Source organism: Hemiscyllium ocellatum, chromosome 8 (genome assembly GCF_020745735.1).
Source record: "Hemiscyllium ocellatum isolate sHemOce1 chromosome 8, sHemOce1.pat.X.cur, whole genome shotgun sequence".
Classification (NCBI taxonomy): domain Eukaryota; kingdom Metazoa; phylum Chordata; class Chondrichthyes; order Orectolobiformes; family Hemiscylliidae; genus Hemiscyllium; species Hemiscyllium ocellatum.
Genome location: NC_083408.1, coordinates 82328898 through 83482330, shown reverse-complemented (window position 1 = coordinate 83482330; position 1153433 = coordinate 82328898). Strand labels below are relative to the sequence as shown.

The window sequence follows — 1153433 nt, the reverse complement described above, 5'->3', positions numbered from 1 at the left end:
TTAGGAACAGGCAGCAGCCAGTCTGATCAAACAAATCGGATTAAAGGATCCTTACAGAAAGTTAAGCAGGAATATACTAAACACAAAATGGAAATTACCATTAAATCATTACACAAATTAAATAAATTCTAAAGTGTTTTGCATTCATATCTCACTTTTCCTGAAAGCCTGTGGTGAGGGGGACGGTGAGCCTGGATGGCAGTTGGCAGAGAGATGGCAGCGTGGAAGCATGAGCATCTAGAGATCAAGCCCAGCACAGGACAGAAATCAAGTCCTCGTGAGGGAAGCACAGCATGGATCAACTGAGGGCCATAGCTAAAGAAGAACTGTAATGTTGAACTTCTGGCTTACTTCTTTATTTTTCTAGTTTTTACCTAAGATTTTGTACCAACGTAATTTGTATCTAAGATGACTTCATGAATAACATTGTGTAATTTTCATTTTACTCCTGTATCGCTGAACTTGAGTACACATGATAGTAAAACCTAGTTCAAATGTTGTTTCGGGGCAATTTACAGCCAATAAAGTTTAGTTTTTGTATAGATTGGAAACATTGTAAACATTACACACAGTAAATTTGCACAAACAGCAATGTGATAAAATCTAGATAGTCCATTTATGATGTTGACTGAGCAATAGATTTCGGTTGGGACACGTGGATAGAATCCCTACAGTGTGCCAACAGGGCCACACCAACCCTCCAAAGTGTATTCCACCCAGACCTTTTCCCTAACCCTACTAGTCTATATTTCCCCTGAATGATGCACCTGCCTATACATCCCTGAAAGCTATGGACAATTTAGCATAGCCAATTCACCTAACATGCACATCTTTGAACTTTGGATAATTCCCCAGTTTTTCTTGTTACCACACTGGGTAAATGCTCCTGCTTAATTTAAACCAGCAACACAGAAAAGATTTATTCCGTGCAATAATCATAAAAATCCAAGAGGCCAAGAACTATTTTAAGTAAAAATTAGCAACTTTATTTTTTAACGTACAACAGAGAATAATTAACTAACAACTATTTACGAAGTCGTCCTCTAACCTATCTTTTATTGTCCCTTCTATAATACTAGTCCAATGAAACCCTCAAGTAAGATTTACCAAAGATTCAAATTTCAAAACCAGCCAGCTGTAGTATTTTCCTCTGTAGAGTCGCTGTCTAGGTTGGTACTGATGTTTTGCTCTGTGCAAATTCCTTCTCTAAACAGGTCCATCCCAGAGAGTTCTGACTAGGAACCTACGTCTGTTGGTCTTCTGGTAACTTGCTCCCAACTGTTCAATTTTTCCTGGTCTTACAGCCCCAAAGCATTGGATTGTGTCATTGTCTTTTAAGATTGTCAATATATTCAATTCAAACTTGATTGGAGTCTGTTTTTTTTTGGTTGTATAATTTAAACCGATTGGCCCAATTCAAATTTGTTTGTGTTTCTAGGCAAGTAGCTACCTTACTGCTGGACAAAAACATTATATCTTATTCAGAACACTTGATGCTGTCAAGTAGTTCTGTTAGCTTTTAACTCCCTTAAAAGTACAGTAAAGTACTTAGTATTTATAGCACCTCCCCCCTTAAAAAAATAAAAAGAACCATCATTTTGAAAAGATGGCTTCATTTCTTTTCTATTCTTTAAACACAATTCCCTAATATACCAATAGCTTTAATCTAAATTCATCTTAACTTCTTCCCATATGGCTCTATTTATGTATTTAACATTAAATAAATACAAATCTCATCTAAACTTTATCAGTTAAATCTGCGATAACGTATCTGCAATTACATTCTTATGACCCGCAACATGTATGAATTTTAAATTAAAATACCAAACTCAATAGTCTTTTTTTGATTGTGGAGTATTTCCTCTGGTGGATGTTGATCTTCTTGGAACTTGTAGTTCAATCCCATCCTTATCTTCCTGTAGAAATACAACTCCCACTCCTATATCACGAGCATCGATGGTGACTTTAGAAGGTGTTTAAAAGTTTGGTGCAGCTAAAACTGGTTTGGTGGTTAATATCGATTTCAAATGGTCGATGGACTCCTGGCATGGTTCTGTCCACTGAAACTTTGTGTTCTTCTTCAGCAAATTGGTCAATGGTGCCACTACACTGCTGAAGTTTGGAACAAACGTCTGATAGAATCTGCTGAATCCTAAGAATCGAAGCACCTCTTTCTTCAAGGTTGGTTGTGGAAATTCCTCGATGGCCTTCGTCTTTGCATTCTGTGGGATTGACCTTTCATGACCAATGTTATGACCTAAGAATGTCACTTCTGCTTTCACGAATTCAGTTTTATTTAAGTTTATTACAAGTTTTGCTTCTTGTAGTCGTTCAAAGAGCTCTTCCAACTTTATCATGTGACCTTTCCAGGACTTACTAAAGGTCATTACATTGTCCAATTAGACTGCACAGTTTGTTAACCCAGCCACAACTCTGTTCATGAGTCTTTGGAATGTGGCAGGTGTGATTTTCATTCCAAAAGGCATCACTTTAAACTGATATAGCCCATTTGGGGTGGCAAATGCAGAAATGCAGTCCTTCAATCTAGGAATTGGCTATGAGTCCAATTTTGTAATGGCATTGACCTTCCGATAATCCATGCAAATCATCGAGTCCCGTCCTGTTTGGGAACTAAGCTGATCAGCGAACTCCACTCACTCTGGGTTGGTTCGACGATGTATTGGTCAAATGTGCCCTCCACCTCCATCTGGACCTGCCTGGATTTGAAAGGATTAAGCCGATAGGGGTGTTGTCTTATCAGAGCAGTATTCCCTGTGTCTACTTCATGGAGCATTAGTCCTCCCCGTCTGATTTTTTCTATGCTCCTGAGACAGATAGTTGACTAATCTATCCCACTCCTCATTTTTTAATCTATATTGAGGCACATCAAAATCCAGATCATCTGGGTTTGGTTCCTCGCACTGCAGGGCAGTAACTAACACCTGTTTGTCTGGTTCTTTCTCTTTCGTTAAGACAGTTTCAATATGTTCACATGATATATCTGATAGTTTTTTCTTCTATCTGGCATCTTTACTAAATAGTTCACTTGACTCAACTTTTTCTCAATTTGAGAGGGTTCACTAAACCTGGCTTTGAAGTGATCTATCACTGGTAACAGTGGTAACACGTCATCCCCTTGGGAAAACATTTGAGTCTCAGAGCTTCATTCTATGCTGTGCCCTTTGTATGTGCTATTCAGCTAACTCACCTACATGATTTATCTCTCCTTCACTTCCGATACATAATCTAAGTATGAGATCTCTGACTTAGGTCCTGTCAATTTTTATTTAATTAATTTCAAAGGGCCTCTCACTTCATGCCTGAATTTTAACTTGAAGGGCATGAACTGAATAGATTCATTTGGGGAATCTCAAATGGCAAACAATACGCATGAGACACCTTTATTCCAATCAGTCGAGTAATCCTGACAGTATGCTCTTCATGAACTTCAAGGTCTGATGCCATCTTTCGAAGATCCCTGGGATTCAGGATGAGATGCACTTGACTTGAAGTGCATAACCTCCTTAAATAGCCGAACAGTAAATTGGACCCTTGGTCTGACTGAATCTCTCTGGGTAGCCCATACTATGTGAAGAAAGCTACTAACTCCTCTACCACCATTTTTGCCTTGATACTTCATAATGGAATTGCCTCCAGAAATCTGGTAGACACATTCATTATGGTTAACAAGTATTAGTTCGCACTTTTAGTTCTCAGGAGGGAACCTACACAATCAATTATAACCCACATGAAAAGTTCTTCAAATGCAGGAATTAGCAACAAAGGTACTGGTTTTATTACCGCTCTTGGCTTACCTCCCATTTAGCATGCACATAGAACATAGAACATAGGACAATACAGCACAGAACAGGCCCTTCGGCCCTCAATGTTGCGCCGACCTGTGAACTATTCTCAGCTCGTCCCCCTACACTATCCCAAAATCATCCATGTGCTTATCTAAGGATTGGTTAAATCTCCCTAATGCGGCTGAGTTGACTACATTAGCAGGCAGGGCATTCCATGCCCTTACCACCCTGTATGACAATTTCGGCAAAAGTTAACCAAGTCTTTGTGCATTCCAGGCCAACAAAAATATTTTTGTACCTTAGCCTGAGTTTTTCATACCCCTAGGTGACCCCCTGCAGGTAGTTCAAATACTGCTTGTAACACTCCTGTCTGTGTTGCCGGTAGCATACAATCTGGTGCTCTTCAGCCCATTTCTCCTCTGTTGTGATCTCCATTTCTGATTCTATTTTTTCAGATGATAACCCTCTGAAATATTCTTTGCCTCTTTTTCAGAGCATGCATCCTCATACATATCTTTTATCATCATGTCTTGCTATTGCAAGTCTCTTGACCTTTCAGGTAAAAAATGAGGTCTGCAGATGCTGGAGATCACAGCTGAAAATGTCTTGACCTTTCAGGGCTAAACACCTCTGCCTGTCCAGGGTTTTCCTGCACCATGTGGGCAGCACGGTGGCACAGTGGTTAGCACTGCTGTCTCACAGCACCTGAGACCCGGGTTCAATTCCCAACTCAGGCGACTGACTGTGTGGAGTTTGCACACTCTGCGTGGGTTTCCTCCGGGTGTTCCGGTTTCCTCCCACAGTCCAAAGATGTGCGGGTCAGGTGAATTGGCCATGCTAAATTGTCCGTAGTGTTAGGGCAGGGGTAAATATGTAGGGGTATGGGTGGGTTGCGCTTCGGCGGGTTGGTGTGGACTTGTTGGGCCGAAGGACCTGTTTCCACACTGTAAGTAATCTAATCTAAAAAAAATTACATCAAACAGGGTATCCACTAACTGTACCTCAACTCCTTCATCTTTTTCTTTACTTTTCGCTTCATGCTGTTACTTATGATAGTGGGATCTGGTTACCACACAGTCTGGGAAAATATCAGGATACTTCTGTTTTATCGTCAGTTTCTTGGTCTTCCTTGGGCTTCTCCACAACAAGAGGTGTCACTCCCTCCTTGGATCCTGCTAAAGCATTCCCAAGATTCCTGAAACTGACAGTCTGTCAATCACTCCCTTTGTAACTTTCCCAGTCTTGAGTTGGCACTCCAACCTGATCTTACATCGGGGAATGCTAAATTTCTGTCCACCTACCCCACAAATTACCACACTGTTAGGTTACAGATAGAAAGAGTGTATTTTTGCTCATCCCTTACTATCAGCGACTGGTTAGATCCTGTCTCTCTCAAAATTACAGCTTCTTGTCCTCCTCCCCCTGTTTTTTCTGAGTAAACTTTACTCACAAAGGTGGATTATTTGTAGAGCTCAGGTACTAACTTCATACCCCTGTCAAGGCTGTGTACTCTCCTGCAGCTGCTTAGCTCTTCTTAGCTCTACCTTCACTAATATCACTGGCTTAGCTTCTTTTATGACCTCTTTTCCCACTGTGCCTTTCTTTAATGACCAGCACTATGACTTTACGTGTCCCACCTTCTGGCAGTGAGAACACCTTTTCCCAGTGCCTTGCTGAAACCACCGGCAGTGTAATTTTGTGTCCCATGCCATTACAGTGAAAACACCTGAGGCCTTTCACCTTCTGTCCACCGCCGTGGGCTTCTTTAACTCGGAGTAAATTCTTACCAGTGCTTTTTACTCTTGGTTTTGTAATGTAGAATCTCCCCTTTTCCCAACTTCTATCCCTCACAGGGATGAGGTTCTGGGTGGAAGCCTGTTTTATGCACAATCTGCTAATTCTGCTGCTCTTTTCACTTTCTGAACTTTCTGTTCATCCACATTAATTCTTATCATCTTTGGAAGTGAGTTTTTAGACTCCTCCAGCAGAATCATCTCTCTTATAGCCTCATTGGTCTTAACTATTTTCAAAGCACATACCCATTTATCAAAATGTTTATCAAATTGTTTTTCTGAACCACTGTCTGGTACCAATTCATAAGCACTTAAAATAGCCTGTTTAACCTCTTCATAATGTCTGACAGCATGGCAAATACCTCACTAACTCTGCCTACCAGTTTAGTCTGAACTAGCATTACCCATAAATCCTTGGACCACTCCATCTACCTAGCCAATTTTCCAAATGAAATAAAGAAGGCTTCGACATCTTTTCCAGAGTTTGGACATATTCATATATATCACTACCTTCTCTTTTAATCTCCATCCTGTTAATTTGACTTTGCTGACTAAGTGACAAATTCTCAAGTTCAAATTCTTTCTTTTTACTCAGCTAAGAACTTTCTCTCTCTTCTGTTTTCCTCTTTCTCTTTCTTTGTCTTCTAACTCCATTTTCCTCAATTGTACTTTAAGTTTTTTGACCTCTACTGCACTTGTCTGTTTCTCCGATATACCCAAGTGTTTGAATAATTCCCTTACAATTTCAGCTTTACTTTTGTCCTTGGCTACACTTACATCTGAATTATTGGCTAATACTAAAAGTATCGAGTAAAAAATGAGGTCTGCAGATGCTGGAGATCACAGCTGCAAATGTGTTGCTGGTCAAAGCACAGCAGGCCAGGCAGCATCTCAGGAATAGAATTCCTGAGATGCTGCCTGGCCTGCTGTGCTTTGACCAGCAACACATTTGCAGCTGTAATACTAAAAGTATGGCCTTTTTCTTTCTTCTAAACTTTCTTGGCATATTTGAGAATTATCTTCAAATCCCAGGACCTCTTTAGCAATTTTAAGTGCTATTTCTCTCACTTTTAATTTAATCAACCACAAATCATTGAAATTAAACAAATTGCCTTACCTAAATTTTACTTAAAGATCTAGGACTCTAATCTGCAAGTGTTTAAACCTGCTGGGATTTTTCATACACCCAAATCTGTTCAAATCTGTCTAACCAGTTTAAATGACAAATTCCAAGCGCAAATCATTCAAATCCCAGCGACGAATCACCAACTGTTACAAGATGGCGTAGACCCTTCTGCTGAATTTAAATCGGCAACACAGAAAAGATTTTGCCCATGCAATGATCTGTGAAAATTCGCGAACTGCAGTTCCAAAGAACGGTCACTAAACCCAAACCGTTGAGTCTGTTTTGTCTCCACATACGCTGCCAGAACTGCAGAATTAGATTAGATTACTTACAGTGTGGAAACAGGCCCTTCGGCCCAACAAGTCCACACCGACCCACCGAAGTGCAACCCACCCATACCCCTACATTTACCCCTTACCTAACACTACGGGCAATTTAGCATGGCCAATTCACCTGACCCGCACATCTTTGGACTGTGGGAGGAAACCAGAGCACCCGGAGGAAACCCACGCAGACACGGGGAGAACGTGCAAACTCCACACAGTCAGTCGCCTGAGTCGGGAATTGAACCCGGGTCTCAGGCGCTGTGAGGCAGCAGTGCTAACCACTGTGCCACTGTGCCGCCGGTGTTTCGAGCAACTTCTGATTTTGTTTCTGTGTTTTGTTTGATGTGAGGATTGTCTCAATTTCCAAAGCAATGTCCAGCATTTTGTTACATATGTAAGCTATGTTTTGCAAGAGGATATTGGGCTAAAATGTGCAGCCAGTTCACGTGCAACAGAATTCTCCACAGGAGCATGTTCAGAAGAGCTTACCAAGAAACAATGGGAAAGATGCTTCCAAACTCTCATCTATGACACACAGCCATATCAGTCAAGTCCAAGAGAAGATTACAACACTACAACTTATAGACTTCAGTCAGACAGTTCAAGTGATAAAATTGACAACACATGGGCACAATTGGAAAGGCTGAAGCCTTTACCATCAGTCATATGATATTCCTGAAAAAGGATGGACAACATGAACTGTATGCCAAGTCTGACACTGGTGCCAGTGAAAATATCATCCCTTTATACATCTTACATGAGATGTACTTTGGAAGCGGGCATGATGGTGCAGTTCACACACGATAACCTAACTACAGGCCAAACCTCCAATCCGTTGGTATTGATTGTTTTTAATGTCAATATGATTTCTCAGCATGGGTAACTGAGGTCTTTTGTAATGTTGATCACAGAAATTCTACCATGCAGGAGGTCATTCGACCCGTTATGCCTACACTACCTCTTCAATTGAGCATTATTACCTCACTCCATTGTCTTCCATATCATTCTCAACCTTCTGCCTTTCTATCAGGGCCTCTTGTCATTGGTCTACCACCATTTAGATTTCTAAATCATCATGATTCACAAGGTAATCAACACATTGGCACAAACACCAAAGATTCTAGACTGCAACACCAAGTCCATCCGTAACTTGACAAACCTCTACCCAGACCAGTTTGATTTTATTGCTTACTTTATAGTGATGTAATATTAGATAGGAAAGAGATACCCAATGTAGTTTAACCCAACAATAAGTATTGAGGAGAAACTCAAACTTGGATTGGATTCCATGGAACAAAACCACATCATTTGAAGTGTTGATCATTAAACTGATCAGTGCAGATCCATTAATTCCATTTTGAAAAAAACTATGCCTTCTACATATATGCTTGGCTGCAAGGTGACTGGGCAATACATAGAAAAATGTCCATAAAAGAGTCCTATTCTTGAAGAACTTAATCTCGTGTTTTCATGTGCAAAGCATTTTTCCAAGTTTGATATTAAGAATGGACATTGGTTTATAATCTTACCTCAGAGTTACAGGAACGGACAACTTATATAACTCCTTTCTATAGATAAGACATTCTCAGATTACATTTGAATTATCCATCTGAGAGGATACATTATAACAACATATAGATCATTTTATTAAGAATCTAGCAGGCAGTCTATCACAAATGTCAGTGCGATTCTTGGGAAAAGTAAGCAGGAAAACAAACTTTTGAATTATAGAATCCCTACAATGTGGAAAAAGACCCTTCAGCCCAACAAGTCCACACTGACCCTCTGAAGAGTAACCCACCCAGACCGTTCCCCTACCCTATATTTACCCCTGACTAATGCACCTAACCTACACATCCCTGAACAGTAATGGGCAATTTAGCATGGCCAACGCACCTCACCTGCACATCTTGTACTGGTGATCTTGCATCATTCAGGACTTAATATTAAATTTAAAAATGTTAGAGCTTGAACATCTATGCCATTTTTGCACATGTATTTCCCAGGGTCTGTCAGGATTTGGGCTTCTTTCAGCAAAGACAACCCATTTTTACTAATTTAGAGACCCCATTAACAGCTTTTCTTTCTCTTTGCCTCACCAATATTCATCCCTTTGTCAAACCATCTTGCCCTCCCTCTGGGCTCCATCTCCACCTATTGTTTACACTATGCCCACCCCATCCCTCTTCATGTCTCCATCATATATACCACCCTTTCCTAGCTGCTACTAACTCTGTAAAAGTGTCACTGGACCTTAAACTTCAACACTGTTTTCTCTCTATAGAGGCTTCCAGATCTGCTGAGCTTCTTCAGCAATTTTTTTTCAGATTTCTAGCATTGAGAGGTCTTTGTTTTATTTTAGACTACATCCTGGTGACTGGCTATTTCACTAAATTCCCTTGTGTGATGTAAGTCAAAAATATCACCAGGGCAACAGTTGTTGACGTATTAATTGTCATATTCAATATGTTTGATGTTCCTGAGTCCAATGATGTCCAACATTGGTCTGCAGTACACTAGACTACCTTTCCATGACATTTGCAGGAAGAGGGTATTATCTTCACCTTTTTGCCCCACTTTTCTCAACCGGCGGCACGGTGGCATAGTGGTTAGCACTGCTGTCTCACAGCGCCTGAGACCTGGGTTCAATTCCCGACTCAGGCGACTGACTGTGTGGAGTTTGCACGTTCTCTCCGTGTCTGTGTGGGTTTCCTCCGGGTGCTCCGGTTTCCTCCCACAGTCCAAAGATGTGTGGGTCAGGTGAATTGGCCATGCTAAATTGCCCATAGTGTTAGGTAAGGGGTAAATGCAGGGGTATGGGTGGGTTGTGCTTCGGCGGGTCGGTGTGGACTTGTTGGGCCCAAGGGCCTATTTCCACACTGTAACTAATCTAATCTAATCTAATGGTCTCGCAGAATTTACTATTCAGATATTAACGTCCACAATCATTAAATGTGAAGCGACTTGCAAGATGTAACAATGACTCTGTGAAATCACTGAACTGTGCCTCAAAGCAAAGGTTAGCTCTCATGTTTGGAAGACAAAGGCATACAGTTCTTCTTTCACACACTATTACCATCCAAACTCATGTGTGCAACCTCTTGTTGGAAAGAAGGGTATGATTGAACAAGAGCAGGATCGATGAGCATGCAGGCAGTTATCCCAACTTAAATCGGAACAAAGTGAGAGTTTGAAATCATCTTATTAATGCAGATGTCTGTATCAATATGCTACAACATTTTGTGGAGTAGCCATACATGGTCACAATCAATCATCAAATCCAACCGACGACACATCCAAGTGTACCTGATCAATTTATGAGATGATAATTCTGATACTGGAAGTATTATGACAGACTACTATTACATATAATACACATTTATCCATGATGACAGATGACACACCTCTGAATGAAGATTTACAGCTATGATGTGATAATTACACAAGAACTAGATCTGGCCAAGTAGCTCAAGTCCTCCAAACCTGAAAATATCCATGTGAATCTATTCTGAACCATATCAAGCTTCACAACATCTTTCTTATAGCAGGGAGATCAGAATCAAACGCAGCATTTCAATAGTGGCCTAACCAACATCCTGCAGTGTAACAATATGACCTTCCAACTCCTATGGTCAATGTATTGACCAATGAAGGCAAGCATACCAAATGCTTTCTTCACCATTCTGTCTACCTTTGGCTCTGCTTTCAAGATAGAACGAATCTGCACTTCAAGGTTTCTTTGTTCAGCATCACTCCCCAGGACCAAAAGGCAAAGTCGGAAAATGGATTATCTCACATATAATTCTCCAATCCAGGAGGAAAGAACGTCAAAAGACAATTCTGAGAGAAAACTCAGAAAGAGAGTGTAGCAGCCAGGAGAGATCCACTGCCTTCCAACACTGCTGAGACCTCAGCAACAACTGCCAAAATCTAACTGAAAATCTATACCTGTGAGAGTTGGACCACACCCACTCAGAATGTTACGGTAACCCCCAAGGCCTCACAAGTTGGTAATCTTCGCATAGACTGCTCGATACCTGCCCTCCAATCTCTCTCTCGAAAAGAAATCAGGACAAAACACATCTTTGTCACAGCATTATCACAAACTTAATCTACAAAATCAGTTGCATTAATGCACAGATCTCAAAAAGGCACTATAGCTTTCCATCAGCGAGATGACTTTACAACATGTGACTTTCTTATCAACATGATTTTCAACTTATTTTCTGTTTAGTTGGCATACAGGTATCAGTAAGTCTCCGAGTGAGATTGTTAGTCAGCCTGCCAACTATATATGCAATGCAATAGTAATCTAATTAAGCATATAACCCAGTATGTATTTGTAAGAGTGAGATGTCAGGTTAGTGTACATTGTAAATTGTTAATAATCTTCCAACTGACTCAATAAGAACTCAACTATCTGTGGTTTTTCTTATGTATAACATATAGATAAACAATAGAAGCTCATGACAGATTAAGACAGAAATTTACATAGAAAACTATAACATGAAAAATATATCTTTTCATTTTTATTATTATTTAAGATCCGAATCAATTTTATTTTGAAAAAATTAGACTCCATGTTTGGTTTTCTGAGCCAGAGTGGTTTTGAGCAGTAATTATTATTTATTGAGACTTTAAAGATTCATTTACAATGATTGCAAAATATTAAGCTTTTGTTTCAGGATTAATAGGAGAGTATTGGATAATAAGTCTGGAAGGTTAACTCCTTAGTATGAGTTATTCCATTGATAATGACAGAAACTACACAGCCAATGGAGGAAAGAAGTATCACTGGCAGCCCATATGATGGCTGCATTTAATTGGGCACATATCAATGTGAGATGTTGCTGTCAGCTTTACCTATTAACAGAAGCAAGTGCCAGCAATCTTAACATTATTATTGAACCTAAACTTAAATCATGTGTTTTTACTAACATTGGAGTTAACCCTTAAACCTGTTCCACCTTGTGGCTAGATCAAGGCTGCTTTCCGGCATTATTCCTCTATCCCTTGGTGTCATTTGTAACTGGAAGCCTATCAATTTCAATCTTGAACATTCTCAATGACTGAGTTAGGAAAGAATTCCAAATATTCACTACACTCTGAATTCCTTCTCATCCCATTCTTAATGGCTTGTCCCTTCTTCTGAAGCTATGTGCCTGTTCTGGATACTCTAGCCATGGAAAGCATCCTTTCTACAACCACCCTCTCTAGAGTTTATTTATTCTGTAAGTTTCGATAAGATCACCTCTCATTCTTTCAAACTATGGAGAATACACATCCAGTCTCCTCAATCTCTCTTCATAGAGCAGCACTACCATCGTAGCAATTAGCCTAGTGAATCCTTGCTGCTTTCTCTTTGTGGAAAGTCTAAGCTTCCTTAGGTAAATGGATCAAGGCTGCATATAATATTTTAGGAATGGTTAATCCCATTTTTACTCCTATGCTCAAATCCTCTTCCGTGTATCTTCCTACTTGTTTATTGCATCAGTATGTTAGCTTCCAGTGATCCAGAAGGCCACTCTTTGAGTGAATTAGAAACTGGAGATCAACTTGAAAGTTTCACTGCCTTCCTCTAATTGCCCTTAACAAGGTTCTTCAAGAGTATAATATGCGAACCATCTCATGGGGTCAAGCAGCTAACCCTAAAAGCCCACGTCTACCTTGGCAGAAATGACCAGCAATAGAGTCAGGTTTGGGAAACCAGCACCTTCCACACATTGGTATTTGTCTGCCATGTCCACCTCTATTCCTGACCTCAGTGGGGCTGGAAATTCAATCCATGGAGTAACACTTAAAATAGGGGACAGAGTTCAAATTTAGAATATAAATGTCAGTTTGTATTTTCACAGAATCTCTGTAAACAGGCCATTCAGACCAACAAGTCCATACTGACTCTCCACAGAGCAACTCATTCCTTCCTCTATCCCTGTAACCTTCCATTTCTCATGAGGTGGCACAGTGGCTCAGTGGTTAGCACTGCTGCCTCACAGCGCCAGAACCTGGGTTCAATTCCCACCTCAAATGTCTGTGTGGAGTTTGCACATTTGCCCCGTGTCTGTGTGGGTTTCCTCCAGGTGCTCCGGTTTCCTCCCACAGTCCAAAGATAAGCAGGTTAGGTGAATTGGCCATGCTAAATTGCCCATAGTGTTAGGTGAAGGGGTAAATGTAGGGGAATAGGTCTGGGTGGGTTGCTCTTCGGAGGGTCAGTGTGGACTTATTGGGCCGAAGGGTCTGTTTCCACACTGTAGGGAATCTAATCTAATCCACCTAACCTACACATCCCTGAACACTATGGGCAATTTAACATGACCAGTCCATCTGACTTGCACATCTTTGGGCAGCAGGAGGAAATCTGTGCACTTAGAGGAAACCCAAACAGCCATGGGGAGAATGTGCAAACTCCACACAGTCACCCAAGGCTGGAATTGAACATTGGTCCCTTGCACTGTGAGGCAGCAGTGCTAATCACTGAGCTAGCATGCTGTCCATTTAGTGTAATGCAATTCACATCAGGATTTAGGTAGGAAGCAAAAAAGCACAATGTAGTTTGATAAGATGAATCAGGGCAGGATCGGAGTGAAATAGTTGACTAAACACTTGAAAGTGCTATTTCAGAATATGACGCAAGTAAAATGCTTCAATTCAAAAAGAAATCATTAGGAACCAGGAAAGTGGTTAATTGGAAGGAAATATATGTATTGCTATTCTAGTAGTCATTACTTCATTTTAAAAAGAAAGTTATTGGAAAAGACTCATTAAAAAGATCGGTCATGTTTGTGATTATTGATTTTTTCTTAATGGAAAGAGTTTGAAATTGAAAACAAAATAAATTCCCATTGGTTTAAAAATGCAAAGCCAGAATCTATAAGCAATCTGTTGGCTTGTATAATGCAAGTCAACAGCGTCATACCAAGTCTTTATTCATTTTGGCAATGATAGGTTATGTCTCCTTTAAGCCCAGCAAGAGTGGGGAAGTGACAGGAAATAAGGATAGGGGTCCGTATTAGAGTCTGTCCAGAAACACAGGACAAGAGGATATCATAACCCAGAATATTTTAAAGCAAGGTCAGAAGTCACATGACACCAGGTTGTAGTTCAACAGGTTTATTTGAAATCAAAAGTTTTGAAGAGCTACTCATTTGTCAGGTGAAGTATTTTAAAACTAGACACTGTCAGGATCAGTCTTGATACTCAGACCCAGATTTGAAATTACAAGATATCAATGTTTTCATTCATACAACAGTTAAAATAAAAGCAACAGCAAAAAAAATTCTGTGATTTTTCAAACATTGATGGGAGATTGGATGAAGTAGTTAAAAGTTTTGACTGTAAGTCAACTTGTCTGAGAAATAAAGCAAAAGCAATTCATATCTGACCTCATCTCATGAAATGCTTCACTCCACATTCAACAGAATTGGAAAGCAATTGAGCAGAGATTCCAAGCACACATACAAAATAAAGAGTATTCGGGTCTGCTCTGCCTTTAAATATTGTTAGAGACAGAGAATCAAACAGAGGAGTGACAGAATTTAAGGAAATTGAGCTTGACAAATTATTACAGCTCATTTGGAAGTGATTTGTATAGACAGCTTCCAATTGTGACCACTGCAGATGGATAAACAGAAGAGCAAGAGCACTTGAAGCACCTGAAAGATTTGTTGAAAGATTTCATGCTGAGGAAACTAGGCGAGGTGTTTTCACATGATTACGATGCCTTTACTTGAACATTCTACACAGAAGGGACAAGTCTAGCCAATGAAATGTGTTTTAAAGAGAAATAAAAATTAAAGCTATCAAATCAGAAACTTGCCAGATGATAATCATGTTTATGATTAAATAAGCTCAGGCAATGCTCTCTAATCTTTAACCAATTAATGATCTGAATATGCCAGTTAATGAAAATAGAATGGCCTGTTTCTGTGCTTTAGAATTGAGTTAATCATTAGCCCATACAACTTAGAATAACTTACAATTCCTTAGCAAACCAAAATCTAGTGAATTTTTCAAAATGAATACTAATACATCTATTACTTCAGCCATCCTTTTTAAGCCATAGTTCCATCAATTTGATTGGTGCTATTTCCCTGGTGATTGTAATTCACCAAATGCTTCCCTTAGAGTCATAGAGATGCACAGCATGGAAACAGACCCTTCGGTCCAACCCGTCCATGCTGACTAGATATCCCAACCCAATCTAGTCCCACCGGCCAGCACCCAGCCCATATCCCTCCAAACCCTTCCTATTCATATACCCATCCAAATGCCTTTTAAATGTTGCAATTGTACCAGCCTCCACCACTTCCTCTGGCAGCTCCATCCATACACGTACCATCCTCTGTGTGAAAACGTTGCCCCTTAGGACTCTTTTATATTTTTCCCCCTCACCCTAAACCTATGCCCTCTAGTTCTGGACTCCCCAACCCCAGGGAAAAGACATTGTCTATTTATCCTATCTGTGCCCTTCATGATGTAAACCTCTATAAGGTCACCCCTCAACCTCTGATGGTCCAGGGAAGACAACCCCAGCCTATTCAGCCTCTCCCTATAGCTCAAATCCCCAACCCTGGCAACATCCTTGTAAATCTTTTCTGAACCCTTTCAAGTTTCATAACATCTTTCTGATAGGAAGGAGACCAGAATTGCATGCAATATTCCAAAAATGGCCTAACCAATGTCCTCTACAGCAGCAACATGACCTCCCAACTCCTGTATTCAATACTCTGACCAATGAAAGAAAGTATACCAAACGCCTTCTTCACTATCCTATCTACCTGTGATTCCACTTTCAGTGAGTAATGAACCTGCACACCAAGGTCCCTTTGATCAGCAACACTCCCTAGGACCTTACCATTAAGTGTATAAGTCCTGCTAAGATTTGCTTTCCCAAAATGCAGCACCTCGCATTTATCTGAATTAAACTCCATATACCACTTCTCAGCCCATTGGCCCATCTGGTCAAGATCCTGTTGTAATCTGAGGTAACCTTTTTCACTGTCCACTACACTTCCAATTTTGGTGTCATCTGCAAACTTCCTAACTGTACCTCATATGCTCACATCGAAATCAATTGTGTAAGTGACAAAAAGTAGAGGGCTAAGCACTGATCCTTGTGGCACTCCACTGGTCACAGGCCTCCAGTCTGAAAAACAACCCTCCACCACCACCCTCTGTTTTCTACCTTTGAGCCAGTTCTGTATCAAAATGGCTAGTTCTCCCTGTATTCCATGAGATCTAACCTTGCTATTCAGTCTCCCATGGGAAACCTTCTGAACCTGGCACCACCCCCCACCTTTTCCTCCGCTCATCTTCCGCAACTACACTGGCACCACCCCCCACCTTTTCCTCCGCTACATCGATGACTGTATCGGCGCTGCCTCGTGCTCCCACGAGGAGGTTGAACAGTTCATCAACTTTACTAACACCTTCCATCCCGACCTCAAATTCACCTGGACTGTCTCAGACTCCTCCCTCCCCTTCCTAGACCTTTCCATTTCTATCTCGGGCGACCGACTCAACACAGACATCTATTATAAACCGACTGACTCCCACAGCTACCTGGACTACACCTCCTCCCACCCTGCCCCCTGTAAAAACGCCATCCCATATTCCCAATTCCTTCGTCTCCGCCGCATCTGCTCCCAGGAGGACCAATTTCAACACCGCACAGCCCAGATGGCCTCCTTCTTCAAGGACCGCAGATTCCCCCCAGACGTGATCGACGATGCCCTCCACCGCATCTCCTCCACTTCTCGCTCCTCCGCCCTTGAGCCCCGCTCCTCCAACCGCCACCAAGACAGAACCCCACTGGTTCTCACCTACCACCCCACCAACCTGCGCATACAACGTATTATCCGCCGCCATTTCCGCCACCTCCAAACGGACCCCACCACCAAGGATATATTTCCCTCCCCTCCCCTATCAGCGTTCCACAAGGACCACTCCCTTCGTGACTCCCTTGTCAGATCCACACCCCCCACCAACCCAACCTCCACCCCCGGCACCTTCCCCTGCAACCGCAGGAAATGTAAAACTTGCGCCCACACCTCCACACTCACTTCCCTCCAAGGCCCCAAGGGATCCTTCCATATCCGCCACAAGTTCACCTGTACCTCCACACACACATCATCTATTGCATCCGCTGCACCCGATGTGGCCTCCTCTATATTGGTGAGACAGGCCGCTTACTTGCGGAACGCTTCAGAGAACACCTCTGGGCCGCCCGAACCAACCAACCCAATCACCCCGTGGCTCAACACTTTAACTCCCCCTCCCACTCCACCGAGGACATGCAGGTCCTTGGACTCCTCCACCGGCAGAACACAACTACACGACGGCTGGAGGAGGAGCGCCTCATCTTCCGCCTGGGAACCCTCCAACCACAAGGTATGAATTCAGATTTCTCCAGCTTCCTCATTTCCCCTCCCCCCACCTTGTCTCAGTCGGTTCCCTCAACTCAGCACCGCCCTCCTAACCTGCAATCCTCTTCCTGACCTCTCCGCCCCCACCCCACTCCGGCCTATCACCCTCACCTTGACCTCCTTCCACCTATCCCACCTCCATCGCCCCTCCCCCTAGTCCCTCCTCCCTACCTTTTATCTCAGCCTGCTTGGCTCTCTCTCTTATTCCTGATGAAGGGCTTATGCTCGAAACGTCGAATTCTCTATTCCTGAGATGCTGCCTAACCTGCTGTGCTTTGACCAGCAACACATTTGCAGCATGGGAAACCTTATCAAATGCCTTATTGAAGTCCATATAGATCACATCTACCGCTCTGCCTTCATCAATATTCTTTGTTCCTTCTTCTTACCTTTTTCTCGTTCATTCATGAGATGAGGGCATCACTGGCAAGGGAAGCATTTACTGACTATCCCTAATTGACCAGAGGGCAGGTAAGAGTCAACCACATTGCGATGGGTTTGGAGTCACATGTAGGCCAAAGCAGGTAAGGATGGCAGTTTCCTTCCCTGAAGGGGATTAGTGAAACAGATGGATTTTTCCCAACAATCTACAATGGATTCATGGTTATCATTCAACCCTTCATTCCAGATTTATTTGTTGAATTCAAGTTCCACCATCTGCCAATGGTAGGATTCAAAGCTGGATCCCCAGAACATGACCTGGGCCTCTGGATTAACAGTCCGTGTTAATATCACTAGGCCATCACCTTCCCAAATGCACCTCCTGATTTACAGTTAGATATAGGATTAATAGCAAAACTGAAATTTCATAATTGACTTAGTTATAAATCACACAACTTGAGCATATTCATTGATCAATCTAATATTATTTTATTCTGCTTAAGTATCACTAAAATAGACGTTGATAATATAATATCATTTGATTCTGCTTGGCTTCATTTGACAAAGAAATACACTGTCGGATTGCGAACAGAGTGAAGACAATAACCTAATGTGTGAGATTTACAGCTATTAGACTGAAGCCCTGTTCAGTTTGTGTGTAGTTAGGAGATAGACTTTCAAACTAGAATCAGATGAGGTTGTATAATCACCGATCATTATTCCTCATGAAATCGTAACCCCAGCTGTCTCCTTATATTGGTATATCTTACTTTGATTATTAGAGTTAACTTTGAGATAATGTGGTTATGTTTATAATTGTGTAATTCTTTAGATTTTAATATACCTTGTATAATAATTTGTAGAGATTAATATACTTTCTGATCATCTATTAGTTTTGCTTTTAAAGCAAAATAGGCAATTTCAAAGCATTCAAACACGGCACAATCCCAACCAAAAAAAAAGGTCAGTGATAAGTAAGTGCCTGATTTAATGGGAGCTTTCCAAATAACTGAGAATTGAGCGATGAGCTCAAAGAAATCAATCTGTGGATGCTGGTGGCAAATGCCTCCCTAACTCTGTATTAGCAAGGTAAAGGACATTACAAATAATCATTTAGTTTAGTGAAAATAATAAAGTGACAATATCAGAAATTAATGATGAGGTTGGACCCATGGATAATTGGCAAATTAAGGAACTATTTAAGAGATAGTGAGAGGTGACATCACTCAATGTCCATCACCCTTAAGAGCCAAGTAGACATTGATTTGAAATCCCTTAATCAATGAGCAATAAGCCTTACCTAGTCGAGGCCGATCAGAATGTGCTTATGTAATGATGTGGGTTGAGCTTGGAAAGAGGTAATAGGTAACAGCTTTCAGTGACCAATGTGTGCAATAGTTGTGAAGTTATCCTACTTCCAATTGGAATGGAAAAGCCCTCAAAAGATAGGAGACTGAGACACAGATCCATAACATAACTGCAAAGTTGCTGTCCAGCTTTGATAGGTATCATTTAAAACGTAACTATTTTTTTCTGAGTTATAGTACTGCTGTGAGTCTCAAATAAACAAATTTATGTTAATATTTGAGTTTGAATAGTGTGACCCCTAAAACTTACACTGGAATGCGCTTGTACCTTTTGCGATGAAAACAGAAGCAAAATATTTGATTTGTTTTATCCAGCATTTCCTTATTATCTGCTATAACTCCCCATTCTCACTATTCAGTGTATCAACATTCACTTTACTTCCTTGTTTCCCTTCTAATGTGGAACCTCTTGCCATCCATCTTTTACATTTCTAGCTAGCTTCTTCACGTACTCTGATTTCTTCTGTTTTTATTTGCTCATTCTCTGACTTTCTGAGTTTTCTGTTCAATTATCTGACATGCCCCTCAACTTTGTGTAAATAAATTTTTTTCCTTTCAATTTGGTGCTTTCTTTAACTCCTTTAGGTAACTAGAGAATGTGGTCCTCCAATTAGAGTTTATCTTTATAATAGGAGTACATTTATTTTGAATATTGTGAGCTATCCCCTTAAAGTTAAAAATCACACAACACCAGACGGGTGTGTGAAGGAGCAGTGCTCAGAAAGCTAATACTTCCAAATAAACCTGTTGGACTATAACCTGGTGTTGTGTGATTTTTAACTTTGTACACCCCAGTCCAACACCGGCATCTCCAAATCATATCCCCTTAAACACCTGTAACAGTTTCTCTGTTGATCTATCTCCTTGACTCATATGCCAGTTCACTTCAACTACCTCAGCTTTCTTATTCACAAGCTGGCCTTATTTAAATATAATATACTAGTTAGTTGCTTAATTGTCCACCATTATTCACAACTCAGTGAGGTAAGACTGCAAAGTGTGAATCTGATCCATTGGTTGTGGGATCACTTAACCCTGCCCAGAGCATGTCACTGCCACTATTTGCTGAGCAAGTTGTCCTGTATCGTAGCAACACCAGGTTGACACTGCGCTTTTAGAAATGCTCAGCATTGCTCCTCCATTGTTCATCAAATCAGGGCTGATCTTCTGGCTTGATGGTAATGGTGGAATGGGGAAGCTGCTGGGCCATGAGGTTGCAGATTGTATTTGAATACAGTTCTGTTATCGCTGATTGCTGACAGTACCACAACTCAGTCTTGAGTTGCTAGATCTGTTAAAAATCTGTCCCACTTAAAATCGTGATAGTGCCACATATCAAAAATGGAGGGAATCCTCGATGTAAAGATAGGACTTGGTCTTCACAGGGATTATGTGGTGATCACTGCCAACTAATACGTCCTGGACAGATGCAAGTGCAAGAGGCAGATGGAGGACAAAGCCATGGAAGCTATATCCTTTCTCACTCGGCTGTCTTGATCAGTAGTGGCACTAAAAGGTGACTCTTGTTACTGCACATTGACGTTTCCTAACCGCATACATTCTGTTTCTTTGTCACCATCAGTTATGGTCAGTCATGGTATACAGCTAAATCAATCCAAGCTTTGCTGGTCAGTCAGAAGGGGAAATCCATGGAATGGGATGTGGTGAGTTGTGGGGGAGGGAGCAGGAGTGTCGTGTCTAAACTGAGGAGTTTCTAGGGTCTGTCCATGGTATTGTTGAAACTGTGACAGCTTAAGTCTGGGTAGTGGCCTGACTGTATTAGCTGACTGAGGGAATTGTTAGAGCCACAAAGGACAGAGGGTTGCAATCTGGTCCAGGTAGGGGAGGAGACTGGACAGTCTAAAAGGGCCAGGGGCACTGATATTGTCCAATTCTGGATCTGAGACTCCAAGTTCATGTCCCAGCTGCTGCAGAGGTGTGTTGTCATGTATTTAAACAGGTTGATTGAAGGAAAATACTTTTTGTTTCAGCTCAATGCATCCAGAGCCTGTTCATGCCCAAACCATGATTGATGCTATCCATAGCCTCAAAACCATGGCACTCAGTCCTGACAGTTCTCATTTTGTTAAGGTCGCTTAAGAGTGCAGTGGACTACCAACTGAACTGACCCCATCTCAGATGGAATTGCCCGCTGGCCCTCCCTAGGGAACCACTGCCCCACAAGTTGAGTCATCATGCAAAAATACCCTCTGTTCTGTTTTGCTTGGTGCCATGTTTTGAGGGGGCTGCTGTTGAAATTTTATTTGCCTTTAGCCCCATATTCCTCATCTTTGGCCAGCTGGTGCAGAGGCAGTCAGACAGATCAGAAGATTTCCTTATGAGTCTGCTCCTGGGCTTGGCCAAGGCAGCTGTAAACATGTCAAACAGCAGCCAGTGAAGGAGGTCTTTCAGCAAGATGCCTGTCCATCTTTCACTATTGTATCTTTTGAGAAGGAGCATGCAGTGTGAATTGGTATACTTGAAGCATTCCTTGGGTACTGCGGGGTTAGACTGCAGCAGTAACCCGAAAATCAGTTTCATTTGAATTTGTAAATTTAATTTGCAATTTTTCCCTGGTTAATGTGTTTAATTTGATTTAATTTGCATTATTTGTTTCTAAAACAGTAGCTCCCACCATCCAATTCTGCCCCTGACCTTATGATACACTGAGTGAAAGGACATTATTATCTGATTGACATCTCAGGATCTCTTAATTCTACAAAAGTCAATGGAACAAGACATATTCACTTTAAACTTCATCTTCCCCATTGACAATGGCACACATTCATAGAGTAGCATTGTTTCATCAACGAAGGGACATGTGGTATGTAGAATTCAGCACGATGTTCCATTTTCTATTTTTGACCTGATTCTATGACAATTCATGGGGTCTGGCATCAATGTTAATGACTCTCAAGACAAGGCTCTCCTGACTGTTGGACTACTGAACCTCCAATTCTACCGGGTTTGCTGTATTGTTAGGACAAGTTATTAATAGGGATAGTGATAGTCGTGTCTAGGACATTATAAAGTATGATTTGGTGAGTTTGATGATCTCAGGCCATTATTTGATTAGTCTGATGGAGACCTCTCCCAACTTTTGCATAAATGTTAGACCCAGATTTTGGGAAGGAGGACTTTGCAGTGTTGACAGGCCTGGGTATGCAGTAGTTATTTTCAGTAGTTAAGTTAATGGCTGGTGGTCTGTCCAGGACATTAGCCTGGGATTCTGGACCATTACTTCAGTGAGACTATGACAATGCCACCCATGCCTTCAGCAAGATGTAGAATACATTCTGCTGAATTCTGCATCATTGTCTTCCCAGCACTACCACAATAATAGTAGTATTCATTAGGCAGTGGACTCATTGATATCGCTCACGTGTCTTTGGTGCAAGGACAACTTTAGCTCTTTTTTTAGTCCTCTCCTTCCTTCTGTTTCTTCAGCAGTCCCTTAAAACTGAGGGTGACTTTCTTCCACACTGAAGTTATGAATCCTGAAGTGACAAGATAGTCTGATCCTGAATCCATACATCCTTCCCGCCTGTGGAACAAGTCGTGTTTTAGTAAGTGGGTGAGATACTCAGTTTCTACATGCTCTTTCCACTGATTGCACTGAGCCTCCAGCTGGGGTGGGGGACGGTGTGTGTGGGGTGGTTGGTCTATTGAAGATGTACCTTCACACATACCTTTTTCTCCAGTTTATTTGGTGAGTGGGGCTTTCAGAACATCCTTAATGTTCCTCTGCCCTCTCTTTAGCCTTTTGTTGTGATGTAGCACAGAATAGAGAACTTGCTTTGGGAGTGTGGTGTAAGGCTTGTAGATGATGTGCCCCTTGTTGATTGACTGTAACCAGTGCCTTGATACTGGGGCTGTTTACCTAGAGAGGATTTGCAAAGTTTTGAAGAGGAGTCACCGGTGGTATTTCTCAAGGGATTCTCTGTAACACCATTACTTAAGAGATAATGTTGGTCCAACGCAAGGTTTGCGCACCATTTTAGGTTTCAGAGAGCGAGGAGGTTGGTTGAAAGGACAACAGTCAATATTTTGTTGCAAAATTAAAACAAATAGAAAATCAACATATTCCTTGAGGAATGTGAAATACGGAGAACAGAGGAGGAAGAGCCAACTATGTCAATGTAACCATAACATAAACAAAACTTCCTATACCCAGCTCTGGCCTTGCTGGCATTTCCCTCATCTCTCAGCAAGCCTCCTCAGATTGACTGAGGACCTTTGAAAGAAGGTAGAAGCTGTATGTGCCGCAGTGTCTTGACAGCTCCCTAGATATTTAGTGCAGATATGCATTATTTGGCTGTACTAGTGACAAAGGATTTGAACATTAGGGAGGGGAATCCTTTTCCAGTGACGAAGACTACTGGCTGATGATAGGTTGCTCTGATTGCTATGTGAGTACAATTAATCTCACCCTGAACTTATGTGAAACGAATGATGGCTGAGTTTTCATGTCTCGAATACCTGCCTCAAGGGAGAGCAAGGTGAAGAGCTGGGCTCTTGCAAAGAGAGCACCAGAGACATCTGAGATGCAGTTTTGAGGGGTGGGTGGGGGGGGGGGGGGGTCTGTGAAATGTGACAGAAGTGCCCAGTAGTTACCTGAAGTGACCAAACTGGCAAAGAAATTAAGGGCAAGCTGTTACCATTGGGGATATCAAGATGGATTGCCATCCAGTCCAGCAGTTCCTCAGCCAGTGATTGACATGATGGCTCAGGATATTCTGAAATGATTAACACTGACTAGAGATAACTGCATGAAGGCCTGTTGATCTTGTTTTATGCTGAAACTCTCCTTCTACATATGGCTCTTATCCTGCTGCTTCTCCTTCTGCACGGCTGCACTGCAGCCAGTGAGAGTTACTGTTGTTAACTTACTGGGCTTTAGTGCGGGTTTAATTCATATTTTTCTTGCACTCCTACATCTGCCAGGTTGATTTGTGTTTATGCCATTTGGCTTCTAGGAGATCAGTAAGAGCAGCAAATGAAAGCACTACCTGAGGAGAGGGAGGCTTTGCCACAGACATGTTTATCCATGAAGCTCCAAGTCCTGCCCTCACCTCCTAAATTGTCTTGACAGGATACACGTGGAGAGGATATTTCCTCACATGAGAGAAACTTGTCATTGTTTAAAAATTAATTACCCATTTAAAACAGAATTGAAGTGCATGTTTTTCTTATGGATGTTGTTTGGAACTCTCTTCCTCAAAAGGCAGTGAAAAGAGAGTTTTTGAATATTCTTAAAGCCAAGGTAGATTCTTGCTAAGCGAGCAAGTGAGAGATTATTGGGTAGGCAGGAATGTAGATTTGTGGTTACAATATAATTAGCCGACATTCTTATTAAATGATGGGACAGGCTTGAAGGGCTGAACAATCTCCTCATTCTCCTTGTTCATCTGTTCGCATTTCATACCTGGCCCAGTCTCCAAGCAGCATGTGCTGCATGTGATTTTGAATTGCTCTTTGGTTTCTGAGGACACCTCTTTGTTCTTGTCTTCACAGGCACTTGGAAGCACCCATAGCTGCTGGATGACCCTGTGGCTCAACAATACATGCACAAATCTCATCCTGACCCCATCTAACTGGCCCAATCAAATGCTGGTAGGAGGTCTCACACTAATTGATAGCCACCCTCTCCAAACTGTTTGTAATGTAACAACTTACAGTTCTAATGAGTTTGTGGCATTGCCAATGGGGAAGATAGGGTTTAAAGTGAATGGGTCTTGCTCCATTGACTTTTGCAGACCTAAGAGATCCTGAGATGCCAATCAGACCATAACGTCCTTTCCTTCAGTATATCATGAGGTCAGGGCAGAATTGGATGGTGGGAACTACTCCTTTAGAAACAAATTAACCACATTGACAGCCTTTGAGCGAGAACTGTAACCAAGGAGAAATTGCAAATAAAACTTACATCTTCAAATGAAACTCTGATTTTCGGGGCTCCTGCTGCAGTCTAGCCCCGCAGTACCCAAGGAATGCTTCGAGTATACCAATTCACACTGCATGCTTCTTCTCCAAAGGTATAATAGTGAAAAGATGGACCAGTGTCTGGCTGAAAGACCTCCTTCACTGGCTGCTGTTTGACGTGTTTACAGCTGCCTTGGCCAAGCCCAGGAACAGACTCACAAGGAAATCTTCTGATCTGTCTGACTGCCTCTGCACCAGCTGGCCAAAGATGAGGAATAACGGGGCTGAAGGCAAATAAAATTTCAACAGTAGCCCCCTCAAAACATGGCACCAAGTGAAACAGAACAGAGGGTATTTCTGCGAGATGACTCAACTTGTGGGGCAGTGGTTCCCTAGGGAGGGCCAACCATCATGAAATCCTATTCATGATTTGGACATGAACAGGAACATGACAGGAATCGTTGTTTGAGCAATGAGCTAAAACAAAAAGTATTTTCCTTCAATCAACATGTTTAAATGCATGACAACACACTTCTGCAGCAGGTGGGACATGAACCTAGAGTCTCTGATCCAGAATTGGACAATATCAGTGTCTCTGGCCCTTTTAGACTGTCCAGTCCCCTCCCCTAACTGGACCAGATTGCAACCCTCTGTCCCCTGTGGATCTAACAATTCCCTCAGTCAGATAATACAATCAGGCCACTGCCCAGACTTGAGCTGCCCACATTTCAATAATACCATGGATATACCTTAGAAACTCCTCAGTTTAGAGACAACACCCCTGCTCCCTCCCCCATAACTCACCGTGTCCATGGAATGAATCTACACGATTTCCTTGATTGACCGGCCAGCCAAGCTTGGACTGATTTTGCTGGATACCATGACTGACTATGACCCAAATGCCACATGGAAATAACACCGATCCCTCAACTTTAATTAGATCAACTGCCTGAATGTGATCAACTCCTGGGACTGACTGCGGTAGCACACCTGACTGAGGGGTGTCCATCCTTATCCCAATTACCATGCCTTCCCTGTCTCATTCACATATTGCTAGCTTTATATACACATGTATTGTTCTTGTCACCCATATTGAGGGTATGTTCATCACTTCTGATGTTGTAGCACAGTGCCCTTTACCAACAACATGGAGCCCTCCTTCTTGTTGATGATTCATTGTTACCTGCAGCCACAAGCTCCCTCCTGGCCTTTTGCACGAAAATACCTTTCTGAGACAGACGTTGTTGGCAGACTGTGCTCTAAGCTATCAATATGAAGCAGAAGCTGGTATGTTGCTGTCTTCAGGGTGGGGTTCTAAGATGGGCTAAGGACAAATTTCCTGAATCCCTTAGATATGGCTACTGCAGTAAAGATCAATAGATCATAAGAAATAGGAACATTAGTAGGCCATTTGGCCCCTTGAGCCCATTCTGTCGTTTGATAGGATCATGGCTGATCCAGCATTCCTCATATCCACTTTCCTGCTTTTTCCCCATAACCCATCATTCTCAGCCTTAAAAACCGTTCTCTGTTGTAAGGAGTTTCAAAGACTCAAAACTCTCTGAGAGGAAAAAAACATCGTCCCTATCTCAGTCTTAAATTGGCACCCTTTTAGTCTGAGACTATGCCCTCTGGTCCTCGACTCTTCCATGAGGGGAAACATTCTCTCAGCAGTACCCCAGCAAGCCCCTTAAGAATCCTATATGTAAACATAGCAACAAGTAAAGGTAAAGAACATTGAGGAGGTTTCACTGACACACAAAACTCCATGCACACCCAAACTGGATGCTGAAGAACAAGTTAACAAGTGCACACTTGCTGTATGTGGTGGAGTTTTTGAAGCAGAGCATCTTGACTAGACAAAAGTTAATGATAAGGCAAAGTTAATTCCAGAAGGGCATGAAATTAATGAAGGATAAATGCACACAGATCAGCGTTTGCCACCTGATGGCAAGCAATGACTTTATTTAAATGGAAGGACTTAATTGCTGAAGTTTATCTTGAAAGAGAGAATCTGATTTTTGGACTGTCATCTGATTAACACATCACATTCAACATTATCCTTGTCACCCCTGACAATGGAATATCACACGCTATGTTGGAAATTGACGCAACAACCTTGTGGCTCAGAAATGAGAGTACCATCACTGAGCCACAGCATTTACTGCTTGACAGCCATGGAGAGGTATTCATTCTGAGAGGGATAGTCACAGAGGCTGGCTGCACTGCTATATATTCAGCAGTCATTCCTTGAGCATACTCATACACGTCTGAGTAAATTGTTGTTGGGGTTCTATGCAGTCATGATTCCTTTTTAACTGCTCTGAATCATTGAGTCATAGAATCATAGAGGTCCACAGCACAGACAGCCCTTTGGATCATTGAGACTGTGCTGGTCAAAACCAAGCACTTAACTATTCTAATCCATGTTCCAGCATTTGGTCCATGGCCTTGCATGCTTTGGCATTGTAAATGCACATCTAAATATTTCTTACATGTAATGGGGTTTTCTGCCTTTCCCACCCTTGAAGCCAGTGAGTTCCAGATTCCCCACTACCCTCTGAGTTGACATTTTCTTCCTCGCATCCCATCTCAATCTTCTTACCCTGGCCTTAAATCTGTGCCCCCAGTCATTAATCTCTCCACCACAATTAAATGTTTCTTCCTGTTTATTAATCTAATCATTTCTACATCTCAGTCATGTCCTCCCCTCAATCTCATTTGCTCCAAGACAAACAACCCCAGTCTATCCAACCTCTCTTTGCAAGTAAAACTCTCTGGCCCAGGCAACCTCCAGTAAATCCCTTTTGCACCATCTCCAGTGCGATCACATTCCTTCAGTAATGTGGATTCCAGAACTTTATGCAATATTCTCACTGTGGTATAACCAATGTTTTATACAATTCCAGCAACACCTCCCTGCTGTTAAACTCTATGCCTTGTTTAATAAATGCAAGGCTTTATGTTGAGAAATATAAGCAGCATTGACCGAGTCCTCAGCAGTGAACTGTGCAGTATTTCTTTCATTTTATACCAAAACTCAGGTACTTAACGCTGAAAGAAAAGAACAAACAGACCCTATTGGGCTTAACAATGATCAAGGAACCAAATAGTAAGTCTTTGAAGCAGAAAACAAATGTTAATTCCTACTACAGTGACAATTTCCATTAGTACTTTTGATATTAACAACTAGATTAAATGGCTATCAGAGTCAAGTACTGAATCAAAAACTCAGCCAAGGAATTATTGTCAGGTGTCCAAATTAGGTTTGCTCTTCCCCAATTGAAAAGCAAAGGAATTCCAGTTGCATTCCAGCACAGTTCAAGCAGGGGCATAGAATCCAAGAGCTAGAATGTAATATTCAACTTGACTAAGATACTTGTTAGACGTCATCTGGAGCATTGCTTACGATTGCAGGCACCACATTGTCAGAAAAATGTGAGTGCATTGGAAAGAGTTCAGAATCAATTGACAAGGATGGTTCCATGAATGATAACCTGACATACAAAAAAAGTTGAGAGTGTTCTTTTTGAAGAAAAGAAGATTGAAAGGAAATTTGATAGAGGTTCTCAAAATCACATGGATAGGGTAGATAGGGGAGAGCTCTTTCGGTTTCTAAAAGGAAAAAAAAACACCAGAGAACATATATTTATAGTGCTGAACAAACAAAACAAGAGTGATGCATGATCAAAAATTTTTTTCACAGAACAAGTAGCTAGGGTATGGAATGCACAGCCTGGAAATGTAGTAGAGGCAGGTTTGAACTGACGCATTCAAAAGTGCATTAGATTAACATTTGGCTAGAAATGATGTTCAGGGAATTGGGGAAACATTAGGAGATAGAGACTGTGTGCTAGAACCAGAGTAGCACAATGGACCAAATGGCTTCCAATTGCACCATAACAATTCTGTCATCTTCAGATGACATAGCAATAGAGTACAACTACAGGCAATTATAATAATTGTAGCTGTCGAACAAATTGATCCTAGTAGTGTTTGAGGACACTAAAGTGGCCATGGCACCAATAGAAAAGCCCAAAACTTCCACACAACATAATTGAGACTTTCGTTTAACCTTTTAAATTGAAGGATATGGGAGCAATGATGCAGAGCACTGTTCATTCAGCACAAATACTGGTCTTTTCTTCTAGTGAAGAGATTCCCATTAGATACATTGAAAAGGGATGACAAGATTTATTTGTAGCTATTTAAAATAATAAAACCTGTCAAAGTTGCTTCTGGTGAGTAATTCAGTTAATGTTAGTGAAATGAATAGAAACAGAACTATAGATTCATCAGCGAAGGAACAGTCCTTTCCTCATAAACCAATATTAATTTTGCTTCAAAAATGCATCCATTTTTGTATTAAAATATACAATGCCATCTTCCTCGATTACTTTTTTGGCTAAACATTCCATGTTCCAATAATCTTCTCCATAAATCGATTCCTCCACAGCTTTATCCTCAATCACTTGGTAGCAATTTTAAATTGACAACTGACCAACTGAGGAATTGGGCTTCACATATTCTTTCTATCAAGATGTTTCAGCAAGTTGACAGTTACACAAGAGGATAGGACCCTGGAGCAACATTGTAATGTTGTCATGAAGCTGCATACCACCATGTATAAATACCACAGGAGATGAATTAGAATGTTCTGGAAGAAACCAGACTAGAAGGATCTCACAGGAAAACATGATTGAATGCGACTCACTAAAGAAAGTCAATAAACTTAAAACACTTGAAGAAGATAGGTCAATCAATGCTTAATGTAACTATTTCATATTAATGTGTAATAATTAGAGGTCACAACCTGAAGATCGCTTTGTCTTCTCTACAACGAGTCTGTAAAGAACCTAAAATCACAGGACTGAATTTTCTTTTTTCTTTTTGGCTAAATTCAAATTGCGTCAAATTTTATGAAGGTATTTTGGTCATTGGTCAAGCATGTTTTAGAGTCATAGAGATGTACAGCATGGAAACAAACCCTTTGGTCCAACTTACCTATGCCGACCAGATATCCTAAATAAATCTCATCCCATCTGCCAGCATTTGACCCATGTAAAATCTTCCTTTCCCACTCTCTCTCTCAATCACCCCCACTCTCTCTCTCCCCCTCCCCACACACTCTCTCTCGCCCCCACTCTCTTTCTTACCCGCTCCCTGCCACTCTCTCCCTCTAAACCCTTCCCATTCATATATCTATCCAGATGCCTTTTCAATGTTGTAATTGTTCCAGCCTCCACCACTTCCTCTGGCAGCTCATTCTATACATGCACCACCCTCTGCGTGGAAAAGTTGCCCCTTAGGTCCCTTTTAAATTTTTCCTGTCTCAACTTAAACCAATACCCTGTAATTTTGGACTCCCCCAACTCAGGGAGTAAACCTTGTCTATTTACCCTATCCATGCCACTCATGGTTTTATAAACCTCAATAAGATCACCTCACAGCCTCCAACTCTTCAGGGAAAACAGCCCTAGTCTATGCAGCCTCTCCTGAAAGCTTAAAACCTCCAGTCCTGAAAACATCCTTGCATATCTTTTCTGAACCCTTTCAAGTTTCTCAATATCCTACCTATAGCAGGGAGACCAGAATTGCTTGCAATGTTCCAGTAATGGTCTAACCAATGCCCTGTACAGATGCAACACGTCTTCCCAACTCCTATACTCAATGCACTGACCAATAAAGGCAAGCATGCCAAACACCTTTTTCACTATCTTATCGACTTGTGACTCCACTTTCAAGGAACTATGTACCTACACGCCAGGTCTCTTTGTTCACCAACACTATCATTAAGTATCTAAGTCCTGCCCTTATTTGCCCTTACAAAATGAAGCACCTTACATTTATCTAAATTAAACTCATCTGCCACCCCTCTGCCCACTGGTCCATCTGATGACGATCTCATTGTAATCTGAGTTAGCCTTCTTTCCTATCCACTTCACCTCCAATTTTGGTGTATTTATAAACTTATTAACCATATCTCCTATATTCATATCTAAATCATTTATATAATTGATGAAAAGCAGTGAACCCAGCATCAATCCATGTGGCATACTGGTGGTCAAAGGTCTCCAGTCTGAAAAGCAACCCTTCACCACCACCCTCTGTCTTCTATCTTTGAGCCAGTTCTGTATCCAAATGGCTAGTTCTCTCTATATTCTGTGCAATCTAACCTTGCTAACCAGTCTATCATGAGGAACCATGTTGAACATCTTCTTGATGTCCACATAAATCACCCACCACTCTGCCCTCATCAATCCTTTTCATTATGTCTTCAGCAAACCGAATGAAGTCTGTGAGACACGATTATCTGTGCACAAAGCCATGTTGATTAAATCTAATCAGTCCTTGCCTTTCCAAATACATGTAAATCCTGTCCCTCAGGATTTCCTCCAATAACTTGACCACCACCAATGTCAGGCTCACTGGTCTATAGTTCCCTGGATTTTCATGACCACCTTTCTTAAATAGTGGCACCATGTTAGCCAACTTCCAGTTTTCCAGCAACTCACCTGTGCCTATCAATAGTACAGATATCTTTCTATATGTTACCAAATTTACCTTATTAACTTGCCTTTCTGGCACCCATCGTGTCCAATTTACAACCCAATCTTACCAATGCTGTTCCCAGAACAACTTACCATCAGCAGATATTTGTAATTCCCTTATATCCACACAATTTTAAAACCCATTATGCAACTGTCAATCTAAATCTTGCCTCCCTGTCAGGAGCAAATGTCAGGAACCCCATGACAGACAGAGCTAAATCATTGCCTATCATACACCTATTTTGTAGGTATTGAACTGGTGCTCCTACTGGATGGGGTGGGATTTTTTTTCCTCCAAGACCAGCAATGGAGTCCGCAACACCAAACTATGCCAACCTTGTCTAAGGGTTGCCAGCCAGGTAACAGTAGTGCCAGTCATTAAGACGAATGCACAAGAAGAGGGTCAATTACTTTTTCCATTCCACTGGCATAAGTGCTGCCATCTTCCTGAAGAAGGGCTCATGCCCGAAACGTCGATTCTCCTGCTCTTTGGATGCTGCCTGACCTGCTGCACTTTTCCAGCAACACATTTTTCAGCTGCTGCCATCTTCTCCCCAATATAAGATCCTAAAAATTCCTTTACTTTTCTACAGTATTTTCTGACTAGTTTCCTGACACATATTCAAAGACTGCATAGAACGCATTTTATTTCCATTAATTCTGACCAATTTATTTATCACCTCATTTGTTCATTAAATTGATCAGCTCTTTCTCCAGTCCTCCTCTTTAGTATGTATTATGAAATCTGCACTGCTGTATTCATGATGAATGTTGTGGTCTGTCCCCCTGAACTATCTATGATGCCTTAAATAGGTTTGTTGCCATCAATCCTTCTCATTAATATTAGACTAAGATATTTACATCATAATGGGGCAGGATACCCCCACAAATTCTTCAATAGAAGATAGGTTCAGTCTTAATAAACAAATAGGTTTGTTATATAAAGCTTAAGAACTAGTTGCATTTTATTGGGGTTATATGATAATCTTTTGTGTGACCACCTAGTATGGATTTGTACACCAAATCCTTGTAATCCAAGGGGGAATAGGAGCATGGATAGCAGATACTCCAGATAATGCTCCAGTGTAACTCTTATCTAGGGGCTGCATAATGGTTCAGTGGGCCCACAGCACCAGGGACTTGAATTTGATTCTAGCTATGGCGACTGTCTGTGTGAAGTTTGCACATTCTCTCCGTATCAGTGTAGGTTTCCTCCCATGCTCCAAAAATTGCAGATTAGGCGGATTGGCCGTACTATATGCACATAGTGTCCAGGGATGTGCAAATTAGTGGATTAACCCTGGGGAATGCAGGATTACAGGGATAGGGTAGGATGATGATTATGGTTGGGATGCACTTCAGAAGGTCGATGTGGACTCAATGGGCCAAATGGACTGCTTCCACATTGTAGGGACTAGTGATCAGACCAGAAGAGGTTATGAGAGAAGAAAAGGGATCTGTGCCCAACCCATGAGTGCACAGTTCTGTGGGTTGTGAACCTGTGGGTAATGAGGGGTGTACACATTATTGTTACTATGCAATGTGGAAGCATTGGATCCTACTATGATTAGTTCTTTATATCATAATATCATTGAATCCCTATACTGCCATTTGGCCTATCAAGTCTGCATCAACCCTCTGAAGAGCAACCCATTCAGATCCACTGTAGGACACTTCATGAGCCAGATAAAAGCTGAAGTTCCACGATGATGTAATAATAGGAGGTCCCAGGATTTTATCTTAGAAAGAATGAATAGAAGGCAGTATGTGTCCAAACCAGGAAACAATGCACAGCGATTAGATGGGAATTTCAAGCTAATCATGTTTCCATGATTGTAGCACAGTCAAACACTCTCATAGTTCCTTCTCTGTTATATCTTTAGTTTTATGCCGAAGCATAAGTCACCTAAAGAATTAGATATATTCTATTACTCACAAATTAGCAAGGAAAGAATACTCTTCAATGAGTACAAAGTTTAGCTTTTTAAATAATGAGATGACATGTTAAAGGGCTCAAACCAGTTACCAATGTTTTGGTACATGTAAAATGTAATGATCTGCTTAAGAACAAATTATTGAAAATTGGATTTTGGGCAATTAAGAAACTCTGCAAAATACCTTGAATTAATATTGCTGTCATATTCAATTCATATTTGCTCCATTGGATTTCTGACAATTATCAGGGACTTGATGAAAAGCCTTGTGAACTAGACAAAGGAATATTCCATATCTTTGACGAGGAGGTTGAACAGTTCATCAACTTTACTAACACCTTCCATCCCGACCTGAAATTCACCTGGACTGTCACAGACTCCTCCCTCCCCTTCCTAGACCTTTCCATTTCTATCTCGGGCGACCGACTCAACACAGACATCTATTATAAACCGACTGACTCCCACAGCTACCTGGACTACACCTCCTCCCACCCTGCCCCCTGTAAAAACGCCATCCCATATTCCCAATTCCTTCGTCTCCGCCGCATCTGCTCCCAGGAGAACCAATTCCAACACCGCACAGCCCAGATGGCCTCCTTCTTCAAGGACCGCAGATTCCCCCCAGACGTGATCGACGATGCCCTCCACCGCATCTCCTCCACTTCCCGCTCCTCCGCCCTTGAGCCCCGCTCCTCCAACCGCCACCAAGACAGAACCCCACTGGTTCTCACCTACCACCCCACCAACCTGCGCATACAACGTATTATCCGCCGCCATTTCCGCCACCTCCAAACGGACCCCACCACCAAGGATATATTTCCCTCCCCTCCCCTATCAGCGTTCCGCAAGGACCACTCCCTTCGTGACTCCCTTGTCAGATCCACACCCCCCACCAACCCAACCTCCACCCCCGGCACCTTCCCCTGCAACCGCAGGAAATGTAAAACTTGCGCCCACACCTCCACACTCACTTCCCTCCAAGGCCCCAAGGGATCCTTCCATATCCGCCACAAGTTCACCTGTACCTCCACACACATCATCTATTGCATCCGCTGCACCCGATGTGGCCTCCTCTATATTGGTGAGACAGGCCGCTTACTTGCGGAACGCTTCAGAGAACACCTCTGGGCCGCCCGAACCAACCAACCCAATCACCCCGTGGCTCAACACTTTAACTCCCCCTCCCACTCCACCGAGGACATGCAGGTCCTTGGACTCCTCCACCGGCAGAACACAACTACACGACGGCTGGAGGAGGAGCGCCTCATCTTCCGCCTGGGAACCCTCCAACCACAAGGTATGAATTCAGATTTCTCCAGCTTCCTCATTTCCCCTCCCCCCACCTTGTCTCAGTCGGTTCCCTCAACTCAGCACCGCCCTCCTAACCTGCAATCCTCTTCCTGACCTCTCCGCCCCCACCCCACTCCGGCCTATCACCCTCACCTTGACCTCCTTCCACCTATCCCACCTCCATCGCCCCTCCCCCTAGTCCCTCCTCCCTACCTTTTATCTCAGCCTGCTTGGCTCTCTCTCTTATTCCTGATGAAGGGCTTATGCTCGAAACGTCGAATTCTCTATTCCTGAGATGCTGCCTAACCTGCTGTGCTTTGACCAGCAACACATTTGCATTTACTAAATATAACCATCTTAGGCAAGTGACGAAAGGGGTGCTATCTCTTTACAGTCATTTATTGATTCACTCTGTGCAGTTGTTGTTATTAAATGCAGCCTGCACACTTCCTTTTTTTTCTGTAACCTCTGCAATTACAATACCATTTCAAAGCAGAAATGAAGGTCAGACTATCAAATGACTTACACAACACACAACGTGAGTTGAATTGCATCTTCCTTTTTCATGTAAATAGTGGCAATATCAGCTATCGTATTTTAAAACATGTGCAGCAACAGTTTGGCATGTTTATGTGACTCTCATTTCTTTCCCTGACTTCTAGAGAACAATAGAGCTCTTTGGATCTTCTACCTATTTACTAAAAAATGTGCATGTTCATAGCTACATGGCAGGGATGACAAATGAGCTGCCTTGCTGTATCACTGAAACTATAAATAAGGAGTGATTATTTGAGGAATGCAGTAAAGAGCTAAGCTAAAAAGCTGACAGTAGTCTCTGTCCAAATTGTCAGTGTAACAAATAGAAAATGTCATAAAGATGAGCCTGAAAAGACCTTTGAATTGAGCATTTTCACAATAAAGGAAATATAACAAAACCATTCCTGTATCCAAGGGAAAATATTTATAGAATTTGAAATTGAATCCTAAGGTAGAATCATTACTTTAAGAATGTGTAATAAAAAATGATGCACGGTTTAATTCAAATAATGTTCCTATGGCACCCTGCCTCCAAATTCAAGAAGCTCAAAGGCAATATTACAAAGGATGTGGGAATATTTGTGGTTCATTTAGCCCGAATTGCAGTAGTTATAAGTGTTTAGTGTTTAAATATTCCCTGAAGGGCTGTGGATTCTCCTGATCAACCACAACACATTCACAACCTGTAGAAAGGGCTGAAAGGAAATCATAAAGACCATTTAAATAGTTCAGGCTGATTTTCAAAGGAGCGGCAATCACAGTCAGATTGCAACGCTGCTCCTTAAAACCAACCATACGCTGGAGCTCCATGTTTCTGGTGTGAATTTCCTGCCTCAGCAGACATGTGGAGCATTCCTGTTCTGGCAGCTTTCCACAGCAGGATCAGCATTGAAGGCCAAACCATGACCCCTTTTCAGTGCAGTAACTGTCCTCTGGTAGAGTTCAAAGGTTCAAAACCTCTTTGACAAGTAAGGAAATATGTGTGTAAGCTAAGAGGGAGTGTATGTGTGTGTGTGTGGTGGGGGCGGTGCCAAAAGGGTGGATGACAAGGTGAGGTGGAAGATGGATAAGCGCATATCAATGAACTGAACCATGAGGCTATGCAAGAGGGTAAGGTGGTAGGTGAGCAAGAAGTTAGAGTGCCCGGTGAATGAGAGAGTGTAGATGGCAGCTACGTGGTTGAGAGGGTACTGTGATTGTGTGTCAGACGGTGTAGGCTTTCAGGGTGTTAGTTTTGGGTAAGTGTTGTGGGGGAAGCGTCACATGTTGGGAAGGGTCAGTGAAGGTACTGAATTATTGATAGCTTTAAACCACCTAATGCTTCCTAGATACGTTTTAATTTATGTAAGTCCGAGCCCACCAAGTTCTCTACCTCTGGGTTTTGAAGGTTTTCAGTTGCTGAGTAATCAGAAGTTCAAACTTACAGGCATTTATTGCAGAAAGATGGTGTCAGGATTTCCAAAGGACCCAACATTCAACTGTCAGGTATGGTTGCTCTCACTAGCTGTGGACTAGGAGTTCTGGACCATTGTTGGGGATTCTATAGCTTAGTCTTTCAGTTCCTAGTTTGGGTGTGTAGAGGCTGGAGGATGCCCCAGAATTTAAAAGTTGCCAACTGCACTTCCATTGTGGGTCTGGGTTGGATAAGTTGGATTGGGAGATGGGCTAAGTGTTGTGATGAGGGATGGGGCTGTTATTTCCCAAGGCAAGCTGGGTAGATAATCTAGGACAAGTACTGAGAATGATGGAGAAACTCAGCAGATCTGGCAGCATTTGATATTGAGAAAGCAGAGTTAATGTTTCGGCTCTGGTATGACTCCTCAGTCTGTAATCATACCCCAGTCTCAACCGTCTGGAGGAATGCCTGGCACTGTAGGAAGAAGGTCATTGCCCTTCTCCATTTTGCCAGTGTAAGTGCCATCATTTTCTCTCCAATGTCTCCCACTTACTGTGTCTCTGCTACTGTATCCACCTTCTACCAAGGCACATGCTCTATCACTCTCACTATTGCCTGTGATATATTCTCTTAGTCACACAAGTCTCCAACATGACTAACCCGACTCTACCGAGGACATGCAGGTCCTTGGACTCCTCCACCGGCAAAACATAACAACACGACGGTTGGAGGAAGAGCGCCTCATCTTCCGCCTGGGAAGCCTCCAACCACAAGGGATGAACTCAGATTTCTCCAGTTTCCTCATTTCCCCTCCCCTCACCTTGTCTCAGTCGGTTCCCTCAACTCAGCACCGCCCTCCTAACCTGCAATCTTCTTCCTAACCTCTCCGCCCCCACCCCACTCCGGCCTATCACCCTCACCTTGACCTCCTTCCACCTATCACATCTCCATCGCCCCTCCCCCAAGTCCCTCCTCCCTACCTTTTATCTTAGCCTGCCTGGCACCCTCTCGTCATTCCTGATGAAGGGCTTATGCCCGAAACGTCGAATTTCCTGTTCCTTGGATGCTGCCTGACCTGCTGTGCTTTAACCAGCAACACATTTTCAGCTTTCGTCCTCTGAATTGGCCAATGCACTCACTCAGGACATCTCCCACCTGCACCAACAATAACGGTTATGCCGCCCACTTTCCTTTCATGTATTATCTGCCTCTCTCTCATTCCTGGAGGAAATCAGCTCATTATAAAGCAGTAAAGGACAAGACGGGTGGTGGGTTACCTGTAATTTGGCTCCTCACTCTTTAAGAAGGAATCCTTACTCTGGTGACCCTGGCAGATTCTGGATTCATAAACAGAGACTGCCCTTGGACTACTGAACTGGGAACCCCTGAGCGAAGGCTATTTCTCTTGACTTGACTGAGGCATGCTGACAACAACAAGCTTCCTGACTTTCTGCCTGTCCTAAATGACAATGGAAGACAACAATAGTATAAGCTCTGGATAAAGGGGGAAAGCACTAAAAGGCAGGGATTATGTGAATATCTGTAGGCTCAGAGAGAGTAAGCACTAACAGTGAATGAAGAGCTCGGAGCTGCAACTTGGTCCTGGGCACAATGTCCTTGCTGCATCATTACAATGAGAGTTAGTGCAACCTGAAGTACAGCATTGAAGTATGGAAGTGACCTGTAAGTGAATCAGGGAAATGCAAAGAGGGTTTTTAGAGGCTGGCACATGTTGGATGGATGCCAGTAGGTGTGAACACATCATGCATGTAGTGGTGAACATGGACCCTGTCCTGAGATACTGGTGTCTGAAGTCATTCATAATGAGTGGCAAGCTGAATCCACCAGATGCTTGTTGAGTTCTCTTGACATCCACTGTGCTTGGTGAGTTTGATAAAACTAAGGTGTGGATATTAATTATAATGTTCACAAGACTTTCCTAAGTGTTAATTCCCCTCAGCTAATAATTCACCTCTGCATAGTGAGAATTTTACCATTTAACTTGTGAAAACTATAAATGGTGGAATGAGATGAACATGGTGTGATTTGCTGCACTTGTTTCTCCACTTCTACCATAGCTCATGCCACTCAGACCCTGAAAAGATTCTGTCCTATAACATCCCTCCAAATTTCAACCCCTCATTCTTAAAACTTTAACCATGTCAGCTCATGTTTTATAATAGGTAAAAACAATGACTGCAGATGCTGGAAACCAGATTGTGGATCAGTGGTGCTGGAAGAGCACAGCAGTTCAGGCAGCATCCAACGAGCAGCGAAATCGACGTTTCAGGCAAAAGCCCTTCATCAGGAAAAAAAGGCAGTGAGCTGGAAGCATGGAGAGATAAGCTAGAGGAGGGTGGGGTGGGGAGAGAGTAGCATAGAGTACAATGGGTGAGTGGGGGAGGAGAGGAAAGTGATAGGTCAGAAAAGAAGATAGGCAGGTTGAACCAGTCCGGACAAGTCATGGTGACAGTGCTGAGCTGGAAGTTTGAAACTAGGGTGAGGTGGGGGAAGGGGAAATGAGGAAGCTGTTGAAGTCCACATTGATGCCCTGGGGTTGAAGTGTTCCGAGGCGGAAGATGAGGCCTTCTTCCTCCAGGCGTCTGGTGGTGAGGGAGCGGCGGTGAAGGAGGCCCAGGACCTCCATGTCCTCGGCAGAGTGGGAGGGGGAGTTGAAATGTTGGGCCATGGGGCGGTGTGGTTGATTGGTGCGGGTATCTCGCAGATGTTTCCTAAAGCGCTCTGCTAGGAGGCGCCCAGTTTCCCCAATGTAGAGGAGACCGCATCGGGAGCAACGGATACAATAAATGATATTAGTGGCTGTGCAGGTAAAACTTTGATGGATGTGGAAGGCTCCTTTAGGGCCTTGGATAGAGGTGAGGGAAGAGGTATGGGCATAGGTTTTACAGTTCCTGCGGTGGCAGGAGAAAGTGCCAGGATGGGAGGGTGGGTTAGGGGGGCATGGACCTGACCAGGTAGTCACGGAGGGAACGGTCTTTGCAGAAGGTGGAAAGGGGTGGGGAGGGAAATATATCCCTGGTGGTCGGGTCTTTTTGGAGTTGGCCGAAATGTTGGCAGATGATTTGGTTTATGTGAAGGTTGGTAGGGTGGAAGGTGAGCACCAGGGGCGTTCTGTCCTTGTTACAGTTGGAGGGATGTGGTCTGAGGGCGGAGGTGCGGGATGTGGACGAGATGCGTTGGAGGGCATCTTTAACCACGTGGGAAGGGAAATTGCGGTCTCTAAAGAAGGAGGCCATCTGGTGTGTTCTATTTCCACTCCACCCTCTCCTCCCCCACGCTCTCCATGCTTCCAGCTCACTGCCTTTATTCCTGATGAAGGGCTTTTGCCTGAAACATTGATTTCGCTGCTCGTTGGATGCTGCCTGAACTGCTGTGCTCTTCCAGCACCACTGATCCAGAATCATGTTTTATAATGCCCTGTGACTGCCCTCATGAACCCACAGCATTCTTACCAACTTAGGGTTATCTACCCATCCTTCATAGCCTCTTAAACCTTCATGGCCCAATTCATATTATAGCTCTTATCCTAACTCACCAATTCATCACCCTAAGCTCCAACCTTTGCCATCCCCTCTTCATGCCAATTTAACTAATATCCACCAAAAACATACCTCAGGATGTTAACAGAAAATAAATTGATTTGCTAATTAATGACACTATTTAATAAACACTCTTGTTACAAAAAATATTCAGTACATTAGACTAATATATTCAACTGATCCCTTATGCAAACAAACATTTAGGTTGTTAATTTCTAATTTAAAAAAAACACTTCCATTCTATAGACAATTGGAGCAATCCATCAAATTGCTCACTGTTGGCTCACATATTAAAATGTTCCATTATACTCTTGACTTGTGCCTTGTAGATGGTGGATGGTGTTTCGGTTATCAGGTGATGAGTTACTTACCACAGTATTCCTAATTTGCTGTTGTAGCAACTATGGGACTCTCGTTGAGCATCTCGTTAATGGTAATTCCTAGGATGTTCATGGTCGCTGGAGGTGGGGTGGGGTTGGGGGGTGGTTTCGGTCATGGTTAGATTGTCTCTTCACCTTGGTGGTGGACATTGCAATTCCCCATCCAGAGTCGATTTTGTGCCCTTTCATTGTCAGTGCTTCTTCTAGGGGTTAAGCAGCAATGGGTACTGCAGATGCTGGAGATTAGAGTCAAGATTAGAGTGGTGCTGGAAAAGCACAGCAGGTCAGGGAGCATCCAAGGAGCAGGAAAATTAACGTTTTGGGCAAAAGTCCTTCATCAGGAATTCCTGATGAAGTCCTTCATCAGGAATTCCTGATGAAGGACTATTGCCCAAAATGTCGATTTTGCTACTCACTTGGATGCTGCCTGACCTTCTTCTAGGGGTTGTCCAACATGAAGGAGTACTGATTAATCGGAAAGAGAGCAGTACATGTTAATCAGCAGTTGGTTTCCTTGCCCATATTTAACCTGAAACCTTGTGACTTTAAAGTGTTTGGAGTCAATGTTGAGGACTCCAAAGCAACTTCCTGCAGACTCCATAGCACTGTGCTGCCACTTCTGCTGGGTCTGTCCTGCCACTGTAGGATATATTAGGGATGATGATGGTGGTGTCTGGGACATTGTGAGGTATGAGTCTGTGAGTATGACTATGTCAGATTGTTGCTTGACTAACCTGAGAGATAGCTCTCCCAATTTTGGCAATAGCACCCAGGTGTTGGTAAGGAGGACTTTGCAGGGTCGACAGGGCTGTTTGTACTGTTGTCCTTTCTGATGCCTAGGTGGATACCAAGTAGTTCTGTCCAGTTTCATTCCTTTGTTGAGACTTTGTAGTAATTGATACAACTGAGCAGCTTGCTAGGCCTTTTTAGACGGCAGTTGAAAGTCAAGTACATTGCTGTGGGTTTAGAGTCTCATGTAGGCTAGACCTGGTGAAGATGGAAGATTTCCTTCCCTGAAAAGCATGAGTGAGCTAGATGGGTTTTTCTGACAATTGGCAATGGCTATCAGCAGATTCTTAATTCCGGATTTTTAAAATTGAATTCTGCCGTGATGGAATATGAACCCAGGTGTCCAGACTATTATCTGAGTTCCAGCATTAATAATAAACAAGGCCATTGCCTCTCTTATTCTGAGTACTGCACACCAGTTAACAGTAACAGGATAAAGGAATCTCAACAAACAAGAAAAACAGAAGCTCAGAAATGACCATTCAACTACCAGCCACAACGCTATCAATAACCTCCACTCCAAAAGCCGCAATACTCAACTATCTGCTCTTCACTAACAATCAGAGATGGTACCATAACGTATTCAAACTTCTTTCCTTTTGGATTCACCTCTTATCACTGATCTGCATGTATCAGTGTTGCATTAATTCTTCTTCCATTTAGTTATTAATAAACACACTGTTTCTCATAAGGTGTAAAAGCCTGGTTAAATTAGCTCATTTTAAATCATAAACCTTTCTGGACCTGGGGGAATGGTCCTCAGTCACCAAATAATCTCAGACCCTTTCCCTACCTCATCTCTACTCTTGTGCATTTGTTCCTTCCAGACCAAAGAACAATCACCTGGTCAGAATTAGTGCAGGAGTGTGAAGCACAAGAGAAACAAAAGATAATAATGAAGAAAGCTGCTACTCAGTCCCCCTTGTGCAGCCAGAATGACAGGCACAGACACTGTATATACTTTAAGAGGAGAGCATAGAGGTGGGAACTGAGTGGCTTGCTAGGCCATTTCGGAGGGCAATTGAGATTCAACCACATTGCTGTGGTCAAGGCAGGAGGAAAGGGTATTACAGGATCAAAAATCCTGAAAAGGATTCCCTCTGTTCTCAAATTGCCAAGTAAAACTGATAGCTTTTCAGAATTTGAGGAGACTTGGGATCCTAATATCCCTTAACTAAATCCGTCAACTCTCAAAAGGTTTTCACGTATGGCTGTAATAACTGAAAAAAGCTGTCAGGAAAATTACCTATGCTTTTCATCTGTCCTAATGTCATTTGCCAAGAAATAAAAATGCATTCTTTCCACATACTAGGTTGAGCCTTCAATGGCTGGATCAAACAAGTCAACTTTCCCTGCCAGAAATACTTACCCCAACTCAAAGACAATAGTTGTGTGTGAATTTCTTCAGCAGCATGCTTTTCTCTTGTAATGCCTCCACAGAGGCTGATATCCCATCAGCAAGTCACCCTTTATTTACACATGGAGAGTCATAGAGTCAGACAATTGTACAGTATGTAAACGGATCCTTCAGTCCAACGTGTTCATGTCAAACAGATATCCTACATTCATCCAGTTCAATTTGCCAGCTTTTAGCCCATAACCCTCCAAACCCTTCCTATTCATATACTCATTCAGGTGCCTTTTAAATGTTGCAATTATTCCAGCCTCCACTATTTCCTCTGGCACCACCCTCTGTGAAAACATTGCCCCATAGGTCTCTTTTCTATCTTTCCCCTCTCACCTTAAACCTATGCCCTCTAGATTTTGACTCCCCTACCCTGGGGACCTTGACACTGATCGAACTTCCTCACAGCCAGCTCTCGGAGTGAACAGAACCTCTGACACTCCTGTTAACATCTATCAGCCAGAGCGAACTGATTAAAGTAATTAACAGCCCCAATCAGGAAACTCATATCTATGTGGTTGATCTGGTTGATCTTGTTAAATCACTACAAAGGGATTAGAATAGTTAGGTGATTGTTTTTGACTGGTGCAGACTCAATGGGCTGAGGGCCTTTTTTCTGTACTGTAGACCTCTATGACTCTATGATAATTTTCTTTATTGTGGAAAATCTATTGTCTTTCCTTGGCCTGACCTACATAGAACATAGAACAATACAGCGCAGAACAGGCACTTCGGTCCTCGATGTTGCGCCGATCTGTGAACTATTCTCAACTCGTCCCCCTACACTATCCCAAAATCATCCATGTGCTTATCTAAGGATTGTTTAAATCTCCCTAATGTGGCTGAGTTGACTACATTAGCAGGTAGGGCATTCCATACCCTTACCATTCTCTGCGGAAAGGACCTGTCTCTGACATCTGTCTTAAATCTATCACCCCTCAATTTGTAGTTATGCCCCCTCGTTCACGCTGATGTCATCATCCTAGAAAAATGACACTCATTGTTTACACTATCTAATCCCCTGATCATCTTTATGTCTCAATCAAATCCCCTCTTAAACTTCTTCTTGCCAATGAGAACAGGTTCAAGTCTCTCAGCCTTTCCTCATAGGACCTTCCTTCCAGACCAGGCAACATCCAGGTAAATCTCCTCTGCACCTTTTCCAATGTTTCCACATCCTTCCTGAAATATGGGGACCAAAACTGTACACAATATTCCAAGTGTGGCCGTACCAGTGTTTTGTATAGTTGCAGCATGATATTGCGGCTCCGAAACTCAATCCTTCTATGAATTAAACCAAACACACCGAATGCCTTCTTCACAGCACTACCCATCTGGGTGGCAACTTTCAGGGATCTATGTACATGGACTCCAAGATCCCTCCGCACATCCACACTACCAAGAATCTTTCCATTGACCCATTACTCTGCCTTCCTGTTATTCTTCCCAAAGTGCATCACCTCACATTTAGCTGCATTGAACTCCATTTGCCACCTCTCAGCCCAATTCTGCAGTTTATCCAAGTCTCTCTGCAACCTGTAACATTCTTCCACACTGTCCACTACTCCATTGACTTTAGTGTCATTTGCAAATTTACTAATCCATCCATCTATGCCTGTGCCTAAGTCATTTATAAAAATGACAAACAGCAGTAGTCCCAAAACAGATCCTTGTGGCACACCACTAGTAACTGGACTCCAGGTTGAATATTTTCCATCAACCACCACTCGCTGCCTTCTTTCAGAAAGCCAGTTTCTAATCCAAACTGCTAAATCACCCTCAATCCCATGCCTCTGCATTTTCTCCAACAGCCTACCATGTGGAACCTTATCAAAGGCTTTACTGAAGTTCATGTATTCCATGTCAACTGCCCTACCCTCATCTACATGCTTGATCACCTTCTCAGAAAATTCAATTAGGTTTGTGAGATATGACCTGCCCTTGACAAAACAATGTTGACTATCTGAAATCAAATTGTTGTTTGCTAGATGATTATAAATCTTATCTCTTATAATCCTTTACAAAACCTTTCCTACAACAGAAGTAAGGCTCATTGATCTATAATTATCTGGGTCACCTCTACTACCCTTCTTGAACAAGGGCACAACATTTGCAATCCTCCAGTCCTCTGGTACCCAACCTGTAGACAATGACGACTCAAATATCAAAGCCAAAGGCTCTGCTATATCCTCCCGAGCTTCCCAGAGAATCCTCAGATAAATCCCATCTGGCCCAGGGGACTTGTCTACTTTCACTCCTTCTAGAATTGGTTACACCTGTTTGTAACTAACCTCAATCCTTTCTAGTCTAATATCTCATACCCCATTCTTCTCCTCTGTAATATTCTCATTTCCCTGAGTGAAAACTGATGAGAAATATTCGTTTAGCACCTCTTCGATCTCTACAGGGTCTACCCTCAACTTCCCACTTCTGTCTTTGATTGACCCTATTTCTACCCTAATCATCCTTTTACTCCTCATATACCAATAGAAAACTTTAGGGTGCTCCTTTATTCTATTTGCTAAAGACTGTTTGTGTCCTCTCTTTGCTCTTCTTAGCTCTCTCTTTAAATCCTTCCTAGCTGATCTGTAACTATCCATCGCCTCATCTGATCCATCTTGCCTCATCAACACATAAGCTTCCTCCTTCTTTGTAACAAGAGATGCAATTTCTGTCATAAACTGTGGTTCCTTTACCTCATCACTTCCTCCCTGCCTGATAGGGACATACCTATCGACATACATATAGAACATAGTACAGCACGGCATAGGCCCTTTGGCCCTCAATGTTGTGCCAGCCTTTTATCCTACTCTAAGATCAGACTAACCTATATACCCTTCATTGTATTAACTTATATATGACTCCAGATGCACAGAAATGTGGATAACTCTAAAATAATTTAGCAAGCTAACTAGTTGTATCAAATTGCTACAGAAAAGTCAATAAGGAGTGAAAATGGACAGGCCATTTGTGATCACTTAGGCATTGTATCCACACCCATAGGCTGCAGTGGTTCAAAAAAGTGGCTCACTACCAACTTGTCAAAAGGAATTAAGATACACAATAAATGCTGGTCTAATAATTGAGACCCACATTCCATTAAAAATGCTTAATTTTTTAAAAATATTTATGCTGAGAGTCCTTGCAAACGGCACTGCTCAGCCATTAACTGGTTCATTATGATGTTGACCTGCACTTTCAGGAGTGAATAAAATGTTAGGTCAGAGTGCCATTGAATTGATGACTGAAATTCAGGACTCTATGGGATTACTTTCTACTCCTTTAGTGATGGGTATGTTCACGGGCTGTAATCAGACTCTACTGTAGGTAATATATTTCTGCAAAAATAGATTTAAAATATCCTTGGACTGAAATTCAGCATTTTTTTAGTTTTAATATTGTTTACAGGTTGGGACAAGGTAAAATAATCCTCAGTGATTAATTTCTGTAGATAGAAATACATCATCAATGCTGACCAACATTTTGTAAAATATATATTATACCAGCAAGTAAGATGAACTCTTCCCACTCAATAATGTTGTTTGATTATTCTTTCCGTTTCTGTTGATAACACATCATGTGATGATAATAATTCTTTAGTTGCTCTGCTCTCTTCCTATCTTTTGCTTTTTCTTTAATTACTGGGATGTAGTTATTATCATTTTTTTGGAAATCAGTGAAGAATTGCCTATTATGCCCTGTTTCAGGTCTCCATGCTCAGCCCAGATGTAATTATTATTGTCATAGTAATACAGTAACATTCTCAAAGGTTTTGAAATTCTTCTTTGAACTCATTGAGAATTGTTCCACCCTGTCAATACTCACAACATAAAGAATGTTTCTCAATTATTTCTGAAGAAGCATATCTTTCCAGCACTCCAGGGAGCCAGAGAGTTTCTAGAGGTTAGGACAGCCAATGCTTCATTACTATCTTGCAAGCTGTTGACTCTTAAATTAGTTAAAATGTGTAAACAGAAGTATAATTTAAATTTCCCATTACAGCTTTGCTTTGTGTTGGGGCTGTCATCAGCCATTTTTGCAATCATGGCATCCCCATGACAGTACAGAAAAAAATGGCCAACGACAACCCCAACAATTTGAAAGAAACGTATGTCCATTACACACTTTGTCTGATCAATTGAAATAAAATTCATAACTTTATAATCAATTGTATTCATTTATTTTTCTTGAAGATTGATAATCAAAGGTCACAAAGAATCAAATTCCAAGAGTACTGCATATTTATGTCAATAGATCAACAAGTCAAGGATATGGATCGCATGGAGATTCTTTCAGAACTGAAGCCTCACTGAAATCTTTTTTTCCCAAACCATTCTATGTTGGAGATAAGTGACCTTACATTTGTATAGCTATTAGTTACGCTCCTTTAATTGTGTAAATGAGTTTTTCTGACTTTCAATATGTCCTCAGTTGCGTTTCCTATTAGTAACCTCTACTGTCATATTTGTAGGAGGTCAATATTAGTCAGACTCACTCGGATGGAATCCAGCTGAATTCAAATCGGGTTTAGCATTCTGTCTATGTTAGTTCCTTGTTTAAAAGCAAAGTACTGGGAATGGTGGAGATGGAGAATAAAAACAGAAAATGCTGGAGAAATTGAGTGGGTTTAGCCACATCTAGTTTCAAACTTCCAGCTCAGCACTGTCCCTATGACTTGTCCGGACTTGTCCTACCTGCCTATCTCCTTTTCCACCTATCCACTCCACCCTCTCCTCCCTGACCTACCACCTTCATCCCCTCCCCCACTCACCTATTGTACTCTATGCTACTTTCTCCCTACCCCCACCCTCCCCTAGCTTATCTCTCCACGCTTCAGGCTCTCTGTCTTTATTCCTGATGAAGGGTTTTTGCCCGAAGCGTCGATTTCGCTGCTCCTTGGATGCTGCCTGAACTACTGTGCTCTTCCAGCACTACTGATCCAAAATCTGGTTTCCAGCATCTGCAGTCATTGTTTTTACCCCTTAGCCACATCTTTGGCAACTGAAACAAAATTAACACTGATTCCAATATGACCCTTCTTTGGAACACTTCCAAATCATTTGAAGAAGAGTCATATTGGGTTGGGGCGGGGAGAGAGGACATGATAATTGGCGGCACGGTGGCACAGTGGTTAGCACTGCTGCCTCACAGCGCCAGGGACCTGGGTTCAATTCCCGCCTCAGGCGACTGACTGTGTGGAGTTTGCACGTTCTCCCCGTGTCTGCGTGGGTTTCCTCCGGGTGCTCCGGTTTCCTCCCACAGTCCAAAGATGTGCGGGTCAGGTGAATTGGCCATGCTAAATTGCCCGCAGTGTTAGGTAAGGGGTATATGTAGGGGTATGGGTGGGTTGCGCTTCGGCGGGTCGGTGTGGACTTGTTGGGCCGAAGGGCCTGTTTCCACACTGTAAGTAATCTAATAAAAAAATAATTAAATGTAACAAGCTAACAGAAAGGGAAGAAATGCTTCACAATTTGAAGGTGTTGAACTCAATATTAGTTTCAGAAGGCTGTAAAGTGCCTAGTTGATGATGAGATGTTGTTCCTCCAGTTTGCACTGTGATTCACTGGAACACTGCAGATGCCAAGTATGGATTAGGTTACTTGCAGTGTGAAAACAGGCCCTTCAGCCCAACAAGCCCACACCCACCCGTCGAAGCACAACCCATCCAGACCCATTCCCCTACATTTACCCCTTCACCTAACACTACAGGCAATTTTACATGGCCAATTCACCTAACCTGCACATCTTTGGACTGTGGGAGGAAGCCAGAGCACCCAGAGGAAACCCACGCAGACACAGTGAGAACGTGCAAACTCCACACAGTCAGTCGCCTGAGGCGGGAATTGAACCCGGCGCTGTGAGGCAGCAGTGCTAACCAGTGTGCCACCGTGCCGCCCACTACGGCAGTGGGCATACGAGCAGGATGCTGTGTTAAAGCATGAACTTTGCTACTCCTGTCACAAAAGCTGTCAGATTTGTTACGTTATTAGTCTTCTGTTTTTTTTGTACCAATTCTGCACCTTCTGAGCCAATACATGAATTTTCTAGTTCAAAATTATCCACTAATAGATTGTGGCATCCAACTGCAGTTATCACATCCAACAAACTTTGTGGTGTCTGTGTAACTGTGGGTGGATTCTCTGCTCGCCTGCCCCTCCCAACTGACAGTTGATAGGGAGACTGCCCAATGAAAGGTGGTGGTCCTGCAGCCACGTTGTACTAGAAGCAGTGTTCAGTTACTAAGACCGAGACTTCCACTCCATTTGCAAAAGAAGACCTGCCTTCCAGAACTGCCAGCCAGTCTAATTGAGCAGCAGCTCCGGAACAATTACATTCAAATGCTGACCATTGCTGGGATCACAGACAAAACTCAACTAAGTGGAGGTTACCTTCAAAGCAAGAGTCGAGAGTGTGGTGCTGGAAAAGCACAGCAGGTCAGGGCAGCATTGAGGAGCAGGAGATTCAACGCTTTGGGCATAAGCCCTTCATCAGGAATCCAATGCAAGTTGGGGCTGGCAGTGTGGCTTGGCTGACCCAAAGACTAGAACCAGCCCGATACAAGACGGTTAGCCCAATGGTTGACTACAGATTCTGAAACACGAGCAAACCCTCAAAGACTGAGGAACATTCTGTATAACTTTTATTGAACAGACATTATCAGTACTTGCAGACAAAAGGTTCTGCTGCAGTGGTAGGACCTGTGGATAGGTAACAAATCTTCAAAAGCATGTGTCAAAAGCAGATAGGCTCAAATCTATAATACCTGTGTACTTAGAGCTATAAGGCTGTCTACTGAAAAGTCCTATGAAAGGGATGGTAGAGTTTGATGCAGTCTAACTAAAGCACAATGGTAGAGTCTGATAAATATTACATTGCCTTGTGTTCAATAAGGTTATGTTGGAAATTCCCCTGACTCTTGTCCCCTTTGTCTTTCTCACTGCATAACAAGCCTAAGTTAGAAAGGGTTACTGCGAACAGGTCAGACAGCATTCATGGAGAGAAAGCAACTTTATGTTTCACATCTAGATGACTCTTCATCAGAACGGAAGGGGAGTGTGGAGGGGCACAGCATTTATACGGTAATTTGGTGGGAGAGGTTGTCGGGGTTTGGTGTCGGGGTCGAATGCTGGTGGAAAAAAGATTAGATTAGATTAGATTAGATTACTTACAGTGTGGAACCAGGCCCTTCGGCCCAACAAGTCCACACCGACCCGCCGAAGCGCAACCCACCCATACCCCTTACCTAACACTACGGGCAATTTAGCATGGTCAGTTCACCTGACCCGCACATCTTTGGACTGTGGGAGGAAACCGGAGCACCCGGAGGAAACCCACGCAGACACGGGAAGAATGTGCAAACTCCACACAGTCAGTCGCCTGAGGCGGGAATTGAACCCAGGTCCCTGGCGCTGTGAGGCAGCAGTGCTAACCACTGTGCCACCGTGCCGTGATAGTTCAGATTAAGTGATCGGAATGGGAGAATCCTGACAACCACCTGGTGAAGGAGCGGCGCTCTGAAAGCTAGTGCTTCCAATTAAACCTGTTGGACTATAAACTGGTGGTGCATAATTTTTAAGTTTGTACACCCCAGTCCAACACCAGCATCTCCAACTTGTGTCTCCTGCCAGACTTAGAAAGGACAGACAGTCCCACTGGGGAGGGGGAGAGAACATGATAACAGAATGTAACAAGCTAAAAGAAAGGGAAGAAATGATTCACAATTTGAAGGTGTTGAACTCAATATTAAGTTCAGAAAGGTGCAAAGTACCTAGTTTGAAGATGAGATGTTGTTCTTCCAGTTTGCATTGTGATTCACTGGAATACAGCAGCATGCCGGACTTATGGGTACGCAAGCAGGACAGTGTTAAAATGACCAGCTGTGGGAAGGTTAGGGTCCTGCTAATGCACAGAGCAGAGGTGTTCCTCAAAGCGGTCATTCAGTCTCCAATGTACAGTAGGCCACATTGGGTGTCAGTGGATACAATACACAAGTTTGGAGGAGGTACGGGTGAACTGCTGCTTCACCTGGAAAGGTCCTTGGATGGTGAGCAGGGAGGAATTGAAGGTGCAGTTTTGCACCTTCTGCTGTTTCATGGAAAGGTGCAGTGGAGAATGAGGCACAGTTTTGGTGTCTGTGGAATGGACCAGGGTGTCCCAGATGGAATGAGTCCTGTGAAATACAGATAAGGGGAATGAAGGGAAGATGTGTTTGGTAGTGGCATTCTGCATCCAAGGGTCAACTTTATTAACTTGATTGAATCTGTCCAGATCTGTTCAAATTCATTCAGCTCCCATATTCTGGAATTTTTTGAGAATGTAACTCTGAAGATGGACAAGGGAGATTCAGTGGATGTAGTATACCTGGACTTTCAGAAAGCCTTTGATAAAATCCCACATAGGAGGTTAGTGAGCAAAATTAGGGCACATAGTATTAGGGGCAAAATACTGACATGGATTGAAAAATTGGTTGGCTGGCAAGAAAGTGATAAACGACTCCCTTTCAGAATGGCAGGCGGTGACCAGTTGTGTGCCGCAGGGATCAGTGCTGGGACCGCAGCTTTTTACAATGTACATTAATGATATAGATGAAGGTATTAAAAGTAATATTAGCACATTTGCTGATGACACAAAGCTGGGTGGCAGGGTGAAATGTGAGGAGGATGTTAGGAGAATACAAGGTGACCTGGACAGGCTAGGTGAGTGGACGGATGCATGGCAGATGCAGTTTAATTTGGCTAAAGGTATGGTTATCCACTTTTGGTGGCAAGAACAGAAAAGCAGGTTACTACCTAAATGGAGTCAAGTGAGGTAAAGGGGCAGTACAATGAGATCTAGGTGTTCTTGTATATCAGTCAATGAAAACAAGCATGCAGATACAGCAGGCAGTGAAGAAAGCTAATAGCATGCTGGTCTTCATAACAAGAGGAATTGAGTATAGAAGCAGAGGTCCTTCTGCAGCTGTACAGGGCACTGGTGAGACTGCATCTGGAATACTGTGTGCAGATTTGTTCTTCAAATTTGAGGAAAGACATTCTGGCTATTGAGGGAGTGCAGCGTAGGTTCACGAGGTCAATTCCCCGAATGGTGGGACTATCTTGTGCTGAAAGATTGGAGCGACTGGGCTTGTATACGCTTGAGTTTAGAAGCTGAGAGGGGATCTGACTGAGGCGTATAAGATTATTAAAGGATTGGACACTCTGGAGGCAGGAAGCATGTTTCCGCTGATGAGTGAGTCCCGAACCAGAGGACACAGTTTAAAAATAAGGGGTAGGCCACTTAGAACAGAGTTGAGGAGAAACTTCTTCACCCAGAGAGTGGAGGGTGTATGGAATGCTCTGCCCCAGAGGGCAGTGGAGGCCAAGTCTCTGGATACTTCCAAGAAAGAGTTGGATAGAGCTCTTAAGGATAGTGGAATCAAGGATTATGGGGATAAGGCAGGAACAGGATACTGATTGATGATCAGCCATGATCATAATGAATGGTGGTGTTGGTTCAAAAGGCAGAATGGCTTACTCCTGCACATATTGCCTATTGTCTATTGTCTATGTACGAACCATTCAGATGCCAGACCTCTGCCCCCAGTCTGTTACAAAGTTGAGTTAAAGATGCTATGTACCGGTCACTAATATTTCACACGTACTGTTCATTGATGTAATGTCCACTTGGAGTTCAAAGCATATCTTCAAACATTTTAAAATTCCTGCTGTATATCTTTCTGCTTTTCAGAGAGATCTAGGATGGAATATGCTTTGTAAAACAGATTCTATCTAACAGTAATAAAGATATTGTGACTTCTAGTTGTTATGGTGTGCTCAGCAAAGCTGTTTTATAATTTTGCCAGTCCAGGCTTGGAGTCATAGAGATGTACAGTATGGAAACAGATCCTTCGGTCCACCTTGTTCATGCCGACCAGATATCTCAATCCAATCTAGTCTCACCTCCAGCACCTGGCCCTTATCTTTCCAAACCCTTCCTATTCATATACCATATGCCTTTCAAATGCTGCAATTGTACCAGCCTACACAACTTCCTCTGGCAGCTCATTCCATACACATACCACATTCTGTGAAAAAGTTGCCCTTTAAGTCTCTTTTATATCTTTCCCCTCTCACCCTAAACCTGTGCCCTGTTGTTCTGGACTCTCCCATCCCAGGGAATAGACCTTACCTATTTATCCTATCTATGTCCCTCATGATTTTATAGATCTCCACAAGGTCACCCCTCAGCCTCCAACGCTCCAGGGAAAACAGCCCCAGCCTATTCAACCTCTCCCTATAGCTCAAATCCTCCAACCCTGGCAACATCCTTGTAAATCTTTTCTGAACCCATTCAAGTTTCACATCATCTTTATGATAGAAAGGAGACCAAAATTGCATGCAATATTCCAACAGTGGATTCTGGATTAGTGGTGCTAGAAGAGCACAGCAGTTCAGGCAGCATCCAAGAAGCAGCGAAATCGATGTTTTGGGCCTAACCAATGTCCTGTACAGCTGCAACATGACCTCTCAACTCCCGTACTCAATACTCTGATCAATAAAGGAAAGCATACCAAATGTCTTCTTCACTGACCTATCTATCTGCAACTCCACTTTCAAAGAGTTATGAACCTACACTCCAAGGTCTCTTTGTTCAGCAAATTCCCTCGGACCTTACCATTAAGTGTATAAGTCCTGCTAAGATTTGATTTACCAAAATGCAGCACCTCACATTTATCTAAATTAAACTCTATCTGCCAGTTCTCAGCCTATTAGCCATCTGATTAAGATCCCATTGTAACCTTCCTCGCTGTCCATTACACCTCCAATTCTGATATCACCTGCAAACTTACTAACTATACCTCACATCCTTGTTTTATAACCCTTATCATATTGCATAACTCAACTCACAGAAACCTTTGAATTTACAAAATTATAAGATGAGTTAATCAAAAATATAATTGTCTTAGGCAAATGAGACCATTTTGTGCCAATATAATTTTGAAAGGAAGGAGCTCTGACCCCCAAAGAAGTTTACAAACAAATGCAGATGCATCAGCACAAGCATGGAAGAACAGCAGTGTTTGTCCACAAGTAGCTCAGAGCTATGCACTGTGTTCTTCCCATCCAAGATGGCGGCAGAGTAGGACTCGAGTGTTGGAGTTCATCTTCAGCAACTGCTTTTCTTTTTCTTTTTTGCTCCCATCTCTTTTTCTTCACTTACTCACATTGTCCTGAGCTTGGAAGGCATCAACAGTGAGAGCCCAGTACTTGGACTTCATGTGGGCCCAACACAGAGTGAGTCAGCCTCTACTTATTTTTCCAGAGTAAGAATAGGACCTGGGAATTGGCAGCTGCTGCATTGTCAGAAGCAACAACAGCGAGATAGACCCAGCCGCAAAAGATGGACCTGAGGAATGATGACTTTGTTGTTGGTTGGGCCCAGTGCTGGTGGTGGTGGAAAGACAGCATGCTAACATCGATGAGGTGGGCCCACTGGTGAGAGACACGACTGGTGTAGGTTGGTCCAGCGCAGAAGGCGGTGAGGCATTGGCGGAGGATGGCAGCACAGGTGTCGTTGATTGTAATGAGCTGGTTCAGGATTGATGGACTCTCTCAAGCTAAACCTTTTTTTTCCTTATTCTGACATCATTAAAAACAGAACTATTTCAGGGTGATAAATTAAAGCGTTTCATTTTGTTTTATTATATTCGTACTATAAAATACAAATGATAATAAAATCAAAATCGAAATGAAAAAATACCATTTGTACAGAAATTGACAGGGGAGCCATTTTCTCTTAGTCAGTGCTATAACTGTGGCTTGTTTCTTTGTTCTTTTATTATTTTAGTTTGATTTAGTGACCTCTAACCTCAGCTTCATTTCTGACACCACAATGTGAGTGTACAACATGACAGTGTATTTGATGTGAGGTCTTAAATGAACTGAGTCTTAATCTGTCTGCAGTGTGTACTCTTGGTGGTAAAGATAATGTGACTACAGCAGATCAGTAATGGCATTAATGCATGATTGCATTTCAATCCAAACTATGCTTTTATTTATAACACCCAGGATGCCTTTTTAATCACTTTATTCTACAAATATTCTATGATTCATGTGGATATGCCCCAGGTCTCTTCACTCCACTGCTCCTTCTTGAATTATATCCTTTATATTGTAATGCCCTTCCCAGTTCTTCCTAACAAAATGTATCAAGCAATTCTTTAAACTGTGCCCTGCACTCTCAAGTCAAGGTCATTAATATATATCCAAAAAAGCAGTGGCGCTGGAATGGACCCCTGTGAACCCCAGCATATACTTTCCTTCAGTCAGAAGAGTGAAGAATTACCATACTCTCTGTTCCCTGTCATTCAGCCAACTTTGCATCCATGCTATTGTCCATGGTCAATTGGATATATTCTCACAATGTACTGCACAGGTCCACAACACAATGAGGTTCCTAAGAGGGGAAGTGCCGGCCTGATGCGTATTGTTGCTGGACTGTTAATCCAGGGACTTAGTTAATGTCCTGGGAATGAAGGTTTGAATCCTGCCACGGGGAGTGGTGGAATTTGAATTCAATAAAAATTTGGAATCACGAGTCTAACGATGACCCCAAATCCATTGCCAATTGTCAGGAAAAACCCATCTGGTTCACTAACGTCCTTTAGGAAAGGAAACTGTCATCTCACATGTAACTCATAGCAATGTGGCTGACTCTTAAGTGCCTGCTGAGCAACAAATACTGAGCCAGCTGGTGATACTTTAATTCTGTAAATAAATTTTTAAAAATCTGGGCTCATGGGCTGTGTGTGGTCCTAGCGAATCTTCCAGGTTTGGTCCAGTCTCTAAAGGGCTGTGATAATGTGGCTATATTTTTGTGCAAGGTCACTTTAGGATCTTCACCGTGTTTTCTTTATAGTTCTGATTGAGAGATCAAGGGTTAAATCCTTCCTGCAGTACAGAGATAATTGCTAAAGCACTGTAATGTTGGCTCTCACTTGTAGCACAGTTCCTACTAACAGAGCAGGATTGCCAAACTTAAAAAAAAGCTATATTTCATTAACAAAGTATAAAATAGAGATCAGAAACAGAATTCTCTGTTAGTCCTGGTAGGGGTGATTGATATGGAAATGAGTCAGGATGTTGGATCTTGGTTCTCAATGCTTATTAAATTGTACATGGTCAATGCATTAACAGTGCCTCAGGAACTCGATGGCCCCCGAGTACTGGGTCAGTAATATTTTAAGCAATAGTTTGCATAATTTTATTTTTAATTATGGATGATTGACAGTTATAATTCTGGTTGCTTTTGACCTGTTTAAATATTGAGCAATTTATTTTCATAAGATCAGAATTTTAACCAGAACTGAGCCTATTACAAACCCTCCTTTGTACTGAATTTTCTGTATCTCCCCTTATTTCCTCCAGCCCAGAATCAGCCTATTGGATTGGACCTATTATGTATACATGAAAGCACCTGCCAGAATTTCCACTCTCGTGTTGGATATGACCAGTGCACAGGAAATGTGACATGGCAACATAAAGGGTCAGAATCAACTCAATGATTGGATATGTGTTGCGGCTGCAGGGCTCAGCCATGACCAACCTTTTGCCATGTACAGTCCTGGGGACGAGTGTTCCATTGAACAACCAAGGGATTAGACCCAAGGCTGGTAAGAGTGGAGATGTTGGCTACTGAGAGCCAACCCCTGCCCTTGCTTTCAACCTGCTGTCTTTCTTCTCCTCCAACCATAACCCCAGAGCACCTTTACTCTGACCCAGCCCCCAAGAAGCATTTACCGGATCTTGTCATCTTAGTTGGCAGTCCGGAAGTAACCAAGGCCTTCTGGGTAGTTTCACATTGGGAAAAGTAGAAACGATGCAATGAGATACTCTCAATGCAGTCAAAGGCTTCACCAGAGTTCTCATCCAATTCTGCCTCAAATCTCATCCATGTCACACAGACCCCTTTAAGGTTCCACCTAATGAATCACTTCTGCTAAAGCAGAAAACCTACTAAACAATGTCAGCTTATTTATTAATTATTGTGGCTATCACAGTGCTTATGCTTATCCCTGTTTTAGTCTGAGAGAAACAATACTAATTTACCTCTAATTTTTAGTTGGTTACAAAATTTAAACAAAAAATTAGACTTTAGAGACTGACCAACCCTTAAAATCCTTTCACTCACCCAAATCGTGTCCCATACAATGCATGAGTAATGTTCTTCATACGAAAATTGCCTTTCTGATATGAGCACAATATTGGAGAACATTCCCAAACTGAGAGATTTCTTCTTATGTCAAATATGAAAATGTATGCTCAAAATTTCCTTGGATCAGTTCCCATTCGACAAACTGGACTTCTCCAGAAGTGGGGCTAACAGAAAATCCATTTATTTATACAACGTATTCTCATGCTTCAGTGTTTCAAGATATATCACTTTCATTTTGGAGGACATTGATCCACACAAGGATCTAAAGAATAAACACTTCATCAGAAATATGAGTTTTAAGGAGCAGCCTAAGGGAAACACAATAGAGAGGAGAAATGATTTAAGGATGTTAGAGAATTTAACACCAGTGCAGCAGAATGCACAGCTGTCAGTGGTAGAACAATGGAGGTTGTCATGATACGAGGTCAGAACTGGAGCAGCAGAAGCAACTACTATTTACACACATGAGATTAAAAAATTAGATCACGTGGCTTGGTGCATATGCTTTCGGGTAATCAGTACAGGAAACCACTCAGAACACCGGATGATTTGTTTTAAGAAATCCATGTTAGGTAGCATCCAGTTCTGTTCCAGAAATTTGATTCAGTTTTTTTTTAAAAAATGAGTTTCATCTGCAAAGTAACTTTTGGAAGGTAACCTTTGAAAGTACATATAATGGGCAATGGGAAATTGTAAACATTATTTTATGAATAGATTGAGGCATAAATAGGAAATTAAAGAATCTTACTCCAAGCATAGTTTTTTTTTAGAAAGAACAATTTCACTACTAGTTTGTATCGATGCCAGCTTGTATAGTTGTTTGTACCTTAATCTATGACATGGATATTAATATGAAACAAGAATCTTTTTTAAAAATAGTGACAATGTGCATTAATGCATGAATTGAATTTTGTCAGCTGAATAAAGCTGTGATTGTGGAGCCACAATTCAATTAAAATGAAAATTGGGAATTCAAGCCCTACATGAGCTAATGATGGACAAGTCTCCTAGCCCTGATGGAATGCATCCCGGGTACTAACAGAGATGGTGGGAGAAACAGCGAATGCACTTGCAGTAATTTTCCAAAATTTGCTAGATTCTGGGGTAGGTCCAGCAGATTGGAAAACAGCAAATGTGTCGCCACTGTTTAAAAAAGAGGTAGACAAAAGATAGGGAATTGTAGATCAGTTAGTTTAACTTCTGTAGTGGGGAAGATGTTGAGTTTATTATCAAGGAAGAAATAGCAAGACATCGAGATAGAAATTGTCCCATTGGGCAGATGCAGCATGGGTTCATGAAGGGCAGACCATGTTTAACTAATCTTTTGGAATTCTACAAAGACATTACGAGTACAGTGGACAACCAATAGATGTGGTAGGTTGAGGCATAAATAGGAAATTTAAAAAATCATACTCCAAGCATAATTTTGTTCAGAAAGAACAATGTCACTTCTACTTGGCATTGTTCCAAAAGGCCTTCAACAAGATGCCGCACAAGAGGCTGCTGTGTTTGATAAAGATGCATGGCATTATGGGTTAAGTATTATCTTTGAGGAGAAAGTGAGGTCTGCAGATACTGGAGATCAGAGCTGAAAATGTGTTGATGGAAAAGCGCAGCAAGTCAGGCATCCTGATGAAGGGCTTATGCCTGAAACATTGAATTTCCTGTTCCTTGGATGCTGCCTGACCTGCTGCGCTTTTCCAGCAACACATTTTCAGCTCTGGGTTAAGTATTAGTATGGTTGGCTAACAGGAAGCAAAGAATGGGGATAAATGAGTGCTATTCTGTTTGGCGATCGGTAACTAGGGTGTGTCTCAGGGATCAGTGATGGGACTGCAATTATTCACAATTTACATAGAAGTTTTGGAGTTGGGGACCACATGTAGTGTGTCAAAGTTTGCAGATGATATTAAGATGAGTGGCAGAGCAAAGTGTGCAGAGGATTGTGAAACTTTGCAAAGGGACATAGATACTTTAAGTGATTGGGCAAAGGTCTTGTTGGTGGAGTACAATGTTAATAAATGTGATGTCATCCATTTTGGTAGGAGTAACAGTAAAAAGGATTTTTACTTGAATGATAGAAAGTTGCAACATGCTGCTACGCTGAGGGACCTTGTGCATGAATCACAGAAAGTTGGTCTGCAGGTGCAACAGGTACTTAGGAAGGCAAATGGAATTTTGTCCTTCATTTTCAAAGGGATTGAGATTAAAAGCAGGGAGGTTATGTTGCAGCTGCATAGGATACTGGTGAGGCCACACCTGGAGTACTGTGTGCAGTTTTGGCCTCCTTACTTGAGAAAGGATATATTGGCATTGGAGGGGTGCAGAGACAATAGACAATAGGTGCAGGAGTAGGCCATTCAGCCCTTCGAGCTTGCACCACCATTCAAAATGATCATGGCTGATCATTCCCAATCAGTATCCGCTTCCTGCCTTATCTCCATAACAGGGGGGTTCACTAGGTTGATTCCGGAGTTGAAGGGTTGCCTTAAAAGGCGAGACTGAGTAGACTAGGATTATATTCATTGGAATTCAGAATAATGAGGTGGGATCTTATGGAAGCATATAAAATTATGGAGGGATTGGATAAGACAGATATAGAATGGATGTTTCCACTGGCGAGTGAAACTAGAATAAAAGGGCATAGCCTCAGAATTAGGGGGAGCAGATTTAGGACTGAATTGAAAAGGAACTTCTTCACCCAGAGGGTTGTGAATCTATGGAATTCCCTGCCCAGTGACGTGGTTGACGCCACTTCAGTAAATGGTTTTCAAGGTAAGATAGTTTTTTTAATATATAAATGAAGGAGTTCAGGGTTACATTGAGAGGAGTAAGTGGAGCTGAGGCCACAAAAAAGATGAGCTTGTTGAACAGCAGAGCAGGCTTGAGGAGTCAGAGGGTCAACTGCTCCTGTTTCTTATGATCTTACAGGAGGATATTAAACCACCCCTCACTAGCTTGAAAGCCAGTGTTCCTTTAGATAGGAGTCAAAATGAGGAAGTATCTACCATACTTTCAGGGACTTTTTAATGAATTAATATTGTTTTCAACAATAGATATAAAGCAGAATTGTATGTTTTTCAGAAATAACTATTTTTCAGCATTATCTGACCTTTGAATGCAAAAACCAAACTTACGAAAGAATAGATGATCTATGCTGTTCTAACTGCATCTCTGCAGAAACATTTTCTCACACACAGATCCAAACCAAGTGAGTGATGATGAAGCCCATTGCACAATTATATTGGCACTTTCTTCCCTTTTCCTAGACTTCAGCAAACATGTGGACTTTTCCCTTCTGTGCAGCTTTGCTGTGATCTTTCTAATCTACCTCTCCCAGCAAGTCAAATTGCTCAGAAAGAAATATGTGCTCACCACTCTTACCAAATTGCTTTTCAAATTGACTATATAACATATTAAACTGCCTCTGCAAGATCTCTCCTGTACCTCATTCCATATTCATCTTGGTTTGATACTTTGCTGCTTGACATAAACATTACAATCGTAAAAAGGATCGGTGGAACAATAATATGGATTCTTCTTTTGAAGTCAAGGCTATATATCGATAAAACGCTTTGGGAATAAAATGTGACACATCTGATTTCTACTCTCATGCTTACTGAAACACTACAAGTCATGCAATTAATAAATCATATCACATGAAACGTGAAATGATTCACGGTAGTATAAGATACAAGGAACACATGTCATCATATCACAGCACCTTCCTTATTTTCAAACTAGAGGTTTACTTTTAAGGAATCAAACTATTTAATAAACTCCAAGGAAAATAACATTGCCTCTGAATAAACTATTAACACACAGCAATAAGTTTACAAGGCTCTGAAAAGTAAAGGTAGCACAGTCATGGTAATTTTTGTGGTAGGCTGATGTGTACTTTCAGAATGCCAGCTTAGCTCACTTTGTGGGTCATGCTAGTCTGCAAATACCAGATCCTGTCTGATCTCAGAAACTAAGCAGATTCAGGAGTGGTTAGTATTGGATGGGAGACTGCCTTAGAATACAAGGTGAAGTAGGCTAAGTGCCCTCTTGTGGCGCAATGGTAATGTCCTTACATCTAGACTGAGAGGCCCAGGTTCAAATCACACCTACTCCTGATGCGTGCAGTAACATGACTGACTAGGAACAATATGTTAACTTAAAAGCAAAACAAAACTTCCCCATCTCTGAGCCTTGGTTTGAGTCCCACCTACTCTGGAGGTGTATAATAATATCTGTGAATGGGCTGATTAGAAATTTAGTTTAGGTTTAGCCTTGTTTATGTTGTATTTCAGGCCATGTTCTTGTAATATAATGGTAACACTACTTTTTGTCTGCCTTGTTACATTGCCATGCTGTTCAGCGTGCGTACTTGCTATGATTTTGGTTCCGGACATAAGCTGACGATTTCTCATGCGTTCCAGGGACCATCACTTGTGTTTTTTCACTCAAACTCCAATGTTCAGGTCAGGTAATTTTGTAACATAGATAATGACAGTGTGGACATGTTCATTTTCCCTTGTTTTACAAGTGGTGCATTACATATGACACCTGAGAAGGCTGATCCAAACTGGTCTGCCAAATGATAATTCTATTTTTTTTTCACAAAACAATGTTTGCTCGGTAGAATTGGGTATGTTGCTTCAGTTCCAACAGCATCATGTAGTCGGATGGTTGATGATCTGCACTTCAGCATTAAGTGATTCATTCTTAGTTTAATCACAGGATTATCTCCGGTCTGCATGATTTACTTCGCAATACCATATGCACGGACCACGGACAGGATGTTATAGATTGGTAAGCCTAAGATCACCACAACTGAGATATCCACACTATAAAACTTCTTGGGTGACTAGTGAGCATTGGTGTGACCCTTGATTAATCTAGGTCTCTAGAATGGAATCTCAAGGTCTCTGCATATAATGAGTTGGCAATATTGGCCGAACTATCACTTGCCTCTTCTCTGAGCTGATACATTTCAGTTTCTGACATTTGCAGTGGAATACAGTGGGCATCTTCAGGGTACATTCTGGATATCAGACTCCCTGACCTGCATACCTTCCTAAGCTTAATTCTATTAGCCATCATGCCAAAGGGAAATAGATCATGCATAGTTTAGACTCTAGCAATGCCTTTGTACTTAGGTCATTTTTTCAAACTGCATCATTTAGGTTATTCCAAGATGTCTTTTTGGAAACATGGAAACACATAAAATAGGAGCAGGGGTAGGCCATTCTGCCCATTAAGTCTGCTTCATTATTCAATATGGCCATGGCTGATCATCTCACTCAGTCCCCTGTTTCTGTTTTCTCCCTGACTCATTAAAACCTTTAGTCTCAATAACGATATCTAACTCCTTCTTGAAAACTTTCAATATTTTGGTCACAGTTTCTTCCTGTGGCAGAAAATTCCAGAGGCTCACCACTCTCCAGGTGAAACAATATTCGCCTCCTCTCAGTCCCAAATGGCTTATTCTGTATCCTTAAACTGCGACTGTTGGTTATGGAATCCTCAGTTATCAGGACATTGTTCCTGTGTATATCCTGTCTAATTCTGTTATCAATAAGTTTCGATGAGATTCACCCATGTTTTTTAAAATCTAGTGAATATTGTCCTAACCAATCTAATCTCTCTCCATGCAACAGTCCTGCCATCCCAGGAATCAGTGTTATGCATTCACCCTAGCTAGAACAGTCATTCCTAGGCAAGGACACCAAGAATGAACATAATAATGTCTCACTGAGGCCTAGTGTAATTAGAGCAACATATTTCAGTTTGCTGTTCTCCAATTCTCTCATTATGAAGGCCAGCACACCATTTGTCTTCTTCATTGCTTATTGCTTACTTTCAGCAACTGGTGTGAATGGACGCCCATGTCTCATTGTACCTCCCCCTTTCCTAATACATCACCATTCAGATAATAATCTGCTTTTCTCTTTTGCTAACCTCATATTTATCCACTTTATACTTCATCAACTGTGCATTTGCCCACTCATTCAACTTGTTCAAATCACAGTGAATCATCTCTGCAATCTTCTCACAGTTCATCTGTGTTGGAGCAAAACCGCTGACTGAGAACAAAGACTTGCGAAGCAGGCATAATTCAGGCACATGGCAGATTTTATTCAAGCAGTCACCAAATCATGCCTGGAGAGGGCCAGAGACTAGCCATGAATTTGGCATCGATGTGAGGACTCAATTATATCCTTAATCTTTGGTTCAGATAAGAAGAGAGGTCAATAATGCTCTGATTTTCCCAGTGGGATACAGTATTTTTATACATTTCATGTTACAATAATCACATACAATGTGGTCACAGTGCCTCCCTCATTATTCTGTATGTCCAATCCAGTGAAATAACTAATCAATGATGGATACTCCTATGGACAGCCCTAGGCTCCCCATGATCTCATGATGTTTTAACAGACATAATAATCATTGGGTCTTTAGATCTTTCAATGCATCTTATTAATTTGCATTCCAAAGTTACTGGCTACACTCTTTAGACATGACCCAGACTTGCTTATCTCTAAGTACCACTTGTATTCTGCTATTCATTGTATTCATTGCTCTGAAAATGTATTGCTGGAAAAGCGCAGCAGGACAGGCAGCATCGATCTCCAGCATCTGCACTTCTCACTTTCCCCTATTCATTGCTCTATCAAATTCTGTTATTCATCTTATATTTCCCACAGTCTGAATTATAAAAGATACAAAAGGTTTTTTTGTAACTTTGTATTTACTAACTGCTATAAGATTCATAATTTTAGTTCTATTATAAGGTTAGTAATGTTTTATATGTACCTCTACAGTTAGCATTCTTTAACTAATGTGTTGTGAACAATTTGTTTCTCACTGTGTATACCAGGCACCCCAATCTTTATCTTCATGTGTCTCAGGCTACATACCACTGTCTGTTAGTCTTCTGTGTCTTCGGTTCATTTCTTCCCTTGAATGATAAGTGAGCTGGTTTACTGTCTGAGACTGGTTAACATTCATATTTTCATTTAATTTTTTTCCTCTAATGTTTTGAGAGATTTTTATATTTTGTACATATGTATATCTGTAAGTACTATAATCTATCGCTGTGATTATCTCATGTCTTTAACCAGAACCTAATTACAGTGACATGTCTTTATCTGTTGTTTTCACAGCTGCATCTATGCTGATCACATACGGTCTTCTGGGATGAGATTTACTGTCCATGTCCTGACTAACTCTTTTCACCTAATGGAACCATCTCTTTTTCATTGATAAGACTAAAACTCAATCACTTTCACAACTTGCTGAACTTGTTTGATCTTCTCATTTTTTATGACCCACAATCCCATTAGTTCACCTGTGTTTGTTATTGTGGGAGTTTGCTTTTCCCTTCAATGTTTGTTACAAATTTTCAAGCTGTCTGTCCTTGGACATTTCTTATCAAACTGTCTCTAATGGACCTTTTGCAGCTGCTGTTTGTGCAGAACTCCCATTTACCTTTGAATAACTTCTGCTTAAAGGTACCATTTTGTCAACTCTAGATCTCACTTAAATGCTGGCTCAGACTTTTAATTCTTTTTAAGTCATTTTGTGTCTCTGAGTTATGGACAGTCCTAACGTAGCCATTTTGTGTCTGTGTCCACTTATATTTGTGCCATTTGCACATGTAGAGATATTCCACTTTGTTCCCTCATCTAAATTAGATTAGATTAAATTACTTACAGTGTGGAAACAGGCCCTTCGGCCCAACATGTCCACACTGACCCTCCGAAGAGCAACCCACCCAGACCCATTCCCCTACATTTACCCCTTCACCTAACATTAGGGCAATTTCACATGGCCAATTCACCTAACCTGCACATTTTTGGACTGTGGAAGGAAACCGGAGCACCCGGAGGAAACCCACGCAGACACAGGGAGAACGTACAAACTCCATACAGACAGTTGCCTGAGGTGGGAACTGAACCCAGGTCTCTGCCACTGTGAGGCAGCAGTGCTAACCACTGTGCCACCATGCCACTCCTTTAATATATATATTGTGATTAATAAGCACAGATCTCTGCAGTCACTGCCTGTCACTCAGAACAAGACCAGCCTACACTTACTATTTGTTTCCTGTCTAACAACCTATTCGTTATTCATGCCAGTTCATGACTGCCAATGCAAAATTAGTTTTGCATGCTAATCTCTTCCATCAGACCATATCAAAAGCCTTCTGAAGGTCTAAGTAAGCCTCATCCACTGGCTCTCCCTTATCTTGAAGAATTCCAGTAGGTTTACCAAGCATGATTTCCCCTTTATAATGCCATGCTGACTCTGTCTGGTCCTGACAGGCTTGCTTTGGGCTAGATGGTATCATGAGCTCAATTATTCTTGCAGCTAGCTCTGTTTCCCTAAAGTCACAATCATTACCATGTCTCTACATTGACTCATGAACTTATCAATCATTCCTGTCAGTTGTTGCCTGAGAGCCTTGAATTCCAGATGATGTATTCTGAAGTAAAACTTCTTTTGTAATTGATCTTTATGTGCTGGTCATATATTTTCTGGATTTTTAAATTGATAACAGTCTATGGAGGCCTTCGCTGCCTGCGGCAATTTTCTTTCTAATAGCTTGACTATCTGATATATAAATATTGAGTTGATACAATACAGAACACCACAATAGTTAAATTCAGACAGTTGCTCCATGGCCTTCCAGTTGAGTGTTAAAAGTATTGTTGTCATCGTTTTGCTTTTGGCAAGAATTGTAATGCATTTGGACAATTATTTAAGTTTCCTTAAATTCTGTTAAAGTTAACTTAAATCTAAGACACAGCACATTGAATAGCCACTACCTTTAGCTGGTCATAGGTCACTGCAATGGCCACTCTGTTGAGCTCTTCACAATTATTTTGAGTTTCAGCTCTAATCTGACTCAGTGATTTTATTGGGAAAAGTAACTGTAGCCTTTGAATATAAAAAAGCAAATAGTGGAAAAAGCTTTTTTTTAAACATGATCTTATTTCCTGCTCCGAGCTTTACTAGATAGATTCTTCCTCTCAATCCAATCTGTAGTATTTCACTTCAGCACTTATTGATTCTTCTGTTCCTGAATAATGATTAAAACACCTCTACTTTGAAGTCTACTGTTTAATATCTGTCCCTGTTAGACCTTGCAGCAAGTAGCTGCAGAAAGCTACAACACAGAATGTTTGGGATTCATAAAATATTAGTCTGCAGTTTGAGTAGGTACGGGGGAAGCCAAATGGAATGTTGGCCTTTTCAAAGAGAATGGAATAGAAACACAAGAAAGGTCTTGCTAAAGCAAATACCAGTCAGATCACAGCTTAAATACTTTAAACAGTTTTGGGCACCTTTTCTAAGGAAAGACAATACTAGCACTTGAGGCAGTCCGTAGAATGTTCAGTATGTTGATCCTAGATCTGGAAGTGGAGAGGTCTTATGAGGAGCAGTTGAGTAAGTCGGGCATGTACCCATTGGAGTTTAGAAGAATGAGAGGTGACCTTACTGAAACATACAAGATTCTTCGTGAATTGGACAGGGTAGATGCAGTTGTTTCCCTTTGTGGGAGAGTCTGGCATCAAAGGGCATAATCACGTGCTTACGACAGTGATGAGAAGGAATTCTACAGACTCGCTACTTTCTCAGAGAAGAAATTCCTTCCTTTTTTGTCTTAAAAGGGTGACCCCTTATTCTGAGAGTATGAACACCCTGGTACTAGACTCTATCACAAGGGGAATTAACTTTGGCTGAACATTTACGTTCTGTCCATAAAAATGACCCTGGACTTTCAGTTGCCTATCGATTCAACATATTGTTCCCATGCTAACATTTGTCTCAGGCCTACTGCAGAGCTTCAGCAACACTCAATGTAAGCTGGAGAAACAACACTTTATCTTCCACTTGGACCCTTTCTACCTTTAGGATGCAACATTGAATTTAACCCTCTTTCTTGTCTATTACTAATGCCCACACCCCAGGATGTATCACAAAATGGTTTGCTTTCAGATTAGCCAACCCATTTTCAATTACTCATGACTCCCACCTATCTAGATTGTCTTCTTCCCTGTCTTACTATCAACAATCCCTTTGTCTGCCTCCCTTTTTTCTGATGTTATCTCTGGGCTCCCTCTCCACCTATATGCTCACTCCTTCCCCCTTTAATCCCCATTATTTCTCAGTTGTTATCAATTCTGAAGAAGAGACACTGGGCCAAAACATTAACTATGTTTGCCCTCCACAGATGTTACCAAACGTGCTGAATTTTTCCAACAATTGAGAACTTTTGTTTGTTTAGATCTCCAGCATCCACAGCTTCCATTCATTTGATGGAAGAAGTGATAAGATGCGAAAATTACTTTAGTGTTACTTTAGGAGCTGGATATGCAAATGAACAAGGGCCAAGGTGCATATTTGGGAAAAATGGGCCACGTGGAATGGATTCACTTACAGAAATAAGAATGAAATTTGAATGGGGGAGAGTTAGAGCTCAAATTCTTCACAGTTCATGAAACACAGTTTCAAAAATAAGGTGAGGAAAACAATCTTGCAGATTATGCACCTACTAATTTGACAACCTTTAGTTCAAAAAGAGATGAAACTTAAAGTTATCTATCTGAAGTAAAGGCAATGAAGTAAAATTCAAAGACAATGTGTCAGAATTTTATTCTGAATTCAACGACTGTGAATGATGGAAATACAACAGCCAGCCTTTGAATGATGTCAGCTAAAGCTCTTACATAGTCAGGTGTGAGACTTGGCATTATACATGTTCAGTTAATTTTCTATAATTGTCCAAAGTGCCCTTTATCCCCATGATAGTGATAGTGAAATTCATATTTTTAGATTTTGAGTATCTTATGTCACGTAGTACAATGTTTCTTCCTCTTAGGCAACCCCTCAAAACTGAAGATGATTTCCTTCTACTGTGGAGTTGTCGATTCTGAGCTGACGAACCTGTCCAATGTTGGGTCTGAACACACAGCCACAGGTGCTGAGGGTGGCATTTGAAGAACTGGGTGACAGAGAGCAGGTATTTGCTTGGATTTTTCAATGCTTCTCCCACTGTTTGCTCTTGGCTTCCACCTGAACCTGTTGGAGACACTCAATATGGTTTGCCATTCTTAGGTGTTTCTTTTCTGGGTGTGTGCGCTTGGGCAAAATGTTCCCATGAGTTGGTGGAAGCATTGCATTTTTTAAGGGGCTTTGGGGATTGCTTTGAGGTGTTTTCTCTGCCTTCCTGGTAACCATTTGCTGTGATGGGGCTCAGTTCAGAGACCTTATTTTGGAAGTCTTGTATCAGGCATGAAGACAATGTGGCCCATTCAAAGCTGGTAACAAAGAATAAACAATGCCTCAATACTGGCAATAATAGCCTGAGAGAGGACACATTTTGGAGTATCTACTTTGACATTGGATTTGCATGATTGTAGGAAAGCTGTTGTTAAAGAATTAATGGAATCTTACATAAAATATTGCATTATTGCTCAAAACGTAGCACTCACAATGACGATCCTCAAAAGCATTGGCATAATAAGACATAGCAGTAGAAGTTGGCCATTCAGCCCATCGAGTCTCTGTACCATTTAATGAGATCATGGCTAGTCAATGAGATGATAATCATCAATTTCACGTTCCTGCCTGTCTCCCCATACCTTAATTCCCTTCAAAATTAAAAATCTGTCTCAATCTTGAATGTACTTAATAACCCAGACTCGACAGCCCTCTCCAGGAAAGGATCCCACTGATTCACTACCATGTGAGAGAAAAAAGTTCCTCGCCATCTCTATCTTAGCTGGGCGACCCCATTCTTCCAACTCTGAGACTGTACCCTTTGGTCCTAGGCTCTTCCACAGAGAGAAACAGCCTCAACGCATCAGAGCTAACCATTTGTGTTAGTGGATTGCCTTAGCTTCCTGTGACGTTTGACTTTTAGGGAAGGAAATCAGCCATCTCCACATGGTCTGGCCAACATATGACTCTAGTCCCATAGCAATATGATTGACTCTTAACTACTCTTGCAGTCACTGAGTTCAAAGATAATTTGGCAAAAAAATGGCCTTGATTGTGACACCCATAACCCATGAAACAAAATGTGCAATTATGGTAATTAAATGTAAACAATTAAATAAACATACAGATGCTGATGGCTAGAGGAAATCTGAAACCTGAAAAAAACTTGATAAATCATCTTCTTGAGTACAAATAGAAACCAAATCAATGCAGGCTCGAGTGGAGTATAGAAATTGCATGGGGATATCTTAAGAAAGCAACTAGAAGCATAAAGACAGGGAATGAAAACGTACTGGTGGGTAAGATTAGGGAGAATCCCAAGATATTCTACAAATATATCAAGGGGAAGAAGATAGGTAGAGCAAGAGCATTAGTCACCAAAGAAGCAATCCTTCAGGGAGCCAGTGGATACTGGTAGGGTGTTAAATGAGTACTTTACTTCTGTTCACCCTCGGGAGAAAGAGGATGTTGGTACAGAATCTGGGGATGTGATGTTCTTTAGCAGATTGGCTTAAGAAATGAAGAGGTTTTGGTGGGCTTAGAAGTCACCAAATCAGTATGTAAGTTAGCTCGCTGAGTTGGAGGGTTTGTTTTCAGATGTTTCGTCACCATCTGAGTAGCGCTGAGCCAGGCAATAATAGAGCAGTAAATCTCACATTAGTGGCAGGGAATCTATTGGATAAAATTTCAAAGAGGAGAATTTTCACTTGAAACATCAAGGTTTAATCAAGGATACTTAGCATGGTTTGTCAAAGGGAGATCACACGGAAAAAAATTGTTTTGAGTTTTTTGAGAAAGAGATTTGGTCTATAGATGAGGGTAGTGCTGTTGGTGTAGTTTATATAGATTTCAGTAAAGGCTTTGACAGGTTCCCACATGGGATGGTGAAAGACACCAGCAGCATATCAGAACCTCAAGAGAGTTGGGGACAGAGTTTAGTGTAGTGGCCATCATGAAGGAGAAGGTGCTGGGGAAGCTGAAAGGTCTGAAGTTGCATACATTACCCAGATTAGATTAACTACACCCCAGGGTTCTGAAGGAGATAGCAAAGGAATTTGTGGAGATATTGTTGGTGATCTTTCAGGAATCACTTGAGACAGAGAGGATTCTGACTCATGCAAAACATTAATGAAACACCACCTTTTTAAGAAGGAAGGGGGGCAGAAGACAGGAAACTATAGATTGGTTAGCTTGGCCTCCATTGTAATGGATAAGATTGCAGTGTACTTGGAAATGTATGGTAATATAGAGCTGAGTCAGCACAGCAGAGATAACTAGTTTTAATTAGTAAGGGGATCAAGGGTTACAGGTAGAAGGCAGGAGAATGGGGTTGAGAAACATATCATGCTATGATTAAATGGTGGAGCAGACCTAATGGGCTGAATGACCTCTTTCTGCTCCAATACCAAATGGTTTGATGGTCAAAGGAGACTGCTGAAGAAGCTAAAGGCAGATGGAATCTAGGATGATTTGGCAAGTTGAATCCAACATTGACTTCATGGTAAGAGTCAGAGAATGGTGGTAAAAGGCTGTTTGTGTGACAGGAGGCTGATGTCCCTTGGTGTATCATAGGAATCAGTGCTGGGTCCCTTACTGTTTGTGATATATATGAAGGAAATAGAAGAAACTCTGAGGTGGGATGAGTAGGTTTGATACCAGGTAGTTGGCAGAGAGGAAGAAAGTCTTAGGCTACAAGAGAGTATGGACAGATTGGTCAGATGGGTGGATCAGTGGGAGATGGAATTTAACCCCAACAAGTATGAAGTGATGCACTTTGTAAGAAAAACAAGGCAAGGGAGTATTCAATGGATGGCAGGTAGCAAGGAAGCTCGAGGGATCTTAGGCTTGAGCATGATCCCTGTAAGCAGCAAGACGTAGATTATAAGACCTTGGAGATTGTGTTAGAGCTGTACAGGACTTTGGTTATGCCACAGCTGGATTACTGTGTGCAGGTTTTGACACACCACTTTAGAAAGGATGCAATGGAACTGGAGAGAGAATGTGAAGGAGTTTCACCAGGATATTGCCTGGGATGTCTTACTTGAAGGGTGAATAACAAGGGGGCAGAAGTTTAAGGGGAAAAGCAGGAAGTTTAGAGGGAATTTTAGGAAAAATGTGTTGAACCAGATGTGGTGGGTATCTGAAATATGTTGGTGCCTAGATTAGAGTGGTGCTGGAAAAACACAGCTGGTCAGGCAGTATCCGAAGTGCAGGAAAATCGACGTCTCATGCAAACGTCGATTTTCCTGCTCCTCGGATGCTGCCTGACCTGCTGTGCCTTTCTAGCATCACTCTAATCTAGACTCTGATTTCCAGCATCTGCAGTCCTCACTTTTGCCTGTCTGAAATATTTTGCCTGGGAGAGTATTCAAGGCTGGAAACCTCACAACCTTTAAAAATTATTTGGGTGAGCATTTGAAATGTGATATCATTCAAGGCAAGAGACCAAGTGCTGGAAAGTGAAACTAACGTAGATTTAGAATAGTTTTTGTCAGTCTCATCTGCACTGTATGATAATCAAGCAGCTGGTAAATTGAATTTAACCAATTAGTTAAAATAAAAATCTAACATAGTCTTGGATTAGCAAAATTTCCATTAAGCTACCAGATTGTTACATATAAAATTCAAACTACCAGTTTCATTGATTTCTTATGGCGTTCAATTATTGTTCCATCTTCTGGTTTATACGAAACTCCAAGCCTACAGCAGTCAGTTTGATTATTCTTAACTGTCCTCTGAAATAACCAATCAAGTCATTTTCTACTCAAGTAGTTGATTCACCATTACCTTCTTGGCTATTAGAAGTGAGCAATAAATTAGGCAATTAGCTCGAGATGCCTACAACCTGTGACTGAGAAATAAAAATTGTGTTCTCCAAAGGATTCTGTAAATGTTTTGCTGTAAGACGAAATATTTTGTCAAACCTTTTCATCTTACATTAATGTTAGATGCAGGTAAGTCCAACACAGCATCCATTATTAGATGTGTTCTTTGCAGACATAAAACATGTGCAAATACACAGCAACTGTTTAAACACAACAAAATAAACAACAGCCATTCAGTCATTGGTTCGTTTCTCAAGTGATGACCTGATCAACCTGCCTGATTTAAAATTAAACCAAACCTGTCTGTCAACTGTCCATCAGCATTAATGATGCATTCTCCATGAAAACACCTTTACCAATCAGAGTTCACTTGCCAACCAATCAGCGCTTCACGTATAATATAAATATTGAGTTGCCCCTTAAATTGGTATTCTTGCGAATTATTCTGATGAGTGCAAGACATAAAGCTTCAACAAAACCTTTTCAGCAATACTCAAGTTCTGTGCTACTAAGTGACTATTTGATTCTGTAAGAAAGAAAGAACCTTTATACATCACGTTTATACCTCAGGACTTTCCAACAGTTAATCAAGCATTAATATATCAAAGCCACTGTTCTAATGTAGGGAGTATGTAAGCCATTTCCACAATAAATTTCCAATAAAATGCATCAAGATAAATGATCGGACAATCACATAAAAGATGTTTATTGGAGAATAAATGATGGCCAGGAGACTATTGTTCATTGACTTAGTGCTATTGGATATTTTAGCCGAGTCACTAGGGTAGATGGGAACTTAGTTTAAAGTCTTATCCAAAAAATGGCAGCTATGACAATAGAGTATTCCCTCAGTACTGCAGAAATACAACAGAATCATATATGGGAGGAGAATAAAAGATGGGAAAACCAGTTGGCCTCTTGGTCTTATCATTTTCTCCATCATTAACACTGTTATGGAACAAACTGTCACTGATCTTGATCATTGAGAGGAATTGGGTAGTAATTAGATCCTCCATTGGCTGAATCCAAGCTGTCAAAGGAGCCCAGTCACAAAGAAAGGAAAATCTAGTACCTTTGGAGGTAGTATGGGCTGAAGTCAGAAGTAGGAAAGGAGCAGTCACCTTGTTGGGTGTTTACTATAGGCACCCCAATAGCAGCAGAGATGTGGAGAAACAGATTGGGAAACAGATTTTGGAAAGGTGCAAAAGCCACAGGGTAGTAGTCATGGGCGATTTCAACTTCCCAAATATTGATTGGAAGCTCTTTAGATCAAGTAGATTGGACGGGGCGGTGTTTGTGCAGAGTGTCCAGGAAGCTTTTATAACTCAGTATGTAGATTGTCCGACCAGAGGGGAGGCCATATTGGATTTGGTACTTGGTAACGAACTGGGACAAGTGATGGCTTGTTAGTGGGTGAGCATTTTGGTGATGGCGACCACAATTCCATGACTTTCACCTTGGTTATGGGGAGAGATAGGTGCGTGCAACAGGGTAGGTTTCACAATTGGGGGAAGGGTAAATACGATGCTGCAAGACAGGATCTGAGGAGCATAAATTGGGAGCGTAGGCTGTTAGGGAAGGATGTCGTTAAAATGTGGAACTTTTTCGAAGAACAGATACGACGTATCCTTGATACGTATGTACCTGTCAGGCAGGAAAGAGATGGTCATGTGAGGGAACCTTGGTTGATGAGGGAGGTTGAATGTCTTGTAAGGAGGAAGAAGGAGGCTTACATAAGGTTGAGGAATCAAGGTTTACACAGAGCGTTGGAGGGATACAGGATAGCCAGGAGGGAGCTGAAGAAAGGGATTAGGAGAGCAAAGAGAGGGCATGAAAAATCTTTGGCGGGTAGGATCAAGGGTAACCCCAAGGCCTTTTATGCGTATGTGAGAAACATGAGAATAATGAGAATGAGGGTAGGTCCGATCAAGGACAGTAGTGGGAGAATGTGTATTGAGTCGGAAGAGATAGGAGAGGTCTTGAATGAGTACTTTTCTTCAGTATTTACAAATGAGAGGGACCGTATTGTTGAAGAGGAGAGTATGAAATGGACTGGTAAGCTAGCGGAGATACTTGTTAAGAAGAAAGATGTGTTGGGCGTTTTGAAAAACTTGAGGATAGACAAGTCCCCCGGGCCTGACGGGATATATCCTAGGATTATGTGAGAAGCAAGAGAGGAAATTGCAAAACTGTTGGCAATGATCTTTTCATCTTTACTGTCAATGGGGGTGGTGCCAGGGGACTGGAGAGTGGCGAATGTTGTGCCCCTGTTCAAAAAAAAGGGAATAGGGATAATCCCGGGAATTACAGGCCAATTAGTCTTACTTCGGTGGTAGGCAAAGTATTGGAAAGGGCACTGAGGGATAGGATTTATGAGAATCTGGAAAGACACTGCATGATTAGGGATAGCCAGCACGGATTTGTAAGGGGTAGATCTTGCCTTACAAGTCTTATTGAATTCTTTGAGGAGATGACCAAGCATGTGGATGAGGGTAGAGCAGTGGATGTAGTGTACATGGAATTTAGTAAGGCATTTGATAAGGTTCCCCATGGTAGTCTTATGCGGAAAGTCAGGAGGCATGGGATAGTGGGAAGTTTGGCCAGTTGGATAGAGAACTGGCTAACTGGTTGAAGTCAGAGAGCGGTGATAGATGGTAAATATTCAGTCTGGAGCCCAGATACAAGTGGAGTTCCGCAGGGATCAGTTCTGGGTCCTCTGCTGTTTGTAATTTTTATTAATGACTTTGAAGAGGGAGTCGAAGGGTGGGTCAGTAAATTTGTAGACAATACGAAGATTAGTAGAGTTGTGAATAGTGAGGAGGGCTGTTGTTGGCTGCAAAGGGACTTAGATATGATACAGAGCTGGGCTGAGGAGTGGCAGATGGAGTTCAACCCTGTCAAGTGTGAGGTTGTCCATTTTGGAAGGACAAATAAGAATGCGGAATACAGTGTTAATGGTAGGGTTCTTAGTAAGGTGGAGGAGCAGAGAGATCTTGGGGTCTATGTTCATAGGTCTTTGAAAGTTGTCACTCAGGTGGATAGAGCTTGTAAGAAGGCCTATGGTGTATTAGCGTTCATTAGCAGAGGGATTGAATTCAAGACTCGTGAGGTGATGTTGCAGCTGTACAGGACCTTGGTAAGGCCACATTTGGAGTACTGTGTGCAGTTCTGGTCACCTCATTTTAGGAAAGATGTGGAAGCTTTGAAGAGGTTGCAGAGGAGATTTACCAGGATGTTGCCTGGAATGGAGAATAGGTCGTATGAGGATAGGTTGAGAGTACTAGACTTTTTCTCATTGGAATGGCGAAGGATGAGGGGTGACTTGATAGAGGTTTATAAGATGATCAGGGTAGTAGATAGAGTAGACAGTCAGAGACTTTTTCCCCGGGTGCAACATAGTGTTACAAGGGGACATAAATTTAAGGTGAAGGGTGGAAGGTATAGGGGGGATGTCAGGGGTAGGTTCTTTACCCAGAGAGTGGTGGGGGCATGGAATGCACTGCCTGTGGGAGTGGCAGAGTCAGAATAATTGGTGACCTTTAAGCGACAATTGGATAGGTACATGGATAGGTGCTTAAGCTAGGACAAATGTTTGGCACAACATCGTGGGCCGAAGGGCCTGTTCTGTGCTGTGTTGTTCTATGTTCTATGTTCTATGTTCTAGCAGTTTACTTCTTAAGTCTCTATTATTAACACCAGTGGAATTTCTTTGAATCCTTAGTTTTTGAATCCATTAGATAACCATCAGCATGACAAAACATTAAAGCATTTATTTAATTTGTTAAGACTAATTTTGGAATACAACTTGCTGAGTTTCCAAAAAGAGACTATTTATTGCAACACGCTATTTTTAAGAGATATGAAAAGTGTGACTAAATCTTGTCACTATTTGCCAATGCAGTTTATCTGGAATGAATCTAGTGCAGAATCCCTGCTGTGTTTGCTAAATTTTCATGTTACACTGAATTCATACTTACAGCTGACAGCAGTAACAATTTGACATATCCCTGGGGTCCCTGACAGAGGGAAAGCTGAGCATTAGTCAACACATTTTAAACACTTTTCTGCATTCTCTGACTTTCCATGTGTTGTCCACTAGTTCAACTGGTATTGGTCATAGAACAGAATTTTTGACACTGAGTTATTTGAATGCTCATGATAAATCATAACTGCACACTGGTTTACATTTACAGATATAATGTAAATTAAATATAGACACAGTTAGTGTTTGAATTCTGACTGAGAGAAATTGTATCATGACCAGAACCAAATTACCGAATGTTTTGTGCAGTAGATGACAAATATTAATTAAGCAGAAGTGATTACTTCAGGTAAATTCATACAGTACAGGGCTTAGATATTTGATTATCCACTATTCACAGCTAAATCTCAAGTACAGCAGGCAGGAAACATAAACTGATTAAAGACCAGAAATGTTGGCCTGCATTAAACTATAGAAGTTCAGGGTCAGGCACCTATTGCAGTCTCTGGCGCAAAATGAGGTTGCTATTTGAGAAAGCAATGTCTGCACTTAGCCTAGCATCTGACATCAAGGCCACATTTGACTGGGTGTGACATCAAGGAGCCTTAGCCATATTGCAATTAATAGGAATCAGGGAGATGATGGTTCTGTTTGCTTGAGGTCAGTCATCTCAGCTCCAGAACATCTCTTCAAATGTTCCTCAGGGTAGTGTCCTAGGCCCAACAATCATCAGCTGCTTCATCAATGACCTTCCCGCTATCATAAGATCAGATCATAAGTTTGCTGATGATTGTGCACCCTTCATAGTTGCTCAGAGATTGAAACAGTCCGTGACCAAATGCAATAAGACCCGGACAATATCCAGATTTGGACTGAAAAGTGACAAGTTACATTTGAGCCACAGAAATGCTAAATAATGACCATTGCCAACAAAAGAGAATTGGGACCACTTCTTGACATTCAGTGCTGTTATCATCTTGGGGTTACCATTCACCAGTAATTGAATTGGACTCACCATATGATTGCTGTAGCTAAAAGAGCAGGTCAACATTTAGGAATCCTGCAATGAGTAACTCAGCTCCTGACTCCCCAAAGCCCATCCACCATCTACAAGGCACAAGTCAGTAGTGTGGTGGAATACTCCAAACTTTCCTAAATGGGTGCAGCTCTAGCAGCATTCAAGAAGCTTGACATCATCAAGGACAAAATAGCATGCTTGATTGGCACCAAATTCACAAGCATCCACTCCCTCCAGCACTGATACACAACAATAGCAATGTGCATTATCGATAGGATTTGCTGCAGAAATTCACCAAAGATCCTTAGACAACACCCTACAAACCCACAACCACTACCATCTTGAAGGACAAAGACAGCAAATACATTGGAACACCACAACCTTCAAACTCCTCTGACAGCCAACTGTCCTGACTTGGAAATATATTACCATTCCTTCCCAGTCACTGGATCAAAATCATGGAATTTCTTCCTTAATGCTATTGTGTGCTTATCTACATCAAATATGTGCAGTGGTTCAAGGAGGCAGCTCAATGATTGGCCACAAGGATGGGCAATAAATGCTAGCCAAGATAGTGATGGCCACACCTCATGAGTTATTTTAAAAATGCCTATGTGAAAACAACAGTGAAAGTGGTTTCAAACACTTTGTGATTGAAGTGTTGTGTGGAGCAGGGGTGCGCATCTTTGCTCACCATTCAAATTAGAAGCCATAGTTGCCTAACAATCACACTGCATCATTGCTGCTTCCAAACCCCCTCAATAAGCTTCCTTCTGTCAGTCACTCTGATCACCAGAGATCCATGACAAAGAGAGCAGAATAATCATAGAATTGTTATAGTGTAGAGCAGGCCATACACTCCAGATGTGAAAATGTGTTGCTGGTTAAAGCGCAGCAGGTCGGGCAACATCCAAGGAACAGGAAATTTGACGTTTCGGGTACAAGCCCTTCATCAGGAATGAGGAGAGTGTGCCAGGCAGGCTAAGATAAAAGGTGGGGAGGAGGGACTTGGGGGAGGGGTGATGGAGATGTGATAGGTGGAAGGAGATCAAGGTGAGGGTGGTAGGCCGGAGTGGGGTGGGGGCGGAGAGGTCAGGAAGAAAATTGCAGGTTAGGAAGGCGGTGCTGAGTTTGAGGGAATCGACTGAGACAAGGTGGGGGGAGGGGAAATGAGGAAACTGGAGAAATCTGAGTTCATCCCTTGTGGTTAGAGGGTTCCCAGGCGGAAGATGAGGCGCTCTTCCTCCAACTGTCGTGTTGTTATGTTCTGGCGATGGAGGAGTCCAAGGACCTGCATGTCCTTGGTGAAGTGGGAGGGAGAGTTAAAGTGTTTAACCATGGGGTGGTTGGGTTGGTTGGTCCGGGCGTCCCAGAGATGTTCCCTGAAGCGTTCAGCAAGTAGGCGGCCCGTCTCCCCAATATAGAGGAGGCCACATCGGGTGCAGCGGATGCAATAGATGATGTGTGTGGAGGTGCAGGTGTATTTGTGGCGGATATGGAAGGATCCCTTGGGGCCTTGGAGAGAAGTAAGGGAGGAGGTGTGGGCGCAAGTTTTGCATTTCCTGCGGTTGCAGGGGAAGGTGCCGGGAGTGGAGGTTGGGTTGGTGGGGGGTGTGGACCTGACGAGGGAGTCACGAAGGGAGTGGTCTTTGCGGAACACTGATAGGGGAGGGGAGGGAAATATATCCCTGGTGGTGGGGTGCGTTTGAGAACCCCACTGGTTCTCACCTACCACCCCACCAACCTCCGTATAACAGCGTATCATCCACCGTCATTTCCAAACCACCTCCAAACGAACCCCATTCAAGTAATTATCCAATACCCTCTTGAATGCCTGTTGAATGAGGAGAAAGTGAGGACTGCAGATGGTGGAGATCAGAGTCGAGAGTGTGGTGCTGGAAAAGTACAGCCGGTCAAGGCATCATCCGAGGAGTGGGAGAATCGACGTTTTGGGCATAAGCCCTTCATCAGGAATGAAGCTTGTGCATGGGGGCTGAGAGATAAAAGAATGAGGGAGTGGGGTTGGGAGGATGTAGCTGTGAAAGCGATAAATGGATGAAGGTAAGGGAGAAGGAGATAGGTCAGAGGGGGTGGTGATGGATGGGTCCGGAGGGCAGTGAAAATTGGAGGCTTGGGACGGGGATAATGTGGGGGAAGGGGAAATCATGAAGCTAATGAAATCCGCATCTGTCCTGCGTGGTTGCAGGATCACAAAGCAGAATATGAGTCCTTCCTTTTCCAGGTGTCAGATGGTAATGGTTTGGTGGTGGAGGAGGCCCAGGATTTGCATGTCCTTGACAGAGTGGGAGGGGGAGTTGAGTCACGGGGCAGTGGGGTTGGTGGATGTGGGTGTCCCAAAGATGCTCTCTGAAACAAACTGTAAAAAGGCGCCCTATCTCCCCAATGTAGTAATTAACCATTCTCAGACTGACCAATTTGACAATCATGGTCTTACGTTATAATGGGTTTCAATTGATTATGGGTCACTAGTGTGTTCAATTTGTTAATTACTGCAGCAGAGAAGAAGGCAACTATAAAGCTCTGATTCACAGTTGGTCAGAAGTCTAATGTATCGAGGGCAGATCAATTGACTATAAATTGGCATTTATTATAATTGAAAGTTATTACAACAGCGGAAAGAGAAACATACCAGGAGTAATTGAAGAGACTTCTGCACACTGGGTGCAATGGATGCAGTAGATGGCATTGGTAGAGGTACAGGTAAACTGAATAAGAACATGTATTCACTTCAATTGTGCACATTTTGAAGTGAGTTGTTAAATTGGTAAAATACTGGTTTAAATATAATCCAACATCACTAAAAGAGAGAACATTTAGATCTAATGCAACAAGGATTGAAAGTTACCTCAGCTTTTTGGAAAAATCCAGAAACATCTTTATTAAGTCATGAATAGAATAACAAAGATCATGTTAGATGAGGATATGAAGTTCCTAATTCATGGCATTTTTAAGTGCAAACAGAGATTCCGTATAGATTTGATCCATCTACAACTCTGTTGAATAAAGAATCTGCCCAGTTCATATTAAAAATCATTAACTGGAAGTGCTTGTCAGAAATGTATTTTATGCTAATAAATCTAAATTTGAAGAGGTTGCTTGAGTTATTTTTAGTTATAATTATAAGACAGCTCAAACACTTCACAGAACCCCAAAGATCAATGCCCATCAGGTCTGATTGTCTAAAGCTAAGTGTTTAACATCAAAGTTCAGTGAGATTATTTAGCAAACTGCTGAACTGATATGAACAGCAAAGTAATGCAGGTAACCAACGGGATTTAACGTATTTTTAAAAAATACATGTTATTTATAAAATTTGTGAGCACATTAGATAACCATTCAAAGTTAACAGTACGTGAAGTGCAAACCAAATTGGTTTCCTGATATATGTCACTCAATACAATTGCAGTTACACTTCATATTTATTACAATCATTTGATATCCAGTTACAGTTTGAGAGAGGTCTTGTAATTTCCAGATGCTCGATATACTTGGCTGAACTGCCTTAGACAGTGGCCTTTCTTCGCTGCACTGTTGCAGCAGCAATCTCAAATTGTGGTTTGTGCCTCAGCACTCAGACCTGGGCCTTAGAACGTGCCAGTCTGAAACATTGGACAACTTTTTGCACTGAAAGAGTGATAGATTTCAGGGAGACTAAAGAGCATCTCTGATGGTGCTGTACTCCAACTGCGGCTAATGTTTTGTAGAGTGCATGGGTTGGGCAAAAGCATATCTGGGAAAATAATAACGCATTACAAATGCTACATAACATGTACATTTTTAAAAAAAAACTTGTAATCAATGGAAAACTAAATTCTATCTAACATTCCCACAACTTTTGTGACAAGAATCCCACATTTTGGAATATTGTGAATGTCAGCACAACCAAAGTGCAAATGGCATTTTGAAAAAAGAGCTTTGTTTTTTCCAAAAAATAACTCTATGTTCTTTTTCATTTTGACCTTACATTGCACTTTTCACTCACATCATGTTGGAAGAGATTATGTAGAATATGTGCCATTACATGAACAAATATCTGGGTTTTGAAATGAAGGTCATAAATAAGTTTCCTCATAAGCTTATTAGCTTGAACCCAAATATAAAATTAACAATGAATCATTACAATCAATTTCATAATTGAACTTAATGGATCTGGGGCCAGAATAGGGTCTACTTCAACATCACTCACAAATGGATTGTCAGGAATTTAACCATTCTCAGACTGACCACTTTGACAATCATGGTCTTACGTTATAATGGGTTTCAATTGATTACAGGTCACTAGTGTGTTCAATTTGTTAATTACTGCAGCAGAGAAGAACGTAACTATAAAGCTCTGATTCACTGTTGGTCAGAAGTCTAATGTATTGAGGGCAGATCAATTGACTATAAATTGACATTTATTATAATTGGAAGTTATTGCAACAGCGGAAAGAGAAACATACCAGGAGTAATTGAAGGGACTTCTGCATACTGCAGATCTGCTGACTAATCCAGTATTAATGTGATCAAAAGTGCCAGTGTGCCCAAGAATCTGGGTAAAAAATAATGAATCATTTCTGTATTGTTAGGCTGAAAGTAGATGAAGATTTTTTAAGGTCTGACCAAAATGTTTACAAGAAGGCATGTGGGCTTTCTGGTAAAGCAAATGTCTTGACTTAAGACTCACAGCACCTGTAGACCCGGGTTCAATTCCCGACTCAGGCGACTGACTGTGTGGAGTTTGCACATTCTCCCCGTGTCTGCGTGGGTTTCCTCCGGGTGCTCCGGTTTCCTCCCACAGCCCAAAGATGTGCGGGTCAGGTGAATTGGCCATGCTAAATTGCCTGTAGTGTTAGGCAAGGGGTAATGTAGGGGTATGGGTGGGTTGCGCTTCGGCGGGTCGGTGTGGACTTGTTGGGCCGAAGGGCCTGTTTCCACACTGTAAGTAATCTAATCTAATCTAATTTATACATACTGCTATATCGCGTGTTTCTTCAACACAAATTGTCTTTAATGTGATTGAAAATGTTAGACCATTTTTTGTAGGATACAAGCCTTCCTTATCTGTATTGGCAATAACACGATTCTGGTCCCATTACTTTAAATGGTGCAGCGATTGTACGATTTTCTTACAATATTTACAATTATCACACAAGAATGGAACTATCGCGTTATATCAGAACCTACTACATACAAACCTATGAGAGAACCTATTAACTTAAACTACATAATATAATTTATTAAGGATATATGCAGATGACTGAGTGAATTAAATAATGGCTGGTTTGGAGAACTTGGAGTTCCTTGCTCCGTTCGTGATTCCTGTCTGAGCTGAAGTCCACTGAGTGGGACAAAGTCCCTGATATTAGTATTATTCCGAATCTAAGATTACATGCTGTATCACCATTTCGTAGTCCTTTCCCAGGCATTGCATTATACAGAAAACATCATCCAGGCAGCTCCATGTTGTCTACATAAAAGAATGGTTCCCACAGACAAATCAGTGTCACATGGTAACCTTTCACTCAAAACATGCTGTTACAGCATTAGGTCTGTTTTCATGTTCTTTTCCACTTTATTTCAATTGATCATGGTCATGTCCAACTAACCCTTTATAATTAACCCTGAATGGTCTGGTTTGAAGACAGTTTTTTTCCTGTCTACCTGTGACTCCGCTCTCCAAACTCTATCTTTTATCTTTTTTCCTAAAACTTTATTAACATTGCCCATACTGTGTAATTTATGCCATGGGAAGTTGTTACATAAAAAAAATTGCAAGATTATTCCAGTGTGCTAAAGCGCTTAAAAGAACACATTCATTTTTCATCTGACACCTTTAGAAAATAAAGGACCCTGCACTTGCTTTTAATTCACAGATGGAGTTTAATTTAGATAAATGTGAAGTGTTGCATTTTGGTGGGGCAAATCAGGGCAGGACTTATGCACTTAATGGTAATGTTCTAGGGGTGGTTCTGAACAAAGAGACCTTGGAGTGCAGATTCATAGTACCTTGAAAGCAATGCTCGAGGTAGATAGGATAGTGAGGAAGGTGTTTGGTATGCTTGCCTTCATTGGTCAGTGCATTGACCATAGGAGTTGGGAGATCATGTTATTATGGTACAGGAAACTGGTTAACTCACTTTTTGAATACTGCATTCAATTCTGGTCTTCCTGCTATCGGAAAGATGTTGTGAAAGTTGAAAGTGTTCAGGAAAGATCTACGAGGATGTTGCCAGTGTTGGAAGGTTTGAGCTATAGGGAGAGGTTGGGGTTGTTTTCCCTGGAGCGTCAGAGGCTGAGGGGTGACCTTATAGCGGTTGATAACATCATGCGGGACATGGATAGGGTGAATAACCAAAGTCTTTTTTCCAGGGTAGGTGAATCCAGAACTAGAGGCATAGGTTTAAGTTGAGAGGAGACAGATTTAATGAGGACCTAAAGGGCAACTATTTCACACAGAGTGTAGTACGTGTATGGAATGAGCTGCCAGAGGAAGTGGTGGAGGCTGGTACAATTACAACATTTACAATGCATCTGGATGGGATATGAATAGGTAGGGTTTAGCTCGATATGGGCCAAATGCTGGCAAATGGGAGTAGATTAATTTCGGATATCTGGTTGAAATGGACACGTTGAACTGAAGGTTCGGTTTCCATGCTGTACAACTCTATGACTCTACAAAAACCTTCAGTCCATAACCTTCCACCAACATTTTGCTGCGACTAGTGCCAGACCAAACCAATGTTGAAACTGCTGTTCCTCAGGGACCACCTTTCAACTGTAGGCATACCTCACTGACATCGCCTCTGCCGATGTAGCAGCTAATGTTGGGTCCCATGCTCATCCCTTTGCCAACCGCCTTCTTGCTGCTGAATGCCAGTGCCTCGCACTGGGCTCACCAGCCACCACCACACTCCAGACCTTGACAAAGTTGTTTTCCTGTCACCTTTCTCATCAATGTCATCGCTGTGATGCTGCCACAACTGAGCTCTCTCCAAAAGGTAAGTAGAAACAAAAACTAATAAAAAGAGAAAAGAAGAACAGGAAAGAAAAACAAAAAAAGGAAAAGCAGACAGAGTGTCTCTCCACCAGCAGAAATGCCACCACCTTCTTTCCAATACCTCACATTCACAGAATCATAGAGTCTCAGAGATGTACAGCACAAAAACAGATCCTTCAGTCCCACTAGTTTATGCCAACCAGGTATCCTAAATTAATCTAGTCCCATTAGCCACCACTTGTCCCATATCCCTCAAAACACTTTCTATGCATATATTCATCCAGATGCCTTTTAAATGTTGTAATTGTACCAGCTTCCACCATTTCCTCTGGCAGCTCATTCCATACACACACCACTGTCTGTATGAAAAAGTTGCCCCTTCGGGCCCTTTTAATATTTTTCCCGTCTCACCCTAAACCTATGCCCTCTAGTTCTGGACTCTCATTCTCACTCTTTCTCTGCTACTGTATCCATGTCCCACCAAGACACATTCTTTACCACTCTTACTATTGCCTGCTATATCTTCTCTCAGCTGCTATCACCCACCCAAATCCTCAAACACACCAAGTCTGCATTCACGCTGCTTAGGCAGCTCACTTACTTAGCACACTTGCCCACCTGTACCAAGCAAAATCATCAGTAATACCTGCCTCTCCCACCATGAAGAAAGAAGCATCCAGCAGGAAACTCACAGTGAAGACGAATGGTGGCCTACATGATATTCAGCTCTATACCTCATACATCCTGACTCGGAGCACCTGGGTGACTGACTGACTGTGACCTTGAACTGGTATTGAAAACTGGCCTTATCTTTCTCTGCTGGGACAGTGAAGGTTATCCCTCTCGATTTGACTGAGGCCTGCTAACAACCCTCTGCTTTTGTGTCTGTGGTAAACAGCAAGGTAACACAGAAGTAATTTGATCCTGGTATCTCTGCCAGAGGGAGCAAAGCACTAAAAGTCAGGAAAAGTGTGTGCATCCAGGTATGATTCGAATGAGTGAGGGCTTTGTCAGTGACCCAAGACTGGACCAGCTTGTATCTCTGGGCTCTATGAGCTGGGTATATGTTGCTGAGCACAGTGTCCTTGCTGTGGCATTACAATGGTAGAAGGCGCAATTACTGAAGTGCAGAAATGTCCTGCAAGGACTGGAGATGAGCTGTGAGAGTTTGTAGAGGCAAGATGACTTATTTCCACAGGATGACTAAGAGACTTAGTGTTCAATGTGAGAACAGAGTGGGAGTGGGATAGGATGGCCTGAAAAGTTTACCCTACAAAATCGACCCGAGGGCCTCACAGCAGTGCAACAACAAGTCGACAACATGACCTCACCTCTGTGATCAAGATCATGAAATTACAGTCATGTGACAGCTCCAACTTATTGGCCCCAGTCACTCACCAATAGTTCTCCCATGCACTCAGGACTCCAATCAGATGTTTGACCATCACCTGCCTTCAAATGTCTGCACCATTCAGCCATGACAGGAATATCACACAAACACAAACATTAGCCCTCTCTTCTACAGGACAAGTTGGTATAAAACAAAGGGAAGAAGAGCATAACTGATGAGTGATAATGATGTCTGTACCTCCTGAGCCCTTTGGAGGAGATGAATGATATTCACATCACTGTGCTCATCAAATGAAGGCAGTCCACTTCTTACTTCCCTACATCCATGACTCATGGTTTAGAGCAATTTATAATTGAGGTTATTAAAGTTTAGGAAGAAGGTTCATCTGGATGTAAATTTGCTCGCTGAGCTGGAAGGTTCATTTTCAGACGTTTCAACACCACACTAGGCTCTTTAGTGAGCCCCCAGACGAAGCATTGCTGATGATTCCTGCTTTCTATTTATATGTTTGCGTTTCTTTGGATTGGTGATGTCATTTCCTGTGATGATGTCATTTCCTATGGTGATGGTGTAATTTCATCATTGGAAATTACATCACTAACGGAAATGACATCGCCAACTCAAAGAAACCCAAACATATAAATAGAAAGCAGGAATCATCAGCAATGCTTCGTCCGGAGGCTCACTGAAAATGTTACTTGGTATGGTGATGAAACATCTGAAAATGAACTTTCCAGCTCAACGAGCAAACCTACATCCAGAACCTCAACCTGAGCTGCAAATCTTCTCAAAACACGCTAAGAAGTTTCATCACTGGCAAAAAGTCAATGTGTTTCATTTTTTAAAACTTCTCCCCTTACTCAAAAAGACTTTCCTCTCAGTGGGAAACTTTTCAAATCCCATTCTCTCTGCTGAGTGACAACTGGATTCAGATCTAAAGGAAAAACTCACATAGGAGTCAACAGTTTTATTAATGATTAAGATTTGTCACTAATTTATATGATTTCATTATACAGTCATACAGCACTGAAGAGGCTTTTCAGCCCATCAATTCTGCAGAAACCTATCAACGCCAATCCCACGTTTCAGCATTTGACCCACAGCCTTGAATGTTATGACATTTCATATGCTCATTCACATAAAGACTTCCTGCTGTGACTACCTTTCCAAATAGTGTATTACAGATTTCCACCTCCCCAGAGTGAATTTATTTCCTCAAATCTCCTCGAGTTCTCTTGCCTTTTACTTTAAAACTGTGCCCCATAATTATTGATTAAATAATTAGGGACCAGCTACTTTCTGTCCACCCTGCCCATGCCCCTCATAAGGTTATGTACCTCAGTTAGGTTCTCTTTAGCTTTATCAACTCTAAAGGAAACAATCTGAACTTTATTAGATTAGATTACCTACAAGTCCCTGCCAAACTCCGAAAAGTAATCCACCCAGACCCATTTCCCTCTGACGAATGCACCTAACACTATGGGCAATTTAGCATTGCCAATTTACCTGACCTGCACATCTTTGGACTGTGGGAAGAAACCGGAGCACCCAGAGGAAACCCACGCAGACACGGGGATGGGAATGTGCAAACTCCACATAGACAGTCACCCCGAGGCTGGAATCTAACCTGGGACATTGGCACTGTGAGACAGCAGTGCTAACCACTGAGCCACTGAGCTCCTTTACCGAGTTATCGAGTTTCCCTTTATAGTTGAAATGCTCCATTTACAGCAACATCCTGGTGAATCTGCTCTGCACCCTCATCCAGTTCAATTTTGTCCTTCCTATAGTTTAGATTAGATTACTTACAGTGTGGAAACAGGCCCTTCGGCCCAACAAGTCCACACCGACCCGCCGAAGCGCGACCCACCCATACCCCTACATTTACCCCTTACCTAACACTATGGGCAATTTAGCATGGCCAATTCACCTGACCCGCACATCTTTGGACTGTGCGAGGAAACCGGAGTACCCGGAGGAAACCCACGCAGACGCGGGGAGAACGTGCAAACTCCACACAGTCAGTCGCCTGAGGCAGGAATAGAACCCGGGTCTCTGGCACTGTGAGGCAGCAGTACTAACAACTGTGCCACCGTGCTGCCCACGTGTAGTGACTAGAAACTGCATGCAGTAATCCAGCTATCGCGTAGCCAAAGTTTTATACAGCTCCAACATTATCATCCTGTTCTTATAATCTGTGCCAAGACTGGTAAACATAAATGTGCTGTGTGCCTTCTTAAACATCCTCTTAAACTGTCCAGTTGCTTTCAGGGAAATGTGGACAAGCCCCCCAAGATCTGTCTTTCTCTGCGCTTCCTGTATCCTCCCATTTATTGCCTTGTTATTTCTTCCAAAGTGCATCACCTCGCACTATTCCATCTTTCACCGATTTGCTCATCTGTCCAATGCAATTGTATCCTCCTATAAACTAGGACCTTCTTTTTTACTATTAAACAACTGTGCAATCCTCATGTCATCCAGAACCCTACTTATCATCCCCCCTCCTCAATATTCTCATCTGTTTCATTTATGTATGTACCATGAACAATCAGGGACCGACACTGGACACTGGTCTCCAATCACACAAACAACCTTTCAGCAGCACATTCTGTTTCCTAGCACTGAACCAATTTTGGATCCATCTTGTGAAGTTACTCTGGATCCCGTATGTTTTACCTTCTTTATCAGTCTCCCATGTGGGACCTTGTGAAAACTTTTGCTGAAATCCACATAAACTATGTCAACAGTACTACCCTCACCTGCACGCCTCATCACCTCTTCAAAAACTTAAATCAAATGTGTAAGGCATGACCTTCCTCTGACACAGCCATGTTGACTATCCCTGATCAAATCTTCCCCCTCAAATTAATTCTCTTCCTCAGACCTTTTCTACTACTAAGATTCACTGGTCTCTCATTCCTTGGTTTATCTCCAGCACCTTTCTTGAAAAGTGGAATCACATTTGCCATCCTCCAGTCCTCTGGTACCTCTCCTGTGTCTAGAGAGGAATTAAAAAATTGTGACAGAGTCCCTGTAATTTTCTGCCTGGATTTCTACAGCAGCATGGGATACAACTCATCCAGACCTGGGAATTTGTTGACTTTTAAGCCCACAAAAATCTCCTCACTCCCTAAGCCAATCGGTTCAAGAACATCACATCCAAAGTCTCAAATTCTGTATGTATATCTTCTTTCTCTCGAGTGAAGATGGGAGTCAAGTAGTCATTTAAGGCTCTACCTCCAGCTCCACACTCAGGTTGTCCTTAATAAGCCATACTCTTTCCCTGGTTATCCTCTTGCCCTTGATATACTTATAGAATATCCTTGGATTCTCCCCAATTTTACCCACCAGTGTTTTCTTATACCGGCTTGTTGCAGTCCTGATTGCTTTCTTAAGATCCTCCCTATACTCCACTATACTTTTAATTACCTCCTTTTAAACTTGCCTTTAAACCTTCTTATCCAGTCCTGAATATTTCTAAACATTTGAGGTTTTCTGGGTTTGTTGCTCTGACATTTCTCCCTAAAGAGTGAACGTTGGGCCTGTACTCTCACCAATTCCATTTGGAACCACCCCCAACTGTTCTGCTGTCGATCTTCCCCCAAATAACTGTACCCAGTTGACTTTGGCCAAATCCTGCCTCATTTTAATGAAAGATTACCTCTTTCCCTAGTGCAAAATCCTTTTTTACACATGCTTTATCCACAAGGTTATGTTTTGATTACATCACACAGAATTACAACTTTAAAGGGCAATCAGGTGACTGTGTGGAGTTTGTACATTCTCCCCGTGTCTGCATGGGTTTCCTCCAGGTGCTCCGGTTTCCTCCCACAGTCCAAACATGTGCAGGTTAGGTGAATTGGCCATGCTAAATTGCCCGTAGTGTTAGGTGAAGGGGGTAAATGTATGGGAATGGGTCTGGGTGGGTTGCGCTTCGGCGGGTCGGTGTGGACTTGTTGGGCCAAAGGGCCTGTTTCCACACTGTAACTAATCTACATCTATCTGCATCTTAATTCAATCATTGTTGTCAGCAATCTGAGCAACAATGTACATTTGAGAGATATAGGTTAGGGTTGGGCAAAATACAGTAAAACACCAAACCTGTGCATTTGTCTTTTCTGAGGAAATGACAAAGTAAGGTTTTTTCAATGAGAGAGGTGAATGTGTTTGTACATATATTGAGAATAATTTCAGCTTCTGTAATTTTTTTATATTAAAAATGTATGGCTCTTCAGCCTAATTTTACTCAGCCCAGTGATTAAGCACTTCACTGGCTCACTTTAATAGCTGTGCCGTGGAGCAATAAGGCATTTGCCATAAAACAGTATGTTTAAACATCACTTCATCAGATTGTTTCAGAAATCTTTTCATTTTGTGTTTTTACTAACAATGACTGTGGAAAGGCACCCAGAGAAAAGGCAAATTGTAACACACAGTTCAAGATACAAATTCGTTTGCTAATTTTTTTACGGTAAAGTTTTTCTTCATAGAGCTAGTGCGCAGTACTCTATTTGGTGAATTAAAACTCAGGAATATCACTTTATACCAATGGATACAATTGTCTTAAAACCCTTTATGAAGGAAATGGGAAAACTAGAAAACATTTGTTTACATTGCCATAGCAATTTAATTTCAATGACTGCAATTTGTTACAGCCATCTTTTGAAGGAGAGAGTCTTTTGGCTGCAGTGAGCATTGAGCATTCAGTAGTGTGAAAACTTTTCTGTTCACAGATATTGCAAGATGTTTATTTCAATGGCTATTTAATGGACTTATAATCAGTGTTCTCACAGCTTACATAAGCATTATCCTTTGATTGTCTTGGTACATGTTTAAACATTAAATGTGCGTTCCTGAATAACTAGTTTACTTTTGACAATTTAAAGCAAGCTATGATTATTTTTCCCTCTAGTAGATCTTTTAAGAATTCCATTCTGACACAACATTATTGGGACAAAACATTAGCCAATTGCTTCATTACAGGCACTCCTTGAATTGCTGAGTATTCCCAGCAACGTCTCTTCTTCTTGTTCTATATTATTCAAAATGTGTGCCTCACAAGATGAAGGTTATCATGAGCAAATGATTGTCAGTAAAACGTGTGTGTAATCTCAGATACAGTTAAGCATGATTAAACGCTGATAATTAGGCTAAGAAGCAAAGCAAAAAAAATCGTGGATCTGAAATTGCCGACAATTTCAATCAACAAAATGGCTTAGCAAAAATGAACTGGGCTTCAGGGAGTCATGGTCAGAACACTCAGCCTTGTAGAGTACAGAACTCCTCTTTTTGTTCCCACAGGCTCTGGTAAATATTGTATTTTATAAAACCTTGGGCTGAATTTTCTAAATCAAGCCACTTTGCTCCATTTCTCTTTCCTGTCCCAGAACTCAGTATGTCTGCAATTAAATGCAGGTCTGTCCAATGATGCTGACATTCTAGGAATTAATTGTTTAAAAACTAGGTGAGGGTTTTGGGTGAAAGACAAGCAAGAGGAATAGGTAGGGTGTGTGGTTAGCTGGGTGAGAGACAGATAGTTGGTAAGTAGGCCAGGGGTAGAGTCATGGGATGTACTGTAGGGTTAGGGGGATGCCAGTTCAGTGGAGGTGGCAGAGGTCTATTGGATTGGGTTGAGGACAGAGTAAGCTGGATGTCTTTTGGGAGTGATGGGAATGGTACTTAGGGGTGTCGATTTTATAATTAAAGGGAGTTGAATTTGGCTTTAATCTCACTATTGTTTCCTGGGTTCCTCTTCAGGTAAGGAGGGACCATCTGAAGTTTACGATTCTAACTTAGAGGCCGAGTTTTATAGGCATGTGAGTGACGAGGATTATGGGGAGATTTATGATGAGAACTCTGGCAAGACCTATCTAGATGATGGGATAATCTCACTGCACCTTTTATCCATATGATGAGCAGCATGCTGAGTTTCTCACTAGGCAGCAGTGAGTAGCCAATTACAGAGATTATAACTTGTTAACATTTCACCTGACAAAGGAACTGCATTCTGAAAGCTTGTGATTTTAGACAAACTTGTTTGACTATAATCTGGTGTCATGTGACTTCCAACTTTGTCTACTTCCATCCAACACCGGCATCTCCACATCACGCCTCAAGAATGTTCAACTTACCATCTTACCAAACAAGCTGACGTCAAGAAATCTCAAAATGGAAATCAGAATAGATACCTGGCAGCAGCTGGTTGCTTCATAGAACTTGCTCCAAAGGACCTCCATGTTAGATACCAGGCACTAGCATCTCAGGACATCACCCATGGGCACGTCACACATACCCATGTCTACAGACGTTGGCATTTGATATGTGTCACCCTCTAAGAATCCTCATGACAGATCTCTGATCTACATACAGGATACTTCTGCATTTCAATACTGTGCCTTAGACTATACCAACAACTAGCATTGTAATGCTGCAGCAAGGATAGGCAACAACACCCAGCTCATGAACTGGACCAGGTGACACCTCTGGATTCTTTGCTCACTGTCATAGAGCTCACTCACTCTGAGCGGGCCTAGATGCTTACAACATCCCTGCCTTGCGTTGCTTTGTCAATTTTTTTAATGCTTTGCTCTCTCATCCAGTGCTACCAGGCTCATATCGTTTTTGGACTTACCATGCCTTTCCTTGGAGATACAAAACCCTAGACACTTGTCATGTATGTTAGCAGACCTCAGTTACTTTAAGGGAGACAGTCTTTCCTCAGGGGATCCCAACTCCGTAAGTCAGGGGCAGTCTCTGCTACCAGCCCTGGGCCTGGCATATGGTTAGTCAGCTGTTCAGACAGGCCACAGTCAGGATACTATCATAAAGAGCTGAATGACAGACAGCCCACAATGTGACTCTTTCTGTGCTATTATGGATTGTTTTCCTCCTGGAATGAGAGAAGGACAGGTATTAAAGGAGATGCAAGTGCACTGTACAGATGTTATTTTTGATGCAAATGGGTACGAGTTCCAAATGAGTGAGTTAGGAAGTGCTGAGGGCATGCAGGGTAAGTTGTCAAGGGTTGGGATGGGTGAGCATGAGTGGGGAAGATGTTGCTGGCAATAGCAAGGGTTATGATGTAGAGATGCCAATGTTGGACTGGGGTGGATAAGGTTACAAGTCACGAAACACTAGATTATAGTCCAACAGGCTTCTTTGAAACCATAAGCTTTCGGAGCACTGCTCCTTCATCAGGTGGAGTGAAGAGAAGCATACGGGCACATAATATATAGGCAGAGAGATCAAAAGGTTGTACAAATGGTGAGAGTGGAGTGTCGACAAGCTGATTATTAAATATCTGCAGGTGCTTAGAAGTGTCAGACAGTGAGTAAAGTGTCAATAGTAAAGTAAATTGAAGGGGATGACCTATCATCCAATTAATTGAGATAGATAGATAGATAATTACAAAAAAAATTAAAAATAAGGTGGTGCTGGAAACAAACCAAATGGCCAGTAGAAGAGTTGCATGCCGTGGGTCTAACCAAAGTTACATGTAGCCTAAAACTATACAAACTAATTAAGGTACAGAGATCATAACAAGTTATCAAAATGATCATGTCAAACAGGGCAGTAAGGAAGATTTTCCAGATACAGAACAGTGTGGTGGAGTTACATGTAGCGTGACATAAACCTAAGATGATGAGTCTGACTACAGAAGGGAGATAGAGGGCTTGGTGACGTGGTGCAATGAGAACAATCTCTCTCTCAACATCGGCAAAACTAAAGTACAAGTGATGGGTGCGGTAGCAGAGACAGAGTAGGTGGGAGGTATTGGAGAACAGTTGATAGCACTTATCATGGCTGCGTGTAAGACTTTGACCATTCTCCTACAGTACTGGCCATTCCCCAGATGGCTGAAACTGCATTGATCCTTTTCGTAATATCAAGCCAGACTGACGTGGTCTGGGTTCACAACCTCCACTGCTGATCCTGGGGGAAGAGGAAGTCCAGCATGTATATTGTGTAAAGACCATATCTTTTTATGTTTTTCTGTTTCTTTGATTGTGGACTAAAAGGGAAAAAGGATTGTTTTACTCACCAATCTGTGTGCAAAAGATTCCTCCACTTTTTAAAAGCAAGTTATCTGCACATCTTCTAAATATTGTATGCTGTTACTTGTTTAATCAGTGGTGAAGGTATTATTGAACTGGCTTTAGGAGTGTGTCCACAATAAGATTTGCTTCGGGAACAAGGAGTGGAGCGGTGATCAGTTGTCAATGACAAAAACCTCAGTCCCTGCCAACAACTACAGGATTGAATCCTAAATAGCTGAATAGTTTGTGGGTAAGAATAGTATAGCCAGAAGCCTTTAGCCCTCTGAAATGGATGGTGCTGTCTCTCTCTGCAGTGAAAAATATATCTGAGGCCTGAAGAGAGCCAATTTATTTTCCATCATCAGTTACTGTAAGCTGTGGTGATTAACCAGTAACTAAGAGATTTGCAATTTGTGAACTAGTCACCCTGTGCCTTCTGAAAGAAAGTGAAAAGTACATGGAGGAGAGCAAAGCAGACCAACAATTTCCCCCTACATGCCATATCTGGGTTAAATATCAGACACCGTGTTTGGCAGATTCACATTAACCCTGTCTGTCTGTGTTCACAGATGACTTTGGCACGGATGGGAGGTCTCCTTGTCTTTTGGCAGAGATCCATTAAGTGGTGAGTTGTTCTGGGAACAGCACGGGGTAAGATGAGACCTCAATTTGACAAGTGGGAAAGCTTAGGAGAAGTGTAAACTTCCCAGACAATTCCCGGGTGGTTGCTGCATAGTACTTTGGAGAAGTCTCAAAATGCAGCTTTTGAAGTACATTGTTCCGATGACTAGCTTCCAAATGGAAGATCTTGGCCCAAATTGTACAAGAGAAGGACTTGCATTTGTAACGGTCATTAAGCATCTCTCAGAAACATGCTTTGCACGTTTAGCAGAGTAAGCTAGAAAACCTACTACTGTTTAAAGAATAACCAACAGTGATCACAATGCGATTCATTATTTAATTTTATCTCTATCTAATGACCACATAATCACCTTTCAGTCCTACTGGTCAATTCAATTACAGCTTAATGTAGTTATATATTAAAGTCTATGCTCAAACTGGCAAGTGGTTAACTTATATAACAGTCAATTTGAGACTCTGAAATGATCGGGTTTTTCCTTAATTATCCACATGCAAATTTGGTTTAAGTAATAATTGCTTATCCAATTGAATTAAACACAAATGAGAATCACTTCCAATTATAAATTGAAATTATGAAACTTTTTAAAGAGGTTGCTGGAAAAGTCAAGCAGCGCAATGATTGAAGTAACTCTCTCATAAAGGCTTGTATATCTCTGGAGCCCTAAAGCTGAATTGATCTGGAGAGAGGAAGTGAAATTCACTCATACTGATACCTGGAATATGCTGACTCTCTTGATCCAGTGGGTATTTCTTGTCAAGGCAGGTCTTAAGCTGACTTAACCATTTTGACTTAGATACTTAAGGTGACTGTGGAGAACGGGGTATCACTTTCAATGTTGCAAAGGACAAAATGAGTAGCTATTGCATAGCGTTTGGGGCACCTTCTCCAAAAGATAATAGGTAACTTCTTGTATTGTTGTTGCAATTTCCAGTGGCTGGCCTTTGATTCAAAACACCATTAAATGGAGATTAAAAAGGCTGTTGGAGAAGTTTGAAATGACTTGTACAAAAAATCCTGTAAAGGGGTATTGCTGGCATTGCTTCTGACTCCAGTATGTTCTTGGGTTTTTTTTACATCATTGTCTAAAAAAGAAAAGTCTTTATGAATTATTTTAACATGGATACAATCGCTGAGGTGATGGAATTTCTGGACAGTATCTATAGTTGAGACAGAACAGTTCTGTTTAGACTATGCCTGCCCAATGTGTGGGGTGTCAGGAAGTAAGCTGCAAAAACAATTCACAAGATGAAATGGAAAATCCAAGCCCTCGTTGATAATAGAACACAGTGGGATCAAATACGAAGCAACCAATGCAATGTAAACTTTTGATGCATCCGTCAGATCTTTTCTGAAACAGTGATGCAAAATTAGGTTTAATGATTTGAATAATTATCTGATTCTCAGAGTAAGAGCGGAACCTGGACTGTGTGCCTGGAGTGATGGTGGCTATGGGCCCGGAGCGGTGTCAGTTGTGGGCCCGGTACGGTGGTGGTTATGGGCCCGGAGCAGTGTCTGTTGTGGGTCCGGAGCAGTGTCGGCTATGGGCTTGGAGCGGTGGTGGCTATGGGCCTGGAGCAGTGGTGGCTGTGGGCCCGGGGCGGTGGCAGCCGTGTCCTGGAGCGGCGATGGCTGTGGGCCTGGAATGGTATCGGCTGTGGGCCCGGAGTGATGTCGGCTGTGAGCCCAGAGCAGTGTCGGCTATGGGCCCGGAGCGGTGGTGGCAGTGGAGCCAGAGCGATTTTGGCTGTGGGCCCGGGGTGGTGATGGCTGTGGACCTGGAGGAGTGATAACTGTGGACTCGGGGTGGTGTCAGTCGTGACCCGGAGCGGTGGTGGCTATGGGCCCAGAGCAGTGTTGGCTGTGGGCTCAGAGCAGTGTCGGCTATGGGCCCGGAGTGGTGGTGGCCGTGGGCACGGAGCGGTGGTGGCTATGGGCCCAGAGCAGTGTCGGCTGTGGGCCCAGAGCGGTGGTGGCTGTGGGCCTGGAGCCGTGTCGGCTGTGGACCCGGGGCGGTAGTGACTATGGGCCTGGAGCGGTGATGGCTGTGGGCCCGGAGCGGTAGTGGCTGTGGGCCCAGACCAGTGTCGGGTGTTGGCTGTGGGCCCACAACGGTGTCGGCTGTGGGCCCACAATGGTGTCAGCTGTGGGCCCGGAGCGGTGGTGGCTGTGGGCCACGAGTGGTGGTGGCTGTGGGCCCTGGGCGGTGATCTCTGTGGACCCAGGATGATGGCAACTGTGGCCCAGAACAGTGGTGGCTATGGGCCCAGAGTGCTGGTGGCTGTGGAGCCAGAGCAGTGTCGGCTATGGAGCCAGAGCAGTGTTGGCTGTGGGCCCGGACTGGTGGTGGCTGTGGGCCCGGAGTGGTGGTGGCTGTGGATCCAGAGTGGTGGTGGCTATGGGCCCAGAGTGGTGTCGGCTGTGGACCCAGAGCGTGTCGGCTGTGGGTGTGAAGCGGTGTTGGCTGTGGACCCAGAGCGGTTGTGTCCGTGAGCCCCTAGCGGTGTCGGTCTTGGGCCCAGAGCGGTAGTGGCTGTGGGCCTGGAGCTGTGTAGGCCATGTGCCCGGAGCAGTGTTGGCTGTGGGCCCGGAGCGGTGTCGGCCGTGGGCCCGGAGCGGTGTCGGCCGTGGGCCCGGAGCGGTGTCGGTCGTGGGCCCGGAGCAGTGGCGGCCGTGGGCCCAGAGCAGTGGCGGCCGTGGGCCCGGAGCGGAGGTGGCCGTGGGTCCGGAGTGGAGGTGGCCGTGGGCCCGGAGCGGTGGTGGCCATGGGCCCTGAGCAGTGGCGGCCATGGACCCGGAGCGGAGGTGGCCATGGGTCCGGAGCGGAGGTGGCCGTGGGCCCGGAGCGGTGTTGGCCGTGGGCTCGGAGCGGTGGTAGCGGTGGGTCTGGAGCGGTGGTAGCGGTGGGCCTGGAGCAGTGGTGGCCGTGGGCTCGGAGCGGTGGTGGCTGTGGGTCCGGAGCGGTGGGCCTGGAGCGGTGGTGGCCATGGGCTCGGAGCGGTGTCGGCCGTGGGCTCGGAGCGGTGTCGGCCGTGGGTCTGGAGCGGTGGTGGCCGTGGGCCCGGAGCGGTGTCATCTGTGGGCCCGGAGTTGTGTAGGCCGTGGGCCCGGAGCAGTGTCGGCCGTGTGCCTGGAGCGGTACCGGCTCTGGGCTCGGAGCAGTGGTGGCCGTGGACCCAGAGCAGTGGTGGTCATGGGCCTGGATCGGTGGTGGCCGTGGGCTCGGAGTGGTGTTGGCCATGGGCACGGAGCGGTGTCAGCCGTGGACCGGGAGCGGTGTCGTCCGTGGGCCCAGAGCAATGTCGGCTGTGGGCCCAGAGCGGTGTCGGCCGTGGGCCCAGAGCGGTGTCGGCCGTGGGCCCAGAGCGGTGTCGGCTGTGGGCCCAGAGCGGTGTCGGCTGTGGGCCCAGAGCGGTGTCGGCTGTGGGCCCAGAGCGGTGTCGGCTGTGGGCCCAGAGCGGTGTCGGCCGTGGGCCCGGAGCAGTATCGGCCGTGGGCCCGGGGCAGCGGTGGCCGTGGGCCAGGGGCGGTGTCGGCCGTGGGCCCGGAGCGGTGTCGGCCGTGGGCCAGGGGCGGTATCAGCTGTGGGCCCGGAGCAGTATCGGCCATGGGCCTGGGGCAGTGGTGGCCGTGGGCCCAGAGCAGAGTGTTGGCTGTGGGTCCAGTGCGTAGAAGCGGCTGTGGTACTGAGCTCAAGAAGTTTAGAGTGAGTCCGAAGTGTTGGTGAGGGAAGTCCCCCGATGTCTGAAAAGTCAACAGCAGAAAGCCTAAGGTTTCCCAGAGAGTGAGTCAAAGTGGGGGAAACCATTCCCTGCCAGGAAGTGCAGTTAATAAAGACTGTTGAACTTTGACCTTTATTCCTTTATTTTTCCATTTAATACTAGGACGAACTGTCGTGTTAGCTTTTCACTTTATTTCTTTATTTTTCTACTTATACCGATGCATGACTTTTAACTTTACTTCTCTATGTTACTGCTTGTACCTATGTTTTGTACCTAGCTATTTTTGTACTCAAGGTGGCAGTGTATGTGTGGTGTCATTGTACGCTTTTCAATGTATTCTTGTACTTCTGTACTTGAGTACATGAGATAATAAAGCTTAAATAAATCAAACTAAATTAATACACTATTCTCATTAGGGCAGCAATTTCCGAGGACAGGGAACAGCAAATGATTCTCGGTTGCTCACTCAGCTCAGGGAGGATTCCCCAGTATTGGGGACAGGGAACTGTTACAGTTACATGGAGGTAAGAATGTCGGTAAGAGGTTTGAGTTGCTGTCATCATTGATCTTGCTGTTTCCTAGATAGATTACTTGGGCTTTAGCAATCTTGCTGTTTGTGAGATTGACCACTAGGTCAGTTGACTGTACTTTCTGGACGAAGGCTCCTTTTGCGCTGGGTCCATTTCCCAGGTGTTGCTGCCTTTGATCAAAGTTCTGATCTTAATCACCTTGGTGTAGTCTTTTAACTTTTCACATGATAGAACTTTAAATCTTCAAAAATGACTTCCCATAATTCTACTTGGATTGTGCTGGCTTTAAAAACAGCAAACCTAAGAAAGTCCTTTGCAGGTTTGGTTTTCTCAAATTGCTTTCAAAGCAACAATTTACCCAATTACATTTGTACATTCTGTCGGGGGTTTTAAATTGATTTCCCAGTTTGATTCCAGCAGTCCCTAGGCTGTGTCCCCCAATTTCACATGATTGCAGGGAGGATGCCTTACAAACCCCTGGGTAAGGAGTGATGAGCTGACACTCCTTTCTTTGATCGCCCACCTCTTTGATTAGTTGCAAAAAGGCTCATTTGAAAAGTGTTCTCCCTTTATGGATACTTTTTTTTCCCAGACCTTATAAATTTACTTTAAATTAGAAGCTTTCTTTAGTTGACAAAGCACTGTTTTTATTAGTGACTGAATGTGAGAAGAATCAATAAGACAGCACCCATAGGAGCAGCACGGTGGCACAGTGGTTAGCACTGCTGCCTCACAGCGCCAGGGACCCGGGTTCAATTCCTGCCTAGGGCAACTGTCTGGAGTTTGCACGTTCTCCTTGTGTCTGTGTGGGTTTCCACCGGTTTCCTCTCACAATCCAAAGATGTGAATTGGCCATGCCAAATTGCCCGTAGTGTTAGGTGCATTAGTCAGAGGTAAATGTAGGGGAATGGTTCTGGGTAGGTTGCTCTTCAGAGAGTCAGTGTGAACTTGTTGGGCCAAAGGGCCTGTTTCCACACTGTAGGGAATCTAGTCTAATAACAAGTGAGACTAAACAAGATAAAAGTTTAAAAAAAAATACAGACCAGTCTTTTATGTCAATTGTGCAGAGCAAATAGTACAATGTTGCAAATGTTACAATGTACAGTATTTGTGGCATTGATGCTGCTGGATTGGACAGCCAATTTAAAGATCCTTGGCTTTACATATTGCTTCCTTTTCCAAGTAGTTAGCTGGAGGGTTCAAAATAAGTTGGACAGTTTTCCTTTCTTTACTTGCAGTGTGAGAGGTAGTTAATGACTGTTTCCAAATCTGTGAGCATCAATGTACGTTTGTCCATACATGAGTACATCAAGCCATTAACACACAGACCAGGAACTGAGATGCTTTTGAACTCCTTTTTTTTAGATCCCTTGGAAGGAAAAATAATAAACTTGTTTGCAGGAGCTGACTTCCTGCTGAGAGGGGGTTGAGTTGTCAGCGTTTTGTTGTCTTTTCTCTTGGTAATCTTCTTGCTCGATATCACCCTGACTCTGTACAGATGTGAAATTTCATGGGTCCACACAGAATTCTGAAGACAAAATGAATCTAGATCCACAATCATCTTTTTAGCTGTAGCAGTCCTCTTTAAGAAAGAAATATGTGGCATTAAAATTTGGATATGTCAATAAGTCCTCAGGGTACTGTCCGATCCATTGCCATGATACAGCCGATTTACAAAATCGCCTAAGCAGGATCAGATAATGTTCTTATACAAGGAACATCAAAAGGATACATTGATCGAAGAAAAATAGCTGCCTTTCATATAAGAGCTTTTCAGAATTCTGAAATCGCTGTGTATGAATGGATCAGAAAATTTTCTATCACATGTTTTTCACTCACACATCATTGGCTAAACCAGCTTCATTCCTTGTCCCTAATTGCCCAGTGTGACCATACTATGGCTTCAAGAGGTGTACTTTGCTCTGGTCTTTTTTTTTATGAAGAGAAGTTGTGACAGAGGTAATGAGCAATCTACTCAAAGCCGATAAAGTAGACAGCTTTTTTTTAAAGTTGGAACAATAGAAGTTTCCTGAATGGATGCGGTCAAGCTCCCACAGATCTATGGTTTTTAGTTAAGCTTTCAGAAGCAGTTACTGGAGTCTTGAAATGGGATATAGAAACACTTACCCTTACCTCTGTTACAGCTAAAATCTGTGGTTCTCTTCCTGCTGCTAGAATTGCAAGTAAGTCAATCTATTTTACTGAATTTGCCTTTGCCAAGGGTGTGTTAATGGGATGATACTATGCTGGAATGGTTGATGAGTAGTTTATTATTTTAAGTATTTTAATAGAGTTACAATAAAGCCAATTATTTTCTTTTATTTTTTATTTTGTCTATATTTTAACTTTAGTGTATGAAAAAGGTCTGTAGCATTCAAGCCTGGCAGTTTGACCAATCAAATTGCATTTGAAACACAACAATCATAGAGTCATAAAGTCATATAGCACAGAAAAAGTCCAACCAGTCCTTGCCAAACATAATCCCAAACTAAGCTACTCCCACCTGCCTGCTCCTGGTCCATATTCTTCCCAGCCTTTCCTAGTCAACGTAACTATCTTCTTTAAATCATTCTCCTCTCACCTTAAAAATGTGATCCCTGGTCTTGAATTCCCCCATCCTCAGGAAAGGACAATTGCCATTAGCTCTATCAATGCTCCTCATTATTTTATAAAAATGGGACCTGTATAAGTTTGTCTGTCAACCTCCTGCACTCCAGTGAAAAACGTCCCAGCCTAACCAGCCTTTCTTTATACTTCAAACCCGCCATTCCCAGCTACATCCTGGTAAATCTCTTCTGAACCCTCTCCAGCTTAATAATATCCTTCCAATAAGTGGGTGAGTAGAACTGGGCACAGTACTCCAGAAGAGGCCTCACCAATATCCTGTACAATCTCAACATGACTTCCCAACTCCTGTACTCAAAGGCCTGAGCAATGAAGGCAATTGTGCCAAATGGTCACCTGGCACTTGCTTTTAAAAGAAGGAAAAGATAGGGTCCAGGCTGTCTCCTTGATATGTTTTAAGGGGGATTTCAGCTGGTCCATAAAACTAGAGAGCAATTAAAAGTCAGTCACTTTACTGTGTGTCTGGAGTCACATGTGGGCCAGACCCATAGAGTATCTCTATGGTTATATCGATAATAACAAAAGCGCTGCAAATGTAGTTGATTGTATAAGCCTTCTGGTGCTTTAAACTGCAAACAGTTCTCTGCTGCCTAGACCTGCACTAGATACCAGAACTGCACGAGCAATCCTGTACAAAATAAAAATCAATTGACATATTCCTAAATTTTTGTGGGCAATTATACTACAGCCTATCCCATATCTCCAACTTGGCTATTGGCTAGATTTTGGTTTTGAAATAGCTAGCTTGATTTAGATATTTCCTAACCTGGAGGGTGTACCTCAATATAAAGTATCCCCAAGTGTGTGATTTTCTCTCTGGTGGGTGAGTGTGGGCTAGAGTTGGGCCTGCCAACCCTGGAAGCACATCTTAGGCAGGGGTGAGTGAATACCAAAGTGAATAGCTACAAGGCCCACCTCTGTTTGACTCAATCCCTTTGGCCCTCACACCTCATTTCCATGGGTGTCCATACCCTTCGTGCCATTTCCCGAGCCACTCTCATGCGTAGGCCTCAGGAGGAACGTAGAGGTGATAACAATCTAACACAGCTCTTGCTCCTACACATTCGATGGTAATAGAAATTCCCACTCTTAAAATACTTTCAGTGAATTTTATATCTCCTGAACAGGTTAATCACCCATACAAACAAACACACACCTGGATTTTACAGTCCACTGTGTTCATCGCACTCCCTGACTGAAATGTTGGGTTGGAGCCTGACTATGAGAACATCTGGCTGTCCTGCTGCCATTTTACACTCATGTGGATGGCAGCTTTTTAGCACCAGCAGCTCCAGATTCAAGATGTTGCCTTGGCTGGGATTACGGCCTGTCTCTGAAGAAAGGGAGGCTATGGAGGAGGTACATGTCATAGTTACTAAGATTATCTTGGAGTTTCAACTTCAAGTGGTGGAAAATATTGACCACATTTTGATATTCTATCCCCAAAGCAATTAACCTGCATTTCAATGATAGATCTGAACCCCAGAGTATTTATAGACACGTGTTACCTTTAATTCCAAAATCTTTAAAAGGCAACTACAGAAAGAAAGCTGCAGCTATAAATTTCAAAAACGCCATATGTAAAACAATTGTTAAGCACCATGGAAACTTCGAACAGAAAGGAACTTACCATGAAGGGCCTTCTATTACAAACCATGCCTGTTTACTCCTCAAGGAATATACAAAGAAGTGTTAAACACTGACTGCAACATTAGTCTCTGTGTTATTGGATGTCTTAGCGTGTGGACCAGGATAGTGAGGGCTGCAGTTTTACGAATAGCCATTTTAAACACTCTGGTGATGCTGGTAAAACAGAAGCTACAGACTCTCTCACTCTGAAATTTGTTCACTGTCAAAAGGAATCAAAACAATGGAATATTTGCGAACCTTTAAAACAAAAATCTCAAAATTGCTCTTAACTGTTCACATCAATGCTAGTGGTTCTACCCAACAATGGCTGCAACATTGTCACTTGTATTTTCCTGAACAATTCAGAGGCTGATCCATGTATTTCTATTTTTGCTTCTTTCTTTTTTTATCTTTTTGGACTATCTTTCATTCTACTGTGTATATGTACGTTGCATTATTATTCTTTCTTGCATTGAATAATTAATAAAAAGAGACAGTTTATTACTTGAAGAAAACCTAATCAAATTGATACCTTTTAAAACATAAGCTAATTTGGAACTGAGAGAAATGTATCAACAAGGAAAGGGCTGCATTTTTAATTAATCTTGTTGCAGCCCAACTGAGAAAGTGGATGATTAACCAGTTGGAATCCCTACAGTACAGAAAGATACTATTTAGTTCATCAAGTTGCGCTGACCCTCTGAAGAGCAACCCACCAGCCAAGCCCCCACCCTATCCCCAGAACCCCACATTAACTATGGCTACTCCACCTTGGCTGCACATTCCTGGACACCACCGGACCAATTCACCCAACCTGCCCATCTTTGGACTGTGGGAGGTAACTGGACCATATAATGGAAACCCATGCAGCCACAGGGAGTAAGTGCAAACTCCACACAGACAGTCACCCAATTGACCCTGGATTCCTGGCACTGTGAGGCAGCAGTGATAACTACTAAAGCACCATGCCATCCTTGATATGGTGAATTCATCCCACCTCACCCAGGAACTTAACAGTGTAGGATATTCCAGCTGGAACCGTAGCACATTTTTGTCTAGAGTCTATTCCTAACACCTAACACAGCCTTTGTTAAATTGATAATATGCCCTTTTTAATAGGAAAATTAAATGGATGGTTGTGCAATGTGGGGTTACCTGTGAGAATCGTGTTTACGCAAGTGATAATAATTGCTATGTCTTCAAGTAGATGAAAATAGTAGGTCCCCAATCACTATTAATGAGACTAGTTACTGTACTGAAAACTGTCCTGAAATTGTTTCCTGAGAGAAATGGAATAGGAACCATTTGTAATAATGGCAAACCAGTGAGATCATTTTTGTTTTATTGTGCTAACACTTTGGTTCAAATGATAAAAATAAAAAGTAATATTGGCAGGTGCTGTCCAGCTGTACATGGCAGGAAAATGTATCTTGAGCTATTGAGTAATTTTATTAGATAGTACATCTTAAGGTTCACAGTCTTGTCAAGTTGCCCAATGTTTCCTCTCATAGTTTATTATTACATCTGAATTCTTTAGTATAATATGTTTTTTGTGGACATTTTAAAAAGCCTGCTCTCATATTCATTATATGACTAGGATTTCCCAGGGTTTATTTCAGTGAGGAAGGGCAGCCAACAAATGGGGAAAATAATTATTTTAACAGGTTGATCTTATTTCAAATGCAGGTGCCAGAGATGAAAGGGCAGCGTTTGCATTTGGCAGACCTGAAAATTATCAGAAAGTTTGCTTCCAATGAATTTTCTTTGGGCCAGGAAAATAATAGTGGGAATGACAATAGGTTATGGTTTTTGTTCATGTTATATTGATTTCATTTTTTGTCACAATACCTTTTACAACCTCGTCACAACAAATATTTAATCCTCCAGGACTTCCATCAATCATAAATTCTAACAGTTTCTTTCCTCACTGGACCCTGTCATATTTTTGAGATGCTCTGATAGCTTTCTGAGAGACAGAGGCTTTGTCAGGTTTCCAAACCTCTTGTGGCATCTATCATTGGTGACAGACTTCATATGCTTCTTTCACATTCCCTTCTTCCATTATTTGATTATCATTGTTAACTGTTTATTCTCCTTTTCATATTGAGCTCATCAGAAGATGTTGAAATGCCTAAGCAAAGAAAAGAATTGCTTTCACAATTCCAGCATTTTTTTTTTGCAAATCTTATACAAATTGCCTGAAGTAGAATCTCAACAATCACAGAAGAAAGTCTGCTTGACTTCATGGTCACCTTACATGTAACTGTGAATAATGTATTTGTGAATTGCAGATTGACTGAGCAAAGTTTTCATTTTCTCAGGAAATATTTCAAAGAACAACATAGGGCTGATGTAAGAATTTGAAATAGCTTAATTACAATTAATGTGATTACTTCAGTCCACATGCTCCATATCTTTGGTTGTTGTCATTAAACTTTAAGTTTCCTATTTTGAATCACAGCTGCTTTCATGGTTTTCATCAAGGAAGTAATGACAACTGATTAAAAATTTGGAAAATTTCTGACCTTTCATCCCAAGAGAATAACAAGCTGAAGAATGGGCTGAATCAAACATGTTCTTTCCTCAAACTTCTCCAGAATATGTGGCATTCTCAACTTCAAAGGAGCAGCCTTAGTATGTTTCTTACGGTTGTGGTCATTAATTCAAGTTTTGAATTATTGCAGAAATGCAAACCAAATTGCATTCTTTCATTTCAGTTTCTTCAGGAATTTAATAGAGAAAATTTTCATGATGTCATATTCATTGAGGTGAGGAGGCATATTCTCATGTAACGGAGTGAATGACAGTGATTTCTTTCTCCTGTGAGAAGCAGGGGATGCTAAATCAATTAAAACTATAAAACTGATATAGAATTTTTGCTGATCAAGAGTATGGAAAGATATAGTACCTAGGTGGTATAGAATAAAGCATTAATTATAGCTTTAGTCTCAGAAGAGTTACTGAGCATGTGCGAAGCAATCTATGTGGACAGATACTAGGTAACATGGAAATGGAGATTGACCACATAGGTCCCAGAAAATACTCTCCATTACCATGCCTTGTTGTTAGTTATGTTTAATAAAGTTCGTAAATGTTCACTTACATGAGTATAGACCTCATTTCACTACATAGCAGCAACAGTGACCAGGCCAACAGAGCTACAGGCAAGTGCCAAGAGCCTTGAAATGAAACTCAGCACAAGTACATCGCTGGGGTGAAGAACACTGCCTGTCCAGTGATTCAATGCTAGAAATGAGGGAAATGCCTGAAGAGAAGCTCATCACCGACAGAAAGAAGTAAGCAACAAACTTCAAGCCCTCTGTGCAAAAGATGAAATGCCTCAGCATTATTCGAAAATATTATTCAGCCAAAGTGAGTAAAACAGTATTGTCACTCAAAGAACTCATAGGCATAGGGAAGAAATTTTTTTTAAAAAAAGCAAAGAAACTAGGTGTTGTGGATATCATTAAGGAACCCGTAATCAGGGACTCAGCCAGCTTTACAGAGGGTCTTGAGTACCAAGAAAATAGCTTCACCACCAGCACTGAAAATGAAACACAGCCCACAGCAGTCTGCAGGTGTTCCAGTAGTACAGGACATGGTAGAGCAGGATAAATTCTTCCTGTCACATCTGTCAAGCCAGATGAAAGATCTGCAAGGCAAACATTTTCTTTTGATTTCATGGGCATTGCTGGTTAGGCAAGTATTTATTGTCCATTCCTTGTCAACACTGAGGTGGTGAGCTGTCTTCTTGAACCACTGCAGTCAATTTGTTGGAGGTATATCCACAATGCCATTAGAGAAGGAATTCCAAAGGAGCTCCTTGACCCCCCAAAAAATATATTTCTAAACAAGAACAGAATGTGCCTTGGAGAGGACTTTACAGATGTTCCCATGTATCTGTTGCACTTGTTTTTCCTGATCGTAGCAGTTGAGTTCAGAACATGTTGTCTAGAGAATCGTGGTGAACTTCTGCAGTACATTGTGTAGATGGTACACACTGCAACTGAGTGTTGGTGGTGGAGGGAATGGGGTGTTTGTGGTCTCAATCAAGCAGGCTGCTTTGCCATGGGTGCGTAGATGTGTGCTTTTGGAGCTGTGTTCATCCAGGCTAGTGGGGAGTATTACATCACAGCAGGTCAGGCAATATCTGGGGAGCAGGAAAATCGACAATTCAGGCCGGAGCCCTTCATCAGGAGTCCTGTGCTTTCCCAGCAACGCACTCTCAATGCTGATCTCCAACTCACTGTCTCCTAGTATTACAGAAGAACCTCGATTAACCGAATACCAATTATCCAAAATTTGGATTATCCGAAGGAGATCTCGAGGTCCTGGTGGAAACATTACATCAAAGACGTGTTTCCAACAGTGATCGTGTCTTTTGTTTACACTGATTAAACAGGCACCGTCTCCAAATGGCTGACCTCCCACCCTCTCTCTCTCCATACACTTTCCCTGAAGTTCTACAGAGGGATGTACTCTAACCACTCCATTCCCCAGATGATCTCTCCAACATTGTCCTGCGAAGGGCAAATGTGGAAACTGTCAAAAAATGTGTGTGTGTGTGTGTGTGTGTGTGTGTGTGGTGTGGTGTGTGTGTGTGTGTTGTGTGTTGTGTGTGTGTGTGTGTGTTGTGTGTGTGTGTGTGTGTGTATGTGTATATGTGTGTGTGTGTATGTGTATATGTTGTGTGTGTGTTGTGTGTGTGTTGTGTGTATGTGTATATGTGTGTGTGTATACGTGTGTGTGTATGTGTATATGTGTGTGTGTATATGTGTGTGTGTGTGTATACGTGTGTGTGTGTATGTGTATGTGTATATGTGTGTGTGTATATGTGTGTGTGTGTGTGTGTGTATATGTATATGTGTGTGTGTGTATATGTGTGTGTATATGTGTGTGTATATGTGTGTGTGTATATGTGTGTGTGCCTGTGCTCTATATTGTGATATACCCCACAAAGGCAGCAGCAGCAGCTTCGTTGTTGGTATCCAGTCTGGCTACCCTGGAGAGGGCACGGTGGAGGGGAGGGGGGGTGTGGGAGGACCGCAGTGTTGGATGGATTTGGGGGGCGTGGGCGGGGAGCAGTATTGGATGGTTAGGGAGCGGGCGGGGCAGTGTTGGATAGGGTCAGGCAGGGAGCATTGTTGGATGGGGTTGGGGGGGTTGGGTGGGGGGTTGGGGATTGGGCAGAGGGCATTGTTGGACAGGGTTTGCGGGGTCGGATGGGGGGCAGTGTTGGATGGGGTTGGGGGGTCAGACAGGGGTTGGAGGGTTGGGCAGGGGCACTGTTGGACAGGACGTTGGGTGTTGGGCAGGGGGCAGTGTTGGACGGGGTTAGGGGGGTCAGACGGGGGTTGGGGGCTTGGGCAGGGGGCAGTGTTGGACGGGTTTGGGGTGTCGAGCGGAGGTTGGGGGGTTGGGCAGGGGGTAATGTTGGACTGGAGGTGGGGGTTGGGCAGGGGACAGTGTTGGACGGGGTTGGGGGTCGTGCAGGGGGCAGTTTTGGATGGGGCTTGGGGCGGGCATGGGGCAGTGTTGGATGGGGGGTTGTTGGGGCGGGCGAGCGGCGGTGTTGGATGGGGGTTGGGAGTGGGCGGGTGACGGTGTTGGACAGGTTTGGGGGTGCAGGCGGAAGGTGATGTTGGATGGTGTTGAGTGACGAGCGGGGGCAGTGCTGGATGGGTTTGGGGGCGGGCGGGGTGCATGGTGTTACTTGGGGTTGGAGGGCGTGTGTTGGATGGGTTTGGTGGGTGGTGTTGGATGGGGGTTGGGGGTGGTGTTGGGGGGTGGGCGGAGGTTGTGTTGGAGTAGAGTTGGGGGTGGGCGGGGGTGGTGTTGGATGGGGGTTGGGGTGGGCAGGGAGTGGTGTTGGACGAAGATTGAGGGGTGTGTGGGGATGATGTTGGATGTGGGTTGGGGGCGGGCAGGTCATGGTGTTGAACGGAGGTTGGGGGGAACGGCGGGAGACGGTGTTGGATGAGGGTTTGGGGGGCAGAGGGTCGTGTTGGATGGAGGGTTGGGACAGGAAGGGCGCATTGTTGGATGGGGTTTGAGGGGTGGGAGGGAGACAGTGCTGAATGGGGTAGGAGGTGGGCGGGAGATGGTGTATAATGGGAGTTTGGGAGCGGGTGGGGGATGGTGATGGATGGGGGTTGGGGGTGGGCGGGGTTGGTGTTGGATGGGGTTTGGGGCACGGGTGGGGGGTGGTGTTGGACGGTGGTTTGGGGTGGGCGGGAGGTGGTGTTGAACGGGGATTTGGGAGCAGGCGGGGAGTGGTGCTGGATGGGGGTTGGGGCGTGGCGAGGGTGGTGTTAGATGCGGCGTTGGGGGGAGGGCAGGAGGCGGTGTAGGATGGGGGTTTGGGAGCGGGTGGGGTAGTGTTAGACGAGGGTTGGGTAGGTGGGTGGGTGGTGTTGGATGGGGGTTTGGGCGTGAGCGGGGGGTGGTGTTGGACACGGTTGAGGTGTGGGCAGGAGACGGTGTTGAATGGGGGGTTGGAAGCGGGCGGTGGGTGGCTTTGGACGGGTTGGTGCGTCGGCAGGAGACGGTGTTGGATGGGGTTTTGGGGCAGGCGGGAGTCGGTGTTGGATGGGATTTTGGGGTGGGCGGGAGATGGTGTTGGATGGAGGTTTGGGAGCGGGCGGGGGTGATGTTGGACGGAGGTTGGCGGGGGGTGAGAGACGGTGTTAGGCTGGGGTTGGGGGCGGGCGGGAGACAGTGTTGAATGGCGGTTGGGGACGGGTGGGAGACGGTGTTGGACAGGGGTTGGGGGCGGTTGGGGGGTGGTGTTAGATGATGGTTGGGGTGGGCGGGCGTTGTATTGGATGGAGGTTTGGGGACGGGCGGGAGACGGTGTTGGACGGGGATTGGGCGGTGGGCGGGGGGTGGTGTTGGACTGGGGTTGGGGGAGGATGGGGGTGGAATTGGATGGGGGTTTGGGGCAGGCGGGAGATGATGTTGGACGAGGGTTGGGGGGTGGGCGGGAGACGGTGTTGGATGGGGGTAGGGGCGGGCGGGGGGTGGTGTTGGATGGGGCTTGGAGGCCGGCGGGGGGTGGTGTTGGATGGGGATTTGGGCAGGCGGGAAACGGTGTTGGATGGGGGTTGGGGGGTGGTCAGGAGACGGTGTTGGTCGGGTGTTCGGGGCAGGCAGGGGGTGGTGTTGGACGGGTTTGGGGACGGGCAGGAGGAGTTGTTGGATGGTGGTTGGGGGCGGGAGGGAGACACTGGTGGACGGGGGTTGGGTGGTGTGAGGGAGACGGTGTTGGACAGGTATTTGGGAGAGGGCGGGGGTGGTGTTGGATGGGGGTTGGGGTGTGGGCGGGAGACAGTGTTGGATAAGGGTTTGGGAGTGGGAAGTGGGTGGTGTCGGACGGGGGTGGGGGTTGGACGGGGTTAGAGGGGAGGGTGGGAGATGGTGTAGTACGGGGGTTGTGGCATGGGCGGGGGGGTGGTGTTTGATGGAGTTGGGGGAGGGCGGGAGACGGTGTTGGACGAGGGTTTGGGAGCAGGCGGGGGGTAGTGTTGGATGGGGTTTGGGGGTGGCCGAGGGGGTGGTGTTGGACGGAGTTGGGGGAGAGTGGGAGACGGTGTTGGACAGGGGTTGGGGGGGGGAGTGGGAGAAGATGTAGGATGGAGGTTGGGGGTGAGTGGGAGAGGGTGTAGGATGGGGGTTGGGGTGAGTGGGAGACGGTGTTGGATGGGGGTTGGGGTGAGTGGGAGACGGTGTTGGATGGGGGTTGGGGGTGGGTGGGAGACGGTGTTGGACGGGGGTTGGGGGCTTGGTAGGAGATGGTGTAGGACGGGGGTTTGGGAGCTGGCTGGGGGTGGTGCTTGACAGGGGTTGTGGGGTAGGCGGGGGGTGCTGTTGGACGGGGGGTTGAGGCATGGGTGGGGATGGATTTGGATGGGGGTTGGAGGATGGGCGGGAGATTGTGTTGAACGGAGGCTTCTGAGTGGGCGGGGGGTGGTGTTGGACGGGGGTTGGGGGTGTGCGGAGACGGCGTTGGATGGGGGTTGGGGGCAGGCAGGAAACGGTGTTGGACGGGGTTTGGGAAACAGCGGGAGACGGTGTTGGACAGGGGTTGGGAGTGGGTGGGGTTTGGGAGCGGGCAGGGAGGTAGTGTTGGATGGGGGTTGTGGGGAGGGCGGGAGATGGTGTTGGATGGATGTAGAGGGGTGGGCGGGAGATGGTGTATGACGGGGGGTTGGGGAGCGGGCGGGGGGGTGGTGTTGGACGGTGGTTGGGGGTGGGCGGGAGATGGTGTTGGATGGGGGATGGGAGCAGACAGGAGACGGTGTTGGACAGGGGTTGGGAGTGGGCAGGGGGGTGGTGTTGGATGGGGGTTGGGGGTTGGGGTGGGCGGGAGACGGTGTTGAACGGATGTTTGGGTGTGGGCAGGGTTGGTGTTGGACGGAGATTGGGGGGTGGGCGGGAGACGGTGTAGGAAAAGGGTTGGGGGGTGGATGAGAGACGGTGTAGGATGGGGGTTTGGGAGCGGTTGGGGTGGTTTTAGACGAGGGTTGGGGAGATGGGCGGGCGGTGGTGTTGGATGGGGGTTTGGGCGTGGGCGGGGGGTGGTGTTGGACGGGGTTGGGGCGTTGGTGGGAGATGGTGTTGGACAGGGTTTTGGGCAGGTGGGAGATGGTGTTGGACGGGGGTTGGGGCGGGCGGTTGACGGTGTTGGATGGGGGTTTGGGGGCGGGTGGGAGACGGTGTTGGACGGGGGTTGAGGTTGGGCAGGTGGTGGTGTTGGACGGGGATTGGGGGCAGGCAGGACGGGGGTTGGGGCAGGACAGGGGTGGTGTTGGTTGGGGGTCTGGGGGCAGGCGGGAGACAGTGTTGGTTGGGGGTCTGGGGGCAGGCGGGAGACAGTGTTGGATGGGGGTTGGGAGCGGGCGGGGGTTGGTGTTGCATGTGGGTTGGGGAGGGCGGTGAGTGGTGTTGGATGCGGGTTGGGGACGGGCGGGAGACGGTGGTGGACGGTGGTTGGTTGGTGGGAGGGAGATGGTGTTGGACGGGGGTTTGGGGGTGTGTGGGGGGTTGGTGTTGGAAGGAGGTGGGGGAAGGGCGGGAGACGGTGTTGGATGGGATTGGGGGGAGGGTGGGAGATGGTGTAGGACGGGGGTTTGGGAGCGGGCGGGGGGTGGTGTTGGATGGGGTTGGGGTGTGGGCGGGAGTCAGTGTTGGATGAGGGTTTGGGAGCGGGCAAGGGGTGGTGTTGGATGGGGGTTGGGCGTTATGCAGGGGTTGGTGTTGGACCGGGTTTGGGGTGGGGGTTGGTATTGGACGGGATTGGGGGAGGGTGGGAGACAGTGTTGGAAGGGGGTTGGGAGGTGGGTGGGAGACGGTGTAGGACGGGGGTTTGGGAGCTGGCTGGGGGTGGTGTTTGACAGGAGTTGGGGGTTGGGCTGGGGGTGCTGTTGGACGGGGTTGAGGCATGGGCGGGGGGTGGTTTTAGATGAGGGTTGGGATATGGGCAGGAGACGGTGTTGAACGGTGCTTGGGAGTGGGCAGGGGTGGTGTTGGATGGGGGTTGGGGATGTCCTGGAGACCGTGTTGGATGGGGGTTGGGGCAGGCAGGAGACGGTGTTGGGTGGGTTTTGGGGGCAGGCGGGAGACGGTGTTGGACAGGGTTTGGGGGACAGTGGGAGACGGTGTTGGACAGGGGTTGAGAGTGGGCGGGAGACGGTGTTGGATGGGGTTTTGTGAGCGGATGGGGTGTGGTGTTGGATGGGGTTGGGGGTGCGCAGGAGACGGTGTTTGACGGACGTTTGGAGCGGACGGGAGATGGTGTAGGATGGAGGTTTGGGAGTGGGCGGGGGGTGGTGTTGGACAGAGGTTAGGGGTGGGCGGGAGATTGTGTTGGACGGGGGATGGTGTCAGGCGGGAGTCGGTGTTGGACGGGGTTTGGGGGGGTGGGCCAGAGACGGTGTTGGACGGGGGTGTGGGAGCGGGCGGGGGGTGGTGCTGGATGGGGGTTGGGGGTGGGCGTGAGACCTAGTTGGACGGAGGTTGGGGGGTGGGGGGGAGACGGTGTTGGACGGGGGGGACAGGGGTTCGGGGGTGGGGAGGTGATGGTGTTGGACGGGGATTGGGGGCGGGCGGGATACGGTGTTGGACGGGGGATGGGGACAGGCAGGAGAAGGTGTTGGATGGGGTTTGGGGATGGGCAGGGTCCTGGTGTTGGACGGAGGTTTGGGGGCGAGCTGGGGGTGGTATTGGATGGGGGTTGGGGGTGGGCGGGAGACGGTGTTGGATGAGGGTTGGGGCTGGGTGGGAGACGGTGTAGGACAGGGGTTGGGGACGGACAGGGGGCGGTGTTGCATGGGGGTTGGGGAGAGCGGGAGATGGTGTTGGACGGGCGTTGGGGTTCGGTGGGAGATGGTGTTGGATGAGGGTTGAGATGGGCGGGGGTGGTGTTGGATGGGGATTGGGGGAAGGGCGGATGACGGTGTTGGATTGGCATTGGGGACGGGCAGGGGGCAGTGTAGCACGGGGGTTGGGGGGAGGGCGGGAGACGGTGTTGTACGGGGTTTGGGAGCGAGTGGGGGGTGGTGTTGGACGGGGTTGGGGGAAGGCATTGGTGGTGCTGGATGGGGTATTGGGGTGGGCGGGGGTGGTGTTGGACGGGGGTTGGTGGGAGGGTGGGAGAGTGTGTTGGATGGGTGTTGGGGGCGGGCTGGAGATGGTGTTGGACGGGCGTTTGGGGTTTGGTGGGAGATGGTGTTGGACGGGGGTTGGGGATGGGCAGGGGGCAGTGTTGGACAGGGGTTGGTGTGAGGGTGGGAGACGGTGTTGGATGGGGGTTTGGGAGCAGGTGGGAGACGATGTTGGACTGGGGTTGGGGGTGGGCAGGTGGTGGTGTTGGATGGGGATTGGGGGCAGGCAGGACGGGGGTTGGGGGAGGACGAGGTGGTGTTGGATGGGGATCTGGGGGCAGGCGGGAGACGGTGTTGGACGGGGGTTGGTGACTGGCGGGGGTGTGGTGTTGGATGCGGGTTGGGGGCGGGCGAGGGGTGGTGTTGCATATGGGTTGGGGGAGGGCAGGGAGTGGTGTTGGATGCGGGTTGGGGACTGGCGGGTGACGGTGGTGGACGGGGGTTGGTTGGTGGGAGGGAAACGGCATTGGACGGGGGTTTGGGTGTGTGCGGGGGGTTGGTGTTGGAAGGAGTTGGGGGAAGGGTGGGAGACGGTGTTGGACGGGGTTGGGGGGAGGGTGGGAGATGGTGTAGGATGGGGGTTTGGGAGCGGGCGGGGGGTGGTGTTGGACGGGGTTGGGGTGTGGGCGGGAGTCAGTGTTGGACGAGGGTTTGGGAGCAGTCGAGGGGTGGTGTTAGACTGGGGTTGGGGATGGCAGGGTTGGGTATTGGACAGGGGTTGAGGCGTGTGCAGGGAGGTGGTTTTGGACAGAGTTGGGGGAGGTTGGGAAACGATGTTGGACGGGGATTGGGGGTGGGTGGGAAAGGTGTAGAACGGGGGTTGGGGTGAGTGGGAGATGGTGTTGGATGGGGGTTGGGGGTGAGTGGGTGACAGTGTTGGACGGGGGTTGGGGGTGGGTGGGAGGCGGTGTTGGACGGGGGTTGGGGTGGGTGGGAGACGTGTAGGAATGGGGGTTTGGCAGTGGGTGGGGGGTGGTGTTGGAAGGGTGTTGGGTGTGGGCGGGAGACGGTGTTGGACGAGGGTTTGGGAGCGGGCAAGGGGTGGTGTTGGATGGGGGTTGGGGGCTATGCAGGGGGTGCTGTTGGACGGGGTTTGGGGTGGGGTTGGTGTTGGACGAGATTGGGGGGACGGCGGGAGACAGTGTTGGACGGGGGTTGGGACGTGGGTGGGAGACGGTGTAGGACGGGAGTTTGTGAGCTGGCTGGGGGTGGTGTTGGATGGGGTTGGGGCGGGCATTGGTGGTATTGGGCGGGGTATTGGGGTGGGCGGGGTGGTGATGGAGGGGGGTTGGTGGGAGGGTGGGAGATTGTGTTGAATGGGCGTTGGGGGCGGGCTGGAGATGGTATTGGATGGGCGTTGGGGCGTTGGTGGGAGATGGTGTTGGACGGGGGTTGGGGACGGGCGGGAGGGTGGTGTTGGATGCGGGTTGGGGGCGGGCGGGGGTTGGTGTTGCATGTGGGTTGGGGGAGGGCGGGGTGTGGTGTTAGATGCGGGTTGGGGACGGGCAGGGGGCGTTGTTGGATGGGGTTTGGAGGCGGGCGGGAGACGGTGCTGGACGGGGGTTTGGGAGTGTGCGAGGGGTTGGTGTTGGAAGGAGGTGGGGGAAGGGCGGGAGACGGTGTTGGACGGGGTTAGGGGGGAGGGTGGGAGATGGTGTAGGACTGGGGTTTGGGAGCGGGCGGGGGGTGGTGTTGGATGGGGTTGGGGTGTGGGCGGGAGTCAGTGTTGGATGAGGGTTTGGGAGCAGGCGAGGGGTGGTGTTGGACGGGGGTTGGGGATGGCGGGGTTGGGTATTGGACAGGGGTTGGGGCATGTGCAGGGAGGTGGTTTTGGACAGAGTTGGTGGGAGGGTGGCAGACGGTGTTGGACGGGGATTGGGGGTGGGTGGGAGAGGTGTAGAACGGGGGTTGTGATGAGTGGGAGACGGTGTTGGATTGGGGTTGGGGGTGGGTGGGAGACGGTGTAGGATGGGGGTTGGGGGTGAGTGGGAGACGGTGTTGGACAGGGTTGGGGGTGGGTGGGAGGCGGTATTGGACGGGGTTGGGGGTGGGTGGGAGACGTGTAGGACGGGGGGTTGGCAGCGGGCGGGGGGTCGTGTTGGAAGGGGGTTGGGGTGTGGGCGGGAGAGAGTGTTGGACGAGGGTTTGGGAGCAGGCAAGGGGTGGTGTTGGATGGGGGTTGGGGGCTATGCAGGGGGTGGTGTTGGATGGGGTTTGGGGTGGGGGTTGGTGTTGGATGGGATTGGGGGGAGGGCGGGAGACAGTGTTGGAAGGGGGTTGGGAGCTGGGTGAGAGACGGTGTAGGACGGGTGTTTGGGAGCTGGCTGGGGGTGGTGTTTGACAGGGGTTGGCGGGTGGGCGGGGTGCTGTTGGACGGGTTTGAGTCATGGGCGGGGAGTGGTTTTAGATGGGGTTGGGGTATGGGTAGGAGACAGTGTTGAACGGGGGCTTGGGAGTGGGCGGGGGTGGTGTTGGATGGGGGTTGGGGCAGGCAGGAGACGGTGTTGGGCGGGTTTTGGGAGCAGGCGGGAGATGGTGTTGGACAGGGGTTGGGAGTGGGCAGGAGACGGTGTTGGATGGGGTTTTGTGAGCGGGCAGTGTGTGGCGTTGGATGGGGGTTGGGGGCATGCGGGAGACGATGTTGGATGGAGGTTGGGGGCAGGCGGGAGATGGTGTTGGATGGGGGTTGAGGTGCGGGTAGGAGACGGTGTTGGAATGGGGTTTGGGAGCGGGCATGGGGTGGTGTTGGACGGGGTTGGGGGGAGGGCGGGAGATGATATTGGTTGGGGGTTTGGGAGCGGGTGGAGGGTGGTGTTGGACGGAGGTTGGGGGCGGGCATTGGTGGTGTTGGATGGGGTATTGGGGGAAGGCGGGAGTGGTGTTGAAAGGGGGTTAAGGGTGGGCACGAGACTGTGTTGGACGGGGCTTGGGGTGGGTGGGAGATGGTGTTGGATGGGGGTTTGGGGGGCATGTGGGAGATAATGTTGGATGGAGGTTGGGGGTGGGCAGGAGACGGTGTTGGATGGGGCTTTGGAAGCGGTGGTGTTGGACGGGGGTTGGGGAGTGGGAGGTGACGGTGTAGAACAGAGGTTTGGGAGCGGGCGGTGGGAGGTGTTGGACGGGGTTGGGGGTGGGCGGGAGACGGTGTTGAATGGGGGTTTGGGAGCAGGTGAGGGGTGGTGTTGGACGGGGTTTGGGAGGAGGGCAGTAGACTGTGTTGATTTGTGGTTTGGGAGCGGGCACGAGACGGTGTTGGATGGGGGTTTGGGATCAGGCGTATAGGGCGGGAGACGGTGTTAGACGGGGGTTGGGGATGGGCAGGGAGCGGTGTCGCACAGGGGTTGGGGGGTGGGCGGGAGACGGTGTTGGATGGGGGTTTGGGGGCGTGCGGGAGACGGTGTTGGATGGGGTTTGGTGGGCGGGGGGGTGGTGTTGGACAGATTGGGGCGGGCAGGTGGTGGTGATAGGCGGGGGGGGCGGTTTCGGGGGAGTGGTCTTGCACGCTGTGTGCTGCTGCAGTCTCCTGAACAGGGAGCGGACTTTAAAAACTCCAAGCCCCAGAGAAAAGGCATTTAATCGATTATCGAATTATTGATTATCTGAATGAAAGAGTGCCCGCCCATAATCGAGGTTCCTCTATACATCACACTCTTGGCTTGTGTCTTGTATAGGCTGGAAAAGCTTGGAGTAGTCAACGGTTGCTTTACTTACTGCAGTATTCACAGTCTCTGACTTACTTCTGTAAATTCAGTATTTATATAACTTGTCTAATTTAGCTTCTGGATTTAAGTGGTGCTGGAAAAGCACATCAGATTAGGCAGCATCCGAGGAGCAGGAAAATCAAAATGAAGTTCAGTCCTGATGAAGGGCTTTTGCTCGAAATGTTGATTTTCCTGCTCCTCGGATGCTGCCTGACTTGCTGTGCTTTTCCAGCACCACACTTAGCTAGACTCTGATCCCCAGCATCTGCAGTCCTTGCTTTTGTCTAATTTAGCTTCTGGTCTGTGGTAGCCCCAGGATAATGATTTCTGATACACACATAACACGATTAATGACAAGAAATTTAATTTTCATTTGGCTACAGGAGATTTGTTTCAATATTTTAATGCTATACCAAGGTTGAGGTAAAAATATCTCAGACTATTCACTATTTAACTTTGGGCATAGGTGGCAGTAAAATTGGAAATGTAAGGTAGATGATTGCTAAAGTTCACGCAATAGAAGTTACAGAATGTCTAGATTTCATTCCGAAACTCTATAGTTCTTCATTAAATGGACTAAATAGGGCATGGAGTAGGTAGGAAATGATTATTTAGCTGGAAATGTCCCATCACATGAACAAATAAAAAAAATGTGCGTTGATACTTTGAACATTTTTCATGCTGAAGACGCTGAAGTTGATTTGTTGAGTCCTGAAGCAGGCTGCACGAGAGAACCCCCAAAACTAGGAGCATTGGAGGATAGTACAGATCTCACATTTCTCCCAAAGCTGAGGCTTCAGGGCAGGATAAAAAAAGAAGCTGAAACATGACCATCCACCTGAGGACAATCCAAACCCTATTTTATTCTCCTAGGCCCAACTGGCAAAACTGAAGCTGCCTGCCCTGATGTTAATTTTTTCAAGAAGTAGAGATTTTTGATCTTCCTATATGCTGTATATAGTTCAGAGTTTGCAAGTCCTCTGCTGTCACTTGCGCAGAGAATTATCACTTTGTTGAAGACAGTAACCAAGAAATAAAATTCAATACTTGTCCCAATGTCCCCACTAAAGATCAGTACCAGTACAAGCAACCACTATTCCTTTCTGTAACAAAGGACACAGCAATGCAAAAGAACAGAAATGCAATTGTATTCTAAAATCCCAGCTGCTTTCAGTTAAACTTGTTAGATATAGCCAAAATATTGGCAGAGTCCAGGAATCGTGTAAAGGTAAACTATCTGCCAGTTTTGTAAGTTAAATACATTGAACAACCAGAGGATCTTGGAAGCACTAACACTTAATAGATTAATAGCTCAAGAAGAGTTACAACCACAAATAAAATCGAACATTCAATGATTGTTAATCTACAAAACAGCCAGTTGAAATCTGCAACTGATCTCATCAGCACACAAAATTCCTTTTGCAAACCAAGCAGAAGCCCAAACTCTGTCTTTTAGAACTGCAGAGCACCTTAGACAACCTTAAAATTGAGCAGACAAAGGAGTTCAAGCATTTTTTTTAGATTACTTACAGTGTAGAAACAGGCCCTTCAGCCCAACAAGTCCACATCGACCCGCCGAAGCGCAACCCACCCAGACCTATTCCCCTACACTTATCCCTTCACCTAACACTACGGGCAATTTAGCATGGCCAATTCACCTAACCTGCACATTTTTGGACTGTGGGAGGAAACCGGAGCACCCGGAGGAAACCCATGCAGACACAGCGAGAATGTGCAAACTCCACAAGTGCATATCCAAGTTGAATCAACGTCGCGTAATCAATCTCAAAGAGATTGCTGACCTAAAAGCTCTTAACAGTGACACCGATAGACGCAAACCTTGGAGACTGAAAAAGAAGAGACTATAGAAGATGTCAAAAAACCTTACAACTAATGTTCTTATGCAGTTGACGCATTTATGGCTAAAGAATCTTTTCCACAGAAATAGTCAGAGGTTGAGGATCACTGTGAATGATTACCCAAGGAAAGCTTTCTGCTACAATTAATGAGAGGTGATTAACAGGTTTGAAAAATATGCTCTTGCAAAAAAGAACAAAAATCTTTTCTTCAGTTTTCAGAAGACTGTCAGGAAGAAACAAGTCCTTGTTAATGATAATGGACACCTGCAGAATCAGGATGGCATTTTAAAAAACTCTTAATTAAGACAATTTGCCACCCAGCTTGCAGGCAACACTGCTAAACAGGAGCTTCGAAAATATCATGCTCCATGTTACTTCCTCAATGATGATGCATTTCTACTTTCTGATGAGGTCCAGAAACATTCTCGTTTTCAATAATGCTTCCATTTCATTCCACATTTATTTTCATCCTCACAGCTACTGCTAAGTGAGCTTGAACCTTTCATCTGTCTTGGAGAGCTGAGATTATTGTTGGAAATTAATGCCTCAAATTAAAGTAACTTGTAAGGGATGGTAGGGAGTGGGAGCAAAGAGTTAAAAGTTCAGAATACTGATTTAAAGGGTGACTTCAGAGCATTTGATGGGAGATGGAGTGTAAGGAGTTAATTATAACTTCTGTTTAAGAATAGCTACTGACTCTGCACGAAAGCAGCTACGTTATTTGGATATTAGATCACATTGAAATCGGGCATAAGTCTTTGGGTTCCAGGAAATACCCTTTCCTACATGCCTTGCACATATTTATATTTAAGAAAGTTTATAAATTTGCATGTCCAAGAGTACAGACCTTGTCTTACTACAGATGGGTGGATGGAGTTAGGACACAGATTAGCCATCTCATTGAATAATGAAACAGGTTTGTGGGACTGAATGGTCTACTTTGGTTCCTGCTTTCGTGTGCAACAAACTGCTGACTACGACAGGTCTAGCAGATTTAGTTAAAAAAAATTCAAAATGAAAATGCAGCATCTCCCTACTCAGCCTGAAGTAGAGGATTAGAGATTCTCACACTCCTTAAACTTATAAGTCGATCCAATAAAATGTAATGCATTTCTCTGAATTGATATGGGTGCCTTGAAATGATTAAATTGTAATATACACTGACCTGGCCACTCAAACACAGACGTTTTGGTACAGCACTGTTTATTTTGAAGGTTTGGTGTGGTCCCTCACAAATGTGCAGCAAAAGAAAACTAGCAGGTGGAAAACCTACTATGTATTCATGTGGTAGAATTGCTTTCAACTTGCTGAAGACATCTGCAAAGCAATGGGGCAGTTTTTCAGTTTCCTTACATGTCATGTGCTTGTTGATGTAAACTTTGCAAGTTGTGCTGAAATACTGTTCTGAAAATGTGTTGCTGGAAAAGCGCAGCAGGTCAGGCAGCATCCAAGGAACAGGAGATTCGACGTTTCGGGCATAAGCCCTTCTTCAGGAATCCTGAAGAAGGGCTTATGCCCGAAACGTCAAATCTCCTGTTCCTTGGATGCTGCCTGACCTGCTGCGCTTTTCCAGCAACACATTTTCAGCTCTGATCTCCAGCATCTGCAGACCTCACTTTCTCCTGAAATACTGTTCCTCTTAAATTGCTACAACTGCTTGACAAAGCAAGTATCCAAGTGATTTGATGCATGATGTGAACATGCACAACAGAATGTGTGCAGAATGCCCATTTGGGCATTACTGTTTCAAACCTTCAACATCTGACCTTCAACATCAAACCTTCCCACATCTGATGTGGGACACATTTGTTCATAACAGCCCAGAATAATGGTGGATCAGCAGTGGGCACCCCAGTGTTCACTCCAGAATTGCTGTGCTCAAACATGCAGTTGGCCGGAAATTTTCTTTCTGATGCTTCTTTCTTATTCAAGAATGGAACTAAAGAAGATTTCACTCGCAAAATGTGTTGATAGTCACATGATCATTTTATGGAGCAACATGATAGTGTAATGAAATGTAAATTAGATTGGGGTTTACATCACTGGGCTTCATGCCAAATGGATCAAGGTTTCTGCCTGCTGCCACCTACTCCGCGTTGGAACTTACCAAGGAAATTCCTAAAAATCAAACAACACCAGGTTATAGTTCAACTAACTGGTTCTTCCAAGTAAACCTGGTGTTGTATGATTTTTAATTTTGTCCACCCCAGTCGAACACCCACTCCTTCAAATTAAGGAAATAGTCACTGTCTCCACTCCTTCCTCAGGTACTCTTCCTCTGTCTTTAACTCACATCACATAAAATTCTGGAAAATGTTAAGCACCAAAGCAGACCATTGACACAACTATTTTGGTTCAATGTACATACTCCCCTCAAGTATCTTCCTGTTCTATCTGCTTCAAGTCAGTTGTGGATCATTTATTTTGTTACCTTCTTTAGTGAGAAAATGAATTCCTTAATGCATCTACAAGTTATTTGCCATTATATGTGAGTTTATTTTGCTTATCTCTTATTGACCACATCCATGCTTTAATTTTCCTTTTGCTGTTTGTGTGTTGATAGAACACTTCATTCTTTCATTTTATTTTCCTATATTTTGTAATTCCACTTTGCTTTCCTGATAAACTTGTAATTTTTCTCCCGGGTTCCTCACATTCCCTTTATCCTACTCACCTTTACTACTTGTTATATTTCCTTTCTCTTTAGATTCAATTTTCTCTTTTATTCTTCATTCGTCTATGATGCCTCATAATTAGCTTATTTAATTTCGGTTTTTAGTTCAAAACATTTCTTGAGGCCTACCTCTCTAATGTATGTGACCTATCATCGTTTTTCAGGATTTTGTCCAAGCTTCCTTTCATTCAGTCCTTGTTTTCGCTTCACTAGAGCATTTCTAATCAATTACTTTAGACTTTATTCTATTTAGACCATTTCCATTTCTAATGTCGAATATTACTGTATCAAAATCATAACTAATAAGATGCCCAAAAATTTTTCCTTCCAGTATCACTTTTGATTTGTTGCTGTTTGCAAGATCCAACTATGATTCACTTCTTGTATTCTATAAACTGATGGCCAAGAATGTTCTATATGCCCAAAAAAAACCCCTCAATTTCTCTTTCCGGTTTTGTTTTTTCTTCCTGCTGGTTTATAATTGTGTCTTCCCTAATTTTCCATAATTATTATTTCACATTATTGTTGTGATCTTTATTATTACAGGTATTTTAGTCCTAAACTTTCATTCCCTTCAGGCATCCAGTTCCTTGATACGAAACTCTTTCTTGTCTGGATCCTAGACAAAGTCTTGAATACTCCATACCGTTGCACTAACAGTTTAAATTGCTTTCATTTATTGATTCACTCTCTTTGTTTTTCAGTCATTCTATTACTGTTATATTCTATGACTTTATCCAACCTCTGACAATCATTCTTATTCCTTCTTTCAGTTTGGTTTTTACTCATTTTACCAGGTCTTTTATTGGTGTCACCTTAATTCTCTTATTTCTAACAATTCTCCCAGCCTACCTTTTGTGTCTCTCCATGTCATTAGTTTAATGTCTTCTTTACAGTCCTGGCTATCCTTTCTCATTGAATCTTGTTACCAGCCCAGTTCAGATATGACCCATCCTAGTGAGACAGATCCTTCCTATCCCAGTGCTGGCATCAGAGTTATATGAAATAGCAACTCTCTTTCCCATACCAATCTTTCCAACATATGTTTCATCTTCACTCCTGGTTCATGATAAAATTCTTCAAATAAGATTTTTCAACATTCTATCTGGGATTAACCAGTGACAGAGAAAACTAAAAGATGAATTACTAAAATTAAAGAAAAAAGGTAGGCCTTAAAAAAAAGAAGCAACATGGATCCAAAACATGGTTTTGAGAAGTATGTCCCAGGTCCAGACAATAATAGAATATTAAAGTGCTTTCTCAGCAGCAACCACTTCATACAAACTGACAAAGCTGTCATTGTTACGATGTTGGAAAAGCTGGCAGAATGTTGCTGACAGCAATTATTATTAATGGTATAATTTTAGGAACTTAAAACAGCATCATATATTTTCTGTGAGAACAGACTCGGCCATTCAAATTCTCTGCTGGATTATTGAGCTCATTAGCAAATGGATGTGAAACTTCCTCAGTCAATTTCTCAATACTCATGTGACTGTTCTACATTGACAGAATGGATCTGAAAGCTTGGCTTAACTCTGCAAGTGTTAGCAACGTCAGAGACTGAACATTAGTTGGGAGATATGTGTCAGGACCTTCAGAAGTCTTGACGCACTGGATTGACATTGTTCAGAAGACTTACACTTGCTATTCCACTACCTGGGACCCTCCCCAAATATCTCCAACCCTGAGCTCAGTATTAGAATTGTAAGACTCATCTGGATGCAGACCCTAGAAACGTTAGAATCATAGAACGCTACAGTGTGGAAGCAGGTCATTCGGCCCATGAAATGTAGACTGACCGTCCAAAGAACATCTCACCCAGATTCACCCCCTTCCCTTGACCCAGCATTTCCCATTGCTAATCCACCTAGCTTGCACATCTTTGCACTGTGGGATGAGATCAGAGCATCTGGAGAAAACCTTTTTAGAAACGGGAGGCACACAGTCACCCAAGGTTGGAATCGAACCCAAATCCCTAATGCTGTGAGGCAACAGTGATCCACTGTACCACCACATTATGATGATTAATCCGACTCGTGATAAACCATAGTAACGGATCTGTACACCAGAACAGAACATCCCTTTAACTAAAACTTTTCTCTGACTTATATATCCCAACTACCTTCCCCACTCTATCATTCCACATCATTACTTCGGTCACTCACCCACCTCAGATACTCACCCACTCATTGAAAAAACATTCCCAGGATGTGGGCATCACTGGCTAAGCCACCGTTTACTGCCTTAATTGCTCAGAGGGTAGTTAGGTTTCAGCCACATTGCTTTGATCTGACGTCACATGTGGTCAGACCAGGTAAGATTTCCTTCCTCAAAAGACATTAGTGAAGCAGATTTTCTTATGACACATGCTTGAAGTTTACATGCTGCCTTTAGACTAGCTTTTAATTCCAGATTTTCTTTGAAAGAAAAATTCTAATGTCATCACAGTGGGATTCAAGCCCATGTTACCAGAATATTAGCAAGGCTTTCTGGACCATCATGCCGTTGCCTCCTCTTACTGAAAAGACTTGGGCTTTTAATATTTAACTGAAGGTGACAGCTGCTACCATAATGGGGAAGGGTGGCCTGTATTCATCCATCTTTTCTTGTGCCTCACCGTCTTCCCCACAGCTGTTTGCACTGGTCCTTTGATGCTGCAACCAAGATTGTTAATCCCAGCTGAAAAATCGTGAAAGGATCAATTTGAAATCTGGGATTGAGAGTCTAATGATGACAATGAAACTATTGCCAATTGTCAGAAAGACCCATCTGGTTTACTAATGTCATTTAGGAAAGGAAACTGTCATCCTGACCTGGTCTAGCCTGTATATGACTTCAGATCCACTGATCTGCTCTGAACGATTAGGGATTAAATAAATGCTGTTTAGGCCAGAGACACTGTCACCCTGTGAATTAAAAGAATTAAAAATTGCAGAAATCCTCATGGGCTGTGTGGATGCATCCAACATCATTTTAGTACTGGAGATCTGGACCAATCACATAGAGTCATAGAGATGTACACCATGGAAACAGACCCTTCAGTCCAACTCGTCCATGCCAACCAGATATCCTAACCTAATGTAGTCCCATTTGCCAGCACTTGGTCCACAACCCTCTAAACTCTCCCTATTCATATACCCATCCAGAGGCCTTTAAGTGCTGTAATTGTACCAGCCTCCACCACTTCCTCTGGCAGCTCATTCCATACACACATCACTCTCTGCATGAAAATGTTGCCCCTTAGGTACCTTTTCGATCTTTCCCCTCCCACCCTAAACTTATGCCTTCTAGTTCGGGACACCCCCACCTCCCACTTGTCTATTTATAGTATCCATGCCCCTCATGATTTTAGAAACCTCTATAAGGTCATCCTTCAGCCTCCGATGCTCAGGGAAAACATCCCCAGCATATTCAGCCTCTTCCTATAGGTCAAACACTCCAACTCTGGCAACATGCTTGTAAATCGTTTCTGAACCCTTTCAAGTTTCACAACATCCTTTCTATAGGAGGGAGACCAAAATTGCATGCAATATACCAAAAGTGGCTGAACCAATGTCATGTACAGCTGCAACATAACCTCCCAACTCCTTATTCAGTACTCTGACCAATAAAGGAAAGCATACCAAATGCTTTCTTCACTATTCTATCTACCTACGACTCTACTTTGAAGGAGCTATGAACCTAAAACTCCAAGGTCTCTTTGTTCTGCAACATACCTCAAGACTTTCCCATTAAGAGTATAAGCCTTGCCCAGATTTATCTTTCTAAAATGCAGCATCATCCATCTGGGTGCTACAGCCCTCTCATTGAAGTCACTTTCTCATTTGAGCACTAACTTTCAATAGCTTTCATACTGAAGCTACTTCATTCATTTCCCAACCAATTATTTTCTTATTCATGTTCTCTTTCACTTCCCCTAATTTTGGAACCATTTCCTTCACAGTTGCCAGCATTTTTGAACTTCCATCACTTAAAACGCAATTCAATGTGAAAGATAACCACTCCTTATCCATCCTGAAGTTTTTTTTAAAAACGTTCCATTGAAATCAAGCTGCTTTGTACTAAAATGCCTCATATTACCAAGCATGTGCATTTCTGTTCCTCTCTTTCCTTTGGTCAATCATAATTGACTTCACATTCTAGTCCCAATAAAGGATTTTTTACCACAAATACTGAGCTACATCTTTTTCTTTCCAAATCACACTTCAGTCAATGTATGTTTGATTTCCAAATTCAATGCCTAGCTAAGGTTGAAAGGCAATGCAATAAGTTGTACAAGAACAGGAGATTATATAGAACAAATGAAACAGATTAAGATTCTCTCATTTAATCTTGCTTAAAAGATAAATATTATTTCCAAGAATGGCAGAATCTTACGGCTTTATTCAGTCCATCGTGCCTCTGTTGGTACTGGAGAAGAGCTATGCAATTAACTTCCCTGTTCCTTCCTATGAGTCTATTTTTTTCTCTTTTCAAGTTTATATCCCCTTTGGATTTGACACTGAACCAGCCTGCACAATCTGTTTTAGTGTGAGCCTACTCAACCTGCTGCAGAGCAATGTTTCGTCTCAATTTTTGCCCAATTTTCTGAAATCCATGACCTCCAGCTAACTCTGTTTTCATTTCCTTTTGCTGGTTAAATCTAAGCCAAGTCTCAGAGAACAAACACATTAAAACTTCCATTGTGACCTAACTCACATGATCTACATGGTGTGACTTGCAGAGGTTGTTGCCAATTTGCCATTTTGATATTAAAATTAGGCTTTTGCATGAATACAGCTAAAGTTGCATTTAGAGATGTTAATTAACGCAGTGGGATGCATTGGTATTCAAGTAATAAATCACCATCTAAGTCAGTAATTAAAGGCGGTCGACACTAATATTTTGCATCACCTTTACGAGGGCTTAACATATGTTCCATTAAAGAACAGATGAAGTAGGTCTGAAGCTTTTCTCCAGGTGAGAAATGGGTCATCAGGATTCTGCAGAACATGCATCTGATTTTAATTTAAACAGTAAGTGGGAAGAAGTGGGAGTGGAGCCCACAATGTAGCTAACTTGAATACTGAACTTCAGTGGTCAAACAGGTACCATCTGTTTAGTTCCATTGCTGAAAGTTAAGAAATTGAGTAAAACCAACAGCTGAGATGGAAAGAGAAAAGACTTTCTCTCCTTATAGTATTGCTATTGAGCTTCAGTTGACAATTGTCATCATACTATAGCACTGGGACAATGAAATATTGGCTGCTCTCAGCAGAGCCATCTGGCGACAGCGAGGATCCTTGAGGGCTGGGCACTTTTGGATGTGACCTTTGCACATTTAAGGATCTACCACAAGAGACAATTGGCTGTTTGGCTGAGCAGTCTCACCCACTTTGCAGGATGTTGTCCATTAGATTAGGAGGAGCAGGAAGATGTTGATAAATTATTCCTGCAACTTTTAGGAAATTATCCCCATGGAAATGTTAAATCTGGCCCAAATTAATGAAGGTACTTTAAGTTTTCCACTTTTACTCCTGTCTCCTACAGGTCAGTCAACGGCAAGTTAGAGGTTGAGGGGACTCAGATAGAAGAGAAGGAGGGTGGCTTTTGACAGCTACCAAATGCCAATGCCAGGTCGCTTGAAGGGAGTAGGGTGCCAGAGAGATAGGAATTACTCACTGAATGTCCACAGACAAATCTTGGGAACCAGAAAAACCACAGTGACACGAAGGTGGACCTACCAATAATTAGCTTTGCAAGGTTTGTTTGCAAGCTTAGTTGGCATCCATTGCCAGCAGGCAGTACTTGTGTCGCAGGACATTCACGTACCTACTGTGGGTGGACGGGCTACTTAAAATGATGGAGTTATGATGGATTTGTGAAAAATAGACAATAAATGAGGCATTCTTTGAAATTGAGACAACCCTTGACCAAAGTGACTTAAACATGCTGCAGAATACAGACAGATTGCAGCTACAGACGGACAGTATGTAATTGACCCAGCAGCTGCAGATCATATAAAACAGAGGAAACTCCATTATCCAGCATTTGATTACGCAAATATCAGGTTATCCAGCAAAATTGCAATGTCCCGATGCTCAGCTAAACTATATCAGTCGGCATTCAATTATCCGAAATTCGATTAACCAAACTAAATACTGCCCACCCATGTCCTTCGGATAATCAAGGTTACTCTGCATACACTTGAATTTGAACAGAATAGAATCAACCTGAATGCCATCCCCAGGACAATTGGAACCTTGAGTTGTTTACCAGACAGGGGCACCTCACACCCTTATTTGGAGAGGGCTACCTGACCTATGTGCACCTAACACCTCCAGGAATGGATGCCCAAGGACCTCCCTGCCATTGATTCGTCAAAGCCTCCTTGGGTCTGATCAATAGGGGTGATTGAGCCCTGATGGATCTACTGGAAGACACTAAAGACCCTCTCAAAAGGGTTGGAACAACTACTAAATATAAGAATCACTGCAATACCATCCTCAGGGCAGTAACTTGAGGTCAACCACTGTGAAGAGAAGACACTCCTGGGACCACCGGGTAAAGACGATTATCACCACATGGATCAAGGCCATGATGTAGTGTGATGGTATACGATCATCCACAGTTAAGTTAAAGCACAAGATAGTTGATTAGATTTATAGTATAAATTATTAGTTTATCGTGTATGTTGTTGTTATAGTATTAATGGTGATAAATAAATAAATACTGTTGTTTACTATTATTAAGAGTTGACTGGCACTGTCTTTGCTAGATTTTATTTTGCGTATTTTTTCCCCCATATCCATGTAGTTTCTTTGCTCGATATAAGAGTTAAAACACATTGTGTGGCAGGTGCAACTAATCTACCCACATCAAAGCAGATGCAGTTGCTTTGTTGCGAATTAGAAGCAGATATTCCTGCTTGGTTTTCCAAATCACCCGTTACCATGCCCACTCTGAAGGATTCCATTAGTTCCCAACCCTCTGGTCAATATTTTTAATCCTGTTCTGGAGTAAACTGGGACTTGAACCCTCCTGGCTTCAAGGTGAGGACACTACCACTTGCATCACAAGCACCCAAGTCCTCATCAAGTATGAAGAAAGTGAGCTTTGCATGACTTGGAACTTGAACCTGCTAATGAATTGTCACCCTGCAACTGGATTAGACCAATACAAATTTAATAAATAAGTCAGTGACAAATGATCGAAACCTGAATGGAACCAAACTACAGGAGGAACTGATGATTGCTGTTTATTAAGAGCAACCATAAGTAAAGATTACACCCACTAATTCATTTAATAGTAAATTAATTTCAGTACACTGTAAAGTAATTTGGAATTTTACAAACAAAATCATTGAAATATATATCAAGGTTTCAAATTCAAATATATCGACCTTGAATTATATTTGAAGATGTGTAGAAAACTAAACCAACATCTATATTTGTTGGGCATTTAAATATTAGATATATTATTTGCTCGATGTGATTGATGCATCCCGTTATTCTGATCCACTACTCAGTTTGGAAAGAAAAAACACACAATGAATTATCATTATAACAGGTAACTTAGTATTAAATATTCTAATCCACAAGGAATAACAATCCATGTCAAAACGTTCTCACCAATTAACCTCTTATTTGTACAATGACTCTAACCCATCTTGGATTTATCTCTCTGCAGAGAGCGAGTTCTGACTATGGGACAACATTTCCTTGTTCATGATTCTCAATGAGAAAGAAAACAGTATGAAGATCACTTATATCTTTGCTATTCAAGTGTTGAACTGAGGGGGGGGGGGATGATCACCCCATTTTATGGCTGCCCTCATTATCATTTCTCGATCAGGTAAGTTGAATAATGGTCCAGTTACCAGCTCTGCCAGTTACCAACCCAAGGAAGGAAGGTGAAAATTACCCCGAAAGGAAAGTCAATGCTGACAATGTGGCACTGAGGAGCCCTAGGGAAATTGAGGCTAATCATTTCATGTTTGGCACTGCTCTGAACATTCATACATCTCATCATACAAGTCAAAAACACGAAAGTGATCAGAACAAAAATAAATCCAGTCCTTCCTAACTCCAAAGTCATGCCTGGAATTAATGAGGATAATACAAACAGGGTTGTGATTGCTGTGAAAACATGAAAGCCAGACAGCACTCCATAATTACGCAACTGCTGATCATGACCTAATCCTCTGGTATTGTTGCCCCATCAAAACTGTGACCTTGGCTTTTTGTTCTAGACATGTTGTCTGAGCTGAAAATGCTGCAAACTATTCATCTCTGATGCCTTCTCTGCTCCTGGGCCATATTCTATTCATCTTCCATCATTGTATGTCCAAGAATGTGCAATACATCATGCGATTGGTCCAAACACCAAGAATACCATTCATTTCACATCACTACATTATGTATGTCAGCATTTACAGCTCCTCTTTCAATTGAAATTCAGCTCCCATTGAGCATCTGACATGGGGTGCAGACTGAAATTATCTCGTTGGCCAGCTGAGTGGAAGCTTTTACAGCGGAGTGCAAGAACAATTTCTGTGAGGTCAGGACTGCATACTGATTAATTAATCTTCACCAAATAGGATCAATGAGGAGCCTCCACAAACTCACTCTGTGTGGCAAGCTTGCTGTGTCAGTGATGAGGCCCGATAATTAAAATGGACATGGCTGTTCACGAGACCTTCCAAACAATTCCATGGATTCTACCAGCGGAACAGTTCTCTTTCTGGCAATTACATTGTCCTGTATAAATGGTATCTATGTAATGGATGAGGCTTTGGTACCACCAAAGTTATAACCACAGCACTCTTGCACACCCTTAACAAACTCTTAACTCTTACTTCTCTGGAACAGCAATAAGAGTGGGATGCTTCCACCTCTTCTCCCTCATCCACCGCCCGGACACGCCCTGGTGTGCCCATTTGCCACCGGGCGGTGGGGATCCCCAGTGGAGGGCCCTCTATGCTGGAGTCCTCCCCCTTTCTCTCGGGGATCTGGTGTGGAGGGTGCTGCACGCAGCAGTCCCCTGCAACCGCAGATTGCGGTGGTTCACGGACTCCCAGCCCAACTGTTTGTTCTGTGGTGCTGTGGAGTCCGTGGACCATGTGTATATTGGGTGTGGGTGTTTGCACTCCCTTTTTGATTTTCTGAAAAATCTCCTCCTCTACTTTTGGTTGCGCTTCAGTCCCACGCTCCTGATCCTCGGGCACCCGGTACGGAGGAGGGAGGGCAGGTCTGAAGACCTCCTCGTGGGTCTGCTCCTGGGCCTGGCCAAACTGGCCATAAACAGGTCCAGGCAGCGGGCCATGGAGGGGGTCGTTAGGGCAGACTGCTTGCCCCTCTTCCGCGGTTACGTTAGGGCCCGGGTGTCCTTGGAGAAGGAGCACACGGTGTCCACCAACACCCTGGAGTTGTTCAGGGAGAGGTGGGTGCCGCAGGGAGTGGAGTGCATCATTTCCCCCTCCAACGCTATTTTGATTTAGTCCTTGCCCTCTCCTTCACTGTTTTGATCACACAGCATTGCCCTTTGATGTGAAGGGCACTGCTTGTCACAGGCCACTCGGGTGTTTTCCTACTTTTCCTGGTGGTGGAAATTGAATAAAGATTTGTACACCTTGTGTCTCTCACCTGCACACACACAAAAAAAAGAAACAAGAAAAAAAAAAGAGTGGGATGCTAGTGGAGTGTAATATTCCCCCCTCCAACTCTATTTTGACTTAATCCCTCCCTTCCCCTTCATTGCTTGATCATGCAGCATTGCCCTTTGAGAAGGGCACTGCTTGCCCCTGCCACTTGGGTGTTTCCTTTCTTCCTGGTGGTGGAACATAAATAATGATTTACACACTTGTTGTTCTTCACCGTTTCTGACACCTGCACACACACGCACCAAAAAAATCAACAGAAAGAAGAGTGGGATGCTCATCAGAATATCTGTTGAGCAGAATGTCATAGAGGCCTGAGAGACCTGAGCTATGTCGAGATTTGTGATAGGCTTTGAAAAGAGGTCCAGCAGGAGCATTGTGTGGCATTTTACATTATTTTACCAAATAACGATTCAGAATTCTCGCTAGACAGTATGAGTTGCCAAATAACAGGGATTATAGCTTGCTAAGTGCCTTATTAATGGCACAAGTCACCTCAGTAATATTCAGCCTCCCTTCTTATGAAACAAACCAAAAAGGCTGGAAATTAAGGGGGGTAGCTGGTGACATCAGCTCACTGCTGGCTGCAGGAAGCCTCGTTGGTGCTCAGGGCATCAGCCATGGGCACCAGCTGCATGTGTCCCTCTTATCAATGGCAGTGGCATCTGACATTAGCCAACCTCTTGCAACCATCATGGCATCTCTCTGATATACGTGTATGACACTTAGGAATCACAGACTTGCATCTCAGAATGCACCAGCAATTAGCATTGGGAGGTTACAGAAAGAGCATCTTGTGACCAGGGATAGGCCCCAAGCTCATTGGCTGGACCGGGATGCTCACTTGTTCTCTGAGAACTCAGTTGCTCAGCACGTATCTGCGTGCTCACAGTGTCCATGCCTTCCCTCACCGTTCCCATCAGCACAGTTATTCAACCCAGCAGCATACTCTGCTGGTCAGCAGTCCTCAGTGAAACAGGTGTATATCTTACATGCAACAATATGCGACGTCAATCTCACACCTTTAGGTCAGTTATAGGCCCCGAGTTTCCTGATGAAGGGCTTATGCTCGAAACGTCGAATTCTCTATTCCTGAGATGCTGCCTGGCCTGCTGTGCTTTGACCAGCAACACATTTGCAGCTGTGATCTCCAGCATCTGCAAACCTAATTTTTTACTCATGTCCATGAGTTGACTGAGGACCTGAGAAGATGTGAAGTCTATGGTTTTCACAGGAAGGGGAGCCAAGAAGGGGCAAATATTGTGAGCACACTGAGCAGATGGTGTGTATGCCTCCACTGGTGAAGGAAGGAGCTGTAAGACTCCCTGATATGAGGTCCTTAAAATGGCAAAAACATTACACACAGACCCATGCACTGTTCAGACCCTCACTGTTCAGGTGACAAAGCTGAAGAGTCCTTCATCCTGGAGATCTTATGCATTGGATCTCTGTTTGCCATGTATCTTCTTGCTTTAGGCATTGCTGAGCACCTCATTCACACCAACATTTTAAAACTTAGCTGTCTGCTATTCCTGTTCCTCTTTGTGCTGTGGACACACTCCCTGATTGCTAACAGCACATGGTCCCCCTCCTGCTTGAAGTTGATCAGGTTCCTGATCTCCGGCAGTCCTCTGTGTGCCAGTAATGTGAGGAATTCCTTCAGTTCGGCCAGTAGTGGAACTGTCATAATGAGATATTCACCAGCGCAGGCTCCCTAACATTCGGAGGCTCTTGTTCCCATAGCAACGTCAGTATCTGGGCTGGTGGAGGTGCAAAAGATGGCCTTGTCGATGTTTTGTCTAAGTGTCTTGGTACTGTCGGTCCTTAAAGATCGAGTATGTGGCTTCTAGGGGATCTGGGCATTTCACCATGGAGGTGGTGGAGATACTGGCATCACCTGCAAGGCAAAAGAGTGAGAAGGTGTTGAATCTAGTGGTTAGACATAGTGTGCCATAGATGAGATTGACAGTAGGGTTCCTGTGAGAGTTGCAGTTAAATGGAGTGCGATACTGAGTTAATTGGCATGACATGGATGCCATGGCATTCCCACAGAAGCAATCCCAATCTCACCATAATAACTGAGGAGTCAAACATTGGGTAACCCTCCATCTGGACTGGCTTTTTTTGTGCTATTGTTGGCTGTCTCCTCCTGGAATGAGAAAAAGGGAGAGATTAAGAATGGTGAAAGTGGATGGCACAGCTATTAGTGCCAGTGCAGGTGCTCACAAGATGATAACGTACCCCAGAAATGGGAGTAGTGCAGGGGCCATGCAGAATTAGTGGTTTTGGCAGGTATGTGCAAGTGAGGGAAGATGCTTCTGGCAATAGTGAGAACTGATAGAGCACTGAGAGTTAGATGCATTAGCAGAGATGGTGTGAGGTAGCAGAGAGAAGAGTGTGACACATAACTTGCCCAAATGAAGAAAGTCATTGACATTCTTCCTATACTACTGACAATTTCTCCAAAGAGAGAGAGAGAGAGAGAGAGAGAGAGATGGCACTGATATTGTCAGGACCTGGTGAAAACAACAAATGCCGGAGATCACAGAAGGTCTTTGTTGTTTTCAGTACAGAGTCCAGCACCTGCAGTAACTTGTCCCTCCCAGAACCTTGTGTCATGGATTCCTCTCTTGTCCTCTGGAAGGTGAACTCCTCTCCTATACAACGCCCATTTAACCAGGACTTTCAGGTTCCTGTCAGAGAATCATGGCACCATTTTCTCCTCCTTCAACATATTCAACTTCTGTCTGCGACAGAACAAGCTAGCTTTGGAATGCCAGTGCTGACCCAGGTGCACAACAGTTTATTAAATGGAACGCGGCACAAGGGATGCTGGTGTCTCACCAGGTACCTGATGTATTCTGAGTTGTTTTGGAAATGGTGCATGGTTAAGTGGGGATGGAATCAGATGTGAGGGAGCTGTAGAGGTGGTAGAAGTACTTTGTGAAGCAAGTTTGGTAACATAATGTGAGAAATCTCTCTAGACCACACAGAAAAATCCATCCATTGGGAAGTGATGGTCTAGTAATATTATCGCTAGATTATTAACCCAAAGCCCAGGTAATATTCTGGGTTCGACTCCTGCCAAGGCAGATGATGGAATTTGAATTCAATAAACAAAAAGGAAATCTGGAATTAGGAGGCTGATGATGATGGTGAAACTGCAGCTGATTGTCAAGGAAAAAAAAGCCTGTCAGGTTCACTAATGTCCTTGAGACCAGGAAAGTGACAACCTCACCTGATCTGGCCTATAGCTCACTCCAGCCCACAGCAATGTGATTGAATTTTAACTGCCTCTGGGCAATTAGGGATGGGCAATGAATGTTGGTCTAGCTGGTGATGCCTGCATCGTTAGAATGAATAAAAAATCCGAGATGCAACTTGCACTTAACCAATAAAATGTAAGATTCATCCCATAGGCTGTATTGACAGAATGCACTGTTCATACCTTTGAAGATCTGAATTCCTTTAGTATTGAATTTAAAACACTCAACTTCCAAGCAGTCAAATCAATGGGTTAAAATATAGCCACTTGGACAATGAGCAAACAATCTCCATTTCAAGAAAAATAACACAATATGATTGAATAAGCTACAGAGAAGCATCCATTTTTTATGAGGTCTGTATCTGCGGAGCAGCTTAGGTACTGTAAACATATTATGCAGCCATTAGATAATTTTCATGTTTTTGAGGATTCTTAATGAGCCTTGAACACATATTGCTGATGCTCTGAGTGCTTTCACAGTAATTATCACTCAGTGAGAAAAGTGAAATATTTTGTCTAGCTTTGGTGGAGTGGTTGACACTTTAACTCCAGCCAAAATACATAAACCACGTAACACAAAGTGGTTACTATTCCGATTCCTAGACCTGATTGCCTGGTATTTCTGTGGCAAAATTTTACTTATCACTTTCAGATCAAGCTTGAGATGTTGCCCAGGTTGTGCTTCAGATTGACATGGACTGCTTCAGTGTTTGATGTTTTCAGAATGGTGCAAGTCTTTAGCAGACATCCCTAATTCTGACCTTATGATGAGGAAGGGTCACTGATGAAGATGGTTAGGCCTAGAACACTACCAAGCCTTCCGTTTCCCGTCTGACACAGTCCCAACCAGTATCCTTTTACAGACACCCTCATCTGCCTGGCTGAACTGATCCTCATCCTCAACAACTTCTCCTTCCAATTCTCTCACCTCCTCCAAATCAAAGGGGTAGCCATGGGCACTCACATGGGCCCCAGCTGCGCCTGTCTCTTTGTCGGGTATATGGAACCGTCCGTCTTCCACAGTTACACTGGCACCGACCCCACCTTTTCCTCCGTTACATCGATGACTGTATCATTGCCACCTCATGTTCCCAATGAGGAGATCAAACAGTTCATTAACTTCACTAACACCTTTAACCCTGACCTTAAATACACCTGGACCGTCTCAGACACCTCCCTCCCCTTCCTGGACCTCTCCATCTCCATCTCTGGTGACCGATTAACCATGGACATCTACTACAAACGCACGGACTCCCACAGCTACCTAGACTACACCTCCTCTCACCCTACCTCCTGTAAAAATACCATCCCTTATTCCCGATTCCTCTGCCTCTGCCACCTCTGTTCCCAAGAGGATCAAATCCAACATAGAAAATCCCAGATGGCCTTCCTCTTCAAAAACTGCAATTTCCCTTCCCACATGGTCGACAATGCCCTCCAGTTCAACTTCTCCACTCCCTGCACCTCCGCCCTTGAACTCACCCCTCCCAATGCAACAAGGACAGAACCCCCCCCCCCGGTTCTCACCTTCCACCCCACCAACCTCATATACATCACATCATCATGCACCACATCCACCAACTACAAACAGACCTCACTCCTTGGAATATATTTCCCTTCCCACCCTTACCAGCATTCCGGAGAGACCATTCCCTCCTCGACTCCCTTGTCAGATCCACACCCCCCCACCAACCCTCACCCCACTCTCGGCACCTTCCCCTGCAACAGCAGGAAATGCAAAACCTGTGCCTACACCTGCCCCTTCACCTCCATCCAAGGCCACAAAGAATCCTTCCGCATCCAACAGAAATTTACCTGTACCTCCACAAATGTCATCTACTGTATCCATTGCGCCCAATGTGGTTTCCTCTAAATCAGGGAGAGAGGGCGCTAACTTGCAGGTCATTTCAGAAAACATCTCTGGAACAACCACATTAACCAACCCCACCTTCCTGTGTCTGAACACTTCAATTCCCTCTCCCACTCCATGAAGGACATGCAGGTCCTGGGCCTCCTGTATCGCCACTTGACCCCTGGAGGAAGAATGCCTCATCTTCTGCCTTGGGACCCTGCCATCACATGGGATTAATGTGAATTTTACCAGTGTCCTCATTTCCCCTCCCCCTACCTTATCCCAGTCCCAAGCCTCCAACATGGCACCACCTTCTTGACCTGTCCATCATCTTTCCCATCTATCCACTCCACCCTCCTCTCCAACCTATCACCTTCTCCCCCATCTTCATCAATCTATTGCATTCTCAGCTACCTTCCCTCTTGCCCCACTCCCCTTCCATTTATCTTTCAGCCCTCTGGCCCAGAAACCTCATTCCTGTGGAAGGGCTTATGCCAAAACGTCGATTCTCCTGCTCCTTGGATGCTGCCTGACATGCTGCGCTTTTCCAGCACTACACTTTATCTCCTCTGATTCTCTAGCATCTGCAGTCCTCACTTTCTCCAATACATTGGTCAGGCCACTTTGGAGTGTTATGTGCAATTCTGGTCTCTCTCCTATAGGAAGGATGTTGTGAAACTTGTAACAGTTCAGAAAAGATTGACAAGGATGTTGCCAGGGTTGGAGGATTTGAGCTACAAAGAGAGGCTGAATAGGCTGGGGCTGTTTTCCCTGGAGCTGAGGGGTGACCTTGTAGAAGTTCAAAAAATAATGAGGGACGTGGATAGGATAAGTAGACAAAGTCTCTTCCCTGGGATGGGGGAGTCCAGAACTAGAGGGCATAGGTTTAGGGTGAGAGGGGGAAAATTTAAAAGGGTCGTAAGGGGAAACTTTTTTAAGCAGAGGATATAGTGTGCATAGAATGAACTGCCAGACGTGGTGGCGTAGACTGGTACAATTACAACATTTAAAAGCATCTGGATGGGTATATGAATAGGAAGTGTTTAGAGGGAAATGGTCCAAATGCTGGCAAATAGGTCTAGATTTATCTAGGATACCTGGTCAGCATGGACGAGTTGAACTGAAGGGTCTGTTTTCATGCTGAATGTCTCTATGACTCTATGACGCTGTAACTGAGTGGCTTGGCTAGACCACTTTCAAGGGTATTTGAGTGTTAACCACAACGTTATAGGTCTGGATCGCACAAAGGCAAAACCAGGGAATAATAGCAGATTTTCTTCCCTAAGTATATCAGTGAACCAGGTTTGTTTTCACAACAATTGACAATGATTTCATGTTCATCAATATACTTTTAATTTCAGATTTGTTTTGTCATTGAAGTAAAATTCTACGATCTAACATGGAGGGATTTGAATGCAGGTCACTGGAACATTTCCTGTGTCTCTGATTTACTTGTCAAGTAATAGTGTTATTATGCTATTACTTCCCATAATCTCTGAAGGGATAGGATGCTACATTTACAAACCTCAATTTTTAATGCTGGAGAAGCTGCTTGGCAATAATTCTGAAATATTAAATTACTAAAAATTCATTATTGACTGAAAGCACCATCCCTAAATGTTTCTGCTGAGTTTTATGGGTAACGAGTGGATGATTGCAGGGAATTCTTGTCCACATGTGGATTTCAATGTCAAACCTATATTTGAGTTACTGGTGTGGCATGATGCACAGTGGAGCAGGATTTGGTGAACAGTAGCATCTGGAATTCTGCATTGCTGTGTAATATTTAAACAGTATTTACTAGATCCAACTGCACAGAGTGTGTGATGTTATTCAATGATTTCTGTTTGGCTTATGATGAACATCAGAGTAGCTCCAAAAGCAGGTATTATCATATTCAAAAACTTGCAATCTATTTCAAGCAGGTACCCTGGATGGTTGCAATAGAGTCAGAGAGATATACAGCATGGAAGCAGACCCTTCAGTCCAACTTGTCCTTGCTGACCAGATATCCTAAATTAACCTAGTCCCATTTTCCAGTATTTGGCTCATATCCCTCCAAGCTCTTCCTATTCAAATACCCATATAGATACATTTTAATTTTGTAATTGTACTAGCCTTCACTACTTCCTCTGGCAGTTCATTCCATATACGCACCATCCTCTGAGTGAAAAAGTTGTCCTTTAGTTCCCTTTTAAATCTTTCCCTTCTCAACCTAAACCTATGCCCTCGAGTTCTGGATTCGCCCACCCCAGGGTAAAGACTGTGTTTATTTATCCTATCTATGCCCGTCATGATTTTATAAACCTCTACAAGGCCACCCCTCAGCCTCCGACGCTCCAGGGAAAACAGTCCCAGCCTATTCAGCCTCTCCCTATAGCTCAAATCCTCCAACCCTGGCAACATCCTTGTAAATCTTTTCTGAACCCTTTCAAGTTTCACAACATGCTTCCTACAGGACAGAGAGCAGAATTGTACGCAATATTCCAAAAGCGGCCTGACCAATGTCTTGTACAGCCGCAACATGACCTCCCAACTCCTATACTCAATGCTCTGTTCAATAATGGAAAGCATACCTTCTTCCAGATTCTAACTTAGCAAAATGTGCATTTTGAGATGGAGACTGAACATGAGACAGTGTGTCTGGAAATTGGTTCAGAAATGTTTTCTCTCTCTGTCCGTCACATCCTTCTTAAGGTAAAAATTGATTGATCTTACCAAGCTCTTCAATTATTGTAAATGGACAACATCATCCCATTGTTACCTTTGGGTAAAAAAGAATATTTTTAACAATCCAATAAAAACCTTGAAATCTTATTGGTGCATTCCATTAAAAAATATATTTCAGGAGCCTCCAGCCCTGGATAAATAATTAGAAATTAGTACATGCTGTTTTAACTTGTAAGAAATTAAACTGTTCAGTATTCTAATGCAATAGCATATCATTTGCAGAGGTCAAAATCCATGTTGTACTGGATGCTAATATTAAATAACTAACATTAATAAGTGGCTTGCATTTTTTTAATGTAAACTGCCACAAAAATGAATCTGAAATGAGAAACATTTTTGTTTTCAGAGCCAAATGTCAAGAGACATCTTCTGCAGAATTGATATTCAGGCTTGAAACTTTGCTCTGGCAGCTTCAAACACATTATTTAATTAAATTGCAACCAGCACCCAATATATCCCATCTTTAATAGCCTGCATTTTAACAAACAAAGAACTTTGCTCCAAATCTCCCTTAACAAATACACACAGCCAGACTAACCCTGTTAACTGGTGTTGTTTACTTTGCCAAAAGGAATTGGCAAGGATTCAAGCACATCAGCCTTTAGAGCAAGTTTCTGCCACAAAGTTTTCTTTTTCACTATATTCTAATCCTATCCCTAAATGAAATCATTAGAGAAGGAAGTATTTTACAGACTTGATTGCTCTATTGAACGGTAATTTGACTTAGCAAAGAATAAATAACTAACTGAGCAGTGTTACTACAGCAATCATCAGTTCTGGTTTCATCTGAAAAAAAACAAGCTGATCAATATGAATAGGTTTCTTATAATCAATCATCTCTCTCTGTGGTAAAGAACTCCAAAATGCATGGTGCTTGTCAGAAATTACTGCTAAAGGTCCTAGACTTCTAAATTTCTCAACATAATAATTTTGTTAATAACATGATGTGAAGAAACAGGAGTTTCTTCAGTATGGAATAGAAGCTATATTCATTAAGCTTCAGGGGCAATCAAAGCTTGCGAGCTGTTTGCTGCTCAGAGTACTGCATGAAAAAGATGTGTAAAATCGTATCAGGTGATAAGGTTTTCCTAAGACTGTGAAAGACATTATTGAGATTAGAGAGCCAATTATTGCTGATTATTGCATGTTAACATAGAACATTACAGCGCAGTACAGGCCCTTCGACCCTCAATGTTGCACCGACTTATCATACCAATCTGAAGCCCATCTAACCTACACTATTCCATGTACGTCCATATGCTTGCCCAATGACGACTTAAATGTACTTAAAGTTGGCGAATCTACTACCGTTGCAGGCAAAGCATTCCATAGCCTTACTACTCTCTGAGTAAAGAAACTATCTCTGACATTTGTCCTATATCTATCACCCCTCAATTTAAAGCTATGCCCCCTCATGCTCGCCGTCACCATTCTTGGAAAAAGGCTCTCCCTGTCAACCCTATCTAACCCTCTGATTATCTTATATGTCTCTATTATGCCACCTCTCAACCTTCTTCTCTCGAATGAAAACAGCTTCAAGTCCCTCAGCCTTTCTTCGTAAGACCTGCCCTCCATATCAGGCAACATCCTAGTAAATCTCCTCTGCACCCTTTCCAAAGCTTCCACATCCTTCTTACAATGCGGTGACCAGAACTGTACACAATACTCCAAGTGCAGCCGCACTAGTGTTTTGTACAGCTGTAGCATAACCTCATGGTTTCGGAACTCAATCCCTCTATTAGTAAAAGCTAAAACACTGTATGCCTTCTTAACAACCCTGTCAACCTGGGTGGCAATTTTCAATGATCTGTGTACCTGGACACTGATATCTCTCTGCTCATCTACACTACCAAGAATCTTACCATTAGCCCAGTAATTTGCATTCTGGTTACTCCGACCAAAGTGAATCACCTCACACTTTCCACATTAAACTCCATTTGCCACCTCTCAGCCCAGCTCTGTAGTTTATCTATGTCTCTCTGTAACCTACAACATCCTTCGTCACTATCCACAACTCCACTGACCTCAGTATCGACTGCAAATTTACTAACCCACCCTTCTATGCCCTCATCCAGGTCGTTTATAAAAATGACGAACAGCAGTGGACCCAACACTGACCTTTGTGGTACACCACTGGTAACTGCACTCTAGGATGAACATTTCCCATCAACCACCACCATCTGTCTTCTTTCAGCAAGCCAATTACTGATCCAATTACTATATCTTCCACAATCCCATTCCTCCGCATTTTGTACAATAGCCTACTGTGGGGAACCTTATCAAACACCTTGCTGAAATCCATATACACCACATCAACCAGTTTACTCTCATCTACCTGTCTGGTCACCTTCTCAAAGGACTCAATAAGGTTTGTGAGGCACGACCTACCCTTCACAAAACCGTGCTGACTATCCCTAATCAAATTATTCTTTTCTAGATGATTGTAAATCCTATCTCTTATAACCTTTTTCAACACTTTACCAACAACTCAAGTAAGGTTCACTGGTCTATAATTACCAGGGTTGGCTCTACTCCCCTTCTTGAACAGGCAAACCACCTTTGCTATCCTCCAGTCTTCAGGCACTATTCCTGTAGACAATGACGATTTAAAGATCAATGCCAAAGGCTTGGCAATCTCCTCCCTGGCTTCCCAAAGGATCCTAGGATATCCCATTCAGCTTAGGTGACTTATCTATTTTCACACTCTGCAAGATTTCTAATAGCTCTTCCTTGTGAACCTCAATCCCACCTAGTCTAGTGGCCTGTATCTCAGTAACCTCCTCGACAACATTGTCGTTTTCTAGAGTGAATACTATTGAAAAATATTCATTAAGTGCTTCCCCTATCTTCTTTGACTCTATACACAACTTCCCACTACTATCCTTGATTGGCCCTAATCTTACTCTTGTCATTCTTTTATTCCTTAAATACCTATAGAAAGCCTTAGGGTTTACCCTGATCCTATCCACCAACAACTTCTCAAGTCTCCTCCTGGCTCTTCTAAGCTCTCTCTTTAGGTCTTTCTTGGCTACCTTGTAACCCTCACGTTGGGGTTTATCATTGCACTACAGCATGTGAGAAAAGGAAAAGAGCGAAAGTATTGGAATTTTGTTTTTGTAAAACAGGGAGGTGGTGAGACTACCTGGGCTCATTCCAGCATCAGACTACACAACGTCCCCATTCCAGACACCAGCAGTTCTGCTGTTACCCAGACACACTTTCCTATATTCCCCCACCACAGTCAGGTTGAAGCAGTCTTGCTAAAGCATGAGTTCTCTCTGTTTTGTTCATTTGAAACTCTCTTCAGTTGGAAAACCACAAAGCCACAACATCAGCTGGTGCTGTTGTGTAGTCTGATGCACTGACCTTGCTGAGGCTTAACGCCAACTCTTGGATACCTCTTCCCACTAACCATGGACCATGATCCCACATCTGAACATCAATCCATTGTTACCAGGACAGTCACTGACCTCATTACCTACAGAGATCTTCCCCCCACTGCCTCCAAACTTGTAGTCTCCCAACCTCAGAGAGCCCGCTTCTACTTCTTTCTCAAAATCCACAAACCAGACTACCCCGATAGACCATCATATCAGTCTGTTCCTGCCCCACTGAGGTACTTCCTCCTACCCTGACTCCATTCTCTCTCCACTTGAGCAGACCCTGCCCACCTGTATCCATGATTCCTTTGATGCCCTCCACCATATTGACAGTTTCCAGTTCCCTGGCTCTTACTGCCTCCTGTTCACCATGGATGGCCATTCCCCACCAGGATGGTCAGACTGCTCTCGGCTTCATCCTCAATCAGAGGCCTGAACAATCCTCATCCCCCTACTGCTCTCCCCCGCCTGGCTGAACTTGTTCTCTAACTTTCACATCATGCATTTTTGACACTTTCCTTCCCTTCCATGATCTCTCTGCCTCCGTTCTGGGGAATAACCTGTCCACTGCCATTTACTACAAAGTCACTGACTCCCATAGCTACTATCACTACAGCTCAACAGGCCCCATATCCTGCAAGACTCCAACCCATTCTCCCAGTTCTTTCACCTACGTCAAACCTGTTTGGCTGATGCCACATTCGAAAACAGCGCTGCTGACATGTTTTGCATCTTCCATGATCGCATGCTCACATGTCTAGCTTCAGCATGCTGCAGTGTTGCAGTGAATCACAGCACCAACTGAAGGAAAAATGTCTCATCTTCAGACTAGGCACTTTACAGCCTTCAGGACTTGATAATGAGTTCAACACCTTTAAATCGTGTGTCATTTCTTCCCTTTGTTTTAGCTTGTTATCATGTCCTCCCCTCCCCCCATTCCACTTACTGTCCTTTCAAATCTGGCAGGAGACAGACCATTGTTCTCCCAAACTCACATTCCAATTACTTAATCTGAACTATCAACATCTTTTCTCTGCCAGCACCTGAAACCCACGACCCTGACCACCACCACCCCCCCGCCCCATACACACACACGCACACCACCTAAAACTATAGTGTAAATGGTTTACACTCCACACTTTACCTCAGCTCTGATGGAGTTATCTGGACTCAAAATGTTGGCTTGCTTTCTCTCTGTGGATGCTGTCTGACAGGCTGGGATCTCTAGCATTCATCATTTACATTACAGATTCCAGCATCTGCAGTACTGTAGAACCTTGATTATCTGAATGAGATGGGTACGGAGTATTTTGTTGGGACAATTGATCATTCGGATAACTGAAAACAAACAGTAATTTATGAATGACAGTTATGAGCATGTCAAACAGTCAGGGCAGGCGGGGACAAGGTAGGACTAATAAATTAAGCTGCATTTATTTCAATGCTAGGGACCTAACAGAGAGGCCAGATGAACTCAGGGCATGGTTAGAAACATGGGACTGGGATATCATAGCAATTACGGAAACATGGCTCAGGGATGGGCAGGACTGGCAGCTGAATGTTCCAGGATACAAATGCTACAGGAAGGATAGAAAGGGAGGCAAAAGAGGAGGGGGAGTGGCATTTTTGATAAGGGACAGCACTACAGCTGTGCTAAGGGAGGATATTCCCAAAAATACATTCAGGGAAGTTATTTGGTTGGAACTGAGAAATAAGAAAGAGATGATCACCTTATTGGGATTGTATTGGCCCCCCAATAGTCAGAGGGAAATTGAGAAACAAACTTGTAAGGAGATCTCAGCTATCTGTAAGAATAATAGGGTGGTTATGGTAGGGGATTTTAACTTTCCAAACATTGATTGGGACTGCCATAGTGTTAAAGGTTTAGATGGAGAGGAATTTCGTAAGCGTGTACAAGACAATTTTCTGATTCAGTGTGTGGATGTACCTACGAGAGAAGGTGCAAAACCTGACCTAGTCTTGGGAAATAAGGCAGAGCAGGTGACTGAGGTGTCAGTGGGGGAGCACTTTGGGGCCAGCGACCATAATTCTGTTTGGTTTAAAATAGTGCTGGAAAAGGATAGACCAGACCTAAAAGTTGAAGTTCTAAATTGGAGAAAGGCCACTTTGACAGTATTAGGCAAGAACTTTCAAAAGCTGATTGGAGGCAGATGTTCACAGGTAAAGGGACGGCTGGAAAATGGGAAGCCTTCAGAAATGAGATAACAAGAATCCAGAGAAAGTATATTCCTGTCAGGATGAAAGGGAAGACTGGTAGCTATAGGGAATGCTGGATGACTAAGGAAAGTGAGGGTTTGGTTAAGAAAAAGAAGGAAGCATATGTCAGGTATAGACAGGATAGATCGAGTGAATCCTTAGAAGAGTATAAAGAAAGTAGGAGTATGCTTAAAAGGGTAATCAGGAGGCAAAACGGGGACATGAGATAGCTTTGGCAAATAGAATTAAGGAGAATCCAAAGGGGTTTTACAAATATATTAATGACAAAAGGGTAACTGGGGAGAGAATAGGGCCCCTCAAAGATCAGCAAGGCAGCCTTTGTGTGGAGCCACAGAAAATGGGGGGAATACTAAATGAATATTTTGCATCAGTATTTACTGTGGAAAAGGATATGGAAGATATAGACTGAAGGGAAATAGATGGTGACATTTTGCAAAATGTCCATATTACAGAGGAGGAAGTGCTGGATGTCTTGAAACGGTTAAAGGTGGATAAATCCCCAGGACCTGATCAGGTGTGCCCGAGAACTCTGTGGGAAGCTAGAGAATTGATTGGTGGGCCTCTTGCTGAGATATTTGTATCATCGATAGTCATAGGTGAGGTGCCGGAAGACTGGAGGTTTGCAAACGTGGTGACACTGTTTAAGAAGGGTGGTAAGGACAAGCCAGGAAACTATAGACCGGTGAGCCTGACCTCGGTGGTGGGCAAGTTGTTGGAGGGAATCCTGAGGGACAGGATGTACATGTATTTGGAAAGGCAAGGACTGATTTGGGATAGTCAACATGGCTTTGTTCATGGGAAATCGTGTCTCACAAACTTGATTGAATTTTTTGATGAAGTAACAAAGAAGATTGATGAGGGCAGAGCAGTAGATGTGATCTATATGGACTTCAGTAAGGTGTTCGACAAGGTTCCCCTTGGCAGACTGATTAGCAAGGTTAGATCTCATGGAATACAGGGAGAACTAGCCATTTGGATACAGAACTGGCTCAAAGGTAGAAGGCAGAGGGTGGTGGAGGGTTGTTTTTCAGACTGGAGGCCTGTGACCAGTGGAGTGCCACAAGGATCGGTGCTGGCCCCTCTACATAAATGTCATTTACATAAATGATTTGGATGTGAGCATAAGAGGTACAGTTCCTAAGTTTGCAGATGACACCAAAATTGGAGGTGTAGTGGACAGCGAAGAGGGTTACCTCAGATTACAACAGGATCTTGACCAGATGGGCCAATGGGCTGAGAAATGGCAGATGGAGTTTAATTCAGATAAATGTGAGGTGCTACATTTTGGGAAAGCAAATCTTAGCAGGACTTATACACTTAATGGTAGGGTCCTAGGGAGTGTTGCTGAACAAAGAGACTTGGAGTGCAGGTCCATAGCTCCTTGAAAGTGGAGTCACAGGTAGATAGGATAGTGAAGAAGGCATTTGGTATGCTTTCCTTTTTTGGTCAGAGTATTGAGTACAGGAATTGGGAGGTCATGTTGTGGCTGTACAGGACATTGGTTAGGCCACTGTTGGAATATTGCGTGCAATTCTGGTCTTTTGCCTATCAGAAAGATATTGTGAAACTTGAAAGGGTTCAGAAAAGATTTACAATGATGTTGCCAGGGTTGGAGGATCTGAGCTACAGGGAGAGATTGAACAGGCTGGGGTTGTTTTCCCTGTTGCATCGGAGGCTGAGGTGTGACCTTATAGAGGTTTACAAAGTTATGAAGGGCAAGGATAGGATAAACAGGCAAAGTCTTTTCCCTGGGGTTGGGGAGTCCAGAACTAGAGGGCATAGGTTTAGGGTGAGAGGGGAAAGATATAAAAAAGACCTAAGGGGCAATGTTTTCATGGAATGAGCTGCCAGAGGATGTGGTGGAGGCTGGTACAATTGCAACATTTAAGAGGCATTTGGATGGGTATATGAATAGGAAGGGTTTGGAGGGATATGGGCCGGGTGCTGGCAGGTGTGACTGGATTGGGTTGGGATATCTGGTCGGCATGGACGGGTTGGACTGAAGGGTCTGTTTCCATGCTGTACATCTCTATGACTCTATGACTCTATGTCTCAGTTATCTGGCATTGCGCTCCATAATTCCGTTTAACTGAATGCTGAGTTGACTAATGCCATTTTTACGGGACCTTGAGATCTTGTTCAGATACTCTGAAATTCGGATAATCGAGTTTCTACTGTAATTTGTTCCTACAAAATGGTATGCTTGGTCTTGTTGTCAATTGTCCTACAAATGTATCCAACATCCTGTTCATTCCGGCTCTCACCTTCCTGCATTGCTAATGAACTTCTTGAGAATTCTGTTACTAAATGCTAACCTTTGCCTCTTGTTTTAATTCTTTACCTGAAAGTTGGATGGACATCCAGCACTCATCCTGCTCATGTGGAGACTATTACACATGCACGTCATTTGCCAACTTTCAGTCTAATTTCCTGGTTCACCGAGATTTGCCTGAAGTAGTTAACCATCACCTACATTTCAGACACTTGCACAGAGCTTCCTTTCATCTGTTAATATGCAGATAGCACTCTCAATGCTCACCTCTAAACATTTAAAAATAATAATAAGCAATGGTCATTAAACTGGGTAACACAATTAGTGAATGGTGTCCAACCATATTCAAATCTGTGAATAATTATTTATGTTTATGACATTTTCAGTTATGATCCAGTTCATTGTGTCATTGCAAGTAGCCAAGACTTTGAGATATAGAGAAGCTTCTTACAAGATACCTGGCAAAAGTATTTTGGAATTATAAGTAGACAATTTCTGTTGAGCTTCATCATCTGCCATTGTGAATTCTTTGGATATAATCAAATTTGTGAAGCTGTAATCAAAAGTTGAAGAAAGGCTGAATGATTGAGACCCTTAAAATATTCAACACTGTGTGGATAATATCAGTGAAATGTCATTTGCTGTTTATCAATTCAAGAAGTGTCTGAGAATTGGAATAGTTGTAACATTCTCCTCCCTTAATAGAAAAAACGTCATCAATCGATAATCCATATGTTTCAGTGATTATTAATGTTATGAAAGGCATTAGCCCAGGTCTGATCCTTTACAATTCCATTGCTTCGATCTATCATATTTAAATTATTACCTTCCAGAATTACTCTTGAACATAGTATTAATCAGATGAAGAATCTAACTTACAATTTCTCTTTTAAGTATCATGATCTGACATGAAATCCCCATTAACCATTGACATCACATGAGGGCCGCTAATAAATGCCTTTTGAAAATCAAGGTGTGATACTGACCACCATATTATCAAACAGAAAACTTTATTCAGCCTCACAATGTTGCAAGAGATTTCTTAGGGAAGACCTATTTACTTGGTTTACCATCATCTGAACTGGATATATTGCAAAAATTCCAGCATTTGAGCAATAGTATTGTTTAGGTAAGACTGCAAATTCCTAAGCATCTTTAACTTTTTGTTGCTATCCCAATTGTGAATCAAGTTAGTTTATCTATGTTGTTACTGGAACTAATCCCTATTTTGATCAATTTCACAATTTTGTGACAGCTCCTTTATTTTAGATTTTAATGTTACTTTCATATGGTCTACTGCAGTTCTTCAATCAAGAACAATAGTAGTTTCTGAATGACTATTTGATTTCAAACATAGTTGGGCATATTCTTCTTTTTATTCCTTGCTATGGTTTTTTATAGTGGTGTTAGATATCTGCTTTAATTATCATCAGCAGTGTGAAAATCTATTTATATCCTTGTAAAAATTCTAGCCTCACTTTTTTTAAAAAATCTCTTTTTGGTTTTTAAAAAGTCTGACTTTATTATTTCACTCCCCCCACAGTAGCTCAGTGGTTTGAGAAAATTTGTTTGTAAAAGACACAATTTTAAAGAATGAATTCACATATCTTTGCAGCATGCACTGTACAATAACATATTTCAAAATCTTTCATAAAGCAATAAATATTCATAATTATTAATATATGATTGTTAACAGTTGTGTCAATCAGTATGACAATGAATGAGATTTCATATGTGCCTGTGGAGCACAGTTTATACCAGAATTAACAGGACAACTGTGACTTTGCATTATTTTGAATTTTATTGTTCTGTCATACGAATTTATTCCATAAATTTCCCTTATCAGTGCTGTCAGTTTTATTACTGGAACCACACCTTTGCTGTCTTATGCACCTTGCATAAGTGCATAAGAATCGTCCCTGGTGTTGTCAGCTAATTTCATATAATCTTGGCAGACTCAATTATTTTGATCTCAGGATGCCAGAAAGGAATACTGTGCTGTGGAGCACATGCAGAGTGGAACTCTATTCATCTTGGTCCATTTCAAATTTCTATAGCATCTTCAAACTATTATAAAATAGCCCTAGTGTTCTTTACAAAGACAATGCACTGAATTTTCTTATTATTGTTAGCAGAGTGTCTGCTCAAGTGAGACTGATTGTGCCCACATTGCCATTATCCATGTCAATTTTTCTCATTCATTCTTCAGCTCCTTAATTATACAGCCAGCTTTACGTCACCCACACCATAAAATCATGTGACAGGAGAGGTGGAAATGCTTGTTATTGCTGGGACTTTGTTACGTTCACTGGAACCATATTTAACCATCAGGTCCAGGCCACTTCACATGCTGCAAGCCAGGAAGTGCCTGTTACACTGCAGTCCTGCAGCAGTATTCCCAAGAAAATAGCCCAAAAAGGGCTGCTCACACCTCATTTGTGTACAGGTTTCTGGAGGTGTGAGTGGACACAGTGGCGAGAAAGAGCACTATCCATTTTCCAGCTGATCAACCAAGGGGGTCACACCACCAGACTCAGCCAACCCAACTGGACAGAGTGGCCCCTGAGTCATTGCAATGTCCTGGGAGAAACCTATGGCTCCAGGAAATTGAAAGGAGGGATTAACCTAAGACTTCTTCACAGTGAGTTCTTTATACAGATAAGCTATAGATTGATGAAGTGGGAGCGTTTTTTTAGTTGACAAGCTTTGCAAATTGGTAATGGGTGCTCTCAAAGCAATGTGGGTTCAGCTAGGTGATGGGGTGCCCGCAAAATATGTGGTGCAGCCCAGAGCACCCGGGAAAACCAGCAATGTTGGGAAATCCCATGCCCTGACCTACTTGAATCCCCTCATTGTGCGAGAAAGATATAAATCGACATAATCTGGAGAAAACGGAATTAGCGGCAATGCAGAAGCACTTGTAGACTGAGGATTAGAAGATGCAGCACAGGTTCCCACTGTTCCTCCCAACCAGCCACTGACCTAACGACTTAGGCAGATGTCACTGTGGAAAACACTAGGATGGGGTGGCCTGAGAAATCTGTAGTTTCTGCCTGCACTGGTTTCTGAGAGCTGTTGGAAATATAACAAGGCCTTTCATCCTTCTTCATGATCTTCATGTGATGCTTTTCCTTTGATGACTGTGTGGAGCTACTGGAGATTGCTGTTCTTTCTGGGTTTGCTAATGATATTGTAATTGCTCTCGCCTTTGATGCTGTTGCCAAAATTGTATGACGGCCTTGGGAAATCCTAAAACTGTGAGGGTCCACCTGAGAAACATGAGCCTATAATCCGTGAGGAATGTCTGAAAATTATATCAGCAGATCAGTAATGGTAAGCCCTCACATCAATGACTACGACATGCCATGTTATGCTGTAACAAAATGTGCTACAGAGGTTTAGAAAGGGGACTGATTTCATGCCTTAATATGTAACCTTATACAAATGCTTGTTGCAGAACCAAAGTGTTAATGGTGGCACTTATCCATCAAGATAGTGAACCTTCACAAAAAAAGCCACCCTTCAATACGACGGCCGATCTGCTTGAACATTCACAGTTTGATGTGTGAACCTGATAGCTCTGAAGCATATTTTCTATCCCCTGACTTGAACTTTCCACTTTTCCAACAGTTCTTCTGAGAGGAATGTTAACACCCAAATCCTCAGATTAGTTTATGAGGTCAGTTCCAACTGAGAAAGGCACAGATCCTGGACTGATGTCTTCACAGCACCCTATCTGATATAGCTGTAATCTCCTGATTAGTTGTCTTTTATTTGTGGGACTGATTGTGGCCCAATTCCCTGACTATGAGGCCGAGAAAACCCAATGCCTGGTAGGATCAAATGCCTGACTGACTGTGGCCAGTCCCCTGGACTGAGATTGATCAAGGCCCTTTACTGAATATGGTAACATTGCCTGACCATCTACTATCCACCTTGATCCCTCTAGGGACTAGTTCGCTTTCACTTTCATATATTGTCACTTGGTTTAGAGACATACAGTGAATTTTCTAAATAAGGTCCTGACACATGTTATTGATATGACATTAATGTAGCATGATGCTGGGCAGCAATACATCCACTTCCTGGAACACATTGATCATCAAAACAAATGCAAAGTCGGTGACTATTAAGAAAGTAAGCTAACAGAGATAAAATGCATCTTGTGCAAATGCATGAAATGCATGTGTGGTTGTGTGTGCAGAGTAAAGAATGCAAAACATAAAACCCTGAGCTCCAAAGTGAAGTCATTAAAGACTGCAGTGATGTATAAGGTGATCTAAAAGTAGCCATGTCTATATGACGAGGCTGATGGTTTTTCTGCTGCCCACATGCGCTGATGAAAGGAGGATGTTGCCCATGTACCATACATGGATGATGTGGTGAAGACAGAGTTATCTGAAGACCTAGAGAAGTATGCAGTGAGTTGCGAGCAACAGATACCAGCACTGGCTGTCATATTGGCAAATGGTGGTCTCTAATTTCTCCAAGAAGGAAAGAAGTGAGAGCCAACTAGAAATTAGGCCAGATGAGCTGATAACAAGATGCAACTGCCTGGAAACAGAAGCGGCTACTGCTCCTTAGTGTGGTTCAGAACTTGCTATTGTAAACCAAAAGGGGAAAATCAAAAATCATTTTCTCCAAGTTGAGAATCTTAATTTTCATTTTCACTGTATTCCCTTGCCGTTGCTCATTGCTCAAAGACACCAAAAAATTCCACTCATTGACCTGTGTCCTAATTTTAAGAACGTAGTGTACTGGGGTTAATGAGAAATTTAAAAAGTTAAAAAAATCTCAAACCCAATACGAACCCACTAAGCTACTTATGGGCTTAGTGGAGGTTGGCTGAGGAAGAACCAATAAATATGCTCCTATGAGGTAGTTTGGTGAATTGTTTTAATGAGGCTGACAAATTCTTGATCTGCTCTACAGATTTAACAATAGACAATCAGGACTCTGAGCATTTACACAAACACAACAGTTGAATCGAAGCAAGGGCAATTTTAGGGAGAAGGTAAGCGCTGTTCCCTAGAACCCCAAGCAGTTCACAGACCCACTCTCCCTTAAAACCATCCTCGCCATTAGGCATCCATCAAATATCCATGCCTGTAGGAGTCTCTATCTGTGAATGGGATAAAAGACCTCAATCCCATCTTCCTAGTAATAGCGGCACATGATGTTTGCAAGCCAATTTACATATACTTCTGGCATACAAGATTATTTTCCTTTCAAGTTGCTAGGAAGAAATATTGTGCTCTGTCCTTGCCAAAACCAAATGATATGGGGTAAAAAAAATTCTATAACCAGTGGGGAGACTTGAATTAGAGTCTAGATTAGAGTGGTGCTGGAAAAGCACATTAGGTCAGGCAGAATCTGAGAAGCAGGAAAATCGACATTTCGGGCAAAAGCCCTTCATCAGTCCTGAAACAGACTTGAATTACCCTATTTCCCAACAGAAAGTTATGCTCTGCTGGCTCCATGGCCAAGCTCTGACAGAGTTCAACCTGTGACAGTGCGGTTATTTTGAAAAGGTTATTTTGTTTTGGGGTTTTTCTCAGAGAGGTTGTAAAGGCAGGGGTAATGAACTGCCTACTGTAAAATGGCTTAAGTAGATAACTTAGGAGGCCTTTAGATTTTTTTTTAACAGTTGCAGCAATGGAAGGGAAGTGGCCAGTGCTCACAGACCATGCTTTATGGTTTTTTAGCTGTAGCAGTCAGAAGCTGTTTGGGGGGGGTTCCAGACGAGTTGGAGCTTCTGTGAATGACTTCTAGCTGCTACTTTCTCTGGAATCTCTTTTGATGTTGTTTCCTCCTAAGCTGGAGAATGACACGTAAGAATCTGTGCCTGAATTTACCTTTTTGCCAAGAGGTGTATTTGTGGGATGTTATTATATTGGAGCAGTTAATTAGTAATAAGTACTGTATCTGTTGTTCGGTTAAGTTTTCCAATAGTTACGTTATTCCAAATTCCTCTCTCTTTTGGTTGTATTTTAATTACGGTGTTTAAATAAATTGTGATTTGCTTAGCATCGTAGTTTGAAAAGTCACATTATATCAGGAACACACGCTTTACATCTACCTTTAAAGTAAGAAAATGTCAGGGTCTACGTTCCCCTCTTAAAATATTTTGTATGGATCTGGTCCGATCTATAACAATATTTGTTCCATGCTGTTCCCACATTTCCTTAGCTTACAGTAACATATTTCATTCATTATAACGCAAACACATTGTTTTCTCATCAATATCTCATGGTAGCTATTGTAAGTGAAAGGGCTGAAAGAATTGAAATGCTATTTAGACTTCCCCTGTTGTTACGTTGGTGAATATCAATCAACGGAAAACAAACTGAAAAATATGTCACAGCTTTCTTTCCCCCCCTGAATTATTATTCCTTTTATATAGAATTTGTCATCTGTGTAAACTGCTACCATGCCAGAATAAAAAAATCATCTCTTATAAATAGGTTTCATTCTGCTGCGTGGAGCTCAGGGCAATAATATCTAGATAAATTCAGCTGTATACTTTGGATAATGTCAAATTTGAAGAGTTTGTTCAATAGAGTCCTTTTTATAAGATGTGTTTTTAAGAGAAGTAAGAAATTGAAATGCAGAGAGTTTAGGTGCTACAATATTTTTAAAGATGTGACTACTCGAGTGATTTATTTTCACTACTGGTCAAGGTGAAAGATGCCAGTGCTGGCAAATATAAGGCAGAGGGCCAAATCTTGACAACAGAGGTGGGCAGCTTCTGACTAAACAGGCTAAAAAGCATTAAAACCTTGAAATCACCTTGATCCTGGGTGATAAAAACATCTGATCATTACCCATAAACCTTTAATAGCTTCTTTAAAGTGTCAATCAAACTGTGAGCTCAGAATTCCCTGCCATGATAACAGTGGCTTTAAAAACTCAGCCATGCATTTATAACAAATAGCCCTCAGGAAAGCTGCAACAAAATGTCTATTGAAATTTCACAGATAGGTTAGCTGGTGTAGCAGTTACGCTCAAAACCAGTTCAGGAGAATTTTATTTTTAACAATTACTGACAACCATAGCCAATTTTGATAAAGATGAAAGCTTAAGTTGTTTAAATAAAAATCTTCAGTCCATGACATTTAAACAGAATTTGCCACCTTTAAGTGTTTATATTAACTCCACAATGGGGGCTGTGCTAGCTCAGTTGGCTAAAATGGCTGAGATGCAGAGTGACATCAAAGCATGGACTCAGTTCATGTACTAGTGGAGGCCTCCTTGAAGGCCTCAATCGTCACTTCTTGACTAAGGCGAGGTCACCCTCTGGTTCAGCCACCACCAGTCATCTCTCTCTGAGAGAGCGGGATATCTTTCACCAGTAGACTCATAGAATCACAGAGACGGACAGCACGGAAACAGACCCTTCGGTCTAACACATCCGTGCTGACCAGATATCCCAACCCAATCTAATCTGACCTGCCAGCACCCGGCCCATATCCCTCCAAACCCTTCCTATTCATATTCCCATCCAGATGCTTTTTAAATGTTGCAATTGTATTAGCCTCCATCACTTCCTCTGGCAGCTCATTCCATACACGTACCACCCTGTCAGTGAAAACGTTGCACCTTAGGTCTCTTTTATATTTTTCCCCTCTCACCGTAAACCTATGCCCTCTAATTCTGGACTCCCCGACCCCAGGAAAAAGATTTTGTCTATTTATCTTATCCATGCTCCTCATGATTTTATAAGCCTCTATAAGGTTATCCCCCAGCCTCCAACGCTCTAGGGAAAATAGCCCTACCCTATTCAACCTCAAATTCTCCAACCCTGGCAACATCCTTGTAAATCTTTTCTGAACTCTTTCAATTTTCACAACATCTTTCCAATAGAAAGGAGACCAGAATTGCACTCAATATTCCAACAGTGGTCTAACCAATGTCTTGTACAGCCACAACATGACCTCACAACTCCTGTACTCAGTACTCTGACCAATAAAGGAAAGCATGCCACTATCCTTCTTCACTATCCTATTTACCTGTGACTCCACTTTCAAGGAGGTATGAACCTGCACTTCAAGGTTTCTTTGTTCAGCAACACTCCCTTGGACCTTACCATTAAATGTATAAATCCTGCTAAGATTTGCTTTCACGAAATGCAGCACTTCACTTATCTCAATTAAACTGCCACTTCTCAGCCCATTGGCCCATCTGATCAAGATCCCATTGTAATCTGAGGTAACCTTTTTCACTGTCCACTACACATCCAATTTTGGTGTCATCAGCAAACTTAGTAACTAGGCCTGTTATGTTCACATCCAAAACATTTACCTAAATGACAAAAAGTAGTGAACCCAGCACCGATCCTTGTGGCACTCCACTGGTCACAGGCCTCCAGTCTGAAAAACAACCCTCCACCACCACCCTCTGTCTTCGATCTTTGAGCCAGTTCTGTATCCAAATGGTGAGTTCTCCCTACATTCCATGAATTCTAACCTGGCTCACCAGTCTCCCATGGGAACCTTGTCGAACGCCTTACTGAAGTCCATATAGATCACATCTAGTACTCTGCCCTCATCAATCTTCTTTATTACTGCTTCAAAAAACTCAATCAAATTTGTGAGACATGATTTCCCACACATAAAGCCATGTTGACTATCCCTAATCAGTCCTTGCCTTTCCAGATACATGTATATCCTGTCCCTCAGTATTCCCTCCAACAACTTGCCCACCTCTGATGTCGGGCTCACTGGTCTATAGTTCCCTGGCTTGTCCTTACCGCCCTTCTTAAACAGTGGCACCATGTTAGCCAACCGCCAGTCTTCCGACACCTCATCTGTGACTATCGATGATACAAATATCTCAGCAAGAGGCACAGCAATCATTTCCCTAGCTTCCCAACGATGGCAAATTTATCTTATCTTTTACTCCATAACTTTGTGACTCCCACGCTATAGGTTTAGGTTCTAGGTCCAACCAATATGCTGTCTGTTTCACCGCAGTACTGGATTGAATTAGCTTTGTTGAGTTTGTGTTTCCCACTTGTGTAAGTCACGCTCTGTCTCCTTACCCCTACTATATCAAAAATCAGGTAGGGTTCTATCTCAACGTCCTGCCCACTATTTTTAAAGCCTGTAGTCTTCTTATTCAATGGACATCCAGCACTGGAATGAATAGTAATTTGAGATGGTAAATGGTGATTAATTTGGATAGATATGAGGTATTGTATATTGGTGAAACAAACGAGGGCCTGATTTATATAATTAATGGTAGGGTCCTGGGTAGTGTTGCAGAGCAAAGGGACCTAGAGGTTCAGGTATATAATTCTTTGAAACTTGTGTCATAGGTGGACGGGCGGCTAAGAAGGTGTTTAACGCACTTGCCTTAATTGCTTAAATGTTTGAGAATAGGAGTTGGGATGTTGCATAGGATGTTGGTGAGGCATTTTCTGGAGTACTGTGTACAGTTCTAGTTGCCCTGCAATAACAAAGATTTACTAAATTGGAGAGGGTTCAGAAAAGATTTCTCCAGATGTTGCTGGGACTGTCGGTTTGAGTTAGAAAAATAGGCTGGGTAGGCTGGGCCTTTTTTCACTGAAGGACAGGATGTTGAGGACTGACCTTATAGAAGTTTATAAAATCATGAGGTGCATAGATAAGGTAAATAGCAAGGGTCTTTTCCACAGGATTGTGGAGTTCAAAACCAGGGGGCATATTTTAAGGTGAGAGAAGAAAGTTTTAGAAAAGACATAAGCAGCAACATTTTTGCAGAGAGCATGGTTCTGTGTGGAATGCACTGCCAAAGGAAGTTGTGGATGCAGGTGCAGTTACAGCATATAAAAGACATTTGGATAAGTACATGAATAGGAAAGATTTGGAGGGATATGGGCCAAATGAAGGCAAGTGGGACAAGTTTAGTTTGGGAACATGATCAACACGGACTATTAGGAGCGAAGGATCTGTTTCTATGCTTATGATTCCATGACTCTATGAGCAAAGGGCAGTGGATTGTGCCACTTCACAGCAATGAGACACATTCCTCTCCAATGAGACCCATTGAGAATGAAGGTACATGTTGACTTACAGCATCCAGAGGCATTGGCACAATATTGATACCATGAGGTAGCTTATTGGTTGTCAGGTTGGAGATTGTTGCACTGGTACACAGAGCTGGCTGGCAGTCAGATGGTATAAAATTGTAAATGTTCCCTGAAATTGTTTTTTCAAAATTCAATCATGAGTAATTCCTAGAGAATCTTTCGAGAATCAAGTAAATTCATATTATGACACCTATCCGTGAGTAATCTCATTTTTATGTTGACAGCAATAAGTATTCATGACACAATCTCCCACGATGGTGATGGCAGTATCAGCTCATGCCAGGCAACAGGTTGTCAGCTAATCATAGAAAATGACACAGCCACAGGTGTCAGGTGAATAAAACACCAGGACAACAGTGCCAACATTTTATATCTCACTAATCCAGTTCAATAGTTCATTATTTTGATAGAAATTCATGTTGAGTTACATAATGGCATCCTATGTGACATTTGATCCATATTAAATGTGAATTAAATTCCTGAAATGAAAACCAACTACTCTCAATTGTTGAAGCAAAAAGTGCGTAAAGAATTGTTCATCTGGGAGAAATACAGTATGGGACAAAGTCAAGCCCTTTAAACCAAGTGTTGCACCAGGATAATTGGTTCATGTCAATTTACTATTTGATTTGATTTATTATTGTCAGATGTATTGGGATATATATATACAGTGAAAAGTATTGTATTGTGCGCTAACCAGTCAAATCATACCTTACATAAGTACATCCAAGTAACAGAACAGACTGCAGAATATTGTGTTACAGCTACAGAGAAGGTTCAGAGAAAAATCAACTGTATATGAGAGGTCTGTTCATAAGTCTGCGCACAGCAGGGAGGAAGCTATTCTTGAATTTGTTGATGCAGGTTTTCAAACTTTTGTACCTTCTGCCCAATGGATGAGGGTAGAAGAGAGGATAACCACAGTGAGAGGGATTTTTGATTATGTTGGCTGCTTTCCCGAGGCAGCAGGAAGTGTAGATAGAGTCAATAGAAGGAAGGTGCTTTTCGTGATGGACTGGGCTACGTTCACAACTCTCTGTAATTTCTTGTGGTCTTGGGCAGAATAGTTGCCATACCAAACTGTGATTCTGAATTTCCTTCTGAGAAAGTACAAGCTTGATGTGCTTTCTTAAGTGTAGAGTCAACGTGAGTGGACTAGGATAGATTGTTGGTGCTATTTACTCTTAGGAACTTGAAGCTCCCGAACACCTCCACCTCAGCACCATTGATACAGACAGTGGCATGTCCTCCACTCTGCTTTCTGAAGTCAATGACCAGCTCCTTCATTTTGCTGACATTGATGGAGAGATTGTTGTCTTTACACCATATCACTAAGCTGTCTATCATCGTTTGAGATCTGACACACTATGGTGGTGTCATCAGCAAATTTGTAAATGGAGTTAGAGCTGAATTTGCCCATGCAATTGTGAGTGTATAAAGAATTTAGTAAGGAGTTGAGTGGTTAGCACTGCAGCCGCACAGCGCCAGGGACCCAGTTTCAATTCCATCCTCAGGTGACTGTATGCTGTTTGCACATTTTTTTTCTTGTGTCTGAGTACATGGGATTAAGCAAAAGTCACCATTATCCAAAATACTGGACAAGACTGTGGCCTTTTCTAATATTGAAAATAATAGACAAAATCTTGGGCTCAGGCTGCACCAAAAACACAATAGAACCAGAATGCTTGCTGTCTGGGACTATTGTTCAGCCTGGATTTCCAATTTACACCTCCACTTTAAGAGAACAATCAACCAAATTGAACACTCTAGACCGAAACTGATTTTTATACCTCAGGCTACCCTGCACAGACAGTATGGGGTCTACAGAGATACCAAACATTAAATTTCAATCAAAATCCATTCACACGTATTCTTAACTATCAAGAAACCAATTGACTTCAACAGTAAGACAGTGGAAATTGCAGATTTAGCGTGATGATGGGGGGTCTACAATTACTATAATTGCAGGCCCTGACCTTACCTGAGGGAGCTATCCCCATAAGCATTCCAAAGAATAATTCCAGAAGGAGAATTCCAACAGCTAATTCCAGGGGCTATTTCCAAGAGTTATCTCCGGAAGCGGGATGCCAGCAGCAGTTCCGAGAGCTCCTGACACAGTGGACCCAATGGCAACTGAGCATAACTAGCAGATCCAAGAGCTGATTAAAACTCCCAATCCGCCTGACACCACCAGGTCTCAGACACATTCCGGCCAGCAAAACCAACAGAAACTAAGGAAAACCAAGTACTTATTGATAAATCCAAAAAATCTAATAAGAGCATCAGCAAAACAGAAAGGCCTATGTAATTTAAAGTCTTCATCCGGGCACTGGGTAAGGCAAGTGGGAACACCCAACTGTACTTCAAAATCATATTTTTCCCAACAGTAAGCTGAAATTCCAGAGACCCCAAAGTTCTGACCTCACTTGCAAGGAGGGAAAGGTGGGTGGTGATTCTGCATTGGGATCCCAGTGTTGGAATTCTGATTGACTTGGTGTTTTCTGGTGGGATGCACTACAGAGCGTCAGTGTGGACTTGATGGGCTGAATGGCCTCCTTCCACACCATAGGGATTCTATGATTCTATGTGTGTTTGCTTCTCACTCCACAGGTTAGGTTAATATCATTCCTGAAGAAGGGCTCATGCCCGAAACGTCGATTCTCCTGCTCCTTGGATGCTGCCTGACCTGCTGTGCTTTTCCAGCAACACATTTTCAGCTCTGATCTCCAGCATCTGTAGTCCTCACTTTCTCCTAGGTTAATATCATTATCAGGAAACTTGCAATATTGAAAGCCCTAATTGAACCTGAGATTTATTGAAATTAGAGGTAATTTCATTGTTACAGGTCAAGGAGACTAATAAAATTAATATGAGAAAGTTTCATCAAAGCACTAGCAATCATAACCTCAGTATTTCAATTTTGGTACTTGCTGATCTCTTGAAATAGCCACTTTGCTATTAAATGCCTTATAAGGATGAGCATGCTTTATGTTAGGTTTCTGTACTTAACAAGAATTACTATTTATTACAAATTAATATATTCTAGCTACAGATAAATAATTATATTCTATCAACACATAACTTATCTAGTTAAAACTCTAACTCACTTATAAAATTTCCTTTGCACACAAATAAACAGTTACAATAAAAATGGATGTTATGAGAAGGATCAACTGGGGAAGCAGTTCTGTTCACAGGATTCACTGAAATGAATATTTTTCTTGTCATGCCTGCTGTTCTGCAATCTTCCATCTTCAGGTATTTTCACTTATTTGCATGAGGTACAGGGTGACTAGTTTAATATTACAAAGTCTCTAACTTCCTGCTTAAAAGCCACTGATGAGGGGGAATGAATTAGCTTTATTCATGGGTTGAATGGTTTTACTGCAGAGCTCCGAAGGCTTCTAACAAAATATTCACACCTGCAAGTTGATCAACCCACCTGGGTGCCAACTGCGTAGTTGGTGGCAGGCAAAAAGCCTTTGCCAACAACAACTGGTGACCAGTCCACAGATCAATCTTCTTGCTGGCTGAATCTCTCTTCATTCCCAGTTTCTTGTTTCAGTTTGTCTGTAGTCAGTTTCCTTATTGCTTGAACAAACAACACTGACAATGAGAGCCAGGTAACTTACTTTTAAAAAGTGCAGTAATCCTTTCCATAACACTTGGTTTTAAAAACTGTCCATCTCCCATTACAGTCAATAGTAAAAAACACAGAAAACATAAAGTTTTTATACAATACTGAAAAGATTATTTTTCCATTTCCCGTTTTCCATGCCAGTTACTTAGTCAATTGATCAAAAGCGCTCAAACTTATTAAACTGGGGAATTAAACTTATTCTGTCAGTCTTAATTGAGCTCAAAGTTTATTCTTCAATTTGAAAGCTCTGTGTACTGAACACAGCCTTTCACCTGTAATGTTCTATTCATTTTTCATACATAATTCTTTAGTAATTTATGAGTTGAAGGTCCTCTCACTTTCTACAGGGAAACATTGTACGTTATACCATCTTTTGTAAACTCTAATGTCGGATCAGTTTGGTGTACACTTTTGGAAGACAACATAAGGAATGAGTTCACTAATTGAATCGAATGGATAATATCTTAAAACGAAAAGTGAACATATCTGTAATGTAACATACTGCACATATGTAAAAGTGGAATTTTTTGACTATTTTTTAAGGTTAAACTTATGGGGTTGACTATTACATGGCTCCTACTTTTGAGGGGCTGAAATTTATACGATAGGGATCCTGAGCTCTGCTGAACTCCACACAAAGGGAGGTTGTCACCTGACTCTGAGCTGATGTGTCTGAAACCTTTGCGCCAAATTCTTCTATTTTCCTCTGTTTTCTCTCATCTGCTGTTATTGTAGTTTTTATTTCTAATGAAAAAAAGTTATCAGACATTTGACTCTCATACAGTCTCACGGATCGTTGTAGCCATGGGAAATTGTCAACAGTTGCACATTAATTATAGTGAAGTAAATGCATATAGGCCTATCCTAGACAGGAAATGATGCTGTGATCAACTTTGTATCACACTAATTATACTAATTATTGTGTTCATTCGATAATGAACTTAAGAAATCCGTAGGAGAAAGTGAGGACTGCAGATGCTGGAGATCAGAGCTGAAAATGTGTTGCTGGAAAAGCGCAGCAGGTCAGGCAGCACCCAAGGAGCAGGAGAATCGATGTTTCGGGCGTGAGCCCTTCTTCAGGAATCCTGAAGAAGGGCTCATGCCCGAAACGTTGATTCTCCTGCTTCTTGGATGCTGCCTGACCTGCTGCACTTTTCCAGCAACACATTTTCAGTTAAGAAATCTGTAGTCTAACATTGCTGTGAATTTTAGATCAAAACACATATTAGCATGAAAAATAAATTCAATTTCTCATTGTAACATTTATGTACAGGATAATGCCTTGACTCACAAATGTTGATTTGAAGAACTAGGGTCAAATTTTACATGAGATCCACTTTTACTTGCGTGTATTTGGTGTTTGTAACAGAAAAGTTGTTCAATATAATCTTAGGAATAAGGCTTTTTTTCTTAAGAACTCGAGGAACAAAGAATTGTAGAACCATCAGATTAAAACAAAAGAATGTTTTATGCATTTTAAGCTATGAATATGTTAGATTGCTCTATTATAGCTCCTGTGTAAAGGGCAGGGAGCATTGCACATGCATTATGCATCCTACTCAACTGAACAGTAAATCAAACTGTCTCCAAAATGGAGAAAACATCCCTGTACACTCAATCTTCCTTTTCTAATCAGATTTATTTAATATTGACATTTGTACTTAAGCACAGTGACATGTGGATAATGTCACCACGTTCTGGCGCCATCTTAGATTACAGAATAAGTGACTGAATAAACTGTAAAAATGGGGGAAAAATGGGATAAATTAATATTAAATTACATTTTACATTAGATTCCTACAGGGTGGAAACAGGCCTTTCAGTCCACATCGACCCTCCGAAGAGTAACACACCCAGACACATTTCCCTCTGACTAATGTACCTAACACTATGGGCAATTTAGCATGATCAATTCATGTAACCTGCATATCTTTGGACTGTGGGAGGAAACTGGAGCACCCGGAGGAAACCCACACAGACACGAGGAGAATGTCTGTGTGGAGTTTGCACAGTCTCCTGAGGCTGGAATCGAGCCTGGGAACCTTGCGTTGTGAGGCAGCAGTGCTTCAAAAGATCATCACTCCCTCTCCATAGACCTCACTCACTTGGTGTGAAGTGGCACAATCCACCAGTCATCACCACCCAACATTACCCCCAGGATGCCACTTCCATGGCTGCCACCTCCGTGCTGAAGACAGTCACGCTGCATGGGTCCCACAACTCCTCTGACACTAGGACATTAAATGATCGGGCCTGTCTTCCAACACCACCAGCCAAGATGAAGTAGGGATGAAGATACACAGGGCACCAGCCTCCTGCTGGAGGACATCAGGAGGCTCCCCCAGGGCAAGCAAGACCAAAAAGAAACATTACTGATCTAGAAAGACAATGTTGAACCTGCATAGATGTGGCTGGACCTGCCTTATGAGCCCAAGAGTGGCCAAGACCCATGCTCAGAAGCCAAACGCTACCATCCGGACTGCCACTGTCTTAGATGTGCCGTGGTGATCTGCTCTGGCATTCACTTACCTTTCATTCGAGGATAGATTACTGAATTTCTGAGAGATCCTTTAAGCCATTTTGCATTCTGGTATCTACGCAATGTTGGCAGTAGTTGAGTTTGCATGTCCTCACCCTGGGATTTGACTGCAGCACTCAAACTTTGCAAGGCTGTCCTCCAAAACAATACTGAGATTTTTTGAGGTAAAGCCTTGGGGAACTGGTGGAGCTGCATTTGTTCCCTCTCAGCTTGAAAACGCCCATGCTCCCATTGATGCATCAATGCCCTTATCAGCCCCTATCATCCATAGAAGTTGGACTGCGTCCCCTTATGCTAAACTTCAGGAACCATCATTATACAACAGTGAATGATGAGAAGTAGAACTTGGCCGATTATTCTCTATTCCAGCTTGGAAGGAAGCAAATACATTCCATTTCACAGCCACTTTCAGTCTCTGGCAATGCTATCTGAGGTGGCAGCTTCTTGGTGGAGCAGAGATGTCCAACATGTTGGATAGAATTTGGGCAAGAATGTTGGGTGGAATTTTCCCAGTCTCTGAATGGCATGGGCAATGGCGAGAAAGTTGGGAAAATATGGTGAGAGTGGAAAAATGAGATTCTAGATGTCAAAAGAAAGTCGGCCTATGGCTTTAATTGGGAGATGAGGATCTCACTAGTGAGGGGCTAATTTGCAAACAATAACAGCTCACTGTGATCTAATCTCACTGGTTACTATGCAGGTTGCTTTTCTCGCAGGTAGCCAAGGGAAACTAGACATTAATACATGACATGCAAGTCAGAGGAGTTACTTGGCGGTTACCCAGCACGTGACGACCTGTACCCTCCTTCCATGGAAGGTTCCATCAGTACACCAGCTTGACACATCTCACACTCACTTAAAACATAGTTCACCACTTCAAATCTGCACTTTAAAGTTCACATATATTTTTATTTCAATCATTGCAAAGCTGCTGCCAGGCTGCTTTGAGTGCAGGAACAAGGTCCGATCTCATGCATGATAAAGTGTGCATTTCAGAGCTATTAGCTTGTCTTCTCAGCACTCACTTAATTGTACTTACTTAGACTCATGCAGCAACTCTGACTTGCCTTTTATCACATTGCCACTTCATTCCGAACTTACAGGCTCCCAGTAGTTCTGTCTTGCCTTATCAGAGACAGAAAGCTTGGCAGCTTGTCATGTTTGCCACCAGTAAAAGTCAAGGGAATGGGCATGTTGCTGTATTGCACTGTACAATATCAAAGTCACAATTACACCACATCACACCAATCTGCAGTAAACCCAAAGTATCTGCTTCAAACAAAATGCCACATTGGAAGTTTAAGGGGAGTAATCCTTTGTTCAGTCAAGGGGGACAGTTGTCAGTCAGGAGTTTCCATTACAGTCAATCAAGGGCTGCATCCGGTCTTAGTGCAGAGGCTTGGTCACAATCAATTAGCTGTTTGGAATAATCTCTGTCCAGGGAATGGGCCACAGACAGTCCTGCATTCTTGATTGCACTCTTAGATTCTAGATAAAAGACAGTTGTGTTGACTAGAATGTTGTTGCCGAATGAAGATTGCTTGGGGTACCTTTACAGAGTGTGTTATCTGCTGGAGTATATCAGACAGAGGGCAATGTAGACACATTGAATTCCATGTCAGTGCAGCTGACTTATGTAATAGAAAAGGGTTCCTTCAATCAATGTTCTGGTCATATGTGATAACTATCACCAACATCTTCAAATTCTGCACCAGATAACCTAGAAGCTTCCAATGTACCTATATCTTCAATAATTCTTAGGTTCCTGCATTATTTTGAAGGGTAGATGCCTTACACAGGATGGCTGTTGTAACACACTGGTCAGCACCACATGATGACAGAAATCATAATTTGCCTAGACTGCACAGTCCTGCTGCATGTTCCTTGTACCTACACTGACACCTTGACCAAAATGGTGCCCAGCTCAGAAAGCTGCATTTGCATATTTCCTTTGGAACCTGTAGGTTTTGAAATCCAGGTGCTACACAATCGACTTGAGAATTGCTTATCCCTGTCACATTAAAGCATGGAGCAATTATACAAAGAAAGCCTGCTGGAAAATTCTATTGGCTAATGTCTTCTGAAAACAAAAGGGGTGGCATGGTGGCACAGTGGTTAGCATTACTGCCTCACAGCGCCAGAGACTTGGGTTCAATTCTCGCCTCAGGTGACTCTCTGTGTGAAGTTTGCATATTCTCCCCGTGTCTGCGTGGGTTTCCTCCCACAGTCCAAAAATATGCAGGTTAGGTGAATTGGCCATGTGAAATTGCCTGTAGTGTTAAGTGTAGCAGAATGGGTCTGGGTGGGTTGGTCTTCGAAGGGTCAGTGTGGACTTGTTGGGCCGAAGGGCCTGTTTCCACACTGTGTAATCTAAACTGCTTTAAGCAGGAGACTAAATTATACTTTACAGAGCTGAAGCACTGGCAAACATCCAAATAGGATTAATAAGATTTTCTTAGCTGAAAAATGTTGAAGTTTTTGAATTGTTCAAAAGAGGCAAGCTGATCAAGTTGATATGGTCTAACTGCACTGTTGACTTCAGCCCAACTATTCAGATCTGATTTTAAGGTTGTTGGGCTGGGTCAGTTTGGGTTGGACTAACTTTAATATCTCAAATAAGGCTCATTCATTCATCTGGATAACATAGAGTTCAATGCTGAAGCACATCACAGTCATGAAATGACGCACAAAGAAATATGGTTTTCTCTCTCTTACAAGTGTAGGAAAATCATAAATAGACTTAAAAACAACACACCCAACGTGCGAAAAATGCCATGTCCAACAGTAGGATGGTGCTGAGTGGGTAACTCGCTGAATTCGATTGCTTTCTGAATGATCTCAGAGCACAACAAGAGCCACAGGAAATAAAGACTTTGAAAAGACATGGAATAATTGTATTAAAGAACTGTAATAGAAAAATCAATAAAATGTATAACAGAATGTAAATAAAAGAATTATGATGCAGCATTCCTAAAGGAATAGGAAAGATCTAGTGACCTAGTATAGTGAACTACCTTGACTATACCAAGTCTCTCAATGCTGTCCAAGTGGGAGGAAATGACACTAAGGTTCAATCTCACTCATTCCAGTGGAGGTGCTGAAGCCTGATTTGCCACATTAGAGCAGTTCAAAATGCATTTCTAGTAAATTGACCATCCGTCACTTTGAAACATATTACTGGTCACCTGTTTCACATATTCCTTGAACAGGTCAGTCAATAGTAACTGACAAAGGAAGTTCAGGATTGCGGAAGATTAAGAGAAAAAGCTTATCAAGTTGCCAGAAATACAGTAATCTGAGGTTTTTAAAATACTGCAGAGAGGATCAAGAACCTGATGAAGAAAGGGATGATAGAATATCAATGCAATCAAGCAAAAAATATAAAAATGCATTGTAAAAGCTCTGCAGGTTGTAAAACCTAAACACTTAACTAAACCAAATATGAATCTATTACAGGGAGAGAGTCAAGAGAATTTTTGAGATAATAGAGAAATGGTAGGAAGTCTGTTTACACTGAGGAAAACATAAGAAATCTTGCAGACTTAGACATTCAAGGGGCTAGGGAGATGAGGAGTTGGAGGAAATTAGTATAAGTAAGAACATAGTATTGGAGAAATTATTGAGTCTGAAAGTTAATAAATCTTCACGTTCTGATAACTTACATTCCAGCATGTTGATGGAGGTGTCCATAGAGATAACTGATAATCTTTCAGAATTCTATCGATCCTGGAATGATTGCTGTTGGAAGCTAGCAAATGTTACCCCAATATTTAAGAAAGGAAAGGAGAAGGATGAGAAAATACAGACCTGATAGCCTTCCATGAGTAGTGGGGAAATGTTAGTATCAATTATAAAGACCTCAAGACCATGAGACATTGGAGCAGAAATTAGGTCATTCAGCCCATCGCATCTGCTCTGCTATTCAATCATGGCCAATAAGTTTCTCAACTCCATTCTCCTGCTTTCTCTCATTAATCCTCAATCCCCTTGACAATCAAGAACTTGTCCTTCTCTGTCTTAAATATACTCAATGACCTGGCCTCCACAGCTTTCTGTGGCAGTGAATTCTATAGATTCTCCACTTTCCAACTGAAGACATTTCTCCTTATCTCTGTTCTAAAAGGTCTTCCCTTTACTCTAAAGATGTACCCTTGGGTCTTTGCCTCTCCTACCAATGAAAACATCTTCCCAAAATCCACTCTATCAAGGCTATTCAGTACTCTATATGTTTCAATTAGATCCCACTCATCCTTCTAAACTCCATTGTGTTCAGCTTTTCATTCCTGGACCATTCTTGTGAACTTCTTCTGAATACACTCCAGGGCCAGTATATCCTTCCAGAGATAAAGGGCCCAAAACTGCACACAATACTCCAAATGTGGTCTGACCAGACCCTTATGGAGCTTTATATTCTAGTCCTCTCAAAATAAATGCCAACATTGCATTTGCCTTCCTATCTACTGACTCAACCTGTAAGTTTATTTTGAGAAAATCCTGGACTAGAACTCCCAAGTTTCTTTGTACTTCAGACTTCTGCATTTTCTTCCCATTTAGAAAATAGCCAATGTCTCTATTCTTCCTAGCAAAGTGCATGACCTCACACTTTCCCAAGTTGTACTCTATCTGCCATTTCTTTGCTCACTCTGCTAATCTGTTCAAATTATTCTGCAGCTTTCCCACCTCCTCAATGCTCCCTGTCTCTCTATCTATCTTGGTATCATCTGCAAACTTAGCCAGAATGCCCTCCGTTCCTTCATCTAGATCATTAATATATAAGGTGAAAAGTTGTGTTCCACTGACCCTTGTGGAACATTACTTGTCACCAGCTGCCATTCTGAGGGGGACCCTTTTATTCCCCACTCTCTGCTTTCTGCCAGACAGCCAATCTTCTATCCATGCTAGCACCTAGCTTCTAGCACTACGGGCCCTTATCTTACTCAGTAGCCTCCTGTGTGGCACTTCATCAAAAGTCTTCTTGAAGATCACGTAGACAACATCCATTGGCTGTCCTTGGTCTAACCTGCTCATTACTTCCCCAAAGAATTTTAGCAGATTTCTCAGGCATGACCTCCCCTTGATGAAACCAAGAATGTAAAGGATGGAATAAATAGACACCTGGCTGAAATTGATCAGATTGAGTCTGGTTAGTATGGATTTGCAAATGGAAAATTGTGTTTGACAACCTTGCTAGAGGCTTTTGAAGATATTGCTAACAAAATTTATAAAGGAGAGGTAATATAAGTGTTATATTTATATTTGAGAAGACTTTTAATAAAGTCCTTAAAAAAGGCTGGTTAGTAAAATTAAAGCACATGGGAGAGGAGAGAATGTACAAGAATGAATTAATGATTAGTCAACAGACATAAAACAACAATCAAAAGGTCATTTTTCATTGGCAGACTGTAACTAGTGGGTACTGCAAGGATCCATTCTTGGGCCCCAATCATTTACAATATATTTCAATAAAATGCAAAGTTAAATGACAATCTGTGTTGTGAGAGATATGCAATGTGGTTTCAGATGGATTTGGGCAGGCTTAGTAAATGGGCAAGAATATGGCAAAAGGAATATAATGTGAGGTTATCCATTTTGATAGAAGAAACAGATATGCAAAGCATTCTTAAAAGGTAAGAGGTTAGAATGTGTAGATGAACAAAAAGAACTAGATGTCCTTATCGATAAGTGACTGAGGCCAACATTCAGGTGCAGAAAAGAATTCAGGAGGATGTTGAATTGCAAGAGGATTTGAGTAGCAAAGTGTTGCTTCAGTTGTATAGTAGAATGGTGTGACTCACCTGGTGTACTGTATGCAGGTTTGGTCTCCTTACTATAGCACAGAGACGAATGCCATCGGAGGAGGGCAGTGCACATTCACCAGACCTGTTCTTGTGAAGGGACATTGGGCAAAATGCATTCACTAATGTTTCAAAGAATGAGAAGTGATCTAATTGAAACGTGCAAAGTACTTCAAGGGATAGGCTGCATAAATTCTTAGGTTTCCCCTAATTGTAGCATCCAAAACCAAGGTGACAATTTAAAAATAAGGCATTGGGTTTGAGGTGATGAGAAATCTCTTGACTTAGAAGGTTATAAACTGATGGAATTTGCTATCCCAGGCAGCTTTGGAAGCTTTGACTAAGTTGAATGTAGACATTTTTAGGATTGAGCAAAAATCCCCATCATCTAAATTACTGAAGATGACCCTGGGCTTTTCCACTATTGAAAATACTGGGCAAAACCTTAGCCTCAAGGTGCAGTGAATCCACAACAGAGCCTGCAGACTTATAAAAGAACAATCAACTAAAATTAACAGATTCTAACCAGAGAAAGCCTTTACACCTCAGGTTATGCAAAACTGACAGGATGGGGCTTACAGAGATACTAGATATTCAACTTCAATTGAAATCTATTCACGCATACTTTTAATGATCAGGAAACTAGTTAACTTCAGAAGGAATAACAAAAACACAGTGGAAAGCACAGTTTTACTGTGAAGATAAGGGGCCCACAGTCAATATAATAGCAGTCCCCGATCTCACCTGACAGAGTAATCCCAACAGCAATTCCAAAGCATTCCAAGAGCTAATTCCAGCGACTATTTCCAAGAACATTTTCTGAAAGCAGTTCCAAGAACAGTTTTGAGATCAGTCCGAACACTTCAAGAACATACTGGGATTTCCTGAGCAAGAGCTAGCAGACCAGGGGAACCAACCACAACAACCACAACATCCAAGAACTGGCAAACTCCAAAAACCATTCAACTTGATCAACCACCACCAGGCCTCAGATCATCATAGATTCCCTTTATGGGGAAACAGGCCATTCGGCCCAACAAATCCACACCGACCCTCCGGGGAGTAACCCACTCAGACTCATTCCTCTACTTTTATCCCTGACATGAACCTAACTAACACACCCTTGAACACTATGGGCAATTTAGCATGGCCAATTCACCTGACCTGCACATTTTTGGATTGTAGGAGGAAACCAGAGCATACTTCCTGGGCTGAAAACCGGGCCAGCAAAACCAGCTGAAAGGAAAGAAATACTTACCTGATAGATCCACTACACACCTTACTGCATCAGTGGACTCAACACAAACTCAAAAGCTGACGCAGTCCGAAGTCTTTGCTCAGGCTCCAGACATTGTAAGCAGGAACAGTCAGACATATCTCAAAATGACGTTTTCCCCGGTGGTGAGTTGAAACTCCCAAGACCCCAAAGTTGTGAGCTAGCTAGCAGGGAGGGGGAGGTGGGTGGTGAAAGTGCAGTGGTAGGAATTCTGATTAAAAATTCTGTAATTAAACCTGTTGTTTTTAGGTTCAGTTGTGTCTAATAGATTATTTATAGTATTGCTGTCCTCTGTATAGCTGATTGTATCAATTTCCCAATTTATTGCATTTACATATATTTCTTGTATTATAGTTAACTTTTGTATTTAAATAAATGCAGAGATTCTTTTGCACTGAAACATCTGCCTACTGCCTTCTTCATTTCACATTCCCTAAATAAGCTCAGAGCCTAGAACCAGTGATGTGGGGGTGGTTTGAACAACTTAAAAATCAGAAATCTACTGATTGCAAACCCAAACCCTACGCATTGATAGATTTCTAATTACAAATAGCACAAAGGCTAACACAGATGAGGTAGATAAAAGGCATTGAAGTGTTCAATGTTGAAAGGTGTGTAGACTCAATGGCCTGAAAGGACTACTCCTGTTCCTATGTTCTTATGTAGCAAGGACGCTATTAGAAAAGAAAAAAACACACAAGCTTTAATGAATTGAAAAGAAACCATGTCAGCACCATATGGAGCATACAGTCCTGACCCCCTGGAGAAAGTGTTAAGGGTCTTTAAATTTGACAAAGCAGTAGGGCGTAATAAATTGCACTAGAATTTGAAACATCTTGACTCTGGTGTTCGGTCCTGGCTGAGCTAGTGTTATATTAGAAGCATCAGCTCAAACTCATTCCCAAATGTATGTGTGGAATAGAGTAAAAATTATAGCTTTTTCAAAACTTAAAGGTGATCTCACGCTTAGCAGCCAACTACTGACCAATTTCACTGCTTTCTGTTTGCTTTAAGATTGTTGAATGTCTTATACTCCAAGGAAGGAGAGGCCATGTTTAAAGTGGACCAAACTAGTTTCCTTCCAGATGCAACTCATGTGATCAAGTTCTGGCATACACCACCCACAATGAAATAGATTTTAAAAGAATCTGAAGATAGGCAGAGAGCTACTGGACCTCACAGCTGCTGATGATACAGTGAGGCTCATTGGCCTGCTCCTAAAACGAGGCAGAAGTGGGTACTGCAGATGCTGGAGATTAGAGTCAAGATTAGAGTGGTGCTGGAAAAGCACAGAAGGGCAGGCGGCATCCGAGGAGCAGGAAAATTGATGTTTCAGGCAAAAGCCCTTCATCAGGAATGAGGCTGAGAGCCTTGGGGGTGGACAGATAGATAGGAGGGGGATGGGGCTGGGGAGAAGGCAGCTGAGAGTGCAATAGGTGTATGGACTTGGGGCAACAGTGATAGGTCAGAGAAGAGAGTGGAGCAGATAAGTGGGAATTTATCTCTCCACCCCGCAAGGTTCCCAGCCTCATTCGTGATGAAGGGCCTTTGCCCGAAACGTTGATTTTCTGGCTCCTCAGATGCTGGTGGACATGCTGTGCTTTTCCAGCACCACTCTAATCCTGCTCCTAAAGCTGCCCCAGAGTACTTCCACCCCAAGTAGGGACAGGTATTGAAACATTCCTTCACAACAGACAATTTAGTGTACAAATGGACAAGGGGAAAATGAATAAAGAAATCTGACTAATGGACCACCTAATTTCATTAATGTCATTGCGTATCACATTCAAACTCTAACATTCTGCATCCTGGACAAAGTTACAAAGTTGATGGATTACTTCAGCATGTGATGTCTCAAACTGAATCCCTCTACAATCACACCCAGTGTATCCCACTACAATGCCAGTGCCACAAAAGCATTGCATATCTACATGGACGTTAAGTGATTAAAGTACAATCCCAAACCAACATACTCTAGAGGAACTCTAAATAGAACTTTGTTCCAGGAATAGCTGAAGAAAAAGCAGCTAAGGTCAAAAAGCAAACAACAAACAACCTATCAACCAAATGTGCTTGATCTTCAGGTGTGTTGCTGCTACAATATGCTGGCTCTCATTATTTGCCCTATAACACTCTGCAGCAGACAACTGTCTACCTGTCTGGCGTAGGTTATCACTGATGCACATCGTGCTGGCACTCAATTGAATCTGACAGTGACTTCATTAACTACGAGCCTCCACCAAAACTTCCTGATCCTTGCAAACATCACTTCTTCTTTCCAGCAAAAACTTGCAAGCTGGTTGAAACCATTCTTGCTGTACTTCAATGCTGAAACTATGATGATCTGTTTTAATTTGCTTACTTCCTACCTTCCATCTCCGTGCTTCACATGAGCAGCCTTTCTGAGCAAGATCCACTAGCAGACATTCTAGGAATGTGAATATCAGAAGTCATCAACAAGTTCCTTGTGACAAACCTCACCTGTAAAAAAGCAAGCTTTGAACTATCACAGAGAGAGGAGTTCTTGCTGAACAGATTCAGGGAATGGCAGGATCTCTGCACAGCCATCCTCTACTGTTAGGCCTCAATACAAATCCATCTGTATCTGTGGAAAGACACAGACAATGCACATAACCAAGACGTATCTCTTCAATAGGCTAAGTGGACTAATCACCTTAAACTTTGTAAAAGAGGATCTGATCACATTATGGAAACAGGCCATTTGCTCCAACAAATCCACACCGACCCTCTGAAGAGTAACTCACCCAGATTCATTCCCCTCTGACTAATGTACCTAATGCTATGGGCAATTTAGCACGGCCAATTCACCCAACCTGCACAGCTTTTTGCATTGTGGAAGGAAACCGGAGCAAACCCACACAGACATGGGGAGAATGTGCAAACTCCACACAGACAGTCGCCCGAGGCTGGAATTGAACCTGAGGCCCTGGTGCTGTGCCACCGTGCCACATGGCTCCCAGACTTTGCATTCTTTAAATAAAATAACAAACTAGAAGAGTTTATTGGAACCCAAGACTGTCAGGTGAAAGTCACTTTAAGGTAAGGCAAAGGCAGAGCTGCTGCAGCTTATAGGGAGAGTATAATATAAGCAAACTGCCTCCCAACATTGCATGACCAAAGCCCTCCACCTGTGCCATATGGCAGACAGAATGCATGAGCACAGACTAACAAACTGTTGAATCCAAATGGCAGCTCAAATCACGGTGTCAGCTCAATCCACAAATGATTTAAATTTGCTTCCACTCCCATTAATCTTAGTCCCACATGAACATATGGGAAAGAAATGGGAACAGGAGTAGATACAAAGTCCCTCAAACCAATTCTGACACCATTCTGTAGATTTCATCTTAAATACCTAACTTGTACTTTACCAATTGTCTCAGTTCTCCTACAGTTCAAGTGTCTTTTGGTTTCAGCTTTGAAAGATCATTAAAAACTAAGGAAGATGATGTGAAATCCTAGGCTCAGATACATTAGATTAGATTACTTACAGTGTGGAAACAGGCCCTTCGGCCCAACAAGTCCACACCGACCCGCCGAAGCGCAACCCACCCATACCCCTACATTTACCCATTACCTAACACTATGGGCAATTTAGCATGGCCAATTCACCTGACCCGCACATCTTTGGACTGTGGGAGGAAACCGGAGCAGCCGGAGGAAACCCACGCAGACACGGGGAGAACGTGCAAACTCCACACAGTCAGTCGCCTGAGTCGGGAATTGAATCCGGGTCTCAGGCGCTGTGAGGCAGCAGTGCTAACCACTGTGCCACCGTGCCACCCATTAGTCAGAGAGAAAGTAATATGCACCAAGTCAAAAACAACACAAATAAAAAGAACTCAGAAATAAAACACTGGAAGAAGAGAAAACAAAAGATAGACATAAAAGGGAGACAACTCAAAAACTGGGAAAAGCAATAGTGTGAATGGAATTAAAATTACATATCAAATAACTGCTAATTAATTAACAAGCAATATTAATGCAATCATGCTGCATTGTGGTGATGCTTACTTCAACACCATGATGAATTGAACATTTATAAGTTCAACCAGCCAAGTGAGAGAGTCATTGCTTTGACCTAGTAACAATCTAATGATACAATTGTTTTGCTGTGGAGCCTTTTAATAGTTTATTTTTTAATTAATCAAATGGCTAATCCATTCCATTTTAAAGATGAGAGATATCATCCATCAAAAAAATCACATCACAATTCTCTGATGCTTTTTCAGACATGCCCACTATTTGATATGGTGCTAAACCTGACATAATAGTAGGACCTAGGCTGAAGTCCCAATTCTGCTAGATTTGATCAGAGCAAACTGGATTATCACAATTCATAATCTAGGTTAGGGAGAAAAGTGTATCTGCCACCCAAGGATGGAGAGAAGGAAAACTGCTAAAAAAGACAAGCGCCGTATAACAAATTCTACTTGATATTAATATTCTGCATTTGCAACAAACCCGTGTAATTTGATATTCCAAATGTTAGAAGCTTTAATTTGTTGATACAGTTGTTTTATACAGCGGAGCCTCCACTGGGAAAGGTTTTTGATGGGCAGTTTGAATGTACATTAATTACCATACAAATTCCATTCAGTGAACAATGTGTGATTTGATTAGAGCATGATCCACCTAGTCTATTCTGTCTGTAGAGCAGAAACATTGCGTAGCCATTCCATGTATTTCTGCTGTGTGTGCATGTGTCATTGCACAGAGGTTAATCTGCTGCAGCAGATCCCTGAGTGTGGAACTACAAATAGATAAGAAGGTCAATTATCAACCTTATGTTTACTTTTAAAGCCCACTAAGAGAATTATGGTGGGGACAGACCTTTACTAGGAGATGCCATTATTTCAAAATCAACCCTGTTATGAACACAAATTTATCTTTCACGTGAGAAGCAAGCACCCTAGTGTAAGATAGGAAGTCAACTGTAATAATATTGAGGAGAATAATTTTCTATTCCCTTTTTTGACTTTTTATATAGTTTACTGTGGACTGATAAATGTGGTATGTCGGAGAGATTAAAAGAACACAACAAAAATGATCAACATCCCTAACCACTCATTGAAGAATTTGAAAAACATAAAGAGAACTCATGTAAGTCATAGGGAAACTTTTAAAAATGTGTGGATTGGTCTGTGACTTCTGTGTGAGAAGGCTGTGGGTTCCTGGTCCACTTCAAAAACTGAAGGAGTGTTCAACTATCAAATAAGACATTAAGCTGAAGCACTGTCTCTGCCTAAGTTGTTCGCCTTGCTATTATTATCAATACAAAATCTGGTCCAAAACTGCTGATGTTCCAGCACGGAATTTAGAAATAGACTTTTCAGTTGAGGTTTACCTTTTTATCATATTGACTGTTCCATTTGGTAAGTCAATTAATCTTGAGGGAATAAAACAGTTGCTGCATTTTATTTTTGGCAACAAAGAATAACAATTTTGTAATCTTTAAGTAATAACATGCAGAAAATAAAGCTAAGATTCTGAATTTCATCAAAAAGGTAATGCACCAAATCTGTGCAATTAGTCCCGGAATTGCTGCAAAAACATTTTGTCCAATTAGTGGTAGCTATGATTTACTAGCTTACATTAGCTTTAGTGATTTTTTGCTGGAAGAATTACATTACACACACAGTTTAAAAGGACAGCTAATGATTACTGCAGAGGTTTAATGGGTTGACTCCTTTAGCAAGTTTTTTTCCCCTAATCAGGCTAGGGATACAATGCTTTCTGCCTGTTGTCTGTTATCAGCATTTCCAGTCCCAACAACATTGTCACTGAGTCAGCAAGTAATTTAAGCATTTGGATATATCTGATACAACACCTGGTGTAAGTTACATGGCAACAAGTCATTCACTTTCTGCAACAGCAATGGAGCAAGACTAGCATTTACATAATGCCCTTCACAAACTCAGGATGTCTCAAGACACTGTGCAAATGATACGTTTTTGAAGTGTTGTCATTGTTATTGCTTGTGCTTAATGACAAAAATGTCACCCAGTTTTTCCTTTTGAAAGCTGTTTACTTTGAAAACCTGTGGACAACTGAGATGAAGTCATTGCGCTTTTAGTTTTGAAATTCTGAGGCAGCGGGCAGCAAGAGGAGATGGAAACAATATTGAAATTTTGCTGGTGTGCACCTGTTGCAATCATTCAGGGATTAAAACCGTTTAAAATGTGTTGGGATAAAGTCGATGGTCTGGTCGGAACTCAAGAAACTTGTAAAGGTGGTGTGCAGAAAATCTGGCAATCGCAAGATTACATCAAGTTGACAGTAAAAGGTTGGCTTGGCACAGCACATAGCAACCTGTACCACAGTGCCCACAATCCACAGTAGGTCATGAAAGCAGGGTATGCGTTACGGTTCCTGCTGTCCCCACAGAAATTCCCTCCCCTAATGTGTTGCAGAACACTTAGAGAGCAGCCTCCAACTAGTTTCTTTGAAAACTCTTGATGTGATTGCTCACCTTCTGCAAGCTCCACCTACTGTGTCTATTGAGTGGCTCAATTCTTCAAGATTTTATGTGGCTCAATTGTTGAGGAGCTAATTTCAATTTTTTCTCTAAAATGCTTTATATTGCTTGCAAATAAAATGCAAAGGGTTCAATATTTAGGGCTGAATCACTTTGTGCACCCTTTAATTAATGTATCCTCACAATGATGACTCCTTTTAAAAGTATAGAGAAAAGCACAAACCATATAGGTTGCATAAGTCAAGATTTTTGCCTTCTGTAGCCACAAATGCATCATGGAACCTGGATAGTCAATACTGAGAAAAATCAATATTCCCATTAATTTTCTTTATTTATTTCTCAAGTTGCTGATTCAAGCATTTTTTTAATAGCTTGATGTAGGATATAGCTATGATTAACACAACAGTTTCAAAACACTAAATATCCAAGCCTGCTATATTCAGGCATGGACTAACCAGTAAGCAACAACTAATGGGAGTGAGTTACCTGGGTATCATTGGATAGATCCAGGCTTAGTCAAGACTTTAGCCTAGATAGGCCTAGTGCAGATTATTTTAGAAACAATAATCCTGAGAAGAAAACTTGACATTGCAGATTGTTTGTTGTTCAGAATTGCTGGCACAGATTCAAACATGTAAAGAAACATTTGCAAAAAACATTACTTTGGTGGCTTCAGTACAAATTCAATTGGAACAACCTGGTTTTACTGAAAATAACTGCTTTATCAAAAGTTAGGTAGACCAGCATCTGCAACAATTTCACCAAATTGACTTTCTACTGTGCAAAAAATCATTGAATGGGATCTGTTTTTAATGCATCACTGTTGGTTCTCTTAAAGGCACTGTGAAACAAGTGCAAATGGCTCACGTTACTTCCAACTTTTCCTGCTTTTCAATACTATCATTCTACATAGTCAGACAACATCCTCAATTAGTGCAATAGAACTGACAACTATTATGTTTAGTAATGAAAACTGCACAAGTAACCTGAATATTTACATCACCATGCCTTCATTCCTTACAGGGGTAACACATTGGAAATCAAGCTCCACTATTACTGGAGTTGTCATTAAAGCTACAGACTTTCACATAGTTACATTTAATCCCCAATTTACCTGAATTTCAGACAAAGGTTAATAGACATATGGACCAAGTTTATGTACTAAACAGAAATTATTATTTATTGGAAGCAATTAGATTCTACCGACAGATAAAATAGTTATAAATCACTTGCACACAATGCTACAAAATAAAACTCTAAACACCTTAAAATCTCCCCCATACATGCATATAAACAAACTGCCAGGAAAAATAGCTGTGGGCAAAGGAGAACTGGGAGGGAGTACAATAGTTCCTATTCATGAGTTGCTGAGATGATTCTTATGGTTCTTATGATGATCCGAATGTTGCTTCTCTGTTGCTCTTCTCCAGATGCTTGACCTGCTTTTCAAGAGACAGTAAGTATCTGGTTCATTTACAATGGTATCAGTTAAAAGTCACAGCTTGTAACAACTGTTGAAGGAAGGATGAACCAGTATTTTTAAAGATTACGTTGATTTTGACCACATAGAACAGAAAATCAGTTTTCGTCCATGTGGAGTGCAAAACACTCTCAATTTTCTTTTCCAGCCCCAAGTTGTTTGGTTACCTGAAAAATAATCATCCTGCTGTTGAGAGGCTCCCATGGACTCTTGTCATCTATAAGTGATCACTAGTCCATAGACCAATGAATATCTTGTTGCCAAATAGATGCTTCTGTACATAACTCTTTGGCCCCAGTTCACCTGCAACCCCAAACTTCAATATTGCTTGTATGAATATCTATTTATGTGATACTTGCCATGAGTGAAAGATTGCTTGTTTTTCAAAACATGCAGCAATCCTTTAAAACACAGATTTTAAAACAGTTCTTCCCCATTTCACTCTACGACTTTCAAAACAGAAAAAAGAAAAGACACAGTCTTTGCAATATATTAGAAAAACTCTACTCATGAGCAAACTTGTCATTGGGTTAGGAGTATCATCCTCCTATTTTTCTATGTCTCTCATAATCTATAAATAATAAATAAATACTTTCTTGCTTCTACTAAAAATTGAATTAAAGAACACTAATGGTAGGGGAAAAAAAACATTATGATTGTTGTGCTGAAGATGGTTTGGCATTTTTCCCCCCGAACAGGAACTTCTGAAAGGATACTCAAGCTTTCATCTAAATATCACCTCTAGATGTTTTTAATCAAACTGTTCAGAAATGATATGGCACATATTTGGGGTTGGACCCAGATTTTATGTTTCAGAGGTAAAGACAATAACTCTACACCACAATAATTGCTTCTATATTAATCCTCAAAGCAAAGATGTTCCAAGCTATTTTAATATGTTTCTATGACTACTTGCTCATTGTTCTTCCCTTTATCATTGCCGTTTGGATTTTGCACTTCTTCCTGAATTATTAGGATATTTTTGCAGAGTAAAATGATGTGCATGATAAACATTTTGAAGGTTCTCCAGGGATTTTATTGTTTTGTTACATTTGGATAACTGAAGCACTGCTTCAAGGTATCAAATAATGATCCTTAGAGTTGAACAGGCCAAACAGTACTGCTGCCTAAGGCTAATGTAATGGTATTAATATTTGTAGAAAACAAACAGTGTTGATGAACTTTGTGCAGACCTCTCACATCATTGATTTTACTGCTCAGTAGTGAGTGCTGTGAGAGTCTGAACCTCTGGAATAAGCTATCCATCATCTCCTTGATGTGTGTGGGCAGCAAGCTGTGCAACTTTATAGATATTCCAGTGTGACTTTTAAGGAGCCAGAAGCTTAAAAATTGAAGGTCTGAGATTACTTTGATGGTAACTGACATTACTGCTTGGATTGTTTGAAGGTCTACCTTGAAGAGAGGGCTAAAGTGGTGAACAGTCTTTCTGCATAACTGTGGCTTCCTAAGTCATTGCACCTCATCAAATATGGTAAGCAGTATACCTGATGGGCAGCATAATAATTATCTGGCCAGTAATCCTTTGATGTAAGGTTACATATCCAGCAGTTTATCTCTGTTTGTGTGTCTCAACTAAGTCCAGTGAAAGGGAGGCATCAAACATAAATTTTATAGTATAGCACAAGCTTGTGTCAAAATAAGATGATTCCTCTGGATTCCAGTCTACAATGGACACTGGCTCACCTCCAATTCCCAGACTGTATTGGTGAAAATAATGGCATGCAAGTACATTGCAAAAGCTTGGCAAAATTATTTAATCTTTATCCCTTTGCTTAAAGCAGCAATTATCTTTGTCTGAAGCCATATTTTGGTTGCAATTATACGCCTTATTACATAAAATAAATATTCTGCTGTTAGAAATATATTTGTGATCAGTGAATAGAAATTATATTTGCATAAAAAATGTCAGTGACCAAAGGTGGCTCCATTTGTGATTGGTTTGGGGTCAGCATAATTGGTAGAACTATGCTGAATTCTTTTATTTCATTTGTTCCTGCAAAGGGAACATACTTAGAAGATTGGGATTTGTTGTCCATCACCAATAGTCCTTGAGAAGATGGTGGTGAGCTGCTCGTTTGAACCACTGAAGTCCATATGGAGCAGGAACATTCACAGTGCTGTAAGGAAGGACTTCACTCCAGTGGCAAAGAAGGCACAACAATATAGTTACAAGTCAGGATGGTGTGTGACCTGGAGGGGAATTTGCAAGTAGTGGTGTTCCCATGTACCTGGTGCTTTTGTTCTAACAGATTGTGGAGGTTGCAGGAGTGAAAGGTGCTGGTGAAGGAAGGTCAGTGAATTGCTACAGTGTTCTGGTGGTGGAGGGAATTAATGTTAGTGGAGGGAGCAAATGGTGGTAGAGGGTTGAGAATCGAGCAAAATGCTTTGTCTTGGCTGTTATTGAGATTCTTGAAGTAATGAGCTGCAAATGGTACAGGCAAATGGGGATCGTCCTATTTCAATCCTGATCCAAGTCTTTTTGATAGCACAGAATTCCCATTTTGTGTAGTCACTGTATCTTTATGACTGGTGCAAGAGGGGGTGGGGGTGATCGAGTTGCTGCACTGTTAATCCAGAGACCCAAATAATGTCCTGGGGACCTGTGTTTGAATTCTGCTACAGCAGATGGTGGAATTTGAATTCAATTAAAAAAATTGAAATTATATGTCTAATTGGGTCCTTAACTAGTCTGGTCTATATATGACTCCAGACCCACAGCAATGTGATTGATTCTTAACTGCCCTCAAGACAATTAGGGATGGGCAATAAATGCTGACCTAGCCAGTGACACACTCATCCCATGAATGAGTTTTTTTTAATGTTAATTCCAAGAATATTTATGGTGAGGGATTCTGTTCTGGTGCTTTTGAAAATTTCAATGGAAGATGGTTAAACCTTCTATGCTAGAGATATTCATCACCAGACATCGGCACTTGCAGTTATGGAATAATTCAGTATCTGAGGGGTCATGAATGGTGCTGAACATTGTTAGATCACTTCTCACCTTGTGGTGGAGGGGAGGTCATTGGTAAAGCAGCTGAAGATGTTTGGCATAAGAAACTATCCTGAGAATCTCCTGAGAAGCTGAAATGATTGACCTCCAGCAAGAACAGTCAACTTATTTTGTGATTGGAAGACAATGGATATTCTTCATCTTTGCTCCTTCGGAGCGTAATTTTGTCAAGACTCTGTGATGCCGCATATGTGGTTTTGATGTTGAAAGAAGTCATCTCCACCTCACGTCTGGAACTCAGTTAGTTTTTCTCATTTGAATCAAGACTATAATGAGGTCAAAAGCTGAGTGGCCCTGGTGGAACCCAAACTGAGTGTGAGTGAGGAGTTTTTGTTGTGTAAGTGCCACTTGATAGCATTATCAACAACACTTTCCATCATTTTAATGATTGACGGTAGGCTAAAAGCATGGAAATTGGTTACACTGGATTTGTCCTACTTTCTGTGGACAAGAAATAAGTGGACAATTTTCTACTTTATCATGTAGATGATAGTGTTGTAGATGTATTGGAACAGCTTAGCTGATAGCTTGGCTAGTTCTGGAATACAAATATTCAGCACAACAGCCTGGACGTTGTCAGAGTCGACAGTCTTTGCAGTATCCAGTGCTTTCAGCCATTTCTTGATATCACATAGACTGAACGACACAGGCTGAAGACTGGCAACTGTGATGCTGCAGAGTTAAAGAGGAGACTGAGATAACTCAACCGTTTGTCAGTTATCACTGACAATTTTTGCAAATGCCTGCAACCTTGACTTTTGCACTGATGAGCTGGGCTCACCCATCATTGAGAATAGGGTATTTGTGGAATATTCACCTCCCGTTAGATGCTAAATTGCACTTCCGCTCACAACAGAGGAATTTGACAGGACTGCAGAGCTTAGATCTGATGCATTGATTATTTGAAACTAGCTTTGTCTATTGCATGCTGCATTTTTTGTTTAGCACGTATGTAGGTCTTTGTCATAACTTGAATGCAGTGTGTAAGGTTCACACATATAGGTATTATAAATTCAGGTCTGCTCCAGAAATCTGCGCAAGGTCAATATTGGCAGTGGCTCTCTTCAGCAATCTGCCAGGCAAATACAGACACACACATGGACCACAGTGGGCAACTTAACAAAATATACCCCTTGCTGTTGGTTCTCTAGCTTTTCTTCAAACAATTCTGAAAACTTCCAAATAGTTTTTCTCAGAGAATGATAGGAAAAAAAACACAATCATTGTGATAACAGATACCTTTGATGCAATCTTGAAAATGGCACATTTTGTCATGGACTTCACGTAAAAACTTTAATCAAAGTTGTACTAAAAGACATGTTAAAACAAATGAAATACATGATGAGGCAATGTCCAGGTCCACCTGGAGATTATAGAAGGTTGGCCTAGAGGCTTAATTGGTTGTGAAACAAAACTTTCATTTCCTGACAGAGGGTTTGACCAGTAAGTTCTTGGAAGCTCTCAGGCTGTTGACTTTCCTGACCTTGATGTTCAGAACCTTTTCTGCTTTAAGCAGCATGCCATGAATACTCATTTATACTTCAAGCTGCAGGCACAGTTTTGATAGGTAAAGACAGGTAACATGAGCTTTCTCAAGCCTGATCATTCATATGAAGTGAGTATATAATGGGAAAGACATCTTCCTCCAATTTCTTATGATTTCAAACTTATCCAGTGACTAGGATGCTTCATAAGCAAACAGCTCCTTTGTGAAAATGTTTATAATTTCAGAGGTGAAGTCTCACTGTGATAACCAGCTCATGGCAATTCTCAGTGATATACAACAATGCTTGTAGCTTTTAAATGCTTATAGTGTCAGGGGTGAAGATCAATCAGCCCTTGAGAAGTCTTAGTCATAGGCCATTTTACTTGTAGTTCTTATGTATGTACAAGGAGAAAGTGAGGATTGCAGATGCTGGAAATCAGACTGGAGAGTGTGGTGATGGAAAAGCACAGCAGGTCAGGCAGCATCCGAGGAGCAGGAGAATCCATGTTTTGGGCAGAAGCCCTTCATCAGGAATTTATGTACAATCCAAGGACACAGAAAATAGAACACAGAACAATACAGCGCAGAACAGGCCCTTCGGCCCTCAATGTTGCGCTGACCTGTGAACTAATCTAAGCCCATTCCCCTACACTATCCCATCATCATCCATGTGCTTATCCAAGGATTGTTTAAATGCCCCTAATGTAGCTGAGTTAACTACATTGGCAGACAGGGCATTCCAAGCCCTTACCACTCTCTGAGTAAAGAACCTGCCTCTGACATCTATCTTAAATCTATCACCCCTCAATTTGCAGCAATGTCCCCTTGTACAAGCCGACATCAGCATCCTAGGAAAATGAGTCTCATTGTCCACCCTATCTAATTCTCTGGATCATCTTGTATGTCTCTATTACATCTACATTTAGCCTTCTTCTTTCCAATGAGAACAGACCCAAGTCTCTCAGCCTTTCCTCATAAGACCTTCCCTCCAGACCAGGCAACAACCTAGTAAATCTCCTCTGCACCTTTTCCAATGCTTCCATATTGGAAACAGGAGGAGAGCCTCACTGGTTCAACCAGAAGTCTCATTCACTTATGGTCTTGCTTATAGTTCTTCAATATTTACAGTGTAAGAGGTGAAGCCTCATCCCATCAACAAGCTTGTCCAAATGAGGCAGCAGTACTGACTGACACCAGCGAACCATACTCAGGTACACAATTCAAGATGGACTTAATACAAAAAAGGCGATCATCTTAGAAGGTTCAGGTAAAGCAGGCTGAGAAAAAAAGGAGCAGTAGGGATTGAGAATTAAAGGAGGTGCTTGTGAAGGGCAGTGGTGAATGGAGGGAACAAAATGGGATGAAGAGAAGAGAATTATAGTAAAAGGGGAGGGGGTCAAGGAAGGGTAAAAACTTCACATTTAAGGTGGGAACACATTGGGGTACACCGGGAAGGGTGAAAGAGCAGACAATTTGAATAAGGGCTGCAGTTCGGTGAAAGCTGGGCATGGGGATCCGAATAGAGTGGGACAGGGAAAAAGCAGGAACAACCAAGGTGACAGTGAAAGATGCAGTAGTTACAGGAAGAGAGTGAAGAAGGTAAGGAGAAGGCGATCTACAGTGATAGAAGGGGTGAAGGAGTATAGAGGAGGAGAGAAAGTGAATGAATGAAATGAAAAGTACAATCACTATATGGCTCATTAATCATCTTATAAAAGGTTTTGTGCAGAATGCAGAGTATACATGAGATGGGTCTGAGATCTGTTCAGGACACGGGAATGAAACTGTCATGTAAACTGGACATTCTAAGGTTAAAGGACTGTATCACAGAAGCTAACAAAACCCAAACCACTAATGGAAAGCAATGTAAAGATCAAGGCTGCAAATATCTGCTTCATGGCAGAGTGAAGATGAGGAAAATCAGTCATGAGAATGCCCCTCACCGTGTAGAGGTGGCTGGAGGACAGGCTTTCAGTCAACACATGAATAACCTAATAAGCTCCCAAAGGGTAGGGTATAGCTTAACTATGTGAAGATCTCAAATGAAACACATATATGTCACTTGTGATATATCTTCACAGATCAGTATTTTCATTCCAGATGTTTGACCAACCATACCCAGCAGCTGTATGAGCATTCCCAAGATTAGGAAGAAGAAGGAAATGGAACAGAATAAGGAACATAAGGTTCAGGGCACTGTAGCTGTGGATGAAAAGGCAGCACCTGACAAGTGAAACCAGGGTCCTCAGCTCTGTCCAGCACTGTACAAAGTCATAATCTACTGAAGGAGTTTGCAGCAAGCTACAAATAAGTGAAAGACAGTATTGGAGAGGTGTTTGAGGGCTAAACATATTGTTTGCTACACCTTTCACCTCCTTCAGGTGAACTTACAGCCAGGCACCTTGACAGGATGGGCCATGCCTCTGGTATTGGGATAAGGAGCAACATTGAACGTTCTAGTCATTGGCTGCTATGAAATCTCAATGGTGGACATATGCGGTATCTCCCATTCAGCAACCAAGAAGAGCATTCATGAACTCACCTGATGTCATTTATACAAAAAGCTACAGGTTATCCAGTGGACCTAGAGAAACAAGGTACCTGAGCCATCAGATCCGCCAACATCGTTTGTTTCCCTCAAGTCCAAAGGCCCACCAATTTAACTAAAGTGGAGGAAAGATGGATTTTAGTTTCCGATTTCTGTGAAGACATGACTTATCTTTGCTTAAAGGACAGAAGTCATTTTGAACATTGAATTCAAACCAGCATTTACAAGGCATTACATGATAGCAGCTTAAAATGATCATCAAGCCTCCTAGGGAGATAATTGCTGAGGTGTTTGCTGATTTGAGTTTTATGACCACTGCAGAAAAAAAGATTGAGCCAGAAACAGGTTCATGCAGGAAGAAGAGACCCATAACGGCAAAGGTGCTCTGTAGCAACTGCTAAGTGCTCAGCACTAGGAAGTATCCTGAGGTGTTTAGAGATCAGTGGGAAGAAAGCACCAATCAGTGGGAAAGGAGAGGCCTGTTAGGGTGTTGGAGAGGAAGGTATTCTACAAGGTTTATGAAAACATGACCTTAGGGAAACCATGTTCAGTAATAGTGAGCTGTGTTTGCAGTTTGCTTTAAATGTCTTAGTGAGAGCCAGGAAAGTAGCACCTAATGAATGCCGAAACATTTGCAGAAAGGAAGTTAAAAACAGTCATACCAGCTGAGCAAGACATTTTATCCCTGAGGTTTAAGTGCAATGATATTACTTGGACAAATTAGCTGAACCCTTCTTTTTAATGTTTGTAATGAAATCAACCTAATAGTCCTTGTCTAGTGTAATATGTAATAAACATTTTTTTTGTTAAAAATACATTGTCAGCATATTGTAAGTTGGAGCAGTGTTTGGTGACTCAAAGGACATTCATCTGTTAGAAATGTAAAGGGGCTAAACTATACTGTTTAACCCCTGAAATGCAAACACCCGTCCTATGTTCCCACTTTCCCCGAGAAGATGTTCTTCCCTGAAAGCAGCAACGAATGACAGTCTCAGCAATCTTTGCACTTCCCCTCATGATGCAAATGCGTCTGCAAACAGTGATCAGTGTCCTTCAGTCAGAAGCCTTAAAAAATCAAAAGGGACCACAAGACTGTTGTATAATATGCTACACTTGCCAAATGGGTGGAGCTCCGGAATGGAAGGACATAATCACTTTAATGGGATTGCACTACAAATCTCATAACAGCCAGCAGGAGAAAGAGGAACGGATTCGTGGACAGATTATGGGAAAAAATGTTAAAACAAAAGGGTTGTTGATTTTAACATGCCTTCTGTTGCTCTATGCATCTCCTTTAATGTCAGATGCTTAGATGGGGGAATTTGTTAGATGCATCCAACAGGGTTGCTTGAAGCAATATGCAAATCGTCCAACTCAGGAACAGGCCAAACTAAACTTGTGGGCGGCACGGTGGCACAGTGGTTAGCACTGCTGCCTCACAGCGCCTGAGACCCGGGTTCAATTCCCGACTCTGGCGACTGACTGTGTGGAGTTTGCACATTCTCCCCGTGTCTGCTTGGGTTTCCTCCGGGTGCTCCGGTTTCCTCCCACAGTCCAAAGATGTGCGGGTCAGGTGAATTGGCCATGCTAAATTGCCCGTAGTGTTAGGTAAGGGTAAATGTAGGGGTATGGGTGGGTTGCGCTTCGGCGGGTCGGTGTGGACTTGTTGGGCCGAAGGGCCTGTTTCCACACTGTAAGTCTAATCTAATCTAAACCTGCTATGGAATGAACTCAGTGAGGTGATCACAGTTTTGGTAACATTGACCATAATTCCTTAAGTTTTAATTTACTTATAAAAAAGGATAAGATTAGACCTCAGATGAAAGTACTACATTGAGGGAAGGCTAACTACCACAATATTTGGCAGGAATGGGAATGGGCACATTTGGAAAAATATGGGCTTATTAATGACAAGCAGCATGACTTTGTACAGGGAGAGGTTCTGACTCACAAACTTGATAAACCTTTTTTAGGAACTAACAAAGGTGATTGATAAGGTCAGGATGATGGAGGTTATCTACATGGACTTTAACAAAGTTTTTGACAAGGTCCTTCATGGCAGGCTGATACAGAAGGAGAAATCACATGGGATTTGCAGTGAGCTGGTAAGATGGTTACAGGTTAGGTGGATTGGCCATGCTAAATTGTCCACAGTGTCCAGGGATGTGCAGGCTACAATGAAGGGGTACAGGAAGAGCTTAAGAGGTTGAGTCTGGATGGGATGCTTGTCAGAGGGTTGGTGTGGACTCAATGGATCAAGCGGCCTCCTTCTGTATGGTAGGGATTCTATGATTAATTTGCTTGGTCATACAGAATAGCCAAGGAAGGATGTTTTTCTGACTGGAGTTCTGTGACAAGTGGTGTTCTGCAAGGAGCAATGTTGGGACCCCATCCATATACCGCAGGGCCCTGCTTTGGGGCAGCATGGTGGCTCAGTGGTTAGCACTGCTGCCTCACAATGCCAAGGCCCTAGATTCAAATCAAGCCTTTAGTGAGTGCCTGCGTGAAGTTTGTTTGTTCTCCCTGTATCTATGTGGGTTTCGTCTGGGTGCTCTAATTTCCTCCCACAGTGCAACGATGTGCAGATTAAGTGGTTTGGCCATGCTAAGTTGCCCTGTAGTATGCAGGCTAGGTGTATTGGCCATGCTAAACTGCCCTGTAGTGTGCAAGCTAGGTGTATTGACCATGCTAAATTGCCCTGTAGTGTACAGATTAAGTGGTTTGGCCATGCTAAATTGCCCTGCAGTGTGCAGATTAAGTGGTTTAGCCATGCTAAATTTCCCTGCAGTGTGCAGATTAAGTGGTTTGCCATGCTAAATTGCCCTGCAGTGTGCAGGATAGGTGCATTGGCCATGCTAAATTGCCCTGTAGTGTGCAGGCTAGGTGGATTAGTCACGATAAATGTGGAGAGAGGGTGAGACTAGATCGGGTGATCTTTGGAGAGTTGTCATAGACACAAATCCCTTTTTGTTTTGCTCTGTAGGGATTACAGGATATAGATAGACTGAAGAAATGGTAAATGGAATTTAATCTGAACAAATCCATAGTGATGCATTTTGGAAAGTCTAATGCGGGCAGGAAGTAGACATTAAATGGAGGAACCATTAGAAACATTAAAACACAGATGGATCTAGGCATACAGGTTCACAACTCCCTGAAGGTGGCAATGCAAGTGGATAAGATGGTCAAGAAAGCATATGGTATGCTTGCCTTCATTATTTGGGGCATAGAATATAAAAATTGGCAAGTCAAGTGGCTGTAGTATTGTACTTTAGTTAGGCCACATTTGGAATATTGTGTGCAGTTCTGGTCACCACATTACCAGAAGGATGTGGACGCTTTGGAGAGAATACAGAAAAGGTTTACCAGGACGTTGCTTGGCTTGGAGAGTTTTAGCTCTGAGGAGACATTCCACAAACTTGGTTTGTTTTCACCTGAATGTTGGAAGCTGAAGGTTGACCCGATTGAGGTTTACAACATTATGAGACACATAGACAGAATGGATAATCAGAGTCTTTTTCACAAAGTAGAAATGTAAATTATGAGGGGACTTGGTTTAGAGTAAAAAGGGGAAAGTTTAAAGGAGATGTAAGAGGCATGTTTGTTTACACAGAGGGTGATAAGTGCCTGGAATTTGCTGCCACAGGGAGTTAGATGCAGATACAGCAGCAAAATTCAAGAGGCATCATGACAGATACATGAATAGGCAGGAAATAGATGGCTAATGATTGTGTAGAGGCAAAAGTTTAGAAAGGTGACATGGGGGTGCAATCATGGTGGGTCAAAGGGCCTGTTCCAGTGCTGTACTGTTCTTTGTTATTTATTTGTGACAAGTGTCTGACCGTACAGAAAATTTTCACAATTAGAGCCAAAAAGATCTCAATGTTGTTTGATTTTTCTTTCCCCACCATTACATCTTGGTGTCACCTGAGCTTGAGGAAGCCTGTTTTTCTGATTTTGGCAGGTATTCACTGGCTATCTGGGATGTAGAATCCCCAGCATAGCTGGAAGCATTACCTGCTGAGCTGAGCTGAGCTGAGCTGATTGAAACATTTTGGGCCTTGGCAGTGGGGAGGTGGTGTGAGAAGGCTCGTCTGGAGTGGGAGACCATTAAGAAACATGGCTGATCCTCCTCCTCTGTTTCTTTAACATCCAGTGAAGGGAAGGGGACACCCGGAAAGATGACAGATCTCTCAGTCCTTTCCTGTCTAGCCCATGAATGAATGCTTTGAGTGATGGAATGAAGGTTCCTGCAGATATTCAGCAGGTCCAGATGGTTCTGCTGGTCCTGGTACATGGAGGCAGCCTTGCATTTGTCAGCTAGAATCAGGGTATCAGACAGAACATGGACAGACTGCTCAACTCTTCACTTCAGACTCTGGCATCTTTGCCAGACCTTATCCTGTTTGCTATACATCTCCAACAGCTCATTAATGATCAAGTCCATACTGTACTGGGTCAGCAAGAGCCTATTCGCTGGCAGTCCCCTGAGTGTCAGAGATCTTGGCCATTTCCTCCTGCTGTCTCTGATCGCCCTTCCAGTGCTGACCCCATGCCTACTCTAGATAGATGACCAAGAGAGGTGAACATCTCTGCACTGGACAAACAAGGGAGATAGGCCTTGATGGTGGTACCTTTGAGGTTTACTCTTGCTCCTCCTCAGAAATGTGCTTCAAGAGGCCGATAGAGGTGGACCTGGTGTCAGGGATACTCTTTTGTCCTGGTTTGCAAGAGAGAAATAGAGGACCATAGAGAAACATAATGATTTGTTAATGAAGCTGTTGGTGCTTCATTTGAGGCTGAGATTAGCAGATTGGAGGCAGTCTCACTTGATGTTTTTTGAATTTAATCCTATGGTTGGCACATTCACAACCCCCTTAATCTCTTGCCAGAATGCCAGCCTATACCTCAGAGAAAGCTAGGAGCCTTCTGTCAGCCATTCCCCATGTGTCCCTCAAAGCCCCCAGTCAGGACATCCTTGTGATTATTGTGCATGTTCTGCTGCAGAACAGGAAAAGCAATAAGTGTCATTCAGACATGAGCACCACTGATGTGTAGATTAAGTTCCTGTCCACAGACTTCCCCCACAGACCTTCTCATTCAGAACTGTTCAGGCACTCACCCATTTAATTCCATCTGTCGTCACTTTTATGGCTGTCAGATAGTTGAAAATTCTGTCAAATGGTCTGAAAACTATATTAGAACTTCGTGCATTTATGTTGTTTTGATTACCAGAAACCTCAGTTGAAAAGAAAAAAGAGCAAATGAAAATCTTTTGTGCAATTTGACTGCATTGTAAACAAGACGAGTTGGCACCATTTTGTTTTGCATTATAAAATGTCACTTGTTGACATTTCGATTTTAGAAATCATAATTGTGAGACAAGAAGTAGAGTTAATGAAAACACTCAGTGCCTGCTAGATACATATAAATTATGCAGCAATGCTGCTTTTATTTTCGCATCTGCCTCTTATACACTGCATGCTCTGTCCTTGCCAGAACTTAACAAATCGAAGTAAAAGAAAACTGTGTGAAAAGAACACGTGTGGTATGTTGTCAAGGTGTCTGCTACTCTGTACATTTGACTAAAAATATTTATATTAACTTTGTGTTTATGTTGCTAAAACATAATAAAACAATAGGATGACATCTTGAAAAATTGTTAAGTTACTAACTGGATCCCTGCGGTTAAAGTAAGAATTGCAGCGTTAGTTTAAAATTAACTGCTGATGGAATGGCTTCTGAAATATTGCAAGGCATGATTTTATTTTTATTATGCCATAAATGGCAAATTGTTAATTGCAAAATATTCTGCACTTGAGTATAGTCAATCATATAATAGCTTTTTTGTTCCAGCAAGTAGAATATTTCAGGATTATTTATAATGTTTTGTCAGTACTTACTCTACTCTGTCAACCTCCATAAAATGTTTTTGTTAACAACAGTCCCTGGATTACAACTTGGATTGCATTTCTTTTCATGCGGGGGTCACAATTCCTTAACTGTCCACAGCAGGCCCAATGGGGATAAGCAGTGAGCACATTTCTCATTCCCACTTCATTTATGATTGTGGTGTGCAGCCCATTGTGATCCATGACTGCTGGCTCCCTGCTCACACAAGAGATCTAAGAGCACGTGAACCTTGCATATGCTGTAGCTAGACTCCAGCTCATTAAAGCAGTGTGCTCCTCTTAAAGTTGTACTGGGAAACTAAAGATTGCGAATAACTGACATTGCAATGGTCAAAGGGAAGGAAAATGAAATACTAGGTAATGGCTTCAAGATTTTAAGACACTTCCTGGAGGCATTAATGTCGGACATAAGCCCATAAGAAATAGAACAGGAGTAGGCTGTTTCAGCCACAAGCCTACTCTGTAATTCAATAAGATCATGGCTGATCTGACCTTCCTCATGTCCACTTTCCTGCATTTTCCCTGTAAATAAGACAAATGTAAGACCTCAAAAAGAAAGGTGGCAGCTTTCTAGGAGGCAGGATACTTTGACCTGATGAAGAGCTTATGTTCGAAATGTTGATTCTGCTCCTCCTCAGATGCTGTGCTTTTCCAGCACCATGCTCTTCTACTCTGACCCAAGGCTATGCACAGAGAGTAGGAACAGGCAGGGGAGTGCCAGAGCATAGCTCTGAGGCCTGGGCAGCAATGTCAGATGATGTTTAATGACCAGATATGGATTGTCAAATTTAGTTAATGCATCGAGATATCATATCTGACACCCACCGAATTATCAACCTCTGATGCTGCTCAATGCATTGAATTGGATCCGATGTATGGGCTTCACCCATTGTCATATCTGACTGACTGTACCCACTACATGATTTTCTCAAAAATGGGGTTAGCTGTAAAACAGCATTGAGACCATACTATTTTTAGCACCAACTTAGATTGATATCGAACTTTCAATATGCTTTTTATGTGATGAATTGGTTTTGGGAAATCAGGAAATGAGTTACCAAAAAATTCCTAGCCTCTGATCTGCTCATGTGACTGCAGTATTTAGACAGCTAGTACAGTTCAGCTTTTGGTCAATGGTAACACCAGGTTATGATATTTGAAAATTCAATGATTGCCATTGAAATTCAAGGGGAGATGGTTAGGTCCTTTCTTGCTGGAGGTGGTCACTGTCTAGTACTTGAGTGGTGTGAATATTAGGAGAAAGTGAGGACTGCAGATGCTGGAGATCAGAGCTGAAAAATGTGTGGCTGGAAAAGCGCAGCAGGGTCAGGCAGCATCAAAGGAACAGGAGAGTCGCCGTTTTGGGCATGAGCCCTTCTTCAGGAATGGGGAGGTTGTGCCAAGCAGGCTAAGATTAAAGGTAGGGAGGAGGGACTTGGGGGACTGGCCTTGGGAATGCGATAGGTGGAAGGATGTTAAGGTGAGGGTGATAGGCCGGAGAGGGGGTGGGGGCGGAGAGGTCAGGAAGAAGATTGCAGGTCAAGAGGCGGTGCTGAGTCCGAGGGTTGGGATTGAGATGAGGTGGGGGGAGGGGAAATGAGGAAGCTGGAGAAATCTGCATTCATCCCTTGTGGTTAGAGGGTTCCTACGCGGAAGATGAGGCGCACTTCCTCCGGGCGTCATGTTGCCATGGTCTGGCGATGGAGGAGACCAAGGACCTGCATGTCCTTGGCGGAGTGAGAGGGGGAGTTGAAGTGTTCAGCCACGAGGCGATTGGGTTGCTTGGTGCGGGTGTCCCAGAGGTATTCTCTGAAACGTTCCGCAAGTAGGCGGCCTGTCTCCCCAATGTAGAGGAGGCCACATCGGGTGCAGCGGATGCAGTAAATGATGTGTGTGGAGGTGTAGATGAATTTGTGATGGATATGGAAGGATCCCTTGGGGCCTTGGAGGGAAGTGAGGGGGGAGGTGTGGGCACAAGTTTTGTATTTCTTGCAGTTGCAGGGCAAGGTGCCGGGAGTGGAGGTTGTGTTAGTGGGGGGTGTAGACCTGATGAGGGAGTCGCAGAGGGAATGGTCTTTCCAGAATGCTGATAGGGGAGGGGAGGAAAATATATCCTTGGTGGTGGGGTCTGTTTGGAGGTGGCAGAAACGACAAAGGGTGATACGATGTATCTGGAGGTTGGTGGGATGGTAGGTGAGGACCAGTGGGGTTCTGTCCTGGTGGCGATTGGATGGGGCGAGGTTCAAGGGCGGAGGAACGGGAAGTGGAGGAGATGCGGTGGAGAGCATCGTCAACCACGTCTGAGGGGAAATTGCAGTCTTTGAAGAAGGAGGCCATCTGGGTTGTTTGGTATTGGAATTGGTCCTCCTGGGAGCAGATATGGCGGAGGCAAAGGAAATGGGAATATGGGATGGTGTCCGAACTACGTTCAGACCAACAAAATTTGGATCCAACCAGGACAACCAGTACCTACAGCAAATCCAAAGCCTCCAGCAACAGACCTCCCTCCTTCACGCTTCACGCTTGCAGACATGCGCCGCTACCCACATTCCCTGCAATTAACCCTACCCCAGCTCAGGACAACACTCTCACAGACCTGCAAAGGACCTCTACTGTTCTTCATCCACAGAAGAATCCATACACTAAACAAACAGTTCTTCCTAGCCATATCAGAAATTAAAGACAGTAAGCACCAAAAACTTTCATGTACTTACCCCCACACTCCGGGTTGCTCAACCATTCCAGTATCTTCCATCGGCCTCCGGAACCGCTCAGGCACCATTAACCACGCGACTGCTGCAGCAACTGCTGCCGCGAACTATGATGTCACTTCTGCCCCCACCAACCATGTAGTCTTCGCAATCACCGCCCAAACAACCGCCTCCACGATCGCAAGGAAGACCATCGCTGACAGATTTGCGACCTCCACGCGGTCCACAGCCACCGGGAACAACGTTTCTGCCATCGCCGCAGCCACTTACGCCGCCAGAGTTGCCATCACCGCATCTACTTCCGCCCCCAGTGACGTAATTCACCTGCACAACGACCACGCCGCATGCGTCCCCACCCCCACATTGATCTCCGCCCCCGCCGATCTCTGCCCCCACGCCGATCTTCGCTCCCACGCCTATCTCCGTCCCCACGCCCAACCCCGCCCCCACTCCTAACCCCACCCCCACTCCCAGTTCCCCCCGCACACCAGATCCTAGCTCCCAGCCCTGCCATATTTTCACCAAGCCTCCAGACCTCCCCCTCTCTGAGGATGAAAGATCAGTCCTCAGCAGAGGCCTCACCTTCATTCCCCAAAGCTTCCGGATGAATGAGTTCAACACGCGGCGAGACATCGAACAATTCTTCTGCCGCCTTTGCCTCCATGCCTACTTCTTCAACCAGGATTCTTGCCCACCCTCTGACTACCCCTTCTCCCGCCTCCAACACACACCATCCACCTGGACACCCCGTGCTGGCCTCTTACCCACCCTTGATCTTTTCATAGCCAACTGTCGCTACGACATTAACAGCCTCAACCTGTTCACCCCTCTCACCCACTTCAAGCACTCACCCTCACAATGTGCAGCTTCCATTCCAACCCCAATCTCACTACCAAACCGGCAGACAAGGGAGTAGCGGTAGCAGTTTGTCACACCAATCTTTACGCTGCTGAGGCTAAACGCCAGCTAGCGGACACTTCCTCCTACTGCCCCCTTGACCATGACCCCACCTCCCACCACCAAACCATCATCTCCCAGACCATCCATAACCTCATCACCTCAGGGGATCTCCCATCCACAGCCTCCAACCTCATAGTCCCACAATCCTGCACCGCCCATTTCTACCTTCTGCCCAAAATCCACAAACCTGACTGCCCCGGCCAACCCATTGTCTCAGCCTGCTCCTACCCCACTGAATTCATCTCTGCATACCTCGACACATTCCTGTCCCCCTTCGTCCAAGAGCTCCCCACCTACGTTTGGGACACCACCCATGCCCTCCACCTCCTCCATGATTTTTGCTTCCCAGGCCCCCAACGCCTTATCTTCACCATGGACATCCAGTCCCTGTAAACCTCCATCTCCCATCACGAAGGACTCAAAGCCCTCCGCTTCTTCCTTTCCCACCGAACCAACCAGTCCCCTTCCACTGACACCCTCCTTCGACTGACTGAACTGGTCCTCACTCTGAACAACTTCTCTTTCCAATCCTCCCACTTCCTCCAAACCGCATGGGCCCTAGCTAAGCCTGCCTCTTCGTCGGATATGTGGAACAGTCCATCTTCCGTAGCTACACACCCCACCTTTTCCTCCGCTACATCGATGATTGTATTGGCGCTACCTCGTGCTCCCACAAGGAGGTTGAACAGTTTATCCACTTTACTAACACCATCCACCCCGACCTCAAATTTACCTGGACAGTCTCAGACTCCTCCCTCCCCTTCCTAGACCTCTCCATTTCTATCTCGGGCGACCGACTCAACACTGACACTTACTATAAACCGACCGACTCCCACAGCTATCTAGATTACACCTCCGCCCACACTGTCCCCTGTAAAAACGTCATCCCATATTCCCAATTCCTTCGCCTCCACCGCATCTGCTCCCAGGAGGACCAATTCCAATACCGAACACCAGATGGCCTCCTTCTTCAAAGACTGCAATTTCCCCTCAGACGTGGTTAACGATGCTCTCCACCGCATCTCCTCCACTTCCCGCTCCGCCCTTGAACCCTTCCCCTCCAATCGCCACCAGGACAGAACCCCACTGGTCCTCACCTACCACCCAACCAACCTCCAGATACATCGTATGATCCTTCGTCATTTCCGCCACCTCCAAACAGACCCCACCACCAAGGATAAATTTCTCTCCCCTCCCCTATCACATCCGGAAAGACCATTCCCTCTGCGACTCCCTCATCAGGTCCACACCCCCCACCAACCCAACCTCCACTCCTGGTACCTTCCCCTACCTGCAAGAAATACAAATCTTGCGCCCACACCTCTCCCCTCACTTCCCTCCAAGGCCCCAAGGGATCCTTCTGTATCCGTCACAAATTCATCTACACCTCCACACACATCATTTACTGCATCCACTGCACCCGATGTGGCCTCCTCTACATTGGGGAGAGAGGTCGCCTACTTGCGGAACGTTTTAGAGAACACTTCTGGGACATCTGGACCAACCAACCCAACCACCCCGTGGCTCAACACTTCAACTCCCCCTCCCACTCCACCAAGGACATGCAGGTCCTTGGCCTCCTCCATCGCCAGACCATGGCAACACGACGCCTGGAGGAAGAGCACCTCATCTTCCGCCTAGGAACCCTCCAACCACAAGGGATGAATGCAGATTTCTCCAGCTTCCTCATTTTCCCTCCCCCCACCCTATCTCAATCCCAATGCTCGGACTCAGCACCACCTTCTTGACCTGCAATCTTCTTCCCGACCTCTTCGCCCCCGCCCCCTCTCTGGCCTATCACCCTCATTTAACCTCCTTCCACCTATCGCATTCCCATCGCCCCTCCCCCAAGTCCCTCCTCCCTACCTTTTATCTTAGCCTCTTGGCACACCCTCCTCATTCCTGAAGAAGGGCTTATGTCTGAAACTTCGAATCTCCTGGTCCTTGGATAATGCCTGACCTGCTGCGCTTTTCCAGCAACACATTTTTCAGCGCTGGTGTGAATATTAGCCCAAGCCTGAATGTTGTCCAGGTTTTGCTGCAAAATGTAAAGACTGTACATCTGTACTTTTTCTGAACTGAAAGAGGGAAAGAGCTGTACTAAATGGCAAAGATTGTCGAAGGAAGGCTGAACATTATAAAAGCAAGTTACCTGATAATTATTGTCAGTGTTGTTTATACAGCTGTTAGTTCAGGCAGTGAGGAAAGTCTAGTTGTGGACAAGTTAGAGCCAGGGGGTGGTGCACAAATAGAAACTTGGCCAGCAATAGGTAGCTGCTGGGTCTGTGAAGTGGTGACCAGTTACTGATGGCAAAGGTCTCTTGCCTGGCAAAAACTATGTGCTGGCTGAACAGCCTGGGGAGTGAATGTTCAGGTCAGAAACCATTTGACCTCCAAAACAGAAAGATCAATTGTTTCTCTGCAGGAACAGGCAACTCCTGTTTGAAGAGAACCAATTCATTCTCCTCATCAGTTGCTGTAAGCTGTCACTTGTAACTAATCAGTCAGGAATCTTTATAAATGCAATCCAGGTACCCTGTATCTTCTGCAAACAAGTGAAAATACCTGAAGAAGGAAGATTGAGAGGTAGAATTCTGATCAATGAAGATTCACCTCAGCAAAGTCTGTGTACATGAGCCACTGTACTACCTCCCCAGTCTTTCCATCTGCTCATAATATCCATTTTTGTGTTTGTTTCTGTCTGTAAGTGTGCATAGAGGGGGTGCTTTATAAGTGGGTTGGAGTTTTAGCTGGTAGAGTTATCTTTGATGGTTGAATATTGATTAACCACAGTTACAGTCTATTTGTTTGTAATAAATAGCAATTCTTGTTTAGAATAGAAACCTGGTCTGTGCTGTCTGTCAATGTGGATCTAAAATGTAGATAAATTAGAGAATTCTGTACACTCAGTAAAGTATTTTACTTTATTGATGACTCTGAGAATAGAAGGGCTTGGTTTTCAGTAACAATGAGAACATGGACTGCATCACTATCTGAGGTGTTGCAGTTGATGCTGAATGTTTTACTATCATTGGGAAACAGTCCCCACTTATATTGAAGGGAAAGTTGTTGATGAAGCTACAACAGATGATTGGTTCCAGGACACTATCATAGTGAGCTCCCTCAACAATGTCCAGGGATGATTGCCTTCCAATGACCATATCCATCTTCCTTTGCAGACTTCCAAGGTGTGACTCCTGTCAACAGAGAGTTTCCCCTTGATTTCCATTGAATCCAGTTTTGCTGTAGCTCCTGGATGCCATATTTGATCAAATGCTGCCTTGATGTCAATAGGTAATCACTCATCTCTTGAGTTCAGGTCTTACTTTAATCTTTGACTTAAGGCTAGGATGCAGTGTGGAGCTGAATGGCCCTGGTGGAACGCAAACAGAGCATCAGTGAGCAAGTTGTAACTGAGCTGCTGCTGCTTCAAAGCACTGTTGATGATCACTTCCATAATTTTTTGATGATGTTTGAAAGGAAAGTGATGGAGCAGTAATTAGCTGGATTGGATTCATCCTGCTTTTTGCATTTAGGACATGCCTAGGCCATTTTACACTGAGCAGATGTTCGTGTCCTTGCTGTATCGGAACAGCTTGATGAGAAAATGTGACTAGTTCAGGAACACATCTTCAGTAATATTGCCAGAATGTCATCAGGGACTACAACCTTTGCAGTATCCAGTTACATCTGCTGTTTCTTATGACAGGTGGAGTGAGTTGAATTGACTGAAGACCGATATCCATGATACTAGGTAAGCTCAGGAGGGTTAAAAATATACCATCTGTTTAGCACTTCTGGCTGAAGATGGCTACAAATGTTTCAGCCTTGTCTTTTACACTGATGTGTGGGATTCCTCCTCCACCTCCAGTGAGTTGCTTAATTGTCCATGATCATTCACAACTAGATGTGGCAGAACTGCAGAACTTATATCTGATCCATTGGTCATAGGATTTCTTAAGCAGTTTTTTTTACATGCTGCTTATGCTGTTTAGCATACGAGACATCCTGTAACTTCACTGGGTTGACATCCCCATTTTGTGTACGCCTGGTGCTGTCCCTGATGTTCTCCTGTCTCTTCAGAGAAGTAGCATTGATCTCATTAACTTGATGGTAATGGTAGCTTGGGGTATTGTCAGGGCAATGAGTTTATAGTTTGAGTTTTTCCCTAACTCTGCTGCTGATAGCCGATAGCACCTAATGGATGGCCAACTTTGAGTTGGTTGATCTGTTTGAAATCTATCCATTCAGTATAGTGGTAGTGCCACCCAACACACTGGAAGTATCTTTGATGTGAAGGCAGAGGTTAGCCTACCATGACTGTCATAGACAGATACATCCACAACAAGTAGATCTGGAAGGACAAGGTCAATTAGTCTTTTCTTTCTTGTTGGTTCCCTCAGCATCTGCTGAAAATCCAATCTAGCAGCTTTGTCCTTTTGGACTCAGCCAGCTTGGTCAGTGATAGTATAACTGGTGAAAAACATTGAAGGCCACCCATCCACTGTACGTTCTGTGCCCTTTCCACCAACAGTGCTTCCTCGAATTAGTTTTCAAGAGACAGCAGCACTGATTGAGTGAGTGGGTTTGAGTGTGAGTAGGAACGGTGTTGGTGGATCAGTGATAGGAGGCAATAATGAGTAAGAAGTTTTTTTGTTCATAAATGACCTCATGGATTTTGAGGACTTCAAGTACAATGTTCAAATGATTTTGTACCTGTGACAAAGCTGCTCCTTTAACAAGGTTATGTTATCCTTGGTTATTTACTCAGAGAAGTCGGAAAAGACACAGGCTCCAAAAAGTCTAAGTCGAAGGGTTTTTGAGCCAGTTTGATTATAACAAACAAGCCTCAGGCAAGAGGCTTCCAAGATTTTGAAAAAAAAAACTTGCACAATGAAAGGGGCCTGGCCAGTTCTCCCAGCTCGGCTTTACTCTGGTTTGGTTTGGATTTTAGTAGGAGTGTGAAAAAGCTGCTGGACCCCAAAAAAGCAGCTCCAGACTGGTACTCTCTCTCTCTCTGACCTGTCTCCTGTTAGACCCTGTGTTTGATTTTACCTTTTGTGCCAAGTGGTATTTATGGGGATTGCTGCAAGCATCATTAAGTTGGGATAGTCTGTAGGGTTTTTGGATCGACTACATTATTCAGTATTCTGTTCTCTTTTGTTTGTGTTAATTCGGTAATCATAAAAATGGTATTTTTAAATAAATACCATTTTGTTTCAAACTATGTGGTTTGACCAACTGCATCATTCCTGGAATATCCGTGTTGGGTATCCTGGCAATGTTGGTAAGGCAGCAGCAGAGGAGCCGGGAAGTTCTTAGGCATAGGTTGGACCCGGAACAGGAACAAACTGTGAGCCGGAGACCAGAACACCTTCCAGAATCCCCAGAAACTGCAAGAAAACCTGGAACCGTGCTTGACAGAAAAGACTCAAAGTTGAATATTATTTCTTATGTTTCTGCCTTTGTATTTTTCTGTCAATTGAACAGAAGATGAAGCTCTATTTGAGTAATTTATTTTTATTCATTTTGTAATCTAAAATGGTGCCGGATTGTGGCAACAAAGCATTTTTCATCGTATTTTCCCAAATACATGTGACAATAAAACTCATTAATTCAGAATCATTCAGCTTGCCTGGTGGGATTTGAACCTGAAGCTTTAGCATAAACCTTTGGATCAATAGTCGAATGACATCATCATTGTGCAACTGCATCGCACTTGCCTCCAGATCTTTGGGATCCAGGCAACTGAAGGCACAGTCATCAATGGTGGAGCAATTAAAGTAAGGAATGCTGAAGAGGCCAGCATGAGAAGCATAGATATATTGGAAGCTTGTAGGACTGGAAAAGATTATAGAGATAGAGGAAAGACCATGGAAGGATGTGAAAACAAGATGGAAACTTTAAAATCAGTATATTGTTTGATCAGGAGCCAATGTAGGTCAGTGAATGTAGGGGTACCAACAAACATAGGAGGAAAGGACAACAGTACGATGTTCTGCCCCTTGACACTGATCTGCCATGCAATAAGATTATGCCTGATCAGATTGTAATCTCAAATCCGCATTCCTGCCTACCCTGGTAACATTTCACCCCCTTGCTGTTCACTATTGACTTCTGGTATTTAAGGAGATAGTCTCACACTATCACACAGATGCACACAGATTTTGTTTTAACCATACAACAGATTCATTAAGCATAAGGAAGTGAAGATAAAATGGAGAAAAACAATTTACGTATTACTTACATTCAAAGAGTTTTAAACAATTAATAAATCATTAACCCCAAAACACTTCTTACAAATTTAAGATAAAACCTTGAGTAGTGCACAGCTGTGACTTTTGTACAGTACCAACATCTGAATCCTTTTCTCTAACACTTCAATAGGTTTAAGGTAATCTGTCTTTAACCTGGAACCTCTAATAACTTATTCCTTGAGCTTTCTTTAAACAAACTCACCTTCAAGTCCTTTTTTCAGAATTTATCACCACACATCCAGTCTGGATTATCACTAAAACCTTGCTCTAAAATAATTTACTTGCTACCCACCTCTTTCTTTCAGACAAATCTCGCCCTTCTGATTTTATAGTTTCAGAGAGATTTTCAAATCTTGTTGTCTGCCTCGGTGCAGCACACCCAGGAAGACATTAGCAGTTTCCAATTGATGGGGAATCACCACTTGATCTGATGCTTGCAGCCAGTAGCTGTGATGTTGGCATAGAGTTTGGATCTGCATGCATTGAATAAAATGGAAATAAAAAAAGCAAAGCCAAGGAGGAGAAGATTGTTTGTCTGCCAGTTCAACAGAGCATAAGGTTGCAGACAGGAAATCCTGCCAAGGACTTAGATGACAGTCATGATGGGACAGCACACTGGAAACTGTTGATAAGCATGCACACTAAGATCCTGGGTATATTGACAGGAACCCAGCCCCAAACTGATAGAGCACACCATGTAGAGCTTGCCCTTGCTGCAGTCCCCACAATGATCAACTTCCTCTGGCCTTGCACCATTTGCAACCTATGTGTGGGCTGGTTTCCTGATCCTCAACTCTCCCCGACAGATGCAGAAATAGTCACTTCAAAGAATCTCCAAGGACCTGATCTAGTGTATCCCAGGACATTGTGGAAAATTGGGGAGGAAATTGTGGGGCTCCTTGCAGAAATATTTGCATCATCTAAAATTACAGGTGATGTGCTGGAGGACTGGAGAGTGGCTAATGTTGGGATGTAAGGAGAAGCCTGGGAACTATTGACCTGTGAGTCTGACTTTGGTGGTAGGTAAGTCGTTGAAGATGGTTTTGAACGAGAGGATTGATGTACATTTGGAGAGGCAAAGACTGATTAGGGATAGTCGGCATGGTTTTGTATGAGGCAAATCATGTCTCACAAACTTGATTGAGTTTTTTGAGGAAGTAATAAGAAGATTGATGAGGCAGAGCAGTAGATATTGTTTACTTGGACTTTAGTAAAGTCTTTGACAAGGTTCCGCATGTAGACTAATCAGTAAAGCTAGATCACATGGGAGTCAGGAAAAGCTTGCCAATTGGATACAAAATTGGTTCAAAGGCAGGAGATAGAGAGTGATGGGGAGGGTTGTGTTTTTGGACTGGAGTCCTGTTACCACTGGTGTTCCATAGGAATCGATGCTGGGTCTACTTTTGCTTGTCATTTATATAAATGATTTAGATGTGAATATGGAAGACATGGTTAGTAAGCTTGTGGATGATGGCAAAATTGATGGTACAGTGGATGGTAAAGAAAGTTATCTCAGATTACAAAGAGATCCTTACCAATTATATCAAAGGGCTAGGAGAAAATGAGGACTACAGATGCTGGAGATCAGAGTCAAAACGTGTGGTGCTAGGAAAGCACAGCAGATCAGGCAGCATCTGCGGAGCAGGAGAGTTGATGTTTCAAACATAAGCCCTTCATCAGGAATGTGGGGGTGGGGGTGGGGAAGAGATAAAAAGGTGGAGGTTAGGGTAGAGGTGGAGGTAGCTGGGAAGGAGATAGATAGATGCATGTCAGGGGTGATTGTGATAGGTTTGTGGGGAGGTCAAAGGGCTGAAAAGTGACAAATCAAATTTAATTTGGAGAAATGCAAGTCTCGTAATTTCAGGTTAAACATGGCAAGGAAACCTCCTGCTGGTTACCACGTCCTGCTGTTCCTCCGCTGTGATTCAGTATTCCTCCATGTTGAAACACATTTGGAGGAAGCACTGAGGGTGGCAAGGGCACAAAATGTACTCTCTGTGAGTGATTTCAATGACCATTGGCAGCACATTACTGATCAAGGTGGTTGGGTCTTAAAGGACGTAACTGTTAGACTTTGGCTGCAGCAGGTAGTGAGGGAACCAGCAAAAAGGAAAAACATACTTGACCTCATCCTTACCAATCTGCCAGCTGTAGACGCATCTGTCCATGACATTAACAGTAAGAGTGACCACTGCACAGTTCTTGTGGAGACAAAGACCCACTTTCACACTGAGAATACCCTTCAGCATTTTGTATGGCACTATCACTGCAGTAAATGGGAATGAATTCAAACACCACAAGACCGGGTGTCTTATGAAGCACAGTCAGTCATCAGCAACAGCAGAACTGTATCCCAGCACAATCTGTAACCTTACAGCCCCCAGTATATCCCCCACTTAACCATTACTATCAAGCCAGGGGAACAACCCTGGTTCATTGGAGAGTGCAGAAGGGCATGCCAAGAACAGCAGTAGGCATATCTAAAAATCAGGTACAAACATGTTGAAGCTACCAATAAGCATAATCAGGAAGTGACAGACAAGGCTTAGTGATCCCATAATCAACAGACCAGTTCTAAGCTCTGCCACCTTGCCATATCCAATTGGTGAATGATGGTGAACAATTAACCAGCTTACTGGAGGAGTTGAATGGAAATATTCCAATCCTCAATGATTGAAGAGCCCAGCATATCAGGGCAAAAGATAAGCCTAAAGCTCTTGCAACAATCTTCAGCCAGAAGTGCCATCCTGATCTCTTCCAGTGGTCCTTAGTATTACATAAACCATTCTTCAGCCAATTTGATTCACTCCATGAGATAACAAGACATGATTGGAGGAACTGGATACTGCAAAGTCTATGGGCCCTGACAACATTCCAGCAAAAGTACAGCAGACTTGTGCTCCAGAACTTGCTGCTCCACTAGTCAAGCTCTTCTAGTAAATTGTAGCACTGGCATCAACACTAGCAGCTCCCGACCTAATTACAGCCTTGGTTCAAATACGAATAAAACAATTGAATTCCCGAGGTGAGCTGAAATGACAGCCTTTTATATCAATACTGCATCTGATCGAGTGTGACATCAAGTCGACTTAGCAAAACTGGAATCAATGGCTATTAAGAGTCAAAGTGTCCAGTGGTTGGAGTCATACCTAGCATATACAAAGATGGATGTCATTGTTGGAGGTCTGTCATCTCAGTGCAGGACATTCAGCAGGAGTTCCTCAGAATGGTGTCTGTAGGTTAACCATCTCCAACTGTTTCATCAATTACCTTCTTTTCACCAAAGGTCAGAAGTGAGGATGTTTACCAATGGTTCAGTACCACTTGCAATGCTCCAGACACTGCTCAAATTCAACAGGATTTGGACAATATCCAGGCTGGGGTTGACAAGTGGCAAGTAATATTTGCACCGCACAAATGCCAGACATTACCATCTATGAAAAGAAACAATCTAATCATTGTGCCTTGATAGTCAATGGCAGTCCCATCACTGAATCACTCACTATCAACATCCAGGGGGTTACCAATTACCAAAAACTCAGCTGGACTCACCACATAAAGACAGTGGCTACAAAAGCAGATCAAAGGCTAGGAATGATATGGTGAGTATGCCACATCCTGACTCCTCAAAACCTGTCCACCATCTTCAAGGCACAAGTCTGTGTAATTGAAGAAGTGTGATGAAATACTCCCCACTTGCCTGGATAGCTGCAGTTCAAACAACATTTAAAAAGCTTGACACCATCCAGACAAAGCAGCCCGCTGGATTGGCACCACATCCACAAACATCCACTTCCTCCAGCACTGATGCTCAGTAGTAGCAATCTGTACTATTTGCAAGGTGCACTGCAGAAACTCACCCAAGATCCTTAGACAGCACCTTTTAAACACTAACCACTTCCACCCTGAAGGACAAGGCCAGCAGATATATGAGAACACCATCACCTCCAAGTTCCCCTCCTAGCGACTCAGCATCCTGACTTGAGATATATTGCTATTCCTTTACTATTGCTGGGTCAAAATCCCTCCCCAAGGGCATTGTGGATCTACCATGAGGACTGCAATGATTCAAGAAAGCAGTTCACCACCACCTTCCCAAGGATAATTAGGGACAGGCAATAAAGGCTGGCCAACCAGTGACACCCATGAGCCATGAATGAATAAAAAAAATCCATTTGTGTTGTTTACATAAATGCTGGGTTATTTCTGACTTAACATACCTACCATATATTTGGACCAGTGGATAACTATTAAACATTTTTTGATCAATCTAATTTTGAAAACCAATTAGCAATAATTCTAATTAACATTAAAAAGTACACAGTTAAAACTTTAAGTGTTATTGACTTGAGGAAGATAGCTAAGCTGGAAATGTCATGAAGTGGAAGTAATATCTGCAGAGGCACAGTTATTACCTTGAGATGTTTCAATTATCTTATTTTAATGAGGTATATAAATTCATTTTCTGTGCACTGCACATTGGGGCCAATGACAGTAATGTCTTCACATTCTGTTGTTATTTCACTGGATGTCGAGCAGAGATATCTCTTGACCCGTGAGACTTAAGGTTACAGCAGCAAATAGGAGAAGCTCCAAGGAATGTTCCAGCAATATCTCTTGCAAGCTTGTTCCTTGAGATTTCATCAAGCTTCATTGCACAATGAGCCTGAAACAAAACAGAGCTGAGCCATGCTCTGCATTCACTCACCATCATTTCGTCTTTTGGAATCAGTTTGACTTCAGCTTTGACTAATGGATTGGATCCCAGACTCCTTTACTTCATAGCTTTAAGAGTTTCTTGCCAAATCGGCTTGGGGTCATTTCATCCGATTAGTCGATAGTAAAACATACCCAAAGAACAGAGAGCCTTGCTCTGAGAGGCTGTCATCTGATACAAGAAACTGAAAAGTTCTGTATGGACTTTTGGCTCTAGTCTGTTTGTTAGATAGCAAAGGGAGTGTAATCCTGCTTATAGCCAATGCTATACCTGAACTGAGAGCAGTAGATGTGGAAATTGGGTTTCAAAATCTGAATTATTGCACTTCCTGTCACAGATTTTACTTGTCTTGTAAATTAAGTAGCCATTAAGAAGCATATGGAATGAGCCAGCAGAGAAACAATACTAAAATATATAAAAATAAATTATAATTCTTCACAACTGCTTAATATTAATTGTGTCATGTTAGTGAGCTGTTATTTTCTAAATTTACGTGAAGCAAAGGCGATTTTCAAAGGTAATAGAAACTGTTCCATTCATGCTGAAAAAAAAGTTTAAATCCACTATCTGTTAATAGTCAATCTTCATTTTCATGCAAGGATAATAATTATATGACAAATGCTTTTTAATAATATAAATCACAATTGTTCTTCCCTGTTTATGTGATCCACAAAGCAAAGGAGCTAATTGAGAACTTGTCTACACTCTACTTCTAACACTTCAATGCTAGGCTTCCCAAACTCGAGCTTACAGCTTCCAGTTCAAAGCCCCTTTAAATCCCTTTGCCCCACCTCAATCTCATACCTTCCTAAGTTCCAAGTCCCAGAGCCCTCATTGTGAGGTCCTGGCTATTTTAAAACCTTGGAATGAATTCACAGTGGAAAATGTTTGGGAAGTGCTACTTTTTCAATGTGCCTTTTCCAGTCATCAATTCTATATAATGCAAAATACATCAAATAGAAACAGGTGGTCAGATGTGTGTCTTTATAAATACAGCCAAGCACTGGATGTGGTGAATTTTAAGACAGTATTAGAAAATATCAGAATTACTTGCATGACTGATGATGAAAATGACAGCTACTTTACAAATATCCTCTTCTCTGAAAGGTGTGCACTAATCGTGAGTAAAGTTAAACACATAATTACACAGAAATGTGCAGCTAAGACTGATCACTGGTACATTTGATTATATAAGTAGCCATTCATTTCCAAATGCACTTCAGCAAAGCTGGCTAAAAACAAATGCTTGCAACACCATATCACCATTCGTATGTGAGTCCAAATGTTGAAATGAGTTGTTCATGGCTCACAAACATAAAATAGATCCCAGAGCCATTGTATTTACTTCACAGCTGTCTACCTTTAGAGCATATGGATGAGGTTAGCAGTCTGTGCTCTTCGTCACAGCTCACCATTCAGTAAAAGCCACAAGGATTAACAAAAATACCACACACTTGCCATTGTTAATATCTTGGTAATTAAATGAAATTGAAGTGATTACTGTAAAGATTAGGTTTGGAATACCTTGAGACACATTTTGAACTAAATGACACAAGTTATTAGTCTACACATACCTTTACCATGTTATATTTTTTCATGACGCTGAGATAAAATGCTGTTAGATTGTGCTCACACTAATTCTGAGAGGCAAAAATTGCCACATACTAAAATAAGTAAAAATATACATTTTTCAGCAGCAATAGTAACTGTTACATTCCAGTAGTTCTCACTGTGAAAACAATGAAAGCAGCAGTTATTAACTTTTGGAAGCACTTTTGTTAAAAATGGAGAATGATAATCCTTAGAAGCCTTCACAAATATTGAGTATGTTTGTATGAGCTGTAGTGGCTCTTATAACTTTAATGTATACATCTAAATTCATCTTTGTTGAATTTGTCAACATAGGAAAAAGCGATTCAGTGCAAAATGCTGAAATATACATGCCCCATCCTTAATATAATGCAGCAACTTGAGATTTTCCCATCTAAGTTGAGAACTCTGCATTTTTTTATTAGAAATTCACAACAGTTGTGCTTGGGTTTTTCAATGAAGGGATTTAAAACTCCCACAATATATTGAGGTGTTAGTAAAACTAAATGAAATCTATCAAAAGATAATTTCACTGCAAAAATACTGTTTTTATCTTCAAGTGGTCAAAATGGGCTTTCCACTTTCATATCTTCTTCCTTAAGCTTACACCTTTCACAACAGTATTGGGATGACATAAAGATGTGTTTTTTTGGTGAACAACAAGGCTGCAGGGAACAGCAAGCTTTATCATTTTGGGGTTTAACGTAAGCACGTTTTGCAGCCCAAACCACTCTGGAAAAATGACGATGACGATGACGATGACGAGACAGAGGAGATCCTCACTTGTGGATGTGATCTGGTTCGAAACCTTCAAAAGGTGCAGTGCATTCTGGTCTAATTTTTATAATTGCCCACTCTCATCCTCCACTTTAGAAAACATAGTACCTGCAACATTGCAGCATCTCTTTCAAGTAGGAACACTTCGAGTTTACATTGATCAATCACAAGTGAATAAGGCTGTTTTCTTTCCTCAATGCAGTTCGCTGGCTTTAAACTTCAAATCAAATTGCTATGACATTGGGAGAAATCATTCAAAAATTCAAACAAGAGACAATACGCTTGTAAAGTTTTACAGTTTTTAATACAGGTGTATAAATGGCCTGAGAAAAGTGATAACTGCAACTTCAATGTTACTACTTGCAGTGGTCCACACCAACTGGAAATCAAATGAAAAACTGTACAAAAAAAAACATGGTATTGTATTTGTATCAGTTATCATTTTTGTCATCAGCTGCTGCTGCTTGAAATTTGTAAGTCTCTTGTGGCTAATTCTAAATCGAGAACAGAAAAAAGATTTATTTTTCCATTAGAAAAGCAGACAGAAAAATATTTGAAGTGAGCCAGATCTATAACACAAAGATAACAGGAAATTTTCTTTCCCTAAAAATATTAGCCTATTTAAACAAGGAGGCCAGTGATGATTATTGCAATTGCTCAATAAAAATACTATTACTTCAGCTCAATTTGTGAATTTGGTAAACTAAACAATGTTTTTAGTCAAAAAACAGCAAATGGGAATGATAGATGAGAGTCAAGTGAACAGTTGGATTCAGGGCAATAAGAAACTTGCCATTTCACAATGAATCAGGCTGTGATATAAAGAAAAAAATTGAAATTAAATAACACAAGAATAGATTTTGAGAAAGGATTGAGAGAAATCCACATCAAATGCAACATATCAGAGCTGAGGATGGCTGTGGGAATGAACAAATGAATTCAAGCAGAAAGAATATAACTTTGCAAGTTTAAGGGCGTAGTAGAATCTCATTAGATCTCCCTTTTAATTAAAATCTCTCATTCGAGCAATCAGACATGCAATAAGTCACACCATACCTGAAAAGAGGTTTATTGAACATGAATGAAAAATCATCTTGGCAGCCATATTGTCTTGAATATGGACACATTTTCTATGGAATTTAAAATAAAAGTTCAAGCCTCATCATCATCTATTACATCTTGTGCTTTTTATATCAATGCTCTGGATCACACAAATTCTCCAATGCAGTTTTGTTTATAATTCTAATCCAAATTCTTGCATATAGTTTTTTTTGTCAATGCTTGGGATTTCAGAGTGTATAATTATGCAATCTTTAGACTAAAAAGTATTTTTTGAATTAATTTAAAAGATCAAATAATTTAAACAAAAAGGATCACAGAATTTTAAAACCAGCAATTTGAGAGTAGTCAAGAACAATTTGAGACCACGTGGCTAAGGTCTGAAGTGTTTCATGTGACTTGATTGTGACCTTGTCCTTTTCTTCTTGAGTTCCAAAGGCAACATTACATTTTTCACCCCTGTTAAAGTAGGAAAATAAGATGTAACAATCGGCACAGATTTGGATAATGGGGCAGAGGCATGTTGCCTTCTTGTAGTCTTCAGTTAAGACTTCAATCCCAAAGAAAACTCCATGCTTGCAAGCCTAAAAATCACAGGTGATTCAGCACAGTTTGTCTTGTCACTAAAGCGCTTTCACACAGACTGCCTATTTTTCAATCTGAATGGAGATTACTGTAAATAAGTTCAATCCATCATCTGTTTGCTACTTCTGCACTGTGCACATTTCCAGAAACCTTTGCTCTGGTGATCGCATTTGCACTCAATAACTGTACAAAGTGATGCTCCCAATATTCTACAGGATCCCAGGTTGCAAGCCACTTTGATGGCTTTAACTAAATGCCTTGTCCAAGGGCTTTGATTGTAACTCGAGTTTCTCTTGGAGGAACAATACAGTGGTTGTTTGCTTTCCTTGCCTGTTAATTGTAGGAATCAGCTGCAACATATATACAAAATGTTCCACACACTCCATTGTTAGCAGTGCAAAGTGTTTTGTATTGAAATGATTCAGGCAATTCTTCTATATATTTTTTTCCAAATTGAAGGCACTTGGTTTTATGGCATGTCGTGAACAGTGGGTGATTTAGGTTCCTCACTTCAGACAGATGACCAGTTGCGTTATCGTGGCCACAAGCAACTCTTATATAGCCCAGTACTATTTGAGCCCAGTTCACATACAGTGGGCAGAAATGCATGCAGAGACACCAAACATATAATAAAGCACAGCAAAGTTAACAGTGAAGAGGTGGGAAAGGAATAAAACGTTTGCTACAGATGGTTGAGAGATCAGGTATTCACAGCATAATAGACAGCCACAGTTATCGAATGCTTTGCTGAAAACTCTGAAGGCAAGTAATTGTCAGCACTTCTTTTACCCTGTTTCCAGTAGGAAATTTCTTTGTTGGCCAACCATTATGTCTCCTGGCGACAAGCATCTCCGTCCAACTGTAATAAAACTAGCTAGATCTTTGTGCTTTGACAAAATTTCTGTAGCTCTTTCAGAGTCCATCTTGATGGAGTTGTACTTTCAAATCCCTCTAAAGCAACATGGAAAGCTCTTCTCTTTCTTGGGTTCACCACTTTACACATATACAGTTTTTTTGTTTGTTTTTGTTTAAATCTGGCATCCTTTCTGATCCCCTTGATGCCTTCCACCATCACATGTACAGTTTGAGTCTGCAATCAGCTGATGAATCTTTGGTAATTATTCACGAAGGTCCATAGATAAAGATTCATTCTTTGTGCAATGCCTGATGAATCTTTTCACAGCCTCTGCCATAATAAGGTCACCTTCGATGGCTTAACATGGCAATAAGAAGAGTGACTGGAAACAGCCATAAATGTATTAATACGGAGGCTTCACCACCAGTTTTTAAATCTATTTTGAGAAAAAGTGGATATTAGTAAATTTCTTTAAAGGAGTTTATGAAAAATGTTATTTTCATTAATCACATTAATAATAAAGATTTCAATGAAAAAAAATTGTTAAATGTTATAAACTACGATTGCTGAATGTACAAGCTTCATCTAGCGGTGAAAGATTTTTATCTTGCCCTTTTGGTTAGAGAGGACTATCTGGCTGGAGGTTACTTGTCTGAGAGGAATCATGATCCTATAACACAGCTCTCCAGTTTTGCTTCTACCCTGTAGCTATTTGTGTTTGTGTTGCAAAAACAAAATTTTACTTCACTTTGTCTCACTATCGGTTGGCCTTTGCTGATAATAAAAAGGAAGAAATAAATCGCAACTGGGACCAATCATGATTATTTTATCAGTGATTTCTTTTCTTTGCTATTAATCATTAAGACTTACAAAGGTAACATCTATTCTTTCTAGAGAGAAGAGAAGAAAGGAAGGAGGGAAACTGGGAAGTTGGGGTAGGAAGTGAAGACCACTTGATCCTTTGAACCTGCTGCACCACTCAATATGATTATGGTGTGGTCCAGGCAAAACACCTCCGCCCTCAAACCCCACCCCTCCAACCGTTACAAGGACAGAACCTCCCTGGTCTTCACTTTCCAACCTACCAACCTGGTGTGGTCTTCACTTCATTTTCTTGCTAGAAACTCATTAGGCTCAAATTCCTTGTCTATCAAAAATCTAAATTCATTCAAGGCCAAATTAGATAAAGGTATTACCTTAACTACCTTCTGTGAAATACAATTAATTATAGTAATGATCCTTTGACAGAGAAAAATATTCTCCTCCTGTACCTTAAAAAGGAAACCTTATTACTCAATTCCTCTAGTTCTAGTCTCTTCCACAAGAGGGTACATCCTCTGGCTATCTACCACGTCCAATCTGCTCAACATCTTATAATGGGAAAAAGAAGTTAGTACAGGGCTCGGGAGGAATGAAGCAGAGAAAGAAAAAAGAAAGTTGAAAGAAGCAAAAGAAGGAAGGAATGAATGAAAGAATAAGAGAAGGAAGAAGGTAAGGAAGAACAATAGTAAAAGGAATATGCATGCATAATTCTTGCATTCAGGAGTTGTCAAAGCAGCTTTTACTTTTCACAGTTATGCTTTAGGAAATACAGTAGCCAATCCTTGCACAAGAAGGCCTCGCAAACATCAAGAACTTAAAAGACCGTATTTTCAGATTTTTTCCACACGATTAGCTCATACATGAAGATGGAAAATTGACTTTTCATGAGATGAAACTATTACAGAGACAGTTGCAATCCCTGTAAAAGAAATTGATTTAGACTATCTTTCAATCTGTTCCCTCAAGGTTCTGGTAATGACTGTAGTGAGAAAAATATTTGAATTTTGATCTACCCCTCAGATACTTGAGTGAACTATGAGGAAAAATGCAATTAAAATGAAGGGCCAATTTCCATTTTCTTAAGTATATGTTTCATTGTGGAGTGGTTAAGTCACGTGAAAGGCTTGAAAACAGGCCTTTGAGCATGATGCAGCAGTGTTGCCTCTGTTCTGTGAATTTCAATAATTGAACGTTTGTCCCCAGGAGGCTGACCAAAATGGCTCTTATTCTTAGAAAGGGGCAATTCTCACATGGTGACAAAACTATTGTGAATGAAACAAGAAATGTTCTGCAAAATGTTCAACTCTTTTGTTACGCTCCTTGTATAAAGCTAGCTTTCTCAATTTGTTTCTTTGTCAGGAGGCATGTTTCTTGAATATAACCTTTGGAAAACTTATGAAGCAGAAAATTAGGCAAACATAAATTATGAAGCAAACATAGTTGTATTCAGCAACATCAGAAAAAAAACTAATTGTTCAGGTTACAGAAACACAAATCCTGGCAATATACTCTTCTCTCTCAAGCTTTAAATCACTGAACAAACATGAGCCCGGTTCTCAGTTTAGTTTCTGATGCCCTCAGTTGTGTGGCTGGCCTGCAATATCTTATCACTCACTAGTTCCTCTATGTGGAAGGAATATTGTTGAAATGTCATTATCATGTCTGACATATTCCTTAAAAGAATTTGGCTCACTCCAGTAATCATAGAAACATAGAAGAACATAAGAACATAAAAAAAAGGAGCCTGCTCCACCACTCAAGGAGATCATGGCTCATCTTCTACCTTAGCACCATATGCCCACACTATCCTCATACCCCTTGGTGTCTTTAATATGTAGGAATTTATTGATATCAGTCTTGAACATACTCAATGACTTAGCTTCCACAGTCATCTGGGACTGTTAGTAAAAAAAAAGTTTCCTCTTTCTATTTCTAAATGACTTACACTTGTTCTAGGCATGCCAGCCAGGGGAAACATCTTTCATAAATTAATCCTGTTAATTCCTGTAAAAAGTTTGGATGTTTGAATGAGAGCGTTTTTCATTCTTCTAGGTCTAGTCTACAGTCGTTTTTGATACAAGTAGACAACCCTTTATCCGAAATCCCCAAATCCGAAAGGCTCCGAAATCCAAAGGTGTCATTGTGAAGTTTTTTTCTCATTAACAAGGTTGCTTGGCGTGTAAGCAGTTAAACCAACTCCACAGCCACTCAATGCACGTCATTCAAATGTGACATGGGTGGGTGTGGCCCAGCACTGGCAGGCTTCAATTCTGTCTCAGAGCCCATAATACTCAGTGAGTTTGATGTTTGGTAAGATTTTAAAATATTTCACTGTCAAACTGTCACTTATTCCAAAATTCGTAAGATTCCGAATTCCAAAAACCGATTGGTCCCGAGCGTTTCAGATAAAGGATTGTGTACCTGTATAATGCAATAGTTCCATTCTTGTGCAATCTCATTTTATAAGAAAATCACGCAATGGCAGTGACATTTAAACTAACAAGACTGGAATTGCATTATAGCCAATACAGGTAAGGAAAGGTCGGGTTCTACAAATAATGGTATAAATTCTTCAATTGCATTAAAGCCAATTAGCGAAGAAGAAACACGCATTATAGCAGAACTGATTGTATTTAATCTTTCCCCATAGGATAATCCTCCCATCCCAGGAATTAGCAAGTGGACTTTGATTGCACTTCCTTTATGGCAAGCATCTCTTTCCTTTGGTAATAGGATTAAAAACTACTGTACTCCAGGTGCAATTTCACCAAAGTTCCATATAATTGCAGTAAATCACCTTTACTATTATATTTGAAACATCTTTATAATAAGGCTGACATACCATTTGTCTTCTTAAATGCTTGCTATAACTACCAGTTCGGTTTCAGTGACTCATTCACAAATACAGAAAGTCTCTTTGAAGTGCAATACTTGCCAACCTTTCACCATTCAAGCAATAATCTGCATTTCTGTTTTCCAATGTGCATGACTTCACGTTTCTCCATAATGTCTTCCATCTGCCAAATTTATGCTTACTCATTTAGTCTCTCCAGATGTCCTTTAAATGTCTTCACATCCTCCTCACAACTCCCACTCCCACCCAGTTTAGTGGTCATCTACAAACTTAAAAATATTGCGTTTAATCCTCATATCTAGCTCATTGATATTGTGAACAACTGTGGACCAATCACTAACCTTTGTGGTTTCCCAATAGTAGCTGCCTGCCAACCTGAAAATGACCCATTTACTTCTACTCTCTGTGTCTGTTAACTGGTTCTCAATCCACGATAGTACATTCTCTCAGTTCTTTGAACACTAATTTTGTTTACTAACACCTTGTATGGGACCTCATCAAAAGCTTTCTGAAAATTTAAACATACCACATTCAACAATAACCCCTTGTCTATTCTGATAGATATGTCATCAGATCCATGTTGACTTTGCTCAGTTCTATAATTATTTTTAAAGTGTTCCTGTTGTCATGTCCTTTAGCAATAGATTTCGGCATTTTCCCTACACCTAATATTAGGCTAACAGACCTATAGTCACCCATTTTTCTCTCTTCTTGGCAGTAAGGTGGCTCAGTGGTTAGCACTGCTACCTCACAGTGCCAGGGACCTGGGTTCGATTCCCGCCTCGGGCAACTGTCTGTGTGGAGTTTGCACATTCCCCCTGTTTCTACATGGGTTTCCTCTGGGTGCTCCGGTTTCCTCCCACAGGTGCAGGTTAGGTGAATTGGCCATGCTAAATTGCCCAGAGTATTAGGTGGATTAGCCAGGGGTAAATAAAGGGGAATAGGTCTGGGGGTGAATTGCTTTTCGGAGGGTCGGTGTGGACTTGTTGGGCCGAAGGGCCTGTTTCCACACTGTAGGTAATCTAATCTAAACGGTGCGGTTACATTTGCCAGCTTCATGCAAGGACCATTCCAGAATCTGTAGAATTTTGAAAGATAACCACCAATGCTTCTATTATTTCAATAGTCACCTTTTTCAATGTTCTGGGATAGGAATAATCTGTTCTAGGGGATTTACCTACTTTGAATCTAATTCACTTCTTTAGTTCTACTTTTTCACGAATATTAATATCTTACTGTTCCTCATTTCCAGAATTCCCTAGTTTCCCCATTTACTCTGGGAAGTTTGTCATATCCCCTCTTGAATACAAATAAAATATTTGTTTAGCTGCTTTGCCATATTCTTACTTTCCATTACAACTTCTTCTGACTCCACTTGTAATGGACCGAATTTGTTTTCATTGATCCTTTCCTTCTTACATATCAATGGAAGCCTTTGTTGCCAATTTTTGTGTTTCTCGTTAGTTTATTCTTACATTGTTTTTCCCTTTATCATGTCCTCGACCCTTATATAAAGAATTCTAAAATGCTCCCAATCCTCACATTTACCATTGTCTTCACAGCTTTATAGATCTCTTGCTTTGATCTAATAAAATCCTTGATTTCCTTTGCCATAGTTAGAACACTTCCTTTGCAGCTCATTTGAGCATAAACGAACATATTTTGTTTGTCACTTGAAGCCTGTGACCAGCAGTGTGCTGCAAGAATCAATGCTGGGTCCACTGGTTTTTGTCATTTATATAAATGATGAGGATGTGAACACAAGAGGTATGGTTAGTAAGTTTGCAGATGACACTAAAATTGAAGATGTTATGGACAGCAAAGACGTTTAACTGAGAGTACAATGGGATCTTGATCAGATGGGCCAATGGACCGAGAAGTGGCAAGATGGAGTTTAATTTAGATAAATGTGAGGTGCTGCATTTTGGAAAAGTAAATCAGGGCAGGACTTATACACTTCTTGGTAAGGTCATGGGGACTGTTGCTGACCAAAGAGACCTTGGAGTGCAGGTTCATAGTTCCTTGAAAGTGGACTTGTAGGTAGATAAGATAGTGAAGGAGGTGTTTGGTAAGCTTTCCTTTCTTGGTCAGAGTATTGAGTATAGGAGTTGGGACGTAATGTTGTGGCTGTACAGGACATTGGTTAGGCCACTGTTGGAATATTGCATACAATTCTGGTCTCCCTCCAATAGGAAGGGTGTTGTGAAACTTGAAAGGGTTCCAAAAAGATACACAAAGATGTTGCCGAGATTGGAGAGTTTCAGCGATAGTGAGAGGCTAAATAGGCTCGGGCTATTTTCCCTAGCGTGTTGGAGGCTGAGGGGTGATCTTACAGAGTTCTATAAAATCATTTGGGTGCGGATAGGGTAAATGGACAAGGTATTTTTCCTGAGGTAGGGGTCCAAAACTAGAGGGCATAGGTTTAAGGTGATAGGGGAAAAATATAAAAGAGATTGAAAGGGAACCTTTTCTACGTAGACAGTGGTGTTTTTGTATGGAATAAGCAGCCAAAGGAAGTGGTGGAGGCTGGTACAATTATGACATTTATAGAGTCATAGAGATGTACAGTATGGAAATAGACCCTTCGGTCCAACCCATCCATGCTGACCAGATATCCCAACCCAATCTAGTCCCACCTGCCAGCACCCGGCCCATGTCTCTCCAAATCCTTCCTATTCATATACCCATCCAAATGCCTCTTAAATGTTGCAATTGTACCAGCCTCCACCACATCCTCTGGCAGCTCATTCCATACACGTACCACCCTCTGCGTGATAAAGTTGCCCCTTAGGTCTCTTTTATATCTTTCCCCTCTCACCCTAAACCTATGCCCTCTTGTTCTGGACTCCCCGACCCTAGGGCCGTGTGGGCAGCACGGCGGCACAGTGGTTAGCACTGCTGCCTCACAGCGCCTGAGACCCGGGTTCAATTCCCGACTCAGGCGACTGACTGTGTGGAGTTTGCATGTCCTCCCCGTGTCTGCGTGGGTTTCCTCTGGCTGCTCTGGTTTCCTCCCACAGTCCAAAGATGTGCGGGTCAGGTGAATTGGCCATGCTAAATTGCCCGTAGTGTTAGGTAAGGGGTAAATGTAGGGGTATGGGTGGGTTGCGCTTCGGCGAGTCGGTGTGGACTTGTTGGGCCGAAGGGCCTGTTTCCACACTGTAAGTAATCTAATCTAATTGCTTTGTCTATTTATCCTACCCATTTCCCTCATAATTTTGTAAACCTCTATAAGGGCTGCACGGTGGCACAGTGGCACAGTGGTTAGCACTGCTGCCTCACAGCGCCAGAGACCTGGGTTCAATTCCCGCCTCAGGCGACTGACTGTGTGGAGTTTGCACATTCTCCCCGTGTCTGCGTGGGTTTCCTCCGGGTGCTCCGGTTTCCTCCCACAGTCCAAAGATGTGCAGATTAGGTGAATTGGCCATGCTAAATTGCCCATAGTGTTAGATGAAGGGGTAAGTGTAGGAGTATGGGTGGGTTGTGCTTCGGCAGGTCAGTGTGGACGTGTTTCCACACTGTAGGTAATCTAATTTAATCTAAATAAAGGTCACCCCCTCAGCCTCCCATGCTCCAGGGAAAACAGCCCCAGCCTGTTCAGCCTCTCCCTATAGCTCAAATCCTCCAACCCTGGCAGAACGCTTTAGCTCCGATGGATTGAGAAACTAAGTTAAAAGATGTGGTAGAAAGGCAATAGATACAGTCATAGAATTATCAAAGTATCCAATACAAAAAACAGATCCTTCAGTCCCACTCGTCTGTGCCAAACATCTGGATGACTGTATGAATAGGAAGGGCTTTGAGGGATATGAGCCAAATGCTGGCAAACGGGATTAGATTTATATCAGATATCTGGTTGGCACGGACGAGTTGGACTATACACCTTGATGATTCTATCACTGTATTTCTGCCTTTCTACCATATCTTTTAACATAATTTCTCAATCCATCGGAGCTAAAGTGTTCTGATCATTTCATAGTTTCTTTGATTTAGATTTAATCCCCTACTTCAACTACTTCAACTACATCACTTTCAAACTTAATACAAAATTCTATCATATGGTCATAACACTTCTTGAAACAAGACTATTAACTAGTCCATGTTCATCGCACATTCCTGGATTTAAAAAATCTGCTCCCTCATTGGTTCCTCATTGGTTCCTCAATGTACTGTTTGAGCACACCACCTCGCAAACTTTCCAAGAAATCATCTTACTCAACATTAGTATTAATTAGGACGACCCAGCCTATATGCAGATTGAAATCTCCAATGATTACTGTACTACCCTTGTTGTAAACACCTATTTATTGATTTATACCATGATTTACATTGTCACTGATATTTGGTACTTCACACCAAAGTTTTGTGTTCTTTGCTCGTTCTTGCTATGACATCTTGAACTTTGAAACTAAGTATTGCACGACAGTATCAATGCCTACTTTAACTGACAGAGCCACCCTACCACCTTTTCTCTCCTCTCTATGGTTCATGAATGTGATACCCTGTGAATTCATGTCCTGGCTTTGGTTTACTTATTTCCACATCTTTGTAATGGCTTTTGAATCAAACATTCTACTTGAGCTAACAATTCATCTGTTCTATTGTGAATGCTGAAGGCATTCTGATACAGAGCCTTTAGTCCAACACTTTTAATGTGTTTGCAAACTTTGGCCTGAGTTGCTGGAACACTCTTAAATGTGTCATCACTGTCCCTTGTTCCTTGATCTCATAATTGATTATCACTACCGTTATTGCTATTCAGGTGAATCCATTCCAATAGTAGAGCTCCGACTTTCTCCAAAGCGAGTACCAGTGCCCCACACACTGGAACCTACTGCTCCCACAGCAGATTTTTACTTTTATTTACCCCTTTCCTAAAACTTAAGTGGTTAGACCATGATAGGAGGATATTCAGCCAGTCATGTGCTATAATGTGATCAGTACATAGAACTTGAATAACAGAATTATCCACCTAACATCTCAACGGCAGTCAGTAAACTTTCACATTTAAAATTCGGCTAGAACTGTCCTCAACGCCATTCCATTATTTTCAGATCCATGAAGTACTCAAAATAATAAAGTCACTTGTATCTGAATATAAGAGCCAGGTTAATTAAAAACATTAATTCCTCTATAAAATTAAATAATCCTTGAAGGAGAATTCATTTTTAATACACCACATGAATATTCTCCACAATCTCCATCAAGTATTTGATGTTACATATTGGCAGCTATGCTGAAAAATAAATCCCAGCTTCTGACTGGGAGAGAGGATGTGGAGCAAAGCACAGCATCTTTCCTCTTTACGCAGGCCGCTCTAGCTCATAATCCAAAGTGACACCACAGGTCCATGTTGTTTGTTGTTTTCCTTTTGTAGACTTCTAAAAATATATAGCTCACAAAGGAAATGCTGGCATCAAAGTCAGCCTGGTACAGAGTTCACTGAATGCCTCGCAGCTAATGACCAGCTGGCTATGAAGTGTTGGCATTCAATAATGATGGCAGTCAGACGTTATAACTTAATTTAACAAGGCAATAAAATTTTAACATTGCTAAATTAACAGTGGCAATTATGTCAATTATTGGGAGATGGATGTAATTAATTTTAACTAGGCTGCAATCCATGAACTTTTTGATTTTTAATTTTTTTCCCCTGAGCATACTGAGACCAGGGTTAAACATAACATGGTCAATGCAATGAAAACATTAATATGTGCTTTAAAACAGTGATAGCTCCTTGGAATCAGTGTAGCAGGGTTACTTGTCTCCAAAACCCATAGGGGGCTCATTTTATTGGGAAACAAGAGGGTGGCATGGTGGCTCAGTGATTAGCTCCGCAGCCTCACAGTGCCAGGGAGCTGGGTTTGATTCCAGCCTCGAGCAACTGTCTGTGTGGAGTCTGCACTATTCTCCCTGTGTCTGCATGGGTTTCCTCTGGGTGCTCTGGTTTCCTCCACAATCCAAAGGATGTGCAGGTCAGATGGATTGGCCATGCTAAATTGCCCCTAGTGTTAGGTGCATTAGTCAGAGGGAAATGGGTCTGGATGGGTTATCTTTGGAGGTTCAATGTGCACTTGCTGGGCCGATGGGCCTGTTTCCACACTGTAGGGAATCTAATCTAAGAACGTGCATGATTATGGAGTGTCTCAAGCACTTCCGATCAATTTATGACTTTTGAAGTATAGATTGCCTTTGTCTTGTAACAAAATGTTGAAATCAGTTTGTGTAAAGTCCCAAGGATAGAAAATTAGGAAAAAAATGTGTTTGGGGAATGAATGCTAGCCAGAACACAAACATCTTTGTTCTTCTTTAAAGGTCACAATAAAATGTTTTTAACTTCAAAACGAACAAATAAGCTGCTGTCAGTTCAGTATTTCATCTGAAATACAGCACCATGACAATGCAGGACTTCAGGTGAACTGTACAAAGATCGTAACTTTGGTTAGAGGAGACTGCACTGTACCAAAGAGGGAGTACCACCTATCCATTCCATCCTCCTCACTGATCCCCACCTCCATCCACCTATTGTACTCTTGGCTACCTTCTCCCCAGCCCCACTCCTTCCCATTTATCTCTCCACCCCAGAGGCTCCCTGCGTCACTCCTGAGGAAGGCCTTTTGCCCGAAACATCAATTTTCCTGCTCCTCGGATGCTGCCTGACTTGCTGTGCTTTTCCAGCACCATTCTAATCTGCACTGTAACAAAGTCAAGGGACCAGACTTAGAAATGTATGGGCTCCATTCACCTAGTGAGACTAGGCAAAACCCACTATGAAAATTCTGCATATCCAATTTGCAATTTATTGACAGCAGGTAATTTTATTGAGCAATGTAGGGCTCCTTATTATGGTCACGGCAATATCCTGTCTCCATGAGAGGGAAGCTACTCAGAGGCCATCAACTTCACTCAGCTTTGACAAAGGGTCAGTTAGACTCGAAACGTCAGCTCTTTTCTCTCCTTACAGATGCTGCCAGACTTGCTGAGATTTTCCAGCATTTTCTCTTTTGGTTTCAGATTCCAGCATCCGCAGTAATTTGCTTTCAACCCCACTGTACTGGCAGCCCTCGGCCTTCTCTACAGCAGGAGGCTGAGGGTGTAGGATCATTGCTGCGCTGAAGGTTGGGAAGATGGTTTTGCCGCAGAATGCCGGTGGGTTCTTGTTTATGGGAGGTGCCTGTCATTACACGGTGGCCAAGCCCCTGATGATTCCTACTGTTGGGCACAAGCTGCACCAAGGAGAAGGGATGCCCCTCATGAGACCATTGGCAAAGCCAGCTGGCTTGTGCACATGGTGTAGCCCTCACTTACCATACATTATGTACCAACGAAGCTGGCAAAGAAACTTTGAAGAACCTCAGCTTCTGAGTGGGAAAGCTGTCCTCAACTCTTCCCACCCCAAAGTTGGTTGAGGGAGCCATGGGGAACACTCCTTATTTACCCCAATTAAATGAGAGCCTCTGCCATTTCCACCACTTACAGTTAGACCCCATCAGGACAGATGTATTTCCCTCACCACCCTTACCAGCCTTCCACAGAGACCATTCCCTCCTCAACTCCCTCCCTCGTTAGGTCCACACCCTCCACTTCCGTCCCCTTTCCTTGCCACCGCAAGAGGTATAAAACCTGCATCCACACCTCCCCTCTGTCCAAGGCCCCAAATGATCCTTCCACATCCAGCAGAGATTTTCCTGCACATCCAAACACCTCAACTACTGTGTCTGTTGCTCTCAATGTGGTCTCCTCTACATTGGGGAGATAGGACACCAAGTTGCAGAATGTTTCAGGGAACATCTTTGGGACACACACACACCAAATAAACCCATCGCCCTGTGGGAAACCACTTCAACACACACACACACACACACACACACACACACACACACACACACACACACACACACACACACACACACAACCCTCCACCCCCACTTCACCAATGGCTTCTGCCTTGGGACCTTCCAACCACATGATATCAATGTCAATTTCACCAGTTTCCTCATCTCCCCTTCCCCCACCTTATCCCAGATCCTACCCTCCAACTTGACACCACCCTCTTGAACTGTTTCACCTATCCATCTCCCTTCCCACTTATTCACTCGACCCTCTGCTCCGATCTATCATAATCACTCCCCCATCTGCATCCACCTATCGCCTTCCTGGCCACCTCTCTCCCACCCCCACCCTCCTATTTATCTCTCAGCCCCCTCCTCTCCCCTCATTTCTGATGAAGGGCTCTTGCTTGAAACATCGATTCTCCTGCTCCTTCAATGTTGCCTGACTGGGTGTGCTTTTCCAAGGCCACACTTTTCGACTCTGATCTCCAGCATCTGCAGACCTCAATTTCTTCTCGGGGTTAAAGTATTGCCAATTCTCAGAAAAGAGAGGGAATTAATTTCCACACAAGATTATACAGCCAAATCTCAAAAGAAAATTGTTTCTCAGTTATATTCTTACTTTGCAGTGCATTATGACATTGCATGAGACTGAGAGCATATGAATCACTGAGACTACAGAATCACAGAAATGTTATGGTGTATCAGAAGGCCATTTAGCCTGATAGATTTACGCTGGCAGTCTGAGTATTTTAATTCTGTGCCACTCTCCTCCTTTTTCCCTTGCTTTCTCCTTTGTTTCAATTTGAACCATCATTTAATGGCTTCTTGAATGCCTTCATTCATCCCAACTTCAGCACACCTACGTGATGTGCATTCCAGATGCATATTCCTCACCATGTGAAATGATTTTTCTCAGATCCCATCTGCTTCTTTTGTCAAACATTTTAAGACAGTACCCTATGGTTCTTGATATGGTTTATGAGTTTTCTTAAAATTTTGAAAACTTCTATCAAATCTCCTGTTAGCATTCTTCTCTCTGAGTAAAACTGTCGCAGCGTATTCATTCCTCCCTCAAGGAATCATTCTCTTCTGCAGTCTTTCCAATGGATTCACACCCTCTCTATAGTGTGTCACCCAGAAATGTACACAATACTCCAGCTGAGGTCTAACCAGTGTCTTACGTATCTTCATCATAAACTCCCTGCTCTTGTATTCTACATCCCTTCTTTATGATGCCTAGAATTTTGCATGCTTTATTAAAAACTCTCTTTTCTTGCCCATCAGTATTAATGATTTACATGCATGTACACCCAGGTATCTCTGCTCCTGTACACCCTGAAGTATAGACCTACATATTGTCTCACAATGTTCTTTGTATCAAAGTGTATCATCTTACACCTCCTTGCAAGGGCTCTTGTGGTACAATGGTCCCTTCCTCTGGTTCAGAAAGTCCGGGTTTGAGTCTCCAGACATGTGTCAAAATATAGGCAAAAGTGAGGACTGCTACAAATGCTGGAGATTAGAGTTGAGAGTGTGGTGCTGGAAAAGCATAGCAGGTCAGGCAGCATCTGAGGAGCAGGGGAATTGACGTTTCAGGCAAAAGCCCTTCATCAGGACTGTGTCAAAATATGCCTGAGCAGGTTGATTAAAAATATCAACATTTCTCTGCATTGAATTTCTATCTGCGATCTACCTTCTCACTCAAACAATGTAATAAGGACCAGGCCAGACCCCGTCAAAATATTTCAAGAAGGTAGCTTAGATCTAACTTTTTTTTATTATAAAGGCAGGTGTGAAGTGGATATTCCAGGTGTGATGCAGCCTTAAGCAAAACAGAATTTTTTTTAAACACTCCAGTTGAAACACAAACAAAAGAAAACAGAATTTAAAATAACTTAACTACTTGAAAATTCAGGGAGAAAGTGAGGTCTGCAGATGCTGGAGATCAGAGCTGAAAATGTGTTGCTGGAAAAGTGCAGCAGGTCAGGCAGCATCCAAGGAACAGGAAATACGATGTTTCAGATGTTTCCTGATGAAGGGCTTATGCCCGAAACGTCACATTTCCTGTTCCTTGGATGCTGCCTGACCTGCTGCGCTTTTTCAGCAACACATTTTCAGTACTTGAAAATTCAACCAACTCGACACTGCAACATAACTAAGGAGCTGTTCCAATTTCTGTAACATCCCATAAACACACTCCTTGGCAAAACGTAAATCCAAACCCAGGTTTTTATAGGCAGGAAAGCTTTTCAGAGAGAAAAGTCAGCCAGGGATCATCTGCTAATGCATGAAATATTTTCTCTGCTGCAGCTTTTGTGCCTGCTACCAATAGCTTCTGTGCTGCAACGAAACCAAACTGGAAAAAAAATGAACTGGGAGAACTGGCCATTTCCATGCTATTGTTAAACTAGGCTCTTTCTGAGACAATTCAGCACTTCTGCTATTCCAACCTATCTTAAAAAAAACCCAAGGGGAAAATAATTTTGTTCAAGGGACAACATTATCACAATGCGTCAAAGCCTTTTTGAAAGTTCTACACTGTCCTCCGCATAATTTACAATTGCTCAGTTTTGTGTCATCTGCAAACGTTGAAATTGACTTCTTCACACTAAGTTGTAGATCAATTATATTTGTTTGACCTCTGGGAAACTCCATCTCAAACTTTCTTCAAGCCCAGAAAATTACAAACCAACCATTGCTCTCTATTGCCTATCCCTCAACTAATTTTGTATCCATGTCACTAATGTCCCTTTTGCTTCATGACTTATAATCCTCCTTACAAATCTGTTGTGTGACACTCATGTGCACCACTTCAATAGCCCTACCTTCAGTGTTGACCATTTTATGTTTAATCTGATTTTGTATCTTTAAAGGAAGTAGAAATTGAGGGAGTGGTAAATGGTTTAATAATTACTAACTCTAGTATTATGCCCCTCTAAAATTGAATTCGATTCCCTGTGTGTTACTTGGTGAACCCTGAGAAAAAGAAGAATCAAATATAGACAATTGAAGAAGAGGAAAATGAGTCGGAAGCTAGTTCTTTTACTTACTGTTGACAGGCTGGTCAACTTTCCTGCATTCACCTTCTGTTACAGTTACATCATCGATTGCAATGTCCCCTTCTATACTGGGCCCCCGAATGCCTTCAAATATCAGCTGCACAATAACAAACAGAAAGTTTAGTATTGCAATGGGTACACATGAAATAATAGAATGCTCTAGTGAACAGGTTGTAAGGAAAACTGTCGAACATTCATGGCAATGATCAACAATGTCACATTCAATGTGCAAGGGTTCTTTGAAAATTCAAAGTATCTTCAGAAATCACTGCCCTCTACTTTCTAATTCCTGGCATTGTGTGTGATCTGCTTTTGGTGTAAAGAATGATTTTGTAATCATAACCAAGTGAGAAGCTGCCTTTAGGTGAGCCGTTCTCTGTAAATAGTAATAAAATTTATACTCTAATTCACCGAAATGCAGGTCTGTAAGCACAGTTCTCTGTTGTGAGCAGAGGACTCTTGATGCACATCATGTAGATCTTCCTTAAAGTGAGGAATGATAACAATAAGGAACAGTATATGATCCCTTCCAGAGTCTGGTAACACCAAAGTTTTCCAAACTGGGTACTTTTTCTGATATACGGTTCATTCTACCTTACGTGAATACCAAAATGTCCACCTCTGTACAACATGCATAAGTAAACCACATTGATTCTTTTATTGACTTGTACTCTTGTCAAATTTCAGAACATTGAAGCTGAGTCCTACCCATAGTTAGATAGATTTAAATTACACAAAGTAATTTAGAATAATGAGAATCCAGAGAAAGTATATTCCTGTCAGGGTGAAAGGAAAGGCTGGTAGGTATAGGGAATGCTGGATGACAAAAGAAATTGAGGGTTTGGTTAAGAAAAAGAAGGAAGCCTATGTCAGGTATAGACAGAATAGATCGAGTGATTCCTGAGGAGAGTATAAAGGCTGTAGGAGTTTACTTAAGAGGGAAATCAGGAGGAAAAAAAGGGGACATGAGATAGCTTTGGCAAATAGAATTAAGGAGAATCCAAAGAGTTTTTACAAATAGATTAAGGACAAAAAGGCAACTAGGGAGAGAATAGGGCCCCTCAAAGATCAGCAAGGTGGCCTTTGTGTGGAGCCACAGAAAATGGGGGAGATACTAAATGAATATTTTGCATCAGCATTTACTGTGGAAAAGGATATGGAAGATATAGACTGTAGGGAAATAGATGGTGACATCTTGCAAAATGTCCATATTACAGAGGAGGAAGTGCTGGATATCTTGAAACGGATAAAGATGGATAAATCTCCAGGACCTGATCAGGTGTACCCTGGAACTTTGGAAAGGCAAGGACTGATTTGGAATAGTCGACATGGCTTTGTGCATGGGAAATCATGTCTCACAAACTTGATGGAGTTATTTGAAGAAGTAACAAAGAGGAAGAAGTAACGCCTTCAGTAAGGCGTTTGACAAGGTTCCCCAAAGGAGACTGCTTCACAAGGTTAGATCTCACGGAATACAAGGAGAACCAGCCATTTGGATACAGAACTGGCTCAGAGGGTGGTGGTGGAAGGTTGTTTTTCAGACTGGAGGCTTGTGATCAGTGGAGTGCCTCAAGGATCAGTGCTGGATCCTCTACTTTTTGTCATTTACATAAATGATTTGGATGTGAGCATAAGAGGTACAGTTAGTAAGTTTGCAGATGACACCAAAATTGGAGGTGTAGTGGACAGCAAAGAAGATTGCCTCAGATTACAACAAGATCTGGACCAGATGTGCCAATGGGCTGAGAAGTGGCAGGTGGAGTTTAATTCAGATAAATGAGAGGTGCTGCATTTTGGGAAAGCAAATCTTAGCAGGACTTATACACTTAATGGTAAGGTCCTTGGGAGTGTTGCTGAACAAAGAGACCTTGGAGTGCAGGTTCATAGCTTCTTGAAAGTGGAGTCGCAAGTAGATAGGATAATGAAGAAGGCATTTGGTATGCTTTCCTTTATTAGTCAGAGTATTGAATACAGGAGTTGGGAGATCATGTTGTGGCTGTACAGGACATTGATGAGGCCACTGTCGGAATATTACATGCAATTCTGGTTTCCTTCCTATCAGAAAGATGTTGTGAAACTTGAAAGGGTTCAGAAAAGATTTACAAGGATGTTGCCAGGGTTGGAGGATTTGAGGTATAGGGAGAGATTGAACAGGCTGGGGCTGTTTTCCCTGGAGCGTCAGAGGCTGAAGAGTGACCTTATAGAGGTTTACAAAATTATGAGGGGCATGGATGGGTTAAATAGACAAAGGCTTTTTCCTGGGGTTGGGGAGTCCAGAACTAGAGGGCATAGGTTTAGGTGAGACGGGAAAGATTTAAAAGAGACCTATGGAGCAACGTTTTCACACAGAGGGTGGTACGTGTATGGAATGAGCTGCCAGAGGAAGTGGTGGAAGCTGGTACAATTGCAACATTTAAGAGGCATTTGGATGGGTATATAAATAGGAAGGGTTTGGAGGGATACGGGCCAGGTGCTCTTAGGTGGGACTAGGTTGGGTTGAGATATCTGATTAGCATGGACGGGTTGGACTGAAGGGTCTGTTTCTCTGCTGTACATCTCTATGACTCTATCTGAATTTCTCATTTGTCAGGAACGTAGAGTCATAGAATCCTGACATTGTGAAAGTAGGCGACTTGGCCATCACGTCCATACCAACTTTCTGAAGAGCATCCCAACTAAACCCACCCCCTCCCTATTTTATAGCACTACATTTCACATAGCTAATTCTCCTGAACTACACATCGTGGACACCATGAGTAATTTAGCATGGCTAATCTACCCGACTTTCACATCATTGTGACTGCGGGAGTAAATCAGAGTACCCCCCCCAGACACAGGGAGAACGGGCTAACTCCACACAGACAGTTGCCTGAGGATGGAATCGAATCCAGGTCCTTGATATTATGGGGAAGTACTGTAAACTGTCCTGAGCCACTGTGTGTTTAAACACTGTTTCAGAAATTACTTCCCAAGGAAATAATTTCAGTGTACCTGAAAGCAGTTGTGTTTTAATAAACCTTACTGATAAAATCGCCCCTGTTCAGTTTAGAATTAAATGCAAGTCACCTGCCCCAGGTTGGCTTGTATTGTGCAATACACTTGCATTTGACTTTGAAGTTGTGGTTGGCTAAGTAAAGAGAGATGAAGGAACAATATTTATGTAGTCAGAAACAAAAACAGAAATTACTGGGAAACTTGACAGGGTCTGGCAGCGTCTATGGAGGGAGTACAGAGCTAATGTTTTGCATTCGGTTTGTGTTTTCTTCAGAATTGACTATAACCAGGAAAAGATTGGTATCTATGTTAAAAATGGGGTGGGCTGGAGGGAGGGTGGGGGAGGAGGAGCAAACAATAGGTGGAGATGGAGCCCAGAAAGAGAGGACAACAGGTGGGCAGCAAAAGGAATGGGCAAAGGTCAGCCTGGGAGAGCAGCGGCTGAGTATGGACAAACCCGGAAGACTACAGTTAAGGTAAGACAGTTTGTTTTAAAATTACTTACCGGTAGTGGGCAGCGGTGTTTTTTTTCTCTCTCTCTTCACAGCAAGAGCGGGAGAAGTAGGGGGAAGTGACGACGACCAGAGGGGCAGCCGGGAAGGAAAGCAGTGAGTATATAAATCAGAAAGGCGGCTTAACCCATGACTCTACAACTGTAGTGTCTCCCACCCGCCCTCCTCCTCTAACCTCCTTAAGTACTCTGGTTTTTCAAGGTAAGGATTTTCTATTTCTTTACCAGTGACTGGTTAAAAATTTACTTTTTTTGTATATCTATTAATTCTTTTTTAGGAAAAGACTATAGCAGAGAGGTATCAGAAAGTATTTTAACTCAAACCTGTACAAAGTAACAAAGTAACTAACTAAGCAGAGATGGCGGGGCAGGTGATGTGCTGTAGCTGTATGATGTGGGAGCTAGCTGATCCCATTGTGAATGGCAGTGACCACATCTACAGCAAATGTTGGTTGCTGGAAGAACTCCGGATCAGAGTTGATGATCTGGAATCTGAGCTTCAAACACTGTGGCACATCCGGGAGGGGGAAGAGTTACCTGGACGCTTTGTTTCAGGAGGTAGTCACACCTGGGAGATTAAGTAATTCACATTCAGCTAGTGATCAGGGACATCAGAATGTGACTGTAAGTGAGGCAGGAAGGGGGAACCTGAGTTCAGGCGTGGAGGAGCCTCAGCCCTTGACCTTGTCCAACAGGTATGAGATTCTTGCTCCCTGTACAGATGAGGAAAATGGCTCTGGACAGGATGAGCCAGCTGACCACGGCACCAGGGTGCAGAAGGCCATTCAAGAGGGGGGAGCTAATAGATAAGTAGTGGTTATAGGGGATTCTATAATTAGGGGGACAGATAGTATCCTTTGCAAGCCAGATCGGGAGTCTCGCATGGTATGTAGCCTGCCCGGTGCCAGGGTGCGGGACATCTCCGACTGGCTTGAAAGGATATTGGAGTGGGAGAGATAGGATCCAGTTGTTGTGGTCCACGTTGGTACTAACAACATCGGCAAAACTAGGGTGGAAGACCTGTTTGGGGATTGTGAAGCACTAGGAAGGAAATTGAAGTACAGGTCCTCAAGGGTCATAATCTCCGGATTACTGCCCGAGCCATGTGCCAATTAGCAGAGGGATAAGAAAATTAGGGAAGTAAACATGTGGCTAAGGGATTGGTGTGGGAAAGAGGGATCCCACTTCATGGGGCATTGGCATCAGTTTTGGAACCGGGGTGATCTGTACCGGTGGGATGGTCTCCACCTGAACCGATCAGGTACCAATGTTCTAGCGAAGAGGATAAATAGGGTGGTCAGTAGGACTTTAGACTTCTGAGTTGGCGGGGGGGGTGGGGGGGGAAGGGAAAGTGAAAGCAACAGGGAGTATGGAGTTAAATGGAAAGATAAGCAGCAGGATACCATATGTGCAGGTGGATTTAAACTCAAGGCAGACTGGGAATGCAGCAAAAAGGAAGGATTACTTAGGACATCTTATGACTTCCAATATCTCTAATGATAAAGTTAGCATTAAGGCACTTTACCTGAATGCTCGTAGCATTCATAACAAAACAGATGAACTGATGGCACAGATCATCGTGAATGATTATGATGTGGTAGGCATCACAGAGACGTGGTTGCAGGGGGGTCAGGACTGGCAGTTAAACCTCCAAGGATTTTCACCTTATCAAAAAGACAGAGAGGTGGGCAGAGGGGGTGGGGTTGCCTTGTTAGTTAAGAACAAAATTAAATCTATGGCACTGAATGACAGAGCGTCAGATGCTGTGGAGTCTGTGTGGGTGGAATTGAGGAACCACAAAGGCAAAAAAACCATAATGGGAGTTATGTACAGACCTCCTAACAGTGGTCAGGACCAAGGGTGCAACATGTACCGGAAAATAGAGAAGGCATGTCAGAAAGGCAAGGTCACGGTGATCATGGGAGACTTCAATATGCAGGTGGACTGGGTAAATAATGTTGCCAGTGGATCCAAAGAAAGGGAATTCATGGAATGCCTACAGGATGGCTTTTTGGAACAGCTTGTCATGGAGCCCACAAGGGAGCAGGCTATTCTGGACCTAGTGCTTTGTAATGAACCAGACTTTATAAAAGTTCTTAAAGTAAGGGAACACTTAAGAAGCAGCGATCATAATATGGTAGAGTTCAGTCTGTAGTTTGAAAGAGAGAAAGCAAAATCGGATGTAATGGTGTAACAATTAAATAAAGATAATTATGAGGGCATGAGAGAGGAACTGACAAAAATAGACTGGAAGCAGAGCCTAGCAGGGAAGACAGTAGAGCAAAAATGGCAGGAGTTTGTGGGTATAATTGAGGACACTGTACAGAGGTTCATTCCCAAGAAAAGAAAGATTATCCGGGGAGGGATTAGACAGCCATGGCTGACAAAGGAAATCAGGAAATGTATTAAAGAAAAAGAGAGAATCTATAAAGTGGCCAAAAGCAGTGGGAAATCAGAAGATTGGGAAGGCTACAAAAACAAACAGAGGATAACAAAGAGAGAAATAAGGAAGGAGAGGATCAAATATGAAGGTAGGCTAGCCAGTAATATTAGAAATGATAGTAAAAGTTTCTTTCAATACATAAGAAACAAACTGCAGGCAAAAGTGGACATTGGGCCATTTCAAACTGATGCTGGAAGCCTAGTGATGGGAGATAAGGAAATAGCAGAACTTAACAAGTACTTGCATCAGTCTTCATAGTGGAAGACATGAGTAATATCCCAACAATTAAAGGGAGTTAGGGGGCTGAGTTGAGTATGGTTGCCATTACAAAAGAGAAAGTGCTAGAAAAGCTAAAAGGTCTTAAAATTGATAAATCTCCTGGCCCCGATGGGATACACCCTAGAGTTCTGAGAGAGGTGGCTGAGGAAATAGCGGAGGCGTTGGTTGAGATCTTTCAAAAGTCACTGGAGTCAGGGAAAGTCCCAGATGATTGGAAGATGGCTGTTGTAACCCTCTTGTTCAAGAAAGGGTCAAGACAAAAGATGGAAAATTATAGGCCAATTAGCCTAACCTCGGTTGTTGGTAAAATTCTAGAATCCATCGTTAAGGAAGAGGTTTCTAAATTCTTGGAAGAGCAGAGTCTGATTAGCTGCAAATGTGTTGCTGGTCAAAGCACAGCAGGTTAGGCAGCATCTCAGGAATAGAGAATTCGACGTTTCGAGCATAAGCCCTTCATCAGGAATAGGAGAGAGAGAGCCAAGCAGGCTAAGATAAAAGGTAGGGAGGAGGGACTAGGGGGAGGGGCGATGGAGGTGGGATAGGTGGAAGGAGGTCAAGGTGAGGGTGATAGGCCGGAGTGGGGTGGGGGCGGAGAGGTCAGGAAGAGGATTGCAGGTTAGGAGGGCGGTGCTGAGTTGAGGGAACCGACTGAGACAAGGTGGGGGGAGGGGAAATGAGGAAACTGGAGAAATCTGAATTCATACCTTGTGGTTGGAGGGTTCCCAGGCGGAAGATGAGGCCTCCTCCTCCAGCCGTCGTGTAGTTGTGTTCTGCCGGTGGAGGAGTCCAAGGACCTGCATGTCCTCGGTGGAGTGGGAGGGGGAGTTAAAGTGTTGAGCCACGGGGTGATTGGGTTGGTTGGTTCGGGCGGCCCGGAGGTGTTCTCTGAAGCGTTCCGCAAGTAAGCGGCCTGTCTCACCAATATAGAGGAGGCCACATCGGGTGCAGCGGATGCAATAGATGATGTGTGTGGAGGTACAGGTGAACTTGTGGCGGATATGGAAGGATCCCTTGGGGCCTTGGAGGGAAGTGAGTGTGGAGGTGTGGGCGCAAGTTTTACATTTCCTGCGGTTGCAGGGGAAGGTGCCGGGGGTGGAGGTTGGGTTGGTGGGGGGTGTGGATCTGACGAGGGAGTCACGAAGGGAGTGGTCCTTGCGGAACGCTGATAGGGGAGGGGAGGGAAATATATCCTTGGTGGTGGGGTCCGTTTGGAGGTGGCGGAAATGGCGGCGGATGATACGTTGTATGCGGAGGTTGGTGGGGTGGTAGGTGAGAACCAGTGGGGTTCTGTCTTGGTGGCGGTTGGAGGAGCGGGGCTCAAGGGCGGAGGAGCGGGAAGTGGAGGAGATGCGGTGGAGGGCATCGTCGATCACGTCTGGGGGGAATCTGCGGTCCTTGAAGAAGGAGGCCATCTGGGCTGTGCGGTGTTGGAATTGGTCCTCCTGGGAGCAGATGCGGCGGAGACGAAGGAATTGGGAATATGGGATGGCGTTTTTACAGGGGGCAGGGTCGGAGGAGGTGTAGTCCAGGTAGCTGTGGGAGTCAGTCGGTTTATAATAGATGTCTGTGTTGAGTCGGTCGCCCGAGATAGAAATGGAAAGGTCTAGGAAGGGGAGGGAGGAGTCTGAGACAGTCCAGGTGAATTTCAGGTCGGGATGGAAGGTGTTAGTAAAGTTGATGAACTGTTCAACCTCCTCGTGGGAGCACGAGGCAGCGCCAATACAGTCATCGATGTAGCGGAGGAAAAGGTGGGGGGTGGTGCCAGTGTAGTTGCGGAAGATGGACTGTTCCACATATCCTACGAAGAGGCAGGCATAGCTGGGGCCCATGCGGGTGCCCATGGCAACTCCTTTAGTTTGGAGGAAGTGGGAGGATTGAAAAGAGAAGTTATTCAGGGTGAGGACCAGTTCAGTCAGTCGAAGGAGGGTGTCAGTGGAAGGGTACTGGTTGGTGCGGCGGGAAAGGAAGAAGCAGAGGGCTTTGAGTCCTTCGTGATGGGGGATGGAGGTGTACAGGGACTGGATGTCCATAGTGAAAATAAGGCGTTGGGAACCGGGGAAGCGAAAAACCTGGAGGAGGTGGAGGGCGTGGGTGGTGTCCCGAACGTAGGTGGGGAGTTCTTGGACTAAAGGGGACAGGACCGTGTCGAGGTATTGGGAGATGAGTTCGGTGGGGCAGGAGCAGGCTGAGACAATGGGTCGGCCGGGGCAGGCAGGTTTGTGGATTTTGGGCAGGAGGTAGAAACGGGCGGTGCGGGGTTGTGGGACTATGAGGTTGGAGGCGGTGGATGGGAGATCCCCTGAGGTGATGAGGTCATGGATGGTCTGGGAGACGATGGTTTGGTGGTGGGAGGTGGGGTCGTGGTCAAGGGGGCGATAAGAGGAGGCGTCCGCGAGCTGGCGTTTGGCTTCAGCGGTGTACAGGTCAGTGCGCCAAACTACCACCGCGCCTCCCTTGTCTGCGGGTTTGATGGTGAGGTTGGGATTGGAGCGGAGGGAGTGGAGGGCTGCACGTTCTGAGGGTGAGAGGTTGGAGTGGGTGAGAGGGGTGGACAGGTTGAGTCGGTTGATGTCACGGCGGCAGTTGGCTATAAAGAGGTCGAGGGCGGGTAGGAGGCCAGCACGGGGTGTCCAGGTGGATGGGGTGTGTTGGAGGTGGGAGAAGGGGTCGTCAGAGGGTGGGCGGGAGTCTTGGTTGTGAAAGTAGGCACGGAGGCGAAGGCGGCGGAAGAATTGTTCAATATCTCGCCGCGTGTTGAACTCATTAATCCGAGTCTGATTAGAACAAGTCAACATGGATTTAGTAAGGAGAGGTCGTGTCTGACAAACCTGTTGGAATTCTTTGAAGAGGTGACAAGTAGGTTAGACCAGGGAAACCCAGTGGATTTGGTCTATCTAGACTTCCAAAAGGCCTGTGATAAGGTGCCACTCGGGAGGCTGCTGAGCAAGGTGAGGGCCCATGGTGTTTGAGGTGAGCTACTGGTATGGACTGAGGATTGGCTGTCTGATAGAAGGCAGAGAGTTGGGATAAAAGGTTCTTTTTCGGAATGGCAGCCGGTGACCCGCAGAGTTCAGTGTTGGGGCCGCAGCTGTTCATATTATATATTAATGATCTGGATGAAGGGACTGGGGACATTCTAATGATGTTTGCCGATGATATGAAGTTAGGTGGACAGGCAGGTGGGGAAGCTTGACAGTTTCTACACAGTTTGGGAGAGTGGTCCAGGAAATGGCTGATGGAATTCAACGTGAGCAAATATGAGGTCTTGCACTTTGGAAAAAGGAATAAAAGCATAGACTACTTTCTAAACAGTGAGAATATTCGTAAAGCCAAAGTACAAAGGGATCTGGGAGTGCTAGTCAAGGATTCTCTAAAGGTAAACATACAGATTGAGTCCGTGATTAAGAAAGCGAATGCAATGTTGTCATTTATCTCAAGAGGGTTGGAATATAAAAGCACCGTTGTGCTACTGAGACTTTATAAAGCTCTGGTTAGGCCTCATTTGGAGTACTGTGTCCAGTTTTGGTCCCCACACCTCAGGAAGGACATATTGGCACTGGAACGTGTCCAGCGGAGATTCACACGGATGATCCCTGTTGGTCTAACATACGAGGAATGGCTGAGGATCCTGGGATTGTATTCATTGGAGTTTAGAAGATTAAGGGGAGACTTAATAGAAACTTACAAGATAATACATGGTTTGGAAAGGGTAGACGCTAGGAAATTGTTTCCGTTAGGCGAGGAGACTAGGACCCATGGACACAGCCTTAAAGTTAGAGAGGGTCAATTCAGAACAGAAATGCGGAGACATTTCTTCAGCCAGAGAGTGGTGGGCCTGTGGAATTCATTGCCGCAGAGTGCAGTGGAGGCCGGGACGCTAAATGTCTTCAAGGTGAAGATTGATAGATTCTTGATGTCACGAGGAATTAAGGGCTATGGGGAGAATGCTGGTAAGTGTAGTTGAAATGCCCATCAGCCATGATTGAATGACAGAGTGGACTCGATGGGCCGAATGGCCTTACTTCCACTCCTATGTCTAATGGTCTTAATAGCTGCTAATGGGGAACATTAGTGGTTGACAATGGATTGTTTATGGTAGTTGCCCAAATAATGATAAGGGCTGGTATGTGGGGTTTGGGGGAAGGACATGGAAGAAAATGCTCAGGCTCCACCTATCATTTACTCACCCTCTCCCTTCCCCCAACGCATCATCAGCAAATATACCAACTGTTTTCCTCTCTCCAATCAGTTCTGAAGAAGGGTCACTGGACCTGAAACATTAACTCTGCTTTCTCCACACAGGATGCTGCTAGACTTGCTGAGGTTTTCCAGCAATTTCTGTTTCTGCTTCTGATTTCCAGTATCTGCAGTTCTCTTTTCTTTTACATTAAGTCGTGCCATTCCCTTCCACAATAAGCCGTGACATGTTTCACATCCAAGTATTTCCTTCTAAGTTTGAATTAGTGCCATTTTCTGAGAAAATACTTCAGCCAGTTTGCACACATAGTCAAACTCACAAAGGTCAAAGAAATGAATGACCCATTTCACGTGCTTTATGGCAATGATTTTTCTCTCAAGAAAAGCTCCCCGTTTCTTTGATTGTGCTAACCTGAACGGATAGACAGTCTCTCTGTTTATTGCCTAATGAAAGAGAGCATCTTCGACTGTGCAGTATTCTGTCAGTATTGCACTTGAGTGTCAACATAGCAAAGGTGATCTAAGTCCTACAATTGAGTTCACTCTCAATCTGCAATCTTTGTTGGAAATAAGAATGACAGCTTACCGTCACGTTAATTGGTTGGTCGAGAGCCATAATCCTGAGTATTGATTGTGTAGTAGCCATTTTTACAAATGTAGCGACCTGATGATTTCTGTTTGTTAAAAAAAAATGCCTCTATCCCTGATTCTCTTTTTTTTCCCTCCTCTAAGAATAGTTTAGAGATCAGAATTTCTGGCCCAAGATCAGCAGACAGGTATTAGCAAAACAGCAAGAGTATGGTGGTCACTGGGGAGAGTCAGATTGGCCATATTAATTGAATAGAATTCTGGAACATAGCCATTAAGAAGAACATATTTATAGTCTTTCGAGAGACCAGGAAACAGGAAGACAGCATTTTTGTTATCCTGTAATTAATGGCATGGTTGTCACAGGCAGTAAAGTTCAGTTTGCTGCATTCTTGCAAATCGGAACTCCTGTGAGAATTGTGTGAAATACACAATATGTGAATGAATCACAACCTCTGAAGCAATTAGCAAATGCTGTTCATCCTGCTTAGGAATGCTGTTAGCACAACAACAAAAACTCAGGTCATGAAACAGGCTAGTATCAGACAAGGAAACCTAACCTCCACTTTTATGTCATCAAGAATTCATTCAGTGTTAAATTAGTCTTGCAAAGATTACCCACCAAGACTGATAATTATCCTACATTTATTGAAATGTGTTCAGTCATTCAATATGAACATTACATTAACTGCTCTGGTAAGTATATCAGAAGGAAAAACATAAGAGCAGGAAAAAGCCGTTAAATGCATTGAACCTACCTTGCCATTCAACATGCCCAGGACTGGAAAATGGAATCAATGTAGATAGATTGGTGCAGTCCCAACAGGCTGAAGGACCTCTTCAGTGCTATATGACTCTGACTCTATGGTAATTTTCTGCCTCGAGTTCATCTTCTCACCCGTATCCCATAATTCCCTGAGAGACTGAAAATCTGACTGTCGCAGTTTTAATTTATTCAATGAATTCCAAAGATTTACACTCATTGTGTGAAGAAAATTCTCCTCATTTTATTCCTAAATAATAAATTCCTGATTCTGAAAATATCTCTTCTTGTTCTAATTTCTCCATTCAGGGAAATCAACTTCTCAGTATGTACCATAATCTTCATAAGCTTAAATATTTCAATGAGATCATATCTCATTTTTCTAAATTCCAGGGAATATAAACTAAATTTGCTCATTCTCTCATTGGAGGACCAACCTTGTTAATCTTCACTGTACTGTCTCCAAGGTGAGTAAATCTTGTAAATATTGAGTCCAAAACCACTGGCAGTATTCAAGGCACAAGTTCACCAAAACTCTACGCAATTGTAGCAAGGCTTGCTTCTTCTCATTCTCTAAGTCCAACAACAAAGCCCAACATGGTATGTGCTTTCCTAATTTCCTGCTATACCTGCATGCTAAACCTTTTCTTCCTTTGTGCTCATGTATCTAACTCTCTTTGGACATTAACAAGGTTCATGCCTTTTAACTGATATTCTGCTGAATAACATTACACTTCTTTACATAATCCTTCCTCTGCCCATGATTACACAATCATGACATTGTTAATGCTGCAGGGGGATGGGAACCTGAATTGTAGTTCCGGTGTACAGGAGGTTGAGGGTAGTGACGTCAGGGATAGATTTACAAAGTCGTAAGAGGGCACCGACAATCAGGGTGTTTGTTTGAAATGTGTGTACTTCAATTCCAGGAGCATCTGGAATAAGGTGGTTGAACTTGCAGCATGGGTTGGTACTTGGGATTACGATGTTGTGGGCATTCAGAGACATGGCTGGAGGAGGGACAGGAATGGTTGTTGCAGATTCTGGGATTTAGGTATTTTAGTTAGAACAGAGAGGATGGTAAAAAGGGGGGAATGTGGCACTGTTAATCATGGGTGGTATGATAGCAGCTGAGATAACATGTGAGGACTCATCCACTGAGGTAGTTCGGACTGAGCTTAGAAACAGGAAAGGTGATGTCACCCTGCTGGGACTTTTCTATAGGTCTCCGAATTGTTCCAGGAATGTAGAGGAAAGGATAGCAAAGATGATTCACGATAGGAGTGAAAGTAACAGGGTAGTTTTTATGGAGGTCTTTAACTTCCCCAACATTGATTGGGAATACAATAGTTTAAGTGCTTTAGATGGATACATTTTTGTTCAAAGTGTGCAGGAGGGTTTTCTGACACAGTATGTAGACAGCCAGCAAGGGGTGATGCCATATTAGATTTGGTACTGCGGCCAGGTGTTAGACTTGGAGGTAGGTGAGCACTTTGGCAGCAGTGGCCTCAATTCAGTTACGTTTACAATAGCATTGAGCAGGGATAGGTATAACGGGGCGATTAGGCAAGATTGAGGAGGCATAGGATGGGGAAGGAAACTCCCAGGGATGGATACTCTTGAATCTGGAGCTTATTCAAGGAACAGCTACTGTGGGATAACTATCTTTTCTATCCTTTCCTCTACATCCCTGGAACAAGTATATACCTATCAGGCAGGGAGGTAGTTGTCGAGAGAGGGACCCATAGTATACTAAAGAAGTTGAAGCTCTTGTCAAGAGGAAGAAGAAGGCTTATGTGAGGATAAGGCATGAAGGCTCAGTTAGGGGGCTTGAGAGTTATACGTTAACCAGAAAAGATCTAAAGAGAGAGCTAAGAAGAGCCAGGAGAGGACATGAGAAGTTGTTGGCTGATAGAATCAAGGAAAATCCTAAGGCCTTCAATAGGTATATCAGGAATAAAAGAATGATTAGAGTAAGATTAGGGCCAATCAAAGATAGTGGTGGAATGTTGTGTGTAGAATCTGAAGATATAGGAGAAGTGTTTAATGAATACTTTTCATCAGTAGTCATGTTGGAAAAGGGCAATGTTAGTGAGAATACGGAGAATCAGGGTACGAGATTAGATCGGATTGAGATTGACAAAGAGGAGTTTTCAGAAATTTTGGAAGATCTGAAAATAGGTAAGACCCTTGGGCAGGATGGGATTTATTCTCGGATTCTCTGGGAAACCAGGGAGGAAACTGTAGGGCTTTTGGCTTCAATCTTTATGTTACCATTGTCAACAGGAGTAGTGCCAGAAGACTGGAGGATGGCAAATGTTATTCCTTTGTTTAAGAAGGGGAGTCCCTAGTAATTACAGACCAATGAGCCTTACTTCAGTTGTGGGTACGGTATTGTTAAAGGTTATAAGAGATAAGATTTATAATCATCTGGAAAGGAATAATATGATTAGAGATTGGGTGAAGAGAGGTCATGCCTCACTAACCTTACTGAATTCTTTGAGAAGGTGACAAAGGTAAAGTGGTTGATGTGGTCTATTTGGACTTCAGTAGGGCATTTGATAAGGTTCCACACAGTAGGCTATTGCACAAAATACAGAATTTCGGGATTGAAGGTGTTTTAGCTGAAAAAAAGACAGAGGGTGATGATTTATGTGAAATGTTCATCCTGGAGCTCAGTTACCAGTGGAGTGCCGCAAGAATCTGCTTTGGGGCCACTGCTGTTTGTCATTTTTATAAATGATCTGGATGTGGGTGTAGAAGGATGGGTTAGTAAATTTACAAATAACAGTAAGGAAGACAGAGTTGTAGATAGTGCCAAAGGATGCTGTGGGTTACAGGGGGACATAGATAAGATGCAGAGCTTAAGGGAATCTGTATTTGCCAGGATTTGGTGTTGGAGAGACTGTTAGGTCTAAAGGTTGATAAGTCCCCGGGGCCTGATGGTCTACATCCCAGGGTACTGAAGGAGGTGGCTCGAGAAATCGTGGATGCGTTGGTGATGATTTTCCAGAATTCGATAGATTCGGGATCGGTACCTGAGGATTGGAGGGTGGCTAATATTATACCACTTTTTAAGAAAAGTGGGAGAGAGAAAGCAGGAAATTATAGACCAGTTAGTCTGCCCTCAGTGGTGGGAAAGATGCTGGAGTCTATTATAAAGGATGAGATTACGGCACATCTGGATAGTAGTAACAGGATAGGACAGAGTCAGCATGGATTTATGAAGGGAAGGTCGTGCTTGACTAATCTTCTGGAGTTTTTTGAGGATGTAACTCTGAAGATGGACGAGGGAGATCCAGTAGATGTAGTGTACCTGGACTACAGAAAGCTTTTGATAAAGTTCCACATAGGTGGTTAGTGAGTAAACTTAGGGTGCATGAATTGGGGGCAAAGTACTAGATTGCATTGAAAATTGGTTGGCTGATAGGAAACAAAGGGTAGTGATAAACGGCTCCATTTCGGAATGGCAGGCAGTGACCAGTGGGGTACCGCAAGGATCCGTGCTGGGACCGCAGCTTTTTACAATATATGTTAATGATATAGAAGATGGTAACAGCAATAACATTAGCAAATTTGCTGATGATACAAAGCTGGGTGGCAGGGTGAAATGTGATGAGGATGTTAGGAGATTACAGGGTAACCTGGACAAGTTAGGTGAGTGGGCAGATGCATGACAGATGCAGTTTAATGTGTATAAATGTATGGTTATCCACTTTGGTGGCAAGAACAGGAAGGCAGATTACTACCTCAATGGAATTAATTTAGGTAAAGGGGCAGTACAGAGAGATCTGGGTGTTCTTGTACACCAGTCAATGAAGGCAAGCATGCAGGTACAGCAGGTAGTGAAGAAGGCTAATAGCATGCTGGCCTTCATAACAAGAGGGATTGAGTATAGAAACTAAGAGGTGCTTCTGCAGCTGTACAGGACACTGGTGAGACCACACCTGGAGTACTGTGTGCAGTTCTGGTCGCCAAATTTGAGGAAAGACTTTCTGGCTATTGAGGGAGTGCAGCTTGGGTTTACGAGGTCAATTCCTGGAATGGAGGGATTACCTTACACTGAAAGACTGAAGCGACTGGGCTTGTATACCCTTGAGTTTAGAAGACTGAGAGGGGATCTGATTGAGACGTATAAGATTATGAAAGGATTGGACACTCTGGCAGTAGGAAACATGTTTCCGCTGATGGGTGAGTGCCGAACCAGAGGACACAGCTTAAAAATACGGGGTGGACCATTTAGGACAGAGATGAGGATAAATTCTTCACCCAGAGAGTGGTGGCTGTGTGGAATGCTCTGCCCCAGAGGACAGTGAAGGCCCAGTCTCTGGATTCATTTAAGAAAGAGTTGGATAGAGCTCTCAAAGATAGTGGAATCAAGGGTTATGGAGATAAGGCAGGGAGCGGATACTGACTAGGAATGATCAGCCATGATCATATTGAATGGCGGTGCAGGCTCAAAGGGCTGAATGGCCTACTCCTGCACCTATTGTCCATTGTCTATTGAGCTGTACTGAGAAGTGGCAAATGGAGTTTAATGTAGAAATAGTGAGGCAGTGTACATTGGAAGAAATAACAGAAATGCAGAGTAATGGGCTAATGGTAAATTCCATGGCAGTGGAGATGAACAGAGAGACCTCGGTGTCCAGTTGCCACTCCTGGAATGCGTACACTTCTAGTCACTGTATTACAGGAAGGATGTGAAAGCTTTGGAAAGAGTTTGGAGGATATTTATGAGGATGTTGCTTGGTATGGAAGGAAGGTCTTACAAGGAAAGGCTGAGGGAACTGAGGCTGTTTTTGTTGGAGAGAAGAATGTTGAGAGGTGTCTTAATTAAAACATATCAGATAACCAGGGGTTAGATAGGGTGGAGCTGAAAATGTGTTGCTGGTTAGATAGGGTGGACAGTGACAGGCTTTTTCATCAGATACTGAAGGCTAACATGAGGGGACATAGCTTTAAATTGAGGGGTGATAGATTTAGGACAGATATTAGGGGTAGTTTCTTTGCTCAGAGAGTAGTAGGGCCATGAAACAGCCTGCCTGCAAAACTAGTAGATTGATTAAGGACATTTAAATGGGCATTGGACATACATATGCTGAAAATGTGTTGCTGGTTAAAGCACAGCAGGTTAGGCAGCATCCAAGGAATAGGAAATTCGATGTTTCGGGCCAGAGCCCTTCATCACGTTGGACATACATATGTATAATAATGGAACGGTGTGAATTAGATGGGCTTCAGATTAATTTCACAGGTTGGCACAAGGGCATGTACTGCGCTGTAATGTTTGATGTTCTATATTCTATGTTCCATACAGAGGAACCTCGATTATCTAAAGGGCAAAGGTGGGGAGTATTTAGTTGGGTTAATCGAATGCCGGATACTCGAGTGCCGGTAACATTATTTAGCCAAACAACAGGACCTTGTAATCTTGCTGGATAATCTGATATTTGGATAATAGAATGCCGAATAATCTTCTGTCTATCTTTGCTAACCTAAAAATGAATCAAAACATAGGAATGCAGATCTGGTCAGAACTTCTGGTGCAAATGAGGCTCCTCTCTGCTCATTCAATGATCATTGTAATCTTGCAATAATGGGTAGAAAGAACCGCTGCTCCAATATCTAATTAAAAGGCATGTGGAGCTTCACTCAATCTCTGCACATCATTCCCACCCATCCCTGGAAATGTCAGAGATCAGGCAAAAAATGGCACTACATTTTAACAATGCCACCTTCAAAATTCTCCTGAAGGCTATCTGGGAGAGAAGGGAGATTCTTCTTGCTATGATGCAACAAGAGGCCATTCTGATTTGGTGACCCCAAAGAAAATGAAAAAATTGGTAAAATTGGTGACTCAGACATACTGGTCTGACTTGTGTACCTCACAGTGGAGCTACAGCATAGCCGGTGCTTCCATTTTCAATTATTTACAACTGCTAGTGAAAACGCATCAAATCTGCTTCTCCTTATTTCACAGCAATCAGCAACATGTCTTCATGAAATCTTGGGTAACTAACAAATCTTTGTGTTTTCTCTGCAGAGTTTGGATGCCACTCTTAAAATAGGACAAACAAAAGCAGAATGCCAGGCCTTAGAGCCCATCTACACCAGCCACTTGAGTTATGCCTCTTAGAAGGAATACTTGCGAGTCTCAAAGGATGGGCCTTCAAAGCCTATTAGGTGAAAAGGAGGACTGCAGTTGTTGGAGATCAGAGTCAAGATTAGAGTGGTACTGGAAAAGCATAGCAGGTCAGGCAGCATCTGAGGAGCAGGAAAATCGACATTTCGGGCAAAAGTCCTTCAACAGGATTCACTTTGCTGTTCTTCAAAGCCTATTGCCCACCCTCCAGCAGGACAAGTCATTCACCTTGCTGAATAACCTATCTGGAGTAGATTCAGAGTCACGGTCTGGTGAGCCCCACACTTGTAGCTAGAGCAGGAAGAAATGGCCTAAGTTTCTGACATGAAGGAATGCTGGGGAACAGGCCTCTGCTAGGGCTAGTATGGGTAATGAGCCTCCAGATGACATAAACAGACGGAGATGAAGAGACAAGCAGAGGAATGTCTGTCAGAGGTATAAATGAACATGTACAGACTGGAGTGAAGAGCAGAGGGGACAATTCTGACTGATGGTGTGGTTCAGGTATGCATTCTCAAGGTTGCCTGCATGAAACAGGTGGTGGCCACCAGCAACAGCCAGGAGCAGAGAACTATCAGTTTACATCAGCTCTGTTAAAGGACCTTTACCCCACCATTTGAGCCAGTTCAGAGAGGACTAAGGCACCATGACCTCCCTTCAGGTGACTCCATCCCCTCAGCAAGGGAAGGCGGTGTCACTGCACACTGATAGGCAGGAGGAGAATCAGAGAGTCACCAAGGGAGTGTCATCCCAGGACACCCCAGTGGTGCTCTACTGCACTCACTCCCTTCTAACATTGAGCCAAATGCCTCGCCAAATGCTTCCACTAGGTCAGGCCAATGACATTTCGCCTGCATATGAAGAACCTTGGCAGGCCTGAAGCCACAGGCCTTGGGCTTTAGAGACTACATACCAAAGTCATCCAAGACAAGGCCTAAAGTAGTACGCCTTATGGCTTTGTCTGCATAAACTCTTTCTCCCTTTCCTACCTATGCTGGTGGTATCAACATAAACCACACAATGAATCCATTTTCTATCTAGGATTGATGGAAATGTCATTCACATTGACACTGGAATGGCAACATTATGGTGGGTGTTGGACTTCAGCTGCAGAAAACAATATCTATTCCCCTAACCCTTACCACAACTACATTCCACTTCTCCCACTTCAATGGCTCCGTGCACCAATGTGCCACAATCATTTCGCTCCTTCAGGAATGTGAACTTCCTTGAAGTGAGTGAATTTGACTCATTTCATCTGACAATCCTTAAACCACAGATCCTTATTTTAGCCACTTACAGCAAGTTACATTCTGCTTCACCCTCACACCACAGCTGAAAATAATACATTTACGTAAAGTACATCTCCACAGATATGTCACTTACTTGACAAACATGTGCTTCCTCATTCAGGAAAGTAAAATATAACCAAGTGCGATCAAATTTGCTTCAGCAAATAGTTTGAAGTTATATTGCACAACTATACAAATAGACTAAATATTAAAGAACAAGTGAAGCTAATTCCCTCCAGATGGTACACAAAAAAAATAATATTGTGCAGAACCGAGCAGAAGTCCTCTCTCTCTGAAGTTTAACCATTTTGCACCACTTTCACTGGCCAATTGTCTGAACAGTTCGGTTTCTATGTGGTACAGTGGTATTTGGTGCTTGCATTTGCTTTTATTCCCAGAATCTCGCTATACAATACCAGATTTTATCAAAATTGGCAACTTACCATCCCAGTGATGAGTATTCAATGTAGCATAACCCCAACTGAATTTAAATTAATTTATTTGGAATTAGACGGAAGTTGCTCAAATATCGAGTTATCGTTCCATGTTGCCAGGATTTCAGACACCCAATCAAAGATGCAACAGATACCTGTTAACATTCATATCCTTCAAATGCAGAGCTGAATCTTAATTTTCTTTGGCAAAGTGCCAGCTGTGTGGAGTTTTTTTGGAGGGCTTTTCACTGCAAGGCTGATTGAATTTTCTCACTGCAACTTCCCAATCTCACCTTATTAATTATCTCACCCACCCCAAGGCATCCCTTACATCAAATACAAGCCCCTTTTAATTAAATGTCATTCCTGGAACAACACATCACTGCTGGGATATCCCAGGATCCCTAGCATTATTGCCATTGTGCTAAAGACCATTGTGCACCTGGACCAGCACTGTCAGTCTGGAATTGCTCTGAACGGTTTCTGATATTTGTCCAGACATGGCAGGCAGGGGAAAGCTGTTCCCCAGTTTGTGTGCAGGGGCTTTATGGTCCTGCTGGATGGGATGGTACCGATGTGGGATTTACTCTTCCCTCAAGAACAGAAGAGGAAGCCACTCAGATCACTGTTGGAATGCCCAGTGGTGTAGGAAAAACATCAATGACCCTTCTCCTCGCTGTCAGTATTAGTGTCATAATCTTCCCTCCAATACCTCACATGCACTGTACCTCTTTTGCTGCACTCCATCTCTCATCAAGGCTCATGTTCTAACACAATCACCATTATTTATAACAACTTGCCTCCCTTAATTTCACCCATCATAGCCCCCACCGTCACTAACCCTGCGTGCCCTCTGTGCTGCCTACTCTATCACCCAGGACCAGCACTAGCCATCCACTTAAAACTCCGTTCATACTTGCCTGCCCTCTCATTCCAAGAGAAAAAAACAGCCCACAGCTGGACAGAAAGAAGCAATACTGATAGTGGGCTTTCTGATAGTCAGCTCATGAGGGGAAGGTCCTGACTCTGACCACCCAATTGATGACTGATGTGTCCAAGCTCCTGAACTAGTATCAGAAGCTGCCCTAGACTTATTTTGCCCCTACCCCACCGAGAGAAGGCTCACTCTCCCTTGACTGAGGCCGGACAAGCTTTGTGTTAGTGTTAAATGGCATGGCGCTGGGAAACAAAAACCAAAATTGCAAGCGAAATGGAAGTCAGAACAGTACCTGGTGACTGCATTTTGCCACTTGCTCCAAAGAATGGTAATGTTTGACATTGAGCACCAATGTCATCTCAAGTGCCAAGGATAATCCATGTCCACTTCAAGGTATCCAAAATGTGCCAACTTCTAAGGATGCATGAAGTATTTATCCACTTACAGATTGCTTCTATACTTATAGAGTCATAGAGTCATAGAGATGTACAGCACAGAAACAGACCCTTCAGTCCAACTTGTCCATGCGAACCAGATATCCCAACCCAATCTAGTCCCACCTGCCAGCACCTGGCCCATATCCCTCCAAACCCTTCCTATTCATATACCCATCCAGATGCCTTTTAAATGTTGCAATTGTACCAGCCTCCACCATGTTCTCTGGCAGCTCATTCCATACATGTACCAACCTCTGCTTGAAAAAAATGCCCCTTGGATGTCTTTAATATCTTTCCCCTCTCACCCTAAATCTGATTTGTATTACCTTGCCTTGACATGTAGCGGGCTAGCGTGAATACCATGTTTTTCCCAGCTACAATCATTTCTGTTGAAGAGTTACTGGACTCAAAATATAAACTCTGCTTTTTCTCCAAAGATGCTGCTAGACCTGATGAGTTTCACCAACAATTTCTGCTTTTGTTTCAGATCTCCAGCATCCACAGTTGCTTATTTTAGTACAGCAGTAATGTGAGCCTGGTATCTTGGGCTGAGGGGGCAAACTGCAAAGTGTCTGTTCTGACGTCCATGTCCAGAACTGGTGACAATGACTTAGTTGGTGCATTTGTTGAAATAGGAAGCTGTATTAATGGCGTTAATAAAGCATTTAAAAGCAATGATTCCCCTTAACTGGCAACTCACACTTGCCTAGTGAGAATCCAAAGCACTCAGCCATTGCATAAAAAAAGGGGGAGCTGCTCTTGACATTGAGAGAGGCCTTGTTGGATTTCTCGCCAAATCTGCCACAACTGTTGCAAAAAGATTCTGCTCATAACTTTTTCATTGAAAGTGCTAATTAAACAAATTTTAAATATGTCCTGTTGAAAGCACTATTCAAGCATTCAATTGTCCTTTTGGCTCCACAAAGCTCATACATATACAATCACAAAGCTCTGTGATCACTGCCTTTTTGTTTCCCACTGCATATCTCCTTCAGGGACCCCCTTGATGCAACATTTACCATATTACCATACAATGTCAGCAATGCCTCAGATGACAATACTCAATCATGAAAGCAGCAAATACCATCCATCTTCTTCTGACATATGAAGAACGAAGTGAAAGTTATTCAGCAAGTTCATTACATTTTAAACATTTATCCCTAACAATGTGTTATATAATTCCAAACCCCAATGTGAAAGTTTACAATCGTTTTGCAAGATAAATTGAAAAAAGTAAGAACTCCTTCTTATGGGATGGCATGGTGGCTCAGTGGTTAGCATTGTTGCCTCATAGCACCAGAGACACAGGTTCAATTGCAAGCTCGGGTAACTGTCTGTGTGGAGTTTGCACATTCTCCCTGTGTCTGCATGGGTTTCCTCTGGGTGTTTTGGTTTCCTCCTCCAATCCAAAGATGTGCAGATGAGGTGAATTGGTCATGCTAAAACTGTCCATAGTGTTAGGTGCATTAGGTCAGGAGTAAATATAAGGGAGGGGAATGGCTCTGGGTGGGTTACTCTTGAACAAGTGTGGACTTGTTGGGCCGAATGGCCTGTTTCCACATTGTAGGGATTCTGTTCTAACTTGCATTGATAAAGCACTTTTTATGACGACCATAAATCTTCAATCACTTCATAGCCAATTACATATTTTTTAAAATGTGATAACTATTGCAATGTAGGGAAAAGTGACAATCAGTAAGTTTATACACATTTTTTAAAAACTCATTTGTGAGATGTGGGTATTGCCAGCGTTTATTGCCTGTCCCTAGTTTCCATTTAGAAGATAGTGGTGAATTACCTTCTTGGAATGCTACAGCCCACATGCTGTTGGACCATTAGGGAGGGAATTCCATGATTTTGATCCAGTGACAGTGAAGGAATGGCAATATATTTCCAAGTCAGGATGGTGAGTGTTCCCATATATCTGATGCCCTACCCCTCCAAATGGAAGTTGCTGTGAGTTTGGACGGTGCTGTCTGAGGATCTTTGGTGAATTTTGGCAGTGCATCTTGTAGATAGTACACACTGCTGCTACGGAGTGTCAGTGGCTGAGGGAGTGGGTGCTTGTGGATGTGATGCCAATCAAGTGAGCTGTTTTGTCTTGGATATTGTCAAGCTTCTTAGTGTTGTTACTTTATTGATTGTTGAATTGTTGTTTTTAGTAGCTTTGGTATAATTGTCAATGCTTGGCAAGGTACCCATTGGCAGAAATTTCTTGCTCTTCTTCAACCAGTGCAATGAGATCTTCGACATCATCCTCTGCATGGGTGGGATTTTGCTTTAAAATTTCTTTTGAAAGACGACACCTCCAACACTGCAGCACTCCCTCAGTCTAGGCTACCATCTCAATGGAATACTATGTGCTTCAGCCTGTGGAGTGGGATTTCAGCTCAGAGTCATCTGATTTAGTGCTCTCAGAATATTGAGAGGAATGGGGGCAGTGTAAGAGCTTGGATGACATGTGGACAGGTCCCTGGAGATCGTAAAGCTAAGGTGGTAAAACAAATCCATGAAATGCTTTCCTTTACTGGAGAAGGTTGCAGCTGGAATTTTACATACAGTTCCTGTCACTGCATTATGAGGGTACAGTTGCTGTAGAGAGAGTATAGAGGAGATAGTGCCACAGCTGGAAAGTTGCAACTATAAGGAAAGATTGGATTGCTAAATGGATGTCCGTTCAGTTATCAGGCTCTCTGGTCCCTAGCTTGGTTCAAGTAAGAGGTGCCTTTAGTTTGTTTGGAGAGAGCCAATCTCCAATGTTTGTTTCCTTGTTATGCCACTGTACAGACCCAAACTGCATTGGTGACTACGTTTTTTACTGAATAAATTATATTTTGAAATAAATAAAAAAAAGATTAGGGTTGTTTCCTTAGTGCACAGGAGGCTGTGGAGTGATTTAATGGAGTTGTACAAAATTATAAGGTGCTTGAATTGAATAGTCAGGAAAAACATATTTTCATAGATTGAAGGTGTTTGGTAAAAAGGAGTAGACAGTACAGGGGAAGAAAAGAACAGCTCCTGCAGAGGAGGGAAGGTGGTGTCTGGAATTCATCATCCAGCATAATTTTGGATGCAGAAACCTTCAACTTTTTAAAAATGGTAAAATCTTCAAATCTCGAAACAAGGTGCTGGAAGGTGGGATCAGATTCAGATCAGATGGGCTGAATGGCTTCTTTCTGTACTGTATTTTTTCTATGGTGCTATGGAATACAGACCCAGGCTGACAGAAAGTATCAAATGCTATGAAGTTCAATTGCTTCCATCCAGTAACCCATACAAATTGTTTCAAACACTGGCTATCACTGAATTAGTCTCATCATTTAAGTGCTTTTCTCCTTTTTGTTAATGGATGTAAGATGTGATTTATGTGACAGAATCTATTTCAGTCATATGCTGAATATGTCTCGTATTGTCTGTGGTTCTTTGAATATTTATGTGTTTGAGTACTCTTGTTGCACAGCATCGAATTGAATGATTACATTAGGATTGGGGATGAAAGCAGTCACTCCATTCACACTACTCAAAGAGTTACATGGATGATCAGTAAATGAAGATTAAACATTTGGAAATTATTGGACAAAGCAGAGCACCTTGAAGACTTATGAATTGAATTGTACCAGTTTAATATATAGTGCTGCAGTATGTTTCTGTTATTGCCTCGCAATGGCTTTTCTCTTCTGTGGGCATAGGGGATGGTGATGATGGTGCAATGGGCCTGCAAGCTGGGGAACATGGTGGGACATAGATCTGTGATGGCCAAGAGTGTTGGGGTATGGGGGTGGGCAAGGGCAGGAGATTAGTTTGTAGCAGAGTTGGTTGCATTGGCAGGGTAATCCTGAGGTGGGTGGGGGATGTACCTGTGACCAGGCAGGAGGATTAGTCTGTGATGGGGAAAGGTGATAGGCCTATATTGTGGTCAACCCTAGTGGCAGTGGGAAGATGAGGACATGATGGGCAGGGGGTTAGTTTATGACACATAGAAATGGGGCAGGCCAGTTTTGCATGTAACATAGATATGCATTAGACAGCTGATGAATAAGACTTGTTACCTCATGGCTTAAATTTGTTTTTTGAAGGTTGGGATAAATGTTTTCATCAATTCTGGCAGTCTGCAGCAGTGAGCACTCTGCCCTTGGCTCTGGATTAATCTTTGTTCTTGCGAATCTCAGGGCACTGAAGGCAAGTGTGACTTGCCTAATCTTTGGACCAACTTTGTGCTGCATTAATATTGGTAAGATTATTTGATTCTATCTTTGATAAAGTGGTGAATGCTGCTTTAAGGGTTCTGGCAATCCAACTCTATATTGACAGCCAATGTCAGCAGGCTGTTGCTCATATAATTCCTGCAGTGCAGAAGCAGTTCATTCAGTCCACACTGACCATCCAATGGGCATCCCACTCAGACACAAACCCCTTACATTTCCCATGGCTACTCCACTTAGCCGACACATTCCTAGACATTATGACAAATTTAACATGCCAGTCCACCGCACCAGAGGAAACCCACGCAGATACAGGGAGAATGTGCAAACTCCACACAGTCACCTGAGGCTAGAATTGAACCTGGGTCCCTGGTGCTGTGAGGTAGCAATGCTAACCACTGAGCCACCGTGCTGCCTGGAGTGGTGGAGGGGGCAGGCCAGGCATTTGTCAAGGGACGTGACTGACCTTAGTCTAATTCTGCCCTCACTTGTTATCAACAAAATATACTTTCCAAGCAAATTGATCTGGAACATGAATCATGGTTCATTTTCATTTGCATCTTTAGCCAGGACACGGAGACTAACTTGAAATCTTCACTGGTATTCTAACTGAGATCAGCATATAATGCAAAACAGAACAAGGTCTCAGTACCAGATTACAATATACTTACCCAACAAACTATCAGATGATCTAGAAAGATTATTTTAACTTACGTCAATCCATGTTTGACCCCAAGGTAAATTCCTGACATATACCATGAAAAAAATACAAACACTCAAATAATTTAAGTTATCTGATGTGATATAAGTAGTTAAATAATAAACATTAATTATAGCTTCATCTTAGAAACAGGCACATGAAAATTACTGTGCTTTGAATGATTCCCAGAAACGATTCCACAGAATGTTCTATGAAGTGACTGCCTTGGGTCTGGAACCAGTACAACATAATGGACGAGAATGAAGCAAGCAATGCTAAAGGTCACCACTAAATTTTGTTCGAGCAGATTTAGTTGAAACCCAGTGGGCTGTATGTTGAAAACACATGACAGTTTAATTTACTAGTCTAGACTCTAAAAGACCTGAGTTACTCTCGAGAATGAAAACCGGCTTTTAGACAGGAAGCTAATTTTCTAAGGAAACAAATGACAGTGCAAAGCCAGAGTGATGTTAGGATGACAATTAATAATACAAAATTGCAATACAATGGAAAACATTTCATCCTGCCTTGATGAAACAAATCCATCTACTTACATGCAATTGTTTTTTGAGGATATTTTTCATGGCATTAGCAGATTTCAGGTTGAGGTGGCATTGTAACCAGTCTATAGTCACTTTACATAACACAGAGACACAAAGAGCCAGTTCTGCCATCAGGAATCCAGTGAAGTGAAACTTTCAGTCACAGATTGTTAAGGATATCAACCTTTTATCAAACTCCAGCATATGGCCCCTTCTAGTAAACATTGTGGGTGACTGTAGGGTCACCTGGCTGGATGGAATTCCAGAAATACTCAGATTGACACCTTGCAACTCTGATTGAGCAAGCTAAAGGCTCTTTTTAGGCAAATAATAATGAATTTATTTTTTCCCTGATTCACATTTTTTTTTACTCTTTACACTTATGGCGACTGTGTGTATGGGATAAAACGGGACACAGTTTGGAGGATCAGTGCAGAACTGATGCGCCAAATGGCCTCTATCTGCACTCTGGGGATTCTATGATCATTTCCACAAGATTTAGTAAATTAATTAACCCATCATGTGCTTCTATACTTCAATATAAATCAATGCTTTAGACTTACACATATATCTTTCATAAAACTATGTGCAATTTTAACTTAGCATTTTTCTTGCATTACAAAGTGGCTGGCATTTAAAAAAACTGAATTCTACATGTAGTTTAATATCCATATGATCTGCAATATTGTAGAAATACTTGTCTCTCTCTATGTTCATCTTATTTTCACATTCTCACCTGGAAAGTTCCACTTGGATTGATGTTGATATTTGCATGCATCCATTGTTCCCCTTGGTTTCCAGACATAGTCCAGATGAGATTTTCAGTCACAGTTGATCCTTTGAATCCTTTGAATCGCAAAAACACATTCAAAGTACCTGGAAAACAACATGTTACAAAACAATTTCAATGTTGAACTGCCCTTAGAAACAGCCCAAGACTTTTCTGACAGGGATAATTTAGTGGAGATAGGTGAGACGCTTTGTTATTGCTCATCAAACTTGAATTCTGAAAAATGGCATGTAACTAAAAATATCGGTATTAGGAAAAGATGACAAGGACAAAAGTTGTTTCAGCTCCCCAGAGAATCAAGGCCCTTTGAATTGCTTCTGCTACCACAAATTGATTTTGGATCTGATCCAAGATTAGCATTGACTATATCCAATCTTATATCCAAACTAAGGACACAGCCTCACAGAGTAGCTTCATAACAGGTGTATAGTCTACCTGGAAGGGTAAGGTATCTTAAAAGTTAGAGCAATAGGTGAAGTTAGTTGTTTCACACTGGTAACATGTAACAATGCAAGTGGAGTTTGCCACAAACTAAATGTCATCAAGCCAAAAAAAAGTTTTAACTATCACACAAATATTTAATGTGCTGTATGAATTTCCATGCTGGCATGATGTTAGATATATAGGCTGTATGTCCTAAAGACTGGTGGACTGGTGGATTGTATCAATACCACTTCCCTTCAGTTTTTTCCCACAAGTGACCATACATAACCAGCCCAGGGTGCAAAACACATTGTCCAGTGAGGTCAGTATTGGGACCGCTGCTTTTCATAATTTGTATTACTGACTTTGGTGTGCAGGTGCTTCTTCAAACTAGCAAACATTGAATTGTGTGAAGGGTAGTGATAGAGTTCCAGAGGATACTGGGCAAGCTGGTGGATTAGGCAGAAAGGTGACAAATGTAATGGAGAGAAGTGTGAAGTCATGTATTTTGTTAGGGAGGCAATATAAACAAAGGAAACAATTCTAAAGTGGATGCAGAAGTAGAGGGGCCTTGGGTTAGATGTACACAAAACACTGAAAGTGACACAATAAGTTAAGAAATTAGTGAGCAAAGTTGACAGGCTTCTAGGCTTTTAAGAAGTAATACAATAGTTTGAAGAATTAATTAGCACAATCACAGTTCCCAGGCTTTTTAAGAAGAAGCACACACATAGAACAAAAATAACAAGTTATGGTGAACTTATGTTCAGTTTTGGGCACCACAATTTAGCAGGCATTGATTTTTGAGAATGGTTACAGGGAGGAGGGACATATACACACGGGAATAGATTGGAGAATATGGAATTATTCTCCTTAGAGAATGCATGATTGAGAGGAGATTTGAAGTAAGTGTTCAAAATTATGAGGGGTCCAGGTACAGTATACAGAGCGTAACTGCTCCTGTTGGTGGAAGGATCAAGAACCAGACAACTAGACCAAATGACAAAAGAACCAATAATATAAGGCAAAGCATTTTCCATGCAACAAGCATTTAAGATCTGGAATGCAATGCTGAAGTGTATGGTGGAGCCAGGCTCCTCCTGACTTTCCAAAAGATAATTGAATAATTATCTGAGTGGAGAAAATGTACAGGACTACAGGAGAGATGTGACAGTCAGAGTGGCTGACATGTTCTTTCAGAGAGTCCACATGGACATATCAGTCAAATGGGCTCCTCATATCCTGCTGCAATTCTATGATTCTGCAATTAATAGACAATGTGAACTTCATATAGACAAACCATCAAACCAAACTGTGAAATGATCAAACAGATTGCCAATGATCTGTCACAAAATATTAATGTATTCTATTAAAGAATTTCAGTTTGTTTTTGCTTATTTCTATTCAGCAAGTCATTTTCTGTTGTAAAATCTATCTCAAATACAGCACTTCACTGCCTTCAAATATTTTAACAGATTGTTTTAATCAGACAGCCAATCACAGTGCAATAGTAAATATTCATGCAATAAACAAACAACTTGTGATCCTTGCATTGAATGCGGTTCAGATAAGGTTCACTAGCTTTATCCCACAGATGAGGGGTTGATCTCATTTGGAAAAATTGAGTAGTTTGGAACCAGACTCATTGAAGTTTAGATGATTTTATTGAAATATGCTTGAGGGGCTGAATAGCTTATTTCTACTGCTATCTGTCAAATTCTCATGAACAGGTGGACTTATAAGTCAGTTCAATACACTTCATTGTAGATGTTCTTTTCCCATGCTTTAACCTAGGGAAATACAACCAGGGCAGGAGATCTGGATTTAACAGCTTACTGAGGAAAGCTGCTGGCAATTCTTCTCTCAGAAATCACTTCATACCTTTATCGAGGAGGCTACTTCACTTGTTCAACAGTAAAAATAAATGAACTAGTAAGTTAAGAAGTTACATTATGATTTAAATACAGGATTGTTAGTATCCTCCTTCTTTTATGCAGACCAGTAAGATAGATGTATTTATCTTTTTTTCGTGATCATTTGTGGCTCCTTCCCCATTGATACATGGCAGCTCTTTGATGTCTGCTTGACCAAATTCAGTACAAAATGGTTTGTCTTTGTTCTCAGGGTTAAAAGTTAATATAAAGGGTTTAAACCACAGCCTAACTTTTTGGAAATACTTGTCTTGAACCAGGTGTGTTTATGTACTTGCTTCAAAAGACATTTAACCAGAACAGACTGCCTTCAGCAACTGTATTGTACACGTGGTCCTAGAAGAATAGGGATGATGGGTCCATCAGCCAGGATTCGCAGCTTTGTGAGGCTGAAACTTATAACAAAGGGCATTCAGCAGCAGCTGGGAGTCAGCCTGATCATTTATGGATCGCTAAATGTCTACTGCTGGACAAAAAGATTCCTGGACCCTGCCTGCTTCCTGCTAAACTCAATTATTTCCTGGAGATAAATGAGCTCAAACAGTCATTGGATATGTTACTCAACAGATGACTTTTGACCTAAAGAAAACCAAAACTCCAAGTGTGATGAGCAGCATTTTTAAGGATTTTCAAGCTCAAATATTTCAAACCTTTGCCATAGGTTTAATAGTTGTGAGTGGGACAGACATAAAGCACAATTTGTTGGCAGCTTTTAGTTCAGTTTCACGGATTTTTAAAAAACATAACTTGCTATCCTTCAAAGCAATGTCAGCAGAAAACTTTCATTTCCATGCCCTCCTGAATTTTTCCTTCTCTTCTGGTGTTATTTTAGAGGGATGTTGATCATTACAAAGGTTAGTGCATTGTTTTATTCACTGTGGGGGAAGGGTTCAAAGAGGCTATGCTTCATTTTGATAGAGTGCCATACACAAATGACAGTGAGGTGATTCTCAGGAAGGTAGTGACCCTTTAAATAGAAACTACTTGAGCGATATCACTTCTCAATAATATAGATTGAAATAAAACCTAATTCGGGGCTGTTCAAAATATTAAGCAATAACTCTTCCATTCTAAAGGTATTAGCCATGGTTAGGGACATACCATTCCTTGCTCTCTGTAAATTAGTTTTACTGCCAAAAAGCAAAATAAAGAAAAGCCAAATCATTCCCAAATGAGTCTGTACATTATTGAAAAATAAAACAAGATCGATTATGTTTTACGGATCTAGAGCAGCTTGCCCTATGCCCTCACACTTTATAAAGCCAATCTCTATCTTTATGTACAACCTATGCATTGAATTTTGGTCGGGAAATTGACTGGGTTCAGATGCAGCTGAAGTGGTTCTGAATTAAAAGTTTGAATATACTGATTGTGGGTTATGGCACACAAATCAAAACAGTTGTAGTTGTTGCCTCTGCTCTTAATTCTGATTCAAGACATGGTGGTCCTGAATGTATTACTGCTCTCAAACTTCAGATGCAGCTTTCCCAAAGTCTCTGGTTAGTCAGTTGCATAGAAACATACAAATCAAGAGCAGGAGTAGGCCTTCACCCCCTCAAGCCTACTCTGTCATTCAATAAGCTCATGGTTCATCAGAACGTAGCCCTAAATCCACAGTCCTGCCTAGCTTGATAACCTTTCAACTTCTTAACAAGAAAAACAAGAGTCAGTGATCTTTGCAAAATAATGTACATCCCGAAATAAATATCAGTTAACTTCTTTTGTGATTGCAACTAGGATCTGTTTAGAGTTGACTATGCCATCTTTTCACTCTGCAAATTTCCCATTAACTGATGTCCTCTAGGGAAGGAAACTGCCATCCTTACTTGGTCTGCCCTACATGTGACTCCCAACCCACAGCAAGGTGATTGATTCTTAATTGCCCTCTGGAGAATGGGCAATAAATGCTGCCTAGCCAACGATGCCCTCATCCCGTGAATGAATAAAGAAAATTTGTTGGATTGGTCTACCAAGGTGCCTGGGTCAGAGGTGCAGGGTGGCCTGACATGGATTTGTGGGTGAAGAGTCAATCTGCAGACGGGTTCAGGGCTGCAGAGGGACTGGAGCCATCTTGCTACCTGGGTTCACTAAAGAAAGTACTTGACTCACTTTTGAAGGCATCCATTACTTTCAAGAGATGACATGGAGTCCCTCTCAGAATGGAAAAAAGTTGCTACTAGAGTGCTCTCAATTTGGACGCATTCTGATTAGTATTTCAAATTGCTGCTAGAGCAATGTTTTATTAATTAATATTTTTTATTCTACAGTAATTTGTACACCACTACACCTATTGTCTTGACATGTCAGCAATTGCTGTGCTGACTTGCATGATTTGCATTTCATATGCACTTTATGCCGCTGTATGATTGTGTGGTTTGTGCTGTCCGTGTAGCACTTTGGTCCTGGAGGAACACTGTCTTGTTTTTACTGTATCAGTTGTATATGGTTGAAATGACAAATAAAGCTACTCTTGACTTGATTCTGGATTCGTGGTGCTGGAAGAGCACAGCAGTTCAGGCAGCATCCGAGGAGCAGTAAAATCGACGTTTCGGGCAAAAGCCTCTTGACTTGACCTGACTTGAAAATCTCCTGCCTTATTCACTAACCAAAACCAGCATCAATAAACAGTCAGGATCAATGCAGGTCACTCTAACTAAATATAAACTCTGTTCCTGGGGAAAGAATTAGGATGTTAACCAAATTAGCCCTTAACGTCAGTAAAGAGGAAGGATTGGCGGAAGCAGTCTCACCAAACTAATATCCAATAATGGTTGGTTCTACAGCACATACAACTTGATTGTCAGTGATGGGCATTAATCAACTGAACACAAGGAAAGAACAATGAAGCAGAACCAACATCTGAGGATTAAATCTTCATTTTAGACCTGGTAAAGAGCGCAGGAAAAGCAATGTATTCTAGAAGTTAAAAAAACACAGTCACACTTGGCAAGAACAAGGTGCTTCAAGAAGAGAGATCTGTGAGGGTTGTCCTGATGTGAAGTTCGATTGGAACTAACCATTTCAGAGCTACAAGAGTAAAGCAAAAAATCTTGTTTGTTAAATGAAAGAATCTAAATTTATGAGAAAAGGGCCAGACTGGGAAAGATTTAAATTAGGGAAGGGCTACTTACTATTCACAACAAGTGTCACTGTCACTGCAAACACATATCATTAGGCACAAGTGATAGGACAAAGTCAAGGATCTTGGAGTTAATTTAAACTGCGGCTGCTGTGGAGCAGAATTAATGTAACGAAAGGTCAAATTAAAAGTTAGAGAAGATAGAGTCTAATAGAGCAAGATAGCTAAAAGACTGTTAAGACTGTGAGAATAGTAGGTGATCAATAACTAAAACCATAATTTTGGTGGGATGATTTATTAAAGCAATAGCCATGAAGCTTTCTTGGTAAATCATGGAAGGGAACGTTAATTGTGTTTTAGGGTGTGGAAACGTGGGAAAGTGTCTATTTTACCTACTCCAAAGGGAAAACCTTCATCTTGGCTACAGAAGGCAGGAAATCTTACATTTTACCAGCAGAGGGTGGGGAACCACCAATCTTACTGTGAAACTATGTGAAGTCACCCCCTAGTAAGCAGTACAGAGCAACAACGTTGCCTTTTAATTGAATTTAAAGTTTTAAAAGGAGTAAAATAACAGCATTGCTATGACATAGAATAGGAAACTTTATTAGAAGAAAATAAAGCAACCTTGCTAAACCAAACATTTTAAAAGCTTGTAGAAGCAAATCATTGCAGATACTGCAATTTGTACTGAAAGCAAAAAAATGCTGGCAGTCACAGCAGGTCAGACATCATCCATGGAGAGATAGCAAGCTAACGTTTCAGTTCTGGATGAAGAGTCATCTCGACTCAAAATGTTAGCTTGCTCTTTCTCCATGGACATTGCCTGACCCACTGTGATTTCCAGCATTTTTTTGTTATCAATTCAAAAGCTTGGAAAACAAAGAGAATATAAACAACATCATTATTTATGCAAGCAAAACTCATCCAAGGATTAAACAGCCTTTAGATACTGTAGAATTTAAAACAGCATGAAAGGAAGATGAATAAATAATCACAATAAGAAGACATGGAAATAGAAATAACAAGACTGCAGAGATTAAAAGAAAGATGAGTCAAACACAACAAAAAATTGATGATGATGATTTATTGTTGCTTGTATTTTACAGTAATTAATGCAGTAAAATATAGTTAAAAGCTTCAACAATGACACAATCCAATGCCATTTAAAATTGCTTAAGAATAAAAAGGATAAAAGTTAAAACTGAGAGTCCTGAACCCTGACCTAACTCACTAGTGACACCTGCACTGCCAGGCCTCCTCCTTCTGCCTCGCCATCACCTGTGCCGGCCCCACCAATGTAGGAGTCGCCACTCTTTAGGCACCATTTCTTCACCACTGGGCCCACCTCACCACTGCTAATGCTGAGTCCCAAGCTGTACCCACATTCGCCCCACAACCAGGAGTCTCAGCTCCAGTCATACAGTGCTGCCAACTGAGTCTACTGGAACCAGGAGTTCCTGGCTCTGCTGCCAGACCAGGGTGCTGGTGCTGCCTCACTGAAAGCCACGCCATTCTCTGAGGTGTCAACTTGCTGGCACCGCTATCTTGAAAGGTCACATGCCACTGCCACTGCCTCTGCTCACTGGAGGGACTTTGCTGTTGCTACAGCCGCGGCCGCCATCAGGCCCAAAGACTGGGAGAACGTCCCTGCTGCCACTGCCGCTGCTGCTGCTGCCATCACTGTCTCCAGTCGCCATGAGGAGTTACTACCTCTGACCACTGGGAAAAGCTGCCATCCCAGGCCCTACCTGCTCAAGCAGCCATGCCAATTTGACCAACTAACCCCCAGCATAAAATGCTCCAAAAAAAGAGAAAAAAATGAAGGAGAAAAGATCAGAAGTATAAAGAGAAAAACAAGCAAGGTACCTGGGCAACAGCCCACACGCAGCTCTGCTACACTGTCACCATCTTGAATCAGACATCGGACACCTTGGAGAAAATAGTACTTAAAGGACACAATTACTTTAAAATTAAATAAGAAATCTCAAGCCGAATAAGTAAATATACCACTGCAGTCAATAGTAAATATGACAAATGAGTTATAAATCATAAAAACGTGAAATAAGGCATATATAATTTGAAAAACGTGTTTAAGCTTTTGGTAATAAGTTTAATTTTATGAAAAGAAATCAAAGTTTTTAGATTAGACTTACAGTGTGGAAACAGGCCCTTCGGCCCAACAAGCCCACACCGACCCGCCGAAGCGCAACCCACCCATACCCCTACATTTACCCCTTACCTAACACTACAGGCAATTTAGCTTGGCCAATTCACCTGACCCGCACATCTTTGTGACTGTGGGAGGAAACCGGAGCACCCGGAGGAAACCCACGCAGACACGGGGAGAATGTGCAAACTCCACACAGTCAGTCACCTGAGTCGGGAATTGAACCCGGGTCTACAGGCGCTGTGAGGCAGCAGTGCTAACCACTGTGCCACCGTGCCGCCCACCAAGTTCTTGAAAAGCAAGACACAACAGAAGATTATTTCAGTTGGATAAATCCATTGATAACTTCATGAATGATTTCTCCTGATTAGTAGAAAATTTCGATTATGAAACTTTGCAATTAGAATTTTTAACTGAACTAATTGTTGGTTGATTGACTGATGAAACACCCTAATATTTACTACAGTCCAAAGAAGATTTGAATTTGAAGAGAGCTATTCAAAGTGCATTAAAAGCAGAAATCTGGAAAACTCTTTGATAAATCCTGAGAGGACAATGACAACATTATTTCATGAAATAGCAGAGTCCATCATTATGTAAGGTACAATTATTTCACAGACACACATAACAAGCCAACCCAAACATAGACCAGACAGCAGATAGTCAGTGTCAATGCTATGGACCAAAACAGCCTTACAGGTACAAGCAATGTCAGCTATGACAAAAGAATGCCACATACGTAAAACTACAGGGCACTTCCAAATTATGTGTAGAAGTAGGATGTGGTGTCAGAGCAGCAAAAATGCTAACTCATATAAAGTTGCCAATGTGACAAAATTGTCACAATTATGATAGATCTACTTATGACAATGGACATCTCAATAACTTCATGACTTAGTTTTACGTTTTTAATTATGGGGTTGTCCTACCAGATCAAATACTGCGGCTAAAGAAACAAATGTTATAGATAACAATACGAAGTTACATAGTCCAGGTGGAATAATTCTTAACATTAAAGATATGTTAGAAGCAACTCTGTAAGGGAGTTGAAAACGTATGCATAATGCCTAGTCAACGTTTCTTACTTTTGAGCTTCCACACAAATCTTGACCTCAACATCCTTGAGGGAACAGAAGATGTTCAACCAGTTTCAAGGGAAAGCTAACCCAACAATAAATTGTTGGTGATCAAACAGGCAAGGCAAAATCAGTAGAAGAATTCAATGGACTTTCTAGACTCATGGCCAAATTCAAAAAGAACAAAATAATCCATTGATGTTACCTACAATGGCATAAAGAAGTGTTTCACATGGCCAGAAGTGCCAATGGCTAGCAAGACAAAAGAATCTCAAATAAATTCAATAAGAAGGAAAGAATGATGAAGAGTGTGCTACTATTTTCTAGTGTTGCATTGAAGGATGGCCAAACCAAAAGTTCAATGTATTGACCGAGAACACACAGTTAGCACTCTCAGTATTTCAAACATATAAAGCATTTACTAGTTTATGACCAAAGACCAGTTATTTCAGCTTCCTCTCATTAAGATGTCTTGAAAAGGATATATCAGGGAACACTTAGGCATTGTCAGATGATGGCATGAACACATTTCAATCCTTTGTCTTCTAAACATTGTTGTTATTACCAGTGACAAGGATAACACTAAGTCATTAGCAATCCTCCCCCATTATGACTGAGATTGCAAAAATACTTTGTTTGCCAGATGATATCTGCAGAGGGTGAACAAAGATATACAACCAACTTAAAAAGTTGAAGTCAAGTTCTTACATTCTTCAATACAATTGAGAATAAAAATTTGTTTGAACAAAATGAAGTTGAGCTGCTTTTGACTCCATGAAAGCTAGATCAACTTTCACATATTCAGAAAATATTTAAGGAAAAAATGATGTGGCTCAGAAATCCAGGACATTTCAAAAAAGTATATTGTCATCGAGCAGCCACCATATATAGTAACAATTCATGAAATTATATGATCCCCAGATGATGATATGGACAGGTCAGGAGATAAAGGGTCCTTCAGATAATGTAACAGACAAAACATTAGGTTTAGAAGGAACAATATCCACCACAAAGTACATCCATGAGATAAACGAGCCTCCAGGAGAGAAATGATTTACAGAACAATCAAGGTCAGTGTTCTGAAGCCCATCAGAAAATTCAGCTGTGAAACCAAAGAGCAAGCTTAAAGCAGTGAAAGCTGATAAAGGTGCTCAGATACTGCTTATAAATCACTCTTGAGATTTCATAGACACACATATCCAGCTGCCAAATTAGTTCCACGATTTCCTCACAGAACACACATATAAATTATATACCTCTTTATGACAACATGTGCCCAAGGATTCCTCAGAGAGGAGTACTTAGCTCTGTGCTGAGCTAATTTTCATCTTCATTAATAATTTGGTGGCTATTATTCCAAAAAGCAATATTGTTGATGACACTACCTTCTGCTGAGTAATTAATCTGTCATGTAAAAGACGAGTCGTAACCAAATTATTGCACACAAATACATGCAAAACTGCACAGTGGGTGGATAAGTTTCATGTTAGCTTCACTTCAGGAGGCCAGTCATTCTGTCAAAAACCTTGACTCATATATCAATTTCTACAATACATAGCATATAATCAATTTCTACAATCAAAAAAACTTTTGCTAAGTCAAAAAATGCCTCCTGAGCTTTGTGCAGATGTTCAATTATGTGAGTACGTGCTAGAGGTGGCTTGAAATGTGGGCATTAAAAGGCAATATTTTTTGCACTAAAAAGCACACAAAAGTACAATTCGTTTCCTTGATTTTTGAGTGTGAAGATAGTGATTTGCAGTTTGTGTCTGGTTTTATTGAGGTGACTTTTAACAATTCTCCAACTGCAACCCACGTTGCTGGCTTGGCTGAACACTTATCAGGAACTGAACAGTGTGCTTGGTTCGCATGTGTTTTTGGTTAGCCATGAAACATGGCGATCTAGCACCATGGATGAAGGCCTGGGGGCCATATTGATGTACATGGGTTGGGTGCAGTGGAAAGGAAACACCCAGGGAGCAAGCTCAGCTCATTCTACACTGATTCTTCCTAAGAACCAGTTCAGTCTGAGATTCAGAGCTAAACAGACCCATTATCCTGAAAGATCAGGGAAGTTTAATTACTAGGCCTTTGTCCGAGGAACAAATGGTTTTATGTCAGAAAGATATCACTGGGAGGTGGAGGTGGGGAACAAGACTCAATAGCAACTGGGTGTGGCCTGACAGTCTATGGAGAGGGAGGGAAGAATCAAATTGAAACCTGAATGCAGATACTGAATGATCTGCATGAGAACCAGATGTGACTGCTGAATGGGAACAGGAAGAATTGGACAATATCAGCCTTGGGATATATTCAACAAGATAAATGTAACTATAGTCCTTTGATTTTAAATGATATTGCCATCACTGAATCCACCACTGGGCTCTGGGCTAGCAATGAAAGGACACTGAACTGGACTAGCCATTTGAATATTGTGGATTCAAGAGAAGGTCAGAGGATAGGAATACTGAAGTATGTAAGTCACCTCCTGACTCCCAAAGTCTGTCCACAGGTCAGGAGTATGATGAAATATTCCCCACTTGTCTGGAGAAGTGCAGCTTCAATAATATTCAAAAAGCTTGACATCATCTAGAACAAAGCAATCAACTCTATTGGGCGGGTGATGTGTTGAAGTGGCATGCAGCTGGAAGCTCAGGGTCTTTTTTGCAGACAGAACTTAGGTGTTCTGGACAGTGGTCACCAATGCAGAGAAGTCCACATTGTGGGCAAGGAATGCAGTAGACTAGATTGAGCAAAGTGCAAGTGAAGCACTGTTTCATCTGGAAGATGTGTATGGGCCCTTGGAAACTGAGAAGGGAGGAAGTAAAGGGCCAGATGTCAACAGTTGCAACGGAATGTGTTGTGTGGCTAAGGGGGGATATTGGGAGTGAAGGAAGAGGAGATCAGAGTGTCAGAGAGGGCATTGTCCTGCTAAAGGCTGACAAAGGAAGGGAGGGCCAAGGGAAGAAGGGACCAGTAAACTGGAATTTGACCTAGGTCAGAATCATTGAATGGTTACAGCATAGAAGGAAACAATGGAGCTGGTCAGCACCACAACTGCTCTTTGCAAAGCAAAACTAGCCAGACTAACTCTTGCCCTTTGCACGTCACTCTTCATATTTTCTACATGTTAATGTTTATCCAGTTCCCCTTTGAAAATCATAATCAAATACTCAACATGCTCTCAGACAGCACATTCCAGATCAGAACTACTCACAGCATAAGAAAGAATCCTTCTTATGTCACCTTTGGCTCCTTTGCTAAACGACTTATAATGTATTCTCTGTTCTCAAGCTTCCTACCAATAGCTACAGTTTTGATCTACATTGTCCAGACCTCTCATGATTTTGGATCACCTTGATCGCATCTCCTTTCCATTATACATTTTCAAAGGAGAACAAACAACTTTTTCTATTGTTCCATAAAACTGAAGTCTGTCATACCTGGAAATATCTTTGTAAGTCTTTTCTATGCATTCTCTAAACTCTTCACATTCTTTAAAAAGTATGGTGCCCAAAATTGGAATCAGTTCCATCATTGAGGCTGAAACATGCTTTGGACAAGTTCATTATAACCTATATGGCCCTGTATTCTGCACATCTATTTACAGAGCCCAGGAGTCTGTGTGCATTTTGTGCCCGTATAAGCTCATGATTCTTTGCCCCTGCACCTCTTTAGAAAACCCTTGATTTTGTATTACATTTTTGTACTCTTCTTCCCAAAATGTGTGACATTAGATTTATCTGCAGGAAGTTTCAGCTGTGATGTGTCTGCTCACTCCCCAACCTCCCAAAAGCTATTGCTTTCCTCCTCATAGCTGTCTATATTTCCCAATTTTGTATCACAGCCTCCAAGTTCCAAGAGTGAGGCCATGTTAGCTGATTCAGCCAAAAAAAACCTTGTGAAAAGTGACAGAAAGAAAATCAAGATGACATTTGGCCCTTGCTCTAGGATGCGGGCTGTGATGGAAGCAGAAAGGAATAGAAAAATAGATTGGGACAGTTGGGGGACTGCATCTGAGTGGGGTCATCAAAGGCAGAAAGAGACTGGAGAACCAAGAGTCAGTGCAGGAGTTAGAGTCATAGCAGCCCAGACTCAGAAAAAAAGACTTCTTTGCCCAAGCAGTCTGCAACCGCCAACAGCAACCACCTAACAGTCTAATCCCACTTTTCAGCTGTTGACCCATAGCCTTGTGTGTATTGGCATTGCAAATGCACATCCAAAATCTATTTAAATGTTATGAGGCTTTCTGCCTCTACCACTCTTACAGGCAGAAGAGTGTAAGAGTGTAAAACTCTCACCCCTCTGGGTGTAAAGAAATTCCTCATACCTCCTCTAAGTCTCCTGTCCCTTACCTTAAATCTATGCCCCATAGTCACTGATCCCTCCACCAAAGGAAAAAGCTCCTTCCTGTGTATCTCATCTCTGTCCCTCATAACTTTATACATTTCAATCATGTCCCCTCCCAGTCTCCCCTTCTCCAAGGAAACCAGCTCCTGACTAGCTCCTCATAACTTCCCGACAGCTCAGGCAACATCCTAGGAAATCTTTTCTGCGCCTTCTCAAATGTTATCACATCCCTCCTAAAATATGGATTATGGAACTGCATACAATACACTAGCTGTGGCCTAACCAACATTTTATACAGTTTCCACCTAACTTTTCTGCTCTTGAAATTATGCCTCAGCTCATAAAGAATCCCATACACCTTCTTAATCACAGGGGGATAGATGTCCCAACGCCGTAAGGGTTTGAAATACATGCACACCAAGGTTCCTGACCCTTGGTGCTTCCCAGGATCCTACTGCTCACCACTCTTTGCCTTGTTTGTCTTGCCCAAGCGAATCACCTCACACTTATCCACTTTTCCAAAAATAAAGGAGAAGCTGCTGATCTCAGGTAGCAGCCAAGGAAAGACAACAATTGCAGCTGAACTGAGTTAAAGAAAAGAAAAAAAAGGAACAAAATGATATTCAAAACTAAAAGAAAAGGAGTTAATTCACTTAAAAGGCAATTCAAGTTAAAAACAAAATGACTGATGAAAGTTGGAAGGAGAGTCATAAAACTTATGACATAGTCTTTTATTGTGAATGAAATGTGCAACTCGAGAGCAACAAAATAGATTGTATTGTAACCGTTTACATGCAATGTTTCAATGTTAACAGCACCAACAATGCTAAAATGATGAAAATGTTCAGATCGCACATCTGTGTATAAGCAATAACTAATGTGTCATAGCACACAGTCCAAAGGAACTATCAACATTTACAGAGAAATTGGATTCTGAAAGAATGATCCTGTATGATCCACAGCTTAAACAAATATCTAAGAATCAAACAAAACAAATGCTACTAACTAAGCATTACCTTAGGTTATCAATTTACAATACAATAAAAAGAAGCAAAATCACTCATATTTTAAAACCAAAATCTTCAAATGAACCTTTCTCTTTTAACTTTATTTTCCTCACACAAAGTCTTTGTCTACTTATCAGACTCTTGAAAGTACTTTCAGTTCCAGGGGCCAAACTATAGTGCAACACAGCAATATATGTTGATTATGCTCAGAGTTCCTGCTAATGTTTGAGTTATGAGCTTTCTTTGTTTCCTTCCATAACCTTTCAGCCAAGTGACTGCCCACCAATTTTAAAGGATGTCACAATTGTGGAAGCTCCAGCTCAATCATAAGCTTCATTCAACTTCAAGATTTGATGACTCTACATTTGAAATGCTCTTGATTTCTCATTTCCCCATTGCTTCTGGTCTGAAGTTGCTTTACGTATCTCTCTCTCTACCTGTTGCAAAGCTGAACTGCGTTTTCTCACGATGGAAGTTACTGTGGATTTTTTTCCCCCTGTCCCTTCATGTCTCTTTCATGCATTATACCTCCAAACTGATCTTGAACTCCCACCTGCATTCTGCATGACGAGGAATAATGTTAATGTTGTATCTGTGTAAGATGTAGATCTGGCTAACATTAATCAATTTTGCTCTCACAACCCGGTGACCTGCATTGTACAGAAGTAAACTGTAACTTCCAATGTCTGCTGGCTTTGTTGACAGAAATATATCAATAATTTAAACAAAAAAAACCTCCCTAAATCCACAGTCCATCTCCATGGCACCATGGCATCGCTGGAATGTTCCAAATGGAAATGTAAATAAACTATTACTTTCCTTCTAAACATCTTTTTTGATTTGAAGCCTAGAATGAATAATTTATATATCTGATGGCTGGCTCTACCAAGAAACTCCTTTGGCTACAAGTTGCTTTTAATTTATTTTTGTCTAGGAACCAGATAATTTAAATCTTTGCTCAGATAATTTTAGACCCTCTGGTTCCACCACAAGATGAGAGATGGGTCATCCATTGTTTGGGTTTTCTCCATTCTAATGTGAACTTCATTAAATAATTACCCAGATCTGTTTGAATTACTCATGTTGTAGGGTTATTTATCATCTTCTCAACCCGATACTTCTATTTGTCTTATAATTAACACATTAATGTTTAATCTACAGATTATATTCACAAACGTAGAAGTTGTGTCTTCAAAATGCATGAAATGCATCAGATATTCAAAACAAGTTGATGTCCTGTGTCACTGCATTGCACAAAGGACCAAGACTAAGAAGGTCCATTAGAGAGCAGTTAAGAATGTTCAGATGTAATTCAGTCACCACAAAGTCATACATTCTTTTCAGAGAGATACTGTCGATTGAAAGATAATTTGAGATCACCTGTAATGTGACTATTTTTGTTAAACTAACCACACCAACTTTGTGTAAATCTGCTAACTGACAGGAAGCCACATACAAATTAGCAACCTGCTTGTGAATTATTGCCTTTATTCCATGCCAACTGTTAGACATGCAGTTCTATAAACTCAAATTAGTCTTCAACTGATTTGAAAATGAAAGACAGCAATGAAATAATGTAAAATAGGATTAAGATATTATAAACAGCAAGCTAACTCAAATTAATCTTCAATTGATTTGAAAATGAAAGACAGCAATGAAATAATGTAAAGTACAATTAAGATATTATAAACAGCAAGCCTTACTGTTGTGTATCATGAACAATTTTGAACTGTATTAAAATTGTGTCTTTTATGGATTGTAAATTCTGTATTTTTAAAATAAAGAATATTAGTTCAATTGTACTGAAGCATTCCTCAAAAGAGTATAATCTTACAGCTCCAGGGTACCATATTCCAATTCATGTGAAGAAATCTCAATCTGAAACACTGGACTCAATTGTACTCTGCATGTCAGGAATCCCAAAATCAGGATAATAGGTGTTCAAAGACTGTGCTTGCAAACAGTAGGATTGGTTTGCTGATTTTCCAAAAAAACGGCCTTTAAATTGGCTGAATTAGAGCCCACATCCATGAGGCATAAACTAGGACCTCACGTTATGAGAGGTCTCTAAACATGAATAAAAAGACTAAATTTCACATTTACATATTTGATTAAGAAATTAAAAAAGCAGGGAGATAAGACTCCTTAAAGCGAACATTTGTGCCTTGATGTGACAAAATCATGACACAATTATTACATAAGACAGTCCTGCTTAGATATTGAACACAATCAGAAAGCTTTGATTTACTCCCATCCTCCATTTATAAAGTGCAGTACTCAGATCTTGGCCTTCTGTGACACACACTGATCATTTGCAGCCACCTCTCTCCTTCGACTAACAGTCACATTTAGATGCTTTGTTCAATAACTAAATGTTCTCTGGGGGGCTTTTAAAAGGCAATATTAAAGATAAAGTACAAATATACATTTAAGCTTTAAAACAAAGCATACATTTATTTTCTAGAAAATAATAAACAACAAAAATGCTTCTTCCCTTGACACCACATAAATATAAGTATTATTGAAATGCACATATTGCATTTTTACTTCTACTTTACTTGAAAATGCATTTAAAGACGTGTGTAAGAGGCATCCCAAGGCTGTGGGAGCAGGAGCAAGCTGCAGGCAGCCCAGATCTCTGGTTCAGGTGAGGTCCACCCCTTGAGAGGATTGCAAGCCCAGAATGGCTTGGTGTTTATGGGACTGTGGTGTTGAACTATTACCTGAGTTTCATTGTTTTTCTATTTTTCAGTAAGTGGGTCTGTAATTTTTAACTTTTAAACTTTGTTTTCTTTATTTTTCGACTTTGTACCAAGATTCTGTACCTTGATAACTCTGTGCTGAGGATGGCACATGGCCTGAGTATATGTGACTATAAACCTAAATCAGCTCAGTTCAGTTCAACATTATTGTGTCAGAAATCATGCAGAGAAGGTGCACCAGAAGGGACTATCTGGATTGACGGTGGTGGGGGCACTTTACAGGCTCACCTTACATTTGCTGGAGTTTAGAATAGTCAGAATTAACTTGATGGAAACGTCTAAGTTTCTGTCAGGAATTTACAGGGTGGATGTGGAGATGAAGTACCCTCTTATGGAATAATTTAGAACCAGTGGTTACAGTTTAAAAATAAAAGTTGCCCACTAAGAACAGAGATTAGGCAAATGTGCTCTTCTTAATGAGTCACGAGTCATTGGAACTCTCTTCTTGAAAATATAACAATAACTACATATGTTTTAATATTTTTAAGACAGATGTGGATAGATTCCTGAGGACTACAGATGCTGGAAATCAGTCAAAAAGTGTGATGCTGGAAGAGCACAGCAGGTTAGGCAGCATCCAAGGAGCAGGAGAGTCGACGCTGATAAAGGGCTTATGCCCGAAACGTTGACTCTCCTGCTTCTTGAATGCTGCTGAACCTGCTGTGGATAGATTCCTGGTGAGCAAGGAAATGAAAGGTTATCAGAGATAAGCAGAAATGTGGAGCTAATGTTACAATTATTATTAAATGCTGGAGTAGAATTGTGGAGCAAAATGGCCTAATCCTGCTCCTTTCTTGTATGTTAGAAAACATTGAGTTGAATAAGTATTAATAAGAATTGCTTTCAAAAAAATGTCTAGCGTTGATTTCAGTGATTATTTTCGAGGTGCCTGTTAAAAACCATCACAAGGATTTTTGGAAAGGGAGAGAAAGAAACAGCAATGTCTGCGAGTTGACAGTTAATGCATTGCAATAAAGGAGGAACATCATACTCAAGAGTCTTACAGCTACATGGGAACCACAAGCATTCAGCTCCTTCACTTGGACAAATGATACAGTAATGAAAGTGACTACTACACCTGAGAATGTCACAGAGCCTGAAATCCATCTGAAGGAAATAGATGCATAGAGTCCAATGATCTTGGTCTCTGTGGTGGCTTGACTAAGGATGATATCTCATTCTGGATGAAGAAAGATTCCTCATATTGTCAAGATTTTAATGACACATTTGAGAAATCAATGCAGTCATTCAGAAACCAAGTTAAATTTCATTCAAAAAAATTCCTTTCAGATCCCCCCCAAACCAATCTCCATCTTGACTTGAAAATATATCACTGTTCCTTAACTGTCGCTGAGCCAAAATCCTGCAATTCCCTCCCTAATGACATTATGGGTCAACCCATAGCAGGCGGTTCAAGAAGGCAGCTCACCACCACCTTCTCAAGGGCAACTAGGGATGGGCTGTAAATACTGGCCAGCCAGTGATGCTCACATCCTACAAATGAGTTAAAACATTAACAATGAAAAATACAATCAGACTGCCTAATTTGTTATACTCACTGTTTTGTCTGAAAATTCTTCTCAACCTCATTGACTGCACTGGCTAATGGCGGGTTTAATGACTGGTGAAACCCTGTTGTAAGTCACTCATTGAGTAGGCCATCACTATCATAAAGAGTAATGATCCCAAGGAGATGGTGCATGGGAATGACTGAGTCTCATCTATAAAGGGGACGGCATGCTGAATAGTATGTGGATGAGTGTGGGGTGCTATTAGAAGCATAAAACAGCTGTTAAGGTATTCTGACCCCTTTTGTTCAGTCGCAGAAGGCAAGTGTATACGCAGTCAAGCAGAGCTCTGTTGAATTACCCTTTGGCTGATAGAGGGTGGGAATGTCATAGACCTTGCAAAGCACCTGTGGCATCTTGTTGTTGAAGTTGCACCCTTGTTCACCATTAATCTGACATGGAACACCAAATGGTCATATCAATTACACACCATCATATTGGTCACAGTTGAGGCCTTTTTGGTCACAGATGGCAATGGCCACTTTTTAGATAATTACTTGAGAACATCCTCCAAAGATCAAGAAACACGTGCTGTAAATTTTATGCCTTCTTGTGTTGTTGTTTCTTTTGGGTAAATACTGATTTATGACATTGCTTTTCTGTTGCTCCAGATTAAAAGTTTGGATATAAGCTAATTTTTAAAAAATCATAAAGTATTTTCATTTGTAAGCACTTCCTATTTTAAATAGGTTTATTGCAAGATAGATGTTTTAAATATATATTTTCTGTTGTTTATTTGCCTGTGTGCCAATGCAAAGTTTTGATATTTCTATTTTTATTGTTTTTACTATTAGAATAATACACTTCTTTTGACAACATTATATGTCCTCTCAAGCTTGACATAGCTTAACCAAATTAACAATAAATGTTTCGGGGTGAGAAGGTCTAAAGAAAATCCCTTTCGAGGAAACTATTGTGGTTGCATAGGCTGCCATTGTTACTTGTATTGGCTCCAATGTCCATGTCGAAAAGTGTGGCGCTGCAAAAGCACAGCAGGTCAGGTAGTATCTGAGGAGCAAGAGAATCGAAGTTTCAGGCATAGGCCCTTGTTTCCTGATGAAGGGCTTATGTCCAAAATATTGATTCTCCTGCTTCTCAGATGCTGCCTGACCTGCATGCTTTTCCAGTGCAACACATTTTGATTCTGATCTGCAGTCCTCACTTTCTCCAATGTCCATATCCTTCTCTGCACATCCTGCCATAAAGAGACTATTTGGGCCTTAACGAAGCAAGACTCCTGCCAGCCCACAGTTAATTCAAACCAAAGCCTGCTTCCTATTTACTACTGAGTAACTTCATCTGTGGTCAGGGTGGAGATGGTCAATGATACTATTTCTAGACAATTAACCTAGAGACCCAGGTAATGTTCTGTGGACCCAGGTTTGAATGCTGGCAAATGGTGGAATTTGAATTCAATAAATATCTGGAATGAGAAGTCGAATGATGACCATTTTGCATCAGCAAAACCCATCAGATTCATTAATGTTCTTTAGGGAAGGAACTTGCCGTCCTTGACTTGGTCTGGCGTACACATGACTCCAGACCTGCAGCAATGTGGTTGACACTTAACTGCCATCTGGGTAATTAGGGATGGGTAATAAATGCTGTCCTATCCAACATTGCCCACAGCGTATGAGGGAATAAAAAGAAATGAATAGCATCAGGGAGCCCCACGAACCCAATTCAACTCGGCTATTTTACCAATTCCTCCTTCTGTTTTTCTGACATCTGGTGGCCAGAAACGTTCAGTCCATTTAATCCCAATTCTCTTTCTACACATATTGCAAAGTATTTCCAGCATTTTCTGTTTTGTTTGCAGATTTCCAGCGTCTGCAACATTCGGCACCATGGACCAATAGAGAGGTTGAGTGATTTGTTGGTTGTAAATAGGATCCTAATTCATTTGGAACACTGTGCCGATTATCAACATTTCCATACCAACTTGAGAGTTCCTGCTGACTGTTCTCCAAAAAGTCAGAGCACTTTGCTAAATTGCATCTGATGCAACACAGTATGCCTTTATGCAAATCAGAGAATGGTGACATTCTACCAGAAGTGTCACCACTGCAGCATCAATCTGAAATTTTCATTGGTTCTGCTTGGGGCAACTTACTATGTATCAAAACTTTGCAGCTTGTCACAATCCCCAGCTAAAAGAATGCTTTGAAAAGTAAAAAGTTCTTAGAGTATAATGGTGCTTAATCAACAAAAAGGTAGCCCCTCAGATCCCTTTTCAATCTTTCTCCTCTCACTTTAAAAATATGTCCCCCAGATTTGAACTCACCTACTCTTTGCTATTCACCTTATTTATGCCCCTCATGATTTTATAAACGTTTATAAGGTCATCCCTCAACCTCCTACACTCTAGAGAAAAACACCCCGACCTATCCAGCCTCTCCTTGTAACTCAAACCTTCCAGAAATATTTGCTGAATCCTCTCCAACTTAGTAATATCCTTCCTGTAACAGGGTGAGCAGAACTGTACCCAGTACTCCAAAACTGGCCTCACCAATGTTCTATACAAGTTCAATATGACATCCCAACTCCTATACTCAATGGTCTGAGCAATGAAGGCAAGTGTGATCAATGCCTTCTTAACCATTCTGTTTACCTGTTATACAACTTTCAAAGAACTGTGTATCTGAGCCCTCAGGTCTCTATGTTCGACAACATTACCCAGGGCCTTATCATTACCTGGATAAGTCCTGATCTTGCTTGTTTTACCAAAATGTAATATCTCGCATTTATACAAAATTAAACTCTATCTGCCGCTGCTCAGCCCATTGATCCAATTGATCAATGTTCCTTTGTAACCTTAGATAACCTTTCTCACTGTCAACTATAGCACCAATTTTGGTGTCATCCACAGACTTACTAACAATGCTCCTAACTTCTCATCAAAATTATTTATATAAATGACAAACAAAAGTAGACCCATCACTGATCCCTTTGGAATACAGCTGGTCACAGGCTTCCATTCCGAAAGCATCTCACTTTCCATTCCGAAAACCAACACTTCAACAACATCCTGTCTCCTACCGTCAAGCTAATTTTGTATCCAATTGGCAAATTCTTCCTGAATTCCATGTGATCTAATTAGTCTACCCTGTAGATGCTTGTCAAAGATTTTACTAAAGTCCATACAGACAACGTCTACCACTCTACCCTCACCATATGTAGAAATGCAGGAGATGGAGGAGATACTAAATGAGCATTTCACATCAGCATTTACTGTGAAGAAGGATATGGAAGCTAGAGAACTTGGAGAAATAAATAGTGATATCTGGAAAAAGGTCCGTATTACAGAGGAGGAAGTGTTGGACATCTTAAAATGCATAAAAGTGGATAAATTCCCGAGACCTGATCACGTGTATCCTAGAACTTTGTGGGAAGCTGGGAAAGTGATTGCTCAGCTCTTTATTGAGATATTTGTTTCATTGATAGCCACTGGTGAGGTGCCAGAAGACTGGAGGATGGCTAATATAGAGCCATTATTAAAGAGAGACAGTACGAGTCCCAGGGAACAGAGCAGGGTGCAGGTTCATAGCTCATTGAAGGTGGAGATGCAGGTAGACAGAGTAGTGAAGAAGCATTTGGTACACTTGCCTTTATTGATCAGTGCATTGAGTATTGGAGTTGGGATGTCAAGTTGTGCTGTACAGGATATTAGTTATGGCACCATTGGAAAACTGCAAGTAATCTTAGTCTCCCTGCTATAGAAAAGATTTTGTTAAACTTGAAAGGGTCCAGAAAAGATTTACCAGGATATTGTCAGGGTTAGAGGGTTTGGGTTATAGGGAGAGGCTGAATAGCCTGGGGCTTTTTCCCCTGGAGTGTCAGAGGCTGAGGAGTGACCTTATAGAGGTCTATAAAATTGCGAGCAGCATAGATAGGTGAATAGCCAAAGTCTTTTTTCCCAGGGTAGAGGAGTCCAAAACTACAGGACATAGTTTTAAGTTGAGATTTAAAAGTGATTTAAGGGTAAAGTTTTTCATGCAGAGAATGGTGCATATATGGAACGAGCTGCCAGAGTAAGTGGTGAGGCTGATACAATTGCAATATTTAAAAGGCATCTGCATGGGTACATGAATAGCAAGAATTTAGAGGGATATGGGCCAAATGCAGGCAAATGACACCAGCCTTATTTAGGACAACTGGTTAGCTTGGATTAGTTGGACTGAAGTGTTTGTTTCCGTGCTGTACATTTCTATGACTCTATGGCTCTGTATTCCTTCTCAAGTGGATACACCTACATATTGATAAAGAACATTTTCTTGAACATATTTAACAAATTCCTCAACATCCAAGCGCTTAACACCATTGTAGCCCCAGTTTATGTTTGGAAAGTTAAAATCCCCTAATGTTACAACTATATTATTCTGACATACATCTGAGATCTTTCTACACATTTTTTTCCTCAATTTCCCTCTTACTATTGGGGGGCCTATAGTACAATCCCTTCAAGGTAATCATCCCCTCCTTTTTTCTGACTTCCACCCATATAGCTTCACTGGATGATCCCTTAGAAATATCCCCTCTAAGTATAACAGTAATGTTTGCCTTTATCAAAAATGCCACTCCCCCTCCTCTCTTGCCTCACTTTCTATGCTTCCTAAAGCATCTACAACCCAGAACATTGAACTGCCAGTCTTGTCCATCTCTCAGCCAAGTTTCAATAATAGCTATCGTGTCCCAGCCCCATGATCCTATACATTCCCTGAGTTCATCTTCATTACCTGTAAGACTTCTTGCTTTGAAATAAATGCAGTTTAATTCTTCAGAATTACTTTGTTCACTGACTTACTTTTGCCTGCTTTTTCTAACCAACATGCTCTTTTTAACTTCAGAACCATCCTCATTACTATTCTCACAACTAATGAGAATCCTCCCATCCCTATCTCTACTAGTTTAAAGGCTCCCAAATAGCACTAACAAATCTCCAGGATGTTGGTGCCCTCCAGTTCTGATGAAACCATTTTCCTCTATTCTGTTCATCACTCCTTCCTCTGTTTTGTTTCTTAATCTCTTTCTCCCACATTCCAAGCCTCTGTCCCTCATTTCGTCACTTTACGCATTCTTTCTCAAATCTCATCTACCTGCCTCGACTCCATCCCTCCACATTTCACCATCTGCAGATCATTCGTTCTGATCCCAAAGACTTCCAATTCTTTTTCTCAAGCCTGTTGCCCACTAATTCTCCTCCTTTGGTTCACTATGGCCTTCCCTTCCCTACTCCCTCCTCTCTCTCTCTCTCTGCTTCCTCAATCTCTCACCAGCCTACCTGTACCATTCCACTCTCACATTACCCTCCATCCTACTCATATCCCAATCCTCGCAGTGCTGCTTCAGCCTTGAATCAATTGCTAGCCCTCCCTGAATTGAAGACATCACTGTCCTAACTCTCTAGGCCCAAACCCTAGAGAGACTGACAAATTATACATTATACAATAATATAAAATGTTGCTTTCCAAATTTTGCATACAAAATATTTTAAAAAGACAATTTAGATCAGATAAACAGATATATTTATCAATTTTTCTTATCATTTACTGATACTACCACACTTCATGGTAATATTCCTGTGTCCAAAATGTATTGTAAGTGAATACTTCCTATTGGATTCAATGTAAATAGTACAAGAATACACATTATTATCCTGCTACATTTAATATTATCTTTTGTGTAATTTATGTCAATGGTTTCCTGTTAGCCATATTATTTTGATCACTTTTCTTCTGCACTCTATTGATCCTTTACCAAAGAGGTAAATGTTAAACTGAAGATGCTGTTAAACATGTTTTAATTCAAACAGATGAACAAATTTCTTTTGCTCACACATACCTATGTGCTTTCCATACATGTTATAGTAGAAGCTGACGCAGTAAGCACTGTTAATGGAACCATATGGATTTTTAGGTAGTGTGCTGAAAATAGGACTGAGGAGTCGAGCCTTTTCACCTTCTGTTCGAGGGCGGGAAGTCTCTATATACATGTAGAAACCTGTAAACATTAAAAAAAAGTAATTTAGCTAAATTTGTACAACAAACATTCAAGTGTCTCCAAATCACTTCAAATTATATTTACATAAAACTATATAAAGCGTCAATCAGAACAATGCTTGAACTTAAACATGGAACATACAACAGTACAGCAGAAAAAAAAAGCCCTTTGGCCCTGTATTCCTGATGAAGGGCTTTTGCCAGAAATATCGATTTTACTGCTCCTTGCATGCTGCCTGAACTGCCGTGCTTTTCCAGCACCACTCTAATCTTGACCCCACCATGTCTGTGCCAACCATGAGGCCATTCTAAACTAATCCGAATTGCCTGGATATGGTGCTTATCACTCCAGTCCTTACCTTATTCATGTGTCTGTCTAAATGCTTCTGAAACATTGATATCATATCTGTTTCTAACACCTCCTCAGGCAGCACATTCCAGGCATTTACCACACTATGTGTAAAGAAATTGCCTCATATATCTTTTTTAACCTTTCCCCTTTCACCTTAAACCGAAGCCCCCTACAATTTGCCATTTCCACCCTGGGAAAAAGACTCCAACTATCCACACAATCCATGGTTCTCATCAATTTTATATACTATTATCAGGTCACTCCCACAGTCTTCAATGCTCAAACAAAAATAATCCAAGTTTATTCAACTTCTCCTTATTAATAATACACTCCAAAACAGACAACATCCTGGTAAAACTCTTTTGCACCCTCTTCAAAGTTTCCATATCCTTTCTATAGTGTGTTAACCAGAACTGCACTCTTCAAATATAACCTAACTAAAGTTTTATATAGCTGCAACATGACTTGCCAACTTTCACACTCAATGCCCTGACTGACGAAGGTAAGCATGCCACACACTTTCTTTATAACCATATCCATTTGTATGATCACTTTTAGGGAGATATGGGCTTGCACCCAAGGTCTCTCTGCATACCAATGCTCATAGAGTACTGCCTTTTACTGTATAGTTTTCACTTGCTTTCAACCTCCCAAAATGCAGCATCTAATACTTGCCTGGATTAAACTCCATTTGCCATTTCCCCAACCAACTTTCCAACTGATCTCTGTTATATGGTATTCTTTGACAATCTTTCTCATTATTCACAACTCCACCATTTTTTGTGTCATCTGCAAATTACTGAGAAGACCACCTACACTACAAACAACAAAGGTCCCAGCACTGATCCTTGTGGAATACCTCTGGTCACAGACTGCCAGTGAGAAAAACACCTCTTCACAACAACCCACTTGCAGTCACAGAAACACTCATTTGTGAATAGAGTCCCCTGTCATTATCACTGAACTACACTTTGACCCTCCCTACTGTACAACAGTGCCAATTGCGGTACCATCAGCTAATTGATTCCTTCTCAAGGAAGTTGGTCTCTTAGAGCTAATGTCACTGGATTAGTAATCCAGGCTAGCGCTCTGGGGACGTAAATTTACATCCCTCCAAAGCAGTTGGTAGAATATAAATTAAATTCATACATCTGAAATTGAAAGCTAGCCTAATGATGACCATGAATCATTAAAGCTCATCTGATAAATTAACATCCTATAGGAAAGGAAATCCAGCCCACATTTGATTCTAGACCCACCCATGAACAAAGAGAAGCATTGCATGTGGCGAGGATTCAGAATATATTCTGGGTGGGGTGGTGAGGACCTTCACTGCTCACCTTCAAGAGCACCTTGGTAACACCACCACTTGCTATGATTCTGTAATTTTCTACATATGTCAGTCCACAAAACATATACTATGACGGCAGGGTTCTGTTGAGTCAGATACCATGAAATTTATTTACAAAATGCACTGATGACAAGGCTGTTATCTCACAGATGTAGATGCAAAGTCAGTTTTAATGTCCATAACTGACTACTACATGCACAGAGTGATTGAAGGCAAGGCAGTTTTTTTTAAATATTAGAACATCACACATTGTGATGGCATGTGACTATCTTAAATGTATAGGCCTGTCTGGTCTAGAATCTGTGTCATCGTAAAATATCCCCTGTTTTTCCTTTAAAGAAAGGAATCCTTGCTCTGATAAACAGGTACAAAGATTACACCCAGATATATTTTCTCTGTAAATTCAGATAACACTTTGTGGACATTTAGCACAATCAGATTTAGTTCTTATACAGTTGTTATGACTTGTTAGTGATGCTTTAATACTCTGTGCTTTGCTGTCATCACAGATGGATGTGTGTCATTTATCATAGGTGTATGGTTGTTGTCTGGCATGATATCTTCAGTATCAGAGTTTCATTCTGTGTGATGGATAGTTAGTGATGTGCAGTCCAGATATTTCTTTACAGGACCTGCTTACTGTCATTGTAGGTATATTGGACTCAACAATGTTGTACTTTGCCATGGTGATGCTTTGACATGGTTGAAGTTGGGATTGCTGCCTGTTTGCTCATTGATCAAAGATCATTACTGGAATGTTTATTGTTTGTAATATATGTATACGTGATTTGGATGAAAATGTATGTGGTCAGATTAGTAAGTTTGCAGATGACACAAAAATTAGTGGAGTTGTGGGTCCTGGGGATCTGAAACAAACAAAAACCAAAATTGCTGAAGAAACTCAGCAGGTCTGGCAACTTCTTTCCAACAATTGGGCAGTAAGAATACTAGAGGGAAGTACTATGTGGATCTAAAAATACCAAAAGAACTGCGGATGCTGGGAATTAGAAACAAAGATAGAAATTGCTGGAAAAGCTCAACAGGTCTGGCAGCATCTGTGCAGACAAATCTTCCATTCTGAAGAAGGGTCACAGGACCTGAAACTTTAACTCTGATTTCTCTCCAAAGATGCTGCCAGACCTGCTGAACTTTTCTAGCAATTTCTGCTTTTGTACTATTAGATCAGTCTTCCAAACATGCGAGTTGCCAGTGAGGGTTGACGATAGGCTAAAGGAGTATCATAGAGATCTAACATAGCTTTTTAAAAATCTTGGCAAATCACTTCATGTTTAATGATCATGGATTTTTCACTATGAATAGTGTATTCTGCAAGACTACTTGCTTAGGAAATGAGGTAATGTGTTGAACATCACATTTAGAATCATTGAGTCATAGAGCTGTACAGCACAGAAGCAGACCCTTTAGTCTAACTCATCTGTGCCAACCAGATATCCTATAAATATGTAGTCCCATTTGCCAGCATTTGGCCCATATTCCTCGAAACCTGTTCTACTCATGCACGCATCTAAGTGCCTTTTAAATGTTATAATTGTGCCAGTCTGCACCACTTCCTCTGGCAGCTCATTCCATACATGCACTACCCTCTGCGTGAAAAAGTTACACCTCAGGTCCCTTTTAAATCTTTTCCCTTTCACCTTTAATCTATGTCCTCTATTTTTGGATGCCCCTACTCTGCAAAAAAGAACTTGTCTATTCACCCTATGCATGCCCCTCATGATTTTAGAAACCTCTTTTACGTCATCCCCATAAGGCCTCTGACGTTCTAGGGAAAAAAAAAATCCCAGTCTATTCAGCTTCTCTGTCTAATTCAAACCCTCCAATCCTGGCAACATCTTTGTAAATCTTTTCTGAACACTTACAAGTTCAACACCATCTTTCCTATAGCACGGAGATCAGAATTGAATGAAATATTCTAAATGTGGCCTCACCAATGTTTTTTGCAGAAATCTTGGAAGAATGGATTAATGTACAGTTGACCATTGTGAGAAATTATTTGTCAAGGTACCACTGAGCAAACTGAATATGGTGGTCAATGCTCCAATACATGAATGCACTCATGTCTTACATGATCTTATGTGATGTCTTACAATTTTATACTCCACAACTACCTGGTGAAGGAGTAGCGCTCCAAAAGCTAGTACTTCCAAATATAAACCTGTTGGACTATAACCTGGTGTTGTGAGATTTTTAACTTGATGCATACATGGTATCTTTGAAGTGTTGCAACACAAGAAAACTTGGCGAAATAGTGAGCCACCAGAACTTAATGAAATTCTGGGCATAGATAATACCAGTCAGGCATAAGTGAGGACTGCAGATGCTGGAGATCAGAGCCTAGATTAGAGTGGTACTGGAAAAGCACAGCAGGTCAGGCAGCATCCGAGGAGCAGGAAAAGTGACGATCAGGAATGAAGAAAAAGGGTAGAAAATACCAGTGGCAATCTTCCATCACAAATCAGAAGGAATCTTGTGTGGGAGGATATGTTCCTTCAGTTGTTGAGGTATGGAATTGACATGTTTTCATACGTTTATATAAGTTAAAAGTGTGTGTGTGTCTCTCTCTCTCTCTCTCTCCATACATGCTGCCAGCAATTCCATCAATTTTGGATTTTGCTTGTTTCAAATCCCTAGCATCTGTCGTTCTTAGTTTTATTTTTGCTGACTCAGGGGCTTGTTGGATGTTTTCAGGCTTTTGGACCTGTTGTCCCTGGTCATCGTTTGATGCAGCTTGCTGAATCTGCTCTGCTTGGCTGTGACTAAATGTACAAGATCAATGCTGCAGTCTGCAGCACCGGTGTTGCAAATACCAAGTTTGTTACCTCATGGATTCTAACACTGTATAGATCTGTGCAAAGATTGCCCAGCAATAGGCGATCCATCTATTTTAATGATGTAGAATATTTATGGCATCGAGCCCATCGAACTGAATTGGTATTGAAAGTGGTTATTGTCAGAGGTAGGGGAGTGATCTGGACATTTCCTTTTCTTTTGGCTGTTTCTTTTATTTCCGTTTCTGTTTTTAATCCTGTCCTTTGTACACTAAGAGGGTGCTGGAGGATGGCGACTTGATAGTTTTTTCACCGTCTTCCACTATGCCTGAAATTGAGGCTGGCACATATCAGATGCCAATTATGGAGGCCATTGCCCACTGTGTGTGCCCTGAGAAGTTGCCCAGTGCTGTCCAGTATGATGTCTGGTGGAACAAGGGGCATACTGAAGTTGCCAGGCACCTGCTCTGATTTAAGAGTAAAAAATGAGGTCTGCAGATGCTGGAGATCACAGTTGAAAATGTGTTGCTGGTTAAAGCACAGCAGGTCAGGCAGCATCCAAGGAATAGGAAATTCGACGTTTCGGGCATAAGCCCTTCATCCTGATGAAGGGCTTATGCCCGAAACGTCGAATTTCCTATTCCTTGGATGCTGCCTGACCTGCTGTGCTTTAACCAGCAACACATTTTCAACCTGCTCTGATTTCCATGTCACATTTTCTTGACATATAGCTTACTTGGTGCATTTAGTAAGATGACAAGTGGAATAATAATGAGGCAAGCTGTGCTATCAATAAGGCATTTTGTTAACTATAATCCTCCTAATTGGCAACACTCCAACCGAGAAACTTGGTTGAAACCCAGCAAAAGCATAAAAGATGCAGCTAGATCCTCTCCAGCTAGATCTGACTGGATCTCTCATCTTATTCTGCCACAAATCCCACCATAGCCCACACCAGTCAGAAAACAACAAGGTTCCTCCTTTTGTGTTTGCCCTGTTATACTAACATTGCTATTTCAATGATTAGCAGCTTCATCACTTTGATTCACAGAACTGTCACAGCACCAAAGGAAGCCAGTTTGTTGGTTATAGCTGCAACAAATCTCCAAAGGAGCAATGCACCCAGTGCCACGCTCCTGCCTTGCCCTTGTAGTCGGGCTTTGTTCCTTTCCAGATAACAATCTATTCCCTCTGGAGTGTAATGATTGAACCTGCATCCATCACTCTCTGAGGCAGCACATTTTAAACGTTAACAACTTGCTGTGTGAGAAGTTTCTCCTTATGTCAACATTGATTTTTTTGAGAACCATTTTAAATCTTTGCCCTCATACTCTCGATTCTTCTACAAGTAGAAACATTTTTTCGCTCTCTTCTCTGTCCTTGATTTTGAATACTTCTGTCAAACCTCCTCTCCAAAGAAACATTTCTTACTTCTCCAAGCTGATATGTAACAGAATGGACAATTCTTGTGCATCTTTTCTGCACTCTCCCCAATGTCTTCACATCTTTCTTAAAAGGTGGTGTCCAGACCTGGATGCAATTCTCCAGGTGAAGCTGATCTATTGCTTTATGTAAGGTTAAGAGAATCTCCTTGTTCTTTTACTATCTGCTGCTATTAATAAAGCCTATGGTATTGTTTACTTTATTAACCACGCTCTCAGTCTGCACTGTGACCTTTAATGATATATGCACACATGCAGCCAGGTCCGTCTTGCTCCTGTAACCCGTTAAATAGGAGTCTTTGCTTTGTAGTGTCTCTCCATGTTCTTTCTACTGAATAAATCACTTTATATATTTCAGTCTATTTACTTTTACCTGCACTTATCTGCCCATTCTTTTGAAGTTCTACACTACCGTCTTCACAGTTCACACTGTTTTCAAGTTTCATATTACTTGCATGTTTGAAATTCTACACTATAAACCAAGATCTAGGTCATGAATATATGGACGCAAAGATCCTAACACTGACTCCTGGCAAACTCTTCCACAGACTTTCTGTTTCACTTTTTTTTCGAAAGAAGCTATTGATTTCTGCTCAAACCTTTCCTCAGCAGTACGATACAATGGAAACTAATGGAAAATTTACATCATCCAGCCATACCTAAATTCCACCCATAACAAGTTGGCTGGCAGACTGTTGTTTGTTTCTGTTCATTATTTCATTTCTATAGCCATAATAGCATTCACTGTTCCACATAATCTCAGGAAACCTGTTCGATATAGACTAGTGGAAAAAGGACAATATGACCTCCTCACTCATCAACAAAATAGTGGCAAGTGTGGGGCAGTAAAGATGGAGCCGATAGCTTATTGGTCTGCTCAGAAGGACCCAAATGGTAGACATCAGCGTGATCCATCTTTAAAAACACAACTAGTTCAATTCCAGTCCCAATTTGCAAACATAGCCCAAAGCCTGAGTGCCTTCCCTGTCAAGAAAAGGGTTTAGGTCGTAAAAATAACTCAAAGAGATAAACTGGAAAAAGCATTTTTTTTATGATTTGCAGATGCTGGTGTTGGACTGGGGTGTACAAAGTTAAAAAATCACACAACACCAGCTTACAGTCCAACGGGTTTAATTGGAAGCACAAGCTTTCAGGGCGCCAAAGGAGCGGCACTCCAAAAGCTAGTGATTCCCATTAAACCTGTTGGACTGTAACCTGGTGTTTTGTGATTCTTAGCTTTTTTTTTAGGTTTTCTTGCTTGTCAAATGGAACTGCAGAGTGTCTCTCTCTCTGCCCAACAAAGAAAATTTGGGCTTACCCTACCCAGAGTATCCCATATACACTCCAAACCATGATCCCCAATTGAACCTTGCCCCACCTGCCTGACCACTTCATTTAGTCCGAGGGACCATTGTTCCAGGACCAGACTGGAAATAATGTTGATTGGACGGGAGGCCAAGCATTGAGATAGCAACAAAACCAGGGCGTTAAAATCTGTTGAGGTCTCTTGTGGCATGTAATCCGAAAGCTCTTCATGGCCCAGACATCCACTGAACCCACTCACTTCATAAAAAGAGAGACAGGATCCCTTAGAAGGTATAAGTACAGATAAGAGGCTGAGAAGGCCCTTTCAAGTAAATGCTGATATTGTCCCAACATTTACCATGTGCCCAGGTAATTGGTGCATGAATGGTATTCTGCCACTAATGTGGACTTTCATGTTCTCGGCATCATAGTGCAATTGAACCTGCTAATCTTGCAACAGCTTAGCAAATGGTCAGTAAATGCTATATATTTTGTTGGGATGACCAGTTTCAAGCAAGAAGTTGTGTTTCTGGAATGTCCAGCAGCAGGTGATGATGGTGAGGGAGGAGGGCAGGAGCAGTCAAATAGGGCCTGTCTGGAAAAGGGGTGCCTGTAAGTGAAGGAGAGTTCATCAGATGAAGCAGGCAAGACAAAGGATTCCTGAACCCAATCTAAATCACAGGCTTGATTCTATGTAAGTATTTTCATCTTTAATCTTATTTCCTTTCAATTTGTAATGACCTGATGATAGTGGATTAAAGTATCCCTGCTTCATGATATCTTTGCCTTCTCTGTGTTCAATCACTCGTTACACTCTCTTTGCAGGAGAAAAAAAGGCAGATAGCCTGGCAGGAAGGAGGTCCATTTGAAGCCCATTGGCCATGTGTGCCCACTTGTTTTCATCAGAATGCAATATTGAGCCTGAATACTGCAGATATCAGCAATAGGAGCTGCTGAAAATCCCTGTCCCACTCCCCTCCCCCAAAATACCCAGGATTCTGGTGCTCAGACTTGCTAAGACTGCTGCTCCTCAGTCTGTAGATCCTGAGTTGGGGAACTCACTTCCTGCAAGCTCGATCTGTGCCATTACTCTTTGTCCTGTGGATCAGCAAGTGCCTGAGGAAATGCTACTGGTGTTGGTGTTCTTGCTGCTGCCATTTCTGTTGCTCATCAGAAGTCAAGATAGAGCTGCCTCTATGCTGCAGCAAAAGCTGACAGCAAAAGAATGCAGATCGAAGTGAATGGAGACCAAGAACGATTTGGATCCAAACTTAGGAGGCATGGTTAGGAAGTTTGTGGATGACACAAAATTGGTGATATAATTGACAGTGAGGAAGACTTTCTAAAATTATAAAGGGATCTTGATCAATTGGGTCAATTGGCTGAAGAGTGACTGATGGAGTTTAATTTGGATAAGTGCGAGGTATAGCATTTTGGTAAAACAAACAAGGGCAGGACTTCGAGTCATAGAGTTGTACAGTATGGAAACAGACCCTTCGGTCCAACTTGTTCATGCTGACCAGATATTCTAAATAAATCTAGTCCCATTTGCCAGAATTTGCCCATATCCTTCTAAACCCTTCCTGTTCATATACCCATCCAGATGCCTTTTAGATGTTGTAATTGTACCTGCCTCCACCTCTTCCTCTGGCAGCTCATGGCATATTCACACCAGCTTCTGCATGAAAATGTTGCCCCTTAGGTCCCTTTTAAATATTTCCCCTCTCATGTCATATCTATGCCCTTTACTTTTGGACTCCCCAACCCTGGGAAAAAGACCTTGCAATTCAACCTATCCATGCTCCTCATGATTTATAAACTTTTATAACATCACCCCTCGGCCTCTGACACTTCTGGATAGCCCCAACCTATTCAGCCTCTCCCTTTAGCTCAAACACTCCAACCCTGGCAACTTCCTTGAAAATCTTTTCTGAACCCTTCATAGTTATGGTAGGGCCTTGGGTAATACTATTGTACAAAGAGATCTAGGGGTTCAGATGCATAGGACTTTGGGTCACAGGTAGATAGGATATTTAAGAATGCATTTAGCATGCTTGTCTTCATTGCTCAGACCATTGAGTACAGGAGTTGGAACGTCATACTGGGTTTGAACAGGACATTGATGAGGCCACTTTTGGAGTACTGGGTACAATTATGGATGCCCTGCTATAGGAAGGATATTATTAAATTGGAGAGGGTTCAGAAATGTTTTCCAAGGATGTTACCAGGACTGGACGGCTTGAGAGTCTGGATAAGCTACACCGTTTCTCACTGCAGCGCAGGGGTGATCTTATAAAAGTTTATAAAATCATGAGGTACATAGATAAGATGAATAACAAAGGTATCTTCCATAGAATAGAGGAGTCTAAAGCTAAGGAGCATATTTTTCAGGGAAGAGGAGACAGATTTAAAAGGGTGTTGAGGGGCAACCTTTTCATAAGAGAGGGTTTGTAGGTGGAATGAACTGCCAGAGGAAGTGGAAGATGCAGGAACAGTTATATTTAAAAGACATTTGGACAAGTACATGAATAGGAAAGGCTTAGAGGCATATAGGCCAAACACAGGAAAGTGGGACTGGTTTAGGTTGGGAAACTTGGTTGTCATGGATGAGTTGAACCAATGGGCCTGTTTCCATGCTGTATGCTTCTGTGACTCTATTAATAGTCCCTATGAAGTTGGAAAACATCCATGATGCAGTAGAATAACACTCTCAGAACTGATATTGCCAATACCAGCCTTTCATCTCAAGGAATGGCTGCAGCTATTCAGCTTTATTCTTTGATGGCTTCCCAGTCTGCCACTGTACTCTCACCTGACTGACCCTGGTGAGTCCTACGTAGTTCAGGGAGCTTTTAAAGCCAAAATGCTGAGTCAAATTGTGAGTTGAATCATGGGGGAGGGGAGGGGAGTGTTTATATACTTTGATCACTTATGAGTTCCATGGTGATTTCTTTTTTCACCTGCCCTGCAAATCCACACAGGTTAAAATTGGTAAGATATCGGGATTCCATTGTGATCTAAACCACACAATCGGAAGCGTTTGCCGTGCTCATTAATTTTACCAGTTCACCTGACCAACCTTGTTCAAAGGATTTATCCAGACCAAGATCTAATATGCATCTTTCTCTCTTACCTGCTCTCATGACCTCTCCAAGTTTAATTTATCCATGGGATCCACCTCCTAATACCTTAAATCTATTCTGACTGAACTGCTGATTACTCATTTCCTTTCCTGTGACCATGTTAATCAATATTGTTAATGGTTCTCTCACTTCAAATGCTGCCCCATTCTCCTTTGAAACTGCCATCATCACGTCTCTCCTGAAAAAAGTCCCACAGCCTCACCATCCATACAAATTACCAGTCACTCTTGAACTACCCTTATCCCTCCAAAGTCTTTGGATGGATTGTCTCTTCCCAAATCCATTCCAATTTTCCCAGTAGTTTTCTTCCCCGTCTCAGGACCAAAACAGTTCTTAGCAAAGGCACAGTTGAAGTCCTATACAAATGTAATACATGTCAACATTTCCTCATTGTCCGTTTTGACCTGTCTTCAGTCTTTGACATGGTTAAGCACATCGTCCTCTCAATGTCTCTCTGCTCCCACCTAATTCATTCACAACCGTCCAATCATAGCCAGGGAATCAATTGCAATTTTTCTCTTCCTGCTTTCATACCGTGTTACCTAGTGTCCTTCAAGGATCAGGAGAAAGTGAGGACTGCAGATGCTGGAGATCAGAGCTGAAAAATGTGTTGCTGGAAAAGCGCAGCAGGTCAGGCAGCTTCATAGGAGCAGGAGAATCAACTTTTCGGGCATAAGCTTTTTTTCAGGAATGAGGAAGATGTGCCAAGCAGGTTAAGATAAAAGTAGGGAGGAGTACTTGGGGGAGGGGCGTTGGAATGCGATTAGGTGGAAGGAGGTTAAGGTGAGGGTGATAGGCCGGAGTGGGGGTGGGGGCGGAGAGGTCAGGGAGAAAATTGCAGGTCAAGAAGGTGGTACTGAGTCCGAGGGTTGGGACTGAGACAAGGTGGGTGAAGGGGAATAAAGGAAGCTGGAAAAATCTGCATTCATCCCTTGTGGTTGGAGGGTTCCTATGCGGAAGATGAGGCACTCTTCCTCCAGGCGTCATGTTGCCATGGTCTGGCGATGGAGGAAGCCAAGGACCTGCATGTCCTTGGCAGAGTGGGAGGGGGAGTTAAAGTGTTCAACCACAGGGTGGTAGGGTTGGTTGATGCAGGTGTCCCAGAGGTGTTCTCTGAAACATTCCGCAAGCGGGCAGCCTGTCTCCCCAATGTAGAGGAGGCCACACCGGGTGCAGCGGATGCAGTAAATGATATGTGTGGAAGTGCAGGTGAATTTGTGACAGATATGGAAGGATCCCTTGGGGCCTTGGAGGGAAGTGAGGGGGGGGGGGGGGGTGTGGGCGCAAGTTTTGCATTTCTTGCAGTTTCAGGGGAAGGTGCCGGGAGTGGAGGTTGGGTTGGTGGGGGGTGTGGACCTGACGAGGGAGTTGTGGAGGGAGTGGTCTTTCTGGAACGCTGGTAGGGGAGGGGAGGGAAATATACCCTTGGTGGTGGGGTCTGTTTGGAGGTGGCGGAAATGACGAAGGATGATACGATGTATCTGGAGGTTGGTGGGGTGGTAGGTGAGGACCAGTGGGGTTCTGTCCTGGTGGCCATTGAAGGGGCAGGGTTCAAGGGTGGAGGAGCAGGAAGTGGAGAAGATGCAGTGGAGAGCATCGTCAACCATGTCTGAGGGGAAATTGCGGTCTTTGAAGAAGGAGACCATCTGGGTTGTTCAGTATTGGAATTGGTCCTCCTGGGAGCAGATGCGCTAGAGGTGAAGGAATTGGGAATATGGGATGGTGTTTTTACAGGGGGCAGGGTGGGAGGAGGTGTAGTCCAGGTAGCTGTGGGAGTCAGTCGGTTTATAGTAGATGTCCGTGTTGAGTTGGTTGCCCGAGATAGAAATGGAGAGGTCTAGGAAGGGGCGGGAGGAGTCTGAGACGGTCAAGGTAAATTTGAGGTCGGGGTGGAAGGTGCTAATAAAGTGGATGAACTGTTCAACCTCCTCGTGGGAGCACGAGGTAGTGCTGATACAGTCATCGATGTAGCGAAGGAAAAGGTGGGGGTTGATGCCAGTGTAGCTGCGGAAGATGGACTGTTCCACATATCTGATGAAGAGGCAGGCATAGCTGGGGCCAATGCAGGTGCCCATGGCTACTCCTTTGGTTTGAAGGATTGGAAAGAGAAGCTGTTCACCCCCTCTCCGGCCTATCACCCTCATGATAACCTCCTTCCACCTAGCGCATTCCCAACGCCCCTCCCCCAAGTCTCTCCTCCCTACCTTTTATCTTAGGCTGCTTGGCACACCTTCCTCATTCCTGAAGAAGGGCTTATGCCTGAAACGTCGATTCTCCTGCTCCTTGGATGCTGCCTGACCTGCTGTGCTTTTCCAGCAACACATTTTTCAGCTTCTTCAAGGATCACTCTGACACAGATAATACCCAACTCTATCTCATCACCACCTCTGTCCTTGGCTGTTGATTTATCCAGCATCGAGCAAGAGAGAAACAGACATTTCCTTAATTTAAATATTGGGAAAGCTGAAACCTCTGTTCTCTTTTCTCTAACTACTGATTCTGTCTGTTTCCCTGGAAACTACTTTCATGATTAAGTAACATCTTTCGGTGGCCACATCTCTCCATTCATCTGTAATGTCCTCCTGGCACACAATGCTCTGAGATATTTATGTTCATCGAATTCTGGCCTCTGAGCATCCCCAAATTTATTTGCTCCACAATTGGTCACTGTGCATTTAGTACCCAAACTCTGGAATTCACTCTCTATCTCTCAATTTGTTTGTATATCTATAGATGTCACTTTCAACACTACTCAATACTTCTTGAGTCAAACTTTTAGTCATCCGACTGAATGTCTGACCTTGTGATGTTTTAGTATGTAAATAGTACTGCATAATTGGAAGTTCTTACTGTTGCTGTTTAACTGCCAGCTCACACCCAAACCCCCTCCCCCCAATTAGAAGTTAAAATCCTGTCCAATGAATGTAGTTGTTTTACCATTTACTGCTGCATTATTCGATGCTCTGAGAGCAATCTGAAACTAAAGCGTCTTCTGATTCCACTTGAAAAGAGAAAGAGTGAAGTCTTTATTCTCTTCAGGCACTGTTAATATGCTTAATTATCTGGTTGCTGTTAGGCTGCAGAAGAAGGTACTGATTATAGTCATTTGGTAGCTGCTTTTTGGTTTTAACATATAAAACGATAAGGCAGATTAAGCCAGTCTCAATTTTAAGACTCATCAACTATTCAAGTCTGATCTGTCAACTTTGAAAAATTCACTTTCAAACCCAATCTTCAGTGAGAAAGCATTCAAGAGAAAGAACATGATGAATAGCCATGCAAGTATGTTCTGAGGTACAAAGATTAGCAATGATAAAGTACAAACAGGACAGAGTCAGCGGAAATGAACATGGGAGAGCAGAGAGCCGACGTAATGTATTTTCAAGTTTTAGTTTGAATTGAGATTTTACTGATTGTTTATAATAATTTGCATTTGATAGCAACTACTATTAGTGTTTCAGTGTCTCAATACATAAGGTAAAATCAAAACTTCATGTGATCAGAAAGTGATATATGAAGTACAGTGGTAACATGCATGAAAAAGATGAAATATTCCCATCAAATATGAATTATTATTGTAGGCTAAAAAGTATTCTTCAACAGAGGAGCCATTAACTGTGTGACAAAGGATAATTGGACTCAAAATATCTTCTGTCTCCAGACCTACTGAGTTTCTCCACCATTTCCTATTTCTGAGCCAACCATTGTAATCAACACTAATTTATAAAGTATGTTTGGATCAACTGGAATCTTCATACAGGTAGTGGGAATATGAAGCATTCCTATTCATTAATGATGTAATTTCAGGAATTCTTGTCATGAAAGCTTTGATTGTGTGAAGGACTAAAACAGAGATGTCCATGCGATATTACACGTTACCATGTTTCGATTATTCCAGGTAACAGTTCTTTCAAACATAGAAGGAGATGTTGTCTCTCCACTGAAGTAAAAAACAGTAGCTAAAGCCACAAGGGGAAGCAGTGATGTATTAGTAACATCACTAGGTGAGTAATTCAGAGCTTAGTTTAATATTCACGGAATATTCAGGGTTCAAATCCCACCATAGCACATGGACACATTTGAATTCAATAAGAATTAATGTTGAATTAAAATCTAGCCCAATGTAAACACTGTTGTAAAACCCCATATGATTCACTGATGCCTTTTAGTGAAGGAAACATGCTGACCCCAGACCCACAGCCATGTGTTTGACTCTTAATGTCAATTAGGGAAATAAATGCTGGTCCAGCCAGTGATGCTTGACTGAGTTCCGAAAAGGTCTCTACGTCCATACTTTACAATCAATGATTATTCTGCAACTGAAGTATACCCAGTTCTTATAAATAAGTTTAATTTACATATTTTGTACGTGCCGAGTGGCATTTTCTCCCCCCAGTTGTTCTTGTGAGCTTGGTGGTTGTTGGTTTGGAGACCTGTTTGTCTACATGCACTTTTAATGAGGTTTTACATCCTTGAAAGTGAAGAGAGGTGGTTTTGTAGTTTAGTGCAGTAAAAGAAGTGGTGAAAAAAATTCTGCTGTTGCCTAAACATTGGGATCCAAAGGTGCAGAGAGACACACACAAAAATCTAGGAGGGAGGGAGTCCGTCAGTCAATCACAGTATGGGTATGCCAGATACTATCCAGCAAAAAATCCTACACGTAAGTTGGAAATGGAATTTAGGAAATTCATATGGTTGCTTTGAAGTTAAAAGATTTGAAATTGTGTTTGCTTTAGATGTCTCAGGAATAAATAGTAGCTGAAGAAAAGAATTATTGAGTGAATGAGCAGAAATTCACCAGAAGGAAACCAGTTACAGCTATGCCAGCCAAAGCAAAAGCTTTCTTGTGGAGTTAGTCATAAACCTTTGCTGGATTTTGATGTTTGTAAATATATTGTTGGGATAAAATAGATAGACTGAATTTGAATTCTTTTCTGCCATTTGTAGTGAAGTCTTTCCGAACTTTCAACTTATGTAACATAAATTGTGCTCTTTTTGTTTATGGAACACGTTTTGTTTTAAAAGTATACTGTATGGCTCTCTGAATTTATTCATAATTGGCCTCCATGGTTGAAAAGAAGTCACAAAGTTTATGTTTATCAAGTCAGGTGTCAATTTGGGAATTGACTTTTCCTGTATTAGCATCAGCTGGGATTATAAAAGATTCAAAAATCAATAGAATCAGACTCACATGTTCAATATATTGTACACAGCTGATTAAATGCTCGTGATCAGTGAAGCAATCATTCCTCTCTACAATGGTGCTCAACATTGAGTAACGTGACTAACTTCAAAATTGACACACAGGAAATGTAGTGGAGAGCGTCGCCCATGCTCCCTAACTCCTCTCTCAGTCAGATAATGTCTGGAAATATTAGAGACCATGTCTTTCTGACATAATGATTTGTTTATATCTCAAAAGATGATAGCTGCAGCTTTCATTCAGAAGAAAGATACAATGAGGTGAATTTATTACTGCCTCATTTTGACAAAATGAATTGAAATATGAGTTGTACCTAAGAGATTCAATACTCCCCTGCACTTCTTTTATAGTGGATAGAATATTGCAGTATTGTTTTCTCATAGATAATATGCTGTTATAAAAACACTGCTACACGTTTGAGAAGTAATTGTGTTTCAGGAATTCTGCACGGGGCAGATCTGTGATTTGAATCATACAGCATAATTGTTGCCAACTACAAAAAAATTCTATGATATTTAATATTGATTATTAAATTAGTTGAATGCATGTCAGAAGACGTAACCAAACTGTAGAGTGCTCTGTTCTGACCATGTGTTGAGTGTTGTGTCTTGTTCTGCTGGTCGAAGTAAGGCTGCTTTCATCTATAGAGACAACGCAAAGAATGAGATTGAACTTAAGATCACAGTGTTCACCCAAAATGGTTTGGGTCAGGCAGCAATTTATAATTTAAAAATCTGAAACAGGAGTACAATCTATTCAAACCTGCATCATTTTTGATTTCAATGGAGACGGGAGCAACCAAATGCTCTTCGGCTGCTGGTCAGTTGTTGAACACTGTTATGTGGCTGTTTGCCTTCATTCTAACAGAATTTCTGCTTGAGTTTTCTAGTCCTCCAAAAACTAGCAGATAAACAACGCTATCGAAGGACTGGATACATCAGGTAAATGAAATGCTGGCATTTGGAAAGTTATGCCCCAAAATATATAGACTCTATCAGTGCCTTTAAAAGAGAATTGGAAAATTATCTGAAGACAAAATAATTTGTGAGACTACAGAGAAAAGGTTGTGGATTATGATCATGGGGTTGTTATTGCAGAAAGACGATACATACATAACAGGCAAAATGGCTGCCTCCAGTTGCTGTAACCCATCTATATTTCCAAATGGTTTCATGGACCTGTCTATAAATCATATCACTTCATCAACTGCAATAGGTTCCTAATCCAACTTCAATCCACCAGTGATTGCTAACACTGCATCTTTGTTATAAATTCTATGTCTTACGATCTTATATCTGATGAAGGAGCAACACTCCGAAAGCTCGTCCTTTCGAATAAAGCTATTGGACTATAACCTGGTGTTGTATGATTTTTAATGACATCTTTGGATCGTGTCAAATTTTGACTTGATGCTTTAATCTCTGGCTTTTCCTTGACCCCCTATCTCTCCCATTCCAGGCTCTCCTTTATGCTCAGGGATTTTTGAGAGCATTCTGCCCACCTCCCTGTCCCCATGAAGTGATAAACCTGAACCCCTCAGCCAAGGTCTACCCTCTTTCCCCGAAACCCCACCCATCCCACATTATCACTACTGCTTCCCCTCCCAATGTCACCCCAAGAAGATCCCTTTTTGAGGCCTGGCATATCCAACCAATTTGGGTTAAAGTCAGAAATGCTGCTAAAGTAAAAGCAAGTAGCCCAAATAACAGTGTTCAACAACTGACCAACAGCCTACGAGTAATTGGTTGCTCATGCAGCCTCTGTTAAAATTAGAAATTAATATTATTATATCCTGAATTGCTTCCTTGTAAATAAGAACATTAGAACATAATAAATAGGAGCAGAGTGGACTAGACAGTTCGTCGGGCCTGCTTGTTCAAACGATATGTCTGTGGCTCAACATTTACATGATTCTCATTTTCTTGACCCATTTTGGTTGATTCCCTTAATATCCACAAGTCAATTCTTATTACTCTTCAGAATGGTTATTAACTAACATCCACAATCCTCTGGGCTAGCGGATTCCAAAGAGTCATAGCCTGAATGAAGAAATTTTCCTCAAAATGGCAGACCCCTAATCCTGAGACAAGGATCCTGAGCTTTCACTGTCTCTGTTATTTTATTACATAGATCTCAGGAAGACAGTGTTATCTTTAAGAGTGCTGGATGATACCCCTGGATGATGGGATATTCCTGTATAAAGGTTCTCACTTTACCATCAGTAGACACAAAGAATGGAATCAATGTTCTGTGTCGTCAATTTGTCAGCCATGTGTTGTATTGCAGCTGTGTGTGGGGTTTAGCTCAGTTGGCTGGACAGCTGGTTTCTGATGCAGAAATGATGCAGAAGTCATCTCAAAGATTACACCTTCAAAACCCTTGCCTAAATGTGGTTACTGCTGAAAATGTGTTGCTGGAAAAGCGCAGCAGAACAGGCAGCATCCAAGGAGCAGGAAAATCGACATTTCGGGCATGAACCCTTCTTCAGGAATGAGGAAAGTGTGCCAAGCAGGCTAAGATAAAAGGTAGGGAGGAGGGACTTGGGAGAGGGGTGTTGGAAATGTGATAGGTCAGAGGGGATGACCTGGGGTATGCAGTGAGAGAGGGACTCACTGAAATCCTTGTAGAGGGAGGAAGAGAGCTTCTTCAAAGAAGGCATCCTTGTAAGAGGATTCACAGTAGGTTAAAATCAACTAGGAGAAAGTGAGGACTGCAGATGCTGGAGATCAGAACTGAAAATGTGTTGCTGGAAAAGCACAGCAGGTCAGGCAGCATCCAAGGAGCAGGAGAATCAATGGTTCGGGCATGAGCCCTTCTTCAGGAATGAGGAAAGTGTGCCAAGCAGGCTAAGATAAAAGGTAGGGAGAAGGGACTTGGGGGAGCTTTCATTTTACTTTTGTCTGACTGGGGAATAACTGACTTCCAACATTTATCACATCAAGCCCTCCTAAGAATTGTACATGTTTCAATGAAATCACCTATTATTATTGTAAACTCTGGAGAGTACAGGCTTACTCTACCTAATGCCTCCTCATAGTGCACTCTTATCATCTCAGGAATCAGTCTAGAGAACTCTCTCTAAAGTGAGAATATATTTCTTTTAGGTAAAATGAAAATTTTACACAATGCTCCGGGTGTGGTCTCACTAAGACCCAGTATATACTCTTATACTCCAGTCCCACTTGAAATAATAGCTAGCATTTCATATCCGAAAAACTAACAGAAGATCAGGGTCAGGGTCTAAATAAAATTATCGCAAGTAAATCATTAATGATGGGGAAGTTAATGGAACAGAAGAGTGACATTGATGTTGGTTTCTTTCCAAGTGTGTTAAAAGAAGTAGGAGCACATATTGCAGATACCCTCACCATAATCTTTTACAATTCCCTGGATTTAGGAGTACCACTGGATTGGAAATTTATTCAAGACCCTCTGCTGTTTAAGAAGGGTAAAAGAGGGAAAGTAGGGAATTACTGACCAGTTAGCCTGGCATCTATTGTGGGGAAATTGTTGGAGTCTATAGTCAAGAATATGTAATTGATCACCCTGAAAAATTTCAGTGAATCAGAGAAAGTCAGTATGGATTCATGAAAGGTAGGTCAGACCTGACAAATGTCATAGTTCCTTGAAGAGATGACAAACGTGGTCGACATAACTAAGTCCATGAATGTTGTTTATATGGACTTCCAGCAGGCTATTGGTAAAGTCCACAGAAGAGATTGTTTTATAAGGTGGATGCCCACGAATTTAGGGCAAATTACTGACATGGACAAGAAATTGGTTGAGTGGTTGGAAACAGAGAGTTGGAATCATAAGTACTCAAATTGGCAAGATGTGACTAATGAGTGTCCAGCACAGATCTGTGTTGCGGGCCCAGTTGTTCATAATATTCCTTACTGACTTAGATAATGGCACAAAATTGGGCAGCATTAGAGATAGTGTTGATAGCAACATAAAATTACAACAGTATATTGATAGATTAGGTGAATGGGCAAAGCTGTGACAGATGGATTGTAATATAGGCAAGTGTGATGTTGTCCATTTTGAACCAAGAAAGGAGACATCAGGGTGCTTTACAGTGGATGTCCAACAAGATTTGGGGGTTCAAGTACACTGCTCTTTAAAATACTACAATCAGGTGCAGAAAATAGTGAAGAAAACCAATAGAATGCTGGCTTTCATATCCAAAGGGCTTGAGTAGATGTAGACATTGTGTTGCAGTTATTCAAAACTCTAGCTAAACCCCACTTAAAGTAGTGAGAGCAGATCTGGACACCACATTTTAGGAAGGATGTTTTGGCCCTGGAGGGAGTTCAATGCAGGTTTACAAGGATGATACTTGGACCAGGTGTTCAGTTATGAGGAGAGATTAGACAAAATAGGCCTATATCATTTAGAATGTAGAAGGTTAAGGAGTGATCTAATTGAGGTTTTCTGGATGTTACCAGGGAATGACTGGAAGATAAGGATAAACTATTTCCACTGGTTGAAGGTTCTTGAACCGGGGTCATAGTCTAAAAGTTAAGGCCAGGTCAAAGTTGGTGAGAAGATTTGTAGGTTGGGTGCTCGTTGTTGTGGTTCTGTTCGCCAAGCTGGGAATTTGTGTTGCAGACGTTTCGTCCCCTGTCTAGGTGACATCCTCAGTGCTTGGGAGCCTCCTGTGAAGCGCTTCTGTGATGTTTCCTCCAGCATTAATAGTGGTTTGTCTCTGCAGCTTCCGGTTATCAGTTCCAGCTGTCCGCTGCAGTTGCCGATATATTGGGTCCAGGTCGATGTGCTTATTGATAGAATCTGTGGATGAGTGCCGTGCCTCTAGGGAATTCCCTGGCTGTTCTCTGTTTGGCTTGTCCTATAATAGTAGTATTATAGGACAAGCCAAACAGAGAACATCCGGGAATTCCTAGAGGCGTGACACTCATCCACAGATTCTATCAACAAACAAATCAACCTGGACCCAATATACCAGACACTGCAGCAGACAGCTGGAACTGACAACCGGAAGCGGCAGAGACAAACCACTATAAATGCCAGAGGAAACATCACAGAAGCGCTTCACAGGAGGCTCCCAAGCACTGAGGATATCACCTAGACAGGGGACGAAACGTCTGCAACACAAATTCCCAGCTCGGCGAACAGAACCACAACAATAAGGCCAGGCCATTTAGGAGAGATGTTCTAAAGCAAAGAGTAGTGGAGGTTTGGAAATCTTTTCCTCAAATGGTGGCCAATGTTAATTCAATTGCTAAATTTAAGTCTGAGGTGGACAAATTTTTATTAAGCAAAGGGACCAAGGGATATGAGCCCAAGGCAGGCAAATGGAGTTAGGCCACAAATCAGCCCTGATCTTATTAAACAGTGGAACAGGCTCAAAGAGCTGAATGGCCTACTCCTCTTCCTATGTTCGTATTTATCTCTTGAAATGCATGTTAACATTCTGCATATAAATATTCACTATCATAAAAGTGCTTTGTTTTTCAACTCTCCCCACCAGTTTCAAACATTACATTGCACTGACCCTCTTTTTGCCCTATCACTGATTTGGGGTTTGACAGGACAAACACTGTAAGGTTGTTTATCTCTCACTTGGGGGATACTCTTGGCTTAATGCCTGGACCATTTAAAACTGAGTTAAGAAGAAATGTCTTCACTCAAGGATTTATAAATAAGTGAAATTTTCTGCAGCAAAGAATTGTGGATGATTCACTGGCAAATCTGTTTAAGGCAGGAGCATGCAGATTCTTGATCTCTCAGGGAATGACGGATTCTGGGGAGCAGACAGGAAATTGACGATGACGTCCAAAGTCAGTCCTGATCATGTTGAACGACAAGGTTAATTCAACAGGCCAAATGATCTATTCTTGGTCTGTATCTTAATGCAGCCTCTTTATATTCTTCTTACTTCCAATTTAGCTTTGTATCATCAAAAAGCTTCAATCCATGACACACCATTCCTTCATCTAAACCATTGACATATCATATAATGTACACAGAATAGATTGTTGAGGGCTCAAGCACTGATCCTTGCAGTTTCTCATGAATTATCGCCTGCTATCTTGAAAATGTCTTGTTTACTTCTACCTTCTATCTGTTAATCAATTCTCATACAATGCTAGCATATTAAAAGCCATAAGCAGTGCAAAAATTTTTGGTGTGACGCTTTGTTAAATGCCTTCTGAATATATTACATCCATTATTTTTCCCAAATTTGTCCTATCATTTAGACCTCAATACACTTTAAAAGATAGTCAAATACGAACATCCTTTGGTAAAATCACATGGACTCTCAGTATTCATTTGGTGATTTTGCAAATGCATTGATGCCATTTCCTAAGTCATGGATTTCAACAATTTCCGTATGACTGATGCTCTGCTAATTAGCCATTATTTCCCGGCTTTCACTCTCTCTCTCTTTTCTTTAACAGTGGTGTCCAATTGACTCAGAATTTTCTACAAGTTGGGAAAGTCTGAAAGATCAAGACCAAACTATTCTGTCGACCCATTTAAAACTCAAGGGCATAGGTTATCAGGCCCATCAGATTATTAGCTTTAAATTATATTAACTTCTCTAATAATCAATATTAAGAATATTAACTTCTCACTATCAATAGCTTCTTAGATCCCCAGTATTTCTAATATATTCCTTGTGGCTTCCAATGTAGAGAAATGAAGCATACTTGGTTAGCATATCTGCTATTTCTTCATTTTTCCTCATTATCAATTCCCTGTCTCATCTCGTAAAGGACCAACTGTGGTTTTTTTAAATAATCTCCACCTTTTCACGACAATCATTTCTTAAAAATTCTTCTTTGTTGCTTCCATATTCTATTTTCTCCCATTTTATCAAGTTCTTAGACGTTCTTTATTAGTTTAAAATCATCAATATCCCGAGGCTTCCCATTTATTATAGCAATCTGGTCAGTCTTTTCTTTGAATCTTAATAGTACCCTTAACTTCAGTATGCAGCCATGGCTGTTCTTCTTTTCCAGCAGTTTTTATTCTTCGTGGGCATGTGTATTCGTTAAAAATCCTGATTTGTTTAATTTTAGGTATTTCGTTGATTAACTACTATCACTTATTTTAATCCAGGTTCCTAAACTATGTTGGCCAAGTTGACTTTGCACCTGTAATTGATGTAATTTAAAATCTGAGTTTTAGCTTTAACCTGCTACTCTCAAAGTCAATATAAACTTTTATAATGATTCTTTAATATGAGATTATATTTAATCTGTTGCGCTATGCAATATTGGGTCAAAAATAGACTGTTCACCATTTGCTTTTTTGATATGTTACTTTAGAAAACTGTCTCTAATGGATTCCATGAACCTATCCTACAAGCAACTTTTGTAAATGTGGTTAGACAATAGAGTTTTCTAGAGTTTTCTGCTCTTTGCTGTTTCTTAATTCTATTAATTCTGATCCTGCATCTATTCTCCTAGGCTCAGATTTATTCTCACTATTGTTTTTATCTCATCCTTTACTATCAGAGCAACTCTACTTCCTTTTCCATTTTCGCCTTATCTTTTCAGAAAGTCAAGTATCAGGACTTTCTGGATTTCTATCCTCGGGCACCATGCCACCACATTTTAGTAAGGCTGCTTTATCAAGCATATTCATCTACAATTATGTCTAATTTATGTATCTTGTGCAAACAGTTATAGAAAGCAACATTCATATTATCATCTTAATACCTGTCTTTGAAGTGGCCTTGTGCTAAGCTTTATTACAATGGTCCAACGCTTTGCTCTCTTATCACACGTGCCAAGTTCTTTCTCTGCTTGATAGCTTTGATTTTTCTCTTTAGATATAAAGGACAGTAATTCACTGGTGCTAGATGGTGGAGTAGATAATTAAGTTGGTGGAGAGTCAAGTTGAGACAGACACTATAGATGCCAGCACAACGGTAAGTTTCCCAGCAGTATGGCAGGATGGTTGCCTATCCTAAAGAGAAATTTTAACGGACCTATGAATAGCCACTTATGGGGGCTGCCAGCATTTTGCCTATAGTGGGGTGACTCCATGCTTCACTGCTGAGAGGAAGTAGTCTCCCTGTAGTAGCCAGCAGAAGGTCATTAGAACTGCAGGTGCCATGGTGAAAACAGGAGACTGCAGGAAATGGAGGATTAAAGGATCCAGAGGTCCATCCTTCCTCTCCCAACGTTGGAGAGATTTCACCTCAGAGTCTCAGTTGCACTGAACATTTTTCTTACTTGTGAAAGCCCCTGAGATGTCTTATGTGCCTCATCAGTGCTCACCTATCCTGGTGGTGCTGCTAACAGAAGTGGCCAATCCTCGGATTGGGCTAGTGAGATTAAGAGCCCACATGATATCCTTATCGCAATAGAATACTCGCAGACTGCCAGCAAAGCAGCTGCCTCTAAACACAACCAATCCCACTGCTAGTGAGTATAGGATCAGGACTCACTTTCTGCACTGGAGCCCAAGCATGTGGTAAATTTCAACCCATAAATATGCCCTTATCTGAACCTTATTATCCTGTTAATTAAAAGCCCTATCCACCTTTCTGGAGTGTACCCACCCAACAGGGAGTCAGCAAAAATGAGAATATGTCAGAAGCAGTAAAACTGAAATAAAAACAGAAAATACTGGAAAAACTCAGCAGTTCAGGCAGCATATATTCTGAAATAACATTTCATTTTAATGATCCATTTCCACTCTGTATCTGATTTCAACTCGTTAACCTGAAAAGTTCACTCTGTTTCTATTCAAAGGTGCCACCCAACAGGATGTAGGCTTCACTGGCTCGGCCAGCATTTATTGCCCATCCCTAATTGTCCAGAGGGCGGTTAAGAGTCAATCACACTGCTATGCGTCTGAAGTCACATGTTGGTCAGATCAGGTAAGGATGGCAGTTGCTTCCCTAAAAGAACATTAGTAAACCAGATGGTTTTTTCCAACAATGGTTTCATGACCATTATTAGACTCTTAATTCCAGATATTTTCATGTAATTGAGTTCAAATGTCCCCATCTGTTATGGCAGAATTTAACTCCAGGTCCCCAGAATGCTACCTGGGTCTTTGGATTAAGAGTTTATTAGGCGATTGCCTCCCTCGATGAGTGTTTTTGGTTTGAGCAATCAGACTATTTGCTGGATTGGAAATCTGCTCGGAAAAATAAATATTCGTGTATTCAACATGAAGATCAATTTCATTTTTCAGTTAAGATTTAAATTCCAACCTTCCCTACTGCAGACTGCCTGAACAATCGCCATCCCACCACTCTGTGATTCCGATATATTGGAGACTCAGTGTCAAAATCCTGATTGATAAATCATTATGAAAGAAATGTAGGTTTTTCTTCCTGGAAAGGAAAGGTGTGAAGTGACCTTAAAAAATTTTTCAAATATACATCAGGACAATTCCTAGAACCAAAATTAGAGAGTCAAGGGCACTTTGCAATTGTTGGATAATGAAGCCATGAAAAGCACTACGTAAGTACAAGTTCATTCTTTATATTATTCATTCATTCAGGATATAAATATCCAGCAAGGCCAGAAATTACCATCCCTAGTTGTCTAACTTTGAAACAACTGAATGGTTTACTAGACCAGTTCAGAGTCAAGTACATCGATGTGAAATATATAGGTCAGACAATGTATGGCCAAAAGACATTTTTCTGCAATGCACAATAGTGAGCCATTTGATGTTTTATAATAATATGACAGCTTTTCTTTTAACAAAACCAATCATTTTTATTAATTTCTGACATACACATATATATGCATATAAATCTAAGTTTTAAAACAGAATTCAAACTTCCAAACACTCACTGTGATGAGAATGAGATTATTGGTCCATGTGTATAGTTGTAAACAAACCACCAGTGCAGTAATCTACCCATTTCCCAACACTAGTGAACGAATAAAAACAATGCTGAAAAGAGATAGCAGCTTTTAAGATGTATGAAAAACAAAAGTCTGTGGTAAGCAGAGGGTTAAATGACAAAAGGAACGATGATAAATTCTGAAGGGGTTGGTAATAAAGCAAGTGTAGACTGGGATGGAAAGCTCCCCCCATGCCTGGATGGGTGCACTTCCAACAACACTCAAGAACCTTCATTCCATCCAGGACAAAGCAGCCCGCTTGATTGGCAGCATAACCTCAAATATCCACTCTCTCCACCACTGATGCTCAGTAACAGCAGTGTATACTGTGCAAAAGATGCACTGCAAATATCCTTAGATGTCATCTTCCAAATCCACAAAACCATATAGAAAGACAAAGGCAGCAGAGAAATGGAATCAATACCACTGTCCAAACCACTGATCATCCTAACTTGAAAATATTTTACCATTCTTTCAGTGTTATTGAGTCAAAATCCTGGAATTCCACCCTTCATAGCATTGGGGGTGTTCTCACACCAAAGGGTCTGCGGTTCAAGAGGAATCTCATCACTACCTTCTCAAGGGCAACTAGGAATAGGCAATAAATATAGGCTCAGTCATCAGTGCCTAGTTGCGTGAAGGAATTGTTTAAAAAGTTTTTTTAAATTGATATTGAAAAAAAGTGTCAATTACTTCAAAAAAATGGAGGGAAAGATGAAAACTGTGGCCGAGGATAATGGACCAAACACCACATCAGGGCAGTGGACAACTTAACCAACTAGTGCAGCAGGTCAGGCAGCATCCAAGGAGCAGGAGAATCGATGTTTCGAGCATGAGCCCTTCTTCAGCCCTTCCTGAAGAAGGGCTCATGCCTGAAACGTTGATTCTCCTGCTCCTTGGATGCTGTCTGACCTGCTGCGCTTTTCCAGCAACACATTTCAGCTCTGAACTCCAGCATCTGCAGTCCTCACTTTCTCCAACTTAACCAACTAGTCATGATAAGGGATTCCACCCCAAGCACTAATCCATAACTCCCTTACTCCCGGTGGTGTGAAGCAGCACCCTTCACTGCTAATGCCTGTTATTTGCGATTAAACCTTCTGAATGTATTGTTAAAGCCAGAGAGCTGGTCTAGCAGAATGATCAGGTGCTGTTCATGGGCTTCATTGGAAAAGTGAAGGAGCCCAAAAACAGAGCATTTACGATTTCAATTTCATTTTCCCAGAATTTGCAGTCTTTTATCTTTACTTCACCAGGGAAGAAAATTAGGTTTTACTCTGGTTTTACTTACAAATTTCATTTAAGTACTTTTAAGATCATATATTTTCAGCGATGGTTCAAGAGGAACCATTTGAATGCAGGTTTGCAATTAAACCAGTTGCATATACAGAGCAGTACCAGAATAAACCATGGTCAGCAGCTTTACATATTGCTCTTTCCCAGCATGTGTTCACTTTGAATACTAACCTGTAGCAACCAGTAATGTTGTTGGTGAAGAAAATTTACATTTTCCCACTGACAGTTACCAGCAAAGCCATAAACAAGAAGTGTATCATCTGAATGAAAGCTGATATTATGAATGAATCTCATAGCTTACAGTATAATATTTTTCCAACAGCTGCACTTCTTCAATATTACATTTTCTGAATCTTGAAGCTTATTCCAGGAGCTAAACTTTAATTCCCAAAGATTAATTCTGTATATTGGAATGCATCAATGGATTAACCAGCAATGATATATATTTACTGCAAAGATGTATATCCACACTGCAATTGCTAGATCAATAAAGATGAGGCATTAAAAACAACAGGGAGCATTTTATTATCTAATAATGTCACATTGAGGGTCTCATGTTGGGTAATTGATAATGATGAGACTTATACAATAAAACGTTGTGATTCAAAAACAATAAATACTGCATCCGGCAGACCAGGTAATAGCAAAGATTATCACTGTATGAACAATTCTATCTAAATTTTTCCCAATAAACTCTTTACACAAAGTTCTTTGCCACAGTATAATTTATAGAAAAAAGTTGGTCTATTCAATTATTAATAAATTGATGCACTTCAATACTTGTATCAATCATGCTTACAATCTCATTACGTGACATATCCTGCCAACTTACATGGCCTCTCTATCCCATAAATTAAGGCCAGAACAATTCCTTATAAGAATTCCTCATATCCTGCTCTTCCCTCCAAAACTCAACTTTTGTGTCTGCATTCTCAAATAATCAACTGTCCTATGTATGCCTTTTTGTTCGCCATGACTTTCTACAGTTACGATTCTTCTAAAGTAAGTTCCCACCTATATCTTCAATGCTTTAGATCCCATTAAAACCATTCCTTTATCTCACCTTGACCATACCCTAAGTGTGGTCCACTCCTATGCTCCCTTAATTCAAGGGATGTGAACTTGGAACAATATGGTGGATGTAAAGGTAAAGCCCAGATTCTTTACTTTAAACTATTAGTTAAAACCTCTTTCCACTATATCTTCCACCCTCACCTGAAGCAGCCATGTTTGAATGGTGCAGCAGACTTGATAGGTCGAATGGTCTAGTTCTGCTTCCTCCTCAGAAAAACAATGTTTTACACCTCTGGTCCTTTGAAATAGCTTTGATAGTGCTATCACCTTCAAATGCGTGCCCCTGTACCCTGACACTCCATGTTTGAATCACGCCAACAAGGTATTTACTCCTCCTATAGGAATGATATGCTGTGTAACTGGTACAAATATATAAAGCCCTCTTTGTACTTCTTGCACTGTCAGCAGCCTTTGACACACTTGATCATACCATCCACCTCCAAAGATTCACCATTGCCATCAAGCTGGACAAGAGTACACTAACTTTGTTTCCTTCTTATCTATCTAATTGCAGTTCCAGAACAGTTGTTAATGCCTTCTCTTCCCATTCCTACATCTTTGTCATTGGTGGCTTCCAAAGATCTATCCTCAGCCCCATGCTGTACTCAGTGACACTCAAATCAGTTTCCTTCTGTTGGCAGATGACATGCAGCTCTACTTCATCATCACATGACCCGATCTTGTCACTAGGTTGTCAAAACTGTTTGACCAATATTCTGCACAGTATAAGCACAAACTCCCACTTAATAAATATTGGGAAACCAAAGCATTGTCTTCAGGCCCTTCCAGAAACTCCATTAGCTCACCATCAGCTCCAGACTTTTAGATTTTAGATTTAATTGTCACTTGCACTCAAGTACAGACGTATAGTCAAAAGTGTATAATGTTACCAGATATGGTCCCATTTTAGGTTCCAAGGGACCTAGGTACAAAAGTAGCTTAGGTACAAAGTAATAAGAGACATGACTGAGTAGAAAAATAAAGAACTAGGTAAAAGTTTACATTAAAATTTTTCATAATTTAAACTCGGAAAATAAAGGAATAAGTTAAAAGTTCATCAGTCTTTGATGAGTCCTCCTCTAATCTTGCTCAGCTGTCTGTTCTTGATACCACTGTCACAGATATCTTCACTGCTGCTGGAACTGCCACCTCCTGATCACCCCTGTTGCCCTAGCAACATACTCGGATAAGATCCATTCACATGTTGAGCTGAGACACTGTCTTGACCACTAAGAGACCAACTGTCACACCGCCCAGAGACCGGGAGCTACCGTGATTGACCGAGAGACTGGGCTGAGAGCCATCGTGATTCACCAAGACACAGAGCCAAGAGCTGCCGTGATTCACCGAGAGACCGGGCCGAGAGCTGCCGTGATTCACCAAGAGACTGGGCTGAGAGACACCGTGATTGACCGAGAGACTGGGCTGAGAGCCATCGTGATTCACCGGGAGACTGGGCTGAGAGCCACCGTGATTCACCGAGAGACTGGGCTGAGAGCCACCGGGTTCACCGAGAGATTGGGCTGAGAGCCACCGTGATTTACTGAGAGACTGGACTGTGAGTTGCCGTGATTCACCGAGAGACCGGGCTGTGAGCCACCTTGATTCACCGAGAGACTGGGCTGAGAGCCACCGTGATTCACCGAGAGACTGGACTGTGAGCTGCCGAGATTCACCGAGAGACTGGACTGTGAGTTGCCGTGATTCACCGAGAGACCGGGCTGAGAGCTGCCGTGATTCACCGAGACACCAGGCTGAGAGCCACCACAATTCACCGAGAGACCGGGCTGAGAGCTGCCGTGATTCACCAAGAGACCGGGCTAAGAGCTGCCGTGAGTCATCGAGAGACTGGGCTGTGAGCCACCGTGATTCACTGAGAGACCAGGCAGAGAACCGCCGTGATTCACTGAGAGACCGGGCTGAGAGCAGCCGTGATTCACTGAGAGACCAGGCAGAGAGCCGCCGTGATTCACCGAGAGACCAGGCTGTGAGCCGCCGTGATTCACCGAGAGACCGGGCTGAGAGCAGCCGTGATTCACTGAGAGACCAGGCAGAGAGCCGCCGTGATTCACCGAGAGACCGGGCTGAGAGCTGCCGTGATTCACCGAGAGGTTGGGCTGAGAGATACTGTGATTCACCGAGAGACCGGGCTGAGGGCTGCCGTGATTCACCAAGAGACCAGGCTGAGAGCAGCCGTGATTTACCGAGAGACTGGGCTGTGAGCCGCCGTGATTCACCGAGAGACCGGGCTGAGAGCCGTCGTGATTCACTGAGAGACTGGACTGAGAGACACTGTCATTCACCGAAAGACCGGGCTGAGAGCTGCCGTGATTCACCAAGAGACCGGGCTGAGAGCTGCCGTGATTCACCGAGAGACTGGGCTGAGAGCAGCCGTGATTCACCGAGAGACCAGGCTGTGAGCCGTCGTGATTCACTGAGAGACTGGGCTGAGAGCAGCCGTGATTCACCGAGAGACTGGGCTGAGAGCTGCCGTGATTCACCGAGAGACTGGGCTGTGAGCCATCGTGATTCACTGAGAGACTGGGCTGAGAGCAGCCGTGATTCACCGAGAGACCAGGCTGTGAGCCGTCGTGATTCACTGAGAGACTGGGCTGAGAGCTGCCGTGATTCACCGAGAGACTGGGCTGAGAGCTGCCGTGATTCACCGAGAGACCAGGCTGTGAGCCGTCGTGATTCACTGAGAGACTGGGCTGAGAGCAGCCGTGATTCACCGAGAGACCAGGCTGTGAGCCGTCGTGATTCACTGAGAGACCGGGCTGAGAGCTGCCGTGATTCACCAAGAGACCGGGCAGAGAGCTGCTGTGATTCACCAAGAGACCGGGCTGAGAGCTGCCGTGATTCACCGAGAAACTGGGCTGTGAGTTACCGTGATTCACCGAGAGACTGGACTGAGAGCTGCCGTGATTCACCAAGAGACCAGGCTGAGAGCTGCCGTGATTCACCGAGAGACCAGGCTGACAGCTGCCATGATTCACCAAGTGACCGGGCTGTGAGTTACCGTGATTCACCGAGAGACCGGGCTGTGAGCTGTCATGATTCACCGAGAGACCGGGCTGTGAGTTACCGTGATTCACCGAGAGATAGGGCTGTGAGTTACCGTCATTCACTGAGAGACTGGGCTGTGAGTTACCGTGATTCACTGAGAGACTGGGCTATGACCTGCTGTAAGTCACCGAGAGACCGGGATGAGAGCTGGCGTGATTCATTGAGAGACCGGGATGAGAGCTGGCGTGATTCACCGAGAGACCGGGCTGTGAGCTGGCGTGATTCACCGAGAGACCGGACCGAGAACCACCGAGAGACCAAAGGGGAACAAAAACAAAAGAAGGAAACAGAAGGAATGAAGGAGCTTTGTTTGGAGAATCTAACTCCACTGCCATCTTGACCACTCCTTGGCAACTATTTGAAGCAGAACCAGACTGTTTGTAACTTCAGTGTCATAGGTGATCCCAAGGTGAACTTCCAATCACATATTCACACCATCACGAGGCCTTCATAACAATTGCCCATCCCCACCCCAATCTCAGAATTTCTGCTGTATACACATTAACGATTCATTTGTTGTACACAGTCTTTTCTAATGCACTTCCAGCTGCCCTTGGACATAATACTCTTTAAAGATGTCAGGTCATGAAAACTCTGCTGGTCCTGTCCCAACTCAGGCTGGATGCCATTCATCTGCTATGCCTGTACTCACTGACCTACACTATTTTCACTTTTCAAGTTTTCACCCTGGTTTCAAAACCTTTGCATTTCCTCGACCCAAACTCTCTATAATCTAACTCCTGTCAGTGCTCACCTATTTCTAGATCTGGTGGGTGTGGCTTCAGTGACTGCGCCCTCAGTTCTGGAATACCCACTCGACAGTTCACAAGACTAATTCCTTGGATAGCCAAATGCCTCGTGAGGACCAATTGGGGACCATGCCCTGTATTCTCTCAAGTTTTGATGATTGAGAAGTGATTCCATTCAGTGTTTTGATTTTTAATTGTGACAGGGCGGATGTAGAAAGGATGTTTTGCCTGGCTGGGGGGGGTCCAGACTCAGGAAACACAATCTCAGAATAAAAGGCAATCTGTTTGCCACCAAGGTGAGGGGTAATTTCTTCACTCAGACACTAATAATTGTTGGGAATTCTATGTAGAAGGTTAGTCATTGACTGTTCAAGCCCGGGATCGATAGATTAATGGATATGAATGACACCAAATCGACATAGTGATCCACAGGAAAATGGCATTGAACAATATCGAGTCAGAGAGTCATAGAGATGTACAGCATGGAAACAGATCTTTAATCCAACGTGTCCATGCTGACCAGATATCCCAACCCAATCTAAACCTACCTGCCAACACCTGGCCCATATCCCTCCAAACCCTTCCTATTCATATACCCATCCAAATGTCTTTTAAATGTTCCAATTGTACCAGCCTCCACCACTTCCTCTGGCAGCTCACTCCATGCACACTCCACCCTCTGCATGAAAAAGTTGCCCCTTAGGTTTATTTTCTATCTTTCCAATCTCACCCTAAACCTGTGCTCTCTTGTTCTGGACTCCCCAACCCCAGGGAAAAAAACTTTGCCTATTTATTCTATCCATGACACTCATGATATTATAAACCTCTATCAGGTCACCCCTCAGCCTCTGACACTCCAGGGAAAACAGCTCTAGCCTATTTAGCTTCCCCCATAGCTGAAATCCTCCAACCCTGGCAACATCCTTGTAAATCTTTTCTGAACCCTTTCAAGTTTTACAACATCTTTTCCATAAGAAGGAGACCAGATTTGCACGCAATATTCCAAAAGTGGCCTCACCAATGTCCTGTACAGCCGCAACATGACCTCCCAACTCCTGTACTCAATACGCTGACCAACAAAGGAAAGCATACCAAACGCCTTCTACACTATCCTATCTACCTGCGACTCCACTTTCAAGGAGCTATGAACCTGCACTCCAAGGTCTCTTTGTTCAGCAACACTCCCTTGGACCTTACCATTAAGTGTATAAGTCCTGCTAAGATTTGCTTTCCCAAAATGCAGCACCTTGCATGAATTAAACTCCATCTGCCACTTCTCAGCCCATTGGCCCACCTGATCAAGATCCTGTTGTAATGTAAGATAACCTTCTTTGCTGTGCACTCCACTTCCAATTTTGGTGTCATCTGCAAACTGACAAGCTGTACCTCTTAAACTCACATCCAAATCATTTATACAAATGGCAAAAAGTAATGGAGCCAGTATTAATCCTTGTGGCACTCCACTGGTTACAGGCCTCTAGTCTGAAAAACAATCCTCCACCCTCTGTCTTCTACCTTTGAGCCAGTTCTGTATCAAATGGCGAATTCTTCCTGTATTCCATGAGATCTAACCTTGCAAATCAGTCTCCCATGGGGAATCTTGTTGAACGCCTTACTGAAGTCCATATAGATCACAGCTATCACTCTGCCCTCATCAATCCTCTTTGTTACTTCTTCAAATAACTCAATCAAGTTTGTGAGACATGATTTCCCATGCACAAAGCCATATTGACTATCCCTAATCAGTCCTTGCCTTTCCAAATACATGTACATCCTGTCCCTCAGGATTCCCTCTAACAACTTGCCCACCACTGACGTCAGGCTCACCGGTCTATAATTCCCTGGCTTGTCCTTACCACCCTTCTTAAACAGTGGCACCAGGTTTGCCAACTTCCAGTCTTCCGGCACCTCACCTGTGACTATTGATGATACAAATATCTCAGCAAGAGGCCCAGCAATTACTTCTCTAGCTTCCCACAGAGTTCTAGGGTACACCTGATCAGGTCCTGGGGATTTATCCACCTTTACCCGTTTCAAGGCATCCAGCACTTCCTCCTTTGTAAAATGGACATTTTGCAAGATGTCACCATCTATTTCCCTACAGTCTATATCTTCCATATCCTTTTCCACAGTAATTACTGATGCAAAATACTCATTTAGTATCTCTCCCATTTTCTGCAGCTCCACACAAAGGCCGCCTTGCTGATCTTTGAGGGGCCCTATTCTCTCCCTCGTTACCCTTTTGTCCTTAATGTATTTGTAAAAACTCTTTGGATTCTCTTTAATTCTATTTGTCATGTCTCTGTTTTGCCCTCCTGCTTTCCCTCTTAAGTATACTCTACTTCCTTTATACTCTTGTAAGGATTCACTCAATCTATCCTGTCAATACCTTACATATGCTTCCTTCTTTTTCTTAACCAAACCTTCAATTTCTTTGGTCATCCAGCATTCCCTATACCTACCAGCCTTTCCCTTCACGCTAACAGGAATATACTTTCTCTGGATTCTCGTTATCTCAGTTCTGAAGGCATCCCATTTACCTGCGTATATCTGCTCCCAATCAGCTTTCGAAGGTTCTTGCCTAATACCGTCAAAATTGGCCTTTCTCCAACTTAGAACTTCAACTTTTAGATCTGGTCTATCCTGTTCCATCACTATTTTAAATCTATTAGAATTATGGTCGCTAGCCCCAAAGTGCTCCCCACTGACAGCTCAGTCACCTGCCCTGCCTTATTTCTCAAAAGTTGGTCAAGTTTTGCACCTGCTCTAGTCGGTACATCCACATCCAGAAAATTGTTTTGGACACACTTAATAAATTCCTCTCCATCTAAACCCTTAACACTATGGCAGTCCCAGTCTATGTTTGGAAAGTTAAAATCCCCTACCGTTACTACACTATTATTCTTACAGATAGCTGAGATCTCCTTACAAGTTTGTTTCTCAATTTCCCTCTGACTATTGGGGGGTCTATAATACAATCCCAATAAGTTTGTCATTCCTTTCTTATTTCTCAGTTCCACCCAAATAACTTTATTGGATGTATTTCCGGGAATATTCTCCCTCAGCACAGCTGTAATGCTATCCCTTATCAAAAATGCCACCCCCCTCCTCTCTTGCCTCCCTTTCTATCCTTCCTGTAGCATTTGTATTCTGAAACATTAAGCTGCCAGTCCTGCCCATCCCTGAGCCATGTTTCCGTAATTGCTATGATATCCCAGTCCCATGTACCTAACCATGCCCTGGGTTCATCTGCCTTCCCTGTTAGGCCCCTTACATTGAAATAAATGCAGTTTAATTTATTAGTCCTACCTTGTCCCTGCTTGCCCTGACAGTTTGACTCACTTCTGTTCTCAACTGTACCAGTCTCAGAATGATCTCTTTCCTCACTATCTCCCTGGGTCCCCACCCCACACCTTACTAGTGTAAATCCTCCCAAGCAGCTCTAGCAAATTTCCCTCACAGTATATTAGTCCCCTTCCAATTTAGGTGCAATCCGTCCTTCTTGTACAGGTCACTTCTACCCCAAAAAAGATTCCAATCATCTAAAAACATGAATCCTTCTCCCATACACCAGCCCCTCAGCCATGCATTCATCTGCTTTATCCTCTTATTCCTGCCCTCACTAGCTCATAGCTCTGGGAGCAATCCAGTTATTACTACTCTCGAGGACCTCCTTTTACAATTTCTGCCTAACTCCCTGAAAATCTCCCTTCAGAATCTCAAACCTTTCCCTTCCTATGTCATTGGTTCCAATGCAGGTAATGACCTCTTGCTGGCTCCTCTCCCCTGTGAGAACATTGTGCATCCTCTCTGAGACATCCTTGATCCTGGCACCAGGGAAGCAACACACCATTCTGCTTTTTCACTGCTGGCCACAGAAACGTCTGTCTGTACCTCGGACTAGAGAATCCCCCAACACAATTGTCTTAGAACCCAACGTACCCCTCATTGCATTAGGACCAGGCTCAATACCAGAAATTTGGCTGTTCATGCTACATTCCCTGAGAATCCATCACCTCCTACATTTTCCAAAACAGCATACCTGTTTGAAATGGGTATATCCACAAAAGGCTCCTGCACTAGCTGCCTACCTCTCTTACCTTTCCTGGAGTTAACCCATCTATGTGACTGCATCTGAGAGCTTCCCCCCTTCCTATAACTGCCATCCATCACATACTGTTGCTGTTGCAAATTCCTCATTGCTTCTCTTTGTCTCTCCAACCAATCCATTCGATCTGATAAGATTTGCAGCCAACAGCATTTATGGCAGATGTAATCTGCAGTAACCCTTAAATTCTCTTTAAACTCCCACATCTGACAAGAAGTACATATCACTCTATTAAAGGCCATTTTTGCTGATTCACAATCTACAGATCCAGAAAATAACACTGTCTTATTCCTCTACAAACACTGTCCCAGATTAAATTAATAGTTATGGCTTATATTTTAAATTTAATCAAGAGACTTATCTCCAAAAACATATAATCAAGAAAGAACCCATTCTTGTCACTACTGCAGATTCTCTGTAGGCCACACTTAAAAACAATACAATACGCTTATCTGCTTCTGTGCTGTGAACTTCGCTGAACAGTTCCTCCAAGAATTGTTGTGAATTTCACTGTTTGTTAATTTTCTCAGATGCACTCCGATGTCCAACGATACATGAATTCAAACAGCAAAGGCAGTAACTGTGCAGGTTTTCTCTCTCTCCTGAAATAACCTCACCATGTGCTTCCTTTGTCTGTTCTCCTCCTTTTTAAAACTGCTGTTGTTTTGACTTTTTTTCCAAGGTTCCAAAGCAATGCAACAGGATATGAAACAGTAATTGCCGTTCCTGGAATTCGAGGAAATCACCTCCAGCATCTAAAATACCTCAAAAAAGGAGCAGAAAGTTTTCCAGTCCTCCATCTTGAATTACCCAGAATTCTCAGACCTCCTTCAACATTTTATGATAAATGTCATTGAGTCTAGGGTAGTTGTCAGCTGTAAAACCTGTTAATTTCTTCAAACCTAAATTTTTCAAATGCCACTTTCGTTCAGGTTAACATTCTCACCAAACCCTTGGATCTTAATTATTTCAATGAGATTTCTTTTGTCTTCCTCTGAGAAAACATTCATAAAATGTTTGTTCTGTTTTTCAGCTATTTCTCTGTTTCCTATTAGAAATTCTCCTGTCTCTGGCTGTAATGAACTCACATTTATCTTCATTAATCTTTATCTTTATACACACCTACTGAATCTTGACATGTTATTTTTATGTCTCTTTCTGTTTTATATTCAGATTATATTCTCTCTGTTAATAATTCATTGGTTCTTCCTTGCTGAATCCTGAAATTCTCCTATCATCAGACTTACATTTATTAATCTTTTCCTTTGAACTTAGACTTTGCTCAACTTTCTTCGTTAGCCATGGTTCGCTCAATTCCTCTGTTGGCTATTTTGCCTTAAAGGAATTTATACCTTTCATTTGAAAACCAACCATTAAATCTTTCAATACGATCCATTTTCTATCTAATGTCAAACCTTCTAATGTGTTTTTCTAATTGGCCACAGGCAAGTTTCTCCCCATAATTTCATAATTGCCCTTATTTAGATTTAATTCAGATTGAACTACATCATTGCTGTCTAAGATGAAATCTAAAATAAGCTATGCTCTGTTTGGTTCCTCAACATATTACTTGACCTGCTATTTCCAGGATTCAGTCTTTTTATTTCATTAAGAGCTTTCACCTTCTTCTCAGGACAACAATCCTGAAGCCATCCTTTGAGCTTGAGCAATCAAACCATGTTTGCTTATTCTCAGGCAAACTTCAGAACACCTTACATGACCGCCTCCATTTACCTTAAATTACAGATGCAGTCACAACCTATAAATTGTAATAATTACATAAGTAAGCTTTTCGGAACATAATTAAGTAAATTGAAAAATATATTTTATGCCTCATATCTATGCTTACCTACAACTTAGTATCATTCTGAATAAGTCTGAAATTATGACAAAGATAGTTACATCTCACACCATCTTGTTCTCCTGTAAGTGAATTAGCCATCGAGTCTTTAGAGTCAGACAGCACACAGTCTAACCAGTCCCTGTCGACAAGAATCCAAACATAAACTAGTCCCACCTCTCTGCACTTAGCTTACATCCTTCCAAATATTTCTTATTCAAGAACTTATCCAAACATCTTTAAAACGTTGTCACATCCATCGCTTCATCTGGCAGTTCATTCTACACCTGAACTACTCTCTTTGCAAAAAGGTTGCCCCTCATGTCTTTTTAAATCTTTCTCCTCTCAGTCCTGAAATACCCCCAGTCTTGAAATCCCTAACCATAAAGAAAAGACACCTGCTGTTCACCTTATCTGTATCCCTCAAGATATTATATTTTGGGCGGCACGGTGACACAGTGGTTAGCACTGCTGCCTCACAGCGCCTGAGACCCGGGTTCAATTCCCGACTCAGGCGACTGACTGTGTGGAGTTTGCACGTTCTCCCCGTGTCTGCGTGGGTTTCCTCCGGGTGCTCCGGTTTCCTCCCACAGTCCAAAGATGTGCGGGTCAGGTGAATCGGCCATGCTAAATTGCCCGTAGTGTTAGGTAAGGGGTAAATGTAGGGGTATGGGTGGGTTTCGCTTCGGCGGGTCGGTGTGGACTTGTTGGGCCGTAGGGCCTGTTTCCACACTGTAAATCTAATCTAATCTAATCTAATCTCTACAAGGTTACCCCTCAACCTCCTAAGTTAGAGTGAAAAAAAAGTCTTAGTCTATCTAGCCTATTTTTATACCTCAAACCCTTTATTCCTGGCAACATCCTGGTAAATCTGACCCCTCCCTGATTTAATAACATCCTTCCTATAACAGGACGACCAGAACAGCACACAGTATTTCAGAAGAGGCCTCACCAATGTCCTATACAACCTCATGACATCTGGCCCTTGTTGCAGGTGCTACAGGGTCGAAGAATGAGAACACCGTCAAAATAATTGTGAATAATTTGACATTCTTACGATGAAAATCCCTCCCTCTTGAAGAATATTTAACCTTCAAGATACAGAATATAGGCATATCTTTAATAATAAGAAATTTACCTTTGGATGTCACCAAGAGATTCTTACTGTATTTTGTACATAATCATGCTGGGCTCTTGAACCAGTCAAACTTTGTAATATGTTTTGGAAATAAAAACAGAAAATTCTGGAAAAACCTAACAGGTCATGTAGAACCTGCGAAGTGATGAAAAGGCATCAACTTGAAGTATTTCTCTCTCCATAGATGCTGCCAGATCTGCTGAGTAATTGCAGCAATTTCTCTTTCTATTTTAATTATCCAGCCTCCACAATCTTTTGTTTTCTGCATTATTACAGGTCACTTATAAGTGAATTAAAATGAATTAAAAAAAAACACTCATTACACAACTTCCTGCAATTTTTCAGGGTTGTTTTATTTAAGAAAAAAATCTTAGATATACAGTAGTCATCGTCTCCAACCATTTTCATGCGTAATGAGGAATTGGCAAGTGACTCAGGTGCCAGATTTTGATTTATTAGAATTAGACTTAGCTTTATTGTCACATTTACTCAAATTAGAGAAAAGTTTACAACTCACCAGTTACAGTACCATCTTACGTATTTAGATACTTAGGTGCAGCTTCTACAGCACATTTTTTTAGGGGAAAAAAATTAAAATAATAAAGAAATAAAAGTTCAGAATAACAATCCTTCCAACCTAGCGCATCCCAGCACCTAGCCTCCAGTCTGGGGTTCATTTTGAAGCTGCAAGTCCAGGCTAAGGCCACACCACACCTGGAGACTGCCATGCTGGGCTGAAAGACCACCATGCCAGACTGAGAGACCATCACGCTTGGCAGAGAGGCCACCACACCGGGCTGAGAGACGACTATGCTGGGCTGCGAGACCACCATGCCGGGCGAAGAGACTGCCATGCTGGGCCAATAGACCGCTACACCAGGCAGATAGACCACCACACCGGGTCAAGAGACCGCCACACTGGGCTGACAGACCACCTTGCCAGGCTGAGATACAACCATGCTGGACTGAGAAACCATCGTATACTGAGCTGACAGACCACCACATCTGCCTGTGAGACCACTAGCTGGGCTGAGAGATTACCATGTTGGACCGAGAGACAGCCATGCCAGGATGAAAGACCACAATGCCGTACTGAGTGATTGCAATGCCAAGAGACCACAATGCTAGGCTGACAGACCACCACGCTGGGCTGATAGACCACCACGCTGGGCCAGTTGACCGCCACACTGGGCTGAGAGACAACCACACCAGGTCGACAAACAACACGCCAGGCTGAAAGACCATCACGCTGGGCTGAGAGACCACCATGCCGGGCCGATAGGCCACCACGCCGGGCCAAGAGACTGCCATGCTGTGTCGACAGACTGCCACACGAGGCCAAGAGACTGCCATGCTAGGCCAAGAGATTGCCGTGCTGAGCCGATAGACTGCCACACTGAGTCGAGAGACCACCACACCGGACCAAGAGACCAACACACCTGGCCGAGAGACTACCACACCGAGCCAAGAGTCCATCACAATGAACTGGGAGATTGCCACACCGGTCGAGGGGCCGTCATGTGAGGCCAAGAGACCGCCACACTAGTCAAAGAGACTGCCAAGCCAAGCTGAGGGACTGCCATGCCGGGCCGAGAGACCACCACACTGGGCCGAGAGAATGCCATGTCAAGAGACTGCAATGCTGGCTCAATAGACAGCCACACCCGGCCAAGAGACTGCCACGCTGGGCTGAGAGATCATTATTCTGGGCCTATAGACTGCCACACCAAGGCCACCTCACCAGGCTGAGCGACTACCAGACTGAGCCAAGAGTCCTTCACACTGAGCTGAGTGACCACCATGCTGAGCCAAAGGACCATCATGCCAAGCAGAGAGACCGCCACGTTGGGCCAAGAGACCACCGCGCCAAGCTGAGAGAATGCCACACTGGGTCAACAGACCACCATGTTGGGCCAAGACACCACCATACTGGGCCGATAGACTGTCACACTGGTCAGGTAGACTGCCATGCCAGGCCAAGAGACTGCCACGCTTTCTGACAGACAGCCACACCGAGCCAAGAGACTGCAACACTGGGCCGAGAGACCGCCACTTTAAGACACCTCCATGCTTGGCAGAGAGACCAGCACGCCAGGGTGATAGACCGCCACGCTGAACCAAGAGACTATCACGTTGGGCTGAGAGACCACAACGCCAGACTGAGAGACCACCACCCTGGGCAGAGAGACTCCCACGCCAAGCCAACAGAATGCCACACTGGGCCAATAGGCAACTACACTGGACCAATAGACCACCATGCCAAGCCGAGAGACTATCACGCCAAGAATCTGTCATGGTGGGACGAGAGACAGTTCCGCTGGGCCGAGAGACAGCCATGCCGAGAGACTGCCATGGTGGGACGAGGGACAGCTCCGCTGGGCAGAGAGATTGCCATGCTGAGATGAGAGACTGCTACACTGGGCCAAGAGACTGCCACGCCGGGCTGAGAGACTCACATGCTGGGCCGATAGACTGCTACACTGGACCGAGATACTGTCACGTTAGGCTGAGAGACCACCATGCCGAGAGATAGCCATGCTGCACCGGAAAGCTGCAATTCCAGTCCAAGAGATTCCCATGCTGTGCCGAGAGACTGCCATACCGGGACACCTCTAAGGCCAGGAGTTCAGCACATTGTTGAGAGGAAGGAAGGGGAATAAAGTCACAAAAGAGAAGAAAGAGAGAAAGGAAGAAAAGAAATGGACAACAGGGGTGTTCCCTGGCTGGAGATTCCTACTTTGATTACAGAATCTTTTTTGATGAAGTTATTGAGCAGTAATTATATAATTGTGATACTTGACATGAATCCATGACTTCACCGCTTTGGTCTGAAAGGAAAGGAGCTTGCCAGGAGATTTCAGAGGTGTGGGAATTGTGATCATCTTCAAGAAAGGAGACAGGTCTGACTGTGGAAATTACAGAGATATTTCCCAACTATTTACTCTGGAAAAAGCCATCACGAGAATGTTCCTCAACCACCTCTACACAGTGGCTGAAGCATCTCAATGTGGCTTTCACCCATCAAGAGGCACAATGGATATGACTTTCAGCGCACAATGAATCCAAGGAAAGTACAGGAACAGCACAAACCTCTGTATGTGGCCTTCTTCAATCTGACAAAGACTTTTGACTCTGCCAGCCATGACAGACTATGGAATATCCTTCCTCAAAGGGCATTCTATGTTTCATAGGTAGACCCCACAATGCTGTTAAGGAGGGAATTTCAGGCTTGGAACGGCAATGTAATCCCAGGATGGCAACTGGCTTGGACGGAAACTTGCAGCTCGTGGTATATCTTCTGTCCTCCTCCTTCTGGCTAGAAGTGACTCTGTGGGTTTAAAATGTGCTCTCAAGGGAATTAGTTTTGGAATTAGGAATTTATTTTGATATACATGTCAGGAGACTCATGTCATAAATTCTTGTTACTGCCTTGAACATATATCAGGCATCACTTTGATGGAAAAGGACAAAAATATTTCATTTAATAGTTGAACCAGCCTTTGTATTATGGATGTGAAAAATAAATTGATGTGATATCTCTGATTTGAGTTTTACTTAAATAGAAGAGAAAGGACATCAATTTTCCATCTGCTGTGAGGTTGTAATGATTTTCGTATTGTCAATATTTAATGAATTTCACCACAAAGTCTAACCAGAAATTATTCTGAGATTGCTTCATGCAACTTGAATACAGGATAGATTATGATAAAATTTTAAAACCATAAGATATAGGAGCAGAATTAGTCCATTTGGCCCATCAAATCTACACCATCATGCCATTATGGTTTCTCAATTCCATTCTCCTGATTTCTCACTGTAACCTTGATCCTGTTAATAATCAAGAATCCATCTATCTCTGTCATAAATACATTCAATGACTTTCTACAGCCTTCGGTTTAACCATCCTCTGACTGAAAAATTCCCTCCTTATCTCAGATCTAAAGGGTCATGCTTATACTCTGAAGCTGTGCCTATTAGTGGAAACATCTTATCCATATCTACTGTATCTTGGCCTCTAAATATTCTGAAAATTTCAATGATATTCTTGCTAATCCTTCTAAACTCCATTGAGTGCAGACCCAGAACCCTCAATTGCTCCTCATTTGAAAAGCCTTTCATTTCCAGGATCATTCTTCTAAATCTCCCATGGAATCCCTCCAAGGTCAGCACATCCTTCCTAGATATGGGATCCAAAACTACTTCACAACATTCCAAATGCTGCCTAACCAGAGCTTGTACACCTCAGCAGTGCATCTTTTCTCTTGGATTGTAACCTTCTTGGAAATGCTAACATTACATTTGGCCTTTTTAACTGCCAGCTGAACCTGCACGTCAACCTTAAGAGAATCCTGAACAAGGACTCCCAAGTGCCATGGTGCTTCAGATTTCTGAAGCCTTTCCCCACTCAGTTTGACAATTGGCTCATTTTCAGGAAGGAATGTTGCTGTTGTACTCCACTCACCTGCTGTTTCACTTAATGTATGAAGCCATGCTAATTGATTGTTTTGTGTAATGAAGTAAATTCTCCCTCTGAATTCCAATCTTCATCAGGACTCTTGAGTATAATACTGCTTGGATAATCCAGTGGCTCAGACAAACACTCTGGTGTCACAGGTACAAACCTCGCTAAGGCAGCTGATGAAACTTGAATTCAATGAACAAATAAGGTATTAAAATCTCATCTTAGTATTGGTAACCTTGAAATTATTTACATTAGCTGGGAAGGAAATCTTCTCTTATACAATCTAGCCTTGATATCATTTCAAACTCACAGCAAAGAAATTAAATGTTCTCAGAAATGCACTACCAAGTTCTCCACTACTTAAAAATGCTACAAAGATTAAAATGAATAAAATCAGAAGTTAACCCGGCATTGATCTAACCACTGGAAATGATAATGGCAAATACTATCTTATGAATATAAAGGGGCTGATGTCAAAATTGGAAGAGCTATACCTCAAACTAATTAAGCAACAGTCTGAAATTGCCATGTTTACTGAATTGTAGCTTACAGACAATGTCCCAGACACCACCATCACCAAACCTGCATTTGCTTTGTCCCAGAGCTAAGACAGCTCCAGCAGACGTGGACAAACGTTGGTGTACATTGGGATAGATTTGCCCAGAATTTCCTGAAAGTTGACCCCTGATCCCATGAAGAATTGTTATGGAGCAGAAGGTGGTTGTTTTGCCCATCATGCTTTACCAGCTCATTAAGTGAGCATCATTATGTTGTGCCAATCCGCTGCTGTTCCCATACCCTTGCACATTGTTTTTATCCAAATATTCATCCAGTGCCCTCTTGACTGCCTTAACTGCACCTGCCTCTACCACACCTACAAGGTAGAAACGCAGGAGGTTGGAAGAACACAGCAGGCCAGGCAGCATCAGGAGGTGGAGAAGTCAATGTTTCAGGTGTAACCCTTGTGGAGGTCTTCCAGCCTCCCGCTTGTCTACCTTGGATTCCAGCATCTTCAAGTCTTTATTTGTCTCTCCCACACCTACAGGCATTGTGTTCTATACCCTAACTACTCTCTGAGTGAAACAAAATTTCCTCACTTCACCATTGCAGGTCACTTTAAATCTATGCGCTCTTTTTTTAATTCCTTTTAGAAGCATGTCAGTTTCGCCTATCCAGGCTGCTTACGATTTTAAAAACCTCTAACAGATCTCCTCTTAGCCATCTACTCTTCAAGGAGAACATTCTCAACTTCTTCTATCTAACTTTATTATTGAAACTCATCAACCCTAGAACCACAGTTACAAACTGCTTTGGCGGCACGGTGGCTCAGTGGTCAGCACTGCTGCCTCACAGTGACAGGGACCAGAGTTCGATTCCCAGCTTGGGCGAGGGTCTGTGTGGAGTTTGCACATTTTCTGCGAGTCTCCCTGTGCACCTGAGTGCTCCGGTCCACCCACAATACAAAGATGTGCTGGTCAGGTGAATTAGGTAAAAACAAGGACTGCAGATGCTAGAAACCAACGTCTAGATTAGAGTGGTGCTGGAAAAGCACAGCAGGTCAGGCAGCATTCAAGGAGCAGGAAAATCAACATTTCGGGCAAAAGCTCTTCATCAGGAATAAAGGTTAGGTGAATTGCCCATGGTGCTAGATGAATTAGTTAGTGGAATGGGTATGAGTGGGTTACTCTTTGGAGGGTCGGTGTAGACTTGTTAGGCCGAAGGGCCTGTTTTCATACTGTAGAGAATTTAATCTAATCTCTGTCCTGTATTGCCTCCAAGGCTTGTTTGTCCTTCCTAGTCTGGTAGTCCAGGTGGGAATAAACTAATATTTCATAGTGGTTTAGCCTAACTTCTCTACTTTCTCCAATGTGTTCTTATCCCTCCTATAATATGGCCGCCAGAACTGTACACAGTACAACGGCTGAGGTCAACAAGTATCTTATACAAGTTCAACATCATCTTCTTGCTCTTGAATTCCGCGCCCCATTTAGCAGTGAATTCTAGAAACCACAACTCTCCAAGTATTTGTTTTCCCTCAAATCCCCTCTAAACCTTTTGCTCCTTACATTTAAACTGTACCCTGTGGCTATTGAATGCTCTGCTAAGGGGAGACAATTCATCCTTATTTGCTGTGCCCCTCAGAACTTTGTATATCTCAATCAGATCCCACCACAACCTTCTCTGCTCTAGGAAAACAATTCCAACCTATCTAGTCTCTCTTCATAGCTGAGTCGTTCCAGTCCATGCAACATCCTGGTGAATCTCTTCCATGTGCTCTCCAATGCAATCTCCTCCTTCCAATAAAGTGGCAACCAGAAATACACATTGTACTCCAGCTATGACCTAACTAACAGTATGTACAGCTCCAACATAACCTCCTTGTTCTTGTATTCAATACCTTGACTCATAAAGGTTAACATTTTTGTGATTCCCAGATGCTCACTGCAAAATTTGCCATTGTAATAATGAATTATTTTTCTTTCCTTCCTGCCAACATGGGCAAGTTCACCTTATTCCACAAAATGTTCCATCTGCCAGACTTTGTCAGTTATTTAACTTCTTTAACTCCCTCCTTTGACACTTTCAAAGAGTATGATATGCTGACCATGATCTCACACCATCTGTACATTGATTGAACGGTAACCTTTATTGCGGTGTCATTTTCTGCAGCAGCTGATGGTACTCCACACCAATGAGGAAGCCTGGCGTTCTGGCAAAGCTGAGTGTATGCTTCATCTGCTTCATCTCGTTGTTGAGAGAAGACTCAATAAGTTCCTTTTTTCTGCTAATAAAGAGTTCATAATCTTTTTTTTTGCAGTGAACATTGATGTTAGAGATTTCCCTTACTACAAATGGAAGCATCCCGGTGTGAAGAAATTCAGGGCTATGGTCAGCCTCGGTGTATTATGCACAGTATTCTGGCCCTGCTCTGAGAATACAGCTCCGTGTGCAAGAGATGGAAGATTTCCATGAGCACATTCCTTATAAAATGGATATTATGCATACACTATTCAAGACTTAGCTTGCCATGTTTCTAAAATACCCAAAACCTTTTCCTTCTGTTCTTAATCTCTTAAAATAATTCAGGTAGGAGGTACTTCCTGAATTCATGTTCAGCTGTGTGTGTTTAAGAAGGAACATTAACTGTGGAATCAGGAAGGTTGCTACGCTGAAAGGTGGTGATGCAGACTGATATCCCGATCTCCCTAATCAGCATATCTCCAATTTGTGCCCCAACTGACTCAAAATAGCTTCCAGTGTGGGTTGTGTGTATGGCATTGATGCCATTTTGGAACCAAAATAATATCTATAGCATGAAACCCATGGGAATTTTACTAGTTGCATTTTTTCATAACATCTAAAAAGCTTTAAGAAATGCTGTTTAACCCTTCTATCACAGTATAGTGTTATTGATCCCTGGCAAAGCTGAGTATACGCGTTGCATGTGAGTTGTCATTTGACTTTGCGCTATTGGTTTAGGTGCAACATATATGGTGCTTAGAACAGGGATAAATTGGATTGAAGAGAATTAATCACAATACAAAAATTCAAAGATGATGTTGGCATCATTTATAACAAACTTGCATTGTTGTAACACTGCTGCATCTATTTATTTAGAAGCAATAAGTGATGTATAACTTGCACTAGCTTAAAGGCTTAATTGGCAATTGCATTGCACAACGTAGAACATAAGCCTAAAAGATTCACAAAGTTTCATCCTTGGCTCATATCTTTGTACTGCAGGTTAATCAGAGTGGCAGCAGGCACACTGCATTTGGTTCCACTTATCAAACACCAAACCAGGTTGCTACTGGTTGAATAACTGACTTTGAAGAAGTGCATGTGTGGAGGTAAGGTCAGAATCAGCTGTGTTGGTTGCCAGTTACCGTGCCCATTCATGAAAAACAGCCATTGTAGCAAAGATTTGTAACAAGGTCAGCCAGGTAGACCTCATGGAATATGAGTTCCCTGATTGGTCCAGAAAAACAGTCCCAATCAGGGAACTCTGACTGACAGATATAAACAGAAAGGTCAGAGGTTCTGCTCACTGTGAGATCTGGCTCTGAGGGAGCTGGATCAATGGCAAGGACTCTCCACATGTAAATAATGGATGATGTGGTGACAGGATACCAGCCTCTGTAGAGTTATTCCTGTTTGTAAAGACATCTAGGGTGCCAGCCCAGTCAGCCAGGGCTCTCAAGTTAAGAAGGGAGGGAAATTTGAGGAAAAAAATATAGAAGCTGAAAGTTCCTGACAACAGCTGTGACCCAATTCCGACTGGGATTATCAACTATGACCAGGAATTGTAGGCCTTGTTGTTTCTAATTAAGCATAGTTTTATTATCTAATCCATAAATAGCTGTGTTATTTATGGCAATGTCTATTTAACATCATTGCACTTGTCAATCAGCAGACAGAACCAAATGCTTATCCGCTCACAAAAGACTATTTAGGGAGTTCATAATTTGCTCTTACTTTTACTGTAGAAAGCATTAAATGTACAGAATCATGATTACTTCTACCAAGATGCTTGTAAGTTATTATGTCTCTGGTTATAATGCTACCCATGTCCATTTGCAAACATATCATTTACAACAAGCAATTTTCTTCAAATGCAATTTCTGGTATTCATTAGCTCTGAAAGCTTGCATAACGAATAACGTGTGGGTAATAGGCATAACAGAGGCACCAACCCTTTCTTATTAAACATTCTACATGATCCCTTGCTGTGTTCAACGACTAAAGTGGTTTTAAAGAGTGATTCATGAGACTGGATTAGGTCAGCTCTTGTGCAGACTGACTTATTATTTAAAATTAAAGGTCAGACTAGTGGGAATTTAAACTCCTTCAATCAGTCCGTGTTCTTTCCCATCATGGCAACAAATGTATGAGTGTAGCTGTATAACACTGCTATTTTCATTTCTATGATCATAATTGCTACGTACTTGCATTTTTGACAAGTAGTTTTCGTAAACTATACCTTTTTTTCTGATGCCTCAAATAGATTAATACACCAGATGTGATGAGATTCACAGCAGACTATTGATGTAACAAATATTTCTTTCCTTCTCTGCTTCAGACATGAACTTAATTTCATACGGCGCAGAAAGTCCAGAATAAATATTTATCAATTTCAAATAACATGGTTCCAATCTAACCTTCAAACAGCATTAGGGAGGTAAACAACGTGACACACTAATTATCCTCAGCAGTATGCGTGCAGGTATGAATTCTATTTATACTTTGTTGAGAGTTCCATACTTTGTTGAGAGTTCCATAAGAAATAATGTGACAGCATGGTTGCCTTTTTTGTACAGATTAAGATGCAAGATTACTTGACTGCCACTAATCCCTGAGTGACACAGTTTCTAATTCCACCACTCACTCTGAATGCAGTTTTGATAAACCTGTAGCTTCCCAAAAATCTCTGATCACCCCCGCTACGATCTGACTTGTTGCTGCCCTTACCACACACCGCTATAGCCTTCAAAATTGCACCCCTCCTCCCCAACTATTTGTCGTGGGCTTACACAGTCTTGGAGTCTTCACTGACTATCTCCCTGGTCGACTGGAAGCTTGTCAATCAGTTAATTTTGGCTTTTAGTCAGTTATCTGATCAGTATAAGTTCAGTTAAAGTTGTGTCGAGTGAGGTAAACCTGCTTTCCAGGTTCCCCATTGTACTGTGGAAAAGGATATGGAAGATATAGACTGTAGGGAAATAGATGGTGACGTCTTGCAAAATGTCCAGATTACAGAGGAGGGAGTGCTGGATGTCTTGAAACGGTTAAAAGTGGATAAATCCCCAGGACCTGATCAGGTGTACCCGCGAACTCTGTGGGAAGCTAGAGAAGTGATTGCTGGGTCTCTTGCAGAGATATTTGTATCATCGATAGTCACAGGTGAGGTGCCGGAAGACTGGAGGTTGGCAAACCTGGTGCCACTGTTTAAGAAGGGTGGTAAAGACAAGCCAGGGAACTATAGACCGGTGAGCCTGACATCGGTGGTAGGCAAGTTGTTGGAGGGAATCCTGAGGGACAGGATGTCCATGTATTTGGAAAGGCAAGGACTGATTAGGGATAGTCAACTTGGCTTTGTGCGTGGGAAATCATGTCTCACAAACTTGATTGAGTTTTTTGACGAAGTAACAAAGAAGATTGATGAGGCAGAGCAGTAGATGTGATCTACATGGAATTCAGTAAGGTGTTCGACAAGGTTCCCCTTGGCAGACTGATTAGCAAGGTTAGATCTCATGGAATACAGGGAGAACTAGCCATTTGGATACAGAACTGGCTCAAAGGTAGAAGACAGAGGGTGGTGATGGAGGGTTGTTTTTCAGACTGGAGGCCTGTGACCAGTGGAGTGCCACAAGGATCGGTGCAGGGCCCTCTACTTTTTGTCATTTACATAAATGATTTGGATGTGAGCATAAGAGTTACAGTTAGTAAGTTTATAGATGACACCAAAATTGGAGGTGTAGTAGACCTCAGATTACAACAGGATCTGGACCAGATGGGCCAATGGGCTAAGAAGTGGCAGATGGAGTTTAATTCAGATAAATGCGAGGTGCTACATTTTGGGAAAGCAAATCTCTTAGCAGGACTTATACAATTAATGATAATGTCCTCGGGAGTGTTGCTGAACAAAGAGACCTTGAAGTGCAGGTTCATAGCTCCTTGAAAGTGGAGTCGCAGACAGATAGGATAGTGAAGAAGGCATTTGGTGTGCTTTCCTTCATTGGTCAGAGTACTGAGTACAGGAGTTAGGAGGTCATCTTGCGTCAGTACAGGACATTGGTTAGGCCACTGTTGGAATATTGCGTGCAATTCTGATCTCTTTCCTATCGGAAAGATGTTGTGAAACTTGAAAGGGTTCAGAAAAGATTTACAAGGATGTTGCCAGGGTTGGAGGATCTGAGCTACAGGGAGAGGCTGAACAGGCTGGGGCTATTTTCCCTGGAACGTCGGAGGCTGAAGCGTGACCTTTTAGAGGTTACAAAATTATGAGGGGCATGGATAGGATAAATAGACAAAGTCTTTTCCCTGGGGTCGGGGAGTCCAGAACTAGAGGGCATAGGTTTAGGGTACGAGGGGAAAGATATAAAAGGGTCCTAAGGGGCAATGTTTTCACACAGAGGGTGGTACGTGAATGGAATGAGCTGCCAGAGGATGTAGTGGAGGCTGGTACAATTGCAACATTTAAGAGGCATTTGGATGGGTATATGAATAGGAACGGTTTGGAGGGATATGGGCCGGGTGCTGGCAGGTGGGGCTAGATTGGGTTAGGATATCTGGTCGGCATGGACGGGTTGGACCGAAGGGTCTGTTTCCATGCTGTACATCTCTATGACTCTATCTGCTCCAGGAAGGAATAATGATGCAGTCCAGTGAATTTGCAGCATTAATTCATTACAGCAAGACACCCATCAGGTGGGGAACGAGATGAAGGAGCAAAGCACAGACTGGAGGGAATACATTAGTCATGTGAATTTGGTCAAAGCAGTTCAGTGAGTTGGAGAGCGGAAAAGGAAAGGCAAAGGAAGATAAAAAGACATTGAATCAGAATTAGGGAAGAGTTAATGTATGTGACCAAATATTTGTACAAAAGAGCAATTAGCTGTGAGGAGCAGGTGGATAAGCCCAGATTGTTCTTTCCTTTGGAGCAGAAAAAGTTGAGCGGGGACCTGGTTGGAGTATGGGGCGGCACGGTGGCTCAGTGGTTGGCACTGCTGCCTCACAGCACCAGACACCCGGATTTGATTCCCACCTCGGGCAACTGTCTGTTTGGAGTTTGCACATTCTCCCCGTGTCAGCGCGGGTTTCCTCTGGGTGCTCCGGTTTCCTCTCACAATCTAAAGATGTGCAGGTCAGGCGAATTGACCATGCTAAATTGCCCATAGTGTCAGGGGTAAATATCAGGTAGGGGAATGGGTATGGGTGGGTTACTCTTCAGAGTGGACTTGTTGGGCTGACGGGCATGTTTCCACACTGTAGGGAATCTGATCGCTAGTCTCATGAGTGGAAAGGGTGGTTTGAAAGCAGCTAGTCTCCTTAGCTGAAGAGTCAATAATGAGTGGCATAATGTTAAGGTGAAAGGCTGAACATTTAGAGGTGATTGAAGAAAAATCTTTTCACCCAGACAGTGGTGGGTGGTGAGGCAGGTAATCTCACAATACTTAAAAAGCACTGAGATAAGTACTTGAAGTGTCACACCTTCCAATGTTGTAGGTCTGGTGCTGGAAGATGGGACTGGTGTACATTAAGTGCAGCTTTGGTTGTACAGACATGATAAGTCAAAGGGCCTCTTCTGTACTGTTGAGTCTATGGTTCAATGAGCAGTTTTGAGGAGGATATTACAAGTAGGTACCACAAAGAGTTCAGGAAAGAATTGTGATGCATCAGGAATGTAATGCTTTAAAGTTCTAATGCTGATTGCCATCAGTGGACTCGAGGAGTTGTAATAGACAAAATGCAGAATAAAACTCCAACTCCAACCCAACCCCAATATTATAAAACTGAAAGAAAAATGGCAAAGAGCTGCATTGTGGTGGTCCAAAGAGACACCTGCCATATTGAACATGAAACACAAATCGAAGAATTAAACATCAAATAAGCTAGTGTTTGCATGTTATTATATTTGTGTAGAGTTCTTGTGAAAATTTCTGTAACTTTACAGCTTCATTTTCTTCTCTCGTGCTGCTCACATCTGCCTAGAAAAATAATGCTTCCCTATTTGAAATGGTGTTTATGGATGTTCATTGTTCATATGCAAATTTGAACCCGAACACACAATTTGCTTTTCAGTTGTCTGGATCTGCTGAATTAATGACAAGTTATTCCATTTTTGTTCACCACTTTCCTGAGCCAATGAAATGTGATAGAAACGGTTCATAATTGCCTTGCAAATTTTTTAGAAGCATAATCAAAGTTCATTACAATGTACTAACTCTGTTGTTTTCTTTTTATGCTTTATGTTACCATGTCAACAAGAAAAGTATTATATTTGCTGCTAAAATAACCACAAAGTTCATGGCACTTATAAATTATTGTAAATGCCACAGCACCTTTAGACATGCACAAATGCACAGTTAAGTTTGTAAATCCAAAAGTTCCTGTCCATGACGCAAAACCCTTTCGTTAAGGCTGGATTTCACTGTTTCATGAAGGTCATGAGGTTACTATATTAGTGTGGTAGGTGTGGGCTAAACTAACAATGAAAAGTAAAGTCTTATCCATTTAAGTATAAGTAATGTGAATTAACTGCTGTCAGACAATAGAAAATTCATTCATGCAAATTATCACCCACTTAAATTTATGTTTCCTCCTCAACTTCAGAACTGTTTATTTCACAATCTTTGGGGTGATTCATTAAAAAGGTTATACAGTAATTTGGACTGTTCACTCATGCTCCCCAATACCCTGTCTGATTCCTAGCTTGCTTTGTTCACAAATTGTGATGTAAAACATTTCTAAAATCCAAATATGAGAGAAAGCCTAACACACAGCATGGGTCCTGTGATTGGAAATTATAGCTATTCCTGTTTTTTTCCAATTAAATTAGATTCCGAAATTTTAAAGGACAGTTTATAAGTAAATGTAAAATGCATGGAATTGTTTGAATGGGTCCTGATTTTATTTTATAATGTGTAGGCCATGTGAAAACAAAATGCATTTGTTTTTTTAAAAAAAATCAAGATATGAAAGATTGGATTTTACTCCAGTGGAGTTCATCGTGTCTGCTAGAAACAGCATGGTTCTCTGGAGGAGCTCAGAGTTCATTTAATTTGAGGTGTAACTACAATAATACATTTTATCCAAGCAATTAGTTTTACCCTATATTATGTATCCACAGTTAATGATTCTCCCAGCTCCAACTTGATGTTATATCAACCAAATAAAATATCACATGAGGTAAAACTTGACAATGAAAAGAAACAGGATTATATTATACACTTTTCTTTTAGAATTGTGAATATATTTCTGTTTAGACAAGGCTTTTGTGGGAAATGGAAATTGCTCCCTTACCTTGCTTGGATCCACTTCGGTCAGCACTGGGTCCTGTATTTGGAGTGTATTTTGGATTCCTGGTTGAAGCACTTTGTCTCGTCCAGTCAAAGTTATCAAGTCGATCTTGTGTGAATCCACAGATCTTCTCATTTTCAAATGCACAGTTGAATTCGCCTGTTAACAAATACATGCAACTTCGAATCATTTTATTACAGCTGTATTTATCATTATATATTTTGAATATATGATAGTCCAGTAACAGCTTAAATGTACTAGTAACTGGACCATAAAAGTTTGATGCAATAATGTTTATTACAATCCTGTTATAGCTGCAGATCCAGATTGATTAGCTTGGTAGATCTTATTTTATTTCAGTTTGGTTTTAATACTGTGGTATCTTGCTGAAACATAAGGACACAATGCTGTAGATTTTGGCTTGACAATAAATAAGAAGTTTATTAACAGAATAAATGTAGATAAAATAGAATAAATCAAACCATCTTTTAAGCAAACAGTAAAAGTATAATCCCATCATTCCCAAAACACACTGTCATAAATGCAAAGAAAAATGACAGCCTATGCACAGCACACAACAATTCATGCATTATTCAAACAAGAGTCTCTGTCTCTAACAGTCCCTTGCGAGTTTAACTTACGAATTGGAACTGAAGGGCTCTTGTGTGCAATGGTAGTGTTCCTAGCTCTGAACCAAGAGGTCCAGGTTCACGTTGCACCTGCTCCACAGGTCTGTAATATGATCTCTGAACAGGTTGATTAGAAAACTAGCTTACAGTAAATAGGAAATGAAGGGCTCTTGCAGTGCAGTGGTAGTGTTTCCACCTGTGGATAAGGAGGGTTGAGTTCAAGTCTCACCCACTCCAGAACTGGGCAATAACTTTTCTGAAGTGGTTGATTAGAAAAGTTGGATAAAACATACTTAGATTAGATTTCCTACAGTGTGGAAACAGGCCCTTTGGCCTAACCTGTCCACAGTGACCCTCCGAAGAGTAACCCATCCAGACCCATTTCCCCAATACTATGGGCAATTTAGCATGGCCAATTCACCAGACCTGCACATTTTTGGACTGTGGGAGGAAACCCCCGCAGACATGCAGAGAATGTACAAATTCCACATAGACAGCCACCTGAGGCTGGAATTGAACCTGGGACCCTGGTGCTGTGAGGCAGCAGTGCTAGCCACTGTACATAAAGAATTAGCACAGAAGAACTCTTGTGGTGCAGTGGTAATGTCCCTACCTCAGTATCAGAAGGCCTGCGTTCAAATTTTACCTGACCTGAGAGGTGTGTAACAACACCTTTGCAAAGGTTGGTTAGGAAAGAAAAACTATCAAGTTGAACTGCATGCAACGTCTTCCAGCAGCTACTGTTCATATTGTAATCAATGACATCATAAATTGAACAACATTTCAAGGAAAATAGATACTTTGACATACAAGACTGCGTTTGGTAAGTGCATTCAACAAACAGGAGTACAAAAAGATAATAAAACTGAATTGGTTCCATTAATCTTCGTCTACCGTTTGATTATACAATTTCATTTGCTACACTCTCCAAAAGGTAAACTGAGTAACATGGGAGGTAAAAGAAAAGAAAACCAGTGATTAATTTGAAAAAAGAATTCAGAAAAATTCCTCCTTGCCTGGATAAGGTCCTCATGGAAACACCAAAAGATCCATTTTTATCTATGACTCATCATTAGACATATTGAAATCACCGAATTTACTCTCATTGTCATTGCCAAACTGTGCTCATCTCTTTGAGAATATGTGGCTATAGAGAACCAACTATTGATCAAGCTTACTTAATAACAAAACAACTACTTCTAAACGTCTAAGCGTCCTTATTCTTATCATTTTTACTTTGTAAAGTAACCTGCGCAGTGGCACTCTATCACACTCTTCATCTGAACAAATTAAATCCGATACATCAAAATATTCTGCTGGATCCATCAAACAAAACGTATTACATGTCAACCCATACAGACCATTTATGTTGCAGTCACAGTTCATATTTTTGGTGACTCTGCGGATTCCTAGCATGTGTAGTCGCATGCACCAAATAAATCAGATTCACAAAACTACCAGAAACTTTGTTATCACTAAGCATGGACAGCCTTAATGAATCCTGCAAGTTTGTTTTGGGAATTTCCATTACTTGTCAGAATTTTCCAAGTATTGTGAACCAACAGCATTAGTATGCATGTCAGACAATATAAAAGCAGTTTTCGTAAATGTGGGAGGGATTGCCACTGCTGGGACTTCGAGACACTTGCACAGGTTTGTAGCTCAGGTTGAGGTTTAGTGTGTAGGTTTGCTCGCTGAGCTGTAGGTTTGATATCCAGACGTTTCATTACCTGGCTAGGTAACATCATCAGTGGTGACCTCCAAGTGAAGCGAAGCTGTTGTCTCCTGCTTTCTAGTTATATCTTTCTCCTGGATGGGGTTCCTGGAGTTTGTGGTGATGTCATTTCCTGTTCGTTTTCTGAGGGGTTGATAGATAGCATCTAGATCTATGTGTTTGTTTATGGCGTTATGGTTGGAGTGCCGGGCCTCTAGGAATTCTCTGGCATGTCTTTGCTTAGTCTGTCCCAGGATTGATGTATGCTCCCCATCGAAATGGTGGTTTTTTTCATCCGTGTGTAGGGCTATGAGGGAGAGGGTGTAGTATCTTTTTGTGGCTAGCTTGTGTTCATGTATCCTGGCTAACTTTCTTCCTGTTTGTCCTCGGGATCTCAGTAGCCTCGGAATCCTAGTAACACACAAACCCACCAACACTCTCAAACAAAAACTAACAAACTTAAAAGACCCAGTTCAACCCATGGACAAAACCAACATCATTTATAAAATTCCATGCAAGCATTGCCACAAACACACGACACCCTCTCCCTCATAGCCCTACACGCAGATGAAAAGAAACCCACCATTTTGACTGGGACAACACATCTATCCTGGGACAGGCTAAGCAAAGACATGCCAGAGAATTCCTAGAGGCCCGGCACTCCAACCACAACACCATAAACAAGCACATAGATCTAGATGCCATCTATCAACCCCTCAGAAAATGAACAGGAAATGACATCACCACAAACCCCAGGAAACCCATCCAGGAGAAAGATATAACTAGAAAGCAAGAGACAACAACTTCCCTTCACTTGGAGGTTGTCACTGATGATGTTACCTAGCCAGGTAATGAAACGTCTAGATATCAAACCTACAGCTTAGCGAGCAAACCTACACCCTACACTTGCACACCTGGGATCAAATTTAAACCCCAGCTCCACAATACTTTAGATGTTATAAGCCAAGAACTGCCCTTTACCCTGTCATCCCACAGCATTACACCAAAGAAATGATTGAGAAGGGCAAGTTAGTTCCTCAGTTCACTGACAGAGACATGAAACCTTTGGTAGAAAGGAGGACAGTGCGGTATCCAGCTGACCAGCAGAAGAGGCCATACCCCCAGACTGGATCAGCCACCATCTAGACAGCAGCCCACACCGTGCAGAAGCCCTAGTAACAAAGCCATGCCTGGTCTTCTGCATTCCACAAGGATGAGTGTCACCAACTTCTCTGCTACCTCACACTCACAGGACCACCACTCACTTTAAGAAGAATGAGATGCAACCTCATTGAAACATATAAGATTTGGAGAGAACTTGACAGGGTTTATAGGAAAAGTTGTTTCCACTTGTGGGAGAGTTAAGGACCAATGGCATAATCTCAGAAAAAGTGGTTGCACTTTTTAAGATAGAGATGACAAGTAATTCTATCTTTCAGATGATGTAAATCTGTGAATTCTTTATGCCTGGGGAATTAAATACATTGAAAGCTGAGAGAGAGAGAGACAGCTATCTTAAGTGAACCAAGGATTGTGGGGAAAAGACAGGAATGTGGAGTTGAGGATTATCGGGTCAGTCATTATCTCATTAAATTTCAGAACAGACTTGATGGGCTGAATAGCCTACTTCTACTTCTCCTACGTCTTATGATGCTGCCACTCACACTCGTGAACCACAACTTTCAGTACTGCAAGTAATATATACACTCAACACTACATCTCATCCTCACAAGCTCCCATACCTTTCTGCCCTCTGCACTTCGTACTCACTCACTGGGGACACTTTATAACCTCTCCTGGTCCTACATCAGCATGTACTGCTCTTCCATTCATTGTCATCATAGTCAGTGCCTCCTTATGACTCATTATAGAAAAGTTGGTGCACCCTCAAGACCCATGTCACCACCCTACCCAGACTGTCAGTCCTGTAATCCTCACAATCTCCAGATTACACAGACATGGATCCTTGAATCAAGCACCTGCCATACCCTGGGGCAGGAACCTGAGCCAAAAACGTACACTATTTATTAAGATCTTCCAGCTCACTGAGGATTCAGGCAATCTTATAATCTGCTGTGAAAGCTCTGCTTATATTTTAGCAGTTTTTCAACACCTCAGTTGAACCAATCCACAGCATTCTGAAACAATCACCAATATTCCAAATGAAACAACCCATAATATTAAAAACATTAATTTGCCCTATCTCACAATGTTTCGTGGATATTTTATTTAAAAGGTTCCAATATTCAGATCCACATCTTAGTTAAACATTAATCAACTCTTCTTTTGACCATACTTTGGATACCAATTTGCATTGGAATCAGTACGTTAGTTTTTGAGATTACTGTTTACAAATAGATAAACAAGGATGAAAACATTATCTCTCTCACCTTCAGTACTGGAGGTAATGAATTATATAAATGCATCTTTAATCGGTGCATGCCACATTTTAAATCAACATCTATTATTTTTAAAGTTATGTCCTCTTTAATTTCAAATGAAGTTTGTATTATTATGTGCACTAAGATTCTAAATTTGTGTGGGTTTATAATCCTGCAAATTAGGTTATAATGAAACTTTGCATACATGATGCAATTTATTTGAGAGTTCAGTTCTACGTATCTTTGACTTACACATCAGTAGAGCGTCTGTCAAACACAAAATGGGCAAATAAATCAAGGTTATTACCTTGTCTTCTTGATCATTATTGCAAGTAAATTGGTTCCCCATGTTAGTACAAAATAGCATATCGACACCTAATGCTACTTTCATTCTTGTGAAATCTTTGGGATACAATATGGGAAATGTGCAAAGCTATTCCAGGGCTGGATTTTCAGAGCAGGGTAAAGAATCCAAAACCCAGATAAATTCTGGTTTAAGACTCTGCAACATGATTTTGGGACATAAATGTTCTAATTGGGAACACAATTAATGGTGCCATATAAATTCAGGAGGTGGGAGGCATTTGTATGGTGCCAGCTGCAAAAGTAGGTGGCAGCTATGATGAGGGCTATCACTCTTTGGCAGCTCCTTCGAAGATGCCAGCAGTGTTGACCCAGGACAAAGTGGCCGTGAAGGTAAAATGCAGGTACATCAGTTGACATGGCACAAGCTGGCCCATGAAACAAATAAAATAAAATTACAAAAGAAAACTTTTAGATGTCCCATCAAGGGAACCTGACAGCTATCAATGTGTATCAAACTATTTGGGTTTGCTGATTTGCCCTTTGAAAATTCGAATGTCAATATTTGAAAGGAGGCCACCAGGCTGAATGGGTTCCTGGCTCCCCTAGTCCACCACCAGCAGTTTGAATATTGAAGACTATCCTTGATGTGTCAACATTTAGAGGCAAACTCCAAGACTCTAAAATTACACCCAGAGTGAGCCCCAGCCTTGAAGATATTTGAAACTCAGGTTTTAAGTGCAGGTATACTTATACAGTTAGTGGGACTCTCTCAGGTTGTCTGGAGGAACACTGGTGCTCTACCCCAACCCTATTTTGCCACTTGGAGGCAACTTGGAGTTTTTTGAGGAAGTAACAAAGAGGATTGATAAGGGCAGAGCAGTAGATGTGATCTACATGGACTTCAGTAAGGTGTTCAACAAGGTTCCCAAAGGGAGACTGATTAGCAAGGTTAGATCACATGGAATACAGGGAGAACTAGCCATTTGGATACAGAACTGGCTCAAAGGTAGAAGACAGAGGGTGGTGGTGGAGGGTTGATTTTCAGACTAGAGGCCTGTGACCAGTGGAGTACCACATGGACCAGTGCTGGGTCCACTACTTTTTGTCATTTACATAAATGATTTGGATGCGAGCATAAAGAGGTACAGTTAGTAAGTTTGCAGATGACACCAAAATTGGAGGTGTAGTGGACAGCGAAGAGGGTTACCTCAGATTACAAAATGATCTGGACCAGATGAGTGAATGGGTTAAAAAGTGGCAGGTGGAGGTTAATTCAGATAAATGCGAGGTGCTGCATTTTGGGAAAGCAAATCTTAGCAGGACTTATACACTTAATGGTAAGGTCCTAGGGAGTGTTGCTGAACAAAGAGACTTTGGAGTGCAGGTTCATAGCTCCTTGAAAGTGGAGTCACAGGTAGATAGAATAGTGAAGAAGGCATTTGGCATGCTTTCCTTTTTTGGTCAGAGTACTGAGTACAGGAGTTGGGAGGTCATGTTGCGGCTGTACAGGACATTGGTTAGGCCACTGTTGGAGTATTGCATGCAATTCTGGTCTCCTTCCTATCGGAAAGATATTGTGAAACTTGAAAGGGTTTAGCAAAGATTTACAAGGATGTTGCCAGGATTGAAGTATTTGAGCTATAGGGAGAGGCTGAACAGGCTGGGGCTGTTTTCCCTAGAGCATCGGAGGCTGAGGGTGACCTTATAGAGGTTTACAAAATTATGAGGGGCATAGTAAATAGGGTAAATAGGCAAAGTCTTTTTCCTGGGCTGGGGGAGTCCAGGACTAGATTAGATTAGGTTACTTACAGTGTGGAAACAGGCCCTTCGGCCCAACAAGTCCACACCGCCCCGCTGAAGCGCAACCCACCCATACCCCTACATTTACCCCTTACCTAACACTACGGGCAATTTAGCATGGCCAATTCACCTGACCCGCACATCTTTGGACTGTGGGAGGAAACCGGAGCACCCGGAGGAAACCCACGCAGACACGGGGAGAACGTGCAAACTCCACACAGTCAGTCGCCTGAGGCGGGAATTGAACCCAGGTCCCTGGCGCTGTGAGGCAGCAGTGCTAACCACTGTGCCACCGTGCCGCCCTACGGGACTAGAGGGCATAGGTTTAGGGTGAGAAGGGAAAGATATAAAAGAGACCTAACAGGCAACTTTTTCACACAGAGTGTGGTACGTGTATGGAATGAGCTGCCAGAGGAAGTGGTGGAGGCTGGTACAATTGTAATATTTAAGAGGCATTTGGATGGGTATGTGAATAGGAAGGGCTTGTAGGGATATGGGCCAGGTGCTGACAGGTGGGACGAGATTGGGTTGGGATATCTGGTCGGTACGGACGGGTTGGACTAAAGCGTCTGTTTCCAAGTTGTACATCTCTATGACTCTATAACTTCAGGCAATGGTGCCCAATGCCTCCAAGGACTTGGAGACTGACTGGACAATTCGAGTTGGCTTTCAACAATAGACCTCATTATACCATCATTGAGGAGAATTGGCTTATGGTCACTTACAGGAGAAACTGAGGTGTGCAGATGCTGGAGATCAGAGTCGAGAATGTGTTCCTTGAAAAGCACAGCAGGTCAGGCAGCATCCGAGGAGCAGGAAAATCGGCGTTTCAGGCCAGAGCACTTTGGCTCGAAACACTGATTCTCCTGCTCCTCGGATGCTGCCTGACCTGCTGTGCTTTTCCAGTAAGAAAATCTCGACTCATGGCAACTTACAGGTGCGTGACTCTACTGACTCCTCCCACACAATCCTACCTCCAGGACAATGGTTTGGACTGGTGGGCATTAAGGTTGATAGAGGAAACTGACAGGTCAGCTTGCAGTAAGATACTCTGCATCTACCGACTTCTGCGTTGGCTCTATCAGGGCCAAATAAATTCAACCCGTACATTCAGTTTCCAAAGGTATACTGGTGACATCCAACTCTACCTCTCATCCATCCATCACCTACATGCAGTTGAATTACTTCACTGACATGCAGGCTTAGGGGTTCCAGTTTCCTGTATTTCAACACCTGGTGTAAGCATATGCGAGCATAAGAGGTATAGTTAGTGAGCTTGCAGATGACACCAAAATTGGAGGTGTAGTGTACAGTGAAGAAGGTTACTGCAGATTACAACAGGATCTTGACCAATGGCCCTATTGAAAGGATGTTGTGAAACTTGAAAGGGTTCAGAAAAGATTTACAACAATATTGCCAGGGTTGGAGGATTTGAGCTATAGGGAGAGGCTGAATAGGTTCGGGCTGTTTTCCGTGAAGCTTTGGAGGTTGAGGTGTGATCTTATAGAGGTTTATAAAATTATGAGGGGCATGGAAATGAAAAATAGACAAAATCTTTTCCCTGGGGTCAGCGAGTCTAGAACTAGAAAGCATAGGTTTAGGGTGAGAGGGGAAAGATATAAAGGAGTTCTAAGGTGCAACCTTTTCACACAGAGGGTGGTACCTTAATGGAATGAGCTGCCAGAGGATGTGGTGGAGGCTGGTACAATTACAACATTGAAAAGGCATCTGGATAGGTATATGAATAGGAAGAGTTTGGATGGATATGGGCTGCATACTGGAAGGTGGGACTATTAAGTTGGGATATCTGGTGGGCATGGATGAGTTGGACCGAAGGGTCTGTTACCGTGCTATACATCTCTATGACTCTATGTAACTGTATTTAGATCCTAACAGAATCTCCATAAGTTTTCTGTTATTTCCTTTGATCCATGAACCCATGTTCTTCATTTTCTTGCAAAGAGGATGTTCATTAATTTCCTTAACATATCTTGTGGGCAGCCCCAGAACAGTCCATCCACTGCTAAAGAAAACTTATGCAGGTCCAAGGTTAGAAAGCCCATGATGAGTAACTCACCTCCTGTCTCCTTTCAACCAGTTCTGCTGAACAAAGTAGAGGGTGATGGAATATCCCCATTTGCCTGGATGACTGCAGCTCCAATAGCATAAGAAACTTGACACCATCTGGGATAAAGCAGCCCACTTCATTGGCACCCAATCTGACATAATAAACACTCATGGTCCTTCACCACAGAAGTACACTGGCAGTAGTACATATCATCTAAAAAATACACAGCAGCTACTCATCAAGGCTCTTTGCTGAACCTTCTAAACCTGAGACCTCTACCACCTAGAAGTACAAGGGCTGCAGGTATACTGGAGTGACAAACCTGCAAGTTCCCCTCAAAACCACATCCAATCCTAATGCTGAATTATGGTCTTAGCTTATTTTGAGAAGATTTGTAACCAAGGTTGAGGTTTTGGATGGTGTCATGGTGTTGCGCTTTTACTATTGCTAGGACAAAATCATAGAACTCCCCTTCTCACAACATTGTGTTTGTACCTCCACCATGTGGGCTGCACCAGTTCAAGAAAGTGGTCCAGGGCAATTAAGGATGGACAATAAATGCTGGTAAAACCACATCCCATGAATGAATTAGAAAAATCATACAAGGACTGAAAAGTTCATTGTTATGATGTAAGACATCATTTATGAAGCTCTTTACAGATCCAGTATTCACAAATAATATTGGCCTGGCTAGTCTTAATATTTCAAAGCCATTTTTCTCATTAGAATACTACAACACATTATCTTAAGTTGCATTAATAATGCTATCATTGTGCCGAAATAACTTTGCAGTCACACTGATAACTGTAGAACTCTGCCAATATCTGTTTAATTACATTTTAATTTAAGATGATTGAACAGATTATTACTGCATTTATTTGTTCACTGTGAATATTAGACTTTGTCCGCATTAAATTGTTGATTTATAATATGCTTTGTTCTCACACCATGTTTTTAATGCATCAATACACAAAGAAATTAAGTGGATATTTTAAAACAAAAACAAAATACTGCAGACACCGGAAATATGTAATAAAAAGAAAGTACTGGACAAATACTATAGTTCCAGCAGCATCTGTGGAGAAGGAAGCAGAGTTAATGTCTCAAGCTTCATGTGACCTTTCTTTGGAAGAAGATTTATACAGGCTCAAAATATTAATTCTGTTTCTCTTTCCACAGATGCTGTCAGACCTACTGAGTTTCTCTAGCACTTACTATTTTTATTTGTGCATTTTCAATGCTTTGGAAGCATAGAATTGAACTGCTCCCATGTTTAACAGAGATATATTCAATTACAACAATATCTTAACATACTGATAGATCAGCTATTGAATGTCTCGTGTTTCTAATTACTAATGATTTGGAGATGCCAGTGTTGGACTGGGGTTTTAGATTAGATTAGATTACTTACAGTGTGGAAACAGGCCCTTCGGCCCAACAAGTCCACACCGACCCGCCGAAGCGCAACCCACCCATACCCCTACATATACCCCTTACCTAACACTATGGGCAATTTAGCATGGCCAATTCACCTGACCCGCACATCTTTGGACTGTGGGAGGAAACCAGAGCACCCGGAGGAAACCCACGCAGACACGGAGAGAATGTGCAAACTCCACACAGTCAGTCGCCTGAGGCGGGAATTGAACCCAGGTCCCTGGCGCTGTGAGGCAGCAGTGCTAACCACTGTGCCACCGTGCTGCCCTAAGCACGGTGTACAAAGTTAGATATCACACAAACCAGGTTAGAGTCCAACAGGATTAATTGGAAGCATACTAGCTTTTAGAGCACCGCTCCTTCATCAGGTGGTAGATGAAGGAGCGATGCTCCAAAAGCTAGTGTGCTTCCAATTAAACCTGTTGGACCATAACCTGGTGTTGTGTGATTTTTAACTAATTACTAATAACAGTGTCAGAGAAATAGGAAGCATAAGCCCTCAGGCCTTTTGCTCTGCCAATCAAAAGAATCATGACTGAACTTCTCTCTTAGCTACACCTTCTTACATTATCCATATAGCTTTAGATTCCTCTCGTATCCAAATAATTTATTAATCTCTTGACTTGAAATTACTCAATTCCTCAGACACTCTGGAGCTCTCAGGAGATAGACAATTCGGTAGATGGACAATGCTTTGAGTGAAGAGATTCCTCCTCAATTCAGTGTTAAATGACCAGCTTCAAATTTCTAGATTCTCCACCAGATCAATCTTCCTCTCAGCTTTTATGCTACCAAGCTATCTAAAGATTAAATTATCTTTCATTCTTCCAAGCTGTGTGGAACACAAATCTATCCTGCTCAATTTCTTATGATAAGACAATTACTTTTCCCCAGGAATCAGCCTGTTGAACCTTCATCGTACTCGTCTTAAGGCAAGAAATCCCTCCTTTGCTTAGGACATAAGATGTGCACATAATACTGAAGATGTGATCTCATCATGGCACATAATGATTTCATTAAGACTTATTCATTCGATTATTCTCTCATTCCTTTGCATAAAATACAATAAATCATTTGTTTTTAAATGTTTGTTACATCTGCATGTTAACTTTCTGTGATTTATGCACAAGGGCACACAATTTCTCCAGTTTATCATCAATTAAAAAATAATCTGTTTCTTGGTGTTTCCTATGAAAATGCACACATCTCCACATTATATTCCATCTGCTACTTTCCTCAAAATGCACTTCACCTGACAAATTCAAGGATATGTCATTCTTTCTCTCTTCATCATCTTGAAATTTTTGAATTCCAACATTTTATTTCTGCACAAATAGCAAATGGGCCACTCAAGTTAAAATAAATGCTTTGCTGTTAAATTTGCACTATCTTAAATTCCAGTTCACTTAAATTCTGTTTGATTTTCTTTATTGTATCCAAGTAGTGTTCAAACATCCCTTAAAAATGACTTCCCTGATAGAATGCTAAGGATGCCGAGTCCTAGATCAAACCCACATTTCATTGCAAGATGCTGTACAAAAACCCTTAGTTGGAATAAAGCTTAATTTCTGTAATAAATCTGTTTAATATCAGACCAAATTTGGCCCTTCTCTGTTATTAATAATGAATTATCATTGGGAGGAAAACTAACATTTGGAATTTCCAGTGCTCATTTATTACAGGGGTTAATGTCCATAGCAATTGTTAAACTCATCAATATGTTGAACAATACAAGAATTTGCAGAGTACGCAGGACATTAAAAATATTTTACTTTCTGAATAAATTTATTGTGCCTCTGCTTTCTGTGAACTATTCCATTTTTGACAATTAGTGATAAATAACCGAATTTTTCAGACTACCACAAATTTGGAATATTAAAAATAACAGTCGATCATGCTGTTGAATACATACTGCCAGTATAAAACCTGCAGCTTTCTCTACACCTGTTAATTATACCTGCATGAATTATATTTGCTAACTTTCAACATTTGCCACTGTTCTTAATTTCACAATTCCCACTTCAAGTTTTTCTCAATTAAAGAGCTTCATCCACCATTAAATCCACTTCCTCAAAAACACGGACAGTTAGTAATGATAAAAATATGTTTGAATTAGCGACAAATGCAGGAGGTGATGTCAGAGAAAGGCGATTTCTTTTGACTTTGTCAATTTATACAGAAGAATCCATTATCTTTCAAAGCCAGAATAGGGTCTCTCTGGCCAGAACTCCCAAATATTGCGATGGCAATGTCAGATGGCAATATCTGCAGGCCCCAGATATTTGTACTTATAGAGTTAGGCACTTCACATGATTGTTCATTGAGTGTTTAGAGCTAGTTCCTCAGATCTGCTTATTTCACCCCATGTTTCACAACTAAACAGATACACAGAAGCAGCTTTACGTCAGTGCCCCAGTCCTGCTACAACTGTGACTTACCCAAATTTACATGGAGGTCATTGCATTCCTTTCTAAAAGTGTACACCAGTACACTCACTCACCCTCAGTCAATATGGATCTAGATTTCACATCGAAGTTTGGTAGCAGATTACAGTATAAATCAGGGAGACAGTTGCATGAAACTTTTACATTGGAACGATACTGTCTCAGATGCATATCATGATGTGCACAGCTATAAAATTAATGCTTGGGCTTTGAATGGGGAAAGTGAACACCAGCAGTTTTATTTCATCCAATCTGTTCAGTGTTCCTTATAGTCTGTTGTGTGCTGCGGGCCCAAATGCACATGAAACTGGCTGGAGATTTTTTGAACTCAATTCACTGAGACACCTTCCAGCCAGGAGACAGAACAAACAAACAAACTTTCATCAAATTAGATCAGACGAGTTTTGATGTCAGGACCTTGAGGCAAAAGCAGAATATACTGAGATACTGTGTCATCCTGTCCTTCCCTGTTGCCTGGTGAAGGTTGTTATAAAACATCTTTTATCGCACTTAAATTTTATGTCAATAGACGGTAAGAAGTACACACTGTGCAAAGGGAAGGTTTGGACAGACTTAGTGATCAACGAGAAATGTTGCAACATTTTCCTTAATTTCATATCTTCTCCACTCAGCCAACTGTCTAAATATCTGGTCATGCCGAAGCAGCCACCTCATTGAAATGGGGATTTTGATGTCAAATGAATATTGCATTGAACTTTCTTGTTTGATCATTTCCAAATTTTGATGAAAAGTCATTTGCTGGAATGAAAGAACGTTGAAATAACCTCATGGTTCTACACACAGAGGTGCACCATGTCCACTATCAGCAGCATAGAACAATGACAGGAATCTTATTGGGATCTGAACAATGTGGGCTGTGGAGAAATTTGTGGCAGAATTAGACTAGAATTCCATAGAGGGCAATCTTGACATCAGGAGTATCTCGCTGCATCTTTTGGGGTGGATTGCCAATTAAGAGGGATTGCTGCTTGTTAAATGCAGTGTTGATGATCCAACACCCTTCATTAATATTCAGATGTTGTGCCAAATTTGCCAAACAAGCTAGATACTGAGAAAACATGACATGGAAATCAGAACCTGGTGGATTCAGCTCCCCACTTGTCACCAAAGGACCTCCATGTTGGACATCAAGCAGCAATATTTTAGGTCACATGCAGGGATATGGACCACATGCACTGCACGTCCATGAACATTGGTATCTGAAATGTGCCGGTCTGTAAGAATGCTGATGGCAGATTTCCAATGCATTTACTAGTACTCCTTTACTTCAATGCTGCATGGGTAACTATCATTGTAAAGCTGTAACAAGGATAGTGTGTGTCAAGGACTTACATTCATTTCCATGGACTCAACTATGGTGTATCTCTGGGATCTTGACTTACTGTCATAGTTCTCACTCACTTTCAGCTTACCTGAATGTCTCGCCTTGTCTAACCTTTGTGTACTTTGCTCTCTCAGCCAGAGATATCAGGCTCATATTACTGCTGTGTTGCCTTGCCTGGTTTTACGCAGTTAAAATCTCATAACACCAGGTTATGGCTCAACAGGTACACTTGGAAGTACAAGCTTTCAGAGCATTGCTCCTTCATTAGGTAACTATTTATGATTTTTAACTTTGTCCACCCCAGTCCAACACTGACACCTCCACATCGTGATATTACACTGTCACAAAGCCAAGAAGTTTTTCATGGTTGTGAGCTAGCTTCAGTAAAGCCAAGGGAGATAATCTTTGCTCAGGGACCCCAGCACAATAAGTCAAGATCAGCCTCTGATGCCAGTCCTGGAGCTTGACAACAGTCAGTCAGTCACTTGGGGTGATGAGAGTCAGGATGGTCTCCACATGATGAATGAGGAGCTAAACATCAGACAGTCCAGCACCCAACTTGAGGTTTACTGTACTGCTGGGGGGAGCTACTTTACTCCTGGAATGAGAAAGAGATGCATATTAAGGGCGATGAAAGTGCGTGGCACAGTGGTTATTATTTGTGCAGGTCGAGAGGTGTCCCAAGTGAGTAAGTAGGCAGCACAGGGTTAGTGATTTTGGGGATTGGGCTGTGTGACAGTGAGTGAGGGAAGATGTTACAGCCAATAGTGGAAGTGGTACAGTGGTACAGGAGCAGAGGTGGAATAGGTGGGAGGTATCGGATGGTGGCAATTACAATGGTGGAAAGATGAAGGTCATTGACCATCCTTCATCCTGTACATTTCTGCAAATGGATGTGAATGGTTTAACGCAGATGGCAACCTTGGACCTCCATTGGTGGGCCTTAGCGAAGAGGAGATCCTGCCTCTGCATCACCCATCCCAGCAGGAGCTCCAGGCTCCTTCCTGCACAGTAGGTTACTGATTTCCCATTGGCTGCCATGTGCGAGGCAATTGTCAGGAACTGTGCAGAGCAGCTCTGGACTAACGGTGCTTACCCAGGTGCATGATACACTTTTAAGCATGGTACAGGCAAAGGATGCCAGTGAAAACCAGGATAACTGCGGAATAATAAATGGCCTGGGTATGACATTGTAAACTCGGGTTGCAACTGGATGTAATGGATGTCGAGTAAGTAGTTAAGGAAGTGAGTGTGTTAAGATACAGTGAGAAAACTTGCTGTGCTCCACAACAGAAACTGCTGCAGAACTTTGACCCGGCTCAGACTTAGCTAAACAAACATAAGATACAGCCTTATGTTTTAGGTGCCCTATTTTGTGTTGGTCTTATTCACAATATATCATCACAGTCTACAGGATGTCAGTAGAACTTAGTCTTTGGAAGCTCGTGGTTGGGTTTGATAAATATTATTTTTTAAACAAGATTATAGTTTTAAAAATCTCTGTTGCTTAGAGAGTGAAGACATAACTGCAGACTCACTATACACCCAGTGTATTCTGTTGACATTCGTAAAATTAATTGTTGTGACTCCCAGTGCTCCTATGTTTTAGGAGCACTGGAAAACAGACTCCCATGTTTTCTTGGCTACTTCTGAAGAAAGCTGAAATTGTGTTGCTGGAAAAGCACAGCAGGTCAGGATGCTGTCTGACCTGCAGCGCTTTCCCAGCAACACATTTTCAGCTCTGATCTCCAGCATCTGCAGTCCTCATTTTCTCCTACTTCTGAAGAAAGGTCACTGAACCTGAAACACTAGGTCTGCTTCTTCTCCACGGTTGCCAGACTTGCTGAATTTCTCCAGCGATTTCAGTTTTTGTTTTCCCTACACATTAGTACAAATCTTTAAATAATCCATAACATGTGGACTGTCCCCTCAGTTAGTTCACCCAGATCACTAACACAGATATTATTGACTAATAATCCTCATAGAAATTCCTGCAGGACTCAGCTTTATCAAGTTCCATGCAAGAGGACGACTATTAATAACAATCTTCCGATTGCTAACATGCAACCAATTTTTTTATTTATCTTGTAGTCCTAAATTATCAATATGATGTTAATGGCATTCCGTCTAGGTAACGATCATTTTCAAGTGACAAACAAATCAACTGCTTCAGAATAGTTAATTGAGAGAGCTTAAAAAGTTTGAAATGAAAGTCAAATGAAGAAATCAGACATCATTTGGGAAGTACACATTTTCAAGGTATTTCTTCAAAAGATTAAAAAAAAGGTCTTTTTTAATGCTACCTAATATGAAAATTTCCACAGGATGCTGGAGTTGGCACACATGAAAGTGAAGACATCTTTGTTTGAAAAATTGTGCTTTGTAAATACATGGTGGCAGACCCCAATTCAAAATTTGACAAATCATGTAATTATGGTCACAATCCTCCAGCCAGAAAAAGAACTAAATAGTACAAATAGATTGGTGACTCCATAGAAGGAAAGAAAATGCACTTACCTAAATGTGGATTCGTCATGGGAGCTATAAATAAAACAAAAAGGAATTTTGAGCCCTTTGCACATAATTACACTATTTCCACATCTCTACATATTTCTGTTCATTCCAGTTTGTCATGTGTCACTTAAAACCAAAACAAGCCAAATATATTTTATCATATTAATTCATTCACACTTATCTGGCCTTGAGATCAGTGCTACCATAGTCCCATTCAGCCAATATTTTAATTCAAACATTTCTTTTGAAACGGAGAACCAAAGGTTAGAGATTAGTTTAAGTGATGACAGTTAGCTACAGCACATCATTAATTGCATAACATAAAAGCAGTGTTAATTCTTGAAACACTTTTTCAGTTCCTTTTCTTTAACATTACAATACTTTTTGCTTCAACCTGTTCATATACTATCACAAGTGACAGCTCTCTGTGAATTTAAGCTTGTTCTTCATCTGCTCAGATATTCTTCCAATGCGTCCTGGGAATGCAGAGAAAACCGTTCACTTTGTTATTATATACTTTTTAATTCTGTCTCATGTTTTCACATAATCATTGTTTCTGGACGGCAGCAGAATAATGATGCACTGGGTTACAAGACTGATAATTCTTTTTGTACTGTCGCTCCTATCAATGAAGAACATTGTGTGGGCCATGTGTGTACAAGTGGCATCACTATCTGCCCTAGGGAAATTACTGTAATTCTGCACAGCACCAGTAGAAATGAGATGCTACACAAAACAATTTCTCCCCCCATATATTTAGCAATCAGATGAAGCTATTAAACACTAATGAACAGATAGATGATCATGTTTATGCATATTACAAAAGTTTTAAACTTAACAAACTTCCTTGTGAACTGGAAAGCAACTATACGAGAAGTGAGTGGGAAAAAAGGGGAAAGAATTGATTTAATTTGGGTATTTATTGAGAAAATTAGTTGATAATAGGAGTCAAGGTTTAAGGAAACAGGCATTGCTCAGACTGGAGGAAGGTTGGAAGTGATGTGACAGAAAGTACAAATTTCTAACTTTGGTTCTTGTTGTTTTTAGAGATTGGGATTAACAACACAATATGTTTGGTAAAGAAAAGAATATGATTGTGCTTTGATGTGGAAAATATGAAAAGTTTGTCTGAACAGAGGAATATAGAAGTACAAAGATGGAAACCTCTGAAAGTATGGATTCAGGTCGAGAAATCCAGAAGACCAATAGCATGTTGAATTTTACACAGAGGAATATTGTGAAACAAGTGTGAAAAAGCAAGCATATGGTATGCTGAAATGTCGATTTCCTGCTCGTCGGATGCTGCCTGACCTGCTGTGCTTTTCCAGCACCACACTCTAGTAAAAAAAACAAGTGACTGTTGAAAAACCATGTTTAGCATACCCAATGAAAGAAAAGCCACTTCAGCCAAATACTGTGCTCAACAGATTGACCCAGACGTTGCCAGAGATAGGAACAGTAATTAGGAGAAGAACTACGAGGTACTGGCAATATTTCTATTGGAACAGATGAGACTAATGGAGGTTGAATTGAATACATCTATTAAATTACAACGAACTTTGTGAAGAATTATTTAACTGGCATCTGGAGGAAGCAGCAAGTGACCCTCAGTCGTTTTTTGAATGAGAGATTGTGGAAGTTTGCCTTCTTAAAGGATTTCACATTTCCAAGATGAGCTTCTGGCTACATAGCAATAAATTCAGGAAGATCGCCTTTCTACTAAGCTATCATTTCTCGACCGTATCCTGTTCTCAGCTATTCTATTACTGAAATAATCACCCATACTTTTCTTATCTCTGGACTCATTTATGCCAGTGTACCACTGGCTGGTTTCCACATCATATCCTTTGTAAGCTTGAACTCACCAAACATTCTGCCTTCCCGGTCCTGAAATGCATCAAATCATATGTAACCCCTGCGCTTGCTAACCTATAATAGTTACTGGGTAAACATCATCTTGGTTTAAAATTCTATCCTTTTTTTCACATTCTTCCGAGACTCAAGCTTCATTATCACTGTAATCTCCTCCAGCTCTACATCCCTCTGACATATCTTTGTTTATCTAAATTTAGCCTCTCTAATATACTTGAATTTTGATCCATCATTAGAGGCCACACCTGGTCCTAAGATCTGGAATTCCTTCTTCACATGTGTCTGACTCTTTACCTCTCTTTCTTCCTCAAATATTTCCATTAAAACCTACTGCTTTGATAAAGCTTTTGGCTGTTTATTCTCATTATCATCTATGTGGCTTAGTGCCTAACTTGCTATGTAATGCTTCTGCAAAAGCCTGGGAACATTTTCTCATGTTAAAAGTGCTATATAAATATATGACTTTATTGAAAGAAAGTGTTTGAGGCAAAAATGATTGAATCTTTCCAGAAAGAAATCAATAAGTATTTGAAACAAAGGAAGATACAGGGCTACAGGAAGAGAACACGGCCATAAGGAATAAAGCAAATGGGTTCTGTTTTAATTGCTCTCATAAGGAATTGTGACACAAGATGAATTGACAGGCCTCTATGTTATCAATTGCTGTAGTATGTTTCACAATGTCTCAAAAACATTTTGCTGCACTTGCTTGAAGTATAGGGAATGTGTTACTGGCAATTCAACAGCCAATAACAATCAACCGCTCAATTAATGGACAAATCATGCAGCACAATTCATATTTCTATATGGAAAAGGATATGCAAGAGTTTACTGGCTGATATCAAAGTGTAATCCTTCTTGCATGACTTTGCACAACAAGTCAGTGAAATGAGTAACAGGAAACAAAAACGTTTTTGATACAATTCTAAAGAAAGACTTTCAACTGAATATGTAATGGAATGAACTTTTTTTTCAAAAAAAAACAAATCAAAGCTCGCTAGGATTCTGCAAAGTATCAAAACCAAAACCAAACAGTGCTATTAATCAAACAGACATGGTATAGTCAAAATAAAAGGTCTATGCAAAATGATGTTCCACATAGATTTCACACTTTGCTATAAAGCCTCATCAGGAGGTATCTCAGCTAGGCATGTGTGATTTCATTTAATCAGCCATTCAACTGTTAATGTAGTTTTTGAGACCGGAATTTATAAAAAGGAAGTCTGCTGATGTGCAATGTCATGCGGTTTTAACTTTAAGACTGAAACAAAATGTGATCTATCACTGGTTATCTTGATCCAAGGCTGTCATTGATAGGCCAGTGAGGCCTTGGCGATGTAACATCATGTTCAGCATTGAAAGGAACTAGATGTAAAAGAAGCTGGTAACCTTGTGGCTGCAGGCACACTGATCAATCACAGAAGGAGAGCTACAGCCAAGAGAAGAATAGCAGCCAAAAGAGGAGCGTGACTCATTTGCAGAACAAATCATCTGTTTTCAGCTCAGGACTGGTTATTTAAGGGCAACAGAACCTCATCTTCAGTGGAATATTTAAGAAAGCCTAAAACCCTTGTTGGGTGGATGTTTAAGGGATGAAAAATGTGTTGCTGGAAAAGTGCAGCAGGTCAGGCAGCATCAAAGGAGCAGGAGAATCAACATTTCGGGCATAAGCTTTTCTTCAGGAATGAGGACGGTGTGCTAAGCAGGCTAAGATAAAAGGTAGGGAGGAGGGACTTGGGGGAGAGGCGTTGGATATCTATTGTATTCCCAACGCCCCTCCCCCAAATCCCTCCTCCCTACCTTTTATCTTAGCCTGCTTGGCACACCCCCCTCATTCCTGAAGAAGGGCTTATGCCCGAAATATCGATTCTCCTGCTCCATGGATGCTGCCTGACCTGCTGCGCGTTTCCAGCAACACATCTTTCAGCTCTGATCTCCTGCATCTGCAGTCCTCACTTTCTCCTGGATGTTTAAGGGAGTCCAACTCATTGTTGCAAAAATATCTACGGAGTCTGGCGCATCATCAGAAAAATTGTGGGAGCCTGACCCATCATCAAAAAAAAAGTCTGCAATAAAAAGGAGTTTATGACTCATGCAACAATATAACAATTTAATAAGCTGAGTACTGCATTGTTAAATCATCTTTATTCATAGGCTAAGGAGAGCTAATTTCTGGTTGAAAGATATAATTTTGTGTGCATTTGCTTTGTATGAGCTCTGTGGTTTGTTTTTCTTCATATTCTGTTTTGAGCCTTTATTCTGTGTGCATTCGCATAAAGCTTAATATTTAATGTTAGTATGTGCATATTGTAGTTGGGTATGCACTGCCCCTTTAAGAGAGTGGGACACATGAACAGGAGGTGGGAGTTAGAGGAGCAGCCTAAAATCCAAGGATGGAACTGAGAAACCTACAATAAAATATTCCTTGTTCAAGTTTACTCTCCTTCTGCTTTGTGTTCTATTTATAGTTCTAGTGAGCCACGAATATAATAACTGGTGACAAGAGTGAGATCCAGCCCACAAACTGTGCAAATTCCATTTTTTTGTTGGGTGGAAGGATGTAGCCCAGACTTTGAAAAAGATGTGGGATTGTGGAGATAACATTGAGGGAAGTGGTCATGAGAGGACTCGAGTCATGGGTGATGTCAAGGAAGAGTGGCACACTAGCCTAGCTGGTAAGGGAGAGGTTGGCACAGACAGCATTCACTGAGGGGATTCAGGCTGCAATGGTGACTAGACTTGAATGGGAGAAAAAATCCTGCCAGCGGGAAAACAAAATGGTGGGTCAATTTGGAATGATGGTACTGTTTACCGAAGAGACAGAAAGTTGGATTCTATACCGAACGTTTTAATGTGTACTTAAAGGTGAATAAGGTGGCTGAAGACATTATGGTACAGGTTTTCTTCAGCGCCATTGAGAGGAAGATCTTTGTGATTCTAATGTATCTGGTACCATCAGAGAAACCCAGACATATCATGATCTAAGTAATATGTTGGGGAGTTATCTTGCACTAAAGCTACTGATTTAAGTTTTTATAAACATGTATAACGTGAAGGAAAGTCCATCACCCAATTTTTGGCTGCCTTAAAGAGATTAGCAGAACATTGCCAATTCGAAGGGTTCCACCAAGATGTCTTGTGGGATCATATGATTTGTGGCTTCCAACACAAAGCCATCCAACAGAAGTTACGAACAAGGGGAGATCTGGATTTCAAGACACCTTTCCAAATCATTACCTCAACGAAGTTGGCTGCCAACACAGGTGACTGATGACGCCTAGGTGCACAGAGTCATAGCTGAGTGTAATATCAATCATAGAATGCTGCCGATGTGGCAAGAGTGGCTGCAAGGAGTCAATGTATTGAACTCGAGAAGCTAATGCTGTAGGTGTAACCGAGTGGGTCATATTGACTGAAATCATTGGGTACAAAAGAAGGACATCATTCAGAGAGTATGCCATCAGGTCCATTCTGTCAGCCAGTAAGTAGACTGAAAGTCAGCTGGGTCTGCGGGAGAAGAAGGCCCAGAGTCAGCAGAGTTTCAGTTGAACATCCTGTTGGTATGGGGTGAAGCTGATTGTTCCTGGGTCCTTCCAGAGCAGAAGACAGTAAAGATTGAAGTGCATATGGCTGCAGCAGTGTATCTAATTTCTGATAAAGGGACTGGCCGAGAGAAAGAAATTCTCAAAATGAATCTGCCGCAGGCCTGCTTACATCTGGGGCCATGGAGGAGTGTCAATTGCTGCTGACAATAGTAGCCACAGGGGACTGTCCTGCATGAAGCGACTTCCCTTTGGCATCATGTCAGTGCTGGCACAATTCCAAAGGGTCATCATCCAATTTGTGAATGGATTGCCAGGGGTCCAGTGTTATCTGGATGATGTTTTTATTACTGGATCCTCCGAAAAGGAGCATTTGAAAAGCCTAGAAAAAAAATCCTAAGAAGATTGCAGGAACACAGCCTGCGAGTAAAAAGAGAGAAATGTGAGTTTTTGTAAAGAATTCATAGAGTAGTTGGGTCATGTGATCAATGGCAAGGGATTACACAAGGCACCCAAGGAGATGGAGGCTATCATGAAGATCCCTAGATTAGAGAATGTGCCTCAACTGAGACTGTTCTGCTGTACATTTCTATGATTCTATGACTATAAGTTCATATCTGATCTGGAAACTGTACTGAAACCTCTGCATTGGTGGCTGGGCAAAGGGCAGCTGTGAAAATGGACCTAAGAATGTGAGGAAGCTCACCAGGTGAAGCAAGCCCTAAAACGATTGAAAGGTTGACTCATTTGCACTTGGGGGTGTGAGGCCTCGTCTTATGCGGTTGGGGCTGCACTGTCACACATCCTGCTGAATGGAGAGGAAAGGCCCACTGTGTTCACATTGAGGTCACTAATAAAGATGGAGGAGAAGTATGCTCAAGTGGAAAAGGAACAATTGAACATTGGATTCAGTGTTGAGAAGTTCACCCAGTTCCTTGACAGCAGGCACTTTGTGCTGCTGACTGACCACAGGCCATTTTTGGCCACAGAAAGGAATTGAATTGAATGATTTATTGTCACTTGTATTTTACAGTAAATAACACAGTAAAATACAGTGAAAAAATTTAACTGTCACCACAATCCACTGTCATTTTGAATAATTTAAGAATTAAAAGATAGAACAGAAAGAAAGTCAATCGTCATCCCATTGCCATGAGTCTTGAACCCACCAATATAGGAGTCACCACTCTTTAGGCGCCATTTCCTTGCCACTGTGCCCACCTAACGGACACCATTACTGATACAGAATCAAGTGCTGGATCCCCACACACATTGCAACAAGGAGTTCCCTAGCTCTGGGCCTACCACAAAGAGGAGCTGCCACTACTGCCTCATAGATAACCAGAACTCCCCGCTCTGGACCTGCCCTGACTGTAAGCAGGACCTTCCACTGCAGCATCAATAATACCAGGAGTCCCAGCTCAGGGCATACAATGCTGCAGCCTCTGCCTCGCCAATGCCTGGAGTCCCTCCTCAGGATCTACTGCAACTAGAAGTCCCTGGCTCTGCTGCCAGGCCAGGCCACTGCCTTGAGTAAAAAGTGAGGTCTGCAGATGCTGGAGATCAGAGCTGAAAATGTGTTGCTGGTTAAAGCATAGCAGGTCAGGCAGCAGCCAAGGAACAGGAAATTCGACGTTTTGGGCCAAAGCCCTTCATCAGGCCACTGCCTTGCAAATTGTCCCACTCTGCTGGTACTCTGGGATGTTGCCATGCCAGCGCCCACCATCTTGAAAGGTCTGTTGCAGCCGCCATCTCCAATCACCAGAAGGAGCTGTATCCACCACCTCCACCTCCTCCAACTTCTGGGCAGCTGCTACTATTCCGCTCTCGCTACCAGGCCGATGCCACTGATTAATCCCCTACAAAAGGCTTAAAAAAAATTAAAAAACAAAAGAAAAAAAGAAAAAGAGCAGAAGTGAAAAGGAACAAAAAAGAAGGCAAGGAGATGGGAGTGAAAGAGCCCTGGGGTCAAGAACCAGCACGCAGCCCTGCTACTCAGCTATCATCTTGTTCAGTGCCAGTAATATACCCTGGCCTGCTGAGATGGGTATTGGCTCTGTCAGCCTAGTCTAATGAAATCAGATACCAACAGGCAGAGAAACACAGCAATACACACAATGCTTTGTCACCAAATAAGAATGTTCCTGACTGGAACGTGAAAATGATGTACCTTTTCCAGGATGACAAGGTGCCAGTGTGAGTGAGTTAGACACAGAGCGTTACCAGAATGATCCAGTGTTGAGCTGAATGATGAATGTTAGGTGAATTGGCTGTGCTAAATTGCCCACTGTGTTCAGGGATGTGTAGATTAGGTGCATTAGTCAAGGGTATGTGTAGAGTAATAGGTTAGGGAAATGGATCTGGGTGGGTTACTCTTCAGAGGGTCGGTGTGGAGTTATTGGGCCAAGTGGCCTGTCTCCACATTGTAGGGATTCTATGATTCTACAAGGCTATGGAAATAAAGCAGAGGCATATTATGTATGCAGTTGGATGTGTGCTGCCCCTTTTAGAGACCATGTCAGGTGACCTGGTACAGGAGCTAGGGAACGTAGTTAAACATTGACTGTGGAGCTGAGAAACCTACAATAAAGTATTCCCCATTCAAATTTACACTCCATCTGCCTCGGGTTCGATTCATGGTTCTTGTGAAATGCAAACATAACGGGTATGTTCTTATTATTTCTCATAATCCTTGTGTCCCAACTGTGGAGAAACCTATCAACAATTAGAAGGTCCAGTCCCGAGTTAGCCAAATGAATAATCAGTTGTGCATATAGTATTTTCTGAGACAAAGAACATCCATCATTATTTAGGTTTTCATTAGGTTTTCTTTAATTAATTTGCACATTTACATCATTATTCGCGATCCAAATTTAAAATTAACAAACATAACAAACCAAAGTGAAGTAACAAATATGTCAGCAAACAGAAGATCAACTTTTGGTCTCTCTTAGAATTAATAGTCAGGAACTGGAATAGAAATCTCATGTGAATGAAGACTTGAGGATAAGATCAGCGTAGTGCTCAGCTGAGTAATTTGCTGACATTCATATTTAAGGTTCAGATGAGATGAATTATGTCTTTGGCAATATATTTGGATTTCCAGATGGCCTTTGGTGCCACACAGGAGGCTGCTAAATAAGATAAGAGCTCCCGATGTTAGGAGTAAGGTTCTGGCATGGATAGAGGATTGGCTGACTGGCAGATGACAACCATGATGTGGAGGTGCCAGTGTTGGACAGGGGAAGACAAAGTTAAGAATCACACAACATCAGCATTATTTGGAAGTGCAAGCTTTTGGAGTGCTCCGTAGCTACCTGATGAAGGAGCAGTGCTCCAAAAGCTTGTACTTCCAAATAAACCTGCTGGACTATAACCTGGTGTTGTGTGATTTGTAACTTTGGCAGAAGGTAGACAGTGAGGAGAATGGGGTCAATTCAGGATGGCAGCCAATGTCTAGTGGAGTTCCACAGGGCTCTGATTTGAGACCACAGCTATTAATGTTATACATTAGCTATCTGGATGAAGGAACTGAGGGCATTGTTGCTACATTTGCTGATGATACAAAGGTAAGTAAAAGGACAGGTATTGTTGACAAAATGGGAAGGCTGCAGAAGAACTTGTATAGGCTAGGCGAGTGGGCAAAGAAGTGGCAGATGGAATGCAGCATTGAAAAGTAAGAGGTTACACACATTAGTGGGAAGAATAGAGGCATAGACTATTTTCTAAACAGGAAATGGCTTCAGAAATTTGAAACACAAAGGAACTTAAGAGCACTAGTTCAGGATTCTCTTAAGGTTAGCAGTCAGGTTCAGTTGGCCATTAGAAAGGCAAATGTAATGTTAGTATTTGCTTCAAGTGGGCAAGAATTCAAGACCAGAGCGGTAGTGTTGAGGCTGCAGAAGGCTTTGGAATATTCTGAGCCATTTTGGGCCCTGTATCTCAGAAAATATCAAGTGGGGTTGAAGCGCTAAATTGCCTACTCCAGCTCTTGATTCCGATGAAGGATATGTTGGCCTTGGAAGAGGTCCAGAGAAAGTTTGAAGAATAACTCCAGGGATGAATAGCTTGTCATATGTGGAGTGGTTGAGGACAGTTGGATGGATGTTAAAAGGATGAGGTGGTATTTCATTGAAGCTTCCAGAATACTGATAGACTGAATCGACTGGAAGTGGAGAAGATGTTTCCACTAGTAGGAGAGACTGGGACCCGGGGCACAGCCTCAGAGTGAAGGAATTGGCCCTTTAGAACTGAGACAAGGTGGAATTTCTTCAGCCAGAGGGGGTTAATCTGTGGATCTGACTGTAGCAGAAGCCTGTGGAGGTCAAGTCTTTGAGTGCATTTATGACAGAGATAGATAGGTTCTCGATTAGTAAGAACATCTTGGGTTATGGGGAAAAGGCAGGAGAATGGAGTTGAGAAACTTATCAGTCATAACTGAATGATGCAGCAGATTTGATGGATCAAATTGGCTAATTCTGCCCCGACATCTTACTCTTACGATTTGGCAAGGTATCATAGAACTAGAACAGAGCATTATAGTCCTGCAAAGAGTGGTCATCTTCAAGACAGACAGTAGGGGTGGGGATGAGACAAACAAAAAAAATGAAGGGATCCCGACCCTCTCAAAACATTCTACAAAGAGGAATTGTTAACTATTGTTTCTTACTGTCTACGTCAAAACTTTAAATTGCACCATAGGCAGCACTTGATGCTTGCCACTGGTTTGAAACAGACAATTTTCTCACACCTAATACTATACTGCAATGTGTGTTGAATTTTCTTTGCTAAGGCTCCAGTGAAGCACCTCAGGATATTTTGTAATGCTAAAAATGCTACAGAAACACAAATAGTTGTTGTATAATTCCAATACAGCTCACACACCAGGCTGGCGATGCCAGTGGTTCTCAGGCTGTGGGAGATAGCCATTCTGTAGATAAACAAGAAAACATTGCCTTTAAACCTGAATCATTTATTTGTATAGAATTGATAGGCTACAATGAACTCTTTTGTTTCCACAGTAATGATATAAAATAAGTATAAGTCAGTGCTTGAGTTTAAAAACAAACGATGTGGGGAAACTTGACAATTCCATAGAAAATGTTTTGCATAGAACTAGCTGCATTCCAAGTTCTTAAAAGGTAGGTAGTCAGCTTCCCATTGTTCTGATGCACATTTCATTGTTGCACATATTTACTTCTGAATTATTACTATGGATCTGACTGGGGATAAAGGGAGACAGATAGAACTCTAGACAAACAGATGAATTGAGAAACCTGAAGAAAGAAAATAAACATAAAAAGAATCAGTAAGAGATGAAAGGGCTAGACAGGCACAGACGAGAGGGAGTGAGAACACACAGAAATATAAAAACAAAGATTCAAATCAATGGGCAATAAAATAGAGAAAACACACACACACACACACACACACACCTCGGAAAATTCTGTAGGACTGTGATAGCATTTCCTAAGTCCTATTGGGTATTAGCTTTTTGAATAGCTCACTGAAACTTTAAAAGCAATTTAATATATATTCTGTTGCCATGCCAACATTCCCCCTATGTTCAAGTCTGCCTTCACCAGCAGATTGTCATTCCAAAAAGACGTTTACCCTTTAGTAACCAATAGGCTGGTGAATTCAGACATTTCTAAAGACTTTGGATACTGATTTCACAATAATTAGTACCAAAGACCCACTTAGAGTCACAGAGGTGTACATCTTTTTCATCAAACTCATCTCTGCCAATCAGATATTCTAAATTAATCTAGTTCTATTTACCAGCATTTTGGCTGATATCCCTCTAAACCCTTACTGAAGACAATAAATGCTGAAGATCAAGTGGGCCAGACAGCATGTTTCAAGTCTAGATGACTCTTCATCAGAGCTGAAGTAAAGTGTGGAGGGGACAGCATTTATTTGATAGTTTGGGAGGACGGTGGGCACTAGTGGTAGTGGGTGTAGGGTGTCAGTGAATAAAAGATGTTGATAGTGCAGATTAAGTGATCGGAATGTGAGAATGGCAAAACGATGGTGTGTCTCCTGCCACACTTGGTAAGATAGTAAGTGGGATGGGGGGAGAGGAGAGAGAACATGATGACAAGCTAAAAGAGAAGGAAGAAATAGCTCACAATTTGAAGGTGTGGAACAGTCCAGAAGGCTGTAAAGTGCCTAGTCTGAAGATGAGATGTTGTTCCTCCAGTTTGCTCCGTGATTCACTGGAACACTGCAGCAGGCCGAGGACAGACACACCAGAGTAGGCCACGCTGGAGAAACCAAATGCAGACTGGGTGACCGCTTTGCAGAACATCTCCAGTCTGTGCACAAGCAGGACCCTGACCTTCCTGCAGTTGGTCATTTTAACACAACGTCCTGCTTGCCTGCCCACGTGGCTGTTCTCGGCATACTGCAATGTTCCAGTGAATCACAGTGCAAGCTGGAGGAACAACATCTCATCTTCAGACTAGGCACATTCCAACCTTCTGGATGTAATATTGAGTTCAACACCTTCAAATTGTGAATCATTCCTTCCCTTTTTTTTAACTTGTCATGCTCTCCCCTCTCCCATTCCAGTGTGTGCCCTTTCAAGTCTGGCAGTGGACACACCGGTATTCCGCCATTCTCACATATTGATCACTTAATCTGAACTAAAAACATATTTTTTCCACCAGCACCCTGCATTCAGTACCTCTGCTTCCCACCCCCCACCCCCACCCCACCCCCCCACACCTCACCTTTGCTCTGATGAAGAGTCATCTGAATTCAAAACATTAGCTTCCTTTTTCTCCATGGATGCTGTCTGACCTGCTGTGACCTCCAACATTTGTTGTCTTCAGTACAGATTCCAGCATCTGTAGTAATTTGTTCCTCCCTTGAAACCCTTCCTATTATTGTACCTATTCAGATGCCTTTTAAATATTGTAATTGTATCAGTTTGGCATAACATTATTTATAACATGGATTATTTACATTCGTAGTAAAGTGTTAGTCCTGTAGTCTTTATTTGCTAAGCAACATTTTCTAATTCCAATTATTGTACATGAACATTTATCTAATTTATCCAAGCACTAACAGAATAGTGTCAATACTTTTTTAAGAAGGCCTACAATGTGCTGTCTTTCATTAACAGTGGGATAGAGTTTAAAAGCCGCAAGGCATGGTGCAGCTCTATAAAGTTGTGGTGAGACCACTCTTGGAATATTCTGTTCAGTTCTGGTTGCCTCATTATTGGAAGGATGTGAAAGCTTTAGAGAGGGTGCAAAGGTGATTTATCAGGATGTTGCCTGGACTGGAGGGCAGGTCTTATGAAGAAAGGTTGCGGGAGCTAGGGCTGTTCTATTGGAGTGAAGAAAGGTGACAGGTGACTTGATGGAGGTGTACAAGAGGATGAGAAGCATGGATATAGTGGATAGCCAGAGACGTTTTCCCATGGCGGAAATGGCTATCATGAGTGGGACATAATTCTAAGGTGATTGAAGGAAGGTTTAGGGGAGATATAGGAGAGAGTTCTTTACACAGAGAGAGGTGGATGCATGGAATGCACTGCTGGCGGTGTAGTAGAGTTAGATACATTCAACCTTAGATACATTAGGATCATTTAAGCGACTCTTGGATAGACACTTGGATGATAGTAAAATGAAATGTTATGTAGGTTAGTTTGATCTCAGATAGGTTAAAAGGTCGGCACAAAATCAAGGGCTGAAGGGCCTGTACTGTTCTGTGTACCAGCTCAAACATTGGCAATTTTAATTACTTAGATATTTCAAAATGAAATCAGAGTACAGAATGTTGCATTTAGACAAAGGCAGATAAGTGCCTTTATCTTAAAGTTATCTTAATAAAATTTCTTGCAGTTTGATTATTTATAATTTTACAACTAGTATCACAGTTGTCACAAATGCAAATGTTAATCTGCTAATTACTTCACTACATTCTTTCGATGTAACACCAAGTTCTTCAGTTTCATAAAATTATCATAAATACAAATAATAGTTACGTTTTATCCACAAAGGGTAAAAGAAGCTAATGAGAAAACTGTTATATAAATAAACTGCATAATCATGCTGGAATAGCAACACCAAAATCCAAAATGTATCTTTTTCTTACTGCCAAATGAATGGGACTAGGTCTTTTTGCCCCTCAGACCTTTCCCGTCATTCAATGAACTCTTGGTTAATCTGCGACCGAACTTCTTGGGCCAATATCCCTCAGCACCTTTGGACGTAAATAAACTCCAATCTCAGATCTAAAATTAGCATCTATCTATTGCTGGTACAGAGGTGTTCCTTAATTCTACCACTTTTTTGTGTAGACTTTTCAAATTGTCATTTTGACTCGCTGGCTTTAAGTTTTGTACAGTGCATATGGCCCTATGCACCCCAGTGCTGAACTCTCTAACTCATAGACCAAGGGTAAATAGAGAGAAAATGGTTCCCATTAATGCCGTGACAATTTTAATCACATCACACCATACAATCTAAATTCCACAGAATAAACACAAATTTGTATGGTCTACTTTAGTTGAACCTTTGGAGTCCAGGTATCATTTGATAAACTATGCTGTAGTCTCTAAATTCCTACATACCCTTTGTAGGATATAGAGCCCAAAACTGTTGCCATTACTCTGAGTGTGATCAAATAATGGCTTTGTATAACCTCTACCCCATTGTACCCTCGTCCTTTAGCACTGAAGGTTTGTATTTAATTGGCCTTGTCTGTTATTTTCAGGAGATTTGTTTATGTCATTTTAAGTGATCTCTGTGCTGGCACCCCAAAGTCTCTGTGGATTTCTAGTAATTCTGGCTTTTCACCATTTAGATAGCATTCTCAAGTATCTTTTTGAGGTCCAATTTGAAGTATTTCTACACTGAAATCCATCTGCCACAGTTTTGCCCATTCAAGTAATCTCTCTGTGATTTTATGCTTCCATTTTACATGACTTACAATGCTACCTTTCTTTGTGGCATCAGTAAGTTTGGATATGTGCCTTTCTATCCCACTGTCTAAATGGTTAATAAATAGTGATTAGTTGAGTTCCAGCAAAGAACCATTAACTCTCTGCAAAAGGTGCTTCATTTTCACAAATGGCAAGTTCAATAAAACAACATGAAATAAGGAAGCGTAGAAAAGAAACATTACACATTTCAAATGAATAAAAAGCCTCAGGAGAATTTGTTAAACAAGTCCTCAGTTTGGAGATTATTCGAAAGACAATGAACTCAGCCTTTGGTTTCAGGGCTTCAGCCTGATATGAATTAGTTTGATACAGGAACTATTTTTTGCTGCACAAAACACAAACCCGTCTTTATCTCAAGTAAAGTAGCCTTCTGAATATAATCTTTAAATATTATAAGCTAAGATCATGCCATATTGACTCTAACAATCCACTGTGGCCTTATTGTAATGAAAACTGAATTTCTTTAATATTTGTTTTGCCTATAAATCATATATTCAATAAATCATACATTCAATGAACACATAATATCTTTAAATTATTTCCTTTGTCATGAATGGCACAAAATTAAAACAGAAAAGACTTCAAAATGGTCAAACAAGGTAACCTCTTTCCAATGTTTCTATGACATTAAAAGCACTATTGCAGATAAAGTCGACTATCAAACTTGAAACCTGCAGCTCAAGATGAAACTTATGGCTGAGGCCTGATCACTAGTTAAAAGATTTGAAATAATTATTCAGACATATGGAGCAGTTGCTACAGAATGTAGTTATGGCTCAATGGTAGCACTTTCACTTCTAGGGTGTAGATGAATGAGAGTCACCCTCATTGAAACACAGAGATGTTTGTCCTGGCTGGTGAGGCTAGAATCAGTGGACACAGTCTCAGAACGAGAGGGATGCAATTTAGGAATGAGATATAGAGTAATTTCTTCCCTCCGAAGGCATTTAGGGATGTAACAATAATGCAGGAGTTTGATGCTGAAGTACAAGATCAGTTATGATGTAGATGAGTGGCAACTTAAAAAGAGCAAATGGCTTTTGCTGTTTCTATTTCTTGTGCTCCTGCAACTGAATGCAGAGCATAGATTCACTTATACTGTTCTTTTGGGTGACTAGAGTTTTGTTCCCTTGAAATATCAGGAGATAAGCTGGTGGAATGAAATAGACCTGGATAGTGATAGTAGAGGAGTTAAGCAGCCAATTGTTCCACATACTCGGCTATGGAGCCTTAAGGTGGTCAATGGCCTGATGTGTCCAGGCAAAGTGAATGCAGCATATAATATTAAGCTGACCTAATATGAAGTTAAATGTGACTCAAAGTAAATATGATTTTGGAGCAGTGACTGTCCACCTGGTCAAACAGCAGCATTGGCTCTAGGTTACAGCAAGGTAAAGATGGATTACCAGAGAAATTAGGAATAACATTAGATTCCAATAGGAGACACAAAAAAATTGCAAGAAAAAGCACTAAGCCTGAGGATTGGGAAAGGATTAAAACCCTTCAAAAGATGACAATAGGATTGCTCAAGAGGGGGAAAATAGAGTACAAGAGGAAACTTGCAAGAAACATAAAAACTGTCTGTGAAAGCTTCTATAAGTATGCAAACACACAAAAAAATAGTGAAGACAATTATCTGTTACAGTCACAAAAGTTGGAAGTTACAGTGACGGACAAAGAAATGGCGAAAGAATTGAACATGCATTTTTTGCTGTGTCTTCACAAAAGAGGGTGCAAGTAATTTCTCTGAAATGTTCGGGAATCAAGTGTCCAGTGAGAGGGAGAATTGAAGAAAGTCAGTATTATTAAAAAAAAGGAAAACTGCAGAAATTAATGGGGTTTAAGTCTAACAAATTGCCAGTGCCTAACAATCTGTATTGCAGGATACTACAGGAAGTGGCCCTGGAAATATTGATGCAATAGCAGTCATCTAAAATTCTGGAGACTCTGGAACAGCTCTGGGGGAGTGGCAAATGTAACCCCTATATTGAACAAAGGAGGGAGGGGAAGAACAGACAATTATGGACCAGTTAACATCAGTAGGTGGAAAAATTCTGGAACCTATTATAAAAGATGCGATAACAGAACACTTGAAATGTGTTAATGATATTAGATAAAGTCAGCATGAGTTTATGAAAGGCAAGTCCTGCTTAACTAATTCTCTGGAGGTTTTTTGGCAATATGGCCAATAGAATGGTTAAGGGAGAACCTGTGGATGTGATGTATTTGGATTCTGAAAAAGTCTTTTGATAAGTTCCCACCGAAGAGTTAATGGAAATAATAAATCATGCAAGATTGTGGTAATATCCTGTCATAGATTGAGAACTGGTTGACAGGTTGAAATTAGACAGTGGTAATAAATGGATCTTTTTCTATGTAGCAGGCATAGAAGTGTACTGCAGGAATCAGTGCTTGGCCCTCAACTATTCACAATATAGATTTACAACTTGCATAAGGGAATGAAATGCAATATTTCCAAGTTTGTGGATGACACAAAACTGGTCAGGGTTGTGGGTTGTGAGTAGTAAGGAGGATGCAAAGAGCTTCAGGGTGATTGAGACAAGTTGGGTATCTGGGTAAGCATGTGGCAGATGCAGTATAAAGTGGATAAATGTGAAGTCATACACGTCGGTGTCATAGAGTCAAAGAGATGTACAACATGGCAACAGACTCTTCAGTCGAATTTATCCATGCCAATCAGATATCCTAAATTAATCTAGTCCCATTTGCTAGCACTCCATACCCTTCCTATTCATGTACCCATCCAGATGCCTTTTAAATGTTTTAATTGTACCAGCCTCCACCACATCCTCTGGCAGCACATTCCATATATGCACTACTCTTTGTGTTAAAAAGTTATCCGTTAGGTCCCTTTTAAGTCTGTCCCCTCTTACCCTAAATCTATGCCTTCCCAAACCAGCAAAAAAACGTTGTCTATTTACCCTAGTCATGCCGCTTATAATTTTATAATCTGTCAGGTCACCCCTCAGCCTCTGACGCTCCAGGGAGAATATCCCCAGCCTACTCAGCCTCTCCCTGTAGCTCAAACCGTCCAACCCTGGCAACATCCTTGTAAATCGTTTCTGAACCCTTTCAAGTTGCACAACAATCTTTCTCTGGGAGGGAGACCAGGATTGCACACTATATTCCAAATGTAACCTAACCAATGTCTTGTACAGCCGCAACATGACCTCACAACTCCCATACTCAATGCTCAGACCAATAAAGGAAAGCATAATAAACTATCTTCTTCACTATCCTATTTATTTCAGACTTCACTTTCAAGGGACAATGAACTTGCACTCCAAGAGGTATGGGGAACAAGCAGAAATATTATAGTGAAATGGAGGATCAGCCACAATCATGATGAAAGGTGGAGCATGTTCTTAGGCTCACATGTGCTCCTGGTTTCTACAATACAGTTCTGTGTCAGGCAGCATTAACTTCTGCACTGTCTGTTTTGAATGGCTGTATGAAGAAGTCACCTCTGTCACACCACACACAGTTAGACTCTCACTTCTATAGCTGTAGTCTGTGCTCTTGATGGACAAATAAAATGGAAATTTCTAATTACAAAAGAAAAGTGATTAAAATGTTTGAGAAAGATCAAGAACTGGAAGATTGAATCTCCTGAATCTCCTCACAGCTGTAGAAAATGAGGCACTGGAGCTGGGAGGCATAAAGACAAGGCATAAAAAGTTGGTACCAGACAGTGAGTGCCCAGATCGATCCAAAAACATGTTCCAGGTTATGAGTAGTCAGAGGTCTGGAGTCTCAAGGCCCCAGACAACCAGAAGATGACTGCCAATGCCAGTGAAGAGCATGGAGCAGAAAATTAGCCTTTCACTTTTATGTCAGCTAACACTACATTCACAAGTAGTTGAGAAAATATTTGGATTTTATAGGGTTAAATTATATGTTCACCTTGCTGCTTAATTGCTTATAATGAATTTTAACGCACAGCATCACAGAGAGATTCCTTCAGAAATGGCTGGTTCAGCTGTAGGTTAATGGGTGCAGTGAGAAAGAACACACTCAATGACATCAATGCATTTCCCAAGCCTGAGACTCACATACTAACAGCTTCTGATCTGTGACATTTTAAGAGTTTTTAAGAAAAGTACAACAGGCTACAGAAGCTGTAAGATTCACACAGGGGTGTGAGGAATGTTTGGGAGAAATTTTTCTATTTAGCAGTAGAATTGGCTTTATTGTCACATATACTCAGATGAAAAGTGTATAAGTCACTTGTGAGTCATGAGCCTATCTCACATGTATCATATTGTCTTTTGCCAGTGCTCCTTTGAAGTTCTCACTGTACGATGCCTTGTCACCATTCTCCTCCATATCCTTACCCTTGAAGGAGATATCATGCTCCTAGTTGTCTTCATTGTTCAACACTTCTCTGTATTTTAGCACCAGGTTTTGCAGTGAACAGCTGATAACAAAGATATGCAACAGCTTTGCTGGGACACATTGAAAGGCTGAGGGAGATAAAGGCTCTGTGAGTCATATCTTTGCAAGCTATGTTTTGCATGATGGTCACTTGAGTTGTCCTATGGCAACTATTGCATGTCTCCTCTGCATTTGCACTTCATCTTCGACAGACATACAGAGCCAAAGGAGCACCTGAAAAAGCCAGGTATGTTGGATTACTGAAATATGACAGCATCATGACAGTTTCCCAGGAACCTTGCACAAACCTGACAGATCATTTTGCAATGCTCTCATATGCACACACGCACACTTCGAGCAAGAGAATGTTGTTGCAGTTAATAGAGGCTGCTGTCTACTCTCTTCAGGGCCATATGTATGCAGTCGATAATGGTCCTGATTCCTATAGAACTCTCAGTTTAAATATCCAGTGCATACATTGACCCTTCCCCTTTAATAGATCATTAATGACCATCTTGATGTGGCGATGAGCTATAGAATATGAGATCTCATAGATATCTGTAATGGATCCTGGGAATGATCCTGAGGTGCAGAGATTCAGCACAACAGAATCCTTCACTACAGCAACAGGAGTATGCCACTTCCCCTTGGTCTCGGATTCTCGTCTGTCACTTTGTACAGTCTCCCTGGAGAGACTCAATCTTTGGTGACACTGCTGCTCTTGCATTTGTGGAAAGCAGGGCCTCAGAGGTCACACCTCTCTGGTGGGTAGTGTGATTTGTGCAAGAGGCTGGTAGTTCACCAGCCCGTGCTTTCCTTGTCCTTCTAGCCTTCTAATCCTGATGCCAGAGTGATGCTGCACCCTCCTTTTCTGATGTTCCTAAATGAGATCTCAAGATCTGACTGAATGAGGCACATTGAAAATTATTGCATTCAATTCTCAGGACCTTGAACCTCAAACTCCATGCATACAACTACCAAGTTAGACAGCACAATCCATTGTGTCAGATAGATTTGGATAGACTCCAGATTGGGATTGTCACTGCCTACTCTTTCGCACCCTCCCGACTGCTATCACTTACAATGGCTGCTGACTATAGTAACAATGTATCTTCAACTGAACATCCACTTCCTTAGAGTTAGCGAAGATGAATTCTTGCTTTCTCATGCATCAAAATATAAAATCTCTGGTAAAATAGCTTTTCATGACCTAACTGTTTAGCACATATAATTACCTTCCCATTACCTTCAAGCATAACTTCTACCTACCAGAATGGCCTCCTGTGGGAATGGCTTGTGCTCGAAACGTCGAATTCTCTATTCCTGAGATGCTGCCTAACCTGCTGTGCTTTGACCAGCAACACATTTGCTCCTGTGGGAACTACCAAGTAGCATGAACACATTGTACTTCCCTTCTGAAGCCATTTTGATCTCATTCTGCTGCTCTTTATTTCTCTCAAAACCCCAGTCTAAATCGCAATATGTCATGGCACCGTGAACCACTGAGAGAATGCACAAAATTGATGACAGAACTATGAATCAGTCCTTAAAAAAAATCAGTGTAATACTTTTTCCACTTCATTTTGTTTTATAGGCCATTGGTGTGCTTATGACCTATAGTTGAATGTCTTTTTGACAAGATTCTCAAGTGTCATACATCAATGCATGTCTTACAATTAGTCAAGGTTAAGGGACTAACTAAACTGTCTGGTAATTTTAGTTCATGGGCCTAATCTGAATAATTATATTGAATCAAAGAGCTTTTCCACCACATAAAGAGCAAGATATGAAATGGCTGCATCAGTGTTATATGATTTCCTTTCTAAAAACTGTAAATGATGCTCTGTATGATGAAAGGATACGTTCATATATTACATATTTTAAAATTTTAAACAAGCTGACATATTGCTGGATTTATCTCAAGCAATTTTATCTTCAGAGTTTTTTATATGAATTATCAGAATCTGAAATATCTCTAAGTATAATTCTTACCATCAGTGTACTTAATGACTCGAATGGTGGAATCACCTTCTCCAAATCGTGTAATCGGTGTCAGACGAACTTCATAGGCCTCAGGCTTCAGTAGTTCAGTCAGGTTGTGTGTGATTAATTCTCCAGATTGGATCATAGAATTCATTGAAATTTCTTGTTCCCACCAACGCTGTTGGCCAGTCTGAAAATAAAATTAACAATAACACTGATCAAGAAACTGGGAATCACTTCAACAGACTTGCCATTATCCATGTTACTCAGCAAACTGACAAGAGCAGAAAGAAACTTGAACCTGACTGCTGTTTGACAACTTAATGAATGTTAAAATCTTCCATTTCACTAAGACTCAGAATCAAGAACAAGATGAAAGTGAGCCAGATTTCTATCTGTGCTGTTGATTTGAGTTGCAAAATTAACGGCTTAAATTTATCTGGAAGGCTGATTTTTCAAATCTTGATACAGAGCCAGTGGAACATGCATCTGGGAGGTGCTGTAAGAGACACAGTCTACAGTGGTGAAGTCACAGGAATACAGACTAAGAAGACTATAGAAGGTGGGATGGAAGCCTGGAGGCAATTGCACAGGTTGTCCATGCCTGTATTACTTCCAGACCTGACTACTGAAATGGAAGTACAAAATTGTGGATGCTGGATATCTGAAACCAACACAAAACATGCTTGAGAAATGCAGATCTGGCAGCATCTAATGGAGAGAGAAAAACAAAGATAATGTTCCTAGTCGAGTACGACTCTTCCTCAGGACTGATCACCAAGACCATTTCTTCTTCTGATTATTGTAATGTACTCCTAGTTTTCATCCTGAGTTCTAAATTTGAAGTCGTTCAAAATTCTGTTTTGGTTCTAACGTGCTTGAAATTTTGTTCCCTCATGATTCTATGCTCACTGATCTAGTTACAATGATTAGATTCTCTACAGTATTGAAACATGAACATTGGCCCAACAAGTGCACACTGATCCACATGAGAGTAACCCACTCAGACCCATTCACCTGCATTTTTACCCCTGACTAATGTACCTAACCTATGGGCAATTTAGCCTGGCCAATTCACCTGACATGCACATCTTTGGATTATGGTAAGAAACCGGACAATCTGGAGGAAACCCACACAGACAGGGGGAGGATATGCAAACTCCACACAGACAGCTGCCCGAGGCTGGAATTGAACATAAGTCCCTGGCATTATGAGGCAGCAGTGCTAACCACTGAGCCACTGTGCCACTCAAAATGCATCCCACTTAGACAGTGCCTCAATTATGAAAGTCTCATTGAATCCATCTCCTCGCCTCCAATTCGCTAGTCTTAAGAGTCCCTGGTTTTAATTCCTCCAATGTTGGTGACTGTGCTTTTAGCTACCTGGGCCTAACCTATGGAGTTCCTCTCCAGGCCTCTGTGTGTCTCCACTTCACTTTTCTTCTTTAAGACACTGTTTTAAACTCACCTCTTTAATCAAGCCTTTGGTCATTGGTTCTGATATGGTATTAAATTTTGCCTCATTTTGTCTGTGAAGCTCACAGGGATGTTTTGTTCTGTAAAAGGTGCTAGATGTATGCAAAATTGTTGGAGCAAAGAGTGAAAAGACAGAGAATTTGCAAATTAATTTTGAATTAATTTACTGGAAGACAGGAAGCTCATGGAAACCAGCAACACAAGGAGTGAGGATGCAGAACTTTGGTTGAATGGGAGTACGTACTGAAGAACATCAGGAAAACAATTGAGAGGACTGTTAATAAATTTGAGTCTTGAGATAAAATAAGGTTTCAACAATGTAAGAGGTGACTGACAATCACCACGTTAAGGGAATGTTGCAGAATTGAAAGTATGTTGTCCTTTTGATGAATGGGATATAGAGTCAATGGGTCAGCTGTGGTCCAAATTGGATGCTGAGACAGTGTCTGGCTTTACCTTGCAGAGCAGAGAAGGAAAGGAAGGAAGAGTTGAGATCTTAGCAGGAATTGAATTACATGAATTTTATGCACTTACTCTTAGAGTTAAAGATTCAGACAGTGTGGAAACAGACACTTTGGTCCAAGTGGTCCGGTTCAACCATATTCCAAAACAAAACTAGACCCACTTGCCTGCATTTGGACTATATCTCTCCAAAACTTGCCTTTTCATGTACTTACCTAACATTTTCTAAACATTGTAACTGTACTGGTATCTACCACATCCTCTGGAAGGTCATTCCACACACGAACCACTCTCTGTGTAAAATGATTGCCCCTCATGTCCTTTTTAAAACTTTCTCCTCTCACTTTAAAAATTTGCTCCCGGTTTTGAACTCTTTGATCTTAGGGAGAAGACTCCTGCTAGTCACCCTATCCATGCCGGCTCATGATTTTATAAACCTCTGTAAGGTTCCCCCTCAACCTCCTACATTTAACAGAAGGTATGGACTATATAACAGTGGGGCCAGGAAAGTGGGGATGCCCAAGTCTAGAATTGGAGGAGCACAACAAATGATGCAGAGATTGGAGACATTTATTCAGATCCCCAAAATGAGTGAGAGAATGAGCTGTAATCAACAAGTGGCCATTCGATCAGGAATTAAACAGTGAGGTGAACCTGCAATACATTTAATAGTACAGAGAGAGGTTTAACAAGTCTGGCCCTTCCTCAGAAGTTCTGGGGAGGGGCTACTCGACCTGAGATGTTGGCTCTGGTTTTTCTCCCCAGTTGCTACTGGACCTGTTGAGCTTTTCCAGCAATTCCTGGTTTTGTTTCGGATTTACAGCATCCACAGTTCTTTCAGTTTTTATTTTCCTAGATACCATCAGTTCTGAGGAAAGGCTACTCGACCTGAAACAATAACTCTCACTTCTCTCTGCAGATGCTGCCAGACTTGCAGAGCTTTTCCAGCAGTTTCTGCTTTTGTTACAAATTTACAGCATCTGCAGTTCTTTTGGTTTTAAACAAGTCTGGAGTGTGATGGAATGCTCTTCACATGTCTGGATGGTTATAATTCCAGACTCATTCAAAAAGATCTGCACATTCAGGATGAAGGAGCTTAGTTGATTGACATCCTATTTATCGTCAGAAAAAAATCACTCCTTCTCCCAGTGGAGTACTATGGCAGCTGTATGTACCATTTACCAGATGCAGTGCAGCAACGTATCGAGGTTTCTGCAGCATGACCTTCTAAACCCATGACCTCTACCAACCAGACACACACAACGCTACCACTTTTAAGTTGCACACCTTTGTGACTTGAACATACATCGCTTCATCGTTGCTGAATCAAATTCCAGAACTCTATACTTAACAACACAATGGTAACACCTTCAGCACAAGCACTGAGGCAGTTAGTAAAGTTAAAAATCACACAACACCAAGTTATAGTCCAACAGGTTTAATTGGAATACTAGCTTTCGGAGTGCAGCTCCTTCATCAGGTGGTTGTCCCATCCGAAAGCTATTGCTTCCAATTAAACCTGTTGGACTATAACCTGGTGTTATGTGATTTTTAACTTCGTACACCCCAGTCCAACACCGGCATCTCCAAATCATGGCAGTTAGAAAAGGCAGCATTCCCATCCCCTTCATAACTGCAATGTGGGATGGACAAATGTTGGTCTTGCCAGTGACATTCACATTCTGGAATGAATTGTAAAAAAACAATATTAAGGCCAATGTCTCAGAATACTGGTTTTAAAGTCACATTAACATTTTAAATTGATTACAATTTGTACTGCAATGATACGTAGCTCTAAGACCAACTCCTTGCCAAGGATACAATGTCACAGTGAAGCTGGTTTTCTTCTCAATCTCCAACCCATATTTGCTCGAGATCATTTCAATTCTATAGAATTCATACCAAGAATATAAATGTCAAAGCCATTTGGAAATTATAAGGCTGGAATTCCAGTCTTCAAACACACATTGACTTGGAGTTAGAAACAAAATTGTGGTTTAATCCTTCACAGATGAAAGTATGAGAAAGAAGAGTCATGTGGTTCAATGCACAAATAATGAAAAGCTAATAATTCATAAATATTGGCATTTACAAAGTCATGAAGTCATACAGCATAGAAACAGGCTCTTTGGTCAAACCAGCCCATAATCCAAACCAAACTAGTCCTACTTGCTTGCACTTTCCTATAATCTCTCATAATATTTCTTATTTGCGCACTTATCCAAACGTCTCTTTTAAACATTGTTACTGTACTCACTTCCACAACTTCCTCTGGAAGTTCATTCAACATACAAACCATTCTGTGTAAAAGAAAATGCTCCTCATGCCTTTATAAAACCTTTCTCCTCTCATCTTAAAATATGCCTTCAGGCTTGAAATCCCCCACCCTAAGGAAAATAAAACACCCACCATTCATCCTATCTATACCCCTAATGAATTTATAAATCTCTATTAGATCGACTCTCAACCTCCTAAGCTCCAGTGAAAAATGCCCCAGCCTGTCCAGCATTTCCTTATAACACAAACCCTCCTATCCTGGCAACTTCCTGTCAAATCTCTTCTGAACCCTCTCCAATTTAATAATGTTCCTCAAATAACAGGAAGACCAGAACCGGACACAGCACTCCAGAAAAGGCCTCACCAATGTCCTATACAACCTCAATGTGATGTCTCAACTCCTTCATTCATAAGTCTGAGCATTGAAGGCAAGCATGATATATACCGCCTTAATCACCCAGTCTACCTTGATGCAAATTTCAAACAATTATGCACCTGAACCCCAAGGTCTCTGTATTCTAGGTGATGGCTTAATGGTATTATTGCTGGACTGTTAATCCAGAAACCCAGATGAAGTTCTGGGGTCCTGGGTTTAAATCCCACCATGGTAGATGGTGGAATTTGAATTCAATAAAAAGTCTAGAATTATGAGTCTAACGATGACCATGAAAAGCCTATTTGGTTCACTAATGTCCTATGGGAAAAGAAACTGCTATCATTATCTGGTCCATTCCACCTTTGATTCCAAAGCCACAGCAATGTGGCTGACTATTAACTGCCCCCTGGGCAATTAGGGCTGGGCAAGAAATGCTGGCCTAGCTGGAGATTCCCTCATCCTGTGAATGAATGAAAAAAACTGAAAGCCCTACTTTTAATTGTTTGTTTTTACCAAAATGCAAGACTTCGCACTTATCCAAATTAAACTCCATCTGCAACTCTTCAGTCCTTTGTCACTACTGATCAAGATTTCTTTGTAATCTTAGATAACCTTCTTTATGTCCACTATATGACTGATCTTGGTGTCATCTTCAAAATTACTAACCGTGTTTTCTATCTTCTCATCTAAATTGTTCATATAAATGACAAACCAAAGTGAACCCAGTGCCGATCCCTGTGGAATACTGATGGCCACAGGTCTTCAGTCTGAAAAACAACCCACCATCACTCTCTGACTCCTGCCATTAAGCTAATCTTGTATCCAATTGGCAAGCTTACCCTGAATCCCACGTGATCTAACTTTACAAATTAGTCTATCATGCGGAACCTTGTCAAAGGCTTTACTAAAGTCCGTGTAAATAAATTCTACCCCTCTGCCCTCATCAATCTTCTTGGTTACTTATTCAAAAGGCTCAATCAAGCTTGTGAGACATGATTTCCCTGTGGTTAGGATGCTGCCAAAGCATTCCCACAAGCAATGGTGACAGGATTGCTTCACAAGTGTACACTGTATAGCCACTTAAAAAGTGTCACAATGTTCATTTTCACATGAAACACGAGAGATTTTACATGTTTGATAACTCTGGAGTAAGGTTGAGGGAATGTATAAATGTCAGCTTCCTAGTTGAAGTAGCTTGCATATCTGACTTCTAAAGAAGCTCAGACTTTCACTTGGGACAAGTAAAATCTGTTTGTGTAAACTAAGTGAGAAAATAGATTCTGTAAACCACTGGGGAATCTGCAATCAACACACTTTGTGTTTAAAGCTCCCCTGCAGTCAGTAAAGCAACTTTCAGCTCAGAATTCAATCATTTGTTTATTGTTTCTTCAAATATTATAATGGGTATGTGCTTCCCTGTCAAAAGACAAAGCAGTCTGTGAATGCAGTAAAACTTCATGCATCATGGGAATTGAACACGAAAACTTTTATCAACAATTGTTTGATAGAAAAAGAAAACTCAAATCTCAATTAATTTGAATGACCGGACATTATGAATCTGCATAAAAGGTTAGAGTGCAGTTCATCTTTATTAATGCACAAAAATGTGATGAGTTAAATAATAAATATTAGAGTTGCATTTTGCTACTTAATTTTGTGTAAGTTCAGCAAAAATCATGAAATGCATAACACAATGGCAAACTATGCCAGTTTGCAATGTTGTAACCATAATGCCATGTTATTAATTACAATGAGCAGATCTGAATGGTAAGTAACAAAATTAAAAGAAAAATACAGTCTGTCGCCCGAAGTTAATGATATGGTCATAAGCTACTGTCAAGCACAAAAGAAAATCAATGTCAATGATTATGAGAGTAAGTATGAAAGCATAAATCCTGGTTCCTGCAGGATTTATATACAGCAAAAGTAGTCATGATGTAAAATTCATAAAGCATATTTGGGATAGTTTCTTAAAACGTTTCTTAAAAATGTTGTGGATCAAAATCAAGGATTAACCTGTTTTGGATTCGGTGTTGTCTAATGAGGCATGTTTAATTTTTTAAAAAGTCAGAGTAAAAGATCCCCAGGAAATAGTGACAGCAACATGTAGAATTTAGCAGTCAGCTTGAGAGAGAGAAATTTGAATTCAAAACAACTGTGCTAAGCTGAAATAAGCATAACTAAGGAATTGAATGTTGAGTTAAGAACAATGGGAGATGTTTAGGAAAATAGTTCATGGTTCACAACAATTGTATATATATATCCCATTGAGAAAGAAGAATTCTAGGAAGGGGATAACCAGCTGGGGAATTTTCAGAAGTTAATGGTAGCATGAAATCAAAAGACAAAAGCATTAAAGAATAATGTAAGACAGAGGGTTATGAAAGTTTCTAAAAACAAATATAGATAACCAAATAAAAATAAAGCAAGCAAAAATAAACTATGAAGGGAAATTAGAAAGTAACATAAAAGCAAATAGCTAGACCTTCGTTAAATAAAAAGGAAAAGAGAGGCCAAAGTTAACAATTGGAGCATGAGGCTGGATAAATAGTAATTGAGAACCAGGGAATGGCAGACGAGTTGAATAAGTGCTTTTCCTCCATCACTAATAGCATTCTAACAATAATAAATACTCACAGGGCAAAAGAAGGGAATGAAATGAACACATTAATTATTATTGAGAAAAAGTTCAAGATTTGTGCAAAGATTTGTAGCTCGGGTATTGGTTGCTGTGGTTGTGGGTGTGTTCGCTGAGCTGGGAATTTGGTTTACAGATGTTTTGTCCCCTGTCTAGGTGCGATCCTCAGGGCTGTGGAGCTTTCTGTAAAGTGCTGCTGTACTGTGTTAGTTGGAATTTATTTGCTTTTGTTCCCGCTGCTTCTGGTTGCTTGTTGCGGTGTTCATTACAGTGGTCGGTATATTGGTTTGAGGTCAAAGTGTTTATTGATGGAGACCGTGAATGAGAGCCATGCTTCTAGGAATTCTCTGGCTGTCCTCTGTTTAGCTTGTCCTGTTATTGTTGTGTTGTCCCGGTTGAATTTGTAGTCCTTGTCTGTATGTATTGATACGAGGGCCAGCTGGTCACAGCATCGAGTGGCTAGTTGACGTTCATGAATGCAGATTGCTAGCTGTCTGCCTGTTTGTCCTATACAGCATTTCATGCAGTCTCTGCATGGAGTCTTGTACACCACACTTATCCTGCATATGATGGGCATTGGGTCTTTTGTTCTGGTGAGTTGTTATCGAGCATGTCTGTCAGTTTATGTACCGTCATAAGTCCAAGTGGCCGGAGGAGTCTGGCTGTCAGTTCCAAGATGTCAGAGGACAACCAGAGAATTCCTAGAAGCTTGGCACTTATCCATGGACCTTTGATAAAGTACACTTTAATCTATTTAATAAGACAGGACCTCATGGTTTTGAAGATTGCATATTAGCATGTACAGAGGATTGGTTAACTAATAGAAAGTTGGGATGGGTGGGATGCTTCCTCAGCATGGCAACTTGAAGTAATGGAGTTTCACGTGGATTACTGCTGGGGCCAGAATTACTTAAAGTATATATTAATGACTGGGATGAGGAAGTCCTGTAACAAAGACAGAGAGACCGATGAGTTCAGGTTCGTAACTCTTTGAAATTTGCATCACAGATAGACAGGGTGTTTAAAAAGGCATTTTGAATGCTTGCCTTTATTGTGCAGACCTTTGAGGAAAGGAACTGGAACATTATGTTGGGACTGTACAAGACATTGGTGAGGCCTCTTCTGGAGTATTGGATGCAGTTCAGGATGTCCCATTATTGGAAGGATATTGTTAAACTGGAGAGTGTTCAGAAAAGATTTACCAGGATGTTGGCGGGAATGGAAGGTTTGAGTTGTAAGGATAGGCCGGGACTTTTTTCACTGGAATGTAGGAGGTTGAGGGGTGACCTTATGGAGGTTTATAAAAACATAAGGGACATAGATAAGATGAATAGCAGGGGGTATATTTTTACAGTGAGAGAAGAAAGATTTAAAGACGACATGTTTTTGCACAGAGAGACCTTAGTATGTAGAATGAACTTCCAGAGGATGTGGTGGATGCAGATATACTTAAAAGACATTTAGATGAGTGCATAAATAGGAAAGGTTTGGAGGGATATGGGCCAAATGCAGGCAGATGGGGACTAGTTTAGTTTGTGAAAATGGCCGGCATGAATTCGTTGGACCTGTTTCCATCCTGTACGACTCTATGACACAAAAGTAGGTGAGAGATCAAGCGATGCAAATGACACAAGGAGTCTAGAGAGAGTTCTGTACAGCTTCAGCGAGTGAGCAAAAACTTGTCAGATGGAATATTATGTGGAAAAGTGTCAGCCTTGGCAGGAATCGAGGGTTTGAATTTTATTTAAATGAAGGAATACTGCAGAAAGCTGCAGCACAGAGGGATTTGGGGATTCATTTGCATAAATTGGCTCAGTGGTTAGCACTGCTGTCTCACAGTGCCAGGGATCCCGGTTCGTTTCCAGCCTCGGGTAACTGTCTGTGTGGAGTTTGCACATTCTCCCTGTGTCTGCATGGGTGCTCCAGTTTCTTCCCACAATCCAAAGATGTGTGGGTCAGGTGAATTGGCCATACTAAATTGCCCATAGTGTTCAGAGGTGTGTAGGTTAGGTGCATGAGTCAGGGGAAACATAGAATAATAGGGTATGGGAATGTTTCTGGGTGGGATACTCTTCAGAGAATCGGTGCAGACTTGTTGGGCCAAATGGGCTGTTTCCACATGATATGGATTTTATGATTCAAAATTACAAACAGCTAGTAAACAAGCTCAGTAGGTAATTGGGAAAGCAAATTGATTGTTGGACTTTATTTTGAAGGAATTAGAGCATAAAAATAGAGAGGTCTTCCTAAGACTATTCTAAAAAAGGTAAAGTCGTCATAGTCCTACAGGAGCATAAGGCTGCTCTCTCATTTGAAAGGGGTGATTGGTGTGGTTTAACCTGTGAGTCACCATGCTTCAGGTGGGGCAAGGGCTATGAAAGTGTGTTCTTTATGTTAACATCAAGGTGTAGGAATTGAACCCACACTATTTGTATCACTGTGCATTGCAAACCAGCCATCTAGCCAACTGTGCTAACTGACTCTCTAAAAGTGTACAAGACATGAGCCAGATCACACTTGGAATACTGTGGACAGTTTTAGATAACTAGGGAAAGATATATTGTCATTGCAGTTAGTCCAAAAGAGAGCTCATGAGGTTGATAACTGGTATGAATGGATTGTCTTAAAAGGATGGATTGAGTAAATTGAGCTTGTACCTATTGGAGCACAGAAGAATGAGAGGTGACCTTATTGAAACAAACAAATATCTCAGTAGACTCGACAGTCTCGATGCAGAAACATTGTTTTCCTGTGTGGGATAGTCTGGGACCAGAGATCATAATCTCAGAGGAAAGGGTTATCCACTTACAATAAAGATAAGGAGGAATTTCATCTCTCAGACGGTGGTGAATCTATGGAATTCTTTACTGCGGAAGGCTGCAGAAGCTGTGTCATTAAGTATATTCAAGACTGAAACAGACAGATTTTAATCAAGAAGGGAATTAAGTGTTATGGAGAAAGAGCAGGAAATTGCAGATGAGGATTATTAGTTCAACCATGATGTCATATAATGGCAGAGCACATTCAATGAAACCAATGGCCTACTTTGTCTTATGGCTCTCCACTGAACTGAAATCTCATTTTGAACCCATCCTGTACTTAATCTATTCAACCACCTCTCCCCAATCTGACAACTGAGCAGAAATACAGCCATAGCACTCCATCCATTGAGCAGATCCTATCACAAAATTCTCTCCCCAGGAAATGAGAAATGAGTTCCCAGCCTCTCCCAACACTGAAAAGAAATCAGTACACAGTACCCTCCCAAACTGAATAAAAACCTGCTATGAATACCTTAGTTCTCCCAAATCAGTGTATAATACAAACACTTAAATGCAAATTGAAGGAGCCAATTTTGCAAAGTAATAAGTATTTATGGAATCAGAGAGTCATACAGCACGGACACAGATTATACGGCCTAACTTGTCCAGATATCCAAAATTAATCTAGTCCCATTTGCCAGCATTTGGCCCATATCTCTCTAAACCTTTCCTATTCATATGCCCATCCAGATGCCTTTTAAATGTTGTAATTGAAATAGTGTCCACCACTGCCTCTAGCAACTCATTTCATATATGCACCACCCTTTGCGTGGAAAAGTTCCCCTTCGGTCCCAGTTACATCTTTCTCATCGCACCATAAACCTATGTCCTCTACTTTTCGACTCCTACCCTGGAAAAAAGAGCTTGGCTGTTCATCTTACCCATGCCCCTCATGATTTAATAAACCTCTATCAGGTTGCTCCATGGAGCAACTTCCGTTGCTCCATGGAAAATAGCCCCAGCTAATTCAGCCTTACCCTACAATTCAAACCCTCCACCCTGTGCAAAATTCTTGTAAATCTTTTGACTAGAAACAGCTAATAATACCTTTCGAAACCATTAAAATCAAATCACTGGCAGCTATCCATCGTGAGGGGTCACAATAGGGTTAAGCGGTGTGTGCTGAAATGAAAATAATAGTGATCCTGACAACATTATCTGCCTTATGACATTTTTCTAGTGGAGTGCTGACAATTTCCAATGACGGTCACCTGGAAATTGAAATGGACAGCTAATCAACAGTAACCTTGCTTCTGTTCACTTAAACAACACTTATGAACTTAGGTCTAAATGATTTTCAGAATCTGTGATTTCTCTGTTTAATTTAACATATTCAGCAACTATAAATCAATAAGCCAGATGTGTTACCATGGTATAAGAGTCCTGATGTTACAAGACAGCATATTTCCCTGACTGACTGTGAACTGTGAATGAACTGAAAATGTGTTGCTGGAAAAGCGCAGCAGGTCAGGCAGCATCCAAGGAGCAGGAGAATCGACGTTTTGGGCACAAGCCCTTCTTTAGGATTCCTGAAGAAGGGCTCATGCCCGAAACATCGATTCTCCTGCTCCTTGGATGCTGCCTGACCTGCTGCGCTTTTCCAGCAACATATTTTCAGCTCTGATCTCCAGCATCTGCGGTCCTCACTTTCTCCTGTGAACTGTGAATGCTCTAAACATTGTACATATGGTCTACACTTCTAGTCCATCACACTTCAGATTTATCTTATCATCTAATCTGAATTTCCATCATAGACACAATTTACACATTTATTCCAGTATTTCCTTGGTACAGCAACATAAGCCACCCTTGTAATTGAGAATTGTGCCTCTTAAGGACCAGAGTGACTGATACTTTAGAAAATGTTAACAAGATCCAAGATAACTCAGAGAACTGTAACTTGACACTCCAACTCCTGGAATTACAGGCATCACTTACAAACATGCCTCAATGTAATTCATCTTTCATCAAAATGGATTAAGATGTACTCTTTGTTACTGAGCTTCAGCCTTTTGCTTTGTTTTTCTCTGTAAATGTTTCTAATAAAATTAGGAGCATACTGTATAATACTATCTACTATTGCAATATAGAGTACCTTGAAATATACGAGCAATGTAAACTTATGTGGCATGCACTTCTTAAAAACATATAAATAAATCTATATTGATACACGATATAATAAATTTGCCCTTTAAACTGAGATGACAAACTGAGCATTATGGTTTCATCTGGCATAACTCTCTTCCTCGGCTGAATCAACATTTTAAAAACACACAGCTATTAATTTGTTGGCTGCAAATGTGAAACTAACTACAGACTGCCCTCCAGGTAAAACAAGCTTGCCATAGAAATATAAGCCAATCTGGTTTGAAACGAAACAGGAACAAAGGATGTTGACATCTCTTAATAACTCCAGGTGAACTGTTATTCCGAGATAAGGTTGTCAATCCCCTGGTTTGGCCTTGTAGTTCTCTGGAATAAAAGAATGATTTTCCAGGATGCTGCTGTGAGCAGAATGGGAGAACATTTGGAGGAACATTACAAAAAAATGTGATTTCAAAAAACAAATTCTAGGAAGACTTTTATTTTTGTGGTTATAATAACAGCTGACATGGGAAAATGTTTGACTGACATCCAAGAATCAATTAATTGCTTTAATGAAGTCCATTTTCTTCTTCATTTAGTGTGAGAAGGTAGTGCACTTAGAGAAAAGACGTATTAACACCCGATGGTAAGGGCATGGTTGGGGCAATGGGCAACAAGAAAATAGCCAAGTGATAAAACCAGGAATTGGTCCTGCCAGAGTTGGTAACTTTAAACATTTTTTTGGAATATTTGCCCAACCGAATGGAAAGTAAATAAGGAATGGAAACAAATTCCAGCCTGATTGTCTGTTTGACTTAAGCTCTCAAAGTGGATTAACTGAATAGAATGATTGTAAGCATCTAAGCACCATACAGTGCTCCTGAAGTCAATTGTCTGGTATGCCTATCTGTACAAACAGGATGTGGCAAACAATGCAGATATTTAAATTCTACTGCATCAAAGCATCCGAATTGGTGCAGTCCTCATTCATCTGGTGGTGCCTGTTACAATTGAGATGTCACACTTCAAAGTATAAGAGAATATCATGAGAAAGAAAGAATGCTCAGAATTGGAATTATCATGTGCACTTGAGTGAATGAAGTGAAAAGTTTGCAATGTCACCACTTGTGGTGTCGTCTTAGGTAAAAGATACCTCGGTACAGATACTTAAGAATTTGGTGCAAAATTGAAAGCATAATAAATAAAAGTCCATAAAAGAATGAAAAGAAAAAATAAGTGATTGAATTACAGTCCATTCACCCCAGTCTGTGCCAGCATGAGCCTCCAGACTGCAATGGGCCAAGTCTCCAGACCACGTTGGGTCTCAAACCTCGAGGCCTTGCCTCCAGTCTGGAAGGGCCTCTCCTCCCCGTGCCAACCTCCTGTCTGGGACTCGTCTCCCCGAGACGGCCTCTGGTCCAGGACTCACGTCCAGGATTCATCTTCAGGGCTTGTCTCCTGTGCCAGCCTGGTCTGGAACTCGCTTGTGATGGCCTCTGGTCTCGGAGTCACCTCCTCCATTTCCCTCCGAGTAAATTTAAAGTTAAAAGTTTGAAAATAAAAGAGAAAAATGAAAAGAAAAGAACAGGTGGAACTGAAAAGCTCTGAATGGAGTGTCCTGATCTGCCGCCATCAGTTATGTCATGATTAACTGTTTGTGTGACATCTTATTGTAAGCCTTTTTGAAATCAAGCTATGATACTCCTGTTAGTTTCCCACTATCTTTCCTGCAAGTTAGATCATTAAGGACACTTGTCAGAAAGATTTCCTTTTTGGAAAACCACAAAGATGCATTCTCACTTACTTTATGACTGGTGTTAAGCTAACATCTTCTCGATGAACGGTTTCTCCGTCCGTCCGCTCTTGAAAAGTTGTGAAACATTTGCTGCCTGCCAATTTAATGGGGCTGGTTCCAAATCTAATGAATTTTCAGAAATGGCCTCCAGTCTGAAAAACCATCCTCCACCACCATCCTTCTACCTTTGAGCCAGTTCTGTATCCAAATGGCTAGTTCTCCCTGTATTCTGTGAAATCTAACCTTGATAATCAATCTCCCATGGGGTACCTTGTTGAACGCCTTACTGAAATCCATATAGATCACATCTACTGCTCTGCCCTCATCAATCCTCTTTGTTACTTCCTCAAAATACTCAATCAAGTTTGCGAGACATGATTTCCCATGCACAAAGCCATGTTGACTATCCCTAATCAGTCCTTGCCTTTCCAAATGCATGTACATCCTGTCCCTCAGGATACCCTCCAACAACTTGCCCCACCACCGACGTCAGGCTCACTGGTCTATAGTTGACTGGCTTGTCTTTACGACCTTTCTTAAACAGTGGCACCACGTTAGCCAACCTCCAGTCTTCCGGCACCTCACCTGTGACTATCGATGATACAAATATCTCAGCAATCAACATATAAGAGGCATTGGATGGGTATATGAATGGGAGGGGTTTGGAGAGATTTGGGCCAGGTGCTGGCAGGTGGGACTAGATTGGGTTGGGATATCTGGTTGGCATGGATGGGTTGGACCAAAGGGTCTATTTCCATGCTATACATATCTATGACTCTATGATTTGACATACTCTGCTCCCTCCAACAACATTCAATAGCATTGTCTCTCCCCAGAGTTAAAAGGTGTGGATTTATAAGAAACTGAATTTATTGAAACATTCTACAAAAAGCAGCCTCTAATTGACTTCTTGAGATATTTATTTAAAGTATCCCTCCACAAACACTATCTGGGCATTCAGGTTAAAGGAGAGGCACGTGTGAAACCTTCCTGCACAAATGACTCTCCACATCCAAAAAAAGACCAGATCTGTGAACGATGAAGTAATTCATTTACTTGCTTAATTGTCTTCTCACTGACTCTAACAGCCCTTGGAAACACATTAGTTTTAGACACTCACTGTCCCATCTGAGTTTGCTGACAAAGTAACTAGAAGTGGGAAATTAGTCCTTGCACTTCTAATCCCTCAAACCTCAATGTCATATCAAGTCTGTCTCTTTCAAAGGTTAATGATGTGTGCACAGGAAACCTGACAATGCCTTTATAATTCCTATGCCATTTCAAAGCTTCTCAAATATTTAGACTATTAAAAGTCATTTTGATTATCACTGCACCATCATCTGACATCATGCATTTCCATTTTTACATTATCTGCACTAACCCTCAAAAGCAGTTCTAACATTCAGCATGTCAACATCACAGACATCCACGGAGTATTTCTTAAATCATATTTAATGAACGTATTTATTGTCTCAACTTACTTTATCTTCGGTAGATTCCTATATGTGTATGCACATGTTCAATAATGTTTAACAATATTCTATTATTAACTCATTCTGTTGCCAAGCAAACATAGGCAGCCAGAATGTACTAAAAAGTGAATTTGCATCATTAAAAAAAATAACGATGGTATTTACATGGGGTCTCAATGTTCCCTTGACGACAACACGTTTCTATTTATTATAAATGAACAACACACTAAATATAATCAAGTTTTTGTATTCAACAACAAACTAGTGACTGCAATTTAAGAAAAAGTACTTCATTGGGCATTGAGCATGCTAGGATATCTTAAGAGATTGAAAAGTGCTATTTAAATGCAAGCCCTTGTTGTGTTGTAGCTCTTAAGGCAGTAATGCTCTACGCAAGGCAATAGGTGATAAAATTACACTTAAATCTAGATAGATCCAACTGGGCCAAAGAAAAAAGTTATAAATGCAGAGTAAGCGTAAGGCTGGATTTTTGCAGAGTCACAAACGCTTAAAAATGATGGGCAAGACCTGGATTTGGAAGTCTCACTGCTCTTTCTGAGAGATACAACTTTTGCTGGCAGGGGAAGGAGGTGGAGAATAGTTTTCATTGGCAGGAAATTTAAACTCAGCAGGACCATTTGAAGTTATTGCTAAGTTCAAACAAACATGCTCTGACTGTGGCAAGGACATTACCTGAAGTGTAGGAGGCACACATTAATGAAATAAATTAAAAATGGTCTCCTGAGGGGCAGATAAAGGCTTTTTAAATGTCATAATCTGTAGCTTCTTTTTAAATCCTCTACTCTTTAAACATGAATGAAATAGACAGAAGCTGTCAGCAACAGAGAAAAGAAACCCTCTGCAGACTTCATTGATTGATAAACTAGCTTTAGTAACATATATGAAAATAATTTGTTTGTACAGTTTCAACAGAGGTTTTAGCCAATGTTTTTTCTCACATCATTATTAAAATTTAGTTGAGTTTCAAATGCTATCATAATGTCAGCATGCGTTTCTGAGTTTACAATGTAATTAACAGTTTAAAGAAGCTATTAAATAATTATCTTTCTTTGATATTGTTTTTTTTCATTTATGAAACTAAACATTTGAGATTTGAAAGTTTTGAATTGGTTTCACGAATTTGTTATCTTTCACTATCGAATGTGCACAAATGATCACTCTTTGACTTCCTAGAATTAGAATCTAATGGGTGCTTCATTCAGGGACAATTCTGCCATCCTGAGAAATTTCCTGACTTGAACTATTTGTCTCAGTAGTGAAACTCCAGTTCGTAATCTTTCATTTAAGTAACTTAACTGTATTTTCAGAAAACCTGCAATATGATCTTCCGAAAGGATTAGTGCTGGATCCATTTCCCTTCACAACTCATACTACCAAATTGGACTTTAAAATAAACAAATAATTGCATTTTTGGATGGCACCACATTGGGAGTGTGGGGTCAGGTAGAGACAATGAAGAGGTGTACTGCAAAACGTTACAGGAGGTCATCAATAAATTTACAGTCTGGGCATATAAATGACAAATGATATTCACCACACATAAATGTGGGCTTGTATATTTAGATAGTAAGAATATGAAGGTGACATATTATTTGGAAGATGATAAGTCTAAGTGGAGTAAAAGGACAAAGAGCACAATGTCCATTGTTAAAAATTGTTTAACTTGATAGTAAGGTTATGTAAAATGCAAACAATAGGCATTATTTCTTGAGGGATGTAATTGAAAATTAGAGAAACTATGCTATACCTGTACTGAACTTTCTTTTGAACACTCTTGGCTTACTGTGTGCAGTTCTGGTTGCCATATTATAAAAACCATATTGCGGAATTACAGAGGATGTGAGAAAGTGTGCAAGGATAATCACCGAAATATGTAGGTATATGAGGAAAGATGAAAGAAAGTTTGAGAGGTACATAGAGACAAGCATGAATTGGTTGGGTTGAATGGTCTGTCTCTGTACTGTAACCCAATATAAAGATAATTGAAGTTTTCAATGGTACTGTTGCTCATTTTATTTTTAAATGTATGATTAATACTACCAGGTGAAATACTTTAATTACATTTATATTTTAATACAATTACAGATTAGTGCGAAACAGAAAATGGAAATTCATTAGTCTGCACAGGCTAAACACTATAATCTAATTATGATTTAAAGTAAGAGCAAAGAGTATAAAATTACAGGTGAAGTGGATAAAAATCATTGACATGTTCTAATTTTATATTTATTACATCAAGATTAAAAGAAAATCAAATTAATATTCAGCCTGGCATTTTGTGTTTCACTGTTAAGCAGTATTAAAAATATATTTAGTTTGAGTGATTATTTTCTTCATCATTCAGGTATGAGTACTTGGGTGATGACTTTCTTGAAAATAGCAAGGGAAATCACATGAGAAGAGTCTTCAAGAGTATATGATAATTAAGACAAAAGTTTGAACATGAAGGAATATGCCCATTCATGGACTTTGCTGTAACATGGATTTTGATTTCACTTGCACACACTAAACAATAAGATCAACTTCCATTAACGCTATACTAAATTAACAAAGGGCCTTCATAAATGCATTTTAAATAAAGAAGCTTGATAACATTCAGGACAAAGCAGCCTGCTTGATTGGCACTTAATTCACAAACACCTCTTCTCTACACCACCAATATTCAGGACCAGCAGTGTGCATTATCTACAAAATGCACAGCAGAAATTCACCAAAGATCCTCAGACAGTACCTTCCAAACCTACAATCACTTCTATCTCAAAGGACAAAGGCAGCAGCACATGGGAACATGATCACCTGCAACTTCCCCTCCAAGCCCCTCACCATCCTGACTTAGAAATATATCGCCATTGCTTCACTGTCGCTGGGTCAAAAACCTGGAATTCTCTCCCTAAGGACATTGTGGGTCAACTCACAGCAGGTGAAATGCAACGATTTTAAGAAGGCAGTTGACCATCATCTTTTCAAGAGCAATTAAGGAGGGGCAATAAATGCTGGCCAACCAGCAATGCCCACATCCCACAATTGAATACAAAAAAAGGAAAGTATTTACCAAAGGTGCCTTATATTATCAAAATTAATCAGAATATCAAAAAGTGGATTCATAGAAGTTTAAAGTGAGACTGGCAGAATTTCAACTTTACGCTATTATATTGCAACTGTCAGTCGAATAAAGAGGCAGATAAGCATTTAACTTCACCTACTCACTTGTCCATTACTCACATGCCTGAACTAATTGACTTTATTTAGTAACAACATGGCTATTAGAACAAAGAGCAGGAACAAGGAACAGTACTGGACAGGAACAGGCTCTTTAGCCATCCACACCTGCATCAACACGTGATGCCCTTCCCCACCAAAACTGTCTTCACTCACAGGATCTGTAACCCTCTCTGCCTTTCCAGGTGCTTCTTGAATGCTGCAATTGTGTCTGCTTCCATCACCTCCTCTGACATGTGTTCCAGGCTCTCACCACAGTTTGTGTGAAAAACCTGCCTTGCACATCTGTTTTAAACATTCCCCCTGCACCTTAAAAAACCCAAGTCCCCTAGTAATTGACCCCTCCACCCTGGGAAAATGCCTCACACTTTCCAATACTGTCTATGGCATTCACAATCTTATAAACTTCTACTCAGGTCACCCCCTCAATCTCCTGCATTCCAGTGAAAACAAACCCAGTCTTTCCAAATTTCTTCATAATTAAAATCCTCCTTATCAGGCAAGATCCTGGTCACTCTCTTCTGTATTCTTTCCAAAGCATCCACATCCTTTGGTGACTGGAATTGCACACAATATTCCAAGTGTGGCCTAATTAAAGTTCTTTAAGCAGCATTTTAAATATCCTGATGTTTTTTCAAGATGATGTCTAAAATATTTTCAGTCAGTAATCACAGACTGAAGAAGTACCTGTGATATGGTCTGGCTCTAAAATTGTTTCCATTTGACTCGATAATTTTGCATCAAATACTTTAACGTTTTGTTTAGTTTTCATCTTTTTTGTTGTGGTTCTGTTCGCCGAGCTGGGAATTTGTGTTGCGGACGTTTCGTCCCCTGTCTAGGTGACATCCTCAGGGGGCCTCCTGTGAAGCACTTCTGTGATGTTTCCTCCGGCATTTATAGTGATTTGTATCTGTCGCTTCTGGTTGTCAGCTCCAGCTGTCCGCTGCAGTGGCCGGTATATTGGGTCCAGGTCGATGTGCATATTGATTGAATCTGTGGATGAGTGCCATGCCTTTAGGAATTCTCTATCAACAAAACCCTAGCCAGAGAAACAATAGCCAACCTGCTGGACATACAGAACAGACAACAGGACATTGAACCTATCAACAAAGACGGAATACTCAAACTACTGGACCTGTGCCACACAACACACTTCACATTCAACAACCAAATATATGAACAAATCAATGGCACACCCATGGGCTCACCCATCTCTAGACTCATAGCAGAAGCGGTAATGCAAAGAATAGAACAAACAGTGTTACTGCAAATTCAACCCAAGCTCTGGGTCAGATATGTGGATGATAACTTTGTCATCATTAAAAACACAGAAATAGAGAACACAAACCGGATCATCAACGCCACACTCACAGGAATCCGATTCACTAGAGAGGAAGAAAAGGACAACCAACTCTCATTCCTAGACGTGATGGTACAGAGAACACTGAATGGAGATTTCAGCACAAAGGTATACAGGAAAGCCACACACACAGACCAAATCCTGAACTACAAAAGCAACCACCCCAACACACACAAAAGAATTTGCATCAAGACACTGTTCAAAAGGGTCACAACACACTGCAATATCCCAGAACTGCAAAAAGAGGAAGAAGAACACCTATATAATGTATTTGCCAAAAACGGATACCCGCGCAATTTCATTAACAGATGCTTAAGGGAAAGACAATGGAATGAGGACATACCACAACCCAAAGGACTTGCCACACTACCATACATCAAAAACATTTCTGAACTGACAGCCAGACTACTGCGACCACTAGGACTCATAACAACACACAAACCAACAGCCACTCATTAGATTAGATTAGATTACTTACAGTGTGGGAACAGGCCCTTCGGCCCAACAAGTCCACACCGACCCGCCGAAGCGCAACCCACCCATACCCCTAACCTAACACTAGGGGCAATTTAGCATGGCCAATTCACCTGACCCGCACATCTTTGGACTGTGGGAGGAAACCGGAGCACCCGGAGGAAACCCACGCAGACACGGGGAGAATGTGCAAACTCCACACAGTCAGTCGCCTGAGGCTGGAATTGAACCCAGGTCCCTGGCGCTGTGAGGCAGCAGTGCTAACCACTGTGCCACCGTGCTGCCCACTCTCAGACATCAACTCACCAGGATGAAGGACTCAATACCCAGCATGAGCAAAACCAATGTAGTGTACAAAATCCCATGCAAGAACTGCACAAAAGATTATATAGGACAAACAGGAAGACAGCTAACGATCCGCATCCATGAACACCAACTAGCCACGAAATGACACGACCAGCTATCCTTAGTAGCCACACACTCAGATGACAAGCAACATGAGTCGACTGGGATAACACTACTATTATAGGACAAGCCAAACAGAGAATGGCCAGGGAATTCCTAGAGGCATGGCACTCATCCACAGATTCAATCAATAAGCACATCGACCTGGACCCAATATACCGGCCACTGCAGCGAACAGCTGGAACTGACAACTGGAAACGGCAGATACAAATCACTATAAATGCGAGAGGAAACATCACAGAAGCGCTTCACAGGAGACTCCTAAGCACTGAGGATATCACCTAGACAGGGGACGAAACGTCTGCAACACAAATTCCCATCTCGGCGAACAGAACCACAACAACGAGCATCCGAGCTACAAATCTTCTCCCAAACTTTCATCTTTATTGTTGGAATGAAAATATCAGCTCTTATCCATTGTGAAATTATAAAATGCAGATCAAGGCATCCAGATTCTTGGAGAACCAAATTTCCCTTGCTGAGGATTTTTCCTGGTTTTTTTTAAATCCATTTACAAACAAGGACAGGAGAGAAATAAAAGCAATCTTACAAAAATGTTTCTTGCAGAAACCTTGAGCCAAGTTCTCAAATCCATCAAGCTTGATTCTTCAAGTACATTCTGATTATCTGATTGTTCCTTTTGAATGGGTGACATTACGTACCACTGAAACATAAAGTTTTTGAATCATAGAGTTTACAGCACGGGAGAAGGCTCTGATGCCCATCATGTGTGTGCTGGCTTAAAGCACCTATCTACTCACGTCTAAATTTCCAGCACTAGGCTTGTATTCTTCTATGCATGTCACTTCATCTAAATATTTCTTTAAAATTGTGACAGTTCCCATTTCTCCATCCTTTCAGATAATCAGCGCTGAGTGAACAAATGATTTCTTAAATTCACTCTAAATCTACCTTTTACCTTAAATCAATGTCCCTTGGTTATTGATTCCTTCACTGAGGGGAAAGGTTTACTCCTATCTACCCTATTACAGATTCAAAATGGTGGTGGTGGAGTAGGCAGCATCCAGGTTCCTGAGCGGAGGGTCCAGCCACTATATCTGTTGGCTTATTTTTTTCTTATTTCTTTCTTTTTCTCTTATTTTGATTTTGCCTCTACTTGTCTTCTGGGGAAAGCACGGTTGTGGTGGCATTGATGGCAACAGCTTTGACAACGAAGACGGAAGGCAGTTTCATTGGGGTCCAGCATGTGGTGGCAGTTGGTGAGCCCGAAGCAGAACTCTGGCACACATAGGCGAAGATACGGCTGGTGGCGGGGTGAGCACAGGGCGAGCATCAGCTGTTACATTAGTGGAGGCAATTTTGGCAAGATAGCCCTAGTGGTGAAAGATGGGCCCTGAGGATCAGCGATTTCAACATTGTGGATGGTGTTGCTGCCCTTGCTGTGTGCCCTGAGTTGTTGGTGTCTGGTATCCAAGGTGGAAGTCTGCAGGATCAAGCAGTGAGCTGGAGCTGCCACATAACTGCTTTGACTGAAGGGTCTAGCATTGGCGGTAGCGAAGTGTGGTGGAAGGGTCATGGACTCTCTTTGAGCTCTATTTTTCTTTTTGTGATTCTTAAACTATTCAAAATGGCACTGGATCAGAGTGATGGTGCAAGCTTTTCACTGTATTTTATTATATTTTTCACTGGAAAATACATGTGACAATAAAATCATTCAAATCATTCATCCATCCTATATATTCCCCCAAATGTTGTATAGCTCAATCTGGTCCGACTCAGCCCTCTCTGCTCTAAGGAAAGTGACACCTGTCTACTTTAGCTCTCTCCATCGCTAAAATGTTCCATCAGTCATGTCAGTACATCAGTCATAGACCACACACTCATAAAAAATACAATTAAACAGAGATGTGCAATTTACAAGTATTGAACCAAAGGATTAATTGACAGTTCCTATTTTCAGAGTCTACTGAAGAAGAAAACCTTTCCCATTCTTGACTTGAATTTTAAATACGTTCAAATAGTTGGGGTCAGATACCTGGATAAACAGCAGATTTCCTTTGCAGAGAAGGCTGTTCAGCATGTTACGCAGACCCGCACTTGTAGCTGTTGTATCAGAAGCTCCAATTTCTTCAGAAGTAACCTTGCAGTTTGGAATCAGGTTGGGAGGGTTTTTATAAGAGATATGTATGCCTCTTGGTTTCTTGAATGGCAACTCTGTTGTTGATCTTTTGATGTTATTCCACAGATTGCTGTGGTCTCTTCTCAGATTTGGGATACAATAGAAGTCAGATGGAGTCTCCATATCAGGGAACCAGTTTCAGTAACATGTTTAACAGCCACTGATTTTAACACAAGGTAGTCTTTCACAATTAACATGTGAATAAGTAGCCTCGCTAGCTTCCCCTTGATATATTGCAAACCATGAGACAGAGAAACTGAGTGCAGTGTCAATTTTTAAATATATAAAGACAATTACAGAAACTTAAGTACAAGCATGGTCCATGTTAAAATTGCAACTATGAAATGACACGTCCCCTTTTGAAACACCTGGGACCTTTACATATTAAAATAACATCTGCAATTGTTGCACATCACTATTTCCAACCCTTTGCCAAGTGATTGTGTGACTTTCAGATTTCAGCTCCTTAATTTATGGAATTTCAACTCTAAACCTCTCTGTCTTTCCATTTCTCTTTCCTCTTTTAGAACTGTCTTTCAAATCTACTTCTCTCGTTATATCTCCTCAAGCGGCTCAACATCAAAGTGCACTCACTAAAAACCAAAAGAACTATAGATGCTGGAAATCAGAAACAACACCTGCTGGAAAAGCTCAGCAGGTCTGGCAGCATCTGAAGGGTTACTGGACCCAAAATGTTAATTCTGATTTCTCTCCACAGATGCAGCCTGGTCTACTCCATGAGATAGGGACCTACCCATCAGCACTAAGTGTCTTGGCAGCAGCATTACAATGAACTGTACCAGTACACGTTAAGCTTGCAGCATTATGTGGGGTACCATACCATAAGTAGTGCCATGATGATACAGTGAGGCTCATTTGTTTTGAATGCCAATGTCTATAGATGGGGTTGCTATCTTTGGAGTGTCCCCTGAGCTATTAGTGCCTGGTCTCCAAGGTGGAGGTCTGCAGGATCAAGTGGTGAGATGAAAGTTGCCACATAACTGCTTTGAATGAGAATGGAAACTACGAGGCAAGATTAACGAAGAATGAGATATGCACGTGTGGTCATGCTTATAGTCCTCTTGCTTCTCACTAGTGAGAATCTCATTGTGCCACTCCACACTTTGTGAGAAAATGGGACTTTTCGCTGTTGACATTGAGAAGTTCCCCACTGGCCATCTCAGGTGATTCTATGAAATTTCTCATAATGGCTCTCACCATTCAATGCCTGAGAATGTTGTGGCCTGTATTTTGAAAACAATTATTTGGTTGACCATCAATTTGGGCATCCTGAAATCATAAAAGACGATATATACAGGCTAGTTACTCTGGCACAATTGTTCATGGTTTGCTGAAAATACTGTTAGCAAATTGCCATTTGCATGCATTGAAATGTTTATTATTAATACTGCATAGCAGTACTTCAACAGTATTTTACTTTAACACAGTACAATTTTTACCTCTCTGCTGTTTTACAGCTGCAAGTACATGGCATTCATCCAAAAGTTTCTATTGAAATCATTAGAGAAACAACTCCAGTGTAAATACTGGCAGACATTCTATAATGTCAGAAACTGTCTTTGTGTTTTAAAAGAGTGCTGTTTGTCTGTCTACAGTTATAAAATTGGCATATTTTATTAAAAGTTGCTGCAGTAATATTACCATGCATTCTAAAGCATTCTTTTGTCTTTTGCATAATCTTCCATTGAGTAATGAGTTTCACCAAAGAAGGAGCTGGAATTTTAGTCATACCTATCTGGTTGCTTCCCACCCTAAAAGATGGTTAGATTTCACAACATTCAATTTCAGTTTCCATTTACACAATGCAGCAAAGGCACCCCTTGAAGCCAGTGCAGCCATCTTCAATGCAACTTAACCAGAGTTGAGTCAGGCCAGTCAGACCGTTATAGAATTTAAAACTGACCAAGTGCTCCACAGCATCCTTGCGCTTTGTAAGTCAGAAAAGGGTCACGGCATGAATAGATTCTGAAAACCAATGTTTCTAAAGATCCTATCTGGAAAGTTTAAGCTTCCTTTGCTATGAACTTTACCCCATCCTCCATTTGTCCACACACATCTGAATGCCACTGAGCAACCAAGATCTTTTGCAAATCCTGCAGTTACATCCTGTCCATTCCAGGAAGTGGATCAGCAGCACAATAGTGAAACCCAGCAGCTTTAATGTCACCATAGCTTTACTCGCCTGTCGGTATGAAACTGAGAGACTCTTCCCTTCCTTCTTCTTGAAATCTTATACATAGCCAAGACATTTATGCACAAAAGGTGCCCTTCATTAATGTGACTTTTTGCCACAATGGAGAGATAATATGACCATAAGACACTGGAGCACAGTTAGGCCATTTGCTCCATTGAGTCTGCCCTGCCATTCAATCATGGCTGATCCGCAAAGACCACTCCCTTCGTGACTCCCTTGTCAGGTCCACACCCCCCACCAACCCAACCTCCACTCCCGGCATGTTCCCCTGCAACTGCAGGAAATGTAAAACTTGTGCCCACACCTCCTCCCTCACTTCCCTCCAAGGCCCCAAGGGATCCTTCCATATCCACCACAAGTTCACCTGTACCTCCACACACATCATCTTTTGCGTCCGCTGCATCCAATGTGGCCTCCTCTACACTGGGGAGATGGGTCGCCTACTTGCGGAACGCTTCAGAGAACACCTCTGGGACGCCCGGACCAACCAACCCAACCACCCCGTGTCTCAACACTTTAACTCTCCCTCCCACTCCACCGAGGACATGCAGGTCCTTGGACTCCTCCATCGGCAGAACATAACAACACGACGGCTGGAGGAGGAGCGCCTCATCTTCCGCCTGGGAACCCTCCAACCACAAGGAATGAACTCGGATTTCTCCAGTTTCCTCATTTCCCCTCCCCCCACCTTGTCTCAGTCGGTTTCCTCAACTCAGCACCGCCCTCCTAACCTGCAATCTTCTTCCTGACCTCTCCGCCCCCACCCCACTCCAACCTATCACCCTCACCTTGACCTCCTTCCACCTATCACATCTCCATCGCCCTTCCCCCAAGTCCCTCCTCCCTACCTTTTATCTTAGCCTGCCTGGCACATTCTCCTCATTCCTGATGAAAGGCTTATGCCCGAAACATCGAATTTCCTGTTCCTTGGATGCTGCCTAACCTGCTGTGCTTTAACCAGCAACACATTTTCAGCGCTGATATGTATCTCAACCCCATTCTCCTGTCTTCTTCCTGTAACTTTTCATCCTCTTATTAATCAAAAAACTATGTCTTAAATACACTCAATGACTTGACCTCCACCCTTTGTGACACAATGAGTTCTACAAATTCACCATACATGAGCTGAAGAAATTTCTCCTCATCTCAGATCTGAAGGGTTGCCTCGTCACATTGAGGCTGTGTCTTCAGGTCCTGGCCTCTCCTACAAGTGGAAACGTCTTCTCCATGTTTACTTTACCCAGGCCGCTCAGTATTCTGTAAGTTTCAAAGAGATCCCTCATCCTTCTAAGTTTCAAGTACAGGGGCAGACTCTTCAACTGCTACTCATATGACAAGCCCTTCATCACTGGGATCATACTTGTATACTTCCTCTGAACGGCCTCCAAGGACAGCACATCCTTCCTCAAATATGGGGCATAAAGTTGCTCACAATATCCAAATGCGATCTGACCAGAGCTTTATACAGCCTCAGCAATATGTCCCTGCTCTAGCCAGCTTGAAATGAATGTTAATTTTGTTTTTGCTTTCCTAACTGCTAACTGAACCTGCATGTTAACCTTAAGAGAATCACTGAACTGGAGCTTCTAAGTCAATTTGTGCTTCAGATTTCCAAACTCTTTCCTCTTAGAAAATAGTCTACACCTCGAGCATTCCTAAAAAAGTGCAGAAGCTCACACTTTCCCACATTATATTCTATTCACCATTCCTTTTTTACCCAGTCTCCTAGCCTATTCGAGTCCTTCTGCAACCTCCCTGCTTCTTCAACACTATCTGTCTTTCCACGGTTCTCTGTGTTGTTCTGCAAATTTAGCAACACTACCCTCAGTTCTTTCATCCAGGCAGTTAATGTATAATGTGAATAGTTGAGGTCCAAAAACTCCTGCAGAATTCCACTTGTAACCACTGCCATCCTAAAAAAATACTTCTTTATCCCCACTCTGTTATCTGTCAGTCAGCCAACCCTCTATCCATGCCAGTACCTTGCCCCCTAACACATCCATGGGCTCTTATCTTATTTAGCAACCTCCAGTGCAGCCCCTTGTCAAAGGATTTTTGGAAATCCAAATAGATCATGTCCACTGGTTCTCCTTTGTTTATGAGCCTTTCCTTTGTTTCAAAATTAAAAGGAACAGCCAAAAATCAGAAGTGTCAGCACAGGATCTGTCAGTTTTGGGGAGCTAACAGTGGGGTCAGGTCATGTTTCAGACATTTACATTTTGTGCAAGCAGCTGTCTCCACTCCTGTGTGATATTAGAGCCTGACACACCAGCTACAAATATTCGGCTTCCAGGAGCAAGTCTGAATCTTTGGATTTCCTTGGATAGCCAGCATATCCTCTTGGAGATTGCTCCCAGGACAATCTTGGAAGAGGTAAGCTGCCTTTTGGGAAAGATTTTAGTTTAGGAGAAGATGTGAACATGCATTAAAAAATACATAATCTGATTAACCCATTGGAACTGTCTAACTCATTAGAGCGGTCAACAGAACTGTCAAAAGCAACTGTCAAGAGGTCCTGTCAAAAAATGTGAAGAGGATGTGTCAAAATCTACTGCTCTTTAAATGTTTAAAAATAAGTGTCACGAATAGAAAGAAAAATCTTGCTTTTTCACTCTGATGCTTAACATAAGTCATCATGGGTCCACAATAACTTTGCACTAAGTTAGCATATGGTGTATAAAGAGCCATGGGAGGTAAACATAAGGGCACTGGTAGGTGTGAAAGATATGTGGGGTGGGTAAAGTGGCTAGTTTGGTATGGAGTGTTTAAGAGATTATGGGGGTGGATTCATAGCATAGAGGTGGCATGGAAAGTATATCGGGGTTTAAGGAGTGTAAGGAGCAATGGCTGGAGGGATAGCTTATTGTTTGTTTTTTAACTTCGGACACTGTGCTGGTGCTCTGGGGCAGGCCGTGATGCCAGGCCCAGCTCCAACAGTCTCCTATTTTTGGGTCAACCACTTCAACATCTAACTTAGCCCAATGCACCCCATCCCTGAACCAGAACCTGATGTTTAAAAGTCAGCCAGAAATGGTGTTCCCATTTAAACAATGATACAAAAACTGCAAATAAACAAGTCAGTCAGAACAATAAAATATGATATTTTGTATTTTCTTGTTAAAATATTGTGAAAAATAATGCAACATTAGATTGGAAATGGATCTTAAGGGTATGCCACTTTTATCAACAGAAATATGAAACTGGTGAGCCAGGACCCACAGGGAAGGGAATGGCATTTTCTAGATTAATCTTTACATCTACAACCTTAAGCTCAAGCGTTCAGTTTTTAATACTTTGTCAGTGCATAATAATGGATCAGCACACAATTATAGTCCCAAATCAATAAGGTTATGAGGCAAAGTCCCAGAATATTATTCTCTCCACATATCTGAGTCAATTCTGGCTGAAGACCTACAAAAGCAACAATTTTTCATGAGCACTAGGACCAATAAGTCCCAAGAGTATACATCATGGTAATATGCATTTTTCTAATATCTTCCAACATTAGCCAAAATCAAACATTAATCTACCGCCCTTTCCAAATCTCCACATCCGTTGACAGCTAACTCCCTTTATATCCAAATTCATATCTGATTGAGAAGTATTGGCAAATTAATCTAATGATCCATGTTATTGCTTCTGCATCACTTTCATTTCCTTCATGCTACATTCTGAATGTATACCTGCATTCTCCCAATATTGTTGGCTTGAACATATCTGATTGTAATTGTTTCAACACTGATGGTTGTGGCCTCAGCTATCTAGGCCCAGAATTCTGGAAGTCCCCCCTCTAAATCTCTCTGCTGCTCTACATCTCTTTCCCTTCTTAAAATGCATCTTAAAACTACACCTTTGGTCAAAATTTGTCTTAAATTCTCAAGCAGCATTTTGTCAAATTTTGTTCAATAATCTTCCTGTAAAGTAACTTGGGCCAGTTTACTACTTTAGAATTCCTATATAATCATAAGCTGATTTTTGTTATTCTATAAGCTGGCCAGACTGCCTTGAACATGTCTTTAAACCTTGCAGCCTGTTGTCCTTTCATTTATATACACTTCAATTTACTTTGTTTTAAAGCACTAACCATAAAGGATAACTCAGTGCAGAAAACTTGCCTATGAAGGAAAAGAAATGATCAAAACTCTCAAACTGTGGCTTGGTTTGCAGTGTCTTGCACTAAAATGTGTGAATCTGTGGATGTTAACTAAGGGCTACGCTATAATATCCACCTTGATGTGAATGCAAAATTCATTCAGGCTGATCATTGGGAGCAGGGGTTTCAATTTGCAGTGTGCCTACATCCAGAGGACATGTATGAGCAGGTCCTGTGTAACTTGGAGTTTCCATTTCATCATAATTGCCCTTTCCACATTCCAGAGGACTGAATCAGATTCTAAAGAAACTGTTGGCAGTCTTTCCTTCTTAAAGGGACAACGTGTATAAAAGGGAAAACTGCAACCAGGAACAGTAAGCTGCTGGACAATTTACCTTTTTGTATTCAGGAAGATGTAAAGGCACAAGAGAAAGAACGGTCTCTCAGATTTTGTGACACCAGCCTGGACTCTCTCTGTTGAGAGGTCTCGGCCAGGCAAGACGACCGGTTTCCAGAGAAGGCAGGAAGCAAAGCAGACTAACTCTGTGAAGGGAGTGCAGACAGGGAATATGGATGGTTAATGCCCACAACGTTTTATTAAAGATTTGGCAGATGTGCCACAAAATGCTAACTCATCTCATGTAGATCATCTGAGTGGGTGAATCAAATTCAACATGACCTACTTCCCCAGCTTTTTCCACAGTTTGAAAGATTATTTTCTTTTCAGCTAATTTTCAATCCCCTTTATCTAGCTATTATGGAAATGATCTCCATGTAACATTCTACATCCTATACACTCACTGCAAAAATGCATATATCTTCCCACCACCTTTGGTTTTTATGCCACACAGCACAAATCAGTGTCCTCTGATTTTCCACTCTTCTGCTGATTGAAGCATCTTCGCCCATTTTGTGTGTCTGGAACCTTGTGATCTTGAACAACACAATCAAATCTCCAATCTCTACGGAGAATGGATCTTCTCCAATTTATCCATGAGGTCTCCTCATCCCCGGAACCTTTCCTGGAATCTTTTCTGCAGCAGCTTAAAGTCTTCATATTCCTCCTGATGTGAGACCAAACCAATGTTTATAAATGTTCACCTTAACTTCCCTGTTTTGTACTTCATTTATAAATTCCAGAATTCAGCGGCATCTTATTAATTGCTTTCTCAAACTGCCATTTCCAATTATTTGTTCACAAATATCCCCAATTCACTGTGCACCTGCACCCCCTTCAGAATTGCATCCTTAATTTTATTTCATCTCTCCTCATCTGCCTTATCAAAATGTATAATTGTGTATTTTCCTAAATTAAATTGCATCTGTCGCATGACTGTAAATTCCACTAGCTGTCAATGTAATCTTGAAATCTATCATTATCCTCCCCATAGTTCAAGATATTTCCAAACTTTGTGTCATCAGCAAATATCAAAGCTGTGTTAAAGTTAAGGTCATTTACAAATATCATGAAAATCAGTGGTTTAATATCAATCCTGAAAAGTTTCGCTATTTCTCTCTCTCCAGCCTGAAAAACAACCCTTCACTACTACTCTGTTGCCAGTCTCCCAGCCAACTTCATATTCATACCATCACTATCCCTGTTTAATCCATGAGCTGTGAGTTTTCTGACAAGCCTGCAATGTGTCACTTTATTAAATGTCTTTTGGAAGCCCATATAAAACAAAATGGTGGCACAGTGGTTAGCACTGCTGCCTCACAGTGCCAGAGACCCGGGTTCAATTCCCGCCTCAGACAACTGTCTGTGTGGAGTTTGCTCATTCTCCTCATGACTGTGTGGGTTTCCTCTGGGTGCTCTGGTTTCCTCCCACAGTCCAAAAATGTGCAGGTTAGGTGAATTGGCCATGCTAAATTGCCCGTAGTGTTAGGTGAAGGGCTAAATGTAGGGGAAAGGGGCTGGGTAGTTTGCTCTTCGGAGGGTCGGTGTGGACTTGTTGGGCCGAAGAGCCTCTTCACACTGTAAGCAATCTAATCTAAAACACTTTCAACTCCATTATCCTCATCAACCCTCTCTGAAATTGCTTCAGAAACTCAATCATGTCAGTTTTCCTTCACAAAGCTATACGAGCTCTCCCTAATTAATCCACAATTGTATCCAAGGATGTATAACAAATTAGCATGGCCCTTTCAAGCATACTCACAGAAATGCTAATTGCAAGCCAGCCATTATTCATTTCCCCCCAGTTTTCATTAAATGTCAGCCTGTGTCCTTTGTAAGGTTTTATTCTTGAAATCATATGCTGCATTTGTGCCCATGGTTGTTACTGTTTTGTTCATTTAACAGCTCCCTGTCACTGCTCAACTGAGGAAAGAGATAGGTTAACAAGAAAGCAGAGGTGCTGGTATTTGAATACAAGTTATTTTCTCAGAAATGAAATGTCAATATTAATGTCAGGCATAGTTTAATTCTTAAGCAGGACAAATCTAAAGGATGTTTCCTTGCTGTTAGCTGTAATGACTTTGTACTTTCTGGACATGAACATACATTCCCTTTCAGCAGTTCTTTCAATCCATCTAACAGAAGTGACTTCATATGACTTTTAAGCTTATTTTGGTGAAAAATCAGCTATGAATGGCACATGGTCCCAAAAAGGTTTCAACTGCAACATTGCGAGAATGTACAAAAGGAACCACTCGGGGAAATTTCAACTGTGCATATTGGAAAAGAAAGGCTGGTTATGACCAGCTGATAACTGAAGGAGTTTGATAAATGGAAGGGCTGAGTGTATATTAAAAGTGAAGCTAGTTAGATAATCTGCAAGCTACATGAGCTTGGGATTGGAAGGCAATAGTCTAGCCTTTGAAAGGAAAGCAGGGAAGAGCCAGAGCGAAATGGCTGGAGAGGAAGAGGGTGGAGGGAGTGTGGTGGGATGGGGACATGCAAGCTAAGGAGACTATAGATGCATTGTCAGAATACAAGACATTTCAGAGATCTCCTTGCAATTGCATTTTGCAAGGAAAATTAATGTCAGCCCCAAAAATATTTATCATGTTGCTCCAGGCTCTAATGATTTACTTTCATTAACTGTATTTTATTTCTAGTTACCTCAATGACATTATGCTTGAGGGCAATTCTTGAGAAACTATGACATTGTGCAACAGCCTACATTGTAAGACTTAATGTTTTCAGGGTGCTCATTCACGTACAAAGTGATCCAGACTCTGCCTTGCTTCATATTGCTGTACATGATGGGTGATTCTTCCTTGAACAGCAGTTTGACAAGGGAGAGAGGTGGTTTTGTTTGGATGGCCTGCCAAGTGCTCTTCAGTGGCAAGATTAGAGTGGTGCTGATATTGCAACTGAAGTGCACCCAGGCGAAAGTGAGGACTGCAGAGTCAAGATTAGAGTAGGGTTAGAAAGACACAGCAGGTCAGCCAGCATCCGAGGAGCAGGAAAATCGACGTTTCGGACAAAAGCCCTTCATTAGATTGTCCGAAACGTCGACTTTCCTGCCCCTCAGATGCTGGCTGACCTGCTGTGTATCTGCAGTCCTCACTTTTGCCTAGGTGCTCTTCAGTTGCAACATCAGCACACTGAATTTTCCTGGTAGCTGTGCTATTTGCATTCTCTGTTATTAAAGACATCATACAATCATTCCTTATTAGAGGATGACAGGCTCATGATCATTAAGCAGTCAAGGCAAAAGAACATGGGCAGAATATTCTCAGCACATCAATGAGATGGCTGATGGTGAGAAGTTTGGAAAAGGTACGGCGCAATGTTGGGATGTACAATGTCCCATTATCAACACCAAAAAGTTGCAGTTACCAAATAAGTCTTGGATGTTGACATAAGATTTTCACTGGCGAGTGCCAAGAGGTCTATTAAGTGATTTTCATTCATTATAATGTCATTACAAACTCATTTCACTAGATTAATATGCAGGCTCCTATTCTCCCACCTGTTGACTGAAAACAAAATGACAAGAATGCATGGACATTGGGGTCCTCCATTTCATCATCATGGCACATCTCATATTTACTTACAGTGCTCTTCTGCACTTCCTGCTGGAGCACACCAGGACCTTTCATTACAATTCTGCTGTAAGAACACTTTACACACAGTGAACAGACTGGGACAGGCTCCAGTTCAGGGCTGCTCCCTCTGCTCCCTCGTCACACACTCCTTTTGCAACTCCCTGAACACTCACAGCATTCTTGCCTTTTTGTTCTTTGCCTGCTCAGCCAGAGCTTAAAGGCTCATAGTACTTCTGTCTTGCATTGCTGTTCAAGACAAGCTGATTGTTACCTTGAAGAATCATCGAGACTCTCTATTTCTCTCGCTGTCTCTCCATGGTTGCTGTCTGACCCATTGTGATTTCCAGCATTTGTTGTTCTTGGTACAGTTTCCAGCATAAGCAATAATTTGCTCTTGATTGTCATGGTTGTCAACAGTGATCAATCAAAGGAGGTGGACTGTTTGGAGGTACCCAGATAACACACTGCATATGAATCAACCAAATAGCCAAGTCTCAAAGTCAAAGGGGAGTGGTCCTCAGTGAAGTAAAGTTGGCAGTGGGAGGGGCGGAAATGGTTGGAAGTTATAGCTTTGTCTAATATCATTCCAGGTGCGTGGTTACTCACAGCAGGATCCCCTCCTCACAGGGTTGATGAGAAGCTACTGTGGGATGTTTTCTCCTGGTATGAGGAAAGGGAGGGATTGAGCGGGATGAATATGGCTGGCGCATCTAATAAAGGTCATGCTGGTGGGGTCATGACACATTGTAGATAGGGCATAAGCCCTTCGTCAGGAATGAGGAAAGTGTGTCCAGCAGGCTAAGATAAAAGGTAGGGAGGAGGGACTTGGGGGAGGGGCGATGGAGATGTGATAGGTGGAAGGAGGTCAAGGTGAGGGTGATAGGCCGGAGTGGGGTGGGGTGGAGGTTGGTGGGGTGGTAGGTAGATTCAGCTCTGATCTCCAGCATCTGCAGACCTCCCTTTCTCCTCCTATACAACAGTCTTTTAAAGATGGCACTGGCATCAGGAATCCCAGCATGTCCTAGCTGCATTGAGTTGGAGAATCAGACTAATAACATGAGAGGGGTACCAAAGCAACGAGTTAAGACTTGTTTGGTCTTGCAGAGAGAAGCCCTTCATGAAACTTGACAAAACTGACACTTTCTGCTAAGATTCAGCCCCCAAGTTTCTTCAGATAGAGGTCAATTCTAAAACTGAATCCCTTTAGCCTTTCCCCCTTCCCATTGCCAATCTCTAAACCATGAAATTGATGTTTCATTTAGTTTTTTTAAGCCACTGAAAATAATTATCAGTTTAGTAGTTTTTAAGAATTAACTTCCAGTTTCACACTATTCTGCCTGAATGCTGTGTTCAGCAAACAGCTCATTTTGGAGATGGCAGCCTCCCCATACAATTGCAACACCAGGTCCTGTTATATCATGAGCCACAGATTAGATTGACTCTTCGCAATGTTGCGAAATTTGCTCATTCTCAATCGTGTGCACACACAGCACGAAATAATGACACCAGGAAAGTTCAGACAGGATACAAGCTGACTAGAATGTCCACTGATTTTAATACTATTTTTGGGAGATCCTTTCTGTTATCACCAATGTAACTGAGAAATAAAGTCGCTCAATTTTTGTTTCTGTTTTCGTCAGATTTAGGAAGCTTTAATCGTGTGGCATGTACTTTCTTGTCTGATATTTCCATTCCACAATCCTTTTTTTGGCTGTCCTTGGGCTGTTAGTATCAGCTGTGAGTGACTTTGCCTTTTATAGCTCATTGTGAGCATATGCTATCTGGATATTTAAACAGGCAAGGTGCAAACATGATAGTCAATGAGTTCCTATTGCATTTACACCTCAACTTTTACAACTCGGTTTTCAGGAAGTCGAAACTGAAGACATGCAAACAAGCTCTTCATTTGCAGAGTATACTATCAAGGGAATCAATGGGCAATAGAAGTCACATCACCAAAGTCAACATAGTTTAAAGGAGATGTCACCAAGATTATGTGGATTTGCTGCTCTGCAGTTTTATTATTGGAATGGAAGGGAGAAGAAAATAAATGACTGCTCTTCAGAATTGTAATTTTTAAAGAACACATTTTTCATGACTTACAGTGAAGTGCAAGTGAAATAACCTCAGAGACCTCATTTCAATTTTACAAATTATAATCAGAAGGCTAATTTGAATATTAGAACTCTGGTGCAAAGTGCATAGTCACCTCTCAGTACATCTGAATCTACAGCATATTCTGCATGCACATGAATGTCAACTAAATTCAGAAGCAAATGCTCGACTTTTTTCAGAAGCTAATATAGGAGATGCGTATTTTAAGATGCTGCAAAATGTAATTGTTCACACAGAAGAATAGGGGAGGAAGAGAGTTCTTAAATTCTGGATTTAACTTTTATTGTTCAAAACAATACTTGCATTCTAGTGATGTTCATCAACCTGAAATCTTAATTGTTTCTGTCTCCCCAGATACTGCCAGATCTTCTCAGTATTTCTATTTTTATTACAGAGGGCTACCTTGATACGTACTATTACGAGTGTAAAGAACCATGTCATCATTGGAGAAATGCATTTATTTTTACAAGTGCCAATTGTTACAGCTTGAGTTCTATTAATTTGTTGGGCACCAAATAAGATTATATCACTCAGATTCTGCAATGTAATGTCTCACAAATGCTGCTCAGCATAAATACAGCACCTTTCAATACTGCACTCTGCTAATGTTGGAGCTGTGGAGTGTGAAGAAGGTAAATTTTATCTTTACTCTCAGTGATTATCCAACATGTAATAAAGGAGATACCATAGAATTGGAATCTGTGCCTGTAGGATTCCAGAGATGTTTTTTTCTCGCCAACCCTTGTGTGCAGTTATCTTCAATAAAGCCAGCTAATATTTACTCACTCTGGACCACCACTAGCTTAACATCAAGCCTGAAGAAAATTAGTTTACCTTTTGCTCAGCAATTGCTATAAGCTGTGATTTTAAATCCATAAATCAGAGATCATTTATAAATGAACCTGCCACCCTGTGCCTCTTGTAAACCAATGAAAGCATCTGGAGAAGGACAACTAAGAATTAGAGTTCTAACCAGTACAAGAGTCATAAGAATAGTCTCATTAACCCTTGTGAACAGAAACACTGAACTGCTTTCTCAGTTTTTCCATCTGTCCATAACCATGTTAGATTACAACAAAATCTTGACCAGATGGGCCAATGGGCTGAGAAGTGGCAGATGGAGTTTAATTCGGATAAATGCAAGATGCTGCATTTTGAGAAACCAAATTTTATCAGGACTTATATTCTTAATGGGAAGGACCTAGGGAGTGTTGCTGAACAAAGAGACTTTGGAGTGCAGGTTCATAGCTCCTTGAAAGTTGAGTCGCAGGTAGATAGGATAGTGAAGAAGGCAGTTGGCATGCTTTCTTTTATTGGTCAGAGTATTGAGTACAGGAGTTGGGAGGTCATGTGGTGGCTGTACAGGACATTGGTTAGGCCACTGTTGGAATATTGCGTGCAGTTCTGGTCTCCTTCCTATCAGAAAGATGTTGTGAAACTTGAAAGGGTTCAGGAAAGATTTACAAGGATGGTGCCAGGGTTGGAGGATTTTAGCTATAGAGAGAGGCTGAACAGGCTGAGGCTGTTTTCCCTGGAGCGTCGGAGGCTGAGGGGTGACCTTATAAAGGTTTACAAAATTATGAGGGGCATGGATAGGGTAAATAGGTAAAGCCTTTTCCCTGGGTTGGGGGAGTCCAGAACTAGATGGCATAGGTTTAGGGAGAAAGGGAAAAGATATAAAAGAGTCCTAAGGGGCAACTTTTTCACACAGAGGGTGGTATGTATATGGACTGAGCTGCCAGAGGAAGTGGTGGAGGCTGGTACAATTGCAACATTTAAAAGGCATTTAGATGGGTATATGAATAGGAAGGGTTTGGAGGGATATGGGCCGGTTGCTGGCAGGAGGGAGTAGATTGGGTTGGAATATCTGGTCAGCATTGACAGCAGGGTCTGTTTCCATGCTGTACACCTCTATGACTCTATGTTTTCTTTTAAATCCTGTCTGTGTCATTCTTAGTGTGTATGTGAATGGGAGTTTCTGAGGGTATCAGAGATTTAATTTGTAGAGCAGGAGGCCAATGGTTTGTATCTGTTTATCTGTACCTAGAGTTCAATTACTACCTGCAGAAATCATGTAATAAGAATGTATGCATTCTATCAAACTAGGTGTGAAAGTTTTGTAAATTGGGATACGGCATACTTTATATAATCTTTAACTTTTGTGACAAATCTGGGCTTAATTTCTACCATTCTCCCCAGTGTAGCATGACATGTTATAAATAACACGTAGCAAAGCTTGAGTCTTAAACAAGATAAAGGACAATTTAATTTATTTCAGAACTATTGCTGTTAAATTAATCACGTAAATGCCTTAAAATGATTGGCTAGCAAATGACTGAATGTTACATTTTAGTTTATAGATTAGATTACTTACAGTGAGGAAACAGGCCCTTCAGCCCAACAAGTCCACACCGACCCGCCGAAGCGCAACCCACCCATACCCCTACATATACCCCTTAGCTAACACTACAGGCAATTTAGCATGGCCAATTCACCTGACCCGCACATCTTTGGACTGTGGGAGGAAACCCACGCAGACTCAGGGAGAACGTGCAAACTCCACACAGTCAGTCGCCTGAGGTGGGAATTGAACCCGGGTCCCCGGCGCTTTGAGGCAGCAGTGCTAACCACTGTGCCACCGTGCCACTTATTGGCTAAGTGCAAGTTACATTGAGGGTTTGGGAGGTATTCCCATCACCACCTCCAGTAAGATTTCACACCAAATGAACCTCATTAAATATCTACCCAACACCAGTGGTGTCCCTTGTGCCCAGTCCCATCATCACCTGACCATGCACCATTCCTGGAACAGCTCACTACTCAGCGGATATCCACCGCAAGACTGGCTTCCCTGGCATCCATTCCATTTTTATGAAGTCATTGTGTACCAGAACGAGCACTGGTATTTAGACGCTGCCTTGCTCAGTTTAGGACAGAACTTGAACACGTCAGAGCAGCAGAAGATGGCAGCCTGATTGTCTGACAAAGACCTTGATGTCCTGACAAAGGACTATGCAAAGGAGAGGCATCCTCCTCCTAGAGAGCCCGCAGAAGAAGATGCAGCACCAGGTACTAGAAGCTTGGTTTGAGGTCACCACCTGGGTCAGTGCCATCTTAACAATGCAGAGAAGTGACATTACTGCCATTAGAAGGTCAATGACTTTCACTGCCAGAGTAAGTGCCTCACTCTTCTCTCTTCTACCTCATACTCATTTTGCTTCTGTGACTATACCTATGACCATGAAGACTCATGCCTACACCATCTTCCCTCACTTGCTCTTTTTAACTCCCCAACCCCCCACTTCACAAACTTTGTATGTTCTCTGTGCTGCCCACTTATTAAATATGAACACCTCTCTACCTTTCACCTATCTACATCAGGACTAATGTCTTTTCTACCCATTCAAGTGCACCCCTTGCTCTTATTGCAGGAGAGGGGTAGTCCACAATAAGGTAGAAAGTGCACAGAAAAATGCTCTGCATTTGATTTCTCAGACTCCTTGAGGAGAGAATTTTATTCCTCACAGGAGAAAACTGGGACTGCTCCCACGAGGATGTCAAGATGTCCATATCTTGTCAACGGAGCACGAACTACTCCTGTTCCATTGTAACTCTATCAGTAACTCTGCTGGCAATCTCATTCATGACACCCAATTTCTAGTCACTACCTGAGATGCCATCTCTCTTTTGTTTGGCAGGTACTGCCAGCATCTCTGTAACCTCCATCGCGAAATGCTGGAGTTCCCCAGAACCTCTGAGGACATGAATACTTAGGTCTCATTGGTAAAGCTGCCTCCTGCAACACCCTCCTCCCCCACTCCCCAATCATTCACAGAGAGGGAATGGAGCAATTGACTGGAATATGCTCCCTGCACAGAAGCAGCGCCAAGTCATGGCTGGATCCATGGACATGTTGGTGTCTGCCATGGAGATCCAGCCCCAACATCTCATGTGAATGAGTTCTGATGAAGGGCTTTTGCCTGCAGTGTCGATTTTCCTGCTCCTCGGATGCTGCCTGACCTGCTGTGCTTTTCCAGCACCGCTCTAATCTTGACTCTAATCTCCAGTGTCTGTATTACCCACTTTTGCCTAATAAATGTTGGCCAGCCTGCAACGACCACATCCCACAAAATGAATAAAATCAAAAATCTGCAATGTAAATTAGTGTCAATATTTTGCAAGTTCCTGCAAATAATCTATTGGCACAGGCTAGTACCATATTCATAGCAAAATACAAAATTAACAGCTTGATTTGAATTCACCTATTCAACTAGAGCAGACAATACTTGCAATAATTGTATGCAATTTTTTTTTCTCAAGGCAAGATAATGTATTCATTAAACAATACAGAAGTCCCGAAAGAAATTAGTTATTAAAAAAAATTAATTACATTTGCAATAATACGCATTTCTCTCATTAACTTATACTGTTATCAAAATAGAATACACAAAAAGTCATTTTTTTAAAAAAATTAACTACAAATTAAAATTATTTTATTCTTATGTATGATTTTAAGCAAATCTATTTACAGTATTATGTCTGCTTGGCCTGGACAAGTTGAATATCATTTAATACACATTGTACTGAGCATGGCTTTCTATAAACTACATCTTTGATAAGATCCATTCACTGCCTTTGAGTGTGGTCCAGATTGTGTTATTATCTCAGGCCCAAGTGACAGCTCCAATTGCCTAATTCATTTCATTTGTGAACAATGATGTGTTCAGGCTTCACTAATAAGACAGCATCATTATTAAGAGATGTTAACAGGCAGACAGGTCAAAAGTGTCTTTAGAATGAACAATTTTTGATTCCAGAAACTAAGAAGAACTCATCTCCAATGGTGTGAAAGAATTTATTTCTTCACTATATTAATTCTTCAATGGGATTATTTTATTTTTGCTTATTTATCTGATTATTAATGTTATTTGGGGTTTTCATTACAGTGAGGAATATTAAGCCATAGACTATTGCCCAATTCAAGGACATCATGCAGTCCACACCGCTCTTAGTGGAGTTCGAGCAAAGAAACATAGAAACAAAAACAGAAGTTGCTAGAGAAACTCAACAAGTCTGCTAGCATCTTTGGAGAGAGGACAGAACTAACATTTCAAGTCCAGTGACCAATCTGAAGGGTCCACTTTCTCCTCATTCCTTGATGTCTTTAATATCGAAACATTTATTTATTCCTTCCTTGAATACATTCAATGACATGGCCTCCACAGCCTACTTTGGGAGAAAATTCCACTGCTTCGTTACTCTTTGAGTGAAGGACTTTTTCCTCATCTCAGTTCAAAATGGTCCACCCCTGAGAATGTATGGCAGGCTCGAAACTCCCTAATCATTTAAACATCGATCCTGTATCTACTCTGTTCAGTTTGATAGACTTCTATATGTTTCAATCAGATCCCCTCTCATTCTTCAAAACTCTAGTCAATACACACCCTGTTGAATCAATCTCTCCTAACATGACAATCCTGCCATCCCTGGTATCAGCCGAATGAACTGCTACTTCTCCTTTGTCCCAATGACAAGCCTCAGTCCCAATCTCAAAATTAATCTCCCTAAACTCCATTACTGTGACATTTATGTTTAATTTGCACCAGGTACATTATGGGGATTCTGTTTGACTGAAATTGCCAATTTATTTCAACTTGGCAGGTTTGCACACTCAATTTAAAAGCAATAATAAAATAGAGAGGACAATCCTTTGATAAATTCATAGTTTGAAAGTTTATATTTAACAAGAGCAATGTATTTTTATCTTAGAACAGCGGTGAGTTAGAGGGAATGTAAATCAGTAATGTAAAACGATGAAGGCATTGTAGATGTATCGAAGTGGTTCATATTATCCAAGTTAAGCACCAGAAAACCATGGGATCAACCATAAGTCATAGATAAAACTAACATTAGTGTCTAGGTTAGATGGGAAGAGGCAGTAGAGAACTCATGATAGAAGGGACAATGCGTGTGAAGATTTTAAATTCAATGCAACAATTCATCAGCTGGATTTTTCTCCAGGAATGAAAGATATATTAAGTTTTTCATGTGGTATTGCAAGGAGCAATACCTTGAGCCCAGATGTTCATAATATATATCTATGATTTAAAATGCAAGATCAAATGCAATATTTTCAAATTTACAGATGATGCAAAATGGAGTGGGAATGTGTAGTGTCAGGAAGATGTGCAAAGCAGCTTCATTAAGATTTGGACAAGCTGACTGATTGGACAAGAGTATGGCAAGTGAAATATAGATTCATACAGTCATAGAGATGAACAGCAGGGAAACAGAACCTTCAGTCCAACCCCTCCACGTCGACCAGATATCCCAATTCAATCTAGTCCCTTGCCAGTAACTGGATCATATCCCTCCAAACCCTTCCTATTCATATACCCATCCAAACGTCATTTAAATGTTGCAATTGTACCAGCCTCCACCACTTCCTCTGGCAGCTCATTCCATACACGTACCACCTTCTGTGTGAAAAAGTTGCCCCTTAGGTCTCTTTTATATCTTTCCCCTCTCAACCTAAACCTATGCCCTCTAGGTCTGGACTCCCAGACCCCAGGGAAAAGACTTTGCCTATTTATCCTATCTATACCCCTCATGATGTTGTAGACGTCTCTAAGGTCACCCCTCAGCCTCCGACGCTCCAGGGAAAACAGCCCCAGCCTGTTCAGCCTCTCCCTGTAGCTCAGATCCTCCAACCCTGGCAACATCCTTGTAAATCTTTTCTGAACCCTTTCAAGTTTCACAACATCTTTCTGATAGGAAGGAGACCAGAATTACACACAATATTCCAACAGTGGCCTAACCAATGTCCTGTACAACCACAACATGACCTGTACTCAATACTCTGACCAATAAAAGAAAACATACCAAATGCCTTCTTCACTAGCCTATCTACCTGCAACTCCACTTTCAAGGAGCTATGAACCTGCAATGCAAGGTCTCTTCGTTCAGCAACCCTCCTTAGGACCTTCCCATTAACGTATAAGTCCTGCTAAGATTTGCTTTCCCAAAATGCAGCACCTCGCATTTATCTGAATTAAACTCCATTTGCCACTTCTCAGCCCATTGGCCCATCTGATCAAGATCCTGTTGTAATCTGAGTTAATCCACTTCACTCTCCACTACTCCTCCTATTTTGGTGTCATCTGCAAACTTACTAATTGTACCTCTTATACTCGCATCCAAATCATTTATGTAAATGACAAAAAGCAGAGGATCCAGTACTGATCCTTGTGGCACTCCACTGGTCACAGGTCTCCAGTCTGAAAAACAACCCTCCACCACTACCCTCCATCTTCTACCTTTGAGCCAGTTCTGCATCCAAATGTGGCTAGTTCTCCCTGTATTCTGTGAGATCTAACCTTGCTAATGAGTCTTCCATGGGGAACCTTGTTGAACGCCTCACGAGGAGAAAGTGAGGTCTGCAGATGCTCCATATAGATCACATCTACTGCTCTGCCCTCATCAATCCTCTTTATTACTTCTTCAAAAAACTCAATCAAGTTTGTGAGACATGATTTCCCACACACAAAGCCATGTTGACTATCCCTAGTCAGTCCTTGCCTTTCCAAATACATGTACATCCTGTCCCTCAGGATTCCCTCCAACAACTTGCACACCACCAAGGTCAGGCTCACCGGTCTATAGTTTCCTGGCATGTCCTTACCACCCTTCTTGAAAAGTGGCACCACGTTAGCCAACCTGCAGTCTTCCGGCACCTCACCTGTGACTATTGATGATACAAATATATCAGCAAGAGGCCCAGCAATCACTTCTCTAGCTTCCCACAGAGTTCTAGGGTACACCCGATCAGGTCCTGGAGATTTATCCATCTTCATGCATTTCAAGACATCAAGCACTTCCTCCTCTGTAATATCTACAGTTTGCAAAGTGTCACCATCTAGCTCCCTGCAGTCTATATTTTCCATATCCTTTTCCACAGTAAATACTGATGCAAAATACTCATTTAGTATCTCCCTCATTTTCTGTGGCTCCACACAAAGGCAGCTTTGTTGATCTTTGAGGGGCCCTATTCTCTCCCTAGTTATCCTTTTACCATTAACGTATTTGTAAAAACCCTTTGGATTCTCCTTAATTCTATTTGCCTAATCTTTTTCATGTCCCCTTTTTGCCCTCCTGATTTCCGTCTTAAGTATACTCCTACAGCCTTTATACTCTTCTAAGGATTCACTTGATCTATCCTGTCTATACCTAACTTATGCTTCCTTCTTTTTCTTAACCAAACCCTCAATTTCTTTAATCATCCAGCATTCCATACACCTACCAGCCTTTCCTTTCACCCTCACAGGAATATACTTTCTCTGGATTCTCATTATCTCATTTCTGAAAGGTTCCCATTTTCCAGCCGTCCCTCAATTCTTCCAACCAAAGTTCATGACCTCACATATTCCCACTTCTTTGCCAAATCTGCCAAATCCTTCTACAGCCTCCCTGCCTCCTCAATGTTACCAGTGCCTCTACTTATCTTTGTATCATCTGCAAACGTAGCCTGAATGCCCTCAGTTCCTTTAACTAGATCATACATGTATAAAGTGAAATTGAGCCTTTGGAATACCACTTGTCACCAGCTGCCATCTTGAGACAGAGCCTTTTATCCTCACTCTCTGCTTTCTGCCAGACAGCCAAGCTTCTATCCATGCTAGCACCTTGCCTCTGACACCATGGTCCCTTATCTTACTTAGTAGCCTCCTGTGTGGCACCTTGTAAAAGGCCTTCTTGACGTCCAGGTAGATGACATCCATTAGCCTCCTTGGTCTAACCTGTTTGTTACTTCCTTGAAGAATTCTAGCAGATTTGTCAGGCAGGACCTCCCCTTGATGAAACCATGCTGACTTTGCCCTATTTTACCATACAGTTCCAAATATTCGGAAATTTCATCCTTCAAAATGGATGCCAGGATCTTATCCATGACCAAGGTTATGCTAATCAGTCTGTAATTTTCTGCCTTTTGCCTTACTCCCACTTTAAACAGGGGTGTCACGTTAACTATTTTCCAGTCCGTTAGGACCCTCCCTGATTCTAGCATTTCCTGAAAGGTCATCACTAACGTCTCTGCTATCTCTTCAGCTATCTCCCTTGGAACTCTGGGGTGTAGTCCATCTGGTTCAGGTGATTTATCCACCTTCAAGCCATTCAGTTTTTCTAACACAGTTTCCTTGGTGATGATCACCATACTCAGCTCTCCCCCCTCACTCACTTGAAGTTTTGGAATTTTACTCATGACTTCCTCCATGAAGACTGATGCTAAGTAATTATTCAGTTCCTCAGCCATTTCCTTGGTAGTTCCTACTACCTCTCCAGCGTCACTTTCCCAGTAGCCCAATGTCTACTTCTGCTTTTCTTCTGTCCTTTATATATCTGAAGAAACTCTTACAGTTTTCCTTTATATTATTAGCTAGCTTACCCTCATACTTTATCTTCTCTCTCCTTATTTCTTTTTATTGTTACTCTCTGCTGGTCTTTGTAAGCTTTCCAATCCTCTGGCTTCCCACTACCTTTTGCCACATTTTATGCTTTCTCTTTTGCGTTTATGCTATCCCTGACTTCCCTCATCAGCAATGGTTCTCTCATCCTCCCTTAGCTCTGCTTCTATTTCCTCAGGATGAATCTCTGCTGTGTCTCCTGTATCACTCCCAGAAACCCCTGCCATTATTGTTTCACTATCTTTCCTGCTTGCCTCCTCTCCCAGTCAATTCTACCCAGCTCCTCCATCATGCCTCTGTAGTTGCCTTTATTCAGCTATAACACTATTACCTCAGGTTCTATCTTCTTCCTCTCAAATTTACTTTGGTAGAAGAGACAAATATTGAGACATTGGGCAGTATAGATGTCCCTTGTCAATAACTTGCGAACGTGCAGGAGCAGCAAGCCATTAGGAAAACCAATGAAATGTTATCCTTTATTGCAAGAGGATTTAAGCACACGAGTAGTGGAGCCTTGTTTCAGTTGTTTAAAAGCTTATTTAGAACATACCTGGAGTACTATGTCCAATTTAGGTCACCCTATCTCAGAAAAGATATCATTGCCACAGATGATGGCAGCATCTTATGAAAAGAGATTTGAAATGGAGTCTGTATTCACTAGAGTTTCAAAGAATGAGTGATGATCTCACTGAAATGGAGAGCATCATTAGAAAGATAGACTGGATGGATGTAGGTCAGATATTTCCACTGGTTTGGAAGTTGATAACCAGGGGAGACATTTAAAAATAAGGCAGGTGACACTTAGAACCAGGCTAAGGAGAAATTTATTTACTCAGACAGTCGTGAATCTTTAGAACCCTCTACCTTATTGAGTTTTGCAAGCTCAGGTTTTGAGTATATTTGTAGTAGAGGTTAATACATTTTTGATTACCAATAGCGTAAAAGGTAGTGGAGACAGGGTGGATAAAAGGTGTTGAACTGCGTAATCAGTCATAAACAGATTAAATGACAGAGCGGGATCAATGGGTTAATGGCTATATTTACTTGTGGGAGTGGGCTTTACTGGCCAGCATTTACTGCCCACCCACAGCTGCCCTTGAACAGAGTTGAGAGTTAGTGAGCAGTTGAAAGTCAACCACATTGCTGTGGATCAGGAGTCACATGTAGGCCAGATTATGTAAAGATGGCGGACTTCCTTCCCTGAAGGGCAGTAGTGAACCAGTCAGGTTTTTTCTAACAATCATTTCATGGACATCAGTAGTTACTTAATTCCAGAATTTAATTCAAATTCCACCGTCTACTGTGGTGGGATTTGAATTTGATCCAGAGAACATTAGCTGAGTTTTTGGATTAATTGTCTCGCGATAATACCTCTAGACCATAACCTCCTCTTTCTCATATATCCTGATGCTGTAGTGACACCAGTCACTAGGCTTGTTTGATTGAAGAGGAATCAGTCTTGATTCAAAGCTCCCCCTATTTTTTGTAATTATGTGTAATGGGGTGAATGCAGAGAGAATGTTTCCTCTTGTGGGGAAGTGCATAACTAAGAGGCCATTAATATGAAATCACCACCAAGAAATCCAAAAGGGAATTCAGAAGGAAATCCTGCTCCTGAAGATTGATGAGAATGTAGAACTTGCTACCATAGTGAATAGCTGAAACAAACGGTGTAGACATATTCAAGAAGTAAGACTAGCATATGAAGGAGACATAGATAGATATACTGTTAGATTTAACTGAAGGAGGATAGGAGAAAGGCTCGAATTAAAATCATTATAATCATCTGTATGGCTGTATGTCTTATGTAACTCGAGATCACATACAATATAGATCTAAACTTACATGGAGCTCTGACAGTTATCTGATAGACAAGAAATAAAAATCAAATAAACCCCTTCTACTATACCATGCATTATGATGTGATTGAATGGTGCATGGTAATGGGGTTCTGAAATCATAAGGAATTACAGAGAAAAGGCAATCCAGTTCTTTTCCTTAGATTGCAATGAGACCCTAGTTTTTGCCACATATTTTTGCCATCCACTAGCTCTTTAGCATAAAGTATTTTTACACAAGATTTTGGAAGGTTTGGATAGCATTTTTATGACATAGATCAGTCAGAACAGTAGAAATTTTCAAGGGCTATCAAATGGAAGTGTATTTCCATGGAAGCATTATACAATGAAAATTAATTTACCTTAACACATCCATCTGCCCCAACAGCATGTAGAATAATCTATAACATAATAGATTTACAGATTAGCAAAGTAAAAAAAAATCATGGGATTGTAGGCACGGACAGCTATGGTAAAGAATAAATGTTGAATCTATTGATACATTGGAAACAAGATTGGCTGAAAAATTTAGAATATCTAGTGAGACATAATGAAAAACAACTAAATTATGTGGCATTGCTATACTAATGTATTTTTTGTGATGGAAGTAAAGATATGGTTTCGATTAGGTCATTAGGATTCTTCAAGCTTTGGTTAAGTGAGCAAGATATGCTAGTGAATTTAGAATGATCAAGGGATTTCTGTAAGCATAGATAGCTCATTTGGAGACAATGGCCTAAAGTTTCTTCACATCAAAAGCCTCTTAGTTGTTGCAAAAATGGCAAATGTGGTTGAACATCAGAATTCCCACCTCAAACAAGGTTCTTCTAAGTTTTGCTGAGGTAGGAATGGGGTTGGATCCAGATTCCTTTGGGCGTGTTTGACAGAAGCGGCCTCCTGTCAATATCAGTAGCCACCTTCTTTAACTTTGATAGCCCAGGAATGAGAAACCCAATGTATGCAGACTAGAGCTGCTAAGAGTAGGTTGGATAGCCAATGAGCCCTTTTAGAGGATAGTCTACTCCACCAGGGACACTTGAGAAATATACTCTTTGGGAGAGCTTCAGAACTGATAAAAGTTGGCATGAATGTGTATGAAAAGTGCTTAAAATTCATTAACAATGTGCTCATTGGAATTGTTAATGAACCTATCAAAACTGGCAAAATGGTCAATGGAGTATGTGTGTCACTGAGTGGACAAAGATGTGTTATGTCAAGACCCATAATAAGGTCCAAGCAATAGGAAATGGGTTATTCTCTCTGAATAGTTTTGTTCTAGTAAATCATTGCAGTAAATTCACAGTGAATTTTCAACCGAATTGCCTCTATTGACCTAACTATTCAGCAATGCTGGTCCTTAATTGGGCTAATGTGTTTCTGATTAACTGAATAACAAATGGCAAACTTTAGAGAGTTTATATAATTCAGTTGGTGTTTTTGCCTTTTCAGAGGAAATTAATTGTGTCTGACAACTGACCTCAGATTTGTTCACGTGAGTTTTCAAATCTTGAGTGAGAGTGGTGATTTCTTACTGACAGCAGCTCCTCCACTCAAAACAATATCAGAAAAATAGGTAACAAGTGTATAATGATGTAAGGAATGGCTACATGGTGCGAAGGGGAAAATATAGACAGATGCAGTTGCAGATCTTAAGGTTCCCTTGGGTTGCAAGAAAGAACAGTCCTGAGTTCAACTGTTTAGCTGCTGTCTTAGCTATAGATCTCCTGGAAAATGGGTCTAAAACTGTTCTCAGCCATGAGCTATGAAGGGGATGTTAAGAAGGGTACAGTTATCCATCTTACTGCATCATTCCATCTGATCAAGTACCTCCTGCCTGTTAGATCACTTTCAGGGAGCGAGAGAGAATAAAATGCTGCCTGAAGCAGATGAACTACAGTGTCAAGCAAGCTTATTATCCCATTGGAATATAGTCCCAATCTACGGTTGTCCATTTTCAGGCAAGCACACACAGTGACCTGCAATCACTTTAATAGCTAAAAAGGCAAAAGTTGCCCTCTCGCAGTTAACCTAAATTGTACACCATGTTTGAGAACACTCAGTCCAAAGCAACCAGCTCTGTTTGCTGATGAGTTTGAAATCCCAACAGTATGAACACACAAAGCACAGTCCAATTTCTGAGTCGGACTTTTGGCAAAACATGCATTAAGCAAGAATAAAAAGAAAAGAACTCATTAAACTAAATAAAGAACTAATTAAACTGCAATAAAAAGTTACCAGGGTTGTTACAGAGTAATATTTCTACTTGACTGAGAGAAAAGCAAGAAACTGAAAATTATTAGTCAAATAAAATGCACACATATCAAGGCAATTCCATAATTAGCGTCATAGCTTCAAAATTTGCTCAAGTGTAATTACATGAGGGAAAGAAACAACTATCCTGTGGCAAAAAAAATCTCATCAGACTAGCATTTGAACAGAATATTCTAAAGCTAGAAGAAACATCTTTACCAACGCTGTAATCAAATTCAACTTCTCTTATGAGCTCAACGAATTTAAACAACTGAAACTGTTTCTCTAGGTATTATACGAATGAACATCCACTGGTTGATTTGACTGAATATAAATGATTAAGTTTTTCCTTTGGCACAGCAAATCTCAACTCCCTGCCCAATAATTATGAAACATGGAATGATTATTTTGTCAGGGTCTGAAGCCTATTTCTCTTCTTGAACGTGTTTGCACCTCCCAAATCCTTGCTTATTTCCCTGAAGCTGCATATCTGAATTAAATTTCTGTCCCTGCTACAGCACTGAAACAGCTCTTACCAAAGCCATAAATGGCATCCTTTGTGATTGTGACCAAGCTCCATCTTTATCATTGTTACTGGGCTGGATTTCTAATGTATATACATCCAGACCCCAGCTCTTCATGACAAGCTTTAGATATAGCCACTCTCATTTTCAATCCTCCAGATAGCTAAAGGCCTGGGATCTCATTCCCCAACCAATCAGTGACAGCAGCCACAAAGTCTCCTGGTGACAGAAGGCCAATCAGAATGAGCCTAATAAGGTCTGATCCCTACACTGACTGATGTAACGCAGCAACGTGGGCAGCTTATGTCCAGGACATTTCTAAGTTCAGGGTGAAAATGTGTGGCTGATGATGAGGAGGGCAAGTATGGACTGGGATTGCGGTGGTTTACTGCAAGGTAAAATGAGAGAACCCCCTTCTACTGCCTGACCCATAACACAAGCTGGGCCACAGCCACAGACAATAGCTGACTCCTCCATCTCCCTCTACAACCCCACCTTGCCAGAGGAGTTAGCTCTCCCACAGTCTTCTCTAGGCATGCAAACTGAGGAGGAGAGGTCAAGTTCTTTTTAACCTTCTAAGATGCCAAAATAGCCGATTAGCTATAACACCTATTGCTGGCTTACACTGGCTCTTGGACAAGCATTGTCTTGTTTTCAAAATGCTTATTCTGTGCTTTCAATTCCCTCCACAGACAAGATCTCCCTACTTCTGTAATCTCCTCCAGTCCCCAAACCATCTGAGGTTCATGTGCTCCTCTCATTCTGGCATTTTGTGCCAAACTATAATTATTCTGCCATTGATGCCATTGTCTTTGGTTGTCTGCAGGATAGCCTCCCTCTAGCTCTCTGCCTCTCTACCCCAGTTTCCTCATTTAAAACACTCCTTAAAAACCTGCTTCTTTAACTGAATCCTTGTTCTCTGAATCAAAATCCCCATGTCATTTGTTTTCATATTTTGATCTTTATGCCCTCTGAATTTTTTTTGGGTGTTTCAGTATATTAAATGTTGTGTATAAATATAGCTTACTGTTGTTACAGTATTGGCAACTTAAACATTTAAAATGTTGACAACTATTTCTACATTATTTGAATTCCGAATTGTAAGGTGTCAATTACCATAATGATTAGATTAGATTAGATTCCCTACAGTGTGGAAACAGACCCTTCAACCCAGCAAGTCCACACTGATCCTCCGAAGAGTAACCCACCCAGACCCATTTCCCCCTCACTAATGACCTAACACTATGGGCAATTTAGCATGGCCAATTCACTTGACCTGCATATCTTTGGACTGTGGGAGGAAACAGGACCACCCGGAGGAAACCCACGCAGACACGGGGAGAATTTTCAAATTCCACACAGCCAGTCGCCCGAGGCTGGAATTAAACCTTGGGCCCAGTGCTGTCAGGCAGCAGTGCTAACCACTGAGCCACCGTGCCACCCATAATCCTGAGGATTCTTTTCTATTCTCACCACAATTCTAGCTATTTTCTGTTTGGCGTGGATTTATACTTCATATCAGTCTTTTGTCACAAGTTTATCAGTCTCCGGTTGAATACAGGCTCACATTTGAGGATAGTCTATTTTTTCATTTATTCAGTTATGCTCTGTACATCCATTGTTATTGAGAATAAATTACGGACTAGAAAATGATGCACTTATTCTCTATGTCCAGTGATCAGAATATCAGGCAGAATCTTCCCAGCATGCTACAACATGAGCCCATCGTGGGAAACATGGGAATATCGGGTGAAGTGTCCAGCAAGAACCTTCTCAGAATTGAGAACAAAATGTTGCATTTTTCAAGAAAGTTTTGAACAAGGAGACCAGCTTCTAACTAAGTTAAAAATTACCAGGTTACAGTCCAACAGGTTTATTTGGAAGCACTAGCTTTCGGAGCACTGCTCCTTCATCAGGTGGTTGTGCAGATTAAGATTGTAAGACACTGAATTTAGAGCAAAGGTTTACAAAGAGCAAAAGTGTGATGTAACTGAAATTAGATATTGAAAAAGATCTGGATTATCCATTAGGTCTCTCATCTTTTTGAATGACCATGTTGGTTTCAGTTCTTTCATATTTAAATCGCAAAACATTTTTTTAAAAGTTACACTCTCAAGTGGACTTTAACAATTGGTGTCATGTTTTTGCCCAGATAATGTATTGAAGGTGTGAGCTTCCCTGTGTGAGGCTGTCTGTGCCACAATGGTCAGACTGATTTTAATTTTAAAAACAGATTTACAGATCTTACATGGATTCATGCAGTTTTGAGCAAAGTAAAATGTAATTCGGCAAGTACAAATTCACCCCACAAACTTATATATGCATGTGTGTGGTGGGGTGAGGGGTGGTTATGAGTGTCTGGAAAAAGTGTGTGTGAGTGAGAGTGTAAAGAGGTATAAGTCTGTGAGAGGATATATGTGGGATTGTTTGTGTGAGTGTTTGCATGAGTGTGTGCGTGTATATAGTGCAATGGGGTCACCTGTGGTGTGACATGAACCCAAGGTCCTGATTGAGGCCATCCTCATGGGTACTGAACCTGGCTATCAGCCTCTGCTTGGTCACTTTTCATTGTTGACCTCACCTTGACCTCCTTCCACCTATCCCACCTCCATCGCCCCTCCCCCTAGTCCCTCCTCCCTACCTTTTATCTTAGCCTGCTTGGCTCTCTCTCTCTTATTCCTGATGAAGGGCTTATGCTCGAAACGTCGAATTCTCTATTCCTGAGATGCTGCCTGGCCTGCTGTGCTTTGACCAGCAACACATTTGCAGCTGTGATCTCCAGCATCTGCAGACCTCATTTTTTACTCGAACACTTTTCATTGTTGCCTGTCTTGAAGTCCATGTTCGAGAATGGTCACCCAAAGGTCCGAGGTTCAACGTCCTAGACTGTTGAACTAACTGGGAGGGAACACTCCTGTCAGATGATTGTTGTGCTGTGTCCATTCATCTATTGCTATAGGCTCAGCTTGGTCTTGCCTCAGGGCATCCTTGCCTGCAGCGTAGGAGATAGACAACATTGGCTGAATCACATAAACACCTGCCACATACATGGTGGGAGGTGTCCCCACATGTAATAGTGTTGTCCATGTTGACACACTGAAACATCTTGTAGCGTCTACTGTGACAAGGTTGTATGCTATCGTAATGAAAGCCGGGCACTTTGGTACGAACAATGATCTGTTTGAGGTTTGGGGTTTGTTTAAAGGCGAGAATGGAGGCATGGAGAAGATCTTGGCAAAGTGCTCACTCTCATTGGTAATGTGTTGCAGGCTGGGCAGAACATGGTGCAGTTTTTCGAATCCTGGAAATACTGTACAATGATAGGTACCCTGTCAGTTGTAGCTCATGTCTGTCTCCTGAGAAGGTTTCTCGCTGTGGCATGTTGGAACTGGAGGTCAATGAGTTGAGCATTGTACCCCATTCTTATGATGGCACACATGAACATTTCCAAGTGTCATGTTCCTCCTCATTTGAACAGATCATGTGTATGCATAGGGCTTGTCCACAGGGGATGGGTGTTTTAATATGCTTCAGGTGGAAGCTGGAGAAGTGTAGCATTATGAGGTTATCCATGGGTTTGCGGTAGGGTAAGGTGCTGAGGTGCCCATCCTTGATGGAGACGATGTGTCCAAGAATGAGACAGATAGTAAAGAATAGTCCATGGTGAGTTTGATGGTAGGATGAAACTTGTTGAGTCCACTCCGTGGGTCCAGTGGAAGAAAATGTCATCAATGTACCTGGTGTATAGTGTTAGTTGGAGATCCTGCATAGAGAAGAAGTCTTGTTTATACCGTGCATGAAAATGTTGACATAGTTGGGCGCATGTTTGGTCCCCATGGTTGTTCCATGTGTCTGATGAAGACGTTGTAATCAAGGATAAAGTGGATGGGTTGTAGGATGGTGTTTGGAGATTGGCAGTTGTTGGTGTTGAGTACTGAGGCTATTGCCGTGATGCCATCATTGTGGAGGATGCTGGTGTAGAGTGCAGAAACATCCATTGTGACGAGGAATGTTTCCGGTTCAACTAGTCCGTGAGTGCTGAGTTTCTGTAAGAAATCTGTAGTGTTGCGACAGAAGCTGGGGTTCTAGGAGTGACCAGAGGCCTAGTAGCATGGATTATTATTCATCATCACCCTTATTACTTAAGCTCACCTCATGAATATGCAGTTTCTCGTTTTCCCACCTACTGAATAGAAAAGAGTTTTCAATGTGGAAGTCAGAGCAAGTATCTGGTGACTCCACATTATGGCTTGCTTCCCTGGAGCTCCACCAGAATCTCAGGACACACTCTTTTATCCAGTGACCTGAGACAGCCTCCATCCACAAACCTTGATATTTGACATGTGCCAGCATTGCCGTATTATCATGCACCATCTCCAATCCACTGCCAGTGCACTTTCTGAAGCTCAGTGTTGCTCTCTGGAGTGCTCCAGCACCTTTCATTCCCATGCAAATGACAGAAAATTTTGCAGACAGACACAAGCACCCGCATCATTGACTGGACCAGGCTGCATCTCAGAGCTTTTCACTTGTTCTCTCATTTATTTTGAGTCTTTCTGAATACTCACAGTATCTCTATTTTATTTTACCATCCTGTTTTGCACTTTGCCCTGTTGGCTTGAGCTTAAAAGACTCACATTGCTTCTGTCTTGTCTTACATTTTAGCACAGCCACAAAGCTAGTCAACCTAGCATGGTTGTCAGCAATGATCAGTCAATGGAGAGGACATGTTACATTACAGCACAGTTCTATGTCAATCTTAAAACTGCATCATGTGCCTCCAATGTACACAGTGATCACACTGCATTTCAAATGACCATGTCTCAAAGTCTGTGGGGAATAGCCCTTAGTAAAGTTAAGGGAGACATCCTTCAGGCAGGAGATTGCAATACCATAGTAGCATCCAATACAGGTCAGGAGCTTGGGCATGATTAGTCAGCTGCTCAGGGCAGGCATAGTCAGCAACATCTCATCGTCTCATAGTAAGTGGGGACTCAAACGTCAGATACGCGACCACCTGTCTTAGTGCTTTCTGCTTTATTATGAGGCATTTTCTCTTGCAATTAGACACATTTATATGGGTAACCCCTTATTCTGAGCTCATGTCCTCTGGTTCTAAGCTTTCCCAAAAGGGAAACAACCATTCCATATCTACTCTGTCAAATCCCTGAAAAACGTTGTATGCTTCAATATGATTACCTCTCATTCTTCTAAACTTTGATGATTGGAACCTAACCTTACTCAATCTCCCTTCAGAAGACAATCTTTCAATGCCACAGATCAACTGACTGAACCTTCTCTGGACTACCTCCAATACCAGTTTGTCTTTTCTTTGACAAAGGGTCAAATTTGGTTCACAGCATTCACAGTATTGTGGGCGGCACGGTGGCAAGCACTGCTGCCTCACAGCGCCTGAGACCCGGGTTCAATTCCCGACTCAGGTGACTGACTGTGTGGAGTTTGCACGTTCTCCCCGTGTCTGCCTGGGTTTCCTCCGGGTGTTCCGGTTTCCTCCCACAGTCCAAAGATGTGCAGGGTCAGGTGAATTGGCCATGCTAAATTGCCCGTAGTGTTAGGTAAGGGTAAATGTAGGGGCATGGGCGGGTTGCGCTTCGGCGGGTCGGTGTGGACTTGTTGGGCCGAAGGGCCTGTTTCCACACTGTAAGTAATCTAATCTAATCTATTCCAAGTGAAGTTTAACTAGCGCATTGTGTATTTTTTAACAAACTTTCCCTATTTTTACACTCCATTCCACATATTTTTTTTTAGACTTACAGTGTGGAAACAGGCCCTTCGGCCCAACAAGTCCACACCGACCCGCCGAAGCGCAACCCACCCCTACATTTACCCCTTACCTAACACAACGGGCAATTTAGCATGGCCAATTCACCTGACCCGCACATCTTTGTGACTGTGGGAGGAAACCGGAGCACCCGGAGGAAACCCACGCAGACACGGGGAGAACGTGCAAACTCCACACAGTCAGTCGCCTGAGTCGGGAATCGAACCCGGATCTACAGGCGCTGTGAGGCAGCAGTGCTAACCACTGTGCCACCGTGCCGCCCACTATCTATGTTAGCTTCTTGTGATTTAAGCGTGATCACACTCAAAGCCTACTGTCCTGTAGCTTTCTGTAGCTTTTTTCCCATTTAAATAATATTCATCTCCTCTACTCATCCTGCCAAAATGCGTAACTCAAGCTTTTCCACATTATCATCTATCTGTCCATTCACTTAACCTGATTATATCTCTCTACAGACTCTTTGTGTTATCCATACATCTTCCCATTTATTTTTGTGTGATCACAAACTTAGTACATTGATTTTCCTCATTTCAGTCATTACATATATTGTAAATAATTGTGGCCCCAGTACTGATCTCTGTGGCATTTCACAAGTCACAAGTTGTCATCCTAAAAAAAAGTCCTCATCCCAACTCACTGATTTCCATTAATTAGCTAATCCCTGATCCATGCTAATTTAATATCCCCCAAACCATGGGCTCTTATCTGATTAAGTAGCCTAACATATGGTGCCTTATCACATGCTTTCTGAAAAGCCAAATAAATTACATCCATTTTTCTCTTTATCTATTCTGCTTATCACTGCCTCCTCTAATAGATTTGTCAGGCATGGTTTCCTCTTCATTAATATCGACTCTACTTGATCATATTGTGTATTTTTCTAAATGTTGTGCTATTATGTTCTTTATAATAAACTCTAGAATGTTCCCAATAATTGATATAAGCTTACTAGCCTGTAGTTTGCTTTTTTTTTCTTCTATCCTTTAAAATAAGATGTTAAATTGACAATTTTCCAACCATCTTAAATTACTGCAGAATGTAAGGATTCTTGGAAGATTGCAACAGCGCAACCATTATCTACATAGCTATTTCTTCTCATATTGTATGTATCCATCAGATCCAGGTGACCAATTAGTCTTTAACCCCAATATTTTCTCTTGCACTTTTCTCTACTGATAGTTATTGCATTTATTTTCTCTCGTCCATTTCCTCTTTGATTATTTAGTATTTGTGAACTGCTATTGGCGTCTTCTACTCTGAAGAGTGATGAAAAATATTTATTCAGCTCCGGTGCCATTTCCAGATTGGCTGTTATTATTTTCCCATCCTCATTCTTGGGGTCTTTTTTTAATGTTAAAAAAAAGTTTTGCTGTCCATCATTGTTACTTGTAAGCTTACCTTAAAGTTCTTCCTCCTTTCGATTACTTTTTTGGTGTTCTGTTGTTGTTTTGTAAAACTTTCCCTATCCTCTAACTTGTCAATTTTTGCTTTGCCACATCATGTGATTTTCTTTCAAGTTGAATGCATCCTTAACTTCGCTGGTTGACCATCATTTGCTTATCGCCTTCTTAACCGCCTTTCATCTCATTGGGGTACACATTCACTGTAAGATATTAACTATTTTCTTAAACATCTGCCATTTTACCTCAACTGTCCTTGTTACTAAACTCCTTTTGCAGTCCAGTCCAGTCTAGCTCACCCTTATTCCTTTGTAATTGCCCTTATTTAGGCTTAGCACATTTACTTCCCAACCCACATTCCTCCCTCTCAAATTGAATGCCAACTTGCACCATGTTATGATTAGATTAGATTCTCTACAGTATGGTAACAGGCTCTTAGGCCCAGCGAGTCCACACCGCCCCTCCGAACAGTAACTCACCCAGACCCATTCCCCAACCCCATTTTTACCCGACTAATGCACCTAACACTACAGGCAATTTAGCATGGCCAATTCACCCAACCTGCACATTTTTGAATTGTGGGAGGAAACCGGAGCACCCAGAAGAAACCCACGCAGACACGGGGAGAATGTGCAAACTCCACACAGAGAGTTGCCCAAGACAGGAATCGAACCCAGTGCTAATCACTGAGCCACCGTTCCACTGTATGGTCACTGTTTCCTAGGGGATCATTTATTCTTACATCATTCAGTAAACCTTTCTCATCATAAGTCACAAAATCTAAAATAGCTTGATCGCTGGCTGGATCTGCAACATTTTCTTTGAGGAAACTGTCTTAAGTACACTCTATGAATTCCTACTCTGTCAGTCAGACTATCCCAATTGACGTAAAGATTAAAAATCATCTATGATTAAGATACTGCCATTTTTACATGCCCCCATTCCTCCTGATTTATTCTCTGTCACATTGTATAGCTACTGCTAAGGAGCCTATAAACTATTTCTACCAATAATTTTGCCAAGTTTTGCAATTCAATGTTCTGTAAGAACATGAATTTATTAGCATACAGAGTATAACTCTGGGTCAAAAACTCTACACTTGCAAATTATTGCTCTGGATACTGGGGAAAGTTTTGTGATTTATTTTGGCAATTTTGATTAGCAGAATTGCCATGGGAATTACAACCTATTGAATTAAGTAGGACAGCCACCTGCCCACGTTTCAAATTTGCATATAACACTTTTGGTAAGCCCAGTTAGGTAGTGAAATCTTCTCATTATAAATAGTTTGCTGCAAATCATGACGATTTGTTCTGCTCTAACAGTGCTCCATAAACAAATGTTATGGTTGCTGGTCTCAAGTTGTTTGATGTCTCATTTTCTCCATCTAGCACCAAATTGCTGCTCAGTGATTTGCTGTAGCGAAAGCATTTATACACATTTGCTAACAAAGCATGCAAGAAGTTTGGTTGCTGTATCCATTGATGCATGCAACCAGCCTATTAGCATTTTTAGGCCATTACTGGAACCATTACTGTATAAATAGTTTGAATTTGTCAGTTAGATTCAGCTTAATTGTACTATTGGAATTGTCAAATAGTTTTAACTCTGCATCACATTTCCAGATAGTTATGTACAGAAAATTGTATTTGTGTCAATTGCAAATAAGTGGCACAAAGCACAATCGAAAGCCACAGGAAGAAAATGTGCCTGAAAGTGTCTCATCTATTAAGCAAGACTCTTTGTTGAACAGTTTGCAATTAAGAGCACAGGTAAGCAGAAAAACATTAAAATGTAAGACAAGTATTTTATTGCTATCACTTTTAACACTTTCTAATTAACAGCAGTGGCAAATTGCACTTAAATGTAGGATCTTTAGCATAGTAAAACTTCCCAGGAGCATGATTAGGCAAAACCTGACACTGAGTCACACATAGGCATTAAGACAGGTGATCCAAAAGCTTTGTCAGAGACGCAGGTTTAAAGGAATGACTTCAACAATCAGATAGAGATGAAAAGGTGAAGAGAGAAAATTCCAGGTTTAAATGCTTGGACAACTCATCCAAGCCCTTATCCCCTTCTCATTGTGCCTTTGATGTCAAAGACCTATAGCGACAGCAATAAAATGCAAGTCCATGCACAAATCTGCAGACTCTGATATCCCGCTGGATGTTTTGTGTCTCTAAGGTGATCACCAACCAATCACAGAGCCAGCCAGATGCATACAATCCAGAACCAGCATGGTGCAAATACCATTGGTGTGCTCCTCCATCCTTCAATCCTGTTTAACAATGGCTTCTGACAAAATATCCTGATATTCTTGAGCCTGTCTGTACATGTCAGCAAAGCCATTAATGGCCTACAACATGGGATCATCTTCTGCCTGAAGCTTAGTAGGTACATCAACTCCCGTAGTCCTTGGAGGGTCAGAGAAGTGGGCATTCTTCCTCAACCAGTTGTGGAAACATGGCAGGGATATTCTCAGCAGATTATGTTCCTGAATCTAGTCTAGAAAACACACCCATCAAGGTGAAAGCCTCTGAGCTGGTGGATGGTCTATGTGAAAGCCTTGACATTGTATCTCGGAGGATTCAGTTGCTTCCTCAGAGGAGGAGGAGGTGGAGCTGAGGGTCTCCGGTGCTGGTCCCTTCCTGCCGGACCTTCATTAGGTGTCACTAGTGCTGGCATGGGTAAAGCAAGAGAATTAGTTGTCTAAGTGGGATAAACCTTGTGTAGGTAAAGAACGAGTTAACCTGGATGAGAATGGGAGAGTACCACAACTCAACAGCATGAAGCTTAACTGGTTGGCTGCCTTTGAGGTCTCCACATCCTCATGTGAGCACCCATCCCCTTCTTCAACCAACCTTCCTCATAACACATGTGCATCATGAGGTCTACTATTCCTCCATTGGTTTCGAACCTGTTGGCCTGGATACTGGCCAAGCTTTCCTGTCAGAAGACAAAGATAGAGTTTGAGCTTTGGAAATCAAAGGAAGAGCAGTTAATAGTGACACAGGAATAGGGAGGTGATAAAATGCTCCCAGTCAGTGAGTAGCAAGCATAGAGGGCAGGTAGGGTTAGTACTTTGGAAGCATAAAGTGGGGAAGAACTATTGAGTGGATATGCTGTGTGCAATATGAAAGTGTAGTCTGTGAGCCCTGGTGAGAAACATGTGCAGTGGCAGAGATAGTGTGAGTGGTACTCCTAGGAGTGTGAGGTTGCAGAAAAAAAGATGGTGACACTTACTTTTGTGAAGTACAGAAGATCACTGACCCTTCTCCTCCACTGCCATGTGATCTGTTTAACTGGTGATTTGTCGTCCTTTGTCAGTCAGCAGGATAAAGTGCTGCTCACATTGTCCACGAGCACTTCCATGTCTTAGTGGGTAAGGTGAGGAAATACCTTGTCTTTCTGGGCAAGGTGCTCATTGAGAATGGTGGAGACAGGCCCTGCCTGCCAGTGTGCAGATGGGCTTCAAACATGGTACCAGCACCTTGAGTGAAGCAAGGTCCTTGCAGTGGCCAGTACTTTCTGCCAAGAAAAAGGCGATGTGGCATCCAGACGCATAACTTTCAAGGTGACAGGCAGAGACTGCATGAGAAAAGTCACTCCAAGCCATGGTGGATTGGGTACCATGAACTTTATTTGATGAAACATTTTAACATAAGATGGGGGAAAGTAACAGTTCATAGTATCTTTCACTTCCCAAGATCATCAAAGCATTTTATAACGAATCTATTCCTCATAAGACACCATTATAATAACATAGCAAACATGGGTGCCAATTTGTGCACAATCAGCTCCTATTCCCAGTTATAATGTAAGTGACCAGATGAGTTGGTTTTAGTAACTTTGGGTCAGGTATAAACATTAGGCCAAATTCCTTGGGTCTTCTTCAATTAATGCCCTGGGTCTGACAACGACCCTAGAGCCTCAGCTTAAAATCTCAAATAAACCATCTCTGAAAGTGTAACAATTCTTAGATACTGCAAGTATCAGTCATGATACTCAAAGTTGTAGAATGAGTCTGGAATCAGTGATCCTTTGGCTTAGGGGTGAGTATACTGCCATTCAGCACATGATAACATAGCTGAACATCTTGATGCATATGATCACAATGAGAGAAAATGTTTATCTGTCAGTCAACAAGTCTTTAATATGTCTGGCTGGACTCTGTGAATCTCTGTCTAAATAGTATTCTCTCAAATGCAACTCTGTTCTCTGTCTGTACTATCGAGACAAAATAGCATCAAGTCCACCCACAAAAGAGTTAGTTTGTCATACTCAGTCGAGACATGTTAAAGCAATCTGTTATTATAAACCTCTGGAGCAGGAGGGACCCGAAACTGGCCTCCTACCACAGAGGTAGGGAAAAGTGCCCCTGTGCTGCATTCTCTTTCAATATTTCTTCTTCTTCTATTTTCTTTATATCCAGTATTGTTTTCATGCAAAACTGGAGATTTTTTTTCCATCACTAAATTATCAGTGCTTTTTTTTGATTTATCCTCCGCCATCAAATCACCTCTGTTTTCCAGTTAAAACAACAATTAACGGATACAGCTCATCAGAAGTATTGCAATAACATCAAAGTTGAGGGACAAAGGAAATAATGTGGGGATCAATTCAAAATGGAATTGGAGGGGGAAAGAAAGGCACTCCATCCCCTGAGGTGCCCACTCTCGAATAACATCGAGAATAATGGGCACACATGTACAAATACAGCCATGACAGAAGAAGGGTAGTTGGGACATTGCCTCGACCTGTTGACAGACATGTCCAGGAGCAGAATCATAAGAACCATTCTCACTCAGATATTTTTAACCAATCTGTTTAGCAATATTATGACACATCTCTGAGGTGATGGGATTCGAACTTGGGCCTCCTGTCACTAGCAATATACCACAAGAGTGGGTTCAAATACATGGTCAAACCCACATTATAAATTGGTATTAAGACATTTTTAGATATTAAGACATTATCAAGGTGTTGAACCTGAGTGTTCTAGACCAAAGGTAGGGACAGTACCAGAGTACCACAAGAGCTCCACAATTCTCATACTAGGTATTTTTTAATCAACCTACTCTGAGATAACACACATCTCTGAAGCAGGCGGGACCTGAGCCGGGTTCTTTTGATCTAGAGGTAGGACTTTACTACCACTGCATGACCAAAAGATTATCCTCCATTCTCACTCTTTACTCCTACATTAGGTCATTGTGAAGCACTTTTGTATTGTCAGCTTCTGTTCACAGGAGAACTGGATTAACATCATCTAAATGCATTTCACAGCAAACATTTAACTAGCTGAGAGAAGAACTTGCTCATTTATTGTTTAATATTTATGGTGTTGGGACTTGAAGGCAAGCCAAAAGGTTGAAGACCTTTACACTATGAAATTCTGTGACAAAATTAAACTCACATACCAGTCTACCTTTGAATGAATCTACTAATTTTCTATAAAATTACATTATCGCAATTTTCATTAGAATAGGATCCATTCATCTGTGTTTTATGCCAAACTTTCATCTTTTTTCAAAGAGCTTGCATTTTGGCTAATATTTCTCAAGATGACGGAAAATCACTGTTAATGACAGCAAATTTCGTCCAGTGACTGAATCATGCAAAGCGACAATACAAATGGCTATGGGCAAACATCTTTTGAATGTATTTACATATCTTTATTGCTTGACATAGGCTTCAGAAGCTATTTAAAGAAACTTGCCAGGAGCACAATCAAGACAATTATAAGAAGCGCTCACTTGTTTGAACCTATTCTTCGGTGAGTTAAAACAAAGTCAATGTATTATCCTGTGACTAGTTGCTGCCAACATGGTAATTATTTTATAGTGACAATGATTTTATTTACCATTGTATGAATAAAAAGTCATATTCTTTCTTTGACAAAGTCTGCAATGTACTGAAATAATGAATCATGTGGAGACACTGCATCTTTCAACTGACTCATCAAATCACTGTCACAGCACAACTAGTCAAATTAGTGCCCATTATAACCAAATGATGGTTCATTGTGCCTTCAAGTGATAATCATTGAAGAACAGCCAAACTATTTCTCTGGGAGGGAGAGATGGAGGTGATTAAATTTCCATACCTGCCTGATCCCCAAACGATATGCAAGGATACGGTCAACAGCATTTGGATTCATCTGAGTCCACTGCAACATGTAGGAGTACACGCGTGCTCGGTTTTGCCAGAGTGGGTTTGGTGTATCATAATAGAATTCAGGAGGGTAAGCTTTACCTGGAACAAGAAAAAATATGAGCTACTGAACCACGAAGTGCACGGAGCATTAAAATAGAATGATCTGTTCATAATGTACTTTCCCCATGATAAGCAATGCTGACACTCCATGAACAATAATGGAATACATAAGAGGATACATTACAAGCAGCTTCAGAAATCAGTAATTCAAATGAGTGCAAGGTGACATTAACAATGCATTGAAATCCATGAGACTCATTATGAATGATACAATTTTTTTCCACTAGGAAGGCAGTTTTGTTTCTTGAGGTCACATAATCTCAAGATTATGAGAAACAGAACATTCAGAACATGTAACTGAACTCAAACTTAACAAAGCATGATTTCATTTATAGAAATAGATCATTAAGGACCATTTAAAACAAAAGGGTTTTGTGCAATAATCTTAGGATATCAAAATACTGAATAAACAAATCAAAATTTCACAGAAAATGGATTCTGAAATGATGGTTTCTTTCGAAGTTTAAATTGTGGAATTTAGCGCATCGAGCCCTTATTTAAAGTTACCTTGCTTAATGTTGATTTACTTTACCTTTGGTAAATTAATGGAGTTTACAAACTCATTAAGTATCGCTGAGAATTGTTTGAACATAACCTGATTGGTGCCTCTCCTATTCCCTAACCTCTTGCTTTTCTCCAACCTCAAGATGAAGCTTCTTTGGCACTCCAGACCTCCATGTTCTGATCTCTCCACACTCCTGATGTTCAAATTGTGAACTCTCCTTCTCTCTGTCATTTAACTTGATGCCTCTCCCTATTCTCCATCTTCTGAATTCCAGCATTTTACCACTTCCTGACCTCTTTGTTGGGACCTCTGTTTCCTCAGCTCACCCAGAAGCAGCTTTCCTCAAGTGCTCTTGAGTTTACGGTCAAGATCCAGATTCAGTCGAAAGCTGAAGTTCTGATATTATGGAGATGATAGCCCTGGGGGTTCAGAAGTGCTCAGTCTTTGATAATTCATGTATTTTTAAAATAACTTTCAAAGCTGTTTCTGCCCTCGTTGCCTTTCTCCCGTGGGTTCAGGAGAGGGAGGCCAAGAGTGGGAACATTTAGAAACAGCAAGGATTGGCAAAGCCCCAGCAGTTCTGAATCATTACATCAGCACTTCTACATCAGAGTGGATTGAATCTGGGTTTTGAACAGAAATGAAAGACCAGAAGAAGGAAGTGATGAGAGGGTGGAATGGAAGGGGGAGGGAGAGAGACCGCACAGGGAGCAGGGGACTAGAGAAGCAGGATTACTATTGGGAATGAGATATGGTAGGTAGCAAGATACATTTCGCTTTTTAAACATTTTAGTTTAAAGGTTACTTCATTCATGAATAGGTGAATTTAGAACATAAAATATTTCAATAGAGTAATCTGATTTTCTTTTCAATCATCTACACTGAAGAAACATTGGGCAGGCTGACGTATGGGAACATTATCCTCCAGTCTCATTCTCCTCACAGTACTCAATCCAGGATGTTTTAGGTACAGATAGTGAAGACCAAATTTTATTTGTACTAGTTTCAAGGGATTATTCCCACCATTCGTCACTTGGGCAATGACCTGATTGAGCAGATAGAGCACCCTTTATAAGAACATCTGTAAAAAACTGGTGATACATCCCACCAAGTGACTGCCCAGATAATTAAACTGAAAATTATCACTACCCATAACACAACAAACTGTAAGGTAAGAAACAATTATAATAAAACTGCAGCGAGATTGAACATAAGTTGACTGTACAAATAAAAACAATTTCAGTGTTTAGGAAGATTGAAAATATTTATTTCAACATCCAGATGGACTTAAAGTGATGGGTAGAATGTGTTCTGATGTCCTATATTATCAAATCTCCTGACCTGAACACTCTACTCTTCATATTGCATTTAGTATCTCAAAGAATAACCAGTTAACATCCAAATCAGTTAGGATGGCTGCTTTTATGATTGATTTTAAAAATTTGCATGAACACAATTTGCAGGTTACTCACCAAAATTCAAAGAATTGGTCTAATTCATATAATTAAAGGAATGTCTAGACAAGTGAAATACAGCCACATAGAGAAATATAAGTGCTGTGTGTGACATGCTGAACAGAAGAATGATTCCCAAAATGTTAAGTTGCTGCACTGAATGTTGATATGAAGGTGATGAGAATGAAGGTGCGGCATTATTAATAATTTAGTTTAGGATTTCTTTTGACACTTACTAATCCTTGACATTTTTTATAAGGGATATCTTTGTTTTAACATTAAGGAATTAAAATTAAATAAGGAAAATGTCATGAAAAGACATTACCAAATTTCATAGAATTAATTAAAATAGCAATTCACTAGAACCGTTAATGACGTTTCACTGACTGATAATACAAGTGACCCTTTCTCCACAAGATCCTGTTGGGTAGAGCTTGTGCATGGTTAGTTCTCCACTAGTTCTAAAGCAAGATCTTGAAACCTGCCCTGAAGTGATATGGACATTATATCCATAAAACAAGAAGCAGAACTTGTCTGTCTTAATGATGACTCAAGTTTGTGGATTATAAAGTGGCCAACTCTCAGGGAAGATTAGATAACTGTTATTCGTGGCTATTATTGAGACTATCATTAACACCTGATTTGCTAAATTCCTCCACTATACATCAACATGACAGACACATCTCCAGTTGTATTTTGGACAGTCTTGTAATGTGACAAATTCTGGCAACAATACTGACTATCCCCAACCGTTCAAGGTTTGGAATATTCTGGCTGCTTTCACAACGAAGTCTGCAAAGTTCAAAGACATGTTGACTGCCAAAAGTACCTTACTGCTGATATAGGTCAAATGAATTACAGACAGAAATGAGCAATAAACAGCTTGGTCCATTTCCTACATGATCACTAATTGGCTGAGTTGTCAAGTCAAATCACAATGTTTTAAACCAGAGATGCCACTTAGCTGCAGTCAACATCAAAATGTCATGGTTCCTGTTGTATTACAAGACAGCAGCATAAATCTTGGAATATCACAAGAGAGGTCCCTCCTATGGGTGCTGATCATTATATTGTTTATAAGATCATTTTGACAACCTCTGCACAAATTGCACTCTATTTGCTAGTTAGAAAAGAATAATTTTCCAGTGGATTGCCACCTCCTATCATCCTAAATGCTTGGATAGGTCATCACTAAACACTCACAGAAGTGTTATCAATGCAGAACAAATCCTCTGCATTAGAGTTTCCTTCACAAATTAGTCACAATTCTGAGGCATGTAAATAAATGCAGCAAGTTACATGCTTCACACAGGCCACAAGAGGCAAACTGTCTGGGCTTTAATTTGAGTCTGCTACCTTGACACTCTAGCTGTTTTGAACCATTAATGTGCTTTAGACTCAATTCCCTCTTTTCATAGCTGTGGCTGGACCTACTGCTGCCCAAATATCAATCCAAAATCAACTGCCAGTCTCAGATAGACAAACATGTGCATTAACTGCTAAAAGAAATAGTTGGTGAATGCAGGGGAAATATTGGAGCTCCACTTTGAGCTGTACTAGACAAGTTAGATAGTATGTACAATTCACAAGTGCTATTAATTGCTCCTTCTGGAGCAAGAATTTAAAGTTAAAACCAAATTCTGGTGGATCTAATGCAATTAGTTTTTATTGCTATCCATCTGCAGCCATTCCTGATAATTTAAAGTCAATTCTGCACTTAAGAAGTTAAATCACACCATCATTCAAATTAACCAAAAAACATTGCACAGCATAACAATAATTTACTAATATATTTATTTCACAACTTAAATGAAGTGATTGAATAAATGGAATCCATATTTATTCATCTGTCCAGCTTAATTTTGCTTTATCATAAACAATAAAATAAGATGGATGTAAGGATTTAAGCACAGTTGCAGCTAGTTTGTGTTGATTCCAATGTACCCATCTAAAAAGTAAATACCAATTAGTTCACATTTCAAGACAATCAAAAATATTTATTACACTGTTTTGAGCCATATCCCTCACAAAGCTTTGTCAAAATCCTTTCAGATTTTGTTCTGAGACTCTTAACATTTCCAACCGGGAGAAGTGCCAGAAATGGGTCATTATAACAGCATGCAAGATACTAAATCATATGAAAAGGTAAATTGGGCAAATTACTTCTAAACTAGATTGAAAGTATGACAAGGTGACTGATATTCATGTTAGCAAAAGGGAAATTAAGGGCAGATATCAGCAAGTCATTTTAACATCCAAACCTAATTTTCTTGTACTCTTTCTTTTATTCATTGATAGGATGAGGGTGTCACTGACTAGGTCAGCATTTACTGCCCATCCCTAATTGCCCAGTAGGCAGTTGAGAACAACCACATTGCTGTGGGTCTGGAGTCACATGTAGGTGAGATCAGGTAAGAATGGTAGTTTCCTTCCCTAAATGGCATTAGGGAACCAGATGGATTTTTTTTTCAATAATTGACAATGAATTTTGGTCATCAGAAGACTCTCCAATCCAGGTTTTCTATTTTTCATGGATTTCAAATTCCACTGTCTGCCATGGTTGGATTCAAACCAGGTTCCCAGAACATTATCTGGATCTCCGAATTTAAAAAGTCCAACGATAATACCACTAGGCCACCCATGTTCTCATAATCTTCCTTTCCTACTTACTTCCAAGATTTCTTTTGATTGAGATAGTGGCAACACAATTTGATGTTGCATCCAATGCCACCCAGTCCTCCATGGAGGGTCAATGTTTGAAAGTTGAGAACATCCAAACCAATTTGATTCCTTCCACCTAACAACCTTATTTAGAACTTGTAATACCAGCTGTTCCTACTTCTTGGGATTAATTGTAATTCTAAACTCCAGAGGCTATTTCATAGCGAAAATGAGAACGTGGTCCCCCATTGGACAGCAGCTGAGTGTGCTAAGAATTACACTAACAAGGTAGGATCATGGGCCAAGTTCACAATTTGGCTCACATACACATGTTAGAAGTCATGTTTGTTCATATGCAGGGGCCTGTTCTCTGCATAAACGAGGAGTATATCTCAGCATTGTGCCCTGTTTGAAATAAACAAAAGCACAGAGGACAACTGGAGCGAAAGACTATTAAATATTAAAGACCAGAGAGATTTGGGTGTCCTCCTACACAAACAAGTTGGCAGGCAGGTAGGAAGGCAAATGACATTTTATTGCAAAGACTAGATTAAATCATCTGCATGTACAACATTAGAAATGATAGCAAAGATTATCACAGCAAACTATTGTTACTATATTTTTGTTGGTGCATGAAAGCAACTGGATTCACTTTGAATGGGACATAACAATTATTTTTTCTGCCGTAGTGTTTTTAAGTGATATTAAGTTATTCAATTCAATAGGTTCCTTGCAGCATACGTACTAGTTATTTTCAAAAACTGTCTGCCACCATTGTAATATACTTTTATTGCCCTTTAGTGAGGTACCTACTTTCGCAAAGGTCTTTCTGCATGCTCCACCTCGAAGAAGAAGCTAGAACCCTGTAGAAACCTCAGGGGTCACACAACATTAGAATGCTAATACCCAACTCACTTTATTGCTATCCAGCTACAATGAAACAAGGGAAAAAGGGAATAAACTTCAGACAAGCTTGGCTCTGATTCCGAATTAACTAACTGGATTTAGTGAGAAACATTAACCAAGGAAGAGATGTATGACACTATCCAAAATGGTCCTTACCCTGCTACTGTCAGAAATAAATATAACCAGTCTATATTTGCCCATTATCAATAGCTTGTTTCAATGCTTCCTTCCAGGTGCTTCCTCAATCTAGTTCCATTGTTCCTATAGATCATTACTTTGGGCTCAATATTAAATGTTTCAATCTAGTGAGAAGTCTCAGAGATCTGTTAAAGACAAAAAAAAACAGGAATTGGTCAAGCCGTTTAATCCCATTTCCATTCTGAGATGTTCCCATTGTAACTTGCTCCTCTGAGCTGGGAATAAAGGAAGAAAGCAGGGATCCCATTTTGTTAGGTCTATGTCATCTAATCTCCAAACTCAACCTGAGGCCTGACCAGTAAAGATTGTAGAGCAGGAGGGGATGAGAATTCTGCTCCGACCAATATGAAACCTGCCAACAGGTTCATGCTGGGACAGAATTGGCTCAGCAAGGAAGTTTGAAATGTATTTTTTAAGTTTCCTTGCAGGTCAGAAACATCCTTCCAGGTCTCACTGAGAATCCTTTAGTCTCCTTTGAACCAAACTATCACACTCGCTCCCAGACATGGGAAACCACAAACACCAGCTGCACAGCTGTTGTTTACATCATCTAAATAAGGACTTAGTCACATGTTGCACACTGAAGGAAACTTTAATATTAAAGAATATAGGACAGAATCTTAAAGAGTTGGAGTGACATGGGCTAAGACGAGATAAATTGCAGAATTGGCTGAGAAACATTGTGAGGCCCAAAATGATGTTGAGATAATATTGCTTTTCACAAGTTGTATGGTGAAATGCTCACCAGGCAGATGCAGCGTGCCAACTGACAATGATTAGCATTTATTAAGGTCTTTATTATCAGCACAATTCACATTCTGATTGCAATCTTATCAAGTACGCCCAACAAACTAGATGTTGGAAAAGAGTCGATATGGAAACTAGAGCAGGTGTTTGGTTGCTCCTACCCCACCCACTCTCATTGACCCCTCATATCCTCCATACCAAACCGTGACATGTCCATCCCTATTTGACAGTTATAACTCTCCGGAGAATGAATGAATCTTATAATGATAATAGAATATACAATAAAAGACCTTTTTATTAAATCTCATTTGTCTGTTTCTGTGCTGTTTGCTTCTATGAGTCCAGAATCATCCAGGCTTTTTATATTATCAAGAGTAAACATAGTAAGTATTTAAAATGTATTTATTTTGTATAAATAAACATTGTGCAACACACAGTTGAAATCAAAGGGCCAGAGCTGTCAAGCAAAACAAGTTTGCCCTGAGGTTCAGCTGTTTCACCACTCTAATGGGTGTCTGGTGATCTCATCTCACCACTTGCTCCAGAGACTTTTGTGTTGGATACTAGAGGCCAACATTTCAGGGCAGACTTGAATGGATATTCGAGTGATTGTAACAAAGTGGGCTTCATAGAATATGAGTTCCCTGATTGGGATTGATAATCTGGTTCAGTAAGGGACAACTGGCTGACAGATATAAACAGGAGTGTCAGACATCCCTGCTCTCTCTGACAGCTGGCTCTGCTATACCTGGTTCAGTGTCCAGGACTCCCTAATTTTAAATATAAGTTAATTAGCGATGGGATACCAGTCTCTGTGGAGTTTTTTTCAGGTACTTGTCACACTCAACCCATGTCCAAATGTATTGACATCAGATGTGTGCCAGCATCTATGAACCCCCATGACACATCACCCTACTTCCACTTACAGGCTGTGTTTCCAGTTCAATGCTACACCCTGGGGTGCAACAGTAACTGCCATTTTAAGGCTGCTACAAGGGATAATGCTGTGCTCAGGGATACATACCCAGCTCATGGATGGGACCAAACCAGATCTCTAGGCTTTTCACTCACTACCATAATGCTCATGAGCTCATTTTAACTGACCTGGATGGTCACAGCATCCTTGCCTTTCATTGCCTTTTTGTGCCTTTTGTCCTCAGCTAGAGATACCAGGTTCACATGACTGCTGCACCGACCATTTGTTAATGCAGACACAAAGGCAGCATGCATGTCGTGGTTGGCTGCAGTCTTCATGCAAGTCAAGGAAGAGCACTTTAGTCAGGGGCTTCCAGTACAGTAACGCAAGGGTAGCCTCCCAACCAGGGTCTTTAGCATAATTAATCATGTGTTCAGGGCAGTCACAAAAAAAGATAATCTACTCATAAAGGGTGAAGAGATGAAAGTTGGTAGCCAACTAGCTGTCTTGCCTCTTGTTTCACTCCTGGAATGAGGGAGGAGCAAGTATGAAGGAAGATGAAAGTGGACAACGCAACTATAATTTTTGGTACAGATGGGGAGTTGTCCCAAGCCAGTGATTTGGCAGTGCAGAGGGTATGCAGAGTTAGTGCTATCAACGTTTGGGGTAGTGACAGCGAATGTGAAAGATATTCCCAGCAATAGTGAGAGTATTAGCATGAGTCTTGATGGGATATTGACACAGTAGCAGAGATATCAGAGAGAAGTGTTATGGACCAGACCACTCAAAACATTCTTAAGCAGGCAGCCCAGACCATAACTTTGTAATTTGTTTTGGTAAATGTACAATAAAAATTACCTGGAGTAAGTTAGCAAGGTTGACTATTAGGTTTTAAAACAGACAAAAATTTATTCACAAAATTACACAATGAAACACGAAAAACAGAATAAAGAACCCCTACAGATCTCAATCAATCCAAATTAGACTTAATTATGCTATTCCAAATAAACACAACAATCCTGATAAACAACCCCCCCCCCAAAAAAAAGTAAAAATGGAGTAAATATTTCCAGGTTGAAGTTAGAAGTGCAAAAGGAGAGAGAGGGACTAGATTGGGTTAGGGTATCTGGTCAGCATGGATGAGTTGGACTGAAGGCTCTGTTTCCATGTTGTACATTTTTAAGACTCTTTGACTCTATGACCACTTTGGCCTGAAGTCTTATCTGTTTACATATAAACAAAAGGCCTCTCAAAACCCTTCAATCTCTGTACCAAACCAGTCTAATCACGAAGGACTCAAAGCCCTCCGCTTCTTCCTTTCCCGCCGCACCAACCAGTACCCTTCCACTGACACCCTCCTTCGACTGACTGAACTGGTCGTCACCCTGAATAACTTCTCTTTTCAATCCTCCCACTTCCTCCAAACTAAAGGAGTTGCCATGGGCACCCGCATGGGCCCCAGCTATGCCTGCCTCTTCGTAGGATATGTGGAACAGTCCATCTTCCGCAACTACACTGGCACCACCCCCCACCTTTTCCTCCGCTACATCGATGACTGTATCGGCGCTGCCTCGTGCTCCCACGAGGAGGTTGAACAGTTCATCAACTTTACTAACACCTTCCATCCCGACCTGAAATTCACCTGGACCATCTCAGACTCCTCCCTCCCCTTCCTAGACCTCTCCATTTCTATCTCGGGCGACCGACTCAACACAGACATCTATTATAAACCGACTGACTCCCACAGCTACCTGGACTACACCTCCTCCCACCCTGCCCCCTGTAAAAATGCCATCCCATATTCCCAATTCCTTCGTCTCCGCCGCATCTGCTCCCAGGAGGACCAATTCCAACACCGCACAGCCCAGATGGCCTCCTTCTTCAAGGACCGCAGATTCCCCCCAGACGTGATCGACGATGCCCTCCACCGCATCTCCTCCACTTCCCGCTCCTCCGCCCTTGAGCCCCGCTCCTCCAACCGCCACCAAGACAGAACCCCACTGGTTCTCACCTACCACCCCACCAACCTCCGCATACAACGTATCATCCGCCACCTCCAAACGGACCCCACCACCAAGGATATATTTCCCTCCCCTCCCCTATCAGCGTTCCGCAAGGACCACTCCCTTCGTGACTCCCTCGTCAGATCCACACCCCCCACCAACCCAACCTCCACCCCCGGCACCTTCCCCTGCAACCGCAGGAAATGTAAAACTTGCGCCCACACCTCCACACTCACTTCCCTCCAAGGCCCCAAGGGATCCTTCCATATCCGCCACAAGTTCACCTGTACCTCCACACACATCATCTATTGCATCCGCTGCACCCGATGTGGCCTCCTCTATATTGGTGAAACAGGCCGCTTACTTGCGGAACGCTTCAGAGAACACCTCTGGGCCGCCCGAACCAACCAACCCAATCACCCCGTGGCTTAACACTTTAACTCTCCCTCCCACTCCACTGAGGACATGCAGGTCCTTGGACTCCTCCACCGGCAGAACACAACTACACGACGGCTGGAGGAGGAGCGCCTCATCTTCCGCCTGGGAACCCTCCAACCACAAGGTATGAATTCAGATTTCTCCAGTTTCCTCATTTCCCCTCCCCCCACCTTGTCTCAGTCGGTTCCCTCAACTCAGCACTGCCCTCCTAACCTGCAATCCTCTTCCTGACCTCTCCGCCCCCACCCCACTCCGGCCTATCACCCTCACCTTGACCTCCTTCCACCTATCCCACCTCCATCGCCCCTCCCCCTAGTCCCTCCTCCCTACCCTTTATCTTAGCCTGCTTGGCTCTCTCTCTCTCTCTTATTCCTGATGAAAGGCTTATGCTCGAAACGTCGAATTCTCTATTCCTGAGATGCTGCCTGGCCTGCTGTGCTTTGACCAGCAACACATTTGCAGCACTAATCAGAACTGGGAGCTGATTTATGACCTGTCGTGGAAATTAAATCGACTTGACTCAACTGTAAGCAAGAGCAAAGAAAGGAACTTTATTTAAATTCTGCAGAATTGACCCAGCTAGATGCCTCAATGTAAATGGTACCTGAGCATCGTTCAGATACTTGCCTTATACTGTTTCTTATCACGCTCTCAAGGGCAAAGACTGGGAAGACTCAAATTATTATTCTCTCATCCCCTGGACATAACAGTTCTTCAGCTTTCGCTGAGTTTGACTATCGCAAGGTTGGGTTGAACGTTTACAAAATTCAAACAGAGACAAGCTGACTGCAAACCTCATCAAAGTATTGTTTACAAAGCTCAGCACAGCATTACATTTTAGAAACGCATTCTCTTTCAAATTTCACAGTAAATGTAATATTTGTTATAAATGTAAAATTTCTTAATTTTCCATTACAGGTCTCTCTGAAAAAACCCAAGGACACAGTATCCTTCAGAAAAGGATCAGCTTTTAGAAAAAAGGGACCAGTTTTGTGACAGAAGATGTCAGAACTTACACCAGTGCTATTAACCTTCCTACATTGTTGTGAATTCTTCCAGATGACTGAGACTGCTTTAACCAGAATGGCAACTGTGGACCAGGCTGGCATGGTCTGAGGTCTTGTTATCTACTTCTCATCCTGGACAAAGAGGAAGTCCCACCTGTGCAGCATTCCATCCGGGCTTATGCTCGAAAATTCCTGATGAAGGGCTTATGCTCGAAACGTCGAATTCTCTATTCCTGAGATGCTGCCTAACCTGCTGTGCTTTGACCAGCAACACATTTGCAGCTGTGATCTCCAGCATCTGCAGACCTCATTTTTTACTCGAGCATTCCATCCAGCAAGACATCCCTGCTTGCATCTCATAACAACAATTCCTCCTTGTCTGCCATGACCAGAGCAAATATCTTGAATTGTGCGGGGCAGCTACAGTCAGACAGTGGTTGCACAGATGCAAAATGAGCTTCTAAAGATGACATGGCAGCTCGGGATGGTGGTCTTTTGGCAGATTTCTAACGAGTGATGTGTTTTTTTGGGAAGAATCCATGGAAAGACAGGGAAAGTAGTGAATGTGGGGGGCACCATTGGGCTGAGGACAATAGTTAATGAGGCATATTTTGTAGGATACAGTGCAAAACCTCTCAGCAAGAAACCCGCCAAAAAACTGCATGCAACTCGCAGTTTGTCAATAAAGTGGAAGATTCAGGGCCACAACTTGGATGAAGTAGCACTGATCAAAGCAGGAACTTACAAACATGTTATAAACAGATTATAAATGCAAAACTGTTGCAAATGAAGTTCAATGCAGCTAAGGTTGTAGTAATCTACTTTGAGTCTTAGACGGATTTTAGTGTGTTCTAATTGTGAGAAACGCATGGACACATTCTGAAAATTTGGAGAGATGCAAAACCAATCAAAGAGTTAGTAAAATGTCTTGAGTGCTTCACTCAGATTTGGGTGTTACACTTGAGAAAGATGACATGGCCATTATTGGTGTGGGGTGTGTGGAGAGAAGGATACTGGGGTTAAAATTTGATATTAAAAGGGTGAATTACATGGTGTTGGCTTATTTTATTTGAGTTTAGAAGATGGAAGACAAATATAATAATGAAATGGTTCAACAGGATGGATCCAAACAATCTATTTGCTCTTGTGAAGAAATCTGGAACTGAGGGACTGGGGGTAATGGGAGGATATTTAAATTAGAACTAGGATGTTTGGGAGAGTAGTCAGGAACACATCCACAGACAATGGTAGCAGAAACCTGGAACTCAAGAAAGCTTGTGGATGAAGGAAGAATTAAAACTTTTGAGAATGAGATAGAAAGATTAGCTAATGGCATGTGGAGTAATCGTGGTTAGATGAGATTGAGGTAGAATTCAGCCATGATGAAATTGAATTGTGGACCAGGACGCTGGGGCTAAATGCTGCTGTCTATTTCTTTTATTACGAAACATAGAGGGAGTAGATAAAAAGAAATGAGAGACAAATTTGTACCATTGCTGAAATAGTGAGAATCACAGACAAGACCCAAATACATATTTGCGAATCAAACTTGCTCTAAAGTATTTTAAAGCAGTGATGAAGACAAAATAAATAGATTCCGGCAACAACTAATCATAATATTTTTATAGCAACAGAGAATAAATTATTGCTTTCACCAAGTTGGGAGCAATGCACTGTCTTTCTCCATTCCCACTATTCCCTATATATTTACAGACTACATGTAATTGTTTTCCCCAGTTCCAATTCCAAAATGACCAATTATGTGCTTATCCTATATTAGACTTAAAATGTTTCAACATCAAGTTTCTTTAACAAACACAAAATTAGTGATACACGATTAAGAGAGCTTATTCAATGATTATACAAACAAACATGGTCAACGCACTTAAGGTTTCTTTGATCGAAATAAAAATATTTCTCCCTCTAATTAAATTGAAATGTACACAAACACAGAAACATGCACAGCAGGTAAAGAAGGAGAAAAAGAAATACCCTCTGCAGAAATTCACCTTGAAAAAGAACCACCTTTGGCCAATATATCTTACTTTTTGAAGGCAAAAAAAGGATAACGTGTGAAATGTTCAGACAGTTGTTGGTCTGATGTTCTGTCACACAAAGATGGACATCACCAAAAGTGAGCTGAAGCCTCTGTGATGTTTGCCACAGAGTTTGCCCAGGAAACATAATACTGAGGATTCTTCTGAATACGTTTTAGGAGGACAATCAGTGTTCAGACTTGACCTAGACTCCAGTTACTCATGTGGACTCATGACAAATGTTTTCTCAGAGATAGGAGAGCTGGGCTGCAATGCTATTTTCATTCCCTGAAGAAAAAAATCCAAAGAATCTCCAAAGCAGAATCTGCAACCAGACAGTCATAAATTCAGACAGGGACTCTACAGTAAACAGACATGTGACTTTTATACAAAGAATTCTTCTGATGCAGGAGGAGGCCATTTCACCATCTTGTCTGCATCGACTTACAAGAAATGTTTTGTTTTAAAAAGGTCCCTTTGTTCTTTAATTGGCCTCTTAAAAAATCCAGATATCCACAACACTTCAAACTCAAATCTGCAAAATTTATTAAGATAAAACCACTATAATAATTTGTTATTGTCATGTTTGTAAATGGAAAATTGCAAGGGATTCCCTGTTGTTCCCATATAGATACACCCAGCTCTTCATTTCTATCATATGATTTTGAGAATTTTAATCTTTGTTTTCATAACAAGCCTCACCAGAAGCTGACACTCAGTCAAATTATTTCTTCTTCTGATTTTGTTGACTAAATCTCTGTGAAACCTGAGTGACTAATTTCAGATCTCCTTGGATCGATTTATTCATTCAAAATAAGTTCACTGCCGATGCCATTGATTAGTGCAGCTTCACATCTTGTAGAGTTGATTTGAATAATACTGTCAGTCCAAAATCTCAGCTATCAATTATCTACAATTGAACTCAATTTATCATGCAAGCACACATCAACCTTTTTAGAATTATGCAAGTCTGAATGATTTAAGTGTGTTGATATTATGAAGTCTGATCTTTGAGTCATTCCTTCAATTCCTTCCCATCTATTTTGCAACATTTTCTCATTCTTTCAGTCTTACTTTTAAACAATATACAGCAGACTCCATGTGTGCTATGTGTCAGGATAGTGCACACAGTTTATCAGCTTATACTGCTGAGGGGGAAGAAGGCTGTGAGGCTACTCAGAAATGTGACAGGTGACTTCCACCTAGCACCTTCAGAGTTTAAAAAGGAGAATGGATAAAGTTGCAGGGAAAATGCAGAAGTATTCTGACCTCTATAATAAAAACCTCCTTATTCTTGATTTGATTGTGGTAGTGCACTTTCAACCATCCGGTTGAAGTCCAAAATAGGCTCAATCAAGTTCAAAGTGATAAAATGAAGCAAGTCTTAATGTTCAAGCTTTTGCAATTCCAGTAATTACCCACACTCACTTGTTAGTGTTGACCCTACAGCATAATGTGTAGGTACAATATCAGGTCTGAGGATGGTCAAAACTGTTTTATCCATACCATAGGACTCTGAATTGTATATTACAATTAGCACCTGAAGCAGAATGATAAATAGCTGCAAAAATGGCTCTGGACAGAATATTAACATTGACAAGGAGGTGAATCTACAAACCCAACTCTGTTCAATTAATGGTGAGTTCAACAAGTGAAAAATAATGGGCTGTCTATCTGTACCACATTACCTTTCTGAGAGAGCAGTACTAAAACTAACTGCTTCATATCATGAAATATGCAGTTGCTGAACCTGCATCTATAGAGAGAAAAATAGAATTAATGTTCTCATCAATGACCAACATCATTACTGTTCATGGATTTGAAAATTCTTTAATTTGAACAGATGCAGTTTAACACACTGAGTATTTCCAGGAGTTACTATGCTTACTTCATATTTCCAGCATCTGCAGAACTTTCTTGTGTTGATGGATAGGGAAGGAAACTGCCCTCCTGACCTGCTCTGGCCTACATGTGACTCCAGACCCACAGCAATGTGGTTGACTCTTAACAGCCCTCTGGGCAATTAACAATGGATAATAAACACTGCCTAGTCAGTGATGCTCTCGTCCCTTGAATGAATAAAAAGTAATTTAATACCAAGCCGAGGGTATTACAATTACATTAGCTTACTTTTACATGTAAGTATTTACGATATAAATGTCATTATGAATGGCTGAGATGAGGAAAGTGCATGTATGAGAGCCAAGTATTCAGATGATTTAAAATAACTGGACAGCAAGTGATAAGAATGACCCGAAGACTCAATACACACTTGGCAGATGCAGTACAATGCGGGAAATTTGAGGTTATGCACTTTGGCGGGAGGAATAGGTTGGCTGAATAGTATTTAAAGAATGAAAGACTGCACAAAGCTATGGGATAGAGGGATTTGGGAGTACTTATCCAGGAATCACAAAAATCTAGCTTCCAAGTTCTGGGGTAAGAGGCAAAGTAAATAGAATGATGGCCTTTATTTCAAAGGGAGTGGAATAAAACCATTGACGGGTTTTGTTCAAACTGTGCAAGGCATTAGTAAGACAACAGCTGGAATACTGTGAACAGTTTTTGGCGTCAGAAATAGCTCAACCGAGGCCTGTATCCCATCACCAAGTTACCCTTATTTACAGGTGGAGAGTCCTTAACACTGATCCAACTTCCTCAGAGCAACTCTCAGACTGAACAGATGACACTCCTGTTCTTTCTTTTTTTGTGTGTGTGTGCGGGTGAACACTCCTGTTTATTTATTTATTTTTAAATTAACCCCCACACTACCGCCTAACTGCGGTATGGGTTATTTTTTCCCCAGCACCCATGGTGTGTGTGCAAGTGTGAGATGCACTGAGAGACACAAAGTGCATAAATCTTTATTTAATTTCCACCACCAGGAAGAAAGGAAACACCCAAGTGGCCTATGACAAGCAGTGCCCTTCACATCAAAGGGCAATGCTGTGTGATCAAACACTCCTGTTCTTATCTGTCAGCCAGGGCTCCCTGATTGGACCAGATTAACAGCCCCAATCCAGGAACTCATACACTATGAGAGCTACCTGGCTGACCTCTTTACAATCACTACATCCCTCCCACGAGTCTGATGTCATAAGTTGGTTCTCTTTTTCTTAACTCCTATTGGGGCATTTTAGCACAGGGTCTGGTTCCTTCAACTTCGATGATGATACGGGCAGTGTGTAATGCACACCAGCTCGCCTCTTGAGCCCAGAACATCTCGGAAGAAATTCATTCTCTTCGTCAGGCGGCAAAGGTGTCAACATGGCAAGATCTGCTGTGTCCTTTTCAGATTCCAAGGTATCTTCAATGCTTAACGGTGAGAGAGAACTCACTTGTTCTAGCGCAATGTGAAAGGCTATCGGGGAACTGGGCAAGCTTTGCTCCTGCACTGTTAATGAGTTTGCAGTTTTCATATGGTCCACATGCTTGTCTAGCACCAACATACCACACCTGAACTTTATCGGTCACTGGACCTGAACTCACTTCAACCATGCCTCCTACCCATGCAGGGCCATTCCTGTGGTTCATTTACCAAATTTCATCCCCTGAAGTAAACTGTCTCTCTCCTTATTGGGGTCTTGTGTCCACATCAGTGATCTTGATGCCATTTCACCCTTCACCCAGGTTTGGGAAGGTCAGAATTATCCTGGTGCAGATTCTTCTCCCCAGTAGCAACACTGCTGGAGCTATTCCTGTAGTGGCAAGAGGGGGGATACTATAGTTAAATAGGAACTGGGACAGTTTGGTATCTAGTGAAGCTGTAGGCTGCTTATTTAAGGCTCACTTCAAAGTTTGGAGTGCTCTTTTTGTCAGACCATTGGATGATGGATGGTATGGAGCTTCCTTATAGATTGAATACCATTCAACTTTAGGAAATATTCAACTTTTCTGCTGGTAAACACTGCCCCGATATCTGTGAGTCTTGGGAGTTTACGTATTACAAAAGATGCATATTGCCAGCCCTGTGTTTGATGAATGAACTTTATGCATGTCCGACCACTTAGTTGGCATACACAATGATTGAGAACATTGAGCCCATGAAAGGATCTGCATTGCCAATGTGTAACCACATCCAGGGTTGACCTAGCTGTTGCCACACATGCATGGGAGCTTCTGGCGGTAATTGTTGTCTTTGTAGGCACTCTGGGTGCTTCCCCACCAATACAACTATTCCTGCATTCAATCCTGGCCACCAGACATAATATTTTGCCAACATCTTCATCTTAGAAACCCTTGAATGACTCTGGTGGTGTTCAGCATGTATCTGGCAGCGACGTTTGCTCATGACAATCACTCTCATATCCCGTAATAATATGCCACCCTCTACTCTGATCTGGTCTCTCCAGGTCCAAAAAGGTTTTACTTTTGCTTGTGACAGCCCTTTGGACGTCTCCCATCACCACTAGCTGTTTCAGTTTTGCCAGGAGCAGATCTTTTTGCATCCAAAGTCCAGTATTGCCAGCTGTGAGTGCAAGTGAGTCCAGAAAATTTAAAGGCATTACAGATGCTTCCAGTGTCAATACCACTGGCGGTGTATCTGCCAGCAGGAGACAGCTCAATACATCTGCACTTGCTATTTGGCCTGCTGGACAATGTTCCAACTTGTCATTGTACGCACACAGTATTAGATCCCCTTGCTGAGTTTGGCCTGAAGCTATGGGTGGCACAGTCTTGTACTCTTTAAGTAGACCTAGCTAGGGTTTGTGGTCCATTATTATTCCAAATTTAAATCCGTAAAGGTATTGGTGGAACCTCCTAACTCCAAATATGTCCACCAAACCTTCCTTCTCTATCTGGGTGTATTTACTCTCTGTATTAGCCAAAGTCCTGGATGCTTTTGCACTTGGGCCTTGTTCTCCATTGGGCCAGCTATCAGCTAACTTTACCCTGATGCTGTATGGAGAGGGATTGCACGTCAATACCAGATCTCACTTGAGATCATAGTTTCCCAACACTCTAGAGGGTGACAGCAGTTTCACATCCTTGAAGGCTACAGCTTGGCTATGTAACCATTTCCAAGGATGACCTTTATTAAGAGTTGAAGCATAGGTACCAGGATGAAGGCCAGGCTATGTAAGAACTTTCCAAAATAATTCACTGATCAAGGAAAGGCTTAAACTCTGATACAGATATGGTAGCCGGGTCACTTTTGATCGCCCTCACTTTACCTTCCAGCAAGTGTAACCCAATCTTGTTAACTCTGTAGCCCAAGTAGGTCACATGGGGTGCCTCAGACACACATTGGAGAAACATCTAAGGACTATGTCCAAGTTCTCTCAATGATCCTTATTGGTCTTCCCTGTTTTTTGCCACTCATCTGGATAAATGGTGACCCAGGATAAAGCTTGTAAAATGTTCTCTATCATATGCTGAAAAATTGCACAAGCTGACAATACTCCAAATGGCAATCTTGTGTATTAGTGCAAACCCTCATGGATATTAATTGTAGCGTATCACTGGGAATACTCATGGAAACACAATTGTAAATATGCATGACTCAGGTCCAGCTTTGTGAAGGACGATCCCCCCACCAACTTTAGGTGTAAGCCCTTTGTGCAAGGGAATGAATATTTGTCCAGCTGCAAGAAATGCATTACCGTTAGTTTAAAATCCCCACAAAGATGAACCTAGTGGTTGGGCTTTACCATCGATACAACGGGTGCTGCCATTCTGCAAACTGGACTACTTTGATGTTCCCATCACTTTCCAGCCTCCTGAATTCTGTCTCTAGCTTTGCATGGAATGGAAATGGCACTGGGCAGGCCTTGCAGAATTGTTTCCTGGTCAACATGCAAGGCAGCCTCAGCTCCTTTAATAGTCCCTAGACTAACATGAAAAACATCCAGGAATTTAGTTAAGAGTTCATTGAGGGATGAGGAGTAATGAGGGGAGAGAATCTGTGGAATTCTTTGGATGGAGGGTTGCTGTGGCAGGGTTGTTAAGAATATTCAAGGCTAAGCTAGAATTTTAATCAGTAAGGAAATCAAGGTATGTGGGAAAAAAGCAGGAAAGTGGAGTTGACGATATTAGATCAGCACAGGCTCAATCAGCTGAAAGGCTGACATTTATTCCAGTGACTTGTGCCCTCATTCTTCTTTACTAGAAAAAATACCAATCGTAACTTTAGGGATTCAAGTACTTTGATACTGTATCTTGCCATTCCATTAATCACCTACAGCTGTTGCAGAATGTATCGCGAAATTGTATTTGCAACTTACTTTACAGGTTTTCAGAATTATTAAAATACTGTGGAATGATACATCCTTCATCGAATAGATCGATTGGAGAGACAGTTAGAAGCGATGAGGAATTTGCAACAGCAACAGTATGTGATGGATAGCAGATATAGGGAGGGGGTAATGCCTCAGATACAGTCACATAGATGGGTTAACTCCAGGAAGGGTAAGAGAGGTAGGCAGCCAGTGCTGGAGTCTTTGTGGATATACCCATTTCAAACAGGTATGCTGTTTTGGAAAATGTAGGGGGTGATGGATTCTCAGGGGAACGTAGCATGAACAGCCAGGTTTCGGATATTGAGACTGGCTCTAATGCAATGAGGGGTACATCAGGGTCCAAGGGATCAATTTTGTTAGGGGATTCTGTAGTCCGAGGTACAGACAGACATTTCTGTGGCCAGCAGCGAAAAAGCAGAATGGTGTGTTGCTTCCCTGGGCCAGGATCAAGGATGTTTCAGAGAGGGTGCAGAATGTTCTCACGGGGGAGAGGGGCCAGCAAGACATCATTGTCCACATTGGAACCAACGACATTGGAAGGGAAAAGGTTGAGATTCTGAATGGAGATTACAGAGAGTTAGGCAGAAATTTAAAAAGGAGGTCCTCGAGAGTAGTAATATCTGGATAACTCCCAGTGCTATGAGCTAGTGAGGGCAGGAATAGGAGGATAGAGCAGATGAATGCATGGCTGGTATATGGGAGAAGAATTCACATTTTTTGATCATTGGAATCTTTTTTGGGGTAGAAGTGACCTGTACAAGAAGGACAGATTGCACCTAAATTGGAAGGGGACTAATATACTGGTAGGGAAATTTGCTAGAACTGCTTGGGAGGATTTAAACGAGTAAGGTGGGGGTGGAGTGGGACCCAGGGAGAAAGTGAGGAAAGAGATCGATCTGAGACTGGTACAGTTGAGAACAGAAGTGAGTCAAACAGTCAGGGCAGGCAGAGACAAGATAGGACTAATAAATTGAACTGCATTTATTTCAATGCAAGGGGCCTAACAGGAAAGGCAGATGAACTCAGGGCATGGTTAGGAACATGGGACTGGGATATCATAGCAATTACAGAAACATGGCTCAGGGATGGGCAAGACTGGCAGCTTAATGTTCCAGGATACAAATGCTACAGGAAGGATAGAAAGGGAGGCAAGAGAGGAGGCGGAGTAGCATTTTTGATAAGGGATAGCATTACAGCTGTGCTGAGGGAAGATATTCCTGGAAGTACATCCAGGGAAGTTATTTGGGTGGAACTGAGAAATAAGAAAGGGATGATCACCTTACTGGGATTGTATTATAGACTCCCTTACAGTCAGAGGGAAATTGAGAAACAAACTTGTAAGGAGATCTCAGCTATCTGCAAGAATAATAGGGTGCTTCTGGAAGGGATTTTAACTTTTCAAACATAGACTGGGACTGCCATAGAATTAAGGGTTTAGATGGAGAGGAATTCATTAAGTGTGTACAAGACAATTTTCTGATTCAGTATGTGGATGTACCTACCAGAGAAGGTGCAAAACTTGACCTACTCTTGGGAAATAAGGCAGGGCAGGTGACTCAGGTGTCAGTGGGGGAGGACTTTGGGGCCAGCGACCATAATTCTATTAGATTTAAAATAATGATGGAAAAGGATAGACCAGATCTAAAAGTTGAAGTTCTAAATTGGAGAAAAGCCAATTTTGACGGTATTAGGCAAGAACTTTCGAAAGCTGATTGCAGGCAGATGTTGGCAGGTAAAGGAACGGCTGGAAAATGGGAAGTCTTCAGAAATGAGATAACAAGAATTCAGAGAAAGTATATTCCTGTCAGGGTGAAAAGGAAGGCTGATAGGTATAGGGAATGCTGGATGACTGAAGAAATTGAGGGTTTAGTGAAGAAAAAGAAGGAAGCCTATGTAAGGTATAGACAGGATAGATCGATGAATCCTTAGAAGAGTATAAAGGAAATAGGAGTATACTTAAGAGAGAAATCAGGAGGGCAAAAAGGAGACATGAGATAGCTTTGGCAAATAGAATTAAGTAGAATCCAAAGCATTTTTACAAATACATTAAGGACAAAAACGTAACAAGGGAGAGAATAGGGCCCCTCAAAGATCAGCAAGGTGACCTTTGTGTGGAGCCGCAGAAAAAGGAGGGAGATACTAAATGAGTATTTTTCATCAGTATTTACTGTGGAAAAAGATATGGAAGATATAGACTGTAGGAAAATAGATGGTGACATCTTGAAAAATGTCCATATTACAGAGAAGGAAGTGCTGGATGTCTTGAAATAGGTAAAGGTGGATAAATCCCCACGACCTGATCAGGTATACCCTGGAACTCTGTGGGAAGCTACAGAAATGATTGCTGGGCCTCTTGCTGAGATATTTGTATCATCGAAAGTCACAAGTGAGGTGCCAGAAACTGGAGGTTGGTTGGCTAATGTGATGCCCCACTGTTTAAGAAGGGTGGTAAGGACAAGCCAGGGAACTATAGACCAGTGAGCCTGACATTGGTGGTGTGCAAGTTGTTGGAGGGAATCCTGAGGGACAGGATATAGATGTATTGGAAAGACAAGGACTGATTAGGGATAGTCAACATGGTTTTGTGCCTGGGAAATCATGTCTCACAAACTTGATTAGAGTTTTTTGAGGAAGTAACAAAGAGAATTGATGATGACAGAGTGGTAGATGTGATCTATATGGACTTCAGTAAGGTGTTCAACAAGGTTCCCCATGGGAGACTGATTAGCAAGGTTAGATGTCACGGAATACAAGGAGAACTAACTATTTGGATATAAGACTGACTCAAAGGTAGAATACAGAGGGTGGTGGTGGAGAGTTGTTTTTCAGACTGGAGGCCTGTGATCAGTGGACTGCCACAAGGATCGGTGCTTGCTACTTTTTTGTCATTTATATAAATGATTTGGATGCCAGCATAAGAGGTACAGTTAGTAAGTTTACAGATGACACCAAAATTGGAGGTGTAGTGGACAGTGAAGAGAGTTACCTCAGATTACAACAGGATCTTGATCAGATGGGCCAATGGGCTGAGAAGTGGCAGATGGAGTTTAATTCAGATAAATGCGAGGTGCTCCATTTGGGAAAGTAAACCTTAGCAGGACTTATATACTAATGGTAAGGTCCTTGGGAGTATTGATGAACAAAGAGACCTTGGAGTGCAGGTTCATAGCTCCTTGAAAGTGGAATTGCAGGTAGATAGGATAGTGAAGAAGACGTTTGGTATGCTTTCCTTTATTGGTCAGAGTGTTGAGGACAGGAGTTGGGAGGCCGTGTTGTGGCTGTACAGGACATTGGTTAGGCCACTGTTGGAATATTGCATGCAATTCTGGTCTGCTTCCTATCAGAAAGATGTTGTGAAACTTGAAAGGGTTCAGAAAAGGTTTACAAGGATGTTGCCAGGGTTGGAGGATTAGACCTATATGGAGAGGGTGAACAGACTGGGGCTGTTTTCCCTGGAGTGTCAGAGGCTGAGAGGTGACCTTATATAGAGCATGGATAGGTTAAATAGGCAAAGTCTTTTGTCTGGGGTCAGGGAGTCCAGAAATAGAGGACATAGGTTTAGAGTGAGAGGGGAAAGATATCAAAGAGACCTAAGGGGCAACTCTTTCACACAGAGGCTGATACATGTATGGAATGAGCTGCCAGAGGAAGCGGTGGAGGCTCGTACAATTGCAACATTGAAGAGGAATATGATGGGAAGGGTTTGGAGGCAATATGAATAGGAAGGGTTTGGAGGGATATGGGCCGGGTGCTGGCAGGAGGAACTAGATTGGGTTGGGATATCTGGTCGGCATGGACAGATTGGACTGAAGGGTCTGTTTCCGTGCTGTACATCTCTATGACTCTACGACTCTATGATTCTAAATTACACGGGAGTGACACATCACTCAGCCAGCGTTTTTAAATTACACTGGAGTAATACATCTCTTTGCCAGCATTATTACATTTCACTGGAGTGACACATTCCTCAGCCGTCATTATTAAATTAAACTGGAGTGATATATCCCGCAGCCAACATTATTAAATTACACAGGAGTGATACATACCACAGACAGCATTGTTAAATTGCACTGGAGTAATGCATACCCCAGACAGCATTATTAAATTACATTGAAGTGATAAATCCTTCAGCCAGCATAATCAAATTACACTGGAGTGACACATCCCTGAGTCAACATTATTAAATTACACTGGAGAAATACATCTTTCAGCAAGTGTTATTAAATTACGTTGGAGTAACATATCCCTCAGCCAGAATTATTCAATTACACTGGAGTGATGCATCCCCCAGACAGCATTATTGAATAAACCGGAGTGAGACATCCCTCAGACAGCATTACTACATTATACTGGAGTGATATATTCCTCAGACAACGTTACTAAATTACACTGGAGTGATACATCCCTCAGCCAGCATTATTAAATTACAAATGAGTGATGCATCCCTCAGTCGCCAATATAAAATTACACCAGAGTGACACATCCGTCAGCCAGTGTTATTAAATTACACTGGAAAGACACATCCCTCAATCAGCGATATTAAATTACACTGGACAGATGCATCCCGCAACCAGAGTTAATAAATTACACTGGTTTGACACATACCTCAGCCAACATTATTAAATTACACTCTCAAGTGTACAACCCTCAGCCAGCATTATTAAATTATAGCGCAGTGACACATCCCTCAGTCAACATTATTAAAATACACGAGAGGAACACATTGCTCAGATAGCAGTATTAAAGTGAACTGGAGTGACACATCTTTAGGTCAGCTTTAGTAAATTACAGTGCAGTGATACATCACTCAGCCAGATTTATGAAATTACAGTGGAGAGACACATCCCTCAGCCGGCACAATAAAATTACACGGGTGTTATATAAAAACAGCAAACATTAATAAAATACACTGGAGAGATACATACCATGGCCAGCGTTATTATATTACACTGGAGTGATATATCCCTCAGCTAGCATTATTAAATTACACTGGATTGATGCATCCTACAGGCAGTATTACTAAAATACACCGGAGTGATATATCCCTTAACCAGTGTTGTTAAAATACACTGCAGTGAGTGATACATCCGTCAGTCAGCGGTTTTAAATTACTCTGGAGGGACACATCCTGCAGCCAGAATTATTAACTTGCACTGGAGTGACACGTCTCTCACCCAGGTTTATTAAATTACACTGGAGTGATAAATACCTCAGCCAGTGTTATTAAATTACACTGGAATTATTAATCCCACAGCCAGCATTATTAAATTACACTGGAGGACCACAATCCCTCATCCGGAGTTATTGAAACACACTAGAGTGATACATCCCTCAGCCAGCGTTATTAAATTACACTGGAGTGACCCATCCCGCAGCTAGCATTATTAAATTACACTGGATAGATGCATCCTACAGGCAGTATTACTAAAATACACCGGAGTGATATATCCCTTAACCAGTGTTGTTCAAATACATCGCAGTGAGTGATACATCCGTCAGCCAGCGGTTTTAAATTACTCTGGAGGGACACATCCTGCAGTTAGAATTATTAACTTGCACTGGAGTGACACGTCTCTCACCCAGATTTATTAAATTATACTGGAGTGATAAATACCTCAGCCAGTGTTATTAAATTACACTGGAATTATTCATCCCACAGCCAGCATTATTAAATTACACTGGAGAGAAACATCCCTCAGCCAGCATTATTAAACGCCACTGGAGTGAAACATCAGCTGGCCAGCATTTTTAATTTGCACTGGAGTGATACATTCCTCAGGCAGCACTTATAAATTATGCTACACTGACACATCTCTCAGCCAGCATTATTAAATTAAACTGGAGTGATACATCCCTCAGCCAGCAGTATTAATTTGCACTGGAGTAATACATCCCTCAGCCAGCAGTATTAATTTGCACTGGAGTAATACATCCCTCAGCCAGCATTATTAAATTACACTGGAGTGAAACAACTCTCAGGCACTATTATTAGATTAGATTACTTACAGTGTGGAAACAGGCCCTTCGGCCCAACAAGTCCACACTGACCCGCCGAAGCGAAACCCACCCATATCCCTACATTTGCCCCTTATCTAACACTACAGGCAATTTAGCACAGCCAATTCACCTGACCCGCACATCTTTGGACTGTAGGAGGAAACCGGAGCACCCGGAGGAAACCCACGCAGACACGGGGAGAATGTGCAAACTCCACACAGTCAGTCGCCTGAGTCGGGAATTGAACCCGGGTCTCTGGCGCTGTGAGGCAGCAGTGCTAACCACTGTACCACCGTGCTGCCCACTTCAATGGGATCAGACACCACTTTTATTAATTTGCACTGGAGTGATACATCTCCCAGGAGAAAGTGAGGACTGCAGATGCTGGAGATCAGAGCATGGGCCCCAGCTATGCCTGCCTCTTCGTAAGATATGTGGAACAGTCCATCTTCCACAGCTACACTGGCAGCACCCCCCCACCCCCCACCTTTTCCTCCGCTACATCGATGACTGTATCGGCGCTGCCTTGTGCTCCCACGAGGAGGTTGAACAGTTCATCCACTTTACCAACACCTTCCACCCCGACTTCAACTTTACCTGGACCGACTCAGAATCCTCCCTCCCCTTCCTAGACCTCTCCATTTCTATCTCGGGCGACCGAATCAACACGGACATTTATTATAAACCGACCGATTCCCACAGCTACCTAGATTACACCTCCTCCCACCCTGCCCCCTGTAAAAATACCATCCCATATTCCCAATTCCTTTGTCTCTGCCTCATCTGCTCCCAGGAGGACCAGTTCCAATACCGAACAACACAGATGGCTTCCTTCTTCAAAGACTGCAATTTCCCCCCAGACGTGATCGATGATGCTCTCCACCACATCTCCTCCACTTCCCGCTCCTCCGCCCTTGAGACACTCCAATCGCCAACAGGATAGAATCCAACTGGTCCTCACCTACCACCCCACCAACCTCCATATACATCACATCATCCGTCGTCATTTCCGCCACCTCCAAACGGACCCTACCACCAGGGATATATTTCCCTCCCCTCACCTATCAGCGTTCCGAAAAGGCCACTCCCTCCATGACTCCCTCGTCAGGTCCACACCCCCCACCAACCCAACCTCCACTCCCGGCACCTTCGCTTGCAACCGCAAGAAATGCAAAATTTGCGCCCACACCTCCCCCCTTATTTCCCTCCAAGGCCCCAAGGGATCCTTCCATATCGGCCACAAATTCATCTGCACCTCCACACACATCATTTACTGCATCCGCTGCACCCGATGTGGCCTCCTCTATTTTGGGGAGACAGGTCGCCGACTTGCGGAACGTTTCAGAGAACACCTCTGGGACACCCGGACCAATCAATCCCAACCACCCGTGGCTCAACACTTCAACTCTCCCTCCCACTCCACCAAGGACATGCAGGTCCTTGGACTCCACCATCACCAGACCATAGCAACACGATGGCTGGAGGAAGAGCGCCTCATCTACTGCCTTGGAACCCTCCAACCACAAGGGATGAACTCAGATTTCTCCAGTTTCCTCATTTCCCCTCCCCCCACCTTGTCTCAGTCCCAACCCTCGAACTCAGCACTGCCTTCCTAACCTGCAATCTTCTTCCTGACCTCTCCACCCCCACCCCCACTCCAGCCTATCACCCTCACCTTAACCTCCTTCCATGGGCGGCACGGTGGCACAGTGGTTAGCACTGCTGCCTCACAGCGCCTGAGACCCAGGTTCAGTTCCCGACTCAGGCGACTGACTGTGTGGAATTTGCACGTTCTCCCCGTGTCTGCGTGGGTTTCATCCGGGTGCTCCGGTTTCCTCCCACAGTCCAAAGATGTGCGGGTCAGGTGAATTGGCCATGCTAAATTGCCCATAGTGTTAGGTAAGGGGTAAATGTAGGGGTATGGGTGGGTTGCGCTTCGGCGGGTCGGTGTGGACTTGTTGGGCCGAAGGGCCTGTTTCCACACTGTAAGTAATCTAATCTAATCTAATCTAGCGCATTTCCAACACCCCTCCCCCAAGTCCCTGCTCCCTAACTTTTATCTTCGCCTGCTTGGCACACTCTCCTCATTCCTGAAGAAGGGCTTATGCCCGAAATGTCGATTCTCCTGCTCCTTGGATGCTGCCTGACCTGCTGCGCTTTTCCAGCAACACATTTTCAGCTCTGATACATCTCCTAGCCAATGTTATTGAGTTGCACTGAAGTGACAAATCTCACAGCCAGCATTACTAACTTGCACTGGCATGACACATCCCTCAGCCAGGATGATTAAATTAATCTGAAATGACACATCCTGCAGCCAGGAGTATTATCTTACACTGGAGTGAGACATCTCTCACCCGGCGTTATTAAATTATACTGGAGTGAGACATCTGTCAGCCAGCGTTATTAAATTACACTGGAATGATATATCCTTCAGCCAGCGTTATTAAATTACAGTGGAGTGACACATCCCTCACCCAGCATTACTAACTTACACTGGAGTTACACATTCCTCAGCCAGCATAATTAAATTACACTGCAGAAATACATCCCTCAGCCAGCAGTAATAAATTACTCTGGAGTGACACATCCTGCATCCAGAATTATTAACTTACACTGGAGTGACACATCGCTCACCCAGATCTATTAAATTACACTGGAGCGACACATCCCTCAAACAGCATTATCACATTATACTGGAGTGATATATCTCTCAGCAAACATTATTAAATTACACTGGAGTGATACATCCCACAGCCAGCATTATTATATTACACTGGAGTGATATATCCCTCAGCCAGCATTATTAAATTACACTGGAGTGATACATCCCACAACCAGCATTATTAAATTACACTGGAATGATACATCCCTCAGCCAGCATTAATAAATTATACTGGAGTAATATAGCCCTCAGCCAGTATTATTCAATTACATTGGAATGATATATCTCTCAGCCAGCATTATTAATTACACTGGAGGGACACATTGCTCCACCATGTATAATTAAGTTACACCAGAGTGATACATCCCTCAGCCAGCATTATTAAATTACACTAGAGAGATGCAACTTGCAGCCAGCATTATTAAAATACTCTGGAGTGATATATCCCTCAGCAAGGATTAATAAGTTACACATGGTATGACAAAACCCTCAGCCAGCATTATTAAATTACAGTGGTGTGATACATCCCTCAGCCAGTGTTATTAAATTATGGTGGAGTGACCCAACTCTCAGCCAGTCTTATTAAATTGAACTGGAGTGATACGTCTCTCAGCTAGCGTGATTAAATTGCACTGGAGAGACAACCAGCATTACTAACTTAACACTTGAGTGACACATACCTCAGCCAGCATGATTAAATTTCTTTTGAATGACACACCCCACAGCCAGAATTATTAACTTACACTGGAGTGACACATCTCTCACCCAGATTTATTAAATTACACTGGAGTGACACATCCCTCAGCCAGAATTACTAAATTACACTGGAGTGATACAACCAACAACCAGCATTATTACATTACATTGGAGTGAGTGATACTTTGCTCAGCTAATGTTATTAAATTGGACTGGAGTGAAACATCCCTCAGACAGCACTATTAAATTACACTGGAGTGATACATTCCTCAGCCAGAATTATTAAATTACACAGAGTGATACATCCCTCAGACAGATTTATTAAATTTCACGGGAGTGATTAATCCCACAGCCAGGATTATTAAATTACTCTGGAGTGATACATCCTGCAGCCAGAATTATTGACTTGCACTGGAGTAACACATCGCTCACCCAGATTTATTAAATTTCACGGGAGTGATACATTGGAGTGATACATCCCTCAACCAGCATTATTAAATTACACAGGATATATCCCTCAAGTGGCGTTATTAAATTACATTGGAGTGATACATCCCTCAGCCAGCATTATTAAATTACACAGGAGTGATACATCCCTCAGCCAGCATTATTAAATTACATTTGAGGAATATATCCCTGAAGTGGCATTATTAAATTACACAGGAGTGATACATCCCTCAGCCAGCATTATTAAATTACACTGGAGTGATATATCTCTCAGTCTGCATTATTAAATTCCTCTGGACTGACACATCCCTCAACCACCATTAATAAACAACACTGGAGTGATACATCTCTCAGCCAGCATTATTAAATTACACTGGAGTGATACATCCCTCAGCCAGCATTATTAAATTACACAGGATATATCCCTCAAGTGGCGTTATTAAATTACATTGGAGTGATACATCCCTCAGCCAGCATTATTAAATTACACTGGAGTGATACATCCCTCAGCCAGCATTATTAAATTACACTGGAGTGATATATCTCTCAGTCTGCATTATTAAATTCCTCTGGACTGACACATCCCTCAACCACCATTAATAAACAACACTGGAGTGATACATCTCTCAGCCAGCATTATTAAATTCCAATGGAGTGACACATTTCCCAGCCTGCATTATTAAATTCTACCGGAGTGACACATCTCCCAGCTAGCATTATTAAATTTCAGTTGAGTGATGCATCCCCCAGTCAGCATTATTAATTAACACTTGAGTAATACATCGCTCAGCCAGCATAATGAATCTACACTGGAGTGACACATCCCTCAAACAGCATTATCACATTACACTGGAGTGATATATCTCTCAGGAGAAAGTGAGGTCTGCAGATGCTGGAGATCAGAGCTGAAAATGTGTTGCAGGAAAAGCGCAGCAGGTCAGGCAGCATCCAAGGAACAGGAGATTCGACGTTTCGGGCATATGCCCGAAACGTCGAATCTCCTGTTCCTTGGATGCTGCCTGACCTGCTGCGCTTTTCCAGCAAAACATTTTCAGCTCTGACATATCTCTCAGCAAACATTATTAATTTACACTGGAATGAACATCTCTCAGCCAGCATTATTAATTGACACTGGAGTGATACATCCCTCAAGATTAGAGAGGTGCTGTAAATGCACAGCAGGTCATGCAGAATCGGAGGAGCAGTAAAATCGATGCGTCGGGCAAGAGCCCAGACACACCCCTCAACCAGTATTAAAAAATGACACTGGAGTGATAAATTCCTCAGCCAGAATTACTAAATTACACTGGCTTGGTACATTCCTCAGCCGACATTATTAAATTACACTGGAGTGATGCATCCCTCAGCCAGCATTATTAAATTGCACTGGAGCAATACACCCCATGGCCAGTATTATTAAATTGCACTGCAGTGATTCATCCCTCAGCCAGCATTCTTAAACTGCACTGGCTTGATTCACCCTTCAGCCTGCATTACTAAGTTACACTGGACTGACACATCCCTCAGACAGGATTATTAAATTACACTCAAGCAACACATCCCTCAGCCAGCATTATCACGTTACACTGGAGTGGTATATCTCTCAGCCAACATTATTAATTTACACTGGAGTGAAACATCCCTCAGCCAGCATTATTAAATTACACTGGAGTGATATATCCCTCAGCCAGCATTATCACATTACACTGGAGTGGTATATCTCTCAGCCAACATTATTAAATTACACTGGAGTGAAATATCCCTGAGCCAGCATTATTAAATTACACTGGAGTGATGCATCCCTCAGCCAGCATTATTAAATTGCACTGGAGCAATACACCCCCTGCCCAGTATTATTAGATTGCACTACAGTGATTCATCCCTCAGCCAGCATTCTTAAACTGCACTGGCTTGATTCACCCTTCAGCCTGCATTACTAAGTTACACTGGACTGACACATCCCTCAGACAGGATTATTAAATTACACTCAAGTGATATATCCCTCAGCCAGCATTATCACATTACACTGGAGTGGTATATCTCTCAGCCAGCATTATTAAACTACACTGGAGTGATATATCCCTCAGCCAGCATTATTAAATTACACTGGAGTGATATATCCCTCAGCCAGCATTATTAAATTACACTGGAGTGATATATCCCTCAGCCAGCATTATTAAACTACACTGGAGTGATATATCCCTCAGCCAGCATTATTAAACTACACTGAGTGGTACATCCCTCAGCTAGCTTTTCAACATGAAAACATTTTCAATACATTCCTCTTGTTTGCAGATACAGTGTGAAGTTCATGTAACATTGTAAAGGAAGCACTGGAGCTTTACACGAAAAACTTGTCAATAAAACAAAGCCTGTACAATCAACATCTCCCTCTCATTTTTAAACAGTTGCGTGTATTTTAAGGAATGTTGCAGGCTTCCTCTGGGAGTTTGTAGCTTTTCTTTCGATAAACAGCTTGCTCTGCTGGGAGTTGCAGGGACCATGATGGATAGATTATCCCTCTACTCAGCTTTGCAAAATCTTATACTAGTCGATCCCTGAGGGAAAGCACTCGTGTACGGATTGTTTACAGCAGGTTTTCATCAGATTTGAGCTAAATGTATATCACGTTAACATTCAGCACGGGCTAAAATCAGAGTTGCTACAACAGTTCATCCCTGCAGTTCAATGACAAAATGAAAACTCCATTATCATCAAGTCTCTTGTTGGCCTCACATTCAGAAATGGAACTAGGATAGTAACCAAAAGGAACTCCTTCAGCTTGTGTCAAATCTGATATTTGGCTCTGATCTAAGTGTTTCAGCCAAGTCAGCATTGAAGCTTAGTGTAATTTGTTTTTGTATGTTTCACCATGTTCATTTTAAAACCTATTTTTAGATACTTTTTTATTATTTTTATTTGAATGTGGGAGATGGGCATCGATGGCTGGCCAGCGTTTATTGCCCATCCCTAGTTGCCCTTGAGGGTACGGTGGTGAGCTGCGCTCTTGAACCGCTGCAGTCCACCTGCTGCAGGTTGACCCACAATGCTATTAGGGAAGGAATCCCAGGATTCTGACCCAGTGACAGTGAAGGAATGGCAATATATTTTCAAGTCAGGATGATGAGTGGTTTGGAGGAAAATCTACAGTGGTTCTATTCCCATATATCTGCTCCCCTTGTCCTTCCAAATGGAAGTGGTAATAGCTTTGGAGGGTGCTGTCTGAGGATCTTTGGTGAATTTGTAGAGTGCATTTTGTAGATAGTACAGACTGCAGCTACTGAGCCTCAATGGTGGAGAGAGTGGGTACTCCTGGACGTGGTGCAATCAAGCGGGCTGCTTTGTCCTGGATGGTGCCAAGCTTCATGAGTCAAGCTGCACTCATCCAGGGAAGTGAGGATTATCCCATCATACCCCTGACTTGTGTCTTGTCAATGATAGACAGACTTTAGGGAGGCAGGAGGTGAGTTACTCATCACAGCATTTCTAACCTGAGTCCTGTCTTTGTAGCCACTGCATTTATGTGGTGAATCCAGTTGAGTTTCTGGTCAACGATAGTCAGGATTTTGGTAATGATAAGGCCATTGAATATCAAGGAGCAGTGGTTGGATTGTATCTTATTGGTGATGGTCATAGCCTGGCATCTGTGTGGCACAATTGGTACTTACCAGTTGTCAGACCAAGCCTGGATATTGTCCAGATCTTGTTGAATTTGAACATGGACTGCTTCATTGTCTGTGGAGTCACAAATGGTGTTAACATTTTGCAATTATTGGTGGAAATCCTCGCTACTGACCTTATGATGGCAGGGTGGGGGGTGGAATGTCATTGATGAAATAGCTGATGATGTTTGGGCCAAGGACACTACCCTGAGGAACTCCTGCAGAGATGTCCTGGAGCTGAGGTGACTGATCTCCAACAATCACAACTGTCTTCCTATGTTCCAATGGAGAATCTGTCTCCGATACACACTGATTTTGCTGGGGCTCATTGATACCACAATCAGTTGACAGGGGCCTTAATATCAAGGACTGTCAATCTCTCTCCATCTTTAGAATTCAGCTCTTTCATCTAGATTTGAAACAGGGCTGTAGTGATGTCAGGAGCTGAGTGGCCCTGGTAGATCCCAAACTGGACATCACTGAGCAGGTTATTGCTGAGCAGCTGCTGCTCGATAGCACTGTCGATGACACCTTCCATCACTTTATCGATGAGCCGGAATAGACTGATGGGATGGTAATTGCCCGGGTTGGATTTGTCCTGCTTTTAATGTAGAGGACACACCTGGGCAATTTTCTGCATTGTTGTATAAATGGCAATGTTTTAACTCTACTGGAACAGCTTGGCTAAGGGAACGGAAAGGTCTGGAGCACAAGTCTTCAGTACTATTGTTGGAATGTTATTAGGGCCCATAGTCTCTGCGGCCGTCCATTGCCTCTGTGGCCCTCCATTGCCTCCAGCTGTTTCTTAATATCACAGAGTGAATTGAATTGGCTGAAGCCTGGTATTTGCAATGCTGAGAAGACTTTATTTTATTCCAGTCTATTAATATGCATGCTTGCCTTTCATTTTGAAATTCAGAAAGATTTTCCCCAAATACATTTTATCTCCACTGATGCCAATAACCTGATTGTCCATCTTTCTATCCATTTATAATGATCTTCCCATTAGAAATTACAGTCAATGAACTGGATGTATTGTTAATGATGTTGCTAAACTCACTGTCACATAATAAGAGATGACCAAGGGTCATGAATACTGCATGCATTTCAATTGCATATTGCTAACGAATTTAGTTTGCAAAGGAATTAAAACTAATGGGTAAAAAATATTTTTAATGTTCATTAGATATGAATTTTATTTATAGTTAATGTTAGCTTGTTATCATATAATTTGGAACAAGATTTTTTTGTACACCTTATTCAAAAATCTAGAAACTCATTAATTTTTGAATCTAATACAATACATTATTTCACTTTAGAGTTCATTTGACTTATTCCAGAAATTCATTTTTCTCAATTTCCTTAAATGATAATAGGAGTAAAGAAATCTTTCTGCAGTTATTCATGTCCTTGGTGAGGCCACAACCTGAGTATTGTGTGCAGTTGTGGTCTTCTAATCTGAGGAAGGACAACCTTCCTATCGAGAGAATCCAGCGAAGGTTCACCAGACTGATTCTCAGGATGACAGGATCAACTGGGCACGTACTTGCTGGAATTTAGAAGAATGAGGGGGAATCTCATAGAAACATATAAAATCCTGATGAGACTGAAGAGCTAGATATGGGAAGAATGTTCCCAATGTTGGGGAAGTCCAGAACTAGGGATTACAGTTCAAAGTTTGTGAGAAGATTTGTAGCTCGGGTGCTCGTTGTTGTGGTTCTATTCGCCGAGCTGTGAGTTTTTGTTGCAAACGTTTCGTCCCCTTTCTAGGTGACATCTTCAGTGCTTGGGAGCCTCCTGTGAAGTGCTTCTGTGCTGATTCCTCCGGCATTTATACTGGTTTGAATCTGCCGCTTCCGGTTGTCAGTTGCTGTCCGCTGCAGTGGCCGGTATATAGGGTCTAGGTCAATGCGTCTGTTGATAGAATTTGTGGATGAGTGCCATGCCTCTAAGAATTCCCCGGCTGTTCTCTGTTTGGCCTGCCCTATGATAGTGGTGTTGTCCCAATCGAATTCATGTTGTTTGTTATCTGAGTGTATGGCTACTGGGATAGCTAGGGATAGGAATTCCTATCCAAGTATGAAGGTGCTTGACAGGTTGGTCTTGAAAACAACTAATGTATGGAACCAATAGCCCTGGGATGAACTAAGACCAATTTCCCATCAGGTCCTATTGAATTTAGCAGCAGGGCTTCACTGGAACTTTCTGCCTCTATTTCCCAACCAAAACCAAGCAAAGTGAGGGACCACTGGCTATCAAACAAACAAACCTGGTGCTTTGGGCCAGAGTTGAGGAGTAGAAGGCAGGGAGGGAGAGATCAAGCACTGGGGAAGACATCAGTGGTGTATCCAGTCAGATCAGTAACTGGGACAATGATGATGGAGAAGATTACATAGTGATGTTGGGAAGGATAAAATGTGGTGGTTGAGATGGAGAGGAGCAAGTGTTAAGGAGTCTAGTCATTGGGGGGGTTAAGAAGTGAGTGTGTTAGAAGGCTTTTTATAGGTTGTGCTACAGAGGCACTTTATTGTTCCAAACAGCTTTCCTCACCACCTCAAGGAAAAACCTTAAAGTGGAAGTAGGAAGAATAAACTCAGGCTTCATTTTAATATTCAAATGAAGTATGTGCCTGAGAGAAGGTTGATCTCTCATGCTTGTATTCCTCCTCTCTTAAAAGCAGAAGTGCATTGGTTCAAGGTATGTAGTGTCTGGCTTCGATACTGTTTCCCTTCTTATCTTCCTGCCAAATGCAAGTCTACAAATTGCCAATAATATTTCAGTGAGCAAGTGAACAACCTGGTGATCACACTCAAAGTGAAAAAACAATTAGTACTAATTCATTTAAATTAAAATTAGATTGTATTCAATTCAGTAAATTCTTTTGGAATGTGGTCTATGGGTGATTTGAGATCTTGTATTTGAGAACTGGCTTGGAAGGAACAGGTAACCTTGGCTTTTTGTGTCCCAAAGCTTTCAATCACTGGTGTTTACCTCATGTCACGTGGTGATGGTGAGTGTTTGCTGGAATTAGTGAACAATTCCAGAAACATTGCATCATGAAACAGCCAGGTTTTAAAGTCAAACAAAATGGCTCTCAGCCTTTCTTCAGTTAGTAATTCTTATGTAAATGCTCTTACCAGGTGGGAGCTTTCTGTCAAGATTAGAGAGGTGCTGGAAAAGCACAGCAGGTCAGGTAGAATCCGAGGAGCGGGAAAGTCGACATTTCGGGCAAAAGCCCTTCATCAGGAATCTTGACTCTAATCTTGACTCTAATCTTCAGCATCTGCAGTACCCACTTCTGCCTAGGTGGGAGTTTTCTGTCCATTCCATGAAAATACATGTCAAGAACAAAACAGGTGGAAACCTAGTGTTCCAGATTTTGCTCCTGTTTTTATTTATCTTATTGTCACTAAACCTGATACATAATGGACATTGGGAGGAGAAACACTGACCACATCAAACAAAACACCACTTTATCACAATTGTGCCTCCAATCACTTGGCAATTGATTATGCAGAAGCTGTTATTGAGAAAGAGGAATGAAAAACACAACCAGTCAGTTATTTTGGAATCATGTCCTTTCATGTTCAGTGCAGTTGACTTTGCTGGAAAATATGTGCAGAATAATGCAGAGAAATGAGTTATCTAGTGAGATGATCGCATTCATACAATTTTGTTTCACGGGTTTTGGAACTGATGTATCAATGCCTTTACAGTAGGTGAGGAATATTTTATGTTTGATCAGTGCTGCAATGCAGAAATACAATGTGTGTATCATACTGGGGAAAAACAGAGATTCTGCTTTAATGTCACAATAGTAAACTCAATGACTTATCACAAAAGACAATCCCTGTCATCCTCCAGTGATTTTTAAAAAAAATAACAGACGTACATGCAGTGATTCATCAATAAGTATCAGCTTCCCACTTAATTTTGCACCCACTCAGGAGCACTTTCATAGCACAGATGTAATAATATATGTGCTGCTTCAAGACTGTAGGGAATTCTTTTGCTACAATGGTTCCTGCATGGAGCAGTCAGATTGCTGTCATAAATCCCATCAAGCAAAGTGAGTGAATCTGTATTCTCTTTTAGAGACGCAAAATGCCATTAGCCTCAACTACACGTTATTTTTCTCTTGTAAAAATAGGACAAACATACATTATAAATTGGCATTTTTTTGACTCATTATTGTCGTCAAGGGATCACTTGAGGTTTAGCAGCACCTAATAAAACTAGGTCAGTGTTGGCTGAGATAAAGCAAATTTTTCTGTCTATGATGTATCATGTTTCTTTCTGTTTCTCTACATATGGAGTGATAGGCCTCAATCAGCCATTGAGAACTGCTTAATTTGTTTTGAAATAGCCCAGATCTGATATTAGACCCAAATCAGGTATCAGTAAATACTTTCTAACTTATTTCTTTATTTTTCTACTTTTGTATCTAAAATTTTGTATCTAAGATGGTGCTGGGAATAGCAGTTTTGTGTGCTTTTCACTCTACTCCTGTACCCCATACTTGAGTACACGTGACAATAAAGCCTAATTTTAATTCCTGTTCTAATTCTAGTCATAGACATTCATTTCAGAGAAAAAAGATCCTGTTTGACATACATAATTGGCAGCTTTATCCAAGTTTAAGAAGTTCATATTTCAATTTATTTGGTCATGTTCAAGTTTTGAAGAGTACGTTAGAGATTGTCTTTTTTTCCAATTGAGCTATTCATCTGAGTCCATCACAGAAAAAATAACAGGCTAGCGAGAATCAGCCGGTGGTCAGAAACTAACCTGTCAACCATGTAAAGGTTAATATTCAAGGATTGTGTGTCTGGTTCAGTGCACAATGCAGAACATCAAAGTGAGCAGCTATGACGTATCTACAGTGTATCATTATCCGTTCAATTATCCGTTAATTCAATAATAACTACTCATCAAAGAAGGGAACGCAAAGTTGATGTTTTAAATCCCTCCAGCTCAGAGTCATTGAACTGGAACATGAAATAGAGTCACTTTGACAAATGAGGAGGAATATCCAGATAATTTACTGGAAAACACGGTCATACCACACTGAGATATACAAGTATAGCAAGAGTATGATTGTCAGAAATGAACCTAGTGGAGGCAACAGAGGAGGAGCTGGAGAAAACAGTCTCTGTTTAATTTTATACTCACTATACAGAAGCAGAGGTAAAGAGAAGATGTATAGCAGGAGGCAATTCAAGGAATAATTCAAGAAGATGAAGTAGAAATATGGCTGTAAAGTGGAAAGATACCATCTTTTACAAGTGATTTTAGAAGAATGCATTGTGCAACTGCTCCCAAGGAAAGCATTCATGAACCTGGGAAGAAACTTGTTAGAGGAAGATGTATATTAATAAAAGATGGAGAAAACTGCAGACTAATTGGAAATAGAACAAGAAATGATATCTCATGACTGACGCTGCCCGATGAGAAAAGTAATGATAAATGGTTCAGATGACTGACATTAATAGGACTTATCACTTTGATCTTCCTTGATGATTATTGGCATAAAATAAGTTTCTTTTCTGGGCTTAGTAACAATATAATAAAGGAGTTTTGATTTGTTCTGGATTCTTTCCCCTTTTAAATCCAAAAATCAATAACAAATGGAGAGTGATGGCTGAATCTGATCAATATTGTCTGTAACAAGTGCAGCTTTTTATTTCGTGCCCATCCACCAATTTGATGAGAAAATAATGGTATGAGACACAGCGAAAACAAAAAAATGCATCAGGAAATGCCAATTATACTGTAGCAAAAAGACTGCAAAATGCTATTAGAACCCAGAGAATAAAAGAAAACCTATTCACCAGCCAACCAGATATGAATAGATAAAAAAAGAACAAGTGAAATCAAATACAATGCATTGATTATAAAAAGGATTAGTTGCAGGTCAAAGTTAATGGATTCATGGGAACAGTTCATGGGAGCAATTACACTAATGACCACTTTTTCAGACTTAATTATAGCTGTGAGGAAGCAAGTTGGTACTTATATGATGGTGCCAATAAATATCAATTCATTGCTGTAACCTGGAGAAGGAAACCGCAAGTTGTTTGTAGTGGGGCCAGCTTGGCAGGGTTCCGTTCCAGGACAAGTTATAACAATAAAAAATGGCAATATAATGACTGCATATTGTCCAGATTATAGGCCGAAATTGTTTAGGAATTTGTTTGGAGTTTTCAAATTCTCTGTTAAAATTAATTAGGCAATTAGATAGCGTAAGAGCCCTGACTGGATTTGCACAATTCTTTTCTTTTCTGGCAGAGTTATATACATTTAATTTATACAGCTGAAATAAAAGTTAATTACCTTCTGGGCAACTTGACTTGATAATTAATTAACAAACCACTACAAAAGGAAAGCAATGCTATATTATCCCACAGAACAAATCAATTGTGTACCTTATCCTGTAGATGGTGTGCCAGTCTACCCAACCTGCCAGTATTGAAGGATATTTCATGCATACTGCCCTTGAGGGGAACATATACACTCTGACAAATGGCTACAGGAATCCCACTGTCAGACATTCAATTGTAAATGCAAGTGAGCAGGTACACTATCACTCGATTCCTAGGAAAATCAGATACCACTAACAAAAAAAGAACAGACCTGCATACTCCAGCACTACCACATGTATTTGTATAGCATCTGTATTGAAAGTCACTTCAAAGAATTGTATGGAAAAATAAAATGATGCCAAGCCAAAGAGAGATATTTTCAGGAATATCGACAAGTAGATGAAAGATGTTCATCATGGTTTTAAAGGAGTGGCTGATGGACTAAAATTGACATATTGTTTCAGAACATGAGGCCATTTAGTTGAAGATGTAGTTGCTAACATTGGTGTGAAGGCAAGAAGCTCTATAAAAAGAGACAAGCCTAAGGGAATATAGAGTCATCGAGGCTGAGAAGCTGGTGGAGTTGGAGGGTAGTAAGAAATTGGAGATAGGAAGGATACACAATCTTGATATGATTTAAAGAGAAAGATGAATGCTAGTTTGTGCAGAGCTTCCTGTGAGATAAGATATAGAAATCAGAGCTTTGAATGAGTTGAAAGAAATGGATGATGGAGGATTGGAGGCTGTCCAGGAGGATATTGAAATGATTGAGTCTGACACAGCCATGGCTGAAGATTGCAACAACAACCTTGGTAGGAAGAGTGTATAGACAATTATCGCTGGAGGCAGATAGTCATGGAAACAGAAGCTGAACCCAGAGCTAAACAAAGCATTGAACTTGCAAGTGTTAAGTTTGCTGCAAGGAACTGAGTCTTTGGGAAGGGGCTGAGCTTGAGTTTGGGGAAGAAGATGATGAATTTAATCTTCATAGCACAGCTTCGTCACAGTTTGATGCCAGGCAAGCAGTCTAATATTACAGACACAATAGAGGTGTCAAGAAAGTTAATATTAAGGTCACATTAGGTGTGGAAGTTGACCATTTGAGTGTTGATAATGGCACAAAGGCATAAATTAAACAAGGAAGAGAAAATAACCAAGGATCAATCTACCTGTAGCCTGTAAGCTCATGGTGGAAAAGCTAATGCTAGAGAGATTCTGTCTGCAATTGGATAGATAAGAGTGGGACTGTGTGAGGTTCTTATTTAAAGGCTGAATGGCCAGTTCTGCTCCTGTATCTTATGGGCTTATTAATAAGGCGTGCAAGGATTATGGAGAGAAGGCAGGAGAATGGGGTTGAGGAACATATCAGCCATGATTGAATGGCATAACAGACTCAATGGGCTGAATGGCCTAATTCTAATCCTATATCTTCTGGTCTCCACACAACTTCAGATCAATGATGTGGGAGGGGTGAAAATGTAATTTAAGGGAAACAAACTTGGATTTCTGTGGAAGATTGGAACGGGAAGATGAATGGGAACACCACCATCTGCAAGTTCCCCTCCAAGCCACTCACCATCCTGACTAGGAAATGCATTGCCATTTCATCAGAGTCATTGGGTCAAAATCCTGGAATTACCTTGCCAACAACATTATGGATCCACCTAAAGTACATGAACTGCTGTGGTTCAAGATGGCATGGTGAAGGGTTCAAGAAGAAAATATCACAGTTCATTGAATAATTATTGTGTTTAATATTAAAATGTCTAAGGACACGATGGCATAATTAAGCTGAACACATCAGAGAATATTAGATGATTGGAAGATATGGAAACAGTAAGATTTCCCAGAATCATAGGCATTTACTTCATCCTTAAAATGGAAATGACTTATTAAATATGGAAAACAGGTAATCTTTTTCTTTCCTGCATAACATACTGAATGATAACTTTCAACCAACAAATGCTAGTTCCTTGCTATTTCAAATCTGCATCTCACTCTGATCGCTCTGTCCTCGACCACTAACATGTTCCAAACCTTGGTTTGGCTTTAGCTGGAATATTTTGTCCAGTTCTTTCAGTGTGAAAGCTTTACAAACAATGCACAAAAGATTTATGAGGATGAATCCAACTGATGATGGATGGACTGGAGAAGCTGAAGTTGATCTTCTTAAAGAAGAGCAGGTTGACATAAGATTTAATGGGCATGTTCAAGGTCGTGAGGGATTTGAGCAGTGTAGATAGAGAGAAACCAATCCCAGTAGCAGATGGGCTGAGAGCCATTGCACAGAAATTTAAAGCAATTAGCAAAAGAGGTAAAGGCAGCATGAGGAAAGCATATTTTAATGCAGTAAGTGGTTACAATCTGAAATGCACTGCTTGAAAGGGTAATAGATCACTGGCATTGGTTCAAGCAGAATTTCAAACCTAGGCAAACTGTTTGTGGCCAGCCGATAAGGAAATTCAGATCCAGGGTTTGTAAAAGGGTGTTCTTTGGGACCTGATCTATTTTTGGCTGCTATAGTTGTGCTTTAATGTTTTTTTTTATGATGGCCACAAAGTTTTCCTTTGCTTCAATGTGAACTGATTATAATCTGGAAGATGTTTATCTTCAAGCAAATGAAAAGGATAGGGCAGAATGAGCAGTGTCCATCTTAGTCAACACCACTTTGTGATACTGATTGGTGAGGTTTGATCATTTTTCTCTTGCATTATTTGTCAGTTCCTCATTGTTGTGTCTGCTGTCCCTGATGCACTTTGAATTTCCTGCCCTGGCATGTTTAATTTATATCTTTCATTTCCATCCACCTGAAGCACACCTAAAAACTGTCAGAATCTCCTTCCAGCTGGAATATGTACTCTGTTTGTTTCTGTTTTAGCCGGTCGTTTCTTGAAGATTTCAGATCCAAAATTTGTAAATACTCTATGTATATTCATAATCCAAACGTAATGGTGCCCAACAAATGCTTTCAAATATATTCTAATGAAGGTGAGTTCTTCTCACCACCTAGATTTTTATAAAATTCAAATCTAGTCCTCATTTCCAAGCTATTAACAGTTTATTGTTTGACATTGCCTTTTCATTCAAATTAAGAATGAGAAACAAAACTTCCTGCAGAGGGTGAATTTAACATTAGTATCAAGAACATTCTAGAATATTTCATTAGAGACATAGGAAACAAGCACATGGAAAAGTATAAGCTGTTTAGGGAGAATTGATTTGGTTTTTGAAAGGAAAATCATGTCCAAATATTCTAATTGAATATTTTACATAGTCGCATTTTATTAGCTGATCATGAAATGTGTCACTGATGGTTGCATCGGTAGCACTGGAGCAAGGGGCCCTGGTTTTTTAAATACACTGCGCTTAGAAACAGAGGGAACTGTATTCAAATTTTCAGTTAATAATGAACTAGGAGGCCTCTTGAACTTGAGTGAAGCTGGTTATAAGTGAGTTCAGGAGAAACTTCCTGATGTAAGAACTTGTGAAATTATGTATCACAAGCCATAGAGGGCCATCAAAGGGGAGGCAATGAAACGCTTTAAAAGATATGGAAAAGGGCAGCGAATTGAAACTGAAGGTGGTATCAAAGTCATGGCTTACTTGTACGAATAGACATGATGAGCTGAATGACCCACTGATGGTCTCATGAAATTAACTGACATAAATTGCTATGCTGACAAGCAAATAATTATTCACCTGGAACAGTAACTCTGTTTCTTTCACTTTAGTTGCAGCATTTTCTGTACATATTCAATGTTTCTCACCTAAAGTGAGAAGGAAGGTCATCAATCTTGTTGAGTAACTGCGACAACTTTGAATAAGATTATCAGCTATGCATTTCATGATCATCTAACAAAATATTGTTGGTCTTTTCTATTTCTCTTACTATATTTTACAAGGTAACAATGAAAAAATATTTATCACCAAAGAATAAATGTTTCACAATTGAATTACATTATAATATTTAGCATCTTAAATGAAAGCTCATGTCTCATTGGAATTTCTTATCAGCTTGTCTGCAGAATTCACTGGATCAGACATTAGAATAAACTTTGCAGTCAATGGAGAATAAATGGTGGGGACCACTTGTTGCACTTCCTTGAACCTTTGTACTGTAACCTGTGGTAACGAGACAGTCAAACAGAATGGTGCCTACCACAAACAGTCTTGGGTTTATGTGAAATAACAATAAAAGTGTGTCTCTTCAAGCTAAACCTAAATACAGCCTCAACTCAAAGTGCAAGCTGGAAAATTTAATTCAATGCCAAAACTTTTACAGAACAAAGAACATAAAACATAGAACAGTACAGCATAGTACAGGCCCTTCGGCCCATGATGTTGGGTCGAGCATTTATCTTATCTAAGATCAACCTAATCTACACAGCCCTCAATTTACTGCTGTCCATGTGCTTGTCCAGCAGTCGTTTAAATGTCCCTAATGTCTCTGACTCTACTACCACCGCTGGCAGTGCATTCCGCACACTCACCACTCTCTGTGTAAACAACCTACCTCTAACTTCTCCTATATACTTCCTCCAATCACCTTAAAATTACAATCTTTTATGACAGCCATTTCTGGCCTGGGGAAAAAGTGTCTGGCTATCTACTCTATCCATGCCTCTCATTACATTGTCCACCTCTATCAGGTCACCTCTCTTCCTTCTTCTCTCCACTGTGAACAGCCAAAGCTCACTCAACCTCTCTTCATAAGACAAGCCCTCTAATCCAGGCAGCATGCTGGTAAATCTTCTCTGCACCCTCTCTAAAGCATCTACAACCTTCCTATAATGACATGACCAGAACTGGACACAATATTTCAAGTGTGGTCTAACCAGGGTATTATAGAACTGCAGCAAAGCCTCACAGCTCTTAAATATAATCCCCCTGTTAATTAAAGCTAAAACAACATAAGTCTTACTTTGAGGGGTCTATGTATATGGACACCAAGATCCCACTCTTCCTCCACCCTACCGAGAATCCTGTCTTTAACCCTGTACTCAGCATTCAAATTCAACCTTCCAAAATGAATCAAAATTATCCAGGTTGAACCCAATCTGCCACTTCTCAGCACAGCTCTGCATCCTTGTCTTGTTGTAGCCTGCAACAGCCCTCAACACTATCTACACCACCACCAACATTTGTGTCATCAGCAAACTTACTAGCCCACCTTTCCACTTTTCATCCAAGTTATTAATAAAAACTACAAAGAGCAGAGGCCCAAGAGCAGATCCCTTCGGGACACCACTGGTCACCGACATCCAGGCGGAATACTTTCCATCCACTACCACTCTGTCTTCTTTCTGCCAGCCAATTCTGTATCCAGGCAGCCATGTTTCCCTGTGTTCCATACTACCTAACTTTCTGAATGAGCTTACCATGAGGAACCTTATCAAATGCCTTACTGAAATCCATAGCCATTCCATTCACTGCTTCACTTTTGTCAACTTGTCTTGTCACATCCTCAAATAACTCAATAAGGCTTGTGAGCCATGACCTGCCTCTCACAAAGCCATCCGGATTATCTTTAATCAAACGATGTTTTTCCAAATAGTTATAACTCTTATCTCTCAGAGTTCTTTCCAGTATCTTGCTTACCACAGATGTAAGACTGACTGGTCTATAATTCACAGGGATTTCACTATTCCCTTTCTTGAACAGAGGAACATTCACTTCCCTCGAATCATCTGCTATTACTCCCATGGCGAGTGAGGATGCAAGGATCATCGCCAGATGCTCAGCAACCTCATTCCTCACTTCCCACAGTAGCCTTGGACATATCTAGTCTGGCCCTGATGACTCATCTATCTTGATGCTTCCCAGAAATTCCAGCACATCCACTTCCTTAATATCAATCTGTTCAAGCTGATTAACCCGGTCAATGGTGTTCTCACTATTAACAAGGTCCCCTTCTCTAGTGAATACTGAAGCAAAAAATTCATTTACAGCTTCCCCCTACCTCTTCAAACTCCAGGCACAAGTTCTCTCCACTATCAGTCCTACCCTCTCTCTGATTATTCCCTTATTCCTCATGTAAGTGCAGAATGCCTTTGGGTTTTCCCTAATCCTTCCCGCCAAGACTTTTTTGTGACCCCTCCTTGCTCTTCTCAGTCCATTTTTGAGTTCTTTCCTGTCAGCTTCTAAAGCTGTGCCAGATCCTTGCTTCCTCAACCTTAAGTAAGCTGTCTTCTTCCTCTTGATGAGAAGCTCCTCTGTTCTTGTCATCCAAGGCTCCTTCACCTTATCATTCCTTGCTTGTCTCAGTGGGACAAAAGTTATCCAAAACTCGTAATAAGTGGTCCTTAAACAGCTTCCACATTTCTGTTGTAATAAGTGAAATCAAGTGAATGAAAGACAGATTGGGTAAAATGATAAAGAGAAAACAAAAACAAAATTAATTAAACTTTTAAAATATCCAACAATAATTAAACTCTGAAGGACATATTTAAAATTAACTTTCCAGGGCTGAAGTGGTTATTTCCCTTTCTTCCTCCCATATTAGCTTTTCTTAATAGTTGTCTTTCCTCTTTCCTGGCATTACTGCCCACCTTACTACCTCTCTTTCCTCTGTTAAGACACACTTTAAGAACAACGTTTTTGACGAGGCTATTGGTCATCTGCCCAAATATCCCCCAATGTGGCTCGGTGTCATTTCTTTATCTGGCAATGCTCTTGGGAAGCTGTCTGGGCTGTTTTACTATTTTAAAGGCTGTATATAAATTTAAGTATTGGTGTTGATTTAGAATTCACTTAAATTAGATTGGATGTCTCCTAATGACTTTGGTATATTTAGGAGCATTGGTTTATATCTTGACATGTTTGAATGTCATATCTTTCAGTGAGGTAGCAATATTGCCCAACTCCTGGATGTGAAGGGCACTCAGACAGCAATTTGCTGATTTCCACATTTAACTATGCATGTTCAGACACAAGAACTGCTGTCTGATTTACTCCTAAATAGCAGTGAGTGTGATAGTTCAGCAATTCTTTGTTTAAAATCCAAGTTATTATGTTGGAATAATTTTTATACTGTTTTGCAATACCTACAAAAAACCAGCAGGGGGAGATTGACAAGAACATCCACCATCATGGAAAGATTTGCTTCTTGACAAACCCCAGTATTTTTCACACTTCCATGTAACAAAGCTACACAGTTCTGGCCCATATTTTTTTTAAACTTCTTTCCTGGTGTCTTGATGGTAACTTTATTCTCTAGAGATTCAGAAAAGCACCTACGCCTTCTCTGCCCTCTGGGATCTTTTCAGTATTCTGGCACTTTCTTAACTTACATTTTCAAACATCACTGAATACATAGATTTTTCAGAATACAAATGAAACAGAGACAGATTTATTTCCATTAGCCCTAGGACATGAGCAACAATTCACAATTCTGATCTTATGATAACAGCACAATATCTCTGTCTCTCAACAGTATGCTAGTAAGTAAGTAAGTCCTGTAACATCATTGCACAAGTTACTTGGTTTTCAATAAAATTGGCAGCTTGGGTTGCCAAAGGTCATTCTAAGCTATAGGGCACATTGGTCACTGAAAGTTTTGTAGTCACTTGTCATGAATTAAAATGTTTATTGGCCAAATTTCCTAACCACATTGGTGGAAGTCTTCCAAGATGTGCAGCAACCAGAGTCTACAAAAACTGGACAGATGCCAGGTTGAAGTATGTCATCAAGCTATTAATGTCGCCAGTGTAAGGAGGATTTTACTTTAAAACACAAGGCTTATTGGGATCGGATGGGTTCCAATTCCAAGTTCAATCCGAGTTCAAACTGCAGCAACATTTCTTTTCCAATTTGTAACTGAAAAGTGACATCTATAAATATGTAGTAACATAAATTAAGTTTGATTTATATGATGCAAAGGCATCTGCTGATAAATGGCTAAAGGCAGTTGCTGGGAAGTCAGTGAAGTAACACAAAGAGCAAAATCTGACCAGGATCGCACATCACCTCTTATTTCAGCTAAATAAAATATATTTGCTCTGTGGCACAAAGTCATCAAGGTAAAGAAACTTCACCACAGATTAAAGGAGGTTGGAGTATCCAGATGGTTTACCCCCGGACCAGAGTTTTACCACATCGAGGTACTTCATAACTGAAATGTGTGATTGACAATCTGCAGAGGTAGGAGAAACTCAAAGAGGTAGAGAACGAAGGCGGTAAAATATGAACTTGTCCACCTGGGACAATATGTGTGCTATTTGTGTGGGTAAAGAAATAGGCTCCAGGAGAGATAGACAAAGATCTGAATGTTGGAAATCCAAAATGAAAACAGCAAATGGAGTAAACGTAAACTTGATCAATTAACATCTGTGAAAGAAACAGAAATGTTGATGCTTCAAAATGGGACTTTATATCACCAATAAGGAGGAACGGTAAGGATATAGCCTTTTATAGAACTAGCCAAATTAAAATAAGGTCAATAAACATCACTGCAAATGCTTTAATAACACAAGAAGATTATTAATTCCTGTTTCCAAGATTTATGACGACTCGATTGGAGCACTACAGTATCACAAGACTATAAAACTTTGAGAATCACAGATCTAGAATAGCTTAATGACAGAGAAGTCATGGTTATACTGTACTTAAAGGCAAAATGAAATTGTCTTTTAAATACAACGGGGCATAGCATTTTACACTGGGCCATCTACTTCCATCTTTACCTTTTCTAAAATCAACCTTTATTCAATCTTCATTCACTCATCACAGCTGCCATCAGCTAATCTTCCTCAGATGCTTCTCTCTTCAACTGCAAGAGATGCATTACCTGGTCATTTGCTTCCTTCTACACCATTGTTTGGAGTTTGGAAAATATTGGTCATTCTCTCAATTTACACTCACTAATGCTCACGAATGTATTTTCCTGTACAACCTATGTTGACATGCAACAAAGCCTACACAACATGAGAACTGCCAAGCAACATTGATACCACTTGGATCAGGCAACAACCACCTCCAACAAGAGAAATCTAACCATCTGCTCTTGGCATTCAATAACATTAGAACAATTAGAGCTTAAGGCAACAATGTTCTGTGGTTTACTATTGACTACAGAAAGTGAACTGGACCAACCAAGTAAAAACTATGGCAACCAGGGTAGGTCGGTGGCTGGGAACTCTGCATTGAGTAACTTAGTCCCCATCTCCCCAAAGATTTACAGAATACAAGTTAGGTATGTAATGCATTGTCTCCACTTATATGAAGTGAAGTCCTGATAATTATTAGAATCTCAATATCATCCAAGACAGAGCAGCACACTTGCTCGCTTACCTTGAATTCTACCATTCACAGTATAATGCCTTGTATTACCATCCCTCTTCAAGGCCATTACCTCACACTTTTCTAAGTTGAAATCTGTTTGCCACTGCTCTGCACAGCTGACCAATTCATTGGCAAATCCTACTATTTACAGCCATTACCCTCATTTTTCACCACCCTCTCAATCCGGCATGTCATTTGCAAGTGGTGTTGATGATGCCCCCAAGATTTAATATAGACCACACACTGTAAGAGCTCTGACACCAAAGTGTGCAAAACCCCATGGAAACAGATTTCCAGGCACAGAATGTCCTTCGACCATCTGCCTCTCAGCCAATGTTAGATTCTATGTGTCACGTTGCTTTGCATCCCAGGCTTCTTACTTTCTTGATAGTCCACTATGCAGGACCTTATCAAAAGCTTTGTAAAAGGCTATGTAAACCAGATCAAATGCCTTAGCTTCATCAATATTTCTGGTTGCCACTCCAAATATTTGTTCAGGTCTGTGAAACACGACCTTGTCTTAATAAGTTCAGTCTGAACATCCCTGAGTAATCAATGTCTCTCCAGGTTCTGTCACTAAAATTCTTTCTTACAAAATTTCCCATCACCAAGGTTAGACAAATTGGCTTGTAATTTCCTGGCCTATCCTTTCTTCCCATTTTTTAAATACTGTGACAATGTTACCATCATTCAGCCCTCTGGAGATCATCACACCTGTGGCCAGAGAATATTTGTAAATTACTGATATGTCCTTCTTTGTCTCCCTCAACATTTGGGGGATTCCTGATGAAGGGCTTATGCCTGAAATGTCAGCTCTCTTACTCATCGGATGCTGCCTGACCAGCTATGCTTTTCCAGCAGCACACCTTTTGACTCGGATTCACATCTGAGCCGGCAAATCTATCCACAAATAACTCCTTTCTCTCTAATTTAATGTCTCCTAATATTTCACAGTTCTCTGCTCTGATGACCATGCCGGAGATGTCCTTTTCCATTGTGAACAGCAATACAACACGTTAATTGAGGATTATGCTTATGTCTTCCAAGTCCACCCACAGATTACCTGTATGGTCACTAATAGGCCCCAATTGTTCCTTGGCTTTTTCCCTTGCTGTTTACATAATTAACAAAATTGTGTGCAGTTCTGGTCACTGCACAATAGGAAAGATGTGATTGCATTGGAGGGGAAGCAGAGGAAATTCCTCAAGATGTGACCTGGGATAGAACACTTTAGTGATGAAGAAAGGCTGGATAACTTATGGTTGTTTTCTTTTAAGCAGAGAAAGCTGAGAGGGAACTTGATTGAGGTTTATGAGATATTGAGAGGTTTATGAGATAATGAGAGGTGTGGACAGGAGGGACAGGTTATCCTTAGTTAGAGGGTCAATACAAGGGGGCATAATTTTTAGATGAAAGGCAGAACATTTCGAGGGGATTTGAGGAAAGCTTTTTTCATCCAGTGAGTGGTGGGAATCTGGAATACACTGCCTGGGAAGGTAGTTGAGGTGGGAAAGCTCACAACCTTTACAAAAGTACTTGGATCAATTAGCAAACTGTTATAATATTCAAGACTATAGACCTAGTGCAGGAAAGTAGGACCAGATTTAGAATGGTTTTTAAAGTGCAAATTTGATGGGCTGATAGGCCTCTTCTGTACTATATGTTTATTTGATTCCCTCATATTTGTCTAGTTAAAATCCCAGACTAGTCATGCCTTACTATTGTTCCACTTGTCCAAAATTTGATTTCATACTTGCCCCTCTAGGTCTCCCTGATCATTTGGAGGCTTACATGCACACTCTGTGTGTGTGTGCCTCTTTTGTCTTTTCTTACTTTTACCCGCATGGCCCAGTTTGATGGCTCTTCCAAGATATCATCCCTCCTCACTGCTATAATTGGTCAATATTGCAACACCCATCCTCCTTCTTCTCCTCTCTCTACATTATCTGAAAACCCTATAATCAGGAATGTTGAGTTGCCAATCTTGCCCATCTTTCACCCAAACCTCAGTTATTGATATGATGCCATACTCTCATGGACCTATCTGTGCTCTCAGTTCATCTGTCATCTTCTTCAGGATTATTGCATTAAAATCGATTCCAGAAAGCCTTGCTTTATTACATGGCTTATATTTTCTCTGCCTTCCAGGCTTGCTCATTCATGTTGTAAATTCCAAATCCATCTCTGCTTCTTTCCCCTCTGAATCACTTAACAGGACCCCATCTTTCCGTCAAGCTAATATAAATCCCTCCAACAACATTCATCTACTCTGTATTTCTATTCCACACTCAATACTGTCTGGAACTGAGAGCAATCCAAAAACTCCTACCTTTGAAATCTGTTTTTCAAATATCTGCTTAAGTGTCTAAATTCTGTTGCAGGACTTCCTTTCTCTTTTTCCCTAAGATGTGTAGATATCTGTGTTGGATGGTGTGAACAAAGTCAGAATTCACATGGCTCTAGGTTATTGTTCAAAAGGTTTATTAAAAATCACAAGCTTTCGGAACACTGCTCCGTCTTCAAGTGAAGTGGAGAGTAGTGTACAGGCACAGAATATATAGGTGAAGGGATTATGGTAAGATAATTTCAGGTAATTAGATGTTCAGATAAGTACAAACAGTGTGAGTACAGTGTTGACAGGCTGAATAACCAGTCTTTCCAGGCTTTAACAGCTTAATGCAAACAGTGTGAATAAAGTGTCAACAGCCAAATAACAAAGTTAAAAATGACACTACCTGATGAAGGAGCAGCACTCCAAAAGCTTGTACTTTCCAATTAACCTGTTGTACTATAACCTGGTGTCATATGATTTTTTAACTTTGTCCACCCAATCCAACACCAGCACCTCCTCATCATAGCTGAATAACAAATGAAGAGAAGACCAATGAGCTGTGTTTTCTGAGCTTACCTGTTAACACTCTTTATTAACTGGAATTACCTTGCCATTATCTCTGTCTGTATATTCTGTGTCTGTATATCTCCCTCCACTTTATCTGATGAAGTAGCAGCACTCCTAAAGCTTGTGATTCTAAATAAACCTGTTGGATTATAACTTGGCGCCGTGTGACTTCTGATTTTCTTTCTATGCTATTGGGCCCAGCATATACCATGACCTCTGGCTGTTCACCCTCCCCTTTTGGAATGTCTTTCAGCTGTTCCCTAACATCTTTGACCCTGACACCTGGGAGGAAATCTATCATCCTCAACTCACACCTACAGCTGAAATACTTGTCTACTCTCCTCATTAATGTATCCCCTATCAATCTTGTCTTCTTCCTTCTTTCTCCTACACTGAGCAACTTGACCATCCATCGTACCTTGGCCTTGACTCTGGCTGGCCTCCACAGAGAAACTATCATCCTCACCAAAGCTGTGAAAGGATTTGCAAGCGAGATGTTCTCAGGGAATCCTTCGCTACCTGCCTGGTTTCCTTCTTCTGTCTGGTGGTCAGCAATTCTCACTGCCTGCACTTTTCTCAATATCCCTCAAGCTCCAAAAACACAGGGCTTGAGTTGCTGCAGCTGGGGGTACCTCCTGGATATAGGGTCATGCAGACTGCCAGGAGCAACTGGGAATTCCCACATTGTACACGGTGTGCACATCACAGGCCTGAGCTCCCCAGATATACCACAGCCAAAGAGCATATAGCTCCTTGCTCTTACTTTACCATTACTCTGCTCAAGTATAGATCACAAGTATCTTTTTCTCAAATGTTTCCTGAATCAGGTCCAAAAGGGATCTTTCTGCTTCTTTACAAGGGTCTTCTGTTCCTCTCAGTGAAAATGACTGCCACAAGGTCTTCACTTTACTCAGTCCTCTTGGTGATGGTAAAAACAATGAATGCAGATGCTGGAAACCAGATTCTGCATCAGTGGTGCTAGAGGAGCACAGCAGTTCAGGCAGCATCCAACGAGCAGCGAAATCAACGTTTCAGGCAACAGCCCTTCATCAGGAATAAAGGCAGTGAGCCTGAAGCATGGAGAGATAAGCTTGGGGAGGGTGGGGGTGGGGAGAGCGTAGCATAGAGTAAAATGGGTGAGTGGGGGAGGAGATGAAGGTGATAGGTCAGGGAGGAGAGGGTGGAGTGGATAGCTGGAAAAAGAGCTAGGCAGGTCGGACAAGTCCGGACAAGTCATGGGGACAGTGCTGAGTTGGAAGTTTGGAACTCGGGTGAGGTGGGGGAAGGAGAAATGAGGAAACTGTTGAAGTCCACATTGATGCCCTGGGGTTGAAATGTTCCAAGGGGGAAGATGAAATGTTCTTCCTCCAGGCGTCTGGTGGTGAGGGAGCGGCGGTGAAGAAGGCCCAGGAACTCCATGTCCTCGGCAGAGTGGGAGGGGGAGTTGAAATGTTGGGCCACGGGGCGGTGTGGTTGATTGGTGCGGGTGTCTCGGAGATGTTCCCTAAAGTGTTCTGCTAGGAGGTGCCCTGTCTCCCCAATGTAGAGGAGACCTCATCGGAAGCAACGGATACAATAAATTATATTAGTGGATGTGCAGGTAAAACTTTGATGGATGTGGAAGGCGCCTTTAGGGCCTTGGATAGGGGTGAGGGAGGAGGTGTGGTCACAGGTTTTACAGTTCCTGCGGTGGCAGGGGAAAGTGCCAGGATGGGAGGGTGGGTTATAGGGGGGCATGGACCTGACCAGGTAGTCATGGAGGGAACGGTCTTTGCGGAAGGCGGAAAGGGGTGGGGAGGGAAATATATCCCTGGTGGTGGGGTCTTTTTGGAGGTGGCGGAAATGTCGGTGGATGATTTGGTTTATGCGAAGGTTGGTAGGGTGGAAGGTGAGCACCAGGGGCATTCTGTCCCTGTTACGGTTGGAGGGGTAGGGTCTGAGGGCGGAAGTGCAGGATGTGGACGAGATGCATTGGAGGGCATCTTTAACCACTGGGGAAGGGAAATTGTGGTCTCTAAAGAAGGAGGCCATCTGGTGTGTTCTATGGTGGAACTGGTCCTCCTGGGAGCAGATACGGCGGAAGCGGAGGAATTGAGAATACAGGATGGCATTTTTGCAAGAGATAGGGTGGGAGGAGGTGTAATCCAGGTAGCTGTGGGAGTCGGTGGGTTTGCAAAAAATGTCAGTGTCAAGTCGGTCATCATTAATGGAGGTGGAGAGGTCCAGGAAGGGGAGGGAAGTGTCAGAGATGATCCAGGTAAATTTAAGGTCAGGGTGGAACGTGATGCTGACTTCATGTTACAGGGTCCTCACTTTGCCTGCTTCTGTCATCATTTACATCCACACTGCATTGGAACCAAAAGTAATAATCTTGCAAATGGCAAGTACTATGCCTTTTACTTCTGCTCTCTTCTTTGCTGTTCCACTTTCTGCCCCTTCACCACTGGTTGAACCCTGGCTGCTCTCTTGTCATTGGCTCCCTGCTCCTTAACCCCTCGCTGCTCTCCCCTCACTGTCCTGCTGGCCACTCCTATCGCTTCTCGTCTCACCGTGCTGTCCAGATCGGCACTTCCCTCAGGGAGCAGGGTAAAGTGCAGTGATGAGTGGCACGCTGAGTGCTCTTCCTGTGTACTCTTCTGGGTCAACAGTTTTATTTCAAGGGCACTGGGCTGCTGTACAAAGAGATGTTAAGTACGAAGCCATGATACAATTTCTATGGCATCACTGGCAGCAACGTCACAGGGGTTGTGTTGCAGGAGCTGTGAGAGTGCCCCAAAGAATAGGAGCAGCAAACCCAAGCTAACGAAAAAAAAGTTTCTTTCCGAACTTGTCAGTTCTGAAGTAAAGTCATAATCAGACTTTCCTTCTTCAAAGATACTGCCAGACCTACCGAGTGTATCCACCATTCCCTCTGTTTGTTTCAGATTTCCAGCATCTGCCTTTTTCACCTTTTTAAATCCAGTTCAATTTTTTTTTCTTTAATCATTTCCAAACTTCATTTATTTCCTTCATGTTAGTTCCTGTTTTGATCAATTCTACAAGAATTCAACTGCCATTTCTTTCTAATTGTCCAAAGTTAGAAGTCAACAATATTATCCTGACTTTTCTCAGTACAGATATAGACGGGTACATTGTGTTGTTCCAGCTGTCTGTGCTTTTATTTCCATGACTCTACAGCTGCTATACTCAGCCAAGGTCCCAGAGTACTAGCACGTAATTGAGTTTGAACTCTGTTGCAAGAATGATGTGCATGAGGTAAGTGGTAATGTACCAGAAGAACTGGTCTTTGAGAATCTAACAAACCATGTTATTGATGAAAGAATGATGGTAAATAGATTTTGGAAAAAACAACTCAGCTCTTCCTTGTGGTATGTTTCCAGACAGGATAGAGTTTCCATGTAATAAATGCTCAAAACAGAACTTTCACAGAATGTACTGTGCACTTAATAGATGCATAAGCTACATAGGAGCAAATCTTAAACAATTGTGAACTTTTGCAGTGCCTAACGTACATGTCCAGGAATTGGCCAAATCACATCAATACCCGTCCTGAACAGTATTTTACCCTTCATCCAACAATGATAAAAACAGACTGACTGGTCATTGTCTGATTGCTGTTTATGGGACCTCACTCTGTCCAATTCGGTTGTTAAGATGCCCACAAAGGGTTGCAGTTAATGAACAGCTGAATGACATTGAAATACAGTAATTACATTAATTAAAGTCATAAATAAAGGCAAAGAAACTTAAGCATAGGCATGTGTGAGATAGTATATTTTAATAGGAAGAGTTAGGAGAGAACATTCCATTTGGAAAATTCCACCTAACAAAGGCAAAGGAAATGTTACATCTGGGGATACATAGGCACACAATACTAAAAGTAATATTTTTTCTGAGGACAGGTGACTGGACCCAAAACATTCACTCTGATTTCTCTCCATAGATACTGCCAGACCTGCTGAACTCTTCCTGCAATTTCTGTTTCTGTTGCTAAAAGTGGTGAGACAGTTTAATAACGACGATAAAAACAAAGCACTGGGTTTCTTTGTGTTAAATAAAATTGAAAGGCAGAGATGTTGGGCCAGATTGTCTGCTGTCTGGATGGTTAGAGATCAGACAGATCTGAGACAATGTCTCAAAAGTCCCAACATACATAGGCACTAGGAATTGACTGGGAAGTTTGAATTTCAGATGATCAATTTCCTACCTGCAAGATACTGTGCAAAAGTATCCAATGACAGTTCTGCAGACCTCCCCATAATTATACAGGAGATGCTACTCTGCCCATTCACACTAATCTCTCATTAATCTTGACCCAACTCCCCTTCAAGCCAACCATCCACCTCCCATATCTGACCAATCGACCCATTTGCACCCTATCCTCTTATCCGTTTACTTATTATTAATCCGTCCCACCTTATTATTCACCTTAGCTACTTACCTCACTTACTCCACTTACCCATGCCAAGCTATTATTTTACCCACTGTATTGATTGTAACAAGGTCAGCCAAATGGACCTCATAGAATGTGAGTTCCCTGATTGGGGCTGTTAATCTGCTCCAATCAGGGAGCCCTGGCTGACAGATCAGAACAGAATTGTCAGTGGTTTTGTTCACTCTGACAGGTAGCTTTGAGGGAGCTGGATCAGTGTCAAAGACTCTCTACATGTAAACAAAGTGTGACCCAGTGACAGGACACTGGCTTCTATGGAGTTATTTCACTCACCCTACCCTCTGCACACTTACTTTCTGTCAGTAGTCTTTCAAAGAAGCCTTGGGACATTTAAACTGTGCACTTACCGAAGGAGGCATGTCCTGTGTATGAATTCCCAGCACTGACTTCTGTGGGACGTGCTGCACTGAGTTGGTTCTGGTTGATGCTTCATCAGAAAAGCACATTGAACAGAAAAGTAAAAGCAAGGGAATTGTAAACTTTTGTTTTGCCTGGTAAGGGTTAGAAATATGGTTTCTGATCTTAATCAGAAGATCTGCACCATTACAGTTAATGTACATAGAATCTTGGTTGGATCATATTTGGGATAGTGTGAACAGTGTCCATATTATAAAAATGGTATAGAACCACACAGAAGGTGCAGTAAAGCTTTCCTAGAATAAGGCCATTTTGTAGCCTAGGTGTGTGAACAGGCATGTTGTGTGGTGACAGACTCTCTGGCCCTCCAATCAGCTTGTTAAAAGCTGACTGACAAGCTGCTCAGCAAATCACAGGCCCAAACATTGACGACCCACATTGCCAATGCTGCCATTCAATTAGAGAGCTTTGGATTTGAAACACAAGGGATCATGTTTGGAAGTCCAGTCTCCAGAAAATCCAATGACATGAAAGTCAATCATTTTCTGTTGACTCTCACAGCGAGTTAGGGATCCAGGTGTTGGAGCCAATGTTGGGAGTGACCTGACAGATCCCAGATTCATGATATATTGAAATCATGAAAAGCATTTTTAAAAAATTTCTCGCTAATCAATCTATCAATAAATGCAAATAAATTGAAGAACATTTTTTCAACATGTTTTGCATTACTCCTATGCTCTTGTGGTTACTATTTTACAGTCACCTCAATCTGAGTTACTTTGGATAATTTTACTATAATTTACTGTCATTCAGACTGAACCAAGATTTCAAGATGTGCTCTTTAACACAGTCGATACTGAAAGCCAAAATGCCACATCTTAACAACTTCAGAAAAATTATGTTGGTGTCATATCTGTGTGCAAATTCAAAAAATCTGGAACTGAAACCAAATGTACCTCATCAAAGTTTGGTGAAGATAAGTTGAGGGCAAGTTATGAATGTCAATGTTATAACAAGGCTGCCTGCCTTTATTTTAGCAGTCATTCTATTTTTAACCATAAATTGCCAGGTTTCTCAGGCCTTGGGTTACTCAGCTGAAAATGTGCTGCTGGAAAAGCGCAGCAGGTCAGGCAGCATCCAAGGAACAGGAGAATCGATGTTTTGGGCATAAGCCCTTCTTCAGGAATTTCGGGCATAAGCCCTGAAGAAGGGCTTATGCCTGAAACGTCGATTCTCCTGTTCCTTGGATGCTGCCTGACCTGCTGCGCTTTTCCAGCAACACATTTTCAGCTCTGATCTCCAGTATCTGCAGTCCTCACTTTCTCCTTGGGATACTCAGCAAATTAAAAAAGTCAAGAATGATGGATACTATGGGGCAGGTGCCTTTAACAGCAAAACATATGCACCTAGAAGTGCTGGAGTGTTCCTTCTACATCTAACAAGTCATTTGGTCCACAAGTGCTCCTCCAAAATCTGTCTAAACTCCCAAAACACCACCAGACATTCATTCTTTTGATGGGGATCTCTTGAATGACTACTAGACACATGCTTTCTAACCCAGACCCCAGATGAACACCACACTCCACACTCCAGCTCTCCTGCAAACTCCCATAATCCAGAACTCAACTGCAACTTCGCACTATCCTCTCCCCATCTACCATCCACAGATCCACTACAGTGTCTGACCCTCACATTCTCATAATCCCCCATACACCCCCAGCTACTGAAGGGTTATAGGGTTAAGAACCAGGTCCTGACAGAGGTCCCATGTGTCAGGCAGGTTGCATGTCAACGAAACCCTATTGAAAAAGAAGTATAAAACAGGCCCTGCAGTTAGATTCTGCAGGGCATTTGGAAAACCGGAATCTCCCAGTTTTCCCAATCTCATAACAGCCTCTCCTGCAATCCACTCATCACACTCCAGATCCAAATATATCATCTAGCCTCAACTGGCTACAGTTTAGGTAAATAGAACAGAAAGTAAGTAAAATTGATATATTACCTCAGCGTCATGCAAAAGGCAACTGTAGTAATACCTGCACAAACATGACCATATTGTGGAATAAAAATAAAGCCAATTGGGATATTACTAAAGCTGACTGAGACAAGTTATCAAACCAATCTTAAGACTCTCAAAAAATTCCCTAAACAGCTAAAATGTTGATGCTCAGCAAAGTTTGCTCCATGCATTATTCATGTTACACCTGTGACAGAGAATCTGATTTGACTGTGAGAAATAGTGCACAAATCTAAAATAATTTCTTGGCCATTAGTGAAAGCAGAATACCACATTTAAATTCAAACTTTGTCTTAACAACTTACAGAATCATAAAATGTTGGAACATAGGACCAGGCCATTTAATTCATTTAATCTGAAATGGTATTTTTCTTCATTTGAGACATCAACTCTCATGGAACACTGCTGATTACATCCCATAACTTTGTGTATGATTTTTTAAGGAACTAATTCACTATTAAAACAACTTAAGGGCCTCACTGTATGACAGATGCCCAGTTAATTCATCAATTTCCCTCCTATTACTTTCTAAGACTTGTTATAAGACAGGCAAAGACCCAGTATATGCTCACGTCTATTATAATTTAAATGGAATATTAAACTGAGTAGATATGCATCTGCATTACCTCCGGTTTTATGGAATTTACAGCAAGGATGGCGATTCAACTCAGTGAGATACTAGCTCTTCCACTCAGGTGACTAATTCCGTTCACTTATACTTCAAGTGCTTATCAAACTGTCTTTTTAACTGCTGGAATCTTTGTCTCAGTATCGATTTGTGATCATAATTCCATATTCTCATGACCTTGAGGTGAAAATAGCTTCAAACTTTCCCCTTCATCTATCTCTTGATAATTCTCTGGTTACTGATTCACTAATCATTGGAGATGATCTATTATAGTTTATCTTTTCAAACCCTTAATAATTTTGGAGCCAACATTTGGATAATTGTTTGATCAAAAGGGCCACAGTTAGTTTCCTAAGATATCTTCCTTTAAAACTATCAGCTTTAATCTACTTGTGACCTATTAATATCATTTCAAATTTAACAAGAGTTGCTTCTTTATATATGTGATCCCACTGTGTTTTCTGATACAAAATCCACTTTAAGGCCTTTCACTACTTATGCTCCCAGCTTTAAAGTTCTACATAGGTCTCTCAGCAACTCCACACTTAAACTTGTCATTAGGAAAGTACTTTGTTATTATTTCTTTCTGCAGCATTAGCTCCATTTTTTTCCAACCCCGTTTCCTGACTCAATACTTTCCATTTCTTCACATAATAACCAAATATATTATTACTCACTGTTTAAAATAGCAACTAAACTGATACGACAAATAACTTTCCCACCAATCCTGGTGTACTTTATGTCAAATTATTGATGCAAATGGAACCCAAAAATAGCTCAGATTCCTGGGATCCATCACTCAGCACATAAAATAAAAAAAATCTATTTCCCTATTTTCTTTAATTGTACCATATCTTCTAACTAGTTGTGTGGCTCTATTTACTCTATTTTTCTTAATAAGTGTCTTGAATAATATTGGTGATTTACCCTAGGGGAAGCTCTCTGTTCATTTCTACATGCTTCATGATCCTGTGTTTTCCTCTGATACTGCTCATAACAGTTGACCATTTTTAATCTCAATTTGACTAATATTACCATTATCTTCCATTCGCTTGGTCCAGATCTCTCTTTTCTTCCTTCAATCACTTCCTTCATGTCTAATAATATGGGCAATCCAACGTTGTTGACTTTTTTTGATATTCAGTGATGATGTGTCTTCCTTCGCCATTCTAAGAACCTTGTGTTGCTCTTATGTCCTTTCCAAGTGACTTGTTTCATTCTGCTCCACAATCATGTTTCATAACTTACCATTCTTTAGATATCTTCAGGTACATGTTTCAGCCCAGATCAGAAAATACTCCAATCATAACCTTGATTTTATTTTGTAAAATCTCTATTCATTCCAATTTCTAAGAATGCATAGTTTGTTAAAAATCTCAAGAAAATCCACATCTACAACAATTATTCTATTATCTACACACTCTTTTATTTCTCTAAAAGATTTCAATTAAATCAGACAAATTCTCCTCTAGCACTCATGCTGACAATCTCCATCTAGCCCAGACCTTCACTAGTTTCAATCCATGTTATGAACTCCAGGACTCTGAACTAGAAGATATAATGCGGCAGAAGGGGAATGAAGGGTGCTGGACAAGCAGTCAGGAGAGGGGGGAACGGGAGATGTAGAGGGATTAAAGGGGGAGGGGCCAAACTGCAACCAGGAGGAAGGAAGAATAAATTCACATCCACACACCAAGCTTGAGAAACCCAACCTGCAAACATTAAATTTATATCAGACTCTCTTCTATACTGTGATTCTCTGACTTAAATATTATGATGATGCTCTTGGTCTATTAAGGGGAATGACAGGTGTGGAATAAAGTCTGTTAAGATAAAAATGTGTGCAAGTAGATTAGCAATTGTTTGAGATCTGGAGGAAGAACACTACATTTTTAATATTCTTTCTCCACACACTCTCCTGTCCATTGTGAGGTCTTATAAATGTCTATGCACAATGTGGTAAGAACAATTAATCAATGATTAATCAATGATCAATCAATAAATCAATGATCAATGAGTGGGCTGCACGGTGGCACTGTGGTTAGCACTGCTGCCTCACAGCGCCAGAGACCCGGGTTCAATTCCCACCTCAGGTGACTGGAGTTTGCACATTCTCCCCGTGTCGGCATGGGTTTCCTCTGGGTGCTCCAGTTTCCTCCCACTGTCACAAAGATGTGCGGGTCAGGTGAATCAGCCATGCTAAATTGCCCGTAGTGTTAGATTAGGGGTATGGGTGGGTTGCGCTTTGGCAGGTCGGTGTGGACTTGTTGGGCCACACTGTAAGTAATCTAATCTAAGATTTACTATTCTTCCCCTCTATGTAAAGGCTGGAACATTCATTAGTGTATTTTGAGATAACTTAATCTTAGCCAAATCTTTGGAACGTGCTTCTCCATATTAACACCTCCGCCAGAGCAGACTGAACAACCAATCAATCGTCCAGTGCTATAAATAGCTGGTCCTCTAGAAATTTGGTATTCTTGCACCTGACCTGAGCAAGGCAAAACAAACCAGTACTGAAAGCCTAATATTGTTACTGTCCCTTCCACCTTTCTGTTCTGAATTCGTGAATTTGTGTTTCATCGGTCTTCTGAATCTTAATCCAATTTCTTAAAAATACAATTGTGATTGAATGCTTAACTCCAGTAGTGATTCTCCTAGGTTTTCTGTAGATCTCATTGTTAAAGTGTCCATCCTTCCCTCAGTCCTAAGTATGGGATGCATCTGCTTATCTCTGACAGGTTCCAACTCTTTTTTCACTGTATTTTACTTCAGTGCTAATAAAAGAAGTGTTCTTGTCCTGATTCAATCACCTAGAACCAGATTCAATGTGACGTCTATCCTTGATGGATCTGTGCTCATCAGGAAACTAATTTTGGATGCATTGTAAGAATCTTTCACCATTTTTCAAACTTTTGCCTTATTACAATATTTAGATGTTGAAGTGTTCAGGCCAAGTGTTCAGGATATAGGCCATGTGTAGGCAGATGGGATTAGTTTAAAATGGCATTGTCGTTAGTGCAGACTTGGTGAGCTGAAGGGCCTGTTGCTGTACTGTTCTCTGTTTGAATTGCAACAATTCATATTTGTACAGTGCCTTTAACATAACAAAACAATCAAAAAGACTTTATGGAAGCACCCAAAGCAAGAAAGACTGACATTGAGACACACAAGGAAATGTGAGGTCAATCACCAAATGTTTGGTCAAAGCTTTAGATTCTAATGAGGAGAACACAATAGAGAGAAACGAGCACCAATACCTCTGAGGTTTCTGGGGCTGAAGGACTGTGCATATATAGAGAGGGATGTGGCAACAAAGGGATTTGTAAACAACTTTTGAAAATGTTAAATCCCAGATGCTGTTTGACTGGGAGCCAATGTTGGTCAGTCATGTTGGATGAACAGAACTTGATGGAAATTGCAACATAGACAGCAGAGTTTTGGAAGGCCTCACATTTAAGGAAGGTACAATGTGGGAGTCCAGCCAAATGTGTGCTAGAGTGGTCAAGTCTAAAGATAGCAAACATTTATATGAAGGTTCCAGGAGTTGATAAGCTCAGGGAGACTGAAGCCAGGGAATGTTTGATGTTCAGAATCCCAGCTCATCCTAGGATCAAATGTAATATCAAGGTTGCAAACAGACTGGTGAAGTCTCAGTCCAATTGTCCACACTGACAACAATGAACAGTTTGAAGTTGAGACAATGGCTTCACTCCTGTAATTGAAGGAAATCTTTGCACATCTGGGTATTGGAAAAACAATCTGATTACTTATTGACAGCAGAAGTGATGTGAAGCTGGTGGTGAAGGAGAACTGGGTGTCATGAGAATACAAATGAAAGCTGATGCTGTGCTTTCAGATGTTGTCACCGAGTGGCAGCATGTACATAAGGAATAGAAGATCGTGGATACGTTGTTGGAAGATTAGCTACTGGAAGTGAAACTTTGGATAAAATTATGTAGATAGGAGTGAAACCAAGTGAGAGCAGTGGCACTCAGTTGGATGATAGTGGAAAGACATTGAAGAAAGATTGTGTGGCTAACCGTATCAAAGGCTGCAGACAGATTGAGGAAGATGAGGAAGGGAAATTTACTCTTGTCACCGACGCAAAGGATGTGATTTGCAACTCCCTTCCTTGTGCAAACCTCTCTCAATCACCAATCAATATTATCCTTGAAAATGTTTTTCATAATTTCCTCATAGGGCAGCTGTTTTTCGATATTGGATTTGTTGTCCTGTTCTGCACTGTCTTTAATTGCTGCACAATTATTTCCTTTTCTTCACTCGTGGGACATATATGTCACTGGCTGGATCATTAATTGGTCGAGATGTCCTTGAGAAGGTAGTGGTGAGCTGCTTTCTTGAACCACTGCATGTGGGAGTGCAATAATCAGGGCAATATACATTACTTTAGCTGTGGCCACTTTAGTATCTTGCAGAGTCACATCTCACCTGAGATGGTAACATATGTGTCACCGAGTCAGAAGATTATAGTTTCAAGTCATTACAGAGAATTGAACACAAAGTCAAGAGTTACAATGCATCAATGACAGTGTTGCAAAGTTATTTGTGTTGCTTTTTGGATCACATGTTAAACCAAGTCCTCATAACAATGTAAAAGATTCCACTGTACACTTTTTAAATAAAAAGCAGCCAGGTTTTCTTCAGTATGTTAGCCAATATAGTATCCCTCAGCTAAATATATGGTCATTATTATTTTGTTTTTTGGTAGGTGGTCCTCACCCTGAATAACTTCTCTTTTCAATCCTCCCACTTCCTCCAAACTAAAGGAGTTGCCATGGGCACCCGCATGGGCCCCAGCTATGCCTGCCTCTTCGTAGGATATGTGGAACAGTCCATCTTCCGCAACTACACTGGCACCACCCCCCACCTTTTCCTCCGCTACATCGATGACTGTATCGGCGCTGCCTCGTGCTCCCACGAGGAGGTTGAACAGTTCATCAACTTTACTAACACCTTCCATCCCGACCTGAAATTCACCTGGACTGTCTCAGACTCCTCCCTCCCCTTCCTAGACCTTTCCATTTCTATCTCGGGCGACCGACTCAACACAGACATCTATTATAAACCGACTGACTCCCACAGCTACCTGGACTACACCTCCTCCCACCCTGCCCCCTGTAAAAACGCCATCCCATATTCCCAATTCCTTCGTCTCCGCCGCATCTGCTCCCAGGAGGACCAATTCCAACACCGCACAGCCCAGATGGCCTCCTTCTTCAAGGACCGCAGATTCCCCCCAGACGTGATCGACGATGCCCTCCACCGCATCTCCTCCACTTCCCGCTCCTCCGCCCTTGAGCCCCGCTCCTCCAACCGCCACCAAGACAGAACCCCACTGGTTCTCACCTACCACCCCACCAACCTGCGCATACAACGTATTATCCGCCGCCATTTCCGCCACCTCCAAACGGACCCCACCACCAAGGATATATTTCCCTCCCCTCCCCTATCAGCGTTCCGCAAGGACCACTCCCTTCGTGACTCCCTTGTCAGATCCACACCCCCCACCAACCCAACCTCCACCCCCGGCACCTTCCCCTGCAACTGCAGGAAATGTAAAACTTGCGCCCACACCTCCACACTCACTTCCCTCCAAGGCCCCAAGGGATCCTTCCATATCCGTCACAAGTTCACCTGTACCTCCACACACATCATCTATTGCATCCGCTGCACCCGATGTGGCCTCCTCTATATTGGTGAGACAGGCCGCTTACTTGCGGAACGCTTCAGAGAACACCTCTGGGCCGCCCGAACCAACCAACCCAATCACCCCGTGGCTCAACACTTTAACTCCCCCTCCCACTCCACCGAGGACATGCAGGTCCTTGGACTCCTCCACCGGCAGAACACAACTACACGACGGCTGGAGGAGGAGCGCCTCATCTTCCGCCTGGGAACCCTCCAACCACAAGGTATGAATTCAGATTTCTCCAGCTTCCTCATTTCCCCTCCCCCCACCTTGTCTCAGTCGGTTCCCTCAACTCAGCACCGCCCTCCTAACCTGCAATCCTCTTCCTGACCTCTCCGCCCCCACCCCACTCCGGCCTATCACCCTCACCTTGACCTCCTTCCACCTATCCCACCTCCATCGCCCCTCCCCCTAGTCCCTCCTCCCTACCTTTTATCTCAGCCTGCTTGGCTCTCTCTCTCTTATTCCTGATGAAGGGCTTATGCTTGAAACGTCGAATTCTCTATTCCTGAGATGCTGCCTAACCTGCTGTGCTTTGACCAGCAACACATTTGCAGCTGTGATCTCCAGCATCTGCAGATCTCATTTTTTACTTTTGGTAGGAGAGCATTGCACATAAATTGGCTGCTGTGTTTCATATTAACCACACTTCACAAAGTTTGTAGTTGACAGAACAGCACTTTGGGCCATCCTAAAGTTGGGAAAAGTGAATTTAAATGCAATGTCTTTTTAAAAAAAACATATGAAGTCTATGCACTTGGCTCGACACCACACAATCCGGGTTGGTTTATTTGTTTATTAGTTTTAACCAAACGTACTTAGCACTGAGAGTGTGGCGCTGGAAAAGCACAGCAGGTCAGGCAGCTTCCATGGAAAGGGAGAATTGACATTTCGGGCATAAGCCCTTCATCAGGAATGACTCCTCAGATGCTGCCTGACCTGCTGTGCTTTTCCAGCACCCCACTCTCAACTCTGATCTCCAGCATCTGCAGTCCTCAATAGCACCACAAGAGAATTAAAATAGAAAACTGCTCTGAATGTTTAATTCTTTTGATTAAACAGCTTGCTCCTCAATTTTTCTTTTAAGCTTTCTGGAAAGGTTATAGACAAGAATACACAATTTTGATTCTTGCTCTGCCTGAACTGAACTTGCTATTAAGGCTATCATATCATGATCTTCCATTGAAATTTGCAGCATTAGTTCCCTAACTTTACTTCTAATGCTTTGCACATTTATACAAAGTCAAGCATATTAATATCAGGCAGTATCTTTTCCTTTTTAATGTTTTCCAATTTTTCTTCTTTGTCTTCCTTCTCCTACATCCAAAAAGTCACTGTATTCGGAACACTTTACCATAAAATCTTGAGAGACATGGCGTAAATGCAAGCCTTCCTTTTTGGGACCTTTTTGAAGTTGGGAAATGTGCTGTGAAACTATAGATCACTAAGTAAATTGTCAACATCAGCCAAAATCTATCAGTTAAATCAGTTGGGGGTGGCACAGTGGGGTGGCACGGTGGCTCAGTGGGGCAGCACGGTGGCTCAGTTGGGGCAACATGGTGGATTAGTGATTAGCACTGCTGCCTCACAGTGCCAGGGACTCAGGTTCAATTCCAGCCTCGGTGTGGAATTTGCACATTCTCCCCGTGTCTGCGTGAGTTTCCTCTGTGTGCTCCGGTTTCCTTCCATAGTCCAAAGATGTGCAGGCCAGGTGAATTGGCCATGCTAAATTGCCCAGAGTGTTAGATGCATTAGTCAGAGAGAAATGGGTCTGGGTGGGTTACTCTTCGAAGGATCAGTGTGGACTTGCTGGGCCGAAGGGCCTATTTCCACACTGTAGTGAATCTAATCTAAATCAACAGCCACACAAACTCACTCTGTTATAAGTAAAAACAGCCAAATTCATAACCTATCCACTATCTAAAATAGTCTCCATGATTTTGTCACAGTTTAATAATGTTCTCTTTATAGGCTTCACTATGGAACACTCAAATTTCAATCTACCTATCATTAACATTTTCAGTCTGTTTTTCTGTCATACCCTTCCCTGTTCCACTGATGTCACTAATACTGCTCCATGGAAATGGAAAGCTGAATCATTTCCAATCCTGCTCTGATACACTTGTAAAGAGCTGTTAGGAAGGCTGAACCAATGATAACTCTTCACATTAGATTAGATTATTTACACTATGGAAACAGGACCTTCAGCCCAACAAGTCTACACCAACTCTCCGAACAGCAACCCACCCAGATACATTCCCCTACCTTTACCCCTTCACCTAATACTACGGGCAATTTAGCATGGCCAATTCACCTAACCTGCATATTTTTGGACAGTGGGAGGAAACCAGAGCACCTGGAGGAAACGGGGAGAATGTGCAAACTCCACACAGACAGCTGCCTGAGAACCTGGGTCTCTGGCGCTGTGAGGCAGCAGTGCTAACCATTGTGCCACCGTGCCGCCCTCCTTGCTTCATCTCCCTGCACCAGTTACCATGGCACCTACTCAGTCCTTTCCTCAGGTGTTGCAGCAGCAAATAGGAACTGCATCAAGTGCAGGGGGGAGGTGGATTACAAGCCTAAGTCTCATCACTTCACAATGTTTGTGTTCTAGCCTGCTGCTGCTGCAACTCAATGAAGTTGTTCAGCAGACATCTGAAGGACAAGCCACACAGACGAGATTATAATTCTGTCCATGATCCACAATTCTGAATGCTGTTAGGAGTTTGAGAATTCTAGGGTTCAGTACAATTATAATCAGAACTGTCCAGTTACAACAATGGTTTAGTCTGCTGATCACACACAAACTGCCATTTGTGAAGGACCCCTTGTCAGAAGTGACTGATTAAAGAGCCCATTCTTCATTACAATCAGCTCAGTGAATAAAGTCCAGTTTACCTACTAGCTAATTTAAAGTACAGAACAAGTGACCTCTTAGTCAAGCACACTGAATTACTGAGTGTCAGCACAGTAGCCAATGTGCATAGTGTTAACGTTCAATACATGGTATTGAACTAAGAACAGATAAGCATTGTGTCCTGTGAGGAAAAGCAGCACCACAGCCAAAGGAAAGCGGCTTTAGTAGAATCTGACATTTATTATAATTTGACGTTGCTTTCATACTGCACTTTTGGCATCATTGCAGCATGCTCTTGGGCACTGCATAAATGACGAAAACACAGCTCAAATCACACAAATTTACATTGCAGCAATGTTGCTGGGACCATCTGGGAAAGGTGTAAGCAGGTGGGGGGTGGTGGACACAGCAGATGACTTTAACTTTAATATAGAATCATCTCTCGGTCTGTATTATAGTGAATTAATAATGATTCAACAGATTCTGGTCATGCACACTTGTGCAGAGCTGTAAAAGGATGAAAAGAGCAGTTGCACTGTAAATCTTGGAATTCCCTCTTCAACACTCCTGAATACACTGAAACAGCGTGCCAAGAAATTTCACAATGTGGCCCCTTTTCAGTGGTTGAAAAATCACAACTGAGAATGGGAAATCACTTGGTATTCATGTTGTAGGATATTGAGGCAAGACATCCAGACCAGATTTTTAAAAAAAATCACTGTCACATCAGCCTTTTACCGTTAGCCAAACCATTTCTCCCTTTTTGCTGTTGCACTCGTAGTCTACGTCTACATCATACAGATGCTCTTCACTAATAGCCTTTTGGGTGATCTCTCTGCCTCAACCCAGTTATGCCCTCAAACGACAGGATCTCACCTGCCAGCAGGAGAACCAGGTAAGAGCCTTGTATTATTTCAGAAAGCAGTGCCAAAGTAAATGCTAATTAAATTCCGAACTGGGCACAGACAGACCTTTCTGAGGAAAAAGGAACTCAGATGGGGGCAGGGAGGGGGTGTTGAATCCCAATGTCTGAAACCTCTCAAACATTGGAGGGAAGTGGTGGCAATCCGCCCATCAGCCATGGCAGGGTTTGTGAATGAGGTGTGGTACAAGGCTTGGAAAAGCATAGCCGGTTAGGCATCATCCAAGGGTCAGGAGAGTCAAAGTTTCTGGCATAAGCCCTTCATCAGGAATAACTCCTCAGATGCTGTCTGACCTGCTGTGATTTTCCAGCACCACACTCTTGACTCTGATCTCCAGCATCTGCAGTCCTCACTTTCTCCTATTGGTACAAGGGTAGGCAGCAAGGAGAGGTCACTTTCAGCTGGTTCCCTTTCCTGATGTTGGGCTGATCAATCAGTCACTGAATGTCTCTGAATTGGGGAACCCTCAATTGGGAACCTGCAAATGATCCTGACAAAGTAAGTTCCACAGGCTTTCTCATGGCCAATTTCGCACTGCCATGAGGCCCCCCGGTGGACCTTCATGGCTCATTTACAGGCTTTTATTGCAGGTAGGCTGGCAGTGAACCATACCACCATTGACTTAACCTGGGCAGAGGCTGGAAGGGGTCTCACCACTCCCACCCCCCTAACCCCCAGCATTAAACTCACCTCAGGAAGGCATTAAGTTCCGCCCTAAGTTCCATACTTCCAGAACGCTCGTCTTTTAAACTGCACTGACTCCCTTTGCTCTAATATATTGATTTCAAAATTCTCACAATTAATCATGATTTTTTTCAATGATTTCAGCTCTACCCTAACGACATAAACATTCCCTAATTTAGACTTCCAATAAGTCATCAGATTCTTGGATTCTTTTTAACCCTCTATTCCAACATCCTCAGCAACTCATTCACCGGGATCCTGCTCTTTGAAAGTCTATTTCCCATCTCCCTGACTTTTGAAGCCTCTTCCTTGCTTGTACTTTAGCTTCTAGATACATTCAGTATCCATGCTCCAGACAGCATCCTGTGGAATGCACTGAAATATCAATGTATAGATGAGGAGCAATATAAAAATATTAAATTTCAAGTTTGCAAGACTGATTGCAGTTTCACAGTGTCACATTTTGGTGATTACTGAAGTCCTGATTTGTTTTTTAAGGCATTCAGTCACGGGATGTGAGCATTACTTGCTGGGCCAGAAGTTATTGCCTCTCTGTCGTTGCGCTTAAGAAGGTGGCGGTGAGCTGGCTTCTTGAACTGCTGCAGTGTAATTGATGTAGATGGACCTACAATGGCATTCTGGAGGGTGTCCCTGGATTTTGACCCAGCAACACTGAAGGAATAATAATATATTTTCACGTCAGGATGGTGAATGGCTCGAAAGAGAAATTGCAGTCGATGACTTTCCCTTGTATCTGCTGTCCTTGTCTTTCTAGATGGTAGTGGTTTTGAAGATGCTGCCTTGATGAATTTCTGCAGTGCATCTTGTAGATGGTGCACACTGCTTCTGCCGCTGCTGAGGGTCAATGGGGGAGGAATAGAATGCTTGCAGATGTGGTGCCCTTCACATCGGCTGCTTCTCCTAAATGGTCCTAAACTTCTCGAGTGTTGTTGGAGTACACTCATTAAGGAAAGTGAAAACTATTCCATCACAAGTTTTGGTTTGTGACTTGTAGATGATGGACAGGTAATGGGAGTGAAAGCTGAGTTCGTAACTGCAAGATTTCTGGCATCTGACTTGTTGTTGTACCCACCATACTTATATGACTTGCCCAGTTTAGTTGCTTGTTAATGCTAAGTCCCCATTCTCAGGGGGCAATGGTGAGATTTTCTCTTGTCAGAAATGGTCATCATCTGGCATTGACGTGGTGTGAATATTACTTGCCATTGGTCAGCCTAAGCCTGAATATAACTGAGACTTATTTTATCATTTGCATATGGACTACTTCAACATCTGGGGAGTTGCAAGTAGTATTAAAAATAGTGCTAACAATAGAGCAGTCTTCAGTGAACATTCCCACTTCTGACGTTATGATGGAGGGAAGGTCATTGAATAAGCAGCTGGTGATGGGCCTAGGACACTACCCTGTGAAACTTCCAGAGATGCCCTGCAAACGACTGACCTCCAACCACAACCTTTGTTCGAGGTATGACTCCAAATGAACATTTAGCTAAAGTATAAACTATTCATTCATTTTTACCTCTGAGAAGAATGAAAACATATTGGACCTGATTGCAACTAATTGGGTTTTGAACTGACCTTTGCCAAGACTAGGCGAAAGTGGGGACTGCAGATGCTGGAGCTTAGAGTCAGGAATGTGGTGCTGAAAAAGCACAGGTCAGCCAACATCTGAGGAGCAAGAAAATCGATGTTTTGGGCAAAAGCCCTTCATCAGGAATGAGGCTGGGAGCCTTGGGGGTGGAGAGCTAAATGAGAAGGAGGTGGGTCTTGGGGGAAAGGTAGCTGAGAGTGCAATAGGTGGAGGAGGTGGCGGTAAAGTTGATAGATCGGAGAGGAGGATGCAGCGGATAGATGTGAAGGTAGATGGACAGATGGGACAGGTCATGAGGACAGTATTGAGCTGGAAGGTTGGAACTGGGATAAGGCAGGGAGAGGAGAATTAAGGGAACTGGTGAAATCCACATTGATGTCCTGCGGTTGGAGGGTCCTAAGATGGAAGATTAGGCATTCTTCCTCCAGGTGTCGGGTGATAAGGGAGTGGCAGTGGAGGAGTGCCAGGACCTGCAAGGCCTCAGCAGCGTGGGAGGAGGAGTTGAAGTGTTTAGCCACGGGATGGTGGGATTGATTTGTGCATGTGTTCCGGAGGTGTTCTCTGAAGTGCTCTGCAAGTACGCGTCCGGTCTCCCCAGTGTAGAGGAGACTGCATTGTTAAGACTGCCTACATTCAGCTTTTTCATACCCACACCTCAGTCCCTCGGCTTATCTTTATCCATGTTTCCATTATCTCTAGATTCAACTCTCATGGTTGGCATTTTATAACCATCTCAACCTTGAAGACAACTAAAACTCAACTGCCCTAATATCCTAAGTTTCATCAAGTCTTGTTCAATCATCAACTCTGTACTTGTTGACACAACGTAACCTTTGCTCCAGCAGCACCCGAACTTTAAGATTATCATCTTTCTGCTGGAATCACTTTGTGTTTTTACCCATCCTACCTCCAAATCCACCTTTCACCCAATTGCTCTTCAAATCCTGTAACTGCTCTCTTGCTCATTTGTACTTCCATTGCACCACCACTGGCAACCATGCCTTCAGCTGCCTCGTGCCTCCCTGTTTTCCTTTAGTCATTCCTTAAAAGCTACTGTCAGAGTATCTCAAATGATTTGGCATCAGATTTTGTCTGGTAACACTTGGGTGACAGGACTTGGGACATCTCACTATGTTAAGAGTGTTATGTACAAATGCAACACTTACAGATGATATTTCTGACAGATGCTGTTTGAACTTTCTGCATAGGGAAAGCAGCACAATCAGCACCATTTTCATACAGTTGGGAATCTTTGACAATTACTGAAAGAAGAGGTAAGGGAAAATTTGAGATATTATGTAAATCAATAATTTGCATATGTTAAGAATTTGCACATTGCAAGTTGGATTTTGGTTTCATCAAGATGTGGCTGGTTAGTAGCAAGGAAAATGACTTAGAATTATTTTCTGTAGCCTTAATCAGCATCACCTATTTACAAATTGCATTTAGCTTATGCTCCATTCTCTTTGCATTTTCCAAAGAACATGCTTCACACTCCGACTTAGAATATTCCTTACTGCAACACAGTTACATTTCCCTTGCAGCTTTTCTGAGTGCCTGGGTAAATATACAGCTTCACCACTTTACAGGTGGCATGACATTGATGATACTCAGATTAATGTAAGCCATTCTAACATTTTATGCAAATCCTTCGCGTACCAGCTGATGTCGAAGACAAGCTCTGAATGTGAAAGAAGGGTATGTTAATATAATTCACCATCCAAATCCTGTGCCACCACAAGAATAAACTTAATTTTACAACTAAGCCCTAGATTACATTCACAAGAAGAAAATCACAAGTTCAACAAGTTCACTCTGGTTCCTAGTGCACTGCGAAATGATTCAAGTGACTCCTCACTTGCACGTATCAAATGAATCATGTTTGGTTCCAGAGTTACTGATTTTACAATGAGACTCAGATTTCAGCAAGGCAGCTGTGCTGTGTGCAATGTGACAGCACAGAACAGAGTTACTGAGCTACGGGTAGTGTTTTTTGTTACACTTCCTTTCATAATCTTAAGAAAGAAAGGAAACATCAGTGAGACTCAGGGTGACCACAAGACATAGGAGTGGAAGTAAGGCCATTCGGCCCATCAAGTCCACTCCGCCATTTGATCATGACTGATGGGCATTTCAACTCCACTTACCCATATTCTCCCCGTAGCCCTTAATTCCATGTGACATCAAGAATTTATCAATCTCTGCCTTGAAGACATTTAGCGTCCCGGCCTCTACTGCACTCCATGGCAATGAATTCCACAGGCCCACCAATCTCTGGCTGAAGAACTGTCTCCGCATTTCTGTTCTGAATTGACCTCCTCTAATTTTAAGGCTGTGCCCACGGGTCCTAGTCTCCTCACCTAACAGAAACAATTAGCGTCCACTCTTTCCAAGCCATGTATTATCTTGTAAGTTTCTATTAGATCTCCCCTTAACCTTCTAAACTCCAATGAGTACAATCCCAGTATCCTCAGCCGTTCCTCGTATGTTAGACCTATCATTGCAGGGATCATCCGTGTGAATCTCCGCTGGACACGCTCCAGTGCCAGTATGTTCCTCCTGAGGTGTGGGACCCAAAACTGGACACAGTACTCCAAATGGGGTCTAACCAGAGCTTTATAAAGTCTCAGTAGCACATCGCTGCTTTTATATTTCACCTCTCTTGAGTTAAATGACAACATTGCATTCGCTTTTTTAATCACGGATTCAACCTGTAAGTTTACCTTTAGAGAATCCTCGACTAGCACTCCCAGATCCCTTTGTACTTTGGCTTTATGAATTTTCTCACCGTTTAGAAAGTAGTCCATGCTTGTATTCTTTTTTCCAAAGTGCAGGACCTCACATTTGCTCACATTGAACTTCATCTGCCATTTCCTGGACCATCCTCCCAAACTGTTTAGATCTTCTGCAGCCTCCCCACTTCCTCAGTACTACCTGCCTGTCCACCTATCTTCGTATCATCGGCAAACTTCGCTAGAATGTCCCCAGTCCCTTCATCCAGATCATTAATATATAAGGTGAACAGCTGCGACTCCAACACTGAACCTTGTCACCAGCTGCCATTCCGAAAAAGAACCTCTTATCCCAACTCTCTGCCTTCTGTCAGACAGCCAATCCTCAATCCATGACAGTATCTCACCTCGAACATCATGGGCCATCACCTTACTCAGCAGCCTCCCATGTGGCACCTTATCAAAGGCCTTTTGGAATTTTAGATAGACCACATCCACTGGGTTTCCCTGGTCTAACCTACTTGTCACCTCGTCAAAGAATTCTAACAGGTTTGTCAGGCACAACCTCCCCTTACTAAATCCATGTTGACTTGTTTTAATCTGACCCTGCTCTTCCAAGAATTTAGAATCCTCATCCTTAACGATGGATTATAGAATTTTACCAACAACCGAGGTTAGGCTAATTGGCCTATAATTTTCCATCTTTTGTCTTGACCCTTTCTTGAACAAGAGGGTTACAACAGAGATTTTCCAATCATCCGGGACTTTCCCTGACTCCAGTGACTTTTGAAAGATCTCAACCAACGCCTCCGCTCTTTCCTCAGCCACCTCGCTCAGAACTCTAGGATGTAGCCCATCGGGGCCAGGAGATTTGTCAATTTTAAGACCTTTTAGCTTTTCTAGCACTATCTCTTTTGTAATGGCAACCATACTCAACTCAGCCCCCTGACTCCCTTTAATTGTTGGGAGATTACGCATGTCTTCCACTATGAAGACTAATGCAAAGTACTTATTAAGTTCTCCAGCTATTTCCTTATCTCCCATTATTAGCCTTCCAGCATCAGTTTGAAGTGGCCCAATGTTGAGTTTTGTCTGTCGTTTGTTTCCTATGCGTTGAACGAAACTTTTACTATGATTTTTAATATTACTGGCTAGCCTTCCTTCATATTTGATCCTCTCCTTCCTTATTTCTCTCTTTGTTATCCTCTGTTTATTTTTGTAGCCTTCCCAATCTTCTGATTTTTTTGTAGCCTTCCCAATCTTCTGATTACAAATGCAGTGCAACGAAACCTGGCCTGGAGTCTACTGTGGGCATCAGTGATTTCTCACAATATGCAACAAAACATGTGAATTATCGAGACAGTGAGGGATCACCTTAGATTTCTGTGACCAGCTGTAATAAGTAGAAATGGTTACAGGATTCAGAATCTTGATATGTTGTGTGGAGCTGGCCAGTGTTAAAGAGGCACACTAAGAATGGAAAAGTTAGATGTAAGCACAGACTTCCGTTCCAGATCCAAGCTGAATGTGCAAGGCTGCTGACTGTAAATTGTGCAAGGTGATTAAAATAAGCTGATCAGACAGCTGGTAAGGGCACAGTCAGTGTTGCTTAATGCTACTTGAACTGCTAATTTATTGGAAGAGGGTGCAGACGTTAGACTGTATGCCAGTTTGTTAGATGACATCACTAACACAGACATCTGACAACAAAGCAAACATCACTAAAAAGGGATGCCAAGAAGATCTGTCAGCATGAAGAGTTTGCCAAAAAAAAATTGCCAGGCCTTTGAGTGGACAGAACATTTGACATATATTTGCCAAGCAACATTGTGTAACCTAGGAATAATGCTGGTAATGTCATAATACAGGGTTTAATGAGACCTTTAGAACCAAGAGGTATACAGTTACAAAGTTAACTGTTTCATATTGAACAATGTGTGTGTACTGTGCAATAGAATGATTCATATCACAAAATAATGAAACAGGTCTTATTTCCAATCCTACACACAATTCTCCCTGGTGCATTTCTTTGAGCTATTTCCTCTATCTCACTGATTCTCAGTTGTAATTCCTCATCTGTCAGGACTGTGAGACCTTAACCAGTCAACATTTTTTTAATGCTGCATTGTAATTCTAGTATGTGAGAAGAAAGATAATAAAGAAATTTACTTTGATGCTAGCAATTTGCTGAGGGCAGGGAGTCACTGAATCAGAAATCAATCCACAAGCCAAGTTTGGAAAGTATTTAAAAATGTGTTTCAAGAAACTGCTGAGTATGGAAGATTCTGGAGATATTGCAGATGAAATAATTAAATAAACAGGTGCAATATTGAGAATGTGCTATGGATAAGAATCCATTTAAAACAAATGTGCTGAATATAGGATTCCTTCTGCACAGAAAAAAAGACTAAATGAAGAGGTCTCTTTTCTTTGTGCACAGTAATAGGGCAAACATTCTCAAAGACACTTGCAGCTTCTTTCCCACAAACAATCTGCAGAGATGGTGTCAACTACAAACTAAATATAGACGATTTTTGAAAAGTTGACTGCTCAAAAGCACAAGTATACAAAAATGACAGTTCTAAAAGACTGTTATACAGGACTCAGAACATTAGCTGTTTCTGTCTCCACAGATGCTGCCGGACCTGTTAAGTTTGTCCAGCACTTCTATATGCCAAATAAGACAGTGAGGGACACTAGCTGGCTCACTAAGTGTGCCCCATGGAGTTGTGATGATTGATAAATAGTGGGACAGACTCTACCCGAGCTAGAACCTTGTAATCTACTGAGAGAAGTGGGAAAAGAAAACAGATAAAAGCCTAAACTTTCAATAACGGAGGGAAAATACGGATAATTCCACCTTTGGGCAATCAAAACTAACGTTAGATAGCACAGAAACTAGATTGATATTACAATTTTGTAATATTTCGTTCAGTTAAAGCCCCAGCTAGAGATAGATCCAGCTCATTCTTGAAGAAACATAATGAAGTAGGATTCACAGTCCTGGCACCTTTGAGGAAAATAACCACCTAACATTCAATCTAGTTTTATGCTTATATAACTTGTAAATGTGACCTCTGGTGCTACCTAACCTATCGAGTTGAATTAATTGAATCTTGTAAACACAATCTTGGTCCCATCATTGTTTTATGAGCCGAGATCAAATCACCTCTGAGGTTTTTTTTGAAATATAGTTTATTCTTTAATATTGAAGTATGGGTTTATTTGCTAAGGTGCCACAATATCGCTTACTTATGAACACATCACAAATCAACAGATGCTTCATTAAGTTCTTCTACAAAAACATGAAGGTTTATTTGTTTTATCGTGTATTGCCCTGTGAATACAATGTAAATCCATGCTTGCTTTAGTTATGATTTGGAGATGCTGGTGTTGGACTGGGGTGTACAAAGTTAAAAATCACACAACACCAGGTTATAGTCCAACAGGTTTAATTGGAAGCGTCGCTCCGAAAGCTAGTGTGTTTCCAATTAAACCTGTTGGACTATAACCTGGTGTTGTGTGATTTTTAACTTTGCTTTAGCTAAGCCTCATGTCTCTGGTCATGAACTTTTTGAGTGTGATGCTCTATAATTCTTTTGCAACAAACATTAGCACTGTTCCCTGTAGGCTGTGTGCATACTTAGTATTCAACTAGCCTCCAAGCACGACTCAAGTTTACAAAATGACCAAATCTATCCTTCCAAAATAAGATATATGCACTTAGCAGTTGAGCATCCTCTACAGTGCTAACTCTCACATTTACTTCTGTATCAACCTCAATCCCACAGATCATTTCCACAGTAGCTACATCTAGGTCATTAATGAAAATAATAAAGAGTAAAGACCATAGGATGAAACACTGAAGGTTACCATGGTAACTGGTCTCCAAGCAGATCTAAATCTATTTAAAACATTCTGTTTACAGCATTCAGCCAGTTCTCAATTCACCAGAACTGCTATTGGATTCCTCAAATTTCTGGAGAGATGCCACTTGAGAGGTATCTTATTAAAATCTTTTTGAAGCTTCAGGTCGAAAATGTTCATAGTGTTACCCCCATTTACTTAACCTATTGAGTTTACAGAACACTCCATAAGAAGTGACTTTGTTTTCAGGTATTTGAATGGATGCTCCTGGAAATAATTTCCTTATCAGAGTGGCTGTGTTGGGCGTCAATACGGTTAACTTTGAGTCACTCACTACTGAAGACATCTGATAAGCCTATAGTTACCTGGTTAAGTCTCATCACTTGAGTTAAAATGTGGAATGATGTGAGCATCCATCCATCTAAGTGCATAGTCCCCAGCTCCAGTGTGCAATTCAAGGTTTGAGCAAGGAGACCACCTAATACCTGTCCCATTTTATTGATATTATCACAGCATTTGACTAAGTGAGCAGGAAAGGTCTACTGGAGAAAATTGGCAGCTTGCTGATGCTTCTCAATAAAGTCTCCTCTTTGCATGATAACCTGACGGCTAGGGTCAGCTATAACAGAACAGTGCCAAACATTTCAAGATTCACAGCATGGTCATTGTGCCCTGGCACTGACACTCTTTGGCACATTCTTCTGTTGTTACATGTATTGAGGCCATCCAAAGAGGGATGTTTATTTATGAACCAGAATGGACAGAAAACTGTTTAGCCTTGCTCTCCTGACAATCATAACATGGGTTTGCTATATCTTCATCCAAGAAATACTCCAGCTGATAATATTTCAGTCAAATTCCACAAAGAACACCTTTAGCGGAAAAGGACAGATTATCTCCAACCTGTAAAATGTTAGTTTTGACCATTAGCATTTGGAAGATAAAGCTAATGGTCCTGGATATTATTGTATCACTAGATCTCACTGTTGACTATGTGATGCTGATGATTGTTGATAGCTGCACATATCTTAGCTCCACAATCACCAGAAATTAGTCACTTGATGCTAAAATTTACATGTGCATCACAAAAACTGAATCTGTTCTGACAAAGATGATGAATGGAACAATAATAACCCGAATGATAGCATCAATCTGTGATTCTACCAAGTCTGAACCCTCAGTGCATTCCTCTAAACTGGCGAGATTGGGACACCATATGCTAGGCAGGAGAAAAAGTTGAACAGTTTTAACCTTTACCATCTCCAACTTATCGAACTTGCAGGAGGCATATAGGTATTGCCATTGGAATAATGCAGTAATAATCTGGGCACCTGACTTTGAATGCCATCATTGCAGATGGTTGGAATTAGACTTTTTTAAGAATCTGGAAGGAAAAGTCCAATGACAACCATGAAACTATTGTTACAATACTCCACCTGGCTGACTAATTTCCTTTGGCAAAGGAAATCTGGCCGACATGTGACTCCAGACCCACATGTTTGATTGTTAACTGCCCTAGAAATTGCAAAAACTACTCCAAGTATCTGTTCATCTATATTTAGGCTTAGAGAGTGGTAGAACCTCTTGTGTATGATAAGGTTGAGAAATCCCCTGAATAGACTTTGACACAATTTGCGTTCACAGATGGGGTCTTCCCACTTTCAGAAATATATGTTCCAGTTGTGTGGTTCCTGTCTGAAAACACTCAAGATTTGCTGAATTCCTGATTTCGAAGTTGAAAGCTGTGGCACAATGGAGGAAGGTCTCTTGGCTCCTTCACAGCAGCCATCGTGGTGGTGGCCTGCAGTGGCTCAGTAGTTAGCACTGCTGCCTCAAAGTGACAGGAGCCACAGGTTTGATTCCATCCTGGGTGACAACCTGTGTGGAGTTTGCATATTCTTGACGTGTCTTTGTGGCTTCCCAACGGGTGCTCCAGTTTCCTCCCACAGTCTAAAGATGTATAGATTAGGTAGATTGACCATGCTAAATTGCCCATAGCATCCAGAGATGTATAGGTTAGGTGGATTAACCATGGGAAATGCAAGGTTATGGGTCTGGGTAGGATGACCTTCAAAGGGTTTTTGTGGACTCAATAAGGCAACTGGCCTGCTTCTACACTTTAGGTATTCTATAAAATAGTCTCGCAATATTAAACCACAAAGAAATAAAACCATTTATGCCAGTGACATTGACTTGGGCAGTGGAAATGGCAATGACAAACTCAGCTCTGTTGACACTGAAATCCTCCTTACTGGGGTTACCACCAAAAATTGGGAAAACTGTCTCACAGATTAGTCAAGCAGCAACCTGAAACAGTCAAAGTCATGAAATTGTACCATACAATGCCTCAAGAACCACTATCAACATCCCTGAATGTGTTCAGGAAGACAAAACCAGCTGAAATGGCAGCATGTTGGTATTCTGGTCAAGAGGGATATGCCCCAAGACTCCTCAACATTGACTCCAGACCCTGTAAACTGTGGCATGAGGTCAAATTAGCAAGAAGTCTTTTTGCTGTTTGTAGCTACCATTTCCCAACTTTCCTCAGGATGTGAATCAGCACTACTCCATTTTGAAGAAATAATTTTCGATGACAGAATGTATATGGATGAAGGACTTCAATGTCCATCACAAAGAGTAGCTCAGCAGCATCACTACTGACTGATCTAGTTGAGCAATAAAGCATACAGATGTCTGACTGGCTCAAGTTACATCAAGTTACCCTCCATCGTACTCTGTGGCACTGCCATTATGCAAAATAAGATAGATTTCAAAGCCTAGCAAATCATAAGGTGTTTAGGATAAGTAGCACAGTATAATTGTATTCAAACACAATTTGCAACCTCATAACCCATCATCTCCCTCACTGTACCCTTTCCATCAAGCCAGCAGATCAACCCTGGTTCAATGAAAAGTGAAAAAGGGCATGCTAGGAGTTGCAAGAGACACACCAAAAAGAAAATGTGGAGGCAACCCAGGTGCAGCTAAAATACAGGGATACTTACATGTCAAACAGCATAAGTAGTAACTGATAACAGAGCTAAGCCACGGCCAATGGCTTCCATCTGTTTTAATCTGCACTTAAAACAAGCCATTTTAAAATAATTCCACAGTGGATGATTTCCAGTTACCAAGCCACTCTTTCTTTACACATGAACAGTCCTTGACTAGTATTGCTTCTTACAGAGTCAAACACCAGAGTGACAGTATCTCTGACATTCAACCTTTATATGTCAGCCAGAGCTCCCTCACTGGACCAGGTTAACAGCCCAATCAGGAAACTCATATTCTCTGAGATCCACCTGACTGACTTCATGACAATCACCCTCCGAGTCTGAGGACATAGGCTGGTCCTTCCTCTCGGAGATCCTCCTGGGGTGTTTTAGCACTCGGTAAAATTCCTCTGATGTGGCATCCAATATGGGCAGCGTGTATTGCTCGGGAGCTTGCCTCTTACACCAGGATTTCTTTGGTAGAATTTCACTCTATCCTTCCGGTGGCAAAGCTATCATGTCCATCTCCGATTCTGAGGACACGTTAACACTTGGAGAGGGTGAAGCCATGGGCTCTGACAGCTTTCTGACAGTTCTGAAGGATGGGACTTGGTTTTGTTCCTGCACCATTCATGAATTTGTGACTCTCTTATGATCCACATGCTTGTTCAGGACCATCACACCAATCCAAATATTTTAGGCTCAAATTACTGCAGATGCTGGAATCTGTACTGAAAACAACAAATACTGGAGATTACAGCAGGTCAGGCAGCATCCATGGAGAGAGAACAAGCTAATATTGAGTCTTTCTGCCTCACCGGTCCTGACCTTGTGCCAACCATGTCTCTTACCCGTGCAGAGTCATTTCCATGACTTTTACACTAAACTTCATCCCCTGTATCAAACTCTCTCTCTCATTTGGCGAAGTCTTGAGTTCAGCACTGGAATTCCTGGTACCGTTCCAGCCTCCCCTCCCCCACCCGGTCTGGGAAGATCAGACTTAACCTGGTGCGGAGTCTTCTACCCATTAGCAACTCTGCTGGAGCTATCCCTATAGTTGCATGTGGAGTTTTCCTTTAATCAATTAAGATATGTTGCAGCTTGTAATCTCGCAAGGATGTAGGCTGCAAGGATGTAGGCCATTGGATGATGGATGGTGTGGAACTGACTTATGTATTGAATACCATTTGACTTTAAGAAATAATCAAACTCTCTGCTGGTAAACAGTGGCCTGTCAGCTGTGACCAATACTTCTGGGACTCCGTGTATTGCAAAACATGCGCACAAATTTTCTATCTTCATCCCAGTGTTTGACAAATGGACCTATACACGTCCAACCACTTTGAGGCTGCATAGAATAAGTGAGAACATTGAGCCAATGAAAGGACCCTGATAGTCGATTTGCAACTGAGTCCAACATTTACCCAACTATTCCCATGTTGATACTCTGGGCAATGCCCCACCAATTTTCCAGACCTGGCCACCAGGCATAACTCCTCACCAACATCTTCATTTCAGAGAGGCCTGGATAGGCAGGGTGGAGTTCAGCTAGTATTTGACAGTGACCTTTGCTTGGGACAGTCACTCTTGATCCTCATAACAATATGTTGTCCTCTACCATGAGTTAGTCTCTCTGGGCCCAAAAAGGTTTAAATCCTCAATCTTTAGTTTCCCACATTAATACTAGCAGTTTCAGTTCAGAAATTACTGGATCTTTCTGTGTCCAAAGTCTGATATTGTCAGCCGTGACTGGAAATGTGTCCAGAAAATCCAATATTGTTGGAGACTCTTCCATTGTGTTATATACCCTTTGCTCCACCATGTCGATGCTGACCAACAAACATCAAACTACAAATATAGTACTGACACTTGGTTCATTGCCTACTACATCCTGGCATTTTAAGTGTTCAATCAGATGCTTCTTAAATGTTGCTGGAGTAGTGTCCTCTGCCACCCTGTCAAGCAGCATGTTCCATTTATCATTCCCATTTAGGCAGGAAACCAAATTTGCTTGAATGAGGGAGTACAGAGGAGAATATTAGGAACAGTTCTGAAGAAGAATCACATTCAGCTCATAATATTAACTCTGTTTCTCTTCCCATAGGTGTTGTCAGACCTGCTGAGATATGAAGACCAACACCAGACATACCTCAAAAATGAGTTGCCAATTTGATGAAGCCAACACAGGACTACATCATGAAGAAACAGCTGAAGCATTTGAAATCGCCTTCAGTCTGGGATTAAATTTAAGACTAGGGTCCACATCACTACAAATGCTAATCATCAGCCATTCTAGTTCATCCCACATGATATCAATATACAACTGAACTCACTGGATACAGCAAAGGCTACAAACTCCAACAACATCCCAGCCGTACTACTGAAGAGTTGAGCTGGGGAACAAGCTGTGCCTCTAGCCAAGCTGCTCCAGTACAGTCACAACACTGGCATCTACCCGTAATGTGGAAAATTGGAAAGTGGAAAATTATGTCTTGTCAGGTCAAATCCAATTTGGCTAATTACAACCCTCTGAGCACACTCTCAATCATCAGCAAACTGATGGAAGTTGCTGTTGATACTATTAGAAAGCAGCACTTATTTACCAAGAACTCTCTCACTGACATTTACTTTGGGTTCTACTAGGACGAGCTGGCTCCACATACCATTGTAGTGCTGGTCCAAACATGGAAAAATAAATTGAATCCAAGCGGTGAGATGAAAGTGACTGCCATTAATATCAGGGCAGCATTTAATCAAATGTGATCCCAAGAGCCTTAGTAAAACTGAAGCCAGTGTCAATCAGGAGGAAATCTCTTTAACCAGCTTGAGTTGTACTGAACACAAAGGACAGTATTTATTTTTGTTAGAGGTCCAACACCCCCAGCTCAAGTTATTGTTATGGGATATCCTTGGGGAAATGTACACATCTAACCACATGTACACATCTAATGACTTTTTAAGCCAGAAGTAGTGATATTCACTACCATGGTACAGTATTGAGTTACACAAGTAACTCCTCAGAAATGAAGCCAGTCTTGCCTGCATGCAGCAAGACCTGAGCAATATTCAAGCTGGTGTTGATTAAGTGGTAAATAATATTCACACCATCTGAGTGCCAGGCAACTACTGACCGCAAGTGCCAGGTAATCAAAATGATTTCCTTTGACATCCAACAGAATTAACAGAGTTGAATCTCCCACCATAAACATCTTAGGGTTTACCCACTGTCACAAAGATAAATGTATTCACTGTAATTTATTGCTCATTCCTAAATGCCCTGGTGATGGTAGTAATTGTACTGGGTTACAACAGCAGGTCAGTGGTCAGTAACTCCACAGTGAATAATCTGTCTTCTGACTCCCCAGTGTCCACCATCTACAAGGCACAAACTAGGAGTCTGAATAAATACGCTCAATTTGTGTAGGATAATGGAGCTTAAAAAACACTCAAGAAACTGAACACCATTCAAAACCTGGTAGGTACTCCAACCATTGCTTTAATATTTCTCCTCCCACCACTAGCAGTAGTGTATAACAATAACAAGCTGCACTGCAGCAATTCACCACGGATCCTTCATCAGCACCTTGTGAACCCAGGGGTTCCATTATCTAGATAAACAAGGGCAGTAGATGCATTGCAACATCCACACATGCAAGTTCCCCTCAAATCAGAAAGCATCCTGACTTGAAACTGTATTATTGTTCCTTCATCATTGCTGGGTTGAAATCTGGAACATCTTTCTAAGAACATAAAACTAGGAGCAGAAGTAAACAATTCAGCTCCCAGTGCCCGATCTGTTATTGGATATGATCATAGCTGATCTCTTCTCGACCTCAACTCCACTTTCCTGCCTGCTCTCCTTAAGCCTTCAAACCATTAGTACTGAAAAATGTGTCTATCTCATTCTTAAATTTACTTAACTTCCCACACTCTGGAGTAGTGAATTCCATAGATTCACAACACTTTAGAGAAGTAATTTCTCCTCGTCTCTGTTTTGAATCTGCTACCCCTTATCCTAAAAATATGGTTTCACGATCTAGATTGTTCCATATGCGAAATTCACTTCTATGTCTGCTTTGACAATCCTGTTTAGCATCTGATGTACCTTAGCAGGAAATCCTCTGATCCTTCTAAATGCCAGAGAGGCCTAAACTGTTCAATCTCTCTTCATAACATAAACCCTTTTTTGGTACCAATCTAGTGAACTTCCTCTGAATTGCCTCCAATACAACTACATCCCTCCTCATGTAAGGGCTCCCCTAAATTGCGCACAAGTCTCATTGCAGTATTATGCATACACTTACATTAAGTGGCCTGCAGCAGTTCAAAATGGGAGCTCAGCACCACTGTCTTACATCAATGCTCACATCCCACTAGATTATATTAGATTAGATTACTTAGATTAGATTACTTACAGTGTGGAAACAGGCCCTTCGGCTCAACAAGTCCACACCGACCCGCCGAAGCGCAACCCACCCATACCCCTACATTTAACCCTTACCTAACACTACGGGCAATTTAGCATGGCCAATTCACCTGGCCCGCATCTTTGGACTGTGGGAGGAAACCGGAGCACCCGGAGGAAACCCACGCAGACACGGGGAGAACGTGCAAACTCCACACAGTCGATTGCCTGAGGTGAGAATTGAACCCGGGTCTCAGGCGCTGTGAGGCAGCAGTGCTAACCACTGTGCCACCGTGCCGCCTACTACAGATGAAATAAAATACTTAATTAATTTATCTGAGACCCTGACTGTAGAACACAAGCAGTTTAAAGACAACTATATGTGTTGATGCTGTTTGTAGATTTTTCAAAATGGATAGGCTATCATAGACCAGATGCTCTGCCTCATGCATATTAAGTGGATAGTGCATAAACTTTCCTTGATGTTTGGTGGAGCAGCACATGCAACATTTTTTGTGCAGGAGAAAAAAACGTTCAAATGAAAAGCTATTTTGTTCAATGCGCAACAGAATGACAGCATGGTCTGTCCACCAAAGACTGAACTGTGCTATTAAAAGATGAAGGAATGGTTAGAAAGGACTCTTTCATTTTACACCCATGGTATTGACCACATAATGATCTAAGGAATCATTAACAAGTTCCACTGCAGAGGTTCCAGTGCTACTCTACAGCAGGAAACACCTGTTCATAAGAATAAGCTGGCACTATTTCAGTGGGAGGTCAAATTTAAGCAGCTTTAAATTGAAATCCCAGGACGTATTCTTCTGTAACCTCACTGATTGCCATGATGACAGGAAAGAAATCATTAACAAAGCCAGCGTCAAGCTGCTAATAAAGCTTTATGAACTGAGACAGCTTGTGGACTATAGCGCCATACTGCATTCAACTATGCTGGGAGTTCAATATATCCTTCTGTCTTTATTGTCCAATATTTCAAACATTTGTATTCTCGGAATGGAGGAAGTGTAAATTCTTCGTTGGAGTAATGCTGACTCAACTGGAATCTTTTATTGTGAGCTGAATTTTCTGATCGCATTCAGATTCTCACTCCGCCCCTTCCTTTTCCACGAAACCAGACAGCTTCGCATTTCAGACAGGAGATTGTGATCAGGGGTCCTTCAGATATACAAACCATAACTGCATTCTAATAATTACCTCAACTGCGGAACTGTCAAGGGAAAGCAAACCATCTCCCTTTTTCACAGCAGTGAGCTACTGTATTCTGAAATCCAGAATTGCAGGGAGCCACTGACAATTGCTGTCAAACAATGAGTATGTAAGGTTAGTGGAATGTTGGAATAGGGTCATTAGGTCAGGGTGGGGGAATGATGTAAGTGGTTTAGAGGAGGTTTAGTTAAGAGTCTGTGAGTTTAGTATCAGTGTCAGTTAAATAGTTAGTTGTGAGTAGCCTAACTTCTCCTGAGTAGTTATTTACTTAATTTGGAATTTTAGAATAGAATTAGATTATGTTTCAAAATGAGACAGTCTAATTTGAGACAGGGATAATAAGTTTGAATAAGGGAAACTATGAAGGTGTCAAGGCACAAATTGACAGAGGTGGACTGGAAAGTTAGATTAAAAGTTATGACTGTACATAGGCATTGGATGGTCTTTAAAGAACTATTACATACCTTACATTAACTGTATATTCTTTCAAAGTGCAAAAACTCCCTGGACGTTCAGTCAATTTTGGTTAACAAAAGAAGTTCAGAATTATACAAGATTTAAAGAAAAAGCCTATGAAATTGTCAGAATTGGCAATAATTCTAAGGATTGGGAGGTTTATGAGATACAATAAAAAGAAGGACCAAGAAATCGATATGCAAAAGGAAAATCACAAATGAATGCAACCTCGCGAAAAAAAAAGACACAAAAATGGAAGATAGAAGCTTCTACGTATTCGTAAAAAGGACCAGTTGAATACCAGATTGGCTTGCAGGTAGGAGACAGAAGATGGTGGTGGAGGGTTACTTTTCAGACTGGAGGCCTTTGAACAGCAATATGCCACAAGGAGCGGTGCTGGGTCCACTGCTTTTACATAAATGATTTGCATGTGAAAATAGGAGGTATGGTTAATAAGTTTATAGATGAGTCCAAAATGGGTGGTGTAGTGGACAGAGAAGAAGGTTATCTCAGAGTACAGCAGTACCTTGATCAAGTGGACCAGTGGGCTGAGGAGTGGCAGATGGGAGTTTAATTTACATAAATATGAGATATTACATTTTGGTAAGGCAAATCAGGCAAGACTTATACAGTTAATTGTAGCACCCTGGGGATATTGCCAAACAAAGAGACCTAGAAGTGCAGGTGCAAAGTTCCTTGAAAGTGAAGTCGCAGGTAGATAAGGTGGTGAAGAAGGTATTTGACATGCTTGCCTTCATTGGTCAGTGCTTTGAGTACAGAAGTTGGGAGGTCATGTCATGGTTGTTGATTAGTCCACTTTTGGAATACTGCATTCAAATTTAGTTTCCCTGCTACAGGAAGGATGATGTTAAACTTGAGAGATTGACAAAGATGTTGCTGGCATGGGAGGATGTGAGCTATAGGGAGAGGCTGAATAGACAGGGGCTGTTTTCCCTGGAGTGTCAGAGGCTGAGAGGTGACCTTGTAGAGGTTTATAAAATCACGAGGGGCATGGATAGGGTGAACAGCGAAGGTCTTTTTCCCAGGGTAAGGGAGTCCAAATTTAGATGGCATAGGTTTAAGGTGAGAGCAAAGTGATTTAAAAGAGATCTAAGGGGAAACCTTTTTCAAGTAGAGAATGGTTCATGTTTGGAATGAACTACCAGAGGCAGTGGTGGAGGCGAGTACCATTGAAACATTTCAAAAGCATCTGGATGGGTATATGAATAGGAAAGGTTTAGAGGGAAATGGGCCAAATTCTGGCAAATTGGACGATGTTAGATTGGGATGTCTGGTCGGAATGGTTGAGTTGGCCTGTTTCTATGCTGTACAGCTCTATAACTCCATAATGACTGTGAGTCGATTACAGGCGAGTCAGGTGAATTTATAACAGTGAATAGTGAAATGGCAGAGACCCTAACTTATTACTTCCTGTCTGTTTTCACTGACAAAATACAGGAAATCTTTCAGAATCAGAGATCATAGTGATGAGAGAGAGTGTGGTGTTGACGGAAATTAGTACCATTAATAAGATTGGCCTGGAGAAATTAATAGCCTTAAAGATAATAAATCCCCAACACCTGATGGTTTACATCCCAGAGTGAAGGAGATGGTGATAGCGATAGTCAATGCACTGGTGATTATCTTCCAAAATTCTATACATTCTGGAATGATGCCTTTGGATTGGACGCATGATGTGGAGGAGCTGGTGTTGGACTGGGGTGGTCAACGTTAAAAATCACACAACACCAGGTTATCATCCAACAGGTTTATTTTGAAGCACTAGCTTTCAAAGTGCTGCTCCTTTTTCAGGTGGTTGTGGAGCAGAATCATAGGACACAGACTTTAACCCGCCAGGATTGCAGTGTCATGGCATGAAATATTAAACAAATTTAGCTTAAGTCTTTCATCTTTTAGATTGACCATGTTAGCTTTGGTTCCTTCATATGTAAATCCCAGAACCTTTTTAAAGTTACATTATCAAGATAGCTTTTGGCAATAAGTGTCACCTTAGCTCAGATAATGCATTGGACGTGTGAAGTTAAAGTCTGTCTGTGTCCCAGTGTTAGGTCAGATTGATTCTATTTCTAAAGTGGGAGTTACAGAATCTTACATGGATTTATGCAGTTTTGAATAAAAACAAAATGTAATTATGCAAGTACAAATTCACCCCACAAACTGATAGGTGTGTGTGTGAGTGTGTACATGTGGGTGGGTGTGTGTGTGGGGGGGTTGGGGGGGATGTGACAGTCTGTGAGAGACTGTGTGTCTGTGTATGAGTGTAAAGGGGTATAGGTCTGTGAGAGAGTGTGTGTGTGGATTTGGGATGTGTGTGTGTGAGCATACGAGAGTGTGTGTGTGTGTGTGTGTGTGTGTGTGTGTGTGTGTGTGTGTGTGTGTGTGTGTGTGTGTGTGTGTGTGTGTGTGTGTGTGTGTGAAGTGTGGTGGTGTCACCTGTAATGTGACACGAACCCAAGGTCCCAGTTGCGGCCATCCCCATGGGTACTGAACTTTGCTATCAGCCTCTGCTTGACCACTTTTTGTTGTTGCCTGCCCCAAAGTCCACCTTGGAGGATGGTCACCCAAAGGTCCGATGCTGAATATCCTGGACCACTGAAATGTTCTCCAACTGGGAGGGACCACTCCTCTCTGTTGACTGTTGTGTGGTGTCTATTCATCTGTTGTTGTAGTCTCTGCTTGGGCTCGCCAATGTATCATGCCTCAGGGCACCCTTGCCTGCAGCATATGAGATAGACATCATTGGTTGAGTCACATGAGTACCTGACACATACATGGTTGGTGGTATCCCCACGTGTAATGGTGGTATCTGAGTCAACACTCTGACAGGTCTTGCAGCGTCTGCCATGACAGGGTTGTATGGTGATGATCTGTTTAAGGTTTGACAGTTGTTTAAAAGCAAGAGGTGGAGGCATAGGAAAGGTCTTGGCGAGGTGCTCATCTTCATCGATAATGTGTTGTAGGCCACGAAGAACATGGCATAGGTTTTTCAGCTCCTGGGAAGTACTGGACAACGAAGGGTACCTTATTGGTTGCAGCCAGTGACTGTCTCCTGAGGAGGTCATTACGGTTTCTTGCTGTGGCATGTCAGAAATGGCGGTCGATGAGTTGAGCATCGTATCCCGTTCTTATGAGAGCATGTATGAGTACTTCTAAGTGTCCATCACATTCCTCCTCATCTGAACAGATCCTTTGTATGCATAGGGCTTGTCCATAGTCGATGGCTATTTTAATATGTTTCAGGAGGCAGCTAGAGAAGTGTAGCATGGGGAGGTTATCCGTGGGTTTGTGGTAGAGTGAGGTGCTGAGGTGTCCATTTTTGATGGAGATGCATGTGTCCAAGAATGAGACAGATATTAAAGAGTAGTCCATGGTGAGTTTGACGGTGGGATGAAACTCGTTGATATCACTGTGTAGTTGTTTCAGTGACTGCTTACCATGAGGAAGAAAATATCATCAATATACCTGATGTATAGTGTTGGTTGGAGGTCCTGTGCATTGACTGCCAGTTCCGACATGTCACAGCAAAAAACCGTAATGGCCTCCTCAGGAGACAGACATGAGCCGCAATTCATTGTTCAGTACTTTCCGGGAGCCGACAAACTACGCCATGTTTTTCTTGGCTGCCAACACATTATCGATGAGGATGAGCACCTTGCCAAAACCTACCCAACACCTCTCCTTCTCACCTTTAAATAACCGTCAAACCTGAAACAGATCATTGTTTGCAGCAAACTGCCTGGCCTTCAGGCCAACACCATGCAACCCTGTCACGGCAGATGCTGCAAGACAGATACCACCATTACACATGGGAACACCACCCACTATGTATGCAGCAGGTACTCATGTGACTCAGCCAATGTTGTCTATCTCTTACACTGAGGGCAAGGATGCCCTGAGGCATGTTACATTGGTGAGACCAAGCAGAAGCTATGGCAACGGATGAATGGACACTGCACAACAATCACCAGAACAGGGTTCTCCAACCTCGTTGGAGAACACTTCAGTGGTCTGGGACATTCGACCTCGAACCTTCAGGTGACCATCCACCAAGGCGGATTTCGGGACAGGCAACAACGAAAAGTGGTTAAGCAGAGGCTGATAGCCAAGTTCAGTACCCATGGGGATGGCCGCAACTAGAACCTTGGGTTCATGTCACACTACAGGTGACCCCACTACACTATACACACTCTCACAATCGCACGTGTGTACACACACACACACACACACACACACACTAACACACACACACACACACTCAGACACAAGTTCTCTCCCATATGCTCATAACACTCCCCACACCCACACACTTGCCCTCTCACAGATTTATACCCCTTTACACTCTCACAGACACACTCTCTCACAGACACTAACACCACTATGCCCCCCACCCCCACCTCACGTACACTCACATGCACACACTCGTTCGGTCTCCCCTGCACACACCCACACCCACACATACACATATAAGTTTGTGGGGTGAATTTGTATTTGCAGAATTATACTTTGTTTTACTCAAAAACTGCATAAATCCATGTAAGATTCTATTACTCCCATTTTAGAAATAAAATCAGTGTGACCTAACATTGGGACACGGACAGACTTTAACTTCACACCTTTAATGCATTATCTGAGCTGACGTGACACCCATTGTCAAAAACTATCTTGGAGATTAAAAATCACACAACACCAGGTTATAGTCCAACAGGTTTAATTGGGAACATTAGCTTCATTAGTTGGTTGGACCATAACCTGGTGTTGTGTGATTTTTAATTTTGTACACTCCAGTCCAACGCCGGCAACTCTCAATTATATCTTGAAAATGTAATTTTAAAAACTTGTGGGATTTACATATGAAGGAACCGAAGCTAACATGGTCATTCCAAAAGATAAAGACATAAGCTAAATTTGTTCAATATTACAATCCATGACACTGCAAACCTGTTGCTTTCTCATCTGTGTCTTATGATTCTGCTCCATAACTACCCGATGAAGAAGCAGCCCTCCGAAAGCTAGTGCTTCCAAATAAACTTGTTGGACTATTAACTGGTGATGTGTGATTTTTAACTTTGTGGATTTGATGCCAGCAAATGTCAGCCTGCTATTTAAGAAGGAACTAAGAGGGAAAAATGCAAACCTGCAAGCCTTACATCAATAGTGGAGAAAGCAGTATAATCTCTTAGAAAGGATTGGTTAAATAGAATGATAATGACCTGATTGGCCATAGCATGGATTTCTGATTGGGAAAGAGTGTTTGCCAAACTTGGCACATCAAATAGGAGAAAAGATAATGGCATGGATTAATGTTGGCTAACAGACAGAATATAGAGAATAGTTATAACTGGATCATTCTCATCTTGGCAGGTTGTGACTGACAGCTAGAACTCTGATTGGTTGAATTCACATTGCTTTCCACCCCTAGTATTTTGGTCCTGACCCCAGACTTTTAATGGATAAATATTCATGGATAAGAAAAGTTTGGAGGGATGTGGGCCAGTGCAGGCACATGAGACAAATTTCGTTTGGGATTATGGTCAGCATGGACTAGTTAGATGACAGGTTTATTTCTGTGCTGTATGATTCTGATCTATGACAAGCATTTTTGGAGCTATAGAACTTAGTGCGACCCATTCCTTGGATTGTAGAGTAACTGACTCCTGAGCAAGAATATGCCAACCAGTGCTTGACCATGGCCAATCTCTGGACTGGAATCAGAGGCTGACTTTCAGTGTTGTGATCCCATGACTGACAAATGCCTCTTTTGACTACAGTGTAGACTACTCCCTGAATACCTTGAAACATGGTAGGTTCTTGTTGCACATGTAATGTGTTTTCTGAATAAGATGGAGGCAGATGGGTCAGGTGTGAGATTGATGTAGTTCATGAGCATACAACAAGTTGTGTAACCCCTTCAATGAAGACTATTGACCATCAAGGCAAGATTCTTGGTTGTCTGACCAGCCTTATTGGGTGTCTTGAAAAACATTAAGTAGGTAAGTTCCCATGTTGAGATTTATCCCAGGATACTGAAGAGAGGAGATTGTTTGGGCCTTGGCAGAAATCTTTGTTTCTGCTTCATCCACAGGCAAGATCCTAGAAGCCTGGAAAATAACCAATGCTGTGTCTTTGTTTAAGAAAGGAAACATGGATAATCTCGGAAATTATTGACTGGTGAGCCTCACATCAGTTGTAGGAAAGTTACTGGATAAAATTCTTCAGGAGAAGATTTACTTGCATTTGCAAAGTACTTGACTTATTTGGGACAGTCAGCATGGCTTCATGCAGGAGAGGTGTTGTTTCACAATTTTCAATGATTGTTTTAAGCAACAGCCAAGGTTCTGGTATTGAGACTGGCTCTAATGAAATGAGGGGTACGTCGGGTTCCAAGAGCTCAATTGTGTTAGGGGATTCTCTAGTCCGAGGTACAGACAGACATTTCTGTGGCCAGCAGCGAAAAAGCAGAATGGTGTGTTGCTTCCCTGGTGTCAGGATCAAGGATGTCTCAGAAAGGGTGCAGAATGTTCTCAAGGGGCAGAAGAGTCAGCAAGAGATCATTGGAACCAACGACATAGGAAGGGAAAAGTTTGAGATTCCAAAGGGAGATTACAGAGAGTTAGGCAGGAATTTAAAAAGGAGGTCCTTGAGAGTAGTAATATCCGGATTACTCTTGGTGCTACGGGCTAGTGAGGGCAGGAATAGGAGGAGAGAGCAGATGAATGCATGGTTGAGGAGCTGGTGTATGGGAGAAGGATTCACATTTTTTGATCATTGGAATCTTTTTTGGAGTAGAAGTGACCTGTACAAGAAGGACGGTTTGCCCCTATATTGGAAGGGTACTAATATACTGGCTAGATTTGCTAGAGCTGCTTAGGAGGATTTAAACTAGTAAGGTGGGATCCAGGGAGATAGTGAGAAAAGAGATCAATCTGAGACTGGTACAGTTGAGAACAGAAGTGAATCAAACAGTCAGGGCAGGCAGGGACAAGGTAGGACTAATAAATTAAACTGCATTTATTTCAATGCAAGGGGCCTAACTGGGAAGGCAGATGAACTCAGGGCATGGTTAGGAACATGGGACTGGGATATTATAGCAATTACAGAAACATGGCTCAGGGATGGGCGAGACTGGCAGCTGAATGTTCCAGGATACAAATGCTACAGGAAGGATAGAAAGGGAGGTAAGAGAGGAGGGGGAGTGGCATTTTTGATAAGGGATAGCATTACAGCTGTGCTGAGGGAGGATATTCCCGGAAATACATCCAATAAAGTTATTTGGGTGGAACTGAGAAATATGAAAGGGATGATCACCTTATTGGGATTGTATTATAGACCTCCTAATAGTCAGAGGGAAATTGAGAAACAAATTTGTAAGGAGATCTCAGGTATCTGTAAGAATTATAGGGTGGTTATGGTAGGGGATTTTAACTTTCCAAACATAGACTGGGACTGCCATAGTGTTAAGGGTTTAGATGGAGAGGAATTTGTTAAGTGTATACAAGAAAAAATTCTCATTCAGTATATGGATGAACCTACTACAGAAGGTGCAAAACTTGACTTACACTTGGGAAATAAGGCAGGGCATGTGACTGAGGTATCAGTGGAGGAGCACTTTGGGGCCAGTCACCATAATTCTATTAGATTTAAAATAGTGATGGAAAGTAATAGATCAGACCTAAAAGTTGAAGTTCTAAGTTGGAGAAAAGCCAATTTTGATGGTATTAGGCAAGAACTTTCAAAAGCTGATTGGGGACAGATGTTTGCAGGTAAAGGGACGGCTGGAAAGTGGGAAACGTTCAGAAATGAGTACCGGGAATCCAGGGTGGATGAAAGGAAAGGCGAGTGGATTTAGTGAATGCTGGATGACTAAAGAAATTGAGAGTTTGGTTCAGAAAAAGAAGGAAGCATGTGTCAGGTGTAGACAGGATAGATCGAGTGAATCCTTAGAAGAGTATAAAGGCAGTAGGAGTATACTTAAGAGGGAGATCAGGAGGGAAAAAAGGGGACATGAGATAGCTTTGGCAAATAGAATTAAGGAGGATCCAAAGGGTTTTAACAAATACATTAAGGGCAAAAGGGTAACTAGGGAGAGAATAGGGCCCCTCAAAGATCAGTAAGACTGCCTTTGTGTGGAGTCGCAGAAAATGGGGGAGATACTAAACAAGTACTTTGCATCAGCATTTACTGTGGAAAAGGATATGGAAGATAAAGACTGTAGAGAAATAGATGGTGATACCTTACAAACTATCCATATTACAGAGGAGGAAGTGCTGGATGTCTTGAAATGCATAAAGGTGAATAAATCCCCAGGACCTGATCAGCTGTACCCTAGAACTCTGTGGGAAGCTACAGAAGTGATTGCTGGGCCTCTTGCTGAGATATTTGTATCATCGATAGTCACAGGTGAGGTACTGGAAGACTAGAGGTTGGCTAATGTAGTGCCACGATTTAAGAAGAGTGGTAAGGACAAGCCAGGGAACTATAAACAAGTGAGCCTGACGTTGGTGGTGGGCAAGTTGTTGGAGGGAATCCAGAGGGACAGGATGTACATGTATTTGGAAAGGCAAGGACTGATTAGGGATCGTCAACATGGCTTTATGGGTGGGAAAGCTTGTCTCACAAACTTGATTTAGTTTTTTGAAGAAGTAACAAAAGAGGATTGATGAGTGCAGAGTGGTAGATGTGATCTATATGGACTTCAGTAAGGCGTTCTACAAGGTTCCCCATGGGAGACTGATTAGCAAGGTTAGATCTCATGGAATACAGGGAGAACTAACCACTTGGATATGGAACTGGCTCAAAGGTAGAAGACAGAGAGTGGTAGTGGAGAGTTGTTTTTCAGACCGGTGGCCTGTGACCAGTGGAGTGTCACAAGGATCGGTGCTGGGCCCTCTACTTTTTGTCATTTACATAAATGATTTGGATGTGAGCATCAGAGGTATAGTTAGTAAATTTGCAGATGACACCAAAATTGGAGGTGCAGTGGAAAGTGAAGAAGGATACCTCAGACTACAATAGGATCTTGACCAAATGGGCCAATAGGCTGAGAAGTGGCAGATGGAGTTTAATTTAGATAAATGCGAGGTGCTGCATTTTGGGAAAGCAAATCTTAGCAGGATTTATACACTTAATGGTAAGGTCCTAGGGAGTGTTGCTGAACAAAGAGACCTTGGAGTGCAGGTTCATAGGTCCTTGAAAGTGGAGTCGCAGGTTGACAGGATAGTGAAGAAGGTGTTTGGTATGCTGTTTTTTATTGGTCAGAGTATTGAGTACAGGAGTTGGGAGGTCATGTTGCAGCTGTACAGGACATTGGTTAAGCCACTGTTAGAATATTGCATGCAATTCTGGTCTCCTTCCTATTGGAAAGATGTTATGAAACTTGAAAGGGTTCAGAAAGATTTATAAGGATGTTGCCAGGGTTAGAGAATTTGAGCAATAGGGAGAGGCTGAGCAGGGGCTGTTTTCCCTGGAGCATCGGAGGCTGAGGGGTGACCTTATAGAGGTTAACAAAATTATGAGGGGCATGGATAGGATAAATAGACAGTCTTTTCCCTGGGGTCAGAACAAGAGGGCATAGATTTAGGGTGAGAGGGGAGAGACATCAGAGGGTGGTACGTGCATGGAATTAGCTGCCAGAGGAAGTGGTAGAGGCTGATACAATTACAACATTTAAGAGGATGGGTATATGAATAGAAAGGGTTTGGAGGGATATGGGCCGGGTGCTGGCAGGTTGGACTAGATTGGGTTGGGATATCTGGTCGGCATGGACGGGTTGGACCGAAAGGTCTGTTTCCATGCTGTACATCTCTATGACTCTATGTCTAAGTTACAAACATAATTGATGAGGGTAGGGCAGAGGATATTGTCTACCCAGGCTTTATTAAAGAGTTTGACAAATTCCTTCATGATCGTCTGGTCTAGGAGATTAAGTTGCTTGGTATCCATGGTGAGTTGCTATGTTAGATACAAAATTTGCTTGGTCATAGAATACTGTGGATAATTGTGTAGGGGCTTTATTCTGACAGAGGGTCTGTGACCAATGGTGTTTTGCAGGGATTAGTTTGGGACCTTTGAGTTTGCAATGTATATTAATAATCTGGATAAAAATTAACTGGTCTGATTAATAAGTTTGCAGATGACATGAAAATTAGATTACTTACAGTGTGGAAACAGGCCCTTCAGCCCAACGAGTCCACACTAACCCACCCCGACCCATTCCCCTACAGCTAACACTACGGGCAATTTAGCATGGCCAATTCACCTAACCTGCACATTTTTGGAAACCAGAGCACCCTGAGAAAATCTACACAGACACGGGGAGAATGTGCAAACTCAGTCAGTCGCCTGAGGTGGGAATTGAACTTAGGTCTCTAGCGCTGTGAGGTAGCAGTGCTAACCACTGTGCCACCGTGCCGCCCATTATTAGAGCTGTGGCTCATAAGGAAGGTTATCAAAGCATACAGCACAATATAGATCTGTTGGAAAGCTGGATTGAGAAATCGTGTTTAATCCAGACAAGTGTAGTGATACATTTTATGAGATCAATTGCAAGAGGAGTATTGGCGTACAGGGGGGCACAGTGGTGCAAGTCCAACACTTCCTGGAAGTTGGAGGCTGAGGGGTGACCTGATAGAGATATATAAAATTATGAGAGACACGAATAATCAGAGTCTTTTTCCCAGGACGGAAATGTCAAATACTCGGGGGCATAGGTTTAAGGTATGAGATAAATAGTTTAAAGGAATGTGTGAGATAACTTTTTTTACATAAAGGGCGTTAAGTGCCTGGAATGCACCTCCAGGGGAGATGGTAAAAGCACATGATAGCAACATTTAAGAGGTATTTAGAATGATGCATAAAAAGGCAGGGAATGGAGTGATATGGACTGGGATTACAGAAGTCACTGTTTGTTGACCCCTATCTGTACTTTGTGCCCGAGCTACCAACACTGCCTCTCTTCCTCCCACCTAGCTGAGAGTGAAACAGACTGTTGGCAACCACGGTCTCTTATATAACTCTGGGACAAGTTCACAACCATATGCTCATTCAACAACTAGGTTAGCATATTCCCATCTACATAATATTCCTCAACTTGGCCCCTGTATCAACTCATCGACTGCCAAAACCTTCTTTCATGCTGTCATTACCTCTAAAATTGACCACTCCAACTCACTCCTAGGTGGCTTTTCATATTCTACCCATGGTAAACGCAGTTATCCGAAACTCTGCTGCCTGTGTCCTGACTCACACCACATTCCTTTTCCCCATAATCTCTATACTCGCCGAGTAATGTTGATTCCCACTCGGCAGCATCATGATTTTAAAATTTTCATCTTTTTTTAAATCATCAACGCCTCACTCTTTAGCTTCCAACCACGCAACTCTTCATAACATCTGCAATGCCTATTTCTGGCCACTTAAGCAACTTTGATTGTAATTGTTCCACTCTTGGTGGCATTTCTCCACTTGCCTAGATTTCAAACAAAAGCAAATTGCTGGAAGGGCTCAGCAGGTCTGGCAGCATCTGTGCAGAGAAATCAGAGTTAATGTTTCGGGTCCAGTGACCATTCTTCGGATTTAGGCCTGGATCTCAAACTTTGGAACTCCCTCCGTAATCTTCTCCACCTCACTTCCTTCTATAAGGCATTTGTTAAAATCAAAACCCTAAGTCACCTGACCCTCCTCACAGGGCTCAGTGAGGTAATTTTGAGATGAGAGTGCGAAGTATTTGACACTTTTCCTTGAGTCCACCTGAGGTGAATTATTATGTTATGGTGCTTTCGAAATATAAGTTATTATTGATGTTGAACTCCCTCATTTAGCCAGGAAGTAGAGTCTATAATGGGTTCAACAGTATTGATTTCAAAATATGAGACATTTAAATTTTTTTTAATCTGGACACAATGACAAGCACTTCAACGTCATCTTTGGCACAGATGTTAATGACACAAAAATCTTTAACAAAAGCTAAAACTCAGTTACAGCCAATAACCTTCACCCTACTGCTTGACATTTATACAATAATGCTTGAATATGTGGAGACTCTGTTGCCAAATTAAGGTTATGTTGAATAATTAAAATCACAGATAGAAAGCGATGATTGTCTCCTTAATCTGGTCTCTCACCAATGCAAAACTGCACACTGCACTATTAATGTTGTCTAAGATGATTGCACCAATGCCACAGACATCTGTTCTTCAGTAAATGATGTCTTGACATCAATATCTCACTACACAACGCGCTATTTGTTGATGCTTGATGTTGAGACATCCTGAAGGATAACATCAGTGTATTTTACTGTGTTTCTAGGTTAGTACAAATAGAACCTGGATCTTTCTTAGATCTGATGATCCAGCAATGTGCTCTCCAGCATTTTATAACAGACTGTGAACTCTGATATTACACAAGTTGGCTCACCTCACCTCAATATTGTCTTCAATGTTAGCAGTCTTTAACTTTTTTTGCTTTTCTACAGCTCGTGAAGTCATTTTGGTTTCATAAGTGATGCTCAAAAATAACTCATTCCCAAATCATTTATATGAAGGAAAAAACAGACCAACGTCTTAACACATTATAACCATCAACCTTGAAAAGGTTTATAAATGCCATGTCCACCGTGAGACTAAAATCTTTCTCTTTCACTTGCTACTATTTGTTCCTTCTAATTGCTAAGTAGTTCCAATAATTCATTTTAATAATGGTTATTAATGTAATTTGTTTTAATTCCGGATATATACTTCAGTCTTCAGACAGGGGAAAGTACCTTTACTCTGCTGATGCTATATGTTATAATGGCAATAAGGTGAAAATTATGCTAATGGCAATCAGAAAGGGAACTGAAACTATGGGCTGGATTTTATGAAACAGACAATCCTGGCCCACATGACCTTAAAGGTTAGGAACAATCTACACTCACTCTCAATGGCTTCCCTGCAGCAATTTAACACTGGGAGCAGCATTAACTGTTTCAAAGCAAGACATCGTGTTCTACCTCTGCAGGACACCCCAGCGTATAAAGTGATTCATGATTCGATAGCTTTGTAGTCCCACCAATATCAATGGGTCTCACCATGCGAGGGATTTCAAAGAAGTCTGAAGTTGGGTGCCTCACAGAAGATGACAGGGGTGAAACATAGGCCACTCAACTCCTCAAATCTGTTCCTCTACCGAGCTCAATATTCTCACCCCAATACTCCCCACTTCAGCTACGACAGCAATATCTACCTCCTTGTTGGAAACACAAAATGTATTGACCTCAACTGCTTTCTGTGGCAATGAATTCCACAGGCATACCAGCTACAGGGTTAAGAAGTTTCTCTTCAACTCAGTCCTAAAATGTTTATCCCTTATCCTTAAACTACGATCCCTTGGCGAGGGGTTTGAAATATGATTCAAGAGACCAGGTGGGGGACTGTTGATCCTGAGGTAATACATAGGGCACAGTGCCCTGTAAAAGAGGCTCCTTGCAGCAATCAGGCAGATCACTTGGGGAGTCAAAAGCTTCTCATGGGATGTTCCCCCCATTCCATCCTCATCCCACCACCACCACGACATGGATGAAATATCAATGCAGATAAAGCCCACAAGTGGCCATGAATTGACCATTTCAGGTTCTCAATAGGTCCAAAGGAAATGTAAAATCCAGCCGTTTATTTGCTGGACACTAAACTCATGGCAGCAAACTCTCTGCAAAATGATTCTGCCAGGTGAATCGGACAAATGCAGGAAAACAAACATTTTTACCATGCTATGTTAAGACAACAGGGGAATAAAATACAATCTGTAATATAAATATATCGCATTAATGACATTTCAAATGAGTACCTGTCACAAGGAAACTACACGTGCCAGCACCAGCCTCATTGATTATGCTGCAGTTGTAAACTCCATAGCTGTCTTTGGAAAGATTGTCCACTCTGATCTGTGTATAATCCTGTGATTCAAATCGCCCTGTTAGTAAAATCTTATTGCCCAGCTTCCATTCAAAGGTCAGCACACGAGTTGGGTAGGCTTTCAGTACTCTGCAGGTCATGGTAATGCTCCTGCCTTGACCCTGTCGAATCTCCAGAAATGTAGGCTCCACACTTGGTGGGTCTGCAAAATGGAAAGACAGGCTTGAGTCAATGTGTTCATTTTGTGATAAGGTTTCTTAATGGCAAACAGAAAACTTGTACAAAGTAACTATTTTTTTAAAAAATCAAAGCAGTATCTTGTGAAGTAATTGATGGAGATGGACAATTAGCAACGCAGCCAATTAAGACTTGTATCGGTAATGATACCCTTTAAATAATAAAACTGATTGAAAAGGAAGAAAACTTGCATTTTAGTAGCACCTTATCAGAATTGTTTACAAATATTTTAGAAACACTGGCCAGAATTTGTTGAAAAAAATGCCTTTAATCAATATACACTGTCATAAAACTGGATGTTGACCAGGACATAATGTTGAGGAAGAGATACCATATCAAGTTTTAGCAAGTTAAGCTAGACACATAGAGGGAGTCACAACAGGAAAACATTTTTGTCACAATGATCATAATTCAGTTAGCTTTAAGGAAGTTATGGAACAGAACAAAACTGAACAGGAGTTAGAATTCTACAACAACAAAAACAGAAATTACAGGAAAAGCTCAGTAGGTCTGACAGCATCTGTGAAGAGAAATCAGAGTTAACGTTTCAGGTCCGGTGTCTCTTTGTCAGAACTGATGGTAGCTAGGAAAATGCCAGTTTAAACAGAAGATAGGGTGGGGGAATAGGGTTAGAAGTAAATGATTGGTGGGGATAGAGCCCAAAGAGAGAGAAGAACAATTGGACAGACAAAAAAGTGGATAACGATCTGGCTGGGAGGGTGAATAGCTGTTCATCGAGTCTGTTAGTGGCTCAAAATAGGTTGTGTGTAATGGCAGACAAGGCCTGGTGTGTGGGGTTTGGGGCTAGGACAGGGGAAAGTTCAGGCCCTAAAATTATTGAACTCAACATTGAGTCTGGAAGGCTGCAGGGTCCCCAAGCAGAAAATAAGGTATTGTTCTTCCAGCTTGTGCTGAGCTTCACTGGAACACCGCAGCAAGCCTGAGACAGAGATTTTGGCCAGGGAACAGGGTGATGTGTTAAAGTGACATGCAACAGAAAACTCAGGGCCTTTTTGTGGGCGGAACTTAAATGTTCTGTGAAGCAGTCACCCAGTCTCTGCTTCAATTCCCAATGTAAAGAAGACCACATTGTTAGCAGTGATTGCAGGAGACCAGGTTGTCTGAAGTGTAGGAAAAGTATTGCTTCACCTGGAAGGTGTGTTTGGGCCCTTGGATACCAAGGAGGGAGAAGATGTATGGGCAGGTGTCTTACCTTCAGCAGTTGCAGGGGAAGATGCAATGGGGCTGTGGTGGGCTGCTGTGAGTGAAGGAAGAGTAGACCAGGGCGTCCCAAGGGAACAGTCTTGCAGTTTTTAGAATTCTACGTTGGACCAAGGCCAATTTTCTAAGCATAGATTGAAGAAAAGTGGACTGGAAACAGCTACTTGTAGGTGAATCAGAGGAGTGGGAGGCAGTCAAAGGGGAAATCAAAGGATTCAGAATAAATAGGCTGTCACAATAAAACAACATGAGACATACAAATTTAGGGCCCTCTGGGATGTTAAGCAGTGTACAGGATAAATCAGAAAAAGGAAGCTTATATGTGACATCAAGAACCGAATACAAGAGAAAGCAGGAATGAGTATAGATAATTTAGGGCTGAAACCAATAAAAAAAATCAGGAAAGCAACAAGGGAGCAAGAAAGAATATTGACAATCAAAATCAATATGAATACAAAGATGTTTTATTAATACTTTAAAAGTGAGAATATAATTGAGGAAAGAGTTAGGCTAGCAAAAGACTAATATGAAATCCATGTAGAGGCAGGGGACATAGAAATAAAAACAAAGAATTGTGCTTTATGTGTTTTTATTGTCACTGATGTGGGTTTAAGGCTTAAGGATATTTTGTGTCTGTCTTCACAAATAATGCGGACGATGCAGTTAATGTTTTTAAGGAGGAAGTGAGAGAATGAGTGGATGTGATTAATATTGGGCAAGAACACGTATTAATTGGATTAGCATAATCTGGTGCTGGATTAAATGTACACCCATCAATTAAAAGAAGTTCGGGAGGAAGTCTCAGAAAGTCTGACCATCATTTTCTCTTTTGTTTTGTTTTAAATCACCTGTGGTTAATTCCATTCTTTTTCTCAGTGAGACAGCAAATGAAAACAGCTTTGTGAACAGATTTTATTTTTATTTTAATTTCCACCACCAGGAAAACACGCCTGTGGCCAATTGATATTTGCAAGCAAAGCCTGTAAGAGCTATGATTCAGACAATATGAAAACAAACCCTTTGGTCCAACTAGTGTGCACCAATCATGTTCCCAACCAAACTGGTTCCACTTGTCTGCATTCGGTTCATTTCCTTCCAAGCCTTTCATATTCATGCATTTATCCTAAAATCTTTTATATGTCATAACTGCACCTGTATCCATCACTCCTCTGGCAATTCATTCCACATACTAACCACTCTCTGTGTAAAAAAGTTGCCGCTCATGACTTTTTAAAATTTTTGTCCTCTCACTTTAAAATTATTCCCCTTAGTTTTAAAGTCCCTTACCTGAGGGAAAAGATACTTGCTATTTACCTTATCTATGCTTCTCCTGATTTTAATAACCTCAAGAGTACCCCTCAACCCCCTACACTCCAGTGAAAAACTTACCAGCCTATAAAGCTTATATCTATTACTCAAAACTTCCATTTTCAGAAACATCCAAGTAAATCTTTTCTGAACCCTTTGCAATGTATAATATCCTTCCATAGCAGGATGATCAGAACTGTAAACAATACTCCAGATGAGACCAGATCAACATCCTGTACAACTCAACATATAATCTATAGTTAAAGGTCTGAGCAAAGAAGGCAAATATGCTAAATGCCTTCTTAACCACCCTGAATATCTGTGACACAAATTCCAAACAATTATATACCTGAACCCCTATGACTCTCTGTTCTATAATAACACCCAGGGCCCGATCATTAATTGTATTAGTCCTGCCCTGTTTGTTTCACCAAAATGCAATACCTTACATTTATCCAAATTGAACACCAACTGCCACTCTTTAGTCCACTGACTTAGATGATCAAGATCTCTGTAATTTTGGATAGCCCTCTTCACTGCCCAGCTTTAGACTAGTGCAGACATAATGTTCCAGTGGGCTTTGTCAACTTTCTATGATTCTATGAATTGCAAATTATCATAAGTCACCAGATCTAGAAACATAGAAAACTTTCTTCTTCAGAATCCCTACAGTGGAGAAACAAGCTGTTCGACCCAACAGGTCTACACTGATTCTCCGAAGACCAAGCCCCTCAGACTCACCCCCTACCCTGTATTTCCCACGGCTAATCCACCTAGCCTACACCTCCCTGGACACTATGCGCAATTTTGCATGGCCAATCCACTTTACCTGCACATTGTTGGACTGTGGGACGAAACTGGAGCACCTGAAGAAAACCCATGCAGACACAGGGAGAATGTGCAAACTCCACGCAGCAAGTTACCCGAGGCTGGAATTGAACCCGGGTCCCTGGCGCTGTGAGGCAGCAGTGCTAACTACTGAGCCACTGTGCCACCATTGGCATGAACAAATATAGGCCATTGGTCCTTTGAGACTGCTTTAATATTTAATATGATCATGGCTGATCATCCAACTCAGTAACCTTTTTTCACTTTCAACCCAGACCTTTTGATCCCTGAGAACGATATCTAATCCCTTCATGAAAACATAGATGTTTTGGTCACAACCATTTTCTGTGGCAGAAAACTCCACAGGCTCACCACTCTTTTGATGAAGAAATTTCTCATATCTCAATCCTAAGTGACTTACCTCCTACACTTAGACTGTGACCCCAGTACTGGACTTCCCATTCATCAGGGACATCCTTCTTGCATTGACCCTCTATTCTTTCGGGTTTTCTATAAGATTCTTCTCAACTCCAGTGAATATTAGTCCTAACCGATCCAATCTCCCTTCATCTGTCCATTCTTTGCTCACAAGAATCAGTCTGGTGAAACTTTGTGGCACTCCTTCTTGAGGCAAGATCCCTGAGATAAGGAGACCAAATTGCACACAGATGTGGTTGCACCAAGATCCTGTACAATTGCATTCCTGCTCCAGTACACGAATCCTCTCACCATGAGGCCAACATACTATTTGCCTTCCTCACCACCTGCTGCATCTGCCTGCTTACTTTCATAGTGACAAGGACATCAAAATCTTTTTCAAGTCTCCCCTTTCCCAATCTATGGCCGTTCAAATAATACTCTGCCTCCTTATTTTTGCTACCAAAGTGGATAACCTTAGACTTATCTTACAGATTTGATTTGATTTGATTTACCGAAGAACAGTGAAAAGCTTTATTTATGAGCTGTACAGGCAGATCATAGTAAAAGGGTACCAATCAAAGGTTGTAAAAAAAATCTAGACAGAGGCATATAGGCTATGTTGTGTGTGCTAGGTGAGATCAACGTGAACAGATTAGCATTTTTTGAGGTTAGAGAGTCTATTCTTGAACATCTACCGAGCATTTGCTCACTCACTCAACTTGTCCAAATCACATTAAAGCATCTCAATATCCTCATCATAGGTCACCCTCTCCCCCCACTTTGTGCCACCTGTAAACTTGGAAAGACACATGCACCATTTCAGTGTTAACGTTACAAACATGGCACGCCATATCAACTTCTCTGAATTTCACACAAATGGAATTTCACATTAATGACCTATTCGAGAGTTATGTCTAATGGTGAACAGAATGAATACTCTTTTTAAAATGTATTAAATGTTTCTGATTTTCATTCATGTTTGGGCTGAGAAAGCAAACAATGTAAAGTTTGGTGTCTCATCTTTTTCAGCAACAAATCATTGGAAATTTTTACAACGTCAAAGCTCAAATTGGATATTTTTTCCTACTTTTCTTTCAATCTCTTGTTTTTTTTTCTTGTCTAAAACAATCTCTTTTCTTAACTTTTACTTGTCTTTTTGAACCTAATTTAACAACAAATACATTTCCTTTAATTCACTCTCCTCCCGTTTTATTTCTCAACGTTTACATTTCATTGATTATAGTGATATGTCATTGGTTCCATTGCACACCAACTGTTCCAGATTCTCTGCTTCCTACATTCACCATCATCAGCTTACAATGTAAGCAAGATAAATGGCAAATAAAATTGAGATTGAAAGGTGCAGGGAAGTCTACCTAACTCAGCATATCCCAAGATGACACACACTATCAAATTCCAGCCAGTGAGGTAGTCAGTTACTGTGCTGTAAGTAAATAAATACAACAATTTTAGGCAAAACAAAATTTTCAAAACAGAAATGAAGCTGGGTGAGAATTGATGACCAGAATGCTGACAGTTTAATTTTTGTAATATTTAAAATGGAGTCAAGTCCCAGATCAGACTTGCATCAGCATTCATTTGAAGGACAGTACTTTTGACATACACTGGACTGCTCAAAAATTAGATCATGCCTTCAGATCTTGGTATGAGGCTTGAATTCAATCCTCAAACGCAAAGGTGTGTGCCTAATGGTGGTTCCAAACTTTTGCATCGACACACTTCAATGAGACAAGTAATTCCACAGCACACCCACATGTTTCAGCTGTACTGATTGCTCATAAACATTACATTTTCTTGTATTCATTATGGTTACACCCACTTGTTTCAGTATTGAGCAATTTACACAATGGTCCATAGACGATTGTCTGTAAGATCTGGGATGAGGAGGGATAGAAACACACACTGAGAAGCCAGACCCTCAGTGAAGATTTGCAGCAAAACTCACAACAGAAGACCATGCTGTAAGTCAATGAGAGTCAGAGAAAATCCATCCTGACCTGAGAGACATATCTTTGTTGAAGAGAGCTAGCTTTCCATCAGAAAGGAAATGATTCCAGCTTAAACACATTGATAATTGTGGGTAATATCCTTCCTCGAATAGATAGAGCTAGATAAAAGGTAAATGCCGTGAGAATTAGGGAAATGCTCATTTGGTATTCAATTAATGAATACTTTGTTCATACAAGTTGAACCACAAGCTGAATTTTGTACCCTATGGTCCATCCCGCCAACAAAAGCACTCAGAGTCATAGAGATATACAGCATGGAAACAGATCCTTCAGTCCAATCTGTCCATGCTGACCAGATATCCCAACCCAATCTAGTCCCACTGGCCAGCACCCGATCCGTATCCCTCCAAACCTTTCCTATTCATATACCCATCCAGATGCCTTTTAAATGTTGTAATTGTACTAGCTTCTACCAGTTCCTCTGGCAGCTCATTCTACACATGCACCACCCTGTGCATGAAAAAGTTGCCCCTTAGGTCTCTTTTATATCTTTCCTGTCTCACCCTAAACCTCCGCCCTCTAGTTCTGGACTCCCCGACCCCATGAAAATACCTTGTCTATTTACCCTGTCCATGTCCCTCATGATTTTATAAACCTCTATAAGGTCACCCCTCAGCCTCCAACGCTCCAGGGAATACAGCCCCAGCCTGTTCAGCCTTTCCCTTTTGCTCAGATCCTCCTACCCTGGCAACATCCTTGTAAATCTTTTCTGAACCCTTTCAAGTTTCACAACTTCCTTCCAATAGGAAGGAAACCAGATTTGTACGCAATATTCCAACAGTGGCCTAACCAATGTCCCGTAAAGCTGCAACATGACCTCCCAACTCCTGTACTCAATACTGCCCAATAAAGGAAAGCATACCAAACGCCTTCTTCACTATCCTATCTACCTGTAACTCCACTTTCAAGGAGCTATGAACCTGCACTCCAAGATCTCTTTGTTCAGCAACATTGCCTAGGACCTTACCATTAAGTGTATTAGTCCTGCTAAGAATTGCTGACCCAAAATGCAGCACCTCACATTTATCTGAATTAAACTCCATCTGCCACTTCTCAGCTCATTGGCCCATCTGATCAAGATCCGATTGTACTCTGAGGTAACCTTCTTCACTGTCCACTGCACCTCCAATTTTGGTGTCATCTGCAAATTTACTAACTATACTTCTTAAGCTCACATCCAAAATGATGAAAAGTAGAGGACCCAGCACCGATTCTTGTGGCACTCCACTGGTCACAGGCCTCCAAGCTGAAAAACAACCCTCCACCGCCACCCTCCGTCTTCTACGTTCAAGCTAGTTCTGTATCCAAATGGCAAGTTCTCCATCTATTCCATGAGATCTAACCTTGCTAAACGGTCTCCCATGAGGAACCTCGTCAAATGCCTTACTGTAGTCCATGTAGATCACGTCTACTGCTCTGCTCTCAACAATCCTCTTTGTTAAAAAAAACTCAATCAAGTTTGTGAGATATGATTTCCCTCACACAAAGCCATGCTGACTATTCCTAATCCTTGCCTTTTCAAATATATGTACATCCTTGTCCCTCAGCGTTCCCTCCAATAACTTGCCCACCACTGACATCAGGCTCACTGGTCTATAGTTCCCACCACTGTGTCTTAACAACAACAATTTCAATTGTGTTTCAGGAAAGAGGCATGTCGTGCATGATACTTAAACAAAACTTTGTGCTGAGTTTACAATACAACATTGCTATTTTCCATTATATCTCATTTTCATATGTCAACCTGTCAGTAATAAGAATGGTTAAATCTTCCACAATGACTCACTTCCATGATCAAGAATATTTTCATAGAATGGAATAGAATCATAGAATTGTGACGATGCTGTGGCTTTAAGAGGTTACATTGTCAGTTTTTTTTGAAGAAAGGTTGGAAGGCAGTAGGGAAAAGCAGTCTACCGACACCACTGGAGCAAACAGCTCATGAGGCAAATGTGAGGACTGTAGATGCTGTAAATCAGAGTTTCGATTAGAGAGGAGCAGGAAAATCGACATTTCGGGCAAAAGCCCTTAATCAAGAATGAGGCAGGCAGCCTCTGGGGTGGAGCGATTTTTATCTCTTCACCCTGGAGGCTCCCTGCCTCATTCCTGATGAAGGGCTTTTGCTCGAAACGTCAATTTTCCTGCTCCTTGGAGGCTGCTTGACCTGCTGTGCTTTTCCAGCACCACTCAAATTGAAACAACTCATGAGGCCTTGGGTTTGTTTTAAAGGTGGAACAATGGAGGCAGCCTAGCTGGGTGTGGCCATCTCTCACAGACCAGGCTTTCTCGGCTTTTTGTAGATTTTAGATTTAGCTTTAAGCTGTTGCTGTTGTGGATTTGAAAAGTAGAAGCTATCTTTTTCCTCTCTCGGTTACAGCTAGGAGCTGTGGTTTCTATCTGCTGCGGGTTACCTGTGAGACAGATCTATTTTGTTGAATTTTCCTTTTTGCCAAGGGGTAGTTTATGGGATCTAACTATATTGGAACAGTTAATTAGTAATAGTTACTATATCTATTATTCTGTTAAGTTTTCCAATAGAGTTGTTATTCTAAGTTCCTCTTTCTTTGATTGCATTTTAACTAGAGTGTTTAAATAAGTTGTTTTGCTTCATGTTAGTAGTTTGACAAGTTGATTGCATCTGGAACATGACATTTCACATTTGACTTTAACATAAATAATAGTTAGGGTTCAGGATACCTTCTTAAAATATTCTAATGGGGTCTTGTTTGGTCCATAACAGAATACCTGTATTGCAGGTACAGGCCAGTCAGCCCAACGAGTCTGCACTGACTCTTCAAAGTGCATCTAACCCAGGCACATCCCTATCCTTGTAATCCCATATTTACAGTGGCTAACCCACCTAGCCTGCACTTCCCTGAAAATACTAAGCTAATGTGCACATCTTTGGACTGTGGGAGGAAACCAGAGTAAAGCAATGTTAACCGATTCTACATTTTGCGGGTGCTTTACATCTGCTGTGATTTTAAATTGACTCTGTTATGTAACTGCTTGTCATGGTCTAGACTTTTCAATGGCTAGACAGTCATTTCTAAAGTATAGATGCAGTTGTCACTGTAGACCCTGCAGAATCACGAATAGCAGGCTCCGAAGGAATTGCATGGGAAATTGGAGATTCCACTGGGCAATTCTTCCGCAACTAGAATCCTCTGCAAGTATCCATTGGAGAATTTGGGGCCCTCTGCTACAGTAAAATGAATAGTTCTAATGGTTAAATGACACGCAAATTCGTGAAGCGTTCCATTTTTTTTTTTGGCGGCACGGTGGCACAGTGGTTAGCACTGCTGCCTCACAGCGCCTGAGACCCGGGTTCAATTCCCGACTCAGGCGACTGACTGTGTGGAGTTTGCACGTTCTCCCCGTGTCTGTGTGGGTTTCCTCCGGGTGCTCCGGTTTCCTCCCACAGTCCAAAGATGTGCAGGTCAGGTGAATTGGCCATGCTAAATTGCCCGTAGTGTTAGGTAATGGGTAAATGTAGGGGTATGGGTGGGTTGCGCTTCAGCGGGTCAGTGTGGACTTGTTGGGCCGAAGGGCCTGTTTCCACATGTAAGTAATCTAATCTAAACTATTAAATAATTGGTCTAACTCCTGAGTAACTATTAAATTGACATGCCAAACTTCTGACACACCTCTCCAAGACCTTGACATGTCACACCCCTCCTGTACTCCCAGGACCTGATACTGGAAGTCAACACGATGACTTAGTGACTGACTGTGCATGTGCAGACTTGATATGGTAAAATAATTTCAAATTCAGCACACATGCATGTGTGCATGCAGAGATGTGAGTGGTGTCAGCAAATCTTGGCTTATTCCCCTGGATATTTTGCCCATTATTTTAGATCTATATCTTCTGGGAATCAACTCTCCCACCAGTGCAAACAACTTCTTTCCATGTGGAAAAGAAGAGACAGATAATAATTTCAAAAGTAGATTGGATGGTCACTTAAGAGAAATAAACTTGCACAATTATAGGGATAGAGCCCAGGAAGGGGACTGACTGCTTCCCTGAGAGTCACCATGGATTCAATGCCTGATTGTGCCATAGTTGACACCATCACATACCTTCCTCAGATCAAATGCCTCTTTTAAATCTTTGCTTCAATTTAATCTGCTCTGACAACAATCTGGCCATTCCGCTTTCTGCATGATACATGCATACAAGAACTTGTTTTTCTTCACCAGAGTGCTGAATTTGAAGTCAGTCATGTTAATTAGCTTTACAATTTTATTCTGTCAGCTACATGGAAACATGACAACAATAAAATAATTTCCATTTATATGACTTTTAATGTATTAAAATAGTCCAAAGCAATTACAAAGATGAAAAAGGAAAGATTTGCATCTATATAATGCCTTTCACTGACTTAAAACATCTCAAAGTACTTTACAACTAATTAAATGTTTTCAAAGTGTTGTCACTGCTGTAAGGTAGGGAATACGGCAGCCAAATTGCACATGGCTAGCTCCCACAAGAGCAATGCGATAATGACCAAATAATTTATTTTACTGGTGTTGTTTAACGGATAAACATTAGCCACAATATCAATGTTAACTCCCTTACAATAACAACAAATGTTGTTGGAGAAACTCAACAGGTTTGGCAGCATCTGTGAAGGGAGAAACAGAGTTAACATTTCAAGTCCAATATTTCTTCTTCAGAACCACAGATGCCACTAGACCTACAGAGTATCTCCAGCACTTTCTGTTTTATTTCAGATCTCTGGCAACTGTAGTATTTGCTTTTACTTGAAGGACAAATCCCTTGTTCTTTTTCAAAACATGTAACTTGTAGGTGCTTACACGCGCCAGACAGAGCAGACAAGTTTACAATTTAATTTCGCATCAAAAGACATCATCTCTGACAATGCACCAACCCCTCTGTACTGCACAGGAAAGATGAAGCTAATGAGAAATTGAAAATCACAAAATTATTACAACGCATGCCATTCAATATATCATGTCTGTGCCTGACCTCCGAATGAGCAATGAATCTTGTACCATTCTGTTGCCTTCTCCCCGTAACCCAGCACATGCTTTCTTTTGAAATAAAAATCCAATATCCTGTCGAATACCCCAATTGAATGTGACTCTATCAACTCTCAGGCAACTCATTCTCAACTTTAACAGTCTGATGAATGTAAAAGTTTCTCATGCTTTTTCCATTCCTTTTTATCGACTTATCTCAAGTCTGTGCCCTGTCATTCCCAAATCCTTCCACCAATAGGAGCAATTATTCTTTATATACTTTGTTAATACCTATTCGGATTAATAATATTGTTTTTAGTTGATAAGCTATTTAGTGCCACACCACATATTTATGAACTATGTTGTGGTTTGAAATAAATGGATTGTAACAATATGGATATAAAATTGGCTGGGAGATGAAGAGCTGAGAATATGGCTAATGTATGTTTCAAACTGGAAGAAGGTTTGTAGTGGAGTTCTCTGTGTAATTGGGATCCTCAATCTCCTGATTTACATTAATGAGATAGAGACCTCAGTGTACACAGGAAAGTTTCAAAATTTGTGGATCATGCTAAATTTGGAAGCATTGTGAATCGTCAGAAAGATACTAGAGAACTTCAAAATATAGGCATCTTGGTGATATGGGCGGAAAGTTGATAAATGAAGTTCAATTAAAAAAGATTGTACAAAATGATGAATATTGGTAGAGAGATAAACCTCTATAAAATTCACATGAATTCCAAAAATTCCCCACCTCTAAGTGAAGATACTCCTCCATATCTCAGTCGTAACTCACCTAATTCTTATTCAGAGACTATTACCCATTGGACTTCCTTTGAATTTTGACTTTATGTGCTTCAATGAAATTATTCGTCATTTTTCTAAACTCGAGATAAAAAATGGACCAGCCTCCTCTTGTTTTTCTCACAGGGCAATTCTGCCATCCCAGTGATCAGTCTGGCAAAACTTCATTGCACTCTCACTGGCAAAGGGAAATTAAAACGCTGCTAAATACTGCAGACATAGTCTTACCAAGTTTCTAAATAATTGCAGCAAAATTTCTTTACTCCATTACACAAATCTCTTTGTAATAAAGGCTGATGTACCACTCGCCTTCCTAATTGCTTGCCACAGCATGTTTAATGGCTCATAAGCAAGGAAATCAAGGTTCCTTTGAGTATCAATATTTTTCAATACCTCACTGTTACATAACCTGTATTTCTACTATTTGATAAATTTCCTGTCCATAAATTAATGTTGGTTCTGCACAACCTGATCATTATTTTCTAAAAGTCCAGTTATCACTGATATTAGGCTAGCATGTTTCATGTTTTCTCTCTTGCCCTTTCTATAATAATGGGATTAAAATTACTGCAGTAGATTTTGAAACTATAGAAATTTGGAAAATGATCACCAATAAATCCAATATCCCTACAGCCACCTCTTTCAACATTCTGGCATGTCAATCAGCTGGTACATAAGAACTATTATCTTTAAGTTACATTAACTTTTCCAGTACTACTTTCCTTTCACTAATACTAATTTCTTTTGGATCCTTATTCTTGCTAGTCTCTTGGTTCCCTAATATTCCCCTTTTTTTGTTTCATTTTCCTTAATGTAGACAAGCATAGATGACGAGTTTACTTTTTCCTGTCATTTCCTGATTCACTGTTATAAACTCTCTTGTCACTACCAAGACTGGGTTCAAATATTTCTTTGCTAATCTTTTCCTTTTTACACACCCATTAAAAATTTTACAATCTATTTTAAGTGTCTCATTAGTTTACTTTCATATTTTTTTTAAATCTCAGTTTCTTATTTATCTTTTCCTGAATTCTAAATTGCCCTACCCCTCAAGCTTACTACTTTTTTATGAAACTTTGTAAGCTTCAAATACAATCTTCAGCTTTAGTGGGGATTGGATGAAGCGTCATTGTACCTGAAACATTAACTCTGCTTTCTGTCCACAGATACCCTGCCAGACCTGCTGAATCTCTCCAGCAATTTTTGTTTTTATTGGCAGTTGCTCGTTTATAATTGTTAAATTACATTTTGAAAACTAACTTCTCCACTGGAAATACCATGGAATTTCTGATAATTCTTTCAAGAATAATTTATTTTTCAAATTATAATTAAAATTGTTTTAGCCATTGTGCTATGAATACAAATCATATTATTGCTTGTTTCAGTGTTGAGCAATTTGCATATTGTTCAAATTTGTACTGATTTGGAATTGATCATTGAAGGTGAGTAATGATTAATTACTTTTTCTACTCAAAGGAATATAAATTTGTTGCAAACCACATATTTACTATTTAAATGCTAGCCATTGCCTGTCGACCATCTTATCTTTCAAAGCAGTTTCGTGATCTACTACAGCTAACCTGTCCCCCTCCTGCCTTCATGGTTTTCTTTGTTCAGATTTAAGACCTTGGTCTCGATTCAACTACATGTTCAAACTTGATGTACCGTTCTATCATATTATGGTCACTTTTCCCTCGACACTCCTTTACATTTACATTATTAATTAGCCCATTCTCATGGCAAATATTGGATCTCAAGACAGTCACTTTCTATTTGGTTCCTTAACATACTTTCCTAGAAAACCATCTTGTTTACATCTTTTTTACATCTTGTTTACATACCAGGAATTCATTCTCCACAGCATGTCCTAATTTAGGCCATACCCAACAATTCCATTACTATTTCGGACCTATAAATAACTATTGCCAATGTTTTCTGTCTTTTACTCTTCCTTAGCAGCACCCAAACTGATTCTTTATCTTATCTGTCTTACTAATTTATTGCTCTAATCCTTTATTAACAGCAATACAGAGCTCCATTTTTCTTTTTGTCTATCCTTCTGAAACGATTAATATCCTTAAACATTCAGTTCCCAGCCTTGGTCACTGGGTGTCTTTTTGAAAACCTGTGAAGCATGTGGAGAAAACCAACTAAGAAGCAACATTCTGACCAAATTAATTTAATCAAATTGTGAATAGGAAGCATTGAACTGCCTCCTAGTCTTGGTCTGCCAACAGCCGATTTTTTTCTGTATTTTTGTTTGTGCACATGCAATTGAGGGAGTGAGAGTGAGTGAGTGATGTGGGAGAGTTTATAAAGAGTTTACATTTTTAACTTACAATGTTAAATGCCAATGGTTTACAACACAATGGTTTAGTTAAACTCTAATTACAATAAATTGTAATTCTTGTTAAATGCAGAAACCTGGCTCATATTTTTGATCACATTTGCTCTGAACATCAGGTAAATTGGGGAATTTTGTGTACTTATTTTCTTTGTGTATTTTTATCTTTAATATTTTTGATGACTCCAACAAAGCAAAGCTTGCTTTCCAGTCCATTGCCTCAGTGAGATGTGACAACATATTCCATACAATCCGTTGTTCCATTAAATTTGTCATTGGTTCATTCATTATTGACTGCAAATGTCTGCCTGTGCAGCAATTTCAAACACCGAACTGCAGATTATCAGTGCACCCCTGCTCAGTGCATTAGTCAAATACTAATCCTTCAGTGAGGACATTCTCGCACATCAGCTACAGAAGCCTTGATCAATGACTACACAGTAATACTGCAATATCAATTTTAAAATAAAAACACGGAAATTATTGCATTATTTTGGAGGCTATAAACCCATTATACAAAACATTTGTAGGCTGCAAACTCATTTGGAATTCATTGGGGCCCATTATTCTCAGCTCCAAGTTTAAACGTTCAGTGTTTCTGCTTTATCTCCCTGATTGTCATTCATCATTTCCTTGGATGGGTTTGCAATACTTTTATTTGTTTATTAACTTTTGCATTCATGTCCATTCAAATTTATCCTAATATCTGTAAAAAGTGGATACTGGGTGAATACCTATCAAGGATGTCTGGGGAGAGTGGAGGAGGCATTGGGAGCCTGAAAGAGCCTGAGAGATATTATACACAACGTTATGATAGGGCAATTGGGGCTGGTGACAGAGTGAGGTGTGAGAGTTTGAGGGGCTGATGTTCACAATTAGAATGGGACTGATGTCCCAGTAAATAGAGGCAGGTGATCCAGATTATGGGCCTATCCCATCCACCACAGCCCATTAACACTTCAACCCTACCTCCAGAGGCAGTGAGCCTCACTCCACCCAATCCGTAAGCCCTCAAAAGAAAACAAAAATGGCAGGCAACAGCCTTTTTAATGGAGATAGGTATGTCAAGTCAGGAAGTTGACTAACTTGACTTTCCCATCTCCTTCACTTTAAGGATATGGAGTATGTTAGTTTAGACTGAGTTGAGGAGAAATTTCTTCACCGAGAGAGTGGTAATTCTGTGGAACTCTCTGCCATAGAAAGAGATTGGGGACAAAACATCGAACGTTTTCAAGAGGGAGTTAGACATACTTCTTCGGGCTGAAGGAATCTAAAGGTATGAGGTGAAAGCAGGAACAGGATACAGAGTTGGATGATCAGTCATAATCATATTGAATAGTGTAGCAGGTTCAAAAGGCCAAATGGCCTACTCCTGTTCCTGTTCTCCATATTTCTATGTTAAGAGAATCAGCATGACATAAGAATAAGCTTTTGCTGCACATTGTCTGTGGTTCTTCTCCTTAAATAAAGATGTTTAAAGTTATAGACTTAATTCTTTGATTTGTTTTGGGAAAGCTGCAGTCGCTGATTTTTATTTGCCTCAGTGAGGAGAAAATGATTTTGTGAGGTGGCAAATAAAGAGCAGCTCTCCAGTTCTTGTAAATTATAGCAGAACTTTCAATCGTGCAAACGTGACATCAGTCAAAGCTGCTGCAGGCCTGGATAAGTTATGAAGCTCTTCCACACAAGTGGAAGAAGGCCTTGACCTTATCATCAAGGTTAGATATTCTGTTTATTCTATGGTTGAGGGATTCTTAGCTAAAACATAAACACAGGTTTAAATGATTTGTGGAACGCTGCCCATCTCCACCAAGATTTGATTGTAATTTCACAGAGATAAATAGCTCTTTTTCATTTCCCATGCTTTAAATTAAATATTGATCGAGTGAACAGTAAATTATAGTATGTTTATAGAATAACCATAAATTTCACATGGGTCAGCTCAAAGGGTATCTACCAATGGAGTCAGTTTTAAATATGATACAATAGTGAATTTGTCTGTCTCTGGGAGTTAGACAGTTCATCCAATGCCTGACTGTGTGATAGTCATGGAGCTAAAAATAGAAAGCTCCTGTAGTCCCTGATGGGCAAGGACATCTTCCTGTAGTGGCTTCAAAAAATCATTTCTAGGATGCAGGTGTTGCTGGCTAGCCCAGTATTATTGGCCATCGCTGACTGTCCTGGATACTGGATAAGATGGTGTTGAACTGCCATTTGGAATCACTGTGGATCTTAGGGAGCAGAGGAGCTGTTAGGAGGGGAGTTCCAGGACTCTGATCCAGGGACAGTGAGGGCATAAAGATACAGTTCCAAGTCAGGATAATGTGTGGCTTGTAAAAAACTAACACATTCCCAAACATCTGCTGCCCTTGCCTTTCTACTGGTTGAGGTTATGCATTTTAAAGGTGCTGTCAAAAAGCCTTGTGAGTTCCTATAATGCATCTTCTAGATGGTACATGAGGGTCACTGTGCATCAGTGTTAAAATATCTGAATGTTGAATGTATTAGTTGAGGTGTCAATCAAGTGGGATGCTAAGGCTTGGATGGTGTCAAGATTCTTGACTTGTTGGATCTGTGCTTGTTCAGTAGGTTTCAGTAATCTGATTCCTGATACCCTTTCAATAAAGAATTGACCCCACATTTATGACAAATCCAGTCAAAATATTAGAAGATAGCCTTGACTAAGGGATATGTTTGTTTGGTTCCTGGTGTGCATTTTTAAAATAATAGCAAATCCACACAGTAATCTTTATTTGGATGAAACTTTTTACAGATTGCACACTGACACCATATTCAAACAATGAACGTCGTTACAGTCACTGAACATTATTACCAATATGTAGCTTACCTAGGACTAATGGATTCTTGGCATTTGGTTACTCACTATCTTTGTTTTATATGAAAATTGCACCAAGTAAAGACATCATTCATCACAACATGTCCTTTTTTTTTCTCCTTCATATGAACAGTAATCCTGTGTCCAATATTTTTACTTTTGCCAATAGAAATTGATCATTTTATTCCTATCCCTTATTAAGTACTCGATCCTGAATCCATACTGTTATAGCAACCCCAATCCCTAAATTTTATTTTATGTTGTGCCCTTGTGAGTAGTGAAATAACTCCATAGAGGCCAGTATCCTGTCACCAAGTCACCATTTATTTACACATGCATAGTACTTGACAGTGGTCTAGTTTCTTCAGAGCCAGCTCTCAGAGGGAACAGAGCCTCTGAACTCCTGTTTATATCTATCAGCCAGGGCTCCCAAATTGGACCAGATTAACAGTCCCAATCAGGGAACTCATTTTCTATGAAGTCCATCTGGCTGATCTCATTATTATCACTATATCCCTTCTCCTCTAAGTCCAGGGACATTAGCTTATTCTGTTTGTTGTAACATCTCCTTGGCAGTTTTCACACTGGGTCCAATTCCTCCGACTTAACCTTAGATACGGATGGTGTATCGCAAGCTGTAGCCTGTTTTGTGCCCAGAACGTCTCAGAAGAAATTCATCCTCTCCTTTGGGTAGTAAAAGCATTGAGGCTGCGATATCTGCCATGTCTATCTCAGATTCCAAAGTTTCTTCAATGCTAGGTGGAGGGGGAGGACCCAAGGGTTCTGACAGCCTTTCCTGCTATTTTAAGGGCTGCATATATTTTGTTTCTACCCCATTTGCAAGTTTGCCGCTTTCATGTGGTTTAGAGGCTTGTTCCTGACCACCTCACCTACCTGAACTTTATACGTCACTGGACCTGACTTCACATTGACCATGCCTCTTACCTATGCAAGGTCCTTCCCATGGTTACTCCACCAAACCTTGTCCCCTGAAGTAATCTGTCTCTCTTGTTTAAAGGAGTCTAGTGTCTGGCATTGGCATTCCAGATGCTGTTTTGAACCTACCTTCCAGAGCCAGGAAGGTCAGATTTAACCTGATGTGAAGCCTTCTCCCCATCAGCAGTCCTGCTGGAGCTACCCCTGTAGTTGCGATCGTGGAGGGGGGGGGGGGGGGGTATGTGTGTAATGTCTAATAATCAACTAAGAACCAGGATTGCTTGGTATCGAGTGAACCTTAGTCTGTTTCCTTAAGCGTGCCTTCAAAGTTTGTACTGCAGTTTCTGCCAGACTATCGGATGAAAAAGGGTATAGAGCTGTCCTTATAAACAGAAGGCAATTTGAGTTTAGGAGGTATTCGAATTCCCTGTTGATGAATGGTAGCATGTTATCTGTGACCAACATTTTTGCAAGTCTGAGTATTTAAAACAATATGCACAGTTTTTCTATCATTCCCCGTGTTTGATGAATGAACTCTATGCACAGCCAGCCACTTTGAGTGGGCATCCACAATGACTAAGATTTTTGAAGCATAACCAAGTCTAGGGTTTACTTAGCTATTCCCATGAACATGGATGAGCTGCTGGTGGTAATTTTTGTTCTGGTTGGCATTCTGGCCAATGCCCCACCAATGTAACTATGCCTGCACTGAATCCTGGCCACCAGACATAACTGCCTACTAGCATCTTCATTTTGGACACCCCTGGATGACTCCAGTGGAGTTCAGCCAGTATTTAGTGACAACCTTTGCTTGGATAATAAAATGCCATCCTCTACGGTGATCTGGTCTTGCCAGTCCAGAAAGGTTTCAATTTTGGTTGTGATGACCCTTTTCTTTTCCCCATCACTACTGTTTTAGTTTTGCCAGGACTGGACCTTTTGGCATCCACAGTCTGATGTTGTGACTGGAAAAGTGTCGAGAAAGTTCGAAACCATGATGGACTCCTCCATTAACGGAACAAATGGTCAAGTTTCCGCCAGCAGGAGGTAGCTCAAGGCATCTGCATTTTCTGGTTAGCCCTCCCCTCCCACATGGTGTTCCAACTTATAATTACACACTCTGAGAATAAGGGGCCATGGCTGAATTTGATCTGAGGTTATAGGCAGCACAGTCTTCTTTGAGTAGATGTAGTAGGAGTTTTTGGGCCGTTACTTTTACAAATTTGCATCCAAGACATTATTGGTGGAACTTTCTCACCTCAAAGATGACCGCCAAATCTTTCTTCTCTATCGGGACATATTTTCACTCTGCATCAGCCAAAATACAGGAAGTAAACACTATTGAGTGTTCCCCTCTATTGGGCCATCTGTAAGCGAACACCATCCTAAAACCATATGGACAGCATGTTAGCACCAGATCTTGCTTAGGATCATGGTATGCCAACACCTTAGATGATGATACCTGCTTCTTCATTTGCCTAAAGGCAATGTCTTGGCAATGAGACCATTTCAAAGGCCGACCCTTTTTCAATAATAGATTTAAGGGTGTCAGGATGGATGCCAGGTATAATAATCAGTACGACCAGTGCTGCCTATTCCTCAAAGTGTTCTAGTTTGATGATTACTTCACTTCCTGGCCTCCTGATTTCTGCCTCTACCTTTTGCCCATAAGGCAAATGGCACTGTGCGGGCCTTGCAGAATCATGGAATTACTTCCTGGTCAACATGCAAGGTGGCCTTGACTGCTTTGATAGTCCAGAGACTTTCCTGAAAAACTTCCATGTGTTTAATTAGGACTTCACTCAGGCAGCTATTTTCTAATCGAAAAATGTTGAGCCAAACAAGTCAAATTGTCCTCAACCAATTTCACACCATCAGGCTTTAGCATGAGCTTTTTACAACAGTGGTAACTGAATCAGCTCTTAATGAGACCAAAAACCAAGTTGTACCCTTAATTTGTAAATTTACCCTGGTATTGGTTCTCAGACTAACTGAGGTCTTACACAAACTTAAGGGTTGGAGTCCAGAGTGAATTTTGCAAAAGACAGGTTCTGCAATCATTGAAACAGCTACACTGGTATTGACCTCCATTAGATCTGGGTAACATTTAGCCAGATGTTTATTTTGATTCTTTCTGATGTGGGTGTTACTAAGCAGTTTATCTGTTCCAAATCAGTTGGAGGTGGACTTTCCTGAATACTGGCCTATGTGTTCCCTTACTCGATTCAGGACTGGTAGAACACTTCTGCTATCTTGAGTCCAAATTCTGGCAGCAATTATAATGGCTTGCTATCCAGGACGCTGACAAAAATGCTTGGCTGAGGCTTAGCTTCGTTTTGGAGTTTTGCTGTGGGCTGACCTAGAGTCCCTCTGTTCAGGATATGTCCTGAGTGATGCTATGCAATTGCCTTCACTCAAGTGGTGTTCCCCAAGCTCATTCAGACTGGCGAGGGTGTCCACTTCTATTGGCATATCCTACAACTCATATACTCCACTTGTCATATTTTTGAACAACAAAGCCAGGTGTAGAGCCTGATTGAAGTCTGGGTTTCAGCTAGTAGGTGCTTCTGCATGGTTACATCAATAATCCCACATACCACAGTCTGTAGGCATCTCATTAAGATTTAAACCAAAGTCACATTCCCCTGCCAGTCATCTTGGCCTTGTCAAAGATCTCGACGTAGATCCTCCTGGTCTCAAACTGTTGAGTAAAAGCGAGAGCAACTTAGAATTAGAGGCAGTTTCGGGTCGTAATATTGCTTAACCAAATCTGTCAGCCAGGGCTTCCTGATTAGACCACATTAACGGTTCCAATCAGGAACTCAAATCCTATGACGTCCACATGGTTGACTGTAAGCAGCACTAGCCAAATGCTTTTCAAAAATTAAAGTAAATTTGGATGTATTTCTAAGGTTGCACAACATCAAGGGCCAAAGGGCCTGTACTGAACTATAATGTTCTACATTCTATGGTCTATGTTGGTTTGCTTGCTGAGCTGGAAGGTTAGGTTTCAGATGTTTCATCACCATACTAAGTAACATCATCAGTCAGCCTCCGGTGAAGTACTGGTGTTATGTCCTGCTTTCTATTTATGTGTTTAGGTTTTCTTGGGTTGGTAATGACATTTCTGGTGTAAGTTATGTCATTCCGTAGGCTGGTGATGTCATTTCCTGTTCTTTTCCTCAGGGGGTGGTAGATGGGGGTCCAAATTGATGTGTTTGTTGATAGTTCCAGTTGGAATGCTATACTTCTAGGAATTCTTGTGCATGTCTCTGTTTGACTTGTTCTAGGATGGATGTGTTGTACCAGGCAAGGTGGTGTCCTCCCTCATCTGTATGTAAGGATTCTTATGATTACATGAGTGGGTCATGTCATTTTGTGGCTAGTTGATGTTCATGTATCTTGGTGGCTAGTTTTTTTACCTGTTTGTGCAATGTAGTGTTTGTTATAGTTCTTGCAAGGTATTGTCTATGTGACATTTGTTTCACTTGTTGTCTGTATAGTGTCTTTCAAGTTCATTAGCTCCTGTTTCAGTGCATTGGGTTTGTGGGCTACTATGGTGCCAAGAGGTCTGAGTAGTCTGGCAGTCAGTTCTGAGGTAGATGTAGGGGAGAGTGGCTAGAGTTTCTGGATGCATTTTGTGTGCTTGTTTAGGCTTGTTGCTGAGAAATTGATGGACTGTGTTCAGTGGATACCTGTTCTTTATGAATAACTGTACAGGTGATTTTTCTCTGCTCTTTGTAGTTCCTCTGTGCTGCAGCATGTGGAGGCTCATTGAAATAATGTTCTAATGTAGCTTTGTTTGTGGGCGTTGACTTGATTGCTTCTGTAGTTCAGTATTTGGTCAGTATGTGTTGGTTTTCTGGGTTGAATTTCCCCATTGACTGTTTACTCTACTGTGACATCTAGGAATGGCAGTTTGTTGTTGCTTTCCTCCTCTTTTGTGAAGTTTATGCCAATAAAATCTGATTGAAGATTTGTAGCTCGGGTATCCGTTGTTGTGGTTCTGCTCGCCGAGCTGTAAGTTTTTGCTACAAACGTTTCGTTCCCTGGCTAGGGAACATCATCAGTGCGGTGGGAGCCTCGTGTGAAGCGCTGCTTTGATGTTTCTTCCGGTATTTATATTGGTTTGTTCTTGCCGCTTCCGGGTGTCAGTTTCAGCTGCAGTGATTTGTATCTGGGGTCCAGGTCGATGTGTCTGTTGATGGATGTTCTTGCCGTTTCCGGGTGTCAGTTTCAGCTGTAGTGGTTTGTATATGGTGTCCAGGTCAATGTGTCTATTGATGGAGTTTGGGGATGAATGCCATGCTTCTAGGAATTCTCTGGCTGTTCTCTGTCTGGCTTGTCCTATGATAGTGGTGTTTTCCCAGTCAAATTCATGTTGCTGGTTGTCTGAGTGTATGGCTACTAGAGATAGCTGGTCGTGTCGTTTTGTGGCTAGCTGATGTTCGTGGATGCGGATTTGTTCCTAGCCAGGGAACGAAACGTTTGCAGCAAAAACTTACAGCTCGGCGAGCAGAACCACAATTATGCCAATAAGGATATTATTGTTGGTCTTGAAGGTTTCCTCTAACTTGTATCATTTAGTGATGACAAAAGTGTCATCCATGTCGTGGACCCAAAGTTTGGGTTGGATGGTCGGCAGAGCAATTTGTTCAAGCTCTGCATACACTGCAGCAAATGATATCACCAACCCAAGGAAACCTAAATACACAAATAGAAAGTGGGACATAACACCACCGTTTCACTGGAGGCTCACTGATGATGTTAACTAATATGGTGACGAAACATCTAAAACTGAATCTTGCAGCTCAGCGAGCAAAGCTACATCCAGAATCTCAATCTGAGCTGCAAATTTTCTCAAAATTCAGTAAAATACATTTACGTTTGCTGGTTCCCCCTTATCTATTATGAATATTCTTCAAAAACTCAAACAAAGTTTTCACTTCCCTTTCAATGTTTTAGTTCTATTTCGTCTGTTCCCTATCATGGATAAACACTTGTTTCTATTTCCACAGCACAATCTTAGTTTTGAATACCACATCACATCACTACAATACTTTCCTGTTCTAACTGAAAGAATCCAACTTTTGCAAGGCTTTCTTTGTATCTATCGTTCCCATATTTGGCAGCGTTGTCCTGAAACTGCATTGTAACATCTTTATTACTTCAATATTTCTGGTTTTCAAAACTGCACAACTGCATACAGCTCTGTTCAGGTTTATATAAATTTAACAGTCCATCTAAACTTTTATTTTTTACACCACTTTCCAGAGAATCAAGTGTTGATTGAGATTTTCTCGATAGTCTGTTGTCACAGTAGTTTTGGGATTAAGTACAAACCTGTCTGAACGTGTGTTGGAATTACTGTTAAATCTGAAGCAGCTGCACAATGGAACAGCATTTGACAGGGTTTGGAAGCAATGGTGTAAGATCATTAATATCTGGGTCTAATATGGAGGAGGATGAGTAAAACTGAATTGCTAGTTTTCCCATTCCACACAATGTGAAACCATTCAAAAATTATATCATGGGCCTTGACTTGTTGAAGTGCAAAGGCAAAAAACTCAGGATCCAAACAGTTCAAAATATTTTGTCCAAACAGGGTCCATCTCTATTCAACAGTAAATGCTAAAAATAATTCCACAGCTACCCTTTCACATTCAACAGTTTCTCCAAATCTGACAAATTGACTAATTGTGTTTTAGAAAAGAAGATAAATGCAGGCACTGAAGCAAACTCCCATCACGACGGGCTCTATTCCAAACCATTAGCAATCAATTGCATGCACTTGTCACTTGGCTCATTTACCAATAACTGTAAATCAGTTACAAAGTTGCAGAGGGAGGAGAAAAATACAAAGGAAAGTTCTCATGTATAGAGTAACGATTACTACCTTTGCAATATCCTAAACTCTGGATGAATGGCAGTAAATGCAACAGATTTGCCCCATTTGGATTCATTGCACTGCTACCAAATCACTTATTAAGACGCTGGCAGTTCAGGAAGATGAGGACGTGCAAGGAGTAATATATTGTCTGATGTTGACTACTGGAAAAACATGAGCTTGTACACAGAATTGATCTCCTCAGAGATCCAATCCAGTATGATCCACTATACCAAGTTCAAGAAATAACAACACCTGTGTTTTGTGTACGAGAACCTGCTGTTAATACAGTAGAACATTTTTCAGTCAGCTTCTCTCACTATGACATTAGCCCAATGGTGCGCATCACGCAACCTGTGGAGCTAATGTCAATCATTAAGGCCTCTGGAGGCGTTGGGACTCAGTAGGTATCACTGCTGTCAGGAATCTCTAAGTTCAAATCTCACTCCAGGATACTTTTGCAAGAGTGTTCATGTTGCAGTTCAACAGTTGATAAACAACCCACTAAGAAATCCAACATATCCACATTACTAACTAAAGGGGAAAAGTGGTGTAAAAAAGTCAAACAAATAAATAATTAATTAGCTTTCCTAAGTCTCACTGCCGGAAACAATAGAATTTTACAGCACATTCATCCCATTTGTCTGTGTCAGTCCTTTGAAACAGACATCCAGCTTGTCCCAGGCCTCTGTTCTTTATGTTTAGCCCCACAAATTCACCTCTACTTTGAGTTTTTACCCAAACCCCTTTTGAAAATTATATTTTAATTTCCTTCACCATACATCAAATTAGGTGGTAAAGTGGACAGTGAAGAAGTTTATTTAAGATTACAAAGGGATCTTGATCAACTGGATCAATGGGCTGAGGAGTGGCAGATGGAACCTAATTTGGATAAATGCAATGAATTGCATTTTGATAAAACAAACAAGGGGCAGGTCTTATACAACTAATGTCAGGCCCCTGGGTGTGTTGTAGAACAGGAAGACATAGGGGTTCAGGTACATAGTTCTTTGAAATTTGCATCGCAGGTAGATCGAGTAGTTAAGAAGGTGTTAAGCATGCTTGCCTTTATTGCTCAGATCTTTGAGTATAGGTGCTGGGAAGTCACGTTGAGATTATACAGGACATTGGTGTAGTCACTTCTGAGGGGCTGTGTGCAGTTCTGGTCGCCCTGTTATAGGAAGGATATTATGAAACTGGAAGAGGTTCAGAAATGTTGCGAGGAATGGAAGGCTTGAGTTAATCAGATAGACGGGATAGACTGGGACCTTTTTCATTGGAGGGTAGGAGGTTCAGGGGTGACCTTATAGAGGTTATTTAAATAATGAGGGGCATATATAAGGTCAGGACCAAAGATCTCTTCTCTAGGGTGGGAGAGTTCAAAACTAGGGCCATATTTTTAAAGGTGAGAGGAGAAAGATTTAAAAAGGACATGAGGGGTAACTCTTTTACACAGGGAGTGGTTAGTCTGTGGAATGAACTGCCAGAGGGAGTAGTGGATCCACGTACAGTTATGACGTTTATAAGACATTTGGACAGGTACATGAATAGGAAAGGTTTACAGGGATATGGGCCAAATGCAGGTAGGTGGGATTAGTTTAGTTTGGGAACATGGTCAACAAGGACAACTTGAGCCAAAGGGTCTGTTTCCATGCTGTACGACTCTATGGCTCTGTGACTCTATCAGACCTAATCAGCAAGATCCAAATTTAATTCAAACTTGTAACATAAATAGAACTGCTTATCACACCTGTAACTGACTTCTCAATCTCTTTCTTAATACCAACAGCTGTTGCTGTTTTAACATCAGGATTCTTTTTAAGTATCAGTTTTATTTTAGCAAAGCATTTTAATGGACAGTCAAAAAACTCATTTACTTAAATTCAGAGAGAAACAAAGCTGCAGGGTGATCATCATTTCAATGGGGGGGAAGAAAAACGGTTATCATTTCAGCTCTGACTTGTCATTGTCATTGTCACAGCTTTGGTAAAGAGGTACAAAAAAAATTTATTCAGCTCACTTTCAGTCGCTGATTAATCCAGCGAGGATTTTCAGCTATTCATATTTTTTATTTTGGATATTTAATATTCACCATTTTCTTTTATTGCTACATACATTAGAGAGATCACAAGTATTTTTATTATATATGTATGTTAGCATATACTTGTGGGAATATTGAACAAGGGAGTGAAGAATAATGTTTGAATAATATGTTGCTTCAAAGTAAGGCTGTGATCCTTTTCATGCAAGGTATTCTGATTATCTCTCCAAAGGATTCTGGAGAAAGCAATAAAAGTTCAAGCATAGGTTGTGTCAATTTCTGAAATGTTACTGACACCCCATTACATTCAGATACGGCCTTTTTGACAATATCTTACTTTTAAAACACATTCCTCTGTTCTTGTGTTGTCAAGGTGTCTGGGAGTTGAGCAAGTGCTGCTGATGTCAAATTTCCTGCTCAACAGCACAGGTTCATTTCTGTATTCTTTCACAGTGCTCAAAAATTTTATTATATACCTGGTGTATCCTGAAAGTGCCTTCCTTGTATTTTATGCTCAACTCCATCCATCAATCAGTCGATATTGGAGTTCAAATCACTAAATCTAGAAAAATGCTTATCCACAAAAGTATTCTTTGTATTTTGGGCTTCTTTCATTTCAAACCTTCCAAACTCACCAGGCTGTTAGAACTGTCTCTTTAATGGACATTTCTGTCACTGTTCAGTTTCTGAGGTGGAGCTGTGCAATGTGAAGCTAATTACTTCTCACACCTTTATCAAGGTCACACAGGCAGAAACTCTCCTTCATTTATCAAAATGTTTATTTCTGCATCACAGCAGATTACAATCATACATTATTGTACAATGTCACTCACACAAACAAAGGATAAAACATGACTTGTTACCTAAATCTGTCTGGACAACAACCAGTGGGTGGAATTTAAGCATTGAATAATGTGCTCAATGTTTATCCACGTAGCATAAAACCAATTTGTAACAGTTGAGTGTAAACTTTGAATAAGATGAGGAATTTTAATCCCACATGCCTGGTAAATTTCAGGGTGCATGTATCGTACTACATCTTGAACATTAAAATTGAAATTATTCTGTCAGCTGCTCTCACCTTCATCTACTTTCTGTCTGGCAAGCCAATCTCTTCCATCGTTTCCACCTTGCTTGGCCCTGGAAATTGTACCATTTCCTCTAATCTCCCCAACACCTTACACTTGATATGTTCTAATCAATCTGTTTAGAGTTATCATTTCACACCTCTGGAGCAAGTGAAGCTTCAACCCAGGCCTCCTGGGTTCAAAGGTGTGGCTATTACCACCCCACCACAAGAACCCTCAAACAGCCCAATCCATCCTGTTTATTTTCTAATTAACTTGTTCTGAGACTTTTTTTTTGAAAAACTGGGACTTGAACTCAGAACATCTGACTCATTATTAGCTTATGACACAAGCTAGTAGCTCACACTGAGCTTATCTCCTGTATTAGAATAACTTGTTTCGGTGATTCAGTTAAAATGTTGGTCATTTGTCCTGGCTCCCTTATCAGCTATCATCATAATCAGCTTTCTTTCATTAAGCACTGTTCCTGCCTGATTATTGATAGATCTACTTTGAAGATCAGAGGAAACAAATATGTAGAAGATAGACAGAGAAGCATAGCGATGAGTAGGAAGTTTATCATAGTGAAAGGAGACACAGTCCTCTCAAGCTCATAACCAGCCAGGGTCAGAGAACTAACCAGGAATAACTAACTAAGCTCATAAAGGCAGTATGATGTATTTAACTAATCTTTGTTTTCAACAAATGGGCAGCACGGTGGCTCAGTGGTCAGCACTGCTGCCTCACAGCGCCAGGGACCCGGGTTCAATTCCTGCCTCGGGTAACTGTCAGTGCGGAGTTTGCACAGGCGTCTGTGTGGGTTTCCTCCGGGTGATCCAGTTTCCTTCCACAGTCCAAAGATGTGCAGGTTAGGTGAATTGGCTGTGTTAAATAAACCATAGTTTTAGGTGCATTAGTTAGGGGTAAATATAGAGTAAGGGTGTGGGTGGGTTACTCTTCAGAGGGTTGGTGTGGATTTATTGGGCTGTAGGGCCTGTTTCTATATGGTAGGGAATCTAATCTAATCTACAAAAAAAAGAGGGACATAAAGTTATTTGGATTATGTTACACCTTGATTGCAACTTAATCTGCATGAGTGTCTCTCTGAAGTACTTCAGTCCACTGATTAAAGAAGGGAGATACAGGCCTGAGGTATTGCCATTGGGTTTTGGGGACTTAGCCAATAATGTAACCAAGTTGCTGGTGCCAGTCAGGCCTGAATAGACAACTCATTTAGTTCAGTCAGCTGATTTTGGACAGCGCGCCTCTTAAATAAGTGTAAGAGGTTCAAGTGAGCAGCGTGTTGGGAAATGAGTCAAAACTAGGAAATTAAACAGTCATGGCTTCAACTAACAGAAGTGCTGAGGTGTTGGAAGGGCATTTCTGCTGCTCCCAGATTCACATGACTTTTAAACAAAAGTGACATTAAGGATTTGAAAGCTAAAACTGTTCCATTGTGGGTATCCCAATTTCAGGAAGGTGATCTAAAATAAACATGAAATTATAAAAGGAGCCCAATGCCTGAGAACCATTCAGGACCAAAAAAGCAGCCAATGTTTTTTTCTGGAAATATTAGGGGAGCATGAGGGGCTTGGATAGAAAAGAAGGGCCTGTACTACTCCTAGCCTGGACTCCTGGCTGTACCCTGGGCAGAGTAGGCTGTGCCCCTGACCAGCTGCGTTTAAACTAAATAGCGGTGGGGAGAGGACAAACTGGAAGTTGAAGAAGGAAGTTAAAGGGGAAGTCAGCACAAGAGAAGTCAAGAAAGGCAAAGGAATCAATGGAGCAGAACACTCAAAAAAGGATGATGCCATAAGGTCAAGTGAAATAGAAATTGATAGGAAGGGTGAGGGGAGTAACAAATTAAAAATATTATATATGAATGCACGAAACATTAGAAATAAGGTGGATGAGCTGGTGGCTCATTTGGAAATTGGTGGTTACGATGTTGTGCGGATAACAGACATGGCTTCAAGTGGACAGGACACGTATATTCAAGGCTATATGTGCTATTGTAAGGACAGGCTGACTGGCAGAGGGGGTAGTTGGCCCTGTTGGTAAGGAATGATATTCAGTCCCTAGCACGGGAGGGATCTAGAATCAGGGGATGCAGAATCAGTATGGAAAGAGCTGAGAAATTCTAAGGGTAGAAAGACCCTCTTGGGAGTTATCTACAGGCCCCCAAACAGTAGCCTGGACGTAGTGTGTAAGTTGAATAAGGAGCTGAAATTGGCCTGTCACAAAGATATTACTACAGTTGTTATGGAGGATTTCAACATGCAGGTAGACTGGGAGAATCAGGATGGCACTAGACCCCAAGAAAGGGAGTTTGTGGAGTGTCTCTGAGACAGATTCTTAGAACAGCTTGTGCTGGACCCTACCAGGGAGAAAGCAAATCTGGATCTGGTGTTGTGCAATGAACCAGATTTGATCAGGGACCTCAAAGTGAAGGAGCCATTAGGAGGTGGTGATCACAATACAATAAGCTTTAATCTGCAGTTTGAAAGGGAGAGGGTAGAATCAGAAGTGACAATATTTCAGTTGAATAAGGGGAACTATGGAATTATGAGGGAGGAGCTGGCCAAAGTTCAATGGTGCAATACCCTAGCAGGGATGGCAGTGGAACAACAATGGCAGGTATTTCTGGGCATAATGCAGAAGATGCAGGATCAGTTCATTCCAAAAAGGAAGAAAGATCCTAAAGGGAAGCAGGGGTGGTTGTGGCTGATGAGGGAAGTTAAGGACCATATAAAGACAAAAGTGAAAAAATATAACATAGCAAAGATGAGTGGGAAATTGGAGGACTGGGAAGCTTTTAAAGAACAACAGAGGATAACTAAAAATACACAAAGAAAGAATAAGGCGCGAAGGTAAACTGGCCAAAAATATAAAGGAGGATAGTAAAGGCTTTTTTAGGTATGTGAAAAGAAAAAAATGGTTAAAACTAAAATTGAACCCTTGAAGACAGAAACAGGTGAATTTTATTACGGGGAACAAAGAAATGGCTGAAGAGCTGAAGAGAAGAAATGGGGAAGACACGAGCAATCTCCCAGATGTAATAGTGGCTGAAGGACCTGAACTGAAGGGAATTTATATTAGGCAGGAAATGGTGTTGGACAGACTGTTAGGTCTGAAGGCTGATAAGTCCCTGGGACCTGATGGTCTGCATCCCAGGGTACTGAAGGAGGTGGCTCTAGAAATCGTGAATGAATTGGTGATCATTTTCCAATGTTCTATAGATTCAGGATCAGTTCCTGCGGATTGAAGGGTGGCTAATGTTGTCCCACTTTTTAAGAAAGGAGGGAGAGAGAAAACAGAGAATTATAGACCAGTTAGTCTGATCTCAGTGGTGGCAGTAATGCTGGAGTCAATTATAAAGGACGAAATTACGACACATATGGATAGCAGTAACAGGATAGGTCAGAGTCAGCATGGATTTATGAAGGGGAAATCATGCTTGACTAATCTTCTGGAATTTTTTTGAGGATGTAACTCTGAAGGTGGACAAGGGAGATCCAGTGGATGTAGTATACCTGGACTTTCAGAAAGCCTTTGATAAAGTCCCAAATAGGAGGTTAGTGACCAAAATTAGGGTACATGGTATTAGGGACAAAATGTTGATATGGTTTGAAAATTAGTTGGCTGACAGGAAACAAAGAATAGTGATAAATGGCTCCCTTTTGGAATGGCAGGCGGTGACTTGTGGTGTGCCACAGGGACCAGTGCTGGGACCACAGCTTTTTACAATGTACATTAATGATATAGAAAAAGGTATTAAAAGTAATATTATCAAATTTGCTGATGACACAAAGCTGGGTGGCAGGGTAAATGTGCGAAGGATGTTAGGAGAATACAGGGTGACCTGGACAGGCTAGGTGAGTGGACGGATGCATGGCAGATGCAGTTTAATGTGGATAAATGTGTGGTTAGCCACGTTGGTGGCAAGAACAGGAAAGCAGGTTACTACCTAAATGGAGTCAAGTTAGGTAAAGGGGCAGTACAACAAGATCTAGGTGTTCTTGTATATCAGTCAATGAAAGCCAGCATGCAGGTACAGCAGGCAGTGAAGAAAGCTAATAGTATGCTGGCCTTCATAACAAGAGGAATTGAGTATGGAAGCAAAAAGGTCATTCTGCAGCTGTACAGGGCCCTGGTGAGACCACACCTGGAATATTGTGCGCAGTTTGGTCTCCAAATTTGAGGAAAGACATTTTGGCTATTGAGGGAGTGCAGCGTAGGTTCACGAGGTCAATTCCCGGAATGGTGGGTCTACCTTATGCTGAAAGATTGGAGTGACTGGGCTTTTATACACTTGAGTTTAGAAGGCTGAGAGGGGACCTGATTGAGACATACAAGATTATTAAAGGATTGGACACTCTGGAGGCAGGAAGCATGTTTCTGCTGATAGGTGAGTCCTGAACCAGAGGACACAGTTTAAAAATAAGTGGTAGGCCACTTAAAAGAGAGTTGAGGAGAAACTTCTTCACCCAGAGAGTGGTGGGTGCATGGAATGCTCTGCCCCAGAAAGCTGTGGAGGCCAAGTCTCTGGATACTTTCAAGAAAGAGTTGGATAGAGCTCTTAAGGAAAGTGGAGTCAAGGGTTATGGGGATAAGGTAGGAACAAGATACTGATTGAGGATGACCTGCCCTGATCATAATGAATGGCGGTGCTGGCTCGAAGGGCAGAATGACCTACTCCTGCACCTATTGTCTATTGTCCATTGTCTATTGTCAAACCTCCTGGAGCCTTGGGAACCACTATTGGGCCATAAAATCAGAATATCTCCACTGCTCCTCACCCCAACCACCACCATTATTCTAGGGCCTGGGTGCAGTTGACACTTGAAGATAAAGTTCCCTATTTCACTTGAGGCAAAATGATGACAACGTCAATCCCATAATACCCCATTGAGATTATAAATGGCTCATTTTGTGACAACATACACATTGGTATTCCTTTCGGCCAAAGTGCAAAGAAATTTGTAATGCATAATCATTCAAACTATCAGGGGCTTAGCTGAGGGTGGGTGTTGTGTGTAAAACAGACCTCAATGGAAGAAAGATTCAAACCTAAGGAAATGTTGGATTTGAGTTTAAATTACAATTTTTGAGAGTGTCAATTAGGAGGGTTCCATAAAAACAATCTACTGTGGATACTGAGAGCCTGAAATTAAAAAAACTGAAAATGCTGGAGAAACTCGACAAGTCTGGCAGCATATATGGAGAGAAAAACAAAGTTTCGAGTGCAACTTTTCAGAACCGGAGAACTCTAAAGGAGAATTTCATTAAGGATTGAGGGAAGACTGTTAAGTTTAAATAGTGTCCATATCACAAAGTAACAATGCCTAAGAGTACTTATAACCAGTTGACCTTGTGTGACTTGTACTTGGGAATTGAATTCAAATGTTATCTTTCAGTGAAGCAAGGGCAGGTGCCGAAGTAATTTAACTCCATGTTTAAGATTTGATTTTTTGTTTTAACTCATTATAAACTTGGTATCAGAATAGCGTGTACACACAGAATACCGAGAAGATTTGGATCGGCTTTTTGGATGAGATGTGAATTGAGAGTGCAGGTGCGATCTTAGTTTAAATATAAAAGCTCCACTGACACGATGCAAAAAGGGCAATATGGCATTCTTTCCAATGTTATGGCCAGTAATTATCTAGTCCCTAACAAGTGTCTGCAAATGGTACCCTGTTTCGTGAAACTGACTGTGACACTTTCAACTGTACAATTGTTACTACACTAGAAAAGGTATCTAATTGATTGCAAAATGCTTTGAGTTATTCTATGATCAAAGAAGACAATCTATAAATGCCAGTCTTTCTTTCTTACAATGTGATCAGTTTGCTCAGGTAACATCTAATATAAATGAGGATAATAGAAAAATTCTCTTTTATGATCAGATATTTGTCAACCTCCTGAAGCATGGTGGATCGCAACTTAACACCTACAAATGTAGACATGGAGTGAAATCAGATTAAAGACAAGAGAATAATTAGGCCAAAATGTTCACATCAGGTTCCCAGCTTCAAGTTCTAAATTCTGTTTTGATTTTTACACTTCTATTGTAAATTCTTCCACAAATATTTATAATGGAAACTCCCGACGTACACTTCTCATCAGATTATATCATCGTCTGTCTCCCAATGCTTTCTTCATCATGCCTTCTCCAGTTTTCCATCTTCTCTCTTTATTTCTCTCAAGTCCCCTTTCTATCTTATTCGCCTCAAACTTCCAATCTCCTTTCCACCTTTCTCTCAGATGATTTGATTGTTCTCAAAATTCAGATTTTTTTAATAAGGCAAATTATCAAATTTCAATGTAGGAAACAAAAGAAGAACCAATTTATAGGGTATTCTACCGAGGTGGCTTTTACACTGGCTGACCTCATCTCACTAAGTAATGCTTTCAATAAGAATCACTTATACAAAGGTGGATGTTTTTGTTGATGTTTCTTGAATTTTTTAAAGGATACTCTAAATCCAAGTGTAGTCATTAGGTGTTCCATGTAGTTAAACTTCAGCATGAATAAAAAAATTCCGATTTATTTCTCAGCCTTTCAATCCATTACTACTTTTCCATATTTGAAGTTAATGCAACACAAAAGATTTCAAGTGTGAAGGCAGGAACCTCTCCATTATTCTTAAAAAAAATAAGTGTGAAATTCACCATTCTAAAATTCAGTGACTAGCTTTTCTTCGAATAAACTTAACAGAAGTTTTGAGCTGAAACCATAGTAGAAGTTAAAGAATAATATCAATAAATATAGCTGACACATCCTGGAAAATGTATTACTCTGCAACTGCCTGAACTGTACAATCCTGAGAGAAAAGATCAAGAGATCCTGGGCTGGCTTTTGTACTGGGAAATGTGGCTACAGTGTTTCTGCTGTCAATATAAACATCAGTGATGCACCTACATGGCACTCAGTGACCCTCAGGCCTTTGAATGGTCAGCACCTTATCAAAGAGCAAGTCTGGCCTTTGAATATGATCCATGTAGGTATCATCTACATAGGTAGAAAGCGGGATAGAAATGTAAGGCAGGATTTCAGGGAGCTAGGGTGGAAGCTGAGAGCTAGAATAAACAGAGTTGTTATCTCTGGTTTGTTACCTGTGCCATGTGATAGCGAGGCAAGGAATAGGCAGCAATATCAACTGAACACATGACTGAAGGGATGGTTCAGGAGGGAGGGTTTCAGGCGCATGGATGAGTGAGGCTTATTCTGGGGGGAACCTCTACAAACATGACGGTCTTCACTTGAACCAGAAGGGTACCAATATCCTGGGTGGGAAATTTGCTGGTGCTATTCAGGTGGGTTTAAAAAAGCTCAGTAGGGGGATAGTTCCAGTGCACAGGAGAATGAGAATAGGGAGGGCATGGACAGGATTTCACAGCCACAGGAATGTTCTGGCAGACAGAAGCTGGTTTGAAGTTTGTCTGCTTCAACACCAGAAGTATCTGAAATAAGGGATGTGAGCTTGCAGCATGCATAGGTACCTGGGACTTCGATGTTGTGGCCATTTCAGAGTCATGGATAAAGCAGGGTCAAGAATGGATGTTGTAGGATCCAAGGTTTAGATCTTGCATTAAGAAAGGGAAGTAAGTAAAAGAGGGGGAGGTGTAGTCTTGTTAGTCAAGGACAATATAACGGTGGCTGAAAGAACATTTGACTTGGACTTGTCTACTGAGGTGGTATGGGTTGAGGTTAGAAACAAGAGAGGAGCGGTCACATTGTTGGGAGTTTTTTATTGGCCTCTGCAGAGTTCCAGGGATGTGGAGGAGAGGATCAGCAAATTGATTCTGGGTAGGAGTGAAAATAACAGGGTGGTCATTATGGGGACTTTAACTTACCCAACATTGACTGGAAATGCTATAAATTTAATATGTCGGATGGATCAGTTTTTATCCAATGTGAATAGGAGGGTTTCCTGACACAGTATGTCAAAGGGCCAACAAGAGGGAAGGCCACACTGGATCTGATGCTTGGTAATGAAGCAGGCCAGGTGTTTGATTTAGTGGTGGGTGAGTACTTTTGAAAGAATGATCATAATTCAGTTATGTTTATATTAGCGATGGAAAGGAATAGGTACATGCCACAGGGCAAGAGTTATAGATGGAGGAAGAGCAATTATAATGCAGTTAGGCAAGACTTCGGATGCATAGAATGGGGTAGCAAAATGCTGGGGATGGGGAAAATTGAAATGTGGAGCTAGTTTAAGGAACAGATATTGCATGTCCTTGATAGGTATGTCCCTGTCAGGCAGGGAGGATGTGATAAGGTAAGGGAACCGTGGTTTATGAAAGAAATTGCATCTCTTGTTAAGAGGAAGAAGGAGGCTTATGTGATGATGAGACAAGATGGTTCAGATGAGATGATGGAGAGATACAGATTAGCGCGGAAGGATTTAAAGAGAGAGTTAAGAAGAGCAAAGAGAGGACATGAGCAGTCTTTAGCAAATAGAATAAAGGAGAACACTAAAGCTTTCTATAGGTATGTGAGGAATAAAAGGATGACTAGGGTAGGAATAGGGCCAGTCAAAGGCAGATGTGGGAAGTTGGGTGTGGACCCTGTGGAGATTGGAGACGTGCTAAACAAAAAGGAGAATATTATAGAGGAGAAGAATGAGGTACGGGATCTTAGACTAGAAAGGATCGAGGTTAGTTACGAAGAGGTGTTATCAATTCTGGAAGGAGTGAAAGTAGACAAATCCCTGGGCCAGATGGGATTTATCTGAGGATTCTCTGGGAAGCTAGGTAGGAGATATTGGAGCCTTTGGCCTTGATATTTGAGTTGTCATTGTCTACGGGTTTAGTACCAGAGGACTGGAGGATTGCAAATGTGTGCGTTTGTTCAAAAAGGGCAGTAGAGATGACCCAGGAAATTATAGACCAGTGGGCCTTACATCTGTTGTAGGAAAAGTTTTGGAAAGGATTATAAGAGTTAGGATTTATAATCATCCAGGAAACAAGTTGATTACAGATAGTCAATATGGTTTTGTAATGTGCAGGTCCTGTCTCACAAATCTCTAAGTTTTTTGAGAAGGTGACCAAGTCTGTAGATGAGGGTAGAGCAGTTGACGTGGTATACATAGGCTTCAGTAAAGCCTTTGATAAGGTTCCACATGGAAGGCTGTTGGAGAAAATGCAGAGGGATGGGATTTAGGGTGATTTAGCAGTTTAGATTAGGAACTGGCTTTTTGTAAGAAGGCAGCGAGTGGTGATTAATGGAAAATATTCAGCCTGCAGTCCAGTTACTGGTGGTGTGCCACAAGGATCTGTTTTGGGACTACTGCTGCTAATTATTTTTATAAATGACTGAGGCACAGGCATAGGTGGATGGATTAGTAAGTTTGCAGATGATACTAAAGTTGGTGGAGTAGTGGACAGTGTGGAAGAATGTTGCAGGTTGCAGGGAGTCTTGGACAAACTGCAGGATTGGGCTGAGAGATGGCAAATGGAGTTCAATGCAGATAAATGTGAGGTGCCCACATTGATAGTGCTGTTAAGAAGGCACACGATGTGTTAGGTTTTATTGGTAAAGAGATTGCGTTCCAGAGCTGTAATGTCATGCTGCAATTATAAAAAATGCTTGTGCAGCTGCACTTGGAATATTATGTACAGTTCTGGTCGCCCCATCACAGGAAGGATGTGGAAGCATCGGAAAAGGTGCAGAGGAGATTTACCAGAATGTTGCCTTGTCTGGAGGGAAGGTCTTACGAGGAAAGGCTGAGAGCTTTGGGTCTGTTCTCATTGGAAGGAAGAAGGCTAAGAGAGAATTTGATAGAGACATAAAAGATGATCAAGTGATTAGATAGAGTAGAAAGTGAAAGGATGATGATGTCAGCTTGTACGAGAGGGCATTACTACAAATTAAGGGTGATAGATGTATGATAGATTTCAGAGGCAGATTCTTTACACAGAGAGTGAAAAGGGTGTGGAATGCCCTACATGCCAATGTAGTTAACTCAGCCACATTAGGTACATTTAACCAATCCTTGGAAAAGCACATGGGTGATGATGGGATAGTGTAGGGGGATGAGCTTAGGTTGATTCACAGGTTGGTGCAATGTTGAGGGCCGAAGGGCTGTTTTACGCTATTCTGTTCTATGTTCCACCAACTAGTCCCAGCAATGCTATTTGGAATTATGGCCAATTCTGAAATTGCACCTTGTTACAAAAAGACATTGATGACAGAGCCTCGATTCTCTGTCCGTCTGGGGTCTTGCCTGGGTCAAGTTGGCAAGTCTCAGAAACAGATTTTTTTTTTAAAATGGGGATGCTGAGGCTACACTTGACAAGTCTTGGAGGAAAGGAAACCTCATATCATGGAGAGGGAATACCTTGAAAGTGTCCTCTATTGTGTATTTGGGAACACAAATCTCTGCTCCCATCAGAATCATCTGGCATCCTAAATACTTAATGTGAACCTCCCAATTATGGGAAAATCCCAAAGGTGGTAGGAGGAGTGCCTTATATGACCACATACCTAAGAGCCTCAACTGAACCATAGGTGAGCATCTGATGCCTGTTTGTCATGGATAAAAGCCCTATGAAGGCGATGAAGTGACAGTGCTATAGCAGTTTTACAACCCTTCCTCTCTGTCATCCCAGCCTCAGGGAAAGTGTAAAGCTTAGAAAATCATCTCAGCTGAGAATTAACACTAAGTGAAGCCCATACCTTCAGTAAAGACTGAGCATTTCAGGTATAAGCAATCTTAATTTTAATCAAAAAAATGAAATTACTTAAAAGCAGTTCAATGAACAAATCTAATTCCTGCTATTGTGAATAAAATGCAGTTTTTAAAAAGTGTTAAATTTATTTAAAGCCTTAATTATTGAAATCACTAGTGCTTAAAAGGGGGGGAAGCTCTTAAAAATTAAAAAAGAGAACATTTAAGAGTTGTGAAAAATTTGTGAATGTACAACAGAATCAGAATTATGATTTTATCCAAGCGTTTTCTGATAAATGTGCAAAATATTGGAAATGATAATGACAAAAGCTGATGTGACATGTCTGTCAGAAACATAACAATAGTAAGACAAGTGAGAAAAACAGAAAGGCATGTCTGCACAGACATTACGAATTTAAAGTTATTATGGACAGACTGTTAATTACACTAATAGATTAGCATAACAACAAATGAATTAATCAATACTATTTTAAACAATGGTTTGTGCTAATTCATCAAAATACAGGATGACTCCAATTTTCCAAAGGCATTAGAATGAATATAACCTGGATTTTCACTCAAGTCAGGAGCACAAACGTCAAGAAAATTTCTGACTCCACAAACCCAACCAGGGAGGAAATGGTTGGAACATCTATCAAATGTTCTTAAAAGAAGTAGATGCAAAACATAAAGGGGCATTGGTCAAAATGTTCCAGAAAATACTGGATTCTGGGAGCATTCCAGCACACTGGAAAATCATTAATGTGGTGTCCCTGTTCAAGAAGAGAGGGAGATAGAAAGCAGGAAACCTTTGTCTTCCACTCTCCCAAGGAGTCCCTGCACCTAGTCAAAGGACACCCTATATATCCAACTAGGCCCCAGACTTATCCAAATGGGCCCTTTGCCTCTCCAAGAAACTTCAATACATTTAGACACATTGAAAAGTATAAAGGAGAGTGGAAGAATTAAGTGCCCTCTGGGATTATTAAGAACAGACATGGATAAACTCATTGAAACTGTAATGTTCATGATAACTGTCAAAGGTTTCAATCTCCTGCCCTTTAATTTAAAAAAAAAGTCATGTCTTAGAATATCATTAATGCAAATTGTATCTACTGGAAGGCAGCTGCCTCTGTATAAAACATGTCCAAAATACGATCTGCCTTCAATCTCCTCAATGTCATGGTAGATGCTGGATACAGAAGCTGAAAATGTGTTGCTGGTCAAAGCACAGCAGGCCAGGCAGCATCTCAGGAATAGAGAATTTGACGTTTCGAGCATAAGCCCTTCATCAGGAATGAGAGAGAGTAGCCAGGCAGGCTAAGATAAAAGGTAGGGAGGAGGGACTTGGGGGAGGGGCGATGGAGGTGGGATAGGTGGAAGGAGGTCAAGGTGAGGGTGATAGGCCGGAGTGGGGTGGGGGTGGAGAGGTCAGGAAGAAGATTGCAGGTTAGGAGGGCGGTGCTGAGTTGAGGGAACCGACTGAGACAAGGTGGGGGGAGGGGAAATGAGGAAACTGGAGAAATCTGAATTCATACCTTGTGGTTGGAGGGTTCCCAGGCGGAAGATGAGGCGCTCCTCCTCCAGCCGTCGTGTTGTTATGTTCTGCCGGGGGAGGAGTCCAAGGACCTGCATGTCCTCAGTGGAGTGGGAGGGAGAGTTAAAGTGTTGAGCCACGGGGTGGTTGGGTTGGTTGGTCCGGGCGTCCCTGAGGTGTTCTCTGAAGCGTTCCGCAAGTAAGCGGCCTGTCTCACCAATATAGAGGAGGCCACATCGGGTGCAGCGGATGCAATAGATGATGTGTGTGGAGGTACAGGTGAACTTGTGGCGGATATGGAAGGATCCCTTGGGGCCTTGGAGGGAAGTGAGTGTGGAGGTGTGGGCGCAAGTTTTACATTTCCTGCGGTTGCAGGGGAAGGTGCCGGGGGTGGAGGTTGGGTTGGTGGGGGGTGTGGATCTGACGAGGGAGTCACAAAGGGAGTGGTCCTTGCGGAACGCTGATAGGGGAGGGGAGGGAAATATATCCTTGGTGGTGGGGTCCGTTTGGAGGTGGCGGAAATGACGGCGGATGATACGTTGTATGCGGAGGTTGGTGGGGTGGTAGGTGAGAACCAGTGGGGTTCTGTCTTGGTGGCGGTTGGAGGAGCGGGGCTCAAGGGCGGAGGAGCGGGAAGTGGAGGAGATGCGGTGGAGGGCATCGTCGATCACGTCTGGGGGGAATCTGCGGTCCTTGAAGAAGGAGGCCATCTGGGCTGTGCGGTGTTGGAACTGGTCCTCCTGGGAGCAGATGCGGCGGAGACGAAGGAATTGGGAATATGGGATGGCGTTTTTGCAGGGGGCAGGGTGGGAGGAGGTGTAGTCCAGGTAGCTGTGGGAGTCAGTCGGTTTATAATAGATGTCTGTGTTGAGTCGGTCGCCCGAGTTAGAAATGGAGAGGTCTAGGAAGGGGAGGGAGGAGTCTGAGACAGTCCAGGTGAATTTCAGGTCGGGATGGAAGGTGTTAGTAAAGTTGATGAACTGTTCAACCTCCTCGTGGGAGCACGGGGCAGCGCCGATGCAGTCATCGATGTAGCGGAGGAAAAGGTGGGGGGTGGTGCCAGTGTAGTTGCGGAAGATGGACTGTTCCACATATCCTACGAAGAGGCAGGCATAGCTGGGGCCCATGCGGGTGCCCATGGCAACTCCTTTAGTTTGGAGGAAGTGGGAGGATTGAAAAGAGAAGTTATTCAGGGTGAGGACCAGTTCAGTCAGTCGAAGGAGGGTGTCAGTGGAAGGGTACTGGTTGGTGCGGCGGGAAAGGAAGAAGCGGAGGGCTTTGAGTCCTTCGTGATGGGGGATGGAGGTGTACAGGGACTGGATGTCCATAGTGAAAATAAGTCGTTGGGGACCGGGGAAGCGAAAATCCTGGAGGAGGTGGAGGGCGTGGGTGGTGTCCCGAACGTAGGTGGGGAGTTCTTGGACTAAAGGGGACAGGACCGTGTCGAGGTATTGGAAGATGAGTTCGGTGGGGCAGGAGCAGGGTGAGACAATGGGTCGGCTGGGGCAGGCAGGTTTGTGGATTTTGGGCAGGAGGTAGAAACGGGCGGTGCGGGGTTGTGGGACTGAGGTTGGAGGCGGTGGATGGGAGATCCCCTGAGGTGGTGAGGTCATGGATGGTCTGGGAGATGATGGTTTGGTGGTGGGAGGTGGGGTCGTGGTCAAGGGGGCAATAAGAGGAGGCGTCCGCGAGCTGGCGTTTGGCTTCAGCCGTATAAAGGTCAGTGCGCCAAACTACCACCGCGCGAGCCCCGCTCCTCCAACCGCCACCAAGACAGAACCCCACTGGTTCTCACCCACCACCCCACCAACCTCCGCATACAACGTATCATCCGCCGTCATTTCCGCCACCTCCAAACGGACCCCACCACCAAGGATATATTTCCCTCCCCTCCCCTATCAGCGTTCCGCAAGGACCACTCCCTTTGTGACTCCCTCGTCAGATCCACACCCCCCACCAACCCAACCTCCACCCCCGGCACCTTCCCCTGCAACCGCAGGAAATGTAAAACTTGCGCCCACACCTCCACACTCACTTCCCTCCAAGGCCCCAAGGGATCCTTCCATATCCGCCACAAGTTCACCTGTACCTCCACACACATCATCTATTGCATCCGCTGCACCCGATGTGGCCTCCTCTATATTGGTGAGACAGGCCGCTTACTTGCGGAACGCTTCAGAGAACACCTCAGGGACGCCCGGACCAACCAACCCAACCACCCCGTGGCTCAACACTTTAACTCTCCCTCCCACTCCACTGAGGACATGCAGGTCCTTGGACTCCTCCCCCGGCAGAACATAACAACACGACGGCTGGAGGAGGAGCGCCTCATCTTCCGCCTGGGAACCCTCCAACCACAAGGTATGAATTCAGATTTCTCCAGTTTCCTCGTTTCCCCTCCCCCCACCTTGTCTCAGTCGATTCCCTCAACTCAGCACCGCCCTCCTAACCTGCAATCTTCTTCCTGACCTCTCCACCCCCACCCCACTCCGGCCTATCACCCTCACCTTGACCTCCTTCCACCTATCCCACCTCCATCGCCCCTCCCCCAAGTCCCTCCTCCCTACCTTTTATCTTAGCCTGCTTGGCTACTCTCTCTCATTCCTGATGAAGGGCTTATGCTCGAAACGTCAAATTCTCTATTCCTGAGATGCTGCCTGGCCTGCTGTGCTTTGACCAGCAACACATTTTCAGCTGTGATCTCCAGCATCTGCAGACCTCATTTTTTACTCGCTGGATACAGAAGCACTATTTTGGCCATATCAGAAGTCTCCTCCCTGTGAAAATTCAGGTTTATGTTTTATACCCTCTTTTTGTATTTTTGAAAATGTTTGTTGCTTCATTAGATTAGATTAGACTTACAGTGTGGAAACAGGCCCTTCGGCCCAACAAGTCCACACCGACCCGCCGAAGCGCAACCCACCCATTCCCCTACATTTACCCCTTGCCTAACACTACGGGCAATTTAGCATGGCCAATTCACCTGACCCGCACATCTTTGTGACTGTGGGAGGAAACCGGAGCACCCGGAGGAAACCCACGCAGACACGGGGAGAACGTGCAAACTCCACACAGTCAGTCGCCTGAGTCGGGAATTGAACCCGGGTCTACAGGCGCTGTGAGGCAGCAGTGCTAACCACTGTGCCACCGTGCCGCCCAAATTTTCTGGTTAGAGACAGATAATGAAGTGAGTCTAGATTAGACCTGCACATCCACCAATGTAATTGATTGTATCCGTTGCTTCCAATGTGGTATCCTTTACATTGAGAAGGCTAGACGCCTTCTTGCAGAGCGCTTTAGGGAACATCTCCGAGACACCCGCACCAATTAACCCAACTGCCCAACATTTCAACTGTCTCTCCCACTCTGCCAAGGACATGCAGGTCATGGGCCTCCTCCACTGTCACTACCTCACCACACGATGCCTGGAGGAAGAACGCCTCATCTTCTGCCTTGGAACCCTTCAGTCACAGGGCATCAATGTGGACTTCACCAGTTTCCTCATTTCCCCTCCCCCCACCTTACCCCAGTTCCAACCTTCCAGTTCAGCACCATCCTCATGACCTGTCCTACCTGCCAATCTTCCTTCCCACCTATCCACTCCAACCTCCTCTCTGATCTATTACCTTCATCCCCACCTCAATCCATCTATTGTACTCTTGGCTACCTTCTGCCCAGCCTCACCCCGCTCCCGTTTATCTCTCCACCATGGAGGCTCCCTGCCTTCATTCCTGATGAAGGGCTTTTGCCCAAAACGTAGATTTTCCTGTTCGTCGGATGCTGCCTGACCTGCTGTGCTTTTCCAGCACCACTCTAATCTAGACTCTGATGTTCAGCATCTGCAGTCCTCACTTTTGCCACAGATAATGAGGATACCATAAGTTTATTTTATAATACAAATAGAAACTATGTTGGATCTTCAACATGGTAACATTATGTTAAGTATATGTCTTGTATCAACACAGAAGTTTAGCAACAAGAGCCTGTAGAATGAAGACTGTAGTCACATATATTAGAAATGCAGCAAATAGTTTTTTTTCAATCTGAGGCAATGTCTCAACAAATTATCAAGACACACCCTTCTACATTATAGGATGTTGTGTGTAACTTCCATGCCAATTATACAATTGGTAGGAGGGTAAAAAGCATGAGTGTGGAATTTTACAAATGCTGAATTGTAGATTGGAGTCCCTGCAAGTTAAATGTGATGATTCAGCCTCTTTGCAGTTGATGAAGTGCCTGCCACCAAGCAATACCTGACAAGGCAATATGGAGAAATCAAAGGGAAAACTGTACAAGTTTGCCTTCATCTGGTCCTGGTACTACTTTGTGAAAAAATTAGTAATCTAAAGAAGATTTGCACAGCTCATTCAGTCATTTCCACGCTTTAATCTAGAGGAATATGTGCAGAGCTAATAATGTTTCTGAGTTACAATATTCATTAACGATTGTTCAAAATGTTCTATTTAATGGAATCTATTGAACACCATACAAAACAGACTTTCAGCCACAACACTAAAAGGTTTTGTCATAAAATTGGGAAGTAAAAATAACAGGGATTGATTCAGGCAAATCATCTAACAAAACAGAGTGTATCCTTCTGAGAACGAGCTCCAACTGGTATGTCAATGTCATGTTGCAACTTTCACTGCAACTGAGCCCGTGACATCTGATGCAGGAACACTAGCACAGCATGAAAGAAAATGTTTTATTTTCCCACTCAGTCTTCATCACCATCAAAAATACACAGAAGCGACATATATTAATTGCACAACCTACAGCAATATGCCACAGAAAGACTGCAAATTCTATTGAGCGAAGGGAAACCCAAAGTAAAAATAGTTCTGGATGTTGATAACTGATGATCAGCCTTAAGTATTGCAATCTGATTAATTAAACTGACAAAAACTTTATCTAGATCACATCAGTAGACTTAGGACAATCTAAATCAACAGCAATCACTTGCATTATATTAACTGCTGTGCTTGCAGCTCATTGGTATATACATTTTAGATTAAGATTAAATCATTGGGTATAAATTGCAAGACAAAAATGCAAGAAGAAATCTCACAGCACTTCAAGCAAATTTGTGAAAAATATAATTTCCCTTTGTGTCTCTTCTGATGTGTTACCCTACAATCATCAAAGGGCACAGGCTATCCACAGAAAAATTCTTAATTTGACAGATAGTTCCTAACTGTGTTGAGCAAACTGCTATATTATGAACACTGAATTCAAATTTTCAAATTATCGACTGGGATTTGAACTCATGGTCTCTGTCTTATTAGTCCATAGGTCATACAGCTGATAACATAACATACCGTGCCTAAAAGTTTGGGTGTTTTATTGCTGCCCAGGAAGGTGGGGGGGCCTACAGGAATATGACAAGGTTGAGGAGCAGGAGGCAGTGGAGTGGGAGATCAGCAGAGAATGGACCCCGGGATAAAGGGAGTCAGTAAGGTTGGAGAGATGACAAGTGCAGAGGTGGCAGCAGAAAAGGAAGTAAGAGTAGCGACAGCAAACAAAGGAGGGAAATGATTTAGAGAAAGAGACTAAGGCATCCATGCTAGCTCATTTTTAACCAAGGACACATTTTTCAACTCTCACTGTAGTGACCATCAGCAGAGGTAACCACAACAAAGAAGACTTTAAAATATTTATAAAGTCTACATTGAATTAACATTTGCTGCATTTTAAACTATATTAAAGTAATTCATTGTAGGTAGCCTTGTTTATTAACTAATATGCTATTTTACATTTTACAGTAAAAATGAGATATAGCAATATCTGAACTAGTAAGGTTCTGAACTCGTAATCTAAAGGCCCGGAATAAGCATCTCAAGATGTTGAAATCTATATTCTCCTAGTACAGGTTCACAATCCTTTATCCATAATTCTGAAATCCAAAAAACAACTGGGCTCAAGGATTTCGGATAAAGAATTGTGTACATGTATCTGCTTGTGATATGCTCTGCGTTGGCTTTCACGTGCCTCTTTATAATGTTTGTATGTTACAAAGTAACTGGATCTGTTGCTCTCTTGGGATAGGGTTATTTTTCTTCTCTCAGAATCTGAGTACCTTTCTGGTTTTTGTTTCAGGCACAATTTGAATGGATTTCTCCAAAATTAAATCTTGTTTGTGTATTAAATAAAACTGACAAAGACTCATCAATAATCTCCATTGTGACAGTTTTCTGGTTACCTTCTTGCAGGGAGAAATGAGTCCCGGTGTAGCGCAACTTATCTTGGTGCAGCTGAATGCTAGTGAAGAATGGACTAAAGGATTGGAGTGAAGTGGAACAATTGTTGGACTGGGGCCTGGCCCAGGCGGTCAGACTATGTGCTGAGATGTTACTATTTGAAATTCTTTACTGGACTGTAATATCAATCCTTTTACTATGTTATAACTATTTTGTTTCTAACGTCTTTTTTAAACACTGCAAGTAATGCTGGTACTTTTCCTTTTATTCCTCTTTTGTATCCAAGATTTGAATCTAAGATGGTGCCATTAAAGGCAGCCATTGTAAAAACTTTTCACTGTACTGCTGTACTTCTATACTGGAGTCCATGTGACAATAAAGGATATTCTATTCTATTTATAGTGAGAATTAATGAAATTGAAATTCCTCTGAATGGCAAAATCTTCTGTTAAATTTGAATTGATTTGCCACATGTACCTAGGTACAGTGAAAAGTTTTGTTTTGTGGCAGTACAGGCAGCTCACACCACACAAAGATAACAGGGTGATTCTACAGAGTGAGAAATAAAATGTTACTCCTCCAAAAAAGGTGCACAAAAAGCAAAATTAATATTTGATTTGAAAATTGAAACACTCTTGACCATCTCCACCTCAGCACCATTGATGTTGCTCATTGAAGAAATATATGTGGTCTCAGACTGAAGTAATTATCAAATGCTTTGAAATCTTTATCACAAAACTTTATCTTAAATATATATTTATTTTTATATTCTGGCATCACCTAAGGACCTGTCCAACTAAAAATGATAGAGGATAAACCACTATAGAGTTTTAAGAAGAGACACTTGTCCTACATAACAAGGTGCAGTTAATTTCATAAAGCTATAGGTATAATTAACATCAACCAGTTATGCATTATACAATTGTCAGGAGTTAAATATGTTACATATGTTTTATTCAAGACATAGTACAAAATGAACTGTTCCTCTACGAAATGGCAATGCAACATAATCAGATCAGATGGTGTTCATTATAGCTTAGCACTAATTCTCTCACATCCATTAACTTTAGCAACAAAGAAGAAAGATAAATAGAAGGATATGTTGATAGGGTTAGAGAGGAATTACCTATTTCTGAACTGTGACTTATACATATTTATATGCAGCTGTATAAGGAATACTTGTTTTATGACAAATTCCAAGACTTAACACTGAATTTAATTCTGTGGGTAAAAACATGACTGCAGATGCTGGAAACCAGAGTCTAGATTAGAGTAGTGCTGGAAAAGCACAGCAGTTCAGGCAGCTTCCAAGGAGCAGTAAAATCGATGTTTCAGGCAAAAGCCCTTCATCAGGGATAAAGGCAGAGACCCTGAAGGAGAGATAATTGAGAGGAGGGTGGGGTGGGGAGAAAGTAGCATAGAGTACAATAGGTGAGTGGGGGTGGGGATGAAGGTGGAGGGGGAGGATGGAATGGATAGGTGGAAAAGAAGATAGGCAGGTAGGACAAGTCATGGGGACAGTGCTGAGCTGGAAGTTTGGAACTGGAGTGAGGTGGGGGAAGGGGAAATGAAGTCCACATTGATGCCCTGGGGTTGAAGTGTTCCGAGGCGGAAGATGAGGCGTTCTTCTTCCAGGCGTCCGGTGGTGAGGGAGTGGTGGTGAAGGAGGTGCAGGACCTCCATGTCCTCGGCAGAGTGGGAGGGGGAGTTGAAATGTTTGGCCACTGGGCAGTGTGGTTGATTGGTACGGGTGTCCCAGAGATGTTCCCTAAAGCACTCTGCTAGGAGGAGTCCAGTCTCCCCAATGTAGAGGAGACCGTATTGGGAGCAATGGATACAATAAATGATATTGGTGGATGTGCAGGTAAAACTTTGAGGGATGTGGAAGGCTCCTTTCGGGCCTTGGATGAGGTGAGGGAAGAGGTGTGGGCTCAGGTTTTGCAATTCCTGCGGTGGCAGGGGAAGGTACCAGGATGGGAGGGTGGGTTGTAGGGGAGCGTGGGCCTGACCAGGTAGTCACAGAGGGAACGGTCTTTGCAGAAGGCGGAAAGGGGTGGGGAGGAAAATATATCCCTGGTGGTGGAGACCGTTTGGAGGTGGGGGAAATGTCAGTGGATAATTTGGTTTATGCAAAGGGTGGTAGGATAGAAGGTGAGCACCAGGAGCATTCTGTCCTTGTTACAGTTGGAGGGATGGGGTCTGAGGGCGGAGGTGCAGGATGTGGACGAAGCACATTGGAGGGCATCTTTAACCACGGGGGAAGAGAAATTGCGGTCTTTAAAGAAGGTGGCCATCTGGTGTGTTCTGTGGAGGAACTGGTCCTCCTGAGAGCAGATATGGCGGAGGCGGAGGAATTTGGAATATGGGATGGCATTTTTGCAGGAGGTAGGATGGGAAGAGGTGTAATCCAGGTATTTGTGGGAGTCGGTGGGTTTGTAAAATATATCAGTGTCAAGTCGGTCGTCATTAATGGAGATGGAGAGGTCCAGGAAGGGGAGGGAGGTGTCAGAGATGGTCCAGGTAAACTTAAGGTCAGGGTGGAATGTGTTGGTGAAGTTGATGAATTGGTCAACCTCCTCGCGAGAGCATGAGGTGCCGCCAATGCAGTCATCAATGTAGCGGAGGAAGAGGTGGGAGTGGTGCCGGTGTAATTACGGAAGACGGACTGTTCCAATTATCTATTTTTCTATCAGTCAGGGCATCTGACTCAGGAAATATATTGCTAGCTGTAAGCTTTGAACATGAATGTGATAGAAGATGAATTAACAAGGTGTGCAGAGAATAAACTTTAATTGTTTTAGATCTTAAACACTGAGGCAAAATTAATATTCAAAAACACAACTGATAATTGAACGTTGATTTTACTGCTCCTCGGATGCTGCCTGAACCACTGGATTTAATTCCAACAATTCTTCCCAGCTCATCCTTGGCTCCTCCAGTTCAGAAGTGAGGAAATATGGTCCCTCAAGGTAATCCAGTTAATTCCACAAAATTATATCTGGCTACTGTCAGAATTGCAGGTCAGATGTAGTTGAAAACTTACACGATCCATGCTCAGCTTTTCCAAAACAAAAAAACACTTTCATATTTTGCCCTTTTCTCTAACTTAAAATTAGCAGGAGACACACATAATCAAATAATTATTCATATAATCAATCATTTATCTCCTCTGATCCTGGTATTGAAGGGGGCAACATTGCTTATTATTCAATATATATGTTAATATCTTGCTTTTCTGTTCAGTCAAATCCACATGGAGCAGGGTGTTCCAAATGCCTGAAGATGGTGTCACTTAGAGAAAACTTCTGTACTAAAACTTATGTCTTATTTTATTTTTTTACTCCAGTTGTATCAAAGCATATTCCTTCAGTATCTTTTTGTTTGCTTCTACCAAACTTTCAGTTTCTGCCGAGCATTGAGTTTTTGATATTCATTTTGCCTCAATGTTTAAAATCTAAAACAATTAAAGTTTATTCTTTGCGCACCTTGTTAATTCAACTTTGATTGCGTTCATGTTCAAAGCTTACAGCTAGCAATATATTTCCTGAGTCAGATGCCCTGACTGATAGAAAAATAGATAATTGGAACCAGTTAAATTACCATTTTAGAAATATAACGAAGTTGAACAATCGCTAAAAGTGCAGTTATCTCTGCCCTGTTACTTTGCTTCTTAATGTAAATTTTGATCTATTTTATTTTTGTTTTCAAAAATTCCAAAAAGATACTAGATCACAAATATTTCCAAGCATTTGCTTCCTCAACACTATTGCTACCAGGGACAAGGTTGTAGTGTCGCCAAGACTCTCCAACCAAAAGCAAAGGGAACTTATTCTCCTGGCAATTTAAAGTTGAAAGTGCCCTTGCACTATTTCCCTGACTACAGATCCAAATGATTAGTTTGAATTATATACCTAGTAATTGTTACTAATGCTGGCATGATGCTGCCAAAATACTCTTAAAGGCATTTCGATTGGTAGACAATCTGTGTTAGTTTGCTGCAGGAACTGTAGCAGAGGGAATGGAAGCTAGGGTGGTTGTATGCTCTTCATGCAGGATATCGGAGGTAAAGGTCACCACTCGTGCCCCTGCTGACATCACCAGTGATAAGTGCACCCAACTCCAGCTCCTCACATACTATGTTAGGGAACTGGAGGTAGATGAACTTTGGATCATTCAGGAGACTGAGGGGGTGGTAGAGTGGAGTTATAGGGAGGTAGTCACACCTAAGTTACAGGATAAAGATGGCTGGGTGACCATCAGGAGAATGAAAGGGAATCAACAGACAGTGCAGGGAACGCCTGTGGCTGTTCCCCTCAAGAATAAGTGTATTGTTTTGGATACTCGTAGGGTGAGGGATGGGGGTACTTATCAGAGGAAAGCCAGAGTGGCCAGATCTCTTGCACTGAGCCTGGCTCTGTAGCTCAGAAGGGAAGAGGGGAGAGTAGGAGAACAATACTGATAGTAGGTTCAATGGTGAGAGGAGCAGATAGAGGATTGTGTGGACGCGAACAAGACTCCTGGATGGTATATTGCCTCCTGGGTGCCAGGGTCAGGGGTGTTATGGACTGAGTCTAAGGATTCATAAAGGGGAGGGGGAGCAACCAAAAGTTGTGGTACATATCAGTACCAATGGCATAGCTAGAAAAAGGGATGAGGACCTGAAAAGTGAATATAGGGAGTTAGATTAGCAGAGTAGTAATCTCAGAATTGCTACTGGTACCATAGGCTAGTGAGGCAAGGAACAGAGAGCGAGTGCAGCTGAATGCATGACTGCAGAGATGGTGTATCAGGGAAACCTGCAAATATGTGGATATTTGGGATACTTTCTGGGAAAGGTGAGACCTGTACAAGAAGGATGGGTTTCACCTGAAGTGGAGGTTTGCAGGTGCTATTTGGGAGGGTTTAAACTAGATTGTCAGGGATGGGAATGGGAGCTGTGGATTAGATGATTGAGTAGGCAATGAAAAGCTAGATACAGTGTGCAGAGAGTCTGTGAGGAGAAATAGACAGTTGATATGGCAAACTTGCACTCAGTATGATAGGTTGTTTCTATTTTAATGCAAAGTTAAAAATCACATAAGTACTAGTCTTCGGAGTGCTGTTCCTTCACCATGTAGTTCTGACATCAGGTAGCTCCTATGACTCCAGGCCTAAGTTCCCTGCACAATCTCAGATTGGCCCTAGCCTCACTCTGGCCATCCTCTTGTTCCTACAGAAGTGTAGGATTAGATTACCTACAGTATGGAAACCGGCCCCTCGGCCCAACAAATCTACACCGACTCTCCAAAGAGCAACCCACCCAGACTCATTCTCCTACATTTACCCCCGACTAATGTACCTAACACTATGGGTGATTTTAGCATGGCCAATTCACCAGTCTGCACAGTTTTGGACTGTGGGAGGAAACCCACGCAGACACAGGGAGAATGTGCAAACTCCACACAGTTGCCTGAGGCAAGAATTGAACCCAGGTCTCTGGTGCCGTGAGGTAGCAGTGCTAACCACTGTGCCACCTGAATGTCTTAGCGTTTTCCTGAATCTTACCTGTTCAAGCTTTCTCATGCCCCATTCCAGCTCTCCTAAACCCATTCTTCAGTTTCCTTCTTCCTCTTGACTATATGTTCCACACCCCTTGTCACCCAAGTTTCTTTCAACTTACCATTCCTTCCTTGCTTCAGTGGGACAACCTATCCAGCACTCACAAGTGCTCCCTAAACAACTTCACATTTCTATTTTGCATTCCCTGAGAATATCTGTTCCCAATTTAGGTGCCCCAGTTCCTGCCTAACAGCATTGTAGTTCCCCACCCCCCCCATTTAAATGCTTTCCCATATTCTAGATTTGAGGGGTGCTGTCAGGCAGCATCCGAGGAGCAGGAAAATCCGATGTTTCAGGCAAAATCCCTTCATCAGGAATTCCTACTCCTCGGATGCTGCCTGACCTGCTGTGCTTTTCCAGACTTTGGTTTCCAGCATCTGCAGTCCTCATTTTTGCCTACTTTCCCATACTGCCTGCACTTATCCTTCTCCATGAGTACAGTAAAGGTCAAGGAATTGTGATCACTATCATCAAAATGCTCTCCCACCAAGCAATCTGACACCTGGTGTGGTTTGTTGTCAAGCACCAAATCCAATATGGCCTTCCCTCTAGTCGGCCTATCTACATACTGCCTGAACACACCTGACAAAAACTTCTCCATCCAAACTATTTGAACAAAGGAGGTTTCAATCAAGATTAGGGAAGTTAAAGTCACCCTGATAACAACCCTGTTACTTCCGCATATCTCCAAAATCTGTCTCCCAATCTGATCCTTCGTGTCTCTGTTGCTATGGGGGGGCCTGTAGAAAACTCAAAATAATGTGTCTGCTCCTTTCCTGTTTCTGACTTCCACCCATACTGACTCTGTAAGCAAACCGTTCTCAATGACCTCCCTGTTCTATTATCCTTGATTAGCTTTGCCACTCCTTCACCTCTTTTACCTCCCTCCTTATTCCTTTTGAAACATCTAAACCTTGGAACATCCAGCAACCATTCCTGCCTATGTGATATCCAAGTCTCTGCAATGGCTAAGAACTGATCCATGCTCTGAGTCTGTCACCTTTTTTTTCCTGATACTTCTTGCATTAAAATAGACAACTCAACTTATCACATTGACTGCCCCATCAAGTGCCTATCCCTCCTCACAGACTCTCACAGACTTAGGCCGGTTGATTTAATTTTTGGCTCTTTGTGGGGTGTTTTAGCACCAGATCAGATGCCTCAAACTCTGCCTGTGATGCGGGTGAAGTGTCAGACACATTAGCTCTCCTCTTGTGCCAAGAGCATCTCGTAAGAAATTCATTTTCCTCTTCAAGCATCAAGACAGCCACATCCGTCACGTCTATCCCAGATTCCAAAGTATCTTCAATGATTGATGGAGAGAGAGAACCCACGGGTTCCAGAAAGACTGTCAAGGAACTCGGCACATTTTGATTGGAGTATTTGCAAAATTGTGGCTATCGTATGGTCCATGTGTTTGTTCAGGACCAATGGACCCACCCAAACTTTATAGTTCACTAGACCTGACCTTCAATTGACCATGCCTCTTGCCCATGCTGGGTCGTTCTTATGGTTCCTACCAAACGTCATTTACTTCATGAAATGACTCTGTTAATCAGCAGTCTTGTGTCCAGCATTGGCATTCCTGATGCTGCTTCATCACCACATCCACCCACCAAGTCTGGGAAGATCGGCTTTAACACAGATCAAAGTCTCCTCCTCATTAGCAACTCTGCTGGAGCTATGCATGTCACTGTAGGAGGGGTGGTCCTATAATCAAATAGGAACTGGGACAGTTTTGTATCTCATGAAGCTGTAGGCTGTTTCTTTAAGCCTGCCTTTAAAGTTTGGACCTCTCTTTCTGCCAGACCATTGGATGACGAATGGTATGGAGCTGTCCTTATGGATCACAAACCATTTGATTTCAGGTAATACTCAACTTCCCTGTTAGTAAATGATGGCCCATTATCTGCGTCCAATTCTTCAGGAGTCTGAGTACTATAAAAGGTGCACATAGTTTTTTCCATTGTTTGACGAATGAACTCCATGCCCATCTAGTCACATTGAGCGGGCACCCACAATGACCGAGAACATTATGCCCATGAACTGACCTACAGAATCAACATGTAATGGAGTCCAGGGTTTAACTGGCCATTCCTATGGATATGGGAAAGCTGCTGGCAGGAGTTTTTGTCCTTGTTGGCTCTCTGAGCATGCCCCCACCAATTCAATGTCTGCATCCAATCTTGACCAAAGATATTAATTCATTTTGGAAACTCCTGAATGACCCAGATAAAATTCAGTCAGTAACTGGAGGTGACCTTTCCTGTGGACAATTACTCTTGCACCCCCCATGGTAATATATGCCATCCTGAAATGAAATCTGGTCTCTCCAGATCCAAAAAACATTTGTTTCACTTTGGTTAGGACCAGATCCTTTTGCATCCAAAGTCTGATATTGGCAGCTCTGACTAGAAGCATGTCCAGAAAATGTAAAACTATCATGGACTTGTCCAGTGGCGGTACCACCAGTGATGTCTCTGCCATTGGGGAATGGCTCAATGATTCGGCATTTGCTGCTTGGCCTCCTGGACAGTGCTCCAACTTGTAATTAGACACATATAGCATGAGACCCCATGGCTGAATTCAGTTCGAAGCTATGCGTAACACTGCCGTCTTCTCTTTAAGTAAACCGAGCAGGGCCCTTTGGTCCATTATTATTATAACTTGATTTTTGTAAAAGTACCTGTGGAACTTCATGGGTCCAAATATGACCGCCAAACCATCCTTCGCTATCTGGACATATTTGCACACAGCATTAGCCAAAATCTAGCATGCATTCGCTATTGTACATTCCTCTCCATTGGACCACCTAGAGGATAATACCACCTGGCACCATATGGGGAGGCATTACACATCAATACCAGATCTCACATAGGATCATAGCATGCCAACAACACCTTCAAGGATGATAGCTGTTTCTTCACGTCCTTATGAACTATGTCTGCAACCATTTCCAAGGTTGACCCTTCTTTAAGAGTTGATACAGAGGAGCCAGGATGGAGGCCAGGTTATGGATGAACTTTCAATAATAATTCACCAATCCAAGGGAAGACCTAAGCTCTGGTACAGACTGGGGAGCTGGAATGAGGCTTGTGGGCAGGGGCTTGAGAGATAAATGGGAGGGGGTGGGCTCGGGGGAAGGTCTCTCTGGGACACCCGCACCAACCAACCCCACCGACCCATGGCTGAACACTTCAACTCACCCTCCCATTCCACCAAGGACATGCAGGTCCTGAGCTTCTTCCATTGCCAACTTTAACCACCCGATGTCTGGAGGAAGAACCCTGCAACCACATGGGATTTCACCAGTTTCCTCATTTCCCCTCCCCCCACCTTCTCCCAGTCCCAAGCTTCCAACTTGGCACTGGCCTCTTGACCTGTCAATCGTCATTCCCACCTATCTGCCCCACCCTCCTCTCCGACCTATTATCTGCTCACCCCATCTTCATCTCCCTCTTGCATTCTCAGCTATCCTTCCCCTATCTCCAAATCCCTCCCATTTATCTCTCAGCGCCCCGGCCCACAAGCCTCATTCCTGATGAAGGGTTTATGCCTGAAACGTCGATTCTTCTGCTTCTCGGATGCTGCCTCACCAGTTGCACTTTTCCAGCACCACACTCTTGACAACAGATGTAACTTAGTCTTGTTGACTCTGTAGCCCAAGTATGTCACTGGGGGTATCTGGAGCACATGTTTTTCCCTTTTAAAGAATATGCCAACCTGGGAGACATAACTAAGGACTATGTCCAAGGCTCTCTAATTGCTCCTTTTTGGTCTTCCCAGTTATTCACATATCATCTAGATAAATGGCAAAATGGACTTTATAAAATATTTTCTACTGCCTGCTGAAAGATTGCACAGGCTAATGATATACTAAATGGCAATTTCATATATTAGTACAAATCCTTATGGGTATTAATCATAATGTCTTTTTGGGCATCCTCATCTAACCACAACTGTCAAGGTTACATGGCTCATGTCCAGCTTTGTGAAGGACAGCCTCCCAAGATGCCTAACACTCTGCTTATATCTGTCAGTCAGGATTGTACCAGATTAACAGCCCCATTTAGGGAACTCATAATCATGAGGTCCAGCTGAGTGGCCTCATTACAATCACTACAGTCCCAGAATCCACTGCACTGTGTGATTGTGAATTTACATGCTCTTCTTTAAAATACTGTCATAGGATCATTTACACCCACTTGAAAAGCCAGAAAGGACCTTGGTTTAACACCTCATCTAAAAGATTGCACTTCTCACAATGCTGTACTCCTTAATATTACGCTGGAATGCTAACTGTGGTTTTTTTAAATGTACTGCAGGCCAGATCACAGGAGCAACGGTCTGTACCCTGAAGAGTGAGTGAGTGTGTGTGTGTGTGTGTGTGTGTGTGTACACTGTTGAAATAGGCTGTCATGGCTCACTCTTTGACCCATGTAGACTTGAGTGAGATTTCTGTCATTAAGCTGAGCTTACAGATATTTATATCGAATGTTGAGCTTCAAATCATGAGCTTTGAATTCATGAGCCATCTTCATATGCTGTCAATCGCGTAAACATTTCTCGGTCAAAGGAAATGTAGTTGTAATGGATAAAATATAACATAAGCATCATTTTAAAGAGGAAACTTAAATCTTCCATATTTATCATCTGCATGATGGGCAAATGAACACGGAGATGAAGATAAGCATCATTTTTATCTGTTGTATGGACTTCTGAAAAATACTTATTTAGACAACACATAATGTAATATCAGTTATTGTATTAATGTGGACATTTTGACACAATAATATAACCAAAAATGTCATAGTTTTAGAGTGTCAGATCAGGGTCCATCTGATTATCATTGAGGTCCATAGTGCCCCATTCCTCAGATAATAAACACTAGATAGCGTAAGTAGAAAGTGAGGGACCAATACAATGTGCTAGTTATCAAGGCAGCATCCTGTGCAACATAGGAACCTTCTGCAATTTTGCTAAAAGCTTCAACAGCACACCATTCACTCAGCAGTCATTTGGAATAAATAGCAATGGTGAGGTTACATAGGTTCTTGTCATTCTTTTTCAAGATGGTTCATTTCTGTCAAATGGTCCACATCTATTTGAACTTCAAAGGCCAATGCTATGAGTCATAAAAGGTTGGTAGTAAGCAGGGAACCAACAGTCCTTCTTTCATGCATTTTACGCCTGTTGTGCGTCAAGTGGGATTAACAAGAAATGACACTAAAATATTTAAAAGTGAACTTTACTGTACAATTCTCATGATAGACAAGCACAGTTATCAAAAAAAAGTCAACAGCAGGGAAATAGTAACATTGAACAGAGAACAATACAGCACAAAACACTTCAGCTCACCATGTCTGTGTCAACACATTGCCATTCTAAACTAATCCCGTCTGCCTGTATGTGGTCCATATCACATATTTCCCTGCCTGTTCATGTGTATATATAAGTGCTTTTAAAACATTGCTATCATACCTTGCTTCTTCCACATCTCCCAGCAGCATGTTTCAGGCACCTACCATATCTGTGTAAAAAGCTTGCCTCGCAAATCCCTTTCAAACTTCTCCTTCTCCTTACTATCTAAGCCCCTTCCTATTTGACATTTCCGTTTTGGGAAAAAAGACTCCAATTATCCACCTATCCATGCCTTTTTTACATGCTTCTCTTGGGTTGCAACTTAGACTCCAAAACTCTAGCAAAGGTTTGTCCACCTCTCTTTATAACAAATACACTCCAAACCAGGCAACATCCTGGTAAACCTCTTCCATACCTTCTCCAAAGTCTTCCTATAGTGTGGCGATCAGAACTGCACACAATACTCCAATGTGGTCTAACTGAAGACTTATATAGCTGCAATATGACTTGCTAACTTTTATACTTAATGTCCCGACTGATAATAAAGGCAAGCATTCCGTATGCCTTCTTTATCACCTTGTCCACTTGCGCTATCACTTTGAGGGACAGAAGTCACACAACACCAGATTATACTCCAACAGGTTTATTTGCAATCACAAGCTTTCAGCTGACAAAGGAGCAGTGCTTCAAATTAAATCTATTGGACTACAGTCTGGGGTCATGTGACTTCTGACTTTGTCCACCGCAGTCCAATACTGCCATTTCCACTTCCAGGGAGCTACGGACTTGCGCTCCAAGGTCCACCTGTATATCAGTGCTCCTAAGGATCCCACCATTTACTATATTTTCTTCTTGCATTTGACTAGCTAAGATGTATCACCTTACACTTATCTGGATTAAACTTGATCTGCCATTTCTCCATCCATCTAATCTATACCTTGCTGTCCTTTAACATCCTTCCTCACTATCAACAATTCCACCAATATTCATGTCAGCTGCAAACTTACTAATCAGGCCACTGACACTTTCATCCAAGTCATTTATATATATATTACAAGCAACAGAAGTCCCACCAGTGGTCACAGATATTCAGTCAGAAAAACACCTGTCCATAACAATCCTCAGTCTTCTATAACCAAGCCAGTTTTGTATTTAACTTGCCAATTCACCATGAATTCCAAACGACTTAATCATCTGGATCAGTCCATCATCATGGACCTTGACAAATGCTTTAGTAAAGTCCATGTAGACAACATCCACTGCACTGCCCTCATTAATCATCTTTGTTTCTTGCTCAAAAAACTCACATTTGTGATAGAAGACTTCTCCCACATAAAGCCACGTTTACTATCTCTAATAAGCCCATTATTTTCCAAATGCAAATAAATCCTGATCTTAAGAATCTTCTCCAATAATTTCCCTACTTTTGATTTCAGGTTCACTGGCCGATAATTTCTGGATTAAACCCTCCTGAGTGGCTCTCGCAAACCTCCCTGCCACAATATTAGTGCCCCTCCAATTTAGATGCAACCCGTCCTCCTTCTACACGTCCTTCCTGCCCTAGAAGAGAGTCTAATGATGCACATATCTGAATCCCTCCATCCTATACCAGCTCTTAAGCCATACATTCAATTGTATTAGCTTCCTATTTCTATCCTCACAGGCACATGTGTACAGGGAGTAATCCTAAGATTATAAGGTGAGAGTCCTGTTTTTCAATATCCTACCTAACTCCCTAAATCTCCATGGCATGACCTTATCTCTGTTTCTGCCTTTGTTGTTAGTAACAATAGGGACCACAATCTCTGGCTGTTCACCTTTCACTTTCAGAATATCCTGTGCCCGTTCAGAGACATCCTTGCCCCTGGCACCAGGGAGACAGCGCATCATCCTGTAACATTATGGCTACCTCTTTTGACTGATTTACCAGAGACCTGGAATAATTCTCTTCGAAGTCTTTTGATCCTTTATCTCATACCTGACCACTCAGAAAACAAAAGAAGAAAAACAAATCTCCCTCAAAATTCCTGGAGGCAATGATGTGTAAATAACAAGCAAGTGTCTTTCATGAACCAGTGGAAGTCTTATATCTGTTAAAGAAACATTTAGTGAAAGGAGAAACATAGTGATAAAATGTTCCCATTTGTGAAAGGATTGAAAATGAAAGGGCACAAATCTAAAGGAATCAAAGAATCGAAAGTGATACAAAGACAAACGTTTTCAGATAATGAATGGTTAGGGTCTGTAATGCACTGCCTGACAGTATGTTGGAATCAGGATCTATCAACGTATTTATAAGGGAATCAGGTGGTTATTTGAAAAGGAAGGAAGCACAGAGTTATGGAGGAAGGCAGGAGAATGAGACTACATGTGAAGCACATTGAAAAAGCTGGCACAGATGTGATGAGGCATTGCAACTTCGATGACCCAGTGAAAAAGTTTTCTCACTTTCAATTCCCTATCAGGTGCTCTATTATATAGTAAGTGTGATTCAATAGAGGGACCTGTCTTTTTAATGGTAAGTTGACCTAACATTAACCAGCCTTCTGTGATTGCAGCACACATTACTCTGCTTTTCCAATGGTTAGCACTGCTGCCTTACAGTGTCAAGGACCTGGGTTCAATTCTAGCCTTGGGTCACTGTCTATGTGGAGTTTACGCATTCTCCCCATGTCTGCGTGGGTTTCCTCCGGGTGCTCTGGTTTCCTACCACAGTCCAAAGATGTGCAGGTCAGATGAATTGGCCATGCTAAATTACCAATAGTGTTAGCTGCATTAATCAGAGGGAATGGTTCTGTGTGGGTTACTCTTCGGAGGGTCGGTGTGGACTTGTTGGGCCGAACGGCCTGTTTCCACATTGTATGGAATCTAATTTAATGAAAGCATCATGATGCAATGAACATGGTAAAAAGTATGCTATCTGCTGCCATGTTTTTGTGCCCATATTTAAATTGACCACTATATCTGGCAGTAAGAAAATAATCTGCTTCTGAAGCTGGAAAAATGGGTTGCAGCTGTCCTGCCATCAACTGACTGACAGGCACTCCACTTTAAAATGGAAATAGATACCCTGTTCAACAGTGGAACCGAAAGGCTTTATCATGACCTTTGCTGCATTATGAGTGCTTGGCTGAGTTTCAAAAGATCCAGTTCTACAAGTGGTTTTTTACAGAACAGAATTTTTATTATGTGTAAAGAGAAAGTGAGGACTGCAGAAGCTGGAGATCAGAGTTGAGAGTGTGGTGCTGGAAAAGCACAGCAGGTCAGGCAGCATCAAAGGAACAGGAAAATCGATGTTTCAAGCATTCTCTTGCTCCTCGGATGCTGCCTGACTTGCTATGTTTTTCCAGCACCACTCTCTTGATTGTGCATAAAGAGTCTATTTGTCTGAATTGTCATTCTCAGTACAGAAATAACCTGAAGTATCTGAACGAGATGGGGGGGTGTATTTTGTTCCAATAACTTGGGCAAAGTCTTAGAGAGAATTGTAAGGGATAGGATTTATGAACATCTGGATAGGAATAATGTGATCAAGGATAGTCAGCATGGTTTTGTGAAGGGCAGGTCGTGCCTCACAAACCTTATTGAATTCTTTGAGAAGGTGACTAAGGAGGTGGACTAAGTGGTAGATGTGGTGTATATGGATTTTAGTAAGGCGTTTGATAAGGTTCCCCATGGTAGGCTACTGCAAAAAATATGGAGGTATGGCATTGAGGGTGAGTTGGAGGTTTGGATTAGGAATTGGCTAGCTGGAAGAAGACAGAGGGTAGTAGTTGATGGTAAAGGTTCATCTTGGAGTGCAGTTACTAGCGGTGTTCCGCAAGGATCTGTTTTGGGACCATTGCTGTTTGTCATTTTTATAAATGACCTGGAGGAGGGGCTAGAAGGTTGGGTGAGCAAGTTTGCGGATGATACAAAAGTCGGTGGAGTTATTGACAGTGAAGAAGGATGTGGCAGGTTACAGCGGGATATAGATAAGCTGCAGAGCTGGACAGAAAGGTGGCAAATGGAGTTCAATGGAAGTAAGTGTGATGTGATTCACTTTGGTAAGAGTAACAAGAAGATGGGGTACTGGGCTAATGGTCGGATACTTGGTAGCGTGGATGAGCAGAGGGATCTTGGTGTCCATGTACACAGATCTCTGAAAGTTGCCACCCAGGTAAATAGTGCTGTGAAGAAGGCATATGGTGTACTGGCTTTAATTGGTAGAGGAATTGAGTTCCGGAGTCCTGAGGTCATGTTGCAGTTGTATAAGACTCTGGTGCGGCCGAATCTGGAGTATTGTGTGCAGTTTTGGTCGCCATACTATAGGAAGGATGTGGAGACACTGGAACGGGTGCAGAGAAGGTTTACCAGGATGTTGCCTGGTATGGTAGGAAGATCGTATGAGGAAAGGCTGAGGCACTTGGGGCTGTTTTCATTGGAGAAAAGAAGGTTTAGGGGTGACTTGATAGAGGTGTACAAGATGATTAGGGGTTTAGATAGGGTTGACCATGAGAACCTTTTTCCACATATGGAGTCAGCTATTATGAGGGGGCATAGCTTTAAATTAAGGGGTGGTAGGTATAGGACAGATGTTAGGAGTAGATTCTTTACTCAACAAGTCGTGAGTTCATGGAATGCCCTGCCAGTAGCAGTGGTGGACTCTCCCTCTTTATGGGCATTTAAACGGGCATTGGATAGACATATGGAGGATAGTGGGCTCGTGTAGGTTAGGTGGGCTTGGATCGGCGCAACATCGCAGGCCGAAGGGCCTGTACTGCGCTGTATTTTTCTATGTTCTATGTTCTATTAAAAAAGCATGCTTCCAGAGTTCTTACTTCATTTTATTGATAAAATGTGTACATACACTGGACATTGCTTAAAGATTCATGATATTTCACAAATAAAATCACTTTTTGGCTAGAATTTGACTAAATTCTGTGAAATTTTTCATTGACAGTTTCCTCAGTTTTAACCCGTCCTTGACAGCAGCTGGCATTTTTCTGTTCGGTGTCTGCCCGCCATCCAAAAAGCAACGGAAATGAAAATTGCAAGTGCATTTTTTGACTTAAATCTCTGGAGAATGAGCTGAGGACAAAAATTGTTGGGTTTGCAAAACGGAGTGAGTCAATGTTGAGAGGGAACCTTGCTGTTCGGGTGCACAGCTCGGGCTTGTACATATGTTGTTCTTGTATGTTCACAGTCACAAACCTTTGTCCTTGGGGGGAGTAAGTATTGGAGATTCTTTTAATAAAAAGTGTAAGACTTAACTCTAAAGTCATGTCTTGAATATATATTTGAAGTTAATTATTTATTAAAGCATACTTGCATCTATATTCCTGTTCAAATTTACAAAATGATGTATTAAATGGATGAGGAATAGAATTTTCCTACTTCATTGAAATGAATTTACAGGGACCTTGAGATCTTGTTCGGATCATCTGAAATTCGGATAATTGATGTTCGAATAACTGAGGTTGTTCTGTATTACGATTTAGTGCCAATATCCTGTATTTTCATCATAATCCTGCACATTCAAATAATCATCACACAGTCTTGCATGTTCTGATTGAACCTGCCTCCTCCACACTTAGCAGTATACACCCAGCCAATACTTTCCAAACCCTCACTACTCACTGTGTGAAAAAAGTCTTCTCGCCTTCTTTATTTCGTTTGCAAAATACTTCATAATTGCGGCCTTTGTTTCAGAGTCCTTTCATGAGCTGAACATTTTCTCCCTACTAACTCTGTCCAGATCACTGATTTGGAAAACTTTATCAAATCTCCTCTTAGCCTGCTCCTCTCCAGAGGGAATAGGTTCCAACTCCTCCAATCCAACCTCATCACTGAAGTTTCTCATCTTTGGAACAATTCTCATAAATTTCTTTTGTGCTGTTATTCATTCAATAACATCCTTCCTAAAATTTGGTATGCAGAATTGGACACAATATTCCAGCTGAGGTCTAACCAATGCCCTGCATAAAATGAGCAAAACTTACCTACTCTTGTATTCTATGTCCCTATTAATGAAGTTTCAAAAACTATAAGCATTATAAACAATTCTCGCTACCTGTCCTGCCAATTTCACTGACTCATGCATCAATACTCCCATATCTCTGACCTCTATCTTGTATAGTTTCAGCAGAATCTCCCTATTTTTATATTCCATTTCTTTTAAAACAAAGGTCAACATTGCATTTTGCTTCAATATTAACCCAGTTGAAAATGGACGCGAGCTTTTTGAAATTCATGGCCAAAGACCCCAAATCCCAATATTCTGTAGCTTTCTGTCATCTTTTCCTATTAAACAATACTTAGCTCCTCTATTTTTCCTGCCATAGCCTCACATTTCCGCACATGGTAAATACTATTCAGTGTTATATCTGCCAACTTTTTGCCTGCTCATTTAATATGTCTGTAGTCTTCTGCAGACCCGCTGTGCTATCCTCTGTGTCTGTCTGACTTTGTGTCAGAATAAGGGTTAGAATCAAGGAAGATTGGATTTAAATCATTAACATTAATTTTAGCTGTAGGTAGAGGCTGGACAAACCTGGATTGATTTTGCTTGATGTTTGGAGACTGAGGAAGTATATAAAGTACCTGACAGAAGTATATTAAATTATGAGAAGCATGGATAGGGTGGACAGTCAGAGTCTCTTTTCTTGGTTGGAAGTGTCAAATATAAGGGGACACAGGTTTAAGGTGAGACAGGGTGTGTTTAAAAGAGATGTGTGAGAAAACATTTTTATACAGATGGTGGCCCATGCCTGGAATGCATTGCCAGGGAGGTGATTGAAACAAATATGAACATTTATGAAACATTTAAACAGATACACAAACAGGCAGGGAATAAAGGGATATGGACCATATGCAGACTGACGGGATTAGTTTAGAATGGCATCATGGTGTTGCAGACATGATTGGCTAAAGGGCCTGTTCCTGTGCTGTACTGCTCAATATTCTATCTGCCAACTTTTTGCTTGTCTACTTAACATGTCTATATTCTTCTGCAGACATGTTGTGCAATCCTCACCACTTGCCTTTCCCATATTTTGGTGTTATTCACAAACTTGGTTACAGTACATTTACTTTCCTTATCCAGGCTATTAATATACATTGTCAACAATTATGGCCCTAGCATTTATCCCTGGGGCACATCACTAGTTACTGATTCTATCCAGAAAATGCTCCCCACCCCCTACCTCTCCCTCTATCCAGACTCTGTCTGCTGTTAGTTAGTTAATCATCTAAACATGCTAATATACCACCTCCAATACAATGGGCTTTTAAATACCATATGCGTAGGACCTGATCAAACAACTTGTGCTGAATTACTCTATTTAAGTCAATGTATCATTTAAATTCATTTTTAGTAGAGGTATTTAGGTTATTTGTTGAACTATTCAATCCCTTTATTTTACATGGAATAACAAAGGGCTGACTTGTGTCAGAGTCATAGATTCATAGAGATGTACAGCATGGAAACAGACCCTTCAGTTCGAAAAGGAGACATCCTAATTATGTATAAAATGCATCCATTCAACATCCAGAACCTGCAGAAGGAATATTCTGAGTAAGATTTTGGGTAGTCTTGCAACAAGTGTTGGAGGTTTACACCTTCATGTTGAATACACTGGCATCTTCAGCAAAGACATCAAACTAGTCAATAATACATCATTATATGTTTGACAGGCTCACCACTTCCAAAGTCTGGTTTTCCATATGTCCTACGGATTAGGTTCATTAGAAAATATTCAAAGAGGATCAAATGCATGAAGTTTTACATTACATTACACATTTTGTTGAGCCCAAATATCATTTTGGTGCAGCTCGCTCTTCTGTTTATCATACAACGATCCTCAGATCAAGGCTTTACCTGTCTCAGTGCAACAACTGGAGCTTATTTGCTAAGTCATTTTGGACTAGCAACATCCTCGCCACCTTTATAAATATCTTCAAAACTTCAATTTTCAACAGATCTATTATTCTTTATTTGATGATTGCTCAATCTATTTTCTCCAACAAATTTTGTGACATTAACAACGCTACATTTGCTATTTGTAGAATACTGAAACTACAGATGGTGACACTAGGAGACTAGCTTCCTTGAGATTCCCACCTTTCTTGTATGCCTTGAAAATATTTTCACCAGTTGCTTCCCTCAATGTAGGTCAAATATTATTACTGAGCTAATAAGCTGACTTCTTTCAATAGAAGAGATTTTACAACTTATCCTAAACTGCTATAACCTATATCACAGACAGTGGAGTTAGTCATTGAGGTTAAATGAAAAGGAAGAATGCAAATGTTAAAACTCTGAAATGCAAAGAGACTGGATAGAAATAGATGATCACCAATTGTGAAGTGAAAAAGCATGTTAAAATTTTGAGGAAAGAAGATTCTAGAAAAGGGTTAAATGAGTGATGGTTATTCAGGGAATCATTGGTCATAGAATCCCTAGAGCACATGAAGAGGTCATTCAGCCCTTCGGGTCTATACTGACTCTCTAAAAAGCATCCCACCCTATCCCCATAACCTTGCATTTACCGTAACTAACCCACCTAGCCTGCATCCCTGGATACCATAGGCAATGTAGCGTGGTTAATCCAACTGAAAGTCACATCTTTGGACCATCGGCAGAAACCAGAACACATCGTGGAAACTCACGCAAGCACAGGGAGAACATGCAAACCTCACCCAGTCACCAGAGGCTGCAATCAAATCCAAGTCCCTAGTGCTGTGAGGCAGCAGTGCTAACCACTGAGCCACCGTGCCACCCCTGAAATCGAGGATATTACCAAGTTGAAAGAAATGAAACACATACAAAATGGCAAAAATTATGTGTTGAGGGTGATAATAAAGGTGGAGTTAAGGGTGGAAATGATATTGTAAAGATTAGTAGTAAGATTGAGAAAGTTTGAAAAAGCAACAAAAGATGACTAAACAAAAGAACGTAAACTTTAAAAGGTAAATTGGCATGTTATATGAGAAAGGAAAGCAAGAATAAAAGCAAAATATTTGCTTGTTTGATCCAAGGCATGGAGGGATTTTCTGGTAAGTTTTGCATAGGTTAGAAGAACGCGAGATGATCTTATTAAAATACGTAAGATGCTTAGAGAATGTGGCAAGATGGTTTCTATGAGATTATATCCCTTTTGGGACTATCTTGGACCAGAGAATGTAATCTCAGAGCAAGGGGTACCCATACAAACCAGAGATGATGAAGGAATTTCTTTTCTCAAAGGGTAGTGAACCTAAAAAGAATTATTCCAGATTGCCATCAAAACTGAGCTGTTTAGTATATTCTAGGCTGAGATAAACAGATTCTTAATCAGTAAGGGAATCGAGGGGAAAAGGCAGGAAAGTGGAATTGAAGATGATAAAATCACCCACAATCTCGGTGAACAGTAAATCCTCGAATCCCTACAGTGTGGAAAGAGTCCATGCAGCCCATTGAGTCCACACTGACCCGCCAAAGAGCATCTCATGCAAACCCTCCACCATCATTGTAATCCCACACTTTTTTAGCATGGCCAAACTTTCTAACATGCATATCTTTGGACTGAGAGCAAACTGGAGCACCCAGCAGAAATCCACACAGAAATGAGAAGAATGTGTAAACTCCACACAGATAGTCACCCAAGACTGGATTTGAACCTAGGTCACAGGTGCTAAGCAAGCAGGGTTAATCACTGAGCTACTGTGCCACCATCATTGTCCATGGTGAAGCAGACTTGATTGGCTGAATGGCCTACTTCAGCTCCAATGTCTTATGGTCTTAGTGTTTGAGGTGTGACCATTCAATGGAAACCCTGTTGACAAAGATTTCTGACTGACACCAACACTGATTAATTTGGCATATTCAGTGTTTAAGAAAGCTAACCTTGGGGTACCCGCATAATTCTGCCAATGATTGGTTATTGCTCATCAATCAAATAGAGAATTTGTGACTCCATAGCAAAGTGAATCCCCAATGAAACCTGCATTTGCTGACAGTTGGAGATGGGGAACAGAGCATCAATTCTGGTGTACAATTCTGGTCGCCCCATTACAGGAAGAATGTGGAGGCATTGGAAAAGGTGCAGAGGCAATTTACCAAGATGTTGTCTAGTCTGGAGGGAAGGTCTTATGAGGAAAGGTTGAGAAACTTGGGTATGTTCTCATTGGAAAGAAGAAGGCTAAAAGGGGATTTGATAGAGACATACAAGATGATCAGAGGATTAGATAGGGTAGACAGTGGAAGTCTTTTTCCTAGGATGATGACTTTAGCATGTACGAGGGGGCATAACTACAAATTGAGGGGTGATAGATTTAAGACAGATGTCAAAGGCAGGTTCTTTACTCAGAGAGCAGTAAGGGCGTGGAATGCCCTACCTGTTAATATAGTTAACTCAGCCACATTAGGGAGATTTAAACAATCCTTGGATAAACACATGGATGATGATGGGGTAGTGTGGGGGGTTGGGCTCAAATGAGTTCATAGATCAGGGCAACATCAAGGGCCAAAGGGCCTGTTCTAAACATAGAACAATACAGTGTAATGAAAAGCAAAAGGTCTTCTCCAAGAATTCCACATGAGTGGAGCAGACTGCTGGTGAGTGAGAGACACATTTGTAAGGAGATGAAATTTAGCATTACCATGAAACTTGAACAACTATTCCTGCAGTGGTATTTTCAATCTTTTGGAGATTGCAGTGCTGAGAGACTATAATGCATTATTATATTTCCTCTGTCTCTATGCCTTTGTGTTTCTCTATTGCACTATTTTGTAATTTAATGCTCCAGGAGTTTCTGGAACAGCATAACAAGCAACAGCAGCTGGAGTACAGCAAAGCACATCTGAATTGCTGGTGCACCCCACAACCACATCAGCTTCCATGCTTTGTAAATGGGTCCGGTCACCAGTTTGGAGTGAAGAGGTGACAATCAGTGCTCACCCGGAAAAGAACACTGAATGAGGGGGAACTGGGTGTGAGAGGAATGTGACAAAGGGCACTGTTTGCACGACCTGTATCTGTGAATCTTGGCTTGAATTCCTTAGAGACAATGTCCCAGATGCCACCATCATCATCCCTAAATATATCCTGTCTCACTTCCACCTCAAAGGTAGCAGGTATATGGGAACACCACCACCTGCACGTTCCTTCCAAGTCAGAACCATCCTGGCTAGGAAATATGTCACCTTTCCTTCACTGTCGCTGGGTCAAAATCCTGGAACTCCCTCCCTCGGGTCATTGTGGGCTAACCTACAGGATGTGGACTACAGCAGTTCAAGAAGGCAGCTCACCACCACCTTCTCAAGGACAACTAGGGATGGGCAATAAACACTGGCCAGGCAGCAATGCCCACATCAAACATATGAATAAACAAATGAAAAAAGCTGCTGTGAAAAGGAGCTGGAAGTTTATTGGAGGAAGCTTGTGGCTGAAATTACTACCAAATATAATCCTATTTAAATTTTCCAAGAGCTCCATTAGGTCTATCATTGGTGTTTCTTCTATTCAATGCATATTTTCTATTTCACATTAACCACTATTTGACTTTCAATTCATGTTTATCAATGAAGCCAAAATCAACATAAATTCAAATGAAGCTGAAATCTTGCCCATTGATTTCCTAGTCTGGTCTGTTCTTTTGGTTTATTGGTCTCCAGACAGTCATGACAATACTAAAATGCACAGATACTACTAGGACTGTGTCCTGATCCCTATTTTGATAGCTACTTTCTTCTCCATGAACCTGAGCTTTATGTTCCTATTGAATAATAAATTTCTTTACTATCTCAATGAAATTCTTGTAAGTCATTTTGTGGTGATTATTATTGAAGATTATTGTTATATTTGTATTTTTGAATCGATGTCAAAGATCTATATAAAAACTTAGCAGGCATTACATTGGGCCTTTACCATTGCTTCTATGTCAGTTATGAAATTCATAATAATTGTGTTAAATGTCAAAGCTTGGGCAGAACCTGAGATGGTGCAAGAATCTATTTTTCAATGTAAGAAAATTGAACTAATTTGGGAACATTTAATCTCTCAAATCATAATGTTTGATACTTCTGATGTCCAATGTAACATTGTAAAAACAGCAATATCCTCTGAAAAGCTACATATACATTTTGAAGACTCATCGGTAAATCATTAGTAATTGTTTCACACTGGAGATCTGATTGTTTCATACTACCCAACAAAAGGAACATCAATTGTTGTTTTTACAACTTTACATTGGACATCAGGAGAATCAAACATTTTGCTACCAAAAACTGTTTGCAAGTACATGATGGATTTTTTATCTTTTGTATAAACACCCTCATCAATTTCCCAATTGTGCCCTATTATTGCATTTACCCACAAGAATAAAAGGTGATTGTTGGCTATGATGTGTCTTGGAAGGTCATGAAGGATGTGAAATACACCATATAAGTGCACAGTTTATTTTTAGTTAATGTTTTATTACCTTGAACAGAGAAATAGCACTCCTATACCATAAAGTAACATAGAGAAAAGTTAAAATACAAATTTGTGCAATGAATTAAGAGACATATGTTAATTTTATCCTTATCTCTCACATTTATCATCAGAATTCAAGGAAAACCATTCTTATATGTTTCTGTTTTAACGACATGAGCTGCAAATTTAGAAAGCAAGGGGAAGTTTGTTTTTTTTAGTCTTGTTTACAAGACCATTTCATTCTGTTTATCATGTGTCACTTTGATAGTGTAACTTGAAGTAAGACTGTGAAGGATTCACTACATAAAGGTTACTGCTCCTTTTCTGCTGTGATTGCATATTGAAGAAAAGCGTTTGCCTTAAAGCTATAGTCTCAGTGCCAGTTATGCTTGCATTAAGGTTTGTCTTTGTCAGAGTAAGATGGTCCTGTTGCTTCCTCAAGAGATGTCACAACAGGCCTTAATTAGAAACAGTTGCAAAAGGGCAACAGGCACATCAAAGTTGTGATCTGTTCGAGCACTACTCTTCTGAGATCTTTAACTCAAAGATGTAAATGGCTTCTGGCATTTCAGAAGTGAGAGCAATTAAAATAGACAGCAAACCACCACAGTGCTGACAGAAGAGATCACACAGTGAAGACTGCAAACTTCAGGGTAGATAATGGACCATAGAATTTTGGTGAAAAATGCAGAGTAGGGAGAAAGTAGCAGAGTTTGAAAACTGTACCAAATATCCAGAGAAATGAATAACCTTTTAATTTTATTGATTAAAAAGCACAGAAATAAAATACTTACATTATGATATTTGTCTGACTTCCAACTTTGCCTGTGCCAACCACAGGAGCATTAGCTGTTTGTACTGTCCTTTGCATTTGAATGGAATTTGAGTTTCAGATTGCTTTCTGGTAGGGATGAGTACTAACACATTGGTTCTGCCCTCAGAAGGTTACTAACATTGCACCGAGAACACCAATGAATATAATGCTTCAGTTTCATAGGACACCCAAGTATGAAGAATGAATCATTGTCTGAATTTCAGCAGATCCCGAAAAGTAGAAAGTAAAGCAATCTTGGCACCCAGAAGTTTTCAGCGAAGAGGTTAAATAAAATCAACATGATAAACACCCAAAAATGAACTATATGAAGTTTTTCACACAAGTGCTTTAGCAAATCTCACATTATTTATTGGTCTCCAACCAGAGCACTGAATAATAATTTATGTAAAAACAGTCATGTGAAAACTGTTGCCATAGGGATAAAACAGCTCTGCTAACCTGCACATGTTGGTATTTAGAACACTCTTAAAATAGATAAGTTTGAAGCACTGGCAGAAGAGCCAGTTCTCCGGTGCATTGCTTGGAATACAGATCGCTCATTTTGGAAGTGACTTACTCATGTAATCTCTCCTCTTAATCCTGCACACAGGTGAAAACAATGTTAATTAGGGGCTCTCAAGCAGTAATTCGTCATGAACTGTTCAACCTGAAAGTAATAGTCATCCTGTCATTCCACACAAAGGAGAAGTTTATCATTTGAATTGCAAAGCAGTGAAGTGCAGTGAGAGTGCAAGAATCATCTGCAGTTGAACACAAGTCAAGTTGTCAAACACAGAAATGCTTTGAGAGGCAAATTTTACAGTGCTAGCCTGGCTGCTTTTACCCTACTACCCTCTATTATCTTAAACAAGCAAATAATCTCATTTGAGAGAGAGCGTGCTGCTTCAGTATTCAAAGGCTGACCTTCAGTTTGACCTGACCTATAAGGAAATTACATCCAACTTTACTCATTGCATGGCTTTACCTATCTTGCTGTAATCCTAGGGAAATGAAAGGGAATATTATGGTTTTGGACACAATTTCCATTTAAAACGTTAACACAATGTTCCATAATCCATAGTATATAAGGGTTTCATGGCAAGCATTCATATTTTCCTCACTTTGCTGGAACCACAGGAATCTATTTGCATGACTTCAATCTGTTGTTTTAGTGACAGTTCTTCAATTCAGTGGATCTCACTCCCCTAATCCCTTTCAATAGCCCCTGTATTAGCATTTAACCAAATTTCTCTTAAAAAATCTCTGCCTGAACCATTTATGTGTAAAAACATTGCACATTGCAATTATCTCTATTCTCAGTCCCTATTCTCAGTCTTTGGCTGATCATTTTAAATTGATTCCTCATGTAAACATAATCAGTTTTCTCCATGGAAACCTTTCATGAATTGAAAAGCTGTATTCACTTTCTTTTTAGCTTTCTTTGTTCAGTGAGGGTAGTTTCAGCATCCTGGGTCTTTCTTTCGAATTATTATGTCACATGCTTGGCATTATCATCCCCTACAGTTTTAACATTGTTATAATTGATGTTAAAGCACCTCACGTACTCGTCGTTGTGACGTAACCAGCACTTTATATAAATACAATATTGCTTTAGTTTTTGAGCTCTATACGATATCTATTAAACTAAAAATGTATTGCCTGTCCACTTTCAAAGGATTTTATATTTAAGCCTTAAGTCTATTTGTTTATTCATACTATTTAGTAACTTTTCACTTAGTGCATTCTTATAATCTTTGTGTTTTGCCAAAAATACGTTGCCTAAAATTTATCTAAGTGAAATGGAATTTGATTTTAGTCTTCGATTTCAATGAATCTGCCTTTTTTTTGTAGTGTCATTGTTTGCTAAAGTTTCTACTTTCTTGTCAATAGCAGATGTTGAGATAGTGGTCTGTATGTTAATCCACATAGGTTTGGGTATTTACTGGCTTTTTGGCAGAAATCCAATTTCACCCTCCATTTTCAACTCTGCATTTTTCCTCAGTCCTTTTGCAAGTCAGTTGTTCCAATATGTAAAATACAGACACACACACATACAGACACACACCCTCTGCTGAGGCTGGGATCGCTGTTTTCAATCAAGGAGGAAAAGTGAGGCGGCACAGTGGTTAGTGCTGCTGCCTCACAGCACCAGGGACTTGGGTTTGATTCCTGCCTCAGGCAAGTGTCTGTGTGGGTTTTCTCCAGGAGCTCCGGTTTCCTCCCACAATCTGAGAGGAGCAGGTCAGGTGAATTGGCCATGCTAAATTGTCCATAGTGTTAAGTGAATTAGTCAGAGGAGTTACTCTTCGGAGGGTTGGTGTGGACTTCTTGGGCCAAAGGACCTGTTTCCACATTGTTGGGAATCTAATCTAAAAAAAATTAAATCTCCACTCGTGTACCAATTTTGTTTCATTGCTTAAGGTTTTGGAAACCTATTGAAACATTCCATTTTTTGAGAGTCAGTGAAGAAAATGGAAAGCCTGCTGAGCAGTCAGGAGCATTCTGGAAGGTAAGTGTGAAGTTCAAAGTTTAGGAGAAGATTTGTAGCTCGGGTGCTCATTATTGTGCTTCTGTTCGCCGAGCTGGGAATTTGTGTTGCAGACGTTTCATCCCCTGTCTAGGTGACATCCTCAGTGCTTGGGAGCCTCCTTTGATCTTCCTCCGGCATTTGTAGTGGTTTGAATCTTCCGCTTCCGATGGTCAGTTCCAGCTGTCCGCTGCAGTGGTCGGTATATTGGGTCCAGGTCAATGTGCTTATTGATTGAATCTGTGGATGTGCAATCAATAAGCACATCGACCTGGACCCAATATACCGATCACTGCAGCGGACAGCTGGAACTGACAACCGGAAGCGGCAGATTCAAACCACTACAAATGCCGGAGGAAAGATCACAGAAGTGCTTCACAGGAGGCTCCCAAGCACTGAGGATGTCACCTAGACAGGGGATGAAATGTCTGCAACACAAATTCCCAACTTGGTGTACAGAACCACAACAATAAGTGTGAAGTGCTTTCAAATCTTCAAATGTCATTATTTGCTGCAAAATCACAAAGTAAATGTGCTTTTCCAGCTGAGGTTCATAATGGACATTTGACCTTTGAAGGCAAGTGCATCCTTACATTGAGCAACCCTGTGTATTTGTTCTCATGCATCATATTACAATTCTGATGGAGAAAACACCATAATGTGTGAAAAGTGTTACTTGTGAACATATGAATTAGAAGCATGAGGCCATTCAGCCTTCTAAGCATGTTCTGCCACTCAAAGGCTTCATGGCTAATTGTATCAAATCTCAATTTTGCCTACCCCTCACAACCTTTCATGATCTACCTTGTAAAAAGAACTTATTGACCTATGCCTTAAAAATATTGAAAAACTTTATTTCCACTGGCTTTTGAGGAAAAAGTTCCGACCCTCTGCAAGAAAAATTCTCCCCATCTCTATCATAATTGGGCAACTCCTTAATTTAAAACAGTGGCCACTGGTTCTCGAGATTCTCGTGAGAGAGAGCATCCTTTCCACATCCTCTCTGTCAAGACCCTTCAGAATCTTATATGTTCCAATCAAATCACCTCCAAAACGTAGTGAATGAGAACCTTGCTCATCATTCCACATAAGACAATACACCCATTCTTGGTCTAGTAAACTTTTTCTGAACATTTATATCATTCTAGTGCATTTATATCATTCCACAACTAAAGAGAATACTACTGTACACAATATCCAAAGGGGATCTCACCGATGTCTTGTTTAATTGAAGCACAAGCTTTCCACCTTTGTATTCCATTCCCCTCACAATAAACAAAACATTCTATTCATATTCCTAATTACTTAATGTACTTGTAGACTAAGCTTTCGTTATTCATGCACTGGGACACCCAGATCATTCTGTAACACAGAGCTTTGTACTTCTCACCATGTCGCTAAAATGTTTTTTTCTTTTCATTCCTATTGAAATTGGCATTTGTACCATATCTCATGTTATACTCCATGTGCCAAATTGTTGTCCATTCATTTAACCTTCACTTCTTTGAATCCAGGTGAAGCATCCTTTCGTCCCCTCTTCAATTTACATTCCTGTTTATTTTTGTGTCATCAACAAATTTAGCCACCATATCTTCAGTCCCTTCATCAAAGCCACTTGTAAAAATTATAAAATGTTGAGGTCCCAGCACTAATTCTTGTGGCATCATTACATTTTGCCAACCAGAACATGACTCATTATTGCCAATCTTTTCCTGTTAACCAGCCAGTCTTCTATCCATGCTAGTATATTACCTCAAACTTGTAGTCACTGCAACAACTTTTTGATGCGGAACTTCATCAAAAGTTTTCTGAAAATCGAAGTACTGCACTTGCACTAATTCTCCTTTATCCACAACACACATTACTTCCTCAAAGAACTCTAATAAATGCTTAAATGTGATATTCCTTTCGAAAGAAAACAGAATCATTCCTCCATTTTCCCTGGCTTCCTGACTTTCCAAATTATCAAGTACACCTCAATGTTCAGATCTCAATCTACGTCATTCAGTAGCCACATGTCATTGTGGCTAGTTGATTATACTTATTCATTTTTATTTTCATTACCAATTCAATGTTTTATATCAAATGCTGCATTTGTTCAGAGACACAGCCTTTGGTTTGGTCAATTTATTGTTTTTGTAATCTCCAAGGTGTATCTGTTGATTTACACTGACTGATTACTTTAAGCCTTTCTGAGGCCCCTGCTGTAACTTCTGTAATCACAATGTCTCCAATCTGGCATACAACAATATTTAAGCTAACTGACCTGTGGTTTCCTGCTCTGTTTTCCTTTTAAAATAAAGGACTAACACTCACTATATTCCAACCTAATGGAGCTTTCCAGAATCTAAGATATTTTGGAAATTTAAAACCAACATCTCAATTTTCTCAATAGCCACTTGCTTTAAGACCCTCAGATGAAGTCTAACATGACCTCAAGAGACTTGTCAGCCTGTAGCTACAATCATTTGCTTAGAAATACTTCCCTGAAAATTGTAATGTTGAGGTCCTGCCCTCTTTCATTTGCTGATTCAAACTATTGCTGAGATATTTCCTGTGTCACCTGCAGTGAAAACTGATGCAAAATGCTGATTCAATCCATCTGCCATCTGCTTATTTTCCATTATTAATTCCCCAGATATACTTGCTATAGGAATAGCAAGGTCTTTGTAAACTCTTTTCATTTTCAAATATATATTACCTGTTTTTCATTTTTCCAGATAGTGTTCTCACATATCGACGTTTTTCCTCCTTTTAGTCACTTTTGCTGTTTTATGTTGTGTCCAAACTTCTGACTTGTCACACATCTTTGTGTAATTATTTTCTTTTTAATTAAGCTTGAGATTATCTTTAATTCTTTTATTTAACACAGAGTCCACCTTTGGAATTTTTCTTTCTCTTTGGAATTATCTATCATGTGTATTCTGTATGGTCTCCCGAAATGTCAGACATCGCTGGTGATATATCCCTTAAGCTAAAAAAAATGAAAGAATTGCAGTTGCTGCAAATTGGAAATAAAAAGAGAAATTGCTGTAGGAACTCAACAGGTCTGGCAGCATCTGTGCAGAGAAAACAGGGTTAATGTGACCTTTCTTCCTAACTGATTGTAGCTAGGAAAAGGAAAAGATATACGTTGAAGATGAAGTGGGATGTGCGGGGCTGACTGAATGAAAGGTAGACATGGAGCCCAGAGAGAGAAAACAGAAATTGGGCAGACAAAGACATTGTTAAAGGTCGACATGGGAGAATCAATAGCTGCTATTGGCTGACCTTTACCCATTCCTTGTCTCTCCCATCTATCATAATTTAAGTTATACTTGGCCATTCTGTATTTGCTACCAAATTGGATAACTTCGCAATTCAATGTTATCCTGAATCTGGCATGTATTTGCCAATTCATTCAACTTGTATGAATTACTTTGAACCCTTTTTACATCCTCTTGACCACTCTCAATTCCTCCTGGGTTTGTGTCGTCAGTAAACTTTAAAATAGTACATTTGATTCCCTCATTCAAATCATTGATATAAATTGTGAAATTGCTGTGAATGTAAATTTCTACCGTATTATGATCACTGTTAGCTAGCTAATCATATAAGCACTGTAACCTTTGCTTTGAGATAATTAGTTAATACCAAATGAAGTGCAGTCTGTTCTCTGGTTCGCTCCAGAACATGCTGTTCTTAGGAAGTAACCCAGAAATAGGGTATGAACTCCTCATTTAGGCCACCGTTGCCCATCTAATTTTTCAGGTTATATACAAATTAAAATATTCCATGATTGTCACCATGTTTATCCGGCAAACTCACATTGTTCCTTATTTATGCTCCAACATACCATATGGTTACCATGAAATGGGTGGGGGTATTGCGAGAGGGGTTTGGGTGTTGGTTATAAATACGTTTTACAAGTTAGCTCATTTTATTTTATCAATTCTCATCTCTGTCCAAACCACTTGTACATTATTTCTTAGTTCACTCCTTGTTATTGTGCTGGTACCATGATTAGTTAACAGAATCATTCCTCCATTTTCCCTGGCTTCCTGACTTTCCAAATTATCAAGTACACCTCAATGTTCAGATCTCAATCTACGTCATTCAGTAGCCACATGTCATTGTGGCTAGTTGATTATACTTATTCATTTTTATTTTCATTAACAATTCAATGTTTTGTATCAAATGCTGCATTTGTTCAGAGACACAGCCTTTGGTTTGGTCAATTTATTGTTTTTGTAATCTCCAAGGTGTATCTGTTGATTTACACTTACACCCATTCTCTCTCTATTTCTTCCAGCCACAATTTGTTTATCATTTCCCAGATTTATTGCATTCTCCTTTAATTTGTCTCTACTCTTTGATTTACCACATCTTTCTAAATTTAATTCCTTACCCCATGACTTGGTTTAAAATCTTTTCCACTTCCCTCATTGTGTGACTTGCTAGAACATGGTATGGTTCAGGAGTCGATTAACCCAATGATATCACCCTTACCTTGCCCAGTACTGACACCAGTGCTTCAGAAATTGAAATAATTTTGACCACATCAGTCTTTGAGTCTAATCTTATTGTCCAGGGACACAAAATGTCCTGAAAGTCTCTGCTGTTAGTTTTCTCTGCAGTTTATGTAAATGGCTTTGATACTTGACACAATCTTACTGCCTGTTTTCTTATAATGATTTGCAAGCACTCTGCTTTGAAGTTGAAATAAACACCTTCTGTCCTCCCTTCCCAGGGAGAAGACTATTGTTTGGACAGCTGTGGCTATTCTGAATGCTGTTGAGTTTCAAGTGCATGTGGGTTTCAGCACAGTAGGTGTCCCATTCATCCAAGAATAAATAACTATTTCACAAAGGTCTTGTCCATCTGTTGCCTTTATTCATCTAGACAGGAAAGGTTATAGATTTTAATATGTGGTTGAAGACGCCTTCATGAATTGGAATCACCAACATTTACAGTACAGAAGGAAGCCAATTGATCCATCATGTCTGTACTGGCTCCCGAAAGAGCTACCCAGGTAGTCCCTCCATGCATCCCTACCTCCATAGTCCTCTAATTTTATCAATTTAAAATGCAGATCTAGCTCCCTTTTGAAACCTCCAGTGAAATCTGCCTCCATCCATTCTCCTAGGCAGTACATTCTGAATCCTAACAACTCTCTGAGTAAAGATGTTCTCCTCATCTCAATCCTAGCTCTCTTGCTGACAATCTTGAAAGTGTGACCCCTAGTTACTGACACAACAATTAGTGGAAACAGAATATCCTTCTTTATCCTGTCAAAATTGTTCTTAATTTTTAACATCTCAATAAGGTCACCCTCCCTGATCCAAGGAGAATACATCCTATTTCTCTAAACTTTCCTGGTATCTAAAATCCTTCATTCCTGGTGTCATTTTAGTAAATCTTGTCTGAACTCTCTCCAGTTGCTACATTGCATTTGGTAGATGGTACACACAATACGCTACTAGTGAAGGAAGTGAATGTTGAATGTGGGTGGAGCACTAATCAAGTGGGCTGTTTCATCCTAATTGTTTTGAGCTTCCTGAGTGTTGCTGTAGTGGAGACCATCCCATCACACTTTTGACTTGGACCTTGTAGTTAGTGAATAGGCTTTGGAGAACCTGGAGATAAGTTCCTCATTGCCAAATATCTAGGCTCTGGCCTCCTCTTATAGTTATATTCTATGTCGGTTGTCTAGTAAAGTTAGCTTTGCAATCAATGAAGTACTTTTTATAGTCAAAGTCATAATGTAGAAAACAGCACCTATTTTGCACACAACTGGGTCCCATGAACAGCAACATCTGTTTTCCTGATTAGATGCTCAATTGGCTTCACCGCGTTAATTGGACATAATTTCAAACAATGTTGAGAGATGGATACCTGTTAACAAAAAGTTTTTTTATTATAACATCACTTTTAACTTGATCTGCTTCTACCTTGACAACCTGAATCTCCGGACAGCCAACTAAATGTCCCACTTTACCATATCTACTTAACTCTATATTTCGATGAATGAAGTGCATTATAGGGGTCTAACAAACTTTGCATGAGTTAGGCTGGCCAAGACATTTAGGCCAGTGTGCCTGAGCAGAATATTGAAGCCAAGTTGGATAATACATCATCACTATTAGGAATACTATGTGATAACCTCACGCTGTCACCACAGGAACAGACTCTGCAAGCAGAGCCAATCAATGAAAGTCGATAAAATAAAATGTATTTTTTGTTGTACATTTAAACTAAAATATCCACCGGCTTTACGTCAATGTCAAAAACAAAATGGCCAAAGAGAAAGACAAAATCAACTGTAAAACAGAGCAGCCACAATACATACCATTAGTCTTTAAGTGATTTGAATAATACATTATGGTTTATTTCAACTGAATGAAATCCAGTAGCTAAAAATTTGTTGTTAGAACATCTTGAAGGGCAGTTAGAAAGTGTGCAATGAAATCTGCAGGAGTTTAAGTAGTTTATTATTTTTTAATTCCATAATGTTTTAAAATTCCACTGGTACAACATTTCCTCTTGTGAGAGAGAGAAGGGGAAGTATTGACCTGGGGATATTATCACTGGACAGTTAATCCAGAGACTCAGGTAATGTCCTGGGAATCTGGGTTTGAGTGCTGCCATGGCAGATGGTAGAATTTGAATCCAATAGAAGTCTGAAATTAAGAGTCTAATGTTGACCACGAATCGATTGTCAGGAAAATCCCATCTGGTTCACTAATGCCTTTTAGGGAAGGAATTTGCCATCCTTGCCTGGTCTGACCTATGTGTGACTCCAGACCCACAGCAATGTGGTTGACTCTTAACTGCCCTCTGGGCAATTCAATATGGGCAATTAATGCTGGCCTAACCAGCGACACTCTCATATAGTGAATGAACAAAGTTGTACAATAGCAGTGCTGGCAACACTAGACAAAGCTACCCAGACTTATCTTTGCAACAGCCTTGGTTCCAAAGAGCTTTCTCATCAGTGAGTCAAGAGGATGTGAACTGAGTCAGATTCCGTAAATGAGCATAGGATCTCGGCTTATCATTCGACACAGCAGTAAAGGTAGACTGTGTTATCAGAAATGTTAAACTGGGGCATAAAACTGGCCCCTCAGGTCGACAAAAAATGGATTCTAACAGCTCTATTCTGAGAAGACCTAGAGAGTTCTCCCAAAATGTCCTGGCCAACATTTATTCCCCAATCAAGTTGATCACTGCAGGTTATTGGTGGTTGATCTCCATGCCTTTTGTGGGTCAATGCTGTAAAAACTGGCTGCTGAATTTGGCTACATTTCAATACTGATGACACTTCAAAAGTGTTAAATTAGCTGGAAAGTGAGAGTTGGGAAATCATGACTCTGTGAAAAGCATGACATAATTACATGTTCTTTCTTTGTCTGACATTTTTAACAGTCACCTATATATATGAGGTGTTCTGCACTGAAAGTATGCTTCTAGCTGAATGCAGCAAGCTGTAACTATCATATTATTTACCAACAACTGGGAACCATTTTCTTCTTTTACTAATTTTTGCTATCACTTTTTCTTTCTTTCCTTTGCCTACAACAGAAGCCACATAATAAATGCATTTTTTAAAAATTAATTCTTCTTGGCAGTGAGAGCAACACTGGGAAAGCCAGCAATTGTTACCCATCCCAAACCACCTTTAACTGAATGGTTTGTTAGACCCACTGCAGAGTGCAGTTAAGAGTCAACATCATCAATGTAGTTCTGGAATCACATATAAAGCTGACTGGAATAAGGACAGCAGATCCACTTCCCTAAAATACAGTAGTAAATATTTACAGCAAGCGATGACTGATCACCATCACTTATAATTCCAGATTTATTAACTAAATTCAAATTTTACCATTTGTCACATTGGGATTTAAAACCATGAATGAAATCTTCCCATCTCCTGAAAACTATGGGCTGCAATGAGGAAGTTGGGAAAATCACTAGAGGTCGATGAGGAGCTTTCATGATGTCATGAGCAAAATCTTCAAATTTCCAACCAAGATTTGAACAGTGAGATGAGATTCTTACCACTGAGCTACTTGGATGCAATTGCAGGCATTCACATATCATTATAATTTAATGTTACCTCATTAATATGCAGTTTCCCATTCTCCTCCTGTAGGATAGGAACTGGACACTGACAATTCCTGATGTGAAAGTCAGAATAGGTCCCTGGCAACTCTAACATGCCACATCCTTCAGCTTGGACAGCAAAATCTCAGGGCATGCTCCAAGGGCAGCAACCACATGCAACTTCCATCCATGGACGATGTCATCTGACATGTACCGGCCTCATTGCATCATGACAATCTCTGATCCACTTACAGTATAGATATGCCCTTTAATACTGCACTTGAAAGCACACTATCACATTTCATTGGAATGCTGCTACCAGAAGAACAGTTTGCAATGAGGGATAGGCACTCAAATCATGGATTGCATCATGCTGCATCTCAAAGCTGCTCACTCACTCTCTCTGCACTTGGTGTTTACTTCAATACTCACAGCAATTTTGCCATGACTTTTGACATCTTGCCCCTTTATCTGGAAGTTAAAGCCATATGACCCTTCAGTCTTGCCTTTCTGTTCTGTGCAGATACAAAGTCAGGCAGCTTGTCATGGCTACCAGCCACCAAGAGGGCGGGCATATTGTGATAAAACACCATGCTATGTCAATCTCTCACCTACAGCATGTGATAGTAGCTTAAACAACAAATACATTGCAGGTGCATCAACTAAATGGTCACGTCTCAAAGTCTAAGAGGAGTAGTCCTCAACCAGTTGTACTTTATTCATTCATGGGATGTGGGCATCACTAGTCAGACCAACATTCATTACCCATACCTAATTGTCCGGGGTAGTTAGAAATGCTGTGAGGCTGGAGGGTCACATGTAAACTAGACAGAGTTAATTTCTTTCCTTAAAGGATATTAATGAATCAGATGAGTTTTAATGACAATTGACAGTGATTACATGGGCACCTTTAGGCTTGCCTTTTGTTCCAGAGTCTTATTGAATTCACCATCTGCCATGATGGGAGGATTCCTGATGAAGGGCTTATGCTCGAAACGTCGAATTCCCTATTCCTGAGATGCTGCCTAACCTGCTGTGCTTTAACCAGCAACACATTTTCAGTTGAAACTCATGTCCCAGAACATTAACTTGTGTTTCTGGATTACCAACCTCGCAACAATAACACCAGCCACCACCGCCCCTTATTCAAACAGGGCTTCCATCATTCACGGGGTCTTGATACAATAAGTCATGGGCATTATTCAACTTTAGTCAGGGGCTTGGAGATGATCAGTTGACCACTTCAGGTAAACATGATCAGGCAGTGAATATTACTTTGATCCAGAGAGTTGGCTTCAGTCAGCCTTCAGGATCCATTGCAATCAATCAGAAGATTTTTAATAGGTCAGTGAGGGTGCAACACCAAGATCAGTTGGAGTCTGGTCAGTTATCAAAGTCTTGTAACAAGTCATGTTGAACAATACAGACAATCTGGAAATTGTTGAACACTGGAAAGTGTTTTGGATGTAGGTTTGCTCGCTGAGCTGGACAATTCATTTCCAGATGTTTTGTTACCCTACTAGGTAACATCTTCAGTGTGCCTCAGGCAAAGCAATGCTGAAAATTCCTGCTTTCTATTTATATGTTTGGGTTTCTTTGGGTTGGCGATGTCATTTCCGGTGGTGAAGTCACTTCCTGTTCCTTTTCTCAGGGGGTGGTAGGTAGGGTCTAACTTGATATGTGACATCACCAACCCAAAGAAACCCAAACATATAAATAGAAAGCAGGAATTTTCAGCATTGCTTCACCTGAGGCCCACTGAAGACGTTACCTAGTAGGGTAACAAAACATCTGGAAATGAACCTTCCTGTTCAGTGAGCAAACCTACATCCAAAACCTCAACCTGAGCTACAAAACTTCTCAAAACACACTGGAAAGAGTACCAGTAACTTGGGGAGGGCTGTATAGTGGGATGAGGCTAAGGACAAATATGTTGTGGTGGCTTGGATCCTAAACAGCAATAGATGTGAAACTGTGCATTTATATGTGTCAGCCCTGCCTCCTATGTGCGCTAAGAAGCATTGGTTTGTGGTTGTTCTTTCACTGAAGAGCAGCTCTGGACTGCCAACACTTGGCTGGGTTCATGGCTGGGCTTCAAATATATTTCTGCTTCCAAGTCTTATAGTTCTATGGTCTGCTCCTACAGCCATAGTATTTCTATGTCTGGCCCAATTCCTTTTTTCATCAATGATATCATCCCTCGATGTTGACAGTGAAAGATTGAGAGATAGCCATGCTATTGAATGCCAAGGGGGAAGATTGAATTTCTTCTGTTTGAGCTAGTCAATATTTCACAAATGTTGTATGAATGCTACTTGTTACTTAACTGCCTAAGCTTGGATATTGTCCAAATCTTGCATGTAGACATGGACTGCTTCAATGTCTTAGGTGTTGATAATAGTGCTGAACATTATGCAATCAGGCCTAGGACATCTTGTACACGACAGTCCCATTAAATAGAGCTGTGCTGTTGATCTAGATAGATAGAGTGAAGTTTGTTATGATTAAGAATTCAAGTACAGAAAGGGCATAGATCAGCAATATTTGACTGTTTTATGGCTCTGAATCAGTCTTATAGTTAGTCCCATAGATTGAAGAAGTGAAGGCAGATATTTTACTTTTGTAAAAACAAGAATCAATCAAGCAACAGATCGGATTTGCTGTCTTTATACATTTAAGTCATTCACCAGCTATAAATCTCATGCATTAAAGTATTTTGAAAGGGCTTGACTTCTGAGAGTTTGGATCTTACATTCAGGTATATGAATTTTTGAATGGTAATTGGTAGTGCTTTCTCTGGCGGTTCTCAGAGCATGACAAAATATTATGGGGGAGGGATCTATTCAGCTCATTCTAATTTATTTATCCAGAAAGCTCTGAATTATGAAATGCAATTTGTTTTTCAAATTATTTCAAGGATTTAGCCTTAGTTGTCTATGGAGAAAGCTGTTCCACCTTCAGTCATTGAATGAAGAAGAATTTCTTGATATTCATCACAAAATTACTAGTTTGAAATTGCACTGGTGGTCCTCCTTGTTTAAATTTAATTTAAAGACATATTCCATGTTTACTTTCTCCATGCACTAAACAATTTGTAAAATGTATAAGATCAACTTTCAAACATTTTGTTCTGGGTTTGAAAGGTAAAGGGAAAAGTATTGACTTTGGCTGCTTCGTATAAATGAAGCCACCATTCCAATTAAAATAGAAAGAAATTTATATTGAGAAGATAAAGAAAGAGTTGGTAGGAGAAAGGGTGGAATAAAGTAGAGAATGGGAATAGAAGATTAAATCAGAGTTTGGGATTACTCTCAAGATTTATTTGGACATTATCAACACCACTTCCAGCTTTGTTTGACAGGAATTAGTTAAAGAGTTCAAACTTCCAAAATCATAATGTGGGAACAATCATCAAATGAATTCATAAAAGCTGGGACTATGGCAATGTTAGGACTGTGTCTTTTTGTTTTGTTTTAATACTATGGACTGAAATGAGAAAGCTGTTTTAAAATCAGCATTTAAAAGGGTGGCTGTATGTTTTGAAAGTAAGTAACCTGACACCCATGCCAAATATCATGTAAATAACTCTGTGAACAAGCAGTCACCAAAGTTTTAGTTACAGGCAAGTTAAAGCTATTGGGGTGTACAGACACAGCTCTGGTTGGCAACAAGATGTTGGTCCATGGACTAATGACCAGCTATTGATGACACAAACTTTTGCCTGTCAACAACAATATAATCTCAGGTAACTGAACAGTGTGGAGCTGGGAACAAGTTAGAGAGAGAGTGAGAACTAATCAGTTCTTACCAAGCTCAGGAGTGATATCTCAGTTTTCTACAGTTAAAATGAATTTTAAATCTGAAGAAAACCAGTTCATATTTACTGCAAGTGTTGTTGTTAGCTGTGACCTTTAACTGAGAAGTCAGGGAACCAGTGACATTGTATCTCTTTCCAACTAATGGAAGCATCCAGCGAAAGACCTCTAAAGCCATGTGCTCACTAGGAGAAGAATCACAAGGATCATCTTAACAACAGAACCTGGGAACAAAGGAGACTGAACTATCTTTCCTGTTTTTACTCTCTGTTCATAACTTTATATTTCTTAGTCTGTTTGTCTGTCTGTAAGTTACAAAGGAGATGTTTCTAATTAATAGCACTAGATGGCAACAGTTTAAACTATTTACCTGTAACTAGAGTCTAATAAATCATAATTCTTGCTCAACCCAAAACCTGGTTCATGCTTTCTGTCAACCTAAGTCTTAGTTAATTAGATTAGATTAGATTAGACTTACAGTGTGGAAACAGGCCCTTCGGCCCAACAAGTCCACACCGACCCGCCGAAGCGCAACCCACCCATACCTCTACATATTACCCCTTACCTAACACTACGGGCAATTTAGCTTGGCCAATTCACCTGACCCGCACATCTTTGGACTGTGGGAGGAAACCGGAGCACCCGGAGGAAACCCACGCAGACACAGGGAGAACATGTGTCAGGTAAACTGGGGATCTGTGTGTACTTTATAAAATCTTCAGTTTTTATGGTAACACCAGGAATAGTGAGGCATGATTCCCAGTGCACTACCCTAGTGAGGTGTATTTGATAATAAATTATATAAATTACAATAACTTACCTCCTATGTTTTTCTTTTCAAATAGTGTTTAATAAGTATCTTCTAGCTGCCTAGAAGATCCTATTTCTGCTTCGCATGGATTTTAATGCAGGGTCCATTATAGTGTTGATTCAGAATAAGTACTTTTCATATTAGCTGCAGGTACGCTTAAATGTAATTTTATGCTCACATTTCTTACAGCAAGGAAAGATTATACCCAGAAGCATGCCACAACATTCTAACACTCCATAATATCTATGGACAAATTGGTGACAAATTGCAAAGTAAAAAATAAAATATTTTGTCAGCTAATTCTATAGTGTGTAGTATTTAAGGCTTTAAGTTGACCAAACACTTCATGCTGATAGTACAATCTGCCCTCAGTTCCACAATACAATAATACTATCAAATCTCAATAGCCTTTGAGTGGAAAACAACATTTTCAGAGAAGTTGTAGTCTCCACAAAGTGAAATCTATCCTTGAGAAATAGAAGTGAATATTCTGCAATACTGTCAGCTTTTTAATTATAGCAAGTGGAAATCCATGGAGAATTAATTAGAAAGTACACCAAATCTCATTCTACTGCCTACATAATTTGAGTTTCATCTTTTGAACTCTTGTTCTCTGCTCACACACAAAGATGAGAATGAATTTTGCATTGTGGAAAGAGGCTAAAGAGAATGCAAAACCTATATTGTGTTTTCCTCATGTCATCGGCAGGGGTCAACAACTCCAGTAATATTGGAGAAAATTGAAACGTATTTAGAATTTAGATAGTTAACACCAGAAATGGTCTTCTGAGAAGAGTGCAAAAATGAAAGAGTTGAATGGCCTGATGGTGTGTTTCATAGTATCCACAGAATGACACTTTTGGCAAAATGACTCACTGATTTGTATTATCTTTTTTTAAAAAAAAGATAAATGACTTTGAATCTATTATAAACATTTGCCTTTACAAAGCATTGTACCCCATTTTTTTGTGTCATCCTATCAATATCCATTGAAACAAATGGATAATTTGTTGTCTGAATTTTATCAGTCTCAGCCTATAACTTGGGAACACATTTGTCTCAGATACATTCAAATCATTCAGATGTACATACTGTTCTCAGTGCACTATCATACACTACAGTCACCTATTTCTCCAAATATTCCCTTCTCTCAATGTGAGGGAAATTACATGAGAGCTGAAAATGTGCTGCAGGAAAAGCGCAGCATATCAAGCAGCATCCAAGGAGCAGGAGTATCGACGTTTCGGCATGAGCTGTTCTTCAGGAATCAATTACATGAGAGCCAGTTTCTCATAGCAGTTCCAACCAAAATAGTTGCTGTGAAATGAATTGCTTTCACATTGGCATGATTTTGAGTTGGGCACTCAGTTCTTTGTAATAATATTGCTATGTCAACCCAATATTTTCAAGTAATTAAAAGTTTGAAGGTACACCATGAAAAATGGCTTCTACCAGTTAGCAAATTAATGAAAAGAGGGCATTGATTACCACTCTAAAGACAAAGGAGAGAATTAGAAGAATCTATTCACGGAGAGACATGACAAAATGATACTTCTTTTGTACAAATGGCTATTTAGGCTGAGAATGTAAAATATGCTGTTGGTGAAAAGGAAATTGCGTATGTATTTCACAGGGAGAAAAGAAAAAGAAGATAATACAATATAAGGGAAAATCACAGAAATAAGATTAAAACAGCAAAATCTTGTTTCAAGAACAATCACTTGGATCAACGTAAGAAATTCTGGAAAATGTCAGCAGGTATGACAGCATCCATGGAGATAAAACAGAGTTAACATTTTGGGCCCAGTGACCCTTCTTCAGGAAAAAGGTGTTTTTAATGTAGAAGATAGAGTGGGAGATGGGGGTGGGGTGTGAGGTGGAAATGGTTGGTAGAGATACAACCCAAAGAGAGAGAAGGACAATTGGACAGACAAAGGAGTGGATAATGATCAGCCTTGGAGAATGAATAGCTACTTACAGGGACTATTTATGGCTAACAATAGGTTGTGTGTTTTAGCAGACCACATCATAACAAGGCCTGGCATATGGGGGTTGGGGAAAGGACATGAGGGAAGGTGCCTCAAGATCTAAAATTGTTGAACTCGATATTGGGTCCTAAAGGCTGTAGAGTTCCCAAGTGGTAAATGAGATGCTGTTCTTCCAGCTTGTTCTTCCTTGAACACTGCTGCAAGACAGATGGAGATATTGGTCAGGGAACACAGTAGTGTTTGAAATGGCAGGAAATTGGAAGCTCAGCATCTTTTTTGCGGGCAGAACACAGGTGGTGCAAAGTGGTAACCCAGTCTATGCTTCATTTTCCCAATGTAGAGGAGACCACGGTACAGTCGACTAGAATGAGTGAAGTGCAGGTAAAATGTTGCTTCACCTGGAAGGTGCCTTTGAACCCTTGGATACTGAGGGGGGGAGGAAGTAAACAGGCATGTAATACATTCCTGCAGTTGCAAGGGATGGTGCTGTTGGGCTACAGGAGGGAGAGTGTTGGGAGTGAGGGAGGAGTAGACGGACAGTCTAGAGGAAATAGCGGTCCAAACATTGAAAGCAGGTTTAAAGAAGCAGTCTACTGTATCAATTGAGACCAAACTGTCCTAGTTCCTATTTGATTGTAGGACCATCACACAGGCAACAACAGGAATAGCTCCAGCAGAGTTGCTGATGGGGGGGAAGGCACCTCACCACGTTAAACATGATATTCCAGACCTGGAGAGGTGGGTGAAATGGCAGCAGGAACGTTAATCCCAGTCACATACTGCCTCTAAGCAAGAAGGACAATTTAAATCAGGGGATGCAGTTTGTGCCAGGACAATGGAAATGGCCTAGTGTGTGTACAAGGCAAGGTGAATGCGAGGTCAGGTCCCATACCTTACAAAGTTTGGGTAGAGGATGCAGTTTGGAACAAACACATTGATCACCTGAAAGCTATTACTTCACAAACAGGGCAGGAGCAAAACATACCTGGCCTCTCAGAACAGCCAGAAACCCTGCCTGAAAGCACAGCCGTACCCCCTCCACCTAGTGTTGAGGAAATCTCAGAGTCCGAAATGGATCCAGCTTCGATACCATTATCACTGGAAGAAGAGGAGAAAACCCCTGAGATGCTCTGGACGCAAGAGGTGGGCTACTGTCCATACACATTGCCCTTCTCAGAGTCTGAATCAGTGGTACTGGACTTGGGGCAAAACCATTGCAGGAAAAGCTACAAGACTAGGCCTACATCCCCGGAAATTGTTGAGGTGGGGGGGTGGGGGGGGGGGGGGGCAGTGGGAGGAGAGTGTTGCGTTTGGAGCCAGGATGAGAGTGTAGTGCTGGAAAAGCACAGCAGGTCAGGCAGCATCCCAAAGAGCAGGAGAATCGACATTTTGGACATAAACCCTTCATCAGGAATGACTGATGAGGGGCTTATGCCTGAAAATTTGCTTCTCCTGCTCCTTGGATGCTGTCTGACCTGCTGTGCTTTTCCAGCACCACACTCTCGATTCTGATCTCCAGCATCTGCAGTCCTCACTTTCTCCTTTGGAGCCAGGTCGACCTTGTTGAGTACAAGGTCAGTGAATGGAGTTGTCAACCTGGGCCAATCAGGCCCTGGCTGACCAACATAACCAGGAGATAGGTTTTCAGAGAGAAGTGGGCACCGCAGGGTGTGAAGTGTTTTATTTTCCCTTCTGATTTTATTTTGATTTGATCTCTGCCCTCCTCTTCACCTTTTTAGGTCACTCAGGCAGTGCCCTGTGTTCAGAAGGGTACTACTGGTCATTGGCCACTCAGGTGTTTCTTTTCTTCCTGGTGGTGGAATATGAATAATGATTTCTGCACTCAATGTTTCTTCACTATTTCCTACAACTGCACACACTCAGCAGGGGAGAAATAAGCACTACTGCTGTTTGCTGGTGGTGTGAGACTTTACAAAAAGAAAAAAATATACAGATGAGAATCTCCTCAGCTCAGGCAACTGACTCTGAGATGTGAGCTGCTCACAGCCAGTGTCCTGTGCACAAGTAAACAAAGGGTGACTGGGTGATAGGACACCAGCCTCTGTGCAGTCCTTTCAATGCCTTGTCTCATCAATCATATTTTGTTACTATTTGCTGAATCTAGAATTTGAAGGCAAATGTTACACAGATTTTTCACTGTTGCTACTTTCAAGTCAGTCAGATTCAATAATCACATTAACCTTAACTTTCTAGCTCTGTATTACAAGCTTGTGTCTTCCTTCCAATGCAGTCAGTGATATGTGTTGGCAAATGACAACAAATCATTCAAATTCAAATTCAAACATCTCCCAACACATCTACCATTGGAAATTATCCATTTGTCTTCTCTATGAAGATGTTTCAAGACTCAGTTTGACTCAGGCAGTAGCACGTTCGTGCCACAATCTGAACATTTGGGTTCAACTAGCTCCACATAGATATTTGTAAATGTAATTACACCAGATATTTCTAGGCAGAAAAATGTATTGAATCATTGTTAAAAGGGCTATGTTTCATATAAAACATCAAACTGATGGCCTGTTTGTTGGTAAAGATGGGCTTACATCAGTCAGCTTTTTGCAACATGGAGATTGGAATTCTAACATTGTCCTAGCTAACTTTCAGACCTCAGCCAAGAAACTACATTTTTATTTCATTATACTTGAGCCTTTGAGGTGTACAAGTTAATTGCCACGTTCACCTACAAAATAACAGTGATCACACTTCAAATATATTTAATTGGTTCTGAAGCACTTTTTAATATTCTGAAACTGTCAAGTGTGCAGTTTGATTTTAAGTTGTAAAGTTAAACTGCTCCAGTTAGAAATGTTAGAAATTGTAAGAGTTTGAGACAACTGAATCATTTTGTGCAACAAAACATCATTCCCAATTCTTACTTGTACAGTCCCCAAAACTGTAACTATTGGGCTGAGAAGTGGCAGATGGAGTTTAATTCAAATAAATGTGAGGTGTTGTATTTTGGGAAAGCAAATTTTAGCAGGATGTATACACTTAATGGTAAAATCCTAGAGTGTGTCCTGAATAAAGAGACCTTGGAGTGCAGGTTCAAAGCTCCTTGAAAGTGGAGTCGCAGGTTGACAGGATAATGAAGAAGGCGTTTGATATGCTTTCTTTTTATTGGTCAGAGTATTGAGTACAGGAGTTGGGAGGTCATGTTGCAGCTGTACAGGACATTGGTTAGGCCACTGTTAGAATATTGCATGCAGTTCTGGTCTCCTTCCTATTGGAAAGATGTTGTGAAACTTGAAAGGGTTCAGAAAAGATTTACAAGGATGTTGGAGGATTTAAGCTATCGGGAGAGGCTGAACAGGCTGGGGCTGTTTTCCCTAGAGCGTTGGACCTAAAAGAGGTTGACAAAATTATGAGGAGCATGGATAGGGTAAATAGGCAAAAGTCTTTTTCCTGGGGTCAGGGAGTCCTGAACTAGTGGGCATAGGTTTAAGGTGAGAGGGGAAAGATATAAAAGAGATCTAAGGGGCAACTTTTTCACACAGAGGGTGGTACGGATATGGAATATGCTGCCAGAGGAAGTGGTGGAAGCTGGTACAATTGCAATATTTAAGAGGCATTTGGATGGGTATATGAATAGGAAGGGTTTGGAGGGTGCTGGCAGGTGGGACTAGATTGGGTTGGGATATTTGGTCAGCATGGACGGGTTGGACCGAAGGGTCTGTTTCCATGCTGTACATCTCTTGACTCTATATACATTGACTGTTAACTGTTTCAAAGCTTGAACCTGAACCCCACTCACTCTTCTCTAACTTGGTTTTACCAAAAACTTTAAAAATAAACATTTGGTATTCTCTGCACATTTACTGAACCATTAAAATCTCATTTGAATTACGACAAACATTCTTGTATTGCTGTACTGTATGACTGAACAATATTCTTGGATTTATAGGCCATTCCAGAACAATATTTGATTTGCTTCATTAAGTATCCACTTGCATTAATGAAACTTTGCAATGTTTAATCTTATAATTACTGCCAAATAGAAAGTCATTGTATGCATTTAAACAACAAGTTATCATTATCCTCAGGATATCCTCATTATGTTTTTGAGTCATCAAATTGTTTTGAAGAACATCAAAACAAGTTAAGATATGAACTTCCACATACACCACCAACTTCAGGTTCCTCTTCAAGGCCACTCATCATCCTGCCTTGGAAATATATCATCGTTCCTTCACTGTCACTGGGTCAAATTCTGGAATTCCCTCCCTAATGGCATTGTGGGCCAACCCACAGCAGATAGACTGCAGCAGTTCAAGAAGGTAGCTCGCCTAAACCTTCTCAAGGGCAACTAGGGACAGGCAATAAATGCATCCCACAAATGAACAAATAAAACAAAAACACTGCTCACACATCTCCAGTCAGAAAAACATCCTTCTATTGGTATTCTCTGTTTTCTATGATTGTGCCAGTTTTTTTTAAATCCATCTTATCAGCTCAATGTTACTTTACCTTCTGTATCAGCCTACCATGAGTGATCGTGTCAAAGGCCTTGTTAAAGTCCACACAGACAACATCTACCACTCTGCCCTCAGCAATCATGTTTCTCACTTCCTCAAAAAACTCAATCAAGTTTCTGAGTTATGACCTTCCACCCCACAAAGTCATATGGCCTATTACCAATAAGTCCATATTTTTCGAAGTGTAAGTAAATCCTGTTCCTAAGAATCTTCTCCAATAATTTTCCTGCCACTGTTATGAGGCCCACCAACCTGTAATTTTCCAGATTATCATTTCTTAAACAAAGGAACAATGTTGGCTATTCTCCAGTCCTCTGGGACCTCTCCTGTGACTAAAGAGGTACAAAGGCCCAGCGATTTCTTCTCTCACCTCCCTCAGTTTTCTGGGATGGATTCCATCAGATTCTGACGACTTGTCTACTTTGAAGCTTTTTAAAACACCCAACACCTCCTGCTATTTATATCAACATTCCCCTCTCTCAACTCACTATCCATCAAGTCCTTCTTCTGGGTGAACACTGATGCAAAGTATTTATTAAGGACCTCACATACTTCCTTTGGCTCCACATGTAAATTTCCTCCCTTCTCCTTGAGTGGATCTATCTTTTCCCAAGCTACCCCTTGCTCCTTATGTACATATAAAATGCCTTCGGATTTTATGAGTTCCTTTTTGTCAAGTATATTTCATGGCACTTTTAACCTTCCCAACACCTTGTTTAAGTTTTTTCTGGCTTTCATGATACCTTTCAAGGGCTCTGAGATTTTTTTTTGTTTTCCAAAACCTTATGCATGCCTCCTTTTTCTTTCTGATGATGCTTACAATTTCTTGTCATCCAAGGTTTCAGAATCTTGTTATCCTTATCCTTTATCTTCACATAAACATGTTGGCCCTGAATTTTAATCAGCTAGCTTTTAAAATATTCCCATGTGACAGATGTGATTTGAAAACTTACCTTGAGTGCTGGGGCCCTCCATGTTTGTTTCAGCAGCAGGAAGGGCGGGAGTGTCGACTGGGGGCTGATGGGAAGGTGAATCACTGACTTTAAAACTTGCTGTGCGAATAGTGCAAGCTGGGCAGGAGTGGATATGGGACTGCTGAGTAAGTGAAGTAATATATTTAGGTTGTTGCATTACCCAAAACACTACTTAGTTAGTGTCTCCCACCCATCCTCCTCCTCTAACCAAAAAAAGGGTTCAGTGCACCAGATTGATAAGGTAACTTTTTTTTATTTTTTATTTTTCCACAGTCTCTTTGGGAATTTAGAATAGTGGAAGTGGAAGTTAGGGCAGTTTTAAGTTCCTCTTGCAGAATTGGGAGGTAAGGGTCATCAGTAGTGTCCCTGCTGACTGCAGCTATGGGAAGTGCACCCAACTCCAGCTCCTTGAAAACCACATTAGGAACTGTTGCTGGAACTGATTGAATTTTGGATCATTCGTAAGGTGGTGGGGGTTATTGAGAGGAGATACGGGGAGATAGTCGTACCTCAGGTGCAAGAAAGAGACAGATGGGTTACTGTCAGGGGTAGAAAAGGATCCGGCAGACAGTGCAGTGATCCCCTGTGGTCGTTCCCCTCAATGTGTACCATTTTGGATTCTGCTGGGGGGGAATGATCGACCAGGGTTAAGCAATGGGGTACAGGTCTCTGGCACAGAGTCAGTCCCTGTTCCTCAGAAGGGAAGGGGGAGGAAGTGAGCAGGTGATTAGACATTGGGGATGCCATAATTAGGGGAACAGATAGGAGTTTCTGTGGGGATGAGAGAGACTTATGGTTGGTATGCTGCCTGCCAGGTGTGAGAGTTCGTGATGTCTTGGATCATGTTTTCGCGATCCTTGATGGGGAGAGGGAGTAGTTCCAAGTCATGGTCCACATAAGTACCAACAACATAGGTAGGAAAAGGGATGGCAATTTAAGACAGAAATTCAGAGAGCTTGGGTGGAAGCTTAGTGCTGGAACAAACAGAGTTGTTATCTCTGGTTTGTTGCCTGTGCCATGTGCTATTAAGGAATAGGGAGAGAGAGAGAAGTTGAACACGTGGCTACAAGGATGGTGTAGGAGGGAAGGATTCAAATACCTGGATAATTGGGGCTCTTTCTGGATGGGTGGGACCTCTACAAACAGGATAGTCTTTAACTGAACCAAAAGGGTACCAATATCCTGGAGGGAGTTGGGGGGAATTTAGTAATGTTCTTTGGGAGGGTTTAAACTAATTCAGAAGGCAGATGGGAACCTAATTTGTAGTTCCAGTCATGCAACAGCTGTACGAAACTCTGGTGCAGCTGCACTTGGAGTATTGTGTACAGTTCTGGTTACCGCATTACAGGAAGGATGTGGAAGTGTTGGAAAGGGTTCAGAGGAGATTTACTAGGATGTTGCCTTGTATGGAGGAAAGGTCTTATGAGGAAAGTCTGAGGGACATGAGGCTGTTTTCATTAGAGAGAAGAAAGATGAGAGGTATAAGATAATCAGAGGATTAGATAGGCTGGACAGTGAGAGCCTTTTTCCTCAGATGGCTAGCACGAGGGTACATAGCTTTAAATTGAGGGATGATAGATGTAGGACAGATATCAGAGATAGTTTCTTTACTCAGAGAGTAGTTGGAGTGTGGAAAGCACTGCCTGCAACAGTAGTACACTGGCATTTAAATGATCATTGGATAAGTATGGATGAGAATGGAATAATGTAGGATAGATAGGCTCAGTGTGGTCAGTGCAACATCGAAGGCTGAATGGCCTGTACTGTGCTGTAATGTTCTATGTTCTGTGTGGATTTACCCTCAAACAGCCAATCCCAATCTACTTTTCCCAGTTCCTGCCTAATAATGTCATAGTTAGTCTTCCCTCACTTACCTGCTTTACCAGCCGTCATATTCCTCACATTAAAACAAATGCACTTCAGACTGCCAGTCCCTGTATTCAGTAACTACTCTCTGTTCTTCCTCTTACCCTTACTGGCCTTAGTCCTGAACTCCTCTCTTGTCATTTCACTTGCTGACCTACTGCTTTGGTTCCCACCTCTCTACCAAATGAGCTAGAATAATACAGCAGCTTGTGCACAGAGGTAATGGGCCAGGCCTGTGAGGTGCTGTTGTAGGTAATACAGTGCAACCTGCGTGGTATGTCCTGCAGCTTCTTTCAGCAGCAAGAACAAGTGAACTCCTTTGACCTTAACATTGTCAAACTTCTTGAGCGTTGTTGCTGATGCAGATGAAGGGTGAATATTTCACTTTGCTTCTGATTTGAATCTCATAAATAGATTCATAGAGTCATAGAGATGAACAACACAGAAACAGAAACAGGCACTTCAGTACAACTCATTCATGCTGACTAGATATCCTAAATTAATCGATTAGTTGGCCCATATCCCTTTCCTATTCATATATCCATCCAAATGCCTTTTAAATGTTCCAATTGTACTAGCATCCACCACTTCCACTGGCAGTTCATCCCATACACATATCATTCTCTGCATGAAAAGGTTGCCTCTTAGCTCCCTTCTAAATCTTTCACCACTCACCTTAAACCTTTGCCTTCTAGTTTTGGACTCACCCACCACAGGGAAAAGACCTTGCCTATTTACCCTATCCATACACCTTATAAATCTCTATAAGATCATCCCTCAGCCTGTGATACTCCAGGGAAAATAGCTCCAACCTAGAGAGATTGAGGAATTGTTCAGTCAGCACCTATCAATTCAATGCCCTCTATCATGTCATTGAGGAGGAAAAGGGCAGGAGATGCATGTGAATACCACCCCTTGCAAGTCCCTCTCCATATCTCACGCAACCTTGGCTTTTGTGCTCTCCTCCAGTGTCACTAGGTCAAATGTCAGAACTTGTCTCCTAACAGTAATGTGGGTGTCACCGCATAGCGAGAAAGCAGCTGATGATGACCTGTACTGGTTAATTAATGCTAACATTGCTATTCATGAATGAATAAAAGAAAAGAATCTCATTTTAGCCTGATGATAATACTTATGGCGCGACTCTATTCCTTTCTAAAAATTAGAAATGCATGAGTTACATTTCAACAGTTGAGCCTCTCTCAGAAGAGTTTTCTGAAGGCAGTCCACTTTCTCCTTCACTTTCATCAAAATTCCCAAATGCTTCTATTCATTTTGAGGTATCTAATGTCTGCTGTCAAAGCATTAACCTTCTCAATAATACTTCCACAAATGTCTGTCATCTTTATGTGCTCCCTTGGTGGCCCAGCTGTCCAATTTGCAGGAGCAGTCATGATTCCATAGTCCTCTCTTCTAATAGAAAATGAAAGTAAAAAGCCTCCTTCTCTGTGACTAAATTAGCATATTTGTCCACGTACATCAACTGGTTATTTAATCGTAAGAACTCTGGAAACATAATTTTTAAAAAATCTTTATCCTCGATAGAAATGTGGCATTTATATCTTGGCCTAAATTTAGGCTTTGTTTTTAAAAAGATATTCTCAATCCTCTACTCACCTCAAGTAAATCTGACTATCTTCCATTTATACTTCTATCCACCTATTCCCATCTTATACTCCAAAATGTAAAACACATAATTAACTTTGTGTAAATTAAAATAAGTGGCCACATTTTAGAGCTTATAGTCAGTTATGTCAGCAGTTAAGTCTTTGAATAAAGCACAGTTGATTTCTGGAACCAATTAACAAGATGACATATTTAAAGAAAAATAATGAAAAGAATTAAGATTGGTTAAACACAAGAATATTTGAGAATTAAAACTTAAAAAGGCAGGACATGGTCAAGTATGCCTTTCATTTGCCTGCGTTTTAAATGCAAAGATTTCCAATTTGATATCATTGGCTGCTAACTCAAAATTAATTTTCTTAATTAATGTATTAATAATTCCAGTTGATTATTGCCAAAGTAACACATCATTTATGGATGACATTATTTGCTTTCTCTCAATATAATCTAAGTTTTAAATATACATCCATCTTAAAAGTGTTCAGAATCAATAGGCTTGAGCCTTTAAATTACAAGTACTTGCATCTTCTGCCTGAATAAAAACAGTACTTGTATTTAAATCACATAAAGAAAGGTCTTAAAGGAAGGTCAGCAACTAAACATGGTATGTTTCACTGCCCAGTGGGAGATTTACCAGTAATTTCATTAAAGAGAACAAGAGAATTGCCATGGAATCTTGTCTTAAACAGATTAGCTTTCATGTTTAAAATAAAAATATGAACAGAACAGCACACTACACTACACATGATACTCGTTTGTCATTTTATAGTACATGAGCATTGCTGAAAAGAGACACATTTTGTCCAAGTGTTTCATCTTGTAGTCATCAAGATGGTTTGAAAACATTTCAATTAAGGGAAAATCCAAAATTTATACTGTCTGAGGTGACTGGCTGACAAGTAAAGTCTGAATAGTAGAGGCATTGCCATGGCAAATGTATCAATTAATGATGACTAAAGGTCAAAGTCAACTGCAATGTACTGTTTAAATTCTGATTGGTAAAGGCTTTGCACTGAGAAATGAACCAGTGAATGAGTATTGCCTACTTTGTTAAATTGAAACAGGTGTGGTGCGAGTTCATGGTGTTTGCAAAGAACAGAGCCCTAAGTTTTAATATATGCAACTTGTAATACACGCAATAGCATGACACTGTGAGCCCAACTGACAATCCTCAATCCCTTCACATGCTTGGGATTACCCAGCAAATATTGTTCAATTGTGGGATCACATTTAATGTTGGATGTTTGGCAAGCCTGGGTTGGTTGGGTGTAGTCAGTACCTTGCTTGTTGCAAACAGCCAAATACATATATTGTTTGATACATCATCCACGTTAGGATATACGGTTCTCATGACATGACATCAACACCGAAGCAATATGTGCAAAATCCTCTTTTTTACAGACAGGAAAAACATATACATATATTGTGTCTGCTTCAACTACACAAAATTTGGCGTTGGCTATTTGTTGGCTCATTTTTCAGGGCATTGCCTTGACCAGAGTCAACCTGCCTGGTTTAAATTTTAATAGAAGCCTGATAATTAACAGTTAGTCATCATTACATGATGAGTTTATGTGGCATTAAATAAATCACTATCCAATTGCCAACTAATCAATTATCTTCTCTCATACAGTATAAATATTGGTTTTCCCTTAAATTAGTATTCTTGTGAATGGTCCTAATGTGTACAAAAGGATGAACTTGAATAAAGGGTGGCACAGTGGTTAGCATTGCTGCCTCACAGCACCAGGGTCTCAAGTTTGATTCCAGCCTCGGGCGACTATCTGTGTGGAGTTTGCACATTCTCTCTGTGTCTACATGGGTTTCCTCCAGGTACTCTGGTTTCCACCCACAGTCCAAAGATGTGCAGGTCAGGTGAATTGGCCATGCTAAATTGCCCATAGTGATAGGTGTATTAGTCAGAGGAAAATGGGTCTGGGTGGGTTACTCTTCGGAGGGTCGGTGTGGACTGGTTGGGCCAAAGGGCCTGTTTCCACACTGTAGGGAATTTAATCTCTAAAATTTGTCATTTTTCAACAATACCAATTTGTATGCAAAGAGTGCCATGAGAAGGTGTTGATTTCTATAAAAATATAATGCATGAAAAATTCCTCACCACAGACAGTGGAGGAAATGAAACTAAGCAAAAAATGAGCTCATTGTGCTCTCTAGTACTTCCTTCCAGTTGCGGCCCTCATCTTAATTGGTTGCACTCTTACTGCAAGGTCAGAAGATCATCGGTTCAAATTCACACTCTCGAGGCTTGAACCATTGATGTTAACGCTCCATTGGAAAGGCTGGGAGTTTTTCAGTAGAGAGTGGGAGATTGAGAGGTGACCATGTAAATGTTTATAAAATCATAAGGGGGCATAAAGAAGGTAAATAGTAGATGTCTTTTCCCTAGGGTTGGGAATTTCAAGACAAAGGGCGCATATTTAAAGTGAGAAGAGAAAGATTAAAAAAAACATGAGGGGCAACGTTTTTACACAGAGTGGTTTTTGTGTGGAATGAACTGCCAGAAGAACTGGTGGATGCAGCGACAGTTACATATGACACTAATTGAAGAAGAAATAATGATTTTCTGTTTGGTGACATAGCAAATATATATTCTTCAACCAATATAACAAAGCAGATGTATCTGATCATTGTCACATGACTCGGAATTTCTTGTGTCCAGTTTGACCGACATATTCCCAACATGAAAACAGATACTGCCATTCAAAAGGCTGGAAGTTGTCAATGACACTGTTTAAAAGCAGGGCATCATTCCATTCACAGAACCGTGTGCAAGCATCATTAGAAGCCCAAGGTATTTTCGAATAGAACTGAAAGACTCCAGTTAGATATTCTAAAAACCTAATTTTATATTTACTTTTTAACAATACTGTTTGAACAATTATTTGGGTACTCTAAAGAAGACAGTAACAATGTGTCACAGTAAAAAAATTGATAAAATAACTAAAAATACTAATCATAATTTTACCCACTATTCAGAATCTTCCTTTGGTGCCCTGCTAAAGGGATGACATCAATACACTTCACTTTTAAAAACAAAATACATAAATGTTTAGAAAATAGGAACAGGGTTAGGCCATCTGGTCCTTTGAACTTGGAGAAAGTGAGGACTGCAGATGCTGGATATCAGGGTCAAAAAGTGTGGTGCTAGTAAAGCACAGCCGGTCAGGCAGTATCCAAAGAGCAGGAGTTGACGTTTCAAGCATTAGCCCTTCATCAGGATATAATCTTGGCTGATCATCCAATTCTCTGTTCCTTCTTACTCCCATATCCTTTGATTACATTAGCCCTAAGAACAATGTCTATCTCCTCCCTGAATAGTTGGAGGAAAGTTGGAACACAAGGTTAGCATGAAAATTCTCGAGATCTGACTGTAACTTTTACAAGATTCCATTCTTGACATAAGGCTTTGTTTGGTGGGAATGTGGATTTGAGCAGGAGGCAGAGAGGTCAGTATACCCTGATGCTGGTAAATTAATTTATTTGGGCATAGTGACCCCTCCACTTAATTTGTTAGTTCACACTTCTGTCCCCTGAATCTCAGAACTTTTTTTCACATTCACAATAGCTGCAATCTTGAGATTACCCAACATCTTTTGTAGTCCTGGTCACCAAAAGTGCAACATTCTATGTATTTTTAAATCCAATGACTGAACAAAACTAGTGCAGCTCACATCTTTAAGAATGAATGCTATTTCTCTCATGAAAAAAATGAACATAACATTTTAGTTGACAAAAATGGTGCCACTTTACTCTGAAAGCAATGGAAATTTTAAGACGATCATCAGTGATGAATATTTTACTTATCAACAAACTTTTAAACTATCAATGGCAAATGGAATTATGTAAGACAATAGATTAGTTATAACCTCAACAATTTCTCAACATTGAAAACTTGCTTTTACAGCCATCATTTCTCTCACACTCCAGTAAGTATACAACTGTAAACACATGTGAATTACAGCATGATAAAGATTCTTCATCCAGTTTTGACTGTTCTCCATGTCCATATGAAAGGAAAAAATTAATGCTCTCTTTTCAAAACAAATTAATGAATTTTATAAGATTTTAATTTATATTGCTTGTAAAATATTATTCATACTTGTAACTCTGGCAATAAATGTCTGGGCAAAATACCATCTATTAGTTCACATTTAGTAAGTTGCAGAATAAATATTGGTCATAGAACTGACCGCAGCATAAGTAACTCGCAACATTCTGTGACAGTTCATGATTCTACAAGAAATGCTCGCAATGCATAAGTAAGTGCACTCTGAGCTGTAGAGTTGATCCTCCAAAAATCAACATGCTCAGGGAGACAGCGGGCTGACTGAAAATATTTGCAGGGCTTGGAGGGGATTCATTTCAGTAGGGATTTCCATAACCTATCTCTCTTCATTTTAGTTCCTCTTACTCCTATGACAGCTTTTTTGAATGGAAGATGATGTATTGAATGTAGGTGTTAGAATTCAGTCTAATCACCTTCAAACTTTTTTTATTCATTAAATAATTTTTACAGCACAAGTCTCAGCTTGAAATGAGGTGTGACTTCATCCATCTGGCTCTGATACTGCATTCAGCCAGTGGAAGGCGGTTGAGTGATTTCCTTTCATAAATACCATTGGCAAAAAATGAGTCAGAGCAGCCAAACACGGACAGTTTGAGACAGCAATGCCTTCAATTTCACTCCCCAGCGGGAACACTGAGTCAAGACAATTCCTGGCTCCATTAACTCAAGCTAGGGAGAAAATGTCCTAGTACTTTGTATTTCTGCTCTGAAGGTAAGATTTTTTTAATAGGAAATCATAGCAGTGGGTGGCACAGTGGCACAGTGGTTAGCACTACTGCCTCACAGTGCCAGAGACCCGGGTTCAATTCCTGCCTCAGGCAACTGTCCGTGTGGAGTTTGCACGTTCTCCCAGCGTCTGCGTGGGTTTCCTCAGGGTGCTTTGGTTTCCTCCCACAATCCAAAAATGTGCAGGTTAGGTGAATTGGCCATGCTAAATTGCCCATAGTGTTAGGTGAAGGAGTAAATGTAAGGGAATGGGTCTGGGTGGGTTGCTGTTTGGAAGGTCGGTGTGGACTTGTTGGGCCAAAGGGCCTGTTTCCACACCGGAAGTAATCTAATCTTTCCAAAAGGATTTAACCTTTCACTTACTTGCTGTGATTAGTTACAAGCTGCATTGGTGTGATGGTATCATTAGAAGACTATGAGGAAGATCCAGATGGTGGGCTTTACACCTTTGAGATCCTAAGCTGTTCTCCTATCCAGTCTGTAGAATATCATCATAGTGGGTGGTGTTTAATGGACCCCTTAGTATTAACTCTTTCTTACTCTTTCGCCAGCATGCAACATCACCGACACCATGAAAATACAGCCCACGAATTGAGGTCTGTCCAACTAAAAGATTTCAATTCCTCATCTAAGGGAATCTATGGTAGCATGAGCTTCATTGAGTTCAATCTACAGCCATTCGTGATTTCTACAAACCAAAGGATACCCATAGATGCTGAGAAATTATCATTCCTGCCTTCCTTCCCTTTCAGATCAAGGTAGGATTGGGGACTGATAGAGTAGGATGGCATTTTCAGAATTGCCAAGATATGAAAGCTTCCATTTGAATAACTTGATTACCACAAAATGGATCCATACACTCTTCAAATAGGCCATGGCAGATGTCTTGCTGTCCATCTGCAGGTGAAATGTAATGCCTCATGCTTTTAGGAAAGCCCTCCATAAGGAAGGTCTGCATCCTTTTTTTTAATCACTCAGTAAGACAAGCATTTCCCTCGCCAGACTAATCCCATGCTGCTTATTTCACATTGTGATCTGCAATTCACTAAGTAAATTTGACAACAATATTGTAACTTGGAAGGATTTGATATCACATAGGTAAGAACTCATCACCCTGAGTAGAGTTATTGTTGTGCTGAAAGATTTCTGCAACAAAGACTGAAGGAGGTGGAATAAATCATTGATTGTGTTCTCGCTGAAGTGGAAGCTGCAATGGCAGATCTCCCCTGACATTCCCAGTAGAGCCCACTGTAGTAAGGGCAAGTATATGCATAACATCTCAAGTGTAAACAAATATATCTCTTTTGTCTCCTCTTCCGTATCCAAATCTAACAAGGTCAGTTGAATCCTCAATGGGATCTGTGCTGAGCCTATTTGGCTGCTGTAAGTAAAAGAGCAGCCAAGAGCAAGACTGCTATTTGAAAGAAAAGGTGGAGAAGAAAATACTGAACTACAAGAAGTAAGCCCTAAGGAGTAAGAACAATGAAAGCAATGATCTCATCACAGAGAAAGGAAACCAACATTTCTTCTGTTATTTAACTCAGGCTTCTTGAAAGCTGAGAAACTATTGGATTTAAAATATTCACAGCATAATGAATCAGGCAAGGTCCTGCTTGTCAGTCTCCCACAATATGTAAGGAGGCTCCCAGAACAAATTACAAGATTGGCTCAAGTAAAGATGGCTTTAGGACATCAGCAATTGTACATTTATGAGGTTTAAACAAAGCAAAAGAAAAAATTCTCACTGAAATCTGCTCTGTACTTTGTATTTCTTGGAATGGATTTTACAACGTAAGGCATATTAAAAATTGAGAAGGATCCCTGATTGCAGGTTCCTAATCATGCTGTGCTTAATGAATATGAATGATGGTTAATCGAGCAAACATTTTCATACAGAAGGCAGAAGTAAGTGTTTGCCAATTTTCATGAGCTGTTTTCCTTTTAACCTGATATATGTCTATCATAACTTCATGAATGGTCTATAAGGGGATCCTTGGACCTAACTTGACAGCGATTAAATGATCATATTTTGCAGTTTGTCTTTTTGGTTATAGATTTTTTAAATTGTTTTGTTTTCTTCTTTCATGTAATGTAGGTATCACTGGCAAGGCCACCATCTTGACTGCTATAAAACTAAGTGACAGAGGGTGGTTGAGTCAATGACATTACTCTAGGTCCAGAATCGCCTGTAGGGCAGACTTTCTTTCCAAAAGAAGATTAATGAAACAGATTTATTGTTAATAATGTGGTTACCATCATTAGACTAGCGTAATATTTGAAATGTAATAACTGAATCTTAATGGTGGGATTTGAACCCATATCCCCAAAGTATTTGCCTGCACAAATCTAGTAGTGGTATCACTCCTCCAACTCTCCAAATGTTTTTGGCTGCATCCATATTGTATATAACAAAGAGCACGAGATCTGAGTTATGATGCTGTTCAGATGGTCGGTGTTGCAAATGTGTTGCTGGTCAAAGCACAGCAGGTTAGGCAGCATCTCAGGAATAGAGAATTCGACGTTTCGAGCATAAGCCCTTCATCAGGAATAAGAGAGAGAGAGCCAAGCAGGCTGAGATAAAAGGTAGGGAGGAGGGACTAGGGGGAGGGGCGATGGAGGTGGGATAGGTGGAAGGAGGTCAAGGTGAGGGTGATAGGCCGGAGTGGGGTGGGGGCGGAGAGGTCAGGAAGAGGATTGCAGGTTAGGAGGGCGGTGCTGAGTTGAGGGAACCGACTGAGACAAGGTGGGGGGAGGGGAAATGAGGAAACTGGAGAAATCTGAATTCATACCTTGTGGTTGGAGGGTTCCCAGGCGGAAGATGAGGCGCTCCTCCTCCAGCCGTCGTGTAGTTGTGTTCTGCCGGTGGAGGAGTCCAAGGACCTGCATGTCCTCGGTGGAGTGGGAGGGGGAGTTAAAGTGTTGAGCCACGGGGTGATTGGGTTGGTTGGTTCGGGCGGCCCAGAGGTGTTCTCTGAAGCGTTCCGCAAGTAAGCGGCCTGTCTCACCAATATAGAGGAGGCCACATCGGGTGCAACGGATGCAATAGATGATGTGTGTGGAGGTACAGGTGAACTTGTGACGGATATGGAAGGATCCCTTGGGGCCTTGGAGGGAAGTGAGTGTGGAGGTGTGGGCGCAAGTTTTACATTTCCTGCGGTTGCGGGGGAAGGTGCCGGGGGTGGAGGTTGGGTTGGTGGGGGGTGTGGATCTGACGAGGGAGTCACGAAGGGAGTGGTCCTTGCGGAACGCTGATAGGGGAGGGGAGGGAAATATATCCTTGGTGGTGGGGTCCGTTTGGAGGTGGCGGAAATGGCGGCGGATAATACGTTGTATGCGCAGGTTGGTGGGGTGGTAGGTGAGAACCAGTGGGGTTCTGTCTTGGTGGCGGTTGGAGGAGCGGGGCTCAAGGGCGGAGGAGCGGGAAGTGGAGGAGATGCGGTGGAGGGCATCGTCGATCACGTCTGGGGGGAATCTGCGGTCCTTGAAGAAGGAGGCCATCTGGGCTGTGCGGTGTTGGAATTGGTCCTCCTGGGAGCAGATGCGGCGGAGACGAAGGAATTGGGAATATGGGATGGCGTTTTTACAGGGTCCTCCTGGGAGCAGATGCGACAGATGGTCGGTGTAGTCTTGAAGGGCTGAACAGCGTCTATCCGCACTGTCAGGGTTCTACGACTGTGGGATGTTGGGCGAGGTTAAGGCTTAGGGGAGTTAACCATGGGAATTTGGGATGGGGGAGTGATCATTATCCAGAGTCAGGGATCTATGAGAAATGCAAAGTTCACTCCTCATGCAAGAAATTAGGGGATTGCCACTCCTCAGAAAATCCAGACCATCATTATTTTAAAAATGCCCACATATCTCACTGTGTTTTCTGTAGTCAGACATTTGTGACCACAATAGCTCTATGCTGAAAATGTGTTGCTGGGAAAGCGCAGCAGGTCAGGCAGCATCCAAGGAATAGGAGATTCGACGTTTCGGGCATAAGCCCTTCTTCAGAAATCAATGATTCCTGAAGAAGGGCTTATGCCCGAAACGTCGAATCTCCTGTTCCTTGGATGCTGCCTGACCTGCTGCGCTTTTCCTGCAACACATTTTCAGCTCTGATCTCCAGCATCTGCAGACCTCACTTTCTCCCCACAATAGCTCTATCTCAGCTTGCTAACACCAGGCCTTGACCCAGTCAAGCTACACATCTCTCATACCTGCCATGATAACAGAAGTCCTGGGAACACTGACAGAGACAAGAAGTAGACAGGACTTAGATGGAAAAGTAAGTACAATGTATTTGTTTTTTTAAAGATATGATACAGAATGATAGAATTGTAGAATTTTAGAGTATAGAAGGAGGCCATTTAATCCATTATTTCTGCACCGGCTTCCAAAAGAGCAACCCATCTCATCCCATTCTCCTGTCTTATCCCTATGGCCTGCTAACTTCATCAATTTCAAATACATATCCAACTCTTTTTAGAAACCTCTTATGGAATCTGCCTCCACTACTCTCCCAGGCTGCGCATTCCAAATCCTAACAAATTCCTAAGAAGTTGCTCTTCATCTCACTCCTGGCTCTCTGACAACCCTGAAATTCCGACCCCCTAGTTCCTGACATACCAACTAATGGAAACAGAATATCCATTACAATCCTGTCAAAATTGTCCATAATTTTGAACACTTCAGGATGGCTACCTCTTACTTAATCTTTTCTGCTCCAAGGAGAACACATTCAATTTCTCTAATCTCACCTTGTATCTAAAATTCTTTATTCCTTAGATCATTCTAGTTAATCTCCTTTGAATTTTCACCAGGGCTTTAACATTCTTCCTTAAATGTGATGCCCAGAACTGAATACAATACTCCAAATGTGGTTTGACCTACCCTATACTTCAATTTATAAACCCAAGCATCCTATAAGCCTTCTTTACAACTATTTCAACTTGCCTGGCCACCTTCCGAGAATTATGAGCCCTGATGTCCCTGTGCTCCTATACATCCCTCAAGTTTTTACCATCGAGTCTGTATTGTCTTTCCATGTTTCTTTTACTAAAATCCACTACCTCACATTTCCCTGCATTGAAATTCATCTGCTAGGTGTCTGCCCAAGGAAATATTCCTTGATGTCATTCAGCATCATCTTCACAGTTCACTTTTATTCTAAGCTTAATATCATTTGCAAATTTAGGGATTTTGCCCTCAACACCCATTTCCAAATTGTTAATATAAATCAGAAAAAGCAAAGTTCCAAAACCAATCCCTGGGGAACACTATTTTCAACTCATCTCCAATCTGATAAACACCCTTCTATACCTACATTCTGCTTCCTTTCTTTTAGCCAACTTCTAATCCATGCTGCCAAGGACCTACCAATCCCAAACATTTTTAATTTCCTAACCAACCTGCCATATGGTATTGTATCAAGTTCTTTCTGAAAGTCCAAATATACAACATATGTAGCTCGACATACTCTTCATCATCTCATCAAGGAATTCATTTAAATTTGTCAGACATGAACTACCCTTGAAAAAGCAACATCGACTGTCTCGTGTTAACTTATTTTTCTCTAACTCTAAAATTACCTTACCCAATAATAACCTCCATAGTTTTCTCACTACTGATGTCAAACTGACCATTCTGTAGTTTCCTGGGATATCCTTTGCCTCTTTCTAAAACAACAATGTCACAGTTGCAGTCCTCCAGTCCAATGGTACTAATTCTGTGTTCAGAGAGGCTGAGAAAATTTCTGTCAATGGCTTCACCATTTGTTCCCTTACCTCTCTCGATAATCTAGGATGCATGCCATCCAGGCCTGGTGACTTCTCTACCTGCTAGGTGTTTATAGCACCTCTTCTTTTAACTATCATTACACTGCTCAGTTGCTCAACACCCATTTTTTAAACCAGGCCATTATCACCATTTTCTGATTTGGTAAAGACTGAAGCAAAATATTCATTTAATACCTTTTGCTGCAGTGAGCAACTTACCCTGCTTGTTTTTCATGGGCCCCATTCCACCTTCACTAATCTTTTACTATTGATATGCTTGAAGCACATTTTACTATTTGCTTTAGCCTGCCATCCTTTCCTCATGCTTCCTCGTAGCCTTCCTTATTCCAGCCTTAGCTTCTTCCTTGCTTTTGACTTACACTTTCTGATTGATTTACATTGTTATTAATATTCCAGTATTCATCACATGTCTCCTTTTGCTTCTTTGTTTTCTCACCAATATCCTTATTCATCCAGGGTACTCTAGCTTTGATTCCTCATATTTATTTCTCATAGGTATGTATCTATCTTGTTCCTGAGCCAAAGAACTGCAGATGCTGGAAATCAGGTCTGGCAGCTTGTGTGGAGAGAAGGCAGAATTAACTCTTTGGATTCAGGACCCCTTTGAACACTGCTTTCTCTCCACCATAAGACCTGCTGAGTTTTTCCAGCAACTTCTGTTTCGTCCTTATTCATCTCTTTTGAAATTCTCCCATTTTGCATCTATTGTTTTGCTCAACAAAATGCTTTTCCAATCAACATGCTCCAGTTCAACTTTTAGACTCTAAAAATCTGCCCTTTTCCAGTATCAACTTTATAGTTCTTTTAATTTGTTTTATTAGTTCTTTTCAATATTTAATGTTATTTTTATTTACAAATTGTAAGTTTATAGATAAAATAGATAACATCTATTTTAATGATTTAATCTCACTGGCATTTAATAACAAAATGCAATTAGCTTTTCTTTATTTTTTTTCACTTATTCACCGTATGTTGGTGATCCTGCCTGGGCCATTACTTAATTTTCCAAGAGACATGATAATCAGCTGCCTTCATGAACTGCTGCAGTTCTTGGTTTGTAGGGACACCCACAGCATTGTTAGGGAGGGGATTCCAGGATTTTGACCCAGTAACAGTAAAGGCATTGCAGTGTAGTTTTGGGTAAGCATGGTGCATGACTTGCAAAGGAGTTGTAAGTGGGTGGTTTGTCCTTGTAACTCTTGTCGATGTCCAGCTAGATGGGAGAGATCATGGGTTTGGAAAGTGCTACCTTAGGAGCCTTGCTGAATTGTGAAAACACTTCTTGAGATGATGCATGCTGCTGTCAGTGTACATATGTAGTGATGGCAGTAAATGTTGACGTTGATGAATGGTGCACCAGTCAAGTAGGCTTTGTTCTGAATGGTTTCGACCTTCTTGAGTATTGTTAGAGTTGCACGTAACCAGGCGAATGGTGAGAATTCCATCAAACTTCTGACTTGTGCTTTGTAGATGGTGGGCAGGCATTGAGGAAACAAAAGGCTTATTACTCACTGCAAAGTTTCTAGTCCCCTGACACATTTCTTTTAACATTCATTGTTAGTTCATGAGTACTAATAAATGGTTGTGAATGACTGAGGTAAGGGAGTGGATGGCGGGGGGGAGAAGGAGAGTGATGAAGTACATGGGTGAGGAGTAAGGCTACATCATGATTCAGTTGAGGACTGGTCAGGGTAGGTGTGATGTTGGAGTTAGTAGGGGTTATCAGGGTAGGTCAGTGAGACTGAGTGGAGAGTGGGAGGGGAGTAGAGCTAAGTCATGGATGTCAGTTCAGCCCTTACCCAGAGCAGGTTCCACTCCTTCAGCTTTTCCTTTGTAACTATTAGCTAAATCAGAACAGTCTGAAGTCTTCAACCTTAACTTAAAGTCAGGAACTGTCTGAAAGGATAATTGTTCATCAGGAGCTTCAGCTTCCTGGTCATTCCCTTCAGAGTCAACTAGGAAAGGAATTCTGCTGGGTCCAGACATGCAATGCTAGTTTATAGCTCATCAGCAACTCCATTCCTATCAGAGCATCTGAGCTGATTGCTATTGTATTTGATGAGCTCGCTCTTTAAACACATTGTGGCTTTTATCTCAAACAATTCATTTTACCGGTCATAGAGCAGAGCTTTCCAAAATGTTCTCATTGTGACAAAAAATTGGTGCTGAAAAACTGCTGTGATCCAGACCTGGTAGATTACTGGGACTGGAAAGGGGTCGGGGTGGGGATGTTGGTGAAAGTGGAGAGATGTGAGGGCAGGGCATGGGACTGTTTAGACTGCACAGCCTTTAAGTAAAAAGCACTTACTTTATCAGTGGGTTTTATAGGATAGGGATCAGGGCTTGAAAACCAACCAATTACGCCCTATATGCACCATTAAAATGAAGATGAGTTTTTAAAGAACTTTGCTATTCTTAGCACTCTGTCAGAGCTCTGTGTCAGCTCCCTTGGAGTTCACAATCACAAAACTTTGGCTAATGACACTCACCTACTGGGAAGCCCTGCTAACAGATTCTACAAAACTGAAATCATACAGGAGGCTGCATTACCACTGCTTGGAAAATATACTGTTATCCTTGTGTCTCTGCAGTGGCCAGGCAATTGAATATTAATGGCCACAAAATCTAGGTAAGTGAATATTAATGAGCCCAAGAGCTGTTGCAATTGAATATTAATATTCAATGTGACTACATGCATATAATAGGACTATAGGTCTTTAAACCATCACTGTGCTGATGCTTCACTGCAATCTGACAAGCTAACACAATCTGATGAGCAAGAGATGTCCAGGAAATTTCACACAAAGCTGAGCATGTCTAGGAGCAGTGGGGAGTTAGAGGTAATCACCTGAAGCAGAACTTATTTTCTGGAGAATTCAAAGGCAATACATAACACAACTGCTTCATTTACAAGTGAAAAACTGCAAGTGAAGGTCGCTGTTGTCCAACTTCTCTTGAGTGCAGTTAGGAAGTGGCACAGCTTTGCAAATCATTTGTGGCAATTAGGCGTTACTTACTTGAAGATGATGATATTCCACACTTACACAGCTCCTGAATCAGGCTTGTTTAGTCAATAGCAATTGGCAAAATAGTGTTTTTACAAGATTATCAGAATACGTTCAATAAGAATTTAATTTTCCCTTCAAAATATTGACTTCTTTCTCCATGAGAGTTCTTTCAGTTAAGAGCAGAGAGTACTTATGCTAATGAATAAAAGTTTTAACTAAGTATTTGGGGCAATCTACTCAATTACTTTAGGGACACGATAATCGCACTGACTTAAATTTTCATTCATTTGTTGCACCCAAACATCATTTAGTGACCGTTCACTGAACGGGAAGGTCTTCGTCATGATGAACTTTGCACTGGGACCTTACCACTCAGCTTGAGATAACCATGGAAACAGGTACCTAAACAAGTTAGATAGCATTGCACAGACTACCAATAAGACATATTCTCATGCTTCCTGCTGTTAATTGTGTCTGCTTCAGTTAATTGGAACCTTGAAACAATTCTATACACATCTGAAAACCATTAAACCTCACTTCATATCAAAATGATATTAAACACTCCAAGCTTAACCAAGTGAAAGATATACCTATGGGAAAGGGTACTCAGTCCAACCTTTTATCCGAAATACCGAAATCCAAAAAGTTCCAAAATCCGAAGATGTTTTTGTGAAGTTTTTATCTCACTAACAAGGTTGCTTGGCATGCAAACAGTTAACCCAACTCCACACCCACTCGATGCATGTCACTCAGATGTGACATGGAGGGGCTGTGGCTCAGCACTGGCAGGGCCCATTACTCACACCGAGTCTGCTATCTGGTAAGATATTTTAAAAATTTCACCGTTGAGCTGTCACTTATTCCGAAATTCGAAAAATTCCGAATTTCATAAACCAGCTGGTTCCAAATGTTTCGGATAAAGGATTGAGTACCTGTACCTACAAAGCAAATTAAAACTCTACCTAGCACTTCAGGAATCATTTCGAAGTTTCTTAAATGCAGAGATGATTTTCCATGTGTTGTCCATCTGCATAGCAGGAACATGTTTTTTTTAACCAAAGTAAACAGCTGAAATTTGCTAGAAATATAATGGTCTGTGATCCAGGCACATTCTTTCCAAAGCAAAATCAATTTATGCAGTGTGCCAATAATCTCAACACTGTACCTCAGATAGGGCCTGACCAAGTTTCCAATTAAATGCAACAGTCAATCCTTTGTTTTGAATTGCCCGGTCATTAATTGGTCACCGAAGGGCTTCAATTGGTGGTTGGGTCAAAGGTTGACCACGGACCAACCTAGATCAATACTTGGATTACATTAAGATACACCACAAAACGAAGCTATGGGGACATGATTTGAACTGAAGAGCCCAGTGGAAAAAAATGGTGAAATCTGGATGGAATTGTTACTTTAGGCAAAGAATATAAAGAATAAATCTAAGTAACAAAGATAAGTTCTGTGTATTTGTTCTGCAGATATATGGTCTTCTGTCAAAGCCACAACCAAATTAAATCATCTCATAAGTCATTTCTTTGAACTGCACTGCAAAACAAATGGTGCGGTTTTGCATTGGAGAAGGCATATACCTGATCAAATTCCTAATCTAATGCATGGTCTTGACTGAATTCCTGATACTGTGTGAACCTAAACCTCAGCCTCGGATTTATACTAATTCCTAAGAGGACTCCTGGGATGTTTACCTCTATTATAATCTCATGTCTGTAGATTTGCAACTTATTTTACAATTCTCAATGGGTGCAATTTACTTTGGCACAATTGCTTGTCAAAAATCCCATCAGTTATTTTGTCATATCTATTTCCATTTTCTCAATACAATCCTGACTGTAAACACATTCCTGCATGTTTTATCAATCAATATTGTAGTGGAGTGAGTTATATTTTTATTTGGTTTTGCATCTGTGTTTCAGACAGCCCTTGTCAGTGATCTCTGACTATGCCCTGAATAGTGTTTACAGTTGTCTTTATGTATAGGTAAGCTTGATGATGTGCTTTGAGTTATCCTTCTCTGAATTCCTTTATCTATTAGTTCTTTCCTTTTTCTATTCTCATGTTTAAGACCTCTGAAACAAGGCCGAGTTTAGTATTTCAATGTCAAATATACTTACTAATAATAAATGAACCAGTAACTTAATCGCAGAATTATTTCACAGAGCTGGTAAATTAACCTTATAAATTTATAAAATGAACAACTTGTTACTCTGCATTAAACAAAATAATCAATCTCCTTATGAGGAAATGTCATCCTTTTTCCACTCATCTCTGGGTGTAGTTAAAGCCTCAGCTAACACTTGCTTTGTACCAAATTAATTAAGCTCAAAGTCTCTCATAAATTCAGTTCAGTTGAAAGCTTAAGCCTGATTAATACTTCCACGGAGTGTTATGGTACAATGGTCATGATCCTACTTCTGGTCTAAATGGTCTGGGTTCAAGTCAATGACCTTGGCATTTAATGGTGTTACCATCACTGAATTCCCCCACTATCAATATCCTGGAGTTGTCATTGACCAGAAACTCAACGGGACTCACCACACAAACACAGTGGCTGCAAGGGTAGGTCAGAGGCTAGGAACACTCAACACCTGAGTCCCCAAAGACAACAAGGCACAAGTCATGAGAGTTATAGAATATTTCCCACTTATCTGGATGAATCCAGCAACACTCAAGAAGCTTGACACAATCCAGGATAAAGCAGCCCGCTTGTTTGGCATGACATCCACAATCATTCACTTCCTCCACCACCAACACTCAGTAGCAGTAGTGTCTACTACCTGCAAGATGCATTGCAGAAATTCACTAAAGATCTTCAGACAGCACCTTCCAAACCCATGACCACTTCCATCTAGAAGGACAAGGGCAGCAGATATATGGGAACACCACCACCTTCAAGTTCCCCTCCAAGCTACTTACCATCCTGACCTTGGAAATATATTGCATTTCCTTCACTGTTGCTGGGTCAAATTCTTGGAATTCCCTCCCAATGGCATTGTAGATCAAGCTGTAGTATGTGGACTGCAACTATTCAAGAAGGCAGCTCGCCACCATCTTCTCAAGGGCAATAAATACTGGCCACCCAATGATGCCCACATCCCACAAATGAGTTAAAAAATGTTGCAACAGCCTCAGACCAGGCTGATAATATGACCAATCAGGCAATTTGAATTTTTTTTTTAAAAAACATGGTTGACCTCAGGAATAAACACTTTCTGAAACTGTTTTCATGGTTCTGTGGATTTAACTCATTTTCTGGTGAATTTGAGCTAAGTCAAGTGATCAATGTTTCTGCTGAGGATATGGAGCACCATTCAAAAGTTATTTTACTTCCCCAGGGAAGAGTTCTGTTCAAATTTTCTAACAATAGACATCAAACACACACCAATGGTGGTGTATCGCCCCCTGCAGTGAAAAGCTTCCTCTACTCTTCTCAAATGCTTCATCACAAATACGAAGGAGAATCCTTTGCGTCAATTTCCTAATCAGCAACTCGATCACCACTATGTGTTAGTTTGCCCATTATTGCCAAATGAGGAACAAATTTGCATAAAGCTTTCTCAACTAAATTGAGACTGCCCAAGTTCTCTTTACAAATGCCCTTGACATCCAAAAGACACAAGTGATCATCAACAGAAAGAGCTGGATAAAAATCTAAGACACTGAGGAAGATGCAGGATATATTCTGAACTATCGAGTTGAAGAGTCTTTAAAATCATTTTCCATACTTTTACAGCGGAGAAAAAGATTCAAAGAAATGAGCAGAGTATTTTGTTTCAAGGAGATGGAAATCTAGGGTGAATCTTAAATTTTATTCAGCAGTTTTCAATTGCACTGAATTTCATGAAGAATTTCTTATCATGAAGTCAAGCAAGCTTCTCACCGTATCTTAGGACCATCACTGGCATTGTGAAGTTGTCCTGCTTGGTGATAGACTATTATTTTGAAGATGTCAGAGGAGAGAAAAATGGCACCATGGTTCTTTGATATGGACATGGTAGGTAGATTGATAAAGAGGAGAGGCATTCCAGTTGGACTGGCAAGGAGGTCACCAGGAGACCCTGGCAGCCTGGTCAAAGGTCGCTGCCTGGGTCAGTGCTGCATTTACAGTTTGGAAGAATGGACAGCACTGTGGAAAGGAAGTCTTTGGTTTCCCAGGGTAGGTGTCATGCTCATGTGGAAAGGTGTCTCAGGAACCTATTCATAGGAATTGGTGACTATAGGCTGGAAAAAAGGGCAGGACAATTGTGAAGGGGAACAACTGTATGAGGGGCATTCATTAAAGCATAAATAGGGTAATGTGGGAACACAATTTGTCCAAGTATGTCCAGATTAGTTCCTTATTGGATTTGTTTAATCTCGCTGAATCTTGTGTAGGTTTGTTAAATTGTAATCTGAACTCATTCTAACATCCTGTGCCATAATTAGTTTGTCTACTCTGAGCATGCTAGTGAAGTAGCTTTGGTGATGTTATCTTACTATCTTTGTGACAAGGTAACTGGACTATTGCATGGAGCATTTTCTCCACTAAGATTAAAGATTCATTAGAGTTTACTCATTTGCAGGAAAATCACATGATTGTCATCAGTCAGAGGTCTTGGTAATGTAACTATAGACCACATATCTAAAGCTACCTTTCTAATATAAAATTCCCTTGATAGTCTCTTCTCATTTTCTATTAGTGTGAAACTTTATTACAGCAAAAATAATCTCTGTTGAGAAACTCCTCTTAAAAATTGTGACAAAACAGTATGTCTTGAGACAAAAAACTATGCTAGATATTTGCATATGCTGTGTCTTTTGAGATATAAGAGTAATCTTGAATTCTTTGCAGGATTCTACGTGAACTCATTCTAACTAAATTTGGCAGTTGGCATGGCAGTGAAAGTATAAAACATTAAACCATTGATCTTAACAGTGCAATCTGCCAGTTGTTGCATACTAAATGAAGAACAGCTTCAACCTGTGCTAAACTCTTTGTTAAATAAAATCCTCAGGCAGAACCTAATAGGGGCTATGGTGAGAGAGCTAGGAAAATTAAATGAGAAATAGAGTGACTTGTTGCATTTACAATCAGAGTTCTGAGCGTTGAGATGAGATTCTCAGGAGGCAGCAGCAAGGTGCCTATTAAGGAGGATTATTGCTTGCTAACAGCCTCATTGATGATGAATCGCACCTCACTAATATGTACTTTCCTATTCTACCACTCACTGTGAAGACAGCAGATGTCACTAATTCAGAACATGCAAGTCAGAGCGGTACCTGACAACATCAGCTCACCACTTGCTCCTCTAATCTGCTATCTTCGACACCCGGCAACAACATTTCGGGGACCACTCCAAGGCACCACCCACACGCACCCCATATTCATGGATGTTGGCATCCAAAATCTGCCTGCCTCTCAGAATCCTCATGATAAGTCTCTAGTCCACTCACATCCTCGTTCTCTACTTTAAAGCTTCACTTTGAGTTGCACTGGCAGCTACCATTGGAATGATACTGCAAAGCCAGTCAGCTCATGGATTGGATCAGTCTACATCTCTGGGCAGTTCATTCACTCCTGAATGAATGAGTAGGCAGTGCAGAGTGTGTGCAGGGTTGGTGGTGCTGCCTATTGGGATGGGCAAAAGGGGATAAAGGTAAGTATTGTCCTCAATAATGAGAGTGATCGAGCTTGAGCTTTGGAGGGAAGTAAGTACAGCAGCAAACGTAGAGTTAGTGCAGTTTCAGAGAGAATATGGTTGCTCTTATCTTGGTCGTTGGCTTTCTTGCTACACTGCTGAATATTCCTCCAGAGAGCTTGGACTGCACTGACACTTTTGTAAGTGCCAGATCGGTTAGAAGGGACTGCTGTTTTGCGAGTCCTAGTATCATCCATCCACCAAGACTTAGAACATAGAACATTGCAGCGCAGTACAGGATCTTCGGCTCTTGATGTTGCACCGCCCTGCCGTACCAATCTGAAGCCCATCCCACCTACTCTATTCCATGTACGTCCATATGCCTATCCAATGATGACTTAAATGCACTTAAACTTGACGAATCTACTACTGTTGCAGGCAAGGCATTCCATACCCTTACTACTCTCTGAGTAAAGAAACTACCTCTGACGTCTGTCTTACACCTATCTCCCCTCACTTTAAAGTTGTGTCCACTCGTGTTTGTCGTCCCCATACTTGGAAAACTGCTCTTCCTGTGCACCCTATCTAACCCTCTGATTATCTTGTATGTCTCTGTTAAGTCAACTCTCAACCTTCTTCTCTCTAACAAGAACAGCCTCAAGAGCCTCAGCCTTTCCTCATAATACATTCCTTCCATACTAGGCAACATCCTAGTAAATCTCCTCTGCACCCTTTCCAAAGATTCCACATCCTTCTATTAATGCAGTGACCAGAACTGTACACAATACTCCAAGTGTGGCCGTACCAGAGCTTTGTACAGCTGCAGCATAACCTCCGGTTCCGGAACTCAATCCCTCTATTAATAAAGGCCAAAACACTGTATGCCTTCTTAACAACTCTGTCAATCTGGGATCTGTGAACATGGACACTGAGATCTCTCTGCTCATCTGCACTCCCAAGAATCTTACCATTAGCCCAATACTTTGCATTCCGATTACTCCATCCAAAGTGTATCACCTCACACTTGTACACATTAAACTTCAATTGCCACCTCTCAGCCCAGCTCTGCATCCTATCTGTGTCTCTCTGTAACCTACTGCACCCTTCGTCACTATCCACAACTCCACCGACCTTAATGTCATCCGCAAACATACTAACCCACCATTCTAACCCCTACCCAGATCATTTATAAAAATGATGAACAGCAGTGGACCCAACACCAACCCTTGCGGGACACCGCTAGTAACTGGACACCAAGATGAACATGTTCCATCAACTACAACCCTCTGTTTTCTTTCAGCAAGCCAATTACTGATCCAAACTGCTATGTCTCCCACAATCCCATTCCTCCGCATTTTGTAAAAGAGCCGACTGAGGGGAACATTATCAAATGCCTTGCTGAAATCCATATACACCACAACAACCAGTTTACTCTCATCTACCTGTTTGGTCACTTTGTCAAAAAATTCAATAAGATTCATCAGGCATGACCTACCCTTCACAAAACTGTGCTGACTGTCCCTGATCAGATTATTCTTTTCTAGATGGTTATAAATCCTATGTCTTATAACCTTTTCCAACACTTTAGCAACAACTGAAGTGAGACACACTGGTCTGTAATTACCAGGTTTGTCTCTACTACCATTTTTGAACATTTGCTATCCTCTAGTCCTCAGGCACTATTCATGTAGACAATGATGATTTGAAGATCAATGCCAAAGGCTCGGCAATCTCTTCCCTTTCTTTTCCAGAGGATCCTAAGATAGATCCCATCCAGCCCCAGGGGACTTGTCTATTTTCACACTCTGCAGTATTTCTAATACCTCTTCCTTGTGAACCTCAATCTCTTCTAGTCTAGATGCAAGTATCTCTGTATCTTCCTCGCCAACATTTTCATTTTCTAGAGTGAACACTGTCGAAAAATATTTATTTAATGTTTCCCCTTTCTCCTCTGACTCCACACACAACTTCCCACTATTATCCTTGATTGGCCCTAATTTAACTCTCGAGTAAAAAATGAGGTCTGCAGATGCTGGAGATCACAGCTGCAAATGTGTTGCTGGTCAAAGCACAGCAGGTTAGGCAGCATCTCAGGAATAGAGAATTCGACGTTTCGAGCATAAGCCCTTCATCAGGAATAAGCCCTCGTCGTCATTCTTTTATTCCTGACATACCTATAGAAAGCCTTAGGGTTAACCCTGATCCTATCCGCTAACAACTTCTTATGTCTCCTCCTGGCTCTTCTGAGCTCTCTTTTTAGGTCTTTCCTGACTTCCTTATAACCCTCAAGCACCCTAACTGAGTTTTCACATTTTGTCCTGACATAAGCCTTCTTCTTCTTCTTGCCCAGGGATTCCACTTCCTTAGTAAACCATGGCTCACGCGTTCTATATCTTCCTCCCTGCCCGACAGGTACATACTTATCTAGGACACACAGGAGCTTTTCCTTGAATAAGCTCCACATTTTTAATGGGCTCATCCCCTGCAGTTTCCTTCCCCATTCTATGCTTCCTAAATCTTTCCTAACTGCATCGTAATTTCCCTTCCCCCACCTGTAACTCTTGCTCGGTGGAGTACACCTATCCCTTTCCACACTAAAGTAAACCTGACAGAATTGTGATCGCTGTCTCCAAAATGCTCACCTACTTCCAAATCTAACACTTGGCCAGGCTCATTACCCAGTACTAAATCTAAAGTGGCTCCGCCCCTTGTAGGCCTGTCTACATACTGTGTCAGGAAGCCCTCCTGCACACACTGGACAAAAACTGACCCATCTATAGTACTTGTACTGTAGTGATCCCAGTCAATAGTTGGATAATTGAAGTCTCCCATGACAATTACCCTGCCTCTCTCACTCCTTTCGAGAATCATCTTTGCTATCCTTTCCTCTACATCTCTGGGACTATTCAGAGGCCTATAGAAAACTCCTAGCATGGTGACTTCTCCTTTCCTGTTTCTAATCGCAGCCCACACTACCTCAGTTAATGAGTCCCCAAACGTCCTTTCTACAACTGTAATTTTTGTCCCTGATCAACAATGCCACACCTCCCCCTCTTTTACCATCTTCTCTGTTCTTAATGAAACATCTGAATCCCGGAACCTGCAACAGCCATTCCTGTCCCTGCTTTATCCATGTCTCCATAATGGCCACAACATCGAAGTCCCAGGTACCAACCCACGTTGCCAGTTCACACACTTTATTTTGGATGCTCCTCACGTTGAAGTACACACACTTCAAACCAGGTTCTCGCTTTCCAGTGTCAGATACTTGATTTTGGAACTCCCTACTCTCATCCTCTTCTGTACCTGTCCAACAATTTTGATTCCCATCCCTCTGCTGTATTAGTTTAAATCCACCTTAATAGCTTTAATGGATTCCCTACCCAGGATATTGGTACCCCTCTGGTTTAGATGAAGACCATCCTGCTTGTAGTGATCCCACCTACCCCAGAAAGAGCTCCAATTATCCAAAAGCCTGAAACCCTCCCTCCTGCACCATCCCTGTAGCCATGTGTTAAATTCCTTCCTCTCCCTATTCCTCACCTCACTAGCACATGGCTCAGAGAGCAAACCAGAGAAAACAACTCTGTTTGTCCTAGCTCTAAGCTTCCATCCTAGCTCCCTGAATTTCTGCCTCAAGTCCCCATCTCTCTTCCGACCTATGTCGTTGGTGCCAATGTGGACCATGACTTGGGGCTGCTCTCCCACCCCCACCTCCAAGGATCCCAAAAACACGATCAGAGACATCACAGACCCTGGCACCCAGGAGGCAACACACCAACCGTGAGTCTCTCTTGTCCCCACAGAACCTCCTATCTGTCCCCCTAACTATCGAGTCCCCAATGACTACTGCTCTGCTCCTCTTCCCCCTTCCCTTCTAAGCAGCAGGTGCCCCACTGCTTTCCCCTGGTAAGTCATCCCCCCCAAAAGTATCCAAAACGGTATACTTATTGTTGAGGGGAATGGCCACAGGGGATCCCTGCACTGCCTGCCGGTTCCCTTTCTGTCCCCTAACTGTCACCCATCTGTCATTTTCTTTTATCTGGGGAATGACTACCTCTCTGTAAGTCCTGTCAATAACATCCCCCCCCCGCCTCCCGAATGATCCGAAGTTCATCCAACTCCAGCTCCAGTTTCCAAACGGGGTTTTCGAGGAGCTGGAGGAACCTTATCAACAAGCAAGATTCCATTTGCCTCTTTTCTGTTATGCCTGGGGCAAATGTTAGTTACTGCGCAGGGCTGCTCTGGGTTGACAGTGCTTGTCTAAGTAATAATGGCCTTTTAAAGATGGCACCAGGACCACAGGTGACAATCTATTTTGAGATATCCTGATATGACAAGTTCTGCTGGGTTTGGTATGTTGTACAAGGGTGAGCTAGTATTAGACGAGTGCATCACCATGAGACAGGAGCTAATTAGTGAGGCAACTTTGGCCAAGGGACAAGAAATCGGGCTAGGCCATGGAGAGAGAAACACTGACATGACAAGATTCAGTCCATTAGAGAAAATGAGGACTGCAGATGCTGGAGAGCAGAATCAAGAGTGTGGTGCTGGAAAAGCACAGCAAGTCAGGCATCCAAAGAGCAGGAGAATCGACATGTTGGGCATAAGTTTGGATGCTGCCTGGCCTGCTGTGCTTTTCCAAGATTCGGCCCATTATAAATACTCTTACAAATTGCACACTGAGTTGTTTTTCCCCAACGTTACACACCAAGCTCACAGAAATGCAGATTTGATCATTTCATAATCCGGAATTTGGATGTGACCCTCAAAGTGTGAAAAAATACAAATCTGCCAGTTTTCCCATGATCATTTGTCACATAATCATTAGCAAAGATTTACCAGATTGACACTTGGGATGACAGGACTCAAATATAACGAGAGATTGGATTGGTTAAGACAATGTTCACTCCTGTTTAGAAGAATGAGAAAGGAACCCCTTAAAATTCTAACGGAGTAAACCCAGGAAGGATGTTCCCAATCGCTGGGGAGTTCCAGTACCAAAACTCACTGTCCGTTTAGGATTGAAACAAGGAACGATCTTTTCATCCAGAGAATAGCCAGCATGTGGCCACCAAAAGCAATTGAGGCTAACACATTGAATGTTTTCAAGAGGTTAGATGTAGTTTTTAGGGCTGAAGGGATCAAAGCATATGGGGAGTAAGTGGGAACTGGTTACGGAGTTGGATGATCAGTCTTAATCACATTAAAAATGATCCAAAGGGCTTAATGACCTACATTTGCTCCTATTTTCTACACTTCCATATTAAAGTGATCTAAGGCATTGTCGGTGAGTGACACTTCCACATAAAAATTACGGAAGTCAATGCTACAATATAAGCACTCAGCTTCCAGACCTTCCAGATCTGAGGTGAGTGTGCTCTTGACATCAAAGCAGCATTTGGTTAAGTGTGACATGATGGAACTCTCAAGAATCTACAAGGGTCTCTCTTGAGTGCAGGTAAAAACATTATTTAAAACATGGGAAGACACAAGTACTTATCAGCAAAGAAATATCTGGGTGGACGTGGTTGGGGTAGCTGAGAGATGCTTCAAGAGAACATTATTACATCTTTCATACATTAATGACTTAGGTTGAAAAATCTAAAGAAAATAGCTCAGCCCTCCTTGGGCTAACAAATTAAAGGGGGTAATGATATTGGCAAAAGCAATGCAGAATCTATAGAATCGATTAGACTAAAATCTTGCAAGTTTAATTAAGGAAACATTGCAGAAACCTTGACTTCTCAGCCCAGAAAGATACACCTGAAGTATGATCTTAAAGAAGTATAGAAGATTATAAAATGAAAACTATAGCTAAAATTTGCTTCAAATTATATTCCAAAGAGGTACATAAGGAAACAGGTTCAATGTAGTAATTTTAGGATTGCACCTCAAATTCTTATTTAACCAACTAATACATGGAATGTATTCTGAGAAAGAATATTACAATGTGGAAATGGATGGGAGATTGAAATCATTTCAAGGCTATTTTGTTACAACAATGTGGAGAGCTCTCAGTCATTCTGGATGCTTGAATAATAATAGTGCGAATGGTTTTCTCCAACTATAATAATCTTGTCTTGTCATGTCTGCTCACACTTAAAAGAAAATGTAGAACTATACATGTTGTTCTGCAAATACAACATTGAGAACATATTTTAGAACCATTGCACATTTTCTCTTCTTCATCATTTTTTAAGTCTCAATTTGGAAATAACTTCATCCATTGCCAATGGTTACTTCAATAACATGAGAAAAAACAACAGTGGACTGTACTTTTAGGAATATCACATACTGCTCACATTTTGTCTGCTTGGTTAATGGGTGCCAATGACACATGTTGCATGACATGTGCCTGATGGCAAGTCATAGAAGCAGTTACCTGTTCTGGGAGTGATACAATGATGAATTGCTTGATGTGATGAATTGACATCTTCAGTTGTGTGTCTGGAAGTACCAAGTGGTACAAAGGTTAGGTGCAGAGGCAATATGCCAGACACACTGCTGTTAATACCTTTCTGCATAATTTCAGGAGTGGACACTTGTCTCAGATCCCATTCTGGTCAAAGTGCAGCATCCTTTAAAAGACCCTTCAGAATATCAAGAAAGTTAGAGTTTATAGAGATGTACAGTACAGAAACTGACCCTTCGGTCCAACTCGTCATGCTGACAAGATATCCTAACCTAATCTAGTCCCATTTGCCAGCACTTGGCCCATATTCTTCAAAATCCTTCCTTTTCATATACCTATCCAGATGCCTAATTAATGTTGTAATTGCTGAAAATGTGTTGCTGGAAAAACACAGTAGGCCAGGCAGCATCCAAGGAGCAGGAGAATTAACGTTTCGAGCGTGAGCCTTTCTTCAGGAATCATGAGCCCTCCTGAAGAAGGGCTCATGCCCAAAACGTCAATTCTCCTGCTCCTTGGATGCTGCCTGACCTGCTGCGCTTTTCCAGCAACACATTTTCAGCTTTGATTTCCAGCATTTGCAGTCCTCACTTTCTCCCAAAAATGTTGTAATTGTACTACCCTCCACCACTTCCTCTGGCAGCTCATTCCATGCACGCACCACCTTCTGCATGAAAAATTTGTTACTTATGCCCCTTTTAAATTTTTTCCCTCTCACCCTAAACCTATGCCCTCTAGTTCTGGATTCCCCTACCCCAGAGAAAAGGCCTTGTCTATTTACCCTATCCAAGCCTCTCATTATTTTATCGACCTCCATAAACTCACCCCTCATCCCGTGACGCACCAGGGAAAACAGCACCAGCCAATACAGTCTCTCCCTATAGATCAAATCCTTCAACCCTGGCAACATCGTTGTAAATCTTCTCTGAACCCTTTTCAAGTTTCACAACATCCTTCTGATAGGTAGGAGACCAGAAATGCAAACAAATTCCAAAAGTGACCTAACAAATGTCCTGTATGGCTGCAACATGACCTCCCAAGGTGGGCAGATTTGTGCTGCAATTATTGATTATGAAAATCTGCACATGCATTTTCTTATTGCATCAAACTAAGACTGACTGTCCTTCTCAAGTATACTGCACTGATTAATGGGGAACCAAGACACACCCAAGATGCAAGGCTTTGAGACGAAAGGACACCTATTTTATTAAATATCTCCTAATAGGAACAACATACATGTACAGGTATTCTGTAAAGGGAAGTGATGCTTTCTATCATTATCAGCAGTCATGAATAGCAGAGTTGAAACCTTGAAGACTACGGTATCTTAGGACCTAATTCTATCTTTCATGTCCTAGCACTGACCCTTCACACCCAACCCTACCCCGACACTCCTGTTAGACACCCTATTTTGATTAGCAGCTGTATCATCAAATGCAGGATAAACTGATGGTCAGCCATCTGTTTCTCCAGATAGTCTCATTTTGAATGCTTGGCTGAGCTCCAAGATGAAGAAATGAACTTAAAAATGTAAGGGTTGCTAGCAGACGTGGGATAGGGGAGGGAGAGGAATGGATTCTTATCTTTGTTTGATTGATAGAATTATAAGCCTATCAAAAATTCATCTTAACTTGACATGCTCTTTCAATGTGTAATTGTTTCTTCATAGAAAATTAAATTACCCAGGGTCAGTGAGAGTTTTTAGGAGTAATTATAAATAGTCATATTTCAAGCAAGTACCATCACATTTCCAGAGGTAGTTAGGGATGGGCAATAAATACTAGCCATTCCAATAATGTTTTACTCTTCAGAATAAACAAATGAAACAAAATACCAATCATTTTTCTTTGATCCATGCAGCTTGTTGTTAAGCTACATGCCTTTTGTGAAGTACACACAAAAACCTTACAGGAGTATCATTTGTAAGCAATTTGTTGCACTGTATGGTATGTTCTAAATCATTGCAGCATAGTAAAGTTATACACTTCAGAGGAAACCTTGTTCAGTTTGCTGTTAAAAATCCAGTCACACTTCATTCAACTTTCCGGATGATTTATACCACAAAGCTAACAGAGTATCTGCGCAAGCTTTTCTCAGTTCAGTTACTTTTACTTAATTGTAGTCAGTTATTGGGGGTGGGGGTGGGAGTGGGGGGTGGGGGCGGTGGGGAGGTGAAGGTGGGCTACAACAGTGTAGCCGATCGAGTAGTGGAGAATCATTGATTTCATTTATCTGTCCAGATTCTAGAAATTACAACCAATGTCAGAAAAATACTTGCACACTGTGACGGTTTTCTCATCACTGTTATTGCAAAATCCAGGCCACTAAAATAAATAATTGAAAAAATTGCAAACATTTTAATAACAAATTTATGAACCTCTGTAGATTTAAATAGTTGGCTTGTTGTGCATTGCTGAAAAAAAGGCATATTTTGTCAAAGTTTTAGTTTTGCGCTCATCAGAACATTTGCATGAATACCAGTTTAAACAGGAACAATATTTTGTTCTGTATGAGAGGAGAGTGCTGTTTGATTGGCATGTAGAACTTGATTGATAGAGGCATTGCCAAGTGGAGTGAACTACTTAGATGATAAGTGACAATTAACTTCGAAAGCTTGGTAGTTAAATGTCTGTCATCATCTGACTGGTGCATTGCCCATGGAAATAGCTCTTCCAATCAGGGTCAACTTGCCAACATACCTACACTCCTTTTTTCATATAGTGTAAAATGTTGTTTCCATTTCCATTGATGCTTTTTGGGTTCAGATGAATGCAAGGTATAAAGTTTCAACTAGCGGCCATTTTCACCAATACTTGTAAGATTTTGAATTGTGCCTTTGGATCGAAACTTGCAGATATGAGTCTATTAAGAAAGTCAGGGAGAAACACGTTAATTTGAATCACCAGAATAATATCTTGGCTGAAATTATTAACATTTGAGAATACATTACATCAACATAATTTATATTTCTTTCAATTTAGAAAAGGATTGAATAGAATAGATAGAGAAAAACTATGTCACTGGTGGGGAATCTAAACTGAATTCATATTATCTTAAAATTAGAGCTTGGTCACTGGATACCGAAATCAGGAGGTACTGGCTTCATTCAGATAATAGAGAAATTCTGGAACTCTGCTTCTGCAAAATGCTATGGATGTTGGATCAGGAGAACTTTTTAAGATTTAAGAACATTGTGGGATTATGTAACAAATGCAGATATGTGGAATTGAGGTGCAGGTCTGATAGAATGATGAAAGAGCTCGAGGGATCCTATGGCTTATATTTTCTCCTGTATTCTTAAAAATTATGAATCAAGCCAAAGTGGCCTGAGGGTATTTTTCAACTTCAAAGTTCTTTAATAATGCAATTGGTCTAAAATCTGTAACTTTACACAGGTCACTGGATGGAAAAATACAGCTGAAATTTTGAAGTGCTTTTAATAATAGCCACAGGATTATCTCCCGTGTTGTACTGGATTTTAATGTCTTCCTCCATTTTGAAATCCACAGTACATGTGAGAAGAGCTCTCTTAAAATCAAGAGCAGATTAGCTGCAATATTTATGCCAACTGTAAATATTCATGAGGTAAAGTTTAAACAGGACTAAGAATTCTGCCCAAATGTATGAACACTAGTGAATGTCATACTCTATAATACTGAGCTTACAATGACAGCACCTAAGGAGAGAAAAATGTATATTGTTTACTTATAGAAAATAGATTTTCTCTATTGATTACTCAAAAGTGAAAGATAATTGTGGAAAGCTAAATATAGAACAGTACAGCCCCAGAAGCATTTCAACCAATGGTCTGTTAATGCCAGTAAAAAGCTTAAAGTGTAATAATCCAATGAATGCAACAGTGATTTGAGAATCTGACTATTGTTAAACAGATGTTATCACTTCACAGCAAGATAGCAACCATAGTAACAGAGCAGCTTTGAACAGCATCACCAGTATCCCCGTTAATCCATCACCAAGGCCAGTGATTTATGACTTGCTTGGGAAAAACAGATGGAATTAGAGAATTCAATTCACAAGACCACAAGAAAACATCCAGAGTCCCATTAAAGAAAATAAGAATTTGACTTAATTAGTCAGTGTGAATTGGTGGCCCTGTCCATTTAATATTCAGGAAGGATGTTAAAGTTGAGCAATGCAATTAGAAGGAATTATTGACGCATTTCAAATATAGAAGACCAAGCCCTGATCACAGTTTTCAAAATTATCAGAAGTTTCAATGGTTTACATTTGTAGATGAGACCAGAGCAAGAAGCATGGATATTGTGAACAAAACAAAAGCATATTTTTCTGCTTTACCAGAGACTTGTGAAAATGCAACATTCGTTAGAAAAATAAACAGTTGAAGTGAATAACAGTGATTCAAGGGAAGGCAGGAGTGGCACAATGAGAAGAACAGAGAAAGACAACTAGGTTGGGATGGGGCTCATGTGGAGTCGAGAGCATAATTCTAGTGTACCTCATAAGGTTCCCCACAGTAGGCTCATTCATAAAGTCAGGAAGTATGGGATACAGGGAGATTTGGCTATCTGGATTCAGAATTGGCTGGCTGACAGAAGGCAGACAATGGTTGTAGATGGAAAGTATCCTGCCTAGAGGTCAGTGTTGAGTGGGGTCCCGCAGGGCTCTGTCCTTGGGCCTCTGCTCTTTGTAGTTTTTATAAATGACTTGGATGAGGAGGTTGAGGAGTGGTTTAGTAAATTTGCAGATGACACAAAGGTTGGAGGTGGTGTCAATAGTATAGCGGGCTACTGCAGGCTGCAGCGCAACATAAAGAGGATGCAGAGCTGGGCTGACAAATGGCAGATGGAGTCCAACCTGGATAAATATAAAGTGATGCATTTTGGAAGATTGAACTCAAATGCTGAATATAGGATTAAAGACAGGATTCTTGGCAGTGTGGAGGAACAGAGGGATCTGGGTGTGAAAGTACATCAATCTCTCAAAGTTGCCACCCAAGTGGATAGGGTTGTTAAGAAAACAAATGGTGTTTTGGCTTTCATTAATGGGGGATCGAGTTTAAGAGTTGCGAGGTTTTGCTGCGGCTCTACAAGTCCCTGATGAGGCAACACTTGGAATATTGTGTCCAGTTCTGGTCGCCCTACTTTGGGAAAGATACAGAGGCTTTGGAGAGGGTGCAAGGAAGGTTTACCAGGATACTGCCTGGACTGGAGGGCTTGCAGTATGAAGGCAGGTTGGACTTTTCTCTTTGGGGAGAAGGAAGAAGAGAGGAGAGGAGACCTGATCGAGGTGTACAAAATAATGAGTGGAATAGACAGAGTCAATAGCCAGAGACTTTCCCCCAGGGCAGGATTGACTGGTACGAGGAGGCATAGTTTGAAGATATTAGGAGGAAGGTATAAAGGAGACATGAGAGGTAGGTTCTTTATCCAGAGAGTTGTGAATGCATGGAATGCGTTGCCAGCTGAGGTGGTGGAAGTAGAGTCATTGAGGACATTTAAGCGACTGCTGGACATGCACATGGATAGCAGTGAGTTAAGGGGTATATAGGTTAAGTTACTGTATTTTACATTAGGATTAAACCTCTGCACTACATTGTGGGCCAAAGGGCCTGTTCTGTGCTGTACTTTTCTATGTTCTATGCTGTAATTCCAATATAATAGCACATAAAGATGATCAGGTCAGTAACTGGTGAGCACCGACTAACTCAAATTTGCTAAATTTCAATTCTCCATATGGACTTACTCAACTCTTACTCTTACTCAACTCTTACTCAGTCTCCTATCCCTTGCCCTGGTTCAATTGTCACTTCCACCCATAAGACAAACCCCTCATCTCTGGAATGAATTTAGTGAACTGTCTCTGAACTGCCAGTAATACAATTACACCCCTTCTCAAGTAAGGGGACCAGAATTATATCCAATCATCAGAGTGTGGACAGTCTAGTGCAGTTGCAGCAACACTTCCCCTACTTTTATACTATACTCTTTTAGCAATAAACGGCAAAATTCCATTTGCTTTCCTTATTACTTGCTTTACTGCATACTAGTTTTTCTTTGTGATTCATGTACAAGGACACCCAGATTCATCTGCAGCAAAGCACTCTGAACTTTCTCCCCATTTTGATAAAGAGTTATCTTTCTATTACCCAGCTAGAATGGACAACTTCACACTTATGTGTTAAATTTCATCTGTATAATTTTGGCCCATTCACCTGACCCATCCAGATTCATTTTTAAATTCCTTATTTCTTCATTGCAACTCACCATACCAACTATTTCAGTGCTATCTGCAAATTTGGTTATGGTACTTTCTATTCCCACATCCAAGCCATTAATATAGATTGTAAATAGTTGGGGGCTGAGGACCAAACCCTGTGGACACCCTCTAGTTATGTTTTGCGAACCAGAAAAAAAAGATTGATTGATCCTGACTTTCTGCTTTCTGTTGATTAGCCAATCCTCGACCAAGCTAATGAATTAACCCTAACCCTATGTGGTCTTACTTTGTGTATTAACCTTTTATGCGGCACCTTATGAAATGCCTTCATAAATTCAGATATACAACATCCACAAGATCCCTGATATGCACATTGCTTGTTACATAATTGACCCTTCATAAAACTATGCTGACTCTGATGGATTGTATTTTGGGTTTCCAAATATCTTGTTATTATTTCCTTAATAATGGATTCTAAAATTACCCAACAACACATGTTTAACTAACTGGTCTGTAGCTTTCTTCTTTCCACATCCCTCCCTTTTAATGCTATGTTTGCATTTTTCCAATCCACTGGAACCTTTCTCACATCCAGGAAATTTTAGAATATTGTAACCAATTGATCTATTGTTTCTGCTTCTATTCCCATTAATGCCGCAATAAATTGGCCATCATTTCCTGGGGATAAGTCAACCTTCAATCCTAATAGGTTGATCATTACTTCTTCCCAAGTGATGCTGCTTGTTCTAAGTTCCTCCCTTTCTATAACATCTGCATCACATAGAGTCATAGAGTCATAGAGATGTACAGCATGGAAACAGACCCTTCAATCCAAGCCATCCATGCCGACCAGATATCCCAACGCAATATAGTCCCACCTGCCAGCACCTGGCCCATATCCCTCCAAACCCTTCCTATTCATATACCCATCCAAACGTCTCTTAAATGTTGCAATTGCACCAGCCTCCATCACTTCCTCTGGCAGCACATTCAATTACTTGTTACTTTTGGGATGGTAATACAGTTAAAAGCTAAGTTATAAAAAAATGAAACAAAATACTGGTTTGGTGAGTCCGCCTTTTTTGCCTTCCCCACTATTAACTTCCTTGTCTCATCCTCCAAGGAACCAGCATTCACTTCAACTACTCTGTTTCCTTTTATAGACGTATAGAAGCTGTTGATATCAGTTTTTATACTTGCACGAGTTTTCTTCCATAATTTACCTTTGCTTTCTTTAAAAAAGATTTAGTCACTCCTTGTTGATCTTTAAAAGTTTCTCAAACTTCCACGGGTCTTTGCAATATAATATGCATTCAAGTTTGTTTTTATAGTATCTTTAACTTCCTTGCTTAACCATTAATATTTGTCCCCCTTTCTGGATTATGTTTTAGCTGGGAGCAGTTGAGTATCTCTGTAAATATCTGTCACTGCTCATCAACTATCCTATCTTTTAGTCTTCGTGTTCAGTCCAGTAGGGCCAGATGAAACTCATACATATGTAATTAGGTTTACCCAATTCCTGAACTCTGTGGCATTCCAGTTTCTTGTCTTCCAATTGATTTTGGAATTCTGCATGCTGTGATCACTCTTCCCTCGAGGATTCTTTCTTATGAGGTCATTAATAAGACCAAGCCCACAGTGAAAATCAAGCAAACTCAAAGCAACAGTTGAACAACCACACTGTGACTAAGAATCAACTACTATTAACTTTACATTCACAATCTACATCCTCAGTGACTGTCTAATTTCAATGAGAGTGCACAACTTTACAGTGACAGCCTATTAAACTGTGGCAAGAATCTGCTAATGAAGCATAGTGGAGCCAAGGGTAAGCATTGAGCAAGATATATGTCTGTGCTTTTTGAAGCTATCTCCTCACATCGAGAGAAGTGCTGCAATAAATTTCAAATATTTTTTGATAACAATTTAAAAAATGTTGTTGGGCATCCATGGAATTTTATAACATTTGAGGGGGAAATCTCAGAAGTTTGAGGACCCATTGAAAGATTGGACCATTCTCAATATGGAAGTGACAGGAAGGACACATAGCACATGCTGTAGTTTGGTCGGTTCATCGCTGAAATATTCAGATATTCTCTTTAAATGTTAATTGCCCCTAACAGGATCATTAACAGTATTAAGTCTCACTAATGCTCAAATATTATTAACTGTTATCAGTGTGGAGTCACTTTTGAGCAATTAAATGCAATGCCCAAAGGAGACCATAAATGTATCAAAAAGGTGAATTATCAACTTTCAGTAATGTTAATCTTTAATAGGCATTATCTATCCCACAGATATCATCTGACATTCTGAAATTAAAGCAGTTATAAACGTTATCCTTCTAAACATCTAAGTTAAAGCTTTTCAACAGAAGACAATATACCTGAATTCAATGTGCGAGATCATCTCAGCTGTACCCAGGTATCAGTATTTCTCAAGTAATGAAATAAATTGGTCTCTGATTACATTATCATATGAAACACACACAGAACCTGGCCTGATTATAACAATTAAAACCAATGAATAGAAGCACTGGTGTCACTTTCACACATGAATACATTAGTTAGGATCTCTCAAATAAGTTTCCTAATATTTTAATTCCCTCTGTAAACAGTACATCTTTTTTCCCATTATTGACATAATAAGTAACTGTTTTAAGCTGTAACATGGTTGAGTCCAGACAACATCAGCGAACACAATAACTATTTGTGTTGCGTTACTACTATAACTATACACAATAAAGTATTTCAGTAAAATGGACATTCTACATTTTTATCTGGTGTCTGAGTTGTGTTTCACCGAGAGTAGGAGACATTTTGGTGAACAATGTAATGTGCACAAATTACTTAACTTCTGCATTGCTGAAAAAAGACACAGTTTGTCGAAGGGGAACAGTCCACTTGCAACTAACCAGTACTCCCCTGTCATACAGTATTTTCCCCTTTATTGTCTTTCCCTTTCTTGTAAATTGTCCTGATGAGTAAAGATAAAAAAAACTTTGACAAAGGGCGTTTTGTTTTCAGCGATACTCAAATTCTGCACTACAAAACATGTGTACTTTATTCTTAGTTTCTATGTATTTTTATCATGAGATATGGTGCTACTCAAAATAACATCTGTATATTCTACAATATAACATATTTCTAAATATCCATTCTAATATTTCTAACTTAAAACACACTCTTGCATCTATTTCTTCAGTAATTTTTAATTAAAATACGTAATTGGAATATTCTGGACAATTATGACTCCACAAAGTTGTATTATGTTGCATTTTCTCATTAAATTTGGATAATGATATTAAGGGGTATGACCATTCCTGCACTAATATTAAGAGATCATTTACTAAGGTCCTGAATTAGCCATTTATACTCGAACAAGGGACTCATAGTTCAAATGGTGGTTAAAGTTAGAATTTTGATTTAAATCAAATCAAGCTTAAATCCAAAATTTGCTTCACTCATCACCACAATTGCAGAGAAAATTATTTGGTAAAAAAGTAAATACCATTTGGACATGGTTGACAAGGACTGGCAGAAGGTCAATTAGGAGTTTTCCAAAATTCATGTAAAGAAATATTCATACATAAGAATATGAGACTGTGCATTTCTATCATTCAATAAACTACGCAGGATAGTCGAGCACCAAACACGAGGGCCGCAAATGCTTTGGAATATTATTATGCACAAGATCTCGTCCAGCACTATTCTTATCTGTGTTGCAACACCCAGGGATATTGCTCCTTAAATTGAGCTCTGCTTTTCCTACAGACATACCAAATACACAAGTTCTTTTTCTAAGACCTCCATTTATTTGACTTTCAGATAGAAAGTTGATAGAAAGTATGGACCAGGTTTCCATATTGAATAGGAATGATGTTGAATTACAAGTAATTACTCTACAGGTAAACAGATATAAACCATTGGTATGTAACACGACTGACTAAATCTGTAATCAATTGATTAACTCCCCTTACACATTAACACACACACACAAACTGACAAATAAGGAAAATAAATTATTGTCAAAGGTAAAACAAATTGATAGACCATTCAATGCTCTTTGCTTCCAGATTGCAGTGTTGAGATGATCCTTTGTTGCTGGCCAGACCTGTTGTTCAGATGTCTTTCTCTGGAAGCTTCTACTGGTTTGTAATTAGTACAGACTGATTGATTCACTTTGAAATCACAACTCAAAAGGCACAATTTACAACATCTCTTGAACTTACTGTAACTGGTTTTCTGCAGGTTTAAATTTGAGTTTTGACCGCAGAGAACAGGAAGGTTCTGGGCTGAGAGAAGATTGTTAAACTTTGTAAATGCTCTCTCTCTCTGTCTCTGTTTCTCTGTAACTTGTTTTCAGCTTCAGGCTGCTCAACCACTCAAGAATAAATCACACTGTTTTTGGCAAGCAAAAGGTCATTGATAACTGCCATTAGCCCAAAGTCCAGTCAACTTCTTGTTACTACCAAGAGCTGCATTAGTACACACTCATGCTCCAGATTTCCTGCAGTCTGAACTTCAATTTCTGCTTGATCAAACAATTGTTTCCAGCCTCTGCAAAGGTTTCAGATGACTTGCTTTCACAACTCCAGACAATCTTTCAAATGATGTTCTTTCATAAACAATTTTTTTTTGCCATTTCAGTTTCCAGTTTGCAGAAACACAAATATAACAAGACACAGCCCTGACACTTGGATCTATATCACTGCTCCTTCACTGTCACTGAATCAAAATCCAAGAAATTCCTCCTGCACAGCATTTTGCATCCTCCTCCACTTCAAGGACTAAAATGTTTCAAAAAGAATGCCACTATCACCTTTCAAGGGCAGTCAGAGACAGGCAGTATATGCTGCTTATGCAATGTTGCCAAATTAACATGAATTAATTTTTTTAAAAAACTCATAGTATCGATGCACTGGTGTTTCACTTCATCTTGGACAGCAGTATAAATAGGCAGTGGAGAAACATGATTTGATTTCCCTTCCCATTTACCAGCTCACTGAGAGAGAATGAGTGTGAACTGTCCTGTGCTACTTATTGATCCTGCTTCTAAATAAAGGTGCTTTCATAAGTCTTCAGGTTTGGGATGTTTCCATTTTGAAAATATTACCTAGAATTACACATTTATTAAGCTACATGGTTATGGCTTCATGTGGTCTTTCGTGAATGGTAGAGTCATAGAGTGGTACAGCACAGGAACAGACCCTTCAGTATAGCTCTTCCATGCCAACCAGATATCCTAATTTAATCTAATCCCATTTGCCAGCATTTGGTCCATATCCCTCTAAACCCTTCCTACTCATATACACAGCCAGGTGCCTTTTAAATATTGTAATTGTACCAGCCTCCATCACTTCTCTGGCAGCTCATTCCATACATTAAATTCCATTCTCTGACATAAACATTACAGTGCAAATCAGGTGAATGAGGCTGACAGTAATACATGCAATCTTGTGACCCAAATGTTATCTTCTCAACATTCCAGTGGCAATAATTTTCACATTGTCAGCATTCCTTAAATTAATTAAAAATAAATAAACTTCTCATCTTTAATTAAAATTGTTAGTTGCTATCTTTTAGTTTTGCTTGCTATTTTTAGGACTTATCCAAAATTGCAAACACTCTCTTGATATTATTCCTTTTTTTTGTTTACATATGTAAACCAGTGCCTCTGCTTTGTTCTTGCTAGTTTCCTGTTTGTTTTAAGTGAGAAATTAAACATGAACCTCATCAAGTGCTCAGATAAATGGCTATGGATCATTGGGGAACATGCTGTCACTTTAAAAGGTTATTTTGTCCTCTTTTTTTAAGAGGGGTTGTAAAGGCAGAGGCACAGAGCAGTCTACCAGAACCACTCGATTAAACAACTTGTGAATCCTTGTTTTTTTTTTAAAAACAGCCTTAATGGGTGTGGCCTGTTCTTATAGACCAGACTTTTTTAGCTTTAGCAGCAGAAGCTGTTTGGGGTCCCAAACGTATTGGAAGCTTCAGCAAATGATTCCTACCTTCTACTTTATCTGAAATTTCTCTTGATGTTTTCTCCCTCCTGGATTGGAGAGCTGCACGTAACAGTCTGTGTCTGAATTTGCATTTTTTTTGCCAAGGAGTGTGTTTATGAAATTTCACTATATTGGATCAGTTAATTGGTAATGGTATTGTATCTATAGTTTGGCTAAGTTTTCCAAAAGTTAAGTTATTCTAAATTCCTCTGCCTTTTCTTTGTATTTTGACTCTAGTGTTTAAAGAAGCTGTTATTTGCTTAATGTCAGATAGTGTGACCAGTCGCACTGCATCAGGAACACGACACTTCCCATCTACTTTTAAAATTAGAACAAATTTTGATGTAGGTTAATTTCTTAAAATATTTTGAGGAGGTCTGCTCTGGACCAGAACAAACTGGGCGTTCATCCGGGATTGAAATCTATAATTCTGTGTTGGACTCAAAGGCAGAGAGTGGTAGATGTTGGTATCTTTTGTTTCGGGTATTGAATTTGGTTGTTTTAAACGGGGTGCCCCTAATTTAGTGATGGCTCTTTCGGTCACTAAGCGTTTTCAGGGGGTAGAAGAAGTGACTTCAGGAGGTTTACTAACTGTAAGCATAGCAAAGCTGCTGGAATTGGTAGACAAGCTGGAGTTAGGGTTGGCTGGGTCTGTGAGGAAAGGGGAGTTAATTGCAACAATTACTCAACCTTTATAATTGCCAGAAACATCATCAGAATCTTTGGGGCTGGCTAGAATTCAACTGCAAATGAAGCAGCTTGAATTAAAGGCAAAAATTAAGAAAAGAATAGCCCTGGCAGAGCAAAAAGATAGAGTAAAAGAAATGAAATAGTTTGAATTACAATTAAAAGCAGAGGAAAAAGAAAAGGAGAGGAAGGCCCAAGCAGCAGAAAGAGAGAAAATTTGAACTTCAGAAGTTGGCAATTAGGGAGGAAGTGAAGGTAGAAAGTAGGTTTAGTGAGGAAGATAGTGATGATGAGCAAACCCATCATAGCCAAAAGGCTGGTAGGGATCTGTTTAAATATGTTCAAGCATCTCTTAAATTCTACGAGAAGGATGTGGAATTTCATTTGAGAAAGTGGCTAAACAAATGAAGTGGCCAGTGACCATGTGGGCTTTGTTGATCCAAACAAAGTTAGCGGGTAGAGCTAGTAAGGTATTTGCATTTCTATCAGAAGAGGTATGTGGTGAGTTTGAGGAGGTGAAGAAAGCCATCTTAAGTACGTATGAGCTTGTGCCGAAACCCACAGACAACATTTCAGGAATTTAATGAGGGATCCTGGTCAAAAATGCATTGAGTTTGAAAGGATCAAACAAATTAATTTTTGTAGGTGGATAAGGGTATTGAAAATAGATCAAACATATGATCCTTTTGTAGAGATTATTATTATGGAGGAGGTTAAAAATTCACTTCTTGGAGTAGTGTGAACTTACGTGGAAGAGCAGCAAGTTAAAACAACAAGATTAGCAGCTGAAATGGCCGTCCATTAGGAATTAGCTCATAAATCAAAGTTTGGTTTCCAACATCAATTTCAATCCGTGAGGGATAGAAACTGGGGAAAAGAGAAATCTTTAGGTGGTAAGGGAAAAGGAGATCTCATTGAAGATAATAAAGATAGTTTACCATAGGGTAAAATAGGAAACTCATGAAAGGGAAAGAGAATTAAAAAAGCTCAGGTAGAAAGTCAGCAACATGAAGTTGGTGGTTTAGAAAATGCACTAGGAAGGCCGGTGTGGGGAATCAGGAGAAGCCAATGAATTTTGTTGAAATGGTAAAGGATAGTACAATGGAAAGTAAAAAGCTGCACCAGAATTTACAACCTGGTTAGGGATTGATTGAAAAGGAAGTGTCAGATCTTCTTAAACTATTTACTTGTGAGGGTAAGATTTATTGGCATATGACAGGAGAAGCAGTTAAAGAAATTACAATTTTAAGAGATATAGGTGTATGTCAATCTTTCATGTTGAGAGATAAGGAGATATGTAATTCAGCAGGGCTATTGCCAGAAAAAAAGTGGTAAGATGCAGAATTCATGGTGAGGGAGGTTGGAGAGTCTGATGAAATGTGGAGAAGTGTTGATAGGAGTATTGGAGAAACTCTCAACTCCAGGAATACAATTTGTCCTTGGTAACGATATAGCTGGCTCACAAGGAGGAGTACAGCCTTACTGTGGTTCAGAAGCCAGTGGAAAATCAGGTAACTGAAACATATCAGGTAGTATATCCTGGGATTTTTCCTGACTGTGTGATAACAAGGTCACAAAGCCACAGGTAGAAACAAAGGAGAAACCAAAGAATAAGGATAAGGAAGTTGAAATACAGTTGTTATAGACCACATTTGATCAAATTGTTGAGAAAAATCAAAAACAGGTGGAGGACAAAGTGGAAAGCTTTGATTCAGAGAAATTAACTGACTTACAACAGAAAAATGAAAAATTGAAGCAGTTATATCAAAAAGAAGGAGAATCTCAGTGTATCTCAGAATGATGTTATTATCTTAAAAATGATCTCTTGATGAGGAAATAGAGACCATCACATATTCAGCTGGATGAGAAATGGATAGTAGTTCATCAAGTTGTATTACCAGTGGGTTATAGAAAGGCAGTGTTGCAGATAACATATGAATTACCAATTCAAAGTCATTGGGAGTAAGGAGGACTCCAGCCAAACTACAAAAGTATGTTTACAAGCCCGGACTGCACAAGAATGTAACGGAATTTTGCCAGACATGTCACAGTGTCAAGTAATTGGAAAAACTCAGGCAGTGATAAAAACAACACATTTAATACCCATTCCCACACTTGATGAACCTTTTACAAGCGTCTTAATTGATTGTGTAGGACCCCTACCTAAAACAAAAAATGTGAATAGGTATTTGTTGACCATAATGGATGTGTCCACTAGAGGCCATTCCTTTACACAATATCAGAGCTAAAAGGATTGCATTAGATATGGACTACCCACAGAAATACAATCACATGAAGAGTCAAATTTTACATCAAAATTATTCAAGTACTTTATGGATAACTTAGAAATAAAACATTTCAAATCCACTGCATACCTTCCAGAATCAAAGGGATAATTAGAATGGTAGCATTAAACTTTAAATACCATTTTGAGAGCTTATAGTCAAGACAATCTGTAGGATGAAGGAATGATATTTGTACTTTTTTTGCAATTAGGAATGCACCAAATGAATTTATCAAGTTCAGTCAATTTGAATTTAATTTTGGGCAGAAGGTGAGAGGGTCCCTGAAATTAATTAAGGAGAAATTGGTGAATCGGAGTTCAAAGACCACATGTTTGGACATGTGTCAAATTCCAGAGAAAGATTAAATGGAATGTGTGAGTTGGCATTTCAAAGTAGCACAGCATATGATGAAACAGGAAGCAGACAAGAAATCAAAAATTCACAATTTTTCCAGCGGAGATAAAGTTTTAGTGTTACTTTCAGTGATAGGTAATTCTTTAAAAACAAGGTTTATCAAATCAAAAGAAGATTGAGTAAATTATTTGACAAGAACACCAGACTGAAAAAATTCTCACAGAGTGTGTCATGTGAATATGTTCAAAAGACATTTTTATAGACATAGGAAGCAAAAGGAGAATGTGTTACTGGTTCCAACACAATGTGAAGTACCAAGTTCAGAGGATTCTGAATTGGACAATCCTCAAACTAAATTTGACAAGAAGGAAGTTCTAAAAGTAATGGATAAATAATTAAATTACCTTCCAGAGGAAAATCAAAATTACCTGAAAGAGGTCTTACTATTGCATGGGGAGATGCGTTGAAATAAGATGGGAAGTACTAACTTAAATATGCATGATGTAGATAGAGGAAATGCTGTTCCAATCAAGCAACATCTTTATCAACCTGACCCTCTAAAGTTAACACAGGTTCAAAAGAAATTGAACCCTTGCTAAAAGACAACATAATCACAGCGAGTTGCAGCAGCTGGAGCTAACTCATAGTAATGGCTACAAAACCAGATGGTAGCCAATTATGATGTGTTGACTGTTGCAAAGGCAATGTAGTTACAAAATCTGATTCGTGTCTCACTCCATGTTTGGAAGACTGCATTGAGAAGGTGGGACAAGCAAATTGCCTTTCCCAATTGGACTTACTCAGAGGAAACTGGCAGATACCTTTATCCAAAAGGGCAAAGACAATTTCAGCTTTTGTGACGCCTAATGGTCTATATCAATTTAAAGTCATGCCATTTGGTATGAACAATGTGCCAGCCGCATTTCAAAAATTAACCAATAAAGTAATTTCTGGATTAACCAATTGTGTGGTGTACATTGATGACCTGATAATTTTTAGTCATATATGGAAGGAACATTTGCAGCATTTTTGGAATTGTTTGACCAACTTCAGGAAGTTTGATGATAAATCTGGCTAAGACTAAATTCGCAAAAGCCCATGTCACATTTCTAAGCCATGTTATTAGATATGGACAGATGGCTCCATGGAATATGAAAACAAAGGTTATTGGGATGTTTCCCTTACCATCGGCAAAGAAGGCAGAACTATGATTCCTGAGATTAAATGGGTTTTATCGGAAGTACATCCTGAATTTTAGCAGTGTGATTGCTCCACTGACTGACTTACTGAAGGAGTGCAGAAAATTTCAGTAGATGAAAGTATTTGATAGCCTGAAAGCTGTGTTTACCACTGCCCCGGTATTAGCCACACTTAATTACGCAATGCTATTCAAGGTGGCTATCGATGCGAGTGGTGTGGGTGTCAGTGCTGCATTCTTACAAGATGACGATGAAAGGTTGGAAGATGTATTTGGTACTTCTCCAGAAAATTGAAAACTCATCAACAGAAATATTGCACAATTGAGAAAAGAAACCTGAGCTTTGTGTTGCCCTGAGAACATTTCAACATTTATCTTGCCAGTAATGTGTCTGAGGTAACTATATAAACTGATCATAACCCATTAAATTTTTTTGGAGAAATTTAACAACAAAAATTCCATACTGTTTAGATGGAACTTATTACTGTTGTCATTAAATTTGAAAATTATACACACAGAAGGATGAGAAAACATAATTGCCAATGCCTTGTCACGACTTTGATGAAGAAAGATGGAGGAGTTCAGTGGCGGGAGTACATGGACTGAAATAGAATATCAAAGTGAATGTTTAGAATCAATGCAACGTATATGTATTGTAGTGTACTAATAGAGTAAGACTAAGGGCTTTAAAGTGAGGCCATCTTTGTATGTTGATTGGTCATTTTTCCAAAAGTGTAATGATGCTGTCACTTTAAAAGGTTATTTTGTCTTTGTTTTTTTGAAGAGGGGTTGTAAAGGCAGAGGCACAGAGCAGTTTACCAGAACCATTCGATTAAACAACTTGTGAAGCCTTGGTTTTTCTTTTACAACCTGAATGGGTGTGGCCAGATCACATAGACCAGGCTTTCCAATTTTTAATTTGTTCAACTTTAGCAGCAGAAGCTGTTTGGGGTCTCAAAAGAGTTTGGAGCTCCAGTGAATGATTCCTAGCTGTTAATTCCTCTGAAATTTCTCTTGATGTCTTTTTCTCTCCAGGATTGGAGAGCTGCATGTAAGAATCTGTGTCTGAATTTGCCTTTTTGCCAAAGGGTGTGTTTATGGGATGTTACTATATTGGAGCAGTTAATTGGTATTTATGATTCAGTTAAATTTTCTGATAGGCAAGTTATTCAAATTCCTCTACTATTTGTTTGTATTTTAACTACAGTGTTTAAAAAGAACTGTGTTTTGCTTAATGTTGACTAGTTTGACCGTTTGAATCACATCTGGAACATAGTGCTTCCCGTCTACTTTTAATATAAGAAAAAATTAAGATCTAGGCTACCTTCGCAAAAATATTTTAAGGAGGTCTGGTCTGGTCCATAACAGCAGGGTATATTCTTTGCCTCTTGGTCAACATTTCTTCCCCAGTCAAAACCATCAAATATTACATTGACGAGCTCTTTCCTATTTATGGAATGTACAGTAATTCTGGCATTAAAATGTCCTGTTTGTAAACAGAACAATTAGTCCATTTGGAACGCAATTCATTGAAAGTGCTTGAAGACATTTTAATAGCCCTGGGCATTTTCTACATTTATCGCTCTATTTGCCTACACTTATCCATAAAAAAAATACACAACATTGAAAAGAAAACCAAACAACTGCAGCAAATCATGCAGAAGCACGCAATGTTCATTAATAACACAGATAGCACAGATTGACTAGCAATAAAAAATGAACATTTGGTACATTTGAAATTGATTGAAGGTTTATTTTTCAGACAAGGTGTATTTCAGCAGCCCCTTGACATGGAAATTGTGGTGTCAATCTAAAGGTTCCAACTTATTTCAATAATTTACAGCTGCGTATATCTTGATGTAGGTTCTATGTTAACTAATGATATTGTTACAGTGATTAATATCAATGACAGAAATCATGGACCCTGAGCTGCTTCTGGCCGTGGCCTCTAACCTCTGAGCTGAGTGCAGTGGGGCCATCTCCAACTCGGGTTCAGTGCCCCCCCCCCCCCCATTCCCATTTCTGGGAAGACTTGCTGGCTAAACATGCTAAAGTTTTATGCATGCCAGTTACAATCAATGTAATTTTCTTACACAAAAGCTCCAAACATTTGATTGTCCTATTGCCCTTTTCCTGCTAACTTAGCACTTAATAACAGACAAAATACCTTAACTAGTTAGACTGCACAGCTCACAATTAATATCATAGCTCTTTGTAAGAGGCACTTTATGGTTTTGTTGCTTGTCAAAACTAGAACATTTTATGTTTGCTTATGACCACTATACGTCATGTCTGTATATGTCCATACATTGCAGAAATTTGAATTACTTGGTAAATTTTACTGCCAGAAGCCAGTACAGACAACGGGCCAAGTGGCCTCATGCTGCACTGTAACAATAATCATTTATGGACATATTTAAAAAGCCATCCACATTTATTGAACAAGCATCTACTCCCTCTTTCAACCTTTTTCTGAATTTCCAGAGCGTCGTACTGAAATGAGATACATGTGCAGACAAAGGAAATTGTCCAGCTGTGTTTCCATCAAACTACATATCTGGGTACAAAGTGATAACCTCAGAAAATAGCCATTTGCACTGTTTCAGGAAATATAATGACATATTGATCCCAAGCAGGTTCAGTACAAAGTTTCTCAATTGCTCTTACAGGCTATACTTCACATGGCACTCTTTTAAATTTACATTATTCTTTACAATAATCCCATAGTCCTGATTTGCAACTATTTTTCGATGTCCATCAATCCTCCAACTGTTTCACTGCAGATAGATCCTTGAGGATCACTTGCCTGCCCAGATTCATATTAAATGTACACAGGGGAACCTGAAGCATCTGCAGTCATTTTATGTTTCTTCCCAGTGGAATTGGATTGAACACATTAACTTGTCTGGCAATTATTTGTGCTCAGATTAAAACTTGTCCAGACTGTCTAAAAAAGGAAGTGACTGACACACTATTCCTTCCAAACTTTTCATTTTAGTAGGTTGTAAAGATACTAAATCAAAATGCTGCTGAAAAACTGGATCTTTACAAGTTGGAATGTGTAAAACTAAAAGCATAAAGCTAATATGAATGCTGGGAAATTTGATAACTGGATTGAAACTTCTACTTGATATGGAATCATAAAGCATTTCTTCTGATAATGTGACTGAACATATACTCATCAGGAATCAGCTGAATTTCGATTTATTCAACCAAAAACCTTTTGGATAATATATCGACTGCAGAATACTGCTCTAGTTAGAAGGCATAAAGTTATTAGCATCCAGGAAGATATAGTGCAAGGAGAAATATGATTTACTTACACTGTACAATAAGCTGCACGGCTGCTTCCCTTGGTTTCACATTAAACCCATTATACTGGCTTGTTTGGCATTTGTATATTCCATTCATATCCCTGGACACATTCACAATGCGGAGTAATCCATCATAGCTTTCCATTTGCATGGTGCCATCAGGCATTGGGAGCTCCTTCTCCTTTTCCTTATCAAAACGGGACCAAAGAATTATGGGTTTGGGCTTTCCAGAAACCAAGCACTGTAGCTCCACCGTGTCACCTTCTCGTGTAACCATTGGTGACCTTCCTTTCGGGACAGATAAAGTTGGCGGCACTTGTAAACAGAAATAAAAAATAACTCCATTTCACCAAATAGCTCTTCATCTCATTGTTAAATCATGACTTGAACACTAGAAACATTTAATAGATTGGAAAATCACAGCAGTGCATTATTTATTAATAGTTCCTAGATTCTATTATTTCACTATATTTATGTGAAGTAGCTGAGAACTAATATTGACCCTCATCACTATCTGTCTTGCTAGGCAGTACACAAGTGCACATGTATCTCTTTTGCATTGAATGTAACTTTACTGTGAATTGTTTACTGCAAAGGTTTTTTGGGTTTTTTTCCAAAATGAAGTTGATTTCATAAGGAAAAGAAGTGAGAAAAGACCAGTAAATAAATTCTTAAATTCTCCATTTAGAGATGAATGAATTTCTAATGTTCAGAGTGAAGATCAAAAACTGTTTAATTGCCACAATCATTGAGAGATCAGTTGTATCCATTATCATTGGAAACCAGACCTTACTCAGCCTTTAAGTAATGTGCTCTCTGTTGGAGTAGAGGTGGATGGAATCTAGAATAAAGCTTCAGGCAGTGTGAATAATTTAATTAAAATGTTAATGCTTTGTACTGGGCTGTGTTTGAATGCAGTTGATACTTAGACTACAAGATAGAATTCTGTATCATTATTCTTTTCCAGATATGAATAAAGAAAGTACTTCTATTTGAACAAATCTGCAAAAGTGCTGTTTGCAAGCGTGTTGCTAAAGCCTTTTAAATAATAGAACATTGCCACTATCCCCATCCAGGCAAAGAGGGAAATGTTATGCATATACAAAGACCTTGTATATTTTTCAAAGGCTATTCTTCTCAATATTGAATGGCTTTTTTGAATGCTCATTTTCTGTCCTTTATCTCAAATAATATTCAGAGCTCATATTAAAATGAACCTAAGGTCATGTATTCCCCCACTTTATAGCAATTTTTCCCTTTATATAGGGCCTTTAAGATTTTAAAATATCCCAAGGCACTTCAGAGCGGCAATATAAAATATGACTAGAGTGAAGAAGGCATTGGGAATGCTTTCCTTTATTGGTCAGAGTATTGAGTACAGAAGTTGGAGGTCATGTTGCAGCTGTACAGGACATTGTTAGGTCACTTTTGGAATATTGTGTACTATTCTGGTCTCCCACTATAGGAAGGATGTTTTGAAACTTGAAAGGGTTCAGAAAAGATTTGCAAGCATGTTGCCAGGGTTGGAGGATTTGAGCTACAGGGAGAGGCTGAATAGGCTGGGGCTGTTTTCCCTGGAGCATCAGAGGCTGGGGGGTTATCAAATAGAGGTTAATAAAACCATGAGAGGCATGGATAGGATAAATAGACAAGGTAATTTCCCTGGGATGGGGGAGTCCAAAAATAGAAGGCATGGGTTTAAGTTGAGAAGGGAAAGATTTAAAAGGGACCTCAGGGGCAACTTGTTCACACAGAGGGTGGTGCGCGTATGGAATGAGCTGCCAGAGGAAGTGATGCAGGCTGGTACAATGACAACATTTAAACGTATTCTGGAAAGGTTTTTGAATAGGAAGCATTTAAAGGGGTATGTCGCTGGGACTTATGACATTGGCTTCAGTCTTGCCAATATTTTACTTGAAGAATGAACAAGCTGACAATTTTAGAGACAGTGAAGGCATCAAGTTGGCTGACATTAGGGTAGCTCTGCATGTTATTGGTGTACCTGAGGAAAATTCAGTCGGTGTCACTGGGGGTGGTGGGGGGGGGAGTGGGGGTTGGTGGTTGGTGGTGTGGGTTGTCACCAGAGGTAACTTCATTTGATCACGCAGCAGCTTATCCAAAACTCTAATGTTGTAGGTTTTTTAAAGCTCATTTATGGGATGTGGATGTCACTGCCTGGACCAGCATTTATTGTCCATCTCTAGTTGCCTTTGAGATGCAGTCTGAGGTGAACAGTGACAACAACAGCTTATGCATATATAATGCCTTAAATGTAACGAAATGTCCTGAGGTACTTTATAAGAAGGTTATTGAACAAAGTATGATGTCAATATATCGAAGAAGACAACACAATAGGGGATTCGGAGACAATCCTGGATTAGAGGAGTGATGAAAATACTAGGACGTGAGAGACACTGTGGAGCTTGATTTGACAATAGATGACACATTATTAATAAAAATAAAATATTCTGTTTGGGAAAAGATGACCAGTGAACTTCCAGAAAGTGGCACAATGAAATTCCATTTATAAATCATTTGGAATAGGCTTTTAGCAGCAATTTTATATGATGACCAAATCTCAGTATGAATATAAATTGTGTAGGTGTCATCTAGGGTGCTGGCTATGCCTATACAAAAAGTTCCATGGCCTCCCACACAGCTTCTGTAATTACAAAATAACAATGTGCAGTATGGGCAGCATAGACTTCAGTAAGGCTTTTGACAAAGTTCCTCATAACAGCCTGGTTAGCAAGGTTAGATCTCATGCAATACAGGGAGAACTAGCTATTAAGATACAGAACTGGCTCGAAGATAAAATACAGAGAGTAGTGGTGGATGGTCGCTTTTCAGACTGGAGGCCCATGACTAGAGGTGTGCCACAAGGATCGGAACTGGGTCCACTGCTTTTCGCCATTTATGGAAATGATTTTGGTGTGAACATAGGAGGCATGGTTAGTAAATTTGCAGATGACATCAAAATTGCAAGTTTAGTGGACAATGAAGTAGGTTACTTCAGATTACAAGGGGATCTTGATCAAATGGGTCAATGTGTGGTGCTGCATTTTGGAAAGGCAAATCAGAGCAGGATCCTAGGGAGTGTCACTGAACAAAGAGACTATGCAAGTTCATAGTTCCTTGAAAGTGGAGTTGCAGATATATAGGATAGTGAAGAAGGTATTGGGAATGTTTTCCTTTATTGGTCAGAGTATTGAGTACTCTGTTGGAGGTCATGTTGCAGTTGTACAGGACATTGTTAGGTCACTTTTGAAATATTGTGTGTTATTCTGGTCTCCCCACTATAGGAAGAATGTTTTGAAACTTGAAAGGGTTCAGAAAAGATTTGCAAGGATGTTGCCAGGGTTGGAGGATTTGAGCTACAGGGAGAGGCTGAATAGGCTGGGGCTGTTTTCCCTAGAGCGTCGGAGGCTGAGGGGTGACCTTGTAGAGATTTATAAAATCATTAGGGCATAGCTAAGATAAATAGGCAAGGTCTGTTCCCTGGTGTGGGGGAGTCCAGAACTAGAGGGCATATGTTTAGGGTGTGATGGGGAAAGATTTAAAAGGGAACTCAGGGGCAACTTGTTCACACAGAGGTAGGTGTGTGAATGGAATGAGCTGCCAGCGGAAGTGATGCAGGCTGGTACAATTACAACATTTAAACATATTCTGGAAGGGTTTTTGAATAGGAAGCATTTATAGGGGAATGAGCTTATGCCGGCAAAATGGGACTAGATTATTTCGGATATCTGGTCGGCATGAACAAATTGGACGAAAGGGTCTGTACATCTCTCTGACTCCAAATATATGTTTAAGTTACCGATCATGACTTTTCATCTATGTACTTTGGCAGCCAGCTGCTCACAGGATTTAGATTTACACTGTTTAAAGTCTTCTCTCTTGTTTCTTTCCCTTCCTGTTACCAGGAATACCTCCTTGCACTTTTCCTCTCGCTTCTACTTTACTCCACCCCAACTGAAATTCATTTCCAGAACATTCATTATGCCTTGATGTGCACATACTCTTGTCCCCATCCCAAGCTTAGCAATTTTTTGAAATAAGATCCATGCTCTTTCTGTGCGTCCCTGACCATTTTCTGGAGGACAATGAAAATATGAATCAGTGCCTGCTAATGAACAATAATTCCAAGTATCCCACTGCACTCTCTTTCATCCCAGCACTTGCTGGAGACTAACTAACCCCATAAACCTCCTTCCCATCCCTACTATTCCTTTCACTGTTAACCCTGTGTACTTAGCCAGCAAACTGACAATCCTGTCCTTCCACATGCCCCCTCAATCACTTGGAAAGAAGGCCTTTGCTATTCATGATCTTCACTGATCAAACTTGATGGAAATATTACCATCCTCTTCTTTGGCTCAGTCTTCATTTTTATTAGTTCATGCTTCCATGAGTGAGTTCAGATTGTTTAACTACCCTGCAGGCACTATATAAATTCAGTTGTTGTTAATTGTTATATAGCAGCAATTGCTGTTTTGACATCAGCAAGTGTAAAGAAACACACAACGTTACCATCCAGCCTTTCAGCAGTCAGAGGAAATCATTGGCAGCCTGTGGTATTCCAATGGCCCAGTCACTGAATAGAAGAATTGTAAATCTATTGACTCTCCACTTGACTTCAGACCCACATAAAATCCCTATACAAATCATCTTACACATTTCCTATTATATTCCATGTCATCATAATCTTTAAAATGCAGAAGAGCGATGATGGAGCAATCGAGAAATGATGTCAAAGTGGAAGAAAATAGTGACTGACCAGCAACTAATTCAAGATAAACTGGTCATCTCTACCTGGGGTTTAAGCACTCACCAGTACTGCTGGAGATGTTCACGTCAATGCTGATGTCAGGTACAGCCTGGCTATTGAGAGATGCTACGCAAGTGTATGTTCCAAAATCAGTGAACCTTAGGTCAATGATGTCCAGGCTGGTCGTGCCAGGTGAGACATCAGGATCTGTTGTTGAGATAACCATCCTTTCTGAGCTCCGAAGGGGACGCCCATTCTTGAACCAAGAGAAAGTCAACTCATCCGGGGGAATGGCCTCCACCTGACAGGAAATTTTAACTTCACGGCCGATCTGAATGTTGTCATCATCATGGTATGGATCTGGTGTTATCCAGAAACGTCCTTTTTTCAAAGCTAGTAAAAAGAGTAAACATAATGGTCAATAGGTTATTACACAAATCACAAGGAGAATTAAGCACATATTCCACACACTTTGATGGGAGGAATATAACTCATGTCTAAGGAAAGGAAATTACCGTGGATGCTGGAGATCTGAAATATAACTCCTCAAGTGCTGGAGAAACATAGCAGGCCTGGCAGCATCTGTGGAGAGAGAAAACCAGAGTTATCCTTCTGAGTCCACTGATTCTTCTTTGCAATTTAACTTTGGTTCCAAAGAAGAGTTATATTGGACTCAAAACAGTAACTCTGCTTCTCTTTCCATCGATGTCGGTAGACCTGCTGAGTGTCTCCAGCGTATTGTGTTGTATTTCATAACTCATGTCTAATGTGTATAAATGACATCAGCATAATGCCCGGAGTAGCTATGAGATCACTAACACAGTAGAAATGTTTGTATTTCCCATCAGAATGTGGAATCCAAACTAAAGCACAAATCAATACCTCATTTGTTCAATTTAACAGCATTGCTTCTCCATAACTTGATAATCAAAATCACACCCCAAAGGTACTTAACTGTAAAGTCCCAAAACTTCCAAATTTGTTCTTGAACCTATGCTGAGCTAACTGATTTCAATGTGTGACATGGCCACAAGGACCTAATTATCTAGACTCACAAAGGAAGAGTAACCTCTGAGGCTTCTTGACCCTTGACATCAACACAGAGCAGAGAATGCCAAAGGCAAACAAATCTGTCATATGTTTAATCTCTTCAAATATTAATTTTACCAGCTGAGTACCCTGAACCATTTCTTTCAAACAATAATATTGGATTAGTTCAATTAAAAAGTGCAAAATAGAACATTTTTATCAACTTTTTTTTAAACGACAGAAGAGCAGTGGAATCCATTGTTTTTATAATATCACCTAAAAAGGTTTATGGCCTAAGCATAATGATTATATGGCTGCTTCATTGCTTTTCACGTCACTGATCAAACTGAATGTTTCACAAATAATTGGAACCTTTCAAGGTCACATCTGAAGTTTACACATCATGGATAATTTCTTATACCTCATGGACATCACAGGTAAGGACTTCCACTTGCTACTTGGAAGATTGAAATAAATGCCCGTGTCCAAACTCACTGCAAGGGAAGGCTTCAATTTTCCACGGCTGTGTGTTTAAATGCTCAAACTGGTTGTTGAGTTGGAGGTGCAAATTGACCCATGGAAATATGATGTACTATCTATGATTAAGAAATGACTCACAAAAACAGAGGATGGAAATGTTAATATTCTTGGATACCGGTTGGGTCAGTGGTTAACATGACTCCTTCACAACACCAGCAACCTGGGTTTTATTCCAGCCTTGGGTGACTGTATGTGTGGAGTTTGCATCTTCTCCTTGTGTCTGTGTGGGCTTCCTGTAGATATTCCGATTTCTTCCCACAGTCCAAAGATGTGCAGATTAGGTGGATTGGCCAGCTAATTGCCTGATGAAGGGCTCCTGCCCGAAACGTAGATTTTCCTGCTCCTTGGATACTGACTGACCTGCTGTGCTTTTCCAGCACCACTCTAATCTCACCAAAATGCCCATAGTGTCCAGAAATGTGCAGGATAGGTGGCTTAGCCATGGGAGATCTGAGTTACAGGGATAGGGTAAGGAGTGGGTCTGGGTGGGATGGTCTTTGGAGGGTCGGAGTGGAATCAATGGGCTGAATGGCCTGCTTCCACACTGTAGGGATTCTACGATTCTATACAAGGTATTCAGGAAAGTTAAAAAAGGTAAAAAGGAGAGGCTAACAACTTTGATTCAGGCAAGTTATTTCAATATTAAAAAGAGACAATGTTCTTGAGGACCTAAGACAAAACCTGTTTAGCTGGAATCACAAATCAAAACTATTTGTTATGCGACATAGTATAGGAGATAGTGAGCATTGTAGATGCTGGAGAGTCAAAGGTGATAACATGTGGTCGTGGAAAAAGCACAGCAGGTCGGGCAGCATCCGAGGAGCAGGAGATTCAACATTTCGGGCAGGACCTTTTACCAGCCCAGATTTAAAACAGAGATGAGGAGAAATTACTTCTCTCAAAGGATCATGAATCTGTGGAATTCACTACCTCAGACTGCAGTGGTTGCTGGAATATTGAGTAATTCAAGGATGAGGCAGTCAGATTTTTAATTAGTAATGGTTTGAATGATTCTGAAGAGTGGGCAAGAAAATGGAGTTAAAACCAAGATGAGATTCGCCATGATCATATCCTGGCAGAGCAGAGTCCAGGAGCTGAATTGCCTATTCCTGTTTCTCCTTCTTATGTTCGTATACAAGAATTGTACTGAAATCTGGTTCTCTCTGTACTGGATATAAATGCTCATCCACGGGGTACACACCATCAATTTCTTTTTACCAAATCAAGGTATCAAGTACAGGTTTATAGCAGATTACATCAAAAATCTCAGTACTAATTATCAGCTTGTTAGCCTCAATTGTTGATGAATTTTCTGATATTTTTGATAGATGTGGAAGACTTTTAATTGCCTTGACAAGCAGGTTTGTTTTATTATTTCTTTTGAGTGCTGATTAAAGTCATGCACTGGTGAGATACTCCACAATGGAGTACTATGGGCTTGCAAATATTCAATAAGATCATAAATGGAACAGAGTCAACAATGGAATTAGTCTTGTATCAATCAGCATGTGTCCTTGACACAGAGCTCCATTGTAAAGGCAATATGCAGATGATGAAAATGAAACAGCCCAATTTAGGTGCATGCTAGTAATCACAGCACTTGAAAAGCAATAGGTTGAACAGAATGATAGGTTGGTGTTGACAGCATTGTACAGAGTAGAGTCATCAAACCAGCAGACAAGGGGGATGAATTGGTAGTTTGGCACACTGACATTTCTACTGCTGAAGCTAGGGGCCAACTCATGCACACCTCCTCCAACTTCCCTCTCGACCACAACCACACCTCCCATCACCAAGCCATAAGCTCCCATACCATCCACAACCTCATCACCTCAGGGGATCTCCCACCAACAGCCTCCAACCTCATAGTCCAGGAACCTGACACCACCCAGTTCTACCTCTTGCCCAAAATTCACAACATGACTGCCCTGGTCAACCCATTGTCTCAGCCTGCTCCTTCCCCATTGAACATATCTGTGCATACCTTGACACTGTCCTGTCCCCCCAGTCCAAGATCTTCACACATACATTTGGGACACTAACCACGCCCTCCACCTTCTCCATGACTTTTGTTTCCCCTGCCCCCAATGACTCATCTTCACTGTGGACATCCAATCCCTGTATACATCCACGATGAAGTTCTCAAAGCCCTCTGTTTCTTCCTCTCACACCATCCCAATCAGGACCCTTCCACTGACACACTCATCCCCCCAGCTGAATTGGTCCTCATCCTCAACAATTTCTCATTCGAATCCTCCACTTTCTCTGGACCAAAGGGATAGCCATGGCATCTGCATGGTCCCCAGCTATGCTTACCTCTTTGTCGGGTATATGGAACAGTCCTGCAAAAACACTATCCCTTACTCCCAACTTCTCCGTCTCCATTACATACACTCCCAGAAGGATCAATTTCACCACAGAACATCCCAGATTGCTATCTTCTTCAAGGACCACAATTTCCCCTCTCATGTGGTTGATGATGCCCTCCAGTGCATTTCCTCGACTTCCTGCACCTCCGGCCTTGAATACACCCCTCCAATCGCAACAAGGACAGGACCCCTCTGGTCCTCCCATCAACCTCCGGATACAACGCATCATCCTGCATCATTTCTGCCACCTAAAGTCAGACCCCACCACCAGGGATATATTTCCCTCCCACCCCTATCTCCATTCCGCAACGACCATTCCGTCCACAATTTCCTTGTTAGGTCCACACCCTCGACCAAACCACCCTCCACTCTGGGCATCTTCCCTTGCCACTGCAAAAAGTGCAAAACCTGCAAACCACACCTCCCCCCTCACCTCTGTCCAAGGCCCCAAAAGATCCTTCCATATCTGATAGATTTACCTGTACTTCCACACTCATCTACAGTGTCTGTTGCTCCCGATGTGGTCTCCTCTACATCGGGGAGACAGAATGGCAACTTGCAGAACATTTCAGAGAACATCTCTGGTACACAAGCATTAATCAACTCCACAACCCTGTGGCCGAACACTTTCAATTCCCTCTCCCACTCTGCCAAGGACATGCAAGTTCTTTGCCTCCTCCACCTCCAAACTGTAGCCACCCGACGCCTGGAGAAAGTATGCCTCATCTTCCACCTTGGGACCCTACAATCACTTGGGATCAATGTCGATTTCATCAGTTTTCTCATTTCCCCACATCCACCTTATCTCAGATCCAACTCTCTAACTCAGCACTGCCCTCTTGAAATGTCCTACCTATCTCTATCTCCTTTCCCACTGATCCGCTCCACCCTCCTCTCTGACCTATCAACCTCCACCTTCATCTACGTATTGCATTCCCAGGTATCTTCCCCCTCCCCCCTCCCCCCATTCCATTTATCTCTCAGCCCCCTTGGGTCCCCCCCCCATATTTCTGATGAAGAGCTCATGCTCGAAAAGTTGACTCTCCTGCTCCTCCGATGTTGTCTGACTGGCTGTGGCTTTCCAGCACCACACTTTTCAACTCTGATTTCCAGCACCTGCAGTCCTCACTTTCACCTACAGGGAGTACAGTATGTTTCAGACCGAGCAGAGCAGCCTGACTAAGAGGGATGAGTCATTTAATACGGTCACATTTGGACATGTAATGGAACATTAACATTTATTGTGAAATCTGTAAAAGAATACTTTGCAAAGTCTTGCAGGCAGGCAGAAAAGCAAAGTCAGGGAAAATGTAAAAGTTAAACCAGACTCTCAGTAGTCTCACAAGGACAGTAAACTATCATATCAACAGTCAAGGAATGAGAAAAAACAACTCCATGTGTGGAAAGGAGTTTGAATTTTCCAGCTCTTGACCTTGAGATGTGATAAGAGTAAGTGAAGTTTAGTATAAAGGGAATATGTGAAAGCTATTCAGGCACCCCTTACATGAGGCATTTTGCCAAATGTACTGGGTTGATTTTCAAAGTCCGAAAAAACGTTTTCTTTGCTCTTGCTAGCATTTGAGTCAAGTCAATTAAATTTCCATGACAGACACTGAGCTTGTGATGACAGGAGGAAAGCAAAATGTTTCCAGGAAATAGTGGTGAGCACAATCCATCCCCTCAGGTGACTGAAAAATACAGCGACATGCGAAATGAAAGCAGGGTGACCAACTCTGGGGGTTGAGGTGGGAGGTGTGGGGGAGCTGCGAGATGGAGATAGGTGCAGTTTTAGCTGCTCTCAGAGCTTGAGAAGCAGTGGTGGGGTGAGATGCTTCAGGTGAGAGGGTCTGCAAGGTTTGACAAGACCCAAGAAGCAGTCTAATTTATTCATTATCCTTTTTTTCAGCTTCTCCCTTCCACCTGAGTTTCCCAAGACCACTCTTATCCCTTTCCCCTCAGGCTAGCTGGGTATCCATATCACCCCAACATTACACCACTCCTCCCCAAAATGGACGGGAGGGGGCTGCCGCTGAAGCGGCCATCACCAAACCTGAATGTAGAGAATCACCCATCCAATGGAGGCCTAAGTTGCAGTTGATTCCCTGGAGAATCAATAGCTGCAATTGGAGACTATCAGTGGCTAACAATGGATCATGTGGAAAAGCAGACCATGTGTTAACAAGGCCTGGTATGTGGGGGTGAGGTGGGGAGCAGCTATTCACTCTCTCAGGCTGATCATTATCCACTCCTTTGCCTGTCCAAAGATTCTTTCTTTGGACTCTATCTCCACGTATTGTTTACCCCACACCCCCCTTCCCACCCTATTTTCTGCATTAAAAAAAATCTTTTCCTAGCTACCATCAGTTCTGAAGAAGGGTGACCAGACCTGAAATGTCAACTCTGACTTTTCGCCACATATGTTGCCAGACTTGCTAAGCTTTTCCAGTAATTTCTGTTTCATCTTGAAATTGTGAAGTCAGATTGTATAAATGTAACTTGCATTTATTGCAATAAGAATGTTGAAGAGTGTTCTAATTTATGGGGAAGATGATGGTGTCATGATAATGTCAACTGGACTCGTAACTCAGAGGCCCAGACTGATGGGTTCAAATCTCACCATGACAATTTAATGAGTAAGTCTGGAACTGAAAGCTAGACTTAATGAACATGAAAATATTGTTGTAAAAACCCATCTAATTCACAAATATTCCATCAGAAAGGAACTCTGATGTCATTGTCTAGTCTAGTCTACGTGTGACACCAGGCCCACAGGAATCCTTGAAATGGCCTTGCAAGTTCTCGATTCAAGGCCAGTTGGGGATGACGAACAAGTGCTGGCCTTGATAGCGATGCCCATATTCCATGAAAGAATGAAAGAAAAGTTATTCAATGGTGAAAGAATTAGATTGGGTAAATGCAAATACATTATTTCTTCCAATGTGGGAATTCACAACAAGGGGAATAATCTTAAACTTAGATAAAGACCACATCCAAAATTAGGTAGAGCTTTCTGCAAAGACAGGGACCTGTAATTCACTTCCAGAAAAGCTTGTAAATGTTGTATAAATTGAATTTTTCAGGCCTGAAATGATTTGACTTTAATCATTTAGAATATCAAGCTGAACAAAAGCTTCTAAACAGGTTGATGTACAGATCTAACAATGACAGAACCAGCTCAAGTAGATGAAAGGCCTAGTCTTGCTTCCATGTTCCAAAGGTTCAAAATTACAGATTCTAAAGCCAGGTAATATGGCAATTCATTCCCAACCCCATCACAACAGAGATACAAAAAAAAACTAATAGTGCAGTCACCAAAAACCATTCTAATTTCAAAAAAAATATTTGGAAGAATGACAATCAAAAGGAAAGATATAACATAAAGCATCTTATAAAACAAAACTCCTACATTCATAACTGACAATGTAACAGCTGTTTGTGCTGCACTAGAATGTCAAGTGGACCTTGAACATGTAGCCAACTGACTCAGAGATAGCAATGCTATTAATTGAATGAGCAGAAATGTGCTTTAATACATGACCCTGACTTTTAAAAAAAAATCTTGATGGAAAACCTAAGCATTGATAATGTTAACCATGACTAGTTATAAAATGTAAACCTGTCACGTGATGGCTAAAATATGAAATTCACTTTCTTACAGAAATAAATAGTTGTTTTTTCAACTCATTTTTGCATATGCCTTATAATAACAAATACCTTTATATAGTATTATTTACTTTGATACAATATAATTTATTTTCCAGAGATTGCCTCACCTTCCTTATGTCATTTAAAAAAGATTCTTATTTTGCAGTTGATAATCTTTATCACATTCCTCAAAGTCTTTGGCACTACTAGCACCTAAAATAATGGGGCATTATAATTAAAACGAAACCTCATTCACTTTAGCTCATATGTGTAGCAAACTGAATCCAGTAAGTCAAAATGAACCCATATTCATATGTCACTTTTCAAATTTTCAAGATGTCCCCAAGTATTTCATATCCAATGAAATACCTTTGAACCATAGTCCTTAATATAAAAACAAAAGCCTTTTTGTACAACCCAAGGTCCCACAAGTAGCAGTAAGATAAATGACCAAATAATCTCAGAACAGTGGTATTGATTGAGAAATAAATAATAGCTAGGTCACTGGAAGAACTTTGCTGTTCCTCATTGAATAGGGTCATGGAATCTTCTGCAGTCATGTCTACAGATGAAAAACTGTGTCATCTCAGCAAAAAGAATCCAACCCCTGACACCTCTCAATATGCAGTAAGAGGAGCTGAAATTAAGTACTTGTCTGTAGCATGGGGCTTGAATCCAAAACATTCTGTTTCAGTGGTATGAAAGCTCCCACTGAACCAAGGTTGCCTTATACTACTACGTTGTTCATCGATCTGCCATGGATGACTTGTTTTAAATCAAACATTATTTGGAAATGGAGAAACAGCAAAAACTGAAGATAATACCCCCAATACATGTGTTTCAACCATTTTTACACATATTCCTATTTCCTTGCTTGACTTCAGAGAATTAGAGAATCCCTACAGGGTGGAAACAGGCCCTTCGGCCCAACAAGTCCATACAGAAGTCCTCCAAAGAGTAACCCATCCAGAACTATTCCCCTACCCTATTGTCCTGTATTGACCCCAACTAATGCACCTAACTTACACATCCCTGAACACTATAGGCAAATTAGCATGGCCAATTCGCCCTAAGCTGCTCATCTTTGGATTGCGGGAAGAAACCAGAGCACCTGGAGGAAACCCACATAGACACAGGGAGAATGTGCAAACTCCTCACAGTTGCCCAGGCTGAAATTGAACCCCGGTCCCTGGTGCTGTGAGGCAGCAGTGCTAACCACTGAGCCACTGTGCCACCCCTTCTTATCTTCTGCCTATACCAATAAATGTTTGGCAAAACCTTCCAAAACAGAAACCTTGGTTAGGTTTTCCAGTCCAGCATTAAAGTGGTCAGGAAAGAGGTACAATGCACCATCCTTCATGACTTCTCATATTCATTGATTTCCTGGACTGTTCAATTGTCAAGAACACTATTTATTCAGGAACATACAAGGGCAATAATGTGACTGTACAAGAGCAAACCTTGATGCCGTCAAATGAAAAATATCTCAGCAATTCGGATTAGTACATTCTCAGTTCACTACAACTATTGTGAACCTTCTTTAGAAATCTGATCTTATAATTAAAATAGAAGTATAATTGGAAAATGGATGAAAACACAAATCAAAAGAAAGACAAGAGGCAGAAAAACTTAGAATGACAGCAATCTCCAAAAACATTTTGAAAGAGAAATCAATGATGCAAGACAGATAGCCTGAAAGAAAGAATATCTAAATTGAAAATTTAACCTCAGAAATAAAGTTTGTTGACAGTGACAATGATTCTAGGAAAGGGTATACCTGTCAAAAAGTAGTACTTGCAGAGGATGCCCTATGGAAAATTTGGGATGACAGCCTATTGTCCAAATATTGGACTGTGCTTTCAAGCCCTACTCTTCACACACAAAACGTGTTTTTTTTTCAAAAACTATTATGTTAAAGCAGGCTATACAAATACATATCAAATTGTTGTTGCAAAATAAAAGTTCTGAGGAAAAATCATCATCCAAGTAGCAGAAACTGTGATTTTGAAGAAAAACACTGACTGATTAAAGTTATAATAAGTTAAGGAACTGGTTGAGGGCATTACAGATGAAAATATACAAATAGAAAATGCTGGAAGGTCAAAGCAGACTGCCAACATCTGTAAAGCAAAACTGCAAGTGAATGCTTCTAATTAAAAGCCTACACTTGATATGTTAAATCTTCACAGTTTACAGCTGTGACCTTACCAAATGTGCATTTCCAGAGTTCTCAGCTCTTGTTCAGATAACGATTTTCTTTTATTTTCTGTTTATGCAAAAAAAAACTGGGATATTGCATGAGACAAATTTGATGATTTCTTCAGAAGACTTTGTCAAAAGGATGGTTGAGAAGTTAATGAGAGAGTTAGAGGTCAAGCAAGGATATATTAATGGATGTAAAAGTGGTTGGATCACATGGAGAATTATCTGCCGTTATCATGCAACATTCAATTGAAAGAAATGTTATATGTTCCTGATATGGAAATTGAAATTTGTCTAGGAAAGCTTAAGTTATATAAATTGAACTTAGTCGACAACGTCAGCTTGGATTTCTGTTCTTTATGCACATAATTCTCGATACTAAAATCAAATATGTGATTAGCAAATTTATGGATTCTACAAAATATGAATGAGCAACAAAGGTTCAAACTGTGATCCCATGGGCCTCTCCTTAGTATTTTCTCCAGTAGAAATTTAAATATATTAATTGCTTTCAGAGGGATTCACTTGATTTTTGCATTTCAGTAAGACAAATGACAAATTACACTGAATATTGGCAAACATACAATGTGGAACAATGAACAACATAAGCACAAAATGAAAGGATTAATTTAGCAGTGAAAGATTCAGAAAGAGATTTGAAAATAGCAGTGAATCTATAGGCAATGTAGCAAGTCAATTAAATCAAATAAAATGCTGGAATATATAACCTTTCATGAACACAAAGTCTATTGAGGTTGTAAAATGCACTTGTCAAATTCTGCTGACAGTAATGTGCATCATTCTGGTCACACCACTGTAGAGGGATTGGGAAGATGTAATGAAAAGCACTATGCAAATGTTTCAATGAAGCAGTGAAGTGCAACATTAATAATTCTAAGTATAAAGAGTGTGTGGAGGGGGTGTGGGGGTGGGTGTTGTATCTCTGAAGATTCAAATGGTTCAAATTTACAAATTGGAAAGAAGGCTGTTAATTAAGACAGAACTTTTTGAAGCATATAAAACATTTGTGAATTCAGATAAGGAACAGTAGACTCTTGCTTCAGAGTGAGAGACACTAGCAGATCTGGAGATTACAGGTATAACTAGCAAAACATGAATGTAATTGGAGAGCAATAAACATCTCAGGTAGATAGCGGAAACATATCGCTTTGGAGTATTCATGCTTTAGTTGGATGCTGACTGGAGGAGATTGGATTGTTAATGAAATGAACTTGAGTTTGGTGACTAGTTTTGATTTAGCCTTCAAAATCATCCATTGATCAATTGGTCATGCATTTGTGCACATGTAATATAATGATTCAACAGCGAAATCCAGCAATGTAATTTTATTCTAAGTCTTAGAGTACGTAATGCACGTGAAATGAGTTCTGTGGAGGAGAAGAGACTGATAAAAAGAAAAGAAATTCACACAACTGGCCAAGGCATATTCATATAAATAAAGGAAGTAGTTTACAGTCTGTTCTGTTATAATGTGTGCTTCTTCAATGTGAATTGGCTTTAATGCAATTGCAGAATTTAGACCATTATCTGGAGAATGCAAACTTTCCCTACCTGTAATGGCAATAACGTGAAGATTGAGCGATTTTCTTGTCACACAAGATCATACAATTGCATTATATAAGAACCGACTCTCCAGGCAGTCTGACAAGATCGCTAAGAGCAGTCTCCTAATTTAGTAGAAATTAGCTCAGATATTTCATCTTTCTACATTGGTGCTCAAATGTAGACTAAAACTCACAAACCCAGTGCAATGAACCAGCCACAATAAAATCTTATTCAATCTTTTAAGATGAACTTTATTGTTCAGGAGCCATTCCATACTAGACCAGTGCAAAAGATTGCCAAAGTCACGTCTCTGTGGAACTGCTCCTACACAAAGTCCTTTCTGACCACTTTATGTAATAATGGCAGATGTGTTTTGTGTTTACATATAACAGCATCTGTTATATGCTCAGAAGCAAAATCACATCCATCCACTTGCACAAACAGCAAGCAAATTACAGCTGTGCTCTTTTCCCTCAGAGTATCCAGCAGAACGGGTCAACTTCATTCAATATACCCAGTTGGATTCACCGACCGTGTCTGGATGAAGGCACGAAGCCCATTTTAAACAAAGTGAGCAATGAAATTAAGTTATCCTGATTCCATCTATTATTGATAATGTTATCACACTGTATAACTGACCAGGACCACCATTAAGGGTTTTGCGTTTGTGCAGAGAAATACGCTTCTCCCAAAGACTCTGAGAATCTGTTTATTGCTGATTGAGTCATAGGATTTTCATAGTATTTGCTTAATAACAATTAATCAATCATTATTCCAAGAAGATAGAAGCCAAATATCTGCCAGAGAGGCCAAGAGTGAAAAAAAAAACTGGAATTGGAGAAAACATGCTGGATCATTCTGCAAATGACGAGGAAACAAGTGTAGCCGAGAACCAGCCTGTAGCAGTGCCCAGCCAAGATGAAAGTTACTTCAGCCTCAATTTGAACAGTCAAACAAGTGAGCACGCTAATACACTTGCAACAGGGAATCTAGTGCTAGGGTCTTCAGGCAGTTTATCCCAGGAATTGGTGTGAGTGACCTACTCAGAATGCCACTCAACCATGGCCAAGATGTAGTTCCTGAGTATAGCTGCTGATAAATAACATATATAGAAAATCCATCACTGTTCACCAATCACCCTTCAACAAACAACAGGTGAGAGTAAAACCTTTGTGCAGCTCTGCCATCAGGGCCACACGCTATGTGCATTTCAGTTTAATCCTTCCTATTCAGAATAATTTAATCCTCAAGGGTTTATTGTAACTCAGTCACCTGGTTAGGTGAACAATTAAATATTAGGAAACCACTTAGCTCTCAAATATCTCCCTTACACCACAACTGTTAAGATGTGAACACGTGTTGAATGCTTGCTGCAATTATGCATGCCTTTGATGAGACCACACCAGAAATCTGTATCTAGTTTTGGTCTCCTTATCTGAGGAAGGATGTTCTTGCTGGAGAGAAGGAGCAGTGAATGCTTACTAGACTGATTCCTGGATGGTAGGACTGATGGACGAGGAGACATTCAATCAGACCAAATTATATTCACTGTGGATCAGAAGAATGAGGGATGAACCAATAAAATTCAAATGGAACTAGACAGGGCAACTGCAGAAAGAGTGTTCTTAACAGTGGGATAGTTCAGAACAGGGGGTCACAATCTAATGTAGAGGACCTGAGATGAGGAGAAATTTCTTCACCCAGAGAGTGGTAAGCCTGTGGAATTCACTACCACAGAAAGAGTTGAGGCCAACATTGTATGATTTCAAGGATTACTAATACTTACTAGATATGGGAGAGTGCTATACCTAATCCAAAGGAATTAAGCCAGTCAAGCAGGCAAACATTTTTGGAATAGTAACTATAACTCTGTAAGCTGCAAAGTCATTATGGAAACAGATAAAGGTAGTGCAGAAGTTATGAGCCCAAAAGTGGGGGATGGCTAATTTCAGTATCATTAGACAGGATCTGAAAAACAGATCCCCCTGGTAAGGACGGAACCCCCCCTCAGTCCTCACCTTCCACCCCACTAAACTCTGTATACACCACATCATCCTCTGCCATTTCTGCCAGCTACATATGACACCACCACCAGAGATATATTTCTCTCCCCACCCTTACGGGCTTTCTGTAAAGACCATTCCCTCTGTGACTACCTGGTTAGGTCCACACCCTTTAACAATCCACCATCCCCTCCCGGCACCTTCCCCTGCTACCACAGGAATTTCAAAACCTGCACCAAACATCCTCCCTCACCTCCGTCCATGGCCCCAACAAGTCTTCCACATCCAGAGTTTCACCTGTACTTCCACACGTCATTTACTGTATCCATTGCTCCCGATGCAGTCCCCTCTACATTGGGGAGACAGGACGTCTACTCGCAGAACACTTCAGAGAACATCTCTGGAACACAAGCATGAAGTAACCCCACCACTCCATGGCCCAGCACTTTAACTCCCCGTCTCATTCAGCCAAGAACATGCAGGTGCTGGGCCTCCTCCATTGCCAAACCTCAACTACCCAACACCTGGAGGAGAAACACCTCATTTAGATTACTTACAGTGTGGAAACAGGCCCTTCGGCCCAACAAGTCCACACCGACCCGCCGAAGCGAAACCCACCCATTCCCCTACATTAACCCCTTACCTAACACTACGGGCAATTTAGCATGGCCAATTCACCTGACCCGCACATCTTTGGACTGTGGGAGGAAACCGGAGCACCCGGAGGAAACCCACGCAGACACGGGGAGAATGTGCAAACTCCACACAGTCAGTCGCCTGAGTCAGGAATTGAACCCGGGTCTCTGGTGCTGTGAGGCAGCAGTGCTAACCATTGTGCCACCGTGCCGCCCTGTAACTCTTCCGCCTTGGAACTCTCGAACCACATGGTACCAATGTGGACCACCAGTTTCCTCATTTCCCCTCCCCCCACCTTATCCCAACCTTCCAACTCAGCACCACTCTTATGAACTGTATTACCTGTCCATCATCCTTCCCAACAACCCACTCCACTCTCCTCTCCAACCTATCACATCTCCCCCACCTTCATCCACCTAACACACTCTCAGCAACCTTTCCCCCAGTCCCACCCCCTCCCATTTATCCCTCAGCCACCCAGGTCCACAATCCTCAATCCTGATGAAGGGCTTATGCCTGAAACATCGACATTCCTGCTCCTCGGATGCTGCCTGACCTGCTGTGCTTTTCCAGCACCACACCTCGACTCTGATCTGCAGTCCTCACTTTCTCCATAGATCTGAAAAACATTGACTGGGAGCAGCTAATTTTAGGCAAGTCTACATTTGGCAAGTGGGAATCTTTCAAAAGTAGTACAGTGAGAACTCAGGGCCAGCATGATCCTCTAAGAATGATATGCAAGGGCAGCAAGTGCAGAGAATCCTGGATGACAAGGAATATTGTGAATTTAACAAAAAAAGGACACATTTGTCAGGTACAGTGTATTAAAAATAGGGGAGGCCCTTCAAAAGTATACAGTATGTAGGAGATACTTATGAAGGACAATAGGAGGGCAAAGAGGGACTACAAACTATTTTTGGCAAGGGGAATCAAAAAAACCCCAAAGCTTGTTCTCAGTATATTAAGAGTAAGAGGATTATCAGGGATAGGGTGGGCCTATTACAGACCAAAGGAGCATACTGTGCATGGAGCCAAAGGGTATGTGTGAGGCCTTAAATGAAAACTTCTCACCTGTATTCACAAAGGAGAAATACATTGTAGCCAGGGATTTCATTTGGGATGGCAAGTTTCTAGAGCATGTTCACATTAATAAGAAGGAGAAATTAGATGTTTTAACAGGCATACAAGTGCGTAAGTCCCCAGAGCTTTATGAGATGTGTCCCAGCCTACTCTGAGAGGCAAGGGAGGAGATTGATGGGGCCCTGGCAGAATTACGTAATACACTGCTGGCCACCGGCAAAGTGACAGATGATTGGATGATAGCTAATATGCGTTCTTTGTTCAAGAATGGCAACAAGGATAGTCCAGGTTATTACAGACTAATTAGTTTGATGTTAGAAAGAGAGAAATTATGGGAAAAATTGCTGTGAATAATCAAGTGTCAACTTCCTTGTTTAAATTTCAACAAAATCTGGAAGCTAACTGGCGATCATCATCAATGTGGTGCATTCTTCATGAGAAGATTGCTACCAATCACAGTTAATTTGCTAAACAAGCAGTATCTCTTCTCATACTGTATAAAATGTTCCCCGGAAGAAAGCTTCATAAAAATGTGTCTTTTTAGCAATAATACAGTTATATGTATGATCGTTCAATACATTCACTTTAAGAAATCAGGCTGGGAGAAGATATTGTATAAGATAGCTGTAACTCTATCTAATCTGATGATGTCACAGTCTTTAGGTGGGGCCAAGGAATTCTGCATTGACCTTCCTAATGAACAGTTGTATTCTCTACAGCTCCTCAAAACCTTCAGCATTTATAACTGGTCACTAATGTGAATTGTTCATATTGCACTCTTATCAATAAATGGCTCTTCTGTCAAGTGATCTACTTCTGCCACTGACAATTAGACAGGCTTTAGAACAAGCCTGGACAAAGAAAGATCAGTGGAAGCAGATCACCTCAAACAACACTTCCCCAAAGCCACAAACTGGCAGAGGTGGCAGGCATCACGAGATGTTAGCAATGGCAATCAGTGCAAATATCACATGTTACAATCCTTTAGCTCATATCCCATCAACATATGACTGAATGATTTATTGTTAGCCAAGTGACTTTAGGGCCTTGCATATTGTCATTTTCTTTCTGTTCTGCAAAAGGTGACTATATAGAGAAACAGTAACATAACTAATGAAGAGAAGCTTAGTGAAGCAGTTCTGCAGATAATTATTGTGGTTACTTTAGCCTGCCTACTGATGATCTACATTGAGGGATTAAGTTTTGTTCAGGTGGTTCCATAAGTAATAAACAAACACTCAACAGAGCCCAGAACAAAAACTAAAATGAATCTTAGAATGGACCAAACTGTAAAGAATCATGTATTCTCCAGAGCAATCCCCTCGGGTTTCTATCACAGCATGAAGCTTATCCGCTACAATCTGTGCTCACAGAATGTGTATGGCTGCACTCAAAAGCCTTGTAAATTCAATTTATTTTTTACAGTAATGTACAGTTTATTTTCCAAAGACCTACTGCAAAAAACGTACTATTACAATATTTACCTGTGTAGTTAACTTCTTTTACAGATACATCCATGTCATGTTGATAAATATTTATAGGTCATACATGAAAACAAAACATAAATATCACAAACTAAAGTTCACAGGCATAAACATCCAAATGCAACAATAATTGGAATTTGAAATTTCCATTTTATCTTGTTGTCAGGGCTATCTAAGTAAAAAATCCAGGAATCACTGCAATCAATCATTTTTTGTCATATAATCCCCATAAAATTTGTCTACAGAAATTAATCTGCAGAAAGAGCATTCTGCATTTCTCAAATGATCAATGTATGATTGGACTTTAAAATGAATGACGAAAGAAAATTGAGTTTTACGCTGATGCGGATCAAAATTAATTCTTATTTTTTGTGTCCTTTTCATGACACATTCAGTACTTGCACATCATGAGCAACTTTTCCATATTATCTATACGGATGAGGCAATCTGGTTGGATGGAGCAACAGACATAAAAGAATTCACTTCTTTTTCTGTTCTCACAAATATCAATGGTCAGACCAAGCTACTATTTCTTAATAATAAATCAGCAACACAAAAAGAGAGTTAGTTCATTATCGTAGCTACTTTGTGATATTCAGCACTGATAGAATATTCACTAACCTCCAGATAGTAAGATATCGTGAATTTTCTATATAAGTATATTAATTGGAAACAGCAAAGAAAACAATGCCTTATTGTTCAGGTCAGTGGTTTGCACCACTATGAAATATTATAAACATAGCTGAATACAACATATGATGCACTTTTCGTGGATTAATTTTAACTGTCTCCAAAATGCTGAAGAGATTTTTTAAAAACAAGCAGGGCTTGAGACTAAAGTAAAAACTTTTAACATAAACATCTGTGAATGCTATGGTCCTGAGAGCTCAGTTTAGAGCTGCAGTAGGTTCACTAGATATAGATTACAGCCTTGTAACTCTCAATAGTGTGCTGCAAGTTTCAAGGATATATCCTTTTGAGAATGTAGCTATGCAATTTTGGAAGTGGCGCAATTGGTAAAATCTGCCATATTGCTTTAAATAGCACAGACACCAACTTTTTCACATTGGATTCTGGGAAGAGAAGCTATTACTGCCTGCCTTCTCTCAAACTGGAGGCAGAAGGCCCTGGGTAATGCTACAGTTATCCTCAGTACGCTTGGCTAGTTGTAGACAAAATCTGCCATTTAAAACCTGTTTCTACTTCCTAAGGATTGGCAACTGCTTTACGTGTGCATGAGGGCACTACCCTAATCAACTGTTCTCAGGGAAATGCACAACAGAAAAGTGGAGGTTGTTTAGGAAGCACTTGCTGATAGTACTGGTCAAGTTTGCCCCAATGACGCAAGGAAGGGATGATAGATTGAAAGAACCATGGGTGAAAAAGTATACAGAACATCTAGTCAAGAGGAAGAAGGAAGTTTACTTAAGGTTGAGGAGACAAGGATCAGACTGGGCTCTAAATGGTTGCAAGGTAGCCAGGAAGGAACTGAAGAATGGACTTAGGAGAGCTAGAAGGGGACATGGAAAAGCTTTAGCAGATGGAATTAAGGAAAACCCTAAGGAATTCTACATTTATGTGAGGAACAAGAGGACAGCCAGAGTGAGGGTAGGGATGATCAGAGATAGTGGAGAGAATTTGTGCCTGGTATTGGGGGAGGTGGGGAGGTCCTTAATAAATACTTTGCTTCAGTATTCATTACTGAGAGAGACCTGTCATTTGTGAGGACAGTGTGAAACAGGCTAATATGCTCAAACAGGCTGATGTTAAGAAGGAGGATATGCAGGAAATTTGATAAATATGAGGAATCCTAAGTGTCCTGGGCCAGATGGGATATATCCATGGTAATACAGGAAACGAGGGAAGAGATTGTTTTGGCAATGATCTTTGTGTCCTCATTGTCCACTGGAGTAGTACCAGATGATTGAAGGTGACAAATGTTATTCTCTTGTTCAACAAAGGGAATAGAGATAACCCTAGAAATTACAGATCAGTCAGTCTTATGTCAATGGTGAGCAAATAATTGGAGAGGATTCTGAGAGACAGGATTTATGATATTTGAAAAAGGATAGTTTGATTCAAAATAGTCAGCATGGCTTTGTGAGGGGTAGGTCAGGCCTCACAAGCTTTATTGAATTCTTTGAGGATGAGACAAAGCACATTGATGCAGGTAGAGGAGTAGATGTGATGTATATGGATTTTAGCAAAGTGTCTGATAAGGTTCCCCATGGTAGGCTCATTCAGAAAGTAAGGATGCACGGGATACAGGGAAACTTGATTCTCTGGATACAAAATTGACTGGCCCATAGACGACAGAGGTTGGGAATGGATGGAAAATATTCAGCCTGGAGTTCAGTGACCAGTCGTATTCTGCAAGGATCTGTTCTTGGGACCTCTGCTCTTTGTGATTTATCTGAATTATTTGGATGAGGAAGTGGAAGGATGGGTTAGTACATTGCTGATGACACAAAGATTGGTGAAGTGGTAGATAGTGTGGAGGGCTGCTGTAGGTTGCAACAAGACATTGACAGAATGCAGAGTGGAGGTCAACCTGGAAAAGTGTGAAGTGATTCACTTTGGGTGGTTCAATCTGAACGCAGAGTGCAAAGTTAGAGGAAGGATTCTTGGCAGTGTGAAGGAACAGAAGGATGTTAGGGTCCATGTCCATAGATCCCTCAAAGTTGCCACCCTAGTTGATAGGGTTGTTAAGGTGGTATAGACCACACTTGGAATATTGTGCTCAGTTCTGGTTGCCTCATTACAGGAAAGATTTGGAAGCTTTAGAGGCTGTGCAGAGAAGATTTACTATGGTGTCTTATGAAAAAGGGTTGAGGAAGCTATGGCTCTCTCACTGGAGTGAAGAAAGATGAGACCTGACTGAATAGAGGTGTACAAGATTATGAGAGGCATGGATAGAGTGGATAGCCAGAGACTTTTTCCAGGGCAAAAATGGCCATCATGAGGGGGCATAATTTTAAGATGATTGGAGGAAGGTTCAGGGGAGATGTCAGAGGTAGGTTCTTTACACAGAGTGGTAGGTGCGTGGAATGCACTGCCAGCACTTGTAGTAGATTTAGATACAGCAGGGGCATTTAAGTGACTTTTGGTTAGACACATGGAATAAAGTAAAATGAAAGGTATGTAGGTTAGTCTGATCTTAGAATAGGACAAAAGGTCAGCACAACGTTGTGGCCTGAAGGGCCTGTACTGCGCTGTACTGTTCTATATTCTAACTAGTGTCTCAACACTCTCATTCTTCAGTCTAGCGTTAACATGCACTATTTAAGCTTGAGAATCAGAGAACCACTGTATCATCCTGTACAGAAGATACCCTTCGGCCCATTGAGTCTGCAGTGATGAAAACTATTCTAAAATCTACACTAATCCTACTTTATAGAACTTGGGCCACAGACACAAATGTCAATGGGTGGCATGGTGGCTCAGTGATTGGTACTGCTGCCTCACGTGGGTTTGATTCCAGCCTCAGGTGACTATCTGTATGGAGTTTACACATTCCCCTTGTGTCTGTGCAGGTGTTCTCTGGGTGCTCCGGTTTCCTCCCAAAGTCTAAAGATGCACAGGTTATGTGAATTGGCAATGCTAAATTGCCCATAACGTTCAGGGATGTGTAGGTTAAGTGCATTAGTCAGGGGAAATGTGGGGGAATGGGATGGTTACACTTTCAGGGTTCGGTGTGGCCTTGTTGGGTCAATATGGTGTGTTTCTGCACTATAAGAATTCTATGGTATAAAATTTCAAGTATTCATCTATGTTCTTTTTTTCAAAGGGTTATTAGGTTTCATACCTCAACTACCATCCTAAGCCATACATTCAAATTTTCCACAACCTTCTGGTTGAATCATTCAACATCAAATCTCCTGCCTTTCATTCTAAAATTATGTCCCTTCACTGTGACCCACCAACTCAGGGGAATAACTGCTTTGTATCCACCTTCCTCTTACTCTCAATCGGATTTCTCCTCAGCCTTCTCTGTTCTACAGAAAACGGCAGGAGCTTATCCAGCCTCTCTACATAGTTAAAATGCTCCATCCCAGGCAATATCCTGGTAAAGCTCCTCTACACCTCTCCAGTGCAATCATATCCTTCCAATGGTGCGGTGACCAGAACTGCACACAATATTCCAATTGTGGTCTAACCGAAATTCTGTACAACTCCAACATAACCTCTCTGTTCTTATAATCCACGCCTCAACTGATAAAGGGAGAAAGTGAGGACTGCAGATGCTGGAGATCAGAGCTGAAAATGTGTTGCTGGAAAAGCGCAGCAGGTCAGGCAGCATCCAAGGAGCAGGAGAATCAATGTTTTGGGCATAAGCCCTTCATCAGGAATGAGGAAAGTGTGCCAAGCAGGCTAAGATAAAAGATAGGGGGGAGGGACTTGGAGGAGGGGCTTTAGGAATGCGATAGGTAGAAGGAAGTTAAGGTGAGGGTGATAGGCTGGAGAGGGAGTGGGGGCGGCAAGGTCGGGAAGAAGATTGCAGGTCAAGAAGGCGGTGCTGAGTCCGAGGGTTGGGATTGAGATAAGGTGGGGGGAGGGGAAATGAGGAAGCTGGAGAAATCTGCATTCATCCCTTATGGTTGGAGGGTTCCTAGGCGGAAGATGAGGAGCTCTTCCTCCAGGTGTCATGTTGCCATGGTCTGGCTATGGAGGAGACCAAGGACCTGCATGTCCTTGGCGGAGTGGGAGGAGGAGTTAAAGTGTTCAGCCACAGGGCGGTTGGGTTGGTTAGTCCGGGTGTCCCAGAGGTGTTCTCCGAAACATTCTGCAAGTAGGCGGCCTGTCTCCCCAATGAAGAGGAGGCTACATCCGGTGCAGCGAATGCAGTAAATGATGTGTGTGGAGGTGGAGGTGAATTTGTGATGAATGTGGAAGGATTCCTTGGGGACTTGGAGAGAAGTAAGGGGGGAGCTGTGGGCGCAAGTTTTGCATTTCTTGCAGTTTCAGGGGAAGGTGCCGGAAGTGGAGGTTGGGTTGGTGGGGGGTGTGGACCTGACGAGGGAGTCAAGGATGGAATGGTCTTTTCAGAACACTGATAGGGGTGGGGAGGGAAATATATCCTTGATGGTGGGGTCTGTTTGGAAGTGGCAAAAATTATGAAGAATGATACGATGTATCTGGAGGTTGGTGGGGTGGTAGGAGAGGACCAATGTGGTTCTGTCCTTGTGGCGATTGGAGGGGCGGGTTTCAAGGGCGGAGGAGCGGGAAGTGGAGGACACGCGGTGGACAGCATGAAATATATCCTTGGTGGTGATGCTCTCCACCACATCTCCATCACAAAAATTGCACCCACACCTTCCCCCTCACTTCCCTCCAAGGCCCCAAGGGATCCTTCCATATCCATCACAAATTCACCTGCACCTCCACACACATCATTTACTGCATCCGCTGCATCCGATGTGGCCTCCTCTACATTGGGGAGACAGGCCGCCTACTTGCGGAACGTTTCAGAGAACACCTCTGGAACACCCGCACCAACCAACCCAACCGCCCCGTGGCTGAACACTGTAACTCCCCCTCCCACTCCGCCAAGGACATGCAGATCCTTGGCCTCTTCCATCGCCAGACCGTGGCAACATGACGCCTGGAGGAAGAGAGCCTCATCTTCCACCCAGGAACCCTCCAACCACAAGGGATGAATGCAGATTTCTCCAGCTTCCTCATTTCCCCTCCCCCAACCTTATCTCAGTCCCAACCCTCGGACTCAGCACCGCCTTCATGACCTGCAATCTTCTTCCCGACCTCTCCATCCCCACCCCCTCTCCGGCCTATCACCCTCACTTTAACCTCCTTCCACCTATCTTATTCCCAACGCCCCTCCCCCAAGTCCCTCCTCCCTACCTTTTATCTTAGCCTGCTTGGCACACCTTCTTCATTCCTGAAGAAGGGCTTATGCCTGAAACATTGATTCTCCTGCATCTTGGATGCTGCCTGACCTGCTGCGCTTTTCCAGCAACACATTTTTCAGCTCGGCTGATAAAGGCATATGTCCGAGCTGCATTCTTAACTATCCATTAATCTGTCCTGCCACATTCAGAAATCTGTGGACAAGCACCTCAAGATCCCTCAGTTTCTCTGAGCTTCTTTGTGTCCTGCAGAACATAAATGAGAAAGGTACCTTTGGAGTATACTCCAGTGAAGTCAACATAGTCAAGTGGAGAGGCGAGGGCTGATACGTTTAATAGAAAAAAAATGATGTTGGGAGGGATAAATAGCAGACCAAGATTTTGGAGATGCATATTTAGAAGCAATTAGCAGCCAAAATTTGACAAATAAATTGTACTAAATTATAACACCATATGGAAGATCAGATAGCAGAAATTCAAAGATCCTTTGAATTGTAAAGGGACTGTTTAACATTTGAAATGGTGACCTCCCTGATTTAAACATCTGTCAAAAAGATTGTTTTGCCAATTTCCAGGTGGCATTTTATCCTATAAGCTCCAGCAGACCTCCATGAGAGCATAGTAGTATTTTTTCAATGTACACACTGATAGCCATTTATAAAATGTTTGTGATTGCTATTTAAATGCAGACTGAATGGCTAATAGAGATTAAACATTTCACAAATTACATCTGTTGATACAGCACTAATTATCACATCCCAAGATGCTTTACTTGGAGGTCAACAGGCTTGGGGATTGAAGTTGCCATTATTTCTTAATTATGTAATATTTTTGCTAATTACAAAAGTTGTGGCCAATTATAACATTGTAACATTGCTACCTTTTCAATTTTCTATCTTCGACAATTCACATCTCAATACCTCGCTAGTCTACTATATCTTGCTAACATTGAACTCAGTAAAGAAAGAAAATCATCACACTGATTTTGGTTTCTGAAAGTCTTTATCCATTTTGACAAAGCTGTGACAGGTGACAGTCTTAACAGACAAACATATCAAGAGTTTTTTCTTGTTACTGAGCATTATCTTAGCAACAAGCTTCATTTTTCAACACAAGACCATTCTCAACTCATCAAAAAGCTCGTCACATTCAACAGATTTTTTTTCCACAAAAAAGCAAAACAGTAATTTACAAATGCACTTGCACTAACTATCCTTCCTGTCATAGTGTACAGTCTTCTTTCATTATTCGATGACATTGGCAACACTGAAATATCCACAACAATGAATCCAACCAACAAATTGTCTATTCACCAACCTTTAAATGAAAAAACTAGTTTTATAATAATGTAATGGCACATTTAACTATAATTTTGAACAAAATTAAACTAAATGCTTATAACTCTGACTTTACTGAATAATTTTGGGTTAATACAGGGTAGTAATTATTTTCTTTAATGGATTATAAATCCTGGAAACAATGAAGGAGATAAAATAAATTAAGCAGAATATTTATGTTCAGCATTATTTAAATTAACACAATTGTTGATTAATGGGTGTAGGATTAAGAGCTTTAAGACTCAATTTAACTTGTACAAAATATTTTTTAAAAATTCATCAATGGAATGAGGGCATTTATTGCCCATACCTAATTGCTCAGAGGGCATTTAAAAGTCAACCACATTGCTGTGGGTCTGGGGTCACATGTGGACCAGACCAGGTAATGATGATAGTTTCCTTCCTCAAAGGACATCAGTGACTCAGATCAGAAATACATTCATGATCAACATTAGACTCTTAATTCCAGATATTTATTGAATTCAATTTCCACCATCAGCCATAATAGGATTTGCACCCAGGTATCTGGGTCTCTGGATTAATAGTCCAGTGATAATACCACCAGCTTATTGCCTCCCAAAGGTTCCTCATCATAGGGATGAAATATCATGGGATTGTGTTGCCAATATGAATTGGCAGTAAACAGAAATAGATGGATTTTCCCCTCCAAGTCAGGTTGTGGGAGTCCAGAAATTTTCTGGGTCATTGTACTCAGTTCAGGGGAAAAGGCCTCAAATGGTAGAATCTTTATTCTGGAGAGGTGAGGGTGCCTAATGGATTTGGGCCTTGACCACCCTACTACAGATGGCCACAGAAACTGCCCTGTGCTGGGGCAGGATATTTAGAAGTTCTGCCTTGGTTCCCTAGGATTTGATCTCAGTTTTTTTTTTAAATTTCAGGCCCTCTTGCCCTCAAATCTTGTCGTCAAGACCTCATTCACTTTTCATGGCATACATGTCAACATGTGACCACTCATGTATCCATTCCCATGAAACCTGTAGTCATTATGCCAAAGTGGTTTTAATTCATGGCACTTTTTGACCTCCCATTCTCAACCCCATGCCATTAAACCTCAATGCCAACTTATCTAGTATTCACAATATGGAGACTTCCGATGCCATGGTGTAATTGAATGAAATAAGAAAGAACTTCTGATAAAAAAACATTAAAGATAGCTAAACCTTTAATAATCTCTTTATGCTATTTGTCAAACTATGAACATACAACCCTCCACTATGGTTATGATGCTTGTAGAAATCAATCAAGCAATATCATTCCTGTGATGATATTATTTATCATTATGCCAACAAACAGATACTTAAATCCTCAAAAATCTATTTCAATTCTGACAGAAAAAAGCAGACAAATTTTCTTTCAGATTTTAAATGGTTTGCCATTTAAATAACTTGGCGAAAGTGAGAACTGCAGATGCTGGAGATTAGAGTCAAGAGTGTGTTACTGGAAAAGCACAGCAAGTCAGGTAGCATCCAGAGGAGTGGGACAATCGATGTTTTGGGCAAAAGCCCTTCATCAGGGATCATCGCCCTCCTCATGAAGGTTTTTGTCTGAAATGTTGATTCTCCTGCTCATTGGATACTGCCTGACCTGCTGTGCTTTTTCAGCAGCACACGCTTGACAATTAAGTAACTTGTCTGCTTAAGGGTTTTCCTATATCTCACTGACTGCTTTTTCATTTTTAAGGGTCCAGTAATTTAAACAATTTGACAGCTTTCAGGCATGGGCAGGTAGTTTTTGTTTTAAAAGATTGACAATTTAAGTAACTTCATAATCTGACATTTCTAAAAACCTTATTTGTTTAAGACTTCTCTAAAGTTTTACCACTCACACACTATGGATGGAATCCCATAGCAGCCTGAGCATCATGGGCTATGTTGTAAATAGTGGAAAAATCAGATAAGAAGTCCCGCAAAGCTTATCAGCATTAGGGGCATCTTGCTCCATCCTTTAGTTGTGTTTTCTTTAGTTGCACTAAAAGGAAAACAGAAATATTCTATTTTCTGGCTTATTGATCATATTGGCGAGAAAGTTAGCATTTAGTCTTTTGTTGCAAGAAACATCTTGTCAAGTCACACTTCACCTGATCAATGAGCAGCACTCCGAAAGCTTGTGATTTCAAATAAACCTCTTGGAGTATAACCTGGTGTTATGTGACTTCTGAAATAGTTAGGTACAGAGTGGATGAGTTAGATGCCTCTTTGTCTCCACAGGAACTCATCAACAAAACAACCAATCTTCCACTGAAGTGGAGAATTGGAGTTCCACACTTGAGTCGATGGGGAGATGTCGAGCATCAATTCTTTAGTTGCTATGGCAGTCATGAGAGCGACACTACATTTAGTGATTTTTGGAAACTCCTAGCAGGAGAGAAGACTGGGAAGCTAAAGAAAAATACAGAAATAAAACAGTTTGTACATCCAGATAGTACCATCAGAGTTAATATGAGCCCTTTCAAAGCACACGAATGTTGTAAAAATATTCTGTAAAAAAGATTTTCCACTTGACACAAGAGATATTAAAAAAGGACGAGGAGAAAAAGAACAAAAACCCATTTCAGAAGTACAAACTGTTTTGTAAAAGTAATAATGTAAGTATTTCCATCTCGTTTTGTTGTAGGAAGGTAAAGGTAATTTAATTTTTGTTTCGTTTCTGATACAATTTGTGGAAATTTCTTCATATGGGAACGAACTACTTTAAATAAAATGTCTGCGTTATGTTTTCGATGTGGTCGCCACCTTTCATTCTATTCACCCTCTCTTGCTTTGCTTTTTGATTTTAGAACTATTAAGTTTTAATGAATGTGTTTCCTACAAGGGTGTGCTGCTTTAGGTTTGATCGTTGCTTACACATTCTATCCATATATATGCATATTATTTATCAGATCCTTGACCCATGATTTTAGTTTTGAAATGCATTTGAATTGTATATTCTTTGAGCTTATCATGTATAGATAAGCACTTTGAATTCATCATCCACTTCAAGTGTAAATGGCTCAGATTTTGTGATGGACAATGGAGAGGCTACCAGTGAGGTGACATCATTCATCTTCAGTAGTTCTTTAAAACTGACCATAAACAAGGATTGGGTTTAGGCATGCACAAATTAACACAGAAATATTTTGAAGATATGTTCTGTCACTCAAAGGTCTGCCACAGATTGTACTGTAAAACTTGCTCGGAGACAGAAAACATTTAAATCAGCAAGAATTTTCAACTTTCTCACTTCCCTGTCACTGTTAGAAACTCTACCAAAGAGTATACCTTGGTCAATCAGGTATAATTGAAATTTTAACTGCACTATGAACAGAACTGGCCCTGAGAAATTGTTTACATATTTGGATGCGGGTTTGCTTGCTGAGCTGGGAGGTTCATTTCCAGACTTTTCGTCACCCTACTATGTAACATCTTCAGTGGGACTCAGGCAAAGCAGTGTACATGATTCCTGCTTTCTATTTATCTGTTTGGGTTTCTTTGGGTTGGTGATGTTAATTTCTGTGGCGATGTCATTTCCTGTTCTTTTTCTCAGGGCATGGCAAATGGAGTTTAACTCAATGTGTTTGTTGATAGAGTTCCAATTGGAATGCCATGCTTCTAGGAATTCTCGGGCATGTCTCTGTCTGGCTTGTCCTAAGATGGATGTGTTGTCCCAGTCGAAGTGGTGTCCTTCCTTATCTGTATGTAAGGAATACGAGTGAAAGAGGATCATGTCATTTTGTGGCTAGTTGGTGTGCATGTATCTTGGTGGCTTGTTTTCTGCCTGTTTGTCCAATGTAGTGTTTGTTACAATTCTTGCACGGTATTTTATAAATGACGTTAGTTTTGCTTGTTGTCTGTATAGGGTCATTCAAGTTCATTAGCTGCTGTTTTAGTGTATTGGTGGGTTTGTGGGCTAAGTAGCCCTCTTTCACTAGTATCCTTACATACACAGATAAGGAAGAACACCACTTTGACTGGGACAACACATCCTTTCTTAGGACAAGTCAAACAGAGACACGCACAAGAATTCCTAAAAGCATGGCATTCCAACCAGAACTCGATCAAAAAACGCATTGAGTTAGACTCCATCGATCACACCCTGAGAAAAAGAACAGGAAATGACATCACCACAGGAAATGACATCACCAACCAAAAGAAACCCAAACATATAAATAGAAAGCAGGAATCATGTACACTGCTTTGCCTGAGGCTCACTGAAGATGTTACCTTGTAGGGTGACGAAACGTCTGGAAATGAGCCTCCCAGCTCAGTGAGCAAACCTACATCTAGGACCTCAACCTGAGCTACAAATCTTCTCAAAACCCGTTGGTTACATATTATTTGTCCTCTGTTAAGTAATACATTTTTAAAACTCAATCTTCTAATAATTTAACATTGACAGAATAGCTTAGTGTCTAGCTTCATCTCATGTTTATGTTCCAATCTTTAATTTATGCTGTCAAATGATTTTGGAAATGATTTTGTTTTATTGATTTTAATTTCCTGCTTGAATGTCTGTGAAAATTCTTTAATCTGATTGGTTGCTTGGACAGCATGATGACATCAGCCTGCTTTGCACTGGATATCTCTGGGAAAGAAGGCTGCAAGCAGCTATAATATTACTGCATATTGATGGAGATAAGTGTCTCAGCAGAGCCATTTCAACGAGACCTTTTATCCCCAAGATTAAATAAAAGCCCATGCTTTGCTAATGACTGCGAAGTCTAAATTATTATTTGTGCATTGCATTTAGGAAAGTGTCAATGTGATTGTTCATGTGCATTCAAAATGGAGAAACCGTTAAAGACTTGCTAAAGATATCAGAGTAGATTTTGTTTGGCTAAATTATACTTACATATCTGTGAATCACAGTGAAGCAAGGCTTATTTGAAAATTTCAATGTGCTTTGTATTAATTGGAATGAAACTGGAAGTTGTGATTGTTTCATGCAGTTTCTTTAGCTAGAAATGTGTGGTCTCACTTCAAACTAATTTAAGTGTTCACAAGACACTGTTCTCTTAATTTGGTTTCTTTAGGTTTGAGATCCCAAGTTCCTGAGGTTCCAACAAGTAAAGCATAATCAGAAATTGCAAATTGGGTTCAGAGTTAAAGATATTCAATTATTCTGTTATAAAATAAGGAGGAAACATGAATATTCTTTTTCATTACTACTGTCACAAGTTGAAAAATACTCTATAATTTTCAGCAGAGTACAATGTTTTGCAGCTCATAAACTATAAGAATCTTTTCCCCTTTAGATCATATTGTGAGACAATGTGGAAATTAACCTTTCTGTTAAATTCAATATGTATGTAGTAATTTGTAAAACCATCTGAAGTAAAGGAAGAAGATTACACAAATTGCTCCTTTGATTAATTTATCTGGTGATTATTGTGTTTACTTAATAAGATATTGGTTTGAATAATGTGGAATTATCGAGCTTGATTAAACTACTAAATTGTGGAAATCTTAATTTTTTTTCATATTTTTGAAATGGTGCTAAGGAGTCAGTATCAACAGTGATTATCTTAGTGGTACTGGAGGTATGACCTGAAAAAGAAAATTGAGGATTGCTGTGTAGTCGCATAATATCATGAAGGCATTTTGTAGTTGAAAAGCACCACGGTTTTGTCTTGCGGAATGTTTAAAATGCTATAGTGCTGATGATAATCTGCATATTTATAAACCTGGAAATAAGCTAACCATTTCTACTGATGATCATTTTTATTTAATTCACCAAGTAACAAAGTCTGCATTTTTGAATATAAATTTACATATTGGCCATCATTTGTTACTGAAACTGGACCTGTTTGATAAATGAGAAGAGCTGTTTCACCAAGCGAAGGTTTACCTCCAGCAATAAGTTGTTTGGTTGAGGCAATTGTTAAAGAACATGACAAGAACGTTTACTAGCCCCGTCTCAATTACTAATATGATAATTGCGATGTACTAAGGTTCGTGTGCTTGAAATTCAGGGCTACAATGAGACATCATTGTTGGAAAGTCTGGGATGCATATACTGATATTATCCAGATCAAGTACAGCAAAAACTAGGGGAATGTGGAAATGGAATTCTAATAGAACCTAAACAATAGAATGTCCTATGCAACCTGTGGAATCAGCAGACAATGAGTTAAAACAGTTTTCTGCTCAGCATGGACTGTAAACTATGTATTATGTAAGGGAGCTTAAGGCAACAATATCTCCACACATAAAGAAGAATGATGGAATGCATAAAATTCTCTCAACCATGTCCGTGATGGTCTGGAATATGTCAGCTTCACTGCTGGTGTTTATGAGGAATGGCATGGAATTCAAAAGGACAATTTAACAATGGCAATATGATGATCGGATAGAATAAGTAGGAACCAAAAGTCAAGGCTTTTTTTTCTGCTGTCACTTGTCTGTATCTTTCCTTCTTTACAACCTATTCATAAAGTGTATAGAATTTCTTTTATTCATTCACAAGATGTGAGTATCACTGGCTCAACCAGTGTTTATTGTCCATCCCTCATAGCTAAGAGTCAACTACACTGCTGTGGCCAAGAGTCACATATAGGCCAGAACCAAGTAATTGAAGCAGATTCCATTCCCAAAAGGACATTAGTGTATCAGTTGGGTTTTTCCTGATAATCTGCATGGTTTCACGGTTATCATTAAACTTTTCTTTCCAGATTATTTTTGGATTCACTGTTCACTTTCTGCCATAGTGTGATTCAATTCCAGGTCCCCAGAACATTATCTGGGTCTCTGGATTAATAGGTCTAGCAATAATACCACTAGGCCAATAGCCACCCCAAGCAATCAAAGTGGATCATGTTATGATCAGAGATGAATATAATATGGGCTGAATCTTACCAGGAAGCAGTTATGTGTAATGCTTCACAAGTTTCATGGAGGGTTTCTGTTTGTGAGCCCTAGTGAGTTTTCTTATGCTGTCATCCCAAAGTCACCTCATAAGGTCTGCATCCTATTGCACCCCTCTGATAGCATTCCCCTATCTGCTGGAAGTGTATGTACTCGCCACTGTCCTGGAGCTTTTCTCATGTTCCTGGTGCTGGTACAATCTATAAAGCTCAACAATGCATTCAGTCAAGCACCTGCAATCCACAGATGACCTGCACAATTTGTTTTATTTCCTCCGGACAGGTCAGAGAGATGGTAATTATCATCCATTTTGCTGATGTTAACTTGGAGTTCTTGCTGGCCAAGGGTGCATACCATCATTGCCCTGTAATGCTAGTGACTGATAAAGATCCAGAAGACCAAGTGCCAGACTGGGGTTTCCTGGTTACTGCTCTGACATTCATGTTGGGTACTGTCACTGCCCAGTTTCTATGGAGGGGGTGGAAGAATAGGAGACTGTTCATCAGTGAGTAAAAAGTGAGGTCTGCAGATGCTGGAGATCAGAGCTGAAAATGTGTTGCTGGTTAAAGCACAGCAGGTTAGGCAGCATCCAAGGAACAGGAAATTCGACGTTTCGGGCCAGAGCCCTTCATCTGGAATTGATGAAGCCCTTCCTGATGAGGGGCTCTGGCCCAAAACATCGAATTTCCTGTTCCTTGGATGCTGCCTAACCTGCTGTGCTTTAACCAGCAACACATTTTCAGCTCTGTTCATCAGTGAGTCAGGATGATGAAATATAAGGATGCTGAATCCTCTTGTGGCTCACAAGTGAGAATTGTGTTCCCTCTCACTGGTCAACACCCAGTCGGAAAATGGGACATTTTGCTCTCAATGATCGGAAGCTCCTTGCTGCTGATCTCATGTGACTCTCCCAACTTTCTTACCAATGCCAACATAATTTAAGGGTTCAGTAGATTCCACCTTATATTTGTCTGAGTGAGCAATGTGGGACTACTGAGCAGGCTACTCACAAATTATTCCTCTTCAAGAGAGTACACACATGTGGCTATTCACACTAATTCAAAATTATTACATTCATATGAAGACTGTCTATAAAAGAAGGTAGTTAAAGGAGGTATTGCTGTCCAATCTGGGTGACTCAATAAAACTTCATCTTACATTATTAAAAAAAAGTGTATTTATACTTTACAGCATAAGGTCCATAAGTCAAATTTAAATAAGAAGGCAATCCAAAATGCATGTAATCAATATAACCAGTAAGCGCTTCAATATAACTTTTCTAAACAATCATCAAGTACTTAAAACTTGGTTAGTCACAGATGGTGGACTGGCACTCTGACAAAAAAAAAATGTTTTTTTAATGATAAACCTATTTTTGGGTGTTTTAACAATGTTGCATTACCACTCAATGATAATAAAGCTTTTTTTAAAAAATGTAATATATTAAAGAAATACATTATAAAATACCATCTAAATGTCCTGCTACATGGCAGATTTTCCATGTTGCAATGCAAAACTATTGTGAATGGAAGCTAAACAAAGAAGAATCACTTCTCAAACTACTATACTTTACTGTCAGATTGCTCTTGAAATTGAATTGCTTGGTCATAATTTTGAAACATTAATTTTCAAAATATGATATTGGAATAAAGCTGACAGATATTGTCCATTCAGTTTTCCTCATAAAATGTTTGTGTTCTTTCTTCTTCAACTATGGTGGATTGTACAACTCATATCCTACATTCAATTTGTAAATAGCAAACCTAAATTAATCTTCAGTCTGATTTTCAATTTCTCAAACATTTTACAATTTGGCATTCCCATGTCCCATTATAAGCTCTTTGACAGTCAAACCCTGTGTTCCTCTTCCCTGGATTCTTAAATATTTCATGCCAACCTATTTCCCTAACCCATCCAAAAGAGCAAATATCAATCTGTGTCTTCTGCCAACACCCCTTGCTGTGCTGTATAGTCTATATGACAATTTAGTGCTAACTGAAATCTACTAATGCTTCCCATCCACCATTTTTATTCTTAAATCTTCCATGCTAACTCTTCAACCATTGACCATGAGCAGATAGGATGCATTTGGAAATGGCAAAGTTCATTTCATTGATATGAGCAAATGAATGACATTTAATATCTTTTAATTCATTATAAAAAAACATTTCACAGTCCCACTCGAAGCATCAAACTATGAATTGGCAGTCATCCCACTGTGAGAATGATAGATTGTGCAATTGGCTACAATGCATTAATCCTAAATTGATAACCTTCAGGATACCTGACAATAGTGTTCTGGGTTCATATCCAAAAGGATACCTGACCTGTCCAAAAATAACCCCTTCCTTACCAAATGGCTCCTGCAAGTTTAGATTCTCTCCTGTTGGGTCTAAAATATACAAGTCATGCTTTGAAATTCCCACCTGTGGAACTCAGACTTTAATAAGTGGAGGTGTACCAATGAACCATGAATGCACAAACCACAATCTTCTGTCCACCAACGTCACCCACTCCCCCCTCCCTGCCAAAAGTGAAAGGGAACATGTTCAGCTGTGGCGCAACTGGATTTGAGCCTCTGGTGCTATTGTAGCTTAATCAGGACCTCCATTCTGCAAAAGAAAAATCAGGATATGGCCTTCAGTCCTGGGCAACTTCCAGCTTCACCAATCAAGTGTTAAACTGGTGAAACTGATTGCTGCTCATCAAAAGATCCATTTTAAGATTGCAAATCAAGAATTATATCTCAATGTTTGTGAACTCTGGGGAAGTTGTGTTGTCATAGGGCATACTGCTAGTCTTTCATTAGAGAGAGACAACTGATGGTGATTTAACCATTCTGGTAACCTCAGCTGATGCAGGATTTGAACCCACACTGTTAACATCACATTCCTTGCAAACTAACAATCCAGCCAGCTGAGATAGTCCAACCCCCAGATAAGTTGGACGACTGTATTTTTGATTAACCAAGTCATAGAGTCATAGAGATGTGCAGCATGGAAGCAGACCCTTAGGTCCAACCAGATATCCCAATCCAATCTAGCCCCATCTGCCAGCACCTGGCCCATATCCCTCCAAACCCTTCCTATTCGTATACCCATCCAAATGCCTCTTAAATGTTTCAATTGTATCAGTCTCAACCATGTATGGAATGCATGAATATCATAGTATCATTAGATATGTGCTATGAATAGAAGACTCACAAGTTAAGGAATAATTTGTTTTCACAAGTTAATCAATTTCTGGAAACACTGCAGATTAAAAAAAAGTATTTAAAATCAAGCATCTGACTCACACCATGGAAAACAATATGGACAAGATTGCAGGAGACTGGTGTAGGAACTTCCACCAACAAAGAAATTAATATAGAAAAATCTTAAAATTGAATTTTTTTTTCTCTTCCATGGGCTTATCCTGAAATCTGAAATGGAATTACAATACATTGTCTGACATTTCAAATCTACTAATAGGTTCAGAACATTCTTTATAGATATTTTAGTTTTCGAACATGATAATGCAGAGAGTAAACATTTTCACTCTTTCAATGAACAGACAGCAAAATCTATTGGTTGTTTAAAGATTTCAATCATTGATAACTGGTAGAAAATAATGCAGATTTTCAAATACACAATGCCAAAGCTTAGAATCTCTGCAACAAGAACACTGGAAATGGCTCCATCCATTAATATTCATTGGCCCATTAACTATGTGCTAAATTCCTTCTTTCGGTGGTGATCCACTCTGAGATATCAAAGCTCAAATATCTTACATTGCTATGGCTAAGGTTGAGACCAATGCTTCATCATCCAGAGGACCAACATCAATCTGAAAGTTTAGCTTTCATTCTCTCCATAGATGATATCCAACCTATTGAGTATTTTCACGATTTATTTCCCAGTTGGATGTATTCAGTATGCTGGTACACTGGTGGACAATATGATCTGGGCAAAGTCCTCACAATGACAGCCTAAATTTTGATACCCTTCCATCCTACTCAATAAGCCGAATTTTCTACCCAAGGACAGAAACAAATTTCTGTGCGCAAGTGACCACACATTTTTTTTTCCCCTGGAAGAAAATCTGATTTTTTTTTCTACATTCCTAATGGCAACCATATAACTATTATCAATAGTTTTAAAAGCCCATCCAATTCAATAATATGCTTCAGGAACTTAAATCTGCCATCCTTACTTTGGTCTGGCCTATGTGTGACTCCACACCCACAGCAATAAATACTGGCCTAAACAGTAATGCCAATATCTCATGAATGGATAAGAATCCACTTCTTGATGCATTCTCTCCCCTTCTCATCTGCATTGTGATCAGGGTTATCCACTAGACATAACAGACAAGATGTCATTACATAGGCAATATATTATTGTATACGTGAGAAGAAACCTTCCTTTGTATTCAACACACCCTAATGTGCATACCTTTGGTGTTTACAAACTGCACACCAGACCCACACATGACCATTCCTCCAAGCCATCCACTAGCCTGCCTTGGGAAAATGAAATCACCATTTCTTCAATGTCACTGAGTAAAAGTCCTAAAACCCCCTTCCCTGAGGGCATTGTGGACCAACCTATAGCACATGAACTGCAGCGTTTTAACAAGGCAGCTTACCACTATCTAGTCTAGGGCAAGTAGAGGTGGCCAGTAAATGCTGGCCCAGCCAGAAACACCCACATCCTGTGAATGATTTTAAATAAAATGACACCCGCTTTCGTGTTTTTGCCTTGAGTCATATTTTCAATGCATTTTGTGAGCTATGCAGGAGTGTATGAAGAGTGGAGGTTCAGCAGAGTTCCCAACTCCCAGCAAGGACTAAAAAGCCCCAAGAACCTGAATCCCACTCATCCCCAAAAGGACTGAAACAAAACTCTGGGAAACTATCCACTGATTGGGCTGAGGTATTAAAATTATTATAGTCTCTTCAGTCAACTTTCTAAGCTGGTTGGTTAAACATGATTTTCCCTTCATAAATCCATGTTGACTCTTCCTAATCAACTCACCTTTTTCCATGTGACTACTAACTTCATCCCAAGTAATTGTATCCAGAAACTTCCCCCATCACCAAAGTTAAACTGATTGGTCTGTAATTGCTAGGCTTATTTTTGCAAGCTCTCTTGAACAAAATTGTAATGCTGACAAATTCCAGTCTTCTGGCATCTCCCCGAATCAAGGAAACCCTCTTAGATGCACTTAATAAGTTCTGCCCTATTTAAGCCCCATGCTCTTAGGGAGTCCCATTTTTTATTGGGGAGGTTAAAGTCACCCCTATGTCAACCACGTTGATATTCCATCTTACCATAATCTGCCGACACATTTGTTCCTCAACACCTCAGTGGCTGTTGGGGGGCCAATAGTATAATCCTATCAGAGTGATTTGACCCATCTTATTTTTGAACTCTACCCATCTTGCCTCAGTGGATGAGCTTTCCAGTATATGCTCTGAGTGCAGATGTGATATTTTCCCTGATCAGTTATGCAACTTTTCCACCTCCTTTACCTTGCTCTGTATCTGGTCAAAAACAAAAAGTCTGGAATGTTGACCAGCCAGGCCTGTCCTCTCAACCAAGTCTCTGTCTTGGCCCCAACATCACAGTCCCATGTACTGATCCAAGTTCTCAGCTCATCTTCCTTACCTATAATACTCCTTGCACTGAAATAAACACATTTCAGATGATTATTACTATTGTGTTTATTTACATGTCTCTGCCTGTACTTCCTTTTTGACTGACTGGGCTTAAAATCTACTTTCCCCTGAATCCCTCCACTTGCTGACCTGCTGCTTTGGTTCCCAGCCCCCTGCCACCCGAGTTTAAATGCCACTAATAGGGGTGGAACAGTGGCTCAATGGTTCGCACCATTGCCTCACAGTGCTCGGGACCCAGATTTGATTCCACCCTCAGGCAACTCTCTGTGTGGAGTTTGCACATTTTTCCAGTGTCTGTGTAGGTTTCCTCCAGTTGCTCTGGTCTTCTTATAGTCTAAAGGTGTCCAGATTGGGTGGATTGGCCATGCTAAATTGTCCATAGCTTCCAAAGATTAGGAGGATCAACTATGGAAAAGGCAGAGTTACAGTGATACAGTTGGAACTGGGTCTGGTTGAGATTCTCTTTGGAAGATTGGTGTGGACTTGATGGGCCAAATGGCCTACTTCCAAGCTGTAGGGTTCTATGAATAATGAAAAAGAGAAGCATTGCACTTGTTTCTACAGAAGTGGATCAGTTTGAATCATGTCAATATACTCTAAATTACAGCCATGACCCTTCTCCTCATTTTATTCTGCAGAATTCGAGTTACACACATCAGCAGCCGATGACTTAGGTGTGAATCCTGTGAAACGGACACTGAATGCTTTCTATATCCAGTGCAATCAAGCATCTCAATTTCATTGCCCAGGTACCTTATAGCCAACATTGCAGGTCAACGTTTATAGTTATAGAGTCATACAGCATGGAAACAGACCGTTCGGTCCAACTCGTTCATGCCAACCAAACTTCCAAAATTAAATTTGTTTCATTTGGCCCATATTCTACTAAATCATTCCTATTCATATGCTTATCCAAATGTCTTTTCAATATCGTAACTGTACCTTCATCTACCACTTGCTCTGATTCCCATATTATCTAATTTAACTAATTGGTCTACCATGAAGAACTTTGCCATATTAAAGTTCATGTAAAACAATGTCTATTACTCTGTCCTCATCAACCTTTTTGTTTACATCCTCAAAAAACCCAATCAAGTTTGTGAGACACTATGTTCCCACATACAAAACCATGGTAACTACCCCTAATCATTCCTTGCATCTTCTAATGCGATGTAAATCCTACATCTCAGAATCTACTCCAACAACTTACCCACCATTGAATTGTAGACTTCATCGATCTTCCAGGCTCCTTCTTACTATGTTTCTTACATAAAGCACAACATTAGCTCCAATATTAGTGTTCTGGACCTCACCTGTGGTTATAGATGATACAAATATCTCTGCTACGGGCCCCACAATGTCTTCCTTAACTTCTCACAACATCCTGGGAAATATTTGATCACATCTTAGAGATTTATCCCTCTTTAAGACCTCTAGAACCTCCTCTTCTGTAATGTGAAATGTTTTCAAGATGTTAATATTTATTTCCTCAAGTTTCCTAACCTCTATGTTTTCCTCCACAGTAAAAACTGATGTGAAATGTTCATTTAGTATCTCTGCCGTGAGCTCTGATTTCATGCATGAATAACCTCATTGATCTTTAAGGGGGCCTATTATCTGCCTGGTTGCTCTTTTGTTCTTTAGGTTCATGTGGAATCTTTTTGCTTTATTCTTATCCTCATCTGTGAGGATAAGGATATCTCCCTGTCACCCTCCTGTTTCTGTTTTACAACTGCCTCTAAACCTCTTGTATCCTTCAAGAGATTCATTTGATCCAGTTGTCCATACCTAATATATGACTCCTTATTTTTGACCAGAACCTCAATGTCTTATTTTATCCATTGTTACCTAATCTTACCAGCTTTACCATTCATTCTAATAGGATCATAATGCCTCTGAACTCTTGATATCTCATTTTTGAAAGCCTCCCACATGCCAATCATCCCTTTACCTGTGAACAGTCTACTCCAATCCACTTTTGAAATTTCCTGTCTCATACTGTCAAATTTGCCTTACTCCAGTTAAGAATTTTAATTGTTATATAAGGCCTATTCTTTTCCATAGCTGTTTTAAAGCAAATAGAATTATGATCACTGATCCCAAAGTGTTCCCCAACGAACAGTTCAGTCACTTTTCCTGTCTTATTTTCCAAGAGAAGGTCAAACTTTGCTCCATTTCTAGTAGGTACATTGACATAGAGTCACATAGTCATAGAGGTGTACAGCATGGAAAGAGACCCTTCGGTCCAGCCTACATAGAACATAGAACATAGAAGGATACAGCGCAGTACAGGCCCTTCGGCCCTCGATGTTGCGCCGACCGAATCCTACCTAACCTATACTAGCCCAATAACTTCCAAATGCCTATCCAATGCCCGCTTAAATGACCATAAAGAAGGAGAGTTCACCACTGATACGGGCAGGGCATTCCATGAACTCACAACCCGCTGTGTGAAAAATCTACCCCTAACATCTGTCCTATACCTACCACCCCTTAATTTAAAGCTATGTCCCCTAGTAACACCTGACTCCATTAGCGGTAAAAGGTTCTTAGTATCTATCCTATCTAAACCCCTAATCATCTTATACACTTCTATCAGATCTCCCCTAAACCTTCTCTTCTCCAATGAGAACAGCCCCAAGTGCCTCAGCCTTTCCTCATAAGATTTTCCTACCATTCCAGGCAACATCCTGGTAAACCTCCTCTGCACTCGTTCTAAAGCTTCCACATCCTTCCTATAGTATGGCGACCAAAACTGCACACAATACTCCAGATGAGGCCTCACCAGAGTCTTATATAACTGCAACATGACCTCAGGACTCTGGAACTCAATTCCTCTGCCAATAAAGCCCAGTACACCATATGCCTTCCTCACAGCACTATTTACCTGGGTGGCAACTTTCAGAGATCTGTGTACATGGACACCAAGATCCCTCTGCTCATCCACACTACCAAGTAGCCTACCATTAGCCCAGTAATCCATCATCTTGTTATTCCTACCAAAGTGAACGACTTCGCACTTAGCTACATTGAATTCCATTTGCCACATTTCCGCCCAGCTCTGCAACTTATCTATATCCCGCTGTAACCTACCACTTCCTTCCTCACTATCCACAACTCCACCGACTTTTGTGTCATCCGCAAACTTGCTTACCCAGCTTTCAAGTCCTTCCTCTAGATCATTTATAAAGATAACAAAAAGCAATGGTCCCAAAACAGATCCTTGTGGTACACCGCTAGTAACTGCGCTCCAAGATGAACATAATCCATCAACTACTACCCTCTGTCTCCTTCCAGCCAGCCAATTCCTAATCCAAACCTCTAATGTATCCTCAATGCCATACCTCCGAAGTTTTAGCATTAGCCTACCATGGGGAACCTTATCGAACGCCTTACTAAAATCCACATACACAACATCTACTGCTTTACCCTCATCCACTTCCTTAGTCACCTTCTCAAAGAACTCAATAAGGTTTGTGAGGCACGACCTGCCCTTCACAAAACCATGCTGGCTATCTCTGATCACGTTATTCCTACCCAGATGTTCATAAATCTTATCCCTTAACATTCTTTCTAAGACTTTGCCCACCACTGAAGTCAGACTCACTGGCCTATAGTTACTAGGGCTATCCCTACTCCCTTTCTTGAACAATGGGACCACATTCGCTATCCTCCAGTCCTCTGGTACTATTCCCGTTGACAATGACGACATAAAAATCCAGGCCAATGGCTCTGCTATCTCCTCCCTAGCTTCCCATAGGATCCTGGGGTAAATGCCATCAGGCCCAGGAGACTTATCTATATTCATCCTTTCCAATATTCCCAAAACCTCTTCCCTGCATATTTCCAGGGCATCCATTCTAATTATTTGTGATTCCATATTCACATCAGCAACAGTGTCCTGTTCCTGAGTGAATACTGATGAAAAGTACTGATTTAATGTCTCTCCAATCTCCTCCGCCTCCACACACAACTTCCCACTACTATCCTTGACTGGACCGATACCTACCCTAGTCATCCTTTTATTCTTGACATACCTATAGAAAGCCTTTGGGTTTTCCCTAATCCTACCAGCTAAAGACTTTTCATGTCCCCTTCTCGCTTCTCTTAGCTCCCTCTTTAGCTCCTTCCTGGCTACCTTATAACTCTCAATCGCCCCTACTGAACCTTCACGCCTCATCTTTACATATGCCGCCTTCTTCCCTTTCACAAGGGACTCCAATTCCTTACTAAACCACGGCTGCCTCACAAGGCCCTTTACACCATGCCTGACTGGTACATACCTATCGAGGACACGCAGTAGCTGCTCCTTGAACAATCCCCACATCTCATTAGTGTTCTTCTCTTGAAGCCTGTTTTTCCAATCCACACATCCTAAGTCATGCCTCACTGCATCATAATTTCCCTGCCCCCAGCTATAGCTCTTGCCCTGCGGCGCACGATTATCCCTCTCCATCACTAAAGTAAAAGTCACCGAGTTGTGGTCACTGTCCCCAAAGTGCTCACCTACCTCCAAGTCTAACACCTGGCCTGGTTCATTACCTAGAACCAAATCCAATATAGCCTCCCCTCTTGTTGGCCTGTTGACATATTGTGTCAGGAAACCCTCCTGCACACATTGTACAAACACCGACCCATCTAATGAACTCGAGCTATAGCTCTCCCAGTCAATATCTGGGAAGTTAAAGTCCCCCATAACAACCACCCTGCTACCTTCACTCTTTTCCTGAATCATCCTCGCAATATTATCCTCTACTTCTCTAGGACTATTAGGAGGCCTGTAGAAAACACCTAACAGGGTGACCTCACCTTTCCTATTTCTAACCTCAGCCCAAACTACCTCAGATGGCAAGTCCTCTTCCATCGTCCATTCCACTGCTGTGATACTGTCTTTGACAAGTAATGCCACGCCTCCCCCTTTTTTACCCCCATGTCTGATCCTACTAAAACATTTGAACCCTGGAACGTGCAACAGCCATTCTTGTCCCTGTTCTACCCACGTCTCTGTAATGGGCACAACATCGAAGTCCCAGGTACCAACCCACGCTGCAAGTTCACCTACCTTATTCCTTATACTTCTGGCATTGAAGTATACACACTTCAATCCACCTTTCTGGTTACAAGCACCCTCCTTAGAGATCACTGCATTATTCCTAACCTCCCTACACTCAAGGTCCTGTACCCTAAAGCTACAGTCCTGGTTCCCATGCCCCCGCGGAGTTAGTTTAAACCCTCCCAAAGAGCACTAGCAAACCTCCCCCCAAGGATACTGGTGCCCCTCAGGTTCAGGTGTAGCCCATCCTTTTTATAGAGGTCCCACCTTCCCCAGAAAGGACCCCAGTTGTCCAGAAACCGGAATCCCTCCCTCCTGCACCATCCCTGTAGCCACGCATTTAACTGCTCTCTCTCCCTATTCCTCGACTCTCTATCACGTGGCATGGGTAACAAACCAGAGACTACAACTCTGTTTGTTCTAACTCTGAGCTTCCAACCTAGCTCCCTGAAAGCCTGTCTGACATCCTCACCCTTCTTCCTACCTATATCGTTGGTGCCAACGTGGACCACGATCTGGGGCTGCTCCCCCTCCCCCTTAAGGACCCGGAAAACACGATCAGCGACATCACGTACCCTTGCACCTGGGAGGCAACATACCAAACGTGAGTCCCTGTCGCCCCCACAAAACCGTCTGTCTGTACCCCTCACTATCGAGTCCCCAAGAACTATTGCTCTACCTTTCTCCACCCTACCCTTCTGAGCAACGGGGCCAGGCTCCGTGCCAGAGGCCTGAACCTCGTTGCTTGCCCCTGGTAAGTCATCCCCCCCACAAGTATCCAAAACGGTATACTTGTTCTTGAGGGGAATGACCGCAGGGGGTCCCTGCACTGGCTTCCTCCTCCCACTCCCCCTCACTGTCACCCATCTATCTTGAACTTTCGGGGTAACTACTTGCCTAAAGCTCCGATCTATGACCTCCTCTGCCTCCCGAATGATCCGCAGTTCATCCAACTCCAGCTCCAGTTCCCTAACACGGGTTTGGAGGAGCTGGAGATGGGTGCACTTCTTGCAAGTGTACTCAGCAGGGACGCTAATGGCTTCCCTCACCTCATACATGTTGCAAGAGGAACATTGCCCTCTCTGCACTGCCATCCCTCTAAAAGTAAGCTTTCCCTAAAAAAAACAACAAAAACCAACCAGCCTGTCCATGCTGACCATATATCCCAACCCCAATCTAGTCCCAGCTGCCAGCACCCGGCCCATATCCCTCCAAACTCTTCCTATTCATATACCCATCCAAATGCCATCTTAATGTTGCAATTGTACCAGTCTCCACCACTTCCTCTGGCAGCTCATTCCATGCACGTACCACTCTGTTTGTGAAAAAGTTCCCCTTAGGTCTCTTCTATATCTTTTCCCTCTCACCCTAAACCTATACCCTCTAGTTCTGGACTCCCCAACCCCAGGGAAAAGACTTTGCCTATTTACCCTATTCGTGCCCTTCATAATTTTGTAAACCACTATAACGTCACCCCTCAGCCTCTGACGCTCCAGGGAAAACAGCCCCAGCCTGTTCAGCCTCTCCCTGTAGCTCAAATCCTCCAACCCTGGCAACATCCTGGTAAATCTTTTCTGAGCCCTTTCAAGTTTCACAACATCTTTCCAATAGGAAGGAGACCAGAATTGCATGCAATATTCCAACAGTGGCCTAACCAATGTCCTGTACAGCTGCAACATGACCTCCCAACTCCTGTACTCAATACTCTGACCAATAAAAGAAAGCATACCAAACGCCTTCTTCACTATCCTATCTACCTGCAACTCCACTTTCAAGGAACTATGAACCTGAACTCTTTGTTCAGCAACACTCCCTAGGACCTTACCATTAAGTGTATAAGTCCTGCTAAGATTTGCTTTCCCAAAATGCAGCACCTTGCATTTATCTGAATTGAACTCCATTTGCCATTTCTCAGCCCATTGGCCCATTTGGTCAAGATCCTGTTGTAATCTGAGGTAACCCTCTTCGCTATCCACTACACTTCCAATTTTGGTGTCATCTGTAAATTTACTAACTGTACCTCATCTAAATCATTTACGCAAATGACAAAAAGTAGAGGACCCAGCACCGATCCTTGTGGCATTCCACTGGTCACAGGCTTCCAGTCTGAAAAACAACCCTCCACCACCTATAAATTAATTAATTAAATTTGATTTATTATATCTACATTCTCAACAATTGTCTGATGATCAAGACTATAAAGATGATGGCTATTAAAACCTTAAAAAAATAGTTTTATTTCATAATACATTCATATAATATGCTCACTATAAATACAGTTTACATTTCCTTTTCATTCATTAACTGGTAAATAAGAACATAAGAACTAGGAGCAGGAGTAGGCCATCTGGCCTTTCGAGCCTGCTTTGCTGTTCAATAAGATCATGTCTGATCTTTTTGTGGCCTCAGCTCCACTTACCCGCCTTCTCGCCACAACCTTAATTCCTTCACTATTCAAAAAAATTACCTATCTTAGCTTTAAAAACATTCAATAAGGAAGCCTCAACCACGTCACTGGGTAGGGAATGCCACAGATTCACTACCCTCTGTGTGAAGAAGTTCTTTCTCAATTCAGTCTTAAATCTGGTCCCCTAATTTTGAGGATATGCCTTCTTGTCCTAGTTCCACCCACCAGTGGAAACATCCTCTCTACTTTTATTTTATTTATTCTCTTTATAACATCATATGCTTCTATAAGATTCCTCCCTCATTCTTCTAAATTCCAATGAATATAATCCCAGTCTACTCAGTCTCTCCACATAAGCCAAACCCCTCATCTCCAGAGTCAACTTATTGAACCTCTTCTGCACCCCCTCTCATGTCAGTATATCTTTTCTCAAGTAAGGAGACCAAAACTGTACACAGTTCTCCAGGTGTGGCCTCACAAGCACCCTATACGGCTGCAACATAACCTCGCTGCTTTTAAACTCAATTCCATTAGCAATGAAGGACAAAATTCCATTTGTTTCCTAATTAGTTGTTGTATCTGCACACCATCCTTCTGTGATTCATGCACAAGGACATCCAGGTCTCCCTACACAGCAGCATGCTGCAATTTCTTACTATTCAAGTAATAGTCCTTTTTACTGTCAATCCTCCTGAAATGGATGACTTCACATTTATTAACATTGTACTCCATCTGCCAGACCTTTCCCCGCTCAATTAAACTATGTCCCTTTGCAAAGTTTCACACTCCTCTGCACACTTTGCTCTGCCACTCATCTTAGTGTCATCAGCAAACTCCCCAACTCCAAATCATCTACGTAAATTGTGAATAATTGCAGTCCCAACACTGATCCCTGAGGTACACCACTAGTCACTGATTGCCAACCAGAATAGCACTCACCTATTCCCACTCTTTGCTTCCTGTTAGTTAACCAATCCTCTATTCATGCTAATCCATTGCCCATAACACCTTGCATCTTTATCTTATGCAGCAGCCTTTTGTGCCGCACCTTGTCAAAAGCCTTTTTGAAATCTAGATGCACCATATCTACTGGGACTCCATTGCATCCATTGTGCGTAATGTCATTATAGAATTCCAAAAGATTAGATTAATGCATTAAGTAACTTTGATTTAGATTAAAAACAAAACCTTATTTGTTGCATTTTCTAATTTACAGTAAAATTCTAGACAAAATTATAAATTAAGGTACCTTTTCCCAATGATCATATAGAACTGTACATCATTTGTAAATCAATGAAATGCATAATTTCTTAGTAAAGTCATTATTGAAGAGAATTCATTAGATCAACATTATTTTTAATACTCCATACTATTAGAATTTCATTTTGAGGCCTTTGCCATGTAACAATAGTGTCTGTATCTCTGATTCAGGAGGCCTGGATTCAAGTCCTACCTGCTCCACAGATATGTCATACCATCTCTGAACAGTTTGATTAGAAAATACATCAGAATAGTATTTTGTGCTGTTTCAAACAATTTCATTTCTGAAGGTTATGACCAATGTATTAATTTGTCGATAGATTAGCTTATTATACTGTTGTTCTTTTAGCTCTATTAATAAGTGACATTTCTGCTGAACTTGAGTCATTTTGTATTCTGTTTGCACTAGGATTCTGAAATTAGAGGTCTCATTTTCAGTAACACAGGTTTATAAAATTATACTCGAGGATTCACTTTCGGGTAAAAGTCCAATTCCAGGAATCTGATGTTGGATTCTTGACATCAAAGCAAATGTTGCAGTTATGCTGAAACATAGTAATGGTAATACATCAGCTCAGATTATTTAGCTATTTTAAAATTAATAAGTTATCACAGGCATTAAAATAATAGTTATTAAAGCTATAGCATGTCACAATTATGCTAATAACCCTAAATGTCAGATAATCAATACTATCCATTTAGACCATGTGATTTCCTCCTACAGGATTCAACCTGAACTTCTAGTTAAATACATGGTTAAAGCTAAAATGATTAGTATGCTTTCAGATCGTCTTGTGATGTTCAAATTGCTTGGGGCACCTTCCAAATCTTTGTTCTATTATCTTTAATATTTCAAAGATGCATATGAATGAAGCTAATAACTGATGATTTTCTTGCATCAAACCATTCCTATTGTTAACATTTTCAGTTTAGACAAACTAGGAATCTGCTGATAGTTAAAATGACAAATGCTTTCTCTTGAGGATCACCTTTTCCATCCTTTGAAACTATTTCCATAAAAGATTGCCATGAACGGGAGGAACTCAATGTTTGCTTTGTTCCAAGTTAATTTGGTGCTCAGGCACATGAAATATGTAAAGACATTTATTTCTGAATCGAACAGCTCGCTGGCATATTCCTGACCAGTTTGTTCCAACACAAGGCAGCTGTTCTTATGGCTCCAGCTTGAGAGCAACAGTCCAAGGAGCCGAGGTTATCCCCACTCACCACAGACATTTTGAAACATGCCTTTACAATTTTCAGTTTTTGCTGAACCCCTTCAGATCAGAGGATTTCAGAGAGTCGAAGCCAAAATCAAAGTAAATGCTGTTTCGGAGGGTTGCATGTGTCAAGTGGTCAATACTATTAATTCTGTTTATTGGTAATTCAATGATTGAGGTGGTGCAAGAGGGAGCATGCAATATGACTTCTAGCTCTTACAGTTGAGATACACTTTAGTTGCTGTTGTCAGCATTGGAGTTAAATAGATTAAATGTCAGGCCGAATCATAGAGTCTTGTGGTATGGAAACAGACCATTCAGTCCAACTTGTGCATGCTAAGTTTTCCAAACTAAACTAAATATTTGTTGGCATTTGGCCTATATTTCTCCAAACCTTCCCTATTCATGCATTTAGCCAGATGTCTTTTAAATGTTGTAACTGTACCTGCATCTATACTTCCTCTGGCAGTTCATTCCACATACAAACAACTCTGTGTGTAAAAAAGTTGCCCAATAGGTTCTTTTTAAATCTTTCTGCTCCTACCTTAAAAAAAATGCTCTCTAGCTTTGAATTCCTCTACCCTAGGGAAAAAGACCCTTCCTAGTCACCTCATCTACGTCCCTCATGCTTTTATAAAGCTCTGTCAGGTCTCCCCCAATCCTCCTATGCTCCAGCGAAAATAATCCCAGCTTGTCCAGTCTCTCCTTATAACTCAAACCCTCCAGTCCCACTAACATTCTGGGGTTAAATCTTTCTTGCAACCGCTCTAATTTAATAATATCCTACCTATTATTAGGTACACTGTACACTGTACTCCAAAAGTGGCTTTACTAACATCCTGTACAACCGCAACATGATCTCCCAACTCCTATACTCAATGATCTGAGCATTGAAGGCAAGTGTGCCAAATGCCTGCTTGACCATCTTGTCTGAGATACTGTGTGAAGTGCTCTTCACCTTTCTTTAGAAGTGTCAGGAGATGAGGTGATCAGATAGAGAGAATGTTTATTCCTTTAAAAGAGCATGGTGCATCATGGAAATTTTCCCAGCATCAGAAATGGTAGGACATTGTTGTAAAGTTGTATGAGTTGCAATAATCGCATCAGACTTCTTAAGGTAAGACCTTGGTCATACCTTTCATAATGTCGTTCACCATGCATCACCCGTAGCTCTCTCCATCTTTAGTCTCATTTTCGCTGCTTCCCCTCACTCTCCTCAGAGTAATCTACTGCAAACAGTTGAACATTATCCACACTATTGTCTTCATGATAATACTTCGCATTTCACCAGACATTTGTCATCTTTCAGGCACCAACAACATGCAATCCTCAATATTGATACATTCACAACCACACAGCAAGGTACACATAACTTATTCAGCTCTCACACTCTCTTCTTGCCATCATCTCTTTATAAAACACACTGCATGTCAAAGCCACAAGTTTTCTAATTGCCACTCAACTGTCTATGTTCATTAATTACTAACCCTAGTAGCTGTCTTCCTTTCCAGTTGTCCATATAAGTCTTAGGCTCAACAGAAGTTGGATAGGAGGAGGCCAGGTCTGCGAAGAATAAACTATCATCAACTCAGGAAAGTGCCAGCCCACATAATTTAGATGCTCAGTTAAACAGCATCTACACTAGGAAATTTACTGAATACATGTTCGAGAACCAGGACAAGAAATTAGAATGTTCCAGGAAGCAATTGGCCAAAGTGTGAAAGTGATTTTTTTCCTGGCTGCAGAAGATACAAACACTGCGAACAACCAATCAATAAACTTAAAATAAGACTCAACTGTACCCCCAAATGTTTGGTCTGTGAAGCTGCCTGTACATGAACCTGAGCACTATGTTAGAGAGCACGGAGGAGTACAGTTGCAATCTGGGTGGGCATTCACATGCTACATTCTCAGTGCCCTGTTTCAACACCAAGTTGCTTACTAGAAAACTCATTCATTGTTTTCTGTTTAAGCAATTTCTCATTCTGTTCTAAGCTGCAAGTCAGAAAACACAGGCTGATCCAACCATAATGCAATTAGCTTTTTGTTTACCTCTGCTTTTTAGTTATTCATCAACATGGCAATCTGAAATCACATAGGAATTGCTTGGAACTTAGTGATGTTAAAATAAGGAAATCCAATGGCCTACTTACATATCCATGGCCATTTTGGTCAGAAATGGACATTCACCATACAAACAAAAGATGCAGGCTTTTCCCAGCATTTAGGTTATCATAATGGCAAGATGGATAGAGTGGTATGGGATGGATGGTATGGCATTAGATGAAGATAATATGGGAAAACAGGAATGGCTTGGGAGGAAGGGATGAGATGATAGAATTGTTTAAGTGTAGCAAAAGGTGTAGAGAAATACATGATAGAATTTATTGTTTGAAAGTTAATCTTTGTGCTAGAATTGAAGATTCACTAGATTTATATAGAAACTTGTGGAAAAGTTGTTAAGTGTTTCAAAAGAATATTTCAGAGTTAATTCTACAGATGAAAATGATGTTAACAGTTTATACTCTTGTTCAGAACTCAAAAGATGATTTATATTTTCTAACCTCCTTCAGTTCTATGAAAGAGTCATTTTGATCTCAAAGTATTAACAATGGTTCTCTCTCCACAGATTCTGCCAGACTGAGTTTCTCCAGCAATTTGTTTTAATTGGGTGTTTTAAATCTTTTTTTAAAATGATAGATACAACAGTCAGAGCACAAGGTAATAAGGTGGTTACGCCTTGAATAAAATGGAGTCAATCATATATAAACTTATCTTTTCAACTCAGGAGAAAACAAATTAGACTTACAGATTAAAAACGGAGAGGACTGTGGATGCTGTAAATCAGGAATAAAACAGAAGTTGTTGGAAAAGCTCAGTAGGTCTGGCAGTATCTTTGGAAAGAAATCAATGTCAATGTTTCAGATCGAGTGACCCTTCCTCAAAACTCGACCCAAAATGTCAACTCTGATTTTTCTCCAAATCATGGAGATCTACTGAGCTTTTCCAACAATTGCTGTTTTTATTCCTGATTTACAGCATCCACTGTCCTCTCGGTTTTTAACCTGTAAGTCTAATTTGGAATTGTTTTCTCCCGAGTTGAGAAGATAGGTTTAGATATGATGGACTCAATATTAAGATTCCTGATGAAGGGCTCCGGCCCGAAACGTTGAATTTCCTGTTCCTTGGATGCTGCCTGACCTGCTGTGCTTTAACCAGCAACACATTTTCAGCTCTGGACTCAATATTATTCAAGGCTTAATCACCTTATTTCCTTGTAATCTGACTGTTGTATCTATCATTAAAAAAAAGATTTAAAACACCCATTTAAAACAAAGTGCTGGAGAAACTCAGTCTGGCAGAATCTGTGGAGAGAGAAACACTAATATTTCAGTTCAAAATGGCTCTTCTGCAGAATTGAAAGAGGTTGGAAAATATAACTCTTCTTTTGAGTTCTGAAGAAGAGTATTAACTGTTAACATCATTTTCATCTGGAGAACTAACTCTGAAATATTCTTCTGAAACACCTAAGAACTTTTCCACAAATTTCTATATAAATCTCGTGAATCTTCCAAGTTTCAGACTTTGAGGTTGTCTGACTACGAACAAACTACAAGGCCAGTCCATTGACAAGATTTGCAATTATATTTCCAGGCCCCTTTTTTAAAAACACATGACAGTCATGTAGCTTTTGTCAGAGTGTGATGATTTGATACTTTATTTTTTGGTGAAAGAATAACTGAAAATTCCACATTTAAAATATTGTTGCAGTAAGGGTATTAATTTGATCACAAGTGTTGTGCTCGTCTCTGTCAGTAATGAATAACAAACAAAAACCAAAAGAACTGTAGATGCTGTAAATCAGAGACAAAGAATAGAAATTGCTGGAAAATTTCAGCTGCTCTGGCAGCATCTGTGGAGAAAAATTAGAGTGAACATTTCAGGTTGAGTGACAGTCACAACAAATAATTCCTTAAGGAATTAAAAACCTCATGAGAAGAATGTCATCAAAAGAAATTAAAAATACGACTGAATAAAAGGATTTGGTTCATAACTTTTTCTTTTGCCAACTTGTATTAAGAGAAATTAAAAACTCAGGAAAGAGTGACCTAAACATTATTAAGCCGAGGGGAAATTGAGTGAATTAATTACCAAGAAATATAAAAAAAAAATTTTATCAGTATATAAAAGGCAAGTGATTAGCAAATGTGAATGTGGGCTTAAAGGCAGAGATAAAAGATATTAGCTCAGATTTTCCAATCAGCATTGGAACCTTTATATCCAACAATAATCAGACATAAAAGTAAACACTTATCGAGATCTGACATCCAGTAACTAGAAGAACTGCCTTCTTCCAAGAATCCACACAGATAGCAACGAAGAGAATCAGCGCAGAAGACATGTCACACCTTTTCTTATGGCACTAGCTGCCATTAAGTAAATTTAAATGTGCACTGTGAATGTTAACAAATGGAAGAGTAGATGAATGAGTGAATGGATAGGATAGATTGGATATATAAGTAAATGGAAAGGAAGGCTGGTGGATAAGTTGGTTCATGATTAGGGTGGTCAGGTGGCATTTAGGTAGGATACCGGATGGGCAAGGCGCATGGAGATGAGGGGGTTAGAGGGTGGGTTGAATGGTTGTGTGTACACGGTGGCAGGAATGCAGGTGGCGAGTGTGATCCCTAAGGGAATATTTGATAAGGGATAGTCAGTTCAGGTTGGAGGGTAGTCAGGTGAAGATGGCTGACCAGAATTACATACCAAGATTGGAGGCAGGGATTAGGGGAGAGCTGGGTTAGGTCTTGATGAGTTGGGACCAGCACTGGCATGAAATATAAGCTAAATAAGATACAGATTTGGGCATCACATTCATCATAGATTATAGGTTATGAGAGGTTTTGACGCCTTAAATAATTATGTGAAACATAAAACAGATGCAAGAAAAAATAATTTAAAGCTGAATTTTTTTTGTTGTGATATGACAAAAATATGCTTGCATTAATGTTCAGCTACATAATTATTGTATACTGCAGTCCTGTTTGTCTAATGAACATAATCAGAAAGCTTGGATTTACTTCCAGTCTCCAATAAAACGGTGCAGTACTCAGACTGCCAGACTCCTGTATCTCACACTGATGAATGCAGGTCAAATCCACCTCCATGGTGCTGACCTCTTCCTTTCACTTCTGACAGCCATGTGATCCATTTTGAAACTTTGATCATGAAATAAAATTGCCTTCTGTGGCTCTTTTAAGGCAGTATTACATATAAAAGGAGTGTTTGATGAAAGAGAACTCAAAGCAAAATGAAACCTGCCTGATGTAGAGACAAGTGTGTGAATAAAAAAATAAAAGAATGAGAAAAAAACTAAATAAATAGTGGTGAGGCACTGAATGCTGATGAAATGCCTTTTTCCGAGAGACAGATTTCAAATGGCATTCTTAATTCCTATGCTGGATACACTTGAAATCAACTTGAAGAAGCAGCAATCATATACAAAAATGTGACAAACAATTTTTCATTTTTGTTTGATTTAGATGCTGTCTATAAACAGCTACACAAACGTGTGAAGCTTCTGATGAAAGGTAACCCTGATGCTGTGGATCTTAACCTTGTTCTAACGTACTGTCAAGCTTATATATAGGAAAAAGCATTCAGATAAAGGACAGTGATGCTACCAAAATCTGTATGAAACCATCATCCAAGGTAAGACTCCATTGACTTTCCTGGATGTTCAAGCAAAATTGCAGTTCTTCTTGAGTCTGCTGGTAACAGTCTACCCGAGAGAAAGGTCATATTTTGCAGTTGGAAAACACCAAGAATGAATTTCAGTCAACAATGCTGCAAAAAGAAGACTCACTGCTGTCAGCAATACATGTAGAAAAAGTAATAAATTTTGTAGCTTATCATTTGAGGACATCATCAGTGACATTGCTGTCCAAAAATCACAAAGAAAATGTTTTAAATTTTATGTAAATGGTATTGTTGCTTTTATTCAGTAAGAGCTGATCTTTGTAATTTGGATTGAGTAGTTGCAGATTAAAAGTTCTTATTTTGCTGATGAAGAAATCATAAAGCATTTCCATTTAAAATATTTTATAATGCAGATGGACTTATGCAAAATATGTCTTGAAATGTTTTGATTGTGTTGTTACTTATTAAATTTGAAAATATAAAGCTTTTCTATTTTCAGATTACTTACCCTGTTAGAATAATAATTTATTTTTGATAATACTATGGATGCCTGAAAGTTGACATAGCTGAGGGCCTCAGCATGTTATAGTCAGACTCTGGTCAGAAGGGGTAATTAGGTGAGTTGAATGGGAGACATCAGTATGGATGACTGTTGGTTTGGGGTGATAGGGTTGTAGTGCAGGTTTAGATTAGATTCTCTACAATATGGAAACAGGCCCTTCAGCCCAACAAGTCCACACCGACCCTCCGAAGAGGAGTAACCCGCCCGAGACCTGGTTCCCTAACCTATATTTATCCCTGACTAATGCATCTAACACTATGGGCATGGCCAATTCACCTGACCTGCACATCTTTGGATTGTGTGAGGAAACCAGAGCACCAGGAGGTAACCCACGTAGACACAGGGAGAATGTTCAGACTCCACACAGACAGTTGCCCAAGGTGGGAATCGAACCTGAGTCCCTGGCGCTGTACGGCAGTAGTGCTAACCATTGAGCCACCATGCCATCCACTAGCATGTGGGATGTTGTTGAGGGATCAGTTGTATAGGAATTCAGGAGTTAGATCAGGAATTTTCTGTTTCAGATTTCATGGGTAAGTCAGGTAAGTCAGTCAGAACTCTTTGACTCCATCTCACTTAGAAACCTTTCCACGTGTATCAAGAAGCAGGAAAATTATCCATTAAAAGTTCAAATATCCTAAACAATTCCCAAGGAGTCTGACTATTGGCACTTCTGGAATTTTGACCAAAGTAATTGGGAATATGGAAATGAATTAGAAATTATATGGATCTATTCTGTATTTGTTCTCAGAGTGGGAGATAAAGCTGTGTCTATTTGAAGATGTCTCAATGACTTAGATGTGTCCAGTATATCCAAGTGTGCTGATGGTTTGAAATAAGGTGAGAAAGTAGGCAGTTGACAAGGGCGCAGAGCCTATAAAAGGATATAGAGTGATTAAGTGCAAGTGTAAGAATGTGCCAAATGGAATGTAATGTGGAGAACAGCACGGTGGCTCAGTGAATAGCACTACTGCCTTACAGTACCAGAGTCCCAGGCTCGATTCCAGCCTTGGCCAACAGTCTGTGTGGAATGTGCACATTCTCGCAGTGTCTGCGTGTGTTTCCTCCGGGTGTCCCGGTTTCCTCCCGCAGTCCAAAGATGGGCAGGCCAGGTGAATTGGCCATGCCAAATTGCCCATCATGTTAGGTACATTAGTGAGAGGGAAATGGGACTGGGTAGGTTATTCTTCGGAGGGTTGGTGTGGGCTTGTTGGGCCGAAGGGCCTGTTTCCACACTGTAGGAAATCTAATCTAAACTGTGAAGCTATTCATATTGTCAGGAAAAATAGAGAAGATTTTCTTCAAATGTGGATAATTGGGAAATATGAGCATTCAGAAACCTATAGATCTTCTTACAGAAAGCAAAGAAAATTAACATGCAGCTGCAACGATCAGTTCGGAAAGCAAATAGCACATGAGCCTTTCAAAATTTACACTGAAGCATCAAAGTAGATAAGTCCAATTGTATAGATTCTTAGTGAGGCTGTTCCTAGAATATGGTGCACAGTTTTGGTTTCAATTCCTGCAGGAAGGATATGTTGTGAAATTGACCGTAAGGAATGTGAACAGGAGAAGGCTGTTTGGTCCTTCCAACCTGCTTTGCCATCCAATAGGATCATACCTGATCCGACATCCCTCACATCCACTCTCCTGCTTTGTTATGACCAATGTGGATTAGATACATGTATGGAATGAGCTGCCAAAGAAAGTGGTGGAGGCTGGTACAATTGTAACATTTAAGAGGAATTTAAACGGGTATACCGCATCGGATGATGACCAGGTACACAGCTAAAACACATCATTAGTGCGTGGTTGAACGCATCAAATAGGTTCTTGGACAAAAATGTTCCTTTTGGTCTTACTGATATCGACTCAGAGAAAGTGAGGACTGAAGATGCTAGAGATCAGAGTCAAAAAGTGTGGCACTGGAAAAGCACAGCTGGTCAGGCAGCAACCGAGGAGCAAGAGAGTTGATGTTTGCAGCATAAACTCTTCATCAGGAAAGTTACTGATGAAGAGCATATACTCAAAACATTGACTCTCTTGGCCTATCAAGAAATGTTATTTCCAAATATAGGCAAGTGTTGATACTAATAATTGCGCATCAAGATATATTGAAGCATCTTCACAAAGATTAGAAGTGCTGAAAAAACCAAAAGGGTAAGATGCAAACAAGACCATTGTCCTAACAACAAGAAAGACATTGATTGATGCAATCATGTGAGACATATCAACTTCATCGATCCCAGCAATGTAAAGAATCACTTATACATGACATAATTCCCTCTAATTTATGGTCTAAGATTGCTACAAACCTATTTCAAGTCCATGGTAAAGATTATATATTGGTGCCAAATTACTTTACAAAATTTCCTTCCAGGCAAATCAAGGATACTACCAGGACCATGGTCATTAACAGATTAATTGCTATCTTCAGCATGTTTGGTATTCCACAGCAGATTGTGTCCTCAATGGTCCTCAGAACATTGACAAGCTATTCCAAGATCATGCAGGAAATGGGGAGTCCAACATATCACCATGTTCTGGCATTTATCCATATTACAACTGTCTGGCAGAGCATATTGCAATTACAATATAAGTCAACATGTCAAGACCTCTGAATTGCCATGATAAACTTCTCAGCAACACTCAAAACAAAGAATCCATCCTCACTTACAACGCATTGGCTTGTAAGATTACCATATTATCCTTACATCTCATATGTTTCCTACTTAACTAGTTGAATATAATTCCTTTTTGGGAAGAATAGAGAGAAAACAGAGTAGGAACAACTTTGAAGAATATATAGACAATTATGTTAGCTTCACCCAGGTCAAAGCGTAAAGGTATGAGACAATAACACAGAGTTTTGAGAACATATACTCAACCCAGATCAAACTATGTTACTATGAGCAATGGTCATGTTCCACGATGAACATTACATATGATAATCCACAGATATTCTCAAATGATCAGACAGGCACTGAAAGCATTGTATTAGAATGATATGATAACTTATCCACACTGACCAGTCCACATTAAATTTATAATTGCAAACAATAGATAACTGCATAACTTGGTAAAACCACATCCTCAGAATTGTAAAAAGAACTTGATTTAATTGGACTATACATCATCAAAATATCTCAATTTGAAAAGATAATGTGTGTAAATGCGTTCGTTATTTTTGAAATATATTCTTGTTCATGTTTCTCACGGGAGAAATCCTATTCCTGGAAGGTAAAGAAAGAATGTTGTGATATCGCTTGTATTTATGATCAGATAAGCACACACATTTTTCAAGAGGATTAAGTATTGACATTAGTGTGACATGTCATGTGATATTATTGGGTAAAGGTATTACTTTCTTCTTGAGTAGTTACTGCTACATGTTGTAATCAATCAATCAGGAAGGCTAGTTAGCTAACCAGTTTGAGCCCAGAACGTCTGTGATCGAGTTGGACTCAATTTAGATGTTCTATGAATAAATATTCTGATACTTGTTCTGAGTAAGAAACCAATCTCGGTGTTTATATTACCAGAGTTAGTATCATCACCGCAGAGAAGAAATGCACCAAATATTCACCAAGCTGATTCCATGAGCAATGAAGTGGACATAATTGCTTGAACAGAGTGAGTAGTCTAGAATAATTTTGCATTGAGTTTAGAAGAATGAGCGAGATCTCATTGAAATACAGAGGACTCTCGATTATCCAAATATCGGATTATCCGAAGGAGATCCCATGATCCTGATAGAAACATTATGTCAAAGAACTGTTTCAACCCTAAATGTGTCTTTTGTTAACAGGTACAATGACTAAAAACAAACTCAGCTCACTGCCGTCAAGAACAGTCCTGTACAATCCAGGCACTGTCTCCAAATTAATGTCCTCCTGCCCTCTCTCTCCCCGAACGCTTTTCCTAGAGTTCCACACAGGGATGTACCCTGAACCACCTTTCCCCAGATAATCTCACCAACATTGTCCTGTACAGGGGAACAGGCGGAAGTGTGGTGGGGCAGTCGGGGTTTGGGGGGGCAGGCAGGGTGAGGGTGGATGGGGTTGGGGGGGGGGGGGTGCGACAGGGTTGTAGGTGGGCGGGGCTCATATGTGGTGTGCTGCTACCTAGTCTCCTGAACACGGAGCAGACTTCACAGAGAGACTTCCTCTCCGAGCCCCAGAGGAAATCAATTAACCAAATAATTAATTACCCAAACGAAATAGTGCCCACCCATTTCATTCAGATAATCAAGGTTCCTCTGTATAGACTTCTTACAGAGTCTGAAAGGGTGGGTGCTGGGGATGTTGGTCTTGGCTGGGGATCTAGAACTATGCAGATTCATGTGATAAGACATCGACTTTTTAGGAGTTCAGACAAAGCAAAGTTTCTGTGCTCAGTTCTTTTTGAATCTTTTGAATATTCTATCCCAAGGAACCGTGGATGTTCAGTCATTCAATATATTCAAGAAAGAGAGTAATGGGGTTTTTGACACAAGATCACATGGGATTCAGGGTGACCTTGCCAACTGGTTTCAAAATTGGCTTCACAGAGAAGAGACAGAGGGTGGTGGAGGAGGCTTATTTTTGGGCTGGAGGACTTTGACTAGCAATGCTCCACAGGGATTGGTCCTGGTCCATTTTTGTTTGTCATTTGTACAAATGATTTGGATGAGAATAAAGGAAGCATGGTTAGTAAGTTTGCAGATGACACCCAAATTCATGGTATAGTGGACAGTGAAGAAGAGATCTTGATCAATTGAATCAATGGGTTAAGGAGAAGCAGAGTTTAATTTGGATAAATGTGAGGTATTGCATTTTGGTAAAACAAACAAGGGCAGGACTTATACAATTAATGGTAGGGCCCTGGGTAGTGTTGTAGAAGAGATAGACCAATGGGTTCAGGTACAAAAGTCTTTGAAATTTGTGATACAGGTAGAGTGGTTAGGAAGTTGTTTAGCCTTTATTGCTCAAAACTTTGAGTATTCGAGATGGGACGTCATGTTGAGGTTAAGAGGTTGGTGAAGCATCTCGGAGTATTGTGTACAGTTCTGGTCTCCCTGTTACGGGAAGGATATTATTAAACTGGAGAGCATTCAGGAAAGGTTTACCATGATGTTGCCTGGAGTGGAGGATTTGAGTAATAAGGAGAGGCTGGATAAATTGGGATTTATTCCACTAGAGCATAGAGGTTGGGTGGGGACCTTGTAGAGATTAATAAAATCATAAGGGACATAGATAAGGTGAATGTCAAGGGTCTTTTCCCTAAGCTAAGGGAATTTCAAACTGGGTGGGGGCATATATTTAAGGTGGGAGGAGAAAGATTTAAAAAGGAAAGACAGGCAACTTTGTTTACACACAGAATGGTTTGTGTGTGGAATGAACTGTCAGAGAAATGGTGAATGCAGGCACAGTTCCAGCGCTTAAAAGGCATTTGGATAAGCACACGAATAGGAATGGTTTGGAGAGATAATGGGCCAAATGCAGGTAGGTGGGCCTGGTTTAGTATGGGAACATGGTCAGCATGGACTGGTTGGACCAAAGGGTCTGTTTCCATGCTGCATGACACTATGACCCTATAAATGATGAGATGTCATATTAATTGGGAATAATTGAGACCGGGATCTCAAAAACAAGTTTTTACAGTCAGCAGAATCACCAGCATCTGAATATGATTGGCATTTAACCTTGAAAGAAGAAAGGGTACTGAAAGGGTGGATTTGGAATTGAGAAATTCAAATTGAACTTCACTCTCAGATCTGATAGTTACTTGATCTGTAATGGTCTGAATATCATTGGCCTTTTCAAGTGGAAGGAAAGATGTGCATTCGGTCTGTGGACGAATGTTTCAAATATCAGTGTGACTCGAAAAAATACTCAGATGCACAAAAGTCCATGTTAGTGTGGTGACTGGAGAGAGATTTCATTGTTTTTGAAAGTCTGAAAAAACATGGCACATTTCCCAGGAACAATTACGCCACAGATTTGTTTTGTATCAGGACAAGTCTTCAATTAATCAAGCAAACAGAAAGACACAAGAATACCTGCCCCATGGAAACATTATGAAAATGGAATTGTTGTAAAAGGAGTTAATTATCGATCATGGCTTGTAATCCACTGGTGTTGTCGCATCAGTTCCAGTGCTGATGAGAAATGCAGGAAATGTGATGAATGCAGTGTAGGTTTCAGTTATCTGTAGTAACTGGAAATCCATCCAAACAGTCCTGTTTGCCCCAGCACCAGGGAAAAACCGTGGAAATATGAGGATTGTGAGAAAGAATTCTATTATCCATTCCAGCTGGAAATCTTTAGCAGTCATACTAGTAGTCAGAGGCCATTCACCTGCTCCATATGTGGGAAGGGATTTTGTCTCCCTCTTTTTTTAAACAGTGACATCATATTTGTTGTTTTCCGATCTGCTGGAACTGCCCCAGAATCCAGAATATTTTGGAAAATTACCTCAAGTAAAAGGAAGGAGGTATGACTCAGGTACAGGCAGTTGGGATCAAGGGAATCCCTGGAGATATAAAGGGGATACAGGAGCTTACTGAAGGAGGAGGTCAGGAGGGTGAAAAGGGGGCATGAGATATCTTTGGTTCAGAAGATTAGAGTCAATTCAAAAAGATAAAGGAAAAAGAATAACCAGAGAGAGATTAGGACCAAGGGCAGCGTGGTGGCTCAGTGGCTAGCACTGTTGCCTGACAGGTCCAAAGACCTGGTTTCGATTCCAGCCTCAGGCAACTGTCAGTGTGGAGTTTGTACATTCTCCCTAAGTCTGCGTGGGTTTCCTCTGGGTGCTCTAGTTTCTTCTCACAATCCAAAATTGCGCAAAGTAGGTAAATTGTGCATGCTAAATTGTTCATAGTGTTCAGGGATGTGTAGGTTAGGTGCATTAATCAGAGGTAAATATTGGAAAATGGGGTGGGGGAAGAAAATGGGCCTGGGTGGGTTACTCTTCAGAGAGCCGGTGTGGACTTGTGGGCTGAAGGGCATGTTTCCACACGGTAGGGATTCTAAGATTCTATGTCAGTGTAGGTGTTGAAGATCAACCACGATCTTATTAAATGGTTAATAAGGCCTGTGAATGACTGTATCTGCTCATATTTGTAATGTATATATCTTACAGATTTGGCTTCCTTTTGGTCATGTGATTCTGATGTTGTTGTTCCATGTTCCGGCTATAGATTGTGGAGTTTGAGGACACTGTCAGTAAAATAGACCATTTTTATTTGCAGCACTGTAATATACTTCAGAGATATGTCATTCACATTCACATTTTACAGTGTATTGCCGTTTTTAGTTCTCAGATAGCAAGCATTTGCATTGTTAAGGCCAAAAGGATTTGGGCTTGATTCAATCAAGGTTTTTATGGGAGAAAGGGATAGCCATAATTTTAATCCACATATATACTTTGAAAGCCGAAAATGTGTTGTTGGAAAAGCGCAGCAGGTCAGGTAGCAACCAAGGAACAGGAGATTCGACGTTTCGGGCATAGGCCCTTCTTCAGGAAATCATAGTGTTCAGGGATGTGTAGGTTAGGTGCATTAATCAGGGGTATGACCTGCTGCGCTTTTCCAGCAACACATTTTCAGCTCTGATCTCCAGCATCTGCAGACCTCACTTTCTCCACGAAGATATACTTTGAAAGGTCAAATTCAAAACTTTCAAAATCAGATTCTGAACCCACTACCAATCCTCATGTGAAGCATTAGTATAACCTGACAAGAAGACTGCAAGTATAGGAAGAATGAAATAATGGAATGAAAGAAAGAGTAAATCATCAATAGTAAATGTTAGCTCAGCAAACATATTCAAACTTCTTATTTGTTACAGGTGGTGTCTATTCACCTAAAATTTTCTTCAAACAGGCCAGATGTCAAAGCTTCCCTTTGAATCAGTGGAAATCAAATCTGACTCAGTGTATGTTTCAGAACCTTCGTTAATTTCTATAGATTTAGAGTGGGATGCTGGAAAAGCACAGCAAGTCAGGCAGCATCTGAGAAGCAGGAGAATTGACATTTTGGGCATAAGCTATTCTTGATGAAGGGCTTATGCCCGAAATGCTGATTCTCCTGCTCCTCGGATGCTGTCTGACCTGCTGTGCTTTACCAACACCCTACTCTCGACTCTGATCTCCAGCATCTGAAGTCCTCACTTTCTTCAAGTATCAAATTTAGTCAACGTAATTAGACTCACTGGGAAAAAAAAGTGCGATATTTCTGGAGGAACAATCCAAGTGGACATCCTAGTGTTCTATAAGAAGTTTATAATTTCAGATTTCTGCAACATCACATTTAATTATGTGCCTCATCCAAAGATTGCTGCTTGAATATTTGCATTAAATAGGTTTGCTAAAATCAATATCTGTGTAATACATTCTCCTCCTCCTTCAAATAATTTTCAAAATGATCTCCACCTAACTAGTTGATTGTGAAAACCACAGCTCTATTTCTTGACTCAATTTCAATGTGGACTTAATATATATGCAAACTTCCACAAACCAGAGTCATTTTAATTTAAATGTAAACCATCAGAACTGAAAACTGAGGAGCTCACAAGTTTAACATTTTTAATGATATCTCTTTGAACTTCTTGGAAATTCTCTCTCAGTCATACATCCCCAGAAAGCAGATTCGCGAATTAATCTGTCAGAATCTTTCTTATCTAAAGGCTCCAACAGTCTATTATTCTTATGTTTAAATGCATGTGCATTCCCACAACAGATAGATATTCAGAATTTTCTTTTTAGGAAAAAAACATAATTACTCACTGTGGCAATGTAAAACATAGTTTCTGTATCTGATTAGATTACTTACAGTGTGGAAACAGACCCTTTGGCCCAACAAGTCTACACCGACCCTCCGAAGAGAAACCCACACCCCTATATTTATCCCAGACTTATCCACCTAACACTATGGGCAATTTAGCATGGCCAATTCACCTAACCTGCACATCTTTGGACTGTGGGAGGAAACCGGAGCACCCAGACACAAGGAGAATGTGCAAACTCCACACAAACAGTTGACCGAGGCAGGAATTGAACCCAGATCTCTGGCACTGTGAGGCAACTGTGCCATCCATATCTGTCAGCTAATTTTTCATGACATTTGAAAGGTGACCTCATTGAAAAATATATGATCGTTATTATCTTCCTCTAGCCAGCTAATAAATTACCACTAGATAGAATTGTATAAAATGTAGACAAAAAGTATTTTGGTTCTCGTTAATTTTTATTATTAGGAGATGGTGGTATCAGAGTAATTTTGCTGGATTGGTAATCTAGAGGCTCCAATGACATGGCTTCAAATTTGACTGTGCAGATGGTGGAATTTAATTTAATTAATAAAAAAAATCTAGAATTGAAAGCTAATGTCTGTATTGATGAGCATGGAAATTATTATCCACTGTTGGGAAAACTCACCTTGTTCACTAAGAGAAGGACATCTGTCATCCTTTTCTAGTCTGGCCACCACATGACTTTCAGATTCATGATAATGGTTGACAATTATGCATCCTCCAAAGTAGCCTGGGAAATCACTCAGTTCAAGAGCAATTAGGGATAGGCAACAAATGCTGGAAATACCAGTAATGTTCACATCCCAGGAAAAAATAAATAAAGTCTCCAATAATTCTATTGTGCATCTTCAAAGTATATAAACTACGTCAGTAATTGTGAGACAAAAGCTAGGAAACTAGTCCAAAGTTGAGAAAGTTTATTGCATGTAGCCTCAAGTGTTAACCTTTATAAGCCGAGTCTAACTTTACAGAAATGTTATAAAAGAACTGAAATTGTTTCTTTTTTTATTAACAATAGTTGCTCCAATAATATTGCAACATGCCTCATATGGTTTTATATGTCCTTGTATAATTATGCATCTAGGAATGAAAAAAAAAAGTCATTTTTTGAGATCTGAATATTTGTGCATTCGATTTTAGTACACCTTTAATATCTCCACCAATAGTAAATTAGCACTTGTGGGGATAAGGTTTGAGAAGAATTGATACACTATCTTATTTCATAAGTGAAATAGAGAGCAACTATCGTAAGCAGACTCATCGATTTCAAACAGCACAAAACACCAGTTACCTTCAAAGAATGATATTAAATAAGTGGTATGTCATGCTTTCTTTTATCAATTGGTTTTTCTTATTCAAACAATTGGTCTTCTACCATTCCTCCAGCATGTCTGGCTTTACCTAAAGCATCAAATATTCTTTTAAAACCTAACTCTTATGAGCTTTCTCTCTTTTTACATCTCTCCAGTCACACTTTAGTATAAAAGGGTTGTTCAAATACAATGGTTATGAGGTATTTTTCCTCAATTACTGAGACAAGCCAGAAGAACATTATTATTTAGTGTATGGGGAGAGCAATTAGTATTGATCGGAATGACCACTTTGATTCTGGAGGCCACCTTTAAAAAGGAGTGCAAGAATGTGTTGTTTTAAAAGACAATTAAAAGGAAATACCTAATGTGCAAACTTGTTTCCTCAGATTGGTTCAAAATCCCTACAAGTGATAAGAAGTAATGTGCAGAGCCATTAAATGTATCTTTCTTGCAACCACAGTTTGTTTGCTGAGCTAAACATTCGCAAATGTTTAAATTACACTCTGGTCTCCAGTAAAACAGTTTGCTTAATTTAAACTTTAACATAAAAATACTCTGCTGTTCTCACCGAATAGAATTAAGTAAAAATGTGAAGCACACAAAACAAAAGAAACCAAAACCTGCAGGAAGCGTGCATGGGAAACAGTTGCAAAAAAAAATCAATTATTGTTCCTTTAAGAGATCCATCAGACATGAAGCTTCCCTTTATACCCACTTCAGATCAATTCACATCATGACCCCATCTTAAACTGAATAAAATTCTGCTGTTTCATTTAAATCTATTTAAATGCATTCTAACATTTAAATTAAACTATTGAAATTGAGATGACTGGAAGGTCATGTGCATGCCAATGGGTATAAATCTGGTACATGCCTCTCTCCAATTTCCCAATCACCATTAGAGTCTGTTCCACCTTCTACACTAGCAGTCATGGCAACTGATCATAAACTCCCACCAGAGAATGCTGTACAGCACAAGCTGAATCTTTGAAGCACAATTAATGAGCAGACAGTATTTGATTAGATTGACATTTTACTCATACAGAATGATGAGTAAGCCTTATGTGCAACTCTGAAGCTCATTTGGAATGCTTGCAAACCTTAAGAATACATTTATATCTTCCACCAATTTCCATCACATCTGTTTCTCCTGCTTTCTATTCTCACTTCAGCCATTCTAATTCATTTCACCATATTTCTCTGCTATTTTTTAATTTCCTCCATTCCACTTTTGCTCATTGTCTGAATGTTTCTTTTTACACTTTTCAGTTATTCCATGCTCTTCCACACATTTTCCACATTCTCCTCCTTCCCAATCACACTCTTCTTCTTGGCCAATGACTTTACATTGAAGTAATGAGGAGACAATCTCTTTTACCTCCCTCCACTCTTTGCTCGTACACATCTTTCCCTCTCTCAGATAGGAGAAATGACGTAACAGTACTGAGTGGCTGATTAGAGTCACCACCACTGAGCTTTGCAGGATTGTGGATCCTTAACAACAGGACAAAACCAGAGCTGCCAGATGTCAGATTACAGTGCACCTGCTCAGAAAGCCAATATGTTTTGTATCAAGTTTATTTAAATTCCCACAATCGCACAGGGTTTTTCCTGAGGTGAGCATATTTCATTAACAGCACCAACTCATTGTAATTTTATTTATAGCATTGTGTGGGAGGTATCCATTAAGTTAGAGCTCCACTAACCAGATGAAACTAAAAATCAAGGATGTTCATTCTACTTTTGATGTACGGCTACAAAATATCCATAGGACTGGCAAACATTCCCACTGAAACTGCTCAATACAACTTTGTGTGAGATTGTGATCCTCACAGATTTTTGTGATGCCTGTCCCATGTGGATGTAAACCGCGGTCAATTTATTTGCAACCTGAATGATAATGCTCTTCCATCATTGGCACATTCACAACTAACATTTCTCTTTCACCGGCATTCCTTTCAATTTCCACCCTTCTCTCACTTTTCAGGCTTCATCTCTGGTTCTGACCTTCCCCAGCCTCTTTCACGATTTCTGACGAAGGAACAATTGGAAACCTAGCTGTGCATCATCCCTTGGGACCATAAGAAGATAGAATTCTTCATTCAACTAAATTGTGATGTGGTTGATTCTGAGACTCGGTTCCTGAATTTAAATAAGATGTGAAATTGCCATCATCACAGAGAACTGATCTTTCGTGACAGAGATGGCTGACAAGGGTTGATGTGGAGAAGCCAAAACCTTCATAGTAACCTCAGCTGGTGTGGGAATTAAACACTGGCTGCTGCATCCAGCCATCCAGCCAACCAGCTAACTGACTCCCTTAAATATGGGAAATTACAATGCTGACCTCGCTAATGCTGATCTTGCCAACTGCACTCCCTGTGCAATGTAACCTGTAAGCCTCTGTCTAAGTCTTTCTGATCTGCACATCCTTTCTTACTATGATCTGCCTGTACAGCTCGTAAATGAAGCTTTTCACTGTACTTCAATATACGTGACAATAAATAAATAAAATAAATACAATGGTATTCAGCATAAGCTGCCTGGGAAACATTGGGGAACACACCTGAAAAAGATGACAGTGGATAGGTATTGACAAACATTTGAGGGGCAGCTGGATTAACTGCAACAATTATTCATTGCTGTCTGGCACAAAAATAAAACATTGAAGGTGGTCATGGCAAACAAAAGAAACTTAGGATAGTATTAGATCAAAGGAAGAGGCTTACAGATCGGACAAAGAAAAGCAGATCTGAGGACAGGGAGTAGTTTCAATTTCAGCAAAGTGAGGCAAACAGATTGATTAAGAGGGGTAAAATACAATACAAAAATAAAATTGCAAGGAACATACAAACTGCGTGGCCACCTTGCAAGATTCTCCAAACTCTGAAACAGTTCTGTTGTAGGGTAGCTCATGTAATCCCATTATTTTAAAAAAGTGGACAGAAGGAAAATGCAATTATAGACTGGTTAGCCTGACATCAATAGCAGAGAATGTATTAGAATCCATTGTAATTGATTTAATAACCGAACACTTGGAGAACAAATGACAAGGCCAGACAGAGTCAGCATGGACACATGAAAGGGAAACCATGATTGACAAATCTGCTGGAATTTTGAGGATGCAATGAATACAGTTGATAAAAGAAAGCCAGTGGATGTGATTTACTTGGAGTTTCAGAAGGCTTTCATATGTCCCCACGTAAATAAAATTAAAGCTCATGGGATTGGGGGTAATGTACTGACATGGACAGAGAACTGGTTGACAGACAGGAAACAAACAGTAGGAATAAAGTAGCAGCCAGTGATTAGTAGGTACTGCACAGATCAGCGCTGGGACCCCAGTAATTTGTAATGTGCATTAATGATTTAGATAAAGAAAGTAAATATAATAACTCCAGGTTTACAGATGACACAGTGGGTGAACTGTGAGGAGGTTGCAGAGATGCCTCAGTCTGATTTGGACAAGTTGAATGAGTGAGCAAATGCATTGCAGATGAAGTTAATGTAGATAAATGAGAGTTTATTCACTTTGATAGCAAAAACAGGAAGGCAGATTATGATCTGAATGGTGATAGGTTGGATGGTACATCGAGACGTGGGTGCCTTTATACTTCATTTAATGAAAGTAAGCACGCAGGTGGAGAAGCAGGAAAATAGTATTTTGGCCTTCATAACAAGAAGCTCAATTACGGGAGCAGGGATGTCTAGCTGACACTGTACAGGGCCTTGGTGAGACCACTGACAGTGTATTGTAAAGCATTTAGATGTAACAGTGCAACAATAGTTTACCAGACTGTGATGGCAGGACTGATGTGAGAAGAGAGTCAAAGTTAGTAGGACTATATTCTCTCCCAAAACCAGATCCTTACTTTCTACCTCATTTACTTCCACATTGAACAAATAACCCATTGCTATATCCACCCTCTCCAGTATGATGGAACCACCAATCACATTTTTCTCTAAAGAATTTGAAAGGGACCTTTCCCTCAGCAACAGCCTGATCTATTCCTCAATCACTCTCTCGCCTTCCCTTTGTACTTTATCATGAAAACACAGGAAAGGCCATCAATGAACATGGGGATCATAAGTATTAATCTATCAAGATGGACTATCATCCAAGATCTGCATGAGTGGCAGAGCAGGCTCGATGGGTTAAATGGCCAACTCCTTCTCCTACTTCCTGCATTCCAATGAAATGCAACCCTTTTGATGTCCACTTTTCTCACCCTCCAGAGCCTCATGCACTCCTTCCAAATGAAACAATCATTTACTTGTACTTTATCCCAAGTCAGAATACAGTATTCACAGTTAGGATTGGTCTCTTTTACACAAGGGATGTCAAACACAGCTTGAGTGATCACTTTGAGAAAAATTCTATTCTATCTACAAGCTTCATCCTGAGCTTCCAATTGCGTGTCATTTTAAATTTCAGTCCCAGTCCCATTCTGAAATCAATGCCTTGGCCTTTTGCACTGTTGCAATGAATCTCAATGTAGTCTCAAGGAACAGAACCTCACCCTTGACTAGGCAATCTAGCCTTCCAAACATAAACAATTCTAAATCATAGCTGTACTGCTAATAATTGCAAACAGAATTTGTTGGTTATAATTATCCTATTGCCATTTGAACCTTTCTCTGTCCCTAATTTTGTCCCTTTATCTTGTTACATTACAATCTCTTTCTGCCTTCCATCATCAACGCTTTGGTAATCAGTCTCTCCTGACTCCCACCACATAAAATATTCTTGCCCAGGTTTCTATGTGCTAAGCAGCCTGGAAAGTCTCTGACAGGTATTTTCCCAACAACATGCAGTCTTTGACTGAGTGGGCTAACAAAATCTAAATGGTATTGTAGATGGAAAACATAGTTGCAAACTACATTGAAATTTTCAGGGAACCTCATTTAAATCTTGTGATGAAGGCTACTGATTAGAAGCCTCAAGCAAGCAGAATATAGAATGTTCAGACACACTTTCTTTTTAATAGTGAAGTTTCATTTAGATCAGAAGCAGGTGAAATGGCAGGGAAATAAAAGAAGAGTTGAAGGTTGCCACAGATGAGAGCCTTGTTTGAGTCTGAGGATGGAAAAAATGATAAAGGAAATGAATATCTACAGTTAGGACTGGGAGAAAGTGGGCCAAGCACATTCTGCATCATTAACACAGGGAGAGACTGTAATGAGGAATACTGTATTGTAACAGCCAGCCTTGACCAAGTGTTATAATTAATTTATGAATGTTTGTAAGTCTTTTTTTCCCAAGTGACACCTTAGAAGATACATGAAGTTATAAATAATTTTAACTCCAATTGTTATTTAGAGTCCCTGAACAATTACATTTTCATTGTATTAGTCACGTTCTTCCAGTTTCTAAAATATAATGAGAGTGACTGAGCAATCAAAGAGAGCAATCCGCATTACAAAATTCAGATGGTCAGTTAAGGGCTAAGCAATGATCATCCAACAGAAGGAACTTTACTGTCTGATACAGTACCTCACACACCAGACGATGATTTATGTAGGGAGATCACGACAGCAATCGAGACCATAGATCAAATAGCCAATAAAATGTATCCCTCTAGGAGGAGCTCAAGAGCAGCTCACAGAACTACTCAAACTCTATTCAGCAGAAGGGGAGCCATAAAGACTGCATAATACATTCCATATCAATATTTATTACATGCAAAAATATTAAAAATAAACTTTATTAAAATGACACAGCAGCACTGCAACTGATAATCATTGAGAATGAAACTATATAACAAATGTAACAAGTAAAAACCCTCCATTAATGCAACAAAATGGAAAGCAGCAAAGCCCACAGTAAATATATAATCTAATGGTAGTAATGATGCATAGGAGGGTACCTATTGTGGATTTTAGATCACCAGTGTTTATTGCAGGATTCATCTTCACCTTGTGCCAAAAATAAAAACCTATAATAAAGAGCACACATTTGAGTTCATTCTGTCTAACAAGCCAGTGTCCTGGATCTCTCATTGTCACCCTGTACTTCATCTATTCTATTTCTGCGATTTAAGCACCAGATATTCTAATGAACAAGACTTTCTTAAATATATGGATTGTTCAGAAAATGAACTTTCTTATCATGTCCTTATCCAGTATGTTATGTTTAAAAGGGTCCCTAAAATCAGCTATCTAAAGACTACCACCACATTACGTGGTAGGAGTCAAATGCTGCATTTCAACATGCCATTAGCTTCTGTCCCTGCCAACTATTTGGAGCACTAACTTCATGTATCTTTCAGTGTACTTGTCTTCCAGTTTGTAGACTTCAATGTAACTGGATTACAGAGCAATTTGTGTTCAACATCATCGCAATAAAAATATTGAACATTTCTCATCTAGCATATGTTTTAATTCTGAGCATTGGACACCTGCAATGATAGATTCACAGCACTGTATTAACATGGACTGTTTATATAACAACTCATGTTGAACGATATCAAGTCACTTCAATTACCAATAGTTTCTCTTCATTGAGGATTCCATGTAAAGAGGGCTATGTACAATACAAATTTTCAATCAGAATTCAAATTGGACCCATTATGATATACAAATTCAAAGTTTTACCTCCCAGTGTGCTGAACCTATTTTGCTGAACCTGTGTGTATGTTGAATGGGTGAGGGCTCTGGCTATTGCAGTAGAATTTCCAACAAAGCAACAAATCAATAATTGACAAAAGAATCCTTTGGTGTTCCCAATTAGCTTTCACCTTTTTCTCGCTCCTCCATTCAGTTGGTCTGCTGAGATACAGTTGCAACTCGTCATTCTTCCTGTTTGAATCGAAACAACCAGTATCTATAGGCTTCTGGGTGCCTGTGCCTGTCCCTGTCCACATTGTCTGCTCAAACAGTGCACCATCAGCAGGAATTGCTTCATGACAATCAGAAACAGGGGCTCAAGACAATATGTTCCTCCATAGAGCATGAGCACTAGCACCAATCGCAGTATTGCTTACTGTCCCAACTGAATTAAGCTAACCTACATAAGACCAAATGCTCTCAGCGCCATAATAGCATGATTATCTTGAAACAGACATATCTTGTGACATAAAGCTTCCTTACCTCTTACAGTGATTGTACTCGACTTTTTGGCAGGGTTGCCCACATTGTTGTTAGCGAGACAACTGTAAGCTCCGGCCTCCTCTACATTGATTGAATGCAATGTTAAGGTCCCTCCTTTTAACACACTTGTTTTTGGAAGAGGTCCAATGGCCTTGATCCAGGTTAGGGTGGGAGGGGGGTCTCCACCAGTCGTGACACACACCATGGAAAGTGAATCCCCAGGGTTTACTACAATATGCTCAGGAACCAACAACTTGATGGAAGGGGAAGCTGTAAGGAAAAAAATCAATGGAAGAAATATAAACATGGATGCTTAGTCATCTTTTATCAAGTCTGCTAAGAACACACTTTTACTCAAAAATTTAAATTTTACATGGTGACAGACAGCTTCATAAAAGCCCAGTAATTAGATGATCATTCGTTAAAAAAGGATCATTTCTATGGCCTGTGGTACATTCACCATAAAAGCGTTATTATTAGAGAGAAAAAAAACAAACATTAAATAGTTCACTCATATTTTGAATTCTACTATTGAGCAATTAGTTATGTTAAGAGCTGCAATACCAATTTGTAGGATATCAGTGAAGCCATTTACTGACATTCCTGGTCATTGATGTCAAAGCAGCATCTCGAGCCAAGTGTGGACACTCAAATGAACCATCTCTATTGGGTGAAATGAGGGAATCCGTTTAAAATAGGATCATTTATTCATCAGTTAAGTCTGGTTTTAATAATGCTTCTTAAAAAATTTGTTTTATTAAAAGTACCATTGTGTATATTATAAATTGCTTATTTACCACTTAAAGTAGTACCTCATGTTATCTTGCAAATTCTGCATTCGTGCAACATTTTAAATAAAACAGGAGTAGCATGCATTAGAGTCTAGGGGCAGCATGCAGCTCTATCCTGTTCCATTAGATATTTCTGAAGTGGTTTGACAAAAATGATGAGCACACAGCTGCATGAATGCAAGTTGAATGTCAGGATCTTGGATTTTAGGTTTACATAACCTACCAAAATCTAAACTCAATAGTTCTACCCCCCTTCAGTGGACTATCACAATTTAAGTCCTATTTAGTGTGGGAAGCATTAAAATAAAGGTTCCTGCCCTGCTGAGATTAAAGTGACTGATTGACAATTTCCATGCAGTCTACATAAATATCTTGCCTGTCAATCATGATTATATTTCAAAGCATATCAGGGGACAAGTCTTAAGACTAATCGTGAGTCTCAGATGCTCTCTGTAAGCAATGTGCATTAGAGGATGTTTCAGTGCAGGAGTGGCAAACCGTGTTGCATATGACATTTTAAAACCCTGTGCAGCACAGCTAATTGTCTTTCTTTGTAAATAGTTCTTCAATGTTCAAGATTGATTTTAGTAAGAACAATAATGGGCTCATTCAATTGGAATCACCTGGAAATCGCTGGTTTGAAGCCTGGTGGTCTCTGTCTATTTTTAGTCCTGATTTCTCAGTGGAGTGTTCTGGACCTGCAGGGAGTGCATGTCATTATTCATCTTTCCCATTGGTAATAATCAAGCCGGCTGGTACATGTGGCATATGAAGGTCATTGTGCCTGAAGCAGCAGCTTGTTTTCCTACCGATAATGTTTCTGCACAGAGGCTCATAGAAAGATATTATTTGTCAGTAACTCATCCTGGTTTAGCATATTCATTGTAATTCAATAGCTGATTTTCACCAGCCATGGAGGTAAAGTCAATAGACTAGATATCATACTCTATTTACTGAGAGCAATTGCTTCCCACAAACAACACAAATATCCCAGACACCACATACAGTTCAAAGACTATTATGTGACCGACAAGATAAAATTGTGGTGTAACTTTTCCTTAATACTGAAATCTTTGTCAGGAGTAGGCATAGTGAGTGCTGCAATCCCATAACTGTAAAGCAATGAATTCACTTCAAATGTATTGTTCTTCATTGGCCGTAAAACATTTTGGAACACACGGGGATCATGAAAGGCATGTCTGATGTGAGTTACTTTTTTTTTCCCATTTTATTCGTTGTAGCATCACTGATGCGATTTTATCCATCCTTTTTTACCAAGCTGTTGATCAGTCGTGTGTAAAGTTGAGTCAATGCAGATGTTACACCATGCAAATCATTTTCACAGCAATACAATAAGGAAACAAAGCTTGGAGATGGTTCCTCTACACTGTCAGAAGTATTGCCTGTTTTTGTTCATTCCAACATGCATTCAGCTCTCAGAACAACCTTCACCATTTTTTTTTGCAGCATCAGTATTATTTCTTGTCCCTGTGGGAGTATGCTGCAAATGTGTTGCTGGTCAAAGCACAGCAGGTTAGGCAGCATCTCAGGAATAGAGAATTCGACGTTTCGAGCATAAGCCCTTCATCAGGAATAATAATCAGGGAGTATGATCAAGATATTCATGGATCATGTAAATTGATGTGGAGGCAAATAGAGAGGAGGACAGCTGTAAGGAAGTGGATAGAAAAAGACTACTCAGATGGGCAGAGCAGTGGAAAATGGAATTCACCCAGGAAACTGCAAAATAATACACTCAGGAAGACTATTATGGCATGGGATATCACTATGAATATTAGCACCCTGGGAAGTACTGAACATCAAGACGATCTTGATGTGTATATCCATTGATCAGAAGGTAGCAGGGCTAGCAAATAAAGTGATTAAGAAAGGATATGTGATATTTGCCTTTATTGATAAAGCTTAGATTTTTTTTATTTTCAGTACAGATTCTAGCATCTGCGGTAAGTTGCTCCGAATTAAAATACGAGGGCAAGGAAGTTATGCTGGAACTGTATAAAATGCTAATTAGGCCACAACAGGAGTAGGGTGGGCAGTTCTGGTCACCACATGATATGAAGGATGCGATTGCACTGGATAGGGTACAGGAGGACTTACCTGAATGCTGTCTGGGCTAGGAGGTCTGAGCAATAAGAAAAGATTGGAGAGGCTGTGTTTGTTCTCCTTGGAGAAGCAATGTTTAAGAAAGGACCATATAAAGATGTATAAGATGATGAGCTGCATAGATAGGGTAGATTGAAAGCCATTTTTTTCCATAATTGGAGGGGGTTGATAACCAAGGGGCAGAGATTTAAGGTAAGAGGTAGAAGGCTAAGAGAATGGAAGAGAAACTTTTGTTTGAGAGTCTGGAATATACTGTCTGAAAGGGTCATTCCATCAGCAACTTTGAATTTAAGCAGTATTTAAATTTTTACTTATATTGTCATGGCCTCCAGGTCAGAGTCAAGAGCTAGAAAGTTAGATGTACTCAGATTAAGTTGACCAGTGCCAACACACAGACCAAATGTCTCCTGTGCTGTAAAAGTCTTTGAGTCTATGAGTTAAGATTTTGAAAAGTTGAGAAACTGTTACTGAGTGAGAACACTATATACAATTGCAGAGAATAGCTATGTTGGAGGCCTCGCAAAGGTACATGAATTCTTGTCTTGGAAAATGGAGTATGTGCATTATGTTATGTGAAAATTTCTACAGCAATTTGAGTATCCACATCAATAACATGTACAACAGCTGACTCGCAAAATTAAACTACACCATTTCTCTTCTGAATGCACGTAATACTGAAAAAGGTACCTCCAAAAATCAGTGAACTAAACAGTGCCCAACACTGTCCTCCCAAACACTAGATCGAATAGCAATTTAGATTATTTGTTTTGCTGTGTCTTCATTGTGTATTGAAAATCTAACCAAGAGTGTTATCCCTGTTAATGTTGCAACTCTAGACACATAAGTAAGCTGCTTTGGTTGGTGCTAAGCTCAGTTATTAAGGCTAATGAAATGGTATTTGCATCAGTTCAGCTGGTGGCACTTAAACAGCAAAGGATTCTATGCATTAGCATCCTGAGGGCTTTTAACCTCAGAAAATGACTCTGCCTGGAGTTTGAAAGGCCACATAAATCAATATAATAGATGCAAACCACTCATAACCGAGAAATCAAACACAGTGTATTGCTGACAATAATGTGGTCTGTAGACTGCTTGGAATCACTTGCTGCTTCCAGAAACCCTTATAACCCTGTAGTACAAAGCTCATCTTTCACTGTGTGCCTCTAATGTGCTCATTGAAAGCATTCAGACCTCTGTTTGTTGATGATGCTTGGCACCTGTGTTGGGTTTCACTGCCAAGGTGTGAAGCAATAATTGCAACTAAATGCCAGCACAGTCATTTATTCCTTTGCTTGTAAATTTTGGTCAGGTTTCTTTTGGCTGCTGCAGGAAAGATGGTAATCAAGCATCTGATCCACCTCAATAATCACTTGAGAGATGGATAGGGGCAACAAAACAAATAGGTCAAGATACCACTGTGAGTGGGAATGTGGTTATTATGGTAACAAAAACCAAACCAGTGCTAAGAATTCCTTCATTATAATAATGATCTTGTAGCATTTGAAACACGTTACTGAGATCATGATGTTGAATCATGTAAACAGAATTATCCTCTACTTTCAGTCTGTAATAGCAATTTTACTGGAGAGCAGCTGATAGTTCAAGTTTCAAGGCTTAACCATTTAACTTGCATATAAACACTTAACAACTGGAGCTCCTCAGAGAATTATAGAAAAGTATTGGCCTATAATGGTTTAGATTTTGCTGTGAGCAAGTAAGGTTCAGTTTTCATCATTCACCTTGCTTACAGCTGCCCACAGATCTTTTGCAGGTTTATTGGCAATGATTTCCAGTAATCCTTTGCCAATTTGAATTCAGTGTCCTGTGAAGGACATTTCTGTGGCGTCGTTGGAAAGGACGAGTAATCGGGAGGCTTTTCAATCAAACAAAATTAAAGAACCTTCAATGAGGTCCAGGATCAGTAAAGAAGGAGTAAGCAAAAACAAATTACATGTAAATTATATTTGAAGAACAATTAAGATTAATAAATGCAAATGGGAATGAGAGAAAGATATGCAAGAGAAAGACAGGAAAACATTTTCAAAAAAAAACACAAATTTAATTTCTTTATGAGTGCAAGGGACTATATACATAAATTATTGTTTTCAAGGTTAGAGAGATTGTTCAGCTGTCCAAAGGTGCACAGATGCTGAAAGATTAAGCTCAAACTGGCTATAATAGAATCCTACATCAAATACAGCATCCATTTGGTCCATCATGACCTTTCTGGTTCATTACAAATGTTATCCTATTAGTTTCATGCCCCAGCTCTAATTTGTGTTTTTATTTGACTACACTCAATGTTGGCTACATGCATGTTGGCTCATTTATTCTTTAATCGGTCTTCAAGTGTTTGACTGTGTGGTGGATGCCTTCTTGTAAAGGAGAAGGTGTATGACTGTAGCGCTTGCATATTTAAAAAAAAACACATTTCTATAACTGCCAAAAACTTCCTGAACCTGTGCTGTTTCTACCTTCAAAAGCTGCCTTAAAACACAACTTTTTAATCTTCAGTAACATCCTCTAACTATCCTGCTGTTCCAACTTTATGGTTTGAGGCAAAGTACCTTTGCATAGTCTTGGAGATTCCTATCAAAGCAGGGTTCAAGCCTCCAATTGCAATTTTTTTATATGCTAAGTCAGGGCTACATGACAAGCATTGATACTTCAGGCAATTCTTGCTGTTCAGGGTGGAGGTTTGCTCACTGAGTTGTAGGTTTGATATCCAGACGTTTCATTACCTGGCTAAGTAACATCATCAGTGGTGACCTCCAAGTGAAGCAAAGCTATTGTCTCCTGCTTTCTATTTATATCTTTCTCCTGGATGGGGTTCCTGGGGTTTGTGGTGATGTCATTTCCTGTTCATTTTCTGAGAGGTTGATAGATGGTATTTCGATCTACGTGTTTTTTTATGGTGTTGTGGTTGGAGTGCCAGGCCTCTAGGAATTCTCTGGCATGTCTTTGCTTAACCTGTCCCAGGATAGATGTGTTGTCCTAGTCGAAATAGTGTTTTTTTTCATCCATGTGTAGGGCTACGAAGGAGAGAGGGTCATGTCTTTTTGTGGTGTTCATGTATCCTGGTGGCTAACTTTCTTTCTGTTTGTCCTATGTGGTGTTTGTGGCAGTCCTTGCATGGAATTTTGTAGACGACGTTGGTTTTGCCCATGGGTTGTACTGTGCCTTTTAAGTTTGCTACTTTTTGTTTGAGAGTGTTGTTGGGTTTGTGTGCTATTGGGATTCTGAGGGGTCTCAGTAGTCTGGCTGTCATTTCTGAAACTTCTTTGATATATGGTAAGGTGGTTAGGGTTTCTGGTTGTGTTTGGTCTGCTTGTCGTGGTTTGTTCTTGAGGAATCTGCGGACTATATTTTTTGAGTATCCGTTCTTGTTGAATACGTTGTATATGTGGTTCTCCTCTGTTTTCCGAAGTTCGTATGTGCTGTAGTGTGTGGTGGCTCATTGGAATAGTGTTCTGACACAGCTTTGTTTGTGTGTGTTGGGATGGTTGCTGGTGTAATTAAGTATTTGGTCAGTGTTTGTCGGTTTTCTGTATACACAGGTTTGTAATTCTCCGTTGTCCGTTCTTTTGACTGTGACGTCCAGGAATGCGAGTTTGTTGTCGGTTTCTTCCTCCTTGGTGAACTTTATGCCTGTGAGGGTGTTGTTGATGATGTTACATGTTTCCTCTATCTTGTTTCATTTTGTGATGACAAAGGTGTCATCTACGTAGCGGACCCAGATTTTTGGTTTGATGGTTGGTAAATATAGTCCGCTGATTCCTCAAGAACAAACCACGACAAGCTGACCAAACACAGCCAGAAATCCTAACCACCTTACCACACATCAAAGAAGTTTCAGAAATGACAGCCAGACTACTAAGACCCCTCAGAATCCTAGTAGCACACAAACCCACCAACACTCTCAAACAAAAACTAACAAACTTAAAAGACCAATACAACCCATGGACAAAACCAATGTTGTCTACAAAATTCCATGCAAGGACTGCGACAAACACCACGTAGGACAAACAGGAAGAAAGTTAGTCACCAGAATACACGAACACCAGCTAGCCACAAAAAGACACGACCCTCTCTCCCTTGTAGCCCTACACACGGAGGAAGAAAATCACCATTTTGACTGGGACAACACATCTATCCTGGGACAGGTTAAGAAAAGACATGCTAGAGAATTCCTAGAGGCCTGGCACTCAACCACAACACCATAAACAAACACATAGATCTAGGTTCTGGATTAGTGGTGCTGGAAGAGCACAGCAGTTCAGGCAACATCCGAGGAGCAGTAAAATTGACGTTTCGGGCAAAAGCCTTTCATCAGGAATAAAGGCAGAGAGCCTGAATGGTGGAGAGATAAGCTACAGGAGGGTGGGGGTGGGGAGAAAGTAGCATAGAGTACAATAGGTGAGTGAAGAAGGGGATGAAGGTGACAGGTCCCCATTTCCATTTCCCCAGCCCCCAACGCCTCATCTTCACCATGGATATCCAATTCCTCTACACTTCCATCCACCATGACCAGGGCCTCCAAGCCCTCTGCTTTTTCCTCTCCAGACGTCCCCTACAGTACCCTTCCACCGACGCACTCATTTGTTTGGCTGAACTGGTCCTGACCTTTCACAATTTCTCTTTCGAATCCTCCCACTTCCTCCAGACCAAAGGAGTAGCCATGGGCACACGTATGGGCCCCAGCTATGCCTGTTGGCTATGTTGAACAATCGATCTTCCGTAATTACACCGGCACCACGCCCCACCTCTTCCTCCGTTACATTGATGACTGCACTGGCACCACCTCATGCTCCCGCGAGGAGGTTGAGCAATTCATCAACTTCACCAACACATTCCAACTTGACCTTAAATTTGCCTGGACCATCTCTGACACCTCCCTCCCCTTCTTGGACCTCTCCATCTCCATTAATGATGACCGACTTGACACTGACATTTTTTACAAACCCACCGATTCTCACAGCTGCCTGGATTATACTTCTTCCCACCTTACTTCTTGCAAAAATGCCATCCCGTATTCCCAATTCCTCCGCCTCCGCCGTATCTGCTCACAGGAGGACCAGTTCCACCACAGAACACAGCAGATGGCCTCCTTCTTTAGAGACCACAATTTCCCTTCTCACATGGTTAAAGATGTCCTCCAACACATCTTGTCCACATCCCGCACCTCCACCCTCAGACCCCACCCCTCCAACCAGAACAAGGACAGAACGCCCCTGGTGCTCACCTTCCACCCTACCAACCTTCGCATAAACCAAATCATCCGCCGACATTTCTGCCACCTTGAAAAAGACCCCACTACCAGGGACATATTTCCCTCCCCACCCCTTTCCACCTTCTGCAAAGACCGATCCCTCCGTGACTACCTGGTCATGTCCACACCCCACTACAACCCACTTTCCCCTTCTGGCACCTTCCCCTACCACCGCAGGAATTGCAAAACCTGCGCCCACACCTCCTCTCTCTCCTCCATCCAAAGCCCTAAAGGAGCCATCCACATCCAAAGTTTTACCTGCACATTCACCAATATCATTTATTGTATCCGTTGCTCCCGATGTAGTCTCCTCTACATTGGGGAGACTGGACTCCTCCTAGCAGAGCGCTTTAGGGAACGTCTCTGGGACACCCGCACCAATCAGCCACACCGCCCTGTAGCCCAACATTTCATCTCCCCTTCCCACTCTACTGAGGACATGGAGGTTCTGGGTCTCCTTCACTGCCGCTCCCTCACCACCAGACGCCTGGAGGAAGAACGCCTCATCTTCCGCCTTGGAACACTTCAACCCCAGGGCATCAATGTGGACTTCAACAGTTTCCTCATTTCCCCTTCCCCCACCTCACCCTAGTTCCAAACTTCCAGCTCAGCACTGTCCCCATGACTTGTCCTATCTGCCTATCTTCTTTTCCACCTATCCACTCCACCCTCCTCCCTGATCTATCACCTTCATCCCCTCCCCCACTCACCTAATGTACTCTATGCTACTTTCTCTCCACCCCCACCCTCCTCTAACTTATCTCTCCACCCTTCAGGCTCTCTGCCTTTATTCCTGATGAAGGGCTTTTGCCCGAAACATCGATTTCGCTGCTCCTTGGATGCTGCCTGAACTGCTGTGCTCTTCCAGCACCACTAATCCAGAATCTGGTTTCCAGCATCTGCAGTCATTGTTTTTACCACATAGATCTAGGTACCATCTATCAACCCCTCAGAAAACAAACAGGAAATGACATCACCACAAACTCCAGGAACCCCATCCAGGACAAACATATAAATAGAAAGCAGGAGACAACAGCTTCGCTTCACTTGGAGGTCGCCACTAATGATGTTACCTAGCCAGGTAATGAAATGTCTGGATATCAAAACTACAGCTCAGCGAGCAAACCTACACCCTAAACCTCAACCTGAGCTATAAACCTTCATAAACCTTGCAAAAATTCTTGCTGTTTTCACACTGACTAATCCTATACCGTATCAACCTGCAAACATAGGTATTTGCTCAGCTTAAATACTAAATATGTGGTTTGAGGAATATATATCTCAAGTGAGTTATTGGTGGCTGCTACATTCATTATGTCTTTTAGTTCCTCTAAGTATGGAATAATCACCCTTTTAGACTCAAATATTTGTACTTCATCAAGCGTATTTCCTCCGGTCTCCATTTACTTACAGCTGAAACAGAAAACGTGATGCCCTGGATATAGATTCCATTAATAATCAATTCATAACTCTTTGTGAATTATGTAACTAAAGACCATCCTTCCTTCTTAAAAGTGTTTTGCCTCTAGATCAATATAACCATTACATTCATTAACTTTGTTCTGGATAATTTAAACTGTATAAGGTTAATGATCAGTGCGATATTTCAACTGAACACCTTAAGAATCTGTGTTGGCTGTTTTTCTCAAGATGTTATTCATACTATCACTTAAGTGGTAGGGTCTTGTGTCTCTTTCCTGCAGATTTGGCATTCATCATTCCCATCGGAGAGTTGGCTTACACTATAATGTTTTAAAACTATGATTCCATCACACAAGTATTCCAGAATCAAAGGTATGATATTTTTAAAACTATGGGGACTAGCAGAAACAGCATTTTGAATGGTTTTAATGTTGAATTAGATTGAAATAAATCAATCCAAATTAGTGCCACTATTAGCAAGAGAAAAATTGATTGAAATGTGCAAATGAAAATTATTTTGCCACAGCAATAACGCATAGCTACTGCTCGTGGTGAATTGTGAGGCTGATGCTGCAAAGTCATTTTGGAATTTCACGCAATAAAGTGCATTTAGAAACTTTTTAACAGGCACCTGGTGAAGAGGGAACAGTCAGCTAGCTCCTTTAGAGGGCAGAAAAGAAAAGGTAAGAATTTATGTCCAACTGTGAGGTGAATGGGACTGACAATAAAAATCAGGTCAGAGATTTTTAGCAATTCAGCTCACCCCTTCCACCAAAGTCAATTCATCCAACTCAGTAACATGAGTTTCTGGGCTGAGGTAAAAGTCAGTTAATGCTGTTGATTTTCTGAACAAGTGTTATGATCCCAGCTGATGGTACTACTAGACAAGTCAGATTTCAGAATAAAACCTGGTTTGTTAGATCATAAATTTCATTTTAGCTTTCTGTTTACATAGTGTTCAGTCATTGATCATTTTTCTAAGATGGCTGCCAACATACTTTAAACAAAAGAATGTCAAAAGTTTGTCATTCAAAAGAAAACAAAAACATAAACATTATTATTCTTTAAAATTACAGCATGAAAAAAACTTTATAACAAATATCAGATATAAAGATTCATCTTTTAATTGACAACAAGCACCTTCAAACTCTCAAACTTCAGTGAAAGTCACTTTATCTGCATTCTAAAGACCCTTATTCCATCAAGGACTGTAATTAGTTTTTTTTAGGAATTTTTCTGCATTCATTTGTTGCTTCCTTTTAGTTAATACCTCTTCCTTAGACCCACAAATAAATTGCTATCTTATTTCTTAAGATAGATTCCTGATACTCCTCTTCCTTATCCTCTGTTTCCTAGAACTTTTCTCTTTGTGACACATTAGCCACTCAAGTCTTCTTTTTAGTCTAAACTGCTTTGGAAATGGCAAACTGCAGTACTTTACTTTCTGAAGGACCTTCTTCTCTCCAACTGAAAACCTGCACACTGCTTTTTGAAAGTAATTTGATTATTATCCTGTTTCCCTCTGTCATTGGACATCTTGTTGCTAAGCAACAGAGTAATTATTTTGCTCTCCTCTACCCACGTTTTTAATGTATTGAACTACTCGCCTCAAGAGCTCAGATTGTAAGTTTGCTCGCAGAGTTGCAAGGTTTGTTCTCAGATGTTTCATCACCACCTTAGGTAGCATCATCATTGAGCCTCCGTTGAAACACTGGTGTACTGTCCCACTTGCGGTTTGTGTGTCTGGGTCTGTTGTAGTGGGTAATATCTCTTCTGGTTCTTTTTCTGAAAGGTTGGTAAATGGTCAAATCAATGTGTTTGTTGATGGAGTTTTGGTTTGAATGCCAGGCCCCTAGCAATTCCCATGCGTGCCTTAGTTTAGCCTGTGCCAGGATAGATGTATTGTCCCAGCTGAACTAGTGTCCCTCATTATCTGTGTGACTTACCTTCCAGAGGCAAATGAGAGTCGGCTGTGTGCTCTGTTTCACAAGACATGGCTCACTCCTGCCATACTTGACTGTGCCTTGCAACCTGACAGGTTCTTTGTACGTCGCATGGACCGCATGGCATCCTCATGTCAGGCAAAGGGCAGTGGGTTATGCTTCTTGATCAACAGCTCCTGGTGCTCAGATGTGGTGACCCTAGCTAGCCACTGCTCCCTGGACCTAGAATACCTTACAGTGAAATGTCGTCCCTACTATCTGCCGCGTAGGTTCATCTCCTCCATCCTGAAAGCAGTCTAAGTACCACCCCAGGTGGATGTGAAGAATGCCCTGGATGAAATCTACACTGCCGCAAAACTCTGAAGATGAAATTCCCTGTGACCTTATTCATCATGGCCAGCAACATCAACGTGGCCAACCTTAGGAGTGTGCTGTCAAAGTACAACCAACGCATCCCCTGTCCCACCAGAGGACTGAACATCCTGGACCCCTGCTACACAACCATCAAAGATCCTACTGCTCCATCCACCACCGACACTGCAGAAAATCAGATCACAGAGTTGGTGGACTGGACCATGTTCAAGTACTCAGCAGAAAACAGAATAAAAATCCATGGAAGGCTCATTCAGAAAGTTAGGAGGTATGGGATACAGGGAAATTTGGCTGACTAGAAAAAGAATTGGCAGGCCAAAAGAAGACAGCGAGTGGTAGTGGATGGAAAGTATTCTGCCCAGAGGTCCGTGACCAGTCGTGTCCTGCAGGAATCTGCTCTTGGGCCTCTTCTCTTTGTAGATTTTATAAATGACTTGGAGCAAGAAGTGGAAGGGTGGGTTAGTGAGTTTGCCAATGTCACGAAGGGTGGTGGAGTTGTTGGCTAGTGTTGAGGTCTGTTACAGGCTACAAGACATTAACAGGATGCAGAGCTGAGCTGAGAAGTGGCAGATGGACATCAACCTGGATAAATGTGAAGTGATTCATTTTAGAAGGTTGAATTTGAATGCTGAATACAAGGTTAAGTCAGGTTTCTTAGCAGTGTGGAGGAACAGCAGGATCTTGGTGTCCATGTTCATAGAGCCCTCAAAGTTGCCACGCAGTTGATAGGGTTATTAAGAAGGTGTATCGTATTTTGGCTTTCATTAACAGGGGGATTGAGATTCAGAGTCGGGAGGTTTTGCTGCAGCTGATTCGACTACACTTGGAACATTGTGTCAAGTTGAAAGGGTTCAGAAAAGATTTACAAGGATGTTGACAGGGTTGGAGGATCTGAGCTACAGGGAGAGGTTGAACAGGCTGGGGCTATTTTTCCTGGAGCATTGGAGGCTGAGGTGTGACCCTATAGAGGTTTACAAAATTATGAGGGGCATGGATAGGATAAATATGCAAAGTCTTTTCCCTGGGGTCAGGGAGTCCAGAACTAGAGGGCATAGGTTTAGGGTGAGAGGGGAAAGATATAAAAGAGACCCAAGGGGCAACTTTTTCATGCAGAGGGTGGTATGTGTATGGAATGAGCTGCCAGAGGATGTGGTGGAGGCTGGTACAATTGCAACATTTAAGAGGCATTTGGATAGGTATATGAATAGGAAGGGTTTGGAGGATATGGGCCGGGTGCTGGCAGGTGGGACGAGATTGAGTTGGGATATCTGGTCGGCATGGACAGGTTGGACCGAAGGGTCTGTTTCCATGTTGTACATCTCTATGACTCTAAGTTCTGGTCACCTCATTATAAGAAGGATGTTGATGCTTTAGAGAGGTTGCAGAGGAGATTTACCAAGATGCTGCCTGGATTGGAGGGCTTGTCTCAAGAAGAGAGTTTGAATGACCTCAGGCTTTTCACAGTGAAGAGAAGAAGTGAGGTGACTTGAAAGAGGCATACAAAGTAATGAGAGGCATAGGTAGAGTAGATAGGCAAAGGTAGGTTCTTTATGCAGAGAGTGGTGGGTGCGTGGAACGCACTGTGAGATGAATGAACCAGGAACTCCACTCCCAACTGAAGACCAGGCATGCAGCATTCAAGTTAGATGACACAGGACTATACAGGCAATCCAGGTATGACGACTGCAAATCCAGCAGGGACACCAAGAGGCAGAACCGGACCAAGTTATAGGCCCAAACCAACCTTACAGACATTCACTGTCTGTGGCAAGGCCTAAACAACATAACAGGACACAACATGAAGCAGAGCAAGATAGCAGACAAAAGCACATCCCTCTCTGATGTGCACAATGCTTTCTGTGCTCAGCTCGAGCAGAATGCCAGCAGCACAGTATTGCCTGCCCTGACAGCTCTGGTTGCACTTGTTCCCTGTGTCACCATTGCAGACGTCAGATTGATCTTCCTGGAAGCCAACCCAAAGAAAGCGATAGGCCTGGGCTGAGTCTCCTGGCCGTGCACTCAGATCCTGTGCGGATCAACTTGCAGAGGCATTCACCAGCATCTTCAACCTCTCCGTCCTACAAGCTGAAATCCCCACCTGCTTCAAGAAGACCACCATCTTCCCAGTACCTCAGAAAGTACATGCAATGTGCCTTAATGACGACTATTCAGTGGCTCTGATCTCCTAAATCACCAAGTGCTTCAAGAGGCTGTTCATGGCCCACGACAGTTCTAATCTCCCAGCTTCGAGGAGAAAGTGAGGTCTGCAGATGCTGGAGATCAGAGCTGAAAATGTGTTGCTGGAAAAGCGTAGCAGGTCAGGCAGCATCCAAGGAACAGGAGATTCGACATTTTGGGCATAAGACCTTCTTCAAGAAGGGCTTCTTCATTCCTGAAGAAGGGCTTATGCCCGAAACGTCGAATCTCCTGTTCCTTGGATGCTGCCTGACCTGCTGCGCTTTTCCAGCAACACATTTTCAGCTCTAATCTCCCAGCTTGTCTCAGTCCCCTACAATTTGCCTACCAGTGAAACAGGTCCACAGTGGACACCATTTGCCTGGCCCTGCACTCATCGCTGGAATATTTAGAAAACAAGGACACCTACATCAGACTCCTGTTCATCAACTACAACTTCACTTTCAACACCATTATCCCCTCCAGACTAATCTTAAAACTCTGAGACCTAAGCCTCAGCTCTGCCCATTGGAACTGGATCCTCAACTTCCTGATCTATTGCCCGCAAAAAAATGAAGATAGACCACTGCACCTCCTCTAAGCTAAAACTCAACACTGGAACTCCCCAGGGATGTGTTCTCAGCTCCCTACTGTATTCCCTGTACACCCACAACTGTGTCATCAAATTTTAAATGAACATCATCTACAACTTTGCAGATGACATCAGTGTGGGAGGACGGATATCTAACAACAATGAGTCAGAATACAGAAAGGAGATGGTGACATGGTGCAATGATAATATCACCAAAATTAAAGAACTGAGCATTGACTTCAGAAAGAAAGGAGGAGATCACACCCCAATGAACAGGAAGTTGAGAGGGTGGAGACGTCAAGTTCTAAGAGTGACGATAACTGACAATCAGTCCTGGATCTCCCATGTAGATGAGATGGTCAAGAAGGCACAACAACACCTCTTCTTCCTCAGGCAGCTTAGGAAATTTGGCATTTCCAAAAGGACCCTCATCAACTTTGCACAGCCCAGACCATCACGTAAGCCAACTTCCCATCCATGGACTCCACTTACAGCTCTCGTGCCGCAGAAAAATGGCCAACATCATCAAAGACCCATCCCATCCCAGTAATGCTCTCTTACAACCTCTTCTGTCAGGCCGAAAACACAGAAGCTTCAACACACGAACCAGCAGGCTCGAGGACAGTTTCTTCCCTGCTGTTATTAGACTGATGAATGGATTCTCTACCTTCAAATGGCATTGATCTTGTTAATGTTGATCTTGCTGCATACAGTCCTGTATGGTGTAACCTGTGTGCCTCACTCCGTCCAAGTGTTTTTCACCTTATGATCTGGATGTCCTTGCTTATTATGATCTGCCTGCGCTGCTCACAAAGTTTTTCACTGTGTATGTCACAATAAGTTAAATGGATCAGTCAATCAGGTAGAAGTGGGCTATGCTTGTCTGGGGGACTTTGAAATGGGAAGCTATGCATGGGAGAACTCTGGAGGAGATGAGGTAACTGGCAAATCCTGGAAATATGTCTAGGGGAGAGAGAAGGAAGTGTTTGAGAGTTGACACTCAGTCTGGTTGAGGTCAGCAAACCAGATGACAACAGCACCACCCTTCTAAACAAAGGTTTGATAACAAAGTCAGGGTTAGCCCAGAGAGAACAGAGTGTAGCAAATTCAGAGGGAGACAGGTCAGCCAAGTGAGGGGAACAGATAAATTAAAGCAGCCAATGTCATGTTGCCAGTTCTCAATGAGAGATTGGATGCAAAAAAAAGACCGAAGGGAGAGCTCTGGGTGGTGGGGAATATTGGAGACAGATGAAAATGGCCTTTGAAGTGAGCACAGGTTAGGCTTAGGGTCCTGACAAATGAAGTGGGCATCAAGGCAAGTACAACAGAAGAAAACATTTTAAAGGACTTTGTGACTGTGAGTGACGACAAATATGCTGAGTGAATTTCCAGGCCAGTTTGGAAGCTCTGTCTGAGTATCTTCTGAGTATCTCTGTGTCTTCCACTTAATGTCTAATCTATTATATATAATGAACAAAAATTTGCCTATTAAAGTTAAGTTGTGTTTAAATTAATTTGGTTCTGGCCTATACACTGTATTAGTCAAGGGTGTATTTGTTTGTTTTGTAAGATTCTTGTACAATAACAATTAATTTGCTTACAACCATAGAATCTTGTGGCTCCACTCTGTTAGGAAATAACTGAATTTCAGATTTTTTTCTTATCAAAAATACATTTATTGGTGGGAAACACTGATCATAATACTGGAGCGTCATTAAAAAACTGCAGAAAATATGTTCAATGTGTCTGGTAGTCTAAAACGTCATGGTTTGGTATGTAGTTGCAACCCAACAGTAAATGTAGCACAGCCAGATATACATTCCGATGATAATCAGTACCTAACTCTTAACTATGTTACAACAAAATAGCAACATCAATCTATTTTGCTTCAGTCCAGTGTGTAAATTGTCCACAAAAAATGTGCTCTCAACATTTTGGAGGATTGGTCTGCCATCTCCAGAGTTCAGAGACTGATTTCCCAAACAATGTGATAGGTCAGGTGATGAAACCTCCACAAATACCTCCCATAATGCATAAAGGAAGAAGAGTGGACAATGTGAGGCACATTACTTCCAAAATGTATTCTACTATCCGCTGTCTTTTTTTAATATCGGACTGATGAGAAAATATTAAGTATTAAGGCACGATATAAACCCGAACAAGATATTGCTCACCTCCTCTTACGTGATGTTAAATGTTCACCACAGATGCAGTTGTTTCTTTTCTAAATCAAGATTGTTAACATTGGATCATTGTGTGGAGACTTTTGGGGTGAATGTGCTGCAATATTTAAATGAGATATTTCATGCCAAAGATATGCATTTTGATTCCAAAGTGCCTTCCATTTTTGCATATACTATGAATGCAATAATGTGCACTTCTATTACCCATAGGTCAGTTTGAGGAAGGGGCAAAATACAACGTAACCACAAAGATTTAAAAACACGTGATCACCTATGGAATTTTGCTCAGTTTCAGCTAATAAGCTGATTCAGTAAGTGCCATTTTAGAGTTTCTTTACAATTATAAAAAAAGTATGTTCTTCATGCTTTTAATGAGAAGGTGTGAACTGGCAGCTAGCATATGAAACATAGAGCTGCCTATATTTCTCCGTCATTGTTGAATGGCCTGTTGTGTAATTCCAGGCTTTACTGACTTTATTTCCCACCAGCCTTGGTAACACAATTCACAGAATGGTACTTACACTCCCTATGCCCACATCACTAAAAGATTGAACTGCTACGTGACTCTCAGAAGGTTGCATTCTATTAGAATGTAAGGTTGCCCTTCATGTAATGCATATTGTATCACTCCAGTCTGTTCAGTATAAAGGACACAACAAAATTAGCAGTTTAAAGGTTTGGCAGCAGTTTGAAAATTAAATGCCTCTTCAGCTTTCAAAATAGCAGCCATCACTGCCCAAAGAGCACCTAAACCAGGCATTTGCAAATAATAAACACACTTGAAGAAACACGAAACAGATCCCAAAACATGGAGCTCTTTGAAGAAAAATATTCACCAATTCATTGCTGGACTAAAACTGAACACACAAATGAGTAAAAGACTGTTGGGCTTTTCATACTTATATGCTCCCATGTTTCTCAAGATGTAACAAATTTGTACTTTAATCATCTACTTATACTGATGTGTGACAGGATGGTTATTCATTCTCATCATCTCCATTGATAGTCTCAGAGTGACACATGATGGTAAAGAGACTGAAAATGTACGGTGAAGTAATTCCTGCCCACATCAGTTTCCATGTAGCTTAAGGATTAATAATTGTTAGTGTAGAACCATTTGAAGTGAATCAAAGAATCCCTACAGTGTGGAAACAGGCCAATCGGCCCAATGAGTCCACACTGACCCTCCGAAGAGTATCCCACACAGACCCATTTCCCTACCCTGTCATTTTCACATTTTACATTTTCCCCTGACCAATGCGCCTAACCTACACAACCCTAGATACTATGGGCAACTTATTGTACCCAATTCACCTAACCTGCGCATCTTTGGATTGTGGGAGGAAACCGGAGCACCCAGAGAAAACCAATGCAGACATAGGGAAAATGTGCAAACTTCACACAGACAGTCACCCGAGGCTGGAATCAAACTCAGGTCCACGGCACTGTGAGGCAGCAGTGCTAACAACTGAGCAACTGTGCCAGCCAACAGACTAATGGGGAAAGCTCACCCAAGATCATTGCACTGATCCAACCAAACTGAATGCGCCTCCTTCGAAAGTAAGCAGATCACAATTAGTGAGAAAATGCAAGGGACAGGTAACCTAGGACCAGAAGCAATGGAAAGATCTGATAACAACAACATAATTTTTAAAAAGGAGTTCTGTTTCTTCATCAGCTGTGTTTTTTTTGTTGTTAAAAAATGTGCGTAACTGTGACAAAGAAGTGATTACAGTTGAAAGCACCTTCCTACAATAGTGTCAGTTAGTGTCCATTTACTGTCTTCTTATCACACATCTAATGACTCAACATTTCATTGTTACAACACACTGATATCTCTAATTCTAGCTTGTGTTTCAACCTTCAGAATGTGTTATTTTATTACTCATAGAATTTGCAGTTACAAGTGCTGCTAACACGTATTATCCTGCAGGGTGTTTTTGTTTGCTTCATGAATTGCACCCACACAATGACCCTCCCTCAACCCACTGATTCATAGAAAATTTTATTTGCACAGAAGCTCCTTCTTACTTGTCCTTCAAAGGGAAGCTGACTGTGTTAACTACTGACAGTATTCTGAGGACCTGAAACATTAACTCTGACTTCTCACTATAGAAGCTGTCAGACCTGCTGAGCTTTTCCAGCAATTTCTGTGTTTGTTTGTGTTTGCTAGACTTCTGGAGTATACACAAGTGACTGCTGAGGCTAATCTGTGCCCAGAAGCTTTGGCTGCAAAGAGGGAGGGATCCTAGTTTGAATAATCTGGTCCTGGGTTACCTGTCCCTTGCATTTTCTCGCTAATTGTGATCTGCTTACTTTCAAAGTAGGCACATTCAGTTTGGTTGGACTAAGGTAATGATCTTGGGTGAACTTACCCCAGTACTCTGTTAAGAAGTTAGGAGTGAAATCGCTTGTTGAATTGCTGCAGTCCATGTGGTACAGGTACACAGACTTTATTGCATGACCATCCCACCCCAGTTGTGGCTGATACTATGCGTGTACTTGGCATGTTAGTTTGGGTGAGGACCTCAGTTTTTTGAAATTTGTCCTGTTGTCTCACCTTCAGAAACTTTGAAGGTAGCTCACAGAAAAGGGGTCAAGCTTTTCAGCCTCACATTGGTACAGTCTAAGCCTCACGTGCAGAAAGCAGAGTGGGTAGGAGTGTTTCTTACAGACCTACTCATCCTCATTTCCAGATTGCTGGATAAAGTATAAGGAGGATACGATTGCTTTGCCAGTTCTTGCATTTTTCACATCATCATTATGGACAGGTAGAGACAGCTAAGGTAAGTGAATTTATGTGCTGACAATATCTGGCCAGGGAGTTTGAGATCCAAATAAGGCTTTCATAGAGCAAGCTGTTAATTACTCCCGTATTCTTCATGGAGATCATAAGGCTGAAGCTGGATTTATAGGAGGGCGAGACCATGTTACACTGCTCTGAACTGGCAACAGTCATCAACAAGCAAGAAATTGTGAGGTATATCTTTTGCTTAGAGTCTTCTCAGTTATTAAGTCTAAAAGTTCGACAGAATTTGAAACATCTGCTCCCAATGTGGAAAGGGACTTTTGAATGAGATGGGAAGAAATTGTTATTTGAAAATTTAGCTGTGCCTTGACCAGTTTTGTGCTCAAACACTCAACATCACTTACGGCGAGCATAACTTCAACTACAACGCAAATTTGACTCCAACTGTCCAGCCAGAAAGAAACTCCACCAAATTACTGGCAGAAGTTTCTGATAATAAAAAGTCATGGTTTAAAATCCATGATCCTGAAATGATGACCTAGCACACCATGTATAAACAATCAATTGGTTATTGAAAGTCCTTACTGATATTTCAGTACAAGGTTTATACCTGTTTTTTTTAAAAAAAAGGTTACAATGCTAAGCGAGAATAGAAATAAATGGGGTAAGTCTGTACATAATAGTATCATAAAGTGTAATTTTAAAACCCCAGCATTTACCCTATTCTTCAATCTTATACCTTATGCATTTAATTTTTCTCCTATAGTGTTGTGCAATAGAAAGCTAAGCCATGAAAAACATTTAATATCTATCAAAAGATTAAATGCTGCATTGTTTGTAAACTTTCTAAGATAACTTTAACATGTTATAAATCAATTAAATGTGTTTTAGTTTGTTCCTGTAATATTCTGCATTTTATGGTGTAATCCTACAGAACCATTTAAAATATATTTAAATTGCTAACTCTCTGAAAACATTGTTTCCATTACACACCAATACTCCCAATCTATTATAGCAAACTATTTATGAAACTAAAAATCCCACAACACCAGGTTATAGTCCAACAGGTTTAATTGGAAGCACACTAGCTTTCGGAGCGACATTCTTTCATCAGGTGATTTTGGAGGGCTCGATCGTAACACAGAATTTATAGCAAAAATTTACAGTGTGATGTAACTGAAATTATATATTGAAAATTGATTGTCTGTTAAGCCTTTCATCTGTTGGAATACATTGATAGTTTCACTTCTTTCATGTGTAAATCACAAAACCCTTTTTTTAAAGTTGCATTCTCGGGTTAGCTGTTAACAATGGTGATAGCTAGACAATATGTTGAAGGTGTTAGCCCCCTGTGTTCTCTGTCTATGACCTGATGTTTAGATTGATTCTAATCTAAAAAGTGAGATAACAGAGTTTAACATAAATTCATGCAGTTTTTGAGCTCAGAGTTCTACATGAATGTATACAGTTTTTGAGCAAAGTGCAATGTAACCGGGACCTTGGGTTCATGTCACATTACAAGTGATCACCATTGCACTGCACACACACACACACACACACACACACACACACACACACACACACACACACACACACACACACACCCCCCACCCCAGACAGATACACACACACACAGACAAAGACTCACATGCACACATATTTTGTGTGGTGAATTTGTACTTGCAGAGTTACATTGCACTTTGTTCAAAAACTGCATACATTCATGTAGAACTATGAGCTCAAAAGCTGCATGAATTTATGTAAAACTCTGTTATCTCACTTTTTAGATTAGAATCAATCTAAACATCAGGTCATAGACAGAGAACACAGGGGGCTAACACCTTCAACATATTGTCTAGCTATCACCATTGTTGTTAACAGCTAACCCGAGAATGCAACTTGGGGAAAAAAAGGTTAAAAATCACACAATACCAGGTTATATTCCAACAGGTTTAATTGGAAGCACGTTAGCTTTCGGAGCGACGCTACTTTATCAGGTGATAGAACCCTTAACCCTTTTTTAAAAAAGGGTTTTGTGATTTACACATGAAAGAAGTGAAACTATCACTGTATTCTAACAGATGAAAGGCTTAACAGACAACCAATTTTTCAATGTATAATTTCAGTTACGTCACACTGTAAATTTTTGCTATAAATTCTGTGTTAAGATCGAGCCCTCCACTATCACCTGATGAAGGAGCGTCGCTCCAAAAGCTCGTGTGGTTCCAATTAAACCTGTTGGACTATAACCTGGCATTGTGTGAATTTTAACTTTGTACACCCCAGTCCAACACCGGCATCTCCAAATCATATTTATGACCTGTCCACCATTTATTTGAAAGCAATCAGTATGATGAAAATTACCTTAAAGATCATAAAAACCATGTATATCCACATACATAGACCCTTTAGTGACCATTCATCTATAATTTTGTCAATACAGCATTGACTTTGGCCTGTAACTACATTTTGAAACCATCTATTTGTGAAGAGCAGCTGTGTATTCTGCAATGATGACCATTTTAAGTAAATTTCACTGTGTAGATTTATTGTAGTCCAGCAATAACCCTGCAGGGCTCTAAACTGCAAAGCCTGTGCTTTGAAGCCAAGTTACTTGACAATTTGTATTGAATAATACTAAACAATGCTCATAAAATTCCAGTGCCCTGAGCAAAAAAAATAAGTCAAGCTCAGACACATCCATCACACTAACATAGTAAGTTACATAGTTAGGCTGACAGTCAATGATATAAGTTGAGCTGGAAGGTAATAATTAATAGCATATATTAGAGCTGTAGGTTGAAGTTAATTACATACATTGACAATGTGCATTTTTAATGAGTGGTAAAAGGTAGCAGCCAAATACTTTACATTAAGACTAGAGGCTGGTAATAAATTGCATGCAGCAGAATTGTAAGGCACCATACAATTATATACATTGAGGTGGGAGGCTGAAATGAATGACGTGTTAGAGCTGATATTAATGCCAATTTATGATGATTGAATCATATGTTACTGTGAATGCTGTCACTCTAGTCTATATGCTGAATTGTATCAAAATATTTTGAATCAAACAAACCTAACTGCAATTAGTATATGCTTTCACCAAAAGTCACACAAATGGATAAATCAGTGGAGCAGATATAGAATCAGGTTTATCATTCAATGAGACAATGCATAGTATCATAACATGTACTGAAACTGCCCAATGTCCCATTAACAGTATGAATCTGATTTTGAAGTGAATAGATTCGCAGTCGTAGATCAATTCAGCATTCGTGACAAGGCTATAGTCTTATCCATTATAGGAACACTGCTTGCTAACCTACACTGATTCGAGTCCAACAACTATGGAATTTTTAAAACTATCATTTTTGATTTCAAATCATTCCCTGGCTTTGCCACTCCTGATCTCAGCAACCTCCTTTGATCCCACAACACTTACAAATTTCTGAACTTCTCTATTATTGAGTCTACAATATACACAGTTTTCATCTTTCTTCATTAGAGCTTATTCTCCTAGGCATCTATAACTCACCCTCTAGAATGGTTTCTTTGAATCTTTCTGCATCTCTCTTGCGCTCTCTTTCTCTCTCTCTCTCTCTCTTCTCCAATGAGCTGCACCTTAGAATGCAGCCACTTTAGTCAAATGCTAGGTTACCTGCCCAAATATAGTATTCCCTTAATTAACGCAATGTAAAATTTTGTTTTATTACACTCTGGTTGGTTAAAGGTGCAACATAAGTGAAATCCATCGTTGCTACTTTCACCTGCAGATCACCATGATAGTGTTTAGTGATTCAGAAGAAACAGTGTTCAACATATGTAACTGAAGCTGCATTATATTAAAACTGCCTTCCTTGTGCATCCAGGTACATACAAAAACTGGTGCATTACTTTGACAGCTTGTCTGAAAGACTGTGTAAATAGATAGTGGGCATCTCAGCTCTCAAACATTTGAATAGATTTGGATAATTGGTTCCTTCCAGCAGCCCACCACATTGTGCAGCACCACCCATGCACAATGTGAACTTGCAGGGCTATTGCTAAACTACCATAAATCAAAAAGGACTCAGCGGATGCGGATTGAATATTAAGAGGAACAAAATGCCTGAACATGCATCATTTGTCTACATGGCTGTACTTAAAGTGAGACTTTACCTACCTGTAGCATTGCTGAGCTTGAATGAAACCATCTTGTCAGGGATATTACAAACATTTCTGACTGATGCAATGCAACTATAATTCGCATAATCCAGAGGACGTAGATTCTTTAATTTCAGGATCTTTATTTCACCCTGTTTAAAAAATAGCAACTGAGTAAGAATATACTTTTTATAATGTAACACTGATTGAACAATACACTTAGTGCAACAACACCCCAAAGGTAGTAATACAGAAAAGTCTGTAAAACTTAAAATTCAATAACTCAAACTTTAAAATTAAGTGTTATTATTTCATGAAATCATGTAACAGTATCAAATATTCTTGAAACTGAACCTGTTTGATATATTGGGCTTGGCTTTAACTTATACAGCAAACTTGACATGTGAGAAAATGTGAAATATTCACAGTGAGGAGGAAAGCACAGCCTGCATTTCAACTAATTAGATTTCAGTTTTTAAAGATGTCATCATTTGTTGAATTTGTGATGATACTAAACTTGAATTTGACCTCATTTGAGGTCACTAACACAAATTACAAGCAAAGCAGGATGAGCACATTTTTAATCATTGATGTCGTCCACAGCCATATTTTTCTTTTTGAGGAAAACAGTTTTACACTTCGACCATCTTAGTAACTACTCTGCCTCATTTGCTGATATTGGCTTGAACACAAAGATTCTATGTTTTGAGCTATTTTCTAAAATCGAACGATTGAACTAAATATTCCAATAATGATATACAAATGAAAGCTCTTGGCAAATTTAGGATAGCCTTGAACACTAGTACATTTCATTTTCAGTCTCTATTTTAACTCTCCAATTAATCCTCAATTTATTCATTCCATTTTAATATTGGTCTGATTATAACTGCTGTATTCGATGACCGGCCAGTATTCCTATCTCTTTTTATTTCTTTTCCTGAACTACAACTTCCCTACATTCAAATGTTAACTTAAATTTCTACAAGCTCTTAAAAGGCAGGTGGTGGGATAACAATTTTTCCTCTCATTTTGAACTTTTATCCTATGATGAAAAGAGAAAACAATCGAGAGTGGACATCTGACTGCTTTGACTATTGAACATCAAACATATTGGCAAGGGATTAGAAAGGAGCACATTCACCGAAGTGTTTTATGACTTTATGACAAATTCATAAACTTCAAATTATGTTTGCATGTCAGTGTTCAGTTCTCAACTACAGTATGTAAATATCTTTGTAAGAACTTACATGCCATTATTCTTTCTGTGCATATATGTTTTTGAATCATAGAACATCCAAAATAGAACAGCACAGCACAGTATAGACTCTTCAGCCCTCGATGTTGTGCCGACCTTTTATTCTACTCTAAGATCAAACTAACCTACATACCCTTCATTGTGCCCATCCATGTGCCCATCCAAGAGATGCTTAAATGCCCCTAATGTATCCGACTCTACTATCACCACTGACAGTGCATTCCATGCACTCACTACTCTCTGAGTAAAGAACCTACATCTGACATCTCCACTAAACCTTCCTCCAATCACCTTAAAATTATGGCCCCTCATGATAGCCATTTCCACCTGGAGAATGGATAGTCTCTGGCTATCCATGCCTCCCATCAACTTGGGCACCTCTACCAAGTCACATCTCATCCTTCTTTGCTCCTATGAGAAAGCCCGTGCTCCTTCAACCCTTCTTCGTAAGACATGCCCTCCAGCCTAGGCAGCATCCTGGTAAATCTCCTCTGCACCCTCTCTAAAGCTACAATAAAGCAACCAGAACTGAATACAATATTCCAAGTGTGGTCTAACCAGGGCTTTCTAGAGCTGCAGCATAATTTCACAGCTCTTAAACTCAATTCCCCGCTAATGAAAGCCAACAAACTTTCTTAACAACCCTATCAACTTGGGTGGCAACTTTGAGGGATCTATGGACATGGACCCCAAGATCCCTTTATTCCTCCACACTGCCAAGAATCGTGCCTTTAATCCTGTATTCAGCATTCAAATTCAACCTTCCAAAGTGAATCACTTCACACTTTTCCAGGTTGAACACTATCTGCTACTTCTCAGCCCAGCTCTGCATCCTGTTGTAACGTACAACAGACCTCCATACTATCCAAGCACCGTGTCACCAGCAAACTTACGAACCCACCCTTTCACTTCCTCATCCAAGTCATTTATAAAAATCACAAACCAGAACAGATCCCTGCGGAACACCAATGGTCACGGAACTCCAGGCTGAATACTTTCCATCCATCCTCTGTTGTCTATGGGCCAGCCAATTCTGTATCCAGACAGACAGGTTTCCCTGTATCCCATTTCTCCTTACTTTCTGAATGAGCCTACCATGGGGAAGCTTATCAAACACCTTTCTAAAATCCATATACACCACATCCACCGCTCTATCTTCATCAATGTGTTTTGTCACATCCTCAAAGGATTCAATAAGACTTGTGAGGCATGAACTGCCACTCACAAAGCCATGCTGACTATCTCTAATCAAACTATGTTTTTCCAAATAACATATGTCCTGTCTCTCAGAATCCTCTCCAACAATTTGTCCACCAGCGACATAAGACTGACTGGTCTGTAATTCCCAGGGTTATCCCTATTCCCTTTCTTGAACAAAAGGAACTAGGGATAACCCTGGGAATTAAGAGGATTATCCCTATTCAAACATCCTCCAAACATCTAGCACCATTCCAATAGACAGTGAGGACACAAAGATCATTGCCAAAGACGCAGCAATCTCTTCCCTCAATTCCCATAGCAACCTTGGGTATATCCTATTGGCCCTGGGGACTTATCTATCCTCATATTTAACAAAATTTCCAGCACATCCTTCTTCTTAACATCAACCTGTTTGAGCATATCAGTTTGTTTCACGCTGTCCTCACAAACAACAAAGTCCCTCTCACCAATGAATACTGAAGCAAAGTATTCAATAAGGACCTCCCTACTTCCTCTGACTCCAGGGACAAGTTCCCTCCACTATTTCTGATCAGCCCTACCCTCACTCTGGCTATCCTCTTGTTCCTCATATAAGTGTAAAACACATTGGCGTTTTTCTTAATATTACCCGCCACGGCTTTTTCATGCCCCCTTCTAGCTCTCCCAAGTCCATTCCTCAGTTCCTTCCTGGCTACCTTGTATACCTCTAAAGCCTTGTCTGATCCTTGCTTCCTCAAACTTAAGTACGCTTCCTCCTTCCTCTTGACCTGATATTCCACATTTCTTGTCAACCATGGTTCCTTCACTCTGCTATCCCTTCCTTGCATCAATGGGAAGCATGTGCTCCGTAAACAACCTCCACATTTCTTTCATTCATTTCCCTGAGAACATCTGTTTTCAATTTATGCTCCACTGTTCTTGCCTAATAGCACTGCAATTCGCCCTCCCCCAATGAAATACTTTCTCATACCATCTGCTCCTATCCCTCTCCATGAGTATATTAAAGGTCAGGGAGTTGTGATCACTATCATCGAGATGCTCTCCGACCAAGAGATCTGTTACCTGACCTGGTTCATTGCTAAGCACCAAATTCAATATGGCCTCCCCTTTAGTCAGACTATCTCCATTCCTGGGCATACCTGACAAAAACTGGTCCATCCAAAGCATATGAACTAAGCAGGTTCCAATCAATATTAAAGAAGTTGAAATCACCCATGACAACAACCCTTTACTCCTGCATCTTTCCAAAATCTGCCTCCCAATCTGCTCCTCCATGTCTCTGTTGCTACTGTGGGGTCTGTGGAAAACTCAGTAAAGTGACTGTTCTTTTCCTGTTTCTGACTTCCACTCATACAGACTCTGATCAACCGTCCTCAACAATTTCTTTTTCTGCAACTATGATACTAGCCCTGATTAGCAATGCCACTCCTCCACCTCTTTTACTTCCCTCCCAATTCCTTTTGAAACATCTAAACCCCAGAACATCCGACAACCATTCCTGTGCCTGTGATATCCAAGTACTGATCCGAGCTCTAAGTTCATCCCCCTTATTCCTGACACTTCTTGTATTAAAATAGGCACACTTCAATCCATCACACTGACTGCAACTTTGCCCGATCAACTGTCTATCAGCACTAACAAATTTCTTGCTAGAACATACAAGTCATAAGTGTGGATTGGCAAAAGTATATTAACAAAATTATCACTTTTGTAACAATCTCAAACTGAAATTGGTTAACAATGAAACATATATTAGGTAGCAAATCTTAGTTTGAATTAAAATTGAATTTAACTAACAGTTGTAAGCAGATACATAGATTCAAGAGTATAGATTTGTAGTTGTTGCCTGTTTTGAACAGCAAAGTAGGTGCCAGATAAGTTTCTCAGTCGAATCGAAATTCAGGATCAGCCAGGGATCATGCTTTCAGTCTTTAGTGACATAGAAGATTTAAGCCTCATGATCCTTCTGCTCTTTTGTGTTTAAGCAAGTGGTGTTAGAGAAGTTACCTCATGGATAACTGGCTTGTGGCAATCAGGCATTCGTGGTAGGGTCACTTTTGGATCCTTCAACTTCAGCTCTTCTATCAGTGTAAAGTAGAACTCAGCAAGCATTGGATTTTTCACCTACTTATAGGGAATGCAGGCTGGGATTAGACCATCATGAGACAGGTTAGTTTTACCCTACAGCCAATTGTGTTGTTGCAATATTAATCCACCTTCGTACGAGAGGAACTGCATTTTCAAAATCTTAAATTGAGTGGTTATGGAGCTAGCCGATGCATGGTCAATACATTCATTTCCAGGTATTACCCTCTGGGCATTCCAAAATTCTTCAAGTTTAGGAAAGCTTCCAGATTGGAAAATAGTGAATGTAATTCCTTTATTCATCATGGAAGGAATACAGAAATCTGGAAATTACAGGCCAATTAGCTTAAAGCCCATCATAGAGCAGATATTGAAATCCTTATGAAATGTGTTATAATAGGACACTTAGAAAAATTCAAGGTAATCAGGCTGACTCAATAACCTTTTGCAAAAGACTAGAGACCTGTGACCAATGGAGTGCCACAAGAATCGGTGCTGGATCCCTTACTTTTCATCATTTATAAAAATGATTTGGCTGTGACCATAAGTAAGTGATGTGTAAGTAAGTTTGCAAATGATGTCAAAATTGGAGGTGTAGTAGATAGTGAAGAAGGTTACCTCAGATTACAACAGGATCTTGATCAGATGGGCCAATGGGCTGAGGAGTGTCAGATGGAGTTTAATTCAGATAAATGTGAGGTGCTGCATTTTGGGAAAGCAAATCTTAGCAGGACTTATACACTTAATAGTAAGGTCCTGGGGAGTGTTGCTGAACAAAGAGACCTTGGAGTGCAAGTTCATTGCTCCTCGAAAGAGGAGCACAGGTAGATAGGATAGTGAAGGCAGCATTTGGTTTACTTTCTTTTATTGGTCAGAGTATTGAGTATAGGATTTGCAGGTCATGTTGTGGCTGTACAGGACATTGGTTAGGCCATTGTTGGAATATTGTGTGCAATTCTGATCTCCTTCCTATCAGAAGGGATGTTGTGAAACTTCAAAGGGTTCAGAAAAGATTTACAAGGATGTTGCCAGGTTTGGAGGATTTGAGCTACAGAGAGAGTTTGAATAGGCTGGGACTATTTTCCCTGGTGTGTCAGAGGCTGAGGGGTGATCTTAGAGAGGTTTATAAAATCATGACGGGCATAGATCAGATAAATAGACAAAATCTCTTCCGTGAGGTGGGGGAGTCCAGAACTAGAGAGCATAGGTTCAGGATGAGAGGGGAAAGATATAAAAGAGACTGAAGGGCAAATTTTTCAGGTACGTGTAACTGAATGAGCTGCCAGAGGAAGTGGTGGAAGCTAGTACGATTACAACATTTAAAAGGCACCTGGATTGGGATATGAATAGGAATGGTTTGGAGTGGTATGGGCCAGGTGTTGGCATGTGGGACTAGATTAAGTTGGGATATCTAGTTGGCATGGACGAGTTGGACTGAAGGGCCTGTTTCCGTGCTCTATGATTCTCTGACTCTAAAGGAAAATTAGGTTTATCCAATTTCTTGGAATTCATTGAATAACTAACATGTGGATAAAGGACAGTTGGTGAATGTACTGTACTTAGATTTGCAGAAAACATTGAATAAAGTGCCATATTAAAGGTTATTGTATAAAATAAAAGCTCAACTTTCAGCATGGATAGAAGATTGGCTAACAAACATAAAACAGACCATGTGCATAAATAGGTTATTCTCTAGTTGACAAGATGTAAGGAATGGTGCCTCAGAGATCAGTGCTTGAGCCACATTTTTAAAAGAATTTATATAACTTTCTCTTTCACGATCTCATTTTTTAAAAATCCATTTCATTGGTACTGACATATATCACAAATGTCAATGGTTCACTCTCCTCCAGAATGCCCTGCAGCATCCCTGAGACATCCCTGAACCTGGCACAAGGGAGGCAATATACCATTTGAGAATTCTATTTGTGGTCATAACATTGCTTATCAATTCCCCTCAAAATCCAGGCCTCTATCACTAATGTGCTCTCTGAAACTTTCCTTCCCTGCTATTCAGCAGAGCTAACAAATTTGACTGTCACTGTTTTTCCCTGAGGTGCCAACCCTAACATTATTCAACATGGTCTATCTGTTTGAGAGAGGATGGCCACAGTAGACTCCTTTATTGCCTGCCCATACTTAATTTTCTGCTGGGTAGTCACCCAACACTTCTCCACCTTTAATAGCGGTGTAGAGAGTGTGGTGCTGGAAAAACACAGCAGGTCAGGCAGCATCCTAGGAGCAGGAGAATCGACGTCTCAGACATAAGCCCTTCATCAGGAATGAGGCCTGTGGGCCAGGGGGCTGAGAGATAAATGGGAAGGGATGGAGCTGGGAGGAAGATAGCTGGGAATATGATAGGTAGATGAAGGTGGGTAAGAAGGTGATAGATCGAAGATGACAGTGGAGCGGATGGGTGGAAGGAAGGATGATGGACAGATAGGACCATTCAAGGGGGCGGTGCAGAGTTGGAGGCTTGGGACTGAGAAATGGCTAGGGGAGGGGAAATGAGGAAACTGGTGAACTCCACATTGATCCCGTGTGGTTGCAGGGTCCCAAGGCAGAAGATGAGGTGTTCTTTCTCATGGGTAAGGGTTTGGCGATGGAGGAGGCCCAGGACCTGCATGTCCTTGGTGGAGTGGGAGGGGATGTAGAGGAGAGCACATCGGGTGCAACGGACACAGTAGATGATGTTGATAGAGGTACAGGTAAATTTCTATTGGATGTAGAAAGATCCTTTAGGGTTTGGACAGAGATGAGGGGAGAGGTATGACCAGCTCACTAAATGTGCTATGCACCATGTCCTCAACATCATGGATGTTCCAAAGTGAGTGCATCAGCAGCTGAACACATCTCCTACATACATGGTCACTGTGGACACTGAAGTGTCCATGCTTTCTCACATATTACAGGAGGAGCATTCCACAGGACCAAATTCTCCTGCAAAACCAGAGTGATCTGGCTGTCCTTTTGCATGAATCTTAAAAGGGAAAAGAGAGGTCTGCAGATGCTGGAGATCAGAGCTGAAAATGTGTTGCTGGAAAAGCGCAGTAGGTCAGGCAGCATCCAAGGAACAGGCAATTCGACGTTTCGGGCATAAGCCCTTCATCAGGAATGGGCATTCCTGATGAAGGGCTTATGCCCGAAACGTCGAATTGCCTGTTCCTTGGATGCTGCCTGACCTACTGCGCTTTTCCAGCAACACATTTTCAGCATGAATCTTAAAAGGTTAATACGCAGTTACAGATACTAATTAGGAAAGCTAATAGAATGTTATTATTTATTGAGAGGAACATTGAATGCAAAAGTAAGGAGGTGCTGCTTCAGTTGTGTTGGGCATTGGTGGCTAGATCTGGAATGTTGTGTACAGTATTGGTCTCTTTATTTGAGGAAAGATGTAAGTACGTTGGAAACAATTCAGAGAAGGTTTACGAGTCCAGTGCCTGGAACAGCTTGTCTTTTCAAGGAAAAGTTGGCCAGGGTAAGGTTGCATCGTTATAGTTTGGAAAACTAAGATGTGGTTTGATTGAAATATACAGGATCCTATGGGGTCTTGAGAGGGTGGATGTGGATAGAATGTTTCTTCTTACAGGAAAATCTAGAACTGGAATTAATTGTTTACAACAAGGGAGAGCACTATTTTTCCTCAAAGAGAGTCAGGAGTCTTTCAAACTCTTTTTTAATAGAATCCCTACAGTGCAAAAGCAGGCCATTCAGCCCATTGTGGGTAAACATGCCTACTCCAAAGAGCATCCCACCCAGAAACACTTATCACTGTATTTCCCATTGCCAATCCACCCAGCCTACACACCGTTGTGCTATGGGAGGAAACCTATGCAGAAATGGGAAGAATGTGCAAACTCCTCACAGGCTGAGAGTGGAATTAAACCCTGATGCTATGAGGCAGCAGCGCTAACCACTGAACCACTATGCTTCTGTTTTTCCCTCAAAAGATGATGGAAGCAGAGACTTTGAATATTTTTGAGGTTAAAGTAGACAAGGTCTTGATAAGCAAAGGGTAAGAGAATGTCAGGGTGGATAAAAATATGGAATAACCAAATCAGCCATGATTTTATTGACGGCAGAGCAGGACTGAATGTCTAACTCAACTAACCCTGCTCCCAACCAGTTTGTGGTTGAGTTTGTAAGGAACCATAAAACTCTGGGAACACTCAATTGGTCTCTCGTGATGTCTGGAAAGAGAATGATTGAGTTAATGTTTGAGATCAATGTCCAGACAGGTTTCAGAAGGGCCAGTCATCCTGAATTGTTTACCCAATGTTGCTCTCTATAGAGGCGATGTAAGTGTCAATTTTGTTTTTATTTCATGCTTTTCCGTGTCTGCAGCATAAGTCTTCTAGACTTTTCTAGCTATTCATTTCCATCATTTGTGATTAATCTGCACACTGGGCACTCTCAAAAGCAAGAAGCTGGCAGCAAAAGAGTGGATATTTCTGCAGCACTTGGAAATAAAACGCGTGTTACACACATAAAACCTATATATTGCCAAAACATAAAACATAATTGGCTTTTGACTGAATTGTGCCTTTTGAACAGTTTGAGAGAGAAACTAAATGAACTAAATCTTTGCCTCTACCCTGCTCTTGTAGCCATGTTATTTACATGCCGTGCACAGTTCAGTTTCTGATCAATAGAAAGATATTGATGGTGGGTGTTTCAAAGATGTCAATGCCATTGAATGTCAAGAGTAGATGGCCATTTCCTGGGTATTTTGTGGCATGAATGTACTGTGCCACTTATTAGCATAAGCTTGAACTCGAGGTATTGTTGCAAGCAGGCATAATCTGTTTTATTATCTGAGGTACTTATAATAATACTGAACCAAGCAATCATCAGCATGCATTCCCATTCTGGTTTTATAATAGTGCAAATAGCATTGATAAAGGAGCTCAAGATGATTGGCCCTAGGAGACTGCCCTGAAGAACTCCTGAACCAGTATTCTGAGGTTGAGAGATTGTCCTCCATGTTAGATATTGGACTACTCAAGTATTCCTCATTGTAGCCTTTGTTCAATATGATTAAAGGAACTGAATGTCTGACACAGGCGAAGTAAATTACTTTGCAGTGGTCAGAAATGTGCAAGATGGAGTATAATGAGGGAAACATTTGAAGTTATCTACCTATGATAGGGGAAAAGAGCAGAGAAACTAAACATTCGCAACAAAAACACAGTCACTTTTGCTTCACCTCTGACCTTCACAAAACTGAGGTCTCTGAGGACCTTGCTCCTGCCATTCATTATAATAAAACAAAGCACTGTGGGTGCTGGAGATCTGAAAAAAAAACAGATATTGCTGGTGAAACTCAGCAAGTTTGGCAGCATCTGTTGGGAGAAAGTAGAGTTAATGTTTCAATTCCAGTGACTTTTCACCATGAGTTCTGATGAAGAGTCACTGGCCTTGATATGTTAACTCTGCTTTCTCCCCTTAGATGTCCCCAGATATGCTGAGTTTTGCCTGAAATTTCTATCCTTCCATTTATTGTTTAATTGTCTTGCGCCACTCACAACTGTCCTTCATAAAATTACAATTGGCTATCATTAATTGATTCTGCTGGTTGCAGCGTCATTTTGTTCCAAATCCCCCAAGCTGCCTCCACTGATTCCTGAGGATGTTTCCTCTTGTGGAAATATCTAGAACAAGGAGGACACATAGAATCCCTACAGTGTAGAAGCAAGCCATTTAACCCATCAGGCCCACATGGACTGTCTGAAAAGCATTCCACTTAGATCCAACACCCTCACCCTTTCCCTGCAACCCTGCATTTCCTATGGCTAATCCACCTAACCTGCCCATCCCTGGACACGATATGCAATTTAACACATTCAATCTACTTAACCTGCACATCTTTGGACTGTGGGAGGAAACCAGAGCACCCAGAAGAAACAAACAGACACAGGGAAAATGTACAAATTCCACACAGGCAGGCGCCCAAGGCTAGACCGAACCTGCATCCCTTGTGCTGTGAGGCCATTGTGCCAACCACAGAGCCACTGCACCACCCAAATCTGACACAGAATGCCTGATTTTCTGAGGAGTGGCAATCTCACACAAGTTGCCATTTTGCCTCTATTTTTCTCCAGTGTAAAGAGGGAGCTCCACATTGCTGAGAGATAATTCTGACCAGGGCTTCTTCAAAATGTGGAACTGTTACTTTCATTCTGACAATTCTTTTGTAGTACAGATTTCCAGGGGAATGGAAACCACAGGCCCTTTTCACAGCAGTGAGCTGTCACACTCAGGTATGTGAATATCCAGAATCACAGACAGCCACATTGACAGCTGCTGTCAAAAGATAAGCACATATTAAAGTGTGAGGGTTATGGTGCTGAAAGGACAAGGGTGTAAGAGGTAAGCTGTCAGATGGAGAGGATGCCAAGTACAAGCTCACAAGGGCGGCAGGAAGTGAGACAATCATGAGGCTGGGTATTACTATAGAATCCTTACAGTATTGAAACAGGCCATTTGCCCAACATGACTCTCCGAAGTGTATCACACCCAGACCCATTCCCCTACCCTATATTTCTCATGACTAATCCACCTAACCTATGCCTGAACACTGTGGGCAATTTAATATGACTAATTCCTGAAAACTGCACATCTTTGGACTGTGGGAGGAAACCACAGCACCCAGAGGAAACCCACACAAACATGGGAAGAATGTGCAAAGTCCACACAGATAGTTGCCTGAGGCTGGAATTGGACCTGAATCCCTGGCACTGTCAGGCAGCAGTGCTAACCACTGAGCCATTGTGCCATCCTTGTATTGATTTGGGGGGATTGTTGGGATCCAGCAGCAGGGGGAGGGGTCTGAGTACAGAATGGAGGGAGGGGCAGGCATATTAAACAGCAGGGGAAGTGGGGGGAGCAGATACAAAGTAAGGGAAGCAGTGGTTGGTGGAGGTAACTCTGAAGATGGACGAGGGAGATCCAGTAGATGTAGTGTATCTGGACTTTCAGAAAGCTTTTGATAAAGTCCCACACAGGAGGTTAGTGAGTAAACTTAGGGCGCATGGTGTTGGGGGCAAAGTACTAGATTGGATTGAAAATTGGTTGGCTGATAGAAACAAAGGGTAGTGATAAATGGTTCCATTTCAGAATGGCAGGCAGTGACCAGTGGGATACCACAGGGATCCGTGCTGGGACCGCAGCTTTTTACAATTTATGCTAATGATATAGAAGATGGTATCAGCAATAACATTAGCAAATTTGCTGATGATACAAAGCTGGGTGGCAGGGTGAAATGTGATGAGGATGTTAGGAGATTACAGGGTGACCTGGACAAGTTAGGTGAGTGGGCAGATGCATGGCAGATGCAGTTTAATGTGGATAAATGTGTGGTTATCCACTTTGGTGGCAAGAACAGAAAGGCAGATTACTACCTCAATGGAATTAATTTAGGTAAAGGGGCAGTACAGAGAGATCTGGGTGTTCTTGTACACCAGTCAATGAAGGCAAGCATGCAGGTACAGCAGGTAGTGAAGAAGGCTAATAGCATGCTGGCCTTCATAACAAGAGGAATTGAGGAGAGAAGCAAAGAGGTGCTTCTGCAGCTGTACAGGGCCCTGGTGAGACCACACCTGGAGTACTGTGTGCAGTTCTGGTCTCTAAATTTGAGGAAAGACATTCTGACTATTGAGGGAGTGCAGCGTAGGTTCACGAGGTCAATTCCTGGAATGGAGGGATTACCTTACACTGAAAGACTGAAGCGACTGGGCTTGTATACCCTTGAGTTTAGAAAACTGAGAGGGGATCTGATTGAGACGTATAAGATTATGAAAGGATTGGACACTCTGGCAGCAGGAAACATGTTTCCACTGATGGGTGAGTACCGAACCAGAGGACACAGCTTAAAAATACGGGGTAGACCATTTAGGACAGAGATGAGGAGAAACTTCTTCACCCAGAGAGTGGTGGCTGTGTGGAATGCTCTGCCCCAGAGGGCAGTGGAGGCCCAGTCTCTGGATTCATTTAAGAAAGAGTTGGATAGAGCCCTCAAAGATAGTGGAATCAAAGGTTATGGAGATAAGGCTGTTTCCACACTGTAAGTAATCTAATCTAATCTAATCTAAGGCAGGAAGCGGATACTGATTAGGAATGATCAGCCATGATCATGTTGAATGGCAGTGCAGGCTCGAAGGGCTGAATGGTCTCCTCCTGCACCTATTGTCTATTGACAAAGGGGTCAGGTGAGGTGTGGAAGATGATAGTGTTGGACCAGAATTGGTGTAGTGCAAGTCTTCCAGGGGAGATGCAACTGTGGGTGTGTGAGGTAAGTACGGGGTTATTTGGACAGCTATCCAAAAAGGTTATTCTGTGTGTTGAATGACCCTATTTTTTTCCTAAGTATCTGTTTACTTAATTTTATCAGAACCATCTGAATCCTTTGATTTAAATAGAGACCTTTGGAGGGTAACAGGTGCAAACAAATAACCCACTGGGATCTTTACAATCTCAGGCAATTCCATAAGACATTGAAGCAGAAATAGGTCATTCATCCCATCAAATCTCCACTATTCAATGAGATCATGGATAACCTGATAATTCTCAATTCCACTTTTCTGTCTTTACCCCATTATCTTTGATTCCTTTAATTGTTAGAAATCTGACAGTTTCAGCCTTGAATATACCTAAAGAAAACCAACACCAATAGCCCTCTGTGGTAAAAAAGTCTTTAGATTCACAATCTTCAGGGAAGAAATTTCTCCACAGCTCTGTTTTAAATGTGTGACCCTTTATTCTGAAATTATGCCCTCTGGCCCTCGACTCTCCCACAAGGAGATACTTTTCACATCTGCCCTTGCCAAATCCTTGAAGAATAGTGTATGTTTTAAGAAAGTCACCTCTCATTCTTGTACTAAAATAGGGATTCCACAGGGTACCCACATGTAACTCTCAACTCAACTGAAATAACAACTGCCCAACCATCCAGAAAATCTGGGCCATTGTAGAAGCAGATGAGGGAATATCTTTCTCTCAGATGTTTGAGTTGTTGAAACTCCCTTCTTCAGTGTGCAGTTGAAACAGAGCCCTTGAATTGTTTTTTTAAGGCAGAGATAGATTCTTAACAGGGGAGTTAAATGTTATTAGGACTAAGTCAGAAGGTAGAGTTGCAGCCAAAATCAGATCAGCTATAATCTTACGAATGACCAAATAGGCTTGAGGAGTTGAATGAGTTTATAAATTATGAAAAAGTATAACTCTTCTGCAAATGTTGGCTCAGAGCACCCCGTGTTTTAACCTGCTATAAACTGATCCGAATCTAGGACAGCGAGGTCTGCAGATGCTGGAGATCACAGTTGAGTGTGCGTTGCTGGAAAAACACAGCAGGTCAGTCAGCATCTGAGGAGCAGGAAAATCGACATTTTAGGCCAGAGCTCTTCATCAGGAATCCTGAATCTATCCCATCCAAGTACTTCTGAATGTATGTCATTGTGCTGTCACATCTGGTCATTCAATGTGATCAATGGGTCAGGAGGTAACCAAGGAGGATAATGGAGGAGTTGAGGACATTGGTTGTAAAGAATGATTCTGTACACGTGACTGCTCACTAACTAATCAGTGATAGAGTTTTCCCAATTTTAGTCTAAATATATGGGTGATATTTGGGAGAACTTTGCAAGGTGGACTGGTTTTCTGCACCAAAATTGGAAATTGCTGGAAAAACTCAATAGGCAGCACCTAGTAGTAGTTCTGAAGACAGGTTACTCGACCTGAAACATTACCTCTGCTTTCTCTCCACAGATGCTGCCAGACCTGCTGATCTTTTCCAAGCAATTTCTGTTTTTCTTTCAGATTTCCAGCATCCACAGTTTTTTGGTTTTCTGTGTACGTTGGTCATATCACATCTTATATCTAAGTCAATGGTGACATTTGTCCTATCTTATTCTCATTTGATACACCAGGCGGACTTGCTTGACAATTTTAGAGGGTAGTTAAGAGTCAACTACAATGCCATGCATTTCAGATTCCATACAAGGCAGACTATCTAAAGAGTTTCTATACTCATTAATGACCAGATTGGCTTGTAATGGCACTTTCATCCTGAGACTAGCTTTCTATTCCAGATTTTTATTTTAATAAATTGCATTTAAATTTCCCCAGCTGCTGTGGCAAGATTTGAAATCATGTTTCTGAAACATTCATTCAGGCTTCTGCATTAATAGTCAATTTACATTATCACTTTCTTACCCTTCTCATTTGTGATTTTAAAGGAGTGTTGTAAGAAATACATTAATAAAGCTCTTTTCATAATTTCAGGTCATCACAAAACAATTGATAGACAGGAAAGCATTTTTGCAAGTGTGGTCACTGTGATAATATAGGAAGTGAGGAAGCCAATTTCCACATAGCACATTCCTACAAACAGCAATGTGACGATAGCAAGATAATCTACTTGTGTGATGTTGATTGAACAGGCTGCAGGGAAATCTTCCTTGGCTGTTCGATATAATGCCTCAGAACCTTTTCTTTCAACTGAGAGAGCAAATGGGTCATTGGTTTCATATCACATCTGAGAAATGTACCTCTGGCTATGCAAAATTCCCTCAGTAGTGCACTGGAGTGTCAAACTAGATTTCCTTGCTCCAGTCATCAATTCACATTCTTGTGAGTCAGGCATGGGAATACGACCCATTGAACTACAGCTAACACAATTTGCAAACTTTCTTAATTCCAAACTGCTGGTGATTCAAGGACATGTTAGGATTAACATCCTAGTTTCAGGAGCGTCTTTTAAAAATTGCTCCAAAGTTAGTATGATTGTTGATATCAATTTAATTCTCAGTGTCATCCACTAAGAAATTAATTTTTAGAATGAATATTGAAGCAGATAATGAAACCTGCAAGGGTTTGTACTCTCAAATTTAATTAAATCGTCAAGTGAACAGGAGGAATTTTCTCTCCACTTTGGCGAAGGTGGCTCCAGGTAATTCTTCAGCTCAAAACATTGACTTTTTTTTAATTATCAACAATTTTGCATCTTTTTAAATGTTAATTCAACTCTCAAAACAACAAAAGGAATTGTAAATACACATTAATCCAATTTACCATATCACTTCATCTGTGTTAAATATAACTGCAGAGTCTGAACTGTAAAATAGATTTAGCAGACAGTGACTTCTGGATGCAGATGCTTATTTTAATTAGGAATAGTAGTAAAAGGCAGACAGCTGGAGCATGCTTGAGGAAGTTCGCTGATGTTGTGATTCTGGTTGAAGCAAAACCCTGCAGTTTCCACAAAATTAGAAAGGTGGGATTTTGAGTTAATATTATCTAAAATTCAGCCGGGCAACCTGCATTGAGAATGCTAGAAGGTTTATAGTACTTCCTTTGACTATTCATCTCCTAACATTAATAGCAAATTTCAGCACAACAATAAGGCACATTATAGTCCTATTCTTTCATATGGAAAAAATTGGTATAACCAAGTGTCCAATTGTTCTATACTTCATAAAGTAAATTCAATAGCTAGTGCCTAATGTTTAGAAAATCCTATAGCTATAGCTGTACAGATGCTGAAGAGAACTGCTCCATCTGTCTATGTCCATCTGCTCCAGGCCATTACCACAATCTGAGGCATTTATCATTACACAATTAAGTGGACAGACCATGGGTCAAAGAGGATGTGTTAATCTTGGATTACTTGAGCATACTGTGGTTAGAAAACATATCTCTCTTATTAGTGTAACAGCTTGATCTTGTCACAAATTTGATGCCAAGGATAAAAAATGGGGTGGAGTGTGTGAAATCTGCAATTGAGTGAAATGCTTCAATCAGCAAAATGTACCACTAATCAGCATGCTGTAATTAGACCAATTTGAACAGTACATCAGTATAAATAAAAATGCAAATACGAAAGTTTTGTTTCTTGCATTTTACTTTAAAAATGGACATTTGAAATATATTTTAAAATAAATATTTGAAATTTTACCTGTGATGCCAGAAGACATCCGCATTGCACTATTTCACCTGAAATATCAGCTCTATTCACTAAATTTGTTATATCTTAATTCATTTTATTATGTTTTAATTTGCATCAAAAGCTTTGTTGTATGGCAGATTGTGCATTTGCAAATTACACCATATGCAGCCAGTCTGGAGACTGGTTGGAGTATTAAAAAGTGATCGTGGAGGAAGAGTGCAGTTAGATTACCCTCCCGAGCCACTCCCGCAAGTTTCCAAATTTAGAACACAGCTTAATGGAAGGTATTTTCAGCCTAGCCATCAGCAAGGAAGTCATGTCTACTATGCAGGTTGTTTTGCTATTACACGCGTTTTGTTAACACAAATTGGCTTTAATGCAATTAACGAATTATGGATAATGTTTGGATAATGCGAACTTTCCAGTGATTGGGTAGAGCAATTTCCGATTGCAATCTTCTACAGTGCGATTTTCAATAGCAGTTTTCCATTGCATGATTTTCTATAGCATGAGGTTGCTGAGAGACATAATTGTCGCATTACAACAAAATGACAAACAAGTCAAATGGGATTCAGTTACTTTGTTCAGACATTGACAATAAGGTCTATAATGTACCTGAGTAAAAAAGGGTTCATAGATCTCAATCCCCTTGTCTGATCCCTGTGATAGAATTTCTCTTCCTCGACGCCAACTGTATCGGACAGGGGGATTTGAATTGACTGAACACCTAAGGAATACAGTTCTTTCAAAGTAAAACAATTCCTTTGCTTCACCTATACTATGATGTATCGTCAGTACAGGGTCATCCAAATCTGCAAAACACAAAAAGAAAAATCTTCAGTTGAGTTGAATAACCTTTAATATCAATCATTTTAATACTGTTTGTGGAATTTGTATCATAAATCTTAGGTGAAATGCCAACTGCAGTTTCAGGAGTGAAATACTCTTCCTTCTTCATGTAACTTTTCTGCTGGCATAAACTGATGGAGGAGATATAATTATATTTTTCTGCTAGTCAGTTTTATGAAATTTGTGTTCAAGGTGAACAATGTCAATGGCAAGAAAGAAAATATTTTCTATTTGTTTCGAATCCTGTCAACAGCAAACATTCTCAGGGCATGACTAATTTTCCCTCAACCCTGTCAAAGAATCTCTGCCTGAACTCCTGGGAAGTGCTCACACCTGCATTAACTGAGATTAAGTATCTGTGGACTTTCTGCACGTTTTTCAAATTTAGTTTTGATCAACATCCAAGTAAAGGTAGATTTTGCTGTAAGGTGTAGTCATTAGGTTTAGGCAGTTTAAACTGGGACCCTGACAGGCTGTAAATAAAAGACAGATTGAAATCAGTGAGAGTGGCTGCACAAATAACACAAACTGTCCTCATGAACAACCTGGACTGAATAGGCCTAATTTTAACCCTGTGTGGGTTCTGCATAAGTTAACATTTCACCAAATGAAGAGAGTTTTAACCCAGCTTACCGCCATCAAGTGTCAAAGCATGAATAGAAAATATCTCAAATATGAATATAGCATGTCACAAAGCTGCCAACTTCCAACTTTAAAAGATGACTGACCAACTTATTAATGGAAAGTGTGTTGGTCATGGAGCTTCTTTTTCTTGTTCCAACTTTAAGTGGTGCCTATTTGTGTTTCCCAGATCTCAGAAAATTTCAGAACTAAAGAGAGGCACAAACTGATGCAAAGAATAAGAAAATACTTTGTCAACGCTGCTTATAGTCAAGGAGAAGGATTCATTTCCATTGCCTCATCACAGATACCCTTCTACGTTCACAGCAATCAAATCACTGTTCATGAACCAATATTCTCCTGATGTCTACTTTGACCTGAGATTCTCTCCTGTTCCCCTGTCATTCACAGAAATATAACCACTCCTCCTTTTCTTCCAGACCGTGTTGGAATCTTCTCTCCTCTTCCTCTGATTTCCCACAGTCCTTTGTTGATGCCCCTTGATATCCAGTCGCTCCCAGACTCCGTCTGTTATGGCCAGATGCTGAAGGCCAACCTGCTCCACAGCAAATCAACCAGGCTGACTAAATTAAATAGGAGAAAGTGATGAAGGGCCTATGCCGGAAATGTCCATTCTCCAGCTCCTCAGATGCTGCCTGACCCGTTGTGCTTTTCAGCACTACACTGTCCCCCTGACTATATTGAATCAGAGAGAAATAGAATGGTACAGCACACAAACAGACCCTTTGGACCAACCCATCCATGTCAAACAGACATTGTAAATTAACATGGTCCTATTTGCCAGCATTTGTCCCATATCCCTCCAAACCCTTCCTATTTATATACCCGCAGATGTCTTTTAAATGTTGTAATTGTACCAACCTCCACCACTTCCTTTGGCAGCTCATTCCACACACACACCTCCCTGTGTGTGAAAATATTGTCCTTTAGGTCCCTTTTAAATCTTTATCTTGTTACCTTAAACCTCCGGTTTTGGACTCCCTACCTTTGAAAGAAGACCATGACTGTTCAGCCTAACTAAGCTCCTCATGATTTTATAAACCTCTGTAAGGTCCCTGGGAAATAGATTCTAAAAATACTAATCATGACCTGCTGTTAAATTTATCATTACCTCAGGGAATGCCGTCCTTCCTGCCCAACACCTGAACTTTGTACCAGCTGCCACTCACCACAGCTCTGGATTAACATTAGGACAAATAAATACTTGTGGACAGTGATCATGTGTAACATTAAATTTTAAAGTGTTCATGAATATATTGGATCTCAATTACAAAATGACAGAAAAAGATTTTTTTCCCCAATTTTGTTCACACCATGTAAATTGAAGGAAGGAGTGTGAGATCCAAATTTCTCAGATTGAAATAGGTTTAAAAACAAATCACTACAAAAGTTAATAATCTTTGTTGAATGTTAAGTGTTTGAAATGGATTTAAAAGGGTCAGAATAATTAAAGTACATGCTTATTGAGAATGAAATTATGACACATGTAATCTTCTAATTCAAAGCTTCACTGAAAAACAACATAGCCATTGAGACTTAAATAATTAACAACCACCAGTGTCGCCTATACAACTTTCTCTGAAATCAACATATTTCAATGTAATTAAAATGTATAGCTGGTCAATGGCTGCTAAAAGTTACACAAGGTCTCTTTGGTAGCCTCTAATTATTCAATGGTAGACACAAATTGTAATTAAAGAGAACTGGGAACAAACAACTTGCAACTGAAGCACTTAGTTACAGTCAATACCTGTATATCAAAGTCACTGCAAGACATTGCAGACTGATAGTTAGTGTACAAGCAATATTATGTATTAGATTCAGAATACTGCACACTTGCAATGATCTAGTGATGTACTCATTAATGAATATCCACTTCATTATACAAAAAAAATCACAAACTTGGTGTCAAACAGTTGTCTTCCCTTTGATCTGAAAGCTCATCGTGTGAGGCAATGTCATGAATTCGCAGTCATGTTTGTAAGCTCTGCTACACCTTATGAAATAACTCCATAGAGGCCGGTATCCCATCACCAAGTCACCCTTTATTCTCATGTGTTTTGTACTTAACACTGGTCCGGTTTCCTCAAAGCTAGCTCTCAGAGTGAACAGAAACACTGACAGTCCTGTTTACATCTGTCAGGACCAGGTTAACAGCCCCAGTTAGGGAACTCATATTCTATGAGGTGCATATGGTTGACCTCATTGTAAACATTACATCGTACTTTAGAACAAGACTTCAACCCATGAAAAGATGCAGCTCCTGTTGTGCTTTACACAGGGAAGGAGTATCACTTGCTCATCTATACGCAGGACTAATAAACCAGCTTTATTTATGGCTCCCCAACAGAGGGAGCAACAGAGAGGGCAATAGAACAAAATGCGCAGAATGCACAATATAGCACAAACCCGCCTGCTTTAAAAAGAATTGTACATTTTTTTAATAAATGGCACATGCACAGAATTTCCCAGAATACAATATGACCATCCCAACAATTGCATATTTGTTTTTACTATAATTACAAACAGACATGTCACTATGTCTAGGGGTATGCAGGATGATGAATTGGTCATGGGAAATACAGGGTTACACGGATAATGTAGGGGGTGGGTCTGGTTGAGAAGCTACTCAGAGGTTAGGATGGACTCAATGGGCCAAATGTCCTTTGTCCATACTGTAGGATTTTATTTGACTTGATTTATTATTTTGAACATGTGGGCGAAGTAGGACGTAGAACTGTAATTCTCTGGGGTGGTGTAGAGGACGGGCATACACCTCCTAGAGCACTGCTGAAGAAGGCCATGCCACCAGACCCCGGTAACATGAGTGGAGGTTGCCATCTTAGTCACTGCCATCTCAACCGGTGTGTAAGAATGACAAGCGATGCCATAGGAAGTTCAATGCCATTCTCTACTCTGCCAGGGTAAGTGCCACATTCATCTCTCTGCAGTTCACATGCACCTTTTCCCTGCTACTATGAGATAGTGAGGGCTACAGATGCTGGAGAAGTCAGAGTTGGTAAAGTGTGACACTGGAAAAAGTACAGCAGGTCAGGCAACATCTGAAGAGCAAGAGAGTCGATGTTTCAGTAATAGCCATGCAGTCCTAATGAAGAGTTATGCCTGGAATATTGATTCACTTGCTCCTTAGATGCTGCTTGGCCTGCTGCACTTTTTCCAGCACCACACTACTACACCTACCTCCTACCAAGGTTCATATTCTATCATTCTTACTATTGCCTGCAACAACTTTTCTCACTTGCTTTCATCACCATTAATCTGTGCACCCCTTCCCCTGCACAGCCCTCCACATATAACCCCTCCTCCTTCCCTGGCCCACACTAATCTCACATTCTGTGTACCCATCATAGCCTCCGCTACTCACTTACTCGGAATACCTCACCATTCCACTCGCAAAAGCAGGAAAAACTCTGCTACTTACTTTCAATTCAGTCAGTCCCTTCTTTTCGGTACAGGTAGATGCAACCCACAATAAAGCAGGAAAGGTCCAGACAGAAAGAGGCGAACCAGACATTCAACTCCTCAGCCCTGGTGTGGAGAGATTCTACAGGGATCACTTCCATAGGGATGTCAATATACCCATGTCAAGCCATCTGAGTCATCACATTCTTCATTCTATAACTCTCACGTTAACTTCATTGTCAATGTCAGTCACTGCATACTGCAACTAACCACGTTCTCTTTTCTCTTGCAAGTGACGCCAACATTTCCACCAGTTCTATAGTAAAATAGCCTGCTCCCCCAGACACCAGCTACTCAAGCCCCAGGGAGCACCCAGCACATCCAGAAGCGCACACTCTGAGGCCTCACTTGGAAGATTACTTTCGAATGGTAGGGAGCACAAACTCATGAATTTGTCAGCTCCACTGCTGGCCCAGGAAGAGATACTTCAGGCTGGTCGGAACACAGAGGGCTGCTGGAGTGCAGGGACCTGTTCAGTGCCACGCAGGAGAGGATCCTGTGGTGTCAGTCATCAGAGACTTTGTCCAGATGCACAGAAAAGCAGACATATATGTGGGACACTAAGGCCCTCACTGTCCAGAAGATGCAGCAGTGCAGAATGATGTGGCCATCTCTCTGCCTCTATGACCAGGTTGGTGCCTACCATGGAGAGCCAGGCCCAGCTTCCTCAGGGGCTGCTGGAGAGGGGCCACAACTACAACACATCGCCCACTCCCAGCCCATTGGTCCTCAGGACTGAAGTTATGGCAAACAGGGGATGGGGAACCTGGTGTGCACTCCAGCTGTCCTTTCCTCGCTCAGGACAGGTCAGGAAAGTCCACTGGTGGTCAGGCCTTTCAGCTCCATGCTGCCTGTCAGCCTCCAGCTCTTGGGGTTGAAGCCAAGGAGGGTTAACTCGCCACTGGCTCGCAGCCCTTCTGTATGTCTTGAAAGATTCCTTACCATCTGCCCTGCTTGCCTGGCCAAACGTTCTTGGTAACCAGGCTCCACTGTAGAGCAGGCTCCCTCTACCCCAGCTAAGGAACCAGGGCTGACACTAAGATACAATGGGAATGAAAGGAAAAAGGAAAATTCAGGGGCGGCATGGTGGCACAGTGGTTAGCACTGCTGCCGCACAGCGCCTGTAGACCCGGGTTCAATTCCCGACTCAGGCGACTGACTGTGTGGAGTTTGCACGTTCTCCCCGTGTCTGCGTGGGTTTCCTCCGGGTGCTCCGGTTTCCTCCCACAGTCCAAAGATGTGCGGGTCAGGTGAATTGGCCAAGCTAAATTGCCCGTAGTGTTAGGTAAGGGGTAAATGTAGGGGTATGGGTGGGTTGCGCTTCGGCGGGTCGGTGTGGACTTGTTGGGCCGAAGGGCCTGTTTCCACACTGTAAGTCTAATCTAATCTAATTAGTGGCACACATTACATTGAACTTCACAATGAAGTTCATTTGTATAAGGTCCATTGTCTTGCCAGTACATTTGTTTCCTTGAGTCTCCGTATAGCCAAGAATATACCAGTGCTAGCATTATACCTCATGTCATGTCCATTCAGGATATATCAATGGGTCAATGTCTGTGTTGAGAGTCTGCTGAGCATCTGGAAGCAAGAGGAACAAAATCTTTCTGACACCATTTCCCTTTATCCTATGACATCTCTATTCTTGCCCTGGCTTCTGAATTCAAAAGAGTTTGTTTGAATGCGGTGGTCAGAGATATCTGTGGCAGAGAGGTGTGCAGCACACAGGGAACATTAATGTCCTCAGGCACTGGGGACTCTTCTGATGAATCAAATGAATTGTGGAAGATAATTCTCACTCAACATTGGAGTCATCTTTGTTTTGTTTAGTGTGCTAGACAAGACTAACACAGACTTAATGGTAGGCAAACATTAATATAAAGTTATTCATACCTCCGTAAAAGAGAAGGATGCGGAAAGGACAATATAGCAAGATAACACAATGATCAGATGGTACATTAAACTGCAGTTTCAACATTTTACTTGCTTGAAAGTAACAAATTGTGAAACTTTATTATTGCACAATAATGTGAGTTGAAGTAGAATGGAAAAGCATGGTGCGATGTAGAGTAGTTCAAAGATGTGCCGGTCAGGTGAATTGGCCACGCTAATTTGGCCATAGTGTTGGGTGCATTAGTCAGAGGGAAATGGGTCTGGGTGGGTTACTCTTCAGAGGTTCGGTGTGGACTCATTGGGCCAAAGGGCCTGTTTGCACACTGTAGGGAATCTAATCTAGCCTAATCTAATCTAATCTTGAAAGGTAACTGCTGCATTTGCAGCAATCAAACTGCAGTCAGACTGTAGCATGTGTTTCAACTCAAACTAGTCACAATATTGGTCCTTTGAAAGACAATGAATATTTTGTATATTAACCCCAACTTCAAGTGCTGATTTTTTAAAATTATCATTAGTAATTTTTTTAATTGGTCAGAGCTGGCATTAAAAAGTTAAATAAGGTAAACTTTAGATTTTTTTGTTTTGAGATTAGTAAAAATTGGCAAATGATATTAGACATTGTTCTGTAAATAGGGCATAAAAGTCGTTTTCAAAATTGTGAAACAGTCATGGTGGTTAACCATATGTGTAGTAATCTTCGAGGAGAAAGTGAGGTCTGCAGATGCTGGAGATCAGAGCTAAAAATGTGTTGCTGGAAAAGCGCAGCAGGTCAGGCAGCATCCAAGGAACAGGAGATTCGTCATTTCGGGCATAAGTCCTTCTTCAGGAATGAGGAAAGTGTGTCCAGCAGGCTAAGATAAAAGGTAGGGAGGAGGGACTTGGGGGAGGGGCGATGGAGAAGCGCATCTCCATCTCACAAAGTGACAATTGACTCAAGATCAAATCTCAACATATCAGCATTTGCATTAATCATTCACAGGAGTAGATCTATTCTTTGAATATAGATTGCTTTTGCCCACACTTCAGTGATAAAACTGTCATTAAAACAATCAAATTAAAGCCATTAAAAGTTCAACAAATGTAATCCAAGTCCCATTCAAGCTCTAGTTACAGGACTGAAGATTATTTATTCTACTGAAGAGCTCCAAACAAAATGTACACAGGGAAATATTCTGTACTTATTACATTTTTCAGAGGAAATCCATCAATAAACATATTTTATTTCTGATGTTTGTGGTTAGAATTAATGAAACTATAGGTTAGGAATAAAATGAATGGTTTACTTTCATTGTGGTTTCTTCAGGATAAAATTTTTCAGGTACATGAAGCTCAACCACATTTTTGTTCTCAATGTATGTATTTTCTTCATATGAAGCAGTTGTCTTCACTTACTTCATTAGCCCCAAGGAATAGATTTGTTTTGTGCTCCTTGTACTTAAGCTTGACTTAGTTGAGAGAGGAAGATAGATGAACTGTTCATTGGCTGGTGCCAGAGCTCTTCTCTCATCATTCATTAGGATGGATGCAAGAACAAAGAGACAATGATCTGTTTGGCATCTTTCTTGATTGCATTGGGGGAATTTATGTACACACTCAGAAGTGGAATGCCAAAATGCCCTTGACAATGTAATTTAAGAGGTTGCTGATTGTCCTTCCTGTTCATGAAAATTCCAAAAACAGATAACTTGTTATGCAAGGGTGTTAGGACACAACTATTATGTTTTATTTGTAGTTTAATAATCTGAAATAGAGGTAATCTTTCTCATTCTATTGGAGAATGTGTTCTAACACTGGACATTACAGTAAAAGTGGTCATGCAGGTGCTGGAAATTTGAAATAAAGAGAGAAAATTTCATAAATATGTAACAGTCAAAATTTGGAAAGAGAAACACAACACTTAATTTCACATCAAATTTCCATTACTCCTGGGAGATTGAAAAAAGGTTTCTGTCTTGCAGATACAATTCGACTAGAGGAAGTGTCATTAAGCTACTGATGAAAGATTAGGAAAAATAAGATGATCAAACGAGGATATATCTACACCATATGTAACTCATACATTCCTATGGAGTTCCATCACTTTCCTTACTTCCATAAACTAATTTATCAATTTTTGAAAATGAATTAATAAAGTTACAATAGTTTTAGTAATGGCATCCCATAAAGCTATCCAAAAAAGATTTTGTAAATCGAAAAATATTTTTATTTATTTCTTATTTTTTGGAACTTGACCCATTGGTTTTCTGGAATGAGACCACAATTGATTTCATTCCATTAATTTTTATGAACTTTGAGTCATAGAGTCACAGAGATGTACAGTATGGAAACAGACCCTTCGGTCCAACTCGTCCATGTCAACCAGATATCCCAACCCAATCTAGTCCCATTTGCCAGCCCTTGGCCCATATCTCTCGAAACACTTCATATTCATATAGCCATCCAGGTGCCTTTAAAATGCTGTAATTGTACTAGCCTCCACCACTTCCTCTGGCAGCTTATTCCATACACATACCACTCTCTGCGTCCCTTTTATATCTTTCCCCTCTCACCCTAAACCTGTGCCCTCTAATTCTGGACTCCCCTAGCCCAGGGAAAAGACCTTCTCTATTTACCCTATCCATGCCCCTCATAATTTTATAAACTTCTATTATAAACCCCTCAGCCTCCCACACTCCATGGAAAACAGCCACAGCGTATTCAGCCTCTCCCTGTAGCTCAAATCCTCCAACTCTGGCAACATCCTGACACCAAGAACTGCTATGTAAGAATCCTACTCATTGACGACAGTTCAGCCTTCAACACTATTATCCCCTTGAGACTGATTGCTAAATTTAGTGATCTCAGACTAAGCCCCACTCTCTGCAACTGGGTCCATAGTTTCCTGACCCACAGGCCACAATCAGTGAAGATTGGGGGCAATATTTCATCCTCACTAACACTCAACACTGGAGCCCCCTAGGGTGCGTACTCAGCCCTCTACTGTACTTATTGTATACCCATGACAGAGTCGTCAAATATCAGACTAATGCCATTTACAAGTTCGCAGATGACAGCAACATAGTCAGTCAAATCTCAGATGGCAATGAAGCCAACTAAGACAGAATGTGGGAGACCCGGAAAAATGGTGCAGTGAGAACAACCTAGCTCTCAATGCCAGCAAAACCGGGCATGCCCCCTACACATTAACAGCACAGAGGTGGAACGAGTGGAGAGTGTCAAGCTCCTGGGAGTGGTCATCCACAACAAGCTTTCTTGGACTCTTCACTGGTTACAAAGGCCCAATAACGTCTCTTCTTCCTCAGGCAGCTGAAGAAATTTGGTATAACGGCGAATACCCTTGCCAACCTTTATAGGTGTGCTATTGAGAGCATTCTGTCTGGATGTATCACTAGCTGGTATGGCAACTGTACCATTCAAGATCGGAGATGGTTAGAGAGAGTGTTGAACTCAGCCTGGACAATCACCAAGGCCATCTACAGAATCCATCTACCAGGTCCACTGTCAAATAAAGTCACCAGCATTCTTAAAATCCATCTCACCCTGGCAATATTTTTCTACAACCTCTACCATCGGGGAGAAGGTACAGAAGTCTGAACACATGCACCAGCCAGTTTCGCAACCGTTTCTACCCTACTGTTGTTGGAATACTGAATGGGCGCTCAAACTCTTAACATTCGCCTGTACTTGTATTTCTGTTTTTGCTGCTGTTTACCTATTATTTATTTTCTATGCTACTTAACTCTGTGATCTGTCTTTATTGCTCACAGGTCAAAACTTTTCACTGTGCCTCAGTACATGTGACAATAAATTAAATTCAATTCAATCCTTGCAAATCTTTTCTGAACCCTTTCAAGTTTCACACCATCCTTCTGATAGGAAGAAGACTAAGATTGCAATATTCCAAAAGTAGCCTAACACGAAGTAACCTGTACCAGAACATGATCTTCCAACTCCTGTACTCAATGCTCTGATCAAAAAAAGGAAAGCATACCAAACGCCTTCTTCACTGTCCTCTATATCTGTAACTCCATTTTCAAGGAACTATGAACCTGCACTTCAAGGTCCCTTTGTTCAGCAACCCTCCCCAGGACCTTACCGTTAAGGGTATAAGTTCTGCTCTGATTTGCTTTCCCAAATTGCAGCACCTCACATTTATCTAAATTAAACTCCATCTGCCACTCCTCAGACTATTCGCCCATCTGACCAAGATCCTGTTGTAATCTGAGGTAATCCTCTTCGTTGTCCACTACACCTCCGATTTTGGTGTCTTCTGCAAACTTACTGACTATACTTCCTATGATTACATTCAATTCATTTATATAAATGACAAAACATAGTTTTGATTCTTGTGACACTCCACTGGTCATAGGCCTCCAGTCTGAAGAGCAACCCTGCTCCACCACCCTGTCTTCTACCTTTGAGCCAGTTATGTATCTAAATGGCTAGTTCTCCCTGTATTCCATGAGGTCTAACCTTGCTAACTAGTCTCCCATGAGGAACTTTGTTAAATGCCTTACTGAGTCTATATAGATCATGTCCACATCTCTGCCCTCATCAATCCTCTTTGTTATTTCTGCAAAAATCTCAATCAAGTTTGTGATGACTTCTCATGCACAAAGCCAAGTTGACTATTCCTAATGACTCCTTGCCTTTTCAAATACATGTAAATCCTATCCCTTACAATTCTCTCCAATAACTTGCCCACCACCAAATGTCAGGCTCACCAGTCAATAGTTCCTGGACTGGTCCTTACCACCTTTCTTAAACAGTGGCATGATGTTAGCCAACATCCAGTCTCTGGCCCCTCACCTGTGATTATTGGTGATACAAATATCTCAGCAAGGGGCCCAGCAATCACTTCCCTAGCTTCCCCCAAAGTTTTGGGGTACATCTGATCAGGTCCTGGGGATTTATCCACTATTATACTTTCAAGACATCCAGCATCCCCTCCTTTGTAATATGGACATATTTCAAGATGTCACCATCTATTTCTCCACATTCCAAATGTTCCATATCATTCTCTGCAGTAGCCATTGATCTACTGTGGCACCACACATAGGCTGCCTTGCTGATTTTTGAGGGGCCAAAGAGTATGATGCTGGAAAAGCACAGCTGGGCAGGCAGTATCCGAGGAGCAGCAGAGTCGACATTTTGAGCGGAAGGAATTTTGATGTCCAGCAGTCCTCACTTTACCCTACCTGATCTTTGAGGGGCCCTATTCTCTCCTTCGTTACCCTTTTGTCCTTAATATATTTTTAAAAATCCTTTGGATTCTCCTTAACCCTATTTGCCAAAGCTATCTCATGTCACCATTTTGCCCTCCTGATTTCCCTCTTAAGTACACTCCTACTGTCTTTATACTCTTCTAATCATTCACTAGATCTCTCCTGTCTCTACCTGACATATGCTTCCTTCTTTTTCTTAACCAAAACCTCAATTTCTCCGGTCACCCGACATTCTCTACATCTACCAGCCCTTTTTTTTCACTCCAACAGGGAATATACTGTCCCTAGACTCTCGTTATCTCATTTTTGGAGGCTTCTCATTTTCCAGCCATCCCTTCATCATGAAGTGCTTCGAGAGACTCATGTTGAGGCATATTGAGACCTTGCTACCCCCCTTACTGGACATCCTGCAGTTCGCATGTCATCCAAATCGCTCAACAGCTGATGCCATTTCCACCATCCTCCATCTGGCCCTCACCCATCTGGAGAAGGTCACCTACATCAGACTACTGTGCATCGACTTCAGTTCTGCATTTAACACTATCATTCTTCAGCACCTGATTGGAAAGCTGAGTCTGCTGGGCTTGAATAACCTCCCTTTGTAACTGGATCCTAGACTTCCTGACTGGGATACCGAAGTCAGCCCACATTGGGAACAGCATCTCCAACACCATCACACAGAGCACAGGGCTTCCCAGGGCTGTGTGTTCAGTCCACTGCTGTTCACCCTGCTGACACACAACTGTGTAGTGATGCACAGGTCCAATCACATCATCACGTTCGCTGATGATATAACTGTCGTGAGTCTCATCAGCACGAGCGACAAGTCAGCATACAAAGAGGAGATGCAGCAGCTAACAGACTGGTGCAAAGCCAACAATCTGTCTCTGAACATGGACAAAATGAAAGAGATGGTTGTTGCCTTCAGGAAGGCACAGAGCGACCACTCTCCATAGAGATCGTGAAGAGCACCAAATTTCTTGGCGTACACCTGGCGGAGAATTTCATCTGACCCCTTAGCACCAGATCCATAGCCAAGAAAGTCAAGCAGTGTCTCTACTTTCTGTGTAGGCTGAGGAAAGCCCACCTCCCAACCCTCATCCTCATCATGTTCTACAGAGGGTACATTGAGAATATCCTGAGCTGCTGCATCACTGCCTCGATCGGGAATTACACCGTCTCGGATTGTAAGACCCTAGAACGGATAGTGAGGACAGCTGAGAGGATCATCGAGGTCTCTCTTCCCTCCATTACAGACATTTAGTCCACATCCAAAAGGCTAAGAGCATTATGGAAGTCCTCACACACCCCTCACTCAAACTTCTATCCTTCCTGCCATCTGGCAGAAGATACCGGAGCTTTCGATCTCTCACAGCCAGACTGTGCAATAGTTTCTTCCCGTAAGCCATCGGGCTCCTTTACACTGTATGATCAAACTCTTTTTCATCTGAAATACTTTGCACAACTTTGAATTGCTGCTAGAAAAACGTGTATTATTTATCATTCTTCTATTACACTGTAACTTGTGTATTTTGCACTATATACCATGTAAAATTGTGTAGTTTATGCTGTCCATGTAGCACCCTCGGTACTGGAGGGTCCCTATCTCGTTTTTACTGTTATATATGGTAGAAATGACAAATAAAAGCTACTCTACTCTACTCTACCTGCGAACATTTACCTCCAATCAGCTTTTGAAAGTTCTTGCTGAATACCATCAATATTAGCCTTCCTCCAATTTAGAACTTCAACTTTTAGATCTGGTTTATCCTTTTCCATCACTATTTTAAAACTAATGATTGGCCCCAGAGTGCTGCCCACTGACACCTCAGTCACCTGCCCTGCCTTCTTTCCCAAGAGTATGTCAAGGTTTGCACCTTCTCTAGTGGGTACACCCACATCCTGAATCAGAAAATATTCTTGTACACACTTGATAAATTCCTCTCCATCTGAACCCTTAACACTATGGCAGTACCAGTCTATATATGGCAAGTTAAAATCCCCTACCATATCCATCCTATTATTCTTACAGTTAACTGAAATCACCTTAGAAATTTGCTTCACAATTTCCCACTGACTATTAGGGGGTCTATAATAGAATTCCAATAAGGTGGTGATGATTACTTTCTTATTTCTCAGTTTTATCCAAATATCCCAGAATATCCTTCATAAGTACAGCAGTAATAATATCCCTTATCAAAAGTGCCACTCCCACTCCTCTCTTGCTCCCCTTTCTATCCTTCCCACAGCATTTGTGTCCTGAAACATTAAGTTGCCAACAAATTCTGCCTTAGCCGGTTGTTTTTTCTTATCATTACTAAAATGACCTTGTTTTAGCTTCTGCTTCTTTTTTTTTGTCAGAAGTCACACAACACCAGGTTATAGTTCAACAGGTTTATTTTTAATCAAAACTTTTGGAGCACAGCTCCTTCATCAGGTGAAGTGAAGGGAAGCACACAGGCTCAGAATTTATATGCAGAGCGATAATGGCAAGGTAATTCCAGGTAATTCAGAGTGTCAGAAGATAAACATAAACGGTGTGAGCGAAGTGTCGACGGGCTGAATAACAAATCTTTGCAGGTAATCAAAAGGGTCAAACGGTATGAGTAAAGTGTCAACGGCTGAACAGAAAGTGAAGGGATGACCAATTAATATTTCCAAAAGTATCAAAAATAGGATGGTGCTGGAGACAAACCAAATGACTGGAGTAACATGATCAGTGTAAGAGTCACTTGACAAGTTCTAATCGAAGTAACAAGTAATCCAAAAGTGTACAAACTAATTTAGGTAGATGATAACTTACCAAGGTGATGGTGTCAAAACTTAACAGTAAGGAAGATTGTACAAACACAGAACAGAATGACCTGGTTACAAGTAGCATGACACGAACCCAAGATCATGGTTGAGGCCATTTTCATGGGTACCGAACATGGCTATCAGCTTCTGCTTGGCGATTCTGCATTCTTGTGTATCTTGAAGGCCACCTTGAAGGATGCTTACCTGAAGATTGGAAGCTGAATGCTCTTGACCACTGAAATGTTCCCTGACTGGGATGGAACACCCCTGCCCAGTGATTGCTGCAGTGTTCACTGTTGTTGTTAGTGTCTGCATGGTCTTGCTGATCTCCCAGGCCTCGGGGCCGCTTTTCCTACAGAACATAAGATAGGCAACAGTGGCCAAGTCATATGAGTATCTGCCATGTACTTGGCAGGTAGTGTTCCCAAGTGACATGATAGTATCCATGTCGATGATCTAGCATGTCTTGCAGAGGTTGCAGTGGCAGGGATATGTGGTGCTGTGGTCACTGTTCTCCTGAAGGCTGGATAGTTTGCTGCAAACCATGGTCTGTTTGATGTGAGGCAGCTGTTTGAAGGAGAGAAAACTCAGTCACATTAGGGAGATTTAAACAATCCTTGGATAAGCACATTGATGATGATGATGGGATAGTGTTGGGGGGTGGAGGGAGCTTTGATTAGTTCACAGGTCAGTGCAACATTGAGGGCCGAAGGGCCTGTTTCGCACCGTATTGTTCTATGTTCTATGTGGAGCTGTAGGGATGGCTTTGGTGAGATGTACGTTGTCATCGATGACATGTCGAAGGCTGCACAGAACTTAACATAGTTTTTCTGCTCCAGGGAAATACTGAACAACAAAAGGTTCTCCATTGGTCATATCCCGTGTCTGTCGTCAGAGGAGATTGTTGCTGTTTTTTGTTGAGGTATGTCAGAACTGGTGATCGATGAGTTGAGCATCATATCCTGTTCTTCTGAGGCCATCTTTCAGCATCTGAATGCACCTGCTGCATTCCTCCTCATCTGAGTAGATCCTGCTATGACACCATCACCTTGATAAATTATTATCTAGCTACCTCAATTAGTTTGTACAATTTTGGATTACTTGTTACTTCGGTTAGACCCTTGTCATGTGACTCATATCTATCATTTTATTTCAGTCATTTGGTTTTTCTATAGCATCATCTTATTTTTGATTTTTTTGTAAATATTAAATCGGTCATCCTTTCATTTCCTAGTCATCTGTTAACACTTGACTCATACCGTTTGACCCTTTTGATTACCTGCAAGGACCTGTTATTCAGCCTGTTGATACTTTGCTCACACCATTTATGTTTACCTTCTGACACTCTGAATTACCTGGAATTACCTTTCCATTATCTCTCTGCATATAAAATCTGTGCCTGTGTGCTTCCTTCCACTTCACCTGATGAAAGAGCAGCACTCCAAAAGTTTGTGGTTTCAAATAAACCTGTTGGACTACAAACGTGTGACTTCAGACTTTGTCCACCTAAGTCCAATAGCACCACCTGCACATTTTTGTTGATATCTCCTCTCACCATACTATTCAGTGTTTCTATTCACTTTGTGTTTTATTCATATTTCTGCCTGTTCTTTCCTCAGATTTGTTTGTGATCTGCCTGAATGACCCATCCTGAAAGCACAACTATAAGGACCTAAGAAATAGTTCACTTGCATGACAGCAGTCAACGTGGACTCCTCAAATAACCTTCTTTTCCTGTTTCATGGCTGCCTGATAATCTGGCTGAAATTTGAAACTTGTCAGATTGGGACCTGAGACATCAGCCATGTCTCACTAAACTAGTAATTCACAGAAGAATTCAGTGCATCAGATTCATCTCAAACCAAAAATGATTCTCAACTTAAAAAGCTACTGGTAATTCTCTCAATATTAAAAATAAATTATTTTGATACAGTTTGACAATGGTCATTTCAACACATGGGATATCAGCCATCCTAACCTTTTTGAATTCATTCTTGAATTGTGAGCTCCCAAAATGCCATTAGACAGGGAATTTCAGGATTTTGATCTAATGACACTGAAGGTACAGTCAAGTATCTAAGGATGGCTAGTGACTTGGAAAGGAATTGCATCAGGTTAGAGTTCACACGCATCGCTAAGATTGTCTTTCTGGATGGTGGAACTCATGGGTTTGGGATGTGCTGGCTGTAGTTAGAATATAGTGGAGAATACAAAAGGTTGAGGACTTGGATGCTTACGTCAGTCAATGATGTACCAATTAAATTTATTGTGTTACTTTTAATAGTATGGACCTTCTTGAGTGTTGTTATATCTATGTCCATCCAGATAAGTGCAGAGTATTTCATCACACTCCAACTTGGGTTTTGGTGAAGATAGTGATGGTGATTTGCGGAGTTAGGAAAGAAACAAGTCACACAGGGTGATCTGCCTCAAACTTAGAATATTTATCTAGAATTTTTATCAGTGTAATTCTGGTCAATAGTGCTCATCAGGGGTTTGTTGATGAAGGCCCTGATGATAGTCATGGTGTTGAATATCAAAGGGAAGTGGCTAGTATCGCTCTCTAATCTTGAAGATGATGATTACCTCACATTTATATGACATGAACATTACTGCCCATTTTGATCAGAGAATCTTAAACACAAAAGGTTGGTTTGCCATCTCTGTGTTAGCTGTATAGACTCAAATTCCAGCTTTTTCACAGAACTCTGCAACATTGTCCTTTTCAAGAACATGCTCAAGTCCTTTTCACAAATTCCTCTGGAATCTGATTGCAACGCTGTTTCAGGTACTGCTCCACATTTTACCATCTTGTGGAAGAAATGTCCCCTCATTTCCCCTCTGTGCTTCTTTTATGTTTACACCCTTTGATTACTAATCCGTTTGCCAGATGAAATAGGTTCCATCTCTGTGCTTTATTAGAATCCTTCATAATTTTGAATCCATTAGTCTTCCCTAAACATTCTTTTTCTAAAGCTGAAAAATTCCAGCTATTCCCATTTCTGGACATAAACTCCGTCATTCTTGGTAAAATCTTAATTAACCTTGTCTGTGTCATGTCCCAGGTCTTGATGCCCTTTGGTACACAGAATTGTAAACAATATCCCAGTTGATGGCTAAGCACAGATTTGTAAATATTGAGCATCATTTCCTTTGTTTTAAATTTATTGGCAGATGTAGGTTTCACTTACTAAGCCAGTGTTTATCGGCCATCATAAGTGCCCTTAAGAAGGTTAGCTGCTTTCTGAATTGCTGCAGTTCATTTGCTGTAGTTATGTTCACAATGCCATTAGGGAGGAAGATCCATGATATTGACCCATCAGCGCTAAAAGAACAGTAATTTATCCACAAGGTAAGATTGTGAATGGCTTGGAGGGGAACACATGGTGGTGCTCCTTTGTAGCCACTGCCCTTGTCCTTCTGTGTCCTAATGATCACAGTTTTGAAAGATGCTTATAATGAATCTTGGTGAATTCCTGCGGTGCATCTTTTGTGTTGAACACTCGCATTTAGCCTCATTTATGCTTTGAATATTGAACCTGTGAAACATATCTATTTCAGTCTCATCTTATTTGCTGACTGCTGAACCTTTACAGCATGTTTGTGGAGCGGTTATTCAATGCTCTTTGCTCTCACTTGTTGAGTGTTTCCCGGCTGGGACTTCCATCTTTCCATTTGATGACTGCTTGTTATTTGTGTTAACAACAAAAATTCCTACTGTACTCCAAACATAAGGTGTTTCAAAGGATACCATTGGGTGGCAGATCATGGTTAGATAAAACAGGGGAGCAATGGAATGAGGACTGGAGGAAGCAAATCAGAAGAAAGAGAAATCATGGTCCAAGAGGAGGGACTGTAGATGGTTCTTAAGGAAAGGATAGTGACACTGAGGGAAGATGTTCAGACATGTTGCAGGGTGGCTGCAGGACCAAGCATGAATGGTGAAATGAAATAGAGAGAATGAAATCATCATAAAGGTGAGGGAGGAAAGGAGGATGTATATTTTGACAAGAATCTCAGGTACAGCTTTGGGAGAAAAAGATTTACAGATGAGAAATGGATTTCTAAGGCAACAGGGGAAGGGTGAAAGGCAGCAGTATCCTTGAAAGAGGAAATGGAATAAATGGAGAGATTTGATGATGAAAGACACACTGCTATCACTGGCATTTTGATCAGAGCAGATAGAACAAAGTATAGCCACACCGGGAGCTTTCAGTGAGGAGGCAGTAAATTAAATGATCCGTTCTTTTCTTCTACCCTTAATAGTGCTGAACCTAAATTTAGTTTTTATTTTTATTCATTTTATCTCTGAAGCTATGTTGTGCATTTATCCCAAAATCCTCTACTTGACTGGTTTTTAAACGATTCACAACAATTCTCTTTATTGTTAGGGGGGTGTGTGTGTGTGTGTGTGTGTGTGTGTGTGTGTGTGTGTGTGTGTGTGTGTATATTGTGAACCATACACCACGGTATATGGTTGACAATACACACACACACACACACACACAGATTCACAACCCCACACACACACAGATTCACAACCCCACACACAGACACACAACCACACATACAGACACAAACAACCACATAACCACACACACAAATCACACAGGGGAAGAAAGAGAGAGAAACAATGGAAAAGAAGAAAAAGAGAAAAGGTTATGACATTAATTAATTAATTGACATAAATTTAAGTCCAATACGTCCTTGCCCAATTACCATGCAGGAAGGATGGTGGTGTAACGGTAATATTACTGGACTAGCAATACAATCAATTTTCTGGGGACACTGATTTGATTCCCAACATGGCAGTTGATGAAAGTTGGATTCAACTAATAAAAAAATCTAGAAATTAAAATTAGTCTAATGGTAATTACTGTTTAAAAAGACACTCACCCAGTTCACAAATGGCCTTTAGCAATGGAAGGAGGAGAAAGTGTGGTCTCCAGCATCTGCAGTCCTGAGTTGAAAAGTATGGTGCTGGAAAAACACAGCAGGCCAGGCAGCATCCGAGGAGCAGGAGAATTAACATTTCAGGCATAAGTCCTGAAGAAGGGCTTATGCCCGAGACATCGATTCTCCTGCTCCTCGGATGCTGCCTGGCCTGCTGTGTTTTTCCAGCACCACACTTTAGCAATGGAAGTCTGCCGTTCTTACCTGATCTAGCCTATGTATTACTCTGGACTCACAACAAGGTGGTTGACTCCTAACTGCCTGCTGGGTAATTAAGGATGGATAATAAATGCTGATGTAGCCAGTGGTGCCCACATCCCACAACATACATTTTTAAAATGTGAGTTCTTGCAGTTGGCTGATCTGGTAGAACTTTTTTTGTACAAACTCAGATATAGGTGGATTCCTATCAAGGCCCAGGAATATATTTCTTGTAGGATGGGAAATTACTTCACTTTTCAGGTGAAATAGAGCAATGAAATTTCAAGGGAGATTGAGCCTTTTTGATGCAGGCCTAGCTGAGTCTGGAATTGCTTTTCTTGTTTTCTGACTGGGTATAGAAAGGAAAGTAAAAGAGAAGTCAAGATAACCTTTGATGTATCTTATTTAAAAAAGCTGTGTTTTGTAGCAGTTAACTGTGGGGCCATTGGTATTATCTCAGACAAAGAGTTTTGATAGCTACCCCTTTCATTTAGAATTGGTTAGTATTGACGTTTTGTCTGCCATTCTTTTGTGTTGGTTTGACTGGAATATGTATACAATACCAACAGTCTGGCATTCCAGGAGATCAATAAGAGTTTTTGTCCCATTCTTATTACTGATCAGATCGAATTTAAAATAATGGAGAAAGGAATTCCTATGACAGGGATAAGGTAAAAGAAACACACACAAGTGAGAACCAAGATGAATGCAGAAGATTTAGAGACGATATGAAAAAGTGTATTCAAGAAGCAAGGCAAGAACAGTTTACGAGAAAGGTCTCGCGGCTAACATTAAGGAAAATCCCAAATTCTTCTACAAGCACAGCAATAGTAAAAAAAAGATGTTAAAAGGCTGATTAGGGACCAAAAACAGATTTACTTATATAGGCAAGAGATATGGCTGAATTTTGGGAAATGTTAAATGATATAATGTGGGTAACTATGTTATACTGAGTATAGAAATAGTTGTTATTTATTTATTAATGAATAAATATTTTAGAGAGGGCTAATCATTCATAAAATAAATCAACTTACTAAAAACCACAACATTCTGTTTAAATGTTTGAGTCTTCCTAATCCGATCTCTTTAATTAAACATTTATTTATACAAAGCAATTTGATCTTGCTTTTAAAACCGATTCCTGTGTATTTATTTGCATGAGCTTCTCTTTATTTAAACAATTTTGCTGTATTTATGCAGCAATTTATCTGCTCTTTCCTCAAAATATTTAATATATTAGATGGCATGGTGTATCCCCATGCTCATTAAAATGAACATGTTTGCACTAAATTAGTTTCAACATATAAAGGGTCATAAAGAATTTAATTGCTTCAGGATTTGCCATGCAGTGAAAGAAAAGATAGGTGTTTGATTTAAGATACTGCCAGACTCCAGACTTGCTAGGACCTTTGTCACTGAATCAGAGTTTATGGGTTCATAGTCCCACTATGAGCAGGTGATCTGTGCTGGTTCTTCAGGTCAGGAGACAGGGAGTGGAGCTCTATTGGGATGCCTTCTTATTGGATGAGACATTAAACTGTCAAGGCTTTCTCAACATCTCAAAATGGGAATTTAATTCTTCTATCGCAGTCATTGAGCATGTAATTGGATAATTTCATTAAATGCATATTCCAAGTGCATTCAAAGACACAAAAGGTTAAAAAAAAATCGTCACGTATCCAACTTAGCTCCTGAAAGATTGAATCAAACAAAGTCAGCTTCACTGGACTCTTGCACCAAGATGACCAGTGTTGAATATCATCATCACCAGGACAATGTCAATAACTATGATGCCAAAATATATGGCCTCATGGAATAAAACTCAGGAGTCTTCATTGCCTGACAGAACAACCAAAGTCACAACCTTAAAGAAGACATTCCAGCAGCTTAATGCTGACTCAAAGAGGCAAGTTCAAAAGATTACAATGGAAAGAGAAAACCCAAGAGATCTAACAATATGCTGACCACCAGGACATACAAAGCTTTATTTGAAGCCACAGGGCCATCAATTGACTAAGGTCAAATTGACAAAGTTCTCTTCATTTATAGCATGGTGATTCTCTTCTTAATGACAACAATGTCATTTGTCAATGCTGGAATGAATATTCTGAATAACTCACCATTCGTGAATCCATCATTGCCACTGATAAAACTTGCCAGACTACCAATAGAACATAGAACATTACAGCGCAGTACAGGCCCTCGATGTAGTGCCGACCTGTCATACCAATCTGAAGCCCATCTAACCTACACTATTCCATTTATGTCCATATGCTTGCCCAATGACAACTTAAATGTATTTAAAGTTGGCAAATCTACTACCGTTGCAGGCAAAGCATTCCATACCCCTACTACTCTGAGTAAAGAAACTACCTCTGACATCTGTCCTATATCTATCACCCCCTCAATTTAAAGCTATGCCCCCTCGTGTTTGCCGTCACCATACTTGGCAAAAGGCTGTCCCTGTCCACCCTATCTAACCCTCTGATTATCTTATATGTCTCTATTAAGTCACCTCTCAACCTCCTTCTCTCCATTGAAAACTGCGTCAAGTCCCTCAGCCTTTCCTTGTAAGACCTTCCCTCCATACCAGGCAACATCCTAGTAAATCTCCTCTGCACCCTTTCCAAAGCTTCCACATCCTTCTTATAATGCGGTGACCAGAACTGTACACAATACTCCAAGTGCGGCTGCACCAGAGTTTTATACAGTTGCAGCATAACCTCATAGTTCCGGAACTCAATCCCTCTATTAATAAAAGCTAAAACACTGTATGCCTTCTTAACAACCCTGTCAACCTGGGTGGCAACTTTCAAGGATCTGTGTACATGGACACCAAGATCTCTCTGCTCATCTACACGACCAAGAATCTTACCATTAGCCCGGTACTTTGCATTCCGGTTACTTACCTCACACTTGTCCGCATTAAACTCCGTTGGCCACCTCTCAGCCCAGCTCTGCAGCTTTTCTCTGTCTCTCTGTAACCTACAACATCCGTCGTCACCATCCACAACTCCACAGACCATAGTCTGTAAATTTACTAACCCATTCTTCTACGCCCTCATCCAGATCGTTTATAAAATTGATGAACAGCAGTGGACCCAACACCAACCCTTGCGTTACACCATTAGTAACTGGACTCCAGGATGAACATTTCTCACCCTCTGGCTTATTTCAGCAAGCCAATTACTGATCCAAACTGCTATTTTTCCACAATCCCATTCCTCCACATTTTGTACAATAGCCTACTGCGGGGAACCTTATCGAACACCTTGCTGAAATCCATATGCACCATATCAACCAGTTTACTCTCATCTACCTGTTTGGTCACCTTCTCAAAGAACTCAATAAGGTTTTGTGAGGCACGACCTTCTCTTCACAAAACTGTGCTGATTATCCCTAATCAAATTATTCTTTTCTAGATGATCATAAATCCCATCTCTAATAACCTTTTCCAACACTTTACCAACAACTGAAATAAGGCTCACTGGTCTATAATTACTAGGGTTGTCTCTACTCTCCTTGAACATGGGAACACATTTGCTATCCTCCAGTCTTCTGGCACTATTCCTGTAGACAATGACAATTTAAAGATCAATGTCAAAGGCTCGGAAATCTCAGTAGAATCCACGAGTGAACCACCATCACATGGAAGAATTGCAACAAGCAATCAAATGGATGCAAAACAAATCACACAATAGAAGCAGAAATATCTCAATTGGTTCTTCAGTTCTGCTCTGCCATTCAATAAGATCATGGCTGATTGGAGTTTTGCACATTCCTATTTATCCCTGATAAACTTGCATCCACCTTTTTTTATTGAGAACCTACCTCGGCCTAAAAATATTTAAAGAATCTACTTCCATTGTCTTTTGAGCAAGAGAGTTCCAAAGACCAATGACCACCTGTAAGGAAAAACATCTTTATGATACAAGCAGTTATTAATGATTTTGAAGTTGTGACCCCTCATTTTTGAGTCTTCCAAAAGAAGAATTATCCTTTCAACATTCACCCTGTCAGGACGCTTCAGGACTTTATATACTTCAACCAATTCACCTTTTACTCTTCTAAACTGCGTTGACAAATAAGAAATAAGAAATTCCACCAAGTCACCTGGATTCAATGAGAGGACCATCAAGCAAATGCTGGTGCCCGTCTTGAACTGCACTCCATAAGCATTCAGGCAGTCCACCTAAGAAACTTATGTGGACTAGACACTGTGTGCAGATTCTGGATCAGTGGTGCTGGAAGAGCACAGCAGTTCAGGCAGCATCCAACGAGCAGAGAAATTGACGCTTCGGGCAAAAGCCCTTCATCAGGAACACTGTGTCCAGATAGCTGACAACCAAGATCCCCACTAGTTCGTGTTTTCTCAAATCTCAATTAACCAATATTCAGACAGAGGACAAAGAGAACATTTCACAAACATTCTGAAACTACCCTTGAAACACAGCAGCATTCACATTGAGAGCTTACCAAGTGTTCAGAACAGCAGTAAGTTCTTCATCAAGCTGCATTATGCTCAGGGTCCCAGTGCCTTAATGATCAGACTGAACCATGGCAGACAAGGGAAGAAAAGGAGGCAAATCCATCCGCCTGAATCCTATTACCTCATGGGCCAACCTGCTCCACATTTGTATAGGTCATATGTTGTGAATCAGCCTATACAAATCACAAAGGCCATGGCAAAAACTTGCAATCCTGAATAAATGTCATCCTCAAAGCAAGGACAGCCACTGATGACAAGATTAAGAAATCTATCTGCTTCCCAGGACAATACTAAAAAGTCCCATGGCATTACTTCAAAGAATAAGAGGTTCTTAAGTTTCCTGTATAATGTTTATCATCAACCAACTTTATTTAAAAACAAAGATTGTTAAGACATTGCTGCTGTGGGACTTTGCTGTGTGAAATTAGCTGCTGCATCTCTTATTTACCAACAGTGATTACACTTCAAAAAATATTTGATGTGCTTTGGGATGCCCAAAGGCCATGAGAAACATTATATAAATGCAAGTCAAAGCCTTCAGCAAACTAGTGCTCATTATAGATCTTGTGGTATCAAGATAATGTCCTTATCTCTGGGCTAGAAGGTCCAACTGCTCCAAAGGTTGATTAAACGTATCTATAAATGTATGTCCTTTCTTTCTTAATATTTATACACTATACTTCATTATTTCTCACATTAAATGTCATAAAGCTTTAATGAAATGTGCTACAACCAATGCATGGATTAAAATACAGCAATTCTTTTCATTTAAAACTCTGATGCTCCAAACATACATTCAGTTCTCAAAATCAGAGAGTTTGTACCAAAATATGCACATTTACAGACCAGTATATTCTCCAGAGTAACAACTTGTGGATATGACTCTGGAATAGAAGACAGACTGTTAAGGCAGTTGCTCCTTAATTAGTTAAAATCTCCCTTTTTCAATACAGGAGATCATGCTTCCGGGCAAGAGTACAATGACCTTTCACAATACCACTTCCAAATTCTAATAGCATTGTAAGTATTTATGGCCCATCTATGCATTAATGGCTGCCTCTGTCAATTTGTGTATGAAATATATAATCTATTAATAATCTATAATACATTTTTAAATCATTTATTAGTACAAGGAACGTAAACACAAGCCAGAACAATTTACATGAGACTGCTAAACAGGACTTTGGATACAGATTTAATGTTATTTATAATGGTTGACAGACATACCTGTTAAATTCTGAACCTGGGTTTTGTTAGAATGATAGAATGACTTATCCAGCAGTTGAATAGCAAGTAGATATACCCTATCAACAGTGCGGGGAGGCCTGATGGAATTAAATGCAAGCACTTATTTGGCAATTGTCAAGCCTTCCCTGTGAATTGGGCTGCCAGCAATGAAAGTCTGAAAAACTGCAGGTTAGGGCAGGGGGTTATCTTTTAGCTGCCATTCTCTTGCCTGAAACCAGGTCTCTGAATTGGCCACAGAGTGTTTGTTGGCAATTGACCCCTTTTCTACTCTGTCCCTTTCCCCAAATCTCTCACCACCTACCATCTACCTAGGATGTTAAGAACAAACCTGATGTGTTTAGCTGGACAGATTTCTGAGGCAACTGGAGGCCTGTGCTGCCTTCCTTTAGTCTCTCAGTCTCGAGGAAATTGTGATGGGCTCAAGAATAATGGGCTTTAATTAAACTCATTAATGAGCCTAACCACCATCTTGTTGCTGATAGCTTGGAATCCCCTGCCAGCCTCTTCCCCTCTCTGACCTAATTCCGACAGGCTTTATCATTGACACAATGCAAGGCCTAGACTACAATTATTGGGCCTGTTTGCCATGATTTCCATTGTACAGGGCTGCATAAAACCCAGACCATGCAGTGGACTGGGGAATCTTTACTGACCATTTAGAATTCTTGACCAACATTCTGGCGTGAGGATGAAAAATCTATTTTGGAAAGATACATTATATTTTTATTTCAACATCTGCCCAAAGGGAGAGCTGTAATGCTGTAAAACAGTACTTCTGTGATGTGATTTCTGCTCTACCAACCCACAGGAGGCACCATAACAACATCTGAAATCCTCCAGTACATGCAAAATGAGAATTTACAAAGAACATCAAAACATGGAAAACCTTGGAAATTTTTAATCAAGTCTTTCTACATGATATCTATGATGAAAGATGAAGAATTCTCGATCACTGCTAATTGTTTTAAATTAGCCAAGATCTCATGGACTATGCCCAGAGAAGGCAAAATATGGGATACATCAAGGAATAAAGGCAATCACAGATATTTGGATGGATCAGTCAATAGGGATGTCAGTAATAGGCTGTGAAATAAAATCATAGAATTCCAATAGTGCAGAAAGACAGCCATTTGGCCTATCAAATGTGCAACAACCGTCTAAAGGGCACACAACCCTAGCCTCCACCCCCACCTTATCCCTGCAACCCCACATTTACCATGGCTGGTCTACCCAGCTTTAACATAATTGAACTGTGGAAGGAAACCGGAGCACCTGGAAGAAACAGGGAGAACATGCAAGCTCCACACACCATTACGTAAGGCTGGAATCTAACCTGGGTCCCTGACATGAGACAGCAGTACTAACCATTATGCTACCATGCTATCCTCACTGTGGAACATCAGAATTCAAGTGGCTGGATTTTAACATGTAGACCTGTTTTCAACATGGCTGGCTAATGGGTTAGGAATCTGAACATTTGAAGGGGAGACTTTCCCAGGACTTGCTAACACGTGGCACAAGCATTCCACATTCAGGTTTCCTAAGCAATTGGTGCAAGCAAAAATTGATGATGACCTACACAAGACTGTTTCCACTTGGGGTCCAGTTGGGGCCACAATTTATCTGTTCTGAGAGTCAGTGCACAGGCTAGAACTCTTGGAAAGGAGTAACAGTCTATCAATATATGCCCACCCTGACATCCCTCTGATTCTCTGAGGCACACCTAGAGGTTGCATGTGAGAAAGAACATTTTATTCACATTGGTCTGCAGATAAAGGTTAGCAACTGTAAGCTCACAGACATGGCAGATGGATCCAAAGCAGATCAACAGCAGGGGTGTGGCCACATGGCCCTGGATACAATGTGGATTGAGGCGACCTTGTGGAGGCAAGAAGGTTGAGTGACATACCATTTTCAATCTCAAACTTCTCACTAGACACCTACCGTTATTTCCAGCACAACACTCATCAGACCAAATGATTCTCTTTGTCAAGGCATCAACTTACATTTCCCATCCGAATCGTCAACACAGCTATCCACTTCCTTATTACTTTCCCCACAGTCCCTTTCACAAATGTGCAAGCAAGCTTTCAAACTGTTCTGCTTCTCACACTGATAACACTCAATTCTCTCTCCTTGTAGGAGAAGTCAGAAGCAGAACTCAAGGGAGAGGCAGAGAATCAAAAGTGCTCCTCCTAATATAGCCACACTGAGTACTTTAAAATCAGATACATCAAAAATCATGAAGTTTTGGACTGACGATCCATTGGAGAGATAGAAATGAGGACCTCCTAGATATCCAATAGATATTTCACAGTCATACAGCACAGAAAACTCATAAGTCTTAATATCTTATCACCCAAAACTGAAACATGATCCTTGGTACAGTTGGAACTTTGAATCTTTTCTCCTTGCAAACTACAGTTTATATTTTTCTCCTGCACATTTTTCAAACATGACACAGGAGCTAGTGCAGGAAGCAATGAAGGAGTCCTTAGTAGAAAGTAGGCTACACTGAGGAATCACATTGACACCTTCCACTGGCTCAGACACGGATACCTTGTTGGGACCTTCAAAACACATTGTTGGATTATACCGTAATCAATTACAAACCACAAGTGAGCAGAAGTACATGTTAGAGACAGCAGTGGATGGTCCCTGTTGGAGGTTGCACAGTCTTCCAATATCTGCTCAGCTGGATGCAGATGCTGAGCTTCAGGAATCATTGACCAAAAACAGGAGCAGCAGCAGAAAATACGGGCATGTTAAATCAACATTTCCAGATGTATTGCTCAGTGCTGGAGAGAGATTGAAGCAGTATGTTTCCACATAAGTAGCAGGATATCTAAGGCATTTGTATGGTTTTCAGTTCCTTTGAGAAGATTCAGATGTGAATGATAGCACAGTGTATATTAGTTTCCACCATTAGCCTGCATTCTCCATCTGCTGATTCAAACAGGATGAAGAAAAAAACCCTATGAAGAGCAGCAAGGTCCTCAGCAACTTCTCGCCAGCAGAAAAGCATAACTGAACCTTAAGAGGGAAGATGGAGAAGAGAGACATGGTAAAGTGGTCTTTGCTCAAAGATGTTCTATTCCTTCCTTATTACCATTCCCTCCTCACCCCTCTCCTGACGATCAGTTCTGCCCTTGTGCTGTTGCATATTCAGCATGGGTCTCACAGTCTCCAAATTGCAGAGAGAGAGTCAAGCACAAGCAATTCAACTGTCAGTATCTACCAACACCTCCAAAGATATTCCTGATGAAGGGCTTTTGCCCCGAAACGTCGATTTTGCTGCACTTTGGATGCTGCCTCAACTGCTGTGCTCTTCCAGCACCACTAATCCACAAAGCTAGGGATAGCATGACACAAGAGTTATTGAAAAAGGATGAAATGTAACTTGTATCAAGGAAACAAAATCACTTAGACACACGAATGTCCGTAATCTCTTCACTTTATTGCAATTGTTACATACCGTAAATTTTATTCCTACTCTATTGTCTAGGTTTCACCATGGTCACCTTTTGTCTGCCAAATGGACGCATCTTCAAGGTAAACAGCAAAATTAAAGTAGTACTTGAGTTGAGTAGTGTCATTGAATTGGAAGGGTTAGTTAAGAACATTTTGTGCTGGAGGAGTGAGGGGGCAATGTGGTGAATCCTCACAGCCAAACAGTTTCAGATTAATTGAATTGTGCCTATATTGTGAACCTGAGTATCTATGGCATCTAAGTGTGCACATGATAGACAAGTAGGAGGCTGGGAGAGCACAGCAAGCCAGGCAGCATCAAGAGGAGGAGAAGTCAATGTTTTGGGTGTAACCCTTCTTCAGGACTGGGAGTGGGTGTAAGGGGCACTGCAGATAAAGGGGGTGGGGTGTGGAGGGCAGGCTGGTGAGGAAGGGATAGGTGAACAATGGTAGAGGGTATGACCTGGTAGGTCGATGGGAGGAAAGAATCCATTTGAAGCGAGGGGCGTGATGTGCCAGCAGGTTTTTCACCTTTTCCAGTTGGAGAGGAAGGTACCTGGGGATCATGGGGGTTTGGTGGGGAGAATGGCACGAACCAAGAATTGGCAATGGGAATGGTCCTAGCAGAAGGCAGAGATGGGTGGGGAGGGGAAGATGTCCTTGGTGGTGAGGTCTAGTTCAAGTTGGTGGAAGTGTTTAAGGATGATGCATTGGATGCAGAGACCGGTGGGGTGGTAGGTGAGGACAAGGGAAACCCTGTCTTTATTGCATTTAGAAGGGGGAGGGTTTAGAGCAGTGGAGGGGGATGGAGGAGGTTCAGTGGAGGGCTGTCTGGACGGCAGAGGGGGGAGATGCACGTTGTTCCAAATATGTGGACATTTGGGATGCTTGGGAGTGAAATGTTTCCTCATCCGAGCAGATGCTGCAGAGGCAGAGGAATTAGGAAAACGGTATGGAGTTCTTGCAGGCAACTGGGTGGGGAGGAAATGTAGTCTAGGTTGTTATGGGAGTCACAAAGGTTACTTTCACACCACTCCCTCACCTCCATCCAGGACCCTGAACAGTCCTTCCAGGTGAGTCAGAGGTTCACTTGCCTCTCTTCCCAACTAGTTTACTGTGTCTGGTGCTCCTAATGTGGTCTTCTCTACATGCCCCTTCCCTTGCCTTTTCTGACATGACTATCCTTGACCTCCTCCATTGCCACAGCGAATCCGACTGCAAATAGGAGGAACAACATCTCACGTTCTGTCTGGGCAGCCTACACTGGGGGACTCAACCCTGAGTTCTCCACTTTAAAATAATCTCCCTTCCCATTTCCTGACTTCCTTCCCAGCCCCTCTCCATCTCTTCCATTCCTCTGATTGACCCTTCCTTCCAGCTACCAACCGGATTCATTCCTCCCATCGACCAACCAGGTCACACCCTCTAATTATGTTCGCCTACCCCTACCTCACCATTCCGCAACTCCCCTCCCCCACCCCACTCCCATTTATCTGCAGCTCCCCTTATACCCATCCCCAGTCCTGAAGAACGGTTACACCCAAAATGTTGACTTCTGCACCTCCTGATGCTGCCTGGCCTGTTGTGTTCTTCCAGCCTCCTGTTGTCTACTTTGGATTCCAGCATCATGCAGCTGGAGCCACGCGAGGCTCATCCTTCAGCAATCCTTCCTGCTTTTTCTTCTAAGGTGCACACAGTCCTCACCTACTTTTTCCAGTAAATGCAGACCTCTCAGCTGGGCTATGTTGTGCAAAGCATAGCAGACCAAATACCATACTCAGTGGTCTGCAATGATGGCAGATCTAGGAACACCCAAGATTCCTGAGTTGTAGTTTCAGTATCTGAATAGATAACACAATTATCTCTTTTGTGCTCACATGGCTTCGGTTGTGCCATTTAATGGTAGGGTATTGCATGTCTCCATTTAGTCTGCTTAAAACTTGGAAGATATGTGTGTGAGAGCCATCGAGCATAATATGACTAGCTACTTCCCAGAAACCTTACAGGGACATACATGATAATCTTTTGATGGATTCCAACTGAACATTAATGAAGAGGAAATTCTTGTGTTTGAAATATCCACTAAGATTATGGGAATATAGGAAGAGGAGTAGGTCATTCTGCCCTTCAAGCCATTATTTTAGATCATGGTTGATCATCTTCTCAATGCTATTTTCACACACTCTTCCCATTTGCCTTAACATCATTTATCTCAAGAAACCTATCAATCTTTATTTTGAACCGGCTCAATGATTGACCCTCCAAAGTCTTCTGGGGTACTGAAATTCCAATGGTTCACCATCCACCAAGTGAAGAGGTTCCTTCTCATCCCCACCTTAAATTACTTGACTCTTATCCTGAGATCATGTCCTATTTATATCAGAGTTGAAAAGTGTGGTGCTGGAAAAGCGCAGCAGGTCAGGCAGCATCCGAGGAGCCTGGCCTGCTGTGCTTTTCCAGCACCATACTTTTCAACTCTGGTCTCCAGCATCTGCAGTCCTCACTTTCTCCTATCTATATCAGCCCTGTCTTGCCCTATAAGAATTTTGTTTGCTTCAATGAGATCACCTTTCAATTTTCAAGACCCAAAAAAACACATAGCTTTCTTAACCTCTCTTCACACGGGAATCTTGTCATGAGGATTAATTGAGTGAACCTCTATTAAACTTTCACTATGGCAAGTATATTTCTCCTTTACAAAAGGGAGTAAGACTCTCTAATATCTCAGATGAGGTCTTACCAAGGCTTCAGCTTTGCATTTTCCTGATGCTAGCTTTAACAGTCCTGTACATGGTCCTCATATTAAGAGTGGCATTATAAAATATATAGTTTTACCCAAATCTAAAAAGAAATTGACCAAGTTTTGTGAGCATGCTTTGCAAGGACAAAGACATTTCAAAATAAAATTGCACTGCTGCGAATTATATTCAGTGGATATGGGAAAACATAATTCTTTGGACTGCAAAACACATAGGTATAAAACCCATTACCTAAAAACAGATATCAAAAAAGGCAATAGACAGTTACACTTCAATGCTATGTTAAACGAGGTGGAAGTTCCAGTAACACCAGGTTATAGTCCAACAGGTTTACTTGGAAGTACAGAACAACCTCGGTTATCTGAACATCAATTCTTCAAATTGCAGCAGCTGCAGCAGCAGCAGCAGCCTCTCCTGAACCCTTTGGGGACCTGACAGACTCACAGAAATTGACTGCGGTGATGGAGAGGCTTATCTTGAAAGTTGGGGCTGCGATTGAGGAGATCCATGGGGAGATTCGCGCCCAGGTCCAACCTATCGCATCCATGCTGCAGAAGCATGAGCAGGATATCCAGGGCCTCGGGGAGTGGCTGGAGGAGATGGAGGTCGAACTAAGGCCTTGGAAGCTGCAATGGAGTCCTCATCCAGTCGGATCCAGGTGCTGGAGCGAGAGGTGCGGGTTTCCAAATTGTCGGGCTCCCTGAAGGTGAGGAAGGTGAGCAGCCAGTCAGCTTCTTTGAAAACTGCCTGCTGAAGTTTTTGGGCCTTCACATCGAGTCCAGCAGGCTGCAGATTGAAAGGGCTTAGCAGGTTACAGTGCAGCGGCCCCGCTCAGTCCTAGTGCACTTCCATTCATATAAGGACAATCAAAAAGTCATAGAAGCTTCCAGATCACTGGGAAAAGATCCGCAGGCACTGCTGTACAAGGGGTCAAAAATCATGTTTTTCCAGAGTTTCTCTGCAGCTGCAATTTGAAAGAGGAAGTCCGTCGATGATGTTAAAAAGAGGCTGAGGAACCTGGGCATCCAGTATTCCATGAGATACCCCACAGAGCTCCATTTCAGCCACAAGGACTCAGTTTATACATTTGACTCGGCAGATAAAGCTCAAAACTTTGTGGACATTTTAAAATAGACGGATTGGCCTGAAGAATACAGTTAATGTTTGTTCTTTTTCTATCTTTCCCCATGTTTTCTCTTCTTTTTTTCATTCCTTTCTTTCTCCCTAATAACTTCATTTTTGGAAAGGAGGGAAAAGACCTAGGAATAGGTTGTTCCTTTTTTTTAAATAACTGGATTTTATGATGGGTGGATGTTCTTTGTTGTCTCTCCCCTAATTTTTTTTTCTCTGTTCTGTTTCTCTTTTAGTCACAAGTAGGGGTAACATGAAGCCAGGGATGGGTGGAGTGCTCATTCTGACTTTGTTATTTTTCTGTTGATTTAAGGATCACCTCCATGTTCTTTTTTCTGGCCTAAGGCTAGGCCACAGTCCAGGTTTGAAGGAGCTGTGAAGGAGGGGTTGGGTAGGGGAGTGCCCCCTATGGGCAGGGGGAAGAGTCTTCTATTCAAGGTTGGTTTTCTTTGTAGTCTTTTGGTAGTAATAGTTGTTTATAGTTATGGTAAAGTAGTTTTTATATATATAGTTTTTCAACTCCATGAGTCTTTATTTACTTATGCTCGGTGCTTTGTAAGCAGAGTTCTCCCTCCAAGGGGTTCAAGGGTCTCTGAAAAAGGATATGGCTAAGTGTCTTATTAAATGGTGCACCTGGAACATTAAGGGAAGTCATTCGCCTGTTAAAAAGAAAAAAAACTGCTTTCTAGCCTTAAGAGGGAAAGGGTTGATATCGCTTTGTTGCAGGAAACCCATCTTGATGATGGAGAACACATGAAATTACAACAGGGGGGTTATAACTAGGTATTCTTTTCATCCTCTACTACTAAAAGTAGGGGAGTGGTGGTACTTATCCAGAAAAATCTGCCGTTCACATTATTAGAGCAGGTGAAAGATGAGCAGGGATGGTTTGTGATATTTAAAGCGCTGATACATGAAGAGGAATATGCCATTTTAAATGTCTACTGTCCTCCAGCACATCCCCTCAAATTTTTGATTAGTGCTTTTCCAAGTTGAGTGCTTTTGGAACACGGCACCTTATTATAGGGAGGGATTTTAATTGTCTTTTGGATCAGACAATAGACAGGACGCCTTGTGGGCCCCCAACTATTTCTTTGCAGTCTAAGCAGGTGGTTGACATATGCGAGGATTTGGGGCTGGTGGATATTTAGAGATGTCTCCACCCTACCGGCAGGGACTTCAACTTTTTTTTCAAAACCACATAAATGTCACACAAGGATTGACCTCTTTCTGGCTCCTTTGGCCCTTCTGGATTTGATTATGGGTTGTAAAATTGGGAATATAGCTATCTCTGATCACGTGGCAGTGTATTTGGAGGTTAAGGCCGAGAGTGAAGGGCTAGGTTTGCGGCACTGGTGTTTGGACTCTTTTCTCCTTAAGGATTCCAAATTTGTGGAATACATTTTGAAGGAGTTTCAGGAATTCTTGACTATCAACTCAGGCACAGCTAGTAGTCGTCTATGCTGTGGGAGACGGCTAAGGCCTTTGCTATGGGATTAGCTATTTCCTATTCAGCTAGCTGGAAATGACAGAAGGAGGAACAGCAGCATCTACTTGAGACTTGTTGAAAGCCACTGAGGCGGCATATCTTGCGCGGCCTTCGGTGACTAAGCTACAGCAGATCACGGCCCTCCAGGCTGCCTTGAATTCAATACTGACAAAATGCAAAGAAAGAACTTTTGCTAGACAAAGGCTGTTCAAATATGGGGATAGGCCATGGAAATCTTTAGCATACCTGACTAGGAAAAAGCGTGCTCCCCAATCCATTACTGCAATCAGAGACAGCGCCGGGGTCCTTACATACGATGCTCCAAAGATTAAATGAGGCTTTTCGGAGCTTTTACTCTGAATTTTATCGGTCTGAAGGTTGCGAGGACTGGAGGGCTAAAATGGAGACCTTTTTAAGAACCTGGAATTCCCAGGGGTAACCTTGGAGCAGGCCTCTGTCCTTAATTCCCCCTTAACAGTTCAGGAAATACAGGTGGCAGCTAGACAACTTCAGAGTGGCAAAGCGCCTGGCCCTGATGGTCTCCCGGGTGAGTTTTATAAGGAGTTTACAGGGATTCTGTCAGGGCCGGTGTTAGAGATGTACAATCACTCCTATGTACATGAATGCCTACCACCATCTGAGAGAAGCTAATATTTCCTTAATTCTTAAGAAGGGAAGGTTCCTGAGGATTGGGCCTCATACAGGCCCATTTCTCTATTAAATTCAGATTTCAAGATTCTGTCTAAGATCCTGGTGCTGAGATTGGAAAGGGTGTTGTCGCATATTATTAAAGAGGACCAGACTGGTTTTATAAAGGGCCACAGGTCCTCTAGTAATATTAGAAGGGTGCTGAATATGGTCCAGGTTTGTCAGCAACGATTGATTCAGGGGTTGGTGATTTCCTGAGATGCAGAGAAAGCATTTGACTGGGTGGAATGGTCGTATCTTTTTTATGTCTTAGAACAGTTCGGGTTGGGTGGAGTCTTTGCTAGGTGGGTGAAGGTTTTATATCGCCACTCTCTGGCCGCAGTCATCACCAACGGGTTAAGTTCGGGAATTTTAGGATTGGTAGGGGTAGTCGGCAAGGCTGCCCCCTCTCACTGTTGTTGTTTACGTTGGTGATAGAGCCGCTGGCAGAGGCCATTCATCAGAACGTCCACATAACCGCTCCGGAAGTGCATCAAGGGCACACAGATTACACTGCGGATGGTGTCGTTCTGTTTTTATCGAACCCGATGACCTCCGTACCCCATTTGGTACAATGTAACAATTCATTTGGGGCTATTTCAGGATATAAGATTAACTTTGCTAAATTGGAGACCATGCCTTTGAGGAACCTTAAGGATGTGCCAGAAGTTGAAGGTGGCTCTAAGTTCCCTTTTAAGTGGTCACAGGCAGGGTTCTGATACCTCGGAATTTTTATTACCTCTAAGTTTGATCTGTTATTTCCGACTAATTTTTCTCACTTGCTCGATAATATTAGACGAGATCTCCAGAGATGGGAGGCTCTTCCAATTTCAAGGCTGGGCCAAATATCTCTCATTAAGATAAATGTTCTTCCTCGTTTGCTTTATCTCATGCGTATGCTCCCTATAATGTTTCCCAGGTCATAAGCAGAAGCTTATGGGGTGGTTTGGTTCCTTTGTCTGGCATCGTGGGCGGCCCCTCATCAAACTTACTAAGTTGCAGTTGCCACAAGGAGGGGGAGGAGTTGATTTCCCAGACATCAGGAGGTATCAATTCAGTTCCCTGTTGTCCTTCATCAGCAATTGGGTAGGTAACGATCCAAACTCAATATGGCTGGATATCAAGGTCTCCCAGACAAAGTGCCCTCTTATTAGCCTGTTGTTCATGGATAAGATGAGGACAGTTATGGACCACTGTCGGAACCACATTGTCATTAGTACAGTCAAGGCATGGAGGGCGATGCTTCAGAGTGAGGGTTGTTTATCCTAGACTTCGCCACTAGCACCTATAGTTGGCATGTCAGGGTTCCGACCAGGGATGATGGACTCAGGATTCAAACTATGGGCAGCCAGAGGAGTTTCTAGTTTGAGAGACTTGTTCGAAGGGGAGGTTATGATGTCTTTTGAGCAACTGAGCCATAAATATGGGTTGCCCAGCAGAGACCTTTTCCATTTTTTCAGGTTAGGGCTTTCATCCAGAAGAAGACTACGCTTCTCCCTAAGCCCTATAAGCCTGATACAGAGAGGCTGTTGCTACGTTCCACAAGCACCCTTTCAGTTAGTGCCCTCTATCGCCTGCTGGGTGACAGGGCCTGGCAGGATATTAACCAGTTATGTGAGGTCTAGGAGCAAGAGCTATGAGTGGAGATCTCTTCTGAAACATGGGAGAACATATGGGAGAATACTTGAAAGATCTCAATCTGTAATAGGACATGCGCTACACAGTTAAAAGTTCTGCACAGGGCTCATCTGGCACCAGACCATCTGGCGAAGTTTAAAAAATGAGCTTCTTCAGTGTGCCCCAAATGTAAAATAAGTGTAGGTACTCTTACCCATTGCTTCTGGACATGCCACAGGCTCAGTGTATATTGGAGCGCTGTGGTGGAAGAGATAGGGACTATATTGAGGACTGAAGTCAAAGTAGACCCAATATCTCTCCTCTTAGGTCTACCAAATTTACCATCTTTAGACGGGCATGGGAAGAAACTATTTAATATTCTTACATACTGTGTACGGAAGAATATTCTGATGAATTGGATGTCTGAGAACCCGCCAGGTTTGCTGGGATGGCAGAAATTAATTATGGAGCATATTCCCTTGGACTTTTTTTTTTACAAACATGGTGCACCACACAACAGACCATTTTTAAAAGACATGGCAGCCCTACTTGAGTTACTTGGATATAGATTTGTCATTTATCTTAACTAGGGCGTTTAACCAGGATGGTTAGACTTATCAAGCCCTGGGCCCTGGAGGGGGTCTCCTGAGTTAATACAGGTATATATACAATGCTCCCGTTCCTTTGTTTGGGAGCTTTGCACCGAGCATAACTGGTCTGAATTTTGTGGGTTTTTTTACTTTTCTTTCTTTTTTTTGGTGTTGCTTTGCACAGTGTTACGGTTTGTTTTGTATTATAGAGTAGGTTAGTAGTTGGTAGACAGTAGTTGTATTGTAATTTTTGGGGTTTTTTGTTTTTATTATACTGATATTTGTTATTGATTGTATTTTTCAATAATTTTATATGTTTGCAAAGTTCAAAAAAATTTGCAAATAAATATATTTACAAAAAAAAGTTATCCATTATCCGAACAATCAATTATCCAAACAAAATACTCCCCGCCCATCTTGCTCAGATAATCAAGGTTGTTCTGCACAAGCTTTTGGAGCACTAGCTACCTGACGATGGATCAGTGCTCCAAAAGCTTGTACTTTCAAGTAAACCTGTTGGATTATAACCTGGTGTTGTGTGATTCTTGTCAAAAAGTATGGCACTAGAAAAGCACAGCAGGTCGGCAGCATCTGAGGAATATGAGAGCCAATGTTTCATGCATTAGTGCTTCATCAGGAATGAAGATAAAGTGCTTATGCTCGAAACGTTGACTTTCCTGCCCCTCGGACGCTGACTGTGCTTTTCCAGCACCGCACTTTTTTTTACTGTGATCACCAGCATCTGCAGTCTTCACTGTCTCCTTGTATGATTTTTAGAAACGTTAAATGAGGTCAGGGAAGACAATATGGAAGCTTGACTAATCAAGGACAGAAAAGATGTATCAAAGCTCAAGGAGCTCTTCAAGGATCCTTTATATAAAGCTGAGTTTTAATGCATTGCTTAAACAAAGAACAAAACATATAAATGGATAAATTATGAACAGAAGTAAGCCATTCGCTTCCTTGGGCATTCTTTACTATTCAATAAGATCTGGTTGTTCTATCTGCATTTTGAATTCCACATTCCCATCAACTCTTCATTACAATTGATGCCCTTGTTTAACAAGAATCAATCCACCTTTGCCTTGAAAACACAATGACTTATCCTCCACCAGTGTTTGAGACTTAGAGTTCCAAAGTTACATAAACCCCTGAGAGAAATAAATCAAAACGGTCAAAACGAAAGCATGATGCTGAATTTTAAAAACACTGCTCCCCAATGCTGGACTCATCCATGAACAGAAACACTCACTTTGTCAAGACCAGGCAGGATCTTACATAGTTCAATCAAGTCACACCTGCCCTCTTCTAATCTCCAGCGGAAACAATCCCAGTCTGTCCGAATTTTCCTGATCAAAACAATCCATTCATTGCACTTATCAATCTAGTAAACCTCCATTGGAATATGTTCAATGTATTTACATTCTTCCTTAAAATAACAAAAAACAAATACTGTATACAGTTTGAGATGTGGTCTTACCAATGCCCTGTAATTAAACATCCTTATAATTAAGTACAGCATTTCATTAGCCTTGCTAATTACTTGCTGTGCCTATACACCAACCTTTTGAGTCTCATGCAACAGAATGCAAGACACATCTGCTCCTCAGAATTGTGCAATCATTCTCCATTTGCATAATACTCTGCTTTTTCTTATCAGCCTATAGGGGCTGCTCTCTCATTAGAGAGAAGTGACTGGTGATGATTTAACCTGAGACCCACCAGACCTCAGATGAAGGAAGAGGTTGAGAAGGAGAGTCCTTCATGGTAACCTCAAACTGGCGATGGGAGTTGAACTCATGCTGTTGGCATCGGAGCTAAACCGATTCCCATCTGCTTTTTAGTCTTTCTATGAAGTGAACAACTTCATACTTAGGCACATGGCCCATCTGCCACAATTTTGTCCATATTCTAAACTTGTGTATCCACCCACATCGTCTACACAGCATATAATCCTACCTATCTTTGTCTCATCTGCAAATTTAGCTGCTGTACCTTTGTTCTCCACATCAAAGTCATTGGCATAAATTGTAAAAATCTGAGGCTTCAGCTAGGCTCAATGAGAAATTCATCTCATTCTGCCCTTCAGAAAAAGATCCATTTATGCATAATCCATTTCCTGCCAACCTGCCAATTTTCAATCCAAGCTCTATGTTTGCTCCACACAATAGCCTACTCAGCGTATTAACATTTCATGTGACATCTTGTTGAAAGCCTTCTGAAATTGAAAGTCCAGTATATCTACAGGCTCCAGTACATCTACAGCGCATGCTACTTCTTCAAAGATTGCCAATAGATTGGTTAGACATGATTTCCCTTTAACAAAACCATGCTGACTCTTCCAAACATCTTCAGCTTTCTAAAATATCCAGCTATAACTTCCTTAAGGATCGATTCTAACATGCTTCTCATGACAGACATCAAGCTAACTTACCTTATAATTTCCTGTTTGCTACCTTCCTCACTAATTGAATTGAAGAGTTACATTAGCTCTTTTCCAACCTGATGGAAACTTTATGGTTTCTTTATTGTACATTTCTTTATTGCAGCCCAAGATGGGGTTCGATAATATAGCAGTCAAGTCAACATAACAATCTGCCCAAAACTGAAAGAAAGATATACAGCTGGTATAGAGTCATTGAGATGTACAGCATGGAAACAGACCCTTTGGTCCAACCCGTCCATGCCGACCAGATATACCAACCCAATCCGAGTCCCACCTGGCAGCGCCCGGCCAATATCCTTCCAAACCCTTCCTAATCATATACCCATCCAAATGTGTCTTAAATATTGCAATTGTACCAGCCTCCACCACTGCCTCTGGCAGCTCAATCCATACACGAACCACCCTGTGTGTGAAAAAGTTGCCCCTTAGGTCTCTTTTATATCTCTCACCCTAAATCTATGCCCTCTAGGTCTGGACTCCCCGACCCCAGGGAAAAGACTTTGTCTATTTATCCTATCCATGCCCCTCATAATTTCGTAAACCTCTATAAGGTCACTCCTCAGCATCTGACGCTCCAGGGAAAACAGTCCCAGCCTCTTCAGCCATTCCCTATAGGTCAAATCCTCCAATCCTGGTAACATCCTTGTAAATCTTTTCTGAACCCTTTCAAGTTTCACAACATCTTTCCAATAGGAAGGAGACCAGAATTGCAGGCAATATTCCAATAGTGGCCTAACCAATGTCCTGTACAGCCGCAACATGACCTCCCAACTCCTGTATTCAATTCTCTGGCCAATAAACAAAAGCATACCAAACGCCTTCTTCACTATCCTATCTACCTGCAACTCCACTTTCAAGAAGCAATGAACCTGCAGTCCAAGGTCTCTTTGTTCAGCAACACTCGCTAGGATCTTACCATTAAGTGTATAAGTCCTGCTAAGATTTGCTTTCCCAAAATGCAGCACCTCACATTTATCTGAATTAAACTCCATCTGCCACTGCTCAGTCCATTGGCCCATCTGGTCAAGATCCTGTTGTAATCGGAGGTAATCCTCTTCGCTGTCCATTACACCTCCAATTTTGGTATCATCTGCAAACTTACTAATTGTACCTCTTATGCTCACATCTAAATCATTTATGTAAATGATAAAAAGTAGAGGACCCAGCACCGATCCTTGTGGCACCCCACTGGTCACAGGCCTCCAGTCTGAAAAATAACCCTCCACCACCACCCTCTGTCTTCTACCTTTGAGCCAGTTCTGTATCCAAATGGCTAGATCTCCATGTATTCTGTGAGATCTAACCTTGCTAATCAGTCTCCCATGGGAAACCTTGTCGAATGCCTTACTGAAGTCCATATAGATCACATCTACCACTCTGCCCTCATCACTCCTTTTTGTTACTTCCTCAAAAAACTCAAATTTGTGAGACATGATTTCTCACGCACAAGCTGTTGTTAAGGAAATCTGATTGCTACGGTCAGTCAAAGGAATAAGTGACTTCGTCATTTACTGAAGAAACTATGCTCAATATGAAACATATGGTCACAGGTGCCTCTATGTGTAGCTCCTTACATTGTATTTTGCAGATTGTATTCAGTATCCATTGTATTAGAATGATTCAGTACTGAAGAGGCCCATTGGCCTTTCCTGAAGAAGGGCTCATGCCCGAAATGTTGACTCTCCTACTCCTTGGATGCTGCGTGACCTGCTGTGCTTTCTCAGCAACACATTTTCAGCATTGGCCGATCGAGTCTGCATTGACAACAGCTACTCAATCTACATCAGTCCCACTTTCCAGCACTTGGCCCATAGTATTGAACATTGTGACATTTCAATGCTCATTGAAGTACTTTGTAAAGGTTGTGAGGTTTTCCACTTCTACTACTCTATCAGGCAGTGCATTCTGGGTGAAAAACATTTTCCTCAATTCTCTTCTAAACCTCTAAGTCTTTCATGTTAAAATTATGCCCCCTGTTATGGGCTGTTCTACTACGTGGATCAGCAGCTCTTTATGTACCATGCCCATGCCTGTCATAATCTTGTACATCTCAATCAAGTCCCCTCTCAGCCTTCCTGCTTAAAAGGAAACAACAAAGCTTATTCAGTCTCTCTTCATTGATAAATGTTGCTTTGGGATGGAACAGTTTAGCTGAGTTAAATTCCATCTTACACTAATCTGTCCAACTGACCAATCCATCGGGATCCTCGTGTGACCTAAGACCTTCTTTCTTATTGTCAACTACACAGCCTTGTGTCATCCGCAAACGTACATATCATTGCCCCCATTCCAATATTTTCTTTTATATTATTTACATTCATTTCACAAACAATAAAGGGCCCAGTATTGATCCCTGTGTTATGCCACATACACTGGCCTCCAGTCACACAAACAGCCTTCTCCCACCATCCTCTGACTCCTAGCACTAAGTCAGTTTTGGATCCAACTTGCGAAGTTATCCTGGCTCCAAAGTGCACTTACCTTCTTTGTCAGTCTCGCATGTGGGATCTTATCAAAGACTTTTCTGAAATCCATATAAACTACATTAGCTGCACTACCCTCATCTACACACCTGATCACCTCCTTGAAAGATTCAAGCAAATTTGTTAAGCACAACCTCCCTCTGAAAAGTCATGTGGATTATCAAACTTTGCTTCCTCAAATGGAGATGAATTCTCTCCTTCAGAATTTTCTGCAATACATTCCCTCTCACTGGTGTAAGGCTCACTGGTCTGTTGTTCCCTGGTTTACCTCTACTACCCTTCAAAAAACTTGGAATCGTATTTGCATCCTGCAGTCTTCTGGCACCTCCCTGGTGTCCAGCGAGGTATTACAGATTTGTGTTACAGCCCCTGTAATTTCCTCCATCATCTCCCAAGCCTAGGTTGCTCGTATGGACCTAAATGTTTGTCCTTTCTTAAGCTCACCAAAGTCTCCAGTACCTCCTCTTTCCCTATGTCAAACTGCCCAAGAATGTGACTGTTCCTTTTCCTGATCTTTCCTCTTTCTCCTGAGTGAATTATTAATTTTACAACCTATCAATGTCCTCCAGTTCCACCCACAAATTGTACTCTTGGTACCCAATGGGTCCTTCACTGGTCATCTTCTTCCCCTTAATAAACAAACAGAATATCTAGAGATTCTTCCTAATCTTACCCACCAATGTTTTTTCAAATGCCCCATTTTTGTACAAGATTTCCCCCTGCACTTTCTGTACTCCATTAAAGTCTGTGTTGATTTGCTCCCTTTATATCGGTTGAAAACCTCTCTTTTCCTTCTAATTGAATCATGAATATTCCTAGACATCAAGCATTGCTCCTACATTTCACCTTAAAGGAACATGTTGGGTCTGTACTTTCACCAGTTTCATTTTGAGTGCCTTCCACTGTTTCTGCTGCAGATTTTCCCAGAAATAGCTGTTCACAATGTAGTTTGGCCTGATAATAAACAAATCGAAATGTAGATGCTGAAAATCAGAAACAAAAACAGAAATTACTGGGAAAGCACAGCAGCATCTGGGGAGGAAAATCAGAGTTAACGTTTTGGGTCCAGTGAGCCCTCAGGTTTCTCTCTACAGATGCTGCCCGACCCATTGAGTTTTTCCAACAATTTCCATTTTTGTTTCTACTTTGGCCAGATCCTGCCTTATGTTATTAAAATCTTGATGGTGGTAGTTGTGGTCATTATCATGAAAATGCTCTCCCATTGCCATCTGAACTATTTATCTGACTTTGTTCCCCAGTATCAGGTCTTGCAATGCACCATCCCTTGCGAAACTTTCTAAATGTTGATACGTAAAACTCTCCTGTCTCCTCTAAACTCTTTGCATCAACTAACCCAATTAGTGTTGGGGTGGTTAAGATCCATGAATATAATTACTTTATCGTTATACACAGCTCAGTGAATTTTCTACATATCTGCTCTTTTGCCCACTGACTTAAGGTCTATAATACATTTCCAACAGTGTGACCGCCACCTTTATATTGCAAAGCTCCACACACAAAGCTTCATTTGAAGATAGTTTTCCAAGATGGTATCCTTCCTTTCTATTCTAACAGGCTCCTTCATGAATAATGTGTCACCACCTCCTTTTTTACATCTTCCCCTGTCCTGCCTGAAGATTCCATACCCTGCCCCTCTCTCAACCAGGCCTCTGTAATGGCAAAATCATCATTATTCCACATGTCAATCCATGCCCTTAATTCATATGTCTTACCAATAATTTTCCTAGCATGAAAGTCGAGACCACCCACCCTTGTCTTACTCCCAAGAAACCCAACATGGCAGAACTCCCTCTGGTCCCTTTCCTAAAGTATGTCCCTATTGTACTTACACTCTGTGTCCCCTCCTCTACTGAACTAGATTAAATTCCTTTCAACAGCACTGGCAAACCCTCCCACAAAATGTTGGTACCGTCTTGGTTCAGGTGCAAACCATTCTGCTTATAGAGGTTCCACCTTCCCCAGAAATGGTCTCAGTGATACAGGAATCAGAGACCCTCTCTTCTGGATCAAACTTGAGTTATGCATTCATCTGCTCTGTTCTTTTATTTCTGCACTGACCAGCACAAGTAGCCAGGAGTAATCCAAAACCTATAGCTTTTGAGCTTTTTACTGTAATGCCTAGCTCCCCAAATTCTTGCTGCAAGATCTCATTCTATCTATATTGTTGGTATCAACGTACCTCACAGCCTCTGTCTTGTCACTCTTCCCCTTCAGGATACCCTGCAGTAGGTCAGTGACATTGTTCGGCCCTGGCACCAGGTAGGCCACACACCATCCTGGAATCACATCTATAGCAGCAGAAATGCCCACCTGTTCCCCTAACAATTTCCCTACAACTATTGCTTCTCCTTTCTGGTTCCTTCCCTCTTGTAAAATAAGGCCACTAGTGGAGCCAGAAGTCCAGTTCAGTTTGTACTCCTTTGAGGATCCAGCACCCACGTCAGTTTTGTTGAATCATTTGTTTATGGGATGTGGGTGTCTCTGGCTAGGCCAACGTTTATTCCCCTCTCTAATTGCTGTGGGTTTGCTTTCACATGTAGGCCAGACAAGATAAGGATGTTAGTGAGCCAGATGGATTTTTCCAACAACTGACAATGGATGCACTGTCATCATTAGATTCTTAATCTCAGATTTTTTTAAAAATTCAAATTTCATCATTCATTGTGGTAGGATTTGAACCTGGGTCCCCCGAACATTACCTGGATTAAATACCATTTTAGATTAGTACCATCAGGCCAATACCTTTCTTGAATTGGAAAACTGATTTGTGAGCACGACTCAAGGGATTCTTGCATGACCTGCCTGATTCTCTTTGATTGTCTGCTGTCACCATTTCACCTCATTCCTCCAGTCTTTTGAACTGTGATGTGACCACCTTTCCAAACGTGGTAGCCATATAACTCTCAACATCACAGATTAACCACAGACTAAGAAACTGCAACAAGACTATTTTGGGGTTGAGCATGTAGCTATTTATGGTGCAAGTCCATCGGAAAAGCTATGGATTGGTGAAGCAAAGGTAAATATAAGCTTTGATATTAAGGATTGTTGGTTTCTGTTGGCAATGAAGGGAAGACGGAAGGAGATAAGCAGTTCAGAATTTTTTTTGTGACTTGACAAAGAATATGAATGGTAAAGAAGATGCAACAGGGTGATGTGGATTTTGTCTTCAGCCATCGCTCAAGCCCCAAATCACAGAGGTCAAGTTTCTGCAGTTGAGAGCTTTTCCTGTACATGTCATCATCTAGGATACAGATAGGGTCAATAATTTCCTTGTGTGACAGCTCGCACACTCCACTCAGCTGACTTCACCTACCATTATCTAGAGTTGAACATATTCAAGCTTGCTCGCTATCTTTTCTGACAACTTAATCTTTGTTGGGGGATGGGATAAATTATGCAGTGGGTGATTCGCTTGTAACGGTCCAATTTAGAGGAACAATAAATCACACCACACAAACCTTAAAAGTTATTGACTGTTTATTCATAAGCTCACAGGGAGAGACAAGTCAACCAAATGGTCACAAGTCACTCCGACGAGATACAGTTGCGTGATTATATAGGGTACAATCACTTAACAATTAGCAAACTGTTAATTGCAGCATAATAAGCAAGTAGGCACTTTGCCCAGTCACATAGTGTCTGGGCAGTGCTAGTTAGTAACTGATAAGCAAGTGTTAGTATTACAATAGGTTCTGTAAAAGAAGAACATTCCTATGCTGGAAAGAGTTTACTGGCAGGTATCAGTACAGCTGCAAGATCAACCATCCTACTAAGCCTGGGAAAGTACAAGCTTAGCAAGCAGATACTAATATGAGATTCAAAATGGTTTCCAGGCTTTTAATACGTGACAAGATGGCTGCTTTTGATCCTAACAATTCTCCCAGAATTTTAAAGATACTCACTTTACATTGAAATTTAGTCTCTAACTGTTATTTATCTTTGGTGCTGCTTAGTTAATCTCTTAATAATCTCCTCGAGCTTGGGCCTTGGTCTTCTCCTGCCCCCATTGAACTGTGAAAGTTGGTAGGAAAACGAGAGAGCAGGAAAAGAAAACCCACCTTTTCACCTCTCACACTTTACAAAACTGCCATGCTCCACTTTCTGCAGGCTGCAGAGAGGCTCTTGAGATGGACTAGGCCAGACCACTCAAAAATTTTTAAGCAGCCACCCAGACCACAACTTTGCAATTTATTTTGGTAAGTGTACAGTGAAAATTACCTGGATTAAGTTAGTTAGGTTGACTACCAGGTTTTAAAACAAATATTTATTTACTAAGTTACACAAAGAACAGAATAAGAACCCCTACAGAACTCAGTCTACCCAAACTAGACTTAATTATACTGTTGCAAATATACACAATAGTCCCAAAAATCAAACCCCCTTAAAAAACACAGTAAAAATGGAACAAATCCTTGCACGTTAAAGTTAGAATGGCAGAAGAAGAGAGAGTTTCACAACCTGTTTCCACACAGCTGAACTCCCAACTAGTTCTGGACTGAACTGCTCAGCTAGAAAGCTGACCACTCCCCTTTCATTATATAGGGCATTTCTAAAATGTGATCACTTTGGCCTGAAGTCTCATCTGTTTACATATAAACAAAAGGCCTCTCAATACCCTTTAATTTTTGTACCAAACCAGTCTAATTGGAACCGGGAGTGGTTTATGACCCCTCTGAAAAAAACCAAGGTCACAGTATCCTTGAGCCGAGGAACAGCTTTTAGAATAAAAGGGGCCAGCTTTGTGACACCTCCCCCCTTAAAAAACAAACCATCAATAAAAAAGATGGCTTCATTTCTAAAACCCTTCAAAAACAAACTGGTTAGTCATCTAAAACACACATATACACAATACTAACTACACACATGCAAACATGCACAACCACATGCGAGTTCAGGCTGTGGCACACCCGCCACCGAATGCCTCCGTATCTCATTCGTGTCTTGATAATGCATCGGCGATCACATTTTCCTGACCTGCCACATACACAATTGTCAAACTGAATGGCTGCAACAAGCTCCATATAAACAGTCGAGCATTTTTGTCCTTAAATTTTTCCACAAAAGTCAGTGGGTTATGATCAATGTATATGTTGTCTCAGATGCATTGCTGCGATATAAACACTGAAATGCAGTAATGCCAACACCAAGCTTAAAGTCTCTTTCTCCACCATTGAATATTTCTATTGATGAATATTCAACTTCCTAGAAAAATACCTGATGGGTTTTTCTATTCCCTCATCATTCTCCTGCAGGAGCACCAAACCAACACTTACATCACTGGTATCGATAGCCACCTTGAAAGGCTTTGTGTGTTCCAGAGTGGGTAGTACTAGGGCAGTAGTTAACACAGTTTTTAGGCTGTCAAATGCCTTTTGACAGTCCATTGTCCACTGAAATTTCTTGCCCTTTTTTAACAATTCGGTGAGTGGAGCAGCCACACTGCTAAGGTTCGGCACAAACGTTGAGTAAAATCCACTCAATCCTAGAAATGGGAGAACTGCTTTTCTTGTCGACTGTGGGAAATTCCCTATTTACTTTCACTTTTGCATCCTGTAGGGCCATTTGTCCATGTCCAATACCATGGCCCAGTAAGGTGACCTGGGCTTTGGCAAATTCACTTTTAGCCATTGTGGGATATAGGAAAAGTAGTGTTACTTCTGCAATCATAATTACTTATGCAAGATAAATGCACTCACACCAATGTATAATTGTTTCAACCAAGAGCTGAGTCAATAAGAATGAAAACTATGTGGAGGAAATATATAATTGTTTTTGTATCAGCTAAAATGTGCATGCAAGAATGAAATGTGCCTGCAAACAACGGTGGATGTTACAGACAAATAGATAAGGTGCTGTGAGGGGAGGGGTTAAGCTAGATATGTCTGTACAAACAGTAGTTATAACCATCTATTTCCTGCTTCTGCAAAAACAAGAACAAAGCACAATCAAGAGGTCATGAGGTCATACAAATGAGGGAAACAGATGGTAGTGAAGGAGGATATACCTAACAATGGACCACAGCAGGATGTGGTCAAATGGCCTTGTGAGGCCAGAAATAAGCCTTTTGGTCACAGACAAAGCCAGATAAGGCAAGAGATAAAACAAGAGTAATGGGCACCGGTCTTAGAGAGGTGGGAGATGTAAACAGGGGAGGAGCAATGGGATGAAAGAATTGGAACCAAACTACATAAATGTTGTGTACTAGTTGAATTCAGTGTGTGTGTGTCCCTGCCTTGTGGACAATGGATACCACACCCCTCTTGCAAGGATGGAATAAATGACACTACTGATTCAGATCTTGTCTTGGACTGAAATTATTGAAGTGAGTGAGCTTTGTTTCTCACAATTGGGGGCTCGTCCGGGATATTCTTCCATTGCCGCAGGGGGAGTTGGCTGGCCCTGGACACTGGAAAGACGTATCCCGTTCCCCATTGAGGAGCGGTCTCGTGTCCAGGTTTGGTCCGCTCCCTTGGGTGACTGGTATGAATCCCACAAGAGAGAGACAGCTGAATTAGACAGTGAAATTAGGTTGATAGGAAATACGGCAAAAAGGGGCCAGGCAACTCTGTGCACAGACCAAGGTAAGAAAGTTGACTTTTAAGTACTGCCTTGGTGGCCAGGATTGAGTTTTAAGGGATTAACAAAGGAACTCAATATGGGCTGTGCCATAGGTAAGGAAAAAGCCTCCGGAAAAACAAAAGAAGAAAAAGGCAATGGAAATGGAGGCAGGGTCCCTTACAACATACCTCCAGAAAGTCCGTTGGGCAGGATGTTGTGGAATTGGAAAAATAATAATTGTACAAGGGAAAAAGATAGGAAAAAGATGATTAAATATTGTTGCTTTGTACATACTAAGTAATCCATTCTTCGTCTCTCCATCTTCTGGCCAAAGTACAGGTCGGACGAAGACTAGGTTTGTAAATATTTGAATTTATATGTCAATGAAAAACAGCCTTACAGTCAGGAGGAATCAGATTATTCTTCAAGTCAGAAGGGCTCGTGGTTGAAGGGCTACTGAGGGTACACTTTGTAACTAAATCGTGGCCAGACATCTAGAAACATATTGCTGCAAATGTGTTGCTGGTCAAAGCACAGCAGGTTAGGCAGCATCTCAGGAATAGAGAATTCGACGTTTCGAGCGTAAGCCCTTCATCAGGAATAAGAGAGAGAGAGCCAAGCAGGCTGAGATAAAAGGTAGGGAGGAGGGACTAGGGGGAGGAGCGATGGAGGTGGGATAGGTGGAAGGAGGTCACGGTGAGGGTGATAGGCCGGAGTGGGGTGGGGGCGGAGAGGTCAGGAAGAGGATTGCAGGTTAGGAGGGCGGTGCTGAGTTGAGGGAACCGACTGAGACAAGGTGGGGGGAGGGGAAATGAGGAAGCTGGAGAAATCTGAATTCATACCTTGTGGTTGGAGGGTTCCCAGGCGGAAGATGAGGCGCTCCTCCTCCAGCCGTCGTGTAGTTGTGTTCTGCCGGTGGAGGAGTCCAAGGACCTGCATGTCCTCGGTGGAGTGGGAGGGGGAGTTAAAGTGTTGAGCCACGGGGTGATTGGGTTGGTTGGTTCGGGCGGCCCAGTGGTGTTCTCTGAAGCGTTCCGCAAGTAAGCGGCCTGTCTCACCAATATAGAGGAGGCCACAACTACACGACGGCTGGAGGAGGAGCGCCTCATCTTCCGCCTGGGAACCCTCCAACCACAAGGTATGAATTCAGATTTCTCCAGTTTCCTCATTTCCCCTCCCCCCCACCTTGTCTCAGTCGGTTCCCTCAACTCAGCACCGCCCTCCTAACCTGCAATCCTCTTCCTGACCTCTCCGCCCCCACCCCACTCCGGCCTATCACCCTCACCTTGACCTCCTTCCACCTATCCCACCTCCATCGCCCCTCCCCCTAGTCCCTCCTCCCTACCTTTTATCTCAGCCTGCTTGGCTCTCTCTCTCTTATTCCTGATGAAGGGCTTATGCTCGAAACGTCGAATTCTCTATTCCTGAGATGCTGCCTAACCTGCTGTGCTTTGACCAGCAACACATTTGCAGCTGTGATCTCCAGCATCTGCAGACCTCATTTTTTACATCTAGAAACATATTCAAAAGATAGAGGGCTGAAGTGAGGAGCACCCAGAGGTGTTGTTGTGGGAAGCTCAGAAAGTGTATGAGAGAGAGAACGAGAGAGAAAAAAGAGCTGTACTGCTGGTAGAAAGTTTAACCCTTTGTGATTCAGTTTGAATGCACATTTGTTTGTTGGTGATTAAAAGTTTTTGTGCTTTGTTCCCTGGAGCTTGAGATCCAGGACTGTTTTGAATCTGATTTTTATTATGGAAATTTAACATGATTTTTTTTAAGGTTCAGGATTCTATAGTGATTATGAAATAAAATGATAACTCCTGTTCTTATTTTGAAGAACAAAATAGTAACTCATGACTGCCTTACTATCAGTTTCTAACTAATCTCTTTTATCCTTACATAAAAGTGATTTATGGAGAACAGTCGAAGTTTCAGTTCAACATTAGATTGTAGTAAAAACAATCTTATGGTTAAGGTCTGTAACCTTGGAGTCGGCCATTGTTCATGCATTAGAAGTTTTTTTTAATTTGAATAGACAAATCCTTTTAAGGCAGCTCCGATTATTTCATGACCGAAAGCATTGTAATTGAGCAATGATTGGTCAGGACTACTTAAGAAAACTAATTTTGGATTTAAATTAAGGGACTAAAACTGGATAATTATAGTCGATTTCAAAGTTGGGAACAGTATGCATTTTACATTTTAAATATTGAATACTGAATAAATGAATTTATAATATATATTTACAAGTTAGGAACAGGCTTTAAAGTTAGACAAGCATAAATTGATGAATTGGTATTTGAAGTTATAGGGTGCAAGAGGTATTGCAATATTTTTTCAAATAAAAATTTTCAAGGTCTAAATAAAACATTGGGTAATGAAGAATGGCCATTAGGTGGCCCTAAAGCAGTTCAGTTGGTTAAATTGGGTCAGCAATTGATCTGGCAACGTAACATGAAAAGTAGAAACAAAAAGGCAAAAATAATGATAGCCCACGGTTGATGAGGTAATAAAGAAAAGGACAAAACTAAAAAGGAGAAAGAAACCAGAATGGTGGGGGAGGAGATGTGAAGGGGTCTGGTGGACAGGAACAAGGATCGAAGAGGAAATCCCCACAGGTGGGATGTTATTACTGTGAGAGGATGGGTCACTTTAAGAGAGAGTTTCCAGATTTGAAAAAGGAAGTAAAAACAGTACCGTTTATGAACCTTGATGAAAAATAGGGGTGTCAGGGGTTCCTGCCCCCGGGGACCCACCAGGAACCCTTGATAAATTTAAAAGGTGGGACTTTATAAAGAGGACATAGTTTTCCTAGTCGATACTGGGGCAGCAAGGTCATCCTTAAAATTTAAGGCCAAGGCAGCGGGAACAAAAGAGTTAATTGGATTATGGCGACAGTTTTGTGATGAGGGGCACGAAGAATAAGTTTTGTGCTCATGACAAAATACTGCCACCAAATTGGGATTGAGTTAACTGCAAATGCTGCTATGAAATCTGTTGAGGTTCTTAAAAATGAATGTGCTCAAGCAAAACAATTACACAAACAGAATGAGAAGTCACAAGTGACTGGTAAACAAACAGAACTGCGCAATGACAGTTTTAAAAATGTTTTGGTCATTTGTTGCGTTTCCACCCTGAATTACAGACAATGATTTTTATATTTATATAATATATAATTAATAATTAATATTTATAATAAATCGATTATGCTAACCTGAATCAATTTTAATTGGCAGGATCCCTTCACACATTCTCAGTGACCTGTCATATTGATTCATGGTTAATTTAAAACATGACTGCATTAATTCATTGTTAATTAAAGAATGGAAAGCTACATTACTGGCTGATGAGGTAACAAAAGAAGCAGCACTGAATCCACAGGAAGCGGTGGCTTATTCCCTAATATCTACTGTCCCAGGTCCTCAGGAAGCTCCCATCTCTGGCCACTGCCAAATCCCAGAAACTGAAGATTTGTTCTTAAAGTAGTATATACTGGGCTTTGTCTTCGTCTTTCCTCAGGAAACAGGGTTTATTGACACAGACTCCGCCCCGCTGTTTATTCGATTCAACCGGGAGACTGGGTCTTAATAAAATCGTGGACAGAGATTAAATTGCAGCCGGACTGGGAAGGGCTGTATCAGGCTCTTTTGACTACCGAAACGGCAATAAGGACGGCAGAGAAAGGATGGACTCACTATACTTGGATCATAGGGCCAGTGGAATCTCCAGTTGAGGAGAAATCTGGACAGCCGAATCAACGCAAGAACCGCTGAAACTCAGGCTAAAGAGACTTTGAGTAACCGATTATACAGTGGCGACGCGAGCACGGGATTATTTCTATGGGATTGTACATGAAGTCTTTTGGTGCTTCAACACAATTTTTAAAAATGCTGGGGATGCTTAGGTTTATGATACAAACTCTTAATATTGGGATTTTGTCAAACATTATTTTCATATGTATTATTAACAGTTCCTGAATCTGATAATCTGCAAGTAATAGACCTGATGCATGTAGCTTAGTAAATTGTGGGGATGTAGATAATCAGAGGCAGTACAGCAGCTCAGAGATACATCTTAAGTCCTTTGGGGATGGTACTTGGTATAATGGTCTTGTCACAATACACCGGGCCCCCTTCCAATCAGCTCTCGATTGTCCCAATAAAGAGCATAACCCAATATACCTAACGATAAAGAAAACCACATAACAGTTAAAGGAGTATGAGAACAGCTTGATGCGACAAGTAGGATGGCATGGGAAAACAGAATGGCCCTTGATATGATTCTAGCGGTAAAAGGGTGTGTGTGTGAGAGATGTTGGGAGGAAGCTGTTGTACTTTTATTCTTAATAACACTGCGCCTGATGGTTCAATTACTCGGGCCTTAAGGGGATCAACTACCTTAGAGGAACTGGCTGAGAATTCAGGAGTAGACACATCTCTCACGGGATGGCTTGAATCATGGTTTGGAAAATGGAAGAGGGTGGTGTTTTCCATCCTTACTTCCCTGATAGTAGTAGCCAGGGTATTGGTAGCCTTTGGCTGTTGTAACATACCCTGTATACGAGGACTCACTCAAGGACTGATTGAGACAGCCTGAATGAAACAGAAGGGAATCAGGCAGAGGAACTTTATTGATTAAATACTGAGGGGATGAGGGAGACCAAGATGGATGAAATCTCAGGAATGATGCTTGCGAATTTTGGGGGCGATGCTTAAAAGAAAAGTGCAGAATGTAACAAATGGTAATTAAAGAAAAAGGGGGAAATTGTGTGATATAGGTAAAGTAGTGTTACTTCTGCAATCATAATTACTTATGCAAGGTAAATGCACTCACACCAGTGTATAATTGTTTCAACTAAGAGCTGAGTCAACAAGAATGAAAACTATGTGAAGGAAAACAAGAACAAAACACAATCAAGAAGTCATAAGGTCATAACACGCAAGGGAAACAGATGGTAGTGAAGGAGGATATACCTAACAATGGACCACAACAGGATGTGGTCAACCGGCCTTGTGAGGCCAGAAATAAGCCAAGATAATCAGACAAGGCTGGATAAGGCAAGAGATAAACAAGAGTAATGGGCGCCGGTCTTAGAGAGGTAGGAGACATAAACAGGGGAGGAATAATGGGATGAAAGAATAGGAACCAAATTACAAAAATGTTGTGTACTAGTTGAATTCAGTGTATGTGTGTGTCCCTGCTTTGCAGACAGTGGATACCACACCCCTTTTGCAAGGGCGAAATAAATGACACTACTGATTCAGATCTTGTCTCAGACTGAAATTATTGAAGTGAGTGAGATTTGTTTCTCTCAGCCATGTTTACCACCAAGCCTGCCTTCCAAAGTCAATCGAACAAGTCTGATAAATGGTGTAAATGTTCCTTCCATGAGTGACTAAAAAAAAATCACCCGGTCTTCAATGTAAACAACACAATTGGGTAACCTGGCAATGACCATATTACTCAGTCTCTAAAATGTGGATGGATCACTTTTCATACCAAATGGCATGATGTTGAACTGATATAGTCCATTTGGCGTTACGAAAGCCAAAATCACCTTTGCTCTCTCTGACAGAGGTACTTACCAATAGCCTCTGAGCAAATCCAACTTAGAAATGTGAATTGTTTGTCCCACTTTTTCGACACAGTCCTCCAACCCATGGAATTGGATGTACATCAGTCTTTGTAAAAGCATTGACTTTGCAATAGTCCACACATAACCATTGGGTACCATGACTATGGGTGAGCTCCAGTCACTGTAACTCACTTTGATTATGCAATCTTGGAGCATGCACTTTATCTCCATCTGAATCTGTGCCAACTTTAAAGAGTTGTGCCTGTAAGGATGTTGCGTAATCGAACAGCATCTCCTATATCTACATTGTGCACAATTAGGTTAATACTTTCCACTTTATTTCCACATATCTCCCCATCTGATAGTAATAACTCATTCAGATCATCTTGATTTTCTTGTGGAAGGTCTCTCAATAATTTATCCCAATTTTTGACAACTTCCTCATTGTCTAACTTGATTTGTGGAATGTCCAATTTAGAACCCTCCAACCTTGGTTCTTCCTTCAGTGCTGTAATCATTAACACTTTCCTCCTCTTGCTTTCCTTCCTTCTCAAAAAATCTTTTGAGCTTATTCACATGACACACTCAGAGATTTCCTTCTGTCTGGAGTCCTTATCAAGTAGTTCATCTCCCTCAATTTCCTCTCAATTTGATAAAGTCCACTAAATGTTGCTTTTTAAAGTTCACCTGTTACTGGAAGTAACATCAAAACCTTATCCCCAATTGCAAAACTGTGGATATGTGATTTCTTATCCGCTTCCTGTTTCATTGTATGCTGTGATACTTTTAAATGCTATCGAGCCAACTCTCCAGCTCTATTTAATCATTCTCTAAAATTTGACACATATTCCAATGGGTGGTCTCTGAATTCTGACTTATTAATTTCTCTTTAATCAATTTTAACAGTCCTTTTACTTCATGCCCCAAAATTAATTCAAATGGACTGAATTTGATTGATTCATTCAGTGCATCTCTGATCACAAAAAACACAAAGGGAACTCCCTTATCCCAATCATTTGGATAATGCTGACCATAAGTCCTCAACATGGTCTTTAGTGTTAGATGCCATCTCTCCAATGCTCCCTGCAATTCTAGATGGAATGCAGTGGTTTTGAATTGCTTTATTCCCCAGTTATCTATAACCTCCTTCAATAGCTTGGATGTGAAGTTTAATCTTTGATCTGACTGGATTCTTCTTCTACCCTTTTAGCTGCAATGTTGCATAATGGGATTGCCGCTGGAAATCTAATCAACACATCCATTATTGTTTGAGGTAGGGGACTTCGGCAATCAGGCGAACGGGAGGACTGCAAATGTTGGAGATCAGAGTCTAGATTAGAGTGGTGCTGGAAAAGCACAGCAGGTCAAGCAGCATCCGAGGAGCAGGAAAATCGACATTTTGGGCATTCCTGATGAAGGGCTGACCTACTGTGCTTTTCCAGCACCACTCCAATCTAGACTTACGCAATCAATGAAAGGTTCCTCAAATGCTGAAATAGGTATGAAAGGTGCAGGTTTTAATACTGCCTGTGGCTTTCCAATTAGCTGACATGTATGACACATTTGGCAAGATTCAACTACATCCTTGTGTAGTCCAAGCCAGTAAAAATGTATTTGTATTTTAGCCTGTGTTTTCCTCACTCTAAATGACCTCCAAGTGGTAGCTCATGTGCCACTCACAGTACCTCCTTTCAATACCCTACTGGCAAAACAATCTCTGCTCGTTTCTCATCTGCTTAAATGTGTGATGGTCTCCATTTCCTCATTAAGACATGATATGTTAAGTAATAAGAGCATTCACTCTTCTCTTCTGTATATGCCTTTTGATATAACTGTTTAGGTTCTCACCATTCTATTGTAATTCAATAAGCTTAGCAGAGCTAAAAATAATTGCATGTTTACATGGTTGCTCGTGCTCCGTCCCACTTATCGGATCCAAAAAAGTCTTGGATAAAGCTATATCAGCTTCCTTATCTGTAACTTTTCGTTCTCTTCTGCTTCAACTTGTGCCGCTGTAATCACAATCTGGGAAGATTCCTGGATAAACATCCTTCATTTCTTCAGTTGCCTGCATCTCCACTGGCTTTCAACTAAAGTAGGAAGCACACCTACTGGTGATTCAGCTATATTTTTTGCATGGACAAATTGTATTCCTGGAGCTGAGAGTTTTTCCAGTACTCCTACCACAAGTTCTGCACTCTTCTCTGGACCCTTTAGCCTCACCTTACATAATTGAGCACTTTTTGTCTCACCGTGAATTCCTGCTACCAGTACCTTTTCTGGCAATATCCCTCAGGAGTACATATCTCCTCATCCTTCAGCATGACAGACTGAGACAATCCTGTGTCCCTTAATATTGCAACCCCTTTACCTGCTACTCCTGGTCTGTGTGAATAAACTTTACCCTTACATGTATATTTTTTAAAGTAGATCTGACACTTCCTCCTTAAACAACCTCTGATCATCTTGAACACTCTGAGGCAGTTGTCTAACTGCCCTTGTGCTTTTTGTTACCAGTCCAACAAAACTCCCAGGCTTGTCCAGTTTTCCTACATCTGACTTTCTCCTAGCCCACCAACATTGTGATTTTGTGTAGCCAACTTCATATTATGATGAAAACATCAGACCATTTTGATTTCTATGTCTCCTTCAAGGGTTTTTTCCCTACAGCACGGCAAGTTATCCTTATAAGATCTAGCTTTCCCTTTCCAAGTGAGGATCTCTGTTTGTCCCAGTTTCTATCCATTATGGACTGAAATTGATTCTGGAAGCCAAACGGAGTTTTATGAACCAGCTCGTAATCATCAGCCTCTTCAGCTTGCCATTTTAACACTCCACTCTTCCACAAGTTTGCATTACTTCCTCGCCAGGATTACCTTCAGCTTTTATCTCCAGCCTTTTAAGTTGACTTTCCTTTTTAAGTGTCAGTTTCTGAAGTTCAAACACTCTCCCTTTTTCTCTCTGTTCTGCTTCTCTCTCTTTTTCTTTCTCTTCTACTGTTAATCGTACTTCAAACTGTTTCATTTCTGCTGCCCTTCCCTTATCTCTCCCCTCTAACTCAAGCTGCTTCACTTGCAATTGAATTCTTGCCATCTCTGTAGATTCTGATGGTTTCTCCAGGAGGTTCAAATAATTATCTCTCCTTTCCTCACAGAAGCAGGCAAGTCCATCCCAGCTGGTCTGATAATTCCTCCAGCTTGGTCCTATTTACCTTTTGCAAAACTTCCAAAGTCACCGCATTCACTTCCAGAAAACTTTTAGCGACTGAAAAGAGCCATTACTATCCAAGCTCGGTCGACCTAACCAAACCAACTCCCAAAATAAAGACACTAGCACCTAAAATCCTGCAAAGAGCCCCCAATCTGTTCTGGACTAGGCCAGACCACTCAAAACATTCTTAAGTAAACAGCCCAGACCATAACTTTGCAATTTGTTTTGGTAAGTGTACAGTGAAAATTACCCAGAGTAAGTTGGCGAGTTTGACTACCAAGTTTTAAAACAGACAAAAATTTATTCACAATATTACACAAAGAACAGAATAAAGCACTCCTACAGAATTCAGTCTATCAAAACTAGGCTTATCTATGCTGTTCCGAATATATACATCAGTCCCAATAAGCAAGCCGCCCTAAAAAAAACAGTAAAAATGGAACAAATGCTTACAGGTTGAAGTTAGAAGGGCAGAAGGAGAGAGAGAGAGACTATCGCAACCTTGTTTCCACACAGCTGAACTCCTAACTAGTTCTGGACTGAACTGCTCAATTAAAGAGCTGACTACCCGCTTTTATTATACAGGTCACTTCTAAAACATGACCACTTTGGCCTGAAGTCTCATCTGTTTACATGTAAACAAAAAGGCCTCTCAATACCCTTGAATCTCTGTCCCAAACTAGTCTAATCAGAACTGGGAGCAGTTTATGACACCTCTGAAAAAAATCCAAGGACACTATAGCATTGAGAAAAGGAACAGCTTTTAAAATAAAAGGGACCAGCTATTTGGCACTCTGCCTCAGCTGAGGGAACTCATTCTCACCCCACCCCCCAGCCCACTCCCACATTGACGTGGAAAGATTCAGCCTCACAAGAGCATTCTGGGAACTGGGTCAAGACTAAGTTGGGTTCAGTTTGGGGTCAATCAACTGCTGAGTTTGTGATGGAGGAACTGAAAAGATGGAATAGCTACAGATTGTTTGAGCAATGGTAAATACAAGCTTAGATATTAAGAATCGTTTTTGTTGGCATGAAAGGAGGGGATAAGCTGAACAACAGTTTGTATCTTGACAAAGAACGGGAATGGAAAAAGAAATGTAATTGGTGTAATGTGGATTTTGACTCCAGCAGGATATTTTACCTGGTGCAACCGTGATTATCTTAACCCTCATAACATCAGGAATTAGGCATAGATGACAGAGTATTGATATTTTATTCTTGCTTGTAATACACAAATATTACATATCCAGGTTCTTCAGTCTCTGGGCAAGTATTAGGCTGTTTGGCTGCAGCAAAGGACCTATGCTTCTGGTAATATGATATGCTTCAAATGATTCAAGTGAATAAGGAGTTTTAGAGCTCGATACCTTTAGGTCACATATCATGATACAGTGATGAAACAGTGTGTCTTTTAAAGGTGTACCAGTACATTTTGTCACTTCAAAGTGTACCGGCCTATTAACTATGAGACAAAACATGAACGGGCCATTCGTGTCATGAAGATTCAAATAGGACGAAATACTTGTGCAAGGTGCAATTCTTGGTGCTCAAGGGGAGACGTACATTCAGCTGGGAAATGATTAGTGAAGATGGAAAGTATGACTGAAAAAGCATGGAGGTCACAAAAGGCTTCCCATTAAAATTGTGTTGCAACATTTTTCTGACATGACCATTGAGGTTCAAATGTGGATCTAACAGTCCCCACAGTGAGCACAGCAAAGTTTTCTTCAATCCACCTAACCTGGACCTTCCTTGTGAATCCATCTTTCTTGGTGCCCGGAACTTTGCACAAAAATATTAATGATTGGAGTTATCCCACATCCTTAGAAACCCTTGGCCCTCTTATTATCAAACTTCATCTTGTTGAGGTTTACAATCCTCTGCTCATTAAATTGAATCTTCCCCGTTAAAATCTGAAAAAGTTTTTAAACAGTACAATTCCATTGTCTAGTCACTATAAATTAAAACTAATTTTTCAATCATTAAACATCATCACTACAAATGATCAGTGGCCAACGTTTGAAAGAAAAGAAATCCAATTTAAATTTTAGGAATTACTTTGCATTAAGTATGATAAAGTGAGACAACTGCATGACAATTTTTAATTTACTATCATACCAGCCACTTGGTTCCACATCTCCAGAGTTGAAACAAAGTCGTCAATCACTCTGTCTGTTCATATCGTGGTTCTTCTGAAGTTTTTCTGAAGCTCCATGCAATTTATACAGGTTAGTTAGGCAGTCACAATTAACACTAAAAGAGATCCATTGTAGGCCTAATAAGGAAATAATGAAGCCACGCTCCAATAACCTGGTAGAATATCAACTCTTTATTACCTTTCCACAAATTTATTCGTCTGCCAAAAAGAATCAGCTCAACTATTCATCTGCTTCTCACCAATAATCATCAAAGTTGTAACAGTTGCATTGTAACGGAAAATCAAAAAGGTACATTGATGAAATCTGAATCCGAACACAAATCGTTTTTAGTTCAAGAAGTTTGTTATTCAATCAAGTGTCTGTTAGTTTGGAAAACTGCATTGGAAGATTTTCTCGAACGCAAGATTTGCAAAGAAAATGAAACTAATTAGATTAGACGAGGGGAGGTAACGACCACGTGGCATCCATCCAAAGACCCAGGTTTTGTTCTGCTGACCCAAATTTGAATCCTGGCATGGCAGATGGAATTTGAATTCAATTTTAAGAAAAATCTGGAATTATGAGTCTATTGATAGCCATGAATCAATTAAAGATTGTTGGTAAAAAGTCCAACTGGCTTCCTAATATCCTTTAGGGAAGGAAATGTGATGTGCCTACATGTGACTCCAGACCTACAGTAATGTGGTTGACTCTTAACTGTCCTTGGGGCGATTCAGAATGGGCAATAAATGCTAGCCTAGTCAGCAATGGCCTCATCCCACGAAGGATTTAAATTAAATAACTAAAAACACAGACCCCTACAAAGCCAGCGACCCCTTCCTATCACTTAAGTAACGGAATAGGCAACAAACGGGAGAGAACGATTTATGGTCAGTGTTTCATATAAAATCACATTGAGAAAAGAAGGTAGGCCTCATATCATTCCAAGTTTTATTATATTTTTAGCAATGTCATTAGACAGTAGCAAAAAAAAATCAATTTCTTCAGTTATATACTTTAATAACTTTGCCCCTCAGTCTGATGTAAAAACTCAAACTCATTTAACAGCCATTTATTATCTTCTAAATCTATGTCTTACATTTACATCATCAATTTTCCTGACAGTCTGAAAGTGGTTTTAGATTATCACCGGAGATTATCCATATCTCTATTTATTTTGTGCATATAATTTGCATAATGTCTAATTTTTGATTGCATTTTGAACGCAGGTCGATTGATATTTTGAAATAATTAACAGACCAAATGCACAAGTGAGATTTTGTGGGCAATTATTCCTTTCCAAATTTATTCATTTAGTCTGACATGGAAAAATTCCAAGAATAAATTTGTTCTTTCTACAGAAACAAATACCTGCTTCAATCCTTCTCCCACGTAATCTCAAGTGTTTAATGTGAAACAAAGATTACACAGTTAGTTTATAACCCCCTGTTGATTGAACTAAAATGCAAGTCATGCTATCTATTGATATAAAATTGTTCCTTTTCTTGTACTGCAATCCTTACTTTAAGTAGTTTATGCAAATCATTTAGTTATGATGGAACCAGCAACATTAGACATAACCGAGCAGAAGGCATTAAGTTAACCATATTTATCATGTATACTGGTTGCACAATTGCAGCAATGACTAGCAATCACTGAACCTAAAAAAAATCAGTCCAAAGAAGGATAGATCATGTTTGTACTTATTTTTATCAGAAGTTCAAGTTTTTATAAGAGAGTGTCAATGAAGAGCATGTTTATTTCATCAGTTGAATGTACAGCTACAACTAGGACAGGTATAAATTGTAAATATAGCCATCATCATCCATCTTAAATAATCAGTGGACTAGCCTTTATTATAAAATAAGTAAAAGAGAACAATGTCATGTGCACTATCTGCTTCTCAGTAAATATGGGATCAGAAAAGCTAACTTTGTCTATTGCAAACCTAATCTCTACCTCGTCAATTCCGTGAGGAATCTCACAGTGTATCCGAGGGAAATGGATTAGGCAGTTTCATATGAAGCTCGAAAAGCTTTAACAAAACATTGTGCTGTTCTGAAGAGTAGGATCTCCAGCCTTTTTGACAAACTCAGCAACTTCTCCTTACAGAAGTGGCTGAAACAAAAGTCATCACCACTTGGTCACATCTCCAATAGCTGGTTGATATTTTCAGGGTCCTTTTCAGTGACATCCCTAAAGCTTTTCTGTTATCTACCTGGGAATCTCCTGTTGTGAGTGACTTTACATAGAAATAACCAGATACATTTATTATGACCCTGTGCAGAATGTGCCAAGATGTTTTCAATAAAACAGTAGAAAATTATTGGTAATAATGACCTGGATTACATCCCTGTTTGAGCTTCCAATGTCAATTCTGATTCCCACTAGAAAACATCATACTAAGATGTGGAATAAACCTAGCTACTTTTCACTTTATCCTTCCATTATGTCAAATGAATCTACTTAAGCTTAGTTGTATCAAGCTGCTAAAAAATTTGTATTTGAGGCTTATTGGAATGACACTTTTTAAACTCACTGTTAAATATCCTTGGGCACATAATATAATTTGGTTGGATAACAATACAAAGCCCAGAAGACACCCATTTTCCACCGAGCCCCACCCCCCATAGAGTATTAGCTTCTACCTCTTGCCTCCAAGTCAGCTCACTAGCTTCTTATTAGTTTCATAACTTTCTCCAAAAGGTTACTTGTTGAATATATTCAATATCCCACCTAATTATTTTGACTGTTAATTATTTCCTTGAAAAATTCAGGATGATTAATGACATGCGACTTCTCGTTTATGGCTGCAGAAGAAATGAAATGAACAAATTATGGTGCAGAATGTTTAATTCTTCCCACTGAGTAAAAATGGAGGAGATAGACAGTCAAAATGGAATGTCTTCCCTTCCTGATCTTTGCCTCCCTCTCTTTCAGACTTTAAACACTATGGGCTTTGATGGTTGATGATCTGGCAAACACACTCGGGAATTAGGGACCCAGGGTTGAGGCAGGCACTTCATGCCCAAATGCTAATCAGAGTGTTATGTACCCTGGTAGGCTGAACAGGAAAACCTGCTATAAGGCTCAAATAGTTTGTAGTTGGAAGGACAAAAATGTGACTGAAGAAAAATTCCCTTATGGAGTGAAGAAAAATAGAAATTTTCTTTTGTACTCAAGGGGTAAACTCATGTCCTGCCCTTCTCCAGATGAAAAGAAACACCTTCTAACTCCACAAAACCCCCTGTCCACCATCACAAGTCAGGGATGTGATGGCATATTCCACACTTGCCAGGATAATTGCAGCTCCAATAATGCTCAAAACGCTTGAGGCCATTTGGCTCAAAACTATCCAACTGATTGGCGTCTCATCTCACACTTTCAACAGTCAATCCATCCCCCTCAACTCTCAGTGGCAGTGTGTACAATCTACAAGATGCACTGCAATGTCTCAGCAGAGCTCCTTCGACAACCTTTAAAACCTGTGACCTCAGCCATTTAGATGGGCAAGGACAGCAGATACACCAGAGTATCACATATAATGCAAAAGGAGCAAATCGATAGAGGTCCTGGTGGAGGATAGAAATTGTGGGTGGATCTTAAGAAAACAATTAAGCAAGCAAAAAGAGGAGCATGAGAAAACACTGGCAGGTAAAAGTAGGGAGAATCCCAAGTTATTCTAACAGTATAGTAAGGGAAAGAGAATAACCAGAAAAAGACTAGGAGCCATTACGGACCAAAGGAGCAAACTATGCATAGAAATGGAGGATATTGGCAGGATGACAAACAAATGCTTCACACTTGTCTTCATTCAGGGAAAGGAGGATGTAGATATAGATCTTGGGATGAGAGATTGTGAGGGTCTTGAACAAATTGACATTTAAATGAGCACTTAGTTAAAGACAACAACACTGCAGATGTTGGAATCAGAGGTAAACAAAAGACTGGAAGAACACAGCAACATCAGGAAGTGGGGAAATCAAAGTTTCGGGTATAACCCTTCTTCAGATTCAAGGTGGGGGTAGAGGGAGCTGCGAATAAGGGGGTGTGTGGGGGGACGGTTATGGATGGGGAGAAGGGTAAAGTGGTGAAGTAGAGATAGGTGAATACAGGTGGTAGGTACGACGTGTTGGCCGATGGGAGAGAAGAATCCAGTTGGAAGATAGAAGGAACGGTCAGTCGGAAGAATAGAAGGGAGGAGGCGAGAGATGGATGAGGTTATTTGAAATTGGAGAACCCAATGAGGTTAATTTTGAAATAAAGAGATGAAAGCAGGTAACAGACTGGCATGGGGCGTTCAGATGGAGGGGGCGTATGGAGTCCTCCGGGCTGTAGGATCTTCAGGCTTTCTAGCCCCGCCTCTTCCCTTCCATCCCACCCACTGACCCTCCCTCTCACCTACAACTCCCATCGTCATACTCACCACCTGTAGTCACCTATCACGACCTCACCACTCCGCCCCTTTCCCCATCCAAAACGCTCACCCCCCTTTATCTGCAGCTCCCCCATCCCCACCCCCAGTCCTTAAGGGTTATACCCAAAACTCTGACTTCTCCAGCACCTGACACTGCCTGGCTTGCTGTGTTCTTCCAGCCTCCTCCTTGTCTACCTTGGAAATGAGGAGGCATTTGAGGTTGTGCCAAGCTTAAAAGTTGACAAATTACAAGGTCCAGATGAGTTGTATATTAAGAGAGTATGTTTGCTGTGGAAGAAGAGACTCTGACCCAAATTTTGAATTCCTCTCTGGCCAAAGAGAAGTGCCAGAGGACTGGAGGACAGCTAATGTGGTTTCACTTTTTGAGAAAAATGGTAAAAATAAACTAGGGAATTATAGACTAGTGAGGCTCACATCAGTGGGAGGGAACATATTAGACAATATTCTGTTGGAGAGAATTAATCTCTACTTGGAGAAGTATAATTGATGAGGGATAATCAGTGTGGTTTTGACTTCCTACAAACCAGAGCAGTGGCTATGGTGAACCCACAGCTCTGCCTGCCTCTTTGTCAGGTACATGGAACAATCCATCTTCCACAGCTACACCAGCACCATTTGCCACCTTATCCTCCATGATATTGATGACTGCATCAGTGCTGCCTCATGCACCCACAAAGAGCTTGAACAGTTCATCTACCACACTAACATCTTCCACCCCAACCTCAAATTCACCTGAACTATCTCCAACACCTCCCTCCCCCTCCTGGACCTCTCCGTCTCGGTCTCTGGTGACCACAGCTACCTTGACTGCACCTCCTCCTAACTTCACTCCTGTAAAAACATGATCCCTTACTCCCAAATCCTCCACCTCTGTCTTATCTGCTCTCAGGATGAGCAATTCCACTCCAGGACATCCTAGATGTCCTCCTACTTCAAGGACCATAATTTTTACTGCTCCATGATCAACGGTGCCCTCAATCACATCTGCTCCATTTGCTATATCTGCACCCTCAAGCCCTACCCTTCCAACTGCAACAAGGATAGAATTCCCCCAGTCCTCACATTCCACCACACTAATCTCCAAATCCAGAACATTATTCTCCACCATTTTCACCAAAAATATGTTTCCCTTCCCTCTCTTAGATGCATTCCATAGGGACTGTTCCCTCTGCTACTCCCTCATTAGGTTCACATTCCCTACCAATCCTGTCTCCACACCTGTTACCTTCCCCTGCCACCGTAAGAGGTGCAAAACCTGCACCCACACCTCCCCCTCACCTTATTCCAAGGCCCCAAAGAATCATTTCAAATCCGGCAAAGATTTACTTGTACCTCGTCCAGCCTATTTTATTGCATCTGTTGCTCTTGATGTGGTCTCCTCTACATCGGAGAGGCCAAGTTCAAACTCGCTGAACAGTTCAAGGAACATCTCTGGTCCGTACACACCAATCAACCTCACGTGACCATCCATTTAAATTACCTCTCCCACTCCCTGAGGACATGTCCATTCTGGGCCTCCTCCACCATCTAAACAAGGCCACCTGCAAACTGGAGGAGGAACACCTCTTCTTCCACCCAGGGAGCCAACAACCACAAGGCATGAACATTGAATTTGCAAGTTTCCAAATTTCCCCTCTCCCCACCCCATCCCAGGTCCAACCCTCCAACTCGAGATCGCCCTCTTGACTTGACCTACCTGCCCATCTTCCTTCCCACCAATCTGCCCCACACTTCCCACCGAAATATCATAATCACCTACCTTCACCCACCAAGTGCCATCCCACCTCTCTTTCCCCTAGCCCAAACCCTGTTCCCTGATTTATCTCTCAGTGTCCTTCATCCTCCCCTGTTATGAAGAAGGGTTCTGTCCTGAACCTGAACTCTCTTGTTCCTTGGATGCTGCCTGACCTGCTGTGCTTTTCCAATGCCACACTTTATCAACTCTAACTCTCCAGCATCTGCAGTCCTCACTTTCTCCAAGCTTGACAAAAGGAGGTCATGTCCAACAAATTTAATTAATTGATTTTAAGGAGGTGATCATGAGTATAGATGAGGGTAGTACAGTTAATGTAGTGTGTATGGATTTCAGCAAAGCCTTTGACAAGGTCTCATATGAGAGGCTAATAAAGAAAGTAAAAACATATGGGATCCAGGACAACTTGGCAATATGGATCTAAAACTGGCTTAGTTGTGGGAGACAGGGGGTAATGATAGAAACCTGTTTGTGTGACTAGAGGCCGCTGTCCAGTGACATACACAGAAATCAATGCAGAGTTTCATATTGTCTGTGATATAGAGACAATGTAGAAGAAAATGAGGGCCATAGTGGTAAGCAAGATTGGGAATGACACAAAGATTGGCTAGATAGTTAGTGAAGAAGGTGATCTTAAGTTACAGGAAGATATAAATGGATTTATCAGATGGATAGTTCAGTGGCAGATGGAACTTAACCCTGAAAAGTGTCAGGTGATTCACTGTGGAAGTAGTAACAAGACAAGGGAAGACTCAATGAATGGCAGAATGTTAGGAAGCTCAAAGGAACAGAGGGATCTTGCAGTACTTATCGACAAATGCTGACAGGTTAATTGGACAGTTAAAAAGGCATTTGGGACACTTGCCTTTATTAGCCATGGCATCAAATATATGAACAGAGAGGTCGCGTCGGAGCTGTACAGAATTTTGGTTAGGCAACAGCTGAAGTTCTCTGTGCAGTTCTGGTCACCACACTGGAGTGATAGAATCTCTACAGTATGGAAGTAGACCAGTCACTCCACTGAGACCACACTGACCCCCTGAAGAGCATCCCACCCAGACTCACCACCCTATTCTAGCCCTACATTTCCCATGGCCAATCCACCTAATCTGCACATCATTGAACCTTGGAAGGAAACTGGAGCACCCAGAGGAAACCCACGCAGATACAAGAAAAATGTGCAAACTCCACACAGAGGGTCGTCCAAGGCTGAAATCAAATCCATATCCCTGGTGCAGTGAGGCAGCAGTGCTAACTACTGAACCACTATGTCAATCTTATAGAAGGATGTAATTAGATGGGAGTTTATGTAGAGGAGATTCACCAGGATGTTGCCCGTGATGGAGCACCTTAGCTTTGAAGAGAGGCTGATTAAGCTCAGGTTGTTCTCTGTAGATAGAAAAGGATGACAGGAGTCGTGATTGAGGTGTACAGGACTATGAGGGGCATGGACAGAGTGGATAGGAAGCAATTGGTCTCCTTAGTTGAAGGATTATTTACGGGAGGCATTTGTTTGGCAGGCTGAACAGGAAAACCTATCAGAAGGCTCAAAACATTTGTAGTTGGATGGACAAAGATGTGACTGAAGGGATATTCCCTTGTTGAGGGAAGAGAAGTAGGAATTTTCTTTAAGATGAAAGGCAGCAGCTTTAGAAGGGACATGAGGAAAATAAAATTTCACCTAGAAGCTGGTGGGAAACTTGATTGCCTTGCCTAAGAGAAGAGTCAAGGCAGAAAACCTTATAATCTTTAAAAAGTACTTGGATGAGCACTTGAAATGTCATAACAATCCAGACTAAGGCCAAGAGAGCTGGATAATGACATTAGTTTAAGCTTGGACTTGATAGGCTGAAGAAATTTTTCTGTGCTTTACAACTCTATCATTGCTTTCAAGTTCGCCTCCCCTCCACACACCAACTTGATTTGGAACTATATTGTTGCTCCTTACTTTGTTGGAAATCCATCCTTTAAAAGCACCTTGGGTGTACTCACACCACAAGGGACTGCTATGGTTTAAGAGGCCAGATGAAAACCAACCTTCTCAAAAGACAAGCGATAAATCCTGGCATAGCCATCAATGTCCAAATCCCATGAGTGAATCAAAAACTTTCTGAGGAGCAATTAAGAGTTGAGCAACAAGTTTGAGCATAATGATTGTCACATCCCATGAATGAATTAAAGAATACCTTTGCCTTTCTAGTAACAGCTGCCAGCTGGTGGGTGGATCAGTGCCAACCAACGTTTGCCTGCTGGTAGTTTCACTGTGCCCTTTTCTGATTTTAGGTGGAAGAAGAACAGTGATATTTGCATCAGGCTAAACCTCAATCATTGATCTGTAAGCTGACTGATCAAATTTCAGACATTGTTCTCATTTTCCCCATTTTCTTGCTTTCCTCAGCTCTCAGTTAAAGATACAGCCCAAACTATTGACATAAACAGGGAGCATTTGTTAGAATGAAGAAAGGGGGAAAGCTCATGAAAATGGAATTGAAATTTCTGCTGTGACTTTGTTTCCCAACAGCATAGCTGCCTCATTAACTCCACATTCTGCTATCAAGTTCAGCACAGATTGACACATAGAAATCTTCCATCCATCTCAAATTCAGTAGCGGGTGACTGAAATTTGATGTTTCTTCCCTACTTTTTTATGCATTTCTCTCTAGGGATTGAACGCGAAGGGGGTGGCACTGTGGTTAGCACTTATGCCTCACAGCGCCAGGAACCTAGGTTCAATCCCTGCCTTGGGTTCCTGACTGTGTGGAGTTTGCACATTCTCCCCGTGTCTGTGTGGGTTTCCTCTGGGTGCTCCGGTTTCCTCCCACAGTCCAAAAATGTGCAAGTTAGGTAAATTGGCCAAGCTAAATTGCCTGTAGTGTGAGGTGAAGGGTTAAATGTAAGGGAATGGGTCTGGGTGGGTTCCTCTTCAGAGGGTTGGTGTGGACTTGTTGGGCTGAACAGCCTGTTTCCACACTGTAGGTAATCTAATCTTTATTGCATTTGTTTTCATATGGTGCAGAAAACATGTTTTGTGTTGCTTCTTCAGTTACCGCGAACATTGCCTGAGGATCAGAGCTCTCTATTTCTTATCTACTTGCTGATACAGCATGTGGAATCTAGGCCAGGATCTTGTGGTCCTAGTCCCTGAATGAATAACAAGATAACAATCAGAAGGCAGCACAGTGGCTCAGTGGTTAGCACTGCTGCCTCACAATGCCAGGAACCTAAGTTCAAATCCTGTCTTGGGTAACTGACTGTGTGGAGTTTACACATTCTCCCCATGTCTGTGTGGGTTTCCTCCCACAACCCAAAGATGTGCAGGTTAGGTGAATTAGTCATGCTAAATTGCCCCTAGTCAGGGGAATGGGTCAGGGTGGGTTACTCTTTGGAGGATTGGTATGAACTTGTTGGGCCAAAGGGCTTGTTTCCATACTGTAGGGAATTGAATTTAATCATAATTTGGAACCTGAATGACCAATTTGTGTGTCTTTGTGCTACTTTTACTCAAAATAATTTAAACATCACTCTTGAAAATGTGAGGCCATTAAAATTCAAAAGAAAGCTTGCTGGTGGACATTCACTGCATGGAAGATTTTTCTGGCAATCTGGTTGGTCAGTCAGTGCTTTGATGGCTATATGAATGCAACTGTTGACTCCTGGATCTGAGGTCATCCCTCAGTGGCAGCAAAGCCCATTGCCTATTGTGCCTGCAATAGTCTGCCTGTCTCAGGACGAAAAGTCTCCAACTCTCTGCAGCCTGATGACTGAGAACTGCCACTCTTGTCTGAAGCTGATACATGAAGATTCCACGTCAAGGTCACTTTGCTAGGAGGAAAGCACATATGTCCAAAAGCATCTGCGGAACTGCCACTCTGTGATATTTGGGTGGAGAAAAGCTGAGATCCACATCTCTTCAGCACATGCTGACAGAACTGACATTTGGGTGGTACACTTGATGTCTTGGGTAATCCTTCCTTCCCATTACAGCCCTCACTGACCTCTCCCGACCAGGAGGATACATGGTTGAAGCTTTTCCTCATTATTCTGTCCAATATCAGAGTCTCCTGTTATTATCTCAACACCTTCAACCACTGGTTTATTTGGAATTTCTCTCTCAACTGACGTCCAGCTGATGCCAGCAGGCTCACATCTCTCTCAAGAAGCCAACTACTCACTCTTCATGTATGCAAACCTCTCAGTACCAGTGATGGCAATGCTGTGCCACTGGTTCAACATCTGAGTATATCCTTCCTGTTCACATAACTGAACTCATGGATCCCCGCTTTCTCCCCAAAAGCTACACTCTAATGCATCCCTGAGTCACTAGTTCCCCATACTTGGTGATATAGTGAAGACAGCAGTTCCCTGTTACAAATGTTCTGCAATTAGGTCAACAATTTCTTAACTGGAGCTATTCAGAATATAATCGCAGCCCCTCTTATCCTGCCATTAAAAGTCACATTGTGTTCCAGTAACACAATAACTAGTGGTGCATCTGATTTTGAGCTTTTCAATATGCATCCACATCATCTCATCCTCATGGGCTTTTGAAAATCCAGAATCTGTTGACAGCATTAAATATCACACTCCCAACTGGCATTTAACTGTTATTATGTTGAATAGATGTCTAAATACATTCAATATCATGCTCTCCACTATGACAATTTGGAATCCAATATTACTCGTGTTCGGCACAACCTCATTTCTCATCAATTATAGATGTGAGAATAGTGCCTGCGGACTAGATAAGGGCTGGAATCTTGTGGAGGTGACAGGGTTCTCAACTGCCAACTAGAAAGCAGGCAAGAGCCATCTCTTGACGAAAGGCATGCTGCATCTTATTCCACACAGGCACTTGACTGACCAGCTGGTCTCTTGGCAACAAGCACCCAGAGTCAAAAGTCACTTCCATTGTGGAAGTCAGGGGATAGAAGCTCAATTAAAAAGCAGCACCACCAAGGAAGCCCCCTAAAGTTGTTTTCTTACATCTCTCTCTCTCCTCCTTTAAGATCATCTTTAAAAGCATTATCTTTGACCACGTTTTTGGGCATCTGCCTTAAAACCAGCTTATGCAATGACAAATTTGATCTGATAACATTACTGTCAAGTGCCTCGAGGCATTTTATTGAGATGGAAGTGCCATATAAAAAGTCATTGATTTTGTTGCATCTTTATGCATTGAATAAAATCATAACACTATTTTTATCTTATCTACAGGGATCAAAAAACAATATTAAAGGAAAAGCAGAAGATTACACTGACACTGGTAAAAGTTGGCAGTTTTGTCAGCAGACCACAGTGTAACTTTATCTAATAGACATGTTGTCCTTTATTCTTACAGCTAAACAGGCAGACTCATTTCTGCACAACATGACTCTACATCACATTGCAATTCATGTGCCCTGTACACACAAGTACCATCAAAAGGATGAAAACTGTATAAAATTCAACAGAAGAGCAAGCTAATCTCAGATTATTTCTTTTGAGATCTTGTTATATTTGATTCTGTAATCAGCTACAAAATGACACAATAATAATCTCAGTTTCTCTTCACACCTTTTAACAAGAATATTCAATAATATTCCACAATCAGTCAATATTGCACCAAATAAGAGTTCTTGGATAAAAACTGCATTATGCTTTTCACAGATCAGCTTCATACAAAAGTTCCAGAAGTTCTCAGGGAGATTGGTTAGTTTTCTTTGACACAAGTCAATTGGAAATTCAGTCTAAAGACTACAGCTGTTACCCAAAAGATAAGAGAAACTCGATCAGAGGTTAAGGGAAAAATAGACTACCAGCAAACAAATATTTTTGACTTCAGAGGTTTATTTGGAATAAATTGAAATGGGTGCCTTTTTAAATTATATCAAAATCATTATCCCATTCAGCAGTTGTTAATCTAATAGAGTAAACATAAATAAATATATATATAATAAAAACTGAAAGAACTGCAGATACTGTAAATCAGAAACAAAAGCAGAAGTTGCTGGAAAGGTTCACCAGATCTGGCAGCATCTGTGAAGAGAAATCAAAGTTAACGTTCCAGTAACCCTGGAACAGCTCTGAAGAAGGGTCACTGCACCCAGAATGTTAACTTTGATTTCTCTTCACAGATGCTGCCAGACCTGGTAAACTTTTCCAGCAACTTCTGCTTTTGCATTAAATAAATACACTTTGCAGCAAGTAAACAAAACACTGTGATCTTCTTTCAATCTTACAGGATGTAAACTGTGGGATGTGCAAGTTTTAATGTTATTTGTTGACAGTTAGAGTTTCTGGTTTGTCGAGTTAATAACGGGTGGGTTTTCTGTGTGCCTGAAGTTAATAATCACCTTGCAAATATTTCTATAGCCATGGTGATTTCTTTTACAAACAGATTTTAAAGCCTGGCTTTACAATAAATGAGTTTTGTGAAATGCTACTGTCTTTTATTTATTTAGATTGTTTTATAGCCCAGAATGGTAAAGTAATGGGACCTCAAAGCTTGTTAGAGAGTTCCAGAACTTGTTTATCTTTAAGCTGATGGGAAGCTGAACTGGCGGACAAAACTGACAGAGAGAGAGAGAGAGCGCGCGACAGAGAGAGAGAGAGAGAGCGCGACAGAGAGAGAGAGAGAGAGAGAGACAGAGAGAGAGAGAAAGCAAAAGCGAAAGAGACACACAGACAGAGCGAGAGGACCTTTATCGTATGCAGTCCTGCTAAGTTGTCGAAATAGAAGGGCTATGTAGATTAGCGGTTCTTAGTTGGGAAGGATATACAGTGAACTAGGCTACCTTAGAGTAAAGAGTTAATGTTAACCACAAATCAAAAACATTGGAGTAATATAATAAACTGGCCAAAAACATTTCTAACCACAAATGAAATATCTACTCAAGATTGAAGTGATCAGTCGAGCACTGGAAGCTGTTTCCTGGATTACTACTCCTAAATCCTGAAAGTAAACTTTGTTTTTAACACTTCTATTCCCTTCTGCAATAACATTGCACCCCACTGCAATCTACCACCCTCCTGTCACTACAAACAGTACAATCAAAGCTACAAACCGTTCAGTCTTTTCTCGTAGGCTTTGTGCTTATTTAAACACCATACCTGCTGAGCCATGCAAATGCTCACTAGCTTTCACTTCTATTCAATATTAGGCTCCTCTGTACAAAATTTTACTTATCCAGATTATGTGAGAATAACTCAGTTCTTAGGATGCTCAGCAACTTTGGTGCAGCCAACTGAAAAACAGAACCCAAAGTCCAAGAAAATAATTTAGTGCTGTGCAAGGGAAAGGAGTCTTCCATTTATCAGTTAAGTATATCATACAAATGATCAAATATTATGCACTAGAACTGAATTTGGAAACATCCGTAGTTTATGATAACATTGACTTGGGGCAACCTAGGTCAGCATTCAAGCATAAAAGAAACCTAAAGAATCTTTATACAGCACTTTTCACATTAGATGAGAATATAGATTTTCTGCCAATTGACTACAAATGAATTTTAAAAATCTAGCCTTCGGACTTTTCAGCTCCAAACTCAGCACAGGCTGAAAGAATGATAATCACTCTGACAAACGCATGCCTTGTTGGTAAATGGAGCGATTCTGGACTGTCCTAATCTAGTTCAGGAGGAGTGTAGGATTCAGCAGTAAACTAGTAAAAAGTGAGGTCTACAGATGCTGGAGGTCAGAGCTGAAGATGTGTTGCTGGTTAAAGCACAGCAGGTTAGGCAGCATCCAAGGAACAGGAAATTCGACGTTTCGGGCCAGAGCCCTTCATCAGGAATGGCAGTAAACTGTCAGTCTCAAGCATTAAGGCTTATGAACATTTCTGGTGATGAAGTGAGTTGTGCAAAGGAGAGCAGAAAGTTTCAGAAGTCTTGTAGACAGACTAAGTGAGTGAGAAAAACTGCAGCAATTGTACTTTGATGTAACAAACTGCAGAGCTGTACATGGAGACACAGGGGTAGGAATAGGATACTTAGCCTGAGTGTCTATTCTGCCATGTGTGAACCGAGGGCTAACTCCATACACCCATCTTCACCCCATACCTTTCCTTTTAAAAAATGTAGCAATCCCAGATTTAAAGTTAAGAACAGATCTGATATGGATTGCAAACAGCAAAAAAGGAATTCCAAACATCATCTCTGAAAAAGAGATTACAAATATCACTCGAGAAAAGCATGAACGCCAGCGACCGGCGGACTGAAATGGGGACACCAGCGACTAACAGACTGAAATGGGGACACCAGCGACCAGCGGACTGAAATGGGGAAACTTTTTCAGTAGCATGAGGATGTATGGTCCAAAGATTATAATGAATTGACTGGAGTTATTTTTGTACTCAAATAAGTAAGTGGCAACTAATAAACTTTTCACTGTACAGTGCCTTCATAGCTACAAACGTACCGAGGTATAGCACTTAGCTCCAAAACAGAAAAATGAAGAAAAAAAAATTACATCCATCTTCTGGCTTGTGATGCCCAGAAATTAATATTAAATGAGACATGGTCAAATCAAAGTTGGGGAAATTATTTTCATTTCTTCCTTTAGCACTTCTATGCCCTTCTGCAACAACATTGCACCCCACCACAGTCTACCACCCCACTGTTACTACAAACAGTACAATCAAAGCTACAAACCTTTCAGTCTTTTCTCATAGGCTTTGTGCTTATTTAAACACTACGCCTGCTGAGCCATGCAAGTGCTCACTAGCTTTCAATTCTATTCAATATTAGGCTCCTCTGTACAAAATTTTACTTATCCAGATTATGTGAGAATAACTCAGTTCTTAGGATGCTCAGCAACTTTGGTGCAGCCAACTGAAAAACAGAACGCAAAGTCCAAGAAAAGACTGTGTAAGAGAAAGGAGTCTATTTATCGGTTCAGTATAATCAAACAAATGATCAAACATTATGCACTAGAACTGAATTTGGAAACATACATAGTTTATGATAACATCGACTTAGAGCAGTACTTGGCTAGTCCTCCTCTAAAATATAACAACTAGTTGTGCACAGAGAACCTCAGCAAGATACGCTTGTCTTGGAGGATTTATGGCACTGATTTACCAGAGTGTGGCCAGTGCATAAGAAGTTAAATTATAGGATAGTTTGCATAAATTTTAATAAGGATCTGAGGGTGATATAATTGATACCATTAAAATTATTCAACAGGGTAGATGAAAAAAAATTACTTCCTTTGTGAGAGAACCCTAAGGAAGGAGGCATAAATCTAAAATTAGAACTAAGCCATTTAGGATTGAAATCCAGAAGTGCATTTTCACACATCGTAGAAATCTGAACTTTGCTTTCCCCCAGAAGACTGTGGACATTGAGTTAATTGAAATATTTAAGCCTGACATTGATAGATTTATATTAGGTAAGGGTATTCAGAAATGTATAACAAAGGCAGGAAATCAATTTGAAGTACAGATCAGTCAGGATCTAATTGAATGTTGGATTAGATTGAAGAGGCTAAATGACCTACTGTTGTTCCCATGCCTTAGGTAGCATGAATAAATTGGCTGAAATTTGCATCTCCAAATAATCAGAGATTGGGCATTATCTGAAAGATGCGTGTCAGGATCCCTCAGAGATCCCGTTGCAATGATTGCATGGTAATTGCCTGAGAAGGTTACATTTCCAATGGGGAATTATCCGCTGCTTGTAACCCTCCAAAAAAGTCCACATCTTCGAGTTAGTGTCAGAGACTTTGGAGGGGTTTTGATTTATTTACTTCCATAGTTTGACAGGAAAAGTTACAGAAGTGCCTCTAGTGTGCAGAAGGAATTTTCAAAAAAAGATAACAACTTGAGACAGAGAAAATGAGTTTTATTTTTCCACTCTAATGTCTTCCAGCATTGTCGGCAGTGTAACCCAATCAAGTGCTTTTGTCAACAGTTACAAAGAAACATATAAATCCCGCCAAATTCTATACTGTGGCCACTCATTAATCTTACAATGCGGCTGGATTCGAGGGACAAAGATGGACATGAAAAGCAAAACTGATCATCTTCAATGTAGTTCAATGCCTTGCCACCCTGACTCTTTGTTGCAATTCTCAACACCGCCTTTGATGCATGGAAAATCTGACAAATTGTATGAAACTCAGAATATTAGTGTACCTTTGTTATTTTTCTTATGGTGATCAGTTAGGGCACCATTTTCTGCCCATTCTGAGTAGAAAGCCAGTGTCAATGATATGCCGGCCTTAAAATTGCTGTGAACTCAGCTTGCTACTACGGGTCAGACATTAAATGGTTACACTGTTATCCACTGTGACATTACAAAGTCAACCTTCATCTCAAAATAACAAAGATCAGTAATATATATGATATTAGTATTTTAGTAAGATTTATCATACTCTCAAGATGTCGCAAAGCACTTAAAAACTATCAACTTCGGTTATTGAGCACTTTTACAAAATATAATGTAAGTCTGGCGGATTAAAAAAAATTCAAACTTAATCTCCATGTTCAGGCTGAATTTAACTATTGTCACCACTGTTCACATTCTGGGACACATTGATTAAATTCAATTGGCAATCATTTACAAATGAGGAAATTAAAATTTATTTCTGATTTTAGCATACACATATTTATGTTATTCAATTAACACTAGAAGTGCATGTACAGCAATTACTGTAACATTATTAAAATAAAATTGATTCAAAGAAAAGGGCAGAACTCAAGATGAGTGAGTCACCATGGCCTGAAGATATATATCCTATGATGCTGAAAGACGAAAAAAAGAGGAGACAGTGAAAGCTTTTATCACATTGCCAATCCCTGCTTAGTGTGCAACCTCTGATAAGGGACTGAGATTAGGAAAGGTAATATCCTGGAAGGAACAGAAGGATAAACTGGGTAATTAGTTACCAGTTAGTCAAACACCAATGGGGGCCAGTTCTATGTTGTCTTTTGATTTTGAGTAGCAGGTGAGAAAACTTCACCTGAAAAATGCTACATCCTGCTCAGAGGCAGATTCAGTCTATGGGAAACCAGGTGGGAAGGGAGGATAATGTGTGAAAGTTTGAGGACAGTAGTAAGAATAAAATTGGTTGTTCTTTTTTTAAAAAGGAGTAAGACTTTCAAAAGGTGATGTTCCGATAGACTTGCATGCAATTGTACAAAAGATGAAAGAAGAAAATAGGAAAGTGAATGGCATTTTGGCCATTATTGCAAAGGTAATGGAGTACAAGAACAAGGAAATCTTGCTTCAACTGTACAGGGTTTTGTTGAGTTGAGACCTGGAGTACTTGGAGCAGTTCCGGTCAACATATCTAAGAGAGAATAAAGCTGCCTTGGAGACGGCAGAGTCAAGTTTCACTCAATTAATTCCTTAGCTGAGGGAATTATCTGTTAATAGCCTGAATACATTGTGTCTGAACACATTGGAATTTAGAAAAATAAGAAGTGATCTTATTGAACCATGTACGATTATGAAGTAGTTTGACAGATTGTTTCAATAGAACATAGAACATTACAGCGTAGTACAGGCCCTTTGGTCCTCAATGTTACACTGACCTGTGAAACCAATCAGAAGCCTATCTATCCTACACTATTCCATTTTCATCTACATGATTATCCAATGACCGTTTAAATGCCCTTAAAGTTGATGAGTCTCCTATTGTTGTAGGCAGTGCATTCCATGCCCCGACTACTTTGAGTAAAGAAACTACCCCTCCCCTCCACTAGCCATCACCATCTGAGAAAAAAGGCTTTCACTGTCCAAACTATCTAACCCTCCGATTATCTTTTACGTCTCAATTAAGTAATCTCTCAACATTCTTCACTCTAACAAAAACAGCCTCAAGTCCCTTAGCCTTCCCTCATAAGACCTTCCCTCCATACAGGCAACATCCTAGTAAATTGCCTCTGAACCCTTTCCAAAGTTTCCACATCCTTCCTATAATGCGGTGACCAGAACTGTACACAATACTCCAAGTGCAGCCGCACCAGAGTTTTGTACAGCTGCAACGTGACTTTGTGGCTCCAAAACTCAATCCCTCCACCAATAAAAGCTAACACATTGTATAAACCTCCTAACAACCCTGTCAACCTGGGTGGCAATTTTCAAGGATCTATGTATATGGACACCAAGATCTCTCTACTCATCCACATTGCCCAGAATCTTACCATTAGCCCAGTACTCTTTAATACTGTTACTCATTCCAAAGCATATCACCTCATACTTTTTCACATTAAACTCGATTTGCCGCCTCTCAGCCCAGCTCTGCAGCTTATCTATGTCTCGCTGTAACCTGTAACATCCTTTGGTATTATCCACAACTCCACCAACCATTGTGTCATCCGCAAATTTACTGACCCATTCTTCTACGCCCTCACCCAGGTCATTTATAAAAGTGACAATCAGCAGTGGATCAAAATAGATCCTTGTGAAACATCACTCGTAACTGAACTCCAGGATGAACATTTCCCATCAACCACCACCCTGACTTCTTTCAGCTAGCCAATTTCTGATCCAAACCACTAAATCACACTCAATCTCATGCCTCTATTTTGTGCAATAACCTACCATGGGGAACCTTATCACACACCTTATAAAATCCATATACACCACATCAACCGCTTTACCCTTATCGACCTGTTTGATCACCATCTCAAATAAGGTTTGTGAGGCATGACCTACCCTTCACAAAACTGTGTTGACTATCCCTAATCAACTTATTCCATTCTAGATGATTGTAAATCCTGTCTCTTATAACATTTTCTACCACTTCACCCATAACTGAAGTAAGCTCATTGGTCTATAATTACTAGGATTGTCTTTACTACTATTTGTGAACAGGGGACAACATTTGATTTCCTCCAGTCTTCTGGCAATATCCCTGTAGACAATGATGACATGAACATCAAAGTCAAGGCTCTGCAATCCTCCCTGGCATCCCAGAGAATCCCAGGATAAATCCCATCCAGCCCAAGGGATTCATCTATTTTCAGATTTTCTAGAATTGCTAACACCACCTCCTTGTGAACCTCAATCCCATTATTTAGTCTAGTAGCTGATATCTCAGCATTTTCCTTTGCAACATTGTCTTTTTCCACAGTGAACGCTGATGTAAAATATTCACTTAGGGCTTCTCCAACCTCCTCGGACTCCACACACAACTTCCCACTGCTGTCCTTGATTGGACTAATCTTCCTCTAGTCATTGTTTTATTCCTGATATACCTATAGAAAGCTTTAAGATTTTCCTTTATCCTGCCTCCCAACGTCTACTCATGTCCCCTCCTGGCTCTTCTTAGCTCTCTCTTTCAGTCTTTCCTGGCTAACTTGCAACTCTCATGTGCCCAAACTGAGCTTTCACGTCTCATCCTAAGCCACCTTCTTACTCTTGACAAGGGATTCAATTTCCTCAGTAAACCACAACTTCCTCACTCAACCACTTCCTCCCTGCCTGACAGGTACGTACTTATCAAGGACATGCAGTGGCTAGTCCTTGAATAAGCTCCACATTTCAATTGTGCCCATCCACTGCAATTTCCTTCCCCATCCTATACATTCTAAATCTTGCCTTATCGCATCATAATTGCCTTTCTTCGAGCTATAACTCTTGCCCTGCAGTATATACCTATCCCTTTCCATTGATAAATTGAACATAACCAAATTGTGGTCACTGTCACCAAAGTGCTCATCTACCTCCTAATATAACACCTAGCTGGGTTCATTACCCAGTACCAAATTCAATACGGCCTTGCCCCTTTTTGGCCTGTCTACATACTGTATCGGAAACCCTCCTGCCTACATTGGACAAACCTGACCCATCTAAAAAGTACTTGAACTATAGTATTTCCAGCCAATATTTGGAAAGTTAAAATTCCACATAAAAACTACCCTGTTACTCTCGCTCCCATCCAGAATCATCTTTGCTATCCTTTCCTCTATCTCTCCAGAATTATTCAGAGGCCTATAGAAAACTCCCAAAAGAGTGACCTCTCCTTTCCTGTTTCCAACCTCAGCCCACACAACCTCAGTAGATAAGCCCTCAGATGTCCTTTCTGCCACCTGTCCTTGACTAACAATCCTACACCTTCCCCTCTTACCAACTTCTTTGTTCTTCCTGACATATCTAAATCCCAGAAACAGCAACAACCATTCCTGTCCCTGCTCTATGTCTCTGAAATGGCCACAACATTGAGGTCCCAGGTACCAACTCATGCTGCAAGTACACCCGCCTTATTCCAGATTCTCCTGGCATTGAAGCAGACACACTTCAAACCACCTTCCTGGTTGCTGGTGCACTCTTGCAACCTTGAAACCATATTTCGGACCTCACTACACTCAACCTCTTGGATACTGGAACTACAATTTAGGTCCCCATCCCCCATTGAATAATTGATTTAAATCCTCCCAAAGAGCATTAGCAAATTCCATCCTCACCCCTCAGGATATTGGTACCCCTCTGGTTCCCTTGTTGGACAATCTACAGCAAGGATGCACAGACTTAGGACAAGGGTTTGGTCATTTTAGACTAAACCAAAGAGAAATGCCTTCACTTTGAGGGTTGTGAATCTTTGAAATTTTTAACCCCAGATGGTTGTGAATATTCCATCATTTAATTTATACAAGACAGACAGAAATTTGTTCTTTCAGGGGATGGAGAGCGTATGGGAGAGTGGAGTCGAGATAAATAAGCCTCTATGATTATATTGAATGGCAGAACAGTCTCAAAAGGGTTATAAGTCTATCCCTGCTCCAATTTATGTTCTCATATTTGAAAAACATCTATTGAAAATTTATTTATAGAAATGTAGCTGAAAGGAATTAAATAAACATATGGATTTTCAAAGCATGGAAGTGGTCCACAAAAGAATTGTTAAAAATAAATTCAGACATATGTTTTCACAGAAAATTTAGCTCATGGATAAAAACCTGATTTGACAGGTCAGAAGCAAAGTTAAGTTAAATAATAAATTTTAAATGCTCACACCACTGAATGGTAAAGCAATGTCACTCAGGTTTCAAAGCTGAGTCCAGCTTGGCTCATTCAGGAATAGTTAGATGCTTTGCACTTCAATAAGGAGGACACAACCTCAAAATTTGCTAAATACACAAAAGTAGGCAAACAACCAAAAAACCTCAGCAGAGCGTGGACGACCTAATGGCTATAACAAAATGGGAATAAGTGTGAATGGGAAAACACAAAATTATATTTTTCATTCAATGACAAATAGCTGAATAGTGTAGAGCTGGTTAAGACCTGAAACTTGTCATTTCAGCTCAGAGATAGGGCTGCTAGATTCCTTATATATTTCAATACAATTCATTCATTCATTCACCAAACATGTCTGCTTAGTTATCTTTGTTTCCTAGACATTTGGCATCCTGTTATAAGAATTTAATACTGACATGGATGAACAAAAGGAATAATATTGTGCATTGTATAATTAAAATATTACAGTGGAGAAATTCTGATACATTTGTACAAAACATTACTCATGATTCGAATAGTGTGAATTCCAACTTTGTCTATTTTTGGAATAACATTAAAATTATACAGGGTAGCTGATTCATTAGAACAATACCAGAGACAAGAATGTGTAATTCTAAAAAGAGATTCCAGATATTAGGTCAATTTTCACTGGAGTAGACAAGTTTTGGCACAGTTTTGAAGTGGAGAATGATAGCAAAGCTGCTAGCACTTATTGTTATGACACCACTAAAAACAAACAGGGGATCCGTACATGAATAGAATAATTCAGAAATTTAGAAAATGCTATCAATGACTCTGCATTTCTAAAAGTTTTTGATGTCCCCATCCCCCATGCTCAATCAATGGGAAACCTTTGAATAGACATAAATGCACACTTTTAGACTACTTGTACACCTTGAATGGAATAAGGTGAAATTGGGTATTTACTGGTAAACGAACTTCACAATTGTTCTTATTGAAACACCGATTTGGAACAAATAACTACCTTTTAAAAATCTATTGAAGCTCTTCACTGTAAGGTGACTACTCTATCGAAACTATGCCTGCTGCTCCAGATAAACTGGTAGGAAGTTTGGTGCTAGACCTGCCCTCAACAAATAAGGAAGCCCACTCTTGAGAAACAATTTTATATGAAATGAAAATATCAAAATTTGCCATTAAGAATAAAATTATAAACATTTTAAAAGTCATGTATTAAAGAATTTTTAGTTATTTACCATTTATCTTCATCCAATCAAAATCCTTTATTTTATCATCCAAAAATTTAAGAATGAAGGATAAAGTTTTGGGGAATTCATGAAGAGGACTCATTAGTTTACCACAAGTATGCAGAGGTGTTCATGAAATTGTCTTCATACAGAGAAGGTAAATCAAGAACATGTGAAATGATGTAAGTAACCTTCTTCTTCATTCTTCTATTTATTGTTTCAACGGAGGAAGTAAATATTTCATTTTACTTGCGTTAGCAAATTTATTACGATAAACAATGCTATATGAATCTTATAAAGACATGTATTAGAGCATAATTTTTCAAGTCACTTTATTAGCCATCTACTTCACCGTTGGAACTATCATTCCTTGAATAATCATTGAACGCTAAACCGCAAGCAATTAAATATCAGTAACATTTCACAGCACAATGCAACCCCAACTTTCAACAAGCTACCATGAAGACAAGCATTTTGCTTTAAAATTGTTGCTTGACTTAAGTTACTCATGCTACTTCAGATAAACTGATAAATTAGGCACAGTGTGGCTGCAATATGGTCAAGGCACCCATGTTCAAAACAGCAGGTCTACCGATGTTCCAGCCAGGTGACTGTACTCAAAACGTTTTCAGGTTATATACTTATAATTAACAAATTGTTGAGAAGTGAAAGAACCAAGGGTCCAATTCTTCCAGGAATCACATACTGAGGGACAATAAGGGATGTACAATATGTGCTGCCCCAGCCAATGATACACACGTCCAATGAGTGAATTAAAAGAAACTGAATTCAAAGCTGATTTGGAAACATATTACACGTCCCTTGCTTTTCTAATGAAGCTGGTGTTTAGCTAATTTCTTGAACTTCTGCAGTCCAAACATTATGGAATCAGAATTTCTAATCATTTCCAACATTCTCTCTTTATTTGCAGCTTCTACAGTCTTTTTACTTTGGTTTCTAAGTATTTTCAATCTTCCTCACAGAATGAAAATCCAGTCAAATCCAAACTAGTTGTCCAAATACAATCAAGCTCCTAGCTCGAATACAAAGAATGACCTAATTTCAAACCACTGGTGTATACTCTTGCAAAGTTAAGTACTCTCTTCTGTGTAACACATCTCTTCATGTCTCAGGAGTGCCTCTGTACAGCATCACATGCACCAGCATGAGACAGAGCAGTAGATTGGTCAGTAACACTGTCAATCGACTTATGGCTTTCTCTTGCATTTCTTCACTTTCTCAGTACAATTTCTGACCTTTCCTGATCGCAGCTACTTCACTAGAACGGTCACAAATGTGTAAAGCAATTGTAATCTTCTGCAAATTTTAATCTGTGTTTGATCTAGTGCCTGAGAAGTGATAATGTGACATAGATTACTTACAGTATACATCTACTCTGATGGATTTGATTGCAGGGGTGCTCAAGCCATTGTCAGCCTTGCAGTAGTAACGGCCTCCCTGGTGACGTTGGATTTTTGTGATCCTCAGGGTCTCATTGAAGACACTGTTGTCATGAAACCTGTCAGAGGCACTTCCTGCTGTTTTGGTCCATCTGATCTGAGCAAGCATCATTAGAAATGGTTATTATACTTAAAGCAGAAGGCACAATAAGAGTCTACCAATTAATAAAATAGACTGCTGAATTATTTAGAATCTGTTAGATTTGTGAAAATTTAGATGAATACAGAACCTAAATATATTTTAAACAATTTTGATGCATCAAAGGATTTTTAAAAATGTGCTGGAAAAGATTCAAAGATATACAGGGTCCCTGCACCCGGAGTAAAAGCTCTTAGTCTGAACAACATTGTGAACAACTTTTCTCTCAATTCATTAACATTACCCAAAGTTTCTTTGGAATGATGGAACATTAGGGAAAGGTCAATCTTTTACCATGTTGTTGTATCTGGGAGACCATCATATTCATTAATAAGATGCTCTTTATTAACAGATGATGTTTTATTTGATTCTCAAAAAGGCAACAGTAAAGGGTACCATTTTGCAAATTTTCTAGAAATGCTGAACCGTTAGATTTGAAACTGAAAATTCACTGCATTTAATTATACTCAGTATTTTGACAGCATCATATCAGGTATAAACAATGGCCAATGTTTTGCTTCAGGGCCAGGAATCAGGAGTCAGGACATTTCCTCATTTGAAACGCATCCTGAGGAAAAACAGAAGAAACCACTTAATTGGTGTGGAGATAGTCTCCCTGTCCAGTTAAGGGGGTGTGATGGAGGAAAAGCATTTTCTCAAAATTGTTTTCAATTTGTCTTACGTGTGTTGGGAAAGTGCAGCCAAGTTGTCCTCTGCCAAAGCAGAAATGTCTCCTGCTGCTGTTAGTACACATTAGGAAGAGTCTCATAAAATGATAATTCCATGGGTGCAAAAAATGGTTAGGCTTAATTGAAGTCTTGAAAGCCATTGATAGCTCACTATAGTTGGGAGTGGGGTTAAGGAAGCACACAAGTAACATTTGCCTGATGCCAAGATAAATTCAGCAGCAACTTCATGAAATGAGCTATTTTATAAAAGTTGGAATTGTTCCAATAATTAGATGCTTAGGAGCAATCTCAGAACTGTTGAGGAACTCAGTTTCAGGTGAACAACCGGCATATGAGCAACTATTGAGGCAATCCAAATCAAAGAGACCTTGTGTGTATTCCAAACCTAGACCATTAAGAGCATTGATTTGGTATTCCTTACCAAGGAAATAGATTTTAATTAGCTTTAGTGAGTGATGCAATATCTTTAAAGTCTGTGTGGAATCTATCTTGACCACATCGACTACTTGTAATGGAGCTGGCAAAGTATTTGACCATATTTGTTTGTTAATACATATTTACTTCCTATTAATACTGATTGCTTATAAAGGTGTGTACATAATGCATATAGTTAAGAGTTATTACCTTAAATACTCAGCATATTTATTTATTCAATATTGTTTATGTTTGATTTATTCAAATTTGTATAATATAGTGTAAATTGTTTTGTATTTCAACTTAACTGTGGAAACTTGCCACTTATTTCCTTACCCTAGGTTCTTCCACACATTCAGTTCTTTAAAATATAATGATCTATCCAGCCTAATCATAAAGATTTGGCTTGTCCAGTATTTTCATAACTAGGATAATAAAGTATGTTATAGCAAGATCTAAAAAAAACACCTAAGATTACAGAATGCTGAGACCAAGTAGCATCTTCAAACATTTCAAAAAAGATGATTCAGTGGAACTCAATGAAATTATACAAATAGAATTTCATGGTGAAATGTTATGGTATTTGTTGAAAATGACTGTCCGTTGCTATAACTTTTCCGAAGAAAATAGAAACAGCTCTAGTCTTTAAAGCTGATAGTTCAGAGAATAACATCAAGCAGTTGCTTGATTATGTTGAGTTTGTGAAGCTCCCCAAATTTACTGTGGCCAAACACAAAAAGCTTATTGCTAATAATGAGCCATTGAAGGACAAATTGATCAATGCAGAGAAGCAACCTTTGTCAATGATAAATAAGTTTGCTCATGAAAAAGGAGAACTAATGAGAACAATTCAGTGTCAATCACAGAAACTAGGACACTTGAATGAGGGCTGAAGCAAACTCCATTCTGATAGCTCTTCAATTAACACTCAAATGAATTGTAAGTATCAGAAATCTCTACCAAGTATTTTGAAAAATACCTTGAAAATAAAAAGAAAAGGATTTGCTAATGAATCATAAAATTGTTTGAATGCAGAATTTAAATTCAAGACTACTGGGAATGCGTCATGGAAAAAAAATGCAAGTTTTGAGCTCTAGTATAATTTAGGGAATAAAGAGACTGAGATGTGTGGTATAAAGGAACAGATCCAGATACTCAAAGCAGGAGGAAGCCAGGCAGGGGAAGAGTTCACAAAATACTGTTAAAAACTGGAAACTGTTAACTTTGCTTAGAAAGAACTAAATAAGAATTTTCAGAATGTCCAAGTCAAAAATCTCGAAGTGCTTGAAAATCAATTTCAACAAGAATGCAACATAATATTATGTGAACATAAAGAATATCAATAACAAGTTATACTTTAAAAATGGAGCATAGTAAGATCAGACCCAAATACTTTACGAGGGTACTCTAACACAAAGAAAACCAACTGATATAAGAATATATTAAGTCAGACAACAAAACAAATTAGACAAAGAGGTAGGTATAGATGTTATAATGTATCTTGAATGAAGTAGGCAAGGTAGAGAGTGGAGAGGTGTAGGGAGGTAATGCCAGGCCTAGTGTTGGAGCAATGATAGCTAGAAATGCACAAGGGACTGGAATGAGAAGAGCTGGGTATCTCAGGGGTTTGCAATGCTTGAGGAGATCAGAATGATAGTAAGGCATGATGCTATGGAGGGAGTTGAATACAAATTTAGAAAATTAAAGTGAACGTGTTGTTTGCCTAGGAGTCAATGTCAGTCAGGAAGCATGAGAAGAGTGGTGAAAGGAACTTGCTATAACAGAGTTTTGGATAACCTTAGGTTTACAGGCAGTGGAATGTGGGGGATGAGCCACGAGTGCATCAGAAGACATGATGTTAATGACAATGAATGAATGAGGATTTCAGTGACTGATCAACTGAAACAGGGTCAATGTTGACTAACGTTGTAGAAGTGAAAATAGGCACTATTAGTGAAGACCGAAATATGAGCTTGGAAGCTCATCTGAGGATCAGATCTGATGCCAAGGTTTTGAACAGACTGGCTTATTCAAGATTTTTGTCAGAGAAAGGGATGGAGTTAGTAGCTAGGGAACAGAGTTTGAAAATGGGGACCAAAAACAAGGGTTTCAATCTTCTAATAGTAACTCAGAGGAAATCTCAGCTCATCCAGGACTCGATGTTGAATAAGCAGACAGGTAATTTATAAAAAACAGTACAACAAAAAAGACTATGGACTCAACTGATCAGTACAATGGCAGGAAATGTATTTGAGAATGTAAATGTGTTTTCTCAAACAGGGTGTCCAAATATTTACAATAAACAGTGATGACTCAAAATGGACTTATTTCATTCCCAAAATACTGCATTCAGCCCTGAGGACTTGGTGCAAAATGATACTGGACCAATTATGGGTTAGATGGAGTCAGCACATACTGACATTTTGAATTAGTACTAATTGGATGATGGTTCAGAGCATTTGATGTTTTTCCAATAATCTGATTCATAATATTTTAAGATTTAAAACAATGGTAAGGAATTCATCCACCCAAAACCAGTATTATTTTAATATGTACTTAAGAACAGATTTGATAAATTTAAAAATAGATTTGAACATTGTGCAATCAACAACAAACATGGTCACTTTTAACCATAAGATGGAGGGAAGGGTTATTAATAAAACAGTTGAAGATCCAGGACGCTACTCTGAGGAACTCCTGCAGTGATGTCTTAGAGCTGAGATGATTGATGTCCAACAACTACAATCACCTTCCTGTATGTTAAATATGACTCTGACCATTGGAATGTTTTACCCATATTTCCATGCTCTCCAATTTTGATTGGGGTCCTCGATGCCATAGTTAGTTAAATGCAGCGTTGACATCAAGACAGTCACTCTCACCTCACCTCTGAAGTTCAGCTCTTCTGTCCATATTTGCACAAAAGCTGTAAAACCATCTGAAGCTGAGTGGCCCTTATGGAATAAAAAGTGAGTTCTGCAGATGCTGGAGATCAGAGCTGAAAATGTGTTGCTGGTTAAAGCACAGCAGGTTAGGCAGCATCCAAGGAACAGGAAATTCGACGTTTCGGGCCAGAGCCTTTGGATGCTGCCCAACCTGCTTTGCTTTAACCAGCAACACATTTTCAGCTCTGATCTCCAGCATCTGCAGACCTCACTTTTTATTCCATAAGGGCCACTCAGCTTCAGATGGTTTTACAGCCCAAACATGTGTATGCAGGCTGCTAGCTGCTAGTACTATTGAAGCTGCCTTCCATCACTTGGCGGGTGATTGGGAGTAGACTGATGAGGCAACAATTGATAGAATTGGATTTGCTCTTTTTTCATTGACAGTATGTACCTTGGCAATTTTCCACAAGGTTTGAGAGACACCAGTTTTCTTTAGTTACACTGGAAAGCTACACTTGGCTAGGGCTGCAACTTATTCTGGAGCACAAATCCTCAGTACAAATCCAGTGTTTTCAACCATTTCTTGATATCATATAGAGTGAAACAAAGTAATTGAAGGCTGGCATTTGTGGAAGACCTCAGAAGGCTGCTCAGATAGATCATCCATGTGGCACTACAGGTTGAAGGCGATACAAATGCAATGATCTTGCCTTTTTGCACCGATGTGTCAGGCTCCCTCATCTTGGAGGTTGAGAATATTTGTGGAGCTCTACCTTCCTGTCTGTTGTTTAATTGCTCCACCTAGATTTCACACCACCTCAAAGCTCAGATTTGAACTGTTAGTTGTGGGAGAGACCTGCTGAGTTTGGCTGTATTCAAAAGGGGGGGGGGGGGTGTAGATGGTGGCTCAGTGGTTAGCACTGCTGCCTCACAAATGTCACAGACTTGGGTTTGGTTCCAGCCTCGGCCAATTGTCTGTGTGGAGTTTGCACGTTCTTCCAGTATCTGCGTGGGCTTCCTTCAGGTGCTCCGATTTCCTCCTACAATCCAAAGATGTGCAGGTCAGGTGAATTGACCATGCTAAATTTCCCATGGTGTTTAGGGATGTTTTAGTTAGGGATAAATGTAGGGGAATGGGTCTGGGTGGGTTACTCTTCAGAGGGTTGGTGTGGACCTGTTGGGCCAAAGGGCATGTAGGGATTCCAATTCTAATTCTAATGTAACTTCACCATGTTCATAACTCATTTCCTATGATGTCTGCTGCTGTTCCTGCTCTCTTCCCTGAACCAGGATTGATCTCCTGGCTTGATGACAATGGTAGAGTGGGCGAGCCAGGCATTAGATTACAGTGCTGATTGTGTACTGTTCTGCTATAGCTGATTGGTGTGGACAAAATCAAGTGGTCTTCTCCTTTCTGTTGGTTCCCTATCCACTTGCTGATGCAGCTTACCAGCTGCATCTTTAATGAATTGCTTTTTAAACAAGTCATTTTGTTTTTAAAAATTTCCTTGCCATCTTTCAGCTTCTATTTTAATACAATGTTTATGTCCCAGTCTTTAATTTGCTCTCTGCAATATGTTTCCACAAGAATTTGAATATTACTGCTTTCCACTTCCAGGTTTGCTGTCCATGAGATTTCTTTAAATATGATTGCCTACTTAGGCAGCTTGATGCTATCACTGCAGCTCAGTATTGGGAATACCCATCAAACAACACCAGAATCAACTATCCATCAAGAGAGGTCATACTCCAAAATGATCACAAAATCTGCTCAGCAAAGTTTTCTTCAAAATCAGCAACAATCATCATTGCTTTGCACCTGACTGCAAGATGGTACTGCAGCTCTCCCATGATATAGATGATACTGTGCCCCTCTCTAGTGATGTGGAACACACTGTACTTCACTTCACTGTTTACCCTTGTCGGACAAAGTGATAGCATAATCCCAACTTTCAAGATAAGTTTTTGATTCTCATCAGCTATCTCTGCAACACTCTCAGCTTATCAAATAACACCAACATGAGATGAAAGCACCTTTGAAGTTGCTTGGGAGGAGTAATGGTCATAGTATCCATTGCTCCATTTGACCTAATTATTCTAGAGTGATAGTGCTTTCTGTTTCTGAGCAGTGTGCATTCACTGCAAGGTAATTGTTTACAATGCTAAAAGAGAATATTTTATTACCCAAACTGCAGCAATGCCTCAGGCACTTGGAACCACATTGCCAACCATTGTGTAAACTTAATTGGACCTTACAAGAAAAAAATCAATTGAATCAAATAGGGAACTACTGAAATGGAATATTCATGTCATACACTTAAATTTCACAAGGATAACTTGTCTAACAATGTCACCTTCAAATTCTTCAATACATTGTTACTACAGAAATAAAGGGCAGTTCTATGATACCTGTCATGATAGATGTCAGTTTGGTCCCATGGAATTTTTGTCTTACAAATTCATTAACAAGAGAATGCAATTCTTCTTGTCTAAGGTTAACACTGAAAGGCTTTCCTTGTTGGATGAACTGACTCATGAATATATTTAGTACATACTTATGCAGTGAGAAATGCTCTTGTTTCCTTCATCCATGTAGTTTCCAGGTGTTGAGCATTTGCAGCTGCCTGGGGCAATTTAATTTGAAGCATGGTGTTGCAAAATCAGCATTAATATTCCAAACAGAATGATTTGCAATCAGAATTAACAAAGAACCAGATGCTTCTGAATACATCATTCTGTTCAAAAAATGTCAGATTTTTCCTGTACGGAGCTCTTAGCCAAATTGTATAAAAGAGGTAGATGGCTAGGTTTTGTCAGCTCCAAAATTGTTTTAGAATTCTACTGATTACACACTCTCTTTAGGATTGAAATTGTCAAATTCAGAAAATTTAAGAGAAGTGCCAGTACAGCAATGAGCAGTATTCCCATCCATAGTTAATATCACAGAACACTTTCCCCAGCCCAAATTGTCCAGTACATTGTTTGGATAGCTGGAAAATGGATGCACATTGGGAATTGTGTTCAAATTCTGTGGAATTCCTGGTGCACATGCACGGGCAGTAATTACCTGGGTAGTTTTAACTTCCAAAGAGCTGATTTCCACTGCAGTTATCAATTTCTTGGGTCATATTTGCAGTAGGCTCAATAATGTTACACTGGTTGATAGCCAACATAACCAACTGAGCCCTACAATCACCAACTTCCAACAGACCAAACAACTCCCCAGCCGACCACCATCTCAGTCACTCTTTCACCTACAAACTAATCCACTGAAAGATTTGGACTTTTAAAAAATATGCTGGGATGCACCAGCCACAGTCACGAAAAAGTGGAGTTCCCTTACTTTGTCTTTTTTTGCACTCGATGGTCTACCCATCAATGTTGCATTGACCATCAATGCTTCAGTCAGGATCAGAAGACCCAGCTAAAGAATTGTGCAAGGACTACAGTGCAGGAATCCACATAAGCAGCATCAATGCATTGGGCATCAATTTTGACCAGGAGATTTTGGGTGCCAAGTTAAATCTGCTTTCTTTAAGATAGATGGGGATAATTGTTAAAACAAGTCAAATCTTTGAATAAACTTGGACATAACTTTGAATAAACTTGGACAGAAGTTTTGATTTCCATCAAACCCATCTAAATTCTATTTGTTTCTGTAGTTGTGGGACATCAGTCTCCATGACAATCTAATGGGTCTGTCTGTACAAGATGTCAATATAGCTGATAAATTTGGACGTGTTTACAGTCGGGGTCATTCCATTTCAGGAAGAATGAAAATTTAATGAAAATGGTACAGCATAGATTCACTAAGCAATTACTAGGGTTATAGTTACAGAAGAAACTTGCCAAGTTAGGCCTGTTTCAGGTCAGCAAAAAGTGTTAAGTGGTGACAAAACACAATCACGGCAGGAGAACCAAATTGTTTTTACAAGCCAGTCAAATTGGTCAAGTAGATCACAAACTTAAGCAATGAGCAAAAAGAATTTTAAATGAATGTTAGAAAGAGATTCTTTACAACTTTCTTTTCTTAGTTATGGTGTGCAATTCTTTTTCACAAATTGTTGTTTTATTCTTTTGAGTGGGGAAAAAAAAATCTTTAAATAAGTTGGGGTTAATGAAACATTGGATCAGATTAGGTCCAAATCACTTTGTCTTTTCAATGACTTCAGTTAAGACTTTAAGAGCATATAATAGCCAGTTAACTACTTGACAAAAAAAATGCCTAATGACTTTAATGTTTGACAAGAAGAAAATATTCTTAGACATATTTATTGCCAGAGGAGATTCAGTGGATAAATTTGAAGTAATTGTATTAATGTTGTTGAGCCAATACGGTAAGGTGGGCTTTCTACCAGTTTGTTAGCAGAATTACTATATGCATAAATAACTGTTTCCGCATTATCTCCAATTATTTACTGCTCTGTTTAGAAAACTGAAATTAATTTTTTCTGGCACCTCATACGTTCCAGTGCTTCTTGCTGTTACAAATATCCCATGGTTGAGGCAGAGAGAAGATGTCCTTTGCCGGATAAACTTAGTCTATATACGGTATTACTGAATGTTAAAGCATATCTAACTGAAACTGGCTTCATCTGGGAGGAAGCAAAACTAAATCTCTCAAAATAATTAACTCAAATCATGCTCATCACTAAGAATTCTTGTATTCATGGAAACCGAACTGAAATATGTCGGTACATAATATATTTTCTGGAAAGGTTCTCTCATCTCCACTTATTATAATAATGAGGTAACTTTAAAGTGGCCATTGAGACTGTACTTGTAGAAAATCTTATACATTTAAAGTTGAAACTTTCATGCCCCCCCCCCCCCAACCCGATGTGTTTTCAGTTGGGTGACAGTGGAAGTACTCAATTGATTATTCCATTGATATCTGTCTGAAGTCTACAGCTTCTTGTTATTATTTTATAATCAAGACAGGAAATACAAGTTGGAAAATTGACCAGCTCAGCAGATTTCCCCTTCCCGTAGAGAGTTCTGGGGGCGGCTACACAGGTATTTGAGTGTCAAGCCAAACTGATTCGTAAACTCTGCTTCATTCTCTGAGACTTTGGTTCAGTTGTATAAAAGGCTGTTCGGTCTGTAACCCTCAACTCCTGACCCAAACACCTGCCCCCAGCAGCCATTTAACTAATATCCACCATGGGCCTTGAGGTGATAAGAAAGGAATTAAAATTCTAGCAATCTAAGTGAGCTCTCACTCAATCACTGGATACTGAAAAACTCCCAATCATGAAATCCATTCAAAAATGTTATATTTCCACAAGTGGTAAATCTGTTGTCAAATCAAACTTTTATTCACAAATTACATTAAAGACAGATCATCTTGTAATAGTCTCATAAAACTGCCAATCAAAATATGAAGAATTGTGAAAATAAGGTAAATTTAAATTTGATATTGAATCACTTATGTGATTCTTGCCCCATCCACTCTCCCTGCTGCCAAAATAGGACCTGTCAGTATAAAGGGAAGTGATGACATAGAGATATTATTACTCGACTATTAACCCAGAGATTTAGGTATATTCTGGGGACTCAGATTCAACTATGGCAATTGGTGGAATTGGGATTCATTTCAAAAAAGTTTGGAATTAAGAGGCTAAAAATGACCACAAATCCATTGTTGATTGTTGGAAAAACCCAACCTGTTCATTTTAGGAAAGGACTTTCCCTGGTCTGGCCTAAATGTGACTCTAGACCCATATAATGTGATTGACTCAAACAATTAGGACAATAAATGTTGAGCCAATGATACCCCCACCCTGTGAATGAAGAAAGAAAGAAATGTGGCACTTCAACATATTCTCATTGATTATTAAAGTTGGTCTGACTCATGAAAATCTGATCCTATATGTGCTCATTTTTCATTTTTATTCACAGTGGTTTTGATTTGGAAGAGAATGCACAATGTGAGGAAAACATTCTTCATTTTTTAAAATCTGGAAATGGTGCTAGTGCCAACTCTACCTGTCCACAATGCAAATGAGCTGCAGCCTGTTTGACAAGTGCATCCTCAAACAAAGAGAAGTTGGTTGGAAAACACAATATTACACACCATAGAGGCACAGACAGATTATCAGTGACGGCATACGTCAGACAGAAAGCAATCAAGAGTGATGGCTCAGGTGGAAAACACCAGGAAGCAAATTACAAGATGTTTAGTGATACGCTTATCTTAATTTTTACTTTCTTGTGCCTCAGAGTGAAGAATGTTAGTGCCATCTACTTTTCCATCTAATGTGCCGAAAACAATGCACTCAAAAAATTATGATAATTCAGTCTAACATCCCTGGTCCCCCATTAATTTGTCTCAGCTCCAACTTGAGAGGGCACTCCTGACAGCATGAGAGAAACAATTGTCTGCATTTTTACCAGCAACAATTTTATGACCACAATTAAATAGAAAATTTGCAGAACTAATTAGTAGCAAATTAGGAGTGTTTCATGTAATGTGCTGTTTCCACTGGCCACTGGATTGAAGTAGGTCAAACAATTTTATATGGAGCTGAACATTCAGCAGGCAGGTTGCTTCATTGTATTTCTCTGCATTAGAGTTAAACCCTGTCTCTGAACTGAAGGACAAACATTAACCCATATTACTAAGCGCCTCATACATCATATTTGCAAGGAGTATATTAATCTTTTAATTGTACATAACTTAAAACAAAATTCATAAAATTACCACATAACAAAATTAAGACGACAAATTGGCAATTCAAATAGGAAAAGGATTTTGGATTCACCTGTGGCCGTGGGTGACCTCTAACAAGGCAGGTTAGCTCCAAGGTTTCTCCTTCCCGAATGGTGTATACCCTTTCTGTATATCGTTCTTCTTCTATGTTACATGCTTGACCAGAGTGCATGATGCTCACAGTTGGCGGAGCTGAAAAATAATAAAAAGAGGTGCAGTCAGTACTAATTTTACAAATGCCTGATTAATATTTCCTGTTCAGTGAAAATCCAAGACCTTTTCTATCCCAATTTAAAACAATTCATCTGCTATAAATTCCTATTCTTTGAACAATGTTCCACCTGGATAACATTTGGAGGTTTACAGCCCAGAAGCTCGACTCAGCTGAGTGAAATGAGCTGTAAAGTGGTACCAATTTGGTTCTCTACAAGTTCTCAGAAAGTCACACATGAAATATTTTGTATTTCAGAATATTCTGGAGGAATTGGCCAATTCTTACAAGTATGTGACTCTACAATTGTGCTCATTGGCTAATGAAGAAAAGATACAGAAGAAAAATAAGTACGGGAGAAAGGCAGATAAATTGGTTTTTTTTCATTGTTTGTTGGTGAATGACGAGGTGGGATGTGCATTCTCTCCAATATGTTTGTCCATATAATGCTTTCCTCACGATTACTGAAACATTAAATCAGAAGATACTTCTCCAGGAAATGACCAGCACAAGAACAACATTAGCACAGATTTGAAAACAGTTCACTTATGTTCCATACAATAATTTGGTTCAACAATATCAAACCCGCTTACATACATGAAGACTGTTACATTAAACCCTACTTCAGAATTGCTGTCTGTAATTTGAACTAACACCTAGATGCGGAACTGAGAGATTGCCATTCTGTTGGAGCTTCTATCTTTTGGAATAAGTTAAATTCAAGATATGCAGCAAATAGATGTAAAATATGGGGTGTAGGTATGCTCACTGAGCTGTAGGTTTGATATCCAGACATTTCATTACCTGGCTAGGTAACATCATCAGTGGCGACCTCCAAGTGAAGCGAAACTGTTGTCTCCTGCTTTCTATTTATAAGTTTGTCCTGGATGGGGTTCCTGGGGTTTGTGGTGATGTCATTTCCTGTTTGTTTTCTGAGGGGTTGATAGATGGTATCTAGATCTGTGTGTTTGTTTATGGTATTGTGGTTGGAGTGCCAGGCGTCTAGGAATTCTCTGGCATGTCTTTGCTTAGCTTGTCCCAGGATAGATGTGTTGGCCCAGTCGAAATGGTGGGTTTTTTCATCCGTGTGTAGGGCTACAAGGGAGAGAGGATCATGTCTTTTTGTAGCTAGCTGGTGTTCGTGTATCCTGGTGGCTAACTTTCTTCCTGTTTGTCCTACGTAGTGTTTGTGGCAGTCTTTGCATGGAATTTTGTAGACGATGTTGGTTTAGTCCATGGGTTGTACTGGGTCTTATAAGTTTGAGAGTTTTTGTTTGAGAGAGTTGGTGGGTTTGTGTGCTACTGGGATTCCGAGGGGTCTTAGTAGTCTGGCTGTCATTTCTGAGACTTCTTTGATATATGGTAAGGTGGTTAGGGTTTCTGGTTGTGTTTGGTCTGCTTGTCGTGGTTTGTTCTTGAGGAATCTGCAGACTATATTTTTTGAGTATCTGTTCTTCTTGGATACGTTGTATAGGTAGTTCTCCTCTGTTTTCTGAAGTTAGTCTGTGCTGCAGTGTGAGGTGGCTTGTTGGAATAGTGTCCTGATACAGCTTTGTTTGTGTGTGTTGGGATGGTTGCTGGTGTAGTTAAGTATTTGGTCAGTGTTTGTCGGTTTTCTGTATACGCAAGTTTGTAGATCTCCGTTGTCCTTTCTTTCGACTGTGGCGTCCAGGAATGCGAGTTTGTTGTTGGTTTCTTCCTCCTTGGTGAACTTTATGCCTGTGAGGGTTTCGTTTTGTGATGACAAAGGTGTCATCTACTAGCGGACCCAGATTTTTGGTTTGAGGGTTGGTAGGGCTGTTTGTTCTAGTCTTTGCATTACCGCTTCTGCTATGAATCCTGATAGCGGAGATCCATAGGACAAACAGGAAGAAAGTGAGCCACCAGAATACACGAACACCAGCTAGCCACAAAAAGACACGATCCTCTCTCCCTCGTAGCCCTACACATGGATGAAAAAACCCACCATTTTGACTGGGCCAACACATCTATCCTGGGACAGGCTAAGCAAAGACATGCCAGAGAATTCCTAGAGGCCTGGCACTCCAACCACAATGCCATAAACAAACACACAGATCTAGATACCATCTATCAACCCCTCAGAAAACAAACAGGAAATGACATCACCACAAACCCCAGGAACCCCATCCAGGACAAACATATAAATAGAAAGCAGGAGACAACAGGTTTGCTTCACTTGGATCTTGCCACTGATGATATTACCTAGCCAGGTAATGAAATGTCTGGACATCAAACCAACAGCTCAGCGAGCATACCTACACCCTAAACCTCAACCTGAGCTACAAACCTTCACAAACCTTGTAAAAAAGATGTGTATTGGCATATTTTACAACAGGGTTCATTGAAGGGCACAGGATTGTTCTAATTTCTTGGCCAATATTTCTCCCTCAATCAACGATACCAGAACAGGTCAAAAGAGAACTATTTGTGATTATAATCTTGTTGCTGCCTTCCAAGTACAGTTTTCTGTAAATACAATGCTACTCTCCAGAGTTAAAGGAATTTTGTACAGAAACAGTGAGATTAGCTTATACGAATCATGTTAGTTATGCCTATGATATTGCTGCAGGGAAGAAGGACAATTAATGATCAGCTGCTATTACTGAGTCTATCCCCTTCTGGCACAGTGGATCTTCTGCACATAATCATCCCATTCGTACCCTATGCTGCTAAAACGGCAAATGACATTCGAGGGAATGCATAAACATCACTAAAGAATATTTCCAGCTGTGCTAAACATTTGCTGGATGATATTATGAGACAGAAAACCTACAAAGATATAAAATGTTAAATTATATTGACTGCCACACTTAATCATTCAAGGACAGCAACTACTGAACAATATACTTATCTTATGAAATGATCTGCTAAATTGAAAGAAGCTAAATTATCATTGTAATTCAAATCTCATACATACAATAAAACTGATCTACAACAAACATTCCTCCGAATAGCAGAATGAACTACTTATTTCCTTCAACTGCCTCATCACAAAATAGCATTTTAGAGATTGCTTTAAAGTTTAAAAAACACAAACAGCCAAAAATGATGCTAAATCAAAAGGTAGTGTACTGTATGTTGAAAATCTGAAATTAAAAAACAGAATTATTGGAAATACTCTGCAGATCACGCAGCATCTATGGAGAGAGGGAAATGAGAAGGCTACAGAAATTTCAATGGTTGTTTTTGCAAGGCTGCAACTGCACAGGGGATCAGGTGGAAGCCCAATGCAGCTGATTCAACATGAGGTATTCTGGAAATACAAATTTCCTTTGGCTGATTGCTCTACATCTGGAATTCTCTGAAAAAGTCCCTTATCATTGTAGGATTTTGGAGGGCTCTAACTCATTTGAGTTAAATGTGCAAACAGGAAAGTTACAAGATTAAAAACCTATTCTAACTCTTGGGCAACTATTAAAGAGAACCACTGACTCACCATAACCTGTACAAAACTACACCCCCCCCCCCCGCCCCGCACCCCCGACACTTTATAATCTCCCAACCCAAAACACCAACACCACCAAACCCAGCTGGACCTGATACCACCCTTGAACCAACCCTTTGATTGACCCTAAGTTCTCATCCATTTCCCTAACACCAAATGATCTCACTTATTTGCCTCCCTGACACCTCACCCACCTGGCACTGCAACCAACTCATGTGTCTGTCACCCTATCTCTACCCTCCATATACCACGAACATCCCAAACCCATTTGACACCCTAGCCCCTCACCCAATGACACCCTCGTCCACCAGCCACCCAATGCGTTCAACCACCTGACATCCTAACCTCTCACCATTCTGACACACTTGTCCCTACCCCTCCACTCTCCAACTCCGCATTTGCCATCTTATCCATTTCCAGCAGCTGTCAAACCAGTGAATGGACATTTAAACTACAAATTGCAACACTTAATGTCATGGGGGCATAGTTTTGAAATTGATTCTCCCTGCTGCTGGATTGATCTCCACTGTTCCATATCAAGAGGCTCCAGTCCAGGAAATTCCAAGACGAAGTCAATCAAAGGTAAGTATGTATCTATTCCTGATGAAGGGATGATGCCTGAAATATCGATTTTCCTGCTACCTGGATGCTGCCTGACCTGCTGTGCTTTCTAGCACCACACTCTCGACTCTGATCTCTAGCATCTGCAGTCCTCACTTTCTCCCATATTCATGTATTGCAAGAAGTCAGCACAATTATGGAAGTCAAGTCTCTCCAGCATTTAGGAAAATGCATATTTGAAAGTAATGCTCCCTTTATATTCTTAAACAAGACACTGCTATTCTCTAAATTGGGGTACTATTTCCCTCCAGGAGATATTTTTATGAAATATAAGAGAACATGCAGTCAGCAAGATTCCAATCATTGAAGAGGAATGTTTCCAAGGAATTAGTAAATATTTGTTTGTCCTCCTGCTTACAAGATGACTGCTAACCACCTGAAAATTTGCTGATTTTTCCTCGATCCCTCTGACACAGTAGCTGACAGCTTGAAACAATTAGAGTTAAATTCAACCCTTGAAATTCCTCTCAAGAAGCCAAGTGATCACTCATCGTCAACACTGCTCGGAGCATCACAGACATTTATCTCAGGGCTGTGATGTCCAGTGGAGGTAAAGATAGTACAGGTCTCACTAAAGGTGGTACCACTCAGCTCTATAATAATATCCAGAGTATAACCACACTGGTATTTGCTGCCGGGCAAGTATAGAGGGTTTAGGTGCAGCTCCGTCTTTATTTATTTGGAAACTCTCAGTGACTTGAAGATTTACTTGGAAATCATTAAGAAGGATCTGCTCATGTATACCGAGCACATTGAATACAAGACCAATACCATCATAATCTGTGCCCTCAAATGCCATGGAAAATATTTCTATGAATTCAGTGGTTGGAAACTCTGAAGGAAACATCTCAACACTGCCCTGGTGTACTCAGTACCTGCTTGAATTGGTAATTCACTTTCCAGTCACAGAGAGCTATCCTCATTTATATTCCATCTGCGAGCATCTTGTTGGCTCTTTTGCCTCTTAAGGAAAAGGATCACTAGTAAGTTATGACACAGTTCATAAGTTTGAATTCTCAACAGTACAATATCAAACCTTGCAGTAGTGAAATGAATGGGACAACTCTCAATAAATTGTATGAATGCACTGTCACTACCCTCTTTGATGTGGAGTTGATGTTGGACTGGGATAGACAAAGTTAAAAATCACAACACCAGGTTACAGTCCAACTTTGAATTTGGAGGGACATACTTTCAGAGAGCTGCTCCTTCATTACATAGCTAGTGGGACATGATCCTCCTCAATATAGTGATGCAGCCTATCCCTTTGAATGACTGTATCTCCGGGTTGGTGAAACTATCTGTTGACTGTTTGCATCTCCATTGACTGCTCGGTTGTGTGCATTTCAAAATCGCTCAGAAAAGGACACAAAATCACTTCTTTTTGGATAATCATTGTAAGAAAGATTTGTTTGGACCACTGAAACAATAAATAAGTATTCATAAACATACAGTGATATCTTTGTGGGCTGGAGACAAATGATACACCAAGTTGACATTTGATCCAATGGACTGCCTGAAAATTGGAAAAATTTGAAAAAGAGTACTGTATTAGAACATAGAACATCACAGCGCAGTACAAGCCCTTTGGTCCTCAATGTTGTGCTAACCCGTGGAACTAATCTGAAGTGTATCTAACGTATACTATTCCATTGTCGTCCATATGTCTATCCAATGACCATTTGAATGCGCTTAAAGTTGGTGAGTCTACCACTGTTGCAGGTAGTGTGTTCCATGCCCCTATTACTCTGAGTAAAGAAACTACCTCTGACATCTGTCCTATATCTATCACTCTTCAATTTAAAACTATGTCCCCCCGTGCTAGCCATCAATATCAGAGGAAAAATGCTCTCACTGTCCAACCTATCTAATCCTCTGATTATCTTATATGTCTCAATTAAGTAACCTCTCAACTTCTTCTGTCTAACAAAAACTGCCTGAAGACCATCAGCCTTCCCTTTACAACAGGCAACATCCTAGTAAATCTCCTCTGAACCCTTTCCAAAGCTTCCATATCCTTCCTATAATGCAATGGCCAGAACTATACGCAGTACTCCAAATGTGGGTGCACCAGAGCTTTGTACAGCTGCAGCATGACTTCATGCTTCTAAAATTCAATTCCTCTACCAATAAAAGCTAATACATCGTATGCCTTCTTAATAACCCTAGCAACACGGGTGGCAACTTTCAAGGATCTATATACCTGGACACTGAGATCTCTCTGCGCATCTAAATGACCAAAAATCTTACCATTCACCCAGTTCTCTGCATTCATGTTTCTCCTTCCAAAAAGTGAATCACCTCACACTTTCCACATTAAACTCCATTTTCCATCTCTCAGCCTCGTTCTGCAGCTTATCTATGTCTCTCTGAAACCTACAATATCCTTCGTCACTATTCACAATTCCACTGACCTTCGTGTCATCCGCAAGTTTACTAATCCATCCTTCTATGCCCTCATCCAGGTCATTTATAAAAATGATAAACAACAGTAGACTCAAAACAGATCCTTGCGGTACGCCAGTAGTAACTGAGCTCCAGGATGAACATTTCCCATCAGTCATCATCCTCTGTCTTCTTTCAGCTAGCCAATTCCTGAACCAAACTGTTAAATCATCCTTAATCCCATGCCTCCATATTTTGTGCAATAGCCTACTGTGAGGAACCTTACCAAACGCCTTGCTGAAATCCATGTATACCACATCAACCACTTTACCCTCATCCACCTGTTTGGTCACCTTCTCAAAGAACTCAATAAAGGTTTGTGAGGCATGTCCTACCCTTCACAAAACCATGCTAATTATCCCTAATCAATATTTTCCTTCTAGAGGATTATAAATTCTATCTCTTACAACCTTTTCCAACCTTTTACCAACAACAGAAGCAAGGCTCACTGCTATATAACTTCCAGGGTTTTTTCTACTCCTCTTCTTGAAAAGGGAACAACATTTGCTATCCTTGAGTCTTCTGGCACTATTCCTGTGACAATGATGACAAAGATCAAAGCCAAAAGCTCAGCAATCTCCTCCCTGGCTTCCCAGAAAATTCTAGGATAAATCCCAACCTGGCCCAAGGGACTTATCTACTTTTACACTTTCCAGGATTGCTAACACCTCCTCCTTGTGAACCTCAATCCCATCTAGTCTAGTAGCCTGTATCTCAGTATTCCCCCAACAACATTGTTTTTTTTCTAGTGTGACTACTGATGCAAAGTATTCATTTAGCACTTCTCCTATCTCCTCCACCTCCAGGCACAACCTCCCATTACTACGCTTGATTGGCCCTAATCATACTCTAGTCATACTTTTATTCCTGATATACCTATAGAAAGCTTTAGGATTTTCCTTTATCCTATCCGCCAATGACTTCTTATGGCCACAACATTGAAATTTCAGGTAGCAACCCATGCTGCAAGTTCACACACTTCAAACCACGTCTTGCTTGTCGTGCCTCATTGTGATCTTGAAATCTTAGTTCTGACTTCATTACTCTCAACCTCCTGTATACTCAAACTGCAATTTCATTTCCCAACCCACTTTTGAATTAGTTTAAAACCATCCATGGAGCATTAGCAAATTTTGTCCTCAGGATATTGGTATCCCTTTGGTTCAGGTAAGACCCTCCTGTTTGTAGAGGCCCCAATTATCCAGGAAACTCTTCTTGCAAACTCGTAATTACCAAATCACAGAGATAGTAGATCATTGCATTGTCTCTCTAAATGTAGGTTGAGAGATGTTGGATAATATCTCAATGAATTCCTAAAAGCTGGTTTAGGTAAAAGAAGATAATCCATAGTGACTTGAAAATCAGTTTTAGGAGCAGCTAAAGTACCTCAAAATTGGGAATTTTATTTGGGGAGAACATTGTTGAATAATATAATTGATTAAAAAGCTTGACAGTTTGTCATTCTTAAACTAACCCAACATTGGCACTTTTATTCTGTTTCAAGTATCTGTGTCTTTATGCTTGCACAAAAAATATTGCCTCAGGTCAGTCATATAGATTGCTTTGAAGAATTAACTTATTCACCATAATTAGGTTCTTTCATTGTTCATGGAAAAATATAGCTGAGTAAACAGAAACTATTATGAACAATGAGCCTACAGAAAAAGAAATCAAAAGTGATAATGAACTTGATTCATGAATTAATTCCTTGAATTCACTAAACATGACTTTGTGTATGAGAAATGCCTCACAAACCTGCTTGAGTTTTTTGAAGAAGTAACAAAGAGGATTGATGAGGGCAGATCAGTAGATGTGATCTATATTGACTTCAGTAAGGCATTTTATAAGGTTCCCCATGGGAGACTGGTTAGCAAAGTTAGATCTCATGGAATACAGGGAGACCTAGCCAGTTGGATACAGAACTGGCTCAAAAGGTAAAAGACAGAGGGTGGTGGGGGTGGTGGAGGGCTGTTTTTTCAGATTAAAGGTCTGTGATCAGTGGAGTGCCACAAGGAAGGGTTCTGGGTTCACTACTTTTCATCATTTATATGAATGATTTGGATATGAGCATAAGAGGTATAGTTAGTAAGTTTGCAGATGACACCAAAATTAGAGGTGTAGTGGACAGTGAAGAAGGTTACCTCAAATTACAATGGGATCTTGGTATGCTTTCTTTTATTGGTCAGAGTATTGAGTACAGGAGTTGGGAGGTCATGTTGCAGCTGTACAGGACATTAGTTGGCCACTGATGGAATATTCATGCAAATCTGGTCTCCTTCCTATCGGAAAGATGTTGTGAAACTTGAAAGGGTTTACAATAATCTTGCCAGCATTGGAGGATTCGAGCTACAGGGAGAGGCTGAACAGGCTAGGAGCATCAGAGGCTGAGGGGTGACCATATAGAGGTTTATAAAATCATTTTTTTTTTAAGATTAGATTATTACAGTGTGGAAACAGGCCCTTCAGCCCAACAAGTCCACACCGACCTTCCAAAGAGCAACCCACCCAGACCCATTCCCCTGCATTCACCCCTTCACCTAGCACTATGGGCAATTTAGCATGGCCAATTCACCTAACCTGCACATTTTTTCAGGCTATGGGAGGAAACCGGAGCATCTGGAGGAAACCCAAGCCGACACTGGGAGAATGCGCAAACTCCACACAGACAGTTGCCTGAGGCAGGAATTGAACACTGGGTGCTGTGAGGCAGCAGTGCTAACCACTGTGCCATCCAAAGAGGGGCATAGATAGCGTATATAGACCAGGTATTTTCCCTGAGGTGGGTGAGTCCGGAACTAGAATGCATGGGTTGGGTGTGGAGTGGGGGTGTGGGGCTGGGGGTGGAGATATAAAAGAGACCTAAGGGGCAACCTTTTCACACAGAGGGTGGTGTGTGTGGGGAATGGGCTGCCAGTGGAAGTGGCGGAGACTAGTACAATTGCAACATTTAAAAAGGCATCTGGATGGGTATATAAATAGGAAGGGTTGGAGAGATATGGGCCGGGTGCTGGCAGGTGGGGCTACATTGGATGGGATAGAGTCGTGGATGAGTTTGACCAAAGGGTCTATTTCCACGCTTACATCTCTATGACTCTAAATAGAAATTGATGAAACCTCAAGGATTGGATATTTAAATAGGTCTGTCCTTTTAACAACATAACAATTAAAGTTGGTATCTGTATATAATTTATTTAATCATGTCCTTTTCCCATTTGTAACACATACAAGTGGATCTGTGAAACTTGAAGAGCACACATATTATCAGGAAATATATATTGATAAATTTACTGCTTAGACTTAATCTTATTGAAAACAAAAGTAACTTGCCTCAAGATGTGACTGTAAATGTTTTTGAGCAAAGACATTGCAACCTAAAAATGTTACAACCTCTCTTTCCAATGCTTTCACACAAAAACCAAGACTGATGCTCCAGTGCTGTCAAGAGGGAATCTGCACCCCTGAAGGTGGCGCCTTTCAGAGGGTGTTTTTGGCTGCTCAGATGAATGCAAAGGATTACATGGAAGTATTTTGTGAAAGAACAGAAGTTATCCATGGGGTCCTAGTCAATATTTAGGGCTAATTCAGCTTCAAAAAGGCAGATTAGCTTGTCATTCACATTGCAATTGAAATAACTCCACAGAGGCCACCTGGTTAACTGTTATTTACACATGGAGAGTTCTTGATACAGATCCAGCTCAGAGTGAACAGAGCCTCTGACACTCCTTTTATGTCTGTCAGCTAGGGTTCCCTGATTGATTGAACGATGTTAACAGCTCCAGTGAACTCACATTCTATGAGGTCCACCTGACTGACCTTGTTATATTCACTACAGCTACCTTCGGCATTTTGCTATGTGCAAATTGGTTGCCACTTTGCGTACATTACAACATGATGATACTTCAAAAGTACTTTATTGGCTGGAAGGCATGTCCAGTAGTTGTGAAAATTTTAACATAAATGCAAATCTTTCTTTTCTGTTATATTTCATGAGACCACTGCTGCACATTGGGGAGTGTAGCTCAGAACCCAGGCCATCAAGGTCCAGGGCTGCTCCAGGTTAACATACAAAGATCGGCTGCATTCTCCTCATGTGAAAACCACCAGACATCCAATGGCCATGCTGCAGCTACTGGGGGAGAACTGCATACCAGCACTAGGTCAGGAAAGGGTACCCACAAAACAGACACGAGGGCAATACAAGAAGGTAAATAATTTCGTTTTTAATGTTTTGTGAAAAGTACTTTTGAATAAAGTTTTTTTTGTTGTTGGTGGTGCCTTTAGTCTCAGAATTTTGAGAAGGAGATGACAGTGATGATCCTTTCAACATTTCAGGAAATACCAGGATGGCATCTTAGGTGAATTGGCATTGAAGAGGTAGCTTGTATCAATCTTTATCGTTTGATAACAGTCACATCCAGAATTGCTGGACCTCAGGAAAGTGGAAGTGAAGGAGGAACGCATGATAATTACAGTCACTGGAGAAGTGAGACTGAGCAAATTATTGAATCCAGGAGCTGACAATGCCAAGGTCTCAATGGACTTCTTCCTTATTGTTTTAAGAGAACTAGATACTTCGATAGTTGACACATTTGCTTTGAATTTTTAATGTTCCCTCAATTTTGGCAAGATTTATTAGATGGAAATTAATAAATGTAACTTTTTTATTCCAAAAGGATGGGAGATAGGAAACAATAATTACAGGACAGTTTGCTTAATATTTGCCAAAGAAAAATGTTAGAAACTTTCATTGAACATGGTTTGGGAAAGGGAAATCATATTTAACCAATTTAATAAAAGTACTTCAAAAAGTGTCATGTACTGTTTAAAAAAAGGAAAACAGTGGATAAATTTGACAAAGGGTCAGTTAGAATCAAAACGTCAGCTCTTTTCTCTCCTTACAGGTGCTGCCAGACTTGCTGAGATTTTCCAACATTTTCTCTTTTTTGGTTTCAGATTCCAGCATCCACAGTAATGTACTTTTATCCAGTGGATGAATTGTGTTGAGATCTCCAGAAGTCATTTTATAAGATGCCACTTCAAAGGTTCTTGCAGAAAATAAAAGCCCACATTGTAGGTGGGAAACATGTTGGTAAGGATAGAAGATGTGCTAACTAACAGGAATCAGAAAAAAGTATAAAGGAGTGATTTTTCTATATGAGAAGAAGCCAGTCTTGCAAAATTTACTGATGACACAAAAAACATTAGGAAAGTAAGTTTTAAAAGAGAACATAAGCAGCATGCAAAGGGATAGAAATAAGTCAGGGATAGAGATAGGTGAAAGTGAGGACTGCAGATGTTGGAGATTAGAGTGGTGCTGGAAAAGTGTAGCAGGTCAGGCAGCATCCGAGGAGCAGGAAAATCGACTTTTCGGGCAGGAGCTCCTCTGATGCTGCCTGACCTGCTATGCTTTTCCAGCACCACTCTAATCTTGACAGGGATGGAGATAGGTTAGGTGAGTGGAGAAAAATCTGACAAATGGAGCACTTTTAAAATTAATTCATGGGATGAAGACATCGCTGACTAGACAGCATTTATTACACATCCTTAATTGCCCAGAGGGCAGTTAAGAGTCAAGCACATTTCTGTGAGTCTGGAGTCAGATATAGGCAGGTAAGGATGGCAGTTACCTTCCCTCAAGGACCTTAGTGAACCAGATGGATTATTCCCGACAGTTGGCAATGGATTTGTGGTCATTGTTAGATCCTTAATTCCAGATATTCATTGAATTCAAATTCCACCATCTGCCATGGCGGGATTTGAACCTATGTCCCCAGAATGTTATCTTGGTGTCTGGATTAACAGACCAGTGATAATAATCTTTTAATCAATTAGAAAAACCATTTGAATTCATTTATGCTTTACTAATGAAAATGAAAAATAGAAGATTAAAAGCAATTTTTTTTAACTTTGGCAGCCATTTTAAATGTGCATGAAAAGGCCAACAGGTTGAGTGATTTTGCTCGGTTTATTTTTATTCATTCCAAATTATATTCTGAAAAGAGATATCAATGCCCAGTTTGAAAACATATGATGAAGTAACAACATTATAAACCCTAAAATACCTGCATGATGGAGCTATGGAATACTGTTGAAATTAATACAAAACAAAAACTAAACAAAAGGATAAACAAAATACAGGTGTTTACCGACAGCTTTCTCTCAAAGCTAAATGAAGACATATTTATAGTGAAGAACTCCAGGAACAATGTGATTAGTTGTTAAAGAGTGTTATAATTCTGCACACAACACACAGGATGCTGTAGTATCAGCAGCCTTGCTAATCTCTTGAAAGGTTAAATGCTGAGGAAGTGTGGAATGTTGACTTTTCAGAACAGGCCTCAGAAAAAATGGTCTTAATAATGGGCATCAGTCAAGTTGTTATTTTCCAGAGTGTGAAGAGCTCCATTGCTCAGAATTAGAGTAGCCCCACTAACTTTATTTCTGCATTGTTCTGCTTTGATTACCATTTCTTGAGGACAAGCTAAGGACCATTTTCAAGACACATGCAAATTCTGTTTTAAATTAGCACAAAAACCAAAAGGTGGCTATGTGCAGTCCTGCCATTCCCAGTTAATAAACAAGCTCACAACAAACTTTCTGGTGACAAAATGGTACAATTTTCAGATATTGTGGTTTCACTTGATGAGCAGTCAATTCAGAAAAAGTTTTCCTGATGGCTTCCCCCCACTCTCCATCCCCATTCCCTTGCTCTGTTTGAACCTTTGGTTTAATTGTGCTAGCAACCCTGAATACATCAATACTGTCCTTAGTCTGGACCCCTCCACTGACAACGGCACAGAGGTTTGGCTAGTTATATTTTATTTTGCTCATAGGAAATGCATAATAATTTCAGGTGCAATTGCTATATTTTTATACTGTTATCCAGGAGACTGGTTAGCTCAGTTGGGGTTGCAATATAGTGTGACAACAACAGTGTGGGCTCAATAGCATCTGAGTTATTCATGAAGGACCTTCCTTCAACCTTTCCTCTCACTTGAGGCACAGTGACCCTCAGGTTAAACCGCCACTATTCACTTCTCTATGACGAAAGAGTAACTTTATGGTCCTCAGAGACTATTGCAACTTTTATCTTTATATTGTTCTTTCAAATAAATTGTTCATTTGCTCAGTTATTTGTTTTTATTTCTCATTTGTTGAGAATAGCAAATTCAAAATATCATTACTAAAAGTATTAGGCCATGATGGGAAAGAGATCTACTGGTGATGGAATTGGAAAGTAGGGCTATCAATGTAATAAGAATAACCTGCCTTCGAAGATTTCACTCTGCATTCTGCTCTATTACATGCTCATTTTGTGTTATCATGCATAAAGTGGTGGAAAACTAAAACACTAGTCACTTCTCTTTCCTTTACTGTCCAGATTTTCATTTGTCAACTTTCAATGCTTTTGGGGATTATACATCCATTTTCCTCACAAAAGTTTGACATTGATACCACTGCCTTACAGTTGGATTTTACAAAAAGGTCGGTTCCAAGCATAATTTCCTCAGAGGAGAGGAAATTATATGACATTATTTGCCACTGACCTCATGCAACTGAAGAAAGACAAGGGCAAGGAGAAGCTCACTTACCTGCCTTTCAACTTTCTCAGTAATGGCAAGCTTTTAAACATTTGAAGGAAAAGCCCTGAGGAGTGACAGCAGTATTTTTTTTTAAAAAGACAGAATTGCTACTAATTAAATCTGTGAAGGTTCATCTGCACTTTATGGACTGTTGTGTTTTATTAGGTGCTCTGTCTTACATTGCATTTGGCAAAAAAACTCTTAAAGAGGTTGAGCTCCATTACTTCTCATCTACAATGTTGTAAGACATTTATAGGCAAAAAGACAGAGATCCATCAGCTCAATCAATCTTTTAATTCTCTTTTCTGTGTCTTGGTGGCTGTCAAGACTTACCAATGGCAGGTTTCAAGATTTTAGAACAATCTGGATGACACCTAGGGATTTATCACTCCCCACGACCCATTCCTATCCCCTGATAATATGTAACACAGTGAGCAAGAGGACCAGGGAAAAAAATTGCATAGAAGTGAAAGAAATTACAGCTCATCTAATTTCAGAAGATACTATAAATGCTAGTTTAGCAAAAGGAAATTAAAAATCTGATTAGCATTTGTATTGTAATATTTTTTCAAAAATATCATGTTGTATGTTTAGCATATAAAACTTTATTAAAAAAAGCAGAAAATATAATCTATTCACATTCAATGCATTGCTTACTAACTTCGCTTGGAATCAGTCCCACAGTGCCACTACAACACAACAAGCTATTAATTCAGCTCTGCAGTTTGGATGTAGCTAATGATAGAGCTATGGCAATGTGAAGCGGGCAAGATAATGACAACTGTGAGAAGAGTTTCTACTGGAATGAACTGATCTTTTTGCAGCCCAACTTATCAATATCAGCCTAATCAACATTATGAAATAAGAATTGTGAGCATAAATTTGATTGTCCAAAATCGAGTAGGCTAGTTTAAAATTATCTTGCAGCTGGCTCAGCACTCAAAACTGGCGACATTTCCATCTCAATTGAACCACAACTGGAAGCTTCAATGAGGACTGTAAAATCAAATTGTTCTTTTCAGTCACAAGAATATTAATACATACCTTTTAAAAGATTTTATTTAGTAAGGAACTCACTATTGCATGCCACTGAAATGAGTAATTGGTTCTGCATAGTTTTTTGGGAAAATCTACTGTTATTTAAGATCAGATTAGTTACATGCAGCAAACTGTACACTGATTAAAAAAATGCTTTTGTATCCCATTAACTTACATGCAGTTATAGTACCTAAACTGCATTAACTTACTACTCAAATATATCCAGAAATATTGATATTATGCAATTTTTTTCATGAAGCTGAAATACTGTTTACAAATGTCCATAGAAGTTTATTTGTACAGTAACATGTACATACATTGCAGCAATATAAACAGAAATTTCTGAAAGCTAGCACAATCTGGAGCATAATTTATCCTTTGATTATCAATTATACCCAAAACAAAAATTCTTGACCACCGTGCTTAAATTTGCATGGATCTAATTTTTTTTCCTAGTACACAGTGTCTGCTAAGCTATGAAGGAATTTATTTGCTTATTTACTTCCAAATTAACATTTATTTCAATCATGGAACATCCTAGATTGGAAAAGTATTGGAATTGTTACTTTATCTCCTGAACCCTAGCCTGTTAAGTGTGAATATTGAATTCTGAGACACAACATATGCAAGATTGCTATCTAAATGCAGAAACAATAGTCTGAATTTATCATATTTGTTTTGGATGCAACTTCAGAAGCTTAAGGTAACTCATTTGATTTTCCTACAGTCACTAACCCAAGCCTTTATAGAACCAATCATTGAACAAAATGCATGATCTTTGAAAAATCATTTGACTTGAACTTGGATAATGTATGTGAAAATATATGCATTCTGTCTGAAAGTAGGTCCTTGGCTCATTGTGCTCTGGTACTTTGAGCCATTACTTTGTCAATGACAGTTTTTACTGACTTTTTACTCTCAGTGGCAGGATGAGGAGGCAGGTCCACAGCTGGAATTGGAATTACATCCATGTTGTTGGCATTAATCTGAGCCTTATGCCTGCCACCAATCTGCCTGATCTACCTGACCTCCCAGCCTTATGATTATGAAAAGAAACGGCAGTACAAAATTATTTTTCATGTCACTTTTATTTTCCCATCTCAAAGCATGTAAAGACAAAGTTATCAAAATTCCCATTATAAGGACCATAATAACCTCGCTTCAAAATAACTTGCAGTTCCTTGGTCAAACGATCAATAGCACTCATATTGATTCAAGTCAGTGGCAACTGTAAAAAAGATTACACATTCCTTGTTATAGCAATGGCCATAACATTGGATCAATTCCTGCTCTTTTAAATTCATTTAGCTTTGTCCCTTCCTACAATAGGATGATGATGGCACCTGAGTTACGACTGTCATGACTGTTCTACATTCAGCAGTTCTTCAGACTCAACCTGTGCAATGTCACTGTTAATTTATCCCCATTAGGAGTGAGTGTAAACATGTTCAAACTGAATCAATTAATCTAACCAACTGTTAAACCAGGAAGAAAAAGGCAAACAGAAGTCTTAGGGTTATAATATTGATCAATTTTCAACTTGAAACAATAAGGCATCAAAGTAGATCACTGGCATGTTTAAAGTATACAAGAAAATGACTACTGTCTTACCTAAATCACAGCACCTCAGCCAGCAAGAGATGGAAGGTTATCCCATGTTTAAATCACTCATTAAAGACAGAACACGATGCATAGTGCAGCGCAATGAAACTCAGAAGGAGGGTATCAAACAGTCAGAGAAGTGGTCACCTTAGCCAATGCTTGTGCATTTCAACAAATTTACAGAGTGGGAGCAAAAGCAGCAGCTACTCTCTTATTGGGACTTGAACATATCAGTCCAGAAAATTTGGCATAATCTCAAAGATTTTCCAGCTAACCTCAGGCAATGCAGAGCTTTAAATGTGTTCAGGAACTAATTTAACCATACTACAAATCCTCAGTTATAAGATCTGCTAATGTAAAATATCTCCAGCCTTGGGAGTGAGAGTGTCCAAAATGTAATAAGTTCAGAAGAGAATTGCTAATCAGATGAGAAAGCAAACATCATTTAGGAAGGACATTCTCTAAACCTACTAAATTGGGATTTGCTCATGGTGTGGATGATAAGATCAAAACATTAAATAGGATGCAGGTAGAGGAACCTTTTATATTGATTCATTCCCTGATAAATTCATATTGATATTTTGTAGCTAATCTGCAACAGAGTAAGAATGAAGATTTTTTTTGTCATGTATGTCCATATTTTTGACTTTCATAAAAAAGGAATTGATTTTACAGCTGGCATTAGAACATCACACAACAATACTGACACCAAAGCTTGTTGCTGCCATCTTCAAAATGCCCCGAAGTTTCAGCAATCTGGCTCCAAAGATGAACCATCTTTATTCTTGGTCACAGTAGTGGTGAAAGAGGTTAGCTCCATGATGGGAGATTTTCAAAGATCATAAATTTTAATTAAGTTCAGTTTCACAGTTTGATCTGACATATTCCAAAATATGATTGAAAATTAGTTCCACTTTGCATTTGAAATTTTCTCCAACTTTCAAATCGCCAAGTTTGGCTTCTGTTGCTTTGGCTAAGAAAACGATAATTTTAGAAATGTTGAACATATTTGCAACATTTTTAAAAATGACTTGAGATGAAACATCCAGCTCAAAATTCTTTGGATCAAGTTATTTTGTGTTGGAGGTAGAGGAAGAAATTGAACTGTGCGATTGGTTCCAAAGGCAATAGTGTGAACACATTTACTTTACAGATTTACAGCTCACATTTATAAAAACTTAATTGTGTGAATTGCTTTTGTATCTCTTCTTTGTAGAAATAGGGTCCAAAGGGAGTGCTGTAAAAGCTCCACCAAAAATTTAACAATTCCACTAATAGCTTTGAAGATGTATTATCAAATGTATTCAATCGGCAACTAATGACCCTTACTGCCTCTATCCACATCCCGTGGAGCACCTTGCTATGAGAACAAAGAAATATTGACAACCTCACTATTGTTTCATGTAGAGAATGCTAATCCAATCAGCTGAGTACCCAGCAGAACAGCAGTTGGTCATGAGCAACTGTGCAGCCTTCACTCTCAATTGCAGAAACTGTGGCAAAGCAAAACATCATAACAAATGCAAAAGATGGGAAAATGCTGAGTCATTAAGATCTCACCTCACAGACATTTGGAGTTTATGTCCTTCTGTCCTTGTTTTGAATTATTTGTAACTCGCATCAGAGATGATCGCTTGCAACCTAGTAGTTATAATGACTAAGTTGGTCTGCCAGTTTTGGATATGACCATGAAGTTCAGTGAGTGCTGAAGAGGGCTAGTGAGAAGTCGCAGTTCTGTTCCACCACATTTCAGCTACATTTTATAAAAGGTGGTTAGATCACCTAGCCCTAAGCTGTCCCTATACTCCATGCCACTTCATACTACCTTACACCACTCCACCTCCATAGTAACTCATCCAGTATTGACCATGGGCAGATCCCAGGGCCCAGGTGGTGAAAATAAACAACCAATACTCGAAGAGGTCTCTCACACCTATACAATTAGTTTTAAACAAACAATCTCAAGTTGTCCATTTGTTATAACAACAAACTTCTAATCAGTAACCACATCAAAGGTAGAATTTGTTTTTAGTCACCTCTTTAAATTGTGAATCCAAATATGAACTCAACCTCCCAGCAGAGGTCAGCTGGGAAAATCCAGCTATTTAAAAATGGGCTCATAGTAATAATAGTATACTGAAAAACATCAACAAATGAGGCTATAGTAACTGCAGGAGAAGACAGAAATGACTTTTTCCCATGTTAAACCAGATAGTGTTTCAATCTGATTGACTTAAGATCATGGCTCTTTCTGTCCATCAAGAACATTTACATCTCTTTCATCAATTCACGACTCTCACTCTGTAGGTTCAAGACCTAGAAACAGCCAAAAGAGTTTGTTTGAACTCAATACTAAATTTCAGGTGGCTTAGCTAGTCTCAGGTTTCCCACCTATGTGATTCCTGGCCTGCTCCCTTTCTCCACATCAACACTGGGAGCTGCTGGAAACTGGTGCAGGACTTGTTCATCCAAACCCTGCCTATCATATTTTAAAGTTACGCCAATTATACAAAACTCCAGCTGGTACTCTATCCTACGCTCTAGTCTGTGTCAAACACAGAAGGGATGCTCAAGATTTGGTTCTCAAGAGTTAGGGAAGGGAAGGTTAGCCAAGATTTCTATTCTAGATCACAATCCAGCATTAACTGAAATGAAAGGTTGATACTGAAGATAGTAGAGAATATCAATAGGAGGAAGACAGTAGAGAAATTCAAGACAGAAAACAAATAACTGAGTAATCTCAGGACTTTCAATGTGAGTGGATGAACAGAAGATCAACCAAATAAGACATTCCAAAAATATGGCCTTCAATGTTGCAATGTAATTCTTCAAATTTTCAAAATTAGTCCCTTTCAAAATGCATAAAATATAACTGACATTTGTCTCTAGTTGTTTACTGGGTTTTCACACTTGTAAATTGCCACTCTGAAAATTTACAATTAAATCACAACAATGAAATTGCCCATTATCATTCATTATTTACAAAATAATTCTGTTAAAGTCTACAAACGCATTAAAACATTTTTTTGCTAATTTAGACTAGTTAACTTTAATCAGATTTGATACGGTGCTTAGGGCTTTGTGACAATCACAGCTATCCACAGGCCAAAAGCATTTTCCAATGAAGTAAAATTAGCTTCTCTGTCTTCAATTCCATATTCAAGAATTGCTTTCAATCCAATATTTTAATTTAAAATTCAGACAGATAAACAAGGGATGTTGGTCTCACTGTTTGGGATGAGACATGGAGTTTAAAATAGCAATCTCTAGCAACCCAATGTCAATTCTGGTTCCTGTAATACATACAACAGGGATTCAGGTCCTGGGTGAAGCATGCACTAAAAAGGTAGAACGTGGTTAGGAAAAAAGGCACTGCTAAGGAGGATTTTAAGAGAAGTTGTCTTAGTCACTGCAACCGAGAAGGGAGCACAGAAGAGCTGGTGTCAACGAATGGTGCTAGGGCATCCAACAGTGTGCGCTGTTGAGAAAGATTCTGGGAGGAGTTGCTTTAGTCACTGCCCAAGATCAAATAAAAAGGAAGTCAAGTTACAGCGGAGGGGCCATTTTGAGAAGGACTGCTTAATGGTGGAAGTGCTGCTGGAGGTTTACGTGCATTCTGGGCTTCCGTGAGGAGGGTGAGCAGCAGTAAGGTAAGGCATTCCGAGGATGAGCAAACTACTGCAGCTACTGAAGGCATGAAGATAAAAGGTGAATGAAAAGGAATTTAATGGTGCAGTCACAGGCAGCATTTAAGTGAATGGCTGGATAATGTTTCCCTCTTTCTTATTTTCTCTTTGCTTTGCTATTGATGTTAACTTAAAGGTTAAGTCAGGGCAGGAGATCCCAGGCCTGTATCATGCTCCTTCTGTGTGATGTGGGAATTCAGGGACCATTCCAATGTTCCGAATCCTTCACGTGTAGGTAGTGTGACCAGTTGCAGCTCCGGTCTGACCGCTTAACAGCTCGAGAGCTGTGGCTGGATTCACTTTGAAGCATCTGTGAGGTTGAGGAAATCATGGCTAACACCATCACAAAGTTGGACACACCACAGATTACTGAGGAATGGGTGACCAACAAACAGACGAAGAGTTGGAAAGCAATACAAGGGTGTCGTCCTGCATCTCCCACCAAAACAGACATAGGGTTTTGGATACTTTTGGAGAGAAGGCTCACTAGTGGAAGATGGCAGCAGCCTGGTTCATTGGCTCTGCTGGACAGTAAGGCATGAAAAAGCGTGGCAGTGTTATAGTGATATGGGATTCAATTATAAGGGGAATAGATAAATATTTCTGTGGTTGCAACTGAGTCCAGGAGATGGTATGTTATCTCCCTGGTATACGTGTCAAGGATGTCTCAAAGTGGCTACATGACATTCTGGAGGGGGAGGGCGAATAACCAGCTGTCATGGTGCGGGTAGGCTCCTATGATGTAGATAGAAAAAAAGGGGTGAGGTCCTACAAGTTGAATTTATGGAGTTATGCTACCAGTGCCATGTGCTAGTCAGAGTAGAATTAGCAGGATAGCTAAAATGAATACATGGCTTGAAGGATGGTGCAAGGGAAGGGATTTGCAATCCTGGGACAGTGGGACCAGTACAAACTGGACAGCTGCACCTGGGCAGGACTGGAATCAGTGTCCTTGGGGAGTATTTGCTGGTGCTACTGGGGATGGTTTAAACTAATACATGGATAGCAAGAGGTTGGGAATCAATGCAGGAAGTCAGAGGGAAGTAAAGTAGGAACAGAAACAAAAAAAAACAGCAAGGGGAAAAGTGATAGTGGAAGGCAGAGAAACCAAAAAAAAACCAAAAAGGGCCACATTACATCATGATTTCAAACGGCAATAAATGTCAAGAAAAATGAGCCTAAAGGAGGCAAGAAGCATTTGTAATAAGGTGGATGAATTAACTACTGTAAACAATTACTATTCAATATGATGTGCAGAGGAACCTCGATTATCCGAAGAACACAGACAGGGAGTATTTCATTCAGTTAATTACATTCCGGATAATCGAATGCCAGATAGCATCGTTTAGCCGAATATTGGGACCTTGCGATCTTGCCACTAATCCAATATTCTGAAAATCAAATGCTGGATAATCGAGATTCCTCTGTAATTGGGACAATGGAGACCTGGCTCCAGGGTGGCCAAGGATGGGAATCAATGTCCAGGGTTATTCAGTTTTCAGGAAAGATCAATAGATCGATAGATAGAAAGAAAAGGAAAGTGGAGAAGCAATGCTGGTTAAGGAGGAAATAAACACAATAGTAAGGAAGGACATTAGCCTGGACATTGTGGAAATGCAGGTGGAGGTGCGGAACACAAAAGGGAAAAAGACATCAGTGGGACTTGTGTACAGACCACCAAGCAGTAATTGTGATGTTAGGATTGTCGGCTGGCCTTTTTAGCACAGCAGGCAGCGTGTCAGTCTCAATCTCAAAAAGTGGGAGGCACAGTGGCACAGTGGTTAGCACTGCTGCCTCACAGTGCCAGAGACCCGGGTTCATTTCCCACCTCAGGCGACTGTGTGGAGTTTGCACGTTCTCCCAGTGTCTGCGTGGGTTTCCTCCGGGTGCTCCAGTTTCCTCCCACAGTCCAAAGACCTGCAGGTCAGGTGAATTGGCCATGCTAAATTGCCTGTTGTGTTAGGTAAGGGGTAAATGTAGGGGTATGGGTGGGTTGTGCTTTAGTGGGTGTGTGTGGACTTGTTGGGCTGAAGTGTCTGTTTCCACACTGTATGTAATCTAATTTAATCTAATCTAATCTACAGGAAATTAGAAATCCATGCAGTAAGACTACAGCAGTTATTGTGGGTGACTTCAATCTACATATTGATTAGACTAACCAAACTGGTAGCAATGCAATAACGGAGAATTTTCTGGAATATATGAGGGATGGTTTCCTCAACCAATACATCAGGGAACCAACTACTGAGCAAGCCATCGTAAACTGGGTATTATGTAATGAGAGAGGATTAATCAGCAACATTGTGGTAGAATTCTTCATTCAGATGGAGAGTAATATAATTAAATCTGAAATTAGGGGCCTGAACTTAAAGAAAGCTAACTTTGATGGTATGAGGCACGCTTTGGCTAGGATAAACTGGCCAAGGATACGTAAGGGGTTGACAATGGATAGGCAATGGCAGACATGTCAAGAACACATGGATGAATTTCAACAATTGTATATCCTTGTCTGGCTTAAGAGTAAAACAGGGAATGTGGCTTAACTATGGTTAACAAGGGAAAATCAGGGATAGAGATAAAGCTGAATTGGCCAGAAAGTGCAGCAAATCTGAGGACCAGGAGAACAAAGCAGAGGAGGACAAAGGGTTTAATTTGGAAGAGATAAATGGAATATGAAAGTAAGATTGTGGAAAACATAAAAGCTGACTGCAAAAGCTTCTATACATATGTCAAGAGATAAAGACTAGTGAAAACAAAATTAGGTTTGAATCAGGTGAGTTCATAATGGACAACAAAGAGATGGCAGGCCAGTTAAACAAATACTTTAGAACTGATTTCAATGAGGAAGACACAAAAAACCCTCAGGAAATGCTCGGGGGACATCAGGCCAAGCATGAAGGAAGAACTGAAGGGAATCCTTATTAATAAGGAAATAGTATTGGGGAGATTTATGGGATTAAAACCTGGTAAGTCCTCAGACCCTGTTGCTCTGAAAGAAGTGGCCCTAGAAATAGCTGACATATTGGTGATCATTTTCTAGCATGCTGTAGACTCTGGAAGAGTTCCAATGGCCAGGCGGGTAGCTAGTGTAACTCCACACCTTAAGAAAGGTGGGAGAGGGAAAATGGGGAATTATTGGCTGGTTAGCCCGACATCGGCAATGGGGAAAAAATCAAGGATGCATTAGCTGAGCATTTGCAAAGCAATGACAGAATCGGTCCGAGTCAGCATGGATTCACGAAAGGGAGATCATGCTTGACAAATCTTCTGGAATTTTTTGAAGATGTGACCAGTAGAGCAGACAATGTTGAATCAGTAGATATTGTATATCTGGACTTTCAAAAGGCTTTTGACAAAATTCCACACAAAAGATTAGTAAGGACAACTAAAGCTCATGGAATTGGAGATAATGTATTGACATGGATAGAGAACTGGTTGGCAGACTGGAAGCAGAGAGTTGGAATAAACGGGTCCTTTTCAGAGTGGCAGGCAGTGATGAGAGGGGTGTCGCGGGGTTCAGTGCTGGGAGCCAAACTGTTTACAATGTACTTTAACGATTTGGATGAAGGAATTGAATGCTATATCATCAAATTTACAAATGACACTGAGCTGGGTATGTGTGCTGTGAGGAAGATGCTAAAAGGATGACTTGGACAGATTGGCTGAGTGGGCAAATACTTGGCAAATGCAATATAATGTGGGGAAATGTGAAGTTATTCACTTAGGTCATAAAAACAGGAAGGCAGATTATTATCTGAATGGTGACAGTCTAGGAAAAGGTGAGGTGCAATGAGATCTGGGTGTCTAGGTGGAACAGTCGCTGAAGGATCACATGCAGTGCAGCAGGCAGTGAGGAAAGTTAATGTCATGCTGGCTTTCATAGTGAGAGGATTTGAGTATCAGAGTAAGGATATCTTACTGCAGTTATACAGGACTTTGGTGAAGCCACACCTTGAGTATTGAGTGTAGTTTTGGTCTCCTAGTCTGAGGAAGGACATTCTTACTGTTGAGGGAGTTCAGTGAAAGCTCACCAGACTGACACATAAGGAAAGACTGAACCAACTGAACTTGTACTTGCTGGAATTTAGAAAAACGAGGGGGGGAAAATCGCATAGAAACATATAAAATCCTAATCAAACTGGATAGGCTGGATGCAGGAATACTGTTTCTGATGTTGGGGAAGTCCAAAATTAAGGGTCACAATCTAAGAATAGGGGGTAAGCCATTCAGGACTGCGATGAGGAAGAATTTCTTCACTCAAAGAGCTGTGAACCTGTGGAATTCTTTCTCACAGGACACTGTCAGGGCCAATTCATTAGATATATTCAAGAGGGAGCTGAATGTGGCCTTTGTGGCTAAAGGAATCAAGAGGTATGGGGAGAAAATGGGAGTGGGATGCTGAGATTGCATGATCAACCATGACCGAACTGGATTGTGGTGCGGAATCCAAGGGCCTATGTCTGCATCTCTTTTCTATGTCTTACGTTAATATGCAAATATCAAGGCCAATTCCTCCTCACCACAGGAGTGCGCCATTTTGTTAGCTGTCTGATAACACAAAACAAGGCTGAGGGAGGCAATGGGCTAGAAAAAGGACCAAGGTAAATGGAGAACCATCTGTTTTTAAACACCCTCTGACTAGGAGCTGCAAAACCAAATCCTCTCCAAGACAACTAACCCCCACTGCCCCACAAGGTAACTTCCAAACTTTAAATCATCAATTACATCTATTTATTCCTTCACACTAACTCCAATTGATTCCAATCTCAGTCCTCACCTCCCCCAATCCTGATTTCTTCTACATCCCTGAACCCCAAATTTGCCTTTAACTTTTCATGCCTCTACCCTCCCAATCATGGCCATGATTGCTCATGTCAGCCCTGGTATTGATTACTGGGAATTATTCCTACAAGTTCCTGGCTACAATCCCCTGGTACTAATACTGCTCCCCACACCCATCACAAAGACATTCCATTAGCCCAGTGTCATGCAGGAGTCTGTACTGATTTATCCAAATAAATTCTGGCTCCTGCAGGGCTTTTTTTTGCCCACTAATGGGATTAACCCAATACTTCCACCTGAGGGCCACAATTCTGAGCCACCGCACAACATTTTTTCCAATTGCTGGTCTTCAATATTCCTGTTACCATGCAGAAAACTTCATTTTTCTTTCAGTACAAATTGACTCTTTTTCTATTTTCATATTGATGAAATATTTAAATATTTAAACTTGCTTGTCTCATTATTTCAATGCCCACAAAGGAACTATACAACACATCATTCTGTGTGATTTATCATTAGAACTCATTATCCTGTTGGAATCCAATATCTCCAGACTCTCAAAAATGTGGCTGACCACTCCTCCTTCAGTCTTCCCATTTCCAGTTTCTCAAGACCCAAGAATGGCAGCACCTAGATGCTCTACGCAGCTTTACTTCTTTAATAGCATTTTTTTTCCAATGTTGGTGATTTACTATGTGATGGATCCTATTTTTATATGTGGTATTTCAGTATAAAACTGAACAAACAAACAAACTTGATACTTTGGTCAAAATAAAAATATTTTGACCAAAATCAATACCTTATACTCAAAGAGAAACTGCTGTTACAACAATATTCCAATTCACCACAGGTCTAGTATAATTTGACATTTGAAGAATTTCAATCTTAAACTAATCGTGTCCAAATTTTACCCAGCCACAACTCTCATCTTTACAGCTCAAAACTCCAGCTCCACACTCGAGAGATTGTTCCGCATATTGTTTTAGGGCTAGCATGGTTGAGCAAATCTGTTTACTTAACACTTTTGGTCTACTCCACAAAACAATTAAAAATATGTCACTAGGATCTATAATTGCAAATCAAAACAATTAGTTCCATGAGTTTTTCATTCGACTGCAAGGTTTTTATTCTAAAAACACAAGTTCAACCATTAACCATAGCACTTTTGCCTTTGAGTCACAACGTTTGGGTTTCAATCCCACTGCAGGGACTTGAGGAATGGAGGCTTGAGCCCTGGGAATTTGTTAGTTGTAGAGAAGACTCAGAATGAACCTTGGGAGTCTTTGGTAGTTAAATGCAGCTGAAGATGGAGGTGAAAGAAACCCATAGGCAGGTTTTGTTTAGTATAGGTGAGAAACATTAGAGCCTGAAGAAACCCAGGGGCAATGTCACCATTGGCTTGGTAAAGCCAACTGTTTGTGAAAGAGATGGAATTGTGTCCAAGTTAGACAGTGGAGCGTGGTCTTAGGAATCCAGAGAAATGCAAACTTGGGAGAAGAGATTGTACACCAAAATGTGAGCAGCTGCTGGTGCAGTCTATGACAGTGCGACCTTTGAGAGAGTTCCAAAGTTCGAGTTTTGAAAGTAAAGAAATGTAATGTCTTGTAAAGAAAATAAAGATTTAATGATATTTAGTGAGACAGTGTCACTACAATCTGGGTGTTGAGGGTGCTGAGAAATCTGTGGGGGCTGTTTTGAACACATTTACTATTTAATGTGCTTTGCTAAGTGCTCAGTTGTCTGTTATCTGTATTTATCTCATTTTAAATCTCAGCTTTCTTTATTGGTTGATAAGTTGTGTAGACATTGCAGATTGTTTTAACATTCTAACTGCATAAAGTTCAGTTTATTGTTTCAAAACCATGGACCTTGTGGCCTTATCCGATGATGAGATAGCTGGGATTTCAAACTTCATCAACTTGAAACATAAAAGGTTACTGGTCCCAGGTGAGACCATATACATTTGGTGATCTTGGCAGGTTATTGCAATGCTGCTTTTTATTAAAGTAGTGAACAGCCATTCAGGTCTTGATGACTCTGCATTCTTACTCTCTGCCAAGGAGTGGTGTGATTTAATTGGTCAAGGAGCAATGTCTTGCAGCCTATGAATGTAAGAGTAGAATTCTCTCTCAGTATTTGCTCATTAGAGTCATTCTGGATTAAGCAGTCAGTTTTCTGTCGGACAGTACACAGGTCCCAGTCATAGCGTGGACATCATGGTTGATGCTCCCAGCAGTGAAACAGACAGAAATTAGATTACCAGTAGTAGAAAATTCAAATTGAAATTCTGGGAAAATATATTGGCAGGCATTTCCATATATTAGCAGAATTCAAATTAACTTTATTCCTTATGGCAATGTTTGTGTCACCACTGATGACTAAAAAGCATTTTAAAGCAGGGCTGCAATTTCAACTTTGATTAGTTTGGAACTAACTATTGCTTGGAACTCTTGTTTATTGCATTAAATACCAAAATATCTGTCATTTTAAACTGAGCTGTTCTCACCCCATTGCCCTGCAGAGCTGACAGCTCCATGTCATGTGCCCCCTGGCACCAATGAGCAGCTACCAGACAGCAGCCTATCAGGTGCCTCCGATAGATGACAACCTCATTAATATAGTAGAAAGTGAGGACTGCAGATGCTGGAGACCAGAGTTGAAAAATGTGGTGCTGGAAAAACACAGCAGGCCAGGCAGCATCCAAGGAGCAGGAGAATTGACGTTTCGGGCATAAGCCCTTCTTCAGAAATCAAGGTTTTATGCCCGAAATGTCTATTCTCCTGCTCCTCGGATGCTGCCTGGCCTGCTGTTTTTCCAGCACCACATTTTTCAAACTCATTAATATTTAGAGTTTGGAGTATTAAAATACTAATTACTATTAAAATAGCAATTTAAACTAGCCATTATAATTGTTGAGCCAAACGCCAGATCCTCCAGTGAAACCTGTCAGCAGGTCAATGTAGTCAAAAGGTGTGGCACTGGAGAAGCAAGCTGGTCAACATTTGATGTATTGTTTATGCTCAAAATGTCAAATCTCCTGCTCCTCAGATGCTGCCTGACCAGCTTGCTTTTTCCAGTACCACCGTTTTTTGACTCTGATCTCCAGCATCTGCAGTCCTCACTTTCTCTAAGTAAGTCAATGTAGGATTAGATGAAATATGTTCCAAGACCACGCAGGGAAACCCTGCGACTCCTCTGCCCTTTACTGTCTGAGCACCTTCCACCCACTCCCTCAACTGACTTAGTTTCGGATGAAATATTGGATCCTCGGCAATAATTCAAGTGCTCACTCCCACTCACTGAACAGCTATCTACAAGGTCTTTAATGGTCTGGTCTCAAGCAAGTTAGGGACCAGATATACACTGAAAGATGTACATTCAAATCCTTCAGAAGTCACAACACAATGTCAATGAGTTAATTACCCAAAAGCTTAATCCTCCAGTGGAACCTGGAATCTGTTTAAAAAGAGAAGTTAGCAACTGCAAGTAAGAGTTGGAAACTTCAGAGAGTTTGGATTTAACAACCTGGACAGTTACCCAGGAAATGTTAGAGGATTAAGACCTGCTCTAACTCTAACTCATCCTGAACCCCAATCACTCACACACTGAGTAACCCTCCCCACCCCACCAACATCTGACAACTTCCACACTCTGTGGAAGGCACAAGAAATTCCAAGCATTGTTTAATTGGACACCAGTTCTCATCATCAGGGACTATCAACCAATAGGACCATTCTGGAGCAGAAAGAAAAGATGTGGGTTTCTTTTGATACTTTCAGTTGTGTTGACAATGTTGGAGAGGGGGCTTGGAGAACATTCACAGTATCAGTGCCACAAAGCTTCAATCTTTTGCACTAGTATCAGCAACCAGAGAAATAGTGGCCACATGCAATGTTATCAGATGTTGCAAGAAAGAATGTGCATTATGCCCTCAATGGCCTGCCCTCAGCCTCCACCATTAAAAAGGATGGAGGAAAGACTCACTTTAGTTATTCAGCATATCACTAATGTGCCAAGTGCTTCCTGTTCTTTGCTATCAGGTAAATACAGCCCATTAGAGGGAAAATAGTGAAAGCTAATCACAATACCTAATAAGATGCAAAATGCCCCTTGCAACACTTACACTGCTGTCCCAGTCTGAGCTCCACCCTTAGTTCAGAAATCTCTATTGGGGTCCTGTCAGATTTCAAAATAGAGGAAATCTTGAGCTGCAAATCCAGAGGATGTCAGCCAAGAGTACTGGAACTACCAGAGCAGCAATATGAACAGCCTGCCTCAACTTGTTCTGACAAGGGTTGTTTCATGCAGGGGTTGATGAGAAAGGAACTGTAGTTGTTCAAGGCTATGCAGCTAGTTACATTTCTCAATACTATAAAATTTATTACACTGCTCCATAGTGCTGTCTTGATCATTTTTTGCCTATCGTTTCTCATGTGACCTTCTTTCTTATGATACGTAATAACAGTTATTGATGAACAATGCATGTCAGTGAAATCTGTTAAACGTGGGACGAGTTGATGCAAGTATTTCATGGGAATCAATGGGTTCAGAATGTGTTTGGCACTTGCTACACAGCCTCAATCTAAGTCAAGTGTGTTGGAATCAGGCCATCCTGGACATCTCAGAAATCAGGCATGTTGTGATGTTAGGCCCTCATCACCACCTGCTCTTCCCACAAAGAAGCAAGGTGGTTCACACTTTCCTCTGCCAGGAAATTCTGTACTTGCTATTTTTTTTTAAAATAACGCTGATTGTCAGCCAGCATCCATTGTATTTTAGATGCATCTTATTTCTATACTTGTCAAGTACTGTCAGCCATGTTTTTCAAGGTTCTCCATCAGTTTCCAGGAACCATCCGCTATCTCTGGCTCCAAGTGTAAGGACCTCAGGTTGGCTTGATTGGCAAGTGATGAGAGCAAAATGGCATTTTTTTGTATTTAATAACGCTGTAGATCTAATTTTCAGCACTGACTCATTAGTTTACAGGAACAAAGACAAAAAAAAAATCTTTTCAGCTGTCAAAAAATGCTGCTGACATTTCAGTTTTGAAATACAATGCAGTTTTCAATGAAAGATTATGTACCTAATTTGTCTGTTTATATCCTTTCCTGTTCAAATTTTGACTTCTTGCTATTTGTGAAAACAAAAATTAGCAACAATTGACATGTCTTTTGCATGTCACGTTTGACTGTTGTCATATTATAAACACAAGACTTCTTCCTTACATTACACTGTCAAATTCCTGGAGACTGTAGATCACAGCAACCACCTCAGAACAAGTGTCCTATTGTCAACCTTTATCAAAATCTCAGTGTTATTGGTTCCTTGGGGTTCTACATCAACAGAACAAACATAGCTTACAAATATCTATTTGACTGAGCTCAGGCACATGTGGCCTCATCTGACTGATACAAAGACATTTGCTAACCTCTGGAAATGATGCTCTCTTTTCCAGTGTTTGCACAGAATCAAAATAATCATTGCAACACACTGATTCTTTGTCAAACATTCTTCGACCTGAAACATTAACTCAGGTTCTCTTTCCACAGATGCTGTCAGATCAACTGAGTATTTTTAGCATGCTTTTTTTTTATAAAAAGCATTATCATCGACATCTGCGGTATTTTGCCTGTGTGCTCAGAATAATTCAAATTGGTCTGAATCAGACCTCTTTTAGTGTTTTCAAAATTAGCCATGAACTTGTATCAGCAATATTGTTTAACACGGAAACCAGAAAAAGGCACTAATCCACTGACACAGCAAAACATTGCGTGCCATGTTTGAGAATTATATGAGCAGATGGAGAACAGTTTTCAACTTTAAAACATAGGCTTTGTACAGCTAGATCAATAATTCATTTAGTGCCCGAAAATATTTTTTAAAAATGTAGTATTTAGGTGTCACACAGGAGAGTTTTGCAGACAATAACAAACCTTTGTTTTTACATAGGAAAAAGTGAGGACTGCAGATGCTGGAGATCAGAACTGAAAATGTGTTGCTGGAAAAGCGCAGCAAGTCAGGCAGCATCCAAGGAGCAGGAGAGTCGACATTTCGGGCATGAGCCCTTCTTCAGGAATGAGGAAAGGGTGTCCAGCAGGCTAAGATAAAAGGTAGGGAGGAGGGACTTGGGGGAGGGGCGTTGGAAATGCGATAGGTGGAAGGAGGTCAAGGTGAGGGTGATAGGCCGGAGTGGGGTGGGGGCGGAGAGGTAATGAAGAAGATTGCAGGTTAGGAAGGCGGTGCTGAGTTCGAGGGATTTGACTGAGACAAGGTAGGGGGAGGGGAAATGAGGAAACTGGAGAAATCTGAGCTCATCCCTTGTGGTTGGAGGGTTCCTAGGCAGAAGATGAGGCGCTCTTCCTCCAGCCATCGTCTTGCTATGGTGTGGCGATGGAGGGGTCCAAGGACCTGCATGTCCTTAGTGGAGTGGGAGGGGGAGGTGAAGTGTTGAGCCACGGGGTGGTTGGGTTTGTTGGTCTGGGTGTTCCAGAGGTGTTATCTGAATCATTCCGCAAGTAGGCGGCCTGTCTCCCCAATATAGCGGAGACCACATCGGGTGCAGTGGATGCAGTAAATGATGTGTGTGGAGGTGCAGGTGAATTTGTGGTGGATATGGAAGGATCACTTTGGGCCTTGGGTGTGGGCGCAAGTTTTGCATTTCTTGCAGTTGCAGGGGAAGGTGCAGAGAGTGGAGGTTGGGTTGGTGGGGGGTGTGGACCTGACAAGGGAGTCACGGACGGAGTGGTCTTTTCAGAACGCTGATAGGGGAAGGGGAGGGAAATATATCTCTGGTGATGGGGTCCGTTTGGAGGTGGTGGAAAAGACAACGGATGATACGATGTATCTGGAGGTTGGTGGTGGTAGGTGAGGACCGGTGGGGTGCTGTCCTGGTGGCAATTGGAGGGGCGGGGCTCAAGGGTGGAGGAGATGCGGTGGAGGGCGTCATCAATCACGTCTGGGGGGAAATTGCGGTCTTTGAAGAAGGAGGCCATCTAGGTTGTACGGTATTGGAACTGGTCCTCCTGGGAGCAGATGCGGCAGAGACGAAGGAATTGGGAATATGGGATGGCATTTTTACAGGGGGCAGAGTGGGAGGAGGTGTAGTCTAGGTAGCTGTGGGAGTAGGTCGGTTTATAGTAGATGCCCGTGTTGATTCGGTCACCCGAGATAGACATAGAAAGGTCTAGGAAGGGGAGGGAGGAGTCTGAGACGGTCCAGGTGAATTTGAGGTCAGGGTGGAAGGTGTTGGTAAAGTGGATGAACTGTTCAACCTCCTCGTGGGAGCACGAGGCAGCGCCGATACAATCATCGATGTAGCGGACGAAAAGGTGGGGGATGGTGCCAGTGTAGCTGCGGAAGATGGACTGTTCCACATATCCTACAAAGAGGCAGGCATAGCTGGGGCCCATGCGGGTGCCCATGGCTACTCCTTTGGTTTGGAAACCTACGAAGAGGCAGGCATAGCTGAACCTACGAAGAGGCAATCCAAAGGAGTAGCCATGGGCACTTAAAATAAAATGTCCCAAGGCACTTCACAGGAGAATTTAGAAGCAAATATTTGACGAACATATATTTTAGATTAATTTCTAGTGTCCAAATTTGAGAGTGGAACAGGTAGACAGAGAAAACTATCCCCGTTAACTGAAGGACTAAGAACTAGAAAACACAAATATGAATAAAGTGCTGGAGGAACTCAGTAGGTCTGGAAATATCTGTGGAGAGATAAATAGCTATTGTTTCAACTCCGGCATGACTCTTTTTTCGAGCTCGAAGGAATTAGAAAATGCTATTTTTCAAGCTGAAGACAGATGGGGAGGAGGAGCACATGGAACAGATTGTAAGGAAGCCCAGAGCAAAAGACAAAGGCAGTGATAAAAGGAGAGGGAGATAGGTAAAATAGACATCTAAACTAGGTCTAAATATTAACTGAGAAAATGAGAAAAATCAGTCTGCTCTGCTAAGGGAAAAGTCAACAAGATGCTTGCCATTTTGATAAAACACAGTGCTGTTAACATTCCCATTCTTGGCCTGCTACAGTCTACCAGTGAAGCTCAATATGCCTAAAAGATTTAAGCATTCTACAGCCTCTAGGACTCAATATTGAATTCCACAACTTCAGAGTATGACCTCTGACCTCCCATCCTCTCCTGGCTCTGTCTCGTGGCTATCCAGTGAGGGGACCAGCTTTTTCTAATCAATCCAAAAATGTCTTTATTTCAGACATAAACATACCAATCACATACAAGGAAACAATGTGGGTTCTTCATTTGTAGGTAAGACTGTACACAGAAATCATTCACTGAGAGCCACAGATTGTACCATCTACTTGTATCACTGCCTTTTCAGACTGTGTCAAGTCATGGAACTTGCCCTGATGATCTGTAACAATCATGGTATGATACTTACATTAGCTTTTATAACATAAAGATGAGAGTTTGGTCAGGTATTACTGAAGAATTCAACAAACCTTCATTATAGTTTCTGGTATTTGTATATATACACATGAATATCACAGGCAGTTGTGTGCCTGACCTGAAGCTAAGTACTTCAGATGTACTTTAGAACACTTCCCTCAGTATTTCTTCTTGCAAAAGGACAGAGGGCAGTCAGATGGAGACAGAACTTTATCCCATCAGGTCACATTCCATGACATGGTGGTGTCATTATCAGTATATCATAACAATATAAGAAATAGGAGCAGGAGTCAGCCATCAGGCCCATTGAGCCTGCTCTACCATTCAATAAGATCATGGCTGATCTTTTCATGAACTCAGCTGCACTCACCCACATGTTCAGCATAACCTTTAATTCCTTTACTGTTCAAAAATCTATCTTTGCCTTAAAAGTATTCAATGGGAAAGCCTCAGCTGGGCTGGGAATTCCACAGATTCACAACTCTTTGGGTGAAGAAGTTCCTCCTCAACTTTGCTCCCCCTTATTTTGAGGTTATGCCTCTAGTTCTAGTTTCACGCGCCTGTGGGAACAACCTCCCTGCTTCTATATTATCTCTTTCCTTCATGATTTCATATATTTCTATAAAGAACCCCCCTCATTTTACTAAATTTCAGTGAGGATAGTCCCAGTCTTCAAATTTCAGAGGTGCATCATAATAAATCTGAGCAGGTTGATTAGAAAATGTCTATATTTGCTATGAAATATTGTACAACACAGAAACGCCATATTCTGTCAAGGTATGTAATGAGTGACAGCAATTTAAAGTACTACTCCCTTAAAAGGTGCATATTATCAGAACATAACACTCAGTTAAAAGGTAATATTCAGAGGAAGGGTCGCTCGACCTGAAAGATAACTTTAATTTCTCTCCACAGATGCTGCCAGACCTGTTGAGCTTTTCCAGCAATTTCAATCTATGTCAGATTTGTGTATTTGGAAGAAGATTAAATGATGTTGGACTTGCAAATTACTAAGGAAGTCAATAGTGTTGATAGGTGAGAGAAACTAATATATAAAAAAGCAATATGTCAGCACTATTCTATTCTCCAATATAAACCTACAGGTGTTACTAATTTAGATATTGCCACCATGAAGACAGAAACAGATGATTTTTGAAGTTGGCAGTGGGTAAACAGGACAACCCAATTGCAAGAACATTTACAAACCAAAAGAACTGAAGATGCTGTAAATCAGAAACAAAACATTCTGAGGAAGGGTCACTCAACCCAAAAAGTTAACTTTTTCTCCACAGAGCTTTCCAGCAATTTCTATTTTTGTTGCAAGAACATTTTCTGTGGCAGAGTAGGGTGAAACCCTGGGATGGACAAACCCAACTGACAGTATTCACATTCATAAACACACAGTTCTTGAGAGTAACTGAGCACGCTGAAACTGAGAAGGTGAATGAACTACAAAAAATATTCAACTGAAAATGGCCATTCAGATCATCAACATTACAAATTAAAATAGAAGGAGAGCACTGATGTCCTTTCAGTCCTTTTGTTCCCAGACTCTTGATGTGAGCCAACTTGGATACTTTGTCAAAAGTAAGAATTCACAATTGTGTTTCAAGTTCCATTTAAATCACAGGATTCCTATTAAACATATTCTCCTAGATTTCCCCTGCCAGGACATTTGGATGCATTATTCAAGAGTACAAGTAAAGGCATACCACTGAACAAAAATAAATCTCTGTACCTTATTATAATGCTTCTGTTTTAATATATTCCTTTAACAACTAGGCAGTACATTGATAAAGTTACTTCTTAAATGTAATGCTTTCAAAAAAAATGCAAGGATAAATTCAGGCTCTATTCAACAAGTACAATTCCAAAGAATAAACTATCTTCCTTTTAAGTGATTTCTGCTGTAAAAGCAAAGAAACAAGTGGGGAGTTTTTAATGGACGTGTTAAATGAGGTCCAGGAGAAGCATGCAATGTACAAGTCAGTATGATGAAGAAATAAAGCAAACAGTCCTTTTCATGGTCATAAAGTAAAGTTGGGCAGAATCCGCCATTGTGCTGAGCAGATGAATTTACCACAGAAATACTGATTCAGTCCAATTTGGAACCTAGATATTAACTTCCAGCCGAATTTAGGTGGGTAAGGGCTGAAACTAATGAGAAATCATCTAGCCCACAGTTTCAGGAAGGTCAGGAGACCTAAGCTCCCAGGCCACAACAATACAGTCTGCATATGGTTCCAACCTGCATCCAGCTTTAAGCATTTGTCAACAGGAGAGCAGAAGGCTATTGTTGGAGTCAAGGTATTAAACTAGATGGTTAGGTGGTGGGTGGAGTCAGGAGAAGGTCCCAAATGCATGAAAGGCAAAAAAAGGCCCAAGATTTTATTGTGGAGCATTCCAGACCATAACATTGTAGAAATTTACAACAATGTCACTTGGCTTTTGTTTCTGCCAGCTCTTAGCTGTGGCGGTTTGTATTAAATGCACTGCCTACCTTGATTTCAGGGCTCCTTGATCTCAAATAGTCCTTAGTCCCTACAAATCTGTTCTACCCTGACCAAAGATAGAAAATAAAGCAAGTTTGCCATTTCCACCATTTAGTACTTCAACAAGTAAACTTACCTCAGCAACAGTAATTAGTCACAAATTACCCTTAGGGTGTGTTTAATTAGAGTACAGCTCTGCAGGGAGTAGTTTAGCAAGTGGAAGATTGGATTTCAGCACCAGTCCAGTTAGATTTTGTAGCCTTAAATCAAATTAAACAAAGCTTCACCTGATCTGCAGACAGCTTACCTCAAGGCAGTCATTTTGTTCAGACTCAGCTGTGACTCAGTCTTGCCTGTAAGTCCAAGATTCTGTCTGACTACAAAGCTTAACAGAGAAAAAAAATCCTACACTGACATGCAAGTGCATTACAAAGGCAGTGCAGCATTGTTGAGTCTACTGTCTTTTGGATGAGCCATTAAACCAAAACCCCATCGCTTGCCTAGCTGGATGTAAAAGATTCCATCGCAAATTTCTGAATAAAAGTAGGGATATTATCCCTAATATGCTAGCCAACATTAATCCCACAATCAAAATTACTAAAACAGATTAACTAGTTATTATTACATTGCTGTGTGAATGTTGCCGTCATTTTTATTTCCAACATTACAACAGTGACTATAACTTTGAACATATTTTTTTAGGTGTACAGGGTTTAGAGGTATCTGGTGCTCATGAAAAGCAATGTAAAAATAGAAGTATTTTCTCTGGGGAAGGTATTTAATATTCCCCTCACTGATGTAGAATAATAGGTTGTAAATCAATATTTACATTATTTGATTTGGTGTTTAAGTTTCCATTTTGTGGAAAAATGTATTAACATTGAACCAACTGCACTGTCAGACATCGATTGAATTTTACCCAAAAATAAGCTGAATGTCAATTTCTAGGAAGATTCATGAAGGGTTTCTCTCTGTGAGCATTCGTGAGTTCGCTCATGCTAATCTCCGTAGCTCACATCATTAGCAACTCAGCACACCTCCACAATCCCCATGCACACTATTGTCTGCTCACCAGCAGCAGAGGCACTCTCTACTACCAGGGCCTTGGGGATTCTTGGCACTCTTTGGTCTGCCTGAAAGTTGATGATCTTCCAGTGTAAAGATTTGACCTTGACCCAGTGTTGCAGACTGGCGCATTCCAAAGTCCAGGATCACATGCAGAGGTATGTACTAAAGCTTAGACCACAGTCTAAGGTCTTTTTGCCAAAGTATAACGAGGGTCTGTTCAGATATCGGACCATCTCGTTGCCTTGTTGTATGTAAATACTGTCCCACGAGTAAGAAATGCCTTTGGTTTTGTTATTGCAGGAAACGTCAAATTCCATTGTTTGTTTTTATTATTATGCAAAGACAGTAAAAACTGCTTCAGCATCTGTTAATGCAGATAAAGTATATTTTTGCAATAAACATTTTGTTTAAAACGTAGTTTTAAATGCAGCAGGCCAAGTGCCACCAGTCCAGAAATGCCCTGCACTGTTTCCGACTGTGAGGAATTGCCCTGGAGATAGCCAACAGAGGCAAGTTAGTTTGCTGCTTTGATGTCAGGGAACTTGAGGTCCTGGTGGATGGGATGGTGCAGAGCAAGGCTATTTTCTTTCCTCAGGATCACCAGAGGAGCACATGGCACTGACCTATGCCATCCTGGCTTAGTACCATTTCCACAGACCAGAGAAAAACTCAACAATGCTGCAAGAAGATTAATGAAACGGTTACAAGGAAAAGGCAGAAAAGTAGATTTAAGGATTATCGGGTAAAAAATGAGGTCTGCAGATGCTGGAGATCACAGCTGAAAATGTGTTGCTGGTTAAAGCACAGCAGGTTAGGCAGCATCTCAGGAATAGGGAATTCGACGTTTCGAGCATAAGCCCTTCATCAGGAATGCCTGATAAAGGGCTTATGCTCGAAACGTCGAATTCCCTATTCCTGAGATGCTGCCTAACCTGCTGTGCTTTAACCAGCAACACATTTTCAGTTAAGGATTATCAGATCAATGATCTCATTGAATGTCAGAGCAGAATCAATGGGCTTTATGGCCTATTTCTGCTCAGGTCTCCTATTGCTTCATGGTCTTAGCTTTTATATTACACAAGGGTAAGTGCCACCATCTTGTCTCAGCTACCTTAAACTCACCTTAATTCTGCACCCACCACCCAACAAGGCTTATGGTCTATTAATCTCACTGCTGCATATGGCCCTATCCCTCACTCTCACCTGCTCAAATTGCCACATTACTATCATTGGGCAGTTCTCTACACTGCCTTCACCTTCACTCAGGGCAGCTCACCCACTTTGCTCTCCTGCCAATGCCAGCACTATCAGCTGTACCACCACTTCCAACTCACTCAATCCCTCTCCCTTTGTTTCCTTATTCCAGGCAAAGAAATGGCTCGCAATAGGGCAGAGAGAACCAAGATGGCTGGTGGGGGTGCCCTACATCTGTCTCCTCACTCTCAGAAAAGATTTACAAGGATGTTGCCAGGGTTGGAGGATTTGAGCTATAGGGAGAGGATGAACACGCTGGGGCTGTTTTCCCTGGAGCGTTGGAAGCTGAGGAGTGAACTTATAGAGGCTTATAAAATTATGAGGGGAATGGATAGGGTAAATAGGCAAAGTCTTTTCCCTGGGGTCAGGGAGTCCAAAACTAGAGGGCATAGGTTTAGGGTGAGAGGGGAAAGATATAAAAGAGACCTAAGGGGCAACTTTTTCACACAGAGGGTGGTACGCATGGAATGAGCTGCCAGATGATGTGTTGGAGGCTGGTACAATTGCAACATTTACGAGGCATTTGGATGGGTATATGAATAGGAAGGGTTTGAAGGAATATGGGCTGGGTGCTGGTAGGTGGGACTAGATTGGGTTGGGATGTCTGGTCGGCGTGGACGGGTTGGACTGAAGGGTTAGTTTCCATGCTGTACATCTCTATGACTCCTTGACTCTAAGTGGATGAAGATAGTTCATGTCAAGATGCTGAAACCTCCACGTCCCAATGATGAAGGAAGACACATTGCCTATTTGCTCTGCTGCTCTTCCATTACCATCACTGCAAATATTCTCTTACCATGCCCAAACATCTACCCCTATTTGGAAATTCATTCTGTCTTCTGTTTCCTGCAAATATCAACTATCTACACAGTCTCTGCTCTTAAGAGAGTGGCCCTAAAAACATTTCATCCTCCACCATGTCTGCAGGATGTGTGGCTTCCTCCTCTACAGCATGCACCAGCAAAGACTGCTTCCTGCATTCTCATGTGGGTATGTTAGGGTGCATTTGGGTACACATGCTGGTGGGGGCATCACTGCCACCTCTCTGCTGCTGGTCAAAGTAGAAACTCCCCAGCTTACTGATGCTCAGGGGACTGCCAGAGTCCAGGCACCTGCTTGGTTCCAAACAGAAGAAGACCACATTGCGTCAGCTGGAATGAACTTTATCCAAATGCACAACCAGACACAGAGGCAGCAAGCAGGTTTGTCAGGGGCTCTGGGGTTAATTGACTTGAAGGTTGAATGACTCCATCAAGGGCATTTCTACTGTGCTACCTCAAGCAATGTGATCGTCTGGCTGCCTCAGAGTGGCAGATGCCATGAAAAGCCAGGCCAGCACCCTCTCAGAGTCTTCTGGACATGCACACAGAGCTGCACATCATTGCTCTCAATACTGGTGTTTAGCACTGACCACAAAACAGAGAAACAAGAGATCTCGATGTCACTCCAAGAGCCTTTTCCTCACATTGAGGCAGGACAGTCTCAGCATATACCCATTTACAGAAAGAACCACATGCCTGGGAGGGTAGTTAGGACAGGAAACCTCAACCTTTAAAAAGTACTTGAATGAGCATTTGCAATGTCATAACAATCAAAGATATGGGCCAAGTGCAGGAAAGTGGAACTAGCGTGGATTTAGAAAAGTTTTTCTTTAGTTGGAGCAGATTTGATAGGCCTAAGGGCCTCTTATATACTGTATGATTCTATGACTTATGGCAAGTCATTAGACTGGTTGAACTAGGCCTGCTAGGCTAGCCATAGCCTCCTCCCCAGTCTGTAAAGCTGCCAATACCTGACACTGGATATCTCAGGTATCTGACTGACTGGTGTCCAAGCCTCCGGACTGATATTGAATAATCTCCTTGACTTAATGAGTCACTAGCCCTTGACTGAGAGCAGATTACACCCCTTAACCTTTGAGGCTTTGCATCTGATTAAGCAAATGGTCATGTGCATTTCTCCATATGCTGCTAGCAAATAGTGCAGGTGTGAGATTGATGTAGCACAGTATCATGCAGCACCATGTCCACCCCTTTGAATGATGACTGCTGACAAGTGTGACAAGCTCTTGGCTGTATTATACACTAAAAGGCAAGACAAGACAGAAGTATTGTGAGCCTTTAAGCTGTGAATAAGAAAGCAAAGTGCAAAAAGACAAGGCAAGGCACAGTGGCTTAGCAAGTCCAATTAAAGCCTCGGGTGACAGTCTGTGTGGAGTTTGCACATTGTCCCCATGTCTGCATGGGTTTCCTCCAGGTGCTCTGTTTCCCTCCCACAGTCCAAAGATGTACAGGTTAGGTGGATTGGCTATGTGATAATGTTCAGAGATATACAAGCTAGGTGTATTAGCCATGGGTAAAAAATGAGGTCTGCAGATGCTGGAGATCACAGCTGCAAATGTGTTGCTGGTCAAAGCACAGCAGGTTAGGCAGCATCTCAGGAATAGAGAATTCAACGTTTCGAGCATAAGCCCTTCATCAGGAATAAGAGAGAGAGAGCCAAGCAGGCTGAGATAAAAGGTAGGGAGGAGGGACTAGGGGGAGGGGCGATGGAGGTGGGATAGGTGGAAGGAGGTCAAGGTGAGGGTGATAGGCCGGAGTGGGGTGGGGGCGGAGAGGTCAGGAAGAGGATTGCAGGTTAGGAGGGCGGTGCTGAGTTGAGGGAACCGACTGAGACAAGGTGGGGGGAGGGGAAATGAGGAAGCTGGAGAAATCTGAATTCATACCTTGTGGTTGGAGGGTTCCCAGGCGGAAGATGAGGCGCTCCTCCTCCAGCCGTCGTGTAGTTGTGTTCTGCCGGTGGAGGAGTCCAAGGACCTGCATGTCCTCGGTGGAGTGGGAGGGGGAGTTAAAGTGTTGAGCCACGGGGTGATTGGGTTGGTTGGTTCGGGCGGCCCAGAGGTGTTCTCTGAAGCGTTCCGCAAGTAAGCGGCCTGTCTCACCAATATAGAGGAGGCCACATCGGGTGCAGCGGATGCAATAGATGATGTGTGTGGAGGTACAGGTGAACTTGTGGCGGATATGGAAGGATCCCTTGGGGCCTTGGAGGGAAGTGAGTGTGGAGGTGTGGGCGCAAGTTTTACATTTCCTGCGGTTGCAGGGGAAGGTGCCGGGGGTGGAGGTTGGGTTGGTGGGGGGTGTGGATCTGACAAGGGAGTCACGAAGGGAGTGGTCCTTGCGGAACGCTGATAGGGGAGGGGAGGGAAATATATCCTTGGTGGTGGGGTCCGTTTGGAGGTGGCGGAAATGGCGGCGGATAATACGTTGTATGCGCAGGTTGGTGGGGTGGTAGGTGAGAACCAGTGGGGTTCTGTCTTGGTGGCGGTTGGAGGAGCGGGGCTCAAGGGCGGAGGAGCGGGAAGTGGAGGAGATGCGGTGGAGGGCATCGTCGATCACGTCTGGGGGAATCTGCGGTCCTTGAAGAAGGAGGCCATCTGGGTTGTGCGGTGTTGGAATTGGTCCTCCTGGGAGCAGATGCGGCGGAGACGAAGGAATTGGGAATATGGGATGGCGTTTTTACAGGGGGCAGGGTGGGAGGAGGTGTAGTCCAGGTAGCTGTGGGAGTCAGTCGGTTTATAATAGATGTCTGTGTTGAGTCGGTCGCCCGAGATAGAAATGGAAAGGTCTAGGAAGGGGAGGGAGGAGTCTGAGACAGTCCAGGTGAATTTCAGGTCGGGATGGAAGGTGTTAGTAAAGTTGATGAACTGTTCAACCTCCTCGTGGGAGCACGAGGCAGCGCCGATACAGTCATCGATGTAGCGGAGGAAAAGGTGGGGGGTGGTGCCAGTGTAGTTGCGGAAGATGGACTGTTCCACGTATCCTACGAAGAGGCAGGCATAGCTGGGGCCCATGCGGGTGCCCATGGCAACTCCTTTAGTTTGGAGGAAGTGGGAGGATTGAAAAGAGAAGTTATTCAGGGTGAGGACCAGTTCAGTCAGTCGAAGGAGGGTGTCAGTGGAAGGGTACTGGTTAGTGCGGCGGGAAAGGAAGAAGCGGAGGGCTTTGAGTCCTTCGTGATGGGGGATGGAGGTGTACAGGGACTGGATGTCCATAGTGAAAATAAGGCGTTGGGGACCGGGGAAGCGAAAATCCTGGAGGAGGTGGAGTGCGTGGGTGGTGTCCCGAACGTAGGTGGGGAGTTCTTGGACTAAAGGGGACAGGACCGTGTCGAGGTATTGGGAGATGAGTTCGGTGGGGCAGGAGCAGGCTGAGACAATGGGTCGGCCGGGGCAGGCAGGTTTGTGGATTTTGGGCAGGAGGTAGAAACGGGCGGTGCGGGGTTGTGGGACTATGAGGTTGGAGGCGGTGGATGGGAGATCCCCTGAGGTGATGAGGTCCTGGATGGTCTGGGAGATGATGGTTTGGTGGTGGGAGGTGGGGTCGTGGTCAAGGGGGCGATAGGAGGAGGCGTCCGCGAGCTGGCGTTTGGCTTCAGCGGTGTACAGGTCAGTGCGCCAAACTACCACCGCGCCTCCCTTGTCTGCGGGTTTGATGGTGAGGTTGGGATTGGAGCGGAGGGAGTGGAGGGCTGCACGTTCTGAGGGTGAGAGGTTGGAGTGGGTGAGAGGGGTGGACAGGTTGAGTCGGTTGATGTCACGGCGGCAGTTGGCTATAAAGAGGTCGAGGGCGGGTAGGAGGCCTGCACGGGGTGTCCAGGTGGATGGGGTGTGTTGGAGGCGGGAGAAGGGGTCGTCAGAGGGTGGGCGGGAGTCTTGGTTGTGAAAGTAGGCACGGAGGCGAAGGCGGCGGAAGAATTGTTCAATATCTCGCCGCGTGTTGAACTCATTAATCCGAGGGCGTAGGGGAACGAAGGTGAGGCCCCTGCTGAGGACTGATCTTTCATCCTCAGAAAGGGGGAGATCTGGAGGGATGGTGAAAATCCGGCAAGGCTGGGAGCTAGGACCTGGTGTGGGACTGGAGCTGGAGCTGGAGCTGGGGGCGGGGTTAGGGGCGGGGACAGAGATCGAAGTAGGGGCGGAGTTAGACGTGGTGACGTTGCTCGACGTGGGGGCGGGGTCATGCGTCGTGACGGAAATGCAGGGTTACTGGAAGTGGTTGGGGAGAGGTGGGATCTGGGTGGGATGTCTTTGGAGGATCAGTATGGACTTGATGGGCCAAATGGCCTACTTTCAAACTGTAGACGTTCTCACTGTGAGAAATAATTTGCAAATCTGTGTAAGTGATAAAAGTGGTCTAGCAAGGAATCTTGAGATGTACCCTGCTCTAATCCCTACAATTGGTGTTTGTACCTACATGCAAAGTATCGTGGCAACAATATTGCAAGAAAAAGTGCAAGCCAGAGTGCAGAACTGAAGTGGAGATTTGTATTATTTATATGTGAGTTAGAGATACACCATGAGGATGCAAAAAGACAGGCCAGTGTTCTGACATTGATCTCCATGGATAGAGAGCTGTGGATAGCCACTGCCCATGGAGCGTACATAAAGATATCGGTGATTGCTCCACAAGATGGAGGCCCAGGGCAGCAAGTACCAAATTAGACTCTCCAGATACCCACATTAACCTTCATATTGGGAAATGTCACTGTCTTCTCTGGCAAGCAAAGGAATACAAAAAATGCATATCAACAAAGCAAAGCTAGGTATTAAATCGGGTGCAAATGGGCCTGTTGTCACTCACTAGTGAGCTTTTCATCGCACCATTCAAAATGTGGTTGCACAATTGATCTTTTTCTCACTCGACATTGAATATCTACTTTCTGCCAATATTGTCATTGTCTCCTAACTGACCCCATCACTCAGGGGCTGAGAAGATTCCACCCATCAATTTGGTTCATGTTGTAATTTGTAGGTTTTATTATTTTAAGACTTCACTAATCAATCCATATTAAACAAGGTCCGACTCAAAGCATGTTTTAATTGTAAAGGGACATGCAGATCCACAAAATATACCAAAATTAGAACTCAGGGCAATGAGAGACAGCAGCATCAGCAACAGAAGCAACAGATTGTTGGATTGGTGTTATTTTAATACCAATGACAACTCGTTCCTTAAAATCATTCAGAGGAATTTAGGCCTTGGCCTCACGGGGACTGTCTCACTGTTATTAGATTTCCACATCCCCACAACCCACCAATCTGTAAAGTGGGATCAGCCTGTATTGGGTCGGCTTGAAAATTAATGGAGGGTGGAGGAGGGGCTTAGGAGTGATATCAGGAATGCCAGTGGCAATCCTATTGTTGGAAATTTAGAACGGTATTGGCTAAGCATACAAGTTATATGCCTACACATAGCTGTTCTGACATTGCAAGCTCCACTGTGAAGATGATCACCTCAGATATTTGCATTTCTGATCTCGTTAGGCTCACATTTAAAGACACCATGATCCATACTTGCTCAAAGGTTTCATCGGCATTGGTCTGTTCTGATGTCAGATGCTTTGACCTTCGTCATAACCATTTCATTCAAAAGGCTTTGTCAACTTCACAAGGTACAATTACAACATTTAAAAGCCATCTGGATTGGTGTATGAATAGGAAGGATTGAGAGAGATATAGGCAAAGTGCTGCCAAAATTAGGTTAGGATATCTGGTCGGCATGGACAAGTTGGACCGAAGGGTCTGTTTCCGTGCTGGATGTCTCTATGATTCTATGTCAAAATGAAATTTTATATGATAAGTTTCATATGTTCAAATGCAAGAGTTGATAATGCAGTTGTGCAATGGCATCTCATTGTGAATATCTAGCTGAACTCCAAACTCTAATAGATTCATCTCAGCAGGAGTTGTTGATATAACTATTAAGCTGTGAGCTTAGTTATTTTGATCATTGTATGACCTCTTAGTAGTATAGGTATAATCTTTTGAAGTGGTTTTTGATTGACTGCTTATCTGAACAATTTTATAAGGTTTTAATATGGCTATGTTTTTACAAGTGCATTATGAAGTACTGATTATATATTTTGACAGGTTAATGAACATTTAAAATACTTCCTATTGCTTTTTTACAGCAATCTTGAGTTTCTACATAATGGATAGTGGGTGAGTAAAGATATAAAGAGAGAGAAGGTTGAGGAGATGAGCAGGTAATAAATGAGGAATTGGGAACATCTCATGTATCGGCTAAACTAAGGTGGTGTTCCAGTGAAAGGAGGTAAGCTTCTTAACCTTCCAGCATTAGCATCCACCTGATTCCATTTCCACCTCAGACTTGCTTCTGGTGACAACAGCCTTGAATTTAGCCCATTCCCACCGCCCCATCATGAACATAGCATTGGTAGAGACTGGATTCCAGGAGGCAGGTTTGTGAAGTCAGAAAATGGACTGACTCCTAATTTCTCTGCTTTCAGGGGCATTGTTGCACTTCTACTGTGCTTCAATGTCCAATAAAAATGCAATGACAAAACTTATATTCCACAAGAGTAACCTGGAACATTCTCTGATCATTCAGTGAGCCAATCTACCTTCGCCTAGTTTCCTTTACTTCCTCAATCCACGAACAGTTTGATGCACAATGGGTATTCTGTCCCTGAGAAAACCTTGCTGGTCCTCTCGGCTGGCTGATTCCTTACATTCAGTGCACTCCTGATTAGCTTGGATGCCTTCCTGCTTATAAAACTATTATTATTTTCATGAGCCTACCAAGAACCCAAGCTTTAACATGGGCGTAGAACATCCAGCTGACACCTGACATTTGGACATCTGCAGCGCCTAAGCAACTCCCAATTTGACTAATTTTTGAACTGCACAATTGACTAAAACAAACTGGACAGCATAGACTCCAAAAAGACTGCACCATGTTTTAAAATCCATTCGTGTAGTAGCAGAGGAATTATGAATCGAAACCAGTACATAGATCTGTGTGTCCACGTGTATGGTTACAGAAAATATGTAGGTACTCACAAACGATAGTTTACAGACAAAGAGAGAAGGCATGGATCTCATTCAAAGTAGAGTTTAGATCAGAGTGGTGCTGGAACAGCACAGCAGGTCAAGGCAGCATCCGAGAGCAGGAAAATTGACATTCATTCCTGATGAAGGGCTTTTGCATGAAATGTCAATTTTCCTGCTCCTCGGATGCTGCTTGACCTGCTGCGCTTTTCCAGCACCACCCTGATCTAAGCTCTAGTTTCCAGCATCTGCCTCATTCAAAGTAAACCAACTATCAGAAACAATAGCAGCAGAAAAATGAGGCTGGGCCTCAGTGAATCAGACCTGGGTAGTGAAGCAGGACACCCACTGGTACTCATATGATTATGCTCCCAGTCAGAATTTGAATTTATAAGAAGCTGTAAACATATCACAATAACATGGGAAACAGTCGAAATTGTTTGCTTGACAGGATTTCATGGCACTGAATAAGAGAGATGCTTCAAATTATTACATGAAATTAGCAAAACTGTTGAAAACAATGGGAGATCCACTAGGTGGCCTCTTTCCAATTAGCTACACTATTTATATTCTGGATAAAGCTTCATCAAGTTACTAACAGGAGTACCATCTTCACTAAAAACAACATATACTGGATTCCAACATCTGCAGTAATTTGTTCCTTTGTGATTTCCAGCATTTGTTGTTTTCAGTACAGATTCCAGCATCTACAGTAACTTGTTCTACCATGTTCACCAAATTGGCCATGCAATAGATGTAAGGATTTTTTTAGCTGCTCCAATACCAACCATTCTACATCACCATTAAATTATGTTTAATTTTTCATATTACTTTCAGCTCCTCTACCCTTTTAGCCTTGGTACAGGCCAATTATAGTTTGAAATGTAGAGAAGGGCGTCAAACTATTGCCACATCATTTAGCATAATAAAGACCAAGGTTTTTAAACTCACACCTTAGGCTAAGTTTCTATTTGAGAGCAAGGTTGTGTGTGGATAATTATGCAGACAAGCTGATCATGGGTTACATGTACTGCAGTGAACATCCGACCCAATTTGTAACAGTTCCCTAACCAGTATAGGCTGGAGATCATTTAGATTTGAAATTTTCTACCAATCGGTGGATCACAGGGTATCACCGGAAGGACTCCCCACAATTTAGCAAAGCTAAACTTCAGCATCATATTCTTATTAGCATAATATTACTAATGATCATTGTTCTTAAATCTCATTTTTTTCTCACTTGGGAGTAATGGTGTAATCATCTTTAACCTTGTCATCATTCACTTCCTTCAAGTTGTACCTAACTTGTTACACCACAAGGGATGCATGGTGTATGAACCACACTTTGTCTCAGTTAATTTTTAACTAAAAGAGCAGCAATTAGAAAAGCATTAAACAAAAAAAGTTCCAAAAGTGCTACTTGTCATGCAGCCACAAATAACGGTTACCCTTGATTTGCTATGTCATTTTTAAAAATTAGTGGACAGAACTTTCAAGATAATTTCAAACAATGAAGATCACAGAACTGAGCTCAGCTCCAAGGAACAGCAATGCAGAATTGAAGCACTTGAGATTCATTCTGGAATCTGCCAAAAAAGTGTAACATAGTTTGACCAGTTGGATGAGGCTTCTTAGCTATATTGATGTGGTTGGTACTAGATTTCGAAACATGTAGGGTTCCATTCAGGGGAAGGAACTGAGGTGGAACTGGCCTGAAAACATGCCAATTTTCTAATGTTTTTCTGAACACTGCCCATTTGAGACTAGGTAGGATCAGTGTTCACAGAGCTACTTGCCTTGATGTGACAGCTAATTAAGTTTGTCAAGTTCCTTAGTCTAACCAATTTACTAATAAATGGCTTTAATTTTTCAGTCAACCTCCAGTTTCAGACATATGCAGCAATCAGTTTAGTTTCTTTGGGGCAGGTGACCAGCAATAAAGAAACCAAGAGCACTCTAGGGAAGGCACAGAGGCCATCCTTGCCTCCTTGAAAATAAGTATAGCCACTTACCATCCTAAAGAGGCACCTTTCACCCATTTCATTGGAAAGGAAAATACTTTTAAGGTATTGGAAACATTGATGACAAGGCATCTCCATGTTGAAGCATCCTCTCTGTTATTTACCTGTCATAACACTCCACTGCTTCTCTCTGGCTGGAATGCCTCTGATTCACCATCCAGCTTTGAAAAGCCATCAATTGCCTTTAATTGGACAGGGAACCTGACTCTATGCCAATAATGAAGACCATTCTGAGAATCCCAGTGCATGACCAAACACAGGTATGAGTGAGACCCAGAAAGAGTCTTGTCTTCTGTGTCCTGCCACGATTGGAAAAAGTCAGCCATTTTTGTGACATTAAAATGCTATTATGCCAATGTTAAGTGTATCTCCATTAGTGACCAAGATAATAGTTATTTTGAATATTGAATCTGCCCGATTTCCATTGTGGGTTGTAAGGCTAGGTAATTACGACAAAGCAAACAAAAACTGTAATTTGTTACATCGTTTTAATAAGAATTCCATTAAATCCCATTGTTAAGTGTTAAAAGGTTTTGGTTAAAAGCCAGTCTCAGTGAAATTAACAGAGTATCAAAGACTGAAAAAAAACCTGTAAATCACTCAAAAATTTTAAAACTGCATCAACAGACTATATCTTTTCTGAACAATTTACTATTTACAGATGCCAACATATTGATTCAGTTTGACAATGTTGATCAAAACTCAATAACAATTCAAAAAATGGACTTCTAAATTCCATTTGTTATCCCGTTAAAATGTTTATTTAAAATTTCCAGATAATATTAAAATCAGTTAACTATCATATGTAGAGGATGGCAACTTTATTCCTGGACAATGTTAATGTATCTGTCGCAGTCAAATTATTTGGTATTTATGAAGTTGAACACCATTCCAAACATTGATTTGGGATGAGGCTTACTGTACAACCTGCTGTGGTGATTGTAATGAGGTCAGCCAGATGAACTTCATAGAATATATGAGCTCCCTGATTTGGGCTATTAATCTGGTCCAATCAGATATAAACAGGAGAGTTAAAGAAAAAACAACAACAAAAAATAAGAAGAACAGGAGGGTCAGACAACTTGTTCACTCTGAAAAAAAATAAATAAACAAGAGAGTTTGCACTTCAGTCCCACGCTCATGATCTTCGGGCACCCAGTACGGAAGAGGGAGGGCAGGTCAGAAGACCTCCTCGTGGGTCTACTCATGGGCCTAGCCAAACTGGCCATAAACAGGTCCAGGCAGCGGGCCGTGGAGGGGGTCATTAGGGCCAACTGCCTGCCCCTCTTTCGCGGTTACATTAGAGCCCGGGTGTCCTTGGCGAGGGAGCACCCGGTGTCCACCAACACCCTGGAGTTGTTCAGGGAGAGGTGGGCGCCACAGGGAGTGAAGTGCATTATTTCCCCCTCCAACTCTATTTTGATTTAATCCCTGCCCTCCCCTTCACTGTTTGATCACACAGCATTGCCTTTTGATGTCAAGGGCACTGCTTGTCACCAGCCACATGGGTGTTTCCTTTCTTCCTGGTGATGGAAATTGAATAAAGATTCATGCACGTTGTGTCTTTCACTGTGTCTCACACCTGCACACACACACAACATGGGTGCTGGGGAAAAAATAAGCACTACTGCAGTTAGGCAGTTTAAAAAAAAGAAAAAAAGAAACAGGAGAGTGTTAGAGGTTCTGTTCACTTAGAGCTGGCTCTGAGGGAGCTGGATCAGTATCAAGGACTTTTCACATGCAAATAAAAAGTGACTTGGTGATGCCTTTGTGGAGTTACTTAACCCACAATAACATTTATTTCTTAGGCGAATTATTTGTCCTCACTAAATGTATAAATATTACAACAAGTTATAAAACCTCCAATGAAACCATGGGCCAATGACATGTTTCCAGTGAGGAATGATACTTGCTGAAGGCTTATTACAGGAAATCATGGCTGATTGACCATGGGCAGAAAATCACAGGCTCTGCACCTGCAGATTCCAATGACGCACTGCCTATGAACTCCACGATACATTGGGAGTGCAGAGTTCAGCCCATCACAAGCACATACAGTACCTGCATTGCTACTGTAGTCACAATTGCTCCATCCCAATCATTTATCTCAAGGCTTATGGTTTCATGGTAATTAAAATAATAGTCACATATCTTACTCAGAACAGTTCATTGAAGCTATGAGTATCAGGACAGTGCTATGTGCCAGGACATTGGCATAGCACAGTCAAAGAGTGCAGTTGATCCTGTACTTATTTCCTGGACTGCAATTTTGCCATCTGTTTGCATCCAAGGCAATGCATACACAGAGTCTATGCAAATTTCATTAGTAAAAAGAAAGACTCATTCCTCTGTACAGATTTTCATGAATGGAAAATATCCCAGAGTGTTTCACAGGCTACATTTCAAAATGTTTAATTGACATGTTGTCACGTATATAAATTTTATTTCCTCTTAGAATATTGGCATCGCTGGCTGGACTGGCATTCATTGCCCTTGACAAGGTGGTAATGGGATAATTTCTTGAAAACAGCAGCCCATTTGTTGTAGATGCATCAACAATGGGACAGGGTTCCAACAACTTGACTCAACAACACTGAGGGAACAACAATATTTTGTTATATTGTCCAAGTGAAGATGGTGAGTGGCTTAGAAAGAACATGCAAGTGGTGGTGTTCCTGTGGAGCTGCTGTCCTTGTCCTTCTAGATAGTAGTGATCATGGGTTTGAAAAGTGCCAAGCAACCTTGGTGAATTGCTGCTACTGAGTGTCATTGTGGAGGGAATGAATGTTTGTAGATGTGCTATTAATCAAGTGGTCTGCTCTGTCCTGGATGATGTCAAGCTTCTTGAGTATTGTTGAGCTGCAGTCAACCAGACAAGTGGATAATATTCACTCTCACTCCTGACTTGTGCCTCGTAGATGGTCGACAGGTTTTGGAGAGAAATGAAGTGAGTTCGTCACTGCAGGATTCCACATTGTTGAATAGCTGCTAGTATTGTTGCTGCCCTCCTGCTCCCTTCATTCAACCTGAGTCGATTGCCTGGCTTAACGGTGATATGCTGGGCCATGATGTTGTAGATTGTATTGGAGTACAATATGGCTGCTGCTGATGATCCATATTGCTTCATGAATTTCCAGTCTTCAGTTGCTAGTCTTCGAATCATAGAATCATACAGTACAGAAGAAGCACATCAGCCCATTGAGTCTGTACCAATGAAATCTATTCTGAATCTACATTAGCTCCACTTTCTAGCAGTTGGCCCATAGCCATGAACGTTATGATATTTCAAGTACTCATCCATGTACATTTTAAAGGTTTGGAGATGCTGGTGTTGGACTGGGGTGTACAAAGTTAAAAATCACACAACACCAGTTTATAGTTCAACTTTGGAGCTGTACATTTTAATAGTTTTGAGACTTTCCACTTCAACTATCCTCCCAGGTAGAACATTCCACGTTTCCAGGACCCTTTGGGTGAAACAAAACTTTTCCTCAAATGCCCTCTAAAGTTCCTGCCTTCCATCTTAAAATTATGCCCCTTGGTATTGATCTTTTAAGTAAGGGGAGCAATTGCTTCATATCAACCATATCTATGCCCCTCAATCTTATGCAACTCGCTTCGGTCTCCTCTCAAAACTTCTCCAATCTAAAGAATTTAACTTGAGCTTATCCAGTCTTTCTTCATAGCTAACCTGCTTTCCCACCCCAAATAGGCAAGCTCCTGGTGAATCTTCTCCACATCCCCTCCAGTGCTATCACGTCCTCCCTTCAGTGCAGTGACCACAATTGCACACTGTACTGCAATCTAACCAAAGCGTTGAATACCTCCAACAAGCTACATGCTTTTTAAATTTACATTATGACTGATAAAGGCAAACATCTCATATGTCTTCTTAATACCCTATTAACCTGTCCTACCATCTTCAGAGATCTGTGCACAACCACCCCAAGATCTGACTGTTCATTTGAGATTCTTATTGTCCTGCCATTCATTGAGTACTCTCTTGTCTTGTTACTTCTTCCAAAGTGCATCACCTCTTACTTTTCAAGGTTAAATGCCATCTGCCACTAATCTGCCCATCTAACTAATCAGCCTACATCCTCCTGTAACTTTAGACATTTTTCCTTGCCATTAACCATCCAGGCAATCCTTATGTCATCTTCCCAACATTTTCTTCTATAGTCACTCATAAACATCACAAACAATAAGGGATTCAGCATTGATCACTGCAGGCACCAGTCTCCAATCAGACAAACTGCCTTCTAACAGCATCGTCTGTCCCCTACCACTGGGTAAATTTGGAATCCAGCTTACCTAGATCCCAATGTGGGACCTTGTCAAATAACTTTCTGAAATCTATTTAAGCTACATCAACTGCACAACCCTCATTTAAAAATCTGGTCATTTCCCAAAATAATTCAATGAAATTTAGACATGACGTTCCTCTGACAAAACCATGTTGACTATCCCTGATCAAACCATGCCCCTCCAGGCGGAGATTAATTCTCTCCTGCAGAATTTTCAATTACTTTCCTGATCATTGATGTGAAACTCTCTGATCTGTAACTCCCTGGTTTATCTCTACCACCCTTTTTGAAAAGTAGAAGCACATTAGTAGTCCTCCAGGCATCTGGCACCTTCTCTTTGGCCACACAGCTATTAAAAACTTGGGTCAGAGCCCTTGTAATTTCCTTCCATGTCTCCCACAGCAGCCTGGGATAAAACTCAGCTCGACCTGGGAATTTGTTACCTTTAAACACTCCAAAACCCCCAATACCTCCTCATTCCCATGTCAAACTGCTTAAAAATGTTACAGTCCAACTTCACAAATTTTGTACCAACATATTTTTCTAATCACATTGTTCAGAGATTTTATCCAGACTTCTGGAGCAAGTGGAACATGAAACTGGGCCTCCTGGTTCAGAGAGAAGGAAACTACTACTGTGCCACCAGAGCCCTGATTCTGACCCTACTCTCCAAAGTGAAGACAGATATGGAATCCTTGTTTCATACTGTATTAATGTCCCCTGGCTAAATGCACATATCCTCGGTCCTTAATGGCTTCTATTCTTTCCCTCATTTTTTAAAGCCTGTATTTTTCCCCAATTCCATTGGCGATGTCTCCATCCCACTGTTTTGCTGTAGATGTACCCAGAAGTGACTGTTCCCTTTCTACTTTGGCCAGATCCTGCCTTATTTTAATAAAATATGCCTTAACGCAATCCAAAAGCTTTTTTTTAAAAGGCCATCTTGTTCCTTTTCTGTAGCAAAATTAAAACATACGATGTTGTGTTCACTTTCACAAAAATGTGATCTCACTAGCACCTCATCCCCCCATCTCTGTTCTACCCATTATTAGGTTTAGCACTGCATTTTCCCTTGTTGGACTTTCTTTATGTTGATATAAAAATGTCTCTTAACTACATTGAGAAACTTTCCCCTCTCAACCTTTTACATATGACTATCCTGATAAGTGCTGGAGAAGTTGAAATCCTGTAATATAGTTACCGTATTATTTTTACACACCTTAAGTGATTTGACAACATATCTGCTGCTCTACTGCCACAATCTATTTGGGTGCTTATAACACACTCACAGCCTATATTACACTCCCAGCAATGTGACAGCCCCCTTCTTTACTCCAAGCTCTACTCACAAAGCCAGACTTTCAATCTTAACAGTAACTGACTCCTTAGATGAAAACTGCGACACCACCTCCCGTTCTGCACCCTCCTCTGACCTACCTGAAGATTTCATCTCCAGGAATGTGGATTTGCCATTCCTATCCTTTCCTTTACCTCTGTGATGTTAGCAACCTCGCAATTCCACATGTCAATCCAGGCCCTTAATTCAACTGCCTTACCTGAAATATGCCTTGCATTAAAACAGAAGCCATCCAGCCTCACCTTATTCCCCTGAAATACAACATGGCTGAACTCCGTCACCCTTCACTAACACTGTGCCAAATCCCCAGCCGAACTGGTTTAAATACTTCCCAACAGCACTGGCAAACCCACCTGCAAGGATGTTAGTCTCATTCTGGTTCAGTTGCAGACCATCCTGCTTCCCAAAAAGTTTCCCAGTGATCCAGGAATCTAAAACTTCCCTCCTGCATCAACTCTTGACTCATTCATTCATCTGCCCTCTTCTCTTTCTGTACTCACTAGCCCATTTGAAGTCTAGCTCACTGAGTGTTGCACTGGGGTGGAGAAAGTCTGAAGTCAAATGACACCAAGTTATACTTCACCTGACAAGGAACAGCACTCTGAAAGCCCCTTATTTCAAATAAACTTGTTAACTATAACCTGGTGTCATGTGACTTCTGACTTTATCTTATTGCGTAAAGTGATAGTGCCATACAAAATGATGCAAGGTATTTTCAAAGTAAAATCCACAGGGCCTGTGGTCACTCTTACTGACCCTATCAGGGACGACTATATCTGCAACATAGAGAGTGATGAGGATGAGATCTAGTTGGTCTCTTCATCACCTAATGCAGACCCAGTTTGGCAGTTATGTCCTTTTGAGACTCAATCAACTTGATCAGTGCTGTCAATCCACAATTCATGATGGACAATGAAGTCCCCGATCCAAACTACACTCTGTCCCCAGCCACCCTCAGTGCTTCCTCCAAGTATTGTTTAATATGGAGAGTACAGGTTCATCAGCTAAGAGGCTAATCAGCGGGTTTCCTTACTCACATCTGCCCTAATGTCCAGAATCAATGTTGAGAACTCCCAGAGGAATTCCTTTCCAATTCTATACAACTGTGCCATCACCTCTGCTAGATCTGTTATATTCAGGAATGGTGATGGTTTTATCTGGGACATTGTCTATTAAGGTACGGTTCTGTTAGTAGGTCTATGTAAGGCTGTTGTTTGACTAGACTATGAGACAGCTCTCCCAATTTTAGCACAAGCCCCCAGTGATTAGGAAAGAGGTCTTTGCAAGATTTAAAGGGCTGTGCTTACTGTTGTTGGGTCTCTGGATTACTAGGAGATAGTGAGGACTGCAGATGCAGGAAAGTCAAAGTCAAAGTCAATGAAGTGCAGAACTGGAAAAAGCACAGCAGATCAAGCAGCATCAGAGGACTGATGAAACATCCTAACCTGAAATGTTGACTCCCCTGCTCCTGTGATGCTGCTTGACCTTCTGAGCTTTGTCCAGCTCCATTCTTTACCATCTCTGGATTACTAGTCATGCAATAATATCTCTGGGTCATTGCCTCACTCCAGTTTAGCTTCTAGATTTCAGAAAGCCTATATCCCCCTTCACACTTGTATGAGATTTGCACTTTGTTTCCTCTTTTATCATACTGACTGATTCACTGGTTTTAAAGTTGCATCACTGACAACACAATGATGCGTCTCCCAATATTGAAAAGGTCACCAATGTTTGACATCACTCAACATGCAACTCACTGGGTCATTAGCTAACTGCATCAGTGTTAAAATAATGTGATGTGTGAAACCTTTTGTCAGAGTAGCAAATCTTTCCACTGTAAGGGGAAGAATATGCAACTGTCTACAGGTGTTCCAGTTTCCTCTCTCAGTCCAAAGATGTGCAGGTTAGGTGAATTGCCATGCTAAGTTGCCCCTAGTGTTCAGGGATGAGTAGGCTAGGTGCATTAGTCAGGTGTAAATATAGATTAGGAGATTAGGCCTGGGTGGATTAATCTTCGGAGGGTCAGTATGGACTTGTTGGGCCAAAGGACCTGTTCCCACACTGTAGGGATTCTATGGTTCTATGAAGTTGTAACTTTAAATTGCGGCAGTTTTCCTTGCAAACTGTAAAGGCGTTGCATCCTTGTAAAATGCATTGCTGAAGCAAATTTGGCTTGTATATAGTATCTTAGAAAGGTATAAACATCTTTAGTCTGTGCTTTTTCTTCTATTTATTTTAATCTGCAGGAAAAATCACTTAATGATTGCAGTTTAAATTTCTCCTGCATCCAACGTTACTTTGATCTCAGGAAGTGGACTATCAACATCCAAGGAAACATGATCTCGGACTTGTACAGATTAATATATTCATGGTCTATGATCCAAAGAGTTGCTGTCTTACCATCACACAGATTAAGGAATTGTCCCGGTCACTCTTGTAGAGCAAATCAAGTTATTTTAATCTATTACTCATCTAATCTTGAACAGCACGAAACTGTTCAGAACTAAAAAAGCATACACAGCCTCTATTCAACTAAAACTGGACAGATCTAACAATGTTCTATAGTATTGGTGTGCCATCAGTTGTCTAAAGATGATGTTTAAGTTATGTTAGTGGATATCAGTTTCTAAATTAAAAATGTATTTCAGATACCTACGAAATTGGCAAAATCAAAGAGCTGGCATCTTGTAAATCTAAACTTATTATTGGCAGTTTTTCTGCCAGTAAAGCAAATGCATCACAAGTACACAAACCTTGGTCAAACGTTTGATATAATTTAAATTGGTATTTGCTATTTAAATTGCCTCGAATAATATCATTCTCCAAGACAGTAGCTGTCTTGTGAATGAAGAAGAAAACTAGCCAGTAGACAAAGATAATTGTGAGCCCAATCCAGTCAAACAAACCTCAAGTCTTCATTTGAATGTACATACAATCAAACCAGCTTTGTGAAAGAAGGGAAAAACAAATAATTCGCAGTTGCATAACACAATGCAAGGTCATGCCAAAGCATTCTAAATCACTGTATTACTTTGGAGTCCACTCACTGGCATTATATAAGTAAATTTGACAAGCAATTAAGGTCCCTCAAACAACAAAGGATTAATCTGGTTTTAATGGTGTCAGTTTAGCCAGGACACCGAATGAATCCTGAGTTCTTTGCTGAAAATCCATGAGACCTTTTAAAGCAACTCAAACAGACAACTGGGGTTAACTCAGTCTGTAACTCTAAAGAAAACCCAGAGAAATGTCATTCTTTTGAGCAACTGAAGAAGCAATATTTAATTCAATGGCCAGAGTGCTATCAAGCCTACTAAGTTTACAGTAAGAAGTATAGTCATAAGTATAAGAAGTAAATTCTAATTCCTCAGATTAGTTTACATAAAAAAGTTTAGTAATTTTAAAAAATATATATATAATGCTAAGTTACCAGTTGTCACCTTCTAACAAATCCTTATGGAAGGTCAGGGATTTTTTTTTTCATTTTAATACATTAATCATTAAAAAATCTAAGTGACTCCACATCAACACCAACGTTGTAACATTTAAGGATGCCATTAACATTGGCAAAAACAATTAACTAGTGTTAAAATAGAAAGGATGAATAAATTTTCAATGCCCAATTTATGTTTTAGAAGTTTCCAAACAACCTGACTATCCAGTTCAATATGGACTATGTGGTAAATTCAGTCTAACAAGTACATTTAGCAGAGGTTCTATTCCGATGATAGCACATGGCATCTTATCATGACAGAGCTGGTTCAAATAGATATTTAAAAGGTAAATGTCTACAGCAAATCTCAAATCACAGAAAGTGAACAAAATAACTTGTGCTCTCAAAATACCTTAAATATTTCAATAAATTCACAAATGGGAAAAGAAAGAAAAATAAGGACAAATGGAAATTCTAGAGGTGATGACAATGAAAATATCAAAGACAAGGAGTGTGTGAAAGCACAGCATGGAGTAGCAAGGCAGAGAGGTTCAGAAAGAGAGTTGCAAACATAGGCCTTACCAGCAGACAGTTCTACCTGTGATCCTAGATTGAGATAGAGTTTAATCTAAAGTACAGTGCTTAGTTTTAAGAAGTTGCAGTAATAATCTGGTTTGATATAGTTCCTGATGCATGGTTGTTTGTTTACACAGCTTAATGGTATGTAAGGAATGAAATTGTTTTCTATGCACCTACAGTTTCATTCACAGCATCAATGAGAGAGGATTGACTGAGTGTTCTGTCAACTGGCGCAGAATTAATGTTTCACACCTGCACTGGTTGCTATTATATTGGTTCTGCAGACTATATATTGTGAGCCATTTTAGTTTCTCAGGATTGAAGTTGATTCCCTCCATTCAATGGAGATGAATATTATGTCCAATGCATGATCTGTAGATTCTGCTACATCAGAGGCAGCGTGTGCTTGAGGGAGTGGGCAAATTAAATGTTTGGAGGTTTGTGTGCTGTCTCCAATACCTCAACTTTGCTGCTGCATGCTTCTGAAGTCCCTTCATGTGTTTAGATCCTTCCTGAATAAACATTGAAAGTTTGCAAGCTGGCAACTCCCAGGATCTCAAGGGATGCTTTGAGGACATCCTTAAATCATTTCTACTGTCCTTTTGGAAATCTCTCGCAAGTGCTTCACAAGTTTGTTATCAAGTATATATGAGTGATGTGCCACAGGCAACTAAACTAGTTTTAAGTCTCTAGTGCCCTAATGTTGGGCATGTTGGCTTAGGCAAGGCTGCTGCTATTGGACAGATTTTCTTGCCATTAGATTTGGAGAATCTTCCAAAAGAACTGCATGCAATACATAAAAAATACAGCATAGAACAGGCCCTTCGGCCCTTGATGTTGCACCGACCCGTGAACTATTCTCAGCTCGTCCCCTACACTAGCCCATCATCATCCATGTGCTTATCAAAGGATTGTTTAAATCTCCCTAATATAGCTGAGGTAACTACATTGGCAGGTAGGGCATTCCACGCCCTTACCACTCTCTGAGTAAAGAAACTGTCTCTGACATTTGTCTTAAATCTATCACCCCTCAATTTGTAGTTATGGCCCCTTGTACAAGCTGACGTCATCATCCTAGGAAAAAGTCTTCCACTGTCTACCCTATCTAATCCTCTGATCATCTTGTATGTCTCTATCAAATCCCCTCTTAGCCTTCTTCTTTCCATTGAGAACAGACTCAAGTCTCTCAGCCTTTCCTCATAAGACCTTCCCTCCAGACCAGGCAACAGCCTGGTAAATCTCCTCTGCATCTTTTCCAATGCTTCCACAACCTTCCAGTAATGGGGCGACCAGAACTGTACACAATACTCCAAGTGTCGCTGCACTAGCGTTTTATATAGTTGCAGCACAATATTGCGGCTTCGGAACTCAATCCCTCTGCAAATGAAACCTAACACATGGTATGCCTTCTTAATAGCACTATCAACCTGGGCAGCAACTTTCAGGGATCTATGTACATGGACTCCAAGATCCCTCTGCACATTCACTCTACCAAGAATCTTTCCATTGACCCAGTACTCTGCCTTCCTGTTATTCTTCCCAAAGTGCATCACCTCACACTTAGCTGCATTGAACTCCATTTGCCACCTCCCAGCCCAATCCTGCAGTTTATCTAAGTCCCCCTGCAATCTGTAACATTCTTACAAACTGTCCACTCCTCCACCAACTTTAGTGTCATCTACAAATTTACTAATCCATCCATCTATGCCTGCTATCTATGCCATCTATAAAAATGACAAACAGTAGTGATCCCAAACAGATCCTTGTGCCACACCACTAGTAACCGGTCTCCAGGCTGAATATTTTCCATTAACCACCACTCGCTGCTTTCTTTCAGAAAGCCAGTTTCTAATCCAAATTGCTAAATTACCCTCAATCCCATGCCTCTGCATTTTCTCCAACAGCCTACCATGTGGAACCTTATCAAAGGCTTTACTGAAGTCCATGTATACCACGTTAACTGCCCTACATTCATCTACTAGTACTCTAGTACTCTAGTACTTTGAGGTGCCTGCTGTAGGTTGTTGAAGTCTCTAAAGTGTATAAGAGTGCAGACAAAACTGCTGCTTTGTAAACCATGATGTTTGTCTTACATTTGAGATCCTGTTTTAAAGGGTTCAGAAAAAATTTACAAGGATTTTGCCAGGGTTGGAAGATTTGAGCTATAGGGGAGGCTGAAAAGGCTGGGGCTGTTTCCCCTGGAGAGTCGGAAGCTGAGGGGTGACCTGAGAGATTTATAAAATCATGAGGGGCATGGATAGGGTAAATAGACAAGGTCTTTTCTCTGGGGTGGGTGAGTCCAGAATTAGAGAGCATAGGTTTAAAGTGAGAGGGGAAAAAAATTAAAAGGGACCTAAACGGCAACGTTTTCATGCAGAGGGTGGCGTGTGTATGGAATGAGTTGTCAGAGGAAGTGGTGGAGGCTGGTACAATTGCAACATTTAAAAGACATCTGGATGGGTTTATGAAAAGGAAGCTATAAAACTGGTTTGGGCCAAGTGCTGGCAAATGGGACTAGATTAGATTAGGATATCTGGTCAGCATGGATGAGTTAGATCGAAGAGACTGTTTCCGTGTTGTACATCTCTATGACTCTATAATTACTCTTTTCCACTGTTCGCTGAAGGCAGAAATTAATTTTGCCATCTAGTTCTATGTTTGTTGAGAACAAGTGGCCAAAATGTAGAAAAGGGTGCACTTTGTCTAGGATTTGCCATTAATCATAATTGGTGGTGAGTGTGGGAGCTGGTTGGAAGAGGATCTCTAGCTTATCATACTTGGTATACTTCAGAAGGAGAGCTGACAATGCCTCGCAGCTTAATTTTCATATTAAAGCTTTGTGACTGACGTTGGAGTGGTGTTAGCTTTGTACTGAAAACATTCATTGAAGCTTCCTGTCTGTTCTAGAGATTGGCTCCATGGCTATGGGTACTTTTCTGGAGTGAGGATACAGTGTAGATACTCGGTGAGTGGCTTGGCAGAATATGTGGGAAGTGGGCAAATGGGAAGAGATCATGGACATAATATGTGGTAAGGCAGTGGGTGTGGAGTAAGGAATAAGCTTGAGGTGCAATAAAAATACTGCACCTCCCCCCCAAAAAAAAGGCCTTTCTAAACAACACAATTAGACATTGGATCCCACACATTACCCTAGCATGAAAATAGAACACATGGACAGGTGTAGTCATTCAGCCCATCAATGTTAGCCCAACGTTCCTTCCAATCACAACTGATCATTTACTTCAATGTCTTTTCCTCACACCATTTCTATGGTGCTTTACCTCAATCATATTTAGAATAATTTCAATTCATACATTAAGCATATTCAATGCTTGAGTTTCCTTAGCTGTCATGGGTAAAGAAGAGTCTTCATCTCAATTCTTCACAGTTTCTCCCTCATCCTGACATTGAGTCCGCTGGTTTTAGATTCCACATCTTACCTGCATCTATGCTATCTATCTTTTTGAAAATCTTGTTAGTTTCATTCAAATCATTTCCTGTTTTTTAAGCCCAGTTCTCCAAATTTCTCTTCAGAGGACAATGCTTCCAACCCAGACCTGCTGAGTTTCTCAAGCATTTTCTGTTTTCATACTATACCCACCAACTCCCCTTTATCATTCTTGTTTCTAAGTTCCTCAAAGACTCCAAAAAAGTTAATCAAACAAAATTTCCCATTTACAAATCCATGATGACTATGCCCATCAGATTATGATCACCCAGTGTCCATTTATTATATTCCCTATGAGAAACAAAAGTTAGACATAAGTCAGGAGTGTGTTTCTGAAGGCACAATTTAACCTGATTTACATATTGCTGGTCCAAGATGAAAATCTGGGCACACAAGTCACATTCTGTCAATTGTAGCTTGTGCATTTTATTCTATGTCCCCATTTCCCAGTCCATTTCCCTAGCAATACAAAATGTTCCCTCAATTTTGTACATGTTCAGTTTTTGCTAATAATCTTCTGGCATTGTGAATACTGATAATATACCAGTTAATCTAGATTATTTTATTCTGTTGAATGTCTAGTCCAGCCTTTTTCTCTTCAACAGACTTTTATAACTTGGGATTTGATGATAAGAATTGCGAACTGGATAATATTTGTGAACAAGAACCCTGTTTTCACTATATTTTGATGGGACACATATATTTTTACTTACAAGGAATGCTCAAAGTCAAAACTATGCAGTGCAAAAATCTCACTTCTGGGGATAATATCACTCCTTGTAATCTCAGTCTCAAATATAAATTCAAATGTCCACGTAGCAGGGCTGAAACTCCACTGTGGAAATAAAATGCTATAAACTTACAACTTCTGTCAGAAACGAACACCATTTTAACAGGGAATTCCTGACCAAATTGCAACACCATCCCCGGCTTCTGCTAAAATGAGAAATCCTTCATATCCAGCGCAGTTTGAATTTGGTGATCGTTGTGCTGGGAATAGACTCTGAGCTCATCCTTACAGTCTACTTCATCAATTGGAAACTCTAATGTCGGGCCCAGCAGGACTTCTCACATGCATCAATCATTCAAACGTTTGGTGAGGAAGAACCTGAGGACCTGCAATGCAAACACAGGCTGTCCAAGTTAGCAGGAATTCCTATCGAGCATTTAGCACAGGCACAAAGCCTTGCTGTTACTGCCTGAGAGCTTTGTCTATGACAACAGGCAGGGATACACTGATTACAATTATACAGAAAGGATGGCCAAACTATATTTCTGAAAGTAGTTATATATGATTGTTAAGGTTCGTTTTTCAATGTAAGTCAAGAGATACTCAAGTCAATTTGTATAGAACAGAAATTACAAGAAGGTATGATACCACCATCTCTACTTTTGAAGTACCAAATACAACTATCCTATCATAGAGAACAATAGACCTCTTGGACCTTTGAGCCTGCTCTGCAATTCAATAGGATCACAACTGATTCATACTTACCCCTGACAATCTTTCATCCCTTGCTTCTCAAGAAATTAGCTCACTCTACCTTGAAAAAATTAAGAATTTCAGAAAGAACATTCCAAAGATCAACTACAGTTTCAGAAAAAACATTACTCCTCATCTTCACTTTAAATGGATGACACCTTTTTTATAAGTTAGTAAAATCATTCTAGGTTCTAGAGTCATTGAGTTATACAGATGTACAGCACGGAAACAGACCCTTCAGTCCAACTCGTCCATACTGACCAGATACCCCAACCCAATCTAGTCCCACCTGCCAGCACCCGGCCCATATACCTCCAAACCATTCTCATTCATATACCCATCCAAATGCCTTTTAAATGTTGTAATTGTACTAGCTTCCACCACTTCCTCTGGCAGCTCATTCCATACACGTACCACCCTCTGAGTGAAAAAATTGCCCTTTAGGTCTCTTTTATATCTTTCCCCTCTCATCCTAAACCTATGCCCTTTAGTTCTGTACTTCCCCCAACCCAAAAAAACCTTGTCTATTTAACCTATTCATGTCCCTCATGGTCTTATGAACCTCTATAAGGTCACCCCTCAGCCTCTGATGCTTCAAGGAAAACAACCCTAACCTATTCAACCTCTCCTTATAGTTCAAATCCTCCAACCCTGGCAACATCCTTGTAAACCTTTTCTGAACCCTTTCAAGTTTCACAACATCCTTCCGATAGGAAGGAGACCAGAATTGCATGCAATATTCCAACAGTGGTCTAACCAAAGTCATGTACAGCCACAACATGACCTCCCAACACCTGTATTCAATACCCTGACCAATAAAGGAGAGCATACCACAACAGGAAATGTCCTTCCTACATCTATCCTGTCAAGACCTCTCAGGATCTTATATGCATTAAGCAAGTCACCTCTTATTCTTCTCAACTTTTGTGGATACAAGCCCAACCTTTTCCTCATCAGGCCAACCAACCCATTTTAGATATTGGTCGAGTAAACTTTGTCTGAATTATTCCCAATGCATTCACCATCTTTTTTGAATAAGGAGACTAATACTGTACACAAACTTCTGGGTATGGTCTCATCAATGTCCTACATAACTGAAATGTAACCTCCTTACTTTCATTCAATTCCCAGACTCATCATAACCATTAAAATAAGTGAAAGAGATGCAACCAAATTGAGTAAAATTAAAAGCAATGGTGACTGCACAAAATAACAATATCTCGAACCGTGGAAATAACCCAAGAGCAAAGAAAAGGCATAACGTCAGGTTCAAAGACCTGAGTTTGGCTCTATCTAATGAATTTAGAGTTGTATAGACCTTTTGGTCTAATGAATCCATGACAACCACATTTCATAAATTAGTCTTGTGCCATTTGCCAGCATTTAGCCCATATCTCTCTAAATCCTTCCCATTCATATATTCATCCAGATACCTTTTAAATGTTGCAATTGTACCAGCCTCCACCACTTCCTCTGAGAGTTCATTCCATACACACACCACCCTCTGCTTGAAAAAGTTGCCACTTATGTCCCCTTTAAATCTTTCCCCTATCACTTTAAATCAATGCCCTCTAGTTTTGGACTCCCCCCGCTGGCACATTTCTGATGAAGGGCTTATGTTCAAAACATTGATTCTCCTGCTCCTCGGCCGCTGCCTGACCTGCTGTGCTTTTCCAGCGCCACACTGTTCGATGGGTAAATACCTTGTCTATTCACCCTATGTCCCACATGATTTTATAACCTCTATAAAGTCACCCCTCTGCATTTGACTCTTCAGAAAAAATAGCCCACGCTATTCTGCTTCTTGCTATAGCTCAAACCTTCCAACCTTGTAAATCTTTTCTGAACCCTTTCAAGTTTCGCAACATCCTTCCTTGAGCAGAGAGACCAGAATTAGATTAGATCAGATTACCTATGGTGTGGAAACAGGCCCTTCGGCCCAACAAGTCCACACCGACCTTCCGAAGAGTAACCCACCCAGACTCATTTCTCTCTGACTAATGCACTTAACACTATGGGCAATTTATCATGGCCAATCCACCTGACCCGCACATCTTTGGACTGTGGGAGAAACCAGAGCACCTGGAGGAAACCCAAACAGACAAGGAGAGAATGTGCAAACTCCACATAGACAGTCGCCCAAGGCTGGAATTGAACCTGGGACCCTGCTGCTGTGAGGCAGCAGTGCTAACCACTGAGCCACCATGCCACCCCAATGAAACCTGTGCAGGGGTTCCCTGCACAGAGTATTCCAAAAGTGACCTAACCAATGTCCTGTACAGCTGCGACATGACCTCCCAATTCCTGTACACAATGCACTGACCAATAAAGGCTTGAACAGAACATGTCAAATATCTTTCACAACACTCAGTAAAACAATCTTACTTTAAATAATGATGAGCATCAATGCTGAAAATGCAGCATAAAAAATAAGCTTTTTTTTTAGCTATTCCTACTATTGCAAATCTCCAGTTCATGATTCATGTATTTTGAAATATAAATGTTAGTTTTTGAAAGTGCAGTTTTTAATTATAGAAAGTTATTTGAAGTGAATACAAGTAAAACAAGCTTGACGCAATGTTGACTTAAGAGGCTATGAGTTAGAAAGGCACAATAAAATAAAGTAGATGAAGAAACTTCAACAGTGAATGATCCCTAGGTGGAAACAAGATTTCTTTCTTCAGATCAAAGAAGAAATCATATATGCAAGATAATTATCCAGAAGGCCCATTTGAGCACATTTTCAGAGCATGCCATATTGTCATGGAAATCTGTGAAACTTGAGAATATTCAAACTTATCTGGATTTTTCCTGAGAGTTTTAGTTGTAGCTTGGATTTAGTGGGACAATCACAGAGAGGTGATGCCACAGAAATACTGCTCCATATTCTAATCAAGAGAATGAAATAACTCAGTTAACAATGGTTTCCACAAGCATGAGCAGGACCCGTGCTTGTCTGGACCAAACACAAAGAGCAATTTCCTGTTTTGCCTCAGCTAAATCCATCACTTCCCCAAATATACAACCAAAGACTGATAAATTCAATCGCTGATTATGGGGACATAGGTGTTCAAGGTAAGCACTGGAACTTAAACCAAAAATGGAATCCATCACATAAGCTGACCCATACTGTCAAGGTACTAGTGTTGGACTGGGGTAGACAAAGATTAGAGTGTTACCTAGTCAACAGCTGAATAGCAAGTGAAGGGGATCACCTATTATCCAATTAATTGAGGCAAAGAGATAATTAACAAAAAAAAGGCGATGCTGGAGACAAACAAAAAGAGTTGCATGTCGAGGGTCTAATCAAAGTAACAAGTAATGCAAAACTGCACAAACGAATTATGGCAGAGAGATCATAACAAGTTATCAAGGTAATGGTGTTAGATGAGGACAGTAAGTAAGATTTGCAAATACAGAGCAGTCTGGTGGGGTTACATGTAGTGCCAGTGATAATCCATTATCAGACCCAATTCTTTTATGGTCAGGGTATGACGTCAAGTATAAGGTCAATCAATGAGAGGATTAGGACACAAAATAATCCAACATCCAATAATTTATCTATCCATGCCCTTAATCTCTTCAGTAATCAGTGATTTAGTGTGGCACAGAAAGTCATTTTAATAGGAAGATTTGTTTGGATAATTTCTTTCAAAAGCTGATTTTCTATGTTAGATGTGTATGCCTAGCTTAGCCCACTTTTCTCCTGGGTTTAAAGTCTTACAACAAGGTATTCATGAAATATTGCAGAGCAAGTTGCATTTCATTGGTGAGTTGTTTTTTGCCGTCACAGCTTAGATTCCTTCTAATGTATCACACAATAATGTCAGTTCCAAAACAGGGCCACTTGATTGTAGTGTTTGCGGGCATTTATTCGACATTTTAGGCACAAAAGCATTTCAGAAATACAAACTGGTTTAATGTAGAAAGCTGTAAGCTGAATACATAATATTTCTATGAAAAGGTTGACTATTAAAGAAGTGCACCTGTCAATGAGTGCATGTTAAATGGAAGCTGTTGTACTTTTTGTGTAAAGTCAAACAGAATACATTTGTAAATGTTGCTCGCCTCTTCACAGCATCAATATTTCCTGCCAATTAGGCAAACAAAAAGCTGATGCTCGAGTTTCTTTATAGTTACACAATAAAGTAAGCCATTTAAATTTCCTGTCACAATATAGCTCAAAGAGGAAATTCCTGGGAATCAGATGGTGGATGATGCAGTCAATTCTGAAATCAATACATCTCTGATGTCTGGAGGGTCAATTACTCCTGTAAGTGGTCTAATTTTATTTTTATATGAATTCACTCATACCAACCTGCATATAAATGTATGAGGGCCTATCAGATCCTTGTGATCAGGACTAGATCTTTGAGCTAAACTTTATGTATTTTGGCTAAGTTGGAACTACATCAAGTTTTCTTTTGAAAGGTTTGACACTGTGAGGCATGGTGAATTCTCTCATTATATCTTACCAAACTTGCTACAGAAATTTCCTACTAAGGCCCAGTGCTATCTCAATTTGGAATTCCAACCCAAGTTACCACATGCCATTACCAGAACAAACTGCCACTCTGCAGGCAAGTTGAAATTCATCTTGACATTGCTTAGAGTGGGCCTTGTGCACCCAGACAAACATGGTCAGCCTGGAGTGACACTGCACAATTGCTGACCTTTGCCCTAGATAGGGAGAAAATCAGTACCTTGCTCTGTGGGCAGGGAACTGGAGGACCCACTGGGCAGAGTGGTACTGAGATAGAATAACCTTCTCCTCCTCCTTTCTCCATTTCACCCAACTCACTACTGTTATCTCTCTCTGAAACCTCACACTCATTTCCCTGCTACTGTACTCACCTCCCACCAAAGTTCACCCTCTACCGTTCTCATTAAATGTCTGTAACTTCTTCCCAACACACCCTTTTGCTGCTGCTCCTCGGATGCTGCCTGAACTGCGGTGCTCTTCCAGCACCACTAATCCAGAATCTGGTTTCCCAGCATCTGTAGTCATTGTTTTTACCTAACACTACATAGCGTCTACTCTACCTTGTCACTTAGGAGACCTGCACTAACAATAATATTGATGTTGCTTACTTTAGTTTCTCATAATATTTGCCTCTTTCTCATTCCATGAAGAAAACAGCCCACAAAAGGACAGAAAAGGCTTGAGTCAGATGGAGTGCTGGCACTTTAAGCTCTAAAACCCCTGACAAAGAGAAAAATCTAAAGTCTGACTGCCTCAAGTATGGCCTGGACAGATGTCGGAGGCTGCCCCTGACCTACTGATCTGGGACTTTCTGACTGGAGTCGATCCTCCTGGACTTGACTGAGATACTGAAAATTACAAGCTTCCTGCTGTGTGTCTGCATTAAACAGCACAGCAGTACAGGACTAATGAAAGCTTGATACCTCTGGCTGAAGTGGCAAAGCACGAAAAGCTAAGGCAAGACAATGCAAGGCAGAGATGCTGTAAGGATCCACCTATCGGCTCAGACTGAATGAGCACCATGACAGCCAGCAAAGAGCCCAGAGACGCAGTCTGGTCCAGTCCATGTTGTGTGTATCCATGAGTACAGTGTCCTTGCTGCAGCATTGCAAGGGCAGGTGGTAGTGCAGTCAGAGATGTAGAATTAAAGTGCAGAAGCGTACTATAAGTTGATTAGAAATGTGCAATGGCAGCTTTTGCAAGTTACCACATTTTGGATGCCAGCACATGTGCACATGGTATGTGTTTGGGTGGAGACAAGGAAGTGAGTCTTGAGATTTTGGTGCTCGGTTTCTAACATGGAGGTCATTTGGAGCAAAAGGCAATAGATTGTACAGGCGCTCTTGTACTTTGATTTCCCTATCAAATTTCCTGATGTTGAGATTGTTTGGTGAGCTGCTCATACAGGAGGCTTAAACTTAATGAGGTGAGTTGGGTTGTAAACAAAGCATTTGACATGGAATAAAAACCAAGTAGAAACTTGTCCATGCCCATTGAGAATCTTGCAACACCACTTGTGAAAAGCATAAAAGTTTGCACCTTCATTACCTCTGAAAGCTATGGACACAGGAGGGAGCTTGACAATGTTAATTTATTTAACACTCATGAACATTAAGTAGCAGTTATGATTAGATTCACTTATTTTAATTATAAACTATACAATAATGTGTATTAACATAGATATGGGTTCAGCATATCCTACTGGCTCACAGCAGTGGATAAATATTTTTTACTGAAATAATACAAGTCTTCTGTTTTTTGACCTCTGGTACAGGGAAGTGCCTCCATCCTCTGCACCTTATGGATGGAACTTAATTTGATCTCACAAAGATGTGGCCTTTGCCACATGGGATGTGTGTGGGCAGGGTGTCAAGTCAAACCAGAATGAGTTGTGCTGCTGAAGATCTGTTCAGAATATCTCAGAAGATGGGCAAGGATCATCAGTTACCGGATGACAACTTAGCAAAATAGGGGAAAACTCATGAGAAGCTGGAAGTAACTTTGAAATGAATCTTGTAAAAATTGTAATCCTGCAGACTGCATATTGCAACCTATAAATGTGCTGTGGGTTTTGAGTGCATTAAAACAATTATAATGATGTCAATTCTGAAGAACCGGACCCATAACGTTAACTCTGCTTTCTCTCTCCACAGATGCTGACAGACTTGCTCAATGTCTCCAGTAATTTGTTTCAAATTTCCAATATCTGCAATTCTTTGGTTTTAGCTGCTAGACCTGCTGATTTTTCTCCAGCAATTTCTGGTTTTGTTTAATGATGATGTATTTTCTGTGGTTTGTTGCATTAGTTGCTTATTAAGCAATGATTAGTTGTTGTGTCATTTAGTCCATTGCAGTAAAAATCCTCTTTGTGGCTCGCCACCTTGATATTTTAGAGAGACTTGCACTTTGATGGATCCTTGAGCAATGCAATTGGGCATTTGCTACTCCTGGTAGGACCAGCCTTGATGGCAAACTCAGGAAGGGGTGTGTCACATGAGTGGCACTTAATTCAGCAGGTTTTTCTGAAAGAAGGCAAAATGAGCCTCTCAATCTGAAGAGTGGAACTCCTGTCATTAAACACCACGTAATGATTGAGAGGTAGGATTTGTCAATTCCCCAGAGAATCTATTAAATTCTAATGTTACCCTTGCAAGCAACAAACATTCATTCATGTTCAAGCTTTTGAAAGTGCACTTTTGTTTAGAGCATTAACAATGTCTCATTTTCAATTTCTTTTGACTAAACAGTGATGTAAATGTATGGAATGTGACAGATTTGGTATAACGTAAAGTGAATCAAACCAAAGCTGTGAAACTTCAGTATTAGGGTTTGTTCCAGGATATAATGTTGGCTTGTAGCTAGCAAATAAAGTTAAAATTGCAAGAGCTGTCATTCCAATTTTTAAGATTTGTTTTTGTAATTAAAACAATTCAGTTTGCAGTTACAGAGAAATGATTTCTTTCTCTGCATGGCTGCTAAAATCTAATTTTATTTGATTTTTTTTCACAAATAAATTAATTGCTTCACTCCCAGAAAGAGTATGTTGTCAGGGCCACAAATCATTTAAATTTACATTTTAAGAAGGGATATTGGCAAATTTACTTCTCGGGATCTGAGGTTAGCAATACAGAAAAGACCTTTAGTGTCACAGGTAACCTTACCACCTCTTAGTGAGCTGGACGCACTGGTTTATCAGTGCAGAGTAGAAACTGGGTTTTCTTACTTGATATGTATGCTGACATTTTTCACATTGGTCAGAGGAAAGCATATCTATATGAGTCGGTACTTTTGATACAATGAGAAACCTTGGCAGAGTGGATACTCAGTGAGCTATTGCAAAAGGGTCTTGGAAACTCCTTTTATTCTGGAAATATCAAATAACAGCCTGTCTGGCTTAATAATATTGTTGGTATTGTACATCATCCAATTCACAGACAAAATTTTGGAAGCACTGACCCAGGCATTCTAAGCTGCATCTAATTCTGTACGAACAGAATGATTGATGTTGGCCAAGCGAAAGCAAATCTGTTTCCCTAACACCACAGATCTGTTAATGGTACATTCTACCAGAAGCAGCAGATGGCAATGCTAAAGTTTGCCATAAATACTTAAGGCTGCATTAAAACAGACAAATAGATTTAGCATCATCCTTCAGCAAAGAACAATAGCAACAGACGCGATCCAATCACAGGATTTGAATGCACTATTTCAATTTTATAGAATTGTAAACTCAAGTAAATGTGCAATATAACATATTTCTTTTTAGTCATGAAGCAAAGCATAAGCCTCAATATCTAATACCTAAGTGAACAATTTATTGTCTATGAACAGTAGTCTGTTAAAATTGAACACCAATTCTATTCAATGTTTTGAGACATTTAGCATATGGAAAGAATGAGTCACTTTTGAGTTTCACCTTTTCAAGAATTAAATTTAAAAATCATCTGGGGAGATGGTGGTATAAAAATAATGTCATTCTACTAATTCAGAGACCCAAACCTAGTGTTCTGGGGATATAGGTTCAAATCCGCCTACAGCAGCTTGTGGGATTTGACTTCAGCTAATAAACAGTTAATTTAAATCTTGTCTTAGTAAGATAGACAATGATTGATTTTTGAACAAAAAAACACATATCTAGGTAATTAATATCCTTTTGGATGGCAAATCTGCCATATTTACCCAGTATTGTCTACATGTGACTCCAGTCCCACAGGCGGACTTCAGCAAAGCATTTGACAAGGTTCTGCATGGTAAACTGGTTACTCAGGTTAGACCACATGGCATCTAGGAGAAAGTGAGGACTGCAGATGCTGGAAATCAGAGCTGAAAAATGTGTTGCTGGAAAAGCGCAGCAGGTCAGGCAGCATCCAAGGGGCAGGAGAATCGACGTTTTGGGCATAAGCCCTTCTTCAGGAACGAGGAAGGTGTGCCAAGCAGGCTAAGATAAAAGGTAGGGAGGAGGGACTTGAGGGAGAGGCATTGGAAATGCGATAGGTGGAAGGAGGTTAAGGTGAGGGTAATAGGCCAGAGAGGGGGTGGGGGTGGAGAGGTTGGGAAGAAGATTGCAGGTCAAGAAGGTGGTGCTGAGTCCGAGGGTTGGGACTAAGATAAGGTGGGGGGAGGGGAAACGAGGAAGCTGGAGAAATCTGCATTCATCCCTTGTGGCTGGAGGGTTCCTAGGTTGGGTTGGTTGGTGCGGGTGTCCCAGAGAAGGCCACATCGGATGCAGCGGATGCAGCAAATGATGTGTGTGGAGCTGCAGGTGAGCATACACATCATTTACTGCATCCACTGCATCCGATGTGGCCTCCTCTATATTGGGGAGACTGGCTGCCTACTTGCAGAACGTTTCAGAGAACACCTCTGGGACATCCGCACCAACCAATTCAACTGCCCCATGGCTGAACACTTTAACTCCCCTTCCCACTCCGCCAAGGACATGCAGGTCCTTGGCCTCCTCCATCGCCAGACCATGGCAACACAATGCCTGGTGGAAGAGCGCCTCATCTTCCGCCTAGGAACCCTCCAAACACAAGTGATAAATGCAGATTTCTCCAGCTTCCTCATTTTTTTCCCCTCCCCCACCTTATCTCAGTCCCAACCCTCAGACTCAGCACCACCTTCTTGACCTGCAATCTTCTTCCCAACCTCTCCGCCCACACCGCCTCTCCGGCCTATCGCCTCTCCGGCCTATCACCTCACCTTAACCTCCTTCCACCTATCGCATTTCCAATGCCCCTCCCTCAAGTCCCTCCTCCCTACCTTTTATCTTAGCCTGCTTGGCATACCTTCCTCATTCCTGAAGAAGGGCTTATGCCCGAAATGTCGATTCTCATGCTCCTTGGATGCTGCCTGACCTGCTGCGCTTTTCCAGCAACACATTTTTCAGCACATGGTATCTAAGGGGAGATAGCCAATTGGATAAGACTTGAAGGCAGAAGGCAGAGGGGGGTAGCAGAGGGTTGCTTTTCAGACTAGAGGCCTGTGACCAGCAGTGTGCCATAAGGATTGGTGCTCGGTTCACTGCTTTTTGTCATTTATACAAACAATTTGGATGTGAATATAGGAGGCATGCTTAATACCTTTGCAGATAACATCAAAATAAGTGGTGTAGTGAACAGTGAAGAAGATTATCTCAGAGTACAATGGTACCTTGATCAGATGGGCCAGTGGTCCGAGAAGTGGCAGATGGCGTGTCTATGGAATGAGCTGCCAGAGGATGTGGTGGAGACTGGTATGATTACAACATTTAAAAGGCATCTGGATGGGTTTATGAACAAGAAGGGTTCAGAGGGATATGGGCCAAATGCTGATAAATGGGACGAGGTCAGAGCGGGATGTCTGGTCAGCACAGACAAGTTGAAATGAAGGGTATGTTTCCATTCTGTATAATCCTATGACTTTGAGTAGTTGGCTGTTAACTGGCCTCAGCTCAAGGGCAACCAAGAATTAAGAAATAAATACTTACTTGCCAGTTATGACCATATTTAAAGAAAGAATAAAGGGAAAAGAACTTAGCTGAACTTGCAGAAAGTCTTGTTTCAGGTCTGAATATGGAGAAGAAAGATCAGCACTCAATCTGTCTGGTTAAGGAAATCCTCAGTTACGCTGCTAATACAGGTCCTGTGACTTTCCAATTACAGCAGTGGTGAGCCAATCAACACTCATATCTCAATATAACTCCACCCCCTGCCCCCAAAATGGCTTGCTCAGGTGCACAATAAAATACCCTTTCACTCATCATAAATTGGGGAAAGGTCATCTTTTGTCATATTTCCTGAATTTCACACTTCCTTGTGACACCAGTTCCAACAGTTCTCATTCACTCTACCTAAATGTGAAATGCTCCATTTTCCTCTGGCCCATCACACAGCAAGAAGCCAAACAGTAACCATCGAGATGGTGGCTTGAACAAACATCACATGCTGAAGTAAATGTCCCTTAGCAAACTTTTCTGCGCATGTCCACATCTTGAAAGCATCATTCAAATAAAAATTCAGATGAACTTGAGGAGTTAAAAACTAGAATGGAAGAGAATATATTCATAGATTGTCACTTCTCGATATGAAACAAAAGTTCCATGGGCTGCACAGGCAGTGAGCACCGGTGCTGTCTATATGGAGAACCTGCTGGTAACATCTCTTTGGAATTGACTTTCTTCTATTTTTGATTTCTGGGTAACTGCCGATCAGAGATAAAAGTGAAAAAGCAATGCTGTTGGGTGTGGGTGTTTGAGCTAAAGGATATATTCTATGTCATCAAAAATAATTCATAAATCAAAATAAATGGCAATGATTCTGTGTTTTACACAGTTGCAAAATACGATATTATTTATATCAGTGCATTAATTTGTTGATACAGATTTACTCTATGTGAAATAATGGATTAACAACAGGAGTCTAAGAAGTCTTGATGTGTGGTACGAGGTCACATGACTAGATGGGACTCTGGAGCAGTCCTATTAAGAAGGCATTCAAAGTTCATCGAGAATGTTAACTAGGAAATTTGTAAATAAAAAAATTTGTGTCGAAATGGAAAAAGATCCCAACAGAGTTAATCAAAATATAATCAGGCTCCATTTCATGAAGAAAGGTTGAGCCAGTACTCAATGGAGTTTAGAAAAATGAGAGGTAACCTTATGGAAACATACAAGATTCCCTGGGGGAATTAACAGGGTAGATGCAGAAAGGCCATTTCTCCTCATGGGAAGTGATTAGGACCAAACTCAGAACAAGGGGTCACACATTTAAGATACAGTTAAGGAGGAATTTCTTCTCTCTGAGGATAGTGAATCTATGGAATTCTCTACCACAGAGGGCTATTGAATTTACTTATTGACCCAATCTCAAGGGTGAGATAGATAGCAAGGAAATCCAAGGTAATCAGAAAAGTGGAGTTGTGGATAATCAAATTATTTTGATCTCATTGAATGGTGGAGTAGACTGAGTGACAAACAAAAACAGAAATTGCTGGAAAAGATCTGGCAGCATCTGTAGAGAGAAATCAAAGTTAACATTTTGGGTTGAATGACCCTTTCTCAAAAGAGAAGTCTCATTGGGTTGAATGCCCCAACTGTACTCATGGTCTTAACAGCTCAACAAGATGACAGGACACCATATAAGATATTTAGCAAAATAAGTGGGAACAAGACGAGTGAACACTGCGTTTGAGTCTGATTGCAAGATTTAATCAGAAAATATAGATAACATTACCTTGAAGAATAGTACTCCTATAATTCTGCATTTAAACAATAGGAAGTTTCCCCTTTGGTAGCCTCACATCAAATTAGATTTGGGCGCAGTTCTGCAATCTGAGTTGACTGGAAATGGATTATGAACCTAACCCACAAAGTCATTCAACAGATCACATGGTGGAGCTACAGGGAAAAGCTGTACAGACTGGGGCTCTTTTCCCTGGAGTGTCAGAGGCTGAGGGGTGACCTTATAGAGGTATAAAAAATCATGAGAGACACAGGTAAGGTAAATAGACGAGACCTTGGAGTGCAGGTTCATAGCTCCTTGAAAGTGGAGTCGCAGGTAGATAGAATAGTGAAGGCGGCATTTGGTATGCTCTCCTTTATTGGTCAGAGTATTGAGTACAGGAGTTGGGAGGTCATGTTGCTGCTGTACAGGACATTGGTTAGACCACAGTTGGTATATTGCATGCAATTCTGGTCTCCTTCCTATCGGAAGGATGTTATGAAACTTGAAAGGGTTCAGAAAAGGATGTTGCCAGGGTTGGATGATTTGAGCTATAGGGAGAGGCAGAACAGGCTGGGGCTGTTTTCCCTGGAGCGTCAGAGGCTGAGGGATGGCCTTATAGAGCTTTACAAAATTATGAGGGGCATGGTTGGATAAATAGACAAAGTTTTTTCCCTGGGATGGGTGAGTCCAGAACTAGAGGGCATAGATTTAGGGTGAGAGGGAAAAGATATAAAAGAGACCTAAGAGGCAACTTTTTTATGTAGAGGATGGTACGTGTATGGAATGAGCTGCCAGAGAAAGTGGTGGAGACTAGTACAATTGCAACATTTAAAAGGCATTTGAATGGGTATATGAATAGGAAAGGTTTGGAGGGATATCGGCCGGATGCTGGCAGGTGGGACTAGATTGGGTTGGGATATCTAGTCGGCATGGACGGGTTGGACCGAAGGGTCTATTTCCATGCTGTAGATCTCTGTGACTATGATTTTATGACAAGGTCTTCTCCCTGGGTTGGGGGAGCCCAGAACTAGAGGGCATAAGTTTAGCGTGAGAGGGGAAAAATGTTAAAGGGTCCTAAGGGGCAACATTTTCAGACAGAAGTTGGTGTGTGTATGGAATGAACTGCCAGAGGAAGTGGTGGAGGCTGGATCAATTACAAGATTTAAAAGGCATCTCAATGGGTATATAAATAGAAAGGATTTGGTTGGCAAGAACATGGCAAAGAAGGGTCTGTTTCCATGTTGTACATCTCTGTGACGTATGTGGTGGCATCTTCTGGTAGTGGCAAGGTCATCAGCGGTTGGTCAGAAAGTGACGATTTGTTCCGCTTAGAACAGGATACTGGATACACATGATCATGCAGTAGCCAAACAATTAACTATGCATGGTTAAGGAAAATGGCAAACAATACAGTGATGGCAGTGGGATATTCTGCCTTCACCTCAAAATGCTGAAGGTCCAGGTCATCATATTTAGTGCATACCCAGACTGGTGTTTATTCCCTACAGTCTAGTGTTACTGTGGCTGTATTTGGAGACTCAACAGCTGTATTGGAATCCTGCGATCTTTCAAACTCCCAGAAAGCCAACTGCCACTATAATCGACCATCAGCTCATGCATATAGTTTTTACTGGTCTATCTTAACTAAGCCTGTCAAAATCTTTTACATCCTTGTGTAATCTCACCTTAATTTCAGCGAGAGAAGTGACGATATGTAAGAAGGAACACCAAAGCTTGGGCCAAGACAGTTAAACTGATTGGGATGCACTGATGGCCAAATTAGAAGGTGGAATATTGTTCAGTTTTAAGTATTGCTAGAATGGTTTGGCATGTGGTCGTGCAGGTCTCTATTTGAGTTCTGTTCCAAGCAGCGGATAGGTTTAATATGGGGAGACTAATATCTTTTGACAGTCCAACAGGGGGACATTTCTAATAAATAACTGAACTGAGACTCCTGACAAATCTGTTGGCATGGCTGCTTCATATTTTACTGATTTTGCAATATCTAAGATGTGCAAGTGTTTTAGCACACAACCAAAAAGAAATGTGCATAGCAACGAAATAGGCCACACTGCTTTCAATATGCAGCATTTGGCATAACCTAAGAATTACTTAACACTGTGTCAAATTTGTTACAGAAACTGATGTAAGTCCCTGTGTCACTAAGTGCCACTTAGTTTTAATCAATCTATTCAGATATGGTATAACACAATTGCCAGGGTTTGAACCCAACCTTTTTGGTACAAAGAGGTTAGGATATTAGCACTACACTACAAGATACTCTACAGGAGTCAGCTGGGTAAAATCATATTCGGGATCAGTGGTGCTGGAAGAGCACAGCAGTTCAGGCAGCATCCAAGGAGCAGCGAAATCGACGTTTCGAGTAAAAGCCCTTCTGGGTAAAATCATAGTCATCCCAGAGGACCACAGGGTTGCTCTTTGAGAGAGATCACTGGTGGTGAGTTTAACCTCACCTCAGATTTGGGAAGAGGTTGAAAAGGCAATACCTTAATGGAGTGGAAATTGAACCATGCCATCGTAAACCAGCCAACTGAGTTGTAGAAATGTACAAATTCCATCTGTCTAATTGACTCTCTCGTAAATACAATCGCATGTGTAGTTGATTACCTTTAACAAGTTCTTGGCTGTGAACAGAATTATTGCACAAATTAACAAAATCATCCGAAACTTCTCAACTCTCTCACTGAACACCTAATTATAATAACTTTACATAAGTCACTCAAAACGAAAGTGATATGGAACAAATTCTAAATCCATTGAGGAACATTGCCCAGAATGGTCAAATCACTGAACACATCACCCTGGTTAATTTGCCAGGCAAGAAATGTAACCTTTGCTACAACAATAGGTCGCAGTGAATTGACATGGGTCATTGTCTTTGAACTGCTGTAGCTAAAAAATTTAAGAGGACTCTGACTAACTGTTTAACTAGAAAATAGTCTGGTAAAAGAGGACAGTGCAACATGACTTGACAGTGAATGCAGGCTTGAAATTCAAGTAGTTCTTCTTTTTGATACAAAGATGACACAGCTGTACCCCTGTCAGGCCAAGAACAAGGCTCCACACTTTCACCAATAACACTTAGGGAGAGGATGGTTGATCAACCAAATGTCATGCTGGATTAAAGAAATCATTTTCACCCTCTAAAGGGAGCCAAGTCCAGGAGAGTTGTTTGTGTCATATCATGATGCATTTCTAAGCAATTGGAAGAGTTGATAGAGGCATGTCCAAATACAGCACATAATATTCAAAAATTAGAGATAAACATCAAAAGGTTTCAAAATGTCAATGGCACAAGTCACCATCACCCCTATAGTGACAATCCCATGGCACAGCTTGGACAAAGATAAAAATCCAGCTGCACTGTCAGCAATTGAAGGATTCTGATTCTTGTTGGAGGGAGAACATTCTTGCTGTCATTAAGTATGTTTATCACTCTTGCTAAATGAATTCTACTTTGTGTCCACATTGTAGGTGAGCTCAGTGAGACCTGGAGAAGTAATTTTGAGGTGCAAAATTAAATTTCCTACAGATACTAGCAATCTGAATTTTCAATGAGGTTCGATTGTACATTTATTGCAGTAAATTCAGCCTTAAAATTGACACAGCTATTATATGAACAATTAACGCACTAAAGTAGCACAAACACCAGTGAGACAATGAACCAGGTTATCTGCACTTTTGTTGACAGAACTCAGATATTTACAACAGAGAAGGTGGTCATTTGGCCCATCATATCTGTACAGTTAAAAAAAGATCTGACTACACAAATCTCACTTTCTAGTTTGTGGTCCATATGGCAACTGAAGCAGAAATCTAAATACTCCTTAAATCTTGACTCAAAAAATCCTTTCAGATAGTGAGTTCCAGACAGCAAAGACCCTCAGGGAGAAAAAAAATCTTCATTCACCTCAGCTATCTACTCATTACCTTAAACATTTACCTCTGGTTATCGACCACTCTCAAATGGAAATGTACTTTCCAATCTCTCTCATTCATCTCTGTCAGGTATTCTTTCAGCCTTCACTACTCCAAGAAAAACTAACCCCAGCCTATCCAAATCTTTCTTGATAGGTTAGACCCTACAGTTCAGGCAGCAACTGGCAAATCTTCTCTGCGTCCTCACTTGTGCAATCACATCTTTTCTAACATGTGACTACCAGAAGTGCACAGAGCACTCCAGTTGTGGCCTAACCAGTGTTTTATACAGTTCCAGCATAAGCTCTTTGCTCTTGTTTTCTATGTGTCTGCTAATAAAAGGCAAATATTACATATGCCTTCTTAACCACCTTGTCTATCTGCCTTTCTACCTTCGTATCGGTGGATATGCTCACTAAGGAGAAAAGACAACATTAAAAATGTACAAAATTAAGTGTATTCATAATGCCTAAAAATTAACCACAGCTATTAGATGAGCAACATGTGCACAATGATAATACTATTTTATTCCAAACGTAGTCTACATTGAGTATTATATTCATTAGACCATTGAAATATTTATACTGTATGACCCTGATGGTGTTGCACTATTTAAACATATATTTCAACAGTCATCATTATACAATGCACAGTCTCATCACAAATCTTGCTGTCAAAATAGCTTGATGATATTTTGTGATCATGGAAACTTGTATTACATTAATTTCCCAACTGAAGTGCCAAAAGTGGTATATGGGAACTGTAGCGGTAATTGCTGGTTGTCATTTAGTTTAACAGTGGCTGGTTTGACTCTTGCCAGTTTCATTGAGTTTTAATGATGTTCAAAATAAACTGATTCTATTTTACAGACATTCTCAACAATTGGAGGATCTAATTCCATGCCCTCACTGCTTTTCTGCTCCTCCAGAATGCAAAGAAATGATGAATAGCAGCAACGCATGTAAAGCTGGGCATAGAATATAAGTGAAACAATTTCTTTCCAATTTCCTTTGCTTTACGAACAACACAAAAAATTCAAGGTTATTCTGATTAAAATAACATTCATAAAATTGCTCTTCATTTTATAAGAGATTCTATAATGTGTTCCAGTAGCTGTCTCCAGCTTAAATCCTATGTATCTATTTGTAGAAATGATTTGGAGATGCCAGTGTTAGACTGGGGTGAACACAGTTAAAAATCACATGACACCAGGTCTAATGAAGTAGCAGCACTCCAAAAGCTAGTGCTTCCCAATAAACCTGTTGGACTATAAGCTCGTGTTGTGAGATTTTTAACTTCATATTTCTAGAAACCTATTTATAACATTAAAAAATGAAATACACAAAATGCAAAGAAGCAAGAACAAAGCTAGAATAACAAAGAGAAATAACCAATTTCATGCTGCTGCCATTCAGGACAAAATGGTATACAGTAGTAATCCTCACTTATTTAAGCATTGTGATTTATTGTTGAAAAAAACCAATGTATGCAGAAGCTCATGAATTGAGTATAGCTTCATGCAAAAGGCACACTCTCTACTCACATATTATCAATCACTTTCAAGGTCTGCCAATGTAGCAAATATCATCATCATTGCTTCTTTAGTTTTGGAAAACTGCCCGTATTGCAAAACTTGCCAGTACTGTATACTTTACAGTGTTAGAACAGGGCATCATCCCTTTGCAGTGCTGTCTGCACAAACAGGTGAGCAGACTTTGATCCTAGTCCTCATCAGCTTCAGATAGTTTGAGTGATTTGCATTTGCTTTGCTAGGATCAGCACGGACTCTGTGGCCGGTTTGGCTGAACTTGCTGTTGGAACATGGTGTTCATTGCAGAAACCCAGAAACCTCAAAAGGAAAAGGGAAAAACAACTGGAGCAGGGACCTATTACCCTGGTCAGGCATTTTGATTTTCCTTTCAGCTTTGAGGTGTCCTCACACTTACCTAGATCTTCCAAACTCTCCAAGAGCCAGACTGTCTGAATTAACAGCCATAGAGCTTCATAAGATAACATTCACTCGTTATTCGCCTCAAAGGTGAAAAATTAGCAGCATTGTCTTTCCAAATTATAATTTAAATTCTGCTAGTATCAAATTCAGACAACAGAGGCCAGGCAACTCATCAACCCTGTGCCTGTTCTCTTAAAAAGTCACCAGTTAATCCCACCCTGCAAAATGCTTTAATTAGCTCTCTTGTCTCTACATTTAAAAAAAATGTTTTAATAACAGTGTCTATAAGAAGTTAGAATTTGGGAATTGCCACATGAATAGATACGCCAAATGTAAACTGAAATATTGATGGATACCAGAGCTAGGAATACAGATGTATCCTGATATGGATAGTTCAATATGGATGTTTGTGATGCAATCAGACTGTGTTTCCTTAAAGTGATGTATGATATATTAATGTATTCTTTTACTGATAATTGTTTTTAATTAATTCAGTTCTGTAAGATAGGTTTCTACCTTTGTCAATGCAGTGAGCCGAGAACATTTTAAAGTGTCGTCACTCAAATTGTTTCATAAGTGCAATTGCTAACACAAGGATACAATTACCGTGTCTGAACAGACACAGAAACACAAATTGCTGGAAAAACTCAGCAGGTCTGGCAGCATCCATGGAGAAAAAGCAGAGTTAACATTTTGAGTTCAGTGACCTTTCTTCAGAACTGGACTCTGGTCATTGGATCCGAAATGTTAACTCTGTTTCTCTGTCTACAGATGCTACCAGATTTGCTGAGTTTGCCCATCAAATTTTGTTTTATTTTCTGATTTCCAGCATCTGCTTTTTTTTGGTTTTTATGACTGAACAGACCTTGTTGTCAAACACAGCATGGTCTTAAGGGAGAGCCAGTATTTGACAACTGAAATGTGAACTAAATTGCAATGGTTAGCAAAAGGAAAATAAACTAAATGTAACAATAGTTATTTTTGATCCAGTCCAAAAACCGACAGCAGAAAGGATCCCTTTTCAAATATTGGATATGAGCATGAAGCAAACTCCCATGATAAATGAACTCAATGTATTTAAACTTGCTAGGTAAGCAGCAAAACAAACAAATGAGCTGGTGTTGTCCAGCCTCCTACAGGTTTGTTCTTACCAGAGTGTTCAAGATTCTGATCAACTGGAGTCTTGAACCTGCACTTGCTGGAAATTGGCTAGCTTTCGATATTACTGACCAACTCAGAGGGCCAGCAGCCCTGGAACCTTGGAAATCCCAATTGGATGGCTGTCTTTGGAACATGGTTCCTCAGGATCTGAATGCTTCCTGTTTTGCCCGAGGGAGGCTGTGTCCATTGAGATGGCAGCATCAGTGCATGATAAGGAGCTATTCAGCCAGCAAAATGCTAATGAGGCCATAAACATCCGTCCTGTGAGACAAGCTGACTAAATCAGATTGCCAGCACACTGGGACATAAATGAAGAGGGAATTTAACAATCAGGGGCAGGAGTAGATAAAATGGTGGTAAGAAACTTGTTCAGCTAGTTTTTTTTTAAACTGTTGGTTGAGTCTAACATCTACTTAGCTCAAAAAAAAGACAACGTGCTACTGTGTCCAAACGCCAAGATGGTGTTATCTAATCTGCTTGAAACTGGAAACTTCTAATCACCGTAACATATTCATCTCTGCAGTGTACCAACAAAATGATTTGGAGATGCTGGTGTTGGACTGGGGTGTACAAAGTTAAAAATCACACAACACCAGGTTATAGTCCAACAGGTTTAATTGGAAGCACTAGCTTTCGGAGCGCCGCTCCTTCATCAGGTGGTTGTGGAGGACACAATTGTAAGGCACAGAATTTATAGCAAAAGTTTACAGTGTGATGTAACATTAAAAAATACCTTGATTGTCTGTGGAGTCTTTCATCTGTTCGAATACCATGATAGTTTCTCTTCTTTCATGTGCAAAGCACAAAACTGTTTTTTAAAAGTTGCATTCTCAGGTTAACTGTAACAATTGGCATTAGCTAGGCAATATGTTGAAGGTGTTAGCCCCCGTGTTCTCTGTCTGTGCCATGATGTTTAGATTGATTCTAATCTAAAAAGTGAGATAACAGAGTTTTACGTGAATTCATGCAGTTTTTGAGCAAAATACAATGTAACTCTACAAGTACAAATTCACCCCACAAACGTATATGTGTGCATGTGTGTGTGTGTGTGTGTGTGTATGTGTGTGTGTTGTGGGGGGTTAATGAGCTCATGGATGGTCATAGTGAATGAGACTAGCTTGACATGCCATATCCCATTGCCTACATTGCTAGCCTCAGATGCTGCTCAATTCAACCTAAATCATTCACATGATTTGCTTCACCTTCACATTTATCACTGCAGCAACTCACATCAAACATTAATAGGGATGTCCAAATCTAATGTGCATGCTGAAATCCATTGCAGGTGTCCGGTGATGATATCTGTGAGAAAGAGTAAACGGTTGTTGGCTTCAATCAAAGAGTTCCTGTGGCAGCCGACTGCCTCAGGCTTGAAATCACTGTCAGCAGAGTGGTAAGATTCAAAAAAAAGTCAACACTCATTTGATTTTGATGGGTTCTGTCTTGTCTCAGCTCTTTTTGGTCAGCTTGTTTTCTGGCTTGCAAAATCCTAACACTAAATTCAGAGTCTCCAAAACTAAATTGGTTGAGAATCCACATTTGTTTTGATTTATCTATTTGGAGTTCCTTCTCTGTTCTCAGTATCCCATCTAAGTCCAGCAAATTAGGGTATATAGTTAGTAAGTTTGCACATGACTCCAAAATTGGTGGTACAGTGGTCAGTGAAGAAGGTTATCTAAGATTACAAAGGAATCTTAATCAATTGGGCCTAGGGGCTAATGAGTGGTAGATGGAGTTTAATTTAAATAAATGTGAGGTATTACATTTTAGTAAGATGAACAAGGGCAAGACTTTTACAATTAACACCTGTTGGACTATAACCTGTTGATATGTGATTTTTTAACTTTATACACCCCAGTCCAACATCAGCATCTCCACAGCATGTATACAATTAATGGTATGGCTCTGCCGATTTTTGCCACATAGACTCTGAGGGGTTCAGGTACGTAGTTCTTTGAAAGTTGTGTCACAAGTAGACAGGGTAGTAAAGAATGTATTTGGCATGCTTGCCTTCATTGCTCAGACCATCGAGTATAAGAGTTGGGATGTCATGCTGCGGTTGTACAGGACATTTGTGAGGCCACCTTTCTGCATACTGCTGTGTACAGTTCTGATTGCCCTGCTATAAGAGGGATATTATTAAATTGGAGAGGATGAGGAAAGATTTATAAGGATGTTACTGAGACTGCAGGGTTTAAGTTATAGGGAGAGGCTGGATAGGCCAGGACTTTGTTCATAGAAGGTTGAGGGGTGAACTTATGGAGATTTATGAAATCATAAAGAGCATAGACAGGCCATGCGCAAAGGTCATTTCCCTAGGGTAGGGGAATTCAAAACAGAGGGCATATTTTTATTTGGATAAATGTGACATATTACATTTTGTAAGGAGAAAGATTTAAGAGAGATGTATGGGCAATTTTTTTCAGAGGGTGGTTTCTATGTGGATTGAATTGCTAAGGAAAGTAGTAGATGAAGGTACAATTACAACATTTAAAAACAATTGAACAGGTTTATGAATAGGAAAGGTTTATTGAGGGATACAAGCCAAACACAGGCAAGTGGAACCAGTTTAATTTGGGAAAATTTGGTCAGCATGGATGAGTTGGACTGAAGGGTCTGTTTCTGTGCTATATGACTCTATTAGGGGCTCTCAAGAATGCAAGTGTGTGCATCTAGAGTTTAGCATAATAAAGTTTTGCAGTTCACCAGAAGGGAACACAAAGTTCCCTGTGCTGAGTCACCATGGCCACCTCAAACCAGAGTACTGCCTTAAGGGTTGATCGCCATCAGAATAGAAAAAGATTGAAGCCTTGGTTCTAAGGTGATTGGACAATTGCTGTTGCATAATGTGTTATTATGGACCTGCCAAACTCAAACATCAGATTAGAATTTACCAATTTAGTTCCAGTCTGCCATTATCAAACTTGCCAATTCAAGACAAGTCAACTGCAAAGAGTAATGCTTACATTCAAAATGATAAAGCTATTAGAATTATGTTAATGATCTGTTATAAATTTCAAACCTAATGTCATCAATGCTCCCAATTGCATAGCATGAAGGCAGAGAACAGAAGGAGCAGATATTTTTCTCTGGCCTAACAATTTGATTCGTTTTCAACCACCAAACATGGCCCCAATTGCATTAGAGTAACATTTTTCTAGGCTCGTTATGTTGCAAATTAAAATTGATTGTAGAGCAGTTCGACCCCATCTGAGAATCTTTACAACACAGAAGGAAGCCTTTCAGCCTATTACATTTCTCCAGGCTCTCCAAATGAGTTTTTCTCCTGTATTGTCCCATAATTCTGTGCATTCGTCCTTTATAAGTAACAACAAAACTCCTTTTTGAGTGACTCAGTTAAACCTACCTATGTCACATTCTCATGAAGATTATTCCAGATCCTAAACACTCACTGCATGAAAAGGCTTTTCCTCACATCACTTTTGCTTCTGTCTTTAAATCTGTGTCCTTGCAGTTGTTCCTTTCTCGAGTGGAAACATCTTTTGTTTATGTGCTCTGTCTGGATCTCACTGGATTCACTAAACTTGGTTTAGAGCCTTTACAGCAATCAAAGAGGGATGAATTGCAGCACATTAAACTGATTTGTGTTAAGAGTAGGATCACAGAAATTAAGTGAAAATGTGTACTATTCTTTTCTGTCTTTTATTGCCATTTAGGTTCCTGTGAATATTTCTTGCTCCAAAAACTGCAAGGAACTCTCTAACAAATTACCTCAAACGTTCAGTCAGATTTTTCAATGTCACTTCCTCCTCATTACATGACTCGTTAGTGAAAGTTCTAATAAGACGACATTTTGAGACACAAGACAAGAACACGCCAATTAGAAAACATTACTCCTGTTTGTTATATCCTGCTACATGTCTTAAACATTTGCATTATGTATGACTCTTTAGTTTCATTTCACATTGGAGACCATAGAATTAAAGAGTCTATCCAAGCTCTTTACCAGCAATTCTTCATCATAAATTAATTATCAAAGCTCTTTTTCATGATGTCTAAAGACTAATTTATTTAGAATTTTGTTTATTAGTTACAAGAGAACCTCTAAAAGAGTTTGTATTTCTAAGATAGTTTTCACATAAAAGAAGTTTATTGTTTTTTGAAGATTGGCCATAGGGGTCACGTTGTTGGCAATCACAGAACCACTCAAGCAAGATTCAACACCTTCAGCAGAGGAGAGGAAATGATCACCCTCCCATCAGGACAAATATAAAATAATGCAGAAATCTGATATTAAACCAAAGTACTGGAGAAACTCAGCAGGTCTGCCAGCATCTGCAAAGAAAGAAACAAGGTTAATACTTCAAGTGCGATCGGAATGTTCTTTAGAATTTCAGAACCTCCAAGATAAAAAAAGTCTGAGCACTGGATGTTTTTCAGAGAAATGCTTCAATCAGCATAGCCATCATATGCAAGTACTTAGCATGAAAGAAATTGTAAAATGCCAAACAGCACAAAAATATCAGATGATCAAACATTGGCTGTTTACTAGTTCCGTCAGAAATTATCAGCTTTCGGCTGAATTTTGTCAAGTCGCACTGTTTCTCTGATTGTAAATTTAGGTCATGTTTTGCAAAGGGCACTTGACACATAATTATCTGTAAGCCTTAGCTGCACCTTGCTTCTGTCCAAGAATAAATCACTAATAAGAGACCCATTTCAAAGAGATTGCAAAATACAAAGACAAAAGACACATCTTAAAAAGTAAATGTTCATCTCAATAAGAAAGGCCACAATATATTTAAACAAATGATCAATTCAAAAATGAGATGCCTGGTCATCCTGTTTTTGGCGGGGAAGGGGGCGCGCGTGTGTGTGGAATATATTAAAATTTGGCTTATATTTCTGAAATCACTCATCACTGAACTAATCATTACTGCATCAGATATCACGATTGTTCTCTCAAACTTTGATTCATTTGCATGTAATGATTTGGATCACAAAAAATCATTTTTGTGCAATCATTTATATAACCAAGTCACACATCACCACTCAAGTTTATTAGAGTAATCAACTCAAGACCATTCCCTTATTGTTATTAGATTTGATTCACATTAAAATTCGTGGAATGATTATATACATTTATTTTCAAATTCCAAGGCTCAATAAATCTGATCTAAATCAAAGACCCAGGAATGCAATCATGCTGCAACCTGTCATATTTTGAGAGAACTTTACAAGATAAAATGCTTAGTATAGAATTCCTTCAACTTCTCAAACTCCAGCAAACACTAAAAGTTACCCTGAGTATTAAATTCTCCAAAATAAATTTCAACAGCAGCCTAAAGAAGTCAAGGCTATATTCATAACAGCTTACTTCATCCTTTGAAGATAACAGCCCACGCAGTGCCTTTTCTTTGACTCTGCTTTTAATGTACATTCAGCATTTCTTCACTTCAGTATCTGGATGGTAATTGATGTTGGTAATGACACAATTCAATTCCAGGTATTATAAAGTTCAGTGACATTTAAAGTCATACATTATGTGAACACTAATGAACTCTACACAATTTAAAAAGTGACAACTTACATGTTTATAGACAGTTTAATGTAACAAAACACCCCACAACACTTCAGGCAGTCAATAGTGCTGGGAGAAATCTTAGAGAAGGCAATATCAAAGAGATACATTTTAGGGCAAAATAACTAAAGTACTGCAGATGATAGAAGCCTGAAATAAGGGAATACTGGAAAAGTGTCCCTCTGCCAGCTCTACCTGACTTGTTAACCATTTTAGATGCTTTTGTTTCCATTGAAAATGTAAAGGTGGTTTTCAAAGCAGGGAAGAGGCTATCTGGTGGAGGCATTCAGACAAGAGTATCTGAACTGAAGAACTTGGAGCAGGGATAGGCATTTCAGCCCCTCACGCCTACTCTGCCATTTAATACGATCATGGCTGTCCCATCTTGCCCTTATCTCCACTTCCCTACTCATTCTTCATAACCATTCAACCAACTATTAATGAAAAATCTGTCCATCTCCTCCTTATGTTTACTCCATGCCCCAGCATTCATCATACTCTGGGTTAGTGAATTCTATAAATTCACAGTCCTTTGAGAGATGTGATTCCTCCTCATCTCGGTTTTATATTTTCCAACACTTATTCTAAAACTATGATCTCTCATTTTAGATTGCCCAATGAGGAAACACCCTTTCTATATCTAATTTGTCAATCCCCTAGCATCTTATACACTTTGATTAGATCTCCTCTCATTCATCTGAACTGGAGAGTATAGATCTAAACTGCTCAATCTCTTTTTATAAAAAAAAGGCCCACATCTCTGGAATCAATCTACTGAACCTCCTCTGATATAAGTGCCTACCTCTTCAAATAATTTTTTTAATGTGTGTAATGCTATATGAGAATTTCACACCTGAAGCTGGAAAGGATATCGAGGGTGAGAGCAAATAGAGGTTGCGGCCAATCCAGAGCGGGAGAAGAGACATTAAGAGGCCATGGGCGGACTTGCAGATGAAGACAAAAACTTTATGGCCAATTCAGTATACTGCACTGAGATCTAACATAGGACAGAAGTGATAGAAGAATGACATTTTTGCATTTGAGCAAGTTATCCCAAATATCTATTTTTAAATTGATTCATGTTAAGGTAGGAATACAATTAAAGTACACCAATGTCCCTTTCTAAAATCATGAATTACTTTTCTGTGCAGAGAGCATAAAATAACTCATTAACCAGAAGGTACAAGATGGCCCAAAATTGATGAAAGGAAATAAAATTTGTATTATCTTAATGTTACTACTCAATTATCATCTAATTGTGATCATGGGACAATATGGGGAAAAAAAATTGAACATGACCAAGTTAAGCAGTTTTTCATATCCTTATATAATGGCTAAGGTCAGTGCGTATGAACACTTAGCCATCAGATTTCAGTGTCAAGCCTAAATAGTGCAACTAAATTATGATTAGGTATATATAGAAACAAATTGTCATCAATGAATTAATTTTATTTTTAAAATCACACTCCATGCTGTCTAAATGCTCCTCCCAGTGAGAAGTTGATAGAAATGACAGTTAAGCAATTCCAATTCCATTGCCATGCACTGCCATTTTAACTGCAAGGTTTTCAGCATTACAGCAACCATGCACTGTCGAGCGGGGACTTCATTCCTCGACAACAGTTGGAGTCCAGTGACTTCATTCAGGCTCTGATGTGTTTTTAAGAGAACGGCACTGTGGCACAGTGGTTAGCACAGTGGTGTGCCAGAGACACGGGTTCAAATTCCACCTCGGGCAATTGTCAGTGTGGAGTTTGCACCTTCTCCCCGTGTCTGTGTAGGTTTGCTCCGGTTTCCTCCCACAGTCCAAAAATGTGCAGGTTAGGTGAATTGGCCATGCTAAATTGCCGGTAGTGTTAGGTGAAGGGGTAAAAGTAGGAGAATGGGTCTGGGCGGGTTGCTCTTCGGAGGGTCAGTGTGGACTTGTTGGGCCAAAGGGCCTATTTCCACTCTAAGTAATCTAAACAACTTTAGATTGTACCAATCACTGTTTCACCTGCCAGTGAAATTATACATGAGGAAGAGTCTACTGCTGAGTATTAATTTTATTATTTTTAAATGTATGTTGATGGCAAAGAAGAGATTTAGTGTTTTTTGGCCAATAAAAGGAAACATTGGGTCTTCAGAGCTCCTCCCTCTTCTAACTGTGATTGCCTTCTAACCACTAACTCTCATACTTGTGTTGGTGCTGGGGGTTATTCCTTCAGGTCCCTACCATTGGCCTCCTACCACATGAAATCACGTGGTCACTCACTGATCACTCACCCAGCAATTCTCACCAGAAACCCATCCTGCAATGTTTAAATGATGTCCTCTGTTAAAATGACCTGAGCATCACAAAGTTGCCATCCAAGGCAATATTCATTCAGCTCAGCTTTTACCTACTGCACTAAAGTCAGGCTCTCATTTTAGAATCTCTGCTTAACAATTGATTATGCATCACATGATTTATCTTTAATTTAATTTTGTTCAATTTTGCACAAAAGGACACTACTGCAAAAATGCTATATATCCTGCAATCCACAGTGGTGCATTCATGTTGTGAAGTGAGGCTCGTCTCTATCTATTTTATCAACATGGCATGCTCCTCCATTTAGGGAGGAATGCCTAACCAAGAGAACTGGTGTCCATTCAGTGAAGCTGAACAAAAATATTGCTTCTCCCAAAATAATTTGTGGGCGGCACAGTGGCACAGTGGTTAGCACTGATGCCTCACAGCGCCAAAGACACTGGTTCAATTCCTGCCTCAGGCGACTGACTGTGTGGAGTTTGCACATTCTCCCCGTGTCTGTGTGGGTTTCCTCCGGGTGCTCCGGTTTCCTCCCACAGTCCAAAAATGTGCAGGTTAGGTGAATTGGCCATGTTAAATTGCCCGTAGTGTTAGGTGAAGGGGTAAATGTAAGGGAATGGGTCTGGGTGGGTTGCACTTCAATGGGTTGGTGTGAACTTGTTGGGCCGAAGGGCCTGTTTCCACTCTGTAAGTAATCTAATCTAATCATATAAACTGGAACCAATGACATAGGAAGGGAAAAGGTTGAGATTCTGTAGCGAGATGACAGAGAGTTAAAAAAGAGATCCTCAAGAGTAGCAATATCTGCATTATTCCCAGTGCTACGAGCTAGTGAGGGCAAGAATAGGAGGATAGATCAGATGAATGCATGGCTGAGGAGCTGGTGTATGGAATAAGGATTCACATTTTTGGATCATTGGAATCTCCTTTGGGGTAGAAGTGAGCTGTACAAGAAGGATGGATTGCACCTAAATTGGAAGTGGACTAATATACTGGCAGGGAAATTTGCTAGAACTGCACAGGAGGATGTAAACTAGTAAAGTGGATTAGATTACTTACAGTGTGGAAACAGGCCCTTCGACTCAACAAGTCCACACCGACCCGCCGAAGCGCAACCCACCCATACCCCTACATCTACCCCTTACCTAACACTACGGGCAATTTAGCATGGCCAATTTACCTGACCCGCACATCTTTGGACTGTGGGAGGAAACCGGAGCACCTGGAGGAAACCCACGCAGACACGGGGAGAATGTGCAAATTCCACACAGTCAGTCGCCTGAGTCGGGAATTGAACCCGGGTCTTAGGCGCTGTGAGGCAGCAGTGCTAACCACTGTGCCACCATACCAACCACCGTGGGGGATGGGGGGAACCCTGGGAAATTGTGAGGAAAGAGATCAATCTGAGACTGGTACAGTTGAGAACAGAAGCGAGTCAAACAGTCAGGGCAGGCATGGACAAGATAGGACTAATAAATTAAAATGCATTTATTTCAATGCAAGGGGCCAAACAGGGAAGGCAGATGAACTCAGGGCATGGTTAGGAACATGGGACTGAGATATCATAGCAATCACAGAAACATGGCTCAGGAATGGGCAGGACTGGCAGCTTAATGTTCCAGGATACAAATGCTACAGGAAGGATAGGAAGCGAGGCAAGAGAGGAGGGGGAGTGGCATTTTTGATGAGGGATAGCATTACAGCTGGGCTGAGGGAGGATATTCCCAGAAAAACATCCAGGGAAGTTATTTGGGTGGAACTGAGAAATAAGAAAGGGATGATCACTTTATTGGGATTGTATTATAGACCCCTTAATAGTCAGAGGGAAATTGAGAAACAAACTTATAAAGGAGATCTCAGCTATCTATAAGAATAATAGGGTGGTTATGTAGGGGATTTTAACTTTCCAAAAATAGACTGGGACTGCCATTGTGTTAAAGGTTTAGATGGAGAGGTATTTGTTAAGTGCATACAAGACAATTTTCTGATTCAGTATGTGGATGTAGGTGCAAAACTTGACCTACTCTTGGGAAGTAAGGCAGGGCAGGTGACTGAGGTGTCAGTAGGGGAGGACTTTGGGGCCAGTGACCATAATTCTATTAGTTTTAAAATAGTGATGGAAAAGGATAAACCAGATCAAAAAGTTGAAGTTCTAAATTGGAGAAAGGCCAATTTTGACGGTATTAGGCAAGAGCTTTTGAAAGCTGATTGGAGGCAGATGTTCGCAGGTAAAGGGATGGCTGGAAAATGGGAAGCCTTCAGAAATGAGATAACGAGAATCCAGAGAAAGTATATTCTTATCAGAGTGAAACGAAAGGCCGGTAGGTATTGGGAATGCTGGATGACTAAAGAAATTGAGGGTTTGGTTAAGAAAAAGAAGGAAGCGTATGTAAGGTATATACAGAAGAGATCAAGTGAACCATTAGAAAAGTATAAAGGCAGTAGGAGTACACTTATGAGGGAAATCAAGAGAGCAAAAAGGGGACATGAGATAACTTTTGCAAATAGAATTAAGGAGAATCCAAAGGGTTTTTAAAATACATTAAGGACAAAAGGGTAACAAGGGAGAGAATAAGGCACCTCAAAGATCAGCAAGGCGACCTTTGTGTGGAGCCACAGAAAATGGGGGAGATACTAAATGAATATTTTGCATCAGTATTTACTGTGGAAAAGGATATGGAAGATATAGACTGTAGGGAAATAGATGATGACATGTTGCAAAATGCCCATATTACAGAGGAGGAAGTGCTGGATATCATGAAACGGGTAAAGGTGGATAAATCCGCAGGACCTGATCAGGTGTACCCTAGAATTCTATGGGAAGCTAGAAAAGTGATTGCTGGGCCTCTTGTTGAGATATTTGTATCATTGATAGTCACAAGTGAGGTGCCAGAAGACTGGACGTTGGCAAACATGGTGCCAATGCTTAAGAAAGGCGGTAAGGACAAGCCAGGGAACTACATGCCAATGAGCCTGACGTCGGTGGTGGGCAAATTGTTGGAGGGAATCCTGAGGGACAGGATGTACATGTATTTGGAAAGGCAAGGACTGATTAGGGAAAATCAACATGGCTTTGTACATGGGAAATCAAGTCTCATAAACTTGATTGAATTTTTTGAAGTAGTAACAAAGAGGATTGATGAGGGCAGAGCAGTAGATGTGATCTATATGGACTTCAGTAAAGCATTCAACAAGGTTCCCCATGGGAGACTGGTGAGCAAGATTAGATCTCTCAGAATACAGGGAGAACTAGCCATTTGGATACAGAACTGGCTCAAAGGTAGAAGACAGAGGGTGGTGGTGGAGGGTTGTTTTTCAGACTGGAGGCCTACGACCAGTGGAGTGCCACAAGGATTGGTGTTGGGTCCTCTACGTTTTTTCATTTACATAAATGATTTGGATGCAAGCATAAGAGGTACAGTTAGTAAGTTTGCAGATGACACCAAAATTGGAGGTGTACTGGACAGCGAAAAGGATTACCTCAGATTACAACAGGATCTGGACCAGATGGGTCAATGGGCTGAGAAGTGGCAGATGGAGTTTAATTCAGATAAATGCGAGGTGCTGCATTTTGGGAAAGCAAATCTTAGCAGGACTTATACACTTAATGGTAAAGTCCTAGGGAGTGTTGCTGAACAAAGAGACCTTGGAGCGCAGGTTCATAGCTCCTTGAAAGTGGAGTCGCAGGTAGATTGGATAGTGAAGAAGGCATTTGGTAGGCTTTCCTTTATTGGTCAGAGTATTGAGTACAGGAGTTGGGAGGTCATGTTGCAGCTATACAGGACATTGGTTAGGCCACTGTTGGAATATTGCATCCAATTCTGGTCTCCTTTCTATCAGAAAGATGTTATGAAACTTGAAAGTGTTTAGAAAAGATTTACAAGGATGTTGTCAGGATTGGAGGATTTGAGCTGAGGGGTGACCTTATAGAGATTTACAAAATTATGAGGGCCATGGTTAGGATAAATAGACAAAGTCCAGGGAGTCCAGAACTAGAGGGTATAGGTTTAGGGTGAGGGGAAAGATATAAAAGAGACCTAAGGGGCAACTTTTTTTCATGCAGAGGGTGGTGTGTGTATGGAATGAGCTGCCAGTGGATATGGTGGAGGCTGGTACAATTGCAACATTTAAGATGTATTTGGATGGGTATATGAATAGGAAGGGTTTGGAGGGATATGGGCCGGGTGCTGGCAGGTGGGACTAGATTGGGTTGGGATATCTGGTTGGCATGGATGGGTTGGACCGAAGGGTCTGTTTCCATGCTGTACATCTCTATGGATCTATGATTAAATCTCCCCAATCTCACAAGTGTTCAGACATAATGGAAACTGTACACTTTCAAACACTAACTTTTTTTTAATGGATTCAGTAACAGCTGTAAATTTACTTTTGGAAAGAAATCTAATTCTGCACATTAGTAAGGTGAATGATGATACTTCAGAAAACACAAAGAAAAAATGTTGTTAGGTACACAAAAGATCTCATATCAGTTATACATGCAAATCTGCACTGACCTGAACCTCACTGCTCTATGAGCTATTCAAGGCAAGGGCATGTCTGGCAATCTGACAGTTTTAACATTTCAGTATTAATTAATCAAGACTCATTTTTGTCTCGAAATGTTGTCTCGGACTAATCAGGAAATACAGTGGCTAAGAGAAAATATTAAAACACTATCAGAGGAAATTACTGATTTACACAATCATTGTCATGGAGAATGCACGAGTTTGATAAAGACTGACAGTTAACTGCAATACTTTGCCAAAAGTTAAGCCAGATATTTTGACTCTGAGTGGCCAAAGGTTTTTCCCAAGAAATCCACCCGTAAATGGCTGTTGCCACTTGAGTTGAAACAGCTGCAATGTGTTTACATTAACTTTCTGTCCGCAAACCGTGTATTAATCTATGTAGTTTCCAGAATGATCTTTTGTGAAAACCTTACTGAATGTTAAATTGGATGTCAATGCAATTCCTAGCACACCCTGCTCTATTCAGCAAATATTGCAAATGACAAAAGCACATTTAAAATTGAACATGGAGTTTTAAGTTTTTGATTGGGTACACTTGTTGAGAACAGACAAAGAGATATGCAATTTGATACGATCCACCAGTGCTTAGGGTATATGGTCTACATACCTGGCATCACATTGGCACTGAAATTCATAAACTACATTACTCACTTGTGAGATAGGCAGGACACTGTTTTGGTTTGACAGCAGCATCCAGTTTGTGGTGAATATCACTGAAGTTACTACTACACAACAGCAGCATACAACAGGTATATTCGTTTGCTGCTTGGATGTTTTTGACACCTATCCTACCACGTGATCTGAAACAGACTGGTCTCTTCCGTACCTCCAAACAAAAAAAATCCAACAGTGAATGAACAAGGTGAAAATTGAGGTGCTGCATTTTGGAAAAGCAAGTCAGACAGCACTTTCACACTTAATGGTAAGGCGCTGGGGAGTGTTGCTGAACAAAGAGACTGTGGAGTGCAGGTTCATTGTTCCTTGAAAATAGAGTCGCAGGTAGATAGGATACTGAAGAAGGTGTTTAGTATGCTTTTCTTTATTGGTCAGAGTACTGAGTATAGGTATTGGGAGGTGATGTTGCAGTGTACAGGACATTGGTTAGGTCACTTTTGGAATATTGTGTGCAATTCTGGTCTCCTTCCTATTGGAAGGATGTTGTGAAACTTGATTGATTCAGAAAAGATTTACAGTGATGTTGCCAGGGTTGGAGGACTTGAGCTATAGGGAGAGGCTGAATCAGCTGGGGCTGTTTTCCCTGGAGCTTTGGAGGCTGAGGGATGATTTATAGAGGTTTATAAAATTATAAGGGGCATGGAGAGGGTAAATAAACAAAGTCTTTTCCATGGGGTTGGGGAATCCACAACTAGAGGGCATAGGTTTAGGTTGAGAGGGGAAAGATATAAAAGAGACCTAAAGGGCAACTTCTTTGTGCAGAGGGTGTTCTGTGTATGGAATGAGCTGCCAGAGGAAGGGGTGGAGGCTGGTACAATTGCAGCATTTAAAAGGCATCTGGATGGGCATATGAATGGAAAGGATTGAGAGGGATATGGGATAAGTGCTGGCAAATGGGACTAGATTAAGTTAGGATATCTGGTCAGTATGGATGAGTTGGACCGAAGGGTCTGTTTCCCTGCTGTACATTTTTATGACTTTATGACTCTGTGAATTGTTGTTTTAAATATACAAGAACCCAGTAGGAAGAAGTCAGCCACAAACTCTTGGCATTCATCATTATTAGCCCTCTGTAAATTAACACAAACCAGATTCAGGTTAATGTTGAAATTATCAAGTTGTGGTTTACTGTTTAGGTCTTTGACACACCATTCACCTTCCTCAGAATCAGCTATCATTACAATCTGTGAGGATGTCAGTTTTTCCACTCCCACACCACTGTCAGAAATTCCAGTAGAAGATATATATGGTTCAGGCAGATGTAACTGAATTTTTAATACCAATGTGAATAATAAAATTTGACAAATAATTGAATGGTACCTGAAGAAATAGTTTTATACTTACAAAGTATCATTATTTACTATATTTAATGTACATTTTTCCTAATTGATTTAAAATAATCTTTTTCTTTCAAATAATCTTCTCCTTCCATTTCGTATGTAAGTTTCAATTTTTAATTTGTCCTGTGCAAAAGAATTTAAAAGCAAATTTATTTTACTGCTTTGGATTTTTGGTTTGGTTGTCTGTGAAAATCCCTTTATGTATTCACCTCTGCTCCACACTGAGAATGCCCAGTAAAGAACACTGCAATCAATTGCAGTAATAATACTTCATGACCAACTACAAACATCATGTCAATGTTTTGTTTACTGCTGGACAAATTCCAAGAAGAAATTTCCATCACAATTTTAATAGAAAGGTTGTATGAACAATTGTATTGGTTTAACCTCCTTAATCATATTTAGGCAGAGATTAATATCAAATTCAGGTTATGTAGAACATTACTGCAATTTGGGGCATAAATAGAAGATAGATGGCACAGTGGAGACTTGCTGATTGAGAAGTATGAATCTATGAGGGGCAGACATAATGCTGACAGACACTCTCACCTGTCGCCTTCTGACATTGCCACACTTTGCGTTCTTAGGTCCAACCCTAACTTTACCAGCCAGTTTATTAACAGAGGTGGTGCTGTTGCAGTCTGACACACTGATCTTTACTTTGCTGAGGCTCAACACCAACTGTCAGACCTTTCTTCCTTTTGCCCCCTTGGCCATGTTCCCACAACTGAACATCAATCCATTGTTGCCAGGACAGTCACTGACCTCATTATCTCCAGAGATCTCCCCCCCCCCCACTCCAACCTAGTAGTCGCCCTCCCACAGAGAGCCTGTTTCTACCTACTTCCCAAAATCCAGAAACCAGACTGCCCCTCTCGACCTATTGTATCAGTCCATTCCTGCCCCTTTGAATTCATTTCCTCCTACCTTGACTCCATTCTCTCTCCACTTGTCCAGACCCTGCCCACCTACATCCATGGCTCCTTTGATGCCCTCCACCATACTGACAATTACCAGTTCCCTGGCTCTAACTGCCTCCTGTTCACCATCGATGCCCAATCCCTCGATAAAGTGAAAACTGAAATGAAACATCTTCCTCTCTAAGGTATGGGTGCATTCTTTTAATGTTAAACAAAACATTGTAGAAGTCTCCAAGAAACCTTTAAGGCTCCACAATTTACCTTGTTGGGTGGCAAAACAATTTAAATATTCTCGAAAGATTACTACCTGTGTCAACTACTTCTGTAGTTACATTTTTTCAAATGTTAGGATCAATCAAATCGAGGGAATGTATCAATAGATAGCCCCATTAGTTCCCATAGTACTTTTTCTCTTGTGATAGTTATTGTGTTTATTTCAATCACCAGTCCCAATGGGCCCCTTAATGGCAATCCAAAAATACTAAATTATCAATGTCCTCTAACATGACGACTGATGTAATTACTTATGCAACATTTCTGCCATGTTAGGATTCCCATTACTCTTTACCCATTCTTGTTCTCTTAAGTGGCCTATGTCCATTTTGGCCACTGTCTTCTTTTTCATGTGTTTGAAGAAGCATTTTTTAATAGGATTTACTACTTGGCTTTCATTGTTCATTTTCTTCCTCTTAATTTTTTTTTGGTCATCTTCTGTTGGTTTTTGTAACTTTCCCAATCCTCTGATGTATGCCACATGTATGTTTTTCTTCCCCTTTCAATTTGTTATTATCCTTGACTTTCTTGATTAGTTTATCCATTTATCCAAGCTCTTCAGCCGTGATTGGTTTATCCCCTTCTGAGGATCCTTTTTCCTCATTGGAGTGTATCAAAGCCCTGAGTTATAAACAATTTTCTTAAACACCTGCCATTGTTTCTCAGACATCCTTTTTGCCAAACCCCTCTATCTGTAAACTCTAGCCAACTTTGCATTCTACCTATTTAATTACCCTTATTTAAGTTTAGCACAGTTGTTCCCAAGTTAAATTTGTTACTCTCAAATTGAACATCAAATTCTACTGTGTTATGGTCACTGTTCCCGAGGGAATACCTTACTCAGAGCATTTATTAAACCTGCATCATTACACCTAACTGGTTCCAAAATAGCCTGATCCCTTTTTGGATATAGTTTGCTCACTGAGCTGGAAGGTTCATTTCCAGACATTTCATCACCCTAGGTAACATCTTCAGTTGGCCTCAGGCAAAGCACTGCTGATAATTCCTGCTTTCTATTTATATGTTTGGGTTTCTTTGGGTTGGTGATATCATTTCCTGTGCTGATGTCATTTTACTGTGGTGAAGTCACTTCCTGTTCCTTTTCTCAGGGGGTGGTAGATAGGCTCCAACTTGATGTGTTTGTTGATGGAATTCCGGTTGGCATACCATGTTTCTAGGAATTCTTGTGCATGTCTTTGTTTGGCTTGTCCTAGGATGGATGTGTTGTCCCAGTCAAAGTGGTGTCCTTCCTCGTCAGTAGTAAGGATACCAGTGAGACAGGGTCATGCCTTTTTGTGGCTAGTTGGTGTTCATGTATCCTGGTGGCTAGTTTTCTGCCTGTTTATCCAATGTGGTATTTGTTACAGTCTTTGCACAGTATTTTGTAAATGACATTAGTTTTGCTTGTCTGTATAGGGTCTTTCAAGTTCATTAGCTGCTGTTTTAGTGTGTTGGTGGGTTTGTGGGCTACCATGTCAAGGGGTCTGAGTAGTCTGGCAGTCATTTCCCTATACAGACATGTCCAGTCTGTGCACAAGCAGGACCCTAACCTTCCTGTAGTCGGTCATTTTAGCACAGCATCCTGCCTGTGTGCCCACATGTCTGTCCATGGCATGCTGCAGTGTTCCAGTGAATCACAGTGCAAACTGGAGGAACAACATCTCATCTTCAAACTAGGCACTTTACAGCCTTCTGAACTTAATATTGAGTTCAGCACCTTCAAATTGTGAATCATTTCTTCCCTTCCTTTTAACTTGTTATCATGTCCTGTCTCCCTCCTCCACATCCCATTTGCTGTCTTTTCAAGTCTGGCACGAGACACACCATTATTCTGCCATTCGCATATTCTGATTACTTAACGTAAACTGCTAACATCTTATCTCCACCAGCACCCTTCACCCAATACCTCACCACCAACACCCAAACATAGCATAAATGCTATCCTTCCACGCTTCACTTCAGTTCTAATGAGGAGTCATCTGGACTTGAAGCATTAGCTTTCTGTCTCACCATGGGTGCTGTCTGACCCGCTGTGATCTCCAACATTAGATGTTTTCAATCAAGAAATATTTCCCCTTAGAGGGATATTGGAGGGATCAATGACCAGGGAGCAGAGGTGTAAGGAGGAGAAGTGCCGAACAGCTTTTTCACCCATAAGGTGATGAGAATCTGTGTCTCACTGTAGATGCAGAAATCCTCAGAACATTTAAGTTGTACTTAGATGTTCAATTGCAATGCCAAGATATACAAGGCTATTGGCAAAGTTCTGGTAAATGAGATTAGAATATATAGTCTGTTTTTGATTTGCACAGACTCAAGGGGCTTTATTGTGTTGTATGACTCTAGGCTTTATCAATTAACAATTAAACAATTTAAACTACTCAGTTAACAAGAATGCTTACAGTTAAGGTAATTACAATATGGGATTAATTTTCATATTTGTGTTTTCTTATTTATATAAAAAACAAATTTATAATTTCTCAAACTAACCACTTTCTGCTCTCTAAAGAACTTTCAATGCAATATAATTTTGTGCCAGACTTACACTCCTGGACAAGATAAAGGCAAAATGTTCAGTGTCTCATCTCTGATATTCAAAGTAATTTTGTTGAATTAATGATCAGTGTGTCTCGAAATTATCTATCCTAGTTTCTTTTGCTATAAGTTTCTCATACTTTCCCTCTCCACTGCAAAAGTGGCAATAATGAAACTAAGGCTTTTCGCAAGGTTTCTAATTCATTATTCATTGGAAGCATTTGTTCTTTAATTCCTTAGCCTTTCCTTCCTTCTTGAGACTTTTAAATCCAATCTGGCATATTTATAAACACATTCAAATAGCCACATGGTTAGGGGTAGTTAAATCAATTGTCTGAATGCCTGATGTGTGATGTGGAATGACAGCAACAGTGTCAATTCCCACACCAACTGGGGTCCACTGGAGGCATGATGATATTCAAGTTATACTACCACTCTTCCTTGCTCTCTCATGAGAGAGAGTAACCTCTGGTCCTCTGGTGACTACTTATTTATTATTCAAATAGCTTTGTTTACTTCCACCATCACAATACTTCTCTCTCTTAGCATTCCACATAAAACCACTGTTGAATGTAAAGTTCCAACAAACAGAATAGCATTTGCAAAATGCTGAAAGGTCACAACCTGAATCATTTATCCTGTTTCTCCCTCTACAGATGCTGCCAGACTGCTGATGATTTCCACCATACCCTGTACCAATTTCAAGAATACAGAATCCAGTTTTTTGCTGTAGCATTATTGAAGACTGCTGTCAGAACAGGATATATCAAGCAGTTAATATTGTTAATTTTAGTCAGTAGCAAGAAAATAACACTTTTTTTTCTACTGGACAAGCTTAAAAAAAAACACTTGCAGTCAACCAAAATGCAACACGCTGTTTTACTTAAGAACAGAATTGAGATGGTGACCTTACCATTTCCAACAAATCTAAAAATAAAGATTTTTTTTAAAATAAGTAAAAAAATGTTGGGTGATTCTGTCCTAACTCGATTTATGTCAGCAACTCTTAAACGATGGTCTCAGCAATGTCCAGAAATTAGTCAAGTCAATAAAGTAGTTGTTTTGAAAATACATCTCAGGAAATATTGCAGGGGCAGAGCCCTCATATTAAATGACTGATTATATTGTGATATAAATTACAATTCTAAATACTGAAGTTATTTTTGTCCCAGGCAAAAAGCCTATTTATAGACAATATGGATATAAAAGATTGCTAGCTATTACACACATTAAAAAAGTCTCGCAGAGACATTATTAGTGGGAGAATCATTTTGTTGTTTATTAGATGAGAATATCACTGCAGGTTTAATCTTTTCATATCTACAAGGTCATACTGAGAAAAACTTCAAAAGAACATATGAAGTTGGTGCAGGGGTAGATATTTCAACCCTTGAACACGCTTCATCATTTATTACGGTCACAGCTGTCCTTAATTTGACCCAACTACAATTTCCTCCCTGCTCTCCATAAACCTTCAATTAATTAATATTTAAAAAGTTGTCTCCTCAAAATTATACATTGTCCCAGCATCCATCACACTTTGGATAGTGAATTGCAGAGATCCAGATTTCTTTGTGAAAAGTAATTTTTCCTCATAGCTTAAAACCATGAACTCAAACATTTAAGACTGCCCCATGAGAGGAATCATCCACTCTATGATTACTTCATCAAGCTCCCTTAGCATCTTAGTATCTCAACTGGATCTCCTTACATTCTTCTAAACTCTAGCAAGTTTAATGGGTAAAAGTAAAGTCACCACAGCCTTATCATTTCATAGGGCTGCTCTCTCACTTGAGAGACACCACCTGGTGGTGCTTTAACCTGAGGTTGACCACGTCTCAGATGAACGGAGAGGTTGAGAAGGAGAATCCTTCATGGTAACTCCAGCCAGTGCAAGAATTGAACCACACTGTTGTCATCACTCTGCATTGCAAGCCAACAATCCAGCCAACCCAAGTATAATCAAGTGTAGATGTAGATTGCTCAATCTTTCCTCATAAGACAAGTTTTCATTTCTGGAATTAATATAGTGAACTTCTCTGAACTTCCTCTAATGCAATTACACCCTTCCTCAAGGAAGGGGATCAAAATTGTGTACAGTATTCCAGCTGAAGTCTCACTAAAGCCTTGTACTGTTACAACAAACTTTCATACTTTTCATATTCCATTCTTTTAACGGTGGCTGCAATAATTCAATTTGTTAACATTACCTGCTGTACCTACATAATACTTTTCAATGACACCCAGATCCTTCTACGCTGAAACACTCTGAACTTTCTCTCCATCTAGAAAACAAATTGTCTTCATAGTGTTCCAACCAAAATGGATAACTTCACATTTATCCATGTTAAACTCCAACTGCCAAATTTTAGCCCATTCATATAACTTACCCATATCCATTTGTAAATTTCTTATTTTTTTTGTTGCAACTTACTTTCCCACCAATTTTAGTCCAAACTTGGCGATAGTATATTCTAGCCATGCGGGTCATTAATACAGATTGCAAAATAGTTGGGATTCTGAGGACCAAACCCTAGTCACAGTTTGTCATCAATTAGAAAAAGACCTATTTATTCTGACATGCTGAATTATGTTGGTTAGCCAATCCTCTACATTAGTAAATATATTACTCCTTACCCTGTGTGATCTTATAGTGTGTATTAATGATTTGCACAGTACCTTATTAAATGTCTCTGGAAGTCCAAAAATGCTGCATTTACAGGTCTTCCATTATTCACTTTGCTTGTTACATCATTGAAGAACTCTAGCAAATTAGTCAAACATCATTCATCCTGCATGACTTTGATGAATTATGTCTAAATGTTCTGTTATTACATCTAAAAGTTAATTCTTAACATTTCCCAATGACAGACATTAAACAAACTGTTCTGTACTTTGCTACTTCCTGCCTCTCTCTATCCAGCTCACCCCCAACTTTTTGAACTCCTTCACATGAGTTTAATATGAGAAGACTTAAAATTAAAGTGCACAGTAGTCTTGAACCATGTGCTGTAGCTCAGCTCAATGGCATGCTTGACCAAGGTTTTAGTAATGTTATTCAGCAGTTGTAACAATAACACTCTGTGTGTGCATATCATCACTGCAGTACAGAAAAAGGAGATGAGGAAAACTGAAGATCAGAGAGGACAGCTGAGTCATCATTAAAACTAGCAGACCAAAAAATAAAGCTTAAGATAATATGGACCAAGATGAAGTTGAATATTACAGAAATGATCTGCAAACTCTACTGTTCAGAATTTATCTGGGTAACTGAAAACCTCTCTTATCTATGCACAAATAAAATGTTTGATTCTTTGATTCACGCAGAGTCAGATGAAATCATTTGTCACCATGACGAGCTGAACTCCATTGTAACTTAAAATGAACCTGTTTAATAAACAGTAATGGAAATCAGCCAACTCATTGATAAAGATGGAATATTAATACGCAAATGTTTCGGTCAGTGTATTTAAACACAAAACATTTGAGCATTTGAAACCAGTGGTCACAATGAGTGAACTGAGCAATGGACCAGCAAGTGAACCCAGCATGTAAGATGATCCCAAAAATCAAACTTTGCACATACTCAGCATACTAACTAACTCCACTTTCCACCTATACCACTCTGTGCCCTCAGTAATAGCCTCAATTTTTCATCCCACAGATGCATGCCTTGCTTGCCTTATAACAGGGTACAATGTATTGAGTAGGTGATATGGGCTATGCTGTAGAGTTGTGCAGGAGATGAAGATGCCCGCAGAGAGCAGATCCTGTATGGTGAATGACAAAGACGTTACTCTTGCAACTAAATGAATGAAGTATGAAGCTGCTTACAGGTATAACATTCACTAACTTGTCAAATAACTGTGTAACAGCGACGGAATTTGGCCCATTACTGAAAAGCTAGTGTGAGAATGGAAGGAAAAGGAATCTTCCTGAAGATCATTGTCAAAACAAACATGCCATAAGAACAGGGACTATCCTGTGGCCTGATCTTGTATTGGCCTGATCTATGTCACATTAACGATATGGATTTTTAAAATACTTTCATGTGTGGAGGGCATCACTGGCTAGAACAGCGCTTATTGCACATTCCCAATTTCCCTTGAGAAGTTGGTGATGTTGCTTTCTTGAATCATTGTAGTCCATTTGCTTTAAGTAGACTCATATTGCTATTAGAGATTAAGTTCAGGATTTTGACTCAGTGACACTGCAGGAAAGAACAGCAATATACTTCCAGGTTAGGGTGGAGAGTGGCTCGGAGAGTAATGTGCAGGTTGTAGTGTTCCCATAAATTTGCTGCCCTTGTCCTTCTAGTTGGGAGAGGTCAGGGGCGTGGAAGGTGCTGCCTAAAGTGCTTCAGTAAATTTCTGCAAAGCATGTAGTTGATGCATGCAGCTGCTACTGAACTTCAAGGATGGTGGGAATGAATGTTTGGAGATGTAGTTTCAATCAAGCATACTGTTTTGTTCTGGATTGTGTGACGTTTCTTTAGGATTGTTCTTTAGGAACTCATACAAGTAAGTGGATGGCACACTACTGACTTGTGCCTTATAAGTGGTACACAGACTTTTGGGGAATTACTTGAAATGAAGCTGAGTTATTTGCTGAAAGATTCCTACACTCTGACCTGGACTTAGAGCCATAGTGTTTGTATGGCTAGTCCAGTTTGATTTCTGGCTGATTGTAACCTACAGAATGGACTCAATGATCGAAACGCAATTGAATATTAAGATTCGCTTGTTTGAGATTATCATTGCCCAGTAGTTGCGCAATGTATATGTTCCTTGCCAATTGTCAGCCCAAATCTGTATGTTGTGGGCATAAATGCATCCATATCATTAATTTTAATATGCCTGGTAATTGAACTATGAAATGGAAAGGTTCAAAACAATTCTAGTGAAAACCAGATGACAAGAGATGATAAGTTAGCCTACATGGCTGATGGAATATTAAAGCCTGTAGTGATTTGCAATATAAAACCACAAATCAAATTCCCTGCAGAGGTTTTTGTCTGTCCATGACAATGGTGGAATGGTTGAGGATGGAGTGAAGTTATGATTGTGAGGGGAAATGGTATCGTTGTGGCCTAAATAAAGCTTACAATTCATGAGTGCAGTACAGTACACATTGAGACTAACTATAACTAATGAAACCAGGATGAAACTGCTAAAAAGTAATAACTACATTTCAATTATCCCAAGTGGACTAAACCCTTTGATGTTTGCTTTAACAAGCTGTTCAAAAGATGGAAGCTTGATGTAAATGTATTTCCTCAAAGTGAATGTTTGTGATGTTTTGTGTGGTTTTATCATTAAATACTGCGAGTGCAGAATCTGTCATCACATCATTCAAAAAAAAATTGTGCTATATTCAGTGGATGGTGGTGGGGGGGAGCTTATTTGTTGAGGACGGATGATTGTGAAACCAAAAACACTACATCTGATCTGCAGTGTTACTCCTAGCATGATATTATTAGCCAAAGTGCTTCAGAATGAATTTGATGAACTATTGCATCTGCTGATAAAGACAATGAAATTAATGTGTGCTAAAATAGAGTCATAGGATCATAGAGATTAACAGCATTGAAACAGACCTTTCGGTCCAACCCGTCCATGCCGACCAGATATCCCAACCCAATCTAGTCCCACCTGCCAGCACCTGGCCCATATCCCTCCAAACCCTTCCTATTCATATACCCATCCAAATGCCTCTTGAATGTTGCAATTGTACCAGCCTCCACCACATCCTCTGGCAGCTCATTCCATACAAGTACCATCCTCTGCGTGAAACATTTGGCCCTTAGGTCCCTTCTATACTTTCCCCCTCTCACCCTAAACCTATGCCCTCTAGCTCTGGACTCCCTGACCCCAAAGAAAAGACTTTGTCTATTCATCCTATCCATGCCCCTCATAATTTTGTAAACCTCTATAAGGTCACCCCTCAGCATCAGATAGTCTAGGGAAAACAGCCCCAGCCTGTTCAGAATCTCCCTGTAGCTCAGATCCTCCAACCCTGGCAACATCCTTGTAAATCTTTTCTGAACCCTTTCAAGTTTCACAACATCTTTCCGATAGGAAGGAGACCAGAATTGCATGCAATATTCAAACAATGGCCTAACCAATGTCCTGTACAGCCGCAACATGACCTCCCAACTCCTGTACTCAATACTCTGACCAATAAAGGAAAGCATCCCAAACGCTTTCTTCACTTTCCTATCTACCTGCAACTCCACTTTCAAGGAGCTATGAACCTGCACTCCAAGATCTCTTTGTTCAGCGACACTCCCTAGGACCTTACCATTAAGTGTATAAGTCCTGCTAAGATTTGCTTTCCCAAAATGTAGCACCTCGCATTTATCTGCCACTTCTCACCCATTGGCCCATCTGGTTAAGATCCTGTTGTAATCTGAAGTAACCCTCTTCGCTGTCCAGTACATCTCCAATTTTGGTGCAATGTGCAAACTTACTAACTGTACCTCTTATGCTCGCATCCAAACTTGTAAGGAGATTTCAGCTATCTGTAAGAATAATAGGGTAGTTATGGTAGGTATTTTAATTTTCCAAACATCGACAGGGACTGCCATAGTGTTAAAGGTTTAGATGGAGAAGAATTTCTTAAGTGTTTACAGGGCAATTTTCTGATTCAGTATGTGGATGTACCTACTAGAGAAGGTGCAAAACTTGACCTACTCTTGGGATGTAAGGCAGGGCAGGTGACTGAGGTTTCAGTGGGGTAGCACTTTGGGGCCAGCGACCATAATTCCAATAGTTTTAAAATAGTGATGGAAAAGGATAGACCAGATTTAAAAGTTGAAGTTCTAAGTTGGAGGAAGGCCAATTTTGACAGTATTAGGAAAGAACTTTCAAAAGCTGATTGGAGGCAGATGTTCTCAGGTAAAGGGACGGCTGGAAAATTTGAAGTCTACAGAAATGAGATAACAAGAATCCAGCGAAAGTATATTCCTGTCAGGGTGAAAGGGAATGTGTTGCTGGTCAAAGCACAGCAGGCCAGGCAGCATCTCAGGAATAGAGAATTCGACGTTTCGAGCACAAGCCCTTCATCAGGAATGAATGATGAAGGGCTTGTGCTCGAAACGTCGAATTCTCTATTCCTGAGATGCTGCCTGGCCTGCTGTGCTTTGACCAGCAACACATTTGCAGCTGTGATCTCCAGCATCTGCAGACCTCACTTTTTACTCATAGGGTGAAAGGGAAGGCTGGTAGCTATAGGGAATGCTGGATGACTAAAGAAATTGAGGGTTTGATTCAGAAAAAGAAGGAAGCATATGTCAGGTATAGACAGGATAGATTGACTGAATCTTTAAAACAGTATAAAGGCAGTAGGCATATACTTAAGAGGAAAATTAGGTGGGCAGAAAGGGGACATGAGATAGCTTTAGCAAATAGAATTAAGAAGAATCCAAAGGGTTTTTACAAATATATTAACGACGAAAGGGTAACTAGGGAGAAAATAGGGCCCCTCAAAGATCAGCAAGGCGGCCTTTGTGTGGAGCCACAGAAAATGGGGGAGATATGAAATGAATATTTTGCATCGGTATTTACTGTGGAAAAGGATATGGAAGATATAGACTGTAGGGAAATAGATGGTGTCATCTTGCAAAATGTCCAGATTACAGAGGAGGAAGTGCTGGATGTCTTGAAACAGTTAAAGGTGGGTAAATCCCCAAGACCTGATCAGGTGTACCTGAGAACTCTGTAGGAAGCCAGAGAAGTGATTGCTGGGCCTTTTGCTGAAATATTTGTATCATCGATAGTCACAGGTGAGGTACTGGAAGACTGGAGGTTGGCAAACGTGGTGCCACTGTTTAAGAAAGGCGGCAAAGACAAGCCAGGGAGCTATAGACCGGTGAGCCTGACCTCAGTGGTGGGCAAGTTGTTGGAGGGAATCCTGAGGGACAGGATGTACGTGTATTTGGAAAGGCAAAAATACTTTCATTTTAATTAAAAGTAACTCTATGCAATTAATTTATTCAATGCTCTTCATCACCTTAATTTAATATGAATTACGTGTAATATATTTTTGTTTTTCACATTTCAAAACAGTCACCACCCACTGTGCATAAGTCTTATTTGGATCAACCAATGCAGAGTTGTGATTCACCTGCAAGGCAGGAGGGAATTGAACCAGAAGACACTCAAAGGTCAAGTTATGTGCTAACGTATTCTGGCCACTTCTCAATGCTGATGACAGAGAACCTTTCTGCCAGAAAATAAAGCCTGCAGATGAAAAATAAAATATTCCAAGGATGAAAAGCAAAATAAATTAAAATTCTCAGATGAATCAAAGCAGAAAATTAAAATGCTTAGCAGTGGGTGCAGCTATGGTGTTAATCCTTGGATATATAAATATTGTAATTGAGGGTTGTGATAATTGCTAAATCAGAGATCAGCATTTAGAGGTCACTCCACAATTATATTGTATGCAATCTTTGACCAATCAAGGTTGAATATGGCAATGTAAAATGCAACTGTTGTTAAACTTTAAAAATTGTTTTTGTTTTACAAGTAAACACATACATATCTACTGGATATATTTTACAAATGCGACTGTTATTTTGGGAATGCATTTTACTAAAGTTAATTGGCATGTTGCCCTCCTATTGCCTATAATATTATAGGACTGGAGTTCATTGAGGAATGCCAGGAGCTGTACCTCTTCAGTACAAAACATGCAGTAACTGAGAAGCTGAATTCGCTCACGTATGGCTCATGAAATAAGTATACTCAAACAAAAAGGGAAAGTGTTGCAAATACCCTTTAGGACTGGCAGCATCTGTGGGGAGATGGCCTTAACATTATAATATGAATGATTCTTGCTTGGACAAATCAGTCATGGAGTCACAAACTCAGCACGGAATCAGACCCTTCAGTTCAATTCAGCCGTGCTGACCAGACATCACGACCTGACCTAATCCCTTTTGCCAGGGTTTAGCCCATATCCCTCTAAACCTTCCTTACTCATTCCGTCCAGGTTCCTTTTAATTTAAATTGAATCCGCCTCCACTAACTCCTCTAGTAGCTTGTTCCATACGCACACCACCTTCTGCAGGAAAATGCTACTTCTCAGGTCTTTTTAATCTTTCCCCTCTCACCTCAAACCTATGCCTTCCGGTTCTGGACTTCCCCACTCTAGGCAAAAGACCTTAGCTATTCACCCTTTCCATGCCCCTTATGATTTTATAAACCTCTATAAGGTCACTCCTCAGCCTCTGTTGCTCCTGGGAGAAAGGCTCCAGTCTATTCAGACTGTCCCTATAACTCAAATCCTCTAGGTCTGGCAATACCATTGTAATTTTTTTCTGCACCCTCTCAAGTTTAACAATATCCTTCCTGTAGAAGAGCAACCAGAATTGTACACAGTATTCTAAAACTTGCCTCACCAATGTCCTTACAGCCGCAACATGACGTCCCAACCCCTATGCTAAACATTCTTACTAATGAAGACAAGCATGCCAAGTGCCTTCTTCACTACCCGATCTATCTGTGACTCCACTTTCAAGGAACTATGCATTTGCACTCCTAAATCTCTTTGTTCAGCAACACTCCCCAGGCCCTACTTTAACTGTGTGATTCCTGCCCCGGTTTGCCTGACCAAAATGCAACACCTCACATTTATCTAAATTAAACGCCATCTACCACTCCTCAGCCTATTGGTCATTCTCAACTTGAAACACGAACTGTTCTTTTACAATAGTTGCTAGACCTGCTGAATATTTCAGCACTTACTGTTTTTATTACATCTTATTTCCAACACCTGCAGTACTTCTTTTTGAATTCAACAAAGCTGGAAGAAACATGTCCCTAATGTCATGGCATTGATAGAGATTGCTCATTGACATGAATTCAATTCATGTGATTAACTGGATGGATACCCTATATTGATTAGTGGATCTGAAATGTGACAAGAATCTACAATAAAAGCATGAACTAACTTACAATGTGTGATAAGGATGCTATGTTCTATAATGCAATTGGTCTCACGCAACACCAATACAATCTGGTAATGCTAGTCACCACAACTACAAAATATATTAATTAACATATTTCTCTTGATTATCAGTCCCATTTTATTCATGTAGATTTGTTATAAAGCAATTGTCGTCCTGTTAATACAAGACACCAAGGCACTGCAGCAGGAGTTTCTCAAGGCTATGACCTGGGCCCAATCTTTCTCAGTTGTTTCATGATGATGTTACCTCTTCATAATGTCAGAGTGGGGTATTCATTGATTATTGCACAGATATCATCCCATTTATCAATTCTCTTAGAATGAAGCAATCTACACCTTCATCAAGACCTGGATGACACTGTTCGGTGGCAAATAGGATTTCCACCACACAAGTGCCAGAGAGAGATCATCTCAGGTAAGAGACTATCTAACTTGTCACACTTACATTCAATGGCATTGCCATCACTTTATTCGACATCTCAGGGGTCACCATTGACCAGAAACTAAACTGGAACCAGGCATACAAATTCTGGATTAGTGGTGCTGGAAGAGCACAGCAGTTCAGGCAGCATCCAAAGTGCAGCGAAATCGATGTTTCGGGCAAAAGCCCTTCATCAGCCCTTCATTATTCCTGATGAAGGGCTTTTGCCCGAAACGTCGATTTCGCTGCACTTTGGATGCTGCCTGAACTGCTGTGCTCTTCCAGCACCACTAATTCAGAATCTGGTTTCCAGCATCTGCAGTCATTGTTTTTACCCGGGCATACAAATGCCGTGCTTACAACAGCAGGTTAGAAGCTGGGATTTCTTCAAGATTTCTCCCCAAGAGTGTCAGGAGTGTTCTGCCATGTCTCCAACTTGTGTGGACAGGTGCAGCTCCAACATTACATGAGAAGTTCAACAACATTTAACACTTCAATTCTTCCACCACTGAAACACCCTGGCTGTAGTGTCCAACATCTACAATACGCATTGCAGAATCTCTTTGATGTTTCTTCAACAATACCTTGCAAACCTGCAACCTCTGCTGCCAGGAAAAAAACAGCGGCAAAAGATACATGGGAGCAACATCATCTGCAAGCTCAGGTTCAAGTGACACACCATGCAGACTGGGAGCCATATTACAGTTACTTCAATATGATTGGGTCAGAATCCTGGAATGTGAACCACAAAATGGAGATGACCTGGGGGTTGCAGTGAGAGAGAGAGACTCACTGAGACTCTTGTAGAGAGAGGAGGAGAACTTCTTCAAGGTAGGCATTTTTGCAAGAGGATTCACAAGAGGGTTAAAATCAACTAGGTAAAAACAAGGACTGCAGATGCTGGAAACCTGCTGCTGGTCCTCAGATGCTGCCTGGTCTGCTGTGCTTTTCCAGCACCACTCTAATCTAGACCAAGTAACATCTACTCAGGGAACACTTCATGAGCACCAGCCAGTTGCACTACACATCCACAGGTAGGGTATATGACGTGTTCCAGCTTGTAATAACTTTTATAAACATATTTCCAATCCACTTGCAAGACCCTTCTGCACTTCTGTACTGCATCAGCAACTATCATTGCAATGGACATTTTGCACTAGGGACACTCAGATAGTGGGTAAGATTATGCAGACAAGTGTAAAAATAGAAGTTAATAAGCTCTCATGGGTACAGTAGCAGAGACAGAATGAGTTAAAGATGCTGGAACCTACATTGGATAATTTGAGAGGGTTGATCTGCTCCTATTGTGCTGTGCATTCCTCCACACAACAGAGTCAGCACTGACCTCGGGTGGCAACTTCACTTTACATGAGGTCGCCACCTAGTGTCCAGCGTGGTGCTTCCCATTACTGGTCCTGGGCTCGGGTTTGGGAGGGTAGAGCATGGAGGGGAGAGGACATCCCCATCTACACAACCACATCCAGCAGGACCTCTAGCCTCCTGTTGACAAGAGATTCTAATTTCATCATGTAGCAGGGTTTCAGTTTCAGCTGCAGGGCAGCTTTAGATGGAGAATATTTGTCAGGTGTAAAATAGGCTTTTAAAAGTGGCATGGATCCACAGAATGCCACTCTTTTGGTGCATATCCATTGAGTACCAAGTTATCCTAGAATGACACGTGGCAAGCTGGGGTTAGAATTGGGACATGAGGGAGACCATTGCAGTGAGGTAAGAGGTTAATGTGCTTTCAGTATTTATTTCAGAGACTCATCTTCCACTGGCATCTACTGTGACCCTTGCAGAGTTTTCTAATTCCACCTCCATTGTGATATTTATGCTGAGTGATGCACTGCTCTGTGAGACTGCTCAAGGTTGTTCCAGGGTCTTAATCCCCTTACACAACAAACTAAATTCAGAAGCACCTCTTCTTAGGTTACAAATTAAAACATTCTGACATGATTGAATAGTTTACTGTTCAATGTGTTCTGGCCATAATTCAGGAACCGTTTATGTGAAGCCACAGTATTGAAACCAAATCCTTCAGAATCCATAATAGTCAATATATTTTCAGACCTCTCCATTTTGCAGCTTCAGTTAACTAGATTACATTTTATTTTGTATTGATGGGATAAGAAAACCATACTGAGTCAAAACTGCTTCAAAAATGAGATTTTTAAAAAGGCACAAGTGAAGACCTTTTTAAAAAGGAAATGAAAGTTCAACCTGCATTTGTGGGATTCAGACAGCCAAGAAAACTTCCTCAGCTTTGCCACATATTCTGTAACACAGCTTCAGCTCTATATATGCGCCCTGCTGCTTTATTTCTTGCGTTCATGTGATGTTTCAATGTTCAAATGTGGAGAAATCCTGTTACTCCACAAACAGACAAACATCATTCTTCCATACATCAGCAGAAATGGGAGAAGTCTAATTTCAGAAAAACATCGGGTTGATTATCTCAACATCAAAACAAACATGGAAGTGCCAAGAGCACGTTGTAACTCAGTAATCGAAATCCTTACTGCAAAGGGCATGTGGCAAATTAAGTCTATTTTTCTGTCAAAATGTGCAAATCGATATCATGTGCGACATGCTCTTTGGGGGTATAAATAGTTCTAAGAACATTGAGTAAATGTCTCTTTATATACAAGATGATAGGTGATTGTAAATACAAATTTCCCATTCTACTTTTTTGCTAAGTTGGAAGTTATATCACTTTATTTTAGACCTCAAAGTTTCACCCTCAATAAGGTTGATGCTTTACATTTGTGAGACATTATAAATGATAATTCACAGTGTGAATCCATCAATTGCTGTACACACTTTTCCTGATTAAATAACAGCACAGTGTCAAGGTACACAGCTACAGAATGAACAGTATGTTTCACTTTGACAGGTACTTGCAGGTTTTCTTTCAGTCCTGCAAGAGCATCAGTTTGGAAAAGCAAACAATGGACTTGCCTCCAACATTAGTCTAATCTTAAGATAATGCAACATGTGGATCATAGATAAATTGCTTTAATGATAGCAGTTCTCATAAGAAAATCAAGTCGCTATTAAACTTCTATGTTATATGCAAAAGGAGCCAAATGGGCTTCACAGAAAGACACATTTAGACAAATTCAAAAGTATATTTTAAGACATGTCTTAAAATGAAAAGAACTGAGCGGGAATCCAGAGGGTAAGCCATGTCAGAGGAATGGAAAACTCTGGAAAGGAGTGGGATGTTAAACATTACTAGACTAGAGAATTGCAAGGCCATGAAGATGTTAACAAGCACATCAGGATTTTAGATCAGGAATGGGAGACTGGAACCAACGTAAGTCAGCAAGAATAAGATTAATAGGTAAACAGGACTTGGTTTAGAATAGGATATAGGCAGCAGACCTTTTGATCAGCTGAAGTTTACGTAAGGGAAGTAATCAGAAGGGTACTACACTTGTTCAATCAGGAGATGCCAAAACAATGGGCAACAGTTTCAGCACTAAATGAGCTGAAGCATGGGACTGAGATGAAAACAGTGAAGTCTTTATCAGGGAGACTTCAAAATCTCAGCTCAAAGTTTCATAGAATACTGACAAAAGTCTGTTTCAATTTGAGACAATGACAGGAAAGGGAACAGGTTCAGTGACAACAAGATAATAGCAAACAAAGATATCACAGGGTTTGTGTTGAAGACCACAAACAGAGGCTTTGGCCTTAGTGTTAATTAACTGGAGGAACTGTATCTCATCGAGGACCAATTTGAAATTTCAGTCTGAAAGCAGAGGCAAAGGTGATGACAGATGTCGATCATCAGCTATGTAGACAAGCTGACTCTACTCTTTCAGGTGAAGTTACCAAATGGACTATATGTAGATTATAAATTGCTGAAGATTAGTATGCAGATATAGCAAATGATCAGGAAAGCTAATATGATGTTATGGTTTATTGTGAGGGGAATTGAATGCAAGAGTAGGGAGATTATACTTCAGTTGTACGGGGCACTGGCGACACTGCATCTGGAGTACTGTGTGCAGCACTGGTCACCCATACTTGCGTAAAGACATTAATGCATTGGATACAGTTTAGAGAAAATTTACTAGACTAATAGCTGGAATGAGCAGATTGCCTAATGAGGAGTGACCAAAGGGATTTGGCATGTATACTCTGAAGTTTAGAAGAGTCAGAGGTAACTTAAGTGAAATATTAGGTCCTGAAGGGACTTGACCAGATAGATGCTGATTCCTCTTGAGGGAGATTTTAGAACTTGGTGTTATAATGTCCAAATAAGAGGTTGCCCATTTAAGACAAATGAGAAAACATTTCGTTCCCATTGTTGAGAATCTTTGGAAATCCACTCCTCAAAAGGCAGTGAATTCAGAATCTTTAAATTTTAAAGGAGATGGAGACAGATTCCTGTCTACACTGACTACTAAATTCCCAAGGAGGTTGAAAGATTAAATTGGGGATATGTAAAGATGTTAAAATAGGATTGTCTATGATCTTACTGCATGAGGAGTTGGTTTGAAGGACCAAACAGCTGTTTAGCAAAGGAAATTGCCATCCTCATCTGATCTAGCAGACATGTGACTCCAGATCCACAGCATTGTGGTTGAGTCTTAACTGCCCACTGGGCAACTAGGGATGGGCAATAAATGTTGCATGGCCAGCAATGCCCTCAACCTGTGAATGAGTAAAGAAGCTGACTCTTCCTACGTTTGGATTTTTGACAACAGAGGTGGAATGTATTTTGTAGAATTCAAAAAATATTTTCAGACAGAGAAAAGAATAAATTACTTGAGTTTTTTTTCAGTAATGGATATGTTAGGATAAGCCCAAACAATGCCCCTGAACTGGAAAAGAGCACTGAAACAAGGGGACGGCTAGGGGGGTCAGGTGTGTTTGGGGCAGTAGTGAAGGTGAGAAAAGTGTACCAAGGTCACAGAGAAAGAGGAAATATTTTAGGCCTTTGATTAGGGCAAGTTACAAAGATTTCATTACTCTGGTTGATGTTGAAATCTATGCAAAATCATTTCAACCATGGAGTTCTAGGAAAAATTGACACAAATTTGGTTCATCTATCATATGAACTTTTATCTGGCATTATAGAGGTGTTCCAATTATTTGACATAATCCTCTATGAGACTAGAATGAAATATGTATTTATTTTTCACTCCGTCAATAGGCTGACTACTTTAAGCAGTTTCAGTAATTGCAAAGCATTAGCCTCTCCTAAATATAGCCACTTCAATTATGGTTTGAAGAGGAGACTTCAGCAACAGAAGTTTAATCACATGCTTTATAAATTCAATTTAAATATACATCAAACTAATTTCCAAAGTAAAACACTAATTCAAAAGTCATGTTTCAAAAATAATTCAGAGCATTCGCAAAGATAACTAGATAGTGAGCAAATCTAAACTTAGTGGGTAAAAGGCATAACATTTGATATAATGACGTAGAAAGCTGCTCATTCTGCTAAAATCAGACACTAAGTTTTACAATATCTACCAGGCTTCATCTACCTTAATGGTTTTGGTAGATAAAGGTAGTAGCTGATATTGAGTAAACACAGGCAAATTGAGTTGTGGTACCGATCAACTCATTGAATGGTAAAGCAGACTTGAAATCCTCAATTATGTTCTCCAAAATCTTATATCCTTAGCGTTATATGTTATTCTGTAAGGCAGGGAGAATTGTAAATGTATGGATCATAGTTAGGTTAGCTAACAGTTTTCATAGTTTAGTCTTTTTATCAACTTCATATCATGGACCATGGAATCCTCATTAGCTGTTTTAAAGACTTATTCATTTATGGGATGTGAGTGTCACTTGCTAATCCAGCATTTATTGTTCACACCTAATTGCCCTGGCGAACATGGTAGTGAGCTGCCTTCTTGAACCATATGATGTAAATACATCCAGTATGCTGCAAGAGGAGGGGGGAGAGTTACAGGACTTTGACCCAATGATTGTGAAGCAACGGCAATATTGTCCCAAGTCAGGATGATAGGAGCTTTGGACGGCAACTTACAAGTGGTCATCATCCCTAGTTCTTCTATGTACAAGGGGTTTGGAATGGTTTGAAAGGTTGGAGATGCCTTTGAGATAGTTGTTGCAATACATTTTTAAAATATTGTTACTTAGTGTTCATGGTGGAAGGAGTGAATAGTGAAAGTTAGAAATGGGATGTCAATCATGCAGGTTGCTTTGTCCTATATAATATCAAGTTTTTTGAGTGTTGTTGGAGATGGATTCAGAAACACTGGGTAGGAGGGAACTATTCTGGTGTAAGGACCTTCAGTTCAACCATGCTGATTCCAGAATGCTGGTGAATCAAATAGCTAGAGCTGCAGACAAGGCTTTAAACAAATGAACTGGGGGAAAGGGGAAACATGAGCAAGAGGACATGGCAGCATCACTGGGTCAACTACGTGGATAACGATATCCAGAATGGTCAGGAACGAACAGAGTAGGCAAACATAGAGAAAACACAGTAAATACAGACAAAAGGATCAAAATTGTGAAAAAAAGCAACATTAACTGTTTATTTCAATGCACATTGTATTCTGAACAAAATAGTCTGGATTTGCACTGTTAATCCATCTGTGATCTCATAGCCATTTCAGAGACATGGTTACAAGGAGATCAAAGTTGGGAACTAAATATTCAGTTGTATGTAACTTTTTGAAAGGACAGATAGGCAGGGAAAAGATCGTGGGGTAGCATTGTTGGTATGGAATGGAAGAAAAGGAACAAGAAATGATTCTGGATCAGAACATGTAGAATCCATATGGGGAGGTGGTAAGAAATAAAAATAGGGCAAGAAGATACTGTTGGGAGTAATCTATAGATCCCCTATCAGTAGCTATATGGTGGGACAGAGAACACATCGGGAGATATTGAAAACATGTAACAAAGGCAATATACTCATCATGGATGACTTTAAATCTTCATGTAGATTGGGATAATCAGATTGGCAGATAAAGCCATGAGGAAGAATTCAGATTATATCTAGAGCAGTTCCCTTGGACAATATTTTGTGGATCCAGTCAGGAATCAGGCTACTTTTATCTGGTGATCTGTAATGAAGCAGATTTATGAGATGATGTCAGTGTAAAAGATTGCCTGGATTTCCATTTAGCATTCAGTTTGAGATGAGGAACCTGGGTCAGAAACAACTGTGCTCAGCTTAAACAAAGGTAACAACAAAAGAGATGAGAGCTGAGCTGGCTGGAATGGCCTGGGAAAGAAATTTCACAGCAAAGACAGCTGAGGAACAATGTCAGATGTTTAATAAAATAGTTCATGGTTTACAGCAAAGATACATCTCAGTGAGGAAGGAAGATTCTAGAAAAGGGATAAGCCAACTGTGGTTAATCAGTAAGATAAGAATTACATCAAATTGAAAGTTAAAAAATTCCAATGTGCAAAGCTTAGTCATAAGACAGGAGATTGGGAAAGTTTTAAAAACCAACGAAAGATGACAAAACAAATCCGGGAGAAAGAAAAAGGGGTAAATTTGCAAATAATATCAAAGTGTTCAGGAAAGACTGAAGGAAAGAGGGGAAGGGGGTGATGGGGCATTATTTGATAAGGACTGTACGACTGTACTGGAGAGAGACAACGTCTCAGAGGTTCAAGGACGCAATCAATTTGGCTTGAGCGCAGGGACAAAAATGTGAAACAGCATTGCTCAGAGCTGTTTACAGGCAACCAACTAGTATGAGGGTCAAATCTGCAAGGAAATTAGAGAAATGCAAATATTATGCCCATGTTGAACAATCGATACAATGGTAGGCCCAATACCGTCCTGTTGTTTAACATCAGTGGTGGGGAAACTTCTAGAAACAGTAATTCAGATAGAATATATAATCATCTAGACAAATACAGGTATATTAAGGAGACCAGCATGGATTGTGTTTAAATATAAGTGTATTTATATTGGGGGATTTCAATTCTTCAAATGTAGACTGGAATAGTAGTAATGTCAGATTAAAAGAACAGATGTTCCTCAATAGCATTCAAAAGAAGTTCCAACAGTGTTAATTTGCCAGTCTCAGAAGAAAGGGGGCACTCCTTGACTTGGTTCTTGAAAACAAGGCGGGTTACGTAGGTCAAGTGAGAGTGGAGAACACTCATGGATCAGGGATCATTGTATGTTTAAGATGATGGTGAGAAAGGACATTGAAACATCCGGCTAAGAACAATGGAACAGCCAGCCTCAGCACAATTATCTGGCCAAGAACAGAACTGGGCAATTAGACTGGAGTTAAAGATTGATGGAATAAACAACAGCATACCTTCAAAGATGGTATGGTTTGGGTACAGCTAAGTCACATTTCCTCAAAATGGGAAATGGTAAGCAAATCCCTAGATGGATAATGATACAGGAATTAAGATATGAATGAAAATATAGATTTAAGATGGATGCCAGATAGGAAATACACTTTAGAACTAAGTTGTATTCAAAAGTGAGCAATGAGACTGAAAAAGCAAATAGACTTTATGAAATAAGATTAGCAGCTAACACGAAAGAGAATCGGAGTCCCAATGTCTTCTATTGGTACATGAATAGTAAAAGGAAGGTAAGAGGAGGAATGAGGCTGAATATGATCCAAAGGGAAAAAAAGAGGACTTACAAATGAGAGCAGATGATCTGGTTGCAATGTTGAATGAATGTTTTGTACCTGACCCTACCATGGAATCAGAAGCTACCTAGTCATGATTATAAAATTTATTTCAAAATGTATATGATAGTGGTATTGGATTAGCTGTCTCTAATTTAAGTTCACAAGGCACCAGGACCTGATAAGATACATTGAAGAATACTGAAAAAAACGAGTGTCGAAATAATGGAATTGCTGACCATGATTTTTCTGTTTTCTTTAGACTCAGAGTGGTACCAGAGGATTAAGAAGTTTCAAATATTACATCCTTGTTAAAAAAAAAGCAAGAATAAGCCCAATAGTTACAGTCCAGTGAGTTTAACTTCAATTATGAGGAAACTTCTAGAAACAATCATTCAGGATAAAATTAATAATCACATGGACAAATTAGGATGAATTAAGGAAAGTCAGCTTTGATTTCTTAATGGAATGTATTGTTTAACTAAATTGCTGGAGGTTTCTCTTTGAAGATTTAATGGTGAAATATGTTGATGGCAATGCTGTTGATGTGGTGTACATGAACTTCAAAAGGAATTAGATGAATGGCCACACAACAGGCTTATGGAGTCATTGAGTCATATGGCATGGAAACAGACCCTTCAGTCCAACTCGCCCATCTCAACTAGTTTCCCAAATTAAAGAAGTCCCATTTGACTGAATATGGCTCATATTCCTCTAAATCTTTCCTATTCATGTACCTGTCCAAATGTTTTTGAAATGTTGTAACTGTTCTGGCATTTACCATATCTTCAGGCAGTTCATTCCATATACACAAGTGATTGCAACAGGGTCAGGCAGCTGAACTTTGTAGAATATGGGTTCCCTGTTGGGCTTTTGCCTGAAACGTCGCTATTAATGCTTCTCGGATACTGCCTGAACTGCTGTGCTTTTCCAGCACCATTCTAATCTAGACTCTGGCTTCCAGCATCTGCAGATATTGTTTTTTTACCTACGGGGTTGTTAATCCTGTCCAATCAGATCAAAGTGTCTGAGATACTGCCACTCAGAGCTGACTCTGAAGAGGCAGTACTAAAGTCAAGGGTTGTTCATGTGTATGTTAAAGGATAACATGGTGGTGGGATACCAGCTTCTGTGAAATTATTTCACACACCACTCTCTGTGTGAAAATGTGATTCCTCAAGTCCCTTTTAAATGTTTCCCCTCTTATCTTAAACCTATGTCCTCTAGTTTTGAATTCCCCAACCCTAGGGAAAAGAATTTTGTTACTCACCTTATCGATGCCCCTCATGATTTTATAAACTTCTACAAGGTCAATCCCAATGCTAGAGGTCATCCAATAAAAATGGATAGGGGAATATTGTGTCCAAAATTGTCTGAGTAATTGGAAACAGAAACATTGAGTAAAAGTTAATTGATATTTTTCAGGTTGGAGGAATGTCCCAGTGGTCATTATCCTGATATATATTAATGATTAAATCCTTGTTGTACATGGAACAACTTCAAAGTTTGTTGATGATACAATAATTCAACGTTTTGCAAACTGTGAGGAGAACATGCAAAATGTCATAAGGACATTGACACATTGGTGGGCTTGCAAATTGGTGACAGATGAGTCTCAGGCAGAGTTTCTTCTGACAGAAACAGAGTCAACATATTGAGTCAAATAGCTGCTCTTAAAACTCAATTCAGTGTTCTGAAGAAGAGTCATTGCACTTGAAATGTTAACTCTCTTTCTCTCTCCACAGTTACTACCAGATCTGCTATGTTTCACCAGCACTTCCAGTTTTTAATTCTAAGTTTTTGGTGTTATATTATTAACTATAAGGTGACTTCACAATTCACAGGAATAAACTAGGTAGAATCAGATGAATTCAATGTCAGGATTTGAGTTAGAGGGTTTCTTTCTCTGATTAATTGATTTATTGTCACATGTGCCGAAGTACTGTGAAGAGCTCTGTTTACGAGCAGTACAGGCAGATCATAGTAAGCAAGGATGTACAGATCTAAAAGACTTATACAGAGACATACAGGTTACGTTGCACAGGGAGTGCATGAGGTGAGATCACCATTACCAAGATTAGCATTATTTGAGGCTAAAGAGTCCATTCATTAGTCAAGAAACAGCTGGGACAAAGCTCTTCCTGAACCTGCTGGTGCGTGTGTTCAGGTTTCTGTGTCTTCTGCCTGATGAAAGAGGTTGTCGGAGATCATTACCGGGATGGGTCTTTGGTGATATTGGCAGCCTGTCCGCAATAGCAAGCCATGTAAATGCTGTCCATGAATGGAAGGTGGGCTTCCATGATGGTCTGGGTTATGCACACAATCTTCTGTGGTTTCTCACGGTCCTGGGCAGAGCAGTCACCATACCAGGCTAGACCTGGATATTTTGCTGTCAATAGTGCATCTGTAGAAGTTGGTGAGGGGGTGTTAAACTATACATTGCTTATGTAATTTTATAGCTTATTGTAAGGTCTTCCAAATTGCAACCTTGTTTGTTTATGTTTCACTGAATGACCACAATGTTAAAATGTTTTACAGAAAGATATATCAAGTCAGGTTTCATTCTGGATCTCATTTGTCCAGCACTAACATTAAATGCAATTGCAATTCCAGAGCATTTGCAAATGTGGGATTTGAACCCAGGTCTTTAGAACACTATTGGGATTATCAGTCTAGCCACAGTAGCACTATTCCACAACCACCCCACTTTATATTTATTCCCAATTCCCTTTAACTGTCTTTGATCAACCTCTCACCACAACCATACCTTATCAAAATCTGATGAAGGGTTTATGCCCGAAACATTAATTCTCTTGCTCCTCAGATGCTGCCTGACCTGCTGTGCTTTTCTAGCACCACTCTCTCAATACTGATCTCCAACATCTGCGATCCTCACTTTCTTCCAAGCAAAATCTGTTCATTTCAACTGAGATTGTTAATTGACACAACTTGTCCAATTATTGGGATAATTTCACTATTCCATTATTTTCATTAAAATGTCCTTTGATTTTATTCTATATTTTAAAATTAAGATTATGACCATTCATTTTAGATTTTCTCATGAGATAAAAAGAAGTTTCTCTGCATCTATTCCACTTATTTTAAAGCACCCAAATTTGATCATCTTTCAAACTATTCCATTCAAAGGAGTAAAGACTTCCACAGTTTCTTAGAACAGCTCGTGGCAGACTATATCAGAATAGGGTCTTTCAGTTAACTCTTTCACCTTTTGTAACATAATACACAAGAATACAAGTCGGGCCATATAGAGTTCTCAGAGAGAAAATGGATTATTATTGAAGAATACACATACCTGAAGAATACTGGCATTTTTCATCATTTCATGATTATGGGTCTTTATTTTGCATTTGTAAAAATTCCAATTCCTATCCATAGCACAACTTGAGCTAAAAATATCAGTTAGTGAAGTGTCCAATCCTGCGCCTTAAATTGTAACGCTCTCAGATCAATCATGTCACATATTGAGTTATATTGATTCTGCAGTAAGCAACAAGGCCATTTGCCACATCCCAGTATTTATATTCCATACAAGATTCCTCTCACTCTTCATCACCCAATCCTAAAGGTATAGCCTTGCATTCTTTTCTCTTTTGTGTGCAGATTCATCTTCCCCTTAAACATATCTGGGCTATGTATTTCATGTACTCCTTTTGGAACGGGGTACCTCTTGCTTGCTATTCTGTGTGTAAGGAAGTTTCTCCTGAGCCACTATCAGATTTAAGAATAACAATATTGTAATAATAAGCTCTAGGTTTCAGCTTTCTACAAGTGGAAGCATATTCTCCATGCCTTTTCTATTAAAGACTTTAAGAATTGAATTGAATTTATTGTCACGTGTACCAAGGCCCAGTGAAAAGTTTTGTCTTGCGAGCAACACAGGCAGAGTTAAGTAGCATAGATAAGTAAATAATAGATAAACAGTAGCAAAAACAAAAACACAGGTACAGGCGAATGTTAAGAGTTTGAGTCCATTCAGTATTCTAACAACAGTAGGGAAAAACCATTTCAAAACTGGCTGGAGTGTGTGTTCAGGCTTCTGTGCCTTCTCCCCAATGGTAGAGGGTGTAGAAAAACATTGCTAGGTTGGGATGGATCTTTGAGAATGATGGCAGCCTTTCCTTGACAGAGGGCCTGTAGATGGATTCTACAGATGGAAGACCTCATCAGTTCACAATTGGAGAAAAGGGCTTTAGCCCGTTCAATCTTTCCTGATCAAGTTTATTCATCCTCCAAAGGATTTTTTTTTGCCTCTTTTCCAATTGCTTGTAACCTTCCACATCTATACCATTCTTATATCATTTTGAGTATGTATACAACCTTTTCTGATAAAGGAAATGAAGTCTCTCCAAGTCTCTTTATGGCCTTAACATGCCAATGAACGAAAGCTGCCACAGAGGTATTGATGTAACATCAAGGCTCAGCTGAAAGACAAGTTCAAAGGAGTCTGCCTCATTTTTTCTGTTTCCCTCAAAGTCTGGACATAGCAATGAATGAGAACATCTGTCAATTACTGAGACATCATTATGACAACTGTTAGGTTAATGAACAGGTCTTCTCTAATAGGATCCAGTATTCAACAGAATCCCAATCGTTAGATTTGTTTTTAAATCTTGTTACTTTTTAAAAATAAAATTAACTTTAAAAAAGATTGGAATAAACTTATTTGGAAGATAATTGGCAGTTTGTTTTCTTTTTAAGTAGGTATCGTTGTGCTGTAATTGAGAGCATGAAGTGTGCTTGGACGTGTTTCATGTAATTGGTTCAGCTCATTTTCTCAATGAATGAATAGGGTAACCTTAATCAGTTTCCGATCTGCAGGTATCTTTGTATTCAGCGTGGATAGGGAAAAGAAAGCAATGACAGAGGGATGAAAGAAATGGTTGCATAAATGGGGTTAATAGAAGAGATTACTGACAATAATTTCTCCTTGTTATGCATGAAAGACTTGTTGGTTGAGAACCCTGATTCACATTTTCGTTAATGAGCAGCTACTGCAGCTCTGTGGTGAAAATGCTATTCCTGCACTCTCCTGCATTCTTGTGAGGCAAGATACTTCAGTATTGCTGAAAAAAGAACATCCATTTTATTGGCACTTTTCATCTTGACTTTGAAGCAAAAGAGAAAAACAATCAGGTTGTATGAGAGGAAGGCACTGTTTGGTTGGGAAGTGAACTTTGATTGGTAGGGGCACTGCGAAGGAGAATGTCTTGGTTAATGATAACCGTGCTTCTTACACTGTCTAAATATGGTTTTTCTTTTATTTTAGTGTTTCTTGCAAATTGTCCACATCAAAATGAGACAAAAACCTTCAATAAAGTGTGTCTTTTTCAGTAATACTCATGTTCTATACTACCGAAGGACTAGAATATACTTCTTTATTTGACCTGGAAGGACAAAGAGGCTGAATCAAACCTACCATTGAACCCACCATCCTGTTTTTAATAATGCTTTTAGTAGGAAATTATGCATTCATTTGAACTTTGAGATTGCTGGCAGGGAGTGAAAAATACTAATTTGCTACCTGAGTAGGGAGGAGAAGGTAAGCCTGCAGATGCTGGAGATCAGAGTAGAGAATGTGGTGCTGGAAAAGCACAGCAGGTCAGGCAGCATCCGAGGAACAGGAGAAATAACATTTCGGGCATAAGCCCTTCATCAGCAAATCCTTCACCTGATCAGGGTTACAACTCATTTAAAGAAAACAAAGAACTGCAAAAGTTGGCAATCTGAAACAAAAAAAACCCAACCCAAACTCGCTGAAGGTACTCAGCAGGTCTGGTAGCATCTGTGGAGAGAGAAAACCACAGTTAAACATTTTGAGTCTCGTAACCCTTCTTCTGAGGGTATCACTGGGCTGGAAACAGTTAACTCGGTTTTCTCTCCATAGATTCTGCGTGACTTGTTAAGTTTCTCTAGCTGTTCTTGTTTGTTTTCAAGCTCATTTATTTGATCATGTGAAAAGAGCAGTGAAGAAAAGTAACCTACATAAGACTTGATTATAGAGTGTTTGATACTGTCCTGGAAAAATGAATAATCATTCCTCCCTCCACTCCTTCTTAAAAGGCAACCAGATTACAATTACTGGCAGAGAATATATAAATGCTGAACTAAAAAAGTTTACAATTATGCTATTTTCTAACTTTGGTCAGTTGTCATCAACATATCTTTTACAACTGATAGAAAAGAAAGAGTGACATTCATTGTACCTAGATTGCCATTTATGTTTTATGATTCAGCTCGAACTGGATATCTGTCACAATGGATTCATGAACCTCTCTACTATGATTTTCACATTACAAAATGAAATCTTTATTGTACAATGATGTTTTAGAAAGTATAATGAAACATTGATTATTGCAATGTTCCAGGATACTATTATTCCTGTAATTTCAAACAGGACATGGGATTTAAATAGTAAGTAGTGAAATGGTGTACTGACGTGATGTATTGGTTAATGTCTGTATGTGGTGAGACAGAATGTTAATGATGTAGCTGGGGCAATCTGAATATAAAAAACAGTAGCAGACAGGGAATGAGAGCACAGTCACAAAGTGGATAGGGAATATGTAGTAATAAAGAAGAATGATGTGTTGAATGTGAGAACAACGATCATTACAATAAAGGAGAGCTTAAGACTTTATTGCTATTAAGAATCATAGAAACCTTACAGTGCAGAAGCAGCCATTCAGCCCATCAAGTCCATACCGACCCTTCAAAGAGCATCACACCTCCCTATCCTATCTCTTTAACCCCACATTTCCCATGGCTAATCCACCTGGCATGTGCATCCCTGGACAACCAACATGGACATATTTGGACTGTGGGAAGAAACCAGAGCACCCGCAAGAAACTCACACAGTGAGTGGGAGAACGTGCAAGCTCCACACAGATAGTCACCTGTGCATGGAATCAAGCCTTGGTCCCTGGCATTGTGAGGGAATATAATTCAAGCATTGAAAGACTTTAATGGCAGTCCATTATCAATGAGGATGAATAGTCAACTGAGCCATTGGAGGATCAGATAAAATAAAGATACAGAACAAGAAATAGACAAGATTCGACGAAAAGCTGGACACATTCCTTCAAAGTCCAATGCATTGAAATAGATGGAAATAGAATCTAGATTATTATGGGAATTGATATTTGAAATAGAGAAGAATGATAAGGCTAAATTAGCTCCAAATAAGAGTTGAAAGCTATAAACAATATCACATATACACTCAGATTCATCTACTTCTCTGACCACTTTAGAGTAGCAGCTATTATTTTATATTGACTTTTCAAGTTCTTCATAGAAAAAAATATGATCTCAGATTTCTGCATCCTAAACTTTCATCTACGCCTATCTGACACAAACTTGTTCACATCCACTTTGGAGTTCTACACTCATACCTCACAGTTTCCAATGGTTCTAAGTTTCATATCATTCAAATATTCTGAAATGGTATCCTCCACACCAAAATGGTAAACCAGTGAGGGCACATTGGCAGCTAGGGAGTGTCCCTTGATTGTTACTAATGTGTGTATGATGTAGGGCATAGACCTAGGGTTATGGAGTGACCACTGAGAGCCAACCCTTGCACTTGGTCCTGATCCTCCACATCCCTCAACCCAGATACTGTGCCCCACCACCTTCAAAAGCAATTAATTAGACCATGTGATCTTGGTCATCCATCTGGTAGCACTCACTGCGTTGTCTGTGGAGGTGCTGAGTGCAAGATCTGCTGCCCACAATGGCAGGCTGGCAACTGTGGTCACTTTTGACTTCAAATATTTAAGTTCGGAGAGAGCACAAGCTAGAGATACCTGCTGTTTATGCTGCAGCTCCTTTCATGTTGGAGAGCCTTCTATTGGCCAGGGGCCCATCTACCATCCTTCATCAGTCGGCAATGGCATTCTCTGGCCACTAATCAATCAATCAATCAAGCAAAATGGACGTTCAGTTTGACTATTCCCAATCTAATATGGGGCTGATTCCAGCATTTGACAGAGCCAACAGGGTCCCAACCCAAAGCACAATATTCCACAATTTGTTTTGAAAAGGCTTTATATTTAGAGCCAAAAATGTACTGCTCATTATTTTGAAAATGTAACACAAATGACAATTGTTAAACATCTTAAAACAAAATAAATGTTAACAATATCACTTATACAATGCTGAAAGATTTAAATATCTTCAACAAGTGTGTCTGCCTTGTGAATGCCAAGGGGTGATAAAATCTGGAAAGCATTTATCCATTTAACTAAATCAGCATTGAGCAGCAAAAGTGACCTCTTGTTCTTTAAACTCTCAGAGGAATCAAGCAGTAATGCAATAACTACTGTCCTGATGGAAGATGGCAGAAAAGGGCTAAAATATATTGCCTTTTAGCGCAACACATAATTGGTTTGATTTTCAATTGCCAAACGGGTCAGGGCCTGATACAAGCAGGCACTGAAACTAATGGTGCTGGAGGTTGGTTTGAGATTTTGATCCTTGCAGGACTGTTCCAGATTTTCAAAAGGACATCTATGAGAGAGAGTGAGGAACATGGATAATGCCAATTAATGGCCTTTAAACTCCTTAGAGGGAGCTTGTTTAGGAGTTGTCACAGACTAGAATGGAATTTTCTAATGTTTTTCAGATGAGCACAATCACGGGTGGCACGGTGGCACAGTGGCTAGCACTGCAGCCTCACAGCGCCAGAGACCTGGGTTCAATTCCTGCCTCAGGTGACTCTCTGTGGAGTTTGCACATTCTCCCAGTGTCTGCGTGGGTTTCCTCCAGGTGCTCCAGTTTCCTCCCACAATCCAAAAATGTGCAGGTTAGGTGAATTGGCCATGTGAAATTGCCTGTAGTGTTAGGTGAAGGGGTAAATGTAGGTGAATTGGTTGCGGGTTGGTGTGGACTTGTTGGGCTTAAGGGCCTGTTTCCACACTGTAATTAAATCTATTCTAATCACTCTTGAGAAAATGAGAACTTTTCGATCAGAATCGAAAAGTGTGGCGCTGAAATAGCACAGCTGGTCAGGCAGCATCTGAGGAGAAGGAGAGTCGACGTTTTGGGCATAAGCCCTTCATCAGGAATGTGGGGAGTGGGGGAGGGACTGAGAAGTAGATAGAAGGGTGAGGGTGGGGCGAAAGTATCTGAAAAGACGATAGATAGATGCAGGTAGGGGGGGGTGATAGTGATAAGTTAGAGCAGAGGGTGGAGCAGATAGGTGGGATGAAAGATAGACAGGTAGGACAATTCAAGAGGGTGAGTAGGATCTGGGATGGGGTGGGGGAAGGGGAGATAAAGAAACTGGTGAAGTCAACATTGATGCCATGTGGTTAGAGGGTCCCAAGGTGGAAGATGAGGCATTCTTCCACCAGATGTCAGGTGGCTAGGATTTGGAGGTGGAGGTGGCCCAGGACTTGCATGTCCTTGGCAGAGTGGGAGTGGGAGTTAAGTGGTTGACCACAGAGCAGAGAGGTTGTTTGTTTGATATCCCCTGAAACATTCCACGAGTTGGTGTCATGTTTCCCCGTGTACAAGTGCCTACATCAAAAGCAACAGACACAGTAGGTGAGATGTTTAGATATGCAGGAAGAGTTCTGCCAGATGTGGAAGGATACTGCGGGGCCTTGGACAGAGATGAGGGGCGTGGTGGGGGCACAGCTTTTACACCTTCTGCAGCAGCAAGCCATCATTTCTGCCACCTCCAGTGGGATACCAACACCAGACACATAATTCCCTCCCCTCCCTTGTCAGCCTTTCACAAGGACTGTTCCCTCCGGGACAGCCTGGTCCACTCCTCCCTCATTCTCAATATGTCCCCACTTCCCGCAGTATCTACACATGCAATGGGAAAAAGGTACAACTGCTCATTTACTTTCTCCCTCCTCACTATCCAGGATCCCACACATTCCTCAGATGGGATTTGGGGTGAGTTTGCCAACTGGTTAAATAATTGACTTAACGCAAAAGAAAGATCGACACTCATAGTGAAGAGTTTCTTTTCAGACTGGAGACTTGTCTACAGTGGCATTCTACAGGGATCGATTCTGGGTCCTCTGTCGTATGTCATTTGTGTCAATGATTTGGATGAGAATGTCGATGACATAGTTAGCAAGTTTGCAGAGAACATCAAAATTGGGGCAGAGTGGATAGTGAAGGTGGTTCTCTAAGATTACAAAGGGATCTTGATCAAATGGTCAATAGGCTGAAAAATGGTAGATAAAGTTCAATCTAGATAAATGCGATGTATTGTGCTTTGGTACAACAAACAAGGGTAGAGTTTATACAATTAATGGTAGGGCCTTGGGTAGTGTTGGAGAACAGTGGGACCTAAGGGTTCAGATAGACAATTCTTTAAAGTTTGCATCACAGACAGGACGGTTAAAAACACATTTGGGATGCTTGCCTTCATTGTTCAGTCCTTTGAGTGTAGGAATTGGAAAGTCATGTTGAAGTTGTACAGGACATTGATGAAATCTCTCCTGAAATATTGTGTCCAGTTCTGGTCACTCAGTTTTTGGAAGGGTATTATTAGCTGGAGAAGGTTCAGAAGAGATTTACCAGGATGTTGCTGGGAGTGGAAGGTTTGTGTTGTACAGAAAGGCTGGATAGGCTGAGACTTTTTCATCAAAGCATAGGAGGTTGAGAGGTGAACTTACAGAAGTTTATAAAATAATGTGGCATGTAGATGGAGTTAATGGCAGTTGTTCTTTCCCTAGGTTGGCAGGTTTCAAGAATTGGATCAAATTTTTAAGGAGAGAGGTTTAAAATAAGACATGGGGGTAAATGTTTTTACACAGAGGGTGGTTCATGTGTGGAATGAACTTCCTGAGGAAGTGGTGGATGTGGGTATAATAATAATGTTTAAAAGCCATTTCAATAAATACATAAGTAAGAAAGGTTTGGAAGGATATGGACCAGGAGCAGGCAGTTGGATTACTTCATTTTGGGATTATTTTTGTCATGGACTGGTTGGACTGAAGGGTCTGTTTCTGTGCAGTATGACTCGATGATTCAATGAAGCAGCAATTCACATGCTGTTTGCTCAATCTAGTTTACTGTGTTCACTGCTCACAATGAAGTACAGACTGGGCGATTGCTTTGCAAAACACCTACATCCTGTCTGCAAAAATGATCCTGATCTCCTGATTGCCTGCCATTTCCACATACCACTGAGAGACCTTGCCAACACTTCTGTCTCAGGCTTGCTGCAGTGTTCCAGTAAGCTCAACTCAAGCTGGAAGAACACCACATCTTCCATTTGGGGAGCCTGCAGCCTTCAGGACTCAATACGGAGTTCAATAGCTTTATGCCCCTGAGTATTTTCTCTCAGCTTCCTACCCAAACCCCCACTGACCAGGCCTTGACAACAACTGGGCTGTTACCACAAACAACCCATTGTCAGCCATGAACAGCCCCCATTTGCATCTCCCAGTCTGACTTTTACCCATTCCTTTGTCTGCCCCACTGTTTTCTTTTCTCTCTTTTCTCTTCTCACCCATAGAGATGGGAGCTCTATCTCTATCCATCATTAACTCTTCCCCCTCCCCCCAACCCTCCTTCAGCAGAGTTACCAATCTTTTCTGAACTACTCTCAGTTCTGATGATGAGTCACTGGATCCGAAACATAAAGATTAGATTCCCTTACAGTGTGTAAACATGCCCTTCGGCCCAACAAGTCCACACCGACCCTCTGAAAAGTAACCCACCCAGACCCATTTCCCTCTTACTAATACATCCAACACTATGGACAGCTTAGCATGGCCAATTCACCTGACTTGCACATCTTTGGACTGTGGGAGGAAATCGGAGCACCAGATGGAAACCCACACAGACACAGGGAGAATGTCCGTGTGGAGTTTGCACAGTCACCAGAGACTGGGACCAAACCTGGGTCCTTGGCGCTGTGAGGCAGCAGTGCTAACCACTGAGCCACCATGCCGCCCCGAACCATTAACCCAACTTTCTGTCCACAGATGCTGCCTCATCTGCTGAACTTTTCCACAACTTCTGATTTAGAACAACATTGAGGCTGGAACTCTGCCAATATATCTGTATTTCTCACGTTGAATTGCCCGTTGATGGTGGTTTCAATCTCAGTGACAGAGTTGATGGCTGCAAGCAGAATTCCTTTTTTGGTCAACGACACTGTTTTTAAGCATTTTTAGGATATATTCACCACGATTCTCATCAACATTGATACATTTTTCAGAGAGTTCAAAAAAGTTCAAGATGATGCCTCATGTTACACCATAACTTTCAGACTCTGTTACCTTGGTGCACACCACATCATTGGAATTTCAATCAGAAATTATTTGCCACTGTCAAAGTTTTGACCCACAAATTTCATCCAAACATCACACTAATGAAATTCAGGTATTGCCACCAAATTTCATTTCAAACATCAGTAATAATGCTAACCTGCAAAGTTATCTATTGCAGTCGGTTCACGTTAACCAAAGTGCTGAACATATTCTTACTAAAGTTACTTTCTATATTGGTACGTAAACATACTTGTCCTTGCTGTAGTAATTCTGTTCCAAAATAACAGTTCCTTTTAATTCAAGATGATTCGAGACTGCAACATAAAAATATTTCAGGCTATGTCACAGGGCAATAGAATACACCTCAAATGATTCAGCTCATCCACAACAACGGTGAAAAAGGAGATATCTGATTAAGTTTATACGGGAAATAATGGACAAGAATAAAGATAATCAAAACCATGTATTAAACTATCCCATAGAAAGAGGTAATAGCACAGGCTTAAGATTGCACTATCAAATGACAGAAAATGAGACTCAAGCAAACAGCAGCTTGGCAGCATCATGGATAGATTAATCGGGTTGCAATTTAGGAACTGGGTCAAAAGGTTTGCATTGATACCTGACCTGAATCTCCATTGTGTGTGTGTGTGAGAATGTATCATGGAAATGAGAGTGTGAATGAGAAAACTAGAAAGAAAGTGTGGGAGTGATTATGAAGCATCCTAGGGAGCTCTACGTAATTTTAAGACTAACTTTAATATCAATGCCCTGTACAAAGGTTTCTATTATCTTGAAAACAGATTAGGTGCATGGGACAATCCATAGAATGTTGAGAAGGATGGTCAAAGCTCATGAGTCAAGTATTGAATCGCTAATCAACTATAAAAATTATTTTCTGAAAATAAAACATCAGATTCCAAAAGATTTCCATAAAGTAAACAATTCGATTTGACTATGTAAAGGTTATGCCACTGTTCTTTCTGATCTGTGACTAAATTTAAATTTAAGACTGATGTAAAAATAACTCATGTTAATTTAGCTTAAATATAAACCAGTTTCTTGTATTGCAATTGAGCATATAACTCCTGTAATTTGGTATAAATCAACTGCTTGTGACTTGAAAGAAAAGTCACAAACAGGCTTTCTGGTATTTGTAGCATTTAAAGAAAGGATAAATATTTGTTTTCATAACAGCCAAAACATAAATACAACACAGAGACATGTAGAAAGAAATGATAATTTAATTTAAGAGATGTAACAGATACTTGGATTACTTGGAGAGAAAAAGACACACGGTTCACTTTGCACAGTCCTTATGATGCTGGTTGAAAATGTTGTGGATCTGCAGACCCCGCCTTGTTGATGGAGTACAAATTGAGAAAGGAAGTTCCTGCCCTTTGTAATCGGTGGCAATATGCCATATCACCATTTCAAATAATGTTATGGAGTCAGAGAGATGTACAGCATGAAAACAGACACTTCAGTCCAACCCGTCCATGCCGACCAGATATCCCAACCAAATCTAGTCCCACCTGCCAGCACCCGGTCCATATCCCTCCAAACCCTTCCTATTCATATACCCATTCAAATGCCTCTTAAATGTTGCAATTATACCAACCTCCACCACTTCCTCTGGCAGCTCATTCCATACACATACCACCCTCTGCATGAAAAAGTTGTCCCTTAGGACTCTTTTATGTTTTTCCCCACTTACCCTAAATCTATGCCCTCTAGTTCTGGACTCCCTGACCCCAGGGAAAAGACTTTGCCTATTCATCCTATCCATGCACCTCATAATTTTGTAAACCTCTATAATGTCACCCCTCAGCCTCTGACGATCTAGAGAAAACAGCCCCAACCTGTTCAGAATCTCCCTGTAGTTCAGATCCTCCAACCCTGGCAACATCCTTGTAAATCTTTTCTGAACCCTTTCAAGTTTCACGACATCTTTCTGATAGGAAGGAGACCAGAATTGCACGCAATATTCCAACAGTGGCCTAACCAATGTCCTGTACAGCTGCAACGTGACCTCCCAACTCCTGTACTCAATACTCTGACCTATAAAGGAAAACATACCAAACACCTTCTTCACTATCCTATCTACCTGTGACTCCACTTTCAAGGAGCTATGAACCTGCACACCAAGGCCTCTTTTTTCAGCAACACTCCCTAGGACCTTATACACTTAATGCTAAGTTCTGCTAAGATTTGCTTTCCCAAAGTGCAGCACCTCGCATTTATCTGAATTAAACTCCATCTCCCACTTCTCAGCCCATTGGCCCCTCTGGTCCAGATCCTGTTGTAATCTAAGGTAACCCTCTTCGCTGTCCACTACACCTCCAATTTTAGTGTCTTCTGCAAACTTACTAACTGTACCTCTTATGCTCGCATCCAAATCATTTATGTAAATGACAAAAAGTAGAGGACCCAGCACCAATCCTCGTGGCACTCCACTGGTCACAGGCCTCCAGGCTGAAAAACAACCCTCCACCACCACCCTCTGTCTTCTACCTTTGAGCTAGTTCTGTATCAAAATGCCTAGTTCTCCCTGTATTCCATGAGATCTAATCTTGCTAATCAGTCTCCCATGGGGAACCTTGTCAAACGCCTTACTGAAGTCCGTATAGATCACATCTACTGCTCTGCCCTCATCAATCTTCTTTGTTACTTCTTCAAAAAACTCAATCAAGTTTGTGAGACATGATTTCCCACGCACAAAGCCATGTTGACTATCCTGAATCAGTCCTTGTCTTTCCAAATACATGCACATCCTGTCCTTCAGGATTCCCTCCAACAACGTGCCCAATACCGAGGTCTGGCTCATTGGTCTATAGTTCCCTGGCTTGTCTTTACTGCCCTTCTTAAACAGTGGCACCACGTTTGCCAACCTCCAGTCCTCCAGCATCTCACCTGTGACTATCGATGATACAAATATCTCAGCAAGAGGCCCAGCAATCACTTCTCTAGCTTCCCACAGAGTTCTTGGGTACACCTGATCAGGTCCTGTGGATTTATCCACCTTTACCTGTTTCAGGATATCCAGCACTTCCTCCTCTGTAATATGGACACTTTGCAAGATGTCACCATCTATTTCCCTACAGTCTATATCTTGAATATCTTTTTCCAAAGTAAATACTGATGCAAAATATTCATTTAGTATCTCCCCCATTTTCTGTGGCTCCACACAAAGGCCGCCTTGCTGATCTTTGAGGTGCCCTATTCTCTCCCTAGTTACCCTTTTATCCTTAATATATTTGTAAAGTGCCCATTTTGAATAAACTTTGCAGACACAACATGATTGAAATGGTATTTGGCACTTCCTGGTGCAGCACAAACTAGAATACTCTCAGATTTAATCCCTAATTTTGTTTAATTAGATAATCTCAGATATGACAGCATTGAATGACAGTCGTCCATTTTGTAAGATGGTAGTTGATATTATGGTGAGCAACTCTGTTTAAACATCACCCAAGGTCAGGAACGTCACTCTGGTATAGCAGTCTCTGCTGCATTTGCTGTCCTCTGTTTTCACTGGATAAATCAGAGAGGAAGCATCTTGAAAACAGGTGAGCCAAAATGAAAAACAAACTCGTCAACCTCCAAAGGACACAGATGTCAAATACCATCTCCCAGTTGTCATGCTCAATACCTGTCATCTTCATGTCTTGGTCAGAAGTGTCCTTTTAATGGAGGAATGGACATCCAACAGGCCCTCACTCTGTGGCTAGTAAGTTCACCACAAAGAATATCTTTGGGTACACGGCCATCCTTCATCAGATGAATATTACTAAGCCAGAGCTGATGCCGTTGGCTCAGCAATGAGTGTATCATGAGTTGCGAGTGTGGTGCTGGAAAAGCACAGCAGGTCAGACAGCATCCAAGGAGCAGGAAAATCAATTTTCGGGCAAAAATCCTTCACGATGAAGGACTTTTGCTGGAAACGTCGATTTTCCTGCTCCCGGATGGTGCCTGATCTGCTGTGCCTTTCTAGCACCACACTCTTGACTCTCATCTTCAGCATCAGCAATCCTTACTTTTGCCTAATGAGTGTATCATGCTCTTTGTCAGACAGTTGTTTAAAATCATGGTGTAACAATGGAGAATAGTAAGGGAATTGGGGATACAAGGCAGTTGTATAAAAAAGTAAATACTATAGCTTGCTACTGTTGTTAGGTGAGGCAATATAGGGAGTAGAAAATGAAGGTAAAAAGTTAGGAAATTCTGCATGAATCTATGACTCTATAAATTCAGAGTATTGTTAATATGTGGAAACTGAGTCATCAACTGTTGTAGAAGCAAGATCCTTAATTATTTTCAAAGAGATTTAGTTGTTTGAAAGAATAAGAACTATTAAAAAGGATGGCGGTGAATGGGATACTTTCAAGTCGAGGCACCTTATATGGTACAGAGTACTGAGACAGTACTATTTCTGTGTTGAAATATTCAATAATCCTACAATGTGCTACTCCACAGGCACTTGATGCAAATCATCTGCTCGCAAATGAATTCAATTTTAAAGTGTAATGTCCTAATACTAGTAAATGCAGAGTAGTTTTGGTATTTTTCTACAGTCAAACCATATAAGAAGCAATATCTGACAGGGGAAAAGGAGACAGTTGCAATTTTCTGGTATCCCAACTTTGAAAAAAGATACATGATTCTTTAAAATGAGCCCGAATTATTCCTGTTACTCTTAGATTCTGTCTGACTTGTTAGCTGGAAAGTCACTTATTGCATTTTGATGACTTGGTATCAAGGTGCATAGTCATTCCAACTATGGTATATCCAAACTTACAAAGGGCATGTTTGCACATAGCCATGACACAGTTTTACAGATTTAAATATCTGTAATTGATGACAATAAGTGGTGGCGGTTGATGGTACATTGGAAAGCTTTATGCTATTGGATATCAGATCTTATCAGTAATCAATCTGTAAAGATACATTTAAAATGACAGATGAGAAATCATAAAATGGGAATGCCTTTGGAAGCAGCTTCAAAACACTTGCTTGATGCCCTCAATGCCCTACCATAGGGAGCTTGTCTTGGACCACTACTAGCAAATCAACTACAACTCTGGAAGCAGCCTGTAAGGTCAAGTTTAAATGTACATGCACCAGTAAGATCATATGCCACAAAACCTTCACAATAGCAGGTGTATCCATTATTTTCAGTTGTGAGATGATCACTGTTTTTAATGTAGTCTGCTATTTTGCTGACACTCAAAGGAAGGCTTCAAATCAGGTGCCAGTAGTTACCATCAGACCTATTGTTAAACATCGCTCTTTCTTCAGAGTAACATAAGCATTTAACAACATTCTTTACACTATAAATTAAGATGAAACAAAATGTGTTGACTGGATATCAATCCTGAATATTTAAAGGTGAGGAAAGGAATTTGTTTTTTGAAATTACTTCATACTTGAACTCATCCATAAATAATGGATTATCTTTAAAAATCAAAAACTTAATTTGTAACAAATAAATCATGCCCTTTTTAAATTTTGTTGTTTTGAAAATTACAAGCACGCTGCAATACTTGCTCAGTTACATCATTCTTTGTGGCTCTGAGCCACTTAAATGGACACAATTGTGGAAAAGCAATTCAAAGGAGTGCTATGTAAGTTGCACATTAACTCCTAGTTCAGGATGATCCAGATTGCTTCGACTGAGTGCATCTTAGAAACCAATTTAAATGACTTTCTTTTATGGCTTTTGTTAATCTCAGCCTCAACATGGAGAATGAGTGCATTCTGAATGGACTTATTTTCTGTTAATCATCCAGGAAGTTGCTTTTTTTTCACAAAGTAGGACACTTGGTTTAGGATTCAATTTAATATTGGTGGCTATAATCTGCTTAAGTGCATTTCAATTATTGTTTCAGGTCTTCAAATGAAAACAACATTGCCAACATTTCAGTGGATTTATACAGGAGCTCAAAATTGCCAGAAAAGTTTGCTATAAAATCCTCAGCTCTCGCAGCTGTTAAGACTAGCTGCAGCATATGATGAAACCGCTGAAGTGGCTGTTTAAGCTCTGATTTTAATGTGGCTTTGTAAAAAGCCATCATGGATAGCCAGTGAAAGATACAGGCCTCACTAATAACAGGCTGAAACCTAGTGTATCCATGCCTGAAGCTAAAAAGAATGATGTCAATACTTCCTGCTTAGAATAGGCATAGACCTCAAAACCCAGACCAGCTTACATACAACACACAGTCCATTTGGCCCGACCAGCCTATGCTGGTGTTTATATTCCTCTTGAGATTCCTTCCATCATTTATCATTTAAATATATAATTTTAGCCGTCTTGTTCATTTCATTTATCTAGCTTCTCCTTTAATGCATCTGTGCTATTTGCTGTGACCTCACCCTACAGTAGCAAGTTCCACATGCTCACCATCTTTGGTGAAAAATGTTTCATCTGAATACCCCATTGGATTTTCTTGTGACTATCTTCTATTGATGGCCTCCAATTATGCTCTTCCTCACAAGATGAACCATTCTCTCTGTATCTAATACATTAGTCCATAAGATCATGCTTTCTTTTTCAATGTTTTCCTGGTATATAGCACACAAGTCATGCAGGAGCAGATGGGAGGCCCATGGTATCTTTGCTTCTTTTTTCTGCTCTTCCTGAGCCCAAATAACCTTCAAAACTGCAGTACAAAACATACTTACCTAGGGATCTTCTGTTCCACACGACATACTAATCATCCATCACCATTATTGTACCTAACCAAACAGCAGCTGTTTGTAATTTATGTCCTGATTATAAAATCCTCATTTTTTATGTTCAGGTTCATTCGAATGTCTCACTCAATCTCACTGTGACCACCTCCTCTCTTTTAGGTGACATGGCTCTTTGTTTCTTCATTAAATGGCCAAGCTCTTTGCTGCTTCAGACCTACTTTTTCAAACTTCCTCCTGGTCAACCACCTGCTTTGTAGCTTCTTCCAATTATTCCTGCTCTGCCTATGGGTCAGTGTCCATTTCTTCATTATGTTTTCTACCCACTCCCTGGTAACAAAAGAAAAGGATGTTTTCGATATGAAATGTGCTTGGTAAGTGCCGATTGTTGCTGCTATTGCACTATCCAAATCGGAGTTCTGTGGTTCACTTGCATTTTAACCTTTTTTGGAAATTGTGTCTCCAAAATTTGATACCGTACAGCAAATGAAGAAAGAGTGAAAAGGGAAAAGTAGGGGACAATGAAAGCAAAACTGTGCAAAAGTAATAGTTCATAATCTTGTCTCGCTGCAGGATTTAAAATCTTGTCAGAATCTGACTGCATATTGGTCATTTTCACATGGTTGTTCAACATGGATCGAGATTGGAAAAATACAGCATTGAATTCTGTGATTACACCATGCCTGCTGTAACTCAAGAATGATTTCTTTTCCTGCACGCAGTGGTCCAGCTCCCATTCTTCAGAACCCACATAGATACTTCATATATTCCAATTGGGCGGCACGGTGGCACAGTGGTTAGCACTGCTGTCTCACAGCACCTGAGACCCGGGTTCAATTCCCGACTCAGGCGACCGCCTGTGTGGAGTTTGCATGTTCTCCCTGTGTCTGCGTGGGTTTCCTCCGGGTGCTCTGGTTTCCTCCCACAGTCCAAAGATGTGCGGGTCAGGTGAATTGGCCATGCTAAATTGCCCGTAGTGTTAGGTTAGGTAGTGTAGGGGTATGGGTGGGTTGCGCTTCGGCGTGTCAGTGTGGACTTGTTGGGCCGAAGGGCCTGTTTCCACACTAAGTAATCTAATCTAATCTAATCAATTGTGGCTTGTCTTCAGAATGCTTTATATACCCATTGTAAGCTTAGGAAAAAGCACAACTAAATTTACTTCGCAATATTGGCTGATTTGTCACATCCTGTCCCATTAGTGACCCATGGAAATATTGGAATCTGTCAGATTCCAGATTTGCCAGTAGCTTCAAAAGCCTCTGCCCTTCCTAAATAGGGAATAAATTGCCTTTTTTAAAAATTCATTCACTGGGATGTGGGCTTTACTGGCTATGCCAGCATTTATTGCTCATCAGTAATTATGAAGAGGATAGTTGGGAGTCAACCACATTGATGTGCATGTGGGATACATATAGGCCAGACTAGGTTAGGAAGACAATTTTTTCCCTAAAGGACATTAGTGAACTAAATGGGGGTTTTCCCAACAATTGACAATGATTTAATAAATCACCATTAGACTCTTAATTTCAGAAATTTATTGAATTTAAATTCCAAAATCGCAAGAATTGAACCCAGGTGTCAGAACATTGCCTAGGTTTCTGGATTAATAGTCCAGCCATAATACCATGAGGTAATTGCAGGACTCAGTAAAAACAAGAAGAAATAGGGAGATATAGGTCCAATTTGAGAGAGGTTGGAAAGGAATGTACAAATTGTTTTGCTATATCACTACTCTCCCCATCTTACAGCCACTGGTAAGAAGTAGACAAAAGGACCGAAATTTCCCAGAACCTACAACACACGTCAGAACCATAGTGGGTCCCAAGCCTGTCCTTGGGACCAGATCCTTGATGTAGTTTTACCTGAGGCAGGATCCTAATTTCTCACATACACATTTGCTGTCCATTAGGGAGAATGGCTGGTCATCCAGGAGTGAACAACTGGCAATCTCACTGAGTGGGAGAGGTGGGCACAGATGATGCAGAAGGGAGAATGTGAAGTCTCCTCAAAGCAGAAATAATCTCAGAAAACAGCTAAAAATTTTAAAGTGAAGAAAAGTTACAGATGTCAGAAGTGAAGGGGAAAAATACCACCACAGGAATGGTTTTGAGGATGATTATGATCTTTTCATAGTTGTGGCTCATTTACTGAATCAGCAAGGGGTGGCACGGATAGTCTTCTGGCTAGCTCCAGCGTCAGTGGCTTTGGAGCTCACACCAGTGAAACAGTAATAGGTTCAGGAAATGTGTCCTAAATGGATCTTTCAATTGCTTCCCACTGAAATACAGTGAGCTGCCCATTCCTATGCAAGTTTTTACTTAGAAACACTTGAAAATGAGAGAGGATAGGGGAGCCATCCAAACATGAAACTATCCAGATTTCCCTGCTGATATTCACAACTTCAATTATGTAGTTTGCATACTGAGTATCATAACATTCGTCACTTTTAGCTTACTAAAAATGAGCAACCATAGTGTGATATCAAACCTAATCTCACCACCCCACACCAGCCTCTTCAGCTTCTATACAATAAAGATTACAAACAATGCACAGAAATTCACATGACATTAGTTATGCTGATTCAATGGGAATAATGATAGATAAATGCTTGATTGGGTTTTACTTCTGCCCATTTACCTAGTGAAAATTTATCCTGGTTAGTGTTAAGTTCAGGTTCTCAGCACTTTTTTTTAAAACCATTAGCTTATCGACTTCTGATCGGGGGTGCGAGGGGGCGTGGTAGAGATGGTGATGATGAAATTATGATGTTAGTTGTAAATTTGAGTAAGCAATTACATACTGGTTGTTATTTTGAAGAATTTTAAAAATATTTTACAGAATTGATTTGATTGGTCGAAGGTAGAAGAGATAGAATGGGAATGGAGGGTTGCTTTTCGGTTTGGAGGCCTGGGACCAGTGGGTGTGCCAGAAGGATCAGTGCAAGATTCACTGCTTTTTGTAATTTATATAAATGATTTGGATGTGAATATGGGAGGTCTTGTTAGTAAGTTTGCAGATGGCACCAAAATTGGAGGTGTAATGGACTGCAAAGAAGGTCACCTCAAAAGTAAAACAGGATCTTGATCAGATGGGCCAATGGGCCAAGTAGTAATGGCGGAGTTTAATTTAGATAAATGTGCATTTTGGAAAGACAAATCAAGGCAGGACTTATATACTTAATGATGAAGGTCCTGGGGAGTGTTGCTCAACAAAGAGACCTTGGACTTCAGGCTTAGTTTCTTGAAAGTGGATTTGCAGGTAGATAGGATAGAGAAGATGGCCTTTGATATGCTTGCCTTTATTGGTCAGTACATTGAGTATGTGAGTTGCGAGGCCATGTTGCAGCCGGACAGGACATTGGTTCGGCCAATATTGGAATACTGCAAGCAATTCTGGTCTCCCTGCAATAGGAAGGATGTTGGGAAACTTGAAAGGGTTTAGAAAAGGATGTTGCCAGAGTTAGAGGGGCTCAGGCATCAGGAGAGGCTGAATGGACTGGGGCTATTTTCCCTGGAATGTCAGAGGCTGAGGGGTGACCTTAGAGGTTTACAAAATCATGAGGGGTATGATTTAGGGTAAATAGAGAATGTCTTTTTCCAGGGGTGGTGAATCCAGAACTATAGGGCATGAGTTTAAGGTGAGAGGGAAAGACTCAAAAAGGGACCGAAGGGGAAACTCTTTCACGCAAGATGGTGGTGCATGAATTGAATGAGCTGCCAGAGGAAGTGGTGGAGGCGGGTAGAATTACAACATTTAAAAGACATATGGATGGGCATATGAATAGGAAGGGTTTAGAGGGAAGTGGGTCAAATGCTGACAAATGGGACTAGATTTATTTAGGATATCTGGTCTGTATGGACAAGTTGGACTGAAGGGTCTGTTTCTGTGCTGTATATCTCCATGACTCTATGGACTTGGTAATAGATCTAGGCAAAGTGACACTCTACATGGTAAATTCCTGTCTCCCATACCATCCTTAGCCCAAATGGGACAAGCAACATTCTGAAGTTACAATGAGTGAAATCATGTTGGATAGCACATCCTCATCATGCGCTGGGACTCATGATCTTGTTTCAATTATTAATACCTAGTGTCATAGAATTTGAAAAGTGTGGAAATGACCATAAGGCCCAACAAATCCACACTGATGCTCTGAAGAGTATCCCACCCAGACCTATTTCCCTACCCTATTGCTCTACATTTCCCATGCTTAATGCACCTGACCTGCAGGTCACTGAACACTATGGGCAGTTTAGCATGGCCAATTCATCTAACCTACACATCTTTTGACTGTGGGAGAAAACTACAGCACCCAGAGGAAACCCACACAAACAAACAAACAAACAGTCACCCAAGGCTGGTATCAAACCTGGGTCCCTGGCACTATGAGGTAGCAGTGCTAACCACTAAGCCACCATGCTATTTCATCATTAGACAGAAAATGCCAGAGGTGTCTTAGAACAACAGAGTGAAACAGCCTATAGAACTTGTGCCATCTTAGTTCAAAAACTGAGTAAATAGTGGGGCAGTAAATTCAAACCACACAAACTTATTCTTAATTTCCTAAGGAACTCTCTGTACTCTAGAACTTTAATCAACCAAAATGTATTTCTCACTGTGAAGATCAAGTCATGAAAACCACTTGGACTGGCTGCTCAGGGGCTACTGTTGATCAACTGTCCGAACCAATTTCTTCCCCTCCTATTTGTATCAGGTTATATGCTCCAGTTAGTTCGACTCAGAGAAGGAGTTGGAAAATGTCAGAGAGTGAAATTGCTTCCACCCTCTGAGTGACTTCATACCTTTGTGCTCTGATGCACAGCAATGCACACTCCCCACTGTTTTGTTTTTGTCAGAACAATGATAGCAGTGGCAACATATCAAGAAACAAAAAAAACTCTCAAAATAAAGCACAAATGAATAGTAGGAGGTGTCGTGGTTCAGAGGTATTGAATGAACACCATGCACTCGAGTAAGTGGTGATCTCATGTAAGCATTACCCCTAACTAATCCCAGATTTGTCATAACTCTTGCATTGGATTTCAGAGCAGGGTTGGTGTGAACAGCTTAGTGAGTCTTTGTCACAATCTGGTTTTCTCATTTAAATGCCAGAATATTGATAGATAGCTCAGGACAGGTTTTCACTCCTGAATGTCTGGATCATGGTTAAAGACAGAAAAACTGCAGGTGTTTGAAACCAGAGTAGAGTAGACAGGCACGAAGCTGGAATAACACAACAAGCCAGGCAGCATCAGGAGGCGGAGGTGTCTACGTTTCAGGTGTAACCCAAAAAGACTTCTCCATCTCCTGACGCTGCCTGGCTTGAATGTCTGGACCATGGCCAGCAACCAAAGTCATCATTATGCAGCAGAAATTTGGATGAGCAACGTTAATTGGAGTCACTTAGAAGGATGATGTGAAGATTCCAATGCAGCTGACTGTAGGAATTGTAATTTACCTGGCCTTTTGATCTCTTTTTAAAAGTCCATTTGAGGACATTTTAAAAATTCATTCATCAGATGTGCATGTCACCTACTGGGCCAGCATTTGTTTCCCATTGCTAGTTTCCCTTCAGAAGATGGTGGCAAGCTGCTGTCTTGAATCACTGAAGTCCATTTGGAATAGGAAGATCATTAGAGAGGGAGTTCCAGGATTTTGACCCAGTGACACTGAAGGCGATATATTTCCAAGTCGGGACGGTGAGTGGCTTGAAGAGGAACCTGCAGGTTGTGTTACATGTACCAGGGTCTGGAAAAAGGATTTTCAACTCCAGTTGAAAAATCTGGGCCAATACTGACCATTCAAAAGACACAGTGTATTTTTCAACTCACTAAAAAAGTTAACACATTACTTATTGTCTAAATGAGGACCCAAAGAAAACCATCACTGGTTTTGCAAACAATATACAGGATTTGTTTTTCTAAAAAAAGCAAGAAAATTTTACAGACATCCTCACTGTGGTGAATAATTTCATGCCTAAGAGAATGAAATTTAAACTAAATTTAAGTCAGAAATTGCATTGTTTTTGCATTCAAAGATGTAATTCAGTGTAATAAGTTGGAAACATTCCTAATGTGTACATTTACTGATGTAGCAATTTTATAGGAAAATAACTCTAAATTAGCATAGTCACTAGAGGTTTAGACTTCCTACAAGATTGCAGACCGCAGCAAAGTTGAATGAGTTCCAATACCATTTGGCACTAATTCAGCTCATTGAATCTGTGTGCCACACTGCCCTGACACTTAGATTGTATTTTCTTTATTTACTAGCCACCAATTTCTCCTTTATTCTTCTTCGAGTCCTGACGTATGTTGGGGTATTGTTTACACAGTTACAGACACATTGTGCAACTGGTTTTTATTTTTGTCTGTCAAGCAACATCAAACACAACCACATCAGGAAGTTTGGATTTCCACCAACAATATCAGTGCAGAGTGGAATAAACAAATCGGCACCAAGATTGGATATTTTTTAAATGTAAATTAGTTACTCCCAAATCTTTAATGCTTTCCACAATATTTTGTGCTGATTCTGCACCACTGGACTAAACCCCTTGGTCAAAATTGAAAGGTTGAAGATTCCAGTCTCTGATCAGATTTTGGGTGGCACGGTGGCTCAGTGGATGTAGGATGAGCTGGACGGTTCAGTGGTGGCTTAGTGGTTAGCACTGCTGCCTCACAGTGCCATGGACCTGGGTTTGATTCCAGCCTTGGGTGACTGTGTGGAATTCTCCCTGTGTCTGCATGGATTTCCTCCTGGTGCTCCAGTTTCCTCCCAAGGTCCAAAGATGCGTTGGTCAGGTAAATTGGCCGTGCTAAATTGCCCATAGTGTTAGGTGCAGTGGTCAGGGGTAAATATAGAGTAGGGGAATGGGTCTGGATAGGCTACTTTTCAGAGGGTCGGTGTGGACTTGTTGGGCTGAAGGGCCTGTTTGCATACTGAAGGTCATCTATTTTAACTTAATTTAATCTGTAATTATTCAAATTAGTCTCAGAAAAGATGGAAAATCCTTATCACATCAGTCTGAGTTCCACACCTCCTTCAACGGCCTTGAGAGGCAAAAGAATATTTACTGATCATTATTCAATTACAAATAATTAACAGCTTAATGATACCTCTAATAATTTGCTTTTAAACAAATTTGAATGAACAGGAGGTCTGACAGCTGACCCCAGGACCTCAGCTGCTAAAACTAACCTTGGCCATTTGACAGTAAATGTTGCTGCTAAACCTCCACTGGACAACTTATCAGCAAGCAATTAAATTTCCATCAGAGGTATAGTTTGAGCCAAATATTCAGTCTGGACTCTTGCCTGCTAATTCAGCCAAAACTCTTTAAAACCTTAGTTCAATAATACTACTTGCGAAACAGCTGAAGCTTTAAGGACTCCTGAACCTACAAACTGAACTACAATATTTTCCTTTTTATATCAGCTTCTCTGCAATCAGAACTATTTTTTCACCCAGTGTGACCGTGGTGTGAGCTTGAAGTCTCTGCTCACATATGTCAATAGTGAGAGCAAAATTGGTGAAGTAAGTACTAAATGATCCGGTAACTTCGAGTATAAGTGAGTTACACTCGAAATCACTCACATTTATGTTTTGCATTTTTTTTATGCTGTGTGTTTCAAGATTTAGTTGATCTAAATCAGGCTCTAAATTTAAAACACATCACACATACCATGTCAAATTTCAATGAGTCCACATCCATGCAGCAGAAAATTTCCAAATGAAAAGCTCACATTAGGAAATAAACTTTGTCTCTATCAGCAACAAGCACTTCCAAATATGGTGGACAAGTTTCTCTCTATCAAATTCATGGAATTTAGGCAGAAGGCCTTGCAATTGACATTCACTTTACAGGTGCACAGGCATTAGTGGGCATATTTTAATATCTTTTCATATCAAAAGAAGTTTTCTTCAAGACAGACTATTGGATGCCAAAATTATTAATGGCCATTATTGTTCTTTGAAAGTCATTTTCAGTGATTTCAAATCAGGATTTTAGTAGACACAATATTGTCACTGAAATGCCTAATTTTGCTGGAAACCTATTTCCTACTAATAAAATTGTGCTAGGTTACCACTCTTAAATAAATCCAGGAATAGCTTCTGATGGGAAATCAAGCAAAATTAAATAATTACATTCCAGGTTGCAGTTCCACAGAGGTTTGTGACAATGTCAATTGATTTTGTCAGAAACTCTTGAATTATTATTGAGACTGTGTAATTTTAAATGCATTTCGGGTGCAGTTTCCTAATTGTGCTCTAGTGAAATCTTCAACTCTTTGTGTTTTGCATTAGCAATTTGGCGTCAGTTATAACAGATTATGGATCAGTATGCTCATTGAAAAGAACAAAGTGGAGATAGAATTGATTTAAATTTAAGAAGTCATGTTGGGAATTATGGTTGGTAGATATGGAGCGTCGTATGAATCACCTGCACCACAGCTCTCTGTACGATTACCAACTATAACTTAGATTTGCTGTTCTATCCTCTTACAGAGCTGAGATCTATAAATCTGTTTGGTACAGTGTAACAGAGCAATACCACCTCAGAATTTAATAAAAGGCTCTTGTCTTTAACCAGATGTATTTTAGTCCATATACACAAATTCTCTGTCTCACTCCTTTGCAATCCTCAGCTACCAAGCACACATGACAGAATAATAGTGGATGCTACTCAATACCCTCCTCAGCATTGACATATTCAGATTTAAACAGCCTTATATGATATGGAGGAATAATATCACACTGATTGTAGTTGACTTGTTTTCCCCAATTACAAACATGCAAGTGTCAGTTTGGCTTATGGAAACAATTTTAGCTGAGTCATACATTTAAGAGAGATACATGACTTTAGTAAATTGTATTGTCAGTCACAACAAGAACTGATCTTCACTGAGCAGCCAATTACTCCATTGACCTGACGTTCACTTTTTGATAATCCTATTAATTGTTTTGGGAGATGTTTCTCAAAAGAATTTGAATCTACAAGTTGACATCAAGTCAAATGAATCATTTAGAGAGAGGTTTCAAAGGGATCATCAAAAAAAGCCATCCATTTTGAACAGGCTTTAAGGTCAATCTGAAAGTGTAAAGAGGCAGAGAACGTTGAGGAACGGGTTCCATATTGTACAGCTTATATAAGCAAAACCAAAGGAAGAAAACTGTAGTAGAGACTAGAGTAAGAGAGGAATGTTTGGGGACAGGTTTGAAGGCAGTTACAGAGAGAAAAGGAGACAAAGCGATGAGAATTAGCCTGAAGAATGAATGCGACAAATCTTCAAAGTGGTGGGCTTGAAGTACTGCTTTAAATTAGATTCCCTGTAGTATGGAAACTGGCTATTTGGCCCAACAAGTCAACACCAACCTTCCGAAGAGTAACCCATCCAGACCCTTTCCCCTACCCTATATTTACCCCAACAAACAAACCTAACACTATGGGTAATTTAGCATGGCCAATTCATCTAACCTGCACAGCTTTGGATTGTGGGAGAAAACCGGAGCATCCACGTCCCATTTCCATTGACTTCCTTGGATAATCTGAGATTAAGGCAATCATTTGAAACCTTAGTGTTACCTTTTCCAATCTCAGGAGGAGCCTCCAAGCTCATCTTGATGCTTTGACTAAGACGGTCTATCTCCATAAATTGCAATGTATTAGGGAGAACATGCAAACTCCACACAGTCACCTGAGGTAGGAATCGAACTGAGGTCCCTGGCACTATAACATAGCAGCACTAGCCACTGAGCCACCCACAAGACTAAAGCAAGGCAAAGAGGTTTAGTAATGTGGAGAGGGCTGAGCTTGGAGCCTAGGCAACTGTAAGTGCAACCCACCAGTAATGGAGAGATTAACATCAGGGATTCATCCAAAGACAGAATTCAAAAGGCATGGATGTATCATGCAGGATTGTGGAACTGGAACAGATTGAGAAGTATGATTTCACAAAATAATTTGAAAACAAGGATCAAAATTTTAAATTATTCTCGCCAGGAATGAATGTAGGTAAATGAGCACAGGGATGATAAGTGAATGAAATTTGCTCCTAGTTATGAAATGGAGAGCAGAGTTTGAGACACGCAGGTTTATGAATCGTAGAATGGAGGAGAATAGGAATAACTGAGTTTAGAGAAATCATAATGCCTAATTAAGGGTTTTAGCAAATGAGCTGAAAATGAGGGTAAGTTTTTTCATAGTTATTTATGGAGAAAACCTTGAAATAAATCTGCAGATTTAAAACTTCACACTTGCAATTTATGGAGATAGACCATCGTAAAGGCATCGGGATGAGCTTGGAGGCACCTCCCGAGATTGAAAAAGGTGACACTAAGATTTCAAATGATTGCCTTAATCTCAGATTATCCAAGGAAGCCAATGGAAATGGGAACCAAAACAATGGGCTGGGATTTTCTGATTTTCAGGAAGTTTCACTGCTGGTTCACAACAATTTTCAAAGTTAAAAATCACACAACATCAGGTTACAGTCCAACAGGTTTAATTGGAAGCACACTAGCTTTCGGAACGACACTCCTTCATCAGGTGATTGTGGAGGGCTCGATCGTAACACAGAATTTATAGCAAAAATTTGCAGTGTGAGGTAACTGAAATTATACATTGAAAAATTAATTGTCTGTTAAGTCTTTCATCTGTTAGAATACAGTGATAGTTTCACTTCTTTCATGTGTAAATCACAAAACCCTTTTTTGAAAAGTTGCATTCTCGGGTTAGCTGTTAATAATAGTGATAGCTACACAATATGTTGAAGATGTTAGCCCCCTGTGTTCTCTGTCTATGACCTGATATTTAGATTGATTCTAATCTAAAAAGTGAGATAACGGAGTTTTACATAAATTCATGCAGTTTTTGAGTTCAGAGTTCTACATGAATGCATGCAGTTTTTGAGCAAAGTGCAATGTAACTCTGCAAGTACAAATTCACCCCACAAAATATATGTGTGCATGTGGGTCTTTGTCTGTCTGTGTGTGTATGTCTGTCTGGGGTGGGTGAGGAGTGTGTGTGTGTGTAGTGAGTGCAGAGTGTCTTAAGTCTGTGAGGGGGTGCATGTGTGAGTGTGAATTGACAACCAATTCTTCATCCAGACACACGGAACAGCCATTGGGACCAAATTTGCACCCCAATATGCCAATATTTTTATGCACAGGTTCAAACAATATTTCTTCTCTATGCAGGATCTCCAACCAACATTGCACACCAGGTACATTGATGACATTTTCTTCCTCTGGACCCATGGCAAGGAGTCACGGATAAAACTACACAGTGACATCAACAAGTTTCATCCCACCATTAAACTCACCATGGACTACTCTCGACTGTCTGTCTCATTCTTGGACATGTGCATCTCCATCAAGGATGGACACCTCAGCACCACACTCTACCACAAACCCACAGACAACCTCACAATGCTATACTTCTCCAGCTTCCACCCAAAACATATTAAAACAGACAATCCCTATGGACAAGCCCTACGCATACACCGGATCTGCTCAGATGAGGAGGAACGTGACGGACACCTGGAAGTATTCAGGGATTCCCTGACAAGAACGGGGTACGATGCTCAACTCATTGACTGCCAGTTCCGATGTGCTACAGCAAGGAACTGTCATGTCCTCCTCAGGAGACAGACACGTGCTGCAACTGACAGGACACCCTTCATTGTTCAGTACTTCCCAGGGGCTGAAAAATTACGCCATGTTCTTCGTGACCTGCAACACATTATCAATGAGCACCTCACCATTACCTTCCCCACACCTCCATTACTTGCCTTTAAACAACCGCCAAACCTCAAACAGATCATTGTTCGTAGCAAACTGCCCGGCTCTCAGGACAACTCCATACAACCCTGTCACGGTGGACGCTGCAAGACGTGTCAGATTGTGGACATAGGTACCACTATTACACGTGGGAACACCTCCCATCTTGTACATGGCAGGTACTCATGTGACTCAGCCAACGTTGTCTATCTTATACGTTGCAGGCAAGGATGCCCGGAGGCATGGTACATTGGGGAAACCAAGCAAAGGCTACGACAACGGATGAATGGGCACTGCACAACAATCAACAGACAGAAGGGTTCCCTCCCAGTTGGGGAACACTTCAGTGGTCGAGGACATTCAGCCTCGGACCTTCGGGTGACCATCCTCCAAGGTGGACTTCGGGAAAGGCAGCAGAGGAAAGTGGCTGAGCAGAGGCTGATAGCTAAGTTCATTACCCATAGGGAGGGCCTCAACCGGGTTCATGTCACATTACAGGTGATCACCATTGCACTACATACACACTCTCTCACATACACACGGACACAGGTACATACAGACGCCCACACACACCCTTATAGACACACACACTCCCACACTCATACATGCACCCCCTCACAGACTTAAGACACTCTGCACTCACTACACACACACACTTTCTCACACTCAACCCCCACCCTAGACAGACACATACACACAGACAGACAAAGACCCACATGCACACATATATTGTGTGTGGTGAATTTGTACTTGCAGAGTTACATTACACTTTGCTCAAAAACTGCATACATACATGTAGAACTCTGAGCTCAAAAACTGCATGAATTTATGTAAAACTCCATTATCTCACTTTTTAGATTAGAATCAATTTACACATCAGGTCATAGACAGAGAACACAGGGAGCTAACACCTTCAACATATTGTCTAGCTATCACCATTGTTAACAGCTAACCCGAGAATGCAACTTTAAAAAAAAGGGTTTTATGATTTACACATGAAAGAAGTGAAACTATCACTGTATTCTAACAGAATGAAAGGCTTAACAGACAATCAATTTTTCAATGTATAATTTTAGTTAAATCACACTGCAAATTTTTGCAATAAATTCTGTGTTACGATCGAGCCCTCCACTATCACCTGATGAAGGAACATCGCTCCAAAAGCTAATGTGCTTCCAATTAAACCTGTTGGACCATAACCTGGTGTTGTGTGATTTTTAAACTTTGTACACCCCAGTCCAACACCGGTATCTCCAAATAATTTTCAAACACACCTTCTGCTGCTCAGTTCAATTTATACAACTGGCTTCTTTAGCGTCATTCTCATGGAGTCAAGTGGCAGGAGACTTGACATTCCTCCACTGGCAGGACCTTCAAGCATAGAAGCCCAATGATACATCCTGTTTAGATGCATGATATGCGTGTAGGTTTCTGAGCACAATGTGACCTGACAAGCACGTTCAATTCAAGGATGTTCCTGAGCTGCAAAGTGAAGTCCTGAAGGGCTGAAATGGATTCTGAAGTTAGTTCAAGATCAGCCATGATACTGTGGTGAGTTTGCCAATGCCAACTTCAGCAAACAAAGAGTGGAGGGGGACATGGACTATGAGCATTTAAGGACATTTGAGAGAAGGAACATGAAAGTAAAGGGAAGTGATGAGCTGCCTCTGCCCAGGTAACCACACTGACTTTCAAGTCAAGGATTGTGAACATCTAGTTTCTTGGGAGAAGATGGAAGAATTGCAAGTAGGATGCTGATGAGGGTATTGACAAGACAAAAAGCATAGAAAATAAAGCGATTGCTGCTCAGTCAGATCTTGTCTTTAAATCTTTAAGGAATAAGCAGAGTTTAATTCTCAATGTCACAGATTTTTTTTTCATTCTTGTTGTATTTTCCAACATTTGTCACCATTTCCCATGTTGACTAAGGCCTTGGAGTATTCCAACCAATGGCTTCAGTTTGTCACTATTTAATTGGAGAAAATTTGTGCTCATCTGATATTGGATGTCAGATGAACAGTCTAATCATTATCAATAGTGCAGGAATCAAGACAGATTGTCTTGAAATGGGCAATATTTACTCCTTAACTTACTACAAAAGCAGATGTTTATTAATATTTCTGGAACTCCAATGTGGGAAAATTAATTGACACCATTTTGCTACAGTACGCAGTGACAATACTTCCAAAGTAGCAAAAGCTGTATAGCAAGCTCTGATAAATTGAGCCACAGTACAAATGCATTTTTTTCCCTGTTCTTTATGGAGGAAACCTTGAAATAAATTTGCAGATTTAAAGATTCACATTTGCAATTTGTTCAAAGAAACTGGTTCAGGGAACAGCAAAAAAGCAACTTGGAAGTTTGATGTAGTTGCAAAATGCCATTAATAAACATTTAAAAAACACTTTAGTTTGTTGAAATTTTATAATTATTCATTCGATTCAGTTGTTAGAACTCCTAAGCAAATTTGATGAACAACTTGATATTTTTGTCCCCCAGCAGGAGTAACAACATTTTGCATAGAAACAGAACAATTTATTAATAAAAAAATGTCTTACCTGTGGTAGCCATGCACCTTCTACATGAAGGATAATATACCTTCAGGGATGGGATCAACCCAGCATTATCTCCTAATACATACTATCAGGTTAACTTAGATAGATGACTTTGGGTGGCCCTGGGTCACTTTTATGCTGTCAATGATATATTATAGATTAGCAACAAACCAATATAGAGAAGATTCCTTAGTGACCTGTGAACATATCTGATTAGATGAGAAATGGTCTTGAACCTGCAAAACATTCAGCATTTTAAAATCATTTTTAAAGCTCCACTTTCCCCAATGAGACCTTGTTCCAATTAAAGTAGAGGAATTGATGGAACATGCTGTTAACTTCAAGGAGTTCTTTGACTCGGGTTCACTCTCACTGTGTCTCAGATTCCTGCATTAAAAATTTACATTTATAAATTACATTAGCATTCTGTATGTAAAAGATTATTTCAATATAATTTACTTGAAGAGGAAAGGGAGAAGAGGCTAATCATATGATTAAAGAGTTAAGTTTTAGGAAACATTTGAAGATAGGAATAGAGCTATTTCATGCAAATGGTTTAAGAAGTGAATTCTGTTCATTGCGCATTTAATGGTGTTAGCCTAACTTTTGACAGTAGAGAACATTAATGTTCAAAGTACCATAACGTTCTTTAAAAGCAGAAATCAAGAACTTCACACCACAATAATTGTGTGGTATGTAAGGTAAAGGGGTTTGATCAGGCAGTATCACATCATAAGCTAATAATTCACTGTAACAATTATTTACAATGACTTGGATGCAAATATAGAAGGCACTATAGCCAAAGTTGCAAATGAAACTGAAATAGGTGAGAAAGGAAGCTGTAATAAAGAAACAAAAAAGAATTACAAGTGGAAATGGATAGGTTAGGCAAATTATCCAAAATTTAGCAGCTGGAGTTTAATATGAATACATGAGGTTATCTAATTTACTTGGAAGAATAGAAAGGCAACTTATCTGAATGGATAGCAACTTCAAAGTGTTTTGGTGCAGAGGGATATGAATGTCCTTGTGCATGAATCACAAAACTAGTATGCAAGTACAGCAGATACTAAGGAAAGTAAATGGAATTTTGTTACTTATTGTTAAAGGAATGAAGTATAAAAGTTGAGAAGTGTTGCTGCAACTGTATAAGGCAATAATGAGACTGCAGATGGAGTATTTCACAGAATCCATACAGTGTGGAAACAGGCCATTTGGCCCACCAAGTCCACACCAACCCTCTGAAGAGTAACCCACCCAGACCCATTCCCCTAACCTATTACTCTATATTATACCGCTGACTAATGCATTAACCTATACATCCCTGAACATCTCTGGGCAATTTAGCATGACCAATTCACCTAAGCTGCACATCTTTAGATTGTGTGAGGAAACTGGAGCACCCAGAGGAAACACGGGGAGAATGTGCAAACTCCACACAGTCGTCAGAGGCTGGAATTGACCCCAGGTTCCTGGCACTGTGAGGCAGCAGTGTTAAGCATTGAAAGATTGTATATGGTTTGGTCCCCTTATTTTCAGTTGGATGTAGATGCATTGGAGGTTCATTAAATCAATTCGAGACGTAAGAGTTTTGTCTTACGAAGAGAGTCAGAAAGGTATACTGTCGAGTTTAGACGAATGAGCAGAAATTTAATTGACGTATACAATTTGCTAAAGGGAAATGACAATGTGGATGTAGAAAGGGTGTTTTCTCATGGGGGAAATCTAGAATGAAAGGTTATACTTTTAGGATAAGGGGTAAAAGATTTAAAACAGAGATGAGGAGGAATTACTTTGCTCAAAGGGTGGTGAATCTCTGGAATTCACTATTCCAAGTGCACAGGATGCTGGCACACTGAGTAAACGTGAGGAGGAGGTAAACACAGTTTTAATTAATTGGTTGAAGAGTTATGGAGAGCAGAAGAGTGGAGTTGAGACTGAGATGGGTCAGCCATAATCAACAAATGGTAGAGCAGGCAGAAGAGTGTGAAATGGCCAATCCTGCGCCTAGCTTAGTTATAAGTGTCAGTAAAAGCAAGAACAGAAAGTTGGAAGAGTTAAACAGAAAATATTAATAATAGTTTCAAATTAATTTTGTGATTGAAAAATAGAATATGGATCTCACTGCTATATGTAGTTGAGGCAAGTAGCATAAATTCATTTAAAAAGAAAAGATAGATAAGTACATGAAGGGGCAAGTAGTAAAAAGAGCAAATACTCTAACCTATATTTGAAAGAAAGAAAGTGTTCAAGAAAGGCATAGCCACATATTAGAAAAGTATTCCCTAAATACAGATGTTCATTCTTTTTGTTCAAATTACCTAACCCAATGAGAAAAGGTATGCATTTCCTGGAGCACCACTAAGATCTGTCTACAGCTGACCAGGGTTTAGCTTACAATATATTACCACTACAAAACACTCGCATCTAGTAAATTTCTTGACAAGTTTCATTTCAATAGAAAAACCTACAACTGTCCCATTCCTAGTCTCCTCTGGTCAATGATTCTCACATTAAAGATTCTTCCCCAAACTCTTTTCCGTGCATGGTTGAAAAGCCACTTCTACACTGGGAAATGTTGGTAATCAGGAATTATTTCACTGCTGTTCACAAAGCTACATCTTTGATAATTGTTTCATCCTGCACCACTGATGTGTTGAGAAGGTGTCTTGATAGAATACACTTATCTGCAGTGGGCTGGGGGAAAAAAAAGACTCATTGTTCTATTAAGATAAAATTGTAATAATAAAGAAATTTACTGATTATTTTGCAAGACAAAGCATAGTGAGTCAACATAACAAATTGCAAGTATTGCAAGACTTTTTGTCAAACTGAATCATCAATACGATCAGAACATTATTTTAATTATTCCAGTCAATGAGGTGGCACAATACACCCATGCACCTTTTAGGCACTTTTTGTATCAGCCTATGAACAATTCTTTAAAACTATCTTTGTTAACACTGCAACTACAAGGTCACATTCCCAGAATGCGTCAGCTCCAAGGCAATTACCTGCATCAAATTCATTGCAAAAGGATTTGAGTATAACGTTTGGTGTATGGAGACTTGCTCCAATTGTATGGGAGTTTTGTTAGACCACACCTGGACTACTGTGTGCATTTTTATTGTTGGAAAGATATCATTGTCATAGAAGGAGCATGACAAAGGTTTGCCAGACTTCTTGCCAAGATGACAGGATTGTCCTTTGAAGATTGAGCAAACTGGGCCTTTATTCTTCTAGAGCTTTGAAGAATGAGAACATTGAAGCTTACAAAATAAATAAAGGGATAGACATGGTACATACTTAAAAGAGGTTTCCCCTGGTTGGGGAGTCAAGAATCAGGGGCACAATTTAAATGAAAGGGGGATGCCACTTAGGCTCGAGATCAGGGAATTTTTATTTTTACTGAGAATGCTGTGAACTTTTGGATTTCCTTACCACAGAAGCTGTGGAAATTTAGTCTTTGAGTAGAGATTGATGGATTTATGATTGCAGTGTGTGTAGTCTTATCAAGATGGAGCGAGTAAAATATATTGAAGGGTTTGTGATTTTTGAAAAGATTTGTAGATCAGGTTGAGGTTCAGGTTGGACGTTTGCTTGCTGAGCTGGAGGGTTTGTATTTAGACGTCTTGTCATCATGCTAGGTAATATCATCAGTGAGCCACTGATGAAGCACTGGGTTCTGTCCAGTTTTCTATTTGTGTGTCTTCGTCTTTGAAAGGTAGGTGACATTATTTCCGGTTCTTTTCTCAGAGGTTGATAAATGGCGATGTTACCTAGAATGGTGATGAAACATCTGCAAACAAACCTTCCAGCTCAGTGAGCAAAATTACAACCAAGTATTGAACGTTGAACAGCCATGACTATATTGCAAGCTCAGTTGGCTGTATGGCACTGTCTTAGTTCTATGGTCCGAGACTACTATGATGCCCAATGAACATTGTGTTCCCTTCAGGTGGTGTACAGTTTAGAAAGAAAGGTTGAGAAAAGTGAAACATTTAAGTGCTAGGTACCAGAAACAGACAAGTTTATCTGTCTAAGAATGCTTTGCTAATGGCCATTTGCTTTGTTTGAATTAAATAATCCAAGCACCTTTTGAAAACTGTGCATTAAAATTGGATCACAACAGCTACTGCACATCAAAAAATATTTCATGTGTTATACACTGTTTTATGGTATCATGAGATAATGAAAGGTTCGATGGAAATTCCTGTTCTTTAGGAATGGAACGGACTACTACAAAATACAGCTTACAGCTTCCTGGAAACTTCCCACTCGACCAAGAATTACTCACTCACAAAATCTAAAATTCACCAGATATTTAGACACAAAAAGCACACTCCAAACATCCTACAGATGACGACCACTTATACGCACTTATATGGTGCGTTGTTCACACTAAACTACCATGAGATAGATTTACAATTGATATAGACTTTCCTTCTGCTGATTGCTCCGATTCTTGGTATGAACTCCAAGCTCAATCTTCCACTGTGGCTTTCAAATCCTAGGCAATGCTGCTTCAATGGTAGAACCCTATTGCATGGTCTGAATAATACTCTGAGAATCAGGCACTGGAAGAGTTTACTAACATTACAAGATAAGCTCCACCCATTCAGATATAAAGTACTGCTGCTGGGAGGAGCTACAGCTTTTCTCCACGTGTTCTCTTTTAGTCCTTCAACACCAAGTTTTTGTTATCTGCACTGGGTAGGGGCATGGACCTCAGCTCGACAAAACTAAAACAAGGATCGTGCTAGGATAGAAATTCTTATTTACAATGTAGGACCGAGCAATTTGTCAAAACCTTTCAATGATAGAAAAAAATTCCTCCTGGGATTGACCTCATGAGTGCACGATTTGATGGATAGTGAAGCTGTGAAGAACAAGCAGTGAGTGTAGTGCTTTAAATAATTGCTACCAATACTGCTTAATGCAGTTATCTGTTCTTGCTGCTAAGTTGAGGCTGATATCTCACCAGAGAATATCAAGCATCTCTAATGTAATGTGACTAGCTATTAAGCATTAAACTTATTTTCTATTCATCAAGATTGAGCCAATATTCTACCTAACCCTTCCCCATCCGAAATCAGTAACTTAATTGATTACTAAGGATTGGTAGCAGTGGGTCTACCCGAGATATCCTAAATGGCAGTCCCACCTGTTTAACAAAGTGGGGTCACTCATGGGAAGTTTAGGAGTTCAGAAACCACAAAGTTTCTGTAAGCTAGAGCAGGTACTATATTCAAAGCCAGGGCAGCTGTAATGGGATAGGAGACAAAGGCATTGCTTTGAATTAAACAGAGTATTTAAGAGGGAGGGTAGGTCAAGAGTTCCAATTGAGCTTGAGCTTTGTGTGTTTCAACTGAGCTTTCTCCACTGACTTCACATTGATCTATCAATATATCCTTTCATTATGGGCTAGTGGCCATAAATATAAGAATCCCATAACATCAAGTTATAGTCCTGCCTATAACCTGCTGTTGTGTGATTTTTAACTTTGTCCAACCCAGTCCAACACTAGCACCTTCATCATAAATGCAAGTCTCATTAAAAACTATGAAAAAGAATTCAAGGAAGTTATTTTCATAGAGTGTGGTTGAAATAACCCAGTTGTTAGGGGCAATACTTTCAATGAATGCTAGATACATCATGGAGACAGAAATAGAGGGTTAAATGAAATAGTGTGGGAGGTGATTTGCATGGAATGCTGACAACCACCTGCTGGGCTGAATGGCTTTTTTTGCAAATATGATGCAAATACATATCTAGCTCCTAGAGGGCTGGGGGAATGACAGGTGTGGGATAGAGTTAGACTTCGAATTCAAAGACTACCATTACATTTCCACTTACCTACACCAACACCATTTTCTCGACGAACAAAGGACTGCTGTTGCCACAAACTGCTTAAAATGATTGTATGTACGTATGTCTCAAATTGTGAAGAACCCACAAGCTCCTGACTATAATTATCACAACCATGCTCCTGGGGAGCAGGTAATTTGGAATGTCATATCTGCTGCTTTGATTTTCTATCCATTAATTGTGATGGATGTGAAATGAAAACTTAGAGAAGGATGAGAATATTGTCACAATATTAGTGTTTCTACGTTGTCAGCTCATTTGAAGCTGTTGACTAGCTTTTGCCAGTTTTTCATATCAGGTACATTAAAACGGCAAACAGAGACACCTGCCTTTGATCTTGTGCATTTGGTTAAAACTGCCAACAGTTTGTGCCAATTGTTTTGCTTTTGAGAGGGCACAGAAAGGAGAATGCAATTGGCAAAAGGCACATTTGGCATTGGTACCTCCATTTTGAAATTGAGTACTTCAAAATTACATGTTCAGAATTCATTAAAAAAAACATTTTTTCCACAGAAATTCTGACCACTGAACAACACAGGCAGAATCTTATCAGGGTCTGAATGAAATGGACAACAGTGAGAAATGTGCAAGGACCAGTGATGCCCATTTTAATGTTGAGAGATTTTTCACTACATGTTTTAACTAAGTTCCAGGCATTTAATAGAGAGTTGCCTATTAAAGGGAAATTAGTGCATGTTAACAATCTAATTAAGTACTCAGCTCGCTTCATTAATATTCAGTTTCCTATCTTACCATCCATAGCAAACAAATGATGCCAAATTTTAGACAAAGGCAAGCAGAGCAGGTACTTTTGATTTCAGTACATCACTGACCACAGAGTCTCCATGTTGTTTGCCATGCAACAGCTTCCCAGAGATGAGCCACAGGCACCAGCCACATGCATTTCCAAGGCAGGTGGTATCTGATAATTGCCAACTCCTCAGGATCCTCATAGCACCTCTCTGGTCCACTTACAGGAAACTTGCACCATTGGGTGGACAAGCAACTAACATTTGAAAAGCTGTTGAAGGGTCACAGTATGCAGGAACGGATACCCAGTTTGCCGAGTGGACTCGGCTGCATCTCAGGGCTGCTCAATTGGCACTCACATACTGAACACTTGCCCACATTTGTACAACATCTCTACTTTGCTGTGCAATAGATATTAGTGCCTTCAGTCAGAGGTTAAAGGCTATTGTATTGCTGTGCAGATGATCTTTCAGTACAGTCTCTCTCTCCGAGAAGGTGGGCAGGTTGGTTGTCATCAGGCTATGGTCAAAAGGGGCGTTGCTTTCAGTCAAGGGATCCCAGTTTCATCACTTCTCACTCACAGTCCATTGGCTACTCATAGTTGGTCAGAGCTCTGGGTCAAATTCAATCCAGCTGGGGGGGGGGGGGGGGGGGGGTGGGGGGAGGGAAATGGGTTTGGTGGTAAAGAAGGGTGGAGGAGATCGAGAAAAGCATCAAGAGTCCAAAGACACTAACTATAACTGGAAACTGGCTTGAATAATGGGCAGACTGTACGTTTAACGTGTATATTCGCAAAAACTGGAGATCCATCTCTCTTGCAGGCTAAAATATTGAAGGGGCAAATCCATGAAACATGTAAACTGCAGTCACGTTATATTTACAACCATTTCATAGTCCATTTGGAATGCATGTAGAGTGAACATTCTTTGGATTCAAATGTAGGTCAAAGCTGATTTGCACCTTGCCATTAGTCCCAGCAAATTGAATAACTGTCTTTAATTCCTGCTTCATGAGAAGCCAATGATTTAAGGAGATGAATGAGGGCCAAAAATGAGCAAGGTGTTGCAGGAGGCAAGGCAACTGCTTCATCATCTGTCATGTATTATGATGGACTATGATGGAGTGTTATGGTTGAAGTGGGTCTGGGATGGGAACGAGTTTTGATGAAGTGTATTGGTCATGCAATCAATGTACAGCCTTCACATTGTTGAGGCTGAAGCTGAATGAATGATGGAGAAATAGTCCTCATTATTGGGCTACTACATGCCTCAGGAAAAAATGAGATCTGCAGATGCTGGAGTATCAGAGCTGAAAATGTGTTGCTGGAAAAGCGCAGCAGGTCAGGTAGCTTCCAAGGAACAGAAAATTCGACGTTTCGGGCACAAGCCCTTCCTGTGCCCGAAACGTCAAATTTCCTGTTCCTTGGATGCTGTCTGACCTGCTGCGCTTTTCCAGTACTACATGCCTCACTGTGGGCAGCCCTCACCTGCAGGATATTTCACCACTGACTATTCTCAGAGTTAAAACCTGTTTGACTCCCTACATTGCCAGTTGAAGGCAGATGCACAATGGCCAGGGCTGATGACAAGTCTAGGAGGAAGACAAGCTTACAGCTCAGCTATCACAACCACAGGGCCAACATCACAGTATGTGACTGGTCTACAGGACCCCTGCAGGTGATCAAGGTGCATATCAGCATGGGCTCTGTATTTCCCAGACACACAAGGATGGCTCAGTGCCAGGGGTGTGTGTGTGTACGTCCGTCCTCTCCCTAGAGCTGTGCAGGTGACAGCCAGTTTGAACTTCTGTGTTAATGACTTCTTTTAGGGGGGTGACAGGTGACCTGTATGGAATCTCAGCCATATCCCACAAATGCATCAGGACAGTTACCAGTGCCATTTATGCACAATCACATGGGTTCATTTTATTTTCCAGATGAGAAGGTTAGTGCTATCCTCCAGACAGTAGAACTTGGAAATGTAACAGGCCTCCCCAAGGTGGAATTGGCTGCACACAACATGGCACTGAGAGGGCAGTGTCATTATGCTGCAGAATTCAGCAACAGAAAGGGTTTTGATTCATTTAACATGCAGGTCATCTGTGAACATCACTTCTTGCAGGTTACTCAAGCAGCTGCATCCTGGAGGTATCTTGTATCTGGTGCATTTGAGTGGCCAGGTGCCTCAAGGTGAATTCTTGATGGATAAGGGCTACCAGCTGTGACCATGGCTGAAACATGTCGAGTGACATCCTATGTAATGCAGAGTGCAGATATAATGATGCCTGTGCTCCAAGCAGGCCTGGAACTGGAGCAAATGTTCAGTCAGCAGCCTTACATGGGATCCTTGTAGTCCAGCCTAGAGTGTGCTACATCATTCTGGAGTACTGTGTTCTGCAAAACTGGAGCAGCATAATAGATGTTGAGGAACTAGACAAATTGGGAGAAGACTTCCGAGGACAAGGGTGCTCCCCTCGGAAGGATGTCAGAGCTCAGCTGCATTGGGCACTATCAGTCAGACAGAACCTGATTTTGAAGGAAAATGGGCACAGTAGGTAATCACAGATTGTAAAATAGTTGTTGCTCATGATGGCAATATTTCATCTCCATTGTGGGGGTAAAATTCAGCCTTTATTCATTTCATTTGTGTTCCATTGTGCTGCCTGAAAATAAAAGCTCATCTCTGGATTAATCTAACTGTCTGTGATGTTTCCCTATTGGAAAATGCCAAGCTGCAGATCCACAGTGGGCACTAATAGCAGTAAAATACAAAGCATGCTTAGATAAGATGTAGCTCGTTACAGCTAAACTGTGTGTCATGGTAGTTAAACAGCAACTCAAGTAAGAGAATGATATTGTACATGCGAGAGAGTGTCAGCCATTCCAGCTATGTGCTGTGAGCATTGTGGCATTTTGGATGGTGAGTTGTTATGCTGCTGGTGAAGGGCAATGCGACTGACATATAGCCAAAAAAATTCAGCAAGAATACCACATTGTCTATGCAGGAGAAAGTGAGGACTGCAGATCCTGGAGATCAAAGTCGAGAGTGGAAAAGCACAGCAGGTCAGGCAGCAACCGAGAAGCAGGAGAAGGGCATTAGCCCTTCATCAGGAATGAGGCTTATGGACTGGGAGTTGAGAGATAAATGGAGAGGGGTGTGGTGGAAGTGAGGGGGGGGGAGGAGTAGCGGCAGGTTTTGCAATTCCCTTGCCAGATCCACACCCCACTACCAGCCCTCATCCCACTCCTGGCACCTTCCCCTGACAATGCAGGAAGTGCAAAACCTACACTCTCCTCCCCCACCTCACCTCCTTCCAAGGCCCCAAAAGGATCTTTCCACATCTGACAGAAATTTAGCTGTACCTCCACCAATGTCATCTACTGCATCCATTGCACACGATGTGGTCTCTTCTACATTGAGGAAACAGCACGTCAACTTGCGGATCATTTCAGAGAACATCTCTGGGACTCCCTCACCAACCAACCCCACTGCCCCGTGGCTGAACACTTCAACTCCCCCTCCCACTCCACCAAGGACATGCAGGTCCTGGGCCTCCTCCATTACCAAACCATTACCACCCGACACCTGGAGGAAGAACACCTCATATTCCGCCTTGGGACCCTGCAACCACATGGGATTAATATGGATTTCACTAATTTCCTCATCATCCCTCCCCACACCTTAGCCCAGTCCCAAGCATCTCACTCTATCACCCTCTTGACCTGTCCACCGTCTTTCCCATCTACCCGCCCCACCCTCTTCTCCAACCTATTACCTTCTTCCCCACATTCATCAACCTATTGCATTCCCAACTACCTTCCCCCAACCACAGCCCATCCCATTTATCTCTCAACCCCCTGCCCACAAGCCTCATTCCTGATGAAGGGCTTATGCCAGAAATCTCAATTTTCCTGCTCCTCGGATGCTGCCTGACCTGTTGTGCTTTTCCAGCACTACACTCTCTATGCACTATTGTTACACAGGAGTTAATACCAATACACGAGGAATGCAGTCTGAATAACTAAAAAATAATCAAAAATACTATCAATAAGCCATGCAAAACCACGTTCCTATGTCTAAGTTTAAGTTCTATGCAATGCCTGTACCAAAGATACTGAAATAGCTTTCTCCTTTCAGGGTTTCATCACAAGTAGAATGGAAGCAAGCAACAAGAACTTTCAAAAGCTGATTGGGTGCAGATGTTCGCAGGTAAAGGGATGGCTGGAAAATGAGAAGCCTTCAGAAATGAGATAACAAGAATCCAGAGAAAGTATATTCCTGTCAGGGTAAAAGGAAAGGCGGATAGGTATGGGGAATGCTTGACGATGAAAGAAATTGAGTGTTTGGTTAAGAGAAAGAAGTAAGCATATGTCAGGTATAGACAGGAGAGATCGAGTAAATGCTTAGAAGAGTATATAAAGGAAGTAGGAGTATAATTAAGAGGGAAATCAGGAGGGCAAAAAAGGTGACATGAAATAGCTTTGGCAAATAGAATTAAGGAGAATCCAAAGGAATTTTACAAGGACAAAAGGGTAACTAGGGAGAAATAGGGCCCCTCAAAGATCAGCAAGGCGGCCTTTGTATGGAACCGCAGAAAACGGGAGAGATGCTAAACAAGTATTTTGCATCAGTACATACTGTGGAAAAGGATATGGAAGATATAGATTGTATGGAAATAGATGGTGACATCTTGCAAAATGTCCATGTTACAGAGGAAGAAGTGCTGGATGTCTTGAAATGCATAAAAGGTGAATAAATCCACAGGACCTGAACAGGTATACACTAGAACTCTGTGGGAAGCTAGAGAAGTAATTGCTGGGCCTCTTGCTGAGATATTTGTATCTTCGATAGTCATAGATGAGGTGCTGAAAGACTGGAGGTTGGCTAACGTGGTGCCACTGTTTAAGAAGGGTGGTAAGGACAAGCCAGGGAACTATAGACCAAAGATCCTGACATTGGTAATGGGCAGGTTGTTGGAGGGAATCCTGAGGGACAGGATGTAAATGTATTTGGAAAGGCAAGGACTGACTAGGGATAGTCAACATGGCTTTGTGCATGGGAAATCATGTCACACAAACTTGTTGGGTTTTTTGAAGGAGTGACAAAGAGGATTGATGAGGGCAGAGTCGTAGATGTGATCTATGTGGATTTCAGTAAGGTGTTCGACAAGGTTCCCCATGGGAAACTGATTAGCAAGGTTTGATCTCATGGAATACAGGGAGAATTAGCCATTTGGATACAGAACTGGCTCAAAGGTAAGAAGACAGAGGGTGGTGGTGGAGGGTTGTTTTTCAGACTGGAGGCCTGTGACCGACCAGTGGAGTGTCACAAGGATCGGTGCTGGGTCCTCTCCTTTTTGTCATTTACATAAATGAATTGGATGTGAGCATAAGAGGTACAGTTAGTAAGTTTGCAGATGACACCAAAATTGGAGGTGTAGTGGACAGCAAAGAAGGTTACCTCAGATTACAACAAGATCTTGACCAGATGGGCCAATGGGCTAAGAAGTGGCAGATGGAGTTTAATTTAAATAAATGCGAGGTGCTGCATTTTGGGAAAGCAAATCTTAGCAGGACTTATACACTTAATGATAAGGTCCCAGGGAGTGTTGCTGAACAAAGAAACCTTGGAGTGTAGGTTCATAGCTCCTTGAAAGTGGAGTCGCAGGTAGATAGGATAGTGAAGAAGGCGTTTGGTATGCTTTCCTTTATTGGTCAGAGTATTGAGTACAGGAGTCGGGAGGTCATGTTGCGACTGTACAGGACACTGGTTAGGCCACTGTTGGAATATTGCGTGCAATTCTGGTCTCCTTCTTATCAGAAAGATGTTGTGAAACTTGAAAGTGTTTAGAAAAGATTTACAAGAATGTTGCCAGGGTTGGGGGATTTGAGCTTTAGGGAGAGGCTGAACAGGCTGGGGCTGTTTTCCCTGGAGTGTCAGAGGCTGAGGGGTGACCTTATAGAGGTTTACGAAATTATGAGGGTATGGAGAGGATAAATAGACGAAGTCTTTTCCCTGGAGTGGGGAGTACAGATCTAGAGGGCATAGGTTTAGGGCAAGAGGGGAAAGGTATAAAAGAGACCTAAGTGGCAACGTTTTCACTCAGTGTAGTACATGTATGGAATGAGCTGCCAGAGGATGTGGTGGAGGCTGTTATAATTGCAACATTTAAAAGGCATTTGGATGGATGTATGAATAGGAAAGGTTTGGAGGGATATATGCCAGGTGCTGGCAGGTGTGACTAGATTGGGTTGGGACATCTAGTCAGCATGGACGAGTGGAACCGAAGAGTCTGTTTCCATGCTGCACATATCTATGACTCTAAAAAGCATGTACTCGACTGTTTGAAACAGGATATAAACAGGTTTCAGTGGAGCTGTAAATCTACACTACAAATTGATTGTGTTTTGATGTCTTCTGACATTTAATTTACTTTTGGTCTTACAAACCTTGAAATTATAAATTTTGATAAATGTATATTCTTTGAAGTTATATAAAGTTGTAATCTAATTTATTATCGGATTATTTACACCATAATGATCACACTCTGACTGCAACAATGTTTCACACAACCTCTTTAAAATGCTAGTTAGACAGAGGCAGACATTTCTTGAACGGTGGTACAAAATGGTGGAATTCTTTAATATGTAGCCATAGATATTCTGTTTATTTGTGGTCAATGGAATTGAGAGACAGACATTGCAAATAATAGGCGTTCAGTACTGTTTTGCTGCACCACCAGAGAATAATTTCTACTGCAAAATTTTGAACTAGCATATGTGAGCAAAGCAAACTCAGAACTATGGAAGAGCAAAGGGGCTGGAGGTACAGGTTACTGGACAGTTCCTTGGTTTGATCTAATCTCAAGAGATACAGCACACAATAGCCAAGTGATAATGATTAGCCCCATATGAACCATGAAGGATCTCAGAATATTTATGGTCAATACTATACACAAGATCGTGAAATAACAGTTTCACTTGGAGGCTGTTTGGTATGGATAAAAATTACTCTGGAAACCACTTTAAGAATATCAGTTGAGTTGGCACAGTGATTCATCCACCTGAGCTGGAATCTACATTTATTCACAAATAGAACCACATCACTTGGCAGTAAAAGTGATATATTCTTTTCACTGAGTATAGCACTATAGAGAAAACAAATCATTACTGCATCTCTATAACAGTCAGATTTGGCCTAACTGGTGAATTTAAATAGTTAACCAACACAATTAACAGTTCCTGTTGCATCTCCATGTCTACAATAGATCAAATGTGTTCTATTGTGCAAATTTTTCCTTCTTTCTAAAGTTTGTTTTCTGGCAGTTCACCTTGATGAATGAGAGCTGGAAAGCTCCAATTCCAAGGGCTTTTATTGCAATTTTTAAGTTTTGCACTCAGTTATTTAAAGTAGATAATTAGATTATGGGACAATATCTTAGAAATTTGAAGTAAAATGTTGGGCCAGGTAGATCAAGCAGGTTGTTTCCAGCAGAAAGGTGAAGAACAAGGGGCCAAAGATACACAAATAAATGCCAATCATTGAAAACCAAGAACAGACCTGTGAAGCTGTACACTTCTGGGTTTAGTAATGGAGGAACCAGCCAACATTCAAGATCAGATTAGATAAGTGGATGAAAGGAAAGGCATCAAAGACAAAAGGGAAGAAGCTGGCTAAATGTGAGCAGACCTATTTTGAAATATGAAGGGTATATCTGGGTGCTGCATCTGGGTGTTACCTGAGGAGTGTATTTGCTGACACAGAAAATAGGAAGCACAGTAATTGTTCTTTTGAAAACCAGGTACTTGAAGCTTTAAGATAGTGAGTGCAGAATTACAAAGTTTCAATCTATGAGACAGAATATCTTCATGTCTCTCAAAGGAATGACCCCTTTTAGAGCAAGATGAGTAGATAAAATAAGTCACTGGTAATTCATAAGCCCACTCAAGGAACAGCACATGCAAAATATATGGTATGGGGTGGAATAAACCTATTAGCTTATCCATATTAGACATAACATCGACTTAACATTAAACGGATGTGAAAGAAAGTGAACTCAATCTAATATTTCAGTGAATTGTTTCTCAATTAAGCATGCATAATTGACCAAAATGGTGAACACATCAATCAGATGACTTGAGAAATAAGAAACTTACTTGAACGTAAAAAGACTAAACAACAGGGAAAATGAAATTCTAAAGTTCAACTGCAGTTCATTATCCCAGAATGTTCTGAATCCAGGCACAACGGGCAATATAGAACTGGAGGGTTTCTTCAAACTGATGCTCGGACTGTCATTTCCTTTTTGCAATATATCTTACTGAATACCAAAGTTAGTTGGAGCAAAATCACAATGAGTACAGTAGTAAAAGTGTAACTGCATAATTACATTCTGTTTAAGTGAACTATGTAACCCATTCTGTTTATTATGAAATGAGAAGAACACAGTGATTCACTAGTCATTGTCAAAGGAAACAGCAACCCAGGGCATTTTTGTTACTATTACCATTATCGCTGCACATTATTCCAGATAAATGTCATCCTTAGTGTGGTTCAAAGGAGTACAGATAGAGAATTACAGAGTAAAAGGTGAGGATGAGGAGGTAATAATATCTGAACAAATTCAGGCATCTGATGACAGAGATAACTGACCCTGGTAGGGAATTCAGACCTCGCCATGACCTGCTCAGAGAGTCCTGGATCGAGCAGAATTGTCCGCGTTTCATTTACTTCCATAGCACATAAGCTCAGGCATTGGACATGCAGGAGTGCAACATACAGACCTTTAAAGTCCTGGTCAACACTTGGCTGCAATAGAGTACCTAACAGCAGCAGTGACTTCTGAATGAACTAGCTCATGGGGACAATGAGGACATCTGATAGTCAGTACAGGTTTCAAACTCCAAGACGCATTCTCTGTTTGAGAAATGGTGAAAGACAACTTTGGCCAGATTTCCCAGAAGTCATCAGCATTCATTATTTTTAATTCTCAAAGTGCTTCCAGATCATGTTTAGACCATATCACATGTGCTGTGGTCAAGGGTGAAATTAAAAATCACACAACACCATGTTATAGTCCAACAGGTTTATTTGGAGACACTAGCTTTCGGAGCACTGCTTTCTCTGCACCTGGGTGTGGTGCAGGACCATTAGACACAGAATTTATAGCAAAAGATTACAGTGATACATTGAACAAACCCCTAGATTGTTAAGTCTTTCAGCTTTTAGAATGGGTTTGCTGGTTTCAGTTCATTAATATGTAAATCCCCGAACTTCTTTTATGTCACATTCTCATTATAAATTTACGGTTTTAGAATAAACGGTGACATCTCTGCTCAGACAATGCTGAGAGAGCACAAGAGAATGTGCGCATGTGTGTATCCAAGCTTGGCAAAGTGTGTGTGAGAGTTTGATGGGGCATAAGCCTGTGAGGGTTCATGCATGGGTGAGTGTATGGTAGGTGTGTATGTGCATGTGTACGAGAGACAGCTTGTGTTTGAGAGGGTCTTCGTGCGTGTGTGTATGTGAGAGAGAATGTGTATAATGCAGTGTGGTCACCTGTAGTGTGATATGAACCCAAAGTCCCAGTTGAGGCTAACCTCATGGATTCTGAACTTGGCTATCAGCCTCTGCTTGGCCACTTTGCGTTGTTGCCTGTCCCGCAAAGTGGTCGAGCACAGGCTGATAGCCAAGTTCGGTACCCATGAAAATAACCTCAACTGGGACCTCGGGTTCATATTACACTACAGATGTCCCCAATGCACTTCACACTCACGCAGACCCTCTCTCTCATACACAAGTTTTCTCTCATGCACATATACATACACCTAACACACTCTCACCCACACATGTACCCTCTCACAGGCTTTTGCTTCATCACACTCACACATATATGTTACCAAGCTTACACACACACTTTCACACACATGTACTCACTCTGTCTCTGTCTCTCTGTCTCTCTCTCTCTCCTGCATGCACAAATACATAAGTTTATGGGGTGAATTTGTATTTGCAGAATTATATTTGCAGATACATTCTGTTTTGCTCAACAAATGCAGAACCTGCAAGCAGTCAATGCAGACTGTCAATCCATAAAATATTTATAAATTCCACTTTGGAAATACAACCAGTTTGATGCATGACTGGTCTGACTCACACCTGTAAGGCATTGTCTGAGCTGAGATTATACCTTTTGTTCTAAAACCTTAAATTATCTTGACAATGTGATTTAAAAGAAGTTCTGGGATTTACATGTTGAAGAACCAAAACCAGCAAATCCATTCTAAATGATGAAAGACTTTATGTTCAATGTATCACTATAAACTTTTGCTATAAATTCTGTGTCTTATGGTCCTGCTTCACAACCACCTGATGAAGAAGCAGCACTCTGAAAGCTAGTCCTATAACCGAGTGTGATTTTTAACTTTATCCACCCCAGTCCAACACCGGTTCCTCCAAGTCAAGGATGAAGTGATTGCTTTGTATCGGAGAAAGTGAGCACTGCAAATGCTCGGGATCAGAGTCAAAACATATGGCGCTGGAAAACCACAGCCAGTCAGGCAAAATCAAGGAGCAGGAGAATCGATGTTTTGGGTAGAAGCCCTTTACATTTCTGATGATGGGCTTATGCTCGAAACGTCGATCCACCTGCTCCACGGATGCCGCCTGACCACCTGTGCTTTTCCAGTGCCACACATTTTGACTCTGATCGCTTTATATAGTTATGCAATACTTGAACCAATTAGCAGCTGTCCACTTACAAATATACAAATGTAGAGCAGAAGTCAGCCATTCAGCTCCTTGGGCTTGCCCCACCTTCAATAAGAACAAAGCAAATCAAATGGTGGCTGAATTCTACTTTCTTGTCTACCCCATAACAGGATCAAAACAAATTTAAAAATAGGATGAGACAACCAGAATGCAAGATCTGAATGACTCAGATGCTGCATCCTCGGCCCAAAGTGTCTGAAGTTCTTGTACAACTACAATTGACACAGCCTTTATTGTTATTGTTATTTCTAATTGCTGAGTATACATTTTCCTCTTCAAAAACAGTAATACAATTCATTTTATGCATTCAAACTGATCAGTACAATGAGGCAGCCAGAGCCGCCTCACCATCTCCAGAAAATGATCAAGATATCGTCAGCTTGAAGTCCCATGACAGAGTCATTTAAAATATATGGGGGAAAGGTCATAAGTAAACAATGTTGATGAGACTTACTGCACACAGAATGGCAGAAATACAAATAATAGGTTGGAATTGTACATAGCATTTATCTGAAGAGTGTGCCGGACACTTTCTTACAGTCTTGTAAGACGACTGCTGTGATAAAAATGTATAATCCTTTCCTACTGATGCTTTGATCCATCTGGAATGATTTGCTTAACAAAAGAAAAGCCATTTGTGACCTTGGGAATGGATCTCACCATGGACCTTGTTATAACACAGACATTCAAATTAACGCTGAAAGCAATTGCCCGTATATACTTGGTTAAATTCCATCCAAGTGGGGAAGAACTAATAATAATGTGAATCATTTGGCCACCCACAGCCTCTCATTCTTTAAATTAATCAGTCTTTAAATTAAAGCAAAGTAAGTGGGTGGACTAAATTTTTAAAAATGATTTTGTTTGAGAACAATTGAATTTTTGTGGCCAACACCAATGCATTTTTGTCTTCTTTCTTCGAGTGAGTGTTAGAAAATTAGTGAGAATCTTTGTCGAAAATGATACATATCTACAGTGCACATTGTTTCTCATGTGTGACAAATACATTTCTTATCATCAAGTTACTACCACTACATTGGCAAACAAATTGGAGTACATTGGAGACCTCTGCCGATCAATTTTCATTTGACACCTGGGGCTTTGTTCACAATAATTAAAAGAATAGATTATTATACAGAATACCTTCTGTTTCTAATTTTTGCTCATTTACTTAATAGCATGGCAAAGCTAACCAGTGATTGTAAAACAGCAGTGCACACATAACTGCAACCATATCCATCAGGAACTGGTTTACTGACAGGGAGTTTCTTGGTCACCTAGTGTTGCAAAATGAAAGGTGATCCACCAAATTTATATCTCAAGGACCTCAATTACAAAGAATATGATCAAACTGTTTCAGTACCTTGAAACCATTCTCAGTCAGGGTTATAATGTGCAGTTATAGTTACAGGAATTCACCACTTGTAATTTCAGTTCAATCCACGAGTCAACTGACACAAACACCTCCTAAATAATTTCTCAGAAGTATGTTGTCACTTACTGTTGTTCTCGGACTCCTCAGCCTGAAAGTACCTATTCACATTGTGTTCAAGCATCTGTATTCCTGATCTTCACCTTCACTGAAATAAGAGGTTTCTTATCTCAGATTAAACCATAACTAAAATACTTTCCAGTATGTTGAAACTTAGATTATATAACACTCTCACAAACTTTTAAAACTTTGCAGAAAAAAGAGAGTGATCGTTGTAAACAAAAAAAGGTCCAATTTTAATTCCTCTTAACTGATTTTCTCTCTAGAACTCTATTGCTTTTTTAAAGTTGTTCACCCACGTGACAAACCAGTAATCAATGTGAAGGTTACTTATAACTTGTCATTTTGATGACACTTCACGTCCACAGCTACACAACATTTTTAAAAATTCAGCTTGAAGAAGGGTTACATCCAAAAACATCAACAGATGTTGCCTGGCTTATGTTTTCCCAGCCTCCTGCATGTCTATTTCAAGTGGACAGGCTGAATAGGGCAAAATGTAATTGAGGGAAAACATTAATTATTTATCTTCTGATAACCTTGTCCACTTGGCCAATCACACAGTGAGCCCTGATAATATGACTATCTGACTGGCTCACATACATGCAAACCTTGTAGCGAAAATAACCCACCAGTAGGCATGCAACCCTTGCAAAATTGAAAACTGAGAATGCACTGAAGAACCCTAAGACCATTGTGACCCAGTCCCTATTTGGTACCATAATGTAAGGTGGTCAAACACTAAAGCAAATTGTCTTCCCTTTAACTTGGCTCAAACATATTCTGTCCTCCCAAGCTAAGGTCAGTGTCACTTGTCTTCAGGGAAGTGCAAGGTAAAGCCTCAACATGAATAGTAAGTCTTTAATCATCCAATTTTAATGGTCAAATGGACCTGGTCCAAAACAGATTTCATTCAGTGATTAGATGCTACACAAATATCCAAAATACAGCATAACTTTCTACATATGACAGACCAGAAAGACAGGTCTAGGCTTCAGGAATTCACTAATTATAACTTATAATCTAACTGACCATGTGGTATATTCTTATGAAATACTTGGTTTTCCTAGGTGTCACAGTTAATTGATAGGCTTGAAACATAACAGCAAATATCTTCTCATTGGTCATTTAAATTTGTACAGTTGTGGTTGCCACATGTAAACAAAGCATATTCACCATGTTACAGAAATCACTTAAAACAAAGCTGACAAATAGCCTCATATTCCTTGAATACATATAGATTCCAATGTTTAGACCTTCTTGGAAATCTAAATGTATTTTTTTCTTGACACAGAGTGAAAACCACAGAGCGCAACATATCTGGATGAGCCCAAAACCAGAGGACATATATAAATTATTAATAAATACAATGACATTTAGGAGCAACTTACTCAGAGTTTGGAGTGTGGAATTTGGCAGCACATTATTTAGTTGAGGAAAGAAGCATAGATGTATTCAAGGAAAAGCTAGATAAGCAAATGTGACAGATAGGAATAGACAGATTTGCTAGTAGGATTGGATGCAGAGGTAAGAGGAAGCTCATATAGAGTACAACACCAATTGAACGACGTGACCTGTTTCTGCAGAGCTACTATTCTTTCTTGGAAGAAAAAGAACAAACCCAAATAAAGTAACAACCATTTATGAAAATGAACAATTGGAGTGAAAATAACACTAATTAGTAATAGAGTTCTAAAGATCACATAATATCTGACCTAAGCTCTGCAGTCCTGTCAATCCAGTCATAAATGGTGATGGACAATTAAATAGCTCAGTGGAAGAGAAGGCTCCACAAATAGCATGATTCTCAATGATGGAAGAGCCTAGCACATCAGAGCAAAAGGTAAGACTAAATCATTTGCTTCAATCTACAACCAAAAGTGCTGAGTGGATGATCCATCCTAGCCTCCTTCAGTGCTCTCCAGCACCACAATTAGCAATCTTCAGCCAATTCAATTGACTCCACATGATATCAAGGAACAGGTGAAGGCACTGGATACTGCAAAAGCTATGGGCCCTGAAAATATTCTGACTTGAATATAATTCAAAACAGTACTGAAGACTTGTGTTCTAGATCTTGCTGTACCCCTAGCCAAGCTATTCTAATATATTGACAACACTGGCATCTGCCTGGCAATGTGGAAAATTGGACAAAAAGGATAACAAACCCAACCTCACCATTTACCATTCCAACAATCTACTCTCAATCATCAGTAAAATAATGAAAAGAGTGTGATCAACAGTGCTACGGAGCAGCAGTTGTTCAGGAATAACCTGTTCACTAACGAATAGCTTGGGTTTCACCAGTGCCACTCAGCACCTGACCTTATTAAAACTTTGGTTCAGATGTGGACCAAAGGGCTGAATTCCAGAGGTGAGGTGAGAGTGATAGTCCATGACATCAAGGCCACATTTGACTGAGTGTGGTATCAAGGAACTTTAGCAAAAGTAGAATCAATGGAAATCAGGGGCTGAATTCTCCAATGGTTAGTCATACCTAGCGCAAAGGAAAATGGTTGTGGTTGCTAAAGGTATCTTTGCTCTAGGACATCAGGGCTTCCTCAAATAAGCTTTTTTTCCCCCTAAAATTAACTAATTTAGATATGTTACGGCAAGTCTAGGCAGGTGAGACTTGAACATGGACCTTCTGACTCAGAGTCAGGAACTTCTGACACATTGTGCCACATGTGCCTTGAGTTCCTCAATGGCTGTCTTAGGCCCAACCATTATCAGCTACTTCAATAATCTCTATTCCTGATGAAGGGCTTTTGCCTGAAATGTTGATTTTCCTGCTCCTCTGATGCTGCCTGACCTGCTGTGCTTTTCCAGTACCACTCTAATCTAGACCCTACTTCAATAATCATCTTTCCTTCATCACAAGGTCAGAAATGGGGATGATTGCAGAATGTTTAGTCGCATTCATGACTCTTCAGGCATGTGTAGAATGAGCTGGCAGAGGATGTGTTAGAGGCTGGTACAATTACAGCATTTAAAAGGCATCTGGATGGGTATATGAATAGAAAGGGTTGAGAGAGATATGGGCTAGATGCTGGCAAATGGGACTAGATTAGTTTAGAATATTTGGTTAGCATGGACAAATTGAACCAAAGTGTCTATTTCAATGTTGTACATCCCTTATAACTCTATAACTGTATGTCCAAGTGCAGCAAGACCTGGACAACATCCAGGCAAGTGGCATGCATTGTTGCCAGAAAATGTCTATCTCCAATAAAATAAATTCTAATTGTTGCCTCTTGACATTTAATGGCATTACGATCACAGAATCCCCAAATATCAATATCCAGATGATCACCATTGAGTGGAAACTGGACTAACCATATAAATACAATGGCTATAATAGCAGTGAATAACTTAACTCCTGACTCCCCAAAGCCTGTCCATCACATACAAGACACAAGTCAGGAGTGTGATGGAATATTTCCAACTTGTCTGGATGAGTACAACTCGAACACTCAAAAGATTTGATACCATCCAGGAGAAAGCAGTCGATTGATTGTCACTGCCTCCACAAACTTTCAGTCTCTTCACCACCACGTTTGTAGTAGCAGTGTGCATAGTTTCTTCTTGATTCTTTTGTGTGTTTAAGAGCTGTGAACTACAATGAGAAAGGACAATTTTTAAAAGCAGGGATCTACCAGAATTACTTTACAACAAGGAATTTGATACCTATTGTAAACTCTGGTCTTGGGACTATCGATTCCTGAAATGTACAGATGATCAGAAAGCAAAAAGTTGTTTACAAATGAAGCTGATTGACTCTCAGCTAACTGAGCAGATTGGAACTGGAAGCAAGTTGTCGAGAGACAGAGAGAGACAAACCTATGTCTTTAATTCTGGACTCCCCCATCCCAGGGAAATGACCTTGACTATTTATCCTATTCATGCCCCTCATGATTTTATGAACCTCTATAAGGTCACCCCTCAGCCTCTGATGCACCAGGAGAAAAAGCCTCACCTAATTCCTTCTCTCCTATAGCTCAAATCCTCCAACATCTTTGCAAATCTTTATGAACCCTTTCATGTTTCACAACAAACATCCGATAGGAAGGAGACCAGAATTGCACACAATATTCCAAAAGTGGCCTAACCAATGTTCTGTACAGCCACATGACCACATGACCTCTGAATAAAGAAAAGCATACCAAACACCTTCTTCACTACCCTCTCTACCTGCAACTCTACTTTCACGGAATTTTGGAAAAAGATGAAAACAACTTTTAGTTCTATGAGAAAAGTTGTTAGAATTTTATAAGCAAGCCTATAAATGTGCCTTAGTTTAGATTTTCAAATAAATAAAATAATAATGAATTGAAAACTTACTTCTCCGCATCAGATTTTCTGTTGCACTGTCCTTTCATTTTATAACCTTCAGTTTTCTTCCATATCCTCCTATAAGTGTGGATTCATGGATAACAGGAACTTTCTAATGCATGAGCTGCTCTCTGAGTCATTCTTTGGATATGACCTCAAACACTTGGAAACTGCAAACTAAATTTGATTTCCTCTGTATTCTGCAAGTCACACATAGGACTCGAGTTGATCTTCCTCCACAGCCAATGGACACAAGAGGTTAACTGCACTGGTATCTTTCCATGGTTTGTGATTGATTTTGTTGGCACAGACAAGGGATTGATTGTCCTGGTTAGCATGATTCAGTTCCATAATTACAAAGTACTTCCCAACTGAGCTTTTGGTGAACAGAGAATTGCTAATATACTCAGTGATTATCACAATTATTCCATTTACAAGAAACTTGAAGAATGTTTATTGAAAAATGGCAAAGTTAATGATTCATTGCCAACTGCATGGAATGTAACTTCTTACAGTTGTTATGACTTTGTTACATAACGTGAGTGAAACCCCTCATGTCAGTCATCTTAGTGAAGTAATAGGAATTCAGCTTATACATTTGAAGCTGTCCTTTCAGTAGCCCTGACTGCCAGTATTCCAGAGAGATTCACTTCCTCTTAAAATACAATACCCAGGTCAGATTTCACATTTCATTTAACTGAACAATGTTGGCTGTTTTCATACCTATTATCTGCTCTTCAAATGCAAGCTTTTATCATCTTTAAACATTTCCAAATTCTTAAGATGTATATATATTAAAATCAATGGCAGCTGTGCACTGAGGTTCCTGCAACAAATGGATTATGCTTGCATGAGAATGTTATCTTTCTTATCAAAACACCTTATGTTCATTTGAACCAAAGTGGGCCAATTAAGTTTCAATTTCAACCAGTGCAACAGCTTATCTAAAATATTGACGAAAATAACGTCAGCAATTTTACTGACGAAAATCATCAATAATAACTTGCAGAACTTACCAAGAAATCACTACCCAAAATGCAGCTTCCTTGTAATTAGTTGGATATAGAGCACATTACAACGTCCAGAATCCATGAAAGCTGCTACCTAAATTCAAAATGTTTCCTTCACCTAGTGACATATACAACATACATTGAAACATTCTCAGATTTTGTGACATCAGTCATTCCTATCATAGTCTGATAGTCACTTTAATTGGTTGGCAATAAACTAATTTTCTACCTCCTGACTCCTGGTATTCCATTTTCCTCTTTGCCCTTTTTCTGTTAGATTTTCACTAGCTTCATAGTTCTGTCTTTTTTTTCAGAAAGCTGGCTTCAGTGTCATCTTTTAGTCAAACATACTAGCAGTGGGGAGACTTGGGTTGACAAATATTGGCTTGACAAAGTGAGGACTGCAGATATTGGGGATCAAAGTCGAGAGTGTGCTGCTGGAAGAGTACAGCAGGTCAGACAGCATCTGAGGAGCAGGAGACTTGAAGTTTCGGGCAAGAGCCCTTCATCAGAAATATTGCTGGATAGCAACTTGAACTAGAGAGAGTAAAACAATAATGTTCAATACCTGAATCAATAACTTTGTGCCTTTCAAACAGGAACTTTTCAGTCTTGTCAAAAGTGAACTAAACAAATGTTTAGTGGAATGAGGTATGATACAAGTTATTAATTAGGTTGCTTTACCACATACCAAGTCAAAACACAAAGCAACCTTAAACATGTGACTCAATCACTAGTAGATAGAATCCATTCCGAAGCAGATGGCATTGTTGGGTGACACCCATACATACGCACTTCCAGCTGACGATGGAACCTTAATCCATTTTTCCTACCTTGTCCTAGTCAGAAGTAGTGAAACACATTCTCGGGTTTAAGCCCTTCATTGTATATTTGGCTCAACTAGTGACTAAATAACCAGAAAAGTAAGTGATCAAGAAAACTCATGCAAGTAACACAACTTCACTTCACTTGATTTCCATTGATAGCTCCTGTTACTATGTTGAATCTATTAAGGTAGGAGAGAAGTTTGATTTCAATGCTCTCACAGCTACATAACGTTGCTTCAATATCCCTAGGTAGTCCCACTTCCTGGAAGAGAAACTGCCATCATTGAGCTGTTGAAGTTTTCGCACTTCCTGCATTAAAGCTTCCATTACAGTATGATATGAATCAGACAAAGTTGAGGGTAGAACAGAAGTATAGAGGTCACAGCTAGATCATTGAGTAGGAGGTTTACAGTTTGAGGATTGTTTCACTTGAGAGTTCTGAAAATATCTCCTTAGGTTGTTTGAAGTCACTTATGCCCAAATGTCGTCTGAATAATTTACTGTTTTTGGAGCTGACTTCATCTACTTGAAGAGATTGTAAAATGAGGATTCAAACACAGCAAGTCCTTGTGATCTGACTTGACTATTTGTTTTTTGTACATGTTTTTGTTCAATTTCTCTAAAGGCACATTGAGTGCACTTGGGAGTTGAGGCTTGATATAAATCAGTAAGTTACATTATTTCCCATCTGCTGAATATGCATAACAATAGCTATGACCAGATTTAGATGTTTCCATCAGCAAAACTGGTCTTTTATAATAAAATAGAATAATGACCTCACACTTCCACTTAAGTTGGTTGGCAATAAACTAATTTTCTACCTCCTGACTCTTGTATTCCATTTTCCTCTTTGCCCTTTATCTGTTAGATTTTCACTAGCTTCATAGTTCTGTCTTTTTTTTCAGAAAGCTGGCTCCAGTGTCATCTTTTAGTCAAACATAAACCCCTACAGAGCAAAATGAATCAGCTTAACCTTGCAATCCTCACTATAAGGATTTAATGAATAAAGTTGATGTAACAGCAATGGTGAATGGTAAACAGAATGTCAAACTATCTTTTATCATCTCTAGTAATGAACACCAACTGAAATAAGCTTAATGCCCGATCATCTGTGAGGTTAACCCCTTAACTTTATCTAGATCATAGCATTCTTAATACATATCAAGCCAAGGTTCCAAAATACAATCGAAGACTTATAACTATGGCAGAAACACGTGATTGAAAGAAAGAGATAGCTCTGTAAAGGTCGATAATGAAGCAAACCCTACAAATCATGACTGAAGAGGATCTACATGAATTATTAATAGCAAAACCAAAGTGACGATCAAAATTGTAGCCATTTTTACAGTCATTTTTACTTATGTAGGCTATATTGAAAAGCTCAAAATATCGAGCGTGATTGAAAAACTGTTTTAATCTTGACAAGGGACTTTTATGGACTTCAAGCAGCATAAAATCATGATGACAATGCAACATTTTTGCACTGAGGGCAAAGATGAAAATTAAAATTGATGCTTAGAAGTTTTTAGCTAAAAAGTGTTGGATGATTTTGGTTTTGAAGAAAAGTTCAAGAATCATGCAAGGGTTAATTCATTTCTTCAATCGCATCAATTATGGAAACAACTTTTTCAATTTAACCAAAAATCCATTTGCATTATTCAATTTTAAATGAATTTGCTCCCTTTGAGCTGGAAGGCAACAAAATATACAGATTTGATTTAAAATGCCTGTATATATTAACAATAAGAGCCCCATACATTGATATTGCTCATTGTAATTGCTGTTATTTTTGTTTGTAAAATCTACATGCAAGTGAAATTCACCATAGTCCCAGTGGACCATAGGCTGTTCTTACATCAGACAGAGCCAACTAGTGATGAGCTTGACCCAGTTGGTATGAGAATTGAACCTGTGTTGGTGACATCATTTTTGCAAACTAGCCTTCCAGCCACTTGAACTAAATTACATATTTCAATATTATGACAATCATGCTGGACATTTGATTGTATCACAAAGAGACCATTGTGTGTCCCAACACCAATAGATTGAGAGCTGTTTTTGAAACCTGTTATTTCAGGAATTAGCTCTCACCTTCTGAATATAACACAACCACAGCACAAAGACAGTCAGAAATAGACTGGGGTCTTAAAAGAATTAGTTGCAGAGATAATGCTCCAAAATTCTCTATATTATGGAAAGCTCCCAGCCACTGGGAAACTGGAACACCACACTTTACAAGTTCCCTTCCAAGCCGCCCACTATCCTGACTTGGAACTGTGTCACTGTTCCATCAGTGTCGCTGGGTCAAACTTGTAACTCCCTCTTGAACAGCATTGTGTGTACCCACACCGGTCAAGGACCCCAGGGCTTCAAGAAAGCAGTTCACCAATCAAGGATAGAAAATAAATGCAGCCTCAGCTCATGAGGATCATACCTCAAAACAAATAGACACAGGAAAAATGCATCCTTTTCAGGTTGACAAACTGTAATTAGTGGAGTGCCACACACATTAGCATTGGCGTCACAACTATATCCAATCCATGTTAATGACTTGTATAAAGTGCATTATGGCCAAATTTGCTAATGCTACAAAAAAAAGATGAGAAGGCAAGTTGTGAAATGGGCAGAAAAATTTCACAAAGGGATATAGATAGGTTAAGAGATAAATGTTTATAGAATCATGAGGGGCATAGATAGGGTAAATAGACAAGGTTTTTTCCTGGGGTGGAGAACTCCAGAACTAAAGGGCATAGGTGATAACCTCACAGATGATAGGGCATTAAGCTTATTTCAGTTGGTGTTCATTGCGAGAGATGGTCAAAGATAGTTTAACATTCTGTTTGCCATTCATCATTGCTGTTACATTGCTGTTGACAAGGGACATTTATTCATTAGATCTTTGCAGTGTGGATTGCCAAGTTAAGCTGATTCATTTTGCTCTGTAGGGGCTTATGCTTGACTAAAGTAATGACACTGCAGCCAGCTTTCTGAAAAAAAGACAGAACTATGAAGCTAGTGAAAATCTAACAGCAAATGGGCAAAGAGGAAAATTTGGGAAATGAAGAACATTATGAGAAAATTTGAGGTTGTACACTTTGGCAAGCACAAAATAACTAAATGGAGAGAGACTGCAGCATTCTGCAGTACAGAAGAAGTGGCTTTTCTCATACACGAATAGCAAAAATAAAGCACACAGGTAGTCACTCAGAGGCAAATGCAATGTTCAATTTTATTCTAAAACATTGTAATCTAGCAGGAAGGAAATATTTGCATTGGAGGCAGTTCAGACAAGATTGATTAGGTAGATTCCAGTAATTAAGGAAAGGTTATGAGAAAAGGTTGACCAGGTGAAGCCTATACTCTTTGGTGTTTAGAAAAATGACAGATAGAATCATGAAGATGTCCAGCATGGAAACAAACCCTTCAGTCCAAGTTGTTTATGCTGACTAGGTATCCTAATCTAATCTAGTCCCATTTGCCAGCACTTGGCCCTCTAAATCCTTCCTAATCATGTACCCATCCAGATGTATTTTAAATGTTGTAATTGTGTCAGCCTCCACCACATCCTCTGGCAGCTCATTCTATACACGCTCCACCCTCTGCATGAAAATATTTCCCCTTAGGTCCCTTTTAAATTTTTCCCTTTTACCCTAATCCTATGCCCTCTAGATTAGATTACTTACAGTGTGGATACAGGCCCTTTGGCCCAACAAGTCCACACCAACCCTCCAAAGAGCAACCCACCAAGACCCATTCCCCTACATTTACCCCTTCACCTAACACTACGGGCAATTTAGCATGGCCAATTCACCGAACCTGCACATTTTTGGACCGTCGGAGGAAACTGGAGCACCTGGAAGAAACCTACACAGACACGGGGAGAATGTGCAAACTCCACACAGACAGTTGCTCAAGGCGGGAATTGAACCCAGGTCTCTGGTGCAGTGAGGCAGCATGAAAGCCACCGTGCCGCTCTGGAGCTGGACTTCCCCACCCCAGGGAAAAGACCTTGTCTATTTACCCTATTCATGTCTTTCATGATTTTATAAACCTTTATAAGGTCACCCCTCATTCTCCAACAGTCCAGAGAAAGCAGCCCCAGCCTGTTCAGCCTCTCCCTGTTGCTCAAATCCTCCAATCCTGGCAACATTCTTGTAAATCTTTTCTGAACCCTTTCAAGTTTCACAACATCTTTCCTACAGGAGGGAGACCAGGCTTCCACATAATATTCCAATAATGGCCTAACAAATATCCTGTACAGCCACAACATGATCTCCCAACCTTTCTACTCAATGTTCTGACCAATAAAGGAAAGAATACCAAATGCCTTCTTCATTGTCCTATCTACCTGTGACTCCACTTTCAAAGAATTATGAACCTGCACTCTTTGTTCAGCAATATTCCCCAGGACCTTACTATTAAGTGTATAAGTCCTTTGATTGGCCTTTCCAAAATGCAGAACCTCACATTTATCTAAACTAAACTTCATCTGCTACTCCTCAGCCCACTGGCTCATTGAAGTATAGAAGGTGGGTAGATGCTTAGTGAACATTTCTGTGTGGTAGTCTAGAATATGTGGACACAATTTCTTAATAATATTGTTTCCTTTGTAAGAGTGTGATGATACTCTGGCTTTAAGAGGTGTATTTTGTTCTTTTTTTGAGAGGTTTTCTGGCAGAGGCACAGAGCTGTCTATTAAAAACCCATAAAATAACAGCTTGTGAGGCCTTGGGTTTTTTTGATAATCAGACAATAGAAGCAGCCTGAATGATTGTGGTCAGCTCCCACAGAACCAGGATTTATCATTTTTCTTTTTATTTTTGTCAGTCACAGCTGTTGTTGCTGGGGTCTCAACTTGGTTTGGAAGCTGCAGGGTATCGCTCCCTGCTACACTCTCTCAGAGTATTTTCTTGATAGTTTCCTCCTGAGCTGTGAGGATTCTATGTGAAACAGTCTATTTTATTGACTTTGCATTTGCCAAGGGTGGGTTAATGGGATGTTCAGTTGTTAAATAATCTATTATTCTGTTAAGTTTTCCAATAATGTGAAGTTATTCCAATTTCCTCATTCTTTTGTTATATTTTTAAGTATAGTGTATGAATAAAGAGTGTTTTGCTTCAGTTTGACTAATCTAATCGCATCTGGGACAAAACTCCTGGCATCTGTCTTTAAAATAAGAAAATGTTTGGGTCAACCTATCTTGTTGATATATTTTGAGAGGGTCTGGTGTGGTCCATAACAAGAGTAAGATGAAGAAGAATCTCTTCTCTCAAGAGAATAACTAATCTTTGGAATTCTGTACCCTACAGTGTAGTGAAAGTTAACATTTGCCTTGAGACATATAGCGTACAGGCAAGAAAGTGAAAATAAATTAGCCATGATCTTATTGAATAGCAGACCAGGTTCGAGGCTAAATGACCTATAGTCTACACTGAATTTTTATGTTCTTAAATTATCTGCCAATTATTTTTCAGAAATGGCAATTGGCGTATTCCAAGTGATGTGGCTCCTCATAAAGAAAGTCTTTATTTTTTTTCCCAACTATATCACTGGCCTTCAGCCACTATAAAATATCAATTAGACTATTTGTTCTAAATTTCATTATGAAAAGTATTTTCACCCACCTCCTTGCAAATAATGCCCGATGGTTCATTTATGCCTGCATTTTACGGAAGGATTGCTCTTTTGATTTCCATTGGCAGTGAAAATTTAGTTTTGACAAAACAAGAATGAAATACATCAAAACTCAGTCTGTGCTCATTTTTGGTTTAGATCAGGCTGACAGCTAAAAGTGACATTCACTGAGTACCTTAGAAAGGTGTACCTCCAAACAGTGTTTATTTTCCTTCTAGTAATGAAATTATAGTAAAGCCCCTACCCTAACAATCTTACCAGGAATGCAAGCAATACAACTCAGCTGAAGATATGGGTGGATTTGAATGTTTATGTCATTCAGACTTAGAAAGAACATGCATAGTTAAGAACAAAGAACAAAGAAAATTTACAGCCCAGGAACAGGCTCTTTGGCCCTCCAAGCCTGAGGCTATCCAACTGTACTGTCTAAACGTGTCGGTCAATTCCTAAGCATTTGTATCCCTCTGCTCCCCACCTACTCATTCATCTGTCAAGACGCATCTTAAATGAATTTTCCGTGCCTGCCTCTACCACCTCTGCTGGCAACGCATTCCAGGCACCTACCACCCTCTGTGTGAAGTACTTGTCGCTTGTATCCCCCTTAAACTTTCCACCTCTCACCTTGAAAGCATGACCTCTCATTATAAGTTAGGTATACTCTCTCCCTTATATCTAGAAGAGACTTGAGTGAAACATATGCAGTTCCACAATCACAGTATTTCTCACATTTTAGGACCAAATAGCCGTCTCACACTGCTACGGTACAGGATAGATGATGTAGGAGATATCAATGTCATACTGTGGCAGGTCGGACGCCCAGGCTGGACTTGAACTCTCTTGTTTTGAAGATGGACAGGGAGAGCTATGCATCACCAACATACACTTGCTCCAACTTAGGAACCCTGGATGCATTCCCAAGGTGAGGTACACCTCATTTTTAAGAGTCTTTGCCACCCAAAAATAGAAAAATCAAGTTAAACTGAGGTGGCTGGGTGTGAAATTGAAATTTGTGCCTCACTGGTTATGCAATCTGTGCTATCAGTTGTTTAACTTAATTTGATTGGATCTGAACCCTAAATGAAGAGGATTACAATTCACTGAAGATGGTGAATAATCTATCTGACTGTCTTGTTTAAGACAAAATGTTATCTTTTATAGGAATGAAGCTGATGACTTTTGACTAAATAAAGATTAAACACTATCTCAGCAATCTTACGTGTTGGAAATGATGCTGTGATTTGAATGCTGACTCACAATTACATTGGATTTCATAGCGTTCATCAGAAAATTCTCCACTTTTTCTATGTTCCATTTCCATGAGCAGTAGTGAACTAAAGTCCCACATTCAAAGTGTGCTCTTTCATAGCTGAACAGTGTCTCAAATACACAGCCTAAACTTTGTAACTCAGATCAGATATTGAACAAGGCTTGCCTTATAGCATCTGATGTGTTCAGAAAAAAACAACATATAAATCTTTTCTAATGTCTACTAGTATCTTATTAGCTGAAAATGTGTTGCTGGTCAAAGCACAGCAGGCCAGGCAGCATCTCAGGAATAGAGAATTCGACGTTTCGAGCATAAGCCCTTCATCAGGAATTTTTTACTTAGTATCTTATTATCTCATATTACTAAAGAGATCAACAATAACTGATCTTACAATCAACTATTCTATACAAGTATACAAATTTGTAACAAAGAAACTGATCTTTATGTTTTATTGTATTAAATTACTCAAAACTGCAAAAAAGTGCTGTTCCGGTAGCATCTTGGTAAAAAAAATAGTTGACCACTAATAAGAAGAACTTTAGGTCATCATTTCCATCAACTATTAGTAGACAGTGATTTAAGACTCGAACCACGCATCTGCTTAAATGCAGCTCATCTGTGAAATGTATCTTGACAAATTGGGACAAAATAATGGAAAAATGTATTTTCAAGTATCAGCACAATCTTAGTCAATTTTGACGGCTGAAAAAGGGTTAATGCATATCAATAAATAAAGTCTTATAAGTGAGTGGCTCAGGTGTTCTAAATTGTTTTACCTTAATGTTTTTAAGTTATAGTGAACTTCTCTGAAATCTCCAATGCAGTGATGAATTGCTAATGCACCAACACAGCCTTTGTTGCAATTTGCTGTTGACAGCACACAGCATGTACTGGATTGCCACAGGGCTAAAGGACCACAAATGTACATCTAACAACAGCTCCTGAGTATTAAGTAGTTCTGATTGATTTGTTACTGGCCAGCTGCTTTAATGCTAAGACAATTGTGCAATCAAAGGAGTTCTCTATAGATGTTGACAGTTTGTGTGAATCATTGAAAGAAGAATGGTGAACAGTTTTCATTATTCATTTAATTCATTTTTAAAGTAAATACATATCATATCCAATGGATCAGGATGCATAAAATCATACTAAGGTTACAATGGACAGAATGGGTGACATGGAATCAGAAACCCCCTTCTCCTTAAGTGTAGTTGTCAAATACCATTTTAATTGAGTATATAGTGAATGCTTCAAAAAGCCATGTGGCAAAACATTTTCTGTTTTAGTAACCATTTGTGTGGAATAATTTGGATAATCTTGTTGTTCTTCTAATCATAATCATATTAGTCATATGCTCTGTGTGCCAACGTTTCACCAACTAAGACAGACGACAGAACTAATCAAAAACTTGAAGAAAATGGATGGATTTGGAGTAATTGAGACTAATTAAAGTGTAAACTGGTGATTCCCCAAACTTTTTTACTGCTGTGACTCCATTTTGAAGTTTAAAAATTGTGGCATTCTGCTGGTGAGAACTGTGAATGTGGGGTGCTGTTAGAGCAGGGTCTTGTTAGAACAGGAATACAGCTCCTCTAGCTCGGCCAAATCTCCAGTGCCCGTTGTTGCCTCAGAGATTACAACTCCAAAATTTCACCTTGTGGCTCCACCTGGGGCTTCAACCTCCATTTCAGGAATACAAACTGTTGCCCAATTCCAATCTGCCTCCAAACTACCTACTTCTGACTTTAAATGAAATCAGAATGTACCAGGAAACACAGTAGCTCCATCAAAGTAGCACTTGGCGGCTTGAAGAGGGAGTAACTTTTCGCCAACCTCCTGGATCTATGTACATGCCTGGAGAGCATCTACATTTGGCTAGCCCTGTTCCCAACAAGCCCAACTCTGCATGATCTTTGATCCCATCATGGACTTTTCATTTCCTTCCACTTTGAGCCCTTGGATTTCCAATTCCACCACCAGGATCACCACCACTTTATTGTTAACTCACTGTGAAACATCTTCCCCCAATCCCTCAGTCAGGGCTCAGCAACCTATCTCCTGGACTTCCTCTTGAGCAAACTGTCACCCGAGATCACCTTCGCCCTCTGCCTGCCTCAGGTGTTGCCTTACTTGTCTATGTGACTTCAGTAACATGTTCTTGCCTTTCTCTATGCAGTTTTTCTCCATTTTGTACAGTTAACTTAATGGGAAAATGCTGCACAACAAATTGGCACCCACTAGAAATTCTCAGTGAGGAGGGCAAAATATAAGGGAATTAGATTCTGCACAGTATACACATAAAAATTCTAGTTGCTAAGCAAAATTTCTGAAGTAGATTGCTTTAAAAAAAATTCTACTGGATTTCAACTATATGTAAGTACAAAAGTAGAGAAACTATAATAAATCTGCATAAAACATAGACTGGCCTGAATAGGCATGTTGCATCCATTTCTTTGCAAAGCATGTCCAATCATCATAGATAGTGCTGGAACAATTCATGAGAAAAATTCCAGGACTGAGGAGCTTCCATTATATGGATAGATTGGAAGAGTTGTCTTTTCTCCCCAAAGAAGGGAAGGTTCACATTTATAAAAAAAATCATTAGGTGTCTTGGATGGAATACATTTGGAGAAACAGTTCTCAGTAGAACAATCAAAAATCAAATGACATTGATGTAAGATGATGGATGAAAGAAGCAACAATGGCAGGAGACAAAGCTTTTTTTAATGTAGCAATTATTCTAAAATGTACTGCCGAAGATTGTGGTGCAGCAGATTCAGTTATAGCCTTCAACTGATAACTGGCAAATTATCTGAAAATATAAAATGTTCAGGGCAAAGGAGAAAAGATAGAACTTGGCGAATTGTGGTAGCAAAGGTGCAATAGGTGCAATGAGCCAAATAGCCTCTTCAGCAGTGTTGTAACCATTTTGTGACTCTAATTGTCAGCAATCCTAAGCCTTGAACCTAATGTCACGATTGAAATAAAGGGCTTTAACAAACATTGTGCCATGAACATCTGTTTTCAATAACCACCGATGAGTCTTTTGCAACTGCAAGGAGATCCACAAGCTATAATTATCCCAAAATGTTTGACTATTTCAAACTTTCCACTTGAATAACCACCATTAGATTTCCCATTATCTTCTTCTGTTCTAGAGAGTAAGCTCTACTTTTTTTGAATAATTTTTCTTAAATATATATCTAGATTTCTTGGCGTCATTTTAGTACATCTTTGCTGTCAACATTTCACTAATGTGGGCCCAAAACTGCACACAATTATCCATCAATGGCCTAATGAGATCTTTCACAGAGTCAATAATATTTTCTTTCTTTTGCAGTAAAGTATAAAATACCTTGGGTCCAATTTTCTTTCCTGACTTTTTCTATGTGCACTGACACTTTAAGAAGTATATACCGGCATCTTGTTTTATTAGCATACATTTAACCTGTTGATAATCATTATTGCCACATGCAGTTCTTCAATTCTCCATTTTGAATTCCATTTACCACTGAACTAACTTGACTCTATTTTCCTACTATTGTTTGAATTCTTCATGAGTCAGCCATGCTTTTCAGTTAGCAACAAGTATTAATATTATTTCTTTATAATAATGTTTAATTAGTTTACTGAAAGAAAAGATGACACATAATTGTTCATAAGTTCAATGGCTTTTGTCTCCAAATCATCTCTCTACCCTTGGCTAGATACCCTGCAAAACCACATGCCTGATTTTCTTCTTCCAATAAAGCTGTTGGTAGTGCAAACAGTAATAATAAGAGCAACGTAATAATCATATAAATTGTGGATGCTTTATCCTGCTAGTCTGAGTCCCATTTACTTCATTATTCCACAGATTCCAAGTCTGGGGTTTGCATATACAGTAATTGCAGTGTGAATTGATCACTATTGGACGTTTCTGCTAATTGTATTCATTTGCAGGCCTTTGAGGAATCTGTTGAAATTCAACCCACTCTTCTCAATGCAAGGACAATAAAAAGGTAATTATTAAGCCTTGTTCTTTTATCTTTGTCTTTGCATATCAAGGAATTGACTACTGTGGGCGCATTGCTTGTACATAGCGGTCATAAAAGGGGTACAGTGCAATGGAAATGAAGAGCCAATAATATGAATTTATTGTTCATGGAAATTTTCTGGTCAGTCTTGGTGAGAATACCTAAACCTGAAATTTAGTTGAACATTTTAAATTTCAAGTAGAAATTTTAAACATGAATAACCTGCAAGTTACGTAGCAAAACATGCCTGTCCGCATCAGTTTACTACAAATCAGCCAAATTGAAACAATAATATTGTCAATGAAAGTAAGAAAATGCCTGGCGTACTAAGTAATGACTATATAGCAGTTTTTGCTATTGATGAAGAGGTCAGCATCTCAGGCAGCCCATTGAAATTCAACAGAAGTGATGTAAGCAAAGTAAATGAAGAAGAGAATAATGCTGTTAAAAAGCAGCAAAAATAACAGACTCAGATGGTTTCAATCTTAGGACTTCTAACAGACTAAGTGAGACCCACTGTGAATGCCCTTTTTATAATTTTTTAAGGTTCTTTCTGTTCAGAATCATTTCCTGAGTTTGGAAGATTGCACTTCAGCCCATTGTGTAACAGAGGCAAGAGGAGAAGACTATGGCATTACAGCACAGTTAGCCTAACCATCATCATCAGGAAATTGATAGACTCTGCCATTATATTAGGATGACTGAAAACCTTACGTTTTTAGCTGATCAAAGAGAAACAGCATGGATTTGTACAAGATAGATTTTGCCTGACAATTGAATTTTTCAAAGAAGAGACACTAATGTCATTTATATCGTTGCATTTTCCATGGAAGTCCGGAAGGCATTTGATAAAGTCTCCGATAAAATATTGCTAAATAAAGCTGAGCTGAAGGGATTGAATGCAGGTGGTTGACGTTTTGGAATAACTTGGAGTGTAGCTACAACATTGGCATCTAGCTAAAAACATAGAAAGTTGCTCAGGTATGTCTTGTTTATAAAAAGCAGGAAAAGTCCAATGCAGCAAATTCCTGAATTCATCATTCTAGCCTCAATGATCAGCAAAGTGATTGAAGGTGTTATCAATATTGTTATCAAGTGGCATGTACTCAGCAATGACCTGCTCACTGACACTCAGTTTGGGTTCTGCCAGAGAGACTCAGCTCTTCATCTCATTATAACTTTGATCCAAAACTGGACAAGGAGCTGAACTCCAGAGGTGAGGAGGAAGTGACTAATCTGACATCAAGGCAGCGTTTGACCAATTGTAGCATCAAGAAGCCATGGGAAGCTTGAAGTCAATGGGAATCAGGGGAAACGCTCCACTGGTTAGAGTCATACCTAACACAAATGAAGATGATTGTGTTTGTTAGAGCTCAATCATCTCAGCACAGGAACACAATGGAAACATGAAGTCCTCCTGGTAGTGCTCTCAGTCTAAATCATTTTCACCCACTTCATCAATGATAATCTTTGCATCATTAGGTCAGATGGGTGAAAAGTTGCTAATGATTTCATAATTTTTGTGGTACTGAAGCAATTGGCTGACATACAGTAAGACTGGACAATGTTCAGGCTTGGGCTAAAAGATAACAAGTAACATTTGCACAGATTGGGTGCAAGGCAATGACCATTTCCAATAGGAGAGTACTTAACCACTATCCTCCAATGTTCAACAGCATAGTTATTGCAGAGTCACCCCCATCATCAATGTCCTGGGGATTACCAATAGAAAGTTAACTGGACCATAAAAATGTTGCTGCTTACTAGAGAAGGTCAAATACTGGAGGTGTGGTGCCAATTAACTTGCCTTCTAAATTGCCAAAACATCTCCATTATCTAGAGGGTGCAAATCAGGCTTGTGATAGAATTCTCTCACATAGTTGAATGAGTATTGCTCCATGAATAGTCAAGAAGCTCAGAGCACAAAGGACAAAGGATCCCCATTGATTGACCATCCACCACTTTAAATAATCAACATTCACCTCTAGCAGACAGCAACAAAAAATGTGTGCCCCATCTATAAGGTTCATTGCTGAAACTTTGTAACTCTAATATCTAGAAGAACAAGGCCAACAGGTACTTGCAATGTGATCTGCAAGTGCCCTGCCAGGCAAAATATTTTCTGAACTTGACTTGGAACAATACTGCTGTTCCTTCACTGTCACTGTGTCAAAAACCTGGAACACCCTCACAGACTGCATTATGGGGATATATATATATATATATCTCAAGAGTCATAGAATCGTAGAGATGTACAGCATGGAAACAGACCCTTCAGTCCAACTCGTCCATGCCAAACCAGATGTCCTAACCCAATCTAGTCCCACATGCCGGCACCCAGCCCATATTCCTCCAAACCCTTCCTATTCATACCCATCCAAATGCCTTTTAAATGTTGCAATTGTACAAGCCTCCACCACTTCCTCTGGCAGCTCATTCCATACATGTACCACCTTCTGTGTGAAAACGATGCCCATTAGGTCTCTTTTGTATCTTTCCCCTCTCATCCTAAACCTATGCCCTCTCGTTCTGGACTCCCCCACCCCAGGGAAAAAATTTTGTCTATTTATCCTATCCATGCCCCTCATGATGTTATAAATCTCTATAAGGTCACCCCTCAGCCTCCAATGCTGCAGGGGAACCAGCCCCAGCCTATTCAACCTCTCCCTAAAGCTCAAATCCTCCAACCCTGGCAACACCCTTGTAAATCTTTTCTGAACCCTTTCAAGTTTCACAACATCTTTCTGATTGGAAGGAGACCAGAATTGCTTGCAATATTCCAACAGTGGCCTAACTAATGTCCTGTACAGCTGTAACATGACCTCCCAACTCCTGTACTCAATACTCTGACTAACAAAGGAAGGCATACCAAACATCTTCTTCACTATCCTATCTATCTGTGACTCCACTTTCAAGGAGCTATGAATCTACACTCCAAGGTCTCTTTGTTCAGTAACACTCCTTAGGATCTTACCATTAAATATATAAGTTCTGCTAAGATTTGCTATCCCAAAATGCAGCACCTCTCATTTATCTAAATTAAACTCCACCTGCCACTTCTCAGCCCATTGGCCCAACTGATCACAATCCTGTTGTAATCTGAAGTAACCTTCTTCACTGTCCACTACACCTCCAATTTTGGTGTCATTAGCAAACTTACTAACTGTACCTCTTATGCTACAGCATTTCAAGAGGACAGCCCATTAACGCATTCTCAAGTGAAATTTTTGATGTTGAATAAATACTGTTTACAACAAAATTTGCATTTAATAATTGACAGCAGACAGAGAGTCAGGATAATGGACAGGTACTCTGATTAGTAAATGGTGACTTGTGGTGTGCCAAAATGAGATGGTTTCATGCTTCAATGCTCACCATTTTATTAATGATGCAATAGAAAGCCATCCATGCAAATTTGCTGAAAATAGAATTATGTTGCCCAATTGTATTGGCTCAAGTAGAATTTTGCTTCCAAGTGCTTTACAAATACATATGAAGAGAAATTTGGGTGTGGGAGGTGGTGCAAGTGAGAGATTTGAAGGAACATTTTCAAAACTGGCACTATTTTTGCCAAATGCAGTCAACAAAAAGGAAACTTTGTAAACTGTAGTCCACACTTAATGGAATTAAATTATCTTATCAAAGCTCTTGACTTAAACATTTCTTTAACAAGGTTGTATTCAAAGATTTTTGGAAAAATTGTATTAGTTTCACTTTCTCTCGTCCAGTGTTCCTCTTTTTTGGATATTACTGACCATATCAAATGGCTTTTGGACTGTTATTTCTTATGTAATGCTTTCCTTGTAAATGCTTGCCTATTATTCTCTTTAACATCCTCTGCAGACATTTCTATTGACCCATTTTCACCGTTGTAAAAATATCACAAATATTTGTCAGCCATGTCTTCATTCTGTCATACAAGTTCTCCTTCATAGAAACAGAAGTAAGCCATTCAGCCCATCCTGCTGCACCACTTAGAATGATCATAGTTAATCAAACATCTCAATGTAATTTATCCACCTCATTCCCATAAGCCACTTGTCAACAAAAGTCTACCAATCAATCTCAACTTCAAATATTCTCAAAATGTGAGCTTCCACTCTGCAGTAGAAAATTTCAAAAATTTACAATCCTGCAGGTTAAAAACATTTTCCTCATCTCGAACCTGAAAGGAATCCCTTCTCCTTATTTTTTCAATTGTGCCCTCTTATTCGAGCCTCCAAAGCTAAGGAAATGATCTACCCTGTCTGTCAGTTTAAATATTATGTAAGATTCAAGGATCTCATTCTTCAAAACTCTATAGAATACAGGACCAGTTTATCCAATCTTTCTTCATAAGACAGTCCCACCACCCCAGCAGCAAGTCTAGTCAATCTTTGGTGCATTCACTTTGAGATAATCATATATTTCCTGCAATAAGGACACTAAACTTGTACATTGTATGCTGTCTAATATCTATACAATTTAAACAAGGCTTAATTACTCGTGTACATTTTTTGCAATAAAGACTAATATTCCATCATTCTTCTTAATAGCTTGTTTCACCTGTATGTTAGCCCTCAGTGATTTATTGACAAGGACATCTAGGACCCTTTAAACATCTACACTTTCCAACCTCTCAACACTTAAGAAATACTCTGCATGCCTGTTTCTCTAACCAAAGTGGATAGCCTCACCTTTTTTTCACACTGCCATAGTCTTCCTTAGTCTTTCCAACTCTTCCTGAAGCTGCATTGCATCCTCCTCACAACTTAGATTCCCACTTAGCTTTGTATCATCCATAACCATTTCCCCTCTTTTGAAATTGACTTCGAGTCTATTTTTTAGTACTCCTTGTAACACTGCTAGGCTCCTTTTATAGAATCTCTTCTAAATCATAACTTTTCAAGATTCCTTCAGTGCCTCTAATGTACTCTTTCCCTATATTGATTGGGAGCTTGGATATTCACTACCTCTGCAACTTAAACTACACCAGTAGGGACTAAATCAAAAGGAAAACTTGGATCTGATATGCACAAATCAGAATATTGGTCAGAATGATAGTTAATCAACATTAAGTTGAAAGGGAATATAGACAATATGGAAATATCCACCAGGAAGAATTCTGCTCTTGTAGTTATGATAAACTCAGCAATGTCCCTTGTGAAAGGAAATCTATCATCTTCATCCAATCTACCCTACTGGAATTTTAACTACCTTCAGAAACGGTCTGTCAAAGAAGATCACTCACAACCACCTTCTCAACATAACGAGGAATGGGGAATAAATCCTGGATATTCAAACACTGCATACATCCTATAAAATATTTAAAGATCGGGTAAACAAAATGAGTGTACAGGTGGGTGATTTTAAAATCAATAATCTTTTCAAAGTAAGAATGAGTTTCAAGTTATAAATCAGTTTCATTATTCTTGGCAAATAAACAACTTAGTTGCTCTTTAATATTCTGACATATGATTATTCTAAATCAATCAGCTGTAAAGACCAACACTCAGCTGGTCTTTGAAAAAAATCCTTGTTGTGATTATTATGAATTTGTTTTGCAATGTTGTTGAAATATTTATGAATTCCCGTAGTCTGTTCTCACAAAAAACTATCAAAGTCCATTTCAGTACTGTATGCTAATTCCCATGCACAATCTCGAAACTCTGCGACTGCCACGCAATCAAATAAAACAAAAAAAAATGTCCATTCAAGAGACTCAGCTGTTATTGTAAGTTTCTTGTGCTATTCTGAGTCAACCTAGAATCCTATCACATTTTCCAACCAAAGACCTACACAGGCAGAAATCATTGAAGAACATCAGATGCTGAGTGAAGAAACAAATATCTATATCTAAATTCAGACAGCCATCATCCATGAAACTCTACATTAAAACCTGTGTACCAGAATTACTCAGTGCTTCTAATCAGGGAGATGAAATTTCATGGCCAAACAAAAACTATACAAGGCTGTCCCTAAATAAAAGAATGAAAATTGATCGCTTGCATTTAGATATATTGTTAAAGCATTGGAAGTATGAAGGAAATATAAACTGTGTAAGGATACACAATTACATATGAAAATCCAAAATATCAATCTGGCTGTTGCATCGTTTCAAAATAGCCAGTCTTCACGAATGGTAGAGTCATAGAAGGAGATCATTAGTCTATTTTACCTACGCTACACCTTCAAAAGAGTTATTTGGTTAGTTTCACTTTCTTGATTTTACCCATTGTCTTGCAATTTCTTTTTGCAGCTGAAGTTTTTTTTAGATTAGATTACTTACAGTGTGGAAACAGGCCCTTCGGCCCAACAAGTCCACACCGACCCGCCGAAGCGCAACCCACCCATACATATACCCCTTACCTAACACTACGGGCAATTTAGCATGGCCAATTCACCTGACCCACACATCTTTGTGACTGTGGGAGGAAACCGGAGCACCCGGAGGAAACCCACGCAGACACGGGGAGAACGTGCAAACTCCACACAGTCAGTCGCCTGAGGCAGGAATTGAACCCAGGTCCCTGGCGCTGTGAGGCAGCAGTGCTGACCACTGTGCCACCGTGCCGCCTAGTTATTCATCTCAGATGCCAGTAATCACAAAAATACTGCAAAATACACAAATAGTTTGTTCATTTTACAGCAAGCAAAATCTACAAGTAAAATTATCATTTTGCTCAAGATATTTCAGGACCTGAAATACTTCAGTGACAACGAAAACAAACCATACAATTTGTAGGACCTACATGTGGACTATAATACTACATTATGCACATAAACTTACCAGCAGGTATCACAATGTAATGTTCAAACATTCTCAGGTTTTGATGTTTATCATTACCATTTGAAACTAGTCAAGTAAATTTGAAAAAGTAAATACACATTTAGAACTTCACCTTTCCAGGCAATCACAGGCAGGAAATAACTTGGCCTCATTTATAAACCAAGTGGTGATGCTCCTCCCACATATATTTACATCTACCTCTTTTATGGGAAAGATTAGATTCTTTTGTTTTAACTTAGTAAGATATTGGCTAGAATAGAGGTGGGGAACCTTTTCATGTTGGAAGGCCGCATTATATTAGTTGTAATCTAATAAGGCACATCCAAGAAACATCAATTATATATTCTTCAAAATTCACATGATTTTGTAAAAGTCTAACTACTATGTATGAACTAACTAAAAAAAAATGAAAAATAATGTTAATTCTAAAGTTAACTAACCTTTTAATGACTTTGCTGTGATTGCTTTTTGTAGGAAAGTATTTGAATATTTGGTTGCAGCATGGAGGTCTGCAGTTTTAGCTGATCCTCGAGATGACTGACCTATTTGTACCCTTAAAATCTTTGCATGGATTTCCCATAATTAGTAATGGGACCCTTTTGGTTTTTTTTTCCATTTCAATAATAGTTAAATAGATGCCAAATTTATGGATTAAATTTTTAATCAGTGTGCTTCTGGTTTGTTGCCGATTGTGAGACAGTCATGGTGCTGCGTCAACATTAGACTATTTTGACTGACACATTCCCTTGAATACTTTCAAGCATTTCGTTACTGGTGAATTTTCAGTTTGGTTATTTTCATTCCTGATTATCTCTCAGAGCTACTGCTTCCTGTGATCATATGGTTGTGACATGGGTGGTTTTCAAAATTAAATTTCGCTTGCAAATCACATCAGTTTCACTTTATTTCTGAACACATCATCATTCTTTGTAGAGACTAGCCTAGCCAAGACCTAAATGTAGTGGCATACCTCACTGTTGGCCATATTTATGAATAAAGGTGAGATCAAGCTATTTTCTTTACTGTGGAAGAAAATGTGTTTTTGTTCATTGAATGTCCATGTTAGAAACCAGTGTTGTACCAGTGTGTGATATGGCTGAACTTGCCATCTTAACTAATTCTCCTGACGGTGTGATAAAAGACATTGACTGAGAGCAATCTCAGTGGAGATAATCAAAATTTTGTAGGTAAACTCAAAACTCTGCAATGATTCTGCCAGCCTAAATGGTAAATCGACACACATTTGATTATACTGCCAATGCCCTTCATGCCCCTCATTTTCTTACATTGACAAACAGTCCTCATCACACCCAGGAAAGCAGATCCTTCAAACTTCACTCCACCATACTCCTGACTCCATCCTCTATCCTCCTTGGATCCTCAATCCTCTATACCTCCAATCCAACCCAATAACCCACTTCACCACTCATTCACCCTTGTCAGACCTGAATGCAATGCAAGAATCCATTCTTCTGCTCCTCCCTTATGCCTTTTACTTAACCCAAGGAAAATCACTGACCTAGCACATCCACAATGGCACAAAGTTAACAGTGCATGTCACTTTTAAATGACCACAAAGCAGGTGCTATGCAATTCTCATGTGTTATTTTGTTATGAAATCAGGATTCTACTGAAATCTGTTTCACAGTAATACATTTTCTTGGCCTGTAAATATACATTATCACACATGCTCATTAGTTTTCTACAAATACATCATTGCATCCCAAACAGTCTTTAGGAAACTGAAAATTCACATCCTGCCTAATTAAGTCACGGAGCATACCACATTTCTCTTCACTGTGTGCTCCACAAAATCCAACCTCAATATTTATATTATAAGAAATTGTATGTAATATTCAATATTTCAGTTGTCATTTGATTTTATTTTCCTGCTGTCACCTTGGTTTCATTGCAGAAAGTTCAACTTTCTCTTCAAGAATCAATCTCAGTTCAGATAATACACCTCATGAATATTTTATTTCTGTACAATTCATGGATTCATTTCCCAAAACATTTCCTTTATTTCCCAAGCCAGACATACATCCGTATTCCATGCATCTTTGAACATTTTGATCAGCATTGTTAGTGAACATGCAATTGGGACCTGATAAAATGCTCATGAATGTTTATAACCAAGAAGTCCAACCTCATCAAACGAAAATCAGCAATTCTAAATTGGAATAAATAGCATTCCAAACTCAATCTACTCAAGTGAGAGGAATAAAATTAAAAGCACAGAAGGATTGTCTGTTGCCATTGTGGTAAGAACTGTAAAACCAGATTAGCTGAACTTATTACTATAACCTATTTTATTCGAACAAGAACCATGCAGACATGTTGGTTAGAAAGACTTTCATTTCCTACTTTTTCATTCACTCAACAGTATTCAGTGAATTCATTGCATTATAAAGTCCATCTTGATTCAATGTTATTGACGTTATTATACAAAAGACGTACCATTCTGAGTCACCATTCGTTTCAATCGTAATAGTCTGGTATCAAAACTTCTATTACAATTTAAACACAAGCTTAATAAGTATAAAGCTTTTAAATTCTTGAAACATTGAACCAGCTCCTATATTAACATTTTTTATAGGAACTTGGTGCTGGAAAGTTGAAGTCACTATTCCCAAGGACGTTGGTGTGAAGGAAATCTGAGTTTTAATCCCAAAGACATGGCGTAATCCAATAACAGATGACTGGAGCTCTTAATTAAAGAAATAAAAATGACAAAGAACCTTCGATGTAGATCAGCAATATCTATCAATAAAGCATTATATTAATTCCTACGAACAAGCTTCAATGGAATCACACCACTGAGAGTGAAGATTGTCACCAAGGCCTCAATGTACAAGAAACAATACATGAAAAGCAAGAAAGTACCAGTAGTGATTCAACAATGATGCCAATAACATTTCAAATGGATCAGGAGGTGCAATGAAAATGTGATAAGCTATTATTATCTGCTCTTATGTTTCCATAAAGAAACTCACTGCCACTGTTTTGCGATAAACTAAACGGTACAGTTCAGTTCTTACATATAAATTGACTGATCTCATCAGGAGCAATAGTGAGGTGCTACAATTTGTCTAATAACACTACAGGGTGACCCCTGTATCTGTGGAATTGTTTTCCGCGCTTTACCATGGCTAGAACATATTATAGGGTACGTTCCAGCATCAGGGACCAGGAGCCAGCCAGGAAGGTATGTTACCAATTTTAATGAGTGGGTTCACTCCTATCCGTGGTTTCAGGCTTCTGTGGTAAGTCCTGGAACATATCCCACACTGTTATGGAGAGGACTACTGTATCAGAAAGCCATCTTGCTCTGGTAGCTAACTAAAGATTTTTGGGGTGAATCATAGAATCCCTACTGTACAGATAGAGACCATTTGGCTCATCAAGTCTGTACCAACCGTCCGAACAGCATATCACCCACACCCACCAGCTCCATGCCCTATCCCTGTAACCCCACATTTCTCATGGCTAATCCATCTAGCCTGCACATTGCTGGAACTACAGAGCAATGTAACATGGCCAATCCACCTAATCTGCACATCTGTGGGAGGAAACTGGAGCACCCAACAGAAATTCACACAGACATGGAGAGATTATGCGAACTCCACACAGGTAGTCACGCAAGGCTGGAATCAAACCTGACTACCTGGCACTGTGAGGCAGCAGTGCTAACCACTGTGCCATCATGCCACCTTCAGGTATTATGTGTATGGATATCAGGTGAAGACAAGACTAAGCTCAGATCAGAAGATGGCACCATGGGTAACATCCCTGCTTCTAATCCAAAAGCTACAGGATCAGGATCCACTTCATGACTTGATGGTCAAGACAGGGGTACTCATAACATAGCCAAACAGTCTGAAAGTGAACTTGCATGTCCTAGATACTTAGAAAATAGAAACAAGAGAAAACCATTCAGCCTATCAAGTTCATTCTGCCATTTAACATAATCATGGCCAAGGAAACATCCCTGCACCCAATCTGTCCATCTGTGCCAGAATTTAAATTTCAATGAGACTCCCTCTTATTCTTCTGAACTCCAGTGAATACAGCCCAGTCAGCCTGATTCTTCCTTAAATTATTGATCTGCCTATCCAGGAATCAGTCCAGTCAAGCAGACTTCCTCTAGCACTGCATCTATGACAAGTATATCGTTTCTTAGGTAGGGAGTCCAAAACTACAAGCAATATTCCGGGTGTGTTCTCATCAAGGCCCAGTAGGAAAGCTGTAACATCTGCTTGCCCTATTATGCAAAGGAGACTGAAAGTTGAAGCTTTTTCATTTTGCAGTCATCTGACTGAAGATGCAAGAAGCAAGCATTAAAAAAGTGATACCATTTTATAAAGTATGAGAAGAGGGTACTGATTGGTTGTGACATCATTGGTGATATAATAAGAACAATTCACTGTGAATCTTAATTATCATACTAGAAAGGTAGATTCTGATTGGTGAGGGTGATTTCATGGGGATGCAGTAGAGATTGGCTGTCTCCATTCTATGAAAAGGTGCAATGTTTATATGAATTAATTTTGCCATCATAAAACAGTGAATTGTATTTATGTATAGCTTTTAGCATGTGCAAATGCATCATACTGCCAGCCCGACTGATGATCTTAAACTGGTTTCCTGTGTAATTCTTTGCACAGTCTTGATTACTATCTTTCCCTGTTATGGAAACAGCTAATCTCTGTTGTGTTTGGTGGTAACAACCTAACCAATCAGACCTCAACTGCCTGCTTGTCAGAAATAAGATCGACAGTTAATGGTTTTTGATGGATCACCATGCCAATGATGGTCCAACCAATCACCAACCTTTTCTCACACCGTATAAAATGGTGTCTTTTATTTCACATCTGCTTCTTGCATCCTCATTCACATGAGCACAAGATGTTTGTTTTCAGTGACTGATGTAGAAGGATATGTAAGTCGTTATGTCCATTGGCATTTCCAAATCTATTATTAATGAACTACTACTCTGCCATTTTTTTCTATCAAAATCAATAATTTTATATTTATCAATGTTATGTTGCATCTGCCGTACATTAGCTCACTCACACAGCCTGTCTAAATCACCTCAAAGTCTCTTTACACGATCCTCAGCACTCACACTCCGACCTAGTTTTGTGTTAATAGTAAATCCTGAGAACATGTATTAGTGGCACATGACAAGAACAGGAGAGATTCCTGGTCAGCTATGTGTGGAAAGAAATTGTGGCACCTAAAGCCACAGCAACTCAGACTCCTTTTGTGTTTGTACTGAGGGTGGGGGGAACGTCAAGGGTAGTATTTGTCTGGACAGCATGGCTGGTATGCATCAGATTGGCACCAACAGCACAGCGTTCAATCTCTATTTTGACTGGACCAGATTTAGAATCCACTATCCTCATTGTGGGAAAGCCATAGCACTGTTCCTGTCGTCAGAGAGAAAAGTCAAGTAAAGGAAGAAATGAATCAGTCTTTCATAGTTGCATGATACTCCCCAGCTAGGTACAGATCTGAATAATAGGGCTTTGCATCTGAGAGTAAACAGTGCTCTAAAATTTATACTTGATACACGTTTACCATTAGAGTGTGAGAGAAGGAAATTGTAGAAATCATGACTGATGATACTTGATTTATACTACAGCCTGTGACTTCACTAAGTGACCCTGTGATCATCTTCTAACCCACAGATATGGATTATGGAATGAACTAAACAAGGTCATTGAAAGCATTTGTTTTACTGTGATCAAATACAGTAATAAATATCTTGTTTCTGTAATTAGGTTTTAATAGAGGTCAGGCAGCTTGAGGGACAAGACTACGAATCATGACCTTCTGGCTTCCTGTTTGACTACACCTTAATTGTTCTGTGCAAAATTTACTTGAGCTGAGATACACTCTGTTTGTTCCCTACGATCATACTGGAGTAGCAACAGCATAGCCAGGAAAGGTTGGACAGTGAGTTGAAAATTTGTTCTGCAATGCAATAATGGATGGGGTTTTTTTGGAGGTTAATTGAAGTCATTAATATTGTTGATTAATAAATATTTAAATGGCTTCCTATTTAACTTGCACTACTTATTCATTAAGATTATTTTCTGAGAGTCACTTATTAGCTCTTTATCCCTGCCCTGACTGAGCACAGATACTGGTTGACACAGATCGCTAGTATCTTTCCAAGCAGGTTAGACCCATCGCAATGCAAGTACGAAATTCTAATTTGAAAATACAGACCTATAAACTGCCACACTCCATTGTGAATCTTTAGTAACCAAATTATTACCCTAATTCCAGTATCGGTTTGGCTCAGTGGGAGAACTCTAATCTCCCAAACAGGCAAAATATTTAATGTTTCTTATGTTTTTAACCTATGTTAAAATAAACAGTCAAAATTGCAAAAGACATTCAGTGTGTAGAAACTCTTTTCCTATCCAGTATGAAACAAGAAGAAAATTTGGAGCACTGCTGAATCTAATAGTAGGATATGAAACAAAAAAAAGAGGAAGCCTAGGGAAGCATTGGGATAATAGCAATCATAACAATAACAAGGGTTAAGATAAAGATTAAGAAGATCATAAAGATCAAAGTGATCATTTTAAACCAAAATAAATTTCAAGAGGCTGAGAACGGAACTGGGGAAAATAGAATAATGATAGGGAGCAATTAATTTGGAGTATAACTATTGGCATGGAATGTTTGGGCTAAAAAATCTTGCTTCTATATTATAAATACTGTGTCATATAATGTAAATACTATATCTACCTACAGAGCAATGAAACTCACCTGTCCACATACCGTTGATACAACGAGCCAAAGGAATATTAAACAAGACATATATGCCATGTACTATTTAAGCACACAGTGTCTCATTCATTAACACCAACATAAATCACTAACAAGTGTTGAGAAGATTTATCGCTCATGTTGAAGTTCTGGATGTAGGTTTACTCGCTGATCTGGAAGGTTCATTTTCAGACGTTTCATCACCATACTTGGTAACATCTTCAGTGAGCCTCCAGATGAAGCACTGCTGGTGTTTCCTGCTTTCTATTTATATGTTTGGGTTTCCTTGGGTTGGTGATGTCATTTCTTGTGGTGATGCCATTTCCTAGGGTGATGTCATTTCCTGTTCTTTTTCTCAGGGAGTGGTAAATGGGGAGCAAGTCAATGTGTTTGTTGATAAAGTTCTGGTTGGAATGTCACGAGTCACTAATTTGATGACGAAGTGGTTAACCTCTACTCTCAAGCTTTATTTACGGAGATCATTTGCAATGGTAAAAGCTATGATGGAAAGATAAACAATGTGTCCTTTGGCACTGAGAAACCAAAAATCAATAACTTTTAAAAGAAGATTGATTATGATATGATATGTCCCAGCATCCCAGTAGTGATTCTGATTCTTGGTTCAGAAATGGCATCCTAACTGTACTTGGTGAAACCAAAAGAGAAAATGCTGGAAAATCTCAGCAGGTCTGGCAGCATCTGTAAGGAGAGAAAAGAGCTGACGTTTCGAGTCTAACTGACACTTTGTAAAAGCTGTTTGAGCTTTGGCAAAGGGTCAGTTAGATTCGAAACATCAGCTCTTTTCTCTCCTTACAGATGCTGCCAGACCTGCTGAGATTTTCCAGCATTTTCTCTTTTGGTTTCATATTCCAACATCCGCAGTAATTTGCTTTTGTACTTGGTGAAAAGTGTGAAAAAGGTGTAAAATCTTCAGAATGGCATAGTTCTATTTATCACAGTCAAAAACTTTGGAGTTCTCCAAAGTATTTGTCCAGACTGTGATTGATCATTTGACCTTGTTTGACACACTGCAGAGTTACCCACATCAGTACAGTGATGTCAGGGAAGTAATTTCTCCAAGTTACATAATAACAGTACTGTATAGATTAAAACTGGAGCAATATCCTAAGAGTAGCTATCCCTAAACCAGGATAGCAAGATTTGTGTGAATTCCAAAATGTTCATGTAGAATATCAATACCAAGTGTCAAACTTGACAACATAAGATCGATATAAAAGAGAAAGCACCATCATTAAGAAAATAAAACTCTCGTTACAACTTCCAATTCTTAAATAGTTTGCCTGCATTCCACTATTCAAAATCTGATGCCAAGTGTTGTTCACAATCTGTGTATGAAGAACTTCCTGGAACCACACTTTTCTCTTGCCTGTGAACTCTCTTCTTTGAAGTGTCACAATCGGAATTCCATTCATCATTTATTGAAATCCAAATACAGAATGAACGTGAACTTACTAAACTAGGTTTGTCATTGTATGCATTGACCTACAGTAAATCTATGAATTTCTCAACACCTTCAGTACTATGTCACGTCTACTGCTGCCCCTAGCAGCTATCAGAATTTGACACCTTGAAGTAGCTGGTTAAATTGTTATATCAACTAATTCATTTTGGGAAGAAGGCAGGGTGATAAACAGGTTGATGTGGCCATTGTTCCCCAAAACTATTGCAGTGCTTTTCCAAAATGTTATAATATACTTTTACACAATGATGTATAAGGCTCTGTCACATGACAATCAGTAATGCATAGTTCTGTTAATAGAATAAAGTGTTCCATAGTGCATCACAACAGTTAATCAGATAGAAATAGACTCCAATTCAGAGGATGAAATGTGGGCCTGTTAAATAGCAAGTAACCTTCATGCCACACAAGAGCCAGGAAATTACCATTCCAACAAGAGGGAACCTAACCATAATCCATCGATGTTCATTAGCGTTACCATCACTGAAGTCCCATTATAAACATTTTGGGGATTAATGTGAATCAGAAACTGCTTTAAGTACAAGAGCAGGTCAGAGGCTCAGAATTCCATAATGGGTAACTCACCTTCTATCTGTTCAAAGACTGTCCACCATCTATAAAACACAAGTCAAGAGCATGATTGAGTAGTATCTAGTTAACTGAGTATGTTCAGTTCTAACAACAATAAGAAGCTTGACATCGTCCCTGGATGAAGCAGCGTGCATGGCTGACACCCTATCCACCACTTTCTACATTCATTCTACACCACCATTGCACAGTGGCAGCAGTGTTTACCCCATCCATAAAATCAACTGCAGCAACTCACTAACAGTCCTTTGGCAGGACCTTCCAAACTTGTGACCTCTGCCACCTAGGATAATAGCAGCAGATGCACGGGAACAGCACCAAGTGAAAGTTTCTCTCCAAAACACATGCCACCCTAATTTGGAACGATACCATTGTTCCTCCCCTGTTACTGGGTCAAAACTCTGGAACATCCATCCTACCAACATGTGGATGTCCCAACATCCCAAACACTGCAGCTTTTAAAAAAGGCAGGTAAAAACAATGACTGCAGATGCTGGAAACCAGATTCTGGATTAGTGGTCTGGAAGAGCACAGCAGTTCAGGCAGCATCCGAGGAGCAGTTAAAAAAGGCAGCTCACTTCTATCTCCTGCAGTGTACTTAGGGATGGACAATAAATACTGGCCAAATAGCGGTAACCACATCACTTTTTAAAAACAGAGCATATTATCACATTAAAAATGTTCAGACTTTGAGACTGAGTCCAGCTTCCAATATTGCTCAGTTCTGTAGCGTGCTTTTCTATATAGGAATGGCCAGGCTCTTGTGCAGCAGAGATAGCGTCCCTACATATAGGCCAGAAGGTCCTGATCCACATTTGTGTCATATTGTGTCTGAGCAGGTTGATTAAATATATCTACAGGAGACAAAAAATTAACAGCTGCCTCCACTTTCACCATCCAGTTAAGAATAGGTGGGCACAGATTTGGCCAGACGGCGTATGCCAGTAGAGTCTGTGTAAAACTGGTGAGAGAGATTGAGGGCACCTCGAATTTGGCAGCCTGCTTAAATTTTATACACTGAGTAACTTCTTAGTTCAATTAGTGTGGAGGAGACAGTCCTTCATGGGAATGGTTTTGGCTCTGGCTTCAGCATTTTCATTGTCGCAGTATTTTGTTGGGCTCATGAGAGGAGGCACCAATAACTCAATGGCCACAGAACTAACAAAAGGTACAAAATGTGTTCCTAGTCTTAGATTAAAACAGAGGGATCTGAATTTTGGTTTGATTTATACAATGACTGCTGTTGATGTATGATTCATACGTTTGAGTGTGGAACTGTGAAGATGTACTCAAGAAGGTGAGCAGGCATCCAACTATGACCCGCTTCATCAGATTGTCTGTGGGACTCCAACTGTTCAGTCAAATAAAAAGCTCTTATGTCACATTCTTTGAAGCAGCAGGAAACACATTAAATGTTTGCTCATGTCAGATAGCCATTTAAAATGAACTGAGACAGTTTAATCCCACAGTGTAGGACAAAAGTGATGGTGGAGGAGGGTCCTTTCAATTATGCAGCTAATGCCTCATGACAAAATGTATCAAATTATCTGCACCTCCATGTATGTGCAAGCAGGTAATCGCAGTTAAACATTTTTTTAAAAAAGAGATGAAGCAGGCGGAGCAAACTCATTAGCACACTCTTTAACCAACAATTTGTTAGATTTTGTGACATATGGAAGTTGAAACTATTCTCCAGCAGCCACGCAAAGTGAACAACAGTGAGTTGGCAATCTGTTTTACATCCCACCTGAGTTTCTTTTCCAAAAGATTTAAAATACTTTCATAACTAATCCAAGACGAAAACTTAAATGTGGGTGGGATATTTAAACAGACCACAGACATCCCTAAAATCCAAGTCAAGTACATTCATTTCCCCAATGAGGCACGGATTCATATGTTGGCAATCTTTACTGCTTCCCTCAATTAAAGCTATGCACCCCACAAGTCCTCCACTCTGATTCAAGCTGGTAGACTCCTTATGCCATTTGGAGCTGGCATTCATCTTCCTGCCCACAGTCCAAAGTGGCAGACAGTTATTAATCCTCATGCAAACAGGCACACTGCTCACCTCAGCTGGAAGGTTCACTTGTCTCTGCCTCCTGGCATATACATGACTGAATCCCTTTCTCTTACCTGGCCAGCAGACTCAATATTCCTTGGAAAGTTGCCTATCGGGGAGGGAAGCTGAATCTAAATAGATAAATGCCAGGTGCCTCTCACAATAACTAATCTTCTGAAATTGGAATTAAAATAGAGCCAATACGAAGCAGCTTGCATTGGAAGAACAAGACCAGAGGTATAGATAAGGTGACTAGTTGTCTTCAAAAAACACCTTTCCTCCCTATCTTCAGTTATTTGGAAAGTATCATTTAATGTGAAGAGGGTATACACAGACCTGCCGATGTGTAGTTAGAGTCTTGGTTTCATTGCCTCTTCAGAGCAGAAAGGAAGAAACTTGAAGTTATATCGCACCTTTTCCTTCTTTGTGTGGTTCACAACCAATGACTTTTGAAGACCAGTCACTTTCAAAGTCAGTGTTGCATTTACTTTCTGTTCTAGGCCCCATTAAAATGGTGATCAGGTGCATTGCCCTGAGTGTTTATGTTTCCATACTTGGCTTTTATTTGTTTTTTTCAGACTTTACTGAGGTGCAAGCATGGCTACAAGGCCAACATTTACTGTCTGTCTCAAATTGCCCTTCAAGCCATTTGTTTGAACCACTAAAATCAAGGGAGTGAAGGTATTCAAAACAGTGAGATTTCCATCATAAAAACAGAAAGCAGAAACTTAGCAGATCAGGCAACATCCGTGAAGAGATCAATGAAGTTAAGGTTTCAAATCTTTTTGCAAATTTCTAAGGGGTTGGAAAAGTGATTTTTCTTTCTATATACAGAGTGTTTTGGCATGAAGCAACAGTCTTGTTCCTCTGCAGCCTTCTGCAATAGAAAATCTTGCTTTGGGAAACTGCTAGAAGATCACACTCTGAAAGATAGCTATAGAATATCGTGATACCTGTCCAATAGAAAGTTCACATTATCCAAACAGCACCTACAATCGTGTTCTAGCCAATTCACATTGACGAAACACACATTATACCAGAACAACCTGTATTGGGAACAAGAATAAGTGGAACAGGTGGGAAAGGTTCCCCAGAGAAAAAGGCAGAGGGAATGCAAATGGTAGAAGAAAGGAAGCATAGAGAAAGCATGCATATTAATGGCAAGTGTTAATAGCAAAAAAAAGAGTCAGCTCTGCTGAGAGCAAACCCATGCAAACAACATACTGGAGGGATGAGGAAGGAAATAATTTGTGGGTGGCACGGTGGCAAGCACTGCTGCCTCACAGCATCAGAGACCCGGGTTCAATTCCCACCTCAGGCGACTGACTGTGTGGAGTTTGCACGTTCTTCCCGTGTCTGTGTGGGTTTCCTCTGCTTGCTCCAGTTTCCTCCCACAGTCCAAAAAGGTGCAAGTTAGGTGAGTTGGCCATGCTAAATTGTCCGTAGTGTTAGGTGAAGGGGTAAATGTAAGTGAATGGGTCTGGGTGGGTTGCGCTTCGGCAGGTCGGTGTGGACTTGTTGGGCCGAAGGACCTGTTTCCACACTGTAAGTAATCTAATCTAAAAAAAATTCAAAATAAAGATCAGAAGTCATGGTCTGAACTTGTTAAATTCAAAGTTGAGTCATGATGGCTCCAAAATGCTTAAGAGGAAAATAAAATTCCGTTCCTTCAGTTTTATTGGTTTTCATAGAACACTGCAGCAGACTAGGATGGAAATGTTCACTTGAGAGCAAGATAGATTATTGAAATAGCAAACAACCAGAAGGGTGAGGCCAGTTATATGCACAGAGCAAAGGTGTTCTGTAAAGCGATCGCAAAGTCTGCACTTGATCTTGTCGATAAAGAGAAGACCACATTGTAAGCAGGATATACAACAGGCTAGATTGAAAGAAGCACAAGTAAAATGCTGCTTCACTTGAAGATGTCTCTGGGTGTTGGATAATGAGGAGGGAGGAAGTGAATGGATAATTATTACATCATCTGAGTTTGCGAGGGAAAGTGCCAAGTGAAGAGATGTTGGGAGCGATAGTGATTTGGATCAGTACATCACACAGGGAAAGAAGGTTGTCAGAATTCTGAGAAGGTAAGGGAGGTGACGATACTTTAAGTTGTGGCATCCTGCTAGAGGTGGCAGAGGATGACAATTTGAATGCCAAAACTGATGAAGTGGGTAAATGAAGACAAGTGGAACCCTATCACTGTTCTGGCAGGGAAGAGAAGACATGAGTGGTAGAATTTTGGGAAGTGGCTTTGACATAGTTGAGGGCACTGTCAAAAATGGTGGAAAAGAATACTCATTTAAGGAAAAAGAAATTACATTGTAAGTGCTTCTGTGGAAGCTGGCATTACCTGAAAAGATATGATGGAACATTCTCAATCATTGAGATTCCACAGCCCTGTGGGGTGGAGAATTCAAAAGAGGCACCACCCTCTAAATTAAAGAATTTCATTCCAACTTTTATAGCCTATTACTTATTCTGAGACTGTATCTCTCACTCTCATTTCTAATTTTCTAAACACCTAAACCTCAATACATTGGCTAAATATCCTTCACTTTTTAATGTTTGAAAATGAAATCTTGTCCAACAGTTTTCTTTCCATTGGTACCATGGGGATTCCTTTCTTTATGAAAAATAATCAGACTCTATTAAGATTGTAACATTGAAAGCATTGCATGACCATCTGCAAATTCCCCTTCAAGTCTTTCACTATCCTGACTTGGAAATATATTGCCATCCTTTCACTGTCATTGGGTCAAAATCCTGGAATTCCCCTCCTTAATGGCATTATGCTTCAATCTACAGCATGTGGACTGCGGTGATTCAAGAAGGTAGCTCATCAATACCCTCTCATTAATAACCAGGGTTAGGCAATCAATGCTGGCATGGCTATCGATGCCCACATCCCATGAGAGAATAAGAAAAATGATGTGACAAAAATGGCAACCAAAAAATATAAACAATGGTCTTTATACGATTGACTTAATTAATCTGAAGCAACATTGCCGATTGCACCCCTGGTAGATTCAGCATTTCTTGATTAGGAAGGAGAAAAATAAGATAGTGCATTTTGTCCAATGATCACTGTTAGAAACCTTAGGTACTTTTTAAATAGCCTGATCAGAGATAGCATCTCTGGAACAAGTGGGACTTGAACCCATACCTCCAGGCTCAATTGTAGGTACACTATCACTGTGCCACAAGGGGCCTCCAAAGCCCTGTGGATTTTTACAGAGTATTGCTCAACCTCAGCAAAGACGTGCAATGCTTGAATTGGCTGCCAACAGCCCCATGAAAAACATTTTGGCAAATTATCCAAGGGTTATTCATGTTGATAAAGCTTTAAACCAGGAGGCATGATCAGAACAGGAAAAAAAGATGAGAATATGCGGAAACTGATGGTCTCTCCAGACATGTGACTAGGTGGGACAGATGTCCTGTTCTGACCTGCTTCTGTCTGATTAGGTCTGAAAATGTCCTCCAGCCTGAATACCAACTGAGGCTCTTTACTGTCAAATTAATCTCCATATAAGGACTATAATCTACTGCTGCAGCTAGTATTCAAATAATGGCAGTCAGGCATCTTGCCATGGTGGAACACCATCCAGTAAACTCTACTGGATTTGCCCTTGGTATACCTGGTGGGGGTGGGGGGAGAGATGAAGGACTCAGCAGTAGGAAGGGAGAAGCCATCCAACTTCCTTGGTTTCCAAGCCAACTCCCATCCCATACCCTGCTTTCTGCTCCCCCATCTGCCCACAATCAGGTCAATCTGGGGATCATCAGTCAATCTCAAGGTAGGCCCTAGCATACTCCCACAGTGGGGACTACTCCCACCAATACTGGAGAGCTGCTGGCCTCAACTGTTCGGGAAGCGGATGCCATGCAGGCAAGTTCTTGCTGATCTCTGAATAGCCCACAATGCCTCTAGGGGAAAAGCTGCATTGGACTCACTCCAGTTCTCTAACCATTGAGCAAGAGCTCATGGCCCACACTGGCCAGGTATGAAAATATGCAGCCACTGCTATGACTGTACTTTCGTGCTGCTAATATGAATTGGAACATAATAAAATTAGCTTAGCTTTGTATCTAACTATGTCATTCCAGATTTGAGGAAACTAATTGTGTATAACCAACAGGAACTCTTATAGTCATTGCCCATGTCAGTTTACAGCATCTCCATTGCCTTAACAGTCAATTCAACACAAACACCTGAATTCCCACTGTATGCATAACTACAGCTTCATGTTTAGTCCCTTAACAGATTGTAAGCATTTAATAACAGTAAATTAGCTTTAAGTAAATGGCTGCCAATGCATGCCCTGGGTTTCAATGCTAGAGGGCATGCTTCAAAACTACTGTTTATTTCATTTTGCAGTTCAGAAATTAGCATTACGCTTGCCATTATCTGTTCATTGCAAAGCCAATTTCCTATTTAACTTGCATTCCCTATTTAACTTTGATTCCCTATTTCGTGTCTTGATGTTTATTACTGGGCTTGATTCTCATCCAGAATCAAGATAATCTCATGCAAGAAGGCACAAAGCAGCCACAGAAGGTCGCACTACTGTGCTGCACTGCACACAGAGCAACACACCGTGGTCCGCTCACAGTGTAAAATTAAAAACAGCTGGTCATCCAAGACAAAGTGAAAGAATAATCACAGGAGTGAAACCAATCCAATTTGTGCAGCTTTATGCATCCCATTGCAGCGCCACAGTACCTTAAAAGCAGACAGTAGGTTTAATTCAACAAACATTTATCAAGCACTACCTACAGATGTCACTTTGAATTACTTCAGGTAATTTAAGATTCTTGATACAATTCTTGCTTAAGTTGTTAAGGCAGCTGCTTAGCCACTGAAGGTTGCATATGTTTAAAAATCTTTTTTTAACACCTTGAGCAAGCAAGACTAATAATCCAGCTGCAATTGTCATCAATCGACAGCAGAGACAATCAATCATTTTTTCGAAATCAACCTGTTTGGCCATGTTATGATGCACCACTGGGACAGATGGAAAATGAACGCAGACCTTCTGGCCCAGAGATAGGGGAACTAACTTTAAGTGACATAGGTGCAATAGGTAGGGCTCCTTATGGTGCAGTCGTAGTGTCCTCTCCTTTAAAGCCATGAGCCCTAAGTCTTATCTGTTAGTAAATGTGTGCCTGATTAGGTCCATTCAAAATATCTGGACACAACTGATTGTAATCTTGAAATGACTGTATGCACACAGGTTTGTTACTAAAGGTTAGTATCATTATTAGTTTGGTCTTTAAAAGTCAGATTCCAGAGCATAACATTGAAAAGTTACTTCCTTTTGGTTATACCATCAATTCTGATTTCATAGCGACTGACTTGCACACCTTAGTTTGCACCTACAAAGGTTAGATTTAACAATAAATAAACAGGAGATGTTATACAGACACTATCTCATTTGGATCCATTCAGAAAAACCAATAATGCAACAGCTTTCTAGCTTAAATCATCAGAGATTAAAAATGGGATGTTTCCTTCATTTGCCAAGGTGTAAGATAGGATAGCAGTTCGAATTTGATGTGGAGTGGTGGTTCAGATATGATGTTATGATTTTGCAGAATTTGTTTCAGTCTGAACTTGCAACCATGATGGAGCGGAGTGAGTTAATAGTGAAAAGCATGAATCAGCTGTGTTTCATCAAAGACTTATATTGGCCAGTCAATTAGATAACACTTGAATGGTAGAGAGGTGGGCTACATATTATTCGCAAACAAGGGAGCTGGTCCCATAAGGATGAGGAGAACATTGAAAGTCATGATTTGGAGATGCCTGTGTTGGACTGGGGTGTACAAAGTTAAAAATCACACAACACCAGGTTATACTTGGGAGTTTTAAAAGTAAATAATTGGTGAGAATACTTGGCAGCACTCAGGGGTTAAGAATGGAACCATATAAGGATGGTGTACAGGAAGGGCTAACATTGATGATGATATTCAACAGCTGTATGTGCCGAAGATAGTACAATCAAACTTGTTTTACTGCACTTTCTGTACTTGTGTTTTTCTGTACTCATAACGTATGACACTGCGGAAGAAAGAGAGTTTCGTTCCGATTCGTTGGACTTTACCTCAGACCGGGATCAGGAACAGTGCCAAGAGTGAACCTAAGCCTCCAGACCAGTCATCGATCAGGAGTCCCTGACAGACAGAAGGGTGTGGTGCTTATTGTTCCTTTTCGTTCCTTTTTCATCTGTTTTTATTACTTAATCAATGTTCATATCTCAGTCACTTTTTCTTTTTTATTATTATTATTTAATAAATGTTGATATTTAAACAAATTGCTGTTGTTGCATCTTCTCTTAACTACGTTAAACTGAATCTGAGGAACCTCTGGGATGCACCCTGTGATCCAAGACAGGTGGTCCCAAAGGGAAAGTCGTTGGGGAAGAAAGATTCCAGAAGACAGAAAGTGAGTCCACTTCAAATGGATTTGTGAAATGTTAGCATTCTGGTTCTGAGGACGATAGTCTCAACCATGTTTTGACATTTTTCTTGTTTCCCAGACAGGTAAATAATTCTTTCCAAAAAACGAAACATGTTTTTAAAGACAACCTTGTTATATTCAGACATGCAACTCTTATAGGAGCCAAAGATCAGATTTCTGAATTTGGACTGAGCTGGAATTGGATAATTAAAAAGCCATTCTATGGTCTGTTCAAGTTAAATGATGACTTCATGATTAAGTTGTCATTATGTTTCTAGTGACTAATATACAGCCTTTAACTCTAGAAATTGATGTTTGAAAATCAAAATTTGATAAAACTTAGTTCTTATTTTGATAAAGTCATGGAGTCAAAGAGATGTACAGACTCTTCGGTCTAACCCGTCCATGCTGACCAGATATCCCAACGCAATCTAGTGCCACCTGCCAGCACCTGGTCCATATCCCTTCAAACCCTTACTATTCATATACCCATCCAAAAGCCTTTTAAATGTTGCAATTGTACCAGCCTCCACCACTTCCTCTGGCAGCTCATTCCATACACATACCACCCTTAGGTCTCTTTTATATTTTTTCCTTCTCACCCTAAACCTATGCCCTCTAGTTCTGGACTCCCCCACCCCAGGGAAAAGACTTTGTCTATTTATCCTCTCCATACCCTCATAATTTCGTAAACCTCTATAAGGTCACCCCTCAGTCTCTGACACTCCAGGGAAAACATCCCCAACCTGTTCAGCCTCTCCCTGTAGCTCAAATCCTCCAACCCTGGCAACATCCTTGTAAATCTTTTCTGAATCCTTTCAAGTTTCACAACATCTTTCCAATAGGAAGGAGACCAGAATTGGATGCAATATTCCAACAGTGGCCTAACCAATGTTCTGTACAGTCGCAACGTGACCTCTCAACTCGTGTAGAGGCCTCACCTTCATCCCCCTATGCTCCCGGATCAATGAGTTTGACATGCTGCTAGACATCAAGCATTTCTTCCGCTGCCTTCGCCTCCGCACCTACTTCTTCAATCAGGACTCTCGCCCACCCTCTGACGACCCCTTCTCCTGCCTCCAACACATCCCATCCACCTGGACACCCCGTGCTGGCCTCTTACCTGCCCTCGATCTCTTCATATTCAACTGCTGCCGTGACATTGACCGCCTCAACCTGTCCACCCCTCTCACCCACTCCAACCTCTCACCCTCACAAGGCGCAGCCCTCCACTCCCTCTGTTCCAACCCCAAACGCACCATCAAACCAGCAGAGAAGGGAGGCTCAGTGGTAGTTTAGTGCATTGATCTTTACACTGCTGAAGCTAGACACCAACTCCTCCAACTGCCCCCTTGACCATGACCCCACCTCCCACCAAAAAACCATCATCTCCCAGCCAATCCATAACCTCATCACCTCAGGAGATCCCCCATCCACCGCCTCCAACCTCATAGTCCCACAACTACACACCACCCATTTCTACCTCCTACCCAAAATCCACTAACCCGACTGCCCCGGCTGACCCATTGTCTCAGCCTGTTTCTGCCCCACCGAACTCATCTCTGCATACTTCAACACGGCCCTGTCCCCCTTAGTCCAATAACTCCCCACCTACATTTGGGACATCACCCATGCCCTCCACCTCCTCCATGATTTTCGCTTCCCTGGCCCCCAATACCTTATCTTCATGATGGACATCCAGTCCCTGTATACCTCCATCCGCCATCACGAAGGCCTCAAAGTGCTCCGCTTCTTCCTTTCCCGCCGAACCAACCAGTACCCTTCCACTGACACCCTCCTTCAACTGACTGAACTGGTCCTCACCCTGAACAACTTCTCTTTCCAATCCTCCCACTTCCTCCAAAGCAACGGAGTAGCCATGGGCACCCACATGGGCCCCAGCTATGCCTGCTTCTTCATCGGATATGTGGAACAGTCCATCTTCCGCAGCTACAGTGGCAGCACCCCCCACCTTTTCCTCCGCTACATCGATGATTGTATTGGCGCTACCTCATACTCCCATGAGAAGATTGAACAGTTCATCCACTTTAATAACACCTTCCACCTCGATCTCAAATTTACCTGGACCATCTCAGACTCCTCCCTCCCCTTCCTAGACCTCTCCATTTCTGTCTCGGGCAATGGACTCAACACAGATATTTACTACAAACCGACCGACTCTCACAGCTACCTAGATTACACCTCCTCCCACCCTGCCCCCTGTAAAAATGCCGTCCCATATTCCCAATCCCTTCACCTCTGCCGCATCTGCTCCCAGGAGGACCAATTCCAATACCGAACAACCCAGATGGTCTCCTTCTTCAAAGACCGCAGTTTCCCCTCCAACGTGGACGACAATGCTCTCCACTGCATCTCCTCCACTTCCCACCCCTCTGCCCTTGAACCCCGCCCCTTCAATCACCACCAGGACAGAACCCCACTGGTCCTCACCTTCCACCCCACCAACCTCCAAATACATCGAATCATCCTCTGTCATTTCCGCCACCTCCAAACAGACCCTTCCACCAGGGATATATTTCCCTCCCCACCCATATCAGCATTCCAGAGAGACCACTCCCTCCGCGACTCCCTCGGCAGGTCCACACCCCCCACCAACCCAACCTCCACTCCCGGCACCTTCCCCTGAAACCACAAGAAATGCAAAACTTGCGCCCACACCTCCCCCCTCACTTCCCTCCAAAGCCCCAATGGACCCTTCCATATCCATCGCAAATTCACCTGCACCTCCGCACACATCATTTACTGTATCCGCTGCACCCGATGTGGTCTCCTCTACACTGGGGAGACAGGCCACCTACTTGCAGAACGTTTCAGGGAACACCTCTGGGACACCCCCACCAACCAACCCAACCCCCCTGTGGCTGAACACTTTAACTCCCCCTTCCACTCCGCCTCCTCCATTGCCAGACCCTGGCCACATGACGCCTGGAGTTAAGCGCCTCATCTTCCGCCTAGGAATTGTCCAACCACACGGGATGAATGTAGATTTCTCCAGCTTGCTCATTTCCCCTCCCCCCACCTTATCTCAGTCCCAACCCCTGTATTCAGCACCGTCCTCTTGACCTGCAATCTTCTGCCTGACCTCTCTGCCCCCATCCCCTCTTCAGCCTATCACCCTCACCCTCACCTCCTTCCACCTATCGTATTCCCAGCGCCCCTCTCCCAAATATCGCCCCCCCCCCACTTTTTACCTCAGCCCGCTTGGCACACCAGCCTCATTCCTTAAGAAGGACTTATGCCCGAAACATCGATTCTCCTGCTCCTCGGATGCTGCCTGACCTGCTGCGCTTTTCCAGCACCACATTTTTCAACTCTGGTCTCCAGCATCTGCAGTCCTCACTTTCTCCTACTCAATATTCTGACCAATAAAGGAAAGCATGTCAAACGCCACCTTCACTTTTCTATCTACCTGCAACTCCACTTTCAAGGTGCTATGAACCTGTACTCCAAGGGCTCTGTTCAGCAACACTCCTTGGTATACTTCTGATTCCTTTATGTGACATCAGTGTGCACATATATGGGCCAGGCAGAAGTTGGTACTGCAGATGCTGGAGACTATAGTCAAGACTAGAGTGGTGCTGGAGAAGCACAGCAGGTCAGGCAGCATCTGAGGAGCAGGAAAATTGTTTTTTCTGGCAAAAGCCCTTCATCAGGAAGAGCTGATGAAGGGCTTTTGCCCGAAACATCGATTTTCCTGCTCCTCGGATGCTGCCTGACCTGCTGTGCTTTTCCAGTACCACTCTAATCTTAATATCTATGGGCCAAATTAGCATTTACTTTTTAGTTTGCTATCGTACAAAAAATGTGCTGGCAGTTAATGAATTATTTTCACCTACCATTTTGAGTAAGTGATGGCCTAATGATATTATTGCCAGACTATTGATGGAGAGATCTCAGGACCTGCATTTTAATTCTGTCATGGCAGATGGTGGAATTTGAATTCAATAATAATCTGGAAATTGTCAGGAAAAACCTAATTGGTTCACTGATGTCCATCACAGAAGGAAATCTGCCATCTTTAACTGGCCAGACCTAGATGTGACCTCGGCTCCTGGTCAAGCTAGTGACACCCACATGCCATGAATGAATAAAATGCAATAACTCTTATAAATTGAATCACATTCAGCTGGACATAGCACCCTGAATACAACATATTTATTTTGCACAGAAACAGAACACAATTACTACGAAATTGTCCACCAATTCTGCCTGACCCACTAAGAGTCACCTGACATTTTCTGTTTTTGGTTTATATCTCCAGCATCCATACTGATTGGGTGAAGATTTCTGGTCTCTCTTGTGGTTGAAGATGCAGATGGTAATTAATTAGGCAGGATGGCAGTGTGCCTGAACTCTGCTGCATTCCTGCCTCCACCTGAATTGAGTCATGGTAACAAGCCTGTGAACAGCCTTCCCACCCCTACCAACTGAGACTGTCAAGTGTCCATTAATAAGCACTTACGTCCTCACCCCACAGTGGCTGGAATGAACCTGGTTGAACCTGTTGGCTATGATGTGCACAACTGGAAAGGCAGTGTGGTCTGCTTGTAATCTGAGAAATGAGAATCATAAAGGTGTGTGGGAAAGGCCACAAAGAGTCACTTCCCTGCCTTTGCTGCTGACCTTCCTAAATTCTTCCAGCTGTCTACCCCACAAAACCACTTCCACCATTACTGACCTGTAGCATGAACTGCTCCTCAAACCTGGGCCTGCAATGCTGTCCTGGCATCAGCCATGGCCACTGCAGTAGCACTGCCGTTCAACACAGCAGCCATTCTCCAAGTGAAACTTAATACAGAGAGGCCTTCTTGGAGGAACCACAACAGTCACTCACCATCTGTCTAGTTAGCAAATGAGTTTCCAAAGCCTCCACAAACAAGCCTGGAATTTCTACCTTGAAGGTTTTTGTTCACAGGCCTCTCCTAATGACATTGACACTTGATATTCCATGCTCTTGTGAACATCAAAAATACTCTGATATTTTAACTATGTAGCTATTCCACATGGAATGACAGGCATCAGCTTTGAGCCAAGTCCTGTTCCGAATTCATACATGTCCATTTTTGTTACTAGAAAACATTGTATAAAGTGACCAAGAGTATCAAAACTGACTGAACCCTCTCCCTTCCCTGGAACAGGGAGGTTAAAATCTCATCACCTGACCCCACATCAACTTAAAGCCGAATTTAACCCAGCACCTTCTGGACTCAATAGCTAACCTTCCTCGGTCTTTAAGCAGTAAGTCACTGAATAACTTGCAAAACTTCTATTTCACCTTTTTCAGATTCAAACACCAAGATTTTGATACAAATTCCTGGTCAACACAAATTCAGCCAATGGGATTAAACTACCTTCATCATTTGTTAGATCTAAAGGTCCAGAGTAAAACAGATAATTCTACACTGTAATTACACAGCAGACCAGTCAGAATCTATAAACAAGAAAAAGAAATTGTGATATTTTGGGTGTCTAACCCTTGATGAAACTAAATTCGTCAGAATCTTTCATTTTAATTTTCAATCTTCTGAGAAATGGACAGATACATATTCAAAGCATCATATAAAGTTTGATTTTGTTCTCCTTATTGACTTGCTGTGCAGTTTCAGCCTAATCTGTTTACACTTCAGAATCACAGATTTTACCTTTTTGTTGTTTACAACAATGAATTTAGGTAGTTTCAGTCTTATGGTTTATTCTAATATAATAGAAATATGCAAAGAGTGCTACAGAAACTATTATTCCAGTGTAGCAACAGAGTTAATTAATTGTTACTTTGCCTCAAACTGCACTGAAGCTGACCTGGACTAGATATTGATGGGCTGTGTCCTGTTTTCCAATATTTACAAACTTGATCTTGCCAAGTAAACAAAAACAAACTCTCATGCATATGCTCAAATTCATTTAATGTTTTCCACTTCAAATAAATTTGGCTGAATGCGGATAACAAATGGGTGTTCTAACTAGATGTATGAGCAATTTAATACAAAAAAATCAACCTTGAGGCCCAATTACATGTGAATCTGTGGGAAATAAAAGGTTGATTGGTCCATTCTCACATTAAGACAGAGACCAAAACAGAAACATTACACAAGATTCTGCATTGATATGGGAGAATGGTGTTTAGGGTAGTTGAAGTGGAACAGAAAGTAAATTGGGTGGATTTGTAAAAAAAGGTGCTTGTGATTGGGTTAGGGTTAGGGATAGGGTTGCCTATCTGTAACAGACTCTTTTCAATTGGCATCAAAGACAACTTTTGCTCCCTCAAATCTTGGGAGAGACTTTGAGATAGTCCTGAGGCAAACAAATTGATTTGAGATATTTAATGATTAACCTTGTCTACCTATTACTTTTGGATTTTCTTTTACCTGACTTTTTTCATTTCAAAGTTCAACAAAGTTCCAAAATATAATTTGATTTTTTTTTTAACCAACATCTAGCGCATTTTCATAGTGCAAATCAATCATAGGACAATTTCAGTTGTTGGTCTTCTTTATTTGCATTTAATATGTTTATAGAAAATACAGTCACTGCTTTTACAACTGTTTGCTTTGCTCTTGAACATATTGCTTCAAAGGGAATGTTTTACTTCATACTTGTGTGGTTGAAACATATTTCGCTACAATTGCTTTGGCAATGAGGTGCAGGAGGCAAAATAACTATTTGATTCTGAACGATTGCTATGACAGAACGTTTGATTGGTATGAGATCACTTGGGATGGACTAGTTTTCAATACGACAGAAGAAAGTGAATATTATGAGGGATATGAAGTTGAGGGGACAGAAGAATTCCCACATAAACATCATAATCCACAAAATAAAACCATTTGTTTATATCCATGTTCTTCAGTATCTAACAAGAGAATTATGTCACATAAATGTAACTTTTAACATTACAAAAGGCTATGATTGTGGCCCAAAGCTTAACAAGATTAAACAATATCTTAGATAGACAAGAAAACAAGCAATTAAAGCTCATGTGCCAAAAGTAGACACAAATGACAAGGTAGCAAATTAACACTTACCATCAACATTTTTTGAGATGGATGCATACTGAATCTATCAGCTTCATTAACTCACATTTATACAGTTATCACCTCAAGAAATATCATAAAATGCTTCACACAAACATAATCAGACAAAACTGAAAGCTGAGCCAATGCAGAGATTATACAGAAGCTGGCCCAAAATTTAAGAATAAGAAGTGGTTATTAAGGAGATATGTGTGAAGAGGGGCAACTCTTGGATCTTTGGTCACCCAGGCATCAAGTGACAATCATAAGATGAAGAAACAATAAGAGATCAGAGCTGGAGGAAGAGAGAATGCTGATGTCAGAGGTGGCCAGTTTAAGGGCTGGTAAAGATTACTTAGATCAGTCAGTACAGGCCATGAAGGAATTTAAACATGAAGTTGAGGATTTTAATGGAGAGGTTTTGGGGAAACAGATGCCAATTTATCAACTCAAGTATATCAACTATAGGTGAATAGGACAGCGTGTGAGCAGGAAAGCTTTGGATGACCAGATATTTACCAAGTATGGTGAATGTGAAATTGTCCAGAATCTCATTAGCCTCATCAAGTTTACAAGTTACTAACTTACAGATTGAAATGTCAGCACCTGGTGAGCAGACCATGTTAGAGAGACAGGTCTGGGTTATTTTTGTGCCTGGAGCAAGATATGGATTTGTTAGCTCCCTAGGAATAAGGAAGCCAAAGTTTCAAGCAGACGAGTTCAAATTTAAAAAGTACCTAAAGATGGGAAAAGGTAGGCACAGAGTTAGAATCAGCACATTCAAGGACTTGAGAGGTAAAGGCGTAATACTTGAGGAGAAAGAAACATTTATAATGTAAATTAACCATCATAGCTGAGAGTAGGCTAAGAGAGCAGGAAGTGCATGGACAAATGATGTTACAGCCCGTAAATGATGTTTACGGGCGGCATGGTGGCACAGTGGTTAGCACTGCTGCCTCACAGCGCCTGAGACCCAGGTTCAATACCCACATCAGGCGATTGACTGTGTGGAGTTTGCACGTTCTCCCCATGTCTGCGTGGGTTTCCTCCAGGTGCTCCGGTTTCCTCCCACATTCCAAAGATGTGCGGGTCAGGTGAATTGGCCATGCTAAATTGCCCGTAGTGTTAGGTAAGGGATAAATGTAGGGGTATGGGTGGGTTGCGCTTCGGCGGGTTGGTGTGGACTTGTTGGGCCGAAGGGCCTGTTTCCACACTGTAAGTAATCTAATCTAATCTAAGCAGTAATTTCCTTCCTCCATCTGGGGTACATCATGACAGTAGTGTGCTTCATCAACAAAAATGTTTTACTAATTCACCAAGGCTGCTCCAAAAGCACTTTCTAAACTCACATCTGCCTCAGCAAAGAGGACAGCAGGCACATGGGAACTACCACCTGCAAGTTTCCCTCCAAGTGATGTATCATCCTGACTAGGAATTACATTACAATTCCTTCACAGTGGCTAGATCCATTGTGGCAGCGCTTCCCTAAGAGCATTGCAAAAGCACCTTCACCCCATTGACTGCATTAACTCACATCAATCTCTCCCGAGCAAATCGAATGGACAATGAATGCTGACTCAGCACTGCCCATATCCCATGAATGCAGAAGTATAGAATCATAGTCAGAGAGATGTACAGCATGGAAACAAACCCTTTGGTCCAACTCGTCCAAGCTGACCAGACATCCTAAATTAATCTAGTCTCATTTGCCAGCAGTTGGCCTGTATTACTTTAAACCCTTCCTATTCATGTACCCATCCAGATGCCTTTTGCATGTTGTTATTGTACCAGCCTCCACCACTTCCTCTGGCAGTTCATTCCATACACTTAGCACCCTCTGTGTGAAAAAGTTGTCCCTTAGGTCCCTTTTAAATCATTCCCCTCTCACCTTAAACCTACAACCTCTAGTTTTGGACTCCCCTACTCTGTGTAAAGGACCTTGCCTATTCACCCGACCCATGCCCCTCATGATCTTATAAACCTCTATAAGGTCACCCCTCAAACATTGACACTCCAGGGAAAATAGTCCTAGCCTATTCAGCCTCCCACTATGGCTTAAACCCTCCAACCATGGCAATATTCTTGTAATTCTTTTCTGAACCACTTTCAAGTTCTGTGCTAAGACAGAAAAAGCAGAGGGAGGGACCTGACTAGGATTGTTAAGTACAAGAGAGAATTTGCAGCTGAATACATCTTCTCTGCCTCAGTGAAAAGCTAATTCTAAAAGAAATTGGAAAATTAGTTCAATTCCATCATGCCTTTTTGTTTTTGGTGTGCTAATAGGTAAAGAAATTCATATTTATGCAGAGTATAAACAACATAAGACAATAATAATGAGTTGGAGTAAGACATTTGATTGTTTGAACTTGCTACACTATTCTGCAGGTTCATGGTTGATTCTTTATGTCAATTCCAAATTCTCACATTATGATAAAATTATATCAAGCTCTGTCTTGAATATATTTAATGATTGACTATCCATAGCTCTATGCAGTAGAATAAGAACATAATAAAATATTCAAGGACTACAAAGATGTAAGATTTTCAAATTGTGTTTTGTCTCTAGGTAAGACATAGTGTGGCAAATTCATATTTACATAAATATTCTAAACATTCCTCTGGAATAAGTTTTGTCATTGAGCTGACCCTGTACCCTATTTATCATAAATAATGTCTGCTTAGACTTCTAATTCCTGTCTTTGTTTGTTACTTAGTCTATTTGCCAATAACAATTTACATATTTTCATACAAACAAATGTACATGGGATTATATCTCTTCACTGCATTAATCATATAAATACACATGGTGATGTCATATCTGACCTTTCACAAGCTGAAATTAACAGAAATAACATTTACGTGTCAATATGAAAATGTATTAATGAAATTGATTTGAACTGAGCTTTATAAACAGCATTGGGGTCAGGATCTGGTGTGGGCAGACTTTGGTAATCATGGCTCAAGGAATGCAGCATGATCTGCTGTCTCCAGAACAGTTGGAATTTTCAAAAGGCAGGAGAGGTACAGGGTGTGGGAAATATACTTGGAGACAATTAATGGCCTATTCAGCATACTGACAAACTTATTTCGGGATCTGTTTGTTCACAAATGCAACTTTAATTATTTTTTTTCAATGAACAGTCATGCGCATGTCAGTGTCCAGTTGTCTGGCTTGCTGCAGAATAAATTTGTTATTTTTGAAACTTTTGCGAAGAGCAAGCTCACACCATCTAGTGGGGTAGTGGTAATGTCAGTGAGTGAATTATCCAGAGGCCCAGCTAATTCTCTAGTAATGTGGGTTCAAATCCCACCTGATGTCTGGTAGAATTTGAATTCAAGTAATAGACCTGGAACAGAAAGGTAACCATGACAACAACCATTGATTGTTGTTTATAAAAACCCTCTGGATCACTAACTACCTTTACAAAAGCAACTCTCCCATCTTAATAATTTATTAGACTTGAAGTATAAGAGAAAAATGTCTCAAAGATTGACACCAGCCTCCTGAGAGCCTTAAACTCTGCCCTATTACATACTGAGTACAGCTTAGTTCCAGTCTTATCTTGTGTATGACAAACTGTTAGCATGGGCCTGACTAGGATTGAGAGAATGCAGCTGTTGGGTAAGAAAATCTAAATTTAGATTTAGATATAATTTTTGATTTCTAAATTTTGTTTATAGCTTAGCATTGGCATTAGATTGAAACTAACAGTCTAAATTCAGTAGTTGCCAGCCTTTAGCAGGGTTTAATTCAGTGAAAGTGCGGCTTAATGAGAAAGTCGATCCCCCACCAAGTAAGCTAGACAGCCCTTTTGTGTTAGGAACATATAAAGCTGGCCAACCTAGTATAACTTAGTATTTGAGTAAAAACTACAATAGAGTGCTGGAGTTAAGTAGAGGAAAGGAAAGTGGCCGAATAGAACGATAGCATTCTACAGCTTTGAAAAAGACCTTCTGCACATCATGTCAGCACTAGTCATCAAGCACCTATTTATTCTAGTCCTATATTCCACGTGGCCTGTAGCCTTATATGCCATGGCATTTCAAGTGTACATCTGAATACTTCTTAAATGGTCTGATGGTTCCTGCCTCTGCCACCCTTTCAGAAAATGAGTTCCAGATTCCCACCACCCTGTGAGAGGGGGAAAAGTTCTTCCATAAATCACCTCTTAAGCTCCTTCACCTTACTTTAACTTGAATCATAGAGTTATAGAGTCAAAGGTTCAGAAACAGATCCTTTGGTCCAACCAGTCCATGCCAACCATAATCCCAAACGAACCTAGTCCTATCTGCTTGCATTTGGCCCATATCCCTCCAAACATTTCCTATTTATGTACTAAACTAAATGTCTTTTAAATGTTGTAACTATACCCGCATCCATTACTTCCTCAGGAAGTTCATTCCAAACGTGAACCACTCTCCGTGTAAAAAAATTGCCACTCACGTCTTTTTAAAATCTTTCTCCTCTCATCTTAAATGTATGCCCCCTAATCTTGAAATCCCCCTTCCTAGGGAAAAAACAGCTGCCATTCCCCTCATCTGTACCCATCATTATTTTATAAACCACTATAAGGTCACTCTCAACCTCCTAAATTTCAGTGAAAAAGGTTCCAGCATATCCAGCGTCTCTTGCAACTCAAACATTAAATCTATGCCCTCTGGTTATTGATCCCTCAACTAAGGAAAAAAGGATTCTTCTTGTCCAAACTATCAATGTACTTCATAATTTTCTGCACTTTCTCAGGTCCCTGAGCCTTCAACCTAAGAAAATCCTGGTGAATCAACTCTACGGCCTCTCAAGTATAATGAAATCATTCTTACAATGAGAGAATAAATTTTAAAAAGAATGAACTCTTGTCTTTAGTTTACAGTGCAAAGCCATAAGACCATAAGACCATAAGACATAGGAGTGGAAGTCAGGCCAGTCGGCCCATTGAACATCTTAAAATATCTCTTTGGCTTACCAGGAGCTGCTGTTCCAATCAGCATGGCAGCAGCAGCTATACCCAACATAGTTGATGCTTGTAGGTGGCATTGCTACCAGGTAAGCAGGCTTTCTTGGATGTGCCCAGCAACCATTCCTGAGTGCCAATCCACCTCCTGACCAAGTAGACCATTTACATTTAAAGTTTGCAGTGCTTGAGCAGTGTTGGGAACAGTTTTGGGACCGGAAATTCATCTGGATGTCAAGTTGCTGACACTGTTCTGAAAATCCAGAGTCAATTTCAAATTGACCCCAGAAATTACAGATCATTTAGATCGCAATCTTTGATCTGATCATTAAAAACTTTCTAATGAATTTATTTGATTGCTGAAAACAAAACTGAAACAAGATGGAACTCTTCTACAGTTCATGGTCTGGACTTAATGTTGTAGAATATTTTGATCACTCTACAAGTTATCTCATCCTCTTTTTAAAAACACAGTGGAGTTTACTGAATGAGCAAACTCCATTCAACACATAAATCAGATGGCATCAGTGAACATTCAAAGTTTCTCTGATCATTTCCACATCAACCTTTTTGATTTTGATTTTGAGTGCTTCGTCACAAACCAAAGCTGCAGTATCCATTTTAATGAGGTGAAAACAATATCTGCAGATGCTGGAAACCAGATTCTGGATTAGTGGTGCTGGAAGAGCACAGCAGTTCAGGCAGCATCCAATGAGCAGTGAAATCGACTTTTCGGGCAAAAGCCCTTCATCAGGAATAAAGGCAGAGAGCCTGAAGCATGGACAGATAGGCTAGAGGATGGTGGGGATGGGGAGAAAGAAGCATAGAGTACAATAGGTGAATGGGAGAGGGAATGATGGTGATAGGGAGGAGAGAGTGGAGTGGATAGGTGGAAAAGGAGATAGGCAGGTAGGACAAGTCCGGACGAGTCATGGGGACAGTGCTGAGCTGGAAGTTTGGAACTAGGGTGAGGTGGGGAAGGGGAAATGAGGAAACTGTTGAAGCTGCTTCTTGGATGCTGCCTGAACTGCTGTGCTCTTCCAGCACCACTAATGCAGTATCCATTTTAATGCCAACTAAAATTATCATTTTTTTTTAGCCTTAGAGTCAAACATTACTTTGTGAACTGATCTGTGATGTTCAAATTATTTCTGGAGCCAAGTTCTACCCAATATGCTATAGGGCAGAGTTCAAGGTTCTCAGAAGGTTGGTATCAATCTCAGAAAGATATCACGCCAGTATTTGAAATCTAACAAGCTGTTAAGAGAGTTTGAGATTGATCTTGAAAATATCAAATCATTATTGTTGGTGACGTGGGAGGGAATGTCTCTGCCATTGTCTCAGCTTGCCTTCCATTTCTATAATCTTTGCTTAGTTTTCATAGTCTCCACTATGGTATTCACATTCACCAGGCTATATAAATACACCCAATGGATTTTTCAATTGTTCTCAATCATGAGCATAATCAAATATTCATGAAATCCAAATTCATTTTGCTTAAGATCTACACAAGACTCATGAGTTCTATAGCTTTATCACCAGAAGCAGTCTTTTCTCCTTGTTTAGATTTTAATCTATAAATATGAGTCGAAACATTCGGTTTCTACATTCCATGCTGTGCAATTGAGCTTTCTTTTTCTAATAGAGCCATTATCCTGGTTCTGAGATTTTGCATACTGAGAGCTCAAGAGCTTGATATTGCTCAAAGAACATTTTGTTTGAACTCACCATGATGCACTGTGGGCTATTATCATATTACCTCAGAACATTCAATTCCAACACATGCCGCTCTTAACATGCCATGTTTTCCATCTGCTGCGCATCAACTTTTTGTCTGCATGAGTTTCTTTCTGGTCTTATTAGGCAATTCCAGAAAATCGATCATCTTTTCAGAGTGTTTTGGTTGGCATGTTGGCTCAGTGCTTAGCACTGCTGCCTCACAGCACCAGGTTTGATTTGAATTCTGGGCGACTATTTGTACATTCTCCCTGTTTCTGCCAGGTTCTCTGGTTTCCTCCCATAATCCAAAGATGTTCAGATTAGGTGGATTGGCCATGCTAAATTGCCTTGTACTGTCCAAGGACATGCAGGCTAGTTGGATTAGCCATGGTGATTGAGGTAGGTCTGGGTGGGATGGTCTTCAGAGTGTTGGCGCAGACTTGATGGGACAAATGACCTATATCTACACTATAGGGATTCTGGTCCATTCTGACTGTTTCGGTTTCATAGCTGACTAATCAATTTGTTCATATCTATATAGTATATGATGTATCCTCACTAAGTCAGTTCTCTGTTTTCTGGCACAGTTTATGCATCAATGTAGTTTCCAGTCAAGCAACATAGACTCCAGCCTGGAGTGTGTTGTATTTCCAGACGGCGGAGTACTAAAGGTGCCAAGTAAGCAACTACCAACTGAGTGGCCATTTAAAAGTTAAAAAGTAATTCTGATTCTTTTCTTACAATTTGTTTTGTGAAAACTACATTTAAACTTAAATCTATCAGTTCTTAATTCACATCAGCACTTTTATTTGTGACTAGTTGTTTTCAAGATCTATTATGGGGAGGCAATGGCCGAAGGTGTTATTGCTAGGCTATGAGTCCAGAAAGGTGAAAGTGAGGACTGCAGACGCTGGAGATCAGATCTGAAAAATGTGTTGCTGGAAAAGCGCAGCAGGTCAGGCAGCATCCAAGGAGCAGGAGAATCGACATTTTGGGCTTAAGCCCTTCTTCAGGGATTTCTCGTGCTCCTTGGATGCTGCCTGACCTGCTGCACTTTTCCAGCAACACATTTTTCAATATTAATTCAGAAAATCAGCTAATGGCTGAAGATGGAATTTGAATTCATTCAAGAATCTAGAATTAAGAGTCTCGTTAATGATGACCATGAAACCATTGTTTTTGATGAACATCCTTCCAGGAAGGAACTCTGTCATCTTTACCCGGTCTGGCCTACATGTGAATCCAGCCCCACAGCAATGTAGTGGATGCTTAACTGTCCTCTGGGCAATTAGCGACAGGAAATAAATCTTACCTTAAACTTGAAATGCTCTGTTAGACTTGAAATTCAGGAGTAAAATGCCTTAGCAATTGACACCAGTGTGATGTGAGCACTGTGTCCTATCAGAATGACAGAGCAGACATGATGGGTTGAATGGCCTTACTCTGCTCCTAAATCTTATGAACTTGTCCGTTCATAACACTGCCCAATTATTTTCCACAAAAATGTGTGGACCTAGTTTAATTCATTCCATTCTAAATAAAAGAGCATAGTGTTAGGGTAACTGTCATTTGGACATTCAATAAATTTCACCTGAACTTATCAGTGTTTAGTTTATGGATTTACAAAAATACAAATTTTTTTTTCAAAAAAAGTAATAGATCTTTTATGTATATAGGCATATATATGTGTGTAATATAATATATATATTTACACACACACACACACACACACACACACACACACACACTCACCTATGTATCACCACATGTAGATTGTTATAGTTAAAAAGGGATGAGCTGTGTTGTCGTAGTGAGCTGGATTTTCCAAGAGGTGGAAATCTTTTGCAGATTGTTACTCCAGCTCCTCCGTATTATGAAGGAAGAGAGCTCTGCATTTCTGAATGGAGATTCTATTCAGGGCTCCCTCGCAGTGTAGAATTTCCATCATCTTTTCACAACAGTCAACTGCTGTAAGCTGAAATTTAAATATCCATACAGCTATTCTGACAGCTGCTGTCAAACTGTAAGTAACTAAATTTTGTGTGATGTAAAGGTGCTGGGAAGCTAGGTGCCAGACAACTTAGTGGATAGTCTGCCAGAGGGGTAGAGTGCCAGTTGGGAAGTGTGTTAGCCGTGGAGGAGCAGAGTGCCAGTAGTACAAGTCCAGATGGATGGGGGTGGGGTGCCAGATTAGTGGAGTGCTAGCTAGGTAGGGTGCCAATCAAGTACAATGTCAGCTGGCTAGAGTACCAGTTGGAGAGGGGATACAGAGCCAGGTAAGCAGGGTATCTAATGGGGATGGTGCCAGGCTCCAACTAAATAGGGTGCCAACTGAGTACGGTGTAAGTAGAAACAGGGTAAGGTAGCAGAGATAAGTAGCCAGATGAGTAGTGAGGTGAAGGATGTCAGGTAAGTAGTGGGATAGATTGATATGGGATATAGTACTAGGTAAGTTGAGTGACACCAGCTTGTTAGGGTGTCAGGTGTCTGGAGCATGATACCAAGTGGGAAAGGGTTAAGATGCCAAGTGGGTTGGGAGTCAGCATGCAAAATGGCAAGGTAAATAATGCAGTGTTTAGAGTAAGTCTATGTGGGTGGGAAAATCAAGTCCAGCAGGAGGAGAGGATGGTATACTTCTTTCAGGTCCAATATGGAGAGCAGGGGGATGGTCAGGCCATGTCAAATCCATGGAAGGGGACAGGGATCAGTGGCAGTTCAGGTCCAGTTGTGAGAGAGAGGAGTGACATGTCCCGGGAAGGTCAGTGGGTGTAAGTGATCTGGGGGAGATGTAGTTGCGAACATGTGAGCTAAGTTTGGCATCAGTTGAATAGTTATTCATGAGTTGTCTATGTATTTAATAGTTTAACATTTCCTGAGGTAATTATGTACTTAAATTATTTGGAATCCTCCAAAGTCTTTGATTTAAATGCAATCTTTCAAAGACTTCCTGGCAACGAAGAAATGCCCAGCAGAAAATTCAATTTCGGAGACAATTCCTTCAGTGTGTGCTATGACGGGGATTCCTACACTTCCAGAGCCAAAAACCAAAAAAAAAACTAATGCATCACAAACTGAAGAACTGTGGAAGCTGGAAGTCAGATTCAAAAACAGAAATTGCTGGAAAAACTCAGCAGGTCTGGCAGCATCTGTGGAGAGAAAGCAGAATTAAGGTTTTGGATCCAGTCAGGATCCAGGCACCCTTCTTCAGAATGAAAGAATGAAGATTTGTATCCAAACTTCTTATTCAAATTTCCAAAAAACCTGTACACATGATATAGAAAGCAAGAGAACAAGACAGTTGCCTCAATGGTCTAAAGCCTTGCTTTGAGGAAATGAAGTTTTCTACCCCATGCCTTCTAACCTCTATTTACATTTTTACATTGCAATATGAAGCATTGGACCATATAAAAAGTATGACGAATTAACAACTCTCTTTCCTTCTCTCTTAAAAAAGAGTGTGTTCTGGAGCATGTTGTTACAGCCATCTACCTTGACCAGTCCACCAATAGCAGACTATGTGACCATGTCAGACATTAAAGTCAAAGCTGGAACCTGGCCAAACACGAGAAGCTTTCAGCCTGAAAATACCAAGCAACAGTCATGAGTGGAATACAAATTGATTTTTTTTTCATCCCTCTTTCCTTTGGGATGCTGAAGCTAACAGGAGTACTGTATGAGGACTATTTGCTGCTATGTAGCTGCGGGGCAGCTGAATCCATTAATGCCATCATCTTATCTTCCTGGCAGTGAATGCCAATGGAAGGCCCTGTAACTGCAGCTGGACCTATAAACATCACGTGCCTTAGCTCCACAAGGCAATACTGCCACCCCTGTGTGAAAGAATTATTTTCAAGCATCACAATTCACATTCAGTGTTGTGAGAATAATTACAGGGCTGTAATGCAATCTATGGGCATAGATAATAGAGCAATGCACAGAGTGAATCATAGGTTTCTAACTGCCATTGCAACAGAGTTGTCACGTCATTCCCTGACATCTGACATTTCTTGTCATTTGCACTCCCTTCGTTATAAAATATGCAGGGTTTTTTTAATGCAATCAGTAGATATTAATAATCCATTCTCTACAAAAGATATATCAAGAAATTCAAATGAAACAACTGCTGCATTTAAAATTTCCAGAGTAATCAGCAAATTTTCAGGGCTTAAAAGGTTTATGTAGGACATAAAAGATAAAAGCACCTTGGTCATGTGCAACACTGTGATCAGCATCAGAGCTATCAACCCTCATTCATTTGAGTTTGACAATGTACCTTCTTTTGATGTATCTCCATACTGAGCCAATTTCTGCTTCCTCTTCAGCCAGCTCATTCCTACTGATATCTGAATCAATGCAAACCGCAAAATGCCAAATATCATACAAGATATACACTTGTGGAAGGTACCCCAGGCTCCTAGATTCTTGGGAGCCGCACTCAGCGTGAGTGTGCTTGGAAAAGTACAAAGAAAATTGCAGAGAGAGAAAAAAAGCCATCAATGGAAGAAAGCAGTACTTCAGTCTGCGGGCACTCGAATGACAAATGTTAATCAACCTTTGTTCATACAGCACAAAATGCCATTTACCTCCCTCAGCTACACTACAGTCATTTAAATACACCTCTGTTCACTGATCTTTATTTATTCATTTGTTTATAAGATTATAAATTATCAAAAGAGTGTAACATGTTACTGATCACTCTACTGATCATCTAGTATGGACACAGTATGGTCATTAAGTTCCTTTAGCAGAGACATTGGAAACAACAAAGCCAATTTTTTGCGATTATTTTTCCCTAAAGGTGGTGATTCTTATTTAAAAAGCAAGATGCCAAGGCCTCATTGTTATCTTATCGGTATGACCACTCCTCACGAACAATGGCACAAAAATGTTTAATTTGAGACCAGGAGAGAAAGGACATCTGAAACACCACCATACCCGCATTCATACAGTTTCTGGACATTCTCAACCCCTCCCAATGGCCTTTGAAATTAATGCATTGCTCAACAATAGCTCAAGAGCAGTTTTTGTTAAAGGGATCAACATATTGGCTAAGAAATGGATCAGGAAGTCTGACTGAAATAACTGCTAAAACAAGCTATCGAGTAAATCACAGAATAGGTAAGGAAACAGCAAGCTGTATCTTCTCACATACTGTTTTAATGTTCTAATCAATCATTTTGGCTATCACCAGAGTATTATCTAATTGGCACTTGCTTGAATCTTCTTTAACTATGTAGCTAAATTACAGGGTCAGAATATACGTTTGGGATTGTGTTTCAGTATAATTACTCATTCACATCATAAATGTAATCCTTTTGGATTCAACTTATGCCAGACACTATATTTGGTACCAGCAGAGAAGCATACCCTTTTCAAATGAGCATGATCACTGGCTCAGAATAATAAAACTTGAAGAACTAACTGATTTTTTTTTCATTACAGTTAGAATCAAAGCAATTTGAAAGCAAACAAAAAGAAGTTTGGTGAATAAAATGGGTATGACTACTTTTGGGAAGTTTCTATTTGAAATTAGTATTTTTCTCGAGAGCAAAGTTGAGAGCTCTATTTTAGCTAGAGGAAATCTAGGAGCTATAATATATCTTCAATAGTCATTTTGTGTGATGGTCAGAAAACATGCAGTAAAAGGGGTTAGTAGCTTTTCTGCGAATTGTTCGTGTGCATCATCAATGGTTCAGGTAACATGGAGCTGGAAACTGAGGAAGATTCTGACCATGTCCTGCGATATGTAATGTAAATAGGCAACAAAGTTTATTGGTTTATAACACCATAGTTTCCAGCTATATTCTATCAGACACATGAAGATGCCAGCTGCTGTATAGCATATTTCTGCTTTAAATCTCCAGCTGTGATTACAATTCCAGTAAACACGTTTCTACAAAAGTTAACTTTGAACATAGAAGCATCAGTTCTGCATTATCTTTTTCCCCATTGGCGGTAATTAGTTTCTTTTACTTTAGAACCCAACACCACACAGCCAATCACTTTGGCAAAGGAAGCTCAGGCTGTGTACCTATCTAGCTGGTATCCTAACACAACGGTCATTGTATTTACTGGAAATAAAATTAATTAAAGTCAAAGCAGGAATGTAACAGCTGGTTAGGTCACAACGTAAAGAGCTTTGCAGTGTTCCTTATGGTCACCTCATGAACACATGACTCCAAGTCAACTTCAGACTGCAAACACCTTTGTGATTCAAACCGACCATCTGTTCAATTTTGTGTCATCTCTATGCATTAAATTAGAACATTTTGAGATGATCAAATTCACTGCTTTACAAAAACCAAAACCTCCACCATTATCTTAGAGTCAATGCTGACTATTTCAAAATTTACCGTTGTATACAATATAAATCAAGCAATACAAGTTGTGACCCTAATTTAAGTAATACTAGCACCGTTTAGGATTCTTCACATTAATATTAAGAACATTTCATTTACCTTAGTATTAATTCAATTCTGATGAAATAACATGCAAAAATATTCTCTTTTTTTAAACAGGTTTATGTAAATGCAAAATGGAAAATAAATTATGCAGACAGTTTGTGGCAATATCAGCATAATGGTTATGTTACTGGACTAGTAATCCAAAAGCATGATTTCAATACCCACCATAACAAGTAAGGAATTTTAAATTCAGGTAGTTAAATAATTTGACATAATAAGTAATGGTTCTGACATGTTCATTGTAAACTTGGTTCATGACTTATCAATTTCCTTTTGAGAAAAAAAACCTTCCTGTCCAGCCTGGCCTATGTATGAATTCAGCTCCTCAGCATATGATGCACAATATCTTTCTGAAATACCTAGCAAACCATTCAGTTGTTAAGAAGTTGGCTCACCTCATTATCTCAAAGACAATTCATCAAAGCTCCTCTGACAGGACCTTCCAAACCCATGAACTCTATCACCTCAAAGGACAAGGAAAGCACGTACATGAGACAGTGCCCACTGCAAATTCTCGTTCAAGCTATATACCATCCTGACTTGAAACGTAACCACCATTCCTTCACCAACAATGGAGAAACTCCTTTCTTAATTGTACACCCCATCCATAACAGTTTGAGATGGCAACTTACCATCACCTTCTCATTGGTAATTAGGAATGGAAATGTCCCAGCCAGTGAAATCCACATTTCATGAACCAATAAAATAACATTGAGTTTGGCAATAAACATTGGGTTTACAAGAAGCAAGTAAAAAATTAGGTCTGCAGATGCTGGAGATCACAGCTGCAAATGTGTTGCTGGTCAAAGCACAGCAGGCCAGGCAGCATCTCAGGAATAGAGAATTCTATTCACACCTCATGAAAAACTATAAGGTAGCAATATTGTATTATGTTGATTTATTGTTCGATAGCAATTATCTGGAAGCATACAAAAACTGATTATAGCAGCAGGCAGTTACTGATAGTAGTCCAGTTGGTGCACAACTAAGATTGGATGTGAAACCTCCCCTAGCCTGTGACTGTTAATAAATATTAGGTTAAGAACAGAAAATGGTGGAAATACTCAGCAGGTTTGGTAATACCTGCAGTTCAGAGAAGGTGGTGAGGCTGGTGGAATTGTAACATTTAAAAGACATCTGGACGGGTATAGGAATGGGAAGAGTTGAGAGGGATATGAGCCAGATGCTGGCAAGTGCAACAAGATCAGTTTAGGATACCTGGTCAGTGCAGATGATTTGGACCAAGGATCTGTTTCCATACTGTACAGCTCTATGACTCTACACGATGGATTTTTAGATTGGATTAGATTAGATGACCTACAGTGCGGAAACAGGCCCTTTGGCCCAACAAGTCCACACCGACCCTCTGAAGAGTAACCCACTCAGACCTATTTCCCTCTGATTAATGCACCTAACCTATGGACAATTTAGCATGGCCAATTCATGCTCCTCCAGAGCACCCAGAGGAAATCCACACAGATACGGGGAAAATGTGCAAACTCCACTAAGACAGTCGCCCAAGGTTGGAATCGAGCCTGGTGCCCTGGCGCTGTGAGGCAGCAGTGCTAACCATTGAGCCACCATGCTGCCCTAAATAGCAATCTGAGGTTACATGGCCACCATTACTGATACTACCTTTTTACCTTACATTTATTTAATTAACTGAATTTAAGTTCTCTTACTGCTATGGTGATAATTGAACTCACATCTCTGACTCATAAGTCCAGATTTCTGGACTACAGATGCTGTAACATAATTGTTGTTACTATTCAGATTATTTACATAAATTATTCATTATGTATTTACATAAATTGTTTATTTAGTTTTGCAATCCACTGCTTATCACCATCCAAATCTACAAGTTAACAATGCAGCAAGCTTTGAAATTGGTTTATTTAGCTAGGAAAGAAAAAAGGGTTTCATTTTAAGTAAATTATTTTGCATATTTTACCCTGGTTACCCCATGATTAAAAGAATGGATTTTAATACTGAAATGTCATTGATAGTCAAGCTTACTATTTCAGTGAGACTGCTATATCTCAGCCCAAACACACTGTAAAGCTAATTTCACTTGAATTTTTTTAGCTCAATGTGTAGCAACAAGTTATGCATAATAAACGATGCATGTATTTATGTAACATTTCACTATCACTATGGCTCATTGACTTGTGCAAAAGTTGGTTATCCCCTTTTATTAAAAGCACTGCAATAAGGGCATACTTTTGGAAGAAAAAGGATGAGATTATTACCATACTCTCAGCAAACACAAAAGGTACAATGCATCGTTCTCAATCTGGTCAGTGTGATAATGTGTATGAGTAATCTCTGATGACTTTCCCCGTAAAGTAATGGCAAATGCTCATTCCAGAAGAATTGGTAAGGTCAGGTTTGAAATCAATATATCCATCAATCAGCATCTTCCAAATGAGGCATTTGGGAGATTTTACTGGCCATCCTCTGCTATGGTCTGTTCATTGAACTGAGGTAGGGCAAATTATAAAATGGAACTGAAGCTTTAATGGTCTATTATAAAAATATCTAGTTCGAATTCTCACTTGAGCATCTACAATACGCTTCAGTTGTAAAAATGAAATGTTCCATTATTTCATACTGTAAAAGATAAGTGACCAAGAAAAGCCTGACCAACTCATCATGCTGAATTCTCCCATATGCAGTTACTGTGGTGAGCCACTTTGATATTAGATTCCCTACAATGTAGGGACAGGCCATTTGGCCCCACAATTCCACACCAACCCTCCGAAGAATAACCCACCTAGACCCATTCCCCTGCCCTATTACTCTGCATTTACCCCTGATGAATGCACCTAAATTACACGTCCCTGAATACTATGGGCAATTTAGCATGGCCAATTGACCTAACCTGCGCATCTTTGGATTGTGGGAGGAAACTGGAGCACCTGGAGGAACCCCACACAGACACTGGGAGAATGTGCAAACTCCACACAGATGTCACCCAACCTGGGAATCAAACCCAGGTCCCTGGCGCTGTGAGGCAGCAATGCTAATGCATAAGCTACCATTTTCAGTCTGCTGTGTGAATTTACTCACATAATCTCAACATAATTTTTACCTCGTTCATTATCATATCAAGCTCTTCGGCACAATTCTCACGAAATCACATGATGAGAGAGGTGGAACCCAACTCTGGCATACCCAACTCTGGCATACCCAACCCTGGCATACCCAACTCTGGCATACCCAACCCTGGCATACCCAACTCTGGTGCTATATTTAAACAGCAGCATTCAACCATGAAATGTCAGAGAAAAAAGGTATGCTTCCTCTCTGCTTCCAGGACAGGGATCTTGAGTTACTGGAATGGATGATGGAGAGGATTGATATCCCTGCTCCTGCAAAGGAGGCCAAACAACCAAACAGCAAGGGCAGAGATTGCAGTACAAGTCAGTGTTGTGTTCAATATCAAAACTGCCATACAGCAAAGCCACAAGAAGGTCAAAGACAGCAAAGCCACAAGAAGGTCAAAGATATTCTGCATTCTGCAAGAGGAAGTGCCATTATTTTCTTTCTGATAACTCACACTCACACTCTCACTCTGTCACTGCACAGAAATCTCACCAAGGCTTATGGATGGAGACCCACAATATTCCATGCACCTCATCCATTCAAGCGCTCACATCTACATCATTCTCCAAAGCTACTAGCCTTTCCTGCCCTCTGCAATTCCTACTCACTTACTGAGCACACCTGACTACCACTTCTGCTCTGACATGACCAATAACTGCTCTTGCATCCACTTCCATGATATTCTATCTGTTGCCTTGCTCAAAGCAGGAAAAACTGGCTCCCTGTCTGGATGTCTCCACAGCACACAGACTGGGTGGACCTGGAAGATGAGGTTTCCTCTTACGAAAGAACCTAGAACTGGGTGTCATTTTAAATTAAGAGATTGCCCATTTATATCAGAGTTAAGAGAAATTGAGAGTCTTTGGAACATTCTTTCTCAAGTAGTACTGAAAGCAGAATCTTTTAAAGTATTTTTAAGACAGAAAAATTTATATTTATGCTAAGGAAGGACAAGGTGAGGTGTATATTGATTATCAAGATTAGGAAAGAAGATAGAGTAATTAGAATGACGATGATCATATTGAGCAGGATTGACAGACTAAGTAGCCTATTCTTCCTACTAATTTGTGTTTTCATGTCATGATTTGGACGATATTTGAATATTGTTGTTAACTGTACACTTGATGACCACAAATGGAAATAATAATGGTGTTTACCAACATCTTGTGGGTTGTCATTAACTAGAAGCACAAGTGGGCTCTCCACACAAATGTCATGCATATTACTGCTGCATGACCTTGTGAGCAGCTCAACTAAACATCTCTATACAAGGTTAGTTGTTAAGTGGCCAACTGTAAATATCTATCCTCTCCATAATTGCTGCATGTACCTACAGTGCACTCTAGCTGCAAGATACACTTAGTCAATTTGTCACAGCTTTTTAAATATCAACTTCCAAACCTGTTCTGAGGAAGGGTCACTCTACCTGAAACATTAACTCTGATTTCTCTCCACAGATGCTGTCAGACCTGCTGAACTTTTCCAGCAATTTCTGATTTTGTTTCCAAACCTGTAACCTCAGTAACTAGAAGGACAGGGGCGGGAGAGGTGTGGGAATATCATCACCTTCAGGTCACATCATTCTGACGAGGACACTAGATCCTGCCAGTCTGCTCCAAGGCTTCTACCCAGCTCAGCATGCTGAAGGAATGGCCAGCAGTGCAAGATGAAGATCAATAACCTTTTTCACTCCAAGTAAGTAATTTACCCCACCCAGTCTAGGTACCGGCACAGTCATTTCATGTCCTTTCCATATTTCCAGCGTGATGGAAGCCAACAATAATTACACCTTGAACACTGAGTCTAAAGATCAGCCTCTCCATTTTGGTGAACCCCCAAACATAAGCATTCCCTTCCTGGTTGACCAAATAATAACCATAGCGAAAACAAAAAACTATTAGTCAATTCAGATTTTGGAATTCTAACTCATTCAATTCAAAGGCAATCATAAGCCACAATCATCCACACCATTCCATCCTTCATTTTCTTCAGTTGAAAACCATTGTCTTCAGAATCTGCAAATCAAATGACTGAGAAATCCACATAAGTAGAATAAGACCATAAGACAAATGCAGAAGTAGGCCATTTGACCCCTAACCCTAATTCAACATTCAATACAATCTTGGCAGATCTGATCATGTTTAAATTCATTTTCCTGCCTTTTCCTCATAATGCTTGATTCTCTTACAGATGAAAAATCTGTCTATCTCAGCCTTGAATATACATAATAACTTCAATGGCTCTCTGCAGTTGTGAATTCCACAGTCTAGCCATCCTGAGAGAAAAAATTCTTCTCATTCCTGTCTAAAACACTTGGCCCCTTATTATGAGAATAAGCCCTCTGTTCCTAGACTGCCCTCTGTTTCTAGACTCTCTCAATATGGAAAACAACATCTTTGCATCTACCCTGTCAACCTCACCCCCTCAAGATAATCTTGTACACATTTAATAGGGAAAGGAATTGAGAATGTAGTTGTGGTAGGGGACAGCAAAATCAGAGGGATAGATATTGTACTCTACAGTTGTAATTGGGAATCCCAAAGCTGTGTTGACTACCTGTGCCAGTGTTAAGGGCATTTCCTCAGGGCTAAACTGCAACTCGGAGAAAGAGGAGGAATCCATTAGCCATCATCTATGCTGGTACCATTCACATTGGTAGGATTAGAAAAGAGGTTTGTTAAAAGACTTTATAGAGTTGCAGGGACTAGGAGAAAGTGAGGGCTGCAAATTCTGGAGAGTCAGAGTCGAAAAGTGCGATGTTGGAAATGCACAACAGGTCAGGCAGCATCCAAGGAGCAGGAGAGTCAACATGTTGGGCATTAACTCTTCATCAGGAATGCGGGGGGGGGGGGGGGGGGGGGGCGAGGGGAAAAAGGGGGCTGAGATATAAATAGTAGGATGGGAGTGGGGCTGGGTGAAGGTAGCTGGGAAGGTAATAGAAGGTGCACATGGGGGATGATTCTGATAGGTTAGTGGGGACGATGGAGCGAATAGATAGGAAGGAAGATGGACAGGTAGGACAGGTCAAGAGGGTGATGCCGCATCAGAGGGTTGGATCTGGGATGAGGTGGGGCAAAGGGAGATTTGGAAACTAGTGGAGTTGATGTTGATGCTGTGTGGTGGGAGGGTCCCAAGGCAGAAGATGAGGTGAAAGAAGAGGAAGAATGGCCTATGAATCCTGACTGTCTTCTGTGTTAAGCAATTGTCAATTGTCAAAAATTACCTCTAAAGTCTAAAACATTCTCTAAAATTGTCAGATCAGTTTTGTCATCACCCAAAACACAAAGTTTATACAGAATCTTAACTTGGAACAAATAACTTGGAGTCTATTAAACATTTCAGCAAAAGTAGATTTGAAGCCCATGATCACTCAAACTGTTAAAAGACCTTGATTCTAAAGGAACCAGTTACCAGTGATTTCTCATCAGCAAAAAACATGAGTAGCCATAATGCAATAAAAACAGAAAGCACTGGAATACCCAACAGGTCTGACAACATCAGTGCCAAAAAAAGTAGACTTTACATTTCAAGTCCAATATCTTTGCAACTTTGTTTTCAAAATGTAAACTCTGTCTGTGCCCACAGATGCTGCTAGACATGTTGAGTTTCTCCAGAACTTTCTCTTTTTATTTCAGATCTCCAGAATCCTCAGACTTTATTTTAGCCATGATGCCATATTGACAACATGAATGAAATGTCCATGATTTCTATTATGTCTGGCAACTGAATTGTGTTTTGGAAAGTTTCAAATCCTTCTAATAAGAGCAACAAGGACATGAGCAGATAGTATAGATGGCTGTATGATTGACAGAACAAAATTAATAACTATGGTTATTACCAGATTTAAAATCATGCAATAACAAGTTCGCTGCAGTTCCCTTAAGTCTGTTAACCATAGAATCATAGAATTTTATAGAAGAAAATCATTCAACCCATTGTTTCTGTATTGACTCCTAATGGACCTATCCAACTAGTCCCAGTCTCCATCCTTATTTCCATAGCCCTCTAAATTCATCACTTTCAAATTTGTGGGCGGCACGGTGGCACAGTGGTTAGCACTGCTGCCTCACAGCGCCTGAGACCCGGGTTCAATTCCTGCCTCAGGTGACTGACTGTGTGGAGTTTGCACGTTCTCCCCGTGTCTGCGTGGGTTTCCTCCGGGTGCTCCGGTTTCCTCCCACAGTCCAAAGATGTGCGGGTCAGGTGAATTGGCCATGCTAAATTGCCCGTAGTGTTAGGTAAGGGGTAAATGTATGGGTGGGTTGCGCTTCGGCGGGTCGGTGTGGACTTGTTGGGCCGAAGGGCCTGTTTCCACACTGTAAGTCTAATCTAATCTAAATATATATTGAGCTCTCTTTTGATACCTCCTATGGAATCCTAAGCATATACTCTGTCTCCATCTTCACAGTGGAAGAAATGGACACACTACCAACTAGTAAAATAGTAATGAATTAAGGAGAGGAACAGTGGGTTTCACATATGTTAAAAATGAAAATAAAGATGGGATTTAAGATAAATGTATCTCAAGTGACTGTTGATTTTCATCCCAGAGTATTAAAGGAAATAAATGCAATAATTAATAATGCAGTAATTATATGCTCCGTGTTGACACTCATGCCAGCCTCTGTTCTGGGACTCGCCTCCCTGCGACAGCCTCTGGTCTGGCAGTTGCCTCCTCCAGTTCCCTTGAAGTAAGTTTAAGTTAAAAGTTTTTTTAAAAACACTTTAGAAAAGAGGAAAGAAAAAGATAACAAGACAAAAGAACAGGCAAAGCAGAGGAGCTCTAGCTGAAGTGTCCTTATTTGCGACCATCTTGACCATTAAACAAACCTTATCTGACCTTCAAGAACATTTTTGTTTCCTCCACCACTTTATGAGGACCATATCACAGGCTAATGCCCATGGATCAGCCAAAAAGGATCTATCTGAATGCTGAATTCATTTGAAATGACCCTGTTCAGTTTGGGTTTTGAGTATCCAGGTCCCATACGCCATGTCTCTATGGAATCTTCATGATGTAGAGAAAATCCAACACATAAGAATCTAAATCTAAACTCCACAAATGGGTGGTTAGGATTATATTAGAAGTTAAAGTACAAAAATCCAAAAACCAGGCATGTAGCTATCATGAATCCATTCTCTTCCAATTTTATCAAGGCTGATGACCTTGCATCTGCAGTGTTTCTTTTTGTATAAGTGGTTGCTAATATTATCTAAATGGACTTCCAGAAGATATTTGATAAGACTGGATGCAAAAGGCTATAAGTAAAAATGACTAAAATCACAAAATTAGATGTGACATCATGATACACATTAGCAAACCAAAAATAAGGACAAGTGAGACAAAGAATAGAGATCAAAGATTCATTTTTAGATCAACACAACATGGCAAGTGGAGTTTCCTAGGTACATGCAGTTTGACTTCACATTTTCACCCTATATATCATTGTTACAGATGAAGGAATAGATAGAGTGGTAGATCCCTGTTTTCGGTTGACTTTTCATTAGTTTGATTGAAGAAGCTATGTTGATATGACCTAGAATTTAAAATGAATATGGAGAGAGTATAAAACAATGACAGATGGAATTCAATGGAGGATGTGAGGTCAGTGACTTTCATGCTAGAAAAACAAAAATCAGCATATTCATCTAATGGCAGTGTAGTCACTTTGCAGGAGCAATGGGATTTAAGTGTCCATGCACTCAAACTTGTATACAAGTGAAAAAGTTTATTGAAGGTGGAATGTTGGCTTTTGGGGATTAGAATATAACACAGAGGAAGAAATGCTTCAGTTGGATAAAGCTTTATCAGATTATATCTTGTTACAACTGAGACAAGAGAAATGTGATGATAATCATGCCCCAATGCACCATGAATCACACCAATCAGGTAAGTATTTTCAATCCACTAATCACCAAAAAGGTCAATCATTTCTCTTTTGGTCCTGCTATGCAAACAAAACAAAACCTTTCACTACGATTCTTTAAGCCACTCAAAAATAATCTGTTTTTTTTTAATAAACCAATTCTCATTGGCAAAAAGCAAGTGGCAAAATTAGTTAACAACTGAATTATAATCTAGAATTAGCACTATATTCCTTTTTCATCCCAACACAAATGCACTCACACAATACAAAATACAAACTCTGCAGGGATGATATTTGCAAATGGAGAAAGAAAACACAATTGCCTTTATTGTTTAGATTACTTACAGTGTGGAAACAGGCCCTTCGGCCTAACAAGTCCACACTGACCCGCCGAAGCGCAACCCACCCATACCCCTACATTTACCCCTTACCTAACACTACGGGCAATTTAGCATGGCCAATTCACCTGACCCGCACATCTTTGGACTGTGGGAGGAAACCGGAGCACCCGGAGGAAACCCACGCAGACACGGGGAGAACGTGCAAACTCCACACAGTCAGTCGCCTGAGTCAGTTTAATGGTCAAAAAAAAGATAGAATTTGATGAATTCTCATAGTTCATCAGGTTTCATGTTAGGGGAATTGAATTCTTCACAGCCACGGAGTGTGTAATGGAAGATCATATCGGTAAACATTGGCTTGTATGAAAATTAGGCTAATTCTGGTTAGTGGTCACAGTTTAGCTTCTCAGGATTTAAAAACTAATCAAAATACCAAGATGTTGAAATTTTACCAGGTTTCCAAATATTCCAACCAAGAGAGAGACTTGCATCTTTGAAAGTTTTCTTCATTCTGACTACCCATGTTTTTAAAACAGAACCCAGCACCTAATCTACAGAAATACTCCCAGATGACTGGAGGATAGCAAACATTGTCCCCTCGTTCAAGGAGTTGAGAAAATCCTCGTAATTATAGACCAGTAAGCCTTACTTCGGTTGTGGGTAAAGTGTTGAAAAGGTTTATAAGAGATAGGATTTATAATCATCTTGAAAAAAATAATTTGATTAGGGATAGTCAACATGGTTTTGTGAAGGATAGATCGTGCCTCACAAACTTTATTGATTTCATTGAGAAGGGGAGCAAACAGGTGGATGAGAGTAAAGTGACTGATGTGGTGTATATGATTTGATAACGTTCCCCATGGTAGGCTCTTGCAGAAAATACAGAGGCATGGGATTGAGGAAGATTTAATGGTTTGGATCAGAAATTGGCTAGCTGAAAGAAGACAGAGGGTGGTGGTTGATGGAAAATGTTTATCCTGGAGTTCAGTTACTAGTGGGGAACCACAAGGATCTGTTTTGGGGCCATTGCTGTTTGTCATTTCTATAAGTGACCTGGATAAGGGCATAGGAGGGTGTGTTAGTTAATTTACGGATGATATTAAGGTAGGTGAAGTTATGGACAGTGCTGAGGGATGTTGCAGGTTACAGAAGGACATAGATAAGCTGCAGAACTGGGCTGAGAGGTGGCAAGTGGAGTTTAATGTGGAAAAGTGTGAGGTGATTCACTTTGGATGGATTAACAGGAATACACAGTACTGAGCTAATGATTAAGATTCTTGGTAGTGTGGATGAACAGAGAGATCTTGGTGTCCATGTACGTAGATCTCTGAAAGTTGCCACCCAGGTTGATATGGTTGTTAAGAAGGCATACACTGTGTTAGGTTTGGTTGGAAGAGGGATTGGGTTTCAGAACCAGGAAGTCGTGTTGCAGCTGTACAAAATTCTGGCGTGGCTGCACTTAGAGTATTGCGGACAGTTCTGGTTACTGCATTATAGGAAGGATGTGGAAGCATTGGAACGGGTGCAGAGGGGATTTACTAAGATGTTGCCTAGTATGGAGGGAAGGTCTTATGAGGAAAGCCTGAGGGACTCAAGGCTTTTTTTGTTCGAGTGAGAAGGTTGAGAGGTGACTTAATAGAGACATACAAGAAGATCAGAGGATTAGATAGAGTGGACAGTAAAAGACTCTTTTCCTTGGTTGGAGGTGGCTAGCACGAGGGGACATAGCTTTAAACTGAGGGGGTGATAGACATAGGATAGATGTCAGAGGTAGGTACTTTACTCAGAGAGTAGTAAGGGTGTAGAATGCCCTGCCTGCAACAGTCGTAGACTCACCAACTTTAAGGGCATTTAAATCGTCACTGAATAAACATATGGATGATAATGGAATAGTGTGAGCTTCAGATTGGTTTCACAGGTCAGTGCAACATCAAAGGCTGAAGGGCCTGTACTGCGCTGTAATATTCTATGTTTTAAAAAGGATTGCTCGTCACAGGATCCTATTGTCTCTTGCAAAGCCAGATTTTCCATAAGTTAAGGGCAATAAAGTGTGTGTGTTTCCAGTAACCTGTAACAATGCGTTCAGGTTTGTCCACTAAACTTCAGTAAAGATATGTTGGCCTTGTAAATGATGTAGCATAATAATACTAGGACTTAAAAGAGTCAACAAACAAGGGCAGATTGCATATATTTGGCTTTAATTTCTCTCAGATTAGAAGGTTGAGGTGCGATCTATAATAGATTTGCTTAAAGTAATAAATAATAATGCAAAAAATAACTCTTAGTAGAGGATCAAGAGAATAAAATCTTAAGCTAGTGCTGATCAGAACGAAGCTGGAAAGCATGCTTTGCCCTGTACGAAGTAATGGAAATCTGGAAGTCTCCTTGCTCCCAAGAGGTTGTGAGTGCACAGACAAATGGAATTTTCAAGATTTGGATTCTTGATGGGTAAGAACATCATGGGCATGGGAGAAAGATAAGGGGATGATTTGGATTTTAATTCTCACCAGGCAATTGACAGTGAGTAAAGTAGTGCAACCATTCTGCTGCCCACAGAGTAATACATAACAAACCTTACTGAAATAAAAACCAAAGTATTGTGGACGCTGAAATAAAAACAGAAAGATCCATTTAAACTTTACAGTAACTGTGAAGTCAGAAATAGAGTTAACATTTTGAATCCAATATGACTCAAAATATTAATTCTGCTTCTCTCTCTTCAGACACTGCCAGATCAGCTGAATTTCTTCAGTGTTTTCTGTTGCCATTTAAAACCCTATTGATGAGTGGTTCCACCAATCAGAACATCAAATTTATTTCTCTGCCAACCCATGCCGGTTATGCTACTCCGCTTTGTGTATCCTACCACATTCAAGATAAATGGAATAAATACTTCATCAAACATTTACGCAAAAGGTGAACAAGAGATTATGGTGATACATAATAGCAGCTTTCAACCACAGCTTGGATGATGCATTCAAAACCTGAACAGTATGTGTTTAACTGCCAACACTCTGTATCAATTAGAAATACAATTTGGAACTCATTCTTTGAGTATGCGATCCACACTGATGCCAGAATAACTACAAGAGTGTTTACAGTGTCTGCACTCCACTTATTGATCAATGTGTTTGCATACCACTACCCCAATAACAATTGCAGGTAAGACAACATAAAATACAGTCAGTGTGAAAACAAGAACTGAATGCAAAATAGATGCAGCGGCAGCTTGGTTACAAAGTTGGCCAATGGTCAAAAAAATCAGTGTGTAGTAATGAACAGTTGCTTCTCACTTTGGAAGGAACTACACTGTGGTTTTTCCCAGCAACTGTAGTAAGCTCACTGTCATTTTTTTTCTTTATATAGATGACCAGGAATAGAGGCATAATTTTTAGATATTTAAGATAATGACTTGGAAATGTAATAAACATTTGGAAAGACATAGACACTTGAAATAGGCAAATGGATGTGAAATTACACTTCATGCAGATAATATTTTGGTAGGAAAAGCAAGAGCAAGCACTATGAATGAATTAATACAATTTTTGACATGCTGCAAGAGAGCTGAAAGTGTAAGTAGACAAATCCTCAAATGTGCTGAGATCAGATGAAAAGTGTGTTACAAAACAGATGGAATCCTTGGCTTTATTAACAAAGTCACAAAGTACATAAGTAGGTAAGTTCTATTAAACCTTTATAAAACACCGGTCAGGATTCAATTGGAGTATTGTGTTCAATCCTGTGCACTACTCTTTAGGAAGGATGTTAAGGCTGTATTCCTAATGAAGGGCTTTTGCCCGAAACTTCGATTTTACTTCTCCTCGGGAACTGTTGTGCTTTTCCAGCACCACTAATCCAGAATCTGGTTTCCAGCATCTGCAGTCATTGTTTTTACCTAGAGTGTTAAGGGAGATTGACATAAATGGTACCAGGGATGAAAGATTTCAGGAACATGGAGAGACTGGAGACATAAGTGTTGTGTTTATATGAGCTGAGAAAATTGAAAGGAGACTTGATAAAGAGGTGCAAAATCATTCAAGATTCTGATAAGTAAATCCAAAGAAACTGCTTCCAGTAGTAAAGGGACAGGAACAACAAGGAGGTATAAGCTAAAGGTGACTGGCAAAGTAAACAGAGGTGATATGGGGAAACTTTTATTTTGCTATTACAAATTGAAATATTGTGATATGGAATACATTGCTTTAAAAGGTGAAAGGAACTAGATTCACAAACATTCAATAGGGAATTAGTTAAAAAAAATTAATGGACAAAATATTTAAAAAATAGAATTAAACAGCTATATCTACTATACATGATATACCAACACAGATATGATGGAGTGAAAAGCCTTCTCCTATATCATTTTGTCATTCTGGTACATTTACTTATTTAATGTATAAATATTATAAATCAGTTAAAGGGGTAAAACATTAATTCATTCCTCTTTTTAATTTTTCTTAATCTCTCCACATAAATTATATGTTTTCACATTCTTTTCTTGTTATTTCTTTTGCCTCTTACACCTGTTTAATGCTGTTGTAATAAAACATTACAAATTCATGGTACCCTATTCCTTATTAATATGCCTGAAAAGTGTATTTTTTCAATGGCTCTGGCTCAGTGAAGTGTTCTTACTTCAATCAGTTAGTTGGAAGTTCAAATAGACTTAACTACACAGACCAGGACTCTTCAGAACATAGGGAACCACCTTCCATTTCTCCCTTCCTCCCCATTTATCTATGGGTGAAACTTCCAATTCCACTTGGGGAGAAGACCCTTCTTAGACAGCTGCCAGTCAATCTAATGAGCTGGCAAGTTTATAGTCCCAGCAGCACCAGGTTTCAGCAGTCAAGGAGATAATGGAGGCCAGAATTTGTGCAAGTACAGGGTATCGGTGTAGCCTAGTTTCAGGTCATGGGTGGAATGTGGCACGCTGTCTATATTCTGTACTATTGGAGTCTCCCCATCTTCCAGCTTGTTAGCAAGGTCTGTAAGATTTCAGTCATAATCTAAGTAGACACTTCACTGAAATACTGATGAAGTGTTGTATTACCATAGATGCATTAAAATCAAGGTCTACCCTCACTTTCAATTCCTATGGACTTGATCCATCGAAACAGCAGCAATCAGTAAATGAGATTATGTGGTCATTAAAATGTTGATATGTGAAACTCTTTGGCTGCATTTTGCTAAGGTGCAACGGAAAGATATCAAATAATTTCCCTTGCAATTAGTATACGGGGCATGAGATTTGCATAAAGCTACATAAATGGAAGCTCTTCTGTTCATTTATAACTTGAAATCCAGTTGTAGAAATGGAGTTGGAATGATTAGTTTCAATATAGAACTCTCATGAGTACAATTAGTGGGTGGCACGGTGGCACAGTGGTTAGCACTGCCGTTTCACAGCGCCTGAGACCCGGGTTCAATTCCCGACTCAGGCGATTGACTGTGTAGAGTTTGCACGTTCTCCCCGTGTCTGCGTGGGTTTCCTCCGGGTGCTCCGGTTTCCTCCCACAGTCCAAAGATGTGCGGGTCAGGTGAATTGGCCATGCTAAATTGCCCGTAGTGTTAGGTAAGGGGTAAATGTAGGGGTATGGGTGGGTTGCGCTTTGGCAGGTCGGTGTGGACTTGTTAGGCCGAAGGGCCTGTTTCCACACTGTAAGCAATCTAATCTAATCACAGTGAGTGAGATGATGTCTTTCTACATAGAAATTTCCACGACCTTCTGTAGATAGTGGCATTTACAAGGGAATATATTGGAGCTTCAATAGCATCAATAGCTTCAATATAATGAAGGAACAATAAATTGTTCAATTAATTGAATTTTCCATTTATGATACTGAATAACATTTGGATAAATTAAATCCACAACTAACCTCTGCAAAACAGACTTACTCAAATTATTGCATATATTCATCTGGATTTTGTGATAGTATTGATGACAGTGATGATGGTGTTCATCATCATTACATCACTGAAATTGACAATAATTTCTGGAGTCTGCAAAAGTGCAGTTAAATATGGCAATCCAAAACTGTCAGTGATTCTATGCTTTTCCATAGGGTTGAAGTCCCTTCAGTTACGTTCAGTTAAATATCACTGAGCTAATCAGTAAAAACCCTTCTAAAAGTTACACCATGTTAAATGAGGTGGGTTTTTAATGACATATTCAGTTTATAACTACTGCTGCACAATTTTTCTGACCTTGAAAAGTAATCTAGTGCCTGTGCCTCTGGGCAGTTTGGGATGGACAACAGGTGGTGACCCAGCCAGCAATGCCCACATCTTATAAATGAGAAGAAAAACTCTTTTATTGTGACAGATAATACAGAGACAATCAAGGACAAGCTAGATGGGTCTTGAATCATAGAGATGTACAGCACGGAAACAGACCTCTCGGTCCAACTCATCCATGCCGACCAGATATCTTCAATTAATCTAGCCCCATTTGCCAGCATTTTCCCCAAATCCATTTAAAACTTTCTCACTTGTACTGATTCAGATACCTTTTAAACATTGTAATTGTCCCAGCCTTCACCACTTCCTCTGGCAACTCATTCCATACACGCACCACCCTCTGTGTGAACAAGTTGCCCTAAGGTCTCTTTTAAATTTTTCCCCTTTCACCTTAAACTATGTGCTTTAATTTTGTACTCCCTATTCTGGGGAAAAGACCTTCGCTATTCACCTTAGCCATGCCCCTCATGATTTTATAAACCTTTATAAGGTCATCCCTCAGCCTCCAATGTTCCACTGAAAACAACTCCAGCCTATTCAGTTTCTCCCTACAGTTCAAAAACATGTACCCTGGCACATCCGTGTAAATATTTTCAGAACCCTTTCAAGTTTCATGGCATCTTTCCCGTATCAGACAGACCAGAACTGAACACAGTATTCCAAAAGTGGCCTAACTAATGCCTTGTACAGTTGCAACATGATCTCCCAACTCCTATACTCTTTGCACTGACAAATAAAGGGGCAAGTGCACCAAATCTCTTCTTCACTATCCTATCTATCTGTGACTCCACTTTTAAGGACCTAAGGTCTCTTTGTTCGGCAACATTCCCCAGGACCTTACCATTAAGTATATATAAGTCCTGCCCTGATTTGCCTTTCCAAAATGTAGCACCTCTCATTTACCTAAATTATACTCCAGTTGCCACTCCTCAATCCATTGTCCCATCTGATCAAGATCCTGTTGTATGCTGAGGTAAATCTTTTCACTGTCCTTTACACCACCAATTTCAGTGTCATCTACAAAATTACTAACCATACTTCCTATATTCACATCCAAATTATTTATATAAAAGCCAAAAAATAATGAACCCAGCACCGATCCTTGTGGCACACCATTGGTCTTCGATGGAGAAAGTGAGGTCTGCAGATGCTGGAGATCAGAGCTGAAAATGTGTTGCTGGAAAAGCTCAGCAAGTCAGGCAGCATCCAAGGAGCAGGAGATTCGACGTTTCAGGCATAAGCCCTTCTTCAGGAATGAAGAAGGGCTTATGCCCGAAACGTCGAATCTCCTGCTCCTTGGATGCTGCCTGACCTGCTGCGCTTTTCCAGCAACACATTTTCAGCACACCACTGGTCACAAGCTTCCAGTCCAAAAAGCAACCCACCACCACTACCCTGGTTCTTCAACCTATGAGCTAGTTCTCATGGTCTAATTGGCTAGTACTCCCTGTATTCCGTGTGATATAACCTTGTTAGCCAGTTGACCATGCGAACCTTGTCGAACACCTTACTGAAGTTCATATAGATCACGTCCACCACTCTGCCTTAAACAATCCTCTTTGTTATTTCTTCAAAAAATTTATGTTAGTGAGATATGATTTCCCATGCACAAAGACATGCTGACTATCCATAATCAGCCCTTGTCTTTCCAAATACATATAAATCCTATCCCTCAGAATCTTCTCCAATAAATTGCCCACCAATGATGTCAGGCTCCTCAGTTTTCCCTGACACTTCCTTACCACTTTTCTTAAAAAATGGTACCATATTAGCCAACCTCCTATCTTCCAGCATCTTACTTGTGGCTAGCAATGATACAAATATGTCAGCAAGGTGCCCAGCAATCACTTGCCCATCTTCCAACAAAATTCTAGGTTACAGTTGATCAGATCCTGGGGATTAAAATGCATAAAGGTGCATAAATGCATTTTAGGACATCCTTTGTAATCCTCTTCCTTTGTAATCTGGACACTTTTCAAGATCTCGCTATTTATTTCCCCAAGTTCTCTAGCTTCCATACCCTTTTCCATTGTAAACACTGATGTAAAATACTCATTCAGTTTGTCCTTCATCTCCTGCATTTCCTCAAAAAAGCAACCTTGCTGATATTTAAGGAGACCTACTCTCTCCATTGTTACTCTTTTGTCCTTAGTGTATTTGTACAATCCTTTTGAATTCTCCTTAACTCTGCTTGCCAAAGCTATCTCATGTCACCTTTTTGCCCTCCTGATTTCTCCCTTGTGTATAACTACCTTTATACTTTTCTAGGGACTCACTCGATCCCTACTGTCTGTACCTGTCATTTGCTACTTCCTTGATCAAAATCCTAATTTCTCTAGTCATCCAGCATTCCCTACATCTACCATCCTTACCCTTCACCCTAACAGGAACATATTGTCTCTAGACCTTTGTTATCTCATTTTTGAACGCTTCCCATTTTCCAGCCATCCCTTTACATCGAATTACCTGGCCCAACCAACTTCTGGAAGTGCTTGCCTAATATCATCAAAATTGGTCTTCCTCCAATTTAGAACTTCAATTTTTAGATTAGGTCCATTCTTTTCCATCAGATTTTAAAACTAAATAGAAAAAAGAACCAAAGAATATGCTGAAGGAGATGGATAATGAAGTGTAGATGGTTCACGTCGAGCACAAAAGCCTGAATGGGTTGTAGTAATTCTATGTCATGGCCAGCAATTCAATGTAATTTATGGCAATCCACAAAAATCTTCAACTCCTCCTATTACAGCATCTAATTGGTTTAGAAAGAAATGTGAGATTTTTTTGTCATTGCTACTGAACCTTAACTTTGTGCAGAACTTTGTGAAATGCAAACATTTATATACATCTTTTATTAGTCTGAACTTTTAGCCTTTGTCCTACTTATGAAATTTTATGTTAATTCATCACAATCATCTTTCCTGTACAATTAACTATTTTAAATACCTCGACTTCCAGCTGTTAACTAAAAATAGAATGTCAAATATGGGTTACAGCGGTTGGAATAGAATACAGCGGTCTGTCTCTTCCTCTCTTTGTACTTTTTAAAGCAAAATAAAATTCAAAGTTTGGACTCATTCTTTGTATTCCTACTACAAATGCATAAACTGCACTGAAATATTGCAATATTGTAAACAGACATTGAAAATGAATCACTTTGGTGGATGAAAGAAGGATGGGCATCTCTATAAGTTATCCAGAAGCAAAACTATGAGGTTACCCCTGATTCAATCAGTCCAGTTGCTCGCTAGAATTCGTAACTCATTTCAGTGGAATATACGCTTCTAACTGGACTGACTTTGTCGATCTTGCAAGGGGTTTAGGCAGTGACCAATTTCAGGATTCTGCCACTAAGTAAATGCAATTTGTGGGCAGAGTCAATTTCCATTAAAGCATAGCAAATTTCCAATGGATGAGTACTTGAGCTGAAACAAAAAATTACAGCCCTGGTTGTACGGCTGATAAGTTTATATTTTGTTTTGGCTTTGTTTTAGGACAGACAAGATTAACAGTAGCGGAATGATCTGTTTACCAACGCCCACTGACAGTAAATTCTGATCCTGATAATTTTAGTAATGCGGAATTGTCACTTTAACTGACCGCCTTCGTCTTTAATGTATTCGATCTAAGATCCAAGTAGAGAAGCCATTGGCCTTGACAAAAACAATTCTCACTTCTGCATCGAGAATAATCCGTACATGTACCAACATCTGAACTGCTCTACATTGAATATTTCTCTCTATATAAACAAGTTCAGCACTCTGCTCTCTTGTACAAATCACTTGTGCTCACGACTCCCAATCCGGGCATTTTTTGGCAGTCAGTCACAAAGCAAGGGGGTCTACGGAAAACCTGCAAGACTTAGACAGCCAATTACTTCGCTATTAATCATTTCGCGAGTTATTTTTAAAATTATAATACGGTGTGTTTAGCTACTTATGTCGCATGGGGTGGGAGTGGGGTGCGGGCACACAACAGAAACTGACATTTACAAGTGTTCCTAATAATTTGATTTCCCTCGAATCCTGCAATAGTGATTGATCACCAGGGGACAGGCCTGTCAGTTTCACTCGTGAAATTAACATAACTACTGACAGCTCGCTGCTGAACTCACGCGTGCCAGCAGTTGGTGACTGGCCAGAGCCTGGAAGGTTCGGACGTTAAAACCCACCGTCTCATTGAGCAAATTTACAGCGCCGTCGGTAGGAAGGGCGCCCGACAATTTTTTTTTGACAAGGGATTGAACTCGGAGGGGTGGTGGTGGTGGTGATGAGGAGCGGGGGGTGGAGGGGATGGGGGGCTGGGGCTGTGGTGAAGGGGATGGGGGGGGGGGGGGGCCAGGGGACTAATGGGTGAGTCAGCCGAGCCCACTGATCGCTTCACAATGGGACCTCTGCAGCCATCTATACTGTAACCAATTCCCCGACATTCATCTGGCGATTCAGCACAGGTTCCGCGTCAATTGTTAACATGCCTGGCTGCAGAACTCGGCTTGGGTGAATATACTCGCATTTCCGCTCGGCGAACCACCTTCCTTTTAACCCCCTTGCTTTCGGAATCAAAAGCAAAACAAGGCTGTGTCGACTCACTGATGCCATCGCTGTCGCATCCATTGCCCAGTGTAGGGTTAAACATTATCTAATGTTAAACATTAGACATGCAGGATCTGCAGTAGGGGGACAATATGTTGACTGTCAAGGCGACACCTCCATTTCACGGCCTCCGTTTGGAGGGATGGGAAGTGGGAGTGGGGAGGGGAGGGGAGGGGGGGAAATAATTAAATTCCATGAAACAAATGACATCGCTTTTTTCAAATCTTTCTCATTTCAAAGTTTAAGAATGCAACAACTCTCCTTGAGAATGAATCGCTGAGTGTAGCAGTTACCGAGGCCTCTCTGTCTCTCTTTGGCAATGCTTTGCTGCCAGGGAAGAAATTACTTCCCTTTACTATCATTAGCAATAAAAGAAATTTATGTCGGTTTTATTTGCACAAAGTCCCTCAATCCAGTTGGCACAAAGTGCGATGGGAGTAAATAATGGGGAGGTTATTGGTGTTTAACAGTGACCCGCTCTCGGTGGGAGGGAGGGAGCTTGAGATTATTGCACTTTTCAAGCAAGCTCGAGATCAGAATGTCTCGTTGCCCCGCACGTTTAGTTTGGTGTCAGTTTCCTTCTTTTTTCCAAAAAAATGTCCCACACTTTGGAAACTTGGCGCTTAAACCCCGCAAATCGACCAGAAAAGAGCACCTTGAACAGTAAGCACTCCTCCGCGTCTCCTGTCGGTTTGGGAGCTCAGATTCTCAAGTTTGAAGTCCCCCTTGGAGATAATGAGGTGCAAGTGGCTATTACACACACACAGATAGACACAGAGACACACACACAGACACAGACACAGACACACAGACACACAGACACAGAGACACACACACACACAGACAGACACAGACACACACACAGAGACAGGCACAGACAAACACACACAGCCACACACAGAGACACACAGACACAGACACAGAGACACACACAGATACACACATAGACACAGACAGGCACAGAAACACACACACACACACACAGACACAGAGACGCATACACACAGACACACACACACACACACAGACAGACACACACAGAGACACACACACTCTATCTGCATGGACACAATTCAGTTCCATATATCCTCAGATACAAGTGTTCCCACTGCACAGCCCTGGTCACATCCAGAGTGTCTGGGTGAGAGAGTGTACATATTCCACAGCTGCTCTGACCGCCTTGAGAGCGCTTTATTGGCGCTACACTTTAACGGGCCGGCGATGAAGCGCCGCGGATTCAATACTTTGCCATTTGAAGATCCGTGTTTGCATTTACCACAATGAAGCGACTCCGTGCAAATCAACACATCAACCGGAATTCTCCCTGCTGGAAGGGAAAACACAGACAGAGCTTTCAGGCCAGTGCTACCGGCTCACATACTGGCTCAACGCGGCGCTAAATTGCTGGAAGTGTTGAGTAAAAACGCCTCCGGCTTCCAGTTAAAGGAGGGCAATTTGGTACCCATCCCCAGAACAGGGGGAAATCGCTCCCGTTTGCAAACTTACCGTACACCCCCTGGCCCGAGACGCTTTCCAATGCGAGTGTCAGTAACCACAACAGCAGACAAGCAAAATCCATCTTCACGTTGCTGTGAACATATCCGTTCTGTCAGCTCGCTCTGGGTACGGGGGGGGTCCTCCGTTAGCGATTCCCCCTCTGCCAGTCCCGGGGGGGGGGGTGGGTGGGCGAGAGCAGGAAGACGGCCACCCCAGCTCCCGCTGATCGCCTGGCACCTGCGGGCAGGATAGAAACTCCGGCGTCGGCGATTCAAGGCTCCGGGAGCCCGGTCAGAGCTGAGAGCAAAGCCATTGGAAAGCGGTCCGTCCGGGGAAAACGGGTTTTTTTTGCTGCTGCCCAAAGGGGTGGGGGTGGAGGGGGGGGGGGGGAGGGAGAAGAGCTGTCGAAGTAACTCACGCCAAGCTCCCTGGAGAACGATTAGCAAACGCCTCTCGGTCACCGCTCCGCCACATCCATCCTTGAGGCAAGATCAGCAGCAAAAATCAAACAGCAAACTCCTGTGTCTATCGGATTTCAGCAGCTCCACATCAGGCTGGAACCTGTTTCCGTGGGAGGGAGGGGGGGTGGACTCGGCTCCAAGTAGCCGTCTGCCCCTCCTCTCTAGAAGCACAGAGAGAGAGAGGGCTGGATCCGCACATCCAAACACACACACCAAATCACTGAAAGCAGAAGTTCAGGACGTGCAGACAGAGACGCTGCTTCACCGCTCGATCCGGGCTTACAGGAGGCTGTGAAGATGTCACCGCGCAGGAGAGAGAGAGAGAGAGGAATGATCTTCCACAGCCGGCCCTTTCGCTGGAGGTGAGGAGGATAGTGGTGGTGGTGGCTGGAGACAGAGATAGGACTGAGTGCTGCTGCTGGTGCTGGGAGGGCGAGGGGAGGGCGGAGAGAGAGAGAGAGGGTCGAGATGGGGGGGAAAGTAGATATTTAGCGGAGCTGGAGAATCACGTTGCTCAGTACGTGCCCCCGATGCTGAGCATGGAGCTCGCCCACAGCCGGAGACGTACAGACTGCGTGATTGAAGCTCGTCAGCAGTAGAGGGAGAGCGCAGCTTCCATCCCACTCCCTCTCCCCCAGTGGGAGTGAGCGAGGCCCCGCTCCCCTCTCCTTACCCGGCACCACCCCTCTCACACACACACACACACCGCGGCACCCCCGAAGGCTAACCCCTCGGCCTTTTTTTCATAACCGTGCTGTTTTTCTCTCTGTCTCTCTGAAAACAGGTTCCATTTGAGCAGCTTCTCATTAGCGACTGAGGAACGTTCGCAATTTAACTCGCGGGGCCGTTTGGAAAACTTCAAAGTCCAGCTGTGAAAGAGAAGCCTTCCCCGTGGAAGGGGGTGAATCATCGCTGATGCAACCGGAGTTTTCTCTGACAGTGCCCGCGGGGTCCACTGGTTTTCTGGTTCCACACATGGATCTGGGACTTTCGGTCCCGCTTTCAATCGCACCTGGGAGAAAACCTCACCAACAGCAAGAAAAAAAAAGGCAAACTTTTTGTTTTCCAAACGTTCAGCTGGGTACCTGACACACGTACATGCCCAACCAGTCAAACTACCCAGAAGTATTTCCTGTGTCTCTGGGGTAGGACGCTGACTCCCCATTGGGACCAGACCTGACCGCGAGATGCAGGGGGTGAGGAGAGATTAGTGAAAGGGGACAACTTCCTCCTACAGACAAACATCCTCATGGGAGGCGTCTGCAATCAACAGGAATCAGGGAGCATAGCCACCCTGCAGGTATCCTTGGTGGGCCGAGCTGGTTAAGGAGCAGTTCCCAACACACCAGTTGGTTCCAATATGAGAAGCTCTCCCAGTCCGTCCCCAATTCTAGGGTCAAGTATGAGATCATCGAGTCACCCCAGACCCTAAACTATCACCTACATCCAAGAAGGACAGCCAGTGTTTGGTTTCTGAGCTGGTCCACTGTGACACGATAGTTTCCCATCGATAACCTGATATTCATGTCTCTCAAGCAGCATTCTACGCTCCTCCATTACGTGAGTCCAGGTCCTCCTGTGGACAACATTTTAAAACAGCCGTGTCTGACCTTAGACTGCTGGTTTCCCCCGGCCGATCAGTCATTTGAACCCTTCCACCTCAGAAGTCGCCCTCCTGCACCATCTCAGCTCCTCGACATTAGTCTCTGGGGCATACAAGGTGTGTCCAATTATTCAGGAGGCCTGAGTGTTTCTGATTCTGATCAGGACACCTCTGGATAACCATGGAATAACCTTCTGGAATCTTCGATTGCCTGCAGGGCAGGAGGCTCTTTGGCCCGTCTTGTCTGTTTTTTTTGTGTGTGTGAGCAATTCCCCAAGTGTCACTCTCGAGGAGTTGCATTTTCCCCTTGTCCAGATAATGATGCAATTAGCTTTTTGAAAGTCTCCATTTCACTTTTAGACAGATCTGTGATCTGACCCGGCTGCCTGGAAAGAAAACAACTCTTCCATGTTGCCACTGATTCATTTGGCATTTCTCTTCAACCTTTGCCCTGGATTCTGGAACCTTCCACCAACGAAAACAGCTTCTCCCTATCCATTCTATGCAGGCTTCTCTTGCTTGTAAATACATCGATCAAATTCTCTGTCAACTTTCTTGTCTTCAAGGATCACAGTCTCAGTTTCTCTGAATCTTCTCATATAACTGAAATTCTTTGCACATGTAACCACTTTCCTGGATTTTTTGCCGTCCTCCGAACACCTTTACAACCTAAAGTGTGTGCTCAGAACTGGACACGGCTGGAACTGTAGGAGAAAGTGAGGTCTGCAGATGCTGGAGGAGAGCTTCTTCAAGGAAGGCATCCTTGCAAGACGATTCGCAGTAGGTTAAAAAGCCCTTCGCATTCCTGAAGAAGGGCTCATGCCCGAAACATCGAATCTCCTGTTCCTAGAATGCTGCCTGACCTGCTGCGCTTTTCCAGCAACACAGTTTCAGCTCACGGCTGGAACTGAACTCGTATTTTTATGCTGGTTTGATTATAAGCATGCTTTTGTACTCTATGCCACTTTTGGTGAAGTTCAGGACGCTGTATGTTTTACAAACCGCGCTCTCCACCCATCATGCAACTTCCAGGGGATTATATACATATGTACCCAGAATACCTCTGCTCCTGCACCTCCTTTAGATTGCGATTTTTCATTGATATTGTCTCTCCACATCCTTCCATTAAAATGAATTATTTCACACTTCCCTGCATTAATCTGCCATTTGGTCTGTCCATTCCACCGACCTGCGAATTCCCTTCTGAAGTTACCATCTTAATGGCTAATAGTACTTCCGAGTGTTGTCTCATCAGCACATTCTGAAACTGTGCCCTGCGTGACAGTATCAATGTCGGTGAAAACACAAACAAAGCCATTACGATGTGGACAGAATCAGGCAACGAAAGCGATGGGGCGAAACACACAGTTGTCTTGCAGCTGGATTATTTTGCTATCGGAGGGAGTAGCTGAAACTTAGCTCTCCCCAGGAAAGGAAATGATGCCACCAACCAAACTGGCAGCAGCCTTCCCCAATGCTCCCGATGCTCAAAAACTGATGGAGTCAACCTTGAAAAGTAACTGGCTAATGTTCATAAATTAGTGTTGCACTGTGGAATGTCCGCTACTCATCTGTATTTTTGTTTGGAACTGAATGTCAAAAATGGACGAATGTCCCTCATTGTGCTACGCCTCACGAAAGCAAGAAAGCGAGTGATCCACCTCAGTGCAATTGTCTACTGCCTGATTGCAGATTGTAAGATCATAACCCCTTGCATAATGTAATAGACTGAAATGGAGTAAAACTGCTCAAGCTGTTCTATGCCAGACTCGTCAGACAAAACTTGACAAAGAGCCAAAGCTGCCTCGTCAAAGGTTTGAGCTTCAAGGGGGATTTGAGACTAAGAGAGAAGATTGGGGAGGGATTGGATAGGATGGCTTTAATGACATTCAGAGAGAATTAATCAAAGTTGACAGAAGTCAAGGTTTCCGAATGCCCAACAATACACAGAGGATTTAGACAGCACACGGGTTTCCTTTTGTCTATTCAGGCTTAACTAGAGCTGAGTGGGAAGAATCCCTCCATCAGTCAGATGCCTTTGTAGTAAGCCGTGCCGGTGTGCTGAGCATTAACAGTGGCGCCTGCTGTACATCTCAGATCCAACTTACTAGAGGGCAAAGATTTAGGGTGAGAGGGGAAAGATATAAAAGAGACCTAAGGGGCAACTTTTTCACACAGAGGGTGGTACGTGTACGGAATGAGCTGCCAGAGGAAGTGGTGGAGGCTGGTACAATTGCAACATTTAAGAGGCATTTGGATGGGTATATGAATAGGAAGGGTTTGGAGGGATATGGGCCGGGTGCTGGCAGATGGCACTAGATTGGGTTGGGATATCTGGTCGACATGGACAGGTTGTACCGAAGGGTCTGTTTCCATGCTGTACATCTCTATGACTCTTGCGCCCATCACCTCTTGCGGGAGATTGGATATTGTTTGAAAACATCGTTATCTGCCGGCTCTTGAAAAGCAATTGTCACCTATCTGAAAGTAACGAGTGTTGCGACTTAGCAAGATGCTAGCTCCTCACACACAGAGACAACTGTCCCTTTTGAGATTATGGATGCTTCGGGCAAGTTTCAGTGTAAGGCGGTTCTTTCTGAAGATAAGTCCAGGCGCAAAACTGCTCGTGATGGCTTGATAGGTGAAGTTTCGGTTGGGGGAAGCTGATATGTTGGAAAAAAATGCATTTATAGAGTGTCTTTTCACTTTCTCTAGCTTCAGATGCCCAAAGGATAACGTGTGACCCGAATTGTGGAGCCAAGCGCATTGGCGCGCAGTAAGGCCTGATTCACTGACCTGTTTTAGTAGAGGTATTTGAGAGAGGAATCTTGGCTGAAACATCAGAAGTCACTGTTATTCTCTTGCAAAAAACTCATTGATTTTGAATACACACTAGAGTAGGCTGACAGGCCTAGCACCAATGTCTCATCCAATACACAGTGCAGTTCGGAAATGGAGGGTTGAACCTTGCGTAGATCTAAGTCTGTACGCTTCCTTATCCTGGTGTGTTACATTCTGTAACTGGATGGACGGTGGAATTTAATTTCCTACTTTTCCTTCCCATTATCTTGATAAGCACAACGAAGGCGCCATTAATAAATGAACAAGGGGACTGTGAAGTTGATTCTGGATTTGCCTCAAGCAAGTATATAAGGCAATGAAGAACTGTAAGTTGATAACAACCCTGCAACGCAGAAGACTGGAAGCTCCAGTACGCCTTCCAATATTTATCAAGACAAGTAATAATGGTACCTTTAAATTCAATAACGTTTACTAAAACAAAAGACGCGAATGAGATTGAATGTATCCTCTTGCTGGTTCCTGTTTCCAGTTCCTGCACGTGGTTCAGAGGGAATATTACCCCTCAGTCCAACACTAACGCAGTTATGTCTAAAATGGTTTCTATGGAAACCAAAGGTATATACAATAAAATACGATTTTCTCGTTCTCTTGATCCTGCAACAGTGTTATGGCCGAACGGAATGAAAATTGAGATGTGGCACATTAATAACCCATTAACTGTTTAATTAGGGAACCACTTTCAATCGTTTTAAAAGGGCAGAAAATTAATGTTCTTATTAACTTATACATAACTAGTGTCTCATACAACACGCACCTCAATACAAAAAAAATCCTCCGTACTGAGCAATATAACCAAAGCGATATCTGTTTGCTTTTCTTGTATTTCTAATAGTGACATTACTTTAGACAAGTCTCTGTTCAACACGAGCCCTCGTGATTAGTTCAACATTAGCAAGTCTTTCTCTGTTGGCTGACTTCTTCTGTGAAGTTGAATAAGGAATACAAATATGCCATTGCTTCATATAAACGTGCTCCCAATAAATACACAACAGGGCAAATGTACTCAGCTCCCGGTTATTCGCGGAAGGCAAGCTTTTTAAACGGAATAGCCAGCATCACTTTCCTCCAGGCCTCATCATGTGAAATGCAGTATGAGTTCCTATCATAGCTTCTCCGAGCTACACACAGATTGACAGCATGCAAACCGCGCACCGGTACACTCCTTCCTTGAGCTAGAGTTGGAATGAACACCGTTTGCACACACGACGATGACTACGCTAACAATGTTTCTTTACGAGGTGGAAATGTCACGCAGCCCGTAGAACGGCACACAGGCCAGGGAGACGCTGACATGCGCTCTCTGACACAGCGCACCCTTTGCTAAGTCGTAGACCCGCGATTTACATCCTTCCGGAAGACTGGCGCGGATTTCTGGCTGGAATCTGTGACTGTTGTGCTTCTGTGAGAGTTGACACCGCTTTCTGCAGCCCGTGTGCTCGTTATGTTGCAAGAAAACTGTATAAGAACACTCCATGTTTTATTAGTAGGCCTTCTTGTTACAGAATTGACCAAGTTGGAGTTTCCTGTCTTTGGTACAAGTTTTGAAAATTCACACGTTGAGCGCGTGACGGCAATTTCAAGCTCGTCCTTGCACCCCGATCGCCCCCACCTCTCCGTTAGTAAATCAATTTATTTTGATAATCATACAATTCCTGTAGCTTTCACACAAAGTTAACAATTTAGATATTTACTTGCCTCTGCTAATTCCAAAAAGCCTGTTGTGCGAATATACATGTGGGAACATGTACATCTTGTGCAGCGCAGTATCTTGACATGATCTCGTGGTTGTTCCTGAAGTTGGCAGCAACGGACCTGGATTCCAACAGCGCCATGCTGTTGTGGCCTTTTGACACTTTACAACGGTAATGCCTCCTTTGCAACTTGAAAAGACAGGGTGATGGGTACATATGAACGATTGACTGTCATGCCAGAATGTCTGATTGACAGTCATAATGGATGCTTAATCTCGAGACTTATCCTTCCATTGCGTTCAAGTTCTCGCACCTTCGGAATAGTGCCAGCATTGATTTTCACTCTGCTCTATTGCCCTAGATTTCGTTTTTGTTTTTATTCATTTGTAGGATGTGGGCATTGCTGGCTGGCCAACATTTATTGCCCATCCTTGGGTGAGCTGCCTTCTTGAACTGCCTGCTGTGGGTTGACCCACAATGCCATTAAGGAAGGAATTCCAGGATTTTGACCCAGTGATAGTGACCGACAAAGAAGAGCAATATATTTCCAAGTCAGGATGGTGAGTGGCTTGGAGGAGAAACTGAAGGTGCTGGTGTTTCCATATATCTGCTGCCTTTGTCCTTCCAATTTGGAAGGTGTTATCTGAGGATCTTTGGTGAACTGCTGCAGTGCATCTTGTAGAAAGCACACACTGCTGCTATTGAGCATCAGTGGTGGAGGGATACTTGTGGATGTGGTGCCAATCATGCAGGCTGCTTTGTCCTGGATGGTGTCCAGCTTCTTGAGTGTTGATGGGGCTGCAGCATCCAGGAAAGTGGGGAGCATTCCATCACAGACCTGACTTGTGCCTTGTAGATGGTGGACAGATATTGAAAATCAGGAGGTGAGCTATTGGCCGCAGTATTCCTAGCTTCTGAGCTGTTCTTGTAGCCACTGTGTTTATTGGTGAGTTCAGTTGAGTTCTTGGTCAATGATAACTGCCACAGGCAGTGATTGTAGCACGGTTGAATGCCAAAGAATGGTGATTAGATTGTCTCTTATTTGTGATGGTCATAGTTTGACATTTGTGTAGTGCAAATGTTATTTGCCACTTCTCTGACCAAGCCTGGATATTATCCAGACCTTGTTGCATTTGGTCATGGACTGCTACAGTGTCTGAGGAGTCATAAATGGTGCTGAACATTATGCAATTATTGGCAAACATTCCCACTTCTGACTTTCTGCCACTGTCGTGAGAATTGGCATCCAGAAGGTTGCGATCAAGTAAAACCTGACTTGAAACAGTAAAGTATGTTCACTGAGAGCAGAGGTTAGCAGATGACAACGGTCTGCTTATAAGGGCACTTCAGGTAGCCCTTGCCCATTGCTAGCCATTTCGGCAGATGTTAGCTTGCAGCTTTTTACAGGCCCATCACTCTGAATGGTCAATTAGCTTCTCGCTCTCCCTCAATGACTGTCCTTTCTGTGCTGTCCTGGAGCACATGCCACGAATGAAGCGAAGCGACAATTCCACTGAGGGACATTAGCTCAAATGCACCACGCAGCATTGCTGCACTGTGTCTATCCAACACCCGAGACTATCAATTTTTCAGCAGCAAAGAAGCGAGATGGAGGAAGCTTTCTGGTTACAAATGTTGCATTTGGTACATTGGAAATAATCTGGTGAAAAATAAACAACAAATCACCGTTTCCATAATAATTCAGAGTAGATATACCTATAATATATGTGTGTGTGTATGCCATTATTCTGCCAATTATTTACCATTAATGCCAATGGTTCTTTTTAAGAGCACATCAGCGGATTTAAATATACAGTTGTGTGGAGGCGGCCAGTACCAAACCTCTTGCAGTATTAATGTACTGAGTGCACTCTACTGGCCAACAGGCTGAGCAACACGTAGACATCCAACCGCGCGACTCCATCTGCTGCCGTTCCACTTGATTCCGAGTACATTCACGTCAAACCTAATTGCAGAGAGCCAACAGAAGAGCGTTACAAAATCTGTGTGTTGCCTTTTTGATTCAAACCAAGGCTATCCACGCCAGCTGATGTTCCTTTTGCCATTAAACATATGACTCGAGGCATTCAAAACTAGTTTAAAGTTAATTGCTTTACTAGGCAAATATAAAGTGACACGAATCCGTAACAATGATCCCAAACTCATATCCGTATTTAGTAAGCTCCATTTATTTTGTAACTTGGGAAATTCAAAGACGACTTCCCGAGTGTATTGGTAGAGTTTTTCTAATCTACTTGTGTGTGAATGTGGGTGTTAAGTACCCATAAATATGTATAATCAACATATGCTGTTTTGTTAACTTCAGAAAAATAATTGATGAAAAGATGCCTTCTAGGTAGAATATTCTTTGTCTTAATCTTCCTAATTATTATGAATCAACAAACTGTCACATCATTGACGCTTTATTGTTTAGTGAAGATTTTAAGATTTAAAAAATAGATCCCTAACCACATATGCGAATTCAGTCCAAAGAAACATTTGGCACTGGTTGGCATAATCGTGGAATTACTCAAGGTACTTTACATGGTCGATTAATTGGCAGCAATACATGTGCAAAATGGATGTCACTGTCCGCTACCCGTTGTCTGTTTCTGCAAGCTTTAGAGATTTGAGCGCCACTGTCTTCCCCTCCTGCACCCCCACCCCCATCCATTAGCAAGATCACAGCAGACATACAAATGTTGAGCTGCCGGTGTCTAACATTGCTGCTCGGTACAGATAAGACAGACTATCTGCACAAAATGCTTGAGCTCTTCCTTTCATAAAGGATCGTGCGACCGTAAATAATCGGTCGTTATTTTTAGAGTGGAGTTAAACAATCGAGGCTTAGAGTCTCCCCATAGATGCCTGCCACCACAAGGAAGAAGGGGCTATTCATTTGGCAGCGCAGATGCCTTTCAGTAATAATTAGTATATCCATTTGTAAAGTTCAGCGAATAACCTTCAATTGTTTTGTTTTTTTTTCCCTTTTGGTATATAATTCTCCTTTCAAGTGACCATGTTAACAGTAGCATTTTAAATTAAGAAAAAAAACATAATGCTTTGTCTTTATGGCGATGCAATAAATGATGGAGTGAAAGGAATGGTGGTTTATAATCATCACAATTATGGGGATATAGGTCAAACTGGTTCCTAGCAAATTAACACCATAGCGACTTGGCATTTCTAAAACCTCATAAATGGACAAAGAACTGCATTAAGTGCCAGGTAGTGTAAGGTTGTTTTGTCTACCTGTAAGAAAGAAGCACGCATTATAGTTGACAGCTCCCATTCTTTTAACTTCAATCAGCAAAAAACAGGAAACTGATAAACTGTTTATTCATTCTCTATTATTACATGATGACATGAATGGTGCATAATTTAAATTTTGATTCTCACTTATTGCACCCTTATGAGCTCAGAGAAATTTAAAATTGATTTTGTTGGTATTCCATCTTACTACAAGAATCTTTGCAACTATTAGCTTTAAATGATCACATTGTTTTTTGCCTGTCATAACACAAGAGAAATTAAAAAAAAGACCATCACAATAAAGGAAGTGTTTTTAATTAAACCAAAGGGGCAGAATATTTACAGCCCAGGCCCACTGTATTTGACCCACTGTCGTTATGCCAGCTCAGGCAGACTACAGGCCCTTGGCCTGTAGTCGCTTGGGTTTCAACAATTCAAATGTTATGAAATAAGGAATTAGAATGAGGGTTTTTGCTTCTGTTACCACTTGAGCAAAAAGGTCCAGACCATGCCCAACAATTCTTGATTGCCACTCCACCACACCCACACCTCCACCACCATCACCTCTGTGTAATATTCCAAAATTCTTTTCACAACCAGTCTGCTCTGCCAATTATTTTAAATTTCTGCCACTGGAAATGATATCTCTGCTAAGAGAAAAATTCTTTCCCATCCATTCAATCTAGACTATTGATTGTTTTATACACCTCATTTTAACAGCTCCTCAGACATCAACATCAGCTTCAACATCTCCAATCTTTCATCATAGCTAAGATTTTCCATCCTGCAAACATTCTCATAATTCTCTTCTTACCCTCTCTAGTGTCATCGTCTTTTTCCTCCAATATGTGCCCAGAACTGTAAGTATTGGCCTGACTTGTGTTTTGTGCAGTTTGTAGTCTATTCTTTGTGCTCTGGTATTCTATGCCTCAAATAATAAAGGAAAATATTCCATTTACTTGGTTATTTATCCATCCTGCCACATTCAGCAATCTTTACTTCCAGGATGATCTACAGTTTCTCCAAATAATTTATTGCGCATTCCTTTGTCTTGTTTGCTGTCCTCAAGTGCATATTTGTTTGTGCCTTCATATATTATTTTTCCTCATGGAACATAATGGAAAAGAATTGGAAGGATTAGTAAGCTGATTATCACCTTATTGAATTATATCATGAACATCTGTTTTGTCACCAATAAGTCTTGAAGTGGGACTTTAACCTGAAGGCAAAAGTGAGGACTGCAGATGCTGGAGATTAGAGCTGAGAATGTGGTGCTGAAAAAGCACAGCAGGTCAGCCAGCATCCGAGGAGCAGGAGAATCGATGTTTAGGGCAAAAGCCCTTCATCAGGACTTTTGTCTGAAGTGTTGATTCTCCTGCTCCTCAGATGCTGTCTCACCTGCTGTGCTTTTCCAGCACCACATTCTTGACTTTAACCTGAAGCTCCTGGCTCAGAGATAGAGAAGTTACCAGTTAAGCTACAATGCTTCCTCCTCAAAACCATTCCATCACATTTCTTCAGATTGAATTCCTTTTGCCACTTTTCTATTCAACTGACCAACTCAATGCTGATACTCTTCAACTTTCACCATCACCACCAATCACAGAACCAAGCTTTGAATCATCTGCTAACGTTTTACTTATGACTCAAGCATTTACAATAAATCATATGACAGAAAGCAAAGACCCAGTACTGAGCTCTATGGACCTCTACGAGAAACAACCTTTCAATTACTAAAACACGTTTTAAACATTACCCATAGCTTCCCGCCAATATGCCAATTTTGGATGAATCTTGTCAATTACCCATCATCTTCTGTCATGAACTCTTACTTTCCTGATCAGTCTTCCATGTTAGAGCTTCACCAAAGCCTTACTAAAATAGTTGAAGGCTGGTTTGAGACATTACTCTTATTGAGCTTCTTTGTTATCTCCTCAAATATTTCAATTAAATTAGTTGACAATTACACTCTGCAGACTTTTCTTTCTGAATGTGTATATCAAAAACTAGAGTGCTTAACCAAACACTACAGTTGATGGAAGAGATTGGAAAGTACAGTACTGCAGTATGCTGGAGGTGGATTATTTAACAGGCCTGGATGAAAACTATCCAAGACTATGACGGGAAACGAAAAGTAAAAACAGAGAATCTAACTATAATTTGTAAAATTTTCTCTGACTAGAGATGTAACTCAAAGAACTGGAGAGCAACTAATATGGTGCTATTGTATAAGAAAAAGGGAAATCAATAGACCAAGTAATTGTAGATCTGTCATTCTGATTTGGGTGGTAGGAAAATTATTGGGAAAACCACTCAGGGATGGGATAAACATTTAGAAAGACACAAATTAATCAAAGACATTCAGTTTAGACTGACATGAGAAATTCATGTCTGATTAACATATTTCATTTTTTGAGGAGGCAACAAGAAATGTCAAGCGATTGATGAAATATCACATAACAGAGCGATCATGAAAGAAAATGCCCATGGAATTCAAGGCATATTGGCAAAGTGGATCAAAATTTGTCTCAGAGGATGGAGGCAAATAGTAATGGCCAGTTGGCATTATCATAAGAAAAGTTGCTTTCAATGGGGTTCCAAAGGACTCAGCATTGTGTCATAGCATCATGGAGACATACAAGATGAAAACAGACCCTTTAGTCCAACTCGTCCATGCCGACCAGATATTCTAACTTAGTCTAGTCCCACTTGCCAGCAACTGGGCCAAATCCCTCCAGACCCTTCCTCTTCATATGCCCATCCAGATGCCTGTTAAATGGTTGCAATTGTACCAGCCTCGACCACTCTTTGACATCAATGATTTTGACCTGAATGTTGAGGACATAATCAAGAAGTTTCCAGAGGATACAAACATTGGTTGTGTGGTTGATAATGAAGAAAACAACAGGAGGATGCCGAGAGTTATCAAAGGACTATTTTGCTGGTTGGACAGTATCAAGCAGACTTCAATCAAGATAACTAGAAAATAATATATTTGGAGAGAGATAACAAGGCAAGATAATAGGGTAGTTCAACATCTTAGAGTACTGTTTTCATAGTGACGACTGCAAAATATAAAAATGTACTAAAATGTTAGACCAGTGATGACAAACATGCTGGCCTAGCCAGCAATGCCCACATTCCCTGAACAAATGAAAAGTAATTCCTCATGTGCATCTTTGCTTTACCAATATTTCAATTACAAAACTTAGTGTAACTAAAATGTTCTATTTATGTATACATATTTAAATGAGAATTTGAATCAGATTATGCCTCACAATTAGAAAGAGAATGCCATCTTCCTAGAACCTATGACTTTTTTCATGTACATAATGGTTGTATTTCAATTTTGAGATAATTAAACATAAATAAAATAAACTTTAAAAACTTATTCTAAGTATTTCTCCACATTTCACTTTCAACTTTGTTCAGTTTTAATTTTTTTAACCATTACTGTATTAATCAGCTAAAATGAAGATTATGCAAACAAAATACTGTGATGTTGAAATATGAAAATAAACAGAAAATGTATACTCGGCAGATCTAACAATACCTGTGGCAAGAAAAACAGTTAAATCAGCAGGTCTTTGACCTTTCATCAACAGACAATATATCATGGTTCTGGTTTTAATATTACCTGGTGATCATGTTAACTTGTTTTTGTTGAGCATACAAAGAAAACTCATGTGGGAAATACTTTAACTCTGCCTAATAATGACTCCCCTGAGAGGGCTCATCTGCAGTACTTTCCATTCATAAGAGGGCAAGACCCACTAGAAATGAGAAGAACTGTGAGTGCTGTTTTGCTATCAATCACACTTTGACAATGTTGCAAGTTTAAAGAATAATATTTGTTTCAATCATATTTCCAATCTTTTAGTATCAGAATCATAGCCCTGGGAAGCCTCATGAACTTCTTGGCTGATGGTTCTTATACAGATGTGACTGTCCAAGGGAAAACACTTCAACATAATAAATGCCTGTAATAGTTTATATCTTGATCATATTATAGCCTCATGTGAGTGTGAAGTATCAATTTATTGAATAAATCAAAACCATAATATAAAGAACTTCCTAAATAAATTTATGCCATTGTATTTGTCACTGTTTTGACATTCACATCTTTGATTCATGGATCTTCAGGACTGGTGCCTTTCTTTCCTGCTTGTATTTGTTAATTGCTGAGTTTCCACTTGGACTGATTTGTTGCTCTTTATGAAAGTGGCAGTTCAGCTATTCAAGTGCAAGTGTATTGTATAACAAAAGTGATGCTTGAAATGTGACACCTAAGGTTTGTTGAATCAAAGGTGGTATCTGAGTGCTAAAATGAGATGTGTATCTTTACATAAATACCTATATAAATACCTTGTCTGCTTCTTTATAATATGCTTTCTGTCCATTTTAACCTGTCACACTGTAATTACACTTAGAAGTACTACAGTAGTATAAGTTTACACAGGGAGCCTGCATTATAAAAGTAGGCACAAGAAGTTTCAATGGAAGGTTATGAAACTCACTTTGATTGTGTATGCATGAAAGAGAATTAGCTTTAATTCAATTCATCAAAGTTTCTTTTGATTCCATAAGTATGGATTGGTAAATATTTCCTGTTTTTCTTTCTTTTCACTCTTTCCTGGACAAAGTTACGAAGACATTTCATTCTTTTTGTAAGAGTAATTCATTTGAAAGACGCCTTACCAGGGGTAAGCCTTGGAGTACAGATCCCTGGCACAGAGTTTGTCCCTGTTGATCTGAAGGGAAGGGGGGAGATGAGCAGAGTTTTAGTCATTGGAGACTCCATAGTTAGGGGGACAGACAGGAGATTCTGTGGGAATGAGAGAGACTCACGGTTGGTGCTTTGCCTCCCAGTTGTCTTGGATCGTGTTTTGGGGATCCTTGAGGGGGAGGGGGAGCAGCCCCAAGTCGTGGTCCTCATAGGTACTAACGAAATAGGTAGGAAAAGGGTGGGAATTTAAGGCAGAAATTCAGGGAGCTAGGGTGGAAACTTAGTGCTAGAAAAAAACAGAGTTTCCTCTGGTTTGTCACCTGTGCCATGTGCTCGCAATGTGAGGAATAGGGAGGGAGAGGAGTTGAACATCTGGCTGCAGGCATGGTGCAAGAGGGAGGGTTATGGATTCCTGGATAATTGGGGCTCATTCTGGGGTAGGTGGGACCTCTACAAACTGGATAGTGTACACCTGAACCAGAGGACTACCAATATCCTGTGGGGGCGGGTGGAATTTACTAATGATATTTGGCAGGATTTAAACTAATTCAGCAGGGGAATGAGCACCTAAATTGTAGCTCCAGTGTCCGGGAGTTGAGAGTAGTGAGGGCAGAAATGAGGTTTCAAGGTCACAAGAGTTCACTAGCAAGCAGGAAGGTGGTTTGAAGTGTGTCTACTTCAGCACCAGGAGTATCCAGAATAAGGTGGGTGAACTTGCAGCATGGTTTAAAACCTGTGACTTCGATATTGTGGCCATTTTGGAGATATGGATAGTGCAGGGACTGGAATGGTTGTTAGGATTTTAATGTTTCAGTAAGAACAGTGAAGATAGTAAAAGAGGAGGAGGTGTGGCATTGTTAATCAAGGACAATATTACGGTGGCAGAAAGGACATTTGAGGACTCATCTACTGATGTGGTATGGCTGAGGTTAGAAGCAGGAAAGGAGAGGTCACCCTGTTGGGAGTTTTCTATAGGCCTCCAAATAGTTCCAGAGATGTGGAGGAAAGAATAGCAACAATAACTCTGGATAGGAGCAAGAGTAACAGAGTAGTTGCTATGGGTACCTTTAATTTTCCAATTATTGACTTAGAATTCTATAGTTGGAGGACTTTAGAAAGGTCAGTTTTTGTCCAATGTGTGCAGAAGAGTTTCCTGACATAGTATGTAGACAAGCCAACAAAGGGCGAGGCCACATTGGATTTGGTACTGGGTAATGAACCCAGCCAGGTGTTAGATTGGGAAGTAGGTGAGCACTTTGGTGATAGTGACCACAATTTGGTTATTTTTACTTTAGCAACAGAAAGTGGTAAGTATATACCACAGGGCAAGAGTGTTGCTGGGGAAAGGTAATTATGATGCGATTAGGCAAGATTTAGGATGCATAGTAGGGGGAAGGAAACTACAGGGGATGGGCACAATTGAAATGTGGACCTTATTCAAAGAACGGCTACTGTGTGTCCTTCAAAAGTATGCATCTGTCAGGCAGGGAGGAAGTGGTCGAGCGAGGGAACTGTGGTTTACTAAAGATGTTGAAACTCTTGTCAAGAGGAAGAAGAAGGCTCATGTTAGGCTGAGACATGAAGGCTTATTTAGGGCACTTGAGAGTTACAAGTTAGCCAGGAAAGACCTAAAGAAAGAGCTAAGAAGAGCCAGGAGAAGACATGAGAAGTTGTTGGTGGACAGGATCAAGGAAATCCTAAAGGTTTCTATAGGTATATCAGGAACAAAAGGACTAGAGAAAGATTAGGCCCAATCAAGGATAATAGTGAAAGTTGTGCGTGGAGTCCGAGGAGATAGGGGAAGCACAAAATAAATATTTTACTTAAGTATTCACACTGGAAAAATACATTGTTGTCGAGGACAATACTGAGATACAGGCTACTAGACTAGATGGGATTGAGGTTCACAAAGAGGAGGTGTTAGCAATTCTAGAAAGAGTGAAAATAGTGTGAAAGACCCCTGGGCTGGATGGGATTTATCCTAGGATTCTTTGGGAAGCCAGGGACAAGATTGCAGAGCTTTGGCTTTGATCTTTATGTCGTCATTGTCTACAGAAATAGTGCCAGAAGGCTGAAGGATAGCAAATGTTGTCCCCTTGTTCAAGAAGGGGAGTAGAGACAACCCTGGAAATTATAGACCAGTGAGCCTTACTTTGGTTGTGGGTAAAGTGTTGGAAAAGGTTATAAGAGATAGGGTGGTATGTTCTTGGAATACGTTGCCAGCAGAGGTAGCAGAGGCAGGCATGGTAGATTCATTTAAGATGCATCTGGACAGATGCATGAGTAGGTGGGGAGCAGAGGGATACAGATGATTAGGAACTGGGTGACAGGTTTAGACAGTAGATTTGGATTGGCTCAGGCTTGGAGGGCCTAAGGCCCTGCTCTTGGGCTGTAGATTTTCTTTGTTCTTTGTTTAGATCAGATTTATAATCATCTCGAGAGGAAGAAATTGATTAGGGATAGCCAACACAGTTTTGTGAGGAGTAGATCATGCCTCACAAACCTTATTGATTTCTTTGAGATGGTGACCAAACAGGTGGATGAGGATAAAGCCATTTATGTGGTGTATATGGATTTCAGTGAGGCATTTAATTATGGTCCCCACAGTTGGCTGTTGCACAAAATACCAAGGGATGATATTAAGAGTGATTTGACAGTTTGGATCAGGAATTGGCTAGCTGAAAGCAGACACAGCATGGCAGTTGATGGGAAATGCTTATCTTGGAGTTCAGTTATCACTGGTATATGGCAAAGATCTGTTTTAGGGCCACTGCTATTTGTCATTTTTATAAATGACCTGGATGAGGGCATAGAAGGATGTGTTAGTAAATTTGCGAATGTCATTAAGGTCGGTGGTGTTGTTGATAGTGCTGAAGGATGTTGCAGGTTACAGAGGAACATATATAAGCTGCAGAGCTGGGCTGAAAGGTGGCAAATGGAGTTTAATGTGGAAAAGTGTGAGGTGATTCACTTTGGTAGGAGCAAAAGGAACAAAGTACTAGGCTAATAGTGAGATTCTTGGTAGTGTGGATAAGCCAAAAGATCTCGGTGCCCATGAACATAGATCCTTGAAAGTTGCC

At 41.2% G+C, this 1153433-nt stretch overlaps 1 protein-coding gene across 1 annotated transcript; it reads right to left on the bottom strand.

Annotated features, from left to right (window-relative positions):
- Positions 1-210941: 210941 nt before the first annotated feature.
- On the bottom strand, positions 210942-1135879 carry mdga2a (MAM domain containing glycosylphosphatidylinositol anchor 2a). Its single transcript, XM_060828983.1, has 19 exons — positions 1135768-1135879; positions 881124-881263; positions 870152-870326; positions 787084-787280; positions 770004-770136; positions 746219-746488; positions 676612-676941; positions 671790-672095; positions 530283-530552; positions 430233-430381; positions 402861-402869; positions 367359-367539; positions 348768-348779; positions 346605-346628; positions 329967-330122; positions 276626-276784; positions 252365-252504; positions 225159-225264; positions 210942-211033 (listed from the first exon to the last, which is right to left on the bottom strand). Exons 1-19 carry the CDS (start codon positions 1135838-1135840, stop codon positions 210942-210944), a joined length of 2922 nt encoding a protein of 973 aa, XP_060684966.1. The 5' UTR covers positions 1135841-1135879.
- Between the last annotated feature and the right edge of the window lie 17554 nt (positions 1135880-1153433).

Bases quoted from the DNA above. Each gene is read 5' to 3' on its own strand.
- mdga2a (XM_060828983.1), bottom strand. From the start codon at position 1,135,840: ATGGATTTTGCTTGTCTGCTGTTGTGGTTACTGACACTCGCATTGGAA. The intron at 676,942-746,218 runs GTAAGGAAGCTT...TCTTTTTACTAG, and splicing joins GAGTACAATCACTGTAAGAG to CTTTGAAAAAAGGACGTTTC. The intron at 430,382-530,282 runs GTACTCATTTGA...TTCTTGTTCCAG, and splicing joins GTGTAGTTTCCTTGTGACAG to GTAAAGCTTACCCTCCTGAA.